The sequence below is a fragment of the Somniosus microcephalus genome, chromosome 2, assembly GCF_052327205.1.
Source record: "Somniosus microcephalus isolate GS21.2 chromosome 2, FLI_Smic_1.0, whole genome shotgun sequence".
Taxonomy (NCBI): domain Eukaryota; kingdom Metazoa; phylum Chordata; class Chondrichthyes; order Squaliformes; family Somniosidae; genus Somniosus; species Somniosus microcephalus.
Window position 1 is genome coordinate 312,932,169 of NC_140988.1, and position 1,153,433 is coordinate 314,085,601.

General features: G+C 45.9%; 4 protein-coding genes, 2 long non-coding RNA genes and 1 other non-coding gene across 11 annotated transcripts; 3 read left to right on the forward strand and 4 right to left on the reverse strand.

Moving 5' to 3' along the window:
• Window positions 1-206,146: 206,146 nt before the first annotated feature.
• On the reverse strand, window positions 206,147-206,219 carry trnav-uac (transfer RNA valine (anticodon UAC)). Its single transcript has one exon. It is a non-coding gene; the product is annotated as a tRNA-Val (tRNA).
• Window positions 206,220-312,875: 106,656 nt separating this feature from the next.
• Window positions 312,876-926,607, reverse strand: LOC147123520 (AT-rich interactive domain-containing protein 3A-like). 4 transcript variants are annotated; one of them, XM_085974068.1, is made up of 8 exons: window positions 926,294-926,607; window positions 923,797-924,498; window positions 506,648-506,720; window positions 382,794-382,977; window positions 375,553-375,797; window positions 356,553-356,849; window positions 332,824-332,916; window positions 312,876-315,600 (listed from the first exon to the last, which is right to left on the reverse strand). In XM_085974068.1, exons 1-8 carry the CDS (start codon window positions 926,330-926,332, stop codon window positions 315,443-315,445), a joined length of 1,791 nt encoding a protein of 596 aa, XP_085830194.1. In that variant the 5' UTR covers window positions 926,333-926,607; the 3' UTR covers window positions 312,876-315,442. The 4 variants fall into 4 exon arrangements, with proteins under 4 accessions (XP_085830194.1, XP_085830188.1, XP_085830182.1 ...); XM_085974062.1 differs by having other exon boundaries at window positions 332,824-332,913; window positions 356,553-356,852; window positions 926,294-926,606; XM_085974056.1 differs by having other exon boundaries at window positions 356,553-356,852; window positions 926,294-926,606.
• Window positions 926,608-926,668: 61 nt separating this feature from the next.
• On the forward strand, window positions 926,669-939,249 carry LOC147123521 (uncharacterized). The gene is made up of 3 exons (XR_015074655.1): window positions 926,669-926,785; window positions 934,514-934,709; window positions 937,033-939,249. It is a non-coding gene; the product is annotated as an uncharacterized LOC147123521 (long non-coding RNA).
• A 54,797-nt stretch (window positions 939,250-994,046) lies between these two features.
• Window positions 994,047-1,006,438, reverse strand: LOC147123522 (E3 ubiquitin-protein ligase TRIM62-like). Its single transcript, XM_085974049.1, has 6 exons — window positions 1,006,107-1,006,438; window positions 997,318-997,413; window positions 996,564-996,797; window positions 995,676-995,698; window positions 995,199-995,314; window positions 994,047-994,688 (listed from the first exon to the last, which is right to left on the reverse strand). Exons 1-6 carry the CDS (start codon window positions 1,006,290-1,006,292, stop codon window positions 994,141-994,143), a joined length of 1,203 nt encoding a protein of 400 aa, XP_085830175.1. The 5' UTR covers window positions 1,006,293-1,006,438; the 3' UTR covers window positions 994,047-994,140.
• Window positions 1,006,439-1,012,924: 6,486 nt separating this feature from the next.
• On the reverse strand, window positions 1,012,925-1,048,586 carry sigmar1 (sigma non-opioid intracellular receptor 1). The gene is made up of 4 exons (XM_085974079.1): window positions 1,048,080-1,048,586; window positions 1,032,780-1,032,980; window positions 1,021,416-1,021,508; window positions 1,012,925-1,018,255 (listed from the first exon to the last, which is right to left on the reverse strand). Exons 1-4 carry the CDS (start codon window positions 1,048,216-1,048,218, stop codon window positions 1,018,026-1,018,028), a joined length of 663 nt encoding a protein of 220 aa, XP_085830205.1. The 5' UTR covers window positions 1,048,219-1,048,586; the 3' UTR covers window positions 1,012,925-1,018,025.
• On the forward strand, window positions 1,021,447-1,033,048 carry LOC147123524 (uncharacterized). The gene is made up of 3 exons (XR_015074656.1): window positions 1,021,447-1,021,520; window positions 1,022,805-1,022,947; window positions 1,031,734-1,033,048. It is a non-coding gene; the product is annotated as an uncharacterized LOC147123524 (long non-coding RNA).
• Window positions 1,048,587-1,054,009: 5,423 nt separating the features above from the next.
• galt (galactose-1-phosphate uridylyltransferase) lies at window positions 1,054,010-1,138,781 on the forward strand. Of its 2 annotated transcripts, XM_085974092.1 has the most exons (11): window positions 1,054,015-1,054,314; window positions 1,057,065-1,057,234; window positions 1,074,977-1,075,052; window positions 1,084,176-1,084,224; window positions 1,085,679-1,085,808; window positions 1,087,819-1,087,875; window positions 1,111,834-1,111,956; window positions 1,122,972-1,123,104; window positions 1,128,730-1,128,813; window positions 1,130,701-1,130,855; window positions 1,138,481-1,138,781. In XM_085974092.1, the coding sequence occupies exons 1-11, from the start codon at window positions 1,054,272-1,054,274 to the stop codon at window positions 1,138,544-1,138,546; spliced, it is 1,086 nt and encodes a 361-aa protein (XP_085830218.1). In that variant the 5' UTR covers window positions 1,054,015-1,054,271; the 3' UTR covers window positions 1,138,547-1,138,781. The 2 variants fall into 2 exon arrangements, with proteins under 2 accessions (XP_085830224.1, XP_085830218.1); XM_085974098.1 differs by lacking the exons at window positions 1,130,701-1,130,855; window positions 1,138,481-1,138,781 and adding an exon at window positions 1,127,530-1,127,651 and having other exon boundaries at window positions 1,054,010-1,054,314; window positions 1,128,730-1,128,815.
• The last annotated feature ends 14,652 nt before the right edge of the window (window positions 1,138,782-1,153,433 follow it).

Below are 1,153,433 nucleotides of genomic sequence, written 5' to 3' on the forward strand. Positions count from 1 at the left end.
AAATTCTAGGTCCAAGTAGCTACCTCTGATCTATTATACCTTGCATAACTTATTGCTGTGTATCATCAGTTTTAAAAAAAGAAATGGTATAAAAAAATTAAAGGACTATATATAAAATAAAGGCCATTCATTTATGAATATAAAAATAATCAGGGTCATTGATTTACCATTTTCACAGAAAAATCAACAGTTGCAGAATTTAATCCCCAAAACCCCCACAAATATGAATAAAAACAGAACTTGGCTTATTCAGTCGCCATAAATCAGTGACCCTGATAGTGCATTGTGTGTTACATGGAATAACTATTGTTAAAATACATCAACTCCTCTGATTCACCATAGGCATCGCCACAGGGCATCTGCTACTATATAAAAGAATCCACCCACCCTTTTCACTATGTCCCTCAATTCCTTCTCTCATCAAATAATATGTCTAATTGTCTTTTAAACCAATTTAACCTGCAAGCTTCATCGGTCTTCCCTGGTAATGTAACCCACAAATCTATTACCATGTTGTTGAAAAAGCTCCATCTAACTTTCCCTCTTTACTCCTAACTCTCTAATTGTTAACTTTCATCCCCTGATATTTGAACTCATTGCCTGATCAAATTTATCAATTTGCACCCCCTATAAGATTTAATTGCAATTTTTTTCTCCAAAGAATTTTACAATTTAAACATTTAATAAAATTATTAAACCTCAAAAGTAAACTAAAGTAAGCAAAATATTATTTATTACAACAATATGATTGGCTACCATTTACTCAACAGTAGTTTTCAACCAGTAGAAATTTCTCAAATAGGCTCATAACATAATGCAAATGAACCTCCGGATGCAGGAAACCTGCTGTAATTACCCTTTAGGGAGATAGTCTAACTCAGCTTTAACTACAAGCCTGGCAACCATCCAAAACACAGGTCAATGACCTGAATTCCAGCCAATAAAATCCACTCAGTGTTATCTTGCAGCATTGTGATGATACAAGCTTGGGAACAGAGCCTGAAAAATAAAGAGAGACATCACCACTCAATTCGACCTAAATTGATAGATATAAAATGATGGGCTGTCCGCAGAAGTAAAAGTACAGTACATTTGGAAACAGGGATACACAATAAATAAACCTGTAGCCCAAAGGTCACCATTTATTGTAGTGGTATAATGGAACCCTTCATGCCTTTTGAATCCTGCAATTTTTCTCTTTTTAGCAGCATTGGTGTAATGAGTATTCTGACATTTTATTGATCAGAAGTACAGCCTGAAATTCAGCCTTCAAATTATTTTTAAAAACCCTGATTTAACACTTCTAACCTTTACAGTGTGAAGGATAATTTGTGGTTTAACCTTTTGAAGATGGCAGTAGCACAGAGATGAAAAAGAAATAAGGGTACAATTCTTTTTAATGACACCGTGATTAAGAACTGTTGTCTGGTATGATCAGCTATCTGATTTTACTTCATAATATTGTGTTTTAAAACCACTGATAAAGAAATAATTTTCAAAAGCTACTGAAGTATTTCAAGGGGTTAAGCAGAACAAAATAACTGATAAGAAATCTGAGGTAAAATATTTTGTATAAAATTGCTTTCCACTACCCTGATAGCACAATGGCAAATGGAATTGCTGGTGTGGTACTGAACCAGACTACTACAGCCCTAGAATAACCCAGCTTCAATCCCCAGTCTGTGTGGAGTTAAGCTAATTTCACCTAAAGCAACACATTGGCAGTTACAAAGGGCCACAATGCCCCAATCTAGGGAGAGGAAAAATCAGCCAAGGTTTCAATTCTTGATTTCTATAAAAGCAGTCCTGTTGGAAAGTGCATGTATGGGCAATTAGATTAACATAGAAACAAAGAAACACAGAAGATAGGAGCAGGAGTAGGCCATTCGGCCCTTCGAGCCTGCTCCGCCATTCAATGAGATCATGGCTGATCATCCAAATTCAGTACCCTGTCCCTGCCTTCTCCCCATATCCCTTGATTCCTTTAGCCTTAAGAAATATACCCAACTCTTTTTTGAATATATTTAATGAACTGGCCTCCACCGCCCTCTGTGGCAGAGAATTCCACAGGTTCACCACTCTCTGGGTGAAGAAATTCCTCCTCATTTCAGTCCTAAATGGCTTACCCCTTATCCTTAGACTATGACCCCTGGTTCTGGACTCCCCGGTCATCAGAAACATCCTTCCTGCATCGAGTCTGTCCAGGCCTGACAGAATTTTATAGGTTTCGATGAGATCCCCTCTCAATCTTCTAAACTCCAGTGAGTATAAGCCCAATCGACACAATCTCTCCTCATACGTCATTCCTGCCATCCCAGGTATCAGCCTGGTGAATCTTCGCTGCACTCCTTCCATGGCAAGAACATCCTTCCTCAGATAAGGCGACCAAAACTGCACATAATACTCAAGGTGCGGTCTCACCAAGGCCCTGTACAACTGTAGCAAGACATCCTTGTTCCTGTACTCGAACCCTCTTGCTACGAAGGCCAACATACCATTTGCCTTCTTAACCGCCTGCTGCACCTGCATGCTTACCTTCAGCGACTGGTGCACAAGAACACCCAGGTCTCTTTGCACTTCCCCTTCTCCCAATCTATTGCCATTCAAATAATAATCTGCCTTCCTGTTTTTGCCACCAAAGTGGATAACCTCACAATTATCCACATTATAGTGCATTTGCCATGTTTCTGCCCAATCACCCAACCTGTCCAAATCGTACTGGAGTTTCATGACATCCTCCTCACAGCATTTCCTCCCACGCAGCTTTGTGTCGTCTGCAAATTTGGAGATATTACATCCAATTCCCTCGTCCAGATCATTAATATATATTGTGAACAGCTGTGGTCCTAGGACCGATCCTTGTGGTACCCCACTAGTCACTGCCTGCCACTCGGAAAACGACCCGATTATTCCAACTCTTTGCTTTCTGTCCACCAACCAGTTCTCTATCCAAGTCAATACCTTGCCCCCAATCCCATGTGCCTTAATTTTGCACGCTAATCTCTTATGCGGGACCTTATCGAAAGCCTTCTGAACATGATTGAGCTCAGCTGTGATGAGCTCAGCTGTGATGCCCCAAGAGTCAAATAGCCTGCCAGCACTCACTAGCAAAGCTCACATGTGAAGAAGAATCACCATTTCAGGTTGATGACTTTTTATCAGTTCTGATGAAAGGTCATTGATCTGAAACATATGTTATTGAGCACCTTGGAAGGATAGCAGCCTCAAGGTAGACATGTTTCTTTGCCAAAGCCTTTTAAATTACCTTGATTAAGCAGTTGGTGATAAGTAAGCCTGGCACGTGACACTGGATTTGGACATCTATAACAAGAAGACGGTTATTTAATGTAATTCCTTCCACCATACTGAAGGCATATGTCCATCGTATATCTGAAGAAGAAACTTAGAACCTTTGGTCAGCAGCTGCTGGAAGACATAACCAGGAGGCCAGGTATAAGAACACATATTTATATATCCATGATTTGGTGCGTCACATGACTGGGTTTCAGAAACTGCACATCTCCAAGAGTTGGGATTTGTCAGTGGTATAACAATATATAGTTGGACATCTGTAAGCCTCAGCTCTTACTAACCTTCAACTAAGCTCTCCAGAGTTAAATAAGTGGGGAATGTCTCTACGAGGAGTGTGTGCATACTTCTCAATCAATTGGTTTGGAGAAGGTTAAGCATATTTCTATGCACCGAAGTGACCAAAAGAAAAAATTGGACACCTGTAGCAGAGTGCAATGCATTCGCATCTCTGTGATCCATTACATTTACCCGTCTCTTGATCTGTTAGTTTCCCTTGTCTTTTGGATGAGACATTAAACCAAATCTGCCCTCTCAAATGGACATAAGAGATCCCACAGCACTATTTGAAGAAGAGCAGCGGAATGCTCCTGGTGTCTTGGCCAACATTTATCCCTTTATTTCATTGCTGTTTGTGGGATCTTGCTGTGTGCAAATTGGCTGCTGTGTTTCCTACATGAAAGGTGCTACATTAATGCAAGTTATTTCTTTCTTAAGAAAGTTAGGCACGCCCTGTTGCAATTCTATGTAAGAAATCACACAACACCAGGTTTATTTGAAATCACAAGCTTTCGGAGCGCTGCTCCTTCTTCAGGTGAAGTGGAGAAATGCATAAAGACACAGCTTATATAGTCAGAGAATCATGTCAGATGTTTACAGGTAACCTTTCCAACTGCCATTTATCGCACCTCGGCAGAGAGATAATCACAGCAGTCAAAGGTGTGAATGGTGTCCAAACAGGTCAGTCAGGGAAACATTACATCAAAGAACAATGAGGTGGGGTCACAGGGGGTCAAATATTGCAGATGCTGGGGTCTGTATGAAAAACAAAAAAACAGACAAAAAACATTTTTTTTTTGGCTGGAAATCACAGCAGGTCCAGCCGCATCTGTGTAGAGAGAACAAGCCAATGTCGACTCGAGTCTGGATGACCCTGCATCAGGTGGGGTTACATGTAGCGTGACATGAACCCAAGATCTCGGTTAAGGCCGTCCTCATGGGTGCGGAACTTGGCTATCAGTTTCTGCTCGACGATTTTGCGTTGTCGTGTGTCTCGAAGGCCACCTTGGAGAATGCTTACCCGAAGATCGGAGGCTGAATGTCCTTGACTGCTGAAGTGTTCCCCGACTGGGAGGGAACACTCCTGCCTGGTGATTGTTGCGCGGTGTCCGTTCATCCGTTGTCGCAGTGTCTGCATGGTCTCGCCGATGTACCATGCTCCGGGGCATCCTTTCCTGCAACGTATGAGGTAGACAACGTTGGCCGAGTCACATGAGTATGTACCATGTACCTGGTGGGTGGTGTCCTCACGTGTGATGATGGTATCTGTGTTGATGATCTGGCATGTCTTGCAGAGGTTGCTGTGGCAGGGTTGTGTGGTGTCGTGGTCGCTGTTCTCCTGGAAGCTGGGTAATTTGCTGCGAACGATGGTCTGTTTGAGGTTAGGCGGCTGTTTGAAAGCGAGTAGTGGAGGCGTGGGGATGGCCTTAGCGAGGTGTTCGTCGTCATCGATGACATGTTGAAGGCTGCGAAGAACATGGCGTAGTTTCTCCGCTCCAGGGAAGTACTGGACGATGAAGGGTACTCTGTTGGTTGTGTCCCGTGTTTGTCTTCTGAGGAGGTCTATGCGATTTTTCGCTGTGGCCCGTCGGAACTGTCGATCGACGAGTCGAGCGTCATATCCCGTTCTTACAAGGGCGTCTTTCAGTGTCTGTAGGTGTCCATCGCGTTCCTCCTCGTCTGAGCAGATCCTGTGTATTCGCAGGGCTTGTCCATAGGGGATGGCTTCTTTAACGTGGTTAGGGTGGAAGCTGGAGAAGTGAAGCATCGTGAGGTTGTCCGTGGGCTTGCGGTAGAGTGAAGTGCTGAGGTGTCCGTCTTTGATGGAGATTCGTGTGTCCAGGAATGAGACTGATTCTGAGGAGTAGTCCATGGTGAGTTTGATGGTGGGATGGAACTTGTTGATGTTACCGTGTAGTCTTTTCAGTGATTCTTCGCCGTGGGTCCATAGGAAGAAAATGTCGTCGATGTATCTGGTGTATAGCGTTGGTTGGAGATCCTGTGCAGCGAAGAAGTCTTGCTCGAACTTGTGCATGAAGATGTTTGCGTATTGGGGTGCGAATTTGGTCCCCATGGCTGTTCCGTGTGTTTGGGTAAAGAACTGGTTGTCGAAGGTGAAGACATTGTGGTCAAGGATGAAGCGGATGAGTTGTAGGATGGCGTCTGGAGATTGGCTGTTGTTGGTGTTGAGTACTGAGGCTGTCGCAGCGATGCCGTCATCGTGGGGGATACTGGTGTAGAGTGCCGAGACGTCCATCGTGGCGAGGAGTGTTCCTGGTTCAACTGGTCCGTGGGTGCTGAGCTTCTGTAAGAAGTCTGTAGTGTCTCGACAGAAGCTGGGGGTTCCCTGTACGATGGGTTTCAGGATGCCCTCGACATATCCAGAGAGGTTCTCACACAGGGTTCCGTTGCCTGATGCGATAGGACGTCCAGGTGTGTTGGCTTTGTGTATCTTTGGGAGGCAGTAGAAGTCACCCACGCGGGGAGTACGTGGGATGAGAGCATGTAGGATGCTTTGAAGGTCTGGATCGAAGGTTTTGATCAGTCTGTTGAGTTGGCGGGTGTGTTCTTTGGTCGGATCTGCGGGTAACTGTCTGTAGTGTTCCTGGTTGTCCAGTTGTCGGTATACTTCTTTGCAATAGTCCGTTCTGTTCTGTATGACGATGGCACCTCCTTTGTCTGCTGGTTTGATGACGATGTTGCGGTTGGTCTTGAGAGCGTGGATGGCGTTGCGTTGTGCTCGGGTGACATTCTGGACTGTCTTGTGAGTGCGGCTGATGAATCTGGCATTGATGCATCTCCTGACAGCTTGAGCATACATGTCAAGCTTAGGGCAGCGACCCTCCGGAGGGGTCCAATTTGACTCTTTCTTCTTCGGTCGCTGCACTGCGGATCCCTCTGTCTGCTGTTCCGGATCATTGATTGTCTCATTGGGTTCGCTGCTGACATCTTGGGATTTGTGGAAGAATTCCCGTAGCCTCATTCTCCTGATGAATTCCTCTGTGTCTGCCGCGAGACCGATGGGGTCCATTTTGGTGGTGGGGCAGAAATTGAGACCTCGGCTGAGAACTTCAATTTCGTCTGGTTGAAGGGTGTGGTCGGACAGGTTGACGATGGATTTCCCTGTGGTTTCAACCGTGGTACCGGGGGAGGCTTGGTTGCTGCTGCTGGTGATGCCAAGTTTCTCAAGCTTCCTGTTCTTGGTGTGCATGTAGGTAGTGTAGTTCCGTTGCCTTGTTTGTTTGGCGGTGTTGTGTGATTTCTTACATTTGTCCACCCCAGTCCAACTCCGGCATCGCCACACCATGGCAATTCTATGTGTTATTAGTCTGTGTGTGGATCACTGAAATCTCAAAACTTTATATATTGTCAGAAGGGACAGGGACAGGGACAGAGGGAACTGGGAGTTAATGTGCATGGGTCCCTGAAGGTGGCAGGACATATTGGGAGAGTGGTTAACAAAGCATATGGGATCTTGGGAATCATAAATAGAGGTATTGAGTACAAAAGTAGAGAAGTTATGCTGAACCTTTATAAAGCACTCATTAGGCCACAACTGGAGTATCGCGTCCAGTTCTGGTCACCACACTTTAGGAAGGATGTGAAGGCCCTTGAGAGGGTGCAGAGGAGATTTACCAGAACGGTTCCGGGGATGGGGAATCTTAGCTACAAGGACAGGTTCGAGAAGCTGCATTTGTTTTCATTAGAGTAAAGGAGGTTGAGGGTTGATTTGATAGAGGTGTACAAGATTATGACGGGTTTGGATAGGTTAGACGGGGAAAGGCTGTTCCCACTAGTTGATGGTACAAGGACTAGGGGACACAGATTTAAGGTTTTAGGCAAGAGGTACCGGGGGGATGTGAGGAAAACTTTTTTACGCAGCGAGTGGTGAGGACCTGGAACTCGCTGCCGACGGAAGTGGTGGAAGCGGAGATACTCAATGTTTTCAAGGGGAGACTGGATAGGCACTTGAGGGAAATAAACTTGCAGGGCTACGGGGATAGAGCGGGGGAATGGGACTGACTGGATTGCTTTACAGAGAGCCGGCACAGACTCGATGGGCTGAATGGCCTCCTTCTGTGCCGTTCTGACTCTATGGGCTCGATTTTGCCAGGCCCGAGGAGGCGGGATTGGAGGCATGTGAGGTGGTAAAAATCGCAAAAAATGGCTGGCGGCTCCGATCCCGCCTCCAGCCCGCCTCCGAGCAATTTTCCCAGAATCGGGGTTTCAGACCCCGTTTCCATCCCGCCTCCTAAGAGGTGGGATAGGCCCGTAAGGCCCTTAACAACCGCTTAATAGCCCCTATAATCCCATTTTGAGAGGCCTTTCTGATTTTAACATATTTCCCCCATCCTGTACGTCTCCTCTGGAACACGCCAGTTAATCCTGGTAGCCTCACAAGTGGATTGGTTACTAACAGCTGCAGCTCCACCATTAAAAAGGAGTTTTCACCAATGATCATTTGCAGGTGGCAGAACTTTGTTGTCTCAGGTCTGGGGGAACTTTTAGCAGGCATACTCATTGTTGTGGAAGTTTGGAGCCTGACACCCATCTCCAGTGTGACCTCCTGGGAAACCCCTCCCTGCACCTTGACTGAGCGCTTCCTCAACTGAGGCATATACCAGAAGCATGGGAACCATTTATTTCCTTTCCTCCTGGACATCAGATTCAGATGAAGACCAGCCGCGGCAGCAGCAGAACCCTGAATAACAGCAGCACCAACAGCAGCAGCAACAACAGGAGCACCAAGCTGCTGCTCACCCACCTGAAGCTGCACAGGCCAGAAGGCACCAGCACGTGACCACATTGCTGCCCGGGATGCAAGATTTGCTTAGCCTGCACAATCAAACACTTTTGCCTCACACCTTCTTACCAGAGCATCGACAATGGACAAGAACCTGCGGATTCCTATCACTCTGACCACCATACTGACAATTGCAAGTCGCTCTAAGCCCTCAATGTGGAAGTCTGGTAAAATAGATAAGGGAGAACCAGTGGATGTGGTGTATTTGGATTTTCAGAAGGCTTTTGATAAGGTCCCGCATAAGAGATTAGCGTGTAAAGTTAAGGCACATGGGATTGGGGGCAAGGTATTGACTTGGATAGAGAACTGGTTGGCAGACAGAAAGCAAAGAGTTGGAATAAACAGATCTTTTTCCGAGTAGCAGGCAGTGACTAGTGGGGTACCGCAGGGATTGGTCCTTGGACCCCAGCTATTCACAATATATATTAATGATGATCTAGACAAGGGAACTAGATGTAATATCTCCATGTTTGCAGACGACACAAAGCTGGGTGGGCGTGTGTGCTGTGAGGAGGATGCCGAGAAACTCCAGGATGATTTGGACAGGTTGGGTGATTGGGCAGAAGCATGGCAGATGCAATATAATGTGGATAAATGTGAGGTTATCCACTTTGGTGGCAAAAACAGGAAGGCAGATTACTTTCTGAATGGCAATAGATTGGGAGAAGGGGAAGTGCAATGAAACCTGGGTGTCCTTGTGCACCAGTCGCTGAAGGTAAGCATGCAGGTGCAGCAGGCGGTTAAGAAGGCAAATGGTATGTTGGCCTTCGTAGCGAGAGGGTTCGAGTACAGGAACAAGGATGTCTTGCTGCAGTTGTACAGGGCCTTGGTGAGACCACACCTTGAGTATTGTGTGCAGTTTTGGTCGCCTTATCTGAGGAAGGAGTTCAGCGAAGATTCACCAGGTTGATACCTGGGATGGCAGGAATGATGTATGAGGAGAGATTGGGCCGATTGGGCTTATACTCGCTGGAGTTTAGAAGAATGAGAGGGGATCTCATTGAAACTTATAAAATTCTGACAGGACTGGACAGACTAGATGCAGGAAGGATGTTCCCGATGGTCGGGGAGTCCAGAACCAGGGGTCACAGTCTAAGGATAAGGGGTAAGCTATTTAGGACAGAAATGAGGAGGAATTTCTTCACCCAGAGAGTGGTGAACCTGTGGAGTTCTCTACCACAGAAGGCAGTAGAGGCCAATTCATTAAATATATTCAAGAAGGAGTTGGATATATTTCTTAAGGCTAAATGGATCAAGGGATATGGGGAGAAGGCAGGGACAGGGTACTGAAGTTGGATGATCAGCCATGATCGCATTGAATGGCGGAGCAGGCTCGAGGGGCCGAATGGCCTACTCCTGCTCCTATCTTCTATATTTCTATGCTTCTATGTGTTCATGCCCCAACGCCTCCACAAAGGCTCTGCTCATGTTAGCGATGGACTCCTCCATTCACTCCAAACTCGCAGCGACCCTGGAGACAAAACTTGCCAGAGACTCCTGCACCTGTTCCTGGAGTTCCAGCACCACTCTCCTTCTGGATGAAACCGGAGGAACAGGGTCGACATGCTGAGGAGCCGAGCTGGGAGAGTCCTGCGCCCTCTGACGAGGACTCTCCACTGCTGTCCCTGTCTCCAGCATCTGCTGATGTTCACTTGTGAGCTGTGATACACCAGGTGACAACTCTACTCTATCTCGCGAAGGTCCCACCGAGGTGTGAGTGTCTGCGCTGGTGCTGGGTGCGCTGAATTCTGCTGATGCTGCGCCCTCAGAGGTTGCAGCTTCCTCTGAGGAGTCTTGAAGCTCAGGCTGTTCCTCCTGGACAGTGGGGACGGGGGCTGTCGATGGTCCTGTGTGGTAGTGAAGGAAAGAGTTAAAGACGTGAGGTAAAGGTTGCATGCACATTGAATTGTGCAGATGATCATAAGTCAATCTGTTAGAGCATCAGGATCATTATCAGTGACTCATGCAATGTCAATGAGAGAGATGCCAAACTATTCTGTCACCAGCTTGCTGTGATGTGCCCGTCTGTCCGTCCCCCACTTGCGAATCTTCCTCGACACCGGTGATTTCCAGGGCCACCTCCTTCGAGGTGGTGAGCTGGGCTACTGAGGGTGGCCCTCCTCTTGTCCTCGCTCTTTCCCTCTTATTGTGGGCTCTCTTTTCCTGCAATGATGGACACAAGTGGAATTTGAGTGAGAATGAAGGAGTGAGTGTAGAGAATCCATAGCTTAGATGCTTAGAAGGAGACAAAGGGCCCTCCCTGTGTGTTGTAAGTTGTTGTCATTGCATCACAGTGATAGGGAGTGTGAGGGCTGCATGGTCGAATAGTTAATTGAATGTGACCATAGAGAGAGAGGGAATAGGTAAGGGTGCAGGGATGTAAGTGTCAAGTGGGATGTGGAGGAAGAGGTTGGCAAAGCAGAGTGCTGGTGAGGAGAGGCAATGGGGATCAGATTGAGGGTGATGGGAAAGTCATACTCACTTTTCCTGTCCGGAGAAAGTCATGAAACCTCTTCCTGCACTGCAGCCAGGTTCTGCGGCACATAGAGATTGAGTTGACCTCCTGGGCCACTTGCATCCACACAGCTTTAGTCTGCTGGGGAGGCTGTTTCTTCCCTGAGGAAGGGAAGAGCACCTCCTTCACCTCCTTGTTTGATCTTGCTCCCTCCGCCAGAGCTTGGAGGGAGGCCTCATCGAACCCTGGAGCACACTTTGGCCTACTGCTGGACATAGTTGCTGAATGAAGTGATCACAACAATGGGCATAAAGTTTAAAATCTGCAGAAGAAGCAAGGCTGCTTGCAGGCCTTAAATCCAGCAGCATTGATGACGTCATCGGAGGCGACTTTCTGTATGAAAAGACTCATTGGGCCAGGGGTTTCCACACCTTGGAAATCAAGTGCCCAATTAAGGCAAAATCGCACTTTTTCCCCACTTCACATCGGAGTCGGGATCCTGACACAAAAACCACCCGACACGTCCCAGCCCGCCCCCAGTGGCAAAGTCGCGCCCAATGACTCTAAGTTGCATTATATCCACTGAAAGAAAAGGAAACTGTTAATCTGAGTTGCTGAAGTGTTCTCAGTAAGCAAGAAAAAAAACAGTGGAAACGTTAAGCAGGAACGTCAAAGTCACATCAGCTGCAAGTGAAACACTATTAGGACATTCTGAAAAGTGAGTTAAGTGTCAAACAAAACAAAATATGACAGAAGGCAATACTGCTGTCGCTCCTCCAGTGAAATTTAATTTGTCCATGCCTGAGGCATGGCTGAGCTGGAGAAAGCATTGGGAGCACACATCGCATCATGTCAGGACTAGCTGATGTTGCTGAAATTACACAACTGAACGCGTTGATTTGCTGCATGAAGGAGAAAGCGAAGGATATTCTCGCATCATACAACCTGATATACAAAAAAAGCACAAAACATGTTACCGTGATGGGAAAGTTTGAAGGACATTTCCCCGTCAAGAGAAATGGGATTTATGAAAGGCTAAATTAAAGCAACCAATGTCATTGTTCGAAGCAGTTGATCCACTGCGACCACAAGCCACAGCATCTGTAGGTGCAATCAAGCATACAGACAAGACGGTCTACAATTTCAAGTAAAAGAAGCATTGAATATGTTCTGCCACACGGTAAATGCCCAGCCATAAAGGCTAAATGCCATAAGTTTGGGAAAAATTAACATTTAGAAAATATATGTTAGTTATGCACAGGAGACAAACAGTGAAAGAATATGATGCATGATCTTGAAAATGATTATGTCCAAGAGGAAACATCACTAAATGAAGCGTATATTAACTCTTTGTTGGAAATGGAAAGATAATGACGATTGAGTTCAACAGATCATGGCCAGCAACACTAACATCAACTTTCAGGATAACGTCAGCGCACAAGCCAATGTCATAACCCAGCAACAGTACAACTGAATGCAGCTCAAAGGACAAGGCATTGGAAGAATTGCCTATTCAACTGATATCATTCATCAAACACAAAAAAAGGCAAGATAGGCAAAATAAATTGGCAGTCGCCTAATAGGGAAAAGTATATCACCATCAATTTCCACAGGGATTCTCCCAATCGACCACCATAACTTCGGTAGAAGATCTGTGGAAACCCCAGAGAAACGCTGTTATGGCGGTCAGTCTACCCCTATGTTTTGAAATTCACAGTGTGAACTTTGACATTTTGGAAAGAAATTATATGTGGAGCTAGACTCAGTAAGAAAAAATTGAAAAGATAGACCAATTTACCAATGTTTCACCATTAACCATATTCAAAGTCAGTTATGTCACTGATGGTTTCAGTTGTGCTCCAGGTGACGGAAACATAAAGCTAAATACAGAGTACAATGAGTAGTCCATGCACATCAGTCAGTACCATAGGCATTACATGGTTGAGAAAAAACTGGAACATACAGAGAAAATAGATATTTAAAAAAACAATGGAGCAAATGCCATTGTTGAGCTTTTTGTACAGTTGACATTGTGAGATTTGCACATGCATCAATTCTAATGAATTAACCAAAGCAATCATAGAGAACACTATTCAATAGCAAGAGCTGAAAACATTACATATAAACTTGCTAACACACAAGTCTTCTCTGTCCTCGATGTCAAGTTAGGATACTGACAGGTAGCTCTCAATGAGGAACTCAGTAAGCTAACTACATTTAATGCCCCATTTGGGTGATGGGGATTCAAGTAGGATGTACCTGTTGGTATAAAGGAAAAATGGCATTTCAGAGATGAACTGGCTGTAGAAAATCGATACAAGATCTTAAAGATCTTACTAATCAGAACCAATGATGTATCATCATATCAACCACTCCGCTTCATCATGCCACGTAAAATATAGGTTACTACGAACCACATCAGAACTTCATGTAGACGCTCCATGGAGTATTTTCTGAACCATTGCTTGCTAAGATCCTTCCCTGGAAAAATAGCTTCCAATCACTCTGTATCACTCAGAGGCCATAGAGTGGATGACAAACTGGGATGTCGACAGTTAATGTTGCTTTTTCAAGCTGCCATACGAAAGATGTCATTTTAACCAAAAATTTCTCCACAAATCTAATTTGAACATTCAGGATCAAAGTCCACATGTTGAGACGCCTACACCTGCACCAACGCTACCAACAGGTGAGATCCAAATTCCTACAAGGAATGCGAAAGCAGCAGTCTTACAAGTGAGAACTGTCATGGTGCAACATGAGACAATGGAATTAAGTGTCCAGCAATAGTGATGCAGATACCAAAAACAATCCATGTCTTAAAACTCGATCAAGGAAAATTGGGCAAAGTTAAATATTCCAAATGTAGGAGATTCCCAAATCTTGGACAATTAAGTTACAAAGTCATTTTGTATGGTTACATCAAAAACTGTGAGTGGCAAACGTGCATATCTGAAAGCACAGTGAGAATCTGTTTACCATATAATAAAGAGTGTTTCATATATTTAATGTCATATTTTGGGTGTTGTGTTTGTAGAAAGTTCAATAAGTTACACATTTAACAAGAACCTTCTCTGGAGAATAAATGGGCTGATGGGCTCAATGGGCTATTCTCATTCCAGCTATGTTATGGTTGTTATCATTATGATAACGCCTTTCAGTGAAAAAGTTTTCATAATATTTTTCACCTCCCCCCCACCACCACCCAATGTTATTTAGTGCAAAGTTGAATAATTGGGTTGACAGAGGTGTGAGTAAGGATAGTGCTCTTCTAGTACATTGCACTTTTAGTTTAAAACAATTGTGGAGATGGTACCATGAGGAAAGTAGCAGCTTCAAATATGAGGTTGGAAACATCATATAGTCTAGCAATAAGATTGCAATGTTCTCTGGAGTTAGGAAGAAACATTAAAAATGCAAACCTGAAGCATTGTCAACTCCCACCCTGCATTCAAAAAGCCTCCTAGGACTGTGCTTTTTCCTCATGTTCTGCGACTTTTTTTTCCTTCTTGCCCGATATCCTTTTTTACTCGTCCTGAAATGACTCCGTGACATCTGTACACGAGAAGCCCTACAGAAATGTAAATTATTGTCGTTTTATATCCATGTTCAATAGACAAAAAATGGTGCAAGAATCAGTGGTTGTCTTACTTTAGTTGGTTCTGCAACTAAATTATTGGCCTGGGTTTTGCGGTCAGCGGCATACCGACAGAATATGCCGCTGGCATCCAAATTGAATGCAAACTTACCTGATGGGGATTCTCCTTCATGAACTTGCTGTTTGATGCTGCGTACTAGAGGGCAGCGTAATGGCCGATGTATCCCGGGGCGCAGCGTGTGCACAAGCATACCTGTGATCACGTGGGCCTGGTGCTCCAATCATCAAAGAGAAGGTCTCTCATTCATTTATGATTTCTGGAAAAGAAAACAAAACAAACCTTCCGGAATAAACATCCATACATTAAGTTTGGATGTTTTTAAAGCTTTTGCTCCACATTGATGCAAAAAGAAATAATTGTATCAATGTAGCAATCGCTTCCTCCAACCTTTTCATGGACAATAAATACTTTCCTTTTGACAAAATCCTAAACTGCTTCCATTTCCGGCCGCATAAGTTTTTTAAATTACTTGGATTTGTCAGGAGGTATCCCCTTACACTGTGAAAACAGGTCCTGTGCTTGTTTCCATCAGCCATAATATTTTTGTACGTAATTGCTGGGTAGCTAGTGGGCAATTAGCCCAACTCTGCGCCAGCAATTAGGTTTTCGATGTCGGTGTGGTGTCAGTGTGGATGATCTATGAAGTTCCGAGTGTAGTGTATGTACCCGTCTACCTTTAAGAGAACTATTGTATGTAACCGTTCACCTTTAAGAGAACTATTTTAGGTGTGGCACTACTTTGTTTGGCTTCTGTATGCGGTAATACCGACGGTGACCACACCAGTATATAAGTGTTGTGCCAGGAGTTATTGGGCAGATTCGCCCTGACCTTCGAATAGTAAAGTCCTGTTTTAAGTTGCTCTTGGAGTCTGTGTATTAATTAACTAAACAACCCACAGACTTTACAGTGGCGACGAGTCCGATCGTACCCTGCGGCAACAATAATTCCGAAGCAGTTAACGAGAGTCGAGAAGAGGCAACCGCCCTCGTCATTCTGCTGGGAGAAAACTCGAGTCTGCAGAGCTGGAAAGGAGGAAGAATTCAGAGACAAAGACTCCATCAGCAACAGGCACTGACTGTCCCTTCTGCCACGGTGAGGAGTGAGCCGATCAGCACGAGAAGCAAGGCGGCCACGGTGACTGTGAGTAAGGGAAAAGTAAAAAGAATAACCGGAGGATAAGGGCGGTGCACTCGACCACGGTCGAGGGGGAAAGGAGCCGGACAGAAGTCGGGCCCAGAGGCGCTGAGACTGGGGCAGCGTGGAGCAAGGAAGCCGCGGTACAGACAGGCTGGGGACGCAACGGCGTCGTGAGACAGCTAGACCGCGACCGGCGAAAAAGGCCGGGCAGCGACCGAAGCCATGAAGCGCTGCGACCGGGAGCGTAGGCGCGGGAAGATATAAAAACACAGCCGCAGCCGGGGAGGGAAGCACCGGACTGCGAGACGGCTGGGAGAGGCGTTTGGGAGCCGAGCGAGCGGGAGAGGCAGAGCCGACCAAGGGAGACTGCGCGAGAGCCAGTCCAGCGGCTGAAACTGTTCTCCGTCAACGGGGTGTACGCAGCGCCGGTAGAGCCGAGAGAGCGGGAGAGAGACCGAGCCCGAGCAAGGGGAACTGAGCGAGAGCCAGCCCAGCGGCTGAACCTGTTCACCGTCAACGGGGTGTACCCAGCGCCGGTTGCCTTGCCGAGAAAAGGGAAAGCACTGAAGCCGACGCGCAGGCTGTGAATCTGAAAGCCAGCGGCCGTCGCCTGTGGGGGAAAGTGTACCCCTCCCGCTAGGGAAGAAACGCAGGAAGCCGCCATTAGGCGGGGAAGAAGACAGAAGTGGGAAACCGCCATTGAAGTGGGCGGGGAGAGAAGATAAGCGCGGGAAACCGCCATTTTCGCGGGAAAACCGCCATCTTAGAAAAAAAAAAAAAATAAGTTAAAGAAATAATTCGGGGTGTTATCAGAAAGAGAGGAAGATGCCTAAGCGTGGTAACATCAATGATTTTAATGCCGAGGTAGAAGACTGGGCCACGTACGTGGAACGCATCGAGATCTATTGTGAGGCCAATAAAATAGAAGAAGATGACAAAGCTATAACCTTGCTAAACTCGATGGGCGCGAAGACATACGGGCTCTTGAAGCATCTACTATCACCAGCTAAACCGGCGGATCAGACTTTCGATGAGATTGTGACTGTTCTGAAGGATCACTTGAACCCCACACCATTGATGTTGGCGGAACGATTCAAATTCTATGCGAGAATGCAACGGAAAGACGAAAGCAACGCAGAATACTTGGTCGAACTGCGTAGACTAGCGAAATACTGCCAGTTTGGAGGGAATCTGACAGAGGCATTGCGAGACAAGTTCGTGTGCGGGTTGGCAAAGGAAGGAACGCAAAAGCAACTACTCGAAGAGAACGACCTTACACTTGACAGGGCTGTCCTTATTGCAGCATCGCATGAAGCCGCAGCGAAGGGAACTGCGGAAATGCAGCTAAAGACAGCAGCACTAAGTGTGGATCAAATTACCTCGACAACAACAAAATGCTATCGTTGTGGGAAGACAACACACGACCAGAACCAATGCTGGTTTAAGAACCAGGAATGTAGGAAATGTGGCAAACTGGGTCACATAGCTAAGGTATGCCGGTCAGGGAAGAAGACCAACAACCAAAGGACCAACAACCAAAGGAAGCCATCACAGGAAAAGTACAACAAGGTACACAAGGTGGCTGAGAAGAGTTCAGACGAACAGAATTCAGACTCAGACCCAAACGGCCAGGAGCTGGGTAGTCTGAGAATTCACAATGTGAGTAAGGAAGCTGACCTACAAACTATCTGGGTCATGCTAAAATAGCTGGAATCCAAGTGAAAATGGAGTTGGACACTGGATCAGCTCTATCAGTCATAAATCGAAGGGATTACCACCGGCTATTCTCACATTTACCCTTAAGAGATACCAAGTTCGTATTGCAGACATACACGGGGCATAAAGTATACCCCATGGGAAAGATAAGAGTCAAAGTGAGAGATAGGGGGAAAGAACACCCAAGAATGAACTTATACGTACTACATGAGGGAGGACCACCACTTCTAGGATGGGAGTGGATCAAGAAAATAGACATGGAATGGCACTATCTAAAAGCCATAACGAGTGAGGACTCGGGGCAGACAATCAGCTCAGATTCTGAAACGGATGACGATAAGACCAACCCAAATATGAAAGACAAGGCTGAAATGGACTTGCTGACGAAGGTTGGAAAAACGAAGGCATGCATAAAGGCTTATGCTCCAGAGAAGAACAAAGTTTCAGAACAGAACTCCACCGAACAACGACAACCTAGTTTGACAGAAAATTCTGAGCCTGTTCAAGTTACGGACATATCCATGACGGAAGAACACCGAGCTCGGACTCAAACTTATTTCAAATTACGACAACAATTAGAACAATTGAGTTACCGTCTCGTACAAGAGATGAAAACAATGAAAAAGTTCTATGACACCGAATGGGAGAATCTGGAAAGACAACAGAAGCAGCTAGCTCAAGCAGAGAGCGACCATAGAGCCATCGTGACCAATTACCGATCACATCTCCCTTATGCTGTTCAGGAGTTAGAATATTTGCAGGAAGAAGCAAATGAAGAGGAATCTTCAGGAAGCCAGGATTTTATTCCAGTTCTTCTCTACGACTCCTTACAAGCAGAGTGTGAGAAGTTGAAAGAACAGTATGAACAGGCCCAGGCTACAATTCTGGAAGGGGTTAACTCGGCAACCTCCGAAAAGCTAGTTTCAGTGGAAGCATATGAGCAACTGAAGGTTGAACATGAGCAAGAAGTCCAAAGGCTGCAGGAAATTCTTGATGAGCTCAAGGCCAAGACAGACTCATCGGTAGAAGTTCCATCCATAGATGAGAAATTAGAGGTGAAAGACATGGCAGAACATGAAAGACAAGATGTACAAGAACTCATAAAAATATTAAAGGAAACCCAAGACAAATATGGGGCGGCAATGACCGAGATTCAACAACTTGAAGAACAGATTCAACTGGGAATCCGTCCAGTGGAAGAAAAGGGAACTGTAAGAAACACAGAGACTGTAAGAATGGCCTCTGAACATGAGCTAGAGAGCATCAAGGCGCAACTTCTCCGAGCGCTGGAAGCCAAAGTACAAGAGGAAAAGAAGGTGAAAGCATTGGAGGAAAAGGTGGATGAAAGGGTGAAGACTCTGACCCACAGTGTTCCCGTAGAAGAGTTAACGGTCAGCCAACTCCTTCATATGCTGAAGGACAAGACTCTACAATGGGAACAATCTGAACACGAGCTTCAATCTTCAAAGGGAAGGAGTTCGGAGCTCTCAAAAGTTATGGAAATAGCTGAGGTTGCAACACAGATTTTACAGGGATGCCAAAAGTACGCTGAATCACGTCAATGTGAACAGCAGAATGTTGAAACAGCTGCTCCAGTAGAAGGATTGAATAGCCTGATCAATCAATCCCCGAGGGAAGGGGAAGTATTGAAATCACAAACGAGGTCATTAGTGAAGGATTTGCAGGAAACCCAGGAAGAGCGGGATGAATATGAACGCATGAAGAAGTCTCTTCAGGAAAGATGTCTGGGGAGGGAACAACAGTCGGCTAACGTCCAGTTGGGTACGGAAGAAGTAGCAGGCCCTCTCGCTAGACTAGCTCAGGACGACACCGAATATTACCATGACCTGTTGAGTGACACGGAATATTACGATGACTTGGTCTGCCCAGCTTGTGATGAAAACTCCCAAAGTGCAGAAATCAGGATGAAGCACTTAAAGTCTAAGGAACATAGGGAGATGGTGGCGCTACAGCTGGCAGCGGATAAGGGAGCCCCGAGAGTCTCCAAGAAGCAGAAAAGAAAAAGACGAAGCAGAAGACGATAACCATCTAAATCATTATCACTTCTATCAGATCATGCACGTGGGCCCCACGAAGGGGGGCCAAATCAGTCGGAAAGTAAGAAAAATTACCAAGGCAGTCCAGCTGTTTGTAAAAGTCAGCACTGCTGGTTCAGCAGGACGGAAGTTCAAGCTGTTAAGCCAAGGGAAAGACTATTGGATGAGTCACGCTAGAAATGTGAACTGGCTACACCACAGAGATGTTGTTCGGACCGAGTCAAGACCAGAGACTGAATCTGTGAACTGTTCCCGCAGAGACTGAATCTGTGAACTGTTTCCCGCAGAGACTATATCTGTGAATTGTTTTACATGAAGTTGATTACATGTTATGTTTAATGGGGAGTAAGTATGTTGTAAGCTAAAAAGGGAGGATTGTAGTGTATGTACCCGTCTACCTTTAAGAGAACTATTGTATGTAACCGTTCACCTTTAAGAGAACTATTTTAGGTGTGGCACTACTTTGTTTGGCTTCTGTATATGGTAATACCGACGGTGACCACACCAGTATATAAGTGTTGTGCCAGGAGTTATTGGGCAGATTCGCCCTGACCTTCGAATAGTAAAGTCCTGTTTTAAGTTACTCTTGGAGTCTGTGTATTAATTAACTAAACAACCCACAGACTTTACATCGAGGACATAGACAGGCTGGAGAAATGGGCGGACATAGCAGATGAAATTTAACGCAGAAAAGTGCAAAATGATACATTTTGGTGGAAAGAATAAGGAGAGGCAATATAAACTAAATGGTTCAATGCAAAAGGTGGTGCATGAACAGAGAGACCTGGGGGTATATCTGCACAAATCGTTGAAGGTGGCAGGGCAGGTTGAGAAAGCGGTTAAAAAAGCAGACGGGATCCTGGGCTTCATAAATAGAGGCATAGGGCTGGATTTTGTCACTGGGGTGGGCTGGGGTCGTGTAATCTGCTTTTCATGTTAGCCACCCGATTCTAAATTGATGTGGGAGAATGATGCGATTTTAACTTAAGTGGGCAATTGAGTTCCAGCGTGTGGGAACCCATGGCCCAATTAGTTTTTTCAGTCTGAAACTCGCCTCCGATGACGTCATCATTGCTGCGGCATTTAAGGTCTGCAACAAGCCTTGCTTCTTCTGCAGACTGCCAACCTTTTGGCCTTTCATGTTAGAGGGACCTGGAGGCAGAATGACCAGCGAGAGACCTAAGTCTGCTCCCAGGTTTGATGACGTTGCCCTGCAAGCTTTAGTGGAGGGAGCAAGAGCCAATAAAGAGGTGCTCGTCCCTTCTTCAGGAAGGAAGAAGCCTCCCCAGCAGACCAAGGCTGTGTGGATCCACGTGGCCCAGGAGGTCAACACTTTGTCGATAACCCGCAGAACCTGGCTTCAGTGCAGGGAGAGGTTTCATGACCTGCGCACTGGAAAAGTGAGTATGACTTTCCCATCACCCTCAATCTGATCCCCATTGCCACTCCTCGCCAGCACTCAGCTTTAGCAATCTCTTTCTCCACATCCTACTTGACACTGACATCCATGCACCCTTACCCATTCCCTCTCTCTCTATGGTCACATTCACCTAACTATTCGACTATGCAGCCCTCACACTCCCTATCACTGTGATGCTATGAAAGCAACTTACAACACACAGGGAGGGCCCTTGGTCTTGCCACCTCACTCCATCTTTGTCTCCTTCTAAGCATCTATGCTATGGATTCTCTACACTCACTCCTTCATTCTCACTCAAACTCCACTTGTCTCCCTCATTGCAGGAAAAGAGAGCTCACAATAAGAGGGAAAGAGCGAGGACAGGAAGAGGGCCACCCTCAGTAGCCCAGCTCACCCCCTGGGAGGATGCGGTCCTGGAGATCGTGGGAGTGGAGGATGATGCGCAAGTGGGGGATGGACAGTGGGTGCATCACAGCAAGCTGGTGACAGAATAGTTTTCCATCTCTCTCATTGACATTGCATGAGTCGCTGATAATGATTCTGAACCTCTAACAGATGGCCTTATGATCATCTGCAATATGCAATGTGCATGTAACCTTGGCATCACATCTCTGACTCTTTCCTTTACTCCCCCACAGGACCATCGCAACCACCCGTCCCCACTAGCCAGGAGGAAGAGCCTGAGCATCCAGACTCCTCGGAGGAAGCTGCAACCTCTGAGGGCGCAGCGTCAGCATAATTCAGCGCACCCAGCACCAGCACAGACACTCACACCTCGGTGGTACCTTCGCGAGATAGTGCAGTGTTGTCACCTGGTGTATCACAGCTCACAAGTGAGCATCAGCAGATTGTGCAAACAGGGACAGCAGTGGAGAGTCCTAGTTGGAGGGCGCAGGACTCTGCCAGCTCGGCTCGGCTGCATGTCAACCCTCTGCCTTTGGGTCCATCCACAAGATCAGCGGTGCTGGAACTCCAGGAACAGATGCAGGAGTCTCTGGCAGGTTTTGCCTCCAGGGTCGCTGTGAGTGTGGAGTGAATGGAGGTGTCCATTGCGAACATGAGCAGAGCCTTTGTGGAGTCATTGGCACATGAACGCATCACCATGGAAAGGATGGCAACCTCCATGGAGGTGATAAGTCGCCAGAGTGCAGAAAACATGGTGAGTGTTCTGAATAGAATGACGTCTCTGGAGAAGCGATGGTCATCTATTGAACAGAGAAACCAGACCTTCATGGAAGTCCTTCTGAGTAGGACTGCCAGTGCAGATACGGGTCCCCATGGCCCCGCTGATGTGCAGCAAGGTGCTCTCAAGCCACTTGCATGCGCTGAGGGGGACCTGACCCATGAGAGAGAAGTTGGTGCAGACATCAGGAAGTGGGGCTCCTCTCCAAGCGCTCACACTTCCATGCCACTGCAGAGCCCCACCAGAGTCCACACCCAACTGAGATTGGCGTCTGAACCCCTACACAGCCGCAGGAGCAGCAGACTGTTGGCGAGCCCTCACTGGTTCGCGACCCCAGAGGACGCCCGCCAAAGGTGTCGACAGGAGCAGCAAGAAACTGAACAAGGGGCCTCCACATCTGCTGAAGCCACAAGGGAAGCACCAAGTAGGAGCACGCATAAGAGAAAGATACTGCACAAATAGTCACAAGGGTAGTCACTTGAGTGAAATTTGATGTTTAATGTTAAAAAGCCATCAGATGGTTACTGTAAATAAAAAATCTGATGGCTACTGCTGCAGTTGTGGCATGTGTCTTTTCGCTAATGGAACTTCCACAATGAGGGCTTGGGATTACTTGCAATTGTCAGTATGGTGGTCAAATTGTTAGGAATCCGCTGGTTCTTGGCCATTGTCGAAGCTCTGGTAAGAAGCTGCGAGGCAAAAGTGCTTGATTGGCTAGGCTGAGCAAATCTGGCCAAGATGATGTAGGATTCGCAAAATTGGACTTTGTATTTAATAAGGATCAAATGGCAGAAGAGGCCGTGATTTTAAAGACTGTTTTAAAAGAAGGCCAGAAATAGGGGCATACAAAATGGCCGCCATGCCATGTGACCAGCTTATTGGGACACTTTAAAATGGTTCCTGCGCAACCTCAGACAGCTTTGTGGATTCAACCCACAGCAAGTTCTGGAAGCCGTTTCTGAGAGAACGAAACCAGACCCACACGTATGCATATGGATAAGATGCAGATCCAGTCAAGATCGGCCTGGAGACAGAGGCCATCAAAATGTTGACCCAGACAAAAGGGAACAATTTCATATTCATGAGAACAGCACCCAGGACTAGATAACGAGATCAGCAGGACATTAAAAACAATGAAGGTAATTCCAGACCAGAGATGGGCCTTTACCGGCCGTTTAAAACATTTTAAAATATAATAACTACCCCGCTGTGCTCCCAGCCCGCCAAAAGTAAAACAAAGACTAACCTGATTTTGGGCGGGAGATGGAAGTTTCTGGAAGAAAGGTATATCTGGAAGACTTTTCGGCAGTTGAGGCAAGCTTGGAGACAGTTGCAGTTGGTGTGCAGTTTTGAATCTGGACACTCAGAAGAAGAAGCAGGCACTCGGAGAAGGAAGAAGAACCAAGCCAACATTGAGAAGGCCGTCTCGAAGCCGGTGTCCCGCCCCGGGGAAACACATCGGGAGATCATCGACCATCCCCGGGCCGTTGCTGGAACGAGAGGCCATCGACCCAACTTGGGAGAAGAAACAAAAAAAATAAACCCCCAAGAGAAGGAGGAGAGAGTAGTGGAGGTTAAGGCAGCTTACAAGCTAGCCCTCGAGCATGGGTTTGAAAGCACAGACCTCGGCCCCTGCCAAAAGACCATAGAGGACCTAAGAACGGCCCTGGTAAAGGCAAAAGGCATGGTGTGTCTCGTCAGCCCGACAGCTAGTCACATGGACTTTTTAAAGGAATCAAAACAGCCGATTCCAGCTGAGGTAATTGTGGTACCAGCCACCGAGCCCTCGGCACCGCCGAGCTATAGTGAGACTTGGGCGGAAAAGGAGGGGGTAGTGAATGAGGAGGTAGCCGAGGTGGAGTGTGTGGAAGAACCACTGGTCGCAAAGCCGGGACCGGCACCAATGTGTCCCGCTCGGCACCAGAGGTTCGGTCCCAATGCTGCCGATGGCAGTATCAGACCCCACCAGAACCAACTCGTGGTGCCCTATGCTGGCCCACAATTAAGGTCCATGGTGAGCCACCTCGCACGACTCACAGTAAAGGGAGATCCCTCGATTCATTTCAGGGAGATAGAGAAAACAGCAGCCATTAATGAGTGCGAGTAATCAAAGCGTGCTGTGAGTTTGGGTAAGTGTGAGAGTTCTTAAATTGTTATTTCTCTTTAAATCATTCTTGATAAGATTGCTTAAGCAGTTTAAGTAAAGGGGAAAAGTTAAATATTTGGGATTCTGTTGGTTTAAGAAGAGTAAAACAAGGTTACACTGCAGTAGGAGTAAATTGGCACAGCAGGCAGTGGAAACCAGTTTTCTAACCAATCAGCAGGGGTGACTCATTTGGCTGTAAACAAACAAACAGTATAAAAAGACCAGTCCTAGTGCGAGCAAGCACTGAGTGCGAGTCATCAAAGAGTGCTGTGAGTTTGGGGAAGTGTGAGTTAGGGTAAGTGGGGTGTTAGGTGCTCTTTTCAAACTTTAACACTGTGGGTTGCAGTTAATAAGGCCTTTCTGGTGCAGAGTGACTGTTGGTAAACCATTTAACTGGTGTAACTAGAGGGATTGATTTAATTTAAATCCAATTAATTAAAGGGGGTACTAGCATCTAAAATCAGGCAGAGGGTGTCCATAACTAACAATAAAAATTTTAATTAATTACATAGAATGGAGCAGGTGATGTGTTACTGTTGCGAGATGTGGGAGCCGGTGAACCCCATTGAGGCTCACGGTGATTACGTCTGTGACAAGTGTCTGCTGCTACAGGAACTCCAGCTCCGTGTTGATGAGCTGGAGTCTGAGCTTCAGACACTGCGACACATCAGGGAGGGGGAGAAGTACCTGGACTCTGTGTATCAGGAGGTGGTCACACCTATGAAGTTAATTAATTCAGATGTTGCCCATGGTCAGGGACAGGACGGTGTGACTACGAGTGAGGCAGGTATGGGGATCCAGGAGGTAGAGCTGGAGGAGCTGCAGCCCTTGCTCTTGTCCAACAGGTTCGAGGTTCTTACTCCCTGTGGGGACAGGAGCAGGGACTGCAGGGAGGATGAGCAACCTGCCACAGCACCGTGGAATGGGAGGCCATTCAAGAGGGGGGAGCAAATAGAAGTGTTGTAGTGGTAGGGGATAGTATTATTAGGGGGATAGATAGAGTTCTCTGTAGCCGAGAGCGAGAGTCCCGAAGGCTGTGTTGCCTACCCGGTGCCAGGGTTAAGGACATCTCCTCTGGGCTGGAAAGAAACTTGCAGTGGGAGGGGGTGGATCCAGTTGTCGTGGTCCATGTTGGTACAAACGATGTAGATAGGACTAGGAAGGCGGTTCTGTTAAAGGAGTATGAGCAGCTAGGGGTCAAATTAAAAAACAGAACCTCAAGGGTAATAATCTCTGGATTATTACCTGAGCCACGAGCGAATTTGGCTAGGACAAATAAAATTAGAGAGTTAAATGCGTGGCTCAAAGGCTGGTGTGGGAGAAATGGGTTTTGCTTCCTGGGACACTGGCACCAGTACTGGGGCAGGAGGGAGCTGTTCCGTTGGGACGGGCTTCACTTGGCCAGTGCTGGGACTAGAGTCCTGGCGGATCATATAACTAGGGCTGTAGAGAGGGCTTTAAACTAACTAGTGGGGGGGGAGGTTCCTAGAGAGCAAATAATAAAAATGACAACAGAGAAGGTCATAGACTTAGGTAGCAGTGGGGAAATTAAAAACCAGAGCGTGTCAAGAAGGGGCAGAAGGTATGGTGTAAAAGGTAAAGTAATAAAAAGGGCAAAAGCAGGAACTAAGTGTCACAAGACATATTTGAAAGTTCTCTATCTGAATGCACGTAGCATTCGTAACAAAATAGATGAGTTAATGGCACAAATAACTACATATGGGTATGATCTTGTGGCCATTACAGAAACATGGCTGCAGGGTGACAATGCCTGGGAATTAAACATACCAGGTTATTTAATGATCAGGAAGGACAGGCAGGAAGGAAGGGGAGGTGGGGTGGCTATGTTAATAAAGGAAGGAATCACTGTAATACAGAGAAATGATATTGGGTCAAAAGATCAGGATAATGAAACAGTTTGGGTGGAGGTAAGGAATAATAAGGGGAAAAAAACACTAGTGGGCGTAGTCTATAGGCCTCCGAACAGCTGCAACTCTGTTGGTTGGAGTATCAATCAGGAAATATTTGAGGCTTGTAATAAGGGAACATCTATAATTATGGGGGATTTTAACTATCATATTAATTGGACAAATCAATTTGGCAGGGCTGCCTTGAGGATGAGTTCATTGAGTGTATTAGGGATGGGTTTCTTGAGCAGTATGTAACTGAACCGACCAGGGGGCAAGCAACCTTAGATCTGGTCCTGTGTAACGAAAAATGTCCTAGTAAAGGATCCCCTTGGAATGAGTGACCATAACATGGTTGAATTCCATATTCAATTAGAGGGTGAGAAGGTTGGATCTCAAACAAGCGTGCTAAGCTTGAATAAAGGAGACTATGAAGGTATGAGAGCGGAATTGAGTAGAGTGGATTGGGAAAATAGATTAAAGGGTAAGACGATACATGATCAGTGGTGTACATTTAAGGAGTTATTTTACAACTTCCAAAAAATATATATTCCACTGAGAAGAAAAGGGTGTAAAAGAAAAGACAGCCATCCGTGGCTAAGTAAAGAAATTAAGGATAGTATTCGACTAAAAACAAGGGCATATAAGGTAGCCAAATCTAGTGGGGGGATAGAGGATTGGGAAAACTTTAAAAGACAGCAAAAAATAACAAAAAGATTGATTAAGAAAGGGAAGATAGATTATGAAAGTAAATTAGCAAAAAATATAAAAACAGATAGTAAGAGTTTTTATAGTTATATAAAAAGAAAAAGGGTGGCAAAAGTTAATGTTGGTCCCTTGGAGGATGGGACCGGGAAATTAATAGTGGGAAATATGGAGATGGCAAAAACACTTAATGAATATTTTGTATCAGTCTTTACAGTTGAGGACACTAAGAATATCCCAACACTAGACAAACAGGGGGCTATAGGGGGGGTGAGGAGCTAAACACGATCAAAATCACAAAGGAAGTGATACTCGGTAAAATAATGGGACTCAAGGCAGATAAATCACCTGGACCTGATGTCTTACATCCTAGGGTCTTGAGGGAAGTGGTGGTAGGGATTGTGGATGCATTGGTAATAATTTTCCAAAACTCCCTGGACTCAGCAAAGGTCCTGGCAGACTGGAAAACTGCTAATGTAACGCCCTTATTTAAAAAGGGCAATAGACAGAAGGCTGGAAACTATAGGCCAGTTAGCCTAACATCTGTGGTAGGTAAAATTTTGCAGTCCATTATTAAGGAGACAGTAACAGGACATTTGGATAATCATAATTTAATAGGACAAAGTCAGCATGGTTTTATGAAGGGGAAGTCATGTTTGACAAATTTGCTGGAGTTCTTTGAGGAAGTAACATATAGGGTGGATAAAGGGGAACCAGTGGACGTAGTGTATTTAGACTTCCAAAAGGCATTTGACAAGGTGCCACGCAAAAGATTATTGCTTAAGATAAAAAATCACAGGATTGGGGGTAATATTCTGGCATGGATAGAGGATTGGCTATCTAACAGAAGGCAGAGAGTTGGGATAAATGGTTCATTCTCAGACTGGCAATCAGTAACTAGTGGTGTTCCACAGGGGTCAGTGCTGGGTCCCCAACTCTTTACAATCTATATTAACGATTTGGAGGAGGGGACCGAGTGTAACATATCAAAGTTTGCAGATGATACTAAGATGGGAGGGAAAGTAGTGAGTGAGGAGGACATAAAAAACCTGCAAGGGGACATAGACAGGCTAAGTAAGTGGGCAGAGATTTGGCAGATGGAATACAATACTGGAAAGTGTGAGGTTATGCACTCTGGCAGGAAAAATTGTAGAGCAAGTTATTATCTTAATGGCAAAAAACTGGAAAGTACTGAAGTACAAAGGGATCTGGGGGTCCTGGTGCACGAAACTCAAAAGGTTAGTATGCAGGTACAGCAAGTGATTAAGAAGGCCAATGGAATGTTGGCTTTCATTGCTAGGGGGATAGAATATAAAAATAGGGAGGTATTGCTTCAGTTGTACAAGGTATTGGTGAGACCGCACCTGGAATACTGCATACAGTTTTGGTGTCCATACTTAAGAAAAGACATACATGCTCTCGAGTCAGTACAAAGAAGGTTCACTCGGTTAATCCTGCGGATGAGGGGATGGACATATGAGGAGAGGTTGAGTAGATTGGGACTCTACTCATTGGAGTTCAGAAGAATGAGAGACGATCTTATTGAAACATATAAGATTGTGAAGGGGTTGGATCGGGTGGATGCTGGGAGGATGTTCCCGATGATGGGTGAAACTAGAACTAGGGGGCATAGTCTTAGAATAAGGGGCTGCTCTTTCAAAACTGAGATGAGGAGGAACTACTTCACTCAGAGGGTGGTAGGTCCATGGAATATGCTGCCCCAAAAAGCTGTAGAAGCTACATCATTACATAAATTTAAAACAGAAATAGACAGTTTCCTAGAAGTAAAGGGAATTAAGGGTTACGGGGAGCGGACAGGAATTTGGACATGAGTCCAGGTTCGGATCGGACATGGCCCTGTGGGTAGCGGAGTGGGCCCAGGGGCCGTGTAGCCTGATCCTGCTGCTATTTCGTGTGTCTAATTCTGTTAGATTCAGGAGATGGTTGTGTGATAGTAGATTGGCGGTTAGGATCAGATCAGCCATGATCTTATTGAATGGCGGAGCAGGCTCGAGGGGCCGATTGGCCTACTCCTGCTCTTATTTCGTATGTTCTTATGTTCTTATGTAATAACTGTGATGATCAGGAACAGGTGAAACTGTTGCTTTTTCCCTAAATTCCACAATCCTTCAGTGCCTCTCAGAGGATGGTGAGAGGGAACGGAAAGGGTATTTGGATCTCAGGGAGGAACTTTTAGAAGCAATGGGAGTGGACGACGGTAGTCCGTTCGACCGTGTAGAAGGGACCGTGCAGCTATCTGGAGAACCCCCATGGGTTTTTGCAGAAAGGCTATGGCCAGTGTATCGACGCAGCTGTCCGGGTATGCCTGAACGGGCTGTAATGAGCAACAAACAGTGGGTTCATTGGCTCCGTTGCTTGGTTACCAACAGCTTGCCAGAGATACAGGCCCTAGCCAGATCTTGGTTTGTTCCCCAAGGTCCCGGCGTCACGGAGGAGACGGTACTCCGTCAGCTCAATGTAGCGTACAAGAATTGCAGAGGTCAGGAAACACCTCCCCAGAAAGGAAAGATGCATGAGGCAAAACCCGCAGCCCCAAGCCAGAAGGAGTGGCGTCAGGTGGGGAATCGTCCTGTCCAAGCCAAGCTCAATTGCTACGGGTGTGGGAAGGATGGACATTGGCGCAAGGACTGTAGAAATCCGTGGAAGGATAATAAAGGGAGATTTCCCGCAGCCCAAGCCCAAGCCCAGACTGTCGCCCCAGCACCAGCCCAAACCCAAACCATAGCTTCTGCCCCAGCACAAGGAGCTGGTGCAGTTATGAATCCCGCTGCGATTGAATCGATCATAGAAACAATGCGGTCTCTGATGATTTCGCAGGGGAAAATAGCCGTCACCACTGGTCTTGTCGTGCCCGAAACCCCGATCGCTGTGCCCAAATGACTAGAGCCAGCGCAGCCCGTTTACTTGTGCGCGCTGCGATATGATATATGGAGGCGACCCCTCGTGGAGATGGAAGTGCAGGAGGTAAAAGGGACCTATTTGTTGGATACGGGGGCATCGTGCACCGTGATCCACACAGATAACCCCGCCACCTCGCCTCTGTCCACCGGGGTTCCATATATTCTGTCGGGCTTCACAGGCAAGGAACAGGCTGGCGCACATTCCATTCCCCTCTCCATTCATTTAGGACCACTCCGCACCAAGTGGATGTGTATACTGATGACGTGGGAGGTGGAGAATGGGAAAGGGATCCTCGGGTCCGATTTTTTGGTCGAACACGGGATCCTCGTGGACCTAAGAAACCATTGCCTTTGGGGAGCGGGTAAGGGTGAGCCGGGCAATGTAGTCGTCATCCCAGGGGAAGGAGAAAGGGGGACCCTGTGTACCGTGAAGCCAAAAGAGGGCTACGACCTCGAGCTCATGGTCACGGGCGTCTCACAAGATTTGCAGGCATTCGTGTGCAACCACCTGGCGACGTTTGCCACTCACAAGCACGATTGCGGGAGGGTCACCGGGTTTGAGGTCAGCGTAGACGGGGACCCCATGGCCCGACCCCAAAAACAGTACAACTTCCCCCGGGAAGCGGAGCCCCACATGGAGACAGTAATATCTTCACTGGTGCAGCAGGGCGTGTTGAGACCGCTAGTCACCCATGTGAACTCTCCGTTATGGCCGGTGAGGAAGCCGGACGATTCCTGGAGAGCCACGGTCGACTACAGAGTCCTCAATAGCAACATCCCAGCCTGCGCGCTGACAGTAGCAGCAGTTGCCGACCTAATAGGAAGTATTCCAGCCTCCGCGACCACACTCACGGTGCTGGATATTTCTAATGGGTTTTGGTCCATCCCTTTACGGAGGGAGGATCAGTACAAGTTTGCCTTTACATTTAAAGGGGCAACAGTACACCTGGAACTGCTTGCCACAGGGTTTCCACAACAGCCCCGGCATTTTCCATCAATGCATGGCAGGGAGTTTAAAAGAGTTCAGCCAGCCCAATCAGCTAGTGCAGTATGTGGACGACCTGCTCCTGTTCACAGACTTGAGAGAGGAGCATAGCCCACTATTGGCCGAGTTATTGGAGCTGTTAGGAAGAAAGGGTTTCAAAGTAAACTCAAAGAAAGCACGGATCGGCCAGCAGGAAGTGAAATTCCTGGGTCTGACCATCCGGCCGGTGAGAGAGCCATAGATAAGGCCAGGCGGGAGTCGGTGCAAAATCTACCGATCCCCAACACCGTAACGGGTGTGAGGTCCTTTCTGGGACTGACCGGGTACTGCAGAGACTTTATTGAGGACTATGCAGCCACAGCAGCCCCGCTGCTCCGACTCCTACACAAGGGAGTGGAGTGGTCCTGGGATGAGGGTTGCCAGGCAGCATTTGAGAAACTCAAGAGAGACTTGCAGACCGCGCCAGCCCTGGGGGCCATAGATGGGGGAGAGGAGTTTTTCCTGGAGGTAGCGGCTTGCGGGGATAGCTTGAGCGCTGTACTGCTTCAAGAGCGACACGGCAAGCTGAGGCCAGCGGTCTATTCCTCCAGGGTACTCACTGATGTAGAAAGGAGCTTTTCCAATTGCGAGCGGCATCTCCTGGCCACGCATTGGGCTGTGAAAAGATCTCTGATCTTCACAGGCACCTCGCCCATCACTCTCCTCACCCATCACACACCTACCCGAATGCTTCTAGATGGAAGGATTAAGGATGGGACAGTAAGCAGTGCACGCATTGCACGCTGGACCCTCCTCCTTTCACAGATGGAGCTGAAGGTGAAGGGTCTCTGCGAGCCCAAGCTCGCGGCCAACATGGTATATCCCGGAACAGCCCATCGGTGTTCCGTAGAAGGGGTATGGGAGGTGAACGTAGGTTAACGGGCCAGGATTCATCCCATGGGCCGCGAGATCTACGTAGACGGTTCCAGCACGGTATCAGCTGGCGAACGACTCACAGGGTGTGGAGTTTATGACCCCGCGGCAAGCATTACCCTGGCGATTAAGCTCCCCAGCACCATGAGCACCCAGCAGGCTGAACTGGCTGCGGTAGTGTATGTCGTTACACACCCCGAGATCTTCCCCACCCCATACACGATTTGCTCGGACAGCATGTTCACATGCAACTTGTGTACGGAGTACCTAGCCATCTGGTCCCGCCGCGGATATACCTCTGCGGACGGGCGACCCTTAACCGTGAAGCCCCTGTTAGAAAAGATCTTAGCTGCGGTGGGAGAGAAAGGTGAAGTCTTTATCCACAAGGTAAAGGCCCATTCCTTCATGGAACCAGCAAGGGTAATCAGCAAGCGGATACGCTAGCCAGGGAGGGTGCCCGCACCGGTACCTTTTGGGATCCCTATGGGTCCAAACCCGTGGCAGTGATCCGAGGCAGGGATGGGACTCAGGGTACCACAGGGGTAACACTGCCCCCAGACCTCAAGACCGTCCAAACCCTAGATCCCGCCCTAAATACAGTCCTCAAGGCCATCGCTGAGGGCAAGGAAGTAGAGGGTCCATACGGTACAGCAGCCCTCGCCATCAAGGAAGGCATGCTGTTCCGAGAGGACCAGTGGGTTGTGCCACAGCAGCACCAGAGGGAATTCCTTCAACTGGCCCACGAGGGTCCAGGAGCAGGACACCCCGGGCCTGAGGTCACCTGGCAACGGGTGGAACAGGCGGGGTGGTGGCCGGGATTTCGGGACGATGTCCGCGAGTTCTGCGCCAATTGCCTAGTGTGCGCTGCAAACAACCCAGACCCCCAAAAAAGGAAGGTGCCCATGGGGCAGTCGATACAGGTCGACTACATCGGGCCCCTGCCCACCGCCCAGGGAGGCTATAAGTACTACCTTGTCCTGGTGGATGTGTTCACTAAGTGGGTGGAAGCCTTCCCATGCCGAACAGCCACGGCACTTAGTACTGCCAGGATCTTGGTCCGGGAGGTGTTCTCGTGGTGGGGACTACCACGATTTGTGGAGTCTGACCAAGGGGCTCATTTCACTGGCCAAGTGATGCAGGACACCCTCATGCTCTTAGGCATTGAAGGGAAGTGGCACGTGGCCCACAACCCGCAGTCATCTGGGATTGTGGAGCGCATGAACCGCACCTTAAAGGAAAAGCTGAGGAAGGAGACGAGGGACTCGCCCCAGAAATGGGCAGAGGCCTTGCCTCTAGTCCTCATGGGGATCCGGGCTAGCCAGTCTAAAAGTACGGGGTACTCCCCACACGAATTAATGACTGGAAGAGTCATGCGAACCCACACCCATGTACTAGCCCCGGTACTCACTGAGGGGCAGCTCCAAGAGGTGAATCGGGACAAGTTTGCCCGGAACCATTTTGAGCGCGTGAAACAGATCTATGGGCAAGCGGCTGGGAACATGGGGAGGCAGCATCAGGGCAACCGATTGCTGCTTGAACCCCGAAAGACAATCGAGTGGGAAGTAGGAGATCAGGTCATGGTGAGAAACTATGCCCGAGTAGGGAGTTTAGAACCACTGTACATGGGGCCCTACAGCATTGTAGACAAGGCCAGCCCCATGGTATATGCAGTGAAGTTGCCCCGGCGCACTAAATGGTTTCACATCAATCAGTGCAAACTGTTTAAATCGGGTGCAAGGGCATCAGCAACCGAAGCCAGGTCTGAGGGTAAAGATCCTTAGCCTGAGGCGCGCGATGAGTCACAGACCACACAAGCTGGCGTTGTAGCCTGCTTGGAAGGAGAAGCTGTCCCGCCCACCTGGGGGGAGGTTTCTCCGATGGCCTGAGACTCGGACGAGGAAGGGCCCGAACAACAAGGTCCCACCCTCGACACTATTCTGGAGGAGGTGGAGTCGGAGGACGGAGATCCTGCCCTTGACTCGAGCGTGGGGGAGATAGAAATTGGGTGCAGAGATTCTCCACCTGTAGGGACAGGTGAGGAGGAGCCATCGGCCACAGGCCCAATTCCCGAAGGGGCGGAGCCTGAGGGGAGGGAGCCGAAGCCCACAGTCGTGGAAGAGTCACGGGCTGTGAGAGCTGAAGTCCCACCCGAAGGTCCACTCGCCAAGGAAGCCTGCCCGAATCCCAAAGGGGCGGAGCCTGAAGGAAGGGAGCCGACGCCCACAGTCGTGGAAGAGCCACGGGCTGTGAGAGCTAAGGTCCCACCCGAAGGTCCACTCGCTAAGGGAGCCACGCCCAAAGTACCTTTTCGCAGGTCGACTCGTACGCCTCAGCCTGTAAAACCTTGGCCCGAGTCCCCCGCTCCCAGTAAATGTCGACTTGAGAAATCCTTGACAAAACGCAGTCCCCGATTAACAGCAAAAGGCTGCGGGGAACCCGAGCCACAGGTCAGTGCAGCCCCGCCACAGGGAGCGGCAAGCTGCAGTCCAATCAGGGATTAGGCAAGCCGCCCGGGGACGGGCGGCGCTGTACATAAGTTTAGGTTAAAGTTTAAGGTGTGTAAATATTAAGGGGATTAGAGTTTAAGTAGTTTTAAATCTGCCCAGTGTGTGTGTGTTTTTGGATCGAGGCCGAAAGACCCGATCATGCCGTCACCTAAGCCGGAATCTCTCGGGAGCCTGGCTATATTGTTTGATTTATTGCAGGCACCAGGAGAAAGATGAGAGGGATCCTCATCGCGTTCGTGATAATCGGATGGAGCTGGGCCTATCGGGGCCGCACCAGGGACTCCACGATCTATGGGTGCTCTGGAAACAAAGGCCCCATCGCGACTGACGGAACCGGCTCACGGGACGCTGAAGAGACTGCTACCTACTTCCATGAAGGAAGACGGCCAGGCTGGCTGGGGTCGAACTCTACTGAATACTACAGCCAGATGGGGTTTGCATACAGAGAAATGTCTCTGATGTGCCCCAGGGTGCGGATCATTGCACCCAGGATCAGCGTCACCGTGGGCAAGAAGATTTGCCTTGTTTGCCATGGACATGTACCTTTGGACCGCTGGTGATGGCTGCGCAAGTTGAGCGGCACCATGAAGAATTCAACTGTGGAATGGGAGAGATTGGGTAATAACACCCATCGGACTATAACGGGAACTCACGGGGGGTTGAGTGTCTGTTGGGACAAATGGTGGGGACCAGATGAGGGGATCTACATCTGTATGTGGGGTTCAGAACGCGCTTGCCCCACAGGCGCATCCATCTTTTTCCAAAGACAGTGGCAGGATGCTGGACAAGGAATGAGGTGGGACATCAGCACACGGACGTGTGGAGTCCCATACTCTCAGATCCCAGTAAACGCCACTGAGCTCATCACCCGACCCCGCAAGCCCCTGCCCACAGTTCCAGTAGCTAAAGCCCTCAAGGAAGGGTGCCCCACCACGACAAAGGGACCTGGGAACGGATTGGTATTGGTACCCACAGGTCAGGTACTGTACCAAGGTGTCCACTGCGCGGTGGCTTCGGTGATTTTAAACCTCACCAAGGTACGATTGCCAGCGTGGTGCCCCAGGGAAACGGAGCAATTATACCAGGTCCTGTTAACAAACATGTTTAAACAGTTTTACGAATTCGACTTTGCCGATGTCGACAGAGCCAAATTGTACACCACACCACATGAGGTCCTGGACAGAGTAGGGAGACAAAGAAGGGGAGCAGTAAATGATATTTTCACTGCTTTTAATACAGGAACTTCCGTCATCAACACACTGGATGACGTGGAGCTGCAAACCCAAATCAATGGTTTAAAAACACAGCTAAGAAAGATACTGACTGACGAGAATAAGGTAATGGGTTCTGAGTTACATGAGGACCAGGCCATGACACTACACTTAAAAGAGATAATAGCTGAGCTGGAGAAACACGCCAGAACGGTAAATGCTCTCAACAGGGAGGATCGGAATGCGTCCAATCAGGCTGCGCAGAACGAAGCTTGTGTGCTATACGGGGCGTGGTTACTGGGCGAGGGCCGCAGTAATCTGGAGGATTTAAAGCAAGGTTTAGTCCCCTCCTGGATCAGCAACAAGCACCTCGCAGCCCTCCACCCTTTTGAGAATACATTGAGTCCGTGCCAGCTCAGACTAGCTTCAGAGGCCTACCCAGTCCCAGTGGACTGTGGGCGGTCTAATCACACCATTATGGGTATAGTGGTAAGAATGCCGGTGATGGGAAAGACAGCAAAACCTGCCCCGGTATACAGGGTGGAGAACATTGGAGTCATTCAGGGGGGTGCGCACATTCACATCACTGTTAAAGAGAATTTCACCGATCTTCAGCGATTCGTTGCACATTTTGGATATATCATTCCCCCTCTCCCTGAACACCTCACCAAGATAATAAAAGCCGTTGTTGATTCACAGAAACACTTCTACACACTGGAGCAGAAGACTCTAGAGATAGGGGCAGACATATTGGATATAGTGACCCCACCATGGTGGGACCTGTTCACTAATATAGAAGTCCCTTCCTGGATTAGGATAGCTTCCCACATTCTTGTAGTGTACCAGGTTGTCATTGCAGTTTATTTACTGTTTGTACACTTTAAAAAGGTCAAACATTCGCAAAAGTATGAGAATAGAGGGGAATGGAGGAAGCATTATGTGCGGGTAGAAGAAGAGGCACCCGTTTAGATTTTGCTGCTTTGTATAAAGTTAAAGTTTTCCCTCCCTCCTCTGTATTATTTTGATATGTATTCATGTGCATTTTGAATTTTTTGTGTGTGTATTTTATTTTACTATTGAAGTTTTATTAGATGTGATATTATTAGAAGGTAATGTGTATGCACTAGGTGATGTAAGGGTAAAGGACCCCCTCCGCGCATGGAAGTTGTTCGATTTTTTAACTCCAAGGTATTGCCATCTATAGATGCTTAATGTATACTAGATTTTTCTGAAATGGGAAATGTGTGTCGTGGGGTCATAGATAGGTAAATACTGGGGATGGTTGGATTGTGGAAAGTCAGAAAATTTTGCTCACCCAGAATTATGATACTTCAAGCAAGTTACAGTATCATCAGGATTCGCAAAATTGGACTTTGTATTTAATAAGGATCAAATGGCAAAAGAGGCCGTGATTTTAAAGACTGTTTTGAAAGAAGCCCATAAAAAGGGGCATACAAAATGGCCACCATACCATGTGACCAGCTTATTGGGACACTTTAAAATGGTTCCTGCGCAACCTCAGACAGCTTTGTGGATTCAACCCAAAGCAAGTCAGCGGGTGGAGGTGGAGCAGCGTGGCAGAGCGACTGCAAGAGGCCCCAGAGGCTCAGGTAGGCCTCAGTGCGGCATCGGCAGCGGGTGGAGGCGGAGCAGCACGGCAGAGTGACTACAAGAGGCCCCAGAGGCTCACGTAGACCTCAGTGTGGCATCGGCAGCGGGTGGAGGCGGAGCAGCGCGGCAGAGTGACTACAAGAGGCCCCAGAGGCTCAGGTAGGCCTCAGTGCAGCATCGGCAGCGGGTGGAGGCGGAGCAGCGTGGCAGAGCGACTACAAGAGGCCCCAGAGGCTCAGGTAGGCCTCAGTGCGGCATCGGCAGCGGGTGGAGGCGGAGCAGCGCGGCAGAGCGACTACAAGAGGCCCCAGAGGCTCAGGTAGGCCTCAGTGCGGCATCAGCAGCGGGTGGAGGCGCAGCAGCGCGGCAGAGTGACTACACGAGGCCCCAGAGGCTCAGGTAGGCCTCAGTGCGGCATCAGCAGCGGGTGGAGGCGCAGCAGCGCGACAGAGCGACTACAAGAGGCCCCAGAGGCTCAAGTAGGCCTCAGTGCGGCATTGGCAGTGGGTGGAGGCGGAGCAGCGCGGCAGAGCGACTACAAGAGGCCCCAGGGGCTCAGGTAGGCCTCAGTGTGGCATCGGCAGTGGGTGGAGGCGGAGCAGCGCGGCAGAGCGACTACAAGAGGCCCCAGAGGCTCAGGTAAGACTCAGTGCGGCATCGGCAGCGGGTGGAGGCGGAGCAGCGCGGCAGAGCGACTACAAGAGGCCCCAGAGTCTCAGGTAGGCCTCAGTGCGGCATCGGCAGTGGGTGGAGGCGGAGCAGCGCGGCAGAGCGACTACAAGAGGCCCCAGAGGCTCAGGTAGGCCTCAGTGCGGCATTGGCAGCGGGTGGAGGCGGAGCAGCACGGCAGAGCGACTACAAGAGGCCTCAGAGGCTCAGGTAGGTGTACCAATCTCCAATCGCAGGCAAGGAGAGAGGTAAAAAGTATTCAAGGTGTGACGTCACCACAAAACAGGTAGGTGATTGGTTGGAGTATTTCGCTCGTTTAAAAACTTTAAGTCTGTGGTTTATAGTTTTTAAGGTTGCTGTGGTGTACCAAGGCCTTTCTGGTGCAGAGTGACTGTTGGTAAACCATTTAACTGGTGTAACTAGAGGGACTGATTTAATTTAAATCCAATTAATTAAAGGGGATACTAGCATCTAAAATCGGGCAGAGGGTGTCCATAACTAACAATGAAAAATTTAATTAATTACATAGAATGGAGCAGGTGATGTGTTACTGTTGTGAGATGTGGGAGCCGGTGAACCCCATTGAGGCTCACGGAGATTACGTCTGTGACAAGTGTCTGCTGCTACAGGAACTCCAGCTCCATGTTGATGAGCTGGAGTCTGAGCTTCAGACACTGCAACACATCAGGGAGGGGGAGAAGTACCTGGACTCTGTGTATCAGGAGGTGGTCACACCTATGAAGTTAAGTAATTCAGATGTAGCCCATGGTCAGGGACAGGACGGTGTGACTACGAGTGAGGCAGGTACGGGGATCCAGGAGGTAGAGCTGGAGAAGCCACAGCCCTTGCACTTATCCAACAGGTTCGAGGTTCTGACTCCCTGTGGGGACATGAGCAGGGACTGCAGGGAGGATGAGCAACCTGGCCACAGCACCGTGGAACGGGGGGCCATTCAAGAGGGGGAAGTAAATAGAAATGTTGTAGTGGTAGGGGATAGTATTATTAGGGGGATAGATAGAGTTCTCTGTAGCCGAGAGCGAGAGTCCCGAAGGCTGTGTTGCCTACCCGGTGCCAGGGTTAAGGGCATCTCCTCTGGGCTGGAAAGAAACTTGCAGTGGGAGGGGGTGGACCCAGTTGTCGTGGTCCATGTTGGTACAAACGACGTAGAAAGGACTAGGAAGCCAGTTCTGTTAAAGGAGTATGAGCAGCTAGGGGTCAAATTAAAAAACAGAACCTCAAGGGTAATAATCTCTGGATTAATACCTGAGCCACGAGCGAATTTGGCTAGGACAAATAAAATTAGAGAGTTAAATATGTGGCTCAAAGACTGGTGTGGGAGAAATGGGTTTTGCTTCCTGGGACACTGGCACCAGTACTGGGGCAGGAGGGAGCTGTTCCGTTGGGATGGGCTTCACTTGGCCAGTGCTGGGACTAGAGTCCTGGCGGATCATATAACTAGGGCTGTAGAGAGGGCTTTAAACTAACTAGTGGGGGGGAGGTTCCTAGAGAGCAAATAATAATAATGACAACAGAGAAGGTCATAGACTTAGGGAAGTGGGGAAATTAAAAACCAGAGCGTGTCAGGAAGGGGCAGAAGCTATGGAGTAAAAGGTAAAGTAATAAAAAGGGCAAAAGCAGGAACTAAGTGTCACAAAGCATATTTGAAAGTGCTCTATCTGAATGCACGTAGCATTCGCAACAAAATAGACGAGTTAATGGCACAAATAATTACATATGGGTATGATCTTGTGGCCATTACAGAAACATGGCTGCAGGGTGACAATGCCTGGGAATTAAACATACCAGGTTATTTAACGATCAGGAAGGACAGGCAGGAATGAAGGGGAGATGGGGTGGCTATGGTAATAAAGGAAGGAATCACTGTAATACAGAGAAATTATATTGGGTCAAAAGATCAGGATAATGAAACAGTTTGGGTGGAGGTAAGGAATAATAAGGGGAAAAAAACACTAGTGGGCGTAGTCTATAGGCCTCTGAACAGTTGCAACTCTGTTGGACGGAGTACCAATCAGGAAATAGTTCAGGCTTGTAATAAGGGAGTATCTATAATTATGGGGGATTTTAACTATCATATTAATTGGGCAAATCAAATTGGGCAGGGCTGCCTTGAGGATGAGTTCATTGAGTGTATTAGGGATGGGTTTCTTGAGCAGTATGTAACTGAACTGACCAGGGGGCAAGCAACCTTAGATCTGGTCCTGTGTAATGAGACAGGATTAATTAAAAATGTCCTAGTAAATGATCCCCTTGGAATGAGTGACCATAACATGGTTGAATTCCATATTCAATTAGAGGGTGAGAAGGTTGGATCTCAAACAAGCGTGCTGAGCTTGAATAAAGGAGATTTTGAAGGTATGAGAGCGGAATTGAGTAGAGTGGATAGGGAAAATAGATTAAAGGGTAAGACGATACATGATCAGTGGTGTACATTTAAGGAGTTATTTTACAACTTCCAAAAAATATATATTCCACTGAGAAGAAAAGGGTGTAAAAGAAAAGACAGCCATCCGTGGCTAAGTAAAGAAATTAAGGATAGTATTCGACTAAAAACAAGGGCATATCAGGTAGCCAAATCTAGTGGGAGGATAGAGGATTGGGAAAATTTTAAAAGACAGCAAAAAATAACAAAAAGATTGATTAAGAAAGGGAAGATAGATTATGAAAGTAAATTAGCAAAAAATATAAAAACAGATAGTAAGAGTTTTTATAGTTATATAAAAAGAAAAAGGGTGGCTAAAGTAAATGTTGGTCCCTTAGAGGATGAGACCGGAAAATTAATGGTGGGAAATATGGAGATGGCAAAAACACTGAATGAATATTTTGTATCAGTCTTTACAGTAGAAGACACTAAGAATATCCCAACACTGGACAAACAGGGGGCTATAGCGGGGGGAGGAGCTAAACACGATCAAAATCATTAAGGAAGTGGTACTCGGTAAAATAATGGGACTCAAGGCAGATAAATCACCTGGACCTGATGGCTTACATCCTAGGGTCTTGAGGGAAGTGACGGTAGGGATTGTGGATGCATTGGTAATAATTTTCCAAAACTCCCTGGACTCAGCAAAGGTCCCGGCAGACTGGAAAACTGCTAATGTAACGCCCTTATTTAAAAAGGGCAATAGACAGAAGGTTGGAAACTATAGCCTAACATCTGTGGTAGGTAAAATATTGGAGTCCATTATTAAGGAGACAGTAACAGGACATTTGGATAATCATAATTTAATAGGACAAAGTCAGCATGGTTTTATGAAGGGGAAGTCATGTTTGACAAATTTGCTGGAGTTCTTTGAGGAAGTAACATATAGGGTGGATAAAGGGGAACCAGTGGACGTAGTGTATTTAGACTTCCAAAAGGCATTTGACAAGGTGCCACACAAAAGATTATTGTTTAAGATAAAAAATCACTGGATTGGGGGTAATATTCTGGCATGGATAGAGGATTGGCTATCTAACAGAAGACAGAGAGTTGGGATAAATGGTTCATTCTCGGACTGGCAATCAGTAACTAGTGGTGTTCCACAGGGGTCAGTGCTGGGTCCCCAACTCTTTACAATCTATATTAACGATTTGGAGGAGGGGACCGAGTGTAACATATCAAAGTTTGCAGATGATACTAAGATGGGAGGGAAAGTAGTGAGTGAGGAGGACATAAAAAACCTGCAAGGGGACATAGGCAGGCTAAGTAAGTGGGCAGAGATTTGGCAGATGGAATACAATACTGGAAAGTGTGAGGTTATGCACTTTGGCAGGAAAAATCGTAGAGCAAGTTATTATCTTAATGGCAAGAAACTGGAAAGTACTGAAGTACAAAGGGATCTGGGGGTCCTGGTGCACGAAACTCAAAAGGCTAGTGTGCAGGTGCAGCAAGTGATTAAGAAGGCCAATGGAATGTTGGCTTTCATTGCTAGGGGGATAGAATATAAAAATAGGGAGGTATTGCTTCAGTTGTACAAGATATTGGTGAGACCGCACCTGGAATGCTGCATACAGTTTTGGTGTCCATCCTTATGAAAAGACATACTTGCTCTCGAGTCAGTACAAAGAAGGTTCACTCGGTTAATCCCGGGGATGAGGGGATGGACATATGAGGAGAGGTTGAGTAGATTGGGACTCTACTCATTGGAGTTCAGAAGAATGAGAGACGATCTTATTGAAACATGTAAGATTGTGAAGGGGTTGGATCGGGTGGATGCGGGGAGGATGTTCCCGATGATGGGTGAAACTAGAACTAGGGGGCATAGTCTTAGAATAAGGGGCTGCTCTATCAATACTGAGATGAGGAGGAACTACTTCACTTAGTGGGTGGTAGGTCCATGGAATATGCTGCCCCAAAAAGCTGTAGAAGCTACATCATTACATAAATTTAAAACCGAAATAGACAGTTTCCTAGAAGTAAAGGGAATAAAGGGTTATGGGGAGCAGGCAGGAATTTGGACATGAGTCTAGGTTCGGATCGGTCATGGCCCTGTGGGTAGCAGAGCGGGCCGAGGGGCTGTGTAGCCTGATCCTGCTCCTATTTCGTCTGTCTAATTCTGTTAGATTCAGGAGATGGTTCTGTGATAGTAGATTGGCAGTTAGGATCAGATCAGCCATAATCTTATTGAATGGCGGAGCAGGCTCGAGGGGCCGATTGGCCTACTCCTGCTCCTATTTCTTATGTTCTTATGAAACCAGACCCACACATATGCATATGGATTAGATGCAGATCCAGTGAAGATCGGCCTGGAGACAGAGGCCATCAAAATGTTGACCCAGACAAAAGGGGACAATTTCATATTCATGAGAACAGCACCCAGGACTAGATAACGAGATCAGCAGGACATTAAAAACAATGAAGGTAATTCCAGACCAGAGATGGGCCTTTACCGGCCGTTTAAAACATTTTAAAATATATTAACTACCCCGCTGTGCTCCCAGCCCGCCAAAAGTAAAACAAAGACTAACCTGATTTTGGGCGGGAGACGGAAGTTTCTGGAAGAAAGGAATATCTGGAAGACTTTTCGGCAGTTGGGGCAAGCTTGGAGACAGTTGCAGTTGGTGTGCAGTTTTGAATCCGGACACTCAGAAGAAGAAGCAGGCACTCGGAGAAGGAAGAAGAACCAAGCCAACATCGAGAAGGCTGTCTCGAAGCCGGCGTCCCGCCCCGGGGAAACACATCGGGAGATCATCGACCATCCCCGGGCCGTTGCCGGAACGAGAGGCCATCGACCCAACTTGGGCGAAGAAACAAAAAAAATAAAACCCCAAGAGAAGAATCCTTCCAGCCACCCCGGCTCAGGAGCAGAGGTATAAAGAAACTGAAGAAGCGATGGGAGCCAGCCCAAGGCTCCTCTGACCAGGGTCGAGCCGACGATCCTCGACCCCGCCGACATCCAGGCCCGCCGGTGTCCAGCTGCCCCCGACCCCCACCTCAGGAGAGAGGTGTGGCGCAGCTCGCAGGGGCTCCACGATCCACGTGGAGACGAAACGCCTGAAAGGACCAAACACAGACTCGATTTCAAAACCTTGCACTTCCTAGTGGGACTGGTGAGCATGTTTCTGGCCCTTCACAATCAGATCTAGATAGGTTTAATAAGGGGGTGGATTTTAAGGGTACAATTAACATGAGTTGTTGTCCTTCGATGTTCTGTGTGTTTCCTTATTTCATGATGATCTTTGTAGAGTATAAGATGCCTGTATTTGCCTTAGTTAGTACTGTGTCGTTATGATTTGTTTGTGTGTTTTTCCCTCCCATGTACTCCCTTATCTGCTTGCATTTGATTTGATATTTTTCCTTATGCAATAAAATTTCATTTTGTTTCATCAAACTTGGGCCTAGAAATTCAGTTGGGCGCGCCAGCCGTTAGCGCCTTAGGAGGAGTAGATCTCGAGCGCTAGGCGCTTAGCGCCTGGGCGCAGCGCGATCTGCGCCTCGCCCCAACTTCAGTACACATTTAGCGCCGGCGCAAAGTCTTAGCGCTCGCCCTGCTGCGCGCGCAGATCATGACGTCATTTACTAGTGCAACGCCCTTTGTGCGCCCCGAACCGGAACTTCACTCGCGCCGGGCCATTGTGCGCCGGGCGGCCCTAACGACTGTGAAGTGGAACGGTACACAGCCGAGGCGGGCCGCGGGGAGCGCTAATTAAAGGGCACTTACCCTGCACTATAAAGGCCAGCCATTTTGCAGCATTCACTCTTGTGCAACGGTTTTTGGGAGAGAGACCAAGGAGGAGAGCTTACTGGTTTGGACCAACACTAGGACAGGTATTTTTGGCTCAGCCCAGAGCTTAGCAATTATCTTTGCCTTCATTGAGATCTCAGTGTTTGCCAGCATATAATGGGGGCTGCATTGGGTGCCAACGCTGAGTTTCAGCCTTATGCCAGAAGGGCTTACAGACGCTGTGAGAGAGTGGCAGCCCTGGCTAGACGCAGAGGGGGCAACAGGCGTCACCAACTGAGGCCTTACCCACGCAGGGTATACCGCCAGCAGTCCTCCTATCTGACCATGTCTGCCGCGATGTGTGTTAGGAGGCTGCGATTCAGAAGGGAGGTGGTTGCAGACATCTGCCAGCCGCTTCACAGAGATCTGCAGCCACAGCTGATGCGCAGGACGTCTCTGTCGGTGGCAGTGAAGGTGACGGTGGCTCTCAACTTCTATGCCACCGGCTCCTTCCAATCCGCTGCTGGGGACATCGCTAACATCTCCCAGTTCGCCGTGCATTGCTGCATCCGCCAGGTGACCAAAGCCCTTTTCAGAAGGAGACATCAATTCATCTCCTTCCCCATGACCCTGGACAAGCAGCAGCAGCGTGCAGTGGGATTTGCAAGAATAGCGGGCTTCCCCATGGTGCAGGGCGCCATTGACTGCACGCATGTGGCTTTGCGGGCACCTCTGGAGCATGCCGAGGATTACTGCAACCGGAAGGGCTACCATTCCCTCAACGTACAGCTGGTGTGTGACCACAGGCAGCGCATTCTAGCTGTCAATGCCCGCTTTCCAGGCAGCAGCCACGATGCCTTTATCCTGCGACAGACAACTGTGGCTGACATGTTCCAGGCACAGCCTCCCCCAAGAGGATGGCTTATCGGGGACAAAGGCTATCCTTTGTGTACCTGGCTCATGACCCCGCTCCGCGCGCCCATGACCCCTGCTGAAGAGGCATACAACGAGAGCCATCAAGCGACTAGGAACATCATAGAACAAACAATCGGCATCCTCAAGCAACGGTTCCGCTGTCTCGATCGCTCCGGGGGAGCCCTCCAGTATTCGCAGGAGCGAGTCTCCCAATTTGTCGTCGTTTGCTGCATGCTGCACAACCTGGCTATCCGCAGGACTCAGGCACTGCCACCTCACGTTGGACCCCCACCTCAGGAGGAGGAGCAGGAGGAGCATGAGGAGGAGGAGGACGAGGAGTACCAGCCCAGGAGGGAGGCAGAAGGTCCAAGGGCCGCCCGTCGGCGGCTTATTGAACGTCACTTCTAGGCCCCCTGTCAGGGAATGGCTTGTGCCAATGAAAGAACATGATTGCAGCCGCTCCGCAAGCCCTCAGCCGGTTAAGGCAACAAACACTTCAAAGATCAAACATGGACAATGTTAATAAATAAAATGCTTTATTGTACAAACTCAGGGCCCTTCCCACATGAAAACCAAAAACAGACGAAACCCCCAAAAATCACTCAAACACATTACTCGCTCCCACAACCTGGAGAGGATTAACAAAACAGTGCAACTAAAATGGCCGTCATCCTCGGCCTTCGTAAAAAACAAACATCACATCCTCGGCCTTCAAAAAACAAACATCCAATTCTCGGCCTCAAAAAACAAACATCCAATTCTCGGCCTCAAAAAACAAACACAACTGGCCACACATTCGACCTTTTGGCCCGCTAGGGCGATGCCTTGGCCATCTTTGTGTGGCCCCTGCCCGCCCTGCTGCTCCTCCTCAAAGTAAGGCCATTGGCTGCTGCAAGGCTGGGGGCAGGCTCCAGAGGGGCACATGTCGTGACGGCAGATGCCCTTGGGGGTCGGCCTAGTCGAGGTCTGGCCGTCGAGCGGGCGGCTGTTGAATGCTGCAGCTGTGGCTGGCCAGCATCAGTCGCTGCAGCAGCTCCTGGCAGCTCCACTGGGGGAGTGGCAGTGGCGGCTGGAGGAATGGGGCAAGCTGGCGGATGGCAGGCGCTCGTTGGTCGCCTGAGACACTGGCACTCGCCCAGGCCAGCACTGCAGCATGCGCACCAATCTGCCGAGGGACAGACCGCTGTGCTGCTGCAGCGCGCCGGGTGCCCTGGCGATGCCTGGCTAACACAGCGAGTGTGGCAGCAGTGAGTGCCCGTGTTGACCTGTTGAGTGACCTCATCAGAGCACCCAGTGACTGCACGGCACCACTGATCAGCTGCCCACTCGCTGCCTGAGCTGCCCCGAATGCCGCCCGGCTCCCTGCCTGCCCTGCCCCGAATTCCGCCAAACTGATGGCCTGTGAGGCCCCGATGTCGGTGACACTCCGAGAGAGGGACTCGATGGCCTCAGGCAACCGTGCCACTACCCCCATGAGCTCCGTGTGCCGGCGCTCCGAGTCCGCGGACAAGTCCTCGAGGCGTTCCATCTCCTCGGCGAAGACCATCTCCGGACTGGAGGCCAGACTCTCCCTCTGGGGAGAAGGCGGCCGAGCTGGCTGACCCTTCCTGCGTTGCTGGACGCCGGTGGGCCCAGCAATTGGACTCCCCTCCGACCCTTCCCCCCTCTGGGGAGAAGGCCGCCGAGCTGGCACCTCCCTCCCGCGTTTCTGCAGGCCGCAGGTCCCATGAGCTCCCCTCCTCTCCGACACTTCCGCCACGCTCCCCTCCAGGGAAGACGTTTCCCCTACATTGGCATGGGTTGCCACGGCTGAGGGTTCCCCTGATGGGCCGCCTTCCTCTTGCTCCTCCTCCTCCTCCTCTTCTGAGGGGCTGTCACTGGCAAGTTCAGGGACCTCCTCCTCACCATCTGAAAGCAAGAAGGCACAAGAGTAGCTTGAGAGTGAGGAGAGGGCATCAGCGAGGGATGCATGAGTGGTGGCATTCAGCGCATTGGTCGGACAGTGGCAAAGGATGTAGATCTGATGCGCAAGTGGGACGAGAGAGGTCCAAACGTTGATGTCCTTACCATTGGTGCCCAGAACAGGGTCGGCATCTCCACATGCAACGGGGCCAATCACCCGGCAACCCATGATGCGCTCCACGCGATGTTGCAGCTCGGTGAGCGGCTGGATCTGGGGACGGCCTCCCCCGGTCGCAGTCCGGCTCTTCCTATTATTGGCCAGCTTGGCCTGCAAGAGAAAGGACGGCCTCTAAGTACAGTGTGTCGCCCTAATCTTGTGTGCACTGCCTCCCATGGTGGAATAGCCTGGCCAGTGTGTCGCCATGATCTTGTGTGCACTGCCTCCCATGGTGGAATAGCCTGGCCAGTGTGTCACCCTGATCTTGTGTGCACTGCCTCCCATGGTGGAATAGCTTGGCCAGTGTGTTAAGTGCAGAATGTGCAATTGATGTTCATGCCTGTCCCATAGCTGCTGGATGAGGGCTGGCCATTAGGGCTTTCAGGTCCCTTTGCCCATAATGTGAGGTGCACATGCAAGGATGAGGAGGTCACTGGAAAGGGTACTCACCCTGACAATCCGCGTGAGGTCATTAAACTTTTTGCGGCATTGGACACCGGTCCTGGGGACCTCGCTGTTGGCTGACACCTTGCTGGCGACATGCCTCCAGGCTCTCCGGTAGGCGCGGACCGGCGCCTTCCTGCCATTGTCCGGGTACAAAATATGGCGCCTCTTCTCCACACCACCAACCAGCACACTAAGATCACGCTCTGAGAAGCGCTGCGCTCGTTCACGGGCCTTCTGCATGGCTTCAGGCGCTATTTGGGTCCAGCAGCAGTGTTCAGGCCTAGCTGGAGGGCTCCACTATCCAGGGCGTGGCAGCAGACACAGTCGACCCTTCCCCCTTAAGAGCTGGCCGGCGCCAGGGTGTCTGCTGTCAATCACGAGATGGCTGCACCTGCGCTGCGCCCGGCCTCGGCGCTCTCGCTCAGCACCTCCGGCTTAGCGCCTAAAGAGAGGCGTCCAGCGCCAGTTTTAGCGCTCGAGCAAACACTTAGGGCGAAGCTAATGAATATCGGAGAAGTGGCCTCGATTTGGCGGCGGGCGCAAACTTTAGCGGCCGCCCAACTTGACCGCCCCAAAAGTGGCTACAATGAATTTCTAGGCCTTGGTCTACAAGATTTTTCTCTACATTGTAGTTCCTACCCCAAAGTCCAGAGTATAGAATCTAAGGGGTGAGTGGGTCGAACCACTCAAGGTTTTACTGTGCAAGAGCGAGAGGCCTCTAGAGAGAGAAACCTCAGGGACATCTCGCAGGAAAACCCCTTAGAATGAGTGCGTTCCTTGCATCCCCGGCAGCAATGTTCTTGCGTACTGCTGCCGCTGGTTGATGGGCCTCTGCAAGATGTTCCTTTTAGCGCTCCTCCTCCACCTCCTCTTCCTCCTCCCCCCTCCTCCTCCTCCTCCTCCTCCTCATCTGAGGAGGATATGTGAGGAGCCACTTGGTCCTCAGGAGTCTGCAAGCCACATAGCTGTGCCATGTTGTGAAGTGCACAGCAAACCATGAAGATTCTGGAGACCCTGGCTGCTGAGTATTGCAGGGCTCCACCTGATCTATCCAGGCATCTGAAGCGCATCTTCAGCAAACCGATGGCGTCATTAGTCACGTCTTCAAGGGATAGCCCTTGTCTCCAAGTAGCCATCCGTTAAGTTGGTCTGGCGGACTGAATAGCGGAGGCACACTAGACTGGCGCAGTATGAAGGAGTCATGGCAACTGCAAGGGTACTTGGCACAAACATGCAAAATTTCCTTCTTGTGGTCACACACCAGCTGAACGTTGAGGGAGTGGAAGCCCTTGCGGTTGACAAAAATACCTGGATTGCGATGGGGTGCCTTATGGTCCACATGTGTGCAGTCAACGACGCCCTGCACCCTTGGAAAGCCTGCCAGATTAGCTACTCCAACTGCACGCGCTGTGTCACTTGCTTGATCCTTGGTGAAATGGATGTGATTGTGCACGATGGCAAAGAGGGTATCGGTTATCTGCATGATGCAAGTGTGTGCAGCCACCTGGGAGATGCCGCTGATGTCTGCTGCTGATCCCCGGAATGAGCCGGAGGCAAAAATGTTGAGTGCGGTGGTGACTTTGATGGCCACTGGTAAGGGTTGTCCAGCTGGTCCTCTGGGCTGCAGGTATTGTTGCAGCATTGCGCAGATGTCACCCACTACCTCTCGCGCAAGTCAGAGCCGCCTTTGGCACTGCTGCTCAGACATGTTGAGGTAGCTGACTCTGTGTCTGTAGACCCTGTTTGGGGGTATCTCCTGCACCGACGGGCTTCCATGCGCTGGCCCCTTCTGGCCTGTGCATCTTCAGGTGGGTGAGCAGCAGCTTGGCGCTCCTGCTGGTGCTGCTGCTGTTGGTGCTGCTGCTGTTGGTGCTGTTGTTGTTCCTGGTTCTGCTGGTGCCACGGCTGGTCTTCATCCTCATCTGATGTCCAGAAGGGAAGGAAATAAATGGCTCCCATGCTTCTGGTATATGCCACAGTTGAGGAAGCGCTCAGTCAAGTAGGTGAGAGGGGTTTCCCAGGAGGTCACACTGGAGATGGGTGTCAGGCTCCATACTTCCACAAGTCTAAAAGTTCCTCCAGACCTGAGACAACAAAGTCCTGCCACCTGCAAATGATGGCTGATCAAATAGCCTATTTAATGGTGGAGCTGCAGCTAATAGTCAGCAATCCAATTGTGCTACCACCAGGTTTCACCGTCGTGTTTCAGAGCAGGCATGCTTCACGTGGGAAAACGGTTAAAATCACCAAGGCCTTTCAAAATGGGATAAGAGAGGCAATTTAGTGCTTGTTAAGGGCCTTGGGGGCCTAACCCGCCTCTTGGAGGCAGGACGGAGACGGGAGCAGTAAACACGATTTCTTGAAAATTGCTTGGAGGCAGGATGGAGGCGGGGTTGGGCCCGCCTGCCACCTTTTGCAATTTTAACACCCCACACACCTCCATTCCTGCCTCCACGGTCCTGGGAAATTCGAGCCCATCGCGTACAAAAGCAAGGAAGTTATGATGAACATTTATAAAACACTGGTTCGGCCTCAACTGGAGTATTGTGTCCAATTCTGGGCACTGCACTTTAGGAAGGATATGAAGGCCTTAGAGAAGGCGCAGAAAAGATTTATGAGAATGACTCCAGGGGTGAGGGACTTCAGTTACGTGGAGAAACTTGGGTTGAGAAGATTGAGAGGAAATTTGATAGAGGTGTTCAAAATCATGAGGGGTCTGGACAGAGTAGATAGAGACAAACTCTTCCCATTGGCGGAAGGGTCGAGAACCAGAGGACACAGAATTAAGGTGACTAGCAGAAGAACCAAAGGCGACATGAGGAAAAACTTTTTTACTCAGCGAGTGGCTAGGATCTGGAATGCACTGCCTGAAAGGGTGGTGGAGGTCGACCTAATCGTGGCTTTCAAAAGGGAATTGGATAAGTACCTGACGGAAAAAAATTTGCATGGCTACTGGGAATGGGCGAGGGAGTGGGACTAGCTGAAGTGCTCTTGCAGAGAGCCAGCACGGGCTTGATGGGCTGAATGGCCTCCTTCTGTGCTGTAAGCATTCTATGATTCTATGACACCCTAACTGACAAGAGTTTCCTCAAGAAAAACAAATGATTAATGAGGAATTCACAACAAATACCATATTAGGTTCTCTATTATTATTTCATCCTTTTGCAACCACATTCTTAAAAGCAGTTATTGTATTATTACCTGGAAATGGAACAGTCAATCAATAGAGAATTAATTGAATGCCAAAGTAACTTTTGAAAGTAAGCAATTGTATCGGATCTTTTCATATGAACATGTTATAGATTTGAACAAAGTATCTCTTTTCAGCTCGTCGGGTGTAGGTCATCTCCCTTCAAACTAAAAGCTCAACCATGTTATAGAAACTAACAGATTTCCTGTGGCAAAAGCAAAACACTTCGGATGCTGGAAATTCAGGAAACACAGATTTCCTGTGGCATTGCTCATAGTGAGTTGGAAGTTTTATTAGGACAGAGATGTTCTACCATTAGTATTATTAGGGTTGCTGACATGTTGGCATTGGGGCACCCCTGGGAACATGGCCCACCAAATGGCATTACTGGAATGAAATTTCAGGGTCTTAGCAGTAATTTGAGGAGGGGCATCCCAGAAACTGAGAGCAATGCAAAGGGCGGGGGTGTAAGATTCGCAATTTTCAGCAAAAATCACGCAAGAAAACTGGATAAAATAAGACTGTTTATTGACCAAAGTAAGCTCGCACAGAAAAACCTTTGATAAAAGGGCATACAAAATGGCCGCCAGGCCCCGTGATCAGTTTCTGAACCATTTTATTTCTGTTACTGCAAGCCAGACAGGCTTGTGGATTGAAGACAGTGAGCCCGCGAAAGCCAGTATCTGGGAACCGAAACTCAGAGGAACAGCATACATATTCAATGGATTACAAGTACAGGATGGGGCCCATCAAGATATGGGCGGACAATGCAAAATCACTCATACCCATTTATTGTACAAAGGAAAAACCGTTTAGCAGCCATCAAGGAAAATCTCCGGACCGATCAATATGCGAACCGAGCCACGGTGACAATGCAAAAGACATTGAAAGACATTATCGGCCAGGAAGGCCAGTTTAAGTTATCACCGGCTCCGTTACAAGACAAAGCGCCCCTGCAGAGATTTCTGCCCGCCAAAATTAATACAAAGACAGGACTATGATTTGGCGGGAGATAAGACTGTCCCAAAAGAGTATAACTATGGATTGAAAGTCCATCTAAGTTACTTCGGACTTCGGGTTACTTGAGCAACTTCGCTTGACTGAACGACGGCTGCTTCTTCAACTTCTTCGGACGGGGTCAGGATCGGCGCCTCTTCCACTTCGGCAGATGCAGAATCGATGAAAACGTTTTCGTCTTTTTAAAGACGGACGGTTTCGGTAAAAGGACAACGTGGTCGGTGTTCAGCCAAACAAGGCTCGGCCACGACGAGAAGACGACAAGGGTGGCCCGGGTGCTGGGGTCGGGAGATCATCGACGACCCAGGCCGACGGAGAAGAAACCCTCTGGAGAACCGACCAGGCCGGAGACAAAAAGGACAGTCCGGGCCTGACACTCCCGTGTCTCAACATCCCATTGGGTTGTTGTTATACTCCATGAACAAAAATCCACGACAGGCTTAGTGGATCTCAACCTTGACGAGCGCTCATCGAGGCTGTGTCTACCCCATCGCCGAGAGAGAGAGAGAGAGAGAGAGAGAGAGAGAGAGAATATCGACTGCGCCAGAAGTTTCCAAATCCACGTGACGACGGAAAGTGGTGCCAAAAGGGCTGCGAACCCCCCCTTTCTCACGATTTCGAGAGTGGTGAGCATGATCCCAGGTTCCCCAGGTCAAAACTTAGTTTAGGTATAGGGGAGGGAGTTAAGGGAAATCGTAATGTGTTTCCCCTTTTACGATGTGCCGTGTGTTCCCCATTTCCATAGAGTCAAGTTCATAAATTTGTGCATGATTGTAGTTGCTTTAATCTGTGCCTATGACATGTATTTTGTAATGCCTCAAACTGTTTAAAAATAAAAGCATCCATTTCGTGCTATTCAGCCTGGTCTATTGAGTCCTTTTCTCTGCACTACTGTTCTCTGCATCTAAGTCCAAGGTCTAGAACCGTAGGGGGAGTGGGTCGAACCACTCAAGGGTAATTCTTGCACGAAGCCTGGCAGGAGGCCAGAACGGGCAAGAGAGCAGGAAAAAAAACCCTACAGGGGGAGGGTCCCAGGGTTCTGGGAACACTGAAACAGATCCTGGGATCTGTGAATATTGGGAGTGGGATCTTGGATCTGTGGGAATTGGTGAGAATGTCTCCGGTCCGGGCGAATTGGGGCAGTTCTAGGATTAGGGAGAACTGGGATTGCAGTCTAGGAATTTGTGAGCATTGAGAGATTAGCCTGGGATCTGGGAGTAAACTGCGGGGGGGCAGGGGTTGGAATTTTGGGTCCAGCAGGACTGAAGATGGGATATTGGAGCGTGGGTGGGGAGGCGGCGGGGGGGGGGGGAGCGGGCAGAGGGAATGTTTGACAATATTGGAGAGTTGCAGGGTATAACAGCCTTGTGGGAGTTGGGGTCTCAGGAGAATAGAAGATAAATATCCATTGGTTAACTTTGGACCATTCGGTCCCAACCTCCCCACCATGTTCTTGTATGTATGATGTATGTATGTATGTATGTATGTATCATGTGTGTGTATTAGATATATATATATATATATATATATAGATATATTATAAGGATAAACTTGGTGGCAATACAAAAGAATAGCCACACAATCAGATATAATATCCCATCGCAAATAGCAACGGACATCTCTATGAACTAACCATTTGTATGTTATCAACCCACAAGCGTGATTTTGAACACAGACTCTGTATACTATCAAAAGGACAAGTGCCTGAAGCAGACCCACAAATTTGACTGCATTGCCTTTGACTGTATTCTCAATGTAGTTATACAAATATTCAGTTCATGCAAATCCTATTTTTCATCAAGATTCAATTTCCTAAATGGTCACATTTATTTTTATCCAAACTCAAAAACAAGTCCAAAGGTAAACTCATGTACAAGTTCACAAGTTCACCAAACAAGAATATGTACCACATGTATGTTTTGCTGGATGCTTTGAAACAATAATGTAAAGCTTGAGTAAATGGGTTATGTAATGTCTACTTATAGAGGATCTAATAAACCAGTTGTATTACAATTTCATCATTCAATGTAGTTTTGCTTTCATGTCAGGTATAAAGTCATCTGATTGCATATAAGCAAGTGTTGTGAAACCACCTCTAAAAGGCAATCTCACACCACTCCAGCTTCATGCCAAATGGATTATGATCTGCCTCCCTTTCCAAGCACCCAGATTTCAGCCTTTCCCAATCCTGCCCTATTGCTTTCCTAAAGACACCAATGATCCCCGGCCTGCAGCACTGCATTGATTCCTCCCCACCTAGGACCCACTTCCGCTTTCCTTGTTTTAACATCTAACCCACCAAGCAATTCAAACCCTCATGACTTCCTCCCCTTCATCCTTTCTTTCTCTCTCCACCACCTCCCAGCCATGCCTACAGCTGTCTCTGACTACCACCATACATTCACCATCAGAAAATTCAGCTTTTGTGTTGGATCCCTCTCCTGTCTGTGAGTTACAGGGTACGGTAGCATAGTGGTCATGTTGCTGGACTAATAATCCAGAGGCCTGGAGTAATAAACACGGCAGATGTGAGTTCAAATCCCACTGATTTAAATTCAGTTAATTAAAAAAATCTGGAATTAAAAAGCTAGCATCAGTAATGGTGACCATGAAACTAGTGGATTGTCGCAAAAACCCATCTACAGGAAACTTTGGTTTATCCAGAGGTTAACTGTCCGGAATGCTCGAGCCACCGGCAAAAATCAGGAGCCGTTTCGTTAGGTTTTTTTTCTTTTCGTTGCTTTTTTTTCCACCAGTCAGGCTCTGCAAGGTCTCGCTGAAGCTGTTGCTAAGCTACAGAGACGCTTGCAAGGTACGGCCGACTGTTTAGAAGCTATTGCTAAGCAACAGGGTTTGTTGCCAGATACGGAGCTCAAAATCTCCGTATGTTTCAACATTAGCGCTGGTTTGTCCGGCAGTTTTGATAGGACGGCAACAGCTCGGTCCCGTCGGTGCCGGATAGCACAAAGTTTCCTGTAATGTCCCTTAGAGAAGGAAAGCTGCCATCCTTACCCAGTCTGGCCTATATGTGACTCCAGACCCACAGCTGCCCTCTGATATGGCCCCGCAAGCTACTCAGATGTACCAAACAGCAGTGACAATGTCAGCACTGTGGGAGTACCTTCACCACATGGACAGCAGCGGTTCAAGAAGGCGGCTCACCACCACCTTCTCAAGGGCAATTAGGGATGGGCAATAAATGCCGGCCCACATCCTGTAAACGAATAAAAAATAAATAAGTAAATAAAAGTTACATCTCAAAAGGCAGCTCCAATCTGTTGGCCTGCACCACCTGCACTCACACAGTGCCTTGCACCCACCACCAGAAAATCTTACCTTCCTGGCTATACCACCAACCACCTCCTACCTAAAAAGACAAAGAAACACAAAACTGGAAAAGGTACAAAACAGTAAATAAACATGAAAGAATACAAAGAATGAAAACAGGACACAAAAGAGAGAGTGGTTGATTTTCATTCGCTTTGCCGAGCGCTAACGAGGCAGTAACAGCCTCAAAATGTGCCTTTGTAGTGTGGCGTTACCACATTGGGGAAACACTGTGTGTATGTAGATAAACCTGTATAATCCCCTTTTAACTGCTGTATTCCCCTCCCCCCGCAAGACAGTTGCAAGCTGAGAGGAATAAAGCATGTTCAGACTCGCCTGCTGCTGAGAGAAGGAAAACCAATCAGGTTCCAGCAGGTGACCAATCCGTGAGTCATCACAGGTTTGCGGGCTTTACGAATTCAGTACTGTATTGTGAGAGTTGGAGTAAAGACCTATTTCTTGTAGCTCGCTGTGTTGCCTATTTCTTTACACGGGAGACTGTAGTCTCCCACATTGGTGACCCCGAATGTCGGCGGCCGAAGCCCCCGACTCACGTAGCCCTACAGAGGCCAGCAACGACCCGACGGCAACCAGCAGCAGCCCGATGTCGGCCGGCGCCGCGTCCTTGAAGCTCCCCACCTTCTGGGAACACCAAGCACCAGCTTGGTTCGCGCACACGGAGGGCCAATTCACCCTTCGCAGGGTTCAAGACGATGAAGAAAGGTACCTCCACGTAGTCTCAGCACTAGCAAGCTCCACCGCCGCCGAAGTTCTCGACCTGCTGGGGAACCCACCACAGACCGGCAAGTACTCAACCATTAAGGGCCGCTTGCTGCAGGCTTACGGCCTGTCCGGGGAGGAGAGGGCCCGTAGGCTTCTTTCACTACCAGGCCTCGGCAACTCTACCCCGACCCAGTTGATGAGCCGGATGCTTGCGTTCCTGGGCTCTGAACCGCAGTGCTTCTTGTTTCGGGCCCTTTTCCTCAGCCTGCTTCCGCAGCAGGTACAGACTGCCCTCGCGGGGTCCCCGATCACGGACTGCGTACAACTGGCAGCCGCCGCAGACAAAGTCTTCGCCGTCGCCCAACTCGGCTGTGCAGCCGCGAGGCTCCCCGACACCACCGAGCACGCGCCGTCACGCCAGGCCGCAGAACTATGCTACTACCACGTGCGTTTCGGCCACAAGGCCCAATGCTGCAGAGTACCCTGCTCTTTCGATCAAACCAAGATGGCCACCCGGCCCAACGCGCCAGCCCCGCGCCGCCGTCTAGGCCCGCTCGACCGCACCCCCGCCGCCACGATGGCCATCGGCACCGCAGGTAAACTGCTGTACATAACCGACTCCCTTTCAGGGCGCAGATTCCTTTGCGACACCGGAGCCCAATGCAGCATAACTCCTGCCTCCCAGCTCGACATCCAGGCAGGCTGCAGTGGCGCACCCCTCGTGGCGGCAAATGGCGCAGCCATCGCTACTTTTGGAAAGCGACGGGCCGAGGTTTGTTTCAACGGCCAGCGATTTACGTGGGATTTCGTGACGGCCTCGGTGGCACATCCCTTGCTGGGCGCCGATTTTCTTTGCGCCCATGGACTCCTGGTCGACGTCCGCGACAGGCGCCTGATCGACGCAGCAACTTTCGCTTCACTGGCCTGCCAGCAGAGCAACAGCCCGGCCCTCGTCGGGTCCTGCTCTGCCCCGGCGGATGACGACTACGCCCGCCTACTCGCAGATTTCCCGAGGCTCACACAACCAACCTTCTCAGCCGCGGCAGCCAAGCATGGTGTCGAGCACCACATCGCTACTACGGGACCACCAGTGTTTGCCCGAGCCAGACGCCTGGACCCAGCTAAGATGGCGGTAGCCAAGGAAGAATTCGCCACGATGGAGAAACTGGGCATCATCCGCCGCTCGAACAGCCCCTGGTCATCCCCCCTCCACATTGTGCCCAAGCCGGGCGGTGGTTGGCGCCCCTGCGGCGACTACAGACGGCTCGACGACGCCACCACGCCCGATAGATACCCCATTCCGCACATCCAAGACTTCTCGGCACACCTAGCAGGAAAGTCCGTCTTTTCCAAGGTCGACCTGATTCGCAGCTACCATCAGGTCCCCGTCCACCATGCAGACGTCCAGAAGACGGCGGTCATCACCCCCTTCGGACTGTTCGAGTTCCTGCGCATGCCCTTCGGGCTCAAGAACGCCGCACAGGCCTTCCAACGGCTCATGGATTCCGTCCTACGGGACCTGAGCTTCCTGTTCGTCTATCTGGATGATATCCTCGTGGCCAGCACCAGCAAGGCCGAGCACATCGCGCATTTGCGCTCTCTTTTCCAGCGCCTCAGCCAACATGGGCTAATCGTCAACCCAGCCAAATGCCAGTTCGGAGCAGCCCAAATTGACTTTCTCGGCCACAGAATCTCGCCAAGGGGAGCCATTCCCCTACCTTCCAAGGTGCAGGCGGTGGCGGACTTCCCCCAGCCCACCTCGGTCAAAGCGCTGCAGGAATTTTTGGGGATGGTCAATTTCTATCACCGTTTCGTGCCCAAGGCCGCCTCATTCATGTGCCCCCTCTACGAAGCCACCAGGAGCAAAACGGGCAAAGAGCAACTCACCTGGTCCAGCGAGATGGCGACAGCCTTCCACCAGACCAAAAGCGCCTTGGCCAACGCCACACTACTGGCCCACCCCATCCCGGGCGCCAAGACCGCCCTCACCACGGACGCCTCGGATTACGCCGTCGGCGTTGTCCAGCAACAGTGGGTCGAAGGCGCGTGGCAGCCACTGGCATTTTTCAGCCGACAGCTGCGCAAGAACGAGCAGGCCTGCAGCACGTTCGACAGAGAGCTCCTGGCCCTGTTCCTGGCAATCCGGCACTTCCGTTTCCTCCTGGCAGGCCGGCCATTCACCGCATTCGTGGACCACAAGCCGCTCACTTTCGCCATGGCCAAAGTAACCGAACCCTGGTCCACGCGCCAACAGCGCCAACTCAACTTCATCTCGGAGTTCACCACGGACATCCGCCATGTCGCCGGCAAGGACAATTTGGTGGCCGACTGCCTCTCAAGACCCTCGCTCCACGCAGTGCACCTGGGCGTCGACTACGCCAGCATGGCGAGAGACCAGGCCGCCGACGCGGAGATCCAAGCCCTCAGGACGTCAACCACCAGCCTCACTGGTTGGGCCGACATCCACTTCCATGCAGCCGGCACAACCCTCCTGTGCGACGTCTCAGTCCCCTCGCCTAGGCCGGTCGTCCCATCCGCCTGGCGCAAGCGAGTTTTCGACATCAGCCACGGCCTCTCACATCCAGGGATGCGTGCGTCTCAGAAACTCATGTCCGCCAAGTTCATCTGGCCTGGACTCCACAAGGATGTGAGAGACTGGACCAACACATGCGTGGCGTGTCAGCGCGCTAAGGTCCAGCAGCACACCAAGGCGCCATTGGAGTGTTTCCCGGTGCCCGAGAGGCGGTTCGACCACGTCCACGTTGATCTGGTAGGCCCCTTGCCACCGTCGCACGGTTTCACACACCTGCTCACGATCGTCGACCGCACCACCAGATGGCCCGAGGCGGTTCCCCTCGCCTCCACCACCACGACCAACGTCGCGCGAGCATTCGTCTCGACATGGGTGGCCCGGTTCGGCGTGCCGACTGATATATCCTTGGACAGAGGCCCCCAGTTCACCTCCCACTTGTGGAATGCCATCACCGCCGGCCTCGGCACCAAGTTGCACAGGACAACAGCCTACCACCCGCAGGCCAACGGGCTCTGCGAGCGCTTTCATCGTTCCTTGAAAGCCTCCCTCCGCGCCAGCCTGGCCGACACCAGCTGGATCGACAAACTACCCTGGGTCCTCCTGGGATTGCGCACCGCGCCCAAAGAGGACCTCCGCGCCTCAGCGGCCGAGATGGTCTACGGCCAACCGCTCAGAGTGCCAGGCGACTTCCTCCCCCTGACAACGGAGCCGTGGTCGGCCGCCAGACAGCTTTCCCTGCACCAGGACGCAGCCCAGCAATTCCGTCCAGTGCCCACTTCGCAACACGGCCCGCAGCCGTCCTACGTGCCTCGGGACTTACGACATGCGGAGTTCGTCTTCGTGCGCCGGGACGCGCACAGAGGCCCGCTGCAGGCACCATACACCGGCCCCTTCCCAGTATTGGAGACGGGGGACAAAGCTTTTCTTATCGACGTCGGCGGGAAGCCGGACCTTATTTCAGTAGACCGCCTCAAACTGGCGCACCTGGACCTCAGCTTCCCGTTTCGTCCGGCTCTTCCCCCACGGCGGGGCAGACCTCCCGCGTTGGCGGCGGCCCCACAAGAGGACCAAGACACGCCAGAACCTTACTTCCCGGCCGCCGCCCCACCTTCGCCGGCAGCCCGTCCAGCCAGCCCACCGGCAGACCAGCCACCAGACCAGTCGACGAACCAACCGGCCGACCTCCCAGACAGCCCTCCTCACACGCCAGATGGCTACTACAGCCGCTACGGCCGTTTGGTCAAACCTCCGCAGAGACTGACTTTTACAGTTAACGAGGATTCTGGGGGGGGCATATGTGGCATTACCACATTGGGGAAACACTGTGTGTATGTAGATAAACCTGTATAATCCCCTTTTAACTGCTGTATTCCCCTCCCCCCGCAAGACAGTTGCAAGCTGAGAGGAATAAGGCATGTTCAGACTCGCCTGCTGCTGAGAGAAGGAAAACCAATCAGGTTCCAGCAGGTGACCAATCCGTGAGTCATCACAGGTTCGCGGGCTTTACGAATTCAGTACTGTATTGTGAGAGTTGGAGTAAAGACCTATTTCTTGTAGCTCGCTGTGTTGCCTATTTCTTTAGGCGGGAGACTGTAGTCTCCCACAGTAGCAATTGTTGCTCTCCTCCGCCATTATTGGTATCAGTGAGTTTCCCATTGGGAATCCCCCTCCCCCACCCCATTTCAGGTGTTCGGAAAAAGAAGAGGAAGACATACAGAGGATTTCCAGGTAGATCAGGCTGCAATACAGGTGCTCTGTTTGCATCTACTGGCACCCTGCCACCTGTAACTGTTGAGAGAGGAGGCCATACCTCAATTTGGTCAACAGTTAGTGCATTTGGAGATTCATCTTCCCAAAGAAAGCAAGGACTGCAGACTTGGTGGCACCACTAAGATGTATGAACACCTGACTAGCTATAATGTTGTATGTTTCCACAGAAGCATCCAATAACAGCATGTCATGGTTTCAGTGGCACTGTATATCGGAAGGCATGTCAGGGTGATCTACAGCCAGTGTATCCTGATAGACCACACTCACTACCCATTTCTGCAGGCCTTCATATACCTACATGGCAATGGCTGTGGGGAGCTGTCTTCACAGCCGCTGGATCTGCAGAGAGTCAAACACAGAGCCATGTCATCAGCTGCAATTGAACCAAGCAATACAGGACTGGTGTATCCAGTGACAGTAATAGTGAACGAAGGCCTCAAAATTAGCTCCACCTCTGAGCTGCAATGCATTGTGGGGAATGTGTCATAGAGTCATACAGATGGCCACCATCCTCAGCTACTTCATACACCACCTCCATCATCAGCAGCCATTAAACTGGGGGCTCAATGCTAGGCTGCTTCATGACTTGTCTGCAGACTCATGCCTGCCCTTGGGATCTCCTTTTTTGTCTAATATTTCTTAGTCCACTGCTGCCTCAGCCTTGGCAGACTCTGCTAATGGGTTGAGATAGCTTTTTGGAGCTTTCCAAAGTCTTTCAGAATTTGTGTCACCCTGTTGTGGCTTTTCCCCTCAACGGAAATGAAACCCAGGAGAGGTGTTTAACAGGTGGCCGAGCTTATAGTGCTTGTTTTACACCATCGCCAAAAGTCAAAATGAATCCCCTAGTGTGATCCCCAGGCCCAATTCTCCAGCTCAGTTGGGATCTGGAGTATTACTGGAGGCTGGTTTGCTGAGTGAGAGGAGGTGTCCTGACCTCTAGCTAAGTGTACATGTGCTCCACTGGGAGATTCCAAGTGAGGAGAGCAGCCTGAACCCTGGAAAATAATTGGATTTACCTCCCTTATACAGGCGCAGAATGGGGTGTTGGGCAAACACCCAGTGGTGGGTAGGCACTGGATTTTTGGCTGTATAGGCAATGGGGGTGCACCTTTAGCGGCACAGGCACCATGGGTTCCATGCAAGTTAGGTGCCCTCCTGCTGACCCCACAAACTCTGGCAGGGTCAGCGCTGGACGGTAACCAGCAGGACGGCAGCCCATGGATATTTGTGAGGCCCGCCATTCTAGACAAAATAATCTGATGGATATCAATTAATTCCAGCCTCTTGTTCTTCCCCCAATAGTCACACTCACTCAGAGTTTATTTCTGGGTGTTACTGTTGCTTAATTTACCATAATCAGGCAATCAACTTGGTCCAGTGACTAATAATTACATTGCATGAGAAAAAGTGCTGACAGCAAGATTTAAGATAATACTTTTTATCCATTGAAAGACATTTTTCAACTTAATAATATACCATAAGACTTTCATGTGGTCACAAAAGACTTGAGATTGTTCAGACCTTGAGATTACAGTGTCAAGGTGGTGTCATTACTGCCTGCAATTCGAGGTCTAGCTTTGAAATCCTGGCAATTTGATGATAGGCTCTTCATCACCTCAAGCACCCTAACCTCTACTTCCAAAACCACCTGCACAAATCACCCAACAGGGCAAAGGTTACACTGCTAACATTTTACTTGGAAAAGTTCTTGTGATCATTGTTCTCTGAGCTCTTACAGATTGCATATGAAGTCCAGTAATTAAGGAAAACATACAGGTGATCTATTGTATTGCTGTGTCATCTATAGCTGTGTTGCATTAACACTGTTGTGAAGCACAAGTATATCCGATTTATGCTGTGGTACTTAAAACAATATGGTGAAACAATTAAAAAAGCTAATAGAATGCCGGGATATATAGCCACAACAATAGAATATAAGTTTTGAGAAGTTATCCTACAAAATTGAACATGGTGTGGTTTGACTACTACAATGCACTAGTCAAACCACACTTGAAATACAGAGGTTAATTTTCAATTTTAATCTGGCCCGGCCATTGCAGAAGCCACTCGATTTTCATCACGAAAACCAAGTGGGTTCTAAAATGGGCAAATAATCCACTCCTTCAGGTTAGCGCCCAGATGGTGAGGTTGAAAATTGACCCTGCTGTGTTCAGTTCTGATCATCAAAAAAATGCAAAAGCATTGGAAAAGACACATTGAAGAGGGTTCAGAGAATAGCAAAAAGACTCCAAATGACCAGTTTTCTGAGTGCGCACTCGCAGCCAGTGGTATGGAGGCAGGACTGCCAGGAAAATGGCAGAATCTGGGTGCAGTTAACAGGCAGATAAGAGGATTATCCCCATTTTACCCACACAAGCTTCTCAAAGACTCAGAACCCTGCCAGGGTCACCGAGGTGAGCAGTGGGTCTGCGGGGGTTGGAGGGGTGCAAAAATGTGCTGTGAAGGTAAGTGATGGGTGCAAGTGTGGAGAGGTGAGTATGTGAGGTAAATGGAAAGTGTTAGAAAAAGTTTACTGACCCTTGTTTCTTGTTGGGTATGCGGAGAGTCTCGCACCTCCACGGCAGAGATGACAGATGGCCGTTGCATTCTCAAATAAAACAACCCTCTAATTTTTGCAAAAGAAAGATTTGATGAGATCTTGAATTCAAGAACTCATCAAACTACAGAGAATGTCAGTGTTTGACAGCTTCACAGAGCGATGACAATTCATCTGTCAAAAATTTTGACAGATGAAACATCATACGTTGACGTTCTCTGTAACCGGCTTTCTCTTAATTGGTCTGCTAAACCCGCTGGGCGGGCTTAACAAGGTCAATCAAGGGAAAATAGTGTGGGCTCGCCAGAAATTGATGGAGTCGGGACTGAAATCCGACAAGTGGGGGTCCCGCCTCCAAAAGCTCCTCATTGGCAAAATCCAACCAAAAATGTTGCAAATGGGGATGGCAGAATCATCAACACCTGCCGCCTGAAAAAATGGAGGCAGGGGTTATAGTCTGTATTTGTTGAACTCGATGTTGAGTCCAGAAGGCTGTAAAGTGCCTAATCGATGAGGTGCTGTTCCTCGAGCTTCATTGGGACAATGTAAGAGGCTGAGGACAGAGAGATTGTAACTGCCCAGATTAAATGACATCTACCATACGAGGGCCCATTCACCTGATTTATCTAACTTAGCCTGAAACCTATTGACATGGTCTGAATTTTTAACCTCTATGATCATTTATTTCATTATCCATGAATTTAAGAATGGTTTAAATTCGGCCTTCCTCTAGATTGTTGACAAAATTGATGAACAACAATGGTCCCAATACAGAGATCTGTGAAACTCATCTGCAATCCTAAAGCTATATTTTTATTTCTAATCTGCTCTTTTCAAAGTTGTGTCACCGCATAATTAGCAATCACCCCATTTGTACTATAAGGACATTATCATTACAAACCAAAGGCTCTTGTATGAAATCACATTAACCTGATGAAATAGAGGCCATTTATGGTTAGGCAACTTGAAGTGCAATATTGTTGGATCTGCGCTAGTATAGTCACTCACAGGTAAGCATCATATATGCATGCAAGCTCCCAAAGCAACCCAAGAACTTTTGTAATTGACCTCTCTCCACTATTCTCTGTGCTGTGGTTCCATTCCTTACAGCACAGATTTTGAATTGCTTTGTTTAGCTTCCAACTGAATTATGACTTTAAATTTAAATTCAAAGTGGCTCATTCACTGATGCAAATGTTATTTTGATGTTTATCTGGTCATGTAAATTTTGTCAAGCTCCACAGTAACACAATTTGTATTATTTCATATTTTGATATTGTGCATTCATCCGTTGTATATTAGAAATACAATTTTTTTATGCTTGTCTGTAAATTTCAACTTTAAAGCAATAAAGTTGCTAAAAGTAGGGAGTTGCCTTAGTTTATCAGTCCTGATTTTATTTGTTATTTGAGCAGATGGACTATTCATTAAGAGAGACTATTTATTATTATTATGTTGTGCAGATTCTAAAAGTAGTGCAAAAAAGATAAAACAACTGTATAAAATTTCCAGTCACCAGGACTTTGTTTTTCTGAAAACAGAAGAAAGATGTGTACAGTATTGAAGCGCTTACGTTATTGGACCAGTAAATCTCACCATGGCAGCTTGAAAATTTGAATTCAGTTAAAAAAATCTGGACATAAAAGAAAATCTGGTATCAGTAAGTGACCATGAAGCTGTCGGATTGTCATAAAAACCCAACTAGTTCACTAATATCCTTTAGGGAAGGAAACCTGCCAACCTTACTCGTCTGGCAACCTATGTGACTCCAGTCCCACACCGATGTTGTTGACTCTTAACTACCCTCTGAAGTGGTCGAGTAAGCCATTCCATTCTATCAAACTACTATAAAGAGTAATGGTTCAAGGGGACCCTCAACACCACCTTTCTCAACAAGGAATGAGCAATAAATGCCAGCAACGCCCGTATCATGAGAATGATTTTATTAAAAATTTATTTCTTTACGTACAATTATCCTGTTGTGAACCTGTCTCACCTGACAAAGGAGAAGCGCTCCGAAAGCTTGTGATTTCAAATAAAGCTGTTGGACTATAACCTGGTGGTGTGTGACTTCTTACATTTGTCCACCCCAGTCCAACACCGGCATCTCCACACCATTAACCTGTCTCAATATAGGTATATGTTAGTATTTGGTGAATTTTTGTGCTTCATATTTATATTTTATAAATATAATAGTTATTTTCATCTGGAGCATCTGATCTTCTTTGATACTAACCAATCCAAAGTGATTTGCTAGCATAGACTATGTACAATGCAGCAAGGAAATTGCTGCAAATAGGATACTTGTTAATTCCTAAGGACACAACTCTGCAAAGGGAAGATTGCCCACAAAGGTATCCTGATCATAAGAGTCACTTACAGGAACTTTTGTCACTGTTAAGAAAGAAAACAGTTCTGTACAACCTGAAATTGTAACACAATCTATGAAAACTAACAGGCAGTAATCATTAGACATTACACACAAAGATAGCAGTGATCTCTCATGCAGTGGTACTGAAGATTAAACATGCCCTTTCCCTAATGTACCTAACAGTTTGAAGTTTAAGTGACTATTGTTGGGTCAGTGGTCTGTTGGTCTATTAAAATCTTGGACATAAGGATCAAGACCTTGGATTTTTCCAGTCCTGTAAAGACTTTTGTAACAAAGGGAAAAATGCTTTTGGAGGCAAAATATAGTTTTACTTAGAGCTCCATTTAATGACCTACTAATGAAGGAATGCCATTATTCTTACTTTTACACACTTAAAGTTTTAAGTATCATTAAGTGATTTAATTCCTTAAACTGCAATTTAAAGATTAATGTAAATTACTTAAATAGAGTCTGTAAGAGTTTTTGTTGCTTTGCAACCATAATCTACCTCAAAGACAGTATAAGTCCCCATATTATATCACACAAGATTGAGAGAATAAATAAGGCTGTGCTCTGAACTCTGGACTGGTCATTCAGAAATGACTTTTTTGAAATTTTTCAAATACAGAGCTACCCTGAGGCTTTCAGATGGTGGTGTGAGCACAGCTAGATAATATTCACAGGCCCAGAAATTCGGGTCTCCACGGGTGAGTACGCATGGGGTACTCACCCATAGGCCCAATGGAAGTGCCGGTTTCGTGCATGCACTGCGCATGCGCAGGAAACCGGAACTTCCGTTCCCTTGAAAGAAGGGGTTCAGAGGTGGAAAGCGTGTGCCGGAGAGGCAGCGCGTGCGCATTGAACTTACGTTTTTTTTACAGGTTTTTCCGGGAGGGTAAGTCTCCAGGAGTTACACATATAAAAAGCAGGCGCAAGGCCTGCTTTTAACAAGGTAAGTGGTGAATTAATTTAAATTAAAACATTTTTTCCACAGGTTTATTATTTTTAAATACTTTAAAGAAAGGTAAGTTTACTTTTAGCCCCGTTAGAAAATGTAATTTTTTTCAAAAATTTAAATTATTGTTTAAAATAGTTATTTTATATAATTTATAGTTATTTTAAAAATGCGATTTAAAAAAAAAAATTATTTGAAGTTTTAGTGATGTTTTGGGGCTTATAGTATTTGTGGTTTTGATAGCTCTTCCTGTCAATTTTATGAATGGGCATTCCCTGCTACCATTGGCTCTCCATGGCCCATGTGATCCCAGGGGACGCATCGAACTAACTGCGCCCCTGGGATACGCAAGCACTGTGCGCCGGCAGTTGGAGGAGGCCCAGGATCGGAATCCCACGCGGGCCCACAGCTCAACGGCCGGTGCGCTAGGTAAGTGCAGGTCGGAGGCTTGCACCCGCGGGAAGCCTCCGACTCGAATTGCTGGGCCACAATGTCCCTTATTACTTGTGCAAACACATTTTGGCCTAGAAATTTGATGGCACCGCACTTGTTTTTCAGGCTCAAAACGGTCGCCTAAGCCTCCAATATGGCAGGCAATGAAGACTCATCACATGCCAGGATTGCGCTGTCCACCATATTGGTGAAGTCAGAATAGAGGTGTCCAGAGCTTGTGCCTGAAACAGGTGTTGACCCTTTGCATGTGTAAGTAAGATGCTTAACAGATTATAAAATTGGGCTGCCCTGAATACAGCCGATGTTGGGCTTATATTTAAATATTCTTCATTGGTAATGTTTCGAAATTAACCAAATTTGGTAACTTATATGTGCCCTTTAATCAAATGGTTGGCTTGCATGAAACTCTTAACTATCTATGACTGTGAGGGATAATTATTGTGTATTAAGTCATGCAAGAGAGGAGAGTAACACAAGAAAAGGAATGGTATATCTTTATTCACCACTGTAGAAAAGCACAACTGGATAATTAAGTTAAACTCACTGTTGCGAATTAAGTGTGACTCAGTATTTCTATAACCCACAACATTACAGGTACGTAGCCCTATGGGGGCAGTGAAGACTCATGTGCTTCACAATCCTGTACTCCAGAGCTACCTTATTTTTTAATTAGCCAACCACGTCTGTGAGAGATTTGACCAGTTGTCAGACAGCAGCTGTACTTCACAGTAAGGAGCCTACTGCTTGAAGTATCCAGTCTGATAGCTGGATTATTGGCTTATTGGTTATCTACATATTCAATCTACATCATCTTCACTCTTGTTATTTGATTATATTGGGAAATATTGGGAAGGCCAAAGCTATTGGCCCATATTTTATATGGAGGCCTGCGATCTGGAAAAATCTACGCCCTTATCTCCCGGGACGCACACGCTTCCGCTCCTGGGCCTCTCCAAACTCTATGTGCGCAGGGCCCACGTATCCCAGAGGCGCAGGTAGTTTGTAGCGTCCCTGGGATCACGTGGGTCATGGTGAGCCAATCAAAGAAGGGAATCTCCCTTCATACATTTGACAGGAAGACCTGTCAAATATATGAATGGAGATCACCCCAAAAAACATAGTAAAACTTAAAATACATTTTTTTTTAAAACACCTTTTTAAAATGACTTGAAATTACAATAAATTAAGTATTTTAAACAAATTTAACTTTTTTACAGAGCTAAAAATAAACTTCCCTTTTTTTAAAGTATTTTAAATGATAAATCAGTGAAAATTTTTTAAAACTTTTTTCAACTCTTATCCTGGTAAAAGCAGGCCTTATGCCTGCTTTTACCAGGCATAAGAATTGTAAGGGTTTTCTGCGGGCAGAGGGTCTCCAAAAAGCGGAACTATCCGCTCACAGAGGCCCTTCTCCAGGGCAGCTGGAGAATCTGTCAAGACCATTCTTGACAGATCGGAAATGCTGGTTTTCAGCACATGTGCTGTACATGCCTGAAACTGGCATTTCCAATGTCCCTACGGGTGGGTACACAGCGCGTACCCACCCGTAGGGATCGGAATATCTGGGCCATTGTCTTCGGTCCCTGTCACAAACTCTGTTTCTGAGCCATCGACTTAATTCCTCTCCCCAGCAACTGTCTGAGGCTGAACCAGGCTGTTCGCAACCTTGGTGTCATATTTGGTCCAGAAGTGAGCATCCGACCACATATCTGCGGCATCACTAAGACCACCTATTTCCACCTCCGTAACATCTCCCAACTCTGCCCTGCCTCAGCTCATCTGCTGCTGAAACCCTCATCCATGCCTTTGTTACCTCTATACATGACAATTCCAAAGCACTCCTGGCTGGCCTCCCACATTCTACCCTACGTAAACTTGAGGTCATCCAAAACTATGCTGCCCGTGTCCTAACTCTCACCAAGTCCCGTTAAACCATCACCCCTGTGCTCTCTGACCTACATTGGCTCTCGGTTAAGCAACATCTCGATTTTAAAATTCTCATCCTTGTTTTCAAATCCCTCCATGGCCTCGCCCCTCCCTATCTCTGTAATCTCCTCCAGCCCCACAACCCTCCAAGGTATCTACGCTCCTCTAATTCTGTCCTCTTGAGCATCCCTAATTTTAATCGCTCAACTATTGGTTGGCCGTGCCTTCAGCTGCCAAGGCCCTAAACTCTAGAATTCACTCCCTAAACCTCTCCGCCTCTCTTTCCTCCTTAAAACCTACCTCTTTGACCAAGCATCAGCCCTAATATCTCCTTATGTGGCTCGGTGTCAAATATTGTTTCATAACGCTCCTGTGAAGTGCCTTGGTATGTTTTACTACATTAAAGGCGCTATATAAATACAAGTTGTTGTTGTTGATTAAGGGGGTGTTTGCTAATGCTCTGGAGGAGGATTTAAACTAAAATGGCAGGGGGTTGGGAACCTGAGCGGAGAGACAGAGGAAAGGGAAACAAGGATAAAAGCAAAAGACAGGAAGGAGAAAAACAAAAGTGGCAGGCAGAGAAATCAAGGGTTTAAATCATACATGGCCACAGTAAATAATAATTCTAATAGTTAAAAAAACAAGCCTGAAGGCTTTGTGTCTTAATGCAAGGAGCATTCGTAATAAGGTGGATGAATTAGCTGCGGAAATGGAGGTAAACAAATATGATATGATTGGGATTACGGAAACATGGCTCCAGGGTGGCCAAGGCTGGGAACTCAATATCCCGGGGTATTCAATATTCAGGAAAGATAGGCAAAAAGGAAAAGGAGATGGGGTAGCATTGCTGGTTAAAGAAGGGATTAACACAATTGTAAGGAAGGATATTAGCTCTGATGATGTGGAATCTGTATGGGTAGAACTGAGAAATACCAAGGGGCAGAAAACGTTAGTGGGAGTGGTATATAGACCTCCAAACAGTAATGCGGAGGTTGGGGATGGCATTAAAAGGGAAATTAGAGAAGCGTGCAATAAGGGCACAGCAGTTATCAGGGGTGACTTTAATCTACATATAGATTGGGCTAACCAAATTAGTAACAATACTGTGGAGGAGGAATTCCTGGAGTGTATACGGGATGGTTTCCTGAACCAATATGTCGAGGAACCAACCAGAGATCAGGCCATCTTAGACTGGGTATTATGTAACGAGTAAGGATTAATTAGGAATCTTGTTGTACGAGGCCCCTTGGGTCGGAGCGATCATAATATGATCGAATTCTTCATTAAGATGGAGAATGAAGTAGTTGACTCAGAGACTCGGGTCCTGAATTTAAATAAAGGAAACTACGATGGTCTGAGGCGCAAGTTGGGTAGGATTGATTGGGGAATGTCACTCAAAGGGTTGACCGTGGATAGTCATTGGCAAATATTCAAAGACCGCATGGATGAACTAGAGAATTTGTTCATCCCAGTTTGGCATAAAAATAAAACAAAAAAGGTGACTCAACCGTGGCTAACAAGGGAAATTAGGGATAGCATAAGATCCAAGGAGAGGGCATATAAATTGGCCAGAAAAAGCAGTAAACCTGAGGATTGGGAGCAGTTTAGGATTCAACAAAGGAGGACAAAGGGATTAATTAAGAAAGGGAAAATAGAATATGAGAGTAAGCTTGCAGGGAACATAAAAACTGACTGTAAAAGCTTTTATAGATATGTGAAGAGAAAAAGATTGGTGAAGTCAAGCGTAGGTCCCTTGCAGTCAGAATCAGTGGAATTTATAATGGGGAACAAAGAAATGGAAGACCAATTAAATACATACTTTGGTTCTGTCTTCACAAAGGAGGACACAAATAACCTCCCAAAGATGTTGGGGAACATAGGGTCTAATGACAGGGGGGAACTGATAGAAATCAGTATTTGTAGGGAAATGGTGTTAGGGAAATTGATGGGATTGAGGGCCGACAAATCCCCAGGGCCTGATAATCTACATCCGAGGGTACTTAAGGAAGTGGCCCGAGAAATAATGGATGCATTGCGGGTCATCTTCCAAAATTCGATAGACTCTGGAACAGTACCCATGGATTGGCGGGTAGCTAATGTTACCCCACTGTTCAAAAAGGGTGGTAGAGAGAAAACGGGGAATTACAGACCAGTAAGCCTGACATTGGTAGTGGGGAAAATGCTAGAGTCCATTATAAAGGATGTTATAGCAGAGCACTTGGAAAAAAAGTGACCGGATCGGACAAAGTCAACATAGATTTACAAAAGGTAAATCGTGCTTGACTAATCTACTGGAATTTTTTGAGGATGTAACTGGTAAAATAGATAAGGGAGAACCAGTGGATGTGGTGTATTTGGATTTTCAAAAGGCTTTCGATAATGTCATAGAGTCATAGAGTTTTACAGCACAGAAAGAGGCCCTTCGGCCCATCGTGTCTGCGCCGCCCATCCCTCCCTGTCCAGTCTAATCCCATTTTCCAGCATTTGGTCCATAGCCTTGTATGCAATGGCATTTCAAGTGCTCATCCAAATGCTTCTTGAATGTTGTGAGGGTTCCTGCCTCTACCACCCTTTCAGGCAGTGAGTTCCAGCTTCCAACCACCCTCTGGGTGAAAAAGTTCCTCCTCAAATCCCCCCTAAATCTCCTGCCCCTTACCCTGAATCTGTGCCCCCTTGTTATTGACCCCCCACTAAGGGGAAAAGTTCCTCTTTATCTACCCTATCTATGCCCCTCATCATTTTGTACACCTCAATCAGGTCCCCCCTCAGCCTTCTTTGCTCCAAGGAAATCAACCCCAGCCTGTCCAGTCTCTCTTCATAGCTGAGGCGCTCCATCCCAGGTAACATCCTGGTGAATCTTCTCTGCACCCTCTCCAAAACAATCACATCCTTCCTATAGTGAGGCGACCAGAACTGCACACAGTACTCCAGCTGTGGCCTCACCAGCGTTTTGTACAGCTCCATCATAACCTCCCTGCTCTTATATTCTATGCCTCTGCTAATGAAGGCAAGTATCCCATAAGCCTTTTTAACCACCTTATCTACCTGTTCCGCTGCCTTCAGGGATCTATGTACATGTACACCAAGGTCCCTCTGACCCTCTGTACTTCTTAGGGTCCTACCACTCATTGTGTATTCCCTTGCCTTATTTGTCCGTCCAAAATGCATCACCTCGCACTTTTCCGGGTTAAATTCCATTTGCCACTTTTCCGCCCATCTGACCAACCCGTTAATATTGTCCTGTAGCCTGAGGCTTTCCTCCTCGCAATTTACCACCCCACCAATTTTCGTGTCCCGCATAAGAGATTAGCGTGTAAAATTAAGGCACATGGGATTGGGGGCAAGGTATTGAATTGGATAGAGAACTGGTTGGCAGACAGAAAGCAAAGAGTTGGAATAAACGGCTCTTTTTCCGAGTGGCAGGCAGTGACTAGTGGGGTACCGCAGGGATCGGTCCTTGGACCCGCTATTCACAATATATATTAATGATCTGGATGAGGGAACTAGATGTAATATCTCCAAGTTTGCAGATGACACAAAGCTGGGTGGGCGTGTGTGCTGTGAGGAGGATACCGATAAACTCCAGTATGATCTGGACAGGTTGGGTGATTGGGCAGAAGCATGGCAGATGCAATATAATGTGGATAAATGTGAGGTTATCCACTTTTGTGGCAAAAACAAGAAGGCAGATTATTATCTGAATGGCAATAGATTGGGAGGAGGGGAAGTGCAACGAGACCTGGGCGTCCTTGTGCACCAGTCACTGAACGTAAGCATGCAGGTGCAGCAAGCAGTTAAGAAGGCAAATGGTATGTTGGCCTTCGTAGCGAGAGGGTTTGAGTACAGGAACAAGGATGTCTTGCTGCAGTTGTACAAGGCCTTGGTGAGACCACATCTTGAGTATTGTGTGCAGTTTTGGTCGCCTTATCTGAGGAAGGATGTACTTGCCATGGAAGGAGTGCAGCGAAGATTCACCAGGCTGATACCTGGGATGGCAGGAATGACGTATGAGGAGAGATTGGGTCGATTGGGCTTTTACTCGCTGGAGTTTAGGAGAATGAGAGGGGATCTCATTGAAACTTATAAAATTCTAACAGGACTAGACAGACTAGATGCTGGAAGGATGTTCCCGATGGTCGGGGAGTCCAGAACCAGGGGTCACAGTCTAAGGATAAAGGGTAAGCCATTTAGGACAGAGATGAGGAGGAATTTCTTCACCCAGAGAGTGGTGAACCTGTGGAATTCTCTATCACAGAAGGCAGTGGAGGCCAATTCATTAAATATATTCAAGAAGGAGTTGGATATATTTCTTAAGGCTAAAGGGATCAAGGGATATGGAGAGAAGGCAGGAACAGGGTACTGAATTTGGATGATCAGCCATGATCTCATTGAATGGCGGAGCAGGCTTGAGGGGCCGAATGGCCTACTCCTGCTCCTATCTTCTATGTTTCTATGGGACAATGGCCTGAAGCCAGTGGTACTTACATGGGGTGAAAGCACAGTGGCCTAGAAATTCAGTTGGTTGCGCCAGCCGTTAGCGCCTTAGGAGGAGTAGATGTCGGGCGCTAGGCGGCTAGCGCCCGGGCGCAGCGCGATCTGCGCCTCGCCCCAACTTCACTAGAGATTTAGCGGCGGCGCAAAGTCTTTGCGCGCGCTCAGCTGCGCGCGCAGATCATGACGTCATTTCCTCGTGCAACGCCCTTTGTGCGCCCCGAACCGGAACTTCAGTGGCAACGCCCCATTGTGCGCCTGGCGCCCCTAGCGACTGTTAGAGTGGAACGGTGCTCAGCCGATGCGGGGCGCGGGGGGCGCAAATTAAAGGGCACTCCTCCTGCACTATAAAAGGCTGCCATTTCGCAGCACTCCCTCTTGCGAAACGGATCTTTGGAGAGAGACCAAGGTAGATAGCTTTCTGCTTTGGCCCAACACTCGGACAGGTACTTCTGGCTTCAGGCCACAGCTTTCCACTAGTCTTTGCCTTCATTGACATCTCATTGTTTGCCAGCATATTATGGGGGCTGCAATGGGTGTCAACGCTGGCTTTCTCAATTACATCCAAAGGGCTCACAGACGCCGTGAGAGAGTGGCAGCCCTGGCTAGATGGAGAGGGGGCAACAGGCGTCGGCAAAGGAGGCCTTACCCACCCAGGGTATACCGCCAGCAGTTCTCCTATCTCAACATGTCTGAGGAGCAGTGTGTTCGGAGGCTGCGATTCAGAAGGGACGTGGTCACAGAGATCTGCCAGCTGCTTGGCGGTGATCTGCAGCCACAGCTGAGGTGCAGGACGTCTCTGTCGGTGGCAGTGAAGGTGACGGTGGCTCTCAACTTCTATGCCACCGGCTCCTTCCAATCCGCTACTGGGGACATTGCCAACATCTCCCAGTTCGCCGTGCATTGCTGCATCCGCCAGGTGACCAATGCCCTTTTCAAAAGGAGATGTCAGTTCATCTCCTTCTCCATGGCCCTTGCCAAGCAGCAACAGCGTGCAATGGGCTTTGCAGCATTCGCGGGCTTCCCCGTGGTGCAGGGCACCATTGACTGCACGCATGTGTCTTTGCAGGCACCTCTGGAGAATGCCGAGGATTACCGCAACCGGAAGGGCTACCATTCGCTGAACGTCCAGCTGGTGTGTGACCACAGGCAGCTCATCCTAGCTGTCAATGCCCGCTTTCCAGGCAGCAGCCACGATGCCTTCATCCTGCGACAGACTTCTGTGGCAGACATGTTCCAGGCACAGCCTCACCCACGAGGATGGCTTATCGGGGACAAAGGCTATCCTTTGTGTACCTGGCTGATGACCCCGCTCCGTGCGCCCAGCAACCCTGCTGAAGAGGGATACAACGAGAGCCATCAAGCAACCAGGAACATCATCGAACAAACAATCGGCGTCCTGAAGCAACGGTTCCGCGGTCTGGATCGTTCCGGTGGAGCCCTACAATATTCGCCGGAGCGAGTCTCCCATTTCGTGGTCGTTTGCTGCATGCTGCACAACCTGGCTATCTGCAGGACTCAGCCACTGCCACCAGAGATTGGAGGACCACCTCAGGAGGAGGAGGAGGAGGTGGAGGAGGAGGACCAGCACAGGAGGGAGGCAGAAAGTGCAAGGGCCGCCCGTCGCCGGCTTATTGAACGTCGGTTCTAGGCCCCCTCTCAGGGAATGGCTTGTGCCAATGTCAGCAGATGAATGTAGCCGCTCCACAAGCCCTCAGCCAAGCAGGGCGACCAGGACTTAACAAAAACACCATGCACAGCGCAATTTAACAACAATAATTTATTGAAAACCTCTGCCCTTCCCACATTACATGCTCATGTGGAGAAGCCCCCTCCAAAAACAAAAAACTACCAGTCTCGGCCTTACAAAAACACAACAGGCATTTGAGCATACCTACTACTTTTTGCCCTGCAAGGGCGATGCCTTTCGCATCCTTGCCTGGCCCCTGCCCGCCCTGCAGCTCCTCCTCAATGGGAGCCCAGTGGCTGCAGCAAGGCTGGGGGAAGGCTGCTGAGGGGCAGATGGCGTGACAGCAGATGCCCTTGGGGGTCGGCCTGCACCAGCTCTGGCCTTGGAGTGGCCGGCTGCTGACTGCTCCAACTCTGGCCGGGCGGCAGCAGTCTGTCCAGCGGCTTGTGGCAGCTGCAATGGCGGAGTGGCAGTGTCGGCTGCAGGAATGGTGCCAACCTGGCAGATCGCAGGTGCTCGCTGGTCGCCTGATACAGTGGCACTCGCACGGGCCAGCACTGCAGCATGCGCAGCAAACAGCTGAAGGACAGACTGCTGGGCTGCTGCTGCGCGGCGGGTGCCCTGGCGATGCCTGGCTGATCCAGCGAGGGTGGCAGCAGTTAGTGCCCGTGTGGCCCTGGTCTGTGTCCGCATGACACCAGCCAGTGAATGGACGGCATGACTGAGCACTTGGCTAGAAGCCGACTGTGCTGCCGCGAAGTCCTGCAGACTCCTGGCCTGTGCTGCACTGAATTGTTCCAGACTTCTGGCCTGTGCTGCACTGAATTGTTGCAGACTCCTGGCCTGTGCTGCTCTGAATTGCTGCACACTCCTTGACAGAGACTCTATGGAGTCAGGCATCCTTGCCACTGCAGCCATGAGCTCAGTGTGCCTGCGCTCAGCCTGGACGGCCATTTCCTCTAGGAGGCGCACCTCCTCTGCGCTGACCGTCGCAGGACTGGAGGCCGCACTCACCCTCTGGGGAGAAGTCCGCCGAGCTTCCCCACCCCTCCCGCGTTGCTGCAGGCCGCTGGGCCCCGGAGCTTCACTCTCCTCCGACCCTTCCCCCCGGCTCCCCTCCAGGGAAGACGTGTCCCCTACATCGCCATGGGCTGGCGCGGCTGAGGGTGGCACTGATGGGCCGGCTTCCTCTTCCTCCTCCTCGTCTTCCGAAGGGCTGACAGTGGCAGCTTGAGGGCCCGCCTCCTCACCTGGCGATTCACCATCTGAAAGCAGGAAGGCACAAGAGTAGCTTTAGAGTGAGGACAGGGCGGCAGTGAGGGAGGCATGAGTGCTGCCATTCACCGCATTGGTCGGACAGTGGCAAAGAATGGTGATCTCATGCGCAAGTGGAACGAGAGAGGTCCAAAAGGTGATGCCCTTACCATTGGTGCCCAGAACAGGGTCGGCATCTCCACTGGTGACGGGGCCAATCAGCCGGCCTGCCATAATGCGCTCAACACGCTGGTCGAGGTCGGAGAGCTCTTTGAGGTCAGGACGGCCTCCCCCGGTCTCAGTTCGGTTGCGCCAGTTGTGCGCCACCTTGGCCTGCAAGAGAAAGGACGGCCTCTAAGTACAGTGTGTAGCCCTGATCTTGTCTGCACTGCCTCCCATGGTCGAATAGCTTGTACAGTGTGTAGCCCTGATCTTGTCTGCAATGCCTCCCATGGTCAAAGAGCTTGTACAGTGTGTAAAGTGCTGAATGTGCAAGTGATTTTCATGCCAGTCCCATAGCTGCTGGATGAGGGCTGGCCATTAGGGCTTTCAGGTCCCTTTGCCCATAAAGTGAGGTGCACATGCAAGGATGAGGAGGACACTGGAAAGGGTACTCACCCTGACAACCCGAGTGAGGTCGTTGAACTTCTTCCGGCATTGCACAGGAGTCCTGGCAACCACGCTGTTGGAAGACACCCTGTTGGAGACCTCCCTCCAGGCTTTCCGGTAGGCGCTGGGCAGCGGCCTCTTGCCACCTTCTGGGAACAGAACATGGCGCCTGCGCTCCACTCCACCAACCAGCAGCCTCAGGTCACCGTCGCTGAAGCGCTGCGCTCTCTCCCTGGCCTTCTCCATAGCCCTGGGCGTTGTGCAGGTGAAGCTGAAGTGGTCAGGCCTAGGTTGAGGGCTGCAGTGTGCAGGGCATGGCAGGCAAACAAATCGACCCTCCCCCTTTAAGAGCTGACCGGCGCCAGAGTGTCTGCCATCAATCAAGAACTCGCTGCACCGGCGCTGCGCCCGGCCTCGGGGCTATCACTCAGCACCGCCGGCTTAGCGCCTAAAGATAGTCGTGCATCACCTGTTTTAGCGCAGCAGCAACCTCTTGGGGCGATGCGACTGAATATCGGCGAAGGGGGCGCGACTTGGCGCCGGGCGCAAACTTTAGCGGCCGCCCGACTTTAGTGCCCCAAAAGTGGCTATACTGAATTTCTAGGCCAATGTGTCATATAGCACATGAGCACATTCATATACAATTCAAGAAACATATTTTACCAAAGGGCAAATTGGTTAACACCTTCCTTTAACTACCCCAATTTCATATGAACATGTCTACGTGTTTCAATGCTACTATCATGTAATACAATTTCACGCCACTGCACAGAATTCATCTAGACTTTCAACAAGCAGGCTACATTTTCATTAAAATTAATAGTACCTTTGTTATACTTCGATTTTTGTAGTACATTTACAGCATAAATATAGCAGCAGGAATATGGCACAAAAATCACAGTAGCGAGCCACATACTAGATCCTAATGTAGTTATAGTCAATATCATAAATTAGCACTTATAACCATTGTCTTATATCCAGTTGTGTGGCATAAAGTAAATTCTTAGGCAAGTTACTTTACACCAGTTATCTTGACACGTACCTAAATGGGTTTTTTCATTAAGCAGTTTGGAGTAATTCAAGGCAACAGATGTTTGATGACAAGTAGTGTCTTTCACCCACATAGAAAATTGATATAAGCACATAATTATCACAGGATACGACACAGATTGTCTAATGTGTGACAGTCTTTCTTTCGGTAGCAGACAGCAAACTTCTGTTTATATTCACGCTTTACTGGAGGCCAGTTGAAGCCTAATAATGGAACATTCACTGACCAGGAACAATTGCTCAGGCATCAGTTAATCCTCCCTAGTGTTTGTTTAAATAGAAATGATCTTAGATATCATTGATGATCTTGCATCTATATAGCATCGTATCATATCTTTCAGGCTGTACCTAATTGCTTCACATCTGATGAATCACTTTTGTAGTGCAGTTACATAGAGTTACATAGAATGTACAGCACAGAAACAGGCCATTCGGCCCAGTTGGCCTATGCTAGTGTTTAAGCTACATAAGAGCCTTCACCCATCCTTTTTCATCTAATCCTATCAGAATAACCCTCTATTCCTTTCTCCCTCATGTGTATATCTAGCTTCCCCTTAAATGCATCTATGCTATTCGCCTCAACTATTCCTTGTGGTAGTGAGTTCCACAGTCTAACCATACTCTGGGTAAAGAAGTTTCTCCTGAATTCCCTATTGGATTTATTAGTATATGTTTTATATGAGTTTTGGCCCTGAGTTTTGGTCTACCCCACAAGTGGAAACATCTTCCCTACATCTACCCTATCAAATCCTTTCCTAATCTTAAAGAATCCTTTATCAGGTCACCCCTCAGCCTTCTCTTTTCTAGACAGTTGTTATGAAAGAAAAAAAACTTGCATTTATATAGCACCTTTCATGACCTCAGGATGTCCCAAAGTGCTTTACAGTCAATGAAGTACTTTTGTGGTGTAGTCACAGTTGTAATGTATGTGGGCAAATGCAGCAGTCATTTTGTGTACAGAAATATCTCACAAATAGCAATGAGGCGGGGCCTGATTTGGGCAAATTGAATCTTGAACCAGCGTATAAGATCACAGGAAACACAAACGTAAGTGGTTTTGGGAGTAACTCACTTACATTTAAAATTCCCCAATTTTTCCACTGGATTGACGGATTATGCTGGAATCTGGGCGCAAAGCTAACAGAAACTCTAGCCCTGCTGCTATAAAACTTGTCAGGCTCTAATTGCACATTTCTCCCCTGTGGTGGTAATGCAGTGCCCCTCTGGCTGGAGAGTGTAATTACAGTGCGACAAGTTTACATAGACAATTCACGTTGTAACTATGGGCATAGGAAATATAAAAATAAGAACAGAATGTATGCCATTTAAATGGGGACTGGATTACATCTCCACACCCTGGTCCAATTTCCCACCGACCACTAACTTAATTTTTAAAGATTAAATGAAGAAATTTGATACTGGTCTAGAATTTTGAGGTTGCTTTACAGGTGCAAAATGGACGCCTAGTCATCCAATATGTTGAACAGGTTATGCGCCACTGGTTACTTTTATTTGTGCACTGGAAGTGCACCACCTGCCATATTGGTAAAGGCATAAAAAGAGGTGGCCAGGGCCCACACATGAAAAAAACGTTAGGCAAGCGGCCCACTGTTCATCTTCTTACAATGGGCAAGCTGCCTGTGCAGGCACCACAAGCATGGTACCTATTTCAGGACCCAAAATGGGCCTAAAGCAATTTCAACACCAATCTCTTTGTCTTTATATAGAAAACATTTAATATAAATTTCACCCGAATAAAGCATTTGAAATTTTTCTACTAACATTTCTTCAAATAATTCTGAAAAACATTTAAGCTGAACATAGAAACATAGAAGATAGGAGCAGGAGTAGGCCATTCGGCCCCTCGAGCCTGCTCCGCCATTTAATGAGATCATGGCTGATCATCCAAATTCAGTACCCTGTCCCTGCCTTCTCCCCATATCCCTTGATCCCTTTAGCCTCAAGAAATATATCCAACTCCTTCTTGAATATATTTAATGAATTGGCCTCAACTGCCCTGTGTGGCAGAGAATTCCACAGGTTCACCACTCTCTGGGTGAAGAAATTCCTCCTCATCTCAGTCCTAAATGGCTTACCCCTTATCCTTAGACTGTGACCTCTGGTTCTGGACTCCCCCACCATCAGGAACATCCTTCCTGCATCTAGTCTGTCTAGTCCTATTAGAATTTTATAAATTTCAATGAGATCCCCTCTCATTCTTCTAAACTCTAGCGAATATAAGCCTAATTGACCCAATCTCTCTTCATACGTCATTCCTGCCATCCCAGGTATCAGTCTGGTGAATCTTCGCCTCACTCTCTCCATGGCAAGAACATCCTTCCTCAGATAAGACGACCATAACTTCACACAATACTCAAGGTCTGGTACAACTGCAGCAAGACATCCTTGCTCCTGTACTCGAATCCTCTTGCTATGAAGGCCAACATACCATTTGCCTTCTTAACTGCCTGCTGCACCTGCATGCTTATCTTCAGCGACTGGTGCACAAGGGCACCCAGGTCTCGTTGCACTTCCCCTTCTCCCAATCTATTGCTGTTCAGGTAATAATCTGCCTTCCTGTTTTTGCCACCAAAGTGGATAACCTCGCATTTATCCACATTATACTGCATCTGCCCAATCACCCAACCTGTCCAAATCGTACTGGAGTTTCTCGGCATCCTCCTCACAGCACACACGCCCACCCAGCTTTGTGTCGTCTGCAAACCCAGAAATTCGGGTCGCCACAGTGAGTACGCACTGGGTGCTCACGCATGGGCGCATGCGCGGGAAACTGGCACTTCCGTTCCTCTGAACGAAGGGGTTCAGAGGTCGAATGCGTGCACGGGGGAGTCTGCGCATGCGCTTTGAACTTATGTTTTTTTTACAGGTTTCTCCAGGAGGGTAAGTCTTTAGAATTTAGAAATGTAAAAAGCAGGCGTAAGGCCTGCTTTTTACAAGGTAAGTGGTCAATTAATTAAAATTAAAACATTTTTTCCACAGGTTTATTATTTTTAAATACTTTAAAGCAAGGTAAGTTTATTTTTAGCCCCGTTAGAATATAAAATTATTTTTTTCAAAAATTTAAATTATTGTTTAAAATAGTTATTTAATGTAATTTATAGTTTATTTAAAACGTGTGATTTAAAAAAAATTTTTTTTTGAAGGTTTACTGCTATTTTGGGGCTGTAGTATTTATAAGTCTTGACAGGTCTTCCTGGCAATACTTATGAATGGAGCATTCCCTGCTCTGATTGGCTGCCAATGGCCCACGTGATCCCAGGGGATGCATCGCACTAACTGCGCCCCTGGGACACGCAAGCACTGCGCACCGGCAGCTGGGCCAGGCCCCGGATCAGAATTCCACGGCGCCCTACAGCTCAATTGCCGGCGCGCAAGGTAAGTGCAGGTTGAGGGCTTAGACCCGCGGGAAGCCCACGACCCGAATTTCTGGGCCATTACATCTAGTTCCCTCGTCTAGATCAATTATATATATTGCGAATAGCTGAGGTCCTAGCACCGATCCCTGTGGTACCCCACTAGTCACTGCCTGCCACTCGGAAAAAGAGCCGTTTATTCTAACTCTTTGCTTCCTGTCTGCCAACCAGTTCTCTATCCAAGACAGTACCTTACCCCCAATCCCATGTGCTTTAACTTTACACGCTAATCTCTTATGCGAGACCTTATCGAAAGCCTTCTGAAAGTCCAAATACACCACATCCACTGGTTCTCCCTTATCTATTCTACCAGTAACATCCTCAAAAAATTCCAGTAGATTAGTCAAGCATGATTTACCTTTTGTAAATCCATGTTGACTTTGTCCAATCCTGTCACTGTTTTCCAAGTGCTCTGCTATTACATCTTTTATAATGGACTCTAGCATTTTCCCCACTACCGATGTCAGGCTTACCGGTCTATAATTCCCCATTTTCTCTCTACCACCCTTTTTAAATAATGGGGTTACATTAGCTATCCTCCAATCCATGGGTACTCTTCCAGAGTCTATAGAATTTTGGAAGTTAACCAACAATGCATCTACTATTTCTAGGACCACTTCCTTAAGTACCCTAGGATATAGATTATCAGGCCCTGGGGATTTATCGCCCTTCAATCCTGTCAATTTCCCTAACACCATTTCCCTACAAATACTGATTTCATTCAGTTCCTCCCTCTCATTTGACCCTATGTTCCCCGACATCTCTGGGAGTTTATTTGTGTCCTCCTTTGTGAAGACAGAACCAAAGTATACATTTAATTGGCCTGCCATTTCTTTGTTCCCCATTATAAATTCCCCTGATTCTGACTGCAAGGGATCTGCGTTTGACTTCACCAATCTTTTTCTCTTCACATATCTATAGAAGCTTTTACAGTCAGTTTTTATGTTTCCTGCAAGCTTACTCTCATACTCTATTTCCCCCCTCTTAATTAATCCCTTTGTCCTCCTTTGCTGAATCCTAAACTGCTCCCAATCCTCAGGTTTGCTGCTTTTGCTGGCCAAATTATATGTCCTCTCCTTGGATCTTATGCTAGCCCTAATTTCCCTTGTTAGCCATGGTTGAGTCACCTTTTTTGAAGAATCACAACTTCAGCAAAAATATCATTAATGAAGGCATTGGAAGACACAAAAGGAAATTCAATGAATAAATGTAATCACATTATTGTGAAATATGTAATTTAAAAAAATTTTAATTTTTAATTAAAGCCTCCTTTGGACTTTAGAAATTTCAGTTACTGAGAAAATAATGGAGGATAAAAAATTGAATAATCAAGAGAATAGTGGGCAGATTATACAACTTGGTGCCCTAATTACATAATGAAAGTGATGAGTTGACACAGGCATTTTCCATTACAAAGGTACACATTGGAATTTATGACAGAAAAATGGGGCACAAAAACGTAACCACAGGAAGTCAAGTAGGCAGACAGGAAGTGCATGCAGATGTAAGATTTTTAAATATATTATAAATAGATGTGCCTTTTAAAAAAAATACGTTGCCACTGCTTATTTGATGCTGCTTCTATTGCGTGACTATTTTGCTTAAAGTGATAGGTATCTCCAACTCTAAATTGGTCCTAATTAGGAATTTCTATTCTTCTGAGTTATTTTAAAATTACTAAACTCTATTGGCTCAAATTAATGCTTTTGGTTAGCACTGTTCATGAGAAAGTGTTAGTTCAGGTGTACAATGAAAGATCTGAAATTGGCCACATCCATCAGCGATTTATGGTCCTGTTTAGATTTGTGACATGGTCCCAGGCATTTCAGTTGTTCCTTGAGTTATAATAAAAACTTGCTTTGAGATTTATTATCTCATATCTTTACTCTGAACTACTCCTCCCGGGACCATTTGATTTAAATACTTTACCTTAAATGTATCAGTAATATAGTTAAGGAGCTAGGTTAAAAAATCTTAGTAGTATTGATAATTAATATTGACAGATAACTTGTCCACTCTACAAAACCGACAGAAATATTCTGCGACATATAGTTGTCTGGGGGTATGAGCATTCACTGTACAGGTCAAAAGTCAGTCAAAATCAGTGGCTATTGAACAGAGAAACTGACAAAAGAACAGTGTTTGTGTTGCCATTGGAATAGATTCATTAGATACAAATAAACAGGCAGCCAGAGTTACTCCTTTCCCAAAGGTGCTGATTCATGATTAACATAAGAACATAAGAAATTCTTAAGGGGCCTGACAAGCTTAATGCTGAGAAAATGTTTCCCCTGGCTGGGAAATCTAGAACCAGGGGTCACAGTTTCAGAATAAGGGGTCGGCCATTTAGGACTGAGATGAGGAGAAATTTCTTCACTCAAAGGGTTGTGAATCTTTGGAATTCTCTATCCCAGAGGGCTGTGGGCGCTTAGTTGTTGAGTATATTCAAGGCAGAGGGCAATACATTTTTAGGAATTAAGGGATATGGGGATAGTGCGGGAAGGTGGAGATGAGGTAGAAGATCAGCCATGATCTTGTTGAATGGTGGAGCACACTCAAAGGGCCAAATGGCCTACTCCAGCTCCTATTTCTTATGTTCTTTAGGAACAGCAGTAGGCCTTTCGGCCCTTTGAGACTCAATAAGATCATGGCTGACCTTCAACCTCAACTCCACCTCCCTGCACTATCGATCTCCATTTTGAATATACTCAATGACTGAGCATCCACAGCCCTCTGGGGTAGAGAATTCCAAAGATTCACAACACTCCACTCATCTCAGGAATCAGTCTAGTGAACCTTTGTTGCACTCCCTCTATGGCAAGTATATTCTTCCTTAGGTAAGAAGACCAAAACTATACAGAATACTCCCGGTGTGGTATCTTTAGTAAAGACATCTTTACTCTTATATGCCAATCCTTTTGTAATAAAGGCCAACATACCATTTGCTTTCCTAATTGCTTGCTGTACCTGCATGTTAACTTTCTGTGGTTTGCGTACAAGGACACCCAGGTCCCTCTGAACACCAACATTTCCCAATCTCTCACCTTATAAAAAATATTCTGCTTTGCTATTTTTCCTACCAAAGTGGATAACTTCACATTTCTCCACATTATATTCCATGTGCCACATTCTTGCCCACTCAGTTAACCTGTCTATATCCCTTTGCAGCCTTTTTGCATCCTCCTCACAACTTACTTTCCCACCTAACTTTGTATTGTCAGCAAACTTGGATACATTACATTTGGTCCCCTCATCTAAGTCACTGATATAGCTTGTAAATAGCTGAGGCCCAAGCACTGATCCTTGTGGTGTGCCACTAGATACAGCCTTCCTACCTGAAAAAAACTTATTTATTCCTACTCTCTGTTTTCTGTCCATTAACCAATCCTCAATCCATGCTAACATACTACCCCCAATCCCATGAGCCCTAATTTTGTATAATAACCTCTTGTGTGGCAGCTTATCGAATGCTTGTTGAAAATCAAAATAAACTACATCCATGGGCTCCTCATTATCTACACTGCTAGTTAAAACCTCAAAAATTATGGGGGCGATTTTGGCAGCCCTGGGGAGGCAGGTATGGAGGCGGGACTGCTGGGAAAATGGCAGAATTTGGGGGCGGGTGCCCAACCCACCTCCATGCCATCTTCCCAGGAGGTGGGTAGCTGTCCTGTGCCGGGTCCTGTCTCCTTGGAGGCGGGAAGGGATTAAAGTCTATTAACTGCCTGTTAACAGGCAGAAAATAGCATTATCCCCCTTTTGCCCTCACAAGTGCAGGCTTCCCGAAGGCTCCCAAACACGTCAGCTCAGCAAGGTGAGTACTGGGTCGGCGGGGGTCAGGAGGGTGCAAACGTGTGGTGTGAAGGTAACTGGCGGGTGTAAGAGTGTAGAGGTGAGTATCTAGGCCTCAGAGCATACCAGTCTCAGAGAGAGGGAGAGAAGTAAAAAGTAATTGAAGTGTGACGTCACCAGAAAGCAGGTAAGTGATTGGTTGGGGAGTAATTCTCTTTTTAAGCTTTAACTCTGTGGTTTATAGTTTTTAAGGTCTCTGTGGTGTAGCGGGGACTGTTTGTAAACCAGGGCCCTTAAATATACCATTAAACTGTAGTGTAATTGGTGGGATTGCTTTGATTTAATTTAATTGCAATTAATTAAAGGGTAAGTCATGGCAGGACAGCCCGGCCACGTGGTATGCTCCTCCTGCGCTATGTGGGAACTGTCCCTGACAACTATCTGTGCAGGAAGTGTGTCCAGCTGCAGCTACTGGCAGACCGCATTGCAGCGCTGGAGCTGCGATTGTATACATACTGGACCATTTGCGAGGCTGAGGACGTCGTAGATATCACGTTTGATCAGTTGGTCACACCGCAGGCAAAGGTTGGACAGGCAGAAAGGGAACGGGTGACTAACAGACACAGTACTAGGCACAGGCAGGTAGTGTAGGGGTCTCCTGTGGACACCCCCCTCTCAAACAGATACACCACTTTGAGTACTGTTGGGGGGGATGGCTTATCAGAGGAAGGCAGCAGCAGCCAACTTCCTGGCACCAGGGGTGGCTCTGCTGCACAGGACGGGAGGAAAAAGAAGGGTAGAGCTATAGTAATAGGGGATTCTATTGTAAGGGGAATAGATAGGCGTTTCTGCAGCCGGAAACGAGACTCCAGGATGGTGTGTTGCCTCCCTGGTGCAAGGTTCAAGGATGTCTCAGAGCGGCTGCAGAACATCTTGGAAGGGGAGGGTGAACAGCCAGTTGTCGTGGTGCATATAAGTACCAACGATATAGGTAAAAAGCGGGATGATGTCCTAAAAGCTGAATATAGGGAGTTAGGAGGTAAATTAAAAAATAGCACCTCAAAGGTAGTAATCTCAGGATTGCTACCAGTGCCACATGCTAGTCAGAATAGAAACAGAAGGATATTTCAGATGAATACGTGGCTAGAGGAATGGTGCGAGGGGGAGGGATTTAAATTCCTGGGTCATTGGAACCGGTTCTGGGGGAAGTGGGATCAGTTCAAACTGGATGGTTTGCCCCTGGGCAGGGCTGGGACTGCTGTCCTAGGGGGAGTGTTTGCTAGTGCTCTGGGGGTGGGTTTAAACTAAAATGGCAGGGGGTTGGGAACCTGAGCAGGGGGACAGAGGAAAGGGAAAAAAGGATAAAAGCAAAAGAAATGAAGGAGAAAAACAAAAGTGGCAGTCAGAGAAATCAACGGTTTAAATCAAACATGGCCACAGTAAATAATGGGCCAGAAATTCCAGAACGGGGCTTGCAGCGCGTGCAAGCCCCGTATTTGCACTTACCCCGCGCTCCTGCCGATCAGCTTCTGGGACGCCTGAACTTGGAGAAATAGAAAGCACATTCCCGGGCAGCGTATGACGTCACGCCGCCCAGGAGTGCAGCCAGCGCGGACCCAGGAGCGTGCAGTGTAAGTGAGACACGCCCCTTGAGGTCTCAGTTTCACTGGACACGCCCCCAATGTTTCTGTCAAGCTGCTTTGCTTTTTTACATGCAAAGCAGCAGTTTAAATAGGTTTTTGGAAGTTTTTTGAAGATTTTGGTAACTTTTATAAACTTTTTTAAATGTTTACATTATTTTGAGTAATCTGAAGTAGTTTTTAAAGAGAATTAAAGCAATTTAAAGACTTTTAAAAGCCCTAAAAGAATTTTTTAAATTCCATTTATTTATTTAGCAATGTCGTCGTCATACGTGTCTTCACACTGTTCCCTTTGGGGAACTGTATGAAGTGGTGGAAGGATTTATGGCCGTGATTAACGCTCATTCCGTGACCGTAACCATCTTTGAACCAGCCATTAGGGCGGTTAGTCCTATGGCGGGAGGGTTTTACGGGCTCCCACAAGCTATACAAGGAGGGGGGGCCACCCACACCCACGGACGCAAATATCCCACTGGATGTCAACCCAGAATTTAGAGCCGGAGCTCCGACTCCACTTGCCGGGACTGTCTGGAGCGGGGTTCGAAACCCTACCCTGATCTGGCCCAGCGGCGGGGATCCTACCGCTATGACAAACGCCCAATCCGATTAGCAACGTGAAATGGCAGCATAGGGCTCCAGTCACGGGGAGGGAAAAGGCGCAGGAAACGTATGGGTGTCACCTTTTGTGCGGAGTGGGCCTTTTGCGTAGCAGTAAGCATCCCCGCCGCTGGGCCAGAAGGAGTAGGGTTTTGAACCCCACTCCAGACAGTCCCGGCAAGTGGAGTCGGAGCTCCAACTTTAAATTCTGGGTGGACATCCAGCGGGATACTTGCGTCCGTGGGTGTTGGTGGCACCCCCCCCCTCAGATGGGTTGTGGGAGCCCGTAAAACCCTCCCGCCATAGGACTAACCACCCTAATGGCTGGTTCAAAGATGGTTACGGTCAAGGAATGAGCGTTAATCACGGCCATAAATCCTTCCACCACTTCATACAGTTCCCCAAAGGGAACAGTGTGAGGATACGTCCGATGATGACCTCTTGTGCAATGCACCTCCTTGGACCCTCAGTCGCAGATGCGAGGGGGCAAGTCGTGCAAGTGTTAAATTTTTTATTTTATTGACATGTAAAATGTTGGCCCAATAATTCCCTTCCAAATGCGCTAGTACGGTCGGGGTACTTACGCATCTGGCCGGATGAAATGCCGGTTTTCAGCATGCACAGTGCATGTGGGGAAAACCGGCATTTCCTGTCCTCTGAACGAAGGGCTTCAGAGGCAGAACGCGTGCGACTGCACATGCAGCGCGTGCGCAGTATAATTCGCCGCTTTCATTAATGCTTTCAGTGAGGTCCAGTCATTACAACTTACACATGAAAAAAGCATGGGTACAGAGGCTGCGGAGGAAGATATTTCTTATCGTGGAGCTTCTGAAAGTATGTATGTCTGTATATATTCCTTTGCGTGTTATGTATATATTCCTTTACTTATGTGTATGAATGTATTATTTAATTATGACTTTCAGAGAAAGTAACTTATTGGAAAATCATAATTAAAAACATACATTCATAGTAAAGGAATATAAAACATACATACATATACGTAAAGGAATATATGTGGACATACATACATAACTCATTCTCACATTCCATTCACACAGCCACAATTGCTCCTTCTACCTACCGTTCTGAAAACCCTTTAAAAAAAAAAAAAAATTTTAACTTTAAAACTTACTTAAAATTTCCTAAAATAACTTCCCTCCCTTTCCCAAACAAAAATATTGCATTTCAAAAGCTCCACGATAAAATATATCTTCCTCCGCAGCCAATGAACCACTTTACACTTGCTTTTTTTCAGTGTAACTTCTAAGGACTTAACCTCACGGATTTCATGAATGAAATCCACGAAGTTCACTGCGCAAGCGCTGCCTGTGCAGTCGCACGCGCTCAAGGTCTGGAAATGCCGGCGTTCCCCGCATGCACTGTTCATGCTGAACGCCGGCATTTCCAACGGCCAGAAGCGTGAGTAAGCCGACCGTACTCACGCTTCTGGCCTGGAATTTCTGGCCCAATAATTCTAATAGGTCTAAGAGCGTTAAAAAAACAAGCCTGAAGGCTTTGTGTCTTAATGCGAGGAGCATTCGTAATAAGGTGGATGAATTAGCTGCGCAAATAGAAGTAAACGAATATGATTTGATTGGGATTATGGAAACATGGCTCCAGGGTGGCCAAGGCTGGGAACTCAACATCCAGGGGTATTCAATATGCAGGAAAGAGAGGCAAAAAGGAAAAGGAGGTGGGGTAGCATTGCTGGTTAAAGAAGGGATTAACACAATTGTAAGGAAGGATATTAGCTCTGATGATGTGGAATCTGTATGGGTAGAACTGAGAAATACCAAGGGGCAGAAAACGTTAGTGGGAGTGGTATATAGACCTCCAAACAGTAATGCGAAGGTTGGGGATGGCATTAAAAGGGAAATTAGAGATGCGTGCAATAAGGGCACAGCAGTCATCATGGGTGTCTTTAATCTACATATAGATTGGGCTAACCAAATTAGTAACAATACTGTGGAGGAGGAATTCCTAGAGTGTATACGGGATGGTTTCCTGGACCAACATGTCGAGGAACCAACTAGAGATCAGGCCATCTTAGACTGGGTATTATGTAACGAGAAAGGATAAATTAGCAATCTTGTTGTACGAGGCCCCTTGGGTCGGAGCGATCATAATATGATCGAATTCTTCATTAAGATGGAGAATGAAGTAGTTGACTCAGAGACTAGGGTCCTGAATTTAAATATAGGAAACTACGATGGTCTGAGGCACAAGTTGGGTAGGAGTGATTGGGGAATGTCACTCAAAGGGTTGATGGTGGATAGGCAATTGCAAACATTCAAAGACCGCATGGATGAGCAACAGAATTTTTTCATCCCAGTTTGGCATTAAAAAAAAAGGTGACTCAACCATGGCTAACAAGGGAAATTAGGGATAGCATAAGATCCAAGGAGAGGATATATAAATTGGCCAGAAAAAGCAGTAAACCTGAGGATTGGGAGCAGTTTAGGATTCAACAAAGGAGGACAAAGGGATTAAATAAGAAAGGGAAAATTGAATGAGAGTAAGCTTGCAGGGAACATAAAAACTGACTGTAAAAGCTTTTATAGAAATTGTGAAGAGATAAAGATTGGTGAAGTCAAACGTAGGTCCCTTGCAGTCAGAATCAGGGGAATTTATAATGGGGAGCAAAGAAATGGCCGACCAATTAGATACATATTTTGGTTCTGTCTTCACAAAGGAGGACACAAATAACCTCTCAGAGATGTCGGGGAACACAGGGTCTGATGAAAGGTAGGAACTGAATGAAATCAGTATTTGTAGGGAAATGGTGTTAGGGAAATTGACGGGATTGAAGGCCGATAAATCCCCAGGGCCTGATAATCTACATCCTAGGGTACTTACGGAAGTGGTCCTAGAAATAGTAGATGCATTGCTGATCATCTTCCAACATTCAATGGAATCTGGAACAGTACTCATGGATTGGAAGGTAGCTAATGTTACCCCACTATTCAAAAAAGGTGGTAGAGAGAAAACGGGGAATTACAGACCGGTAAGCCTGACATCGGTAGTGGGGAAAATGCTAGAGTCCATTATAAAAGATGTAATAGCAGAGCACTTGGAAAACAGTGACAGTATCGGACAAAGTCAACATGGATTTACAAAAGGTAAATCATGCTTGACTAATCTACTGGAATTTTTTGAGGATGTAACTGGTAAAATAGATAAGGGAGAACCAGTGGATGTGGTGTATTTGGACTTTCAGAAGGCTTTCGATAAGGTCCCGCATAAGAGATTAGCGTGTAAAGTTAAGGCACATGGGACTGGGGGCAAGGTATTGACTTGGATAGAGAACTGGTTGGCAGATAGAAAGCAAAGAGTTGAAATAAACGGGTCTTTTTCCGAGTGGCAGGCAGTGACTAGTGGGGTACCGCAGGGATCGGTCCTTGGACCCCAGTTATTCACAATATATATTAATGATCTAGACGAGGGAACTAGATGTAATATCTCCAAATTTGTGGACGACACAAAGCTGGGTGGGCGTGTGTGCTGTGAGGAGGATGCCGAGAAACTCCAGGATGATTTGGACAGGTTGGGTGATTGGGCAGAAGCATGGCAGATGCAATATAATGTGGATAAATGTGAGGTTATCCACTTTGGTGGCAAAAACAGGAAGGCAGATTATTATCTGAATGGCAATAGATTGGGAGAAGGGGAAGTGCAACGAGACCTGGGTGTCCTTGTGCACCAGTCGCTGAAGGTAAGCATGCAGGTGCAGCAGGTGGTTAAGAAGGCAAATGGTATGTTGGCCTTCGTAGCGAGAGAGTTTGAGTACAGGTACAAGGATGTCTTGCTGCAGTTGTACAGGGCCTTGGTGAGACCACATCTTGAGTATTGTGTGCAGTTTTGGTCGCCTTATCTGAGGAAGGATGTTCTTGCCATGGAAGGACTTCAGCGAAGATTCACCAGGAATGGCAGCTGGGATGGCAGGAATGACGTATGAGGAGAGATTGGGTCGATTGGGCTTATACTTGCTGGAGTTTAGAAGAATGAGAGGGGATCTCATTGAAACTTATAAAATTCTAACAGGACTGGACAGACTAGATGCATGAAGGATGTTCCTGATGGTTGGGGAGTCCAGAACCAGGGGTCACAGTCTAAGGATAAGGGGTAGGCCATTTAGGAGAGAAATGAGGAGGAATTTCTTCACCCAGAGAGTGGTGAACCTGTGGAATTCTCTATCACAGAAGGCAGTAGATGCCAATACATTAAATATATTCAAGAAGAATTTGCATATATTTCTTAAGGCTAAAGAGATCAAGGGTTATGGGGAGAAAGCAGGGACCGGGTACTGAATTTGGATGATCAGCCATGATCGCATTGAATGGCGGAGCAGGCTCGAGGGGCCGAATGGCCTACTCCTGCTCCTATATTCTATGTTTCTATGTTTCTGATGTAAGTGCAAAGTGTTATTATAAGTGTACTTACCTTTGTTTTTTCCTGCAGGCTTCAGTCGATGTGCATGCGGAGAGTCTCAGACCTCTGTGTTGCAGATGAGAGATGGCCGTTGCATTCTCAAATGGAACAACCATCTCACTTCTGTAAAAGAAAGAAGGTTGATGAGGTCTTGTATGCAAGACCTCATCAAACTGCAGAGAATATCAGTGTTTGACAGCTTCACAGAGCTGTCAAATGATGACAATTCAGCTGTCAAAAATTTTTGACAGATGAAACTTCATACATTGACGTGCTCTGCAACCGGCTTTCCCTTAATTGGCCTGCTAAGCCAGCTGGGCGGGCTTAACAAGGTCAATCAAGGGAAAATAGCGTGGGTTGCCCACAAATTGATGGAGGCGGGACATCGACCCGACAAGCAGCAGTCCCACCTCCAACGCACCCCCATTCACAAAATCCCCCCCATGTTTGCTAGCTTAGATAAGGTCTCTTGGCTACAGTGCTACACAGAGAATCACAAACTATTCCAATCCCAATACATGTTCCCCTCCAAGTCACACACCATCCTGTCTTCGACGTCTATCAAAGTTTGTTAATCATCGCTGGGTCAATAACCTGGAATTCCCTACCCAGCACCGCTGTGGGAGCACCATCACCATAACGACTGCAGCTCAAGAAGGTGGCTCATATTCATCATCTTTCTCAGGGCAACTAGGGATGGCCAATAAATGCAATCTTTCCAGCAACTCTCACAACCCAAGCTAATGGCCTAGAAAATCGAGCGCGCCCGAACAATCCCAGCGCCTGAATGGTGAGGCCAGAGGCGCACCTGAAATTGGGAATCAGGCCTCATTATCATTGAGTCAGTGAGCTGCAGACACTAACAGGCAGCTCGCATGCGTAGCAGAATGGCGGATTCGACCGCTGCAACACCATCAGTGGCCCTCAGGTAAGTGGTTAAAGTGGGCCGGTAAAGGGAGGTGACCGGGAAATTGTGGCGACCAAGAAAGGGGAGCGATCCTCCCCTTCCTCACTTCACTTGCCTTGCTCAGAAAAGTTTCTGTGGGCCCCTGGCGGCAGCCTGATATCCTGCGAATTTCCATTCCCGCCCACCGGTTGTAGACATCATTCCCACTGGCTTCAGACGGGAGTCAGTTTCATGCAAATGAGGCCCATGAGTTAAAACCTCCCCGGTCTCACATTCCATGGGCTGGATGGATCACCACCCACTTAGGGCCTCACATCCCTGATTCCTGCCCCAAGTTAAAATCAGGGCTTTAATTTTTATATATGTCACAATTAAATAGAAATTCTGAGCTAATGCCATTTCAGACTAATGTTGTAATAGGGGCCAGAGGGTATTGGTTATCATGGGCTTCTTTACTGACCTTGGACATCGCAACTGAAGTCAGTCAGTCAGCTGCACAGACCATGGTGAAAGATTACCTGTCAGTTGCTGGTCATTGGAGATCTGACAATGAAAAGGATCTTCAGAAACACTGCTACACCAATGACAGCATCATGAAGAACTACAAATCTAACACAGAAATACATAGAAGTTACAACATGGAAAAAGGCCATCCAGCCTAACCAGTTCATGTTGACCTTTACCCTCCTAATCACATTTACCTATCCTGTTCTCATATTCCTTAAATCTTTTTTCTTCATCCACTTATCCAGCCTAATCTTGAATGTTGAAATAGTTTCTGCCTCAATCATTAATCCTGGAAGTGAATTTCATGGCCTCAGAACTCTCAAAGAAATTTCTCCTGCACTCTGATCTAAATCTCTCACATTTAATCTTGTATCCAAAGCCCCTTATTCTTGACCCTCAAATATTGGAAACAGTTTGGTACTATCTACCTTGCCCTATTCTATCAAAATGTTAACACTTCTATCATATTGCCCTGTAATCTTTGTTCTGACAAAAAAAAAGACTCAATTAAAAAATGTTTCCTCCGAAAGCAAGTGATCACAAATGGAAAACATTAGCCCGAATGCGCACTTACCTGCTGGGAACCCTCCTCCAAGATGTTGCTGTCAGATGCTGCAGAGTAGAGGACAGCATAGTGGCCCACGGATCCCAGGCGTGCACTGTGTGCGTAAGCGTAGCTGGTGCTCCAATCAGCAAACAGATCGTTAGTCCTAGCACTTCAGTACTTTGAAAATAACTTAAGTTTGTGATTTTGGTAACTGGGTATGTGCAGAATGCATTTTGTAAGTCATCTACATCTTCATTTTTTTCCTCCCAGCAAAAACATTTTACAAACTTAAGAATAATGCTTGCTTCAAAAATCTATTGGAATACAGTTTTTTACTTTTCATGGACATAATACTTTTCATGGACAAAATCCTGTGGGTCATATGCAATTGCTGCCATTTCCAGCCTCTTATAGCTTTTAGGAACATAGGAACGTAGGAACAGGACTAGGCCATTCAGCCCCTCGAGCCTGCTCTGCCATTCAATGAGACCATGGCTGATCTGTGACCTAACTCCATATACCCGCCTTTGCTCCATATCCTTAATACCTTTGGTTAACAGAAAGCTATCAATGTCTGATTTAAAATTAACAATTGATCTAGCATCAATTGCCGTTTGCAGAAGAGAGTTCCAAACTTCCACCACCCTTTGTGTGTAGAAGTGTTTCCTGATTTCACTCCTGAAAGGTCTGGCTCTAATTTTTAGACTATGCTCCCTAGTCCTAGAATTCCCAACCAGCAGAAATAGTTTCTCCCTATCTATCCTATCTGTTCTCCTTAATATCTTGAAAACTTCGATCAGATCACCCCTTAACCTTCTAAATTCTAGAGAATACAACCCCAATTTGTGTAATCTCTCCTCGTAACTTAACCTTTGAAGTCTGGCTATCATTCTGGTAAACCTATGCTGCACTCCTTCCAAAGCCAATATATCCTTCCTAAGGTGTAGTGCCCAGAACTGCCCACAGTACTCCAGGTGTGGTCTAACCAGGGTTTTGTATAGCTGCAGCATAACTTCTACCCCTTGTATTCTAGTCCTCTAGATATAAAGGCCAGCATTCCATTAGCCTTTTTGATTATTTTCTGTACCCGTTGATGACATTTTAATGATCTTTGTACCTGGACCTCCAAATCTCTTTGAACCTCCACTATTTTTGGCCTTTCACCATTTAGAAATTACCCTATTCTATCCTTTTTATGGCCAAAGTACATGGTCTCACATTTGCCTACATTGAAATCCATTTGCCACAGTTTTGCCCAGTCACTTAATCTGTCGACATCCCTTTGTAATTTTATGCTTCCATCTACACTGCCTACAATTCCACCTATTTTTGTGTCATTGGCAAATATGAATATATGACTTTCTATGCCATAATCTAAGTCATTAATAAATACTGTGAATAGTTGAGGCCCCAAAACAGGTCCCTGCGGGACACCACTAGTCACCTCCTGCCAATTTGAGTGCCTACCCGTTATCCCTACTCTCTGTCTCCTGCTGCTCAACCAGTTTCCTAACCAGGTCAATAATTTGCCCTCAATTCCATGGGCTTCTACCTTAGTTAAAAGTCTCTTATGTGGGACTTTATCAAATGCCTTCTGGAAGTCCATATAAATAACATCTATAGACATTTCCCTGTCCACTACTTTAGTCACCTGTTCAAAAAATTCAATCAGGTTTACCAGGCATGACCTACCTTTCACAAAACGCTCTGATCAACTGAAAATTTTCAAGGTGTTCAGTCACCCTATCCTTAATGATAGACTCTAACAATTTCCCGACAACAGGCTAACTGGTCTTTAATTCCTCGGTTTCCCTCTCTCACTATTTTTAAATAGCAGAGTAACATGCACAATTTTCCAATCTAAAGAAACAGTTCCTGAATCGAGGGAACTTTGTAAGATTATAGTTAGGGCATCTGCAATGTGTTCACCTACTTCCTTTAAAACCCTGGGATGGAAACAATCTGGTCCTGGGAATTTGTCACTCTTCAGTGCTATTATTTTCTTCATTACTGTTATTTTACTTACATTCATTTTATTGAGTCCCTGTCCCTGATTTAGTTTCCTTGGGATTTCTGGCATCCTCTACGGTAAATACTGACGAAAAGTAATTATTTAACATGTCCGCCATTTCATTATTATCATTGATAATATCACCGTGTTCAGTTTTTAAGGGGCCAACATTGCTCCTTGCCTTGAATATCTTTTAATGTCTTGCAATGTCTCTTAATCTCTCCTGCTTTCTATCCTATCACTGACCTTCCCTTTTGTTCTTTCATCCCCTCCCCCTTTTCCCAGCCCCCAAACTTGCATTCCATTTCCTGCTTTTTTTCCAGTTCTGATGAAAGGTCATTGACCTGAAACGTTAACTCTGTTTCTCTCTCCACAGATGCTGCCTGGCTTGCTGAGTTTTTCCAGTGTTTCCGGTTGTTATTTCAGATTTTCAGCATCCGCAGTATTTTGCTATCATATTAGTGTTTGGTTCACTGCCACCTCTCTTCCAGGAATGCCCACATTGAAGAAGTTCTGCTCTTCTCTTCGACGGGATTTACGTTTGTCTCTTCAACCTTGTTCATCTTCATTGCTTTCAGTTTCCTTTCTCGTGTTTGATCAGGTATCTGCCAAGACTCGATTTCACAGCCACATCTCTTTCCTCAGCAACTGTCTCCGGTTCCGACTTATTCCACGTGGATTCCAATAAAACTTCCACCCTTCGTGTTTCGGATCCACCCAGGATTACAAATATCTCCAAGATATTCATCGTTCCTTGAAGTACTGCTCTCGCCGCATCTTGAGATCCACGCTCAACGCCATGCGGCGGCACATGAACACTCTCGACCTCTCTCTTCAGCAGCACCGACGCACTCTATCTCAAAGCTGTCCGGGTCCACAGTTCCATTTCATCCTTCGACTCATCCGATGCTTCAACAAAAAACTTTTTTTCTTCCTTTCTGATGTCAAGGATCGCAAGCTTCATCAACTCTTGAACAACAATGCCCCTCCGGAACCTTCTTCCCCATCACTTTCCTCTGACCCCCGCTCTCCCAATCTCACCCCCTGCCGCATTTTCACTATCCCTACTGACCTTCCCCTCTCTGACCCTGAATGATCAGTCCTCAGCAAAGGCCTGAGCTTCATCCCCTTACGACCCCACCTCAATGAGTTTCGAGCTCGGCATTAGGCTGAGCTCTTTTTCCGCCGCCTTTGCCTCCATGCCCACTTCTTTGGCCAGGAGTCTTCCCCCCGCACGGCTGACATAGAAACATAGAAACATAGAAGATAGGAGCAGGAGTAGGCCATTCGGCCCTTCGAGCCTGCTCTGCCATTCAATGAGATCATGGCTGATCATCCAAATTCAGTACCCTGTCCCTGCCTTCTCCCCATATCCCTTGATCCCTTTAGCCTTAAGAAATATATCCAACTCCTTCTTGAATATATTTAATGAACTGGCCTCCACCGCCCTCTGTGGCAGAGAATTCCACAGGTTCACCACTCTCTGGGTGAAGAAATTCCTCCTCATTTCAGTCCTAAATGGCTTACCCCTTATCCTTAGACTATGACCCTTGGTTCTGGACTCCCCGGCCATCGGAAACATCCTTCCTGCATCTAGTCTGTCCAGGCCTGTCAGAATTTTATAAGTTTCGATGAGATCCCCTCTCAATCTTCTAAACTCCAGTGAGTATAAGCCCAATCGACACAATCTCTCCTCATACATCATTCCTGCCATCCCAGGTATCAGCCTGGTGAATCTTCGCTGCACTCCTTCCATGGCAAGAACATCCTTCCTCAGATAAGGCGACCAAAACTGCACACAATACTCAAGGTGCGGTCTCACCAAGGCCCTGTACAACTGCAGCAAGACATCCTTGTTCCTGTACTCGAACCCTCTTGCTACGAAGGCCAACATACCATTTGCCTTCTTAACCGCCTGCTGCACCTGCATGCTTACCTTCAGCGACTGGTGAACAAGAACACCCAGGTCTCTTTGCACTTCCCCTTCTCCCAATCTATTGCCATTCAAATAATAATCTGCCTTCCTGTTTTTGCCACCAAAGTGGATAACCTCACAATTATCCACATTATTGTGCATTTGCCATGTTTCTGCCCAATCACCCAACCTGTCCAAGTCGTACTGGAGTTTCACGACATCCTCCTCACAGCTTACCCTCCCACCCAGCTTTGTGTTGTCTGCAAATTTGGAGCTATTACATCCAATTCCCTCAGCCAGATCATTAATGTATATTGTGAACAGCTGGGATCCTAGGACCAATCCTTGTGGTACCCCACTAGTCACTGCCTGCCACTCGGAAAACGACCCGCTTATTCCAACTCTCTGCTTTCTATCTGCCAACCAGTTCTCTATCCAAGTCAATACCTTGCCCCCAATCCCATGTGCCTTAATTTTGCACGCTAATCTCTTATGCGGGACCTTATCAAAAGCCTTCTGAAAATCCAAATACACTACATCCACTCCCTTATCTATTTTACCAGTTACATCCTCAAAAAATTCCAGTAGATTAGTCAAGCATGATTTACCTTTTGTAAATCCATGTTGACTTTGTCTGATCCTGTCGCTGCTTTCCAAGTGGTCTGCTATTACATCTTTTATAATGGACTCTAGCATTTTCCCCACTGCTGATGTCAGGCTTACCGGTCTATAATTCCCCGCTTTTACTCTACCACCTTTTTTGAATAGTGGGGTAACATTAGCTACCCTCCAATCCGTGGGTACTGTTCCGGAGTCTATCGAGTTCTGGAAGATGACCAGCAATGCATCTACTATTTCTAGGGCCACTTCCTTAAGTACCGTAGGATGTAGATTATCAGGCCCTGGGGATTTATCGGCCTTCAGTCCCATCAACTTTCCTAACACCATTTCCCTACAAATACTGATTTCTTTCAGTTCCACCCTTTCATCAGACCCTATTGTAGTGGCACTCCGTAGTTTTCAATATGCAGCCACTGAGCTTTAGCTTTGAGGCTTTTAGCAACAAGTAGACGCGTGTCGAAATAAAACGTTCCAAAATGTAACTTTGTCTTTTAACTGTTTACTGTAATACATTTCAAACAGGATTTCAAAGTAAAACACGTTTAAACACAGTCAAAAACTGTATTGCTCCACAGCCATCAAAGCTTCTACCTTTCCTAGCCTCGTGGTGCTTGAACTGTAAAAATGGCTGGATATATCATATGACAAGCTTAAGGACTATACCATTGGAGCAAGAATAAAGGGGGTCTCTCAGACTATACTATTGGAACAAGAAAAGAGGGGGTTTCTCAATACAATAAGTCAGCCAGGTAAATTAACTATATTATACTAGAATATGCATCAATAATAAACAAATGTACATACATACTGCACCATAATATTTAACCAATATTTTAAGGTATTTTCTTTCTTCTTTACACTTTCTTAAACTTTCATGACTCTTACATTCCGGCCCCTAATTGACTAGGCACATGAAGCACAGCAATTACTCAAACATTCTTAAGAGTCATAAACTAATGAGTTCAACATATTTACAATATAAATGTCCCCTTCTTTTTTTTTTGTTCGGGAACCTTTCACGCTGCTTCTTGTAGCAGGCAGAGCTTTGTGATCGGTCTTTCCAGGGTACTGGTCTTGGTTTGCAGACAAACGCGACGAACAACGCCTCTGGAGTCTGGCATGGTCTTAATTATTTTTCCCATCAACCAAGAATTTCTGGGGGCTGAATCATCCACAATTAAGACGATGTCTCCGACAATGAAGTTCCTCTTTACTTTGGACCATTTTTGACGCTCCTGTAGCAGAGGTAAATATTCTCTTGTCCATCTGGTCCAGAAAAGGTCTGACATATACTGAACTTGCCTCCACTTCCGACGTGCATACAGATCTTCCTTTTTGAAGACTCCCGGGGGCATGACTGGCTGTGTTTTCAACAACAACAGGTGCTTCGGGGTCAGGGCTTCGAGGTCATTGGGATCATCATGTCTTAGTTACCGGTCGGTCATTAATGATGGCTTCAACCTCACACAGAACGGTTTGAAGTCCCTCATCGTCAAGCATTTGCAGCTTCAATACAGAACTGAGTAGTTTTCTTACGGTGCGTATCTGTCTTTCCATGACACCTCCGTGGTGGGATGCAGCCGGTGGATTGAAGATCCACTTAATTCCTGTTTGCATCATGGCTTCCTGTATTTTGAGCTGATTCCAACCTTCAATAGCTTCCCGTAGTTCTCTCTCTGCTCCGACAAAATTAGTGCCATTATCAGAACGCATAATGGACACCTGTCCTCTTCTACAGACAAAGCGCCGCAGGGCGTTAATACAGGAATCAGTGTCAAGCGTGTGTGCCACCTCAATATGAACTGCTCTGATGGTCAAACAAGTGAAAAGCACACCATGTCTCTTGACAAGGCTCCATCCTCGCTTTACCTCGAAAGGCCTGAAATAGTCCACCCCTACGTTTGTAAATGGGGGCTTGTCTGGTAACAAATGGTCTTCAGGCAGGTCTGCCATTTTCTGCTCCCCAGCTTTAGCGTGTAACCGTCTGCAAACAATGCATTCAGAGAGTATTTTTCTTATTACAGAATTAGCTCCTGGAATCCAGTGTCTTTGTCTTAGCTTCGCAAGCACGTGGTTCCTCCCACTGTGTCCAATACTCTGGTGTATATGCTGAAGAATGAGAGTAGCAACCCGGAGGTCCTTAGAAAGGATAGCAGGATGCTTGGCCTCCTCTGGCATAGCAGATTTGCTTAGTCACCCTCCCACCCTCAGTACTCCATCTTGGAGTGTAGGGTCCAGCTTGTAGATATGACTACCTTTCTTGATTGGAGTATTTCGCTGTAAAGCTTTGATTTCTTCTGGATATCTTTGTCTCTGACTGAAGCAAACTATCTCCATCTCAGCCTTGGCCAAATCCTCCATGGTCAGTGAATTCTTACCCAATGTGGTCTTGTGCTGGTGCATATACTGCTGTAGAAGCATTCTCTGCTTATCAGGGTTACTTTCAGACTGACTAATAGTGGCTCGTGTTATGTATTGTGTGTTCTCCTCCCACCTGTGGTGGCGCTGTCACAGGAGATAAATGGTTGGGTGTTCTCTGTTAAATTTTAGCTCTCTTTGTTCGGAACTTTCCAGAACTTCCTTTCCTTCCAATAAAGCACTTCATGTTTGAATCTCTGAGTTCTGAGTCCTAAATTGTGTCTAGGTAGAAAGGTACCGACACAACAAGTGGCAACGAGGACTGGATGAATCTGCGTACGTTACGGGTGCAGTGAGTAAACAGAAAATTTAATTTGAAACGTGAGATGGCTACTATATTAGGAAACATTGGTGATTTTGATGAAAATGTGGAGCAATGGAGCGCATATACGGAACATTTTGACTATTTTGTATTGGCGAATGCGGTGGCAAATGAAAAGGTCGTGCCTACCTTTTTGAGTGTAATCGGGCCGAAGGCTTTCAATTTACTTCGCAGCCTCGTGCAGCCAGATAAGCCAGGAACTAAAACATATAAGCAACTAGTGGAAATTCTTGGAGCACATTTTTCACCAAAACCTCTGGTTATTGCTGAGAGATTTAGATTTCACAAACAGAATCAAGAGGAGGGGGACTCAGTGACGATGTTTATTGCTGCTTTAAAAAGGTTGTCGGAACACTGCCAGTTCAAGGAGGTGCTGAATGACACCATTAGAGACAGACTTGTGTGTGGTCTGCAAAATGCAGCCACATAGAAAGCGCCTTCTTACTGAGGACAACCTTACTCTTGAAAAGGCCATTGAAGTTAGTGTCTCCATGGAGATGGTGGAAAAGGAGGCTCACCAGTTGAGTTCAACAGGGAGAGTTCACAAGGTGTCGTCTGAGCCTAAAGGTGCGCGGAATGGCACATGTTACCGTTGTGGGAAAACGGGCCATCACGCTAATGACTGCTGGTGTACGGAGCTGGAATGCCGAAATTGTGGCAAAAAGGGTCACATTGAACGCGCCTGTAGAAGTAAAAAAAGAACAGACAGAGCTGGGAAGCATGGAAGAAAAATGTCTGTATTTGGACAAGAGAGGAAAAGGAGTGTTCATTCAGTGCAGTATGATGGAACAAGCAAAACAGAGGGGAGCGACACCTCGGAGGAGGAAGAGGTGCACATACTGACGGTTGCAGGTGGTTCAAATGACTACTGGGTGTCACCACTGGTGGAGGGACAATCAGTGCGGATGGAGGTGGACACAGGTGCGGCTGTGTCCCTTGTTTCAGACACTGTCTACAACAAAATGCGAAAGCATCTTAACCTTCAGCCAACAAACATTGTGCTAAAGACGTATACCGGCGAACCTGTGGCCATGAGAGGCGTCATTGAGGTGACAGTTAAATTGAACGGACAGACTGAAAAACTGCCACTATATGTGGTAAAGGGAAATTACCCATCGCTACTGGGACGTGCGTGGCTAGAGAAAATCACGCTGGACTGGCCTGCAGTCTGCATGATGTCAAAAGGGGAGTCAGGTCTGACTGCAGTGTTAAACAAATATGCAGAACTCTTCAATGGGGAACTTGGGAGCATGAAAAAGATCAGTGTGAGACTGGGCATTAAACCTGACAGCAAGCCGAAGTTTCACAAAGCCCGACCTGTACCCTATGCAATTAGGCCAAAAGTTGAGGCTAACTTGGAGGCCTTAGTCGAGAATGGAGTCCTGGAGCCTGTGAGCATGAACAAATGGGCCACACCCATTGTTCCTGTCCTGAAAAAGGATGGATCTGTTCCAATCTGCGGGGATTTTAAAGTGACTATTAACCCGGTGCTGTCTGTGGAACAGTACCCTCTTCCCCTCGTTGATGATCTTTTTACGGGCCTGGCCGGAGGGCAAAAGTTCAGCAAAATAGACTTATGCCAAGCTTATCTACAAATGCATGTCGATGACAAATCAAAGGAGCTGCTGATAATTGTGACACACAAGGGGCTATACAGGTACTGCCGCTTTCCGTTTGGAATTAAGTCGGCCCCTGCTCTATTCCAAAGGGCAATGGATCAGATTTTGAGTGGACTGCCAGGAGTCCAGTGCTACCTGGACGACATCCTTGTCACTGGGACAAATGAGGAGGATCATCTTCTGAACTTGGATGCGACACTACAATGACTGAAAGAGTATGACTCAGAGTTCGTAAAGACAAATGTGAATTCTTTCAGTCTTCAGTTGAGTACCTGGGGCATGTGATTGACGCTACTGGCCTGCATAAGGCGCCGCCAAAGGTCAAGGCGATCGTGGAGGCCCCAGCACCCCAGAATGTGAGCCAGTTACGTTCATTTCTGGGGCTACTTAACTACTATGGGAAGTTTATTCCAGACTTAGCAACATTGCTGAAGCCGTTAAATCAGTTGCTATGTCAAGGCAAAACATGGAAATGGGCTGAACTGTGCAACGAAGCTTTCGCCCAAGCAAAGAAAGCATTGCTGAATTCGGAGGTCCTGACACACTTCGACCCAAAGCTACCCGTGCAGCTAGCATGTGATGCATCACCATATGGTGTGGGAGCAGTCATATCCCACATCATGCCTTCGGGTGAAGAGAAACTTATCGTCTTCGCATCACGCACCTTGAACAAGGCCGAGAGTAACTATGCGCAGATCGAGCGCGAGGCCTTGGGAATCGTTTTTGGAATTCGAAAATTTCATCAGTACCTGTTTGGGAGAAGGTTCACACTCCTGACGGACCACCGTCCATTGACTTCAATCTTCGGGCCCCACACCGGAATTCCGTCTCTCGCTGCAAGCAGGATGCAAAGGTGGGCTTTACTGTTGTCAGGACACACATACGACATCAAATATCGCAAATCAGACTTGCACGGCAACGCAGACGGTCTCTCGAGGCTACCCTTGCCTGTTACTCCCCCAGAGCCTCATCAGATAGACATCTTCTACTTTAGACAAATGGAGGGAGCACCTGTCACTGCAGTTCAGGTGCGAAGGTACACACGCAACGATCCAGTCCTGTCTGAGGTAATGGACGATGTCATTCGAGGGAGAGCTATAGGAGATTCTCCTAGTTTGAAACCTTACCTTTCAAAAAGAAATGAGCTCTCCGTCCAGGCAGGTTGTCTTCTTTGGGGACGCCGTGTCATCATTCCGCCACCTCTGAGGGAACCTGTACTGCAACAACTTCATACAGGCCACAGTGGGATGGTTCGGATGAAGGAAATGGCAAGAAGCTACTTCTGGTGGCCAGGTCTCGATGGGAATATTGAGGAGAAAGCCAAAACATGTTCCCCATGTCAAAGGGTCCGGAATGTTCCACAGCTGGCAACCCTACACCCCTGGGATTGGCCTGCAGAAGTGTGGCAGCGAGTACATGTGGACTTCGCCGGTCCATTCGAAGGGAAGATGTTTATGGTGGTTGTGGACGCTCGTCGCAAGTGGCCAGAGGTCGCTGTGATGAGGTCTACCACGGCAGAGAAAACAATTGAGAAACTTGGTGAGATGTTCAGCCGTTATGGCTCACCAGAACAACTCGTAAGTGACAACAGTCCACAATTTGTATCACAGGAGTTTGCAACATTCCTGCATGTAAATGGTGTCCAACACATCAGGTCTGCGCCCTATCATCCCTCTACTAACGGCCAGGCAGAAAGGTTTGTGCAAACTTTGAAGCACGCCTTGAAGGCATCGCAAGGTCAGGGCTCAATCCACCAATGTCTGAACAGCTTCCTGTTGTCCTACAGGAACGAGCCGCATGCCACAACCAAAACTTCCCCCGCTTCGCTCACGATGAAGAGGCAGTTGCGGACAAGTTTTGACTTACTCAAACCTCCAAGGGCAGAACAGGTTGTCCATTGTCAACAACAAGCTCAAGTTGAAAAGAGAGAGAAAAGAGCCAAGGAGAGACGGTTTCATCCGGGAGAACACGTCCTAGCTCGAAACTACAACACTGGACCAAAATGGGTTCCTGCTACGGTGATTGCGCAGATGGGCCCTGTGTCTTACACGGTTGAGACTGCTGAGGACATCGTCTGGAGAAGACACACAGATCAACTGTTGCTAGGAGCAGAGACAGCCACAGAGGCTCCAACGGCTGGTTGGCCTGAACTGTTTCCGGATGATACCGCAAACCAGCATCCTTTGCCACAGTGCTCTTCTCCAACACAGGAAGTCAAAGAGACTGTTCCACCTGTGCAAACTCCTGACTTTCAACTGACACAGGCACCTTCTCCATCCAGGCCTGTGTCAATGCCTACTGCTGTGGAAGCCAGCGATGACCGCCGGTATCCTGTCAGAGAGCGGCGGCCTCCAAGACGCTTGGATCTGTAGGCTTAGTGACTAACCCACAAGACTGGGGCAGAATAAACCCCAGGGTAAAGTCAGGGTTTGAGGCAGTCTACCTCTACCCTAGGTTCGTTGAGTGCATTGAAAGTAACTTACCTGTTGAGGAATAATGTGGACTTTCCATTTATGAGGGGAGGAAATGTTATGTATTGTGTGTTCTATTGTGTGTTCTCCTCCCACCTGTGGTGGTGCTGTCACAGGAGATAAATGGTTGGGTGTTCTCTGTTAAGTATTAGCTCTCTTTGTTCGAAACTTTCCAGAACTTCCTTTCCTTCCAATAAAGCACTTCATGTTTGAATCTCTGAGTTCTGAGTCATAAATTGTGTCTAGGTAGAAAGGTACCGACACAACAGCTCGATACCTTTCTCTCTTACCGCTCAGGTGTAGCAGCAACTCTTTCAGCTTTAGAAACCATGCAACTGCTTTCCTCAACTGGTGCTATCCTGAGAAATGGTAAACAAGCTTGTTCACTGTGTCAAAGTTCTCTTTCGTAGTTATGAGATTTGCTGTGACTGATCTCTTGACTTCGACGTCGTCTTCAGCATTCTGACTTGGCATATCTGGTCTTTCTGGCCATGATCTCTCTGTTTCCAGCAGATAATTGGGCCTTGTATCCAAGTTTCGCTCCTCATGAAGTTTTCAGCCTCCAATCCCCGTGAGGCTTGTTCTGCTGGGTTTAATGAGGTGTTTACATACCTCCACTGAGATGGTTGTGTAGCTTCTCTAATGGATGAGATTCTGTTTGCTACGAAGGTCTTGAAGCATATCTTCTCATTCTCGATATACTTCAGCACCGTCGTGCTATCCGTCCAGAAGACAGATTCTTCTACTGGGAACTGTAACTCTTTCCGCATCACCTTGTCAACTTTAACTGCAACAACCGCTGCCGTCAACTCCAGTCTCGGGATGGTGACCTGCTTCAGCGGAGCCACCCTGGATTTCCCCATGAGGAAGGAACAATGTTTCTGGCCCTGTTGATTTGTCAGCAAGAGCAAAGTAGCCGTGCCATAGCCGTCCTCACTGGCATCCGAGAAATGATGTAGTTGAGCCGTCTTTGTAACTCCAAAACTCACAGGCTTGATGCATCTGCTGACATTGAAGCTAGAAAGTTGTTGCAAATCTGTCAACCATCTGAGCCATCTCTGAGCTTGACCTTCTGGGATATCTTCATCCCAGCCTCTCTTGTCTCTACACAGCTCTCGTAGGATCAGCTTCACCGGCAGAATGAGTGGTGCCAGGAATCCAAGAGGGTCGTAGATGGAACTGACCACGGAGAGAAACCCTCGTCTTGCGGATGGTCTTTCATTCACCATTATCCTGAAGTTGAACGTGTCTGACTCAATGCACCATTGTATACCAAGAGCTCTCTCGATAGGAAGGACATCGTGGCTCAGGTCCAGATCTTTGACTTCAGTGGCTCTTTCCTTTTCTGGGATAGAAGCTAGAACTGCTCTGCTGTTGCTTATCCACTTAGTCAGATGGAATCCTCCATTCAAACACAGAGTTCTAAGGTCTCTTGACAGTGCAATGGCATCGTCTTCTGTTGACATGGACTTCAGACAGTCATCGACGTAAAAGTTTCTGAAGATTGTCTCCACAGCCTCTGATGGTGCCTTGCCTTTGCCATCTTCTGCAGTCTTTCTGAGAGCGTAGCTTGCACAGCTGGGAGATGATGTGGCTCTGAACAAGTGTACGGCCATTCTACATTCCACCATAGCTTGACTAACGTTGCCATCTGGCCACCAAAGGAAACGCAGAAGATCAGCATCTTCATCAGGGACTCTGACTTGGTAGAACATTGATTCTATATCTGACATCATGGCAACGAGCTCTTGTCTAAACCTCGTCAAGACACCAATGAGGGTGTTGGTAAGATCAGGACCTTGAAGCAGCTGGTCGTTCAGTGAAGTTCCTCTGAATGAAGCGGTGCAGTCAAACACTACACGGATCTTTTTCTTCTTTGGGTGATACACACCGTGATGAGGAATGTACCAGACCCTTCCATCGTCTCTGTTCAACTGTTCCTCGGGCACTTTTACAGCATAGCCTTTGGCTATGATGTTTCTCATGAAGCCTTCGTAGTACTCGTGAAAGTCAGGATTCTTGTTCAGCTTTCTCTTTAGACTGATGGCGCGCTGCTCTGCTTTGCAGCGATTGTTCGGCACCTTCGCGGTCTGTCTTCTCAGCAGCAAACCAATGTGATAGTGGCCATCAATGAACTGTGTAGACCTTGTCATCAAATCCATGAACTGATTGTCTTCTTGTGACATCTCTGTCTTTTCCTCACAGCTGCGTTCTGAGAAGTCTGCGTTGAACTGCTGTATCAACAGCTCTTCAATGCTTGCGATAGAGATGCGATTAACTGTGACATTTTGTCGTTCCTCCTTGTTCGACTTGTTGCCATCATCTCTCCTTACCAGTCCATTGACTACCCATCCAAGGGCTGTCCTGACGGCATAGGGTCCGCCATCCTTGCTGTTTATTGTATTGATTTCCTTGTGGGTTCAATGATGAGACATTTATTAAAAGAGAATAACTTTTAATATAAGGTTTGTTCAAGAATTCATACAGCTTTTCAGGAGACCATGCTTCTGGCTGCAGCTCAAAATGAAACTGAAACTCTCAGCCTGCTTGTCTGTGTCACATGACCTCTGCTGCTCAGGCACAAGCAATCAAACACAGACAAATATGCTGTAAGGCATAAGTAATCAAACACAGACAAATATCATCACTATTTGCTGATATCATTACATCTCCCTTTCTTAAAACAAAAGTATTTTACTTTTAACTAACAACATGTTTTCTTTGTATTAATCTGCATTTTAACTGTAACATTTAATGAACTTACATTATCATTATCACGATCAAGGTTTTTTACCCTTGCTTTGTGTGTTCACATGAAATATGTCAATACACTAGAACTTGAAGAATGAATAAGATAACATTACTTCCTTCTATAACAATAAGTCCTTAAATTTGCTCAATGAGTCTCTCAGGAGGCTTCACGTGTCTTGAGGATTTTCTGATTGATTGTCCTTGAATCTGAGTTGTTGCCTCAGATGATTGGTTCTCAGCTGTGTGATCCGGTTGTTCAACAGTATCAGTCTCTTGACCTGCTGTGTGATCAGGTTGTTCAACAGTATCAGTCTTTTGACCTGCTGTGGCTGGTTCCATGAGAAGATCTCGACAATTTCTTCTCAGAACAGCACCCTCATTTGTCTGAATGGTGTATGATCTTGGTTGAACTTCACTCAGGACAGTTCCCTTCTCCGTCCATGTGTTTGTTTTGTCTTTGAACTTTACTTGGTCACCAGTGTGGAGTTCAGGTAGGTTTTGTGTTCCTCTGTCATAATAGTACTTTTGCTTTTCTTTCTGTTGTTCTTTGAACTTCCTCACTTTCTCCCCCTCTTTTGTTTTCAGGAGGTTCTCTGGGATGGGTAGGTTTGACCTTAGCCGACGTCCCATCAGGAGTTGGGCTGTTGACATACCACACTCGAGCGGCGTTGTGCGGTATACAAGCATGCTTTGGTAGAAGTCAGTTCCACTGTCTTTTGCCTTGTACATCAGTCTTTTCACTATCTGGACCGATTTTTCCACTAATCCATTGGACTGTGGATAGTGAGGACTTGACGTTGTGTGGACAAAGTCCCACTCTTTGGCAAAGTGTTGGAAATTTGCATTGTTAAACTGGGGTCCGTTGTCTGTGAAGACCTCGCTTGCCACGCCATGTCTGGAGAATATGGCTTTCACACTTCTTATCACAGCTTCTGCTGTGGTGGTGTACAGTCTACAAACCTCTGGATACAGGGAGTAATTGTCTGTGATGACAAGATAGTCCTTCCCTTGACATACGAATAGGTCAGCGCCTACCTTCTGGTAAGGTCTGTCTGGTGCTGGGTGTGGCTTTAGTGGTTCTACCGGATTGCTTGCTCGATATTTCAGGCATATTGTGCAGTTTGACACCTCATTTGTCACATCTTGGTTCATTCGTGGCCAGTACATCACCTCGCGTGCTCTTTTCTTACACTTTTCGATTCCCAGATGTCCTCCATGGATCTTTTTTAGCATCTCTTTTCTCAGGCTCTTTGGGATAACTATTTTACTTCCTTTGTAGATGATGTCTTCGACCACTGATAGTTCCGCCCTGCAGTTCCAGTACTCTGCTATGTCAGGTGAGCAGTCTTGCTTCATGTTGGGCCATCCATCCAAGGTGCTTTTCTTCAGTCGTCTCATTGTTTCATCTTTGTTTGTCTCAGTCTTTATGAGCTCCATTTTTGCATCTGCTATGGGCAGTGCACTTGTGATCATGTCCACGTAGGCGTTCACTTTTTCATCCATTGTGGTGTTTGCGGGCTCACTTGGGTCGACAGCTCTGGACAACGTGTCTGCTGTATACATCAGCTTACCCGGTGTGTACGCAACATTCAGTGTCTAGCGTTGCAGCCTGATCATCATTCTTTGTATTCTAAGCGGACAGCTATTTAGTGGCTTTTGGAACAATGCAATCAAGGGCTTATGGTCAGTCTCTACACTGATTGCTTGTCCTGCCACAAACTGGTGAAATCTTTCACAGGCGTATGTGATGCTGAGCAGCTCCTTTTCTATTTGAGCATATCGCGTCTCCGCGTCTGTCATTGAGCGCGATGCGTATGCAATAGGTTGCCAGTAGTCATATTGTTGCAGAAGAACGGCACCGAGCCCACTCTGTGATGCATCTGATGATATCTTGATGGGTCTCGCTGGGTCATAAAACCTCAGAACTGGTTCCTCTGTGAGCAGTTTCTTTAGATCGCTCCATGACTTCTCATGCTCATGATTCCATTCCCATTCTATGTTCTTTTCAGTTAGTCTTCTCAGTGGCGCTATTTTTTCTGAGAGGTTGGATATGAATTTACCCATGTAGTTGATCATTCCATTAAACCTCTGCACGTCCTTTTTGCATTGTGGCCTTGGCAGATTCTCAATGGCGGACACCTTTCTGGGATCTGGTCTGATGCCCTCACTGCTAAGGATATCTCCCACGAATGTCAGTTCTGTCACCCCGAGCTGGCATTTCTCTCTATTCAGCTTCAGGTTTGTTTTCCTTGTTGCTTCCAGCACTTTTTTCAGTCTCTCGTCATGCTCAGTTCTCGTGGTTCCCCATACTATGATGTCATCCATTGATGTATCAACTCCCTCCAGGTGCTCATAGATCATGTGGATAGTCTTGTGATACACTTCAGGAGCTGAGGCAATGCCAAATGGTAACCTTAGGAATCTGTATCTGCCATATAGAGTGTTGAACGTGCACAGTCTTGAACTTGCTTCGTCCAGCTTCATCTGCCAAAATCCTGAGGATGCATCTAACTTGCTGAAATATTTTGCGTTTGCAAACTGTGCCATGATTTCATAGATACATAGATACATAGATACATAGAGATAGGAACAGGAGTAGGCCATTCGGCCCTTCGAGCCTGCTCCGCCATTCAATGAGATCATGGCTGATCTTACCAGTTCAGTACCCCGTCCCCGCCTTTTCTCCGTAACCCTTAATCCCCTTAGCCTTCAGAAATATATCCAATTCTCTCTTGAAAATATTTATTGAATTAGCCTTCACAGCCCTCTGTGGCAGGGAATTCCACAGGCTCACCACTCTTTGAGTGAAGAAATTCTTCCTCATCTCTGTTTTAAATGATTTGCCCGCTATTTTTAGACTGTGGCCCCTGGTTCTGTGCTCCCCGGCCATTGGAAACATTCTCTCTGAATTCAGCCTGTCCAGGCCTGCCATAATTTTATATGTTTCGATGAGATCCCCTCTCAATCTTCTAAACTCCAGTGAGTACAAGCCCAAACTATTTAATCTCTCTTCGTAGGTCATTCCCGCCATTCCAGGTATCAGCCTGGTGAATCGCCGTTGCACTCTTTCCATGGCAAGAACATCCTTTCGCAGATGGGGCGACCAAAACTGTACACAATACTCCAGATGCGGTCTCACCAGCACCTTGTACAGCTGTAGTAAGGTATCCCTATTCCTATACTCGAACCCCCTTGATATGAAGGCCAACTTACCATTTGCCTTCTTAATCGCCTGTTGCACCTGCATGCTCTCCTTCAGTGACTGGTGCACAAGAACACCCAGGTCCCTCTGCACTTCTCCATCTCCCAATCTATTGCCATTTAGATAATAATCTACCCTCCTGTTTTTACCCCCAAAGTGGATAACCTCGCATTTATCCACATTATAGTGCATCTGCCACGTATCCGCCCATTCCCCCAACCTGTCCAAATCGCACTGTAGCCTCCTGACATCCTCATCAGAGCCCACCCCTCCTCCTAGTTTAGTGTCGTCAGCGAATTTGGAAATATTGCATCCAATTCCCTGATCCAGATCATTTATATATATTGTGAACAGCTGGGGTCCCAGGACAGATCCTTGCGGCACCCCGCTGGTCACTGCCTGCCACTCCGAAAACGAGCCGTTTATTCCAACTCTCTGTTTTCTATCCGCCAGCCAGTTCTCTATCCACGTTAATACTTTGCCCCCAATTCCATGAGCCTTAATTTTGCATGATAATCTTTTGTGTGGAACCTTATCGAATGCTTTCTGGAAGTCAAGGTACACCACATCCACTGGCTCTCCCCCATCTATTTTACCAGTTACTTCCTCAAAAAAATTCCAGCTGATTAGTCAAACACGATTTACCCTTTGTAAATCCATGTTGACTCTGTCCGATCCTTTCCCCATTTGTCAAGTGCTCCGCTATTTTATCCTTAATAATGGACTCCAGCATTTTGCCCACAACCGATGTAAGGCTTACTGGTCTATAATTCCCTGCTTTCTCTCTACCCCCCTTTTTAAATATTGGGGTAACATTAGCTACCCTCCAATCCACGGGCACTGTTCCCGAGTCAATGGAGTTCCGGAAGATGATCCTTAGAGCATCTGCTATCTCCAGGGCCACCTCCTTAAGTACCCTAGGATGTAGTTTATCAGGCCCCGGGGATTTGTCGGCCTTCAGTCCCCTCAACTTACCCAACACCATATCCCTAGAGATACTAATTTCTGTCAGCTCCTCCCTCTCATTAGTCCCTATGTTTGTCGATATTCCTGGGAGGTTATTTGTGTCCTCCTTTGTGAATACAGAACCAAAGTATGAGTTTAATTGGTCAGCCATTTCCTTATTCTCCATTATATATTCTCCCAAATCGGACTGCAAGGGACCGACTTGGGATTTTACCAGTCTTTTCCTCCTGATATACCGATAAAAGCTTTTGCAGTCTGTCTTTATGTTTGCTGCAAGTTTACTTTCGTATTCTATTTTCCCCTTCCTGATTAATCCCTTTGTCCTCTTTTGCTGTATCCTGTACTGCCCCCAATCTTCCGGTCTGGTGCTTTTTTTTGCCAGTTGATATGCCCTTTTTTTTGATTTTATGCTGTCCCTAATTTCCCTCGTTATCCACGGTTGAGTCACCTTTTTAGGTTTATTTTTATGCCAAACCGGTATAAACATGTTCTGGAATTCTTCCATTCTATCTTTGAATGCTTGCCATTGTCTCTCTACTGTCAATCCCCCCAGAAACACCACCCAATCAATCTTACCCAATTCCCGTCTCAGACCCTCGTAATTCCCTTTATTTAAGTTCTGGACCTTAGTCTCTGATTCAATTTCCTCACTCTCCATCTCGACTGAGAGCTCGATCATATTATGATCGCTCTGACCCAAGGGGCCTCGTACAAGAAGATTGCTGATAAGTCCCTTCTCATTGCACAATACCCAGTCTAAAATGGCCTGATCTCGAGTCGGCTCCTCGACATATTGGTCCAGATAACCGTCCCGAAAACATTCCAGGAATTCCTCCTCCTCAGAATTTTTACTAATTTGGGTAGTCCAATCAATATGTAAATTAAAGTCACCCATGATGACAGCTGTGCTCTTATCGCACGCTTCTCTAATTTCCCTTTTTATGCCTTCCCTCACCTCCATATTACTATTTGGAGGCCTATATATCACACCCACTAACGTTTTCCTCCCCTTGCTATTTCTCATTTCTACCCATACAGATTCCGTTTCATCCGAGTTAATATCCTTCCTTTCCATTGCATTAATCCCCTCCTTTACCAGCAATGCTACCCCACCTCCCCTACCTTTTTGCCGATCCTTCCTAAATATTGTATATCCCTGGATGTTAAGTTCCCAGCCTTGCCCACCCTGCAGCCACGTTTCTGTAATCCCAATCAAATCATACTTGTTTACCTCTATTTCCACAACTAATTCATCCACCTTGTTCCTAATGCTTCTAGCATTAAGATACAAAGCCTTCAGGCTTGCTTTTTTCACACTCTCATTATGAATTAGTTTGGCCCTTTGTGTTTCTCTCCTTTGCTTATTGCTTCTCACCTTTCTACCATCTATTTCTGACTTCATATGACTTCCTCACGTGTAGGAAGCTTGAAGTGCTCTCTCTTTATTGCTCTGTTTAGATCTCTTGGATCCAGGCAAATTCTGAGCTTTCTATTCTTTTTGTCCACTACGACGAGGGAACTCACCCACTCAGTTGGCTCATCTATCTTCTGAATCACGTTCAGGCTTTCCATCCTGTCCAACTCTGCCTTCAGTTGCTTTTGAAGAGCAAACGGAACTTTTCTGCATGGATGTATGACCGGTGTCATACTTTTATCTACACTGATCGTGTGTTCTCCTGGAATGCAGCCTAGACCCTTAAATAGGTCTTTGTACTCTTTCATGAGTTCATCATAGACTGTCTCTCCTTCGCTTTCCACAATGAGGACTCTCTTTGCCAGGTTCAGTCTCTCACAGGCTTTTAAACCTAGTATGGCTTGCACATCCTTTGGCACCACGATTAATGCTAGCATGTGCTCTCTGTCCTTGTGTGTTACTTTGACAATGCATTTTCCTTTCACTGGTATATCAGTACCTGAGTATCCAGTCACTATCACTTGTATTCCATGTAACTTTGGTCTGGGTCTAATTCTCTTAAAATCGGTCTCTGATATCACATTAACGTGTGCTCCAGTATCCAATTTAAATGGAATGTGTATGCCATTCACTTTTAGTGTCAACATCCAGTCTCTTTCTTCTTTTTTGTTTTCAGACACAACATCTACATTGAATTCCTCTATCTCGCTTTCATCTACTGTATGGGCCTTGCTTTGTTGCACTTGGTTCTTACAGCAACGGGCATAATGGTTGTTTTTGTTGCATCTATTGCATGTTTTACCATATGCTGGACACTTTCTTGGTGGATGCTGTCTACCGCATCGACAACATGACTTCCGATTGTCCCTTTCATTTTCGTTTGCTGGCCACGTCTCTTTTTTCACATTGGCGCTTTCTTTGTTAAACGGTTTGTATCCGTTCTTTCTCACTGCATCCACGTTGCAGCTGCTGTCACTGAACAGCTCCTTTGCCTGCAACTTCACAGTCTCTGTAGCCCTACACAGTGCTATGGCTTTTCCCAGGTCTAGATCTTGCTCTCGTAGCAGTCTTTCCCTTAGACCATTATCTGGAATACCACACACCAGTCTGTCTTTTATCAGCGAGTCTGTGAGTCCCCCAAATTCACACGATTTGCTTCGGTTTCTCAGTTCAGTCACATACTGATCAATAGTCTCGCCGATTTTCTGTACACATGTGAAAAATTTGTGCCTCTCAAAGGTCACGTTGCGTTTAGGTATGCAGTAGGCCTCAAACTGTTCCATTATTTTATCTAGCTTCATTTTGTCTCCATCAACAGCAAATATGAAATTATTATATACCTCCAGCGCTGCATCACCCACTACATGTAAGAGCACGGACGATTTCTGTTTATCACTTTTCTCATCAGCTCCGGTTGCCGCTACATACAACTCTAAACGTTGTTTGAACCTTCTCCAATTTTCAGCCACATTACCTGACAACTGAAGCGTCGCCGGTGGGAGTAAACCTTCCATTTTTCACTTCGTTAGCTATTCTCTAATGGTAAACAACGATGTTCTCTTCTGGCTTGCTAATATGTGGAGAGCTGATTTAACTTACTTGCCACAACTCCTTTCACTGTCCCATCGAGTTGCTAACTTCCGATTTTTTCTCTTCATCTCTTTCAATCGAGCCACTTCTGACACCATGTATTGATTTCCTTGTGGGTTCAATGATGAGACATTTATTAAAAGAGAATAACTTTTAATCTAAGGTTTGTTCAAGAATTCATACAGCTTTTCAGGAGACCATGCTTCTGGCTGCAGCTCAAAATGAAACTGAAACTCTCAGTCTGCTTGTCTGTGTCACATGACCTCTGCTGCTCAGGCACAAGCAACCAAACACAGACAAATATGCTGTAAGGCATAAGTAATCAAACACAGACAAATATCATCACTATTTGCTGATATCATTACATTTATCACCTGCCATGGCTCCATAGTTTTGTAGGCATTGGTTCCAATTAATAGGCCAATTTCTGCTTCAGTGTATGGGAGACGCACGTTTCCCAGGTAAGGCCATCTCTCCACATCCTTCTGCAGGGCTAAGTTCCCTATTTTAACAGGAATCTCCCTCTGTGTGAAAACATTAGGCAGGTCTATGAAGTCCTTCTCTTCAAGTCCACACACTTCTAAGTCTGACAGGATGTAACTTTGCACTGACTTCTCATGACCCATGGTGCGTAATAGGATTTCTGTTCTTCTGCCTCTAACGTTCAATGTCGCCTGAGTGTTTCTGTGCAGAACGTTGCTGAACTACCTGGGCCCATGAAGGCGTAAGTCTCCACAAACTTCTCACTCCTCTTAGACTCCACAAGTCTCTTGTTCTAGCGACACCAGAGCACTTGAAACAACCTTCTCGTCTTTGTTGTTTTCTTCACTCTTCTTAGAGACTTGTTCTTCTTTATGGATATGCAGCAGACTGGGATGTTTCCGAGTGCACTCTCTGTATGTTGTTCTTTGCTTACAGTTTCTACTCAGGTGCCCCTGAGCAAGACATCCAAAACGTAGGCCATTGTACTTCAGAAATTCAATTCTGTCTTTATGTGGCTGTGCTTTGATGTCACTGCAGAAATCCAATATGTGATTCTTCTGGCAGAATAAACATGGCTTCTGAAAGGCATTAGCAGGCATCACTGTGCTGCTGTTTTTGGGAGATGAGTTCTGAGACTTTTCTTCTCCAGCTTGAGTGACGACAGTTGCAAAGCTGCTTCCCTTGGAACCACCTTTCCTGGGAGTCTTTGATTCAGCAGGCTTGGCTTTCACTCTTCCATCAGTAGTTGGGCTGACATCCTGGATGTCTCCGAACAATGGGTCCATAGCAACTTTAGCCTGTTTGTCTATGAAATTCACTAAGTCTGCAAACCTGGCTCTACCTTTCCGTCTCTGCATTATCTCAAAGGCTGTTCCTCTCCATTGTTCTCTCATCCTGTAAGGAAGCTTAGAGATGATGATTCTCACAGTCGTAGGATTGTCCATCTCTTCCATGAATTCAACATCCTCCATGGTGTTGCGACATCCTATGAGAAAAAGAACATATGTGTTCAATGCCTCCCCATCCTCCGATCTGATCTGTGGCCACTTAATAGCCTTTTCAATATATGCAGTGGCTATCTTCAGCTCGTTACCATAGTGCTCCTGCAGCAACTTCCTGGCTTCTATGTATCCCCGGTCCAGTCTCATGTGTTCACAGCTTCTGACCAGGTCTTGTGGTTTACCACTGGTGTACTGTTCCAGGTAGTACAACTTATCACTGCTGCTCTCTGTTTTGGAGTCAATGGCTTGTTCAAAGGATCTGATGAAGGGCTTATACTTGAGTGGGTCACCTTGGAACACTGGTATGTCTCTTTGAGGGAGTCGAAACAGATTCTGTTGTTTTACAAGCATCTCTGTAATTTCGTTCTGACGCTGCATCACTCGGTATAGGCTTCTCTCTGTGTCTTCAGGCCTCTGGTGGTCATCAGTAGGGTCTAGTCTAGACCGTCTGACATCTGGGGCAGCAGCACGTGCTCCTGTCAGTGGAGAGGCCTCTCTTCCACGCTGTAATGCCAGGAGATGGTCTTCAGGCTCTCTTTTAACTCTTGAAGGTGCCCTGGATCCAACTCTGTGTGACACCATTGACTGGCAGTAGTCATTCATGCCATCCTGTGAGCCTTCATAATCTTCAAACACTCTCAACTTGGCATTTGAGACTGCAATAGCTGTTTTTAGCTCCAGCTGTTCTTTCTTAGCCTTCAGTTGGGCCTGCAGTTGGGCCTGTTGGGCATGTTGTTGGGCATCTTGGGCATGTTGTTGGGCCTCTTCCCATTCAAGAGCTTGCTTTTCCACTAAAGATGCTGCGCGTGCCATCAACGCTGCCCGTTCAACCTCTTCTCTCATGCGCTGCGACGAGCATGTGGCAGAAGCGACTGACCTGTGTCCAGTAACAGAGCTACCTTCTTTTCGATTGTTGCTCAGTCTGGCTGAAATTTCTGAAATGCTATCATCTGGTCCAACTTCATCGTCATCTTTATCTTTCTCTGCTGTATCAGCATCTTGACGAATCGTCAACATCCACTGTTCTGTGGCCTTGACATAGTCCTTAATGTTAGATGATTTAAGATCAAACCAGTTGTGCTGGTCAGCGTTTCCCTCATCTTCAGACAAAAGTGCTAATACATAGAGATAGGAACAGGAGTAGGCCATTCGGCCCTTCGAGCCTGCTCCGCCATTCAATGAGATCATGGCTGATCCTCGTCTGAGATCATAGCTGATCTTACCAGTTCAGTACCCCGTCCCCGCCTTTTCTCCGTAACCCTTAATCCCCTTAGCCTTCAGAAATATATCCAATTCTCTCTTGAAAATATTTATTGAATTAGCCTTCACAGCCCTCTGTGGCAGGGAATTCCACAGGCTCACCACTCTTTGAGTGAAGAAATTCTTCCTCATCTCTGTTTTAAATGATTTGCCCGCTATTTTTAGACTGTGGCCCCTGGTTCTGTGCTCCCTGGCCATTGGAAACATTCTCTCTGAATTCAGCCTGTCCAGGCCTGCCATAATTTTATATGTTTCGATGAGATCCCCTCTCAATCTTCTAAACTCCAGTGAGTACAAGCCCAAACTATTTAATCTCTCTTCGTAGGTCATTCCCGCCATTCCAGGTATCAGCCTGGTGAATCGCCGTTGCACTCTTTCCATGGCAAGAACATCCTTCCGCAGATGGGGCGACCAAAACTGTACACAATACTCCAGATGCGGTCTCACCAGCACCTTGTACAGCTGTAGTAAGGTATCCCTATTCCTATACTCGAACCCCCTTGATATGAAGGCCAACATACCATTTGCCTTCTTAATCGCCTGTTGCACCTGCATGCTCTCCTTCAGTGACTGGTGCACAAGAACACCCAGGTCCCTCTGCACTTCCCCATCTCCCAATCTATTGCCATTTAGATAATAATCTACCCTCCTGTTTTTACCCCCAAAGTGGATAACCTCGCATTTATCCACATTATAGTGCATCTGCCACGTATCCGCCCATTCCCCCAACCTGTCCAAATCGCACTGTAGCCTCCTGACATCCTCATCAGAGCCCACCCCTCCTCCTAGTTTAGTGTCGTCAGCGAATTTGGAAATATTGCATCCAATTCCCTGATCCAGATCATTTATATATATTGTGAACAGCTGGGGTCCCAGGACAGATCCTTGCGGCACCCCGCTGGTCACTGCCTGCCACTCTGAAAACGAGCCGTTTATTCCAACTCTCTGTTTTCTATCCGCCAGCCAGTTCTCTATCCACGTTAATACTTTGCCCCCAATCCCATGAGCCTTAATTTTGCATGACAATCTTTTGTGTGGAACCTTATCGAAGGCTTTCTGGAAGTCAAGGTACACCACATCCACTGGCTCTCCCCCATCTATTTTACCAGTTACTTCCTCAAAAAATTCCAGCAGATTAGTCAAACACGATTTACCCTTTGTAAATCCATGTTGACTCTGTCCGATCCTTTCCCCATTTGTCAAGTGCTCCGCTATTTTATCCTTAATAATGGACTCTAGCATTTTGCCCACAACCGATGTAAGGCTTACTGGTCTATAATTCCCTGCTTTCTCTCTACCCCCCTTTTTAAATATTGGGGTAACATTAGCTACCCTCCAATCCACGGGTACTGTTCCCGAGTCAATGGAGTTCCGGAAGATGATCCTTAGAGCATCTGCTATCTCCAGGGCCACCTCCTTAAGTACCCTAGGATGTAGTTTATCAGGCCCCGGGGATTTGTCGGCCTTCAGTCCCCTCAACTTACCCAACACCATATCCCTAGAGATACTAATTTCTGTCAGCTCCTCCCTCTCATTAGTCCCTATGTTTGCCGATATTCCTGGGAGGTTATTTGTGTCCTCCTTTGTGAATACAGAACCAAAGTATGAGTTTAATTGGTCTGCCATTTCCTTATTCTCCATTATATATTCTCCCGAATCGGACTGCAGGGGACCGACTTGGGATTTTACCAGTCTTTTCCTCCTGATATACCGATAAAAGCTTTTGCAGTCTGTCTTTATTTTTGCTGCAAGTTTACTTTCGTATTCTATTTTCCCCTTCCTGATTAATCCCTTTGTCCTCTTCTGCTGTATCCTGTACTGCCCCCAATCTTCCGGTCTGGTGCTTTTTTTTGCCAGTTGATATGCCCTTTTTTTTGATTTTATGCTGTCCCTAATTTCCCTCGTTATCCACGGTTGAGTCACCTTTTTAGGTTTATTTTTATGCCAAACCGGTATAAACATGTTCTGGAATTCTTCCATTCTATCTTTGAATGCTTGCCATTGTCTATCCACTGTCAATCCCCCCAGAAACACCACCCAATCAATCTTACCCAATTCCCGTCTCATACCCTCGTAATTCCCTTTATTTAAGTTCTGGACCTTAGTCTCTGATTCAATTTCCTCACTCTCCATCTCGACTGAGAGCTCGATCATATTATGATCGCTCTGACCCAAGGGGCCTCGTACAAGAAGATTGGTGATAAGTCCCTTCTCATTGCACAATACCCAGTCTAAAATGGCCTGATCTCGAGTCGGCTCCTCGACATATTGGTCCAGATAACCGTCCCGAAAACATTCCAGGAATTCCTCCTCCTCAGAATTTTTACTAATTTGGGTAGTCCAATCAATATGTAAATTAAAGTCACCCATGATGACAGCTGTGCTCTTATCGCACGCTTCTCTAATTTCCCTTTTTATGCCTTCCCTCACCTCCATATTACTATTTGGAGGCCTATATATCACACCCACTAACGTTTTTCTCCCCTTGCTATTTCTCATTTCTACCCATACAGATTCCGTTTCATCCGAGTTAATATCCTTCCTTTCCATTGCATTAATCCCCTCCTTTACCAGCAATGCTACCCCACCTCCCCTACCTTTTTGCCGATCCTTCCTAAATATTGTATATCCCTGGATGTTAAGTTCCCAGCCTTGCCCACCCTGCAGCCACGTTTCTGTAATCCCAATCAAATCATACTTGTTTACCTCTATTTCCACAACTAATTCATCCACCTTGTTCCTAATGCTTCTAGCATTAAGATACAAAGCCTTCAGGCTTGCTTTTTTCACACTCTCATTATGAATTAGTTTGGCCCTTTGTGTTTCTCTCCTTTGCTTATTGCTTCTCACCTTTCTACCATCTATTTCTGACTTCATATGACTTCCCTCTTTTCCACTACCTAGGTTCCCATCCCCCTGCCAAATTAGTTTAAATCCTCCCGAACCGTCCTAGAAAATATTACCCCGAGGACATCGGCTCCCTCACAGTTCAGGTGTAGACCGTCCCCTTGGTACAGGTCACTCCTCCCCAAGAACTGGTTCCAATGCCTCAAGAATTTAAATCCCTCTCCCTTGCACCACTGCTCAAGCCACGTATTTAGCTTATCTATCTTACTCTCTCTAATCTTATTAGCTCGTGGCACTGGTAGCAATCCAGAGATTACTACCTTTGAAGTCCTACTTTTCAATTTAGCTCCTAACTCCCTAAATTCAGCTTGTAGGACCTCCTCCCTCTTTTTACCTACATCGTTGGTACCTACATGTACCACGACAACTGGCTGATCCCCCTCCCCCTTCAGAATGCTCTGCACCCGCTCCGAGACATCCTTGACCCTTGCACCAGGGAGGCAACATACCATCTTGGAGTCTCGGTCTCGGCCACAGAAACTCCTATCTATCCCCCTTACAATTGAATCCCCTATCACTATAGCCCTATCCCTCTTTTTCCCTCCCTTCTGTGCAGCAGAGCCAATCATGGTGCCCTGAACCTGGCTGCTGGTGCCTTCCCCTGGTAAGTCATCTCCCCCAACAGTACCCAAAACGGTAAACCTGTTTTGGAGGGAGATGACCACAGGTGACTCCTGCACTACCTTCCTGCCTTTACCCTGCCTTTTGGTCACCCATTTACTGTCTGAGCTAGCCTTTACCTGCGGTGTGACCAACTCACTGAATGTGCTATCCACAACATCCTCAGCATCGCGTATGCTCCAGAGTGAGTCCATTCGCAGCTCCAGCGCCGCCATGCGGTCCGCTAGGAGCTGCAGCTGGACACACTTCCTGCACACATAGTTGTCAGAGACAGTGTCCCTGATTTCCCACATGGCACAGGAGGAGCATGACACGGGTCTGAGCTGCCCTTCCATGACTTAACCCTTACAATACCCTTTTATTTACTACGATTTAGCTTAATTATTGAATTCTACTTAGAATAAGTTTGTGAAAGTACTCACCAACCAGTCACCTACCTGTTTTCTGGTGTTGTATTTTCACTGCCGCCTCCTGTCCTGGAACCTTTTCCACCGAGGTTAGGCTCCTGAAATAAAATAAATTGAACCTACCTTTTCAACTTCCCCTAACCCCTAAAAGGTTACATCTTCATTGAGTACAGTAAATTCTTCAAACAACTTGGAGAAATCATAATGCATTATGTCTTCAACTTTCTCAATATTAGCATTATCTTCCATGAGACAATCAATTACCTTCATTTTTCGTGGAAACATAGAAACATAGAAGATAGGAGCAGGAGTAGGCCATTCGGCCCTTCGAGCCTGCTCCGCCATTCAATGAGAGCATGGCTGATCATCCAAATTCAGTACCCTGTCCCTGCCTTCTCCCCATATCCCTTGATCCCTTTAGCCTTAAGAAATATATCCAACTCCTTCTTGAATATATTTAATGAACTGGCCTCCACCGCCCTCTGTGGCAGAGATTTCCACAGGTTCACCACTCTCTGGGTGAAGAAATTCCTCCTCATTTCAGTCCTAAATGGCCTATCCCTTATCCTTAGACTATGACCCCTGGTTCTGGACTCCCCGGCCATCATAAACATCCTTCCTGCATCTAGACTGTCCAGGCCTGACAGAATTTTATAGGTTTCGATGAGATCCCCTTTCTATCTTCTAAACTCCAGTGAGTATAAGCCCAATCGACACAATCTCTCCTCATACGTTATTCCTGCCATCCCAGGTATCAGCCTGCTGAATCTTCGCTGCACTCCTTCCATGGCAAGAACATCCTTCCTCAGGTAAGGCGACCAAAACTGCACACAATACTCAAGGTGCGGTCTCACCAAGGCCCTGTACAACTGTAGCAAGACATCCTTGTTCCTGTACTTGAACCCTCTTGCTACGAAGGCCAACATACCATTTGCCTTCTTAACCGCCTGCTGCACCTGCATGCTTACCTTCAGTGACTGGTGCACAAGAACACCCAGGTCTCTTTGCACTTCCCCTTCTCCCAATCTATTGCCATTCAAATAATAATAATTTATTAGTTATCTGAGCTAATTTAGCCCTCCTTGCACCTATGCTTCTATGTAACTTCTCTTTCATTGCCTTTGGGGTGAGCTTTACTTCCCTCTTTTGGCCAACATTCCTTTGTACAGCCGGGGGAAGCCCCTCATGGCTCCATGAGGCGGCGGCCATTTTACCCGCAGCTCTTATCTAGCTTCTGAATAGAATGAACAAGGCAAGTAACAGTCACTGTACCTTCGCTTTCTTTTAATGACGTCTGGCTTCACTGGCTATTCCTGTATATACGTTTGCCGACAATTCCGTCCTTTCCTTCATAGGGAGCTAGTTTTTGACTAATGTAGTGGCGCTCCGTAGTTTTCAATATGCAGCCACTGAGCTTTAGCTTTGAGGCTTTTAACAACGAGTAGACGCGTGTCGAAATAAAACGTTCCAAAATGTAACTTTGTCTTTTAACTGTTTACTGTAATACATTTCAGAAAGGATTTCAAAGTAAAACACGTTTAAACACGATCAAAAACTGTATTGCTCCACAGCCATCAAAGCTTCTACCTTTCCTAGCCTCGTGGTGCTTGAACTGTAAAAATGGCTGGATATATCATGTGACAAGCTTAAGGACTATACCATTGGAGCAAGAATAAAGGGGGTCTCTCAGACTATACTATTGGAACAAGAAAAGAGGGGGTTTCTCAATACAATAAGTCAGTCAGGTAAATTAACTATATTATACTAGAATATGCATCAATAATAAACAAATGTACATACATACTGTACCATAATATTTAACCAATATTTTAAGGTATTTTCTTTCTTCTTGACACTTTCTTAAACTTTCATGACTCTTACACATATGTTCCGCGGCATCTCTGGGAGGTTATTTGTGTCCTCCGTTGTGAAGACAGAACCAAAATATGTATTTAGTTGGTCTCCATTTCTTTGTTCCCCATTATAAATTCCCCTGATTCTGACTGCAAGGGACCTACGCTTGACTTCACCAATCTTTTTCTCTTCACATATCTATGAAAGCTTTTACAGTCAGTTTTTATGTTCCCTGCAAGCTTACTCTCATTCTATTTTCCCCTTCTTAATTAATCCCTTTGACCTCCTTTGTTGAATCCTAAACTGCTCCCAATCCTCAGGATTATTGCTTTTTCTGGCCAATTTATATGTCCTCTCCTTGGATCTTATGCTATCCCTAATTTCCCTTGTTAGCCACGGTTGAGTCACCTTTTTTGTTTTATTTTTATGCCAAACTGGGATGAACAAGTTCTGTAGTTCATCCATTCGGTCTTTAAATGTTTGCCGTTGCCTATCCACCGTCAACCCTTTGAGTGACATTCTCCAATCAATCCTACCCAACTCGCTCCTCAAACCATTGAAGTTTCCTTTATTTAAATCCAGGACCCTAGTCTCTGAGTCAACTACTTCATTCTCCATCTTAATGAAGAATTCGATCATATTATGATCGCTCCGACCCAAGGGGCCTCGTACAACAAGATCGCTAATTAATCCTTTCTGGTTACATAATACCCAGTCTAAGATGGCCTGATCTCTGGTTGGTTACTCGACATGTTGGTCCAGGAAACCATCCCGTAAACACTCCAGGAATTCCTCCTCCACAGTATTGTTACTAATTTGGTTAGCGCAATCTATATGTAGATTAAAGTCACCCATGACGACCGCGGTGCCCTTATTGCACGCTTCTTTAATTTCCCTTTTAATGCCATCCCCAACCTCCACCTTACTGTTTGGAAGTCTATATACCACTCCCACTAACGTTTTCTGCCCCTTAGTATTTCTCAATTTTACCCATACAGATTCCACATCATCAGAGCTAATATCCTTCCTTACAACTGTGTTAATCCCTTCTTTAACCAGTAATGATACCCCACATCCCATTTCTTTTTGCCTATCTTTCCTGAATATCAAATACCCCTGGATTTTGAGTTCCCAGCATTGGCCATCCTTGAGCCACGTTTACATAATCCCAACCAAATCTTATTCATTTACCTCTATTTGCGCAGCCAATTCATCCACCTTATTACGAATGCTCCTCACATTAAGACACAAAGCCTTCAGGCTTGTTTTTTTAACACTCTTAGACCTATTAGAATTATTATTTACTGTGGCCATGTTTGATTTAAACCGTTGATTTCTCTGACTGCCACTTTTGTTTTTCTCCTTCATTTCTTTTGCTTTTATCCTTGTTTCCCTTTCCTCTGTCTCCCTGCTCAGGTTCCCAACCCCCTGCCATTTTAGTTTAAACCCTCCCCCAGCGCACTAGCAAACACTCCCCCTCGGACATCGGTTCCAGCCCTGCCCAGGTGCAAACCGTCCGGTTTGAACTGGTCCCACCTCCCCCAGAACCGGTTCCAATGTCCTAGGAACTTGAATTCCTCCCCCTTGCACCATTCCTCTAGCCACGTATTCATCTGAAATATCCTTCTATTTCTACTCTGACTAGCACGTGGCACTGGTAGCAACCCTGAGATTACTACCTTTGAGGTCCTATTTTTTAATTTACCTCTTAAGTCCCTATATTCCACTTTTAGGACCTCATCCCGCTTTTTACCTATATCGTTGGTGCCTATATGCACCATGACAACTGGCTGTTCACCCTCCCCTTCCAAGATGTTCTGCAGCCGCTCTGAGACATCCTTGACCCTTGCACCAGGGAGGCAACACACCATCCTGGAGTATCGTTTCCGGCCGCAGAAACGCCTATCTATTCCCCTTACAATAGAATCCCCTATTACTATAGCTCTACCCCTCTTTTTCCTCCTGTGCTGTGCAGCAGAGCCACCACTGGTGCCAGGAAGTTGGCTGCTGCTGCTTTTCTCTGATAAGCCATCCCCCCCAACAGCACTCAAAGTGGTGTATCTGTTTGAGAGGGGGATGTCCACAGGGGACCCCTGCACTACCTGCCTGCGCCTAGTACTCTGCCTGTTGGTCACCCATTCCCTTTCTTCCTGTCCAACCTCTACCTGCGGTGAGTCCAACTCCGTAAACGTGCTATTCACGACGTCCCAAGCATCGCGAACACTCCAGTATGCATCCAGTCACAGCTCCAGTGCCGCAATGCGGTCTGTCAGTAGCTGCAGCTGGATGCACTTCCTGCACATGTAGTTGCCAGGGACACAGGAAGTGTCCCTGAGCTCCCACATATCGCAGGAGGAGCATACCACGTGGCCGGGCTGTCCTGCCATGAGTTACCCTTTAATTAATTGAATTTGAATTAAATCAATCAATCCCACTAATTACACGACAGTTAAATGATTTACCAACAGTCCCCTCTACACCAGAGAGACCTTAGTAACTATAAACCAGAGTTAAAGTTTAAAAAAGAGAGAAATACTCACCAACCAATCATTAGCTGCTTCCTGGTGACGTCACACTTTGATTACTTTTTACCTCTCTCCCGCGCTGCTGAATGGTTCGCTGCCGCCGCTTTTAAACTGCCACCGCGCTCCGCAATCCACTCCCAGATCCGCTCCAGCCGCTCTGGTCAGGCCTCGTTCGCTGCCACCACTTTTAAACTGCCGCCACACTCCTCAATCCACTCCCAGCAGCATAGCAAGAACCAAAAACCTGGCTGACCCTTTCTCCCGCTCTGGCCTCTTACCCTCTCTAGATCTATTCATTGCAAACTGCCGCTGTGACATCAGCCATCTCCATTTCTCTGCTCCCCTCACTCACTCCAACCTACCTCCCTCTGAACTTGCAGCAGTCCATTCTCTCAGATCCAGCCCCGACATTGTCATTAAACCTGCTGACAAGGGTGGTGCTGTTGTTGTTTGGCGAACCGACCTCTACCTAGTGGAAGCTGAATGCCAACTCTCCGACACCTCCTCTTACCTCCACCTGGACCATGACCCGACTACCGAACATCAAGCCATCATTTCCAAGACTGTCACTGACCTCATCTCCTCTGGAGCTCTTCCCCCCATGGCCGCCAACCACATAGTTCCCCAACCCCACTTCTACCTCCTTCCCAAGATCCACAAACAGGACTGCCCTGGTAGACCCATCATTTCAGCCTGTTCTTGCCCCACGGAACTTATCTCTTCCTATCTCGACTCTTTTTTTCTCCCCTTGTCCAGTCTCTTGCCACCTACATCCGTGACTTTTCTGACGCCCTCCGCCACTTTAACAGTTTCCAGTTTTCTGGCCCCAACCGCCTCCTTTTCACCATGGACGTACAATCTCTCTACACCTCCAGCCCCCACCAGGATGGCTTGAGGGTGCTCCGCTTCTTCCTTGAACAGAGGCCCAACCAGTCCCCATCCACCACCACCCTCCTCCGCCTGGCTGAACTTGTTCTCACATTGAACAACTTCTCCTTTGACTCACTCATTTCCTCCAAATCAAAGGTGTTGCTATGGGTACCCGCATGGGTCATATCTATGCCTGCCTTTTCGTGGGTTATGTGGAACTCTCTTTGTTCCAGTTCTACTCGGGTCCCCTCCCTCACCTCTTTTTCCGGTACATTGATGACTGTATCAGTGCCGTCTCCTGCTCTCGCCCTGAACTAGAAAATTTCATTTACTTTGCTTTCAATTTCCACCCTTCCCTCACCTTCACATGGTCCATCTCCGACTCTTCCCTTCCCTTCCTCGACTTCTCCGTATCCATCTCTGGGGATAGGTTATTGACTAACATTCACTACAAGCCCACTGACTCCCACAGCTACCTGGACTACACTTCCTCCCACCTCGCCTCCTGTAAGGACTCTATTCCATTCTCCCAGTTTCTCCATCTCCGCAGCATCTGCTCTGGCGATGCCACCTTCCATACCAGTGCTTCCAGCATGTCTTCCTTTTTCCTCAACCGAGGATTCCACTCTAGTGTGGTTGACACGGCCCTCGACCATGTCCATTCTATCTCCCGTACTTCTGCCCTCAACCCGCCCCTCCCTCCCGGAACCACGATAGAGTTCCCCTTGTCCTCACCTTTCACCCCACCAGCCTCTACATTCAATGGATCATCCTCCACCATTTCCGCCACCTCCAGCGTGATCCCACCAACAAACGCATCTTCCCCTCACCTCCCCTTTCAGCATTCCACAGGGACCGCTCCCTCCGCGACACCCTAGTCCACTCCTCTACCACCCCCAGCACCCCTTCCCCTTCGCCTGGCACCTTCCTGTGCAAGCGCAGGAGATGCAACACATGTCCTTATACCTTCCCCCTTCCCACTGTCCAGGGTCCCAAACACCCCTTCCAGGTGAAACAGCGATTTACTTGTACTTCTTGTAATTTAGTATATTGTATTCACTGCTCATGATGTGGTCTCCTCTACATTGGGGAGACCAAATGCAGATTGGGTGACCGCTTTGCGGAACACCTCCATTCAGTCCGTAAGGGGGACCCCGAGCTCCCGGTGGCCTGTCACTTTAATTCACTGCTCCATTCCCACTCAGATCCCACCGTCCTCAGCCTCTTGCATTGTTCCACGGAAGCTCAGTGGAAGCTCAAGGAACAGCAACTCATCTTTCGATTAGGCACTTGTAGGGTTCTCAAAATTCCCACATTCCCCAAAAGTTATGCATAAAGGGACCCTGTATGGACAAGTTATTAAAAAGGGTACCCAAAATGGCTTCTGAAACCTCGTGACCAAAACATACAGGACTTTTGAAAGCAAGGCCCTGCAAAAGGCAGGCACTTTCAAAACCTGAAGCGAAACCTAACATGCATGAATCTGTGAAAGACTTTGTGAAGCCAGACAGCTAGGTAAACACAGAATATGCATTCTTCATCTTGGAACAGATCAAGTCAGAATGGGCCTAATCTTGAGGCCATTAAGTTTCTGCATACATAATCGGTAACAGCTCACAGTAGCCACCAAGCCAGGAAAAGGACAATTAAATTTCATAAATAGCAAACAGCCAGGATATCGGAGCCATTAAACCAGGAGACAACCGCCCCAAAAGCCGTTAAAGTGGATGACCGTAATCACTTTGGACGAGCCCGCCAAAAGTTAGATAAAGGACTGACCTGATTTGGCGCGCAGATAAGGGATGATGAACTGGGTATAATTGTAGGCCCACCAGTAGCCAAGCTCTCTTGCTCTTCGCTCTTTCCCCTTGCCTCTTGCTTCGTGCTTCGTCGTGGGCTCTCTTCTCCCTCCCCGCGCCGCTCAACACCAAGGACACCCATTACTACACCGAGGGCTGAACACGGGAGGAGAACGAGACCCGGTTCAATTACGCACAGGACATACGGGGCCACGAATGGGCAGATGAGATAAGATGAGAAAAACAGTAAAGCCGATAAAGGCAGAGAAGGGCAGCGGAAGGACGTGTTGGGGGACAAACGGCCTAGTTATAAGCTGGCGTTTGATGAATAAGCTGGTGTTCGAAGCATGGGTAGTAAAATCATATTGACAATATAGACCGCCAACCGAGCCCCAACCGTAATAAAACCGTCGGCGACCAAACCGCCAGAAGAAGGAGACCCATCGCGATAATGTACCCAACGAAGACGTTAACAGAGGAAAAGGAGGGTGCTTTGCATAAACAACTCCATCGCCGCACCCTGTGACCACGTAATGGCGACGAACCCCAAAGGACAACAAGAGTGAACCCCAAAAACCACAACCAGTTAAATCAACAGGTTTCGAATTGGTGAGCATGGATCCCTGGCCCCCCATAGCTTAATCTAGTTAGGTATTAGGGGTGGGACAAGGGTAGGGGGATTTTAATGTGTTTGCTCCCTCAATGTGCCGTGTGTCCCCCATTCCCAAATAAATGTATTGTTTTTATATGCCTGTAATTATTCTAGTAATTCTCAGTATTGTGATCTTGTTTTGTCTTCAATAAAATTTACGGTTTTCTTGCACTGAACCAGTTGTCTACTCGATTTTCTGTATCGCTGCCTATACCTAAGTCCGGTGTCTAGAACCCAGGGAGTGTGGGAGCGATTCAAACCGCTCAGAGACAGTCAGGGGCAGAGCTGACTGGGCACACGCCAAAAGCCCCTACAGAAATGGCGACCGCGGCAGGACACCAGCAACAGGGGTGCGATACAGTAGACAATGGTTCGGAAGAGCAAACCATGATGGAGGAAAGGATTTCTGATTATGTGTTTAGTTAGGTGAATAACATGAAGAAGTGGATCACCAATCTGTTAAAGGCTGGGCGTCCAGTAGATGCCGCAGCTAAGTGGACAGAAGGGAAGGAGCACAAGAAATCCCTAGAGAAGGCAGTCTGGCTGATGTGCTTCGAAAAGCAGGTCCAGCTTTTGGACAGGCTCATTGCAGCACAGGCATCCGAGATAAGGGAGTCAGCGCTGGAGGTCCAGGACAAGGCTCTAGCAGGGGAGAAGTTACTGGTAGCATTGCAGGCCCTGAATCAGGAAAGGGTGCAGTTAATGGGAGAACATAAGGCCACGTTGGAATACCTACAGTCCAAGTCACCGAAGCCAAGGGTAACGAGTTGAGGTTACGGGAGAAGAACGCCCGCCTAGCGAGACAAGTAAGGGAGCAGGAGGAGAAAGTAAAGGAAGTAAAGGCAGCCTATAAGTTGGCCAGCGAACAGGGGTTTGAAGACGCAGATCATGGCCCCTGCAAGGAACAGATAGAAAATATGAGCCTGGCCCTAAGGAAGACAAAGGGCATGGTGTGCCTCATAAGCCCGAAGGCAGGCCAGGCGGATTTCACAGGGAATGAGGGGAGAACGGTTCAGACACCACAGGTAGTGCCAAGGGGCGACCCGGTTGAGGAACAGGAGATCCCGCGACCATCACCTGTAGCACCAGGTTTTAGCGAGGTCTGGCAGCAAGGAGGGGTGAAGTCAGGGGTAGGAGCGGAGGTGGAACAACCCCCGCAGGAGAGGCTAGAACCAGGACCGATGTGCTCAGCCCGGCATCAGAGGTTCGGCCCACCCGTAGATGGCGAGGAAAAGGGACCCCTCCAAAACCAATTCGTATTACCCTATAGCACCCAGCAGTTTAGGGCTATGGTGAGCCATATCCCAAAGCTCACTGAGAAAGGGGACCCCTCGGTCCACTTCAGGGAAGCGGAACAGGCAGCCAGCATCAACGAATGCGATGGTGCTGAGCAGGCTAAAATGCTGCTGTTCTCTTTGGAGAGTAAGCTCCTCCAATCCCTCTCTGACGAGTGTAAGAGGGGGCAGGGTGGGTATGAGGCGCTCAGGGATGAAGTTCTGGAGGCCATGGGGATGAATGAGGGAAGTCCTTTCTCCCGTGTGGAGAAGACGGTGCAGCTCGCAGGGGAAACCCCGCAGGCTTTCGTGGACCGGTTATGGACGGTGTACCGGAGTGCCTGTCCTGGGACACCTAACCGGGCGTTCCTCAATGGGGATCAGCTGACCCACTGGCTCCGTTGTTTGGTGGCGAACAGCTTGCCACAGGTCCGGGCCAAGGCGGAAGGCTGGTTCGACCCCAGGAACCTCCTGACCACCGAACTTACGGTGATCAGACAGTTGACCCTAGCCTATAAGAACGGTAGGGGAACCGATGCACACCAACCCAAGGGGAAGGTGCATGAGGTAAAACCCGGACAGGGTAGGAAGGAGTGGCATCAGGAAGGGAATAACCCTTCTAGCAATAAGCTCAATTGCTACGGGTGTGGGAAGGATGGCCATTGGAGGAAGGAGTGCAAAAACCCTTAGAAAGACAACAAGGGAAAGAATTCCACAGCCCCAGCCCAAAAGGTAGAGGCAGGGTTCCCTCCCGCCGTGGTCGAATCATTTTTGGACATCATGAGGTCCTTATTGACTGGCCAGGGGAGAGTAGCCGCCGCTACCGGTGCTCTGACCCCGTCAGCCCCATCCAACCCACAGCCATGACTAGAGCCAGCGCAGCCTGTTTACCTGTGTTCCCTGCAGTACGATATATGGAAGAGACCCCTCGTGGAAATGGAGGTAGAAAAGGTGAAGGGGACCTCTGTTGGATACGGGGGCATCATGCACCGTTGTCCATTCAACTAACCCCACCACCTCACCTCTATCTAGCGGGGTCCCATACAGTCTGGCGGGATTCACAGGCAGAGAACAGGCCAGCTCGTTTTCCATCCCACTCTCCATTCATTTGGGTACACTCCGCTCTAAGTGGACCTGTATCCTAATGAAGTGGGAACAGGAGGGTGGAAAGGGGATCCTGGGAGCCGAATTTATTGTAGGCCACGGGATCCTGGTGGATTTAAGAAACCATTGCCTATGGGGGGCAAGTACAGGAAAGGATAGCGAGGTAGTAGTCATCCCAGGGAAAGAAGGGAAGGGGACCCTGTGCACCATGAAGCCTAAAGAGGATTATAACCTCGAGCTCATGGTCAGCAATACCCCAAAAGAGTTCCAGGCATTTGTGCGAGCCCACCTAGCCACATTTGCCACACACAAACATGACTGCGGGAGGGTCAACGGGTTTGACGTCAGCGTAGACGAGGACCCCATGGCCCGACCACAGAAACAGTACAACTTCCCCAGGGAAGCAGAGCCAGACATGGAAGCAGCCATGTCCTCCTTAGTGCAGCAGGGAGTCCTGAGACCGATAGCCACCCACGTAAACTCTCCACTGTGGCTGGTTAGAAAGCCGGACAATTCCTGGAGGGCCACGGTGGACTATCGGGTGCTCAACAGCAACATCCCAACCTGTGCACCCACGGTAGCAGCAGTTGCCGATCTGATAGGAAGTATCTCAGCATCCGCAACCACGTTCACGGTGCTGGATATTTCCAACGGGTTTTGGTCCATCCCTTTAAGGAGGGAGGATCAGTACAAGTTTGCCTTTACGTTTAAAGGGCAACAGTACACCTGGAACTGTTTGCCTCAGGGCTTCCACAATAGCCCCAGCATTTTCCACAAATGCATGGCAAACAGTTTAAAGGGTTTCAGCCAGCCCAGACAGTTGGGACAGTATGTGGATGACCTGCTCCTCTTCACCGATTCGAGAGAGGAGCATGGCCCACTACTGGCAGAACTGCTGGAACTGCTCAGACAGGAGGGTTTTAAAGTAAACCCGAAGAAAGTGCAGATCGGCCAGCAGGAGGTGTAATTCCTGGGCCTGACCATACGCGCTGGAGAAAGGGCCATAGATAAGGCTAGAAGGGAGGTGGTACAGGAGTTACCAGTCCCCAACACAGTCACGGGTGTGAGGTCATTTCTAGGGCTAACCGGGTACTGCAGAGACTTCATTGAGGACTATGCAGCCACAGCAGCCCCTCTGCTCCGACTTCTACACAAGGGAGTGGAGTGGACTTGGGATGAGGGTTGCCAGGCAGCATTTGTCAGGCTCAAGGAGGATCTGCAGACCGCACCAGCTCTAGGGGCCATAGATGGGGGGAAAGAGTTCTTCCTGGAGGTAGCAGCCAGCAGGGACAGCCTGAGTGCTGTGCTGCTCCAAGAGCGGCATGGCTGGCTGAGGCCGGTGGTCTACTCCTCCAGAATACTCACGGATGTGGAGAGGAGCTACTCCAATTGTGAGTGGCACCTCTTGGCCACATATTGGGCTGTGAAAAGATCGCTGATCTTCACAGGCACCTCTCCCATCACCCTCCTCACCCATCACACACCCACCCAGATGCTCCTGGATGGGAGGATCAAGGATGGGACGGTGAGCAGTGCCCGCATTGCTCGCTGGACCCTGCTCCTCTCACAGATGCACCTAAAGGTGAAGGGTCTCTGCGAGCCAAAGCTCGCAGCCAACCCCGTATATCCTAGAACAGCCCACCGGTGTTCCATAGAAGGGGTTTGGTAAGTGGACATAGGTTTACGGGCCAGGATACATCCCACGGGCCGCGAGATCTATGTGGATGGCTCCAGCACAGTATCTGCTGGTGAGCGACTCACGGGGTGTGGAGTTTATGACCCAGCGGCAAACATTGCCCTGGCAATTAAACTCCCCAGCACGATGAGCGCCCAGCAGGCTGAACTGTCTGCAGTAGTGTACGTCGTTACACACCCCGAAATCTTCCCCACCCCGTACACGATTTGCTCAGACAGCATGTTTACGTGCAATTCATGTACGGAGTACCTGGCCATCTGGTCCCACCGCGGATACACCTCTGCCGATGGGAGACCCCTCACAGTGAAACCCCTGCTGGAGAAAATCTTAACAGCAGTGGGGGAGGAAGGGGTGGTTTTCATCCACAAGGTGAAAGCCCATTCCTCCACAGGACCCTGTAGTCAGGGCAACCAGCAGGCTGACATGCTCGCCAAGGAGGGTGCCCGCACAGGCACTTTCTGGGACCCATATGGGTCCAGACCCATAGCAGCAGTCAGGGGTAGGGATGGGACACAAGGGAGTGCAGAGGTAGCTTTAGCCCCGGGCCTCAAGATGGTCCAAACCCAAGACCCTGTCCTTAAGGCAGTCCTCAGCGCAGTGACTGAGGGGAAAAGGGTAGAGGGCCCTTACGGCACAACAGCCCTCTCCGTGAAAGAAGGCATGCTGTTCAGGGGGGAACAGTGGGTTGTGCCGCAGCAGCACTGGAGGGAATTCCTTCAACTGGCTCATGAGGGTCCAGGAGCAGGGCATCCCGGGCCTGAGACCACCTGGCAGCGGGTGGAACAGGCGGGATGGTAGCCAGGACTCAGGGAAGATGTCTGTGAGTTCTTCGCCGGCTGTCTGGTGTGCGCTGCTAATAACCCTGACCCCCATAAAAGGAAGGTACCTATGGGACACATCAGGAGGGTAGAGGGACCATGGCAGTCGATACAGCTCGACTACATTGGGCCCCTGCCCACCGCCCAGGGAGGCTATAAATACTGCCTAGTCCTGGTAGATGTGTTCACGAAATGGGTAGAAGCCTTCCCCTGCAGAACAGCCACAGCTCTGGGTATGGCCAGGATCCTGGTCCGGGAAGTGTTCTCGCGATGGGGGCTACCACAGTATGTGGAGTCCCCAAGGGAGTCACTTTACCGGGCAGGTAATGTAGAATACCCTTATGCTGCTCGGCATCGAGGGGAAGTGGCACGTTGCCCACAACACACAGTCTTCAGGGATTGTGGAGAGGATGAACAGGACCTTAAAGGAAAGGCTGAGGAAAGAGACAGTGGACTCACCTCGAAAATGGGCAGAGGTCCTACCGTTGGTCCTGATGAGGATCTGGGCCAGCCAGTCGAAAAGCACGGGGTACTCCTCGCATGAGCTGATGACTGGCAGGGTTATGCGGACCCCCACCCATGTACTAGCACCGGTGCTCACCGCAGGTCAGCTCAGGGAGGTAAACTGGGACAGGTTCACCAGGAACCTCTTTGAGCACCTTAAGCAGGTCTACGGGCAGGCGGCTGGGAACATGGGAAAGCAGCATCGGAGTAACCGATTGCTGTTAGAACCCCGAAAACACCACGAGCGGGAGCTAGGGGATCAGGTTATGGTGAGGAATTATGCTTGGGTAGGAAGTCTAGAACCATTATACATGGGGCCCTACAGCATTGTAGACAAGGCCAGCCCCATGGCATACGCCATTAAGATGCCTCGGCGTACCAAATGGTTCCATATTAATCAGTGTAAACTGTTTAAGCCCGAGAAGAGAGAACAGCCAGTTGGGATAAGGTCTGAGGATAGAAATCCTCAGCCTGCAGCGGGAGCAAGTTCACAGACTGCACAGGCGGGCGCTGTGGCTTGTTTAATGGGAGGGGCCATCCCGCCCACCGATTGGGACATTCCCCCACTCTTCTGGGATCCAGATGAGGAGGGACCCGAGGGCGAAGACCCCGCCTCTGACCCAGGTTTAGAGGAGGAGGGACCCGAGGGCGAAGACCCTGCCCCGGACCCAGATTTGGGACCTGAGGGTGAGGACCCTCAGCCTGCAGCACCAGGCTGCGAAGAGTTACATGCCCCTAGCCCAGGTTCAGGAGAGGTAAAGTCTGAGGAAGAAGATCCCCAGCCAGCGGTAGTGGTAAGTCCACAGACCGCACCGGAGGGGTCAGTGGCTCGGGTTAAGGGCCCACCAGCCAGAAAACCCCCACCCGCCACGGTCCCTAGAAGGTCCCCACAGACGCCCCAGCCAAGGAAACCGTGGTCACTGGCTCCCCATTTAAAAAGGACAGCCTCTCGAGTGAGGGATCGGTCTGAGGGCAGAGGTCCCCAGCCAGCAGCCACAGGCTGTGAGGGACCGAAAGTACAGGACAGCGCGGCCACACCGAAGGGAGCGGAGTGCCGCAGCCCGAACAGGAATTTGGCTGGCCGCCCGGAGACGGGCGGCGGATGTACATAGTTTAGGTAATTTAAGTTTGGTATTATTAAGTTTGGGTGTTTGGTTTAAGTTAAACGAGGTGATGGGTAGTTTAAGTAGTAGTTTTGTTAAGAGTGTTTATATGGAGTCGAGGTCGCAAGACCCGACTATGCTTCACCCAAGCCAGAGAATCTCCTCGGGACCTGGCTATATGTTCTTGTATCTCTTTGCAGAGAGGATTTCAGGATGAAGGGGGGCATACTCCTACTCGCCCTGATAGGAATGAGCATTGGAAAGCGAGGTGACATGGAGGAATCCCACATCTAAAGGTGCTCACGAGAGAGAGCACGAATAGTCACCGATGGAAGTGGCGAACGGGATGTGGAGGAGCTCGCCGTCTACTTCCACGAGGGAAGGTGGCCAGGGTGGCTGGGGTCCAATTCATCTCAGTACTCCAGCCAGACCAGGTTCATGTACGGGGAGGCCTCCCTCCTGTGCCCCAGGGTACAGGTCGTTGCCACAAGGATCAGCGTCACCGTAGGGAAACGTGTATGTTTAACATGCAAGGGACAGGTTCCTTTGGATAGGTGGTGGTGGCTCAGAAAACTGAGCAAGGATATGGGAAACCTCGCAGTCAGGCGGGAACGGTTGGGGAAAAATACCCACCGGACGATTACAGGGACTCACGGGGGATTGAGTGCGTGCTGGGACAAGTGGTGGGAACCGGATCAGGGGATTTATGTCTGCATGTGGGGTTCAGAGAAGGTCTGCCCCACAGGCATATCCATCATTTTCCACCGGCAGTGGCAAGATGCCGGGGAGGGGTGAAGTGGGATTCGAGCCTGAAGGCGTGCGCGGTCCCATACTCCCCGATCCCAGTCAATGCCACTGAACTTGTAACCCGCCCTCGAAAGCCCCTGCCCACCACCAGGCAGCAAGGACACACAGGGAGGGGTGCCCCGCCACTACCAAGGGACCAGGGAATGGGCTGGTGCTACTGCCTACGGATCAGGTGCTGTACCAGCGGGTACACTACACGGTAGCCTCCGTGATTTTAAACCTCACCGAGGTACACTTACCGGAGTGGTGCCCCAAAGAGACAGAAGAGCTTAACCAGGCCCTGTTAAAAGAGATATTTAGGAAATTTTACGATTTCGATTTTGCCAATGTCGACAAAACCGAACTGTACACCACATACCATGAGTTTTTGGGTAATACGGGGAGGAAAAGAAGGGGAGCATGGAATTATTTTTTTACTGCATTCAACACAGGGTCCTTTGTCATCAACAGTTTGGATGACATAGAATTGCAGACACAGATAAACGGTTTAAAAACACAATTAAAGAAAATCCTAATGGATGAAAACAAGGTAGCAGGCTCAGAGTTACATGAGGACCAGGCCATGACAGTCCATTTAAAAGAAATTATAGCTGAGCTGGAGAAGCACGCAAAGGCCGTAAATGCCCTTATAAGAGAGGACAGAAATGCTTCGGATCAGGCTGTGCAGAACGAGGTGTGCGTGCTGTACGGGGTGTGGTTGCTGGGCAAGGGCCGCAGTAATCTGGAGGATTTAAAACAGGGTTTAGTCCCTGTGGTAAACCACTTTTATCGTTCACTATCGTTACACTATGGTTATCACTGTTTATATCGTTACACTATGGTTATCACTGTTTACACTGTTGTGTCACTACACAAGGTCACCTCTTGTCACGCTGTTATACCTGGGCTGACCACAGCTGACTCCGCCCATGGCTCCGCCTGCTTGCCCAGGTATAAAGGTGGTTGACTGGCTGGTATTCCTCCTTGTTGGACCCGATCACCCACGAGGGTGGGCTCTGTTATTTAGCCAATAAAAACCTATAGTTACTATCTTAACTCGTCGCTTTTCATTGGATGAATTGATAGGTATATCAATTTTATTGGCTAAATTTTGAAATGAGTGGATCGGAGCAGCAAAACGACCAGCCAAACGGCCAACTACAACAGCCACAGCAGCCGGCCTGGCTGCAAGCCCTCCGACCGCCGTACCTGGATCTAAACCCACAGGCAGCGAACTCAGCCCTCGACTTCAAACACTGGCTGAGCTGTTTCGAATCCTACCTGGGAGAATCCGGCGTGCCTCCGGGATCCAAACTAAGAGTTCTGACCGCCCAAGTGAGCCCTAAAGTATTTGCATTCATCCAGGACCTTACTACATACGAGGACGCCCTCAACCTGCTGAAGGAGCAGTACCAGAGCCCGGTAAACTCTATGTATGCCAGACATCTCCTAAGATCCCGCTCGCAACAGCCAGGAGAGTCTGTAGATGAATTTTTACGGGCGCTACAAACACTCGGCACGGACTGTGACTTTAAAGCTGTAACGGCTGCAGAAAATACTGAAGGGAATATCCGCGATGCCTTCGTGAAAGGCCTTCGGTCCGACTACTCACGGCAAAGACTGCTCGAATCAAAGGACCTCGACCTGAATACAACTGCAGCCCTCGCTCGCTCTCTGGAAGTGGCCCATCGGGACCTCGAGGCGTACTCCAGGTACTGTGCTGCGCGACCCTGGGACTCCGGCCCGACCCCGGCCGCAATACCCCTCGCACCGCCGCCCCTGGGACCTACCTCAGCGTCGGCGTCCCAGAACCGATCGGGACCGCCACCCCCGGTACCGGCTGCGACATCGGAGCCCCGCGATCGGGCCGCTGGCTGCTTCTTCTGTGGCCAGGCGAAACACCCGAGGACACGCTGCCCTGCAAGAAACGCGACTTGCTCCGATTGCCACAAGAAAGGCCACTTCGCGAAGGCCTGCAGGGGGAGAGTCACAGACGCCAGCAGTGCCTCATGCGAGTTGTGGGGGCGGCCATCTTTCATCAAAGCCGCAGATGCCAGTATTCCCTCGTGTGAGTCGTGGGGGCGGCCATCTTTGATCAAGGCCACCGACGCCAGCAATGCCTCATGTGAATTGTGGGGGCGGCCATCTTCTCCGCCATTTTATTCAACGTCGTGGGCACCGCCATTTTGCCCACCACACTCGACCGCCACCTTGTCTCCAGACCCGACCACCGCCTCACCCGCAGACTACAGCAGCTCGCTCAGCCATACACTAGCCTCCGTCACACTGGACCAAGCTCGCCCGCATCACCTGTCCAAGTCCATGATGGACATCAAAGTAAACGGCCACGCCACGACCTGCCTGTTCGACAGCGGAAGCACGGAGAGTTTCATCCATCCAGACACGGTGAGCCACTACTCCCTCACTGTCCGGCCAACGCGCAACCGGATCTCGATGGCGTCGAGGTCCCATTCTACAGACATCAGCGGCTACTGTGCTGTGACCCTGTCGGTTAGGGGCACGGAGTATAAAAATGTTAAACTCCTCGTCCTGCCCCAGCTCTGCGCTGCCGTCCTACTAGGGCTGGACTTCCAATCCCACCTTCAAAGTGTCACTTTGGCATACGGTGGACCCCTCCCTCCACTCACAGTCGACAACCAGCAGCCTTTAAAACGCCCACCGCGTACCACCTGCGGCCTATCCACCCTCAAGGTCCCGCCCCCCTCCCTGTTCGCTAACCTCACCCGCGACTGTAAACCCGTCGCCACCAAGAGCAGGCGGTACAGCGCCGGGGACAGAGCTTTTATTAGCTCTGAGGTGCAGCGTCTCCTGAAGGAGGGCATCATCGAGAGGAGCAACAGCCCCTGGCGTGCCCAGGTCGTAGTCGTTAAGACCGGCAATAAAAACCGCCTGGTCATCGACTACAGCCAAACCATAAACCGGTACACCCAGCTGGACGCATACCCCCTTCCCCGCATATCTGATATGGTCAATCAGATTGCACAGTACCGGGTATTCTCCACCATCGACCTTAAGTCGGCCTATCACCAACTCCCTATCCGCCCAGAGGACTGCCAGTATACCGCCTTCGAGGCGAATGGCCGCCTCTACCACTTCCTTAGGGTTCCCTTCGGCGTCACCAACGGGGTTTCGGTCTTCCAAAGGGAGTTGGACCGGATGGTTGACCAGAACGGGCTGCAGGCCACGTTCCCTTATCTAGATAACGTCACCATCTGCGGCCGCGACCGGTAGGACCACGATGTTAATCTGGAGAAATTCCTCCGTACGGCCGAACGGCTGAACCTCACTTACAATAAGGAGAAATGTGTGTTTAACACCTCGCGTCTCGCCATCCTCGGCTGCGTAGTAGAGAACGGAGTCGTCGGCCCCGACCCCGAAAGAATGCGCCCCCTCATGGAGCTTCCCCTCCCCCACTGTCCAAAGGCGCTGAAGAGAACCCTGGGGCTCTTCGCCTACTATGCCCAATGGGTGCCGAATTATGCGGACAAAGCCAGACCCCTCATGAAGTCAACCTCCTTCCCCCTGACGGCAGAAGCGTGCGCAGCCTTCTCCCTCATAAAGGGAGACATTGCTAAGGCCACAATGCACGCGGTGGATGAGTCCATCCCTTTCCAAGTGGAGAGCGATGCATCCGGCTTCGCCCTAGCAGCAACCCTTAACCAGGCGGGGAGACCTGTGGCCTTCTTCTCAAGGACCCTCCAGGGCCCTGAGATCCGACACTCTTCGGTCGAGAAGGAGGCCCAGGCGATCGTGGAGGCAGTAAGACGCTGGAGGCATTACTTGGCAGGCAAACGATTTACCCTCCTCACCGACCAGCGTTCGGTCGCTTTTATGTTTAATAACAAGCTGAGGGGCAAAATCAAGAACGACAAGATCTTGAGGTGGAGAATCGAGCTCTCCACCTATGATTATGATATCTTGTACCGGCCGGGTAAACTGAACGAACCCCCAGATGCTCTATCACGAAGTACATGCGCCAACGCGCAAATTGATAGACTGCAGACCCTCCACAACGACCTCTGCCACCCCGGGGTCACCAGACTTTACCACTTCATTAAGGCCCGCAACCTGCCCTACTCCATCGAGGAGGTCAGGACCATGACCAGGAACTGCCAAACCTGTGCCGAATGCAAACCGCATTTCTTTAGGCCGGACAGAGCAAGCCTGATCAAGGCCACCCGCCCCTTCGAGCGCTTGAGCATCAATTTTAAGGGGCCCCTCCCGTCCTCTGACCGTAATGTGTACTTCCTCAACATCATTGATGAGTACTCCCATTTCCCCTTTGCCTTCCCCTGCCCAGACATGACCAGTACCACGGTCATCAAATGCCTGAACGACCTCTTCGCCTTGTTCGGGTTCCCGAACTATATACATAGCGACCGGGGCTCATCCTTCATGAGCGAGGAACTTCGCCAGTTCCTACTAGCGAGAGGCATTGCTGCAAGCAGGACCACCAGCTACAACCCCCGAGGGAACGGCCAGGTGGAAAGAGAGAACGCGACTGTCTGGAAGGCCGTTCTCTTAGCCTTAAAGTCTAAGGGCCTGCCAACCTCTCACTGGCAGGAAGTCCTCCCTGCAGCGCTGCATTCCATCCGGTCACTGCTTTGCACGGCCATTAACGCCACCCCCCATGAACGAATGTTTGTTTTCCCCAGGAAGTCGACTACGGGAACCTCGCTACCAACATGGCTGACTTCTCCGGGGCCCGTCTTGCTGCGAAAGCACGTGAGGGCCCATAAAACGGACCCCCTGGTCGAGAGGGTGGACCTCCTGCACGCCAACCCCCAGTACGCCTATGTGGCATACCCAGACGGGCGGGAGTACACAGTCTCCTTACGAGACCTTGCACCCTCGGGCACCCCTGAGACACCACCGTTACCCCCCACCCCCCCAAATCCAGCCCAGGTAGACGGCATGCCGGAACCCCACGAGCCTTCGCCGACCACGCAGACACCAGCATTAACATCGGATACTGCATCACCGCCGCCGCTGCTGCGCCGATCAGAAAGACTTACGAGGCCTCTGGACAGGCTGACATACCTGAACTGGTAGTACACTTCACCCCGCCGGACTCAAATCTAAACAAGGGGTGAATGTGGTAAACCACTTTTATCGTTCACTATCGTTACACTATGGTTATCACTGTTTATATCGTTACACTATGGTTATCACTGTTTACACTGTTGTGTCACTACACAAGGTCACCTCTCGTCACGCTGTTATACCTGGGCTGACCACAGCTGACTCCGCCCATGGCTCCGCCTGCTTGCCCAGGTATAAAGGTGGTCGACTGGCTGGTATTCCTCCTTGTTGGACCCGATCACCCACGAGGGTGGGCTCTGTTATTTAGCCAATAAAAACCTATAGTTACTATCTTAACTCGTCGCTTTTCATTGGATGAATTGATAGGTATATCAATCACCTCCTGGAGCAGCAACAAGCACCTCGCAACCCTCCATCTGTTTGAGAATGCATTAAGCCCGTGTCAACTCCGGCTAACTTCTGAGGCCTACCCAGTCCCAGACCATACAATCATGGGTATAGTAGTAAGGATGCCGGTCATGGGTGGGACAGCCCGACCCACACTGTTATACAGGGTAGAGAACATTGGAGTCATTCAAGGGGGTGCACACATCCGTTTCACAGCGGTCCCACCTTATGTCATAAAGTGGGAGCACGCTATGACAGGTACTGACCTCTTGGGGTGCTGGAGCCGGGGAAGCACGCATAATACTGTGTCCCCAGCACTTGAACGCCTATTCAAAACCACAGTGCGGGTTTAGAGCTGCTGGCGCAAAACCTATAAACTGTACCATGGACCTCCAACCAACGCTATACACCAGATACATCGACGACATTTTCTTCCTATGGACCCACGGCGAAGAATAAGAGCATAAGAAGTAGGAGCAGGAGTAGGCCATACGGCCCCTCGGGCCTGCTCCGCCATTCAGTATGATCCGAATCGAGACTCACGTCCACTTCCCTGCCCTCTCCCCGTAACCCCTAATTCCCTTATCTGAAAAGACTACACGATGACATCAACAAGTTCCATCCCACCATCAAGCTCACCATGGACTACTCCTCAGAATCGGTTTCATTCTTGGACACACGAATCTCCATCAAAGATGGACACCTCAGCACTTCACTCTACCGCAAGCCCACGGACAACCTCAGGATGCTCCACTTCTCCAGCTTCCACCCTAACCACGTTAAAGAAGCCATCCCCTATGGACAAGGCCTGCGAATACACAGGATCTGCTCAGACGAGGAGGAACGCGATGGACACCTACAGGCCCTGAAAGACGCCCTCGTAAGAACGGGGTATGACGCTCGACTCGTCGATCGACAGTTCCGACGGGCCACAGCAAAATATCGCATAGACCACCTCAGAAGACAAACACGGGACACAACCAATAGTGTACCCTTCATCGTCCAGTACTTCCCCGGAGCGGAGAAACTACGCCATGTTCTTCGCAGCCTTCAACATGTCATCGATGACGACGAACACTTTGCTAAGGCCATCCCCACGCCTCTACTACTCTCCTTCAAACAGCCGCCTAACCTCAAACAGATCATCGTTCGCAGCAAATTACCCAGCTTTCAGGAGAACAGCGACCACGACACCACACAACCCTGCCACGGCAACCTCTGCAAGACATGCCAGATCATCAACACAAATACCATCATCACACGTGAGGACACCACCCACCAGGTACATGGTACATACTCATGTGACTCGGCCAACGTTGTCTACCTCATACATTGCAGGAAAGGATGCCCCGGAGCATGGTACATCGGCAAGACCATGCAGACACTGCGACAACGGATGAACGGACACCGCGCAACAATCGCCAGGCAGGTGTTCCCTCCCAGTCGGGGAACACTTCAGCAGTCAAGGACATTCAGCCTCCGATCTTCGGGTAAGCATTCTCCAAGGCGGCCTTCGAGACACACGACAACGCAAAATCGTAGAGCAGAAACTGATAGCCAAGTTCCGCACCCATGAGGACGGCCTCAACTGGGATCTTGGGTTCATGTCACGCTACATGTAACCCCACCTGACGTAGGGTCATCCAGACTCGAGTCGTCGTTGGCTTGTTCTCTCTACACAGATGCGGCCGGACCTGCTGTGATTTCCAGCAAAAAAAATGTTTTTTTGTCTGTTTTTTGTTTTTCATACAGACCCCAGCATCTGCAACATTTGACCCCTTGTGACCCCACCTCATTGTTCTTTGATGTAATGTTTTCCTGACTGACCTGTTTGGACACCATTCACACCTTTGATTGCTGTGAATATCTCTCTGCCGAGGTGTGATAAATGGCAGTTAGAAAGATTACCTGTAATCATCTGGCATTATTCTCTGACTATATAAGCTGTATCTTTATGCATCTCTCCACTTCACCTGATGAAGGAGCAGCGCTCCGAAAGCTTGTGATTTCAAATAAAACTGTTGGACTATAACCTGGTGTTGTGTGACTTCTTACATTTGTACACCCCAGTCCAACACCGGCATCTCCACACCATGTACCATGGAGGTAATGGCACAAGACCATGTTCCCCCACAGGTAGCATATATAGGAGGTGGGACATATTGTGTCACCACAGGTGCGCCCCACTACCAGCATGGACAGCATACCTGGTGTCCGGTAAGTGACAGCAGTTTCTGCTTTAAACCCGAGGCAGAAGTTCAAGTGGCCCAGGAACGAATTGTCCCCATTCCTGAACCCTCCACTGTTCACCTCACTGTAAAAGAGAATTTTACCAACCTACAAAAGTATGTAGCGCATTTCGGCTACAAAATTCCCCCTCTCCCAGAACATCTTACCAAAATACTCAAAGCAGTAATAGTCTCACAGAAACATTTCTACACTCTGGAGCAGAAGACAGTAGAGATAGGGGCCAAGATATTGGACATTGTAGTTCCACCCTGGTGGGACATTTTTGAAAACATAGAGGTCCCTTCGTGGATGAGACTGGCTTTCCACATCCTTGTGGTTTGCCAGCTGGGAATAGTATTGTACCTAGTGTGCACTCAGTGCAAGGGAAAAGGCCAAATACTAGAATTCCAAAACCAAAGGACCCGGAAGGAGCATTAAGTTAAGGTGGAGGGAGATACACCTGTTTGAATTTTTTTGTTTGTGTTTCTGAATAAAGATTGTTTTTTTTTCTTTTGTTTTTGTTATTTTTAATAAAGACTTTTTGATTTGTTATATGTTAATAAAGATGTATGTGTACCAAGTGGTGCAGGGGTGTTGGACCCCCTCCATGCTTGGATGTGTGTAAACGCCTGTAATCTGTCTATGTATGCTTATGTACACTACATTTTTACAGAATGGGAAATGCATGTGTCCTGGGATCATAGCCACGTAATTACAGGGGAAGATTGACTATGAAGGGTTGGGAATTTTGCTCACCTTGTCAGGATGATACTTAAAGTAAGTTTAGTATCAACCGGAGGGAGTGTAGGGTTCTCAAAATTCCCACATTCCCCAAAAGTTATGGATAAAGGGACCCTGTATGGACAACTTATTAAAAAGGGTACCCAAAAAGTCTTCTGAAACCTCGTGACCAAAACATACAGGACTTTTGAAAGCAAGGCCCTGCAAAAGGGAAGCACTTTCAAAACCTGAAACAAATCCTAACATGCATGAATCTGTGAAAGACTTTGTAAAGCCAGACAGCTAGGTAAACACAGAATATGCATTCTTCATCTTGGAACAAGTCAAGTCAGAATGGGCCTAATCTTGAGGCCATTAATTTTCTGCATACATAATCGGTAACAGCTCACAGTAGCCACCAAGCCAGGAAAAGGACAATTAAATTTCATAAATAACAAACAGCCAGGATATCAGAGCCATTAAACAAGGAGACAACCGCCCCAAAAGCCGTTAAAGTGGATGACCGTAATCACTTTGGACGAGCCCGCCAAAAGTTAGACAAAGGACTGACCTGATTTGGCACGCAGATAAGGGATGAAGAACCGAGTATAATTGTAGGCCCACCGGTAGCCAAGCTCTCTTGCTCTTCGCTCTTGCCCCTTGCCTCTTGCTTCGTGCCTCGTCGCGGGTTCTCTTCTCCCTCCCCGCGTCGCTCAACACCAAGGACGCCCATTACTACACCGAGGGCCGAACGCGGGAGGAGAACGGGCAGACGAGACAAGACAAGACGAGACGCGATGAGAAAAATGGTAAAACCGATAAAGGCAGAGAAGGGCAGTGGAAGGACGTGTTGGGGGACAAACGGCCTAGTTATAAGCTGGAGTTTGATGAATAAGCTGGCATTTGAAGCATGGGTAGTAAAATCATATTGACAATATAGACCGCCAACCGAACCCCAACCATAATAAAACCATCGGCGACCAAACCGGCAGAAGAAGGAAACCCATCGCGACAAAGTACTCAACGAAGATGTTAACGGAGGAAAAGGAGGGTGCTTTGCACAAACATTTCCATCGCCGTGCCCTGTGACCATGTGACGCTGACGAACCCCAAAGGACAACAAGAGTGAACCCCAAAAACCACAACCAGTTAAATCAACAGGTTTTGAATTGGTGGGCATGGATCCCTCGCCCCTCATAGCTTAATCTAGTTAGGTATTGTGGGTGGGACAAGGGTAGGGGGATTTTAATGTGTTTGTTCCCTCGATGTGCCGTGTGTTCCCCATTCCCAAATAAGTGTATTGTTTTTATATGCCTGTAATTATCCTAGTAATTCTCAGTATTGTGATTTTGTTTTGTCTTCAATAAAATTTACGGTTTTCTTGCACCGAACCAGTTGTCTACTCGATTTTCTGTATCGCTGCCTGTACCTAGGTCCGGTGTCTAGATCCCAGGGGTGTGGGAGCGATTCGAACCGCTCAGAGACAGTCAGGGGCACAGCTGACTGGGCACACACCAAAACCCCCTACACACTCTACAGCCCTCTGACTCAACATAGAGTTCAACAATTTCAGATCATAATCTCGGCCCCTATCACATATATATATTTTCTTTTTTTTTATCCACACTTTTTGTTTTTTCTTCCCTTCCTTCAGCTGTCTTTCATTCTACCAACACAATTCACACCCCATCTAGAGCCATTCTTTGTTCCTCAACCTGTCCCGTTTCCACCTCCCCTTGCCTTAATGTCTCTCAATGTCTCTTAATCTCTCCTGCTTTCTATCCTATCACTGACCTTCCCTTTGGTTCTTTCATCCCCTCCCCCTTTTCCCAGCCCCCAAACTTGCTTTCCATTTCCTGCTTTTTTTCCAGTTCTGACGAAAGGTCATTGACCTGAAACGTTATCTCTGTTTCTCCACCGATGCTGCCTGGCCTGCTGAGTTTTTCCAACGTTTCCTGTTGTTATTTTGCTGCTGACTACCCTCTTTTTCCTAATATAATTGTGAAAAAATGTTGTGTTACTTTTGATATCCCTTGCAAGTTTCTTTTCATACTCCCTTTTTGTAGCTCTTACTATCTGTTTTGTGACCCTTTGCTGTCCTTTCGCTGGCTTTTTTCAGAGGCCGGTGTCGAGAGCGGCAGGAGAGTACAGTGAGTATTTAAATTCACTTTTGCAGGCTTTTTTACGAGGCCGGTGTCGAGAGCAGCAGGAGAGTACAGAGAGTATTTAAACTCACTTTCGCGGGCTTTTTTCAGAGACTTACCAATCTCACAGACCGGCGGCGGCGTTCCAGAGCCATGTCACGATTCAAAAAGTGACGCGGGCAAGAGGAAGCAGCTGATTGGGTGAGTACGGCCAGGTGAGTATTTAGACTACTCTATAGTTTGACAGTTAAGCTTAATAGTTTATAAAATTTAGAAGGTCTTAATTTTTGTGGTTATAGTTTCTAAGATCTCTGTTGTGTAGCGGGGAGTGCTAGTAAACAAGGGCCCTTGAGTATATCATTTAATTGTAGTGTAATTGGTGGTATTGATTTGATTTAACTTAATTTGAATTAATTAAAGGGTAAGTCATGACAGCACAGCTCAGTCCCGTGGCATGCTCCTCCTGCACTATGTGGGAAATCGGGGACACTTCCTGTGTCCCTGACAAATATGTGTACGGGAAGTGTATCCAGCAGCAGCTACTGGCAGACCGCATTGCTGCACTGGTGCTGCGAATGGATAAATACTGGAGCATTCGCGATGCTGAGGACTTCGTGGATAGCATGTTAATGAGCTGGTCACATCACAGGTAAAGGCTGCACAGGCAGGAACGGAATGGGTGACCGCCAAGCAGGGTAGTAGGCGCAGGCAGGTAGTGCAGGAATCCCCTGTGGCCATCCCCCTCTCAAACAGATATAGCACTTTGGATATTGTTGGGGGAAGGCAGCAGCAGCCAACTTTCTAGCACCATGGGTGGTCCTGCTACACAGGACAGGAGGAAAAAGAGTGGGAGAGCTATAGTGATAGGGGATTCTATTTTAAGGGGAATAGATAGGCGTTTCTGCGGCCACAAACGAGACTCTAGGATGGTATGTTGCCTCCCTGGTACAAGGGTCAAGGATGTCTCAGGGTGGCTGCAGGGCATTCTGGAGGGGGAGGGTGAACAGCCAGTTGTCGTGGTGCATATAGGTACCAACAATACAGGTAAAAAAACAGGAAGAGGTACTAAAAGCTGAATATAGGGAGTTAGGAGGTAAATTTTAAATATAGGACATCAAAGGTAGTAATCTCAGGATTACTACCAGTGCCACGTGCTATTCAGAATGGAAATAGAAGGATATTTCAGCTAAATACATGGCTAGAGGAATGGTGCAAAGGGGAGGGATTCAAATTCCTGGGCCATTGGAACCGGTTCTGGGGGAGGTGGGACCTGTACAAACTGAACAGTTTGCACCTGGGGGACAGGGACCAATGTCCTAGGGGGGGTGTTTGCTAGTGCTGTTGGGGAGGGTTTCAACCAAAATGGCAGGGGGTTGAGAACCTGTGCAGGGAGACAGAGGAAAGGGAAGCCAGGATAGAAACAAAAGACAGGAAGGAGAAATGCAAAAGTGGAAGGCAGAGAAATCAAGGGTGTAAATCAAACAGGGCTACAGTAAACAATGGCCTAGAAATTGGGTTTTGGCTTAGCCAGGGCTTTAGCGCCGGAAGTTAGTGCCGGCGCTAAGTCCCCCTGCGCGCGCCAAAAATTCAGTAGCGCCGCGCCCAAACAGCTGCCGGCGCTACTGAAGGGTCTTAGCGCCTGGAAAAGGGCGCTAACTGCCGTTTAGCGCCGCAATTCCGGCGCTGCGGCACCCGATGCGGTGCGGCAGGCTGGGGAAGTGCAGGCCTCCTCCTTCCGTTAAGGAGGAGCTGGCTGCACCCGGCCGCGGCCCGCGCAAATCTGTTTAAAAATGAGCCCGGCACCTCGGACAAGTGCCGGGCTTGCATCTGTTCCGGGGGGGGGGGGGGGAGAAGTTCGGGGAGGGAGCTGCGGGCAGGCGGCCGGCGGGAAAGCGGCCGGCCGCCGCGGGGCCTTTAATGCGCCGGCGCAAACACATGTTGGACTCTGTTGCCAGAGTCTTAGTTGCGGCTGCCACGGGCGAGGCGGCCGCAACTGAATTTCGGCGCTGGGGCCCGTCGGCATGGCAACCGGGACGCTGCGCACACCGATGACGTCATCGGTGCCGGCGCAGCGCTACCGGTGCAATGCCGCTTTAGGGCCCCAGGGAATTTTTCAACTGGCCATAACTCTGGCGCTAGTCCCTCTAGCGCCTCAAAAGCGGCGCTAAGGCTAGTGAATTTCGAGGCCAATAACTCTAAAAGGACTAAGAGTGTTAAAAAAACAAGCCTGAAGGCTTTGTGTCTTAATACGAGGAGCATTCATAATAAGGTGGATGAATTAGCTGTGCAAATCAATGTAAACGGATATGATATAATTGGGAATACAGAGACATGGCTCCAGGGTGACTGAGGCTGGGAATTCAACATCCAGGGATATTCAATATTCAGGAAGGACAGGCAAAAAGGAAAAGGAGGTGGGTAGCATTGCTGGTTAAAGAGGAGATTAACACAATAATAAGGAAGGATATTAGCTTTGATGATGTGGAATCTATATGGGTAGAGCTGAAAAATACCAATGGGCAGAAAACGTTAGTGGTAGTATACAGACCTCCAAACAGTAATGCTGAGGTTGGGGATGGCATTAAATGGGAAATTAGAGATGCGTGCAATAAGGGCACAGCAGTTGTCATGGGTGACTTTAATTTACATATAGATTGGGCTAACCAAATTAGTAACAATACTGTGGAGCAGGAATTCCTAGAGTGTATACGGGATGGTTTCCTGGACCAATATGTTGAGGAACCAACTAGAGATCAGGCCATCTTAGACTGGGTATTATGTAATGAGAAAGGATTAATTAGCAACCTTGCTGTGCAAGGCCCCTTGGGGAGGAGCGATCATAATATGATAGAATTCTTCATTAAGATGGAGAATGAAGCAGTTGACTCAGAGACAAGGGTCCTGAATTTAAATAAAGGAAACTATGATGGTATGAGGCACGAGTTGGCTAGGATGGATTGGGGAGCATTACTTAAAGGGTTGATGGTGAATAGGCAATGGCAAACTTTGAAAGATCACATGGATGAAATTCAGAATTTGTTCATCCCTGTTTGGCATAAAAATAAAACAAAGATGGTGACTAAACCGTGGCTAACAAGGGAAATTAGGGATAGCATAAGATCCAAGGAGAGGACATATAAATTGGCCAGAAAAAGCAACAAATCTGAGGATTGGGAGCAGTTTAGGATTCAGCAAAGGAGGACAAAGGGATTAAGTAAGAGGGGGAAAATAGAGTATGAGAGTAAGCTTTCAGGGGACATAAAAACTGACTGTAAAAGCTTCTATAGATATGTGAACAGAAAAAGATTAATGAAGTCAAGCGTAGGTCCCTTGCAGTCAGAATCAGGGAAATTTATAATGGGGAACAAAGAAATGGCTGACCAATTAAATACATACTTTGGTTCTGTCTTCACAAAGGAAGACACAAATAACCTCCCAGAGATGTCGGGGAACATAGGGTCCAATGAGAGGATGAAACTGTGTGAAATCAGTATTTGTAGGGAAATGGTGTTAGGGAAATTGATGGGATTGAAGGCCAATAAATCCCCAGGGCCTGATAATCTACATGCTAGGGTACTTAAGGAGTTGGCCCTAGAAATAGTAGTTGCATTGCTGGTCATCTTCCAAAATTCTATAGACTCTGGACTGGAACAGTTCCCATGGATTGGAGGATAGCTAATGTAACCCCACTATTTAAAAAAGGTGGCAGAGAGAAAACAGGGAATTATAGGCCAGTAAGCCTGACATCGGTAGTGGGAAAAATGCTGGCGTCTATTGTAAAAGATGTAATAGCAGAGCACTTGGGAAACAGTGACAGGATCAGACAAAGTCAACATGGATTTACAAAAGGTAAATCATGCTTGACTAATCCACTGGAATGTTTTGAGGATGTAACTGGTAGAATAGATAAGGGAGAACTAGTGGATCTGGTGTATTTGGACTTTCAGAAGGCTTTCAATAAGGTCCCACATAAGAGATTAGCATGTAAGGCACATGGGATTGGGGGTAAGGTACTGTCTTGGGTAGAGAACTGGTTGCCAGACAGGAAGGAAAGAGTTGGAATAAACGGGTCTTTTTCTGAGTGGCAGGCAGTGACTAGTGGGGTACCACAGGGATCGGTGCTAGGACCCCAGCTATTCACAAGAAATATTAATGATCTAGATGAGGGAACTAGATGTAATGGCCTAGAAATTCACTGGCACCCTGTTTGGGGCACCTGCCTCGCCAGGGCGCTGGAATTACCGCCCGCCGCAAATTCAGTTTCAGCACCCCAGACGGAAGCGTGGCACTACTCGAGGCACCCCGCATCCCTCTTGGGGCGCTGCAACTGAAAATTGCAGCGCAACGTGCCGCAGCGGCACACACTGCGGCATGGCGCGCTGCTGTACTGCAGGCCTTCCTCCCCTTCTTAAAGGGGAGGGGCCTGCCGCAGCACGCTCGAAGAGCGCGAGTGCCAGCAAAAGAGCCTGGCACCGAGGAGAAGTGCCGGGCTCTTGGGACACAGCCGGCACTCCGCGGTGGGGGGGGCTCAGGAGGCCGGGGACGGCGGCGCGGAGAGGTGCTGGCAGGCAGCCAGCAAATAAATGGCCGCCCCGCTCCTCAGCGCCTCTACCGCCGCAGGTAGGCCCCCCTGAACCGGTCGCAAATTGCGACCGGCGTTAAAGCAGGGGGCGCTACTAAATTTTGCGATCAGGGCGGTAGCGGGGCGCTGCTCACACCGATGACATCATTGGTAGCGATGCAGCGCTAACGGCTAGCGCCGCCATTAGAGTCCCGCTAAATTTAGCGGGAGGCGTGGCCAGTGGCGCAAACCGCACTAAGTGCCCTCTTAGGACGCTAACGGATGGCGCAGGCCACTGAATTTCTAAGCCAATATCTCTAAGTTTGCAGACGACACAAAGCTGGGTGGGCATGTGTGCTGTGAGGAGGATGCATAGAAACTCCAGTATGATTTGGACAGGTTGGGTGATTGGGCAGATGCATGGCAGATGCAGTATAATGTGGATAAATGCGAGGTTATCCACTTTGGTGGCAAAAACAAAAAGACAGATTATTATCTGAATGGCAATAGATTGGGAAAAGGAGAAGTGCAACAAGACCTGGGTGTCCTTGTTCACCAGTCGCTGAAGGTAAGCATGCAGGTGCAGCAGGCGGTTAAGAAGGCAAATGGTATGTTGGCCTTCATAGCGAGAGTATTCGAGTACAGGAGCAAGGATGTCTTGCTGCATTTGTACAGGGCCTTGGTGAGACGACACCTTGAGTAATGTGTGCAGTTTTGGTCACCTTAGCAGAGGAAGGATTTTCTTGCCATGGAGGGAGTGCAGCGAAGGTTCACCAGACTGATACCTGGGATGGCAGGAATGATGTATGAAGAGAGATTGGGTCGATTAGTCTTATATTCACAAGAGTTTAGAAGAATGAGAGGGGATCTCATTGAAACTTATAAAATTCTAATAGGAGTAGACAGACTAGATGCAGGAAGGATGTTCCCGATGGTGGGGGAGTCCAGAACCAGGGGTCACAGTCTAAGGATAAGGGGTAAGCCATTTAGGACTGAGATGAGGAGGAATTTCTTCACCCAGACAATTGTGAACCTGTGGAATTCTCTACCACAGAAGGCAGTTGAGGCCAATTCATTAAATATATTCAGGAAGGAGTTAGATATATTTCTTAAGGCTAAAGGGATCACGGGGTATGGGGAGAAAGCAGGTACTGAATTTGGATGATCAGCCATGATCTAATTAAATGGCGGAACAGGCTCAAGGGGCCGTATGGCCTACTCCTGCTCATAAGAACATAAGAACATAAGAAATAGGAGCAGGAGTAGGCCAATCGGCCCCTCGAGCCTGCTCCACCATTCAATAAGATCATGGCTGATCTGATCCTAACCGCCAATCTACTATCACTGAACCATCTCCTGAATCTAACAGAATTAGACACACGAAATAGGAGCAGGATCAGGCTACATGGCCCCTGGGCCCGCTCCGCTACCCACAGGGCCATGACCGATCCGAACCTAGACTCATGTCCAAATTCCTGCCTGTTCCCCATAACCCTTTATTCCCTTTACTTCTAGGAAACTGTCTATTTCTGTTTTAAATTTATGTAATGATGTAGCTTCTACAGCTTTTTGGGGCAACATATTCCATGGACCTACCACCCTCTGAGTGAAGAAGTTCCTCCTCATCTCAGTTTTGAAAGAGCAGCCCCTTATTCTAAGACTATGCCCCCTAGTTCTAGTTTGACCCATCATCGGGAACATCCTCCCCGCATCCACCCGATCCAACCCCTTCACAATCTTACATGTTTCAATAAGATCACCTCTCATTCTTCTGAACTCCAATGAGTAGAGTCCCAATCTACTCAACCTCTCCTCATATGTCCATCCCCTCATCCCCGGGATTAACCGAGTGAACCTTCTTTGTACTGACTCGAGAGCAAGTATGTCTTTTCTTAAGTATGGACACCAAAACTGTATGCAGTATTCCAGGTGCAGTCTCACCAATACCTTGTACAACTGAAGCAATACCTCCCTATTTTTATATTCTATCCCCCTAGCAATGAAAGCCAACATTCCATTGGCCTTCTTAATCACTTGCTGCACCTGCATACTAACCTTTTGAGTTTCGTGCACCAGGACCCCCAGATCCCTTTGTACTTCAGTACTTTCCAGTTTCTTGCCATTAAGATAATAACTTGCTCTACGATTTTTCCTGCCAAAGTGCATAACCTCACACTTTCCAGTATTGTATTCCATCTGCCAAATCTCTGCCCACTTACTTAGCCTGTCTATGTCCCCTTGCAGGTTTTTAATGTCCTCCTCACTCACTACTTTCCCTCCCATCTTAGTGTCATCTGCAAACTTTGATATGTTACACTCGGTCCCCTCCTCCAAATCGTTAATATAGATTGTAAAGAGTTGGGGACCCAGCACTGACCCCTGTGGAACACCACTAGTTACTGATTGCCAGTCCGAGAATGAACCATTTATCCCAACTCTCTGCTTTCTGTTAGATAGCCAATCCTCTATCCATGCCAGAATATTACCCCCAATCCCGTGATTTTTTATCTTAAGCAATAATCTTTTGTGTGGCACCTTGTCAAATGCCTTTTGGAAGTCTAAATACACTACGTCCACTGGTTCCCCTTTATCCACCCTATATGTTACTTCCGCAAAGAACTCCAGCAAATTTGTCAAACATGACTTCCCCTTCATAAAACCATGCTGACTTTGCCCTATTAAATTATGATCATCCAAATGTCCTGTTACTGTCTCCTTAATAATGGACTCCAATATTTTACCTACCACAGATGTTAGGCTAACCAGTCTATAGTTTCCAGCCTTCTGTCGACTGCCCTTTTTAAATAAGGGCGTTACATTAGCAGTTTTCCAGCCTGTCGGGACCTTTGCTGATTCCAGGGAGTTTTGGAAAATTATTACCAATGCATCCACAATCCCTCCCGCCACTTCCCTCAAGACCCTAGGATGTAAGCCATCAGGTCCAGGTGATTTATCTGCCTTGAGTCCCATTATTTTACCGAGTACCACTTCCTTAGTGATTTTGATCGTGTTTAGCTCCTCCCCCCCTATAGCCCCCTGTTTGTCCAGTGTTGGGATATTCTTAGTGTCTTCTACTGTAAAGACTGATACAAAAGATTCATTCAGTGTTTTTGCCATCTCCATATTTCCCACTATTAATGTTCCCGGTCTCATCCTCTAAGGGACCAACATTCACTTTAGCCACCCTTTTTCTTTTTATATAACTATAAAAACTCTTACTATCTGTTTTTATATTTTTTGCTAATTTACTTTCATAATCTATCTTCCCTTTCTTAATCAATCTTTTTGTTACTTTTTGCTGTCTTTTAAAGTTTTCCCAATCCTTTATCCTCCCACTAGATTTGGCTACCTTATATGCCCTTGTTTTTAGTCGAATACTATTCTTAATTTCTTTACTTAGCCACGGATGGCTGTCTTTTCTTTTACACCCTTTTCTTCTCAGTGGAATATATTTTTTTTGGAAGTTGTAAAATAACTCCTTAAATGTACACCACTGATCATGTATCGTCTTACCCTTTAATCTATTTTCCCAATCCACTCTACTCAATTCCGCTCTCATACCTTCATAGTCTCCTTTATTCAAGCTTAGCACACTTGTTTGAGATCCAACCTTCTCACCCTCTAATTGAATATGGAATTCAACCATGTTATGGTCACTCATTCCAAGGGGATCCTTTACTAGGACATTTTTAATTAATCCTCTCTCGTTACACAGGACCAGATCTAAGGTTGCTTGCCCCCTGGTCGGTTCAGTTACATACTGCTCAAGAAACCCATCCCTAATACACTCAATGAACTCATCCTCAAGGCAGCCCTGCCCAATTTGATTTGTCCAATTAATATGATAGTTAACATCCCCCATAATTATAGATGTTCCTTTATTACAAGCCTCAACTATTTCCTGATTGATACTCCGTCCAACAGAGTTGCAACTGTTCGGAGGCCTATAGACTACGCCCATTAGTGTTTTTTTCCCCTTATTATTCCTTACCTCCACCCAAACTGTTTCATTATCCTGATCTTTTGACCCAATATCATTTCTCTGTATTACAGTGATTCCTTCCTTTATTAAAATAGCCACCCCACCTCCCCTTCCTTCCTGCCTGTCCTTCCTGATCGTTAAATAACCTGGTATGTTTAATTCCCAGGCATTGTCACTCTGCAGCCATGTTTCTGTAATGGCCACAAGATCATACCCATATGTAGTTATTTGTGCCATTAACTCGTCTATTTTGTTACGAATGCTACGTGCATTCAGATAGAAAACTTTCAAATATGTTTTGTGACACTTAGTTCCTGCTTTTGCCCTTTTTATTACTTTACCTTTTACTCCATACCTTCTGCCCCTTCCTGACACACTCTGGTTTTTAATTTCCCCACTGCTACCTAAGTCTATGACCTTCTCTGTTGTCATTTTTATTATTTGCTCTCTAGGAACCTCCCCCCCAACTAGTTAATTTAAAGCCCTCTCTACAGCCCTAGTTATATGATCCGCCAGGACTCTAGTCCCAGCACTGGCCAAGTGAAGCCCGTCCCAACGGAACAGCTCCCTCCTGCCCCAGTACTGGTGCCAGTGTCCCAGGAAGCAAAACCCATTTCTCCCACACCAGTCTTTGAGCCATGCATTTAACTCTCTAATTTTATTTGTCCTAGCCAAATTCGCTCGTGGCTCAGGTAATAATCCAGAGATTATTACCCTTGAGGTTCTGTTTTTTAATTTGACCCCTAGCTGCTCATACTCCTTTAACAGAACTAGCTTCCTAGTCCTATCTACGTTGTTTGTACCAACATGGACCACGACAACTGGATCCACCCCCTCCCACTGCAAATTTCTTTCCAGCCCAGAGGAGGTGTCCTTAACCCTGGCACCGGGTAGGCAACACAGCCTTCGGGACTCTCGCTCTCGGCTGCAGAGAACTCTATCTATCCCCCTAATAATACTATCCCCTGCCACTACAACATTTCTATTTAATCCCCCCTCTTGAATGGCCCCCCGTTCCACGGTGCTGTGGCCAGGTTGCTCATCCTCCCTGCAGTCCCTGCTCCTGTCCCCACAGGGAGTAAGAACCTCGAACCTGTTAGTCAAGAGCAAGGGCTGCGGCTCCTCCAGCTCTACCTCCTGGATCCCCATACCTGCCTCACTCGTAGTCACACCGTCCTGTCCCTGACCATGGGCTACATCTGAATTACTTAACTTCATAGGTGTGACCACCTCCTGATACACAGAGTCCAGGTACTTCTCCCCCTCCCTGGTGTGTCGCAGTGTCTGAAGCTCAGACTCCAGCTCATCAACACGGAGCTGGAGTTCCTGTAGCAGCAGACACTTGTCACAGACGTAATCACCGTGAGCCTCAATGGGGTTCACCGGCTCCCACATCTCGCAACAGTAACACATCACCTGCTCCATTCTATTTAATTAATTAAATTTTTTATTGCTAGTTATGGACACCCTCTGCCTGATTTCAGATGCTAGTATCCCCTTTAATTAATTGGATTTAAATTAAATCAATCCCTCTAGTTACACCAGTTAAATGGTTTACCAACAGTCACTCTGCACCAGAAAGGCCTTGGTACACCACAGCAACCTTAAAAACTATAAACCACAGATTTAAAGTTTTAAAACGAGAGAAATACTCCAACCAATCACCTACCTGTTTTGTGGTGACGTCACACCTTGAATACTTTTTACCTCTCTCCTTGCCTGCGATTGGAGATTGGTACACCTACCTGAGCCTCTGGGGCCACTTGTAGTCGCTCTGCCACGCTGCTCCGCCTCCACCCGCTGCCGATGCCGCACTGAGGCCTACCTGAGCCTCTGGGGCCACTTGTAGTCGCTCTGCCACGCTGCTCCGCCTCCACCCACTGCCGATGCCGCACTGAGGCCTACCTGAGCCTCTGGGGCCACTTGTAGTCGCTCTGCCACGCTGCTCCGCCTCCACCCGCTGCCGATGCCACACTGAGGCCTACCTGAGCCTCTGGGGCCACTTGTAGTTGCTCTGCCGCGCTGCTCTGCCTCCACCCGCTGCCGATGACGCACTGAGGCCTACCTGAGCCTCTGGGGCCACTTGTAGTCGCTCTGCCGCGCTGCTCTGTCTCCACCCGCTGCCGATGCCGCACTGAGGCCTACCTGAGCCTCTGGGGCCACTTGTAGTCGCTCTGCCGCGCTGCTCCGCCTCCACCCGCTGCCGATGCCGCACTGAGGCCTACCTGAGCCTCTGGGGCCACTTGTAGTCGCTCTGCCACGCTGCTCCACCTCCACCCGCTGCCGATGCCGTACTGTGGCCTACCTGAGCCTCTGGGGCCACTTGTAGTCGCTCTGCCGCGCTGCTCCGCCTCCACCTGCTGCCGATGCCGCTCCTATCTTCTATGTTTATATGTTTGTATCTTTCCCCTTCGCCAGGATCTGTGCTATTTTTTGCATTTTTGCATGCTTTTTCTTTTAGTTTTATGCTGTCCCTCACCTCTTTAGTCATCCATAGCTCTTTTTTTGGGCAAGTAGAGCTTTTGTTCTTCAGGGGTATAAACCGGTTCTGTATCACCTTAAATTATTTTTTGAACATCTCCCACTGATCTTCTGTCATTTTACCCATTAACAGTTTTGCCCAGTTCACTGTGGACAGTATCCGTCTCATATCTTTGAAGTCGGCATTACCCAAATCTAGAATCTTAGTAGCTGTTTCACAATTCTACCTTTCAATCGCTATGTTGAACTCGATCATGTTATGATCGCTATTGGATAAATGTTCACAAACAGTTAGGCTGTTAATTAAATCTGGCTCATTACTCATTACTAAATCTAATATGGCATGCTCCCTTGTTGCCTCAAGGACATATTGTTGTAGAAAACTATCCCGGACATACTCAAGAAATTCACTACATTTCTGAAAGGTGCTAGTCTGCTTATCCCAATCTGTATGAAAGTTAAAATCCCCTATTAAAACCATACTGCCTTTGATACATGCTTGTCTAACCTCTGCATTTATACAATCTAGCACATCACAGCTGCTACCAGGGGGCCTATACACAACTCCCACTACAGGCTTAAATCCTTTCCTATTTCTTAATTCAACCCATGAAGTCTCCACTGCCTGCTTACCTCTCATTATATCCACTCTTATCAATCTTATCATTTTAAAATTAAATATATTACTTGGATTTGTCAGGAGGTATCCCCTGTGCTGTGTAAACAGGCCCTGCGCCTGTTTGCACGAGCCATAAAATTTTCATACATAATTGCCGGGCAGTTGGTGGGCAATTAGTCCAACTCTGTGCTAGCAATTAGGATTTCAATGCTGGTGTAGATCATGTTGGAAATTGAAAGATCACAAGTTCAGGACTTAGCGCATGCAAATCCCAAACTTGCTGTCCAGTTCAAAGGTAGATGCCATCATACCAATCGCAAATTCTGGCCCATTCTGTCTGAGTTTACTCAGTAGTGTATCTGACTTGAAGAACCTGCGATTTACACTATTCATTGGAAAAGGATAAGTGTACTTGTACAAATATTTAAAAACATTGCTGATAACACAAAACAATAGCAATGGAGAGGTCAATAATATTAAAAGGCATACAGACAAATTTAATAGAAGGGAAAATAGAATGTATTGTAGATAGATGTAAAATAATGCACATTGGTACTTGAAATGTGTACACAATGGATTCGCTAGCTAAGGTGGAAAAGGAAAAAAAATGTGTTATTATTGATTGGTTTATAAAAGTATTCCTTCAATGTGAAGCTATTACCAACAGGACTAATGAAAGATTGGAATGCCTCTCAAGGGCATTTCATTATGTACCAAAACAACTTCTTATAATGCTGTACAACTCAGCAGATTGGCAGACTATAACTAGTGGGGTACCATAAGAACATAAGATCATATGAACATAAGAACTAGGAGCAGGAGTAGGCCATACGGCTCCGTGAGCCTGCTCCGCCATTCAATAAGATCATGGCTGATTTTCAACCTCAACTCTACTTTCCCACCCGATCTCCATATCCCCTGATGCCCTTAGAGTCCACAAATCTATCAACAACAACAACAACTTGTATTTATATAGTACCTCTAACGTAGTAAAACGTCCCAAGTCACTTCGCAGGAGTATTATAAGACAAATAATTTGACACCGAGCCACATAAGGAGAAATTAGGGCAGGTGACCAAAAGCTTGATCAAAGAGGTAGGTTTTAAGGAGCATCTTAAAGGAGGAAAGAGAGGTAGAGAGGCGGCGAGGTTTAGGCAGGGAATTCCAGAGCTTACGGTCTAGGCAACAGAAGGCAGTGCCACCAATGGTTGAGCGATTATAATCAGGGATGCTCAAAAAGGCAGAATTAGAGGAGCGCAGATATCTTGGGGGGTTGTGGGGCTGGAGGAGATTACAGGGATAGGGAGGGGCGAGGCCATGGAGGGATTTGAAAACAAGGATGAGAATTTTGAAATCGAGGCGTTGCTTAACCGGGAGCCAATGTAGGTTAGCGAGCACAGGGGTGATGGGTAAACGAGACTTGGTGCGAGTTAGGACGCGGGCAGCTGTGTTTTGGATGACCTCAAGTTTACGTACGGTAGAATGTGGGAGGCCAGCCAGGAGTGCATTGGAATAGTCAAATCTAGAGGTAACAAAGGCATGGATAAGGGTTTCAGCAGCGGATGAGCTGAGGCAAGGGCAGGAACGGGCGATGTTATGGAGGTGGAAATAGGCGGTCTTAGTTATGCTGCGGATATGTGGTTGGAAGCTAATTTCAGGATCAAAGATGACACCAAGTTTGCGAACAATGTTATTCAGCCTCACACAGATGATAGGGAGGGGGATGGAGTCAATGGCTAGGGAACGGAGTTTGTAGCAGGGACCGAAATCAATGGCTTCGGTATTCCCAATATTTAATTGGAGAAAATTTCTGCTCATCCAGAACTGGATGTCGGACAAGCAATCTGACAATTTAGAGACCGTGGCGGGGTCGAGAGAAGTGATAGTGAAGTAGAGCTTGGTGTCATCAGCGTACATGTGGAAACTGATGCTGTGTTTACAGATGATGTCGCCAAATGCCATCATGTAGATGAGAAATAGGAGGGGGCCAAGGATAGATCCTTGGGGGACACCAGAGTTAATGATGCAGGAGTGGGAAGAGAAGCCGTTGCAGGTGATTCTCTCACTACGATTAGATAGATAAGACTGGAACCAGGCGAGTGCAGTCATAAGGACATAAGAAGATAAGAAGTAGGAGCAGGAGTAGGCCATACGGCCCCTCGGGCCTGCTCTGCCATTCAATAGGATCATGGCTGATCCGAACCTAGACTCACGTCCACTTCCCTGCCCGCTCCCCGTAACCCCTCATTCCCTTATCTGCCAGGAAACTGTCTATCTCCGTTTTAAATTTATTTAATGTCGCAGCTTCCACAGCTCTCTGAGGTAGCAAATTCCATAGATTTACTACCCTGAGTGAAGAAGTTTCTCCTCATCTCAGTTTTGAAACGGCAGCCCCTTATTCTAAGATTATGCCCCCTAGTTCTAGTCTCACCCATCAGTGGAAACATCCTCACCGCATCCACCCGATCAAGCCCCCTCACAATCTTATATGTTTCGATAAGATCGCCTCTCATTCTTCTGAATTCCAATGAGTAGAGGCCCAACCTACTCAACCTTTCCTCATAAGTCAACCCCCTCATCTCCGGAATCAACCGAGTGAACCTCCTCTGAACTGCCTCGAGAGCAAGTATATCCTTTCTTAAATATGGAAACCAAAACTGTACGCAGTATTCCAGGTGTGGCCTCACCAGTACCCTGTATAACTGCAGCAAGACTTCCCTGCTTTTATACTCCAACCCCCTTGCAATAAAAGTCCCACCCAGCTGGACGGTGGTGATGAGGCATTGGAGAAGGATGGATTGGTCAATCGTGTCAAAGGCTGCAGACAAGTCAAGAAGGACGAGGAGGGATAGTTTACCTTTGTCACAGTCACAAAAGATGACATTTGTGACTTTGATGAGAGCCGTTTCGGTACTGTGGTGGGGCGGAAACCTGATTGGAGGGATTCAAACATGGAGTTCTGGGAAAGATGGGCACGTATTTGGGTGGCTATCTACCTCAGCTTTGAATATACTCAACGATTCAGCATCCACAGCCCTTTGTGGTAGAAAATTCCAAAGATTCACAACTCTCTGAGTGAAGAAATTCCTCCTCATCTCAGCCTTAAATGGCTCACCTCTTAACCTGAGACTATGCCCCCTAGTTCTAGACTCTCCAGCCAGGGGAAACAACCTCTCAGCATCTACCCTGTCAATCCCCCTCAGAATCTTGCTTGTTTCAATGAGATCACCTCTCATTCTTTTAAACTCCAGAGAGTATAGAGCCAACCTACTCAATCTCTCCTCATAGGACAATCCTCTCATCCCAGGAATCAATCTAGTGAATCTTTGTTGCACCGCCTCTAAGGCAAGTATATCCTTCCTCAGATAAGGAGACCAAAACTGCGCACAGTACTCCAGGGCCTAGAAATTCATTAAGGCGCTGCCAGCTTTGCGCCCAGTTAACGCCTAAAGGGTGATTTTGCGCCAAAAATGAGTTTGCGCAGATATTCAGCGCAGCAGTATTGGCGGCGGTAGCCGTTAGCGCTGCGCCGGCACCGATGACGTCATCGGTGTGCGCAGTGCCCCGGTTCCGCCCCGAAACCGCGCCGATCCCCATATTTAGTTGCGGCCGCCTCCTCCGAAGCGGCCGCAAACAGCGACCAGAAAACGGGGCCGTCCTGCTGCCTTAGTGGGGCGCTTTAAAGCGGAAGGTGCGGCCGGCCGCTTTTGCGGCGGCCGCCTGCCCGCACCTCCTTCCCCGGCCTCCTCCACCCCCCCCCGCGGCATTGCCGGCTGCTTTCCGCGGGCCCGGCACTTCTCCGTGGTGCCGGGCTCATTTGCCGGCATGATCCAGCGGCGATCTCCCTGTTGCAGGCAGCTCCCCCTTAAGAGAAGGAGGAGGCCTGCAGTACCGCAGCCTGCCGCTGCGCAGCGCCTGGTGCAGCGGCGCCAAGAGCGCTGATATTCAGTGTCAGCGCACCAAGTGGAGGCGGGCACACCCTGGTATAGCGCCCGCTTCCGAATTGGGGCGCTAACAATGAATATCTGACGATCGCTATAGGCTTCCCGCCCAGCACTAACTTTTGGGCGCTAGGCAGCTGGCGGGGCCATAGTGAATTTCTAGGCCCAGGTGTGGTAACATCAGAGCCCTCTAAAACTGTAGTAAGACTTCCTTGCTCTTGTACTCGAACCCCCTTGCAATAAAGGCCAACATGCCATTCGCCTCCCTAATTGCTTGCTGTACCTGCATGCTAACTCTCTGTGTTTCCTGTACGACCTGAGCGGGAGCAGTGGCAGTGGAGGCGGCGGCTTAAAGGGAGAACCGGAGAAGGCCTGGGAACCAGAATGGATCTGAGCGGGAGCGGTGGCAGCGGAGGCGGCAGCTTAAAGGGAGAACCGGAGAAGGCCCGAGAACCAGAATGGATCTGAGCGGGAAAGGTGGCAGTGGAGGCGGCAGCTTAAAGGGAACTGAGCGGCGACTTCAAGAAAACAAAAAAACAAGGAGTGACATCACAGGACAGCAGGTGGGTGATTGATTGGTTAGTATTACAGCTCTTTTGTTCTCTAGGTTAGGTAAGTGGATTAAATTCTGAACTGGGAGAGTATTAACTACTATAAATTTATTGAATTAATAACTTAAACTAAATTAACTAATTAAAACTAAAAATTAACAGTTAAAATTATTGTTTGAAGGAGGCAGAGTATAAATCGAGTGGGAGGCCCAGAGAGAGTGCAGACTGGAGCAGCAGCAGAAGCGAGGAGGCGGAGAACCTCCAGCGAAAACAACAACAACAAAAGAACAATAACTGAAAAACAGCTAAAGTGACGGCACAACCAGGGAAGGAGCTGATTGGTGAGTAGCTGGTAAGGGTTTCTAGTTGATAGTCTATTAAGTAAAGGCAAGGCAGGGCAGCTTAGTCCCATGGAATGCACATCCTGTGCCATGTGGAGACTCCAGGACACTTCCCGTGTCCTGGACAACCACATGTGCAGGAAGTGTCATCAGCTGGAGGAGCTCGAGCTCCAGGTTTTGGAACTTGAGCAGCAGCTGGCGTCACTGTGAGTGATCCGTGAAGCTGAGAGCTACGGTGGATAGCACGTTTCAGGAGGTGGTCACCCCGCAGATAAAGAGTGTGCAGGCAGAAAGGGAATGGGTGACCACCAGACAGAAGAGGACCAGGCAGGTAGTGCAGGAGCCCCCTGCGTGCATCTCGCTCTCCAACCAGTATTTGGTTCTGAGTACTGGTGAGGGCAATGGTTCCTCTGGGGAGTATAGCCAGAGCCAAGACGGTGGCACCACAGGTGGCTCAGCTGTATGGGGGGGAGGAAGAAGAGTGGGAAAGCAATACTGGTAGGGGATTCGATAGTTAGGGGAGCAGACAGGCATTTCTGCAGCAACAGACATGACTCCAGGATAGTATGTTGCCTCCCTGGTGCCACGGTCAAGGATGTCATCGAGCGGCTGCAGAACATTCTGAGGTGGGAGGGTGAACCTCAAAGGTAGTAATCTCCGGATTACTCCCGGTGCCATGCATTAGCGAATATAGAAATAGGAGGATAGAGCAGATGAATGCGTGGCTGGAGAGAAGATGCAGGAGGGAGGGCTTTAGATTCCTGGGGCATTGGGACCGGTTCTGGGGGAGGGTTTAAACTAATTTGGCAGGGGGATGGGCACCAGGATGTAACATTAGAAAGGGGAAATAAAGTGCTCAAAGGAATGGGAGAGGCAGAGAGCACTAAAGTAAGAAATAGTAAGGTATTAAGTGGGGTCAAACTAAGAGAGAATACAAGATGGTCTAAGATGGATTTACAGTGTATGTATGTGAATGCACGAAGCGTAGTAAACAAGGTTAGTGAGCTGCAGGCACAAATGGCCACATGGGAATATGATGTTGTGGCAATAACTGACATGGCTCAAAAAAGGGCAGGATTGGGTATTAAATATCCCTGGTTATAAAGTGTTCAGGAAAGATACGGAAGGAAAGATAGGAGGCGGTGTGGCAGTATTGGTCAAGGAGAATGTTACAGTGCTGGAGAGGGAGGATGTCCTGGAGGGGGCAGGGACAGAATCTATATGGCTAGAGTTAAGAAATAATAGAGGTGTTACTAGGTGTATTCTATAGACCACCAAATAGTGGGAAAAGATAAGGAGGAGCAAATTTGCAGAGAAATTACAGACAGGTGCAAGAACTATAGAGTAGTAATAATGGGGGGCTTCAACCATCCTAATATAGACTGGGATTGTAATAGTGTTGAGGGCAGAGAAGGAGCAGAATTTCTGAAGTGTATTCAGGAGAACTTTCTTGATCAGTATGTTTCTGTTTATGAGGGAGGAGGAATTTCTGGATCTGGTTCTGGGGAAGAGGTAGGTCAAGTGGAGCAAGTATCATTAGGTGAACATTTAGGGAACAGCGATCATAGTATCATAAGGTTTAGATTAGCTATGGAAAAGGACAGGGAGCAACCTAGAGTAAAAATGTTTAACTGGATGAAGGCCAATTTCAGTGAGATGAGAACAGATCTGGCCCGGGTAAACTGAAACCAAAGATTGGCAGGCAAAGCTGTAATGGAACAATGGGCTGCCTTTAAAGAGGAAATAGTTCATGTACAGTTGAGGTACATTCCCACAAGGGTGAAAGGCAGGGCAACTAAAGTCAGGGTGAAGGAATAATTACTAGTTATAATTACAAGGTATAAAAACCGGCGCGAAGACCGAGGCCCGAGACCAGTTCGGGGGCGGCAGCAGAGAGGAGGTGAGCCCGGTATAAAAACCAGCGCGAAGACCAAGGCCCGAGACCAGTTCGGGGGCGGCAGCAGAGAGGAGGTGAGCCCGGTATAAAAACCGGCGCGAAGACCGAGGCCCGAGACCAGTTCGGGGGCGGCAGCAGAGAGGAGGTGAGCCCGGTATAAAAACCGGCGCGAAGACCGAGGCCCGAGACCAGTTCGGGGGCGGCAGCAGAGAGGAGGTGAGCCCGGTATAAAAACCGGCGCGAAGACCGAGGCCCGAGACCAGTTCGGGGGTGGCAGCAGAGAGGAGGTGAGCCCGGTATAAAAACCGGCGCGAAGACTGAGGCCCGAGACCAGTTCGGGGGCGGCAGCAGAGAGGAGGTGAGCCCGGTATAAAAACCGGTGCGAAGACCGAGGCCCGAGACCAGTTCGGGGGCGGCAGCAGAGAGGAGGTGAGCCCGGTATAAAAACCGGCGCGAAGACCGAGGCCCGAGACCAGTTCGGGGGCGGCAGCAGAGAGGAGGTGAGCCCGGTATAAAAACCGGCGCGAAGACCGAGGCCCGAGACCAGTTCAGGGGCGGCAGCAGAGAGGAGGTGAGCCTTACCAACTCAGCAGCGGGGAGAGAGGTAAAAAGTAATCAGAGTGTGACATCACCAGGGAGCAGGTAAGTGATTGGTTGGTGAGTATTTCTCTCTTTTCAATACAAGCTTGACTTCTGTGGTGTTAAATTTCTAGGGTCTCTGGTGTAGTGGGGACAGTTGGTAAATAAAGCGCCCTAGAGTATACCTGTAACTGGGGTGTTGAATACATTTTTAAATTAATTAAAGGAGTAAGTCATGGCAGGAGAGTTCAGACCCGTGTTCTGCTCCTCTTGCTCCATGTGGGAAGTCAGGGACGCTGCCAGTGTCCCTGACGACCATGTGTGCGGGAAATGCATCCAGCTGCAGCTACTTGTAGACCGCATTGTGGCGCTCGAGCTGCGGGTGGATGAATTTTGGAGCATGCGCGATGCTGAGAGGGTCGTAGATAGCACGTTTAGCGAGTTGTTCATGCCTCAGGGTAGGGCTGCAGAGGGGGTGACCATCAGGCGGAGCAACAGAGGCAGGCAGGAAGTGCAGGGAACCCCTGCGGACATCCCCCTTTCAAACAAGTATACCAAGTTGGATACTGTTGAGGGGGATGACTCACCAGGGGAAGGCAGCAGCAGCCAGCTTCCTGGCACCAGGGACGCTTCTGCTGCTCAGGAAGGGAGGAAAAAGAGTGGGAGAGCAATAGTGGTAGGGGATTCTATCGTAAGGGGAACAGATAGGCGTTTCTGTGGCCGCAAACGTGACTCCAGGATGGTTTGTTGCCTCCCTGGGGCCAGGGTCAGGGATGTCACTGAGCGGCTACAGGGCATTCTTAAGGGGGAGGGGGAGCAGGCAGAGGTCGTGGTCCACATTGGGACCAACGACATAGGAAGGAAGGGGGATGAGGTCCTGCATCAAGAATTTAGGGAGCTAGGTAACAGATTAAAGAGCAGGACCTCGAAGGTTGTAATCTCTGGATTACTCCCAGTGCCACGTGCTAGTGAGTATAGGAATGGGAGTATAGAGCAGATGAATGCGTGGCTAAAGAGTTGGTGTAGGGGGGAGGGTTTTACTTTCCTGGATCACTGGGCCTGCTTCTGGGAAAGGTGGGACTTGTACAAGTCGGGCGGGTTGCACCTGAACCAAAGCGGGACAAATATCCTTGCGGGGAGGTTTGCTAGCACTGTTGTGGGGGGGTTTAAACTAACTTGGCAGGGGGATGGGATACAGAGGGGAGCTGAAATAGGGGGTGATGTGCTGCCAATTATAGAGAAAAAAACAAGTCAGCTTGGTAGACAGGGCAAATATATAAGGGCAAGGCTGGATGGCATCTATTTTAATGCAAGCAGTCTTGCAAATAAGGTGGATGAACTGAAGGTGTTGATAAACACATGGGAGTATGATATTGTTGCTATCACGGAGACATGGTTGAGGGAGGGGCAAGACTGGCAGCTCAATATTCCAGGGTACAGAATCTTCAGGCAAGACAGAGGGGGAGGTATAAGAGGAGGGGGTGTCGCAATATTAATTAAGGAGTCAATTACTGCAGTAAGGAGGGATGATATATTAGCAGGTTCCTCTAATGAGGCCATATGGGTGGAGCTTAAAAACAAAAAGGGGGCAAGCACTTTGCTGGGAGTGTACTATAGGCCTCCAAACAGTCAGGGGGAGATAGAGGAACAGATGTGTAGGCAAATCTCAGAGAAATGTGCAAATAATAGGGTAATAATAATGGGGGATTTCAACTTCCCCAATATTAACTGGGATAGTCAGAGTGTGAAAGGCTCAGAGGGTGTAGAATTCTTAAAGTGCATCCAGGAGAGCTTTTTGAGCCAGCATGTAGAAAGTCCTACAAGAGAGGGGGCGGTACTGGACCTAATTCTAGGGAATGTGGCCGGCCAAGTGGAAAAAGTGCTAGTAGGTGAGCACTTTGGTGACAGTGGCCATAATATGGTAAGATTTAAGGTGGTCATGGAAAGGGACAGGGATGGGCCGGAAATAAAGGTTCTAAATTGGGGGAAGGCCGATTTTAATAGGATAAGGCAGGATCTGGCCAAAATGGACTGGGATCAGCTACTTGTAGGAAAATCCGCATCGGAGCAATGGGAGGTTTTCAGAAGGGTGATTGAGATCATACAATGGCAACATGTTCCCGTAAAGGTCAAGGGTGGTTCCAAAAACCACAGGGAACCTTGGATGTCAGGGGATATACGAGAATGGATTAGGGAAAAAAGGAGGGCTTTTGGCAGATACAAAAGGCTAAAGACGGAGGAAGCCCTAGAGGAGTACAAAAAGTGCAGGGGGATACTTAAAAAAGAAATTAGGAGATCAAGGAGGGGCCATGAAATAACACTGGCGAGCAAAATAAAGGAAAATCCTAAGATGTTTTATAAGTATATTAAGGGTAAGAGGATAACTAGGGAAAAAATAGGGCCCATTAGGGACAAAAGTGGCAATCTGTGTGTAGAGCCGGAAGATGTAGGAGGGGTTCTAAATGAATTTTTTGCATCTGTTTTCACTATGGAGAAGGACGATGTAGACATAGAAATAGGGTGGGGGGACTGTGATATGCTCGAACATATTAACATCGAGAGGGAGGAGGTATTGGCGGTTTTAGCTGGCCTAAAAATGGATAAATCCCCAGGCCCGGATGAAATGTATCCCAGGCTGCTGTGTGAGGCAAAGGAAGAGATTGCGGGGGCTCTAACACATGTATTCAGGACCTCTCTGGCCACAGGGGATGTGCCAGAGGACTGGAGAACTGCTAATGTAGTACCATTATTCAAGAAGGGTAGTAGGGAAAAACCAGGGAACTACAGGCCAGTGAGCCTAACATCAGTGGTAGGAAAATTATTGGAAAAAATTCTGAGGGACAAAATTTGTCTCCACTTGGAGAGGCAAGGATTAATTAGGGATAGTCAACATGGCTTTGTCAAGGGAAGATCATGTCTGACTAATTTGATTGAATTTTTTGAGGGGGTGACTAGGTGTGTGGATGAGGGTAACGCAGTGGATGTGGTATACATGGATTTCAGTAAGGCCTTCGATAAAGTCCCGCACAGGAGACTGGTCAAGAAGGTAAGAGCCCATGGAATCCAGGGTGCCTTGGCACATTGGATACAAAACTGGCTTAGTGGCAGAAGGCAGAGGGTGATGGTCGAAGGTTGTTTTTGTGACTGGAAGCCTGTGGCCAGTGGGGTACCACAGGGATCGGTGCTGGGTCCCTTGCTGTTTGTGGTCTACATTAATGACTTGGATATGAATGTAAAAGGTATGATCAGTAAGTTCGCAGGTGATACAAAAATTGGTAGGGTGGTAAATAGCGAGGAGGGTAGCCTCAGTCTGCAGGACGATATAGATGGGTTGGTCAGATGGGCGGAACAGTGGCAAATGGAATTTAACCCGGATAAGTGCGAGGTGATGCACTTTGGGGGGACTAACAAGGCAAGGGAATACACAATGAATGGAAAGACCCTAGGCAAGACGGAGGGTCAGAGGGATCTGGGTGTGCAAGTACACAGATCCCTGAAGGCGGCGGAACAGGTGGATAAGGTGGTAAAAAAGGCATATGGGATACTTGCCTTCATTAGCCGAGGCATTGAATATAAGAGCAAGGAGGTTATGATGGAGCTGTATAAAACACTGGTTAGGCCACAGCTGGAATACTGTGTGCAGTTCTGGTCGCCACACTACAGGAAGGATGTGATCGCGTTAGAGAGGGTGCAGAGGAGGTTCACCAGGATGTTACCAGGGCTGGAGCGCTTCAGCTATGAAGAGAGACTGGGCAGATTGGGTTTGTTTTCCTTGGAGCAGAGGAGGCTGAGGGGGGACATGATTGAGGTGTACAAAATTATGAGGGGCATAGATAGGATGGATGCTGAGGAGCTTTTTCCCTTAGTAGAGGGGTCAATAACTAGGGGGCATAGATTCAAGGTAAAGGGCGGGAGGTTTAGAGGGGATTTGAGAAAGAACTTTTTCACCCAGAGGGTGGTTGGAGTCTGGAACTCACTGCCTGAAAGGGTTGTGGAGGCAGGAACCCTCACAACATTTAAGAAGCATTTGGATGAGCACTTGAAATGCCATAGCATACAAGGCTACGGACCAAATGCTGGAATATGGGATTAGATTAGACAGGGCTTGATGGCCGGCGCGGACACAATGGGCCGAAGGGCCTCTATCCGTGCTGTATAACTCTATGACTCTATGGGCTAGATTTTCAGTATAGACAGTTTTGGGGCGCTAACCTTAGTGCCCGGCCGAAGTTAGCGCCCGCCCCAAAGTAGCGCCCCATTGCCGGAAATTCAGTGGCTTCGCCCTAAGAGGTTGGTGGAGCGCTAAAAGAGGCGTTCCACTACTATCTTTAGGCGCTAAGCCGGCGGTGCAGAGCGCAACACCCGAGCTCGGGCGCAGCGCACGGCAGACACTCTGGTGCCAGTGAGCTCTTAAAGGGGAAGGGTGCATGTGTTTTTTTTTCAAAGGCAGAGTCTGGGGGACAAAAGAGGAGGAGGAGGAGGAGGAGGAGGAGGAGGAGGAGGAGGAGGAGGAGGAGGAGGAGGAGGAGGATGATGATGATGATGATGATTCACAACCACACACTGGATCCTTCCACACAACACATGCAGACTGCCTCTTACAGTGCAGGAGGAGTGCCCTTTAATTTGCGCTCCCCAGGGTGTGTTGCGTTCCATTTTACAAACGCTCTGGACGCCAGCCGCACAATGGGGCGGTCCGACTGAAGTTTGGATTCGAGGCGGCCAAAGGGCGTTGCACGAGGATGTGACGTCATTTTCTGCGCGCGCATCCGGGCGGCCGCTAAACTTTGCGCCGGCGCTAACGGGCAACTTAATTTGGGGCGGGGCGCAAACTGCGCTGCGCCCGGGCGCTACACGCATAGCGCCCGAAAATCACTTCTCTTAAGGCGCTAACTGCTGGCGCAAGCAACTGAAAATCTAGCCCTGAGACTCTAGTCCTAGCCCTTTTTGGGCTACCCCGGATCAGGCGTATTCCCCAGATGCTCACCTTCAACTAAAGTTAGAGGTAGCCGAATCCTAGAGACGCTTAATTGGGTCTAAAGGTCCAGACTATCTCTCCCTAAAGGAAAGGAATGGCCTGAAGATGTTACTGTCCTCCAGATAGCACTGTTAATAAGTTTAGCTAGACTGTAACCTTACTGATATTATGAGGGTCCTGAAGACTCCCCCAGAATTCTGCAACTCCTCACCAAAGAGTGTACAGAGATTGAGTTTGCGAGTTTGATAAGAAGTACTATGTGAGACAATTCTAAAAATATAAAGATTTATTAAAGAACCGACATGTAATTACAGCTGGTGATTCAATTGCAACTTAACAGTTCAAAATACAAATAGCTTACAATTCTTATTCTCAGAGATCCTTATTCTCAAATCTTAACTTCGATACATTTTTACATTTCTAAGTCTTATTCCAGGATATCCACCAAAATCAAAATACCTTTGATTACCCGAGACTCAAAGGGTTGTAGGCTTTCAGAGCCTGTCTCTGGAGCTGAAAATTGCTTTGCCCCTTCCAGCAAATTCTGTCTTCCTGTTTGAAAGTTCTACATTTTATACCCTTTCTTCAGTGGTATATCCGTTGAAGTTTTCTGCTGATGTAAGCTAAATATCTCTAGTCATCTTTCTGTTGACTCCTTCTATTCTTATTGTCAGTTCAGCTGTTTGTAAGCAGACTTCGTGTCTCCTGTGTGTTCCAAGTTCAACACAAAAACAATGTGATTGCTTGGTGCATCTATTGATGTCATATTTACAAAGTCTTCTGTTTGTATCTTTTACAACATGTAAATTAAAAACACTTTAACTGAGTACATGATTGTCTTTCTAGCTACCTCAGTTGGTTGTATTACAGACTTTGTGTCTCCTTGTTTCATTTGATGTCATATTTATGAAGGCATCTGTTTCTTTAATGTTCTGTGTTTCTGTTTCCCGAAGTGTTGGTTTATGACACCTTAACATTATACCATTGTGCTCTTTCATGTGCCTGTTTACAAAGTGTTGGTTTAAAACAATTTAACTATGATATTGTTTTCTTCCCAAAGCTCAGACTTTCTGGAAGCTCCAACCTTCTAGCTTAGGGCTATTGTTTCAGTGTCAACAACTGACCTTACCTCAAAAGCCTGTATGGTGTTTACAGCTTTGTGTTACCAACTGATCTTATCTCAAAAGCCTGTATTCTGTTTACAGCTTTGTGTCATTGAGGCTTTTAGATTTTTAAACCCAGTTTGTCATGTTTTAATAAAGTCAGAATTCTGTTCATAGGATGGTGTATTTTCTGAATAGGTATGGCTCATTCCTTCACAAGGGCTCCCTGGATCACGAAAGAGATAAAGAATATGATGAAGCAGAAAAAGAGAGGTATGAAATTTAATGCAGAAAAGTATGAAGTTATACATTTTTATAGAAAGAATGAGGAGAAGACATATAAACTAAATGGTACAATCCTAAAGGGGGTACGCGAACAGAGCGACCTGGGGGTATATGTACACAAATCGTTGAAGGTGGCAGGGCAGGTTGAGAAGGCTATTAAAAAGGCTTACGGGATCCTGGACTTCATAACTAGAGCTATAGAGTACAAAAGTGTGGAAATTATGATGAACCTGTATAAAACACTGCTTCGGCCCCAACTAGAGTACTGTATCCAATTATGGGCACCTCACTTTAGGAAAGAGGTGAAGGCCTTAGAGAAGGTGCAGAAAAGTTTTACAAGAATGATTCCAGGAATGAGGGCCTTCAGTTACGTTGATAGACTGGAGAAGCTGGGGTTGTTCTTGTAATGTATATACCTGTAAGGGGGGAACTACTTTTTACAGCTCATGTATACTGTAGTACCGGCAGTGACCACACCTGTATATAGCACTGAGTAGTAATCTGTACAGTTCAGTTCCAGAGTGAGCCACATTGAGTAAACACCTGTTGTACCGTTCTCCTGCAGTCTGTGTCTTACTACTGACGGACACAACATTGGCGACGAGGCAAATTCGATCCTACCTGCAACTCTGCATCACCTCCCGGGGATTCGTTCCTGGAGACCAGTAGATTGGAGGTCAAGGCCAGAGACACGGGCGTCGACCACAAGCAACCGCCCAGTCATCCAGCAGAGACTCGAGAATTGCGGGGGAGGCTGTTGAGAGCCAGGCTTGGCTTTCCAGTCGTGGTGGTCCAGCAAAACGGGCTGGCAACAGGTAGTGCGCAGACCCTTCCTGGACAGCGGCGGGCTAGAGCCCGACCGAGCGGCACAGCAAAGGGTTGAGCAGCGTCGATGGGAGAGAGAGAGAGAGGGCAGAGCGCACAGGGCACAGCCGGTGTTCAGGGGCCGAGCAGCGTCGAGGAGAGGGAGAGAGACGCGCAGAAACCCGCGAGGTGCCGCCATTGCCACGAGGACCACCGAGAGCGGCGTTGGCAGCAGCGCAGGAGAAGTGTGCAACACCTACAGGGCGCTGCCATTGCCACGAGGACCGCCGAGAGCGGCGTTGGCAGCAGCGCAGGAGAAGCGCGCGAAACCTACAGGGCGCCGCCATTGCCACGAGGACCGCCGAGAGCGGCGTTGGCAGCAGCGGGAGAGGAAGGAAAGCGCGGGAGATGCCATTTTAAGCCATTTTAAACCACACCCAAAATGCCAAAGAGTGGCAGTATCACCGCATTTGACAATGAAGTCGAAGATTGGACTACATATGTCGAACGAATAGAGGTATACTGCAAGGCAAATGAGGTGTCAGATGACAAGAAAGCGCCGGTATTGTTAAATTTAATGTGTGCAAAGATGTATGGCTTATTACAAAATCTAGTAACCCCAGCGAAGCCAGTGGAAAAGAGTTTTGGAGACATAGTGACGATACTACAGGAACATTTAAACAACACACCGCTGCTGATAGCAGAAAGATTCAAGTTTCACAAACGGAACCAGCATAAGGATGAAAGCAATGCTGAATATTTAACAGAACTGCGCAATCTATCGAAACACTGCCAGTTTGGAACGGGACTGGCAGATACCTTAAGGGACAAGTTTGTGTGTGGGCTTCAAAGTGAAGGAACCCAGAAATGGCTTTTATCTGAAAAGGACCTTACGCTGGACAAGGCTTTCAGCATTGCAGTATCATATGAAGCAGCAGCACGGGGCGCTGCAGAGATACAACAGAGACTGCAAGAATATGGCACAAACGAAATGTCATACAGAACAGAGAAGTGCTATCGCTGCGGCAGAACAACACACGACCACAATGATTGCTGGTTCAAAGCCAAAGTGTGCAGACAGTGTGGAAAAGTAGGACACATAGCACGAGTCTGCAGGTCGGGAAAGAAAACCAGCAATAAAAAATCTCCAAAAGAAAAGTACAAGAAGGTACATAAGGTGACGGAGAATAGTTCAGACGAACAAAAGAGTGATACCGACTCCAAAAGCAGGGAGCTGAGTTGTCTGAAACTACATAATGTGATCAAAACGGAGGATCACCGAGCCATTTGTGTCACTCTCAAGATAGCAGGAGTCCAGGTAAAAATGGAATTGGACACAGGATCAGCCCTAACAGTCATAAACCGACAGGACTATGAGTGGCTATTCTCACACATACCCTTGAGAGACACAAAAATTATTTTGAAGACGTACACGGGGCAAAAAGTCTACCCCAAAGGAAAAATAAGGGTGACCGTTATATATAACGGTAAGGAAACACCAAAACTAGACCTGTATGTATTGCAAGATGGAGGACCACCATTACTGGGACGTGAATGGATCCAGAAAATACAGCTGGATTGGCATTCCATACAAGCACTGACTGTGGCTGCCAAAAAGGATGACGACATCACACCTGGCCGATTGTCAAAGATCCTAACCGATGCGCAAGAAGTCTTCCAGCAAGGACTCGGAACACTAAAAGGCATGACAGCAACAATTAAAATGGAAGAAAACGCAATCCCAAAATTTTTTAAGGCCAGACCAGTACCTTATGCGATCCGCCCAGCTGTCGAAGCAAAGCTGGAGAGTTTGGAACGTTCAGGAGTACTGTCCAAGGTAGACTGGAGCGAGTGGGCTACACCCATCGTCCCTGTGATGGAAAAGTCGTTGAGCAGCACGCCTGGGGAACCAAGGAAGGTTCGCATCTGTGGGGACTTTAAGGTAACAGTGAACCCAGTCCTTCACACCGTGCAATATCCACTTCCGCGGATTGAAAATATTTTCGCCTCGCTATCTGGAGGGAAATGCTTCACTAAGATTGATCTGGCCCAGGCGTATCTGCATATGGAGGTAGAAGAAGCATCAAAAAAATACTTCACAATCAACACCCATAAAGGTCTCTACCAATACAACCGGCTGGTATTCGGGGTAGCATCAGCTTCGGCTATTTGGCAAAGGGCAATGGAACAAGTCCTGCAAGGGATCCCAGGGACCCAGTGTTATTTGGACGACATCCTGGTCATGGGCGAAAATGACAGTGATCACCTCGCCAACCTGGAGCAGGTGCTCACTAGATTGAAGGAATATGGGCTCCGAGCTAACCGCCCCAAATGCGAGTTTTTAAAAAACAGATCTCGTATTGTGGCCACGTTATCAATAAAGATTGGTTACATAAGTCCCCAGAAAAGATTGAGGCAGTAGTCAAGGCTCCAGCACCGGAAAACGTGTCACAACTAAGGTCGTTCCTCGGGCTGGTAAACTACTACCATAAGTTCTTGCCAAATTTGTCTACAATACTACACCCACTGAACACCCTACTGCAAACTGGAGTGCCATGGAAGTGGAGTGACGAATGTAAACGAGCTTTCCAGAAGAGCAAAACACTAATCACATCGAAAGAGGTATTGGCCCATTTCAACCCAGCACTACCAATTTGGTTGGCATGTGATGCGTCACCCTACGGCATTGGAGCGGTGCTGTCGCACAAATTCTCGGACGGCTCGGAGAGGCCAATAGCCTTTGCGTCACGATCACTAACCTCAGCCGAGCGTAACTACGCCCAGGTTGACAGGGAGGCCCTCAGCCTAGTGTGGGGAGTGAAAAAGTTCAATCACTATCTGCACGGGCAGAAATTCACCTTGCTGACTGACCACCAGCCTTTTGTCTCCATTTTTAATCCTAAGAAGGGCGTTCCGGTGATGACTGCGCAACAACTACAAAGATGGTCACTCTTTCTAGGGGCACACCACTATGAGATTGAATATAAGGGCACAAAACAGCATGGAAATGCTGATGGGCTATCACGCCTGCCACTGCCTTCTGCGGAGGAAGCACCAGCAGTGGATCCTGTCGAAATATTTCATTCGACTATAGTTGAATACCTACCGGTAACTAACGCTCATACAGAAAAGGAGACCTGAAATGACCCGACACTGTCTCGGGTTTTTGATTTGACAGTGAAGGGATGGCCAGCACATGGCGACTCACTGTTGCCAGCATTCTCGACAAGAAGAGAACAGCTGTCAGTGTGCCGGGGGACCTTGATGTGTGGATCCCGAGTGGTAATTCCACCCAAGTTAAGGGATAGACTGCTCAATGTGCTTCATGAGGGTCATCTGGGAGGGGTAAAAATGAAAAGCCTTGCCAGGGCTTATGTGTGGTGGCCGGGAATCGATAAACAAATCGAGGACCTGACCAAGAGCTGCTCAGGATGCCAGAAAGTCCAAAATGCACCACCACACGCCCCTCTACACCCATGGGAGTGGCCCTCATCTCTATGGCAACGGGTGCATATTGATTTTGCTGGTCCATTCATGGACTCAATGTTTTTAATAGCCGTGAATGCTCACTCGAAATGGCCTGAGGTCATCAAAATGTCCTCCACCACCACGGAGAAAACTATTGCAGTCCTACGGACCATTTTTGCCAGGAACAGCTTGCCAGAACAGATTTGCTCCGATAACGGACCACAGTTTGTGTCCGAAGATTTCCGGAGGTTTATGAAGAAGAATGGGGTAAGGCATTACACATCTGCCCCGTATCATCCAGCCACAAATGGATTGGCTGAGAGGTTCGTACAAACCGTTAAGAAGGCAATAAAGGCTATGTACAATGACAACATTCCGCTGCAGCATAAAGTGGACAATTTCCTGTTCGCCTACCGGAATGCGACACATGCAGTCACCAACCAGGCCCCGGGCATGATGTTCTTTAACCGAAGGTTAAGATCTCGCCTGGATTTGCTCAGACCAAACGTACGAAGAGATGTTGAGAGTAAGCAATTCCAGCACATCCATGAGAAGCCAACAAGGAGCTTCAATGTAGGGCAACCAGTCTTGGCCCGCGACTACCGAACAGAAAAGTGGCAGCCAGGAACGATATGCACATGGCAGGGCCCACTAATGTACACAGTGGACGTTGGGGAGAACATTGTGAGACGCCATGCTGACCAGATCCTAGAGTCACAGGAACAAGTCAACCCCATGCCTCGCCCATACGTACCTGGTGAGGAACCCGACGTACAGGTCGCATCTACCCCAGAAACAGTAGCATCGGAAGCTGATGACCCAACCGACGACAGGGTGCCAGAATCGCCTCCGCACCAAGAGCGAGACACTCGGGAAAGGCGCTATCCAGAAAGGATCAGAAAGCCTCCCCAAAGACTGAATATATAAATGGACTATTTTCAGCTAACGTTGTATGTTAAAAGTGTTAATTGTAATTAGTTTGATATTTAATTGTTAAATGCGTGTTATGGTACTGTTAATCTAAAAGGGGAGGAATTGTAATGTATATACCTTTAAGGGGGGAACTACTTTTTACAGCTCATATATACTGTAGTACCAACAGTGACCACACCTGTATATAGCACTGAGTAGTAATCTGTACAGTTCAGTTCCAGAGTGAGCCACGTTGAGTAAACACCTGTTGTACCGTTCTCCTGCAGTCTGTGTCTTACTACCGACGGACACAACAGTTCTCCTTGGAGCAGAGAAGATTGAGAGGAGATTTCATAGAGGTGTTCAAAATCATGAGGGATCTGGACAGGGTACATAGAGGGAAACTGTTCTCACTTGGCAGAAGGGTCGATAACCAGAGGACACAGATTTAAGGCGATTGGCAAAAGAACCAAAGGCGACGTAAGAAAAAACTCACTTAACCTGTCTATATTCCTTTACACCCTCTTTGCATCCTCCTCACAGCTTACTTTCCACCTAGCTTTGTATCGTCAGCAAACCTGGATACATTGCACTTGGTCCCTTTATCTAATTCATTAATATAGATTGTAAATAACTGAGGCCCAAGCATTGATCCTTGCAGCACTCCACTAGTTACAGCCTGCCAACCAGAAAATGACTTGTTTATCCCTACTCTCTGTTTTCTGCCCATTAACCAATCCTCTATCCATGCTAATATATTGCCCCAACCCCATGAGCCCTTTTCTTGTGTAGCAACCTTTTATGTGGCACCTTATCGAATGACTTTTGGAAATCCAAATATACTACATCCACTGGATTCCCTTTATCTACCCTGCTAGCTACATCCTCAAAAAACTCTAATAAACTTGTTAAACACGATTTCCCTTTCATAAAACCATGTTGACTCTGCCTAATCATATTATGGTTTTCTAAGTGCCCTGTTACCACTTCCTTAATAATGGATTCCAGCATTTTCCTGATGACTGATGTCAAGCAAACTGGCCTATAGTTCCCTGCTTTCTCTCTCCCCTCTCCCCTCTCTTTCTTGAATAGCGGAGTTACATTTGCAACCTTCCAATCTGCTGGGACCATGCTAGAATCTAGGAAACTTTGGAAGATTACAACCAATGCATCCACTATCTGTTCAGCCACCTCTTTTAGAACCCTAGCATGTAGGCCATCAGCTCCAGGGGATTTGTTGACTTTTAGTCCCATTAGTTTCTCAAGTACTTTTTCTTTACTGTTATTAATTACTTTAAGTTTCTCACCCTCATTATACCCTTGGTTCCCCACTGTTTTTGGTATGCTATTTGTGTCTCCTACTGTGAAGACAGATACAAAATATTTGTTTAAAGTCTCTGCCATTTCCTTATTCCCCATTATAATTTCTCCTGTCTCAGGCTGTAAGGGAGCAATGCTTACTTTTGCAACTCTCTTCCTTTTTACATACTTGTAGAAGCTCTTGCAATCTTTTTTTATGTTTCTTGCTAGTTTATTCTCATATTCTATTTTCTCCCTTTTTATCAATTTTTTTGGCCATTCTTTGCTGGTTTCTAATACTCTCCCAATCCTCAGGCTTACTATTATTCTTTGCAACATCATCAGCCTCTTCTTTTAACCTAATACTATCCTTAACTTCTTTAGTTAGTCACGGATGGATCACTTTTCCCATTGAATTTTTATTTCTCAATGGACTATATATTCATTGAGAATTTTAGAATATTTCTTTAAATATTTGCCACTGCTTATCTACTGTCACGCCTTTTAATCTATCTTAGCCAACGTACCCCTCATTCCTATGTAATTGGCTTTATTTAAGTTTAAATCTCAAGTTTCGTACTTAAGTATGTCATTCTCAAACCCAATGTGAAATCTATCATATTATGATCACTCCTCCCCAGAGGATCCTTTAATGTGAGATTACTAATTAACCCTGTCTCATTACGCAATACAAGATCTAAAATAGCCTGTTCCCTGGTTGGTTCCACGATGTATTGTACTAGGAAACTGTCTCGAATACATTCCATGAAGTCGTCCTCCAGACTACTTTTGCCAATTTGATTTGCCCAATCTATATGGAGATTAAAGTCCCCCATGATTATTGTATTACCTTTGTTACAAGCTCTTATTATTTTTTGCTTCATACTTTGTCCAATAGTATAGCTACTATTCCGCCAGTGTTTTCTGCCCCTTGTTATTTCTTATCTCCACCCATACTGATCCTACTTCCTGATCTTCAGAGCAAAGATCCTTTCTTACTACTGTCCTTATGTCATCTTTTATTATCAGGGCTACACCCTCCTTTTCCATTCTGCCTATCTTTTCGAAACATCAAGTAGCCTGGAATATTTATTTCCCAACATTGGTCACCTTGCAACCAAGTCTCTAATGGCTAGTAGATCAAAGCCATTTATCTCTATTTTTGCCACTAATTCATCTATCTTGTTATGAATGCTTCATGCATTCAGATAATGAACCTTTAATTTTAACTTTTAACCATTATTACCTGCTTTCACCTTATTTGCTGATGCACTATTACCGTTAAACTCTCTGGGCTAGATTTTCAGTATAGACAGTTTTGGGGTGCTAACCTTAGCGCCCGCCCGAAGTTAGCGCCCGCCCCAAAGTAGCGCCCCGTTGCCGGAAATTCAGTGGCTTCGCCCTAAGAGGTTGGTGGAGCGCTAAAAGAGGCGTTCCACTACTATCTTTAGGCGCTAAGCCGGCGGTGCAGAGCGCAGCGCCCGAACTCGGGCGCAGCGCACGGCAGACACTCTGGTGCCAGTGAGCTCTTAAAGGGGAAGGGTGCATGTGTTTTTTCGGAGGAGGAGGAGGAGGAGGAGGAGGAGGAGGAGGAGGAGGAGGAGGAAAATACACCGTTCACAACAACACACTGGATCCTTCCACACAACACATGCAGACTGCCGTTTATAGTGCAGGAGGAGTGCCCTTTAATTTGCGCTCCCCAGGGTGTGTTGCGTTCCATTTTACAAACGCTCTGGACGCCAGCCGCAGAATGGGGCGGTCCGACTGAAGTTTGGATTCGGGGTGGCCAAAGGGCGTTGCACGAGGATGTGACGTCATTTTCTGCGCGCGCATCCGGGCGGCCGCTAAACTTTGCGCCGGCGCTAACGGGCAACTTAATTTGGGGCGGGGCGCAAACTGCGCTGCGTCCGGGCGCTACACGAATAGCGCCCGAAAATCACTTCTCTTAAGGCGCTAACTGCTGGCGCAAGCAACTGAAAATCTAGCCCTCTGTCTCTTCCTGTCACACTCTGCTTATCTTTACCCTAATCGCTACACTGCTCCATTGCCTTGACTATTCTCTTTAGTTTTCTAAATTTCCCCTCACCTGACCCCTCCCCCCTTCCCCTCCCTTTTTAGTTTAAAGCCCTATCTACAGCCCTAGTTATTCGATTCGCCAGGACACTAGTCCCAGCCCGGTTTAAGTGGAACCTGTCCCAACAGAACAGCTCCCTTTTTCCCCAGGACTGGTGCCAGTGCCCCATGAATCAAAACCCCTTCCTCCCACACCACTCTTTGAGCCATGCATTTAACTCTCTGATCTGCTTGTCCCTATGCCAATTTGCACGTGGCTCAGGTAGCAATCCAGAGATTATCACCTTTGAAGTGTTTTAATTTGGACCCTAGCTCCTCGAACTCCCTCAGCAGAACCTTATTCCTAGTTCTACCTATATGGTTGGCTCCTACATGGACCACGACAACTGGATCCTCCATCTCCCACTCCAAATTCTTTTCCAACAGCGAGGAGATATCCTTAACCCTGGCACTGGGCAGGCACAGGCAACACAGCCTTCAGAACTCCCGGTCACGGCTGCATAGAACAGTATCTATCCCCCTGACTATACTGTCTCCTACCACTACAACATTCCTTTTCACTCCCCCGACTTGAATGGCCCCCCTGTACCATGGTGCCGTGGTCAGTTTGCTCATCCACCTGGCAGACTTTGCCCTCATCCACACAGGCAGCAAGAACCGCGTACCTGTTGGCAAAGGCCGAGGCTCCTCCAGCACTGCACCTGGGGTCCCCTTACCTGCCTGAGTTGCAGTCACACCCTCCTGTCCCTGACCACTAACCAGGCCTGTACCACTTCTTAACCTAAGGGGTGTGACTGCCTTCTGGATCAAAGTGTCCAGGTAACTATCCCCCTCCCTGATGCCCCACAATGCCTGCAGCTCGGACTCCAGCAGAACAATTCTGAGCTGAAGTTCCTCGAGATGCAGACACTTACTGCAGACGTGGTCATCCGGAATTGCGATGCTCTCCACAAACTGCCACATGCTGCAGTTGCAGCACACCACCTGCACTGCCATCTCTTTATAACTCTGGTTTGTTTATTTCATTAATTAGAGTGTATACATTTAATTAACTTAGCTTATAGTTTCATTTTTTAACTAATTACTAGATCTAGTTTAAGTTCTAGGTAGATGAAATTAAATATTTACCTGTAACACAAAGCACTACAAGCATTGGAGACAACAAGCAACACCTCCTTCCCCCTCTGCTCTGAATCTCCACTCTCTCTAAATTCCCGACTTAAACACTATGGCCCAGAAATTCAGGTCAGAGGCTTCCCGCGGGTGCAAGCCTCCGACCTGCATTTACCTAGTGCGCCGGCCGTTGTGCTGTGGGCCCGCGTGGGATTCTGATCCTGGGCCTCCTCCAACTGCCGGCGTGCAGTGCTTGCATATCCCAGGGGCGCAGTTAGTTCGAAGCGTCCCCTGGGATCACGTGGGCCAAGGAGAGCCAATGGTAGCAGGGAATGCCCAATTTGACAGGAAGAGCTGTCAAAACTATAAATACAAATCAGCCCCAAAACATAACTAAAACTTCAAATAAATTTTTTTTTTAAATCACATTTTTAAAATAACTATAAATTACATAAAATAACTATTTTAAACAATAATTTAAATTTTAGAAAAAAATTATTACAGTTTCTAACGGGGCTAAAAATAAACTTACCTTTCTTTAAAGTATTTAAAAATAATAAACCTGTGGAAAAAATGTTTTAATTTTACTTAATTCACCACTTACCTTGTTAAAAGCAGGCCTTGTGACTGCTTTTTAAAAGTGTAACTGCTGGAGACTTATCCTCCCGGAGAAAGCTGCAAAAAATACGGAAGTTGCAGGCATACGCGCTGCCTCTCTGGTGCACGTGTTCAACCTGTGAACCCCTTCCTTTAAGGGAACGGAAGTTCCGGTTTCCCGCGCATGCGCCGTGCATGCACGAAACCGGCACTTTTGTTGGGCTTACGCGTGAGTACCCAGCGCGTACTCACCCGTGGGGACCCGAAGTTCTGGCCCGAATCTGTTTAGAAACACTCCATTAAGATCAGTCTGGGCAGAATGCGACAAGAATCATGCTTGGGCCTCAGCTATTTACAAGCTATATCACTAACTTGGATGAGGGTACTGAGCGTAATGTATCCAAGTTTGATGACGATACAAAGCTAGGTGTGAAAGTAAGTTGTGAGGAGGATGCAAAGAGTCTGCAAAGCGATATAAATAGATTAAGTGAGTGGGCAAGAATGTGGCAGATGGAATATAATGTGGAGAAATGTGAAGTTATCCAATTTGGTCAGAAAAATAGCAAAGCAGAATTTTTTTTAAGGCGATAGACTGGGAAATGTTGCTATTCAGAGGGACCTAGGTGTCCTTGTACACAAATCACAGAAAGTTAACATGTAGGTATAGCAAGCAATTAGGAGAGCAAATGGTATGTTGGCCTTTATTACAAAGTGATTGGAGTATAAGAGTAAAGGGCCTAGAAATTGGCCTGAGGCGCCCAAGCGGCGCAAAGTTCGCCTGGGCACTGGAATTTGCGCCACGATCGCCGCATTAGCGATCGCCGCAAATTCAGTTGAAGTGCCCCTAGAGGGAGACGGGGCGCGGCTCGAGGCGCTCCACGTCCCTCTTAGGGCGCTGAAAGTGAATTTCGCAGCGCTACGTGCCGCAGCGCCACACGCTGCGGCACGGCACACTGCGGTACTGCAGGCCTTCCTCCCACTGTTAAGGGGGAGGGGCCTGCAACAGCGCGAGCCCCGATCGCAAGTGCCGGCAAAAGAGCCCGGCACCGTGGAGAAGTGCCGGGCTCTCGGGAAACAGCCGGCAATGCCGCGGGGGGGGGACCGGGAGGCCGGGGACGGAGGTGCTGGCAGGCGGCCGCCGAAAAAGCGGCCGCCCCGCACCTCCACCTTAACTTGCACCTCTGTCGGCGCAGCAAGGCCCCGTGAACCGGGCGCGGGTAGCGAACGGCGCTACAGCGGCGTTCGCTACCAAATATCGCGATCGGGGCGCGAATGGGGCGCTGCGCACACCGATGACGTCATCGGTGGTGGCGCAGCGCAAAAGGCTAACGCCACCATTAGCGCCCCTGCTAAATATCGCAGGAGGCACAGCCAGTGGCGCTACAGCCACTGACTGCCTCTTTAGGCGCTAACAGGTGGCGCTACTCACCCAATTTTCCCCCCAAGAAGTTTTACTGTAATTATATAGGGCCTTGGTGAGACCATACCTGGAGTATTGTGTACAGTCTCCTTACCTAAGGAAGGATATACTTGCCTTAGAGGGAGTGCACTAGGCTGATTCCTGGGATGAGTGGATTGTCCTATGAGGAGAGATTGAGCAGACTAGGCCTATATTCCCTAGAGTTTAGAAGAATGAGAGGTGATCTCATTAAAACATATAGGGGGAGAAATTCAGTATCGCCCCATTTAGGGTGCGATTATCGGCCGTGTGCAAGGTTTAGCGCCTGCCGCTAATTATCGCCTCCGACTGCAAACTTGGCTTTTATTGCCCCTGGAGGTGATTGGAGCGCTAAATCAGGCGCTACACACCTGTCTTAAGGCGCAAAGGCCGATGAGCGAGGTGCTAACTCAGAGCGCGGGCGCAGCGCAGGTGCTGTCAGTTAGCCATGAAACACAGACACACTGGCGCTGGACAGTTCTTAAAGGGGAGGGTCGATCTTGCTCTCCAGCCACACCCTGCTCATTGGAGCCTTGAATCTCAGCCTGGAGAGACCTGTGCCTAAATCTTCCAGCCAAGGACTATGGAGAGGGTAAGAGAACGAGCTCAGTGCTTCAGCGAGCAGGCCTTGGATGCTCTGGTTGGCGCGGTGGAGCGCAGAAGATCTATACTCTACCCTGAGAGTGGCAGGGGGGTTTTGCCGCGCGAGAGTACAGAAGAGCGTGGAGGGAGGTGGCTCAGAGCGTCTCCTCCAGGAGCATGGTGCCCAGGATCCATACTCAATGTCGAAAAAAGTTCAACGACCTCACTCGGGTCGTCAGGGTGAGTGGCTTTTTTTCAATACCTCTCCGTCCCTCCATCTCAACCTCACTCTATGGCCAGAGGGTCTTAAAACCCCAATGCTCAACACTCATCCAACACCTATGGCCCTCTCTATGACTTATGAGGAAAGGTTGAGTAGGTTGGGCCTCTACTCATTGGAATTCAGAAGAATGAGAGGCGATCTTATCGAAACATATAAGATTGTGAGGGGGTTTGATTGGGTGGATGCGGGGAGGATGTTTCCACTGATGGGTGAGACTAGAACTGGGGGCAAAACCTTAGAATAAGGGGCTGCCGTTTCAAAACTGAGATGAGGAGAAACTTCTTCACTCAGAGGGTAGTAAATCTATGGAATTTGCTACCTCAGAGAGCTGTGGAAGCTGCGACATTAAATAAATTTAAAACGGAGATAGACAGTTTCCTAGCTGATAAGGGAATTAGGGGTTACGGGGAGCGGGCAGGGAAGTGGACGTGAGTCTGGGTTCGGATCAGCCATGATCCTATTGAATGGCGGAGCAGGCCCGAGGGGCTGTATGGCCTACTCCTGCTCCTACTTCTTATGTTCTTATGTTCTCATGAAACACACACGCACATTCCACACTTTGTATACAGTAAGGGCTATTCAATTATGGGAGGCACATCAGGCAAGACCATGGCTGCATACAGTAAGGGCTATTCAATTATGGGAGGCACATCAAGCAATACCATGGCTGCATACAGTAAGGGCTATTCAATTATGGGAGGCACATCAGGCAAGACCATGGCTGCATACAGTAAGGGCTATTCAATTATGGGAGGCATGTCAGGCAAGACCATGACTGCTTACATTAAAGGCTAATCAATTATGGGAGGCACATCAGGCAAGACCATGGCTGTATATTTACTCAGATGCTGTCCTTTTTCTTGCAGGCCAAGCTATCTCATAATAGGAGACAGCAGCAACGGAGGGGTGGAGGGCGGCCTCAGCTGCAACCCCTCAGCGATCTTGGGGCGCGCGTCCACAGGATTGTGCCAAGCCAGGTGATCAGTCCCGTCGACCCTGGAGAAGACAACCCCGTTCTGGACAGCAATGGTAAGGTCATCACCTTTTTCTCCTCTCTCCTTCCACTTGTTCCTCACAATACCAGCCTTTGACACTTTCAATCCAACTTACTAAATCGCTGCACTCATTCCTCCCTTACTGCCCCCCTGTCCTCACGCTAAAGCCACTCTTGTACCTCCCTGTTTTCAGGTGGTGATTCACCAGCTGAGGAGACGTGCCCTCAAGCTGCCAATGGGAGTGAAGCTGCAGGCGAGGAGGAAGAGGAAGCCGGAGCATCAGCACCACCCTCTCCCGAGGAAGTCCATGCCCACACTGGGAACACGCCTTCCCTGGAGGGGAGCAGGGGGGAAGGGTCTGATGAGGGTGAAGCTCCAGGACCCAGCGGGCTGCAGCAACGCGATGGGGGTAGGGAAGCTCGGGGGCCCTCTCCCCGGAGGGAGAGTAGGCCAGCGGGTCCTGCTGCACTGGACGCAGAGGAGGAGCGGCTCATTGCTGAAATGAACACCCAGGTGCTGGACATGCACACTGAGCTCATGGGTGCAGTGGGAAGGGTGCCTAAATGCATTAAATCACTGGCAAGGAGTGTGGAGCACTTCGCTGTAGCACAGGTGGATGCCACGCTAAAGCTTAGTGCTGTAATTCAGTCACTGTCTGCCATGACCCCATCTCAGACTGCTCTCATGCAGACTCAGATTGAGGCCACGCAAGCACTGACTGCTGCCATCCTCGCTGGTTCGGACACATTTCCCCGGGGCTCTCACCATGCTGCAGCAGGCCAGCAATCTGCCTCCGGATGCTGAAGTGCTGCCCCATGGGAATGCCAGTGTGTCGGTCGAGCAGGGAGTTGCTGTCCTCTCTCAAGATGACAGCATTCCTGCTGCCACCACTGTCACTTCCCCATTGCACTGTAGCCCAGACTGCTGCCGCCCATGCAGAGCTGGTGCAGTCTGCAGCCAGGCCCTCCAGGCCCAGAGCTGGTCGAGGCCATCCTTCAAGGGCATCTGCAGTCTCAGGTTGTGACAATCAGCAGCCTTCCACCAGCCTTGCTCCAGCCACTGGGGTCCCATTACAGAGGAGGAGTAGGGTGGGAAGGGGGGAAGTGCGCAAGGGAAGGAGATCACCCTCGAAGGGCAAAAAGTAGGAGGTGTGACAAAATGTTGGTCAATTTTTTATTAAAGGCCGAGGTTTGTGTTCAAACTTTTGTTTAGAGCTTTGGACATTATCTCCAGGTTGTCAGAACCAGTTATTTTAATGGCTGTTTTTTTGTGTTTCTTTCTATTAGTTTGTCATGAAGGAATGACACACACAGAGTTTGTAAAATAAATAAATTTTTGTATTCAAAATGTACATGTTTGGTCTTTGGAATCATTGCTGCCTTGGTCGGCTTAGGGGTTGCGGGTTGGTTTACTGTGGCTACAAGAGCAGGCCAGAGGCTGGGAATTCTGCGGCGAGTGTCTCACCTCCTGACTCGCCAAAGCCTTTCCACCATCCTGGAACTCCCTTCCTAACAGCATTGTGGGTGTACCTACACCATATGGACTGCAGCGGTTCAAGAAGGCAGCTCACCACCATCTTCTCAAGGGCAATTAGGGATGGGCACTAAATGCAGGCCTAGCCAGCGACGCCCACATCCCATCAATGTATAAAAAATTTTTTTTTTTTAATGTTGTTCTCAATGGCAGAAGCCATTTCCTCAGCAGGGACCTAGAAGCAGTTTGCTATCAGCCATTGACGGACGGCCCTTCCAGTTTCAACAGTGTGGGTCTCCCTCCTGCCTTGGTGCTACTGATGATCATCCTCCTCCTCTTCCTCCTCCTCTTCCTCCTCCTCCTCTGGTGGTGCTCCAAGGCCTGTGGCATTGGCTGGGTCCTGAGGATTGCCAGGTTATGCAGCATGCAGCACACAACTATGAAGAGGGAGACTCGCTCAGGCGAGTACTGCAGGGCTCCTCCTGAGTGGTCGAGACATTGGAACCGTTGCTTGAGCACGCTGATTGTGTGCTCAACGATGTTCCTGGTGGTGAGATGGCTCTCGTTGTACCGCAGCTCAGCAGGGGTGTTGGAGTTATGGAGTGGTGTCATCAGCCAGGTGCACAGTGGATAACCCTTGTCCCCGAGGAGCCAACCACTTGGGTGATGCAGTGCCTGGAAAAGTTCTGGCACAGCAGTCTGGCGCAGGATGCATGCATCGTGGCTGCTGCCAGGATAGCAGGCATTGACAGTGAGTATCAGCTGTCTGTGGTCACAGACCAACTGGACGTTTAAGGAGTGGAATCCCTTTCGGTTGTGGAAATCCTCTGCATTCTCATGCGGTGCACGCAATGCCACATACGTGCAGTCAATGGCGCTCTGCACCATGGGGAAGCCTGCTATTCTCACAAAGCCCAATGCGCGTTCATGCTGTTTGGCCCAGGTTATCGGGAAAGAGATGTACTGTCGTCTCCTTTTATAGAAGGCATTTGTGACCTGACGGATGCAGCAATGGACTGCAAACTGGGAGATATTGGTGATGTCCCCAGTAGATGCTTGAAAGGAGCCGGTGGCATAAAAGTTCAGAGCCACTGTGATCTTCACTGCCACCGAAAGAGATGTCAAGGTCCTCAGTAGAGGCTACAGCAGGTGGCAGAGCTCAGTGACCACGTCCTTGCTGAAGCGCAGCCTGCGCAAACACTGCTCCTCAGACAAATGAATGTAGGAGAATTGTCTCCAGTCTTTACTCCCTTACTGCCCCCCTGTCCTGACGCTAAAGCCACTCTTGTACCTCCCTACTTTCAGATAGTGAACCACCAGCTGAGCAGCCTGTCCCTCAACCAACCAGTGGGAGCGACGCCCCAGGGGAGGAGGAAGAGTAAGCCGGAGCCTCAGCGCCTGCACCTCCTGAGGGAGCCCATGCCCACTCTGGGACCATGCCTTTCCTGGAGGGGAGCAGGAGGGGAGGGTCTGATGAGGACGAAGCACCAGGACCCAGCGGGCTGCAGCAAAGCCATGGGGGTAGGGAAGCTTGGGGGCCATCTCTCCGGAGGGCGAGTAGGCAAGCAAATCCTGCTGCACTGGACGCAGAGGAGGAGCGCGTCATCGTGGAAATGAATAGCCAGGCCTTGAACATGCATACTGAGCTCATGGGTGCAATGGCAAGGGCGCCCGAAAGCATTGATGGACTGGCAAGGAGCGTGGAGCACTCCGCTGCAGCACAGGCCGACGCAATGGCTTAGTGCTGCAATTCAGTCACTGGCTGCTGCCATCCAATCTCAGACTGCTCTCATGCAGTCTCAGATTGATGTAACGCAAGCACTGACTGCTGCCATCGTTCGGCCACATTGCCCCAGGGTTCTCACGGTGCCGCAGCAGGCCAGCAATCTGTGCTCGAGCAGATTGCTCCGGATGCTGAGGTACTACCCCGTGGGAGTGCCACTGTGTCGGTCGAGCAGGAAGGTGCTGTCCTCTCTCAGGATGACACCATTCCTGCTCCCACCACTGTCACTTCCCCAATGCATTTGCCACCGCCTGCAACACAGCCAGCCCAGACTGCTGCCGCTCATGCAGAGTTGGTGCAGTCTGCAGCCGGGCCCTCCAGGCCCAGAGCTGGTCGAGGGCGTCCTTCAAGGGCATCTTTAGTCTCAGCATCTGGCACTCAGCAGCCTTCCACCAGCCTTGCTGCAACCACTGGGGCCACATTATGGAGGAGCAGTAGGGTGGGAAGGGGGGAAGTGCGCAGGGGATGGAGATCACCCTCGAAGGGCAAACAGTAGGAGGTCTCAGGAAATGGTGGGAATGTTTATAGAAAAGGTCGAGGTTCGTCTGATTACATTTGTTTCCTGTTTTGGCGTTTTTCTCCAGCTTGTGAGAACCAGTTATGTAAATTCATGATTAGTTGTGTTTGTTTCTATTTGTTTGTTCTGAATAAATGACACACACAGAGTTTATTAAATAAAAAAGTTGTTTTCAAAATTTACATGTTTGGCCTTTGGAATCATTGCAGCTTTGGCCGGCTATAGGGGTTGAGGGTTGCTTTCTATGATGTTGTTCTCCATGCCAGAAGCCATCTTCTGAGTAGGGGCCTAGATGCGGCTTGTTATCAGCCGTTGACGGACGGCCCTTGCAGTGGCTTCATTGTGGGCCTCCCTCCCACCTTGGTGCTGCTGCTGATCATCCTCCTCCTCCTCTTCCTCCTCCTCCTTCAGTGGTGCACCAATCCCTGGTGGCATTGGGTCCTCAGGATTGCCAGGTTGTGAAGCATGCAGCATACAACTATGAAGAGGGAGACTCGTTCAGGTGAGTACTGCAGGGCTCCTCCTGAGTGGTCCAGACAGCGGAACCGTTGCTTGAGCACGCCGATCGTCTGTTCAATTATGTTCCTGGTGGCGATATGGCTCTCATTATACCGCAGCTCAGCAGGGGTGTTGGAGTTACGGAGCGGTGTCAAGCGCAGAGTGGATAACCCTTGTCCCCGAGGAACCAACCACTTGGGTGATGCGGTGCATGGAAAAGGCCTGGCACACCAGTCTGGTGCAGGATGAAAGCATCGTGGCTGCTGCCAGGATAGCGAGCATTGACAGCGAGTATGAACTGCCTGTGGTCACAGACCAACCGCACATTTAAGGGGTGGTAGCCCTTGCGGTTTCGGAAAACCTCTGTATTTTCATGCGGCGCCCGCAATGTCACATGCATGCAGTCAATGGCACCCTGCACCATGGGGAAGTCCGCTATCCTAGCAAAGCCACATGTGCATTCATGCCGTTTAGCCAGGGTCATGGGGCAAGAGATGTACTGGCATCTCCTTTTATACAGAGCATTTGTCACCTCCCAGAGACAGCAATGGACAGCGAACTGGGAGATATTGGCGATGTCCCCAGTAGATGCTTGAAAGGAGCCGCTGGCATAAAAGTTCAGAGCTACTGTCAGCTTCACTGCCACCGACAGAGATGTCCTGGTCCTCAGTTGAGGCTGCAGATCTGGTTGCAGCAGGTGGCAGAGTTCAGTGATCACCTCCTTGCTGAAGCACAGCCTGCGCAAACACTGCTCCTCAGACAAATGAATGTAGGAGAATTGCTCCCGGAATACCCTGGGAGGGTAAGGTCTCCTGTGCAGAGGCCTGTTGGCCCTCCTCCCTCTGGCCATGTTTGCCACTCTCTCTCTACGTCTCTGATGCCTCCGATTCTGCAGGTGCAGGACGACGCCCCAAATCAGTGCAGCCCCCAAAGTCTCTTCTAAATCGATGCAAGGAAGGTCAAATCAAAAAGAACCTGCAAAGTGCTGCTCAGTACCCAAAACTCCTTCACACAACATTCAATCTCTCCAGAAGTCTCTCTCTCTCTCAGAACGCGTGGTGCAAAAAGTTGCCGACAAAAAATGGCAGGAAGAGGCTTCCTTAAAATAGCGCTCCCCCAGCCCCTTCCCGACTGCAAAATGTTCCCCTCTACCTGTCGTTGCTAGCGGCAGGCAGAAAGGTAGAGGGCACCATTCAATATCCGATCCGGGGCGCTATCAGGGCGTTGCACGCTCAACTGACGTCACGATCTGCGGGTGCAGGAGATCGTGGCAGTAGTGTTTAGCACCGCCGCAAAATGTCTGGTCAATTTCACGAGCGGCGCAAACATCACCGCGCCCGGGCACTAATTGCTTTGTGCCCCATTAGCGCCCTCTTAGGGCGCTAACGGGAGGTGCCAATCAACCAAATTTTTTCCCCTAGGAGTGTCAAGGGATATGGGGATAAGGCAGGAAAATGGAGTTGAGGTAGAAGATCAGCCATGACCTTAATGAATGGCAGAGCAGGATCGACAGACCGAGTGGTCTACTCCTGCTCCTATTTCATATGTTCTTAAGTTATCAGTAAGGCACATTCAGACTGTTGTGTGTCATTCTGGAAAAGGAGATTCATGTATTGTAAAAAAAAATTAACATAAGAACATAAGCAATAGGAGCAGGAGTAGGCCATTTGGCTCCTCGAGCCTGCTCTGCCAATCAATAAGATCATGGCTAATCTGATCTTGGCTTCAACTCCACTTTCCCGCCTGCTCCCCATAACCCTTGACTCCCCTGTAGCTCAAATATCTGTCTATCTCCGCCTTGAATATATTCAATGACTCCGCCTCCACAGCTCTCTGGGGTCGAGAATTCCAAAGATTCACGACCCTCTGAGAGAAGAAAGTCCTCCTTATCTCTGTTTTAAATGGGCGACCCCTTATTCTGAAACTGTGTCCCCTAGCTCTAGATACCCCCATGAGGGGAAACATCCTCCCTGCATCTATCATGTCGCGCCCCCTCAGAATCTTACATGTTTCAATAAGATCAACTCTCATTCTTCTAAACTCCAATGAGTAAAGGCCCAACCTGCTCAACCTTTCTTTATAAGACAATCCCTTCATCTCAGGAATCAACCTCGTGAACCTTCTCTGAACTGCCTCCAATGCAAGTATATCCTTCCTTAAATAAGGAGAACAAAACTGTACGCAGTACTCCAGGTGTGGTCTCACCAATGCCCTGTACAGTTGTAGCAGTACGTCCCTACTTTTATACTCCATCCCCCTTGCAATAAAGGCCAACATTCCATTTGCCTTCCTAATTACTTGCTGTACCTGCATGCTAACTTTTTGTGTTTCATGTCTTATTTCTTATGTTTCTTATTTCTTATGTACAAGGACCTCCAGATCCCTCTGTACCACAGCATTTTGTAATCTCTCTCCATTTAAATAATAATCTGCTTTTTTATTCTGCCTACCAAAGTGGATAACCTCACATTTTCCCACATTATACCCCATCTCTCAAATTTTTGCCAATTTACTTAACCTATCTATTTCCCTTTGCAGACTCTTTGGGCCAGATTTTCATTGAGCCGTGGAGGCGGGGTTGGAGACGTGTGGGGGTTAAAATCGCAAAAACTGGCGTGCGGGACCCCCCCTGCCTGGTTCCCGACTCCGAGCAATTTTAACTCAGGCGTGTCTGATGGTCCTGACTCCGTCCCGCATCCATCAGGTGGGACTGGTCATTAAGGCCCTTAACAAGCACTAAATGGCCTCTATAATCCTATTTTAAAAGGCCCTTGCGATTTTAACCCTTTTCCCACGTGAAACACGCCTAGTGGGAAACACAAATGTGAAACCTGGCGGGAGCATAGAAACATAGAAGATAGGAGCAGGAGTAGGCCATTCGGCCCCTCGAGCCTGCTCCGCCATTCAATGATCATCCAAATTCAGTACCCTGTCCCTGCCGTCTCCTCATATCCCTTGATCCCTTTAGCCTTAAGAAATATATCCAACTCTTTCTTGAATATATTTAATGAATTGGCCTCCACTGCCTTCTGTGATAGAGAATTCCACAGGTTCACCACTCTTTGGGTGAAGAAATTCCTTCTGATCTCTGTCCTAAATGGCTTACCCCTTATCCTTAGACTGTGACCCCTGGTCCTGGACTCCCCAGCCATCGAGAACATCCTTCCTGCATCAAGTCTGTCTAGTCCTGTTAGAATTTTATAAGTTTCAATGAGATCCCCTCTCATTCATCTAAACTCCAGCGAGTATAAGCCCAATTGACCCAATCTCTCCTCATACATCATTCCTGCCATCCTAGGTATCAGTCTGGTGAATCTTCGCTGAACTCCCTCCATGGCAAGAACATCCTTCCTCAGATAAGGCGACCAAAACTACACACAATACTCAAGATGTGGTCTCACCAAGGCCCTGTACAACTGTAGCAAACATCCTTGTTCCTGTACTCGAACCCTCTTGCTACGAATGCCAAAATACCATTTGCCTTCTTAACTGCCTGCTGCACCTGCATGCTTACCTTCAGCAACTGGTGCACAAGGACACCCAGGTCTCGTTGCACTTCCCCTTCTCCCAATCTATTGCCATTCAGATAATAATCTGCCTTCCTGTTTTTGCCACCAAAGTGGATAACCTCGCATTTATCCACATTATACTGCATCTGCCATGCATCTGCCCAATCACCCAACCTGTCCAAATCATACTGGAGTTTCTCGGCATCCTCCTCAAAGCACACACGCCCACCCAGCTTTGTGTCGTCTGCAAACTTGGAGATATTACATCTAGTTCCCTCATCTAGATCATTAATATATATTGTGAATAGTTGGGGTCCTAGGACCGATCCCTGCGGTACCCCACTAGTCACTGCCCGCCACTCGGAAAAAGACCCGTTTATTCCAACTCTTTGCTTCCTGTCTGCCAACCAGTTCTCTATCCAAGTCAGTACCTTGCCCCCAATCCCATGTGCCTTAACTTTACATGCTAATCTCTTATGCGGGACCTTATCGAAAGCACTATTGGATTGCTGACTATCAACTGCAGGTCAACCATTAAAGAGGAGATTTGATCAGCCATCATTTGCAGGTGGCAGGACTTAGTGGTCTCATGTCTGGGGCAATGTTTAGAAGGCTTAACCACATTTGTGGAAGGTTGGAGCCTCACACCTATCTCCAGTGCGACATCCTGGGAAGCCCCTCTCACCACCTTCATTCAGCGCTTCCTCAATGGAGGCATATACCAGAAGCATGGGAGCCATTTATTTTCTTCCCATCTGGGCATTAGAGGAGCTTGAGCACCAGCCACAGCAGCAGCAGAACCAGGAGCAACAGCAGCACCAGCAACAGCAGCAGCAGCAGGAGAACCAGGCTGCTGCTCACCCACCTGAGGCTGCACAGGCCAGAAGGAGCCAGCGCCTGGAAGCCCATCGGCGCAGGAGATACCCCCCAAACAGGGTCTACAGATGCAGGGTCAGCTATCTCAACATGTCTGAGCAGCAGTGCCAAAGGCGGCTCCGACTTTCGCGAGAGGTAGTGACTGACACCTGCACAATGCTACAGCAAGACCTGCTGCTCACAGGACCAGGTGGAAAAGCATTACCAGTGGACGTCAAAGTCACCACCGCACTCAACTTTTTTGCCTCAGGCTCACTCCAGGGATCAGCAGCAGACATCAGCGGCATCTCCCAGGCGGCTGCACACACTTGCATCACGCAGGTAACCGATGCCCTCTTTGCCCTCGCGCACAATCACATCCATTTCACCAAGGATCGAGCAAGTGTCACGGCGCGAGCGGTTGGATTAGCTCACCTGGCAGGCTTTCCAAGGGTGCAGGACGTCATTGACTGTACACATGTGGCCCTTAAGGCACCCCATCGCAATCCAGGTATTTTTGTCAACCGCAAGGGCTTCCACCCCCTTAACGTTCAGCTGGTGTGTGACCACAAGAAGGAAATTTTGCATGTTTGTGCCATGTACCCTGGCAGTTACCACGACTCCTTCATACTACGCCAGTCTAGTGTGCCTCCGCTATTCAGTCCACCAGACCAACTTAACGGATGGCTACTTAGAGACAAGGGCTATCCCCTGAGGACGTGGCTAATGACGCCATTGAGGAGACCATCCAACGAAGCTGAGGAGAGCTACAACTCCAGCCATATGTCCACCAGAGCCATAATCGAGCAAAGCATCGGTTTGCTGAAGATGCGCTTCAGATGCCTTGATAGATCAGGTGGAGCCCTGCAGTACTCAGCAGCCAGGGTCTCCAGAATCATCGTGGTTTGCTCTGCACTTCACAACATGGCACAGCGTCGTGGCTTGCAGATTCCTGAGGACCAAGTGGCTCCTCACATAACCTGCTCAGATGAGGAGGAGGAGGAGGAGGAGGAGGAGGAGGGCAAAAACGAACATCCTGCAGAGGCCCATCAACCAGCAGCAGCATTACGCAAGAACATTGCTGCCCGGGATGCAAGGAACGCACTCATCCTGGCCAGATTTGCTTTGCCTCGCAGCTTCTTACCAGAGCATTGACAATGGCCAAGATCCAAAGGATTCCTAGCACTCTGACCACCATACTGACAGTTGCAAGTATGCCTAAGCCCTCAATGTGGAAGTCCCACTAGCGAAATGACAGATGATACAACTGCAACATTTGCCATCAGAAATTTTATGTACATTAACAAAGTGATGGCATTTTTGTAGTAAACACAAAATTGCACCCAAGTGACTACCCTTGAGACTATTTCTGCAGAATTTTCCTCTTATGCGTGGTGCCTTCCCTGTGGCTTCAGCAGATGTGGAGGCCCCTTGCTCACTTTGCTGCTGCTCCTGTTTCGACACCTTTGGCGGGCATCCTCTAGGGTGGCGAGCCTGTGAGGTCTCGTCAACAGTCTGCTGCTCCTGCAGCTGTGCAGGGGTTGAGACACCTATCTCACTTGGGTGTGGACTCCAGTGGGGCTCTGACCGAGGGCTCTGCAGTGGCATGGAAGTGTGAGCGCTTGGAGAGGAGCCCCCACTTCCTTGAGGTCTGCCACCAACCTGCCTCTCATGGGTCAGGTCCCCCTCATCGCCTGCAAGTGGCTGAAGAGCACCTTGCTGCACATCAGGGGTGCCATGGGGACCCGTATCTGCAATGGCTGTCCTACTCAGAAGGACTTCCATGAAGGTCTGGTTTCTCTGTTCAATAGATGCTCATCGCTCCTCAAGAGATGTCATTCTATTCTGAACAATAACCATGTGTTCCATACCCTGGCAACTAAGCTCCTCCATGGCCGTAGCCATCCTCTCCTCTACCGTAGCCATCCTCTCCTCTACGGTAGCCATCCTTTCCACAGAGGTTGCCATCCTTTCCGTGGTGATGCGTTCATGCGCCAATGACTCCACAAAGGCTCTGGTCATGGTCACTATGGGCTCCTCCATTCGCTCCACACTCGCAGCGACCCTAGAGACAAAACCTGCCAGAGATTCCTGCATCTGTTCCTGGAGTTCCATCACCGCTGATCTCATGGATGGACCCAGAGGCAGAGGGTCGAGATGCTGCTGAGCCGAGCTGGCAGAGTCCTGCGCCTTCCGACTAGGACTCTCCACTGCTGTCCCTGCCTCCACAATCTGCTGATGCTCACTTGTAAGCTGTGATACACCAGGTGACAACTCTACTCTATGTCCCGAAGGTCCCACCGAGGTGTGAGTGTCTGCGCTGGTGCTGGGTGCGCAGATTTCTGGTGACGCTGCGCCCTCAGAGGTTGCAGCTTCCTCTGAGGAGTCTGGCTGCTCAGCCTCTTCTTCCTGGCTAGGGGGGACGGATGCTTGTGATGGTCCTGTGCGGGAGTAAAGGAAAGAGTCAGAGATGTGATGCCAAGGCTACATGCACATTGCTTTTTGCATATGCTCATAAGTCCATCTGTTAGAGCTTCACAATCATTATCAGCGACTCATGCAATGTCAAAGAGAGAGATGGGAAACTTTTCTGTCACCAGCTTGCTGTGTTGCACCCATCTGTCCGTCCCCCACATGCGCATCATCCTCCAGTCCCACTATTTCGAGTGCCGCCTCCTCCCAGGGGGTCAGGTGGGCTATAGAGGATGTCCCTCCTCCTGTCCTCGCTCGCTCTCTTTTGTTGTGAGCTCTCTTTTCCTGCAATGATGGAGACAAGTGGAGGTTGAGTGAGAATGAAGGAGTGAGTGTAGAGATTGCATAGCATACATACTTAGAAGGAGACAAAGATGGAGTGAGGTGGCAAGACCAAGGGCCCTCCCTGTGTGTTGTCAGTTGTTTTCATAGCATCAGAGTGATAGGGAGTGTGAGTGCTGCATAGTCAAATAGTTAGGTGAATGTGAGCATAGAGAGAGAGGGAATGGGTATGGGTGCATGGATGTCAGTGTCAAGTGGGATGTGGAGGAAGTGATTGCTAAAGCTGAGTGCTGGTGAGGTAAGGCAATGGGGGTCAGATTGAGGGTGATGGGAAATTCATACTCACTTTTCCAGTGCGCTGAAGGTCATGAAATCTTTTCCGGCACTGAATCCAGGTTTGCCGTGTGACTCCCAAGGAGCTCACCTCCTCAGCCACCTGCATCCACACTGCCTTAGTCTGCTTGGGAGGCCTGTTCCTCCCTGTGGAAGGGAAGAGCACCTCCCTGTTGGTCCTAGCCCCATCCACCAATGCCTGCAGGGCCACCTCGTCGAAACGAGGAGCTGATCTGGGCATGTCGCTTGTCATCTTTCCTGCAGGTCCCTCTGACACCAAGTGGAGAAAGCTTGGAAGCCTGCAGAAGAAGCAAGACTTGCTGTGGACCTTAAATGCAGCTGCAATGATGACATCATCGGAGGGGACTTTAGGTCATGAAAAACCCATTTGCAAAGGCTTCCCACACGTTGGAAATCAATTGGCCACTTAAGTTAAAATTGCATCAATCTCCCACATCCATTTAGATTCGTGTGGGAAACACGAACTTTGGATAACACAACACCATCCCGCACCTGTGTTTAAATCCTGCCCTTTGTGTCCTCCTCACAACTTGCTTTCCCACCTATCTTCGTATCATCAGCAAATTTGGCTACAGTACACTCGGTCCCTTCATCCAAGTCATTAATATAGATTATAAATAGTTGAGACCCCAGCACTGATCCCTGTGGCACCCCGCTAGTTACAGTTTGCCAACCTGAAAATGACCCATTTATCCTGACTCTCTGTTTTCTCTTAGTTAGCCAATCCTCTATCCATGCTAATATATTACCCCCAACCCCGTGAGCTCTTATCTTGTGCAGTAACCTTTTATGTGGCACCTTATCGAATGCCTTCTGGAAATCCAAATACACTACATCTACTGGTACCCCTTTATCCACCCTGCTCGTTACATCGTCAAAGAACTCTGGTAAATTTGTCAAACATGATTTAGAGTCATGGGGGGGGTGGATTATAACTCAGGTGCAGGATGGTGTCGTGTTATCCGAATTTCGTGTTTCCCACACGAATCTAAATGGATGTGGGAGATTGATGCAATTTTAACTGAATTGGCCAATTGATTTCCAACGTGTGGGAAGCCTTTGCAAATGGGTTTTCCATGACTGAAAGTCCCCTCCGATGACATCATCATTGCTGCTGCATTTAGGGTCCACAGCAAGCCTTGCTTCTTCTGCAGACTGCCAAGCTTCTTGACTGTGCAGTGTGAGGGAGCTGCAGCAAATATGACAAGCGGGAGGGCCAGATCAGCTCCTCACTTTGACGAGATGGCACTGCAGGCATGAGTGGATGGGGCTCGGGCCAACAGGGAGATGCTCTTCCCTTCAGCAGGGAGGAAGAGGCCTCCCACTCAGACCAAGGCAGTGTGGATGCAGGTGGCTGAGGAGGTCAACTCCTTGGGAGTCACCCGCAGAACATGGATACAGTGCAGGAAAAGATTTCATGACCTTCAGCGCACTGGAAAAGTGAGTATGAATTTCCCATCATCCTCAATCTGATCCCCATTGCCTTTCCGCACCAGCACTCAGCTTTAGCAATCTCTTCCTCCACATCCCACTTGACACTGACATCCATGCACCCTTACCCATTCCCTCTCTCTCTATGCTCACATTCACATAACTATTCCACCATGTAGCCCTCACACTCCCTATCACTCTGATGCTTTGAACACAACTGACAACACACAGGGAGGGCCCTTGGTCTTGCAACCTCACTCCATCTTTGTCTCCTTCTAAGTATCTATGCTATGCAATCTCTACACTCACTCCTTCAGTATCACTCAACCTCCACTTGTCTCGCTCATTGCAGGAAAAGAGAGCTCACAACAAGAGAGAGCGAGCCAGGACAGCAGGAGGGACAGCCTCAATAGCTCACCTGACCCCCTGGGAGGAGGCTGTCCCAGAAATCATTGACATTGAGGATCATTCGTGCATGGGCGATGGACAGACGGGTGCAACACAGCAAGCTGGTGACAGAAAAGTTTCCCATCTCTCTCTTTGACATTGCATGAGTCGCTGATAATGATTGTGAAGCTGTAACAGATGGACTTATGAGCATCTGCAAAAAGCTATGTGCATGTAGCCATTGCATCACATCTCTGACTCTTTCCTTTACTCCCCCACAGGACCATCACAAGCATCCGTCCCCCCTAGCCAGGAAGAAAAGGCTGAGCAGCCAGACTCCTCAGAGGAAGCTCCAACCTCTGAGGGCGCAGCGTCAGCAGAATTCAGCACATCCAGCACCAGTGCAGACATCACACCTCGGTGGGACTTTCGGGACATAGAGTAGTGTTTGTTATGTTCATTAATAACTGGACATTCTTATTATGAACACAGCTAGCTTCTAGCTAGTCATTTATTCAGTACACGTTCTCTAGGTACAGCATCTGTAGAGATTCAGCATGTGTGCTTCTGTGTGCAGGCAGCCATCTTGACTACTGCCTTCTGGGTAGCCTAGTGCATCATTGGTAGTGTAGTCTTAAACACATACAACTAAATATACAGCTCTATACAGCTCTACGGCTCCATCTAGTGTACCACTCCAGAATGACATGTTATTGATCATTATATCCCCCTTTCTTTGAGGTTAACAAAATCAATATCAGTCAGCTTTCAAGAGAAACGATAAAGATGATATCAGTAACACTTTTGTTAGTGCTCTATAAACATAAACATTTTCACAACAGTCAATACATTTTCAATATAGTTTTTTTTTACTCAAAGATTAAGTCTATCAGGCTTTTTTACTACATGTGTGGGTCTTCTCAGCATGGGTAAGTCTGATGTGTTTTCATGAGATTGTTCTGGTGGTGAATGACAAGATTCAGTTGCGGCATTGTCATCAATCTGCTCTTGGATAGTTTCTTGTGTTTTCAGGAGGGAACGGCGGTTCCTCCTGAGAATCTGTCCTTCCTCAGTTCTAACAGTCTTCCTCAAGAACTGTAGCTTTCCTGTTCCATGCATCTGGATCCTCAATCCTGACAACATCATCCCTTGTCAATGGTTTTAGATTTTTGGATGACCTGTCATAGTATGATTTCCGTTTCAGCTTTAACAGTTGAAGTCTCTGTTTCAGTTCCTTACTTTGCTTTTTTTTTGCACAGCAGGGTAGCGTGGTGCGCAACTTGCGACCCATTAGTAGTTCAGCAGGTGAAGAACCAGAGTCTAAAGGTGAGGCTCGGTAACTCAGCAGGGCGAGATAAGAATCAGACTTGCTTTCTGTCGCTTTCTTCAGTAGCTGCTTGAGAACGTGAACACCTTTCTCTGCCTTACCATTCGACTGAGCATACAGAGGACTGGATGTGATGTGCTGAAAGTCATACTGTGCTGCAAACTGCTGCCACTCCTTACAGTTGAAGCACGGACCATTGTCGCTAATGGCAATCCTGGGAATTCCATGTCTGACGAAGATGGATTTCACATGCATTATGACACTGCTTGCTGTGGTGCTTGAGAGCAGCGCCATCTCAGGATAGTTAGAATAGTAGTCAATCACTATTAGATATTCTTTACCATTTAAATGAAAAAGGTCCGTACCAACCTTTTGCTATGGTGCTGTTGGTAAGTCAGCTACTATCATTGGTTCCTTTGTTTGTTTGTTTTGGTGTTTCTGACATGTCTCACATTTCCCTATCATGTTCTCAATGTCCTTATTTATGCCAGGCCAATAAACAGTGTCTCTTGCTCTCCTTTTGCATTTTTCAATTCCGAGGTGTTCTTCATGAATCCTTTTGAGCACGTCTTGACGTAGAGCCTGTGGAATGACTATTCTGTTCTGTTTTAGTAATAGTCCACTTGCGACACTCAATTCTGACCTTATGTGAAAATATTTTGGACAGGAACCTTTTGGCCAACCATGATGAATGTTCTCTATTACTGTTTGTAATACTGTATCTTTTACTGTTTCTTCTGCTATTTGCTTTGATTTTGTGTCTGACACGGGCAGCACAGCAATGACCATACTCACATGAACATCCACGTCTTCTTCAGTAGAGCTCACATGACTCATTGTGGGTGCTCGGGATAGTGCATCTGCTAACACTATGTATTTGCCTGGTGTGTAGATCAGTTCAAAGTCATATCTTTGCAGCTTCATCATGAGTCATTGAATCCTTGGAGACATCTCATTCAGGTTCTTTTTTATGATGGCAACCAGTGGGCTGTGGTCTGTCTCAACTGTGAAGGTGGGAAGTCCATATATGTAGCCATGAAACTTTTCTAGTCCAACTACCAAGCCTAGACATTCCTTTTCAATCTGGGCGTATCGACACTCAGTATCAGTCATAGACCTGGAGGCATAGGCAACAGGCTTCCAATCTTCACCCTCTGCTTCTAGCAAGACCGTGCCTAGGCCATCCTTTGATGCATCCGTTGACACTTTGATTCTCTTTGTCGGGTCAAAGAAAGTGAGTACAGGTGTGGTTGTCAGCACTGTTTTGAGGTTCATCCACTCTTGTTCATGTTTTTCTGTCCATGCGAACTCATTTGTTTTATGTAGCAGGTCTCGCAGACAGGTTGTCTTGGCTGACAAGTTAGGAATGAACTTTCCAATGAAGTTTATCATCCCCATGATGCGTAGCACTCCTTTTTTATCAGTGGGTCAGGGCATGTTGAGTATGGCGTTTACTTTTTCCATATCTGGCTCTATTCCTTTACCAGATAGATTATCTCCTAGGAAAGTGACTTCCTGGACGCCAAACTGACACTTGGCTTTGTTGAGCTTCAGTCCATTCCGGCGTATGCTCTGTAGCACTTTAGTCCTTCTCTCATTGTGTTCTTTCAGTGTGGAGCCCCAGATGGTGATGTCATCAACATAGACCCGAACTGCTTCCAGACCTTCAATTATGTGTTCCATCGCTCTATGAAAGATTTCAGATGCAGATATTATCCCAAAAGGCATTCTGAGGAAACAATACCTGCCAAATGGTGTGTTGAAGGTACAGTATTTGGTGCTCTCTTCATCCAGTTTTAGTTGCCAAAATCCTTGTGAGGCATCGAGCTTTGTAAAGTATCTGGCACCTGACATTTCACTGGTGATTTCTTCTCACTTGGGAATCTGGTAGTGTTCACGTTTTATGTTTGCATTTAAGTCCTTTGGATCCATGCATATTCTTAGATCATTGTTCTTTTTCTTTACACATACCATGGAGTTAACCCAGTCTGTTGGCTCTTCGACTTTCCTGATGACTCCTAGTGTGGTCATTCTGTCCAGTTCTTTCTTGAGCCGGTCACGCAGGGGTGCTGGAACTCTTTGTGGAGCATGTACCACTGGCTGAGCATTCTCCTTTAGCTGGATCTTGTAAGTGAATGGTAGAACTCCAAATCCTTTGAACACATCCTGGAAATTACTCACTACAGAATCCACTGAGTCATCTGGTCTGCTTATGGCACAGTTTATATGGTAGACTCTCTTGACCAGTTCTAAGTCCTCAGAAGCTTTGTCACCCAGTAGTGAATCAAGTCCTTCAGCCACAACAGAAAACATGAGATGATGCACTTTGTCTTTGACTGTCACTTTAAGTCTGCATACACCTAAGCTATCTATTTTCTGTCCATTATAGTCCTTCAGTAGTACTGACTTTTTCTGTATTTTGGGCTTTTCTTTCATGTTTTTAATGTCACTCATACTGATTAAGTTTGCTTTTGCCCCAGTGTCCAGTTTCAATGTAACTAATGCTCCATTTATCTGCAGTGGGATCATCCAATTGTTCTCTTTTACTGCATTAATTTTATGTTCAGCATTGTCCATATCTGAGGGCTGCACATTTTCTGTATCATTTTTGACATTGTCATATGACACCATTCGTACAAAAAATGTCTCACTTAAATCAGTGTCCTCAATCATATTGACTTGGACTTGTTGCCCTTTCTTTGTTTTTACTTTTGAAAAGCATTGTTTGGCAAAGTGATTCTTTCCATGACATTTTGTGCACATTTTTCCAAATGCTGGGCATTGTTTTAACTGGTGTTTGTAACCACAGCATTTACAATTAAAAATTCCTTCCTCCGATTGCTTTTCATTTCTGTTCTGCCCATGTTTCTTCCCTTTGTAGGACACAGCACCAACAGCAGCACTTACTACAATCGCATCATTATTGATTTCACTGAAAGTCTTTGCGTGCTGTCGAGCTAGCTCACTGGCTTGGCATATTTTCACAGCATTTTCCAATGTCAGTTCGGCTTCTCTCAACAGACGTTCCCTGACCTTTTTATCCTGAATACCAAACACAATCTGGTCACGAATCATGGATGATTTCAGCTCAGAGAAATTACATGTCTGTGCTTTCAGTTTCAGATCAGTCAAAAAGCTATCAAAAGTCTCATTTTGCTGCTGTGTCCTTGAACAGAACACATACCTCTCATAGGTTTCATTCTTTTTGGGAGAACAATGTGTATCAAATTTCTTTAGCACATCGTCTAATTTTTCTCTGTTCTCCTCTGGAGTAAATACAAACATATTAAATGCCTCTATCGCCTGTGGGCCTGCAACCGTAAGCAGCAATGCTATCTTCCTTGCATCTGGCTTCATACCGTACCCGATGGCAGCAATGTAGAGTTCGAATTGTTGTTTGAAAGTCCGCCAATTGTAGTCGACATTTCCTGTGAGATTCAAACCTCCTGGTGGCTTCAAAGACTCCATGTCGTGTTTCACAATTTTTAGCAGATTTTCACAACTCCTGGTACCATGTTATATTCATTAATAACTAGGCATTCTTATTATGAACACAGCTAGCTTCTAGCTAGCCATTTATTCAGTACACGTTCTCTAGGTACAGCATCTGTAGAGATTCAGCATGTGTGCTTCTGTGTGCAGGCAGCCATCTTGACTACTGCCTTCTGGGTAGCCTAGTGCATCATGGGTAGTGTAGTCTTAAACACATACAACTAAATATACAGCTCTGTACAGCTCTACAGCTCCATCTAGTGTACCACTCCAGAATGACATGTTATTGATCATTACATTGTTGTCACCTGGAGTATCACAGCTCACAAGTGAGCATCAGCAGATTGTGGAGACAGGGACAGCAATGGAGAGTCCTAGTCGGAGGGCGCAGGTCTCTGCCAGCTCGGCTCAGCAGCATGTCGACCCTCTGCCTCTGGGTCCATTCATAAGATCAGAGGTGATGGAACTCCAGGCACAGATGCAGGAGTCTCTGGCAGGTTTTGTCTCTAGGGTCGCTGTGAGTGTGGAGCGAATGGAGGAGTCCATAGCGAACATGAGCAGAGCCTTTGTGGAGTCATTGGTGCATGAACGCATCACCACGGAAAGGATGGCTACCTCCGTGGAAAGGATTGCTACCTCCGTGGTAAGGCTGGCTGCTGTAGAGGAGAGGATGGCTACGGCCATGGAGCAGCTTAGTCGCCAGGGTATGGAAAACATGGTGATTGTTCAGAATAGAATGACATCTCTTGAGGAGCGACGGACATCTATTGAACAGAGAAACCAGACCTTCATGGAAGTCCTTCTGAGTAGGACTGCCATTGCAGATACAGGTCCCCATGGCCCCACTGATGTGCAGCAAGGTGCTCTCCAGCCACTTCTAGGCGCTGGCCCCTTCTGGCCTGTGCAGCTTCAGGTGGGTGAGCAGCAGCCTGTCGCTCCTGCTGCTGCTGCTGTTGCTGGTGCTGCTGTTGCTCCTGTTTCTGCTGCTGCCGCGGCTGGTGCTCGAACTCCTCTAATGCCCAGATGGGAAGGAAATAAATGGCTCCCATGCTTCTGGTATATGCCTCCGTTGAGGAAGCGCTGAGTGAAGCTGGTGAGAGGGGTTTCCCATTGGTCACACTGGAGATGGGTGTGAGGCTCCAACCTTACACAGGTTTGGTTAAGCCTTCTAAAAGTTGCCGCAGACCTGAGACCACTAAGTCCTACCACCTGCAAATCATGGTTGATCAAATCTCCTCTAATGGTTGACCTGCAGTTGATAGTCAGCAATCCAATGGTGCTCCTGCCAGGTTTCACATTCATGTTTCCCACCAGGCGTGTTTCATGTGGGAAAAGGGTTAAATTCGCAAGGGCCTTTCAAAATAGGATTATAGAGGTCATTTAGTGGATGTTAAGGGCCCTAACGACCAGTCCCGCCTGTTGGATGCGGGACAGAGTCGGGACCATCAGACACGACTGAGTTAAAATTGCTCGGAGTCGGGAACCAGGCGGGGAGGGTCCCGCCCGCCAGTTTTTGCGATTTTAACCCCCCGCACAACTCCAAGCCCGTCTCCATGGCTCAATGAAAATCGAGCCCATAGAATCATACAGCACAGAAAGAGGCCCTTCAGCCCATCGTGTCCACGCCGGCCATCAAGCCCTATCTATTCTAATCCCATTTTCCAGCACTTGGTCCATAGCCTTGTATGCTATGGCGCTTCAGGTGCTCATCTAAATGCTTCTTGATTTGTCTTTCATAAAACCATGTTGACTCTGCTTGATTGTATTATGATTTTCTAAATGTAAAAGAGTGACATTTTATAAGGAAAATGTAATTTTTTTTTATTTGTGCACATCACTGGCAAAGCAATTTATTGCCCCTCCCTAATTGCCCTTGAGAAGATGGTGGCAAGCCACCTTCTTGAACTGCTGCCGTCCATGCTTCTTTTTGGTGGTTTGGTAACACTGAGTGGCTTGCTAGGCCATTTCAGAGGGCAGTTAAGAGTCACATATAGGATAGCAGATTTCCTTCCTCTAAAGAACATTAGTGAAGCAGATGGGTTTTTATGACAATGCAGCAGTTTCATGGTCACCATGCTAGCTTTTTATTCCAGATTTATATAATTAACTGAATTTAAATTCTCATTTGCTGTGGTGGGATTGTGAATTCACATTTTTCAGATCATTAGTCCAGCGCTCTGGATTACTAGTCCAGTAACATAACCACTATGCTACCGTACCCCATATGAAGGCACTACGTGATCACAGTAATTGAATCATCTCTACAGTTGCTACAGCGCAAAACTAGATGAGTCCAGTGACTGTCTGCTGAAATTCAACTTCGACAACAGAAACTGGCCGAGTTGCAAGGACAGGAAACTATAAAGTGTTTCTGCCTGGTTTCGAACGAGGGACCTTTTGCGTGTAAAGCAAATGTGATAACCACTACACTACAGAAGCGTGCCACAATTACAGAGAGAAAAAAATGAGCAGGGCGGTTAGGAGAGGTGACTTTTTAGCAGGTTTTTTGAGGTGTGAAGGAAGATAGAGAGACTGAGGGGCTTGGGGACAAAGTTTCAGGGAGTTGGGCTGAGGAAGCTGAAGGCTCGGCTATTGTACAACAGAGGGAACGGAAAATGTAGAGGATGCCCGAGTCAGAAGATTAGAGGTCATGGGAAGGGACGTAAGACTGGAGAAGGTAGAGTGTAGCAAGGCAATGGAGGGATTTGTGGATGAGGATGTATAGCTTATTGTATATTTCCAATGCAGCCTTTTCATCACGAGGCATCCTGCCAGACTCAATACTCAATATAGACTATTGAATCAGCTTTATATCAAAATAGAAGCTGCATAATGTTGTCCTTGGTATCAAATATATGTAAGAAAAAACAAAAAAAACTGCATAGAGCCTGTTTTGCATCAATAGAAGTTGCAATATGTTTGTTGTAGAATATAGAATCTGCCTCATATCAATATAGAGCATGCTGAGCGCCATACTTGTGCACAGTATAAAACCATTGTTATTTGAATATAGAATCTGCATAGTACCATGCTTGGTGTTATAAATATCATCATCAAGAAACTACTTATGAAATAACGCTGGACGGCCAGCTGGTGGCGCCGTCCAAGGAGTATAAATACTCGGGCATGGGCCCCAGCTTGCCAGGGACATTTTGTAAGACAAGGAGCTAGTGAAATACAACTAGACCTCCATGTTCTGAAACAAGTTGATTAAAGCCTTGCTTTATGCTCAAACCAAGTGCGTAGTGAGTTTTATTACGTCACTTGGTATAGAGTATATAACCTGCCTTACATCAATGCAGAACCTGTCTCACACAGTACTTGTTTTAAAATCATAACAGAGCCTCTTACAGCAGTTAAGACCTGCCTGTTTAAGAACGCTCCTTTGCCAGTGAGAGGAGCACGCACTAAATTAACACCAGCTGGTACAGTAATCAGCTGGTGTTACGTTCAACATGTGCTCTGCTGACTCATACAGGAGCACATTAAAACAGGCAGGTCCTGGCTGCATTGGGAGTCTCTATTAATGATTTTAAAATAAGATGTGACATAACAAAGCACCTGCACAGCTTTAATTTACCTTTTACATAGTTAGCAAGAATCCTGTTTCCTGTTTTCCAACCTACTGATCTCTGACATATTTGACAGTGGCTTATAATGGAAAAAATGCCCATGTACAAACAGGTCCATTATAAAGAGTTAGCACTGAAGCTGTAAGCAGATTACTTAACTGAAAACATGACTGCAGATTTAGAGTATGAATGCAAAACTATGAAGTAACACAAACAAATTTTTCCCACAGAGAAATAGATATGAGCAGGATAACAGTGCTTGCACAAAGCCTCACCCACTGGGGACACGTATCAGGCAATTACAGGTGTGTTCCCCCCATAATCTCCTGATAGGTATTTCTTGCAGGCAGGGCTCCATGTCAGGAGTGCAGATCTGAAAAATAAGCATTGGTCCTGACGAATAAGCTCTTATCAAAAACAGAATGCAGTGTTGATAAATCATCTTATAAAATAAGCTGGATGAAATAGGATTGAAGATTTGTGAGGAGAAGCATAAACACAGCAGAACAAACTCGCTATGGGGCCATGAAACTATCGTCTGTAAAATCAGGACAGAATAATGTAGACTGTAATGTTTGAATGATATCCTGGAGTTTTAGCTCAGTTACCATCCAGTGTTACAGTGTTTAATCTATGTGGTTTTATCCAACATTATTCATCTGTTTTGGGTGTTTCCATTAGTTGAGAAGAGCCCATGACAGTGCAAACTTTACATGTTCTCTTGTAAGAAGAGGGCTGAATGGGATTAATGGGCTTTTTTGAGTCCCTACTTCTTTACATGGTTATATTTGAAGCTGGCATGTCTTGTGACAGGCAAATTTATTAAACAGTTGAAAAGAGAGCAGTTTCTATTTATGCTCCTTGTAAATCAATTCAGAAACACAATATTACCACAGCAGGCAATTTATAATATAATAAATGGCTTTCAAATTCAAAAATTCTTCAGTGGCAAATCACAGTCTACGTTAGTAAATCCCTATCATTCCATATATCACAGTTTTATATAAAAAAGACAATACATCAGACAAATCATCGGTTTGGCAGCTTAGGAAAATGCAACATTATAACAACGCTGAGCGGGCAAATAAATGCAATTGCCATCTGCAGTGTAAAGATTATGGACAGAGGAGTATAATTCATTGTGGTGTAAAACATTACAAAAATAAGTGAATAAATTGGGGAGGAATACTTACAGGTTTTAGAAAGTTGCTCACTATGTATGCTTTCTTTCATTGGGTCAAGTCTTGAGATGCAAATAATGAAAGCAGAGAGAGAGAAAAAAACCCACTAGCTTGCATTTATAGATTGCTTTATCACATCCTTAGGACACCTCGAAACACTGAGCTTCACAGCCAATGAATTAATTTTGAAGTGCAGCCACTGTTGTTATGGAGGCAATCACAACAGGCATTTTGTGCACAGCAAGATCTCACAAACAGTAAATGAGGTGACTGCCCAATTAAACTTTTTGATGGTGTTGGTTGAAAGATGAATGTTGACTGGGAGAACTTCCTGCTCCTTTTCAAATAATGCCTTGCAATCTCATCCATCCACTTGAACAGACAGATGTGACCTTGGTTTAATGACTTGTCTAAAAGATGACGGCCTAGAAATTCGGTGGGCTGTGCCACCAGTTAGCGCCTAAAGAGGGCACTCAGTGGCTTTAGCGCCACTGGCCGCGCCTCCCGCGATATTTAGCTGGGGCGCTAATGGTGGCGTTAGCCTGTTGCGCTGCGCCGCCACCGATGATGTCATCAGTGTGCGCAGTGCCCCGCTACCACCCCGATCGGGATATCTGGCAGCGACTGCCTCTGTAGCGCCGTTCGCAAATGGCGCCCGGTTCACAGGGCCTACCTGTGGCGGCAGTGGCGCAAATTAAGGTGGAGGTGCGGGGCAGCCGTTTTTTTCGACGGCCGCCTGCCAGCACCTCCGTCCCAGGCCTCCTGTTCTCCCCCCGTGGCATTGCTGGCTGTTTTCCGAGAGCCCAGCACTTCTCCTCGGTGCCGGGCTCTTTTGCCGGCACTCGTGATCTCCGATCGCGCTGGTGCAGGCCCCTCCCCCTTAAGAATGGGAGGAAGGCCTGCAGTACCGCAGCGTGCCGTGCTGCAGCTTGTGGTGCTGTGGCACGTTGCGTTGTGATATTCAGTTTCAGCACCCTAAGAGGGACGCGGAGCACCTCGAGCCTCGCCCCGTGTCCCTCTTGGGGCGCTGAAGCTGAATTTCTGGCGGTCGCTAAACGCTGCGCTAAATCCGGCGCCCAGGCGAGCTTGGCGCCTCGTTTGCGGCTCCACCCAATTTCTCCCCCGACGCCTCTAACAATTCAGCACTCAGTCAGTATTTTATTGAAGCACCTGCCCCAGCCTGTCTGCTCAAGTCCTGGCGTGAAGCTTGGACCCAAAATTGTCTGACTCGGAGACAAGAAGGTTATCAAGTAAGCCACTTGTTAAAAGTTTGTCAATGTCTGTAATGTGCTTGTTAAAGTCATTTGGAGTAAAGCCGTTTGAGCTTTCCTCAAGGGAGAATAAATTCAAAAAGGGTGATTGTAATGATCAATAACATGTCATTCTATAGTGGACACTAGGTGGAGCCGTAGAGCTGTGTAGAGCTGTATATAGCTGTATGTATAAGACTACACTACCCAGCTGTATGTGTTTAAGACTACATTACCCAGGAGGCACTAGGCTACCCAAAAGGCAGCAGTCAAGATGGAGGCCTCTACAGATACTGTACCTAGTCCACATGTGCTCAATAAAGTAACTAGCAAAAGCTAGCTGTGTTCATAATAAGAATGTCTATTTATTAATGAACATAAGATGGTACCAGGATGGTGAAGATCTGCTGAAAATTGTGAAAAGCGACATGGAGAATTTGAAGCCACCAGAGCGTTTGAAACTCACAGGAAAAATCGACTACAATTGGCAGACTTTTAAACAACAATTCGAACTCTACATTGCAGCCATCGGATTCGGTACGGAGCCAGACGCAAGGAAGATAGCGTTGCTGCTTACGGTTACAGGCCCACAGGCGATAGAGGTATTTAATACATTTGTATTTAATCCAGAGGAGAACAGAGAAAAATTAGAAGATGTGCTAAAAAAATTTGATGTACATTGCTCTCCCAAAAAGAATGAGACCTATGAAAGATACATCTTCTGTTCTCGGACACAGCAGCAAAATGAGACTTTTGATAGCTTTATAACTGATCTGAAGCTGAAAGCACAGACATGTAATTTCTCTGAGCTCAAAGCATCCATGATTCATGACCAGATTGTGTTTGGTATTCATGATAAAAAAGTCAGGGAATGTCTGTTGAGAGAAACCGAACTAAATTTGGAAAATGCGGTGAAAATATGCCAAGCCAGCGAGCTAGCTCGAAAGCACGCGAAGACTTTCAGTGAAATCAATAATGATGCGATTGTAATGAGTGATAATGCTGCTGTCGGTGCTGTGTCCTATAAGGGGAAGGAACATGGGCAGAACAGAAATGAAAAGCAATCGGAGGATGACATTTTTAATTGTAAATGCTGTGGTTACAAACACCAGTTAAGACAATGCCCAGCGTTTGGAAAAATGTGCACAAAGTGTAATGGAAAGAATCACTTTTCCAAACAATGCTTTTCAAAAGTACAAACTAAGAAAGGGCAACAAGTTAATGTGATTGAGGACACTGATTTAAGTGAGACATTTTTTGTAGGAATGGTGTCATGTGACGATATCAAAAAAGATACAGAAAATGTGCAGCCCTCAGAAATGGACAATGCTGAACATAAAGTCAATGCAGTAAAAGTGGACAAATGGATGATCCCACTGCAGATAAATGGAGCATTAGTTACATTGAAACTAGACACTGGGGCAAAAGCAAACTTAATCAGTATGAGTGACATAAAAAATATGAAAGAAAAGCCCAAAATACAGAAAAAGTCAGTACTACTGAAGAGCTATAATGGACAGAAAATAGATAGCTTAGGTGTATGCAGACTCAAAGTGACAGTCAAAGACAAAGTGCATCATCTCATGTTTTCTGTTGTGGCTGAAAGACTTGATTCGATACTAGGTGACAAAGCTTGTGAAGACTTAGAACTGGTCAAGAGAGTCTACCATATAAACTGTGCCATAAGCAGACCAGATGACTCAGGTGATGAAGCAGAGAGCCCATCAAGGATGAAAAGGCCAAAGGGTATCCATGTCTTCAAAAAGCCTAGTTTCTCCAAGAAGAAAGAAAAATACTTCAAGGTCAAAGAGAAGCCAAAGGAAGAAAAGCACAAAGAGGAAAAACACAAGGAGAAAAAGTCCAAAGATATAACCGCAGCAGATGTTGTTAAGCAGTGGAAAGAGAAAAAGAAAAAGAAGAAGCCTGCACCAGAGCAGGAAGCAGTTCCGGTGGATACTCCTTCTTCCCTCAGGCCAATCTTTGGTGTTCCATTAGCTGAGGCTGCTGAGAGGACTATGCTGTATGATGGGATCCAGCTGCCAGCAGTTTTTCGAGAGTGCATTGACTACATTGAGAGTTATGGCATGAAGAGTGAAGGAAACACTGAAACCCTCTCCAAGCAAAGATCGCAAGGAGACCTCGATCTATACAAGAGCAGATTGATGACAATGCCGGAACTGCATCTTGTCATTCACCACCAGAACAATCTCATGAAGACACATCAGACTTACCCGTGTTGAGAAGATCCACGCGTGAAGTAAAAGAGCCTGATAGACTTAATCTTTGAGTACAATGTAAAGCTTTGAAAATGTGTTGACTGTTTTGAAAATGTTTATGTTTATAGAGCACTAACAAAAGTGTTACTGATATTATCTTTATTGTTTTCTTGAAAGTTGATTGATATTGATTTTGTTAAACCTCAAAGAAAGGGGGATGTAATGATCAATAACATGTCATTCTATAGTGGACACTAGGTGGAGCCGTAGAGCTGTATATAGCTGTATGTATAAGACTACACTACCCAGCTGTATGTGTTTAAGACTACATTACCCAGGAGGCACTAGGCTACCCACAAGGCAGCAGTCAAGATGGAGGCCTCTACAGATACTGTACCTAGTCCACATGTGCTCAATAAATTAACTAGCAAAAGCTAGCTGTGTTCATAATAAGAATGTCTATTTATTAATGAACATAAGAGGTGATGATTCCTTCGAGTCAGACCTGGCATTAGTTCCCAAGCAGAGGTCAAGCTGTTCATGTCTCAGCGGAACACCATCCAACACAGCTGATTTTGGTGGCGCGGGTTGACAATCCTGCTGCGATTTCTGACGTGACCCCCACTTTCAGATATGGCCTGTGGGATAACCACACCTCCTCCTGTCAAACCTGTCCACTGCTAACAAGGTATGAGCCCTGCTCCCAACATCAGCCCTGACTTGGCCGGATTGAGCTGCAGCTGAATATGAAGTGCATGAGATACTGTATGGTAGTTTATTTGCAGATGAAACATCTATTTCCATCATAGCAATAAAACAAACCACTGCGGGGAGCACACACATGCTATAAATCATCCAAATGGGCAAATAAATCATTATTGCTTGCTTCTACAATATATTGCACAAAGGCATTGACTTATATAATGTCATGCAATTGAATAAGTAGTCATGTAATATTATCAGGCAGCGTGCCTGATCTGTAGCCTACCGTGCATTAATTTCAAGCAAGCTTTTGTTTTCAGCACAATCAGTAGCATTACGGAATGTTCTATAATGTGCTGAATACAGCTTTGCTGTTCAAATGAAGATGGTACTGTTCATTTTCAGGAGTCAAATACTCATATACTGAAGTAATTCTTGAGTATGTGAGTACTTCGTTCACATAATAGATCTTTACGAGTTCTAATCACCCTTTCTTCATTTGAGCATCATCGCTATATTTAGCTCATTACGCAGCTTTGGTGCAATTCTTCTGATTATAAAGAAGTACTTCTGGCAGATCAAACTGAGGATATCCCACTGTCATTTCTTATTCCCTTTACAAACTCGATAGTTACAAAATTGCGTATAGCACCGATTGTGGTCTGTGACATTGTGGAGATGTATAAGGAGGAGACGGCAATAAGTAAACATTCAAGGCACAGGAGGCTCCATGCTGTGCCGGTGACCTTTCACATGGAGAGCTGAAACTCCACATGGAGTTACTTGGAGCTGACCAAGGAGCAGTGGTTGGTTGCTGAGTCTCAGACTCAGTAATAATGCAATTAGAGAGCTGTAGGGGTAGAAATTGGTGTGCGTCACACCCGTTTAATGTGCATAAAATGAGCACAAAGCATAGCGATTAAACAATGGGACGGTCTATGCTCAATCTGTGTAGGTGTTGATCCCACTGCTAAATTTGTGGGGACCTTTTCTTTGGCGTACCAGGCGGACACTTAAAACAAGCGTTAGGCCCCTTAAATATGTAAATTAGCGGCCTAACGCCTGTTGAAGGAACCTGTCGAGATATTAGTCGACGATGAGTGGGACAGGTATTGGACCTGCCCCATTCAGGATTCTTCAGTGGCCACCAACTCCAGGGATATTAAATATTGTTTTTCTTAAAAAACCATCACGTGGAGCCAGGAGGAGCAGGTTGTAGTGTATGTACCTTTAAGAGGAACTATGTTTTTGAAGCCCCTGTATACTGTAGTACCAGTAGTGACCACTCGGGTATATAAGCCTGTGTAACGGCTTGTGTAGTTTAGTTCACCTCCAGACTTTGTTCAGTAAACACTTGTTAAATCAACTCCTGCATTCCGTGTCTCCATTAACACACGGATCTAACAGTGGTGACGAGTTAGAAATGAACTTACCTGCAATTCGGCAGCACCTCAAGGGGATCGATTCCTCAGACGAAGGTCGAAGCCAGAAGCAAGTAAAATAAAAAAAAACTGTGGTTTCACCAGCTAAACGGGCTGGTGGCAGGTAGTGCACTGATCCTTCCTGGGCTGCGGCGGGCTAGAGCTCGATCGGGTGGCTCTGCAACGGGGCCGGGCAGCGAGTCGGGAAGCAGAAGCAAAGAGAGACAGAGGGTGGAGCACTCAGGGGGCGGCCGGTGCTGCAAAGCAGGTCGGCGTTCGGACCGAGCAGAGGGAGGGGAAAGTCCCAGAGGGTCCGCTCCACGACGGGAACGGTTCTCCAAGTAACGGAGAAACTATTTAAGATATATATATTATAAAAAAAATAGAAATACCGCGAAAAGCTGCAGGTCGCAACGGGAACCGCAGAGAACAGTGTTGGCAGCAGCGGCAGTGGCGGGAAAGCACGGGAGGCGCCATCTTAACTCGGCGGGGAAGAAAGAAAAGTGCGTGAGGCGCCATTTTGATCCATCGGGGACGGAGGAAAAGCACGGGAAGCGCCATTTTAGATTTTCAAGATGCCGAAGACTGGCAATATTACTGCTTTCAATAGTGATATAGAAGATTGGACCACATATGTGGAAAGAGTGGAGGTATATTGCAAGGCGAATGAGGTAGCGGATGATAAAAAGGCATCAGTACTTCTAAATTTGATGGGCGCAAGGACATACGGGCTGTTACGAAACTTGATCACTCCAGCCAAACCGATGGACAAGAATTTTAAGGAGATTGTTGATACCTTACAGGAGCACTTAAACCCAACACCGCTGCTGATAGCGGAACGATTCAAATTCTTCAGGAGGAATCAGCACAAGAATGAAAGTAACGCTGATTACCTCACCGAATTACGAAAGCTGTCAAAGCACTGCCAATTCGGGGCAGGACTGGCAGATTCTCTATGAGACAAATTCGTCTGCGGTCTCCTAAGCGAAGGAACACGGAAAAGACTACTTTCTGAGAAAGATTTGACACTGGACAAGGCTTTCAGTGTGGCTGTTTCATACGAAGCAGCAGCAAGAGGAGCTGCAGAGATACAGCAAAAGCCACAGCACTTCGGCACCCATGAAATGACACGGGGTTTCGAGAGATGTTATCGCTGCGGCGGATCCACCCATGACCAGAAGGACTGCTGGTTCAGGGACAAAGCATGCAGGCAATGCGGAAAGATGGGACACATTGCACGTGTATGCAGATCTGGAAAATAATCCACTGACAGTAAAAAGGTCAATAAGGAAAAGTACAGAAAGGTACAAATGATGACGGGCAGTAGCTCCGAAGACCAGAAGAGCGATAGCGACTCCGGAAACAAGAGACTAAGCTGTCTCAAATTACATAATGTAATTGCCAAAGAAGATTACCAGACCATTTGGGTTACCCTCACGATAGCGGGGTCCCCAGTCAAAATGGAGCTAGATACAGGATCAGCTCTGACCGTCATGAGTCGACGGGATTACGTGCGGCTATTTCCGCATATACCTTTGAAAGACACATCCATTATCTTGAAGACATATACGGGGCAGAAAGTATACCCCAGAGGGAAAATAAGGGTGCCTGTTGTATACAACGGCAAGGAAATACAGAAGTTGTATTTATACGTTCTGCAAGATGGTGGTCCACCGTTGTTGGGACGTGAATGGATCAGAAAGATACGTTTAGACTGGCACTCCATTCAGGCACTGACGGTGACCAGTAAGAAAAAAAATGATGATGACGTCATACCTGGACGATTAAAAGAAATCTTGGCTAACGCCAAAGAAGTGTTTCAACAGGAAGTAGGAACCCTGAAAGTCGCCACCGCCTCAATAAAAGTGGAAGATGCGGCAATTCTCAAGTTTTTTAAGGCAAGGCCGGTGCCATACGCAATTCGTCCAGCCGTCGAGGCAGAGCTGGAGAATTTGGAAAAAGCAGGCGTGTTATCCAAGGTAGATTTGAGCGAGTGGGCAACACCCATCATCCCGGTCATGAAGAAAACGTTGAATAATGATAAATCTGAAGAACAGAGAAAAATTCGCATCTGTGGGGACTTCAAGGTGACTGTAAACCCGGTTCTTCACACGGTACAGTATCCTCTTCCGAGGATAGAAGATATTTTCGCCTCACTATCTGGAGGGAAACGTTTCACCAAAATTGACTTAGCACAGGCATATCTACAGATGGAGGTTGAGGAGGCCTTTAAAAAGTATCTCACGATAAACACACACAGAGGCCTGTACCAGTACAATCGACTGGTTTTCGGAGTGGCATCAGCTCCGGCTATCTGGCAACGAGCTATGGAGCAAGTCCTGCAAGGGATTCCGGGGACTCAATGCTACCTAGACGACATCCTTGTAACAGGAGAAAACGACAACGAGCACCTTGCCAACTTGGAGCAGGTGCTCACGAGGCTGAGAGAACGGGGCCTACGAGCAAATCGCCCCAAGTGCGAATTTTTCCAGAAACAAATATCATATTGTGGCCATGTCATTAACGAAGAAGGGTTGCATAAGTCACCTGAAAAAATTGAAGCGGTCGTAAAGGCCCCAGCGCCTGAAAATGTCTCACAATTAAGGTCGTTCCTGGGATTAATAAACTACTATCATAAATTTTTACCGAACTTCTCAACGGTTCTGCACCCTCTTAACGCACTGCTACAAACGGGAGTAGTTTGGAAATGGAGCGAAGACTGTAAACGTGCCTTCCATAAATGCAAAGGCTTGATCACGTCCAGGGAAGTGTTGGCTCATTACAACCCATCACTGCCAATCAGACTGGCGTGCGATGCATCCCCTTACGGCGTGGGAGCGGTATTATCGCATAGATTCCCTGATGGCTCAGAGCGGCCGATAGCTTTTGCGTCACGCTCATTGAACTCAGCTGAGCGTAACTATGCCCAGATCAACAGGGAGGCACTCAGCCTGGTGTGGGGGGGTGAAGAAATTCAACCATTACCTACACGGACAAAAATTTACCTTGTTGACTGACCATCAACCCCTCGTCTCCATATTCAACCCTAAAAAGGGCGTTCCCATTATGACAGCGCAAAGGCTACAGAGGTGGTCCCTTTTCCTAGGGGCACACCAATATGACATAGAATACAAAGGAACAAAACAGCATGGGAATGCTGACGGGTTATCGCGCCTACCGTTGCCAACGGTAGAAGAGGCGCCTACAGTGGACCCAGTGGAGATTTTCCACTCGACCATAGTGGAATGTCTACCGGTGACAAATTCTACCATTGAAAAGGAAACGAGAAATGACCCGACTCTCTCACGAGTCTACGATTTAACAGCGAAGGGATGGCCAGCACATGGCGAACCACTGTTGCCAGCATTCTCGCAAAGAAGAGAACAGCTGTCAGTGTGCCGAGGAACCTTGATGTGTGGATCCAGAGTGGTGATTCCACCCAAACTCAAGGATAAAGTGCTAAAGGAGCTTCACGAGGGGCATCTGGGTGGAGTGAAAATGAAGAACTTAGCCAGAGCGTTTGTGTGGTGGCCAGGTATCGATGGAGGCATCGAAGAAATGACCAAGAGCTGTCTAGGATGCCAGAAGGTCCAAACCGCCCCACCGCAGGCCCCTCTACGTCCATGAGAGTGGACCTCATCTCCATGGCAAAGGGTACATATCAACTTTGCTGGTCCATTTATGGACTCAATGTTCTTAATCGCAGTGGATGCACACTCCAAGTGGCCTGAGGTAATAAAGATGTCCTCCACCACCACGGAAAAAACCATCACAGTATTAAGGACCATATTCACCAGGAATGGGCTGCCTGAACAGATCTGTTCTGATAATGGACCGCAATTTGTATCCGAAGAATTCAGGAAGTTCTTAAAAAACAATGGGGTTAAGCACTACACGTCCGCCCCATACCATCCCGCCACCAATGGATTAGCTGAAAGGTTTGTCCAGACCTTCAAGAAGGCCATAAAGGCCATGGGTAATGAAGACATAAATCTACAACATAAGGTAGATAACTTCTTTTTTGCGTACAGGAATGCAACACATGTGGTTACAAACCAAACCCCCGCCATGATGTTCTTCAATAGAAGACTAAGATGCCGGCTGGATTTGGTCAAGCCAAACGTCAGAAGGGATGTAGAGAACCGGCAATTTCAAAGCATGAATGAAAGGCCAACTAGAACCTTCCAGATAGGTCAACCAGTTTTAGCCCGGGACTACCGTACCGAGAAATGGCAGCCTGGAACTATTTGCACACGACTAGGACCGCTGATGTATACCGTGGACATTGGAGAATGCATAATAAGGCGCCATGCTGACCAGATCATAGAGTCATCCGAAAAAGGACAACCTACACCACAACTCTATACGCCTAGTGATGAAGCAGAGATACCCATAGTATCTACCTCCGATCCGGTGATATTGGAACCAGATGAACCCAACACTGGCATTGAAGCCGAATCGACCTTGCCAAAAGAACCTACTACACCACCGAAACCTACTACACCACCGAGGCGTTATCCGGACCGAGTCAGGAAGCCTCTAGAGAGACTGAATTTGTAATTGATTAACTTCAGCAAATGTGTAGATTATTGTTCTTGTAAAAATGTTATTTAATGATTACTTAAAATGTTATGTACTATTTATCTAAAAGGGGAGGAATTGTAGTGTATGTACCTTTAAGAGGAACTATGTTTTTGAAGCCCCTGTATACTGTAGTACCAGTAGTGACCACTCGGGTATATAAGCCTGTGTAACGTCTTGTGTAGTTTAGTTCACCTCCAGACTTTGTTCAGTAAACACTTGTTAAATCAACTCCTGCATTCCGTGTCTCCATTAACACACGGATCTAACACAGGTGGGCTCCTCTGACTCTATATGAGTTGCGATCACCTGTCCCCTGTCTCCCTCTCCCCACGTAGCCCACTCCAATCTCCTGGCCTGGGACTTAGCTAAGAGTAGGTGACCCAACAAAGACCTCTTGGCTCGGGTGAGCTGTCTGTGGAGGCGCGATCAGCACAGGCAGCTTACACCATGTATATTTCCATTGATCCTCGGGCCTCTCGGTTTGGGCGCATGTTGGTTGTACAGCGCTGAAAACGAGCCCAGACTAATTTCCAGGCTGTGGTTCTTGATTTAAGGTATAATGTTGGCCCACTCTACAAGCAGGAGAGCCCTGTCAATCGAATTGAGCATTAAACTGCTCTCAGCTTCTGCACCAGTGCTACCTTCCAGACACCGACAGGAGACTTTGCTGAATTTGGCCACAGTAACCAGACACTGCTCCATTAAGGACTGTGGTGAAAACAGAGCTTTCATCTCATGAGACAAGGATATTTTATACATAGATATACATAAATATGTTTATATACATATAATTTTAATATTCTGTCAGCTTTACAGTGAGTCCAGCACCTACACTGAGCACCATCGGGGCAGCATGCAATTTGACCTAGACTTTTCATTAATGGGAAACATCTGTCTTAAATAAGTTTTCTTTGTTGTTTCAATGCATAACAGGCTACACAAAATACAGTCTATTCCTTTGTGTTCATGGGGTTCTCCACATTACTATTCTGAGTGAATACCTCACTGTAATAGATTTAGGAATGAGTTACATTTAACTATTGTATTTTAAAACAAAGTGAATTTGCACAGATTTAAAAAGCCACAGGCTGCAGCACTGAGAAGGGAAGGTGATTCTTTTGTTGTTGAGCCAGCTATCCTTATTGATGTGTACTACATCCAAGGACATTAAGCAATTCATTATCTCATCTCGAATGGCCTTAAAAAAAATCAACAATGCCGATTTCAGTGGGGATAATTCCATTCATGTGAGCCAGCATGAGGTGCATGCAGAGAACATACTCTGTTAGTTTGGTTTACGGGCCTACTGGCAGATCGATGAATAGGGAAGGAGTCGCACATCTCACCCCTCCACTTCTGTTATCAGCCGTGGATCAGTTGGTAGCACTCTTGCCTCTAAGTCAGGAGTTTGTGGGTTCAGAGTCCCACTCCAGAAACTTGAGCACAAAAATCTAGGCTGACACTCCAGTACATGACTGAGGGAGTGCTGCACGGTCGGAGGTGCCGTCTTTCGAATGAGCCATTAAACCAGATTGAGAGAAGTAAAATTTGCTTTGACTGTTATTCTGTAAATTCACTTGCTGTCTGTGAAGTAAAGCATCGTAATGATTTACTTTTGGGCTCATCTTACTAAAGTCTCTCTCAGACTGCCTTTGGAAAGATTGCAGAAGTGGACGTGAGGGCATGTGTGAAAGACTCAATATCTAGTTCATCTCCAGGTTACACTGTCATATAATTAGATACAGGACAGTACAGGCACACTCTTGAATGTAAGATGTTTGGATCGCTTATGAGAGTGACTAGCACTACTGACCCGAGAGAATATCTAAGGCATAACCTGTAAGATTGGCAGGACAGCTGAGAGCCCACCAGTTCACTAATGAAGCACTATCTGGCTTTTAGAGACATGGGCTGTAAAGGCGAGCAGCACAGCAGCAGTGCAGGAGGCATTCAGGGCCAGCAGTACAACAGCACATACAGCAACTCAGCCAAAAAAAGTGTAATGACCTTACTAGGCCAAATAATGTATGAGGAGTCAATAGTACCTTGCACTGTACAAAACATGTCAGACACTTACAACCACCTCCCCTGACTCTGTTAAAGTGAGTGAGTGAATTGCTTACCATCAATGTCCAGGAAACAAGAAGTTTTGACATCAGCTTTCATCTTTCACTTCTTACATGCAATCACCCCATTAAAAGTCCTAATATACTCTATGTGCATTTTGCACGCACCTGTCATGCAAATACAGATCAATATGAGTGGGGAGCTGAAAAGTCCAAATAATGACAGGCGGCGCCAAATTCGCCGTTCCAGCAACTCCTGGCTCATTATCTGGACATTTATCTTATTGCTGTTTGTGGGAGTTACTGTGTTCATTGGCCTACACTACAACAGTAACTAATCCTCAGTGGCTGTGAAGCACTTTGGGACATCCTGAGGTGAAAGGCACTGTATGAATGCCACTTTGTTCCTTCTTTATATATAGATTGCTCCACAGGCCCAATTTTGTCTGGATGTGAAAATCAGGGTTTTGTGGTGAAATCAGGATCACTAATCAGATATAAACCTTTTTTATTGGGTCCTATTCAAGAATGAAGAGAGCTGCTGGAACAGCCTCCCCAAACACAAGTGCAATATTCCAATCTTGGACGGGCTCTCATTTAATCGAGAGTTTTTCAGACAATGAAGTATTTGTCACAACAGAGAAAAACAAGCTATTTTGAGACAGCTTCAGAAATGGAGAGTGAAATGGGAGTCCTGATCACAATACACATTTTTATTAAAATACATGTTTGGTTAGTCACTGAATGCTTCATCTAAGTTCATTATAGTATGGTGCTCAGTTAAATTCAGCAGGGTGTAAATCAGAAGATATTTGTATAATGCAAACATACTATTGACAAGATGGCAGGTGCAGGAAGAATCATTAAATTCCCATTGTTAGTTTGAGAACAGCTGTGGCTGAACAGATTGAAGAATATGACAGGCTATAATTTAATTTCAAACCAATTATTTTCATCAAAATTGCAAGATGTTAAACGCCTGTAGATAAAAACAAGCTGGAAAGCTCAATATGACTCATGGTTTATTTTGCAATTATACCCTATGCATGCAATATAAATTTAAAAAGCCCAAGGTTAGATATTTATTGTGGCCACTGGATAATTCAATCATTGTTTAATTTTCTGAATTTTGAAGTCAATAAAAGTATTTAGAGTGATTAGAGGCTGTGGGGGGAAGATTTCCACTGCTCATTATGTGTAAGCAACATTGTAAATATAGTGGGAAGATATTTCTAGCAAAATCTAAAAGGTTGCTTTTATGAATTCACTAGAAACAGTGGTAGAGGAAATCTTCCCGCTATGTTTTTGATGTTGCTGGCATGTAACAACCAAAGGAAATATCCCCCCTTGTAGCAGGAGCTCGTTCCCCTTCCCTCTTATTCACTGGAGCTGGCAAAATGGCAGCCATCAGTGAGCACGACTCACTTCAGGCCAGATTTGAAGCCCCTACACCCGACGAGATTTTAAGTAAGATGTGGCATCGCTAATTTTACACTTGACATTAAATATAACCTTTTGCTGAGAATGTTACAATCTTGCTGTCTACAAGGCCTCCCTCAAGGAGTTAGACCCGGTTCTCATAAAATAACCTTCTCAACTATAGTCCAGAATGTATATATCGAGTTTCCAGAATCCTCTATCCCATTGCCTGAGAAGATAACGGGCTGGATTTTAAGGAGGAAGGCGGGTTGGGGGTGGCGGGGGGGGGCTCTGAGGCAGTCGGGAAAACCGGGAGGCTGGGTTTCCGGCAGGCCCTGTCGACTGTAAAAGCAGGGCCTAATTTGCATGTGAGACCTCGGTTTCCTGCCCGCAGGCAGCCAGATTGAGAAACTGGCTGGATCCAGGCAAGTAGGCCAGCAGCACTAGGCCACACAGAGGAGGGAGGGAGGGTTTGCGTAGAGGCCGGACCATTAAGAGGATCGGGGGGTTGGGCTGAAGATCGGGGTTCGGGCCGGGCCATTAAGAGGATCGGGTGGTGAGGGGGGGCGTCGAGCAGAAGATCGGGGTTCGGGCCGGGCCATTGAGGATCGGGTGGTGAGGGGGGGTGTCGAGCAGAAGGTCGGGGGTCGGGCCAGGCCATTGAGGATCGGGTGGTGAGGGGGGGCATCGAGCAGAAGATCGGGGTTCGGGCCGGGCCATTGAGGATCGAGTGGTGAGGGGGGGTGTCGAGCAGAAGATCGGGCCGGGCCATTAAGAGGATCGGGTGGTGAGGGGAGGCATCGAGCAGAAGATCGGGCCGGGCCATTAAGGGGATCGGGTGGTGAGGGGGGGCGTTGAGCAGAAGGTCGGGGGTCGGGCCAGGCCATTGAGGATCGGGTGGAGAGGGGGGCGTCGAGCAGAAGATCGGGGTTCGGGCCAGGCCATTGAGGATTGGGTGGAGAGGGGGGGCGTCGAGCAGAAGGTCGGGGGTCGGGCCAGGCCATTGAGGATCGGGTGGTGAGGGGGGGCGTCGAGCAGAAGGTCGGGGGTCGGGCCAGGCCATTGAGGATCGGGTGGTGAGGGGGGGCGTCGAGCAGAAGGTCGGGGTTCGGGCCGGGCCATTGAGGATCGGGTGGTGAGGGGGGGCATCGAGCAGAAGGTCGGGGGTCGGGCCAGGCCATTGAGGATCGGGTGGAGAGGGGGGGCGTCGAGCAGAAGATCGGGGTTCGGGCCAGGCCATTGAGGATTGGGTTGAGAGGGAGGGCGTCGAGCAGAAGATCGGGGTTCGGGCCAGGCCATTGAGGATCGGGTGGTGAGGGGGGGCGTCGAGCAGAAGATCGGGGTTCGGGCCAGGCCATTGAGGGGATCGGGTAGTGAGGGGGGGCGTCGAGCAGAAGATCGGGGTTCGGGCCAGGCCATTGAGGATCGGGTGGTGAGGGGGGGCGTCGAGCAGAAGATCAGGGTTCGGGCTAGGCCATTAAGAGGATCGGGTGGTGAGGGGGGACATCGAGCAGAAGATCGGGGGTCGGGCCGGGCCATTATGAGGACAGGGTCGTGGGGGGGGGAGGGTGGTTCGGGCAGAAGATAGGAGGTTGGGCTGAGCTGTTAAGAGGATGGGAGGGGCGTCGGGCAGAAGATCAGTGGGGGGAGAGAGGATTGAGGCCTGATGATGCGGGGGGGGGGCGGTGAAGGGAAGGTCGTGGCCGGCCTCCGGATGATTGGGATGGGAGAGGGTGGAGGTTCTGGGGGGGGGAATGGAGGCCTTGTGAGGGGATCTCCGATCATGGGGGGTGGGTTAGGTAGGGACCATGGAACCAGGAGGTAGGTATAAAGGCACTTACCTCCTGGATGCAGCCTTGCTGTAACGGCCGGGTTTTACGAATTGTGTAAAACCATAGAAACATAGAAACATAGAAGATAGGAGCAAGAGTAGGCCATTCGGCTCCTCAAGCTTGCTCCGCCATTCAATGCGATCATGGCTGATCATCCAAATTCAGTACCCGGTCCCTGCTTTCTCCCCATACCCCTTGATCCCTTTAGCCTTAAGAAATATATCCAACTCCTTCTTGAATATATTTAATGAATTGGCCTCTACTGCCTTCAGTGGTAGAGAATTCCACAGGTTCACCACTCTCTGGGTGAAGAAATTCCTCCTCATCTCTGTCCTAAATGGCCTACCCCTTATCCTTAGGCTGTGACCCCTGGTTCTGGACTCCCTGACCATTGGGAACATCCTTCCTGCATCTAGTCTGTCCAGCCTGTCAGAATTTTATAAGTTTCAATGAGATCCCCTCTCATTCTTCTAAACTCCAACGAGTACAAGCCCAATCGTCCCAATCTCTCCTCATACATCATTCCTGCCATCCCAGGCATTGCTGAACTCCTTCCATGGCAAGAACATCCTTCCTCAGGTAAGGTGACCAAAATGCACACAATACTCAAGATGTGGTCTCACCAAGGCCCAGTACAACTGCAGCAAGACATCCTTGTTACTGTACTCAAACCCTCTCACTACGAAGGCCAGCATACCATTTGCCTTCTTAACCGCCTGCTGCACCTGCATGCTTACCTTCAGCGACTGGTGCACAAGGACACCCAGGTCTCGTTGCACTTCCCCTTCTCCCAATCTATTGCCATTCAGATAATAATCTGCCTTCCTGTTTTTGACACTAAAGTGGATAACCTCACATTTATCCACGTTATATTGCGTCTGCCATGCTTCTGCCCAATCACCCAACCTGTCCAAATCATCCTGTAGTTTCTCGGCATCCTCCTCACAGCACACACACCCACCCAGCTTTGTGTCGTCTGCAAATTTGGAGATATTACATCTAGCTCCCTTGTCTAGATCATTAATATATATTGTGAATAGCTGGGGTCCAAGGACCGATCCCTGCGGTACCCCACTAGTCACTGCCTGCCACTCGGAAAAAGACCCGTTTATTCCAACTCTTTCCTTTCTGTCTGCCAACCAGTTCTCTATCCAAGTCAATACCTTGCCCCCAATCCCATGTGCCTTAACTTTACACGCTAATCTCTTATGTGGGACCTTATCGAAATCCTTCTGAAAGTCTAAATACACCACATCCACTGGTTCTCCCTTATCTATTTTACTAGTTACATCCTCAAAACATTCCAGTAGATTAGTCAAGCACGATTTACCTTTTGTAAATCCATGTTGACTTTGTCCAATCCTGTCACTGTTTTCCAAGTGCTCTGCTATTACATCTATTATGATGGACTCTAGCATTTTCCCCAGTACCAAACCCGACCAGATACAGTTAAAAAGAAAAGGCAGGTTAAAGAAGAGGCTTCCAGCCTCATTATAATATTGAAATTGACATCACGCCTCCTGGGAGCGGGTTGGCTACCCGCCCCCGCCCCGCCCCCATCCCGCCTCTGTTAAAACCGGAAGTGGGCGGGTTAGCGGTGGGTTCAGGTTGGGATTACCATTTTTAACAATTTAACTACCCCCACGCTCCTAACTCACCTGTATTTTTAGGTTAAAATTCCCCCCACTTTTTTTTGTACTTTATCAACTGTTTCAGCATGAAAGTTATACAATGTGACCTCATATGAAATCCTGGGCTAAAAATACGATTAGGCCCGAAAACGGGCACGGGGATCGCGATGCACGATCAGCCTGCGCCCGTTGAAAGTAAGGCATTTGACATTTGTGCTGCCTGCTAATTATCATTATTGATGCGTGCAGCCCAGCGATGAGAGCGCTGCTGAGTGGCTGAGCACTCAGCAGGGCGCTGAAGTTCGTGCGAGTTTAGCTCTATTTAAAACTTGTCTCCACTTTTAAAGGCAGCCAGCACCCCTTAAAGGGGAGGCCTCAAGACAACTGTCACTCAGTTATGGGCAGGGCAGAGAAAGGACATCAAGGTTCTCTGATGCAGCACTCGAGGCCTTAGTGCAGGGGGTAGAATGGAAGAGACAGGTCCTCTACCCGCAGAGGGCCAGGAGAGTCACAGTCAGAAGGCAATGGGAGCAGATAGCTGAAGTGGTCACTGCCAACAGTCTTACCCTGAGGACCTGGATCCAGTGCCGCAAGAAGTTTAATGACCTCACACGAGTGGGCAATGTCAGTGAATGCATCATCAAAAGCCGTCTCCCACAAACTGCACTACTAGCCTCACACACTGCTCAGTGCATCGCACCCCCATCACTCACCTCCCAACAATCTCTATCAAGCATGATTCATACCTCACATTCATAACTTCACCTCACCCTCAGACACTTACCACTGTTGCAAGTCTCACACTCACATCTCACACCTTGCACACAGTGCCAGCTATTCAACCATGACAGGCACATCACCCAAATACATTGCACCACACTCACTGACACACTTCCCTTTCTCTTGCAGGCCAAGGTGGCTCACAACCGCAGACAGCAGCAGCTAACTGGCGGGGGACAGGCAAGACTGCATATCCTGAGCCAGCTGGAGGAGGCCGTGCTTGACATTATTAGAGGGGCCGTCACTGAGGCCGTGGCAATCAGCGACGCTGAAACCATTGAAGATGACGGTATGCTCAGACCTAATCCTCCTTCTCACATCCCATTTCCCCCTCATCCCACAATCTCTTCTCACTTACAAGCTGCTGATGGTGTAAGCATGCACATCTTCCTTTCCCCCCTCCCCTCACCACAACCCAACACTTGTGCCTTTCTCCTTTCAGATACCCAAGAACTCCATCCTGCCCAGCCAGTGCAGGAAGAGCAAGAAGAGAGTGTTGGAGAAGAAACTAGACCTTGGGGTTCCGCAGGGCTCAGTACTAGGTCCTTTGCTTTTTGTGGTATATATCAATGACTTAGACTTCAATGTAGTGGGCATGATTAAGAAGATTGCAGATGATACAAAAATTGGCCGTGTGGTTGATAGTGAGGAAGAAAGCTGTAGACTGCAGAAAGATATCAATGGACTGGTCAGGTGGGCAGAAACGTGGCAAATGGAATTCATCTGGAGAAGTGTGAGGTAATGCATTTGGGAAGGGCTAACAAGGCAAGGGAATACACAATAAATGGTAGGATACTGAGAAGTATAGAGGAACAGAGGGATCTTGGAGTGCATGTCCACAGATCCATGAAGGTAGCAGGACAGGTAGATAAGGTGGTTAAGAAGGCATACGGAATACTTTCTTTTATTAGTTGAGGCATAGAATATAAGTGCAGAGAGGTTACGCTAGAACTGTATAAAGCACTAGTTAGACCACAGCTAGAGTACTGTGTACGGTTCTGGTCACCACATTACAGGAAAGATGTGATTGCACTAGAGAGGGTACAGAGGAGATTTATGAGGATGTTGCCAGGACTGGAGAATTTTAGCTATGATGAAAGATTGGATAGGCTGGGATTGTTTTCTTTGGAATAGAGAAGGCTGAGGGGAGATTTGATTGAGGTGTATAAATTATAAGGGGCCTAGATAGAGTGGATAAGAGTGATCTATTTCCCCTAGCAGAGAGGTGAATAACCAGGGGAGTTCAGGAGAATTTTTTCACCCAGAGGGTGGTGGGGCCTGAAACTCACTGCCTGAAAGGGTGGTAGAGGCAGAAATCCTCATTACATTTAAAATGTACATGGATATGCACTTGAAGTGCTGTAACCTACAAGGCTATGAACCAAGAGCTAGAAAGTGGGATTAGGCTGGATAGCTCTTTTACAGTCGGCACAGACACGATGGGCCAAATGGTCTCCTTTGTGCCATAAATTTCTATGATTCTATGATAAGAAGAGGCACAGTCACCCGATCTTACACTCCCAGTAATCAGCTCAGAAACTGGCACTGCGCGTACTTTAGAGGTTAGTATAGAAGCGGGATCTGCAAGTGGTGAGTCACCGAGCACGAGTGGCCTGCAGCCAGGGCAAGGGGAAAAGGTAGCGCAGGTGCCGGCTCCCCGGAGGGCGAGGTTACACATGAATTCTGCTGCAGAGGACTCAGATGAGCACTTTGATGGGGCGGCCTACAGAAGAAGGATGATGGGCCTGCACACAGAATTGCTTGGTGCATTGATAGGCCTGTCAGAGAGCCTGTTGTCACTGTCAAAGAGCATGGAGGTGTTTGGCTCCAACCTTGCACAGGGTGTTACGCAATGCTTGGAACCCATGTTTTCCAGGATGGAGATGATTGGCAACTCCATTAGATCAGTAGTGGACCCAACCATGATGCAGAATCTGATGGGCGATGTCTCACCGTCTATTGCAGCACAAGCAGAAGCGATCCAATTTCTGAGTACTGCAGCGGAAGCTCAGAGTTCTGTCCTGCAAACTCAACTCACTGTCACACAAGCTCAGACTGTTGCCATCGTCGCTGCATTTACCAGTTAGGGATAAAAAAGCCCTATGTAAAACCCCGCTAAGAAAGCCCTATTCAGCCTGCGCCTCACAAACAGCCTGATGACTCCCAGTGATGCAGAGACACAGAGTGCCCACAGCGCCTGGTCTGCACTCAAGGCCTCTATAATCAGCACCTGTGAAGAGACGCTCGGTCACTCGACCAGGAAACACCAAGACTGGTTCGACGAGAACAACCAGGAGATCCAGGAGCTAATAAGCTGCAAGCACAAGGCATTCCTGATCTGGAAACAGCAACAGAACTCGAGAGCAAGAAAGCAGCTCTACAGAAGCCTGAAGGCCGAAGTCCAACAAAAAACTCGCGACCTAAAGAACAGATGGTGGGTGGAGAAAGCGCAGGAGATCCAGCAGCTAGCTGACAACCACGACATGCGTGGATTCTTTAGCGCAGTCAAGACCATCTACGGCCCAAGCACCCAAGGCCCTACCCCACTGCGGGCAACGAATGGAGAGGTACTCATTAAGGACAGAGAGGCAGTCAGTGCCCGCTGGAAGGAGCATCTCGAAGATCTCCTTAACCGCGACTCTGTCTTCGACGCAAGTGTCCTCAACTCCATCCCACAGCATGATACCCGCCACCATCTCAGCACAATCCCAGCCCGGCATGAGGTTGAAAAGGCCATCCGACAACTGAAGAACAACAAGGCCTCAGGAGCAGATGGAATCCCTGCCGAGGCACTAAAGCATGGCGGACAAGCACTACTGGCGCGAATTCATGAACTCATTTCTCTTATCTGGAAGGAGGAAAGCATGCCAGGGGACCTCAGAGATGCCGTAATTGTGACCGTCTTCAAGAAAGGTGACAAGTCCGATTGCGGTAATTACAGAGGAGTTTCCCTGCTGTCTGCCACAGGGAAAGTCATCGCAAGAATCCTCCTCAATCGCCTCCTCCCAGTGGCCGAAGAGCTCCTCCCAGAGTCGCAATGCGGATTCCGCCCACTAAGGGGCACAATGGACATGATCTTCACCGCATGTCAATTACAAGAGAGATGCAGGGAACAGCACCAACCGCTGTACATGGCCTTCTTTGATCTCACAAAGGCCTTCGACACTGTCAACCGTGAGGGATTATGGAGTGTCCTCCTCAAATTCGGCTGCCCTCAAAAGATTGACACCATCCTCCGCCTGCTTCACGACGACATGCAAGTTGTGATCCTGACCAACGGTTCCACCACAGACCCAATTCACGTACGAACCAGGGTCAAACAAGGCTGTGTCATCACACCAACGCTCTTCTCGATCTTCCTTGCTGCAATGCTCCATCTCACCCTCAGTAAGCTCCCCACTGGAGTGGAGCTAATTTACAGAACAAACGGGAAACTGTTCAACCTCCGTCACCTCCAGTCCAGATCCAAGGTCGTCCCATCCTCTGTCGTCGAATTACAGTATGCAGACGACGCTTGCGTCTGCACTCACTCGGAGGTCTGTTAAGTCTGTGTGTTATAGTGAGAATTACTACACAGACCACAAGAGTAAATTTTAACAGGTCTTTACTAGTCGAAGGTCAGGGCTGAACTGCCCAATAAATCATTACACAGCACTTATATACCGGTGTGGTCACCACCGGTATTACAGTATACAGCAGCCAAGATAAAGTAGTGCAACTCTTAAAATAGTTCTCTTAAAGGTGGAGCGGTTACATACACCACAATCCTCCCTTTTTAGCTTAACAGTATATATTCCCCATTAAACATAACATAATAACATATATACACAACTTCATGTAAAAACAGTTCACAGATTCAGTCTCTGAGGAGGCCTCCTGACTCAGTCCGGATAACGCCTCGGTGGTGTAGTAGTTTTCGGTGGTGTAGTAGGTTCTTTTGGCAAGGTCGATTCAGCTTGAATGCCAGTGTCGGGTTCATCTGGTTCCAGTATCACCGGATCGGAGGTAGATACTATGGGTATCTCCGCTTCATCATTAGGCGTATAGAGTTGTGGTGTAGGTTGTCCCTTTTTGGATGACTCTATGATCTGGTCAGCATGGCGCCTTATTATGCTTTCACCAATGTCCACGGTATACATCAGCGGTCCTAGTCGTGTGCAAATAGTTCCAGGCTGCCATTTCTCGGTACCGTAGTCTCGGGCCAAAACTTGTTGACCTATCTGGAAGGTTCTAGTTGGCCTTTCATTCATGCCTTGAAATTGCCGGTTCTCTACGTCCCTTCTGATGTTTGGCTTGATCAAATCCAGCCGGCATCTTAGTCTTCTATTGAAAAACATCATGGCGGGAGTTTGGTTTGTAACCACATGTGTTGCATTCCTGTACGCAAACAAGAAGTTATCTACCTTATGTTGTAGATTTATGTCTTCATTACCCATGGCCTTTATGGCCTTCTTGAAGGTCTGGACAAACCTTTCAGCTAATCCATTGGTGGCGGAATGGTATGGGGCGGACGTGTAGTGCTTAACCCCATTGTTTTTTAAGAACTTCCTGAATTCTTCGGACACAAATTGCGGTCCATTATCAGAACAGATCTGTTCCGGCAGCCCATTCCTGGCAAATATGGTCCTTAATACTGTGATGGTTTTTTCCGTGGTGGTGGAGGACATCTTTATTACCTCCGGCCACTTGGAGTGTGCATCCACCGCGATTAAGAACATTGAGTCCATAAATGGACCAGCAAAGTCAATATGTACCCTTTGCCATGGAGATGAGGGCCACTCCCATGGATGTAGAGGGGCTTGTGGTGGGGCGTTTTGGACCTTCTGGCATCCTAGACAGCTCTTGGTCATTTCTTCGATGTCTCCATCGATACCTGGCCACCACACAAACGCTCTGGCTAAGTTCTTCATTTTCACTCCACCCAGATGCCCCTCGTGAAGCTCCTTTAGCACTTTATGCTGGAGTTTGGGTGGAATCACCATTCTGGATCCACACATCAAGGTTCCTCGGCACACTGACAGCTGTTCTCTTCTTTGCGAGAATGCTGGCAACAGTGGTTCGCCATGTGCTGGCCATCCCTTCACCGTTAAATCGTAGACTCGTGAGAGAGTCGGGTCATTTCTCGTTTCCTTTTCAATGGTAGAATTTGTTACTGGTAGACATTCCACTATGGTTGAGTGGAACATCTCTACTGGGTCCACTGTAGGCGCCTCTTCTACCGTTGGCAACGGTAGGCGCGATAAACCGTCAGCATTCCCATGCTGTTTTGATCCTTTGAATTCAATGTCATATTGGTGTGCCCCTAGGAAAAGGGACCACCTCTGTAGCCTTTGCGCTGTCATAATGGGAATGCCCTTTTTAGGGTTGAATATGGATACCAACGGCTGGTGGTCTGTCAGCAGTGTAAACTTCTGGCCCTGCAGGTAATGATTAAACTTCTTTACTCCCCACACCAGGCTGAGAGCCTCCCTATCTATCTGAGCATAGTTGCGCTCAGCGGAGGTCAATGATCTGGATGCAAATGCGACTGACCTTTCCAAGCCATTTGGCAACTTGTGTGAGAGTACTGCTCCAATACCATAAGGAGAAGCATCACAAGCTAAACGAATAGGTAGCGTTGGGTCGAAATGAGCCAACACTTCCTCTGAGGTGATCAATGCCTTGCTTTTGCGAAAGGCCTTCTTACAGTCCTCGCTCCACTTCCATGGTACTTCTTTCTGCAAAAGAGCATTCAGCGGGTGCAGCACCGTGGATAGATTTGGCAGAAACTTATGGTAATAGTTAATCAACCCTAGGAACGACCTCAACTGGGATACATTTTCCGGAGCGGGAGCCTTCACAACAGCTTCGATCTTGTCAGGTGACTTGTGCAGCCCCTCCTGGTCAATGACATGACCACAGTACGAGATCCGTTTCTGAAAGAACTCACATTTCTGGCGATTAACTCGAAGTCCATATTCCTTCAATCTGGTGAGCACCAGTTTCAAATTTGCAAGGTGTTCCTCATCGTCATCTCCTGTAATCAGGATATCGTCCAAGTAACATTGAGTGTTTGGAATTCCCTGTAATACCTGCTCCATGGCCCTCTGCCAAATTGCTGGAGCCGAAGCCACTCCAAAAACCAGTCTATTATATCGATACAAGCCTCTGTGCGTGTTGATTGTGAGATACTGGCGCGACTCTTCCTCAACTTCCATCTGTAAGTACGCTTGCGCCAGTTCTATCTTGGTGAAGTGTTTCCCGCCAGACAATGAAGCAAAGATATCCTCAATCCGCGGAAGCGGATATTGCACCGTGTGAAGCATCGGATTAACTGTGATCTTGAAGTCTCCACAGATGCGGACCTTCCCCGGTTCCTGTAAAGTCTGTGGGTTGTGCAGTTAATAAATACACAGACTTCAGAAGTAACAAACAAACAGGTCTTTACTATTCGAAGGTCCGGGCGAATCTGCCCCAGCAATCCTGCTACAACACTTATATACTGGTGTGGTCACTATCGGTATTACAGTATACAGAAGCCAAACAAATAGTGCCACACCTAAAGTAGTTCCCTTAAAGGTGAACGGTTACATTCAATAGTTCCCTTAAAGATAGACGGGTACATACACTACAATCCTCCCTTTTTAGCTTATTACTTACAGAGTCCCCGTTAAACATACATATCTTCAACTTCCTATAAAACAAATTACAGATATAATCTCGGTGGAGTCAATGTCATATAAAACAATTTACAAATATAATCTCGGTGGAAACAGTTCACAGGTTCAGTCTCTGCGGAAACAGTTCATAGATTCAGTCTCTGATCTTGACTCGTTCCGAACAACATTTCTTTGGTGTAGCCGGTTCACCTGGCTAGCGTGACTCCTCCATAGCCTTTTTCTTGACGTAGCAGCTTGAACTTTCGTCCTGTTGAACCAGCAGTGCGGACTTTTACAACCAACTGGCTGTCTTGACATTTTCCAGTTTTTCAACTAATTTAGCTCCTTTCGTAATGTCCCGCCTGGAATGGTAGAAGTGCTAATATTTTAGACAGTTATTATCTTCTGCTTCTTCTTTTTCTTTTCTGCCTTTTTGAAACTCTCGGAGCTCCTTTCTCAGCTGCCAGCTGTAGTGCCACCAACTCTCTATGTTCCTTAGACCTTAAGTGCTTCATCCGGATTTCAGCACTTTGAGAGTTTTCATCACAAGCTGGGCAGACCACATCCTCGTAATATTCAGTGTCACTCAACAGGTCATGGTAATATTCAGGTTCGTCCTGAGTTAGGCCAGCGAGAGAGACTTCTTCTTCCTCCTCACCCGTCTGGACGTTAGCTGACGGTGGTTCCTTCCCTAAACATCTTTCTTGAAAAGCCTTCTTCATGCATTCATATTCATCCCGCTCTTCCTGGGTTATCTGCCATTCCTTCACGACGGACCTCATTTGTGAGTTCAATACCTTCCTTTCCATCGGTAATTGCGTTATCAGGCTATTTAACCCTTCTACTGAAGTAACGGTTTCCACATTCTTCTGTTCACCTTGACATGATTCAACGTACTTTTGGCATCCTTGTAAAATTTGTGTTGCCACCTCAGCTATCTCCGTGACTTTTGAGAGCTCCGAACTCGTTCCCCCTGAAGATTGAAGCTCGTGTTCAGATTGTTCCCCTTGCAGAGTCTTGTCCTTCAGCATATGAAGGAGTTGGCCAACCGTTAACTCTTCCCTGGGAACACGGTGGATCAGAGTCTTCTCCATTTCATCCACCTCTTTCTCCAATACTTCCACCTTACGTTCCTCTTGAACTTTGGCTTTCAGCGCTCGGAAAAGTTGCGCCCTGATGCTCTCTAGTTCATGTTCAGGGACCATTCTTACAGTGTCCTGTTCTTCCACTGAAAGGATTCCCAGTTGAATCTGTTCTTCAAGTTGTTGAACCTCGGTCATTGCCGCCTCATATTTGTCTTGGGTGTCCTTCAATGTTTTTATAAGTTCTTGGACATCCTGTCTTTCATGCTCTGCCATGATTTTCACCTCTAATTGCTCATCTATGGATGGAGCTTCTATCGATGAGTCTGTCTTGGCCTTGAGCTCATCAAGAATTTCCTGCAGCCTTTGGACTTCTTGCTCATGTTCAACCTTTAGTTGTTCATATGCTTCTACTGAAACTAGCTTTTCGGAGGCTGCCGAGTTAACCCCCTTCTGAATTGTAGCCTGGGCCTGTTCATACTGTTCTTTCAACTTCTCACACTCTGCTTGTAAGGAGTCGTAGAGAAAAACTGGAATAAAATCCTGGCTCCCTGAAGATTCCTCTTCCTTTGGTTCATTCTGTAAATATTCTAGTTCCTGAACAGCCTCAGGGGAATGTGATTGGTATTTGACCATGATGGCTCTATGGTCGCTCTCTGCTTGAGCTAGCTGCCTCTGTAGTCTTTCCAGGTTCCCCCATTCAGTGTCCCAGAACTTTTCCATATTTTTCATCTCCTGTACGAGACGGTCACTCAACTGTTCTAATTGTTGTCGTACTTTGACATAAGTTTGCGTCCGAGCTCGGTGTTCTGCCGTCATGGATGAATCCTTTGCTTGAACAGGCTCAGAATTCTCTGTCAACCTGGAGTTCTGCTCTGCAGCTTTATTCTTCTTGGTACCATAAGTCCTTCTGCATGTCTTCGTTTTCTTTCCCATCGTCGGCAAGTCCCTTTTAGCCTTGTCTTCCATTTTCGACTTGGTCTTATCATCATCCATTTCAGAATCTGAGCTAATAGCTTGCACCGAGTCCTCCCTCATTATGGCTTTTAGGTAATGCCATTCCATGTCTATTTTCTTAATCCACTCCCGTCCTAGAAGTGGTGGTCCTCCCTCAGGTAATACGTACAAGCTCATTCTTGGGTGTTCTTTACCCCTATCTCTCACCTTGACTCTTATTTTCCCCACGGGGTATACGTTATGCCCCGTGTATGTCTGTAATACGAACTTGGTATTTCTTAAAGGTATGTGAGAGAATAGCCGGTGGTAGTCCCTTCGGTTGATGACTGATAGAGCTGATCCAGTGTCCAGCTCCATTCTTACTTGGACTCCAGCTATTTTTAGTATGACCCAGATGGCCTGTAGATCCGTTTCTTTACCCACATTGTGGATTCTCAGACTACCCAGCTCCTGGTTGTTTGGGTCTGAGTCTGAATTCTGTTCGTCTGAACTCTTCTCAGCCACCTTGTGTACCTTGTTGTACTTTTCGGGTGGTGGCTTCCTTTGATTATTGGTCTTTTTCCCGGACCGGCATACCTTCGCGATGTGACCCAGTTTGCCACATTTCCTACACTCTTGGTTCTTAAACCAGCATTGATTCTGGTCATGCGTTGTCTTCCCACAACGGTAGCATTTTGTTGTGCTTGAAGTAATTTGGTCCACCCCGAGTGCCGCCGCCTTTAGTTGCATTTCTGCCGTTCCTTTCGCTGCGGCTTCGTGCGATGCAGCTATAAGGACAGCCCTGTCCAGTGTGAGGTCGTTCTCTTCCAGTAGTCGCTTCTGCATCCCTTCTTTGGACAATCCGCATACGAACTTGTCCCGCAGCGCTTCTGTCAGATTCCCTCCGAACTGGCAGTATTTCGCTAGCCTACGCAGTTCGACCAAGTATTCCGCATTGCTTTCGTCTTTCTTCTGCGTTCTTGCGTAGAATTTGAATCGTTCAGCCAGCATCAGCGGTGTGGGGTTCAAGTGGTCCATCAGCACAGCCACAATCTCTTCGAAGGTCTGATCCGCTGGTTTATTTGGTGCTATTAGATGCTTCAAGAGCCCGTATGTTTTTGCCCCCATCGAGTTTAGCAATGTTATCGCCTTGTCGTCTTCCTCTATTTTGGTGGCTTCGCAATAGATCTCTATGCGTTCCACGTACGTGGCCCAGTCTTCTATTTCAGAATTAAAGTCGTTAATATTCCCTCGCTTAGGCATCTTTCTTCCCTTGGGAGCAGCACCAGTATTTCTTTAAGTATTCTTATTTATTTGTTTGTTTCTAAGATGGCGGTTTTCCCGCAAAAATGGCGGTTTCCCGCTCTTCCTTTCTCGCCCCGCCCACTTCAATGGCGGTTTCCCGCTTCTGGCGTCTTCTCCGCCTAGTGGCGGCTTCCCGCGTTTCTTCCCGGTGGAAGGGGTACGCTTCCCCCACAGCGGACAGGTTCAGCCGCTGGCTGGCTACCGCACAGCTCCCCTTACTCGGCTATGTCTTTTCCTCCCGCCCGCACGGCTCTACCGGCGCTGGGTACACCCCGTTAACGGAGGACAGTTCAGCCGCTGGACTGGCTCTCGCGCAGTCTCTCTCTCCGTACCCGGCTCTGTCGCTCTCTCACCCGCACGTTCGGTGCTACCGGCCCTGGGTACCCCGTTGGTGGAGAACAGCTCAGCCGCTGGACTGGCTCTCGCGCAGTCTCTCACCCCGTTTTTGGCTGTGTCTCTCACCCACTCCCGCACGTTCGGTTTTGCCGGCTCTGAGTACCCCATTGGTGGAGAACAGCTCAGCCGCTGGACTGGCTCCTCGCAGTCTCTCTCTCCGCACCCGGCTCTCACCCGCACGGTTCCCGTTCGCCTCCCCAGCCCTCTCGCAGACCGGTGTTTCCCTCCCCCGGCTGCGGCTGGGTTTCTCTTCCCGCGCCTACTCGCAGGCTCAGCGCTTCGTGGCTGCGGTCGCTGTCCGGATTTTTTTTTTTTTTTTCCGCCGATCGCGGTCCGCCTGTCACCCGACGCCGTTGGACCCGACTTTTGGCCGGCACAGCTCCCCCTCGACCGAGGTCGAGTGCTCTGCCCTTATCCTCCGGATACTTCTACACCTTCCCCTACTCATAGTCTCTTCGGCCGCCTTGTTTCTTGCTGGTCGGCTCACTCCGCACCGTGGCAGAAGGGTAGTCAGTGCCTGTTGCTGATACAGCTTTTGTTGTTAGTCTTCCTGCTTTCTGTTGTTGCAGCCTCGTGTTTTCTTTTGGTAGCACGACGAGGGCGGTTGTCTCTCTTCGACGCTCTTCGTTGCTTTTGGTAATCTTGCCGCAGGGTACGATCGGACTCGTCGCCACTGTAAAGTCTGTGGGTTGTGCAGTTAATAAATACACAGACTTCAGAAGTAACAAACAAACAGGTCTTTACTATTCGAAGGTCCGGGCGAATCTGCCCCAGCAATCCTGCTACAACACTTATATACTGGTGTGGTCACTATCGGTATTACAGTATACAGAAGCCAAACAAATAGTGCCACACCTAAAGTAGTTCCCTTAAAGGTGAACGGTTACATTCAATAGTTCCCTTAAAGATAGACGGGTACATACACTACAGTTCCCCTGGCTTGTTACTCGATGAACGCTTCATGACGGGAACAATGGGCGTGGCCCACTCACTCCAGTCCACCTTAGACAGTACTCCTGAACGTTCTAGCCCTTCCAGCTCAGCTTCCACAGCAGGTCGTATCGCATAAGGTACCGGTCTGGCTTTGAAAAATTTTGGGTTTGCATGTTCTGCAATCTTGATTTTTGCCTTAATTCCTCTCAGTGTTCCCAGTCCCTGTTGGAACACCTCTTTAGCCTCATCCAATATTCTGGACAATCGTTCAGGTTTTACATCTTTTTTTCCGGAATCTACCGTTATTGCTTTTAGGGAGTGCCAGTCCATATTTATTTTCCTGATCCACTCCCGTCCCAGAAGTGGTGGACCACCCTCAGGTAGTACATATAAGTCCATTCCTTGGTGTTCTTTGCCCTTGTGTATCACCTTGGCTTTTATCTTTCCGATGGGGTATACGCTTTGCCCCATGTATGTCTGCAATACTATCTCCATATCCCGTAGGGGAATATGTGTGAATAACCTTTTGTAATCTTGCTTATTCATGACCGTCAATGCCGATCCGGTGTCCAATTCCATCTTCACTTGGACTCCTGCTATCTGCAGTGTGACCCAGATAGTTTGTAGGTCCGCTTCCTTACTCACATTGTGAATTCTCAGACTACCCAGTTCCTTGCTGTTGGAGTCTGAATCCGAATTCTGTTCATCCGAACTCTTCTCAGCCACCTTATGTACCTTTCTGCACTTTTCCTGCGGTGACTTTTTGTTGCTGGTCTTCTTTCCTGACCGGCATACTTTAGCTATGTGACCAAGCTTGCCACATTTTCTACATTCCTGGTTTTTAAACCAGCATTGGTTCTGATCGTGTGTTGTCTTTCCACAACGATAACATTTCATTGTACCCAAAGCCATTTGATCTACGCTGAGTACCGCTGCCTTCAGCTGCATTTCCGCAGTGCCTCTCGCTGCGGCTTCGTGCAATGCTGCAATAGTGACAGCCTTATCAAGTGTAAGATCATTCTCTTCAAGCAGCCGCTTTTGTGTTCCTTCTTTCGACAATCCACACACGAATTTGTCTCTCAGTGCCTCTGTCAGTCCTTCCCCAAACTGACAGTATTTTGCTAGCTTACGCAGCTCAATTAAACACTCCGCGTTGCTTTCCTCTTTCAGTTGCGTTCTCGCATAAAATTTAAATCGTTCCGCTAACATCAGCAGTGTGGGGTTCAAATGATTTCTCAGGACAGCAACAATTTTAGCGAAAGCCTGATCCGCCGGTTTAGCTGGTGATAGAAGATGCTTCAATAGCCCGTATGTCTTCGCACCCATTGAGTTTAGTAAGGTTAGTGCTTTATTTTCATCGGATATTTTATTTGCCTTACAATAAATCTCTATGCGTTCTACATACGTGGCCCAATCTTCAACATCGGGATCAAAATCGTTGATGTTACCACGCTTAGGCATCCTCGCAATCTTCTTGAGAAACAAAAATAAATTTTTTCTTTTATTTTTTTTTTCAAAATGGCGGTTTCCCGCACTTGTCTTCTTCCCCCGCCTACGAAAATGGTGGCTTCCCGCGTTTGCCTTTCTCCCCCCCCCGCTGGCTGTGATGGCGATTGCCGTATTGCTGCATTCGCCCCCCCCAGCGGTTCTCAAATCGTGCCTCCCAGCCCCTCTTGCAGTCCGGTCCTTTCCCCCGGCTGCGGCTGAGTTCTCCGCGTTTTTTTATTTTTTTTTATTTTCTCCCGCGCCTTACGCTGTCCCGGTCGCTGCACCTCGCAGCCTCGGTAGCTGCCCGGCCTTTTTCACCGGTCGCGGTCGAGCTCTCTCTCGACACTGTCGCGTCTCCCAGCCCGCTTGCAGCCCGGTCTTTTACACCGGCTGCGTTTGCATTCACCGCGGCTCCCGTGCCTTACACTGCCCCAGTCTCAGCGCCTCTGGCCCCGACTTCTGTCCGGCTCTTTTCCCCGGCCGTGGTCGAGTTCTCCGCCCTTATATCCTCCGTTTTTCCCTCCCCTACTTCACAGCCAACGTGGCCGACTTGCTGCTCGTCACTGATTGGCTTACCCACCACCGTGATAGAAGGGATGATCACTGCCTGTTGCTGATGGAAGGCTTCATGTCAGGATTCTTCCTTTGCTCTTCAGACCCGCGTCTTTTCTCAGCAGGATGATGAGGGCGGATGCCTCCTCTCAACGCCCGTTAAACTGCCTTGGATGTATCTCTGCCGCAGGGTAAGATCGTACTCATCACCACTGTTAAGTCTGTGTGTTATAGTGAGAATTACTACACAGACCACAAGAGTAAATTTTAACAGGTCTTTACTAGTCGAAGGTCAGGGCTGAACTGCCCAATAAATCATTACACAGCACTTATATACCGGTGTGGTCACCACCGGTATTACAGTATACAGCAGCCAAGATAAAGTAGTGCAACTCTTAAAATAGTTCTCTTAAAGGTTGAACGGTTACATACACCACAAGGTCGAACTCCAAACCCTTATCAACACCTTCACCGAAGCATACAAGAGCATGGGCCTTACGCTAAACATCCGTAAGACAAAGGTCCTCTACCAACCTGCCACCGCCACACAGTACTGCCCCACGATTATCAAAATCCACGACAAGGCCTTGGACAACGTGGACCACTTTCCATACCTCGGGAGCTTACTATCAACAAGGGCAGACGTCGACGACGAAGTCCAACACCGCCTTCAATGTACCAGTGCAGCCTTCGGTCGCCTGAGGAAGAGAGTGTTTGAAGACCAGGACCTCAAACCCGGCACTAAGCTCATGGTCTATAGAGCAGCAGTGATACCTGTTAGATCCGTGTATCTTGATGTTGTGTCCTTCAATAATTAGACAAGAGACTGCAGGGAATGATCAACAGGTGTTTACTGAATGAGGGTTACTCTAGAACTACTGTACAGATCACTACTCAGGGTTTATATACAGGTGCGGTCACTGCCGGTACTACAGTATACAGGAGCTGTAAAAAGTAGTTCTCCCCTTAAAGGTACATACATTACAATACCCGCCCTGCTGTATGCCTCAGAGACATGGACCATGTACAGCAGGCACCTCAAAGCACTGGAGAGGTACCGCCAACGCTGCCTCCGCAAGATCCTGCAAATCCATTGGCAGGATAGGCACACCAACGTCAGTGTTCTTGCTCAGGCCAACATCCTCAGCATCGAAGCTTTGACCATGCTCAATCAGCTCCGATGGATGGGTCACATTGCCCACATGCCCGATACGAGACTCCCAAAACAAGCACTCTACTCAGAGCTCCGGCACGGCAAGAGAGCCCCAGGTGGGCAGAGGAAACGCTTCACGTACACCCTCAAAGCCTCCTTGAAAAAGTGTAACATCCCCATCGACACCTGGGAATCCCTGGCCCAAGACCGCACAAAGTAGAGGAGAAGCATCCGGGAAGGCGCCGAACACCTCGTGTCTCTTCGCCGGGAGCAAGCGGAAGCCAAGCGCAAACAGCAGAAGGAGCGCACATCAACCCAAGCACCCCACCCACCCGCCTCTTCAACCACCGTCTGCCCCACCTGTGACAGAGACTGTAGGTCCCGCATTGGACTCATCAGTCACCTGCAAACTCATTTTCAATGTGGAAGCAAGTCATCCTCGGTTCCGAGGGATTGCCTAAGAAGAGAGAAAGGAAGAAGAATTACCAGTGTGGAAAGGGGCTTGCAGGGTATCACAGCAGTTCAGTAAACTGTCCTCCAACAGATTACTAAGATTGCTGAGGTACCGCCCCCAGGGAGTGCCAGTGGCTCCATGCAGCATGAACCTGCTGTCCTCTCTCGGTGACAGCATTCGCACTTCCACCACTGCCACTCCACCAGTGCCTAGACTGCTGCTGCCTATGCCGAGGTGGTGCAGTTTACAGCCGGACCTACTAGGCCCAGAGCTGCTTGAGGTCATCCTGCAAGGCCACCTGCAGTCTCCCCCACTGAAAGTCAGCAGCCTTCCACCAGCCATGCTGCAGCTACATAGGAGCACGAGGACAGGCAAAGGCACACGAAAAACTGACACTTAGGGAATGCACAAGGGTGATTAGTATTGGATTGAATGATTTATAAATGTGGTTTGGAATGTTTGTTTTGTAATGGCTTTCATTTCAGCATTGTGGCCAAGAGGATGCTGTGATGTTCTGTGACAGAGGGATGGTGAGTTGGGGAAGTGTCGAGCAATGGAGATCTGGGGTTCCAGTCAGGGGAACACTGATGATGTGCTCACGGACAGCTGTCCAGAATGTGGATGTGCAGGCTGCTTCCTACCTTCCTCCTCATGCTCCTCCTCATCCTCTTTTTCTTCAGTGTCAGCCGTGGCGCAGTGGGTAGCACACTTAACTCTGAGTCAGAAGGTTGTGGGTTCAAGTCCCACTCCAGGGACTTGAGCACATAAATCTAGGCTGACACTCCATTGCAGTGCTGAGGGAGTGCTGCACTGTCAGAGGTGCCGTCTTTCAGATGAGACGTTAAACCGATGCCCTGTCTGCTCTCTTGGGTGGAAGTAAAAGATCCCATGGCACTATTTCAAAAAAGAGCAGAGGAGTTATTCGTGGTGTCCTGGCCAATATTTATCCCTCAATCAACATCACTAAAACAATTTATCTGGTCATTATCACATTGCTGTTTCTGGGAGCTTGCTGTGCACAAATTGGCTGCCGTGTTTCCCACATGACTAAACTCCAAAAGTACTTCATTGGCTGTAAAGCGCTTTGTGATGTCCGGTGGCATTATATAAATGTAATCTTTCTTTCCTCCTCCTTGTCCTGAGGTGGTTGCAGAACCTATGGTGGCATGGGCTGCACCCTCATGATGACTAAGTTGTGAAACATGCAGCAGACCACCACGAGTTGGGGCATTCAGTCCGGCAAGTACTGGAGGTCTCCTCCTGAGTGGTCAAGGCAGCGGAACCGTTGCTTCAGCACTCCGATGGTCTGCTCGATGACGTGCAACATGGCTCTCATTATATGAATGGTGGGGTTGTGGAGGGGTGTCATCAGCCAGGTGTAGAGTGGATCACCCTTGTTGCCGAGCAGCCACCTCAGGTTCGACAAGATGGCTGGCACAGGATGAATGCATCATGACTGCTGCCAGGATAGCGGGCATTCACCAACATGATGTGCTGGGCGTGGTCGCACACCAACTGCACATTAAGTGAGTGGCAGCCTTTGCGGTTATGGAACATTTCACCATTGAGATGCAGTGCCCGCAAAGCCATATTTGTGCAGTCGATGGCGCCCTGCACCCTAGGGAAGCTCGCTATCCTGGCAAAGCCACATTCATGCTTCTCTCTGTTTAGAGAGAGGACAATGAAGTCCCCTCTCCTAGTGTAGAGCCTCTGTGACCTCCCGGATGCACCGATGGACGGCGAATTGCGAGATGTTTGCTACGTCACCTGTTCCAGCCTGGAAGGATCTGCTGACGAAAAAATTCAGGACCACGGTCACCTTGAGGGTCACAGGCAGTGCTGTCGTCGCCCTGCTCTGAGGCTGCAGTTCTGGTTCCAAGAGGTTGTGTTGTGATTGGAACCCTCTCCCCTGTGTTGTGACTTTCATAAAGTGATACTTCAGGTCCTAGCTACTGATTCTGCACAGTATTACACACACGATTTAGTGTTTGTGTAAAGTAACCTCTACTATTTTAACTACCTTTCTGAGGTACCTCCAACATCTTAAGCCTCTTGTCTGTAACAGACTGTTCATTCAATGAGATAGGTCTATTTTTCCATAAAGGGCTGTAAAATAATGATGGTTATTCACAGCCATGTTCTGAGCCAATAACAGATTTACCTTCAACACCGCAGGATAATTTATCACTCACCAGTGACCACTGGACATGGCTGGAAGATGACCCTGTGCACAGTCAAAAAATGAGTATTCATTCAGCACACACTTAAACAGTCATGAATTTAATTCCCATCACAGGAATTGCTACCCATTCATGACTTACCCAAGTGTTCAATCCAGAGTGCGTTACCTAAAAGGTTTCCAAACTCTAATACTTCTACAAGGTGCACCCCTACTGAACTGAGCAAAGCTGGTGGAAGGCTGCTGTTGCTTGCGTCAGGACCCTTCTGATGTTCATGCCCGCTGAGTTTTGGGTGCTCGAGCCGGCGAAGGCCCAGCTGCAGACTGCTGCACCTTGGCGGCTGCCAGGGTAATTTGTCCCTGTGACTTGCTGGCACCATGATGGATACTGGTTGAAGGGGTGCTGCCGTCCTGAGCGAAGCCAGCATGCACCAGTCGCATGTCACCACTGCCACTCCACTAATAGGTGTGAGAGCAGATTACAGGTTGCTTTAAGATTTGTATCCTCGCTTTAAATACTGTTCAGAGAGTGGACCCGGAAGCGGCACACCAGAGTTCCGTGGGCTGCCTGTTTCACACCTAGATCGGGAGGGTGGTCTACCATGTGTATTTAAATGAGTTAAAATGGCCCAGGCCTCACGTCAGTGAGTTTGATGACTGCCCTGTCAGCCTCATGCTTGCTGCCTCACCCTGAGGTAATATAGCGGCTTTACTGTGAATACTACACAACTGCAAGTGCTCCAAGATGACTTTGCACTATAATACAAGGTCAGCTCATTGATATGATATCGTAGTCTTCGGAGCACATGGCCAGTGATGTGTAAGAAGTGTGCTGGGGCCAGGGCAGGAGTTAACTGTTGCCAACAGTTCGTAAGGGCTGCACATGGTCCTGAAAGCTGGCCTACTGCTGAGGCAGAGAAATGGCTGGAGAAAGTCAATAAGGCAGGACTTCATTGGTCCAGTATGCAGCTTTGGAGATTCTCCTGCAGGATGTCTTGCAGAAAAGGGTGGTCCTTTTCGGAGCTGAGGGACATCCTTCAGCTGAAAGAATCAATGCTGTCTTGCCTGTGCACCAATCCTGGGAGCAAGTGATGAAGAATTCTGCTGGTCTCTGAACGGTTGCCAAGGTGTTTCTGCTCACAGTTTACAATCTTATCTTACTATGTTAACCACACTTCACCCTAAGCTGATGGAGCGTGACAGAGGGAAACATGTCCTTTTTTTCCAGCTGCTGGCAGGAGAAGGCCATACATAACAAGTTAGTACTTAGTGGCAGAAGGGAGCGCAGAGCATGAGTGAGAAAAAGCACATTGGATGAGCTGTAACCTGCTGGCTCGAAGGCCAACTTAGAAGGATCCATCAGGTGTTGAGCTCAGGGAATCAGGCCTCAGAGGACCTTTCCACCATCGCAGCTTGGCTGTTCACCATCAGCAATTCATGCAGCCATTTGAAAGTGCGCCAGGCAACCTGCACAGTTTGGGACACCTATGGATCATTCCACAGCCCATACTTAATAGTGCTACGTGACTGCCTGACCGAGCATCAGACCATAATGGAGAGCATGGCCGTTCCAGTGTCCTCTGCAGTGGAGCCCCCTTCCTTGGCTAGGGTCTTAAACTGAAGTGTAGCTTCTATTACAAATGTTCTGAATGGGGTTGGGAGGTTAGTAGGCCACTCAAAACATGTCCTAAAGGCCCATTGACCTCCACATCTGAATTCCCAATGTGAGCTCCCAGCATGTAAAGCTCCACGCTGGGAGCACAAATTCATAAATGTTATCCTATTGTTACTGCACTCAAGCAATAGGCCACTCCAGTGAAAAAATAAGACAAAAATAGACTCAAATGAATTGGCACTTAACAAATATTCTTGACTGTTTGCCCCACAAAATAGCTGCCTCTTATTTTTCTGTTACTGAATCCTGGGGGGAACCTTGAATAGGCCGGCAGAGGTTAGAGTTTTTTTTGAGGGGGGGGGCAGGAGGAGCATTCCTGGGCGCACCAAAACAATAGTTGAAAGTTTTCTGCGCTTTTTTGTGAGCAGCAACCTTTGAGAACCACTGGTTAGGCTACTCAATGCCTGGTACAAATGGGCAGCGCATGCACAACCAGTGTAGGACACCTATTTGCATATTTAAGCAGCCTCCTGCCTATTTAGGCATGCGTGCTGCTTGCTAATTTATAGGCCCGCCTCAAAATTGCATCAGGCAGGTCTTGGGCGTTCATAGGGCAGCTGAGTATGCACACCCCCCCCCCCCCCCCACCCCGTCCTATTTTTAATTGCTGGTCGCCCATTTATCAGCTGAGAAACAGGCAGCTGGCATTTGATAACCACCCCTTGTAACATTTGCATATTGAATTATCATTGGCCCACAGGCATCTGTAAGGAATACCTATTATATTCACATGTGATCACATGCTGAGTTGTCATTGGCCTGCAGGCATCTGTAAGGACTGCTATTGTTTAGAAGACCCAGGGGTCCGGACTCCATCTTGTCCACACGGTGCTGCATTGATTGAGAAAGCTTACACATCTGATGCTTCATTAAAATAGTTTAAACTGTAATACTCCGTTGTCCTGCAATTTATTATTTTTGTACAAAGTGTGCAAAACAAGGCACCCCCTAGTGTCTTACTGTGAGATTGCAACTTTTCCATGTGAGACCAGGCAGGAGACTGAAAATACACAGGGAATGACCAAGTTGCGGCCTGCCCCATAAGGAAATCGGCAAGACTGAGTGGAAAATCACCCTGAGCCATTCTTGCCCAACTTGTAGTGGCCAGTTACAGAAACATTAGACAGTTTTGTGTCGTCACTTCATATCTACTGCCAAATTGAAATGTCTGACTCATTTTTAGGTAGGTGAGAACAAGGGCCTCTACTCACTGTTTGTTTTATTTTTTTTTAATTGTATGGATTTTCACTTTGTGCCAATATTGCCTGCCAGTCACAGACTAATTTAGCACAATTTATTAGCACTGTACACATCGGCTGGTCACCATCTCATTTAGAAAATGTCATTATCTGCAAATGTGATCCTAGAAACTAACATAGTATAATGAAATGTTTAACATCGGTAAACCTAATTTAGAGGCATCTCACCTTTAAGTCATAAGTTACGTTATAGTGCTTAGTAGCATAGATGGTCTGATGCTAGTCTTACATCCTTGTAGTTATAGGTTTGGAGTTTCAGTGCTGGCTTAATCTTGAATCCAGACATTTAAATATTTCTTTCATCTCATTTTTCTTCTTTGATTTCCCTTGCATCATAGGCCATTCTCAGACTAAGAAGGCATACAACCAGGATGTGCCACGACCTCTGCCAATACTGCTTTTGAAATAGCCACTAAGAGAATCTGCGGTGGCTCATACCTACAATTTTTGGAACTGAATAAAATCTGGTGGATACACTTCAGTCACTTCATTAACGGGGATTTCCATCCCATTTCTCGATGTCCTTTTCTTTGTGGCAAAAATACTTTTTCGTTGTGTGACATCACATATGAGATGAGTTGAACAAAATTCAGCAAACAGGTTCAAATGAAAACAGAAAGTTGCAATCTCACAGAAAGTCAGCATCTGACTACCTTCTGGACTTGAAGCATGTTGACCAACTATTTTTCCTTGTAAAGAAGAAAGAAAGACTTGCCTTTCACGACCACAGGACATCTCAAAGCGCTTTACAGCCAATGAAGTACTTTTTGAAGTGTAGTCACTGTTGTAATGTAAGAAACACGGCAGCCACTTTGTGCACAGCAAGCTCCCACAAACAGCAATGTGATAATAACTGGATAATCTGTTTTAGTGATGTTGGATGAGGGATAAATATTGGCCAGGACACCGGGGATCAATCCCCTGCTCTTCTTTGAAGTAATGCCGTAGGATCTTTTACGTCCACCCAAGAGTTTAACGCCTCATCCGAAAGACAGCACCTCCAACAGTGCAGCACTCCCTCAGTACCGCACTGGAGTGTCAGCGTAGATTTGTGTGCTCAAGTATCTGGAGCGGGACGTGAACCCACAGCCTTCTAAACTAAAATGTCTGTTGCCATGACAGTGCTAACACTGACTTATGCCAATGGTGATAATAGCAATATCCCAGGGTTTGATTTTTCCTTTTAGATACCATCACAAAACAAGGCCACAAAAACATGTGCTGTGATTTCTCATTTGCATTTCTCTACCAACGGTTACTTTGCATTGGAAACTTAAAATGAAAGTAGGTACATTAATTTCACTATAGCTATTATCTGTGGAGGCAATGTTTCCCTAATGTTCTTTTATAAAGTAACCTTTTTGTCTGATCTTTAGTTTGCAAAAAATTATATTTGACTTTAAAATGTTCCAAATTGCAGCTCCTGGCTGAGCAGAGATCAGCTATCACAGCACAAACTGTGGAATCACACCTGTGACCTTCTTGAACTGTATGGATCAGTATCAAAATAGGTGGTGCATTTACCTCATTGAGCCATAGGGGTAGCCTTGCAACTATATTGTAAAGTTTGGAAAATAGCAGGTGGGTGCCCTAATTGCACCAGCCTACCACATTTTAATCTTTGACAACCTTCTTTGGGCTGTTGCAGAAGTTTCTTGATGCCGTTGAACAAAGACGGTAGGTGCTGATGCCAATGCCAATCAGTTGCCTGTGCCTAAGACTAGAAAACAGTCAGACTGTGCTAGTGTGCACAGCAGTTACATTCATGCACAATGGAGAGATTTGGAGACCTTAAATTTTACCCTTCAATACTGTGGCAGTCCAATAGAAAAGGAGTTGGATGATATCCTATGTTAGTTTCAGTTTCAGGATTAACTAAGCAACTGCTTTGCAACTTATAGGGGGAAAAATTCGGTAGGTTAGCACCTCCCGTTAGCGCCTGCAGAAGGCACTAACGGGGAGCGGATGCAGTAGTGCCGGGCAAGGCGAATCAAGTGCTGCACGGCAAATCCGGCCCCACGGTTGCGCCGCCGGTACGAGGTACCGCCGGGGACTTCAACGCCAGGCAGATTGTGACGTCAGTGAGTGTGCACCGGGCGCCCGATCTGTAAAATTCATTGTCGCCACTTACCTTTGCGCCTCGACCAGACAGCAGCAGGGAGAGCAGGTGCACAGCTGATGGAAGCCGGCTCCAGTGACGTTATTTAAAGGCAGCAGCATTAATCACTCACAGCTGTCAGGGCAGGTGACTTTCAGTGGCTACGGCCACGATTTTATCGACACTGAGAGGGCGGGTTTGGAGGCGGGTCAAGGGTCAAAATTATTTTGATTGTTGGCGGGTTTCGATCCCGCCGTCAATCCACCTCCAAACAATTTTCCCAAGTGTCGGGTCCCCGATTTGCGCATGGACCTGACACCTAGTGGCGGGAAGAGGACTAAAGCCACTTACCTTCCTGTTAACAGGTACTTGATAGTAGTTAACAGGCTCTTTTTCAATTTTGCCGCTTCTGTCTCGGAGTTCCTGATGTCCGGACACCATGCCAGGTAAGTGTGGTGTGTTGTGAGTCTGCTGTAGTGTTTCTGCATTGATGACAGCTGCAGAAGTGGGTTGAAGGATCTAGTGGTGCACTGGTGAGCTGCAGAGGTAAGGAAATGTTGGGAAATTCATTTTTAATGTTTTTACACTTTTCTGTAGCTAAAAAGTTTTGAAATCGATGTCTAGTCCCACCTCATTGGGAGAACCTCTCTCAATAGTGACAGGTCGCTTCTGTAACCTCACCTGCAGCTGCCATCTGTTCCAGCCTATGGAGGGAGTCACTGGAGAGTCTGGGTGCAAGAGCTCACCTTTGTACAGTGATTGTCAGTGTTTGCAGCACCTCAATGCTGTCAATCACTGAGAAATGAGCTGTCAAAGAAAAATTGTGCATGGTCCCTTTAAGAAAACCAGCAGATGACGTGTCATCAAATGATGTCATCTGACCGGCTTCGTCTTAATTGGTTGGCAAGCCCGCAGGATGGGCTTAACAATGTCAATCAGCGTAACATCACATCCGTGGGCCGGATGTAGTTGAAGGCGGGACTGGAAGCCGGAAACCACCTGACCCGCTCCCAACCCACATCTATTTACAAAATCGCAGCCTTCTTGTCAGTTTCAGCCAGTGGAGCAGTTTGTATGAGTAACTTCAAGCTTCTTTTTTATCAGCAGTCTTCTGGCAAGTGCAAAGTGGCTATATTTATTGTTCAAAGATTCAAACTGCTACACTTGGCAACATTAATGGGGGCTGTACTTGCATGCCACCTCGCCCTCCAGGATCTACAGTGGAGGGAGCATAGGCAGCGAGAAATATGGGAACATGTGCGCAGAGGGATGAAGAGGGACATCAGGGCTCTCACCAGGAGGCCTTACTCTCCAAGGGTATTCCGACAGCGCTTCTCCTACCTTCAATTAAGCGAGGAGCAGCGTATTAAACAGCTCCGCATCACCAAGGTGGTGGTCACAGAACTATGCCACCTCCTCCAAACAGACCTCCAGCCTAACAGCAGATCCCTTTTGCTCACCACATGGCCATCATACTATCCCTGTGTCATGCCAAATCACAGCAACCTCCTGGGCGCAAAGGTGAAATAAGAGAGACCGCAAAATATTGCAAACTCCATGAATAAATTTATGCATAAACATAGCATACATATCACAATCATTCCAACAATTAATAACCTTTGTGCCTGCCATAGTTGAATAGCTGTCATTGTGTGCAAGGCGTGAGATGTGGGTGTGGGTGTGAATGTCGGTAGGTAGAGATTGTTGGTGGGTGAGTGCTGGGAATCTGGTGCTTTGGGCAGTGTGTGAAGTTCGTGGTACAGATGCTGGTATGTGGCATTTGTTGAAGAATTCAATCATCCTGACCACCCGACTGAGGTGGATCTGCCATGAGCACACCTGCTTCAGTCCTCCGGCTCCTTCTCCTGGTTGTGCTTTTCTTGCTGAGGCAGCTGCACAGCCAGCAATGCTGAGAATGAAGTGCTGCAATATCAATGAACCTCCCTTTTAATATTGGGAAAAGCCTGTGGCAATGAGGAATTGGGATTAGACTGCACCCGATATTGGTCCACCCTTTGAGAGTAACGCCAATGAGCTAGGCCTTTAATTCTTGATTTAGTGCCCCAATCACTTCTTTGAGCAGTAAGGATGAATTTTGTGTGCAGTCTAAAGCATTAGCGCTAATTCTCAAACTTTTCTAAAGATACCGCCCGTTCCTGGGCTATAATGAATTTCTAGCCCTCAGAATGTTTACTGGTTGTTTCTAAATTATTTTCCCATTAATGACCTGCAGTGACTTGAGCTGATAATGTTGTTGAAGTTCTAACATTACTCTCAATTAGCTCTTGGCACTGTTAAAAGAAATACTCTGGGATAAAGCCCTACAGTAACCTTATCCTGCAGCATTCCTTATAAAAACTACATCCTGATTTTACTTTGAACGTATACTTAAGTGAAAAGCATGTTTAATTTTTTTATATCTCAAATGACTTGACTTCTATACCAATCAGGGCAATCGCTTCTAAGACTGGGTGTTAAGATCTGATTATTCATTTCCTACCCTATCTGGAGTACTACATTCAGTTCTGGGCACCACACCTCAGGAAGGATATATTGGCCTTGTGAGGAGGGGGGGAAGGTGGGGATGGGTGAGGTACGGTGCAGAATCATCAGAATTATATCAGGCTTTAAAGGATTAAATGATGAAGACAGGTTGCATAAACTTGACTTGTATTCTCTTGAAATTAAAAGTTTGTGAGGTGATCTAATCGAGGTGTTTAAAATGACAAAGGGATTTGATAGGTTATATACAGATAATAAATTATTTCCTCTGGTTTGGGAATCTAGAGCAAAGGAGCACAATCTTAAAAGTAGAGCTTGGTCATTTAGGAGTGAAATCAGGAACCACTTTTTCACACAAAGGTTACTGGAGATCTGGAACTCTCTCCCCCAAAAGGCTTTCGATACTAGGACAATTGAAATTTACAAGACTGAGATCGATAGATTTAAGTTTGGTACGCGTATCAAGGGATGTGGAGTATAGGAGGGTAACTGGAGTTGAGTTACAGATCAGCCATGATCTGACTGAATAGCAGAACAGGTTGGAGGGGCTGAATGGCCTACTCCTGTTCCTAATGTTCCTATCTCGTAGCTAACTCCAACATATTGCACAAACACAATTCCTAGCAGGTTTTCTCCCTGTTCCTATGACGTTAGCCTCCCAGTACACGTGCTTGTCATTGAAATTTCACAGAGCACCTGTCAGCCAGAGAGATGCTTTAAAAACATGAGGCTGAATTTGCTGGAGGTCTCTCTGCCACTGCAGGTGCAGCAGAGTGGAATCCCCGTCTGCCCTATTACAAAGCTGCAGACCCCATCCCAGATCGAGGGATGGAGTCATTTACATAACCACGGTAGAAATTAAGCTTTCCACCCTCTTCTAAATATAGGGAGCGTATTTTTATAAAGAATGCTCCAGAATAAGGCACCAAAGGGTCTCATTCAGTCTTATCCTAGAGTGTTCCAATAATAGTACACATCACACTGCATGTTTGACTCGCAAATAAAAGTGGGCATGAACAAAACCCAAGATGTGGAAAGGTGGGTGAATCAATCAAGTTGTGCCAACTAAAGCTTTTCTTGGTTCAGCTCTCTTTTTAACATTGACCCAACCCAAAATATTCTCAATTACTGATGTGCAATTCTGAGTAATAAAAGGCAGCTAACTGCATACATAGAAACTCCACGGGGGACAAATTGGACCTTGTTGTACCTGTTTTACAGACGTAAAGTGGGCTTAATGAGGCCAATTTCAGGGACCAACACCCTGCAAGGACTCCTGAAAAACATCCGACCCGATATTGGGTTGGGCCATTTTCCGGGCACCCCTGGTGGCCAACTAAAACAGACATTAGGGGCTGGATTTTCATTCAGGAGTCGGGTAGGAGGCGGGACTACAACTTTCGGGGTTGTAGTCCCGCCTCCATCGAGATGAGGCCAATCTACGCGATTTTAACTTGATTGACCTTGTTGAGCCCGCCCAGCGGGCTCAGCAGGCCAATTAAGGGCCACCCAGCAACAGGTGACATCACAGACTGGAATTTCATCTATAAAGAGGCTTTGACAGATGAAATATCAGTGTTTCACAGCTGTTTGAAGCTGTCAAACACTGAGGGGGAGAAATTCGGTTGGTTGCGCCACCGATTAACGCCTAAAGAGGCCGAGAAGTGGGGCGTTAGCCAATTTCCGGGCGGGCGCCTATTAAGCATGCATTTAGCGCCGACGCTAAATTTTAGCACCCGCTCATGGGCGCAGGCTGGTCATTTGAGTGTGCAACGCCTTTTGGGCGCCCCGGACTGGAAATTCAGTGGCGCCCCCCTCCGTAGCGCCTGGCGCTAATAGTGACAGCTTACCTGGACCTTACCAAGTCGCTCTCGGGCTGGAGGAGCGTTATTTAAAGGGGACTGGTGTGGTTTAAAAGCGGCAGCCATTTTTGGAGCACAACTTCCTCGAGAGCTACAAAGAGTTGCTGAGCTGCACACTGAGAGCCATTTGACCACTGAGCCAGCGCAGGCAGACAATCTTCAGCCTTCTGACCATCACCTTGCTGTTGGTGAGCCTTGACAACGGGGAACCTTCCTGTGGGCACTTATTATGGGGGCTGCATTGGAGGGGAACGTCCTGCTGCTGAATCATCTGGAAAGGGCACTGAGACGTTGGGAGAGGGGGGCGGGCATGGCCAGACGGAGGAGGGCCAACGGACGTCACCACAGCAGACCTTACGCTGGCAGGGTTTTCCGACAGCAGTTTTCCTACATGAACATGCCGGAGGAGCAGTGTGTCAGAAGGCTGCGATTTAGAAAGGAGGTGGTGACTGAGCTGCAGCCTCAGATAAGGTGCAGGACATCTCTGTCGGTGGCTGGGTACCCGCCTCCTTTGAAACTGGCATGAAGGCAGGTTGGGTGCGGGATGAGGTTGGGACCCCTGATTTCGGGATCTTAAACCCCCCCCCCCCAACGCCTCCAATCCTGACTTCACGGCCCAATGAAAATCCTGCCCTAAGTCTCTTATATACGTAAATTAGAGGCGTAACCCTGTTTTTAGGCCCCCTCAACCCAATTGGTTTGTGATGAGTGCAGCAGGTGTCAGGCCTGCTCTGCTCACGATTCTTAAGAGATTGCTATGGCCGAAGCAGTAACAAAATTTAAAAGAAAGGTTCCTGTGGAGCCATGAGAACGCCCCTCCACCCCCCACAACCCCCCACTCTGTAATACTCGTGATTGCCACTCCACACACCCCGGTCCTTACCTTGACACCCAAGGCTCAATTTCGGGTTGGCTACAGGTTTCCCAATTGAGACGCGCACTGTATGCATGCCACTGGTTATGCACCCGGGCATAACCAATTTCTAGGCTGCGCAACATGTGCATTTATACACATGTCCAGCAAATGAAAATGTCCTTCCAGTCGTTTCCACCAATAGAGGTGGAAGCAAAAATCCATAATAGCTTTTAAAAGTGAAGTGTATAAAGGGAAGACGAATTTCATCCCCTTAGTTATTTAGACGTTCAACGAATCTTCAACGTCATCAAAGCAAACATCAGCACCGTAATTCAACCCGCCTCCTCTGCCCTTAGTTTGCACTGGCTAGATTTGGACTTTGCAGTAGTAACCCTAATCTAAGATTTACTGCATCTCCGCAGCATGCAAGCTCAGCAAGGATTTTTTCATAGTCCAGGCCCCAAAATAATTGTTGGTATGATTAGAAGAATTGCTGCGCGTAATTGAAATTTGATAAGCAGGCGAAGGATCTTGATTACCAGCTTTTCATAGCTGTAATCAGTTTGGAACAGATGGTGCAGATCTCATAACGCACATCTATGGCTTCTGCCCAATAATCGCACCACAACAAGGCTAATGGACAGAATTATTTTTGCTACTCCAGTTCATTAATTTGAGATCCGTTAGTGGCAGACTATCATGTATCTAACATTATGGGGAATTCATGTATTTGGTACTTGCCCACCCCACTACAACCTTTATTTCAGGAAGGTAATTTAGTCTTTCAGCTGCAATAGAATTTGCTAGGGGAGGTTCTGTGCATTGTAAATACTGATTCCTTAAACCAGCTCGGACTTAGTAAACAGCAGCAGCATTTATTATCCATTCAAAAATTAATCAGCGCAAAATCGAAACAAGTTATTTATTAGTAGGACAGCATTAGAGCAAAACCATTAAGTGCTAAACTGTGATTTTCCGAAATAAGCAAATTGATGGTTTTACTAGTTTATTGTGGTTTCATTGATTTTTACTGTGAACAGCAGTGATGCATAAAATTAACACTGCATTTTTAAGACGGGGATTAATCTAACCGTGGCAGGACAGCTCATTACAGAGGAATACTGCTAATTTGTTTTTGTTTATTCTGTGGTGTAATGTAACAGTCTTCAAACTCAATAATAACTCTATTACTGCAAATCACTAAACAAACATCCCAGCTCACAAATCTTGACTGCTCCTAATTAAACGCAACTCTCATCCTTTAATTAAGCAATCTTTTTTTTCATTTTAGCAGCTTAATGCAGAACAGTCTTGACATCATTAGTTTAATTGCCTGCAGTGCTTTCTGGGAATTAGTCTCTTGTCATGCAAAGCTTTTAACAGTGTTTACACTAATTGGCTATTTTCATTACCTCCCACACTTGTGATTAGCTGCTTTATTTCCATTGAAGATGGCGCCTCAGTTATTAAATAATGATGCAGACTGATAAACAATGCATGTACGGTGCCTTCACAAATTATCGCATGTTAAACAATACAGGGCATAACCCTTACTGGTCAACTGATTAAATATACAGAGTGATGGATAGTAAGATAGTAACGGGAACAGTATCATAGTGGTTATGTTACTGAACTAATAATCCAGAGGCCTGGAATAATGATCCAGAGACGTGAGTTCAAATCCCACCATGGCAGCTGGGGAATTTAAATTCAGTTAATCAAATAAATCTGGAATTAAAAAAAGCTAGTATCAGTAATGGTGGCCATGAAACTATCGGATTGTCGTAAAAACCCATCTGGTTCACTAATATCCTTTAGGGAAGGAAATCTGCCGTCCTTACTCGGTCTGGGCTACATGTGACTCCAGACCCACGGCAATGTGGTTGACTCTTAACTGCCCTCTGAAATGGCCTAGCAAGCCACTCATTTGTAAAAAACTGCTATGAAAAATAAAACCAGATGGACCACTCGGCATCGACCCTGCAAAGTCCTCCTCACCAATCTGGGTACTAGTGCCAATTTTGGGAGAGCTGTCCCACAGACTAGTCAAGCAACAGCCTGACATAGTCATACTCACAGAATCATACCTTTCAGCCAATGTCCCAGATTCCTCCATCACCATCTCTGGGTATGTCCTCTGGACCCCCTGAAGTCTCATGGCTTCATGTCAAGCATGGGCAAGGAAACCTCCTGCTGATTACCACCTACTGCCCTCCCTCAGCTGATGAATCAGTACTCCTCCATGTTGAACACCACTTGGAAGAAGCACTGATAGTAGCAAGGGCAGAGAATGTACTCTCTGGGTGGAGGACTGAAATGTCCATCACCAAGAGTGGCTCGGTAGCACCACTACTGTCCTGAAGGACATAGCTGCCAGTCTGGGCCTGCGACAGGTGGTGAGAGAACCAACACGACGGGAAAAACCTACTTGACCACATCCTCACCAATCTATCTGTCGCAGATGCATCTGTCCATGACAGCATTGGTAGCAGTGACCACTGCACAGTCATTGTGGAGACAAAGTCCCATCTTCACACTGAGGACACCATCCATTGTGTTGTGTGGCACTACCTCCGTGCTAAATGAGATAGATTCAGAACAGATCTAACAGCTTAGAACTGGGCATCCATGAGGCGCATTGGGCCTTCAGCAGCAGCAGAATTGTATTCCACCACAATCTGAAACCTCATGGCCCGGCATATCCCTCACTCTACCATTACCATCAAGCCAGGGGACAAACCCTGGTTCAATAAGGAGCGTAGGACAGCATGCCAGGAGCAGCACCAGGCGTACCTAAAAATGCAGTGCCAACCTGGGGAAGCTGCAACACAGGACTACATGCATGCTAAAAAGTGGAAGCAGCATGCTATAGACAGAGCTAAGCGATCCCACAATCAACGGATCAGATCAAAGCTCTGAAGTCCTGTCACATCCAGTCGTGAATGGTGGTGGACCATTAAACAACTAATGGAAGGAGGAGGCTCCATGAATATCCCCATCCTCAATGATGGTGGAGCCCGGCATGTGAGTGCAAAACACAAAGCTGAAGCGTTTGCAACCATCTTCAGCCAGAAGAGCCGAGTGGGTGATCCATATCGGCCTTCTCCTGAGGTCCCCACCACCACAGAAGTCAGTCTTCAGCCAATATGATTCACTCCACGTGATATCAAGAAACAGCTGAGCGCACTGGATACAGCAGCATAGAAACATAGAAGATAGGAGCAGGAATAGGCCATTCGGCCCCTCGAGCCTGCTCTGCCATTCAATGCGATCATGGCTGATCATCCAAATTCAGTACCCGGTCCCTGCTTTCTCCCCATACCCCTTCATCTCTTTAGCCTTAAGAAATATATCCAACTCCTTCTTGAATATATTTAATGAATTGGCCTCTACTGCCTTCTGTGGTAGAGAATTCCACAGGTTTACCACTCTCTGGGTGAAGAAATTCCTCCTCATTTCTGTCCTAAATGGCCTACCCCTTATCCTTAGACTGTGACCCCTGGTTCTGGACTCACCGACCATCGGGAACATCCTTCCTACATCTAGCCTGTCCAGTCCTGTCAGAATTTTATAAGTTTCAATGAGATCCCCTCTCATTCTTCTAAACTCCAGCGAGTATAAGCCCAATCGACCCAATCTCTCCTCATACGTCATTCCTGCCATCCCAGGTATCAGCCTGGTGAATCTTTGCTGAACTCCTTCCATGGCAAGAACATCCTTCCTCAGATAAGGCGACCAAAAGTGCACACAATACTCAAGATGTGGTCTCACCAAGGCACAACTGCAGCAAGACATCCTTGTTCCTGTACTCAAACCCTCTCGCTACGAAGGCCAACATACCATTTGCCTTCTTAACCGCCTGCTGCGCCTGCATGCTTAACTTCAACAACTGGTGCACAGGGACGCCCAGGTCTCATTGCACTTCCCCTTCTCCCAAGCTATTGCCATTCAGATAATAACCTGCCTTCCTGTTTTTGCCACCAAAGTGGATAACCTCACATTTATCCACATTAAATCTGCCATGCTTCTGCCCAATCACCAAACCTGTCCAAATCATCCTGGAGTTTCTCGGCATCCTCCTCACAGCACACACGCCCACCCAGCTTTGTGTCGTCTGCAAATTTGGAGATATTACATCTAGTTCCCTTGTCTAGATCATTAATATATATTGTGAATAGCTGGGGTCCAAGGAACGATGCCTGCGCTACCCCACTAGTCACTGCCTACCACTCGGAAAAAGACCCATGTATTCCAACTCTTTGCTTTCTGTCTGCCAACCAGTTCTCTATCCAAGTCAATACCTTGCCCCCAATCCCATGTGCCCTAACTTTACACGCTAACCTCTTATGCGGGACCTTATCGAAAGCCTTCTGAAAGTCCAAATTCACCACATCCACTGGTTCTCCCTTATCTATTTTACCAGTTACATCCTCAAAAAATTCCAGTAGATTAGTCAAGCACGATTTACCTTTTGTAAATCCATGCTGACTTTGTCCGATCCTGTCACTGTTTTCCAAGTGCTCTGCTATTACATCTTTTATAATGGACTCTAGCATTTTCCCCACTACCGATGTCAAGCTTACCGGTCTGTAATTCCCCGTTTTCTCTCTACCACCTTTTTTGAATAGTGGGGTAACATTAGCTACCCTCCAATCCATGGGTACTGTTCCAGATTCCATCGAATGTTGGAAGATGATCAGCAATGCATCTACTATTTCTAGGGCCACTTCCTTAAGTACCCTAGGATGCAGAGTATCAGGCCCTGGGGATTTATCGGCCTTCAATCCCATCAATTTCCCTAACACCATTTCCCTACAAATACTGATTTCTTTCAGTTCCTCCCTTTCATCAGACCCTATGTTCCCCGACATCTCTGGGAGGTTATTTGTGTCCTCCTTTGTGAAGACAGAACCAAAATATGTATTTAATTGGTCCACCATTTCTTTGTTCCCCATTATAAATTCCCCTGATTCTGACTGCAAGGGACCTACGCTTGACTTCACCAATCTTTTTCTCTTCACATATCTATAGAAGCTTTTACAGTCAGTTTTTATGTTCCCTGATAGCTTACTCTCATATTCTATTTTCCCCTTCTTAATTAATCCCTTTGTCCTCCTTTGTTGAATCCTAAACTGCTCCCAATCCTCAGGTTTACTGCTTTTTCTGGCCAATTTATATGTCCTCTCCTTGGATCTTATGCTATCCCTAATTTCCCTTGTTAGCCACGGTTGAGTTACCTTTTTTGTTTTATTTTTATGCCAAACTGGGATGAACAATTTCTGTAGTTCATCCATGCGGTCTTTGAATGTTTGCCATTGCCTATCCACCGTCAACCCTTTGAGTGACATTCCCCAATCAATCCTACCCAGCTCGTGCCTCAGACCATCGTAGTTTCCTTTATTTAAATTCAGGACCCTAGTCTCTGAATCAACTACTTCATTCTCCATCTTAATGAAGAATTCGATCATATTGTGATCGCTCCGACCCAAGGGGCCTCGTACAACAAGATTGCTAATTAATCCTTTCTCGCTACATAATACCCAGTCTAAGATGGCCTGATCTCTGGTTGGTTCCTCGACATATTGGTCCAGGAAACCATCCCGTAAACACTCCAGGAATTCCTCCTCCACAGTATTGTTACTAATTTGGTTAGCCCAATCTATATGTAGATTTAAGTCACCCATGACAACTGCTGTGCCCTTATTGCACGCTTCTCTAATTTCTCTTTTAATGCCATCCCCAACCTCCGCATTACTGTTTGGAGGTCTATATACCACTCCCACTAATGTTTTCTGCCCCTTGGTATTTCTCAGTTCTACCCATACAGATTCCACATCATCAGAGCTAATATCCTTCCTTACAATTGTGTTAATCCCTTCTTTAACCAGCAATGCTACCCCACCTCCCTTTCCTTTTTGCCTATCTTTCCTGAATATTGAATACCCCTGGATGTTGAGTTCCCAGCCTTGGCCACACTGGAGCCATGTTTCCGTAATGCCAATCAAATCATATTCGTTTACCTCTATTTGTGCAGCTAATTCATCCACCTTATTAAGAATGCTCCTCGCATTAAGACACAAAGCCTTCAGGCTTGTTTTTTTAACGCTTTTAGACCTATTAGAATTATTATTTACTGTGGCCATGTTTGATTTAAACCGTTGATTTCTCTGACTGCCACTTTTGTTTTTCTCCTTCCTATCGTTTGCTTTTATCCTTGTTTCCCTTTCCTCTGTCCCTGTGGGCTGTGGGCCCCGACAACAATCCGGCCGTCGTGCTGAAGACTTGTGCTCCAGAACTAGCCACGCCTCTAGCCAAGCTGTTTCAGTACAGCTATAACACTGGCATCTATCCGACAATGTGGAAAACTGCCCAGGTATGTCCTGTCCACAAAAAGAAGGACAAATCCAACCCGGCCAATTACCGCCCCATCAGTCTACTCTCAATCATCAGCAAAGTGATGGAAGGTGTCATCGAGAGTGCTATCAAGCAGCACTTACTCACCAATAACCTGCTCATGATGCCCAGTTTGGGTTCTGCCAAGACCACTCAGCTCCAGACCTCATTACAGCCTTGGTCCAAACATGGGCAAAAGAGCTGAATTCCGGAGGTGAGGTGAGAGTGACTGCCCTTGACATCAAGGCAGCATTTGACTGAGTGTTGTTGTATCCGTGTGTTAATGGAGACACGGAGTGCAGGAGTTGGTTTAACAGGTGTTTACTGAACAAAGTCTGGAGGTGAACTAAAAGATACAAGACGCTATACAGGCTTATATACCCGAGTGGTCACTACCGGTATTACAGTACACAGGGGCTCTTAAAGGTACATACACTACAATTCCGCCCCTTTTAGATAATTAGTACATAACATTTTTAAGTAATCATTAATTAACATGTTTACAAGAACAATAATCTACACATTTGCTGCAGTTAATCAATTATAAGTCAGTCTCTCTGGAGGCTTCCTGACTCGGTCCAGATAGCACCTCGGTGGTGTAGTAGTTTTCGGTGGTGTAATAGGTTCTTTTGGCAAGGTCGATTCGGCTTGAATGCCAGTGTTGGGTTCATCTGGTTCCAGTATCACCGGATCGGAGGTAGATACTATGGGTATCTCTGCTTCATCATTAGGCGTATAGAGTTGTGGTGTAGGTTGTCCCTTTTTGGATGACTCTATGATCTGGTCAGCATGGCGCCTTATTGCGCTTTCTCCAATGTCCACGGTATACATCAGCGGTCCTAGTCGTGTGCAAATAGTTCCAGGCTGCCATTTCTCGGTACGGTAGTCCCGGGCCAAAACTTGTTGACCTATCTGGAAGGTTCTAGTTGGCCTTTCATTCATGCCTTGAAATTGCCGGTTCTCTATGTCCCTTCTGATGTTTGGCTTGATCAAATCCAGCCGGCATCATAGTCTTCTATTGAAAAACATCATGGCAGGAGTTTGGTTTGTAACCACATGTGTTGCATTCCTGTACGCAAACAAGAAGTTATCTACCTTATGTTGTAGATTTATGTCTTCATTACCCATGGCTTTTATGGCCTTCTTGAAGGTCTGGACAAACCTTTCAGCTAATCCATTGGTGGCGGGATGGTATGGGCCGGACGTGTAGTGCTTAACCCCATTGTTTTTTAAGAACTTCCTGAATTCTTCGAACACAAATTGCGGTCCATTATCAGAACAGATCTGTTCAGGCAGCCCATTCCTGGCAAATATGGTCCTTAATACTGTGATGGTTTTTTCCGTGGTGGCGGAGGACATCTTTATTACCTCCGGCTACTTGGAGTGTGCATCAACCGCGATTAAGAACATTGAGTCCATAAATGGACCAGCAAAGTTGATATGTACCCTTTGCCATGGAGATGAGGGCCATTCCCGTGGATGTAGAGGGGCTTGTGGTGGGGCATTTTGGACCTTCTGGCATCCTAGACAGCTCTTGGTCATTTCTTCGATGTCTCCATCGATACCTGGCCACCACACAAACGCTCTGGCTAGGTTCTTCATTTTTACTCCACCCAGATGCCCCTCGTGAAGCTCCTTTAGCACTTTATCCTGGAGTTTGGGTGGAATCACCACTCTGGATCCACACATCAAGGTTCCTCGGCACACTGACAGCTGTTCTCTTCTTTGCGAGAATGCTGGCAACAGTGGTTCGCCATGTGCTGGCCATCCCTTCACCGTTAAATAGTAGACTCGTGAGAGAGTCGGGTCATTTCTCATTTCCTTTTCAATGGTAGAATTTGTTACTGGTAGACATTCCACTATGGTTGAGTGGAACATCTCCACTGGGTCCACTGTAGGTGCCTCTTCTACCGTTGGCAACGGTAGGCGCGATAAACCATCAGCATTCCCATGCTGTTTTGATCCTTTGCATTCTATGTCATATTGGTGTGCCCCTAGGAAAAGGGACCACCTCTGTAGCCTTTGCGCTGTCATAATGGGAACGCCCTTTTTAGGGTTGAATATGGAGACGAGGGGTTGATGGTCAGTCAACAAGGTAAATTTTTGTCCGTGTAGGTAATGGTTGAATTTCTTCACTCCCCACACCAGGCTGAGTGCTTCCCTGTCGATCTGGGCATAGTTACGCTCAGCTGAGTTCAATGAGTGTGACGCAAAAGCTATCGGCCGCTCCGAGCCATCAGGGAATCTATGCGATAATACCGCTCCCACGCCGTAAGGGGATGCATCGCACGCCAGTCTGATTGGCAGTGATGGGTTGTAATGAGCCAACACTTCCTTGGACGTGATCAAGCCTTTGCATTTATGGAAGGCACGTTTACAGTCTTCGCTCCATTTCCAAATTACTCCCGTTTGTAGCAGTGCGTTAAGAGGGTGCAGAACCGTTGACAAGTTCGGTAAGAATTTATGATAGTAATTTATCAATCCCAGGAACCACCTTAATTGTGTGACATTTTCAGGTGCTGGGGCTTTTATGACCGCTTCAATTTTTTCAGGTGACTTATGCAACCCTTCTTCGTTAATTATATGGCCACAATATGATATTTGTTTCTGGAAAAATTCACACTTGGGGCGATTTGCTCGTAGGCCCCGTTCTCTCAGCCTAGTGAGCACCTGCTCCAAATTGGCAAGGTGCTCGTTGTCGTTTTCTCCTGTTACAAGGATGTCGTCTAGGTAGCATTGAGTCCCCGGAATCCCTTGCAGGACTTGCTCCGTAGCTCTTTGCCAGATAGCTGGAGCTGATGCTACTCCGAAAACCAGTCGATTGTACTGGTACAGGCCTTTGTGTGTGTTTATCGTGAGATACTTTTTAGAGGCCTCCTCAACCTCCATCTGTAGATATGCCTGTGCCAAGTCAATTTTGGTGAAACGTTTCCCTCCGGATAGTGAGGCGAAAATATCTTCTATCCTCGGAAGAGGATACAGTACCGTGTGAAGGACCGGGTTTACAGTCACCTTGAAGTCCCCACAGATGCGAATTTTTCTCTGTTCTTCAGATTTATCATTATTCAACGTTTTCTTCATGACCAGGACGATGGGTGTTGCCCACTCCGTCCAATCTACCTTGGATAACACGCCTGCCTTTTCCAAATTCTCCAGCTCTGCCTCGACTGCTGGACGAATTGCGTATGGCACCGGTCTTGCCTTAAAAAACTTGGGAATTGCCGCATCTTCTACTTTTATTGAGGCGGTGACGCCTTTCAAGGTTCCTAGTTCCTGTTGAAACACTTCTTTGGCATTGGCCAAGATGTCTTTTAATCGTTCAGGTATGACGTCATCATCATTTTTTTTCTTACTGGTCACCGTCAGTGCCTGAATGGAGTGCCAGTCTAAACGTATCTTCCTGATCCATTCACGTCCCAACAGCGGTGGACCACCATCTTGCAGAATGTATAAATACAACTTCTGTATTTCCTTGCCGTTGTATACAACAGGCACCCTTATTTTCCCTCTGGGGTATACTTTATGCCCCGTATATGGCTTCAAGATAATGGATGTGTCTTTCAAAGGTATATGCGGAAATAGCCGCTCATAATCCCGTCGACTTATGACGGTCAGAGCTGATCCTGTATCTAGCTCCATTTTAACTGGGCACCCCGCTATCGTGAGGGTAACCCAAATGGTCTGGTAATCTTCTTTGGCAATTACATTATGTAATTTGAAACAGCTTAGTCTCTTGTTTCCGGAATCGCTATCGCTCTTCTGGTCTTCGGAGCTACTGTCCGTCATCATTTGTACCTTTCTGTGCTTTTCCTCATTGATTTTTTTTCTGTCAGTGGATTTTTTGTTTCCAGATCGGCATACACATGCAATGTGTCCCATCTTTCCGCATTGCCTGCATGCTTTGTCCTTGAACCAGCAGTCCCTCTGGTCATGAGTGGATCTGCCGCAGCGATAACATCTCTCGAAACCCCGTGTCATTTCATGGGTACCGAAGTCCTGTGGCTTTTGCTGTATCTCTGCAGCTCCTCTTGCTGCTGCTTCGTATGATACAGCCACACTGAAAGCCTTGTCCAGTGTCAAATCTTTCTCAGAAAGTAGCCTTTTCTGTGTTCCTTCACTTTGGAGACCGCAGACGAATTTGTCTCGTAGAGAATCTGCCAGTCCTGCCCCGAATTGGCAGTGCTTTGACAGCTTTCTTAATTTGGTGAGGTAATCAGCGTTACTTTCATTCTTGTGCTGATTCCTCCTGAAGAATTTGAATCATTCCGCGATCAGCAGCGGTGTTGGGTTTAAGTGCTCCTGTAGGGTATCAACAATCTCCTTAAAATTCTCGTCCATCGGTTTGGCTGGAGTGATTAAGTTTCGTAACAGCCCGTATGTCCTTGCGCCCATCAGATTTAGAAGTACCGATGCCTTTTTATCATCCTCTACTTCATTCGCTGTGCAATATACCTCCACTCTTTCCACATATGTGGTCCAATCCTCTATATCACTATCGAAAGCAGTAATATTGCCAGTCTTAGGCATCCTGAAAATCAAAAATGGCGCCTCCCACGCTTTCCTTTCTTCCCTGCCGAGGAAAAAATGGCACCTCCCGCGCTTTCCCGCCGCTGCCGCTGCTGACAACGCTGTTCTCCGTGGTTTTTATTTACACAGATATTTTTAATAGTTGGAGACTCGTTCCCGCCGGACTCTCTGGGACTTTTCCCTCCCTCTGCTTGGTCCGAACGCCGACCTGCTTTGCAGCGCCGGCCATCTCCCGAGTGCTCCACCCTCCGTCTCTGTTTGCCTCCGCCTTCCGACTCGCTGCTCGGCCCCGCTGCAGAGCCACCCGATCGAGCCCCAGCCCGTTGCCCAGGAAGGATTATTGCAGTACCTGCCACCAGTCCGGCTAGCTGGTGAACTCACAGTTTTTTTTCTTGTTTTTTTTCTTCGACCTTCGTCTGAGGAATCGATCTCCTTGAGGTGCTGCCGAATTGCAGGTAAGTCCGTTTCCAATTCGTCACCACTGTTGTATCCGTGTGTTAATAGAGACACGGAATGCAGGAGTTGGTTTAACAGGTGTTTACTGAACAAAGTCTGGAGGTGAACTAAAAGATACAAAACGCTATACAGGCTTATATACCCAAGTGGTCACTACCGGTATTACAGTACACAGGGGCTCTTAAAGGTACATACACTACAAGTGTGGCATCAAGGAGCCCTAGTAAAACAATGGGAATCAGGGGGAAAACTCTCCTCTGGTTGGAGTCATACCTAGTACAAAGGAAGATTTTTGTGGTGGTTGGAGATCAATCATCACAGCCCCAGGACATCGCTGCAGAAGTTCCTCAGGTAAGTGTCCTCGGCCCAACCATCTTCAGCTGCTTCATCAATGAACTTCCCTCCAACATAAGGTCAGAAGTGGGGATGATCACTGATGACTGCACAGTGTTTAGTGCCATTCGCAACTCCTCAGATAATGAAGCAACCCATGCCCAGATGCAGCAAGACCTGGGCGACATTCAGGCTTGGGCTGATAAGTGGCAAGTAATATTCACGCCAAACAAGTGCCAGGCAATGGCTATCTCCAAAGAAAAGCGAGCGTCTTACCACTGCCATTTGACATTCAACGGCATTACCATCGCCGAATCCCCCACCATCAATATCCTGGGAGGTCACCATTGACCAGAAACGTAACTGGACCAGCCACATAAATACTGTGGCTACAAGAGCAGGTCAGAGGCTGGGTAGTCTGCAGTGAGTGTCTCACCTCCTGACTCCCAAAAGCCTTTCCACCATCTACAAGGCACAAGTCAGAAGGGTGATGGAATACTCTCCACTTGCCTGGATGAGTGCAGCTCCAACAACACGCAAGAAGCTCAACACCATCCAAGACAAAGCAGCCCACTTGATTGGCACCCCATCCACCACCTTAAACATTCGCTCCCTCCACCACCGGCGCACTGTGGCTGCAGTGTGTACCATCTACAAGATGCACTGCAGCAACTCACCAAGGCTTCTTCGGCTGCACCTCCCAACCCCACGACCTCTACCACCTAGAAGGACAAGGGCAGCAGGCGCATGAGAACACCACCACCTCCAAGTTCCCCTCCAAATCACACACCATCCTGACTTGGAAGTATATCGCTGATCCTTCATCATCGCTGGGTCAAAATCCTGGAACTCCCTCCCTAACAGCACTGTGGGACACCACATGGATTGAAGCGGTTCAAGAAGGCGACACACCACCACCTTCTCATGGGTAACTAGGGATGGGCAATAAGTGCTGGCCTTGCCAGCGATGCCCACATCCCATGAACGAATAAAAAAAAGAGAGATTTAGATGGCGACAGCAAAATTAAATGGTTTAGACAGTGTCATAAACCATGGCAGCTAAACTAGATGAAGTTTTCTTAATCTGCCCAATTTTCATCCCTTCACTTCTGAAGGCACTGACTTATAAAAAATAAAAACTTACAATTATTTAACACCTTCCACAATGCTCAAAAGCGCTTTACAGCCAATGAAGTGTAATCACTGTTCTAATGTAGGAAACGCAGCAGCCAATTTATGCACAGCAAAGTCCCACAAACAGCAATGAGATAATGACCAAATAATCTATTGTAGTGATGTTGGTTCAGGGATAAATATTGGCCAGGACACCAGGGAGAACACCCCTGCTCTTCTTTGAAATATGCCATGGGATCATTTATGTCAACCTGAGAGGGCAAATGGGGCCTCGGTTTAACATCGTATCCAGCATCTCCGACAGTGCAGCTCTCCCTCAGTACTACACTGGAGTGTCAGCCTGGATTATGGGCTCAAGTCTTTGGAGTGAGTCTTGAACCCACACTGTCCTGACTCAGAGGTGAGAGTGCTACCATTGAGACACAGCTGATACATGCTGAGGTATAGTTCCAGGGATGCTAGCATCTCTTCACTACCCCAACAAAATAGCTATTCTTTGAGTGTCAGCAGACTGCCCAATGCAGTGAGCATCACAGCTTGACCTGATCCTGCATATCACAATGTAAACAGACTGTTTCCAGTAGGTGAGGGGTTGGGATCAAGTGGACTTGGATTATAAGGTTAAATGTAAGAGATTTAAGATGTACAGCCAGAGAAACGTTTTTATTATACAGAGGGTTGTGAGGCTGTGGAATTCACTAGCAGAGTTAGTGATTGAGGGAGAGACCAATCCGGCCTCGGGTGACTGTCTGTGTGGAGTTTGCACATTCTCCCCGTGTTTGCGTGGGTTTCCTCCGGGTGCTCCGGTTTCCTCCCACAGTCCAAAGATGTGCGGGTTAGGTTGATTGGCCATGATAAAAAAATTGGCCCTTAGTGTTAGGGGGGATTAAATATGTGGGGTTACGGGGTTACGGGGATAGGGCTTGGGTGGGATGGCTGTCGGTGTAGGGACCGGGTGCTAGGGTTTGGATGATCAGCCATGATCTCGTTGAATGGCGGAGCAGGCTCGAAGGGCCGAATGGCCTACTCCTGCTCCTAGTTTCTATGTTTCTATGTTTCTATGTTAACATTTAAGAATAGATTGGATAGTGATTGAAGGAAGATAGATAAAGGAATATGGGATCAGGGCGGGCATATGAGATTAGGACTACTGCACACAGGGAGGATAAATCTGGTTGGACAATGGCCTGTTTCCATGTTGCAATGTCTATGTAAGTCTATACATGTACACTTTCCAGTATGGATCAAAAACTGAGTATGACTATGTCAGGCTGTTTCTTGACTAGTCCATGGGACATCACCAGACCCCAGATGTTAATGAAGAAGACTTTTCAGAGTTGTCTAGGCTAAGATTGCCTGAATCTTGATACGGTGCCTGCATCATTGCCATTAGGTCCATCCTATGTTTTTATTAATATTGAATTTCATTAGCAAATGTTTACAAATGAGTGGCTTGCTGGAGCATGTCAGAGTATATTAAGAGTCAACCACATAGGTTAAAACTGGAATCTTGTGTAGGCTAGACTGAGTAGGGGGTAAAGCTCCCTACCCTGGACAACATTAATCAATCAGTTGGATTTTTATGACAATCTGACAGGTTTCATGGTCATTTTTCATTGTTCTAACCCCAATATATGGCTCAGTTCCATACTAGGCAGTACATTTTCCAACTTGGAGGACATTTGAAGAGTTTATACACATTGACCTGAAAATTCCACAATTTAGAGGCATAGAATTGGGGCAAAATTTCAGAGATGGGGCTGCAATTTGGGGCAGAAGCTAGATCCACTAGGTTTCTACCCCTCTAAACTTGCCCCACAAATTGTACGTTGAAGCAAGAGCGCTTCTTCTCCACACTCTTCTGTTACATTTGTCCAACACTTAACATGTGTGTCTTGGACCATTCCCAGGCTTCTCTAGGAATTGCCTCCAGCTCACCCCATCAGACTCAGTAGGACCTATACTTACTGAAAACCTCAAGAAGAAGCGGGATCGGCCCTCTGCTTCCTGAGGAATGTGATATCTTGGGACACAGCATATATACACAACAGCGCCACATGGCTTCCAGTAAGAACTGTACTGCACATGGCTTTATTATTATATATATCAGTAGTCCACCAGGTGGCTCTATTATACTTCTCCCTCCTTATTGAAGAAGATTAGCAAATATTCATTGTACATGACTTGCATAGTATACACAACTCTTGGTATACATTTCTCAAATGGAACTCATTTTATGTTTCCAAATTCTACTATAGAATTCTGTAACACAAACAAAAGATATGAACTTATTTTCCATATTTACAGATTAAACTTAACTACTGGTTTTCTGTTTCGAAAAGGATACCGTCTTTCTTGAACAGAACTTTGAGATCTTGTTGCAGGACTTTGACTCATTCTAGGCTGAGCCTGCGGAGAATTTTTCTCCAAGGGCTGACCTTAATCTACATTTGGACTCTTTACACATTCAGACTGTTTGTTTGCCTGACTCGGGCTCAGACTTAAATTCTGACTTTGTCTTGGGCTTGTTTCTGGTACGTCTGATGTAGGATTTGCTACTGGTACTCTACTTGTAACAAGACTAGCTGACTCATCAGAATAAATTGAATCATCCCAGCTTTCAACTCCTTCCACATCTGTAGGTAAGAAATGATCAATGTGAACAAACCTAACCTTTCCATGATCAAACATCTTGACCAAATATGTGCGAGGGCCACATATCTTCACTACTCTTCCTGGTAACCACGTTAACCATTTATGGTGATGGTTCTTCACTCAAACCTTCTGGTCCAACTTCACACTTCTCTCTCTAATTCTACCTTTATCATGACTCTCTTTCTGCCTTGATTGTTTCTTTTCTACGGATTGTGCCAAGTTTGGCTTTAACAATGAGAACCTGGTTCATGGCTGTCGTTTGAGAAACAACCCTGCTGGTTTTCTACCAGTAGTGGTATGAGGAGTATTCCAATAGGTAATCAGAAAATTTGCCAGTTTGTAGTCCAATGACAACTGACGTTTCTTTGGATTTGGATCCAATATTTGCTTGACGAGGGCACATTTGACAATTTGTACTGTGCGCTCTTGTAGGGGGTTGTGTTTGGGTCAGCTTTGCCTCTGACTTATGAGTGGTTCAAATCACTCCCACTCCCTTGGTTCTAGACCTTGGACTTATTTGGGGGGTGTAATGAAATTGCAGCAGACAACTGAATTTTGGTGAAAGAACTTTGATCTTTATTTGAGAAAGAAAATACACAACACAATAATCTTAAAACTCTAAATTGGGGGAACACTTCGGAATATACGAGGGAAAATAACAATAGACAGAATACGTCACCCCTGCCAATCCCACTTCATTAGCTAAGTTGGGCTCCAGAGGACCAGGGATAATGCTCACCAAAATGACTTCTTTTGACAGTTGTAGAGGTTCGCGATTTTGGGGTCGCTAGATGTGTCGGTTGGGGCCTGCCATATCCCGGACGCAGTAGAGGACTTCACCTGCGTAGCTGGTCAGTCTTCGCGAGTCCGCTGATGCGGTAGGGTGCGTATTGGATCTATCAGGTGAGTACCCAATTTCTTTTGGTTAGAAGTAGGGTTTAGAGTCTTTTCAGTAAAATCTTACCCAGGGGTAAGTCAGGATAGTTTGTAGAGTGGAAAACTTGCGGATCTTCGGTTTCTTCCAAGTTGGTTTCTTGTTGGTCGCGGTGGCCCAATATTACTCGGTTGCTGGTAATATTTTTGGTTGTTTGTTTCATGGGGCCCTGGTCTGCCACGATGGTGTGTTACTTCTTTGAGAGGGAGAACTGCTTCAACATGGATTTCTTGATCCCGATGTTGGTGGATCTCTTCTGGGTCGACGAATCTTCTTACTCGAACTTGAACTCGAACTAACTGAACTCAACTCTTGAACTGTGAGAAACAGGCCTTCAATTATATTGCTTGAGGCCTGCTAATCTGCACGCCAAATCAGTTCTGGCTCATTGTTAGTTTTGGCGGGCTCGTTAATTTTGATTGGTGTGAATTGTTTAATTGGTTTCGGGATGGTCCCATCGATCTTAAGTTGTTTTAAGGACGTGTGAAGTGGTTTCAGGATGGTCCCATTGATCTTAAGTTGTTTTAAGAATGTGTAAAGTGGTTTCAGGATGGTCCCATCGATTGTTTAACCTCTTGTATAATTGCAGTAAAGTTGTCTTTTCCTGTGGGGGCCAAGGTTCTTTTGTTGGTTGGTGGTGTAGGAACGGAGGTTCCTATCTGAATAAAGGTATTCGACTTGATGAATCAAATCAACAGGTTTTAATGAACAACGAAGTTAACAGGGAAACTACAGGAGAAACAGTAAACAGGTCTAATCAGCTTGCTGGGCACTCAACGACTGCTGGAAGATTCTGGAAGCTGGCGTCATGACATCATCGTGTTCTTCGCGCCACTGGCGGTCACGTGATCGGCGTCATGACGTCATCACGTGGAGTGCAGGAAAGTACAATACAGTACAGTTAACAGGCAGTTTAAAGGTGCAGTCCGCGGCTGCACTACACTGTAGTTAAAGGGATTATTACTAATTGTTCTGAGACCCTTGGTGGCTCCACCACAGGGGCATGTTTTGCATTATGCAAGGTTTTGGATGGTTCTGTAATTTTGGCGGGAACTGCTTTTCCGTTGGTCTATTGTCAGTATGTAAAATGACTGAGACAGTTTAGATAGTCCCCAGACAGCTTGGTTAATGCCAATACCCAAAACTGTCCATTTACAGAGGCCAATCCCAATTCTTTTGTTGCAGCCTTTTTCCTTCCACAGGCTCAAACATGCTTTTAAAAATAAAACCAAAATCCTGGGGTCTTTGATTTTAAATCTCCCTTAGGCCCAATATTTTTATACCATTCTGACATGGTTTATTAACAGTCCAAAAATCCCTTCTTTAGGGTAATCTTCTAGGTTTTGGGGGATCTGCTGAATTTTGCAAATCTTACACTCTGCTGCACTATTTGAAGCAGGGTGGAATGGTGGAACTTTGGTATGTTTCACACCGTTTCTGCTCATGAACTGTGTGAACTCTTCTGAACAAAATTGTGGCCCATTATCAGACACAATTTCTTCTGGGAGGCCATATGAAGAAAACAATCATCGCAAATTGTCTAGTGTTTTGCTTATTGTTATTATCCGCATCGGAAACACCTCTACCCACTTCGAGTGATTACCTATCACTATGAACAATTGCTGTCCTTCTAGCTCAGCAAAATCTACATGTAACCTTTGTCACACTCTGGGAGGCCATTTCCATGGCTGTAATGGTACTGGTGGTGGTTTCTTGCTCACCAACTGACATGTTGTATTCTGACTGACTATGTATTCTATCTCTTTATCTAAACCTGGCTACCATAAGTAACTGCGTGCAAAGCTTTTGGTCAAGCACATTCCCAAGTGCTGGTCATGAAGACCTCCTAACAATTTAGACCTGAACCTATTTGGGAGAACGAGTCTTGCTCCCCACATGATACAATCTTTATCCACTGACAATTCATTCCTACGAACGAAGTATGGTTGGATATCTTCCTCTGATACCTGGTTTGGCCATCCATTTGCTATGTAATCATACACCTTTGACATAATTGGGTCACGTTTGGTTGCCCTACCAATCTCTTCAGCTGTGACTGGCAGCTCATCAATGTATGAGAAATAGAACACTTCTTCCTTATTGGGTGTAACTTGTGATGGGGATGGCAACCTGGACATAGCATTAACATTACTGTGGTCTGCACTCAATATCATACGTATATGCTGACAAAAATCAAAGCCCATCTCTGCATTCGGGCTGCAGCTAAGGTTGGGACTGGGGACTTTGGATGGAGGATTGCTGTCAGGGGCTTATGGTCAGTAACTATGGTAAACCTACGGCCAAACAAGTATTTGTGAAACTTCTTGACCCTAAAAATCATTGACAAAGCTTCCCTTTCGATCTGTGCAAAATTCCGCTCACTGGCACTGAGAATGCATGAAGCAAAAGCAATTGGTCTCTCCTCCCCACTATCTAGTACATGAAAGATCACTGCCCCAACTCCATACGGAGAGGTGTCACATGCTAGCTTGATCTCCTTAGATACATCACAGTGCACTAACATGGTACTCTCTACTAACTGGCTTTTACACTCTTTGAATGCTGCGTCACATTATTTTGACCACTTCCAAGGGACCTGTTTTCTCAACAGCTCATTCAATGGATGTAACACTGTAGCCAAGTTTGGGAGGAACTTTCCGTAATAATTCAAAAGACCCAAAAATGATCGAAGTTCAGAGACATTCTTGGGTGCATTCTTGGGAGTGGGTGCATTTCTGATTGCATCCAGCTTTCCTGTGGTTGGATGTAAATCATCTTTGTCTACTCTGTGCCCTAAGTACTCCACTGAGTTTTGAATCAACTCACACTTGTGAACTGTCACTCATACTCTGTGCTTCTCTAGCCGTTTGAGCATTTCATTCAACACCTCATCATGGATTTGCCTGCTTGGTGCTGAAATGATTATGTCATCCAAATAACACACTACCCCTTCAATCCCTTGCTAAATTTGGTTCATCACCCCCTGGAATATGTTGGGGGCAGAAGACACTCCAAATGGTAGCCTATTGAACTGATATAGGCCTCGGTGAGTATTTATAGTCAAGCATGACTTGGACACTTCATCTAACTCAAGCTGTAGGTAGGTGTTAGTTAGATCTAACTTCAAAAAGATCTAGTCACCTGTCAGCGTTGTGAACAAATCTTCCACATTTGGCAACGTATTGGGTAGATTACACACTAGAACCTGGTTTACGGTTACCTTATAATCACCACACAACCTTACCTTACCATCTGACTTAGGTACAACAACAATGGGTGTAGCCCAATTACTCAGATCTACCTTAGAGATAATGTTCTCAGTTGTTAGTCTTTTGAGTTCTTGCTCAACTTTCTCCTTGAGTGCGTATGGTACGGGACGTGGCTTGCAGTAAACTGGTCTTGCATCCTTGTAGTCTTGGATCAGACTGCCCATTTCACTGAACACCTTCAGATGCTGCTTGATAACATCATCTTTCGATGCAAATTTTGCTTCCACATGAAAAATCTCATTCCAAACCAGCTTCAGTGATCCCAACCAATTTCTACCTATCAAGGCAGGCTTGTCTCCTGCCACTACAACAAGAGGCAAGCTCTGACACTGATCCTTGTATTTCACTGTAAGGTGACACTTCCTACTACAGGGATTTGCTCTCCTGAGTAACCTACCTTCGCAGTTCTACCTTCAATTTCTCTAGTCGATAATCACGCAACTTGTCGAGATATAGTGATTCCGGTATTATGCTCACGGATGCACCAGTGTCGATTTCCATAGGTATCCTAGTTCCTGTGACATCTACTTGGATGATGATATCTCGCGAATCGCTGTTAGATACCTTTGTGCTCCTGATGACGTGAAACTCCAGAAACTCCTTGTCCTGCTGCTTCTCTTCAGCGGTATGTAGTGTCTGGCGATTTCTACTTCTAGCATTGCCAGTCGGTTTACTCTTCTGTCGGCGCACCTTCGCAAGTTGCCCAGTTTTCTTGCAGTAGAAACACTCTGCCTTCACATATGGACAGCTTTGAGTGATGTGTTTTCCTGGCACTGATAGCATGTCTTCAGTGCACTGTTACCTTGGCCAGTTGCTGAGGCCTTGGGGCCCAACTGCCTTTTATTGTTAGCCTGCAGCCGATTCACCTCGGTTGTCTGACGACTGGAAATGGTGTGGAACTCTCAGGAGTATCGGTCGGCCATATTCATCGAACATTGCTGTCTGACAAGCTAAGGCAAAAGTCAAGTTAGGGGTTGTCAACAATTTACTTCTGATACATTCATTTTTCAACCCACAAACAAAGCGGTCACGCAAAGCTCGGTCCTGAAAGTTTCCGAAATGACAGTGAATGGATAGCTGTTTTAAAGCTACAATGTACTCATCGATATCCTCATCATTTAATTGATCGTGTGTTCCAAAACGATAGCTTTCAGCAATTTCCAGGGGCTCAGGACTGTAGTGCTGTTCTAACTTGGTTAGGATCTCCTTCAGTGGCGTGTCCTTCGGTTTGGTGGGAAAATGCAAATTTTTCAGAGTGTCATACACCGTGGGGCCTGCTTCAGTCAAAAAAATAGCCCGTTTCATTTCTAACCCCGCCCGGTTACGGTTTACATCATCGGAGACTTCGACAAAACTATTCGTGGTGAAAAACATTTCTAGCCCCTCCACATACACTCCGAAAGTCTCTCGGTCGTGATGGAACTCAGCCAAGCACCCTATTATTCCCACAGGCACGGCCATCTGGACTCTGGCAACATCAACAGTTCAACCACGTGTGCTCGAAATTTACCTCGGATTTTTAAGTTTTTCTGCAAAACGAAGAACCTCTAACAGTCCCGCCGTCGGTTGGCAGGATTATCCTCCAACAAAAATTTCAGCTAGGGAATCCGCAATCGCATCCTCACCGCCAATTCTGTGATATCTTGGGACACAGCATATATATACAACAGCACAACATGGCTTCCAGTAAGTACTGTACTGCACATGGCTTTATTACTATATACATCAGTAGTCCACCAGGTGACTCTATTACAAGGAGAACTATTTACATTTTATGGTCAACTTTCTTTGGACTTTAGTTGCTCCCCTCCACTTGAGCATCAGGATGCCACTCTGTGTTCTACAGGAGGGGTGCCAGTGCCCAGCCCAACTATTCTAATGATGATCCTGTCTCCAACATTTGGCATGGTTCAGCGGTGTTTCACTTTCACCAACCTGAACTGCTTTGGGAGATTTCCAGGCTATAATCTAAATGCTTCATTATTACTGCCCTTAAATGATTACCTGGTATTTTTCATACTGCTATATGTTGTAAGTTCCTGGTGCCTTTTTGCTACAGATGCATCTACTATAGTGAAACATTTAAAAACATTTTAAAATGTCCCAGTTCACTAACTCTTCAGCTGAATATATAAATACAGGTTGTTATACAGAATAGCACTCATGTCATAGTGAAATTACTAACTGCTTATGGTGAAAATCTAAACGCTGATCTTTCATGGATTTTACCCTAAGAATCAGTGGAGTAAATTTTATACATCAATAAAAAATAATGCATCAAAACCTACAGAAACTAATCTGTCTATAATGTATATGTTTGGCTCAATTGGCTTTAAAGTGTTCATTCTAGTTCAGCTACAGGAGACAATCTCAGGGGGAAATTCCTTACCTTTGCAATGTACCCAGTTGATTTCAGTCGGATTTCAATGGCCTGGATTTTGTGGTCAGTGGCAAATGAATGGCACCAGAAAGAGATAAAAAAGACAGAGAGAAAAAGTTAAAAAAATTATCTTCACTTTTTATTTTTTTATATCTTCAACAATAATTAAAATCTGAAGAAATGAGACTCCACGCTTGTAAAAGTTAATTTTCAATGCCAGAGAGGTTGTTTGGCAGTAAGTGAGACTTATTGCGCCATTAAAAATTCACGTTCACTAAAATGTACAAGCTGTAACTTTTTTGGGCGAGATTAGTGGATATCTAGTGCGTAAGTACAGCAATTTCACACGTTGCATGTGTTTCAATGGTGACTCTCTGGGTGATATACTGTTATAGCGAAACATCTGGAGGAGCAGGGTAACTCGGACAGCAACTTCCTGATTTCTGCGCTTAACTGCGCATGTGTGGTCGCCGGAAGTTGCTGTCTGATTTACTCTTGAATTCTTCAAGTGAGAACCAGGCCAAATACAATAAGTTAAGAGGGGATGTGAAGATGAAAATAAGATTGGCAAAGAGAGAATATGAGAATAGAATGGCGGTTAATATAAAAGGGAACCCCAAAATCTTATACCGGCATGTAAATAGTAAGGGTGTATTAAGAGATGGGGTGGGGCCTATTAGGGACAAAGGAGGTGATATATGCTTAGAAGTGCAGGGCAAGGCTAGAATACTCAATGAGGACTTTGTATCAGTGTTTACTAAGGAAGAGGATGTTGACAAAATATCAGTAGAAGGGGAGATGGTAGAGGTAATGGATGGGGAAAACATTGATAGACAGGATGTACTGGAAAGGCTGGATATGCTTAGAATGGATAAGTCACCTGGTCCGGATGGCTTGCATCCCAGGTTGCTAAGGGAAGTGGGGGTGGAGATAGCAGAAGGGCTTGCCATAATCTTCCAATCTTCCCTAGATACAGGGGAGGTGCCAGAGGATTGGAAAGTGGCAAATGTGACACCCTTGTTCAAGAAAGGGTGTAAGGACAATCCTAGTAACTATAGGCTGGTCATTTTAACATCAGTGCTGGATAAGGTTTTAGAAACAATAATCTGGGAAAAAATTAACAGGCACTTGGAGAGGTTTAAGTTAATTAAGGAGAGCCAGCACGGATTTGTAAAAGGCAGATCGTGTTTGATTAATCTAATTGAATTTTTTGATGAGGTAACAGAGAAGGTTGATGAAGGGAATGCAGTGGATGTTGTCTATATGGATTTTAAGAAAGCGTTTGACAAAGTACCACATTAAAGGTTGGTTAACAAAGTTGAGGCTCATGGAATAGGAGGGTCAGTGTCAGCTTGGATAAGAAATTGGCTTAAGGACAGACAACAGTGAGTTGTGGTAAATGGTTGTTTTTCAGACTGGAGGATGGTAGACAGTAGTGTTCCCCAAGGGTCAGTGCTAGGACCACTGCTTTTTTTGATATATATAAATGACTTGGATATTGGAATATAGAGTAAAATTTCAAAACTTGCCGATGATACCAAACTTGGAGGTGTGGCAAACAGTGAGGAGGATACCAATCAACAGGACATATAGGCTAGCAGAATGGGCAGACAAGTGGCAGAATGAATTCAATACAGAGAAGTGTGAGGTGATGTGTTGAGTCTGTGGTTTCAATTGCAGTTATACTGAATAACAGGACACAGACTACAGAAGTAAGTAAACAGGTCTTTAGTGATTGAGGGTCAGGGCTGAACTGGGATACACTTTGCTCTGCAGGGTTTATATACCGGTGTGGTCACCACCGGTACTACAATGTACAGGAGCCATCAAAAAGTAGTCCATCACCTTAAGGTATCCTCTTAAGGTGGTACAGGTTACATACACTACATGATGCATTTTGGCAGAAGGGATTGGGAGAGGCAATATAGAATTAGTGGCATAGTTCTAAAGAGTGTGCAGGGACAGAGGGACCTGGGGGTTCATGTGCATAGATCTTTGAAGGTGGCAGGACATATTAAGAGAGTGGTTAGCAAATCATATGTGATTTTGGGCTTCATAAATAGTGGTATTGAGTACAAAAACAGGGAAGTTATGCTGAACCTTTATAAAGCTCTGGTTAGGCCACAACTAGAGTATTGCATCCAGTTCTGGTCACCACACTTTAGGAAGGATGTGAAGGCCCCTGAGAGGGTGCTGAGGAAATTTACCAGAATGGTTCCAGGGATGGGGGATCTTAGCTATAAGGTTAGGTTGGAGAAGCTGGGGTTGTTCTCCTTGGAGTAAAGAAGGTTGAGGGGAGATTTGATAGAGGTGTACAAGATTATGATGGGTTTCGATAAGGTAGACAGAGAAAGGCTGCTTCCATTAGCAGATGGTACAAGGACTAGGGGACACAGATTTAAGGTTTTGGGCAAGAGATACAGGGTGGATGTGATGAAGAACTTTTTTACACAGCGAGTAGTGATGACCTGGAACTCGCTGCCGACGAGGGTGGTGGAAGCGGAGATGATCAATGATTTCAAAAGAAAACTGGATAGGCACTTGAAGGAAATAAACTTGCAGGGCTACGAGGATAGAGCGGGGGAATGGGACTGACTGGATTGCCGGCATGGACTCAATGGGCCGAATGGCCTCCTTCTGTGCCGTAATGACTCTGTGGGCTTGATTTTTTTGAAGGAGGCGGGTTGACGGGGCACCTGCTGCTCGGTGCCTTCCGGACCCGCTCCCGGTTGCCGCCGCCCTGCAGGTGAGATTTTAGTTTGATCGTTACGGCCGACATGCAGGTCCCTCCAGGCAATTGCTTGGAGCATGTCAGGTGCTCGCGTATAATGACACATTGTTTCAGTAAAGATTTAAAGGGGCCATGTCCCCTTTGCAGAAGCATTAGCTTTTTTCTGTTAAAAGTGCTGGCTGCTGCAGGAATGGCAGCACCAAAAACTAAGGCTGCACCCAGGTTCAATGAGGGCTCCCTCCATGCTCTTGTGGAGGGAGTTAAAGGATGTCAAGTGGTCCTCTTCCCTGGAAATGGAAGGAGAAAGCTTCCTCAGTAAACCAAGGCAGCTTGGCTGCAAATTGCTGAGGAGGTGAGTTCGAGGTCTGTGTGCAGACGCACATGGGTTCAGTGTCGAAAATTGTTTAATGATCTGTTGAGATCATCTAACGTGTGGCCTGTGTGTTCTGGGAAATGGAAGTTCAAGAATGAGGGCTCAGGGAGAATTCCATTTAGAATTTTGGTGGTGACACATAGCGCAAACCACTGTTTATTGGACAGATGATGCCTAGGGTTTTGAGAATGTCGGACTTATATTCATCTCCATGTGCCAGCCACCTGTGGTTGAAGCGTAAGCTTACTCGAATTTGGCATGGATGAGTGCATTCCATGCCTGACCGCCAGCAATTCAGGCACCTGCTGCTGGATTGGCCACATCCGGCCCCGCAAGGCATCGCTCCCCGTCCTGCTCCTCATCCTCCTCCTCATCCTCCTCCTTGTTCTCCTCCTCGTCCTCTTCCTCGTCCTCTTCCTCTTCTGAGGAGGAGGCTGTGTGCTGAGCCACTTGTTCGTCTGGCAGCACTAAACCACGCTGCTGTGCGATGTTGTGCAGGGCACAGCAGACCACGCCGATTCTGGACACCCTGGCTAGTGCGCACTGCAAGGCTCCACCAGATCTAGCCATGCATCAGATGCGGATTTTGAGCAAGCCGATGGTTTGCTCGATGATGCTTCTGGTGGAAATGTGGCTGACATTGTACCGCTCCTCAGCATCGTTTGATGGCCTCCTCATCGGTGTCATGAGCCACTTTTTCAGGGGATAGGCCTTGTCACCAAGAAGCCATCCGGAAAGTTGGGTTGGCGGATAGAAGAGCTGAGGCACAGTAGACTGGCGCAGGATGAAGGAGTCATGGCAACTGCCAGGGTACTTAGCACAAACATGCATGATGATCTTCCTGTGGTTACACACCAGCTGGACGTTCAGTGAGTGGAATCCCTTGCGGTTGACAAATGCGGCTGGGTTGTGATAGGGGGCCCTAATGGCTACACGTGTGCAGTCTATGGTGCCCTGCATCATTGGCAAGCCTGACATATTGGCAAAGCCAACTGCACGCAAGGTCACACTTGGGCCATCCGTGGAGAAGTGGATGTAAATGTGCGCCTTTGCAAAGAGGGCATCGGTGACCTGCGTGATGTAGGTGTGTGGAGCCAACTGGAAGATGCCGCTGATGTCTGCAGCTGATCCCTGGAAGGAGCCCGAAGCAAAGAGGTTGAGTGCGGTGGTGACTTTGACAGCCACTGGTAAGGAGTGTCCACACGCTCCTCTGGGCTCCAGGTGTTGGTGCAGCGTTGCGCAGATGTCAGTGAATAGCTCTCTCGAAAGTCTCAGCTTCCTTTGGCACGGCTGCTCAGTCATGCTGAGGAAGCTGATCCTCTGCCTGTAAACCCTGTGTTGGGGGTATCTCCTGCGGTGAGGTGCAGCCCTGTGCTGAGGCCCTCCGCCCTGTGCATCATCAGGTGGGTGAGGAGGAGGTTGGCACTCCTGGTGCTGGTGCTGCTGTTGTGGCTGGTTGTGGAGCTGCCGCGGATGCTCTTCCTCCGAATCTGATGACCAGGATGAGAGGATCTAAATGGTTCCCATCCCGTTGCTATAGATTTCAGTTGAGGCAAGAAGCTTGCAAGCACACACTCAAATGGCCTGAAATTATTCCAATCAGGTCACATTGCAGATAGGTATCAGCTTGAACAGTCACAAGGTCAGTAGATTTGCAAAATCTTATCCCAAACCTCCAACAACAAAGCTGTTGCATTTGAATGTTAGCCATGTTAAAGGAGCGCTTTTAGAGTGCTGCACCAATGACTACAAATCATGTCCTCGAGAAACTCGTCTCCTTGCAGCTGACGTGTTTCTGGCAAGACGGGAAACAGGAGCCAGAAGCACGAAAAGCAGAAACTACAATAAAAATAGGATTAGCAAGGCAGTTAACAGGCTCTTAACTGCTTTAACTACCTGTCCCACCATTTTCCGTTGGGACAGTTCGGGAGCGGCTGACCCGACACTCACGAAAATCGTGTGGGGGCGGGATGGAAGCAGGTTCACCGCCCAACTCCATTTTTTTAGATTTTCACTGCTGACCCACCTCCAAACCCGCCTCCTCAGGGCTATTAAAATTGAGCCCAATGACTCTATGGGGTGATTTTCTCAATGGGGAGCTTTTGGAGGCGAGACTCCCACTTGTCGGGTTTCAGTCCTGCCTCCATCAACTTCTAGCCAACCCATGCTATTTTCCCTTGATTGACCTTGTTAAGTCCACCCAGCGGGCTCAGCAGGCCAAATAAGGGAAAGCCAGTTGCAGAGAACGTCAACGTATGATGTTTCATCTGTCAAAAAATTTTGACAGATCAATTGTCATCGTTTAACAGCTCTGTGAAGCTGTCAAACAGTGACATACTCTGTAGTTTGATGAGGTCTTGAATTCAAGACCTCATCAAACTTCTTTCTTTTGCAGAAATGAGATGGTTGTTGCATTGGAGAATGCAACGGCCATCTGTCATCTCCAACGCGGAGTACCGAGACTCTCCGCATACACACTGACTGAAGCTTGCAGGAAGAAACAAAGGTAAGTAGGCTTTTTCTAACACTTTCCACTTACCTCACATACTCACCTCTCCACACTTGCACCCATCACTTACCTTCACAGCACACTTTTGCAGCCCCCCCCCCCGACCCCCACAGACCCACTACTCGCCTCGCTGACCTGGCGGGTTTCAGAGCCTTCAGGAAGCCCACACTTGTAAGGGCAAAAAGGGGATAATCCTATTTTCTGCCTGTTAACTACCTGTTAACAGACAGTTAATAGGCTTTAATCCCTTCCCGCTTCCAAGGAGACGGGACCCGGCGTGGGACGGCTATCCGCCTCCTGGCAAGATGGCATGGAGGCAGGTTGGGGGCGGGTTGGGCACCCACCCCCAAATTCTGCCATTTTCCCAGCAGTCCCACCTCCACATCTGCCTCCCCAGGGCTGGCAAGATGGCGCCCTATGACTCTTTAATAACCTGATAGCCTCACCATTATTTTTACTGCAAAACCCAGGCCAATGTTTGGATTAGAGAGTTTTGAATGGGTGTTGAGAATGCAGCAATTTAAATTGAATTGTTCATTATTATTAAATTTGAATTTGTTGTTTTCTATTAAGAATGTAAGAAGTTTTAAGAGCAGAAAAAGGCAAGCTGACCTCTTACCATTAGAATCTGACCAGACTAATAGGATAAAATTCACTTCTGCCTATAAGGATATATGAAATGAATTTCTGCATCTCAACCAGTTCCTAATAATGTGGCTACAGATGTCCTCCTAATTTGGCACTAAATTGATAATCTCACTCAGACGCTGTAAAGTCTGTGGGTTGTGCAGTTAATAAATACACAGACTTCAGAAGTAACAAACAAACAGGTCTTTACTATTCGAAGGTCCGGGCGAATCTGCCCCAGAAATCCTGCTACAACACTTATATACTGGTGTGGTCACTATCGGTATTACAGTATACAGAAGCCAAACAAATAGTGCCACACCTAAAGTAGTTCCCTTAAAGGTGAACGGTTACATTCAATAGTTCCCTTAAAGGTAGACGGGTACATGCACTACAATCCTCCCTTTTTAGCTTATTACTTACAGAGTCCCCATTAAACATACATATCTTCAACTTCCTATAAAACAAATTACAGCTATAATCTCGGTGGAGTCAATGTCATATAAAACAATTTACAAATATAATCTCGGTGGAAACAGTTCACAGGTTCCGTCTCTGCGGAAACAGTTCATAGATTCAGTCTCTGATCTTGACTCGTTCCGAACAACATTTCTTTGGGGTAGCCGGTTCACCTGGCTAGCGTGACTCCTCCATAGCCTTTTTCTTGACGTAGCAGCTTGAACTTTCGTCCTGTTGAACCAGCAGTGCGGACTTTGACAACCAACTGGCTGTCTTGACATTTTCCAGTTTTTCAACTAATTTAGCTCCTTTCGTAATGTCCCGCCTGGAATGGTAGAAGTGCTAATATTTTAGACAGTTATTATCTTCTGCTTCTTCTTTTTCTTTTCTGCCTTTTTGAAACTCTCGGAGCTCCTTTCTCGGCTGCCAGCTGTAGCGCCACCAACTCTCTATGTTCCTTAGACCTTAAGTGCTTCATCCGGATTTCAGCACTTTGAGAGTTTTCATCACAAGCTGGGCAGACCACATCCTCATAATATTCAGTGTCACTCAACAGGTCATGGTAATATTCAGGTTCGTCCTGAGTTAGGCCAGCGAGAGAGACTTTTTCTTCCTCCTCACCCGTCTGGACGTTAGCTGACGGTGGTTCCTTCCCTAAACGTCTTTCTTGAAAAGCCTTCTTCATGCATTCATATTCATCCCGCTCTTCCTGGGTTATCTGCCATTCCTTCACGACGGACCTCATTTGTGAGTTCAATACCTTCCTTTCCACCGGTAATTGCGTTATCAGGCTATTTAACCCTTCTACTGAAGTAACAGTTTCCACCTTCTTCTGTTCACCTTGACGTGATTCAACGTACTTTTGGCATCCTTGTAAAATTTGTGTTGCCACCTCAGCTATCTCCGTGACTCTTGAGAGCTCCGAACTCGTTCCCCCTGAAGATTGAAGCTCGTGTTCAGATTGTTCCCCTTGTAGAGTCTTGTCCTTCAGCATATGAAGGAGTTGGCCGACCGTTAACTCTTCCCTGGGAACACGGTGGATCAGAGTCTTCTCCATTTCGTCCACCTCTTTCTCCAATACTTCCACCTTACGTTCCTCTTGAACTTTGGCTTTCAGCGCTCGGAAAAGTTGCGCCCTGATGCTCTCTAGTTCATGTTCAGGGACCATTCTTACAGTGTTCTGTTCTTCCACTGCAAGGATTCCCAGTTGAATCTGTTCTTCAAGTTGTTGAACCTCAGACATTGCCGCCTCATATTTGTCTTGGGTGTCCTTCAATGTTTTTATAAGTTCTTGGACATCCTGTCTTTCATGCTCTGCCATGATTTTCACCTCTAATTGCTCATCTATGGATGGAGCTTCTATCGATGAATCTGTCTTGGCCTTGAGCTCATCAAGAATTTCCTGCAGCCTTTGGACTTCTTGCTCATGTTCAACCTTTAGTTGTTCATATGCTTCTACTGAAACTAGCTTTTCGGAGGCTGCCGAGTTAACCCCCTTCTGAATTGTAGCCTGGGCCTGTTCATACTGTTCTTTCAACTTCTCACACTCTGCTTGTAAGGAGTCGTAAAGAAGAACTGGAATAAAATCCTGGCTCCCTGAAGATTCCTCTTCCTTTGGTTCATTCTGTAAATATTCTAGTTCCTGAACAGCATCAGGGGAATGTGATTGGTATTTGACCATGATGGCTCTATGGTCGCTCTCTGCTTGAGCTAGTTGTCTCTGTAGTCTTTCCAGGTTCCCCCATTCGGTGTCCCAGAACTTTTCCATATTTTTCATCTCCTGTACGAGACGATCACTCAACTGTTCTAATTGTTGTCGTACTTTGACATAAGTTTGCGTCCGAGCTCGGTGTTCTTCCGTCATGGATGAATCCTTTGCTTGAACAGGCTCAGAATTCTCTGTCAACCTGGAGTTCTGCTCTGCAGTTTTATTCTTCTTGGTACCATAAGTCCTTCTGCCTGTCTTCGTTTTCGACTTGGTCTTATCATCATCCATTTCAGAATCTGAGCTAATAGCTTGCACCGAGTCCTCCCTCATTATGGCTTTTAGGTAATGCCATTCCATGTCTATTTTCTTAATCCACTCCCATCCTAGAAGTGGTGGTCCTCCCTCAGGTAATACGTACAAGCTCATTCTTGGGTGTTCTTTACCCCTATCTCTCACCTTGACTCTTATTTTCCCCACGGGGTATACGTTATGCCCCGTGTATGTCTGTAATACGAACTTGGTATTTCTTAAAGGTATGTGAGAGAATAGCCGGTGGTAGTCCCTTCGGTTGATGACTGATAGAGCTGATCCAGTGTCCAGCTCCATTCTTACTTGGACTCCAGCTATTTTTAGTATGACCCAGATGGCCTGTAGATCCGTTTCTTTACCCACATTGTGGATTCTCAGACTACCCAGCTCCTGGTTGTTTGGGTCTGAGTCTGAATTCTGTTCGTCTGAACTCTTCTCAGCCACCTTGTGTACCTTGTTGTACTTTTCTGGTGGTGGCTTCCTTTGATTATTGATCTTTTTCCCGGACCGGCATACCTTCGCGATGTGACCCAGTTTGCCACATTTCCTACACTCTTGGTTCTTAAACCAGCATTGATTCTGGTCATGCGTTGTCTTCCCACAACGGTAGCATTTTGTTGTGCTTGAAGTAATTTGGTCCACCCCGAGTGCCGCCGCCTTTAGTTGCATTTCCGCCGTTCCTTTCGCTGCGGCTTCGTGCGATGCAGCTATAAGGACAGCCCTGTCCAGTGTGAGGTCATTCTCTTCCAGTAGTCGCTTCTGCGTCCCTTCTTTGGACAATCCGTATACGAACTTGTCCCGCAGCGCTTCTGTCAGATTCCCTCCGAACTGGCAGTATTTCGCTAGCCTACGCAGTTCGACCAAGTATTCCGCATTGCTTTCGTCTTTCTTCTGCGTTCTTGCGTAGAATTTGAATCGTTCAGCCAGCATCAGCGGTGTGGGGTTCAAGTGGTCCTTCAGCACAGCCACAATCTCTTCGAAGGTCTGATCCGCTGGTTTATTTGGTGCTATTAGATGCTTCAAGAGCCCGTATGTTTTTGCCCCCATCGAGTTTAGCAATGTTATCGCCTTGTCGTCTTCCTCTATTTTGTTGGCTTCGCAATAGATCTCTATGCGTTCCACATACGTGGCCCAGTCTTCTATTTCAGAATTAAAGTCATTAATATTCCCTCGCTTAGGCATCTTTCTTCCCTTGGGAGCAGCACCAGTATTTCTTATTTATTTATTTGTTTCTAAGATGGCGGTTTTCCCGCGAAATCGGCGGTTTCCCGCTCTTTCCTTCTCTCCCCGCCCACTTCAATGGCGGTATGTCAATCAAGATGGCGGTTTTCCCGCGAAAATGGCGGTTTCCCGCTCTTCCTTTCTCGCCCCGCCCACTTCAATGGCGGTTTCCCGCTTCTGGCGTCTTCTCCGCCTAATGGTGGCTTCCCGCGTTTCTTCCCGGTGGAAGGGGTACGCTTCCCCCTCAGCGGACCGGTTCAGCTGCTGGCTGGCTACCGCACAGCTCCCCTTACTCGGCTATGTCTTTTCCTCCCGCCCGCACGGCTCGACCGGCGCTGGGTACACCCCGTTAGCGGAGGACAGTTCAGCCGCTGGACTGGCTCTCGCGCAGTCTCTCTCTCCGTACCCGGCTCTGTCTCTCTCACCCGCACGTTCGATGCTACCGGCCCTGGGTACCCCGTTGGTGGAGAACAGCTCACCGCTGGACTGGCTCTCGCGCAGTCTCTCACCCCGTTTTCGGCTGTGTCTCTCACCCACTCCCGCACGTTCGGTTTTGCCGGCTCTGAGTACCCCGTTGGTGGAGAACAGCTCAGCCGCTGGACCGGCTCCTCGCAGTCTCTCTCTCCGCACCCAGCTCTCACCCGCACGGTTCCCGTTCGCCTCCCCAGCCCTCTCGCAGACCGGTGTTTCCCTCCCCGGCTGCGGCTGGGTTTCTCTTCCCGTGCCTACTCGCAGGCTCAGCGCTTCGTGGCTGCGGTCGCTGCCCCGATTGTCCCGCCGATCGCGGTCCGGCTGTCACCCGATGCCGTTGGACCCGACTTTTGGCCGGCACAGCTCCCCCTCGACCGAGGTCGAGTGCTCTGCCCTTATCCTCCGGATGCTTCTACACCTTCCCCTACTCACAGTCTCTTCGGCCGCCTTGTTTCTTGCTGGTCGGCTCACTCCGCACCGTGGCAGAAGGGTAGTCAGTGCCTGTTGCTGGTACAGCTTTTGTTGTTAGTCTTCCTGCTTTCTGTTGTTGCAGCCTCGTGTTTTCTTTTGGTAGCACGACGAGGGCGGTTGTCTCTCTTCGACGCTCTTCGTTGCTTATGGTAATCTTGCCGCAGGGTACGATCGGACTCGTCGCCACTGTAAAGTCTGTGGGTTGTGCAGTTAATAAATACACAGACTTCAGAAGTAACAAACAAACAGGTCTTTACTATTCGAAGGTCCGGGCGAATCTGCCCCAGAAATCCTGCTACAACACTTATATACTGGTGTGGTCACCATCGGTATTACAGTATACAGAAGCCAAACAAATAGTGCCACACCTGAAGTAGTTCCCTTGAAGGTGAACGGTTACATTCAATAGTTCCCTTAAAGGTAGACGGGTACATACACTACAGACGCCATAAAATGACTAGTGTGGTAAATGGAAAGTAGCATGCAGGTGCAGTAATAACACTCTTCTTAGATTGAGGCTGTGGCACATTGTTGGGGAGGAGCAGAGAGAACATCACTCTGCTTCTAATTGTGCAATAGCTGTTTTGGGAGCAGCTGACACTGACACTTAGGCCTAAATTTTCTTAGTTTAAAAAAAAATCATTCTCAGGCATCACTGGCAAGACCAGCATTTAATTGCCCTGAGAAGGTGGTAGAGGGTCTTCTTCTTGAACCTCTGCAGTCCAAGAGGTCTAGGAACTGCAGTTGTTCAAGAAGTTGTTGATACAACTGAGTGACTTTGTAGGCCACTTCAGAGGGCAGTTAAGAGTCAACCACATTGGTGTGGAAATGGACTCACACAAAGACCAAATTGGGTAAGGACGGCAGATTTCCTTCCCTAAAGGACATTGATGAACCAATTGGGTTTTTATGACAACCTGGCTGCTTGGTCCATTTTACATCTCCTGATTTTTATTTTCATTGAATCAAGCTGGCAATTCGCTATCACCTTTTTACATTATCACACAAAGTCAAAATCCACCCGATGAGTTATTTTGAAGTACAGCAACTTATGTACGAACAAACTAGAAAGGACAAGTAAAAACAAGCTGGTACAATGAGCCTGTGCCATATTGGCATGGTGCAACTTGTGCACACAATCACCCCCATTCACTCCCCAGCCTCACCCATGCAGCCACAAAAGGCAAAAAAAAGAAAGAAAAATCTTAGACCACCTGAATCACTAGAATGGTTATGTGGTTTAACATCTTGACAATGCAGCATTCCTTTAAAAGCTGTGCTGAAGTGTCATCTAGAATATGCATTCAAGTCTTGCTGTTCGGTTTAAACCTACAATCATCCGATTGAGAGTGCTGCCACCTAAGCCAAACTGACAATATTATTAAGAGAAGCAGGCCACTACACGTGGAGCCGAGCCGGCAACAGTGAGGAGGAGGCCGCGGTGACGAGGAGGACGGAGCGGCTGAGGGACATCGTGCTCCCACTGCCACTGGATGCCAAAGAATTGACTTTCTGAACACGGCGCTGTAAAAATAGCTGACGTGTCCCTACGGGGAGTAAGCATTCCATTGTACTTGTACTTGTACTGGTTACATATGGCAAATAAAATTGTATTGAATTGAATTGAAATGATTTCTGTTTCTTTTAAATTAAGAAGCTTAGGTAAAGGGCCAGAGCCTATAGTGCAGGTCACTACAAAAGTTAACAAGTGAAGATGAGATAGGAGGATGGAAATAGGAGAGAGAGAGAGAGAAACATGGCAATCTGGATTTTGTATGGTGAATTTAAAGTGGAGAATCTTTTAGGTCCATGCGCCATTGCTATATTTCCACTTTTGTTAGTTAAGAATTTGAAAAGTGCAAGGTACATGTTTTATTTTACAGAAAAATACTGCTGTAGCCCACAAAGGGTCAGTATTTTGTTCTAAATGCATTAAACCTCAACTTAGTGGTCTACTTTTGAAGTGCAAATAGAAAATAAAAAACACAATAGATGATAACAGTTAGGAAACTACCATAGTCATCTCTCTATTGCTCCAGCAAAATCACACCAGAAGTAGCGACAGCTAGTGTTCCAAATCCCAAGAAATTGTTCTTCAGGTCTGCCATGATTGATCATCAGATTATGCTGCAATATCTTTGAGATGATTTCCCTTCCTCAGTCATTGTATTTGATAATGTTTCCTATGTATTTTTTCTCCTTCTCTTTTAAGTTCTGTTACCACAAGATAAATCCTAGGATCAATCTTCATTCCAGTAAATGATGCCATTAATACAGTGCACAGTTGATTCTAAAGTTGATAGTGTCAAAGTGGATGGAGACGGCTATGGGGGATAGTCTTCGATAGATGAAGAGGTTTAAAAAAAAATCGGGGTGGGGTTCTGGTCAAAGAAATGGGAGCTGTGCTCAGTGAGCCCCTTCCACACATATTTAACAACTCCTTATGGTCAGGGATTGTTCCTGACTGGAAGGAGGCCAATGTGATGCCAATATTCAAAAAAGGCAAAAAGGCAGAACTGGGAAATTACACAGCCAGTTCTGACGAAGGGTCATTGACCTGAAACGTTGACTCTGTTTCTCTCTCCACAACGCTGCCTGACCTACTGAGTGTTTCCAGCATTTTCTGTTGTTATTTCAGATTTCCAGCATTCACAGTATTTTGCTATTGTGTTATTAATGATAGTTGATCTGCATAGGCACCAGTTGCTAGTGGAGTCCACAGGTATCGATGTTAGAACTGTTGCTCTTCACTGTCTTTCTCAATGATCTGGATAAAGGCACTGGGGGAACTGTCTGCAAGTTCACAGACAATACAAAAATTCATGCAGATGTTGGAACCTTAGATGAGAAAAAGCAATTACAGATCAAGATGCAATGGGGGAATTGACCAGTGTCTGGCAGATGTCATTTAATGTAGATAAATGTAGTGTTATGCACATGGTTAGAGCTAAAGCCAAGCATGTGTATACCATGCAGGGTACAGACCTTAAGGCTGTTGAGCAGGAAAGGGACCTACGGGTTATAATACATGAGTCTCTTAAGGTTCACAATCAGGCTATAGCAAAAGCAAATAGAGTTTTAGGACAATCCAATAGAAAAAAAAGCCCTATACTGTCCTTGTATAAGACCTTGGTTAGACCTCATGTAGAATTCTGTGCCCAGTTTTGGTCTCTTTGCATGATGGGTGATGTAAAAGCCCTGAAAAAGGCTCAGAGAGGGTCATTAGACTGATAAAGGCCTTCAGGTACCACAATAGTTTAGAGAGCTGGGTCTTTTTACCTCAGCAAGGTATAGACTGTGAGGACATTTGATTGATGTCTTTAAAATAATAAAAGGATTAGAATCTATCCATGTGGATAGACATTTGAGTTAGATAGATTAGTTAGGACCAGGAGAAGTGTTGCAAGTGTACAAAGGTGAGCTGGATGAGTTCCTAGCTATGGCCAATATCACAGCTGGCAAATGGTAGGTGGGGCTTTGCGTAAGGTGTCTCATGGACACTGGTCTTGTTGGAAGGCAATGGAACTTGTTTTGATTGTCTTCAGAGGTTGGAGAGTATTTTTCCCAAAAATGTTTTTGCTGAATTAGACTAGAGTTTTCCCTCTTTTTTTAATGTCTCCCAGGAGAGCACGAGAGGGTTTTGATGCTCATTTGCACCATGATGATATTGGACCAGCTCGATGGACCAGCTGGTTTTTAGCTGTCTTCCATTTTCTTATGTTCATAAATATCTTAGACCATCCTTCCAGAAAGACCCTATCATCTCCCTTTCCCAGCATTCAATTATGCCATTTACTGGCTCCTAGCTACAAGCTTCTACCTGTCCTAAATGTAATCAGTCACTAGGAACTAGAAAAAAGTAGCCTTGGGTGATTCACCATTTGATTTTCTCTCACTCACTCTGGAGAAGCCATTAACCACAGATAGCACAACTGAGATCAGGAATTCGCTATGTGGAAGAAATGTGGGAACAAATTTACATTCCAAATCGTAAGGCTAATGTTGTTGGCGCAACAGTATACTATGGCCTAGAAATTCGGTTGTTTGCGCCAGCGGTTAGCGCCTAAAGAGACCGAGAATTGGGGCATTACCCAATGTTGGGGCAGGCGCAATGAAGATAGTGACAACTCCCATATTGACTATACATTTAACGCCTGCGCTAAGTGTTTGCGCGCACCCGCGAGCGCAAGCAGATCATGACGTCATTTCAGTGTGCAACGCCTTTTAGGGGCGCCTGAGCGGATATTGGGTGGTGCCCGGAGCCTTTACGCCTAGCGCTATTAGTGACAGTTCGAAGGAGCGTTAGCAGGCCTTTCTCGGAATCGGGGGGCGCTATTTAAAGGGGACAGCTCTAGTATAGAAGCTTCAGCCACTTGGCCTGTTCATTGCGATCGTTGGTGGAGAGAGTTGGTGAGACACTGCGGAGCAGAGCTTTTGGAATTTAGCATTAGAGTACTTGGGACCCTCAAACCTGTCCGGAGCAGTTGGAGCACTAGACCTCACAGCCTTTTGACCAACTGGCATCGGAATGGGAGATGCTTTGGAGGGCAACGGCCTCATGGCCGAACACTATGAAGGGGCAGAGAGACGGCGGGAGAGAGGGCCGGGATTGGCCAGAAGGAGGAGGGGCAATGGAGGTCGGCCAATCCGAGGGTATGCTGCGAGGGTCTTTAGGCAGCAGGTGTCATACCTTGACATGTCGGAGGAGCAGTGTGTGCGAAGGCTCCGAATCGGGAGGGATGTTGTTACTGAGCTGTGCCACCTGCTTGCTGAGGATCTGCAGCCGCATCTACGGTGCAGGACCTCTCTGTCGGTGGCCGTTAAACTGACTGTTGCCCTCAATTTTTATGGCAACGGATCCTTTCAGTCAGCCATTGGGGACATTGCGAATATCTCTCAGGTTGCAGTGCACTGTTGCATCCGGCAAGTTACAGCTGCCCTTTATAGGCGAAGGCGTCAATTCATCACCTTCCCTCTGACCCTGGAGAAGCAGGCGGAGGAGGAGGAGGAGGAGGAGCATGCAGACGAGGAGGAGGAGGAGGAGGAAGATGGAAGGGCTCCTGAAAGTGGAAGGGCCATCCGTCAGAGGCTCATGAGGACTCGTATCGAGGCCCCTCTGGCGGAATGATGAGTGTCTTTACTCCTGCGCACTTTGGATGTTTGAAAGCCTCTGAAGGCCAGCATCACTGTAATTAGTCACGTGCACTATACCACATTAAAACTTCTCTTTATTGTCACAAAAGTCTTTCATTACAGCAAAACAACGTCATGTCAACAGAAACCATAACTAACAAAATAACAGTTAACTCTTCGGCAAAGCCGCAAAACTAAACAAACCATTTCCAACAATTACAACAGGTGAGGGTGTCCTTGAATTTAGCCAAAGAAACGTCTCAGCACCTCCCTCTACTGCTGGCCCCTTGATGGAGAACGACTTCTCTTTCGCGGTTGGCCCCTTCCCTCCCTGCTGCTCCTACGTAATTGAACCCCAGTGGCGGGGTGAAGGCTGGGGGATGCCTGCTGACTGTGTGGAAGCGCAGAAGCCCCTGAGGAATGGCCTGGCCGACCTCTGGGCTTGGAGGGTGCGGACGCAGGATGCTTGATCTGAGCATGGCTGGAAGCAGTGTGCCCTGCAGGTGGTGGCAGCTGCACTGCAGACGTACCAGCGCTGGCATGTGCAATGGTCACCTGCCGAGAGAGGACACCTGCACCATGGTCGGACGACACACTGGCTCTCTGAGGGGACCGGCTCGGCTCATCCGCCACAATCGCATGCTCCACTGATTCCTGGCCTTGTATGGGACTGGAAGGGCCCGGGGTGCTCCTAGCTGATGCAGATAGAGTGGCTGCAGTGAGAGTTCACGTTGCCTCAATCTGGGTGTGGACGAGGCCGGCAAGTGACTGCGTGGCAGCAGTGAGGACCTGTGAGCCAGGTGCCAGTGCTTCGGAGAAGCCCTGGACAGCTCTTTCCATTGCTTCGGACAAGGCCGGTGCCGACCGCTCCACTGCCTCGGACAAGCCCTGGACAGACCTTTCCAGGGATTGTCCGAAGCCCTGAACAGTCCTTTCCATAGCGGCCTCGAAGCCCTGGACAGTCCTCTCCATTGTTGGCCCAACGCCCTCGACAGTCCTCTCCATTGTTGCCCCGAAGCCCTGGAGAGTCCTGTCCATTGTTGCCCCGAAGCCCTGGAGAGTCCTGTCCATTGTTGCCCCGAAGCCCTGGAGAGTCCTCTCCATTGTTGCCCCGAAGTCCAACACACTCTTTGCCAGTGTATCTATTGACTGAGGCATCCTCCCCACTGCAGCCATCAGCTCAGTGTGCCTGAACCAGGCCTGGGTGCTCATTTCAGCCAGGCGACGCACCTCCTCTGCACTCTGTGCAGCAGTCATCACTACCTGCCTTGCCCTCCGGGGAGACGGTGGCCGAACTTGCCTACCCCCCTTGCGTTGCTGCATGCCACTTGTTCCGGCAACTGGCTGATCCTCAGAGCCCCCCCCCCCCTCCAGGGAACTACTATCCCCAGTCTGTAGATGTGTATGCTCCCCTGAGATTGGAACGGATGGTCCAGCTTCCTCCTGATCCTCGCCTCCGGAGGCACTGGCACTGGCAGCTTCAGGGCGTTGAGCCCGAGTTGGTGATGCATCATCTGAAAGCAGGGAGGTGGAAGAGTGGCTTTAGCAAAAGGACAGGTTGGCGGAAAGGCATGCCAGATTGCGGCAAGGCTCTGACATGGCTGCACACTGAGGAAGCATGCTGACGGGGGGACCAAGTGGAAGGATACAGCTGAAAAAGGTGAGAGCCTTACCCTCGCTGTCGAGAATGGGGTCGGCAGCTGCAGTGGTAACAGGACCAGACAGACGTCCTCCAAGAACCTGGTGCACTCTCTCCTCGAGATCCGTGAGAGTGACCGCTTGTGGAGGTCCACCACCGGTTCGACGCTGGTCCTTTCGGATCGTCGCCAGCTTGGACTGCAGGGGAAAGAAGGGGAAGTTCTGTAACATGAGGCCTTGAGAGATCATCGCATGCCCCCCATGGTGCAAGAGCCCTTACATGAGGCCTTGAGAGATCATCGCATGCCCCCCATGGTGCAAGGGCCCTTACATGTGGCCTTGAGTGAAATGTCCATGTGTGTGCCCAGAAAGGGCCATGGGTGCTTGCTGACAGATGGCCATTGGGGCATCATGGCAACAGGGTCCTCGAAGTCAGGTGCAGATGGAGGGAATCAGAAGTTTGCATAACCAACACTCACCCTAACGACCCGAGTGAGGTCGTTGAATTTCTTCTTGCACTGAACAGGGGTCCTGGTCGCCATGCTGCTGGAGTTGACCCTCAGAGAAACCTCCCTCCAAGATCGCCGGTAAGCCTTTTGATTCGGCCTCTTGCCATTGTCAGGATACAGAACATCTCGACGGCGCTCAACTGCAGACACCAACTGGTCCAGAGCCTCAGTGCTGAAGCGCTCTGCTCTCTGTCTTACCTTCTCCATCCTGACCAAGTTTCTTGCGCCAGAGAAGGGCGAGCGCCGATTCTGAGGCCTACAGGGCGTTGAGTGTGGCAGCTCAGGCTGACTGACCCACCCCTTTAAGAGCCGGCCGGCGCCTGGAAGTCTCGTGGTTGCCGATAATTGAGATCACCTGCACTGCGCCCGTCCGCGCCGATATTGGGTAGCGCCTGAGCTTTTGCGCTTTAGGAGCCCCGTGCAACGTCTGATTTTGCACCTCAATCCCCTTTGGGGGCGATGCAACCCAATATCTCGCCAGGCAGCGATAAGTTTCGTCTGGCTATAAACTTTGCGCAGCGCCAGTTCTAACGCCTCAAGCGGGGCTATACCCAATTTCTAGGCCTATGTACTTGAAATTCTTGCCCATCTTTATAAAAATGCTCCTATCACAAAATGAACCATCTTACAGGCATGCTGATTACAGGTATATAAAAGGGCATGAACCCAGCACAACTACCAAATATTGCAGGCAGCATTCCTGGCCCAACTGTACTCCAAGAACATAACCCAAAACAATTATCTTGATGCTTAAACGCACACTGTTTTTCAATATAACCATATCAGCAAAACCAATGTGATAGTGTCAATGCTGGTAATTTTGACTTTGGGTGATAGTGTAAAATGGACAACATCGATTCAGCCACCCATTAAACATTTCTCCCAATTTTCATTTTCATTGGCTTCCTGAAGCACACTTCACTCCACCTCCTTCTGCTCTTAATGCCACACTCTGCACCTCCTACTCACCTCACTATTACTGCCTTTACCTCTTCACACCTCTGCCACCCTTCACACACCAGCATTACTATTTGACCTTGATATGCACATACTCAAAGCATCTCATTAGGCTACCACTAACACTCTCCGTTCTACCATTCAGGAATTACTTGTGAACAATAGCAGAGAGGAAGTGAGGACAGGAGGAGGGACAGCATCTATTCAGGTCCTCTCTTTAATTGAGGAGGAAGAAATGTAGCCATGGGGCTGGATCATATAGCGGCATCACGAGTGGTGAGGCTGGAGGACGCATCCAGCAGAGTTCCTGGCTATCTTACACTCTATCGCTTCTCATTAAAATAGCACCCTCACACGCTAAGCATGAAAATGTACAGCTCCTTCCAGCAGACACTCATCTGTCTTTGCTTATCCTTCATACTAAAAAATAATTCTTGTCCCTCTCTCCCCTTTCAGGTCAACAAAATATGGTGCACTTCCATGTGCGTATCTCCCCCAAAATGCTTGGAACAGTTCAGAGCCTTCCCCTCCCATCCATAAGTATTTCTCAGTCCCAAACGTTTCGCTGGCATTTTCCATAGCAGCTTATTATAAAACATTTGTCACTTCAAAATTCCTGAAAGGTCCAAGAAATTGATTCCCTCTTACACAGTTTATAGTGCAGTTCAGCTGGCTTTTGTGTTTTGTTTCTTTTTTGGTGCATTTCATGCTTATCAAGGTGAGTAATGTCAGTGTTGTGGAAATTGGACACTTTGGTACCAACTGTGAGCATCAAGAACCCCCAGGCAGGCACAGTCCCCACCGTTTATAGTGGGTGCGTTGGTATTAACGCGATTAGCCTGCTATAAGCGTTGGAGGGTAAAACCTTAATAGGTTGGAGGAACATACAGTATATGAAACCTCCTCACTACTCATGGAGTACATTTAACAGCATTCCCTGTGTTTTGGTGACGGATTCTAGTCTGTCTGTCAGAGGGCTGATCAGAACTCAATTACCAATTCAAACAGTGTATCTTCTTTAAGAGATACCAAGAGTGAGCGGGAATGGAGATGAAAACAAACAGCTGACTGGATTCCAATTTCGTCCCGAGTGAGTGTTAACAATGAGAGAGATAATGGGCTCAAAACAGTTCCTACCAGATTTAGTTTTGCTTTATGAAGAGGGGGTGGAGAATTAACTTTAACCGAAAAATTGTGCAGATGGTGCAAAATCTGAAAGCAGAGCTGGTCTGGGATCGGTAATGTTGTTTTACCCAAAGTGAAAATCAGACACCTTGATCAATGAACCAATTGGAGCAATCATACTGTAGTATCTTCTCCAATCTATGTTTTTTGAGCAGACACAGAATGAACTGTCAGTACACCCCATTTAAACAGACACGGCCACAGACACTGCCTGAAATTGCCGCTGTGCTTAACATGTTATAAGGGACGCCTTTGTTATTTACTCCTATGGTACTGGTAAATGATCAGCGCCATTTACCCGACACAGGCAGCTGCCCATGCTGAGCAAGGATGGTGTAAGTGGTGGGGGCTGTATAGCAGCGCAAAGTTTCATCTACTTTTCTCCATTAATGTACGTCAGCTCATCTCTGAGGCTGACAGTGTGATGGAATTGAATTAACATCAGTGAAAGCAGTCATAATCCAGGGTGCATCAGCAAATCTAAAGATTCAGGCCTATCTGTTAATTTGGCTTCCTCACCCAATTGTGCTCAGGAACTGTCAGCAACTACAATGTCACTGGCACTCAGCATTTAAGTAAAGACTTTCTAAAATAATGAACTCCAGGAAAGGATGGTAAAGTTAATCATAATTATTTTAACTGTTAGATTTTTAAACGGTTATAGATGGCAGAAGTGCTTCTTCAATCATTACTGACTTGACGAATGTGCTTCCCCTTTTGCTATTCATCAGTCATTCAGACATCAGTGAATATTATTGATCACATGACAGGTGAAAGGGTATAATAGGTAAAATAATGAATAAGCGTGAGGCAACTACCAGACAGTAACACGATTGAAGAGTTGACATGACAAAAATGGAGACCACAAAGCTCAAGAGCTTCATGCAGCTCCTAGCATTGTCTTTAACTCCTTCCATTCCTACTAACTTTTATAGCTCAATAAGAGGAGCTATATATAACACCAGTGTAAGAAAATCCATGGTAATGTGATGCTATATGCAAATTGCTATCAATTCTCAGCTTTGCCCGTTCTAATGTTCAAATCCCTATGAAACGTCACATTGTTCAAGTTGTACAATTCATCGTGGAAAAAATGAGTAAATATGTGAAGCCACTAAAATGATTTTAACCAAAGATTTAACATTTAAACATATGATTTTGCTGCTAATTCTCACCTCCTTCAATAATGCTCTCCCTCTCATCCCTACCTCCATCACCACCCCCCTCACCCCCACCCCACCACCCACTTTAATCTCTCGCTGCAGGCTTATGCTCAGTGGATGGCCCGCTGGATTTTCCAGGCCACCGCCTCTAAATGGCAAGCTGCCCACTCTATCAGCACTCGGCACGTGCTGGCAGCTTACCAGTTGAGTGGCAATGAGGGCCGACCCATCAAACTGATTCAAGGCCTCTTGCTGGCAACATTGGGCAGACGTGCCATCGCTCTGCCCTTCGCCCGTCTGATGTACCCCAAAGATGAAAATTGACCCCATTGGTTAGGACACACATGAAGTATGGTGTGAAGTTTTGGACACCCCATTATAGAAGGTATTTTGGAGTCATAGAAGAGGTGCAATGTAGATTCACCAAGATAATACCCGGAAAAAGAATTTTGGTAAGAGACTTAAAAATAGGGCTATCTCCACCGGAGCAGAGAAGGGGAGGAAACTAGTAACAGTGTTCAAAATGATGAAAGGATTTGATAGGTTAAATAATGATAGTGAAAGTCACCCGTACTCTGAACCATTATGTCACAGTTACCTTAACCCCCCAGGGAACATCTCAACAGTCAGTAACTTTGTTCTGTGCCACTCTGAATGCCATGGTTTCCATTTGATAAATGTGTGTATAGTCTATGACCACCAGCACAAAATCGTGCAACTGAATGCTCACATCCCTGGTAGCAATTATGATGTGTTTATTTTAAGGCAATCCATCACACATGCATTATTAGAAGATCAAGGCAGAGACTGGATGGGTGGCTGCTCAATGCCTAAGGATGCCCTCTTCAATCCTAGGGGATGTTTTACTACATTAAAGGTGCTATATAAATACAAGTTGTTGTTGTTGTTGTTGAGATAGCCATGAATACAAGATACATGGTATAAAAAAGTATATGCATCCACCAGTATAGAATCAGTAAGTTGATTGGGGCATATAGTCCCACCAATATCTCAAAGAAACTGGTGCCAAAAATCCATGGGTGACAACCGCGGCAGGTGCCCTACAGCACTGACTCCACTGGAGGTTGTCCGAGGCCCTCCCCCCAACTGTGGTCCCCTCAACCCCCTGGGGACAGGATGGATAAGGGTGGTCTGTTCCAATTTTTTTTTAATTCTGTTCTTCAGGGCTTGCCACGTATTGAGCAGATTTTCCTTTGTTGTACCTGGCAGCCTCTAATAGTTGCCTGGACAAAGTTTATAGAGGAATTTTGGGTGAGAACAATCGCACACCTGTAATGGAACCCATTTGATTTTCATGCGACCGTTTACGCTCATGTGACCCTCCTTGCCTAATTTTCCTCTGTGTGCTCCCCTAAGTGGTTATTTACATCCAAGCACAACAGAGGAAAATCTGCCCCTTTGTCTTAGTATGCTAGGGGCTCGAAAAAGGTGTGTATGCATTACTCCATTACTGTGCTTGCCAGCAGTTGTGGGACCTCGCCATTAAACTAGTGACATTCAGATATTTTCTCCAGCTTGAAATGCATTATAAGATCATTATTGTGATTTCCTGCCACGTTTTCATTGCTGCTAACAAATCCCATTCTCACAAATTGTGCTTTGCAAAGCTGTGCATTGCAGTGATTTTGTAAACGTTTCATCAATTTTGGAGGAAAGCATGTTTTTCTCCCTCTTTCTTTTTACTAAAAAGAGAAACATCAGGCCCACTGAGTCTTTAACCAAGGATCCAAATGTCAAGTAGTTTGCCAATTATCTCCTGCAAAAATAGCAACAGAGCTTATCGCCCTAAGCTCTCTTGTCCATTTCAGTTGATGCAGTAACAGTTACAAACGTATTTAACAACATGCCTTGTTGATCAGATAATCAGTTTCTGAGAAATGTTGTCACGAAATGATGTTCCAATTCAGCTATCTCTTCATTACTACTCAGCCACATTGTACTGGGCCCAGTTCCCTAGGGTAAAGTGAACTGCTTTAACTTAACCTTTATCAGGCTAAGGTTTTCTATAAAACCACAATAATTTGCTCCTTTCTGAGGGGCAGAATTGCCCACTTGTATCTCTCTCTACTGTGCTGATATAATTTGGTTCTTCTGATGTTCAGGGTGATTTCAGAGTGGCACTTTTGAGTTTTAAAATGTCCTCCATATCTAAAAATCTTAGTCTAGAGGTTTTTTTTTAAATGACAGAAGTTGAGGTCTAAAATGTTTTGTTTGCTTTTTTCGCACTTTACACACAGAAGAATTAATATTTAATTGTGTTTTGTTGGCATATTGTTGAAAGTTTAAACTGTTTACTATCAAAATATAGTAAAGTGTTAACCCTCTGCATGAGGAGTATGAATAGAAAATTAATGGCAAGCCTGAGTTTTTTTATTTATTCCTGAGTTGTCGGCATTGCTGGCAAGGCCAGCATTTATTGCCCATCCCTAATTGCACTTGAACTGAGTGGCTTGTTCGGCCATTTAAGAATCAAACACATTGCTGAGGGTTTGGAGTCACATCCAGGCCAGACCAGCAGATTTCCTTCCCTAAAGGACATGAGTGAACCAAATGGGTTTTTAATAATAATCTGGTAGTTACATGGTCACCATTACTGATACTGATACTAGTTCAGGCCTCTGGATTACTAGTCCAGTAACATAACCACTATGCTACCATTTGAGTGGAGCATAAACACCAACATGGGCTAGTTGGGCCGAATGGACTGTTTCTGTGCTGTTCATTCACATTAATCAGGGATGTTATTGGGGCACAATGGGATCATTGCACTGGTCACTATGTATAGTGACCATTGCAAGTTATTTATGATGATTTCCTTCCATCAATATTTCTAGCAAAACCATAAGCATGATCTTTTAGAATGTGATTACAATTTTGCTAGAAAAAATTACCAAATGAAATCTTCATGAGCATAATATCACCACGCATAGTGATCATAGAATGGTTACAGCATGGAAGAAGGCCATTCGGCCTGTTGAGCCTATGCCGACTCTCTGCAAGATCACTGCAGCTAGTCCTAATCCCCCACCCTTTCCCTGTAGCCATGCAATTTTTTTTCCTTCAGGTACTTATCCAACTCCCTTTTAAAAGCTGTGATTGAGTCTGCCTCCACCACCCTTTCACGCAGTGCATTCCAGGTCCTAACCACTCGCTGCGTAAAAAAGTTTTTCCTCATGTCGCCTTTGGTTCTTCCGCCAATCACCTTAAATCTGTGTCCTCTGGTTCTCGACCCTTCCGCCAATGGGAACAGTTTCACTCTATCTAATCTGTCCAGACCCCTCATGATTTTGAAAATCTCTTATCAAATCTCTTCTCACTCTTCTCTGCTCTAAGGAGAACAACCCCAGCTTCTCCAGTCTATCCACGTAACTGAAGTCCCTCATCTCTGGAATCATTCTCGTAAATCTTTTCTGCACCATCTCCAAGGCCTTCACATCCTTCCTAAAGTGCAGTGCCCATAATTGGACACAATTCTCCAGTTGAGGCCGAACCAGTGTTTTATTAAGGGTCATCATAATTTCCACACTTTTGTACTCTATACCTCTATTCATGAAGCCTAGGATCCCGTAATCATTTTTAACTGCTTTCTCAACCTGCCCTGCCACCTTCAAAGTTTTCTGCACATTTACCCCTAGGTCTTTCTGTTCATGCACCCCCTTTATGATTGTACCCTTTAGTTTATATTTCCTCTCTTCATTCTTTCTACCAAAATGTATCACTTCACACTTTTCTGCATTAAATGTCATCTGCCACATGTCTGCCCATTCCACCAGCCTGTCTATGTCTGCTTGAAGTCTATCTTGAAGTTGTAGTGTATGTGCCTTGAAGAAGGAACTATATTCTGCAGCCCCTGTATACTGCAGTACCAGTAGTGACCACCCCTGTATCTAAGCCTGTGTAGTAACTTTGTATAGTAGTTCCAGTAAACACCTGTTATAACCAACTTCTGCAGTCCGTGTCTCAATTACACACGGACATTACAGAAGTGATTTTTTTTCATGCAATATAGTTTAGAAATAAAAAAGAGGCCTTCAACTTACTCATTATTAATAATGCAAGTTAAATGTTGCACCGTTTTTTTTAGCGCAAATTCGGGCTAGTCTTAGTGAATTTCTTGAAAATGGGAGCAGGATCCTCATTTGAATATTGAAAACTGGATGGTTTGCACCTGGGTGGGACCGGAACCGATGTCCTAGGGGGAGTGTTTGCTAGTGCTGTTGGGGAGGGTTTAAACTAAAATGGCAGGGGGTTGGGAACCTGTGCAGGGAGACAGAGGAAAGGGAAGCAAGGATAGAAACAATAGACAGGAAGAAGAAAAACAAAAGTGGAAGGCAGAGAAATCAAGGGTGTAAATCAAACAAAGCCACAATAAATAATAATTCTAAAAGGATTAAGATTGTTAAAAAATCAAGCCTGAAGGCCTTGGGGGAAAAATTCAGTTGTTTGCATCTCCTGTTAGAGCTTTAAGAGGGTGCTAATGGGGTGCAAAGCAACTAGTGCCCAGGCGTGCTGATGTTTGCGCCACTCGCGAAATTAACTAGACATTTTGCAGCGGCACAAAACACTACCACCACGATCTCCTGCGCCGGTAGATCATGACATCAGTCGAGTGCGCAACGCACTGGTAGTGCCCTGGACCGGATATTGAGTGGTGCCCCCTGCCTTACCACCTGCCGCTAGCAACGACAGGTTGAGGGGAGCATTTTGCAGTCAGAAAGGGACTGGGGGAGCACTATTTAAAGGTGACCGCTTTCTGCCTTTTTTTGTTGATGACATTTTTGCACCACGCATTCTGAGAGAGAGAGAGAGACTTCTGGAGAGATTCAACGCTGTGTGAAGGGGTTTTGGGTACTGAGCAGCACTTTGCAGGTTCATTTTGATTTGCCCTTCCTTGCTTCACCAGCGCTCTGAGGTAGCACCTCACTCCTTGGCCTTTGCGCCTTAAGACAGGTGTGAAGCGCCTGATTTAGCACTCCAATCACGTCCAGGGGCGATAAAAGCCATGTTTGCCGTCGGAGGCGATAATTAGCGCCAGGCGCTAAACCTTGCGCGCGGCCGATAATGGCGCGCCAAATGGGGCGACACTGAATTTTCCCCCCTTTGTGTCTTAATGCGAGGAGCATTCGTAATAAGGTGGATGAATTAGTTGTGCAAATAGATGTAAATGGATATGATATAATTGGGATTACAGAGACATGGCTCCAGGGTGACCAAGACTGGGAATTCAACATCCAGGGGTATTCAAAATTCAGGAAGGACAGGAAAAAAGGAAAATGAGGTGGGGTAGCATTTTGGTTAAAGAGATTAACACAATAGTAAGGAAGGATATTAGCTCTGATGATGTGGAATCTATATGGGCAGAGCTGAGAAATATCAAAGGGCAGAAAACGTTAGTGGGAGTTGTATACAGGCCCCCAAACAGTAATGCTGAGGTTGGGGATGGCATTAAATGGGAAATTAGAGACGCGTGCAATAAGGGCATGTGGTAAACCACTTTTATCGTTCACTATCGTTACACTATAGTTATCACTGTTATATCGTTACTCTATGGTTATCACTGTTCACACTGTTGTATCACTATACGAGGTCGTCTCTTGTCACGCTGCTATACCTGGGCTGACCACTGCTGACTCCGCCCATGACTCCACCTACCTGCCCAGGTATAAAGGTAGTCGACTGGCTGGCATTCCTCCTTGTTGTATCCGATCACCCACGAGGGTGGGCTCTGTTATTTAGCCAATAAAAACCTATAGTTACTTTCTTAACTCGTCGCTTTTCATTGGATGAATTGATAGGTATATCAATTTTATTGGCTAAATTTTAAAATGTCGACACTTGAGCAGTCAAACGACCAGCCAAACGACCAGCCAAGCCACCAGCCAGACGCCCAGCTACAACAGCCACAGCAGCCGGCCTGGCTGTGAGCCCTCAGACCACCGTACCTGGACCTAAACCCACAGGCAGCAAACTCAGCCCTCGACTTCGAACACTGGCTGAGCTGCTTCGAAGCCTACCTGGGAGAATCCGGCGTGCCTCAGAAATCCATGCTAAGAGTTCTGAATGCCCAAGTGAGCCCTAAAGTATTCGCACTCATCCGGGACCTTAAAACATACGAGGACGCCATCAACCGGCTGAAAAGACAGTACCAAACCCCGGTAAATTCCATGTATGCCAGACACCTCCTAAGATCCCGCCCGCAACAGCCAGGAGAGCCCGTGGAGGAATTTTTACGGGTGCTACAAGCACTCAGCAGAGACTGTAACTTTAAAGCGGTAACGGCGGCAGAAAATACTGAAGACAATGTCCGCGATGCCTTCGTGAAAGGCCTGCGGTCCGACTACTCACGGCAAAGACTACTGGAAGCAAGGGACCTCGACCTGGACAAAGCTGCAGCCCTCGCTCTCTCTCTAGAGGTGGCCCATCGGGACCTCGAGGCATACTCAAGGTACTGTAACTCGCGACCCTGGGACTTGGGACCGACCCCGACCGCGATACCCCCCGCAGCAACCCCCCTGGGACCTACCTCAGCGTCGGCGTCCCGGACCCGATCGAGACCGCCACCCCCGGTACCGGCTCCGACATCGGACCCCCGCGATCGGGCCGCCGGCTGCTTCTTCTGCGGCCAGGCGAAACACCCGAGGTCGCGCTGCCCAGCCAGGAACTCTACCTGCTCAAACTGCATGAAGAAAGGCCACTTCGCTAAGGCCTGCAGAGGTGGATCATCAGAGGCCAGCAGTGCCTCATGCGAGCTGTGGGGGCGGCCATCTTCCTTCAAGGCAACAGAGGCCAGCATCCCCACATGTGAGTCATGGGGGCGGCCATCTTTGATACAGGCAACCGACACCAGCAGTGCCTCGTGTGAGTTATGGGGGCAGCCATCTTCTCCGCCATTTTGTCCAACCTCGTGGGAGACGCCATTTTACCCACCACGCCCGACCGCCACCGTGCCTCTAGACCCGACTACCGCCTCAACCGCAGACTACAACAACTCGCTCAGCTATACACTAGCCTCCGTCACACTGGACCAGGCCCGCCCGCATCACGTGTCCAAGTCGATGATGGACATCAAAGTAAACGGCCACGCCATGACCTGCCTGTTCGACAGCGGAAGCACGGAGAGCTTCATCCACCCAGACACGGAAGTCGACTACGGGAACCACGCTACCAACCTGGCTGACCTCGCCGGGGCCCGTCTTGCTGCGAAAGCACATGAGGGCCCATAAAACAGACCCCCTGGTCGAGAGGGTGGACCTCCTGCACGCCAACCCCCAGTACGCCTATGTGGCATACCCAGATGGGCGGGAGGGCACAGTCTCCTTACGAGACCTCGCACCCTCGGGCACTCCGGAGACACCACCTTCACCCCCCCCCCACCACCCCCCCAATTCCAGCCCAGGTAGACGGCATGCCAGAACCCCACGAGCCTTCGCCGACCACGCAGACACCAGCATTAACACCGGATAATGCAACACCGCCGCTGCGATGATCAGAAAGGCTTACGAGGCCTCCGGACAGACTGACATACCAGAACTGGTAGTACACTTCACCCCGCCGGACTCAAATCTAAACAAGGGGTGAATGTGGTAAACCACTTTTATTGTTCACTATCGTTACACTATAGTTATCACTGTTATATCGTTACTCTATGGTTATCACTGTTCACACTGTTGTATCACTATACAAGGTCACCTCGTCACGCTGCTATACCTGGGCTGACCACTGCTGACTCTGCCCATGACTCCACCTACCTGCCCAGGTATAAAGGTAGTCGACTGGCTGGCATTCCTCCTTGTTGTATCCGATCACCCACGAGGGTGGGCTCTGTTATTTAGCCAATAAAAACCTATAGTTACCTTCTTAACTCGTCGCTTTTCATTGGATGAATTGATAGGTATATCAGGGCACTGCAGTTGTCATGGGTGACTTTAATCTACATATAGATTGGGCTAACCATATTGTGGAGGAGGAATTCCTAGAGCGTATACGGGATGGTTTCCTGGACCAATATGTCGAGGAACCAACTAGAGATCAGGCCATCTTAGACTGGGTATTATGTAATGAGAAAGGATTAATTAGCAACCTTGTTGTGCGAGGCCCCTTGGGGAGGAGCGATCATAATATGATAGAAATCTTCATTAAAATGGAGAGTGAAGTAGTTGACTCAGAGACTAGGGTCCTGAATTTAAATAAAGGAAACTACGATGGTATGAGGCACGAGTTGGCTAGGATGGATTGGGGAACATTACTTAAAGGGTTGACAGTGGATAGGCAATGGCAAACATTTAAAGATCGCATGGATGAACTACAGAATTTGTTCATCCCTGTTTGGTATAAAAATAAAACAAAAAAGGTGACTCAACCATGGTTAACAAGTGAAATTAGGGATAGCATAAGATCCAAGGAGAGGACATATAATTGGGCCAGAAAAAGCAGCAAACCTGAGATGTCGGGGAACATAGGGTCTAATGAGAGGGAGGAATTGAATGAAATCAGTATTTGTAGGGAAATAGTGTTAGGGAAATTGACGGCATTGAAGGCCGATAAATCCCCAGGGCCTGATAATCTACATCCTAGGGTACTTAAGGAAGTGGCCCTAGAAATAGTAGATGCATTGCTGTCATCTTCCAAAATTCTATAGACTCTGGAACAGTTCCCATGGATTGGAGGATAGCTAATATAACCCCACTATTTAAAAAAAGTGGTAGAGAGAAAACGGGGAATTATAGACTGGTAAGCCTGACATCGGTAGTGGGGAAAATGCTGGAGTCCATTATAAAAGATGTAAAAACAGAGCACTTGGAAAACAGTGACAGGATCGGACAAAGTCAACATGGATTTACAAAAGGTAAATCATGCTTGACTAATCTACTGGAATTTTTTGAGGATGTAACTGGTAGAATAGATAAGGGAGAACCAGTGGATGTGGTGTATTTGGACGTTCAGAAGGCTTTCGATAAGGTCCCACATAAGAGATTAGCGTGCGAAGTTAAAGCACATGGGATTGGGGGTAAGGTACTGTCTTGGATAGAGAACTGGTTGGCAGACAGGAAGCAAAGAGTTGGAATAAATGGGTCTTTTTCCAAGTGGCAGGCAGTGACTAGTGGGGTACCGCAGGGATCGGTGCTAGGACCCCAGCTATTCACAATATATATAAATGATCTAGACGAGGGAACTAGATGTAATATCTCCAAGTTTGCAGATGACACAATGCTGGGTGGGCGTGTGTGCTGTGAGGAGGATGCAAAGAAACTCCAGTATGATTTGGACAGGTTGGGTGATTGGGCAGATGCATGGCAAATGCAGTATAATGTGGATAAATGCGAGGTTATCCACTTCGGTGGCAAAAACAGGAAGGCAGATTATTATCTGAACGGCAATAGATTGGGAAAAGGGGAAGTGCAATGAGACCTGGGTGTCCTTGTGCACCAGTCGCTGAAGGTAAGCATGCAGGTGCAGCAGGCGGTTAAGAAGGCAAATGGTATGTTGGCCTTCATAGCGAGAGGATTTGAGTACAGGAGCAAGGATGTCTTGCTGCAGTTGTACAGGGCCTTGGTGAGCCCACACCTTGAGTATTGTGTGCAGTTTTGGTCACCCTATCTGAGGAAGAATGTTCTTGCCATGGAGAGAGTGCAGCGAAGATTCACCAGGCTGATACCTGGGATGGCAGGAATAACGTATGAGGAGAGATTTGGTCGATTAGGCTTATATTCGCTAGAGTTTAGAAGAATGAGAGGGGATCTCATTGAAACTTATAAAATTCTAACAGGACTAGACAGACTAGATGCAGGAAGGATGTTCCCGATGGTGGGGGAGTCCAGAACCAATGGTCACAGTCTAAGGATAAGGGGTAAGCCATTTAGGACTGAGATAAGGTGGAATTTCTTCACCCCGAGAGTGGTGAAACTGTGGAATTCTCTACCACTCAAGGCAGTTGAGGCCAATTCATTAAATATATTCAAGAAGGAGTTAGATATATTTCTTAAGGCTAAAGGAATCAAGGGATATGGGGAGAAAGCAGGGATATGGTACTGATTTTGGATGATCAGCCATGATCTCATTAAATGGTGGAACAGGCTTGAGGGGCCAAATGGCCTACTCCTGCTCCTATCTTCTATGTTTCTATGAGGCCTGCGCTCATTTGAGGTGGGCATTGGGGTGGGGGGAGAAAGGCCCTGATGCATTTAGCGGTGGCCTGGACGCACGGCAAATTGGTTTTTCATTGTTGCTCCCATTCTATGCCTGTTAAACAGGTGCAACAATGTTGAGTTGAGGCCCTATTGAAGCAATAACGTCCCCAATCCAGAAACCATAACTACTCCACACCCGTTCAAATGTCTCAATTCCCTTTTTTCCAGGGACAGCTGCAATAACTGATATAATTGTTCTATATATGATTTAATCAGTATCCTAAAAATTGATTCATACATTGGACTTGTGCTTCTGGATATGCACACTAACTTCTATTTGTTTTATCCATTTCTGTCTCATTGTTACTTCTGAATCCTTGTCCTGGTTATGTTGCTCAGTGTATGTGGAACCAATGTAGATTACCATTAATTTATAAGGACTGAGTTCCACTTGTCAACATCTACCCAAGTTCTAATCCTCCCTAACTCCCTTTGAATAGCCTTTGCTTTCCCAACAAAGTTAACCATCCAACACAGTTTTCATCAGCTTGTGAATTCAGGGATCCTGCTCATAATCCTTTCATGAAAGTGATGTCTAAGGGCCCGTTTCTGGAGAATTCCACTGGTCACTTCTCCCAGTGTGAGAACTAACCATCTAAATAAATTCTAAGAAGTACACCGCCCTAATCCAGTAATAATGTAACTTCACAGAAAAGGGAAATGTAAAATTCATCTAATGTTAAGCTTCCTGGTTGAAAACTCTTCACTCATTCTCAGTTCTCTTTTGCAAATTGTTCAAAAACATTTCTGGTCCCTAAGTTCCTAGGGGTCCTCTCTGCCATCATACGTGTGGCATAATTGAACCAACACCCCCGGCAAGCCCCAGGCCAGAGATCCCAGGCCAAATCTCAGGAATGGGATCATTTGCATTGCCAGGGCGCCCTGCCACTCTGACAGCAGATTGTAGGTCCAGCGAAGATCTGGAGAAACTCTTTCAGATCTTCTGATCCCAATGGAGCAATCAAGCTTCTTTGGGACACTAATTGATCCCCACCAGGATTTCCCTAGGAAAGGTTTCGGACCTCTTTATCAGCCTCAGTGTGACTTGGTGTGAGATCTGCTAAGGCCCAGGGAGGAAGTGAAGGGTGAAACTTCTCAGGGAAGCTCGTGAACTTGCCCAGATGCGCCACCTTAACATAGGGGTGTCACTGGAAAATTTGTCCACGGCTCCCCCCTCTAGAATTTAAAACCCCAGTCTAAATGAGGTAACCAGCCTCAAATTCCTGGCTCTCCGCCCTCTATGATCCCAGGAATTTTAGGGCATCTATTTCCAGATCTCCAAATTCCTCTCTTCCATTTTTGCATGAACTGCAGAGAATCTCTATAAAGGCTTCTCCTATTTCTTCCTTTTACTATCATTGGATACGTGGTACACAGACAGGCCTGGTGCTTTATTCGTTCTGAAAGCTCCTAATCTTCTAATAACCTTCTTATCTCTGTATTTGTTAGATACTTGGCTGGTCCCCATGAGAATTTGTTTACTGCCTCTGGCATATTGGCACATATTTCTCCTGTGAATACTGATGAAAAGAAATAATTGAAGAACTCCAACAAGCCCACATCTTTCAGATTATCCATTTTATCCTTTTGTGGCCCTTTTTGTTCTTTAATGTTCCATCTGTTACAAATATTTTCAACAAAACCTCTCTGTTACTTACATCAATTTGCTGTTCCCAAATTTTCTTTTCCTTCTTATTTTCCATGTTACTAACTTCTTTTCCTTTGTAACAAATTATAGATTCATTATTATCTTCACTGCAATATATTAAAGCATTTGTTTTATTGTTGCCCTGCAAATAAATTTGACAACCTTCGGTTTCCATTTTACTCAACAGGTCACAAGTTCACAAACAACGAAGTTCCAGAATATTGAGTGAGCCTGATGAAATACATATTAACTAGAACTTTGTAGATGTTGCTCCAGTTTGCTAAATTCCTGTAATTTGGAGGATAACCATCTTATTTCAGAACCCTAGCTCTTCCTGGAGGAAAGTAGGGAAGCATGTACTACTTGTTTCAGCTGTCTGGACTTAAAACCACCTTCCCCTTTTGCTAAGAAAGAAAGACTTGCATTTATATAGCACCTTTCATGTCCACCGGATGTCCCAAAGCGCTTTACAGCCAAAGCGCTTTATAGTCACTGTTGTAACGTAGGAAACATGACAGCCAATTTGCACAAAGCAAGCTCCCACAAACAGCAATGTGATAATAACCAGATAACCTGTTTTAGATGTTGATTGAGAGATAAATATTGGCCAGGACACCGGGGATAACTCCCCTGTTCTTCTTCGAAATAGTGCCATAGGATCTTTTACATCCACCTGAGAGAGCAGACAGGACCTCGGTTTAACGTCTCATCTGAAAGATGGCACCTCCGACAGTGCGGCACTCCCTCAGTACTGCACTGGAGTGTCAGCCTAGATTCTTGTGGTCAAGTCTCTGGAGTGGGGCTTGAACCCAAAACCTTCTGACTCAGAGGTGAGAGTGCTACCAACTTAGACACAGCTGACACACAAACTGGGGCATGCCAGTGAGTACACCATGCTGAATCTCAATCATTCCATATGGTTTTGGCCTAATCAGTTTTCCATGTGAGCTTCCAAACTTATCCAGGATCCATCTACCTATAACTTTGTGTGAAACATTTTATAAGACTTCAGCAAAACTGGAAATTGTAGGCTACGAAATTTGTTATGGCCCGTTTTTGAGCGCATAACTGATGATGAGCTTCCAGCATGCACCTGACCTGGGAAGCTCGAGGCTCGACAGAAATTGGGCCTCATGGGTGCCTGTCACGCTTCCAGAGGTAGCTCGGCATTCACCCTGAAACTAATTGGCCTGGCTGCCTTGCTAGCAGTGGTCCTTAAGTAGGGTCTGGTTGCGGGGGTGGGGTTAGAACAGGAGGAGGGCCCAACATGGGCTGGCAGCTCCTCCCGGCTCCACAGGAGGATTAGTTAAAGAATAGTTTACCTACCATTTCTTCGGCAGCCTCCGGCAGTCCCTTGACTGCTGGTTAGGCTGCTGTAGAACTAGAGAAACTAGTCAGAGCATGTATGGTTCATGCTCCACCTAGTTTTTGACTAATTTCTGGGAGGAGGCTTAAAACAGGTGTTAGGCTTCTGATTTGCATACACAAAGCAGCTAACGTCTGTTTTAAGCAAGTGCCACAGACGCTTAGGAGGCTTTTACCAACATGGCGGCATCCATACCCCAGCTACAGATCAACGCAGGATGTTGTGCCTCAAAATTGGTCATTATTGCCCCCATTTTGCACCCAGACAATGGGCGCAACGAGGACCAATTTCAACCCCACCTCTGACTCTCAAATAGGACAAACTTGAAGCAATTTTCCAAACCAATATTGATTTTAACTCAAGGCGATATCAGAGCATGAGGGGCACAAAGTGGGCAGCACTCCCGGAGGGAGGTAACAGGGTGAGGTCCAGCCAATCTTAATGGCAGGACTTTGTTTAAAATTTGCACATCTGTCTTCCGTCTGAAGCTGGAGGGAATGGTATCAAGGCCAGCAGACGAGGGTGGGAATTTTGCCAGGATTGGGATGTAATGGAACGGACCCCGTAAGTGCTTGGGGCCATATGTTGCAGAGCTGATGCTGGCCGGGGAAGGGTGAGGAAAGACCGGGTTTAGGGAGGCCCAAGGATTCCTTGCGGGTCACTGAGGAGCACTCCTGGCTCACAAGAAATCCTCATAAAAATGAAAGAAAAAAAAGAATTACCTTGGCAGTTAAAATGCCGGATTGCTCAGTAACACAGCAGCTTCGGTCCGGCCACCATTTTAACACTGCCACTCCCCACTGGGTGGGCTGGGTTAAAACTGAGGCTGTAAAGTTTTGAATCCAGACTGTGCACTAGGAGTGTTGTGCAGTCTGATTGCTACAAAATCATCTCTTCCAGATGGACTCAATACCGGATCCACAATTTGTTTTTCCATAAAATTGGCATTTTACAGCAAAGGCTACATCTCATCCTTGTGAATTGCACTACAAGGTAGGTTTTATGAATGCATTGCTGGCGAGGAAGCCTCGCCAGTGCATATTAGAATATCTGGAGCATACTGCCTATCATTTTCCATCCATGAATGAACATTGTGAGCAGCAGGCCAGCAATGGCCAGTGGGCGAGGCCCTTATAACTCTTTCCAGAATACCCATGAGGATGCAGTTGTCCAACTGTGCGAAAAATACTGCACTCTTTACACTGATTGAAGCTCCGCTGCTCACAGATTCTGTAAAACAGATTGTTAAAAAGACAGTGCGACGAGTAAGATGGGACAATCTTGCAACTCATCTTCTGACAAGGATACAAGTTTTGATGAAGAAAATCAATAGTGTGGATATAGAGCCATATATGCAAAAAGAGATATATTCTATGCTATATTGAAGAAGGGAGATCCAGAGAGCATAATTATGAGGTAAAGCAGCCACCAACTATATTGCACTCAGGAATAAATTATTTGTGCTTATGAATTGTAAATTTATGAAATGTCATCTAGTGCAGTAAAGAACAAAAGGATGTGGGTTTGAGACAATAATCACAGTTAGAACAGTAAAGATGAAACAGTTAACCAAAATGAAACAATTGCTTTGAGATTGGGTTGAATAACAGTTACATTTAAATACCTTTGCAGAGCTTCCTCAATGGCTTAGTTAGTAAATGTACTTTTGGTGCAGAAATGAGCTATACAGGCTAGGAAGATACCAGGTTTAATCCCAAGCCTGTTCCGATTTAGTTGATCTCAGCTGACATGGTCATAGAGTGCTACAAATGGCCATGATGCCTTAGTTTATGGAAAAGAAAACTAGCCAGAATTCTGCCTTTTGACCACTATTCGGTGGCCTGCTTCTGGAAAGTGCATCTATGTGGATGTTAGCTGATGACAAAATGGGTAACAACTGTGATGCTCCAGTTTACCACCGAATGACATTGACTGCCTAGACTCAGGCATGAAGAATATCCAATAGGGCAAGAAACCAGAGACTATTCAACACGCTTGGAACTATACCCAAATAAGAGAGGAAAATAAAATCTCTTTGGAACAAAGCAAAGTGGGCAAAACTGGCTTAAGAAACAAGCTGACGAAAGGTCATCGACCTAAAACGTTAACTATGTTTTTCTCTCCGCAGATGCTGCCTGGCCTGCTGAGTACTTCCAGCATGTTCTGTTTTTATTTAGGAAACAATTACCAGTTATAAGGACAGATATCCCGTCACATTTGTTGAAGAACTGATCATCACCAGCCACAGGAAAGCTCTTAGTGTGTAAAATCATGACTGCTTGCAGAAATTCACACATTAGAAAAGACTCTTTCAATTTACAGTTTAATTTCTGACCGGTTTACAAAGAATAACTCCAATGCCAAAGCAAAACACCATTTTAACACAAACATACTCTCGACAATGTATTTGTTTATATAGCATCTCTTTCCTTTCTAAAATTCTAATCCAGAAGATGGTTTCAGGATTTATTGAAAACGGTTTTATTACTGAGTAAGAATGTTACGGACGCATAGGTAAATTCATTCAGAAAGTTGGGGAGGCGGGGTGGGGAAATGTGGGTGGTTCAGTAGACTTGACCAATTGTTATTTATTTTCCTAATAGTAAAACAATCCTAATAATAATTGACTAATAATATCTTTCCTATGAATGGATAGAAAAATCTCGGTTGGTAAGAAAAATTGTGCTGCTGCTGATGAAAAATGATTAGTAACCACATACTTGACTGGTGGAAAACCTAAGTGAATGGAACACTTTAAGAAGCTGTTTGGTTGACTGTTTAGTAGTACACCTTTCCAATTGTGCATATTCCACGGACATCAAATCGGAGAGAGAAATCACTGATTCTCCGAGTAAGCAGCATTTTCTAAATGTACTAGAAGTCAAATGGTAAAAAAAAAATCACCTGTTATTTTCTTTTTTTTTGTTTGATACCCCTGAGCACCACAATCCAGTTTTCACTTAATGCACTGGATTAGTCAAGAAGAAGAAAAAAAACGTTTCATACACAGCTAGTAAGCCATTTTTAGAATCTAAAGTCCTACTGCATTTAGCATTGCAAAAAAGCCTAAACAAAGTGAACAACACATAATGGACATAAGTAATATTTATCAGCAATGTGCTACTGTTCAACAAAGTATGTGAAATGTGTTGTTTGATCTTTGGTACACAGCAAAAAAAAAAGGAGCCACCATTAAACCTGGTTCACAGTCAGCTAGAATTCCAGCTAATGGCAACTTGTTCCCTTCCTAACACCCTGCAAAGATCCTAATGATGTGACTGGGAGTTGACAATCTGCTATTCAGAATAATGAGGTAGGTGTACAATAGAATATTCCCTTCTTTGGTACAATACAAAATTAAAAAAAAAAGTGATTGGTGAAAATAAATGCTTCACAAGTGGCTTTACAATAAAAATACAAATTAAATAAAATGACTTCTATGAGGTATATTATGAGCATCTCTCTCTCTCTCTTTTTCGTTCTCATTAAATGTTAATTAGAAGATTCACGAGGTATTCGGCTGCATCTGTGAATAGCAAATGGACAGGGGTAGAGGCAGAGGTTGCCATTTGAGTATATCAGAAGTCAAGAAAAAAATCAATATAACAGCAAGATGCTTCTTTCAGACTAAATTCTATAGACTTGACAAGCCTTTGCAATGAGCTGTTGGATTCTGACAGCATTAATTTGCACAGACACACCTCCACCTCCCCCTTGACTCCATTCAACAGCCTGGGTCAGTGCATCACTGTCAACATGATCATCTGGCCCTATTCAATAAAGCCACTTAATTGATAAAACTGCCCCACTGCTTTTTTTCTTTCTCTTTGTGCATTTAATCATAAATCTCCATATTATCGCTGCACAGGGACAGACGTGCAGCCATCATTGTGAACAACAGGACATGGATGATAAGACAGAATTGATCCCTGTAACACAGTTGTAGCTTTGTAAAAGGTCAGGCCCCAGATGTATTCCCAAGATTCTTGCCTGATATGGCAATTTCCTTTCGAGATCCAGTACCATATGAACAAACCCTAAGCTGTTTTCTCTCTCTTTGGCCCTACGAAGAATCACCTTCCTCTAACGATTCTGTGTCATTCGCACAAAACACTATAATTATACAGTGTTAAGTCAGTCCATTTAAAAACTGTTCCCTTTCTTCAATATTGTAATGTGTTCATTCTTTCTTTTATATTTATCGTTATATTTATTTCATAGTTGAATTCAGCCCTGTGATATGATGCCATATATCCTGATAAATTAGTTATCTCTTTGGTAAAAGCTGAGTTACAGTATATTGTATTTTTTTTCCTGAAAACAACTGATTGTTGAAACAAAGTAATCAATCCCCCTCGATCATGAAACATTATTAAGATGTAAACATGATCAATCCATATTTCTTTTTTTCTTTTTTTTCCCTTCTTTTTGGCCACACCTAATAAATCTTCCAAAAATTGAACCCTTCTGCAGAACACAACAAAACCAGTTATACACGGACAAGTGCGTCCAACCAAAATGGTCATCCAGAATCTCATCACCATCTTCATTGAAGAGTCTATGGTTGTGTGGATGTCCGTCTAAAAATTTAAGTGTCAACCCACTTACAGAAAGCAACAGATTTACGCAAAGTTAAAATCACTGATTTCCATTTTTTTTTCACAAAATTGAGTGGAGCCCAGTCCAACGGTGATCAACTGTACAATATAGTAAATGTGACCCTCATGCATGATTGAGTTCGTTTCCATCACTTCACCTGCAAAGTTATCAATATTCTCATTGCAAACTTTCCTTGCAAAAAAAAACACTCTCAAAAAAAACACCAGAGTCTTCAGGGACTGTCTCGTGTGGTCTCCTGTGTGCTGGCGAGGCTTCAAGGTGCAGAACTGGTCGGAGTGTGACTATGGGACGAGGAAGAGGAAGGCTGGGCTTGTGCTGCTAATGCCGGACTAGGCATGCCCTGAGAGCTGCTGCTGTTCCCATTGCTGCCAGACATCACGGGAATGACTGGCCTTCGTGCGAACAGAACCCCTGCAGGAAAAGTAAAATGTAGTAATGCAAAGGAATTGCTATTCAATATGAACACACACACATGCACATAAACATATGCCTACAGAGAGATAAGTAGCCCCATTCGATTTTCTAATCTAACACAAGTTGTGGGGGTGAGGGGCTCAAATGGTCTGACGGTAGACCAGAATTCTTTTGTGGGTGACATAACATGCTAAAAATTAAAAATTCCTCGGCTGCTTTTTCAGTGACCTCCAATGTCCCTTTAAGGCCACTCACTGCCTGGTACAAATGGGCACAGCGTGTGTGGCACTTTCTCCGCCCATTTGTACCTGAAAATTCCAATCGAATGGCGTAGGATACCAATTTGCATATTTAAACAGGCTGTTTCAGCCAGGTGGACTGCTCGCCCATTTACAAAATTGTATCAGGCAGGCCTTGGTTGTCAGTAGCGTGGCGGAGGTCTAATCGAGGTTTTTAAAATGACAAAAGGATTCAATAGATACAGAGAAACTATTTCCTCTGGTAGGGGGAATCCAGAATAAAGGGGTACAATCTTAAAATTAGAGCTCACCCATTGAGGAGTGAAATTAGGAGGCAATTTTTCACACAAAGGGTAGTGGAAATCTGGAACTCTCTCCCTCCCTCAAAAGGCTGTGGACGCTGTGTCACTTCAAATTTTCAAGTCTGAGAATAATAGATTTTTGGTATGTAAAGGTATCAATGGTTATGGATCAAAGGTGGGTAAGTGTAGCTGAGGTACAGATCAGCTATGATTTAATAGAATGGCGGAACAGGCTTGGGGAGCTGAATGGTCTATTCCTGTTCCTGTATGCAAGTTCATACTGCATGACATCAGCTAATGTGCCAAAGTAAAGGTATGATGCACTCCTGTATAACTGGCTTGTTACTGTGGACAATAAACAACCTAATTTTTACTGTGTATCACGGTTTATTAACATTGGGATATATAACTCTGCACAATAAAACTGATTTCATAGAGCAAATGATTGCTTTTTGACTGGGGCGTAAAGGCAGTAAATTTAAATACATGAATATTTGGTCGTGTGTGAATACTGCCAAATGCATTTTGACAGCAAATATCTCCAATTTGCCGTATATTTTTGTATAATTACTAAGAAACCTAGAGGACTTTAGTACAAGCACCTCTGAGACTAAAAAGAATAGGAGAGAGCAAGAGGTAAATTAATAGTATAACAATATATATATAACAAAATAACACTATAATAACAAAATGTGAGGACAGAACCTACACCTTTGCCTGTACATTTCCAATTAATCTTCCTACTGGAGCCACACAGAATAAAGTGAGCTGCTTTCCAAATAATTATGTCAAATGACATTGGAGAAGAAAACTGCTCAAATCCACCCAAGTGCAAAGACAACATGAGTGTATTTCCCGTAAGCTGTGAACAGTAAAATCACACAGAGTGCAGGATGTTGCCCTAGATGTGGTTCTGCAATGCTAGAGAATTGAATTATTTCAATTGTAGGTCTGGATTCTGGATTTTAATTTGAATGTTCAGGCCAGTGAACATGTCAGGAAGAGCCTCTTTAGTGCACTGCAGAATACAGAGGCGGCCCTCTTCTATAAGCTGGCCATCTTTATAAACGAGATCATCAGGAAGGACGTGGCCTGATTAGACAGAGCCACCATGGATTCAGAAGGGACAGGCAGTGTTGACCAATTTACTTGATTATTTTGTGAAGGTGGTGGACCAGGGTTAACAGTGGATGTTATCTACTTAGAGTTCAGGAAGGCATTTGACACTGTCTCACCTAATAAACTACTTTACAATGTGCGTACCCTTTGGATAGATAGCAAAGAATTAGGAAGAAAAAAGACTTGCATTTTATATAGCGGCTTTCACAACCTCAGAACGTCCCAAAGTGCTTTACAACCAATGAAATACTTTTGAAGTGTAGTCACTGTTGTAATGTAGAAAATGCGGCTGCCAATTTGTGCACAGCAAGGTCCCACAAATAGCAATGAGATAATGGCCAGATAATCTGTTTTGGTGATGTTGGTTGAGGGATAAATATTGGCCAGGACACTGGGGAGAACTGCCCTGCTCTTCTCCGAATAGTGTTATGGGATCTTTTACATCCACCTGAGAGGGCAGATGGGCCTCAGTTTAACGTCTCATCCAAAAGACGGTATCTCAGACAGTGCAGCACTCCCTCAGTACTGCACAGAAGTGCCAGCCTAGATTATGTGCTCAAGATAAACCTGGCAATTACAGGCCAGTCAGTTTAACGTTGGTGGGGGACAAGTTTTTAGAAACAATAAGCCGGGAGAAAATTAACAGTCACTAGGACAAGCATAGACTAATAAAGGAGAGCCAGCACAGATTTGTTAAGGGAAAATTGTTTTTGACTTAACTTGATTGAGTTTTTTGATGAGATAACAAAGAGTGTGGATGAGGCTAGTGCAGCTGATGCTGTGTATATGGACTTTCAAAAGGCGTTTGATAATTAGGCTTGTTAGCAAAATTGAAGCCAATGGGATAAAAGGTGCAGTAGCAGCATGGATACAAATTTGGCTAAGGGATAGAAAACAGAGAGTTGTGATGAATGGCTGTTTTTCAGTCTGGAGGGAGGTATACAGTAGAGTTACCCAAAATTCAGTACTAGGACCACTGCTGTTTTTGATATACATTAATGACTTGGACTTGGGTGCACAGGGCACAATTTTGAAATTTGCCAATGACATGAAACTCGGAAGTGTAGTAAACAGTGAGGAAGGTAGTACTAGACTTCAAGAGGACATAGGCAGGCTGGTGGAATGGGCGGAAACATGGCAGATGAAATTCAACACAGAAAAGTGTGAGGTGATACATTTTGGTAGGAAGAATAAGAGACAATACATGCTAAATGGTACAATTTTAAAAGGGGGTGCAAAAAGAGAGAGAGACCTGGGCGTGCTTGTGAACAAATCTTTGAAAGTGGCAGGACAGGTAAACAAAGCAATTAATAAAGCATATGGGATCCTGGGCTTTATAAATAGAAGCACAGAGTACAAAAGCTAAACCTATATAAAACATTAGTTCGGCCCCAGCTGGAGTATTGTGTGCAATTCTGGGCACCAAAGTGTAGGAAGGACGTGAAGGCTTTGGAAAGGGTACAGAAGAGATTTACTCGAATGGCTCCAGGGATAAGGGAATACAGTTACGTGAATAGACTGGGGGAGTTGGGGCTGTTCTCCTTGAAGCAGAGAAGTATAAGAGGAGCTTTGATAGAGGTGTTTAAAATCATGAAGGATTTAGATAGAGTAAATAAAGAGAAACTGTTTCCAATGGCTGAAGGGTCAATAACCAGAGGGCACAGGTTTAAGGTGATTGGCAAAAGAACCAGAGGCAACAGGAGGGAAAACTTTTTTACACAGCGAGTGGTTAGTATTTGGAATGCACTGTTTGATAGGGTGGTAGATACAAATTCAATAGTAGCCTTCAAAGGGAATTGGATAAATATTTGAAGGAGAAAAAATTGCAGGAATATGGGGAAAGAGCGGGGGAGTCGGACTAACTGGATTGCTCTCCGAAAAAGCCGGCGCAGACTCGATGGACCGAAAGGCCTCCTTCTGTGCTGTAGATTCTTTGGGCAGGATTTTCATTGGGCCATGGAGGCGGGATTGGAGGCGTGTGGGGGGTTAAAATCCCGAAATCGGGGGGCACGAATCCATTCCGCCCCCAACCCGCCTCCATGCCAGTTTCAAAAGGGGGGTACCTGACCCGCACTGGGACCCGCCTCCCCGAGGCGGGAAGGGGATTAGTGCCAATTAACTGCCTGTTAACAGGTAGTTAACAGGCCGTTTTTAGCCTAATCCCTATTTTCATTCTTGAAGTGTGGGATTCCCGACAGCTCCAAACCATGCCAAGTTAGCGAGGCGGGCCGTCAAGCTGAAGGTCTTGGAGGGGTCGAGATGTCCGGTGTTCAGGTGAGTGATAGGTGCATGAGTGCAGAGGTAAGTGTGTTTGGTGTGTTTAAAGTGTTTAAGGAAGTTTTAATTACCTTTACAGCCTTCCTTCCTTCAGGTCTCGGGAGTCCCTCATCTCACTGGCACAGAAAGCAGAATGGCCGCGATCTGTCAAAAATTGCAGCATTCAGATTTCTGTTCCGGAGAGATCTCTAAATCATCCTGAGAGGAAGGAATTAACTTAGAGTACAGATTGTCAGTGTTTGACAGCTTCAAACAGCTGTTGAACGCTGATATTTCATCTGTCAAAAGGTCTTGACAGATGAAATATCAATCTGTGACGTCACCTGTTGCCGGGTGGCCCTTAGTTGGCCTGCTGAGCCCACTGGGCGGGCTCAACAAGGTCAATCAAGTCAAAATCGCGTGGGTAGGCTACAACTCGATGGAGGCGGGACTACAACCCCGAAAGTTGTAGTCCCGCCTCCTCAATGAAAATCCAGCCCACTGACTCTATGAGAAGTCTTTGGAGTGGGACATGAGCAAACAACTTTCTGACTCAGAGGCGAGAATGCTACCCGCTGAACCAAAGGCTGACACTTTGGACAGTTGATACATAGCTGAAAGATAGACAACAAAAAGTGATGATGTACGGGAAGGTGTCAGAGTGGAAACCAATTGCCATTGGAGGCCCACAGGAGTCGGTGTTCAGGTCATTGTTGCTTATATTTTTTACAACAAAATATTGTCCAACGCATCTCAATTTGTGAGTGACACCAAATTGGGTGCAGTGGTGAACACTAGTCAAAACGCAATACTCCAAATGGGTCACGACAGGGTTGGTCAGATGGAGTTTAACACAGATAAGTATAGAGTCAGGAGATTAAGTAGAAGAAGCAATAATGTGGATTATATATTAAATGGCAACATGCTAGATGTAACAGAGCAAGAAACAGATCTGGTGGTTTTGGTGCTTTGATTTTTAAAACTGTTGGTTCAATGTTCACAGATGGTTAAGAAGCCAAATAAAATGTTGGGATGTAAGCTAGAGGTGTGATTTAATAATCTAAAGAAGTGATTTTGAAGTTGTATCTGGCTTTAATGAGGTGTATCTGAAGTACTGTGTTCAGTGTGGTGTCCATATTATGAAGCAGATTCCTGAACTTAAACAGTTGAGTTATGAGAAAAGGTTGTCCACCCTGTGACATTTGGAAGAGAGGAGGACGGGTGTTTTTGATACAGGTCATTAACGCATAGAGAACTTGGGGATCCAGAATCTGAGGACTATGGAATCCTAAGTTTATAGTTAAGGGTGTCAAAGAATATTGGGACTTTGAAATTTGTGGGGCTTCTCCCAATCTTCCGCAATAACTTGAGCAGGTGATCAACAAAGCCCTCAGACATAAACAGCTGAAAACAACAAATTACGCCATTTTCCTCGGGGTTCTGAGATTGCGAGAACCCTGTGGAATTTCCAGGCTGGGAAAATTAGGTAACATCTAATAGGACTTTGATAGAATTGAGAAACAGATTACCAGCGGGGGTGGTGGAACAGAAAGCCATGGCAAAGTTTGAAAAATTCCTAGTAGGAAAGAAGATACAGGGCTGTTAATTCCTGAAATCATGGTAGCAAAACCGATGGCTTTCTTGGAAGAGTGAGCTAGACAGACTAAGGGGGTGACTTTGCCAATGGGGAGCTTTTGGAGGCGGGACTCCCACTTGTCGGGTTTCAGTCCCGCCTCCATCAACTTCTGGCCAACCCACGTTATTTTCCCTTGATTGACCTTGTTAATCCCGCCCAGCGGGCTTAGCAGGCCAATTAAGGGAAAGCCGGTTACAGAGAACGTCAACGTATGACGTGTCATCTGTCAAAAATTTTTGACAGAAGAATTGCCATCATTTGACAGCTCTGTGAAGCTGTCAAACAGTGGCATTCTCTGTAGTTTGATAAGGTCTTGAATTCAAGACCTCATCAAACCCCTTCCTTTTGCAGAAATAAGATGTTTGTTGCATTGGAGAATGCAACGGCCATCTGTCATCTCTACTGCGGACGTGCGAGACTCTTCGCATACACACCGACTGAAGCCTGCAGGAAGAAACAAAGGTAAGTACACTTTTTCTAACACTTTGCACTTACCTCAGATATTCACCTCTCCACACTTGCACCCATCACTCACCTCCACTTTTGGACCCCTCTGACCCCCGCAGACCCACTACTCGCCTCGCTGACCTGGCGGGTTTCGGAGCTTTGGGAAGCCCGCACTTGTGTGGGCAAAAAGGGGATTATCCTATTTTCTGCCTGTTAACTACCTGTTAGCAGGCAGTTAAGTGGCTGTAATCCCTTTCCGCCTCCAAGGAGATGGGACCCGGCATGGGATGGCTACCCGCCTCCTGGCAAGATGGCATGGAGGCGGGTGGGGGGCAGGTTGGGCACCCGCCCCCAAATTCTGCCATTCTCCTGGCAGTCCTGCCTCCAAACCTGCCTCCCCGGGGCTGGCAAGGTCGCCCTCTAATTGTTTTCTTCCTAAAACATGACTGTGTTACTGTGTTAAAAAGGGAGCTATATTAATATTATGGTAATTCTGGTGGAATTACAGCTAATAGAGGGGCTAATCCTGCAGTGTTCCTTTAAATCTGCTTTTCCCCCAGTAGGTTCTGCAGGCAGCTGATAGCAACAAGTTTATTTTAAAAGGCACTAAAGATTTTACTGATTATTCTGATGGTTGGGGTGAGTCAGGTTGCAGAGTATGGAAACAAAATGACCTCATATCAAACGACAGGATTCTAGATAACACTGCCAGTCTTAAGATTTATAGGAGTTTTACACCCCCTACCCTGACACATTTTTTTTTGTTTTAATCAATTATCAGCTCATAAATCTTTAACCTTCAAGCATATCTAGACTTCCAAACAGTTACTGTAGTTCATGATTCATCAGCTGAAATGCTTGGTTGCCTTTCCACTCTGCATCCAAAACTGGATAGAAGTTGGAGATTATATTTCCTATGAGTTGCATTAGACTGATGCACAGAGCTGAAAATATTGGATAAATCCCGGGTGTGAGATATTTAGTTGCGGGACATATATCTGACTTATCCAAGGATGCCAAAAACATATACATGGCTAAAGGTAGCAAGCTATGTCTGTTTTCTGGTGATAACCAAGTGGCACTATGTATTATTCTCTTTTCTCTGTTTTCCTCCTCTTTTTTCATTCACTGTCTCCCTCATTCTCTCTCCACAGCTCCATTGTCTGTGGCATTTGAAGGGATTTTCTCTAGTTTTCTAAGATTGGAAAACTGCTAATGTAACGCCCTTATTTAAAAAGGGAAGTAGACAAAAGGCTGGAAACTATAGACTAGTTAGCCTAACATCTGTGGTTGGTAAAATGTTGGAGTCCATTATTAAGGAAGCAGTAACAGGACATTTGGATAAGCATAATTTAATCGGACAGAGTCAGCATGGTTTTATGAATGGGAAATCATGTTTGACAAATTTGCTCGAATTCTTTGAGGACGTAACAAACAGGGTGGATAAAGGGGAACCAGTGGATGTGGTGTATTTGGACTTCCAAAAGGCATTTGACAAGGTGCCACACAAAAGATTACTGATTAAGATAAAAAATCATGGGATTGGGGGTAATATACTGGCATGGGTGGAAGATTGGCTATCTAACAGAAAACAGAGAGTTGGGATAAATGGTTCATTCTCGGGTTGGCAATCAGTGACTAGTGGTGTTCCGCAGGGGTCAGTGCTGGGACCCCAACTCTTTACAATCTATATTAACGATTTGTAGGAAGGGACCGAGTGCAACGTATCCAAGTTTGCCGACAATACAAAGATGGGAGGGAAAGCAGTGAGTGAGGAGGACATAAAAAACCTGCAAAAGGACATAGACAGGCTAAGTGAGTGGGCAGAAATTTGGCAGATGGAATATAATGTTGGAAAGTGTAAGGTTATGCACTTTGGCAGAAAAAATCAAAGAGCAAGTTATTATCTAAATGGAAAGTGTTAGATCCGTGTATCTTAATGTTGTGTCCTTCAATAATCAGACTGCAGGGAACGATTCAACAGGTGTTTACTGAATGAGGGTTACTCTAGAACTAACTGTACAGATCACTACTCAGGGTTTATATACAGGTGTGGTCACTGCCGGTACTACAGTATACAAGAGCTGTAAAAAGTAGTTCTCTCCCTTAAGGTATATATACATTACAATTCCTCCCCTTTTAGATTAACAGTACCATAATACTCATTTAACAATTAACATTTTTAATATACAATGTTATATGAAAATAGTCCATTCATATATTCAGTCTCTGGGGAGGCTTCCTGATTCTTTCTGGATAACGCCTTTCCCGAGTGTCTCGCTCTTGGTGCGGAGGCGATTCTAGCACCCTGTCGTCAGTTGATTCATCAGCTTCCAATGCTATTGTTTCTGAGGTAGATGCAACCTGTACGTCGGGTTCCTCACCAGGTACGTATGGCCGAGACATGGGGTTGACTCGTTCCTGTGACTCAAGGATCTGTTCAGCATGGTGTCTCACAATATTCTCCCCAACATCCACTGTGTACATTAGTGGCCCCTGCCATGTGCATATCGTTCCTGGTTGCCATTTCTCTGTTCGGTAGTCGCGGGCCAAGACTGGTTGCCCTACATTGAAGCTCCTTGTCGGCTTCTCATTGATGTGCTGGAATTGCTTACTCTCAACATCTCTTCGTACATTTGGTCTGAGCAAATCCAGAAGAGATCTCAACCTTCGGTTAAAGAACATCATGGCCGGGGCCTGGTTGGTGACTGCATGTGTCGCATTTCTGTAGGCTAACAGGAAATTGTCCACCTTATGCTGCAGTGGAATGTCGTCAACGCACATGGCCTTTACTGCTTTTTTAAAGGTTTATACGAACCTCTCAGCCAATCCATTTGTGGCTGGATGATACAGGGCGGATGTGTAATGCCTTACCCCATTCCTTTTCATAAATCTTTGAAACACTTCGGACACAAACTGTGGTCCGTTATCAGAGCAAATCTGCTCTGGCAAGCCGTTCCTGGCAAAAATGGTCCGTAGGACTGCAATAGTTTTCTCCATGGTGGTGGAGGACATTTTGATCACCTCAGGCCATTTCGAGTGCGCATCCACAGCTATTAAAAACATTGAGTCCATGAATGAACCAGCAAAATCAATATGCACCCGTTACCATGGAGATGAGGGCCACTCCCATGGGTGTAGAGGGGCATGTGGTGGTGCATTTTGGACCTTCTGGCATCCTGAGCAGCTCTTTGTCAGGTCCTCGATTTGCTGATTGATCCCCGGCCACCACACATAAGCCCTAGCAAGGCTTTTCATTTTCACCCCTCCCAGATGACCTTTGTGAAGCTCATTGAGCACTCTCTCCCTTAACTTGGGTGGAATTACCACTCGGGATCCACACATCAAGGTCCTCTGGCATACTGACAGCTGTTCTCTTCTGGATGAGAATGCTGGCAACAGTGAGTCGCCATGTGCTGGCCATCCCTTCACCGTCAAATCAAATACCCGAGACAGTGTCGGGTCATTTCGGGTCTCCTTCTCTATACCAGCGCTAGTTACTGGCAAGCATTCAATTATAGTCGAATGAAATATTTCGACAGGATCCACTGCTGGTGCTTCCTCCGCAGTAGGAAGTGGCAGCCGTGATAGCCCATCAGCGTTTCCATGCTGTTTCGTGCCCTTATACTCGATTTCATATTGGTGCGCCCCTAGAAAAAGGGACCATCTTTGTAGCCGTTGCGCAGTCATCACCGGAACGCCCTTCTTTGGATTAAAGATGGAGACAAGTGGTTGGTGGTCAGTCAGCAAGGTGAACTTCTGCCTGTGCAGATAGTGATTGAACTTTTTCACTCCCCACACTAGGCTGAGGGCATCCCTGTCAATCTGGGCGTAGTTACGCTCAGCTGAGGTTAGTGACCGAGACGCAAAGGCTACTGGCCTCTCTGAGCCATCCGGGAATTTGTGCGACAGCAGCGCTCCAATGCCATAGGGTGATGCATCACACGCCAACCGAATTGGTAGTGCTGGGTTGAAATGAGCCAACACCTCTTTTGATGTGATGTGATCTTCTGGAAAGCTCATTTACATTCATCACTCCACTTCCATGGTACCCCCGTTTGCAGTAGGGTGTTCAGTGGGTGTAGTACGGTAGACAAATTCGGCACGAACTTATGGTAGTAGTTCACCAGCCCGAGGAACGACCTCAGTTGTGACACATTTTCCGGTGCTGGAGCCTTGACTACTGCCTCAATCTTTTCAGGGGACTTATGTAACCCCTCTTTATCAATAACGTGGCCACAATACAAGATCTGCTTCTGGAAAAACTCGCATTTGTGGCGATTAGCTCGGAGCCCATATTCCTTCAGTCTAGTGAGCACCTGCTCCAGGTTGGCGAGGTGATCACTGTCATTTTCGCCCGTGACCAGGATGTCGTCCAAATAACACTGGGTCCCTGGAATCCCTTGCAGGACTTGTTCCATTGCCCTTTGCCAGATAGCCGGAGCTGATGCTACCCCGAATACCAGCCGGTTGTATTGGTAGAGACCTTTATGAGTGTTGATCGTGAGGTACTGTTTCGAGGCTTCTTCTACCTCCATTTGCAGGTACGCCTGGGCCAGATCAATCTTAGTAAAGCGTTTCCCTCCAGATAGCGAGGCAAAAATATCTTCAATCCGCGGAAGCGGATATTGTACAGTGTGAAGGACTGGGTTCACTGTCACCTTAAAGTCCCCACAGATGCGAACCTTCTTTGGTTCCCCAGGCGTATTACTCAACGACCTCTTCATTACAGAAACGATGGGTGTAGCCCACTCGCTCCAGTCCACTTTGGACAGTACTCCTGAACGTTCCCAACCTTCCAGCTCTGCTTGGCGGCTGGGCGGATCGCATAAGGTACCGGTCTGGCCTTAAAAAACTTTGGGCTTGCATTTTCCTCTATTTTGATCGTCGCTGTTATGCCTTTTAGTGTTCCAAGTCCCTGCTGGAACACTTCTTGTGCATCAGTTAGCATTTTTGACAGTCGTCCAGGTGTGACGTCATCATCCTTTTTGGCATCTACAGACAGTGCTTGTATGGAATGCCAATCTAGCTGTATCTTCCAGATCCATTCACGTCCTAGTAGTGGTGGTCTTCCATCTGGCAATACATATAGGTCCATTTTTGGTGTTTCCTTGCCGTTATATATAACATTCACCCTTATTTTTCCTTTGGGGTAGACTTTTTGCCCTGTGTACGTCTTCAAGACAATCTTTGTATCTCTCAAGGGTATATGTGAGAATAGCCGCTTTTAGTCCCTTCGGTCATGTGTCCAATTGCATTTTCACTTGGACTCCTGCTATCTTGAGCGTGACCCAGAGAGTTTGGTGATCCTCCGTTTTGATCACATTATGTCATTTCAGGCAACCCAGCTCCTTGCTTCCGGAGTCTGTATCACTTTTCTGTTCGTCTGAACTACTCTCCATCACCTTATGTACCTTCTTGTACTTCTCCTGTGGAGATTTCTTGCTGCTGGTTTTCTTTCCCGACCTGCAGACTCTTGCTATGTGTCCTACTTTTCCATGCTGCCTGCACACTTTGTCCTTGAACCAGCAATCATTATGGTCATGTGTTGTTCTGCCGCAGCGATAGCACTTCACTGTTCCGTATGACATTTCATTTGTGCCATATTCTTGCGGTCTCTGTTGTATCTCTGCAGCGCCCCGTGCTGCTGCTTCGTGTGATACTGCAATGCTGAAAGCCTTGTCCAGCGTAAGATCCTTTTCTGATAGAAGCCGTTTCTGGGTTCCTTCACTTTGAAGCCCACACACAAACTTGTCCCTTAAAGTATCTGCTAGTCCCGTTCCAAACTGGCAGTGTTTCGATAGCTTGCACAGTTCCGTTAAATACTCAGCATTACTTTCATCTTTATGCTGGTTCCTTTTGTGAAACTTAAATCTTTCTGCTATCAGCAGCGGTGTGAGGTTTAAGTGGTCCTGTAGGATTGACACTATGTTTTCAAAATCCTTTTCTACTGGCTTCTCTGGGGTTACTAGGTTTCGTAGTAAGCCATACATTTTTGCACCCATTGAATTCAACAATACCAGCGCTTTCTTGTCATCTGGCACTTCATTCACCTTGCAGTATACTTCTATGCGTTCGACATATGTCGTCCAATCTTCGACTTCATTGTCGAACGCTGTGATACTGCCACTCCTCGGCATTTTTGGGTGTGGTTAGACTGGCTTAAAATGGCGTCTCCCGCGCTTTCCTTTCTTCCCCGCTGCGGCTTAAAATGGCGTCTCCCGCGCTGCTGCCAACGCCGCTCTCGGCGGTCCTCGTGGCAAATGGCAACGCCCTGTGGGTTTCATGCGCTGCTCCTGTGCTGCTGCCAATGCCGCTCTCTGCGGTCCTCCTGGCAATGGCAGCGCCTCGCATTTTCCTGCACGCCTCTCTCCCCCGTTGACGCTGCTCGGCCCTTGAACACCGGCTGCGCTCTGCTCTCTCTCATCTCTCTCCCCGTTGACGCCGCTCGGTCCTGAACACCGGCTGTGCCCTGTGCGCTCTGCCCTCTCTCTCTCCCCCGTCGACGCTGCTTGGCCTTTTTCTGTGACGCTCGGTCGGGCTCTAGCCGCCGCTGTCCGGGAAGGGTCTGCGCGGTACCTGTTGCCAGCCCGTTTCGCTGGACCACCGTGACTGGAAAGCCAAGCCTGGCTCTCGACAGCCTTCCCTGCGATGCTCAAATCTCCGCTGGATGACTGGGCGGTTGCCCGTGGTCGACGCCCGTGCTTCTGGACTCGACCTCCTTCCACTGTTCTCCAGGAGCGAATCCCTGGGAGGTGATGCAGAGTTGCAGGTAGGTTCGAATCTGCGTCGTCGCCAATGTTAGATCCGTGTATCTTAATGTTGTGTCCTTCAATAATCAGACTGCAGGGAACGATTCAACAGGTGTTTACTGAATGAGGGTTACTCTAGAACTAACTCTACAGATCACTACTCAGGGTTTATATACAGGTGTGGTCACTGCCGGTACTACAGTATACAGGAGCTGTAAAAAGTAGTTCTCTCCCTTAAGGTATATATACATTACATACATTACAGAAAGAAACTGCAAAGTGCTACAGTACAAAGGGATCTGGGGGTCCTGGTGCATGAAACACAGAAGGTTAGTATGCAGGTACAGCAGGTGATCAGGAAGGCCAATGGAATCTTGGCTTTTATTGCAAGGGGGATGGAGTATAAAAGCAGGAAAGTCTTGCTTCAGTTACACAGGGTACTGGTGAGGCCACACCTGGAATACTGCGCACAGTTTTGGTTTCCATATTTAAGAAATTATATACTTGCTCTCGAGGCAGTTCAGAGAAGGTTCCCTCGGTTGATTCTGGAGATGAGGGGGTTGACTTATGAGAAAAGGTTGAGTAGATTGGGCCTCTACTCATTGGAATTCAGAAGAATGAGAGGCGATCTTATCGAAATATATAAGATTGTGAGGGGGGCTTGATTGGGTGGATGCGGTGAGGATGTTTCCACTGATGGGTGAGACTAGAACTAGGGGGCATAATCTTAGAATAAGGGGCTGCCCTTTCAAAACTGAGATGGGGAGAAACTTCTTCACTCAGAGGGTAGTAAATCTATGGAATTTGCTACCCCAGAGAGCTGTGGAAGCTGCGACATTAACTAAATTTTAAACTGAGATAGACAGTTTCCTAGCAGATAAGGGAATTAGGGGCTACGGGGAGTGGACAGGGAAGTGGACATGAGTCTAGGTTCGGGTCAGCCATGATCCTATTGAATGGCGGAGCAGGCCCGAGGGGCCGTATGGCCTACTCCTGCTTCTTATGTTCTTATGTTCTTTTGCTCATTGTGAGCTGTGGATGTAGGGGTATCCCATGTCCTTGTTCTCCATGTAGAGAAAGCAATATAAAATATGCTCAGATTTACTAGCACAGTGTGTAAATGTGGAAGGGCAAGAAATCATGATTTGCTGCATGAACATTCCATCAAATGCAGGAGAATTGATAGGCCCACCTAAGTGCAGAACAGCCTTGCTTAAAAGGAGCAAATTATGAATAGCGGCAAGTACTGTCAAAGGCCTGCAGTCATTTCAAAGTCTGCAATAGAGGGCCGATTTTCAATATATGTGCTCTCAGTGTGGGGACTTGCCCACTAAAAGTGCATGGAGTCAATTTTAAAACTAAGCAAGTTTCAGGCAGGACAGGGCAAGTGCAAAATGCACTCATGGGCCTAAGTTTGAGGCAAGGAGTATTTTAACTCCCAGCCCTCATCCCCGTATCACAGGTCAGCTGCCCGCCCGAAACAAGCGGAAAGCGACAGCTGGCTGGTAGGTGAGAGAGGAAGTTGGGGTGGTTGAAGGCAGCTCACCAGCACTAAGGAAAATCACAGGGATAGGAGGGTTTCGGGAGAGTCTCACAGAAGGGAAGGAGGCTGGGGATGTGGGGGAGGCGGTAGGAGTCTTTTATTTTATATTTGTTCATGGAATGTGGGCATCGCTGGCAAGGCCAGCATTTATTGCCCATTCCTAGTTGCCCTTGAGAAAGTGGGGGTGAGCCAACTTCTTGAACTGCTGCAGTCCGAGTGGTGAAGGTACTCCCACAGTGCTGTTAGGGAGGGAGTTCCAGGATTTTGACCCAGCGACGATGAAGGATTGATGATATACTTCCAAGTCAGGATGGTGTGTGACTTGGAGGGGAACTTGGAGCTGGTGGTGTTCCCATGCGCCTGCTGCCCTTGTCCTTCTAGATGGTAGAGGTTGTGGGTTTGGGAGGTGCTGCCGAAGAAGCCTTGGCGAGTTGCTGCAGTGCATCTTGTCGACAGAGGAGGCTGCGACTTTCCTTGTGGGGCCCGAAAGAGCATTCCTGTTCATCCTGGCCCCACAATGGAAAGTTTTACACTTAGCTTGGAGGGTCTTCCCTATCTGCAGGCCTGGTGGGAAAGCTGCTGCGGCTTCAGGAGGGGGAGTGAATGGGATAAAAAGTCATTTCTGTCTGGTATTATTATTAAAAGTTCCACTGGTTGCCATCAGTCTGGCTTGTACATAAAGCAATAGAATTTCCGAGAGGGTTTCCCCCAATTTCCCCCATTCTCTTCATCAGAAGATCAGCAGAAAGCACAGAGTAACTTTGTAAACGGCCAAAGATGATGCGGGAGATTGGGAGAATGCCCACAGAAATACTAGCCCACATTCTCAAAAATGCTAAATCTACTGTGATTCTCACAGTGCTTGCTCTCAAACTGTTTTAAAAAATACTTCTTTTAATCTGCTCAGAAACATTGCTGATCTTTACAGTAGGGTTGCATGGCAAACATCATTTTCACTACTTTCAAATGTATCCTAATTTATGGAGAGAAATGTTTAGCTGCAGGTGACAGTACCTCTGGAATCCCTAAGTAAAGAGGTTTTTATTTTCAGTTTCAGCTGGCCTCACACAGAAAATCAACCTATCACTTATCTGCAACTGAGTGCATCGACAGTCACTGACTCACCTCCTGTGGTGAACAGCAGTCAAAATTTACTGCCAAGTTCATTTTCAGCAGGTGAAACCAGTTAAACTGTCAGGCGTACTCCCATGAATATGGCCACACTGCTCATCCAAACCATAGAGGCTGTTTTCATCTGAATAGCGATGTATTATACAGATTTGGGTGATGGAACGTGAAGGATATTGATGAGACAAAGATACCAACAGCAGAGATGAGTTGGTTGAGAGGAATAGTGAGAGAATCCAGGATGCAAAGAATCAAGAGTGATATATGGCTTCGACAAGAAACAACACTTATACAGAAGATACAAGGAAGACGACTGCGATGGTTTTGGCACGTTTGGAGTGGAAACAGTTGGACTGCCTTTCATGGCCCTGCACACAGAGGTACATGGGACAAAAAGCTGAGGAAGACCAAGGAATTGCTGGATAGACAATGTCAAGAGTGACTTGTCACAGAAGTGGGTACAGATGACTGAAGAGGCCAGACTAGTTCAGAACCGACAACAGTGGAGTGAATTCATTCGGCCCCATCGTCGCCGCCGAGCAGACAGACAGGAATTTATTAGTGGTACTACCATGTACAATATGCATTTGCCATTAGAGACACTTCCATAATACAAACAAGACACTGTGGGCTGGATTTTCCTTATTGCAACGGCAGGGTGGATATTCTGCCTGCTGCTCTGACCATACTGCAACTGCAACCCATTTTCCTACTTTGTACTATGGAAGTATCGCTTAAGTAAAATGCTTGCTGTTGAAACATGGCTCTGTGACAAGGTTGGGTCCCCACCTCCAGAGGCAAAACGCCATTGATGGCAAATGTCAATGGCCACCAGCCTCGGGCTGCTTTTTTTCTGTGGCCTCTCTGAGTTTCCTACCCATCCATACTGGTCAGCAATGCACATATGTCTCTGACATCAGGAAAAATGCAAGTCAGCAAAATGAAAACTACTGTTAAGACAGCAAGCACAAATTTGTGTGTACACAGTTGCTTCAAACTTGCAATCACAGCCTTTAGGTAGCTGTGCATGTGCAATCTTGTGGATACGCAGTTGCTTCAATGTTACCACTGATGCTCTGAATCCATCCTGCAATATAAACAAGGTAAGCACCAGCATCCTTTTGCAGAGTGACTGGAAATACAAATAGGGTATATAGGCAGTCAATTATGGTTAGCACGGACTCAGGCTACTCAATACAGGCTTCACTGTACAGAGATTGTGCCTCAGGCCACGAAAGGTGGTGAATTTGTTGCTGCATTTCCACATACTGCTTATTATTTTTATGGTCTAGACTCTCGTTATGTAGTGATTTCAACAGCTGTCTTAGCTGTAGTTTTCATTTTTATTCGCTTCTGTTTAGTACAACATTCCTTAGTAAGTATCCCTGTCCTATCTGTGCTTCCGTTCCATCCCCAGCCCCCCGCATCCCATCCTATTTAATTCCATGTTTCCATCTGTTCCCTTAGGAACGGGCTAGAATTAAAGGGCAAGTGAACATGGCAGAGAGGGCTCTGAACTGCCACTGCTTACACAGTGGTAATTAAACCCTCAGCTCAACGACACAGTCTGGATTCAGCAGTCGGTTTCTCAATCTATGACAATGAGCACAATCGACCACAAATCAACAAGGGCAATTTCAAGATATTTAACTTTTTTAACTGCATCGGACTGCCACTTCATTAGAATGGATTTTATAGTAAAGACATCAAATTGTGTATAGAACTTAACGCCACTGCACTGCTATAAGTTATTGGATTTCCTGCTTGCAATTACATCGGAAAACAGCCTTCTATTTACCTGTGTAGACAACTCCATTTATTTCTATTGACATGTTGATGCTGCTAATGCCATTTGTAGACAGGTTCAATGCAGTTTCTTGTCTGTCATCTGCTGGGGAAAGCAAGAAGAAGAAAATACCAATATGAGTGCCAAAAAGCGAGATAGCTGAGAGAGTAAACTAGAGATGATAAGCTGACTCTTGGGACCTGATAACACCGGGATATTTGATTACCAAGTTTCTCTTAACAAATAATGCAAGTACTCTGTGTTTTTCTTTCCCTTCTGTACTTGCCTGGAGCTGTTCTTTATTAAGACGAAATTGGGCCCAATTAGTGGAATTCTTTACCTTCTTCAGTCTTCCTTTTCTCCTATATGCCGGGTCAAAATCCTAGAACTCCCTACCTAACAGCACTGTGGGAGTACCTTCGCCACACAGACTGCAGTGGTTCAGGAAGACGGCTCACCACCACTTTCTCAAGGGCAATCAGGGATGGGCAATAAATTCTGGCCTTAAATTTAAAAAAGTATTCTACAAGCTTTTAAAAGTCAAGTTTGGGGGTGGTTGCCATCTAACAACTTCTTCTTAATTTCTCCTCCTCTATTAGACCTTGGTGGTGTCCTGCACCATGGGCCTTGGTCTTTCACCCAGGTTTCTTAATAAAAAGTAAGTTCCTCTCCAAACTAATTTTAAAGTGTTTTGTAAAGCAAAAAGGTCATTGATACCAATCTGACAGTTGTAAGGCAAAAAAACTTACTGAGAAATGTAGACCTCCTACTTCAAATGGCATTTTCCTCACTGAGTAAATGTATTGAATGAGATACAAGTTGGACTTTGTTAAAACTTTTTTTGTACTCATCAAGCTGAAGACTATTAGTTTGTGGGATAGAGTACATTTTATTTCCGCTACCAGCAATCAGCACCAAGCTTTCCAGATATCACACAGGTTAGATGCAAGAACAATAACAACAGTAATTTGTATTTATATAGCACCTCTAATGTAAACAACATCCCAAGGTGATTTACAAATAGGCATATGGAACAATGGGGTAAAGCTCCCTCGACTCTGCCTAGTAATATGCCTAAATCCCAACCTCAGATGAGTATTTTCCACTCCACCAGTGTGGTAGTTTCTATTTCCCGCACCAGCCATCCTGGTACTTCTGGTAGGGGTCTAATTTGCTTTTAGGATTAGAACTGGTGTGCATGCTAACTGTGATTAAAGGGTAATAATTTGTTTCATTATAGGGTAATGGAATGGGCACTAACTTTTGTTCACACCACTAAAATTGTTTCTGAGGTAATCAGGTAACCATCCAGGATAAAGTAGCCCGCTTGATTGGCACCCCATCCACCACCTTAAACATTCACTCCCTCCACCACCGGCGCACTGTGGCTGCAGTGTGTACCATCTACAAGATGCACTGCAGCAACTCGCCAAGGCTTCTTCGGCAGCACCTCCCAAACCCGCAACCTCTTCCATCTAGAAGGACAAGGGCAGCAGGCGCATGGGAACACCATCACCTGCAAGTTCCCCTCTGTTGTGTATGCACCTTTAAGAGAATAACTGGTCTCAGACTGCAATACCGGCAGTGACCACCCCTGTATAAAAGGCGCTAGTGAGCCTCTGTGTTTTTAGTTTCACTATTGACTTCCACCAGCAAAGACTTATTTTGTTCCACTCCTGCTGTCCGTGTCTCAATCATTCACGGACGTAATACTGGCGACGAGTAAGAAACGAACTTACCTGCAACTCGGCAGCACCTCAGACGATGTTATTGAAGGTCGAAGCCAGAAGAAAAAAAAAACCCAAAGAAACTCGAGAAATGGGCGTCGACCGTGGGCAACCGCCCTCCAAATTGTCGGATTGAAAACTTGCAGGAGAGACTGTCAAGAGCCAGGCTTGGTTCCCCGGTCTGTGGGTTCCCAGCTAATCGGGCTGGTGGCAAGTAGTGCACTGATCCTTCCTGGGCTGCGGCGGGCTAGAGCTCGATCGGGTGGCTTTTCAACAGGGCCGGGCAGCGAGTCGGGAAGCAAAGAGAGAGAGAGAGGGTGGAGCACACAGGACGCGGCCGGTGCTTCGAAGCCGGGCAGCGTTCGGGCCTAAGAAGAGGGAGGGAAGTGTCCCAGAGGGTCCGCTCCACGACGGGAAAATAATAAAGAAAAAAATATTAAACGCGCAAGAAACCATGGAAAGCAGCGCTAACAAAAGCGGGGAAGAAGGCAAAGCGCGGGAGGCGCCATTTTGTTAAATCGGGGAAGAAGGCAAAGCGTGGGAGGCGCCATTTTAGATTTGCAAGATGCCGAAGACTGGCTGTATCACTGCTTTTGATAATACAATAGAGGACTGGACCACGTATGTGGAAAGAGTCGAGGTATATTTCGAGGCAAACGAAATAGCGGAGGGGAAAAAGGCATCGATATTGCTAAACTTAATGGGCGCTAGAACGTACGGCCTATTGCGGGACCTGATCACTCCAGCCAAGCCGAAGGCGAAGAGTTTTAACGAAATTGTTGCTGTCCTACAGGAACACCTAAACCCTGCACTGCTGTTGATAGCAGAAAGATTTAAATTCCACAGGAGAACTCAGCACAAAGATGAGAGCAATGCTGAGTATCTTACGGAACTATGCAAGCTATCAAAGCACTGCCAGTTTGGAGCAGGACTGGCCGATACCCTACTGGACAAATTTGTCTGTGGACTCCTGAGTGAAGGAACACAGAAGAAGTTACTCTCAGAGAAAGAGCTGACGCTAGATAAGGCTTTCAGCGTAGCAGTATCGTATGAAGCAGCAGCCAGGGGAGCTGCAGAAATTCAACAAAAACCACAGGAATACGGCACCCACGAAATGACACGGGGATTTGCAAAATGTTATCGCTGCGGCAGAACTAACCATGACCAGAAGGACTGCTGGACCAAAGACAAAATATGCAGGCAATGCGGGAAGATGGGACACATTGCACGAGTTTGCAGGTCTGGGAAGAATACCAGCGACAACAAAAAGGCTACTAAGGAACCGTACAAGAAAGTACAAAAGATGACGGACAGTAGTTCCGAAGACCAGATGAGCGATAGTGAATCCGGGAACAGGAGACTAAGCTGTCTCAAACTTCACAATGTAATCGCAAAAGAGGATCACCGAACCATTTGGGTCACCCTCATGATAGCAGGGTCCCAAGTTAAAATGGAATTGGATACAGGATCAGCGCTAACCGTCATGAATCGACGAGACTACGAGCGGCTATTTTCACATACACCCTTGAGAGAGACATCCATCGTCTTGACGACGTATACGGGGCAAAAAGTATACCCCAGAGGAAAAATAAGGGTGCCTGTCGAATACAACGGCAAGAAAATACGGAAATTGTATCTCTACATACTGCCAAATGGTGGACCACCGTTATTGGGACGGGAATGGATCAGGAAGATAAACTTAGATTGGCACTCCATTTATGCAATGACGGTGGACGGTAAAAAAGATGAAGACGTCACTCCTGGACGATTGTCAACAATCTTAGCTAACGCCAAAGAGGTATTTCAACAAGAACTGGGCACGCTTAAAGGCGTAACCGCCTCGATAAAAATAGAAGAGAATGCAGTTCCCAAGTTTTTCAAAGCAAGACCGGTACCATATGCAATTCGCCCAGCTGTCGAGGCAGAGCTGGAGAATCTGGAGAAGGCGGGCATGTTGTCTAAGGTCGACTGGAGCGAGTGGGCGACACCCATCGTTCCTGTCATGAAGAAAACGTTAAGCAATAAGTCCGGGGAGCCAAGGAAGATTCGCATCTGTGGGGATTTCAAGGTGACGGTGAACCCAGTCCTTCACACAGTACAATATCCTCTTCCAAGGATAGAAGATATCTTTGCCTCACTGTCTGGAGGGAAGCGTTTTACAAAAATTGACCTAGCACAAGCATTTCTGCAGATGGAGGTTGAGGAGTCCTCTAGGAAGTATCTCACGATAAACACTCACAAAGGTCTTTACCAGTATCATCGATTAGTATTCGGAGTAGCATCGGCTCCGGCGATATGGCAAAGAGCGATGGAACAAGTCCTGCAAGGGATTCCGGGGACTCAGTGTTACTTGGACGACATCCTTGTGACAGGTGAAGATGACAGTGAACACCTTAACAACCTAGAACAGGTGCTCACTAGACTACGGGAATATGGGCTGCGAGCCAACCGCCCCAAGTGCGAATTCTTTAAGAAACAGATATCGTATTGTGGCCACGTGATTGATGAAGAGGGGTTACATAAGTCCCCTGACAAAATTGAAGCGGTTGTTAAGGCCCCAGCGCCTGAAAATGTGTCGCAACTGAGGTCATTCCTCGGATTGGTGAATTACTATCATAAGTTTTTGCCGAATTTGTCGACAATTTTGCACCCACTGAACGCCCTGCTACGAACGGGGGTAGCATGGAAATGGAGCGATGATTGTAAGCGTGCTTTTCAGAAGAGTAAGGACTTAATCACTTCAAGGGAAGTATTGGCTCACTACAACCCAGCACTGCCGATCAGACTGGCGTGTGATGCATCTCCCTACGGCATTGGGGCGGTACTGTCACATAAATTCCTTGATGGTTTAGAGAGGCCGATAGCTTTTGCGTCACGCTCGTTAACTTCTGCCGAGCGTAACTATGCTCAGATTGACAGAGAGGCCCTCAGCATAGTGTGGGGGGTGAAGAAGTTCAATCACTACCTGCACGGTCAAAAATTTACTCTACTAACCGATCATCAACCTCTTGTCTCCATTTTCAACCCTCAGAAGGGCGTACCGATAATGACAGCGCAACGGCTGCAGAGATGGTCCCTTTTCCTAGGGGCACACCAATATGACATCGAGTACAAAGGAACTAAACAGCATGGAAATGTTGATGGATTGTCACGCCTACCGTTGCCGACGGTGGAAGAAGAAGACCTTGCAGTGGATCCAATGGAGTTATTCCACTCGACCATAGTCGAATGTCTCCCTGTGACGAATGCAAACATAGAAAAGGAAACACAGAATGACCCGACACTATCACGGGTCTATGATTTAACGGTGAAGGGATAGCCAGCACATGGTGAACCACTGCTGCCAGCATTCTCGCCGAGAAGAGAACAGCTGTCAGTGTGCAGAGGAACCTTGATGTGTGGATCCAGAGTAGTAATTCCACCTAAGTTGATGGATAGAGTGCTCAATGAGCTTCATGAGGGTCATCTGGGTGGGGTAAAAATGAAGAACTTAGCCAGAGCATTTGTGTGGTGGCCGGGAATCGATAGAGAAATCGAAGAGATGACCAAGAGCTGTGCAGGATGCCAGAAGGTCCAAAACGCCCCACCACAAACTCCTCTGCATCCATGGGAGTGGCCCTCATCTCCATGGCAAAGGGTGCACATTGATTTTGCTGGTCCCTTCATGGACTCGATGTTTTTAATTGCGGTGGATGCACATTCAAAGTGGCCAGAGGTAATAAAAATGTCCTCAACCACCACAGAAAAAACTATCACAGTTTTAAGAACCATATTCGCCAGGAATGGGCTGCCTGAACAGATTTGCTCTGACATTGGACCACAGTTTGTGTCTGAAGAGTTCCGGAGGTTCTTAAAGAACAATGGTGTTAAGCACTACACATCTGCCCCAGATCATCCAGCCACTAATGGATTGGCCGAGAGGTTTGTCCAAACATTCAAGGAGGCTATCAAGGCAATGTGTAATGAAGATATACCCCTACAACACAAGGTGGACAACTTCTTGTTTGCCTACCGGAATGCGACACATGCGGTTACCAACCAAACCCCAGCCATGATGTTCTTCAATCGAAGACTACGATGCCGCTTGGATTTGGTTAAGCCAAACATCCGAAGAGATGTGGAGAACAGGCAGTTTCAGAATATGAATGAAAGGCCGACCAGGAGTTTTAAGATAGGTCAACCAGTTTTGGCCCGGGACTACCGCACTGAGAAATGGCAGCCAGGAACGATTTGTACACGGCAAGGACCTCTCATGTATACCGTGGACGTTGGAGAGAGCATTGTAAGACGCCATGCTGACCAGATTCTAGAGTCACTGGAAAACGTCAACTCCACACCACGATCTGATACACCTGGAAATGAAATCGACGTACCAATTGCAGCTACCGCAGAATCGGTGATATTGGAAGCAGATGAACCAAACAACGACATTGATCTCGACTCAACCTTGCCAGAAGAACCTGATACCCCAAAGAGGCGTTATCCAGACAGAATCAGGAAGCCTCCTCAAAGACTGAACTTATAATTGCTTAAACTTAACCAATGTATCTAGCAACCGTAATTGTGATTGTAATTAGTTATCATTTAGTTGTTAAATGAATGTTATGTACTGTTTATCTAAAAGGGGAGGAATTGTTGTGTATGCACCTTTAAGAGAATAACTGGTCTCAGACTGCAATACCGGCAGTGACCACCCCTGTATAAAAGGCGCTAGTGAGCCTCTGTGTTTTTAGTTTCACTATTGACTTCCACCAGTAAAGACTTATTTTGTTCCACTCCTGCTGTTCGTGTCTCAATCATTCACAGACGTAATACCCTCCAAGTCACACACCATTCTGAGTTAGAAGTATATCGCCGATCCTTCATCGTCGCTGGGTCAAAATCCTGGAACTCCCTTCCTAACAGCATTGTGGGAGTACTTTCACCACACGGACTGCAGCGGTTCAAGAAGGTGGCTCACTACCACCTTCTCAAGGGCAATTAGGGATGGGCAATAAATGCTGGCCTTGCCAGCGATGCCCAGATCCCACAAACGAATTTTAAAAAAGGTGCAACACTGACCCATCATCAACAGTGTTTTGTTTGTTAACTGGTTATTGAGCAACTATTCAAAGAAACCGGCAAATTTACTCAGGATTTACTTGATTCATACATCACATTAATTCTGTTATAACTGAAGCTGGCACAAACACACCAGAAATTTCTGCAGAGTTCAAGGTGTGAGTAGAGCAGGAAAGAGCAGGGGAGTTATCCCTGATGTCCTGGCCAATATTTATCCCTCAACCAACACAACAAAAACAGATCATTTGGTCATTATCACATTGCTGTTTGTGGGAGCTTGCTGTGTGCAAATTGGCTGCCGCATTACCCACATTACAACAGTGTCTCCACTTCAAAAGTACTCCATTGGCTATAAAGTGCTTTGAGACATCCGGTGGTGGTGAAAGGCACTATATAAATGCAAGTCTTTCTTTTTCTAGTCTTTTGGTGAATCCTGTAGCATAGGTGTTATACCAAATGTCCCGTTGCTAGATATTCTGAAGGAAGGAAAAGCAGGAACAGCAGGAGACGACAGCCTGGGAGGATTCTGACCATAGGAAGAGGGTTTTAGGACTCAGTACTAACCAATGCAATATGGGTACCAGTGATATGTTCCTTATCTGGATCTCAGCAACTGAATAATGTGTACGGAGCCCATGTCTTGGCAGTGACTGAACCTTAGACCCATGTCAGTTGGAATCATAGAATCTTATAGCATAGAAGGAGGCCTTTCGACCCATCATGCCTGTGCCGCTCTTTGATAGAGCTATCCAATTAGTCCCACTCCCTGCTCTTTTCTCTCATTCAAGTAATTATCCAATTCCCATTAGAAAGTTACTAATGAATCTGCTTCCACTACCCTTTCAGGCAGTGTATTCCAGATCATAAAAACTAGCAGTGTCGAGAAAAGTTCTCCTTCCTCATACCAGACCTGAAGCGTAGGTGCAACATCCAGGTGGCAAGCTCAGTGGAAGTGAAGGTGATCACTGTCCTCAACTTCTACACAAGGTGCTTCGAAGCACCAACAGAAAACATCACTCAGCCTCTCACAGACATTTACAAGAGCAATGCAGATACAACAGATGTCAGAGACAGCAGGAAAATAACTGAAGACAGTCTGAGGGCATCACATGGAGCATAAGAGAGGACAAAGTTACATAATGTGATGACAATAAGCCTTTAAAGGAACAGCCACACTGCAAACAGCTTTAGTGAATCATAGTGGTCCAGAAATTTGGGTCTCCATGGGTGAGTACGCACGGGGTACTCACCCGTAAGCCCAATGGAAGTACCGGTTTCGTGCATGCACTGCGCATGCTTGGGAAACCGGCACTTCCGTTCCCCTGAAAGAAAGGGTTCAGAGTTCGAACGCGTGTGCAGGAGAGGCAGCGCGTGCGCATCGAACTTATGTTTTTTTTGCAGGTTTTCCCGGGAGGGTAAGTCACCAGAAGTTAGACATGTAAAAAGCAGTCACAAGGTCTGCTTTTTACAAGGCAAGTGGTGAATTAATTAAAATTAAAACATTCTTCCACAGGTTTATTATTTTTAAATACTTCAAAGGTAAGTTTATTTTTAGCCCCGTTAGAAAATGTAATTAATTTTTTTCAAAAATTTAAATTATTGTTTAAAATAGTTATTTCATGTAATTTATAGTTTATTTTAAAAATGTGGGCCTAGAAATTGAGTTTTGGCTTAGCCAGGGCTTTAGCGCCGGAAGTTAGTGCCGGCGCTAAGTCCCCCTGCGCGCACCAAAAATTCAGCAGGGCCGCGCCCAAACGGCTGCCGGCGCTACTGAAGGGTCTTTGCGGCGGTAAATCGGCGCTAACTGCCGTTTCGCGCCGCAATTCCGGCGCTGCGGCACCCGATGCGGTGCGGCAGGCTCGGGAAGTGCAGGCCTCCTCCTTCCCTTAAGGAGGAGCTGCCTGCACCCGGCCGCGGCCCGCGAAAATCTTTTTAAAAATGAGCCCGGCACCTCGGACAAGTGCCGGGCTTGCTTCTGTTCCGGGGGGGGGGGGGGGGGGAAGTCCGGGGAGGGAGCTGCGGCCAGGCGGCCGGCGGGAAAGCGGCCGGCCGCCGCGGGGCCTTTAATGCGCCGGCGCAAAGACTTGTAAGACTCTGTTGCCAGAGTCTTAGTTGCGGCTGCCACGGGCGAGGCGGCCGCAACTGAATTTCGGCGCTGGGGCCCGTCGGCATGGCAACCGGGACGCTGCGCACACCGATGACGTCATCGGTGCCGGCGCAGCGCTACCGGCCTACCGCGGCGGAAGGGCCCCAGGCAATTTCGGCGCCGGCGCCAATTGCAGCGCTAGGCCCTCTAGCGCCGCAAAATCGGCGCTAAGGGCACTCAATTTCTAGGCCGTGATTTTTTAAAACAATTATTTGAACATTTAGTGATGTTTTGGGGCTTATAGTATTTATAGGTTTGACAGATCTTCCTGTCAAACTTATGAATGAAGCATTCCCTGCTACAACTGGCTCTCCGTGGCCCACGTGATCCCAGGGGACGCGTCAAACTAACTGCGCCCCTGGGAAACGCAAGCACTGCGCGCCGGCAGTTGGAGGAGGCCCAGGATCGGAATCCCACGCGGGCCCACAGCTCAACGGCCGGCGCGGTAGATAAGTGCAGGTCGGGGGCCTGCACCCGCAGGAAGCCCCCAACCCGAATTTCTGGGCCATAGTCTTTGGATCACAACCCACGGAAGTTGAAGGACAAAAATGAACATACCTTATAATTTTAAAAAATGTATAATAAGAGGGGAGCAGAAATGACATCAAATTGTAAGCTAAAATCTATAAGCTCTTGCTTTAAAGAAAACTTTGAAAAACATTGACAACAAGGCTGATCCCTAGTGTTGAGGGTCTGAGCTATGAGGCAAAACTTTGGGACATTCTGAGGATCTGATAGGCATTATATAAATGCACTTTCTTTATTTCTTTACCCAGTAGCAATGCTAATCTGATTGGTCTATAGGTACCCAGTTCAAGCTCCTACAATTTTCTCTCTGATTTTCCTCAATATTCTCGGATGTATGTCATCAGTGCCCTTTTTCACTTCGAGTTGCATCATTTTTTCAGCACTATTTTCCTTTATTTCCCTACAGTTATTTTGTCCAATTGTACAACCTCCTTTTATACCCTTTCATTCCCACTATCACACTCTTGTTTAAAATGTGAAGCAAAGTACTAATTTTGTATCTCCACCTTCATTCTCCGTGAGATTTCCTTTTTCATCTCTAACCAGTTCTAAACTTTCATTAACATAGAAACATAGAAGATAGGAGCAGGAGTAGGCCATTTGGCCCCTCAAGCCTGCTCCGTCATTCAATGCGATCATGGCTGATCATCCAAATTCAATACCCGGTCCCTGCTTTCTCCCCAAACCCCTTGATCCCTTTAGCCTTAAGAAATATATCCAACTCCTTCTTGAATATATTTAATGTATTGGCCGCTACTGCCTCCTGTGGCAGAGAATTCCACAGGTTCACCACTCTCTGGGTGAAGAAATTCCTCCTCATTTCTGTCCTAAATGGCCTACTCCTTATCCTTAGACTGTGACCCCTGGTTCTGGGCTCCCTGACCATCGGGAACATCCTTCCTGCATCTAGTCTGTCTAGTCCTGTCAGAATTTTATAAGTTTCAATGAGATCCCCTCTCATTCTTCTAAACTCCAGCGAGTACAAGGCCAATCGACCCAATCTCTCCTCATACGTCATTCCTGCCATCCCAGGTATCAGCCTGGTGAATCTTCACTGAACTCCTTCCATGGCAAGAACATCCTTCCTCAGATAAGGCGACCAAAACTGCACACAATACTCAAGATGTGGTCTCACCAAGGCCCTGTATAACTGCAGCAAGACATCCTTGTTCCTGTACTCAAACCCTCTCGCTACAAAGGCCAACATGCCATTTGCCTTCTTAACCACCTACTGCACCTGCATGCTTACCTTCAGCGACTGGTGCACAAGGACACCCAGGTCTCGTTGCACTTCCCCTTCTCCAAATCTATTGCCATTCAAATAATAATCTGCCTTCCTGTTTTTGCCACCAAAGTGGATAACCTCACATTTATCCACATTATATTGCATCTGCCATGCTTTTGCCCAATCACCCAACCTGTCCAAATCATCCTGGAGTTTCTCGGCATCCTCCTCACAGCACACACACCCACCCAGCTTTGTGTCGTCTGCAAATTTTGAGATATTACATCTAGTTCCCTTGTCTAGATCATTAATATATATTGTGAATAGCTGGGGTCCAAGGACCGATCCCTGCGGTACCCCACAAGTCACTGCCTGCCACTCGGAAAAAGACCCATTTATTCCAACTCTTTGCTTTCTGTCTGCCAACCAGTTCTCTATCCAAGTCAATACCTTGCCCCCAATCCCACATGCCTTAACTTTACACGCTAATCTCTTATGCGGGACCTTATCGAAAGCCTTCTGAAAGTCCAAACACACCACATCCACTGGTTCTCCCTTATCTATTTTACCAGTTACATCCTCAAAAAATTCCAGTAGATTAGTCAAGCACGATTTACCTTTTGTAAATCCATGTTGACTTTGTCTGATCCTGTCACTGTTTTCCAAGTGCTCTGCTATTACATCTTTTATTATAATAGGCTCTAGCATTTTCCCCACTACCAACGTCAGGCTTATCGGTCTGTAATTCCCCATTTTCTCTCTACCACCTTTTTTGAATAGTGGGGTAACATTAGCTACCCTCCAATCCATGGGTACTGTTCCAGATTCCATCGAATGCTGGAAGATGATCAGCAATGCATCTACTATTTCTAGGGCCAGTTCCTTAAGTACCCTAGGATGTAGATTATCAGGCCCTGGGGATTTATCGGCCTTCAATCCCATCAATTTCCCTAACACCATTTCCCTACAAATACTGATTTCTTTCAGTTCCTCCCTTTCATCAGACCCTATGTTCCCCAACATCTCTGGGGGGTTTCTTGTGTCCTTCTTTGTGAAGACAGAACCAAAATATGTATTTAATTGGTCAGCCATTTCTTTGTTCCCCATTATAAATTCCCCTGATTCTGACTGCAAGGGAGCTACGCTTGACTTCACCAATCTTTTTCTCTTCACATATCTATAAAAGCTTTTACAATCAGTTTTTATGTTCCCTGTAGGCTTACTCTCATATTCTATTTTCCCTTTCTTAATGAATCCCTTTGTCCTCCTTTGTTGAATCCTAAACTGCTCCTAATCCTCAGGTTTACTGCTTTTTCTGGCCAATTTATATGTCCTCTCCTTGGATCTTATGCTATCCCTAATTTCCCTTGTTAGCCACGGTTGAGTCACCTTTTTTGTTTTGTTTTTATGCCAAACTGGGATGAACAAATTCTGTAGTTCATCCATGCGGTCTTTGAATGTTTGCCATTGCCTATCCACCGTCAACCCTTTGAGTGACATTCCCCAATCAATCCTACCCAATTCGCGCCTCAGACCATCGTAGTTTCCTTTATTTAAATTTAACAATTCTTTTGCTGTTTTATGTGCCTATAAAATTCTTTAATATTGCCCTTTATAACTGCAGGTCTTTCTTTCATGGTTCCTTTTCCATTCCAATCTCTTTTGTTTCCCATCTACATATTTTCTATTCTCCCTTTGATTTTCTTTTGTATCATTCCTCCTAGATTAATTATTTTTTAAGTTCATTTCTGTACTCATCGAAGGAACTACAGTTTTTGCTACATACTCTTTACTTCTTATGGGAATATGTCTAATCTCTACACTAATTATTTTTTGTTTGAAAATTTCCTATTTTTTGTCCACTGCTGTACCTGTCAATTTCTGTTTCCAATCTTAATGGGCGAGTAGTTCCCCTTTTATCTGTTGAAATTTACTTTTTGTTCCTAATTAAGTACCTATATCTTTGACTTTTAGCTGTCTTTTTCAGTTCTTATATTGAACCTAATTATGTTTGCTGTCTGCTAGATGTTCCTCTACACTTACATTACCTAATTATGTGGAACCAGATCCTTACTTATTGGACTAAAAGCATAGTGATGTGGAAAGCAGTCCTGGTTACATCAGAGTCCTGAATTTCCCACACATCTTTCAAAGTCCTCTTCTCTGCATAACAAGAGTTATCTCTTGCAAATGAAAATTATCTTATGCAAGTATGTAACACAGAAACAATACATCAGGCCTCCCATCTTCTACCCTCCATAAACTTGAACTCATCCAAAACTCTGCTGCCCATATCCTAACTCGCACCAAGTCCTGTTCACCCATCACCCCTGTGCTCGCTGACCTACACTGGTCCGACAACGCCTCGATTTTAAAATTCCCATCCTTGTTTTCAAATCTCCCCATGGTCTCGCCCCTCTCTATCTTTGTAACCACCCTCTGAGATCTCTGCATTCCACCAATTCTGGCCTCTTGTGCATGCCCAATTTTAATCGCTCCACCAATGGCGGCTGTGCCTTCAGCTGCCTGGGGCCGAAGTTCTGGAATTCCTTCCCTAAGCTGTTGTGTATGTACCTTTAAGGGAATAACTGGTCTCAGACTGCAGTACCGGCAGTGACCACCCCTGTATAAAAGGCGCTAGCAGCCCTCTGTAGTTTAAGTTTCCCAATTGTCTCCATTCAGTAAAGACTTGTTATGATCAACTCCTGCTATCCGTGTCTCAATTATACACAGACATAATATTGGCGACGAGCAGATACAAACTTACCTACAGTCTGCACCACCTCCTGGGATCCATTCCTGAAGCGAAGTGAGCAGAGGTCGAAGCCAGAAGGAAGAAAGAAGCAGTAGAAACGGGCATCGACCGTGGGCATCCGCCCCTGATTCAGCGGAGTTGAAGATTGCAGGAGAGGCTGTCGAGAGCGGGGCTTGGTTCCTGTCGACGGTGCTTCAGCTAACCGGGCAGGTAGTACACTGATCGTTCCTGGGCTGTGGCGGTCTAGAACTCGAGTGGATGGCTTGCAACGGGGCCGAGCAGCATTGTCAGGAAGAGAGGAGAGAGAGAGGGTGGAGCACACAGGGCCCGGCCGGTGCTACGAAGCCGGGCTGCGTACAGACCCGAGAAGAGGGAGGCAAGAGTCCCATAGGGTTGTTCCACGACGGGAAAATAATAAAATAACAAAGGAAATATATATAAAATGCGCAGGAAGCCGCGAGGAGCTGCAGGTTGCAACGGAAACCGCGGAAAGCAGCGCTAGCAACAGCGGGGAAGAAGGCAAAGCGCGGGAGGCGCCATCTTAATCCAGCGGGGGAGAAGGCAAAGCACGGGAAGCGCCATTTTGTTAAATCTGGGAAGAAGGCAAAGCGCGGGAGGCGCCATTTTAGATTTCCAAGATGCCGAAGACTGGCTGTATCACTGCCTTTGATAATGCAATAGTGGACTGGACCACGTATGTGGAAAGAGTCGAGGTATATTGCGAGGCAAACGAAATAGCCGATGAGAAAAAGGCATCGGTACTGCTAAACTTAATGGGCGCAAGAACGTACGGCCTATTGCGGGACCTGATTGCTCCAGCCAAACCGAAGGCGAAGAGTTTAACGAAATTGTTGCTATCCTACAGGAACACCTAAACCCTGCACCGCTGCTGATAGCAGAAAGATTTAAATTCCACAGGAGAACTCAGCATAAAGATGAGAGCAATGCTGAGTACGTTACGGAACTACGCAAGCTATCAAAGCGCTGCCAGTTCGGAGCAGGACTGGCCGATACCCTACGGGACAAATTTGTCTGTGGACTCCTGAGTGAAGGAACCCAGAAGAGGTTACTCTCAGAGAAAGAGCTGATGCTAGATAAGGCTTTCAGCGTGGCAGTATCGTACGAAGCGGCAGCCAGGGGAGCTGCGGAAATACAACAAAAGCCACGGGAATACGGCACCCACGAACTGACACGGGGATTTGCAAAATGTTATCGCTGTGGCAGAACTAACCATGACCAGAAGGACTGCTGGTTCAAGGACAAAATATGCAGGCAATGCTGAAAGATGGGACACATTGCACGAGTTTGCAGGTCTGGGAAGAAGACCAACGACAACAAAAAGGCTACTAAGGAACCGTACAGGAAAGTACAAAAGATGACGGACAGTAGTTCCGAAGACCAGATGAGCGATAGTGAATCCGGGAACAAGAGACTAAGCTGTCTCAAACTTCACAACGTAATCGCAAAAGAGGATCACCGAACCATTTGGGTCACCCTCACGATAGCAGGGTCCCAAGTCAAAATGGAATTGGATACAGGATCAGCTCTAACCATCTTGAATCGATGAGACTATGAGCGGCTATTCTCACACATACCCTTGAGAGAGACATCCATTATCTTGAAGACGTATACGGGGCAAAAAGTATACCCCAGAGGAAAAATAAGGGTGCCTGTCGAATACAACGGCAAGAAAATACGGAAATTGTATCTCTACATTCTGCAAGATGGTGGACCACCGTTATTGGGACATGAATGGATCAGAAAGATAAGTTTAGACTGGCACTCCATTCAGGCACTGACGGTGGCTGGTAAAAAGGATGACGACGTCACTCCTGGACGATTGTCAACAATCTTAGCTGACACCAAAGAGGTATTTCAACAAGAACTGGGCACTCTTAAAGGCGTAACCGCCTCGATAAAAATAGAGGAGAATGCAATTCCCAAGTTTTTCAAAGCAAGACCGGTACCATATGCAATTCGCCCAGCCGTCGAGGCAGAGCTGGAGAATGCAGACATGTTATCTAAGGTAGACTGGAGCGAGTGGGCGACACCCATCGTTCCTGTCATGAAGAAAACGTTAAACAATAAGTCTGAGGAGCCAAGGAAGGTTCGCATCTGTGGGGACTTCAAGGTGACGGTGAACCCAGTCCTTCACACAGTACAATATCCTCTTCCAAGGATAGAAGATATCTTCACCTCACTATCTGGAGGGAAGCGTTTTACAAAAATTGACCTAGCACAAGCATATTTGCAGATGGAGGTTGAAGAATCCTCTAGGAAGTATCTCACGATAAACACTCACAAAGGTCTTTACCAGTATAATCGACTGGTATTCGGAGTAGCATCAGCTCCGGCGATATGGCAAAGAGCGATGGAACGAGTCCTGCAAGGGATTCCGGGGACTCAGTGTTACTTAGACGACATCCTAGTGATAGGTGAAGATGACAGTGAACACCTTAACAACCTAGAACAGGTGCTCACTAGACTACGTGAACATGGGCTACGAGCCAACCGCCCCAAGTGCGAGTTTTTTAAGAAACAGATATCGTATTGTGGCCACGTGGTTGATGAAGAGGGGTTACATAAGACCCCTGACAAAATTGAAGTGGTTGTTAAGGCCCCAGCGCCTGAAAATGTGTCGCAACTGAGGTAATTCCTCGGATTGGTGAATTACTACCGTAAGTTTTTACCGAATTTGTCCACAATTCTGCACCCACTGAACGCCCTACTACGAACGGGAGTAGCATGACAATGGAGCAATGACTGTAAGCGGGCCTTTCAGAAGAGTAAGGACCTAATCACTTCAAGAGAAGTATTGGCTCACTACAACCCATCACTACCGATAAGACTGGCGTGTGATGCGTCTCCCTACGGCATTGGGGCGGTACTGTCACATAAATTCCTTGATGGGTTAGAGAGGCCGATAGCTTTTGCGTCACGTTCGTTAACTTCGGCCGAGCGTAACTACGCCCAGATTGACCGAGAGGCCCTCAGCCTAGTGTGGGGGGTGAAGAAGTTCAATCACTACCTGCACGGTCAAAAATTTACTCTACTAACTGATCATCAACCTCTTGTCTCCATTTTCAACCCTCAGAAGGGTGTACCGATAATGATAGAACAACGGCTACAGAGGTGGTCCCTTTTCCTAGGGGCACACCAATATGACATCGAGTACAAAGGAACTAAACAGCATGGGAATGCTGATGGATTGTCGCGCCTTCCATTGCCGATGGTGGAAGAAGAACTTGCAGTGGATCCAATGGAGATATTCCACTCGACCATAGTCGAATGTCTCCCTGTGACGAATGCAAGCATAGAAAAGGATACACGGAATGACCCGACACTATCCCGGGTCTATGATTTAACGGTGAAGGGATGGCCAGCACATGGCGAACCACTGCTGCCAGCATTCTCGCCGAGAAGAGAACAGCTGTCAGTGTGCAGAGGAACCTTGATGTGTGGATCCAGAGTCGTAATTCCACCTAAGTTGATGGATAGAGTGCTCAATGAGCTTCATGAGGGTCATCTGGGTGGGGTAAAAATGAAGAACTTAGCCAGAGCGTTTGTGTGGTGGCCGGGAATCGATAGAGAAATCGAAGAGATGACCAAGAGCTGTACAGGATGCCAGAAGGTCCAAAACGCCCCACCACAAGCTCCTCTACATCCATGGGAGTGGCCCTCATCTCCATGGCAAAGGGTGCACATTGATTTTGCTGGTCCCTTCATGGACTCGATGTTTTTAATTGCGGTGGATGCACATTCAAAGTGGCCAGAGGTAATAAAAATGTCCTCAACCACCACAGAAAAAACTATCACAGTCTTACGAACCATACTCGCCAGGAATGGGCTGCCTGAACAGATTTGCTCTGACAATGGACCACAGTTTGTGTCTGAAGAGTTCCGGAGGTTCTTAAAGAACAATGGTGTTAAGCACTACACATCTGCCCCATATCATCCAGCCACTAATGGATTGGCCAAGAGGTTTGTTCAAACATTCAAGAAGGCTATCAAGGCAATGTGTAATGAAGATATACCCCTACAACACAAGATGGACAACTTCTTGTTTGCCTACCGGAATGCGACACATGCAGTTGCCAACCAAACTCCTGCCATGATGTTCTTCAATCGAAGACTACGATGCCGCTTGGATCTGGTTAAGCCGAACATCAGAAGAGATGTGGAGAACAGGCAGTTTCAGAATATGAATGAAAGACCGACCAGGAGTTTTAAGATAGGTCAACCAGTGTTGGCCCGGGACTACCGCACAGAGAAATGGCAGCCAGGAACGATTTGTACACGGCAAGGACCTCTCATGTATACCGTGAACATTGGAGAGAACATTGTAAGACGCCATGCTGACCAGATTCTAGAGTCACTGGAAAACGTCAACTCCACACCACGATCTGATACACCTGGCGATGAAGCCGACGTACCAATTGCATCTACCGCAGAATCGGTGATATTGGAAGCAGATGTACCAAACAACGACATTGATCCTGACTCAACCTTGCCAGAAGAACCTGATACCCCAAAGAGGCGTTATCCAGACAGAATCAGGAAGCCTCCTCAAAGACTGAACTTATAATTGCTTAACCTCAACCAATGTATCTAGCAACCGTAATTGTGATTGTAATTAGTTATCATTTAGTTGTTAAATGAATGTTATGTACTGTTTATCTAAAAGGGGAGGAATTGTTGTGTATGTACCTTTAAGGGAATAACTGTTCTCAGACTGCAGTACCGGCAGTGACCACCCCTGTATAAAAGGCGCTAGCAGCCCTCTGTAGTTTCAGTTTCCCAATTGTCTCCATTCAGTAAAGACTTGTTATGATCAACTCCTGCTGTCCGTGTCTCAATTATACACGGACATAATATAAGCCTCTCTGCTTTTCTACCTCACTCTCCTCCTTTAAGACACTCCTTTAAACCAGCCTGTCACCTGTCCTAATATCTCCTTACATGGCTCAGTATCAAATTTTGTTTGATGATGCGCCTGTGAGGCATCTTGGGACATTTTACTATGGTAAAGGCGCTATATAAATGCAAGTTGTGGTTGTTGCCTGCACTGGTAATATCTCCTGAACAAGCTTTGAAGTAAAACACGATGTCCTCCTGCGTTATTATAATGATTGGTTGAAATACTGGTAGCCTCAGTGTGAAACTGAACATCAGGTTTGTGAATAGTCTCTGGTTCAACCAGAGAGAGAGAGAGAGAGAGAGAGAGGTCATGGAGGGGGATAGAATCAGGGGCAAAGAAGCAGAGTATATGGTGGGGGATAAAGACGACGCTTGCATGATGCTGAGCAAGAGGAAGCTGTAACTAATCTATGACTTGATGTTGGAAAAGCAATCTGACAACCTGAAGGCAGTTGAAGGGTCAAGATTAAAAGTGGAGAGGTATTCACTAGGGAGACTGCAGCAGAGTCAATGCTGGAGTTTAACCAGCTAAAACCACATAGAACACTGAGAAGCTTCCTGCTACTTGTCAATCCAGGACCACTCACGCATTATATTATTGGTTGAGGGTTATCTAGAGCTGAACCACCACTGACAGCTAGGAAGCCAGATTGACTTATCAATCACCAAAAGTGCAGCAGAATAGTGCGGACCTGCCTGGGTCAGGTATTGAATCACCAAGCCTGCCACAGAGAATTGAACTTCCTCTGTTGGGTATGCCATCTTGGAGATACTGTGAACCAAAAAAGATTCTGCTTACCTGCCACCAAAGAGTGCAGTCACTAATGACTTGGAAGTTGGTCACTAGACTATTGACAAGTGCAAGTTTGAACCCTTATTAGAGAGCATGTACAAGAAGCTCTTCAAAAAGCCCCAGGACATCGCTGCAGGCGTTCCTCAGGGCAGTTTCTAGGCCCAACCATCTTCAGTTGCTTCATCAATGACTTTCCTTCCATCATAAGGTCAAACGTGGGGATGTTCGCTGATGATTGCACAGTGTTCAGCTCCATTTGCAACTCCTCAGATAATGAAGCAGTCCATGCCCGCATGCAGCAAGACCTGGACAGCATTCAGGCTTGGGCTGATAAGTGGCAAGTAAAATTCGCACCACACAAGTGCAAAGCGATTGGCTAAGTGACAGGAAACAGAGAGTAGTGGTGAACGGTTGTTTTTCAGACTAGAGGAAGGTATACAGTGGTGTTCCCCAGGGGTCGGTACTAGGACCACTTCTTTTCTTGATATACATTAATGACTTGGATGTGGGTGTACAGGGCACAATTTCAAAATTTGAGGATGACACAAAAGTTAGAAGTATAGTGAACAGTGAGGAGGATAGTGATAGATTTCAAGAGAACATAGACAGGCTGGTGGAATGGGTGGACACGTGGCAGATGAAATTTAATGCAGAAAAGTGCGAAGTGATACATTTTGGTAGAAAGAATGAAAAGAGGAAATATAAACTAATGGGTACAATCCTAAAGGATAAACAGAGAGACATTCACGACGACATGCAAGCCGTGATCCTGACCAACGGTTCCACCACAGACCCAATTCACATAGGAACCGGGGTCAAGCAAGGCTGTGTCATCGCACCAACGCTCTTCTTGATCTTCCTTGCTGCAATGCTCCATCTCACCCTCAGTAAGCTCCCCGCTGGAGTGGAGCTAATTTACAGAACAAACAGGAAACTGTTCAACCTCCGTTGCCTCCAGTCCAGATCCAAGGTCGTCCCATCCTCTGTCGTCAAATTACAGTATGCAGACGACACTTGCGTCTGCGCTCACTCGGAAGTCGAACTCCAAACCATCGTCAACACCTTCACCAAAGCATATGAGAGCATAGGCCTTACACTAAACGTCCGTAAGATAAAGGTCCTCTACCAACCTGCCCCCGTCACACAATACTGCCCCACGATTATCAAAATCTACGACAAGGCCTTGGACAACGTGGACCACTTTCCATACCTTGGGAGCCTACTGTCAACAAGAGCAGACGTCAACGACGAAGTCCAACACCGCCTTCAGTGTGCCAGTGCAGCCTTCGGTCACCTGAGGAAGAGAGTGTTCGAAGACCATGGTCTACAGAGCAACAGTGATACCCGCCCTGCTGTATGCCTCAGAGACATGGACCATGTACAGCAGACACCTCAAAGCACTAGAGAGGTATCACCAATGCTGCCTCCGCAAGATCCTGCAAATCAATTGGCAGGATAGGCGCACCAATGTCCGTGTTCTTGCTCAGGCCAACATCCCCAACATCAAAGCTTTGACCACGCTCGATCAGCTCTGATGAACGGGCCACATCGTCTGCATGCCCGATACGAGACTCCCTAAACAAGCACTCTACTCAGAGCTCCAGTACGGCAAGAGAGCCCCAGGTGGGCAGAGGAAACGCTTCAAGGACACCCTCAAAGCCTCCTTGAAAAAGTGTAACATCCCCACCGACACCTGGGAATCCCTGGCCCAAGACCGCACAAAGTGGAGGAGAAGCATCCGGGAAGGCGCTGAACACCTCGAGTCTCTTCACCGGGAGCAAGTGGAAGCCAAGCGCAGGCAGTGCAAGGAGCGCGCGTCAACCCAAGCACCCCACCCACCCGCCCCTTCAACCACCGTCTGCCCCACCTGTGACAGAGGCTGTAGGTCCCGCATTGGACTCATCAGTCACCTGCAAACTCATTTTTAATGTGGAAGCAAATCATCCTCGGTTCTGAGAGACTGCCTAAGAAGAAGAAAGGATAAACAGAGAGACCTAGGGTTATATGTGCACAAATCGTTGAAGGTGGCAGGGCAGGTTGAGAAAGCAGTTAAAAAAGCTTACAGGATCCTAGGCTTCATGAATAGAGGTGTAGAGTACAAAAGTGTGGAAATTATGATGAACCTGTATAAAATACTGGTTTGGCCTCAACTGGAGTATTGTTTCCAATTCTGGGCACTGCACTTTAGGAAGGATGTGAAGGCCTTAGAGAGGGTGCAGAAAAGATTTACGAGAATGAGTCCAGAGATGAGGGACTTCAGTTATGTGGATAGACTGGAGAAGCTGGGGTTGTTCTCCTTAGAGCAGAGAAGATTGCGAGGAGATTTGATAGAGGTGTTCAAATTCATGAGGGATCTGGACAGAGTAGATAGAGATAAACTGTTCCCATTGGCAGAAGGGTCGAGGACCAGAGGACACAGATTTAAGGTGACTGGCAGAAGAACCAAAGGCGACATGAGGAAACACTTTTTTACTCAGCGAGTGGTTAGGATCTGGAATGCACTGCCTGAAAGGGTGGTGGAGGCAGACTCAATCACGGCTTTCAAAAGGGAGTTGGATAAGTAGCTGAAGGAAAAAAAATTGCAGGGCTATGGGGAAAGGGCGGGGGAGTGGGACTAGCTGAAGTGCTCTTGCAGAGAGCTGGCATGGGCTCGATGGGCCGAATGGCCTTCTTCCGTGCAGTAACCATTTTATAATTCTATGAAACGAGAGTCTAACCACCGCCCCTTGACATTCAATGGCATTACCATCGCCGAATCCCTCACCATGAACATCTTAGGGGGTCACCATTGACCAGAAATGTAACTGGACCAGCCACATAAATACTGTGGCTACAAGAGCAGGTCAGAGGCTGGGTATTCTGCAGCAAATGTCTCACCTCTTTACTCCCCAAAGCCTTTCCACAATCTACAAGGCACAAGTCAGGAGTGTGATGGAATATTCTCAACTTGCCTGGATGACTGCAGCACCAACAACACTCAAGCTCGACACCATCCAGGACAAAGCAGCCTGCTTGATTGGCACCCCATTCAACACCTTAAACATACACTCCCTCCACCACTGGCACATTGTGGCTGCAATATGTACCATCTACAAGATGCACTGCAGCAACTTGCCAAGGCTTCTTCGACAGCACCTCCCAAACCCGCGACCTCTACCACCTAGAAGGACAAGGGCAGCAGGTGCGTGGGAACACAACCACCTCCAAGTTCCCCTCTAAGTCACACACCATCCTAGCTTGGAAATATATCACCGTTCCTTCATCGTTGCTGGGTCAAAATCCTGGAACTCCCTCCCTCACAGCACTATGGGAGTACCTTCACCACACGGACTGCAGCGGTTCAAGAATGCAGCTCACCACCACCTTCTCAAGGACAATTAGGGATGGGCAATAAATGCTGGCCTTGCCAGCGACGCCCACATTGCAATAATGAATAAAAAAAACTGGCATGGCAAGCAGCACAACGACCATAAAATGTCAGTGATTTTCCACTATCCTCCTGATAAAAATTTCAACACACATCACACCCCAATCAGATGGTGCTTCTTCCAGTTGGAGATGTCGCGCTTCAGCAGCAGCTGTTTGCCTTTCAACAGCCCAATCACTGTAGGTGTTGAACTCTGGATATATGAGCCTATGTTCTTCTCGCTGGCATCTGGATTATATCTTGCAGCAGCTGTTGTCCCATGTGGGTTAAGGCACTACTGGGGCAGACCACTAAAGATATGTTTTGTATCTGGCCTCTGGCATATCTTATCAGTGCATACTCGATACTGACACTGGGTGTGAAATGTGAGCAGATGTTGTATTCTACAGCACAGGCATATCTCACCTTGTTGGGGAATGAAACATAAAAAATGTAATAAAATCAGCAGGACTCTTCATAGGAAAGAAGGAAAGATGGGGATTGTACAATATATGTCAAAAGTACTTTAAAAATCGCATTAAGTGACAGCAAGAGGGGCTTTTAGTGTAAGTGACTAGGATTTTCTATATAAGGTATATAGTATTATCTGATTATTTGGACAAATTAAGTGGGACTTTATCTCAAATGTAAATTTGTACAGAATATCTTAACATATTCAGAAGACATTTAATTGTATTTTTCTTTAAAAAAAACTGAGATAAAGGCTCAAGCCCACAGTGCAGACATCAGTAGGAGTAGAAGAAAGACTAATTCAATCAGAAAGTATTGGCTGGATTTAAATTTTAAGAACCTACAGATTGTAGGAGAGAGGGAAGACCAAAGGAGTTATGGAGTTCCATATGTTGTGGTGAGGGGAAATAATTAATTAAATTAGGAGGCAGGGAGATTAATTCAACACAATGAGAATAAACATGTAGGATGGCACAGTTGGAGCTCAGGAGGAACAAGGTGGCAATTACAAGGAAGCAGAGATTATAGTCATATTAATAAAGTAAAGTAAGAAAAGGAAGGTTGCGATAGAGAGAGAATTTACAGGCTACAAGTGAAAGAGGGGAAATCATCTATTATATGGCTATTGTGGTGGTGATTTATAACAGAGTACTCATGAGAAATTTTTCACAGAATTCAACATTTTAGCATGAACTACATCTTCTCGCCTTACCTCTACTATTGATTTTAATGTTCATAGGGATCTGTGTTGCCATGGCCAGCAGGTTCTGCTGCAGTGCTTGTTGCATGAGCCGTTGCTGTTCCTCTGCCACGACTGACATCTTTTTCTCTGGTGGCTCTCCTGAATCCAGCTTCTCTCGCAGCTGGTCCAGGCCCACTGCCTGAGCCGCTGCCACTTGTGCCGCGGCCACCTGAGCTGCAACGGTCTGGGCTGTGGTCACATGATGATGGCCGGCGATGCTGAGCGGGATTGCTATTCGATTGTGTCCCGCTGTTGAGAGCATAGATTCTTCTAGGGCGAAAAAAGAGAAGAAAGTGATCCGTTAACAAAAGACTAAGGTAGCTGCAAAGAAGTCCACCAAATCTGCAAACAGACCCTCAATTTTCAGTATCACCAGCACCCAGTCCAGCCATGAGGTTTACAACAGGGGTTTTGTAGGATTACAGAAATGCAAAGAAATCTGATCAGTAATCCTTAAAATTAAAATCGCCACTAAGAGTTAACTAGGATCTCTAATTCAAATATTTGATGAGAGGCTCGGATAGATTGATTTCCACCCCTCCCCACCCCCAGCCCCCCCCGTCCATTAACTCATAGCCTCCAAAGAATCCCATGCTGACAGGGCAGGCAGTCTGTTCTGCATTTTACTGAGCAAGGAGTAGTTTAAAGGGAGAGGGAAGTATTTTCTGCACACCAATGTCAATCTGAAAAATAATTGTGCAATGTGAATTGCACAATTCTGGTGAAATTTAGGGGGGTTTCAATAAATGGGGCCCTTCTTGAAGTGGACAAGAAATCCCATTCTGGAGGCATAGTCGTGGGTATTTTTTCTGCCTTATGTCCCAGCAGCAGTTTAGGGGTGCTCTCAGGCTACCCCAGGAGCCCTACCAGAAATGCCTCTGATTGACCATCAGAACCTACACTGACCTTGCCTTTAAACAAAACAATATCAACCTAGGATATTTGTCAATTTACGCACTCAATATCTTCAATCCGTTTGGGTCAGAGAAGTGCAAAAGCCACGTTTGAGACATTTGTGACTATAATCAATGGTTCTTTTGCCCTGTTTGGACAGGAATCACAGAATCACAGAAACCCCACAGTGCAGATAGAGGCCATTTCGGCCCATCGAGCCTACACCGACACATATCCCACCCGATCCCCGTAACCCCTACACCAACACATATCCCACCCTATCCCCGTAACCCCACGTATTTAATCCCCCTAACACTAAGGGTCAATTTTATCATAGCCAATCAACCTAACCCGCACATCTTTTGGACTGTGGGAGGAAACCGGAGCACCCGGAGGAAACCCACGCAAACACGGGGAGAATGTGCAAACTCCACACAGACAGTCACCCGAGGCCGGATTCGAACCCGGGTCCCTGGCGCTTCATATATTTGTTACTTATCAAAAAATATCTTCAAATTCCTTGCATCGGCTGTTCTGCTTTTGTCGGTTATGGTGAGGAGCTGCCGATATCCTAGCGTGAATCCATTAATTTCTGAAAGAACTGGCACCTCATTTTATTATTCCAAGAGTAAATAAAGACAATGGGATGGATTTTGCTGTAAAAATAACAGTGAGGCTAACAGTTCTCACCGTTATTGATGTGCAAATTGGACAACATCTTCCAGTGACCGCACATGCGCAGTTAAATGCGGAAATCCGGAAGTTGCTGTCTGAGATGCCCCATTCCTTTAAAAGCTTCCCGAAAACAACATCTTGCCATCTGACTCATCAATCAATTGTATTGAATGGCGTGAAGTTCCTGTCCTTACCTCGTAGATACGAACTAAACAGAGCAAAAAAGTTAGGGCCTGTCCGTTCCAGTCTAAGTACTCTTTTTACAGCGTGGTAAGTCTTAATTACCGCCAAACAAACTCTCTGGCACTGAAGATTAACTTTTACAAGTGTAGAGTCTCATTCCTTCAGCTTTTAATTATTGCTGGAGATTTTTCTTAAATTAAAAAATATTGTTCTTTCTGTCTCTTTTATCTCTCTCTCTTAATCCAGTTTTTCTTTCCCTCTCTTTGGCTGCGAATTTCCCATCGGAGGCGGGATGATGGTGGAAGAGCTGGTTTCCGGGTTCCAGTCACGAACCTGGCTGCAGCCGCTCTGTAAACGGGATTTCCCTTGATTGGCCTTGTTAAGCCCGCCTTGCCAATTAACAGGAAGTGTGTCCGATGACATCATTTGATGATGCGTCATCAGCCGGTTTCCTTAAAGGGACCACGGCCACATAGAGTTTAACAGTTGTTCTGTCAGTGTTTGACAGCATTGAGGTGCTGTAAACACTGAAAAGCACTGCACAAAGGTGAATGCTTGCAACCAGGCTCTCCAATGACTCCCTCCATATGCCTAGGTCTCTTAATACCAGGAGAAAATCAATTAAACTACACTGTTGACACCTATGTTCTAGCAGTCCCAAGTTCATAAAGATCACTGGTTCATTCTGAATTTAGAGAACTGACAGCTGATCAGTGCACAAGGAATGCTCTAAATGCTCAGTCATTAATGTTTAAGGATTTAGGTTGTGGTCGTTTCTTGCAGCAACTTACTGTAATTTGGTTCCTTTACAAGTCTTATCACACCTCTTCATGCATCATGTCACCCATTAAAAAGTCCTTATATTATCTTTACGGGTAGGTGTCAGCCTTGGCTTAGTGTTAGCACACTGCAAGGGTGGACGAGACCTCCCCAGGACACCAACGCAGACTGGTTGGACATTGCACATTGCCCTGTAGAAGACGTTGCGCCATTTGGATGTCACATTGACAGCAACTTGTCGTGCAAAAGCCCATAGAAAGTGTATGGGCAAGTGCAAGTCTAATGAACGGAAAGCAAAATCTGGCCTAATTGTAGTGCATGTACCTTTAAGAGAGAACTACTTTTACAGCTCCTGTATACTGTAGTACCAGCAGTGACCACACCTGTATATAAGCCTTGAGCATGCCTCTGTACCCCAGTCTTGAGACTACCCTACTCCAGTAAATACCTGTTGATTGTTAAGTTACAGCATCCGTGTGGTTATTGAAAAACATCATACTCTCAGAATCACGGATCTAACACTGGCGACGAGTGTCGATTCGAATCTACCTGCAACTCTGCATTTCCCTTCGAGGATTCGCTCCGGGAGGGCGGTGGAAGAAAGTCGAGGCCAGAAACACGGGCGTCGACCATGAGCAACCGCCCAGTCGTCCGGCAGAGAGTGAACATCGCAGGGGATGCTGTGGAGAGCCGGGCTTGGTTCCCCAGCCACGACGATCAGCAATAGACTGACGACAGGTACAGCGCAGACCCTTCCCGGACAGCGGCGGCTGGAGCTGACCGACGGCGGAGAGAAAGCCGAGCAGCGTCGACGGGGTAAGACAGAGGGTGAAGCGCACAGGGCGCAGCCGGGGGTTGAAAACCGAGCGGCATCGAGGAAAAACAAAACGGAGAGAGGGTAAAGCAACAGCCGGGTTCAGGACCGAGAGGCGGAAACGGGAAAGGCGCACAAAAAAAAAAGAACGCGCAGAGCACAGCCAGGGCTCAAGGGCTGAACAGTGTCCGCGGGGAGAAGAAGGGAGTGTGCGGGAGACGCCATTGAGCCGCGGAGAAGAAGGAAGAGCGCGGGAGATGCCATTTTTAGAAGCCGCAGCGGAGAAGAAGGGCGAGCGCGGGAAGGAAGGAAAGCGCGGGAGACGCCATTTTGTGCCAGCGGAGAAGAAGGGGAAGCGCGGGAGACGCCATTTTTGACAGTTAAATCACACCCAGGGATGCCGAAGAGTGGCAGTATCTCTACGTTTGACAATGAAGTCGAAGATTGGGCGACATATGTGGAACGTATTGAGGTGTACTGCAGGGCGAATGAAGTGCCAGATGCTAGGAAAGCACTGGTTTTGTTAAATTCCATGGGTGCAAAAACTTATGGGTTACTGTGAAACCTAATAACCCCAGAGAAGCCTGTGAACAAGAATTTCGAAAGCATAGTAGAAATCCGACAGGACCACTTAAACCCCACACCGCTGCTGATAGCAGAACAATTTAAGTTCCATAAAAGGAACCAACACAAAGACGAAAGCAATGCTGAGTACCTAACGGAACTGCGCAAGCTATCGAAACACTGCGAGTTTGGAGCGGGACTAGCAGATACGTTAAGGGACAAGTTTGTGTGTGGGCTGCAAAGTGAAGGAACCCAGAAACGGCTTCTATCAGAAAAGGATCTTACGCTGGACAAGGCTCTCAGTATGGCAGTATCACACGAAGCAGCCACAAGGGGCGCTGCAGAGATACAACGGAGACCGCAAGAATATGGCACCAAGGAAATGTCCTATGGAACAGGGAAGTGCTATCGCTGCGGCAGAACAACACATGACCAGAAGGATTGTTGGTTCAAAGACCAAGTGTGCAGACAGTGTGGAAAAGCAGGACACATAGCAAGAGTCTGCAGGTCTGGGAAGAAAACCAACAGTAAGAAATCTCCACAGGAGAAGTACAAAAAGGTACACCAGGTGATGGACCGTAGTTCAGATGAACAGAAAAGTGACACAGACTCCGGAAGCAAGGAGCTGGGTTGTCTGAAACTACATAAGGTAACCAAAATGGAGGATCACCAGACTGTCTGGGTTACACTCAAGATAGACGGAGTCCAAGTGAAAATGGAATTGGACACAGGATCAGCCCTAACAGTCATAAACCAAAGGGACTACAAGCGGCTATTTTCACATATACCCTTGAAAGCTACAGAGATTGTCTTGAAGACGTACACGGGGCAAAAAGTCTTCCCCAAAGGAAAAATAAGGGTGAAAGTGATATATAAAGGCCAGGAAATACCTAAAATGGATATATATGTATTGCCAGATGGAGGACCACCACTGCTAGGACGTGAATGGATCCAGAAGATACAATTAAATTGGCATTCCATACAGGCACTGAAGGTTGAGGCCAAAAAGGATGACGACGTCACACCTGGACGACTGTCAAAAATGCTAACTGACGCAAAAGAAGTGTTCCAGGAGGGACTCGGAACACTAAAAGGCATAACAGCAACGATTAAAATAGAGGAAAATGCAAGCCCAAAGTTTCTTAAGGCCAGACCAGTGCCTTATGCGATCAGACCAGCTGTCGAAGCAGAGCTGGAAGGGTTGCAACGTTCAGGAGTACTGTCCAAAGTGGACTGGAGTGAGTGGGCTACACCCATCATTCCTGTAATGAAGAGGTCGTCGAGTAATACGCCTGGGGAACCAAAGAAGGTCCGCATCTGTGGGGATTTTAAGGTGACGGTGAACCCAGTCCTTCACACGGTACAATATCCGCTTCCACGAATTGAGGATATTTTCGCCTCGCTATCTGGAGGTAGACGCTTCAACAACATTGATCTAGCCCAGGCGTACTTGCAAATGGAGGTAGAAGAAGCCTTGAAACAATACCTTACGATTAACACTCATAAAGGTCTTTATCAATACAACCGGCTGGTGTTCGGGGTAGCATCGGCTCCGGCTATTTGGCAAAGGGCGATGGATCAAGTCCTGCAAGGGATTCCAGGGACCCAGTGTTATTTGGACGACATCCTGGTCACGGGCGAAAATGACAGTGATCACCTCGCCAACTTGGAGAAGGTGCTCACCAGATTAAAGGAATATGGGCTACGAGCTAATCGCCACAAATGCGAGTTTTTCCAGAAGCAGATCTCGTATTGTGGCCATGTCATCGATGAAGAGGGGTTACATAAGTCCCCTGAAAAGATTGAGGCAGTAGTCAAGGCTCCAGCACCGGAAAATGTGTCACAACTGAGGTCGTTCCTCGGGCTGGTAAACTACGACCATAAGTTCTTACCAAATTTGTCCATGGTATTACACCCACTGAACACCCTACTGCAAACAGGGGTACCATGGAAGTGGAATGACAAACGTAGACGAGCTTTCCAGAAGTGTAAAGAATTGATCACATCAAAAGAGGTGTTGGCCCATTTCAACCCAGCACTACCAATTTGTTTGGCATGTGAAGCATCACCCTATGGTATTGGAGCGGTGCTGTCGCACAAATTCCCAGACGGGTTGGAGAGGCCAGTAGCCTTTGCGTCTCGGTCACTAACCTCAGCCGAGTGCAACTACGCCCAGATTGACAGGGAGGCCCTCAGCCTAGCATGGGGAGTAAAAAAATTCAACCACTATCTGCATGGGCAGAAGTTCACCTTGCTGACTGACCACCAACCACTTGTCTCCATCTTTAATCCTAAGAAGGGCGTTCCAGTGATGACGGCACAACGGTTACAAAGATGGTCCCTGTTTCTAGGGGCGAATCAATATGAAATAGAATATAAAGGCACGAAACAGCATGGCAACGCTGATGGGCTATCGTGCCTGCCACTGCCTACTGTGGAGGAAGCACCAGCAGTGGACCCTATCGAGATATTTTATTCATCAATAATCGAATGATTGCCAGTAACGAACGCGGATATAGAGAAGGAGACCCGCAATGATCCAATGCTGTCTCAGGTATATGATTTGACGGTGAGGGGATGGCCAACACATGGCGACTCACTGTTGCCAGCATTCTCATCCAGAAGAGAACAGCTGTCAGTATGCCAGGGGACAGTGATGTGTGGATCCAGAGTGGTGATTCCACCCAAGTTAAGGGAGAGAGTGCTAAATGAGCTACATGAAGGTCATCTCAGGGGAGTGAAAATGAAAAGCCTTGCTAGGGCTTATGTGTGGTGGCTGGGAATCGATCAACAAATCGAAGACCTAACCAAGAGCTGCTCAGGATGCCAGAAGGTCCAAAATGCACCACCACATGCCCCTCTACACCCATGGGAGTGGCCCTCCTCTCCATGGCAATGGGTGCATATTGATTTTGCTGGTCCATTCATGGACTCCATGTTCTTAATAGCAGTGGATGCTCATTTGAAGTGGCCTGAGGTGATAAAAATGTCCTCAACTACTACAGAGAAAACGATTGCAGTCCTACGGACCATATTTGCCATATTTGTGTCCAAAGAGTTTCGAAAATTTACGAGAAGGAATGGGGTAAGGCATTACACATCCGCCCCGTATCATCCAGCCACAAATGGATTGGCTGAGAGGTTCGTACAAACCTTTAAGAAGGCGATAAAGGCCATGTGCGATGATGAAATTACACTACAGCATAAGGTGGACAATTTCTTATTAGCCTACCGAAACGCGACACATGCAGTTACCAACCAGACCCCGGCCATGATGTTCTTTAACCGAAGGTTGCGATCTCGTATGGACATGCTTAGACCAAATGTGCGAAGAAATGTTGAGGATAAACAATTCCTGCACATCAATGAGAAGCCGACAAGGAGCTTCAATGTAGGACGACCAGTCTTGGCCCGTGACTACCGAACAGAGAAATGGCAACCCGGAACAATATGCACACGGCAGGGGCCATTAATGTACACAGTGGATGTCGGGGAGAACATTGTGAGACGCCACGTTGATCAGACCTTAGCGTCACAAGAATGAGTAAACCCCATGTCTTGCGTACCTGGGGATGAACCCGACATACCGGTAGCATCTACCTCCGAACCAGTAGCAGTGGAACCCGATGAATTAACCGATTGTAATGAAATCTGCTTGTTTGTCTTGCCTGTATTCGTTTTGCACTCATGTATATTACCCTCCCCCACACTGTGTATAGTTTCACTTCCTCTTTCCTGACTAACCTGGAAGGTTCCAGGTCTTGGCTCTTGGCTCCGCCCCTGACTTCTCTTACATAAAGATCTCAGGATCTGTATGACTCATTCCTGTGAGCCAGTCGGTGTGTTGAGATGTTAGCTCTGATCTTAGTGATTAAAACCCAACTTGTTTAAATCTATAACTTCTCGTTTTGTGGTTATTGAAGGCACATCAATTTTAATCACTAACGAATACTAGGATGGATCGACTCCTAAAACCAGAGCATCTGGACTTGGATCCACATCCTGCTGAAGCATCAAATCAATTTGGACATTGGCTCAAATGCTTCGAACTCTTCGCGAGGGCCTCATCCGCTAGCAAGGTAGATAAACTGAGTCTACTGACTACTCGCGTTAGTCATCGGATTTATTCGTTCATCCGGGACGCCACCTCTTACACAGAGGCCATCACTATCCTGAAGGCCCAATACCAGAGGCCAGTAAATGAAGTGTACGCCAGACATCTGCTGGCTACACGCAGGCAGCGACCTGAGGAATCAATGGACGATTTCTTACAGGGCCTAAAGGACTTGGTCCGGGACTATAACTGCAAGGCCGTGACGGCCAACGTGTACTCTGATGAATTGGTCCGCGATTCCTTCATCACGGGCCTCAAATCGAATTATATCCGGCAGAGACTGCTGGAGAAGGAGGTCCTGGACTTAAAAAAGGCAGTGGCCACTGCGCGATCGCTGGACGTGGTCCAGAAAAACTCTGACTCTTATTCTTCCGGCCATGCGGCCCTCACCGCCTCGTGCGCGCCGAGCGGGCCGCCATCTTGGAATCAGCCATCTTCCCCATCCAGGTCTCAGACCAGCTCTACACCGCCGGAGTCCCCACACAGAAGTTCACCCAGGAGTCCTACTACAGCGGCAATGTCTCGAGGCCCGAAATGCTACTTCTGCGGCCAGGCCAAGCACCCCAGACAACGATGCCCAGCGAAGGACGCTACATGCTTCAAATGTAAGAAAAAGGGGCATTTTAGCAAAGTCTGCAGGGGGAATCCGATTTCCAACTCCGTCACCGCCTCGTGCGTGCCGTGCGGGCCGCCATCTTGGGATCCACCATCTTTTCCCGACTCAACGGCCGCCCAGGGCCCAACAGTGGCTTCGATCACGGTGGATCAATCCAGGCCACACCCGTTGACAAAATCCATGATGGACATACAGGTAAACGGGAATTTAACGAAATGTTTAATTGACTGTGGGAATACCGAGAGTTATATCCACCCTAGCCTGGTACGGCAGCACTCATTAACGGTAACCCCTACACGGAGCAGAATTGCTATGGCTGCTAAGCCCCACACTTCGGACATTTTGGGCTACTGTGTGGTAACACTGACTGTAAAAGGCATGGACTACAAGGATTTTAAACTCCTCGTGATGCCAGAACTCTGTGTTAATGTAATCTTGGGCCTGGACTTCCAGTGCCACCACGAAAGTGTCACGCTAGCATATGGCGGGTCCCAGCCGCCACTCACAGTCTGTGGCCTATCAATCTTAAAAATCAGCCCGCCCTCTTTATTCGCTAATCTCGCTCCGAACTGTAGGCCCATAGCGACCAAAAGTAGACGGTACAGTCTGGAAGACAGACACTTTATCAAGGCGGAAGTGGACAGACTCCTGCGGGAAGGCATTATTGAATGCAGTCCCAGTCCGTGGCGTGCCCAAGTAGTCATAGTTAAAAATAGCGAAAAGAAACGGATGGTAATTGACTACAGCCAGACTGTTAATATTTATACCCAGCTGGATGCCTACCCTTTACCCCGCATATCAGAAATAGTCAACCAGATTGCGCAATACCGAGTCTTCTCGACTATCGACCTCAAATCCGCGTATCACCAGCTCCCCATTAGAACGGAGGACCGCCCATACACCGCCTTTGAGGCAAACGGACGCCTCTACCATTTTCTCAGAGTGCCCTTCGGGGTAACAAATGGGGTCTCGGTCTTCCAACGTGAGATGGACCGCATGGTTGACGAGAATAAACTACAAGCTACCTACCCCTATCTGGACAATGTCACTATCTGCGGGCACAACCAGCAAGACAACGATCTAAATCTTGCAAGATTTTTAAAAACTGCCCTAAAGCTGAATCTAACCTACAACAAAAACAAATGTGTCTTCAACACAACCCGTCTCTGTATCATAGAGTCATAGAGTTTTACAGCACAGAAAGAGGCCCTTCGGCCCATCGTGTCTGCGCCGCCCATCCATCCTCGGCTGTGTGGTGGAAGATGGGGTAATTGGACCGGACCCTGACCGATTACGCCCCCTAAAGGAACTGCCCCTGCCACACAATCCCAAAGCTTTAAAAAGGTGCCTGGGATTTTTTTCGTATTATGCCCAATGGGTGCCCAATTACTCTGATAAGGCCCGACCCCTCATTAAATTGACGTCCTTCCCACTATCAGCTGAAGCTCGGGAGGTTTTCACCAGTATCAAACAGGACATTGAAAGGGCTGCACTGTGTGCAGTGGACGAAAGCATTCCCTTTCAAGTCGAAAGCGATGCGTCAGACTTTGCCTTAGCTGCGACCCTCAATCAGGCTGGGAGACCTGTGGCCTTCTTCTCCCGAACCCTTCAGGGACCTGAAATCAGACACTCTTCTGTCGAGAAGGAGGCACAGGCTATAGTGGAGGCAGTGCGGCACTGGAGACACTACCTAACCGGCAAACGTTTCACCCTGCTCACTGACCAGCGGTCGGTGGCTTTCATGTTTAATAACAAACAAAGGGGGAAAATCAAGAATGACAAAATACTCAGGTGGAGGATCGAACTATCCACGTTCGACTATGATATTATGTACAGGCCGGGAGCCCTTAATGAACCCCCAGACGCCCTATCGCGGGGAATGTGTGCCAGCATTCATACGGACAAATTACAGGGTCTCCACAACGACCTCTGTCACCCAGGGGTCACCCGACTATACCATTTTATAAAGTCCCGCAATCTGCCCCACTCCATCGAGGAGGTCAGGGCAATGACCAGAGCCTGCCGCATCTGTGCGGAATGCAAGCCTCATTTCTACAGGCCTGACCGTGCACACCTTATCAAAGCCACACGGCCATTCGAGCGCCTAAGTCTGGACTTCAAGGGACCCCTTCCCTCTGCCGACCGTAACGTATACTTCCTCAGTATCATCGATGAATATTCCCGCTTCCCCTTCGCCATTCCCTGCCCAGACATGACCAGTGCCACGGTCATCAAGTATCTCTGTAGTCTATTCTGCATGTTTGGCATGCCGAACTACATACACAGCAATAGGGGGACGTCATTTATGAGTGACGAACTGCGCCAGTTCTTGCTCTCAAAGGGGATAGCCACTAGCAGAACCACTAGCTACAACCCCCGGGGTAATGGGCAAGTGGAAAGGGAGAATGCTACTGTTTGGAAGGCTGTCACATTAGCCTTAAAGTCAAAAGGCCTTCCGACCTCCCGCTGGCAGGAAGTCCTCCCAGACGTGCTCCACTCCATAAGCTCTCTGTTATGTACAGCCACTAACGCTACCCCTCACGAAAAGATGTTCGTTTTCCCCCGGAAATCCACCTCGGGCATATCTCTACCCGCGTGGCTGACGTCTCCGGGGACAGTACTATTGCGGAAGCACGTGAGAGGCCATAAAATGGACCCCCTTGTGGAAAAGGTACAGCTCCTCCATGCAAACCCTCGGTACGCCTATATCGAATACTCTGACGGGCGAGAGGACACTGTTTCTATAAAAGACCTCGCTCCCTCAGGGAGCAGAGAGAATGATGAGAGACTACCCGAGGAAGACCTACACCAAAAAGAGACAGGACGCCCAGAGATATCAATACCCAACTTTAACCTGGAGGACACACCTGGAAGACACTGCGGAGGCCCGGACAGCGGAGGAACCAGAATCCACTCCCCTAGAGGCACCCCAACCATCTTTGCGCCGATCACTGAGAACCGCAAAACCTCCTGACAGACTCACTTATACCAACTTTTAAGAAACATCATCCCGATGGACTAAATCTAAAGAAGGGGTGAATGTAATGAAATCTGCTTGTTTGTCTTGCCTGTATTCATTTTGCACTCTTGTATATTACCCTCCCCCACACTGTGTATAGTTTCACTTCCTCTTTCCTGACTAACCTGGAAGGTTCCAGGTCTTGGCTCTTGGCTCCACCCCTGACTTCTCTTACTTAAAGATCTCAGGATCTGTATGACTCATTCCTGTGAGCCAGTCGGTGTGTTGAGATGTTAGCTCTGATCTTAGTGATTAAAAGCCAACTTGTTTAAATCTATAACTTCTAGTTTTGTGGTTATTGAAGGCACATCACCGATGAAAAGGGGCCAGAATCGCCTCCGCACCAAGAACAAGAACCTCAGGAAAGGCGCTATCCCGAAAGGATCAGGAAGCCGCCCCAAAGACTGAATCTATAAATGGACTATTGTTGTTTAATGTACATGTTGAAATGTTAATTGTTATTTGAATATTATGGGTACTACTAATCTAAAAGGGGAGGAATTGTAGTGTATGTACCTTTAAGAGAGAACTACTTTTACAGCTCCTGTTTACTGTAGTACCGGCAGTGACCACACCTGTATATAAGCCTTGAGCATGCCTCTGTACCCCAGTCTTGAGACTACCCTACTCCAGTAAATACCTGTTGATTGTTAAGTTACAGCATCCGTGTGGTTATTGAAAAACATCACACTCTCAGAATCACGGATCTAACACTAATGATAATATTTTTTCTAAATGGGATATCTTTGTCCTTTGTATGAAATTTACCTAACCATTTCATAAGAAGGAATACTATGTTAAAAGGGGTGTGTTTTCCAAAGGACCCAAAATGAAAAAAAAGAACTCACATGAATATAATGCTTTTCATGACTTCAGGACATCACAAATCGCTTCACAGCCAATGAAGTACTTTGGACATGTAGTCACTGTTGTAATGTAGGGAAATGTGGCAGCTAAATTTTGCGCACAGCAAGGTCCCACAAACAGCAATGAGATAAATGACTAGATATTCTGTTTTGGTTGAGGGATAAATATTAGTCAGAACAGCAGGAGAGCTCCCTGCTAGTCGTCAAATAGTGCCATGGCATCTTTTATGTCTTCTTGTGTCAGCCTAGATTCTGGAGTGGGACTTGAATTCACAACCTGCTGCCTTGCAGAGTGCTAACACTAAGCCAAGGCTGACACCTACCCGTAAAGATAATATAAGGACTTTTTAATGGGTGACATGATGCATGAACAGGTGTGATAAGACTTGTAAAGGAACCAGATTACAGTAAGTTGCTGCAAGAAACGACCACAACCTAAATCCTTAAACATTAATGACTGAGCATTTAGAGCATTAAAGGATCAGCATTCCTTGTGCACTGATCAGCTGTCAGTTCTCTAAATTCAGAATGAACCAGTGATCTTTATGAACTTGGGACTGCTAGAACATAGGTGTCAACAGTGTAGTTTAATTGATTTTCTCCTGGTATTAAGAGACCTATGCCCACAAAGATAAGGACACGTGGACAAGATCAGAAGAAGAGGGGATCTTTCCTTTGTGGATGACTGAGCTAAGATAGAGCAAATGGCCTTCCTAATCCGGGGTGACGGACAGTGTGAATGCACTCTGTGGTGAGGTACTGCACCATACAGATCATGAAAGCCCCAGACTCCACCCTTGGTCTGTGCTAATTTAGTAGATGTAAGCTGGGGCAGCAGAGCAACAATATGATTACCCTCAGCATCCCTGTGTGAGGAAGGGAAAAAACCCTACTCTCATCGTGATGTGCCCTGGCTGAAAGTGTACCTGTGTAAAAGCTCGGTAAAGACAGGCAGCTTTGTGCAGTGATGTCACTCATAATTGAATAATATACTACATAGCATAGCATGCTCCAAGGCAGTAAAATGTCTTGGGATTGAGATGATTTTGATCAACTTGTTAATGATGTTATCTCAACCATTGATATGTGTTATCCAAATGCAGCGTTAAAAGAAAAAGTATTAACATTGTGACATTAACTAGATTTGCTGCATAGTAGGCTAGAAGGCTGTAATGTGTAGATACATTTTATAACTTGGTTACATATATGGAAAAAAACACTTGTACCTTTGTTCCAACCATTTAATAATGAAATCCTGTGTTTGCTTGCATCAGAGTTTTGGTATCTTTGTGTAAAGAATCATAGAATGATACAGCACAGAAGGAGGTCATTCAGCTCATTGTGTCTGTGCCCATCTTTCCCGTAACTCCATGCTTGAATCCCTTCAATCAGGTCACTGCCACTGCCACAGTACCGAAACGGCTCTCATCAAAGTCACAAATGACATCCTTTGTGATTGTGACAAAGGAAAACTATCCCTCCTCGTCCTTTTCGACTTGTCTGCAGCCTTTGACACGGTTGACCACTCCATCCTCCTCCAACGCCTCTCCACCATCGTCCAGCTGGGTGGGACTGCACTCGCCTGGTTACATTCTTCACTATCTAATCATAGCCAGAGAATCACCTGCAACAGCTTCTCTTCCAGTTCCCGCATCGTTACCTCTGACACTGTCCTATTTCTCATCTACATGCTGCCCCTCGGCGACATCATCCAAAAACACAGCGTCAGTTTCCACAGGTACGCTAATAACACCCAGCTCTACCTCACCACCACTTCTCTCGACCCCTCCATGGTCTCTAAATTGTCAGACTGCTTGTCCGACATCCAGCACTGGATGAGCAGAAATTTTCTCCAATTAAATATTGGGAAGACCTGAGCCATTGTCTTCAGTCCTCGCCACAAACTCCGTTCCCTAGCCATTGACTCCATCACTCTCCCTAGCATCTGTCTGAGGATGAACCAGACTGTTCGCAACCATACGTAAACTTGTGGTCTTCCAAAACTCGGCTGCCCGTATCCTAACTCGCACCAAGTCCCGTTCATCCATCACCCCTGTGCTCGCTGACCTACATTGGCTCCCGGTTAAGCAACACCTTGATTTTAAAATTCTCATCCTTGTTTTCAAATTCCTCCATGGCCTCGCCCCTCCCTATCTCTGTAATCTCCTCCAGCCCCACAACTGCCTGAAATATCTGCACTCCTCTAATTCTGGCCTCTTGAGCATCCCTGATTATAATCGCTCAACCATTGGTGGCCGTGCCTTCTGTTGCCTAGGCCCTAAGCACTAGAATTCCCTGCCTAAACCTCTCCGCCTCTCTTTCCTCTTTTAAGATGCTCCTTAAAACCTACCTCTTCATCTGCTCTAATTTCTCCTTATGTGGCTTGGTGTCAAACTTTGTTTTATAACACTCCTGTGAAGGGCCTTGGGACGTTTTACTACATTAAAAACGCAATGTAAATAGTTGCTGTTGTTGTTGCCATTGAAAGAGCTATCTAATTAGACCCACGCCCCTGCCCTTTCTCATAGCCCTGTAATTACTTTCCTTTTCAAGTATATATCCAATTCCCTTTTGAAATTTATTATTGAATCTGCTTTCACCACCCTTTCTGGCAGTACATTCCAGATCATAACAACTTGCTGTGTTAAAAAAATTCTCCTCATCTCCCCCTGGTTCTTTTACCAATTATCTTAATCTGTATCCTCTGGTAACCAACCCTCCTGCCGGAGGAAACAGTTTTGCCCTATCTACTCTGTCAAAACCACTCATAATTTTGAACACCTTTATTAAATCTCCTTCTCTGCTCTAAGGAGAACAATCCCAGCTTCTCTAGGCTCTCCACATAACTAAAGTCCCTCATTCCTGGTACCATTTGGTAGCATCACTCAGCATGGCAAACACACAAGGGGTCAATGGACAGGTGCTGAATAACACACAGGCCTATGGGATCTGTTCCCATGGGTCCCAGTGAAACATGGGGCCCCGGCAGGGGATATGATGTATGTGACAAAATTAAGCAGCTTCATGTAAGTGTAATATATTGTGACATAATTTGTTTAATTATTAAGGCAGCGTATAAACATTCTACGGGCTTTTTTCTTCATGCATTTACTACATGTTTGTGTTTAAATGGATCGGGGGGGGGGGAGGGGGCTGATCCGGCTCTGGCAATGCACTCAGTGGGCAGGATTTTCATTGGGCCGTGGAGGTGGGATTGGAGGCATGTGGGGGGTTAAAATCCCAAAATCGGGGGGCACGAACCCATCCCGCCCCCAAGCCAGTTTCAAAGGAGGCGGATACCTGACCTGTGCTGGGAGCCGCCTTCCCGAGGCGGGAAGGGGATTAGTGCCAATTAACTGCCCGTTAACAGGTAGTTTTTAGCCTAATCCCTATTTTTATTCCTGAAGTGTGGGATTCCCGACGGCTCCAAACCACGGCAAGTTAGCGAGGTGGACCGTCGGGCTGAAGGGCTTAGAGGGTTCGAGATGTCCGGTGTTCAGGTGAGTGATGGGTGCATGAGTGCAGAGGTAAGTGTGTTTGGTGTGTGTAAAGTGTTTAAGGAAGTTTAATTACCTTTACTTACCTTTACAGCCTTCCTTCCTTCAGGTCTCAGGAGTCCCTCATCTGACCAGCACAAAAAGCAGAATGGCCGCGAGCTGCCAAATGTTGCAGCATTCAGCTTTCTGTTCTGGAGAAATCTGTAAATCAGCCTGAGAGGAAGGAATTAACTTCGTGTACAGATTGTCAGTGTTTGACAACTTCAAAGAACTGTCAAACGCTGATATTTCATCTGTCAAAAGCTCTTGACAGATGAAATGTCAATCTGTGACATCACCTGTTGCCGGGTGGCCCTTAATTGGCCTGCTGAGTCCGCTGGGCGGGCTCAACAAGGTCAATCAAGTGAAAATCGCATGGGTTGGCCACAACTTGATGGAGGTGGGACTACAACCCCAAAAGTTGTAGATCCGCCTCCTACACGCCTCCAGTTTCAAAATCCAGCCCAGTGATTGCCCAGAACATTATACATTTCAACCATAGAATAATGAGCCATTGACCTAATCTGAATGTTCTGATGTCTTTTTAGATCTTCCTATTTTTAGTATTTATGATATCATCTGAAGCCCTTGATCGTGTTACAGCTCCCTCCTCAATATCCATTATTTCCTATGTTATAGATACTGATACTTGAAAACCACTTATTAGTGACAGTTATTAAGAAGCCACATTATGGTTTAAAATTGCAATGTCCATACTCAGCAACTAGTTAAACTTTCTTTACATACATACAGAAAGGAAGGGGTACCGCAGGGATCGGTGCTAGGACCCCAGCTATTCACAATGGCCCAGAAATTAGGTTCGGGGGCTTGCCGCGCGTGCAAGCCCCCGATGTGCACTTACCCGGCGCGCCGACAGCTGAAGCCTGGGCCTGCTTGGAATTCCTGTCACTGGCCCAGTTCAGCTGTTGGCGCGATGTGCTTGCCTGATCCAGCGGCGTAGTTAGTTCGATGTGCCGGCTGGGATCAGGTGAGCACTGGGCAGCCAATCAGGGGAGGGAAAACTTCATTCATGAGTTTGACAGTAAGAACTGTCAAACTCATGAAAACTACAGGCGCCCAAAACACTACTTAAACTTTAAATAACATTTTAAAAAACATCCCACTAATTAAATGAACTATAAATAACTTTTAAAAACTATTTTAAACAATTAATCAGATTTTTGAAAAAAATAATTTTTTTTAAAATCAGGTCTAAAAATACACTTACCTTACTGTAAAGTCCTTAAAAACAATAAAGCTGTGGAAAAAATGTTATAATTTTAAATAATAGACCACTTACCTTAAAGAATCAAGTCCTTACGTCTCCTTTTTACATTTCTAAAAAGTTGAGGCCCTTACACACGGGCAAACCTGTAAAAAAGAAGAAAGTTCAACGCATACGCGCAGAGTCCTGCGCGCACGCGTTGGACCTCTGAACCCCTTGGAGGAAATGCCAGTTTCCCGCGCATGCGCTGTGCATGCAAGAAACCGGCACTTCCATCGGGTCCACGTCCTTACTCACGCGTTGGGACCCAAAGTACTGGGCCATTATATATTAATGATCTAGACGAGGGAACTAGATGTAATATCTCCAAGTTTGCGGATGACACAAAGCTGGGTGGGCGTGTGTGCTGTGAGGAGGATGCCGAGAAACTCCAGGATGATTTGGACAGGTTGGGTGATTGGGCAGATGTATGGCAGATGCAGTATAATGTGGATAAATGCGAGGTTATCCACTTTGGTGGCAAAAAACAGGAAGGCAGATTATTATCTGAACAGCAATAGATTGGGAAAAGGGGAAGTGCAACGAGACCTGGATGTCCTTGTGCACCAGTCGCTGAAGGTAAGCATGCAGATGCAGCAGGCGGTTAAGAAGGCAAATGGTATGTTGGCCTTTGTAGCGAGAGGATTCGAGTACAGGAACAAGGATGTCTTGCTGCAGTTGTACAGGGCCTTGGTGAGACCACACCTTGAGTATTGTGTGCAGTTTTGGTCACCTTATCTGAGGAAGGATGTTCTTGCCATGGAGGGAGTGCAGCGAAGATTCACCAGACTGATACCTGGGATGGCAGGAATGATGTATGAAGAGAGATTGGGTCAATTGGGCTTATACTCGCTGGAGTTTAGAAGAATGAGAGGGAATCTCATTGAAATTTATAACATTCTAACAGGACTAGACAGACTAGATGCAGGAAGGATGTTTCCGATGGCGGGGGAGTCCAGAACCAGGGGTCACAGTCTAAAGATAAGGGGTAAGCTATTTAGGACAGAGACGAGGAGGAATTTCTTCACCCAGAGAGTGGTGAACCTGTGGAATTCTCTACCACAGAAGGCAGTTGAGGCCAATTCATTAAATATATTCAAGAAGGAGTTTGATATATTTCTTAAGGCTAAAGGGATCAAGGGATACGGGGAGAAGGCAGGGACAGGGTACTGAGTTTGGATGATCTGCCATGATCTCACTGAATGGCGGAGCAGGCTCGAGGGGCCGAATGGCCTACTCCTGCTCCTATCTTCTATGTTTCTATGAAGGAAGATAACTAAAATGGCTGACACCATAGGAAAAAAAAGTGGTGTTCCTCACATGATTGTTTCAAGGTTTTTGGCGTTTTTATGGTAAAGGTCCTTATTATGAATGTACACTTTCACCCCAGAATCCTCCCCATCAATGAGCTGAACTCTTGGGGGAAATAGGTCTATGGTGCAAATCCCAGCACATCCAGTGCAAATAAGTAAATATATTTAAAATGGTTAACTCAACGGACAGATAATGTTGAGTGCGTACGATAGTTCACCCTGCCTCTATATAGAGACAAAGTTACAAGCCAATTGTGCAGCACTGCGGCTTTTAAAGATTGCATTATTCTATTAAAACAGAGTTTAAGAACGTAAAAATCTAAACACAATACCTTTCTTTACAGAATGTCCATGGCTAATATGGCTGCCATTATGAGTGGATATAGCTATGGTAGGCATCTGTATCTTCGGAGAGGATAAGATAGTTGGCGTCCCCACAGGGGAGTAGTTAAACAATGTAGATCCATAGCTCTGCCTTCGGCCCTCTCGTCTGTTGCTATCAATAGCTGCCTGTAGCTCTCCAGGCGAGCTAAGACCTCGCTTTTCACATTCATATGGATATAGGTACTTCATATATCTGGAAGGCAATTTAAAAAATAATTAGGTAACAAACAATTTTTGAAAAATAGTTCAGATTAGTCAGATTGCTTCATTTTCATTCATTTGTGTGTGCACTTGGGATGGTAATACAGAGACTGCAACATATATTTATTTCTTGCATCCACCATGAACACCAAACACTTCTGAGTCAGGTAAAACTTAGTAATCTTTACAATAAATTTCCTACTGCTCTTTCTTAACATCAAACCTTCATCTTAACCTTAGAAATAGCACTCCTTACAACACTAGTGTAACATTTCTACTAATTTACAATCTCCTTCAGGCTGTAAAGATGGCTGCTGTGGGAAATGATAAAAGACATACTAAAGCAGTAAGCGGTTATACTCCTGAGCTAGGGCAGGTTAGTCGAACAAAGAATAGGGAGCTTTTGGGCGAGTAATGGGTGTTGGGGGGTGCAATCTGTGGTGCAGTCTCCCATACTCAAACCCCACCCCCCCCCACCCTCCCCACAGATGTGCGCTGGTTGCCAATTTGGCAGCAGGCAACTTGTGTGTGTCTGAGGCATCTGCCTGTTAGGCTCTTAGAGGGACCGCTAATTGCTGCTGAAGAACATTTAAGTTTTTTGTTTTTCACTTACCTTACGTTATTCTGCCCTTGCCCTACCCTCTCCCATTTACCTAATCCCCTCCAAGACTTACCTGCGGGCTAACTCGGTGTCTGAGTTGGCCGATTTTGGGAAGGTGCAGACTGACGAGCTACATTGGGATACCCAATTGGCATCCGCAGCTCGCCGATATTATGGAGATGAGACCCGAAGCACAAATCTGGAGTGAGCCTTGGGCCTCTGTTTTTGGGTGTGCATTATCAATGCGTTGCTGATTTTGTGCTGGTTACTGGCGATAACCCCATTTTCCCCCCAAAAGCCTGTGAGGAGAAAGTTGATGTAAATAAGATCAAAGGGCAAATCCAGCACTGATTCTTTGACTGCTAGTGAAGCTCTGAGCTGGAAGTGCAGCTTCAATGGATTGGCTTATAAAGCTCTTTTTTTTAATTACTTTTTCTCATCAGGGTGCGGCAAGGATGCAAGGGTTAGGGAATGAAACCCTTATAATTTCAGGGATCTAGATCAGCTACTCTGCTCTGTACCAATAATTTTTTTTGCACCAAACATCTGCAAATGTTTGATACTGACACTGGGGCCTCAAATTCCTGAGTCCCTATTTTCTGCTATAGTGCCATACAAACTAGAAACTGCACTGAGAAGGCCCAAAATCCCTTTAGAGAGGACCTTTACAGCAGATATGAGCTAGATTTGAATTGGAGGTGAGAAGCCAGTGCACAATCCAGATCTATTTAAAGTTCTTCTTAAAAAAAAATCTAAAGTCTACTGTTTAAAAAGAAAATAAATTAAAATATATATATTATATGTATATTTGTCTTCCTGTTTCTCCCCACCTCTCTAAAGGCATTGGCTCCTTGCTGAGTCCAACACTGCCTTCAGTGTGCCAATGCAGCCTTCGGTTGCCTGAGGAAGAGAGTGTTTGAAGACCAGGACCTCAAACCCGGCACCAAGCTCATGGTCTACAGAGCAGTAGTGATACTCGCCCTCCTGTATGCTTCAGAGACATGGACGCCTCAAAGCACTGGAGAGTTACCACCAACGCTGCCGCCGCAAGATCCTGCAAATCCATTGGCAGGATAGGCGCACCAACGTCAGTGTCCTCACTCAGCCAACATCCCCAGCATCGAAGCTTTGACCACGCTCGATCAGCTCCGATGGACGGGCCACATCGTCCGCATGCCCGATACGAGACTTCCAAAGCAAGCGCTCTACTCGGGGCTCCGACATGGCAAGAGAGCCCCAGGTGGGCTGAGGACACACTTCAAGGACACCCTCAAAGCCTCCTTGAAAAAGTGCAACATCCCCACCGACACCTGGGAATCCCTGGCCCAAGACCGCACAAAGTGGAGGAGAAGCATCCGGGAAGGAGCCGAACACCTCGAGTCTCTTCGCCGGGAGCAAGCGGAAGCCAAGCGCAAACAGCGGAAGGAGTGCACGTCAACCTAAGCACCCCACCCACCCACCCTTCAACCACCGTCTGCCCCACCTGTGACAGAGACTGTAGGTCCCGTATTGGACTCATCAGTCACCTGAGAACTCATTTTTAATGTGGAAGCAAGTCATCCTCGGTTCCGAGGGCCTACCTAAGAAGAAGAGAAGAAAGGCATTGGCTCCTTGCTGAGTGTTGGTCACTCTCCTGTAGTATTCATTCTTCATGTGTGAGCTTTGACAGTGGGATATTGGTACGGCATTGGACCACAGTCACCATCACAGTCAAACCCAATCTGATTCACATTTTCAGCAGCAGTTAATGTAGAGTGATCAAATGCAGGAAGCCTGGCTGATTTCTCCCTTCCTAATCCAGGGTTGCTGAGTCCAATTATAATGCTCCCACCACCACCCCAACAGAGATGATGTAACTCATACAGACCGGGGTCAAATACTGGGGCCTTCCTGGTCCGCATGGCTCATCTACACATTGGAGAAAGTCACTGGCCTAGAAATTCAGTGGGCTGCGCCACCAGTTAGCGCCTAAAGAGGGCACTCAGTGGCTTTAGCGCCACTGGCCGCGCCACCCGCGATATTTAGCTGGGGCGCTAATGGCAGCGTTAACCTGTTGCACTGCGCCGCTTCCGATGACGTCATCGGTGTGCGCAGCGCCCCGCTACCGCCCCGATCTCAATATTTGGCAGCGACCGCCTCTGTAGCGCCATTTGCAAATGGCGCCCGGTTCACGGGGCCTTCCTGTGGCGGCAGTGGTGCAAATTAAGGTGGAGGTGCGGGGCGGCCATTTTTTCTGGCGGCCACCTGCCAGCACCTTTGTCCCCGGCCTCCTGATCACCCACCGCGGCATTGCCGGCTGTTTTCCAAGAGCCTGGCACATCTCCACGGTGCCGGGCTCTTTTGCCGACACTCGCGATCGGTCATCGCGCTGGTGCAGGCCCCTCCCCCTTAAGAATGGGAGGAAGGCCTGCAGTACCGCAGCACGCCGTGCCGCAGCGTGTGGCGCTGCGGCACGTTGCGCTGCGATATTCAGTTTCAGCGCCCTAAGAGGGACGCGGAGCACCTCGAGCCTCGTCCCGTATCCGTCTTGGGGCGCTCAAGCTGAATTTCCGGCGGTCACTACTGCTCCAAACGCTACACTAAATCCGGCGCCCAGGCAAGCTTGGCGCCCCGTTTGCGGTTCCACCCAATTTCTCCCCCATTGTGTATTCAGGGAGTTGTTTTGTTCTGTCTTTTTAAAGGGTTACTAGTGAATGGAATCAGAATTATACAAATGGAACATCTTTGTTTTGCGTGAAATACACTTCGGATTATTTTAAGTGCCTCTGATATGCCGACACTGTGCTCTGTCTGAAACCTCTAAAGTTGCTACAAAGCTCACCAAACTGACAGGTGTCGCTGTCTTCTATTACTATATTCTGTGTTATTGGAGTCTTTCAAGATTGTCATATTGGAAGATGAAGACATCAAATTGGCCTTGATGCAAGTTTTAGATCCATTGAGACTGAATTGACCTCACACAGTTGAACTCAAATTCAGCATTATCCACTCAATTTCAAAAGTAGGAGTCTACCTCATACAGTGACAATTTTTTCAGAAGATGTGGGATTACATTTCTTTATGAGCAGAAATATTATTTCTATGTAGGGGCATGAGGACAATAAAGGGGAAGGTTTTTTGTAGCAACAGCAAGGATACAAATATTCTTAACTGTGCAAAAAGCAAGTGGAGTTTAAAGATCAGTGAGAACATTAAGGGTGAGAAATATGATAGTGGGTCAGGAAATATATGTGATATTTTGGGTAATTTTTTCAGAGTTCAATACAGGGCTGTACTTAATTACGTAAGTAATGGAAGATAGCTAATATCCGATATTCAAAAAGGTAACAGGACATAAATTGGGAAATTATGGACCAGTCCATCTAATATCCATAAAGAAAGGAAGAAGGAAAGACTTGTTATTATATAGCGACTTTCAAATCATCAGTATGTCCCATAGCCATTGTAGTAATCGTCTCTCGAACAGAGAAGACCGAGAGGAGATATGATGCAAGTGTTTAAGATTATGAAAAGTTCCGACAAATTGGATCCAAGTAAGCTTTTCTGCTGTGTACAGAACTTAAGCACAGGGGATCATATTTGTAAATTAAGGATACGAAAAAATAAAAGAGGAAATGCAGGATAAACCTTTTTACTACAAGGGTGTTAAGTATGTAGGACAAATTACTGGCACAGGTGGTAGAACAAGAAACCTTAATGGGTTTCAAGAAAGAACTAGACAGGTTCTTGTCAACAAATAGAATTCCGGTTCACTAGAGAGGCACTAAGGGAATACTGTGGATTTGTGGGCTAGATGGACCTCTCCTGCCAGAACTGATGCTATGGCCAGAAGTTTCAACTTTGGTAAGGGTGTAAAATGGAGAATATCAGTTTAGCCACCCGTTATACACCCCGACCGATTTTCCTTTCCATTGAAGTCACCAAAGTTAAAAGTTCTGCCGCATGTTACTTACTATGCTGCTATAAAGTGTAGCCACTGCTATAATGGAGGCAGCATCTATGGTGTGAAAATGTTTGAGAGCATGTGACAGGAATCTACTAGCATTTGACTATAGATGCTGTAACATAGTCACTATGATTTCAGAAACAATAGCCATGGTTCATGAACCCACTAGATGGGGAGGTAACTAAAATAGTAAATAGGGGTTATCCAGTAGATACTATTCACTTTGATTTCCAGAAGGCATCTGGTAGCTTTAAAGAACATACAGAATCATCGAATTAATGGGAAATTAGCTAACTAGATTTAGAATTGACTTTGCAATAGAAATCAAAAGATGCTGATAAATGGACAAAGAGCTGATTGGAAAGAACAGACTTCATGGGTCAAAATGGCCTTTTCTTGTTCTAGACTTCCTTAAATTCATAAACGGGGCTGTTGTGTACTTCTGTGCTGTTTCTCCATTGCTCAACTGAGTTTTTACTCTTGCTTTCTTTGTCCTACAGAGCAACAGTTTAAGGTCTGGCAATTACTCGTACTGTCCTTGTACTATACAAACATTGGTCTAAGTATCTGTATTAGCTTCTCTCTAAATTGAAATGACACACCGAACTAGTCTATAACAATCACCTTTCAAGCTATGTTCGAGTGGCCTTTATCCATGATCATTAAAGCTGTTTCAAACTGTGCCAACCTAAAGTGTAGTGTAAATGCCTGCAGTGTTCAAATTAGCAGTTTCAGGAATAGAATCTCAAGGCTACAATATCAGCAATGAAGCCATAATCCTACACTAAACTAGTTTCACTCAGCTCAGCTTGATTACATTTCCACCATTCAAACAAAATAGCCCCGATTTTAACTGCTCCCACCTGGCTGGGAGGCGGTTAAAATAATAGGAGTCAGTTACTCCCCACGATCCTGCTTCCTTCTTGCCGGGTCCCCATATTAACCTGTGATTATGAGCAGACGAGCAGGACACTCGCAGGAAGGAAGCGGGGTCCTGGTTTAAATATGCAGCTCGAGTCCGATGATGTCAGCAGGATCCAATCTGCTATTATCAACTTGAGGCCTGAGTGGGGCGACCCCAACCTCACAGCCTCCCCCACCCCAACTGCAGTCCCGAGCTTTCCCCCCTACTAACTGCCAGGGACCGTCCCCACTGTCAATCTGGCCGGCTGTCGGGCGGGAGACTGTAGCATTAAGATCGGCAGGGCCTCCACGTCCCCGCCTTGCCTACCGCGTTCCCCCGCACCCTCTCCGTCTCCCTATTAATATCTTGGCAATAATCCTGAAAATGGAGATGCCAGCCCTGTAGGTTCGCATGTTATGGAGTTTAATTTGGAAGTTGGCTTGCTCACATCTATCCAGTGGCTACGACTTCCTGACGAAAGGATTCACCACATATATTAAAAAAGACTTGCATTTATATCATGCCTTTCACGACCTCAGATACAAGAGATACGGGGGGATGTGAGGAAAAACTTTATTACGCAACGAGTGGAGGGGACCTGGAATTCGCTGCCGACGGAAGTGGTGGAAGCACAGACACTCAGGGCTGGATTTTGCCAGCCCTGGGGAGGCAGGTTTAGAGGCGGGACTGCTGGGAAAATGGCAGAATTTGGGGGCGGGTGCTAAAAGTTCCCCCAGACCTGAGACAACAAAGTTCTGCCACCTGCAAATGATGATTGCTGAAAACTCCTTTTTAATGGTGGAGCCGCAGCTGTTACTAAGCAATCCACTTGTGAGGCCGCCAGGATTAACTGTTGTGTTCCAGAGGAGATGTGCAGCACGGGGGAAAAGTGTTAAATTCAGAAAGGCCTCTCAAAATTGGATTATAGAGGCACTTAACTGGTTGTTAAGTGCCTTAAGGGCCTATCCCGCCTCTCGGAGGCGGGATGGAAACGGGGTTGAAACCTCAATTCTGGGAAAATTGCTCGGAGGCGGGATCGGAGCCGCCCACCATTTTTTTTGCAATTTTAACACCTCACACGCCTCCAATCCTGCCTCCTCAGGCCTGGCAAAATCGAGCCCATGATCTCTCTTATCCTCTTAGTTTTTAATTTGTTTTTTCCCATTACACCATCCCCCAGATCAAAAGGTGGACAATCAATCTGCTCACTGTCCTCTGTCAAAGATGATTTTGAATTGACTGTCAGGAACTGTGCATCTGATTTCTGATCTTTCTCCCCAAGCTCCCCCACCCTGACCCTGCCCACCACAAAAAAAAATTCCTTTTGCTTTCTGCCTCCCTTAGGAGCCCAGTTGAGATTGACAATGCACTGTGTGGACAACTGCAGGGGAAGAAATCCATGGCTTATAATACTGTGACACAGCACGTTAAAGAATCATCCTGCTGCACTGCTATAGATGACCTTTCGATACCAGGGATCTTTTTCAAACATATTTTACTGTAATATCAACTATAAAACACGTTTGCCTTTACTTACTGGGTTCTCAGGGTGAAAGCAGCACTGGTAATAGAGGTAGGGAGGTTGAGGCCTTTGGTGATTTCGCGCCAGATCTTCTTATTGATGACTTCCACTAAGCCGCCTTTTTCAGTGACAAGCTTGTACAGACTGTACAGATCTAACACCTGCTTGGCCATGATGGGAATCCGATTCACTGGAGTCCCTGTGTAAATGAAAAAAATATCCACAATCAATTACATTAGCTTCAACAAATCGACAGACATCCCACAGTTATAGACCAATTAATTTGACTAAGTAAAACACCTAATTGCTCACCTTCTGTCAAAAAGGAAAAATATTTACTCCTCTTCTCAGTGTATTGATGTCACAAAGATACTGAATGGAACAATTTCTGCTGTACTCAGTTCAAAATAATTTAAAGGGGAGGTAACTCCGGAATATGTACGTCCCACTTGTTTTTATTGAGCAGCCTAGGTGAAGGGCCATGGCCCAAAGTGCAGGGCATCCCCAATGTAGAGAAGAGCAGAAGAGAAGATGAGATAAACCAAGAAGTGATTAGGTGATACCAAATTTTGAGCTTTGAAACATTGTTGGAAGGATGATAAAGAGACTATACTAGGTATCTCCTAAGTATGTAGCTACATCTATTATTTTGTTTTCTTTTTATATATTCCCATTTAATCACTTCTCGAATGCCATCCTTCATTTCAACAGCTAAACTATTGGACTCCCCCTGCCCCCCATAAGTTTGGGAATGTGGCTGTTCGCTGATGATTCCACAGTGTTCAGCAACATTCACAACAGTCACAACTCTTCCAATAATGAAATAGCCCGTGTCAACCTGCAGCATAACTTGGACATCCAGGCTTGAGCTGACAAGTGGAAGGAAACATAGGTCACATTTGCATTACATAAGTGGCAGGTAATGGTCATCTTGAACAAGAAAAAGCTCAACCACCTCGCTCTGATCTTCAAAGGCACCACAATTTGCGAGTTCCCCAACATCAGCATCTTGGGATCGTCCAAAAGAACTTAACCAGACCAACCACTTGCACACCACTGTTATCAATGCAGGTCAGAGGCTGCAAACGCTGTATTGAGGAACTCACCTCCTTACCTCAAGAAACCTCTTCACCATTGCATGCTCCACTCAGTTGTAACTGAAAATTGCAACTGGGGTCCTACAACTAGCAAAGAACCCCGATTTGCATATTTAAGAAACCTCCCGTCTGTAACAGGAGAGCATGCTGCTCATTCATTTACAGGGCCATCTGAAAATTGCATCAGGTGGACCTCGAGTGTCATGGGGAGGCCTCTTCCCTTGTTTTTAACTGCCAGTTGCCCATTTGTCAGGGGAGAAATGGGCAGCCGCCGTTGAAAATTGCACCCCCCTCTCCCCATCCCAGGTTTCCAATGCATTGGTGTAAACATTGGCACCCCTATAAATAGGCCAATGACTATAATCTACAGCTCCAGTGAGTGCTAGGGGAGGAGCCATCACTTAGCCTGTATTCTGCATGTATTTTTAAATTAGACCTTTTAAAAAAACAATGGTAGAAACAGCTACTTTTACCACAACAGAGATTTCCTTTGGTTGGTTTTCTTTGCACAAAGACATTTCTTGAAAAAATTAAAAGTGATTACAAATGCTAGGGACACTTTTGGAAAATCTCCCCATGCTCCTCCAGCATAGAGCAGTAGGTAACCAATGCAACATCTGAGTCTAGACACAAAAAACTAAGGGGTGGATTTTCCTTCCCTTTTCTGCCTGATTTTGAGGGGCGGGGCATGGGTGGGGGGAGCAGTAGTGGGGAAAATAGCAGTCGTGGGGAAAATAGCAGCAGAAAAAGTGTCAAAATTAGGCAGTGAGGCCTACCACCCTGATCTGAATTCCTTCTCCCCGCACTTGCCAGTACTGTCACTTACTACTCCTTCCCCACCGGCACCTGTGAATGATTGTAAGGGGTGTGAGGGGTATCAAGGCCCGAGTCCCCAGCCCATTTCCCTCCTGTCCACCCATGTTCCTGCCACTCCCCAGGACTGCCATGTGAGCCATGACAGTAGGCCCGAGGTAACACAGGAATGCTAAATGCAGCAAGTGGAAGGAGAGAGCCTAGTAGAGATCTCGTTTCCTTCCGATTGCTTATCTGATGAAGGCATCAGTCTCAGCCGAGGCCTTCGGTCAATGTGCTGGTCCAGTCTTTGTGACCTTGTGACCCCTTTAATGATGCCTTCCATCTCCTTGGGTGCTGCAGCGATGGTTCTACTGCAGCAAAGCCTGGACAGACTAGATGCAGGAAGGATGTTCCTGATGGCCGGGGAGTCCAGAACCAGGGGTCATAGTCTAAGGATAAGGGGTAAGCCATTTAGGACTGAGATGAGGAGGAATTTCTTCACCCAGAGAGTGGTGAACCTGTGGAATTCTCTGCCACAGAGGGCGGTGGAGGCCAGTTCATTAAATATATTCAAGAAGGAGTTAGATATATTTCTTAAGGCTAAAGGGATCAAGGGATATGGGGAGAAGGCAGAGACAGGGTACTGAATTTGGATGATCAGCCATGATCTCATTGAATGGCGGAGCAGGCTTGAGGGGCCGAATGGCCTACTCCTGCTCCTATCTTCTATGTTTCTATGATTTGCTTGGGAGCCTTTGATGGGATCCTGCTGGGAGCTCATCATGAATGCATAATAAGAACATAAGAACATAAGAAATAGGAGCTGGAGTAGGCCATTCGGCCCCTCGAGCCGCCATTCAATAAGATCATGGCTGACCTGATCTTGGCCTCAACTCCACTTTCCTGCCCGCTCCCCATAACCCTCGAGTCCCATGTTTTTCAACTGTCCATCTGTCTATCTCTGCCTTGAATATATTCAACGACCCAGCCTCCACAGCTCTCTGGGGTAGAGAATTCCAATGATTCACGACCCTCTGAGAGAAGAAATTCCTCCTCATCTCCATTTATAAATGGGCAACCCCTTATTCTGAGACTATGCCCCCTAGTTCTAGATTCCCCCACGCGGGGAAACATCCTCCCTGCATCTACCCAGTCAAGCCCCCTCAAAATCTTATATGTTTCAATAAGATCACCTCTCATTCTTCTAAACTCCAATGAGTACAGGCCCAACCTGCTGAACCTTTCCTCATAAGACAACCCCTTCAACTCAGGAATCAACCTAGTGAACCTTCTCTGAACTGCCTCCAATGCAAGTATATCCTTCCTTTAAATAAGGAGACCAAAACTGTACGCAGTACTCAAGGTGTGCTCTCTCCAGTGCCCTGTACAGTTGTAGCAAGACTTCCCTACTTTTATACTCTATCCCCCTTGCAATAAAGGCCAATATTCCATTTGCCTTCCTAATTACTTGCTGTACCTGCATGCTAACTTTTTGTGTTTCATGTACGAGCATTCTGCAGTCTCTCTCCATTTAAATAATATTTAGCTTTTTTATTCTTCCTACCAAAGTGGATAACCTCACATTTTCCCACATTATACTCCATCTGCCAAATTTTTGCCCACTCACTTAACCTATCTATATCCCTTTGCAGACTCTTTGGCCAGAATTTTGCCAGTCCTCAGAGTGCAGGATTGGAGGCAGGACCACTGTCAAAATCGCAAAGATTGACAGAGGGCAGGAAACCCGCTGTCAACTTGCCTCCAATCAATCTTCCCAAGTGTCGGATCCCCGATTTGCGCGTGGACCCGACACCTAGCGGCAGGAATAGGATTATAGCCACTTACCTGGCTGTTAACAGGTACTTGATACTTGTTAACAGGCTCTTTTTCAATTTTGCCGCTTCTGCCTCGGGTTCCCTGATATCCGGACACCACGCGAGGTAAGTGTGGTGTGTTGTGAGTCTGCTGTAATGTTTCTGCATTGATGACAGCTGCAGAAGTGATGTGAAGGGTACAATGGTGCACTGGTGAGTTTCAGAGGTAAGAAAATGTTGGGAAGATAATTTTTAATGCATTTACACTTTTCTGTAGGTAACAAGTTTTGAATTGGATGTCTAGTCCCACCTCATTGGGAGAACCTCTCTCACCAGTGACAGATCACTTCTGTAACCTCACCTGCCACTGCCATCTGTTCTAGCCTAAGGAGGGAGTCACTGGAGAGCCTGGGTGCAAGAGCTCACCTGTGAACAGTGATTGTCTGTGTTTGCAGCACCTAAATGCTGTCAAACACTGAGGAATGAGCTGTCAAAGAAAAATTGTGCATGGTCTCTTTAAGAAAACCGGCAGATGACACGTCATCAAATGACGTCATCTGACCGGCTTCCTCTTAATTGGCCGGCAAGCCCGCAGGGCAGGCTTAACAAGGCCAATCGACGTAAAATCACGTCCATGGGCCGAATGCAGTTGGGGGTGGGCCTGGAACCCAGAAACCAGCTGACCCGCTCCCAAGCTGCATCCATTTGCAAAATTGCGGCTTTTGTGTACTCCTCACAACTTGCTTTCCCACCTGTCTTTGTATCGTCAGCAAATTTGGCCACAGTACATTTGGTCCCTTCATCCAAGTCATTAATATAGATTGTAAATAGTTGAGGCCTTGATTGTATTATGATTTTCTAAATGTCCTGCTATTACTTCCTTAATAATGGATTCCAGCATTTTCCCAATGACAGATGTTAGGCTAACTGGCCTATAGTTTCCTGCTTTCTGTCTCCCTCCTTTCTTGAATAGGGGAGCTACATTTGCGGTTTTCCAATTCGCTGGGACCTCTCCAGAATCCAAGGAATTTTGATAGATTACAAGCATCGCATCCACTATCTCTGCAGCCACTTCTTTTAAAATCCTAGGATGCAGGCCATCAGGTCCAGGGGACTTGTCAGCCTTTAGTCCCATTAGTTTGCCTAGTACTTTTTCTCTAGTGATAGTGATTGTTTTAAGTTCCTCCCTCCCTATAGCCCCTTGATTATCAATTATTATTGGGATGCTTTTAGTGTCTTCTACCATGAAGACTGATACAAAATATTTGTTCAAAGTCTCTGCCATTTCCCTGTTTCCCATTATTAATTCCCCAGTCTCATCCTCTAAGGGACCAACATTTACCTCAGCTACTCTCTTCCTTTTTATATACCTGTAGAAGCTCTTGCTGTCTGTTTTTATATTTTTTGCTAGTTTACTCTCATAATCTATCTTCTCCCTCTTTATTTTTTTTTAGTCATCCTTTGCTGGTTTCTAAAAAATTCCCAATCCTCTGGCCTACCACTAATCTTTGCAACATTGTATGCCTATAATGATCCCCAACCCAGGAAACTGGGTCATGGTGAGGTCAAGGCAGAAGTCATGTCCGACCCTGTAGAGGCAGAATCAGGAAAATTCAGCCCTAAATCGAAATGTAAAAATAACATTCTTGTTTTAAATTATGCCATGAACCAGCACTTCCATCCCTCTAATTAGTGCAATGCTTTGGCACAGCTATTTCAAATAGGACCCACAATCTATTGCTTCAATTCTTGAACAAAAACTTCACATTTGCTAGGATTGTAAATACTCAAACTGCACTGCAGATATCATGAGATATGGGATGATATATCAATACAGAAAGCAGATTATTGAACCTGATAATGTGTGTGTAAGTGGTTCTTTTGTACACTTGGCCTTTCTAATTAACCTGAGTTTAGCTGAGAGAGCCCTATTGTAAGCTGTGGATTTATGATAATAGCATAAAGACTAGTTCATTAAATATATGTCTGGCGCTATAATTCTTCGTGCACACAGGGGTTTCCTCAAAGAAGAGTTTATAAATCACACTGGCACAGAAATTATTTCTTTTTCATTCAATGATGTTGCATTTTTCACAATTGATCAAAATGAAGGAAGAAACTTTTAGGGTTTTAAATTATCCACTGCACATATTGTTGTTCTGGTCTTCAGAAAATATAAAGCTCCCAATACTCTCTGCTGTATGACTTGCACCTCAGGATAAGTCCCCATATTTTATGGTTTCAGTTTTCCGTAAGTGCCCAATATGGAGAAGATGCAGGGGCTCGTGCAATAGGTTAGCAAATTCTTTTCACCGCTACAGCTGAATTCAAATCCATGCCGAACCAATTACATTAAAGTCGCATCCCTGTAACGATCCTTCCTACACGAAATAACTTTGGACAGTCTCAATCCGAGTGAGTGAGGTCATTACTGATACTTCAGCACAAGTTAGAACAACATGAAATTTCACATCCAGAGAGCCCGCAAAAATGCCTGCTGCAAGAAATGAATAAAATTTAGAATTACAGCCAAGTTGTGAAACTGCTTGGGTCTTAATCCCAGCAGTTATAGAAACATAGAAAAATAGGAGCAGGAGTAGGCCATTCGGCCCTTCGAGCCTGCTCCACCATTCAATATGATCATGGCTGATCCTCTATCTCAATACCATATTCCCACTCTCTCGCCATACCCCTTGATGCCCTTTGTGTCTAGAAATCTACCTATCTCCTTCTTAAATATATTCAGTGACTTGGCCTCCACAGCCTTCTGTGGTAGAGAATTCCACAGGTTCACCACCCTCCGAGTGAAGAAATGTCTCCTCATCTCAGTCCTAAATATCTTACCCCATATCCTGAGACTCATTCTAGACTCCCCAGCCAGGGGAAAAATCCTCCCTGCATCCAGTCTGTCTAGCCCTGTCAGAATTTTATACGTTTCAATGAGATCCCCTCTCATTCTTCTAAACTCCAGTGAATACAGGCCTAGTTGACCCAATCTCTCCTCATACGACAGTCCTGCCATCCCAGGAATCAGTCTGGTGAACCTTCGCTGCACTCCCTCTATGGCTAGTATATCTTTTCTTAGGTAAGGAGACCAAAACTGCAGACAGTACTCCAGGTGTGGTCTCACCAATGCCCTGTATAACTGTAGTAAGACATCCTTGCTCCTGTACTCAAATCCTTTTGCAATGAAGGCCAACATACCATTATGCCATGATCTCGAGGATGATGCCCTCCAGCACTGACCCCACCTGAGTTTGCGGGGTCAATGGAAGGACATTTTATGAGCATGGGGCAGACACCATTTTGGGTGCATCTCCAGCAGTCTCTGTACAACTAAAGCATAACTTCTTTTCCTTTGTATTCCAGACCCCTTGAGATAAAGGCCAACACTCCATTAGGTTTTTTGATTAGTTTTTGTATCTGTGCACTAGCCTTCAGTGACCCCTAAATCCCTTTGCTCCCAATCTCTCACCGTTAAGAAAATATTCTGATTTGTCTTTCTTGGTCCAAAGTGGATGACCTCACACTTTCCCACTGCAGTAGTTAGCAGGACTAAGTTATAAAAGGTTTTTTTTTAAAGTGCAACTGCTTTGATTGGCACTGGATGCTGGGATACCAATGTGCCACAATAGTAATATATGCCTGTAAATTCCTTATGTCAGATGTGTGCTATAGGAAGTGTGAAGAGGAGGTCATGTGGCCATAAGAGAGGGAAAATCATGGGGAATGTTTACCTGATGCTGCTTGTAAATAAGCACAAAAACACTTGTACAGATGGTGACCAGAAAGTGTGGAAACAGCAGAGAAAATAAAACATCACAAAACAAAACAACAACAACAACTTGCATTTACATAGCACCTTTAACGTAGCAAAACGCCCCAGGACGCTTCACAGGAGTGTTATCAGGAGCTTCTAAATTCTCGTAAGAGAAAGACTTGCATTTTATATAGCGCCTTGCACGACCACTGGATGTCTCAAAGCACTTTACAGCCAATGAAGTAGTTTTTTGAAGTGTAGTCACTATTGTAATGTAGGAAAGGCAGCAGCAAATTTGCGCACAGGAAGCTCCCAGAAACAGCAATGTGATAATGGGCAGATAATCAGTTTTTGTTATGTTGATTGAGGGATAAATATTGGCCAGGACACCGGGTATAACTCCCCTGCTCTTCTTCGAAATAGTGCCATGGGATCTTTTACGTCCACCTGAGAGAGCAGACGGGGCCCTCAGTTTACCGTTTCACCCGAAAGAAGGCACCTCCGACAGTGCAGCACTCCCTCAGTACTGCACTGGAGTGTCAGCTTATGTGCTTAAGTCCCTGGAGTGGGATTTGAACCCACAACCTTCTGAGAGTGCTACCCACTGAGCCACAGCTGACATTATCTCATTATCACCTCGTTGTGCACTACACCATCATCACTTTTGTCATTTCTCCTGCCCTCCATCTTAACACAGTCCTCTCCCATTCTTTTCCTGTCCCCATTTCCCTGGCTCTGTACTTGCTCAAAAGCTGTTCTTCGCTCATATCTTCCAGTTCTGATGAAAGGTCATCGACCTGAAACATTAACTCTGTTTCTCGCTCCACAGATGCTCCCTAACCTGCTGAGTGTTGCCAGCATTTCCTGCTTTTATTTTAGATTCTAAATTCTAGTAGTTTAACTTTTGATATTTGCTGATGAAAAATCATTCAAAAACATTAATTGACAATGCTTTTACTGAAGCAAATTGAAAAACAATTTTTTTTTAAAAGGAGACTTTTGTGTCCCACTTACCTTTTAGGAATTTCTGGAGATGCTACAAAGAAACTGGATTCTCAATTCTAAAAATTGGACAGAGCTCAGAATGCAAGGCTGAGGGGGCAATTTTAACTTTCATCGTCGGGCGGAAAACGGGCGAGAGTAAACTGCTGTGAGCTCCGCATTCCTGCAATCCTTTGTTGGAAACCTAGATTTAGCTCCTACCAGGTTGGTCTGTCAAAATACTCAAGCCTTTTAATTAGACCATGAGATACAAACACAACGACTGGACAGTTGGGACCCCGCTGTCAACCCGCCAACCAAGTGGCTACTCTTGTGTGTTGTTAGTTGGTATGATTGCACTAGGATGAGGGTGAGTGTGAGGGGTGGCTAGTGAGATGGGGATGTGATAAAGTAGATAGAGAGGGATGGGTGGAGGGGCAAGGTAAGTTGGTGTGAGTAAGGATCTGCAGGTAGGGTAGGGAAGGCAGAGTGATAGGGATGTGATGAGTGGCCCAGCAGGATGAGGTTGAGTGTGGCTTTGTACTAACATTTCGTGGTCTAATGAGATCATTGAAAGGTTTGCGCCACTGCACCCAGGTCCTCCTGACCACATCCCTGCTTGTGCCCTCCTGTGCAATGTACAACCAGGCTGTGTTGCTCTCCTGGGGAGGTCTTTTCCACCCATCGGAAGGGAAGAGGACCTCCCTGTGTGCTCGGATTCCCTCCATAAGCATATGGAGGGAATCATGGGAGAACCCGGGTGCAGCACTGCATCTCTGTACAGTCATCATCAGTGTTTGCAGCACTTCAATGCTGTAGAACACTGACAGCACAAATGTCAAAAGAAAGTTGGTCATGGTCTCTTTAATGAAACCTGCCAATGACACATCATGAATGATGTCACCAGACCTGCTTCCTTTATCATAGAATCATAGAAATTTACAGCACAGAAGGAGGCCATTCGGCCCATCTTGACCGTGCCGGACGACAAAGAACTATCCACCCTAATCCCACTTTCCAGCTCTTGGTCCGTAGCCTTGTAGGTTACGGCACTTCAAGTGCATAACCAAGTACTTTTTAATGTGGTGAGGGTTTCTGCCTCTACCACCCTTTCAGGCAGTACAATCCAGACCCCCAACACCCTCTGGGTGAAAAAGTTTCTCCTCAAATCCCCTCTAAACCTCCTACCAATTATTTTAACTCTATGCCCCCTGGTTATTAACCCCTCTGCTAAGGGAAATAGGTCCTTCCTATCCACTCTATCTAGGCCGCTCATAACTTTATACACCTCAATTAGGGTTTCCCTCAGCCTCCTCTGTTCCAAGGAAAACAACCCCAGCCTATCCAATTTTCCTCATAGCTAAAATTCCTCAGCCCAGGCAACATCCTCGTAAATCTCCTCTGTACCATCTCTAGTGTAATAACATCTTTCCTGTAATGTGGTGACTAGAACTTAACACAGTCTTCTAGCTGCGGCCTAACGAGTGTTTTATACAGTTCAAGCATAAACTCCCTGCTCTTATATTCTATGCCTCGGCTAATAAAGGCAAGTATCCCCTATGCCTTCTTAACCACCTTATTTACCTGTCCTGCTACCTTCAGGGATTTGTGGACATGCACTCCAAGGTCCCTCTGATCCTCTGCACTTCTCAGTGTCCTACCATTTATAGTGTATTCCCTTGCCTTGTTAGTCCTCTCCAAATACATTACCTCACACTTCTCCATATTGAATTCCATTTGTCACTGTTCTGCCCACCTGACCAGTCCATTGATATCTTCCTGCAGTCTACAGCTTTCATCTTCATTATCAACCACACGGCCAATTTTTCTATCATCTGCAAACTTCTTAATCATACTTTCTACATTCAAGCCCAAATCATTGATATATATCACAAAAATCAAAGGACCCAGTACTGAGCCCTGCGGAACCCCACTGGAAACAGCCTTCCAGTCACAAAAACACTCTTTGACCATTACCCTTTGTTTCTTGCCTCTGAGACAATTTTGGATCCAACTTGCCACTTTGCCTTGGATCCCATGGGCTTTTACTTTCGTGACCAGTCTGCCATGTGGGACCTCGTCGACCCTCCTTGTTGCCTCCTCAAAAAATTCAATCAAGTTAGTCACACACGACCTTCCCTTAGAAACATAGAAAAATAGGAGCAGGAGTAGGCCATTCAGCCCTTCGAGCCTGCTCCGCCATTCAATATGATCATGGCTGATCTTCTATCTCAATATCATATTCCCCCTCTCTCCCCATACCCATTGATGCCTTTTGTGTCTAGAAATCTATCTATCTCCTTCTTAAATATATTCTGTGACTTGGCCTCCACAGCCTTCTGTGGTAGAGAATTCCACAGGTTCACCACCTTCTGAGTGAAGAAATTTCTCCTCATCTCAGTCCTAAATGTCCTACCCTGTATCCTGAGCCTGTGACCCCTCGTTCTAAACCCCCCAGCCAGGGGAAACATCCTCCCTGCATCCAGTCTGTTTAGCCCCGTCAGAATTTTATCCGTTTCAATGAGATCTCCTCTCATTCTTCTAAACTCTAGTGAATACAGGCCTAGTCGACCCAATCTCTCCTTAACAAATTCATGCTGACTGTCCCTGATTAATCCGTGTCTTTCTAAATGAAGATTTATCCTGTCCCTCAGAATTTATTCTAATAATTTTCCCACCACCGAGGTTAGGCTGACTGGCCTGTAATTACTCGATCTATCTCTTGCTCCCTTTTTAAACAACGGTACCATGTTAGCAGTCCTCCAGCACCACACCTGTAGCCAAAGAGGATTGGAAAATGATGGTCAGGGCCTCTGTTATTTCCTCTCTTACTTCTTTAACAGTCTGGGATACATTTCACCCGGGCCTGGGAATTTATCCACTTTCAAAGATGCTAAACCCCTTAATACTTCCTCTTTCACTATGTTTATTTCATCTAATATTTCACACTCCTCCTCCCTGATTGCAATTTCTGCATCATCTCTCTTTTGTGAAAACAGATGCAAAGTATTCATTAAGAAACATACCCATGTCTTCTGCCTCCACACACAGGTTACCTTTATGGTCCCTAATAGGCCCTACTCTTACTTTAGTTATCCTCTTGCTCTTAATTTATCTGTAAAATATCTTTGGGTTTTCCTTGCTTTTACTTTACTTTCATTTTAATTGGGCTGGGAAGTGCGCTGGGTGGGCTTAACAAGCCCCCATCAACGTAAATTCATTTTCCAGAGCAGGATGGAGCCAGCAGCGGGGCTGCGGCCTGCTACTGACATCGCCCGCCCCAGACCCGCCGAGGTAAGGAGCTTCCTGACCAACATGTTTTTATGAAATTCGTCTATTTCAGTGAAGGTTTAGCAAAGGTTAATGCCTTTGCTAAAATCGCAGCGAGAGAAAGTTTAGACAAACGTGTTAAGCATTTGTATGCTGATATCTCAAATGCAAGCTCAATGCCTGAATCCCTGTAAGAATTTCTAATGCCAGCCCTGTTTCCATCTCCAGCACAAGGAACTGTGGGAGCCATTTTATATATTTTCCAACTGCCACATTTGGAGAACAGCCACAATTTCCATCCTCTTGCCTTTTGTTGCTGAGTACCCAACCTCTGCCCTGCTCTTGTAGCCATGGTTTGATAAGGCTGGTCCAGTTAAGTTTCTGGTCAATGACAACAATGATGGCAGTGCCATTCAAGGTCAGGGGGAGATGGCTGGGCTTTCTCTTGTTTGAGATGGTCATTACTTGGCACTTATGTAGCACAAATGTTACCTGCCATTTGTCAGCCCAAGCCTGGATGTTGTCCAAGACCTGCTGTAGGCTGACATGCTTCATTATCAGAAGAGTTGCAAATGAAGCTTAGTGCTCGGGAATCATCAGCATGTAGCCCCACCTCTGACCTAATGAAAGAGAAAAGGTCATTGATGAAGTAGCGGAAGATAGTTGTGCTGAGGACGTGTCCCTGAGGAACTCCTGCAGTAATGTCCTGGTACTGCGATGACTGGCCTCTGACAATCACAGTAATCTTCCTTTGTGTCAGGTATGACTCCAACCAATGAAGGGTTTTTCCTTTGACCCCCATTAACCTCAATTTTGCTTGGGCTTCCTGATGCCATATTTGGTGAAATGCTTTTGAGGGCATCTCTCACCTCATCTCTGGCAGTCAACTCTTGTGTCCATCTTTGGATCAAGGCTGTGTTGAGGCCAGTGCAGGACCCAAACTGAGCAACAATTAGAAGGTTATTGGTGAGTCTGTGGCTTAATAGCACTATTGCTGACTCTTTTAGAAAGAAATTCATTGTTAAATCATATCTTTCAGTTTCATGCATCTTTCTCTCTAAATATAGAGGGCCAATTTATTAGTACAAGGTATATGGTATTAACCAAAAGAACAGAGAGGGATATAGCTTATATACAAGAGTGACTGATACATTCAGTTTATGGTAATCTCTATTACAGGTGAAATAGTTTCTGTTTTTTGAAAGATTTTAAAATGAATTGTATTTAATTACAAAACTCTGTAGAGAGGCAGTTAATGAAGCTAATTTACATGGTTACTAGCAAGTTGGGTATGCAAATTAATCATATCTCAATGCATGCTGAATATCCAAATTTAAACATAAATCTTGTTGAAGAAAACAAGCAGATGTCATTTTCGTAATGCAAGAGTATACGATCTGTGTTATATACTTTTTTTCTCTTTTGCTGAATGGGTCAATTGGGAATAAATTCTTCTAAGAACACCATGATCTACATGCAGGGATGAGCAAGGGTCTAAGTCGGAAATCCATGTCTGCAAAGTCTTATTTAACTTCTGTGCCTTTATTGGCTTCAGTGCGAATGTATTAGATAAATCCAATTGAATGTGTGAAAGCAACTGGTATAAAATCAATACTTCACTGAAATTGATGTATTTTTACTCAATTGAAACAATGCTTTTTAACTAACACATTTTTATTGAAAGTAATACATTATTATTTTAACCAATTCACTTTCATTGCTAACATCATGTTTGTTTCTTTAAAAAAAAAATCTAGTTTGGAAAAATATATTTTCCAACTTTACATTTGACCTGTACCATCAAATCATATCTATTGCTAAAACAAATGTATAAATCTTGACCCTGGATTTGTTCAGCATAATACTAACTGGTCAGTAAAATATTTTTTTTCGCTAATAAATGACAACAAAATTTACAAGTATATTTCAGTGTTTGTTTTGTTGCTAAAACTACGTCAGCAGCAGTAACCATGGAAGAGGAACTGAACAACTCCTGCTGCACAATGTCTGCAAACTGCCGCAGCAGCAATACTATTAGACCTCTACTCATTAACACTTAAATTCTCACTGGCCAGATTGTTTTTACTCTTCCACCAGTGCAACAAGTGATCTCCTGGATCCTACTGTCCCCTGAAATTTAGCTACTTTCCCATCCCAACGCCATCATTGTTGCAAATATCCAAAAGAGGGACATCTTTTCATGGGCTGTATTTGCTTTCCATGCTCTTTCTCTCTTTCTCATGCCATTATTTTTGGATTAGGGCGATGTTCAAGAGGAGACCCATGACCTATAAGGACCTCTCTCTTCAATTTGTCTCCAGTGTACGACTATAAATTCAGATACTGAAACTGTCATGGAGGTTGGGTCAGTTATATTGTTGAAAGTTGCCAATAGCACATTAACAGTGTAAAACCACCATGCTGTCCTCTGTGCTACTACTGAAAAATAACTAAAAACTCTTCTAGGTTGCCTTGTGTGGGACACACCATGAGCCCATTTTGTCTGTACCTGAAAAATTCTAAATTATTCTTCGATATGTACCTTCATTAGTTGGTTTACTTCATGCTAACGATGTCTTGTCCTCGCTTGAGATATACAGTATTGGGTAATTCTGATGGAAAATTAGGAACAAAAAAATTTCAAAAAAGACAGAAGGCAGAAGCAGTCAACATTTTCCTCGGGTAAACTGAAGGTTGGAGTTACCCATTACTAAGGAGACCAGTCACGTGGACACACTTTTTGATTATAGTTGATAAGGTAGAACACGATAAGCTGTGGTAGGGGGTAAATTTGTTTCCTGCATAACAACCACCACTACATTTCAAAAATAAATAATTATGCTTTAAGCACTTTCAGATGTTTCAGGGTGGTGAGGCACTATATAAATACAAGCATTATTACAGTGCTGTAATAACTTCTGCAATCAATCCAGTCTATTTGATCAAACGGTTGATAAAGATCATAAGGAAAGGTTAGTATTGGGCATCACACCAATGAGAAGGTCACCAACTTGCCAGAAAGAGAAGTGGACCAGATGTAGTCTTTCCACCAAAAAAAAATCCCTCACAAAGAAACAAATATAGCATATTCTCAATCTAGAATTGGTGCAGATGGAGAATGATCTCACAGCGTGATTTTTTTCCTCTTGACTCAAAAGCTTCTCCTTTTCCGGACAGAGATCCGGTGGGGCAGGACTTCCGTCCGACCCTTTGTTTCCAACCCAACCCTGATCCATTTTCTTGGGTTGGAGCTCATTAAATATGCACTACAAGCTTCCTGTGAGGCACCACTGCAGCATTCAGAAGGGGCAGAAGCACCCCGAAGATCTGAAACTGCAAGATTTGATTCAGTAACTGCTACAAAGGTATTACCAATCTATGAAGTAAGCAGAATGGCTAGCACATGGGTATGAGAAACACTTGTCCTATCAGCAATATTGCTCGACAGATCTAGGAGCAGTACCTGGATGCATTGATATTATAGCCTTTTCAAAACAGCTGATCAGTCAGATGTGAGCTTCCAAGGCCTTGAATCTTTCTATAATATAAACAGAAAAAGCTGGACATACTCAGCAGCTCAGGCAGCATCTGTGGAGAGAGAAACAGAGTTAACATTTCAGGTCGATGACCCTTCGTCTTTTCCAGTTTTGATGAAAGGTCATCGACCTGAAACGTTAACTCTGTTTCTCTCTCCACAGATGCTGTGTGACCGGTTGAGTATTTCCAGCATTTTCTGTTTTTATTTCAGATTTCCAGCATCCGCAGCATTTTGCTTTTGCTTGAATCTTTCTCTTGTGTCTCGGTTACCAGAACAGGTCTGACCAGAGTGGTACAATTTAAGCATGATTTCCTTCAACTTGTACTTTCTTATTTTGGCTATATCCTTCAGTATTCTATTTACTTTGCTGATTGCTACTTTGCAATGGTTGGGCATATTAAGAACTGAGTCTACTAATGCCTCTTGATCCCTTTCAATTTCACCCGCACGATTTCTACACCGTTCATGCAGTACATAAGTCTCCTGCTTTTCTTCCTACATGCAGCATGTTACACATGTCCTTAGTAAGTTCTATTTGCCAATGCTGCCAACATACATAGACAACTAGCTATATTAACAATTTGGAGGAAGGGACCGAGTGCAACATATCCAAGTTTGCCGACGATACAAAGATGGGAGGGAAGGCAATGAGTGAGGAGGACATAAAAAACCTGCAAGGGGACATAGACAGGCTAAGTGAGTGGGCAGAGATTTGGCAGATGCAATATAATGTTGGAAAGTGTGAGGTTATGCACTTTGGCAGAAAAAATCAAAGAGCAAGTTATTATCTAAATGGAGAGAAACTGCAAAGTGCTACAGTACAAAGGGATCTGGGGGTCCTGGTGCATGAAACACAAAAAGTTAGTATGCAGGTACAGCAGGTGATCAGGAAGGCCAATGGAATCTTGGCTTTTATTGCAAGGGGGATGGAGTATAAAAACAGGGAAGTCTTGCTGCAGTTATACAGGGTATTGGTGAGGCCACACCTGAAATACTGCGTGCAATTTTGGTTTCCATATTTAAGAAAAGATATACTTGCTCTCGAGGCGGTTCAGAGAAGGTTCACTCGGTTGATTCCGGAGATGAGGGGGTTGACGTATGAGGAAAGGTTGAGTAGGTTGGGACTCTACTCATTGGAGTTCAGAAGAATGAGAGGCGATCTTTTCAAAACATATAAGATTGTGAGGGGGCTTGATCGGGTGGATGCGGGGAGGATGTTTCCACTGATGGGTGAGACTAGAACTAGGGGGCATAATCTAAGAATAAGGGGCTGCCCTTTCAAAACTGAGATGAGGAGAAACTTCTTCACTCAGAGGGTAGTAAATCTATGGAATTTGCTACCCCAGAGAGCTGTGGAAGCTGCAACATTAAATAAATTTAAAATGGAGATAGACAGTTTCCTAGCAGATAAGGAAATTAGGGGTTACGGGGAGAGGGCAGGGAAGTGGACGTGAGTCTAGATTCGGATCAGCCATGATCCTATTGAATGGCGGAGCAGGCCCGAGGAGCCGTATGGCCTACTCCTGCTCCTACTTCTTATGTTCTTATGTAGATCCCTGGCTGCCCCTGCAGATTTAACGAGCTCCAGTTTGCTATTGTCTGCACATTTGATATTGAGCTTCTCAATGCAAGCCATTAACATAGATTAGAAACATAAATCTCTGCTGGTGTCGAGTGGGTGGCATGGCTGCTCTGTCAACTCAGTGCCCATTTCGGGAGGAAGTCGAATCTCCACCCACCCCCTCCCCGCACAGTGAGTGTGGACTGATTGATCACAGCTGATTGATCAGCTGTTCAGTCAGCCACAAAGTAGAATACTGCTGTGCGGGTTTAAAAAGGGCCAAAGGCAGCAGAAGCAATGGCAAAATGGGCAGAAAAATCTAGATTGCTTAGGTGAATAGCCTAGATAAGTGAATAAGTTATGCTGACAAATGGCCTATTTAAACAGATTCCACTGTATCAATGAAATACAAACTTTACAGAACTATTTCCAACCACAGCACAATGCACTGAACATTTACATTCTCACTGCTGTTTCCTTTTCATCTCTGTCCAAAAAAAGTCATACACTGTGACGTAATAAAACTCACTACGCACTTGGTTTGAGCATAAAGCAAGGCTTTAATCAACTTGTTTCAGAACATGGAGCTCTAGTTGTACTTCACTAGTTCCTGTCTTACAAAATGTCCTTGGGCAAGCTGGGCCCACTCCCGAGTATGTATACTCCTTGGACAGCACCACCAGCTGGCCGTCCAGCATTATTTCATGAGTAGTTTCTTGATGATGATGAGATTTATAACACACTGAACAACCAACAACCTTTTTTGCTGCTAGGTCAACGCATTTGACTTGTGGCCCATTATATGTAACAAGTTTCAAACTCCAAGCATGCTGCCAACAAGATACCTGAATGTTGCATGTTCACAGATTCACATAGGTGGCTGCTGGGCTGAGCACTTGAGTTACACACATCTCTTCTTCAATCAACTAAGTCCTGAAGAGTAAAAGGTGACAGAGCCCAATCTTCACTATGAACCAAATGCCTTCCACACTATGCATTGCCTATCTTCTGTGAGGGTGCCAGTCAGTTCTTCTGTAGCCTCTAGATGGCACCTTCACTTGTTTGTTCCTTTGTTAATTGTTCCTAGCTTCCTGTGTTAATTGTTCCTAGCCCTGTGTTAATTCTTAACGGCCTGTTAGCTGTTCATGGGTTTCACCTGGTTTCTTGGTATATAAGTTCTGTTGTTGCTTCACTCTTTGCTCAGTCCTCACTAGGGTGAACCAGGGAGTTAGTCTTGACAATGGTCTCTGTCTTGACTAGGTGCTCTGTGACTAGCCTTTTCTCTATGGCAGCTTGCCTTCACAAGCTGGTTGCCATGGTTCTTGCTTGTGTTTTAAGATGTATTTAAGTCTGTTGTTCTGTTAAGTTGCTTGTCTTGGTAAGGTGCTGTTTAGACAAGCGTGTTGCTATGTGGGAGCCGTTGGGAGCTTGTCTTGAGCTTTGCATTGATAAGCCGATTACCCTTAGGGTAGCTTGTCTGGAGTTTTGCCTCGGCAAGCCGCTTGCCCCTTGTGGTAGCTTGTCGCAAGCTCAATATAGACAAGTGGGCTTCCTCATGGAAGCTGTCCTGAGTTCCTATCTTGACCAGCCGTCTTGTAACTTGTCTCTAGTTCTTATGTATATTGCTGTGTTCCTTGTGTTAATCTAGTTATGTGTGAAACTAGTAAAGTTCAAACAAAGTACGGTATATTTGTCTCTTGTCTGGTTTCTGCACTTGGGTCTGGAACCTACCTTGCTCGGAGAGCACGGCCCCTTATCTATACGGCCCCGTGGCTCCCCAACCCTGACATCTTCACAATGGCAAGCATCAGTACAGATACATCAGCTGTGGGAGGGCTCAGTTAGGGAGTTGCAGGATGGTGTACCTGGTGAGTCACTACGCATGCGTGAGAAGGAGCAAGTGGAAGTGGTACTGAAGAAGCCCACCAGGATGCCTGGAGGGCAGTTTGAGGATGCCTTCAGACTAAGGACAGATCTAGATCCCAAAACATAGCATCCATGACATGCTGTAGGTTATCAGCTGCAGTAGAATTGTATACCACCACAATCTGTAGCCTCACGGCTTGGCATATCACTCACTCTTCCATTTCCTTCAGGTCAAGCCAGGAGCAACACCAGGAATACCTTGGAATCAGGAAGCAATGTAGTTAATCTACCTGCATGCTAAATACCAAAGGCAGCAGGTTATAGACAGACCTAAGCGGTCCCACAACCAACAGATCGCAGCAAAGCTCCCTAGCCCTACCATATCCAGTCAGAATGGTGTGGACAACAAGGCAACTAACAGGAGGAGGCTCCATTTATATCCCCATCCTCAACCATGGTGGAGTCCAGCATGTGAGTGCAAAAGAAATGGGGGGAAAGATTTGTGTTCGCCAGCAAGGTTGCCGGTGACTGGAAATGACCACAACGCTAAGCGAGTGAAATTGATCTGGGGGGCATGGAGATAGGTGGCGCAGCGCTTACCTGCCATGCAACGCTGCCCTGGTGGCATTGTGGGAGGGATCCGGGATGAAGTTTCTGTCCAGGTCTGGCGTTGCAGCTTCCCACAGCCTCTGTGAGCGAAGCTGTGGAGCTCGCAGGGAATTGTGGGCAATGAAGAGGTCTGAGAATTAAAGGGGCCATGCACACTGAAGCAATACAAATTAAAATACAGTGAATCAATACATTTTTCAGCCTTTTCTGCCTTTTAAGAAATATTCAATATTTAAAAGAAGTTCCAAATGTGAATATTCAGCTGTTAAAGCTGAATTACCTTCCTAACCTCAACAAATGGGAAAACTGCCTCAGCACAAACACAAATGGCTCAGCAAGCCAGGGATGGGGCACCGAGGGTCTCACACGCAGCACTCTAGCTTTGTGCAGAGGGTCAACACTGCAAGAGCGGCATTCTACCCACAGGGGCCAGGAGACCCTCCAGAAAGAACGATGTGGGACCACATCACTAAGGCCATCACTCCCAGCAGCATCGCCCCCACCACCTGGCTCCAGTGCCCAAAGAAGCTTCATGACCTCAGACCAGTGAATGCATCTTCAAAAGCCACCTCCTACCAACTGCACCACTAGCCTCACACACTGCTCAATGCACAACTCCAAACCCCGTCCATCCCCCAATCACACACCTACCAACAATCTGCACCAATGATGATGCACATTTCCCATTCCTAGCCTCACCTCACCCTCTTGGAAGAGACGGTGTAGGCCATTCTTGGCAGGGGCATAGCTGAGCCTTTAGTCAGCGGCAGGGCTGAAAGGGTACAAGATGCTGGTATCCTCGTACGTTATCCTCCTTCTGGCATGCACCTCTTGCTTTCCCACCCTCCCGTCAGCAGAACTCCACCTTTGTGCCTTCCTCATTTCACACACCCAAGAAATGCAGCCTGCCCAGCCAGTGGGCCAACAAGAAGAGGATGCCTGCCCAGCCAGTGGGACCGCAGGCGGATGATTCCATTCCGGATATCCCAGCCACAAAGGGGCAGTCTGGGTGGGATGCATCCTTCTATCTGATTCCTCCTCTTTGGCTTCCTCCTCCTCTGCAAGCGGATGCTGTAAATGTGAAATGACAGAATAAAATGCTGGAAATACTCAGTTGGTCAGGCAACATGTTCACCTGAGACGTGAACTCTCTCCATGGATGTTGCGTGACCTGCTGAGTATTCGCAGCATGTTCTGTCTTCTCAAAGGCCTTCATTTACCATCCGAGCCCTTGCAAGCATCTTGCAGCACTCCTTACACACTTAAGAACTTTTCACATTTATTGCAGCAAGCCACCACTTCAATAAAAAATTTTAAAAAACAGTCCAAACCCTTAAATTCAAACTTACCTGAAAGATGTATATGTCCCTTTAAGTGGAGATGCCAGTGTTGGACTGGGGTGGACAAATGTAGGAAGTCGCACAACACCAGGTTATAGTCCAACAGCTTTATCTGAAATCACAAGCTTTCGGAGCGCTGCTCCTTCGTCAGGTGACTTCACCTGACGAAGGAGCAGCGCTCCGAAAGCTTGTGATTTCAAATAAAGCTGTTGGACTATAACCTGGTGTTGTGTGACTTCCTACATCTGTCCCTTTAAGAGCTGCAGACATTGCCATTGTGAGCCTGCTTGCATGCCAGGTTTACCTAGCGTGCTTAGGACCCAGCGCTGAATTCAGTGCTAGGGTCAAAGTTCGCGTTGGTGACGTTAAGTCGGCGTTGCACGCCGATTGACGTCACCATGCCACCATTTCTTTTCTTAGGGTGCTGCCAGTTACAGCAGCACAAAGGAGGAGAGCAATATGGTGGCCGCCGTGGGACCCGCCAGCAGCAGGCGCTACGGAGTGGCAGTAAGTACATGAATTTCTAGCCCATGGACTAAACGGCACGGACTTGATGGGCTGAATGGCCTCCTTCTGTGCCGTTATGACTCTATGACTATGACTAAACTGTTTGTAAGCATCTTCAGCCAAAAGTGCCAATTGGATGATATTATTGGATCTCCTCCCCTGATGTACCCAACCCAACATCACAAATGCCAATTAATTTCACTGCACATAACATTAGAAAATACATGAATACATTGGAGACAGCAAAGGCTATGAGCTCTGATAACATCCTGACTGTAGTGCTGAAAACCTGCGCACCAGAACTAGTCAGTTCCTTAGCCAAGCTATTCCAGTACAGCTATGACACTGGCATCTGTTAGCTAAGTTGAAAAGTGCCCAGTATGTCCTATTAACAAAAAGCCTGACAAATTTAACCCAGCCTATTATCGCCTTATGGTGTCTTCCCAATCATCAAGTGATGGAAGAAGCAACCAATAGTGCCATCAAGTGACACCTAGTGACACCTACTTATCAAGAACTTTATCACTGCTGCTCAGTTTGGGTTCCGCCAAAATCACTTAGCTCCTGACTTTGTCACAGCCATGATCCAGATGTGGACACAAGAAATGTGGTTGACACTTAATTGCCCTCTGAAGTGGGGTAGCAAGCTAATCAGTTGTACTAATTCTGCTACAATGATTTAAGAAGCAGGCCCACCATCAGCTTCTCGGGGCATGTAGGGATGGGCAATAAATGCCAATCATGCCAGTAATGGCCACATACTGGGAATGCCAGAGGAGAGGTGAAAGTAGTTACCTCAACACCAAAACAGCACTTGATTGAGTATGGCTCCAAGGAGCCCTAGCAATATTAAGTTCAATGGGGGTCAAAGGAAAATGTAGTCATATTTGACTGGCAGGAAGATGGTCGTTGTTGTTCAATGCCAATAAATCGTATCCTCAGGACGTCGATACCTCAGCTCATCATCAATGGCAGACACATCTTCAGCTGTTTCATCAACTACTTTCCCTCAGTCTTAAGAATGAGATTAGGCCGGTTTGCTGATACTTCTACAATGTTCATTGGCATTTCAACCCCTTGGACAGCAGATGGAGTGCAGTTTTAATAAGTATAGAAATGCATCAGTGGTGGAGCCATAAAAAAGCAGCAAATAAACAAACAAATTGGCGGATCAATTGGTAACAAATTACAACAGCTATCAAGCAGATCTCCACTTAAGAAAGAGCACCCAACATTGCTGAAGGAGCCTATTAGCCAATTCTCATTTTATATGGGCACTGAATAACTGCAGTGCAGTTCAGGTACTGAATATATTATAGTGCCAACAGCTAATTCAAATGGTTTGTGATCCTAGCACATGCCATGCACACAGGCCCTCAGTAGTACAGGTGCTTTCGAGCTGATGTGCAGGCCTCAGGGCTCAGTGACCAATAATAACAAGTCACCCACACCTGATGTACAACTGTACTAATGTTGTCAATTGTGGCATTTCCAGCCCCATGATGGAAGTAGAATTCTCTTCCAGAACTCTCTTCTATTGAAAATACATTGAACCAAAATTTGCTGTCAAAGTAACGGCGAGGCTAATAACGCTCGCCATTATTTATGCGCAAATGCCACAGCAACTTCAGGCGAGGACAGATGTTAGCTTTGCGAAAACGCCATCTTGCTGTCTGCTTCACCATTGAAATGCATTGAGTGATGTGAAGTTCGTGTACTTGCACAGTAGAGATGAAGTAAACTCACTACAAAAAGTTAAGTCAAGTCATTTCAAGTCTACATACCCTTTTAACGACGTGTTAAGTGTTAATTACTACCAGTCAACCTCTCTGACACTGAAAATTAACTGTTCCTTCAGGTTTTAAATGTTGGAGATTTAAAAAATCTATTTTAAATTTAAAATATAGTATTTCTTTCTGTGTCTTTTTTCTCTCTCTGTTAATCCAATCTTTCTTTCCCTTTCTGTACCTGACTTGACATTGAATTCACCCATTCTAACTTACACTTCCTTCTCAGTCCTTGCGCTGTTAATTTCACAATGCTTCAATCTGATTGGTAAAGGAGATATACAGTTGCTTGCCCTGTTCACTCAGATCCCAGATGCCCTGTAGAGGGGGCCACGCCATTTCCATCTCGCACTTCCAGCGCAAAATATCCTCAGCATTAAACGAGCATGGGCAAGTCTAACTTAACAGCGGGCGCCGTTCGTTGGCCTGCCACAGGAAGTTTTGGGTCATCATCTTCTCTTGTTCCATACAATTTGTTCTAGTTGGAAACACTGCTACAGACCAGATTTGATGGTGTCAAAGTGCAGCAAGTAACAGAAATCCTTCTAATAGGTAGGTTTGGTCCATTCTGGTATGAACACTAGCCACAAGAACCAATGAGTTAACTCATGATATGGCTGAGAATAATTCTATGCCATTTCTAAACCCGAACCAGGTTTGGTCAAGTTAAGAAAGGGCGCAAGCCAATAAGCAAACACTTACATAGAACATACAGCACATAAACATTCGGCCCAACTACTCTGTGCTGGTGTTTATACTCCACGCAAGTGGAATGGATCACTTTCAAACCTTGCAAAGAAATTTTAACAGCGCAGCGCTCACATACGCACTGTTGTATCTCATCCACTTTCCCAGGCTTTTTTGGATTTGGGTACCTACTTGGTGCCTTTTTTGTAACAACAGGTTTTGTAGCTCTGTCATGGGCAAAGCGGGTAGAAGGCTTGGTATAGGTACAATGTATAGAACGGCTAGCATGGGTACAACATGTTGAGGTTTTGGTATAGGTGCACCGCGGAGCATGTTTGGCATGGATATATGTAGAAAGTTTGGTATGGGTACAATATATAGAATGGCTGGCATGGGTATGATGCAGAAGGTGTAGTCTGGGTACAATGAGCAAAAGGTTTGGTATGTGGCACAATTTTACTTATTTACAAAATAACAGTTTAGTCAATTATCTAATGTTCTGTCTATTAAATTTGATTACTGATATAACTGCATGCTTTACTAATATAGTTGTGTTTAAAACAAATTTCTATCTGCTAAAACAAATCAACACTAAGTTTAAATCAATGCATTTCTGCTGAGGTCAATACATTTAATCAAACCAACACATCTTTGATAAAGTTTATAGTCTGCATTCAAGTAATGTAATTAGCAAATCAATATACAATAGTTCCATTAAAACTAAATAAACTATGATTCACCAAACCTATAGTATGGGATTTGATCCCTTTGTGTTGAGATGCATTACAACTTCAGCACAGGCAGGATAGTGGTGGAGCATATATCAAAACAGGTCTTGATACCCACAAGGCAGCTGAATTTACCATCTCAAATGTGTGTTGTCCGTAGGTGCCAGTGAGGGAGCAAGTATTTGCCCACTCCTGAATCATTCTCACACACTTCCTAGTGGCCTGTCCTGCACAATATTGGCAGAAGTCTGAAACAATGTCACCTTGTTTGCTAAGGAGAGAAAGAAAAATATAGAGGGGATTTATCCTCAAGTAAAATTATACTTAAGTGTGGGAGAGCCCTTTTGTGCTTTTTTAAACAATTTGAGTTGAAATATTTTACTCCTATATTTTCAAATCTTCAAAAACAAATGCATGGTGGAAGAGGAATTCTCATGGTTCATGCAAAGGATTATGCACAAACTGTGTGCTGGTGTACACATGTGCAGGCTCGAGGGGCCAAGTGGCCTATTCCTGCTCCTATTTCTTATGTTCCCTTAAGTATGTTAGGCAATGCACTTAGATTTGCACCATTTTGTTATTTGTGAATATCAGGAATGACGAATCAGCGCATGCACCAAGGCAAGTGACTGGTTTTCCAGGATTCAAACCTAACAATTTGCAGTTCATCATCATACATTGAAGCAGTGCTGAGAGATACAGAAACACATTCCTGAGTGCAAGTCTAGGAGACACATTTTCACTGAAAACTCACAACAGATATATTGCACTGTACTACTCCACAAACATTAATCTTGCATCATCTTTCTGGGATGCAGATGGAAGCTGTTGTCTAATATGGAGCCATTAACCTCTCAAACAAAACATTTAACAACTAAAGATAAATGAAGGCAAAGGCCAGATTAATGAGCGAAAATGAATTGCCAATATCTTACAATACGCGGCAATCTTTTAAATATTGCTCCATGAGAAAGAAATGTAGGATATAGCAAAGTGAAAGCAGATTCTCTGAGATAGTTGACTACATTATTCAAAGACACAAAGCGTACTGACTGGATGTTTTGTCTTGATACAATTGAACATATTGAAATTTTCATCCTTAGGGGATGAAAGAGTTATCTGTCTAGTAGCCTTAACAAAGGCCTGAAAAGCAAGCAAGAGCAAGGTACCTGTGATTTCATTGTAAAAAGTTTTTTTAAAGAATAGCGACTGAGTGTTTTGTCTGGTTTAAAAAAATAGAATCAGCCTGGCTTGCCAGCCTCTGATAAAAGAGATTTATCTGTTTTCAATATTCAATCAAATGTATTTTACCTGAAATGCACTGACAATAAAAACCGAGAGAATTCCACAAGCAGTATAACTTTTGTCAGCCGATGCCGGCAGTGATGGGTCATGTATCATTCGAACAGAGAGTAATCACAGATAACACTGACATTTCCTTGTCAGCGCTAAGTCAAAAGGAGCAAAGCTCGCACCCGGAATTAACCCTCTTCTGCCCAAGCAATTTTAACATGGCTTCGCTGACAGTTTCCAGAGTGTGCAGTTGATGTAACATCACCAGCAACACAAATAGATAAATCTTGAGGAACAGTCCTTAACTCAAAAATAAATGCTGCCTAATTATGAGAGTAAAGTAAATGTCGTCCGATGCCACTCGCCTTGTTTTGAATAGTCTACCATCTTGGTGTCATTTCAAGATCTTGCATTCTACATTCATATACATGTATACACTATTTCATCTCCCATGGCATTGCACACAGGGTGATGATTTTGACTTCTGGCTGACCGACCGGCAGAGTGCACTAGCCCTCCAACCGTTCCGGTGGCGATGAGGCAATCGCCATTTTGAGGACTTGACCTCACTTAAATTTGGCAGACGGTCCACAGGTAGGTCCTGGGAGGGGGGGGAGGCAATCGGGAGAGGGTGAGAAGCGATTGGAAGGGATGGGTGCAATTGGGAGGGGGCCAAACTGGCAATGGACTTCAGCACTGCTGTGGAGCTGAGAGGAACACTCCTGCTCATCCCTGCTCCACATTCAATTAAGTATTTTTTTTTAACAAACTTACCAGTTTGGCAGCGCCCTTTAAGTACTGCTGGTTAGGCCACACATAGAAAACGTTTTCTTGAACACAGACGGCCCAGCGCCGGCTGCGTTCACGGCAGTCCCTTATTTGCATATACAAAGGGACTAACGCCTGTTTCAGGCACAACTCTGGACACCTCTTTTTCTGCCTTTACTAACATGGTGGGCAACGCACTTCTGGGGCGGAATGTGTGCACACGTGCCGCCTGTCATATTGTATTCAATGCACCTGTTTTGCGCTTGAAAAATGGGCGTAACACTAACAAATTTCTAGACCATTGTGTACTCTTCGGGAAGGCAGGGGACAATTGGACCAAGTGTCAGAAATATAATTCAGTTCCCATTTTAAAGCCATACATTCTGTCCTTATATTTATATAGCATTTTGATTTGATATTGAGTTAAGTTGCAAAACTATCAGTAATGTGGGAAGCTGAGTTGGCTGGAGCACAAAAATTATTCTGCAGTATAAAAAGAAGCAAAGAGACACAAAACTGAGATGCTACAGCATCATTGATGGCTGGAAAGTGTGATTACAGCATGTCAAGATTACTTGGCTTTTATTCCATTATAACTGCAGATATAGGAATATATAATGCAGGCAGAGGGTAGATTTTAACTTTTAATTCCAGGTAGAAAGCTGGTTGTAGTGGATTGGCTGTCTGGTATATATCCTGCTGGATTTTCCATTCCATTGAAGTCAAAAGAAAGTAAAATCCAGTGGGTTCTACAGTGGGCAGCTGACTTGTTATGACCAGCTTTTACCTAGTGGTAAAAGTTAAAATCTACCCCAAGATCTCCCATGCTGTTGCACACGATGAATTTGACGTTCTATAAGAACAGGGCTATTATTGTCATCTAGGACTACCAGGCACATTGACATCTGAGTGAATCGGGAAAGGGACCCAAGGATCTAGCAGTACAGGTATAGGGTCTCAGGGTCTTAGCAGTGTGTTGAGGGGGTCTCAGCATCTGGAAGCACTGGGCAGGTTCTAAGACCATGGAGCACTGGGAATGTGGTATGGATCTGTGAGGACTGAGAGAAGGTCCTGATTTTTGGGACTGCGAAAGGAAGTCTGGGAAGGGGATTCTGTAGAATTGAGTAATGGTTTCGGAGCATTGGGGTGATGGAATTTGGCAATATTGCGTGTTACTGGGATTTAGCAGTAATGGTGGAGGTAACAGGATATAGCAGCCTTATGAGAAAGAGAAGATCCAGGAGAATCCCTAATAAACAACCTCTATTTTCAATCCATCAAAGAAACCACAATCACAGTTGCTGCTCATCATAAGTCTGTTTCTCTGAATATTTCTTATAGTAGAACACAATATTTTTCACATAATGCCACACGTACCTGAAATAAAGCTTTGAGAATTTAATCTAGTTTCTTTAAAAGTAATTTGGAAAAGAAAACGAGTCTATCAAGTCCTCACGGGATGAGAGACAAACCCTTCTATCCTTCAAGTCATGCTGATGTATAGTTGTATGATAGGAAATTTTGCAATCTACTTATGATCAGAATGCAGAGATATGGTTGAAAGCTCTTGGTAACTGTTATGAGCTAAGCACATTCAGTGGAAGCCCAGGATTTTGAGACAAACTGAGTCCTTGAAGTAAAGACTTCAATTAAAGTAGTAAAAGACACAAAATACAATTCATGGGTAAATATAATCATGTTATTGTGAAATATGTAATCTTGTGATTTATTATTTTGTTTAAACCCTTATTTTGGACATTAGAATTTTCAGTTACTGGAAAAAAGCATTTTGAGTGATTTGATTGGTTCATCAACAAGCCCTATGGATGGTTTCTCCACGTCCACCCTATCAACCCCCTTCATAATTTTGAAGACTTCTATCAAGTCTCCTCTTAGTCTTCTCTTTTCCAGAGAAAAGAGCCCCAGCCTGCTCAATCTTTCCTGATAGCTGCATCCACTCAATTCTGGTAACATCTTTGTAAATCTTTTCTGCATTTCCTCCAAGTATTCCAAGTGTGGTCTAACCAAGGTTCTTTATAAATTTAACATTACCTCCCAATTTTTGTATTCTGTTCTTCTAGAAATAAACCTCAGTAGTTTGCTTGCACTCTTTATGGGCTTATCAACTTATGTTGCTACTTTTATCAATTTATGTTTCTGTATTCCCAGATCCCTTTGCTCCTCATTTGTTTTCTTAGCTTCCAAGAAATAAGTGACCTTCTTGCTCCTCCTATCAAAATGAACCACCTCTTCTTCTTCCATTAGGAGGGCTGAGATGTAAGCACGTTCAATGGTTTTAAAAACAGTAGAAACATAGAAAAATAGGAGCAGGAGTAGGCCATTCGACCCTTCAAGCCTGCTCCACCATTCAATATGATCATGGCTGATCCTCTATCTCAATACCATATTCCTGCTCTCTCCCCATACCCCTTGATGCCTTTTGTGTCTAGAAATCTATCTATCTCCTTCTTAAATATATTCAGTGACTTGGCCTCCACAGGTTCACCACCCTCTGAGTGAAGAAATTTCTCCTCATCTCAGTCCTAAATGTCCTACCCTGTATCCTGAGACTGTGACCCCTCATTCTAGATCCCGCAACCAGGGGAAACATCCTCCCTGCATCCAGTCTGTCTAGCCCTGTCAGAATTTTATATGTTTCAATGAGATCCCCTCTCATTCTTCTAAACTCTAGTGAATACAGGCCTAGTCAACCCAATCTCTCCTCATACGACAGTCCTGCCATCCCAGGAATCAGTCTGGTGAACCTTTGCTGCACTCCCTCTATGGCAAGTATTTCCTTTCTTAGGTAAGGAGACCAAAACTGCACACAGTACTCCAGGTGTGGTCTCACCAAGGCCCTGTATAACTGTAGTAAGAAGGCCCTGTATAATTGTAGTAAGAAATAGATTTCTAGGCTCAACAAATGACAGAAATGAAGCATTTTTGTCAATGATTTCTCATAGCTCTTCCTTTCTGTGATAGAACAGATGCGGTTAATAGCCAGGCATATGCCACAGAAAATGGGCCTAGCTTCGCTTGTTGTGATACAGTAGCTGCAGAATACAAATGTTTTTGACTGGTCGTTACATCTTACAGTTCAGCACAGCAGACATGACTGCTTGTTATTTTTCCATCAAATCCGAGAAGAGTTAGTTAAGCCTGTAAATCTACAGTATGTCATTGCTTCTGTTCACTTATCAATTTACTATTTAATAAATCTTTTTGGCAGTTTGTAGTGTAGGGCATAATGTAGTTTATTCTTACTGCTTTCTGATGTCAAGGAAAATCAAATGAGAATACGTGATATGACCTGCAGCTGATATAAAGCAACAAGCTTATTCAATTTGATCCCTGGACTCACTGGAAATTACCTAGATATAGGGCAGGCAAAGGCATACTCAGGGAAGCAAGGGATCAACTGCAGCGGCAATTTGAGATGCTGAACCTGAGGAAAAAGGCCCCGATTTTCCGTGAGGTTCTCCTGATCTCCTGCTGTAACTTTAGTGAGAGATTGGCAGAACCCCTGGAGAAATGGCATGAACACAGAACCCCCACAAACATTCCAGGCATTAGAGTAAAATTTCCAAAATGTAACAGCCGAGTTGCAACTGGAAGGATCCGGTCCCGGTGGGCCTGGCAGAGGCAAGACGATTACCTAAAGGAGTCTCCCCCAGCAGTGACTCGGGCAAACCTGTATATAAGTTAAAGTAAATACTGAGCAGTATCTGTTTTAAAAAATACAACTTTCTCAAAGTCACTGCTGGGGGAACTCTTAAGGAATTCACCCAACCCCACCATGACCAGACCCTCTCCCCACCAATACACTCCCCACCGCCCAGCCATGACTGAGCCCCCAAGCCTCAACACCGAGCCGAGATCAGAATCCGATCAAAGTGCAGGTGGGGAGGGGGGCGTCTTTTAAATAAAATGGTCTTTTCAGCAGTGACAAGAGTTAATCAATGACTTAGTTAGCAGTATCTATTTTAGAGAATGGGGTAAAATTTCCCATTCTGTGTTCCTGGTACACGCAAGAAACAGCTATCCTGACAGTTTACGATCAAATTCGGAATGAATGAAAGCAGAAAAGGAATTTTTATCCTGACATTGTTTTCCCCAGATCATTGGTAGGAAACCCTTTTAAATCCCTGCATCTCTCCCCCTCCCCATGAACAGAGCTGCTCTGCTGCTGTTCCAGCTGTTGCTAACATTTACCTCCCCCCCTCCCCGCCCCTCACTGTGCCCTGAGCACGGATGCCTTTACCCGCGTTGCTGCTCCCAATCCCTCCTGGACTTGCCTGTAAAAAACAATGGCCTAGAAATTGGGTTGAGGCGCCAAACTGGCACCAAGTTCGCCTGGACGCTGATTTTTGCGCTGCGTTGGGAGTAATACCGATCGGCAGAAATTCTGTTTCAGAAACCCTCGAGGGACACGGGGCGAGGCTCGAGGCGCTCCGCGTCCCTCTTAGGGCGCTGAAACTGAATATCGCAGCGCAACGTGCCACAGCGCCACACACTGCGGCACGGCACGCTGCGGTACTGCAGGCCTTCCTCCCACTGTTAAGGGGGAGGGGCCTGCAACAGCGCGATCCCCGATCGCGAGTGCCGGCAAAAGAGCCCGGCACCGAGGAGAAGTGCCGGCTCTCGGAAAACAGCCGGCAATGCCGTGGAGGGGGGGGGGTGGTCAGGAGGCTGGGGACGGAAGTGCTGGCAGGCGGCCGCCTTTCCTCCACCTTAACTTGCGCCGCTGCCGGCACAGCAAGGCCCCGTGAACCGGGCGTGGGTAGCGAACGGCGCTACAGCGGCGTTCGCTACCAATTATCGCGAACAGGGCGCTGCGCACACCGATGACGTCATTGGTGGCGGCGCAGCACAACAGGCTAACGCCACCATTAGCGCCCCTGCTGAATATCGCGGGAGGCGCAGCCAGTGGCGCTGCAGCCACTGACTGCCTCTTTAGGCACTAACAGGTGGCGCTACTCACCCAATTTCTCCCCCAATGACTTGGAAATTCCTGACTTCACTCTGCTGCCCATTAGAGGGGTGGAGTAGAACCCCCACCTACCCTTGCCCAAGGCTGAAGAACCCGTCCCAAAGAATAAATTTATATTTTTTATATATATTCACTTTCAGGATGTGGGCGTTTCTGGCAAGGCCCATCCCTAGTTGTCCTTGAGAATGTGGTGGTGGCCCTTCTTCTTGAACTGCTGCAGTCTGTGTGGCGAAGGTACTCCTACAGTGCTGTTAGGTAAGCAGTTCCAGGATTTTGACCCAGCAACGATGAAGTAAAGGCGATATATGTCCCAGTCATTATGGTGTGTGACTTGGAGCGGAATTTAGAGAAGATGGTGTTCCTATGCACCTGCTGCCTTGTCCTTCTAGGTGTTGGAGGTCATGGATTTGGGAGGTGCTGCCAAAGAAGCCTTGGCGAATTGCTGCAGTGCATTCTGTAGATAGTACAAACTGCAGCCACAGTACACTGATGTGGAGGGAGTGAATATTTAAGCTAATGAATGGGGTGCTGATGAAATTAATTGTTTTGTCCTGGATGGTGTCAGAATCTCAGCAGAGCCTGTTTTTGGATCATATTCTTGGCTTCCCACACCCTGGGCGAAAAGAGTCCAGAATCCTTAAAGGGACAGGCTGTTATCAGGTAACTTTCAGAACCATGTTCCAGACCTGATACCAGCCTTCAGTGATGCCATGAGAGATCCATTCGTATATATCAAACTTTCATTCTTTTGACTGCTTACCTAAAATGTTGTATAAACAGAATATATGATGAGGAACCATGAACTAATATCTACATCCCACTCAACGGGCTGGATTTTCCTAAGCCCCTGGAGTCGGGTTGGAGGCGTGCGGGCGATAAAAATCGGAGATCCGGGGGTCCCGACCCCATCCCGCCTCCATGTCAATTTCATAGGAGTCGGGTTGCCGACAAGTGCTGGAACCCGACTCCCAGAGGCGGGAAGGGATTAAAGGCAATTAAACTGCCTGTTAACAGGTAGTTAACAGGTAGTTTTTTGCCTATTCGCGATTTTTATTGCTGGTTTGTGGGCTTCCCGACAGCTCCAAACCACGAAAAGTTTTCGAGGCGGGATGTGGGTCTGAGGTCTTGGAGGGGTCGAGATGCCCAGTGTTCAGGTGAGTGAGGGGTGCAGGAGTGCAAAGGTAAGTGTTTTGCAAGTGTTTAAAGTGTTTAAATAAGTTTAACTTACTTTTACTTACCTTTACAGGAGTCCTGCATTCCGGTGTCGGGAGTCGGCTGCAAGAACCACAGAAGCTCCGATTTTTAAAAAAAAATCAGCTTCTTGGTTTCTGCAGCAAAATGATTTTAAAGTTATCCTGAGAAAGGACTGAGGCTGAATTAGCAGTTCCTCAGTGCTTGACAGCTTCAAACAGCTGTTAAACACTGATATTTCATCTGCCAAAAGCTTTTGACAGATGAAATGTCAATCTCTGACGTCACCTGTTGCCGGGTGGCCCTTAATTGGCCTGCTGAGCCCACAGGGCGGGCTCAACAACGTCAATCAGAGGAAAATCCAGTGGGTTGGCCACATCTCCATGGAGGCGGGACAACAAGCCCGAATGTAGGTTTCCCACCTCCAACCCGCCCCCGTAGCAAAATCCAGCTCAACATATTTGCTATAACTCATGAACAATCAATCAGGTCAACTCAATTGTGGGATATAAATTGTTTTCCAAGGCACCTCAACATGTTTCCTCTGATACAATATATTCCACCTATTAGTTATCCTGCACAACTGCCTATCAGTGTCTGCAGTGCTTCAGTAATTCCTTTAAATGAAGTAATTTAAATACATAATAAAGGTTTCTAATTTAATGTGCCGCAGTTATATATTTCTCCAATTATGGCTTTATTTTTATTTTTCAGATGTGTTATATGCTTATCAAGATGAAAGACAGCAGCACTTAAAACTAGAAACATATTGCTTTTTGTGTGAGGAACATCATCCAGCACTCCTGGGTCAGGTATAGTGTGGATGAAAGTTTTTTCTTTATGATATGTTTTAATCCCAAATCTCAGAAGACTATTCACTACTGCACCAGCAAGAAATTTCCATTTCCCACACCATCTATCCTCTGGGCCTCTGAGAAAGGCTAGCCAATTAGTGTTAGATTACTGGCTGTTTGTGTTGTGGATTTAAGTCCAGTGGGAACTGGGTCGAGACTGGCCCTCATTGGCCAGCAGAGAAAGCAGACGTCCATCTTGTGTGTGTGTGTACTGGATTTAAATTAAATCTTAAAGGTGAAAGGACAGTGCTCTCCCTAACTGCTTCACCAGATTCTTCATGCTGTTGTCTTGTTTTAAAGCAACGATAAAACAAGACAAGTGACTGTAACTCCATGGTTGTTTCTACTCTGTGGAATTTATACCTCCCTCAGTCTTTCCTTCCTCCTGGCATCTACAGGTTTTCAAAATCCAACCTAATCATTTTTTTCTGACTTATCCCATCTTCTCTTCTACTTTTTTCACCCTTGGCACTGTCCTTCACTGGGTGTCTTGACCTAGACGTAAATTAAATAAGAACTAACAATGATTTGGGAACCTTAGTTTTACTACACAAATTTACTTTCAGACAAAGGAACTGGAATTAAAAAGAGTTAACAAAGTCTGATTTTAGTGAGTTTAACCTTAAGTCCCTTTGTTTCCTATTTATGTTTAACTCACCTAACACTGCCACCAATTGGGTATGGAAGCTTTGTGGTTGTGGTGCTGGACTACTAACCCAGAGGTTGTGAGATTAAATCCTACCATTCTGAAATTAAATTCAATAAATCTAGCAATCAGTTGCCTATCGTGATAAAAATAACTGGTTCACCAGCCCTTCAGTGAAAGGAAAGGAACCTGCTAACTCTACCTGGTCTGGTGTACACATAATTCCAGGCCCACATTATGTGATTGACTAAATATCCTCAGGGCAACTAGGGATAGTTAATAATACTATGTTGCCCACATCTCAAGAATAAAGAAAACACATCTTCTTTTCAAAAAATAAGCATAGTAATCCCTTTTCTCTGCTTTTTGATCTGTAATTGGCAGCCTGTGAAATTTAAAGGGTGCTGTCGCCATGGTAGGGTTGTTCCATATTTGTATATAGAGGAGGGAACAGCAACTACATTGGGAGCCGACAGTTTTGTAAATATGTGGTGTTTTTTTTTAATCATAGTTTGAATAAAACTAGGACGCAAATCTGAAAACTGGAATTTCTTAAGTTTGTACTGTTGACACATTGTGTGATTTTTCCCCACTTATCAATAAAGTTGTAATTTTCTGACACCATAATATAATTTCCCAGGTTATGTAAGTGAGTGAAAATACCCTTTTCTGATTTCAAATCACTGCAGTACAGTGCTCCCATTCCCATGTTCACCACTCCAGTCACCACATGGCCAATATTTTTTTTTGAGGGTGATGGCGGGGGCAGGGGGGCGGGGGGGTTCTGCCTAGTGTCTGACATACATGGAAACTGATCACTATACTTAAAAGTCTCCAAATCAAACTACTGAGAAATCTACAGAGGAAGCCAGTGATCTAAGGTTCAAAAATCGCCTGCTGAAGCCACACCCATCATCCCATATGCTCAGCGCCTGACCAATGAAGTACTGGTGCACAGGTTTAAACATTCCCACTGTGCTTGTCCTATTTCCCCTCATATTAATTTTGCCGTTAATCATGGTGCCTTTATTTTCACAGCAGGTTTTCCCAGGAACTGAGTTTACCTGAGAAATTCCCATGTTTGGGAGAAAGGAGCTTTGACTGGGAATTTGTTCAGTTACATAAAAGCAGTTGATTTTCAGTTGTGAACCTCAAAATCGACAGTGACACTGAGTTAGATAAATACCACGAGTCACAGAAATCACAGAAACCCCACAGTGCAGATAGAGGCCATTTCGGCCCATCGAGCCTGCACCGACACATATCCCACCCGATCCCCGTAACCCCTACACCAACACATATCCAACCCTATCCCCGTAACCCCACGTATTTAATCCCCCTAACACTAAGGGGGATCCCAAGCAAACAAGAAGCAGCCCTTTTGATTTTGTTTACTGCAATCTGATGCTGAGCTTTTTAAAAAGGGAGGAAACTCTAGGGAGAAGCATTGCAAATGGTAAGCACTCAAATGTAGACCATTCTTATGTATTGAGCTTTTGTAGAATTACTTTGCAAATATAACTGTTCTCCCTTTTATTAGGTAAAGAGAAGAATGGATATTCCAGGGGTGATTCCCTTGGAGTGTATCTTTTCATCATTACAGTGAGTTGGTTTGTTTGTGGCCAACTTTTATTTTCTCGATGTTTTCCTCCTAAAACGCAGAGACTGATATTTGATACTGTTCAGTGGGGAACATGAGCCAATTTGGTACGTTGCCCAGGTAATCATTTTTCATGTAACACCAGTGTTTTACTGGGCTGTTCAACTATGAAAGCCATCACACCACAGGCCAAGAAAAATGCTTCGGGTGGGATTCTTCGGAACATCAAATTGGATAAATGCCAGTTCTGATGAAAAATGGCAAATGAAATGTGAACCTATCTTTTCTCTTTCAGGTGCTGACTGACCTGGTCTGCTTTTCCCATCAATTTCTGTTCTAGCTTCAGATTTCCAGCATTCACAGTCTTTTATTTTGGGCTAGATTTTAAGAATTAGTGCTCAGGACACAGAACTTTGCGCAATGGGAATGCATATCAGGAATACGGGTATGGAGAATTAAAATGAATGGGTAGAAATTCAACATCATTGGACCCGTTGTTTGGGTGTAAAATCAATGTTGGGGCCAATTTAGGTCACGATCTCCCGTGCCCAATCTCCAACGGAAGTACACTTGAAGCAGATCGTAGGCACCCTGTATATGCAAATGAAAGTGCTAACGCGTGTTGTAGGACCCCAATCGAAATTGGTTTGAAAATGGTCGGAGCGTACACATGCTCCTCCCAGTTATTCTGGGTCTTAACCAGCCTAACTAGCGATCCTTAAAGAGACCACTGGAAGTGCCACAAAAAAGGTAAGACTTTTTTTTAATAGTTTCATTTCTATGGAGCCAGGAAGAGCTTCGCCAGCACAGCGAATTCCAAAGACCATCCCTTTATTTCTACATATATTTTTGGTAACATCTTCACATATTATTATTAATAACAATAATGTATCAGAAGCTGCATCACATTTTCAGCAAACTATGAATTTCTTACCACTCTCACTCTTTCCTTGCTCCTAAAATCTAAAGGAGAAGCTTGCAGCAACCAGTGCAGTGGGAAATGGTCGTCAATCTGATGGAACCTGAAAATCGAACATTCATGCTGCTGTTTCAAGTTGGAGTGCACTATATGTGTTGGGAGACTATCCGGTCTGCTTCGACTAGGATCAACTGCTCTTTTCCAATTACTATAGGAGTAGGTTTCCATCATTTGACAGTCAACTCTTCCATTTACTGAATTCCTGTGACTATTCACCATTACTTAGGGTGAAAGGCTAATCTATAAAAAAAACAAACATAATACCCGGACATGACAAACTAACAGTACTATTTACCAACCAAACTCACCTAATTCTGCTAGCGGTTCACAATACAATGCTGAAATCATCGTTCATTTCTTAATGTCAACAAGACATTCAGTTATGCATTATCTTGCTGCCCCCCCACCCTTCCTCTGCCATTACAGTGAATCTCTGTGGTTAAAGGAGAGGTACTGCCAAATTAGAAAGTTTTACCAAGAAGGAAATCCTCATGTTGGGTTCTGGTACAATTTTGTGCTGTAGAAATGCTACATCTGCCACTGATGATGATATTTTTAACATAGATTTCTTTTTATAATTAAGCTAAAAATAATGACCCTGAAATGGAACTGGAGAGGATGAAAAGCCTGATTTTCACCCAGTGGGGTGTGGGGACAGGGGCATGAATTTAGGGGAGAACCCAGTTACAGATGGATTCCACCCTACTGGCACTGGCCCTATAAATCCCAGTTTGGCCGGGCGGGGATGGGCAGCATGGCAAATCATCCGCCCTTCCCCTCCTACATCAAAGGGCGTGTCTGGAGGAGTTCCTGGGCTACCTTTTACAGCCTCGACAGGCCTCTTCAGAACTTGAGCCAGCTAAGGGCTGGCATGAGTCCCAATGAGGGACTGAGGGATTACTGCTATGTGCAATTTCCCAGTCAGGCTTTACACCTCAGTAGATTGCTCTCGTACAAGTTTGTGCAAGAACTTAATTTTAATATTTAAATAAGGAAAGTCTAAAGCCGATCCTTAAGATTTCCTGTGATTTATGATGGGTTTGTACAGTGGACACAGTCTGCCCATCTGAAATGATCATAGAATATTACAGCACAGGCCATTCGGCCTATTGTGCCTGTGACAGCTCTTTGAAAGAGCTAGCCAGTTAATCCCACTCCCCAGCTCTTTCCTCATTGCCCTGCAATTTTTTTCCCCCTTCAAGTATATATCCAATTCCCTTTTGAAAGTTACTATTAAACCTACTTCACCTCCCTTTCAGGCAGTGTATTCTAGATCTTAACAACTTGCTACATGAAAACATTCTCCTCATCTCCCCTCTGGTTCTTTTGCCAATTAAATCTCTGTCCTCTGGTTACTGGCCCTCCTGCCACTGGAAACAGTTTCTCTTTATTTACTCTATCAAAACCCTTCATAATTTTCAACACCTCAAAATTATGTAAAGAGACATTCTAGAAACTCTTAAAAGAGCAGAGGTATTTCTGATGCATTTAAAAAAAAAAAAAATTCCTACCTTTTCAAATCGACCTGAAATGTTAACTCTGTTTCTCTCTCCACAGATGCTGCCTGACCTGCTGAGTGTTTGCAGCATTTATTGTTTTTATGTCAGATTTCCAGCATCCGCAGTTATTTTGCTTTGGCAAGTTGGGCTCCCCTTACCGAATGTAAGGCTTTCAATTTCAAGTTCAGGCCTTAAGGACCACTGGCTTTGCTGCCAAGTGTCTGAAGAAACTGACCGCAGCATGCACAGCACCTCCTCTTGACCCATCTTTTGTTTCTTTACTGTCATGTACAAACCAGTTTTGCAAAGGGTGGCTCAGATAGGCGTCAGGCCTCGTAGTTGCATTTGCAAAGGACCTAACGCCTATTTCGGGCACTGCCTTAGACTCTTATGGAGCAGCCTTTATCAATATGGCAGACAACGATCTTCCGGTGCCCACTGTACTGGATCCTTCGGCACGATCCAATTTCTAGGCCCAGGTTCTACAAAAGTTGAAACGCGCCACTTTGACTGCCTGCTCAGAGTGTAAAAACTGATGATTTACTGGAGGACCCTTAAAGGAATATTTTAAAGGAAGTCGGTAAGATAAAATTCAAGTAATTTAAAGGCCAGCAGTGTCGATGTTTAGGGCCGTGTGTGGACCCAGCAGGAGGCAGGCGCACTGGGTTTAATAACCCACCAAACTGGATGAATGCAGACTGTGCAGAAGCTTCTGGGGTCAGCCTAATTTTAATAAAGGTATAGATGCTAACAGATACTTTAAAGGTTTGTGGCACATGTGGGAGCAATCATTTTGTTACCAGGCTGGAAACAGTTGGGGTCTGATGATATAATTCGGATCTCGATGCGATTCTAACTGCTGATCGTGGCAGGGAAGCAGAGTGCTGGGCCTGCCAGTGAAACCTGGAAGCAGGCAGAAGAGGCCCAGGTAAATTTAAATTTTTTCTTTTTTCGTAAGATTTCCTTGTGGGACCAAAAGAGCAGGCGTGCTCCTCCGAGGCACACAAGGAAACCTTGGGCCTCCCCTGCCCAGGCTTCCTATCCCTCCACCATCCACGACTGCCTCCAGACCCCTCTCCTCACCACTTACCTTAGTGCCGAGGGCCATTCCCTTGGGTCCCCAACGGTGGTCCTCCTGCCATGCAAAATCCCACTTCTGCCCGCCAGCCATCTCGCCATTCCTGCTCGGTGCGGGAGAGAGTCCTGCCTGCGACATGGTGATGAGGCTTGGGAGTTAAAATGGACTGGGCCTCACGCCGATGTTATCATGGCCGATCCCCCACACCCCCGCCCTGGACCCTGCAGGATGCACTCACGTCCCGACATTAAATTGAGGCTCCAGCTCCTGCTCTTTTTAAAATCTAACCTCTGTGAGGTAACAGTAGAAGAAAATGTCCATTATTCCACATCACAGAGTCCTAATTGAATACATGACAAGAATCAAATCTTCCAAATGCACTCTTGATTGTTCCTTTTTTAAAGCATTAGGCCCCTTGTCCAATGCCACAGTATATGTGTCAATACATACATCTGAAGAATGGCCAATTGCACCGAGAGCTGCCCAGTGATTGCGGAACCATACACTAGATGCCTTCAAGAAAAGAGGGGTAAAAGTGGATAAAATATGGCCGGGAGGGGGGGGTGGGCAGAGAGAGGGGAAGTGATGTCATCATAGTGAATTGTCTCACAAAATTTTAACAGTCAGATCTACTCCTGAGGTGCATTCAATAAAAATAGCTAAAATAAAACTGAAACCACATTTAAAAAGTTCACACTCCAGCAGTTTTACCATCGGCTACAGCATAGGCTTAATTGGGAGTTCTAGAGTGTTCCAACATGGCTGTCCAGGAACTGCACTGGTACAAGCTCCTCGTTGCTCCATTAAACACTTAACGTTGAATTATTTATGGATAAACATAAAAATAAACAGAGAGTAAGTCTGCTTAAGAACAACACAAAAAGTGGATGGAATCTGATTTTGTTTGAAAAACATATATTTAATTATTTATAGGGAGCACTTTCTGAAACGTAATCAAAATTTCATTAACATTGACAGAAGCAACATCAGTTAAAAATGATGCTCATTTGTAAGTCTGTGAACGCTATATATCTCCGCATAGAAACAAAGGATCGAATTGCAAAGACATTTTTTAAAGGGGCTTTCAGTTGAGCGATGACTGAAACATGCCAAAGGTTTTTGTCTTTGAAGTCACTCTAGAATGCTTTATTGTGCTTGTGTTTTGGGTAATTATAAAGGAAACAAAACCAGGTTAATTCAAAAGGAAAATGCTGATCTTGACGGAAACTATAATCAATTTATACTAATAGCCTGTAGAATCCTATTAATCACATGCTATTCTCTATGTACTACTGCAGCCCCCCACCCAGCTCCATCCATTCCTGGCCTTCTAAACATTAGAGAAATGAAGGCACAACATCTTGGAGAATCAGCTTAAAAATGAAAAGTGTGCAGTTTTACCTCACTCACAAAAAGATGATTTAATAACGAAGACTTATTGACAATAGACTGTCCATTCTGACTACATTTAACACTCTGAGGCTTCTGTGACAAATCATTGCCATTTGGCAGGCTATGATTAATGATTGGAAGGGTCAGAGGGCAGAGTAAAGGTCAGCGACCTTTCAGCTAGCTCTGTCTAATGGGATTCGGAATCATACAACAGAAATTCACTTTTAAGCTGTACACAGCTGGAATCTTCAATGACACATTGATTTCAATACTGATGTGGCAGATAATTATTCTGCAAAATATCTACAGACCTATTTTAATTGTAAATACATTATTAAGCACTTTGGTACTGAAGTGGTTCAGATTCCATTACGTTTCTTCCCCTCGTTTGTATTCCTTCATTAGCTGTCTTTTTATTTTTGCAAAGAATGTGATAACATTGTGTAACATAATATTTCAGATCCACAGAATCAGATTCCAAAAAGTACCATATGAAATTGTGTCTTTTCTAAATAAATCTATTCAAATTTCATTTATTCTGGAGAGTTTGTTATGGGGCATGGAATTACTAACCAGTGTATTTATCCATAAAAGTAGCCCCTTAGCCAGTGTGTTTGCATGTCTCATGGGGCCACAGTGAATCCTAGCAATAGCTGCCATCAAACTCCATTATTAGATTTTGTTGGTAGTAAGTACCCAGCCTAGATCTTAGTTTTACTTAGTGACACAGTGGTGAAAAACATCATTTTTGTATTGAAAGTGCTGACGTTTCACCAAACTTCCATTGTTAAAAAGGGCACTTTGCACTGATGAATTGGTCAACTGTCCCTTTCACTGTAAAAATACTATAAGCCATGAATACAATATAGACCCCACCAGTTAGAACATGTGAATGACTCTGTAGGGTCTGCTTGTTGTGTAGGTACTGTATCACATAAACAGCCATTGGTACATTCACCAACAATAACTTGAATTTGTATAACTCCTGTAACACAGTAGTAGGGAAATAGTTAGCTGAGCTGACCAAAACCACAATCAAACAGGGGTAAGTTCTGAGAAGCCTTTTTAAAGTCAAAAGAGTGAGCAAAAAAAAGGCTTGCATTTATATAGCACCTTTTACGACCAGCGGACATCCCAAAGTGCTTTATAACCAATGAAGTACTTTTTGAAGTGTAGCCACTGTTGTAATGTAGGAAACGCAGCAGCCAATTTGCGCACAGCAAGCTCCCACAAACAGCAATGTAATAATGACAAGATAATCTGTTATAGTGATGTTGATTGAGGGGCAATTATTGGCCAGGACACCGGGGATAACTCCCCTGCTCTTCTAGTGCCATAGGATCTTTTACGTCCACCTGAGAGAGCGGATGGGGCCTCGGTTTAACGTCTCATCCGAAAGATGGCACCTCCGACAGTGCGGCACTCCCTCAGCACTGCACTGGAGTGTCAGCCTAGATTTTTGTGTTCAAGTCCCTGGAGTGCAGGTCAAGGTGTTTAGGAAAAGAGTTCTGGAGTGTGGGATCAGGATGACTGAAGGCTCTGCTACTGGTGGTAGAGCAGAGAGAGAGAGAAAAGCAAAGTGTGCACACTGACAAGTATGGCTGGACGATCTTGCAGTGGTAGAGAAGAGCAAGACTGTTGAAGGATTTGTAATTCAAAGCTTTTGGGAATGGGGAGCCAATAGAGGTTGGTAAGGGCAGTGACAATAGGAGAGTGGGACTTGGTGCAGGAGGCACAATTTTGGATGGTTGGTATTTGTCGGGTGGAGCTTAGAAGGCTGGCAAGGAAAGCATTGGAGCAGTCAAGCCTGGGGGGGACAAAGGTGTGGATGAAGCTTCCCACAGCTGTGAGTGGGTGATGTGAGGGCAGAGGCAGGCAATAAAAGCAAAGCAAAAACATGCAGCCATAGCAATGGACATATTATGGAGTGCGATACTCAGCCCAAAAAGGAGATTGAAGTTGCACATCATTGAGATCACTCCAAGTGAGCAGTCAGGGAGGGAGAATGATTGAAACTGTGCAGAGGTTCAAAAGACTCCATTCAAGAAGTGTTTTCAGATGAACATAAAGGTTAAAAAATGTTTGAGATGAAAAAGAGATTGAATAAATATTTGAAATACTACAAATATTGGAAATCTGAAATAAAATCCAAAAATGCTTGCAGTACCCAGTGAGTTAGTTAGACAGTTTAAGTTCTCAGGTGAGGCTCTTCAGCAGAATATCACTGGAAACGTTAACCTGCCTTTCTTTTTCAGGTGTTGATTGCCAGCACTTTGTCAAATGGATATAATATCTCCTGACGTTACAGTGAGGGGCATATATTGGCCCAGTAATTCGGGTCCCAACGCGTGAGTACGGATGGGGTACTCACACGTGGGCCCGATGGAAGTGTCGGTTTTCAGCGTGCACAGCGCATGCGCAGAAAACCGGCATTTCCTTTCCTCTGAACCAAGGGGTTCAGAGGTCGAACGCGTGCGCGCAGGAGTCTGCGCGTGCGCGCTGAAATTCCTTTTTTTTTTAAAGGTTTGCCCCTGCGTGAAGGCCTCAACTTTTTACGAATGAAAAAAGCAGACGTAAGGACTTAGTTTTAAAAGGTAAGTGGTCTAATAATTAAAGTTAGAAATTTTTTTCCACAGGTTTATTATTTTTAAAGACTTTACAGTAAGGTAAGTGTATTTTTAGACCCGATTTGTTAAAAAAAAGTTTTTCCAAAATTTGAATAATTGTTTAAATTAGTTTTTTACAGTTATTAATAGTTCATTTAATTAGTGAGATTTTTTTTAAACTTTTATTTGAAGTTTAAGTACTGTTTTGGGCACCCGGAGTTTTCATGAGTTTGACAGTTCTTACTATCAAACTCATGCATGAACTTTTGCAACCTCCGATTGGTTGCCCAGTGCTCACGTGATCCCAGCTGGCTCATCGAACTAACTACGCCGCTGGATCACGCAAGCACAGCGCGCCGGGAGCTGAACCGGGCCACTGACAGGAAATCCACGCAGGGCCAGGCTTCAACTGTCGGCGCGCTAGGTAAGTGTAGGTCGGGGGCTTGCACCCGCGGGAAGCCCCCGACACCAATTTCTGGGCCAATATGTTGCAGTAAAACTGTATCAGTTCTTGGTAAAACCCGAACTTCTTGTCAGCTGACCCCATTGTTATACCCATTGATGTGCCTCAATGAATCAGAGACTCAACGTTAACGGAGCAAAGCAAGGCTTTTATTAACTCAGAAAGTAATACACAGTGGAGAAGTGTCTCTCATCCAGAGATCTGCTGTACTGCCTGTGAGACACGCTGGGGCCTGCTTAAGTAGGGGCCAGGTATGGGCGGAGCCCTACACACAATACAATACAGGTAAGGAAATGAAACTGAAACTAAACTCCCCTGCTTGTCACAGTCACAGGCACAATCAAACACAGAGAATACAGAGTGCCTGATGAATGGCATATTTCATCACACCCATGACCTTGCAAAATAACTTGATAAAATAACCCCCCTCAGAGTGTTGTAATAAGACACTGCAGAAAAACTCAGCATCTATACTAGCAGGAGAATTGGAAAATACAGACTGTTACTGTAAAACTTCAATTATAACGCTCCAAAAAGGTGGCAAAACATCCTCTAAGAATTTCACCAACTCTCTACCAACAATATGAACAAATCCGTATCACATTAATATAGTTAAGGTCAACAGGTTGCACCAGTGCCAGAAAGCCTGTTGAGCAGTGCAGTGTCAGGATGGTATCCTCCCTACTTATTGTACTTTCAGGTTTATGGGTTTGCTTTTATTTTTGGTCATTTTTACTTTTGTAAATGATAATTTTGTATTAAAAACAATAATTACAGTGCAGGTAATTTTAAAGCACAACTTCACAATTACCTAAAGAGAATATTACTGGTTGCACTTTCTTTTTGTTAATCACTCAATGATTAAGGGGCAGACATGTAAATAAATGCAGTTGTCTTAAAATCGCACTGGTCAATACTTTTTCATTTGGATTGTAATAAAACTGCCATAATTGTGGGATGAAACATTGCTGTGATTATAGGCACTTCTATTACAATTGGGATTAACTACTTCAGTTGGAAGCAGGCAGTTAGAGATAGTCTACCTTTCAGGAAGGAGGAATTCTAGAACAGCGACTATCAACAGAAAGGAACTTTGCTGAAGGATGGTTATTTATCTCAAACACCAGCGACCAGAACAGACAACTTACATTAGACAACAAACAGACCCAGGTTTTACATCAGCAACAGTGAAAGCAGAAAATGTACTTTTTCTCTCCAATTTCTTTCCCTTTTCATCCCTCCACACCCGAGGGTACGGATTCCTCGCTAAGTGTGGTACCACAAGCTTTGGGAGACCTCTGGTAACATTCTTCACATGTGAGCCCAGTGAGCGTCAGCAAGCTGTTTGATCCACTGAGGGCATAGCTTTTGATATTTCACTGTCTGAAAATTTCCTTTTCCGAAGAAATAAATATCTCCGTTTGCCTGCATCCTTTTGATTGTGATCCAATCCTCACCCAAGTGTACTGTGCAGGAGGGATCAGTGTATCGTGATTGAGAGTGGGAAAACTGGCTTGGCTTGGGAACATTGAAGCCAATGGTTGCATGCCTACTGCGGCCCCATTTGAGAACAGTTAATTGAGCACAGACCAGGGATTGAATCTACTCTGGATGGTTCAGTACTATATGATCTTAGTGAATGGCGGAGCAGGCTCGAGGGGCCAAATGACCTACTCCTGCTCCTACGTCTTACGTTCTTATACCAGGTGATGTGTTTATTCGCTGAGCTATCTGGACATTTGCATGAGAAAGGAACAACCAATGTAACCAAACAGAAAAACAGAAAATGCTGGAAATACTCAGGAGATCAGGCAGCATCTGCAGAGAGAGAGTTAACCTTTCAGGACAAGGACCTTTCGTCAGACAAACTTTCTGACGAAAGGTCATCGAGCGGAAATGTTAACTTGGTTTCTCTCTCCGTAGACGCTGCCTGACCGGCTGAGTGTTTCCAGCATTTTCTCCTTTTGTTTCAGATTTCCAGCTGCCGTAGTATTTTCCTATTGTTTTAATGTAACCAGACATTTACCATTACTGCTCCAGGCAATGTCTTAAGCGTTTACTTCATAGGTTAGATTTTCTGGCCCCACCCGCTGAGTCAGCAGGACCAGAACACGGTGAGTTTTTTCTCTCAAATGGCAGATGCTGCCAGATCTTCTGGAGTGGGAGCTCATTTAATATTCACAGTGAGCCTGGCTCCCAGCCTGGATTGGGCCAGTAGCCAGGAGCCCATTGACTGTGGGAGGCAGGAAATACCGGGCAGCTGCAGAAAATGGGAAGCAGGCAAAATGTTTTTCTGAATTTGTTTAAGAAATGTCTGAGCTTGCACAAAGCAACCCCCTCCCCCGTTTTCCAAATGCAACTGTGGGAGCTGCTACAACAGAAAGTGAGCAAAAAGGAGCTTGTTGCCCTTTTGGCATTGTAGGGCATGATCTCTTCAGGAGAGCTGTCTGAACTGTGTGGGAGTTGCTGCCACAGAGTCAAAGCAGTCACATCCAGAAGACCTGAGAACAGACAAGGAATAAGTTTGGTAGCATCAGAAAATCTGCCAAGGTAAGGCTGCCCAGCAATTAAGTGGGCAAAGAATGCATTTCTCAAACTCTCTTACATCTTAACTGAGGCTGCATGCAAAGCACTCAAACAACTCAACAGCTCGTTCCATGCAGATATAGAGTGCAGCAGCGCAAACGTTCTCACTGCAAATTAAAACTGGAGCTATTGCCATATTCGGATCTGTTAAGGTAAGCTCACAAAGCAAGCTTCCAACAAAAGCTTGCTGAATGATACATGTTCATTAAGTCACACACATGCCGGAATGCAGTGTGGGCATTTAGGTATCATTCTGTTGCTCAAACTTTAAGTATCTCGACACTTTTTCTCTGCTTGCAGGATAATATGGCATTTAACGAGGAGGGAACAAACCTGTTTGGGAGGAGGGTCGCATAGCTTTAAGCCTTTAGTCCCTCTCCAAAATCTTAGGGCTGGAATGGAACATAGGAGCAGGAGTAGGCCATTCAGTCCCTCGAGCCTGTTCCGCCATTCAATTTGATCATGGCTGATCTGTATCTCAACTCCACTTACCCACCTTGGTTCCTTATCCCTTAACACCTTTACCTAACAAAAATCTATCAATCATAGTTTTGAAATTTTCAATTGACCTAGCCTCAACAGCTTTTTGGGGGAGAGAGTTCCAGACTTCCACTACCCTTTGTGTGATGAAGTGCTTCCTGACATCACCCCTAAACAGCTTAGCTCTAATTTTAAGGTTATGCTCCCTAGTTCTGGACTCCTCAGCAGAGGAAATAGTTTCTCTCTACCCTATCAAATCCTTTAATCATCTTAAACACCTCAATCAGATCACCCCTTTAATCCTCTATACTCAAGGGAATACAAGCCTAATTTATGCAAGCTGTCCTCATAATTTAATCCTTTTAGCCTCGGCACCATTCTGGTGAATCTATGCTGCACCCCTCCAAGGCCAATATACCATTCCTGAGGTGCGGTGAAAGGTTAGAAGGAATGGAGGAGGATGAAGCTGGAATCATCCTCTCAAGCTAAGGCTAGTACTCCTATGTTCTCCTATTTACTTGCATATGCTGCAGTACCTCGCCATGGCACATATTAACTATATAAGCACTGTTTGAAGAGTGTTTTGCAGCCAACATCCTCATCTGTTTCTATAGGCATCCCCAACAACCAGTCCATTGAAGCTAATGAAAAGGAAAATCAGGCGTGGCGTATAATGAGCTGTCGCTCCGATATCACTCACTTAAAAATTAAAATTATCCTTATTCACTAAAGATTATCTCTAGAAGAATCAAGGGGAGGTTAAAGGAAAGGTTTTCACACAATGAGGATCATTAAGATGTGAAATGCATTTACCACAAGAGGATATTGAGGCAGAGACGAAAACATTATTTAAAATTGAATTGGATATGGATTTGAAAATGAACAATCTAAATGTATACAGGGAAAGGGCAGGGAATTGGAATTAGATGAGTCAGTTATCCCCATAGGCATAATGGGGAGAAATTTTCGGGGGGGTCAGCGGGCACATTCGGTGGCGTGGTGGGTCGAGTGGGAAAATGTTATTTTGACAGCGGGTCTCAGATGTTGAGTCTGTCAGCGATGAACAGACCCGACACGCAGCGGCAGGGGGAGGCTATTCAGGTCATTATGACCTTGTTAACAGCCCGTTAAGAAGTATTTTGAGCTCATCTTTACATTTTACGAGTTTGCCCATGGGGCCCACACTATTTGGGGATCACGTCGGTAAGCAGGACGGGAGTTGTATGATCATAGAATCATCTTATTAATTGACAGCTGCAAATGTGGTGTAAAAGCTCCCATCTCACAGCTGTTCACTTTCCAAGCTCAGAAGCTGTTGCTTACGGCATTTGGAAGACAGATTGAGCTTTATGCAGGTTGCAAGTGTTTGGAGTAAACTCTCTATCCAGTGTCACCTCATTGGAACAACCTCATTCACCATTGACAGATCACTTCTGTCATCTCAAGTTCACCTGCCATCTATTACATCAGCATCAGTGCCCTTGAAACCATCTCACCTTGGTCATTAGAATCCCACCACGATCAGCCCCAACACCAGCAGCACCAGGCACAACAGCAGCATCAACAACAACACCAACCTTCTCCGCATTCAACTGATGCTGCACAGGACACAGGGAATCAGCACCCGAGCACATTACTGCCCGGGATGCCAGGGATGGCCTCACCATGGCCAGATTTATTTCCCTTGACACTGTACTCCCTGGCTGCCACATGATGTGCCAGGTTGGCACCACCCCACACCAACACCAAAGAGCATCTCTACAATGCCCAAGCTATTCCTTTCACACTCATCACCATTGTGGGGGTTACCGTTATGTCTCACCATTCACTGCAACTCACTAAGCCACTTCCAAAGGTACACACAGATCTGTCCAAGAATGCAAAGTGTGGAAAATAAAGGTTTCAATGTTTGACACCATATTAACAGAAACTTTACATGAACATTGCATAAAACACCCAAGTGCCTACCCTTGTGTGTTGTTAGTTGTTATGATTGGACTGGGATGAGGGTGAGTGTGAGTGGTGGCTCGTGAGATGGGGAAGTGATAATGTAGATAGAGGGGGATGGGTAGAGGTGCAAGGTAAATTGGTGTGAGTAAGGATGTGCAGGAGTAGGGTAGGGATAGCAGAGAGATGGGGATGTGATGAATGGCACAGCAGGATGAGGTTAAGTGTGGCTTTGTACTAACGTTTCGTGATCTACTGAGATAATTGAAAGGTTTGCACCACTGCTGCCAGGTACTCCTGACGACATCTCTGCTTGTGTCGTCCTGTGCAATGTACAACCAGGCTGCGTTGGTGTCCTGGGGAGGTCTCTTCCACCCATTGGAAGCGAGAGAACCTCCCTGTTTGCTGTGACCCCCTCCATAAGCATATGGAGAGAGTCATGGGAGAGCCTGGCTGCAGCCGTGCACCTCTGTGCAGTGCTTGTCAGTGTTTGCAGCCCCTCAATGCTGTAGAACACTGACAGAACAACTGTCAAAATCAATTTGCGCATGGTCCCTTTAAGGAAACCGGCTGATGATGCGTCATCAAATGACGTCATCAGACCTGCTTCCTTCAAATGGCTGCCAAACGCTTAACAAGCCCAATCAGGTGAAAATCATTTTGGACAGTGGGCTGGAGCCAGCAGTGAGGCTGGGTCCTGCCACCAACAGTGCCCGCCACAGACTTGCCGAGGTATGGGAAATCGCGGCCGATGGGTCAAATGACCTTCTTTTGTGCTGTGATTTCAGGAGGAAGATTTTTTTTTAATGTAAATGACCATCTTTGAGCAGTGAAATGTAACAGCAAAACCCTTTGATCATCTTAATTTCCTCACGTGGTTCTGTGGTTCTATATGTTTACCTTGAACTGGAAGACAGTAACCACATTACAATTTTTTTTTAATAGTGTTCTTTCAATATGATTTGCAATGGTTAACCGCAGAAACCCACATTGGGGTACAGTTTTGAAAGGCCGTGGCAACACTCCAGCAGCTCAATCAAGTACCCATTCTTCACCTGTGAATCCGGAGAGTGAGGCTAATTGAATTTTGGAGGCCATCAAGCCCTCAATCAACATTCACAAACACCCACACAGTTCCAGCAGGAGCTATTGGCCAGCCATCAGAAATAAAATCGCCAGCCAATTGTACCCTCACTAACTTAGCACAGATTAATAATCAAAACTCATCACACCGTGCAGTGCACCTACCCACTGAGAGGGGGAAATAGCAGTCTGAATTCAAAGTATTTTTCTACAGCATAATGGTTAACCAGAAGCAATTACAAGGCAGTAATCTCATTGAGGGGTTCAAGCAAGGTCATGAATAGTACAGCAAAGCTCGAGTGGTTTCAAGCCACTGTAGGGAAGCAGCTGCAATGATTAAAATAGAAGCATAGTTGAAAAGTTGCAATCATTAATTGTATTGATATTGATTCCAAATTACTCCCATGCAGCCAGTGTGAAAGTGCTCCTTCATTTAAATCAGAAACCGAATGGTATTAATATATATTATATGATTAATTTTGTTATCACCAACAAAAAAGATAGAATGGAACTTGGAGCGAACAGTACAATACACTCTGGAAGTTCTGTGGTGGCTGCAATCACCAACTCACTGAAAGAACGTTTTTTTTAAAAAAGTTCTAGTGCCAAAAACTTAGGATTCCAAACACCAATGGTACAACATAATATATATAGGCCCAATTTCAAGTCAGCCAGCCCGGCATAAATGGAGCAGTAGTGGTCCGAAAATGGCCACAGACAAGTTTACACTGGTGATCTGGCTGCCGCCATCTTGCAAGGGTCCTTCTGATGGGTGGCCGGATGGCCCGCCTGTTTGTAGTGGTAGGCTCTTTTAATATGTAAATCAACGTCCTATGATGTACCTAGGACCCCGACTGCAGTTTAGAGGAACAAACGGTCAGAGTGTGTGCTGCGCATTTGCCCCAAGTGCTAATTGAAAAAAGAGGCCCCGAATGATTTTGATTTCATTTAGATAGGGCCAGGAGTGCTCTTCTGGGCTTCAAAAGAATACTGTGGGCCACCAGCGCCAAGTCTTGCCCCCTTCATCATCGGTAACTCCCAGACTTGCCTGCTTGCCAGCCGGCTCAGGCACCAAGAATCCCTCCACTGGCCACTGGCAAGCTGCAGTGGGATGCCCGTTCAGGGCATGCAGCTCATCAGAGTCCCAAAATGGCTCATGCTTCTCCGCTGGACCAACAGCTGTCAGCTCGTGCGCTCCACCAGTCAACTATCCAAAGGTCGAAATCTACCCCATAGTTAGCAGTCATGCTATTTTGAGATTGCTACAGTATTTCAAGAACTGGATTTAATTGTTCATTTTCTTCTTCCTTAGATTACTTCATGCCATGCCTTATTTGCTATGTGTATGGGCAGGGCAGTGATCTTCTCCCCGGACTCAAAGGTTGCTAAGAGGTGTGGCACACACGCCCTTCCAGTTTTCCCTGCTGTCTGTTTCTAAACATCGGCCAATTTTCATTTTCGGCGGGAGCGGAAAACTGATGTTACCAGATCGGCCGCCAATTCACTCAACCCGATTTTTCTTTCTATTGAAGTCAATGGGCAGGAAAATTAGGCATGGTGTATAATGGGTGATCAATCTGCTACCGCCAGTTTTCTGTCCCTGCCAAAAGTGAGAATTATCCCCCAAATTCTCTACCTAGCCCCTCAACCAATGCAGCTCAGCCTCATTCTGAAGATAACAACCTCTTTTCTGAAGAATAATTTGTATTTTTAAATAGATTGTCCATTACCTAGTTTACTGGTACGTAATGAGGGTAAATTTCAACCTATCACTGGAGTGTAAAACTGACGTTGCAGATCAGGCGCCCATTACAGGAACTGCCTGACTGTCCTTCCCACTGAAATTGATGGAAAGGAAAATCGGGTGGTTTTTATAATGACCACCCAACCACAACACCCATTTTATGCTCCAGTAGTAAATTGGAAATGACTCCCATGTATCAAACAGAATAAATGAAAGGAGATACTCAGCAGGTCAGGCAGCATCTGTGAAGAGAGAAACAGAGTTAACGGGGTCGATTTTCGTGGAGCTGTCAGGTGGGGTTTCAGGCGTGTGGGGGCGGGAAATCCTGATTTTGGGGGTCCCGACACCATCCCGCCCAAAACCCGCTCCACGCAACTTTCAGAGGCAGCGGGTACCCGCCCCGCACTGGGACCCGCCGACCCCAGGCGGGAAGGGATTAGTGCCAATTAACTGCCTGTTAACAGGTAGTTAACAGGCAGTTTTTAGCCTAATCCCTATTTTGAGGGGTTTCGTGTGGGTTTCCCGATGGCTCCAAACCACGCCAGGTTAGAGCAGGCGGGCCATCGGGTTGAAGGAGTTGGAGGGGTCGCGATGTCGGTGCTCAGGTGAGTGATGGGTGCATGAGTGCAAAGGTAAGTGTGTTTGGTGTGTCTAAAGTGTGTAAAGAACTTTTACTTACCTGTACTTACCTTAACAGCCTTTCTTCCTGTAGCCGTCGGGAGCCCATCACTCAGCTGGCACTTAAAGCTGAACGGCTGTGATCTGTGAAAAGTGACAGCCTTCAGCTTTGAGTGCCGGTGTGAGTTCTAACTGAGTCTGTGCAGAAGGACTCATGTCAGAACTCAGACTGTCAGTGTTTCACAGCTTGAAACAGCTGTGAAACACTGATATTTCATCTGTCAAGAACTCTTGACAGATGAAATTGCAGTCTGTGACGTCACCTGTTGCCGGGTGGCCCTTAATTGGCCTGCTGAGCCCGCTGGGTGGGCTCAACAAGGTCAATCAAGGGAAAATCGCACGGATTGGCCGGACATCGATGTAGGCAGGACTAAAACCCGAAAGTTGTAGTCCCGCTTTCTTCCCGACAGCTTCGGGAAAATTGACCCCAACGTTTCAGGTCGATGACCTTTCATCAGAACAGAATAAATGAAAGGTTTGTTGCAATTCAAAACTTCTGGAGATCTCAAGCAGCCTCTGAATCCACAGCAAGTTTTGTGACATCTCAAAATCTTCCTCAGGCTGGCGGATTTGCCTCCTCTCCTTTTCCTGACAGTAAAGTTAATATTGGAAACTTGATATGTGGGGGAATGGAAAACATAAATACATATCCTGTCACTGTGTGACAAAGCAGGTTAATAGGCCAGTGTTCCAACATATTAGACCACTGTAGTTCTTGACAAAATGTTGGCCATGTCCCATACAGTTGTGATGCATCATGTCAAGAGACTCTCTACCCTCAAGGTACCAAATATTCTCCTGAGGAAGGTGGAAAACCAGATCAAAAACCCAAGGCCAATTAGGGGGAAAAAATCTGGAAAATTCCTCTCTCCAACCCCTCTAGGTGATTGAAACTAGTCCAGGAGACACATCGACTATGACTTTTATTCTTTGGTACCTACCTCTAAAATGATGTCATTACCGCCCCAGCCAGGAACCAATCCAGTTCTCTCTTAAAGGTTTACACTGAATCAGCACTCACAGCATAAGCCGGCAACTAGGTCTACTATTGTCTGGGAAAAGAAGCAACATCTAACATCTAACCTATTTCTGCACTTGCATAATTTATATGCAATGTTCCCCCTAATTTTTTTGGGTGCACGGCCTCTTTAAGAGGCTGCACAGCCCATTCACAGTTTCGCGCATCTTTAACATTGGAAAAGCCGGTCTCGGGCTGTGCAGGACCAGCAGAGAGCTGTGCAGCCACGCGGCTTATAGGAAATGTTGTTTATATGCATGCCCCTGGTCCTCCACAACCTATCTAATTGAAATAATTTGTTAGCATGCACACAATCCAGTCCTTTCATTATTTTTTCCCCGAGTCTATACTTCTCTAAAGTATATAGATCCAGCTCTTTAAGCCTTTCCAAGTGGCTAAGGTGTTTTAAACTGTGAATTATTCTTCCGGCTCTCCTGAATCTTTTCCAAAGCCATAATATCACCCACCATATGAGGGGACCAAAACTAGGTACAGTATTCGAAATGAGACCTAACCAAGGTCTTGTACAAGGACAAAATGGTATGTTTCATTTTGCAATGGATAGTCATGAATGCAACCGACTACCTTGTTTGCTTTAGATATAGCTTTGCAGCATTTGTTGTGAACCTTGAGAGAGTCATGAGCTATGATACCAAGATTTTTTTCTTTCACCACAGGCTTCAGTTCTGTTCCTTTTAAGGTGTAATGTGCTTAGCATCGGCCTCACCCACATCCATAACGCTGCACTTCTCTAAGCCAATTGCCATTTTCCAAACACGAGCCCATTCCCCCAACACACCGAGATCTGCTTGTAGTTGTTTAGTCTCCTCCACATTCCTAACACCCGCACAAATCTTTGTATCATCCTCAAAGCTGCAGATCATTCCCTCAACACCTTCATCTAGGTTATTAATATAGATAGTAAAGAGCAAAGTCCCCAACGCCGATCCATGCAGGACCACTGGTAATCAGTCTCCAAGCAGATCCACAGCTATTGATAACAACTTTCTGCCTTTGCTCATTCAGCCAATTCATTATCCACTGTAGCAGCTTCCCACTAATTCCACAAGATTCTATCTATTGTAAGGTACCTTATCAAATGCTCTCTGAATATTCAGATAGACAATGTCTACCAGGCTACCCTCATCCACTAACCTAGTGACTTCTTCAAAAAATTCAATCAAATTAGTGAGTTAATCAATAAAGTATTGATTATTTTTGATAGGAGACCTGTCATCTTTCCTAAAGCTTAAAGCTATCATTAAATGTTATATTACAGCAAGTAATTCCTTCATATAGTTTATTAATAGTATGAAACCCTAATGTACTTCTGTACAACTTCATTATTAATTACTGTCCTCCATTTATCGTTACCTTTAGTTTTATACTCTTGCCAGTTTTCAATCCATCTAGCTAATCTTCAATCAATTCTCCTTTAAAAGCTTCATATGTGGAATGTTATCAAATGGCTTTTGAAAATTAAAATAATTTATATCCATTGTGCATTCCTATTCACAAATCTAACTATGTCTTCAAAACTTTAAGTACATTTGTGAGGCATGGCCTATCACTTCCAAATGAATACTAACTATCGTTATGGGATCTGCACTCTTCAAATGAGCACTGATAAAATCCAAAAAAATTCCTTCCCCTCTATGGATCACATCTAACTAATTTCCCAGTTCATGTCTTATTCCTATTTTCATATTGGGATCATATTTGCTATCCTTTGATCCTCAGAAGCAGATCCTTATGGACCTCCTAACAATGTGAATGAAAACTTCATCTATTTGCTCCAATGTTTCCTTGAGGATTCTGGGCTGCATCCAAGTGCCCAATAGGCGATTAATTTCTAGACCTTCTTAATGGAACCTATTGACATTCACATATATCATGAATACTTGAGCCAATGTTATTGGATCTAAAATGTGTCCATAGCCTTTGTTTAAGATGTGATCAATTAATTTAAAATGTACCATTTTCTGATCTTCGTAACCAACTTATCTACTGAAGGAGCTATCTGGACTTTAACACTGTCTGCTAATATAGAAAGAAAGCAAGAGAGAGAGAGAGAGAGGGAACAGGCTAAAAACTCCTTTGGATCCCTCCTACTGCTTTCTGAATCTGTCTTTCTAATGCTATCTTATTTCTTCTAATCCTCCTTTTAATTATCTTCCACTGACTTTTGTATGATTCTTAGTCCTTGCTATTTTTTTGTTGATTCATATACATTTTAAACAATCTCTGCTTGGCCTTCAGATTATTTTTGACCTCCTTATTCAGCTGTTTGCTCTGTTTCTTTTTCTCATAGGGACATGCTTTCTTTCCACATTAAAAAAAATAGTCTAACACAGATTGAGATCTTGAACCTCAGGGTTTGTTTCTCAGGGACAATGACCTCGGCAGTACAGCGCTAGTACATGGCTTCATTGTCAGAAACTAGTAGTGCACAGCATAGTGTTTCTCTATGGGACACTGTAGCTTTCAACCAGAGGCCCTCCTTACATCTCAGTGTAATTGGTTTATGCTCTACAACAGTCTCAGTTCTTTTCCCCTTCACCAGCACAATCCTGCAAGTTTTGAACAAAGTTCAACGTGAATACCATTCAATGCTATTCACACATCAAAAATCAACCAAAAGCATTTCTCAAACTAATGGCACTGTTAGTAACTCATCAAACTAGTGAATGTTCGAAACGCCACATTGTACACTTTGACAATGCAAGTGAGGAAGCAGCAAAAGGGATAAGGAATTACAGACTAACAGGTTTTATGATTCAGGTGCTCTCCAAATACTTTTTCCCATGCATGGCAAAAAAGGACCAACTTCATCGGAAAGCCCACACTTCATTAAGCCAAAATATGAACTGGGACGTAACATGCCTGGGTGAACAAAAAACCTCTATAGGCTCACTGCAGTATCCCAGTCCCTCCTATAGATGGGCAAATAACATTTTGACAGAACGTATATCTCGGGCTTTAAACTACGAATCAGGTTTATTAAGAAGTAGACTTAAGCAGAAGCAAAAGTAAACACAGCAAATTTCACTAGGTTATAATATCTAAAGTAAACTCATAGCTTTTTTCAGAACAATAACATTCGAGAATACTTTTGCAGTTTCTGCTGTAATAAAAAACAACAAGTGCGAGGAGCTCATGGACTTCTTTATCACTAAAATTGAGACTATCCATTCAGCTGTCTCTGCTACCTTCAGCCTTCCCTTTGCCCGCCAAACCAAAGCACCCAGCCAGGACTCCCTGCTGCCCTAGCCCTAATCCCGCATCCTTCTCTGGTTTCTCTACTATCTCCCCTCATTCTCCCTCTGAGCTCATATTGTCCATGAGAACCACCTCCTGCTACCTTGATCCTATTTTCACTAAACGGCTGACTACCAACTTCCATTCCCGATCCCCATGCTAGTTGACGTTGTAAATGATACCCTCATTTCAGGTACTGTCCCCTTCCTTTCAAAACAGCCATCATCACACCCTTCAAAAAACAACCCTCGATACGTCTGTCCTTTCCTCTCCAAAGTCCTTGAATATGTCGTCACATCTCAAATCCATGCTCACCTTACCTGCAACTCCATGTTTGAATCTCTCAAATCAAGTTTCTGCTCCTGTCACAGCGCTAAAACTGCTGTAATCAATGTCACAAATGAGATTATTTGTGACCATGGTGCATTTTTCCCTCCTCATCCTTCTCAACCTCTCTGCAGCCTTTGACATGCAGCCACACCATCCTCCACCAATGCCTCTCTTCCATTGTTTGCTTCAGTGGAACTGCCCTCATTGGCTACGATTTGATAGGTAAGAGTGTAACCAGAGCATCTCCAGTAATGGCCTCTCTTCCTGCTCTTGCACCATCGCCCTTGGAGTCCCCCAAGGATCTACTTTTAGCTACTCCTCTTCCTCATCTGTATGCTGCCCCTTAGCATTGTCATCTGAAGTCATGCGGTCAGCTTCCACATGTGCGCTGATAATGCCCGCTCTACCTTTCCAGCACCCCTCTCAAAAACTGCTGTCTGAACCCAACTGCTGCCTCTGTGCTGTCAGACTGCTTGTCTGAAATTCAGTCCTTGATGAGCCGTTATTTCCTCCTGTTAAACATTGGAAAGACCAAAGCCATCATCTTTAGCCCCTGCCACAAATTCCGTACCCTTGCCACTGATTCCATCGCTCTCCCCAGCAACTGTCTCAGATTGAACCGGACTGTTCACAACCGCAGCATCCTAGTCAATCCTGAACTCAGCTTCCATCCTCATATCCTCTCCACCACGAAGACAGCCCATTTCTAGCTCCCTAATGCCAGCCTCCACCCTTGTCTCAGCTCATCTGCTGCTGATACTTTCATCCATGTCTTTGTCACCTCCACGCTCAACTATTCCAATGCTCTCCTGGCCGGCCTCCCATCCTCCAGGCTCTGTAAATTTCAACTCATCCAAAATTCTGCTGTCCATATCATATCTCACACCAAATCCCACTCACCCATCCTCCCTAAGCTTGCTGACCTACCTCAGCTCCCTCCAATACCTCCAATTTAAATAGATCATCCTCATGTATAAATCTCTTCATGGTCTCACCACTTTCTATATCTGTGACCTGGTCTAGCCCTACAACCCTCACCCAGAACTCTCTGTTCCTCCGACTCTGGTCTCTTGTGCATCCGTCCTTCCCTTTGTCTCACCATTGGTGGCAGTGTCTTCAGCCGTCTAGGCCCTGCACTCTGGAAATCCCTTCCTAACCCTCTCCCCCTCTGCACCTGCCTCTCCTCCTTTAAAACTCTCCGGGGGAAAAATTCGGTTGGTTTGCGCCTCCCATTAGTGCCTTAAGAGGGCGCTAATGTGGCGCAAAGCAACTGGCGCCCATGTGCGGCAATGTTTGCGCCGCTCACGAAATTGACTAGACATCTTGCGGCAGTGCTAAACACTACCGCCATGATCTCCTGCACCTGCAGATCGTGACGTCAGTCGAACGTGCAACACCCCGGTAGCGCCCTAGACCATATATTGAGTGGTGCCCCCTGTCTTACCACCTGCTGCTAGCAACGGCAGTCGGGAAGGGACTGGGGGAGCGCTATTTAAAGGCGACTGCTTCCTGCCTTTTTTTGTCTGCAAAATCTTTTCACCACGTATTCTGAGTGAGAGAGAGAGAGACTGCAGGAGATATTCAAAGCTGTGTTGAGGAGTTTTGGGTACTGAGCAGCACTTTGCAGGTTCTTTTTTATTTGATCTTCCTTGCATCGATTTAGAAGAGACTATGAGCTCTTTCCCTGGGTCTCTCCATTGTTCTTTCCAACAGATTTGATGTACAGGTCTCTCCAGGCCTAGATTCAAGGCTTCAATGAGCAGGGTGTGGATGGAGGGCAAGATCGACCCTCCCCTTTAAGAACTGGCGGGTGATAGTGTGTCTGTGTTCCATTGCTGACTGACATCACATGAGCTTCGTCAGCGCTCTGAGTTAGCGCCTCGCTCCTTGGCCTTTGCGCCTTAAGACAGGTGTGCAGTGCTTGATTTAGTGTTCCAATCACCTCCAGGGGCGATAAAAGCCAAGTTTGCAGTCGGAGGCGATAATTAGCGCCAGGCGCTAAACTTTGCGCCCGGCCGATACTGAATTTCTCCCCCTCCTTCTTTAACAATCTCCTTAAAATCCACTGGTGGGACCAAGCTTTTGATCACCCTGTCTAATATCTCCTTCTTCGGCTTGACATCCATTTTCTCAGATTACACCTCCGTGAAGCACATCGGGACATTTTTCTATGTTAAAAGCGTTACATAAGTGCAAGTTGTTGTTGTCCTCTGTTTGCATTCACTGAATGGCAGTACAGTGAAAAGGGAAACTAGTGACCAGATCAGGCAGCTTCTGCCAAAAGCCTGTCAATCAAAAAGACTTCAGGGTGGTGCCTTCTAAGCTTTTTTCCAGCCCTTCATTTATTACTAAGGCCAAGCTGAGCTGTGTGTCTGATTACCAAGGCCCCTGTTGAGACAGGCATTGGAGCTGTTGGCCCTGCGAAGTATTTTAAATAAATTCCACTGGGCAGTGAGTCAATAACTAGAGGGCATAAATTTAAGATCATTACTAAAGAATGAAGAGCGGTTCGGGGTATATTTTGCACAGAGGATTGTTAAGATGCGGCATGTCCTACCAGAAACAATGGTGGGAGCATAATCCAGAATCGTTTTATAAAGTGGATAAATTATTTGAAAAAGAAAATGATATAGAGTGTGGGAAAAGAGCAGGGGGATGTGTCTAGAGAGCAGGCACTGGCATAATCGGCCAAATATTCTCATCCCGTGCTGTAAAATCCTATTGCTGGGAATTTCCTCGGGACTTGTGGTATTCTGCTATACAGTATGAAGTGCAGAGCTCTTTCGTGCTGCTGGCTGCTTTCCATAAGAAATGTAATGAAATTCCCGGCCTTGACAAAAATGCATCAGGTGCATGTTTGATCTAATTATGGACTGAAAATTGGAAGAAGCCTGCTGCATAAAAGCTCAAAGTAGCTGTAACATTGACAGCAACTAACAGCCATGCTGGAGCAGGGCTCAAATCCTGGCTGCAGCAGTGTGCAGAGTTTGGTGATGGCTTCCTTTGGGAATCTATGTTGGTGCTGACACGTTTCCTCACAAAGGTCCAGGTAACTGACTCGTTTGTGAAGCCATCACTACAAAACATAACCCAAAGAGAAATGAGCGGCCTATTGGCAATGACCCAGGCACTGGATTAGAGGTAATCCCAGCCCAGTTTACTGTGCAAAGTTCTCCTCACCAACATCTGGGGACGGGTGCCCAAGGTGGGAGAGCTGTGCGGAAAGCAATAGCCTGACATCGTTATTTATACAGAATGATATCTATCGGTCAGCATCCCAGGTTCCACCATCTCCATCCTTGAGTACGTCCTGCCCCTCCGACAGGATAGATCAACAGAAGTGGAGATATAGTGGGATACAATCGAGTGAGGGAGGCATTACGGGTCCTTAACATTGACGCCTGACCCTATTAAGTTTTATGACTTCAGTTCGACCAAGGGCAACAAATCTTCCTGCTGATTACCATCTACAGCCCACACAGGAGGCTGAATGAAACTCCCAGCCTCAACTATGGTGGAGCCCAGTATTAAATACAAGAGACAAGGCTGAAGTGTTTATTAAATATTTCAGCCAAAAGTGCCGAGTGGTCGAACCTACTCAGCCTCAACCTCACCCCTGTTGAGGTCCCCATCATCATGGATGCCATTGTTCAGCTGAATCAGATCATTTCATGCGACATTAAGAAGCATTTGAATACACCAGATACAGCAAATTCCAGTGGTAATGCTGAAGACCTGCACACCATAACTAGCTGGCCCCCTAGCCAAGCTATTCCAGTACAGTTATGACACTGGAATATACCAGACAATATGGAAAATTGCCCAGGTATGTCTCATCCATAAAATTCGGACATATCTAACCCAGCCAATTATTGCCCTATCAACCTCCTTCCAATCATTAGTAAAATGATGCAAGAAGTCAGCAATAGAGCCAGCATGTGCCACCAATAACCTACTCATGGACAATAGGGCCAGAATTTTGCCAGCGCTCAGAGTGCGGGTTTGGAGGTGGGTCCGCTGTCAAAATCAAAAAGATGGACAGCAGGTTGGTATCTCGCTGTAAACCCGCCTCTTTGTCAGTTTCCCAATTGTCGGGTCTGTCATCCCTGAACAAACCCGACACCAAGCGGCGGGTCAGCCAATTTAGATACTTAAAAGCTTGTTAAAAGGTAGTTAAGCACCATTTTCCCATGTACTTAACATTTTCCCAGCTTTTCCATGAATTTCCCAGAGCGCAGGTATCACGTCAGGTGAGCAGGTTGGGTGTTGTGTCAACATGGAATGATTTACTAACCTGACAGCTGCAAATGGTCTATGAAAGCTCCCATTTCATAGGTTTTCACTTTCCAAGGTTAGAAGCTGTTGCTTACTGCACTTAGAAGACAGATTGAGCTTTATGCAACTTGCAAGTGTTTGGAGCAAACTCTCTATCCAGTGTCACCTCATTGGAACAACTTCTCTCACCATTGACAGATCGCTTCTGTCATTTCAACCTCACATGCCATCCATTCCATCAGCATTGGTGCCCTTGAAAAAAATCTTACCTTGGTCCCCAGAATCCCAACACAATCAGCTGCAACACCAGCAGCACCAACATCCACACCAACCTTCTCCACAATCAACTGATGCTGCACTGGACACAGAGCATCAGCACCCGAGCACATTGCTGCCCGAGGCACCAGTGATGGCCTCACCATGTCCAGATTTGCTTCACTTAACACTGTACACCCTGGCTGCCACATGATGCACCAGGTTGGCACCAGCCCACATCAGCACCATAAAGCATCCCTACAATGCCCAAGCCATTCCTTTCACACTTATCACCATTGGGGGGAGGGGAGGGCGTTGTTGTGTCTCACCATTCACTGGAACTCATTAAGACACTTCCAAAGGTGCACACAAATCTGCCCAAGAAGGCAAAGTGGTGAAAATAAAGATTTCAATGCTTGACAACACATTAATAGAAACTTTAGATGAACTTTGGCTAAAGCACACAAGTGCCTACCCTTGTGTGTTGTTAGTTTGAATGACTGGACAAGGGTGAGGGTAAGTGTGAGAGGTGGCTAGTGCGATGGGGAAGTGATAACATAGATAGAGAGGGATGGGTGGAGGTGCTAGGTAAGTTGGTGTGAGTAAGGATGTGCAGGAGTAGGGTAGGGTAGGGAAGGCAGAGTGATCGGGATGTGATGAGTGGCACAGGAAGATAAGGTTGAGTGTGGCTTTGCAGTAACGTTTCGTGATCTACTGTGATCATTGAAAGGTTTGTGCCACTGCACCCAGGTCCTCCTGACAATATCCCTGCTTGTGCCCTCCTGTGCAATGTGCAACCAGGCTGCGTTGATCTCCTGGGGAAGTCTCTTCTGGCCATTGGAAGGAAAGAGAACCTCCGTGTGTGTTGTGACTCCCTCCATAAGCATATGGAGGGAGTCATGGGAGAGTCTGAATGCAGCTGTGCACCTTTGTGCAGTGCTTGTCAGTGTTTTCAGCAGCTCAAGGCTGTAGAACACTGACAGCACAACTGTCAAAATGAATGTGGATATGGTCCCTTTAAGGAAAGCAGCTGATGACACATCATCAGATTACATCATCAAACCCACTTCCTTTTAATTGGCCGCAAACCTCGCATGGCGGCCTTAACAAGCTCAATCAAGGCAAAATCACTTGGAGGAGACGGGATGAAGAAGGGTGCGGAGTTTGAGGCCGCTGCCTACTCCGGCTGCACTGGACTTGCTACGGCTGGCGAAATTGTGGCCTAAGTTTGAGTTCCACCAGAACGACTCAGCTCTTCAGCTTGTAACAGCCTTGATCCAGATGTAGATGCAAGAACTGAATGCCAGAGGAAAGGTGAGAGTAGATGACCTCGACATCAAGGCAGCATTTAGTCAAGCATAGCAGCAAGGAGCCCCAGCAAAACTAAGGTCAATGTGGGATCAAAGAGGAAACCCTCCAGTGGCTATAGTCATTCCTGACACACAGGAAGATGGGTGTGGTTGTCAAAGGCCAATCATCACAACTTTGGGACTTTGCTGCCACAGTTCCTTGGGCAACATCCTTGGCGGAACCATCTTCAGCTATTTCAGAATAAGTGTGAAGTAGAGCTCTTCACTGGTGATTCTACAGTGTTCAACTCCAGTCACATCTTCACTGATAATGGAGCAGCCCATGCCAGTCAGCAATGAGATCTGGACAACATCCAGGCTTGGGCTGACAAGTCGTCCACCTCCAACAAGAAAATACTTGTTTAAATCTGTGTTCTCTTGTGCTACTCCCACAAATTAATTTAAAGTAATAATCCAATTTAACTTTTTCTATACTCTTAACAATCTTATATACCTCTATAAGATTACCCTTTAGAGTGGTGCTTTCCAAGCTGAAAAGCCTAAGAGGGAAAAATTGGGTTGCTTTGCACCTCCCGTTAGTGCCCCGAGGGGCAAAGCACTTAGCGCCCAGGTGCGGTACCGCTAACGCCTCCCACAAAATTCAGCGGGAGGTTAGTGGCGGCGGTAGCTGGTAGCGCCCGGCGGCGGTAGCTGGTAGCGCCCCGCGGCGATGACATCATCGCCATGTGCAGCGCCCCGCTCACGCCCCAGCCGCAAACTTGGCTCGCGCCCCCTGACCTACCACTGGACGCTATGTCCGACAGGGTCAGGGTGCCGTGTTTGCGGCTGTGGCGGCGCAAATTAAAGGGCAGGTGCCAGGCGGCCATTTTTTTGGGCTGCCTGCCAGCGCCTGCCCCCTTTCGCCTCCTCCTGCGGGGTGACAACCGTGATCAGTCAGCCCAGCATTCCTCTTGAGTGCCGGGTTCTTTTGCTGGCACCCCACTTTTCGGTGGTCCAGCAGGGCCCCGGTGCGTGCTGCGCTAGGCCCCTCCCCTTTAATCAGGGGAGGGAGGCCTGTAATACCACGGCTCTACGTGCCAATGCGTGTGGCGCTGCTGCATGTAGCACCACAATATTCAATGGGAGTGCCCCAAGAGGGAGGGGGAGCGCTTCCAGGAGCGCCCCTCCTCCTGCTTGGGGTGCTACCATTCAATTTTGGGTGCGGGGGCGTTAACTTTTTCAGGGCGCTAAAAGTAGCGCCCTGGCAAAGTTAGCCCCCCAAAGGGGGTGCGATCCAATTTTTCCCCCTAAGTTTCTCAAGTCTTTCCTCATATCTTATTCCTTGAGCACTGGGAATCAGCCTTGTGGCTCTTCTCTACACCGTCTCCAGTGCTTGAATGTCTCTCTTGTTTCTTGGTGGCCAGGACTGGATGCAGTATTCAAGCCTATTTGCATCTTTTATGGTTTCACCTCTTTTCTGAATAGCCACTTACTGCTGTAGTATTGAAAAGATATTTTACTATTGTGCTTCGCCTCCGCTGCTATGCAATTTTCTTGGTTTCTCTTTTTCCCTCTCATCACCCTTTTAAAATGTTTCTGCATTTTCTTATATTCATCCCCTTCTCCTTTCTGCCTGCACGATTGTACAGGCCATTTTTCCTTTTTATCTCACTTCTAATATGTTTGTTAATCCATTTGGGATCAGGTTTTGGGAATGTATTTAGCCTGCCTGCTCAGCATTATACCTTTGAAGGTGTAACACCTGTCTTACACCGAAATGTCCTTGAGCAACCTCATTTCATCAAATTTAGCCCTTTTGAAGTTATATACCTAGTCTTGCATATTTCTGACTCCCAGATCATGTTAAACTTTATCAATCTGTAGTCACTGTCACCCAGCGGTGCTATGACTTCCATTTCTTATATGTGTTATTCAGTGCCTTTACCAAATGAGCTATCAGAAGAACTTCTAAAATAACACATTTCTTTTTAAATACTTTTAACTTTATTCTTGGGGGGGTGCTATCATAATACACAAGTACACTTTCTGATCGACCTGCCATAACTTTGGTGGAAGATCAGCAGAAACCTCGGTTTATGTTGTTTCTCCAGGTGTTCTGCCGAAGTTATGGTGGCAGATCAGAAGAACCCTTGTCGAAATTGCTGGCAGTGTAATCTTTTTTGATGACCCAGATCACATGAGGTGGTATTCATCTCTGCACAGATGCATGGATGCCCGATCATATATTGCTTAATATGCCAATATCAGAACTGTAGGAGATTTATTTCCAAGCTGGTGGTCAAAGAGCTACTGGGGGAGACGCTGCTGAAAGTCACGTTGATCTGGAGGTTGTACTGCCGCTAACCATATAACTCCTTTCATTCCACGAGGTGAAATCCACAGGGATGGTATAAACTCTGTTACAACAGTGAACATTTTTGCTTCTGGTCACTTTTTAATATCTGGGAGGCTGGGATACAAGGTTTCAAAAATTGAGAGGTTATTTGAGTTAAAGAACAAATGAAGCCACTGCAATACAAATGATTTCAAATTGAGCGACTAATTATAAGGTCTTTTCTATTTGTTCCTGTCAAAATGCACTTTTTTTTTTTACCAGCTTTCAAATGTTCCTAGTAAGATCTCCACACAGCTTGACAGACTCAAAGCAAGTCACCAGGGAGCAGAACTGCCTCATACTCGCAAATTCATGCCATTCAGATCTTGAGTTCTGTAATGTTCTGTTCTGCTGCTTTTCATTAGTTCCTTGTTAGCTGAGCTGGCTCCAAGAAGTTCGAAGTAATTCTCACCAATGGCAACTTTGCTGTTACATCTCAGGAAATGTCAGAGTACACAAAACATTAAAGGCTTTTTGATTTGGCTTTGTAGTTTTACATTATTTTAAAACTGACACTAAGGAAGTATATTTTGTTAATGTTAGCAAAAATGTGCCTGGAATATGAAATGAAAAAACTTGCTTTATATTCACACTGATTTTTTTCACTACCATCAGTGAATTTAGGAAAATATACTTCTTGGTTCCTTAAATAGGTTTTAGTTAAAGTAATACGTTTTTTGAAATAAATTTGTGCTCTAGTTGTTGCAAGGCTGCATTAATAGCCCATCCTCAATTGCCAGTACTTTTGGTAATGGCGCTCTCACAATAGCTCAATGGGTTTAATGGATGACTGCCCCATGTTTAGCTCAATGAGTAATCACAGTACGTGGATCTTAATGGGTAACTGCAGAGTATGAAGCTCAATGGTAACTGCACCACATGGCTATCAGTAGTAAGCTGCACCATGTGAGCTCAATGGTTAAGTTCAGTGCATGGTGCTCTATGGAAAACTGCAACATATGGGCTTCAATGGGTAAATATATCACATGGCGCTCAGTGGGTAGCTGCAAAACTTGGGGGTGGAGTCAATGGCTAATTGCACACATGGGATTGGTAATTGCACCATGTGAGTTGCACTGAGCAATACAGACAAAGAAGGACCACATTCTAGCTTGTGCTGTGCTGAGCCATTTGACCTCACCAGGTAGCAGTGGAGGCACTACAGCTGACATCCAGATTTCAACTGAGGTAGCAATGGCGGCGGTAATTGGTCCCTGGGCTTGAGAGGAAAAAAATTAGCCAGGGGTTCCACTTCTGATCACTCATGAATGATGCTGGAAAGTGCCAGTATGTGATATTTGGGTGAAGACAGGATTTAGTCAGGCTGTGGTACCTCCATAACTGAATAATCTGTCAATCCTAAAATCATGCACAAAGAGTTGGTACTTAAGACAACATTCTGGATTGAAACCAGAACCTGTGGAAACCATCTTTCTGCATTGCACAACATCTTAAGGAAAGGAAGGAAGAAGAGTTTAGGGGAAACACGGGCAGAACAAGAATGAAGAAAGAAGGACTTGCATTTATATAGCGCCGTTCATGACCACCGGACATCCCAAAGCGCTTTACAGCCAATAAAGTACTTTTTGAAGTGTAGTCGCTGTTGTAATGTGGGAATCGCGGCAGCCAATTTGTGCAGAGCAAGCTCTCACAAACAGCAATGTGATAATGACCAGATAATAGAAACATAGAAGGTATGAGCAGGAGTAGGCCATTCGGCCCCTCGAGCCTCCTCCGCCATTCAATGCGATCATGGCTGATCATCCAAGTTCAGTACCCGGTCCCTGCTTTCTCCCCATACCCCTTGATCCCTTTAGCCTTAAGAAATATATCCAACTCCTTCTTGAATATATTCAATGTAATGGCCTCTACTGCCTTCTGTGGTAGAGAATTCCACAGGTTCACCACTCTCTGGGTGAAGAAATTCCTCCTCATTTCTGTCCTAAAATGCCTACCCCTTATCCTTAGACTGTGACCCCTGGTTCTGGACTCCCCGACCATCGGGAACATCCTCCCTGCATCTAGTCTGTCCAGTCCTGTCAGAATTTTATAAGTTTCAATGAGATCCCCTCTCATTCTTCTAAACTCCAGCAAGTACAATCCCAATCGTCCCAATCTCTCCTCATACGTCATTCCTGCCATCCCAGGTATCAGCCCGGTGAATCTTCGCTGAACTCCTTCCATGGCAAGAATATCCTTCCTCAGATAAGGCGACCAAAACTGCACACAATACTCAAGATGTGGTCACACCAAGGCCCTCTACAACTGCAGCAAGACATCCTTGTTCCTGTGCTCAAACCCTCTCGCTATGAAGGCCAACATACCATTTGCCTTCTTAACCGCCTGCTGCACCTGCATGCTTACCTTCAGTGACTGGTGCACAAGGACACCCAGGTCTCGTTGCACTTCCCCTTCTCCCAATCTATTGCCATTCAGATAATAATCTGCCTTCCTGTTTTGGCCACCAAAGTGGATAACCTCACATTTATCCATGTTATATTGCATCTGCCATGCTTCTGCCCAATCACCCAACCTGTCCAAATCATCCTGTAGTTTCTCGGCATCCTCGTCACAGCACACACGCCCACCCAGCTTTGTGTCGTCTGCAAATTTGGAGATATTACATCTAGTTCCCTTGTCTAGATCATCATTAATATATATTGTGAATAGCTGGGGTCCAAGGACCGATCCCTGCGGTACCCCACTAGTCACTGCCTGCCACTCGGAAAAAGACCCATTTATTCCACTTCTTTGCTTCCTATCTGCCAACCAGTTCTCTAGCCAAGTCAATACCTTGCCCCCAATCCCATGTGCCTTAACTTTACATGCTTATCTCTTATGTGGGACCTTATCGAAAGCCTTCTGAAAGTCCAAATACACCACATCCACTGGTTCTCCCTTATCTATTTTACTAGTTACATCCTCAAAAAATTCCAGTAGATTAGTCAAGCACGATTTACCTTTTGTAAACCCATGTTGACTTTGTCCGATCCTGTCACTGTTTTCCAAGTGCTCTGCTATTACATCTTTTATAATGGACTATAGCATTTTCCCCACTACCGATGTCAGGCTTACCGGTCTGAAATTCCCCATTTTCTCTCTACCACCTTTTTTGAATAGTGGGGTAACATTAGCTACCCTCCAATCCATGGGTACTGTTCCAGATTCCATCGAATGTTGGAAGATGATCAGCAAAGCATCAACTATTTCTAGGGCCACTTCCTTAAGTACCCTAGGATGTCGATTATCAGGCCCTGGGGATTTATCGGCCTTCAATCCCCTCAATTTCCCTAACACCATTTCCCTACAAATACTGATTTCTTTCAGTTCCTCCCTTTCATCAGACCCTATGTTCCCCGACATCTCTGGGAGGTTATTTGTGTCCTCCTTTGTGAAGACAGAACCAAAATATGTATTTAATTGGTCCACCATTTCTTTGTTCCCCATTATAAATTCCCCTGATTCTGACTGCAAGGGACCTACGCTTGGCTTCACCAATCTTTTTCTCTTCACATATCTATAAAAGCTTTTACAGTCAGTTTTTATGTTCCGTGCAAGCTTACTCTCATATTCTATTTTCCCTTTCTTAATTAATCCCTTTGTCCTCCTTTGTTGAATCCTAAACTGCTCCCAATCCTCTGGATTACTGCTTTTTCTGGCCAATTTATATGTCCCCTCCTTGGATCTTATGCTATCCCTAATTTCCCTCGTTAGCCACGGTTGAGTCACCTTATTTGTTTTATTTTTATGCCAAACTGGGATGAACAAATTCTGTAGTTCATCCATGTGGTCTTTGAATGTTTGCCATTGCCTATCCACCGTTAACCCTTTGAGTGACATTCCCCAATCAACCCTACCCAACTTCCGCCTCAGACCATCGTAGTTTCCTTTAATTAAATTCAGGACCCTAGTCTCTGAGTCAACTACTTCATTCTCCATCTTAATGAAGAATTCGATCATATTATGATTGCTCCCACTCAAGGGGCCTTGTACAACAAGATTGCTAATTAATCCTTTCTCGTTACATAATACCCAGTCTAAGATGGCCTGATCTCTGGTTGGTCCCTCGACATATTGGTCCAGGAAACCATCCCGTAAACACTCCAGGAATTCCTCCTCCACAGTATTGTTACCAATTTGGTTAGCCCAATCTATATGTAGATTAAAGTCACCCATGATGACTGTTGTGCCCTTATTGCACGCTTCTCTAATTTCCCTTTTAATGCCATCCCCAACCTCCGCATTACTGTTTGGAGGTCTATATATCACTCTCACTAACGTTTTCTGCCCCTTAGTATTTCTCAGTTCTACCCATACAGATTCTACATCATCAGAGCTAATATCCTTCCTTACAATTGTGTTAATCCCTTCTTTAACCAGCAATGCTACCCCACCTCCCTTTCCTTTTTGCCTATCTTTCCTGAATATTGAATACCCCTGGATGTTGAGTTCCCAGCCTTGGCCACCCTGGAGCCACGTTTCCGTAATCCCAATCAAATCATATTTGTTTACCTCTATTTGCGCAGCTAATTCATCCACCTTATTACGAATGCTGCTCGCATTAAGACACAAAGCCTTCAGGCTTGTTTTTTTAATGCTCTTAGACCTATTAGAATTATTATTTACTGTGGCCATTTTTGATTTAAACTACTGATTTCTCTGACTGCCCCTTTTGTTTTTCTCCTTCCTATCTTTTGCTTTTATCCTTGTTTCTCTTTCCTCTGTCCCCCTGCTCAGGTTCCCAACCCCCTGCCATTTTAGTTTAAACCCTCCCCCAGAGCACTAGCAAACACTCCCCCTAGGACATCGGTCCCGGCCCTGCCCAGGTGCAAACCGTCCGGTTTGAACTGGTCCCACCTCCCCCAGAACCAGTTCCAATATCCCAGGAATTTGAATCCCTCCCCCTGGCACCATTCCTCTAGCCACGTATTCATCTGAAATATCCTTCTATTTCTACTCTGACTAGCACGTGGCACTGGTAGCAATCCTGAGATTACTACCTTTGCGGTCCTATTTTTTATCTGTTTTATGAATGTTGATTGAGGGATAAATATTGGCTAGGACACCGGGGATAACTCCCCTGCTCTTCTTTGAAATAGTGCTATTAGATCTTTTACATCCACCTAAGAGAGCAGATGGGGCCTTGGTTTTTAACGTCTCATCCGAAAGACGGCACCTCTGACAGTGCAGCACTCCCTCAGCACTGCACTGGAACGCCAGCCTAGATTTTTGTGCTCAAGTCCCTGGAATCTGAACCCACTACTTTCTGAATCAGAGGTGAGGGTGCTACCAACTGAGCCATGGCTGACACACAAGGTCTAATTTGTAACACCACACTATGCATAATGCTATGAGAGATCGACCAGTTTTTATTAATTGTTTCCATGCTCATCTGACATCCATTGGAGATTTATATGGCTGGAGTTGCCAAAGATTAAACTCAGCAAATGCTTTTAATCTAATTTTTATTCATTAATAAAAAAAGTCTTAAAGTTTAACTTAGCTTTAGAAACCTCAGCCGAGATTTTGCTCACCTCGGCGGGTCCAGTGCGGCCGGTGGTGGTGGGGGGTCGCAGCCCCGCTATTGGCTCAATCCCGCTGCCTAAAAATGAACTTACCTCAATGGGGCTTGTTACCTCAGTGTGTTTCCCGGCCCAATTAGATGGAGCGGGTCTGGTGACATCATTCATGACGCATCTTGAGCCGTTTTCCTTAAAGAGACATGGGCCACTAAGTGCTGCAAACACTGACAATCACTGCACAGAGGTGCAGGACTGCACCCAGGCTCTCCCATGACTCCATTCATATGCTTGAGAGAGACAGAGCATGCAGGGAGATCCTCTTCCCTTCTGATGGGCGGAAGAGACCTCCCCAGGAGACCAAGACAGCCTGGTTGCACATTGCAGAGGAGGTCACAAGCAGGGATGTCGTCACGAGGACCTAGGTGCATTGGCGCAAACCTTTTAATGCTCTCATTAGATCAGGAAGCGTGAGTACAAAGCCACATACCTTCATCCTGCTGTGACTCTCATTACATCCCCATCACTCTGCCTTCCCTACCCTAATGTTGCACATCCTTACTCACACCAATTTACCTTGCACCTCCACCCATCCCTCTCTATCTACATTACCACATCGCCATCTCACTAGCCACCCCTCACACTCACCCTCATCCTGGTGCAATCATACCAACTAACAACACACAAGGGTAGCCACTTGGCTGTTTTATCCAATGTTCATGTAAAATTTCTGTTAATGTGCAGTCAAACATTGAAACGTTTATTTTCAACACTTTGCATTTTTGGACAGATTTGTGTGCACCTTCGGAAGTGGCTTAGTGAGTTGCAGTGAATGGTGAGACACAACGGTACCCCCCGCAATGGTGGTGAGTGTGAAAGAAATGGCTTCGACATTGATGGAATGCTTTATGGTGTAGGTGTGGGGTGGTGCCAACCTGGTGCATCATGTGGCTGCCAGGGTCTACAGCATCAAGTGAGGTAAATCTGGCTATTGTGAGGCCATCCCTGGCGTCCCGGGCAGCAATGTGCTCGGGTGATGATGCCCTGTGTCCTGCGCAGCATCAGTTGATTGCAGAGAAGGTTGGTATGGTTGTTGGTGCTGCTGGTGTGCCCGGTGCTGCTGATGTTGGGGCTGATCGTGGTCAGATTCCGAGGACCAAGGTGAAACAGTATAAACGGTACCCATGCTGATAGAATAGATGGCAGGTGACGTTGAGATGACAGAAGCAATCTGTCAATGGTGAGATGTTGATGTAATGAGTGGTCACTGGATGGAGAGTTTGCTCCAAACACTTGCAGCCTGCATAAAGCTCAATCTGTGTTCCAAATGGAGTATGCAACAGCTTCTGTGCTTGGAAAGTGAACAGCTGTGAGGTGGGAGCTTTTATAGTACATTTCAAGCTGTCCACTAATGAGCTGATTCAATGGCCATTCAACTCGCACCTCAGGTTAACAGATGTGGACCACAAGCAGTGGGGATCCTGTGGGCGAGCAGTTAAAGTTAAAAGGTAAGGTTAAAACTACTATTAAAGGTCCGTCAACAAGCCAATAATTGCTTTAATTGGGTTATCTGCCTCTGTGGGTCGGGTCCGATCCGAGATCACCGACGCGCGCCATTGGGAAAGGCGCATTGCGGTGGGATGACATTGGGTTCCTGACCCATTGTCAAAAAAATCAAATTTCCCACCCGACCCACCACCACCACCCCCCCCCCGGAAAATTCCGGCCCTCATTCCTATTAAAATCAAAGTGACAGGCCAAGGCACAGCAAGACTGAAGAGTATGGAGATGAAATAAATAAGGAAGCCGTGATCAGAGTTTTAAACAAGTGCATAGGATTACATAGGTTATACAGCACAGAAACAGGCCATTCAGCCCAACTAGCCCATGCCGGCATTTATGCTCCACTCGAGCCTCCTCCCATCTTTCCTCATCTAACTTTAACAGCATAACCCTCTTTTCCCTTCTCCCTCCTATACTTATCTAACCACCCCTTAAATGCATCTATACTATTTGCTTCAACCACTCCCTGTGGTAGCGAGTTCCACATTCTCACCACTCTCTGGGTAAAGAAGTTTCTTCTGAATTCCCTATTTGATTTCTTGGTGACTATCTTCTATTGATGGCCTCTAGTTTTGCTCTTCCCCACTGGTGGAAACACTCTCTCTGTATCTACTCTATCAAAACCATTCATGATTTTAAAGACCTCTATTAGGTCACCCCTCAGCCTTCTCTTTTCAAGAGAAAAGAGACCCAGCCTGTTCATCGTTTCTTGATAGGTATACCCTCGCATTTCTGGTATGTAGGATTCTTAAAATTCCCACATCTCCCAAGTTTATAAGAGACCCTGAAGGACAAGTTATTAAATAAGGGAACCCTGAAGGACAATAGCTTTTGGACTTTATGGCAAGACCTCCAAGGTTAAAGCAGGGCCCTGCACAGCATGTCAAGTTCAAAACTCAAAATTGACATGTCCAGGCCTGTGGGAGACAGCTTTGATTTGTTATTTCAAAACCAGACAGCTGAAGGAGACAGAACACACATTCTTCCCTTTTAAAACAAATCAACTCAGGAAGAGACTTAATCTTGCACAAACCTAAAGCTAATCAAGACTATGCATATATAATCGCTTACAGTTCGAACTAGCTACCAAGCCAGGAAGACACCAATTTACATTATGCATAAACAAACACCAAGACATTAAAAAACCATTTAACAACGGGACAACCGCCCAAAAACCAGTTAAGGTGAACGGCTATAATCACCTTAACGAGCCCGCCAAAAGTCAGGCAAAGAACTAACCCTGATTTGGCGCGCAGATAACAAACTCAAAACCAGTATAATTATAGGCCCACCGGTAACCAAGGATGCACACAGAAGCAGACGGACACTCGCAGAAGCCTTCAGGCCACAGGGGCATCCAACCGGAAGGTTCACGGAACATCACGGCGAGGAGGCATGGTGGGGCAGGCTCGATCAAAGACGACTAGGCCGCAACCGCAGCCTTACACAGAGACCGACCACGAGCACCGTGGTAACAAAAGGGCCGGGTAAACCATACCTTCAGATCATTACCACTGCACAGGTAATGATCTAGGCCACCGCGACACCGAAGACCGCCAACTGGACCCCAACAAAACTCGATGACCAGACCTCCACCAGAAGAACAAAACACAAAGTTTTCCGCTCTACAAGCTAAAGTACCCAACAAAAACTTTATTCCCTATTTCTAATGAAGAAAAGAAGGTACTTACCCAGACAAATCCACAACCATGCCCTTACCACATCAGCGGACTCCACCCAACTGAGGAATCTTCGCAGATTCTAAGACTGGGACCACGTGGCGACGGCAGGCCCCAAAGGACACAAAGAGCGAATCCCAAAAACGCAACCGGCTTAATTGACAGGATTCAAACTGTCAAGAAACCCCTATTGGTGAGCATAATCCCTGGCTCTTGTAGTGCAATTTAGATAGATATTGGGGGTGGGACAAGGGTAGGGGGATTATTAATGTGATTTTCCCTCGTTGTGCCGTGTGTTCCCCATTCTTAATTAAGTGTACTCTTGAATGTCTGTAATTACTCCAGTAATCTAAGTGTATAATTTTATTGTGACTCTAATAAAAATACAGTTTTCTTGCACCAAACCAGTTGTCTACTTCAATTCTGTATCACCACCTGTACCTAAGTCCGGTGTCTAGAACCCAGGGGTGTGGGGGCAATTCGAACCGCTCAAAACCAGTCAGGGCAAAGCTGACTCCACACACCACCCCCTACAGGTATCATCCTTGTAAATCTTCTCTGCACCCTCTCCAGTGCCTCTACATCCTTTTTATAATATGGCGATCAGAATTGCACACAGTACTCCACGTGTGGTCTAACCAAGGTTCGATATAAGTTTAGCATAACTTCACTACTTTTCAATTCTATTCCTCTAGAAATAAACCCTAGTGCTTGGTTTGCTTTTTTTATGGCCTTGTTAACCTGTGTCGCTAATTTTAGCAATTTGTGTATTTGTACTCCACGATCCCCTTTGTTCCTCTACCCCATTTAGATTCTTATTTTCCAAGTAATATGTGACCTCCCTATTTTTCTTACCAAAATGTAATACCACACATTTATCTGTGTTGAATTTCATTTGCCAATTATATATGCATTCTGCAAGTTTATGAATGTCTTCTTGTAATTTGTTGCAGTCCTCCTCAGTATTGACTATCCCCCCCAATTTGGTGTCATCTGCAAATTTAGAAATTGTGTTTTTGATTCCAAAGTCTAAATTATTAATATAAATTGTGAACAACAGTGGTCTCAGCACTGATCCTTGTGGAACACCACTTCCTACCTTGTACCACTCTGAATAGCTACCCTTTACCCCTACTCTCTGCCTTCTGTCTTGAAGCCAGCTAGCTATCCTTATCGAAGGCCTTTTGAAAATCTAGATAAATTACATTTACTGCATTACCCTTGTTTACTCTCTCTGTTACCTCTTCAAAAAATTCAATTAGGTTGGTTAAGCAAGACTTTCCCTTTTGAAATCCATGCTGACTATTTATTATTAATTTTTGTTTATGCTCCACATGAGCCTCCTCCCACCTTACTTCATCTCACCCTGTCGACATATCCTTATTTCTTTCACCACCATGTATTTATCTAGCTTCCACTTCAATGCATCTATGCCTGAACCACTCCATGTAGTAGCGAGTTCCAGATTTAAATATCCAAGCTCCTCTTCTGCTTTGGTAATGTGTTAGTACCTTTATGAGAAGAGGACAAAAGAAAAATCACGGACTGGTCATGTGCCATCCATCTTGGCCGAGGAATCGTTCAAAGGGCGGGCGGGGGGTGGGGGGGGACTTAAGAAGGGTAAACTAACATAAAATAATAACATATCTATGTAATACATACTGTATCCTCAAAAGTTTATTTTTTTTTAAGATGGAGGAACCTGCTCCAGCTCTTCAGCACGTATGGGAAGTGAAACCACTGAGGCAGACTCTGCCACATGTGTGAGCAGGTAACTTCAAGCAAGAATTTTTGTTGCCTTTACCATAAATGTTCAGGATACGGTCGTGCAATCGCAGCAATAAAACCGTGCTATTGAAAAACAGCGCTGAAGATTTCAGCTGAGACTCAGCTCTGCGACCACACGTTACAGCAGTTTCTTAAACTGCTTCATCTGTTTCCCTATGCCTGACAATATTACCTTAATTACTGGGGTCAGAAGGGTTGCCAAAAGCTACCATCATTAAGCATGAGAGAGGAATTAGAAGCTTATGCTGCTACTGCGAGAGCAGTTTTATCTTGATCAACATTCAGTCAGGCTCGGCAATAATCAGTACAGCAGCCTTTGGGAAAATTTCCTTCGGTCTTATCTCTCGGTTTTCCCACTTCATGAATTTATAGAGCTCAATTTTCTTCCAGGAGCACAGCACAAAGAGTTTCGATTTTTTTTTTTGGGGGGGGGGGGGGGGCTTTTGTTCTGTTTAGTAGCTGCTGCAGCACAAATAGAGAATAACATACACACTAATAAAACACCATCTAATTAGCCATCTTGTCTGGTCTCTTCCTGAATGAAGACCTTGTTTATTAACTCTAGGGACAAATATAATGACTCAAAGAAATGCTTTCTTCTATTTTTGTTTTCAGGAAGACTCTGAATCCTTTGACAGCTGCATCTGCACACACTGTAGGGAGTCCACAATTAAAGCCATAAGGCCCTGCATTTGGGGCTTTACCAATTAGAAAGGTTAACAGAAATGTAAATAATTTAACTACTTATCATAAGTAGGAGTTGGAATGAGTACAAATCAAGTACATTTCAGTAATAAAAAAAAGGAGTCTATCAAAGACTGGAACTTCATGGTGGAATAGGGAATTAAAGCAAATTTGAAACAAAAAAAAATTGAGGTTTTAAGCTCAGATAATTAATTAGCAAGTCAGGACATATATATAACTTATATAAGAAAGCTACAAAAAGGGAGGTTAGAATGGTACAAAGGAAGTATGAGAGAAAATTAGCAAAGCACATAATAGGCAATGAACAGGCTTTCCGTAGGCACATTAGTAGTAAAAGAATTGTCCATATAGGGATAGGGCTGCTCTGAAAAAAAGAGGCAAGGAATGAGGGAATGGCAAAAATACTAAATAAGTACTTTACCTCAGTTTTCACAGAGGAAGCGGGTATTGGGATTGTAAACAATGAGGTGAATGTAGAACAGATAGCAGAATTGTTACTGAAGAAGTTTACTCAAACTGAGACCGAATGCTTTATATCCAAGGGTCTTGACAGAAGCAAGGGAAGAAATAGAGGAGACCCTCACTATACCTGTCACAAATTCTGTCGGGAGCTGAAGGTTGTCAAATGTAACATACCTCTTTCAAAAGGAGATGAGGGAAGCCAGGAAAGTATAGGCCAGTTAGTGTTGCTTCATTTGTTGGTAAACTACTATGGGATGAAATTAGTAAGCACTTAGAGAAACAAGTTAATCAGTAATCAGGGCCAGTCAGCATAGATTCATAAATGACAGCTCATGCTTGACCAACCTTATAGAATTCTTTGCAGAAATAACAGAGAGCTTCGATAAACAAAATGTAGTGAATGTGTTTCATATGGATTTTCAAAAATCATGGGTTAAGGTACCACATAAGACACTTGTGACAAAGATATCAGCATATATAGAATAAAGGAGAATGTGGCTCAATGAATAGAGAGATGTTGGAGGGCAGAAATCAAAGTGTTATGGGGTGGGGGAGAGGGGTGCGGTGGGTGGCAAAAGAAAGTTTCTTGGAATTAAAAGTTTTGATCTCTTTATCTGAGAAAGGACATACATGCCTTAGAGGCGGTGCAACAAAGGTTCACTAGATTGATCCCTGAGATGAGAGGGTTGTCCTATGAGGAGAGATCGAGTAGATTGGGCCTATACTCTCTGGAGTTTAGAAGAATGAGAGTTGAAAGTTCTGATGGAAGGTCATCGACCGGAAATGTTAAGTCTGTTTCTCTCTCCACAGATACTGCCTGATCTGCTGAGTATTTTCAGTTTTTCTGTTTTATTTCAGATTTCCAGCATCTGCAGTATTTTGCTTTTGTGTTTCTGTCCTGTAATAGTCTATGATTCCACAAAGCAATGTAGACAGGTAGAACTGTCAATATTGACAAGTCATAAGCAGTATACCTGAGATAATAACATAAACCTGGTAAACTGCATCTATCGTATGGTCAGTGACATTAATATATCTTTATACTCTCCTCTTTCATCCTTTTTTCACTGTCCTTGTCTTTTCTCTCTTGCTCTTTTTCTCAGGCTCTGTTTTCCTATACATTTCTCATTCTCTTGTCACAGCCTGGCTGTAGAATATAAGAAAGAAAGCAAGAGATGTACGTCATTTCCCATCCGACCACAATCACTGCTGGAAGAGGTTTGGACTTTGCTGATCAGGGTGGTAGTTCTGTGGCACCTTGTGGACATGGGACAGGTGGTCTGTTTAAGGTGCTTTACAAGGCTCACACAGACTACCAGTCAACAAACTTCACATCTACTTCTCCTACTCCTACCCCACTCCTGTCTGTACTGCAAGGCTCAGCTTGACGTCACCTATACAACAACATTGACTGAACTTCAAAAGTAATTGTTTGGTTGTGAAGCTCTCTGGGATGTCACGAGGGCACAATAAAATGGTATATAAATGCAAATTTTTTCACACACCTAATACAAAAAAAGGCTGCATTTCAGTTTGTTACTATATAATACACATACATTTGAACATAAGCATACCATTGCCAATGATGCACATTGCCAAAGCAATGCTCCCACTAGTTTAGGAAGAGGTCTCTCTGAAACTGTTGAGCAGTACCCTCAATCACAAAGGCTGAATGACCTGTATATTCTCCAAATTTGTGCATCTGTGTTAAGGTAAAGCCCCGTTCCTTGGGGTGCACTGTTACAGTTCATATCACAAGATGATATCACAAATAGATGAGGCTCAGTGGTGCAAAAGCACATTTAATCCATTCATTATGGTCATCTGCCAATTTTGTATTTGCTACTTTTACTGACAAATGAAAGATGCATGCGGAGATGGACCTGACATTAGTAAACATGTCCTTATTTAGGCCTGAGAAGGAACGGACTGTCATGCATCATTTTTATCACAACAACATTACATACAAGCAATGAAATGGCATTTTAGAGATGTAGTGATGTGGTTTGTCCCGAATTACGCAATCTTTTTGAGTGTTTGGAAATAGAGAGATTTGCCAACTCACTTTCTGATCAAGCCAGAGTCCTTTTTACCAAATATATAAGTTCACTTGGAGGATTTTGTAGCAGAGTGGTTAACATTTAATATCTTTTTTTCAGTTGGTTCACCCTCTCCCGGTGGCACTAACTTATGTTGGGGTACCCTTCCTTGGGCATTAGCCCATTAATAGTTGGCCCAAGTGGTCATTCTTCATGTATAGACAGTGATGTCTTTGCCTTTGGGGCCATCACGACCAAGCTTACTCCTGCATATCTGACATTCATGCACATCACGTTTCAGCGGGGCTCACTAGATAGCAATCAAGAACCTAGATTTTTCACTCCTCACCCTCGGTGGAACTGAGGACGATCATTGCACTCCTACCACTGTCCAGGTTGAAATCAGCTAACTCAGCACTGCAAAGGGATTAAACCGGAAGCCTTCCTGTGCTGTAGGACTAAGGTCCACAACGGGTGGTGTATTTAGCCACTGAGCCACCAGGGGAACATCAATTGCATAATATTTATTGAATGATTAGTGAAGAATTTTTTTTGAAATGACAACAGTAAGCTAAAGTCAGTTGGAGCCCAGCCAGGTAATCACAGCTGCTGTGCTGGTTCCAAACTGTATTCTGTGATTCCTGGGATGGCAGGACTGTCGCATGAGGAGAGATTGGGTCGACTAGGCCTGTATTCACTAGAGTTTAGAAGAATGAGAGGGGATCTCATTGAAATGTATAAAGTTCTGACAGGGCTAGACAGACTGGATGCAGGGAGGATGTTTCCCCTGGCTGGGGGGTCTAGAACGAGGAGTCACATTCTCAGGATACGGGGTAGGATATTTAGGACTGAGATGAGGAGAAATATCTTCACTCAGAGGGTGGTGAACCTGTGGAATTCTCTACCACAGAAGGCTGTGGAGGCCAAGTCACTGAATATATTTAAGAAGGAGATAGATAGTGTTAGATCCGTGATTCTGAGAGTATGATGTTTTTCAATAACCACACGGATGCTGTAACTTGACAATAAACAGGTATTTACTGGAGGAGGGTAGTCTCAAGACTGGGGTACAGAGGCATGCGCAAGGCTTATATACAGGTGTGGTCACTGCCGGTACTACAGTATACAGGAGCTGTAAAAGTAGTTCTGTCTTAAAGGTACATACACTACAATTCCTCCCCTTTTAGATTAGTAGTACCCCTAATATTCAAATAACAATTAACACTTTAACATGTACATTAAACAACAATAGTCCATTTATAGATTCAGTCTTTGGGGCGGCTTCCTGACTCTTTCGGGATAGCGCCTTTCCTGAGGTCCTTGTTCTTGGTGCAGAGGCAATTCTGGCCCCTTTGTTCTGAGGTAGATGCTACCGGTATGTCGGGTTCATCCCCAGGTACTCGAGACATGGGGTTGACTCGCTCCTGTGACGCTAAGATCTGATCGACGTGGCGTCTCACAATGTTCTCCCCGACATCCACTGTGTACATTAATGGCCCCTGCCTTGTGCATATCGTTCCGGGTTGCCATTTCTCTGTTCGATAGTCATGGGCCAAGACTGGTTGTCCTACATTGAAGCTCCTTGTCGGCTTCTCATTGATGTGCTGGAATTGTTTGTCCTCAACATTTCTTCGCACATTTGATCTGAGCAAGTCCAGACGAGATCTCAACCTTCGGTTAAAGAACATCATGGCTGGGGTCTGGTTGGTAACTGCATGTGTCGCGTTTCGGTAGGCTAATAAGAAATTGTCCACCTTCTGCTGTAGTGGAATTTCATAGTCGCACATGGCCTTTATCGCCTTCTTAAAGGGTTGTATGAACCTCTCAGCCAATCCATTTGTGGCTGGATGATACGGGGCAGATGTGTAATGCCTTACCCCATTCCTTCTCATAAATTTTCGAAACTCTTCGGACACAAACTGTGGTCCAATATCAGAGCAAATCTGCTCTGGCAAACTGTTTCTGGCAAGTATGGTCCATAGGACTGCAATCGTTTTCTCTGTAGTGGTTGAGGACATTTTTATCACCTCAGGAAACTTCGAATGAGCATCCACTGCTATTAAGAACATTGAGTCCATGAATGGACCAGCGAAATCAATATGCACCCATTGCCATGGAGAGGAGGGCCACTCCCATGGGTGTAGAGGGGCATGTGGTGGTGCATTTTGGACCTTCTGGCATCCTGAGCAGCTCTTAGTTAGGTCTTCGATTTGTTAATCGATTCCCGGCCACCACACATAAGCCCTAGCAAGGCTTTTCATTTTCACTCCCCCGAGATGACCTTCATGTAGCTCATTTAGCACTCTCTCCCTTAACTTGGGTGGAATCACCACTCTGGATCCACACATCACTGTCCCCTAGCATACTGACAGCTGTTCTCTTCTGGATGAGAATGCTGGCAACAGTGAGTCGCCATGTGTTGGCCATCCCCTCACCGTCAAATCATATACCCGAGACAGCGTCGGATCATTGCGGGTCTCCTTCTCTATATCCACGTTCGTTACTGGCAATCGTTCAATTATTGACGAATAAAATATCTCGATAGGGTCCACTGCTGGTGCTTCCTCCACAGTAGGCAGTGGCAGGCGCAATAGCCCAGCAGCGTTCCCATGCTGTTTCGTGCCTTTATATTCTATTTCATATTGATTCGCCGCTAGAAACAGGGACCATCTTTGTAACTGTTGTGCAGTCATCACTGGAACGCCCTTCTTAGGATTAAAGATGGAGGCAAGAGGTTGGTGGTCAGTCAGCAAGGTGAACTTCTGCCCATGCAGATAGTGGTTGAATTTTTTTACTCCCCATACTAGGCTGAGGGCCTCCCTGTCAATCTGGGCGTAGTTGTGCTCGGCTGAGGTTAGTGACCGAGACGCAAAGGCTACTGGCCTCTCCAACCCATCTGGGAATTTGTGCGACAGCACCGCTCCAATACCATAGGGTGATGCATCACATGCCAAACGAATTGGTAGTGCTGGGTTGAAATGGGCCAACACCTCTTTTGATGTGATCAATTCTTTACACTTCTGGAAAGCTCGTCTACGTTCGTCATTCCACTTCCATGGTACCCCTGTTTGCAGTAGGGTGTTCAGTGGGTGTAATACCGTGGACAAATTTGGTAAGAACTTATGGTAGTAGTTTACCAGCCCGAGGAACGACCTCAGTTGTGACACATTTTCCGGTGCTGGAGCCTTGACTACTGCCTCAATCTTTTCAGGGGACTTATGTAACCCCTCTTCATCGATGACGTGGCCACAATACAAGATCTGTTTCTGGAAAAACTCGCACCTGTGGCGATTAGCTCGTAGCCCATACTCCTTTAATCTGGTGAGCACCTTCTCCAAGTTGGCGAGGTGATCACTGTCATTTTCGCCCATGACCAGGATGTCGTCCAAATAACACTGGGTCCCTGGAATCCCTTGCAGGACTTGATCCATCACCCTTTGCCAGATAGCCAGAGCCGAGGCTACCCCGAACACCAGCTGGTTGTATTGATAGAGACCTTTATGAGTGTTAATCGTAAGGTATTGTTTCGAAGCTTCTTCTACCTCCATTTGCAAGTACGCCTGGGCTAGATCAATTTTGGTGAAGCGTTTACCTCCAGATAGCGAGGCGAAAATATCCTCAATTCGTGGAAGCGGATATTGTACCATGTGAAGGATTGGGTTCACTGTCACCTTAAAATCCCCACAGATGCGGACCTTCTTTGGTTCCCCAGGCGTATTACTCAACGACCTCTTCATTACAGGAATGATGGGTGTAGCCCACTCGCTCCAGTCCACTTTGGACAGTACTCCTGAACGTTCCAACCCTTCCAGCTCTGCTTCGACAGCTGGTCTGATCGCATAAGGCACTGGTCTGGCCTTAAGAAACTTTGGGCTTGCATTTTCCTCTATTTTAATCGTTGCTGTTATGCCTTTTAGTGTTCCGAGTCCCTCCTGGAACACTTCTTTTGCGTCAGTTAGCATTTTTGACAGTCGTCCAGGTGTGACGTCGTCATCCTTTTTGGCCTCCACCTTCAGTGCCTGTATGGCATGCCAATCTAATTGTATCTTCCGGATCCATTCACATCCTAGCAGTGGTGGTCCTCCATCTGGCAATACATATATATCCATTTTAGGTATTTCCTGGCCTTTATATATCACTTTCACCCTTATTTTTCATTTGGGGTAGACTTTTTGCCCCGTGTACGTCTTCAAGACAATCTCTGTAGCTTTCAAGGGTATATGTGAAAATAGCCGCTTGTAGTCCCTTTGGTTTATGACTGTTAGGGCTGATCCTGTGTCCAATTCCATTTTCACTTGGACTCCGTCTATCTTGAGTGTAACCCAGATAGTCTGGTGATCCTCCATTTTGGTTACCTTATGTAATTTCAGTCAACCCAGTTCCTTGCTTCCGGAGTCTGTGTCACTTTTCTGTTCGTCTGAACCACTGTCCATCACCTGGTGTACCTTTTTGTACTTCTCCTGTGGAGATTTCTTACTGTTGGTTTTCTTCCCAGACCTGCAGACTCTTGCTATGTGTCCTGCTTTTCCACACTGTCTGCACACTTGGTCCTTGAACCAACAATCCTTCTGGTCATGTGTTGTTCTGCCGCAGCGATAGCACTTCCCTGTTCCATAGGACATTTCATTGGTGCCATATTCTTGTGGTCTCCGTTGTATCTCTGCAGCGCCCCTTGTGGCTGCTTCGTGTGATACTGCCATACTGAAAGCTTTGTCCAGCGTAAGATCCTTTTCTGATAGAAGCCGTTTCTGGGTTCCTTCACTTTGTAGCCCACACACAAACTTGTCCCGTAACATATCTGCTAGTCCCGCTCCAAACTGGCAGTGTTTCGATAGCTTGCGCAGTTCCGTTAGGTACTCAGCATTGCTTTCGTCTTTGTGTTGGTTCCTTTTATGGAACTTAAATCGTTCTGCTATCAGCAGCGGTGTGGGGTTTAAGTGGTCCTGTCGGATTTCTACTATGCTTTCGAAATTCTTGGTCACCGGCTTCTCTGGGGTTATTAGATTTCGCAGTAACCCATAAGTTTTTGCACCCAGGGAATTTAACAAAACCAGTGCTTTCCTAGCATCTGGCACTTCATTCACCCTGCAGTACACCTCAATACGTTCCACATATGTCGCCCAATCTTCGACTTCATCGTCGAACGTAGAGATACTGCCACTCTTCGGCATCCCTGGGTGTGATTTAACTGTCAAAAATGGCGTCTCCCGCGCTTCCCCTTCTTCTCCGCTGGCACAAAATGGCGTCTCCCGCGCTTTCCTTCCTTCCCGCGCTCGCCCTTCTTCTCCGCTGCGGCTTCTAAAAATGGCATCTCCTGCGCTCTTCCTTCTTCTCCGCAGCTCAATGGCGTCTCCCGCGCTCTCCCTTCTTCTCCCCGCGGACACTGTTCAGCCCTTGAGCCCTGGCTGTGCTCTGCACGTTCTTTTTTTTTCCTCAACGCCGCTTGGTCCTGAACCCGGCTGTTGCTTTACCCTCTCTCTCTCTGGTTTTTTTTTTTTTTTCTCTCGACGCCGCTCGGTTTTCAACCCCCAGCTGCGCCCTGTGCGCTTCACCCTCTGTCTTACCCCGTCGACGCTGCTCGGCTTTCTCTCCGCCGTCGGTCGGCTCCAGCCGCCGCTGTCCGGGAAGGGTCTGCGCTGGACCTGTCATCAGTCTCTTGCTGATCGTCGTGGCTGGGGAACCAAGCCCGGCTCTCCACAGCCTCCCCTGCGATGTTCACTCTCTGCCGGACGACTGGGCGGTTGCTCGTGGTCAACGCCCGTGTTCCGGGCCTCGACTTTCTTACACCGCCCTCCCAGAGCGAATCCTCGAAGGGAAATGCAGAGTTGCAGGTAGATTCGAATCGACACTTGTCGCCACTGTTAGATCCGTGATTCTCAAGAGTATGATGTTTTTCAATAACCACACGGATGCTGTAACTTAACAATAAACAGGTATTTACTGGAGGAGGGTAGTCTCAAGACTGGGGTACAGAGGCATGCGCAAGGCTTATATACAGGTGTGGTCACTGCCGGTACTACAGTATACAGGAGCTGTAAAAGTAGTTCTGTCTTAAAGGTACATACACTACAGATAGATTTCTAGACACAAAAGGCATCAAGGGGTATGGGGAGAGCGCGGGAATATGGTATTGAGATAGAGGATCAGCCATGATCATATTGAATAGCGGAGTAGGCTTGAAGGGCCGAATGGCCTACTCTTATTTTTTTATGTTTCTATATTAGCTTCTTATACAAAAAATGCATTATTGTTTAATCAACACTGTTGTTACTTTACTGTCAAACTAAATACTAATATTTCAAGTATCAAGATGTAGAGCTTATGGAATATGTTAACCTACTGTTATGTGAAAATAAATCTGAAGGAGATTAGTGTTTTTCAGTTAATTAACAAATCATTAACCTCGAACCAAGGTTGGTTTTCTACTGAATAGGCGTTTCATTAATGCAGGCACCTGCACAGAGCTCTCATTAACATATTGCTAGAAAAACTCTCATTATTCTTTATATAGCTGAGGGTCAGAGGTTAACAGTTATTGAACGTTCTTCATGGCTGTTATCACCCACTTCATTTTCTTAATATATAAATGTTATTATATAACTATATTAATGCTGACTTAATTATTAGGAGCGGAGGTTGCACTCGAGCACTGGGTGACTGATTTTATCTGAATTAAACCTAGGATTTATATGAAGTTAATTAAGGAATGCTGCACTATTATTGGGCGCAAGTAAATGAAAAGCACTGTGTTAATTGGTTGACTAAAATGCATGTCAAGATTAGTTTGATTTTATGTCTAAAGTCACCCAAAGTTCATCACCCATCAGTTATACTATGACACTGTCGATCAATCAGGTCATTTGATAGATGCCTCTTGCTTGCTTTGTTTATGTAACGGCTGGATCTTATTCTTCAATGTTCTCACCTTCTCTCATGGAAAACAATCTAACAAAAATTATGATACAATTCACAATTCACAATTCAAATCGCTTTATTGGCATGATAAGTTACATCTTATGTTGCCAAAGCACCAAAATACATTTATGGTTTAGCACATAAACGCAGTTCTATTCATACAGTGTATAAACAGGTATATCCCTGAGTGTATAAATATACATTCGCATTGTTTATATATATTCTTTTCTTAGTTTACTGGTTGTCCCTCTGTTCATGGCAAGCTGTAACATAGTGTGCCGCCAGTGTTATACAGCTTCTCTCCTCTCCCAGTAGGAATGGGAGTTTTTGGTTGTCATTCAGATTTCTGAAATCAGGGCATATTTGTGAGAATTTTTGGTAGAAATTCTCCCTGATGCCCTGATATTTTCCACAAGCTGTGAGGAAGTGCATCTCTGTCTCCACCACTCCCTGACTGCAGTGAGAGCATATCCTGTCCTCTCTTGGCAGCCTGGTCTGCCTGTGTCTGCCTTTTTCGATCGCTAGGCTATGTTCGCTAAGTCTGTACCTTGTCAAGGTTCTTCTCAGTTTGTTATCCTTTACCATGGTCAGGTAATCAGCTATGTTGTATTGTCTGTTTAGGGCCAAGTAGCAATTGAGTTTGCTTTGGGTTTTTGTTGTTTCTGCCCAATATGTCAGATATTTTTCCTTTTGCTTAGCGACGATTGTGTTGGGTCGAATTCTTTGTGTTACCCTGTCACTGTCCTGGTTATTGTTAGTATTGTTAGTAGTTACTTCACTGAGTCCCAGGACTAGTTGACTGAGGGTATTCTTCTTTATGGTCAGCTCTTGGCATTTCAGGGCGTCGTAGTGATAGCATTGGGGATTGCTCATTTGTAGGTGATTCCAAAATTTGGTGGCTCTTTTTTGGATAGTGATTATTAATGGATATTGGCCTAGTTCCGCCCTGCATGCATTGTTTACTGTTTTCCTTTGAGTCCGGAGGATACTTTTACAGAATTCTGCATGTAGGATCTCAATTGGGTGTTTGTCCCATTTTGCAAATTCTTGTTGAGTTAGCGGTCCCCATACCTCACTGCCATAGAGTGCAATTGGTTCAATTACTGATTTGAAAATTTTGAGCCAAATGCTAATTGGGATTTCTATTTGGATTGATTTTTTGATGGCATAGAAAGCCCTTCTTGCTTTCTCTTTCAGTTCATTCACAGCCAGTTTGAAGTTTCCCGTAGAACTGATTTTTAAGCCCAAGTATGTGTAGTTAGTGGTTTGTTCAATTTTGGTTGTTCCTACTGTGAAATTTATTTTGGGTCCCTGATGTTTGGATCTTTGCTGGAACACAAGGACTTTGGTTTTTTGGGGATTTATTGTCAGGGCCCAAGTCTGGCAGTACGACTCCAGCAGGTCCAGGTTTTGCTGTAGCCCCTCTTTAGTAGGTGACAGCAGAACCAGGTCGTCTGCATAGAGGAGGAATTTAACCTTGGATTCATATAGGGTGAGGCCGGGTGCTGTAGATTGTTCAAGTAGTTTTGCCAATCCATTTATGTAAATATTAAAGAGTGTCGGTGAGATTGGCGAGCCCTGCGTCACCCCCCGCCCCTGTGGGAAGTATTTTGTTTGTTTGTCTCCAATTTTAACTGCACATTTGTTGTTTGTATACATTGATTTAATTACATCATATGTTTTCCCTCCTACCCCACTTTCGATAAGTTTCAGGAATAAACCGTCATGCCAGATGGAGTCGAAAGCCTTCTGGAAATCTACAAAGCATGCGTAGATTTTGCTTTTGTTATGGTGAACGTGTTTGTCAATTAGGGTCTGTAGGGTGAAGATATGATCGGATGTTCTATAGTTTGGCAGGAATCCAATTTGGCTTTTACTCAAGACATTGTGCTCCTCAAGGAAGTTTATAAGTCTTTTGTTTATGATGCTACAGAATACCTTCCCCAGGTTACTGTTTACACAGATGCCTCGATAGTTGTTTGGGTCGATTTTGTCCCCACTTTTGTATATGGGCGTTATGAGTCCTTTGTTCCAGATATCAGGGAAATAACCGACACTCAGAACCAAGTTGAAGAGTTTTAGGATAGCCAGTTTCATTTTGTCGTCTGTGTGTTTAATCATCTCGTTTAGTATGCCGTCTGTCCCGCAGGCTTTTCCTGGTCGCAGGTCCTTGAGTTTTTCAAGAAGTTCTTTTTCTGTAATTATGGCGTCCAGCGGGTTTTGGTTATCTTTTATGGCCATTTCTAGCTTTTCCAGTTTTTTGCATATTTGGTGTTGCTCTGGTCTTAGTGTGTTTTTCTGGTATAATTTTTCAAAGTGGTTTACCCATGTGTCCCCATTTTGAATGGCCAAATCGTCGTGTTGTTTTTTGTGTAGTGTTTTCAAGTTTTCCCAGAAACAATTGGAATCAATGGATTCCTCCATGGAGCTGAGTGTATTCTTAATATATTGCTCTTTTTTGGTTCTGAGTGTGTTTCTGTATTGTGTTAGTGTCTGACAATAAGTAAGGCGTAGTTCCTCGTTTTCTGGATGTCTGTGTTTTTGGTTTGATATTTTTCTAAGTTTTTTCCTCATGTTATGGCAATCTGGGTCAAACCATTTTTCATAGTTTTTTGTTTTGGGTTTGTTCTTGCGAGCTTTCAAGTTTGCATTTGTTGCCAAATTATCAAAAATATTGTTTAGTTTACTAACTGCCCGGTTTACGCCTTCTTTATTGTGAGTGTATATGTTATCCAGAAAGGTGTCTAAGAGAGCTTGAGTTGATGCATTGCTAATTGTTTTCTGGTATTTTTCCGTGTCGTTTTTGGCCCATCTGTACGATTTTTTGGTGTTGTACAGTTTACTGGGTTGTGTTTCTATGTTTGTTTCTGTCTTTTTGAGGAACATAGTAATTTGACTGTGATCTGACAGTGTTGTTTGTGGTTTGACTGTGAATGCTCTGAAAGAGGATGGGTCTAAGTCTGTAATCATATAGTCTACTGTGCTGCAGCCAAGAGGTGAGCAATAGGTCGATCTTCCTAGGAGGTCTCCTATGAACCTACCATTGACAATGTACAGACCCAGGTTTCGACAGAGCTGTAGTAGCTGTTTTCCGTTGGTATTTGACTGCTTGTCGCAGTTATGCCTGTATGGAAGGGAAGGGATGTCAAAGTGGTTATTCCCGAAAATGTAATTGTTTCCCTGATTATTGGTGAAGTCTGGTTCTTCGCCCGTTCTTGAATTGAATTGAGGTCCCCACAGATCAACACGTTCCCCTGGGCCTGGTATTGGATACAATGTCAGGACTTGATTGGCATACATCCCCTCAAGCCACTCTCATGTATCCTGATGTCAGTATTGGAGCTCATTTGAAAAGTCCAAGTTGCAGATACCTACACGGTGTTAGCTTTTGATAACAATGCACTGTAGAGAAAATTATGCATATGCCAAAACACATTAATAATCAATACACTTCTTGTGTGATACTGTTGCTTCAACACCTCAAATTGTTTCCACTACTAGTGATAGACTTGCCTCCAGCCTTGTCTTCTTATGTCAATCGCCTCTAATTATCAGTGAAAGGTTACCTGTGGCTCACTAGTTTAACTCCCCTCCCATGCCCAATTAGACCTCTCTGTCATTGACCCTGTACACTGGTCCAGTGAAGCTCAATGCCAGCTTCAAGAACAATGTATAATTTCTCATAGGCATCCTGCAACTCTTACTTCAGTAACTGCAGACTTTAGCAATACCCCCATTAACAAAAATGTTTGTCAACCATCCTTCCGGGTTTTCCATCTCTCTCATTTCCTCACATTTTCACAGGTCCCTGACTTCCTTAGCTTTTACAATCCCTCTGTCTCTTTAACTTCTTAATGCTTCTGTCCATTACTTAACTGAGATGATCTGCTTCCTCATTCCACTCATGATTCCTCTCTGGGTCTGTATATATCTGTATATATTATCTGGTCATTTATTTCATTGTTGTTTATTGAACATTGCTATGTTCAAATTGGCTGCCACGTTACTATACAGTAACAGTGATTACACTTCAAAAGTACTTCATTGGTTGTAAAGCGCTTTGGGATGCCCTGAGGGCATCAAAGGCGCTATATAAATGTAAGTTCTTTCTTTCAAGAATTGTGTCTTTTTTCATCAGAACAATGCAGATTTCAGGGCGATCTGATAGAAGTATTTAAAATCATGGAAGGATGGGACAGGGTAGATAGAAACAGACTATTTCCAGTAATTGAGGGGTCAAGAATGAGGGCCATAGATACAAGATGAAATGTAAGAGATGTGGAACAAAGGTCAGCAGAAATGTATTGACAGAGAGTTGTGAGGCTGTGGAATTTACTTCCAGGGTTAGTGCTTGAGGCATCCTAGCATTCAAGATCAGATTGGATAGGTGAATGAAAGAAAAGGGGGTGAAAGGTTTTGGGTACAGGATATGATTAGAACAATTTGCTCGTGTGGAAGGTTAACGGTGACACGGACTGGTTGGGCCGAATGGCCTGTTTCTGTGTTGTAACTTCTATGTATTTCTATATGAACTACTAAATGCTGGTAGTGTAATAATATACTGTACTGAAAAATACATATACTTTTATTCTTGAAATTTTGACTATAAGACAGTATTGGATTCGATCTTTCTGAAGCCACTTTGTTCAGTTATTGCTATATTTAAAGAAGTTTAATGGTTATTTTCTAAGTATTAAATTGCCTTTGCTCTCTGTAGCATTGATTATAGATCCATTACTGAAAGCCTATGAGAATGAGACTCTGTTGCTGTCAAATTTAATTTGGAAAATAATGTGAAACAATATTAAACTGAAAAACACAAAAACTATTTATAGACAATTTTTATTCCGTGTTACAAAAGTGAGAAAATACAGCTGCAGTTTATTTAAATTTCCTACTTGCCCGAATTGTTGTCCTCAACATGAGGCATGGGGACGGGGGTGAAATTGGTCTTGTGTGGCCACGCAAAGGGGCGATAGCGAATCGGCAGCCCCTTTTACACCTGGCCCGGTTTACTTTTCCATTTACCAAAAGAAAGGAAAATTGGACAGCGTGTAAAATGGGCTGCGATTTGTTATTGGCCGTTTTGCACTGCTGCCCACAACAATTTCATCCCCAGGATGCCAGTACAATGGAATTGGACACTTTCCTACATTGATAATTCAGTGTCTAGCTTGGGAAGCTTCCTCTTTATTTGCCTCAACAATGGGGTAAAAATTGCTCTGATCACCATATGTAGCAACAACGTAAATGTGTTCATGAGAATTTCCGCTGGTCAGTATTTCTTGCAAAATCATAAACACATTCTTCTACAAACTGTTTGATTTCACTGGAAATACAGAAAACAGGAAATATATAAACACATATGACGTTACGACACATAGCAACCAATTGAATTCTTACTTCAGTGTGCAATTGGAGGAGAGAACCAAGATGAATCGTTTCATTTCCCACAGCAGCCATCATCGTTCTTTCTCTCAGTGAGATTGCCAATTTAGTACCAATTTGTGTCAATTATGAACAGTTTTTGTACTGTGAACTCACCAGAAATTGGGTTTGGGACTTCCAAATTCATTCAGATAGGAGAGTAGCCAGGAAAGAGGAAACTTTAATCTCATTAATCTGGACTCAAATCAAACCTCAGTTCTAGAGGTTAAAGGACTGTCTGTTGTCTTACTGTCCACCACCCAATCCTTCGTAAATCATCAAAGAGTTAAAGCTGTTGTCCCATGTGTTATTAGTAAAAATATATTTGCCATATATTGGGTAATACTGATTTCCACATACAAAAAGTTCCACAAAGGGTGGTGGTGATTGGGTGGTGCCAAGGAAAGCCTGTGAGCTTCTCATTCAGGAGAGAGAGAGAGAAAAAGCAAACTGCAGAGTGAGTCATTCGTTTAGACATTGTAGCGCGCTCAAGAGCAACACAAGGAAACAACAACAACTTGCATTTTTTTGGAACTTTTAACGCAGTACCATGTCCCGCGGCGCTTCACAGGAGCGATTATCAAACAAAATTTGACACCGTGCCACATAAGGAGATATTTGGACAGGCTGGTCAAAGAGGTAGGTTTTAAGGAGTGTCTTAAAAGGAGGAGAGAGAGGTAAGGCAGCGGAGAGGTTTAGGGAGGGAAATCTAGAGCCTAGGGCTAAGGCAGCTGAAGGCACGGCCGCCAATGGTGGAGTGATTAAAATCGGGGATGCGCAAGGGGCCAGAATTGTAGGAGCGCAGAGATCTCGGAGCAAGGAATTACGCAAAGTCCCGAGACAGTAAACAATGGAAAGACCATTTCCAATGGTTGATCAATTGGTAAAAAGCGTGTATAGATTGAGGATTATCACTGGAAGAACAAAAGGGGAAGTTAGAAGATTTTAGGACGGCAATTAGAATAGGTGGCAATGTAGACAGAGACTATAACATAATTTAAAAATGGAACAGGATATGCATTTGAAAAAGAATATAAAAGAATACAAAAAAAGGGTAGGAAAGTATGATTAGAGTAGACAGTTCCAGCGAAAGAGCTAGCACTGGCTGAGGTGCATTGGACCCGATGACCTTCTATGCTGTAATCTCCATGATTCGATGATAGGACCAGTCATGTGAGCCTACAATAGGTGTCTGTCGGGTGGGGAGAATTAAAAAAGGATTTTCGTGTTTATGAGTTAATAGCAGTGGAATGGCTACATTAATTATCAGTACTGCTAACAAGGACCCTCCCCTGCCTCATTACATTACTTCACAAACCTTCGTCCGGTTCATTTAAACTGAAAGCTGAGACCCTTTTGCCTGGGTCTTTTCAGTGTGACAGGATTAAAATGGAGGCAGCCTCCCATCTATTTGCACTGATTACTGCCTGTGTGTGTGGGCCAGCTAATCCTTCTATCATAGGCTATCCACAATGCTGATTTCTAACTTCCCCAGCTGCAATATCAATCAAGCAGAGGAAGTGAAAATCCTCACCCACCCCTTCACTTGCCAACAGAAGATCCCTGCTTCCACTGCACGGCCCGTCATTCGGATTTCAAAGACACCTTCTTGCCAGTGGTAAACAACGAGGCTTGTCACTAAGGTAAATTATACAGCGCACAGTGCACAAACTATACATGCCACTGCTCTATATATGGAGGTGTTAAATACAGAGATCTCAACTCTTGGTCAGTCTTTTATTAAAGTGTCCCTGCATTAGCTTTAAACTGGCACTGCCCAAAAATTAAATGTAGCCTAAAAAAGGTACAAAAAAAACAATGCAGTGGTATGTATATAATAATAAAGATACACCTGCTCTCATAGCTGCTTCTCGTTCACTGCTCAGTTACACTGAAAAACAGCACCCTGCTAGACCATACACAGCTTATTGTTCCCCAAGTTGGACTGCTTACATTAGCCAAGACTGCCCTGACCAGAAATAACAACAGAAAATGCTGGAAAAACTCAGCAGGCCAGGCAACATCCGTGGAGAGAAATTAAAAGTCGACGTTTCGGGTGAACCCTTTTTTAAAAAAGGGTTTTGAAAAAGGGTTCACCCGAAACGTCGACTTTTAATTTCTCTCCACGGATGTTGCCTGGCCTGCTGAGTTTTTCCAGCATTTTCTGTTGTTATTTCGGATTTCCAGCATCTGCAGTATTTTGCTATCGTACTGCCCTGACCAGGCCTGGCCATGTGGAGAATGACCCCACAAAGAGCATAGTTTGAGCAGTATTTTCCTCCAAGCGTAGGGATTTCTCTGGTACCTGGGAGCTCTGTAAAATCATCTAATACAGTGACTGGAGTAGGTTTCTAGTTCAGCCGAGTGGAATTTGGACCAGTCTAGTCTCTGAGAACATAAGAAAACATGAAATGTCATCATCTGAAGCCTCAAATGACTTCTCTTGTCGTTTCTAAACAACATTCTTAATTAAATGCAGGTAGTCTTGACAAAGCAAAGCCAGCAACTCAACTGTGCCGACTCCTCAGTTACAGAATGCAGGCTAAGATTTTGACACCTGATAACTGTATGTGCTAAAATAAAGAGAAACAAATAACGGTGTATAATCAGTCACTGTTATATACAACCAGTGTAAGAATTCAGCTTAGGGATTCAGACAAAGATCTCAATAAAACCATTTCAGTTTCATTTTCAGGAATTCAGACAGAAATGGAGGCTTTAACACTCTATTAGACGTCTAAATTGCACAAACTGACTATCTTAGTAATCACCAATCTACAGCAATGGCCTTGATTAAGTGAAGGGGGGGAATTTTATCGCGCCCCGCCCGGCAGGAACTGGGCAGATGAGGCCTTTAAATTGGAGTGTTCAGCTTTACTGCCCCATTCCCACTGCAATCCAGCTGGCCACCATTTTAACTGCTCACTGCAGTTCCTTGGCTAAGGTGCCTGCTGGAAACCTCATGGATTTATGCAAATTAAAGCTGGAGCCTCATTATGTTAACGAGACCCTGATCGGATTCTAACTTGGGGCCTGAGTGGGAAATTCGCCGCGGCTTTCCCACCAGGTGAAGGCAGGTCAGAAACTGTCGGGAAGGCGAAGAGGCCCCTCAAAGCAAGTGGAAATCTTTCCTTTGTGGGGCCCAGGAGGAGCAGGAGTGTTCCTCCAGGCCCCACAAGGAAAATCGCAGCCTCTCTTGCCCCATACTCTCCCTCCCGGTGAGATCCTCCCGAAACCACCTCCGCAAGACTTACCTTCTTGCCAGCGAGCATTCCTTTAGTTCTGCTCCTGTCTGCCAGCCAGCTACCACCTTCCACCATATTCAGGCAGACAGCTGAACGCCAACATGCAGGTGAGCCTCAGGAGTTAAAATACCCTGGGCCTATCAATGCGTTTAGCCCTCACCCCGCCACCCCCCGCCCCCCAAAAACTCACTGGGAGTTAAAACTGAACCCAGAAGGTGTCAGAGAGGGACTAATCTGCTAGTGATATCGTTTTCACGGACCAATGCACCAATCATGAAGTTTTGCAATGTGGCAGCAGTGGGTTGGATTATCCTTCTGAATGAATAATTGCTCAAAATCATGGCAGAAACTAATAAAAGTAGACATGAATGGTGCATTCATTTTATAGCATTGCAATGGCAGCCTCGACCGAGACATTTTCACGACATGATAAGGCACTGCCAAAATGCATGTATGCTGTATTTCTTCCTGCTAACATTACGTGCCTGAAATGCAGAAAGTGTTCTGCTCCCCAATGCTAACAATCCTTGCCTTTTTAAGCACAAAAATTAATTTTTTTAAAAGACGAAGAAGAAATCCTTCTAATTTTTTCCAGACCACCAGTATGGACCTGGACCAGAGGGGTAAGATTCTGTTGCGTGTTCCCAATTCCATTCAGTCTGATCACCTTTCCTTCCCGTCGCATTGTCAGTGTGTAAAGCAAATGGACTCACGATCACGAGTACTACATCAGACCATCAATACCAAGAATACCTCAACGCTTAATTTTATATACAAAGAACACTTTTTGCTTCAATATTTCCATTGTCAATGATTTGATGAATATTGGCATTTGGTCACAAAAGCTCGCGAAGGTCAGTCCATTATAATGCATCAAAAGGGTAATTCCACAATCTCCAGCTCCCAGCAGGGCGCCACACCCTCAGGAACCACATTTGAAGATACAGCTGAAATACTGTAGCCCTGAGCCTCTGACCTGCACGCCCTGCAAGTGTGGCTCCCTGCTGGAACTACCAGAACCACTCAAGTGTCCACTTTACCTGTAATAAAGTCCATCAAAGGTCGTAGTTTGAACGAGATCATTTGATGGGCACTGACTGTACCCCTGAAATTAAATAAGTCCAAAGAAAGTGCATTGGAAAGTTACAAAAAGAAAATGATCGAAATACAAAGCATCTGAAAGCGAAAGCAAGGTTAATGGTTCATGTGTGACATTTCATCCAAATTGCAAGGCTTGGGCCAGAAAAGCAGCTTTTGGGTCTGACTGTACAGGTTCTGGTGAAGGGTCCCACTCTCTCAGATACTTACTGATCTGCTGTGTGTTTCCTGAACTATCTGTTTTTATTTCAGTTTCCCAACACTCAAACTTTAGCCCTGATTTTAAGCCAGCTCACCCGGCAGGAACAGTGGAGGTGGGGTTAGAACAACGGCCAGGCAAAAGCCACCGCATTCCCGCCACTCGCCCTTTTAACTCCCGGGCTTTTTCAGGAGTGTGGAGGCTGTGCGTCGCAGGCGGGGGGGGGGGGCCTCACAAATATTAATGCTGTCATTCAGAGCCCGACATAATTTTAACTCGGAGATTTGCGAATTGCACACAGTCTCCAAGCTGATGGGAAAATCTGGTAGCCAGCAGCATCAGCCCAGTTAATGACTATATTTTTAAATTTTTGAACGGTTCCTCGTGGCCCAGGGGAAGCAGGGGGAGCTCCTCCTGGGTCAACAAGGAAACCTTGGGCCTCCTCTGCCCCAGGCTTTTGTGATGCTAAACCCTCCTGGGCCTCACGTTCCAGGGGTCCAGATGGATCGCCACCTGCCTCGGCCCCGCACTCATCCAAACCCCCCCCCCCCACCCCCCCGGGTTCCCACCATGAGTTAAAATCGGGGCTTTTATCTTTTCAACTCCACAATGAAAAGTAAAAATGTATCTGTTACATTCCCTGAGCTAAAATTAAATGGTGAGCCGAATGTTAAACTTTCAGGCACCAGTTCAACAATGTCCATAAAACAGACATTACAGCTCCAATCACAAGAGAAATATCGCCTCAACCTAAAGTGACACCTAATTATAACAAAAGTCATCCATAATCATCAGTTTCTTTTTAATATGCTTGAGTAAAATAAAGATAAACTTCACTCAGTCCTTGGCCTATGCTGAATTAGCTACCTCAGCTGAAGTGGCAGGAGAGTGTTACAAATGGCTATTGTGCTCCTATATAGTGAGGGGGAAATCAGCCCCGATTCCTGTTCCTGATCACAAATCAATACTCCCTGCTGTAAAGAGAGCGTGTTTGGATGTTGGGGGAGGCTCAGCTGTGATGCTTCTTGTGGCCAGATATCCTGCCAATACACTCACTCTCTAGGCTCACACCTGCAGAACGGCTACTTGGATGAATTACTGGAAGTGATCAATTCCCGTGGAGCGGTAGCCCAGCAGGTGTTAAGAGGGTCGAATTTAAGTATATGAGCTACCAGTGGGGAGTCCCATCTGCACAGTTGCCAGGTGGAGCAAAGAGGAAATAGGGGCAGAGACGCTTTACGACAATGTTGTCCCAGGATTTCCTTGGCTTCCTCAACGGAGCGTAGCTAGCCCTTTTCTCCTTGTCTGCTTGTTGGCGCCCAAACAGAGTAGCATCTAAAGAAACCTGGAAGTTGGCTTGCCCACTACAGATTGGACCATCTTTGTGGATATCAGCGGCACCTCAAAGATTCTTGAAGGCAAGTACAGTTTGATTTTAGATATGTTCACACCCCGCATGCAGCAAGTCCTGGACGACATTTAGGCTTGGGTGATAAGTGGCAGGTAACATTTGCGCCACACAAGTGCCAGGCAATGACTAGCTCCAACAAGCGAGACTCTAACCACCTCCCCTTGACATTCAATGGCATTACCATCGCTGAAACCCCCACCATCAACATCCTGGGGGTTACAATTGACCAGAAACTTAATTGGACCAGCCACATAAATACTGTGGCAACAACAGCGGGTAAGAGGCTGGGTATTCTGCGGCAAGTGTCTTACCTCCTGACTCCCCAAAGCCTTTCCACCATCTACAAGGCACAAGTCAGGAGTGTGATGGAATACTCTCCACTTGCCTGGATGAGTGCAGCTCCAACAACACTTAAGAAGCTCGACACCACCCAGGACAAAGCAGCCCGCTTGTTTGGCATCCCATCCACCACATTAAACATTCACTCCCTCCACCACCGGTGCACCGTGGTTGCAGTGTGTACCATCTACAAGATGCACTGCAGCAACTCGCCAAGGCTTCTTCAGCAGCACCTCCCAAACTTCTACCAGCTAGAAGGACAAGGGCAGCAGGTGCATGGGAACACCATCACCTGCAAGTTCCCTCCAAGTCACACACCATCCTGACTTAGAAATATATTGCGGTTCCTTCATCGTCGCTGGGTCAAAATCCTGGAACTCCCTCCCTAACAGCACTGTGGGGGTACCTTCACCACAAGGACTGCAGCGGTTCAAGAAAGCAGCTCACCTTCTCAAGGGCAATTAGGGATGGGCAATAAATGCTTGCCTGCGACGTCCACATCCTGGAACGAATTTTTAAAAAATCTGTGTCGGCAGTGTGCCTGGAGGGGACCATGCAAAATTGCAGCCACCTCCAGTGTCGCTCGACAGGGGCCCAAAGAGGAAAATCAGCTCTGATGAGTGCACTGTTCACAATTTCCCATTGATTAAAACTAATAGTAATATGTGTTCTAAACATTGATCATCCTGTCTTCAGGAAATGTAAAGGGAAAACGGGATGAAAATTGGGGAAAAAATTGATAGATATCATCCACAACTACAACTGTGTTGTCAATCTGCTTGAACGAAATAAAGAGCAAGTTCACTCTAACAAGACATCGTGAAATTTTCAATTTCTCACCCCACTGAGGTGCAATACTGATGACAGTAAAAATCTGTTTGACAGCAAAACAGGTTTGTGCAAGGATTGTTCCTCATTTATTTCAGTAAATCCCTGACAAGAACATTTAGAAGCAAGATTCTCTTGTGTTTCAATGCACAGAACGTCTTGACAGTGAAGCCTGGATCATCAGGACACATGACTAACTGATGCAACCTACCAGATTTTGGGGTAACTTTTAGAATGTTACTCTGCTATGCTTTATTAATTCTTCCACTTAAACAGGTATGATTTAGCTCCTTTTATAGCCTCAACAATAACAACAACCTGCATTTGTATAGCACCTTTAACGTATAAAACATTCCAAGACATTTCACATAGGAAAGAATGGACCAAGCTATAGTGGACAAATTAGGAGAGTTTACTGAATGTATGGTTGAAAAGATTTTGCGGAGGCTGTTAAAGTGGAAGAGGCTGAGGGAGGAAGTTCCAGAGAGCAGGATCTGGACAGCTGAAAGCTCTGCCATCAAATAAGGAAGAGGGGATGCAGAAGACGTCAGTGTCAGAAGGCCATAGGCTTGTAGGAGGTTGCAAGGTTAGATGGGGTAAGGCCATAGTGAGATTTGTAAATTGGTATAAGAATACGTCATAAAGACACTGCCTCTTTTAGTACTAAGCCATACAGACCAGAAGTATCAATACCCCTGCATGTATTGCAGTGGGTGGCGGGGGGGGCGGGTTTGTCCGTGCTCCTTCAGTTACTGAGACTTTGCTTCCCAGCAGTAACAGCCCACTGCTCCCCAACCCTGAGACCACGAACAGGACACTCCAGCCCCTGCTACCCAGGGAAGCCTCAGCACCAGGTCCAGCTGGCCTCCCTAGTACAAGTTCATTCCCCAAAAGACCCGGTAACTCCTCCCTATCCCGGTAACTGCTCCATATCCCGGTAACTGCTCCATATCACTGGTGTGCTTTGTCAACAACAACAATTTTCATTTATATAGCGCCTTTAACAAAGAAAAATGTCCCACGGCTCCATCAGTATGCATTGGGTCTGACTGCACGTGTGTGGTGTTCCAGTTTTGCTGGCCATGTGAGGGGGTCTTTCTGCAATCCTGCATATGACCCCGTTTCAATTCCAGGTCACTGTTAAGTCAGCTGATCTCAGCTGGTGCAGCAGTTGTGGGGCTACAATTAGCCTCCGTGCTCTGGGCTAGGGAGGGAAAAGACACAGTACCTGCTTCTTGATTGCTATCCAGTATCGCTTCTGGAAAACATACAAGTGAATGTCGGGTAAGGACAGGATCAGATTTGGCTGCGTTGCTCTCCTTGGCCAAAACACCTGCTGACGATCACTTCCCAGGCTCACACATAAAAGAATGGGCATTTGGGTGAGGTACTGGAGGACTGGCAGTACCAATGGAATCATACCCCAGCAAAAGTCATTGGGAGAGAAATTCAGTATCGCCCCAATTGGGGCGCGATTATCGGCCAGGCGCAAAGATTAGCGCCTGGCGCTAATTATCACCTCCGACTGCAAACTTGGCTTTTATGGCCTCAGGAGGTGATTGGATTGCTAAATCAGGTGCTACACACCTGTCTTAAGGCGCAAAGGCTGAGGAGCAAGGCGCTACCTCAGGGCGCTGGCGCAGCTCATGTGATGTCAGTCAGCAATGGAACACAGACACACTGGCGCTGGCCAGTTCTGAAAGGGGAGGGTCAATCTTGCTCTCCATCCACACGCTGCTCATTGCAGCCTTGAATCTCGGCCTGGAGAGACCCGTGCATCAAATTTGTTGGAAAGAACAATGGAGAGGCCCAGGGAAAGAGCTCTGAGTGCAGCTCCCATATTCTCTTCTAAATCAATGCAAGGAAGATCAAATCAGAAAGAACCTGCAAAGTGCTGCTCACTACCCAAAACTCCTCAACACAGCTTTGTATATCTCCTGCAGTCTCTCTCTCTCTCTCTTTCTCAGAATGCGTGGTGCAAAAATTTTGCTGACAAAAAAAGGCAGGAAGTGGTTGCCTTTAAATAGCGCTCCCCCAGTCCCTTCCTGACTGCAAAACGCTCCCCTCAACCTGTCGTTGCTAGCGGCAGGCGGTAAGGCAGGGGGCCGCACTCAATATCCAGTCCGGGGTGCTACCGGGGCGTTGCACTCTCGACTGACGCCACGATCTGCTGGCGCAGGAGATCGTGGCGGTAGTGTTTAGCCCTGCCGCAAAATGTCTAGTTAATTTTGTGAGCGGCGCAAACATCGCCGCGCCCGGGCGCTAGTTGCTTTGCGCCCCATTAACGCCCTCTTAAGGCGCTAACGGGAGGCGCAAACAACTGAATTTTCCCCCATTGCCTTCACGACAGGAAGGGAGACGAGCAGGAGATAATTGGTTAAAAAAAAAAATTGCCCAAATATCAGTTCTGGGATCAAGATCAAGATTAATTCCTGATGTAAGTTTTATTTGAGAAACTGATCTTGTTCTTAATAGTAATGTTAACAGTAATTATAACTCTAGAAAATGACTGGACCAAGGTTGATGAAACAGTGCAATGGGTAATCCCATACAACAGCTTAAGTACTTAGTGGCTGTTCCTGTAATTCCCAAATTGGTATCAGTTGTAAGCATAGAGCTGCCCTGCAATCTGTTTCAATTGAATAAATGAGTTCAAATTAATTTTTAAAAACTGTTTGAAGGTTCAGGTCACTTAAGCTAATATAGTCTGTGGATTATTTGGCATTTGTAATACTTGTTTTCAGTTACAACACCACGAGACCTTCAGAAGCAGCTACACAGATGAAACCTAGAAAAAAAAGTCCAGCTGACTGCAATGAATTTTCATGAAAGGGTGTCTTTTATTAAATGCCACACATAGGTTTTTGTAATTTAACACTTGGGGATTTATACAATTTAGAACTCGATGAACTTTGACGGCTGTTCACTGAGAATGAAACATTAAAGAGTGAGCAGCCTGCCAGTGGCTCTATGGCTAACTGCACTACCCAGTGAGCCACTGAGGTCAATCTTAATTTTTGGCCAGCTAAGCAAGTGGAACGCGTGGCAGCCTGCCCGTTCCGGGGGCGGAGGTCAGAGCCATTTTGCGGTCCCAGCCACAATTAAATGGATCCGGAAAAGCTGCGGACGCCAAAACTGGCATCCCAATGCAGCTTGTTAGATTTCAGACCGGCCTAATGTCGGGAGGTCTGGCAGCCTCAGGCCAGCAGCAAGCTCAGTCCAGGGGTGGCGTCATGATCGCTGGGTAGGCCAGGGCAGCAGAGGCCCACATTATTGTTGGGCGGGTTGTTGGAAAGAAAGAAAGGCTTGCATTTATATAGTGCCTTTCACGACCACCGGACGTCTCAAAGCGCTTTACAGTCAATGAAGTACTTTTGAAGTGTAGTCACTGTTGTAATGTAAGAAACACGGCAGCCAATTTGCGCACAGCAAGCTCCCACAAACAGATTAGAAGGATTAGAAAAGCGAAGGAACTTGGAGGAAGCGTCTTAAAGCCATACAATTGGCAGAAACAATTCCCGCTCAATTTTTCCTCGCTTATAAAATTTCCTACTCCATTTATACACCACTAATGCGCTGAAAACAGCAAGGAAATTCACCCAAATAACAACAGAAAATGCTGGAAAAACTCAGCAGGCCAGGTAACATCCATGGAGAGAGAAATAGAGTCAACGTTTCAGGTTGATGACCCTTCATCAGAACTGAGAAAAAAGGCAGGAAATGAAACAGATTAAAAGGCCAGTTTGGGGGCTGGGAAATGGGGGAGGGGATGAAAGAACAAAAGGGAAGTGCAGAGACATTAAGAGGTATTCAAGACGAGACAGTAATAGGACAAGTAAAGAGACAAAAGATGGCTCTAGATGAAGTGTGAAATGCGCTGGCAGAATGAGAGACAGCTGCCATGTGGGAGAGAAAAAAAGGGAGAAGGCACAAACCAAAGGTGTGGATAAAAAATATATTAAAATGTAATGGGGGCCGAGGTTATGATCTGAAATTGTTGAACTCGATTTTGAGTCCGGAAGGCTGTAAAGTGCCTAATCGGAAGATGAAGTGCTGTTCCTCGAGCTTACGCTGAGCTTCCATGGAACAATGCAAAAGCCCGAGGACGGTGAGGTCTGAGTGGGAATGGGGTGGTGAATTAAAATGACAGGCGACCGGAAGCTCGGGATCACCCTTACGGACTGAGCGGAGGTGTTCTGCAAAGTGGTCACCCAATCTGCGCTTGGTCTCCCCAATGTAGAGGAGACCACATTGTGAGCAGCGAATACAGTATACTAGATTGCAAGAAGTACAAGTAAATCGCTGTTTCACCTGGAAGGGGTGTTTGGGGCCCTGGGCAGTGGGAAGGGGGGAGGTATAAGGGCAGGTGTTGCATCTCCTGCGCTTGCACGGGAAGGTGCCGGGCAAAGGGGAAGGGGTGCTGGGGGTAATAGAGGAGTGGACTAGGGTGCCTCGGAGGGAGCGGTCCATACGGAATGCTGAAAGGGGAAGGGAGGGGCAGATGCGTTTAGTGGTGGGATCACGTTGGAGGTGGCAGAAATGGCGAAGGATGATTCATTGAATGTGGAGGCTGGTGGGGTGAAAGGGGAGGACAAGGGGAACCCTATCGTGGTTCCAGGAGGGAGGGGCAGTGGTGAGAGCAGAAGTGCGGGAGATAGAACGGACACGGTCGAGGGCCATGTCAACCACGGTAGAGGGGAATCCTCGGTTGAGGAAAAAGGAAGACATGTCGGAAGCACTGGTGTGGAAGGTGGCATCGTCGGAGCAGATGCGGCGGAGACGGAGAAACTGGGAGAATGGAATAGAGTCCTTACAGGAGGCGGGGTGGGAGGAAGTGTAGTCCAGGTAGCTGTGGGAGTCAGTGGGCTTGTAGTGAATGTTGGTCAATAACCTATCCCCAGAGATGGAGACAGAGAAATCGAGGAAGGGAAGGGAAGAGTCGGAGATGGACCATGTGAAGGTGAGGGAAGGGCGGAAATTGGAGGCAAAGTGAATGAAATTATCTAGTTCAGGGTGAGAGCAGGAAACGGCACCAATACAGTCATCAATGTACCAGAAAAAGAGGTGAGGGAGGGGACCAGAGTAGGACTGGAACAAAGAATGTTCCACATATCCCATGAAAAGGCAGGCATAGCTAGGACCCATGTGGTTACCCATAGCAACACCTTTAATTTGGAGGAAATGAGTGGAGTCAAAGGAGAAGTTGTTCAATGTGAGAACAAGTTCAGCCAGGCGGAGGAGGGTGGTGGTGGATGGGGACTGGTCGGGCCTCTGTTCAAGGAAGAAGCGGAGCGCCCTCAGGCCATCCTGGTGGGGGATGGAGGTGTAGAGGGATTGTAGGTCCATGGTGAAAAGGAAGCGGTTGGGGCCAGGAAACTGGAAACTGTTAAAGTGGCGGAGGGCGTCAGAAGAGTTGCAGATGTAGGTGGGAAGAGACTGGACAAGGGGAGAAAAGATAGAGTCGAGATAGGAAGAGATAAGTTCTGTGGGGCAAGAACATGCTGAAGTGATGGGTCTACCAGGGCAGTCCTGTTTGTGGATCTTGGGAAGGAGGTCGAAGCGGGCTGTGCGGGGTTGGGGAACTATGAGGTTGGTGGCCGCGGGGGGATGTTTTCCAGAGGAGATGAGGTCAGTGACGGTGGTTTGATGTTCGGTAGTGGGGTCATGGTCCAGGTGGAGGTAGGAGGAGGTGTCGGAGAGTTGGCATTCAGCTTCCGCTAGGTAGAGGTCGGTTCGCCAAATTCACCCCCTTAGTCTCTGATTTTTTTTGACCGGTTTTATTATGTAGCTGAGATACACTGCCTTGAATGTTTTCCAACAGTGTTAAGCAAACACTGCAACCCCTTACATCAAAATATCATGAAATCATTCTCTTATCTACTGTAATAGTGAAGATTTGATTTCCAAATCTAAGCAAGGATCATGCTCCTGTGCGGCTAATGAGTCGATCTGCTGCTGTTACGGGGTTACAGGGACTTGCTGTTCTACAATTAATTAAACAGCAAACATGTTTGTTAAAATAAATTGAAGCCTTACGTTTATGTGTTACCACCTGGGATACCAACCCTCAAAGCAATTGCTCCTGGGCAATGGGCCTATCCTTAATACCACAAAACCATATTATTAGGATAACTCCTGACTATATACAAATTGAGACACACAAGATGTTTATCAGAGGCAGCAGCTGCCATGAGTGGCCACTACCAGCTCCTTTCCCATGCATATTTACATCCTTTAATTATCTGAAACTAGCTTTAAAAGGCTAAGGAATGGAAGTCTAAGCCTTCTCTCATTTGAAATAATGTCTCAGTTACATTTATGACTTCCTCTCTTCGCACTGCCTTGTTATATCAAATGGGCCTCTTCTGCTTGCTTCCTCTGGAATAAGCACAGTCTTGTGGTTTCTCTCTCTCTAGGCCTGCAAAGGTTTCTTTTATTACATCCTGTACTCACAGGTTTGTTATTTTATCATAGACCATCTTTTCTTGCGTTGTTCCTGGTGATATATAGGTCTCGGGAACTGACCCAGAAAATTCCAGAACACTAAACAATCACTGTCTCTGACAGAATGGCCGTCAATTTATTGTTCATTAGTGTGTCATTTGTAGGCTTGATAAATAGCACCCCTCCTCTCCCTCCCTCCCCACCCAGCCATATCCACAGAGCTGTGACTAACATTCTGCTTTCACTGACAAATTGTCAGTGAACAGGTTGTCAGTCATTCTTGCACAGTAAGAACAGAGATATTAGGCATGCTGGCTCCCATTTGTATACATGCATTAAAAAAACTTCAGATACAAAGACCTTATTGATTAGCTTCTGTGTGAAACTACCAATCCGTTTATCTCAAGGATGTGAAACTCATAAAGGTTTTAATCTGCTATGTAACAAGGTATAGGCCAACTGTTCTTATAATGCTTGTTTCACCTTTTGGTAAACTCTAGTGCTACCATTTTGATTCAATTGGTCAGTGCACAGTGCGGAACTGTGGCACGTAGACCAGGAGGGCTCGATCCCCAAAGAGAATTGTGATGCCTTCTATGGTGAAATAGCCTGCCAACTCACTGTCCAGGCTCACACATGAAGAATGAGATGTCAGAGAGTGGTTGTTGTCCATGGAATCATATTAGAAGCTTCAGGAGTGGAGGGGAGAAAATCATGGAAGTATGCAGGGCAATTTGGCCTCTAGGCTTTTCCTCACTCCTTCTGGCTTAGCGACTGGTCTCTGCACCATGACTCTCCCATACAACTTGGCTAAAATTCAAGACTATCTTGGAACATAAGGAACATAAGAAAAGTCAAGAATGAGAAATAGCTATTCAGTCCATTGAATCTATCACTCTGCCTCAAAGCTCATCTGTCTTCAATCTTGATAATATTGATTAGATTATATGTCAGAATAATGTTGTGTTAAGGTTCAACAAGTCTGAAAGAGCAATTCTTTGTACTATCTTTGCAGAACAGTGAACAGCAGAGTGATAGACTTCAGGAAGACATAGACAGGCTGGTGAAATGGGTGGACACGTGGCAGATGAAATTTAACGCAGAAAAGTGTGAAGTGATACATTTTGGTAAAAAGAATGAGGAGAGGACATATAAACTAAATGATACAATCCTAAAGGGGGCGCACGAACAGGGAGACCTAGGGGTATGTATGCACAAATCGATGAAGGTGGCAGGGCAGGTTGAGAAAGCAGTTAAAAAGGCTTACGGGATCCTGGGTTTCATACGAGGTGTAGAGTACAGAAGTATGGAAATTATGATAAACTTGTATAAAACACTGGTTCAGCCCTAACTGGAGTATTGTGTCCAATTCTGTGCACCACACTTTAGGAAGGATATGAAGGCCTTAGAGAAGGTGCAGAAAAGATTTACGAGAATGATTCCAGGAATGAGGGGCTTCATTAACGTTGATAGATTGGAGAAGCTGGAGTTGTTCTCCTTGGAGCAGAGAAGATTGGGGAGATTTGATAGAGGAGTTCAAAATCATGAGGGGTCTGGACAGAGTAGATAGAGAGAAACTGTTCCCATTGGCAGAAGGGTCGAGAACCAGAGGACACAGATTTAAGGTGATTGGCAAAAGAACCAAAGGCGACGTAAGAAAAATCTTTTTTACGCAGCAAGTGGTTAACATCTAGAATGCACTGCCTGAAAGGGTGGTGGAGGCAGACTCAATTTTATCTTTCAAAAGGGAGTTGGATAAGTACCTGAAGGGAAAAAATTTGCAGGGCTACAGGGAAATGGCGGGGGAGTGGGACTAGCTGAGAGTCGGCATGGGCTCAACAGGCCGAATGGCCTTCTTCCATGCTGTAATGATTCTATGAACAATCAAGGCACTTTCTACCAAGTCACACACCATCCTGACTTGGAAGTATATCGCCGTTCCTTCATCGTCGCTGGGTCAAAATCCCGGAACTCCCTCCTTAACAGCACTGTGGGAGTACCTTCACCGCACGGACTGTAGCGGTTCAAGAAGGCGGCTTATCACCACCTTCTCAAGGGTAATTGTGGATGGGCAATAAATACTGGCCCTGCCAGCGACGCCCAGATCCCATGAACGGATAAAAAAATAAATAGCAACGCACTTAACATTTTATAAATGTTTTGAAGGAATAAATCAGAGAAGGAAGCACTAGGGATATCATTAACTGTAGGAGCTAATGAAATTTGAGCAAAGACTCCTGTTGCATAAAGTGCTGAGGTCACTGACAACTCAGCATGCAAAAGCATCAATTTTCTTCTTGAATCTGGTGGCCCACTGCAAAATTTATATTTTATCTGCCACTGTCCTGTAAAGCATAGGGCAGCATTTTGAATTTTTGACTTTAATTTGTAGGCTAGTTATACACATTTTGAATAGATGCAAAGCAACTTGAAGTAAGCCAAATAGATTTTAGGGCGGTTGGGTGACACTACCTAAAAGAGGTAGGCCTAGAAATTGGGGGACGCTGGATACCTGCAAGGATAATGGCTGCCGGCCGAGAGAGCGCAGGCAGTACCGGCATTTGGGCACTGCCTGCTCATTAACATCAGCGTGGCGGTGATTTTCTAGTGTAACGCGCTCTTTGCAGCGCTAATCTCAGAAGGAGGCCAAAGGTCGCCTCTGTCTCCCGCTTGCAGTGTAGGGGAGCGGGGGAGAAAGGAGCGACCCGAACAGTTGCCGTACTAAGTAGCTGCCCCCTGATGTTTGTTGCTTTTTTAATCGTTTATGATATGAATGCAGATAAAAGAGATCTTATCAGAGATCATCTTCAATCATCGCAATGGAGTTCACCCACTGATTTACTGATCCACAAATACTGTAAGCCTCCCAGAAAGCTGCTAGAAAATGCAACCCCCACCCCCACCCGCTCCCCACCCCCGCCACTGATGGGCACAAAAATGAAAGTTTAAAAGAAGAAACTTGACAAAACAGGCGTCTGAAGTTCCGGCATCCATCTGAGGTGTTTTCCACTTGTCAGTGTCCATCCTTGTAAATCCTGCTCGACTCCGCATGGCCGTTAATGATGCTGAAACACCTTTTAGCAGTAGCACACACTGGCGTGATTTAGCATGGGAGGCAACGCAAGCGAAGACCTCCAAAATGGATGAGCTGGCGTCAACTCGGCATCTCTGCCAACATGTTGAAAATGGCGGCTACCATGGAACCCGCCACCAGCTGGCAGAAGAGTGCCGGCTGCCGTTTTTTCACCATTTCGTGGCGGTAACGGGTGACGCAAACCACCTGAATTTCTAGGCCGTAGTCTGCCACTACTACAGGAGCTATACTCACTACTACAGGACATAGTCTCTCACCACTGCAAGAGATGATCTCACTACTACAGGAGCTATACTCACTACTACAGGACATAGTCTCTCACCACTGCAAGAGATGATCACACTACTACAGGAGGTATTCTCATGATTATAGGAGGTAGCTTCTCACTACTACCGGAGGTAATCCCACTACTACAGGATACACACTCAACTACAGGAGGTAATCTCATGATTACAGCAGACAGACTCTTACAACTACAGGAGTTTGTCACAAACTACTGCTAGCCTCTCACGACTACAGGTGTTATACTCACTACTGCAGGTGTTATACTCACTACTGTACTACAGGTGTTATACTCACTACTACAGGTGTTATACTCACTACTTTACTATAGGTGTTATACTCACTACTGTACTATAGGTGTTATACTCACTACTACAGGTGTTATACTCACTACTACAGGAGGTAATCTCACAATTACATGAGATATTCTCTCACAACTACAACAATTTGCATTTATATAGCATCTTTCATGAAGTGCCTTGGGACATATTACTACATGAGGTTGTCGCAAACTATTACACGATGCAATCGCACTACTACAGGACATAGCCTCACCATTACAGGAGATAGTCCCTTACAACTGCATGAGGCTGTCGCAAACTACTGCAGGAGGCAATCACATTATGGCAGGAGTTATATTTACTACGACAGGAGGGGTCCTCGGTACGACAGGAGGGGTCCTCGGTACGACAGGAGGGGTCCTCGGTACGACAGGAGGGGTCCTCGGTACGACAGGAGGGGTCCTCGGTACGACAGGAGGGATACCCGGTACGACAGGAGGGATACTCAGTACGACAGGAGGGAATCTCTCACCGCTACTGATTTATGCCAGGTGAAGAAGTATCACTGCAGCTGGTGCAAAGTGAGGTTTGAAACATTCCAGGCAAACATTTAAAATTCATTTCCGAAACATTTCAATATTAGCAAAGTAGCGATTGCCCATTGGATTTTTTGGAGCTTTGTAAGCTTCACTTTGCACCAAACTGCAGTTACATCACAGCACTTGTGAAATTGAAGCTACATCTTTGCCTAAGTTCACCAAGACCTGAAACTGCTTTGCAATGATGCAACTGCATCACGGTGGCATAGTGGTTAGCACTGTTGCCTCACAGCGCCAGGGACCCGGGTTCAAATCCGGCCTCGGGTGACTGTCTGTGTGGAGTTTGCACATTCTCCCCGTGTTTGCGTGGGTTTCCTCCAGGTGCTCCGGTTTCCTCCCACAGTCCAAAGATGTGTGGGTTAGGTTGATTGGCCATGATGAAAAAAATTGGCCCTTAGTGTTAGGGGGGATTAAATATGTGGGGTTACGGGGATAGGGCTTGGGTGGGATGGCTGTCGGTGTAGGGACCGGGTGCTAGGGTTTGGATGATCAGCCATGATCTCGTTGAATGGCGGAGCAGGGCCGAATGGCCTACTCCTGCTCCTATCGTCTATGTTTCTAAACTGTAGAAAATTTAATTAGCCTATTCGTGTAGGTATTAAATTAGATTTAGCAGAAACATTTATTTATAGGTATTAGGTGCAGTATATGTTACTAATAGTCACTGATTCAAATGAAACATAGATTTCCTTGTCAACACGTTTCCTGGTCCATAGGACTTGATATAAGCTATTTACTGTAATAAAGCACTGAAGAAAACCAATGTGACTGAATGAAAGTTTCAGATTAAAAACAATTACTCAAGGCCATGTCTGAGTTCCATGGTCACAAACTATATTTAGTAAAGGGCCCTAAACAGGCAGTTTCTTTCAGAGACTTGACCAGTGGTTTCAGTCTGCCTCTTCCTACTTTCAACTGGTCATAAATCAGTGCAGTGAAAGCACAGGCCTTGCCAGCACAAATGACGAGTTCACAATGACTGGCGATAAATACTATATCATTTGCATTCACTTGCTGCAAACTCCCATTATACCGTCGACGATTCCATTTGTTTTATTCTTTTCTCTTTGCAACTCCTTTGGTGGCTCAGTTGGTAAAGGCACTAAGTGGAGCGTGGAACTGAGCCATGCAGATCAGGAAGGGCCTAAATTTGGTCTCTGGTCTGTGCTGAGTTAGCTGATTTCAGATGACACTTGGCCTCAATCCTTGGTTTAGGGAGGTAGAAACCAGCCAGGGTTCCTATGGCTGAGTATTATCCAATGGGCCCATTGCAAGTGCCTATGTTTGGACATTAGGATTGGACTTGGCTCCTGCAGTTGAATTTCCTGTTGGCATTGTCCAGGTTCACAATTGAATAATGACCCCTTTGTGTGTGCTACCCTGGGACACCAGCATCTCTTGGAACAGTACCCAGCAAGGAGTCAATGGCTTCTGGAAAGCAGAAAGAGGGTGACAAAAATTGCAGAAAAAGAAAAAGACTGCCAGGAAGTGATAGTTCCCCAATGGCTAAGTGTGTAAACGTACTGCCAAGATGTGGTACTGATCCATAGAGATCAAGGTCTAATTTCTTACTTGTATTACTGTATTTGAATTTTGTGCTCATTAAAGTGAGGAAATGTTAATGTTGAGGAACCAAACTGTTTGGGGACCCAGTGTGAGCAACAAGCACTCCCAACTCTGGTATAGCAGCAAGTACACTCAGATACAGAGTCAAGCTTCCTCTACTTGTCCCCAGCAGTGTGCCTCAGCCCAACCCCGAGAAGAGTGTCCTATTACAACAGTACCAACCCTTCTGAGGCCTCTCTGAATGAAATTGTCTATTCGTGCTGAATCAGTCGCAGTTCTGTGCTGGCCACCAAGAATTGGATTAAGACTGTCTACGTGACTCACACAGGATCATTGCAGGAAACGACCGGTAGAGCTATTTGTCACATCAGTCTAGGCTGGATTTACCCCAGATCTCAGAAGTGAAAGGCCAATAACTAACCCATTGCACTACCTAGTGCCCACGATTCAATTCCTGGTCTGTGTTGAACTAACTAATTTCAGTTAGGGCAGCAATTGGGGTGCTGCAATTGTCCTCGGCAACCCTCAGCTTGAGAGGTGGAAAGTCAGCCAATGTTCCAATGCCAGATTGCTATTGATTGGCTTATGCTGCAAAATAATAAATAGGAAAAAGGAACAAGAGTAGGCTATTCAGCCCTTCATGAACATATGTAGAGGTCAGCTGAGGGCATGATTGGTTTGAGCTGCAATGGTCCCCCTAGATAAATAACCTACCAATAATTACTGTCCTGGCTCACACACATGAAGTAAGTTGAGGTATTGGAGAGCTGACGACACCCATGGAATTATAAGCCAGCCAGACACTTAGCAACTTCAGAAGAGGGGGGCAGAAAACTCAAAAACAAAAATCCAATCAGTAAAACTGCTTTTGGCTCCCACCGTCTCCAGTGTTTCAGCCACATTGCCCCATTCTGGTTTGTTTCAGGCCTATGGTGTACTGCTAGAAAATCAATTCTCTACGGCCTTAGGTGAAGCCTTTTATTTTCATCAATTATTGCTGCCTCCCTCCGAGAGCAAACAGCCATCATGTGAAAATGCTTGGCTTTGTAATATCTCTGTTACTGCTTCTTTGAACATTCTACCTGTGAGGGGGGAATCAATGGAAGCAGAGAGAGGTTGTGCCCTCCCTTCAAGAGGATGAAGGCCCACTAATAAATATCACCATTCTTATTGTTGCATTTTTTAATGCCTGTGAGCATAACTCATCTGAAATTGTTAAATGACAGAAAAAACACCAATCTCAGAGCAGTGATTTTGTTTCAGTCAGTGATGGTTGTGTTTTACATTCCCCAATTTTTTCCCCCTCCTCACCTGAAAGCACTGACTGAGACTAAGACATGGCCTACAGCTCCACAGGTGCCAGCAGCTCTCAGCCACCTCACTTAAATGGGCAATCTTCATGTGTGAGACGTGCAGGGTGAGTGTCCGTTGACTTCTGGTAATTCACTTCTGAAAATTGAACTCACAGCACACCCTGACATTGACTATTAATGGCATCAGTATAAAAACCTTGCTTAGAGAGACGATACAGGTAGTTTTCCAAATGGTAAAATGCCACTGGTGCTTTGCGTTGTATGCCGGTCCTTTTGTAGCTTGGGCTTAAATCAGAGAGGGAGGGAGGGAGCTACTAAACCATCACACTATACCTGGCCTTGGAATGTCTACAACTGGCTACAAAGGAGAAGATGTTCAAATCTCCAGCGTCATCATTATCAACACAATGAGCCAGAAACAAAAATTGCATGCAGTCTGCGAAGGGTACTATATTATATCACAAATAAAACCAGAAAATGCTGGAAATACTGAGCTGGTAAGGTAGCATCCGTGGAGGGAGAAACCGAGATAACGTTTCAGGTCGATGGCCTTTCGTCGGAACTGCATTGAATATTAATCGCAGTTCTGATGAAATGTCATCAACCTGAAATGTTGGGAGTAATTTTAACCCCCACAAATGGGGAGGTTTGGGTCGGGTGGGATGTTAACATTTTTAAAATCTCAAACCCGAACCTAACCCGCCTCAAACCCGCCATCTTCCGGTTTCAACAGAGGCGGGACTGGGGGGTGGGTGACCAATCCGCTCCCAGGAGGCAAATCCCTTATTTAAATATTTTCACGAGGCTGCGTGCCTCAGATTTTATCTCTCATCCAGCTTTAACGCTGGCCGGCCAGGTTTCCCGGGCCTCAAGAAACCCGACAGCTAAAGGGAGGCGACGATTGCTGCATGGAACAAGTCAGTGCTTTCCTAGCACTCATTGTGGGCCAGGAGGAGCCCCTCAAGCAAACCTGCTTCCTTTCTACAAGGAGGCCCCTCTCCCCGTGATCACCAACCCCACCACGAGCACCGACACCCCCGCGATCACCAACCCCACCCCAATCGTAGCGAGAGGGTTTGAGTACAGGAACAAGGATGTCTTGCTGCAGTTGTACAGGGCCTTGGTGAGGCCACATCTTGAGTATTGTGTGCAGTTTTGGTCGCCTTATCTGAGGAAGGACATTCTTGCCATGGAAGGAGTTCAGTGAAGATTCACCAGGCTGATACCTGGGATGGCAAGAATGGCATATGAGGAGAGATTGGGTCGATTGGGCTTGTACTCGCTGGAGTTTAGAAGAATGAGAGGGGATTTCATCGAAACTTATAAAATTCTAACAGGACTAGACAGATTAGATGCAGGAAGGATGTTCCCGATGGTCAGGGAGTCCAGAGCCAGGGGTCACAGTCTAAGGATAAGGGGTAAGCCATTTAGGACTGAGATGAGGAGGAATTTCTTCACCCAGAGAGTGGTGAACCTGTGGAATTCTCTGCCAAAGAAGGCAGTAGAGGTAAATTCATTAAATATATTCAAGAAGGAGTTGGATATATTTCTTAAGGCTAAAGGGATCAAGGAATATGGAGAGAAGGCAGGGACAGGGTACTGAGTTTGGATGATCAGCCATGATCTAACTGAATGGCGGAGCAGGCTCGAGGGGCCAAGTGGCCTACTCCTGCTCCTATCTTCTATGTTTCTACCCCCCGTCATCACCGACCCTCCCCCACAATCATCACCGCCCCGGTGATCACCGGCCCCCCCACAATCACCGACCCCCCCACAATCACCGACCCCCCCACAATCACCCCCCCGTGATCACTGACGCCCCACAATCACCGACCCTCCCGTGCTCACTGACCCCCCCACTATAACCAACCCCCCCGTGATCACTGACACCCCAAAATCACCGACCCCCGTGATCACTGACGCCCCCACAATCATCGAACCCCCCGTGATTACTGACACCCCCACAATCACCGACCCCCCCGTGATCACTGACCCACCAGTGATCACCGACCCCCCCACAATCACCGACCCTCCCGTGATCACTGACCCCCTAAAATCACCGATCCCCCCGTGATCACTGACCCCCCACAATCACTGACCCCCCACAATCACTGACCCCCCACAATCACCGACCCCCCCACGATCACTGGCCCCCCACAATCACCGACCCCCCCGTGGTCACTGACCCCCCCGTGATCACTGACCCCCCCATGATCACTGACCCCCCCCACGATCACCGACCACCCCCACAATCACCGACCCCCCCACGATCACTGACCCCCCCCCACAATCACTGACCCCCCCACAATCACTGACCCCCCCACAATCACCGACCCCCCCGTGATCACCGACCCCCCCGTGATCACCGACCCCCCCACGATCACCGACCCCCCCCGTGATCACTGACCCCCCCCACAATCACCGACCCCCCCGTGATCACCGACCCCCCCACAATCACCGACCCCCCCCGTGATCACCAACCCCCCCACAATCACCGATCCCCCCGTGATCACCGACCCCCCCCCGATCACTGACCCCCCACAATCACCGACCCCCCCGTGATCACCGACCCCCCCAATCACCGACCCCCCCGTGATCACCGACCCCCCCGTGATCACCGACCCCCCCCGTGATCACCGACCCCCCCCGTGATCACCGACCCCCCCACAATCACCGACCCCCCCACAATCACCGACCCCCCCCCGTGATCACCAACCCCCCCACAATCACCGATCCCCCCCGTGATCACTGACCCTCCACAATCATCGACCCCCCCCGATCACTGACCCCCCACAATCACCGACCCCCCCATCACTGACCCCCCCGTGATCACTGACCCCCCCCGTGATCACTGACCCCCCCACAATCACCGACCCCCCCCCGTGATCACTGACCCCCCCTCAATCACTGACACCCGCCGATCACTGACACCCCCACAATCACCGATCCCCCCGTGATCACTGACCCCCCACAATCACCGATCCCCCCCACAATCACCGATCCCCCCGTGATCACTGACCCCCCCACAATCACCGATCCCCCCGTGATCACTGACACCCCCACAATCACCGACCCCCGTGATCACCGAATCCCCCCGTGATCACTGACCCCCCCACAATCACCGAACCCCCTGTGATCACTGATCCCCCCGTGATCACCGAGCCCCCCACAATCACCGACCGCCCCCGTGATCACTGACCCCCCCACAATCACCGACCCCCCGATCACTGACCCCCCACAATCACCGACCACCCCCCGGGTCACTGGCCCCCCCACAATCACCGACCCCACGATCACTGACACCCCACAATCACCGACCACCCCCCCCCCCCGATCACTGATGCCCCACAATCACCGACCCCACCCCCGTGATCACTGACCCCCATGCCATCATCGACACCCCGCCCCGGCGATCACCGACCCCACCACAATCACCAACCACCCACATCACCGCCTGCCCCATGATCACCAACTGCCCCCCCCCCCACTCTGATCACCGACTTCCCTCGCCATCATCAACTGCCCCCAAGATCACCTACCCTCTGCGATCAGTGACCACTCTGCCATCATCGACCCCCACCCCCCGGTGATCACCTACGCCTCGCAATCACCAACCCCCCCCCCCCCCCGATCTCTCCCCGACCATGCAAACCACGCTGTGCCCACCCCTCCCTCGCAATCTCTACCCTGAGGAGCAGGAAACCGACTCGCTCCTGGGCTGTGGCCTCTTCTGCAGCGTTCCCCGCCCGACAGGGAGCCAAGCCTGTCGATCAGGCTGCCTTCCGAGCGGGGATCCTGTTAAAACTCCAGGGCGTTCTCCTGACCACAACACCCTCCACCTCCGCCAGCCCCAGCTTGGAAATCCCGCCCAGCAAATATCGGGGTCGTCAACTCTGTTTCTCTCACCACAGATGCTGCCTGACCTGCTGAGTATTTCCAGCATTTTCTGTTTCTATTTCAGATTTTGCTTTTAATGTATATGACATTTATATTACCCACATGCCTTCAGAGACCGTGACGTACATGATTCCAGAGATGGGAAAAACCATGTTCGGAGACGGTCTTGATTCCTGCCTTCACGCCAACGGTTGCTGCCAGCACCACTTGCATTCAGAGCTGACATTTTATTTTTGGCCACGGTCGGTTGAGTTCTGTGTCAGCCCCTACAGGCCGGCAATGTAATTTTCACATTGCTGACCTATGGGGATCTTCTTCCATCAGCAGGGAAGGTATGCGGCCAGAATAGTAAAGTCTCAATCATGACTTTTTAATATAAATGTAGGATTAATAAAAACAGCAGCACTCTTCGATCTATTTCAGCCAGCTGCAGGCTTAAAAATGACAATATTTAATGACCCTTCTTGGAACTTGTAAGATTCTAACCTGTTGCTCTGCCATTGGATATAACCCGGTTGCCTGTCCTATCAGGTGGAGCAAGGAAACGCAAGAGCAGCATGAATTATAGTTCAGCAAACACAAAAGGAAAAAAATAAATAAAACTAAATGTTGCGTTACAATTCATCAGCGAAGGCGATATTTTAATTGAGTTTCATCTTTTAATATTCTGACAGCTCCTATTCGTAAGTCACGTCTTCTGGGCAAGAGCTGCAGCTTTCACTGGGCTAAGTCTAAATTTCCGTTATAGTGTGAAGCAGTCAAACGTAACAGATGCTTATTCTGTGGGAAAAGGAGCAAATCTGTCCGGAGCACCATAAAACGGAAAATTAATTGCACCTTGCCTGTGGAACATAATTCCAGGATGTCGCCTTCCTCCCTGCTCTGAGCCTGCCCTCCAGCACTATTTGAACAGAAAAGATTAGACAAACATGGAGCACAGCTTAAAAGGCAGGGTCTGTATGAGCTTTACTATTAAAAACTCTCATGAAATAGTAAAAAAAAACTTTCAGACTCAGGAAATGGAAAATGCAATCAAAAATTGTAGCTCTTTAATGATGTTGTTCCAAAACACAATAGACATCTCCATCATCAGTGCTGTTTTTATTGCATGTCACAGAAGAAATTTGTTTATTTACTCATGTTTCTTGTTTCAGGTAGTTTTAAGCTCTGTGAAGTGCTGCACATGCATTATCCCACGCTTCTCTCCTTCAAGCATCAAAAACTTTCTTTTATCACACAGTTGCCAGATACATTTAAACGTATCTGAGGCTCTAGGAACCCTGTCTGATTTGCCTCCAATGCAATGTGTGGATGTTGTACGAGAACAGGATGTAGCTTAGTTGCAATATCCTCCACAGTTGAATGGCCTGCAGTATGTACACCTGTCAGTACTCACTGTCCAGGCTCACATGTGAAGAAGGCCGTGTGAGCAAGGCACCAAGGAATTGCTAATACTCATTGATCCATAGCCTAGATTTTACAAAAGGGTCAGAAAAGGAAAAACAATGGGAGAGGCGGTGGTGAGGGGCAGTGGGGGGGGGGGTGATTGGTGGTGTATGTATCAGTGATAAGCACCAAACCAAATTCAGAACCAGGCCACATTTAGTTATTTTTGAAAAGACTATTTGAAAAGCAATGAGGTATGTCAGAAATATTGATCATATGCCACTGAGTTTGGATTTTAAAATCCTAAAGAGTTGTAAGAGGGTTTTAGACTGTTTTGAGGTCATAAGAGAGGAAGAATTAAACTAGGAAATGGTGCAGCAAGTCTGAAAAGAAAATAAGACTTGCATTTATATAGCACCTTTCACGACCACCGGATGTACCAAAGTGTTTTACAGCCAATGAAGTACTTTTTGAAGTGTAGTCACTGTTGTAACGTGGCAACCAATTTGTGCACAGCAAACTCCCACAAACAGCAACATGCTAATGACCAGATAATCTGTTTTTAGATGTTGATGGAGGGATAAATATTGGCTAGGACACCGGGGATAACTCCCCTGATCTTCTTCGAAATAGTGCCATAGGATCTTTTGCGTCCACCTCAGAGAGCAGACGGGGCCTCGGTTTAATGTCTCATCCGAAAGACGGCACCTCCGACAGTGCAGCACTCCCTCAGCACTGCACTGGAGTGACAGCCTAGATTTTTGTGCTCAAGTAAGTCTGTGATGAAAAAAAATTCCTTCCACAAGAATGAGTGACATCACCTTCTTCCAAGTAACTATTAAATCGTGGACAGTAAATGAACAGGAATAAGACGTCCTTAACAGAGATGGAGAGCATTAAAGCAGTTTTACTTGACTATCTGTAGAGGCTGTGCAACTTCGAAAGGGAAAATAATAAAAATAATTGAAATATTAACATATACTCTCCTGACAGTTTCACTGCTTAAGATGATGAGCATATGAGGCATGCAGATCAGGAAGGTGTTAAGTTCCATTCTAAATCTACGCTGAGCTAGTTGATTTTACAACAACAACAACTTGTATTTATATAGCGCCTTTGACGTAGTAAAATGTCCCAAGGTGCATGAACAGGAGTATTTTAAGACTAAACATTTGGCATCGATCCGCATAAGCATAAATTAGGGCAGGTGACCAAAAGCTTGGTCAAAGAGGTAGGTTTTAAGGAGCGTCTTAAAGGAGGAAAGAGAGGTAGCAAGGCGGACAGGTTTAGGCAGGGAATTCCAGAGCTTAGGGCCTAGGCAACAGAAGGCACGGCCACCAAAGGTTGAGCGATTATAATCAGGGATCCTGAAGAGGGCAGAATTGGAGGAGAGCAGATATCTCGGGGGGTTGTGGGGCTGAAGGAGATTACAGAGATAGGGAGGGGCGAGGCCAAGGAGGGATTTGTAAATAAGGATGAGAATTTTGAAATCGAGGCGTTGCTTAACCGGGAGCCAAGGAACCAGCGAGCACAGGGGTGATGGGCGAACGGGACTTGGTGCGAGTTAGGACACGGGCAGCCGAGTTTTGGATGACCTCAAGTTTAAGTAGGGTGGAATGTGGGAGGCTAGATAGGAGTGCGTTGGAATAGTCAAGTCTAGAGGTAACAAAGGCATGGATGAGCTTTTCAGCAGCAGATGAGCTGAGGCAAGGGCGGAGATGGGCAATGTTACAGAAGTGGAAGTAGGCGGTCTTTGTTAGGCTGCGGATATATGGTCGGAAACTCACTTCAGGATCAAGTATGACACCAAGGTTGCGAACAGTGTGGTTCAGCCTCAGACAGATGTTAGGGAGAGGGATGGAGTCAGTGGCTAGGGAACAGAGTTTGTGGCAGGGACCGAAAACAATGGCTTCGGTCTTTCCAATAGGAGAAAATTTTGCTCATCTAGAACTGTATGTCGGACAAGCAGTCTGACAATTTAGACATCGTGGAGGGGTCGAGAGAAGAAGTAGTGAGGTAGAGCTGGGTGTCATCCACGTAGGTGTGGAAACTGACACTGTGTTTTCGGATTAAGCTTTAAGTTCCATGCTGGGAGAGGCCAGTGGACTATGAAAGTTTGTAGAGTTCAGACTTGAGGTGCAGTTAGACAGGAGGTTTTCTTTTCTATATAAACAATACTTGTGTGAAGCAAGTACACGGAGTTTGATTCTTGTGACAGTTCAGTGCTAGTGGGAGTTCAGGTTAACATTACATTAGGTGCAGAAGAGTGGCAGAGCAGGGAGCCCTCGTGATGTGATGTGGAGTGCATTATGTCGACCATCACATATCAGCGTATTTAAGGGAAGCACGTTTGCACTAAGTGTTTCAAAATTCAGTCCCTGGAGGAGAGAATCTCCGCGCTTGAATAGCAATTGGCCAAATTCCACAGCATCAGAGGTTAAGAGGTTTCTGGATTCTACTCTCCAAAACGTGGTTACCGAAGAGGCAGTACACAGGTCAGGACACAGGGATAGTTGAAAATGAGAAGTAAGTGACCATCTACAGGGAGACAGGACTCACAGGATACCACTGAGTTATTGGAACCGTACAACAGATACATCGTGTTGAACAAGTGTGAGTTGGAAAGTGAAAGCGACTCAGAGGAGGCTGGTTCTGAGCAACATTGTAGCAACGAGCAAGGGACTACCCTAGAAGTTAAAGACAGGTAGACTACAAGAACAGGAGAATGCAGTAGTGGCAGATCAATAGTCAGGGGAATAGATGGCCTTTTTTGCAGTCATGACTGTGGGTTTCAAATGGTACGTTGCTTCCCTGGTGCCAGGGTAAAGGGCATCACGGAACTGGGGGAAAAACATCTGGGAAGGGATGGAGAACAGCCATACGTCATGGTCCGGGTTGGAGTCAATGACATAGATAGAAGTATGTTTGATATCTTGCAAAGGGAGTTTAAGGAATTAGGCACTAGATTGAAAAACAAGGATGATAATCTCCAGATCGCTGCCAGTGCCACACGCTGGACAAGTTACATTCTCTTTATATATAATCTGGATCTGGTTATAGAAGCACAATCTTAAAATTTGCTGACAACACAGCGTAGGGGGTTTAGCAAACAATAGGGAGGAATGAAAGACACAGATATTTGTCAGAATGGGAAGACAGCTGGCAGATGCAATTTATTGTGGATAACTGTGAAGAAATACATTTTGGGATGAAATGAAAGGAATGGAAAAATGCTAAAGGGTGTGGATGAACAGAGAGACCAAAACGGGATTCCCTGAAAGTGGGAGGTGGGGGCGGGAGAGGAATCGTTTCCCATCGTGCCTGTGTTTGGGTAAAAAATTAGGATTGGGGGGGATTAATTTCCGGGTGCAATCCCACACGCCCAATCTACACCAGATGTGCCCTGGCTGCCAAGTGTCTGGGATGCCTGCCCTTTTTTTTTTTTAAAGGGCCCTACGTCTATTTTAGGATCCCACTGCCATATTTAGCATAAACTGGGAGAAGCGTTGCCCGTGCTCTGCTCAGATTTTCCGGGTCCACAGCAGCCTAACCAGCGGTTCTTAAAGGGATTGCTTGAGGCTGCCGATGGAAAGGTAAGTGAATTATTTTTTTTTTACTTACATTAATGTGGAGCCAGGAGGAACAGGAGTGCCCTAGCTTCACAGCATTACTGTGGGCCGCTATTGGCCTGAGTTCGCCTCACCGCCTTCCCAGTATTTAACTGCAGGCTGCCTCTACGTTGGAGCCTACCAAAATTGGAACATGGAGTGCTTTGCCAGTGGAAGTGGTTGCTGCAGAGAACATTGCAGGGGTTAAATTGGGCTGCGTAGCACTCGTTTTTCAGGCCACAAAATGGCAGGCAGGAAGCGTATGCACACTTCCGACCGGAAGTGCATCTCCCACCATATTGGGTAAGGACAAACAAGAAGCTTCCATTACCCATGCCTGAAGCATGCATTAGGCACTTTGCATATGTAAATAAGGGCTGTGGATGAACAGAACGACCTATGGGTTCGTGGCTGCAACTTTGGTTTGCCCTGAGGCAGTCAGCACCAGCATTGGCTGACTCAGGGAAAACCAACCCAAAAAAAGTAAAAACTTACCATAATCAGCAAATGATCACCACCGCTCCTGGTCCTGAGATTCCTGACCTCCAGGCCTCCTGATCTCCCTCTCTTCCCTGTGATCCCAACCACCAGGCACTTCAAGACCCCAAGACTTGGAGCAACTATCTCCTCCTGCAGTGCCGTCTTCATTGTGATGTGGTCGGAGGCCCAATATACAAGGCTCCTCAGACCTCACCATTTGTGAGCGAGGGTACTAAATACTAGCACTGGGCCGGGGGGAGGGCCCCTCCCAGGCCCAAAAGTGGGAGATCCCAAAATGAACCCGCTGCACCTTTCAAGGAAAAATGAGATAAGTATTTGAAGCAGAGGAAGATACGGGTGGCTGGGTGGAGAGTGGGAAATGGAATTAGTTTTGGATTGTTCTAGCAAACAACTGGCGCAGAAACGATGCACCAAATGTCTCCTACTGTGCTGTAAACTTCTATTGTTCTCCTATCTTAGCTAAGGTTGCAGTTGAGGTGCAACAATTGTCTCAACAGCACTAGACTGGGAATGGAAAAATCAACTAGGATTTCTACTCCTGATCAATATGTACCGCTGCCTGACCAGCTGAGTGTTTTTCAGCATTTTCTGCTTTATTTCACTATCTGCCGATCACTGCTGGGAACTTAGAAATATGTGAATGGCAGCCGAGGACAGCATCGGGCTCGACTATAATGCCTTATGCAATCAAATAGCTTGTGGACACTCACTAAATAGGCTCACGTATGAAGAATAGTGCTGGAAAAACTCAGCAGGCCATGCAACATCCGTACAGAACCCTTCGACCCGAAACGTTGACTCTATTTCTCTCTCCACAGATGTTGCCTGGCCTGCTGAGTTTTTCCAGCATTTTCTGTTGTTATTTTGGATTTCCAGCATCCGCATTATTTTGCTATCGTATGAAGAATAGTTACTGGAATGGAACTGGAGGACAACCAGTGCCCTGAAAATTTTACCCCAGCAAAGAGACAATGCTTTCAGGAGATGAGGAGCAAGCCAAGAGACAATGGCCTAGAAATTCAGTGGGCTGTGCCACCAGTTAGCGCCCAAAGAGGGCACTTAGTGGCTTTAGCGCCACTGGCCATGCCCCCCCGCAAAATTTAGTGGACCGCTAATGGCGACGTTAGCCTGCAGCGCTGCGCCGCCACCGATGATGTCATCGGTGTGCGCAGCGCCCCGATCATGATATTGGGTCGCGCCCCCCGCTCTAACGCTGGTCACAATCTGCGACCGGTTCAGGGGGGCCGACCTGCGGTGGTAGTGGAGCTAATTAAAGGGGAGGTGTGGGGCGGCCATTTTTTTAGCTGGTCGCCTGCCAGCAGCTCCTCGCGCCGCCGTCCCCGGCCTCCTGAGCCCCCCGCCGGGCAGTGCCGGCTGTGTCCCAAGAGCCCGGCACCTCTCCTCGGTGCCGGGCTCTTTTGCCGGCACTCGCAATCTCTGATCGCACTGGTGCAGGCCCCTCCCCTTTAAGAAGGGGAGGAAGGCCTGCAGTACCGCAGCGCGCTGTGCTGCAGCGTGTGGCGCTGCAGCACGTGGCGCTGCAGCACGTTGCGCTGCAATATTCAGTTTCAGCGCCCCAAGAGGGACGCGGGGCGCCTCGAGCAGCGCCCCGCTTCCGTTTGGGCGCTGAAACTGAATATCGTGCTGGCGTAATCGGCTCCTTCCGGGGCAGGACTTCCGGCGCCCAGGCGAGCCGAATTTCTAGGCCAATGTGTTCAGATGAGGAGCAAAAAAAAAATTTCTTAAATATTTCTCTATCTCTTACCAGAGAAACCAAAATCTATTTGCTGTAGCCATCAATGGAAATGATGTCTGAAGATTTTCTTATTAACAAAACAATTAAGCTCATCCTGTGCTCCTTATTACAAATGATTACTTCTCGCAGTAAATCAAGTTTTGACATTCAAAATGACTTTTCTTTCCCTCAGGTGTGTGAGATCATCACAACACAACCACATACACCCACACACCACACTTCAATGAAGCTCTCACCTTGCAGCTAATCTGCTGTTGCCGATTTTTGTACTTTTAGCATCTAAATGCTAAAACTTCACATTACAATGGTGCATAGAGTTCCTCAATAACGGTGACTGAAATCTTATCTTTAATCAACAAACAAGTCAACATGTTGTAAGACAAAGTGACAGTCTTAGATGTATTAACCCCGTTTCATTATTTTAGTTTGGATATAGCCTGTGGAGGGAGATTGAAATTTTAAAATTTCGCTGTCCCAATCTTTGCAAAAAACATAAATTTTCTTCAACTGCCCCCAATTTCCCTCCCTCCCCTGAAGCAGGCTTCCTGACACAGGCATGAATCCCAACAAGGGTCCAACAAAAATACTAAAACGAGTCCGACTGCAGGAAATCAGCCGGAATCAGAGGTGCAGGAATACAATGGGCAAAAGTGAGCGTAGGGGCTGCGGACGAAAATCAGCTCCTAAATGAGACTGAGACGGAGGTAGAGCGGGAGTGAGAGTACAATTCAGCATCGGCACCCACCCCAGGACACTGAAGTATCCTTTTAGGGTCTAGCTGTGTCTAAGAGAGCAAGCACCGATGCCACTCCAGGCAATCCAAGCATAGAGTCACAGAGTGAGACAGAAACACACACACAGACACAGCTTCCTTACAGCTGTACTCACCCCTTTTTTGCATAAAACTGAACAGATCATCCAGAAATTCCTTCCTCTTCGGATCATCATCCAGTTCATACAGCTGAAAGACAAAATAAATGAAAATAAACTTCAGTTCACATCACCCCTCTTAAACCCAAAGGGAAAGGTCCAACATGGTTATACTTGATGCAGATGGGATTTAAGTTCTCAGCAGTTAGACTGCCTGCGACCTACAGAGGAACATTAATTTGGGAGGGGGGGCGGGGGGTGGTGGAAGGGGAGGGCCCCAGTGTCACAAATTGTTTTGATCCTCCAGATTCTTAAACTCCATTCAGTTTCCTTTAGCCAGAGAAGTGGGGCTACTCCAAACCGCAGGCTGCGGCCTTGTCGGTAGCCAAAAGGGTTGTGAACCCTTCAAGGATTACCCTGTAGTCTCCAGGAATTAGAGACTGATCTCCAGAACACTGCTGTGAGAAGGAAAATCGTAGGGGCAATAAAAGATTGTTTTCTTTGAACTCTTTTGTTTACTAGTTATAAAAATATTGGACCTGGGGAAAAAGGCTGGTTGAATGACTGATCATCCAATCGGGTGATGAAGAGTCTATTCGCTTTCCAATTAGCGTGGGAAGGCATTGCACCACGAGTATGGACATGTTGGGCGACCAATGACGGGCGTGTGGGGGCAGTGCGGTTGGAGGTCGGAGGTCGGAGGTCATGTGATGACATATCCAGGAATATGTCCAACCAGAGTTGGCAACCTAAATGGCCATTGCCAGTATCACTCTTCAGTCAATGAGATGTGAAAGTGCTCGTGCTTCTGTAGTTTGTGATGGAGCAATGTTGTACTTAGGGAAGTTGGGACAGACGGTGTTTGAGAAGCATGTGTGGAAATTTCTTAAGTGTAAACTGGACAGCAAAGTCTTATTAATAAAACAGAAGTCTATTGCTCCTATTACTTCTATGTCTCATAATTTGGGAACACTCGGGTCTAAATTCAACTTTGTTATGCTCATGCCCGAGGCATAAAGCAGACATAGCAACAGCCAATTAAGCAGCACAAAGGTTGCCACGTGAAATGAGCACACAGTTCATTTCAATACTATGTCCATTTTAGACCTGGACTCCTAAATCCCGGCACAACTTCAGGAGGGTGGGACTTCTGTCTACTCCAATGTCCCCCGCTGCCCCGATCCCAGACCATTTTCTGAGGTCAGGATAATCGACATATTTTCAGGTGGCCCCAGGCAGAATTTCTCCCTCCATCAGGAAGCCCACCTGGAAAAGGAGGGAAATGGCTGCAGCAGGGCAAAGACACCCTGACCAGCAATCTCTGCGATTGAGCCCGACTTTTTAAACTGTAAAAAATATACCACCTTATGCAATCAATGACCCTACAATCAATTACATTGTCTAGGGCAACCCTTTAAATTTAATACCACAAACCCCCCAACCCTCGCCCCCACTGACACCATAGTAACCTGGATACTGGGAATATATTTTGAATATACAAATTATATAACATATTATAACAGATGCATTCTACATCTCCATGTCTATTCTGGCAGAAAATCCTGGAATGGATGGAAGGGTGTGGGAAGCCCGCAGCATAACTGCAACACAGAATCCCAGCCCTAGGTCACTACAAATTGAGCAATAATTAATCTCATGTAATTGCGCTATGTATCTGATTGTGTAATAGAAATTGTTTTTTTAGGGTGTCAGCCTTGGTTCACCAAGGTCATGGGTGCAAGCCCGGCTCCAGAGAGTTCAGCACATAATGGGGGTAATGTTAATTTTGGGCGATGATATAAAATGGGTGATATCGAATTGGCCGCCCAGTAAAGACCCCACCCGATGGTCCCTTCCACTGACTTCAATGCAAAAGGAAAATGGGACGTGGTGTATAATGGACGGCTGATTCGATATTAACCATTTTACACCATCGGTCCAAGTTAAGATTACCTCCAATCAGTGCTAAGGAAGTGCTACCCTGTCAGAGGTACCGTCTTTCAAATGATACATTAAAACTAGGCCCTGACTGTTCTCAGGTGGATAGAAAAGATCCTTCGGTGCTTTTCGAAGTAGGGCAGTTCTCCCAGCCAACAGTTATCCCTCAACCAAAATCAATAAAAAAGAGAGATCGGGGGTGATTTTTCACTCTTGCTACCACCAAAGCAGGATGGAAGCAGAACCAAAATTGAGTGACAGCTAGTCACGCCGACTTACTGCTTCATTGGCACCCGTTCCCTTTATTGGGCAGATCTGCATCCTGGTGACCAGAAGGCCCAACTGAAACAGGCAGGAGCCTCATAAATACAAATAAAGGGGTCATGTGACATCCCTTAGACTCCGACACTATTTTCATGGCTGTATGCCTGACTACTGCCAGCTCCTGCTTCTGCCCACCAACCACGGCCAGTAGAATTTGGGAGGCAGCCATTCCCAGCGATAATTAAAGAGATCCTCAGCTGCTGTTGGGTGAAATTGGATGGTTCTTTTTCTGGCAGTCACTTCTGTCTCTTCCACCTGAATGGATCTTATGTAGTTGCTGCTGTAGGTTCTGCACTCATGTTCCTTGCTGCCCCACAGCGTTACTGCCACTAAATACACATCCCTATAAGCTGCTGCCCTTTACATGCGGCCACAAAACCCGATTACCCGCCTCTGATTTTGGTGAGCTGCCTGTGCAGAGGGTGTTGCATGCTGGCAGCTCACCAAAATCATTATAACGAGGGACGACCACAAAAACCGAATGGGTTGCATGCCGACATCTCCAGGCAGCGCCCACCCACATGCCACTCGCCCATTTACCACACACACGTGAAACCCGCCCTATTCCCTGTACTTTATCTCATTGCTGTTTGTTGAGCCCTTGCTGTGTGCAAATTGGCCAGTGCGTTTGTCTACATAACAACGGTGACTACATTTCAAAAAAAGTACTTAATTGCAATGGCTTTCCTTCCCACTCCCGCATCGTTACCTCTGGTGTCCCCAAGGATCTATCCTCGGCCCCCTCCTATTTCTCATCTACATGCTGCCCCTTGGTGACATCATCTGAAAACTTCTTCTTAGGCAGTCCCTCGGAACCGAGGATGACTTGCTTCCACATTAAAAATGAGTTCTCAGGTGACTGATGAGTCCAATGCGGGACCTACAGTCTCTGTCACAGGTGGGGCAGACGGTGGTTGAAGGGGCGGGTGGGTGGGGTGCTTGGGTTGACGTGCACTGCTTGTGCTGCCTGCGCTTGGCTTACGCTTGCTCCCGGCGAAGAGACTCGAGGTGTTCGGCGCCTTCCCGGATGCTTCTCTTCCACTTTGTTCGGTCTTGGGCCAGGGATTCCCAGGTGTCGGTGGGGATGTTACACTTTTTCAAGGAGGCTTTGAGGGTGTCCTTGAAGCGTTTCCTCTGCCCACCTGAGGCTCTCTTGCCGTGCTGGAGCTCCGAGTAGAGTGCTTGTTTTGGGAGTCTCGTATCGGGCATGCGGGCAATGTGACCCGTCCATCGGAGCTGATTGAGCGTGGTCAGAGCTTCAATGCTGGGGATGTTGGCCTGAGCAAGAATACTGACGTTGGTGCGCCTATCCTGCCAATGGATTTGCAGGATCTTGCAGAGGCAGTGTTGGTGGTACCTCTCCAGTGCTTTGAGGTGCCTGCTGTACATGGTCCATGTCTCTGAGGCATACAGCAGGGCAGGTATCACTGTTGCCCTGTAGACCATGAGCTTAGTGCCGAGTTTGAGGTCCTGGTCTTCAAACACTCTCTTCCTCAGGCGACCAAAGGCTGCACTGGCACACTGAAGGCGGTGTTGGACTTCGTCGTCGACGTCTGCCCTTGTTGACAGTAGGCTCCCGAGGTATGGAAAGTGGTCCACGTTGTCCAAGGCCTTGTCATGGATTTTGATAATCGGGGGGGCAGCACTGTGTGGCGGGGGCAGGTTGGTAGAGGACCTTTGTCTTACGGATGTTTAGTGTAAGGCCCATGCTCTCGTATGCTTTGGTGAAGGTATTTACGATGGTTTGGAGTTCGACCTCCAAGTGAGCGCAGACGCAAGCATCGTCTGCATACTGTAATTCGACGACAGAGGATGGGACGACCTTAGATCTGGACTGGAGGCGACGGAGGTTGAACAGTTTCCTGTTTGTTTTGTAAATTAGCTCCACTCCAGTGGGGAGCTTACTGAGGGTGAGATGGAGCATTGCAGCAAGGAAGATCGAGAAGAGCGTTGGAGCGATGACACAGCCTTGCTTGACCCCGGTTCGTACGTGAATTGGGTCTGTGGTGGAACCGTTGGTCAGGATCACGGCTTGCATGTCGTCGTGAAGTAAGCGGAGGATAGTGACAAACTTTTGAGGGCAGCCGAATTTGAGGAGGACACTCCATAATCCCTCACGGTTGACAGTGTCGAAGGCCTTTGTGAGATCAAAGAAGGCCATGTACAGCGGTTGGTGCTGTTCCCTGCATCTCTCTTGTAATTGACGTGTGGTGAAGATCATGTCCATTGTGCCCCTTAGTGGGTGGAATCCGCATTGCGACTCTGGGAGGAGCGCCAGTTTCCATATGTACGCTGACGACACCCAGCTGTACCTCACCACCACTTCTTTCGACCCCTCCATGGTCTCTAAGTTGTCAGACTGCTTGTCCGACATCCAGTACTGGATGATGAGCAGAAATTTTCTCCAATTAAATATTGGGAAGACCGAAGCCATTGTTTTCGGTCCCCGCCACAAACTTCGTTCCCTAGCCACTGACTCCATCCCTCTCCCTAACATCTGTCTGAGGTTGAACCACACTGTTCACAACCTTGGTGTCATATTTGACCCGGAAATGAGCTTCCGACCACATATCCGCGGCATAAAAAAGCGCCTATTTCCACCTCCGTAACATCGCCCGTCTCCGCTCCTGTCTCAGCTCATCTGTTGCTGATACACTCATCCATGCCTTTGTTACCTCTAGACTGCACTATTCCAACACTCTCCTGGCTGGCCGCCCACATTCAAGTTTATGTTTTCAAACCCTCCCATGGCCTCGCCCCTCCCTATCGCCGTAATCTCCTCCAGCCCCACAAACCCCCAAGATATCTGCGCTCCTCTAATTCTGCCCTCTTGAGCATCCCTAATTATAGTCGCTCAACCATTGGTGGCCGTGCCTTCTGTTGCCTAGGCCCCAAGCTCTGGAATTACCTACCAAACCTCTCTGCCTCTCTTTCCTCCTTTAAGAAGCTCCTTAAAACCTACCTCTTTGACCAAGCTTTTGGTCACCTGCCCTAATTTCTCCTTATCCCTGGTGTCCTGACCAATACTTATCCCTCAACCAAAATTTAAAAAAAGTTTATCTGGTCATTATCACATTGCTGCTTGTGGGACCTTGCTGTGCGCAAATTGGCTGCCGCATTTCCCACATTACAGCAGTGACTCCACTTCAAAAAGCATTTCATTGGCTGTGAAGCACTTTGAGACATCCAGTGGTCATGAAAGGCGCTATATAAATGCAAGTCTTTCTTATGTGGCTCAGTGTCACATTTTTTGTCTCATAATACCCCTGTGAAGCACCTTGGGACATTTTACTACATTAAAGGCGCTATATAAATACAAGCTGTTGTTGTTGTATTGACTGCAAAGTGCTTTGGTAGGCATGAAATAAAATCAAGCTTTTCTCTTTCCTTTCTTCCAGTGGAATGCTTTGAATTCACTTCAGTTGTAGAAATGGAGAGAAAATAATTAATTTGAGATGATTTTTAAGGTCTTGATTATTTACAAGCACTCCTGGGGTCAGCTCAGATTTCTAATTTGTTATAATAGCCACACATTTGGAGCTATCCTTTCACGTTTGAATATTGCTGTTTCAGTTCATAAATTCGTTAATGGACACCAAAACACCCACTGACTTGTTAACAGAGAGAGGTTGTCAAGAAAATGTAGCATGTGGTCTTGTCTTGTGACAAGAAGTTTAGTGTTATTGAAAAATGATACAATTCTGTTTTGCCAGGTTATTCACTGTATATATTTTAACATCTTATAATGTGCAACAGAAGCAACAGCGACAGCATTAGTTCCAATCTCAAATCATTCCTTAATCAGTTAGGGGTGTTTTTAAACCAGCATTCTCTTAGAAACATTTTTTAATCCTTTGGTTCTCAAGGTTCCTCAACGGGTTCCTGATGTTGTGTACACTAAAAACTGTCAGAACTCCCACTGTTAATAATTAAAAACATTGGAACAGAGAAAACATATTAAAAGGAGGAGGAGGAGGAGAATAAAATCAAACCTAGTGTCGGGAGGTCATTTTGGCTATAATTAAACGTTAGAATGAATAAAGAGCAGCTTTTTGCATATGACACCATGTCTTAGTCCAAATGGAGCTGTTACAACCTGTTTACAACCAGTTGGAGGTCTTCTATCTCTTTTATTAACAGTGTTGAAAAACTGTCAATATCCAAACAGCTGTGTAGGGCTGTAGCATTCTGTGCTAGTGCAAATGTAACAACATTTGGTGTATTACCACTGAAATATTAATTTCTGTTTGTTAGGTACGTGTGAGTGTATGTGTGTGGTCATCGTTTTGACCCTCCTGCTATTAGAGAAAGAACTTTATACAGCACCATTAGCACGTGCCTGAACCCTGGGGACAACTGCCCCTCCAACTTTGCCTCTCCAGGGGTTTAACTTTCTCTACTTCTACACTGCTTAACAGAGACACGTATTATTTTTTTCGTGCTATTTACACACTGTCATTAACTTGTTGATTTTAAATGTGTTAACGACTGTGTTAAACTAGTGCACAAAGGAATTTTACACAAATATAACAAAGAAAGCTCTACCAAAGGAAACTAAACCCTCCTGCAGGGAGGCACCTGATATTTTCCGTTGTCCACTGGTTTGAACAAATCTGTCAATGTGTTGTTTGTAAACTAAGGCATAGAATTAAGAAGCAGTTAGAAGCAGAAAATGTGAACATGATGCCTCATTGGGGGTAATTTTGTTTTTGTGCGCTAGTGTAAAACGGGTGATAACAAATCGGCAGCCCGTTTTATATCTCTCCCGACTTTTATTTCCATTGTAGTCCACTAATTGGCAATATAGTTCAGCATTCTCTTTCCTTTGTTAATTATTACTTAGACACGGTAAGTGCCAAGGCTTCTAACACCCGTCTTTCAATCTCACCTTCAGCTATTTCAACACTGTTCAGAAAGAATGTCACCCCATTTTTTTCTTCCAATATGTAGTACCTACATTTATATCTGTATTAAATTTAATTTCCTATTATATTCTTTACATATTTCAGTTAACTCTTTCTGTAGATCCTTGGCTGCTTCACCTAACTCAATCTCCCTTCTAGTCTGGTATCATCTATGAACTTGACCACTATGCATTGAGTTTCTGAGTCTAGATTACCAATTAGAAACACGATGGATTCCACTAAATACACCACCACCACCCCCGCATCCCCAACATCATGCCCCTGATATATACCCACTGTTTCCCTTTTTCAAGCTATTTTATTTATTTTCAAGTTTTATCTTGCATTTCCACTATTTATAAAATTCCTGAGGAATGATGGCAAAAGCTTTCTGGGAGTCTAGGGGCTGGATTTTCCCGGGTCCCTCCTGCCCGGTGGGAGATATAAAATAGGTTGCAGATTTGCTATCACCCGGGAGACGACGGGAAACTTGGAAGTTTGCGTTTCCCGGCACGCACTGGAGGGCTCCGATCCCCGACCCTGGGACTGAGTCGCGATCCCGGGGCGGGGGTGGAGAGGGGGGCGGAGGTGGAGTGGTTGGGGGAGGAGGGTTGGAGGAGGGGGAGGGGTGCTCCAGGTCCAGGGGAAAGTCCGATCCCTGGGGGCAGGCTGATGGTAAGGGAGCTTGGGGGGCCGGGAGGAAGCACTCCTGCTCCTCCCGGCCCACAAGGATTGCTCCCGAGTGCCTCGTTGCAGCCACCAGGAATCCCGAGCCCCTAGAACCCCAGCCGCCTGCAGTAAAACCTGCAAAGCAGGTTAAAGTAGAGGCTTCAGGCCTCATTAGAATATTTAAATTGCCAACCCACCTCCCGGCCCTCCTGAGTGAAAAGTGAATGTCTGCAGGTTTGGGTCGGGCTTTACATTTGTACAACTTTCACTTCCCCCCACGCCTCCAACTCACCCATTCTTACCTCTGAAAATTCCGGCCTAGGTTTTCCGAATGACACTCTTTTAACACCAGCCCGTAACCCATTTATTATAAACAGATTAATGCTGATCTGTAAATATTGCTGATCATGAAATCTAGGCTACCAGATCACATAGCTTACCACAGTCCACTTGATACATTATCCACTCAAAAGAGGATTTGTTTAGACAGGTCCTTTTCCTTCTGTTAGCTACCACTTACAGGAAACTCGTTTAAACGTCACCTAAATATCCGGAATTCTCTATTAAACGGCAAAATTCATACTCCGAAAACACCTCAATAACCGGAAATGTTGCCGAGTCCGAGTCTCCCTGGGTGGCTGAGTTAGTCAGTGTGGGTAGTTCTCCAAACTGCCACTACTCGGCTTCTTGGCACTGTCAGAAGTCCGAACACCTCAATAACAGGAGTCTGACTCTTTGTTTGTTAAAAATAGCCTCGGTAGATAATCCTCTCCGTCATCCGGAATTTTTAATCAACCGGCACCATCCTGGTGCCGGATACCAGAGAGTTTCCTGTACTAAGGTGATTCTCATGTTTGATCCAATTTATTCCATTATTTTACCAATTATTGACGTAAATCTAACAAGCTTCCTGGAATTGACTCGTCATCATTTTTTGAATATTAGTACTAAATGAGTTTGTTTCCAATCTGGTGGGACCTCCCCAGTGTTCAATGATGCACAATAGGACCATGTGTAAAGCTGCTGGTACAGAATCAGCGTTTAAGAACTGCCCAGTTTACAAAAACTGTTAAAGCTACATGAGTCTGTTTTCTAGTTCCTGTCTTGTTAAACCCAGAAATGCCTACTAACTAACAGTAAAACAGTCAAGGAGTCACTTTACACAGTCATACCGTCAAGCAGCAATTTATATGTCACAGCTTACTTTACTGCATGCCTTGACCTATGACCCTCCCTGCTGACAGCGATGGGCAACTTGCCAAATCCTCTCAGTTAAAGCTGTAAAATAATCCACAGAGAAAAGCTGTGGTAAAACTACTGAAGCTTAACGCTTGCATAAATACTGCAGCTCACAACTGTCTAAATTAAATTATATGAATTAGAAGAAAGAAAGAACTTGCATTTATATAGCAACTATCATGGCCTCAGGATGTCCCAAAGTGCTTCACGGCCAATGAAGTACTTCTTGAAGTGTAGTCACTGTTGTAATGTAGGGAAACATGGCAACCAATTTGCGTACAAACAACAATGAGATATATAACCAGGTAATCTGTTTCAGTGATGTTGGTTGAGGGATAAATATTGGCCAGGACACTTTCTCTTCTGCAATCTTTTACATCAATCTGAGAAGGCAGATGGGGTCTCGGCTTAACATGTCCGAAAGACGACACCTCTGACAGTGCAGCAATCTCTCAGTACTACACTGAAGTGTCAGCCTAGTCTCTAAAGTGAGCCTTGAATGAGTGACCTTCTGGCTCAGATGCGAGCATGCTACCAATGAGCCAAGCCTCACACCTTTTATCATTTTTTTTTAAATAGTTTAACTCCAATTATTTTATATTATTTTATTTTAATGCCATTTTAACATTTTTATATCAACTGTAGTGGGTAATAACTCAATATGCCAGTTATTAGTAGTCTTACAGGACTACTTCATAGATTTCTTACAGTATAGTCAATGAATATCTTAACAAACATTGATAAAACTTTTAAGATTGTTGCATTTCTTTTTTTTTGTTTTCCTTTTGAACATATTTTCTCTTTTTTTCTACCAATATTCTTGCCTTTTCTTCCTTCCTTCTCTCCTGAAGGTGTTGACTGGTTCCACATGCGCTGGGCACCCTCAGTTACCTGGGCCACGTGTCCATTTTTCATGTGTGCCATCAGCAGTCGAGAGGCAGTAATCATACTCATGAAATAATTAGCTGATGTACTTGGTCAGAAAAAGAATGTGGGATTGATTTTCAAGTTGCTGCCCTGGTGTAAATCTGGCATTGCTGATCGGCCGACAGTTGTAGATATTGCCTGATTTTCATTTCCAATGAAATCAATGATAATGAAAATGGGGCAGTTTCTATAACGGGCAGTCAATCCCCAGTGCCAGATTTACACCCAGGCAGCAAATTGAAAATCTACCCCTGTATTTCATTAATAATAAAAAAAGATTAGCATCCACTTCTTTGTGTCCTAAACCTCTCCGTCTCGCTACCTCTCTCTCCTCCTTTAAGATGCTCCTTATAACCTACCTCTTTGATCAAGCTTTTGGTCATCTGCCCTAATTTCTCCTTAGGTGGCTCGGTGTCAAAATTTGTCAACGCACCTGTGAAGCACCTTGGGACATTTTACTACATTAAGGTGCTGTATAAATGCAAGTTGTTGCTGTTGTTGTTGTTGTGTGCCGTTAGCCAAAACCGTTATTGCAAATTTTGACCACAGTTAGAAAAAATAAAAACTGATCTTTCAAAACAGGTTTACAATTTTGTTACATAATTCACATAGAGGACATCTTCCCTGGTGTGTAATTTGTTTCCCGCATTTTTAAAATACCTTGTATCAGTTTGTATCTGTCAAATATTGGTAAACTATCTAGTCAGGAATTAATTGGACACCGACTTCCTTAAGAACTGTGTCCAATATATTTGACCCTGTCAAAACTGAATGGTCTTTAGAGCTTTCAAGCCCTGCACATGTTTTGAGCAGAGAATAGCAAAAATATTCTCGTATCGCTGTTATTTCCAGAGTTACATGATATTTCTTTATCCTTACTATTCAATGACTCACCTCAAAAAGGGGAAAAGGAATTGCCTCTTTATTAAGTTATGTTGGAATTGTTCTCATGGTCCTGAATTATTTAAAGAGAATTAGCTCCCCTGATAGCTCAGTTGGTGAATGTACTGCCCTATGTGGTACTGAGTTATGCAGTCAGTAAGGTTGCAAGATTGATCCTTACTGACCCTAGCTGGAAAATATGTGTGTATAGCTATTGTGTGAGTATCAGAATTGAACTTAGATATATTGTCTTCCCGCAGTCAAACCGATAAGGCAAAACTCACTATGTAGATTTACACATGAAAAATGGCCACTTGTGTGAAGCACCAGATGGCTGACAGAGTCAGTGCCTTTAGGAGATAGAAGGATAAAATCAGAATGGGAAAACAGCAACAAAAAAAGACAAAATTAAACTGTTCTACCTTCTAAGATAAAGTAACATGGGAGATTTTTGTCTCACGACCCACTCTTGTTTTTCCAGAGAGAATGGGGTAGTAGCAAGATGAAAATGTAAGTCTATTGCTCACTTGCCACCCAAGGCCCTCCTGATGAGATTTTGAAGCAGGCCTTAATTTAGGTAGCCTGGGCTCCTGTCCAAAACTAGCAGGAGCCTCATTAACATATTTAAATAGGGATCCTGAAACAGTTATGGAACCAAGCGTGGTGCGGGCATAATAGCTGTTCTTAAATACCGATGCAAACTGCTCCAAAAAAGTCTGCCAAAAGCTTTTTAACATGATTTTTGTTGGGGCCAGAAGTAGCCTGAATGCTCCTCTTGGCCGGACAAAAATCTTCCCACTCCCTGGCAGACCATCAGTGGTCCCTCCCCATGATTGGCTGCCCCTCCCCTTTAATGAGAGGATTCTTGCCTTGCTCCACAGAGGAGGCGTCAGATATCCCGCCCCTACCAAGGGGCGAGCTGGCTCTCAGTGCTCATTTCATTCAGGGCTGGCTGCTCACTGATTCGATTATAATGAGGCCCAGCCATGTAAATGGATCACGCCTCACACCGATGTCATTGGATCGGCAGAGCAGACCACCACTCATCCAGTGTATGCTGTTTTACCAAAAATGACCCACTGTCTTTTTACAGGTTGACTGTAGGAATGTCATAGAGTCATAAAGTCATAGTCATAGAGTCATACGGCATAGAAGGAGGCCATTTGGCCCATCGAGTCCGTGCCGGCTCTCTGTAGAGCAATCCAGTCAGTCCCATTCCCCCGCTCTATCGCCGTACCCCTGCAAGTTTATTTCGATCAAGTGCCTATCTAGTCTCCCCTTGAAAACATTGTGGGGGAAAAATTGAGTCGCACCCCCTTTGGGGTGCTAACTTCGCTGGAGCGCTACTTTCCCCAAAGAATTAGCACCCCCATGGCCAAAATTCATCGGTAGTGCCCCGAGAGGGAAGCGGGGCGCCACTGGATGGGGAGGGGTCTTGCGCAGCACGACCTGGGGCCCAGCTGGGCCACCAGGGATCAGAGTGCTGGTAAATGAGCCCGGCACTCAAGAGAAGTGCCGGGCTCATGGAGCGCAGCCAGCACTCCGTGGGGGGGGGGGGTGGTCAGGAGGCCAGGGACGGCAACGGGAGCAGGTGCTGGCAGGTGGCCAGCAACAAAAATGGCCGCACGGCACCTCGCCTGTAATTAGCGCCGCCCTAGCTGCGGGTATGCTCCCCTGACCCCGTCGGACATAGTGTCCGGCGGTAAGTCAGGGGGCGATACTGAAGATCGTGGCCGGGGCACAAGCGGGGCGCTGTGCATGGTGATGACATCATCGCCGGTGGCACAGCACCGCGGGGCGCTAACGGTTACCGCCGCCGCTAACCTCCCGCTGAATTTCGCAGGAGGCATTGGCGGCGCTAGTTGCTTTGTGCCCCGTTAGCGCCTTCTTAGAGCGCTAACGGGAGGCGCAAATCAACCGAATTTTTAGGCCTGTGTCTCCGCTTCCACCACTTCCATCAGCAGCGAGTTCCAGGTCCTCGCCACTCGCTGCGTAAAAAAGTTTTTCCTCACATCCCCCAAATGCCCAAAACCTTAAATCTGTGTCCCCTAGTCCTTGTACCATCAACTAGTGGGAACAGCCTATCCCCGTCTAGCCTGCCCAAACCCGTCATAATCTTGTACACCTCTATCAAATCATCCCTCAACCTCCTTTGCTCTAATGAAAACAAATCCAGCTTCTCCAACCTGTCCTTGTAGCTAAGATCCCCGATCCCCAGAACCATTCTGGTAAATCTCTGCACCCTCTCAAGGGGCTTCACATCCTTCCTAAAGTGTGGTGACCAGAACTGGATGCAATAATCCAGTTGTGGCCCAACCAGCGCTTTATAAAGGTTCAGCATAACTTCTCTACTTTTGTACTCAATATGGAATGTGGAGACATAAGTAAGAAGGGATAAAAATTTATCCAGCATTGTGACTTGTATCATATGATACATTTCTTTCAATTTAAAATTACTTATAAACTATAGTGGATTCAAATCCTAGAATTAAAGTTTTTCCAGCATTTTCTGTTGTTATTAGGGATAAAAATTTAAATGGGGGATCGTAATAATATAAAATTTACATTAGTTAAGCAGTAAAGTTTCCAATGTACCAAAATCCTTTTATTTTCTCCAGTTTATTAATATTTAGTTCTATTTAGTCTCTGCTAAAATTCAGTAAAATGGGCATATTTTGCATTACAGTATTTGTGAAATAAAAAGTGCATCCTTTTGTTCATTTCAACTGAATAAAATATTCACAAAATAATCTTTGGATATACAGTAGTGGGGAAACCTACTTTAATTCTAGGATTTGAATCCACTATAGTTTATAAGTAATTTTAAATTGAAAGAAATGTATCATATGATACAAGTCACAATTTAATTAACAAACACAACATTATTGACACATGCTAATGTACCTTTGTGAGACACTTGTGCTTTGACAAACGAGCCCCCTGAACCACAGCAGGTAGATTTAACACTTTCACATGATTAGTGGTATGGCATATCAATTGCCCAATTTTCAGCGGTGCTTGTGAAAGCTCTGAGCCCCATACACTTACATTTTTTGCCCCAAAGCACTCATCAATTATTTACAGGCATGATCCTCCCTCGGTTTGGGTCCCACAGTGCACTCATATCCAAGGGTGGTGTTGCCAAAAACATGCAGAAAAAGGCTTTAATTGTGCCCTTGTGTCCCCCTGATGGTGATGGTCAAAGTGTGTGCGCAACTTTTGACTCGGTGTGTCAGCCACACCACAAAGAGTTTTTTTTTCATTTTTCGGAATATCTGCAGTCAACTTGCTTCGGATTTAGGTTCTACTGCACGGAGAGGATTTCCAAATGGAAACTCTCAGTGATGTATGGCTTTCCCCCAATGTGTTTTGCACGTTGAGACTCAGCAATTGTACTTTTTTTTCCCTGTAGGGCCTGTGACTTCCCCATAATGCAAACAAGAATAAGTTAAAAATTCCACATATGTCAGATGTTATCTTTGTAAAGTGGCATCCGCAGTGGTGAAAGGACATCACTAAATATGCCACGTAATCAATGTGAGTGAAAAAAACGGAATGACCTTCTGAAAAACAGGGCACCAGAAATCAGGCCCCAGAGATAATAAGTGAACAGTTAGTAGTGTATTAGGCCTCATCAATCTTGGAACTCAAACAGTTCAATACTGGACATTACTCAGGGGCTTGGCATAAGAACTGTACAACATAATTTCTCCGTGAAATAATCCATGCGTATATCTAAGCACATCTGACATTCATAAGGCAACTGATATTTATGTTGTTACCACAGTAACAAATACTTATTATGTATATATTACTTGAGGTCACTGGGACAGTCCTAATGCAAGTATTACAAAGCCTTTTACAGCACATAACTGGGCCTCCAGGGTTATGAAAGCTATTCCTATAAAAATTGATTTAACAAAAGGCTTTTTAAAACGTCTAGTTGTTTTTACTTCAGTCTTTTCCCTTTTTCTGAATATCTGTTCTAGGATTCACAGGGCTTATGCCCCATTCTCAGAGATGATAGAAGCAGGCGGCCTGCTCCATGGTCCCTGCTCTTTAACTCATCACTCAAAGGTTGGTCCTCCCTCAAACCATTTCACCCATGTGGGAAAACCCCAGACTGCACCTGGCACCTCCCTGTAATGCCATAGGTGACAACTGACAACTGACGGCACCATCAAACTGGGCACAAACCCGTGTCAGGGGCACAGTGTGCTGTTGTTCCACTGGGCAGAGTACCACCATCTCACCCCTTCCTTGATCCAATGATCAAAGCGCACCACACTACTCGCAGTCGTTGACAAAAAGAACCAAGCTCCTGGGTGTCATCTGATCTTATAGAAAAATAATGCTGATTTCAAGCAACATTTGAATGAGGAGTGCCGACGAGGAATGGTGGGATGGCAAGTTAAGAGGTTATCTACAAACTTAAAGGTTAAATCGACTGTTTACTTTTTGACTGTAAAGCTCAAATATGAAGGGGGAGGTAATGGAGGGCAGTTAGTGCCTGTGGATCTGCACTCCAGCATGACTCACCACCTGCAGGAGAGAAAATGGGGAAGAAAAATGATGAAACCTCCTTCAGTGGAGGCAGACTGTACCACTTGATTACCTATACCAAGGCAGGTGAGCATGGTATATCCTGAGCAAGAAACTTTTCAAGAACTTAGTCCCTGGGTTATTAAGAATTACCTTAAGCTAGCAAAAATTGTATTAACAAATAATCCAAGGAGTACAACTATTCTTCAAGTAATCTACATTTGGATACATGTGAGATAGAAACAAATTGTTTCTTACTTTTAACATTGTATTTATTATGTTCTCCCATTCTGCTGTACTGAGCAGCTAGTGACGTTTGCCAATGTAATTGGCAGCCTGCAGGTGCATGAGAGATATCCATACTCATATATGTTCCTGTAGGAGTCACTGGATACTGATCAGGAGTGGGAATCCTGCATACTTTTTCACCACCCTAGCTCACAGGACATTGAGGACAACTAGAATCATAGAATAGTACAACACAGAAGGAGGCCATTCGGCCCATCGAGTCTGCGCCGGCTCTTTCGAAGAGCAATCCAGTTAATCCCACTCCCCCGCTCTTTCCCCAAATCCCAGCAATTTTTTTCTGCTTGAAGTATTTATCTAATTCCCTTTTGAAGGCTACTATTGAATCTGTATCCACCGCCCTATCAGGAAGTGCATTCCAAATCCTAACCACTCATTGCGTAAAAAAGCTTTTCCTCATGTCACCTGCTGCTCTTCTGCCTGCCTTCATTTAACTCCATGCAGACCAGGGATCAAACCTGAAAGCTTCCTGGTTTAGGTGGAATCATTTACCCCGTTGCAGTCCCAGGATTAAGCCCGAGACCTGCCTGGTTTGGGTGGCTCAGTACCACACCAAGCCATGCATTTACCAACCGAGCTATCAAGACAGCTGAGAATTGCTGTAAAGTTATAGAACAAAAATCAAGCTTTCTTGCTGGTATCATTGCTTTGGGAAATCCTACCTTTCTGAGCATATTTCCATATATAATACAATCTCCCCCCACCCCCCAGACTGTAATGTCACATTCACAGTTCAGCTGCTGTTCCTGCACCTGCTCCTTGTTGTTGGTTTTCCAGTCGCTGGATTAAGCATGCATTGCATAAACAAGAGAAATGGAAACATCATTAATTTAAAACTGTGCAGATAAGCCCCTGTGCGATCCCTTCAGGTAATTACTGACATTGCCACTAAACACTGAAGGCGTTTAATGACCTGCGTTGTTTAATTAGTTGATTACACGAGGCGCCCAATTAGATCACAAACTGTAAAACACTCATAGTTATGTGTGGATTTAACACCCCTTTGCATTTCATCTGCAGCTTCCAGGCTGAATCGAACTTAATGTGGCTGCACAGCCTCTTGCTATTTAGTTTGGGTATTACTTCACAGTTGCAGGCTGGAATCTAAGATCTAAATGCAATTTTCAAGATTATACCTTCGAATGAGCCCCTTGCTTTTTTTAAATGTTGATTCACAAGGAATGTGGGCAGCAATACACATGGGATAAAGAGGAGCTGGATAAATATCTGATGGGGAACAGGATCAGAGTTTATTGGGATAGATACAAACAGAAATGATGAAATACTCCATGGGGCATGATGGAGGTTCCTGTGCTTCTAGGGCTGGGAGAGGGAATGTTGTCTCTGGAGGGCAGAGGTCAGGGTTGAATAGTGAAAATATGAGGATGGATGAATGTTCTGGAGTTTTGCTTGATTTCCTTTGGGGGCCAGGAAGAATTTATGTAGAACATTCTCTCAGGAGATTAAATGGTTGGGTAGAGCCTATGATAGGATAGACTGTGTATGGTCTATTCCATGCTTGTTATTGTGTTCTTAGAATAACAAAATATTGTTCCTCTGTTGTTATGCAACCTCCACTGTTAAATGGGCTGTTAAAATCTAGAGATTTTATTGGCCAAATGTGTGGTGAAATCCTGCATTCTTAGAATCAGTTTAGTCATGAGATTTCAGTTTGATAAGCTGATTTGTTTGCATACACTATTACTCTGACATAAATAAGACAGCAGTCAAGACACCGGGTGAACATGAGAAACAAGGACACGAGAACTTAAAAAAGAACCTAGACCTGATCTGCTGAGGGTTGCCAGTATTACTTCACAATCTGTTTTTATTTCAGATTTTCAGCATCCGGAGTATTTTACTTTTGTTAAAAAGAATGTACTTTGTCCTTTAATCATGACAGCATGCTTTTATTAGACACTTTTGTCTTCAGTGCTCCTGCACAGAAAATCATGGGTGGTTCACACAAATTCCGTTATGCACGCGGAGGCATTAAACTCTGCAGTGGGACCTCTCAAAACAAACAGTAATCCCATTGTTTCTTGTAAATTTTTGAACAGGCAAGAGGGCTGTACAAAACTGAACCAGTTCTGCAGATTTGTCAAAACAGAACCAATGGCCAGAATACAGTGTATGCTACAGCAGGTGCAACTCAATGCTTGGACTTGCAGGAGAGTCTATGCACTCAGAGGATGACACTGAAGTAATGTATTATTTCACTTTTTGTCCCCGTGCATTTCCATTTTGTAATGGCTTCAATTTCAAAATGGGGTAAAGAGATAGTACAGAGTGACACGGAGAGGTAGAGAGTGGATTCAAGCTCACAGCGTGCAACACTGACTTTCCAATCCTCTCCATGCTTTATTATGCCAACAGCAGAATAGTAGATTCACAAAAATATGGGTCTGCAATTCTGCTGTCAGGATAAGGGAGCCAGTCTTAACAATGTAAATGGGGGAATGTTAGTGCATGAATGTCACTTATCCCAAGAACTTTTTTTTATTATTCGTTTATGGGATGTGGGCATCGCTGGCAAGGCCAGCATTTATTGACCATCCCTAATTGCCTTTGAGAAGGTGGTGGTGAGCCACCTTCTTGAACCGCTGCAGTCCGTGTGCTCGCTAGGTAGGGAGTTCCAGGATTTTGACCCAGCGACGATGAAGAATCAGTGATATACTTTAAGTCAGGATGGTCCATAGCCGGTGCTGAGGTCAATGCCGGGTGGTCCGTCTGGTTTCATTCTTATTATTATTATTGTGTTTTGTAGTGGTTTGTTACAACTGAGTGGCTTGCTAGGCCATTTCAGAGGGCAGTCAATCGCATTGTTGTGGGTCTGAAGTCACCTATAGGCCAGACCAGCAGATTTCCTTCCTTAAAGGACATTAGTAAACCAGATGGGTTTTCAACAACAATCCGATAGTTTCATGGTTACCATTACTCATACTAGTTTTTTTATTCCAGATATGTAATTAACTGAATTTAAATTTCCCAGCTGCCATGGTGGGATTTGAACTCACATCTCTGGATTACTAACCCAGTGACATTACCACTATCCTACCGTTCCCATAACTACAGAAACACCACATGTAAAAGCACTTTAAAAGGAGCCAAAGTTGAAACCACTTCCCTTACTGGGAGGGAAGAATACTCAAGGTGGCCAATTTTCATCTTCACCTGCTGGTGATAATCCAACCCTTTATTTAATCTGCCTGATTTTCATTTCTATTAATTTTAATGGGACGAAAATCAAGCGGCTTCTATAACGAGCAGGCGGTGAAGATGAAAGTTTATCCCAATGGGTTATTCACTCTAGGGGACGTGCACACACCAACCTCCGGCACAGGGTTATTTTTGAATAGTGAGAATATAAAAAACAGAAAAATGACCACATGTTAAAAATAACCTACATATACAATTGTGTTTAAATAATAAAACAGGCTCCTGTTTTTTTTACAATGTTCCCATCATAAACGCAAACAAATCATTGTGAAGTTAAATATGGGAATTTTGTTATACATCTCCTCCAGCTGTTGCCTTTGACAGGAAGCTTCACATCAGACCCTAAATGACAGAGAATGAGGTTCCACATGGCTGAAGAAACTCAGCTAGCTGCACGAGAAACATTGACATTTCCTCCAGACTGTTTTACGTCAACTATTTAAAGTGATTTCTTTTCAACCAAAGTATTGTAATTCGAGAAAGATAGCAAAGCCACACTATACGCTGCTAGACAGAGGGGAATTTAAAAAAGGAAAATGCAAAAAAAGTGAACAGATCAAATGGATTTTTTAAAAACTCAATTTCACCCCATTTGCAGCAATGCCTTCAGAAGTACAAAGTGAGGCCATTAGGTTTTACGGGTCTTTTACACTCTTTACTCGGGATATTTTTGACTTCCATCTTTCAAACTAATCTTGTATGTGAGCCCCCATCCCTACATCCTTGAGAATGTTTGCACTTGCCCTGAAATCCAGATAAAATAGGATAATGAACAGAAGAATCCTTTTCCAAAGAGGCATTACAAAACTACACTCGACCTTGTCTTGTGCTTTAACTGCCAAACAAACTTTTCAAACAATAAAAACGCGAGTAAAAGAAACATCATATATATTTATTGTAGCTGATATACAATATTAGCTTCTCATCTAGTAGAAAATAATAAATGGTTCATAACTCTAGTGCTATAACCATAACTGTAATCTAATTCTTATGTCGCTTTTTGTAGTTTTCCTCACTAAACTACAGAAGTTGTCGGCTTTATCTTATTTTCTGCAGAGGATGCAATCAGACAACCTCCATTCAAAGACTCCAAATCAAATTCATTGATTTGAAAAGTACAACAACAACAACTTGTATTTATATAGCACCTTTAATGTAGTAAAATGTCCCATGGTGCTTCACAGGAGTATTAAAGACAAACAATTTGATACTGAGCCATATAAGGAGAAATTAGGGCAGGTGACCAAAAGCTTGCTCAACGAGGTAGGTTTTAAGGAGCGTCTTAAAGGACTTAGAGGTAGAGGGTCGGAGAGGATTGGGCAGGGAATTCCAGAGCTTAGGGCCTAGGCTACAGAAGGCACGGCCACCAATAGTTGAGTGATTATAATCAGGGATGCTCAAGAGGGCAGAATTCGCGGAGCACAGATATCGCGGGGGGTTGTGGGGCTGAAGGAGATTACAGAGATAGGGAGGGGCGAGGCCATGGAGGGATTTGAAAACAAGGATGAGAATTTTGAAATCGAGGCGTTGCTTAACCGGAAGCCAATGTAGGTCAACGAGCACAGGGGTGACAGGTGAACAGGACTTGGTGCGAGTTAGGACACGGGCAGCCGAGTTTTGGATCACTTCAAGTTTATGTAGGGTGGAATGTGAGAGGTCAGCCAGGAGTGCATTTGAATAATCAAGTCTAGAGGTAACAAAGACATGGATGAGGTTTTCAGCAGCGGATGAGCTGAGGCAAGGGCGGAGACAGGCGATGTTACGGAGGTGGAAATAGACGGTCTTAGTTATGCTGCGGATATGTGGTCAGAAGTTCATTTCAGGGTCAAATATGACACCAAGGTTGTGAACAGTGTGGTTCAGCTTCAGACAGATGTTAGGGAGAGGGATGGAGTCAGTGGCTAAGGAACGGAGCTTGTGGCGGGGACCGAAAACAATGGCTTCAGTCTTCCCAATATTTAATTGGAGAAAGTGTCAGCTGTGGCTCAGTGGGTAGCACTCTCGCATCTAAGTCAGAAGGTTGTGGGTTCAAGTCCCACTTCAGGGACTTGAGCACATAAAGCTATGCTGACACTCCAGTGCAGTACTGAGGGAGCGCTGCACTGTCGGAGGTGCTGTCTTTTGGATGAGATGTCAAACTGAGGCCCCATCTGCTCTCTCAGGTGGACGTAAAAGATCCCATGGCGCTATTTCAAAGAAGAGCAGGGGAGTTATCCCCAGTGTCCTGGCCAATATTTATCCCTCAATCAACATAACAAAAACAGATTATCTGGTCATTAGCACATTGCTGTTTGTGGGAGCTTGCTGTGCGCAAATTGGCTACCGCATTTCCCACATTACAACAGTGACTACACTCCAAAAAAAGTACTTAATTGGCTGTAAAATGTCCAGTGGTCGTGAAAGGCGCTATATAAATGTAAGTCTTTTCTTTTTCTCATCCAAAACTGGATGTCAAACAAGCATTCTGGCAATTTAGAGACTGTGGAGGGGTCGAGAGAAGTGGTGGTGAGATAGAGCTGGGTGTTGTCAGCGTACATGTGGAAACTGATGCTGTGTTTTCAGATGATGTCGCCAAGGGGCAACATGTAAATGAGAAATAGGAGGCTGATAAATCTTCCCAAAAACAATAACTAGAGTCAAGCAATTATTTAAATAACTGTTTGTTCAATTCAAAAAAATTGCCAATCAGACACCTATCTGAACACATCACCCAAAATGTTTGTATTTGAATTTAATGACTCAGTTCCACCCTCAAGCAAACTGCTTGCAGACCAAACCAACTATGAGTGAAACCAGTTTTTAACTCCTTAACGACTACGACAAAATTAATGGAGCTGCTAGCAGGTTAAACATTAGAAATAGATGTTTATTTTTATCACAGAACGTGAAAAGGTAATTTCTACCTTTTTAACCTATTAGCCACAAAATTACTGTTGTCGATTTCAGCAGATAGATCCTTTATGCTTCTGTCTATTATGCCTCTGTCTAGTATTTTAGCAAAGGGGTTCACTGACTTCAAATAAACAAGTTAACACCTCTATTAAAATAGTGAACAGACGAAGGCCATATGAATGCAATGAGAGTTCGTATGTTAATAGCACATTTTTCAGGTCTTATATTTTAACTCTGTCATTTTTACCTTTTGTATTTTAAAAAAAATATTTCTGTAGCCGGCAATGTGGCAATATAATTTTGATATGCTTTTGAACAAGAATCTCTGCCTTGAAAACTAAGAATGATCAATTTTGCAATGTTCTCCAGCAGGAAAATAAATCAATTTTTATTCCCAATTATTAAAAAGGTCTTACAACAGCTCAAAGAAAAGTCTTTTGTAGGTAGGGATTTTGCAGATTATATATGGATGGTTATGCTGAAACCCGTAAGTAATGGTGGTGCAGAAGGGGCTATGAATGTTGCTAGCATTTTTTTTTTAAATTACCACTACCTCTTTATATTTTAGACTTGCCCCGTGTGTAGCATACTTCAGCAAATGGTCAACCTACTTGCATGCCAATGCCATTCGATAACTAGTTACTAAGCAGTATAAATAATTGAGAGGTACAGTGTTCCCCAGTACAGGTAATTAAGTAATGCGTCTCCTTTGATGCAGATAATAGAGGGATGAAGTCTCTCCCAATACAGGTAATCGATGGGTGTGTCTCCCTTAGTGCAGGTAATAGGGGGATATAATCTCTCTCACTGTAGGTAATCAAGGGTACGGTCGCCCTTGGTGCAGATAATTGAGTTACAGTCATTTCAGTTCAGGTTATCAAATGATATGTTCTCTTTCAGTGCAGGTAATAGAGGGATATAATCTCCCTCATTGTAGGTAATCAAGGGGTACGGTCTCCCGCGGTGCAGATAATTGCATTACAGCCTCTCTCAGAGCTGGTAATCAGGAGATACATTCTCTTTCAGGGCAGGTAGTAGAGGGGTATCATCTCCCTTGGTGCAGAAAATTGAAGGGTTTTTCTACCTTGGTCTTACCCGAGATAATTTGGGCCAAATCAAACTGGCTCTTTTCATGGTACACTCTGCCTCACTTACTTGCTCGATTTGCTGTTGACTTCACAGCTGGCATCAATGTAAATGCTCTAGTGGTCACAAACCTGACAACCTTCCCTACTTCAGAGTTGTTAAACTAATGACACGGACGATATCTGGCCCATAAGCTCTAGCACTCTGACCCACAACGATCAGGCAACTCAGTTCTAGTTGCACTTATGTTTCTGAATCATTGGCTTGTCCTGTTTGAATTTCCTGGGCCTGGACTTTTTAAAAAAGAGTTGCTCATAGCACTAATTCCTTACTGCTGGATAAATCCCAAATTAGAATTATCATGATCTGCTAATATTCATAGCTTGAGATATATGAAAATTAATGGGAACACTGATTTAAGTTTTGTCTAAGGGGTATGAAGCTCCATGGTATGCACCCTTTACGTGCGCAATGGGGGTTTCCGCCGCAGTTCCGGCAAAGTTACAGTGGCAGAGCGGGAGCCGTTCCAGGGAATTTCCTGTTTTATAGGGAGAATCTTAACTCCTTGCGGCCAATGGCAACCAGACAGCATGAGAGTTAAAATCGGAGCAGTAAACGTAACGCTGTGTTCCTGCCCCCGCGGCCAGTTTAACGCCGCTGTTTTCCTCAGGGGTTGTGGCGCGCGCTTTACTCAGGTGGAAGCGTCTTCAATACAGTATACGCAAAGTGGGGTTCTATCATTTAGATAGGACACCTCAGGCATTTTAATGGTCAACTGAGTGGAGCAACTGACGCAGACGGTCCACTCAGTAGAAGCGGTCGGAGCAGAAGCAGAGGCCCCAAGAGGTTAAGTACAAAATGTACCTTTGTGTGGCAAGGAGGAGTAGGAGTGCTACCCCAGGCCCCACAAAGAACGTTTCGGCAACTGCTGCCCCAGGCTCCCCCACCATCTGCATTTGCGAAAAGCTCCTGGATCCCCAACCACCTCAATGATGTACCTGAGCGCCTGAGGCTGGGCTACCTCTAGCCTCCCCCACTATTCGCCAGCTGGAATACGGTTCTGGACACCTGTTTCGGGAAGGCAGCTTGCCGCATCTATGTTAATAAGGGCCGGACGTTAAAAAGGTCTGGGCCTCTCGCAAACAACTCCCAGGCGGCTGGTCTGCACATTCCTCTGGCCCACTGCCCAGCAGTTAAAACTTCCCCTTACGTCTCTTAATTTGTACAAATGCTTTTCAGTCAATCATTTTATCTCCTGCATTACAGGTCTTGATTTATTTTAGAAAGTGTTCCTTGAATTATATTGTTTGAGACAGTAGAGTTTAAAAGGCTACTTCAATGCCACATATCAATCGTATATTGATCTAATCAACTCATTATTTACATTTGTTTCTGCTGCTCAAAATGTCTCAGAGTGTAAGTTGCATTCCTAACGTTCATGGAAAAGAACGGGCCCACAAATTGTGCCCAGAATCTCAACGTGCAACCCCAATGTGCAAAGCTGTGTACTGGGAGCGCTGAAGCCGAAGATTTATTTCTCAGTCTATGGCCAGGAATTTCCTCAGGGCTGCTTCCGCTCTCCCACCACAACTTTGCAGGAAGAGCGGCGTGAACCCCATTTACGCACAAAAGGGGGTTTCCCCGCTGCACTTCTGGCCAAGTTATGGCAGCCGAGAAGGAGCAGCTCCAAGGAAATTCCCAGCCTATGATTCTGCTCGTGGGATAAGGCAGACCCATTTCATGGTGTAGACGCTGTGATTTAACTCAGTCTCCTGAAATCCAAACTAAAACTGTGGCGATATAAAAGCATTTTTTAGCAATGCCTCCCAAAATACTCACTCACTGACAATCAAAGGAACAGGAAATCTACGCCTTGCCCGGGAAGCCTGACTTTTGCATATACAGTCCTGTTACTATTATTTTCAATGGGAGAAAATAGTACAAAGGCTAATCTTGTCTGCTACAGGCTCAGGCAATGAGTTAAATAGCACGATTTCAGGGCTTTTTTTTTTTTAAACACAGGCAACTTTATTTCCTATTGAAAGCATTAGCTCCATATAGAAGGTAGAGCAATTAAGTTGCGGAGTTGTTGGATTTTTAAATTTTGCTTGCTGCTACCCCCATCTCCTCCATTTAAGCTTACTCGCTTTCATCTCTTGAAAGTTCTGGTTCATACTGCAGCAGGGTTCCATGGGCTCCAGGTGTCCTTCCATACCTCGCCTGAGTGGTCATTCTTCAGGCATGAGCCAATGCAGTGAATGTTGGCAACTATTCAACTATGGGGCAGATCACAGTTGAACTTGATCTTGCCCTCGCTCATTCTGTGCACACGCACAATTTCTAGCAGGATAGCAAACAGAAGTAGGAAAACTTGCTGACCTGACTCTTCTTTAGTCCAGGACTGCCAAGGCCAATTGCAGCATCCCTACTCCTGGCCTTGCTGAGATCAGCTGACTCAGTACAGACATTGAACTTTGAACCTGGGATTTTCCTTATCTGTATGGTACCAGTCCGTGCCACCAATGTAATTACCATCCAAGCCACCAGGGGAGCTAAAAGATAGGGCGTATATTTCCACGTAGGATCTCCCACTCGCCCACCGTAATTTAGGGGGAAAAGACACAGAAACCGCAGAAAGACGGCGTAACGGAGGACGAGCGGGAAACCCCACTGTGGAAATTTATCCCCTTTCTATTTATTGTTGCTGGTATCACATTCTAAGTTCAGGGAGGGAATTACAGTTTTAATATCTTCTACCACTCTCAGTCCCAGAATTGCAATACTCGGCTACACTCTTCAGTCGATTAAATAGCAACCTTCACGGCTGGTTTTCACAGAACTACTTTCATTCCTTATATGGGTATCCCAGAACAGTCTGAAGTTTTAAACTGATAGCAGCTATTTTCTCCTTTTGTCCACGAAGTGCTGAAAGTCATGCACCAAATAACAAATGTTTCCTTGGTAACCACACTGCCACCAAATGAAGACACTGAAGACAGGAGCCCTAAACTACAGCAATAAAATGGTCCCTATACTCACAACCATGGCAACAATGAGACAAATAAAAACTACCCAACTCTTATCTTAAACTACTTGCTACCAAAATTATTTTTTTCCAGTACATTTTGGTAAAGTCATGTATTCACTGACACTGTACGATCATCACACATCATATCATCTTCAGCTTTGTTAATATTTTAAAGTTAAAAAAAAAATCCTATACAGAGTTAACTACTTCTCCTAACACCCACTGTACCCACAGTCCTGAGTGACCAACATTCCCTTTTACACCTTTTCATTTCTTAAATCCTTGTACCCTGGAAGTATCAGCCTATCACCAAGTGCTTTTATATTAATATTGTGGCATAGGCAAAAAAGCTTACTGTGATCCCTCAGTTATTGTGAATTCTCAATTCCTCCATTCCTATAATCTCTCAATGTGATTCATCAGTTAGTGTGAACTCTCAGTTAGTGTGACCTCACAGTTAGTGTGAACGCTCAGTTAATGTGACCTCACAGTTAGTGTGAACTCTCAGTTAGTGTGACCTCACAGTTAATGTGAACTCTGAGCTATTGTGATCCATCAGCTCTTCTAATTATAACATTGTACAGCACAGGAGGAGGCTTTCTGCCCCACCTGTTCCACCTATCCTGGCTCTTTGATACAGCTATCTTACTCAGTCCAAATCTGCTGCCATTTCTCCATACTCTTTTTTTTGGTTTCTCAACTATTTTTCCACTTCACTTTTGAAAGCTATTATTCTTTATCTGATAAAGAGTATTCCATGTTCTAACAATCCTCTGAGTTAAAGAAAAATGTTTCTCCTAACCTCTTCTTTCATCCTTTTGGTGATGATCTTAAATTTATGCTTTCTAGTTACCTGCTCACCAACAAGTGGAATTATTTTTTTCCCCAATTTACTTTATCAAAACCCCTCATAATTTTGAATACCACTTTTAAATCTCCTCTTAATCTGTTTTGTTCTAATGAAAAGAGCACCCATGTCTCTCTTCAAAGCCTCTCATCCCTGGTATTATTGTGTTGAATCTCCACTGCACCTTCTCCATGGTCTAGATATCCTTTCTGAAAAGTAAATCATCCAAAAACTGAACTTAATAGGCCCAGATTTTGTGGTCGGGATGACAGCAAACTAACAGCGGTCGCCGTCATGCCACCTTTGAAATGACCGCAACTTTGGGATTTGGCGTGTGCAGTGTGCAATTTTTCCATTTTAATAAAAAAAGTAAAATCTTAAGAAACTTTTCAAAAAAATGTTTTTACTTTTTTTTGTAAGTTTGTCCATCTTTATTTCAGGTTTGCCTTGTCCCATGTGAGAGCCCCAATCTCTGTTTTGCTCTCTCTAACATTTTTAAAAAGTTAGGGAAAGGTGGGACTTGTACAAGTCGGACGGTTTACACCTGAACCAGAGGGGAACCAATATCCTTGCGGGGAGGTTTGCTAGCACTGCTGGGGGGGGTTTAAACTAACTTGGCAGGGGGATGGGGTACAGAGTGGAGCTATAGTAGGGGGTGATTTACAGCCAAATACAGAGGGAAAAACAAGTCAGCTGGGAAGGCAAAGCAAATATGTGAAGGCAAAAGAGAATATGGCAGGGCTGGAAGGCATTTATTTTAATGCAAGGAGTCTTGCAAATAAGGTGGATGAACTGAAGTTGTTGTTGAACACATGGGAGTACGATATTGTTGCTATCACGGAGACATGGTTGAGGGAGGGTCAGGACTGGCAGCTCAATATTCCGGGGTATAGAATCTTCAGGCGAGACAGAGGGGGGTGTAAAAGGGGAGGGGGTGTTGCAATATTAATTAAGGAGTCAATTACTGCTGTAAGGAGGGATGATATATTAGCGGGTTCCTCTAATGAGGCCATATGGGTAGAACTTAAAAACCAAAAGGGGGCAAGCACTTTGCTGGGAGTGTACTATAGGCCCCCAAACAGTCAGGGGGAGATAGAGGAACAGATATGTAGGCAAATCTCAGAAAAGTGCGAAAATAATAGGGTAATAATAGTGGGGGATTTCAACTTCCCCAATATAAATTGGGATAGTCAGAGTGTGAAAGGCTTAGAGGGTGCAGAATTCTTAAAGTGCATCCAGGAGAGCTTTTTGAGCCAACATGTAGAAAGTCCTACAAGAGAGGGGGCGGTACTGGACCTAATTCTGGGGAATGTAGCCGGGCAAGTGGTGGAAGTGTCAGTAGGAGAGCATTTTGGCGACAGTGACCACAATTCGGTGAGATTTAAGGTGGTCATGGAAAAAGACAAAGACGGCCCGGAAATAAGGGTTCTAAATTGGGGGAAGGCCGATTTTAATATGATAAGGCAGGATCTGGCCAAATTGGACTGGGAGCAGCTACTTATAAGAAAATCCGCATCAAAACAGTGGGAGACTTTCAGAAGGGAAATAGAGAGAGTACAACGCCAACATGTTCCTGTAAAGGTCAAGGGTGGGACCAACAAGCAAAGGGAACCTTGGATGACAAGGGATATACAAAAATGCATTAGAAATAAAAGGGGGGCTTTTGGCAGTTACAAAAGACTAAAGACGGAAGAAGCCCTAGAGGAGTATAAAAAATGCAGGGGCATACTTAAAAAAGAAATTAGGAGGGCGAGGAGGGGCCATGAAATAACACTGGCGAGCAAAATAAAGGAAAATCCTAAGATGTTTTATAAGTATATTAAGGGCAAGAGGATAACCAGGGAAAGGGTAGGGCCCATTAGGGACCAAAGTGGCAATCTGTGTGTAGAGCCAGATGATGTAGGCGGGGTTTTAAATGAATTTTTTGCATCTGTGTTCACTATGGAGAAAGACGATGCAGACATAGAAATCGGGCAAGGGGGCTGTGACATACTTGAACATATTAGCATCGAGAGGGAGGAGGTGCTAGCGGTTTTAGCAGGCCAAAAAGTGGATAAATCCCCAGGCCCAGACGAGATGTATCCCAGGCTGCTGTGGGAGGCAAAGGAGGAGATTGCAGGGGCTCTGACACAAATTTTCAGAACCTCTCTGGCCACAGGGGATGTACCAGAGGACTGGAGAACAGCTAACGTAGTACCATTATTCAAGAAGGGTAGCAGGGATAAACCAGGGAATTACAGGCCAGTGAGCCTAACATCTGTGGTAGGGAAATTATTGGAAAAAATTCTGAGGGACAAAATTAGTCTCCACTTGGAGAGGCAAGGATTAATCGGGGATAGTCAGCATGGCTTTGTCAAGGGTAAATCATGTCTGACAAATCTGATTGAATTTTTCGAGGGGGTGACTAGGGGGGTGGATGAGGGAAATGCTGTGGATGTGGTTTACATGGACTTCAGTAAAGCTTTTGACAAAGTCCCGCATAGGAGACTGGTCAAGAAGGTAAGAGCCCATGGGATCCAGGGTGCCTTGGCGCGTTGGATCCTAAACTGGCTGAGTGGCAGGAGGCAGAGGGTGATGGTCGAAGGTTGCTTTTGTGACTGGAAGCCTGTGTCCAGTGGGGTACCTCAGGGATCGGTGCTGGGTCCCTTGTTGTTTGTGATCTACATAAATGATTTGGATGAGAATGTAAAAGGTATGATCAGTAAGTTCGCAGATGACACGAAAATTGGTGGGGTGGTAAATTGTGAGGAGGAAAGCCTCAGGCTACAGGACGATATAAACGGGTTGGTCAGATGGGCGGAAAAGTGGCAAATGGAATTTAACCCTGAAAAGTGCGAGGTGATGCATTTTGGACGGACAAATAAGGCAAGGGAATACACAATGAGTGGTAGGACCCTAGGAAGTACAGAGGGTCAGAGGGACCTTGGTGTACATGTACATAGATCCCTGAAGGCAGCGGAACAGGTAGATAAGGTGGTTAAAAAGGCATATGGGATACTTGCCTTCATTAGCCGAGGCATAGAATATAAGAGCAGGGAGGTTATGATGGAACTGTACAAAACGCTGGTGAGGCCACAGCTGGAGTACTGTGTGCAGTTCTGGTCGCCTCACTATAGGAAGGATGTGATTGCTTTGGAGAGGGTGCAGAGAAGATTCACCAGGATGTTACCTGGGATGGAGCGCCTCAGCTATGAAGAGAGGCTGGACAGGCTGGGGTTGTTTTCCTTGGAGCAAAGAAGGCTGAGGGGGGACCTGATTGAGGTGTACAAAATGATGAGGGGCATAGATAGGGTAGACAAAGAGGAACTTTTCCCCTTAGTAGGGGGGTCAATAACAAGGGGGCATAGATTCAGGGTAAGGGGCAGGAGATTTAGAGGGGATTTGAGGAGGAACTTTTTCACCCAGAGGGTGGTTGGAATGTGGAACTCAATGCCTGAAAGGGTGGTAGAGGCAGGAACCCTCACAACATTCAAGAAGCATTTGGATGAGCACTTGAAATGCCATTGCATACAAGGCTATGGACCAAATGCTGGAAAATGGGATTAGACTGGACAGGGATGGATGGGCGGCGCAGACACGATGGGCCGAAGGGCCTCTTTCTGTGCTGTAAAACTCTATGACTCTATGACTCTAAGAGCTTAATTACTTCCTTGTTCGCTGTCCGTGAGAATTCTGCCTTTTGATTGGCTGCTTAGGCAGCTGTTGATGTCACAGCAGTTCGCACAAGGGAATCCCCACTAACTTCCGTGGATTTGAATTGAAGGTTGGAAAACCCGAAGCTTGAGACACAGGGATTAGCGAGATTCTTGTGCGAAGCGTACTTCGGGGCCAGCAGCGAAAGCCTTTGCTTTGTTGCTGACCACACATTCCAGGCCATTATTCTAACTGCAGCCTAACCATTGATTTATATGTAGTATTCTATGCCTCTATTTATTAAAGATAGGATTCCATAGGATTTTTTCTGGCTTGATCAACTTGTTCTCCCACTTTTAAAGTGGGAGAAGAAATTGTGTATCTGAATCCCACATCTACTCCTTTTAAATTTGTATAATTTTGCATATATCTCCTCTCTTTATACTTCCTCCCAAAATGAATCACCTCACATTTCTCAGCATTAACTTTCATCTGATAGCTGTCTGCCGAATCTACGAACTTGTCAATGTCCTCCTGAAGTAATTTACAGTCCTCTTCACAGTTAACCACATCTTTACGATAGCAAAATACTGCAGATGCTGGAAATCCGAAATAACAACAGAAAATGCTGGAAAAACTCAGCAGGCCAGGCAACATCCGTGGAGAGAAATTAGAGTCAACGTTTCGGGTCAAAACCCTTTGTCAAGACTCTTTATCTTGGCATTTTCTGCAAATTTTGATTTACCCAAGTGTTGATCATTTATAAGAACATAAGAAATAGGAGCAGGAGTAGGCCATTTGGCCCCTCGAGCCTGCTCCGCCTTTCAATAAGATCATGGCTGATCTTCTACCTCAACTCCACTTTCCTGCACTATCCCCATATCCCTCGATTCCCTTAATATCCAAAGATCTATCGATCTCTGTCTTGAATATACTCAACAACTGAGCCTCCACAACCCTCTTGGGTAGAGAATTCCAAAGATTCACCACCCTCTGAGTGAAGAAATTTCTCCTCATCTCAGTCCTAAATGGCTGACCCCTTATTCTGAGACTGTGACCCCTGGTTCTAGACACCCCAGCCAGGGGAAACATCCTCCCTGCATCTACCCTGTCAAGCTCTGTAAGAATTTTGTATGTTTCAATGAGATCACCTTTCATTCTTCTAAACTCTAGAGAATATATAGGCCTAGTCTACTCAATCTCTCCTCATAGGACAATCACCCCATCCCAGGAATCAGTCTGGTGAACCTTCGTTGCACTCCCTCTATGGCAAGTATATCCTTCCTTAGGTAAGGAGACCTAACCTGTATATAAGACTCCAGGTGTGGTCTCACCAGGGCCCTAATAAATTGCAGTAAGATGTCTTTACTCTTATATTCAAATCCTCTTGTAATAAAGGCCAACACACTATTTGCTTTCCTAATTGGTTGCTGTACCTGCATGTTAACTTTCAGTGATTCGTGTACAAGAACACCCAGGTCCCTCTGAACACCAACATTTCCCAATCTCGCACCATTTAAAAAATACTCTGCATTTCTATTTTTCCTACCAAAGTGGATAACTTCACATTTCTCCACATTATATTCTATTTGCCATGTTCTTGCCCACTCACTTAACTTGCCTATATCTTGCCTCTTTGCATCCTCCTCACAACTTACATTCCCACCTAGCTTTGTATCATCAGCAAACTTGGATATATTACATTTGGTCCCCTCATCCAAATCGTTGATGTAGATTGTGAATAGCTGAGGCCCAAGCACTGATTCTTGCGGTACCCCACTAGTTACAGCCTGCCAACCCGAAAATTACCCGTTTATTCCTACTCTCTGGTTTCTGTCCGTTAACCAATCCTCAACCCATGCTAGTATATTACCCCAAATCCCATGAGCCCTAATTTTGTTTAATAATCTCTTGTGTGGCACCTTATGAAATGCCTTCTGAAAATCCAAATATACCACATCCACTGGTTCCCCCTTATCTATTCTGCTAGTTACAACCTCAACAAACTCTAACAGATTTGTGAAACACGATTTCCCTTTCATAAATCCGTGTTGGCTCTGCCCAATCCTATTATTATTTTCTAAGTGCCCTGTTACCATGTCCTTAATAATAGATTCTAGCTTTTTCCCTACTACTGATATCAGGCTAACTGATCTGTAGTTCCCCATTTTCTCTCTCCCTCCTTTCTTAAATAGTGAGGTTACATTTGCTACCTTCCAATCCATGGGAACCGTTCTAAAATCTATGACATTTTGGAAGATGACAGCCAATGCATCCACTATATTTATAGCCACCTCTTTCAAAACCCTAGGATGTAGGCCATTAGGTCCAGGGGCTTTATCAGCTTTCAGTCCCATTAATTTCTCCAGTACTTTTTTTTTACTAATACTAATTTCTTTCAGTTCCTCATTCCCTTGGTTCTCCACTATTTCCGGGAGGTTTTTTGCCTCGTCTTCCCTTTCAGGTGGACACAAAAGATCCCATGGCACTATTCAAAAATGAGCTGGGGCATTCTCCCAGTGTCCTGGCTAACATTTATCACTCAACAAGCTCCTAAACACAGATTATCTGGTCATTACCTCATTCTGTTTGTGAGAGCTTGCTATGCACAAATTGGCTGCCGGGTTTCCTATATTACAACAGTGACTACACTTCAAAAGTACTTCATTGGCTGTAAAGCGTCCTAAGGTCGTGAAAAGTGCTGTAGAAATGCAAGTCTTTCTTTCACTGCACTCAAGTGAAGCTTTGTACTTTGTACGGGGACCTACATGGGCTGTGCAGAATGTACAAGAAACATTGCAATAACAGGTCAGTTTTTAAAAATCTGTGTCCTTATTTGGTCATTCCCAATGCCGCCAGAAATTTGTCAATATGAGCAATCACTTCAAACTTCTAATGTGATGAAATCAGGAGTCACTGAGGCAGCTCACACTAAACACCAGAAATTTCAACTGTCCATACTAATGCTATATTTTCCTATGAAATATAAATTACCTTCAACATCCTGGATTGAATATCAAAAGTGCTTGAAAAGAATGCCTCCCGATTACTCAGTTGGCAGTGCATTGGCAGGTATGCTGCTGTATCAGAGACCAGGAAGGTGCTAAATTTGGCAGTCAATCTATGCTGAGTAAGCTAATCTGTTGGGGAAAGAGTAGCAGAACTACCATTGTTCAAGGGAGGCTCCAAAAAACGAGTCAAATTCCCACTCCTGATTACTGGAGTTTGGTGATCCTCAGCCACAGTGCATGAAATTGGGATCTTGCTTGTGAAATTCCGTGCCACGGTTGAATGTCTTGGTGATGCCGGCTGGCTGCACTCACAACTAAAGAATGGTTAACTGGATAATGTTCCCCAAGAGAACTGCACCTTTAGAAAAGGGCAGGAGGAAATTGGAAGGGGGAAAACTTTTTTTTAGAGAAATGCTTACAAACGCTAGCTGAGACAATGAAAGGGATCCTGTCTCTTTATATTAACAAGTGTTGAACACAGTATATAAAACACTTCAGGAATGACAGAAAACACAGATGCAGCTCTTCAGGCAGTGTCTCTAACAGACTGCAGACATTGCAAAAGTCTAGGCACATCCTACATACACAGGATATTCTTGAACAGGAATGGGAAAAAGGCAGCAAAAGGAATGACACCAGGATTTTTTTTTGTCGCACCATACAAATCAAAATTACAGAAAGTTGCAGAATACAAATCTAAATTGTTATCATTAATAGCAATTTATTGACTTTCTGACAGCTTACAAGTCTAACAGCTGTGTATACGGGCAGACTTCCAGCGTTACTGGACCTGATCCAGTGTGAGTGTAATTATATTATGTAATGACTACAGAATTGAAAGTGGTTTTATAGTTTCTGAGTAGAAGAGCCAAACTCTTCTGTAAACATCCCAAGCTACTGAATTTATGGCTCTTTTCACACTGGCATTGCAGCTTCATACTTGGTGCAAACCTAGTGCTGCACCACCACAGGAATATGTACGGTATGCAGAGTTACTTGTTGGTCACAGTTGAGACTATTATCTTAAAATCTTAAACTCTGCTCGCATAATAACTCTGCATCTCATGCACACAGCCATTTGTAGTGACTCTGCGACTGATTCACAGCAAATCTGAACCATAAGACAGCTGCAGCATGAAGTCAGCAATAAATTCAGCACCGTTATTTGCTCATTGGAATGAGATTTTTTCCCCCCAGTTTTCTTTCCTCCTCTCCACAAGACAACAACTTTCATTTATATGGTGCCGTTAACATAGGAAATCATCCCAAGGTGCTCCACAGGAGCGTAATCAGACAACAACTGACACCAAGCCAAAGAAAGAGATATTAGGAGGGGTGATTGAAAGCTTGGTCAAAGAGATAGGTTTTAAGGTGGGGGGAGCACAAAGGAGGAGAGGCTCAGAGGTTTAGGGAGGGAATTCCAGAGCTTAGGGCCTAGCTGGCTGAAGGCATGGCTGCCAATGGTGGGGTGAAGGGAGTGAGTGATGTGAAAGAGGCCAGAGGAGTAGGAACGTAGAGTCTTTGGAGGGCTGTAGGAGGATATAGGGATAGGAAGGGGGGAGGCCATGAAGGGATTTCAAAACAAGGATGGGAATTTTAAATTTGAGGCGTTGGTGGATCAGGAGCCAATGTAAGTCAACGAGCACAGGGGCGATGGGTGAACGGGACTTGGTTAGGATACGGGCAGCAGATTTTTGGATGAGCTCAGATTTATGGAGGGTAGAAGATGGGAGACTAGCCAACAGAGCATTGGAATAGGAACTGGAAGACATGCTGAGTTACTGTTTAACAGAGTTCCTTCAGTTACTCATCCAAGTCATCCATGGCACTATTTGAAGAAGAGCAGGGAGTTCTCCCAGTGCATTATCCAACATTTATCTCTCACCATCAAAACTGGTTAACCAGTCGTTTATCTCATTTGTTCTTTGTGGAGCCTTGCTGTGCACAAGTAAGCTGCTACATTTGCCTACATAACTATAGTGACTATACTTCAAAAAACATAAATCTGATATTAAACCATGGATAAGCCAGAATTTCCTACAATTAAACATTTGAAAGACTGAAGCCATTATTTTCGACCTCTGGAAAAACACTGCACACTTGCTCAGGCTAAACCAAACTGCATCAAGTTCCGATTTTAAGTTAGGGTGGGAATCGGAGATGCATGGGCCAAAGTGGGCAGTGATTGAATCGTGGGGCCCGAGCGATTTTAACCCCCAGGCCTCATTTAAACAGTGTTGAACTGTCTCCTGCCCGAAGCCAGTGGCAATGACGTCAATGCCAATGGGTGGGAGCGGGAATTGGGAAGGGAGCCAGACTCCGCCAGGTTCCCAAGGAAATGGTGCTGGGGGGGTGGGGGTTACCAACAAATTCCGGAGCTGGGAGGGAGAGGGAAGGCTGGGGCCGGGGAGTGCCAAGGATTCCTTGCGGAGCCCAGAGGTGCACTTCTTCTCCTCCCAGCCCACAAGGAATTCTCACAAAAATTTTAAAAATACCTTCTGGCCACTCTGCTGCCTCCACCAGTCAGTCTCCTGATTTCTGGAGTTAAAATTGCGTTGATGTGCTGATGATATAATTGAGCTGTGACGTCAGCATGTTCAGAAGGCTCCAGCCTGCCTAGGGTGGGCAGCCCACCCACGCCTGAATTCTGTCCTGGTTAAAATTGCGGGGGGTGGGTACGTGGAGGTACAATGCCCTCCACCCACCGCTGCCATTTTAATGACATGCCCACTGCGGTCTTGGTTAGTCACCGTTTTAAGCCTCTTATGCTTTCAGTGCTACTGGTCACAAGCGACTCAGGACAATAAAGTTATACATATTCCTGTTTATTTCTGAATACACACACATTTGTGATATAAAATGAGTGCTTAAATCTTACCAATACATTGTGACATAATAATTCTTTTCAACACTTAGTCTAATTATATGATGAAATTATGGGGGAAAAATTCGCTATCGCCCATTTTGGGGCACTAATATCGACCGGGCGCAAAGTTTAGTGCCCGGCGCTAATTATCATCTCCGACTGCAAAATTCGCCTCTATCGCCCCTGGAGGTGATTTGAGCGCTAAATCAGGCGCTACACACCTCCCTTAAGGCGCAATCGTCTGGGAGCGAGATGCTACCTCAGAACGCTACCGAAGCTCAGGCGATGCCAATTACCACGGAAGCCAGACAGACTGGCGCCGTCCAGTTTTTAAAGGGGAGGGGCCATCTTGCTGGCCAGCCATTCCCTGCTCATTGTAGCCTTGAATCTCGGCCTGGAGAGACCTCAAAAGCAATTGTGTTGGAAGCACTAATGGGTAGGCCCACGGAAAGAGCTCGACACTTAGGAAAATCAAAAGTGGTGTTGAGGGCCAAAACTCCTCAGGACAGTGTTAAAACCAAAAATTTTGCCAACAAGAAAAGGCAGGAAGTGCCCGCCTTTAAATAGCGCTCCCTCAGCCCCTTCCCGACTTGAAAACGTTCCCCTCTACCTGTTGTTCCTAGCGGCAGGCGCGAAGGCAGGGGGTGTGACTCAATATCCGGTCTGGGGCGCTACCGGGGCATTGCAGGCTTGACTGACTTCACGATTTGTGGGCGCAGGAGATCGTGGTGGTAGTGTTTAGCACTGCCACAAAATGACTGGTCAATTATGCGAGCGGTGCTAACATCGCCTCGCTTGGGCGCGAGTTGCTTTGCGCCCCGTTAGCGCTCAGCAAAAGTTTTCAGCTGTGATAGGCTGGTGAAGAAAATAAATGACATGTTCCAATATGTTTATAAAAACAGGAGCAAATGATAAACGAGCTTCATACATGCTTAGCAGGGGGTACACTAAGCAACAGTGGATCTGAAAACTGTGTGGTAGTGACTAGCAATTGCCCGCACATGGTTAATGCTGCAAAGGATCCTTGCTTCTTTTGGTCTGAATGGGGGGTCTTATTTATTTGAATAATAATCCAATAACTTAGGGTCCTCCTCCTAGGAATCAGGTACATACTTGGAATTCATTGATTTCCAGGCTTTTCAAATTTATGAAGCTGACCTGAAATTGACACACAGACAACTGTTAGAATTCTGCAGAAGTTAATAAGCTTCTGTTGCAAATAAAATCTAAAAAGCAATTTAATGAGCAAACAGTGAATGGCGACAGCTTCTATCTCAATGTTTATCTAACCAGCACAGTTGATGCTGTTACAGAAACGGCTCTCTTTTATGAGCTGCACCACCCATTTCTGCTGTGTTTGTGTTTGTGTATGTGTGTGTGTGTGGAGGGGATGGTGGTGTGTGTGTGCATATGTGGGAGTGTAGTTATGTGCATGGAGGTGCATGTGTGTGAGGGGAATGATGTGGTTGGAGGGGTGGGTTTGCGTGTGGGGATGAGGGTGTATGTGCACATGTGACAATGGAAGACAGAGAATGCTGGGGTGTTACTCAGCAAGCATATTCCTAGTGGCAGCACATGATGGCTTGGTAGTTAAATGTACTGCCAGTGCCTTTGACCCCCTAACTGCAAGTCCAACTCCAATCTCCAATGAACACAGCATGCAACCAGCAACTAGTCTCTATTTGGATGCATGGCAATCATCAGCACTTTCAGTGCTGCACTGTCGGAGGTGCCGTCTTTTGGATGAGACGTTAAACCGAGGCCCCGTCTGCTCTCTCAGGTGGGCATAAAAGATCCCATGGCACTATTTCGAAGAAGAGCAGGGGAGTTATCCCTGGTGTTCTGGCCAATATTTATTCCTCAACCAACATAACAAAAACAGATTATCTGATCATTATCGCATTGCTGTTTGTGGGAGCTAGCTGTGCGCAAATTGGCTGCCGTGTTTCCCACATTACAACAGTGACTCCACTTCAAAAAGTACTTAATTGGCTGTAAAGCACTTTGAGCCATCCGGTGGTCGTGAAAGGCGCTATATGAATGCAAGTCTTCTTTAAGTGGAGAGTCATTGTACTCCAAGGCAGCACAGGAGGCTGTCAGTGCCGGCAACATTGGTTGAAATGTGGGACTGAAGTCTGTCAGAACCAATTAATCGTTTTCTCATTTTTAGTTGCACATGAACTTGAAGTAGAAAAATGTAAAATGGCTTTTGAGGGCTACCATTACAGGAGTGTATGTTTAGTGATTAGCCCATGAGAAATTAATATGCAACAAATAAACTGCTAAAATTTAGCTTTTAAAAACCTTGAAATAATATGGTGAGTAGGGTTGTAGTGGTGATGAAGTTTACTTAATTTTACACCCAGAATTAGAGTGAGCTGAGCCTCAAAGTGCCAGAAAATATACCAAATCAAGTATCAGAAAATAATTTTCTCTGGGCGGGGCATACCTCCAGACCAATGTTGCCACTAAGGTGTGCACGCGCGCGGTCGAGCAGTAATCTCAAAGGTCCCGCGCAGGCCGCTCACCGGCTTTTACATTGTAAATAACGTGCATGCACAGAAATTTAAAGAGACCACGCATTAAAAGGAACAGGCCACGCAGAACAAAGTGCAGCTTACAGGGAACATTGCTCTGGACTCCTAAAAAAATAGATCTGATGCCTTTAGCCTTATTTTTGTTATTTCTAAATCCACCACTGCTGCAAATGTGCATTTACTGCACTGTGTAAGTGTTTGCCTGCAGTTTAAGTTATGGCAAGCCTGTGTCCCACTGCACTTTCTCGAACTCCTTGTCTTCACATGTCATAAGGCTTACATTCAGGCTGCTTTTGAGCTATCAGGTTTTTTTTTGTTGAGGCAGTGTCACGTTTTTGAATCTGTGTTAGCTTTTGCTAATTTTCTAGGCTGACTTGAACTAGGTTGGCAGGAATGTATCTGTTTAAAAAAAAAACTACATGTGCCAGTAAGACCCAGCCAGGTGGCAACCATATTAGTTTTATGCTGCAGATGCACACCCACTTTGGACTTGAGACTGTCACAGCCACCAGAAAAAAAGAGGAGCTTTATTCCATCTATCTGGGCTGAATTCAAACTAGAATGAAAGCATGGACCACCTAGTTCTCTCAATTCTAGTTTTTTTGTTCCTTCTCTTCTCTGACCTAGTTTGAATTCAGTCCAGATTGATCTCCATTTAATGGGTTGACAAGGTTCCAAGTGAAATGAATTGGGGGCAGTCTCAAGTCAACCCAAGCCAGTATGTCTCTGCTCTATTTGCAGGCTACCTCCTAGACAACTGTAAATCCTGGAATCTCTGCCTCATTCCTATTCACTGGCAATTAAGAAATTCCACTGGAAAGTGACAAGAATGCCAGCCGTTTGCACACATTTACCTAATAAAGAGGCACAAACACAGAAGCAGATTCCTCGGTATATATTCTACAGAACGGCCTGCAGCATTTGCAACTGAAAACTGGCAGAAAGTTTCTTTACAAATGTGATGTTGACCCACTGTTTACATTTGCCCTTAAACATTTTATGCTTCAGTGTGATAATTTTCCTTAAATTTGTTCAGGTTCGAACTAACTTGACCTCAAGCTGAATGAAATTCAATAAAAATACAATAAAAAATTCCCACTCCTTCCCATAACAGAATGATTTTTTTTTTTTTTTAATCGATGGAGGGGTTTGTGGGGGATTGACCTGGGAGCAAGTCATCAGTGTGGCCCCTGGGATGGGCAAATAATAACAACAACAACAAATAATCAAAAGGGTAAAGTTTAAAATTAATCAAATTGCTGAGTATTCCAGTATTTAACCACACCCTTATTAAAGAGGATAATCCTCAACAGTTTGTTGAAATATGCAGGAAAGAGACAAAAGGATAGATTTTCTGCATCCTCACCCGCTGCCAGCACGTATTGGCCAATTGTGAACGTGCTGCCTGCAATCTTCTGATACGTACTCACAGTGGGCAAAGGTACCTCATTGCAGGTGAGGACTTGGAATATAGGGGGGAAAATTCAGTTGCTTTGCAATTCCCGTTAGTGCCCTAAGAGGGCGCTAATGGGTCGCAAAGCAACTTGCACCCGGGCACGGCGATGTTTGCGCCGCTCGCGAAATTGACCAGGCATTTTGCAGCGGTGCTAAATACTACCGCCACAATCTCCTGCGCCCGCAGATCGTGACGTCAGTCGAGTGTGCAATGCCCCGGTAGCGCCCCGGACCGGATATTGAGTGGCGTCCCCTGCCTTACCGCCTGCCGCTAGCAACGAAAGGTTGAGGGGAGCGTTTTGCAGTCAGGAAGGGACTGGGGGAGCACTATTTAAAGCTGACCGCTTCCTGCCTTTTTTTGTTGGCGACATTTTTGCACCACGCATTCTGAGAGAGAGAGAGAGAGAGAGAGAGAGAGAGAGACTTCTGGAGAGATTCAACGCTGTGTGAAGGAGTTTTGGGTACTGAGCAGCACTTTGCAGGTTCATTTTGATTTGACCTTCCTTGCTTCGATTTAGAAGAGAATATGGGGGCTGCACTCTGAGCTCTTTCCCTGGGCCTCTCCATTGTTCTTTCCAACAGATTTGATGTACAGGTCTCTCCAGGCTGAGATTCAAGGCTGCAATGAGCAGGGTGTGGATGGAGAGCAAGATCGACCCTCCCCTTTAAGAACTGGCCGGCGCCAGTGTGTCTGTGTTCCATTGCTGACTGACATCACATGAGCTTCGCCAGTGCTCTGAGGTAGCGCCTCGCTCCTCAGCGTTAGCGCCTTAAGAGAGGTGTGTAGTGCCTGAGTTAGTGCTCCAATCACCTCCAGGGGTGACAGAAACCAAGTTTGCAGTCGGTGGCGATAATTAGTGCCAGGTGCTAAACTTTGCGCCCGGCCGATAATTGCGCCCCAAACGGGGCAATACCGAATTTCTCCCCCATATACTCTCAAATGTTCTAAAAGTGAATATATATTACCTGTCAGAACAGGCACAGCCCACAGCATATTTTTGGATATTTGATCAATCTTCCTCAAATGTATTGAATTCCTCTGAACTTACCTCTCCTGTTCCTCCTAATCTCCAACCAAACTGCCCTCCATCTTTTTCGTCCTCACTACATCAGCACAATGTTTAAAGACCCATCTCTTACTTTAGCTCATTCCTTCCCAAGAACTCCTTGCCTCCTCCTCCAGTGTTTCCTTCCCCCGACAATCTACAAACTTTATCTTGTTTTCGTTTGGAACCTTGGTCATGCCTCATGCCCTGGGTCTTGGCCCTTCACTTATGTTTCTAATCTTTTTTAAAAAGCTTCAAAAACAGCAACTGTCTGAAATTTCCCCAGATTTATGTCTCATAGTGAAAGAATAATAGTTACCAGTTACCTTAACAACCTGCGTTAAGTAACTGATGCATCAAATAACCGAAGAAACAGTGAACTTCATCCGATCTTCATTTGCACTGAATTTCCAGCAAGTCCCACTGGATACTAGTTAGGAACTGGAACCCTGGTAGATTTTTTTTTTTGCCTCTTGAGGCACTGCAGCCAAATGTAGCACTCTAATCCCAACTTTAACTGGGAACAGCTCACTTAGCAGAGATTGGGGAATCAAAGCCTGGTACCTTTTCTACGGCTGAGTACATTTGGAGGTACATTTACCAACAGAGCCTTTGAAAGTGGCCTGCAATGAGATAAAGTAAGCCATATGTGTGGCAGTGAAGACAGACCATGTTCAAATCAAATCAAAATCAAATCAACTTTTATTGTCATTGTTAGTGCACAAGTGCAGTACAACGAAATGTAGGCTTGCGACTCCCGAGAGTGTACATTTAGATTAAGACATTTAAACATTCAACATACATTTGGCTTGTAATACATTAACATAAGCATAACCATAATAAAGTGCATTGGCAGATGTGCAGGCTTTAGAGTTTATTTGTGGAGTTCAGTAGGATGACAGCCCTGGGAAAGAAGCTGTTCCTAAATCTGGTCGTACGGGTGCGAATGCATCTGTAGCGTCTCCCAGATGGCAGGAGGGCGAACAGACTGTGGCTGGGGTGGGTAGGGTCTTTGATGATGGACCGTGACCTCCGTAAACAGCGTTTCTGGTATATGTGCTCTACGGTCAGTAGCCTGGTGCCGGTAATGCGTTGGGCAGTTTTGACTACCCGCTGCAGGGCTTTCCGGTCATAGTAGCTACTGCTGCCATACCATACTGTGATACAGTTTGTCAGGATGCTCTCTATTGTGCAGCGGTAAAAGTTAGAGAGGATCAGGGGCGACAGGTTACATCCCTTCAGCCTCCTTAGGAAATATAGGTGCTGCTGGGCCTTCTTCACCAGAGAGGAGGTATTGAGGGACCAGGAGAGGTCTTCCGTGATGTGGACTCCGAGGAACTTAAAGCTGCCCACCCTTTCCACCACAGCCCCATTGATGTGGATGGGGGTGTGACTTCCGCCTTTAGACTTCCTGAAGTCCACAATGATTTCTTTGGTTTTCTTGATGTTCAGGGCCAGGTTGTTATCGGTGCACCACTTCACGAGATGCTGGACCTCCTCCCTGTAGGCTGACTCATCGTTGTTGGTGATCTGGCCTACTACCGTGGTATCATCCGCAAACTTGATGATGGTGTTGGAACCATGAACAGCTACACAGTCGTGGGTGAAGAGGGAGTAGAAGGGGGGGGGGGGGGAGGTCTGGTTACCTAACTTGACAGACTGGGGTCTGTTTGTTAGGAAGTCCAGGGTCCAGTTGCAGAGGGAAGTGTTCAGGCCAAGAGTTTGGTGGCCAGCTTGTTGGGGACGATAGACTACAGCTCAGCATTCAACACTATGAACAGCATTCTGATGTAGGTCTCTTTACCATCTAAGTGATTCAGTGCCGAGTGTAGAGCAGTTGTGATTGCATCCTCCGTTGATCTGTTTGCACGATAGGCAAACTGGTGTTGGTCAAGAGAGGCGGGAACACTGGCTTTGATGTGAGCCAGGACCAGTCTCTCGAAACACTTCATTATGATGGGTGTGAGTGCGACAGGTCGATAGTCATTCAGGCACGTCACAGCCATTTGTTTTGGCACAGGAATAATGGTAGCGGTCTTGAAGCATGTAGGGACTACTGCCTGGGCCAATGACAGATTGAAGATGGTGGTGAAGACATCAGCCAGCTGATCAGCACATTCCTTGAGTGCCCGTCCAGGGATACTATCCGGTCCAGCAGCCTTTCGTGTGTTCACTCCGCGTAGAACACCCCTTACGTCGGAGGTCAACAGAGTGAGCACCTGGTCTTCCGGGGGCGGCAAGGCTTTGGTAGCCGGCTCCCTGTTGTCCCTGTCGAAGCGAGCGTAGAAGTTGTTAAGCTCCTCCGGAAGGGAGGCATCGCTAACCGGGGGGCTGGTGTTTTTGCCCTTGTAGTCAGTGATGGACTGGATGCCTTGCCACATACAGTAACTTGAAAAATGTGTATTTTTCTTTCACACTTTAATCCTACAAACAACCTTCTGAGTCTGTTTATCTTCCTGAGAAGAAATTGCAAGACTGTGCTGATATCATGGAGCTTGGGGGCATTCGATAAGGTGCCACACAATAGGTTATTAAACAAAATTAGGGCTCATGGGATTGGGGGTAATATACTAGCATGGATTGAGGATTGGTTAACGGACAGAAAACAGAGAGTAGGAATAAACAGGTCAATTCGGGTTGGCAGACTATAACTAGTGGGGTACCACAAGTATCAGTGCCTGGGCCTCAGCTATTCACAATCTATATCAATGATTTGGATGAGAGTATGTGAGGAGAATGCAAATAGGCTTCAAAGGAATATAGACAAGCTAAGTGAGTGGGCAAGAACATGGCAAATGGAATATAATGTGGAGAAATGTGAAGTTATCTACTTTGGTAGGAAAAATAGAAAAGCAGAGTATTTTTTAAATGGTGAGAGATTGCGAAATGTTGGTGTTCAAAGGAACCTGGGTGTCTTTGTACACGAATCACTGAAAGTTAACATGCAGGTACAGCAAGCAATTAGGAAAGCAAATGGTATGTTGGCCTTTATTACAAAAGGATTTGAGTATAAGAGTAAAGATGCCTTACTGCAATTTTATAGGACCCTGGTGAGACCACACCTGGAGTATTATGTACAGTTTTGGTCTCCTTACCTAAGGAAGGATATACTTGCCATAGAGGGAGTGCAACAAAGGTTCATCAGACTGATTCCTGGGATGGGGGGATTGTCCTATGAGGAGAGATTGAGTAGACTAGGCCTATATATGCTCTAGAGTTTAGAAGGATGAGAAATGATCTCATTGAAACATACAAAATTCTTACAGGGCTTGACAGGGTAGATACAGGGAGGATGTTTCCCCTGGCTAGGGTGTCTAGAACCAGGGGTCACAGTCTCAGAATAAGGGGTCGGCCATTTAGGACTGAGATGAGGAGAAATTTCTTCACTCAGAGGGTGGTGAATCTTTGGAATTCTCTACCCCAGAGGGTTGTGGAGGCTCAGTTGTTGAGTATATTCAAGACAGAGATCGATAGATTTTTGAATATTAAGGGACTCAAGGGATATGGGGATAGTGTAGGAAAGTGGAGATGAGGTAGAAGATCAGCCATGATCTTATTGAATGGTGGAGCAGGCTCAAGGGGCCAAATGGCCTGCTCCTACTCCTATTTCTTATGTTCTTATGAAAATACAACTACCGGAACCCAAGTTCTGCTCCTCACCCTTACCTATAGCGAGGCTCCATGCTGCACTGTTTACATAAAATTACATTATGGCAAAATGTGGTCAGTGATGTTATCGAACAAACACTTATTGTGCTTGTACCAAATTCTTCTCTCTGCTATTTTAAGTGAGACACTAACCCGCAGGTTAATGTTGCTGTTAAAATAGCAGAGGCATTTGATACAAGTTTCATTAAGCGCTCGTATGATAACATTGCTCGCTGCAATTTCTAGGCTATTATTTTTACAGACACGAAAGCAATATGTGCCATCATGTGTGAGGCGATCAATGAAAATAAATCCCGCATGTTCATTTGGCTAAGCCGCGTTTTCAGAGGCTTCAGCCTTGTTCTAGAACTCTCTAGTGAATATGGCCTTCAGCTATTCTTCATGGCTGTGACCATTTCCTTTAGTTAAATTATTAAATACCTCAGTTTAAATATTGCAGGTAGGGCAAAGATACATCAAACAGTATATTTGTGTTTAATAGTTTACGCATTAGTCCACAAGGCTGAACCAATCAAATTCAAAAGATTTTATTAATGTTGTGGTCCATGTTAAACTACCTCCTGAAGGTTAATTTCTTCCCTGTTCACCTATTATACGGGTATATCTATGGCTTCCTTACCAGATTATCGTACAATATTTACTATTGCATCTCAACTTTACTTTTTTAATTGAGAACCAAGTTGAAGGGTCAAGGCCAATAGTGCAATATTTCACTGTTTGAAAAGAGTGGGAGAGAAGCTGAGATTAATTAAAAATATAGTTAGGTAGCACCAAGTTTCAGTTTTAAAAAGGCTGTGGGCTGTAGAAGGAAGGGGAGATAAAGGGGTAGAAATTCTTTTAGGGCGGTGGAGCAAAACTGGAGCTAACGAATCGGCAGTCCGCTTTACGCCCCGCCCATTCCATTGCGGAAAAGTAAATCGGGCAGATTGCTGATTTGCTAGCTCCCGTTCTGCACTATCCCCAACACAAATCTCTACCCCAAAGCGTTCTACAGTTTGGAGGGCCTAGGGTAGAATGAATTAATAATGACTAAAACCTACAGTGGGGTGAAATGAACAAATCGCAACACGTACTACACGAATCATAACTGGGACTTCAGTGTTTAACCCACATAACTTTTTTTTTTTAATTCATTCACAGGATGTGGACATTACCGGCAAGGGCAGCATTTATTGCCCATCTTTAATTTCCCTCGAGAAGGTGGTGGTTAGCCGCCTTCTTAAATACAACTGAGTGGCTTGCTCGGCCATTGCAGAGGGTAGTTAAGAGTCAACCACATTGCTGTGGGTCTGGAGTCACATATAGACCAGACCGGGTAAGGACAGCGGATTTCCTTCCCTAAAAGGACAATAGAGAACCAGAACTACCTCTGAAGAATTCAGGTTAAGCCCATTTATTTATTCTAACAGATTCCTTACCACTGTCATTAGAAAACAATAGCAGCAGCAGACTGTAACAGTGACATGCTGACTGTGTGCCTTATTGCATACTCACAGCAAGATGACCCCCCTCCTGACATTAATTACATATTACAGTAGTTGCTAAAATGTGCAGTGTATATTTCACATTTTCAGCTCAATCTATGGAAAACGTAGTGTAAGCAGTAAATATAGACACTGTACCAAAACTTTAACTGACAAGGAATTTAGAGAAGACAGATATTGACCATTTGTTACTTTCTTTTCAGGTAATATTCGATAAAATGAATTATTTGAGGCCAATGCAAGTTACCAATAACTAAGGGGGGGAAAACAGCTGATCATGGTAAGATCACTCTATTCTCCTGTATATCATTTGGTATTTTAACTAAACAGCCTCCATATCCAAATGTAGAAACCACAATCAAAATACTACACAAAATACCATCCGCACAAATGGAGTTTGCCACAAGTAATGACAAGTATCAATCTACACAACACTATCTAACATGGCAATTGTTACAATGGCAACAGACATTTAAAAAATTATATTCACCCCCCAACCCCACCAAGTCTCCTTGCACCCTACATCTTGTTGCCTTAGCCCATGAGCTAAAAATGTGTTTCTGCCAATGCTGCTGGTACAACGCTAAAACAAGTCGCTAAAACAAGAGCACACTCGCTCTGATTTTTTTCTCCCTCCATGCTTCTCTTTGTAGAATTGTCATTTGGTGCCTCTGATTGGGAGTACAGTTGAAACCAGAAATTCACTGTGTGGGGTCTTTGGGCTGCAGACCCGTGTTGTATTGTTGTACTGTCAGGATAGCTGCACCTTCCAGTGACATTTGCTGAATCACTCTTGTCTTGATAGCATGAGTAATTCTGAACACGGTGAAGATAATTAAGACAGGAAGTGGCCTCCAGAACAATGCGAAAGAAGATAGACTCGGAGTCACACTGGACAAGAAAAGAATTTCTGGGTAAACTGGGCAAGAGGAGGAATAAGGAACATATGGACTGTGAGCCACACTAAAGCACACTGACAGGAGGAGGACTCAGGAGTACTTGAGAGACTCAGAGACACTGGGTAGGAGTGGGACTCCAAGACACACTGGACAGAAGGAGGACTCGGGAGTACATGGGACAAGAGGGAGATTTGGAGACACTGGATAAGAGTGGGACGCCAAGGCACACTGGGTAAGAGAGGGACTCTGAGATACACTGGGCAGGAGGAGGACTCAAAATCACATGGGACAAGAGAGGGACTCAGAGGGATACAGAGCCAGTGGGAAAGTCTGAGGCCCAATGAGCAGCAGGGGGACTCTGAAGTGCACTGGGCAGAAGAGCAACTCAGAGGCACTTTGGGCAGGAGGGGAACACAGAAGTAACTAGGCACAATGAGCTGCAGAGGGAGGGGCTTGGAGGGGAGGGGGTTTGAAAACCTAACAGAAGGGAGGACACACCAGAAAGCTGGGAGGAAGACCCAGAAGGTACAGAAGCTCGGAGCAGGGTCCAAGAACATTAGGGGTATTAGAGGAGACAGGTCATTAACTTGGTCATTTGGTTGGGAAACATATATGTTGCAGTTTGGTTGAGGGGGTGGTGGAGGGTGGGAGTAGAAACAAAAGTAATAAAATAAACTGGTGAATATAAAGTCAGGCCCCAAAACGCAAGAAACAGGAGAACTCATGAATTCTGCACATCTGTTCATCATCTCCATTGGAGTACACACCAGGAATGCACACACATGTCTGTAGGAACTTTATTACCATCGCTGATGTTGAATTTGTCTGGAGAATTCAAGCAGGGCTAATGTTTGAACCACCACAGAGTTTACTCTTAATTTGTTAACCACATTCTTCAAATAAATATTGCAATGACCTGTTAATTCAATCCATTCTTGTGGTCACAGCAGTTTCAAGTAAAGCTGAAGGGTATCCTCGAGGTGCAATAAGGCATCAGGCCATGAATGGAGAGAAAGTCCATTGAGATGAACTTATGGAAGTATTCCAAGACTCAAAACGGTCCGGAGATTGAAGAAAGTGCCTGGCCTGCTTCCAGCTTTCCCTGTCGGCAGCTAAGGATCCCTTTAAATAGTGCTGTAATGGTCGCCTCCCGACTTGTACCACTCATAATTTGTGGGCAGCTGGAGGAGGTAGTGATGATTGAGATGAAAATGGCATGGGGGTCCTGACGATGTCAGTTCACTGCATTTGAATATTTTAACATGTCTCCCACCCATTTCCAGCAGGAGATGGGCCGTCTAAATTGAGGTCTGCCCGTTTGGGCAGACCTCCAGTGGTCTTCCTGATGTTTGTCTCACTACCACCCTATTTACAGGCAGAAAATCAGTCCCACTGTCTCTGAGGCCCCAATCTTATCTCCGAGGCATGTTCCATGTGGGGGGAAGTTAGGAACAGGAAACCCGGAAGTATGGGTTTCCCAAACGTCCTGCAGTAATTAAGGGAGGGATAGGATCCGATCGCAGGAGGGAGAGATGGTGGTCGGGGAGAGGGTCTGATCACCCTGGGGGGGGGGCTGATCGCAGGGATGGGGACGAGCAGACAGATTGCAGGAGGGGTGGGTTTACTGGTAAACTTGTTGGGCTTGGAGGAAACACTCCTGCTCCTCCTGACCGCACACCAATCTCGAGGTCCCACGCAAGCCGCTCACTTGCGCTGCCGCGGAAAGGGATACCATGGGCAGGATTTTCATTGGGCCGTGGAGGCGGGATTGGAGGCGTGTGGGGGGTTAAGATCTCGAAATCGGGGGTCACAAACCCATCCCGCCCCCAACCCGCCTCCATGCCAGTTTCAAAGGAGGCGGATACCCAACCTGTGCTGGGAGCCACCTCCCCGAGGCGGGAAGGGGATTAGTGCTGTTAACAGGTAGTTTTTAGCCTAATCCCTATTTTTATTCCTGAAGTGTGGGATTCCCGACGGTTCCAAACCACACCAAGTTAGTGAGGCGGACCATCGGGCTGAAGGGCTTGGAGGGTTCGAGATGTCCGGTGTTCAGGTGAGTGATGGGAGCATGAGTGCAAAGGTAAGTGTGTTTGGTGTGTGTAAAGTGTTTAAAGAAGTTTAATTACCTTTACTTCCCTTTACAGCCTTCCTTCCTTCAGGTCTCGGGAGTCCCTCATCTCACCGGCACAGAAAGCAGAATGTCCGCGAGCTGTCAAAAGTTGCAGCATTCAGCTTTCTGTTCTGGAGAGATCTCTAAATCAGCCTGAGAGGAAGGAATTAACTTAGTGTACAGATTGTCAGGGGTCGATTTTCAGTGTGCCGTGAGGCGGGCTTTTAGGTGTGCGGGGGGCTAAAATCCCGAATTTGTGGGTCCAGACACCATACCGCCCAAAACCCGCCTCCATGTAAGTTTCAAAGGAGGCGGGTACCCGCCCCGCACTGGGACCCGCTGACTCGAGGCGGGAAGGGATTAGTGCCAATTAACTGCCTGTTAACAGGTAGTTAACAGGCAGTTTTTAGCCTAATCCCTATTTTGAAGGTTGTCGTGTGGGATTCCCGACGGCTCCAAACCACGCCATGTTAGAGGAGTCGGGTCGTCGGGTTGAAGGACTTGGAGGGGTTGAGATGTCGGTGTTCAGGTGAGTGATGGGTGCATGAGTGCAAAGGTAAGTGTGTTTGGTGTGTGTAAAGAAGTTTAAATTACCTGTACTTACCTTTACAGCCTTCCTTCCTCTAGGCTTCAGGAGTCCATCATTCAGCCGGCACAGAAAGCAGAATGGCTGCGATCTGTCAAAAGTGACAGCCTGCAGCTTTGAGTGCCGGCGAGATTTCTAACTGAGTCTGCGTAGAAGGACTCAGGTTAGAAGTAAGACTGTCAGTGTTTGACAGCTTCAAGCAGCTGTGAAACACTGATATTTCATCTGTCAACACGTCTTGACAGATGAAATTTCAGTCTGTGACGTCACCTGTTGCCAGGTGGCCCTTAATTGGCCTGCTGAGCCCACTGGGCAGGCTCAACAAGGTCAATCAAGTGAAAATCGTGTGGATTGGCTGCATCTCGATGGAGGCGGGACTACAACCCGAATGTTGTAGTCCTGCCTCCTTCCCGACTTCTGAATGAAAATCCAGCCCTCAGTGTTTGACAGCTTCAAAGAGCTGTCAAACGCTGATATTTCATCTGTCAAAAGCTCTTGACAGATGAAATGTCGATCTGTGACATCACCTGTTGCCGGGTGGTCCTTAATTGGCCTGCTGAGTCCGCTGGGCGGGCTCAACAAGGTCAATCAAGTGAAAATCGCGTGGGTTGGCCACAACTCGATGGAGGCGGGACTACAGCCCCAAAAGTTGTAGTCCCGCCTCCTACATGCCTCCAGTACAAAATCCAGCCCTATGTGTCCGCAGCTGCACAGCAAATTTAAAGTGCCCACACAGAGAAAAAAAATGAGAGGGAACATTGCATATAACATCCATGCGCATTCACGTCCCATAATTTTAAATACTTCTATTAGGTCTCCCCTTAACTTCCTTTGCTCTAAGGAGAATAATCCCAGCTTCTCCAATCTTTTCACGTAACTGAAGTCCCTCATCCCTGGTATAATCCTGGTAAATCTCCTCTGTACCCTTGCCAAGGCCTTGATATCTTTCCTAAAGTGTGGTGCCCAGAATTGTACACAATACTCCAGCTGAAGTCTAACCAGTGATTTGTAATGGTTTAGCATGACTTCCTTGGATTTAATACCTCTATTTACAAAGCCAAGTATCCCATACACTTTCTTAATGGCTTTATCAACTTGCCCTGTCACCGTCAAAGATTTGTGAATATGCACCCCCGGGTCCCCCTTGCTCTTGCTCCCCCCTCAAAATCATACCATTTTGATTATACTGCCTCTCCATATTGTTCCTCCCAAAGTGCATCACTTCACACTTATCCATATTAAATTGCATCTGCCATGTGTCTGCCCATTTCATCAGTCTGTCTACATTCTCCTGAAGTCTGCTACTAGCCTGCTCACTATTTACTACATTGCCAAGTTTTGAATCTCATGGCTGTCTTAACATTTAACTTCCATCCTGCATTCTAACCTTCTGAGCCTAACGATTAGGAGCATGAATTTCCCCATCTTAGCTCAGGGATCCAAGACCAGCTGCGTGGCACATTTTGCCACCCTGGTTGAGATCAGCTAATTCAGCCCAGACAGTGCTTTGTTTAAAGCCAGCAGGACTACACATACAGGTTTAACAGTTACATTTCTGCAGTTTTGGGTTGGGAGGGCGGAATGGATAGGCGATTATCTTGCTTCAGTTGTAACTTTGTTGAAGATGTACACTGCGTGGCAGTAACCCACAATTTTTGTTTCCAGTTGTGTTCTGCCTCATGTTTGGGAACTAAAGCCGTTCTTCACCATTCCCGAGTAGCTCATTCTATTTGTGTCTGTTCATATTTCAATAACGTTGCCAAATAAACCACTGGAATTAGCCCTATAATTCAATCACTTTACTTTTAAATTACAGTATAATCTGGTTGGTTTCTTATTTATTCACCCATCCAGTTGGACAAAATGCTGAACTCACCCAGTCAGGCCAGAAAGAAATGGTGGCCCATGCTACCCTGGCAGCATTTACACTTGATGCCACGACTGACTCTGGTGGTGCTCATAAAACTACCTTTAGAATTGGTTCTCGTACCTCCAGCCCTAGTGCGAGGATTGGAAGTGTCACTGAATGCAAAGTTGTAACGGGGCCATAATCTGCTGTATTTCTGTCTGGGGAGATGATAATATTCCTTTAACTCAAAGCTACATTTTCATGATAACAGAACACTGAGGAAATGGTGATTTGTATACTAACAGGTGAGGAATTCCTCGGGCTGTTGGTTCCCAATTAACACCCTGCCGCCTCAATGCACCTTTATGCCTGCTGTGCTATGTCATGCGGCCAACAGCAGACAGGCAGCAAACCCTGTCACAGAGCACTGCAATGCAGCCCACAATTATAATTATTCACTGACTGTAGGTCTTTCAAAAACCCCTCTGAGGCTTCTAATTGCACAGCTTAGTGCATTAGGTCTCTATGTGCTGTTGGAAAATGTTCACATGTCCATTCTCTGTGAGGCACAAGACCGGGTAAGTTAACTCCGCTCTGTATGAAATGCTTCACGCAATCACATTCAGTTGCTCTGTTCGACCACACACAGCTTGCAGCCATAGTCGGCTCTTTCCCATTAACAAGCTATAAAAGAAACACAGTCCCAATTCATAAGCTTGGACCACAGAATGCATCACTCTCCAAAAACTGGATTACGTTGGTTTGAAGAGTCATTAAAAGTAAAGGGGGTCAGTAAAACGGGCAATATCGGGTCAGTAAAACGGGCAATATCGGGTCAGTAAATCGGGCAATATCGGGTCAGTAAAACGGGCACTATCGGGTCAGTAAAACGGGCAATATCGGGTCAGTAAAACGGGCACTATCGGGTCAGTAAAACGGGCAATGTCGGGTCAGTAAAACGGGCAATATCGGGTCAGTAAAACGGGCTATATCGGGTCAGTAAAACGGGCACTATCGGGTCAGTAAAACGGGCAATATCGGGTCAGTAAAACGGGCAATATCGGTTCAGTAAAACGGGCAATATCGGGGTCAGTAAAACGGGCAATGTCGGGTCAGTAAAACGGACAATATCGGGTCAGTAAAACGGGCAATATCGGGTCAGTAAAACGGGCACTATCGGGTCAGTAAAACGGGCAATATCGGGTCAGTAAAACGGGCACTATCGGGTCAGTAAAACGGGCACTATCGGGTCAGTAAAACGGGCAATATCGGGTCAGTAAAACGGGCAATGTCGGGTCAGTAAAACGGGCAATGTCGGGTCAGTAAAACGGGCAATGTCGGGTCAGTAAAACGGGCAATGTCGGGTCAGTAAAACGGGCAATGTCGGGTCAGTAAAACGGGCAATATCGGGTCAGTATAACGGGCACTATCGGGTCAGTAAAACGGGCAATATCGGGTCAGTAAAACGGGCAATATCGGGTCAGTAAAACGGGCAATATCGGGTCAGTAAAACGGGCAATATCGGGTCAGTAAAACGGGCACTATCGGGTCAGTAAAATGGGCAATATCGGGTCAGTAAAACGGGCAATATCGGGTCAGTAAAACGGGCAATATCGGGTCGGTAAAACGGGCACTATCGGGTCGGTAAAACGGGCAATATCGGGTCGGTAAAACGGGCAATATCGGGTCAGTAAAACGGGCAATATCGGGTCAGTAAAACGGGCAATATCGGGTCAGTAAAACGGGCAATATCGGGTCAGTAAAACGGGCACTGTCGGGTCAGTAAAACGGGCACTGTCGTGTCAGTATAACGGGCAATATCGGGTCAGTAAAACGGGCAATATCGGGTCAGTAAAACGGGCACTATCGGGTCAGTAAAACAGGCAATATCAGGTCAGTAAAACAGGCAATATCGGGTCAGTAAAACGGGCACTATCGGGTCAGTAAAACCGGCAATATCGGGTCAGTAAAACGGGCAATATCGGGTCAGTAAAACGGGCAATATCGGGTCAGTAAAACGGGCAATATCGGGTCAGTAAAACGGGCAATATCGGGTCAGTAAAACGGGCAATATCGGGTCAGTAAAACGGGCAATATCGGGTCAGTAAAACGGGCAATATCGGGTCAGCCACTTTTAATACATCTCTCCCAATTTTCATTTCGATTTTTTTTTAAATTCATTGATGGGATGTGGGCGTCGCTGGCTAGGCCTGCATTTAGTGCCCATCCCTAATTGCCCTTGAGAAGATGGTGGTGAGCCGCCTTCTTGAACCGCTGCAGTCCATATGGTGTAGGTACACCCACAATGCTGTTAGGAAGGGAGTTCCAGGATTTTGGCCCAGCGACAGTGAAGGAACGGCGATACAGGTCCAAGTCAGGATGGTGTGTGGCTTGGAGGGGAACTTGTAGGTGGTGATGTTCCCATGCGTCTGCTGCCCTTGTCCTTCTAAGTGGTAGAGGTTGTGGTTTTGGAAGGTGCTGTTGAAGGAGCTTTGGCGAGTTGCTGCAGTGCATCTTGTAGATGGTACACACTGCAGCCACAGTGCGCCGGTGGTGGTGGGAGTGAATGTTGAAGGTGGTGGATGGAGTGCCAATCAAGCGGGCTGCTTTATCCTGAATGGTGTCGAGCTTCTTGAGTGTTGTTGGAGCAGCACTCATCCAGGCAAGTGGAGAGTATTCCATCACACTCCTGACTTGTGCCTTGTAGATGGTGGAAAGGCTTTGGAGAGTCAGGAGGTGAGACACTCGCCGCAGAATTCCCAGCCTCTGGCCTGCTCTTGTAGCCACAGTATTTATATGGCTGGTCCAGTTCAGTTTCTGATCAATGGTAACCCCCAGGATGTTGATAGTGGGGGATTCAGCGATGGTAATGCCATTGAATGTCAAGGGGAGATGGTTAGAGTCTCGCTTGTTGGAGATGGTCATTGCCTGGCACTTGTGTGGTGCGAATGTTACTTGCCACTTGTCAGCCCAAGTCTGAATGTTGTCCAGGTCTTGCTGCATATGGACACGGACTGCATCAGTATCTGACAAGTCTCGAATGGTGCTGAACAGTGTGCAATCAGCGAACATCCCCACTTCTGACCTTATGATGGAGGGAAGGTCATTGATGAAACAGCTGAAGATGGTTGGGCCTAGGACACTGCCCTGAGGAACTCCTGCAGTGATGTCATGTGATTGAGATGAATGACCTTCAACAACCACAGCCAACTTCCTTTGTGCTAGGTATGATTCCAACCAATGGAGAGTTTTCCCCTGGATTCCCATTGACTTCAGTTTTGCTAGGGCTCCTTGATGCCACACTCGATCAAATGCTGCCTTGATGTCAAGGGCAGTCACTCTCACCTCACCTCTTGAGTTCAGCTCTTTTGTCCATGTTTGGACCAAGGCTGTAATGAGGTCAGGAGCTGAGTGGCCCTGGCGGAACCCAAACTGGGCGTCAGTTAGCAGGTTATTGCTGAGTAAGTGCCGCTTGATAGCACTGTCGACGACACCTTCCATCACTTTGCTGATGATTGAGAGTAGACTGATGGACGGTAATTGGCCGGTTCGGATTTGTCCTGCTTTTTGTAGACAGGACATACTTGGGCAATTTTCCACATTGCCGGGTAGATGCCAGTGTTGTAGCTGTACTGGAACAGCTTGGCTAGGGGCGCGGCTAGTTCTGAAGCACAAGTCTTCAGTACTATTGCCGGAATGTTGTCAGGGCCCATAGCCTTTGCAGTATCCAGTATCTTCAGCCGTTTCTTGACATCACGTGGAGTGAATTGAATGGGCTAAAGACTGGCATTTGTGATGCTGGGGACCTCAGGAGGAGGCCAAGATGGATCATCCACTCGGCACTTCTGGCTGAAGATAGTTGCAAATACTTCAGCCTTGTCTTTTGCACTCACGCAGTGAAGTAATTGGCCTGGATTTTACAAGGCCTATGACCTCGTAAGCACAGCATACACCGTCGCAAGTGCCCCGCAAGTTTCGGGTTTCCACACGCAATGCACATGCGTGAAAAGCCAAAACTTGCGATCTGTCAAGTTTCTCCTTGACAGATCGTACGCATCCACTGGAAATTCACTTTCGCTGGCGCAGGGTTGTGCTATTTGCCCAACTACTGCCCAGCGAATACCCACCAAACCCTTACGCCTGGAAAAAGCAGTCTTTTACCAGCGTAAGGGTTTATCAATGTTAAAAAATTTTTTTAATGATTTAAACATTCACTTACATTTAAAAGTAATTTAGTTCAATTACATTCCAGTTAAAAATGTTTCAATTTATTTTTCAAAAAATTAAAATTTTATTTTAAATGTTTAATTAAATGGTATTTTAATTAATTTTGAACCTGTGATCATTTATTTTTATTTCAGTGTTGTGAAATTGTATTTTTTTTAGGTGATTTCAATTATGCTTATGGGGATTCTGTACGTAAATGGAATCCCCATAAGCATCATAGGAATCCCCCTTTGTCATTGGCTGGCCTGGCCCACGTGATCCCAGGGATGCTTGTGAACCACCTGCGCCCCTGGGATCCATGGGCCTTTATGTACGCCTGCAGACCCAGGACTGCAAGAGTCCGAAGCTCCGGAGGCAGCAGGTAAGTACGGAGTTTTCTTGCGGTGTGGAGGCGTATGCGGGCAGCAAGCCTCCGACCGCTATTTCCAGGCCAATATATTGATCCAATATCGCCCATTTTACACAATCACCTAAGGTCAAAATTACTCCTGAAGACTTGTGGTCAAATAATATCTTATCGTTAACTCTCTGAAATATATCAACGTGCTTCACATAATGAATTACTTTTTGACTGCAGTGCCTGTTATGTAGGCAAATGTATTTTGCATACATTTGGACTTGAGCACATAAACTAAGCTAACACTCATATGCATTTTGCATACAGCAAGATCCAAAAAACAGCAATGAGAAGAATGCCCAGTAAATTGTTTTTTGGGGGCAATTTTGATTGCTTGGGGAATATTGGCCAGGGGAATGAGAGAACTCCCTGCTCTATCGCAAAAGGAATTACCGGAACAGGCAGACAGTTAAACATCTCATCCAAATGACAACACCTCTCATAAGAACATAATAACATAAGAAATAGGAGCAGGAGTAGGCCATTCGGCCCCTCGAGCCTGCTCTGCCATTCAATAAGATCATGGCTGATCTTCTACCTCAACTCCACCTTCCTGCCCGATCCCCATATCCCTTGATTCCCTTAATATCCAAAAATCTATTGATCTCTCACAATGGAGGCTCCCTAAGTACCGCACTGGAGTGTCAGCTTTGTTGATGTGCTCAAGTCCATAAGTGGGATTTGAACCCATAACCTTCTGCCTTAGAGCCAAAAGTGGTATCATAAGTATAAACATCCCAACCTGCAGTGTACCAACATCATTGTAGACCCATGAAAATATAAGTCAGTAAATTAGTCAGTTTAAGGCCCTTCTGCTGCAGCATGCTAAATGTGCAGAGCTGGTCTTGTGGATCATTCATAAAAATAGGTTAAATATAACAAGAGCAGAGATGTATGGGCTGGCAATGCATTAATTCCCAGGCTCTACTACATCAAATAATGTTAAAAAGCTTGACATACACCATTATGACACATTTTACTATTCTTGCAACGGTAAATTTCAGGTTGAGTTTAATTGCAAATATCTTACAAATTGTTCCTAATGTCAGCTTTGGGGTCCCCATTCATGCATGTGCATCCACGATCCAAAGTAAATAATAGGTACACAAGAACATAATAAGAACATAAGAAGTAGGAGCAGGAGTAGGCCATACAGCCCCTCGGGCCTGCTCCGCCATTCAATAGGATCATGGCTGATCCGAACCTAGACTCACGTCCACTTCCCTGCCCGCTCCCTGTAGCCCCTAATTCCCTTATCTGCTAGGAAACTGTCTATCTCCGTTTTAAATTTATTTAATGTCGCAGCTTCCACAGCTCTCTGAGGTAGCAAATTCCATAGATTTACTACCCTCTGAGTGAAGAAGTTTCTCCTCATCTCAGTTTTGAAACGGCAGCCCCTTATTCTAAGATTATGCCCCCTAGTTCTAGTCTCACCCATCAGTGGAAACATCGTCACCGCATCCACCCGATCAAGGCCCCTCACAATCTTATATGTTTCGATAAGATCGCCTCTCATTCTTCTGAATTCCAATGAGTATAGGCCCAACCTACTCAACCTTTCCTCATAAGTCAACCCACTCATCACAGAATCACAGAATCACAGAAACCCCACAGTGCAGGTAGAGGCCATTTCGGCCCATCGAGCCTGCACCGACACATATCCCACCCGATCCCTGGTAACCCCTACACCAACACATATCCCACCCTATCCCCGTAACCCCACGTATTTAATCCCCCTAACACTAAGGGTCAATTTATCATAGCCAATCAACCTAACCCGCACATCTTTGGACTGTGGGAGGAAACCGGAGCACCCGGAGGAAACCCACGCAAACACGGGGAGAATGTGCAAACTCCACACAGACAGTCACCCGAGGCCGGATTCAAACCCGGGTCCCTGGCGCTGTGAGGCAACAGTGCTAACCACTATGCCACCGTGCTTCATCTCTGGAATCAACCGAGTGAACCTTCTCTGAACTGCCTCGGGAGCAAGTATATCTTTTCTTAAATATGGAAACCAAAACTGTACGCAGTATTCCAGGTGTGGCCTCACCAGTACCCTGTATAACTGAAGCAAGACTTCCCTGCTTTTATACTCCATCCCCCTTGCAATAAAAGCCAATATTCCATTGGCCTTCCTGATCACCTGCTGTACCTGCATACTAACCTTCTGTGTTTCATGCACCAGGACCCCCAGATCCCTTTGTACTGTAGCACTTTGCAGTTTCTTTCCATTTAGATAATAAATAGGTAGAATTATTTGCATTTATATAGCACCTATCACACACTCAAGACACCCCACAACACTTTACAACCAATGAAGTACTTTTGAAGTGTAATCACTGTTGTAATGTAGGTAACACAGCAGCCAATCTGCTCACAGCAAGCTCCCATAAACAGCAACGTGATAATGATCAAATAACCTGATTTAGTGATGTTAGTTGAGGGATAAAATATTGGCTAGGACACCAGGAGAACTCCCCTGCTCTTCTTCGAAAAAGTGCTATGGGATCTTTAACATCTACCTGAGAGGACTCCGTTTAACGTCTCATGAAAGACAGCACATCCAAGAGTGTAGCTCTCCCTCAGTAATAGATTATGTTCTTGTCTCTGGAGTGGGACTTGAACCTACAACATTCTAACTCAGGCAGGAGAGCAACCACTGAACCAAGGCTAACACCTCCAATATGTCCAAATGGGCCTTTGTTAAGAATGAAAGCATATAACAAGGGGAGTGTGCTGTGTGGAGGTCTCGGGGCTCTATTTGAGTGCTGATCTTTCACATCAAGGGTGAATGCTGACAGACTAGTTGGGTCAAATGGCCCGTTTCCATGTTGTAGCTTCTATGCATTTCTCCCAGGACCCAAACCCAATGTGAAAGTGTCTTGAAACTAATACAGAATTGCTAATGCTGCATAGAAGGGCCACATGCAGTTTGTGGAATTTTCATTTCCCACCAAAGCCATTCTTGTGGCCTTTCTGAGTAAAGTTGCCAATGGTGAGCCAAATTAGGTGCAATTTTGTACTGTGGACTTGCACCCTCTAAAAACTGGATTGAGAATGGTCGACTTCATACCACACAGGACCCTTACAGGCAGCTGAGACAGCAGAATTCAGCAGTCCAGTAATACAAAACATGTTAAATGTTTAATAACAACAGAAAACGCTGGAAAAACTCAGCAGGCCAGGGCAGCATCCGTGGAGAGAGAAACAGAGTTAATGTTTCAGGTCGATGACCTTTCGTCATGTTAAATGTTTCAATTGTTTGAATGCTACGAAGCCCCTTGAACTGCTGATACCTCAGAAGATAACCCAAACACGACCCCATCCATATACCTCCACCTAATTTTTATTATGTACCCAATGTGAGAGCTTTGACCCTTGGGTTATCTTGTATTTACACCAGAGCAGCTTCCGTCATTGGGGCAACTGCTCAATGGCACTACTTCCACCATGACGCTAACTGTACATCATGATGCAACTGTGTGTTCGATTTCCTTCCTTCAAAAAAAAGAAAAAACAAGAAATGTGTTTGGGTGTGACAAAAGTTACTGGCGCCATGCAGTGTGAATACATCTACCCACTTATCATCTCCCCATATCCCTCCTCTCTGTAGAGATGTATCTAATTGCCACTTCAATTAATTCATACAGCACACTTCATGGGATTTCCCTGCTAACCTTTTTTCATTTGTTCTTGCATTTGGGCGACGTTGGCAAGGCTGCATATTGCCCATCCCTAGCTGCCCGGAGAAGATGGTGGTGGGCCTTCTCCTGCAGTTCTTGTGCAGATGGTGCGCCCACAATTGTATTAAGTAGGGAATTCCAGCATTTTGACCCAGTGCTGGTGAAGGAATGGCAAGATATGTGCAAGTTAGGATGGTGTGTGACTTGGACAGAAACCTGGTAGTGATGGGGTTTTCATGACATTGCTGCTCTTGTCCTGTTTGGTGGTAGAAGTCACAGGAGGGGAGCTGCTGTCAAAAAACAGAAAATGCTAGAAAAACTCAGCAGCTCCGTCAGCATCTGTGGAGAGGGGAAAGTAGGGTTAACGTTTCAGGTCGATGAACTTTTGTCAGAACCGGGAGATGTTACAGATGAACAACTTATAAGGAGGAACAGAGACCAGGGGAAAAAAGTGGTGGGGAGAAAAAGAAAAGAATGATCTATAATTACGTGGAAGACAGGAGATAATTAGATGGCAGAAGTGATAATTGTGTGACAAAAGAAGGTAATAATGAGAGAAATTAGAGAAATAAAAGTTCTGAGTCCCAGAGGATGGGTAAATTGCTACAGCAGAATAGCAGAGGGTGAAAGCAGCATGGAAAATATGACAAAACGGAGAAGGCTCCAATGGCCCAGGTGTACAGTGGAAGAAAAGGCAGGTGGCGCCAGGGGTGTAAACCACTTCGTTGACCGTGTACCCATAGGAGATCCCCAACTTAAGTACCAGCTCACACCGCCCCCATTCCCAGAGCACTGGTGCACCCATCCTACATTACCAGCACCTGCTGTTCAAGAGAAAATGTGAACTGTGGTTAAGGTCTGACGTTATTAAAGTCAATGTTAAGGCCGGAGGGCTGTATAATACCTAGCAGAAAGATGAGGCGTTGTTCCTCAAGCTTGCGTTGAGCTTCAGTGGAATAGTATAGGAGGCCAAGGACAGAGAGGCCAGAGTGGAAATGCAACAAAGAATTAAACTGCATCAGGGCAAATGTTGCATCGTGTGCGCTTGTATGGGAAGGTGCTGGGATAAAGAGCGCAGGTGTTTGCGGTGATGGCAGAGTGGATTAAGGTGATGGAAGAATGGATCAAGGTATCACAGAGAGAGCAGTTGCTTCAGAATGCTGAAAGGGGAGTGGAGGGGAAGATGTGCTTGCGTTGCGGGTGGCAGAAATGATGGGAGGACAATCCGTCAAACACGGAGAATGGTGTGATGGAAGGTGAGGACAAGGAGGGCTCTATCATGGTTCTGGGAGAGAAGAAATGAGGGCAGAAGTGCAGAAAATGGGATGGACTCGGCCGAGGGCCCTGTTTACTATAGTGGAGGGATGGGCCTGACCTGTTGAGTGTATCCAGCATTTTCTGTTTTTATTTCAGATTTCCAACATCTGCTGTATTCTGCTTTTTGAGGTGCTATTTATGCAAGCTTGGTGAGTTGCTGCAGTGCATCCTGTAGATCGTACATACTGCAGCCACAGAGCACTGGTGATGGAAGGGTGGATAATGGCCCAGAAATTCGGGTCGGGGGCTTCCCGCGGGTGCAAGCCCCCGACCTGCACTTACCTAGTGCGCCGGCCGTTGAGCTGTGGGCCCGCGTGGGATTCCGATCCTGGGCCTCCTTCAACTGCCGGCGTGCAGTGCTTGCGTATCCCAGGGGCGCAGTTAGTTCGATGCGTCCCCTGGGATCACGTGGGCCATGGAGAGCCAATGGTAGCAGGGAATGCTTCATTCATAAGTTTGACAGGAAGAGCTGTCAAACCTATCAATACTGTAAGCCCCAAAACATCACTAAAACCTCAAATAATTTTTTTTTTAAATCACATTTTTAAAATAACTATAAATTACATGAAATAACTATTTTAAACAATAATTTAAATTTTTGAAAAAGTTAATTACATTTTCTAACGGGGCTAAAAATAAACTTGCCTTTCTTTAAAGTATTTAAAAATAATAAACCTGTGGAAAAAATGTTTTAATTTTAATTAATTCACCACTTACCTTGTTAAAAGCAGGCCTTGTGCCTGCTTTTTAAAAGTGTAACTGTTGGAGACTTACCCTCCCGGAGAAACCTGCAAAAACAAGTAAGTTCGATGCTCACGCACTGCCTCTCCGGTGTACACGTTCAACCTCTGAACCCCTTCTTTCAGGGGAACGGAAGTGCCGGTTTCCCGCGCATGCGCAGTGCATGCAGGAAACCAGCACTTTCGTTGGGCCTACGCGCGAGTACCCCGTGCGTACTCACGTGTTGGGACCTGAATTTCTGGGCCAATGAGTCCAGTAGCAGGGGCACTGATCAAGCAAAATGCTCTGTCCGGAATGGTGTCAAGCCTCTTGTGTGTTTTTGTGTTGCATCCCATCAAGGCACGTGGAGAGTATTCCATCACAGTCCTTGAGTGTTTGTAGATGGTGGAGAAGCTTTGAAGGGTCAGGAGGTGAGCCTTCTCTTTGCAGAGTACCCAGCCTCTCAGTTTTAGCTGAATTCCCTTTCTATTTAAGGTCTCCCCGTTTTCTTAATAAATAAGTCCAACATCATTACTCTTTCCTCATAACTCAATAATTCTTGCCATCATTATGGATAGTCACTAAGAAAATGCTTCAACAGTGGTTAACAAGCTGGATGAGCTTGCAGCAAATAGCATTGAGCTTGCAGAATTCAACATGATTAAACCTTAACGGTAGTAACCAGTAGATTGCCGGGATGCCTGACAGCTTACAAATATAATTCAACAAAATTTAATTGATTCACAGTTTGCATTAATAATAGAAACTTCTTAATAGGAACACCCTTTGGTAAGCAAAATATTTCTTTTATCCAGACACTCCCTTTAAGCAAACACTAAAAAAAATTAAGGGAACTCAATCAATGCCTGAGTAAAAATCCTCTTCTGACAAACAACTGCCAGATACAGGGTGCCCATTAATTGGTGTACATTCGACTAAGCTAAACTGTATTAAATTACACCAAGTTGAAATACCAGTTTGATTGGCTGGGAGCCACGGTAAACCTACATTAACTACATAAATGAGTGCCTAAGATCATAAGAAATAGGAGCAGGAGTAGGCCATATGGCCCCTTGAGCCTGCTCCGCCATTCAATAAGATCATGGCTGATCATCGACCTCAACTCCACTTTCCCGCCCAATCTCCACATCCCTTGATTCCCCTAGAGTTCAAAAATCTATCTATCTCCGCCTTGAATATACTCAAAGACATCTGAGGCAGAGAATTCCAAGGATTCACAACCCTCTGAATGAAGAAATTCCTTCTCATCACGGTCTTAAATGGCCTACCCCTTATCCTGAGACTATGCCCCCTAGATCTAGACACTCCTGCCAGGGGAAACAACCTCTCATCATCTACCCTGTCAATCCCCCTCAGAATCTTGTATGTTTCAATAAGATCACCTCTCATTCTTCTAAACTCCAGAGAGTATAGGACCATTCTACACAATCTCTCATCATAGGACAGCCCGCTCATCCCAGGAATCAATCTAGTGAACCTTCGTTGCACCGCCTCCAAGACAAGTATATCCTTCCTTAGATAAGGAGACCAAAACTGTGCACAGTACTCCAGGTGTGGTCTCACCAAGGCCCTGTACAATTGTAGCAAGACTTCCTTCCTTTTATACTCCAACCCCCTTGCAATAAAGGCCAACATGCCATGTGCCTTCCTTATTGCTTGCTGTACCTGCATGCTAGCCTCTTACCTCCGCCTGGACCATGGTCCCACTAGCAAACATCAAGCCATTGTTTCCAAGACTGTCACTGACCTCATCTCCTCTGGAGATCTTCCCTCCATGGCCGCCAACCTCATAGTCCCCCAACCCTGCACAGCCCGCTTCTATCTCCTTCCCAAGATCCACAAACAGGACTGCCCTGGTAGACCCATCGTTTCAGCCTGTTCTTGCCCCACGGAACTTATCTCTTCCTATCTCAACTCTATTTTTTCTCCCCTTGTCCAGTCTCTTCTCACCTACATTCGCAACTCTTCCGATGCCCTCCGTCACTTTAACAGTTTCCAGTTTCCTGGCCCCAACCGTCTCCTTTTCACTATGGACGTCCAATCCCTCTACACCTCCATCCCCCACCAGGATGGCCTGAGGGCGCTCCGCTTCTTCCTTGAACAGAGGCCCAACCAGTCCCCATCCATCATCACCCTCCTCTGCCTGGCTGAACTTGTTCTCACATAGAACAACTTCTCCTCTGACTCCACGCACTTCCTCCAAATTAAAGGTGTTGCTATGGGAACCCGCATGGGCCCTAGCTATGCCTGCCTGTTCATGGGATATGTGGAACATTCTTTGTTCCAGTCCTACTCAGGTCCCCTCCCTCACCTCTTTTTTTGGTACATCGATGATTGTATCAGTGCCGTTTCCTGCTCTCGCCCTGAACTAGATAAGTTCATTCCAATTTCCACCCTTCCCTCACCTTCACATGGTCCAGCTCTGACTCTTCCCTTCCTTGACTTCTTTGTATCCATTTCTGGCGATCGGCTTTCGACAAACATCCCCTACAAGCCCACCGACTCCCACAGCTACCTGGACTACACTTCCTCCCACCCCGCCTCCTGTAAGGACTCTATTCCATTCTCCCAGTTTCTCCGTCTCCGCCGCGTCTGTTCTGATGATGCCGCCTTCCATACCAGGGCTTCCGACATGTCTTCCTTTTTCCTCAACCGAGGATTCCCATCTACTGTGGTTGACACGGCCCTTGACCGTGTCTGTTCTATTTCCCACACTTCTGCTCTCACCCCTTCCCCTCCCTCCCAGAACCACGACAGGGTTCCCCTTGTCCTCACCTTTCAACCCACCAGCCTCCACAGTCAACGTATCATCCTCTGCCATTTCCACCACCTCCAACGTGATCCCACCACCAAATACATCTTCCCCTCACCTCCCCTTTCAGCATTCCGAAGGGACCACTCCCTCCGCGACACCCTGGTCCACTCCTCATTCACCCCTAACAGCCCTTGTCCTTCGCCCAGCACCTTCCCGTGCAAGCGCAGGAGATACAACACATGCTCTTTTACCTCCTCCCTTCCCACTGTCCAGGGCCCCAAACACCCCTTCCAAGTGAAACAGCGATTTACTTGTACTTCTTGCAACTTAGTATACTGTATTTGCTGCTCACGATGCGGTCTCCTCTACACTGGGGAGACCAAACGCAGATTGGGCGACCGCTTTGCGGAACACCTCCGTTCAGTCCGTACGGGTGACCCTGAGCTTCCGATCGCCTGTCACTTTAATTCACTGCTTCACTCCCACTCTGATCTCTCTGTCCTCGGCCTATTACATTGTTCCAATGAAGCTCAACGTAAGCTCGAGGAACAGCACCTCATCTTTCGATTGGGCACTTTGCAGCCTGCCGGACTCAACATTGAGTTCAACAATTTCAGATCATAATCCCTGCCCCCATTTTTCATGCTGTATGATTTTTGCCATTCCCATTTGCAACATTTTATCTTTCCTGCCTCTTACAAAAGTACAGTATGCTCTTTCAATTCCTTCCTCCCCTCCTAACCGCCCCCCCCCCCCCCCCGCTGTCTCTGTACCTGCTTAATATCTGTTACATCTCCAGCTTTTTCCAGTTCTGATGAAGGGTCCCAGACCTGAAACTTTAACTCTGTTTCTCTCTCCACGGATGCTGCCTGGCCTGCTGAGTATTTCCAGCATTTTCTGTTGTTATTTCAGATTTCCAGCATCCGCAGTATTTTGCTATTGTTTTATGCTAGCTTTCTGTGTTTCTTGCACGAGGACGCACAAATCTCTCTGAATACCAACATTTGAAAGTTTCTCACCATTTAAAAAATATTCTGTTTTTCTATTCTTCCTACCAAAGTGAATAACCTCACATTTCCCTACATTATACTCCATCCGACACCTTACTGCCCACTCACACTTAGTCTATCTATATCGCTTTACAGACTTTTTGTGTTCTCCTCACACCTTACTGTCCCACCTAGCTTTGTATCATCAGCAAACTTGGATACATTACACTTGGTCCCTTCATCTAGGTCATTAATATAGATTGTAAATAGCTGAGGCCCCAACACTGATCCTTGTGGCACCCCACTAGTTACAGTCTGCCAACCTGAAAGAGATCTGTTTATCCCTACTCTCTGTTTTCTGTCCGTTAATCAATCTTCTATCCATGCTACTTACTATATTACCCCCAACCCCATGAGCCCTAATCTTGAGTAATAGCCTTTTATGTGGCACTTTATTCCTTTTGGAAATCCAAATGTACTACATCCACTGGTTCCCCTTTATCTACCCTGCTAGTTCCATTCTCAAAAAGCTCTAATAAATTTGTCAAAAATGATTTCCCTTTCATAAAACCATGTCGACTCTGCCGAATCATGTTATGATTTTCTAAGTGCCCTGATACCATGTCCTTAACATTGGTTTCCAGCATTTTCCCGATGACTGATGTCAGGCTAACTAGCCTGTAGTTCTCTGTTTTCTCTCTCCCTCCTTTCTTGAATAGCGGTGTTACATTTGGGACCGTTCTAGAATCTAGGGAATTTTGGAAGATCAAAACCAAAGCATCCACTATCTCTTCAGCCACCTCTTTTAGAACCCTAGGATGTAGGCCATCAGGTCCAGGGGATTTGTTGGCTTTTATTCCCATTAGTATCTCTCGTACTTTTTCTCTACTTATATTAATTACTCACCCTCATTAGACCCTCGGTTCCCCAACATTTTTGGTATGCTTTTTGATTCTTCTACTGTGAAGACAGATACAAAATATTTGTTTAACGTTTCTGCCATTTCCTTATTACCCATAATAATTTCTCCTGTCTCAGCCTCTAAGGGACCAACGTTTTCTTTTACTACTCTCTTCCTTTTTACATACTTGTAGAAGCTCTTACAATCTGTTTTTATATTTCTTGCTAGCTTTCTCTCATTCTATTTTTTCAATTTTTTTCAATTTTTTGGTCATCCTTTGCTGGTTTCTGAAACTCTCCCAATCCTCAGGCTTACTACTATTCTTCGCAACATTATAAGCTTCTTCTTTCAATCTTATGCTATCCTTAACTTCTTTAGTTAGCCACGGTTGGATCAGTTTTCCCGTGGAGCTTTTGCTTCTCAATGGAATGTATTTTTGTTAAGAATTATGAAATATTTCTTTAAATGCTAGCCACTGCTTATCTACCACATACCTTTTAATCTATTTTTCTAATATACCTTAGCCAATTCGCCCCTCATACCTATGTAATTGGCTTTATTTAAGTTTACGACTCTAGTTTCGGACTTAGGCAAGTCATTCTCAAAATTACTGTTAAATTCTATCAAAGAAGTCAAACTTCACGACAATAAAAAAAATCACAGATATTTGCTGTAATTCAGTAATTAGATACACAGTAGGATTCCTAGCTTAAAGAACCTTAATTACTCAGATAGGCTTAAAGAACTTGGTCTATTTACTTTAGAGCAATGTAGACTTAGAAATGACCTGATAAGAGGTATATAAAATAATGAAAGGGCTGATGCCTATTGATAGATTATTCTAGTTTAACAGATTGGGGAACACTAGGGGATATACCTTTTAACTATGCGAGAGTAGGAGCAGGCTAGTTGTTAGGCGGTGCTTCTTTTCCCAGAGAGTAGTGAGCCTCGGGAATACGTTGCCAGCCTGTGTGGTGTGTGCTGACTCTGCACGCCTTCAAAAAGGAGCTGGAGCAGTTCTTGTCTGGGCTGTGATCGCATCATATAAAAGATAAGTGGATTAACTGTTATCATATGCATGGTCTTCTAGAATAGTTTTGGTTGCCTGAGGTGGTCGGAGAGGAATTATTGAGTAAACTAGGCCTGTATTCTCTTGAATTCAGAAGAATGAGAGGGGATCTCATTGAAGCATACAAAATTATTACAGGGCTTGATAGGATGGATGCTGGGAGAATGTTTCCCTTGGCTGGGGAGTCTAGAACCAGGGGCCACAGCCTCAGGATAAAGGGTAGGCCATTCAGGACTGAGGTACGAAGAAATTTCTTCACACAGAGGGTGTTGAATCTTTGGGATTCTCTACCGCAGAGGGCTGTGGAGGTTCAGTCACTGGGTATATTCACAACAGAAGTCGATAGATTTCTGACTAGTAAGGCATCAAGGGATATGGCGATAGGGCCAGTGAATGGAGTTGAGGCAGAAGATCAGCCATGATGTCATTGAATGGCGGAGCAGGCTTGAAGGGCTGAATGACCTACTCCTGCTCCTATTTCTTATGTTCTTATGTTCTTAACCAGATTTTTATTCTCCCTTATTGGCCCAGGGATTTTTTTTTTTTTTTTTTTGCCTCTCCCAGGAGATTACATGGCTGCAGGGGTTGGGGCGGGGGGCTGGGGCAGTGGTGAAGGGGAGGTAGTAGCAAGTGTCCAGTCATGAAGTTCCATGTAACATAATTGTGGTGGAGGCCTCACAGACCAGCTGGTCTTTTCCTGCCCGTCATTTTCGTATGTTTGTATGTTGGCATCAATGGGGCGGCTGAGATGTCTCCCCCCCCCTTGATTTACAACTGCTGACTACCCATTTTTCACGTGAGAAACAGGTGGTCATCAGTTGAAAATCACCTTTGGTACCTTGGAACCATGACATACAGTGGCATAGACATGATAGGACACAGGTTCGCTTCACTTTGCTGTGGAAAGGCACAAAGCAGAGTGGAAGGGAATATTATTATAGATAACGTCCCAAAGCAAGAGTCTACTCTGTGCGCACCTGCTAGGCATGTTCTCCCGGATATAATACAAAAGCAATGGGTTATGTTGGATGCATGATCAGGAGACATTACAAAGGGACAACATTAGAGCAACATGAGAGGATAACATTTTGGGGTATGGTAGCATAGTGGTTGTGTTACTGGGCTAGAAATCCAGAGATATGAGTTCAAATCCCACCATGGTAACGCTGGTATTTTAACTCAGTTAATTGAATAAATCTGGAATTTAAAAAAAGCTAGTATCAGTAATGGTGACCATGAAACTACTGGATTGTCATAAAAACCCATCTGGTTCACTGATGTCCTTTAGGAAATCTGCCGTCCTTACCTGGCTCTTAATTGCCCTCTGCGGTTCAAGCAGGTGGCTCACCATGACCTTCTCAAGGGCAATTAGGGATGGCAATGAATGCTGGCCTTACCAGCGATGCCCACATCCCGTGAATGAATTTAAAAAAATATCCTCCAATAAATAACTGTGTAGCACATTTCTGGTGCAAATTGAATTGTTTTTTTTTAGCATTTTCTCCCTTTCATATTTCCTTGGCCATGTGCTAACCTTTATCGGTTATTTTCCCAGTGCTGCCCTTTACCAGCTATTTTACACCAGCAGTGGGGCAATAGGAATCAAGGTAGAGGGACAAGGGGATACAGGAACAGGAAAGGCCCATGGGATTACGACAACTGATCGTGTGCATGACAAACTTGGACTGGTGGGCCCAAATGGCCTGTTTCCATGTGGTAATTATGTAATTCCATGCCATTCAATGCAGATTTCCACATTAGCCATCAGGAGGAAGGCTACATCTTTCTGAAAATTCTTTCTCCCACTGAAATGGAGCCTAGCACAAGGCAGCCCTTTTGCAGACTGGCTGAGCACCATTGAAAATCACCATCCGGATCACCACGCCTGAATATTTATTGAAGTAGCCGGAATCTGATCAACTCTGGAGCATCCCCCTCACCACTTACCTGACTGCTAGCGACCAAGCCCGCAGACAATGGCCTCCACACCCTGAATTCCCACTCTCGCCTGCGGCCAGGCAGTGATTTCTGATGGCTTTTAACGGGAGACAGGGCTTGAATATTTAAATGAGGCCCGGGAGTCAAAAGCTCTCCGGACCTCAGCGCGCGCCCAGGCCTCCCCCTCCATAGGCACCGATCCCACCATTACTTAAAATGGAGGCTTCTGTTTTTCCTGAGTCTACTAAGCTGTCGCTGCTTTCTGCAACTCCAATGGATGACACAGTAAGCGTGCGGTGTCAACTGCAGTTGGAATTCCCAGAATGTTCCAGATGTCCTGATTTCAGTACATAAACCATTTCTATATGTGTATTCATCAAAATAGTACTGGCTGGTCATACATGCACAGAGCTAAGGTTAGTGTGTAAACATGGGAGAACAGTGGCTTTTCTCCCGAGACTCAGAGCACACTGCAATGTAAAAGCATCCTAAGATGTGGATATTAGCTGACCTTAACCAGGGTGGTAGAAGGGATGTGTCCCAGACTACAGTGGGAAAAATCAGCCAGGATTCCATCCGGAAAGTGTGTGCGTGCGTGAATGTCGTCAGGACAGGACTATGCTCTGGTGTGATTCCCCCATAATCTAACTGCAGGCTGACATTCACAGATGAAGAATGGCTACTTGGCTAAGATACCAAATGATGGTTGGCATCCACAGAACCAATCCCAGCAAAGTTAACAAAGGAAAAGAAAAAACTGAAGTGGGACAGGGGAGCGGATGAAATAAAGTTACATGTTCAATCTCTGGTTTACACAGAGTTAACTGACCTCTATTGGGGCAGCTCCCCTGGACTAAGGAAGGGAAAATCATACAGGGCTACCAATCCTGATTGCTATACATCGACCCTTGCTGGAAGTGCGCACATGAGGATGCCTTAGGAAGACAGGCCCGAGCTTGGCTGTGATGACTGTTGGTAGTCAGGAAACACGCTGGCACACACCATTAAGGCTGAATGATCACTACTTGGATGAGGGTATTGGAGGATCACCAGTGCCTGTGGAGCCATATCTCAGTAAGTGAGTCAGCACCTTCAGGTGAGGAGGAAGAGAAAACATTGGAAAAATGAAAAAAAATGTAGACATGCCCTGAATGAACAGCATCTATTTAACTGACTTATGTTAATATATTTTTCCTACACCAGCTTTGTAAACTAACTTAACACACAGTTTTGAATACCTCTGGAGACTACCTGCTAACATGCCACTGCAGAGCTGCACTGAAGTTTTGTGTTTCAGCTGCAATTGTTTTCCAATTGTTTTGTTTTGACTGCCATGGCCAACTGCCAGTGCCCTTTGTGTTTAATGGGAACTGATAGCAGTTTATCTTTCAATGGACTCATCCCAAGTCAAATGTATTGCTCTGAACACTCTCCAGAGCAATGTATTCCAATGCAATTCATTGGACTGGACACAATCCAAGCAGGAATGTACTTAACTGGATATATTCCAAGCCAATGTAATACAACAGACATAATCCTGAACAAAACGTTCCAGTGCAGCTACTCCAAAGCAATACATTTCAATGGACACACTCCAAAGCTACATGTTCTCCCGGATATAATACAAAGCAATGGGTTATGTTGGATGCAGTCCAAAGCAATGTGATCTAATAAAGGAAAGCCCACTGTACTGCATTGCAATGGTTGTTCTAACGAACATGAACTAATATACAAAACACAATCTGCTCCAGAAATGCATTCTACGTTGGTATGGTGGTGCAGTGGTTATGTAGCCGCATTCCCAACTGGGAGTTAAAATTCCCACCAATAAACCTGATCCCGTCCTGACTTGACATCTGCACAAGTATTTTTTTGATTTGTTTTCAGGATGGGAGCGACACTTAGCAAGGCAGTATTTATTGCTCAACCGTGATTGCCCTGCGAAGGTGGTGGTGGGCCGTATCTATGGACTGCTGCAGTCCTTGTGCCAATGGTGTCCCCACAATGGATATAAATTCCAGTCACTATGAAGGAATGGTGATATGTGTCCAAGTCAGGATGGTGTGTGAGTCAGAGGAGAACTTGGAGTTGATTATGTTCCAACAACGTTGCTACTCGTCCTTCTCAGTGGTAGAGGCTACAGGAGAGGGAAGTGCCAGCCTGGATGTTTTCCAGGTCCTGCTATAGGCTGACATAGGGCTGTTTCATTATCAGAAAAGTTGAAAATGGAGCTAAGCACTGTGGAACTGTCAGCAAACTGTCCCATTACCGACCTTGATGAAGGATAGATAATTAATGAAGCAGTTGAAGATGGCTGGGCCAAGGAGGCTTCCTTGAGTGACTCCTGCAGTGATGTCCTGGAACTGCAATCAGCCTTTGGCAGTCACAACCATCTTCCTTTATATCAGGCATGACTTCAGCCACTCTCCAGTTTTGCTAGGCCTCCAGTCAAACACTGCCTCCAGTCAAGGGTAGCTGCTCTCACTTCTCTGGCATTCAGCTTTTGCATCCACATCTACTGGATAGCAATCAAGAGTGGGGATCGGGGACCCTTTGCTGATTTTTTTTCTTACCTAAGTGAGGGGCACTGAAGCCAATTCTAGCACCCCCTACTGAGACTCTGGCTGAGATCAGCAAACTCAGCACTCACGGGGAATCAAACTTGGGATCTTCCTGGTCTGTATGCCTCCATACCCAACATCATGTGATGCATTTACTCACTAAGCCACCAGGGCACTTAGGCAACTTTACAAATATGGTCTGCATAGATAACATCTATTGATGTGTTGGATCAAAGTCTGAACTTCTGAGTTCACACTTTGAAAATAGTCAGGATATACAATGCACTTTTGTTGTTCTGTCTTCTTACAATACATGACACACAGTCTTAATGCTGGCTGTGACAATGACAGGACAGTTACATTGATGCCATATAAACCCACTCACGGCATCACAGTCAAAGAATATATGACAATATATAGCCCACTGATTCCTTAAAACACAAAAGTGGCAGTGTTTCAAGACAGGCAGTTTAAATGTAACAGCTTTATACAGGGGGTGGTGAATATATGTGGTGAATATACAAAATAGATGGACCACAATGGTCTCTTCTGGTTCTGTACATTCCTGTATTCCTAGTGACATCCCCAGAACAGTGTGAACTCTTAAATAAACAGGGATATGCACTGATACCAAATACAGTACCAAATACAGGAATCCCGGCCCAACCGCGGTTTTGCAATAAGTGGATTTCACGTATACACGGTTTCCACTCTGCGACAATTTTCGCCAACCGCAACAGTGAAATTCGCGTATCCGCGGTTTTTAATTTAAGAATAAGGCCAATAACATGATTTTTATGTGCTTTTTATATTCTTTTTTATTGTATTTATACACATTTATACTAGCCACGGGGGTTTTCAGGGACGTATCCCCCGCGGTTGGGGAGGGATTCCTGTACTCCTTTGAATACCTCCCACTGTTTGTCTGTAGGTTTACCCATTAACAGTTCAGCCCAGTTTACTGTGGTCAATTTATGTTTCATCCCTTCAGAAGGAAGCAGGAAGTTGCAAAGGAATTAAGTGAGTGGGCAAAAATATGGCAGATGGAGTTTAATGTGGGCAAGTATGAGCTCATCCACTTTGAACCCAAGAAAGATAAATCAAGAGTATTTTCTAAATGGTGAGATGCTAGGAACTGTAGAGAGGCAGAGAGATTTGAGAGTCCAAGTACACAAATCATTCAAAATCAGCAGGTACAAAAAGCAATCAAAAATACCAATGAAATGTTGGCCTTTATCTTAAGGGTGCTGGATTACAAAGGGGAGGAAGTTATGCTCGGTCAGTTTAGTTTTGGGCAGCACACCCGAGGAAGGATGCATTGGCCTTGGAGGGGTTGCAGCCAATGTTCTCCCTAATTTTTTCTTGGATGTGTGGTCCCTTTAACGGGCTGCGTGGCCCATTCAAAATTTCGCGCCCGCGCAAAATCTCCCATTCCAAAGCCGGTAAGCAGCCTGCGCAGGGGCTCCCAGACAGCTGCGCAACTGTGCAGCTTAGCGGAAACGTTGGTTGCAGCGCAGATTCACCAGAATGATACCAGGGCTTGGAAAGTTAAATTATGAGGACAGGTTGCATAAACTTGGCTTGTATTCCCTTGAGTATAGAAGATTGGGGGGGGGGGGGGGAGATCTGATTAAGCTACTTAAAATGTTATAAGGATTCAATAGGATAGATACAGATAATCTATTTCCTTTGATGAGGGAAATCAAGAACAAAGGGACACCATCTTAAAATTAGAGCTAGGAGGGAAATCAGGAAGCATTTTTTCCATATAAAAGGGTAGTAAGAATCGGGAATTCTCTCCCCCAAAAGGCTATGGATACTGTGACAATTGGAGCTTTCTCACATTACAACAGTGACTCCACTTCAAAAGTACTTCATTGACTGTAAAGCGCTTTGAGACGTCTGGTGGTCGTGAAAGGAGAGGACATATAAATTGGCTAGAAAAAGCAATAATCCTGAGGATTGGGAGCAGTTTAGGAGTCAACAAAGGAGGACAAAGGGATTAATTAAGAAAGGGAAAATAGAATATGAGAGTAAGCTATCAGGGAACATAAAGACTGACTGTAAAAGCTTTTATAGATATGTGAAGAGAAAAAGATTGGTGAAGTCAAGCGTAGGTCCCTTACAGTCAGAATCAGGGGAATTTATAATGGGAAACAAGGAAATGGCAGACCAACTAAATACATACTTTGGTTCTGTCTTCACAAAGGAGGACACAAATAACCTCCCAGAGATGCTAGGGAACATAGGGTCTGATGAAAGGGAGGAACTGAAAGAAATCAGTATTTGTAGGGAAATGGTGTTAGGAAAATTGATGGGACTGAAGGCCGATAAATCCCCAGGGCCTGATGGTCTACATTCCAGGGTACTTAAGGAAGTGGCCCTAGAAATAGTAGATGCATTGCTGGTCATCTTCCAGAACTCGATAGACTCTGGAACGGTACCCATGGATTGGAGGGTAGCTAATGTTACCCCACTATTCAAAAAAGGTGGTAGAGAAAGAGCGGGGAATTATAGACCGGTAAGCCTTATAAAAGATGTAATAGCAGAGCACTTGGAAAGCAGTGACAGGATCGGACAAAGTCAACATGGATTTACAAAAGGTAAATCATGCTTGACTAATCTACTGGAATTTTCTGAGGATGTAACTAGTAAAATAGATAAGGGAGAACCAGTGGATGTGGTGTATTTGGACTTTCAGAAGGCTTTCGATAAGGTCCCACATAAGAGATTAGCGTGCAAAATTAAGGCACATGGGATTGGCGGCAAGGTGTTGACTTGGATAGAGAACTGGTTGGAGGACAGAAAGCAAAGAGTTGGAATAAACGGGTCGTTTTCCGAGTGGCAGGCAGTGACTAGTGGGGTACCGCAAGGATCGGTCCTAGGACCCCAGCTGTTTACAATATATATTAATGATATGGACGAGGGAATTGGATGTAATATCTCCAAATTTGCAGACGGCACAAAGCTGGGTGGGAGGGTAAGCTGTGAGGAGGATGTCGTGAAACTCCAGTACGATTTGGACAGGTTGGATGATTGGGCAGAAACATGGCAAATGCACTATAATATGGATAAATGTGAGGTTATCCACTTTGGTGGCAAAAACAGGAAGGCAGATTATTATTTGATGGCAATAGATTGGGAGAAGGGGAAGTGCAAAGAGACCTGGGTGTCCTTGTGCACCAGTCGCTGAAGGTAAGCATGCAGGTGCAGCAGGCGGTTAAGAAGGCAAATGGTATGTTGGCCTTCGTAGCAAGAGGGTTCGAGTACAGGAACAAGGATGTCTTGCTACAGTTGTACAGGGCCTTGGTGAGACAACACCTTGAGTATTGTGTGCAGTTTTGGTCGCCTTACCTGAGGAAGGACGTTCTTGCCATGGAGGGAGTGCAGCGAAGATTCACCACGCTGATACCTGGGATGGCAGGAATGACGTATGAGGAGAGATTGTGTCGATTGGGCTTATACTCACTGGAGTTTAGAAGATTGAGAGGGGATCTCATCGAAACCCATAAAATTCTGTCAGGTCTGGACAGACTAGATGCAGGAAGGATGTTTCTGATGGCCGGGGAGTCCAGAACCAGGGGTCATAGTCTAAGGATAAGGGGTAAGTCATTTAGGGCAGAAATGAGGAGGAATTTCTTCACCCAGAGAGTGGTGAACCTGTGGAATTCTCTGCCACAGAGGGCGGTGGAGGCCAGTTCATTAAATATATTCAAGAAAGAGTTGGATATATTTCTTGAGGCTAAAGGGATATGGGGAGAAGGCAGGGACAGGGTACTGAATTTGGATGATCAGCCATGATCTCATTGAATGGCGGAGCAGGCTCGAAGGGCCGAATGGCCTACTCCTGCTCCTACCTTCTATGTTTCTATGTTTCTATATAAATGCAAGTCAGTTCTGACGAAAGGTCATCGACCTGAAACGTTAACTCTGTTTCTCTCTTCACAGATGCTGCCTGACCTGCTGAGTATCTCCAGCATTTTCAGGTTGTTTTTTCAGGTTTCCAGCATCTGCAGTATTTTCTTTTTATATAAATGCAAGTCTCTCTTTTCTTTCAAGACTGAGATCAATTGATTTTTGTTAGGCAAGTGTATCAAGGGATGTGGAACTAAGGTGGGTAAATGGAGTCGAGATACAAATCTGCCACAATCTACTTGAATGGCAGAGCTGGTTCGAAGGGCTAAATGGCCCACTCCTAATCCTATGTTCCTTTGAACTCAGCCTTACTTAAGTTTGAAACCTTTGTTTGTGATTCTCCCTTCTCTCAAACGTAACATCAAATTTTAATCATGTTATGGTCACTGTTCGCAAGATGTTCCCTTATCATCAGATTGTCAACTAATTCTGGCTTGTTACTCATCACTAAATCCGGTATAGCATGTTCCCTTCTCAGTTCTAAAACATGTTATTCCAGAAAACTGTTCTGCATACATTCTAAAAATTTGCTGCCTTTAGAACTTGTGCTGTTCTGCTTCTCCCTCTCCCAGTCTAATTGAAAATTAAAATCTCCCGTAATATCTCTTTTGCTACATGCTTCTCTGATCTCCATATTTATGCATCCCGCTACTACATCACTAATGTCAGGAGGTCTGTAGGCCAACTACCACCAGAGTCTTGCATCCTTTGCTGTTTCTTAATTCTAACCAAAGTGTTTCCCCTGCCTGCCTACCCTTATTGATATCCCTTCTGTCAACTGCTGCAACTGGGGGGCAGGGGGGTGGGGGTGGGGGGGGGGTGGAATTTTAACCTAAAAAAACAGCTGGGTTGGGAACATGGGGGTAGCTAAAGTGTTAAAAATTGGGATCCTGACCTGAACCTGCCTCCAATCCGCCCACTTCTGGTTTTATATCCGACCCACTGCAAGGAGGCGGGCCATCTATTTAAATGTTATAATGAGGCTGGAAGCCTCTCATTTAACCTCCATTTTATTCTCCCGGCCCGACCCCGAAATCTTCTCCCAGACCCCAACCCCTCACGCTTCTCCCAGCCTACGACCTTCTCCTGGCCCAACCCCAACCCCCGATCTTCTCCCGACACAACTCCCAAGTGATTCCTCCCTCCCTCTTCTGTGCCGCAGGCCAACCCGCCCGGAGCCAGCCAGCCTGCCTCTCAATCTGGCTGGCTGCGGGTGGGAAACAGAGGCTTCCCATTCAAATCATTAAAAGTCAGCAGGGCCTGCGGGAAACTCATTTTATTTGACAGATCCTGACTGTTATATAATTAGTTCAACACCATAGGGTAGAGTTTCCGCTTTGGGTGCAATCGGCGCCCATTTTGAGAAGTGTTCTTTTGCTCGCTTCTCCGCTCAAACTCACTCACATATCACTGAATGTAAAATCTGCCATGAACCAGCGCAATCAGGCAGAGTTTTAAAATGGAATTTAAAAAAATCTGCTTTAAAAAATATTCCTTGATATATTTAAGAGTGGTAACTTGGTGCAGTTTGATTAATACAGCTGAAAATGGGATTATCACAAAAAATAAGCATTTTTAATCAGTGTCAATCAACAACAACAATAACAACTTGTATTTATACAGCACCTTTAATGTAGTAAAACGTCCCAAGGTGCTTCACAGGAGTATTAAAAGACAAAAAATATGACACTCAGCCACATAAGGAAAAATTAGGGCAGGTGACCAAAAGCTTGGTCAAAGAGGTAGGTTTTAAGGAGCGTCTTAAAGGAGGAAAGAGAGGTAGAGAGGTGGAGAGGTAGGTAGAGAGGTGGAGAGGTTTAGGCAGGGAATTCCAGAGCTAAGGGCCTAGTCAACAGAAGGCATGACCACCAATGGTTGAGCGATTATAATCAGGGATGCTCAAGAGGGCAGAAGTAGAGGAGCGCAGATATCTCGGGGGCTTTGTGGGGCTGAAGGAGATTACAGAGATATGGAGGGGCGAGGCCATGGAGGGATTTGAAAACAAGGATGAGAATTTTGAAATCGAGGTGTTGCTTAACCAGGAGCCAATGTAGGTCAGCGAGCACAGGGGTGATGGGTGAACGGGACTTAGTGCAAGTTAGGACACAGGCAGCCAAGTTTTGAATCACCTCAAGTTCAGTAGGGTAGAATGATCAGCCATGATCTTACTGAATGGCGGAGCAGGCTCAAGGGGCCGAGTGGCCTACTCCTGCTCCTAATTCATAGAATGTGGGAGGCCAGCCAGGAGTGCGTTGGAACAGTCAAGTCTAGAGGTAACAAAGGCATGGATGAGCATTTCAGCAGCGGATGAGCTGAGGCAAGGGCGGAGACGGGCGATGTTACGGAGGTGGAAATAGGCAGTTATGCTGCAGATATGTGGTCGGAAGCTCATTTCAGGATCAAATATGACACCAAGGTTGCAAACAGAGTGGTTCAGCCTCAGGCTGATGTTAGGGAGCAGGATGGAGTCAGTGGCTAGGGAATAGAGTTTGTGTTGCAAAACAAAAACAATGGCTTCGGTCTTCCCAATATTTAATTGGAGAAAATTTCTGCTCATCCAGAACTGGATGCCGGACAAGCAGTCTGACAATTTAGAGACCATGGAGGGGTCGAAAGAAGTGGTGGTGAGGTAGAGCTGGGTGTCGTCAGCGTACATGTGGAAACTGACGCTGTGTTTTCAGATGATGTCGCCAAGGGGCAGCACGTAAATGAGAAATAGGAGGGTGCCAAGGATAGATCCTTGGGGTCACCAGATGTAATGGTGCGGGAGCGGAAAGAGAAGCCATTGCAGGTGATTCTCTGGCTACGATCAGATCGATAAGAAGGTAACCAGGTGAGTGCAGTCCCACCCAGCTGGACGACGGTGGAGAAGCGATAGAGGAGGATGGTGTGGTCAACTGTGTCAAAGGCTGCAGACAAGTCAAGAAGGACGAGGAGGGATAGTTTACCTTTGTCACAGTCACAAAGGATGTCATCTGTGACTTTGATGAGAGTTGTTTCGGTACTGTGGCAAGGGCAGAAATCCACGACCTGTGAGTAACTCGATTTTAAATGACTGAAAATGACTATTAAAAAATATACAGATCCATTTGCTTGTTGTATTAGTTAGTTTCTTACTAAATTTAAAAAAAATCACATTCAAAAGCTTTAAAAGCTGTCTATTCGTGTCATTGCGCCCAAAAGAACCAGCTTAATTTTTAGAACCCCCTCGAAGGCCTGCAAACGAGCGCAATTAGCGGAAAGTCGTCCAGGGGCGTGGCCAGTTTTGTGGGCAGGGCTGGCTTCTAGCGCGATGTTTTTTAAACTAACGCAAAGATTGCGGAACTCGATTTGCGCTGAACGTCATTTACGCTTCAAATTTCCGCGATCTTTGCGTGGGTTATGCCGTTTTCGGGTGAATTGCGCTGAAAAAGCCAGTGCAACTGAGCAGAAACTCGACCACCTTAACTTTAATAGGGCCCAATCCCAATTGCCATTTATTCATGAAAAGAGAACATTAGATCAGCGATCCCTTTGTTACAAATACTGTAACAATTTAAAAATATATATGAACTTTCACATATTGCCAAAAATGACTTACTGCTGTTTCAAGGCTGAACTAAAAACACTTTAGTGTGAGGTTTTCCTTCCAATTCAGGTTGCAGGAATGCTAAGGTTACACAAGCACTGTTCACAATCATCAGAAATTATTATCTGGATTGCCATGACATTTCAACACAAATAACTACATTTCAGAATGCCATCCTTCCCCAATCTCAGCTTTGCAGACATCAAGATTTGACCTGAAGGCTTCGTGAAGATGTTCGTGAGTTAAAGAGATGATGAGATATTATTACAGAAAAGAAATGAACTAATGGACAGAAGGGCAGGCAAAGCCATGGTGAAAATTAGATTTTCATTCTATAGACTAGGGTCCAAATTGAGCTTCAGTACAAACCAGACTTGGATCTGCACAGGGAATGCTCATCACTGAAGAAGCAAAAATATCCAATTTTGGATTTGGACGCTGAAATAACCAAATATTCATATTTGATGGATCGGAACCCCCCGGGATTGGGGATCAGAGTCCCCCCCACCCCCATGGGGTCGGGATCAAACCACCACCCCCCCGCACCACCCAGGATCATGGATCAGAACCCCCCCCGGGATTGGGAATTAGAGCCCCCCCTGGGTCGTGGTTTGGACCTACCTGATCCTGCGGCCTGCTCCAGAGTGCTCACCGCCCAACTGGAAGCCAAGCCTATTAATCAGGCTGACTTCCAGGTGGGGAACCTGTCAGGATCAGAAGGCACACACTGTGGAGTTAAGACTCCACAGCATGTGGGGAAAATACCCCCCAGTCCCGGCGTCGGGAAACCCCGCCAGGGTCACCGATGCGAGCAGTGGGTCTGCGGGGGTCGGAGGGTTCCAAAAGTGTGCTGTGGAGGTAAGTGATGGGTGCAAGTGTGGAGAGGTAAGTATGTGAGGTGAGTGAAAAGTGACAGAAAATGTTTACTTACCTTTGTTTCTTCTTGCAGGCTTCAACAGTTGGGGAACCGGAGACTCCCGCATCTCACCGGCAGAGATGACAGAATGGATGCTGCATTCTCCGATGCAACAGGCATCTGAGTTCTGCTCACAAAAGAGATTTGATAAGTCTTGAATACAAGGACTCATCACAGAGCTGTCAAACGCTGACAATTCATCTATCAAAAATTTTTGACAGATGAAACATCATACGCTGATGTTCTCTGTAACCGGCTTCCACTTAATTGGCCTGCTAAGCCCGCTGGGCAGGCTTAACAAGATCAATCAAGGGAAAATAGCGTGGGTTGACCACAAGTTGATGGAGGCGGGACTGAAACCCAACAAGCAGCAGTCCCGCCTCCAACGCGCCCCCATTGGCAAAATCACCCTCTATTTTTCTGAACTGTTCTGATGAACCATTGTCGACCTGAAATGTTAAACCTTTATTAATATTCCTTTGTAACCTGATGCAAAGGGATGCAGGAGTCTGGCTTTATTTAACATCCAAACTTACCTACAGAGAGCAGTTTCTACGATTTTCTTGGCTCAAAATGGTGGCAATTCAGTGCATTCCTACAAACACTGACTTTGTCCTAATTCAAACATAGAAACATAGAAGATAGGAGCAGGAGTAGGCCATTCGGCCCCTCGAGCCTGCTCCGCCATTCAATGCGATCATGGCTGATCATCCAAATTCAGTACCCTGTCCCTGCTTTCTCCCCATACCCCTTGATCCCTTTAGCCTTAAGAAATATATCCAACTCTTTCTTGAATATATTTAATGAACTGGCCTCCACCGCCTTCTGTGGTAGAGAGTTCCACAGGTTCACCACTCTCTGGGTGAAGAAATTCCTCCTCATTTCTGTCCTAAATGGCCTACCCTTTATCCTTAGACTGTGTCCCCTGGTTCTGGACTCCCCAACCATCGGGAACATCCTCCCTGCATCTAGTCTGTCCAGTCCTGTCAGAATTTTATAAGTTTCAATGAGATCCCCTCTCAATCTTCTAAACTCCAGCGAGTACAAGCCCAATCGACCCAATCTCTCCTCATACGTCATTCCTGCCATCTCAGGTATCAGCCTGGTGAATCTTCGCTGAACTCCTTCCATGGCAAGAACATCCTTCCTCAGATAAGGCGACCAAAACTGCACACAATACTCAAGATGTGGTCTCACCAAGGCCCTGTACAACTGCAGCAAGACATCTTTGTTCCTGTACTCAAACCCTCTCGCTACGAAGGCCAACATACCATTTGCCTTCTTAACCGCCTGCTGCACCTGCATGCTTACCTTCAGCGACTGGTGCACAAGGACACCCAGGTCTCGTTGCACTTCCCCTTCTCCCAATCTATTGCCATTTAGATAATCATCTGCCTTCCTGTTTTTGCCAACAAAGTGGATAACCTCACATTTATCCACGTTATATTGCATTTGCCATGTTTCTGCCCAATCACCCAACCTGTCCAAATCATCCTGGAGTTTCTCGACATCCTCCTCACCGCACACACGCCCACCCAGCTTTGTGTCGTCTGCAAATTTGGAGATATTGGGGGAGAAATTGGGTATAGCCCCGTTTGGGGCGTTAGAATTGGCGCTGCGCAAATTTTTTGCCAGGCGCAACTTATTGCCACCTCAAGCGATATTGGGTTGCTGCGCCCCTAAAGGTGATTGCGGCATTGATTCAGGTGCTGCACGGGAGTCTTAAGGCGCTAACCCGGCAGCGCTACTCAATATGTCGGCGGCCGGGCGCAGCACAGGTGCTGTCAAATAATCGATTAACCGAGACACGCTGGCGCCGGCCAGCTCTTAAAGGGGCGGGTCAATTAGGAACAGCAGCCACACTCTGCGCCTTGTAGGCCTCAAAATCGGCGCTGTGCTTTCTGTGACGTTCCAAACTTTGAACATATGGAGAGGGTGAGGCAGAGAGCGGAGCGCTTTACCGATGGGGCATTGGATGCTTTGGTTGGCGAAGTGGAGCGCCGGCGAGCTGTGCTGTACCCCGACAATGGCAGGAGGCCTCATCAGAACGAGTACCGCAGGGCTTGGAGGGAAGTTTGTCAAAGCGTCACCTCACCAGCGTGGTGGCCAGGACTCCTGTGCAATGCAGGAAGAAGTTCACGACCTCACTCGGGTTGTTAGGGTGAGTGCCTTTTTCGCCATCTTCTTCATCCCTCCATCTGCACCTGACATTATGGCCAGAGGGTGCGCGAAGCCCCAATGGCCATCTGTCAGCCAGCACCCATGGCCCTTTCTGGAAACACACACGCACATTCAGCTCAATGCATAATGGAAGGGCTAATCTACCATGGGGGGGCATGTGATGTCAGCTCAATGCATAATGGAAGGGCTAATCTACCATGGGGGGCATGTGATGTCAGCTCAATGCATATTGGAAGGGCTAATCTACCATGGGGGGCATGTGATGTCAGCTCAGGCCAGCATATTTCATCACTTCCCGTCCTTTCTCCTGCAGGCCAAGCTGGCCAGGAACCGGAGGGAGCAGCTTCGCACCGGAGGAGGCCCTCCTCAGCTGCAGACACTGACTGACCTGGAGGAACGAGTCCACCAGATTGTTGGAGGCCGGATGACTGGTCCTGTCACCACTGGAGCTGCCGACCCCATTGTGCACAGAGATGGTAAGGTCATCACCTTTTTGAACTCTCTCCTTCCACTTCTTCCCCCCACCAGCATGCTTTTTCACTCTGGACCCATGTCAGAGCATTGCAGCACTCATGCATCCCTTGCTGCCACCCTGTCCTTTCGTTAAAGCCACTCTTCAACCTCCCTGCTTTCAGATGCTGCATCACCAGCTCGGGAGCCAAGCCCTCTGTGGTAAACCACTTTTATCGTTCACTATCGTTGCACTATGGTTATCACTGTTATATCGTTACACTATGGTTATCACTGTTTACACTGTTGTATCACTACACGAGGTCGCCTCTTGTCACGCTGTTATACCTGGGCTGACCACTGCTGACTCCGCCCATGGCTCCACCTACTTGCCCAGGTATAAAGGTGGTCGACTGGCTGGTATTCCTCCTTGTTGGATCCGATCACCCACGAGGGTGGGCTCTGTTATTTAGCCAATAAAAACCTATAGTTACTGTCTTAACTCGTCGCTTTTCATTGGATGAATTGATAGGTATATCACCCTCAAGCTGCCACTGACTCCGGAGGAGACGAGCAGGAGGAAGCTGGACCATCCCTGCCACCCTCAGGCGAGCCAGCCCCTCTGCAGACTGGGGAGACTACTTCCCTGGAGGGGAGGGGGGGGAATGCTCTGAGGAGGAAGCAGTTCCAGGAACCAGCGGGCTGCAGCAACGCAAGGGGGGTAGGGAAACTCGGGGGCTGTCTCCCCAGAAGGCAAGTCAGGCCGCGAGTACTGCTGCACAGAGCGCAGAAGAGGTGCGTTCCCTCGCAGAAATGGGCACCCAGGCTCGGCTCAGGCACACGGAGCTCATGGCTGCAGTGGCAAGGATGCCTGAATCCATCGAGACACTGGCAAGGAGTGTGCAAGACTTTGGGGCAGCACAGGCAAGGAGTGCGCAGGACCTCGGGGCAGCACAGGAAAGGACGGTCCAGGGTTTGACCGAAGCAGTGGAAAGGACTGTCCCGGCCTTCAGCGAAGCACTGGAAAGGACTGTCCAGGGTTTCACCGAAGCACTGGCACCTGCCACGCCAGTGCTGAGTGCTGCCATGCAGTCACTCGTTGGTCTCATGCAGACGCATATTGAGGCCACGTGACCAATGACTGCTGCCACCCTCGCTGGATCAGGCGGGATTACCCGGGGCCCTTGCAGCACCACAGCAGAGCCTCAATCTGTGGACCAGCCGATTGGTGCGCATGCTGCGGTGCTGCCTCGTCAGAGTGCCAGTGTGTCATTCAACCAGTGAGCTGCTGTCCGCTCTCAGTATGTCAGCATTCCTGATGCCACCGCTGGCACGTCTCCACTGCAGCTGCCACCACCTGCAGGACAGACTGCTTCCACCCATTCACATTTGGAGCATTCAGCAACCGGGCCCGCCAAGGCCAGAGGTCGTCCAGAACGTCCCTCAGGGGCATCTGCGCTTTCCGACAGCCTCCCCCAGCCTTGATGCAGCCACTGGGGTCCCATTACGGAGGAGCTGCAGGGAGGGAAGGGGCCGACCTCGCAAGAGAAGTAGATCACCATCAAGGGGGAAAGAGTAGAAGGTGCAGCTGAGATGTCTTTTTTGTAGAAATCAAGGCTGTGGATGCTGGTCTGAATGTTAGTAATGTTTTGGATAGTCTCCCGGGTGTGCGAGGCACTTAAGTGTTAATGTGTTAGTTTTGCTTTCTGTAACCATTGCTTTGTCATGTTGGAAGGAAGCACATTTCGCAAAATAAACAACTATTTTTTATTTACATTGGCCATGTCTGATATTTACATTCACTGCCCTTCATAGGCTTTGGGTTATCTGGACGGTTCCATTCCTCCTCATCGAATGGCACCAAGCATTTCGTCAGAGGGGCCTAGAAGCGGCTTGTTATCAGCCTCTGACGGACGGCCCTTCCAGTTTGTACCTCCCTCCCGTCTTGGTCCTCCTCCTCCTCTGCTGGTGCTTCAATGGCTGGTGGTATTGGCTGGGTGCGTAGGATGGCGAGGTTATGCAGCATGCAACAGACTACGACGAAGTGGGAGACTCGCTCTGTTGAGTACTGAAAGGTGCCTCCGGAATGGTCGAGACAGTGGAACCGCTGCTTCAGCACACCGATTATGTGCTCCACAATGTTCCCTGTCGCCTGATGGCTCGCATTGAAGCGCTCTTCAGCAGGAGTGCTGGGCGACGGAGTGGCGTCATCAGCCATGGGCACAGAGGATAGTCCTTGTCACCGAGAAGCCAGCCTCCTGGGTGAGCCAGGGCCTCGAACAGTTCTGCAACTGAAGTCTGGCGCAGGATGAAGGCGTCGTGGCTGCTGCCAGGGAACGGCACATTGACTGCGAGGATCAGCTGTCGGTTGTCACAGACCAGCTGAACTTTCAAGGAATGGAACCCCTTGCGGTTGCGGAATGCCTCCGGATTCAAAACAGGCGCCCGCAAAGCCACGTGCGTGCAGTCAATGGCGCCCTGCACCATGGGGAAGTCCGCTATTGCTGTGAAGCCCTCTGCGCGCTCCCGCTGCTTCTCCAGTGTCATAGGGAAGGAGATGTACTGCCGCCTCCTTTTAAATAGGGCATCTGTTGCTTGACAGATGCAGCAATGCACTGCAAACTGCGATATGTTAGCGATGTCCCCAGTTGCGGCCTGGAAGGAGCCGCTCGCATAGAAATTCAGGGCAACAGTCATCTTGACAGCCACCGACAGAGAGGTCCTGCACCTTATGAGGCTGCAGATCTGGCTGAAGCAGGTGGCAGAGCTCAGTCACCACCTCCTTTCTGAAGCGCAGCCTTCTAAGACACTGCTCCTCTGACATGTTCAAGTAACAGAACTGCTGTCGGAAAACCCTGGCAGCGTGAGGTCTGGTGTGGCGACGTCTGTTGGCCCTCCTCCGTCTGGCCATTCCTGGCCCTCTCTCCCTGCGTCCCTTTGCCCTTTTCAGATGGTTGAGCAGCAGGACGTTCCCCTCCAATGCAGCCCCCATAGCAATAGCGCACAAGAAATTGTAAACGTTGTGGATGCTCACCAGCTGCAAGGTGATGGTCAGTAGGCTGAAGTTCCTCTGGCCAGCGCTGGCTCACTGGTGCAATGGCTCTCAGAGTGCAGCTCAGCAACTCTGTGAAAGTCTCGAGGAAGTTGTGCTCCCAAAATGGCTGCCGCTTTTATACCAGTGCAGTCCCCTTTAAAGAGCGCCCCCCTAGCCTGAGAGCGACTGGGGAACATTCCAGGTAAGCAGTCTTTATTAGCGCCAGGCGGAACGGAGGGGCGCAGCTCTGAATTTCCGGTCCGGGGCGCCCAAAAGGCGTTGCACACTGAAATAACGTTATGATCTGCCTGCGCCCGCAAGCGGGCGCTAAGGTTTAGCACCGGCGCAAAATGCCCACTCAATATGGGAGGCGGCGCTGGGTTCACTGCGCCCGGCCGAAAATTGGCTACCGCCCCACTTCTCGGCCTCTTTAGGCGCTAATTGGAGGCGCTGCCAACCGAATTTCTCCCCATTACATCTAGTTCCCTTGTCTATGATATAATGTGGGAATAACACTGTATGGTTCTCAGGAATACAAAGCAAATCACAGATTTCCATGGACAAGAAATATTATCCAGAATTTTGCTCCTGGCCTCATGACCAGCACCTCGGCATGTATCGCCTTGCTTATCCTGAAACATAAATCTGCAACTTTATATGGAGGTGCAACAAGGTAGCAAACTACATATAATCATAGGATGATACAGCACAGAAGTAGGCCATTCAGTCCATTGTGCATGTGCCAGATCTTTACAAGAACTAGCCAATTAGTCCCAGTCCCCTGCATCTGCTTCCACTAACCTTTCAGGCAGTGCATTCCAGATCATAATAAGTTGGTGCGTAAGAAAAATTCTCCTAAGCTTACCTCTGGTTCTTTTGCCAATTACCTTAAATTACATACATTTAATATTTAAAATTAAAGGATTATGTGGCACACAATACACTGTAATCCCAAACCCAACATTCTTTTTATGAGCAGCTTGGAAGAATACCAGCCATCTACTCCATTTTCCACCACCACAGACCAGCCAGGTAGTGCAGGAGTCCCCAACCAGTATTCTGCTCTGAGTACTGGTGACAATGATGGTTCCTCGGGGGAGTGCAGCCAGAGTCGAGTCCACGGCACCACGGGTGGCGCAGCTGCACAGGTGGGGAGGAAAAAGAGTGGAAGAGCAATCGCGGTAGGGGATTCGATAGTTAGGGGAGCAGATAGGCGTTTCTGCGACCCCAGATGTGACTCCAGGATGGTATGTTGCCTCCCTGGTGCCAGGATCAAGGATGTCACTGAGTGGCTGCAGGACACACTGAGGGGGGGAGGGTGAACAGCCAGAAGTCGTTGTCTGTATCGGTACCAAGGACATAGGCAGAAAGGCCGCTGGGAAAATTGCGTGGGTTGGCTGGAAGTTGTTGGAGGTGGAACTGAAACCCGACAAGTCGGAGTCCTGCCTCCAAAAGCTCTCCATTGGCAAAATCACCCCCTTAATAGTCAAGGGTACAAGTGTTCAGAAAAGATAGGGAAGGTAAAAAGGGAGGTGGGGTGGCAGTGCTGATTAAGGAAGACATTGTAGTGTTGGAAAGGGAGGATGTTCTTGAGGGAACAAGGACAGAATCCATTTGGTTACAGTTGAGGAGCAAAAAGGGTATGATCACGCTATTGGGGGTATTCTATAGGCCTCCAAATAGTGAGAGGGAGATAGAGGAGCAAATCTGCAGGGAAATCGCAGAGATGTGCAAGAGCTATAGAGTGGTGATATTGGGGGACTTTAATTACCCAAATATCGATTGGGATAATGCTGGGGTAAAGGCAAAGGAGGGGGAGGAATTTCTGAAATGTGTTCAGGAGAATTTCCTTGATCAGTATGTTCTTGGCCCAACTAGGAAGGAGGCATTGCTGGATCTGGTGCTGGGGAATGAGGTGGGCCAGGTCGACCAAGTGTCTGTGGGAGAACACTTGGGTACGAGTGATCATTGTATCATAAGATTTAGATTAGCAATGGAGAGGTGCAAGGAACAATCTAGAGTGGAACTTTTAAACTGGAATAGGGCTAACTTCAATGTGATGAGAAGGGATCTAGCCAGGGTAAAATGGAACCAAAGACTGACAAGAAAAACTGTAACGGAACAATGGGTGATCTTTAAGGAGGAGATGTTCCAAGTACAGTTGGAATCATACCTAGCACAAAGGAAGTTGGCTGTGGTTGTTGGAGGCCATTCATCTCAATCACATGACATCACTGCAGGAGTTCCTCAGGGCAGTGTCCTAGGCCCAACCATCTTCAGCTGTTTCATCAATGACCTTCCGTCCATCATAAGGTCAGAAGTGGGGATGTTCGCTGATGATTGCACACTGTTCAGCACCATTCGAGACTCGTCAGATACTGACGCAGTCCGTGTCCATATGCAGCAAGACCTGGACAACATTCAGACTTGGGCTGACAAGTGGCAAGTAACATTCGCACCACACAAGTGCCAGGCAATGACCATCTCCAAGAAGCGAGACTCTAACCATCTCCCCTTGACATTCAATGGCATTACCATCGCTGAATCCCCCACTATCAACATCCTGGGGGTTACCATTGATCAGAAACTGAACTGGACCAGCCATATAAATACTATGGCTACAAGAGCAGGCCAGAGGCTGGGAATTCTGCGGCAAGTGTCTCACCTCCTGACTCCCCAAAGCCTTTCCACCATCTACAAGGCACAAGTCAGGAGTGTGATGGAATACTCTCCACTTGCCTGGATGAGTGCAGCTCCAACAACACTCAAGAAGCTCCACACCATTCAGGATAAAGCAGCCCGCTTGATTGGCACTCCATCCACCACCTTCAACATTCACTCCCACCACCACCGGCACACTGTGGCTGCAGTGTGTACCATCTACAAGATGCACTGCAGCAACTCGCCAAAGTTCCTTCAACAGCACCTTCCAAACCCGCGACCTCTACCACTTAGAAGGACAAGGGCAGCAGATGCATGGGGACATCATCACCTACAAGTTCCCCTCCAAGCCACACACCATCCTGACTTGGACCTGTATCGCCGTTCCTTCACTGTCGCTGGGTCAAAATCCTGGAACTCCCTTCCTAACAGCATTGTGGGTGTACCTACACCATATGGACTGCAGCGGTTCAAGGCGGCGGCTCACCACCATCATCTCAAGGGCAATTAGGGATGGGCACTAAATGCAGGCCTAGCCAGCGACGCCCACATCCCATCAATGAATAAAAAAAAATGCTAGGTACATTCCAACAAGAGGGAAGGGTAAGGGAACCAAAGCAAGGGCTCCTTGTTTGATGAGGGAGATAGAGAAGATGATGAAACAAAAAAAGAGGGTGTATGATGCATGTCAGGTGAATTCTTCAAGGGAGAACCAGACCAAATACAATAAGTTAAGAGGGGAAGTGAAGATGAAAATAAGATTGGCAAAGAGAGAATATCAAAGTAGAATGGCGGTTAACATAAAAGGGAACCCAAAAATCTTCTCCCGGCATGTAAACAGTAAGCGGGTAGTAAGAGGTGGGATGGGGCCTATTAGTGACAAAGAAGGTATTATATGCTTAGAGGCGCAGGGCAAGGCTAGAATACTCAATGAGTACTTTGTATCGGTGTTTACTAAGGAGGTGGATGCTGACAAAATATCAGTAGCAGTGGAAAAGGTAGAAGCAATGGTAGGGGTGAAAATTGATAGGCAGGATGTACAAGAAAGGCTGGGTATGCTTCGAATGGATAAGTCACCTGGTCCAGATGGGTTGCATCCTAGATTGCTAAGGGAATTGGTGGAGGAGATAGCAGATGGGCTTGCCATAATTTTCCAATCTTCCCTCGATGCGGGGGAGGTGCCTGAGGATTGGTAAGTGGCAAACGTGACACCATTGTTCAAGAAAGGGTGCAAGGACAATCCTAATTACTACAGGCCGGTCAGTTTATCAGTGGTGGGTAAAGTTTTAGAAACAATAATCAAGGAAAAAATTAACAGGCACTTGGAGAGGTTTAAGCTAATTAAGGAGAGCCAACATGGATTTGTAAAAGGCAGATCATGTTTGACTAATCTAATTGAATTGTTTGATGAAGTAACAGGGAGGATTGATGAAGGGAATGCAATGGATGTTGTCTACATGGATTTTAGGAAGGCGTTTGACAAAGTATTACATAGAAGGCTGGTTAACAAAATTGAGGCTCATGGAATAGGTGGGTCAGTGGCAGCCTGGATAAGGAATTGGCTTAAGGACAGGGAACAGCGAATTGTGGTAAATGACTTTTTCAGATTGGAGGATGGTAGACAGTGGTGTTCCCCAAGGGTCAGTGCTGGGGACACTGCTTTTTTTGATATATATAAATGACCTGGACATTGGAATACAAAGTAGAATTTCTAAATTTGCTGGTGATACCAAACTTGGGGGTATGGCAAACAGTGAGGATGATACCAATCGACTGCAACAGGGCTAGCAGAATGGGCAGACAAGTGGCAGATGGAATTTAATACAGAGAAGTGCGAGGTGATGCATTTTGGCAGAAGGAACAGGGAGAGGCAATATACATTTAATGGCACAGTTTTAAAGAGCGTGCGGTGACAGAGGGACCTGGGAGTTAATGTGCATTGGTCCCTGAAGGTGGCAGGACATATTGAGAGAGTGGTTAGCAAAGCATATGGGATCTTGGGTTTCATAAATAGAGGTATTGAGTACAAAAGTAGCAAAGTTATGCTGAACCTTTATAAAGCGCTGGTTAGGCCACAACTGGAGTATTGCATCCAGTTCTGGTCACCACACTTTAGGAAGGCCCTCGAGAGGGTGCAGAGGAGATTTACCAGAATGGTTCCGGGGATGGGGGATCTTAGCTACAAAGACAGGTTGGAGAAGCTGGATTTGTTTTCATTGGAGCAAAGGAAGTTGAGGGGTGATTTGATAGAGGTGTACAAGATTATGACGGGTTTGGATAGGCTAGACGGGGAAAGGCTGTTCCCACTAGTTGATGGTACAAGGACTAGGGGATACAGATTGAAGGTTTTGGGCAAGAGATATAGGGGGGACGTGAGGAAAATCTTTTTTAAGCAGCGAGTGGTGAGGACCTGGAATTCGCTGCCGATGGAAGTGGTGGAAGCAGAAACACTCAATGTTTTCAAGGGGAGACTGGATAGGCACTTGAGGGAAATAAACTTGCAGGGCTACGGGGATAGAGCGGGGGAATGGGACTGACTGGATTGCTCTACAGAGAGCCGGCACGGACTCGATAGGCCAAATGGCCTCCTTCTGTGCTGTTATGACTCTATGACCACAATCTCCACACCTAAAGATCAACATTAACCGAACGCCAGTCTCCTTTTAAACAAACCTTATCTTTAATACTACTGTCCAGACTTGCTCTGCATCAGTTCTTTTGATTTAATGAGGCGTATGTTGCAACCTAGGTCCAATAGTTACATCAATATTTGCAAATATTATGAAATACAAATACACAATATAATACCATGACCCTTTAATTACAAATACCCACTCAAGCAATCATGGTACGACAATAAATGGGAGGAAGAGATACTGGGGTAGAAAGTGGACCTTGTGCCGGTTTTACGGCTGTAGAATGGACGGAATGAGGCTCAATTTCAGGGACTAACGTCCTGCACCTCCAGGCTACCTAAACAATGACCAACCCGAAATGTAGTCGGCCCATTTTTCATGCGTCCCCACAGGTGCTAGACCCTTCCATATTAGAGGGCTAAAGTCTGTTTTAGGCCCCACCTGGCAGAAATTGCTTTAAGATGAGCGGAGCAGGGTTTCAGGAGCTGCCACACCGCTAACAGAAGCGTTCCTGTGGCACCAGGAGGAGCAGGCATGTTCCCTGACTCCACAATATCCTGATTGCGCCCCCCACAAAACCCCCAATACCACTTCCTTCCCTGAGATTTACCTTGAAGCTGCTGCTGGTGAGACAAGCAGCCCAAAATTCACCTTCTTCAAATGTGCGAACCGCCTGTGGCAACTCATCCAGAAAGTGTTAATGAGGCCCAACTTTGGGCTCGTCTCAGGCCTCCCAGTTAGAATACAGGCTCCTTGCAAAGTCATTTTTCTATTTTCTATCCCATTATATTAAAAAAAAACAAGCAATACAAAAGACAACAATTTGCATTATATGATTCATTGATACAGAACTCAGAATGTCTCAGATTGGCATGAGCAATCACACTTAAAGCAAAAGAAAGCCAGCCACCTAATACTGAGTTCTTCAGACCTACAGATGCACTTTACCAGCACTTTCCATTCTGCAAAGTTCCCTGATCAAACAACAATTAAACACTGCTGGATTTGAACCTGTGTATACTGGACCACCATTGGTCTTTGTGCGGTTAAAGAGACACAGATCCAGCTTGGCAGTGGACTACAATAAGGACTCTAATGGCACATCATCTGACTTACCATAAGCAATAAATAAAAACAGAAAATGCTGGAAATACCATAAGCAATGCTGCAGCCGATCTACCAGCACATATTAAAGTTGTGAAATGCTTCAGGTGTCACACTTTGTAATGAGAAGTATTGTAAAAACCAGCTATCTCCTGATAGTTTATTTTGACCTCTAATTGACCTCAGAATCTGCAAAAAGCAATTAGCTTCTAACTGGCCTCCAAAAGGCATAGTAATTAGATTCTGAGCCCATAAAAGGACACACCGTTTACACACAATTATACTTTAGCAGCAGACAGCTACATTGTGTGATACACAATATAATTATCCTTTCCTTATAAACATGAGATCCTCCAAATTACTGAGAGTAACACCACGGGATAACAATTAATATTATAAAAAATCTCAAACAAAATTGATTTTGCTGACTGTAATTAGTATAAGGGAGGCTATCTAGCTGCCCACACAATCATGTATTCTACCGAAAATGATGTACAATATCGACTGCAGTATTAATCTTTCCTAACACAAGCATTTGCCACTCAGTGCTCATGGTATTGGAACAAGCCCACACAGCCTCAGAGGATGCTCAGGAGCAAGGAGTTAATTAGAGTACAGCGTACTTCGAGCTGGTACTGAGCCAAATGGCTGCTTGCCAGGTCTTGGTTCAATTCTCAGCCAGAAGCTACAGCGAGGGAGCTGACATAATGAGATGTATAAGCTAACATGAAGCAACACACTTGATGAAACAGCTCCAGTAATAGGCTTTGTGGGTACTTGAGTTGATAGGCTGGATTAAGTGGCAATGAGTTGATGCTGTATTGGCAGCACTAAGTGTTTTACTACATTACAACAGCAGTTAGACCCTAGAGGAGCAGAAGTCAAATTGTTCACTCAAATGTGGATGGTTCTGGAGAGAGCAAAAATATCCACAGGAGAAAATGCTTCACCTCAGGATCCAGTTATCCTCATTATTTTATCATTTGTCCCCAAATATTTATGCTTGCTGCCCGACTTAATTCTTCACTGTCAATTCTAATTGCAAAATTACAAACCATGTGTTATAAATCATGGATGGAAAATAGAGTCTCCTGCTCCCTGCAGCCTTGTTCACTCATTCACTGTTGCCTGGGTGGTGGTTAATTTTTAGAAACGCACTTCTACGTAATATTAGGCCATTCTGTTAAAAAAGTGACTTGTAAAATTTACTCCCTAATAGGTTATCCTTTATTTTTCCTTTTGTTACCCAGGTAATATTCATCTCCTTCAGGTACTGTGGGGTAAAGGAGAGATTAGCCAATACCATATAGGACTGGAGTTCCGCTCTCAGCAGAACCAAGCATCATTTTTTCAGTAAGGTAAAAAGTTACACCTCATAGCAATCACTTAAAGATCCCCCTTCCCCACCTCCCACTGCAATTTCAATCAGTTTCTTTCACATTTGAGAATAAATGGGTAAAATGTTCATTCCCATCCACCCCCCCAATGTTATCTCTTGCTCCCCTGAAGGTAGTAACTCATGTTCGGATAATGTTTCATGGCTGCTGGCACCCTTCCAGTACTTTACCCAAGTGGTTATTCTTCAAGTGTGAACCTAGAAAGTGTTGACAGGCTGTTCAATAGTGGGGTGCATCACCAATTAATCTGATCCTGCCCTCTTCTGATTTTCACACATGCGCATTTACCTCCGGGAGTCAATGGATGACAAAACACGAAAATCTTGGCTGATTTTTCCCTCTCCCGAGTGGGACATAGGCACAGGAGGAGGCCATTCAGCCCCTTGAGCCTATCCCACGTTTCAATTAGATCATGGCTGATCTATATCTTAACTCCATCAACCCGCCTTGGTTCTGTAACCTTAATATCCTTGCCTAACAAAAATCCATCAATCTCAGTTTTGAAATTTTCAATTGACCTAGCCTCAACAGCTATTTGGGGAATGAGTTCCAGGTTGCTACTATCCTTTGTGTGAAGAAGTGCTGCCTGAATGTCTAATTTTAAGGTTATGCCCCCTTGTTCTGGACTCCCCCAGGCTTTCTGGAAAATTGGAGCACCCCTATCACAACTTAGGCTGAAATGAACAACCCAAGGACACAAAGGTGTGGGTGCTGGGGTTGTTCATGAGGACTACAAATATACATCATCTGGATTTGGCAAAAAAATATAAATTCAACTCACAATAGATAAATTCAATGTTCCCTCTAAGCTGCGCAGCCATAATGGGAAAGGTCCCGCGCAGGCCGCTCACCGGCTTTTAAATTGTAAATACCGCGCTTGCGCCGAAATTTAAAGGGACCGTGCATTAAAAGAAACAGGCCGCGTAGAACAAAGCGCAGCTTAAAGGGATATTGGATAGAGTCACAGAATTTTACAGCACAGAAGGTGCCCATTCAGCCCACTGTGCCAGAGCTGGTTCTTTAAAAGAGCTGTCAACTTAGTCCCATTTGTGTGACCTTTCCCCATACTCATTTATATTTTTATTTTTCTAATATGCCTCCACATCCCTTTTAAAAGCCATTATGGATTCTGCTTTAACCATTATTTCTTATAGGACATTCCATGTTACAACAATGCTCTGCATAAAAAATAAATGATCTTCCTTCATTATTTTGGCAATGGACTTAAATTTATGCCCTCTGGTTAAAAATCACTGACCAGTGGAAATAGCTTTTCCCAATTTACCTCTTTCTGCTCAATTTACTAACCTGTCGATGTCCTCCTGAAGTAATTTACAGTCCTCCTCACAATTGACCACAATCTCTATTTTTTGCATTGTCTGCAAATTTGGCTTTACCCAAGTGTTGATCATTTATATATTGAAAAAACCATGTTCACAACACTGAACCTTGGGGGCACAATTGTTAAATCCTTTCAGTCCAAAAAACACCCATGACTCTCTGTTTTCTATAATTTAAACAATTTCCTATCCATGCTGTCCCTTTAATACCGTGTACCTTAATTTTATTAACAAGCCAGCAATGCAGCACTTTACTAAACATCTATTGAAAATCCATATACACAACATCCACTGTATTTCCTTTATATCAATATAAACCTGTGCTGGCTGTCTTTAATATACCCATGTCTTTCTCAATGTGTATTAATTTTATCCCATGTTATGACTTCTTACCCAATACCATTGTTAAGCTGACTGGGTCTACAATTAGTTGGTGATCTCTTTTCCCCTTTAGGAACAGAGATGTTACACTGTCAGTTCTCCAGTCTTCTAGTATAACTTACGTATCTAAGGACATTTGGAAGTTTGTGTTCAGAGCATCTGCTATTTCCTCTCTTACTTCCTTTCTCTAGTTATCCTATCTAGTTGCTCGATCTCCTCCTCCATTACATTTTCATTCCCACTACAGGAAACTTTCGATTAACCGGCCCCTAAATAACCAGAAATGTCGGTTAACCAGCAAAATTCAGGAGTAGGTTCAGGTAACTTTTATTACTTTTTTTACTCCATTTGTTGCTGTGCAAGGGTGTAGCTGCAGCTGTTGCTAAGCTACAGAGAAGCTTGCAACTTGTGCCGATTGTTCTGAAGCAACAGGGTTTGTTGCTTGAAATGGAGCTCTCAGCTCCGTATCTTTTACTATAGCGTTCGGTTATCCGGAATTTTCGATGAACCGGCAACACGTCGGTCCCGTCCGTGCCGGATAAAAGGAAGTTTCCTGTATCATACTCTTCTGTGAAAACTGAAGCAAAGTACTCACTTTATATAAAAGCAAAATACTGCTGGAAATCTGAAGGTCATCAATCTGAAAATTTAACTCTGTTTTTCTCTCCACAGGTGCTGCCTAACTTGCTGCGTGTTCCAGCATTTTCTGTTTTCATTTTAATCATTTTACATATCTGCCGTTCCTTCAACCTCCATAAGAACAGTTCTTATTTCATCTCTAATCAGCGCTGCCCATTTTTAAGCTATTTGTTTTACATGTTATGTGTTTATATAATCTTTTACTAATTCCTTTTATGCTATCTGTCAGTCTTTCTTCATACCATCTCTTATCCTTTCTAATCTCCTTTTTTGCTTACCCTTTGTCAGCTTGGCTCAATTTGGATCACTCTTGCCTTGAGTCAGAAGATTGCAGGTTCAATCTCCACTCCAAGATAAATGCATAATCTAGGCTGACAATTCACGGAGGGTGTGCTGTCTTTCGGCTCAGGCTTTGGCCTAGAAATTCGATAAACGAGCGCCTCGCCTCCAATATGGTGGGCAGGAAGAGCATGCTCATTACGAGCTGGAAGTGCGCTACCCGCCATTTTGGTGTAGGCAAAAAAAAAGGAGTCCAGGGCCCGTGCTGGAAGCAGGTGTTAGCCCACTTATTTGCTTAAGCAAAGAGCCTATCACCTGTTTGAGGCACCCTTCTGCAATATTGGTTTGACCTGAGGCAGCCTGGGCCAGCTGCATTCAGGAAAACCATGTCCTTGAAGGGACTGCTGCAGGCCACCACCAACAAGGTAAGTTTGTTAAAAATACTTACCTGAATGTGGAGCCAGGAGAAGCACAACTGCAGATTATAACTGTGCGTCATTGCTGGCCATCATATGCGCCCCCACCCCTCTGATCGCGACCTCTACCTCCTCTCTAATCCACCCTCCCACCCACCCCAATCACACTGCCACCCTCACTCCCGCCGATCGCCGCCACGACCCTCCACCCCAATCACCGTTGTTACCCTCCCTCCCAGACACCGCTGATGAGTGTGCTCTTCTTCAAATAGTACCATGGGATCTTTTATGTTTAGCTGAACAGGTAGACAGACTATTGATTTAATATCTCATCCAGAAGGCAGCATGTCCAACAGTGCAATTCTCCTTCAGGGCTGTCTATCAGAGTAGATTATGTGCTCAAATCCTGTAGTGGGGTATGAACCTTCAATCTTTTTACTTAAAGGTTAGAGAGCTACCACTAGGGGAAGCACTATAACACATTGGGCCAGAAATTCCAGGCCAGAAGCGTGAATACGGTCGGCTTACTCACGCTTCTGGCCGTTGGAAATGCCGGCGTTCAGCATGAACAGCGCATGCGGGGAACGCCGGCATTTCCAGACCTCGAGCGCGTGCGACTGCACAGGCAGCGCTTGCGCAGTGAACTTCGTGGATTTCATTCATGAAATCCGTGAGGTTAAGTCCTTAGAAGTTACACTTGAAAAAAGCAAGTGTAAAGTTGTTCATTGGCTGCGGAGGAAGATATATTTTATCGTGGAGCTTTTGAAATGCAATATTTTTGTTTGGGAAAGGGAGGGAAGTTATTTTAAGAAATTTTAAGTAAGTTTAAAAGTTTAAATTTTTTTTTTAAAAGGGTTTTCAGAACGGTAGGTAGAAGGAGCAATTGTGGCTGTGTGAATGGAATGTGAGAATGAGTTATGTATGTATGTCCACATATATTCCTTTACGTATATGTATGTATGTTTTATATTCCTTTACTAATGTGTATGAATGTATGTTTTTAATTATGATTTTCCAATAAGTTACTTTCTCTGAAAGTCATAATTAAATAATACATTCATACACATAAGTAAAGGAATATATACATAACACGCAAAGGAATATATACAGACATACATACTTTCAGAAGCTCCACGATAAGAAATATCTTCCTCCGCAGCCTCTGTACCCATGCTTTTTTCATGTGTAAGTTGTAATGACTGGACCTCACTGAAAGCATTAATGAAAGCGGCGAATTATACTGCGCACGCGCTGCCTGTGCAGTCGCACGCGTTCTGCCTCTGAACCCCTTCGTTCAGAGGACAGGAAATGCCGGTTTTCCCCACATGCACTGTGCATGCTGAGCATTTCATCCGGCCAGATGCGTAAGTACCCCGACCGTACTAGCGCATTTGGAAGGGAATTATTGGGCCAACATTTTACATGTCAATAAAATAAATTTAACAATTGCACGACTTGCCCCCTCGCATCTGCGACTGAGGGTCCAAGGAGGTGCATTGCGCAAGAGGTCATCATCGGACGTATCCTCACACTGTTCCCTTTGGGGAACTGTATGAAGTGGTGGAAGGATTTATGGCCGTGATTAACGCTCATTCCGTGACCGTAACCATCTTTGAACCAGCCATTAGGGTGGTTAGTCCTATGGCGGGAGGGTTTTACAGGCTCCCACAACCCATCTGAGGGGGGGGGGCCACCAACACCCACGGACGCAAGTATCCCGCTGGATGTCCACCCAGACTTTAAAGTTGGAGCTCCGACTCCACTTGCCGGGACTGTCTGGAGTGGGGTTCAAAACCCTACTCCTTCTGGCCCAGCGGCGGGGATGCTTACTGCTACGCAAAAGGCCCACTCCGCACAAAAGGTGACACCCATACGTTTCCTGCGCCTTTTCCCTCCCCGTGACTGGAGCCCTATGCTGCCATTTCACGTTGCTAATCGGATTGGGCCTTTGTCATAGCGGTAGGATCCCCGCCGCTGGGCCAGATCAGGGTAGGGTTTCGAACCCCGCTCCAGACAGTCCCGGCAAGTGGAGTCGGAGCTCCGGCTCTAAATTCTGGGTTGACATCCAGTGGGATATTTGCGTCCGTGGGTGTGGGTGGCCCCCCCTCCTTGTATAGCTTGTGGGAGCCCGTAAAACCCTCCCGCCATAGGACTAACCGCCCTAATGGCTGGTTCAAAGATGGTTACGGTCACGGAATGAGCGTTAATCACGGCCATAAATCCTTCCACCACTTCATACAGTTCCCCAAAGGGAACAGTGTGAAGACACGTATGACGACGACATTGCTAAATAAATAAATGGAATAAAAAAAATTCTTTTAGGGCTTTTAAAAGTCTTTAAATTGCTTTAATTCTCTTTAAAACTACTTCAGATTACTCAAAATAATGTAAACATTTTTAAAAGTTTATAAAAGTTACCAAAATCTTCAAAAAACTTCCAAAAACCTATTTAAACTGCTGCTTTGCATGTAAAAAAGCAAAGCAGCTTGACAGAAACATTGGGGGCGTGTCCAGTGAAACTGAGACCTCAAGGGGCGTGTCTCACTTACACTGCACGCTCCTGGCTCTGCGCTGGCTGCACTCCTGGGCGGCGTGATGTCATACGCTGCCCGGGATTCTTCTTTCAGTTTCTGCAAGTGCAGGCGTCCCTGGAGCTGATCGGCAGGAGCGCGGGGTAAGTGCAAATACGGGGCTTGCACGCGCTGCAAGCCCCGTTCTGGAATTTCTGGCCCATTTGGATCCAACAGGATTCCAATGTAATCTGGGTCTATTTTTGATTTGTGAAAGTGTTGAATACCTAGTGATCAGCACTCAGACCAGCCTCTGATCCTTGAGGAGTGACACCAGTAAATGAGCATCCTGTGGAGAATAATGGTCACTTGGGAGACATTACTAGGCAGTAATCTTATCTTGGAGATAAGATGATGTTATGAGCTGCAAGAGCATCTATCATCTCATTCTGAAATTCTGAGTTGACTGCCTTATCGACACTCCAAAGCATATGCTATTTTTGCAATATCTACAATGAAGCTGGTGTGGTGATGAAGCTTTATTCTTTATTTTCCCTGGAACAGGCATTATGGTGGACATCAATGGCCATGTTGGTTCAGGTCATTGAAGCATGTTGTTGACCAAACTGAAGGATTAAGAATTGGAAGTTTATCAAGATACAACCAACAGATGATCACCAGGAGATAACACAGTATTACAAACCTTTATGACACAAGTAAATCCATATTATCAATGATGTGGCAGGTAGATAGAGTATTACAAGGTCTGTTTGTAATAAGATATTTCAGTTTTCAAGATTCTAAAGACATTGACAAAATTGATCTAGGCAAACTGCACACTGCTATGAAGGGATTGAATTTCAAGAGCTGCATCAAATAGGCAAATAAGAGTAAGAAGGAAGTCAGGTGAAACTTCTTCACCCAAAGGGCAATATACTTGTGGAAGACCAGTGAGTTAAGCATTATAAATGGCTTCAAGAGGTGGCTCCCTAATGGCTCAGATAATAAAGACTGTGGGGGCGATTTTGTGACTGGGAGCGCTTTGGAGGGGGGACTGCTGCTTGTCGGGTTGATGTCCCGCCTCCATCGATTTATGACCAACCCACGCTATTTTCCCCTGATTGACCTTGTTAAGCCCGCCCAGTGGGCTCAGCAGGCCAATCAAGGGAAAGCCGGATGCAAGAGCACATCAACGTATGACGTTTCATCTGTCAAAAATTTTTGACAGATGAACTGTCATTGTTTGACAGCTCTGTGAAGCTGTCAAACAGTGACATTCTCTGCAGTTTGATGAGGTCTTGTATACAAGAGCATGATCAGGACTCATGAAACTGTATCTCAGCAAGAGTCAACACCTTGTGAGGGAGTCAAAAACTTGGGGCCATAAATATAAGCAAATCATTCATAAATCCAATAGGGAATCCAGGAGTGGCTGGAATGTGGAATTTGCTACCACAAGGAGTAGTTGAGGTAAATAGCATAGATGCAGTTAAGGGAAAGGTAGATAAGCACATGAAGGAGAAAAGAATAAATGCTTTTGCTGATAGGGTTAGATGAAGAGGGGTGGAGAAGGAGCATAAACACCGGCATAGACCAGTTGGGTCGAATGGCCTGTTTCAATGCTGCAAATTCTATGAAATTCTACCTTCAGAAGAATAAATCAATAGACTAATTCAGGAGACAATTAGATACGTTTCTGTGAAACTTCTGAGTTAAGAATCATTGAATCAGTTTATGAATTGAAAGTATTCTGGGGTTTTTTATTATTCGTTCATGGGATGTGACAATATTCAGCAACAAAACAACTGTACTTACTAATTTAGTTTCAAGTAAAATGCTTTCAATCTGCTTTCTTGACAGAACTAGCAATCCTAAATTAAAATGCATCAGTATGGAGCCATCTGAATAACAAACACAAGTAGCAATCATCATTTATACACAGCATGATAAGCCAGCCATAGTCTTTGTTTATAAAATAAGCGGAATACACCTGCTGCAAAGCTGAATGAATAATTCATTATTTAATAACCTGCTGAGACCTTATACTGTACCTGTTCCTGGATCACTCGCTTAGAAAGCAAGGTTCAGGCTGTTAATTAACTAATAAAACAGATCAGGTTCCTCTCCTCACACTACAGTACAAATCCAATTCAACAGGATGCAGCTGCCGGCAAGGAGGTTTTCGCTGATCTCCCCCAACGCTGCTCACCAACAAAGACTTTAAAATATTTTTAAATGAATGTTAAAAATAATCTGGTATTATCCCCAATTATTTGTATTTAGTTTGTTCTCCATATCAATTTATTTTTAAAATGTCTTCTTTCTTTACTACTTGGCTTGAAATACCCGATTTACATTTGCACTCAAAGTAATTATCCTACTTGTGGAATTCCTTCTTCTGCTTTGAAATATATGAACTTGTACAAAATTACATTTATCTTTGTATGTAATACTGCACACAGCAATTTGTTAGCTTTAAATACTTAACCAGCAAGAAAAATGAATATTGACATTGACCGATAAATTGACAATCATAAGTCATGAGATTCAACTAAGCAACAAATTTCATTAGAAAGATTTATGCAGCTGATGAGTAATTTGACCTAAGTGCTCTCTCTCTAATCAGATCTGTTGCTGTTAATGTAAATTGGGATAAATCTGAGCCTAACCCAACATGTGGAAAGATTATTTGTACCTTAATTTACCCACTTACCCCATCTCACCTCCACATCTCATATGACAGGCCAGGTGGAACTGTTTAGTGACTGGATTGTATCTGGTAGGACCAAGGGTGATACAAGGACAGTTGGAAGATATCCTTCTACAATCTGGAAAAGTCTTAGGGGAAAAATTGGGTTTCTTTGCGCAAAGCACCTAGCGCCTGGGCGCAGCACGGCGCCGCTAACTCCTCCTGCGAGATTCAGTGGCAGTGGGAGGCTAGTGGCAGCGGTAGCCGGTAGCGCCCCACGGCGCAGCGCCTCCTGCGATGATGTCATCGCCGTGCATAGCGCCCCGCTCACACCCCGGCAGCAAACTTCGGTCGCACCCCCCAATATATCCGACAGGGTCAGGGTGGTGTTTTTGCGGCCACGACGGCGCAAATTAAAGGGCAGGTGCCAGGTGGCCATTTTTTTTGGGTTGCCTGCTCCAGCACTTGCCCCCTTCCCGCTTCTTCATGCTGGGTGCCGGCAGTGATCGGTCGGCCCGGCACTCCTCGCCGGGTTGTTTTTCCGGCACCCCACTCTCCGGTGGTCCAGCAGGGCCCTTTAATCAGGGGAGAGAGGCCTGTAATACCGTGGCGCTACGTGCTGATGCGCATGGCGCTGTTGCACGTAGCGCTGCAATATTGAATGGTAGCGCCCCAGGAAGGAGGTGGAGCGCTTCCAGTAGTGCCGCTCCTCCTGCTTGGGGCGCTACCACTCAATTTACGGCGCAGGGGTGCTAACTTTTTTGGGGCGCTAAAAGTAACGCGCCTGTGAAGTTAGCCCCCCAAAGGGGGTGCGACCAAATTTTTCCCCCCTTTGTATTCAATACTGCATATAATTTTTACTGCCCCTTCAAACACGTTTGCCCGAAATGCCTTAGGAGTCGATCCCTGTGGTTACTCCAGGATCGAACCTGATGTGCCATCAAGTGTTGACCCCAACAGAGTTTGCAGGGTCAGTGCGAGTACAAGTAGTAAAACAGGTGCAAGCGCCACTCTCTGGTGCCCATATGCCCCATGCTGCTGGAAACTCTGGCGCCTGCCCACTGGCAGCGATTTGACTAGCTATTTAAAAAAAAATGTTTTTGTCAAGCCGCTTGCTTGTTTAGAATGGATGTCATTGTCCTGCAATATGAGTGGCTGTGGATTCTGTCCTGCCTCAATTGCAACAGCGGAACAGGGCATTCAGAATTTTAGCCCAAGGGTGTCAGCAAGTTATTGGACCATAACAGTATCCCTGCTGAGCTGAAGCTTTGCCTCACCTGATGGGTAACACACACTTTAAAACAGAGGTCATTGTGTAACAATCGGTTGCCGGAGCCCTTGTGTTTCCTTCCCTAGCCCAGAAGAGCTGAGGCCAATTACAGCACCACCACTAACTCAGCAGTGACATTGGCTTGAACTTGCAACCCTCCTGGATTGTAGGCCTAATTCAAAACCCTCCGCAATGCAATCTCTATTAAACAACATAAGAGGAATCGCAATAGTGTATCAAGGATCTGAGGACAGATCTGAGATGGTTAAGAAAGCATACGGAATGCTTGCCTTTATTAGCCGTGGCATAGAATACAAGAGCAGGGGGGTTATGCTTCAACTGTATAAAACACCAGTTAGACCTCAGCTAGAGAACTGCGTGCAGTTCTGATCACCACATTACAGGAAAGATGTGATTGCATTAGAGAGGGTACAGAGGAGATTTACAAGGATGTTGCCAGGAGTAGAGAATCTTAGCTATGAGGAAAGATTGGATAGGCTGAGTTTGTTTTCCTTGGAACAGAGGAGGCTGAGGGGAGACCTTATTGAGGTGTATAAAATTATGAGGGGCCTAGATAAAGTGGATAGAAAGGACCTATTTCCCTTAGCAGAGGGGTCAAAAACCAAGGGGCACAGATTTAAAGTAATTGGTGGAAGGTTTAGAGGGGATTTGAGGGGAAATTTCTTCACCCAGAGGGTTGTGGGGGTCTGGAACTCACTCCCTGAAAGGGTGGTAGAGGCAGGAACCCTAACCACATTTAAAAAGTACTTGGATGTGCATTTGGGATGCTGTAACCTGCAGGGCTACGGACCAAGAGCTGGGAAATGGGATTAGGCTGGATAGCTCTTTGTTGGCCGGTGCGGACACGATGGGCCGAAATGGCCTCCTTCCGTGCTGTAACTTTCTATGATTCTAGACAGTCTTCATGATTACTATTCTTGATATATTACTCTTGAATCAGTTTCTACTACTTAGTTTTTCCTCTGCAACTTCAAAAAAAACCTGCCCTTCAGGCCCAAAAAATACTGGAGAATTTGCCACTGCTGTGAACACGTCAAATGAGTCAATAGATTGTCACCTGATCGCACATTAGAGCATCTCATTAAGACATGCTCAATTCTGATTTTCCACAAGCAAGTTTGAGCCCACGGCATTCGGCCAATCTTACCACTCCAACTAATATCAGAAAGTAGTCAAGTGGAAAATTGTTCCATGACACAGTACACTGGAACAGTCTTCTCAGTTGCCAAGTAAAAATCTTGTCTCAAACACAACTATTTTCCTACAGATTGACAGGACTTCTTAAGTAAACTCCAGAATTAGCTATATAAACATGGCAGTCTGTGTATTACATAGATACATAGAAGATAGGAGCAGGAGTAGGCCATTCGGCCCTTCGAGCCTGCTCCGCCATTCAATGAGATCATGGCTGATCATCCAAATTCAGTACCCGGTCCCTGCCTTCTCCCCATATCCCTTGATCCCTTTAGCCTTAAGAAATATATCCAACTCTTTCTTGAATATACTTAATGAACTGGCCTCCACCGCCCTCTGTGGCAGAGAATTCCACAGGTTCACCACTCTCTGGGTGAAGAAATTCCTCCTCATTTCAGTCCTAAATGGCCTACTCCTTATCCTTAGACTATGACCCCTGGTTCTGGACTCCCCGGCCATCAGACTCCCACTTGTTTATTGTAAGGAGCTGGTTTGTATTGTGTGTCTGATGATTGGACTTCCAGTGGGCTCTTTCTAAGATGGTGTTTCCCTTGTCGTGGAATTGAGTGGCTTTCACTTTATTTCGTTGTTAGATACATTGCACCCTGGAGGATGCTTATGTTTTGGGCCAGTTTTACCACAGTTTTTCCAGCAGTATGGCGCAGCTTCCTTGTTGTACCAAAGCTGAAACAATGAGGAACCAACTTTAAAAAGCAGCCTTCTAGAAAACAGAACTGTCTCACCAGCTTTTTCTTGACATTTAAAAGTCTCACAGTCACTCGAATGGCACTCAACGTAGCTCTACACATAATTAAGCACTCTAGACTAGTGAGGGAAAGAATCAACCAGAGCTTCAACTTAAAATCACTATTGTGCAACCCTTTGATGGACGGTGCACGGGGCTAATTTTCCTCAATGTGTTGCCCATTGGGCACCTAACAGGCGCTGCATCTGTCATAACAGTGCGAGTCAGCAGAGAGTGCTGTGAGTTTGGGTAAGTGTGTGAGTTCTTTAATTGTTATTTCTCTTTAAATCATTCTTGATAAGATTACTTAAGCAGTTTAAGTAAAGGGGAAAAATTAAATATTTGGGATTCTGTTGGTTTAAGAAGAGTAAAACAAGGTTACACTGCAGTAGGAGTAAATTGGCACAGCAGGCAGTGGAAACCAGTTTTCTAACCAATCAGCAGGGGTGACTCATTTGGCTGTAAACAAACAAACAGTATAAAAAGACCAGTCCTAGTGCGAGCAAGCACTGAGTGCGAGTCATCAAAAAGTGCTGTGAGTTAGGGTAAGTGGGGTGTTAGGTGCTCTTATCAAACTTTAACTCTGTGGGTTGTAGTTAATAAGGCCTTTCTGGTGCAGAGGGACTGTTGGTAAACCATTTAACTGGTGTAACTAGAGGGATTGATTTAAATTAAATCCAATTAATTAAAGGGGATACTAGCATCTATAATCGGGCAGAGGGTGTCCATAACTAACAATAAAAAATTTAATTAATTACATAGAATGGAGCAGGTGATGTGTTACTGTTGCGAGATGTGGGAGCCGGTGAACCCCATTGAGGCTCACGGTGATTACGTCTGTGAAAAGTGTCTGCTGCTACAGGAACTCCAGCTCCGTGTTGATGAGCTGGAGCCTGAGCTTCAGACACTGCGACACATCAGGGAGGGGGAGAAATACCTGGACTCTGTGTATCAGGAGGTGGTCACACCTATGAAGTTAATTAATTCAGATGTAGCCCATGGTCAGGGACAGGACGGTGTGACTACGAGTGAGGCAGGTACGGGGATCCTATGGGAGGTAGAGCTGGAGGAGCCGCAGCCCTTGCTCTTGTCCAGCAGCTTCGAGGTTCTTACTCCCTGTGGGGACGGGAGCAGGGACTGCAGGGAGGATGAGCAACCTGGCCACAGCACCGTGGAACGGGGGGCCATTCAAGAGGGGGGAGTAACTAGAAATGTTGTAGTGGTAGGGGATAGTATTATTAGGGGGATAGATAGAGTTCTCTGCAGCCGAGAGCGAGAGTCCCGAAGGCTGTGTTGCCTACCTGGTGCCAGGGTTAATGACATCTCCTCTGGGCTGGAAAGAAACTTGCACTGGGAGGGGGTGGATCCAGTTGTCGTGGTCCATGTTGGTACAAACGACGTAGATAGGACTAGGAAGCCGGTTCTGTTAAAGGAGTATGAGCAGCTAGGGGTCAAATTAAAAAACAGAACCTCAAGGGTAATAATCTCTGGATTATTACCTGAGCCACGAGCGAATTTGGCTAGGACAAATAAAATTAGAGAGTTAAATGCGTGGCTCAAAGGCTGGTGTGGGAGAAATGGGTTTTCCTTCCTGGGACACTGGCACCAGTACTGGGGCAGAAGGCAGCAGTTCCGTTGGGACGGGCTTCACTTGGCCAGTGCTGGGACTAGAGTCCTGGCGGATCATATAACTAGGGCTGTAGAGAGGGCTTTAAACTAACTAGTGGGGGGGAGGTTCCTAGAGAGCAAATAATAAAAGTGACAACAGAGAAGGTCATAGACTTAGGTAGCAGTGGGGAAATTAAAAACCAGAGCATGTCAGGAAGGGGCAGAAGGTATGGAGTAAAAGGTAAAGTAATAAAAAGGGCAAAAGTAGGAACTAAGTGTCACAAAACATATTTGAAAGTTCTCTATCTGAATGCACGTAGCATTCGTAACAAAATAGACGATTAATGGCACAAATAACTACATATGGGTATGATCTTGTGGCCATTACAGAAACATGGCTGCAGGGTGACAATGCCTGGGAATTAAACATACCGGGTTATTTAACGATCAGGAAGGACAGGCAGGAAGGAAGGGGAGGTGGGGTGGCTATGTTAATAAAGGAAGGAATCACTGTAATACAGAGAAATGATATTGGGTCAAAAGATCAGGATAATGAAACAGTTTGGGTGGAGGTAAGGAATAATAAGGGGAAAAAAACACTAGTGGGCATAGTCTATAGGCCTCCGAACAGTTGCAACTATGTTGGACGGAGTATCAATCAGGAAATAGTTGAGGCTTGTAATAAGGGAACATCTATAATTATGGGGGATTTTAACTATCATATTAATTGGACAAATCAAATTGGGCAGGGCTGCCTTGAGGATGAGTTCATTGAGTGTATTAGGGATGGGTTTCTTGAGCAGTATGTAACTGAACCGACCAGGGGGCAAGCAACCTTAGATCTGGTCCTGTGTAACAAGACAGGATTAATTAAAAATGTCCTAGTAAAGGATCCCCTTGGAATGAGTGACCATAACATGGTTGAATTCCATATTCAATTAGAGGGTGAGAAGGTTGGATCTCAAACAAGCGTGCTAAGCTTGAATAAAGGAAACTATGAAGGTATGAGAGCGGAATTGAGTAGAGTGGATTGGGAAAATAGATTAAAGGGTAAGACGATACATGATCAGTGGTGTACATTTAAGGAGTTATTTTACAACTTCCAAAAAAAATATATTCCACTGAGAAGAAAAGGGTGTAAAAGAAAAGACAGCCATCCATGGCTAAGTAAAGAAATTAAGGATAGTATTCGACTAAAAACAAGGGCATATAAGGTAGCCAAATCTAGTGGGAGGATAGAGGATTGGGAAAACTTTAAAAGACAGCAAAAAGTAACAAAAAGATTAAGAAAGGGAAGATAGATTATGAAAGTAAATTAGCAAAAAATATAAAAACAGATAGTAAGAGTTTTTATAGTTATATAAAAAGAAAAAGGGTGGCTAAAGTAAATGTTGGTCCCTTAGAGGATGAGACCGGGAAATTAATGGTGGGAAATATGGAGATGGCAAAAACACTGAATGGATATTTTGTATCAGTCTTTACAGTAGAAGACACTAAGAATATCCCAACACTGGACAAACAGGGGGCTATGGGGGGGAGGAGCTAAACACGATCAAAATCACTAAGGAAGTGGTACTCGGTAAAACAATGGGACTCAAGGCGGATAAATCACCTGGACCTGATGGCTTACATCCTAGGGTCTTGAGGGAAGTGGTGGTAGGGATTGTGGATGCATTGGTAATAATTTTCCAAAACTCCCTGGACTCAGCAAAGGTCCCGGCAGACTGGAAAACTGCTAATGTAACACCCTTATTTTAAAAGGGCAGTAGACAGAAGGCTGGAAACTATAGCCTAACATCTGTGGTAGGTAAAATTTTGGAGTCCATTATTAAGGAGACAGTAACAGGACATTTGGACAATCATAATTTAATAGGACAAAGTCAGCATGGTTTTATGAAGGGGAAGTCATGTTTGACAAATTTGCTGGAGTTCTTTGAGGAAGTAACATATAGGGTGGATAAAGGGGAACCAGTGGACGTAGTGTATTTAGACTTCCAAAAGGCATTTGACAAGGTGCCACACAAAAGATTGTTGCTTAAGATAAAAAATCACGGGATTGGGGTAATATTCTGGCATGGATAGAGGATTGGCTATCTAACAGAAGGCAGAGAGTTGGGATAAATGGTTCATTCTCAGACTGGCAATCAGTAACTAGTGGTGTTCCGCAGGGGTCGGTGCTGGGTCCCCAACTCTTTACAATCTATATTAACGATTTGGAGGAAGGGACCGAGTGTAACATATCAAAGTTTGCAGATGATACTAAGATGGGAGGGAAAGTAGTGAGTGAGGAGGACATAAAAAACCTGCAAGGGGACATAGACAGGCTAAGTAAGTGGGCAGAGATTTGGCAGATGGAATACAATACTGGAAAGTGTGAGGTTATGCACTTTGGCAGGAAAAATCGTAGAGCAAGTTATTATCTTAATGGCAAGAAACTGGAAAGTACTGAAGTACAAAGGGATCTGGGGGTCCTGGTGCACAAAACTCAAAAGGTTAGTATGCAGGTGCAGCAAGTGATTAAGAAGGCCAATGGAATGTTGGCTTTCATTGCTAGGGGGATAGAATATAAAAATAGGGAGGTATTGCTTCAGTTGTACAAGGTATTGGTGAGACCGCACCTGGAATACTGCATACAGTTTTGGTGTCCATACTTAAGAAAAGACATACTTGCTCTCGAGTCAGTACAAAGAAGGTTCACTCGGTTAATCCCGGGGATGAGGGGACGGACATATGAGGAGAGGTTGAGTAGATTGGGACTCTACCCATTGGAGTTCAGAAGAATGAGAGGCGATCTTATTGAAACATATAAGATTGTGAAGGGGTTGGATCGGGTGGATGCGAGGAGGATGTTCCCGATGATGGGTGAAACTAGAACTAGGGGGCATAGTCTTAGAATAAGGGGCTGCTCTTTCAAAACTGAGATGAGGAGGAACTACTTCACTCAGAGGGTGGTAGGTCCGTGGAATATGCTGCCCCAAAAAGCTGTAGAAGCTACATCATTACATAAATTTAAAACAGAAATAGACAGTTTCCTAGAAGTAAAGGGAATTAAGGGTTACGGGGAGCGGGCAGGAATTTGGACATGAGTCTAGGTTCGGATCGGTCATGGCCCTGTGGGTAGTGGAGCGGGCCCAGGGGCCGTGTAGCCTGATCCTGCTCCTATTTCATGTGTCTAATTCTGTTAGATTCAGGAGATGGTTCTGTCATAGTAGATTGGCGGTTAGGATCAGATCAGCCATGATCTTATTAAATGGCGGAGCAGGCTCAAGGGGCCGATTGGCCTACTCCTGCTCCTATTTCTTTTGTTCTTATGTTCTTATAACAGAGAAGCTTGTCATTTTTCTGTCCTGGGCTATTTGCATTGCCTGGGTACACTCCTGGACAGGTCTTGCACCTGAACATTGAGGAAGAATTGGAAGTGCAGCCAGAAAACTAAGGTGCTTCAGATCATCCTCGGGACAAGGATGAGGGGTGTTTGTAAAAAAAAAGTGTCCTACTTGCCTGCTTAATCTTTGTCCTACACTTGGGACCCCTGCAGGCTCTCCAGTCTGGGCAGGCACCACTCTGATGGGTTACTCAACATTCACTGCCTAGTGCCTAGGAAAATGAGGCCTAGAGCCACGGAGATCTCCTCCCGCCTCATTATAAAGTAAATGCTGGGCCTCTGCCTCTCTTTCCTCTTCACTGCGCCTGGGGAAAGTGTATGCCTGCACCTCGGGTGAGACCAATGATTGGGCACTGAAGCCCCAGACACTCAGGCCTGGTTTTTCCTCTTTGTGCCAGTGTTCCAGCAGAGTTGGACTTCCGACCATCGCTCAGACACCACAACAACCTCAAACAATTTTTCTGAGTTCGGGTTCATTACTCATGCATGGCAGCAACAGAGGGATTTTCGCCACAAAGAGGGGACCCGTCAGTGACATGAAGGAAACTCTGGTGGTGCTGTCACAGCATCCCTGAGAACGAGGGAGCTTAAAAATCAGGAAAGCCTCGACGATGACAGGAGTTGCAGTCTTGTAGATCTTGGCAGGGACCAAGGCCTACACAGGTAAGGGCGTGAAGGTAAGAATAGAGGGAGTAGAGGTCTCTATTAGGACCTCTTCCTCTACTGCTGCACTTATGGTGCATACCGCCATGACCCTGAACCTACCACCACCTTCCACCAGACAGTCCCTGGGTGTGGTGATAATGGGCTGGATTTTACCAACCTCGGTGGGTCCGTGGCGGGCGACATCAGTGGTGGGTCCTGGCCTCGCTGCTGGCTCCAGCCCGTTGTCCAAAATAATTTTTCCATGATTTGGCTTGTTAAGCCTGCCCAGCGCGTTTGCCGGCCAATTGAAGAAAGTGGGTCTGATGACGTCATTTGATGACGCATCATCAGCCGGTTTCCTTAAAGGGACCATGCACAAATTAATTTTGACATTTGTGCTGTCAGTGTTCTACAGCATTGAGGAGCTACAAACACTGCACAAAGCTGCAGGGCTGCATTAGGCTCTCCCATGACTCCCTCCATATGCTTATGTGGTCAGGTGTTGATGCCCTGTGTCCTGTGCAGCATCAGTTGATTGCGGAGAAGGCTGGTGTTGTTGTTGGTGCTGCTGGTGTGTCTGGTGATGCTGGTTTTGGGATTCTGAGGACCAAGGTGAGAGAGTATAAACCGTACCCATTCTGATGTTATAGGTGGCAGATGAACTTGAGATGACAGAAGCGATCTGTCAATGGTGAGAGAGGCTGTTCTAATGAGGTGACACTGGATAGAGAGTTTGCTCCAGACACTTGCAACCTGCATAAAGCTCAATCTGTCTTCCAAATGCAGTAAGCAACAGCTTCTGAGCTTGGAAAGTGAACAGCTGTGAGATGGGAGCTTTTATACCACATTTGCAGCTGTCAAGTAATGTGATGATTCCATGGCCATTCAACTCCCGCCCTGCTTACCTGCGTGATCCCCGAGCATGTAGACCCCTTGGGCGACCTGGTAAACGCTGAAGGTAAGCTGACAATACTTCTTAATGGGCTATTAACAAGGTCATAATGACCTGAATTGCCTCCCCCGCCGCTGCGTGTCAGGTCTGCTCAGCGATGACAGATCCTACATTTGGGAAAGGCACGGGGCGGCGGGATGACAGCGAGGTCCTGACCCGCTGTCAGAAAAAAACATTTTCCCACCCGACCCACCACCGTTCGTGCCCACTGACCCCCCCACAAAATTCCCCTCAATAGGGCTGAGAGAAACGAAATGGGATAGCAGGCTGGGCTTCATGTCCCCCTCCTAGCCAACATCTATATTGGGAGGGTGAGAGAGGTGGTGATCCAGGCACAGGGCAGCACAATAGAGGAAAATTCAGCCCTTACTGTCTAGAGTCGCAAATGAAGAAAGGACAGTTGAGAGAGGTGATACGATACAATTTTTTTAAAAGCCTTTCAAGTTCCACTTCAGTTCCCATGAGTGTACCTTGTCTCTTATGACTCAACAGCTCTATTTTTTGAAGCCTGCCTGTGCTAGAGTGTTAACATCTTCATCAAAATAGTGGACAAAGGGATTTCTTGTGAACATGTTAATGTAATTTCAATCCTAATGATGGTAAAGTCGGCATAGCTACCCATTGAAAAGATGTTGCTTCACACTGCTTCAGTAACTTCCATTTTCAAATCTACAATCGTATTCATTAGATCCAAAGCAATAATCTCCTTTATCCCAACTCGTGAAAGATATCATCCAGACTACAGGAAGTGTTAGCCTAGCACACAGCACTTGCCATTTTTAAACCGTTACTAGCCACTGCTGGCTGCATTCTTTCTTGCATAAAAATTGGAATCTCACAAGTTGTGACGAGAGTTACTATGGCCCAAAATTTGTGATCGGAGGCTTCCCACAGGCGGATGCCACCGACCTATAAAAAATCTACGCATTTACCTGGTGGCCCGGGAGATACGGTGACTTGCGACCCTGGGCCTCTCCGGGTCCGTGCGGGCAGAAGCCCACATATCCCAGGGGCGCATGCGGTTCGCAAGCACCCCTGGGATCACGTGGGCCGGCCCAACCAATAAAAGAAGCCATGGTGTGGAGATGCCGGAGTTGGACTGGGGTGGACAAATGTAAGAAGTCACACGACACCAGGTTATAGTCCAACAGCTTTATTTGAAATCACTGAGCCGGCAGTTTGTGGTGTCGATAGTAGCCATGGTGTGGAGATGCCACACCATGGCTACTAAAAGAAGGGAATCCCTATTCATACTTATGGGAGTTTCGTACGTACGGAATCCCCATAAGTATGAATGGGGATCACTTAAAGAATACACAAACACATGAAATAAAAAATTTTAAATTACATATTTAAAATGTCATTTAATTAAATATTTTAAATGAAAATTTAATGTTTTTAAAAGAAAATTGATATGTTTTAACGGGGCTAAAAATAAACTTACCTTATTGGACAGGGTTTTTAACGTATAAATGAGTGATAACATTTTACTTTTCTATTTTTTAAAACTCTTTTGCTGGTATAAGAATTTCACAGGCATTCAGGGGGCGGAAGTTGGGCAAATAACTCTCCACCCGCAGAGGCCCATCTCCCGGGGATGTGGAGGATCTGTCATGAGGATTCTTGACAGATCGCAAGTTCTGGGTTTTAGTGCATGCGCTTTGCATGCCTAAACCCAGAACTTACACGGCCCCTATGGGCGCGTACGCACCTCGTACGCACCCGTAGAGGTCGCAAAATACGGCCCACTGTGAGGAACTGTGGCATTGCACGGCCAACATAAGGAAACACATTCAGAAGGGAGAAATGTAATGAAGCTTTTTTTTCGATTGAATATCTTTTCACTGACTCTTTTTCTCATGTAGCTTCGCTACGCACGCAATCTTGCTACATTTTGTTTTTTCGTGCTCCTGTCTGTACGTATCTTTGTTAGAAAAGAAAAACCACACGCTGTGCATCATAAAGTAAATGGCTTGAGCATGTGAGGTCAACTGAGCTATGGTGAAACAGTGTACTGTGCATACAGGGCCTAATTATATCCCTGCATAGTTGAAATGTCAGAAATGCTCAGTCCTGCAGGTGGTCTTTTGAATAAGTGGAGGAATATCATGTTGAATAACTCTCACCAAGTGTTAGTTTGCTTAAGAAGTCTAGTCAGAGTGGGCCTGGCAGGTTTGAATATGGCTGGGGGAGTGGAGAATCTTCAAGGAGGTGATTCTGAATGCAATGGACCAACGTGTACACATGCAAGGCAAAGGTATCAAGCTTAAAGAAACTCCTGCCTGGGTGAACAGGACCACTGAGTATAGCTCATGAAGAAGGAAAAAAGGGCATTTAAGGCCATTAAGAATAGTGGCACAGAATTGAGAATGATTCAGTACCAAAAGGCATGACAGGATTGTAAAAAGGGCATCAGAATGGCAAGGAAAAAATTTGAATTGAATATATCTAGAGAGGTGAAGGATAATGATTATGGGGATGGAGGGATTGGATTGTGAGGAGCGATTACTTAAATTGCACACATTCTTACTGGAAAAGAAAAGAAATGATTGCTGTTTAATGATTCTAAAAGGACTCGAAAATGTAGAAAAACTGTTTCATTTTGTCCAGAACAGTAGAAGCAGAGGACATGCTTGAAGGGGATAAATTGAAAACTAATCTGCAGAAATATTATTTCAGAGCAAATGGTAAATCTATCAAATGGGCTCCCTGGGGAGAGAGTGGAAGCAGAATATGCTCATTCATTCAAATACAAATTTGATAGATTTCTTTCACAAAATAATATTTTGAAATACAGGAGATGATTAATTAAACATGTGGTAAGTATAACATGCTTGGGAGGAACAGAATAGTTATTAAACTCTTTTCATGTTAGCAGAAAGATGATTACAAAAAACGAAGTTTGGAACATAGAAGCATTTTTGTCAAATGCTGTTGCACTAAGTTTTAATCCGTGTGGTTTTCTTCACATTGTACATGTAACAGAATAAAGTTTTGTTCTTGACAATTTAAAAACAATGGTTAAAAAAAACCACATGAACTTCTTTGTGTTTACGCAGACTGAGAAAGTTCAAGGCACTTTGTCCAGTCATACTGCTTGTCTGACAAACTAGCACTTGAAGCAGGTCAAAGTTTCAAGGTTAAAGGTTTATTTGTACCATAAAATTTAAGGTACTAATAGAAACATAGAAGATAGGAGCAGGAGTAGGCCATTCGGCCCTTCGAGCCTGCTCCGCCATTCAATGAGATCATGGCTGATCATCCAAATTCAGTACCCTGTCCCTGCCTTCTCCCCATATCCCTTGATCCCTTTAGCCTTAAGAAATATATCTAACTCCTTCTTGAATATATTTAATGACCTGGCCTCCACCGCCCTCTGTGGCAGAGAATTCCACAGGTTCACCACTCTCTAGGACAGAGGTTTATTTCTGTAGTCCCCATTTTACTTCAATATTCAGATGGTGGTGTCACAAAATTTCATGGCACAAACTAACAAAATACGGTGGAAAATGCATCAGTGCTAACCACGCATAGTGAAACACTCCCAGCGAGTCACACAATCAATACGAGTACAGGCCAGGGGATGAGAGGAGGGTGGTATTCACCTGAATCATTCCAAGGGGACAAACACAAAGCTTCCTGTGTCTTCAAAATCCTGTTTTAAAGGAATTGAAGTACTAGGGAATGATTTCAATGGGAAACCTGAGCTCAGTATTCAATATTAGATTTATATTTTTCTCTCCTCCTCTCCTAAAAGCACGGACTCATGCTGGGCTAGGGTTCCACGGATGATGGCAGCCCACCTGTTCCTTATTGCAAGTGTCAATCTTCACACATGAGCCTACACAGTGAGTGTCAGCAGTTGAGTCGACCATGGAGGGAGAGGGGAATCGCAGCCAAGTCCGAACCTGCCGTCAACACCTGTTGTCTTCTGACAGCAAGAGCCCTGGCCGATGTCTTTCACATTCCTAGACCAGAGGGTGCTGAGGCTAATCAATGCACCCTGAAGCCTTCCTAGTCTATGTGGCTCAATACTGCACCAAGTGATGCCTTTACCGAATAAGCTAACAGGGCAGCTAATCAACAACAACAACTTGTATTTATATAGCACCCTTAACGTAGTAAAACGTCCCAAGGCGCTTCACAGGAGTATTATAAGTCAAAAAAAATTGACACCGAGCCACATAAGGATAAATTAGGGCAGGTGACCAAAAGCTTGGTCAAAGAGGTAGGTTTTAAGGAGCGTCTCAAAGGAGGAAAGCGGGGTGGAGAGGTTTAGGCAGGGAATTCAATATTTCAAAAAGATAAATCATTTTAATGTTAAAAAAAACTTGTGGGACACCACAAGTATAACGACAGCTAGTGAAGTAACAGGAGTTATGTCTGCAATCACCCCCCACCACCCCCTCCCCATGAGTGTACATATAAGTCCTGTTCAATTCTAACTTCTTCAGGGTGGGCACCCTCTGTTTTAGGGTCAAAGTTTTAAGTATCAGAGACAAAAACATTTAGTTACCATGGCTACTAAAATAATAAGCATCCTATAGGCCTGACAAGCTGCTAAATTGCCTGAGAAAGGTAAAATTTACGACTCGCGGCCTGACAGTGTTTTTAGTTGCTGCAGATTACAAGGCTCTAATCCAATTTTGCTGCAAATCAAACCATGTGCTGCACAGCTGTTCCCTGTTGCAGAGAGAGAAAGAAAACTGGCACACAAGCAAAGATGGCCAAATATCAACATCTTCTGGCCAATAGAAGCTGACCTTGTAAATTCCTCCTTAAGCATTTATTGCACTTTGGGTGGGGGCAATGTTTTTGCTACATTCAATTCACAGCCAGCCTCAGCTGCTCTTCCAGTGCAAGCTCTTAATTCACCAGGATCTAATGACAGGCGGTTATAAATAACTATGAGAAGACTCATGGATGAAGGAAGACTACCAACCTATTATTTACAACTTGTTCATGAGTCAGATCTCTGGCCTGTTTTCCGGACGGTGCCTTTTGCCAGTTCTGTTTTCCAGCCCTCAACGGTGAAGCATTACAACAGTAATTGCAAGAGCTAAAAGGAAACTGCACGTTTGAATCCTGTAATGAAAATCAGTAAATGCTGGAATTGAAACAGCAGATCAGTTAACATCTTAACTTTTCAGGTGGGATTCCACTTTATTCAGGTGCTGATTGGCCCCCTAAGCGTTTCCAGCATTTTGCAGAAAGCAAGGTTCACAAACAGTACATGAGATGAATAACCAGTTAACCTGAAGAAGCACCACTCTTGCTGGTAGTCTGTTTCACATATTTGTGGGTGAAATCAGGTAAATTGTCAAACTGTCCAAATATTACTGAGTTTTAACTTTGTACGCATTGCTTGTTATGAGATCACAACAGTATCAGTCAAAGGAAATTCCACAAGAAAGCCTTTGTGACAATAATTAAACTGACTAAAATAGATGGGCCTACAAGGACCAAATCGGCTTGGCAGTAACCCTCTGAGTAGATTGTACTGTCTATTTCTTCCCTGATTCTGTAATACCAAATGTCAAAAGGATAAATTAGAGAGAGCACAGAACCAAAGAACATTATTTATTCATGGTAATCTCTGAAGAGCTTCCAGGCAAAAACAATTCAGTTTCTATTTCCAAACAATGAGTGTGAGCAAGAAGAAGCTTTCTGTTCAGAGAGCTTCAGGTTTCAATATTACTACATTTTACTTATCTATCGTCCCTCCAATTTTTAACTTTTCCTCTCCTAAACACACTGGGGGCTAAATTCGCTAGCCCCCCAAAAATGGGTGCAGGGATCGCAATGCACGATTAACCTGTGCCCGTTGCTGCTGATGCAGGCAGCACGTAAACTTTGTGCTGCTTACCAATTTAAATTATTGCAGCATTGAGGAAGTGCTAAATGCACTGTTGAGTGGCTGAGTGCCTCAGCAGGGGGCCCAAGGGGAGGTGCATTCTTTCTGCAGCAGGTGCTGGAAGTGGCTGGGTAAGAGTGTGAGCAAGAAGAAGATGTACTGATGGTGCAACAGGGCAGAGAGCGGGCTCCAAGATTTTCTGGCAGCACTGGAGACCTTGGTGCAGGAGGTGGACAGGAGAAAAGGTGTCCTCCATCCAGGATACCGGGCATTCACCTGCATGATTTACATAGGATTACATAGGATATACGGCACAGAAACAGGCCATTCAGCCCAACCAGCCTATGCTGGCGTTTATGCTCCACACAAGCCTCCTCCTGTCTTTCCTCATCTAAATCTATCAGCATAACCCTCTATTCCCTCATATGCTTATCTAGCCTCCCCTTAAATGCATCCATACTATTCGCTTCAACTACTCCCTGTGGTAGCGAGTTCCACATTCTCACCACTCTTTCGGTAAAGAAGTTCCCCATTGGATTTCTTGGTGACTATCTTATATTGATGGCCTCTAGTTATGCTCTTCACCACAAGTAGAAACATTCTCTCTGTATCCACTCTATCAAAACCTTCCATAATTTTAAAGACCTCTATTAGGTCACCCCTCAGCCTTCTTTTTTCAAGAGAAAATAGACCCAGCCTGTTCATCCTTTCCTGATATGTATACACTCGCATTTCTGGTATCATCCTTGTAAATCTTCTCTGCACCCTCTCTACTGCTTCTATATCTTTTATAATATGGCGACCAGAACTGTACGCAGTGTGGCCTAACCAACGTTCGATACAAGTTTAGCATAACTTCCCTACTTTTCAATTCTATCCCTCTAGAAATAAACCCTAATGCTTGGTTTGTTGATTTGTTGGGTATGGTCGCACAGCAGCTGAACATTGAGGTGAGTGGAATCTGTTTCAATTTCAGTACATCTCAGAGTTCACATGCGGCGCCCGCAAAGTGACGAGCGTGCAGTCAATGGTACCCTGCAATCCTTGCAAAGCCGCATGCTCACTCCGCCTGCTGTTCTCTGGCTACAGAGAAAGAAATGTAGTCAGCTCTCTTTGAAGACAGAGCCTCAGTGGCCTCTGTTATGCAACAGTGGACGACAAACTGCAAGATGTGGCTAATTTCTCCAGCACCAGCCTAAAAGGAGCCAGATGCATGAAAGTTAACAGCCACAGGCAGTGCAGTCCTTGCCCTGCTCTGAGGTTGCCGTTGTGACTGCAGCAGGTGACAGATTTCAGTAAGGACGTCCTTGTTGAATCACAGACGTTTGATGCATGTTCCTTGCTGAGGTTCAGCTAGGGGTATTGCTCCCTGAAGACCCTGGCGGATATGGCCTCCTGCTGAGAGCCCGTCTCCCCTCCTCCCTCTGTCAGCAGCTTGTCCTGCTCTGTGTCGCCTCTGCTTATTCTTCCTGTCATGCTTCAGGCCAAGTGGATGCCTACTACAGGTAGACTATCCTTTATCCGAAAACCTCGGGACCAGCCGTGTTTCGGTTTTCGGAAAATTTCGGATTTCAGAAGGTATTTTATAAGACTGGGAAATTTGTCGGGGGTCGGCGGGGGTCGGGGTCAGCGGGGGTCGGGGTCGGCGGGGGGGTCGGGGTGAGGGTCGGTGGGGGGGTCGGGGTGGGGGTCGGCGGGGGTGGGGGTCGGCGGGGGTTCGGGGGTGGGGGTCGGCGGGGGTCGGGGTCGTGCGCACGACTTACGCTGAACGAAACCTTTCGGTTTTCAGAGGATTTCGGTTTTCGGAAGTGCGGATAAAGGATACACTATCCCTTATCCGAAAGGGCGGGGGGTCAGCGTCGTGCGCACGACTTACGCTGAACGAAAAAACCTTCGGTTTTTAGAGGGTTTCGGTTTTCGGAAGTTCGGATAAAGGGTAGTCTACCTGTACTGCACCCATGTCTTGGAGCAAGTGGTTTGTGCAGAATCCTTGAAGTCAGACAAATTCCTTCAGCATCTGCCACACCATTCCCTGTAGACTTTAGCGACTTGAAATAACTCTACAAACCAACAAGCACTTCTACAAACTCAGCAACAGTACTTCTACAAACTCAGCAAAAATCAATCAGCAACTAACCTGCAAGTAGTTGATGATCCCTTTAAATAGCACTAATGAGCGGGGTCCATCCTGCTGCTGAACGCGTGTTTAGCTATGTAAGTTCAAGAGAGGGCAATAGCTGGAGCACTGAGCTCCAAAATGGCAGTGCTGGCGTTAAGACGTCACAATCTACCTACTCTGCATACTTCCAATACATGGTCTCAGCACCCGTGTTAACGTCCTACCCAAGATGGCGTCCAGCGCAGCCCACACCAGAAGTGTGCGCGCACCGCAGCCGCCATTCTGGAACCAAAACAGCACCCGTAGCGGCCAAACAACACGCACTACGGAACCGAATTTAGTGGCCCTTGACTGACGCTGGGTTTGGCTCGATAGACACCCTCAGGTACATTGTCCTGGTGATCATTCTTCATGTGTGAGGTCAGCAGGCAGTACAACCATGGGCAATATGGTTGCCCAATCCTGTCCTGACCCAGTGTCCACATATGTGCACTCACCTTTAAGGATCACAATGAGTGGAGTCCCTGACAAAATCTCCCTCTCTCTAGGCTAGTTGGAGCTTCTCTAGCTAAAATCAGCAAATTCAGCACAGTCAAACTTGGGACCTTCTTGGTTTGTATGGCTCTGTCTCACAGTGGGTAATTCTGACTTTTTGCAATAGTGTAAAACAGGCGATAGTGAATTGAAAGCCCATTTTACAACTCTCCCGATTTTCATTTCCATTGACTTCAATAGAAGTTTTATACTATCGCACAAGGTCAAAATTCCCCTCCCCAGTATGCAGTGAATTTAGCAACTGAGCCATCAGGGAAGCACAATATTATATTTTAGTCCAGAAATTCTACTACAATCCTGCAGGGCCCATTCATACATCATATTACACATATTTTATTTCTGATTGAAGTGCCTAAGTTGTATTTTTCAGTAACAATGGTTCGTTTTGGGACTTGCATCCAGCATTGTGATTGCAAGAGTGTGACAGAAACCATCATCCTATTGTTTATAGTCATCATTGTCTAAATAATTTTAAAGTTACAGAAGGGCCAATTTTAACCCAGCCTGCTGGGTGGGAATGGGACAGTCAGGTGGCTAAGATGGGGATCGCGCACTACCTGATGCATTGCCGACACTTTCACAGGTGCCGTCATTTTAACTGCCAGGTTTTCAGGGATGTCGAGGCCGTCCACAGGAGGCTAGTGGAGGCCTCATCAATATTTAAATTCAAGGTCCAATGACATCATTCGGACCCCGACACAATTTTAACCACCGATTGTGGCAATTAAATTTTGGTTTCCTTGTGGGCTAGAAGGAGTAGGAGTGCTCCTCCGGGCCCCGTAAGGAAACCTTCAGCCTCCCTTCCACTGGGCTTCCTTCCACTTTCCCTGACCACAATTAACTCCTGACCTCTCCAACCACTTATGTTGTGCTGGGGACCATTCCCTCTGATCCTCGGAGGTAGTCTCCTGCCATTTGAAATCCCTTTGCCGCCCGCCGGCCACCTCGTCATTCCCAACGGCTTCAAGTGGGAGTCCATGCTGGAACATGGTAATGAGGGCTGGAGTTAAAATGGCCTAGGCCTCATGCCAGCGCTATACTCCTGCCCAGAGTTAAAATCCAGGCTATAGAGTTCTAAAATGGTGAGGTGGCGATGTTTTATTTGAAGGATTTTAAAACTCGTCGCTGTATACTTTCTCCCTCCCTCGTTACTTCAGCCAAGTCTCTTGACACTAAACCAATTCATTGTCCAAATTTATCATCAAATTGCAGTGCAGTGTAACCTATGGATAAAGCTACAATATTGGCCCAGAAATTCAGGTCTCCACAGGTGAGTACGCACGGGGTACTCACCCGTAAGCCCAATGGAAGTGCCGGTTTCCTGCATGCACTGCGCATGCGCGGGTAACCGGCACTTCCGTTCCCCTGAAAGAAGGGGTTCAGAGGTCGAACGCGTGCGCAGGAGAGGCTGCGCATGCGCATCGAACTTACGTTTTTTGTGCAGGTTTTCCCGGGAGGGTAACTCTCCAGAAGTTAGACATGTAAAAAGCAGTCGCAAGTTCGATGCGCATCGAACTAACTGCGCCCCTGGGATACGCAAGCACTGCACGCCAGCAGTTGGAGGAGGCCCAGGATCGCAATTCCACGGGGGCCCACAGCTCAACGGCCGGCGCGCAAGGTAAGTGCAGGTCGGGGGCTTGCACCCGCGGGAAGCCCCCGACCCGAATTTCTGGGCCAATATCTTTACCTCAATAATCTGTTTGTCAATTTCAGGTCAGTTTCATAAATTCAAAACCAACCTGCCAACAGTGACCTCTATACACTTAAAGGGTAACTTTCCAGCTCTTTGCGCCTGGCAGGTAGCTTTGCCTGCCAACAGTGCACATCTAACCAGTGTGCGGGGTCAATTGGAGTGCACCTCATTTGTGTAGGGTCATCAGGCACCCCCCGTCACTAAAGGCACATCTCGGGCTCTCGCCTCCTCCAAGCTGCTGGAAACTCTGCCATCAAGATTGGAGGGGGGATGCCAGGGATGCCCAGTCCCTCCCCTGGAGACCCCATGCAGTCCCCCCCAAAAAACCAAATATATCTCCCATCATCGGTGGTCCACATCATCGACCTTGTAAGGGAGGGCGAAGGCTCCACCTCTCGCAAGGCCGAGCAGGAATTCCCAACTGAGGTCAGGACCAAATCCGAGTATTTTTCCTATCCATTCTGCTGAAGTTATGGCAGGAGTCTAGTGGAACAGCCAAGTCAATTTATATTCTTTTAAAAGGTCAACAGCATGAGGAGTTATTCTTCAGTCTGGTCTCTATAGAGACAGATACCATAAGAAAAGTACCAGATCAGCAATTTAAGGCGTGCATGGAAAATACCAATTTGATTTGTTGGTGGGTGTCACACTGGGGAGGGCATGTCACAAATTTTTCAGTACATAATGAAGAGCTGGAGAACAGGAATTGAAGATCTCCATGAGGGCTTTCAGGGAAGAAAGAAATTTGTTTCCTGTGAAAAGAATACTTGAACTCAAAGCAGCCTACTTATCAAGCTAAAAATTGATTGGGCCTACAAGGAGTAGGCTCCACCAAATACCTGTATAATTCATCACCCTATTAATGAGGGGAAGATAATCGGAGTTTCTTTGGGGTCAATTTGACACCAAAATGATGCATCACACAATGGGAAATTGGAATCAAGACAATCCCTTACCTTGATTCAGTAACCTTATACCAAGGCCAGGCTGGTTTGCAGTGATCCTTGTTGGTAACTGACCAGCCACTCTGGCATATTGATGACACCTGCAAGGGTAGACCTGTCACTGGGGACTGGGTCAGCTCTTGACAACCTTGCAAGTCATTTCCTTAGCAGTTAGGTTGCTCCTGGCTGGACAAGCAGTGAGAAACGTAACTCTGTGATGGTAAACTGTACAGTCTCAGCTGGTTAAGCTCAGGCAATATCCAATGCACACTTGGGGGATCCTTAAACCTTCTCTGGGCTTATATAAGTGGGGACAGAGTGCATCAGGCAAACAGAAACACTACAAGGATCACTAAGTAGTTTCGCTTGAAGAATCTTAAGCATGGCAATGTTTTTTTGTGTGCCAGGTACCAAAATAAAAATCATCCTTTTACAAAAGGCTTCTTGTCAATCTGAGCAAGTTGTGACAATAGGGGAAAGTTTAGATGCTGCAGCCTCAGCCATAATGCTGATGTAATAAACCAAACTGAAGCTAGAGAACAAATCATCACTGGGCTGCTCTAATGCGCCCCACTAAGTGTAGCAAGGAAGTAGGTCAGCTGGCCCAGCTGGCAATATGAGGAGAGATTCAAGGGTGACAGTCCCTCAAAAAGAACAACATTGGCTGTCAAAACAGAAGAAAGACACGCATCAATCCTTAGTGTCCTCAAAGCTCCACCTTTGATGCACATGAGCAGAGTGATGAAGTTACTGAACATACCATCATTTATAGCGTACATCAGGCAACCAGACGAAGCCGGCCCAATAGCACTAGCAGGAGGCACAAACTATTTTCATGGTCGGCTTCATTTGAATGTGATTGGTGAGCTGCCAGTGCTCAACGAATGCTGACAGGCAGCTTGCCAATGGGGGCATGGCAGGAAATCAGACAACTTCTCTGCGCAGCCAAGGCCAGAGCATTCAGTCAAAGGGTGGGAGTGGGGGGGGCGGGGGGGTAAGGCAATCTGGGGACGGGAGAAAGCCAGTACAGGTAGACTACCCTTTATCCGGACTTCCGAAAACCGAAACCCTCTAAAAACCGAAGGTTTTTTCGTTCAGCGTAAGTCGTGCGTACGACTTAAGCTGAACGAAAAAACCTTCGGTTTTTAGAGGGTTCCGGTTGCGGAAGTTCGGATAAAGGGTAAGTCGTGCGCACGACCCCCCGCCAGCCCCGACAACCGCCGACCCCCCCGCGGACCCCGACAACCGCCGACCCCGCCAGCCCCTACAACCGCCGACCCCCCCGCGGACCCCGCCAGCCCCGACAACCGCCGACCCCCCCGCGGACCCCGCCAGCCCCGACAACCGCCGACCCCGCCAGCCCCGACAACCGCCGACCCCCCCGCGGACCCCGCCAACCCCGACAACCGCCGACCCCGCCAGCCGCCGACCCCCCCGCGGACCCCGCCGGCCCCGACAACCGCCGACCCCCCCGCGGACCCCGCCAGCCCCGACCCCCCCGCGGACCCCGCCAGCCCCGACAACCGCCGACCCCCCCGCGGACCCCGCCGGCCCCGACCCCGACTGACTTACGCTGAGCGTCAGCGTAAGTCGTGCGCACGACCCCCCACCGACCCCCCCGCGGACCCCCGCCGACCCACCTTCCGAAATCCGAAATTCTCCTTTATCCGAAACTCGGCTGGTCCCGAGGTTTTCGGATAAAGGATAGTCTACCTGTAGTAAACTGAATAACTTTTCTGGGGCCAGGAGGGTTAGGTGATCTACATCTAGTACCAAAGGACAACGATGGCCATAAATTTTGTCAGGATCCTACTGCTGGCTTCGATCTCCTATTTAAAGACTGAACAAATTTGATTTACACTTTAATAAGGTTCCCACCCATTGCGGGCAGGAGTTTTGGCCGCTCATCATGAGGTCCACTCGAAAATCAAATCAGGCAGGCCTCAAGCAGTCTGTGGGTGTTGTTTTTTTTTTCTATTGTCTTCCTACTGCCTCGTTTTTCAGCATGAACGGGATAGTAGTCAGATAAAATTTGACCCCATCATTTATGAATGTAAATAAATGGCAAACATTATTGGCTCAGAAATTCGGGTCCCAACGCGTGAGTACGCATGGGGTGCTCACGCGTAGGCCCAACGAAAGTGCCGGTTTCGTGCATGCACTGCGCATGCGCGGGAAACCGGCACTTCCGTTCCCCTGAAAGAAGGGGTTGACAGGTGGAACGCGTGTGCCGGAGAGGCAGCGCGTGCGCATTGAACTTGCGTTTTTTTTGCAGGGTTCTCCAGGAGGGTAAGTCTCCAGCAGTTACACTTTTAAAAAGCAGGCGCAAGGTCTGCTTTTAACAAGGTAAGTGGTGAATTAATTAAAATTAAAACATTTTTTCCACAGGTTTATTATTTTTAAATACTTTAAAGAAAGGTAAGTTTATTTTTAGCCCCATTAGAAAATGTAATTAATTTTTTCAAAAATTTAAATTATTGTTTAAAATAGTTATTTCATGTAATTTATAGTTTATTTTAAAAATGTGTTTTTTTTTAAATTTATTTGAGGATTTACTGATGTTTTGGGGCTTATAGTATTTATAGGTTTGACAGCTCTTCCTGCCAAACTTATGAATGAAGCATTCCCTACTACCATTGGCTCTCCATGGCCCACGTGATCCCAGGGGACGCATCGAACTAACTGCGCCCCTGGGATACACAAGCACTGCGCGCCGGCAGTTGGAGGAGGCCCAGGATCGGAATCCCACGTGGGTCCACAGCTCAACGGCCGGCGCGCTAGGTAAGTGCAGGTCGGAGGCTTGCACCCGCGCGCGGGAAGCCCCCGACCTAAATTTCTGGGCCATTGTTTAAAAAAAAACTGTGCAGCTTCCCTGAAGGCTCAATGAGTTAATCCAGTAAGTAGTTGAATCATACAGACCAGGAAAGTCAAAGGGCTGGATTTTGCTGCGGGGGCGGGTTGGAGGTGGGAAACCCACATTCGGGCTTGTTGTCCCGCCTCCATGGAGATGTGGCCAACCCACTGGATTTTCCTCTGATTGACCTTGTTGAGCCCGCCCTGTGGGCTCAGCAGGCCAATTAAGGGCCACCCGGCAACAGGTGACGTCAGAGATTGACATTTCATCTGTCAAAAGCTTTTGGCAGATGAAATATCAGTGTTTAACAGCTGTTTGAAGCTGTCAAGCACTGAAAAACTGCTAATTCAGCCTCAGTCCTTTCCCAGGATAACTTTAAAATCATTTTGCTGCAGAAACCAAGAAGCTGATTTTTTTTTAAAAATCGGAGCTTCTGTGGTTCTTGCAGCCGACTCCCGACACCGGAATGCAGGACTCCTGTAAAGGTAAGTAAAAGTAAGTTAAACTTATTTAAACACTTTAAACACTTGCAAAACACTTACCTTTGCACTCCTGCACCCCTCACTCACCTGAACACTGGGCATCTCGACCCCTCCAAGACCTCAGACCCACGTCCTGCCTCGAAAACTTTTCGTGGTTTGGAGCTGTCGGGAAGCCCACAAACCAGCAATAAAAATCGCGAATAGGCATAAAACTACCTGTTAATTACCTGTTAACAGGCAGTTTAATTGCCTTTGATCCCTTCCCGCCTCTGGGAGTCGGGTTCCAGCACTTGTCGGCAACCCGACTCCTATGAAATTGACATGGAGGCGGGATGGGGTCGGGACCCCCGGATCTCTGATTTTTATCGCCCGCACGCCTCCAACCCGACTCCAGGGGCTTAGGAAAATCCAGCCCAAAGATTCAATCTCCAGTCTTTGTTAAATTAGCTAATCTCAGCTGGGGCAGCAGTAAGGACACAACAATTGGCTTTAGTCACCATTCAGAAGAGGATGATTGGTTGGTTTCCACTCTTGATCAGTGTCCCTTGCTAGAAGTGCACATTTGTGGGCATGAATGTGGACTGGATCAGACTCAGCTATGGCCAAATTGCCTGCTGATACTCACTATCAAGGCTCACACATGAATAAAGGCCTCTTGGGTGAACCCTGGTGCCTGTGGAATGGTACCCCAACATGGGGTCAACTTATTCAGGAGGTAAGGGTAGGGGAGAAGGGAGAAACATTGGTAGAAAAAGTGGTGTGAAAAAAAATAATTAGGAAATTTTAATTCATAACAGTTTCCAAATCAAATGGATCCAATAGACTGAATATGATGGAAAACTGAACACAGGTATCACAGAGGGAATTTTCCCCACTGGAAAGTAAAAAAGGAGGGGACAGGAAAATATACTTTCCAGAGGCAGACACAAGTTGTGATGTTTTCACTAACATCTGATAATTTGGTTGATCTTGAATATTTATCTCTTACTCAAAAATAATGGAGAAATTCACCTTTAAGGTGCCACCTACTTCTTTAGTTTGTTAATACGTGATAAATGAAATGTATGAATACAGGTGAGTTCACAGAATCACAGAAACCCCACAGTGCAGATAGAGGCCATTTCGGCCCATCGAGCCTGCACCGACACATATCCCACCCGATCCCCGTAACCCCTACATCAACACATATCCCACCCTATCCCCATGTATTTAATCCCCCTAACACTAAGGGTCAATTTATCATAGCCAATCAACCTAGCCCGCACATCTTTGGACTGTGGGAGGAAACCGGAGCACCCGGAGGAAACCCACGCAAACACGGGGAGAATGTGCAAACTCCACACAGACAGTCACCCGAGGCCGGATTCGAACCCGGGTCTCTGGCGCTGTGAGGCAACAGTGCTAACCACTATCTAAAGGTCTATTTACTGAAGTCTTTCAGAGATGGGAGGCAAGATCTGAAAATAAGCTACTTCAAAGACATAATTCCACTGAAACCAGCAGAAACAGTTCATCACAGAGGAAAAAATAATTTTCATTACTATCGACCAGAACAAATAAAATAGGAACAATCTACACAGGACTGCAGTGAACAGCTGAGTCATATGGTCCTGGAAGGTCCAAAATTTGGTCTCCAATATGTGCTACATTAATGGCCACCATTTCTATAAAGGTTAAGATAATAGGTCAAGTCTATTAATCATCTATTATCTATATATATAAAAGGATCGATCTGTCTGTCTGTCTGTCTGTCTGTCTGTGTGTATGTCCGGGCATCACTCAAAAGTTATAGAGCGTACCTACACATATGTTATATATCAAAAGAAAGCTTATGATTAGGGGAGCATCATAGATGTATTTACTTTTCGGCCAGACAAAAATTGTTCGGACAGTATACAAAAAACGTTCAAAAAACATCAAAATTCCGCTCATTAGCGGTTGACCAATCCTACCACTCATTAGCGTTGAGTGACGTGAAGGTTGACCAATCCTACGGGGGGAGCGCGCTGCGTCACGGGGGGCCTTTCATGGCGTGTGTTGGCGGAGCCTAATCTTTCAAACTGCCGTTAATTCGGCCATCTTTACCTCAGCTTTTACTTTTATTCACATTTTAACAGCTGCCACCTTCCTGTTCTATATGGCTTAATGCCAGATCATGTAGTGCAGTTGTCTTCTTAGCTATGGGGTGCTTAAAAACCAGAACTTTAATACAGGGAACTAAGGAAAAGAACAAATTAATTCAGTTTTAAATATTATTTAGGAACAGTTAGAAATGAAGTGATCCATTTCAAGTATGAAGGAACTCAGTTGTCTTCCAGGGAAGGTCTCCCCACCTTGTGGAGCTGGAGGCCCCAGCCGGGGACTCGGGATTTCCCCCCCTCGGCCTGGTCCCGGGGCTCGGCTCCGTTTGCGGCCGGGGACTCGGGCTTTCCCCCCCTTGGCCCGGTCCTGGGGCTCGGCTCCGTTTGTGGCCGCGGGCCGGGGACTCGGCCTTTCCCCCCCCTCGGCCCGGTCCCGGGGCTCGGCTCCGTTTGCGGCCGCGGGCCGGGGACTCGGCCTTTCCCCCCCTCGGCCCAGTCCTGGGGCTCGGCTCAGTGTCCCAGCACTGCTAACCACGTGACACCCCCGCCCGGGTATCACCCTACTCATTCCGCTCTCAGTGTCCCAGCGCCGAGAACCACGTGACACCCCACCCCGCCCACGGGGTTCACCCTACTCGGTCCGCTCTCAGTGTCCCAGCCCAGCAACTGCCGGAGGGAGTCTGGCAAACCCGGCTCCGAGAACCACGTGACACCCCGCCCCACCCCCGCCCATGGGGTTCAGCCTACTCGGTCCGCTCTCAGTGTCCCAGCCCGGGGAGGGAGGGAGCGGGCGGGCGAAAGCGATCACATGCTTTCTCCAACAGTTTTGTTTGATTTCAAACTCTGGCGCGCTCCCTGTTTCTCGCTCCCTGTTCCTCGCGCACCGCCCACTCTTGCTTTTTCCCGCCTTCCCCGCCCCAATGGCCGGCCGTTGGCAAACCGCCGCCATCTTTCCTGTGGCAGCTCATTGAAGCTCTCTCTGCTTTGCATTTTTTTTGTTGGAATTAACTGTCACTTTTCTTCTCCAGCAATAATAATGCACTTTTTTTTAATGGCTTTCTCCTTCAAAAATCTGAAGTGTCTGAAACAAGCCCAAGGTGTTTTTTTCCCCCCCTTTCATTTGAAGTTTCACCCACATTTGTTCAATTTCCAAATCTGGTAGCCTTTGACACAAACATTGGCATCTCAGATGACTGGTAAGAGTGGTAGGGGGGGTTTTGTTGTTGTTGAGAGAAACAGTGAGGTGAATTGCCAACCTCATTAGCGGTTGACCAATCAGGGGAGTGTCATAGTCGTATTTACTTTTAAAAAACGTTCAAAAAATGGACAAAATCCGCTCATTAGCGGTTGACCAATCAGGGGAGTGTCATAGGCGTATTTACTTTAAAAAAAAAAAATTTAAATGGACTAAATCCGCTCATTGGTGGTTGACCAATCCTACCGCTCATTAGCGTTGAGTGACGTGATGGTTGACCAATCCTACGGGGGAAGCACGGTGCGTCACGGGGGGCGTTTCATGGCGTGTGTGGGCGGGCCTGGGTTAGATACAGAGTAAAGCTCCCTCTGCATTGCCCCATCAAACACTCCCAGGGCAGCAACAGCACGGGTTAGATACCGAGTATAGCTCCCTCTACTGTCCCATCAAACACCCGAGATCCCGGGGGAGAGGGAAGCGAGCAGGTGAGTGCAAGATAAACTGCCTACCCCTTCCCCGCGGTATCAACCGCACGGCCCGAAAGCCCGGGGGAGAGGGAAGCTAGCAGGTAAGTGGAGGCGCACGGGGGCTCCAGGTCACCAAGGCCTCTCTGTCTCTTTCTCCTTCCCTCTCTCTCTCTGTCTCTGTCTCCTTCGCTCTCTCTCTCCTCTCTCTCCCTCTCCTTCCCTCTCTCTCTCTCTCTCCTTCCCTCTCTCTCTCTCCTTCCCTCTCTCTCTCTCTGTCTCTCTCTCCCTCTCTTGCTCTGTCTCTCTCTCCTTCCCTCTCTCTCTCTCCTTCTCCCTCTCTCTCTCTCCTTCCCCCTCTCTCTCTCTCTTTTTTTTCTCTCTCTCTCCTTCCCTCTCTCTCTCCTTCCCTCTCTCTCTCTCCTTCCCTCTCTCTCTCTCTCTCTCTCTCCTTCCCCCCCTCTCTCTCTCCTTCCCTCTCTCTCTCTCCTTCCCTCTCTCTCTCCTTCCCCCTCTCTTTCCCTCTCTCTCTCTCTCTCCTTCCCACACAGACAGACAGACAAACTCATTTATATATATCCTTCCTCCCAGTCTCTCTCTCTCTTCCCCCCAGTCTCTCTCTCTCTCTCTTCCCCCCAGTCTCTCAACGCCCCCAGTCTCTCTCTCTTTCTTCGCCCCAGTCCCTCTCTCCCCCCAGTCTCTCTCTCCCCGTCTCTCTCTTCTCCCCCTAGTCTCTCTCTCTCCTTCCCCCTCTTTCTCTCTCTCTCCCCCTCTCTCTCTCTCCTTCCCCCTTTCTCTCTCTCTCCTTCCCCCTCTCTCTTTCCCTCTCTCTCTCTCCTTCCCACACAGACAGACAGACAAACTCATTTATATATATAAAAATTATTTCTACTTTTCTCATAACAACATGCCCTCAAAAAACCCTCGGCACCGCCGGGCACTCCAGCTAGTTATTATATATATAAAAGGATCTGTCCGTCTGTCTGTCTGTCTGTGTGTATGTCCGCGCGTAACTCAAAAGTTATAGAGCGTAGCTACACATATGTTATATCAAAAGAAAGCTTATGATTAGGGGAGTGTCATAGGCATATTTACTTTTTGGTCAGACAAAAATTGTTCGGACAGTATACAAAAAACTTTCAAAAAAATGACAAAATCCGTCTGTGTGTATGTCTGCGATAAACTCATAAATTATAGAGCGTGCCTACACATATGTTATATCAAAAAAAAGCTTATGATTAGGGGAGTGTCACAGGTGTATTTACTTTTTGGTCAGACAAAAATTGTTCGGACAGTATACAAAAAACGTTCAAAAAACGGACAAAATCCCTCTGTGTGTATGTCCGTGATAAACTCATAAATTATAGATCGTGCCTACACATATGTTATATCAAAAGAAAGCTTATGGTTAGGGGAGTGTCATAGGCATTTTTACTTTTTGGTCAGACAAAAATTGCTCGGACAGTATACAGAAAAAGTTCAAAAAACGGACAAAATCCGCTCATTAGCGTTGAGTGACGTGATGGTTGACCAATCCTACGGGGGAAGCGCAGTGCGTCACGGGGGGCATTTCATTGCGTGTGTGCACGGGGCCTAATCCTGCAGCCAGCCATCAGTGCGGCAGCGGGAAAACAGATACACTGACATAGACAGAGACAACCACGCGGCCCGAGACCCCGAGAGACATCGAGCATACACACACACAGACAGATACACCCGTGCGGCCCGAGAGCCCAAGCGATAGTGAGCAGGGGAGCGTCGGCAGCGGTCCAGAGCGGGAGCCGCCGCACACGGGGGCTCCGGGTCACCAAGGCCGGGCTGAGTCCTTCCCCTTCCCCGCAGTGTCTTCCTCTCTTCTCTATCTCCTTCCCACACTCTCTCCTTCCCTCTGTCTCTCTCTCTCTCTCCTCTTCCCTCTCTCTCTCTCTCCTTCCCTCTCTCTCTCTCCTTCCCTCTCTCTCTCTCTCCTTCCCTCTCTCTCTCTCTCCTTCCCCCTTTCTCTCTCTCCTTCCCCCCTCTCTCTCTCCTTCCCCCTCTCTCTCTCTCCGTCCCCCTCTCTCTCTCTCTCTCCTTCCCCCTCTCTCTCTCCTTCCCTCTCTCTCTCTCTCCTTCCCTCTCTCTCTCTCTCCTTCCCCCTCTCTCTCTCCTTCCCCACTCTCTCTCTCCTTCCCCCTTTCTCTCTCTCTCCTTCCCCCTCTCTATCTCTCCTTCCCCCTCTCTCTCTCTCTCCTTCCCCCTCTCTCTCATTCCCTCTCTCTCTCTCTCTCCTTCCCTCTCTATCTCTCCTTCCCTCTCTCTCTCCTTCCCCCTCTCTCTCTCTCTCCTTCCCCCTCTCTCTCCTTCTGCCCTCCCTCTCTCTCTCTCCTATGTATCTACACAGAGAGAACCACGCGGCCCGAGAGACAGCGAGCGGGGGAGCGGCGCCGGTGGGCCGGACTGGGAGCTCAGCTGAGGTGAGTCAGGCACCAGGCAAGACATACCCAAAACTGTGAAACCTGGAGTATATGGCTACTGGTGATCCCCATTAACAAAAAAAGAAGTTAAAGAACCACCTCCTGGGTGCTTAGGAAGAGTTCTTCAATCCCAACAGTTTTATAAACAGTTTTATAAACATGGCAGAGGGTTCTTCATTTCCCTCGGCAACGCCGGGTACTCCAGCTAGTCCAATATAAACCACAACCCAGGAAGTCAGTACATATTGCTATACACTGTAGTTTTTTTTAGATTGGTTCTGTATTTACTTTTATATATTTCTTAAACTTTTAAAATCTGAAAAACTGTGCAGTTGATTCTAACCCACCTCCTCTCTTAGCTTCTTATGTTCCACTGGCCAGGGTTAGATCTAGCTGAACCGCACACCACTATTGGTACAGTATTCAAGATGGCTCCTGGGCTGGCAGCTCCCTAGGGAGCTCCTTTGCCATCCTTGGCCATCCATTACCATCCTTTGCTCTTTCTCCCCCAGTCTCCTCTCTTCTGTTGTATAAGTTCCCCAGGCTCTTAATAGTGGGTGCATTTTATCCCTAACTGCAAGTTCAAGCTGCAAGGTTAAAGTTACCTGAGCCCACTGCCCATCCCCCGACCATGCCTGTTCTTTGTTCTCATCAGTGAGCACTGGCTCTTCACTTAAACTTAGCTTCCAAATTCCCAGGCTTCTCTGCCGTCAAGACTACGCTTCTCTACTGGACTAGTGATCTAGTGACTAGTGGATCGCGAGTGGAGCTCGGGGCCTGGGATCACGAGAATATCAGTGCTAATTTGATCCTGTGAGAGACATCCTCATCTATGTCCGAGGCCGGGACCCAGGAGCGAGGACGAGCCCAACAGCGAGGTCAAAGCCCAGGAGTGGTGCAACGTGGAGCAGCAGCGGGGTCGGGGCCCAGGGAAGTTGCGGCACAGGCCAACAGCGAGGTTGGGAGGACCACAATGCATCCTACAAAACCCAGGCAGAGAGGACCTGCGGGAAGGAGGGAGGAGGACAGTTGCATTATGTTTGTGTGTGTGTGCTAGGCAATTGTAGCAGAGCCTGGTCTCCAATCGTCTTGGATCGCCTTGCCATTGGACAAGACCTTGCTCTGTCAAGCCCGTGTGGTAGCTGGTGTGCAACGGCCACCTCATGTTAAAAGGATTCACACACAGGCATCTTCCACCCTTTAAAATGAAGTTCGGGACACGTCAGGACCCTCATGGACAACCCCAACAGCGACAGACCGGAACGCCGTACTGCTATCGTTGCCCGGGAGCTCAGATGTTTCGACATTGACATCGCCGCCCTAAGTGAGACCCGGCGGGCAGGGGAAGGCCAGCTCAAGGGGCAAGGCAGTGGCTACACTTTCTTCTGGAAAGGCAAACCTGAAGAAGAACGCAGCCTCCATGGGGTAGGCTTCGCCATAAAAAATGAACTAGTTGGACGTCTCAGAGACTCCCCTAGTGGTATAAACGAGCGCCTCATGACTCTTCGGCTCACGCTAGCCCGGAACTAGTGCGCTATGGTCATCAGTGCGTACGCCCCAACACTGGAAGCCACAGACGAGACCAAAGAGGAATTCTACTCCAGCCTCGAACAATCCCTGTCCCGAGTCCCAATGGGCGACAAGCTGATCCTCCTTTGTGACTTTAACGCCAGAGTTGGAAAGGACACAGTTTTTAAGTCATCCTTGGTTCCGAGGAACTGCCTAAGAAAAGAAGATTGGTACCAGCGAGATCAATGGCCAATGGCCAGTACTTTCAACCAATCAGTTTTTAATATCCAAATGATGCATGAATGGTCTCTCAGATGAGGTCAACTCCAAATAGTATCATAAAGCCTATGCTGGTATTGGAAAGGGGGAAGGGGTAGGCCTACAGGAAAGGGGACTCAAAAACCCGGCTTCATTTTTAAAGGCATATACTTATGGTATTGGAGAATTTTTGGGCTGCTTCTGGAACTGCCATGAAAGGCGTGGAAGTGGCGGGGGTGGGGGTGTATACTGGCCATTTGGAAAGTTGGGAGAATGCCCCCGTGAATGGTTCCATATCACTGTATTATTGGCACCCCCCCTTTTCCGTGAGAAACCCAAAGAATCCGGTACCCTTTCGGGGGTGTATCAATCGTGTACCCTCTGTCCAAATGTCACAATTATCCTGCTATCTCTTCCAACTATTTATACGCGGTTGTACTTCTGCCTGCAATAGATCAGCTATTAGCTGCAAAATAAACTTTTATTAATTTAAACTTTAGAGAAACAAATTGAAATGATGATAAGAAATAATGAGCTTGTAGCATTAGGGTGCAATTAATAATTTAGTTGCATAACCATCCACAGACTGACCCTTGTGTACATATAGATATAGGAAATATCTTGGAAGATACTCAACCATTGCAATCCTCTGAGTTGCAGCTCTGTTTTATTTAAGGAAATAAGCAAGCAAGAACCAGCTCTCCCAATGGTTCAGCAAGTTTATACAATGAGTAACTGAACCCTACGGATCAGTAAAGTCCCAGCTTCACTCCCCAGTCTGTGCTGAGTTCTCTGGAGCAGCAGTAAGTGCTAATGATTTCTTCATTATCCTCAGTAGCTAGCTGCTGCCATTTAAATAGCACCTTACAAAGTGCTGAGGATGGATCTTCCTTTGGGAGCTCCGTAGCACTGCATGATTTCAGTGACGATGATGAGTTCATGAGAGCACAGCAAATGCCACCCGAGGTCTTTTGTCTATATCCATCACTACTCTAGACCGACATTTGCAGACCCCACCACACACACCTGAACATGTTAGCGGTGCCCTGATTTGCTGCCTCCACTTCACAAGATAGGCTGTCATAGAGTTGTACAATCTGCTGCGTGATCGTAGACAGCAGGTATAACTCTTTCCGTACCCATGAAGGTCACCGCAGCATGAAGCCTTCATGCTACTGAATCTTTCCAAGCCACTGCTGCATCAGGTAATCTGCTTGCTGTATTAAGCAAGTGATAAATGCTATGTTGGCTAGTGACAAAACCTTTACACTTTTTCCGTGGAATAGAGGTATCAACTGGACAGGGTACAGAGCTTTCATCAGGTAGCAGGGTTCACTTGAGTGCAAAGAATCAAAGATGGCAACCATATGGGTATCAGGGTTCTTCATGTCAACCCCATAGCCAATGTGAACAGAAAGGATTTGCACTAAATTAATGGTTAGGCGCTACCTGGCCACAGAAATATCATCATGCACATCAATGACCATTAAACAGGAAGCAGCCATGATGCATTCGTTGTGGAGTAGTCGACAGTGTCCACACTTTTGGAAGAAGAAACACTGGGAAGATGGCTTTTGGGAGACAAGAGCTAACCTCTGCATCCATGGCTGCTGACACCACTAAGAAACCCCTTCACAGCAGAGGAGTGCCTCAGACTGGAAGCCTGAGCATCTGTTTGCTGTTCCTCAGCCGCCATCTCCACCTGCAAGAAAAGTGTGCCGTCCAGCTTTAGCACAATGCAAGTGTTCAAAAGGGTATACATTGGTGTACAATGGTTCAAATAATGCCTCCCTGAAGGAAAAGTCATTCTCAACTTAGGTTTGCCCCATGCTTGTTGTGCCCCAGAAGAAATGTGTGAAAGTGATGGGCACTCTTAACTTTGCCTCCCTTCTGGTGCCAATAAATTTCTTCCTCATTTTCAACCAAGTACACGGAACCTGGGTCACCGTATTGATGTGGTTGATGACTTCTCTCCATGCAAATGACACCTGTGCTTTTACTGGATGATGGACATCAGCTTCAAATGGGGTTATGCTTCTTTGATGTAGCAGGACCTCCAACACTTCAGCATCAAAGGGAGCAGTGTCGCCCATTGTGCTACTATGAACAATGAATCCACTTTCCTGCTACGACTTCCTTTTTACGAGGGAACTGCAGCCCTTTAAAAGCTGCTGCCCCGATAGGTTTTACTCTCGATAGCGAAGTGTGTTGCAGATCATAGACTCTGGGAAAGTTTTTCAAATTAGTAGTGACTGGTGAGCCTGTTTCATGGGCCAATTCAGCCCATTTTTCCCACCATGGCAAAATTGGGGCTCTCCGTGGCAGTTTTTTGAGGATCCACTCCTGGCATGGAGCCTTAATAGGAGTCAGCGCAATAGTAAAGATAGAGGTACAACATCATAGCCCTGATTTGCTTGCCACAGGCCAGGCTCCACTCTAGAAACAAAGCCTTGTAAAATTACCCTATTTATCCTCAACTTTAGCTCAATTTGTGGGTCCTTTCCTGCCTCTTCAGATTCGATTGCCCACCTCCCCCATCCCCTCGCCCTTCTATTTTGTAACTTCTCTCCCGCTCAACAATTTGAAAACTTGGGACTGTTTCTCCTCAAGTCTTTTTATTCACTCATTTTTGGTTGCATTACATTGGGCTGCACTAAGCCCAGTGTAGATTCTGCAAACTAGGCAGCCATATTGAAAAATATTTGGGTGAAAGAGGGTTAAATCCAGGCGATTGACTGAAAAGAAAAATACACCAAGCCATGCGGATCATATCATGCTGGCCATTTAGACAAAAATTAGATATCCTATGTAAATAAGGCTGAAGACATCATTTGCACCACTGTGTTGAAAAAGTGAAATAAGATGCACGCAAGAAATCGATGACATCTGTTGATGTTAGAGCTTTATGTCCTGGATTTTGTACATAAGCTAAACCGATGTTTAATTCTTACTTTTCATGGTATGTATCTTTCAAATCAATAAAGAGAAAATTGATTTTTTTTTTACTGACCCAATCTTCCTAAAGCCCAAAAGACACCTATCGATTAGCTCAGTGCTTCAGTCTTTCCACCCTCTAATGAGCCCTGATGGACTAAATGGTCAAGACTGTTCACCAAATATCAGGGACTGCAGGGCATTAGCTTCCTGACAGCTAATACAATCAATATTTAATGCAAATTGCAGCTAGCATGTACTATTAGCCTCAAGCAACCTCCATGTCACAGTCAATCCCACATTCAAATAACCAGAAATAAGATCATGCAAATAGAACAAGAGTTTTAAAGGGGCACTGCCCACTTTAACAGCTCGAATATAAAAGTCTTTTTCAGTGTTAATCTAAATTTAACACAGGTCTTACTACATTTACTGTTGACTGTAATATTTTATGCCTCGTATATACTGATGTTGACTACTTTTTTTTGTGTTTGGCCTGTTTTACATTGCAGGACTGAATTCATAGCACCTGTCAGAGCAATGAAGCAATTACGCATGTGCAAGACCACACACTGCGTTAAAAATTGAGATCTTGTGCATACACAGTCACTTCCAAATCAAATTTTTGACTTTAAGTTCCTGATGTCAGATACAGATATCAGGTACATACAGGCCAGCAACAGTCCTATGTGGATGGAGCTGCGAGCTGAACTCACGACAGCCGCAACAGAATTGCAGCACACGGTGTAAAGGGTTGGCAGTGGCACCTGCTTTGTTTTTGGAGAAACCACCTCGTGGCTTTCCACGTTCTGCAGAGACTTGTCACGTACTTACAGCATAAAATGGATGGTAATGGCATGCTAGGATGCCCTGCAGCCTACTGGTGTACTAGCGTGCCAATAGTCCCCCCCAAATGGTAGCGTCACAATTACCACTGGGCCATCAGGGAGGGAAAGGAGACGATGGTGGCAATGGGGTGATAGCAGCCTCAAAATTGCAACACCAACCTTGCCATCGCATTTGCATTACCAATCTCATTAAAGCCGACCCAGGCGCCTGCCTGTTTCCCAGTGGGAGCCTCATTGCAGTATACAAATCGGGGTCCATTTGTACCAGCTCCCACAAACGGCAATGTGATAATGACCAGATAATCTGTTTTAGTTTTGTTGATTGAGAGATAAATATTGGCCAGGACACCGGGGATAACTCCTCTGCTCTTCTTTGAAATAGTGCCATGGGATCTTTTACATCCACCTGAGAGAGCAGACGGGGCCTCGGTTTAATATATCATCCAAAAGACAGCACCTCTGACAGTGCAGCACTCCCTCAGCACTGTACTGGAGTGTCAGCCTAGCTTTATGTTCTGACTCAGAGGCACGTGTGCTGCCCACTGAACCACGGCTACCAGGATGTCACCAGGGGTGAGGGACTTCAGTTACAAGGAGAGGTTGGAAAAGTTAGGATTGTTCTCCTTGGAACAGAGAAGGTTAAGAGGTGAGCTAATAAAGGTTTCCAAGATGATGAGAGGTTTTAATAGAGTAGATAGAGAAAATATTATTCCCTCTGGCGAGTGGGTGAATAACTAGAGGTCATAGATTCAAAATCATTGGCAAAAGATCTAGAGAGGAGATGAGGAGAATTTTTTTTCACTCGGAAAGTTGTCGGAATCTGGAACGCTCTACCTAAAAAGGTGGTGGAAGCTGATTGCATAAATCATTTTAAAAGAAAGTTGGACAGGTACTTGAGGATGAGGAACTTACATGGTTACAGACAAAAGCGGGGATGTGGGACTAAGCAAAACTGCTCTTTCTAAGAGCCAGCACAGGCACGACGGGCCGAATGTCCTCCTTCTGTGCTGTAAGTTTCTATGATTCTATGATGTACACAATTGGCTTGCTTTATAAGGGGGTCAATATTACAAATGGAGCCAACATTTTGATTGCCGATCCAGCCAGGGCCCAAGCCTGGACTCCATGTGGGCCCCACATCTGCCGTTAAGCAGACCTATATACATGGTTCATCCTGGCATCCAGGTGACAGCATTAAGGAGGCCAAGGCCGTGGAAATTTCCAGCATGGGAATTTCCTCCCACAACCCCACCCCCTCCAATGAACATAATAACATAAGAATATAAGAAACAGGAGCAGGAGTAGGTCAATCGGCCCCTCGAGCCTGCTCCGCCATTCAATAAGATCATGGCTGATCCAATCTTGGCCTCAACACTACTTTCTCGTTCTCTCCCCAAACCCCTTGACTCCCTTGTAGCTCAAATGTCTGTCAATCTCCGCCTTGAATATATTGGGTCAATATTATGGGTCATGATCAGGGCAGACAGCGTTTCTGCCCCAAACAGGCTCCTCCAGTGGCCTGGGCATAACTAAATCCCGGACGATTTCCGTGAAGCTATGCTGCAGTCCTGGTTGAATTACACTGGGTGCGCACTACTTACCCTGAAGAAATTCAGGACCATTAATAACAACTGGATTGGCATTTTGTTTGAAACTGATCCATTGACGAATGTTTCCTCCTGAAATATTAATCTACCTGGATGTCATTTGACCTGCTTTATGTTTCCAGCATTTTCCATTTTTATTTCACAATTCACAGTATGACTGACAGCCAACTGAACCAATCATAAGTTACACCCGAACTGAATCAATCATAACACAAAATACATCATAAACTACAGATTTGTGCCATTTTGTAATTTAACAGCTTCCAATTGCTGAACATCCATCCACAGGTGCTTTCTAAATTCCTTCTGTCAGCAGAGTTTGGGGCCCATACTGATTCAACGTAAAGGTTCAAGGCATTCAATGTTAAAGTAACGCCTGACAACTGAGATTATCGCTGTTATACTACATCTGCATAGTACAACTGGTTCGACCAAAAGACTGAACTAGATTGAAATTAAATCTGACCATTAGTGATGATTTTATACTGTGCGATCACAAAGGCAAGGAATCAGGGCAAAAATGACAGTGCGGGGTTGGGGGTGGTGGGGGGGGGGTGTGGCGGTGGTGGGTAGGGATGTTTCCATGAAGGATCAGCTGGTAAAAATTGGCTTGTATCTCACCTCCTGATTCCCCAAAGCCTTTCCACCATCTACAAGGCACAAGTCAGGAGTGTGATGGAATACTCTCCACTTGCCTGGATGAGTGCAGCTCCAACAACACTCAAGAAGCTCGACACCATCCAGGACAAAGCAGCCCGCTTGATTGGCACCCCATCCACCACCTTAAACATTCACACCCTGCACCCGGCGCACCGTGGCTGCAGTGTGTACCATCTACAAGATGCACTGCAGCAACTCGCCAAACATAGAAGATAGGAGCAGGAGAAGGCCATTCGGCCCCTCAAGCCTGCTCCGCCATTCAATGAGATCATGGCTGATCATCCAAATTCAGTACCCTGTCCCTGCCTTCTCCCCATATCCCTTGATCCCTTTAGCCTTAAGCCAAGGCTTCTTCAGCAGCACCTCCCAAACCCACGACCTCTACCACCTAGGACAAGGGCAGCACGTGCATGGGAACACCACCACCTGCACGTTCCCCTCCAAGCCACACACCATTCTGACTTGGGAATATATCGTCGCTGGGTCAAAATCCTGGCACTCCCTACCTAACAGCACTGTAGGAGTACTTTCACCACACGGACTGCAGCGGTTCAAGAAGGCAGCTCACCAGCACCTTCTCGAGGGATAGGCAATAAATGCTGGCCTTGTCAGCAACACCCACATCCCTGGAACGAATAAAATAAAAACGCATTGCCTGATGTACGGCAGAGCTATAGAGACAAGGGAGTTCAATCCCTGGTGTGTTCTGAGTTAGCTGATCCTCAGCTGGGGTGATAGTCGAGATGCTACAATTGGTCTCAGTGCCCTGGGCTAGTAAGAAAAGATTAGCCAGAATTTCCATTCCTGTCAACTGTGCACTAACGCCTGCTGCATGTGTGTGGGCATTTGCTGCGGATAGGATAGCTCAGCGGAAAAAATCAAACCCACCCCTCCCATTGGAATGACTTACTGGCTGCCTGGACTCACACATGAAGGAGGTCAACAACTATGGAACGTACCTCAGCATGAGTCAGTGACTCCAGGAGGGGGAGGAAAATTGGAAGGAAAAGAAACAGCTGTATTTTGGAACAATCTCAGTAAAAGAGAATCTTAAATGCAAAGGAAGAATATTTAAAATTGACTACGAGGAGTGCCCCAGTACTTGTGGCTGCTATCTGTTCATCAGTATTTCTTTGCTGTGTCTAGTTTTCTTTGCTCGTATTGATTCACTGATAAATGTACTCCATTTTTAAATGCTATTAACAAATATCTTGTCAGAAAAGCCTGAAGGATTACAGAACTGATATATTTAAGTTTTTCAGAGTTGTGTGTGATTTCCCCCTGTGACAAGTTATTTGGAAAAGAAACTACAGCTGCAATAGTATTCTAGTGTTACAGACACACAGGACATGTATCAACCTGGTAACCAACTGCAGATCATTTCTCAATAAAGCCCTGTAATGATTTTGCAGTCATTGATTACATTTTCTGTGACTATCGGCATGCGTTAGAGACACACCGAGCAAAGATGATCACTTTGCACACTGCTGCTGCCACAGGAAGCTAACCGAAAACCAAATAAACTTCCCCTTCATCAATGCAAAACTGTAAGAAGAATTAGTAGGGAGTGATTCTGAGGTGTTAAGCTAAAGTCAGGGTACAGAGAACCTTAAGAAATTGTTCAGGCTTCACTCTCATCGAGGTTTATGCTGTTATATGAACCCTTTTATTAGATTCCTGACTAGCAGTCACTCCCAGCTTTGCGTAATTTGCGAAATGTCAGCTGAGCCCTTCCTGCCCAATAATCACCCCCAGGTATCCATTATTTGCTATAGAAACCATTCAAACCCTCAATTAGATTCCTGCCTGGTAATCACTCCCAGGTGTACATTATTCTCTTTAATAACATTTTTTTTTTTTTAAACACCCCCTGCCCCTGAAGTTACAACACAGAAATGTCACATATGGACAGGGCTCTCATTATATATCCCAGTTGCAACACTTTACATGAATATTGGTGCTTTTCCCATAAAAGCACACCCCAGATCGCACTAACCAGAGGTCTTAAGTAACCTGACAGATCCTTTGCTGCAAACAGAAAAGCTAAATTCATTTGAGAGTATTATCTCATTAATATATAATTACGTTATTTTTATCCAGATTGTGGGTGAATGGGAAAGTCTTTTATCTAAGAAAATGGAGGTGGAAGTAGAGAAATCACCATGTGCTGTCATGAATTATGCATAACGATCAAAAGCAATTTCTTTATGTCGCCTTGCCATCAATAATGCATAGTTACAGCTTGTTTCCCACTTTATTGGTGTATGTCAAATAGTTCCTGTCTCCTGCAGCTCTCAATTTAGCCAGAGACAGCTGTGTTTAGAAGGTTATGCTCGTTAACTTTGTAAAATAAATCGTTATCACTGTTATAATGAGGGATAAAGATAACGCAGAGGCCATCCTTTTGATGAATGTTGTTAGCTGAATAAACTCAAGAGGACATTTGTGTTTTCGGCCATATACTGAGAAATGTCATTGTTTTATTTTGTTCTTATGGATATGATAAGACCACTTCTCTAGCCCTTTATTAACTTAACTTGTATCATTTTCAAGTCAAATGGCTGTATTTTTTGCACTAAATCATGTAAAAGAGGGAAGTTGTAATTTAGAATTGCTAGTGGGAGGTCAAAAAGAGTTGGTAAACTGCCAAGAGTGCAGGATTAATGGAGGAACAAAGGGGGAGCTATTATGGTAGTCAAAACTGACTTCAAATGTTGTTTCCAACACTCTAGTTAGTCCATGGTGTCACATGATTAGCAAGGACCAATGTTACGATCTGGTTGATATGTGGTGTCAAGTGGCCAGTATGGAACAATGATCAGAATCTGGTTGGTCAGTGGTGTCACATGGTTAGCATAACTCAATCATCAGGTTAATCCGTCTTTTGGATGAGACGCTAATCCGAGACTTCATCTAAAGTAGACATAAACGATCCCATGGCATTATTTTGAAGAAGAGCAGTGAAGTTCTCCCCAGTGTCCTGGCCAATATTTATTCCTCAACCAACATCACAAACAGATTATCTGGCCATTATCACATTGCTCTTTATGGGACCTCATTGTGTGCAAATTTGCTGGTGCGTTTCCTACATTGCAACAGTGATCGTACTTCACTAGCTGTAAAGCACTTTGGGGCATCCTGAGGTTGTGACAGGCACTATATAAATGTAGATCATTCTTTCTTTCTACTTTTAATGGCTCACTACAATATTACAATCACACTGACACATATTGCTGATAACTGACTTTAAATAATACAGATACATTTGATCAAATATTTACTGTGGATCTCTGGCCTCTCACTAGCAATTCAAAATGTAATCATCTCCTTCTTTAGCACAACATGGCTGCCATTTTGAAGGTGGGCAGGCTCAGGAAACGTGAGCTTCCCATGTGTGGTCTGACCCTGCTTCCCAGGGTCCAAGACCCAGAGACTGAAGCAGTGGGCTTCATGTCATGTACGGTAATTGGCTTGGTGGCAGCATGGAGGGAGGCAGGAACAGCAAGGTTGCAGGGAAGATAACCTGAATATTTAAAATCTAATTTTAAAATAATTTTTGGAAATGATTTTATTGAAAGATGGTTAAGCTCATTTTTAACATTTTTTCAGGATACAAAATTGTCCAATTTTTCCTCCTTTATAACTTAGTAACTGTCTGATGCTATACTAAGCTTAACAGACCAAGATCATCTCAAATTTGGAACCTGGTCTGCACTGAATTAACTAATTTCAGTTATGACAGCATTTGGAATGCTATAGTTGGCCAGAGGTATCCTTGGTATAAAGAGGAGTAAAAAATCAGCCAAGGTGCCTATTTCTAAACAGGAACCAGTGATCCTGCTGAAAAGGGTTCATGTGGGAACATTGGGGGAAAGATTTGGTAGCTTTGCGCCTCCCATTAGGGCGCTAACGGGGCACATAGAAACATAGAAACATAGAAGATAGGAGCAGGAGTAGGCCATTCGGCCCTTCGAGCCTGCTCCGCCATTCAATGAGATCATGGCTGATCATCCAAGTTCAGTACCCTGTCCCTGCCTTCTCCCCATATCCCTTGATCCCTTTAGCCTCAAGAAATATATCCAACTCTTTCTTGAATATATTTAATGAATTGGCCTCCACCGCCCTCTGTGGTAGAGAATTCCACAGGTTCACCACTCTCTGGGTGAAGAAATTCCTCCTCATTTCAGTCCTAAATGGCCTACCCCTTATCCTTAGACTATAACCCCTGGTTCTGGACTCCCCGGCCATCAGAAACATCCTTCCTGCATCTAGTCTGTCCAGGCCTGACAGAATTTTATAGGTTTCGATGAGATCCCCTCTCAATCTTCTAAACTCCAGTGAGTATAAGCCCAATCAACCCAATCTCTCCTCATACATCATTCCTGCCATCCCAGGTATTAGCCTGGTGAATCTTCGCTGCACTCCTTCCATGGCAAGAACGTCCTTCCTCAGGTAAGGCGACCAAAACTGCACACAATACTCAAGGTGCGGTCTCACCAAGGCCCTGTACAACTGCAGCAAGACATCCTTGTTCTTGTACTCGAACCCTCTCACTACGAAGGCCAACATACCATTTGCCTTTTTAACCGCCTGCTGCACCTGCATGCTTACCTTCAGCGACTGGTGCACAAGAACACCCAGGTCTCGTTGCACTTCCCCTTCTCCCAATCTATTGCCATTCAAATAATAATCTGCCTTCCTGTTTTTGCCACCAAAGTGGATAACCTCACATTTATCCACATTATCGTGCATTTGCCATGTTTCTGCCCAATCACCCAACCTGTCCAAATCGTACTGGAGTTTCACGACATCCTCCTCACAGCACACCCTCCCACCCAGCTTTGTATCATCTGTAAATTTGGAGATATTACATCCAATTCCCTCGTCCAGATCATTAATATATATTGTGAACAGCTGGGGTCCTAGGACCAATCCTTGCGGTACCCCACTAGTCACTGCCTGCCACTCGGAAAACGACTAGCGCCCAGGCGTGGCGCCGTCAACACCTCCCGCGAAATTCAGCGGGAGGTTAGCGGTGGCACTAACCGTTAGTGCCCCATGGTGTGTGCCGCCGGTGATGATGTCATCACCGTGAGCAGCGCCCCGCTCATGAACATTGGTATGTCTGACGAGGTCAGGGGGGCCTACCTGCGGCCGGGGCGACGCTATTTAAAGGCGAGGTGCCAGGCGGCCATTTTTGTTGCTGGACGCCTGCCAACACCTGCCTCCACCGCCATCCCCGGCCTCCTGACACCCACCCCCCCACCCCCCACCCCCCACCCCCGGCGGAGTGCCGGCTGCGCTTCCTGATAGCCCGGCACATCTCTTGAGTGCCGGGCTCTTTTGCCGGCACTCCCGATCCCCGGTGGCCCAGCTGGACCCTGGGTCGCGCTGCGCAAGGCCCCTCCCCTTTAAGAAGGGAGGAAGGCCTGCAATACCGCAGCGTGACATGCTGCAGCATAGGGCCACGATATTCCCTCGCAGCGCCCCACTTCCCTCTTGGGGCTCTACCACTCAATTTCGGCCGCAGGGGCGCTAACTTTTCCGGGGCACTAAAAGTAGCGCCACGGTGAAGTTAGCTCCCCAAAGGGGGTGCCACTCAATTCTTTCCCTATTCTGTTTTATTCTTTCTCGAGATATGGGTGTCGCTAGTAAGGGCAGCATTTATTGTCCACCCCTAGTTGCCCTCGAGAAGGTGGTGATGAGCTGCCTTTTTGAACTACCACAGTCTGTGTGGTGAAGGCGCTCCCACAGTGCTGTTAGGAGGGAGTTCCAGCAGTCGCCAAGGCTTCTTCGGCAGCACCTCCCAAACCCGTGAACTCTTCCACCTAGAAGGACAAGGGTTGCATGCGAACACCACCAACTCCAAGCTCCCCTCCAAGTCACACACCATCCTGACTTGGAAGTATATCGCCGATCCTTCATCATCGCTGGGTCAAAATCCTGGAACTCCCTACCTAACAGCACTGTGGGAGTACATTCATCACACAGACTGCAGCGGTTCAAGAAGGCGGCTCACCACCACCTTCTCAAGGGCAATTAGGGATGGGCAATAAATGCTGGCCTTGCCAGCGACGCCCACATCCCATGAACGAATATTTTTAAAAAGTTTGACCCAGCGACAAATGAAGAAACGGTTTAGGTACACAACAGGGTAGTTGTGATGTTCTCACTGTCTGAGCTCACACAGGCAGAATGACCATTGGAGGACTACTGATGTAAAGGAACTTAATATGAGCCTGTAAAGGAAATAGCCATATTCCAAGAGAAACACCATCATATGAACAGAATTTTGACTTTATTAATACATGACATACTGGGTTTAAAAATCTAAAAGCTTCAACGACACAGGCTGCAAACAGAACACAGGCTTTTGAGAGAAGATGAAGTGTTAACACAAAAGTTGTAAACACCACACAAGTTTTTGAAATGGGAATTGATTGTTAATACTGAGACAATAGCCCTGTTAAAACAGCAGGCTGGAGGTTCCTCTATGTCTGAACATTGGAACCAACACAACAGCAATACCCAAGTAAAGTGTTAAAAATGAACACTTCGGACAGGAACACAGAATATTAAAAAAACCATGTGCCTTTGTAAATGTAACAAGAAACACGATTATATATGCAACCAATTGTAGCTAAGAAATGCATGAAACACCCTGGTTGAAGTGTTTTCAATTTACATGTTGTAAATATAATACCTACAGAAGACTTTGTAGATATTACATCAAATGATACACCAAGCAATCACATTGTGTTTGTGTTGAACTTGGAACACATAGGAGACACGACATCTGATAATAACCAGTTAAGCCAATATTTAGAATTGAATGGAAGACCTTTGATAAGAATGGCATCAAATAAATACTACTGTCATATTGTTCTTTATTATAAGTTTTGAAACACCTAAACAGCAGACAGAAGTCTGCAAGCTAACAGCTAAATTGACAGTAAGAATAGAAAAGAATTCAATAGAAAATGACTAGAGATAATTAGCTTACATCAGCAGAAAACTTCAAAGGATAAACCACTAAAAAGGTATAAAAATAGAGCTTATCGGATGGAAAGTCAGAAGTCGCTGGAAAGGGCAAGCAATTCTCAACTTCAGAGGCATGCTCTGTAAGTTTTTAATTCTTTGAGTCTCGGGGATCAAAAAAGTATTCTTATTTGATTTTGGTGGATATTCTGGATTAAGAATAATAGAAATGTAAAAATGTACGAAGTTAAGATTTGAGAATAAGGATCTCTGAGAATAAGAAATGTAAGCTATTTGTATTTTGAACTGTTAAAGTTGCGATTGACTCAACAGCTGTTTACTGTATGTCGGCTCTTAAATAAACCTATATATTTTTAGAATTGTCTCAAGTAGTATTTCTGTATCAAACTCGCAAACTCAATTTTTGTACACTCTTTTGTAAGGAGTTGCAGAATTCAGGGGAGGGGGTTTCCGGACCCTCATAATATCCGGAAGGTTACAGTCTAGTTAAAATTATTAAAAGTGCTATCTGGAGGACAGTAACATCTTCAAGTTGTTCCTTTCCATTAGAGAGAGATAGTCTGGAACTTTAGACCCATTTAAGCATCTTAAAAAATTTGGCTATCTCTAACTTTAGTTGAAGGTGAACGTCTGGGGAATACGCCTGATCTGGGGTAGCCCGAAAAGGGCTAGGACTAGTAATTATCCCTTCAAGCCAATGCCCTCCAGAGAGGAAGAGAAGTGAATGAAAATGGAAGAAAAAGGAAAAGAGAGATGTCTCTGAAGGAGCAATATCCTTTTGATGGAATGAACTGAATTAAGGATGCATAGCTTCACTAAAATGAAAGCTGCAATGACACTCTGAAACTGGATGCTGGAAAGTGAGCATCAGCATCAGGGATTCTCCTTCTGCCTTTCCCTCCTTCACTACAGGACATGCCAGGTCTCTCCTCAATTGCTCTCTGTGACAATATGATCAAAAGTAGGAATTCACCATGTGAAGATTGGACAGCTGCTTTTATATTGCTTTTAGTGGAGTGCTAAGATCGTCAGTAAAAATGGATCATCCCGACTGCCTCCTCCTTTTCTATAACTTTCCTGCTTCACATTTTATTGTGTTGTGTTCCATCCTCCAGTTCCCCAAATTTGCTTGTGGTTGGTTTGTTAGTCCAGACAATCCAGTGACTCTGTAGAATTAGATTTCATTGGTATTCAGGGACTTATTCATTTGAAACAATCGGAGATAGAAGTTCATGATTCAAAGTCACTGAATTATGTGTAACCCTTAGCGAATGCTGCACGTTTAATCTGGAGTTGCTGCTGGCTATGAGAGACCCACATGTCAAGATCAGGTGGGCCTAACAGCCCATTAAATGTAATATAAAAACAGCCAACAGCACAAACCTGCATCCCATCACAATGTGGCACATGTTAGAGCTCCCACGCATTGCGCCTACACAGCAAAACATCTCTAAATAAATTTAGATTTTTTTTTAAACATATACTTATCTTCCGTAACACAAAAAGAAAATACTGGAGCTGCTGGAAATCTGAAATAAAAACAGAAAATGCTGGAGAAACTCAGCAGGTCAGGCAGCATCTGTGAAGAGATAAACAGAGTTAATGTTTCAGGTCGATGACCATTCGTCAGAAATGGAAAAAAGCAGGAAATGGAACAGATTTTTAAGCAAGTGTAGTGGCTGGGAAATGGGGGAGGGGATGAAAGAACAAAAGGGAAGGCCTGTGATAGGATAGAAGGCAGGAGAAATTAAGAGACACTGAGAGACATTAAGAGAATTTCAAGGCAAAAGGAGATGGTAATGGGGCAGGTTAAAAAACATAGGATGGCTCTAGATGAAGTGTAAACATAGAAGATAGGAGCAGGAGTAGGCCATTCGGCCCATGGAGCCTGCTCCACCATTTAAGGAGATCATGGCTGATCATCCAAATTCAGTACCCTGTCCCTGCTTTCTCCCCATATCCCTTGATCCCTTTAGCCTTAAGAAATATATCTAACTCCTTCTTGAATATATTTAATGAATTGGCCTCAACTGCCTTCTGTGGTAGAGAATTCCACAGGTTAATCACTCTCTGGGTGAAGAAATTCTTCCTCATCTCTGTGCTAAATGGTTTACCCCTTATCTTTAGACTGTGACCCCTGGTTCTGGACTCCCCCACCAACGGGAACATCCTTCCTGCATCTAGTCTGTCTAGTCCTGTTAGAATTTGAGAAGTTTCAATGAGATCCCCTCTCATTCTTCTAAACACCAGCGAGTATAAGCTCAATCGACCCAATCTCTCCTCATGCATTTCCTGCCATCCCAGGTATCAGTCTGGTGAAACTTCGCTGCACTCGCTCCATTGCAAGAACATCCTTCCTCAGATAAGGCAACCAAAACTGCACACAATACTCAAGGTGTGGTCTCACCAAGGCCCTGTACAATTGCAGCAAGACATCCTTGCTCCTGTACTCAAATCCTCTCGCTACGAAGGCCAACATGCCATTTGCCTTCTTAACCGCCTGCTGCACCTGCATGCTTACCTCCAGCGACTGGTGCACAAGGACACCCAGGTCTCGTTGCACTTCCCCTTCTCCCAATCTATTGCTGTTCAGATAATAATATGCCTTCCTTTTTTGCCACCAAAGTGGATAACCTCACATTTATCCACATTATACTGCATCTGCCATGCATCTGCCCAATTACCCAACCTGTCCAAATCATACTGCAGTTTCTCTGCATCCTCCTCACAGCACACACGCCCACCCAGCTTTGTGTCGTCTGCAAACTTGGAGATATTACATCTAATTCCCTCGTCTAGATCATTAATATATATTGTGAATAGCTGGGATCCTAGCACCGATCCCTGCTGTACCCGACTAGTCACTGCCTGCCACTCAGAAAAGATCGGTTTATTCCAACTCTTTGCTTCCTGTCTGCCAACCAGTTCTCTATCCAAGTCAGTATCTTACCCCAATCCCATGTGCTTTAACTTTACACGCTAATCTCTTATGCAGGACCTTATCGAAAGCCTTCTGAAAGTCCAAATACACCACATCCACTGGTTCTCCCTTATCTATTCTACCAGTTACATCCTCAAAAAATTCCAGTAGATTAGTCAAGCACGATTTACCTTTTGTAAATCCATGTTGACTTTGTCCGATCCTGTCACTGTTTTCCAAGTGCTCTGCGATTACATCTTTTATAATGCACTCTAGCATTTTCCCCACTACCGATGTCAGGCTTACCGGTCTATAATTCCCCTTTCTCTTTACCACCTTTTTTGAATAGTGGGATTACATTAGCTACCCTCCAATCCATGGGAACTGTTCCAGAGTCTATAGAATTTTGGAAGTTGACCAGCAATGCGTCTACTATTTCTAGGGCCACTTCCTTAAGTACCCTAGGATGTAGATTATCAGGCCCTGGGGATTTATCAGCCTTCAATCCCGTCAATTTCCCTAACACCATTTCCCTACAAATACTGATTTCATTCAGTTCCTCCCTCTCATTAGATCCTATGTTCCCCGACATCTTTGGGAGGTTATTTGTGTCCTCCTTTGTGAAGGCAGAACCAAAGTATGTATTTAATTGGTCTGCCATTTCTTTGTTCCCCATTATAAATGCCCCTGATTCTGACTGCAAGGGACCTACGCTTGAATTCACCAATCTTTTTCTCTTCACATATCTATAGAAGCTTTTACAGTCAGTTTTTATGTTCCCTGCAAGCTTACTCTCATACTCTATTTACCCCCTCTTAATTAATCCCTTTGTCATCCTTTGCTGAATCCTAAACTGCTCCCAATCCTCAGGTTTGCTGCTTTTTCTGGCCAATTTATATGTCCTCTCCTTGGATCTTATGCTATCCCTAATTTCCCTTGTTAGCCACGGTTGAGTCACTTTTTTGTTTTATTTTTATGCCATACAGGGATGAACAAATTCTGTAGTTCATTCATGCGATCTTTAAATGTTTGCCATTTCCTATCCACCATCAACCCTTTAAGTAACATTCCCCAATCCATCCTAGCCAACTTGCACCTCATACCATCGTAGTTTCCTTTATTTAAATTCAGGACCCTAGTCTCTGAGTCAAATACTTCACTCTCCATCTTAATGAAGAATTCTATCATATTATGATCGCTCTGCCCCAAGGGGCCTCGCACAACAAGATTGCTAATTAATCCTTTCTCATTACATAATACCCAGTCTAAGATGGCCTGATCCTCGACATATTGGTCCAGGAAACCATCCCGTATACACTCCAGGAATTCCTCCTCCCCAATATTATTACTAATTTGGTTAGCCCAATCTATATGTAGATAAAAGTCACCCATGATAACTGCTGTGCCCTTATTGCACGCATCTCTACTTTCCCATTTAATGCCATCCCCAACCTCAGCATTACTGTTTGGGGGTCTGTATACAACTCCTACTAATGTTTTCTGCCCCTTGGTATTTCTCAGTTTTCCCATACAGATTCCACATCATCAGAGCTAATATCTTTCCTTAAATCCTTTCTTCCAATTCATTAAATATATTCAAGAAGGAGTTAGATATATTTCTTAAGGCTAAAGGGATCAAGGGATATGGGGAGAAGGCAGGGACAGGGTACTGAGTTTGGATGATCAGCCATGATCTGATTGAATGGCCGAGTAGGCTCGAGGGGCCGAATGGCCTACTCCTGCTCCTATCTACTATGTTTCTATGTTTCCTTACTATTGTGTTAATCTCCTCTTTAACCAGCAATGCTACCCCACCTCCTTTTCCCTTTTGCCTGTCTTTCCTGCATATTGAATACCCCTGGATGTTGAGTTCCCAGCCTTGATCACCCTGGAGCCATGTTTCCGTAATCCCAATCATATCCTATCCGTTTACATCTATTTGCACAGCTAATTCATCCACCTTATTATGAATGCTCCTCGCATTAAGACACAAAGCCTTCAAGCTTTTTTTTTTAACACTCTTAGACGTTTTAGAATTATTATTTACTGTGGGCATGTTTGATTTAAACCCTTGATTTCTCTGACTGCCACTTTTGCTTTTCTCCTTCCTGTCTTTTGCTTCTATCCTTGTTTCCCTTTCCTCTGTCTCCCCAGTCAGGTTCCCAACCCCCTGCCATTATAGTTTAAACCCTCCCCAACAGCACCAGCAAACACTCCCCCGAGGACATCGGTCCCGGTCCTGCCCAGGTGCAAACCGTTCCGTTTGTACTGGTCCCACCTCTCCCAGAACAGGTTCCAATATCCCAGGAATTTGAATTCCTCCCCCTTGCACCATTCCTCTAGCCATATATTCATCTGAAATATCCTTCGATTGCTACTCTGACTAGCATGTGGCACTGGTAGCAATCCTGCGATTACTACCTTTGGGGTGCTATTTTTTAATTTACCTCCTAACTCCCTGTATTCAGATTTTAGGATCTCATCCCGGTTTTTACCTATATCATTGGTACCTATATGCACCACGACAACTGGCTGTTCACCCTCCCCCTCCAGAATGCTCTGCAGCGGCTCCGAGACATCCTTGTCCCTTGCACCAGGGAGGCAACATACCATCCTGGAGTCTCGTTTGCCGCCGCAGAAACGCCTATCTATTCCCCTTACAATAGAATCCCCTATCACTATAGCTCTCCCGCTCTTTTTCCACCCATCCTGTGCAGCAGAAACACCCACGGTGCCAGGAAGTTGGCTGCTGCTGCCTTCCCCCGATAAGCCATCTCACTCAACAATATCGGTTTGAGAGGGGGATGGCCACAGGGGATCCCTGCAGTACCTGTGCCTACTACTCTGCCTGGCGGTCACCCATTCCCTTCCTGCCTGTGCAGCCTTTACCTGCGGTGTGACCAACTGATTAAACGTGATATCCACGACATCCTCAGCATCACGAATGCTCCAGTATGTATCCATTCACAGCTCCAGCGCCGCAATCTGGTCTGCCAGTAGCTGCATCTGGATACACTTCCTGCACACATGGTCGTCGGGGACACAGAATTGCGCTGGCAGAATGGAAGACAGCTGCCATGTGGGAGAGAAGAACAGAACAAAAGTGTGGATAAAAAAGAGAGGGCTTTAAACTAACTAGTGGGGGGGAGGTTCCTAGAGAGCAAATAATAAAAATGACAACAGAGAAGGTCATAGACTTAGGTAGCAGTGGGGAAATAAAAAATCAGAGCGTGTCAGGAAGGGGCAGAAGGTATGGAGTAAAAGGTAAAATAATAAAAAGGGCAAAAGCAGGAACTAAGTGTCACAAAACATATTTGAAAGTTCTCTATCTGAATGCACGTAGCATTCGTAACAAAATAGATGAGTTAATGGCACAAATAACTACATATGGGTATGATCTTGTGGCCATTACAGAAACATGGCTGCAGGGTGACAATGCCTGGGAATTAAACATACCAGGTTATTTAACGATCAGGAAGGACAGGCAGGAAGGAAGGGGAGGTGGGGTGGCTATGTTAATAAAGGAAGGAATCACTGTAATACAGAGAAATGATATTGGGTCAAAAGATCAGGATAATGAAACAGTTTGGGTGGAGGTAAGGAATAATAAGGGGGAAAAAACACTAGTGGGAGTAGTCTATAGGCCTCCGAACAGTGGCAACTCTGTTGGACGGAGTATCAATCAGGAAATAGTTGAGGCTTGTAATAAGGGAACATCTATAATTATGGGGGATTTTAACTATCATATTAATTGGACAAATCAAATTGGGCAGGGCTGCCTTGAGGATGAGTTCATTGAGTGTATTAGGGATGGGTTTCTTGAGCAGTATGTAACTGAACCGACCAGGGGGCAAGCAACCTTAGATCTGGTCCTGTGTAACGAGACGGGATTAATTAAAAATGTCCCAGTAAAGGATCCCCTTGGAATGAGTGACCATAACATGGTTGAATTCCATATTCAATTAGAGGGTGAGAAGGTTGGATCTCAAACAAGCGTGCTAAGCTTGAATAAAGGAGACTATGAAGGTATGAGAGCGGAATTGAGTAGAGTGGATTGGGAAAATAGATTAAAGGGTAAGACGATACATGATCAGTGGTGTACATTTAAGGAGTTATTTTACAACTTCCAAAAAAAATATATTCCACTGAGAAGAAAAGGGTGTAAAAGAAAAGACAGCCATCCGTGGCTAAGTAAAGAAATTAAGGATAGTATTCGACTAAAAACAAGGGCATATAAGGTAGCCAAATCTAGTGGGAGGATAGAGGATTGGGAAAACTTTAAAAGACAGCAAAAAATAACAAAAAGATTGATTAAGAAAGGGAAGATAGATTATGAAAGTAAATTAGCAAAAAATATAAAAACAGATACAGGTAGACTATCCTTTATCCGAAAACCTCGGGACCAGCCGAGTTTCGGATAAAGGAGAATTTCGGATTTCGGAAGGTGGGTCGGCGGGGGTCCGCGGGGGGGTCGGCGGGGGGTTGTGCGCACGACTTACGCTGACGCTCAGCGTAAGTCAGTCGGGGTCGGCGGGGGTCGGGGCCGGCGGGGTCGGCGGTTGTCGGGGTCCGCGGGGGGGTCGGCGGTTGTCGGGGCTGGCGGGGGGGGTCGGCGGTTGTCGGGGCTGGCGGGGTCCGCGGGGGGGTCGGCGGTTGTCGGGGCTGGCGGGGTCCGCGGGCGATCGGCGGTTGTCGGGTTCCCCGGGGGGAGTCGGCGGCTGGCGGGGTCGGCGGTTGTCGGGGCTGGCAGGGTCCGCGGGGGGATCGGCGGTTGTCGGGGCTGGCGGGGTCGGCGGTTGTCGGGGTCCGCGGGGGGGTCGGCGGTTGTCGGGGCTGGCGGGGGGGTCGTGCGCACGACTTACCCTTTATCCGAACTTCCGCAACCGGAGCCCTCTAAAAACCGAAGGTTTTTTCGTTCAGCTTAAGTCGTACGCACGACTTACGCTGAACGAAAAAACCTTCGGTTTTTAGAGGGTTTCGGTTTTCGGAAGTCCGGATAAAGGGTAGTCTACCTGTAGTAAGAGTTTTTATAGTTATATAAAAAGAAAAAGGGTGGCTAAAGTAAATGTTGGTCCCTTAGAGGATGAGACCGGGAAATTAATGGTGGGAAATATGGAGATGGCAAAAACACTGAATGAATATTTTACATCAGTCTTTACAGTAGAAGACACTAAGAATATCCCAACACTGGACAAACAGGGGGCTAAAGCGGGGGAGGAGCTAAACACGGTCAAAATCACTAAGGAAGTGGTACTCGGTAAAATAATGGGACTCAAGGCGGATAAATCACCTGGACCTGATGGCTTACATCCTAGGGTCTTGAGGGAAGTGGCGGTAGGGATTGTGGATGCATTGGTAATAATTTTCCAAAACTCCCTGGACTCGGCAAAGGTCCCGGCAGACTGGAAAACTGCTAATGTAACACCCTTATTTAAAAAGGGCAGTAGACAGAAGGCTGGAAACTATAGACTGGTTAGCCTAACATCTGTGGTAGGTAACATTTTGGAGTCCATTATTAAGGAGGCAGTAACAGGACATTTGGATAATCATAATTTAATAGGACAAAGTCAGCATGGTTTTATGAAGGGGAAGTCATGTTTGACAAATTTGCTGGAGTTCTTTGAGGAAGTAACGTATAGGGTGGATAAAGGGGAACCAGTGGACGTAGTGTATTTAGACTTCCAAAAGGCATTTGACAAGGTGCCACACAAAAGATTATTGCTTAAGATAAAAAATCATGGGATTGGGGGTAATATTCTGGCATGGATAGAGGATTGGCTATCTAAGAGAAGGCAGAGAGTTGGGATAAATGGTTCATTCTCAGACTGGCAATCAGTAACTAGTGGTGTTCCGCAGGGGTCAGTGCTGGGTCCCCAACTCTTTACAATCTATATTAACGATTTGGAGGAGGGGACCGAGTATAACATATGAAAGTTTGCAGATGATACTAAGATGGGAGGGAAAGTAGTGAGTGAGGAGGACATAAAAAACCTGCAAGGGGACATCGACAGGCTAAGTAAGTGGGCAGAGATTTGGCAGATGGAATACAATACTGGAAAGTGTGAGGTTATGCACTTTGGCAGGAAAAATCGTAGAGCAAGTTATTATCTTAATGGCAAGAAACTGGAAAGTACTGAAGTACAAAGGGATCTGGGGGTCCTGGTGCACGAAACTCAAAAGGTTAGTATGCAGGTGCAGCAAGTGATTAAGAAGGCCAATGGAATGTTGGCTTTCATTGCTAGGGGGATAGAATATAAAAATAGGGAGGTATTGCTTCAGTTGTACAAGGTATTGGTGAGACCGCACCTGGAATACTGCGTACAGTTTTGGTGTCCATACTTAAGAAAGGACATACTTGCTCTCGAGTCAGTACAAAGAAGATTCACTCGGTTAATCCCGGGGATGAGGGGATGGACATATGAGGAGAGGTTGAGTAGATTGGGACTCTACTCATTGGAGTTCAGAAGAATGAGAGGTGATCTTATTGAAACATATAAAATTGTGAAGGGGTTGGATCGGGTGGATGCGGGGAAGATGTTCCCGATGATGGGTGAAACTAGAACTAGGGGGCATAGTCTTAGAATAAGGGGCTGCTCTTTCAAAACTGAGATGAGGAGGAACTACTTCACTCAGAGGGTGGTAGGTCCATGGAATATGCTGCCCCAAAAAGCTGTAGAAGCTACATCATTACATAAATTTAAAACAGAAATAGACAGTTTCCTAGAAGTAAAGGGAATTAAGGGTTACGGGGAGCGGGCAGGAATTTGGACATGAGTCTAGGTTCGGATCGGTCATGGCCCTGCGGGTAGCGGAGCGGGCCCAGGGGCCATGTAGCCTGATCCTGCTCCTATTTCGTGTGTCTTATTCTGTTAGATTCAGGAGATGGTTCTGTGATAGTGGATTGGCGGTTAGGATCAGATCAGCCATGATCTTATTGAATGGCGGAGCAGGCTCGAGGGGCCGATTGGCCTACTCCTGCTCCTATTTCTTATGTTCTTATGTTCTTATGTTCTAAAATATATATATATGATAGGGGCTGGGGTTCTGATCTGAAATTGTTGAACTCTCTGTTGAGTCCAGAAGTCTGTAAAGTGCCTAATCAAAAGATGAGGTGCTGTTCCTCGAGCTTATGCTGAGCTTCCATGGAACAATGCAAGAGGCTGAGGACGGTGAGGTCTGAGTGGGAGTGGCGTGGTAAATTCAAGTGACAGGTGACCGGAAGCTCGGGGTCCCCCTTACGGACTGAACGGAGGTGTTCCACAAAGCGGTCACCCAATCTGCGTTTGGTCTCCCCAATGTAGAGGAGACCACATCGTGAGCAGCGAATACAGTATACTAAATGGAGGATGATCCGTTGAATGTGGAGGCTGGTGGGGTGAAAGGTGAAGACAAGGGGAACTCTATCGTGGTTCTGGGAGGGAGGGGCAGGGGTGAGGGCAGAAGTGCGGGAGATAGAACGGACACGGTCAAGGGCCGTGTCAACCACTGTAGAGGGGAATCCTCAGTTGAGGAAAAAGGAAGACATGTCGGAAGCACTGGTATGGAAGGTGGCATCGTCAGAGCAGATGCGGCGGAGACGGAGAAACTGGGAGAATGGGATAGAGTCCTTACACGAGGCGGGGTGGGAGGAAGTGTAGTCCAGGTAGCTGTGGGAGTCAGTGGGCTTGTAGTGAATGTTTGTCAATAACCTATCCCCAGAGATGGAGACAGAGAAGTCGAGGAAGGGAAGGGAAGAGTCGGAGATGGACCATGTGAAGGTGAGGGAAGGGTGGAAATTTGAAGCAAAGTGAATTAAATTTTCTAGTTCAGGGCGAGAGCAGGAAACGGCACCGATACAGTCATCAATGTACTGGAAAAAGAGGTGAGGGAGGGGACCTGAGTAGGACTGGAACAAAGAGTGCTCCACATATCCCACGAAAAGGCAGGCATAACTAGGACCCATGCAGTTTCCCATAGCAACACCTTTGATTTGCAGGAAGTGCGTGGAGTCAAAGGAGAAGTTGTTCTATGTGAGAACAAGTTCAGCCAGGCGGAGGAGGGTGGTGGTGGATGGGGACTGGTTGGGCCTCTGTTCAAGGAAGAAGTGGAGCGCCCTCAGGCCATCCTGGTGGGGGATAGAGGTGTAGAGGGATTGTACGTCCATAGTGAAAAGGAGGCGGTTGGGGCCAGGAAACTGTTAAAGTGGCGGAGGGCGTCAGAAGAGTCGCGGATGTAGGTGGGAAGAGACTGGACAAGGGGAGAAAAAATAGAGTCAAGTTAGGAAGAGATAAGTTCCGTGGGGGCAAGAACAGGCTGAAGCGATGGGTCTACCAGGGCAGTCCTGTTTGTGGATATTGGGAAGGAGGTAGAAGCGGGATGTGCAGGATTGGGGAACTATGAGGTTGGTGGCTGTGGGGGGGAAGATCTCCAGAGGAGATGAGGTCAGTGACAGTCTTGGAAACGGTGGCTTGATGTTCAGTAGTGGGGTCATGGTCCAGGCGGAGGTAGGAGGAGGTGTCGGAGAATTGGCGTTCAGCTTCCGCTAGGTAGAGGTCAGTTCGCCAAACAACAACAGCACCACCCTTGTCAGCAGGTTTAATAACAATGTCGGGGTTGGATCTGAGAGAATGAAGTGCTGCAAGTTCAGAGGGAGGTAGGTTGGAGTGAGTGAGGGTAGCAGAGAAATGGAGACGGCCAATGTCATGCCGGCAGTTTGCAATGAAAAGATCTAAAGAGGGTAAGAGGCCAAAGGGAGGGGTCCAGGTAGAACGAGAATTCTGAAAGCGGGAGAAAGGGTCAGCCGTGCGGGGGGAAGACTCCTGGCCAAAGAAGTGGGCACGGAGACGAAGGCGGCGGAAAAACAGCTCAGCATCGTGCCGAGCTCAAAATTCACTGAGGTGGGTGCGTAAGGGGATCTTCTGTATCAGGGTCAGTTAGGCATAGCAGTTTCGAGTAATAACAACAGACCATGAAAAAGAACTGCAATAAAGCTAACTATCCTCCTGTTCCAGAGAAACACACCTTATATAAAATACAACACCAGAATTCAACTCCACTTGTTAAAGCTCAGTGCTGATGAATTACCAAACCTGCCTAAATTAGAAAGTCAAGTATTTTAGAAGGAATAACAATAAAGTTAACAGAAATGACATTTTCAACTCATCTCCATTTATGTGATAATGCAATTTACAGTACTATTAAATGTGTCTGATATATTCCCTCTCCACTTTCTGCAGTCAACACCCCACACCCCTCCTCCCTGTAAATTTTGTTGTTTTGCATTCCATGTTCCAGCTCCATGAATTTGCTTGTCATTCACTTATTAGTCCAGACAGTCCAGTGACTCTGCAGAATTAGATTTCATTGGTATTCAGAGGCTTATTGGTATGGAACAATCTGAGATAGAAATCTTTGCTTCAAACTCATTGAATCATGTGTAATCGCTAACCCATTAACTGGGCCTTTTCCTCATGACAAGGCCTGCTTTTCTTAATCAAACAAGTGAACGAAAGTCTCAGCTTTGTTGCATTATTCATGATATAGGCTCTTGCTCCTTATGTAAACAGACAATAAAAAGTGCAGCAATCGCCCCAGTTACAAGTGGAAGCCTCATTATGGGAACATCCTGGGTACAAGCAAAATGTTTCCATTATCTAATTGTTCCTATGAAGCAAACACCATCAAAAGGGGCCCCAATGGCTCAGTAGGTGATGCACTGCATGATGGGACACCAAACCATACAGATCACAAAAGTCCCAACTTGAAAAATTGGTGTCGGAAAAACAAGACTATTAGAAATTGAAAGAATGTGTGCTGATCTGCAGTTGGCAGGAATGTGTCCTATACATGCTCAAGGTTTAAAATCATTGCTTCAGCTCCAACAACATGTATTAGAAGCGGAGATTAAACTGGCACTATTAAACTGCTTGGGATTGGATCTCCGATGTAACCCCTGATGTCAGTTAATTAGCAACAAAAAAAATTGCACGGTGTGTAAAATCTAATTAAAATACAATAGTGCCCTTTTCTTGTGGGCTTTTGGCTGCACTAGGGAGGCTGGCTCTTTCAAACGACCTCTTTTTTCCTCCCTCAGAGACATCCTCATCAGAATCCACAATAGCTTCTTCGCCAGAAGAGACACTTGTGTTTCAGGTCTAGTCAAATCAGCCGTGAAGGTACAAACACTGGAATTGTGATTTTTGGAATATCGTTATCAGTAATCCTATATTTTTAAAAGACTACTGCATTTGAATTGAAAATCAATTTTCTATTCAAGCTTATGGGATAGAAATACCAAGAGAACCATGAACATTATGTATTTTCAGTCAATACTGTATAAAATGATAATCATTCATATCATGTTAAATTATGTATGGAGTGATCATACTATAAATTAACCTAGCAGCCATTCAAGGCAAAGCCAAAAGCATAGCATCCTTTTGTTGTCAATCCATTTTTCTTCCCTTTTTCTCACCTCCTCTTTGGATGGTGCTGATTTCTTGCTGGCCTACATAGTTCCAGAGACACTGGATGCCCTCCAATACCTCAGCCACATGGCCATTCTCAATGTGTTAGCCTTGGCAGTGATTCTTAGCACACTTTTAGGTGATATCACAGCCAAGTGTGATCCTTACCTAGTTACAGCCAAAATTGCCACCATACAGCTGAATTCCCTCTCCTTCTGTCATTCTGGAAATACTGCACTGCTGACACGACACAATCCATGGATGGGTTATTTTTAGTACAGTGTCGTAGTGTAAATGGAGTACTTCCCGTTTGGTACACAATGGAAGTGGTTGGACTGCCAGGGAGTTATGTGTTAAAAAAAAAGCCTCACGAAAGCCAAACAAAAGAGCTCCACTTACCCTGAAATACACAGATTAACCACTCTTCAGGCAGTGCTCACAGTGTGCTCTCACATATCGTATCGTAATACTGTATTCAGACCGATATTATGAAGAGATGAATGACTGCACTTCAATGTTCAAAGTTACAAGCAGGCTGTCAGCACGGTGTGTAGTTTGATACGAACCCACCCAAATATGAATTATTACCCAGCTGAATATGTCATGACAACCTATAATTTAGTTCTCAAGTTAAAGTGATGTATAATGGAAAGTGTTTACTCCTGAGTAGCATTGATTTCAAATCTCTTTAACATCAAAGAGGAAATGGAAAAGAGTCATAGTTTAAGAAATCGTAACTCCAGTTGCGATCCCAACAATTGACATTAGTGGCATTATGGACAGAATTTGAATCCTTTAGTGGGTTGGAAGTAGGGGGGCTCAGAAACGGTCGGGAAACTCAGGAGAACAGGTTTCCCACAGGCCCTGCCGAATTTAACGGCAGGGCCTGACGTGTATTTGAAACGATTGTTTCCTCTCCACCTGGCTGGCTGTGGGTGGGTAGGCCTGCAGCACTAGGCCACAGTGAGGAGGGAGTGATCAAGCAGGGGCCGGAGGATGATCAGGGGGCTGGGCACTGATCGAGCGGGGGGTCGGAGGATGAATGGAAGGCCGGGGGGCTAATCGAGTGGGGCCTGGGATGTTTGATCGAGTGCAGGCCAGAGGATGAGCGGTGGGGGGCGGGGAGGGAGCTGATCAAGTAGGGGCCGGAGGATGATCGGAAGGCCAGGGGGCTGATTGAGTGGAGGCCGGAGGATGAATGGAAGGCCGGGGGGGCTGATTGAGTGGGGGCCGGAGGATGATCGAGTGGGGGCTGGTGGGGTGATCAAATGGGGGCCGGGGGCTGATCAGGAGGCGGCCTGAAAATCATTGGTGGTGGTGGTGGTGGTGGTGGGGGGGGCAGCGGGGTGGATGGCAGGAGGCCGGGAAAGCGATTGGAGGCCTGGGGGGGCGGGAATCGGAGGCATGGGTTGGGGTAATCAGAGGCCTCATGGGCGGCGTCTCTGATTGAGGGGGGTGGATGGGGCAGGGATGCTGGATCCAGAGATTAAAAGATTTAATTTAATTTTAAAAAGATTAAAGCAAATTACCTCCTGGATCCACCAGTCCTCGCCTTCCATTAGCTGTCAGGTTCCCAGAGGCCTGCAAAACCCGACCAGCCACTGTTAAATTTAAAATTGTGGTTAAATCTGAGGCACGGCAGCCTCATTATAATATTTAAATGGGCGACTCGCCACCTAGAAACAGGTTGGCTGCCCGCCCCCATCCTACCTCTGTTTAAACCAGAAGTGGGCGGGTTGGAGGCGATTTGGAGTCGGGATTCAGATTTTTAAACACTTTAACTTCCCACTCAATCCCAACCCACCCAGTTTTGGGGGTTAAAATTCCCCCCTTTATTCACTTAATTTCAGACAATTCATGGTTTATCAGTAAATTCAGTAAGCACACCGAATGAAATTATGTTGGTGTTCTGGCCAACATAATCCCTTAAAACAAATGATCTCGTTATCACATTGCTGTCTGTGGGACCTAGCTGTGTACAAATTGGCTGCCATGTTTCCAACATTACAACAGTGATTACACTTCAAAAAGTACTTCGTTGGCTGTAAAGTCCTGAGGTCATGAAAGGCGCTTTATAAATGCATGCCTGTCTTTCTTTTCCTTAACTTAAGGTTACCACTCACCTGGAGTTAAATGAACAGAATCAGCACAGAGCAGAAATCCAATCTAGCTCATTATTCATCATCTTTATAGTTCAGTAGCACACCACATTGTATATTTATCTTGAGCCCTTTTGGGTTCAGTTTTTAATTTGCTTTGCTGTTACAAAGCCACAAGCCTATCATGTCTACCCAAATCCTAATTTAAGGTGCAGATAATCGTGTATGACTGGAGTCACTTTCACTGCATTACACAAATAGCGAAGTTTGCAACACTGGATTTAGAAATTTTTAAGGCAAAACGTGAGTGCTGAAAACATGAGGTTTATTTTCTCGTGGGCTGTATAGAGGTGTTTCCTCTCCTAGAATTTAAAAAAATGTATACCTAATTAGGTGCCTTTACAAAAATTTTGCAGCCTACTGTAATTCTGAATATAAATCTCAACAGTAATTTTTAAAATTAAGTAAAACTCATCACCACTCCAATTTCACTCTTTATTTTATTCTCAAATTCTAGCAATTCGGCAAATGCATTGGCATGAATGCTCAACTAAATCCAGTTGGTGCATTTGAAAAAAAGACATTTATATAGCGTCTTTTAGGACCTCAACATGTTCCAAAGCTCATTACAGCCAATGAAGTATTTTTGAAGTGTAGTCACTGTTGTAACGTAGGAAACGTGGCAGCCAATTTGCGCACAGCAAGCTCCCACAAACAGCAATGTGATAATCTTTTTTTTTGTGATATTGATTGAGGGATAAATATTGTCCAAAACATCATGGATAACACCCCTGCTCTTCTTCAATATAGTGCCATGGGATCTTCTACGTTCACCTGAGAGAGCAGACGGGGCCTCGCTTTAACATCTCATCCGAAAGACGGCACCTCCGACAGTGCAGCACTCCCTCAGTACTGCACTGGATTATCAGCCTAGATTTTTGTGCTCAAGTCTCTAGAGTGGGACGTGAACCCACAAGCCTCTGACTCAGAGGGGAGAGTGCTACACAATTTGCTCCATTGGTTTAATTGAACCGATATAAGTTTGAGCATCATTCCCAGTCTCCCGTTTTCCAATAGTTTGTAAACAAAACAACTTATCAAAACTAATAAATGTGATGCAGTCTTACTCAAACAATTAGACAGCGACATCGTATATTTCTATAGCCATCAGGAAATCAGCTAATCTGCAAGTCCGAAGGGAACTAATTCACCAGGCTGCTAGTAGCACTTGGGAATTGGGACCAGCTTAAGAACAAGAAACAATACTATTAAGTACTTAATATGGCAAGAACCAGTAGAGTGTACAGACCATTCTAGCGTACCTTAACCACTGCCTACCCTTGTAATGCATGCTGCCTGCAATACAAACTCAGATGCAGGTAGCAGGGAACCTGTGGATACAAATGTTTCAGCCCACCCACTTTACAGATGACCACTACGATGGTTCCAATGGCTTCATGTTAGTCTGCTTTAAATGACGTTGCATGGAAAAAAGTAGGAACTTTGAAATAGCAAATTCTTAGGGGTATGGCAAACAGTGATGCTGTACCAATCGGCTGCAACAGGACATAGAAAGGCTAGCAGAATGGGCAGACAAGTCGCAGATGGAATTTAATACAGAGACATGTGAGGTGATGCATTTAGAAACATAGAAACATAGAAGATAGGAGCAGGAGTAGGCCATTCGGCCCTTCGAGCCTGCTCCGCCATTCAACGAGATCATGGCTGATCATCCAAACCCTAGCACCCGGTCCCTACACCGACAGCCATCCCACCCAAGCCCTATCCCCGTAACCCCATAACCCCACGTATTTAATCCCCCCTAACACTAAGGGTCAATTTTTTATCATGGCCAATCAACCTAACCCGCACATCTTTGGACTGTGGGAGGAAACCAGAGCACCCGGTGGAAACCCACGCAAACACGGGGAGAATGTGCAAACCCCACACAGACAGTCACCCGAGGCTGGATTTGAACCCGGGTCCCTGGCACTGTGAGGCAACAGTGCTAACCACTATGCCACCGTGCTGAAGAACAGGGAGAGGCAATATACACTTTATGGCACAGTTTTAAAGAGTGTGCAGGGACAGAGGGACCTGGGAGTTAGTGTGCATAGGTCCCTGAAGGTGGCAGGACATATTGAGAGACTGGTTAACAAAGCATATGGGATCTTGGGCTTCATAAATAGAGGTATTGAGTGCAAAAGTAGAGAATTATGCTGAACCTTTAGAAAGTGCTGGTTAGGCCACAACTAGAGTATTGCATCCAGTTCTGGTTACCACACTTTAGGAAGGGTGTGAAGGCCCTTGAGAGGATGCAGAGGAGATTTACCAGAATGGTTCCGGGGATGGGGGATCTTAGCTGCAAGGACAGGTTGGAGAAGCTGGATTTGTTTTCATTAGAGCAAAGGAGGTTGAGGGGTGATTTGATAGAGGTGTACAAGATTATGATGGGTTTGGATAGGCTGGACGGGGAAATGCTGTTCCTGTTGTGAATGTACCTTTAAAAGAAGAACTGATTCTATACTGCAGTACCGGCAGTGACCACCCCTGTATATAAAGCCATAGCAGGCTTCTGTATTTCAGTCTTGAGTTTCCCTCTGTTCAGTAAATACCTGTTTTATTGTTCTCCTGCAGACTGAGTATTATTGATACCCGGACACTACACTGGCGACGGGCAGGTTCGAACTCACCTGCAGTACTGCATCACCTCACGGGGATCTTTTCCCTGAAGAGAAGCTTCTTGGAGGTCGAAGTCAGAACGGCGGGCGTCGACCGCGGGCAACCACCCAGGGATCCATCGGAGAGTTGCAGGGGAGGCTGTGGAGAGCTGGGCCTGGCTCCCCAGTCGAGGTGTTCCAGCAAGTCGTGCTGGTAGCAGGTAGTGCGCTGACCCTTCCGGACTGCGGCGGGCTCGGGCTTGATCGAGTGGCTCTGCAAAGGTGCCGTGCAGCGTCGTCGGGAGGAAGAGAGAGAGAAAGAGGGTGGAGCACACAGGGCGCGGTCGGTGCTCAAGAACCGGGCAGCGCGGAGAGGATAGAATGAGGGGAAGGAAAAGTGATACGCGCCGAAGCCGCGGGTCGCCGCCATTACCCTGTAGAACGCTAGGAGCAGCGTGGCAGCAAGGGGAAGAAGGAGAAGCGCGGGAGGCGCCATTTTATTCCATTGGGGAAGAAGGAAAAGCGTGGGAGGCGCCATTTTATTCCATTGGGGAAGAAGAAAAAGCACGGGAGGCGCCATTTTAAATCACTCAAGATGCCGAAGAGTGGCAGTATCACTGCTTTCGACAACGAGGTAGAAGACTGGACCACGTATGTGAAAAGAATTGAAGTGTACTGCGAGGCAAATGAGGTGGCCGATGGAAAGAAGGCGTTGGTATTATTAAATTTGATGGGCGCGAGAACGTACGGCCTATTGCGGAATTTAATTACCCCAGCTAAACCAATGGAGAATAGTTTTGAAGAGATTGTTAATACCTTACAGGAACACCTAAACCCTACACCGCTGCTGATAGCAGAAAGATTCAAGTTCCATAAAAGAAACCAGCACAAGGATGAGAGCAATGCTGACTATCTTACAGAACTACGCAAGTTATCGAAGCACTGCCAGTTTGGAGCAGGACTGGCAGACACCTTACGGGATAAGTTTGTCTGCGGGCTCCAGAGTGAAGGAACCCAGAAATGACTACTTTCGGAGAAGGACCTGACGCTAGAACAGGCTTTCAGCGTGGCAGTATCCTACGAAGCAGCAGCACGGGGAGCTGCGGAAATACAACAGAAACCACAAGAATACAGCGCTAACGAAATGGCGTATGGAGCAGAAAAGTGCTATCGCTGCAGCAGAACAACCCATGATCAGAAGGACTGCTGGCTTAAGGACAAAGTATGCAGGCAATGTGGGAAAATGGGACACATAGCAAGAGTCCTCAGGTTGGGAAAGAAAGCCAACACTACAAGAACTACTAAGGAAAAGTACAAGAAAGTAAAGAAATTGACAGACAGTAGTTCGGAAGATCAGGAGAGTGATAAGGACTCCGGGAGCAGGAGACTAAGTTGTCTAAAGTTACACAACGTGTTCGCAAAGGAGGATCACTGAACCATTTGGGTCACCCTCATGATAGCAGGGTCCCCAGTAAAGATGGAATTGGACACAGGATCAGCCCTAACTGTCATGAGTTGACGAGACTATGAGCGGCTATTCCCACACATACCCTTGAAGGACACGTCCATTGTATTGAAGACATATACGGGGCAAAAAGTCTACCCCAGAGGAAAAATAAGGGTGCCAGTTGAATACAACGGCAAGGAAACACAGAAACTGTATCTATATATACTACCAGATGGAGGACCACCATTATTGGGACATGAATGGATCCGAAAAATACAATTGGATTGGCATTCCATTCAGGCGCTAACTGTGACTGATAAAAAGGATGATGACGTCACACCTGGACGACTGTCAAAGATTCTAACTGACGCAAAAGAGGTGTTCCAACAAGGACTTGGGACTCTAAAAGGAGTAACGGCAACGATAAAAATCGAAGATAACGCAAACCCAAAATTTTTTAAGGCCAGACCTTACGCGATCCGCCCAGCCATTGAAGCAGAGCTGGAGAGTCTGGAGCGTTCAGGTGTGTTGTCCAAGGTGGACTGGAATGAGTGGGCCACACCCATCATTCCTGTAATGAAGAAATCATTGAGCAGCACGCCTGGGGAACCGAAGAAGGTTCGCATCTGTGGGGACTTCAAGGTAACTGTGAACCCAGTCCTGCACACAGTACAATATCCACTTCCACGGATAGAAGATATTTTCGCCTCACTATCTGGAGGGAAACGCTTTACAAAGATTGATCTGGCCCAAGCGTATCTACAAATGGAGGTGGAAGAAGCATCTAGGAAGTACCTCACGATAAACACTTACAAAGGCCTTTACCAGTACAATCGACTGGTATTCGGGGTAGCATCAGCCCCGGCTATTTGGCAGAGGGCGATGGAACAAGTCCTGCAAGGGATCCCGGGGACCCAGTGTTATTTGGACGACATCCTGGTTACGGGCGAAAATGACAGTGAACACCTTGCCAACCTGGAGCAGGTGCTCACGAGATTACAGGAATATGGGCTACGAGCCAACCGCCCCAAATGCGAGTTCTTCAGGAGACAAATCTCATATTGTGGCCACATGATTGATGAGGAAGGGTTGCATACGTCGCCGGACAAGATTGAGGCTGTAGTCAAGGCTCCAGCACCGGAAAATGTGTCACAACTGAGGTCGTTCCTTGGGTTGGTGAACTACAACCATAAGTTCTTGCCGAATTTATCTACTATTCTGCACCCACTGAACGCCCTGCTGCAAACTGGAGTAACATGGAAATGGAGTGATGAGTGTAAGCGTGCCTTTCAGAAATGTAAATGCCTAATCACTTCAAAAGAAGTATTGGCCCACTACAATCCAACACTACCAATTCGGTTAGCATGTGATGCGTCTCCCTATGGCATCGGAGCGGTGCTGTCACACAAATTCCTTGACGGTTCAGAGAGGCCAATAGCCTTTGCGTCGCGCTCGTTAACCTCAGCCGAGCGTAACTACGCCCAGATTGACAGGGAGGCCCTCAACCTGGTGTGGGGGGTGAAGAAGTTCAATCACTATCTGCACGGGCAGAAATTCACCCTACTGACTGATCATCAGCCCCTGGTCTCCATTTTTAACCCAAAGAAGGGCGTTCCGGTGATGATGGCGCAACGGCTGCAAAGATGGTCACTTTTTCTAGGGGCACATCAGTACGACATAGAGTACAAGGGTACGAAACAGCATGGAAACGCTGATGGGCTGTCCCGCCTACCGTTGCCTACGGTAGAGGAAGCACCTGTAGTGGACCCTGTTGAGATATTCCATGCGACCATAGTCGAATGCCTACCAAGAGAAGGACACCCGAAATGACCCGACACTCTCTCGGGTCTATGATTTGATGGTGAAGGGATGGCCAGCACATGGCGACTCACTGTTGCCAGCATTCTCGCCAAGGAGAGAACAGCTGTCAGTGTGCCGGGGGACCTTGATGTGTGGATCCCGAGTGGTAATTCCACCCAAGTTGAGAGATAGAGTGCTCAATGAGCTTCATGAGGGTCATCTGGGAGGGGTAAAAATGAAGAGCCTAGCCAGGGTGTTTGTGTGGTGGCCGGGAATCGATAAAGAAATCGAGGATATGACCAAGAGATGCACAGGATGCCAGAAGGTCCAAAACGCTCCACCACAGGCCCCGCTACATCCATGGGAGTGGCCCTCATCTCCATGGCAACGGGTACACATTGATTTTGCTCGTCCATTTATGGATTCAATGTTCCTAATCGCTGTGGACGCCCATTCGAAATGGCCAGAGGTCATCAAAATGTCCTCCACCACCACGGAGAAAACTATTGCAGTCCTACGGACCATCTTCACCAGGAATGGCTTGCCAGAACAGATTTGCTCCGACAATGGGCCACAGTTTGTGTCAGAGGATTTCCGGAGGTTTCTGAGGAATAATGGGGTGAAGTATTACACATCTGCCCCATATCATCCAGCCACAAATGGATTGGCTGAGAGGTTTGTTCAGACCTTTAAAAAGGCAATAAAGGCAATGCATAATGATGACATACCACTACAACACAAGGTGGATAATTTCTTGTTTGCTTACCGGAATGCGACACATGCAGTCACCAACCAAGCTCCAGCCATAATGTTCTTCAACCGAAGGCTAAGATGTCGCCTGGATTTGCTCAAACCAAACATAAGACGAGATGTTGAGGATAAGCAATTCCAGCACATAAATGAGAAGCCAACCAGGAGTTTCAAGATAGGGCAACCAGTCTTGGCCCGCGACTACCGAACAGAAAAATGGCAGCCAGGAACGATATGCATACAGCAGGGACCACTAATGTACACAGTGGATGTTGGAGAGAGCATCGTGAGACGCCATGCTGGCCAGATTCTAGAGTCACAGGAACAAGCCAAACCCATACCATGAGCAGGTGCACCTGGTAATCAACCCGAAGTACAGATTGCGTCTACCTCAGAAGCAGTGGTATTGGAAGCTGACGAACCAACCAATGACAATGAGCCAGAATCAACTCCGCCGCAAGAACAGGATACTCGAGAAAGGCGCTATCCAGTCAGGATCAGGAAGCCTCCTCAAAGACTGAACTTATAAATGATTATTTCAGTTGATGTATATAGTACAGAGAAAATTGTAATTGTAATTAGTTATTATTTAGTTGTTAAATTAATGTTATGTACTGTTTATCTAAAAGGGGAGGAATTGTTGTGTATGTACCTTTAAGAGAAGACCTGATTCTATACTGCAGTACCGGCAGTGACCACCCCTGTATATAAAGCCATAGCAGGCTTCTGTATTTCAGTCTTGAGTTCCCCTCTGTTTAGTAAATACCTGTTTTATTGTTCTCCTGCAGTCCGAGTATTATTGATACCCGGACACTTCAGTTCCCACTAGTTGGAGGTGCAAGGACTAGGGGACACAGATTTAAGGTTTTGGGCAAGCGATACAGAGGGGATGTGAGGAAAAGCTTTTTTACGCAGCGAGTGGTGATGACCTAGAATTCACTGCTGACGGAAATGGTGGAAGCGGAAACACTCAATGTTTTCAAGGGGAGACTGGATAGGCACTTGAGGGAAATAAAACTTGCAGGGCTCCGGGGATAGAGCAGGGGAACGGGACTGACTGGACTGCTCTACAGAGAGCCGGCATGGACTCGATGGGCTGAATGGCCTCCTTCTGTGCAGTTATGACTCTGACTCTATGGAGGAATCACCATATCATCAGTACACAAGGCTTTTCAGGAGCAGGCAAAGACCACACAGCCCACAAGCCCACCCCTTTTCATTGATCTTAATCCCATCTACCGAACTTTGCATCATGTCCTTCAATCGCTTCAGAAGTGCACTGTTTCCTCTTGATCCCATGTATACCAGCTCCTTCAAATCACTGATCCTCCAGCTTACTGTCTGAGCTGCACTGCTTCTTTAACCGGTTTTGTATTGGAAATTTTTGTTTCCTTCAGAACTTAGCAGAAACCATCACTGTTTGCAATCTATTCCCACTCCAGCACTGAGTATGACTGTTACTGGGGAGCAAAGTCATTCCTTCCCTCCCTTCACGCCACACACATCCAAACTTTGTCCAGTTTTCTGCCTACCTTACCTGAAGGCTCGGACTCACTGGTGTAGCGTTCCACAGGTCGTGGCAGCCCTCAAGTGGTCATCATGTGTGCTAATCAGTGTCACCAGCTAATTCTACCATGTGGGGGAATCACAGCTCAACCCAATTCGCTCCTCATCTGGCATCTCTGCGTGCATGCACTTTTTCTGCAAGGGTCTTTGGATAGTAATCAGGAGCAGAAACCCCGGCACTGTGGCAAATTGTACAGACCTTGGATGAGAGCCTATAACTCAGAACAGATCAGGGGCCGAAACTGGGATCTTATTGATCAGAATGATCCAGTACCACACCGGGCAGCACATTTAGTTACTGAGCCTCCATGGCATGCTCATTTCTGATGAGGCATAGTGCTGTAATCGAAGCTCTACCGCTATCCATTTAAACACTGGGGAAATTCAGGCAGTCTCTTTAAAGTAGGCCCTTAAAAGATAGGCTGCAGCAGAGGGGTTCTGCTAAACTTTCGGTTGATTATTAGTTTTGGCTTTGAGTTAAAAGAAATAACTTATATCGTACCTTTCACAATGTCAGGCCGCCCCAAAGCACTTTATCGCCAATTAAATACTTTTGAAGTGTAGTTACTATTGTAATGTAGGAAACACCACCTGAGAGGGCAGATGGGGCCTCAGTTTAACCTCCCTTCTGAAAGACAGCACCTCTGAGAGTGCAGCACTCCCTCAGTACTGCACCAAAGTGTCAGCCTAGATTATAAGAACATAAGAAATAGGAGCAGGAGTAGGCCATTCAGCCCCTCGAGCTTGCTCCACCATACATTAAGATCATGGCTGATCTGATCTTGGCCTCAACTCCATTTTCCTGCCCGCTCCCCATAACCCTTGATTCCCCTGTTTTTCAAAAATCTGTCTATCTCTGCCTTGAATATATTCAATGACCCAGCCTCCACAGCTCTCTGGGGTCGAGAATTCCAAAAATTCACGACCCTCTGAGAGAAGAAATTCCTCCTCATCTCCGTTTTAAGTGGGTGACTCCTTATTCTGAAACTATGCCCCCTAGTTCTAGATTCCCCCACGAGGGGAAACATCCTTCCTGCATCTACCCTGTCAAGCCCCCTCAGAATCTTATATGTTTCAGTAAGATCACCTCTCATTCTTCTAAACTCCAATGACTCTAGGCCCAACCTGCTCAACCTTTCCTCATAAGACAACCCCTTCAACTCAGGAATCAACCTAGTGAACCTTCTCTGAACTGCCTCCAATGCAAGTATATCCCTCCTTAAATAAGGAAACCAAAACTGTATGCAGTACTCTAGGGCCTAGAAATTGAGGTTGCGCTGCGCCGGGGCTTAACGCCGGAAATTTAGCGCCGGTGCTAAGTCGCGCTGTGTGCGCCAAAAATTCAGTAGCGCCGCGCCCAAACGGCTGCCGGCGCTACTGAAGGTTGTTTGCGCCTGAAAACTGGCGCTACGCGCCGCATTGCGGCGCTATTCCGGCGCTGCGGCGCCCGATGCGGTGCGGCAGGCTCGGGAAGTGCAGGCCTCCTCCTTCAGTTAAGGAGGAGCTGCCTGCACCCGCCCGCTGGCCGGTAAAATCTTCACAAAAATGAGCCCGGCACCTCGGGGAAGTGCCGGGCTCGCAGCCGAGAAGCATCTGTTCCGCGGGGGGGGGGGGGGTGGGGGAGTCCGGGAAGGGAGGTGCGGGCAGGCGGCCGGCGGGAAAGCGGCCGGCCGCCACTCCACCTTTATGCGCCGGCGCAAAGTCGTGCAAGACTCTGTTGCCAGAGTCTTAGTTGCGGCTGCCACGGGCGAGGCGGCCGCAACTGAATTTCGGCGCTGGGGCCCGTCACCACGGCAACCGGGACGCTGCGCACACCGATGACGTCATCGGTGCCGGCGCAGCGCTACCGGTGTAACGCCGATGTTGGGCCCTAGTCAATTTCAAAACCGGCTGTAAGTCCAGCGCAATGCCCTCTAGCGCCGCAAAATGGGCGCTAAGCCCACTCAATTTCTAGGCCTAGGTGTGGTCTCACCAAGATTTTTTCTCTGGAGTGGGACTTGAATGCACAACCTTCTGACTCAGAGGCGAGGATGCTACCACTAAGCCACAGCTGACGCCTGTTATGGAATGTACTTTGTTTAGATTGCTGGGAGAATTCCTACATTGTGCAGAGTAATAGGCAAACAACTGTGCTGGTGCAAGTTTGCTTCTGTGCAGTTGTTTGATAGTTCTAGTTACTGGACCTTCTGAAATGGCTGTGTAAGATCTGTACAGGCCCATGGACAGTGTGTGTGAGAGCTGCACTCCTGCTCTATACAGGTGGACTGAGCACAGAGGCAAACATTCCGTTGTCATTCCAGTGCTACTGTTTCTACAGGAGCCTAGCAAACCACCTCATCGCACCAGTTCATTTATCTTACAACACTGTCATTGAAGTAGCAGCTGCTGCTAGTGTAGTGACAGATAAAAAAAGAACTTGCTTTTTTATGCCATGTCCTCAGGACATCTGAAAGCACTTTACATCCAATAAACTTCTTTTGAAGTGCTGTCCTTAGGTAGGAAAAATGCCTGCCAATGATGCAGCAAGGTGCCACACTGAAATCCCACCAGGTCTTTGGGATGGGCACCCCAACAGTACCAGTACTTTGGTATTTAAATGACCCAGTCCCCTGGTTTTAGGATGGGGTCGCAGTGAGGCCAGACAGTGGGGATGGTGGGGGAGAAAAAGTCCCAGCCCTTCCAGTAACCCAGCAAGGGGTCAGTGCCTTCAGGGGATGTTCAGGGGAGGGGGGAAATTAGCAGATAAAAGAAGTAAAAGGTTAAAAAAGAAAATCATTTAAGATGTTAATAACCTGGATACATAATCCCTCCACATTTTAAAAACACAAGGTGGAAACTTCCATTTTAAAAATCAGGGGTAGAGTTTCCGCTTGCGGCCAAAATGCGCTCAAATTTGTGCTGGTTAGGTTACAGTTTAAGTTTCCAATAAAATGCATTTGCATAATCACAAACGTAAAATCTTCAATTAACCAGCGTAATCGGGCGACATAATAGATCGTAATCATTTCTTTTAATTTTCTTTCTATTAAAAAGTATTCCTTGATGTATTTAAGAGTGGTAACCTGGTGCAATTTAATTAATACAGCTGAAAATGGGTTTATCACCAAAAATAAGCATTTTTAATAAGAGTGTCTAGTGAGTAACCTGATTTAAAATCACAGAAAATGAATTTAAAAACTACACTAAAGCATGTAATAGTTTCACTGGTGTACACTAGTCAGTTTCTTAGTAAATTAAATATTTTTTATATGAAAATATTTTTAAAACATGCCTACTAGTGCCTGTGCACCTAAGAAAATGAACGCAATTTGAAGAGCCTTCCTGAACCAGGGCAATTGGTGGAATCTCACAATTTGGACCTGGGGACATGGCTAGTTTTGTGGGTGGGGCCTGATCCAGTGAATTGAATCTTGAACCAGCGTAAAAGATCACAGAAAACACGAACATAAGTGGTTCTGGGCGTAACTCACTTACGTTTAAAATTCCCCGATCACTTGTGCTGGTTGGGTCAATTCCATTTGTGCTGGTTCGATCAATTCTGCCCGGATTGCGTAAACGAGCGGAAAATCTACCCCAAGATCTTTGGTTTCTGGTTTTATGCAGGTCATCCAGCCCGAATCGCTATAATTTGCATCAGTGAAAGGGCTGTGGTTAAAACATATTTCTGACATAGGCACATTTAATTCCTCATTTCTTATCTAGTTTCTAAACTGGTAGTGAGAATAACAGGGACCCACTGCACTAACCTTTCAACAAAATGTCTCCTGGACACAACTTAAGCTTTCTGGTTGCATCACTTTGCCAATTTCAGTATAAATTCACATTCTGTGGATACAGCGCACATAAAATAGGAAAAGGTTAGCAGCCTTTCAAAAGCCCAAATCAGTGGGGGATGGAAGTCAGACAGACAAAGAAGCACTAAGGATCAGTGTAGTATTTGTAGCCACTGAATAGACACAACAGGAGAGGTCAGGCTACAGCCCTTTTATGCCAACTGAGCGATGCTGTCTCTTTAAGGAATGCAATGTTTCAAAAAAGTTTTATTAACAATTGCACTTTGAAAGCCAAGCTTTTGTCTCCCTGTCGCACCCCACCCTCCCAATAAATGTTGGCTGGTTTGTCTGGTCTCTCCTGGGAGGTTGCAGACATTCTTCTAGTGATTGATAGTCCTTACACGTGTTCCCTATGACGTGAGTAACTCTCATGCGTCTGCTGGTTATAATGCAAGGCTTCTTTTTTCTTCTTGCTCTGGAGACAAAAAGTCGAACCAAAAAGACAAGTTCACCAAAAGTGTGTCAGTAGACTGAAGGCAGGGATGGAGACTGGGTTTACTAAACATAAAAACTGCTATCTGTTTATTGTACAAGATGATTAGGATTGGGTGGGTCATATATCAGTGTTCACACATATATGCACACACCCACCCTAAACGAGGTAAAAACCTCAACGAGGTTGAAATTAGGCTGAAAGTTACTTAAAGCGCGCTGGTTCGCTTGCTTCTGTAAAATTCTCATGTTTGCTAGTTTAAGGAAGTCACTTAAGTAAACAGGTTATTGAGCTGGTTGAATTAATACATGTAAGGATTTTACTCAAACGTGTTAACCAATGCACTAAAAATAGCACTCAGTGGAATTTCAACACTAATGTTAGTAGCAGAGGTGCGGGGGGATGGGTGGGGGGAGGGTTCAGTTGATCCCCTCTTTTTGGACCACTAAGGATTCGAGGAATAAATGTTGTAAACAGAGAGGAAAAGAAAAGAGCTGCTAGGGATTCCAGACATTAATGCTGTTAGGTGGAAAAGTGGAAAAGGCAAGAAATAAAGAAACAATGGGCCCCTTTAAAATGTTGAATTATTTCCCTCCTGTCTCGGGAGATGTCTTCTATCGTCTCCCTTTTACTTTTAAATCAGGTACTGTTAACGCTGGTCTCCACCGTGGAATTTGGAAATCGAGCTGCTGTATCAGTGAAAATAAAATTGGTGAACCCCATGTGTTTACGTTCCTGAAACCGACCCCTTAATCTAATGGTGCATTAATTGACCCCCATGTTGTGTGTCACTAATGCTATAGGTTCCCTTAGCATGGAGGCTTGTATACTATGGAATGCAGCAGACCCACTTGTCTCCTGTTGCCTGTACTCCTTTTTATATAGAATTGCCAAGTTAATGAAAGTATATGTATGAACATGGGAACAGGAGTAGGTCATTCAGCCCCTTGAGCCTGATCCGCCACTCTATTAGATGCTGATCTGTACCTCAACTCCATCTTTGCTCCATATCCCTTGATAACCTCGCCTGACAAAATTCTATTGATCTCAGTCTTGAAAAATTCAATTGACACAGCATCCACGGCCTCCTGAAAGAGGGGGGGGGGTGGCGAGAGAGAGAGCTCCAGATTTCCACTACCATTTGTATGAAAAAATGCTTCCTGATTTCACTCCAAGATGGCATAGCTCCAATTTTAAGATTATGCTCCCTTGTGCAAGCTTTTGGTCACCTGTCCTAATATCTTCCAATGTGGCTCAGTGTCAAATTTTGTTTGATAATCACTTCTGCGAAGCACCTTGGGATGTTTTACTATGTTAAAGGTGCTCTATAAATGCAAGTTGTTGTTGTTTTTCTGGATCCTTTCACCAGAGGTAAGTTTCTCTGTATCGAACCTGTCAAATCTCGAACATTTTAAACACCTTGATTAGTTCACCCCTCGACCTTCTAAATTCAAGGGAATACAAACCATGTTCATGCACATGTGTCCATAATTTAACCCTTTAAACCTTGGCATTATTTTGGTGAATCTGCACTGTACTGCCTCCAAGGCAAATATATTGTTCCTGAGGTTTGGTTCCCAAATCTGAATGCCGTTCTCCAGATGGGGTCTGACCAAGATTCTGTACAACTGAAGCATCGCTTCCTCACTTTTGTATTCCAACCCCTTGAGAGAAAAGCCAACATCCCATTAGCCTTTTTGATTACTGTGCACTAGCTTTTAGTGATTTGTCTGCATGGACATCCAATTCCCTTTGCTCCTCCACATTTCCTAGTCTATCACCATTAAGAAAATATTCTGATTTGTCTTTCTCTGCTCCAAAGTGGATGACCTCACACATTGAACTCCATCTGCCACAGTTTTGCCCACTCACTTAGTCTGTTTATGTCCCTTTGTAACCTCCTACTCCCATCTATTGAACCTTCAGTGCCTCCTAGAAAGAGACGTGGAATGTCCTCGATTCAATCCGTAGTCTTTATTAAGTTAACCTATTTCAGTCAGGGTTGTGACAGGGTGTTTTATTTTATTTGTTTCTGGGCACATTTATTGCAATCCCTAGTTGCATTGAGAAGGTGATGGTGGAATTTTTCCTTGAACCACTGCACTGCTTATGCTAATGGTGCTCTTATGATGGTGTTAGGTAGGGAATTCCATCAGCAATGAAGGAATGGTGATATGTGTCCAAGTCAGGAAGGTGCGTGACTTGGAGGAGAACTGGAAGGCGATGGTGTTCCAATGACATTACTGCTCTTATTCTTCTCAACAACAACAACAACTTGCATTTATATAGCCCCTTTAACGCAGTAAAATGTTCCAAGGCACTTCGCAGACGTATTATAAGACAAAGAATTTGACACCGAGCCACATAAGGAGAAGTTAGAGCAGGCGAAGAGGTAGGTTTTAAGGAGCGTCTTAAAGGAGAAAAGAGAGGTAGAGAGGCGGAGAGGTTTAGGCAGGGAATTCCAGAGCTTAGGGCCTAGACAACAGAAGGCACGGCCACCAATGTTTTAGCGATTATAATCAGGGCTACTCAAGAGGGCAGAATTAGAGGAGGGCATGGAGGGATTTGAAAATAAGGATGAGAATTTTGAAATCGAGGCGTTGCTTAACCGGTTCTCAGTTGTAGAGGTCACGGGCCTGGGAGGTGCTGTCAAAGAAAGCTTGGTGAGTTGCTTCAATGTTTCCTGTAGGTTGCTGAGTGTTGCTGTGGCTGCATTCGTTCAGGCAAGTAGTAAGTATTCCATCACAGTCTTAACTTGAGCTTTGTAGATGGCGGTGAGGCTTTAGGGGTCCTGCCCCTACCGCAACCCATCTGCTGCTGAAACCCTCATCCATGCTTCTGTTACCTAGAGACTCAACTATTCCAATGCTCTCCTGGCCGGCCTCTTACCTTTCACTCTCCATAAACTTGAGTTCATCCAAAACTCTGCTGCCTGTATTCACATTGTCCCATTCACCCATCACCTGTTTGCTCACTGACCTACACTGGCTCTCAGTCCAGCATCGTCTTGAATTTAAAATTCTCATCCTTGCATTCAAATCACTCCCTGGTCTCGCCCCTCCCTATCTCTGTAACTTCCTCCAGCCCTACAACCCTCTAAGATTTCTGTGCTCCTTTAATTCTGGCCTCTTGTGCATCCTCAATTTTAATCGCTCCACCATTGGCAGCTGTGCCATAAGTTGCCTAGGACCTAAGCTCTGAAATTTCCTCCCTAAACATCTCTGCCTTTCTACCTCTCTCTCCTCTAAGAAGCTCCATAAAGCCTACCTCTTTGACCAAGCTTTTGATCACCTGACCTAATATTTCTTTATGTGGCTCCATGTCAAATTGTGTCTGATAACATTCGTGTGAAGCACCCTGGGACGTTTTACTACATTAACGGCGCTATATAAATACAATTTGTTGTTGTTGTTGCTGCTCCATAGGGAGCCACAGACTGCCCAATCTCTGTCTTGCTCTTGTAGCCACATTGTTGATATGGCTGGTCCAGGAAAGTTTATGGTCAATGGTGACCCCAAGATATTGATGGAGAACAACTCAACAATGGTGGTGCCATTGAAAGTTAGGCTTTTTCTTGTTAGAGATGGTCATTGTCTGGCACCTACATGACACACGCATTACCCGCCACTCGTCAGCCCAAGCCTGCATGTTATCCAAGTCCTGCTGTAGGCAGGCATGGGCTGCTTCATTATCAGAGGAGTTGTGAATGGAACTGAACACAGTAGATTTGGTAGCAAGTAGCCCTAACCTAGCGGGAAGACCGTTTGATGAAGCAACTGAAGATACTCGTTGTCATTCATGGTCTAGAAAGGGAAAAACAGCGGGAGTCTGTTTCCCTGGCATATAGGCCTGAGTTGATATGATTGATTCCTTTTTCACCTTATTTGGTAGACATCTGCTCAGTAGTGGTATTTGCTGCCCCAAGTTGTCCCTTCCACCATACCCTTCTCTTTAATAAAATGTAATCATAATCATTTAACCTTCCAATTCCAGCATGTTTTTTTCCCCTTTGGTGAGCCTGAGAATGAAGTTGTTGACATCTACTGTGGCTGTTGTAACTGCTTCATACTTTGCCAACAGAAGGGTGATACCAAATCTGTGACAAAACACAATAGTCTGTTTATTTTTTATACCGAGTCCTTTCATTTCCTTTGAAAACTGTATTCCATAGGAATCAAGATAAACAGGTCGACATGGTCTTTCGAAACCTTGGGCAGATGTACTTTATTCTTAACCTTACAATGCACACTCAGTCCCAAACAGAGATTTCCTCTAACACACTTATTTCTCCCCTAATTTTCTCCCATACTCCCCTGAATTCACTTAGTCGTGCACACATACTGTTCCACGCAGCCTTCCTATATCTCACCCAAGTGGCCATTCCTCATGTGTCAGCAAAGATAGTGGATGTTGGCCAATGTTCCCTCCAATTATTTTGGTGACGCATGGCCCCGCGCGTTCCACTCAAAATACCACACATGCGCGTTTTTGGCATTGAAAAGCAGGATCCCTGGAGCGCTGTGCGTCCGCACAGCTTAAAGGGAACGTTGGTGTTGGTGGCTTATTTGACATTGGACATTTGAAAAAAAAGACTTGCAATTATATAGTGCCTTTCATGACCTCAAGACATCCCAAAGCATTTTACAGCCACTGAAGTACTTTTGAAGTTTAGTCACTGTTGTAATGTAGGAAAAGCAGCAGCCAATTTGCGCACAGCAAGCTCCCACAAACAGCAATGTGATAATGACCTCATAATCTGCTTCTTTTCTGATGTTGATTGAGGGATAAATATTGGCCAGGACACCAGGGAGAACTCCCCTGCTCTTCTTCGAAATAGTGCTGTGGGATCTTTTACGTCCACCTTAGAAACAGCTGATCCTGTTCTCACTTGATCTCTACACATGCGCGGAGTCTAAGGGACTGATTTTCATGGCCTTCTCCCAGTGAGAACGAGGCATTAGCAAGTCAAAAATGCCACTTTAAGGACCCCAATGCAGTTTTTCGGTATCAATGGGTGGAATGTACCCAGTAAATACTTTGCCTATTGGTACTGGGCATTGAGCAGCCTAATCAGCAGTCCTTAAAGGGACCACTGCAAGCTGCTGAGGTAAAGGTAAGTTTTTGTTTTCCTCCTACTGGTTCAACAAAGATTTTACAGCCTGCTCCCAGGTCATCCCCCTCCTCCCATGACTGCCATCCCTCAGAGAAGGAAATTTCCGGCTCGGCTTCCCAGCACAGCCATTGGAAATCCCGATCCCCACCAACCGGCGTGCTGCCTGTAACCACCCAAACAGTATGCAGGGATTACGGACATGAGGCTCGGACCTCAAAATGGCTCAGGCCACTCTGCAGGGGCAAGCGTGCCGTGCGCCACCTGATCGACATCCTCTCAAAGCCAAATTCTATGGCTAGGCATCACTAGATAGTGATCAAGAGCAGGAACCTTGACAGATGTCTGTAACTCAGGAGAACTGACATCAATTTTAGCCCCCCAACCACTGCACCAGCTGAGGTCATCTAACTCAGCGCAGTTAGCCAATGAAACTGGGATCTTCTAATCTGTATGGTGCAGTACCACACTTCGCCATTGGAGGAGCTCTCTAAAATGCCCAGTAGGAATAGTGAAATATCAGAAGTCACCTTTCTGACTTTGTGCTCCCAACAGGGACCTTCAAATACCAAAAGCATGTATTGGAAATCCAGCTGTCTGCTGCAAATGATTTTCCAACCTTTATTTTATGTGGTTATAAACTTGTGGGCACTGCATGCCCTAATTTCCGATATGCAATCGAAGCAGACGGGGTTCCAGTTGGTCGGAAAATGATTCCCACGCATCATAACAATCCAAGATTTTACTCAGTTTGGGTAAAAGAGAGTAACTGTTTCCACTAATCATTGGTTCCTAAAATGATATGCCACATAAAGAGAAGCATGCACATTATAGCACAGTGGGAGTGACTGTAGGACCATATACAATAGCAGGGCTTGAGAGTAATACTGCTCCCCTATGTTTAGGTGAAGATACTGCTCAGCAAAATAGCAACACTGAAACAGCAGAGCTGCCCAATACTGCTGCAGCCCAGGACACTCATTTCCTACCTGCCAGCTGTATAAGGCCCTGCCCTTAAAATGGAGAAAGTCTCCCTCCGCCACAATCGGGCGGCCAGTTACCCTAAAATAGCATGAAAGAAAGACTTGCATTTATATAGCAACTTCCACGACCACCGGACATCTCAAAGCGCTTTACAGCCAATGAAGTACTATTTGAAGTGGAGTCACTGTTGTAATGTGGGAAACACAGCAGCCAATTTGCACACAGCAAGCTCCCACAAACAGCAATGTGATAATTACCAGATAATCTGTTTTTGTTATGTTGGTTGAGGGATAAAAATTGGCCAGGACACTGGGGTTAACTCCCCCGCTCTGCTTCGAAATAATGCCATGGGATCTTTTACGTCCACCTGAGAGAGCAGACGGGGCCTCGATTTAATGTCTCATCTGAAAGACGGCACCTTTGACAGTGCAGCACTGCCTCAGCACTGCACTGGAGTGTCAGCCTAGCTTTATGTGCTTAAGTCCCTGGAGTGGGACTTGAACCCACAACCTGCTGACTCAGAGACGAGAGTGCTACCCATAGCCACAGGTGGCACTCATGGAGGGAATTTCTATATCAATGAAACTTGGGTTATCCTCAATCTGATTCAAAGTAAAATTTGTAAAGAGCGTTGTGATATATTAGAAACCTGCAAGGCTCTCCAATGACTCAGGCTAAGGCTGTGAGTAACTGAGTGATACAAACCAAAAATGTTGCATAATGAGCTCTAATGAGTTAGCTAATCTCGGTTAGGGTAGCAGTTGAGGCAATACAATTGGTCTTTGCACTCCTGAGCTACAGAGGGGACAAAAAAAAATCAGCCTAGGTTTCCACCTCTGATCGCTAGCCAATGATCCTTACTGATAACAGCGCTTGCATGAACGTTGCATGCAAGCATCCTCTGGGATTAGACTCAGGAGCCAGCTGTGATGTCACCTGCAGCCAAATAGTCTGTCAACATTCACTGTGAAGGCTCACACATGAAGACTGGCCACTTTGGCAAGGCATTACAGAGCTTCCTGTGACTGCAAAACTGTACCAGACCATCAGCCAGTGCCTTCAGGAAACGAGGGGGAAACATTTCATATCTTTTAAACTGAGTAATGGCTTAAAGTAGAAAAATAGCATTAATAACTGCAAAATATTTACAGTGTTGAAGTGACAGCAGCAATTGATTATTCAGTACACACTGAAGTCTGAGAAAGAGAAGCAATTAAACACAACTGATCAATACCATCACTCATTACAACCTCGGGTCATATCAAATCATGTAAAAATTATATCAGTGTCACGGACAATTTTCCTCCATATGAATAACAGGACACTTGGCAGAGAACCAAACTTATTATTAGAATGCTTCCAAAGTACACACTGCACGGCGGGCTAGAAGCTGGCAATCTGCTCACATCTGGTGCTGTATGGCTTATGGAGATCTGGTGTATGTCTCATTGTCAGCTCCTGTGTATGAACTGTGTAAAGCAAGGCAAAGCTGTACTCTGACCCGCTGCAGATAAACCTATGTTTGAGTGGTAGCCAAGGTGGTGGTGGGGACAGGCGTTTGTTCCTCCCACTTCACCCCAATCCTGACGTCACTTTGGAGCATTAATGGTGGGATTTCCCTGACATCCCCCGCCAGTTATGCCTCCTGCATGGCCTGTGGTGAGTATATCTCTATGAAGCAGACACACCTGCCGTACAGGGCTGTATCTGGGCCCCGCAAGGCTGAATTCAAATTGTGATCAATCCAAGAAAGATCGACCGCTTTCCGGATATCTGGAAATACCAAGGGAGCAGTATGATTGTTATATTTGCCCTTAAGATCTTCGACCAGGCTGGCCTGCGTCCCCCGCCGTGCACCCAACGTAGTGGCAAGGTGCTGCCCTGAAGACAGTTTCGTGGGGTGGACACTCCATTAGCACTGACACTGGTATGAGCAGCAGAACAATGATATGAACTTATGTTTGTGACCTCAGCTGAGAAGTTATGGTGGCGCACTGGGAAATGGGTAGGATCACAGTAGAGAATGAAAGAGAATGAAGGAGATGTGGCCTACCATCGCCTCAGCATCTCAACTAGGATTTCCCTCCCGCAGACCCTGTCAAGACCACTGCAGTCTGCTTCTCCCACATCTGGCGCATGCAAATGGCAGAGGGGGGGGGGCACAGATCCAGGTCCAGGGGGGATATCACTCGTAATCCGCACCCCCCCCACCCAGCTTTTCAGATCCTCCAGGTGGGAGGTGGAGTAGGCCTGGGACACAATGGTTAAAGCCCCTAAGTTCCTCCTAGTAGCAGCCTCCTCTCCCCCCAAGTAAGGCTGGGAATGGTAGCATAGTGATTATGTTACTGGACTAGTAATCCAGTAGGCCTAGACTAATGATCCAGAGATATGAGTCCAAATCCCACCACAGCAGCTGGGGAAGTTAATAAAATTTAATAATTAAAAAAGGCCCAGCACTTCCATACTGGAGGCCTCGGTCAAGCTCCTTTGAATAGGAGCCTTGATGCCACCTTCAAGGAGCTTCTGTTTCTTTTCGGTCCCGTCCTGCCAGTTCTCGTACTGCAGCGGCATGCACATGACAGCACCAACTTTACGTTGACTTCTTGTCCAATATTGAGAACTATGGCAATCAGGGCATATGTTTGAATGGACTCCTAATGGGTAATTTTCCAACTTGGCAGGTGAGGTTGCGGCAAGGAAGCATGAAGTCAGAAAATTATCTCCCTAGTTTTAGATTCCAAATTCAAACTGTGTTATGTTCTCTAGCTCTGGAATTCCCTCCCTAAACCTCTCTCCCTCTCCTTAAAACCTACCTGTTTGACCAAGCTTTTGGTCCTCTCCTTATGTGGCTCGGTGTCAAATTTTGTTTGATAACGCTCCTGTAAAGTGCCTTGGAACATTTTACTACATTAAAGGCGCTAGATAAATACAAGTTGTTGTTGTTGGTGGTCAACTAGCAACCTGGATTTTTAAATGGAAATTCATATTTGATGAAGACTTTTGTTATCTAACAATTTTGTTTATCCTTATTTAAATAATGTAATAACATTAAGCTTTGCAATGCACTCAATCACTTCTTGGCAATCAGTGCCATATTAGCACATGATACAAGCTGAATTTGGGCACTTTGCCACCAGGCTATCTAACTCCATGTGGAAGGTTCTATAGTTACAGTGTCAAAGCTGCCTGACACTCAAACTCATTTGTCTCTCTTAAATGAGTTTCACCAGCTCTGAACTTCATTTCTTATTGGATACAGCAGTGTGCTCCATCTCTGAGAGGAAGAAGAAGCCAGGGGAATTGACACAATCCCACTCACCTCACTTGAAATACAACTCCTGATGATTAACCATGGATTGCCATTCAGAGATACAACATAAACGTCATCTTGTCGCAGTCTTCCTCAGTATTAACTATACCCTCCAATCTGGTGTCATCTGCAAATTTTGATATTGTACTTCAGATTCCCAAGTCAATGTCATTTATGTAAATGGTGAACAACTGTGGTCCCAGCACCGATCCCTGTGGAACACCATTTCCCTATGGTACTATTTGAAGAAGAGCAGAGAGTTCTCCTGGGGCAGTGTGTATTTGTAACACCAAAGTGCTGGTTGGTGTCCTTGGATGACAAGACCAGATTTCTGATTGGTCCCCTTGGAGGATAAGACACACCCAGCAGTTTGTCTGGAATGTGTAATTAGATCCTGCCTACCTGAGTAATCAAGTACTTCGCAATGTTTAATTTGATCCATTCATTCTGACTGCCAGGCTCCAGAGCTTACAGTACTGCTTTCAGAGAACAGACAGGACTCATCCTCACGGGTTAGGACCTTCTCCTCCCACCACCCCAAGTTCCTGATCCCCCTCACAAGTTCCTGACATTTCCTCTACCCCCGTGTTCCTGAACTTCTCCCCCTCAGCAAGTTCCTGACCTTTTCTTTCCCCAACTAGTTCCTTACCTTCTCCCCCCCACTTCAGTTCCTGACCCCTTCTCTCCCCCTCCCTCCCAAGTTTCTGACCTTCTCCCCCCACCAACAAGTTCCTGACCTTCTCCCCTACCCCCAACAAGTTCCTGACCTTCTCCCCCACCCCAACAAGTTCCTGACCTTCTTCCCCCCACCAACAAGTTCCTGACCTTCTCCCCCCCACCCCAAGTTCCTGACCCCCCTCACAAGTTCCTGACATTTCCTCTACCCCCGTGTTCGTGAACTTCTCCCCCCCAGCAAGTTCCTGACCTTTTCCTTCCCCAACTAGTTCCTTACCTTCTCCCCCCCCCCGCCACCTCGGTTCCTGACCCCTTCCCTCCCCCTCCCTCCCAAGTTCCTGAGCTTCTCCCCCCACCAACAAGTTCCTGACCTTCTTCCCCACCCCAACAAGTTCCTGACCTTCTCCCCCCACCCCCCAACATGTTCCTGACCTTCTCCCCCGAACATGTTTCTAACCTTCCCCCCTCCCCCTATAGATGGGGCATTGCGTGTGGGTCACGGATTGTTAACAGGTTTATTGGGTATGAAGTGAACAGTGACAGTGTTATGACTTCCGGATTTCATCCAGTCCAATGATGTCACTTGCTGCACATGAGCCGAGCATTCCGAGAAATCAACCAGTTCTAGGGGAAGGAGAGGGAGAACGTGGTGCAGGTGTAAAGGGGGTGGGGTTGGAAGAACGTGATCCATGTCTAATAGAGGGGGGAGAACATGATCTGTCTTCCCATCTGGATTACGTTCTCGCTCTAACCCCCCCCCCCTTTAGACCTGGATCACGTTCTTCCCCCATCCCCACTGTGTTCTCCATGCTCTTCGCCTATCGAGTTCCTGACCTTCTCTCCGCCCGAGCTCCTGACCTCCATTCCCCTTCCGAGTTCCTCTCTACCCCCTTCGATCCCCTCTCTTCCCACCTCCAATCCTCTCGCTTGCCCCTCCGATCCTCACTCTTCGCCCCGCCATCCTCTCTCTCCCCCCTCCGATCCTCTATCCCCCCTCCAATCCTCTCCCCCACAACCTCTGATCCTCTTCCCCCCACGATCCTCTCTCCCCCCTCCAATCCTCTTTCTCCCTCCTTCGATCCTCTCTCTCCCCACCCCCCCTCCCCCCACCAACCCCACCATCAACAGATTCCCCTGACCTTCTCTGCATGGAGCCAAGGAAAGTGTGGCGGTGCAGGCCGCAGCCACGGCACCCTTGGGTACTGTGTATGCGCGACCGGATCGAGTGCGCATGCGCAGTACCAAATGGGCGCGCATATGCAGAGTGAGCCAAAACTGCAGTGCAAATAATCACTCTGTTCTCCTGGTGTCCTGGCTAACATTCCTCCTTCAGTCAAAACTGACTCGCTAGTCACTGATCTTGTTGCTGTTCGTGGGATCTCACTGCGTGCTAAATGGCTCCTGTGATTGCCTGCAAATTAATGGATGGAAAATTACAGGCTGGGATCCTGTGTTTTTTTAAAAATGGGCTCCCTGTGAGCCCCACTCCCCGCTACTCCCCACTGGGAGCGCTAATTGTGGAATCACCCCTATCGCGTCAGAATAGCGACGACTTAGACGTCATTCCCCAGCCTTTCTTTTCAGCCATGGATGGTTTGGAACATGGAAAGGCCAGAAATAAAGAAAATCGCTTGCAAGGGAAAATAAAAGAACAATCAACAACAGTGTTACTGTATAAAGGCAGTGGGAGGAGGAAAAGAGATACATTACTGCTCAAGGGCAAGAGGTCAACATTGACATCCTGTGCCAGTATAAGAGCTGCAAGCTCATCCGTTTAGATGTTCATACTCCAAAGAGCCTCAGAACTAAGAACAATCAGATACACCGGGCAATTCCTGGAGTAATGGAATATATTGGTCACGGCAATTAAAAACTGAGCTACTTAATAACCACTGGAAATATATTCAAAAGGAATTAGTAAGAGATTTTTTTTAGCTGCTTCTGGCCAATCAGCCGTGGTCTCCTTTAAAACGGTTAGCCAAAGTGTTCAAGGTTAGACAGCTAACCCGCTAATAGAAATGTTTCAATTCACTTTCTGTTATTTTCAACATCCTGTTTATTACATATCAGTTACAATTTATATGAGCAGAAAAATAGATATTGGAAAACAAGTTTGACTCTTTTAAACTATCTCAGATGTTTGTACAGCTCCCCCAATGGCTTAGCAAGTAAGTGCGCTGCTGGGGTGATATTGATTTACATGCAACATGAACCCTCAGGTTCCACTCATGTCTATGCTGAGCTCTGTTTGGGCAGATTCTAACAATTGCCCAAAGCAACCTCATCTGGATGGGTGGGGTGTAGAAATCAGCCATCTACTGATACCGACTGATAAGTGTGTGCATATAGTTTTGGGTGAGGACAGGATCAATTTGGTTGCGATGTCCTGTATGGTGAGTAGCCTCCTGACAGCCACAGTTTAAGCTCATACATTTCTGGACTCGAGGGGAATCAAGAGATATGGGAATCGGACGGGAAAGAGGAGTTGAGGTCGATGATCAGCCATGTTCTTATTGAATGGCGGAGCAGGCTCGAGGGGCTGTATGGCCTACCCCAGCTCCTAATTCTTATGTTCTTATGTTCTTTTACATGAAGTTTGCCAATTTGGCTGAGGTACTAGATGTCTGTTGGCTGCTATGGAACCATCTCCCACCGTGAGTTAATACCATCAGTGGAGAAAGTCTTCAAAGAGGTCAAAGGGAGAATGGGAAAGTTTTAGTCATCAGTTGACAAATTAACTGATGGCGCTTCTTCCATTTTATTCAGTAGTGTATTCAAGTATAATCATTCCCTCCAAGAACATTAGACTACAGTGTAAAATGTGCAATATCGGCCACCTGTTAAACACCTTTCCCGATTTTCATTTCCATTGAAGTTCATCCGGCACAGGCAGGATGGACTGAATGGCCTCCTTCTGTGCTGTATCATTCTATGATGCTACTGCAAAGTCAATGGCCCGGGTTTTGTGGTGGTAATGACAGCGAGACTATCGGCGTTCGCCGTCATTACCCTTCTGAAATTAACATAACTTCAGGATTCAGCGCCTGCGCAGATAAACACGGAAATCTTGAAGTTGCGGTCAGTCATTCCCTGCTCCGCCACAGGCTGCATGTGGAACTCCCCATAGTCGGCAAACAGTTGAACTGATGAAAACTTAAGCTTTTCCGCTCTAATATCGCTGTTAAACATCCCATAAAAGTTAAGCCTTGTTGGAGTACTTGTAACTGGAGTTTTAACAGCATATTGACTGCTGAACAACCGTTCTGGCCCTGGAAAACTAATTTTATATTTGTGGAATGTCAAATTTCTCCATTTTAATAAAAACTACTAGATTTTTAAAATAATTTTTTAAAATTGTAATTTCTGTTAGGTTTGTTTATGGTATTTCAGCTTCTACCTTAACCCCACATGTATGTCCCAATCTTTATTTTGCTCTCTTTAAAAAAAAATTAAAAGTTAATTGATAATCAGTGCTTTTTATTTCCTGGTTTACTGTCTCTGTGAATTCTTCAATGTGATTGGCTGCTTAGACATCTTGATGACATCATTGCTGCTCTACACTGAAGATCCCCTTTTGACAGTGCTACAATCAAATTACGGAGTGATTATTTGCACAGCATTTTTGACTCCCTTTGTGCATGCGCACCCATATGGTACTGCGTATGCGCACTTGATCTGGTCATGCATGCACAGTACCAACGGTGCGGCGGTTGCAGCCTGCACCGCTACGCTTTCCTTCCTCGGCTCCATGCAGAGAAAGTCAGGGGATCGGATGTGGGGGGAGAGAGGAGAGGGGATCAAAGGGGTGAGAGGTGAGAAAATCGAAGGGTGGGAGGCGAGAAGAGGGGATTGAAGAGGAGAGGAGAGAAGGGGAGAGAGGGGATCAAAGGGGAGGAGGAGAGGAGGGGATCGAAAGGGAGAGAGGAGAGGGGATCAAAGAGGAGAGAGGAGATCAAAAGGGAGGAGAATGGGTTGAAGGGGGAAAGGAGCAAGGGATTGAAGGGCGGAGAGAGGTCAAGGAATTGAAGGGGAGAAGAGGAGAGTGGAACGAAAGGGGGGAGAGAGGAGAGGGGATCGAAGGGAGGAAGAGAGGAGAGGGGACCGAAGGTGGGAGAGAGGAGAGGGAATCGAAGGTGGGGAGAGGGAGGAGCTGGGAGAGGGGGGGTGGAGGTCCGCAACTCGGGGAGAGAAGGTCAGGAATTTGTTGGGGGGGGGATGAGCATGGTGAGAACAGTGGGGTGGGGGAAGAACGTGATCAGGCCTAAAGGAGGGAGGTGATGAGAGCAAGAACGTGATCCAGATGGGAAGATAGATCACGTTCTCCTGCTCTCTGTAGGCCTGGATCACGTTCTTCCACCCCCACCCCCTTTACACCTGCACCACATTCTCCCTCTTCTCCGCGCCCCCCACCCCCCAGAGACCACAGCAGTTCAATGAGAGCATATTCTGTGTTGCTCCTACAACATGCATAACATAACATTTATGTGTTATTTGCTGGACTCGACTGTTCCAATGTGTTCCTGGCCAGCCTCCCATCTTCCGCCCTCCATGAACTTGAGCTCATCCAAATCTCTGCTGCACGTATCCTAACACGTAGCAAGTCCCATTCACCCATCACCCTTGTGCTCGTTGACCTACTTTGGCTCAAGGTCCATCACCAGCATTCCCACTAAGCTGTGCTGCCACGCAGTTGCCTGGAGGCCCTGCGCAGGCTGCTTACTGGCTTTTGAATGGGAGATTTTGCGCATGCGCGAAATTTTGAATGGGCTACACAGCCCATTAAAGGGATCACACACCCAAAATAAAATTAGGGGAACATTGTCCACCAACACCTTGATTTTAAAATTCTCATCCTCATGTTAAAATCCCTCCATGGCCTCACCCCTTCCTATCTGAACTTGGCAGTGTGAGTGCTCCTAACCTGGGAGGGTGAGCTGTATCTATTCTCTGAAAGCAGTAGTGTTAACACTATGAGTTCTAGAGCCTGGCTGTCACAATGAATGGATCAAATTACACATTGCAAAAATCTTGATTACTCCAGCAGGCAGGATCAAATTACAGGCAAACTGTTGGGTGTGTCTTGCCCTCCAAGGGGACCAATCAGAAATCTGGTTTTGTCCTCCAAGGGGACCAATCAAAAATTTGGTGTTGAAAATAGACACGACCATCAAATTAAGGTCGAGAAAGCTAAAGTTTTCGCCACAGAGATCACAAGATCTTTGTGGGCAGTTTTCTGTGAGGTCAGCGGCGATTGCCGTCGCTTTGCCTCTGAACGCAAATTCTGGGCCATCGTTTCCTCCATTGTCCATGATCTTTGGAAGGAACAGCTATGATGGGCCAAATGGACTTTTCTGTTTGCATAATACACTATAGTACAAACCAATAATCAATCGCCTTTGTAACTATCTATTTTTCAGATAGAGGAAAAGGTTAACACAATGCAAAAAACATAAAAGTCGCAGTGGTGTAAGCAGGAGCTGCACCTCTGAGGCTAGTATTAAAGCACCTTATTAGGACAATATAATGGGAAGTCAGTACATTAAGACATATAGGGATTGATCCATTGATTTTATGGAAAGAAAAATTGGGTGGGGTGTATAATAGGCAGCCAATCCACTACTGCCTGTTTTCCACCCCCTGCCGATAGTTAATATCTACCCCATGATATTCTTTTGAGAAACCCAGCTGAAGGAACAGTGCCTGTAGAGCAGACTGAAAAGAACAGGAGAAAAGTTGAGATCAATTGCATACTGGTTAGGAAAGGCCAAACTTCGAAGGAAGGGAAGGAGTTTCAGTTTTGAAGTTCTGGGAAAGAACAAATACTTGACCAAGAATGGGGAAGAGCTGCTCAATGTTCTCATTTGGATACATTTTGATGAACTCAAACCCACAAAGAAAAGGGTAAATAATAAAAAACAACAAAAGATTTTGACTCAGTCATTTTTTGTTTTTTATTTAATAGACTACAAGATAGAGTAACAAATAGGGTCAAACAGCCTGTTAGAAAATGATTGTCTATTTATACTTATTAGTAAGTGCAGTGTATTGCCTTGTGGTATTTAGTTACAAAGCAGAAACAAATAGCCCTTGTCCTGGCGTACACACTCTCTTGGAAGGCTGCCAGACCTGGATGTGTTAGAGCTGTGCCTGATCGCCAACAAAATCCAATTTATATCAAGATAGTTTGTCTCCAAAGAGTTGTTAACTGCTAGAGTAAATACCATATGAGGAGAATAACACTGGGGACGCTACCTCCCTGTCCTAGACTTTAGTTTGCCAATTTTCTGATCTCACTTCCTCTTCTCCTCAAGGTATTGACACCTTGCTGGGATACAGTTTTACAGACAGATTTAGCTGATCTTAGTTGGAGGGGTTGGTAAGGACACCACAATTGGCCTCAGTGCTCTAGACTTAGAATTGGAAAAGTCAACCAAGGTTGCCATCTTGATCACTATCCAGCATTTCTAGCGGGAGGTATGCATGTAATGACTGAATTAGACTGGACTGTGATGCTCCCTGTAGTCAAATAGCCTGCTGACACTTCGTCCTCGAAAATTCATGATATTTGTAGTGGGTTTGGGGGTCTATTGGGGCAAGGAAGGTGTAGATTTTGGTGCATGGCCCATTTACGTTGGATTTTCTTCCTATTCCAGAAGGTGCTGGGGTTTCCTGGGGATGGGACAGGGGCACAGAGTTTCCTCCAGCCACTCCTGGTAGGCTGCCACCCAACAGAATTCCTGCCAGTCCTACCTCTGGTGGCCCTAAGATAGTGTAGACCTGCAGGCAAACAGAACTTTGAAGAAGGCAGAAGTGGGGCCCACAAGACTGTTTACAGTGGGTTTGGCTAATAGAGATCGGTTTGTGTAAGAAAAGCAGCCTTTGTGTAAAAGAGCCAATCCTCTCCTGTTTGACGTTTCCTTTGCCCGACCTGCCAGTACTGCAGCACAGCCATGGATGCCCCATTGCATTGATACTAGTGTAGGCATCCACTCATTGCATACTGATTGCCTGACCACAGGAGTTCCAACAGGATCAGAGATGTAACTGAATGGCAGCAGAGCAGGATCACGAGTTTTCAGCGCCTCAATGTCTAGATCCAGACATAAAAATGGCTGTTCTTACCCTGATGTAGAGAATTCTATTAGCTATGCACCAAATTTTCGCCCATCCTTTACATGGTCCAACACTGACTCTTCCCTTCCCTTTCCTTTCTGGACTTCTCCCTCTCTATCTCCGGGGATGGACTTTCCACTGACATCTATTACAAGTCCACTGAATCAGGACTCCTCCACGTTGAATACTGCTTGGAGGAAGCACTGCGGATAGGAAGGGCACAGAATATACTCTGGGTAGGGGACTTCAATGTCCATCACCATGAGCAGTACCACCACCACTGGCCAAACCCTGAAGGACATAGCTGCCAGACTGGGTTTGTGGCAGGTGGTGAGAGACCCAGCAGGAGAGAACAGTCTATTTGATCTTGCCCTCACCTGTCACAGATGCACCTGTCCCTGACAGCCTTGATAGCAGTGACCACTGCACAGTCCTTGTAAAGACCAAGGCCCATCGTCACACTGAAATGGGATGGATTAAGAATGGATCTAGAAGCTCAAACCTGGGCATCCATGAAGTCTATGGCCCAGCAGCAGCAGCAGAATTATATTCCACTACAATCTGTAACCTCAGGGCCCAGCAAATCCCTTACTCCTCCATCACTATCAAGCCAGATGACGAACCTTGGTTCAATGAAGAGTGTGGAACACAGCATTACAGGCATGCTCAAAAGTGGAAGCAGCATGCTATAGACAGAATTAAGCAATTCTACAACCAATGGATCAGGTCAAAGCTCTGCAGCCCTGCCACATCCAGTCGTAAATGGTAGTGAACAATTAAGCAACTACTGGAAGGAGCAGGCTCCAGGAACATCCCTATCCTCAACGATGGCACAGCCCAGAACGGGATTGCAAAAGACAAGGCTGAAGCGTTTGCAAGCCGGAAGTGCCGAGTGTATGATTCTTTTCGGCCTCCTCCTGAGATCCCCCACAAATGCCACTCTTCAGCCAATTCGATTTTCTCCACATGACATCAAGAAATGGCTGAATGCACTGAACACAACAACAGCTATGGGTTGCAATAACATTCCGGTTGTAGTGCTGAAGACCTGTGCTCCAAAAATAGCCGAGCCCCTAGCCAAGCTGTTCCAGTACAGCGACAACATGGCAATGTGGAAATTGCCCACAAAAAGCAAGACAAATCCAATCAGGCCAATTACTGCCCTATCAGCTTACTTCCAATCATCAACAAACTGATGGAAGTAGTCATCAACAGTAATATCAAGTGATCAATCTCTCACCAATAACCTGCTCACCGATGTGCAGGATTTGTTTTACCAGCACCACTTGGCTCCAGACTTCATTATAGCCTTGGTCCAAACATGGACACAAGCTGAATTCCTGAGGTGAGGTTAGAGTCTCTGCCCTTGACATCAAGGCAACATTTGGCTGAGTGTGGCACAAAGGAGCCCCAGTAAAATTGAAGTCAATGGGGATTAGGGGAAAACTCTGCAATGCTTGGCGTCATACCTGGTACAAAGGAAAATGGTTATGCTTGTTGGAGACCAATCATCTCAGTCCCAAGACGCTACTGCATGAGTTCCTCAGGGCAGCGTCCTCGTCTCAACTATCTTCAGCTGCTTCATCATTGACATTCCCTCCATCATAAGGTCAGAAGTGGGGATGTTTGCTGATGAAGGCACAGTATTCAGCTCCATTCGCAATTCCTCAGATAATGAAGCAGTCCATGCCTGCATGCAGCAAGATCTGGACGATATCCAGGCTTGTGCTGATAAGTATTAAGTAATATTTGCACCTTACAAGTGCCAGGCAGTGACCACCACCAACAAGAGAGGCTAACCACCCCTTGGCATTCAATGGGGGACAACCGATCCCTTCCTCAACTGTAGGTGTTGACTGCTTGCTGGAGTATAATTAACTCATATTATTGCCCATTCTTCATGTATGAGCACGGACAATGAGCGCTGACAGATTATTTGAGCATCACAGCCAAGTCCAAGCCTACCTTCACTGAACTTCCACATCACCGGAGGTTGTTCGATAGTAAACAGGACTGCGAGCCCTAGTTCATTATTGCCTCCCCAAGTTACAGGATCTGAGGCCAACTGTAGTGACACCACTCTCGCTGAGAGCATTTTAGTCAGCACAGCACGGCTCGAAATGATCAACTACCCATTTTTTGAAAAAGCAACAGATAAGATTTTATTGCTGTTCAAGCTGATGCTACTAGCAATTTCTAGAATTATTATGCTAAAAATATCTTTTATTCGATACTAGTGACCCTCCCATGGCATTGATCACACTAAGTCAGATAACACGCCTATTACATAGATACATAGATACATAGAAGATAGGAGCAAGAGTAGGCCATTCGGCCCTTCGTGCCTGCTCCGCCATTTAATGAGATCATGGCTGATCCTTTAATTCAGTATCCCGTCCCCGCCTTCTCTCCGTAACCCTTAACCCCTTTTGCCCGTAGAAATATATCTAATTCCCTCTTAAATATATTTAATGAGCTGGCGTACACTGCCCTCTGTGGCAATGAGTTCCACAGGTTCACCACTCTCTGAGTGAAGAAATTCCCCCTCATCTCTGTCCTAAATGGTTTAGCCCTTATCCTTAAATTATGTCCTCTAGTTCTGTTCTCACCCGCCAAGGGAAACATTCCTTCTGCATCCAGTCTGTCTAGACCTGTCAGAATTTTATACACTTCTATGAGGTCCCCTCTCAATCTTCTAAACTCCAGTGTGTACATCCCTAAACTACATAGTCTCTCCTCATAGGTCATTCCCGCCATTCCTGGTATCAGCCTGGTGAATCGCCGCTGCACCCCCTCCATGGCAAGAACATCCTTCCTCAGATGAGGCGACCAAAACTGTACACAGTACTCGAGGTGTGGTCTCACCAGTGCCCTGTACAGCTGCAGCAAGGTATCCCTGTTCCTGTATTCTAACCCTTTTGCTATGAAGGCCAGCATACCGTTTGCCTTCTTGACCGCCTGTTGCACCTGCATGCTCGCCTTCAGTGACTGGTGTACAAGAACACCCAGGTCTCTCTGTACTTCCCCCTCTCCCAATCTATTGCCATTTAAATAATAATTTGCCCTCCCGTTCCTGCACCCAAGGTGGATAACTTCGCACTTGTCCACATTATAGTGCATCTGCCATTTATCCGCCCAATCGCCCAGTCTGTCCAAATCGCTCTGGAGCTTCCTGGTCTCTTCCTCTGAGCCCACCCCACCTCCTAGTTTAGTGTCGTCTGCAAATTTGGAAATGCTGCATCCGACTCCCTGATCCAGGGACAGAACTTTACATTAGGTAATGCACAATTTATTATTCTGCTGCTGAGATAGAACTGTGTTACTTTAAGACTTTGAAGCCACAAAGTCTAAAGCCTGAGGTCAATTAAAGGTTAATTGCTGCTGGTGAGGGAAGTTTGCTGACTGGCAGATGCTTGCAAAGCACCAGGTCAAAAGCAACCAGCTGGAAATTACTGGCTTTCTTTTATTCATACTTTTAACACTGTGTAGTATGACATCTGCAGTGTGACAGGCATATGCTGGATGAAGGACTTTATATATGTAGATGGATGTGAAGTGGAACATTTTGTGCTGTTGAACAACAATCTAATTCAAATTCTAATTTAATTCTCCTGTCATGCTTTTGGCATGCTGTCAGCATTCCTACTTATATTTTGCTACAGAGCTGGGGAGGATTGGGCATAAATGGGATGGGATGATTAATCATAAAAATTACATAAGAATGACACACGACAATGGCTCTACCTCTCCCCACGTACGTAACAAATATTTCAGAGGTGGAGGATATATTAAAAATGATAAATCAAGGTGTGCTGTCTGCTTGTGAATACATCCGACCGACCAACTCTTTATCTGGTTATATCGAAAGCCACTAATGACTACAAACTCAGTGACCTGCTGTTACACATCGTACTATTATTGGCAATGGGAAACATTTAAAACGGTGTTCAATGGGCATATAATTGGCAAATTAAGTTCAACACAGATAAATGTGAGGTATTGCATTTCGGTAGGAAGAATAGGGAGAACACTTACTACTTGGTGGAGTACAAATATACAATCACTAAAAGTTGCGACACGGGTTAGCAAGGCCATAAAAAACATAGAGGCATAGAAGATAGGAGCAGGAGTAGGCCATTCGGCCCCTCGAGCCTGTTCCGCCATTCAATGAGATCATGGCTGATCATCCAAATTCAGTACCCTGTCCCTGCTTTCTCCCCATATCTCTTGATCCCTTTAACCTTAAGAAATATATCTAACTCCTTCTTGAATATATTTAATGAATTGGCCTCAACTGCCTTTTGTGGTAGAGAATTCCACAGGTTCGCCACTCTCTGGGTGAAGAAATTCCTCCTCATCTCAGTCCTAAATGGCTTACCCCTTATCTTTAGACTGTGACCCCTGGTTCTGGACTCCCCCGCCATCGGGAACATCCTTCCTGCATCTAGTCTGTATAGTCCTGTTAGAATTTTATAAGTTCCAATGAGATCCCCTCTCATTCTTCTAAACTCCAGCGAATATAAGCCCACTCGACCCAATCTCTCTTCATATGTCATTCCTGCCATCCCAGGTATCAGTCTGGTGAATCTTTGCTGCACTCCCTCCATGGCAAGAACATCCTTCCTCAGATAAGGCGACCAAAACTGCACACAATACTCAAGGTGTGGTCTCACCAAGGCCTGTACAACTGCAGCAAGACATCCTTGCTCCTGTCCTCGAATCCTCTCGCTATGAAGGCCAACATACCATTTGCCTTCTTAACCGCCTGCTGCACCTGCATGCTTACCTTCAGCGACTGGTGCACAAGGACACCCAGGTCTCGTTGCACTTCCCCTTCTCCCAATCTATTGCCATTCAGATAATAATCTGCCTTCCTGTTTTTGCCACCAAAGTCAATAACCTCGCATTTATCCACATTATACAGCATTTGCCATGCATCTGCCCAATCACCCAACCTGTCCAAATCATACTGGAGTTTCCCAGCATCCTCTTCACAGCACACGCCCACCCAGCTTTGTGTCATCTGCAAACTTGGAGATATTACATCTAGTTCCCTCGTCTAGATCATTAATGTATATTGTGAATAGCTGAGGTCCTAGCACTGATCCCTGCGGTACCCCACTAGTCACTGCCTGCCACTCAGTAAAAGACCCGTTTATTCCAACTCTTTGCTTCCTGTCTGCCAACCAGTTCTCTGTCCAAGTCAGTACCTTACCCCCAATCCCATGTGCCTTAACTTTACATGCTAATCTCTTATGCGGGACCTTATCAAAAGCCTTCTGATAGTCCAAATACACCACATCCACTGGTTCTCCCTTATCTATTCTACCAGTTACATCCTCAAAAAATTCCAGTAGATTAGTCAAGCACGATTTACCTTTTGTAAATCCATGTTGACTTTGTCCGATCCTGTCACTGTTTTCCAAGTGCTCTGCTATTACATCTTTTATAATGTACTCTAGCATTTTCCCCACTACCGATGTCAGGCTTACCGTTTTAGCAAAAAAGCAAACAAATCACTAGGGTTTATTTCTGGAGGTATAGAATTGAAAAGTAGGGAAGTTATGCTAAACATGTATTGAACCTTGGTTAGACCACACTTAGAGAACTGTGTTCAGAGTTTTGCATACAAAGAGAATGTTTCCACTTGTGGAGAAGAGCATAACTAGAGGCCATCAATATAAAATAGTCACCAAGAAATCCAATAGGGAGTTCAGAAGAAACTTCTTTACCCAAAGGGTGGTGAGAATGTGAAACTCGCTACCACAGGGAGTGGTTGAAGCATTTAAGGGGAGGCTAGACAAGCATATGAGGGAGAAGGGAATAGAGGGTTATGCTGATAGATTTAGATGAGGAATGGCAGGGAGGCTCGAGTGGAGCATAAACACCGGCATGGACTGGTTGGGCCGAATGGCCTGTTTCTGTGCCGTATATCCTATGTAATCCTATGTAAAACAGAAGGATACACTGAATACAGTCTGGAATCTGAGGTAACTCAAAGAGCTGCTTCCTGCGGGAGAAGGACAACTGCTATGGTGACTCCTCAACGTGTAATGATGGACGGTGCCAAAGTGGCTAAATGTTTAAATCATCTGAAATGGACTGAGTCTCCTGATTATTGCATTGACTTTTCAAAGTTTATCTGCACCTGGTTTAAATAGTGGCCTAAAATTCTCCAATCAGCATTATTTTACTGCAGTTGTAACCTGTTTAAAATAAGTCAACTAACACCAATCATAAAATTTAGACTAATGTGTGCTGCTTTCAAATTGCCCAGATTAAGCTTTCAATTCAACTCAAGCGGCCAACATTCTTCCCTCAACATTAACAGTCATGCATCTCATTTGTGGAACCTGGCTGTGCACAATTAGTTGCTGTGTTTGTCTACATACCAACATCGACTAGTACAAAAAGTAATTCATGGATGTTAAGTGTGTTTGGATGTCCAGAGGCTACAAAAATGCATTCTTTAGATGCTGGCTCTTTCTTTCTTTTCACAATGCCCAGGTTCATTTCACAGCCAGATGATTGTTCTTTTCCTTGATTCTCCTCTTCTTTTATGTAAAATCATAAGAAACCAGAGGAAATTCTTCATGGTGGCTCACCTGGTAAGTGCACTGTTCAACGTGCAGCCAAGTTAGATAGACTAGGAAGTTCAATCCGCAGTCTGTGTGGAGCTGGCTGATTTTATTGAGGTGGTAATAAGGGTAACAATCGGCTTCACTGTCCTGGGCTAGGGAGGGGAAACTCAGCCATGGTTGCTGCTCCTGATTGCTGCATGTGTGTGAATGCTAGATGCCATTCGCATTTGAACAGTCTGTCAGCACGCCCTGTCTAGGATCACAAATGAAGAAGAATGGTTACTTTGGCAATGTTTTGAAGGGCTGCTGGCAACTGTGGGATTGTGCCCAAAGAGAGAAAGGGAGAAAATTGGAGAAGGAAATAAATAAATCATGGAATGAGAAAAGATAATTTAGTCAATATACACTCTTTCCAATTCAACTAATCACCTGAAGCAAAGTTTTGCAAGGTTTCTCCCTGCCCCAAAAGGCAAATCAAGAGGAATTCTAGAATGTTCATCCAACATTATCGCCTACATTTTACAATCTATCCTCTATTCACATGACATTTCTATAGTCCCAGCAATAATAGAGGCCTATCCTGGAGTATTCCTTGAAATGACCTCTAATTACATGTACAGCATAAGGACCCCACATAGAACCAGCTGCACTAAGACTAAGTTCGATGTAAGATCAACCATTTTTTTCCCCCCACAACCCAAACCATCTTCGTCCATTGCACAGTAAAATACCCCAGATAAGGTCATTGTTGGAAGATTGGATTTTGCTTAGTGCCATGTTATTTCAATCAAAAGTTAACTCCATGGTCAATTAAAATGAGGCATGTGGCCTCTTTATTAATCAACTCACAGCATGAGTAATGTCTTCATGGCTGCAGCTCATGGGAACAGTTTTCAAATGATTTGTACCTCCACAAGCCTAGATTTAACTTCCAATTATTCTGCAATCATCCCCCGGGGAGAATTTGTAGCTACACTGTATTTTCAATTTGCAGCTCGATGTGTGTGTGTGAGGGTGGGGTCATGTATTGAGGTGTGTATTGGGGTGGGCAGATCTTCTGTACAATCAGTTACAGTTACACTTCCCTGTGCTATTTCTTTTCAGAATTCATTTTGTTCATACTTCACAATGTGAAATTGACTTATAACTATTTCCATTTTTCTGATACACCCACGGGGAGTATGTACAGATCTGCAACTAACAGCAGTTAAATTGTGCTTTCTCCCTGATACATTCAAGGCAGCTGCTAAATATGAAGAAATAGAAGGAAGAGAAAGGGTGTGATTATTCTGAGGGAAGATAACCACTGAGGGAGTCTTCTGGACCAGTCTCTCCTTGGCCCTGGACTTGAGACTGCACTGCCTCTTCTGTAAGTGGAGAATTTCCTTGTGGTTCATGAGGAATTTATTTAACTTGTTTGCACCTCTCTACCAGATCTTGTTTATGACACCATCATTCAATTTGCCCTTTTCCTTATCCTGTTTATGCAGCTTGGATTGAAGATCTCCTCAAGTCAGTCTATTTGATTCATGGGGAGTCATTTTAACCTAATTCATCTAGCGGGAAATTGACAGGGTGAGGTCAGGTGCCCGTCTTACACTTGAAGTCAATGGAAAGTAAAATTGGGCGGGGTGTAAAATGGGCGTCTGATCTGATCCTGTCTGTTCCCGATTTAGGTTACACTTACCGTCATGGTTTCTTCTCAACTGTATAACAAAATATGCTGCCAGGTCACTTGTGGGGAGAGTGGACCTTTGCTGATATTTTACCTCCCTAGCCAGGGAGTGCTCTCACTGCTGCCCTGGCTGAGGTCAGCTAACTCCACACTGACCAGAGATTCAACCTGGGAGCTTCCTGGCCTATGTGAATCCGTACTGCACCATGCTGTAAACCTACACACCAAATGGCAAAGCCCTGGATACAGGCATTCCATCAGGAACTTTTTTCCAGCACTTGGCTTGTATAAGCTCAGTTAGTACAATGGGACCAAGCCACACAGACAAAGACGGACTCGGGTTTGATCCCTGGTTTGTTCGAAGTTTGCTGATCTGAGACGGTGGTAGCTGCACTGCAAATCAATCTGATGCCACTGGGCTAAGGAGAGAAAAAAACAACCATTCAGGGTTCCTGCACCTGATCGCTATCCAGTGACTGCTGCTGGAAAGTATATGTGTATGAGTGTCGGGTAAAGGCCTCAGGTGTGATGCTCTCTACAGTCAAATAGCCTGCCAACACTCACTATCTAGGCTCCTTTATGAAGAAAAACCTCTTGGGTGAGGTACTCTAGGGCTCCCAATGACTAACAAACTGTAGCTCATCACAAATCAGTGGCTCCAGGAGAGGTGAATGCAAATTTGAAGGGGGAGAGGAGACCTGATTAGCACAAAGCCGCTTTATAAATTGTTAGACTAAATATTTACGCCCTGAGCCATACTAATTCACCAGTAACCTTTAAATGTGATTCTGTACTTTATGCAGTCTTATACCAGGTATTTTTATTCATGTGAACTCAATGACTGAGATCCTTTGCATCCAAGCACAAAGTCGTGCCACTTGTACGTGATCCCTTCCATCAGCCCCTTGTTTAATTTTTAACAAACTCTGATATATCCAGTTTAATCCAACGTAATTAGTATTCGTTGTGTTGCATATGGATAGTTCACATACATCATTAAACACCAACCTGGTTTCTGCTTCTGCACTGTACCTTGTGATTCTTTGTTTGTCACAGAATCACTGGACATAACCACAGTCATATTAACCTTTGTGAATATAAGTGCAAACGTAAATTAACCCATCGACTGACATCAGGGTTCAGAGAAACTTCTGTCTCCCTAGACTGACTGGTTTTGTTCTTCAGCTCAAACATTTGTTACATTGGAATAAATATGACCAGAATAAATCTACTCAAACATCATGAACTATATTACTTTAATATGAACCCAGAACTACTAGATTAAAGCTAAAACATTGACATAATTTTTTGAAAGTAACAGCTACTTTACCTGCACTCACCCTGTCATCCTTTTCTTCTCTGTCCTTATTGTCTCTCTAGGCAGGGTGCTACATTATTGGAGGCATGCCCTTCGGATGAGACATTAAACCAAGGCCAAGTCTGCCAGTTTATGTGGATGTTAAAGATCCCAACGCCACTATTTAAAGAATGGCAGGGAGTTTGCCTGTTGTTCTAGCCAGCATTCCTCCCACAACCAGCGCCACCAAAAACAAATGAATTGGTCCTTACTGTTTATGTGATCTTGCTGTGAGCATAATGGTTGATGCATTTGCCTACATAATAGATTGCTGCACTTTCAAAATACTTCATTGTTTGTGAAGCCGCTTTGAGATATTCCTGGGAGGTGTGATAAAGCACCTTAAAAATACTTTATTTTCCCTCTGTTCTATTTTTATTTTACTCTTCTATCTATTCAACCAATTCTACCTCTATTCTCCTAAATTTAAAACTTACTTTTCTTCTTCTATTTTGGTGTTGAGAGAAGCTGTTTTTTTAAAAGGGATTTTCACTGACTGAAAGCCAGCTATAAATGCCAGTATCCCAGCTCCGCAAAAGCCAAATTTCGAATGTTCATGGATGAGACCAAGTCAATCTTTGCTGCAAAAATCTTTGCGCGCACCTGCAAGTACTGACAGGCTAACAGTGATAAGGCAACTATGCATATTTGGAGCACTTGGGACAGCAAAGAAGAAGTGCATTGTATTGAATATTGAAGTGGCACATTTCCATCCCTAAATATTGTACTTTCTATACACTCATCAATATCTCCACCTTGTGTGGCAACTTTAACAGTAAAATAAATCAGGTGATGCTATGAGGGGAGTTCTCCCCGGTATCCTGGTCAATATTTATCCCTCACCCAACACCAACAAAACAGATTAACTGGTCATTTTTCTCATTGCTGTTTGTGGGAGCTTGCTGTGCACAAATTGGCTGCCACATTTCCTACAGTACAACAGTGACTACACTTCAAAAATACTTAATTGACTGTAAAGCACTTTGGGCGTCCTGAGGTCGTGAAAAGCACGATATAAATGCGAGTCTTTCTTTTTATTACTATCTGCAGAGGTACTGAAACCCACTATGAGGATGTTTTTGCTGCCTTCTGGTCTTTGTGGATGATTAGCACATCTCCTAATGCCTCCGTGCACTGAGCTACTGGGGCAGTGCGCCAACTTAGTATTTCAATTTGGTCTTGAAAGAGCGTCCACAGCAGGAATTACATTACAATGCAGTTTACAGACAAATATACAACCACCCCAAATTGATCCAAGCAAATCCTTGGCAAATTTCAGATGCCATGTAAACCCATTTTATCGGGTGTCAGGCTGTTGCTGAGTTTGGAAGCCCCTATTTCAATTTGCTAAAACATGGAATTCTTGAAGAATTCTACAAAAGCTGCAGTTCCTTCTACAAATAATAATTCATTAAAAAGCCTAAATTAAAGGGTCAGCCAATATAAGCTTCAGATTTTTTTTATTTGTTTGTGGGATGTGGGCGTCGCTGGCAAGGCCAGCATTTATTGCACATCTCTAATTGCCCTTGGGAAGGTGGTGGTGAACTGCCTTCTTGAAATCAAATCAAATCAAATCAAATCAACTTTTATTGTCATTGTTAGTGCACAAGTGCAGTACAACGAAATGTAGGCTTGCGGCTCCCGAGAGTGTACATTTGGATTAAGACATTTAAACATTCAACATACATTTGGCTTGTAATATATTAACATAAATATAACCATAATAAAGTGCATTGGCAGATGTGCAGGCTTTAGAGTTTATTTGTGGAGTTCAGTAGGATGACAGCCCTGGGAAAGAAGCTGTTCCTAAATCTGGTCGTACGGGTGCGAATGCATCTGTAGTGTCTCCCAGATGGCAGGAGGGTGAACAGACTGTGGCTGGGGTGGGTAGGGTCTTTGATGATGGACCGTGACCTCCGTAGACAGCGTTTCTGGTATATGTGCTCTATGGTCGGTAGCCGGGTGCCGGTAATGCGTTGGGCAGTTTTGACTACCCGCTGCAGGGCTTTCCGGTCATAGTAGCTACAGCTGCCATACCATACTGTGATACAGTTTGTCAGGATGCTCTCTATAGTGCAGCGGTAAAAGTTAGAGAGGATCAGGGGTAACAGATTACATCCCTTCAGCCTCCTTAGGAAATATAGGCGCTGCTGGAGTCTGTGTGGTGAAGGTACTCCTCAGTGCTGTTAGGTAGGGAGTTCCAGGATTTTGACCCAGTGACGATGAAGGATCGGCGATATATTTCTAAATCAGGATGGTGTGTGACTTGGAGAGGAACTTGGAGGTGGTGGTGTTCCCATGCATCTGCTGCCCTTGTCCTTCTAGGTGGAAGAGGTCACGGGTTTGGGAGGTGCTGCCGAAGAAGCCTTGGCGAGTTGCTGCAGTGCATCTTGTAGATGGTACACACTGCAGCCACGGTACGCCGGTGGTGGAGGGAGTGAATGTTTAAGGTGGTGGATGGGGTGCCAATCAAGCGGGCTGCTTTGCCCTGGATGGTGTCGAGCTTCTTGAGTGTTGTTGGAGCTGCACTCATCCAGGCAAGTGGAGAGTATTCCATCACACTCCTTACCTGTGCCTTGTAGATGGTGGAAAGGCTTTGGGGAGTCAGGAGGTGAGACACTCGCCACAGAATACCTAGCCTCTGACCTGCTCTTGTTGCCACAGTATTTATGTGGCTGGTCCAGTTAAGTTTCTGGTCAATGGTGACCCTCAGGATGTTGATGGTGGGGGAATTCAGCGATGGTAATGCCGTTGAATGTCAAGGGGTGGTGGTTAGACTCTAGCTTGTTGGAGATACTCATTGCCTGGCACTTCTGTGGCGCGAATGTTACCTGCCACTTATCAGCCCAAGCCTGAATGTCGTCCAGGTTATTGATGAAGCAGCTGAAGATGGTTGGGCCTAGGACACTGCCCTGAGGAACTCCTGCAGCGATGTCCTGGGGCTGTGATGATTGACCTTCAACCACCACAACCATCTTCATTGCCTGGAGTCATACCTCGCACAAAGGGAGAGTTTTCCCCCCGATTCCCATTGACTTCAGTTTTACTAGGGCTCCTTGATGCCACACTTGGTCAAATGCTGCCTTGATGTCAAGGGCAGTCACTCTCACCTCACCTCTGGAATTCAGCTCCTTTGTCCATGTTTGGACCAAGGTTATAATGAGGTCGGGAGCCAAGTGGTCTTGGTGGAACCCAAACTGGTCATCGGTGAGCAGGTTATTGGTGAGTAAGTGCCGCTTGATAGCACTGTTCGTGACACCTTCCATCACTTTGCTGATGATTGAGAGTAGACTGATGGGGCAGTAATTGGCCGGATTGGATTTGTCCTGCTTTTTGTGGACAGGACATACCTGGGCAGTTTTCCACATTGTCGGATAGATGCCAGTGTTGTAGCTGTACTGGAACAGCTTGGCTAGAGGCGCGGCTAGTTCTGGAGCACAAGTCTTCAGCACGATAGCCGGGATGTTGTCGGGGCCCATAGCCTTTGCTATATCCAGTGTGCTCAGCCATTTCTTCATATCATGTGGAGTGAATCGAATTGGCTGAAGACTGGCTTCTGTGATGGTGGGGACCTCAGGAAGAGGCTGATATGGATCATCCACTCGGCACTTCTGGTTGAAGAAGGTTGCGAACGCTTCAGCCTTGTTTTTTGCACTCACGTGCTGGGCTCCACCATCATTGAGGATGGGGATATTCATGGAGCCTCCTCCTCCCGTTAGTTGTTTAATGGTCCACCACCATTCATGACTGGATGTGGCAGGATTGCAGAGCTTTGATCTGATCTGTTGATTGTGGGATCGCTTAGCCCTGTCTATAGCATGCTGCTTCTGCTTTTTATCATGCATGTAGTCCTGTGTTGCAGCTTCCCCAGGTTGGCACCTCATCTTTAGGTACGCCTGGTGCTGCTCCTGGCATGCTCTTCTACACTCCTTATTGAACCAGGGTTGATCCCCTGGCTTGATGGTAATAGTAGAGTGAGGGATATGCTGGACCATGAGGTTACAGATTGTGGTGGAATACAATTCTGCTGCTGGTGATGGCCCACAGTGCCTCATGGATGACCAGTTTTGAGCTGCTAGATCTCTTCTGAATCTATCCCATTTAGCACGGTGGTAGTGCCACACAACACGATGGAGGGTGTCCTCAGTGTGAAGACGGGACTTCGTCTCCACAATGACTGTGAGGTGGTCACTGCTACCAATACTGTCATGGACAGCTGCATCTGCGACAGGTAGTTTGGTGAGGACGAGATCAAGTAGGTTTTCCCCTCGTGTTGGTTCTCTCACCAGCTGTCACGGGCCTAGACAGGCAGCTATATCCTTCAGGACTCAGTCAGCTCGGTCAGTACTGGTGCTACCGAGCCACTCTTGGTGATGAACATTGAAGTCCCCCACCCAGAGTACCCTTGCTACTCTCAGTGCTTCTTCCAAGTGGTGTTCAACATGGAGGAGTACTGATCCTGGGGAAGGGGCAGAGTTGGCCTTGTGCCTGCAGCAGGTGCATGTCTATCACAGAGATATTGATGAGGTGAGAGAGGTTGCTGCCCCCCTCATGTCTCACTTTCCTACATTTTGGTCGGGCACTCAAAGAGAGTAGGTGCTGAGTCTAGCTCTATTGCCCCCACAGACCAGAGGATCTGCAGGATCTCAGGAGTAGTCCAAAGGTGAAGTTGACAAAGTAGGCTCCCTTAGTTTGAAACCCTGCGGTTAAGAAGGCAAATGGTATGTTGGCCTTCGTAGCAAGAGGGTTCGAGTACAGGAACAAGGATGTCTTGCTACAGTTGTAAAGGGCCTTGGTGAGACCACACCTTGAGTATTGTGTGCAGTTTTGGTCGCCTTATCTGAGGAAGGACGTTCTTGCCATGGAAGGAGTGCAGCGAAGATTCACCAGGCTGATACCTGGGATGGCAGGAATGACGTATGAGGAGAGATTGTGCCGATTGGGCTTATACTCACTGGAGTTTAGAAGATTGAGAGGGGATCTCATCGAAACCTATAAAATTCTGTCAGGCCTGGACAGACTAGATGCAGGAAGGATGTTTATGATGGCCGGGGAGTCCAGAACCAGGGGTCATAGTCTAAGGATAAGGGGTAAGCCATTTAGGACTGAAATGAGGAGGAATTTCTTCACCCAGAGAGTGGTGAACCTGTGGAATTCTCTGTCACAGAAGGCAGTGGAGGCCAATTCATTAAATATATTCAAGAAGGAGTTGGATATATTTCTTAAGGCTAAAGGGATCAAGGGAAATAGGGAGAAGGCAGGGACAGGGTACTGAATTTGGATGATCAGCCATGATCTCATTGAATGGCGGAGCAGGCTCGAAGGGCCGAATGGCCTACTCCTGCTCCTATCTTCTATGTTTCTATGTTTCTATCAGTGGTCATGTTAATGGCTGGGAAAAGGAAACAGTGGAGCTCTTGGGTCTGGACATTGAAATGGAATCTTTAGTTCTATTTGCATGTGTTTTCAGTGGAATCTAGTGGTAACGATATACCCAGTGAGTTGTCCATACAGGATTGGTAGTTTTCAATTTGTTTTAGCTCTCCAAATATACATGTGTTCTCATTCATTATTATCTAATTAACCAGGCAGCGCCTATTATCACTCAGCCTTCATTGCTTTTCGTCCATCTCACAAAAAGACACAAGTACTTGAATGACAGCATTCAGGATGAGGTCATAAGGTTATGTTTGCTGGATGCAGAATCTTTGTGAGTGGGCATTTGCCCTGCAGCAGCAATGAAGACAAAAAGTTGCTGGGTGATAATGACATACTTCTGAAGGATCAGGCATGTCTGCACAGGGTGGCCATCTTCCTATGAGTGGCACAAAATGGGCGCTAGAAGGGAGGGAGAGAGAAAACAGGGAACCACAGGCCAGTTAACCTGACAGCAGTCATCGGGAAAATGCTGGAATCCATTATTAAGGAAGTGGTAACGTGACACTTAGAAAATCATAAAATGATTAGGCAAGGTCAACATGGTTTTGTGAAAGGGAAATTGTGTTTAACAAATTTATTAGAGTTTTTTGAGGATGTAATTAGCAGGGTAGATAAAGGGGAACCGGTGGATGTAGTATATTTGGATTTCCAATAGGCATTCGATAAGGTGCCACGTAAAAGGTTGCTACGCAAGATAAGGGCTCATGTGGTTGGGGGTAATATATTAGCATGGATAGAGGATTGGTTAATGGACAGAAAACAGACTAGGGATAAATGGGTCATTTTTCAGTTGGCAGGCTGTAACTGGTGGGGTGCCGCAAGGATCAGTGCTTGGGCCTCAGTGATTTATAATCTATATTATTGACTTAGATGAAGGGACTGAGTGCAACATATTCAAGTTTGCTGACAAAAAGGGTGGGCAGTGCATGCCCAAATTTTCTATACAGGCTCTAGGCAAGAGAATAAAGTTGCAAAATTACCCCTATGATCTCTTATAAGCTCCAAGCAAATTCCCAACCAGATCCATATCCAGCTGAAATGGACAAATAGTCACTGGACACAATGATCCTATACACCCGAGGCCAAGACATGAGTGTACCTGTGGTGTGCAACAAAGCAGGACTGTATTGTGGAGATTGGGGATTCTAAGCAGAATATTCTCCCCGCCTTCCCGCCCCCCCCCCCCCAGGAGATTAACTTGATTTTTTTTTTATTCACTCTCGAGATGTGGGTATCGCAGACAAGGCCAGCCCTAATTTCCCAATCCTAATTGCTTTGAACTGAAGATAGCAGTTTGATACAAGTTCAGAGAGCAGTTAAGAGTCATGTTGGAATGGGACTGGAGTCACATATAGGCCATATACTGGGTAAGGACAACTGGTTTCCTTCCCTAAAGGTAATCAGTGAACCACTTGATAATCTGACCGCTTCATGGTCACTGATCCTGATGCCAGCTTTTTATTTCCAGATTTTATTTTAGTCCAAGCCTCTGGATCACTGGTTCAGTGACATAACCACTAAGCTACCGTACCCCTTGAATCAACGATGGGATAGACTGCACATGATTTGTAGAAGAAACAGATAAATGGCTGTTTCTCGTTCAATGCCTTCTTGTAATCTTTTAATTCAGAACCCAGCTAAAAAAAAGCTGTTAAAAAATTACCTTTATTTCTAGGGATCAATTTTGCGAATCCACACTCATTGGCCCTGCAGATTTAAGTCAGTTTAATTGACCTCTTCTCTCCCTAACAACATAAAATCATACACATTCTCTCCCTAACATTACCATGACAAGCAGTTAGAAACCAGGACTGCAAGCAGAGCCAGCCTGTTATACATTTGTTATAAATAATAATTGTTTTATTACATGGTGGCTTAAAAATCAGATTACACTGCTGAAAAATGCTACATTCCAGCAATTCTTTCAGTAAAGAGGCCTTTAGTTAGGGTGCATTTGTAGAATATAATAGCTTTAAATTGACACTTTTGAGAAACTGCAGTTTTCCAGGTGACATTGTGACTTATTAGACCAATTTTAACTTCAAATTTTTGAACAACAGACTAAATTCACATTCTTAGAGGCTATATGTGTCAGCCGTGGCTCAGTGGTAGCAGTCTCACCTCTGAGTCAGAAGGTTGTGGAGTTAAGTCCCACTCCAGAGACTTGAGCACAAAAATCTAGGCTGACACTTCAGTGCAGTACTGAGAGAATGCTGTGCTGTCGGAGGTGCCGTCTTTCGGATGAGACATTAATCTGTCCTCTCAGGTGGATGTAAAAGATTCTATGGCATTACTTTGAAGAAGAGCAGGGGAGTTATCCCCTGCTCTTGGCCAATATTTATCCCTCAATCAACATCACTAAAACAGATTATCTGGTCATTATCACATTGCTGTTTGTGGGAACTTGTGTGCAAATTGGCTGCCGCGTTTCCTACATTACAACAGTGACCACACTTCAAAAAGTACTTCATTGGCTGTAAAGCGCTTTGGGACGTCCGGAGGTCATGAAAGGCGCTATATAAATGCAAGTCTTTCTTTTCTTTCTTCATACATCAGGAATTTCCTTAAGGGTTTTCCTGAACAGGCACTGTAACTTCAGCAGAGGAGCGACGGAATTTCTGAATAAACATGTAACCAGGGTCTCCACCAATTTTCTGCTGGAGTTATGGTGGATAATCAGAAAAATCTCAGAGGAAATTCCAAGTGATATATTTAACATAAGAACATTAAAACATAAGAAATAGGAGCAGGAGTAGGCCATATGGCCCATTGAGCCTGCTCCGCCATTCAGTAGGATCATGGCTGAACTTCTACATCAAGTCCACTTTCCCGCCCTATCCCCATACCCCTTGATTCCCTTCATCCCCCCAAATCTATCACAGGCCACTGGAATAGAGAATTCCAAAAATTCACAACCCTCTGAGTGAAGGAATTTCTCTTCATCTCAGTTTTAAATGGCCGACCCCTTATCCTGAGACTATGCCCCCTAGTTCTAGACACTCCAGCCAGGGGAAATAGCCTCTCAGCACTTACCTTGTCAAGCCCTCTAAGAATTGTATATGTTTCAATGAGATCACCTCTCATTCTTCTAAACTCCAGAGAATATAGGCCCAGTCTACTCAATCTCTCCTCATAGGACAGCACTCTCATCCCAGGAATTAACCTAGTGAACCTTCGTTGCATCCCCTCTAAGGCAAGTATATCCTTCCTTATGTAAGGAGACCAAAACTGTGCCCAGTACTCCAGGTATGGTCTCACCAAAGCCCTATATAATTGCAGCAAGACTTCCTTACTCTTATACTCCAACCCCCTTGCAATAAAGGCTAGCATACCATTTGCCTAACAAAAACAGAAAATGCTGGAAATACTGAGGGGGTCAGGCAGAATCTGTGGAGGGAAACAGAGTTAACGTTTCAGGTCGATAACCTTTCGTCAGAACTGACGATTTGCCTTCCTAATTGCTTGCTGTGCCTTTCTGTAAATAACAGTGAAATATTATGATATGGATTTTTTTTTCTATTGAGAAACCTGGGTGAAGTGCAAACACCCATAGTGCTGGGTATCACCAAGGAGATAAGATGAGGTAAGTCAAGCAGCTGTGGTCACATGATGAAGAGTGTCAAGATAAGGCTGTCCTGACAGCTCAAATTGGGTTCACGTATATAGTATATATATACAGGCTAGAGCAATACGTCCTGAACGTGGTGCAGCTTCAGTGATAGAGCATGGGGAGCAATCACACAACCTTTCATATCTTTCACACCTGCACTTCCATGTCCATAATGCTTCAGCTTACACTTCGTGGCTGGGATTTAATGCTTCTAATGTTGGAAACTTGTATGTTCTGCAATTAAGTCAAAATGTCACCTAAAAATCACTTGCATGCTGTTTAGTCTCTAATTTGTCACGCTGCTCGTCTGACTTCCAGTGCTGGATGAACAGAAATTTCCTCCAACTAAATATTGGAAGGACCAAAGCCATTGTTTTCGGTCCCTGCCACAAACTTTGTTCGCTAGTCACCGACTCCATCCCTCTCCCTGGCCACTGTCTGAGGCTGAACCAGACCATTCACAGCTTTGGCATCATATCTGAGCCTTGAGATGAGCCTCCGACCCCATATCCGCTCGATCACCAAGACCACCTACTTCCACCTCCGTAACATTGTCCGTCTCCACCCCTGCCTCAGCTCATCTGCTGCTGAAACCCTCATCCATGCCTTTATTATCTCTAGCCTTGACTATTCCATTGCTCTCCTGGCTGCCCTCCCACCTTGCACCCTCTGTAAACTTGAGCTCATCCAAAATTCTGCTGCCCGTATCCTAATTACACCAAGTCCTGTTCACCCATCACCCCTGTGCTCGCTGACCTACACTGGCTTCTGATCCGGCAACACCTCGATTTTAAAATTATCATCCTTGTTTTCAAATCCCTCCATGGCCTCGCCCCCTCTTTAACTCTGTAACCTCCTCCAGCCCTAAAAGCCTCCAACATCACTGCGCTCCTCCAATTCTGGCCTCTTGCGCATCCCCTATTTTAATCGTTCCACCATTGGTGGCTGTGCCTTCAGCTGCCTAGGCCCTAAGCTCTAGAATTCCCTTCCTAAACCTTTCTGCCTCTTTACCTCTCTCTCCTCCTTTAAGATGTTCGTCAAAATCTACCTCTTTGGCCAAGCTTCTGTTCTAATATCTCCTTATGTGGCTCAGTCAAATTTTGTTTGATAACGCTCCTGTGAAGCACCTTGAGATGTTTTACTACATTAAAGGTGCAATATAAATGCAAGTTGTTGTTGTTAGTCATTCATTTGCAGGAGGTGTGAGGTAGATTGGACACTGGGTGTTACTCTATGTTCTTCAAAATACTAAAAATCAATGGAATGAAAATCTGGCATGTTCTATAAGTGGAGGGTGATCCGCTCCACAAGATTTTTGTCGCGTCGTGAAGACATCAATTTAGCCCAATGTGTCTCGCTCTGTCAGCTGCACACTGTAGTGTTAAAAATCCTCAGCAGTTTCAATGCCAGCTGTGGCTCAGTTGGTAGCACCCTCACCTCTAAGTCAGAAGGCTATGTGTTTAAGTCCCACTCCAGAGACTTGAGCACAAAAATCTAGGCCGACACTCCAGTGCAGTACCAAGGGAGTGCTACACTGTCGGAGGTGCCATCTTTCGGATGAGACGTTAAACCGAGGCGCCGCCTGCTCTCTCAGGTGGATGTGAAAGATCGATGGCACTATTTTGAAGAAGAGCAGGGGAGTTATCCCCAATGTTCTCGCCAATATTTATCCCTCAATCAACATCACTAAAACAGATGATCTGGTCATTATCACATTGCTGTTTGTGGGAGCTTGCTGTGTGCAAATTGGCTGCCGTGTTTCCTACATTACAACAGTGACTACACTTCAAAAAGTACTTCATTGGCTGTAAAGCGCTTTGGGACATCCAGAGGTCATGAAAGGCGCTATATAAATGCAAGTCTTTCTTTTCTTTCTTTCAGAGATTCACTAAAGTGTGATTCTATGAATATGCAACTGGAATAAGGGAGTACATGAATGTAAAAGTGTGCAGTTGGTAAACTATGTTTCCACTGATACAGCAAATGGGTCTCCATTCTCTCGACAGGAATAGAAAAATCAAGCAATATAAAATTACCTGGAGAGTACTTATGAGAGGCATAATGTTATACTGTGATTGAAGCATTGAGTGGAATATCACAGGAGTCAGTGCTCTTGTTTCCTGTCCATATAAATGACCTATATGTACAAACTAATTGTAAGCTTGTTAAATTTACAGACACAACTAAAATAGGGAAGTAGTGAAGTAGCTGATGATTTACAGCAGGATTAAAACTGTTACGCAATTGGGCAGATAAACAGCAAATGAAATTTAATATTGACAAATATAAAGTACGGTATTCTTTTTGAAGAAATGAGCCATATGGCTAAACAATAAAGGCAACAAAATCAGCACAGGGAGACTTAGAAAAGGACTTGAGAGTAACAATGGACTCATCATTCTCAATGTTGAGAAACTAGTTAATAAGCGAGTAGAATGTTGGGATAAAAATAACAAAAAATTGCATTTATATAGCAACTTTATTAATGTAGATACATCTCCAAGGTGCTTTACAGAGGGGAGGGGAAAATAGGTAATGGAGTGGACACTGAGCCACAGAGGGAGAGATTACATAGTATTACCTAGTATTTACAACACAGAAACAGGCCATTCAGCCCAACAGGTCCATGCCAGTGTTTATGCTCCACTCAAGCCTCCTCCCACCTTTCTTCATCTAACCCCATCAATATATCCTTCTATTCTTTACTCCATCACGTGTTTATCTAGCTTCCCCTTAAATGTATATATGCTACTCACCTCAACTACTCCCCGTGGTAGTGAGTTCCACATTCTAACCACTCTCTGGGTAAAGAAATTTCTCCTGAATTCCGTATTGGATTTATTAGTATCTTATATTTATGGCCCCTAGTTTTGGCCTCCCCCGCAAGTAGAAACATCTCCTCTACATCTACCCTACCAAATCCTTTCATAATTTTAAAGACCTCTATCAGGTCACCCTTCAGTCTTCTCTTTTCTAGAGAAAAGAGCCCCAGCCTGTTCAATAATTCCTGATAGGTATAAACTCTCAGTTCTGTAAATCCTTTTTACACCTTCACCAGTGCTTCTATATCCTTTTTATAAAATAGAGACCAGAATTGTTCACAGTGCTCCAAGTGTGGTCTAACCAAGGTTCCATATACATTTAACATAACTTCTCTGCTTTTCAATTCTATCCCTTTTGAAATGAACCCCAGTGCTTTATTTGCTTTTTTATGACCGTATTTACCTGCGTCACTATTTATAGTGATTTGTGTATTTGTACCCCCAGATCTCTTTGCTCTTTTACCCCATTTCGACACATTTTTTGCAAGGGCTATATGGCCTCCTTATTCTTCCTACCAAAATGTACCACCTTACACTTATCTATATTGAAGTTCATTTGCCAATTACATGCCCATTCTGCAAGTTTATTAATGTCTGATTAGGATGGGTAACTGAAAGCTTGGTTGAAAAGATGGACTTTGAGGTTTCTAAAGATGGCGGAAGAAGAAGAAAGCAAGGATCAAGGGAGATATGTGAGGTAATTTAAACCTAACCCGCCCAGCGGGAAATTGACGGGATTGGGTACAACGCTGGATTGACGCCCCGCCTGATTTCACTCTCCATCGAAGATATTGAAGGCAATTTGGTTAAAAGTACCCCGCATGATGCCTGAGAAAAGGAGATGAAAGAGGGAAGTGAACAAAAAAGGAAAGTAGAAATAGAGTGCTTGGGTCCAGAATGGCAGCCAATATTCATACAAAGCCAGACTAGTGGAATATAAATCTGCAGAGGTCAAACTTCATTTGGAGCACTGTGTACCATTTTGGACACCACACTTTAAAACTGATGTCCACTAGAGAAGGTGCAGAGAGGAGCAGCAGAGGGATCCCAATGTAATGCAAATGAACTATTATGAAGAAAGATTAGAGTTACCGGGGTCAATTTTAACTCCTGCCACCAGACAGGAATGGGGCAGAAGTGCCTCAAAAATCACAGGGATACACTTACCGCCCTGTTCCTGCCCATTGCCATTTTCCCGAGGGTCTCTACATGCCTGCTTCAGGTGGGAGCCTAATTCTAAATGGTAATTCTGATGCACTTTTGAGGTAACAATGGGCCGAGTGTGTACTGCACATGCTCTACCTATTGGTAGAATACTTTGAGCAGTCCAACCAATGCTCCTTAAAGGTTTTATTGTATTTTAAAGCTTTTTTATGGAACCAGGAGGATTAATACTCCACCTGACCATGCAAACACCTTTTGGCCTGCTGCCGGCTTGTCCGCACACTCGCCCCTCACACACAAAGGCCTCACCCCGCTAAGGATAACATTTTCAGCTTGGTTCCACATCAGAGCCACTGGGGTGGAACCTCATCAAGGTATATAATATATTAAATGGTATAAATAAGGTGAGTTCAAAATATTACTTCAATATAAGTCAGGCTAGTAGATTAATGTAATGAAAAGTAAATCAGAAGAAATGGAACATAAATTCAACATCATTGCTTGCACCCATTTTACAGAGCAAGCTCCAACTATGTATTTTAGGCTCCACAGTGATCTAACCGGTTGTCCTTACAGTGACCATTGAAGGCCTCCAAAGAAACTTCCTACCTCCATATTAATACCGCCGGCTGCTGCTGACCCGCACTTGCCCCCTTCTGCTTGCCTCTCCCTTCCCTCCCTGAAATTACCTGTGGGCCAGCACGGCATCCGAGCTTGCTGAGTTTAAAAGGGCTCAATTGGTACGCGCAATGCGCTGGATTTATTCCAATGAGGCATCAAGACAAATTTAAGACAGTCCTTAGGCCTCTCTTTACTGGTGCACGAGTCCAGTAGGCCAACCATTTTGCACCCGTTATTGGACACTATCAAACTTAGGCCCCAATGTCTTTGTTCAAAGGATGATAAGCATTTGAAATAATCTATCAGGTAAAGTCATGAGGATCATTAAAAATGACGTTTGGAAGTTAGGCAGAGTGAGAGGGATGCGCTCCAGTGGGCCAAATAGTCTTTTCTCATCCTGGACTTTTTCTGATGTTCTCAAGGCAGTGTTGCTGATAAAACAGCATTTATAGGGTTACAGACACCTCCCTCCTGATGTACCAAACGTTGACATCCAGCCACAAAGAAACATCAAATAAGCAAACTGTTGCTGTCCTGCAGCACTAAAGTAGCTCTAAACCTGTCATCCCACTGTCAATGTGGTATGTGAAGATCATCCTAGGGTGTTCCCTCTCTCTCAAATCTTTTCCTTCTCCATTTCATTCCCTCATTTATGCTCTTCTCTGATCAGAGTGGCGCACCTTATTTTTTTTACTGTTGCATGCAGATAAGCATCTCAACATTTTGCAACGTTGTAGTTTGTCTCATTAAATTTGCGAAATCTGTGCACCAGAGAACTGCTAGTTCCCCCCGCTACCCCACCGCACCACCAACCGCCCCCCCCCCACATGATGCTCTCTGGTAGAGAGTAGTGGTCATTCAGCCATGGGCAGTGTTTTCTGACTCACTGACTATTTAATAGCAGAACTGGGCCATGCCATGCCCCACTGGGAATCAGCATTCAACAAGAATGGTTCCTACCCTAACTTTGTAAGATGCCTTACTTGATTCCACGAGTCTCCTAAAAAAAGGCAGGAACAGAAGCTGTGGCGAGAAGCAGAAAAAAAACAGTTTTATATCTAACTCATTCCCCTACTGCTCAGATTTCTCAGTTAGTTGCAGATTAGGAAGTCAGTTTTCAGAGGCCTGTACGTTCTTTGAGCTGACCTCACTGCTGACCTGAAAGTCATCGAGTCCATTCAAAGACAAACAACATCAAATGTAGGCAACACTGATCAATCCAAGATATTTTATGCACTTTGAACTCCAAATGAGTGATGGTTGTCATTAACTACCCAATCTATGCTTTTCTTCATACCATGCAAGTTCTGAATTTAAGTTGTATAGAGAGTGTTGTAGCACAGAAATGACCTCCACCCCACCACACCCACCCACCCGCCAACCCATTACCATGAGATTAAATAGAAATCATGGCTTTGCTGGGAAAAAGGTGCAAGGTAATGCATTAATAAGCACAATCCTCTGGAGATAAAAAGAGAAAAGGATATGGATGAACAAAAGTAGACAAACACTGAAGAAATGTATCTAGTCGGCATGGTAACAATGGAATTAATCTCAAGGTTGCTATACCTGTAAGAAGGGCAGCAATTAGAAGTAAAGCTAATTAGAATCTCTCAAAGTTATTAGCATTGTATGAGTTTTTCTAGCATGCGGCGGGAGGGGAAGCAGCGATCAGTAGGTGAAGGTGAATTCCTCCGATTATGGGACTGTGAAGGGAGACACACTGGACAGAGGCCAGGACCAATTGCTGCACCCCGCACCCCCACCTCCCGCCGCCCTCGCCGCCATCTTCCCCCTAGAGTCATCTCTGCTGAGATCTCTTAGCTCAGTATAGACTGGGGAATCAAAACAAGGATTTATATTAAGTTGATGTGTACTTCAACTTAAATAACATGTATGTAAAGTGTGTTTGGTTATTTTTGTTTGTGGTTTAATATATAGTGCCTGCTGAAAGAAGAAGCCTCTATTGAAACAGTTGAGAAAGAAAGAAACTCTAAGACCTTAACAGACTTTGCTTCCACTAAATGACACGTGCAGTCCTTCATCATGAGTTAATATAACACCATTGTAAGTTTGCTAGAAAATTCCAAGGTTAGAACTTGATGAACCTTTTTTCTTGCTTATACAAACATCATATACGACAACTTCAATGATAAACCCAATGCATTCATGTCACACAGCTTGCAATTAAACTGGCTGAGGAATCAGATGTATATAGTCATTTGTTTCTAACAGGCTCGTGCCTGTAATTTTACAGGTACATTGATTCTTTTTTTTCATTTTTCCTCACTCAAATTTTTTTTGGCTCACCATTTTCCCCTGTTCTCCTTGATGGAGTATGATTCACTGGGTACTGGGTACCCTCTAGTACCTCACCCAAGTGACCATTACTCATGTGCATGCCATGACAGTGTTTGCAAGCTATTTGACCACGTGGGGCGAACAGCCAAGCCCAATTCTGTCCTGATCCAAGACATGCTTCCAGATCACTGAAAAGTAATCAAGAACAGGGACACTTACTGATTTTCCTCTCCCACACCTAGGGGCACTGATGTGTATTATAGAGCCTGAAATCAGCTAACTCATCATTGATCAGGGATTGAATTTGGGATCTTCCTTGTATCAGTATCCTTGGACTAAGCAAGTGGGGGAAAAAAATTAGAATTGCAGCTTTTGTTGGCTATCTCGTGACCCTTGCCGGAAAATGTGAGTGTGTGGCTATCAGGTAAGGGAAGAATCAGCTTCAGTTACAATTTCTCTCCCCCTCCCCCACCCGCACCCCACCCCACCCCCCCTCTTCAGAGATAAGCAGCCACCCAACACTCAAAGTCTTCCTTCATATGCAAAGAATAGTCACTTGACTATAGTTTAAGAACTGCTGGTGCATGTGCAACATGAGTAACTACCTTCGGAGATGGTGATTGCTTGGCTCTCGTCTTTTGGGAGGCGAAGTTAATTGAAAACCTTGTCCATGACCCTCACTTCTGGTCACTGGACCTTTTCCAAAGGCTGGGAAGGTTTATCTAGATCAGTGATATGAATATTGGATCAGTGGCTTGTACTGCTGGCTGGCCTCTCAGTCTGCCTGCAGCGGGAAAAATAGTGGCATGTGTTGGAAGCAGCAGTTGACCAATGTTCTCCTTTGGCGGCATCAAATCACAAGATAATTATGGATGAGGAAGGCCATTTGACCCTAAAGTCTTTCCATTGTAGAATTCAACCGTTTCTCAAATGATTCTTGGATTTTTACCTCCACTACTCTGGAGGGCCAATCTCTACGTTGAATTTGGGTGGTCCTTCACTCTCTAGCAGTGGCAGTACCACCTCTCATCATAATACTGCTACTGAAGTTGGAGTAGCATCAACAGCAGTGCTACAGCGATGTGAGATATCACCGTGCAAGTTAACCCATCGCTGTAGTTATAGTGACCCTTTCATCCTGTGTTTTAAGATCCCCTGCTCTTTCGACACACCAACAACCCCATTAATCCCCAACTAAAGAGGGAGACAGATGACTGTTTTTACCAGGCTTATAGGTTTTAGGTGTGGCAGATCACCTCTACTCCCTCCTGCCACCTAACATTCGCAGCCTTTGTAATGTGCATGAACATCCTGTCATGCTTTGCCTCGGAAACACACAGTAACCTGAACAGGAAGAGAGTGGTATTAAACATTCACTGCACCCAGACAGGAAAAGCAGGTAACCTCAGCAAATTCTTTCCCCAAATGAGCCCAGAGGGAAAATTCCTTAAGGTTTATTATCCATCATCTTATTCTTGTGTCTACCCAGATTATAAACCCCTTGATATGCACAGCCTCAGCACAGTTTAATACCACAATCATTAACTTTTATAACTGATAATTATAAGGCTGTAAAATATTGTTTGTTGCCAATAAATCCTGGTAAATGAACAAACCATAAAGATAAACTACATTTGAAGTTTTCCTTAAAGGAGCACTGACATCAGGAACTTCAGAGGTGCCAGTTCTTTCCTGAGAAATATGGGGTCTATTCAAGGTGGTGATGATCTATGATGATCCTATTCTCAACTCTCACCTCCAACCTCCTCTGTCTCTATTTTTATCGATACTATTTCAGTCATTTCTTTTCTGAATGTTGCCCTCTTGTTTTTGCTGAATTTCAAATGAACTGTCCTACATACTCTTCCTCCTTCTTCACTGATAGAATCAAGATTTATACGACTGTCTCCTACCCTCTACTGAGTTCTCTTTCATTTTTTTTAACCTTATTGGTTTCCTGTTCTAGAAACCTAGGACCCTCACTTAGAAAAACTGAAAATATAGTTATTGTGAAAATCAGGTGGATTTGCTACAATAATGAATTTTAGATTTCCAGGTCAGAACTTTCTGCTTGGACAGTCCCTTGAATTTGCCAAGAGCTATGTTTAAAAAGTTCAGAATTCATCAAATTTGGCATGCACTACCACTTCACAATAAAAACCATTATCTCCATTTTAAAATTGATCTTGATCGCCTCTGTGGGTACCGTTTATGTTGCTCCTGGGTCAACCAGTAGGATCTGCTGTGGTCAGATACATAGGTCATCTCTCTTTGATTTTCTCGCCTTCATTTTGGGCTAGCATTCCACCTCCATTCAATGTTCGTCTGGCATACTTGCTAACTTCAACAATTTCTCATCTCAAACCAAGGCCCAGCTTGGTTCAAAAGACAGAGACCACGCTCCAGAGCGCCAAGGCTAAGTTCCTGATTTCTAAATCACCCTGGACCTGATTGGCTGAAGCAGGCCTTAGTTCCAATGTCCTGGCAGGCTGCAACTTTCAATCCCCAGACAACCGCAACAAAGGACTTCATTAGGAAGGCAGAACACAACAGCACTCTCCAGGAGCAACACTGAAGCAAAGGTTTCATCAACTGAAGAGTTCCCAGCCTGCCATCGTACATAATCTATTAATGCTGTTAATGTCGTAACTACCGCTGCTTCCTGTTCACTCATGTGTGTACTGCAGTGAAGCAGTACACATAGAAAAGGGAAAATGATTACCCATTCCCTATCAGTTACACACTAGTTAATTTCCAATGGCATTGCTCATGGATAAAAATAGTGTCTCTCCCTTGTAACCGTGTCTCTGCTTACCTTTTACATTCTGATTCTTTCTCTCATTCTCTCTCTTTTGGTTTGTTTTCCACTCATTCTGACTCTATCACTCTCTCTGCACACATCTGACACTCTGTGTACTTTCTCATTACTTCTCTCCCTTTCGATCAGTTGGTGCATCTCTTTTTTCCCCCCATATGTCTAACGTTCTCTCCTTTTCTTTCCAACTGTCATAAAGACCTGAAGGAAAACTCAGGTGTTTATGATAGCTGCAGAAAATCTCTCTTTCTCCCTCTCTGAGTGGAATCTGGTGCATGTGTTATCTTGCTGCTGTCGCACAAGATGATTGGGGATGAGGTGTTGTCTGGGACAAAACAGGAGTAAGAAGTGAGTAAAGAGAGGGCAGGGGACAAGCCTGGGGCTCAGCCCAGGGCTAGGAAGAAGCAGGGCAGTTAGGACTTGGGCTTGGAGGGGAGCAGGGAACAATGGCTTAGTTGCAAAACTAAATTGATAGATGGGCCAGCAATCTGAATTGGACCTTGATAACACTGTGAGCAATGCTGCATTAACAGTAATGTGGAAAGCATCAGGTATGGAAGACATGAGGCATAAGTAATAATAATACTTTTTCCTTATATATAATACTTAATCAACAAATGATTCCAATACTATAAATTTTTATATAAACATAAACAGTCAATGATTCTAATATGATAAAGCAACATCTGGAAGAGAATGCATAATGAAGCAGAAATGAACCTGGGACTAGTCTCCAATACTGCGGAGCAGAGGAAGGAATATACTTCTGCCCATATTCAAGGAATAGAGTGGAAACAGACCTGGGGTTGGAGAGTGAAGCAGAGATGGGTCCAGATCCAGAGAGCAAAAGAGGGATATAAGATCAAGGAGCGTGGTGAGGAGTAGGGTAGTGTAGTAGTATAGTATGGTTCAAATCCTACCGTGGCAAATGATGAAACTGAATTCAATAATTTCAACTGGAGTAATGTGTCCAATTCTGGGCACCACACTTTAGGAAGGATGTGAAGGCCTTAGAGAGGGTGCAGAAAAGATTTACAAGAATGGTTCCAGGGATGAGGGATTTCAGTTGCGTGGATATACTGGAGAAGCTGGGGTTCTCCTCCTTAGAGCAGAGAAGGTTGAGAGGAGATTTGATAGAGGTGTTCAAAATCATGAGGGGTCTAGACAGAGTAGATAGAGAGAAACTTCCCATTGGTGGAAGGGTCATAGAAACATAGAAGATAGGAGCAGGAGTAGGCCACTTGGCACCTCGAGCCTGTTCCGCTATTTAATGAGATCATGACTGATCATCTAAATTCAGTACCCTGTCCCTGCATTCTCCCCATATCCCTTAATCCCTTTAGCCTTAAGAAATATATCTAACTCCTTCTTGAATATATTTAATGAATTGGCCTCAACTGCCTTGTGTGGTAGAGAATTCCACAGGTTCACCACTCTCTGGGTGAAGAAATTCCTCCTCATCTCAGTCCAAAATGGCTTACCCCTTATCCTTAGATTGTGACCCCTGGTTCTGGACTGCCCTGCCATCGGGAACATCCTTCCTGCATCTAGTCTGTCTAGTCCTGTTAGAATTTTATAAGTTTCAATGAGATCCCCTCTCATTCTTCTAAACTTTAACAAATATAAGCCTAATCGACCCAATCTCTCCTCATATGTCATTCCTGCCATCCCAGGTATCAGTCTGGTGAATCTTCGCTGCACTCTCTCCATGGCAAGAACATCCTTCATCATGTAAGGTGACCAAAACTGCACACAATACTCAAGGTGTGGTCTCACCAAGGCCCTGTATAACTGCAGCAAGATATCCTTGCTCCTGTACTCAAATCCTCTCGCTATGAATGTCAACATACCATTTGCCTTCTTAACCGCCTGCTGCACCTGCATGCTTACCTTCAGCGACTGGTGCACAAGGACACCCAGGCCTCGTTGCACTTCCCCTTTTCCCAATCTATTGCCGTTCAGATAATAATCTGTCTTCCTATTTTTGCCACTGAAGTGGATAACCTCGCATTTATCCACATTATACTGCATTTGCCATGCATCTGCCCAATCACCCAACCTGTTCAATTCATGCTGGAGTTTCTCTGCATCATCCTCACAGCACACACGCCCACCCAGCTTTGTGTCATCTGAAAACTTGGAGATATTACATCTAGTTCCCTCATCTAGATCATTTAAATATATTGTGAATAGCTGGGGTCCTAGCACCGATCCCTGTGGTACCCCACTAGTCACTGCATGCTACTCGGAAAAAGACCCGTTTATTCTAACTCTTTGCTTCCTGTCTGCCAACCTGTTCTCTATCCAAGACAATACCTTACCCCCAATCCCGTGTGCTTTAACTTTGCACGCTAATCTCTTATGCGGGACCTTATCAAAAGCCTTCTGAAAGTCCAAATACATCACATCCACTGGTTCTCCCTTATCTATTCTACCAATTACATCATCCAAAAATTCCAGTAGATTAGTCAAGCATGATTTACCTTTTGTAAATCCATGTTGACATTGTCCGATCCTGTCACTGTTTTCCTAGTGCTCTGCTATTACATCTTTTATAAAGGACTCTAGCATTTTCCCCACTACCGATGTCAGGCTTACCGGTCTATAATTCCCCGTTTTCTCTCTACCACCTTTTTTAAATAGTGGGGTTATATTAGCTATCCTCCAATCCATGTGAATTGTTCCAGAGTCTACAGAATTTTGGAAGATGACCAGCAATGCATCTACTATTTCTAGGGCCACTTCCTTAAGTACCCTAGGATGTAGATTATCAGGCCCATGGGATTTATCGGCCTTCAATCCCATCAATTTCCTAACACCATTTCCCTACAAATACTGATTTCATTCAATTCCTCCCTCTCATTAGACCTTATGTTCCCCGACATCTCTGGGAGGTTATTTGTGTCCTCCTTTGTAAAGACAGAACCAAAGTATGTATTTAATTGGTCTGCCATTTCTTTGTTCTCCATTATAAATTTCCCTGATTCTGGCTGCAAGGGGCCTACGCTTGACATCACCAATCTTTTTCTCTTCACATATCTATAGAAGCTTTTACAGTCAGTTTTTATGTTCCCTGAAAGCTTACTCTCATAATCTATTTTCCCCCTCTTAATTAATCCCTTTGTCCTCCTTTGCTGAATCCTAAACTGCTCCCAATCCTCAGGTTTGCTGCTTTTCTGGCCAAATTATCTGTCCTCTCCTTGGATCTTATGCTATCCCTAATTTCCCTTGTTAGGCACGGTTGAATCACCTTTTTTGTTTTATTTTTATGCCAAACAGGGATGAACAAATTCTGTAGTTCATCCATGCATCTTTAAATGTTTGCCACTGCCTATCTACCGTCAACCCTTTAAGTAACGTTCCCCAATCCATCCTAGCCAACTCATGCCTCATACCATCGTAGTTTCCTTTATTTAAATTCAGGAACCTAGTCTCTGAGTCAAATACTTCACTCCCCATTTTAATGAAGAATTCTATCATATAATGATCGCTCCTCCCCAAGGGGCCTCGCACAACAAGATTGCTAATTAATCATTTCTCATTACATAATACCCAGTCTAAGATGGCCTGATCACTAGTTGGTTCCTCAAAATGTTGGTCCAGGAAACCATCCCGTATACACTCTAGGAATTCCTCCTCCACAGTATTGTTACTAATTTGGTTAGTCCCATCTATATGTAGATTAAAGTCACCCATGATAAATGCTGTGCCCTTTTTGCACGTGTCTCTAATTTCCCGTTTAATGCCATTCCCAACCTCAGCATTACTGTTTGGGGGTCTGTATACAACTCCCACTAATGTTTTCTGCCCCTTGGTATTTCTCAGCTCTGCCCATAGAGATTCCACATCATCAGAGCTAATATCCTTCCTTACTATTGTGTTAATCTCCTCTTTAACCAGCAATGCTACCCCACCTCCTTTTCCTTTTTTCCTGTCCTTCCTGAATATTGAATACCCCTGGTCGAGAACCAGAGGACACAGATTTAAGGTGATTGGCAAAAGAATCAAAGGCGACATGAGGAAAAACTATTTTATGCAGCAAGTGGTTAGGATCTGGAATGTACTGCCTGAAAAGGTAATGGAGGCAGATTCTATCGTGGCTTTCAAAAGGGAATTGGATAAGTACCTGAAGAAAATAATTTGTAGGGCTACGGGGAAAGGACGGGAGAGTGGGACGAGCTGAAGTGCTTTTGCAGAGAGCAGGCACGGGCTCGATGGGCCAAATGGCCTCCTTCTGTGCTGTAACCATTCCATGATTCTATTCTACGAAATCTTGTCATGTGTGGGCTAGCATCAGAAAACTGACCACAAAAACAGCTAGATTGTCATAAAAACTGAATTAGTTCACTTCTGTCCTTCAGGGAAGGGAACCTGCCACTTCTGCTTGATCTGGCCTACATGTAACTCCAGTCCCAACAACGTGCAAGCCACTCTGTTATATAAACAATTATTCAAGGAGAAAGTTCATCACCACCCTCTCAAGGCAACTAAGGATGGGCAATAAATGTGGCATTGCCAAAGTTGCCCTCATCCCAAGTACAAATTTTTGAATAAAGCCTGCCGTTGTGAATGGCAGGGACCTCCCAGCAGGGAGTCTTAGACATTCAGAGTGGCAACAGGTCAGTGAGAGTGTGGGCAGTGGTCTGAGGCTCAGAAGGAGGAAACTATAGTTATGGCTGGTGATATGGAGCTAGGAGTGCATTCCAGGACTAGGAAGCATGGGGACAGGGAAAAGGGAACACTCTGTTGGCACAATACTTTTCTCATGCAGATGCAAAAGAAATGGAATAATGAGTTTCTTGCATGCACTGTTCACATGGGGCTTTGGCCAAGCAGGGCAGCCTTTGCTTTGGGAGTAAAGGGGGAGGATGTACCCACGGTCAGGAACATTAATGAGGCCTGCTAGGGCAGCGGCCCATGCAAGAGAAATTTATTGGATGTTTATGGGTGCATGAGCGATTTTTTTTAGATTTAGTTAATTTTATAGATATAATTGTGTAAGAAATGTTATTCGTAGGGATGTACCGTGAGATGGGTGAGGATCTGTCATAGCGGCTGTGTGTCCCAGAATTTCTTTTTAGTAGAATATGATTGGTCAATTTTGGATCAAAAAAGTGTCACTATAAGCACGATTCTGGGATCTGATTGGTTGAAATGACGTGGTCCTTGGAATCTGATTGATTGAAGGAACAGTGGTCTCTGATTCTGCAATCTGACTGTGTGAAGGAATGCTCCAACATTACAGTATTACAAGTGGCATTCACAAAGATGCCCAATGTTTAACCTAGATAGGGTTTTAATGTATTTCAGAGCACATCTTATTTCTTGGTCCCCAAATTGCCTATTGAAAAACTGTGTACCCCGTGAATGATTCACATGGTCTGGTACCCAATTTTCTGGTTCTTGCCTGCCACTCATGGGTCCCTACATCATCAGTGGGGATTCATAAAATCAATCCTCTTAGCTCCATTTTTTCCTTTACCAGCCTAAGGAAGCTACGGCTACCCCAGTGCCACCCCGGCTGAGACCAACCAACTCAGTATAGATCAGGTATCAAACCTGGGACCATGCTGGATTAGTCCCACATTAGACAATACATTTACCCCTAAGCCATTGCTGCAGCAATTTATCCTCCTGTATCAATTCTGGAAACCGTCGATAAAAGCGCAAACAGGGAGTTTACAATAACATGTATTATATGTTACATATATGTATATACATTTGATAAGTTGAACTTTTAGCCTAAATCAAGCCTACTGAGTAAAACAAGGCCTAAGAAGTAGGAGAGATGAGAAGATTAACTGGGGGCTTACTCAATTATCACAGAATTATATTGCAACATTCCTGGTTCTCTATTAGCTGCAATTTAATTACACCTCTCAGAGGAATTGCTGTGTGCAGTATCTCAGTGCTGTAGATTCCTGATACTGCACATGCATCGCATAGTTCACACACCCTAAATTTCTCATCATTGAACTGCCGTGAGGAAGATTCCCACAGAGGCAAAGAATAATTTCACAACAAGAAATCATAAAGCATGGGAACTTGCTGTCATTTAGCTGTGGTTCATCTGACTCCCTATTTACAGAATCATAGAATCATAGAATGGTTACAGCACAGAAGGAGACCATACCGCCCGTCAAGCCCATGCCCGCTCTCTGCAAGAGCACTTCAGCTAGTCCCACTCACCTGCCCTTCCCCCGTAGCCCTGCAAATGTTTTCCCTTCAGGTACTTATCCAATTCCCTTTTGGAAGCCTCGATTGAATCTGCCTCCACCACCCTTTCAGGGAGTGCATTCCAGATCCTAACCACTCGCTGCGTAAAAATGTTTTTCCTCATGTCGCCTTTGGTTCTTTTGCCTTAAATCTGTGTCCTTTGGTTCTCGACCCTTCTCCCAATGGGAACAGTTTTTCTCTATCTACTCTGTTTAGACCCCTCATGATTTTGAACACCTCTATCAAATCTCCTCTCAACCTTCTCTGCTCTAAGGAGAACAACCCCATAAAACTTGGTTCAGCATTCATGTAGGCTTAAGCTGAGCAATTCATCTTGTGGATGCAAAGTGATCAGAATCCTGGTTAAGTGTCAAAAATACCAAAGGTAAGTAAGCTCATCCAGCGCCATCACATATCAGAAAATGGCTGGTGTTGTGCCTGATATCTTCCGATACGTGTTGGCTGTAAGTGAGATTCTCTTTATACAGTTCCTTTGTTTACTTATTTAGCAATGTGGCATTCGGCAAAGTTTGTCTAAGAGGCAAAATTCTACATTTGAATAGTCCACCATCTTAAGACAGAACAGATATCTGAGGTCAGCATATGAACTAATATCATATAAATATCGACATGTTAAACTGTTTGGAGTGGGTGGGGTGGGGGGTGTTATGTTCATTAATAAATAGACATTCTTATTATGAACACAGCTAGCTTTTGCTAGACCTTTTATTGAGCACATGTGGACTAGGTACTATATCTGTGGAGGCTTCCATCTTGACTGTTGCCTTGTGGGTAGCCTAGCCTCATGGGTAATGTAGTCTTAATATATATATATGGCTGGGTAGTGTAGTCTTATACATACAGCTATATACAGCTCTACGGCTCCACCTAGTGTCCACTATAGAATGACATGTTATTGATCATTACATCCCCCTTTCTTTGAGGTTTAACAAAATCAATATCAATCAACTTTCAAGAAAACAATAAAGATAATATCAGTAACACTTTTGTTAGTGCTCTATAAACATAAACATTTTCAAAACAGTCAACACATTTTCAAAGCTTTACATTGTACTCAAAGATTAAGTCTATCAGGCTTTTTTACTTCACGTGTGGATCTTCTCAACACGGGTGAGTCTGATGTGTCTTCATGAGATTGTTCTGGCGGTGAATGACAAGATGCAGTTGCAGCATTGTCATCAATTTGGTCTTGAATACATCGGGGTCTCCTTGCGATCTTTGCTTGGAGAGGGTTTCAGTGTTTCCTTCACTCTTCATGCCATAACTCTCAATATAGTCAATGCACTCTCGAAAAACTGCTGGCAGCTGGATCCCATCATACAGCATAGTCCTCTCAGCAGCCTCGGCTAATGGAACACCAAAGATTGGCCTGAGGGAAGAAGGAGTATCCACCGGAACTGTTTCCTGCTCTGGTGCAGGCTTCTTCTTTTTCTTTTTCTCTTTCCACTGCTTAACAACATCTGCTGCGGTTATATCTTTGGACTTTTTCTCCTTGTGTTTTTCCTCTTTGTGCTTTTCTTCCTTTGGCTTCTCTTTGACCTTAAAGTCTTTTTCTTTCTTCTTGGAGAAACTAGGCTTTTTGAAGACATGGATACCCTTTGGCCTTTTCATCCTTGATGGGGTCTCTGCTTCATCACCTGAGTCATCTGGTCTGCTTATGGCACAGTTTATATGGTAGACTCTCTTGACCAGGTCTAAGTCTTCACAAGCTTTGTCACCTAGTATCGAATCAAGTCTTTCAGCCACAACAGAAAACATGAGATGATGCACTTTGTCTTTGACTGTCACTTTAAGTCTGCATACACCTAAGCTATCTATTTTCTGTCCATTATAGTCCTTCAGTAGTACTGACTTTTTCTGTATTTTGGGCTTTTCTTTCATATTGTTAATGTCACTCATACTGATTAAGTTTGCTTTTGCCCCAGTGTCAAGTTTCAATGTAACTAATGCTCCATTTATCTGCAGTGGGATCATCCATTTGTCCTCTTTTACTGCATTAACTTTATGTTCAGCATTGTCTATTTCGGAGGGCTGCACATTTTCTGTATCTTTTTTGATATCGTCACATGACACCATTCCTACAATAAATGTCTCACTTAAATCAGTGTCCTCAATCACATTAACTCGTTGCCCTTTCGTCGTTTTTACTTTTGAAAAGTATTGTTTGGCAAAGTGATTCTTTCCATTACATTTTGTGCACATTTTTCCAAACGCTGGGCATTGTCTTAACTGGTGTTTGTAACCACAGCGTTTACAATTAAAAATTTCATCCTCCGATTGCTTTTCATTTCTGTTCTGCCCATGTTTCTTCCCCTTGTAGGACACAGCACCGACAGCAGCATTATCACTCATTACATTCGCATCATTATTGATTTCACTGAAAGTCTTCGCGTGCTTTCGAGCTAGCTCGCTGGCTTGGCATATTTTCACCGCATTTTCCAAATTTAGTTCGGTTTCTCTCAACAGACGTTCCCTGACTTTTTTATCATGAATACCAAACACAATCTGGTCACGAATCATGGATGCTTTGAGCTCAGAGAAATTACATGTCTGTGCTTTCAGTTTCAGATCAGTTATAAAGCTATCAAAAGTCTCATTTTGCTGCTGTGTCTGAGAACAGAAGATGTATCTTTCATAGGTCTCATTCTTTTTGGGAGAGCAATGTGCATCAAATTTTTTTAGCACATCTTCTAATTTTTCTCTGTTCTCCACTAGATTAAATACAAATGTATTAAATACCTCTATCACCTGTGGGCCTGTAACCGTAAGCAGCAATGCTATCTTCCTTGCATCTGGCTTCGTACCGAATCCGATGGCTGCAATGTAGAGTTCGAATTGTTGTTTAAAAATCCGCCAATTGTAGTCGACATTTCCCTCGAGATTCAAATGCTCTGGTGGCTTCAAATTCTCCATGTCGCTTTTCACAATTTTCAGCAGATCTTCACCACCCTGGTACCATATTATGTTCATTAATAACTAGACATTTTTATTATGAACACAGCTAGCTTTTGCTAGACCTTTTATTGAGCACATGTGGACTAGGTACTGTATCTGTGGAGGCTTCCATCTTGACTGTTGCCTTGTGGGTAACCTAGCCTCATGGGTAATGTAGTCTTAATATATATATATGGCTGGGTAGTGTAGTCTTATACATACAGCTATATACAGCTCTACGGCTCCACCTAGTGTCCACTATAGAATGACATGTTATTGATTATTACAGGGGGGAGGTGGCACTGTGACTGGGTCAGATTCTATCCATACTCATGCACTTTCTGGGAGGAGTGATTTATGATTGGGAGCACTGTTTCTCCCCCCACTCTAGCATAGGGCACAGAGGTCAATTGTCGTGCCCACCAGGATGCCACCCTTCACGGAATCAGCTAACTCACCGTAGGCCGAGGTCAAACCTGCAACCTTCCTGCTCGGTTCGCTCAGTTACACACACAGAAGTACAATTAGCTACTAAATCATTGAGGATGCTATGAGCCATTATGAGAACATTTTAAAAGAGCCCACTGCTATCTATACTCTGAACTGTTCATAACAAAACTAACAATCCAGGCACAATTATTTAATAAATACCAGTTATTATTACTATCATGAAATTATTGACCTGCTGTGACAGTAAAACACTTCTGAAATAGATGCTTTCCCGCTCATGTGGAACAACAAAGCTGTCTCTCAGTAATCCTGAGTGTACGCCACCAATAAATTAAATACTCCCTTTATTCCAACCACCATGAGGGACACCACATTTACCACCACTGATTACTACTGTTGCTTTGCTGGTCTTTGCAGGTGTTGTCAGTCTTTGAACATGTGTGGTAGAGTGAAAAAGTAGGGTTGTGGCACTTTGCAAAATCCAAATCCAGGCAGGGATGAAATTAGGGAGGGGCCCAAGGCTTGGCTTTTGAAGTTTGTTTTACTGATGATGAAATTTCATTAAAAACCTTAATAACTAATGTATCCACACTATCAGACCGTGAAGTGGAAAACAGAATACAATTTTATTTAAAAATCCAGATATTTTTGTGTGCATTTTACATTTTAAAATTTTTGTGGACAACCATCTCAAAACCAGATGGGTGACAACCCAGTTAAAGAGGAAGGGAGAAAAGGAAGAAAGTTGTGAATTAGAAAGAAGCAAACAAGGAAGGTGTGGCTGAAGTTCTGAGATGAGCTGCTTGTACTCAATGAGTGCGGCTGAGTGCAGTCGGCTGTCAGGAATACTTGTTGGGAACACCCTGATTGTCCTCCTTCCCAGAGTGAGACTGTAATTCTAGATATAACCCAACATCATGAGAACAAAGTGACAGACTGAATGGGGCCACACCTCTACAGTACCCTAAAGAAAATGGGAGACTCTTAAATCTTGTATTGTTATTGTTTGTGACATAAAAACAGTACTGCTGTCTTCAAAGGATTAAAGGGTTAACCACGAGATTAATGTTTAAATGCAGAATGTCCTCACAGTGCTCGAGTTACACTGGCCACTGCAGAACATCAACCCTAAGTGCCACTACAGCCCTACCGGCCTTTGTCCAAACAGGTGTCAACTTTCCCTTAAAAGCATCCTTCTTTAAAAAGACACAGTTATCAGGTGACTCCGAGCAGGGGCCCGTCCCCTTCCATTAGGCATGCTCAGTGACCTGCATGAATGTCAAACAATAGCCAGATGTCACTGATAGTTAAACCGGTGACTGGTTTAATTCCAGCAGCCCAACGGCTGGGATCACAATGCTGCTCGGCGTCACAAAACTGGCAAAATGCTGATGCCTTCAAAAAAAAAAGAACTGAGTAGAACAGTGCAAAGGGCTATCAGCGAGCCAGCACATCACACACTGGCTAACTGACTGACAACAGTATGGAGGTTTTGCAAAAAGCAAGCCATTAAAACATAAACCATCCAAGGTCATTTCTTCCCAGTGCTGATTAACTATTTTCAGTGGAGCAATGCAAAAACATTTTTTATATTCATTCATGGGAGGTGGGCGTCACTGGCAAGACCAGCATTTATTGCCCATCCCTAATTGCCCTTGAGAAGCTGGTAGTGAGCCGTCTTCTTGAACCGCTGCAGTCCGCATAGTGAAGGTACTCCCACAGTGCTGTTAGGGAGGGAGTTCCTGGATTTTGACCCAGCGACGAAGAAGGATCGGCGATATAATTCCAAGTCAGGATGGTGTGTGACTTGGAGGGGAACTTGCAGGTGGTAGTGTTCCCATGCGCCTGCTGCCCTTTTCCTTCTAGGTGGTAGAGGTTGCGGGTTTGGGAGGTGCTGTCAAAATAGCCTTGGCGAGTTGCATAAAAATAAAATTATTATGCTGCACTGTATCTGGCAGTTGCACTGTGAGTAACTTTGGAGACAGCATTACATTTTCCCCATACACTGTTGGCAAAATAAATGCTTCCACTAAAACCACAGGCTGCCACTTTTACTAGTCACCAGCAGTCTGAGCGATCAATCCACCCATACAGGCTAGCCATGGAGTTTCCCAATCACTGGAATATTACCAAGGACTTGAGATTCGCAAAGTGAGCCCTGCCATAGTTCTAGGGCAGGGGTGGGCGTTTCTTAAACCCGACCTCTTCGACCACGCTTTTGGTCATCTGCCCTAATATCGCCATACGTGGCTCGGTATCAAATTTTGCTTGGTAACTTTCCTGTGAAGCGCCTTGGGATGTTTTACTACATTAAAGGCGCTATATAAATACAAGTTGTTGTTGTTGTCCACACAAGTACTGAAGCAGAGCTAAGGAATTCAAGATTTACTTTTGAATTTTCTGCCCAAGGGATCTTGAAAATCATCCATTTTGCACCTTAAATCAAGTTGTGGTTGTTAGCAACGCTGTTGCAGGGAACCTTCCTCAGCCATCAAAGAAGGTCAGAAATAAAATGTAGTAGTTATGTTACTGGACCAGTAATCCCGAGGTCTGGACTAATAATACAGAGAATCTGGGGGAAAAATTGAGTCGCGCCCCCCTTTGGGGCGTTACCTTCGCCAGAGCGCTACTTTTAGTGCCCCGAAAAAATTAGTGCCCCCGCGGCCAAAATTGAGTCGTAGCGCCCCAAGAGGGAAGCGCCCCGCCTCCCTCTTGGGGTGCTGCGAGGGAATATTGCGGCGCTACGTGCTGCAGCACCATGCAATGCTGCCTTGCCAGTAACGCCAACATCCCAAGAATACATTTTTAAAAATCATGGCCTAGAAATTCAGTAAGGCGCTGCCAGCTTTGCGGCCAGTTACCGCCCAAAGAGGGCTTCTGCGCCAATAGAGGAGTTTGCGCTGATATTCAGCGCAGCGGTAATGGCGGCGGTAGCCGTTAGCGCTGCGCCGGCACCGATGACGTCATCGGTGTGTGCAGTGCCCCGGTTCCGTCCCGATACCGGCCCGACCCCCATATTTAGTTGCGGCCGCCTCTTCCGCAGCGGCCGCAAACAGCGATCAGAAAACGGGGCCGTACTGTAGCCTTAGTGGGGCGCTTTAAGGTGGAGGTGCGGCCGGCCGCATTTTCGGCGGCCGCCTGCCCGCACCTCCTTCCCCGGCCTCCTCCACCACCCCCCCCCCGCGGCATTGCCGGCTGCTTTCCGCGAACCCGGCACTTCTCCGTGGTGCCTGGCTCATTTGCCGGCACTATCCAGCGGCGATCTCCCTGTTGCAGGCACCTCCCCCTTAAGAGAAGGAGGAGGCCTGCAGTACCGCAGCCTGCCGCTCCGCAGCGGGTGGCGCAGTGGCGCCTAGAGCACTGAAATTCAGTTTCAGCGCCCCAAGCGGGGGCGGGCACACCCTGGAATAGTGCCCGGTTCCGACTTGGGGCGCAAAAACTGAATATCTGACGCGCGCAACTGGCTCCGCGCTCAGCGCTAACTTTTGGGCGCATGCCAGCTGGTGGGCCCAAAGTGAATTTCTAGGCCCATGACTTTTAAACAATTGCATGCGCATAAGGTTGCTTATTGAAAGAAAAAAGCAGGGGCAGAGCCGGAAAAGGGAGCGTGTGAACTTATTTTTAGGGAGGAGGTTGCAGAAAAGTAGGGTAGAGCAAGGCCACGGAGAGCTTGTAAATGAGAATCAAGATTGTAACCTGTTAGCAGCTGGATCAGCAGCATAATTTCAGAGGCCTGAGGGCAGATCGCCTGCCTGGCTTATCAACCAGACACTGACAAACCCGAATTTATCGCCCATCCCTAGTTGCCCTGAGGAGGTAGTGCTTGAGTTGATGCCCCCACGATGATGCAAGCTAGGGAATGCCAGGATTTTATTTATTTATTTTGCAGCAGATACAATGAAAGTATAACGGTATATGCCCAAGTCGGGATGGTGCGTGACTTGGAGGGGAAATTTGAGCTGATGTTGTTCCCATGATCTTGCAGCTCTTGATCTTTCTGGTGGTAGAGGTTGCAGAGCTAGGAGGTGCTGTCACAGTAAACTTGGTGAGTTACTGCAACGCTTCCTGTAGAGAGTACATACTGCAGCCACAGTACACTGGTGAAGGGCAGGGTGGATACTGCGTCCAGTGGCAGGGGTACCAATGAAGTGGACTGAGCTGTGCTGAATGATGTCAAGCTTTTCAAGTTATTGCAGCTATACCCAACCAGATGAGTGGTGAGTAATCCATCTAATGTAAGTGTTCTAGGTGGTGGAGAGGCTTAGAGAGGTCAGGAGGTCACATCTTGTAGCCACGTGCTGATATAGCGGGTCCAATTAAGCTTCGGGTAAATGGTGACCCCAGGATGTTGATGATGTGGACTTGGCAAATGGTGGTACCGTTGTAGGCCATAAGTAGGCTCAAGGTCCCTTAACCTTGACATTCAAACACAGTTCAATCCAACAGGGATCGATGGTTAATGATCAGAAGCAGGAAACCTGGCTTCTTTTTCCCTTCACAGCCCAGGAGGGTTGAAAACAATTGTTAAGACCCCTACCCTTTCCACTACCCCTAACTTGGTACAGATGAGGCATTAAACTTAGAACCTTCCTGGTCTGTTCTGGCTCAGTTTCACATTGGATAATATACTTAAAGTACTGGGCCATCGGCGGGGAGATACCACCAGATTTCTTTGTTAAACAGTGCAATAGGTTTTCTACGCAACTTCAGTTATTATCTCTTTCAGCAGCTGTCACTACTGTTCTAGCTGGCTATTACAGAAGGTGGTTCCCCGTCTGAAGTTCAAACTGCACCATTTGGATAAATCCAAACTGTCTTGGAGCTCATTCTTGCATGTTGTATCAACCACTCTACAGCAGTCATTTGTATTTCCATATTTATACAAACTGAACATCCCAGTCCATGGAAATGACTGCAAATGCTAAGCAAGTGGTCCTTGAGCCCAGTACTTTAGACTGCATACACTATGTTGCTTCAGTCATTTTAAATAGATTTTGAAACACATTTGACTACTTTTGTAGAACTAGAAAAAAAAGCGATTGGGAGTTTAAGGTCGATATAGAGGGTTCAGGGAAATCGTTGACAAAGTAGTCAAACTAGTGACTGCAAAAGGGGCTTCACTAGCATGTTCCATATCATCACGAGAGCATTGGACAAAATAGAGGGTGGGGGAGGAGAGTATCTCTGGAGACTGGTCATATTACTTACCCAGAAAACAAAAGCATTCTAAAACTCACTGCAATATATTACACCAGGGTATTCCTGCTATACTTGCCCATCGTTTCTGCTCCCCATATTCACAAGGCTAAAGTTGGAAACTCACAATGTAGTGCACTGAGGATATTAACAACTTGACATCAGACGAAAACCTGGCTCACTTACGTCACTCATTTCCCCTGACTAAGGCCACCCTGCCTAGCTACATGATCCACTATGAACCCCCCACCCAAACCATTGTGACAGTAGTGTGGCTCTCTTCTCCAGGTCCCATCTTAACCAGACCCCTTCATCTTCCGGCACTTTATCATCTTTTTGAGTATCTTATCCTCTTACACTCATCCCTCTTCTCCTTTGAGGTCCTTATTCTCCATCATCCTCCCAAGTATCAATGCAACTTCCTTGAAAACAATCACCTCCCTTCTCTCCTCACTTATCCTCTATACTGAGCAACTAATTTTTAGTGATTTTAACATTCACCTAAATGTCCCATGATTAAATCTCTTCTGATTTCTCTACCTTCCTCTCATCACTCACTTCATCCCGCCCTTCAACTCCCCACCCACACCCAGCAACTTTGACCTCATTAACACACAAGACCTTGCCACTTCCAAGGTCAGCATTCACATCATCCTGCCTGTCTCCAGCCCTTGTCAGAGGTATTGTGAATACTTGACCATGGAAAGCTTTAGAGTTGAGCCTGATCCTGTCCGCACTGGGCATCCACTACACATGCACTTTCCGTAGGGGAGGAGGGGGAGGTCACTGGATAGAGATCAGAAGCAGGAAACCTTGCTGATTTTTTTTCTCTCTTCCTTGCCTAATTGTGGACCATTTCTACCACTGCCCTGGACCATTTCTACCACTGCCCTGACTGAGGTCAGCTAACTCACCTGGGACCTTTCCGGCCTGTAAACCTCAGTACTACACTGGGCATCAAACTGGCCAACTGAACTATCGGGAAGCTTATCAGTCAGTTTATAAGTGGATCACGGCTGTCTTTTGCACATAAATCTAGGCTGACACTCTAGTGCAGTGCTGAGGGAGTGCTGCACCGTCGGAGGTGCCATCTTTTAGATGAGACATTAAACCGAGGCCCCGTCTGCTCTCAGATGGACATAAAAGCTCCATGGCACTATTTTGAAGAACAGCAGGGGAGCTATCCCCGGTGTCCTGGCCAATATTTATCCCTCAATCAACAAAACTAAAACAGATTATCTGGTCATTATCACATTGCCGTTTGTGGGAGCTTGCTGTGCGCAAATTGGCTGCCATGTTTCCCACATTACAACAGTGACTACACTCCAAAAGTACTTCATTGGCTGTAAAGTGCTTTGAGACAGCCAGTGGTCGTGAACGGCGCTATAGAAATTCAAGTATTTATTTCTTTTTCTTTTGTTCAGTCTGTGCTTCCACCCTTGTGCATCTTTGAAGAACAATTTCCAATTCACAATTTTAAAACCTAAAGCCTACAAGGCCTCAAAGACTACAAACAATGGCAAGAATTTGGCAGACCGTTCATCTGTGGCTTATAATTATGATATCAATAAAAATCACACAAGCGACGGGACACAATAAGCAGTCAATTTAAGCACTCACGTACAGCAGCAGTACTCAGAGCAACATTATTATTCACACCAGTAAGAGCCTTCTAGAACTGCACAGTTATGCAAATTTAGCTTATTGGCTTAATCTCACTGACTACACGGTTTCTGTACAGCAGCAGTATAGTAGCTTCATTATCTCATTACAAAGCAACAGTTGCATTATTACAATATGCTTTTGTAGAGGACAAAAGGAAGTAATTTTGATCAAATAGGGTATCAGTGGAAGGCCCATATGAAAAAAGAGACAGTGAAGATGGGAAAATAATGAGTAAGCATAGCAGAACAAAAGGTCTTTTGGGCTCTTGCTTCAAAGCCACAGTGATGGACCCATGGGCTTTGCGGGACAGTTTTGCACAATTGATTTTCAATGACATAATTAGTTGTCATATCTTATTTCTGTAAAATTATGTTTCAAAAGTCCTAAAAGAAAACTCATGGATAAGTTAATGACACCGTGTAGAAATATATGCTGCAAAGGTCCCAGATTCAGTCGCCAATCTGATTTGAATTAGTTCTTCTCAAATGAGATAATTGTAGGCCTGCTAGGGTTGGTTTCAGCAACCCGGGAGTAAGGATGGGAACAAAGTCAGCTAAGATTCCCTCTTCTGATGCTACCTAGGGACTCCTGGCAGAAAGAGTGCACACATGAACATCAGGGAAGGTCAGGGTTGGGCTCGGGTCACGGTGCCTCACACAGTATGCCGATACTTCATGTCCACGCTCATTTGGGCAAGATAATGGAGCAGCGTCAGCACCTGTGGAATGATATCCTGGCAAAAGTCAGGATGGGAAGGGAGAATAAAGTCTGTTGGGGTGGGAATTCTACAAAATAGCCATGCTATTACAACAGCAGTCAAACACACGTGTAGGGAAAAGGAATGTAATCTCACAGTCAGCTTCTAACATTGCAAACTTTAGATTGTCGCTTGTTAGCCAGCATTTTGTTTCCTCACTTTATGCAAAGCGTACACTGCATTGCTGGAGTTACTCTGCGATTCAAATTGAATCAGCTATTTATTCAAAATATTTTCCAAGTAATGCAATGGGGTTGCCACATCTCATTTACAGTGTATTTATGGCAGGGGCACAGGGTCATCGCAAACAGCAACTGTGCACCTATACAGTTACAGCAGAGTCTCTATAAAACGGCAGCAGGGACAATGTAAAATGGATGTCAAAGTAATAAACAGGTTATGAACACAATGTTTTTTACTATGGAGTAGAACTTTTGTGGAGTTCTCCTGATCTTCCACCATAACTCTTCCTTGGTTCCTACAGATAAATCTAAGGACCGACTACAGGTCCCAATTGCCCATTAAGCTAGCACCTCACAGCATCATGCATCACTCACTCTTTCCAAAGCAAGGAACGGCACAGATATATCCTCCGCAGAGGATTTAGATAGTCAGTTTGAGGAGGGTGCACCAGGTGTTACACAGGTCAGAAGTAGGAGGGAGCAGGTGACGGTGGGAGAGGAGGAATCTGATGGCCAGAGGGCTAGCTCCAATCTTTCAGAACTGTGGAGAACAGGGATTCGCACCTCAGGGGACCCAAGCCTAAAAGGATACTATTTGAGCATCATTGTTCCTTGCTGTTAAATCTGTGAGTTGTTCAAGTAATTAATACTCAGACTTAATCAGTAACAATAAAACAGGTCTTTACTGGTTGGAGGTAGGGACTATACGTAGGTCTTTACTTCATGCCCACAGGTGGGAACTGAGGGGAGATCAGTACCCACAGTACTATTTATACCCCTGTGGCCAGGAGTGGTACTGCGTATCACTACGCCCAACAAGTAGTGCAGTCCTGTCCATAGGTTCAAAGTAGCACACATATTACATACACAACATTCCTCCCTTCCTAGCTTTACAGTCATCTCCCCATTTAACATAACGTAATAACATATATACATATATAACTTCAGGTTTACATAACAGAATAACATAGATACATAGATAACTTCATGTCAAAACAGATCACAGATTCAGTCTCTGCGGAAAACAGTTCACAGATTCAATCTCTGTGGTGGAGTCGGTTTACGTTGCTGGAGTGACTCATTCAATAGTCCTTCCATGGATTTAACAGTTTGAACTTCCGAACTGAATTGGCTCCGTTCGGAGGGACCACGTGTGTGATCTGGTAGAGGTGATAATGGTTCAGATGGGTCATCTTCTGTTTTTACTTTTCCTTTTCTGCTTCTTGGAGACTCTCTGGGCTCCATTGTCAGCTGCCACAGCTGCCAGCTGCATGCGCAGTTCCTCCTTCTCTTCCTCCTGTTTCCGTCGTAGAGCCAGCTTCTCCCGATGTTCCGTAGACTTTTGGTGCTCCTCCATGATTTCTGCACTTTGGGAGTCGAAGTTACAAGCTGGGCAGGACAGGACATCGTAATATTCGGTGTCGTCCACCAGGTCATAGTAATATTCGGTGTCGTCCTGAGCTAGACCAGTGAGAGGGTCGTCTATTTCCTCCATACCCAGCTGGACGTTAGCCAGCTCTTGTTCCAAATCCAGACATCTTTCCTGAAGAGACTTCTTCATGTGTACCTCTGCATCCAGCTTTTTCTGGGCTTTCAGCAAGTCGTTTACTAGTGACCTCATTTGTGATTTTAATACTTCAACTTCCTTTGGAGATTGATTGATCGGACTATGCAATCCCTCTACCGGAGCAGCTGTTTCAGCGGTCTGTTGTTCTACGTTGACGTGAGTCAGCGTACTTTTGGCATCCAAGGGCTGCTCTGTTGCAGTCATCTCAGTCTGTGTTGCCACCTCAGCTCTTCCAATAACCTTTGAGAGCTCCGAACCCCTTTCGTTTGAATATTGAAGTTCGTGTTCAAGTTTTTCCCATTTCAGAGTCCTGTCCTTCAGCATATGCAGGAGTTGGCTGACCGTTAACTCCTCTGACATCAGACGTTTTGTGTGCTCCTGTTCCATTTTCTCCATCAGCTGCTTCTGTTGTCTTTCCAGATTCTCCAACTCTATGTCAAAGAACTCTTTCGTTGCATTCAACTCTTGCTCACAACGGCGAAGCATTTGTTCTAATTGCTGTTGTAGTTTGAAATGGAGTTGAGTTCGAGCCCGGTGTCCCTCAGAAATGGGCACATCAGTAGACTTGCCAGACTCAGAATCCACAGTTAAACTATGTTGTTGTTGCTCAGTGGAATTCTGTGCTGAAACTTTGTCTTTTGCACCTGAGTTGGGCTTACCATCATCCGTTCCAGAGTCTGGGCCGACTATCTTCACCGAGTTCTCACTCGTTATTGTTTGTAGGAAATGCCAGTCCATATTCATTTTCCTAATCCACTCCCGTCCTAGTAGTGGAGGACCTCCTTCAGATATCACATATAAGTCCATTATTTGACTGTCTTCGCCCTTGTGGACCACTGCAACCTCTATTTTCCCGATGGGGTACACTCTTTGCCCCGTGTATGTTTCCAATATAATCCCCGTATCCTGTAGGGGAATATGTTGGAATAACTTTCCGTAATCTTTCTTATTTATGACCGTCAATGCCGATCCAGTGTCCAATTCCAGTTTTACTTGGACTCCTTCTATCTGAAGAGTGACCCAAATTGTCTGGAGGTCTGCACCCTTACCAGCGTTGAGTACTCTTAAGCTAGCCAGTTCATTACTGCTAGCGTCTGAATCGGAGTCCTGTTCGGTCACCTTGTGTACCTTTGCGTATTTTCCTTGCGGTGACTTCTTGTTGCTGGTCTTCTTCGCTGACCTGCATACTCTAGCTATATGTCCAAGCCTACCACAAGTTCTACATTCTTGGTTTTTAAACCAACACTGGTTCTGATCATGCGTTGTCTTTCCACAACGATAACATTTGCCAGAACTCACACCCAATTTGTGTGCACTGAGCTCCGGTGACCGTAGCTGCATTACTGCCGTGCCTCTCGCTGCGGCTTCGTGTGCTGCTGCCATAGTGACCGCCTTCTCAAGCGTCAGCTCATTCTCCGCGAGCAGTCGCTTTTGTGTATCCTGTTTAAATAAACCACACACAAATTTGTCTCGAAGTGCCTCTGTCAGTCCCGTTCCAAACTGGCAATATTTCGCTAATTTACGCAATTCCAGCAAATAATCAGCATTGCTTTCATGCTGTAGCTGCCTTCTGTCGTAAAATTTAAATCGTTCCGCTAGCATCAGCGGCGTGGGGTTTAGATGATCTTTCAGGACAGTAACAATCTCATCGAACGTCTTATCCGCCGGTTCATCTGGTGATAACAGGTGTTTCAATTGCCCGTATGTCTTCGCACCCATTAAATTTAATAATGTTAGAGCTTTATCTTGGTCACGAATTTTATTGGCCTTACAATAATTTTTTACTCTTTCAACATATATGGCCCAATCTTCGAGGTCACTATCAAAGGTGCTAATATTCCCATGTTTAGGCATTGTAGATTTGCAATTTCTCAGATTTTTTTTTTTTACTGCTATCCAAGATGGCGGCTTCCCGCTCTTGCCGTCGTCCTCCGCCCACAAAATGGCGGTTTTCCCGCGCTTGGCGGTCTTCACCCGTCCCCCAACGCCGTCTCCCTTCAGCCCCCGAGTGCGGCCCTTATCTTCGCCGCGATCGCCCGAGTGCGGCCCTTATCAGCGGATGCGATCGCTGGATCGCGAAGCGGCTCTTATCAGGAGATGCGATTGCTCCGTTGAAACGCCTCCCGCTCGAAGCGGCTCTCGCGCCCTATTCCTCCAGCTCCCCCAGCCCCGTTCGTGCGGCCAACGCGGTCGACTGCCTGTCGCGTCGCTGCCCGGCTCAGACAACGGCTTACCCACCACCAAGCTGGAGAAGAAGCTGACGGTCGCCGATGGAGGCTCCGAGGTCAGGATGTCTTCCAGTGGGGTGGAGAGGGTGGAAACCTCTCTGCAACGTCCTGGCTGTGGACGAAGCTGCCGTGGAGTGACTGCCGCAGGGTCCGAATCAGACTCGTCGCCAGTGTTAAATCTGTGAGTTGTTCAAGTAATTAATACTCAGACTTAATCAGTAACAATAAAACAGGTCTTTACTGGTTGGAGGTAGGGACTATACGTAGGTCTTTACTTCATGCCCACAGGCGGGAACTGAGGGGAGATCAGTACCCACAGTACTATTTATACCCCTATGGCCAGGAGTGGTACTGCGTATCACTACGCCCAACAAGTAGTGCAGTCCTGTCCATAGGTTCAAAGTAGCACACATATTACATACACAACACTTGCGGTCAGTAGAGAGAGTGCCAAAGACCTGGCAAAGTCTGGTAATGACTGTCGAGAAGTCTGTGCAGTCATCCATGATCACTGAGCACAGCTGCAGTTCAGCACAGAGCACGTGAATGCGAATGGGTGACCAGGTTTGGTCAAATTCTGGGCTGAGGCCGTCTCTATGTAAAGGGGCGGCAGCTTAGTTAGACCATGGGGTAGAAATGAGCCTAGGTCTGATTTCGGACCCAAACCTGGCACTGCGGAGGCAGCGTGCGCCCGAAGCAAGAGGCCTGATGATTGATAGAAATTTGTCCTTGGGCCTCATCTGAATAATTGGGGTGAGCTGCCAGTCCTGGACACGGCTCTACAGGAAGCACGTCGGACGGGAGACATCAATTTGGGGCCGCCTTAATCGCGGCCCTCGGGGAAGTCCCAGAAGGGGGGCTTGCTGGAGCAGGATACGGCGGGGGTGGGGGGTCGATGCGACTACCTTGGAGTTGGGGGACCACTACTTCCTTAAAAAACTAAATTTTAAGCTTTGGTTGGCAGCCACAAGGACCGCTGAAGGTCTGACACCTGCCCCACTTAGCAGTAACAATTTCTTAAGGGGGTCCTTTAAAAGGCCAGGAATGCCTAAAAAAAGGGCCACACAGACCATCCTACTGCTAAATTGGTATGCTTTGCACCTGTTTTACACCCAAAAATCAGACGCAACGCATACCAATTTCTACCCCCATATGTGAAAGTGGCTTTACTTTGGGCTTGTGACTGCTGAATTTGTCAGTGAAACATTGCAAAGATGTTTTTAACCACAAAGTTTGTCAAATTGAAACAGGTCAGTATATTTTGCGCTGGGTACGTTCCATGGTGCCAGCATGTGAGCCTAGATTATAATTATTAGCAGGCTGTCAATCCACAGGGAACATCACTCAAAGCCTGATCTTGTCCTCATCCAATCCAGTAGGAGTCACTCAATAACAATCAGAAAGAGGAATCTTGGCTGATCTTTCCACTCTCTAGCTTAGGGAAACTGAACCAACAGTAATGCCTTCATTAGTGCCCAGATGACATTAGGTAACTCAGCACAGACCAGAAATTGAAGCTGAGACTTTCCTAATTCATGTACTGGATGATCTATTTATCAATTGAACCACCAGTGGAGTCTGGGATTTGCCACTTAACAGGAATATTCACTTATCAAGTATTTATTTAAGCAACATCAACCAAGATCCAGGATTCATGAAATGCACTGCAGCTGGACATTGTAGGGAACACGTTTATTAAGTGAAGACGTTTCACAGATAATGTTTGAAATGGGAGATACAACAGGACTTTAAATATGCAATGGAGCATTGGAACATGAGTAGGCCATTCAGCCCCTCGAGCCTGTTCCACCATTCAATTAGATCATGGCTGATCTGTATCGTAACTCCATCTACCTGCCTTGGTTCCGTAACTCTTAATATCCTTGCCTAACAAAAATCTATCAATCTCAGTTTTGAAATGTTCTATCGACCTAGCCTCAACAACTTTTTGGGGGAGAGAGTTCCAGATTTCCACTACCCTTTGTGTGAAGAAGTGCTTCCAGACATCACCCCTGAATGGCCGAGCTCTAATTTTAAGGTTATGCCTCCTTGTTCTGGACTCCCCCATCAGAGGAAATAGTTTCTCTCTATCTCTCCAACAACTCCTGTAATCATCAATGGTATTTATCTTCCAAATACAAAACAAAGTTCTGGCACTTGAAAAATTAACCTATCTCTTCTCTTTCAGACTTTCTCTATATTTCTGCATTTTCCATTTACGTTTCAGATTTTCATCATTCAGTTTTACATACTGTAAATAAATATTTGAATTCTGTAATAAATACAAAAGCTGTTTTAGACACTGTTGATGTAGCAGTTGGTCAATCTTTCCCATAAACCAGCGCAAAGGAGCATCCTAGTGTTTTACTCAAATATATTACTTGCGTTCCCCTCTTCTGTTGACTCATGCTAGTGTACTGTGCTACAGATGTCCTCCTGTAGCTCACCCAAATGGTTGCTCTTCATGTGTGTGCACAGAATGAGTGTCAGCAGATGATTATCCCATGAAGGACATCATGGCTGAGCTTGATTCTACTCTCCTCCAACATCCAATCATGCATACTCCCAGTAGGGTTACTGGACAGCAATTGGGAGCAGGCATCCTGGCCAATTTCCCCCTTTAATAACCCAGGGAGTTGGAAACCAATTGTAGTCCTCTACTACCACCCAGCTGATAACTTAACATAGGCCAGGGATTGAATCTGACACCTCTGTAGTCTGAATGGCTCAGCAAACACACCTTTTGAGATTTCCTAAAACCCTTGTTTGTAAAAGGTGAAAAGTTTCAGATGAGACGCTAAACCGAGGGCCCATCTGCCCTTTCAGGTGGATGTACCTCTAGACTTGACGATTCCAACACACTCCTGGCTGGCCTCCCACATTCTACCTTACGTAATCTTGAGGTCATCCAAAATTTGGCTGCCCGTATCCTAACTCGCACCAAGTCCCGTTCACCCATCACCCCTGTGCTCGCTGACCTACATTGGCTCCCCGTTAAGCAATGCCTCGATTTCAAAATTCTCATCCATGTTTTCAAATTCCTCCATGGCCTCGCCCCTCCCTATCTCTGTAATCTCCTTCAGCCCCACAACCCCCCGAGATATCTGCGCTCCTCTAATTCTGCCCTCTTGAGCATCCCTGATATTTATTGCTCAACTATTGGTGGCCATGCCTTCTGTTGCCTAGGCCCTAAGCTCTGGAATTCCCTGCCTAAACCTCTCCACCTCGCAACCTCTCTTTCCTCCTTTAAGACGCTCCTTAAAACCTACCTCTTTGACCAAGCTTTTGCTCACCTGCCCTAATTTCTCCTTATGTGGCTCGGTGTCAAATTTATTTTGTCTTTTAATACTCCTGTGAAGTGCCTTGGGATGTTTTACTACGTTAAAGGCGCTAGATAAATATAAGAAGTTGTTGTTGTTATGTAAAAGAAGAGATGGGAAGTTCTCTGTGGTGTCCTGGCCAATATTTATCCCTCAACCAATATCACTAAAACAGATGACCTGTTCATTATTACATCGCTGTTTGTGGGACCTTGCTGTGCGCATATTGGCTGTCGCGTTTCCTACATTACAACAGTGACTACACTTCAAAAGTACTTGATTGGCTGTAAAGTGCTTTGGGACCTCCTGATGTCATGAAAAGCACTACATAAATGCAAGTTTTTCTTTCTTTTACAGTTGCTGACTTCAGTAATTGATTTGTAAATGTTCAACTTACTACTTATTTTCAAAATGCAAATACTGTAGACACGGTAAATGTAACTTGCTATTCAGCGACTTACTGGATCAATCTAATTCCACTGATTAAGGAAGTAACTGCTGTGATGCTGAGAATGGACTAGGGTACTTGTCAAGGTAATGCCATAGTGGCTTCCTAAATCATGCTGTCAGCAGCTGCACAAAAGCAGTTATTTTAATGCTCGCTGTCACTCTCTCTGCTGTACATGGCTTCAACACAGACAGCCATGTGATGAATGTTAAAGGAAACACATGGTTAACCACTCGCTTCTGGTTTCAAGAAAGCTGGTTAAAAAGGAACAGGATGCCCTCCAAAGGCCTCATGCTCTGGAGTGCATTGCTGGCTTGATCATATGCCCTGGTTAGGACAAGATCTTTGATATACTGCGTGTTCCTCACTGGTAATGTTTAAATGAAACTGTTTTTTTCTAAATATATCACTTGTACATCTGTCAACTCAGGATTTAGGATGAATACTAAACTAAAAGGGAGGTGGCAATCAAATCTGAAGAGCCAGCTTATAAAGTACAAACTGAATTCAGATCCAATGTGTAAGTGCGCCAACCAGTGAAATTCAGTACCAATAGATAGAAAGTATTGAACATACGAAGAAAAATAAAGAGAAGCATACACAGTCCACAAATGGTGTTGAAATAGTTAAGTATGAAATTGAAAGAGATCTGGAGGTATTAGTAGGCACAGCACTTAACACATCTCGTCACTAAAGAGCAACAATCAACAAAGCAAATAAAATGCTAAAATATTTCAGTGCAGTACTGAGGGAGTGCTAATCTGTCAGAGATGCCGTCTTTCGAATGAAACGTCTGCTCTCTCAGGTGGACATAAAAGCTCCCACAGCACTATTTGAAGAGCAGCAGGGGTGTCCTGGCCAATATTTATCCCTCAATCAGTATCACTAAAAAGCAGGTTATTTCATCATCTATGGCCTTGCTGTTTGTAGCACCCTGCTATATGCAAATTGGCTGCCACATTTCCTATTTTATAAATGATAGCAAAATACTGCGGATGCTGGAAATCCGAAATAACAACAGAAAACACTGGAAAAACTCAGCAGGCCAGGCAACATCCGTGGAGAGACAAACAGAGTCAATGGGGTCGATTTTCCCGAAGCTGTCAGGAAGAAGGCGGGACTGCAACTTTCGGGTTTTAGACCCGCCTACATCGACGTCCGGCCAATCCGCGCGATTTTCCCTTGACTGATCTTGTTGAGCCCGCCCAGCGGGCTCAGCAGGCCAATTAAGGGCTACCCGGCAACAGGTGACGTCACAGACTGCAATTTCATCTGTCAAGAGATCTTGACAGATGAAATATCAGTGTTTCACAGCTGTTTGAAGCTGCCAAACACTGACAGTCTGAGTTCTAACATGAGTCCTTCTGCACAGACTCAGTTAGAACTCTCAGCAGCACTCAAAGCTGAAGGCTGTCACTTTTCACAGATCGCAGCCATTCAGCTTTAAGTGCCGGCTGAGTGATGCGCTCCTGACGCCTACAGGAAGAAAGGCTGTTAAGGTAAGTACAGGTAAGTAAAAGTTCTTTACACACTTTAGACACACCAAACACACTTACCTTTGCACTTATGCACCCATCACTCACCTGAACACCGACATCGTGACCCCTCCAACTCCATCAACCCGACGGCCCGCCTGCTCTAACCTGGTGTGGCTTGGAGTCGTCGGGAATCCCACACGACACCCCTCAAAATAGGGATTAGGCTAAAAACTGCCTGTTAACTACCTGTTAACAGGCAGTTAATTGGCACTAATCCCTTCCCGCCTGGGGTCGGCGGGTCCCAGTGAGGGGCGGGTACCCGCCGCCTCTGAAACTTGCGTGGAGCGGGGTTTTGGGCGGGATGGTGTTGGGACCCCCGAATTCGGGATTTCCCCCCCCCACATGCCTGAAACCCCGCCTGACGGCTCCAGGAAAATCGACCCCAATGTTTCAGGTCGAAGACCCTTCGTCCTGACGAAGGGTCTTCGACCTGAAACGTTAACTCTGTTTCTCTCTCCACGGATGTTGCCTGGCCTGCTCAGTTTTTTCCAGTGTTTTCTGTTGTTATTTCCTATTTTATAAAGGTGACTACACTCTAAAAGTACTTCATTTTCTGTAAGGTGCTTTCAGATGTCCTGAGGTCATAAAAGGTGCTATATAAATGCAAGTTCTTTCTTTCTATAGTAGAGTGCAAGTCAGAGGAAGTCATGTTTAATCTCTGGTCTGACTGCACCTTGAGTACTGTGTCCAAACTTTGTACAATAGTGTAAAACGGGTGATAGCAAGTCAGCAGCCCATTTTACATCTTCCTGATTTTTAATTTCAAGTTTATCTCCTCTCTCTCATCCTGGTCATTCCCCCGAGTATAGCCTCATCCATCTTCACTCCCTCAAGTCCAAGGGACAAAAACTTGATCAAAAATCTGGCGCACAACTGACTTAGCCATCCATCAGATCTTGCTGTAAACATCAGCTGTTATCGGGCCTCACTCTCCTTGGCCAAAACTGTCCACTACTCCAGAATCATCCTGGATAGCAAAGATAAACCCCAGCTTCTTTTCTCAACTACCAAACATCTCCTTAAACCCTCTCCCCTGCCCCCTCCACTCTCAACTCCAACACCAAGAATAAGGACCTCATGGACTTCTCTGTCATCAAGATTGAGACCATCCATTCAGCTGCCTCTGCGGCTTTCCTCCTTCCCCTTGCCCACCAAGCAAAACTTCCCCACCTCCCTCCCCATCCAGTCTTGGATGAGCCACAATTTCCTCCAGCAAAACATTGGGAAGACTGAAGCCATCGTCTTTGACCTCTGCCAGACACTTCGTACTATTGGCACTGATTCTATCCCACCTTCAGCCACTATTTCAGGTTGAACCAGATTGTTCGCACTCCCGGCGTCCGTTTCAACCCTGGGCTTCCAACCCCATGTCCTCTCCATCACAAAGACATAGAAACATAGAAACATAGAAGATAGGAGCAAGAGTAGGCCATTCAGCCCCTCGAGCCTACTCCGCCATTCAATGAGATCATGGCTGATCATCCAAACTCAGCACCCTGTCCCTGCCTTCTCCCCATATCCCTTGATCCCTTTAGCCTTAAGAAATATATCTAACTCCTTCTTGAATATATTTAATGAATTGGCCTTAACTGCCTTCTGTGGTAGAGAATTCCACAGGTTCACCGCTCTCTGGGTGAAGAAATTCCTCCTCATCTCTGTCCTAAATGGCTTACCCCTTATCCTTAGACTGTGACCTCTGGTTCTGGAGACCGCCTACTTCCACCTCCATAACATTGCCCACTTCTGCCCCTGCCTCAGCCCATCTGCTACTGAAAGTCTCTTCCAGATTTGACTCTTCCAATGCTCTCCTGGTCGGCCTTCCATCCTCCACACTCAGTACACTTCAGCTCATCCAAAGCTCCACTGCCCATATCCTATCCCACAAAAATGCCATTCACTCATCACCCTTGCCTTGCTGGCCTACATTTGGTTCTTGGTCCCCCAACACCTCCAATTTAAAGTTCTCATCATCGCATTTAAATGCCTTCATGGCATTGCCTCTCTCCATGTCTGTAACCTCATCCAGCCCTATAACTCCCCAGATCACTGCATTCCTCCAACATTGGCCTCCTGTGCATCCCCTCCCGCCCCCTACGTTTCACCACTGGCCATGCCTTCAGCCATCTAGGTCTGACACTCTGGAATTCACTCACTAAACCCCTCCGCCTCTCCAGCTTTTCTCTTCCTTTAAAACCCTTCATAACACCCTCCTTAAGGCTTACCTCTTTGACCAAGGTTACCGCTCATAAAATCTACTTCTTTGGCTCGCCTTTTTATCTGATTACTCTTCTGTGAAGTGCCTTGGCATGTTTTTCTACATTAAGGGGCAATATAATGCATGTTGTTTGTTGTTGTTGCCTGTTGATGACGATGATGATGATGCTGCACACAAGTACAGAAGACTGTCTGCAACTGGCTATTGAAGACCATTTCAAGCTCAGAACAGAGCAGTGGAAGATACCCCTCCCCCACACTGCACCTTATATGAGTTGAGTATGTTTTATTTGCAAATAAACCGTGACCAGAGGAAACGAGAGAAAATTTCCATCTAAAACAAGGCAGAAAATCAAATAAATTCCTTGGTTTCACTTACAATTGGGATGTCCTTGTCCTCCTGTGTCTGAGTGCGTATGTGTGTGACTGAGAGAGAGAGAAGAGGGGAATACTTTCAAAGCAAATACACAGACTTGATGTGGTTTAAGGAAAGAGTTTCCACTTCAGAATGGTATTCAGGAATAGAAATAATGTTGGTCTACTCCATACTTTCAGACCAGCCACTTGCTGCTTTCAGCTGAACACAAAACAGCACCTTCATCCCAATGCAAAATACTATTGCCCTGCAGGAGTCTGACACCAGAATCCAAATAAAATATTGGCCCAGAACTAGGTGTCGGGGGCTTGCCGCGCGTGCAAGCCCCCGATCTGCACTCACCCTGCGCGCTGACATCTGAAGCCCGGGCCTGCTTGCATTTCCTGTCACTGGCCCGGTTCAGATGTCAGCGCGCAGTGCTTACCTGATCAAGCGGCGTAGTTAGTGCGATGTGCCGGCTGGGATCAGGTGAGCACTGTACAACCAATCAGGGGAGGGGAATGTTCATTCATGAGTTTGAGAGTAAGAACTGTCAAACTCATGAAAACTACAGGGGCCCAAAACACTATTTAAACTTTAAATAAAAATTTAAAAAACATCCCAATCATTAAATTAAGTATAAATAAGTTTTAAAAAATTTAAACAATAATTTTTTTTTTTGAAAAAAATAAATTTTTAATAAAAAGGGTCTAAAACTAAACTTACCTTATTGCAGATTCTTTAAAATAATAAACCTGTGGAAAAAAAATTCTACATTGCACTAAAACACCACTTACCTGTAAAAATAAAAACTTACGTGTGCTTTTTACAAGCGTAAAGACCAGAGGCCTTTACACATGCGCAAATCCCCCAAAACAGAGGAAATCCAAGACGCACGCGCTGCCCCCTACAGCGCATGCGCTAGCCTCTTCAACTCTTGGGTTAGAGGAGAGGAAATGTCGGTTTTCAGCGCATGCGCTGTGCATGCTGAAAACCGGCATTTCCTCCGGCCAGACGCGTGAGTACCCCTTCCGTACTCACGCGTTTGGGGAGGAATTACTGCCCCATTGTTTAATGCAGCCTCACAGGACTCTCAGGCTCATATATTAATAATGGCCATTTATGTATAGTAGCAAATGATAGCAAGCGTCTGTGGAACAGTATCAGGACAGCCATTCCATTTCATCCATCGCCTCATCCGGCACTTGAACAAAAAACTTTTTTTCTTCCTTTCAGGTGTCAAGGATTGAAAGCTTCAGCAACTCTTGGACACCAATGCACCTCCAGAATCTTCTTTCCCTTCACTTTCCTCTGACCCCATTCTTTCTTCCAATCTCACCTCCTGCCGTGTTTTCACTATCCCCTCTGACCTTCCCTCTCTGACCCAGAACGATCAGTCCTCAGCAAAGGCCTGAGCTTCATCCCCTTACGCCCCCACCTCAATGAATTTCGAGCTCGGCACGGCGCTAAGCTCTTTTTCCGTCGCCTTCATTTCCATGCCCACTTCTTTGGCCAGGAGTCTTCCCCCGCACAGCTGACCCTTTCTCCCATTTTCTGAATTCTTGTTCCACCTGGACCCCTCCCTCTGGCCTCTTAACCTCTCTTGATCTTTTCATTGCTAACTGCCGGCGTGACATCGGTCATCTCAATTTCTCTGCTCCCCTCACTCACTCCAACCTACCTCCCTCTGAACTTGCGGCACTCCATTCTCTCAGATCCAACCCCAACTTTGCCATTAAACCTGCTGACAAGGGTGGCGCTGTTGTTGTTTGGCGAACCGACCTCTACCTAGCGGAGGCTAAACGCCAACTCTCCGACACCTCCTCCTACCTCCCCCTGGAGCATGACCCCACTACCGAACATCAAGCCACCGTTTCCAAGACTGTCACTGATCTCATCTCTTCTGGAGATCTTCCCTCCACGGCCGCCAACCTCATAGTTCCCCAACCCCACACAGCCCGCATCTACCTCCTTCTCAAGATCCACAAACAGGACTGGCCCGGTAGACCCATCGTTTCAGCCTGTTCTTGCCCCATGGAACTTAGCTCTTCCTATCTCGACTCTATTTTTTCTCCCTTTGTCCAGTCTCTTCCCACTTACATCTGTGACTCTTCCGACATCCTCCACCACTTTAACAGTTTCCAGTTTCCTGGTCCCAACCATCTCCTTTTCACTATGGACGTCCAATCCCTCTACACCTCCATCCCCCACCAGGATGGGCTGAGGGCGCTCCACTTCTTCCTTGAACAGAGGCCCAACCAGTCCCCATCCACCACCACCCTCCTTTGCCTGGCTGGACATGTTCTCACGTTGAACAACTTCTCCTTTGACTCCACTCACTTCCTCCAAATTAAAGGTGTTGCTGTGGGGACCCGCATGGGTCCTAGCTATGCCTGCCTTTTCGTGGGATATGTGGAACATTCGTTGTTCCAGTTCTACTCAGGTCCCCTCCCTCACCTCTTTTTCTGGTACGTTGATGACTGTATCGGTGCCATTTCCTGCTCTTGCCCTGAACTAGAAAATGTGATTCACTTTGCCTCCAATTTCCACCCTTCCCTCACCTTCACATGGTCCATCTCTGACTCTTCCCTTCCTCGATTTCTCTGTCTCCATCTCTGGGGATAGGTTATTGACTAACATTCACTACAAGCCCACTGACTCCCACAGCTACCTGGACTACACTTCCTCCCACCCCGCTTCCTGTAAGGACTCTATTCCATTCTCCCAGTTTCTCCGTCTCCGCCGCATCTGCTCTGACGATGCCACCTTCCATACCAGTGCTTCCGACATGTCTTCCTTTATCCTCAACTGAGGATTCCCCTCTGCCATGGTTGACATGGCCCTTGACCGTGTCCATTCTATTTCCCGCACTTCTGCTCTCACCACTGCCCCTCCCTCCCAGAACCATGATAGGGTTCCCCTTGTCCTCACCTTTCACCCCATCAGCCTCCACATTCAACGGATCATCCTCCGCAATTTCCGCCACCTCCAGTGTGATCCCACCACCAAACACATCTTCCCCTCACCTCCCCTTTCAGCATTCTAAATTGACCACTCCCTCCGCGACACCCTGGTCCACTCCTCTATCACTCCCAACACCCCCTTCGTCCGGCCCCCTCCTGTGCAAGCGCAAGAGATGCAACACATGCTCTTTTATCTCCTCCCTTCCCACTGTCCAGGGCCCCAAACACCCCTTCCAGGTGAAACAGCGATTTACTTGTACTTCTTGCAATTTAGTATACCATATTCGCTGCTCATGATGCAGTCTCCACTACATTGGGGAGACCAAACGCAGATTGGGTGACCGCTTTGTGGAACACCTCCGTTCAGTCCGTAAGGGTGACCCCGAGCTTTCGGTCGCCTGTCACTTTAATTCTCCGCTCCACTCCCACTCTGATCTCTCGGTCCTCGGCCTCTTACACTGTTCCAATGAAGCTCAACGTAAGCTCTTGGAACAGCACCTCATCTTTCGATTAGGCAATTTACAGCCTTCTGTACTCAACATCGAGTTTGACAATTTCAGACCATAACCTCTGCTCCTATCATTTTTTGTTTTCTCTCTCACAAGGCAGCTGTTGATCATTCTGCCAGTGCCATTTACACTTCATCTAGAGTCATCTTTTGTTTCTTAACTTGTCCCATTACCATCTTCTTTTGCCTTGCACCATCATCCCTTTTGTCTCGTAATCTCTCCTGCCTTCCACCCTATCACAGACCTTCACTTTTGTTCTTTCCTCCTCTCCCCCCTCTCCCTGCCCCTACACTTGCTTAAAAACCTGTTCCATCTCCAACTTTTTCCAGTTCTGATGAAGGATCATCGACCTGAAGCGTTAACTCTGTTTCTCTCTCCACAAATGCTGCCTGACCTGCTGAGTATTTCCAGCATTTTCTGTTTTTATTTCAGCAATATCAGAAGGCTAGTAAAGAGCAAAATACGTACTTCAGATTCTAGAAATGTGCACCAGCCATGGCTCAGTTGGTAGCACACTTGCCTCTGAGTCAGAAGGTTGTGGGTTCATAGACCCACTCCAGAGACTTGAGCACAAAAGTATAGGCTGACACTCCAGTGCAGTACTGAGGGAGTGCCGCACTGTTAGAGGTGCTGTCTTTCAGATGAAATGTTAAACCGAGGCCCTGTCTGCTCTCTCATGTGGATGTATAAAAACCTGTGGCACTATTTCGAAGAAGAGCAGGGGAGTTATCCCTGGTGTCCTAGCCAATATTTATCCCTCAATCAACATCACTAAAACAGATTATTTGGTCATCATCACATTGCTGCTTGTGGGGGCTTGCTGTGCGCAAACTGGCTGCCGCATTTACTACATTACAACAGTGACTGTACTTCATTGGCTGTAAAGCGCTTTGAGATGTCTGATGGTTGTGAAAGGTGCTATATAAATGTAATTTTTTTTTTCTTTTTTGGAAAAGTGAAACAAGAACAGAAATACTGGAAACACTCAGCAGGCCATTCAGCACCAGTGGAAAGAACAGTTGGCCCCAATTTTAACTCCAGGTGGCTTCCCCACTCAGGCCTGAGTTAAAATTATAGTCGGGTCTCAATTATGCCATCGGGCCGCAACATGCATATGTAAAAAAGGACCCTGTTGACTCTGGGCGGGTGTCCTTGCTACCTACTTAGGAGAGCAGGTTAAAATTGCAGATACTGCGACCGTAACGGTTTTCGGACAGGTAAGAGCCAGGGCAGTTTTAACTGCCCATCCGCCAGGTTTCTGCTGAGCGAGTAGGGTTAAAATCGCCCCCATTTCGGGTGCAGACCCTTCTTCAAAAATTGGGAGGTTATTTGACCATAGAAGTATCACAGCTGAGTCCAATCCTGATTTTACCAGACATCTACACATGTGAAAGTCACTGGAACCTTATCTAATTTTCATCTACCTGACCTAAGGCCAGTGAGTCTCAGTTTATTGGCTCTGCTGTAGTCCAGCAGAGTTGTGTAACTCATCACCGACTGGAGATTGAACTGGGACCTTCCTAGTCTGTATGGCTCAAATACTCACTGCCAGCATGATCGGAGTATCAGAGCAGCTGAGAATCATTTAGGTGCTATTTAGAGATAAAAAATACAAGCTATTATAATTTAAAACAGTGCCAGAAATGGGTTCAGTGGTACAGACAGCTTACTGCTTTTCAAAGATTTTGAAGCTGCTTAGAGTGTATTAACAAACAGTTCATTAAATACGTGGGGTCCTTCCACAGGCCTCTTTTGCACAATAAGCAATTCACTGTGTATCATGTTTCACTTGGCAGCCATAAAGCAGAGACTCCACCTGTTTAACTTGAATAAAATATCTTTATTCGTACATAAACACCGTAAAAAGCTGAGTCTATCAATACCAAGGAGAGGCCACATTAACTGACACATTGACAACCCAGCCCTTTTCCTTCTTGCAGGCATGAATTCATGTTCATGTTAATGGATATTGTCATTCAGGACAACATGGGGGGGGGGGGGGTGGGAGGGGATTTATGTGGGGAAAGGGTATTCGTAGGGACAGCAACAAAACTTGCACTGTGAAGCTGCCGAGTTCACTATTTGTACCACAGAATGCTGGGTGTGGGTAGTTACTTACATTTTTCCTGGTATATTTATTGATTGTTTCTGAACTCGTTTTCTCCACTGCTTGCCCACATTTTGATAAGTTTCTTTTTTTCTCTCCTTTTTTCTTTCTCTCCTTTTTTTTTTAAGATGCCTCTCCCTATGCCACATGCCAGTCCACGGTCGTGAAGGTGGTGAAGTGACCTTCTTTTGGAGCCTATTCCTGGTTCCAGCTCCATTACCTATGAGGTTCAACCCACAATATGGTAGCACCCTGAAGGGCAGAACCAGCACCCAACCTCTGCCCATGCCTCTGTGTGGACGGGCCAGCAGGAGGCACACAGCAGCCCATGTAGGGGAACAAACCACCCTTCTCCAAGATAACCCAACTGAGATTAGGAACTCAAAGTGTGGAGAATTACAGGGACAAGCCTACACACCATGTTGCAGTGCAATAACATACCAGACAGCTGCTTCACTGGCAACACAGTTCTTATGGTGGTGAGGGGAGGGGGGAGCGAATAATTACCTATTAAGGTCTGAAGCCCTAACTTGATACTAATGGAACTTCAATTTGGAATTTGGAACAGGTTGGTTATGGAGACAGCTTCGCAATATCAGTAATGAGGATCTGATGCATATTATAAAGTAGATAGACAGAGGCAGGCACAGATGGATAGACACACACACACACACACACACATACACACTACTTGACGTTTCTCTGTAATCTACAACTAATATTTTCTTGTAAACGGACTGGAATGACATTAAAAAAACATATTATACCTAAATGTCATTCATCAGTTCTTGGAAACAGTGGAATGCAATAAGAATTAGGATAAATTTTTAACTGAAAAGGCAACAAGAAAATGAGGACAGTACAGTTATAGAATAACAGATTGCAGGGATTAAGTGAAAAGCTGTAACCTGATCTCAGGGTTCAGGTGACATTCATAAGCCACTCAAGCTTTGTTTTTTTAGGGTATCATCCGAACACCTTGGATCAGTTAGAGGCTTTAAAGTCATTTCCACATTGCTGTTTTCCTACAACTATGTAAGCACTTCAATTCAGACATGTCCTCATAAAACTAGTTCTTTAGGCACTAAAACTGTCAATTCAAACATTGACAAAGAAAGAAAGTCTTGTGCATTTTGTGTAATCTAAATTGGGAATATTGCAATCTATGAGTGAGCTCCCCCAATGACTTAATACTAAAACATAGAAGCCATAAATTTGCAGATTCAATCCCTGGTCCATGCTGAATTAAATGATTTCAGCCAGAGATTCAGGTAAGGTGCCACAATTGGCCTAATAATTGGCTGTTAGCTGTAGCTCAGTGGGTAGCACACTCACCTCTGAGTCAGAAGGTTGTGGGTTCATAGTCCCACTCCAGGGACTTGAGCTCATAAATCTAGGCTGGCACTCCAGTGCAGTGCTGAGGGAGTGCTGCACTGTTGGAGGTGCCGTCTTTCGGATGAAACATTAAACCGAGGCCCCGTCTGCTCTCTCAGGTGGACATAAAAGAACCCATGGCACTATTTTTGAAGAAGAGTAGGGGAGTTATCCCCGGTGCCCTGGCCAATATTTATCCCTCAACCAACATAACTAAAACGAAGGGTCATTGACCTGAAACGTTAACTTTGTTTCTCTCTCCACAGATGCTGCCTGACCTGCTGAGTGTTTCCAGCATTTCCTGTTTTTATAACTAAAACAGATTATCTGATCATTATCACATTGCTGTTTGTGGGACCTTGCTGTGCGCAAATTGGCTGCCACATTTCCCACATTACAACAGTGACTCCACTTCAAAAAAGTACTTCATTGACTGTAAAGTGCTTTGAGACGTCCGGTGGTCGTGAAAGGCGCTATATAAATGCAAGTCTTTCTTTTTGATAGCTCCTGGGTTGGTGAGCGATAAAAATCAAGCAGGGTTCCACTGCTAATCACTCTCCAGTGACTGCTATGGTAAAGTACATTTGCAAGGATGTTGAAGACTGTGGCTCGGCAGTGATTTGCTCCATGGTGGAATAACTTGGAGACTGTCAATACCTAGGGTCACGCATGAGGTATTAAGGCGGCAGCCAGCAACTGTACCACACCCTTCAAAACAGCAGGGAATTCAAGTGGGCAAAACACTGCAGGGAGTTAACAAAGATATGATATTGTAAGGTTCATAACATGAATTATAACAGATAATAGTCTCTAATTTAACCAATTTTACATCTCCTTGCGTAATCCTCTTCAGAGCCACCATTCTTAACAACTGCTCGTCAGTATTCCCACTCCCTGTCTCCGGAGATCAGGCCGCTAAGCTTCTGTTTGTTTTCAGTCATTTTCAAGTCCTCACTGTACCAAAGGCTTCCTGATCCTTGGCCCCAGAGTCAGCCACTTAACAATAGCGCGAAAAAAAAAGATACTCAGTGGGAGGTCTGTCTTGGAAACATGTCCACATGTCCCATCATCCCATCCCCCTCCTCCTTCAACCACCCCCCACCCCCCTGCCCGCCGCCCGCCCACACCCACCCCCCCTGCAACAAACAAGTCACTGGGCCTGCTGTTTTGGGATAATGGTATTAGTCGAAGGTGAAGAAGACAGAAAGTCAATGACCGGATTTGTTCAATTTAACCTCTCTGACCCACCAGTTTCTTCACTCTGACTGTCACACTCCCTGATAGCAGCAAGAACAGCAGCAGCAGGCCGGTCTCAAACACAGAGGGGGCAGCCTCATAATCTAATGCATCTCGTAATTAGGGTCTAGCCTGCCATTGTAAATTAGCGACCAGCAAGCACTTGGGTAAATATTATCATTAAAAGCCTGCTGTGTTGTATCACCTTCAGGGGCCAGAAGAAAATAAAACCATCCTAATTATCCAGTTCACCAAGAAAATGCCAATCGATACTTATTGTTTAATACTCATTACATTTTACTTTTTTGCCTCTTCCAAATTTGTGCCCTCTTTTCCTAAAGGCAATGACTCTTGCTAAGTTACAATTTCATGGGTCCAGATGCCTCCAGCACGCAACCCTACGGACGACTGTTCATATCTGAGCCTAAACATTAAGTGGTGGCAGGCTATTCGATCATGGGAGTTATGAGGGCTGGCCAATCCTGCCTTGCCCAATGTTCACTGACATGCACATTCCAACAGACACCAATGCATGGTGCTCAGGAGATGGAAGCCTGGTTGATCCCTCGCTGGATCAGGACCACTGGTGTGGTTGACCATGTCAAAGGCTGCATATTACTCAAGGAGGATGAGGAGGGATAATACACCAGTGTCACAGTTACAGAGAATGTTGTTTGTGACTTTGGTTAGGGTTGTTTCAGTGCTGTGGGCGGGGCAGAAACCTGACTGGAATGATTTAAACAGGGAATTGCGGGTGTGACAGGTACGGATACCCACTGAGCCATTGGCAAATCTAAGTGTTGCTTTCACTGTTGCATATTAGCAAGTATCAAGAATTCCAATAAAGTTATTGGAGGGGAGCTTGTGTCATGTAAGATTCATTTGTACCATGACACTGTACCTTTAAATCTCATGGGGAAAAATTTGGTTGCTTTGCGCCTCCCGTTAGTGCCCTAATGGGGCACAAAGCAACTAGCGTCCGGGCGCGGCAATGTTTGCGCCGCTCACGAAATTGATCAGACATTTTGTGGCAGCGCTAAACACTACCGCCATGATCTCCTGCGCCCGCAGATTGTGACGTCAGTTGAGCGTGCAACACCCCAGTAGCGCCCCGGACCAGATATTGAGTGGTGCCCACTGCCTTACCGCCTGCCGCTAGCAACGACAGGTTGAGGGGAGTGTTTTGCAGTCGGGAAGGGACTGGGAGAGCGTTATTTAAAGGCGAGCGCTTCCTGCCTTTTTTGTCGGCGACACTTTTGCACCACGCATTCTGAGAGAGAGAGTGAGAGACTTCCCCTTTAAGAACTGGCCGGCGCCAGTGTGCCTGTGTTCCATTGCTGATTGACATCACATGAGCTTCGCCAGCGCTCTGAGGTAACGCTTCGCTCCTCGGTGTTAGCGCCTTAAGAGAGGTGTGTAGTGCCTGATTTAGCGCTCCAATCACCTCCAGGGGCGATAGAAGCCAAGTTTGCAGTCGGAGGTGATAATTAGCGCCAGGCGCTAAACTTTGCGCTTGGCTGATAATTGCGCCCCAAACGGGGTGATACTGAATTTCTCCCCCTCTACTGTTTTACAAGCAGTTCAAGAATGTGGTCTCTATAGCTTTGAAATATTAAAATGTGCTGGCAAATGTAATTTTATTTGCCTTTAAGTGTTAATTCAACCTGCTGTATCTTCAGCTACTTTTATATTCAGTGGAGCCACCAGCTTGCTGGGTCTTCCCAGCTGCCCGCCTTAGCAAATCCAGCAAACTTACTTTGATGCAGCATGAGACAAATGCGTCAGTAGCCGGCGGCTCTAGAACCTAATATAAAAGCAGCTAAAGACCCTCTCTCAGCAGTTCAACGCCAATCAAAGGGTCTGCAGAAAAAGAATGTGCAGTTGTTGTTTGAACAGTCAAACTTTCCCCTTCCCCTCCCCTCCACCAGATAAATACTTTATGGTTTGCTCAGTTTGGGTGGGACACCTTGTCATGATCTCTGAAGGATGACTCATGGTTTACTATCACCCACCCCCAACAAAGGAAAATGTTATTATCCTTTGTAGTTAACCTTATGACAATTTTAGTCTGTAGATTCTTGCCCTTTAGAACAGTTACTGGTGACCTGGCCAACCTCGTGGCAGGTTTATGAATTTATCAATTCTCCTGTCAATGGTGCTTTTGTCCTTGCGTGGTTTTACATTCAATCCCTTAGTGATGGGGCAGTGAGGGTGTTAGGGCTCTCCATTAGATTCCAGTGTACTGCGATCTGATTGTTTTCGTTCTATGAGAGTTTTATAAAACAGTCAGTGGCTTGCCGATAGCCCAAACATTTTAGCCTTTATTTATGAATAATAATATTTATACCTCATTTACCTTGCAAAGGTGGGCTTGGGAGAGCAGAGGAAAAGTCGCAGTTCCTAACATATTGTGCTGCTCCTTGACCAGTGAATAATGAATGGCCGGCGGGGGGCGGGGTGGGGGGGGGGCGGTGCACACAGGAAGACAGAAAAACAAGCTTGCTTTAAATCAGGAAGGGAATATATATATTTAAAAATACAGAGCGTCGGCATGCTTTGCACGATCAAGAGCGGGTCATTCATACAAAAACATCTTTCTAATAATTTCAGGCCAGGCGGAAATCATATTTGCGTTGCATGCACAAACTGTGGTATTGGGCTGACTCATTGGATCAGGGCACAGGCAGCATGCCAGGCGAACAGATTGTTAAGCAAAACATCAGCCCTGTAATCTTTAAAGCCATTCGGCAAGTAAAGTGAAATACAGATCTTCTGTAAGCACTGGGCAGATGCCAAGGGATTACACTAACACTGGGGTGACTGGATCCAGTCCAGCAAAGACTGCTCCTGCTGTACACAGATTAGGCTTCACCCACTCTACTATCCAGTTGGCCTGATGGTATCAAATGTAACGTACTTGTTATTATTGTGGATAAAGACTAGATATTTTCCATGTACTCACTAATCTCTACTGATACCAGCAATCAGAAATATGTGCAAACCTCTCTCCTTTATTCCTCTTACTTTTGTTGTTGTACTACTTGATTCAGATATTTTGCAGCATTTTTGTAATGATTAATTACTATTTAAGAGACACATTTTGTAGCAAAACTTCACCCATTGTTGCACATTTTCAAATGATTCCCCATGCACAATATCCCTCTAATGTTTCTACTGAAATGATCAGGGTTTTCACATGCCCGACATCACTTTACTTGTTGTTAAACAATGATCCTGATGCCCAACATCCACTGATCCCTATGTTCTCTGCACCACTGTCACTTATCTTAGGCTCAGTAACCCATGTGCACTAATTCTTCCGACCCCTGTGCCTTATTGTCTAGTGACCTCTGTATCCTGTATTCAGTGATTCCTGTTGCCTACATCCAGTGACCCATGTGCTTTATGACATTGTATTATGTTCAGTCCATTTGACACTTCAACAAATAAGTACGTCTAGAGAAGAGCTCCTGTGAGGGAAGGTAGTAAATCTAATTAAAGTTAAATATCAGGAAGGTGCTTGAAGCATTAGTATGTACAGTATTAGTAAGTATATCACTGGAGTACTGCGTTCAGTTTTGAACACCAAACCTCAGGTGGCCTTGGAGGGGAAACAGTGCATTCACCAGAATGATACCAGGGCATAAAGGGTTAAATTATGAGAACAGGTTGCATAAACTTGGCTTTGATTCCCTTGAATTTAAATGGTTGAGGGGATCCAGTTGAGGTGTTTATATAATGATAAAGGGATTTGATAGTGTAGATACAGAGAAACTATTTGCTCGGGTGGGGAATCCAGAACAAGGGGTATAATCTTAGAATTAGAGCTAGGTCATTTAGAAGTGAAATCAGGAAGCACTTTTTCACACTTAGGTAGTGGAAATCTGGAACACTCTCCTCCAAAAGGCTGTGTATGGTGAGTCATTTGAAATTTTCAAGACTGATATGGATAAATTTTTGTTAGGTAAGGGTATCAAAGGATGTGGAGCAAAGGCGGACAAATAGAGTAGAGATACAGATCAGCCATGATGTAGTTGAATGGCGGGACAGGCTCAAAGATCTGATTGGCCTGCTACTGCTCTTACCTTCTTATGTTCCGATAAAAGATCACTCCTAATTTTCACAGAGATACAACAATGTATGTGACAATTATTTGCTTTGCTTCCTCCCCAAGCTAGTGTATTCCTCGCACTCCGATAAAAAATTAATTTTGGAACCACACCTCATCTTCTTAGCAAGAGTGGACATCGAGAATGCAACGGCATTCCTATACCTAGCATTCATTGGGCATTAATGATGAGAAATTCCATTGGAAGCAGTATTCCCATCATCAGCCTAATTATGAATAGGGATAAGAACATAAAACATAAAAAATAAGAGCAGGAGTAGGCCATATGGCCCCTTGAGCCTGCTCCGCCATTCAATAAGATCATTGCTGATCATTGACCTCAACTCCACTTCCCCGCCCGATCTCCGTGTCCCTTGATTCCCCTAGAGTCCAAAAATCTATCTATCTCAGCCTTGAATATACTCAAAGACTCAGCATTCACAGCCCTCGGGGGCAGAGACTTCCAAAGATTCACAAACCTCTGAGTGAAGAAATTCCTCCTCATCTCAGTATTAAATGGCCGACCCCTTATCCTGAGACTATGCCCCCTAGTTCTAGACACTCCAGCCAGGGGAAACAACCTCTCAGCATCTACCCTGTCAATCCCCTTCAGAACTTTGTATGTTTCAATGAGATCACCTCATTCTTCTAAACTCCAGAGAGTATAGGCCCATTCTACACAATCTCTCATCATAGGACAGCTCTCTCATCCCAGGAATCAATCTAGTGAACCTTTGTTGCACCATCTCCAAGGCAAGTATATCCTTCCTTAGATAAAGAGACCAAAACTGTGCACAGTACTCCAGGTGTGGTCTCACCAAGGCCCTGTACAATTGTAGCAAGACTTCCTTACTCTTAAACTCCAACCCCCTTGCAATAACCCCCTTGCAATAACGGCCAACATGCCATTTGCCTTCCTTATTGCTTGCTGTGCCTGCATGCTAGCTTTCTGTGTTTCTTTCACAAGTACACCCAAATCTCTCTGAACACCAACATTTAAAAGTTTCTCACCATTTAAAAAATATTCTGTTTTTCTATTCTTCCTACCAAAGTGAATAACCTCACATTTCCTTACATTATATTCCATCTGCCAACTTACTGCCCACTCACTTAGTCTATCTATATCCCTTTGCAGACTCTTTGGGGGAGAAACTGGGTTGAGCCGCAAACGGGGCGCCAAGCTCGCCTGGGCGCCAGATTTTGCGCTGTGATCGGAGCAGCAGCGATCGCCGGAAATTCAGCTTGAGCGCCCCAAGAGGGACACGGGGCGAGGCTCGAGGCGCTCCGCGTCCCTCTTAGGGCGCTGAAACTGAATATCGCAGCGCAACGTGCCACAGCGCCACACGCTGCAGCACAGCGCGCTGCGGTACTGCAGGCCTTCCTCCCATTCTTAAGGGGGAGGGGCCTGCACCAGTGTGATGAGCGATCGCGGGTGCCGGCAAAAGAGCCCGGCACCGAGGAGAAGTGCTGGGCTCTTGGAAAACAGCCGGCAATGCCGCGGGGGGAGAACAGGAGGCCGGGGACGGAGGTGCTGGCAGGCGGCCGCCGAAAAAAACGGCCGCCCTGCACCTCCACCTTAATTTGCGCCACTACCACCATAGGTAGGCCCCATGAACCGGGCGCGATTAGCGAGCGGCGCTACAGAGGCAGTCGCTGCCAAATATCGCGATCGGGGTGGTAGCGGGGCGCTGCGCACACCGATGACGTCATCGGTGGCGGCACAGTTCAACAGGCTAACGCTGCTATTAGCGCCCCAGCTAAATATCGCGGGAGGCGTGGCCAGTGGCGCTACAGCCACTGAGTGCCCTCTTTAGGCGCTAACTGGTGGCGCAGCCCACCAAATTTCTCCCCTTTTGTGTTCTCCTCACAGCTTACTGTCCCACCTAGCTTTGTAATTGGATGTAATTGGAATTAAGGAGACATGGCTTCAGGGTGACCAAGGCTGGGAATTCAATATCCCGGGGTATTCAATATTCAGGAAGGACAGGCAAAAAGGAAAAGGAGGTGGGGTAGCATTGCTGGTTAAAGAGGAGATTAACACAATAGTAAGGAACGATATTAGCTCTGATGATGTGGAATCTGTATGGGTAGGGCTGAGAAATACCAAGGGGCAGAAAACGTTAGTGGGAGTTGTACAGACCCCCAAACAGTAATGCTGAGGTTGGGGATGGCATTAAATGGGAAATTAGAGATGCGTGCAATAAGGGCACAGCAGTTATCGTGGGTGATTTTAATCTACATATAGATTGGGCTAACCAAATTAGTAACAATACTGTGGAGGAGGAATTCCTAGAGTGTATACGGGATGGTTTCCTGGACCAATATGTCGAGGAACTAACTAGACATCAGACCATCTTAGACTGGGTATTAGGTAATGAGAAAGGATTAATTAGCAATCTTGTTGTGCGAGGCCCCTTGGGTCGGAGCGATCATAATATGATAGAATTCTTCATTAAGATGGAGAGTGAAGTAGTTGACTCAGAGACTAGGGTCCTGAATTTAAATAAAGGAAACTACGATGGTATGAGGCGCAAGTTGGCTGGGATGGATTGGGGAACGTTACTTAAAGGGTTGACGGTGGATAGGCAATGGCAAACATTTAAAGATCACATGGATGAACAATAGAATTTGTTCATCCCTGTTTGGCATAAAAATAAAACAAAAAAAGTGACTCAACCGTGGCTAACAAGGGAAATTAGGGATAGCATAAGATCCAAGGAGAGGACATATCAATTGGCCAGAAAAAGCAGCAAACCTGAGGATTGGGAGCAGTTTAGGATTCAGCAAAGGAGGACAAAGGGATGAATTAAGAGGAGGAAAATAGAACATGAGAGTAAGCTTGCAGGGAACATAAAAACTGAATGTAAAAGCTTCTATAGATATGTGAAGAGAAAAAGATTGGTGAAGTCAAGCGTAGGTCCCTTGCAGTCAGAATCAGGGGAATTTATAATGGGTAACAAAGAAATGGCTTCCAATTAAATACATACTTTGGTTTTGTCTTCACAAAGGAGGACACAAATAACCTCCCAGAGATGTCGGGGAACATAGGGTCTAATGAGAGGGAGGAATTGAACGAAATCAGTATTTGTAGGGAAATGTTGTTAGGGAAATTGATGGCATTGAAGGCCGATAAATCCCCAGGGCCTGATAATCTACATCCTAGGGTACTTAAGGAAGTGGCCCTAGAAATAGTAGATGCATTGCTGGTCATCTTCCAAAATTCACTGGAATCTGGAACAGTACCCATGGCTTGGAGGGTAGCTAATGTTACCCACTATTCAAAAAAGGTGGTAGAGAGAAAACGGGGAATTATAGACTGGTAAGCCTGACATCGGTAGTAGGGAAAATGCTAGAGTCCATTATAAAAGATGTAATAGCAGAGCACTTGGAAAACAGTGACAGGATTGGACAAAGTCAACATGGATTTACCAAAGGTAAATCATGCTTGACTAATCTACTGGAATTTTTTGAGGATGTAACTGGTAGAATAGATAAGGGAGAACCAGTGGATGTGGTGTATTTGGACTTTCAGAAGGCTTTCGATAAGGTCCCGCATAAGAGATTGGTGTGCAAAGTTAAAGCACATGGGATTGGGGGTAAGGTACTGACTTGGATAGAGAACTGGTTGGCAGGCAGGAAGCAAAGAGTTAGAATAAACGGGTCTTTTTCCGAGTGGCAGGCAGTGACTAGTGGGGTACCACAGGGATCGGTGCTAGGACCCCAGCTATTCACAATATATATTAATGATCTAGATGAGGGAACTAGATGTAATATCTCCAAGTTTGCAGACGACACAAAGCTGGGTGGGCACGTGTGCTGTGAGGAGGATGCAGAGAAACTCCAGTATGATTTGGACAGGTTGGGTGATTGGGCAGATGCATGGCAGATGCAGTATAATGTGGGTAAATGCGAGGGTATCCACTTTGGTGGCAAAAACAGGAAGACAGATTATTATCTGAATGGCAATAGATTGGAAAAGGGGAAGTGCAACGAGACCTGGGTGTCCTTGTGCACCAGTCGCTGAAGGTAAGCATGCAGGTGCAGCAGGTGGTTAAGAAGGCAAATGGTATGTTGGCCTTCATAGTGAGAGGATTCGAGGAAAGGAGCAAGGATGTCTTGTTGCAGTTGTACAGGGTCTTGGTGAGACCACACCTTGAGTATTGTGTGCAGTTTTGGTCGCCTTATCTGAGGAAGGATGTTCTTGCCATGGAGGGAGTGCAGCGAAGATTCACCGGACTGATACCTGGGATGGCAGGAATGACGTATGAAGAGAGATTGGGTCGATTAGGCTTATATTCGCTAGAGTTTAGAAGAATGAGAGGGGATCTCATTGAAACTTATAAAATTCTAACAGGACTAGACAGACTAGATGCAGGAAGGATGTTCCCGATAGCGGGGGAGTCCAGAACCAGGGGTCACAGTCTAAGGATAAGGGTTAAGCCATTTAGGACTGAGATGAGGAGGAATTTCTTCACCCAGAGAGATGTGAACCTGTGGAATTCTCTACCACAGACGGCAGTTGAGCCCAACTTATTAAATATATTCAATAAGGAGTTGGATATATTTCTTAAGGCTAAAGGGATCAAGGGATATGGGGAGAAAGCAGGGACAGGGTACTGAATTTGGATGATCAGCCATGATCTCATTAAATGGCTGAAGAGGCTCGAGGGGCCGAATGGCCTACTCCTGCTCCTATCCTCTATGTTTGCATGTTTCTTTGTATCATCAGCAAACATGGATATGGTACACTCGGTCCCTTCATCTAGCTCATTAATATAGGATGTAAATAGCTGAGGCCCAAGCACTGATCGTTGCGGCACGCCACTAGTTACAGCCTGCCAACATGAAAAAGACCCGTTTATCCCTACGCTCTGTTTTCTGTCCGTTAACCAATCCTCTATGCATGCTACTAAATTACCCCCAATCCCATGAGCCCTTATCTTGTGTAATAACCTTTTATGTGGCACCTTATCGAATGCCTTTTGGTAATCCAAATACACTACATCCACTGGTTCCCCTTAATCTACCCTGCTAGTTACATCCTCAAAAAATTCTAACAAATTTGTCAAACACCATTTCCCTTTCATAAAACCATGTTGACTCTGCCTAATCATGTTATGATTTTCTAAGTGCCCTGATACAATTTCCTTAACAATGGATTCCAGCATTTTACCAATGACTGATATCAGGCTCACTGGTCTGTTATTCCCTGTTTTCTCTTTTCCTCCTTTCTTGAATAGCGGTGTTACATTTGCTGCCTTCCAATCCGCTCGATCTAGGGAATTTTGGAAGATCAAAACCAATGTATCCACTATCTCTGCAGCCACCTCTTTTAGAACCCTAGGATGTAGGCCATCAGGTCCAGGGGATTTGTTGGCTTTTAGTCCCAATAATTTGTCAAGTACTTTTTCTCTACTGATATTAATTACGTTAAGTTCCTCACCCTCAGTTCCCCACCATTTTTGGTATGCTTTTTGTGTCTTCTACTACGAAGACAGATACAAAATATTTGTTTAATGTTTCTGCCATTTCCTTATTACCCATAATAATTTCTCCTGTCTCAGCCTCTAAGGGACCAACGTTTACTTTTGCTACTCTTTTCTTTTTTACATACTAGCAGAAGCTCTTGCGATCTGTTTTTATATTTCTTGCTCGCTTTCTCTCATTCCATTTTTTCCCCTCTTTCTCAATTTTTTGGTCATCCTTTGCTGGTTTCTGAAACTCTCCCAATCCTCAGGCTTACTACTATTCGTTGCAACATTATAAACTTCTTCTTTCAATCTAATGCTATCCTTAACTTCTTTAGTTAGCCACGGATGGATCACTTTCCCTGTGGAGTTTTTGTTTCTCAATGGAATGTATTTTTGTTGAGAATTAGGAAATATTTCTTTAAATGCTAGCTACTGCTTATCTACCGGCATACCTGTTAATCTATTTTTCCAATCAACCTTAGCCAACTCGCCCCTCATACCTATGTAATTGGCTTTATTTAAGTTTAAGACTCTAGTTTCAGACTTAGGCAAGTCATTCTCAAAATTAACGTGAAATTCTATCATATTATGATCACTCTGCCCCAGAGGATCCTTTGCTATGAGATTGCTAATTAACCCTGTCTCATTACAAAATACAAGATCTAAAATAGCCTGTTCCCTGGTTGGTTCCATGATGTATTGTTCTAGGAAACTGTCCCAAATGCATTCCATGAACTCGTCCTCCAGACTACCTTTGCCAATTTGATTTGTCCAGTCTATATGAAGATTAAAGTCCCCCATGGTTATTGCATTACCTTTGTTTCAAGCTCCTAATATTTCTTGATTCTGTCCAACGGTATAGCTACTGTTAGGGGGCCTATATACTACGCCCATCAGTGTTTTTTGCCCCTTGTTATTCCTTCTCTCCACCCATACTGATTATTCTTTCTGATCTCCCAAGCCGAGATCCTTTCTCTCTACTGCCCTCATGTCATCCTTTATTATCAGGGCTATCTCCCCTCCTTTTCTATTCTGCCTCTCTTTTCAAAACGTCAAGTACTCTGGAACATTTAGTTCCCAACCTTGGTCACCTTGCAACTACGGGGGTGATTTTCATTCAGAAGTCAGGAAGGAGGCGGGACTACAACTTTTGGGGTTGTAGTCCCGCCTCCATCGAGATGCGGCCAATCCATGCATTTTTTCTTCCTTGACCTTGTTGAGCCCACCAGCTGGCTCAGCAGGCCAATTAAGGGCTACCCAGAAACAGGTGACGTCACAGACTGAAATTTCATCTGTCAAGACGTTTTGACAGATGAAATATCAGTGTTTGACAGCTGTTTGAAGCTGTCAAACACTGACAGTCTTACTTCTAACCCGAGTCCTTCTACACAGACTTAGTTAGAAATCTCACTGGCACAGAAAGCTGCAGGCTGTCACTTTTGACAGATCGCAGCCATTCTGCTTTCTGTGCCGGTGAGATGATGGACTCCCGAAACCTAGAGGAAGGAAGGCTGTAAAGGTAAGTACAGGTAATTTAAACTTCTTTACACACTTTAGACACACCAAACACACTTACCTTTGCACTCATGCACACATCACTCACCTGAACACCGACATCTCGACCCCTCCAAGTCCTTCAACCCGACGGCCCGACTCCTCTAACTTGGCGTGGTTTGGAGCCATCGGGAATCCCACAGTTCAAGCTTTAAAATAGGGATTAGGCTAAAAACTGCCTGTTAACTACCTGTTAACAGGCAGTTAATTGGCACTAATCCCTTCCCGCCTCGGGTAGGCGGGTCCCAGTGCGGGGCGGGTACCCGCCTCCTTTGAAACTTACATGGAGGCGGGTTGAGGGCGGGATGGTGTCGAGACCCCCGAATTCGGGACTTTAACCCCCCGCACGCCTCCAATCCCGACTCCACGGGTCAATGAAAATCGACACCCATGTCTCTGTAATGGCTACATCAAACCCATTTATCTCTATTTCTGCCACTTGACCTTTTTCTCTGCTGCACTGCTACCGTTAAACTCTCTGACCCTTCATATCACACTCTGCTTATTTTTACCCAAATCGCTAGACTGTTCTATTGCCTTGACCTTTCGCTTTAGATTTCTAAATTTCCTCTCACCTGACTCCTCCCCCCACTTTTTTAGTTTAAAGCCCTATCCACAGCCCTAGTTATTCGATTCGCCAGGACGCTAGTCCCAGCCTAGTTTAAGTGAAGCCCGTCCCGACGGAACAGCTCCCTCTTTCCCCAGTACTGGATATTCAACAGCCACCATCACTTTCGGCAGAAAATCCCAGAGGTGGTGACATACATTGGGGAACCAGCAGGTCAGATCTACACCAAATTCTCCTTTGATGCAAAACAAGCAAAATAAAGACGGAAAATCTGGACCACCATGTCCAGTATTTTACGTGTATACAAACCACTCACTACATTAACTCAAACTGAAGTGAACACGCCCCAAAGCAGTCTGCCAGAGGAGACTATTTGCCAAGGACAGTGTATTTAGGAAAGTAAAATGAATGACGTTGACTTGTTAAATTTAGATGTTCGCACGTGAAACTGTTCTACAAATGAGTCTCTCTCTACTTCAGTTATTGTTTTCTATATTGAGAAAGTAAAACTATATAGTTTTCCATTCTGGTTTCACTCTCGTCGCTGAGTCAGATGGTTGTGTGCTCAAGCCCCATTCTACAGATTTGAGCAGGTAATCCAGACTGACACCTCAGTGCAGTATTGTGGGAGTGCTGCACTGTTGAACGTGTCATCTTTCGAATGAGATATTAAACTGAGTCCCCATCCACCTCTTAGGTGGACGTAAAAGTTCCCATGGCGAGCAGGGGAGTTCTCCCCAGTGTCCTCGCCAATATTTATCCTTAAAAACAGAGGGGGAAAAATTCAGTTGGTTTGCGCCTCCCGTTAGCGCCTTAAGAGGGCGCTAATGGGGCGCAAAGCAACTAGCGCCCGGGCGCGGCGATGTTTGCGCTGCTCGCGAAATTAACTAGACATTTTGCGGCGGCGCTAAACACTACCGCCACGATCTCCTGCGCCGGCAGATTGTGATGTCAGTCGAGTGCACAACGCCCCGGTAGCGCCCTGGCCCGGATATTGAGTGGCACCCCCTGCCTTACCGCCTGCCGCTAGCAACGACAGGTTGAGGGGAGCATTTTGCAGTCAGAAAGGGGCTGGGGGAGTGCTATTTAAAGGCGACCGCTTCCTGCCTTTTTTTGCTAGTGACATTTTTGCACCACGCATTCTGAGAGAGAGAGAGAGAGACTTCTGGAGAGATTCAATGCTGTGTGAAGGAGTTTTGAGCACTGAGCAGCACTTTGCAGGTTCATTTTGATTTACCCTTCCTTGTATCGATTTAGAAGAGACTGTGGGGGCTGCACTCTGAGCTCTTTCCCTGGGCCTCTCCATTGTTCTTTCCAGCAGATTTGATGTACAGGTCTCTCCAGGCCGAGATTCAAGGCTGCAATGAGTAGGATGTGGATGGAGACCAAAATCAACCCTCCCCTTTAAAATAAAAATAGAAAATGCTGGAGAAACTCAGCAGGTCAAGCAGCATCTGTGAAGAGAGAAACAGAGTTAACGTTTCAGGTCGATGACCTTTCGTCAGAACTCCCCTTTAAGAACTGGCCGGCGCCAGTGTGTCTGTGTTCCATTGCTGACTGACATCACATGAGCTTCGCCAGCGCTCTGAGGTAACACCTCGCTCCTCGGCCTTTGCGCCTTAAGACAGGTGTGAAGCGCCTGATTTAGCGCTCCAATCACCTCCCGGGGTGATAAAAACCAAGTTTGCCGTCGGAGGTGATAATTAGCGGAAAGCGCTAAACTTTGCGCATGGCCAATAATGGCGCCCCAAACGGGGCGACACTGTATTTTTCCCCCAGATTACCTGATCATTTACCTCACTGCTGTTCGTGGGACCTTGCTGTGGGCAAACTGGCTGCCATGTTTACTACAATACAACACTGACTTCACTTCAAAAGTACTTCATTGGCTGTGAAGCACTTTGGGATGTCCTGAAGTCATGGTGCTATATAAATTCAGGTTCTTTCTTTAACAGAAATCTCAGGGCTTGGGAGCAACAGCCAGAAGATCCCTAAAGCTGATAGTCAAAATGCAGCTGCCAATCTCATATGCCTGCAGCCGTGTTCCTGTTTCCACATCTGGCTCCACCAGGGACACAGGCCTGTGCCGAGGGTACAGTTCCTGGTGCAGGAAATTTAGGTGATCCCTTGGGTATGCTGTGCCTGTTTGGCATCTAGGAGAAGAAAATTGGCCCTTTCATGTGCTGCCCCTTTAAGCCACTGCAGGCCACCAAAATCCAAACGTCTAAAACAAGATGAAATGATGCCCCTCCTTCATGCCACAGGTGACCTGTTCATTGCTCTCCACCAATGCTGATCTGTATCTAGATGCAAGGTGGTGCATCGGAGCAAGCTAGTTTAAAGCTTCCCCCCAATTTCTCAACAATTTAGTATTTACCTCAAACATTCAATTTACCAGCAAAAAAATGACAGTAGAAAAAGAATAAATACTGCACATTTACTAAGAGGCAAATGTAACACATACTCTAATGACAGGCCTGCTGTGCAGATGTGTGAATCAGCCTGTATTTGGTTTGACCTGATTTGACCTTAGCACGTTGAACTCGAGGCTGGATCCATAGCATGAACATTTGGACTTTTTGTTTTGTGGAAGGGAGAATTCTGAGATTTCACGAGGACTTTTACCCTGATCCAACGAACCTAAGTCAGACTGGCTCTGATTTCCGGCCCAGACATCTTGTCCATCCCCACTGTGCTGCATGTCAAACATCAAAAAGGAAGCTGTGCTTTCAAAGCATTTACTAGAGTGAAGGGAGCAAAGCTAAATACAGCTGTTATCTATATTTAAAAAAAAGATACGGTAACAAATCCCTAATCTATGAACAGTTTGCCACACAATCCATAAACATATTTGTGAGGAATTTGCAGCATAAAACAGGCCACTGCTAAAGGAGGCTCCCCCTTTATATCCAGGCAGATGGCCTTGTTTGCTTCAATCCCACACTTTACTTTAAATTCTTACACTCCACATGGCTCTATTTACTTAGGTCATTATCCACCATATGTAGCTCCAGGAGAATGTATAAGTGTTTTGTTTAGCAAGAGGGTTTTGTCCTCCATCGGTCCTCCAAGTGTGTTGTACAACCTGACATTAATCTGTAGCTGGTACTTCAATCATAAGATCATTTGCCTTCTGGAGTGCGTGTTTGAGCAGGATGTGACAGCATACCACTGCCCATTGCTTTGAACACACCATAGATACATTTTTTTTTTAAACCCGTGGACAGTTTGGCAGCCCGACGGACCTCATTAACCACAGAGATCTCTGAGTGCGTGAGAATGATCTCAGCGGTAGTTGTTGACACAATCGTGCTTTTCAAGGGGCTGAGCTATAGGCTCTTGAGGAGAGCCCTTCCTATGTGCTCTGTGGCTTCTAAGCAAATCTAGAATTATAGAAACTTGCAGCACAGAAGGCGGCCATTCGGCCTATCGTCTCTGTGCTGCCTCTTTGAAAGAGCAGTCGTGCTTTGTTCCCCCCTCCCCCGTTTTGTCCGTAACCCTGTAGGTTCCTCATCCTCAATCACCTGCCCAACTCCCTTTTAAAATTATTAATTAATGGAATCAGCTTCCACCACCTTTTTAGCTAGAGCGTTCCAGATCCCGACAACTCACTGAGCGAAAAGATTTCTCCTCATCTCCCCTCTAGAACAAATATGTATGGGAGCCTTTACAAAAAGAAGCTGTTTACAGCATTGAGATTTCTACAATGCCAATTATTTTTCTTTAAAGACAGCAGCTGAACAAAGGAACAAATAATTCTGTTACTACCAATGCCTTCAACAACACGCCCTGAAATCAGGGCATGGAATGCTAGTGTCTGCTATTTTAGCAGACAGAGGAATTTCACATGAACTTGCGAAGTGTTCGAACTTCCAAAGTATAATTTCAGGATCATAGTGCAGGTTACCCCAGCGGCCCAGATAGTAAATGCATTATTTTGGGTGGAGTTGAGTCACACTGGCCAGGAAGGTGTAAGGTTTGATTCCTGGTCTGTGCTGAGTTAACTAATTTCAGCCAGAGTGGCGATTGGGGCAGTAAACTAGCCTTCAGTTTCCCTGGGCGAGTAAGCGGATAATTTAAACATGGCTTCTACTCATAATCAATGAGACTTTGTGCTTTTCATGGGCTGTATTTGTTGCATGTGGTCCATAGAGTTCTATGAAGTCAGGAGGACTCCACTGAAAATCTAACAATCAATGCAAAATGCTAGAGAATTTGTTGATATAATTCACAGGTCCCCTGCTGTGTGCAAATTGGCTGTCGCGTTTCCTACATTACAACAGTGACTACACTTCAAAAATACTCAATTGGCTGTAAAAAGCACTTTGGGATGTCCTGACGTCATGAAGGGTGTTATATAATGCAAGTCACTTTTTCACTATTCACTGATCTCTGCTGGAATTGGCACTTGTGCAGCCCCAGCGTCCAGAGTCACATCAAAGAATGGTCACCCGTGGGAGGTAGCAGAGGGTGCACAGCTCCTCCCCACTCATTAGGATTCCACTTTTACTTTCACTGAAGTGTGTGTCGCTCACTATGTGAAGAAGCAAAAGCTAAATCACTGATTAAACTGTCGCCCAGTATTGATATCGCAGCAAGAGCAAAGAATGCCCATGATATGCAGCAAACTGCCGGTGAGATCAAAAAGAAAGCGGACTAGGTCCTTAAACAGGCAAATCAAATGCAACACAGCTCAGCTGGAGTTTGCTTATCTCAAGCAGTTTTGTGTGACTAAACTGTGTGCACTGAGGCAGCATTTACAAAGGGTTTACTCAGTTGAAATAACAGAGCTTTTACCAGCCCAAGATCAGAAAAGGTGACAAAATGGTTAAATAGACAATTAAGAGTCTGAACTGCAGGAAACTTGTTAGGGAAAATGTCCCGTACACTTCCAGGTGTCTACATTATCACTAGTTTGGTGGCCATGGGTGAAGCTGGCCACGCAAGTGCAACTGGGCAGAATCTGCAAATCTAAAATATGTTTTTTGACCACTTATTTGAACCTTGACCTCTAACCTTTTGGAATATGTGGTAGACTGACCACCTGATTAAAATTTGAATGATTCATATTGTCCTCTGTGGAAAATGTAGCAGCTGAAGTCTTTTAATTTGGCCAGTTAACCCTTTCATTACCTTTCCAGTCTGTTATTGCAATCCAAATTATTACTGATGCCACCCACCTTCTTTTTCTTTTGCCATTTTTCTCTCCTCCTCCCCAGAAGGGGCTGAGTCTTGCTGGAGTACGGATTTACAATCCTTCAATATACTGTCTATTCTTCAGAGCTCGGTACTGATCTGTACAGTCCCAGATTCGATCTCAAATCTGTGCTGAGTTAAGTGAACTCAGGCAGGATGGCAATACAACAACAACTTGCATTTATATAGCACCTTAATGCAGTTAAATGTCCCAAGGCGCTTCACAGGAGCGTAATCAGAAAAAAATTGACACCGAGCCAACAAAAGAGTCGTTAGGACAGGTGACCAAAAGCTTGTTCAAAGAGGTTGGTTTTAAGGAACGTCTTAATGGAGGAGAGAGAGGTGGAGAGGTTAAGGGCGGGAATTCCAGAGCATAGGGCCTAGATAGCTGAAGGCACGGCCACCACTGGTGAGGCAAAGGAAATGGAGGATACAAGAGGCCAGAGTTGGAGGAACATAGACTTCTCAGAGAGTTGTAGGGCTGGAGGAGGTTACAGAGTGTCTTGTTTTGCACACTTCGTACAAAAATAATAAATTGCAGGACAACGGAGTATTACAGTTCAAACTCTTTTATGAAGCATCAGGTCTGTGATGTTTCTCATACAGCACCGTGTGGCCAAGATGGAGTTAGGCCCCTGGGTCTTCCAAAACAATAGTAGTCCTTACAGATGCCTGCAGGCCAATGACAACTCAGCATGTGATCACATGTGAATATAATAGGTATTCCTTACAGATGCCTGCGGGCCAATGATAATTCAATATGCAAATGTTACATCCCCTTTCTTTTAAAAGAAAAATGTTATGCATTACTTTTGAACCTTTCTTCTACATAATGTTCTCAGTAGCATCAACATATAAGTAAACTCAACATTTAACTAGCACTGAAAACATCTCAACGTTTCAATAACGATGTACAGTTTTTTTTTAGGGCAGCGATCCACCTACACCCTTTGACAGTTCACAAGTCAAGGATAACTCTAGGCTTGACCTCTCGTCCTGACCTTGTGTGGTATGGAACTGAGCATGCTCCTGAATCGGTCAACAAATCAGGTTCAGGTTTAGGTTCAGGTAAGTATGATGTGTTTTGTGTATTGCTCTGTTCATCACACTCTGTTGAACTGATCCTCTCGTCGGAATGACGGTGTTGTTCCTTGGTGTTCAGGAGGTGCCTGCGATTGCGGCGGTACACCTGTCCTTCTGGGGTGCGGACGTGATACGATCACTCAGTGTCAGCTGGCTGGATGGCGACTGCTGGCTTCCAGTAGTCATGCTCCTGGATTCTGATGGATTCTCCATTGTGCAGCGACGGCAGTAGTCTAGCTGACCTGTCATAGTATCTCTTTTGGTGTTGCTGTCTCTGTACATGTTTTGCATGCACTTGCTTGCAGCCGATGACCTCTGCCTGCAGCTGCTGGTTGGTGCTTGAGCGAAGTCTGCGGCTCATCAACAGCTGTGCTGGTGACTTGAAGTTGTCAACCAGAGTGTTGCGGTACTCAAGGCGACTGATGTAGGGGCCTCTTTTGTCCGCTTTGGCTTTGTCCATGAGTGTTTTTGCAATCTGGACAGTTTTTTCAGCAAGGCCATTACTTTGAGGGTAATGTGGGCTTGATGTGACATGTGTGAAATCCCATGCCTTGGCAAACGACTCGAACTCTTTTGATTTGTATTGGGGGCCATTGTCTGAGACTAAAGTCTCTACCATGCCATGCCTGGCAAAGGCTGCCTTTAGCTTGTGGATCACAGCTGCAAATGTGGTGCTGTGAAGCTTGTCCAGTTCAAAAAATCTGCTGTAGTAATCAACAGTCACTATGTAGTCCTCGTTGTTCCATGTGAACAGATCCGTTGCTACGACCTGCCAGGGCCTGTCTGGGATACGGTGAGGTATCATGGGCTCTTTGACATTTGATGGGTGGCGTTCTAGACAAATGGAACATTTTCCGACAATGTCCTCAATGTCTTTGCACATTCCAGGCCAAAACATAATGTCACGTGCTCTTTGTTTGCATTTTTCCATGCCCATATGTCCAGCATGAATTTTTGTCAACATCTCTTCTCTGAGACTGGTAGGAATGATGATTTTCTCCCCTTTGAAGACAAGTCTGTTGATTTGTGACAGTTTGTCTCTGTGGTTCCAGAATTCAGATATGCTCTGAGGGCATTTCCTCCTTTCCTCAGGCCATCCTTCATGTATGACTTTGCTCAGCAGTGTGAGTTGTGCATCTTTCTCTGTTTCCGATCAGATCGCCTTCAGTTTTGAGTCACTCACAGGTAAGCTGTTGTACTCCATGAGCACCTGCACATCCATGCCTTCACTGAGGCTGCTGTCCTGGTAGCTAAGAGACTTTCTGGCGAGCGTGTCTGCGACAGGAATGTCTTTGCCTGGATGGTGAATGATTGTGAAGTCGTACTTCTGTAGCTGAAGGATCATTCTCTGTAGCCTTGGTGGGGCTGCGGCTAGTGGTTTCCTCATGATTGACTCGAGGGGCTTGTGGTCGGATTCCACAATGACTTGTCAGCCATAGACGTACTGGTGGAAATGCTTACATCCAAACAGAATTGCATATAGCTCTTTCTCGATTTGAGCATAGTTGATTTCACTGTCTGTGAGAGATCTGGAAGCGTAGCCGATGGGCTTTCCTTCTTGCAATAATACTGCGCCTAGTCCATACTTTGACGCGTCCACTTGTAGTCTGAGCTCTTTGTTGGGGTTGAAGTAGGCAAGAACTGGTCCTGGTTCTCTGGTGATTAGGTCTTTCATTTTCTGAAATGCTGTGTCATGTTGTTTGTCCCACAGGAACTCATTGGATCATTTGAGCAACTGACACATGGGTGCGTTGATTTCGGAGAGGCTCGGGGCAAACTTGGCTAAGTAGTTAACCATGCCTAGTACTGTCTCTAGCTCTGCGCGGTTCTTCGGCCACTCCATCTTCTTGATGGCGGAGATTTCCTCTGGATCCGGCTTAATGCCATCAGTTGAGAATCGATGCCTGAAATAACTGATCTCGGTGGATCCGATTATGCTTTTCTCGGGGTTGAGCCGGATACCTTTCTCCCGTGATCTTTGTAGCATCGCACAGAAGTTCCTGTCATGTTCCTCTCTAATCCTGCCATAGATGAGGATGTCGTCTACAATTGCGACTACTCCGTCCAGGCCTTCATAGGTTTCGTCGATCTTCCGCTGGAATTCATCCTGAGCTGAGATAAGACCAAATGGTAAACGCAGAAATCGGTAGCATCCAAATGGTGTGTTGAACGTTAGCTTAGATGACTCTTCCGTGAGCTTGATAGTCCAGTATCCTGATCGTGCGTCCATTACACTGAAGTAACGTGCTCCCACTAGCTTGGGTGTGATGTCATCTAGCGTTGGTAGAGGGTAGTGAGGGCGTTTGATAGCCTTGTTCAAATCTCTGGGGTCGAGACAGACTCTGAGCTTGCCTGTACGTGGTTTCTCAACCAATACTAATGCGTTGACCCACTCTGTCGGTTCTGTTTCCCGGACGATGATTTCTGTATTCTCCATGCTCTGCAGCTCCTCCTTCAGGCGACTACGTAGAGCAAGGGGTATCCTTCTCGGTGGGCAAACCACAGGGGTTGCTGCTGGGTCAAGGTGAATAGTGCATTCACCTGGGAATAGTCTGATTCATTTGAAAACATCAGCAAACTCCTCCATGACTGTCTGCTTCTCAACTGGTGCTGTCAATGATAGCACTAGCTCTACGAGGTCCATGTCTAAACATGCCTTTAGACCTAGCACTGGAGGTGCTCGAGTGTCAACAATGTAAAAGTCCAACATCATGTCGCTTTCTTTGTACTTGCATTTCATCACGCATTGCCTTTTACAATGAGCTGCTCACCCCCATAGCCGGTCAGTCTGTGTGAGGTGGGCTGTAGCTCACACTCATCCTTCAAGCTGTGATACTCACTCAGAGGAATTACGTTAACCTGAGATCCAGTGTCTAGTTTAAACTTAAGCTCTTTGCCCTGTTTTCCTATCTCAATATCGGCATAGGCTTGCTCAGTCTCTGAAATCTGTTTTTTCTGTGACACAGAATCAATAAACAGTTCCTCTGCATTTGGCTCTCTATCTGGCATTTGGCTGTCACTCACTGTGTGTACTGTTTTTCCAAAAGCAGTCCTGCAGACTTTAGCAAAGTGGTTCCGTTTACCACATTTAGTACATTGCCTTCCTTTGGCAGGGCAGTACTCCTTTTCTCCATGCCAGTTGTTTCCACAATATCCACAGTTTTTGAAGTGTTTTATGTCTGTGTCGCCCATTTTTAGAACTCTCTCTCTTTCTGTTCTGAAACACGTTTTCTGGGCGGTGTTCTTTGGTGTGTGTCTATTAACTGCGTGCACTGTCTGTTCACTCGAACTGTTCGTGGCGCCGGTTATGGTTTTCAACTGTGCTTGGGCTATCTCATGCGATCTAGCTATGTCCATAGCTTTGTCCACCTTTAGCCCGGACCCAACATTCAAAAGTTTCTCTCTCACTTTAGCTGAATGTATTCCAAACATGATGCGGTCTCTGACCATCTCATCTTTATCGGCATATTCAAAGTCTTTTACCAGTAGTTTTAACTCATTCACGAACTGTTCAAACGACTCACTAGCTCCTTGTACTTTCTCCTGAATCTTGTACCTAGCAAATATCGTATTTGTCTTGGGCATCACATATGCTTCAAAACGGTCAAAATAACTTTTCAGTACCTTTGCTTCGTCCGCGGTGAGAGACCATGTGTTAAAAATGTCTCTCCCTTTTTCTCAGATCCATAGGAGTAGGTAGCTGCATCTTTCTTCCTCCCCTTTGTTTTTCAACGGGCCCGAGAACATTAACTCCACGTGCTGCTTCAACTTGCACCATTCTCTATGTAAGTTCAAAGATTCCCAATTCATTCGAGGTAAGGGAGCTCCAACGATGTCCATTTCAAATCCCTGTTCTGACAACATGTCTTGTTTTGCACACTTTGTACAAAAATAATAAATTGCAGGACAACGGAGTATTACAGTTTAAACTCTTTTATGAAGCATCAGGTCTGTGATGTTTCTCATACAGCACCGTGTGGCCAAGATGGAGTTAGGACCCTGGGTCTTCCAAAACAATAGTAGTCCTTACAGATGCCTGCAGGCCAATGACAACTCAGCATGTGATCACATGTGAATATAATAGGTATTCCTTACAGATGCCTGCGGGCCAATGATAATTCAATATGCAAATGTTACACAGAGATAGGAAGCGGCGAGTCCATGGAGGGAAATGAATACAAAGATGAGAATTTTAAATAATACTATAATTGGTTTCAGTGTTCATGGGCTAGAGAGGGCAAAAGTCGGGATCTCTGATCAATAGCCAGTGATTCCTTGCTGTAAAATATGCTTGTGCATGGTTTTCAGGTGAAGACTGACTCACCCATGATGATCCACATGGTCGAACAACCTGCTAATACTCAATATCAAGGCTCACACATGAAGAATGGCTACATGGGTGAGAGGCCAGAGGTCAGCCAGTGCCCTTGGAACTGTAGTTAAGCATGAGTTAATGATTTGAGGAGAGGAGGAGGAGAACATCAGAGTGGAAAAAAACTAGCTAAAAAGGCATATTGTTGCTCACTTCCACAGCGATCATGTCAGATACCAATAATGCTGCACTGCGGCACATATGATATCTGCTGCATCACAAACCACTGCAATGTGGATTTAATAGGAATTCTTTAAACTTTATTTTCCATTTTTATTTAATAATACACACAAGAAGGAATCCACTGTTTGTCTGCCTTTTGGAAGGAGAAAATTGCACCTGGTTATGAGACTATACATCAAAGAAGTTAAAAGATTAAAAGCTCTGCTGTGGTATCATTAATGCAGCAATATAAAAGACTGATTGTCAGTCAGAGAGAAAAAAGAATTGGGTGAGCCTGACAAAGCTGTCATTCAAAAAGTATAAAAAGGGGGAGAAGAATTAGGCAGGTTGTCAGTGCTGGCCGAAGCACAAAACAACGGGCTGGACTGTCAAACTGGTTCCTAAGCTCTGGAATTCCCTACCAAAACCTCTCCGCATCTCTATCTCCCGCTCCTCCTTAAAACCTACCTCTTTGAGCAAGCTTTTGGTCACCTGTCCTAATCTCTCCTTATGAGTCACATTTTGTTTGATAATCGCTCCTGCGAAGCGCCTTGGGACACTGTACAAAGTTAAAGGTGCTAGATGAGGGAAGTTGTTGTTGTACTAAGGATATGCTCCTGCCCTCTTTCACACAGTCAAGAAGAAAATCCTCCCCTGAGTTTCAGCAGGTTATTCACCCCTCGGGGAGCATCAGGACCAAACGTGATCCTGCCACCCAGCTCCTGCCACCAACTCCTGCCACTCAGCTCCTGCCACCCAGCTCCTGCCACCCAGCTCCTGCCACTTAATTCTTGCCACCTAGTTCCTGCCACCCAGCTCCTGCCACTTAATTCTTGCCACCTAGTTCCTGCCACCTAGCTCCTACCACCCAGCTCCTGCCACCTAGCTCCTACCACCCAGCTCCTGCCACCTAGCTCCTGCCACCCAGCTCCTGCCGCCTAGCTCCTACCACTCAGCTCCTGCCACCCAGTTCCTGCCACCTAGCTCCTACCACCCAGCTCCTGCCACCTAGCTCCTACCACCCAGCTCCTGCCACCCAGCTCCTACCACCTAGCTCCTGCCGCCTAGCTCCTACCACCTAGCTCCTGCCGCCTAGCTCCTACCACCTAGCTCCTACCACCCAGCTCCTACCACCCAGCTCCTACCACCTAGCTCCTGCCGCCTAGCTCCTGCCACCCAGCTCCTGCCGCCTAGCTCCTACCACCCAGCTCCTGCCACCTAGCTCCTACCACCCAGCTCCTACCACCCAGCTCCTGCCACCTAGCTCCTGCCGCCTAGCTCCTACCACCCAGCTCCTACCACCTAGCTCCTACCACCTAGCTCCTACCACCCAGCTCCTGCCGCCTAGCTCCTACCACCCAGCTCCTACCACCCAGCTCCTGCCACCTAGCTCCTACCACCCAGCTCCTGCCGCCTAGCTCCTACCACCCAGCTCCTACCACCCAGCTCCTGCCACCTAGCTCCTACCACCCAGCTCCTGCCACCTAGCTCCTACCACCCAGCTCCTACCACCCAGCTCCTGCCACCTAGCTCCTACCACCCAGCTCCTGCCGCCTAGCTCCTACCACCCAGCTCCTGCCACCCAGCTCCTGCCACCCAGCTCCTACCACCCAGCTCCTGCCACCCAGCTCCTGCCACCCAGCTCCTACCACCCAGCTCCTGCCACCTAGTTCCTGCCACCCAGCTCCTGCCACCCAGCTCCTGCCACCCAGCTCCTGCCACCTAGCTCCTACCACCCAGCTCCTGCCACCTAGCTCCTGCCACCTAGCTCCTACCACCCAGCTCCTGCCGCCTAGCTCCTACCACCCAGCTCCTGCCACCCAGCTCCTGCCACCCAGCTCCTGCCACCTAGCTCCTGCCACCTAGCTCCTACCACCCAGCTCCTGCCACCCAGCTCCTGCCACCCAGCTCCTGCCACCTAGCTCCTGCCACCTAGCTCCTACCACCCAGCTCCTGCCACCCAGCTCCTGCCACCTAGCTCCTGCCACCTAGCTCCTACCACCCAGCTCCTGCCGCCTAGCTCCTACCACCCAGCTCCTGCCACCCAGCTCCTGCCACCCAGCTCCTGCCACCTAGTTCCTGCCACCTAGTTCCTGCCACCCAGCTCCTGCCACTTAATTCTTGCCACCTAGTTCCTACCACCCAGCTCCTACCACCCAGCTCCTGCCACCTAGTTCCTGCCACCTAGTTCCTGCCACCTAGTTCCTGCCACCCAGCTCCTGCCACCTAGTTCCTGCCACCTAGTTCCTGCCACCTAGTTCCTGCCACCCAGCTCCTGCCACTTAATTCTTGCCACCTAGTTCCTACCACCCAGCTCCTACCACCCAGCTCCTGCCACCTAGTTCCTACCACCTAGTTCCTGCCACCCAGCTCCTGCCACTTAATTCTTGCCACCTAGTTCCTACCACCCAGCTCCTACCACCCAGCTCCTGCCACCTAGTTCCTGCCACCTAGTTCCTACCACCCAGCTCCTGCCACTTAATTCTTGCCACCTAGTTCCTGCCACCCAGCTCCTGCCACCCAGCTCCTACCACCCAGCTCCTGCCACCCAGCTCCTACCACCCAGCTTCTGCCACCTAGTTCCTACCACCCAGCTCCTACCACCCAGCTCCTGCCACCCAGCTCCTGCCACCTAGTTCCTGCCACCTAGCTCTGCACACACTGGTTAGCATTCAGAAGCAGGAGCACTGACCGATGTTTCCCTTCCTTAGCTCAGGGACACCCGAGGACAATTTTAGTCTCCAGTGGCTGCTGAAAGTGGAATCAGCTAACTCGGCATGAACTAAATAACAATCCTGGGATCTTCCTGGTCTTTCTGGTTCCGCTGCACACACAGCGATGCATTTAGCCACTGCGCAGCTCCTTTGAAAGATGTTATATGCAACAGCAAATGTGACAAAATTGAAATATAAAAGTAATTTCATGATTCAAAGGAAAGGGAATGCAAACTCTGTTTACAAGGCATTCGAAAATACAGCAATCAGCATTCTCGCTTACAGCATATGATAACCAGATAAACCAGAGCACAAGTTGTGCTTTCATTCAAGTTTTCTCTGGTTTAACGGATTATGGGTGTGACACCACGTTTTTCATCTGTCATTTAGAAACTGGAACACTTCCCAATTCTGGTACAATCCAGTTTCCAAATTACAAGACAAATGCCTCTAACACTTCATGATCCAAATTCAGCGACTATTAATAATCTGCTTAAACAGCACACAAACAATACGCCCACCATCAACACACCGATAGTACGCCCACCATTAACACACACACAGTACTCTCACCATCAAAAACACAGACACACAGTACTCTCACCATCAACACACAAACAGTACTCTCACCATCAACATACACACAGTACTCTCACCATCAACATACACACAGTACTCTCACCATCAACATACACACAGTACTCTCACCATCAACACACACACAGTACTCTCACCATCAACATACACACAGTACTCTCACCATCAACATACACACAGTACTCTCACCATCAACATACACACAGTACTCTCACCATCAACATACACACAGTACTCTCACCATCAACATACACACAGTACTCTCACCATCAACACACACACAGTACTCTCACCATCAACATACACACAGTACTCTCACCATCAACATACACACAGTACTCTCACCATCAACATAAACACAGTACTCTCACCATCAACATACACACAGTACTCTCACCAACAACGCACACACAGTACTCTCACCATCAACATACACACACAGTACTCTCACCATCAACACACACACAGTACTCTCACCATCAACATACACACAGTACTCTCACCATCAACATACACACAGTACTCTCACCATCAACATACACACAGTACTCTCACCATCAACACACACACAGTACTCTCACCATCAACATACACACACAGTACTCTCACCATCAACATACACACACAATACTCTCACCATCAACACACACAGTACTCTCACCATCAACATACACACACAGTACTATCACCATCAACATACACACAGTACTGTCAACATCAACACACACACTACTCACACCTTCAACACACACACACAGTAATCTCACCTTTAACACAAACACAGTACGCTCACAATCAACACAAGCACAGTGTCGCACCATCAACACACACACATTACTCTCACCATCAACACACACAAACATTACTCTCACCATCAACACACACACAGTGCTCTCACCATCAACACACACACAGTACTCCCACCATCAACACACACACACAGTACTCTTACCGTCAACACACACACAGTACTCTCAACATCAACACACACACAGTACTCTTACCGTCAACACACACACAGTACTCTCAACATCAACACACACACATTACTCTCACCATCAACACACACAAACATTACTCTCACCATCAACACACACACAGTGCTCTCACCATCAACACACACACAGTACTCCCACCATCAACACACACACACAGTACTCTTACCGTCAACACACACACAGTACTCTCAACATCAACACACACACAGTACTCTTACCGTCAACACACACACAGTACTCTCAACATCAACACACACACAATACTCTCACCATCAACAAACACACAGCACTCTAAACATCAATACACACAAAGTACTCCCATCATCAACACACACACAGCACTCTCACCATCAACACACACATAGTACACCCACCATCAAGAAACACACAGTACTGTCACCATCAACAAACACACACAGTACTATCACCATCAACACAGACACAGTACTCTCACCCTCAACACACACACACAATACTCTCACCATCAACACACACACAGTACTCTCACCATCAACACACACACACAGTAATCTTACCGTCAACACACACACAGTACTCTCACCACCAACACACACACAATACTCTCACCATCAACAGACACACAGTACTCTCACCATCAACACACACACAGTACTCTCACCATCAACACAGACACAGTACTCTCACATTCAACACGAACACACAGTACTCTCACCATCAACACACACACAGTACTCTCACCATCAACATACACACACAGTACTCTCACCATCAACACAAACACACAGTACTCTCACCATCAACACACACACACAGTACTCTCACCATCAACACACACACAGTACTCTCACCATCAACACACACACACAGGACTCTCACCATCAACACAACACAGTTCTATCACCATCAACACACACACAGTACTCACCATCAACACACACACACAGTACTATCACCATCAACACACACACAGTACTGTCAACATCAACACACACACTACTCACACCTTCAACACACACACAGTACTCTCACCGTCAACACACACACACAGTACTCTCACCTTTAACACAAACACAGTACGCTCACCATCAACACACGCACAGTGTCGCACCATCAACACACACACAGTACTCTCACCATCAACACACACAAACATTACTCTCACCATCAACACACACACAGTGCTCTCACCATCAACACACACACAGTACTCTCACCTTTAACACAAACACAGTACGCTCACCATCAACACAAGCACAGTGTCGCAACATCAATACACACACAGTACTCTCAACATCAACAGACACACACAGTACTCTCACCATCAACACACACACTGTACTCCCACCATCAACACACACACAGTACTCTCACCATCAACACACACACAGCAATCTAAACATTAACACACACACACAATACTCTCACCATCAACAAACACACAGCACTCTAAACATCAACACACACACAGTACTCCCACCATCAACACACACACAGTACTCTCACCATCAACACACACACTGTACTCCCACGATCAACACACACACAGTACTCTCACCATCAACACACACACAGTACTCCCACCATCAACACACACACAGTACTCTCACCATCAACACACACACACAGTACTCTTACCGTCAACACACACACAGTACTCTCAACATCAACACACACACAGTACTCTTACCGTCAACACACACACAGTACTCTCAACATCAACACACATACAGTACTCTAACCATCAACACACACACAATACTCTCACCATCAACAAACACACAGCACTCTAAACATCAACACACACAAAGTACTCCCATCATCAACACACACACAGCACTCACACCGTCAACACACACACACAGTACTCTCACCATCAACACACACACAGTACTCACACCATCAACACACACACAGTACTCTCACCATCAACACACACACAGTACTCACACTATCAACACACACAATACGCCCAACACCAACACACACACAGTACTCTCACCATCAACACACACATAGTACACCCACCATCAAGAAACACACAGTACTGTCACCATCAACAAACACACACAGTACTGTCACCATCAACACAACACAGTACTCTCACCATCAACACAGACACAGTACTCCCACCCTCAACACACACACACAATACTCTCACCATCAACACACACACAGTACTCTCACCATCAACACACACACACAGTAATCTTACCATCAACACACACACAGTACTCTCAACATCAACACACACACAGTACTCTTACCGTCAACACACACACAGTACTCTCAACATCAACACACATACAGTACTCTCACCATCAACACACACACAGTACTCTCACCATCAACACAAACACAGTACTCTCACCATCAACACACACACAGTACTCTTACCGTCAACACACACACAGTACTCCCACCATCAACACACACAGTACTCTCACCATCAACACACACACAGTACTCTTACCGTCAACACACACACAGTACTCTCAACATCAACACACATACAGTACTCTCACCTTCAACACACACAATACTCACACCTTCAACACACACACAGTACCCTCACCGTCAACACACACACAATAATCTCACCATCAACACACACAGTACTCTCACCATCAACACACACATACTCTCACCATCAACACACACACACAGTACTCTCAACATCAACACACACAATACTCACACCTTCAACACACACACAGTACCCTCACCATCAAAACACACACACAGTACTCTCACCATCAACACACACACAGGACTCTCACAATCAACACACACACAGTACTCTCACCATCAACACACACACACAGTACTCTCACCATCAACACAAACACAGTACTCTCACCATCAACACACACACACGGCACTCTCACCATCAAAACACACACACACAATACTCTCACCACCAACACACACACAGTACTTTCACCATCAACACACACACACATTAGTCTCACCATCAACACACACACAGTGCTCTCACCATCAACACACACACACAATACTCTCACCGTCAACACACACACAGTACTAACACCATCAACACACACACAGTATTCTCAACATCAACACACACAATACTCACACCTTCAACACAAACAGTACTCTCACCAACACACACTCAGTGCTGTCACCATCAACAACACACAAACAAATTACTCTCACCATCAACACACACACAGTACTCTCACCATCAACACACACACACAGCATTCTCACAATCAACACAGACACAGTACGCTCACCATCAACACACACACAGTTCTCTCACCTTCAGGACGCACACACAGTACGCTCACCATCAACACACACACACAGTACTCTCACCATCAACACACACACAGTACTCTCACCATCAACACACACACACAGTACTCTCACCATCAACATACACACAGTACTCACACCATCAACACACAGAATACGCCCAACACCAACACACACACAGTACTCTCACCATCAACACACACATAATACACCCACCATCAAGAATCACACAGTACTGTCACCATCAACAAACACACAGTACTCTCACCCTCAACACACACACAGTACTCTCACCCTCAACACACACACAGTACTCTCCCCATCAACACACATACAGTACTCTCACCATCAACACAACACAGTACTATCACCATCAACACACACACAGTACTCTCACCCTCAACACACACACAGTACTCTCCCCATCAACACACATACAGTACTCTCACCATCAACACAACACAGTACTATCACCATCAAAACACACACAGTACTCTCACCCTCAACACACACACAGTACTCTCCCCATCAACACACATACAGTACTCTCACCATCAACACAACACAGTACTATCACCATCAAAACACACACAGTACTCTCACCATCAACACACACACACAGTACTCTCACCATCAACACACACACACAGTACTATCACCATCAACACACACAGTACTCTCAACATCAACACACACAATACTCACACCTTCAACACACACACAGTACTCTCACCGTCAACACACACACACAGTACTCTCACCATCAACACACACACAGTACTCTCATCATCAACACACACACAGTACTCACACCATCAACACACACAATAGTCCCAACACAAACAGACACACAGTACTCTCACCATCAGCTCACACACAGTACACCCACCAACAAGAAACACACAGTACTCTTACCGTCAACACACACACAGTACTCTCACCATCAACACACACACACAGTAATCTCACCATCAACAAACACACAGTACTCTCACCATCAACACACACAAACAGTACTCTCACCATCAACACACACACATAGTACTCTCACCATCAACACACACACAGTATTCTCACCATCAACACACGCACAGTGTCGCACCATCAACACACACACACAGTACTCTCACCATCAACACACACACACAGTACTCTCACCATCAACACACACACAGAGTACTCTCACCATCAACACACACACAGTACTCTCAACATCAACACACACACAGTACTCTCACCATCAACACACACACAGTACAATCACCATCAACACACACACAGTACTCTCACGATCAACACACACACAGTACTCTCACCATCAACACACACACACAGTAATCCCACCATCAACACACACACAGTACTCTCATCATCAACACACACACACAGTACTCTCACCATCAACACAACACAGTACTATCACCATCAACACACACATAGTACTCTCAGCATCAACACACGCACAGTGTCGCACCATCAACACACACACACAGTACTCTCACCATCAACACACACACACAGTACTCTCACCCTCAACACACACACACAGTACCCTCACCATCAACACACACACAGTACTCTCACCAGCAACACACACACAGTACTCTCACCATCAACACACACACACAGTACTCTCACCATCAACACACACACAGTACTCTCACCATCAACACACACACAGTACTCTCACCATCAACACACACACACAGTACTCTCACCATCAACACACACACAGTACTCTCACCATCAACACACACACAGTACTCCCACCATCAACACACACACAGTACTCCCACCATCAACACACACACAGTACTCCCGCCATCAACACACACACAGTACTCTCACCATCAACACACACACAGTACTCTCACCATCAACACACACACAGTACTCTCACCATTAACACACACAGAGTACTCTCACCATTAACACACACACAGTACTCTCACCATCAACACACACACAGGAATCTCACCATCAACACACACACACAGTACTCTCATCATCAACACACACACGGTACTCTCACCATCAACACACACACAGTACTCTCACCATCAACACACACAGACGGTACTCTCACCATCAACACACACTCACAGTACTCTCACCATCAACACACACACAGTACTCTCACCACCAACACACACACATTACTCTCACCATCAACACACACATGGTAATCTCACCATCAACACACGCACATTACTCTCACCATCAACACACACACAGTACTCTCACCACCAACACACACACATTACTCTCACCATCAACACACACACAGTACTCCCACCATCAACACACACACAGTACTCTCACCACCAACACACACACATTACTCTCACCATCAACACACACACAGTACTCTCGCCATCAACACACACACAGTACTCTCACCACCAACACACACACATTACTCTCACCATCAACACACACACAGTACTCCCGCCATCAACACACACACAGTACTCTCACCATCAACACACACACAGTACTCTCACCATCAACACACACACAGTACTCTCACCATTAACACACACAGAGTACTCTCACCATTAACACACACACAGTACTCTCACCATCAACACACACACACAGTACTCTCATCATGAACACACACACGGTACTCTCACCATCAACACACACACAGTACTCTCACCATCAACACACACAGACGGTACTCTCACCATCAACACACACTCACAGTACTCTCACCATCAACACACACACAGTACTCTCACCACCAACACACACACATTACTCTCACCATCAACACACACATGGTAATCTCACCATCAACACACACACATTACTCTCACCATCAACACACACACAGTACTCTCACCACCAACAGACACACATTACTCTCACCATCAACACACACACAGTACTCTCACCACCAACACACACACAGTACTCTCACCAACAACTGACACACACAGTTCTCTCACCATCAACAAACACACACATTACTCTCACCATCAACACACACACACAATACTCCCACCATCAACACACACACAGTACTCTCACCATCAACACACACACAGCACTCTCACCATCAACACACACACATCCTCTCAACGTCAACACACACACACAGTACTATCACCATCAACACACACACAGTGCTCTCACCATCAACTGACACACACAGTACTCTCACCATCAAGACACACACACAGTACTCTCACCATCAACACACACACACAGTACTCTCACCATCAAGACACACACACAGTACTCTCATCATCAACACACACACACAGTACTCTCACCATCAACACACACACAGTACTCTCACCATTAACACACACTAAGTACTTTCACCATCAACACACACACAGTACTCTCACCGTCAAGACACACACACAGTACTCTCACCATCAACACACACACAGTACTCTCACCATCAACACACACACACAGTACTCTCACCATCAACACACACACAGTACTCTCACCATTAACACACACTAAGTACTTTCACCATCAACACACACACAGTACTCTCACCATCGACACACACAATACTCCCAACACCAACACACACACAGTACTCTCACCATCAACACACACACTGTACTCTCACCATCAACACACACACACACGGTTCTCTCACCATCAGCATACACCCAGTTCTCCCACCATCAACACACACACACAGTACTCCCACCATCAACACACACACACAGTACTCCCACCATCAACACAGAGTACTCTCACCATCAACACACACACAGTACTCTCACGGTCAACACACACACACAGTACTCTCACCATCATCACACACACAGTCCTCTCACCATCAACACACACAGAAGTCTCACCATCAATACACAGACACAGTACTCAGACCATCAACACACACACAGTACTCTCACGGTCAACTCACACATGCAGTACTCCCACCATCAACACACGCACACAGTACTCTCACCATCAACACACACACAGTACTCTCACCATCAACACACACACACACAGTACTCTCACAATCAACACACACACAGTACTCTCACCATCACCACACACACAGTACTCTCACCATCAACACACACACAGTACTCTCACCATCAACCCACACACTGTACTCCCACCATCAACAAACACACAGTACTCCCACAATCAACACACACACAGTACTCTCACCATCAACACACACAGAGTACTCCCAATTCAATTCAATTCAATTCAAATTCAAATCGCTTTATTGGCATGATAAGGTACATCTTATGTTGCCAAAGCATTGAAATACATTTATGGTTGAACACATAAACGCAGATCTATTCATAAAGTGTATAAACAGATATATCCCTGAGTGTATAAATATACATTCGTATAATTTGTAAATACTCTTTTCTTAGGTTTACTGGTTGTCCCTCTGTTTATGGCAAGCTGTAACATAGTGTGCCGCTAGTGTTACACAGTTTCTCTCTTCCCCTAGTAGGTATGGGAGTTTTTGGTCATCATTCAAAGTTCTGAATTCAGGGCATATTTGTGAGAATTTTTGGTAGAAATTCTCCCTGATGCCCTGATATTTTCCACAAGCTGTGAGGAAGTGCATCTCTGTCTCCACCACTCCCTGACTGCAGTGAGAGCATATCCTGTCCTCTCTTGGCAGCCGGGTCTGCCTGTGTCTGCCTTTTTCGATCGCCAGGCTATGTTCACTAAGTCTGTACCTTGTCAAGGTTTTTCTCAGTTTGCTATCCTTTACCATGGTCAGGTAATCAGCCATGTTGTATTGTCTGTTTAGGGCCAAGTAGCAATTGAGTTTGCTTTGGGTTTTTGTTGTTTCTGCCCAATATGACAGGTAGTTTTCCTTTTGCTTCGTGACAATTGTGTTGGGTTGAATTCTCTGTGCTACGATGTCACTGTCCTGGGGCTGGTTATTGTTAGTAGTGTTAGTGGTTGCTTCACTGAGTCCCAGGACTAGTTGACTGAGGGTGTTCTTCTTTATGGTCCTCTCTTGGCATTTCAAGGCTTCGTAATGATAGCAGTGGGGGTTGCTCATTTTTAGGTGTTTCCAAAATTTGGTGGCTCTTTTTTGGATAGTAATTATTAGTGGATATTGGCCTAGTTCTGCCCTGCATGCATTGTTTACGGTTTTCCTTTGAGTCCGGAGGATACTTTTACAGAATTCTGCATGTAGGATCTCAATTGGGTGTTTGTCCCATTTTGCAAATTCTTGTTGTGTTAGCGGTCCCCACACCTCACTGCCATAGAATGCAATTGGTTCAATTACTGATTTGAAAATTTTGAGCCAAATGCTAATTGGGATTTCTATTTGGATTGATCTTTTAATGGCATAGAAAGCCCTTCTAGCTTTCTCTTTCAGTTCATTCACAGCCATTTTGAAATTTCCCGTAGAGCTGATTTTTATGCCCAAGTATGTGTAGTTAGTGGTTTGTTCGATTTCAGTTGTTCCTAGTGTGAGATTTATTTTGGGTCCCTGATGTCTGGATCTTTGCTGGAACACAAGGACTTTGGTTTTTTGGGGGTTTATTGTCAGGGCCCAGGTCTGACAGAACGACTCCAGCAGATCCAGGTTCTGCTGTAGACCCTCCTTAGTTGGTGACAGCAGAACCAGGTCGTCTGCATAGAGGAGGAATTTAACCTTGGATTCATATAGGGTGAGGCTGGGTGCTGTAGATTGTTCAAGTAGTTTTGCCAGTTCATTTATGTAAATATTAAAGAGTGTCGGTGAGATTGGCGAGCCCTGCGTCACCCCCCGCCTCTGTGGGAAGTATTTTGTTTGTTTGTCTCCAATTTTAACTGCACATTTGTTGTTTGTATACATTGATTTAATTACATCATATGTTTTTCCCCCTACCCCGCTTTCGATAAGTTTCAGGAATAGACCGTCGTGCCAGATGGAATCGAAAGCCTTCTGGAAATCTATAAAGCATGCGTAGATTTTGCTTTTGTTTTGATGAACGTGTTTGTCAATTAGGGTCTGTAGGGTGAAGATATGATCTGATGTTCTATAGTTTGGCAGGAATCCAATTTGGCTTTTACTCAAGACATTGTGCTCCTCAAGGAAGTTTATAAGTCTTTTGTTTATGATACTACAGAAAACCTTCCCCAGGTTACTGTTTACACAGATGCCTCGATAGTTATTTGGGTCAACTTTATCCCCACTTTTGTATATGGGCGTTATGAGTCCTTTGTTCCAGATATCAGGGAAGTAACTGACACTCAGAACCAAGTTGAAGAGTTTCAGTATAGCCAATTTCATTTTATCGTCCGTGTGTTTAATCATCTTGCTTAGGATGCCGTCTGCACCGCAAGCTTTTCCTGGTCACAGGTCCTTGAGTTTTTCAATTAGCTCTTTTTCAGATATTACGGGATCTATCGGGTTTTGGTTATCTTTTATGGCAAATTCTAGCTTTGCCAGTTTTTCGCATATTTGGTATTGCTCTGGGCTTAGTGTGTTTTTCTGGTATAATTTTTCAAAATGGTTTTCCCATGTGTCTCCGTTTTGAATGGCCAATTCGTCGTGTTGTTTTTTGTGTAATGTATTCCAGTTGTCCCAGAAACAATTGGAATCAATGGATTCCTCAATGGAGATGAGTGTATTTTTAATATACTGCTCTTTCTTGGTTCTGAGTGTGTTTTTGTATTGTGTTAGTGCCTGACAATAAGTAAGGCGTAATTCCTCATTTTCTGGTTGTCTGTGTTTTTGGTTTGATATTTTTCTGAGTTTTTTCCTCATGTTATGGCAATCGGAGTCAAACCATTTTTCGTAGTTTTTTGTTTTGGGTTTGTTCTTGCGAACTTTCAAGTTTGACATTGATGCCAAATTATCAAAAATATTATTTAGGTTATTCACTGCCCGGTTTACGTCTTCTTTATTGTGTGTGTATGTATTTTCCAGAAAGGTGTCCAAGAGAGCTTGAGTTGTTTGGTTGCTAATTGTTTTCTGGTATTTTTCCGTGCTGTTTTTGGCCCATCTGTAAGAGTTTTTAATGTTGTACAGTTTACTGGGTTGTGTTTCTGTGTTGGTTGTTTCTGTCCTTTCAAGATATGCAGTAATTTGACTGTGGTCTGACATTGTTGTTTGTGGTTTGACTGTGAATGTTCTGAAAGAGGATGGGTCTAGATCTGTAATCATATAGTCTACGGTGCTGAAGCCAAGAGGTGAGCAATAGGTGGATCTTCCTAGGAAGTCTCCCAATAACCTACCATTGACAATGTACAGACCCAGGCTTCAACAGAGCTGCAGGAGCTGTTTTCCGTTAGCATTTTTCTGTTTGTCGCAGTTATGCCTGTGTGGATGGGAAGGGAGATCAAAGTGGTTATTCCCAAATATGTAATTATTCCCATGATTATTGGTGAAGTCTGGTTCTTCGCCCGTTCTTGAGTTGAGGTCCCCACAGATCAACACATTTCCCAGGGCCTGGAATTGGATAATCTCCCTCTCTATGTTGGAGAAGGTGTCCTCTTTGAAGTACGGGGATTCTGTCGGGGGGATATAGAGTGTGCAAATGAAGACATCTTTCATGCTAGAGATGATGCCCCTCTTAATTTTGAGCCATAAGTGGTTTTCGCCCTTTTCCACAAATTCAATGCAACTCCTAAGCTCTGCTTTAATCCAAATCAGTATGCCTCCAGATTCTCTGCCCTGGGTTACTCCTGGCAATTTATTGAAGGGGACCACCAGCTCTGTGTACCCAATGGGACAGCCAGTGTGCCCTTCTCCTCTACACCAGGTTTCCTGTAAAAAGATAATATCCAGATCTTTAATCTCATCTAGGAACTCTGGGGTCCCACTCTTCATGCCAAGCATAGAAGAGCGTAGACCTTGGATATTCCAGGTTGAGATATATAAGGATTTCATGCTAAAATTGATCTTTTACTGTGATGGGTTAGAATATGATAAATAGTAATATGTGTTTGTCGTGTCTAAATGGGGAAAAAAGAACATTTCAATTGTCTATAAATGCTGAGGATAATTGGTTACAACTTTTTCTAACAAATAGTCCTTAATTTTCTGATCCATAAGGCGGGAGTGGATGCTGCTGATCGCCTGCATTATGTCTCTTAGTGGATTGTCTCTGCCTGTGGTATTGCGTACGCTCTGAGCACCTCTCCCTCTGCCTGGCTGGGGGTGGTCCTGTTCCCCTGTAGTACATGGGTGGTGCAGGTCCGACATTGTTGTTGTGCGTGGGGATCCTCTCTGGTCCCGGTTGGTGTGTTGATGGTCTCTGTAGTAGTCCTGGTCTGTATCCCGTTGGTCTTTGGTGATCAGGGGGGGGTCTTTTTGGTATCTGGGTGTGGACCCGGTTAAAAGCGATGTCCTTCAGGTCCTTCGCAAAGACCGACATTTGGTTTCTGTGGATATGGACTTGGTCGTAAACACATTCCACATCGAGGGTGGGGTGTAGGGCCAGGTGCACGTTATGTTTTAATTCACAGTCTCTTGCTATGCTTGCATTTATCCGTGGATCATCAACACACACAGTACTCTCACCATCAACCCACACACAGTACTCCACAATCAACACACACACAGTACTCTCACCATCAACACACACACAGTACTCCCACAATCAACACACACACAGTACTATCACCATCAACACACACACAGTACTCCCACAATCAACACACACACAGTACTCTCACCATCAACACACACACAGTACGCCCACAATCAACACACACACAGTACCCTCACCATCAACACACACACAGTAGTCTCACCATCAACACACACAGTACTCCCACAATCAACACACACACAGTACTCTCACCATCAACACACACACAGTACTCTCACAATCAATACACACACAGTACTCTCACCATCAACACACACACAGTACTGTCACCATCAACACACACACAGTACTCTCACCATCAACACACACACACAGTACTCTCACCATCAACACACACACAGAACTCTCAACATCAACACACACACAGTACTCTCACCATCAACACACACACAGTACTCTCACCATCAACACACACACAGTACTCTCACCATCAACACACACACAGTACTCTCACCATCAACACACACACAGTACTCTCACCATCAACACACACACAGTACTCTCAACATCAACAGACACACAGTACTCTCACCATCAACACACACACAGTACTCTCAACATCAACACACACACAGTACTCTCACCATCAACACACACACAGTACTCTCACCATCAACACACACACACAGTACTCTCACCATCAACACACACACAGTACTCTCACCATCAACACACACACAGTACTCTCAACATCAACACACAGAAAATACTCTCACCATCAACACACACACAGTACTCTCAACATCAACACACACACAGTACTCTCACCATCAACACACACACAGTACTCCCACCACCAACACAGACACACGGTACTCTCACCATCAACACACACACAGTACTCTCACCATCAGCACACACACACAGTACTCTCACCATCAACAGACACACAGCACTCTTGCCATCAACACACACACAGCACTCTCACCATCAACACACACACAGTACTCTCACCATCAACACACAGATAGCACTCTCACCATCAACACAAACACACAGTACTCCCACCATCAACACACACACACAGTACTCCCACAATCAACACACACACACAGTACTCTCACCATCAACACACACACATTACTCTCACCATCAAAACACACACAATACTCTCACCATCATCACACGCACAGTACTCTCACCATCAACACACACACACAGTACTCTCACCATCAACCCACACACAGTACTCCCACAATCAACACACACACAGTACTCTCACCATCAACACACACACACAGTACTCTCACCATCAACACACACACAGTACTCTCACCATCAACACACACACAGTACTCTCATCATCAACTCACACACAGTACTCTCACCATCAACACACACACAGTACTCTCACCATCAACACACACACAGTACTCTCACCATCAACACACACACAGTACTCTCACCATCAACCCACACACAGTACTCCCACAATCAACACACACACAGTACTCTCACCATCAACACACACACAGTACTCTCCCCATCAACCCACACACAGTACTCCCACAATCAACACACATACAGTACTCTCACCATCAACACACACACAGTACTCTCACCATCAACACACACACAGTACTCTCACGGTCAACACACACACACAGTACTATCACCATCAACAATAACACAGTACTCCCACCATCAACACACACACACAGTACTCTCACCATCAACACACACACAGTACTCTCACCATCAATACACACACAGTACTCTCACCATCAACACACACACAGGACTCTCACCATCAACCCATAGACAGTACTCTCACCATCAACAATAACACAGTACTCCCACCTTCAACACAGACACACAGTACTCTCACCATCAACACACACACAGTACTCTCACCATCAACACACACACAGTACTCTCACCATCAACACACACACAGTACTCTCACCATCAATACACACACAGTACTCTCACCATCAACACACACACAGTACTCCCACAATCAACACACACACAGTATTCTCACCATCAACACACACACAGTACTCTCACCATCAACCCACACACAGTACTCCCACAATCAACACACACACAGTACTCTCACCATCAACACACACACAGTACTCTCGCCATCAACCCACACACAGTACTCCCACAATCAACACACACACAGTACTCTCACCATCAACACACACACAGTACTCTCACCATCAACACACACACACACTACTCTCACCATCAACACACACACAGTACTCTCACCATCAACCCACACACAGTACTCCCACAATCAACACACACACAGTACTCTCACCATCAACACACACACAGTACTCTCACCATCAACACACACACAGTACTCTCACCATCAACACACACACAGTACTCTCACCATCAACACACACACTGTACTCTCACCATCAACACACACACACACTACTCTCACCATCAACACACACACAGTACTCTCACCATCAACGCACACACAGTACTCCCACAATCAACACACACACAGTACTCTCACCATCAACACACACACAGTACTCTCACCATCAACACACACACAGTGCTCTCACCATCAACACACACACAGTACTCTCACCATCAACACACACACAGTACTCTCACCATCAACACACACACACAGTACTCTCTCCATCAACACACACACACAGTACTCTCACCATCAACACACACACACAGTACTCTCACCATCAACACACACACACAGTACTCCCGCCATCAACACACACACACATTACTCGCACCATCAACACACACACACAGTACTCTCACCATCAATACACACACAGTACTCTCACCATCAACACACACACACAGTACTCTCACTATCAACACACGCACAGTACTATCACCATCAACACACACACAGTACTCTCACCATCAACACACGCACAGTACTCTCACCATCAACACACACACACAGTAGTCTCACCATCAACACACACACAATACTCCCACCATCAACACACACACAATACTCCCACCATCAACACACACAGTACTGGCACCATCAACACACACACAGTACTGCCACTATCAACACACACACAGTACTCTCACCATCAACACACACACACAGTACTCCCACCATCAACACACACACAGTACTCTCACCATCAACAAACACAGTACTGCCACTATCAACACACACACAGTACTTTCACCATCAACACACACACACAGTACTCTCACCATCACCACACACACACAGTACTCTCACCACCAACACACACACAGTGCTCCCACCATCAACACACACACACATTACTCTCACCATCAACACACACACACAGTACTCCCACCATCAACATACACACACATTACTCCCACCATCAACACACAGAGTACTCTCACCATCAACACACACACACAGTACTCTCACCATCAACACACACACACAGTTCTCTCACCATCAACACACACACAGCACTCTCACCATCAACACACACACACAGTACTCTCACCATCAACACACACACACAGTTCTCTCACCATCAACACACACACAGTACTCTCACTATCATCACACACACAGTACTCTCACCATCAACCCACACACAGTACTCCACAATCAACACACACACAGTACTCTCACCATCAACACACACACAGTACTCCCACAATCAACACACACACAGTACTATCACCATCAACACACACACAGTACTCCCACAATCAACACACACACAGTACTCTCACCATCAACACACACACAGTACGCCCACAATCAACACACACACAGTACCCTCACCATCAACACACACACAGTAGTCTCACCATCAACACACACACAGTACTCCCACAATCAACACACACACAGTACTCTCACCATCAACACACACACAGTACTCTCACAATCAATACACACACAGTACTCTCACCATCAACACACACACAGTACTGTCACCATCAACACACACACAGTACTCTCACCATCAACACACACACACAGTACTCTCACCATCAACACACACACAGAACTCTCAACATCAACACACACACAGTACTCTCACCATCAACACACACACAGTACTCTCACCATCAACACACACACAGTACTCTCACCATCAACACACACACAGTACTCTCACCATCAACACACACACAGTACTCTCACCATCAACACACACACAGTACTCTCAACATCAACACACACACAGTACTCTCACCATCAACACACACACAGTACTCTCAACATCAACACACACACAGTACTCTCACCATCAACACACACACAGTACTCTCACCATCAACACACACACAGTACTCTCACCATCAACACACACACAGTACTCTCACCATCAACACACACACACAGTACTCTCACCATCAACACACACACAGTACTCTCACCATCAACACACACACAGTACTCTCAACATCAACACACAGAAAATACTCTCACCATCAACACACACACAGTACTCTCAACATCAACACACACACAGTACTCTCACCATCAACACACACACAGTACTCCCACCACCAACACAGACACACGGTACTCTCACCATCAACACACACACAGTACTCTTGCCATCAACACACACACAGTACTCTCACCATCAACAGACACACAGCACTCTTGCCATCAACACACACACAGCACTCTCACCATCAACACACACACAGTACTCTCACCATCAACACACAGATAGCACTCTCACCATCAACACAAACACACAGTACTCCCACCATCAACACACACACACAGTACTCCCACAATCAACACACACACACAGTACTCTCACCATCAACACACACACATTACTCTCACCATCAAAACACACACAATACTCTCACCATCATCACACGCACAGTACTCTCACCATCAACACACTCACACAGTACTCTCACCATCAACCCACACACAGTACTCCCACAATCAACACACACACAGTACTCTCACCATCAACACACACACACAGTACTCTCACCATCAACACACACACAGTACTCTCACCATCAACACACACACAGTACTCTCATCATCAACTCACACACAGTACTCTCACCATCAACACACACACAGTACTCTCACCATCAACACACACACAGTACTCTCACCATCAACACACACACAGTACTCTCACCATCAACCCACACACAGTACTCCCACAATCAACACACACACAGTACTCTCACCATCAACACACACACAGTACTCTCCCCATCAACCCACACACAGTACTCCCACAATCAACACACATACAGTACTCTCACCATCAACACACACACAGTACTCTCACCATCAACAATAACACAGTACTCCCACCATCAACACACACACACAGTACTCTCACCATCAACACACACACAGTACTCTCACCATCAATACACACACAGTACTCTCACCATCAACACACACACAGGACTCTCACCATCAACCCACAGACAGTAGTCTCACCATCAACAATAACACAGTACTCCCACCATCAACACACACACACAGTACTCTCACCATCAACACACACACAGTACTCTCACCATCAACACACACACAGTACTCTCACCATCAACACACACACAGTACTCTCACCATCAATACACACACAGTACTCTCACCATCAACACACACACAGTACTCCCACAATCAACACACACACAGTATTCTCACCATCAACACACACACAGTACTCTCACCATCAACCCACACACAGTACTCCCACAATCAACACACACACAGTACTCTCACCATCAACACACACACAGTACTCTCGCCATCAACCCACACACAGTACTCCCACAATCAACACACACACAATACTCTCACCATCAACACACACACAGTACTCTCACCATCAACACACACACACACTACTCTCACCATCAACACACACACAGTACTCTCACCATCAACCCACACACAGTACTCCCACAATCAACACACACACAGTACTCTCACCATCAACACACACACAGTACTCTCACCATCAACACACACACAGTACTCTCACCATCAACACACACACAGTACTCTCACCATCAACACACACACTGTACTCTCACCATCAACACACACACACAGTAGTCTCACCATCAACACACACACAATACTCCCACCATCAACACACACACAATACTCCCACCATCAACACACACAGTACTGGCACCATCAACACACACACAGTACTGCCACTATCAACACACACACAGTACTCTCACCATCAACAAACACAGTACTGCCACTATCAACACACACACAGTACTTTCACCATCAACACACACACACAGTACTCTCACCATCACCACACACACACAGTACTCTCACCACCAACACACACACAGTGCTCCCACCATCAACACACACACACATTACTCTCACCATCAACACACACACACAGTACTCCCACCATCAACATACACACACATTACTCCCACCATCAACACACAGAGTACTCTCACCATCAACACACACACACAGTACTCTCACCATCAACACACACACACAGTTCTCTCACCATCAACACACACACAGCACTCTCACCATCAACACACACACACAGTACTCTCACCATCAACACACACACACAGTTCTCTCACCATCAACACACACACAGTACTCTCACTATCATCACACACACAGTACTCTCACCATCAACACACACAGTATTCTCACCATCAACACACACACACAGTACACTCACCATCAACACACACACAGTACTCACACCATCAACACACACACAGTACTCACACCATCACCACACACACAGTACTCTCACCGTCAAGACACACACACAGTACTCTCACCATTAACACACACTAAGTACTTTCACCATCAACACACACACAGTACTCTCACCATCGACACACACAATACTCCCAACACCAACACACACACAGTACTCTCACCATCAACACACGCACAGTACTCTCACCATCAACACACACACACAGTAGTCTCACCATCAACACACACTAAGTACTTTCACCATCAACACACACACAGTACTCTCACCATCGACACACACAATACTCCCAACACCAACACACACACAGTACTCTCAGCATCAACACACACACACTGTACTCTCACCATCAACACACACACAGTAATCTCACCATCATCACACACACAGTACACTCACCATCGACACACACACACAGTACTCTCACCATCAGCACACACACACAGTACTCTGACCATCAACTCACACACAGTACTCTCACCATCGACACACACAAAGAATACCCACCATCAACACACAGTACTCTCACCATCATCACACACACAGTACTCTCAACATCAACACAGACACAGTACTCTCACCATCAACACACACACAGTAATCTCACCATAATCACACACACAGTACTCTCACCATCGACACACACACACAGGACTCTCACCATCAACACACACACACAGTACTCTGACCATCAACTCACACACAGTACTCTCACCACCGACACACACATAGAATACCCACCATTAACACACAGTACTCTCACCATCAACACACACACAGTACTCTCACCATCGACACACACAAAGCTCTCACCATCAACACACACACAGTACTCCCACCACCAACACAGACACACGGTACTCTCACCATCAACACACACACAGTACTCTCACCATCAGCACACACACACAGTACTCTCACCATCAACAGACACACAGCACTCTTGCCATCAACACACACACAGCACTCTCACCATCAACACACACACAGTACTCTCACCATCAACACACAGATAGCACTCTCACCATCAACACAAACACACAGCACTCCCACCATCAACACACACACACAGTACTCCCACAATCAACACACACACACAGTACTCTCACCATCAACACACACACATTACTCTCACCATCAAAACACACACAATACTCTCACCATCATCACAGGCACAGTACTCTCACCATCAACACACACACACAGTACTCTCACCATCAACACACACACACAGTACTCTCACCATCAACACACGCACGGTACTCTCACCATCAACACACACACACAGTACTCTCACCATCAACACACACACACAGTGCTCCCACCATCAACACACACACACTGTACTCCCACCATCAACACACACGCACAGTACTCTCACCATCAACACACACACAGTACTCTCACCATCAACACACATACACAGTACTCTCACCATCAACACACATACACAGTACTCTCACCATCAACACACACACAGCACTCTCAACATCAACACACACATACAGTACTCTCACCTTCAACACACACACACAGTACTCCCACCATCAACACACACACACAGTACTCTCACCGTCAACACACACACAGAGTGCTCTCACCATCAACAAACACACAGTACTCTCACCGTCAACACACACACACAGTACTCTCACCATCAACACACACACAGTACTCTCACCATCAACACACACACAGTACTCTCACCATCAACACACACACACAGTACTCTCACCATCAACACACACACAGTACTCTCACCATCAACACACATACACAGTACTCTCACCATCAACACACACACAGCACTCTCAACATCAACACACACACACAGTACTCTCACCTTCAACACACACACACAGTACTCCCACCATCAACACACACACACAGTACTCTCACCGTCAACACACACACACAGTGCTCTCACCATCAACAAACACACAGTACTCTCACCGTCAACACACACACACAGTACTCTCACCATCAACACACACACAGTACTCTCACCATCAACACACACACAGTACTCTCACCATCAACACACACACACAGTACTCTCACCATCAACACACACACAGTACTCTCACCATCAACACACACACAGTACTCTCACCATCAACACACACACAGTACTCTCACCATCAACACACACACAATATTCTCACCATCAACACACACACACAGTACACTCACCATCAACACACACACAGTACTCACACCATCAACACACACACACAGTACGCTCACCATTAACACACACACAGCACTCTCACCATCAACACACACACAGTACGCTCACCATTAACACACACACAGTACTCTCACCATTAACACACACTAAGTACTTTCACCATCAACACACACATAGTACTCTCACCATCGACACACACAATACTCCCAACACCAAAACACACACAGTACTCTCACCATCAACACACACACTGTACTCCCACCATCAACACACACACACGGTTCTCTCACCATCAACATACACACAGTACTCTCACCATCAACACACACACACGGTTCTCTCACCATCAGCATACACACAGTACTCCCACCATCAACACACACACAGTTCTCTCACCATCAACACACACACAGTACTCTCACCATCAATACACACACACAGTACTCTCACCATCAGCACACACACAGTACTCTCACCATCAACACACACACAGTACTCCCACCATCAACACACACAGAACTCTCACCATCAACACACACACAGTACTCTCACCATCAGCACACACACAGCACTCTCACCATCAACACACACACAGCACTCTCACCATCAACACACACACAGTACTCTCACCATCAACACACACACAGTACTCTCACCATCAGCACACACACAGTACTCTCACCATCAACACACACACAGTACTCTCACCATCAACACACACACACAGTACTCTCACCATCAACACACACACAGTAGTCTCACCATCAAAACACACACAGTACTCTCACCATCAACACACACACACAGTACTCCCATCATCAACACACGCACAGTACTCTCACCATCAACACACACACACAGTAGTCTCACCATCAACACACACACAATACTCCCACCATCAACACACACAAAATACTCCCACCATCAACACACACAGTACTGGCACCATCAACACACACACAGTACTGCCACTATCAACACACACACAGTACTCTCACCATCAACACACACACACAGTACTCCCACCATCAACACACACACAGTACTCTCACCATCAACACACACAGTACTGCCACTATCAACACACACACAGTACTTTCACCATCAACACACACACACAGTACTCCCACCATCAACACACACAGAACTCTCACCATCAACACACACACAGTACTCTCACCATCAGCACACACACAGCACTCTCACCATCAACACACACACAGCACTCTCACCATCAACACACACACAGTACTCTCACCATCAACACACACACAGTACTCTCACCATCAGCACACACACAGTACTCTCACCATCAACACACACACAGTACTCTCACCATCAACACACACACACAGTACTCTCACCATCAACACACACACACAGTACTCTCACCATCAACACACACACACAGTACTCTCACCATCAACACACACACACAGTACTCCCGCCATCAACACACACACACATTACTCGCACCATCAACACACACACACAGTACTCTCACCATCAATACACACACAGTACTCTCACCATCAACACACACACACAGTACTCTCACTATCAACACACGCACAGTACTATCACCATCAACACACACACAGTACTCTCACCATCAACACACGCACAGTACTCTCACCATCAACACACACACACAGTAGTCTCACCATCAACACACACACAATACTCCCACCATCAACACACACAAAATACTCCCACCATCAACACACACAGTACTGGCACCATCAACACACACACAGTACTGCCACTATCAACACACACACAGTACTCCCACCATCAACACACACACACAGTACTCTCACCACCAACACACACACAGTACTCCCACCATCAACACACACAGAACTCTCACCATCAACACACACACAGTACTCTCACCATCAGCACACACACAGCACTCTCACCATCAACACACACACAGCACTCTCACCATCAACACACACACAGTACTCTCACCATCAACACACACACAGTACTCTCACCATCAGCACACACACAGTACTCTCACCATCAACACACACACAGTACTCTCACCATCAACACACACACACAGTACTCTCACCATCAACACACACACAGTAGTCTCACCATCAAAACACACACAGTACTCTCACCATCAACACACACACACAGTACTCCCATCATCAACACACACACAGTACTCTCACCATCAACACACACACAGTACTCTCACCATCAACACACACACACAGTACTCTCTCCATCAACACACACACACAGTACTCTCACCATCAACACACACACACAGTACTCTCACCATCAACACACACACACAGTACTCCCGCCATCAACACACACACACATTACTCGCACCATCAACACACACACACAGTACTCTCACCATCAATACACACACAGTACTCTCACCATCAACACACACACACAGTACTCTCACTATCAACACACGCACAGTACTATCACCATCAACACACACACAGTACTCTCACCATCAACACACGCACAGTACTCTCACCATCAACACACACACACAGTAGTCTCACCATCAACACACACACAATACTCCCACCATCAACACACACAAAATACTCCCACCATCAACACACACAGTACTGGCACCATCAACACACACACAGTACTGCCACTATCAACACACACACAGTACTCTCACCATCAACACACACACACAGTACTCCCACCATCAACACACACACAGTACTCTCACCATCAACACACACAGTACTGCCACTATCAACACACACACAGTACTTTCACCATCAACACACACACACAGTACTCTCACCATCACCACACACACACAGTACTCTCACCACCAACACACACACAGTGCTCCCACCATCAACACACACACACATTACTCTCACCATCAACACACACACACATTACTCCCACCATCAACACACAGAGTACTCTCACCATCAACACACACACACAGTACTCTCACCATCAACACACACACACAGTTCTCTCACCATCAACACACACACAGTACTCTCACTATCATCACACACACAGTACTCTCACCATCAACACACACAGTATTCTCACCATCAACACACACACACAGTACACTCACCATCAACACACACACAGTACTCACACCATCAACACACACACAGTACTCACACCATCACCACACACACAGTACTCTCACCGTCAAGACACACACACAGTACTCTCACCATTAACACACACTAAGTACTTTCACCATCAACACACACACAGTACTCTCACCATCGACACACACAATACTCCCAACACCAACACACACACAGTACTCTCACCATCAACACACGCACAGTACTCTCACCATCAACACACACACACAGTAGTCTCACCATCAACACACACTAAGTACTTTCACCATCAACACACACACAGTACTCTCACCATCGACACACACAATACTCCCAACACCAACACACACACAGTACTCTCAGCATCAACACACACACACTGTACTCTCACCATCAACACACACACAGTAATCTCACCATCATCACACACACAGTACACTCACCATCGACACACACACACAGTACTCTCACCATCAGCACACACACACAGTACTCTGACCATCAACTCACACACAGTACTCTCAACATCGACACACACAAAGAATACCCACCATCAACACACAGTACTCTCACCATCAACACACACACAGTACTCTCAACATCAACACAGACACAGTACTCTCACCATCAACACACACACAGTAATCTCACCATAATCACACACACAGTACTCTCACCATCGACACACACACACAGGACTCTCACCATCAACACACACACACAGTACTCTGACCATCAACTCACACACAGTACTCTCACCACCGACACACACATAGAATACCCACCATTAACACACAGTACTCTCACCATCAACACACACACAGTACTCTCACCATCGACACACACAAAGCTCTCACCATCAACACACACACAGTACTCCCACCACCAACACAGACACACGGTACTCTCACCATCAACACACACACAGTACTCTCACCATCAGCACACACACACAGTACTCTCACCATCAACAGACACACAGCACTCTTGCCATCAACACAAACACAGCACTCTCACCATCAACACACACACAGTACTCTCACCATCAACACACAGATAGCACTCTCACCATCAACACAAACACACAGTACTCCCACCATCAACACACACACACAGTACTCCCACAATCAACACACACACACAGTACTCTCACCATCAACACACACACATTACTCTCACCATCAAAACACACACAATACTCTCACCATCATCACACGCACAGTATTCTCACCATCAACACACACACACAGTACTCTCACCATCAACACACACACACAGTACTCTCACCATCAACACACGCACAGTACTCTCACCATCAACACACACACACAGTACTCTCACCATCAACACACACACACAGTGCTCCCACCATCAACACACACACACTGTACTCCCACCATCAACAAACACGCACAGTACTCTCACCATCAACACACACACAGTACTCTCACCATCAACACACATACACAGTACTCTCACCATCAACACACATACACAGTACTCTCACCATCAACACACACACAGCACTCTCAACATCAACACACACACACAGTACTCTCACCTTCAACACACACACACAGTACTCCCACCATCAACACACACACACAGTACTCTCACCGTCAACACACACACACAGTGCTCTCACCATCAACAAACACACAGTACTCTCACCGTCAACACACACACACAGTACTCTCACCATCAACACACACACAGTACTCTCACCATCAACACACACACAGTACTCTCACCATCAACACACACACACAGTACTCTCACCATCAACACACACACAGTACTCTCACCATCAACACACACACAGTACTCTCACCATCAACACACACACAGTACTCTCACCATCAACACACACACAGTATTCTCACCATCAACACACACACACAGTACACTCACCATCAACACACACACAGTACTCACACCATCAACACACACACAGTACTCACACCATCAACACACACACACAGTACGCTCACCATTAACACACACACAGCACTCTCACCATCAACACACACACAGTACGCTCACCATTAACACACACACAGTACTCTCACCATTAACACACACTAAGTACTTTCACCATCAACACACACATAGTACTCTCACCATCGACACACACAATACTCCCAACACCAAAACACACACAGCACTCTCACCATCAACACACACACTGTACTCCCACCATCAACACACACACACGGTTCTCTCACCATCAACATACACACAGTACTCTCACCATCAACACACACACACGGTTCTCTCACCATCAGCATACACACAGTACTCCCACCATCAACACACAAACAGTACTCCCACCATCAACACACACACACAGTACTCTCACCGTCAACACACACACAGTACTCCCACCATCAACACACACAGTCCTCTCACCATCAACACACACACAGTACTCTCACCATCGACAGACACACAGTCCTCTCACCATCAACACACACACAGAATTCTCACCATCAATACACAGACACAGTACTCACACCATCAACACACACACACTACTCTTACGGTCAACACACACATGCATTACTCCCACCATCAACACACACACACAGTACTCTCACCATCAACACACACACAGTACTCTCACCATCGACACACACACAGTACTCTCACCATCGACACACACACAGTCCTCTCACCATTAACACACACACAGTACTCTCACCATAAACACAATCACAGTACTCTCACCATCGATACACACAATACTCCCAACACCAACACACACACAGAGCTCTCACCATCAACACACACACTGTACTCCCACCTTCAACACAGACACACGGTACAATCACCATCAACACACACACAATACTCTCACCATCAACACACACACAGTAATCTCACCATCAACCCACACACAGTACTCCCACAATCAACACGCACACAGTACTCTCACCATCAACACACACACAGTACTCCCACCATCAAAACACACACACTGTTCTCTCACCATCAACCCACACACAGTACTCCCACAATCAATACACACACAGTACTCTCACCATCAACACACACACAGTACTCCCACCAACAACACACACACAGTACTATCACCATCAACACACACACACAGTACTCTCACCTTCAACACACACACACAGTACTATCACCATCAACACACACACAGTACTCCCGCAGTCAACACACACACACAGTACTCCCACCATCAACACACACACAGTACTCCCACCATCAACACACACACACAGTGCTATCACCATCAACACACGCACACAGTGCTATCACCATCAACACACACACAGTACTATCACCATCAACACACACACACAGTACTCCCACCATCAACACACACACACAGTACTCTCACCATCAACACACACACACAGCACTCTCACCATCAACACACACACAGTACTCTCACCATCAACACACACACAGTACTCTCACCATCAACACACACACAGTACTCCCACCATCAACACACACACACAGAACTCTCACCATCAATACACACACACAGTACACTCATCTTCAACACACACACAGTACTCTCACCATCAACACACACACACAGTACTCTCACCATCAACACACACTCAGTACTCCCACCATCAACACACACACAGTACTCCCACCGTCAACACACACAGTACACTCACCATCAATACACACACTCACAGTACTCTCAGCTTCAACACACACACAGCACTCTCACCATCAACACACACACAGAGCTCCCACCATCAGCACACACACACAGTACACTCACCATCAACACACACAGTACTCTCACCATCAACACACACACACAGTACTCTCACCACCAACACACACACAATGCTCCCACCGTCAACACACACACACAGTATTCTCACCATCAACACACACACAGTACTCTCACCACCAACACACACACAGTGCTCCCACCGTCAACACACACACACAGTATTCTCACCATCAACACACACACTGTTCTCTCACCATCAACACACCCACACAGTACTCCCACCATCAACACACACACAGAACTCTCACCATCAACACACACACAGTACTCTCACCACCAACACACACACAGTGCTCCCACCATCAACACACACACAGAACTCTCACCATCAACACACATACACAGTACTCTCACCGTCAACACACACACACAGTGCTCTCACCATCAACACACACACAGCACTCTCAACATCAATGCACACACACAGTATACTCACCATCAAGACACACACACAGTACTCTCACCATCAACACACACACAGTATGCTCACCATTAACACACACACAGTACTCTCACCATTAACACACACTAAGTACTTTCACCATCAACACACACATAGTACTCTCACCATCGACACACACAATACTCCCAACACCAACACACACACAGTACTCTCACCATCAACATACACACAGTACTCCCAGCATCAACACACACACACAGTACTCCCACCATCAACACACACCCACAGTACTCTCACCATCAACACACACACAGTACTCCCACCATCAAAACACACAGTCCTCTCAACATCAACACACACACAGTACTCTCACCATCGACACACACACAGTCCTCTCAACATCAACACACACACAGAATTCTCACCATCAATTCACAGACACAGTACTCACACCATCAACACACACACAGTACTCTCACCATCAAGACACACACAGTACTCTCATCATCAACACACACACAGTACTCTCACCATCAACACACACACAGTACTCTCATCATCAACACACACACAGTACTCTCACCATCAACACACACACAGTACTCTCACCATCATCACACACACAGTACTCTCACCATCAACCCACACACAGTACTCCCACAATCAACACACACACAGTACTCTCACGGTCAACACACACATGCAGTACTCCCACCATCAAAACACACACACAGTACTCTCACCATCAACACACACACAGTATTCTCAACATCGACACACACACATTACTGTCACCATCGACACACACACAGTACTCTCACCATTAACACACACACACAGTATTCTCACCATAAACACAATCACAGTATTCTCACCATCGATACACACAATACTCCCAACACCAACACACACACAGAGCTCTCACCATCAACACACCCACTGTACTCCCACCTTCAACACAGACACACGGTACTCTCACCATCAACACACACACAATACTCTCACGATCAACACACACACATTGTCCTCTCACAATCAACACACACACTGTCCTCCCACCATCAACACACACACAGTACTCCCACCATCAACACACACACACAGTCCTCTCACCATCAACACACACACAGTACTCCCACCATCAACACACACACAGTCCTCTCACCATCAACACACACACAGTACTCTCACCACCAACACACACACAGTACTCTCACCATCAACACACACACACAGTCCTCTCACCATCAACACACACACAGTACTCCCACCATCAACACACACACAGTCCTCTCACCATCAACACACACACAGTACTCTCACCATCAACACACACACAGTACTCTCACCATCAACACACACACACAGTACTCTCACCATCAACACACACACAGTACTCTCACCAACACACACACACAGTAATCTCACCATCAACCCACACACAGTACTCCCACAATCAACACGCACACAGTACTCCCACCATCAACACACACACACTGTTCTCTCACCATCAACCCACACACAGTACTCCCACAATCAATACACACACAGTACTCACACCATCAACACACACACAGTACTCCCACCATCAACACACACACAGTACAATCACCATCAACACACACACACACAGTACTCTCACCATCAACACACACACACAGTACTATCACCATCAACACACACACAGTACTCTCACAGTCAATATACACACACAGTGCTCTCACCATCAACACACACACAGTACTCCCACCATCAACACACACACACAATACTCCCACCATCAACACACACACACAGTACTATCACCATCAACACACACACAGTACTCTCACCATCAACACACACACACAGTGCTCCCACCATCAACACACACACACAGTACTCTCAGCATCAACACACACACACAGTACTCCCACCATCAACACACACACACGGTACTCTCACCTTCAACACACACACACACTAGTCTCACCATCAACACACACGTACAGTACTCCCACCATCAACACACACACAGACAACTCTCACCATCAACACACGTGCACAGTACTCTCACCATCAACACACACACAGTACTCTCACCATCAACACACACACAGTACTCCCACCATCAAATCACATACAGTACTCTCACCATCAACACACACACACAGTACTCTCACCATCAACACACACACAGTACTCCCACCAGCAACATACACACACAGTACTCTCACCATCAACACACACACACAACACTCCCACCATCAATACACACACACAGTACACTCACCTTCAACACACACACAGTACTCTCACCATCAACACACACACAGAGCTCCCACCATCAACACACACACACAACACTCTCACCATCAACACACACGCAGTACTCTCACGGTCAATACACACACACAGTACTCTCACCATCAACACACAGTCAGTACTCCCACCATCAACACACACACACAGTACTCCCACCGTCAACACACACACACAGTACTCTCACCATCAATACACACACACACAGTACTCTCAGCTTCAACACACACAAAGTACTCTCACCATCAACACACACACAGAGCTCCCACCATCAGCACACACACACAGTACACTCACCATCAACACACACAGTACTCTCACCATCAACACACACACACACAGTACTCCCACCATCAACACACACACACAGTACTCTCACCATCAACACACACACACAGTACTCCCACCATCAACACACACAGACAGTACTCTCACCATCAACACATACACACAGTACTCCCACCATCAACACACACAGACAGTACTCTCACCATCAACACACACACACAGTACTCCCACCATCAACACACACACACAGTACTCTCACCATCAACACACACACACAGTACTCCCACCATCAACACACACACACAGTACTCTCACCATCAACACACACACACAGTACTCCCACCATCAACACACACTCACAGTACTCTCACCATCAACACACACACACAGTACTCCCACCATCAACACACACACACAGTACTCTCACCATCAACACACACACACAGTACTCCCACCATCAACACACACACACAGTACTCTCACCATCAACACACACACACAGTACTCCCACCATCAACACACACACACAGTACTCTCACCATCAACACACACACACAGTACTCCCACCATCAGCACACACACACAGTACACTCACCATCAACACACACAGTACTCTCACCATCAACACATACACACAGTACTCCCACCATCAACACACACAGACAGTACTCTCACCATCAACACACACACACAGTACTCCCACCATCAACACACACACACAGTACTCTCACCATCAAAACACACACACAGTACTCCCACCATCAACACACACACAGTACTCTCACCATCAACACACACACACAGTACTCCCACCATCAACACACACACACAGTACTCTCACCATCAACACACACACAGAGTACTCCCACCATCAACACACACACAGTACTCTCACCATCAACACACACACAGTACTCTCACCATCAACACACACACAGTACTCCCACCATCAACACTCACACAATACTCTCACCATCAACACACACACAGTACTCCCACCATCAACACACACACAGTACTATCACCATCAACACACACACACAGTACTCTCATGGTCACAACACACACACAGTACTCTCACCATCAACACACACACAGTACTCTCACCATCAACACACACACACAGTACTCCCACCATCAACACACACACATTACTCTCACCATCAAAACACACACAGTACTCTCACCATCAACACACACGCACAGTACTGCCACCATCAATTCACACACAGTACTCTCACCATCAACAAACACACACAGTACTCCCACCATCAACACACACACACAGTACTCTCACTATCAATACACACACACAGTACACTCACCTTCAACACACAGACATTACTGTCACCATCAACACACACACAGAGCTCCCACCATCAACACACACACACAATACTCTCACCATCAACACACACCCAGTACTCTCACGGTCAACACACACACACAGTACTCTCACCTTCAACACACACTCAGTACTCCCACCATCAACACACACACAGTACTCCCACCGTCAACACACACAGTACACTCACCATCAATACACACACTCACAGTACTCTCAGCTTCAACACACACACAGCACTCTGACCATCAACACTCACACAGAGCTCCCACCATCAGCACACACACACAGGACACTCACCATCAACACACACAGTACTCCCACCATCAACACACACAGACAGTACTCTCACCATCAACACACACACACAGTACTCCCACCATCAACACACACACACAGTACTCTCACCATCAACACACACACACAGTACTCCCACCATCAACACACACACACAGTACTCTCACCATCAACACACACACACAGTACTCCCACCATCAACACACACTCACAGTACTCTCACCATCAACACACACACACAGTACTCCCACCATCAACACACACACACAGTACTCTCACCATCAACACACACACACAGTACTCCCACCATCAACACACACACACAGTACTCTCACCATCAACACACACACACAGTACTCCCACCATCAACACACACACACAGTACTCTCACCATCAACACACACACACAGTACTCCCACCATCAGCACACACACACAGTACACTCACCATCAACACACACAGTACTCTCACCATCAACACATACACACAGTACTCCCACCATCAACACACACAGACAGTACTCTCACCATCAACACACACACACAGTACTCCCACCATCAACACACACACACAGTACTCTCACCATCAAAACACACACACAGTACTCCCACCATCAACACACACACAGTACTCTCACCATCAACACACACACACAGTACTCCCACCATCAACACACACACACAGTACTCTCACCATCAACACACACACAGAGTACTCCCACCATCAACACACACACAGTACTCTCACCATCAACACACACACAGTACTCTCACCATCAACACACACACAGTACTCCCACCATCAACACTCACACAATACTCTCACCATCAACACACACACAGTACTCCCACCATCAACACACACACAGTACTATCACCATCAACACACACACACAGTACTCTCATGGTCACAACACACACACAGTACTCTCACCATCAACACACACACAGTACTCTCACCATCAACACACACACACAGTACTCCCACCATCAACACACACACATTACTCTCACCATCAAAACACACACAGTACTCTCACCATCAACACACACGCACAGTACTGCCACCATCAATTCACACACAGTACTCTCACCATCAACAAACACACACAGTACTCCCACCATCAACACACACACACAGTACTCTCACTATCAATACACACACACAGTACACTCACCTTCAACACACAGACATTACTGTCACCATCAACACACACACAGAGCTCCCACCATCAACACACACACACAATACTCTCACCATCAACACACACCCAGTACTCTCACGGTCAACACACACACACAGTACTCTCACCTTCAACACACACTCAGTACTCCCACCATCAACACACACACAGTACTCCCACCGTCAACACACACAGTACACTCACCATCAATACACACACTCACAGTACTCTCAGCTTCAACACACACACAGCACTCTGACCATCAACACTCACACAGAGCTCCCACCATCAGCACACACACACAGGACACTCACCATCAACACACACAGTGCTCTCACCATCAACACACACACACAGTACTCCCACCATCAACACACACAGTACTCTCACCACCAACACATACACAGTGCTCCCACCATCAACACACACACACAGTATTCTCACTATCAACACACACACAGTACTCTCACCATCAACACACACACAGTACTCTCACCATCAACACACACACAGTTCTCTCACCATCAACACACACACAGTACTCCCACCATCAAGACACACACAGTTCTCTCACCATCAACATACGCAGTACTCTCACCATCAATACACACACACAGTACTCCCACCATCAAGACACACACAGTACTCCCACCATCAACACACACACAGTTCTCTCACCATCAACACACACAGTACTCTCACCATCAATACACACACACAGTACTCCCACCATCAACACACACACAGTACTCCTACCATCACCAAACACACACAGTACTCTCAACATCAAGACACACACAGTACTCCCACCATCAACACACACACAGTATTCTCACCATCAACACACACACACAGTACTCTCACCAGCAACATACATACACAGTACTCCCACCAAGACACACACAATACTCCCACCATCAACACACGCACACAGTACTCTCACCATCAACATACACAGTACTCTCACCATCAACACAGACACACAGTACTCCCACCATCAACACACACAGGCAGCACTCTCACAATCAACACACACTCACAGTACTCCCACTATCAACACACACACAGAGTACTCCCACCATCAACACACACACACATAACTCCCACTATCAACACACACACAGTACTCTCACCATCAACACACACACACAGTAGTCTCACCATCAACACACACACACAGTACTCTCACCATCAACACACACACACAGTACTCTCAGCATCAACACACACACAGTACTCCCACAATCAACACACAGACAATACTCTCACCATCAACACACACACAGTACTCCCACAATCAACACACACACAATACTCTCACCATCAACACACACACAGTTCTCCCACCATCAACACACACACAGTACTATCACCATCAACACACACACACAGTACTCTCACCATCATCACACACAGTACTCTCACCATCAACACACACACAGTACTCCCACCATCAATTCACACACAGTACTCTCACCATCAACAAACACACACAGAACTCTCAACATCAGCACACACAGTTCTCCCACCAGCAACATACATACACAGTACTCTCACCATCAACACACACACAGAGCTCACACCATCAACACACACACACAATACTCTCACCATCAACACACACCAAGTACTCTCACGGTCAACACACACACACAGTACTCTCACCATCAACACACACTCAGTACTCCCACCATCAACACACACACAGTACTCCCACCGTCAACACACACAGTACACTCACCATCAATACACACACTCACAGTACTCTCAGCTTCAACACACACACAGCACTCTCACCATCAACACACACACAGTACTCTCACCATCAACACACACACACAGTACTCCCACCAACAACACACACACAGTACTCTCACCATCAACACACACACAGTATTCTCATCATCAACAAACACACAGTACTCTCACCATCAACACACACACAGTCCTCTCACCATCAACACAAACACAGTTCTCTCACCATCAACACACACACACAGTACTCCCACCATCAACACACACACAGTACTCTCACCATCAGCACACACAGTACTCTCACCATCAATACACACACACAGTACTCCCACCATCAACACACACACAGTACTCCTACCATCACCAAACACACACAGTCCTCTCAACATCAAGACACACACAGTACTCCCACCATCAACACACACACAGTACTCCCACCATCAACACACACAGTACTCCTACCATCACCAAACACACACAGTACTCTCAACATAAAGAAACACACAGTACTCCCACCATCAACACACACACAGTATACTCACCATCAACACACACACACAGTACTCTCACCAGCAACATACATACACAGTACTCCCACCATCAACAGACGCACACAGTACTCTCACCATCAACACAGACACACAGTACTCCCACCATCAACACACACAGACAGTACTCTCACCATCAACACACACACACAGTACTCCCACCATCAACACACACACACAGTACTCTCACCATCAACACACACACACAGTGCTCCCACCTTCAACACACACACACATTACTCCCACTATCAACACACACACAGTATTCTCACCATCAACACACACACACAGTAGTCTCACCATCAACACACACACAGAGCTCCCACCATCAGCACACACACACAGTACACTCACCATCAACACACACACAGTACTCTCACCATCAGCACACACACAGTACTCCCACCAACAACACACACAGTACTCTCACCACCAACACACACACAGTGCTCCCACCATCAACACACACACACAGTATTCTGACCATCAACACACACACAGTACTCTCACCATCAACACACACACAGTTCTCTCACCATCAACACACACACAGTACTCCCACCATCAACACACACACACAGTACTCCCACCATCAACACACACACAGTTCTCTCACCATCAACACACACAGTACTCTCACCATCAATGCACACACACAGTCCTCTCACCATCAACACACACGCACAGTACTCCCACCATCAATTCGCACACAGTACTCTCACCATCAACAAACACACACAGTACTCTCACCATCAACACACACACACAGTACTCCCACCATCAACACACACACACAGTACTCTCACCATCAATACACACACACAGCACACTCACCTTCAACACACACACATTACTCTCACCATCAACACACACACAGAGCTCCCACCATCAACACACACACAGTACTCTCACCATCAACAAACACACACAGTACTCTCACCATCAACACACACACACAGTACTCCCACCATCAACACACACACACAGTACTCTCACCATCAATACACACACACAGCACACTCACCTTCAACACACACACAATACTCTCACCATCAACACACACACAGAGTACTCTCACCATCAACACACACTCAGCACTCCCACCATCAACACACACACAGTACTCCCACCGTCAACACACACAGTACACTCACCATCAATACACACACTCACAGTACTCTCAGCTTCAAAACACACACAGCACTCTTACCATCAACACACACACAGAGCTCCCACCATCAGCACACACACACAGTACTCCCACCATCAACACACACAGTACTCTCACCACCAACACACACACAGTGCTCCCACCATCAACACACACACACAGTATTCTCACTATCAACACACACACAGTACTCTCACCATCAACACACACACAGTACTCTCACCATCAACACACACACAGTTCTCTCACCATCAACACACACACAGTACTCCCACCATCAACACACACACAGTTCTCTCACCATCAACACACACAGTCCTCTCAACATCAATGCACACACAGTACTCCCACCATCAACACACACACAGCATTCTCACCATCAACACACACACACAGTACTCTCAGCAGCAACATACATACACAGTACTCCCACCAAGACACACACAGTACTCCCACCATCAACACACGCACACAGTACTCCCACCATCAACACACACACATAGTCTCACCATCAACACTCACACACAGTAGTCTCACCATCAACACACACACACAGTAGTCTCACCATCAACACACACACACAGTACTCTCACCATCGACACACACACAGTACTCCCACAATCAACACACACACAATACTCTCACCATCAACACACACACAATACTTCCACCATCAACCCACACACAATACTCCCACAATCAACACACACACAATACTCTCACCATCAACACACACACAGTACTCCCACCATCAACACACACACAGTACTCCCACCATCAATACACACACAGTACTCTCACCATCAACACACACAGTACTCTCACCATCAACACACACACACAGTACTCTCACCATCAACACACACACAGTACTCCCACAATCAACACACACACAATACTCGCACCATCAACACACACACAATACTTCCACCATCAACACACACACAGTACTCCCACCATCAACACACACACAGTACTATCACCATCAACACACACACACAGTACTCTCACCATCAACACACACAGTACTCTCACCATCAACACACACACAGTACTCCCACCATCAACACACACACACAAAATACTCTCACTATCAACACACACACACATTATTCCCACCATCAACACACACACATTACTCTCACCATCAAAACACAGACAATATTCTCATCATCAACACACACGCACAGCACTCTCACCATCAACACACACGCAGAGTACTCCCACCATCAATTCACACACAGTACTCTCACCATCAACAAACACACACAGTACTCTCACCATCAACACACACACAGTACTCCCACCAGCAACATACATACACAGTACTCCCACCATCAACACACACACACAGTACTCTCACCATCAACACACACACAGAGCTCCCACCATCAACACACACACACAATACTCTCACCATCAACACACACCCAGTATTCTCACGGTCAACACACACACACAGTCCTCTCACCATCAACACACACCCAGTACTCGCACCATCAACACACACACAGTACTCTCACCATCAACACACACACAGTACACCCAGCATCAAATCACATACAGTACTTTTACCATCAACATACATACACAGTACTCTCACCATCAACACACACACACATCACTCCCACCATCAACACACACACACAGTACTCTCACCATCAATACACACACACAGTACACTCACCATCTACACACACACAGAGCTCCCACCATCAGCACACACACACAATACTCTCACCATCAACACACCCGCAGTACTCTCATGGTCAACACACACACACAGTACTCTCACCATCAACACACACTCAGTACTCCCACCATCAACACACACACACAGTACTCCCACCGTCAACACACACACACAGTACTCTCACCATCAATACACACACACACCGTACTCTCAGCTTCAACACACACACAGTACTCTCACCATCAACACAGACACACAGTACTCCCACCATCAACACACACAGAGAGTACTCTCACCATTAACACACACACACAGTACTCTCACCATCAGCACACACACAGAGTACTCCCACCATCAACACACACATACATTACTCCCACCATCAACACACACACAGTACTCTCACCATCAACACACACACACAGTAGTCTCACCATCAACACACACACAGTACTCCCACAATCAACACACACACAGTACTCTCAGCAACACACACACACAGTACTCTCACCATCAACCCACACACAATACTCCCACCATCAACACACACACACAGTAGTCTCACCATCAACACACACACAGTGCTCCCACAATCAACACACACACAGTACTCTCACCAACACACACACACAGTACTCTCACCATCAACCCACACACAGTACTCTCACCATCAACACACACACAGTACTCCCACCATCAACACACACACACAGTACTCTCACCATCAACCCACACACAGTACTCCCACAATCAACACGCACACAGTACTCCCACCATCAGCACACACACATTACTCTCACCATCAAAACACACACAATACTCTCACCATCAACACACACGCACAGTACTCTCACCATCAACACACACGCACAGTACTCTCACCATCAAAACACACACAGTACTCTCACCATCAACACACACACACAGTACTCTCACCATCAAAACACACACAGTACTCTCACCATCAACCCACACACAGTACTCCCACAATCAACACACACACAGTACTCCCACCATCAGCACACACACATTACTCTCACCATCAAAACACGCACAATACTCTCACCATCAGCACACACACACAGTACTCTCACCATCAACACACACACACAATACTCCCACCATCAACACACACACACAGTACTCTCACCATCAATACACACACACAGTACTCCCACCATCAACACACACACACAGTACTCTCACCATCAATACACACACACAGCACACTCACCTTCAACACACACACATTACTCTCACCATCAACACACACACAGAGCTCCCACCATCAACACACACACAGTACTCTCACCATCAACAAACACACACAGTACTCTCACCATCAACACACACACACAGTACTCCCACCATCAACACACACACACAGTACTCTCACCATCAATACACACACACAGCACACTCACCTTCAACACACACACAATACTCTCACCATCAACACACACACAGAGTACTCTCACCATCAACACACACTCAGCACTCCCACCATCAACACACACACAGTACTCCCACCGTCAACACACACAGTACACTCACCATCAATACACACACTCACAGTACTCTCAGCTTCAAAACACACACAGCACTCTTACCATCAACACACACACAGAGCTCCCACCATCAGCACACACACACAGTACTCCCACCATCAACACACACAGTACTCTCACCACCAACACACACACAGTGCTCCCACCATCAACACACACACACAGTATTCTCACTATCAACACACACACAGTACTCTCACCATCAACACACACACAGTACTCTCACCATCAACACACACACAGTTCTCTCACCATCAACACACACACAGTACTCCCACCATCAACACACACACAGTTCTCTCACCATCAACACACACAGTCCTCTCAACATCAATGCACACACAGTACTCCCACCATCAACACACACACAGCATTCTCACCATCAACACACACACACAGTACTCTCAGCAGCAACATACATACACAGTACTCCCACCAAGACACACACAGTACTCCCACCATCAACACACGCACACAGTACTCCCACCATCAACACACACACATAGTCTCACCATCAACACTCACACACAGTAGTCTCACCATCAACACACACACACAGTAGTCTCACCATCAACACACACACACAGTACTCTCACCATCGACACACACACAGTACTCCCACAATCAACACACACACAATACTCTCACCATCAACACACACACAATACTTCCACCATCAACCCACACACAATACTCCCACAATCAACACACACACAATACTCTCACCATCAACACACACACAGTACTCCCACCATCAACACACACACAGTACTCCCACCATCAATACACACACAGTACTCTCACCATCAACACACACAGTACTCTCACCATCAACACACACACACAGTACTCTCACCATCAACACACACACAGTACTCCCACAATCAACACACACACAATACTCGCACCATCAACACACACACAATACTTCCACCATCAACACACACACAGTACTCCCACCATCAACACACACACAGTACTATCACCATCAACACACACACACAGTACTCTCACCATCAACACACACAGTACTCTCACCATCAACACACACACAGTACTCCCACCATCAACACACACACACAAAATACTCTCACTATCAACACACACACACATTATTCCCACCATCAACACACACACATTACTCTCACCATCAAAACACAGACAATATTCTCATCATCAACACACACGCACAGCACTCTCACCATCAACACACACGCAGAGTACTCCCACCATCAATTCACACACAGTACTCTCACCATCAACAAACACACACAGTACTCTCACCATCAACACACACACAGTACTCCCACCAGCAACATACATACACAGTACTCCCACCATCAACACACACACACAGTACTCTCACCATCAACACACACACAGAGCTCCCACCATCAACACACACACACAATACTCTCACCATCAACACACACCCAGTATTCTCACGGTCAACACACACACACAGTCCTCTCACCATCAACACACACCCAGTACTCGCACCATCAACACACACACAGTACTCTCACCATCAACACACACACAGTACACCCAGCATCAAATCACATACAGTACTTTTACCATCAACATACATACACAGTACTCTCACCATCAACACACACACACATCACTCCCACCATCAACACACACACACAGTACTCTCACCATCAATACACACACACAGTACACTCACCATCTACACACACACAGAGCTCCCACCATCAGCACACACACACAATACTCTCACCATCAACACACCCGCAGTACTCTCATGGTCAACACACACACACAGTACTCTCACCATCAACACACACTCAGTACTCCCACCATCAACACACACACACAGTACTCCCACCGTCAACACACACACACAGTACTCTCACCATCAATACACACACACACCGTACTCTCAGCTTCAACACACACACAGTACTCTCACCATCAACACAGACACACAGTACTCCCACCATCAACACACACAGAGAGTACTCTCACCATTAACACACACACACAGTACTCTCACCATCAGCACACACACAGAGTACTCCCACCATCAACACACACATACATTACTCCCACCATCAACACACACACAGTACTCTCACCATCAACACACACACACAGTAGTCTCACCATCAACACACACACAGTACTCCCACAATCAACACACACACAGTACTCTCAGCAACACACACACACAGTACTCTCACCATCAACCCACACACAATACTCCCACCATCAACACACACACACAGTAGTCTCACCATCAACACACACACAGTGCTCCCACAATCAACACACACACAGTACTCTCACCAACACACACACACAGTACTCTCACCATCAACCCACACACAGTACTCTCACCATCAACACACACACAGTACTCCCACCATCAACACACACACACAGTACTCTCACCATCAACCCACACACAGTACTCCCACAATCAACACGCACACAGTACTCCCACCATCAGCACACACACATTACTCTCACCATCAAAACACACACAATACTCTCACCATCAACACACACGCACAGTACTCTCACCATCAACACACACGCACAGTACTCTCACCATCAAAACACACACAGTACTCTCACCATCAACACACACACACAGTACTCTCACCATCAAAACACACACAGTACTCTCACCATCAACCCACACACAGTACTCCCACAATCAACACACACACAGTACTCCCACCATCAGCACACACACATTACTCTCACCATCAAAACACGCACAATACTCTCACCATCAGCACACACACACAGTACTCTCACCATCAACACACACACACAATACTCTCACCATCAACACACATGCACAGTACTCCCACCATCAACACACACACACAGTACTCTCACCATCAAAACACACACAATACTCTCACCATCAACACACACGCACAATACTCTCACCATCAACACACACACAGTACTCTCACCATCAACAAACACACACAGTACTCTCACCATCAACACACACAGTACTCCCACCAGCAACATACATGCACAGTACTCTCACCATCAACACACACACACAGTACTCTCACCATCAACACACACAGTACTCCCACCAGCAACATACATACACAGTACTCCCACCATCAACACACACACACAATACTCTCACCATCAACACACACCCAGTACTCTCACGGTCAACACACACACACAGTACTCTCACCATCAACACACACTCAGTACTCCCACCATCAACACACACACAGTACTCCCACCATCAACACACACAGTACACTCACCATCAATACACACACTCACAGTACTCTCAGCTTCAACACACACACAGCACTCTCACCATCAACACACACACAGAGCTCCCACCATCAGCACACACACACAGTACACTCACCATCAACACACACAGTACTCTCACCATCAACACACACACACAGTACCCCCACCAACAACACACACACAGTACTCCCACCATCAACACACACAGTACTCTCACCACCAACACACACACAGTGCTCCTACCATCAACACACACACACAGTATTCTCACCATCAACAAACACACAGTACTCTCACCATCAACACACACACAGTTCTCTGACCATCAACACACACACACAGTACTCCCACCATCAACACACACACAGTTCACTCACCATCAACACACACAGTACTCTCACCATCAATACACACACACAGTACTCCCACCATCAACACACACACAGTGCTCCTACCATCACCAAACACACACAGTACTCTCAACATCAAGACACACACAGTACTCCCACCATCAACACACACACAGTATACTCACTTCAACACACACACACAGTACTCTCACCAGCAACATACATACACAGTACTCCCACCAAGACACACACAGTGCTCCCACCATCAACACACGCACACAGTACTCTCACCATCAACAGACACAGTACTCTCACCATCAACACACACACAGTACTCCCACCATCAACACACACAGACAGTACTCTCACCATCAACACACACACACAGTACTCCCACCATCAACACACACACACAGTACTCTCACCATCAACACACACACACAGTACTCTCACCATCAGCACACACACAGTACTCCCACCATCACCACACACACACAGTACACTCACCATCAACACACACACAGTACTCTCACCATCAACACACACACAGAGCTCCCACCATCAGCACACACACACAGTACACTCACCATCAACACACACACAGTACTCTCACCATCAGCACACACAGTACTCCCACCATCACCACACACAGTACTCCCACCATCACCACACACACAGTACTCCCACCAACAACACACACACAGTACTCTCACCATCAACACACACAGTACTCTCACCACCAACACACACACAGTGCTCCCACCATCAACACACACACACAGTATTCTCACCATCAACACACACACAGTACTCTCACCATCAACACACACACAGTTCTCTCACCATCAACACACACACAGTACTCCCACCATCCACACACACACAGTACTCTCACCATCAACACACACACAGTACTCTCACCATCAACACACACACAGTACTCTCACCATCAACACACACACATTACTCTCACCATCAGCACACGCACAGTACTCCCACCATCACCACACACACAGTACTCTCACCATCAACACACACACAGTACTCTCACCATCAACACACACACAGTACTCTCACCATCAACACACACACACAGTACTCTCACCATCAACACACACACAGTACTCTCACCATCAACACACACACAGTACTCTCACCATCAACACACACACAGTACTCCCACCATCAACACACACACACGGTACTCTCGCCATCAACACACACACAGTACTCCCATCAACACACACACAGTACTCTCACCATCAACACACACACACAGTACTCTCACCATCAACACACACACAGTACTCCCAGCATCAACACAATTCACAATTCACAATTCAAATCGCTTTATTGGCATGATAAGTTACATCTTATGTTGCCAAAGCATCAAAATACATTTATGGTTGAGCACATAAACGCAGTTCTATTCATACAGTGTATAAACAGGTATATCCCTGAGTGTATAAATATACATTCGCATTGTTTATATATATTCTTTTCTTAGTTTACTGGTTGTCCCTCTGTTCATGGCAAGCTGTAACATAGTGTGCCACCAGTGTTACACAGCTTCTCTCCTCTCCCAGTAGGAATGGGAGTTTTTGGTTTTCATTCAGATTTCTGAATTCAGGGCATATTTGTGAGAATTTTTGGTAGAAATTCTCCCTGATGTCCTGATATTTTCCACAGGCTGTGAGGAAGTGCATCTCTGTCTCCACTACTCCCTGACTGCAGTGAGAGCATATCCTGTCTTCTCTTGGCAGCCTGGTCTGCCTGTGTCTGCCTTTTTCGATCGCTAGGCTATGTTCGCTAAGTCTGTACCTTGTCAAGGTTCTTCTCAGTTTGTTATCCTTTACCATGGTCAGGTAATCAGCTATGTTGTATTGTCTGTTTAGGGCCAAGTAGCAATTGAGTTTGCTTTGGGTTTTTGTTGTTTCTGCCCAATATGTCAGATATTTTTCCTTTTGCTTAGCGACGATTGTGTTGGGTCGAATTCTTTGTGTTACCCTGTCACTGTCCTGGGGCTGGTTATTGTTAGTATTGTTAGTAGTTACTTCACTGAGTCCCAGGACTAGTTGACTGAGGGTATTCTTCTTTATGGTCAGCTCTTGGCATTTCAGGGCGTCGTAGTGATAGCATTGGGGGTTGCTCATTTGTAGGTGATTCCAAAATTTGGTGGCTCTTTTTTGGATAGTGATTATTAATGGATATTGGCCTAGTTCCGCCCTGCATGCATTGTTTACTGTTTTCCTTTGAGTCCGAAGGATACTTTTACAGAATTCTGCATGTAGGATCTCAATTGGGTGTTTGTCCCATTTTGCGAATTCTTGTTGAGTTAGCGGTCCCCATACCTCACTGCCATAGAGTGCAATTGGTTCAATTACTGATTTGAAAATTTTGAGCCAAATGCTAATTGGGATTTCTATTTGGATTGATTTTTTGATGGCATAGAAAGCCCTTCTTGCTTTCTCTTTCAGTTCATTCACAGCCAGTTTGAAGTTTCCCGTAGAACTGATTTTTAAGCCCAAGTATGTGTAGTTAGTGGTTTGTTCAATTTTGGTTGTTCCTACTGTGAAATTTATTTTGGGTCCCTGATGTTTGGATCTTTGCTGGAACACAAGGACTTTGGTTTTTTGGGGATTTATTGTCAGGGCCCAAGTCTGGCAGTACGACTCCAGCAGGTCCAGGTTCTGCTGTAGACCCTCTTTAGTTGGTGACAGCAGAACCAGGTCGTCTGCATAGAGGAGGAATTTAACCTTGGATTCATATAGGGTGAGGCCGGGTGCTGTAGATTGTTCAAGTAGTTTTGCCAATCCATTTATGTAAATATTAAAGAGTGTCGGTGAGATTGGCAAGCCCTGCGTCACCCCCCGCCCCTGTGGGAAGTATTTTGTTTGTTTGTCTCCAATTTTAACAGCACATTTGTTGTTTGTATACATTGATTTAATTACATCATATGTTTTCCCTCCTACCCCGCTTTCGATAAGTTTCAGGAATAAACCGTCATGGCAGATGGAGTCGAAAGCCTTCTGGAAATCTACAAAGCATGCGTAGATTTTGCTTTTGTTATGGTGAACGTGTTTGTCAATTAGGGTCTGTAGGGTGAAGATATGATCGGATGTTCTGTAGTTTGGCAGGAATCCAATTTGGCTTTTACTCAAGACATTGTGCTCCTCAAGGAAGTTTATAAGTCTTTTGTTTATGATGCTACAGAATACCTTCCCCAGGTTACTGTTTACACAGATGCCTCGATAGTTGTTTGGGTCGATTTTGTCCCCACTTTTGTATATGGGCGTTATGAGTCCTTTGTTCCAGATATCAGGGAAATAACCGACACTCAGAACCAAGTTGAAGAGTTTTAGGATAGCCAGTTTCATTTTGTTGTCTGTGTGTTTAATCATCTCGTTTAGTATGCCGTCTGTCCCGCAGGCTTTTCCTGGTCGCAGGTCCTTGAGTTTTTCAAGAAGTTCTTTTTCTGTTATTATGGCGTCTAGCGGGTTTTGGTTATCTTTTATGGCCATTTCTAGCTTTTCCAGTTTTTTGCATATTTGGTGTTGCTCTGGTCTTAGTGTGTTTTTCTGGTATAATTTTTCAAAGTGGTTTACCCATGTGTCCCCATTTTGAATGGCCAAATCGTCCTGTTGTTTTTTGTGTAGTGTTTTCAAGTTTTCCCAGAAACAATTGGAATCAATGGATTCCTCCATGGAGCTGAGTGTATTCTTAATATATTGCTCTTTTTTGGTTCTGAGTGTGTTTCTGTATTGTGTTAGTGTCTGACAATAAGTAAGGTGTAATTCCTCGTTTTCTGGATGTCTGTGTTTTTGGTTTGATATTTTTCTAAGTTTTTTCCTCATGTTATGGCAATCTCGGTCAAACCATTTTTCATAGTTTTTTGTTTTGAGTTTGTTCTTGCGAGCTTTCAAGTTTGCATTTGTTGCCAAATTATCAAAAATATTGTTTAGTTTAATAACTGCCCGGTTTACGCCTTCTTTATTGTGAGTGTATATGTTATCCAGAAAGGTGTCTAAGAGAGCTTGAGTTGTTGCATTGCTAATTGTTTTCTGGTATTTTTCCGTGTCGTTTTTGGCCCATCTGTACGATTTTTTGGTGTTGTACAGTTTACTGGGTTGTGTTTCTATGTTGTTTGTTTCTGTCTTTTTGAGGAACATAGTAATTTGACTGTGATCTGACAGTGTTGTTTGTGGTTTGACTGTGAATGCTCTGAAAGAGGATGGGTCTAAGTCTGTAATCATATAGTCTACTGTGCTGCAGCCAAGAGGTGAGCAATAGGTCGATCTTCCTAGGAGGTCTCCTATGAACCTACCATTGACAATGTACAGACCCAGGTTTCGACAGAGCTGTAGTAGCTGTTTTCCGTTGGTATTTGACAGCTTGTCGCAGTTATGCCTGTATGGAAGGGAAGGGATGTCAAAGTGGTTATTCCCGAAAACGTAGTTGTTTCCCTGGTTATTGGTGAAGTCTGGTTCTTCGCCCGTTCTTGAATTGAGGTCCCCACAGATCAACACGTTCCCCTGGGCCTGGTATTGGATAATTTCCCCCTCCATGTTGGAGAAGGTGTCCTCTTTAAACACACACACACAGTACCCTCACCATCACCCCACACACAGTAGTCCCACCATCAACACACACACAGTATTCTCACCATCAACACACACACACACAGTACTCCCACCATCAACACACACACACACATTACTCTCACCATCAACATTCACACACAGTATTCTCACCATCAACACACACACAGTACTCCCACCATCAACACACACACAGTACTCCCACCATCAACACACACACAGTACTCTCACCATCAACCCACACACACAGTACTCTCACCATCAACATACACACACAGTACTCCCACCATCTACACACACACACAGTACTCCCACCAGCAACACACACACACAGTACCCTCACCATCAACACACACACAGTACTCTCACCATCAACATACACACACAGTACTCCCACCATCAACACACACACAGTACTCTCACCATCAACACACACACACAGTACTCTCACCATCAATACACACACACAGTACTCTCACCATCAACACACACACAGTACTCCCACCATCAACACACACACAGTACTCTCACCATCAACACACACACAGTAATCACACCATCAACACACACACATGGTACTCTCGCCATCAACACACACACAGTACTCCCACCATCAACACACACACAGTTCTCTCACCATCAACACACACACACAGTACTCTCACCATCAACACACACACAGTACTCCCAGCATCAAAACACACACAGTACTCTCACCATCAACATACACACACAGTACTCCCACCATCAACACACACACAGTACTCTCACCATCAACACACACACAGTACTCTCACCATCAACACACACACACAGTACTCTCACCATCAAAACACACACAATACTCCCACCATCAACACACACACAGTACTCTCACCATCAACACACACACACAGTACTCTCACCATCAAAACACACACAATACTCCCACCATCAACACACACACAGTACTCCCACCATCAACACACACACAGCACTCTCACCATCAACATTCACACACAGTACTCTCACCATCAACACACACACAATACTTCCACCATCAACAGCCACACAGTACTCTCACCATCAACACACACACAGTACGCTCACCATCAACACACAAACAATACTCTCACCATCAACACACACACAGTACACTCACCATCAACACACAAACAATACTCTCACCATCAACACACACACAGTACTCTCACCATCAACACACACACAGTACTCTCACCATCAACACACACACGGTACACTCACCATCATCACACACACAGTACTCTCACCATCAACACAAACACAGTACTCTCACCATCAACACACACAAGGTAGACTCACCATCAAGACACACACAGTACAGCCACCATCAACACACACACAGTACTCTCACCATCAACACACACACAGTACTCCCACCATCAACACACACACATTCCTCTCACGATCAACACACACACAGTACTCTCACCATCAACACACACACAGCAGTCTCACCATCAATACACACACACAGTACTCACACCATCAACACACACACAGAACTCTCACGGTCAACACACACAGAGTACTCTCACCATCAACACACACACACAGTACTCTCACCATCAATACACACACACAGTACTCTCACCATCAACGCACACACACAGTACTCCCACCATCAACACCCACACACGGTACTCTCAGCATCAACACACACACACACAGTACTCTCACCATCAACACACACAATACTATCAGCATCAACACACACGCAGTACTCTCACCATCAACACATGCACACAGTACTCTCACCATCAACACATGCACAGTACTATCACCATCAACACACACACAGTACTCTCACGGCCAACACACACACACACAGTACTCTCACCATCAACAGACACACAGCACTCTCACCATCAACACACACACACCGTACTCTCACCATCAACACACACACAGTACTCCCAGCAAGACACACACTGTACTCCCACCATCAACACAGGCACACAGTACTCTCACCAGCAACATACGCACAGGACTCCCACCATCAACAAACACACACATTACTCCCGCCATCAACACACAGAGTACTCTCACCATCAACACACACACACAGTTCTCTCACCATCAACACACACACAGTACTCTCACCATAAACACACACACAGTACTCACACCATCAACACACAAACAGTACTCTCACCATCAACACACACACAGTACTCCCACCATCAACACACACACAGTACTCTCACCATTAACACACACTAAGTACTTTCACCATCAACACACACACAGTACTCTCACCATCGACACACACAATACTCCCAACACCAACACACACACAGTACTCTCACCGTCAACACACACACATAGTCTCACCATCAACACACACAAACAGTACTCTCACCATCAACACACACACACAGTACTCTCACCATCAACACACACACAGTACTCTCACCACCGACACACACACAGTGCTCTCACCATCGACACACACGAAGTACTTTCACCATCAACACACACACAGTACTCTCACCATCAACACACACACAATACTCCCAACACCAACTCACACACAGTACTCTCACCATCAACACATACACACGGTTCTCTGACCATCAACATACACACAGTACTCCCACCATCAACACACACAAACAGTACTCTCACCATCAACACACACACACAGTACTCTCACCATCAACACACACACAGTACTCTCACCACCGACACACACACAGTACTCTCACCATCGACACACACACAATACTCTCACCATTAACACACACACAGCTCTCACCATCAACACACACACTGTACTCCCACCATCAACACAGACACACGGTGCTTTCACCATCAACACACACACAGTACTCTCACCATCAACACACACACACAGTACTCTCACCATCAAAACACACACAGTACTCCCACCATCAACACACACACAGTACTCTCACCATCAACACACACACACAGTACTCTCACCATCAAAACACACACAATACTCCCAACATCAACACACACACAGTACTCCCACCATCAACACACACACAGTACTCCCACCATCAACACACACACACAGTACTCTCACCATCAACACACACACAGCACTCACACCATCAACACACACACACAGTACTCTCACCATCAACACACACACAGTGCTCCCACCATCAACACACACACACATTACTCTCACCATCAACACACACACACAGTACACTCACCATCAACACACACACAGTACTCACATCATCAAGACACACACACAGTACTCTCACCATCAACACACACACAGTACGCTCACCATCAACACACACACAGTGCTCCCACCATCAACACACACACACATTACTCTCACCATCAACACACACACACAGTACACTCACCATCAACACACACACAGTACTCACACCATCAAGACACACACACAGTACTCTCACCATCAACACACACACAGTACGCTCACCATTAACACACACACAGTACTCTCACCATTAACACACACTAAGTACTTTCACCATCAACACACACATAGTACTCTCACCATCGACACACACAATACTCCCAACACCAACACACACACAGTACTCTCACCATCAACACACACACTGTACTCCCACCATCAACACACACACACGGTTCTCTCACCATCAACATACACACAGTACTCTCACCATCAACACACACACACGGTTCTCTCAGCATCAGCATACACACAGTACTCCCAGCATCAACACACACAGTCCTCTCACCATCAACACAAACACAGTACTCTCACGGTCAACACACACACACAGTACTGTCACCATCATCACACACACAGTCCTCTCACCATCAACACACACACAGAATTCTCACCGTCAATACGCAGACACAGTACTCACACCATCAACACACACACAGTACTCTCACGGTCAACACACACACAGTACTCCCACCATCAACTCACACACACAGTACTCTCACCATCAACACACACACAGTACTCTCACCAACGACACACACACAGTACTCTCACCATCGACACACACACAGTACTTTCACCATCAACACACACACAGCACTCTCACCATCAACACACTCACACAGTCGTCTCACCATCAACACACACGCAGACCTCTCACCATCAACACACACACAATACTCCCACCATCAACACACACACACAGTCCTCTCACCATCAACACACACACACAGTACTCTCACCATCAACACACACACAGTACTCTCACCATCAACACACACACACAGTACTCTCACCATCAACACACACACAGTACTCCCACCATCAATTCACACACAATAATCTCACCATCATCACACAGTACTCCCACCATCAACACACGCACACAGTACTCTCACCATCAACACACACACACAGTACTCCCACCATCAACACACACACACAGTACTCTCACCATCAACACACACACAGCACTCACACCATCAACACACACACACAGTACTCTCACCATCAACACACACACAGTGCTCCCACCATCAACACACACACACATTACTCTCACCATCAACACACACACACAGTACACTCACCATCAACACACACACAGTACTCACATCATCAAGACACACACACAGTACTCTCACCATCAACACACACACAGTACGCTCACCATCAACACACACACAGTGCTCCCACCATCAACACACACACACATTACTCTCACCATCAACACACACACACAGTACACTCACCATCAACACACACACAGTACTCACACCATCAAGACACACACACAGTACTCTCACCATCAACACACACACAGTACGCTCACCATTAACACACACACAGTACTCTCACCATTAACACACACTAAGTACTTTCACCATCAACACACACATAGTACTCTCACCATCGACACACACAATACTCCCAACACCAACACACACACAGTACTCTCACCATCAACACACACACTGTACTCCCACCATCAACACACACACACGGTTCTCTCACCATCAACATACACACAGTACTCTCACCATCAACACACACACACGGTTCTCTCAGCATCAGCATACACACAGTACTCCCAGCATCAACACACACAGTCCTCTCACCATCAACACAAACACAGTACTCTCACGGTCAACACACACACACAGTACTGTCACCATCATCACACACACAGTCCTCTCACCATCAACACACACACAGAATTCTCACCGTCAATACGCAGACACAGTACTCACACCATCAACACACACACAGTACTCTCACGGTCAACACACACACAGTACTCCCACCATCAACTCACACACACAGTACTCTCACCATCAACACACACACAGTACTCTCACCAACGACACACACACAGTACTCTCACCATCGACACACACACAGTACTTTCACCATCAACACACACACAGCACTCTCACCATCAACACACTCACACAGTCGTCTCACCATCAACACACACGCAGACCTCTCACCATCAACACACACACAATACTCCCACCATCAACACACACACACAGTCCTCTCACCATCAACACACACACACAGTACTCTCACCATCAACACACACACAGTACTCTCACCATCAACACACACACACAGTACTCTCACCATCAACACACACACAGTACTCCCACCATCAATTCACACACAATAATCTCACCATCATCACACAGTACTCCCACCATCAACACACGCACACAGTACTCTCACCATCAACACACACACACAGTACTCTCACCATCAACACACACACACAGTACTCTCACCAACACACACACACAGTTCTCTCACCATCAACCCACACACAGTACTCCCACAATCAATACACACACAGTACTCTCACCATCAACACACACACAGTACTCCCACCATCAACACACACACAGTGTACTCTCACCATCAACACACACACACAGTACTATCACCATCAACACACACACAGTACTCTCACAGTCAACACACAAACACAGTACTCTCACCATCAACACACACACACAGTACTCTCACCATCAACACACACGCACAGTACTCCCACCATCAACACACACACACAGTGCTCCCACCATCAACACACACACACATTACTCTCACCATCAACACACACACACAGTACACTCACCATCAACACACACACAGTACTCACACCATCAAGACACACACACAGTACTCTCACCATCAACACACACACAATACGCTCACCATTAACACACACACAGTACTCTCACCATTAACACACACTAAGTACTTTCACCATCAACACACACATAGTACTCTCACCATCGACACACACAATACTCCCAACACCAACACACACACAGTACTCTCACCATCAACACACACACTGTACTCCCACCATCAACACACACACACGGTTCTCTCACCATCAACATACACACAGTACTCTCACCATCAACACACACCCACGGTTCTCTCAGCATCAGCATACACACAGTACTCCCAGCATCAACACACACAGTCCTCTCACCATCAACACAAACACAGTACTCTCACGGTCAACACACACACACAGTACTGTCACCATCATCACACACACAGTCCTCTCACCATCAACACACACACAGAATTCTCACCGTCAATACGCAGACACAGTACTCACACCATCAACAGACACACAGTACTCTCACGGTCAACACACACACAGTACTCCCACCATCAACTCACACACACAGTACTCTCACCATCAACACACACACAGTACTCTCACCAACGACACACACACAGTACTCTCACCATCGACACACACACAGTACTTTCACCATCAACACACACACAGCACTCTCACCATCAACACACTCACACAGTCGTCTCACCATCAACACACACGCAGACCTCTCACCATCAACACACACACAATACTCCCACCATCAACACACACACACAGTCCTCTCACCATCAACACACACACACAGTACTCTCACCATCAACACACACACAGTACTCTCACCATCAACACACACACACAGTACTCTCACCATCAACACACACACAGTACTCCCACCATCAATTCACACACAATAATCTCACCATCATCACACAGTACTCCCACCATCAACACACGCACACAGTACTCTCACCATCAACACACACACACAGTACTCTCACCATCAACACACACACACAGTACTCTCACCAACACACACACACAGTTCTCTCACCATCAACCCACACACAGTACTCCCACAATCAATACACACACAGTACTCTCACCATCAACACACACACAGTACTCCCACCATCAACACACACACAGTGTACTCTCACCATCAACACACACACACAGTACTATCACCATCAACACACACACAGTACTCTCACAGTCAACACACAAACACAGTACTCTCACCATCAACACACACACACAGTACTCTCACCATCAACACACACGCACAGTACTCCCACCATCAACACACACACACAGTACTCCCACCATCAACACACACACACAGTACTCTCACCATCAACACACACACACAGTACTCTCACCATCAACACACACACACAGTACTCCCACCATCAACACACACACACAGCACTCTCAACATCAACACACACACACAGTACTCCCACCATCAACACACACACACAGTACTCTCATCATCAACACACACACACAGTACTCTCACCATCAACACACACACACAGTACTCCCACCATCAACACACACACACAGTACTCTCACCATCAACACACACACACAGTACTCCCACCATCAACACACACACAGTACTCTCACCTTCAACACACGCACACAGCACTCTCACCATAAAAACACACACAATACTCTCACCATCAACACACACACAATACTCCCACCATCAACTCACATACAGTACTCTCACCATCAACACACACACAGTACTCTCACCATCAACACACACACAGTACTCCCACCAGCAACATACATACACAGTACTCTCACCATCAACACACACACACAATACTCCCACCATCAATGCACACACACGGTACTCTCACCATCAATACACACACACAGTACACTCACCTTCAACACACACACAGTACTCTCACCATCAACACACACACACAATACTCTCACCATCAACACACACTCAATACTCCCACCATCAACACACACACACAGTACTCCCACCATCAACACACACACACAGTACTCTCACCATCAATACACACACACACAATACTCTCAGCTTCAACACACACAGTCCTCTCACCATCAACACACACACAGAGCTCCCACCATCAACACACACACACAGTACACTCACCATCAACACACACAGTACTCTCACCATCAGCACAGACACACAGTACTCCCACCATCAACACACACAGACAGTACTCTCACCATCAACACACACACACAGTACTCTCACCATCAATACACACACACACAATACTCTCAGCTTCAACACACACACAGTACTCTCACCATCATCACACAGTACTCTCACCATCAACACACACACAGTACTCTCACCTTCAACACACACACACAGTACTCTCACCATCAACACACACACAGTACTCTCACCTTCAACACACACACAGAGCACTCTCACCTTCAACACACACACACAACACTCTCACCATCAACACACACACAGTACTCTCACCATCAACACACACACAGTACTCTCACCATCAACACACACACAGTACTCCCACCATCAAATCACATACAGTACTCTCACCATCAACAAACACACACAGCACTCTCACCATCAACACACACACTCAGTACTCTCACCATCAATACACACACACAGTACACTCACCTTCAACACACACACAGTACTCTCACCATCAACACACACACAGTACTCCCACCAGCAACATACATACACAGTACTCTCACCATCAACACACACACACAGTAGTCTCACCATCAACACACACACACAGTACTCTCACCATCAATACACACACACAGTACACTCACCTTCAACACACACAAAGTACTCTCACCATCAACACACACACAGCACTCTCACCACCAACACACACACAGAGCTCCCACCATCAGCACACACACACAGTACACTCACCATCAACACACACAGTACTCTCACCATCAACACAGACACACAGTACTCTCACCATCAACACACACACACAGTACTCTCACTGTAGTGTATGTACCCGTCTACCTTTAAGAGAACTATTGTATGTAACCGTCCACCTTTAAGAGAACTACTTTAGGTGTTGCACTACTTTGTTGGCTTCTGTATACTGTAATACCGACGGTGACCACACCGGTATATAAGTGCTGTGTCAGGATTTATTGGGCAGATTCGCCCTGACCTTCGAATAGTAAAGTCCTGTTTTAAGTTACTCTGGTAGTCTGTGTATTAATTAACTAAACAACCCACAGACTTTACAGTGGCGACGAGTCCGATTGTACCCTGTGGCAACAATACTTCCGAAGCAGTTAACGAGCGTCGAGAAGAGGCAACCGCCCTCGTCGTTCTGCTGGGAGAAAACTCGAGGCTGCAGAACTAGAAAGGAAGAAGAAGTTAGAGACAAAAGACTTCCATCAGCAACAGGCACTGACTGTCTCTTCTGCCACGGTGAGGAGTGAGCCGATCAGCACGAGAAGCAAGCCGGCCACGGTGACTGTGAGTAAGGGAAAAGTAAAAAGAATAACCGGAGGATAAGGGCGGTGCACTCGACCACGGTCGAGGGGGAAAGGAGCCGGACAGAAGTCGGGCCCAGAGGCGCTGAGACTGGGGCAGCGTGGAGCAAGGAAGCCGCGGTACAGACAGGCTGGGGACGCAACGGCGTCGTGAGACAGCTAGACCGCGACCGGCGAAAAAGGCCGGGCAGCGACCGAAGCCACGAAGCGCTGCGACCGGGAGCGTAGGCGCGGGAAGATATAAAAACTCAGCCGCAGCCGGGGAGGGAAGCACCGGACTGCGAGAGGGCTGGGAGGCGCGATTGGGAGCCGAGCGAGCGGGAGAGGCAGAGCCGACCAAGGGAGACTGAGCGAGAGCCAGTCCAGCGGCTGAAACTGTTCGCCGTCAACGGGGTGTACCCAGCGCCGGTAGAGCCGAGCTAGCGGGAGAGAGACAGAGCCCGAGCAAGGGGAACTGAGCGAGAGCCAGCCCAGCGGCTGAAACTGTTCGCCATCAACGGGGTACCCAGCGCCGGTTGCCCTGCCGAGAAAAGGGAAAGTACTGAAGCCGACGCGCAGGCTGTGAACCTGAAAGCCAGCGGCCGTCGCCCGTGGGGAAAGTGTACCCCTCCCGCCAGGGGAAGAAACGCGGGAAGCCGCCATTAGGCGGAGAAGAAGACAGAAGCGGGGAACCGCCATTGAAGTGGGCGGGGAGAGAAGATAAGCGCGGGAAACCGCCATTTTCGCGGGAACCGCCATCTTGAAGAAAAAAAAAGAAAATTTAAAGAAATAATCCGTGGTGTTATCAGGAAGAGAGGAAGATGCCTAAGCGTGGTAACATCAACGATTTTAATTCCGAGGTAGAAGACTGGGCCACGTATGTGGAACGCATTGAGATCTATGGTGAGGCCAATAAAATAGAAGAAGATGACAAAGCTATAACCTTGCTAAACTCGATGGGCGCGAAGACATACGGGCTCTTGAAGCATCTACTAGCACCAGCTAAACCGGCGGATCAGACTTTCGATGATATTGTTGCTGTCCTGAAGGATCATTTTAACCCCGCACCACTGATGTTAGTGGAACGATCCAAATTTTACGCGAGAATGCAACGGAAAGAGGAAAGCAACGCGGAGTACCTGATTGAACTGCGTAGGCTAGCGAAACACTGTCAGTTTAGGGAAAATCTGGCAGAGGCACTCAGAGACAAATTCGTGTGCGGAATGTCGAAGGGAGAAACACAAAAACGACTGCTCGAAGAGAACGATCTTACACTTGATAAGGCTGTCCTTATTGCTGCATCGAACGAAGCCGCAGCGAAAGGAACGGTGGAAATGCAGCTAAAGGCAGCGGCACTCAGTGTGCAGCAAATTACTTCGGGTACAACGAAATGCTATCGTTGTGGGAAGACAACACACGACCAGAACCAATGCTGGTTTAAAAACCAGGAATGTAGGAAATGTGGCAAGCTCGGTCACATAGCTAAGGTATGCCGGTCAGGAAAGAAGACCAACAATAATGAGTCACCACAAAAGAGGTACAGGAAGGTACATGAGGTGACTAGGAAGAGTCCGGAAGAACAGAATTCGGACTCACACTCCAACTGCAAGGAACTGGATAGTCTGAGAATTCACAATGTGAGTAATAAAGCTGACCGACAAGCTATCTGGATCACACTACAGATTGCAAAAGTCCAAGTGAAAATGGAAGTGGACACCGGATCGGCGTTGACGGTCATGAATAAGCATGATTATAAAAAGTTATTCAAGCATATTCCCCTACGGGATACGGAACTAGTATTGCAGACATACACGGGGCACAAAGTATACCCCATCGGAAAGATAGAAGTCAAGGTGAGATACAAGGACAAAGATCACCAAAGGATGGACCTGTATGTGTTGCCTGAGGGAGGTCCACCACTTCTGGGATGGGAGTGGATCAGGAAAATAAAGATAGACTGGCATTCACTAAACACCATGACGGTAGATTCCGGAAAGGAAGATGTCAAACCTGAACGGTTGTCCAGAATATTGGACGAAGCTAAAGAGGTATTCCAGCAAGGACTGGGAACACTGCGAGGAATTAAAGCAAAGGTTAAGATTGCAGAACATGCAAGCCCAAAATTTTTCAAAGCCAGATCGGTACCTTACGCGATACGACCTGCTGTGGAGGCAGAACTGGAAGAACTTGAACGATCAGGGGTACTGTCAAAAGTGGACTGGAGTGAGTGGGCCACGCCCATTGTTCCCGTCATGAAGTCTTCACCAAGTAACAAGCCAGGGGGACCGGGGAAGGTCCGCATCTGCGGAGACTTCAAGATCACAGTGAATCCGGTGCTTCACACGGTACAATACCCGCTTCCGCGGATTGAAGACATCTTTGCTTCGTTGGCTGGAGGGAAACACTTCACCAAGATAGACCTGGCACAGGCATACTTACAAATGGAAGTCGAGGAAGAGTCGCGTCAGTACCTCACCATCAACACACACAGAGGCTTGTATCGTTATAATAGACTGGTTTTTGGGATATCTTCGGCTCCAGCAATTTGGCAGAGGGCCATGGAGCAGGTATTACAAGGAATTCCAAGCACGCAGTGTTACTTAGTCGATATCCTGATTACGGGAGAAGACGAGGAAGAACACCTCACAAATTTGAAACTGGTGCTCACTAGGTTGAAGGAATATGGCCTTCGAGTTAATCGCAAGAAATGTGAGTTCTTCCAAAAACGGATCTCGTACTGCGGTCATGTCATTGACCGAGAGGGGCTGCACAAGTCACCTGACAAGATAGAAGCTGTCGTGAAGGCCCCCGCTCCGGAAAACGTATCACAGTTAAGATCATTCTTGGGGTTGATTAATTATTATCACAAGTTTCTGCCGAATCTACCCACAGTGCTGCATCCGCTGAATGCTCTGTTGCGGAAAGAAGTACCATGGAAGTGGAGTGAGGAATGTAAAAAGGCCATTCGCAGAAGCAAGGCGTTGATTACCTCTGAAGAAGTGTTGGCTCATTTCAACCCAACGTTACCTCTTCGTCTAGCTTGTGATGCTTCCCCCTATGGAATTGGAGCAGTACTTTCACACAAATTACCAAATGGCTCGGAAAGGCCAGTGGCATTCGCGTCCCGATCATTGACCTCCGCGGAGCGAAATTATGCTCAAATAGATAGGGAGGCCCTCAGCCTTGTGTGGGGCGTAAAGAAATTCAATCATTACCTGCAGGGCAAGAAGTTCACATTACTGACAGACCACCAGCCGTTGGTGTCCATATTCAACCCTAACAAGGCCGTTTCCACCATGACAGCGCAAAGGTTACAGAGGTGGTCCGTGTTACTTGGGGCACACCAATATGACATCGAATACAAAAGGTCCAAACAGCATGGAAATGCTGATGGGTTATCGCGCTTGCCATTGCCGATAGTAGAAGAAGCGACTACAGTGGACCCGGTAGAGATGTTCCACTCATCCATAGTGGAATGTCTACCAGTAACAAATTCGATGATCGAAAACGAAACAAGAAATGACCCGACTCTCTCACGAGTCTATGATTTAACGGTGGAGGGATGGCCAGCACAGGGCGAACCAACGCTGCCAGCATTTTCGCAGAGAAAAGAACAACTGTCAGTGTGTCGAGGAACCCTGATGTGTGGATCTAGAGTGGTGATTCCACCCAAACTTCAACAGAAGGTGTTAAAGGAGCTGCACGAGGGACATCTGGGTGGAGTGAAAATGAAGAACCTAGCAAGAGCGTTTGTGTGGTGGCCAGGCATTGATGGGGACATCGAAGAAATCACTAAGAGCTGTCTAGGATGCCAGAAGGTCCAAAACGCGCCACCACAGGCTCCTCTGCATCCATGGGAGTGGCCCTCATCTCCTTGGCAAAGGGTACACATCGACTTTGCTGGTCCATTTATGGACTCAATGTTTCTAATAGCGGTGGATGTACACTCCAAGTGGCCGAAGGTAATAAAGATGTCCACCACCACCACGGAAAAAACCATCACAGTGTTAAGGACCATGTTTGCTAGGAATGGGCTGCCGGAACAGATCTGTTCTGATAATGGACCGCAATTTGTGTCCGAAGAATTCAAGAAATTCTTAAAGAGCAATGGGGTTAAGCACTACACGTCAGCCCCATACCATCCCGCCTCCAATGGATTGGCTGAAAGGTTTGTCCAGACCTTCAAGAAGGCCATAAAGGCCATGGGTAATGAAGCCATTAACTTACAACATAAGGTGGATAGCTTCTTGTTGGCGTACAGGAATGCAGCACATGCGGTCACAAATCAAACTCCCGCCATGATGTTTTTTAATAGACGACTAAGATGCCGGCTGGATTTGCTTAAGCCAAACGTCAGAAGGGACATAGAGAACCGGCAATTCCAGGGCATGAATGAAAGGCCAACTAGATCTTTTCAGATAGGTCAACAAGTTTTGGCCCGGGACTACCGTACCGAGAAATGGCAGCCTGGAACTATTGGAAAAAGGCTAGGGCCGTTGATGTATACGGTGGACATTGGGGACAGTATAATAAGGCGCCATGTTGACCAGATCATAGGGTCAGCCACAAATGGCCAACCTACTCCACCACCTTACATGGTTAATGTTGAGACAGAGATACCCAGAACACCTACCTCCGATCTGGTAATACTGGAATCAGATGAACCTGACACTGTCCTTCAAGCCGAATCGACCTTGCCAGAAGCACCTACTACCCCGCCGGGAGTTACGACACCACCGAGGCGTTATCCGGACAGAGTCCGGAAACCTCCAGAGAGACTGAATCTGTGAACTGTCTTGCATAAAGTTCTATATATGTTATAATGTATGTTTAATGGGGAATCAGTATGTTGTAAGCTAAAAAGGGAGGATTGTAGTGTATGTACCCGTCTACCTTTAAGAGAACTATTGTATGTAACCGTCCACCTTTAAGAGAACTACTTTAGGTGTTGCACTACTTTGTTGGCTTCTGTATACTGTAATACCGACGGTGACCACACCGGTATATAAGTGCTGTGTCAGGATTTATTGGGCAGATTCGCCCTGACCTTCGAATAGTAAAGTCCTGTTTTAAGTTACTCTGGTAGTCTGTGTATTAATTAACTAAACAACCCACAGACTTTACACTCACCATCAACACACACACACAATACTCCCACCATCAACACACACACACAGTACTCTCACCATCAACACACACACACAATACTCCCACGATCAACACACACACACAGTACTCCCACCATCAACACACACACACAGTACTCTCACCATCAACACACACACACATTACTCGCACCATCAACACACACACACAGTACTCTCACCATCAACTCACACACACAATACTCTCACCATCAACACACACACAATACTCCCACATTCAACACACACACAATAATCCCACAATCAACACACACACAGTACTCTCACCATCAACACACACACACACTGTAGTCTCACCATCAACACACACACACAGTAGTCTCACCATCAACACACGCACAATACTCCCAACACCAACACACACACAGGACACTCACAATCAACACATACACAAAGTAGTCTCACCATCAACACACACACATTACTCCCACCATCAACACACACACAATACTCCCACCATCAACACACACACAGTACTGGCACCATCAACACACACACAGTACTGCCACTATCAACAGACACACAGTACTCCCACCAACAACACACACACAGTACTCCCACCATCAACACACACAGTACTCTCACCACCAACACAAACACAGTGCTCCCACCATCAACACACACACACAGTATTCTCACCATCAACACACACACAGTACTCCCACCATCAACACACACACACGGTACTCTCACCATCAACACACACACAGTTCTCTCACCATCAACACACACACAGTACTCTCACCATCAATACACACACACAGTACTCCCACTATCAACACACACACAGTACTCTCACCGTCAATACACACACACAGTACTCCCACCACCAACACACACACAGCACTCCCACCATCAACACACACACAGTATTCTCATCACCAACACGCACAGTGCTCCCACCATCAACACACACACACAGTATTCTCACCATCAACACACACACAGTACTCTCACCATCAACACACACACAGTACTCCCACCATCAACACACACAGTACTCTCACCATCAACACACACACAGTACTCTCACCATCAGCACACACACACCACTCTCACCATCAACACACACACATTACTCTCACCATCAACACACACATAGTACTCTCACCATCAACACACACACAGTACTCTCACCATCAACACACACACAGTACTCTCACCATCAACACACACACAGTACTCTCACCATCAACACACACACACAGTACTCCCATCATCAACACACACACAGTACTCTCACCATCAACACACACACAGTACTCTCACCATCAACACACACACAGTACTCTCACCATCAACACACACACAGTACTCCCACCATCAACACACACAGTACTCTCATCACCAACACACACACAGTACTCTCACCATCAGCACACACACAGCACTCTCACAATCAACACACACACAGTACTCTCACCATCAACACACACACAGTACTCTCACCATCAACACACACACAGTACTCTCACCATCAGCACACACACAGTACTCTCACCATCAACACACACACAGTACTCTCACCATCAACACACACACACAGTACTCTCACCATCAACACACACACAATACTCTCACATTCAACACACACACAATACTCCCACAATCAACACACACACAGTACTCTCACCATCAACACACACACACTGTAGTCTCACCATCAACACACACACACAGTAGTCTCACCATCAACACACACACAATACTCCCAACACCAACACACACACAGTACACTCACAATCATCACATACACACAGTAGTCTCACCATCAACACACACACATTACTCCCACCATCAACACACACACAATACTCCCACCATCAACACACACACAGTACTGGCACCATCAACACACACACAGTACTGCCACTATCAACACACACACAGTACTCTCACCATCAACACACACACACAGTACTCCCACCAACAACACACACACAGTACTCCCACCATCAACACACACAGTACTCTCATCACCAACACACACAGTGCTCCCACCATTAACACACACACAGTACTCCCACCATCAACACACACACAGTTCTCTCACCATCAACACACACACAGTACTCTCACCATCAATACACACACACAGTACTCTCACCATCAACACACACACAGTGCTCTCACCATCAACACACACACAGTACTCCCACCATCAACACACACAGTAATCTCATCACCAACACACACACAGTACTCTCACCATCAGCACACACACAGTACTCTCACTATCAACACACACACAGTACTCCCACCATCAACACACACAGTACTCTCACCATCAACACACACACGGTACTCTCACCATCAGCACACACACAGCACTCTCACCATCAACACACACACAGTACTCTCACCATCAACACACACACACAGTACTCCCATCATCAACACACACACAGTACTCTCACCATCAACACACACACAGTACTCTCACCATCAACACACACACCGTACTCTCACCATCAAAACACACACACAGTACTCTCACCATCAACACACACACAGTACTCTCACCATCAACACACACACCGTACTCTCACCATCAAAACACACACACAGTACTCTCACCATCAACACACACACTGTACTCTCACCATCAACACACACACAGTACTCTCACCATCAACACACACACCGTACTCTCACCATCAAAACACACACACAGTACTCTCACCATCAACACACACACAGTACTCTCACCATCAACACACACACAGTTCTCTCACCATCAACACACACACAGTACTCTCATCATCAACACACACACGGTACTCTCACCATCAACACACACACACAGTACTCTCACCGTCAACACACACACTGTACTCCCACCAGCAACACACACACACAGTACTCCCACCATCAACACACACACAGTACTCCCACCACCAACACACACAGTACTCTCATCACCAACACACACAGTGCTCCCACCATCAACACACACACACAGTATTCTCACCATCAACACACACACAGTACTCCCACCATCAACACACACACACGGTACTCTCACCATCAACACACACACAGTTCTCTCACCATCAACACACACACAGTACTCTCACCATCAATACACACACACAGTACTCTCACCATCAACACACACACAGTACTCACACCATCAACACACACACAGTACTCCCACCATCAACACACACAGTACTCTCATCACCAACACACACACAGTACTCCCACCATCAACACACACACAGTACTCTCACCATCAGCACACACACAGCACTCTCACAATCAACACACACACAGTACTCTCACCATCAACACACACACAGTACTCTCACCATCAACACACACACAATACTCTCACCATCAGCACACACACAGTACTCTCACCATCAACACACACACAGTACTCTCACCATCAACACACACACACAGTACTCTCACCATCAACACACACACAGTACTCTCACCATCAACACACACACAGTACTCTCACCATCAACACACACACACAGTACTCCCATCATCAACACACACACAGTACTCTCACCATCAACACACACACAGTACTCTCACCATCAACACACACACAGTACCCTCACCATCAGCACACACACACAGTACTCTCACCATCAGCACACACACAGTACTCCCACCATCAACACACACACAGTACTCTCACCATCAAAACACACACACAGTACTCTCACCATCAACACACACACAGTACTCCCACCATCAACACACACACACATTACTCGCACCATCAACACACACACACAGTACTCTCACCATCAACACACACACAATACTCTCACCATCAACACACACACAATACTCTCACATTCAACACACACACAATACTCCCACAATCAACACACACACAATACTCTCACCATCAACACACACACACTGTAATCTCACCATCAATACACACACACAGTAGTCTCACCATCAACACACACACAATACTCCCAACACCAACACACAAACAGTACACTCACAATCAACACATACACACAGTACTCTCACCACCAACACACACACACAGTATTCTCACCATTAACACACACACAGTACTCCCACCATCAACACACACACACGGTACTCTCACCATCAACACACACACAGTTCTCTCACCATCAGCACACACACAGAACTCTCACCATCAATACACACACGCAGTACTCCCACCATCAACACACACACAGTACTCCCACCACCAACACACACAGTACTCTCATCACCAACACACACAGTGCTCCCACCATCAACACACATACACAGTATTCTCACGATCAACACACACACAGTACTCCCACCATCCACACACACACACGGTACTCTCACCATCAACACACACACAGTTCTCTCACCATCAACACACACACAGCACTCTCACCATCAATACACACACACAGTACTCTCACCATCAGCACACACACAGTACTCTCACCATCAACACACACACAGTACTCCCACCATCAACACACACAGAACTCTCACCATCAACACACACACAGTACTCTCACCATCAGCACACACACAGCACTCTCACCATCAACACACACACAGCACTCTCACCATCAACACATACACAGTACTCTCACCATCAACACACACACAGTACTCTCACCATCAGCACACACACAGTACTCTCACCATCAACACACACACAGTACTCTCACCATCAACACACACACACAGTACTCTCACCATCAACACACACACAGTAGTCTCACCATCAACACACACACAGTACTCTCACCATCAACACACACACACAGTACTCCCATCATCAACACACACACAGTACTCTCACCATCAACACACACACAGTACTCTCACCATCAACACACACACAGTACTCTCACCATCAACACACACACAGTACTCCCACCATCAACACACACAGTACTCTCATCACCAACACACACACAGTACTCCCACCATCAACACACACACAGTACTCTCACCATCAGCACACACACAGCACTCTCACAATCAACACACACACAGTACTCTCACCATCAACACACACACAGTACTCTCACCATCAACACACACACAGTACTCTCACCATCAGCACACACACAGTACTCTCACCATCAACACACACACAGTACTCTCACCATCAACACACACACACAGTACTCTCACCATCAACACACACACAGTACTCTCAACATCAACACACACACAGTACTCTCACCATCAACACACACACACAGTACTCCCATCATCAACACACGCACAATACTCTCACCATCAACACACACACAGTACTCTCACCATCAACACACACACAGTACCCTCACCATCAGCACACACACACAGTACTCTCACCATCAGCACACACACAGTACTCCCACCATCAACACACACACAGTACTCTCACCATCAAAACACACACACAGTACTCTCACCATCAACACACACACAGTACTCCCACCATCAACACACACACACATTACTCGCACCATCAACACACACACACAGTACTCTCACCATCAACACACACACAATACTCCCACAATCAACACACACACAATACTCTCACCATCAACACACACACACTGTAGTCTCACCATCAATACACACACACAGCAGTCTCACCATCAACACACACACAATACTCCCAACACCAACACACAAACAGTACACTCACAATCAACACATACACACAGTAGTCTCACCATCAACACACACACATTACTCCCACCATCAACACACACACAATACTCGCACCATCAACACACACAGTACTCTCACCACCAACACACACACAGTGCTCCCAAGATCAACACACACACACAGTATTCTCACCATTAACACACACACAGTACTCCCACCATCAACACACACACACGGTACTCTCACCATTAACACACACACAGTTCTCTCACCATCAACACACACACAGTACTCTCACCATTAGTACACACACACAGTACTCTCACCATCAGCACACACACAGTACTCTCACCATCAACACACACACAGTACTCCCACCATCAACACACACAGTACTCTCACCATCAGCACACACACAGCACTCTCACCATCAACACACACACAGTACTCTCACCATCAACACACACACAGTACTCTCACCATCAACACACACACAGTACTCTCACCATCAGCACACACACAGTACTCTCACCATCAACACACACACAGTACTCTCACCATCAACACACACACACAGTACTCTCACCATCAACACACACACAGTAGTCTCACCATCAACACACACACAGTACTCTCACCATCAACACGCACACACAGTACTCCCATCATCAACACACACACAGTACTCTCACCATCAACACACACACAGTACTCTCACCATCAACACAAACACAGTACTCTCACCATCAACACACACACAGTACTCTCACCATCAAAACACACACACAGTACTCTCACCATCAACACACACACAGTACTCTCACCATCAACACAAACACAGTTCTCGCACCATCAACACACACACAGTACTCTCACCATCAACACACACACAGTACTCTCACCATCAACACACACACACAGTACTCCCATCATCAACACACACACAGTACTCTCACCATCAACACACACACAGTACTCTCACCATCAACACACACACAGTACCCTCACCATCAGCACACACACAGTACTCCCACCATCAACACACACACAGCACTCTCACCATCAACACACACACAGTACTCTCACCATCAACACACACACAGTACTCTGACCATCAAAACACACACACAGCACTCTCACCATCAACACACACACAGTACTCTCACCATCAACACACACACACAATACTCCCACCATCAACACACACACACAGTGCTCTCACCATCAACACACACACACAGCACTCTCACCATCAACACACACACAGTGCTCTCACCATCAACACACACACACAGTGCTCTCACCATCAACACACACACACAGTGCTCTCACCATCAACCCAAACACACAGTGCTCTCACCATCAACACACACACACAGTAATCTCACCATCAACACAAACACACAGTACTCTCACCATTAACACACACACAGTACTCTCACCATCAACACACACAGTACTCTCACCATCAACACACACTCAGTACTCTCACCATCAACACACACACAATACTCTCACCATCAACACAAACGCAGTACTCCCACCATCAACACACGCATAATACTCTCACCATCAGCACACACGCAGTACTCCCACCATCAACACACGCATAATACTCCCACCATCACCACACACACACAGTACTCTCACCATCAACACACACACACAGTACTCTCACCATCAACACACACACACAGTACTCCCACCATCAACACACACACAGTACTCTCACCATCAACACACACACAGTACTCTCACCATCAACACACACACAGTACTCTCCCCATCAACACACACACAGTACTCACACCATCAACACACTCTCATTACTCTCACCATCAACACACACACAGTACTCTCACCATCAACACACACACAGTACTCCCAGCATCAACACACACACAGTACTCTCACCATCAACACACACACAGTACTCTCACCATCAACACACACACAGTACTCTCAACATCAACACACTCACAGTAATCTCACCATCAACACACACACACAGTACTCTCACCATCAACACACACACACAGTACTATCACCATCAATAGACACTCACAGTACTCTCACCATCAACACACACACACAGTACTCTCACCATCAACATACACAGTACTCTCACCATCAACACAAACACAGTACTCTCACCATCAACCCACACACAGTACTCTCACCATCAACCCACACACAGTACTCCCAACGTCAACACACACACAGTACTCTCACCATCAACACACACACACAGTACTCTCACCATCAACACACACACAGTACTATCACCATCAACACACACACAGTACTCCCACCATCAACACACACACACAGTACTCTCACCATCAACACACACACAGTACTCCCACCATCAACACACACACAGTACTCTCACCATCAACACACACACAGTACTCTCACCATCAACACACACACACAGTACTCTCACCATCAGCACACACACAGTACTCTCACCATCAACACACACACAATACTCCCACCATCAACACAGAGGCACAGTGCTGCCACCATCAACACACATACAGTACTCTCACCATCAACACACACACGGTACTCTCACCTTCAGCGCACACACACACAGTTCTCTCACCATCAAAACACACACAATACTCTCACCATCAACACACACACAGTACTCTCACCATCAACACACACACAGTACTCTCACCATCAACACACACACAGTACTCTCACCATCAACACACACGCAGTACTCTCACCAACAACACACACACAGTACGCTCACCAACAACACACAGGCACAGTGCTCCCACCATCAACACACACACAGTACTCTCACCATCAACACACACACAGTACTCTCACCAACAACACACACTCAGTACTCTCACCAACAACACACAGGCACAGTGCTCCCACCATCAACACACACACAGTACTCTCACCATCAACACACAGACAGTACTCTCACCAACAACACACACACAATACTCTCACCATCAACACACAGGCACAGTGCTCCCACCATCAACACACACACTGTACTCTCACCATCAACACACACACTGTACTCTCACCATCAACACACACACTGTACTCTCACCAACAACACACACACAATACTCTCACCATCAACACACACACACAGTGCTCCCACCATCAACACACACACTGTACTCTCACCATCAACACACACACAGTACTCTCACCATCAACACACACACAGTACTCCCAGCATCAACACACACACAGTACTCTCACCATCAACACACACACAGTACTCTCACCATCAACAGACACACAATACTCCCACCATCAACACACACACAGTACTCCCACCATCAACACACACACAGTACTCTCACCATCAACACACACACTCAGTATTCTCACCATCAACACAAACACACAGTACTCCCACCATCAACACACACACAGTGCTCTCACCATCAACACACACACACAGTACTCTCACCATCAACACACACACAGTGCTCTCACCATCAACACACACACACAGTGCTCTCGCCATCAACACACACACACAGTGCTCTCACCATCAACACACACACACAGTACTCTCACCATCAACACAGACACACAGTACTCTCACCATCAACACACAAACACAGTACTCGCACCACGAACACACACACAGTACTCTCACCATCAACACACACACAGTACTCTCACCATCAACACACACACAGTACTATCACCATCAACACACACACAGTACTCCCACCATCAACACACACACAGTACTCCCACCATCAACACACACACACAGTACTCTCACCATCAACACTCACTGTACTCCCACCAGCAACATACACACACACACAGTACTCTCACCAACAACGCACACTCAGTATTCTCACCATCAACCCACACACAGTACTCTCACCATCAACCCACACACAGTACTCCCACCGTCAACACACACACAGTACTCTCACCATCAACACACACACACAGTACTCTCACCATCAACACAGACACACAGTACTCTCACCATCAACACACACACACAGTACTCTCACCATCAACACACACACAGTACTATTACCATCAACACACACACACAGTACTCTCACCATCAACACACACAGTACTCCCACCATCAACACACACACAGTACTCTCACCATCAACACACACACAGTACTCTCACCATCAACACACACACAATACTCCCACCATCAACACACAGGCACAGTGCTGCCACCATCAACACACACACAGTACTCTCACCATCAATACACATGCACAGTACACTCACCCTCAACACACAAACAGTACTCCCACCATCAACACACACACAGTACTCTCACCAATAACACACACTCAGTACTCCCACCATCAACACACACACAGTACTCTCACCATCAACACACACACAGTACTCTCACCATCAACACACACACAGTACTCTCATCATCAACACACAAACAGTACTCTCACCATCAACACACACACAGTACTCTCACCAGCAACACACACACAGTACTCTCTCCATCAACAGACACAAAGTACTCTCACCATCAACACACACACAGTCCTCCCACCATCAACAGACACACAGTACTCTCACCATCAACACACACACAGTACTCTCACCATCAACACACACACAGTACTCTCACCATCAACACACACACAGTACTATCACCATCAACACACACACAGAGTACTCACTCCATCAACACACACACAGTACTCCCACCATCAACACACACACACAGTACTCTCACCATCAACACACACACAGTACTCCCACCATCAACACACACACAGTACTCTCACCATCAACACACACACAGTACTCTCACCATCAACACACACACAGTACTCTCACCATCAGCACACACACAGTACTCTCACCATCAACACACACACAATACTCCCACCATCAACACAGAGGCACAGTGCTGCCACCATCAACACACACACAGTACTCTCACCATCAACACACACACAGTACTCTCACCATCAACACACACACAGTCCTCTCACCATCAACACACACACAATACTCTCACCATCAACACACACACAGTACTCTCACCATCAACACACACACAGTACTCTCACCAACAACACACACACAGTACTCTCACCAACAACACACAGGCACAGTGCTCCCACCATCAACACACACACAGTACTCTCACCATCAACACACACACAGTACTCTCACCAACAACACACACACAGTACTCTCACCAACAACACACAGGCACAGTGCTCCCACCATCAACACACACACAGTACTCTCACCATCAACACACAGACAGTACTCTCACCAACAACACACACACAATACTCTCACCATCAACACACAGGCACAGTGCTCCCAACATCAACACACACACAGTACTCTCACCATCAACACACAGGCACAGTGCTCCCACCATCATCACAGACACAGTGCTTCACCATCAACACACACACAATACTCCCACCATCAACACACACACAGTACTCTCACCATCAACACACACACAGTACTCCCACCATCAACCCACACACAGTACTCCCACCGTCAACACACACACAGTACTCTCACCATCAACACATACACACAGTACTCTCACCATCAACACAGACACACAGTACTCTCACCATCAACACACAAACACAGTACTCTCACCATCAACACACACACAGTACTATCACCATCAACACACACACAGTACTCTCACCATCAACACACACACACAATACTCGCACCACGAACACACACACAGTACTCTCACCATCAACACACACACAGTACTCTCACCATCAACACACACACAGTACTCTCACCATCAACACACAGACAGTACTCTCACCATCAACACACACACAGTCCTCCCACCATCAACACACACACAGTACTCTCACCAACAACATAAACACACACAATTCTCTCACCAACAACGCACACTCAGTACTCCCACCATCAACACACACACAGTACTCCCACCATCAACACACACACACAGTACTCTCACCATCAACACACACTGTACTCCCACCAGCAACATACACACACACAATACTCTCACCAACAACGCACACTCAGTATTCTCACCATCAACCCACACACAGTACTCTCACCATCAACACACACACAGTACTCTCACCATCAACACACACGCAGTACTCTCACCAACAACACACACACAGTACGCTCACCAACAACACACAGGCACAGTGCTCCCACCATCAACACACACACAGTACTCTCACCATCAACACACACACAGTACTCTCACCAACAACACACACTCAGTACTCTCACCAACAACACACAGGCACAGTGCTCCCACCATCAACACACACACAGTACTCTCACCATCAACACACAGACAGTACTCTCACCAACAACACACACACAATACTCTCACCATCAACACACAGGCACAGTGCTCCCACCATCAACACACACACTGTACTCTCACCATCAACACACACACTGTACTCTCACCATCAACACACACACTGTACTCTCACCAACAACACACACACAATACTCTCACCATCAACACACACACACAGTGCTCCCACCATCAACACACACACTGTACTCTCACCATCAACACACACACAGTACTCTCACCATCAACACACACACAGTACTCCCAGCATCAACACACACACAGTACTCTCACCATCAACACACACACAGTACTCTCACCATCAACAGACACACAATACTCCCACCATCAACACACACACAGTACTCCCACCATCAACACACACACAGTACTCTCACCATCAACACACACACTCAGTATTCTCACCATCAACACAAACACACAGTACTCCCACCATCAACACACACACAGTGCTCTCACCATCAACACACACACACAGTACTCTCACCATCAACACACACACAGTGCTCTCACCATCAACACACACACACAGTGCTCTCGCCATCAACACACACACACAGTGCTCTCACCATCAACACACACACACAGTACTCTCACCATCAACACAGACACACAGTACTCTCACCATCAACACACAAACACAGTACTCGCACCACGAACACACACACAGTACTCTCACCATCAACACACACACAGTACTCTCACCATCAACACACACACAGTACTATCACCATCAACACACACACAGTACTCCCACCATCAACACACACACAGTACTCCCACCATCAACACACACACACAGTACTCTCACCATCAACACTCACTGTACTCCCACCAGCAACATACACACACACACAGTACTCTCACCAACAACGCACACTCAGTATTCTCACCATCAACCCACACACAGTACTCTCACCATCAACCCACACACAGTACTCCCACCGTCAACACACACACAGTACTCTCACCATCAACACACACACACAGTACTCTCACCATCAACACAGACACACAGTACTCTCACCATCAACACACACACACAGTACTCTCACCATCAACACACACACAGTACTATTACCATCAACACACACACACAGTACTCTCACCATCAACACACACAGTACTCCCACCATCAACACACACACAGTACTCTCACCATCAACACACACACAGTACTCTCACCATCAACACACACACAATACTCCCACCATCAACACACAGGCACAGTGCTGCCACCATCAACACACACACAGTACTCTCACCATCAATACACATGCACAGTACACTCACCCTCAACACACAAACAGTACTCCCACCATCAACACACACACAGTACTCTCACCAATAACACACACTCAGTACTCCCACCATCAACACACACACAGTACTCTCACCATCAACACACACACAGTACTCTCACCATCAACACACACACAGTACTCTCATCATCAACACACAAACAGTACTCTCACCATCAACACACACACAGTACTCTCACCAGCAACACACACACAGTACTCTCTCCATCAACAGACACAAAGTACTCTCACCATCAACACACACACAGTCCTCCCACCATCAACAGACACACAGTACTCTCACCATCAACACACACACAGTACTCTCACCATCAACACACACACAGTACTCTCACCATCAACACACACACAGTACTATCACCATCAACACACACACAGAGTACTCACTCCATCAACACACACACAGTACTCCCACCATCAACACACACACACAGTACTCTCACCATCAACACACACACAGTACTCCCACCATCAACACACACACAGTACTCTCACCATCAACACACACACAGTACTCTCACCATCAACACACACACAGTACTCTCACCATCAGCACACACACAGTACTCTCACCATCAACACACACACAATACTCCCACCATCAACACAGAGGCACAGTGCTGCCACCATCAACACACACACAGTACTCTCACCATCAACACACACACAGTACTCTCACCATCAACACACACACAGTCCTCTCACCATCAACACACACACAATACTCTCACCATCAACACACACACAGTACTCTCACCATCAACACACACACAGTACTCTCACCAACAACACACACACAGTACTCTCACCAACAACACACAGGCACAGTGCTCCCACCATCAACACACACACAGTACTCTCACCATCAACACACACACAGTACTCTCACCAACAACACACACACAGTACTCTCACCAACAACACACAGGCACAGTGCTCCCACCATCAACACACACACAGTACTCTCACCATCAACACACAGACAGTACTCTCACCAACAACACACACACAATACTCTCACCATCAACACACAGGCACAGTGCTCCCAACATCAACACACACACAGTACTCTCACCATCAACACACAGGCACAGTGCTCCCACCATCATCACAGACACAGTGCTTCACCATCAACACACACACAATACTCCCACCATCAACACACACACAGTACTCTCACCATCAACACACACACAGTACTCCCACCATCAACCCACACACAGTACTCCCACCGTCAACACACACACAGTACTCTCACCATCAACACATACACACAGTACTCTCACCATCAACACAGACACACAGTACTCTCACCATCAACACACAAACACAGTACTCTCACCATCAACACACACACAGTACTATCACCATCAACACACACACAGTACTCTCACCATCAACACACACACACAATACTCGCACCACGAACACACACACAGTACTCTCACCATCAACACACACACAGTACTCTCACCATCAACACACACACAGTACTCTCACCATCAACACACAGACAGTACTCTCACCATCAACACACACACAGTCCTCCCACCATCAACACACACACAGTACTCTCACCAACAACATAAACACACACAATTCTCTCACCAACAACGCACACTCAGTACTCCCACCATCAACACACACACAGTACTCCCACCATCAACACACACACACAGTACTCTCACCATCAACACACACTGTACTCCCACCAGCAACATACACACACACAATACTCTCACCAACAACGCACACTCAGTATTCTCACCATCAACCCACACACAGTACTCTCACCATCAACCCACACACAGTACTCCCACCGTCAACACACACACAGTACTCTCACCATCAACATACACACACAGTACTCTCACCATCAACACACACACAGTGCTCTCACCATCAACACACACACAGTACTATTACCATCAACACACACACACAGTACTCTCACCATCAACACACACACACAGTACTCTCACCATCAACACACACACAGTACTATTACCATCAACACACACACACAGTACTCTCACCATCAACACACACACAGTACTCTCACCATCAACACACACACAGTACTCTCACCATCAACACACACAGACAGTACTCTCACCATCAACACACACACAGTACTCTCACCATCAACACACACACAATACTCCCACCATCAACACACAGGCACAGTGCTGCCACCATCAACACACACACAGTACTCTCACCATCAATACACATACACAGTACACTCACCTTCAACACACACACAGTACTCCCACCATCAACACACACACAGTACTCTCACGATCAACACACACACGGTACTCTGACCATCAACATACACACACAGTACTCTCACCATCAACACACACACAGTACTATTACCATCAGCACACACACACAGTACTCTCACCATCAACACACACACAGTACTCCCACCATCAACACACACACACAGTACTCTCACCATCAACACACACACACAGTACTCTCACCATCAACACACACACAGTACTATTACCATCAACACACACACACAGTACTCTCACCATCAACACACACACAGTACTCTCACCATCAACACACACACAGTACTCTCACCATCAACACACACAGACAGTACTCTCACCATCAAAACACACACAGTACTCTCACCATCAACACACACACAATACTCCCACCATCAACACACAGGCACAGTGCTGCCACCATCAACACACACACAGTACTCTCACCATCAATACACATACACAGTACACTCACCTTCAACACACACACAGTACTCCCACCATCAACACACACACAGTACTCTCACCATCAACACACACACAGTACTCCCACCATCAACACACAAACAGTACTCTCACCATCAACACACACACAGTACTCCCAGCATCAACACACACACAGTACTCTCACCATCAACACACACACAGTACTCTCACCATCAACACACACACAGTACTCCCACCATCAACACACACACAGTACTCTGCCCATCAACACACACACTCAGTATTCTCACCATCAACACACACACAGTACTCTCACCATCAACACACACACTCAGTATTCTCACCATCAACACAGACACACAGTACTCCCACCATCAACACACACACAGTGCTCTCACCATCAACACACACACACAGTACTCTCACCATCAACACACACACACAGTGCTCTCACCATCAACACACACACACAGCACTCTCACCATCAACACAGACACACAGTACTCTCACCATCAACACACACACACAGTACTCTCACCATCAACACAGACACACAGTACTCTCACCATCAACACACAAACACAGTACTCGCACCACGAACACACACACAGTACTCTCACCATCAACACACACACAGTACTCCCACCGTCAACACACACACAGTACTCTCACCATCAACATACACACACAGTACTCTCACCATCAACACAGACACACAGTACTCTCACCATCAACACACACACACAGTACTCTCACCATCAACACACACACAGAACTATTACCATCAACACACACACACAGTACTCTCACCATCAACACACACACACAGTACTCTCACCATCAACACACACACAGTACTATTACCATCAACACACACACACAGTACTCTCACCATCAACACACACACAGTACTCTCACCATCAACACACACACAGTACTCTCACCATCCACACACACAGACAGTACTCTCACCATCAACACACACACAGTACTCTCACCATCAACACACACACAATACTCCCACCATCAACACACAGGCACAGTGCTGCCACCATCAACACACACACAGTACTCTCACCATCAATACACATACACAGTACACTCACCTTCAACACACACACAGTACTCCCACCATCAACACACACACAGTACTCTCACCATCAACACACAGACAGTACTCCCACCATCAACACACAAACAGTACTCTCACCATCAACACACACACAGTACTCTCACCAGCAACGCACACACAGTACTCTCACCATCAACAGACACAAAGTACTCCCACCATCAACACACACACAGTACTCTGCCCATCAATACACACACTCAGTATTCTCACCATCAACACACACACAGTACTCTCACCATCAACACACACACTCAGTATTCTCACCATCAACACACACACAGTACTCCCACCATCAACACACACACAGTACTCTCACCATCAACACACACACAGTACTCCCAGCATCAACACACACACAGTACTCTCACCATCAACACACACACAGTACTCTCACCATCAACACACACACAGTACTCCCACCATCAACACACACACAGTACTCTATCCATCAATACACACACTCAGTATTCTCACCATCAACACACACACAGTACTCTCACCATCAACACACACACTCAGTATTCTCACCATCAACACAGACACACAGTACTCCCACCATCAACACACACACAGTACTCTCACCATCAACACACACATTCAGTATTCTCACCATCAACACAAACACACAGTACTCCCACCATCAACACACACACAGTGCTCTCACCATCAACACACACACACAGTACTCTCACCATCAACACACACACACAGTGCTCTCACCATCAACACACACACACAGTACTCTCACCATCAACACAGACACACAGTACTCTCACCATCAACACACACACACAGTACTCTCACCATCAACACAGACACACAGTACTCTCACCATCAACACACAAACACAGTACTCGCACCACGAACACACACACAGTACTCTCACCATCAACACACACACAGTACTCTCACCATCAACACACACACAGTACTCTCACCATCAACACACACACAGTACTCTCACCATCAACACACACACAATACCCTCACCAACAACGCACACTCAGTACTCCCACCATCAACACACACACAGTACTCCCACCATCAACACACACACACAGTACCCTCACCATTAACACACACTGTACTCCCACCAGCAACATACACACACACAATACTCTCACCAACAACGCACACTCAGTATTCTCACCATCAACCCACACACAGTACTCTCACCATCAACCCACACACAGTACTCCCACCGTCATCACACACACAGTACTCTCACCATCAACACACACACACAGTACTCTCACCATCAACACAGACACACAGTACTCTCACCATCAACACACACACACAGTACTCTCACCATCAACACACACACAGTACTATTACCATCAACACACACACACAGTACTCTCACCATCAACACACACAGTACTCCCACCATCAACACACACACAGTACTCTCACCATCAACACACACACTCAGTATTCTCACCATCAACACAAACACACAGTACACCCACCATCAACACACACACAGTGCTCTCACCATCAACACACACACACAGTACTCTCACCATCAACACACACACACAGTGCTCTCACCATCAACACACACACACAGCACTCTCACCATCAACACAGACACACAGTACTCTCACCATCAACACACACACACAGTACTCTCACCATCAACACAGACACACAGTACTCTCACCATCAACACACAAACACAGTACTCGCACCACGAACACACACACAGTACTCTCACCATCAACACACACACGGTACTCCCACCGTCAACACACACACAGTACTCTCACCATCAACATACACACACAGTACTCTCACCATCAACACAGACACACAGTACTCTCACCATCAACACACACACACAGTACTATTACCATCAACACACACACACAGTACTCTCACCATCAACACACACACAGTACTCCCACCATCAACACACACACAGTACTATTTCCATCAACACACACACACAGTACTCTCACCATCAACACACACACACAGTACTCTCACCATCAACACACACACAGTACTCTCACCATCAACACACACACAGTACTCTCACCATCAACACACACACAGTACTCTCACCATCAACACACACAGACAGTACTCTCACCATCAACACACACACAGTACTCTCACCATCAACACACACACAATACTCCCACCATCAACACACAGGCACAGTGCTGCCACCATCAACACACACACAGTACTCTCACCATCAATACACATACACAGTACACTCACCTTCAACACACACACAGTACTCCCACCATCAACACACACACAGTACTCTCACCATCAACACACACACAGTACTCCCACCATCAACACACAAACAGTACTCTCACCATCAACACACACACAGTACTCTCACCAGCAACGCACACACAGTACTCTCACCATCAACAGACACAAAGTACTCTCACCATCAACACACACACAGTCCTCCCACCATCAACACACACACAGTACTCACACCATCAACACACACACAGTACTCTCACCATCAACACACACACAGTACTCCCAGCATCAACACACACACAGTACTCTCACCATCAACACACACACAGTACTCTCACCATCAACACACACACAATACTCCCACCATCAACACACACACAGTACTCTCACCATCAACACAGACACACAGTACTCCCACCATCAACACACACACAGTACTCTCACCATCAACACACACACAGTACTCCCACCATCAACACACAAACAGTACTCTCACCATCAACACACACACAGTACTCTCACCAGCAACGCACACACAGTACTCTCACCATCAACAGACACAAAGTACTCCCACCATCAACACACACACAGTACTCTGCCCATCAATACACACACTCAGTATTCTCACCATCAACACACACACAGTACTCTCACCATCAACACACACACTCAGTATTCTCACCATCAACACACACACAGTACTCCCACCATCAACACACACACAGTACTCTCACCATCAACACACACACAGTACTCCCAGCATCAACACACACACAGTACTCTCACCATCAACACACACACAGTACTCTCACCATCAACACACACACAGTACTCCCACCATCAACACACACACAGTACTCTGCCCATCAATACACACACTCAGTATTCTCACCATCAACACACACACAGTACTCTCACCATCAACACACACACTCAGTATTCTCACCATCAACACAAACACACAGTACTCCCACCATCAACACACACACAGTGCTCTCACCATCAACACACACACACAGTACTCTCACCATCAACACACACACAGTATTCCCACCATCAACCCAGACACAGTACTCTCACCATCAACCCACGCACAGTACTCCCACCGTCAACACACACACAGTGCTCTCACCATCAACACACACACACACAGTACTCTCACCATCAATATACACACAGTACTCTCACCATCAACACACACACACCGTACTCCCACCATCAACACACACACAGTACTCTCACCATCAACACACACACCGTACTCCCACCATCAACACACACACAGTACTCTCACCATCAACACACACACAGTGCTCTCACCTTCAACACACACACAGTACTCCCACCATCAACACACACACACAGTGCTCTCACCATCAACACACATACACAGTGCTCTCACCATCAACACACACACACAGTACTCTCACCATCAACACACACACACAGTACTCTCACCATCAACACACACACAGTACTCTCACCATCAACACACACAGTACTCTCACCATCAACACACACAGTACTCTCACCATCAACACACACTCAGTACTCTCACCATCAACACACACACAATACTCTCACCATCAACAAAAAACGCAGTACTCCCACCATCAACACACGCATAATACTCTCACCATCAGCACACACGCGGTACTCCCACCATCAACACACGCATAATACTCCCACCATCAACACACACACACAGTACTCTCACCATCAACACACAAACACAGTACTCCCACCATCAACACACGCACAGTACTCTCACCATCAACACACACACAGTACTCTCACCATCAAAACACACACAGTACTCTCACCATCAACACACACACAGTACTCTCACCATCAACACACACTCAGTACTCTCACCATCAACACACACACAGTACTCACACCATCAACACACACACACAGTACTCCCACCATCAACACACACACAGTACTCTCACCATCAACACACACACACAATGCTCTCACCATCAACACACACACAGTACTCTCACCATCAACACACACACACAGTACTCACACTGTCAACACACACACACAATACTCGCACCATGAACACACACACAGTACTCTCGCCATCAACACACACACAGTACTCTCGCCATCAACACACACACAGTACTCTCACCATCAACACACACACTGTACTCCCACCAGCAACATACACACACACAATACTCTCAACAACAACACACACACAGTACTCTCACCACCAATTCACACTCAGTACTCTCACCATCAACACACACTGTACTCCCACCAGCAACATACACACACACAATACTCTCACCAACAACGCACACTCAGTACTCCCACCATCAACACACACACAGTACTCTCACCATCAACACACACTGTACTCCCACCAGCAACATATACACACACAATACTCTCACCAACAACGCACACTCAGTACTCCAACTATCAACACACACACAGTACTCTCACCATCAACACACACACACATTACTCTCACCAACAACACACACACAGTACTCCCACCATCAACACACACACAGGACTCTCACCAACAACACACACTCAGTATTCCCACCATCAACCCACACACAGTACTCTCACCATCAACCCACACACACACAGTACTCTCACCATCAACCCACACACAGTGCTCTCACCATCAACACACACACAGTACTCCCACCATCAACACGCACACAGTACTCCCACCATCAACACACACACAGTATTCCCACCATCAACCCACACACAGTACTCTCACCATCAACCCACACACACACAGTACTCTCACCATCAATACACACACAGTACTATCACCATCAACACACACACAGTACTCACTCCATCAACACACACACAGTACTCTCACCATCAACACACACACAGTACTCTCACCATCAATACACACACAGTACTCCCACCATCAACACACACACACAGTGCTCTCACCATCAACACACACACACAGTGCTCTCACCATCAACACACACACACAGTACTCTCACCATCAACACACACACAGTACTCTCACCATCAACACACACTCAGTACTCCCACCATCAACACACACACAGTACTCCCACCATCAACACACACACAGTACTCTCACCTTCAACACACACACACAGTACTCCCACCATCAACACACACACACAATGCTCTCACCATCAACACACACACACAGTGCTCTCACCATCAACACACACACACAGTACTCTCACCATCAACACACACACAGTGCTCTCACCATCAACACACACACACAGTGCTCTCACCATCAACACACACACACAGTGCTCTCACCATCAACACACACACACAGTGCTCTCACCATCAACACACACACACAGTACTCTCACCATCAACACACACACACAGTACTCTCACCATCAACAGACACACAGTACTCTCACCATCAACACACACAGTACTCTCACCGTCAACACACACTCAGTACTCTCACCATCAACACACGCATAATACTCTCACCATCAGCACACACGCAGTACTCTCACCATCAAAACACACACACAGTACTCTCACCATCAACACACACACACAGTACTCCCACCATCAACACACACACAGTACTCTCACCATCAACACACACACAGTACTCTCACCATCAACACACACACAGTACTCTCACCATCAACACACACACAGTACTCTCACCATCAACACACACTCAGTACTCTCACCATCAACACACACACAGTACTCTCACCATCAACACACACACACAGTACTCCCAGCATCAACACACACACAGTACTCTCACCACCAACACACACACAGTACTCTCACCATCAACACACACACAGTACTCCCACCATCAACACACACACAGTACTCTGCCCATCAACACACACACTCAGTATTCTCACCATCAACACACACACAGTACTCTCACCATCAACACACACACACCGTACTCCCACCATCAACACACACACACAGTACTCTCACCATCAACACACACACAGTACTCCCACCATCAACACACACACAGTACTCCCACCATCAACACACACACAGTACTCTCACCATCAATACACATACACAGTACACTCACCTTCAACACACACACAGTACTCCCAGCATCAACACACACACACAGTGCTCTCACCATCAACACACACACACAGTACTCTCACCATCAACACACACACAGTGCTCTCACCATCAACACACACACACAGTGCTCTCACCATCAACACACACACACAGTGCTCTCACCATCAACACACACACACAGTACTCTCACCATCAACACACACACAGTGCTCTCACCATCAACACACACACACAGTGCTCTCACCATCAACACACACACACAGTGCTCTCACCATCAACACACACACACAGTGCTCTCACCATCAACATACACACACAGCACTCTCACCATCAACACAGACACACAGTACTCTCACCATCAACACACACACACAGTACTCTCACCATCAACACAGACACACAGTACTCTCACCATCAACACACAAACACAGTACTCGCACCACGAACACACACACAGTACTCTCACCATCAACACACACACAGTACTCCCACCGTCAACACACACACAGTACTCTCACCATCAACATACACACACAGTACTCTCACCATCAACACAGACACACAGTACTCTCACCATCAACACACACACACAGTACTATTACCATCAACACACACACACAGTACTCTCACCATCAACACACACACAGTACTCCCACCATCAACACACACACAGTACTATTTCCAACAACACACACACACAGTACTCTCACCATCAACACACACACACAGTACTCTCACCATCAACACACACACAGTACTCTCACCATCAACACACACACAGTACTCTCACCATCAACACACACACAGTACTCTCACCATTAACACACACAGACAGTACTCTCACCATCAACACACACACAGTACTCTCACCATCAACACACACACAATACTCCCACCATCAACACACAGGCACAGTGCTGCCACCATCAACACACACACAGTACTCTCACCATCAACACACACACAGTACTCTCACCATCAACACACACACAGTACTCTCACCATTAACACACACAGACAGTACTCTCACCATCAACACACACACAGTACTCTCACCATCAACACACACACAGTACTCCCACCATCAACACACACACAGTACTCTGCCCATCAATACACACACTCAGTATTCTCACCATCAACACACACACAGTACTCTCACCATCAACACACACACTCAGTATTCTCACCATCAACACAAACACACAGTACTCCCACCATCAACACACACACAGTGCTCTCACCATCAACACACACACACAGTACTCTCACCATCAACACACACACAGTATTCCCACCATCAACCCAGACACAGTACTCTCACCATCAACCCACGCACAGTACTCCCACCGTCAACACACACACAGTGCTCTCACCATCAACACACACACACACAGTACTCTCACCATCAATATACACACAGTACTCTCACCATCAACACACACACACCGTACTCCCACCATCAACACACACACAGTACTCTCACCATCAACACACACACCGTACTCCCACCATCAACACACACACAGTACTCTCACCATCAACACACACACAGTGCTCTCACCTTCAACACACACACAGTACTCCCACCATCAACACACACACACAGTGCTCTCACCATCAACACACATACACAGTGCTCTCACCATCAACACACACACACAGTACTCTCACCATCAACACACACACACAGTACTCTCACCATCAACACACACACAGTACTCTCACCATCAACACACACAGTACTCTCACCATCAACACACACAGTACTCTCACCATCAACACACACTCAGTACTCTCACCATCAACACACACACAATACTCTCACCATCAACAAAAAACGCAGTACTCCCACCATCAACACACGCATAATACTCTCACCATCAGCACACACGCGGTACTCCCACCATCAACACACGCATAATACTCCCACCATCAACACACACACACAGTACTCTCACCATCAACACACAAACACAGTACTCCCACCATCAACACACGCACAGTACTCTCACCATCAACACACACACAGTACTCTCACCATCAAAACACACACAGTACTCTCACCATCAACACACACACAGTACTCTCACCATCAACACACACTCAGTACTCTCACCATCAACACACACACAGTACTCACACCATCAACACACACACACAGTACTCCCACCATCAACACACACACAGTACTCTCACCATCAACACACACACACAATGCTCTCACCATCAACACACACACAGTACTCTCACCATCAACACACACACACAGTACTCACACTGTCAACACACACACACAATACTCGCACCATGAACACACACACAGTACTCTCGCCATCAACACACACACAGTACTCTCGCCATCAACACACACACAGTACTCTCACCATCAACACACACACTGTACTCCCACCAGCAACATACACACACACAATACTCTCAACAACAACACACACACAGTACTCTCACCACCAATTCACACTCAGTACTCTCACCATCAACACACACTGTACTCCCACCAGCAACATACACACACACAATACTCTCACCAACAACGCACACTCAGTACTCCCACCATCAACACACACACAGTACTCTCACCATCAACACACACTGTACTCCCACCAGCAACATATACACACACAATACTCTCACCAACAACGCACACTCAGTACTCCAACTATCAACACACACACAGTACTCTCACCATCAACACACACACACATTACTCTCACCAACAACACACACACAGTACTCCCACCATCAACACACACACAGGACTCTCACCAACAACACACACTCAGTATTCCCACCATCAACCCACACACAGTACTCTCACCATCAACCCACACACACACAGTACTCTCACCATCAACCCACACACAGTGCTCTCACCATCAACACACACACAGTACTCCCACCATCAACACGCACACAGTACTCCCACCATCAACACACACACAGTATTCCCACCATCAACCCACACACAGTACTCTCACCATCAACCCACACACACACAGTACTCTCACCATCAATACACACACAGTACTATCACCATCAACACACACACAGTACTCACTCCATCAACACACACACAGTACTCTCACCATCAACACACACACAGTACTCTCACCATCAATACACACACAGTACTCCCACCATCAACACACACACACAGTGCTCTCACCATCAACACACACACACAGTGCTCTCACCATCAACACACACACACAGTACTCTCACCATCAACACACACACAGTACTCTCACCATCAACACACACTCAGTACTCCCACCATCAACACACACACAGTACTCCCACCATCAACACACACACAGTACTCTCACCTTCAACACACACACACAGTACTCCCACCATCAACACACACACACAATGCTCTCACCATCAACACACACACACAGTGCTCTCACCATCAACACACACACACAGTACTCTCACCATCAACACACACACAGTGCTCTCACCATCAACACACACACACAGTGCTCTCACCATCAACACACACACACAGTGCTCTCACCATCAACACACACACACAGTGCTCTCACCATCAACACACACACACAGTACTCTCACCATCAACACACACACACAGTACTCTCACCATCAACAGACACACAGTACTCTCACCATCAACACACACAGTACTCTCACCGTCAACACACACTCAGTACTCTCACCATCAACACACGCATAATACTCTCACCATCAGCACACACGCAGTACTCTCACCATCAAAACACACACACAGTACTCTCACCATCAACACACACACACAGTACTCCCACCATCAACACACACACAGTACTCTCACCATCAACACACACACAGTACTCTCACCATCAACACACACACAGTACTCTCACCATCAACACACACACAGTACTCTCACCATCAACACACACTCAGTACTCTCACCATCAACACACACACAGTACTCTCACCATCAACACACACACACAGTACTCCCAGCATCAACACACACACAGTACTCTCACCACCAACACACACACAGTACTCTCACCATCAACACACACACAGTACTCCCACCATCAACACACACACAGTACTCTGCCCATCAACACACACACTCAGTATTCTCACCATCAACACACACACAGTACTCTCACCATCAACACACACACACCGTACTCCCACCATCAACACACACACACAGTACTCTCACCATCAACACACACACAGTACTCCCACCATCAACACACACACAGTACTCCCACCATCAACACACACACAGTACTCTCACCATCAATACACATACACAGTACACTCACCTTCAACACACACACAGTACTCCCAGCATCAACACACACACACAGTGCTCTCACCATCAACACACACACACAGTACTCTCACCATCAACACACACACAGTGCTCTCACCATCAACACACACACACAGTGCTCTCACCATCAACACACACACACAGTGCTCTCACCATCAACACACACACACAGTACTCTCACCATCAACACACACACAGTGCTCTCACCATCAACACACACACACAGTGCTCTCACCATCAACACACACACACAGTGCTCTCACCATCAACACACACACACAGTGCTCTCACCATCAACATACACACACAGCACTCTCACCATCAACACAGACACACAGTACTCTCACCATCAACACACACACACAGTACTCTCACCATCAACACAGACACACAGTACTCTCACCATCAACACACAAACACAGTACTCGCACCACGAACACACACACAGTACTCTCACCATCAACACACACACAGTACTCCCACCGTCAACACACACACAGTACTCTCACCATCAACATACACACACAGTACTCTCACCATCAACACAGACACACAGTACTCTCACCATCAACACACACACACAGTACTATTACCATCAACACACACACACAGTACTCTCACCATCAACACACACACAGTACTCCCACCATCAACACACACACAGTACTATTTCCAACAACACACACACACAGTACTCTCACCATCAACACACACACACAGTACTCTCACCATCAACACACACACAGTACTCTCACCATCAACACACACACAGTACTCTCACCATCAACACACACACAGTACTCTCACCATTAACACACACAGACAGTACTCTCACCATCAACACACACACAGTACTCTCACCATCAACACACACACAATACTCCCACCATCAACACACAGGCACAGTGCTGCCACCATCAACACACACACAGTACTCTCACCATCAATACACATACACAGTACACTCACCTTCAACACACACACAGTACTCCCACCATCAACACACACACAGTACTCTCACCATCAACACACACACAGTACTCCCACCATCAACACACAAACAGTACTCTCACCATCAACACACACACAGTACTCTCACCAGCAACGCACACACAGTACTCTCACCATCAACAGACACAAAGTACTCTCACCATCAACACACACACAGTCCTCCCACCATCAACACACACACAGTACTCTCACCATCAACACACACACAGTACTCCCACCATCAACACACACACAGTACTCTCACCATCAATACACATACACAGTACACTCACCTTCAACACAGACACAGTACTCCCAGCATCAACACACACACACAGTGCTCTCACCATCAACACACACACACAGTACTCTCACCATCAACACACACACAGTGCTCTCACCATCAACACACACACACAGTGCTCTCACCATCAACACACACACACAGTGCTCTCACCATCAACACACACACACAGTACTCTCACCATCAACACACACACAGTGCTCTCACCATCAACACACACACACAGTGCTCTCACCATCAACACACACACACAGTGCTCTCACCATCAACACACACACACAGTGCTCTCACCATCAACACACACACACAGTACTCTCACCATCAACACACACACACAGTACTCTCACCATCAACACACACACAGTACTCTCACCATCAACACACACAGTACTCTCACCATCAACACACACTCAGTACTCTCACCATCAACACACACACAATACTCCCACCATCAACACACGCATAATACTCTCACCATCAGCACACACGCAGTACTCCCACCATCAACACACGCATAATACTCCCACCATCAACACACACACACAGTACTCTCACCATCAACACACACACACAGTACTCTCACCATCAACAAACACACAGTACTCCCACCATCAACACACGCACAGTACTCTCACCATCAACACACACACAGTACTCTCACCATCAACACACACACAGTACTCTCACCATCAACACACACACAGTACTCTCACCATCAACACACACACAGTACTCTCACCATCAACACACACACACAGTACTCCCAGCATCAACACACACACAGTACTCTCACCATCAACACACACACAGTACTCTCACCATCAACACACACACAGTACTCCCACCATCAACACACACACAGTACTCTCACCATCAACACACACACTCAGTATTCTCACCATCAACACAGACACACAGTACTCCCACCATCAACACACACACAGTGCTCTCACCTTCAACACACATACACAGTAATCACACCATGAACACACACACAGTAATCTCACCATGAACACACACACAGTACTCTCACCATCAACACAAACACACAGTACTCCCACCATCAACACACACACAGTGCTCTCACCATCAACACACATACACAGTCATCACACCATCAACACACACACATAAATCTCACCATGAACACACACACAGTACTCCCACCATCAACACACACACAGTACTCTCACCATCAACACACACACACAATGCTCTCACCATCAACACACACACAGTACTCTCACCATCTACACGCACACAGTACTCTCACCATCAACACATACACAGTACTCTCACCATCAACACACACACACAGTACTCCCAACATCAACACACACACAGTACTCTCACCATCAACACACACACAGTACTCTCACCAACACACACACAGTACTCTCACCATCAACACACATACAGTACTCTCGCCATCAACACACACACAGTACTCTCACCATCAACACACACACTGTACTCCCACTAGCAACATACACACACACAATACTCTCAACAACAACACACACACAGCACTCTCACCATCAATACACACACAGTACTCCCACCATCAACACACACGCACAGTACTCTCACCATCAACACACACAGTACTCTCACCATCAACACACACACACAGTGCTCTCACCATCAACACACACACAGTGCTCTCACCATCAACACACACACAGTACTCTCACCATCAACACACACACACAGTACTCCCACCATCAACACACACACACAGTACTCTCATCATCAACACACACACAGTACTCTCACCATCAACACACACACACAGTACTCTCACCATCAACACACACACAGTACTCTCACCATCAACACACACACAGTGCTCTCACCATCAACACACACACACAGTACTCTCACCATCAACACACACTCAGTACTCTCACCATCAACACACACACAGTGCTCTCACCATCAACACACACACAGTGCTCTCACCATCAACACACACACAGTACTCTCACCATCCACACACACACACAGTACTCTCACCATCAACACACACACAGTAATCTCACCATCAACACACACACAGTACTCTCACCATCAACACACACACAGGACTCTCACCATCAACACACACACAGTACTCTCACCATCAACACACACACAGTGCTCTCACCATCAACACACACACACAGTACTCCCACCATCAACACACACTCAGTACTCTCACCATCAACACACACACAGTGCTCTCACCATCAACACACACACAGTACTCTCACCATCAACACACACACACAGTACTCTCACCATCAACACACACACAGTAATCTCACCATCAACACACACACAGTACTCTCACCATCAACACACACACAGTACTCTCACCATCAACACACACACAGTACTCTCACCATCAACACACACACAGTCCTCCCACCATCAACACACACACACCGTACTCTCACCATCAACACACACGCAGTACTCCCACCATCAACACACGCATAATACTCTCACCATCAGCACACACACAGTACTGCCACCATCAACACACACACACACAATACACCCACCATCAACACACACACAGTACTCTTACCATCAACACACACACAGTACTCTCACCATCAACACACACACAGTACTCTCACCATCAACACACACACAGTACTCTCACCATCAACACACACACAGTACTCTCACCATCAACACACACTCAGTACTCTCACCATCAACACACACACAGTACTCTCACCATCAACACACACACACAGTACTCCCAGCATCAACACACACACAGTACTCCCACCATCAACACACACACAGTACTCTCACCACCAACACACACACAGTACTCTCACCACCAACACACACACAGTACTCTCACCATCAACACACACACAGTACTCTCACCATGAACACACACTCAGTACTCTCACCATCAACACACACACAGTACTCTCACCATCAACACACACACAGTACTCTCACCATCAACACACACTCAGTACTCTCACCATCAACACACACACAGTACTCTCACCATCAACACACACACACAGTACTCCCAGCATCAACACACACACAGTACTCTCACCATCAACACACACACAGTACTCTCACCATCAACACACACACAGTACTCCCACCATCAACACACACACAGTACTCTGCCCATCAACACACACACTCAGTATTCTCACCATCAACACACACACAGTACTCTCACCATCAACACACACACACCGTACTCCCACCATCAACACACACACACAGTACTCTCACCATCAACACACACACAGTACTCCCACCATCAACACACACACAGTACTCCCACCATCAACACACACACAGTACTCTCACCATCAATACACATACACAGTACACTCACCTTCAACACACACACAGTACTCCCAGCATCAACACACACACACAGTGCTCTCACCATCAACACACACACACAGTACTCTCACCATCAACACACACACAGTGCTCTCACCATCAACACACACACACAGTGCTCTCACCATCAACACACACACACAGTGCTCTCACCATCAACACACACACACAGTACTCTCACCATCAACACACACACAGTGCTCTCACCATCAACACACACACACAGTGCTCTCACCATCAACACACACACACAGTGCTCTCACCATCAACACACACACACAGTGCTCTCACCATCAACACACACACACAGTACTCTCACCATCAACACACACACACAGTACTCTCACCATCAACACACACACAGTACTCTCACCATCAACACACACAGTACTCTCACCATCAACACACACTCAGTACTCTCACCATCAACACACACACAATACTCCCACCATCAACACACGCATAATACTCTCACCATCAGCACACACACAGTACTCCCACCATCAACACACGCATAATACTCTCACCATCAGCACACACGCAGTACTCCCACCATCAACACACGCATAATACTCCCACCATCAACACACACACACAGTACTCTCACCATCAACACACACACACAGTACTCTCACCATCAACAAACACACAGTACTCCCACCATCAACACACGCACAGTACTCTCACCATCAACACACACACAGTACTCTCACCATCAACACACACACAGTACTCTCACCATCAACACACACACAGTACTCTCACCATCAACACACACTCAGTACTCTCACCATCAACACACACACAGTACTCTCACCATCAACACACACACACAGTACTCCCAGCATCAACACACACACAGTACTCTCACCATCAACACACACACAGTACTCCCACCATCAACACACACACAGTACTCTGCCCATCAACACACACACTCAGTATTCTCACCATCAACACAGACACACAGTACTCCCACCATCAACACACACACAGTACTCTCACCATCAACACACACACTCAGTATTCTCACCATCAACACAAACACACAGTACTCCCACCATCAACACACACACAGTGCTCTCACCTTCAACACACATACACAGTAATCACACCATGAACACACACACAGTAATCTCACCATGAACACACACACAGTACTCTCACCATCAACACAAACACACAGTACTCCCACCATCAACACACACACAGTGCTCTCACCATCAACACACATACACAGTAATCACACCATCAACACACACACATAAATCTCACCATGAACACACACACAGTACTCCCACCATCAACACACACACAGTACTCTCACCATCAACACACACACACAATGCTCTCACCATCAACACACACACAGTACTCTCACCATCAACACACACACAGTACTCTCACCATCAACACATACACAGTACTCTCACCATCAACACACACACACAGTACTCCCACCATCAACACACACACAGTACTCTCACCATCAACACACACACAGTACTCTCACCAACACACACACAGTACTCTCACCATCAACACACATACAGTACTCTCGCCATCAACACACACACAGTACTCTCACCATCAACACACACACTGTACTCCCACTAGCAACATACACACACACAATACTCTCAACAACAACACACACACAGCACTCTCACCATCAATACACCCACAGTACTCCCACCATCAACACACACGCACAGTACTCTCACCATCAACACACACAGTACTCTCACCATCAACACACACACACAGTGCTCTCACCATCAACACACACACAGTGCTCTCACCATCAACACACACACAGTACTCTCACCATCAACACACACACACAGTACTCCCACCATCAACACACACACACAGTACTCTCACCATCAACACACACACAGTACTCTCACCATCAACACACACACACAGTACTCTCACCGTCAACACACACACAGTACTCTCACCATCAACACACACACAGTGCTCTCACATCAACACACACACACAGTACTCTCACCATCAACACACACTCAGTACTCTCACCATCAACACACACACAGTGCTCTCACCATCAACACACACACAGTGCTCTCACCATCAACACACACACAGTACTCTCACCATCCACACACACACAGTAATCTCACCATCAACACACACACAGTACTCTCACCATCAACACACACACAGTACTCTCACCATCAACACACACACAGTACTCTCACCATCAACACACACACAGTGCTCTCACCATCAACACACACACACAGTACTCTCACCATCAACACACACTCAGTACTCTCACCATCAACACACACACAGTGCTCTCACCATCAACACACACACAGTACTCTCACCATCCACACACACACACAGTACTCTCACCATCAACACACACACAGTAATCTCACCATCAACACACACACAGTACTCTCACCATCAACACACACACAGTACTCTCACCATCAACACACACACAGTACTCTCACCATCAACACACACACAGTCCTCCCACCATCAACACACACACACCGTACTCTCACCATCAACACACACACAGTACTCTCACCATCAACACACACTCAGTACTCTCACCATCAACACACACACAGTGCTCTCACCATCAACACACACACAGTGCTCTCACCATCAACACACACACAGTACTCTCACCATCAACACACACACAGTAATCTCACCATCAACACACACACAGTACTCTCACCATCAACACACACACAGTACTCTCACCATCAACACACACACAGTACTCTCACCATCAACACACACACAGTGCTCTCACCATCAACACACACACACAGTACTCTCACCATCAACACACACTCAGTACTCTCACCATCAACACACACACAGTGCTCTCACCATCAACACACACACAGTACTCTCACCATCCACACACACACACAGTACTCTCACCATCAACACACACACAGTAATCTCACCATCAACACACACACAGTACTCTCACCATCAACACACACACAGTACTCTCACCATCAACACACACACAGTACTCTCACCATCAACACACACACAGTCCTCCCACCATCAACACACACACACCGTACTCTCACCATCAACACACACGCAGTACTCCCACCATCAACACACGCATAATACTCTCACCATCAGCACACACACAGTACTGCCACCATCAACACACACACACACAATACACCCACCATCAACACACACACAGTACTCTTACCATCAACACACACACAGTACTCTCACCATCAACACACACACAGTACTCTCACCATCAACACACACACAGTACTCTCCCCATCAACACACACACAATACTCTCACCATCAACACACACACACAGTACTCTCACCATCAACACACACACAGTACTCTCACCATCAACACACACTCAGTACTCTTACCATCAACACACACACAGTACTCCCACCATCAATTCACACACAGTACCCCCACCATCAACACACACACACAGCACTCCCACCATCAACACACACACAGTACTCCCACCATCAACACACACACAGTACTCTCACCATCAACACACACACACAGTACTCCCACCATCAACACACACACAGTACTCTCACCATCAACACACACACATTATTTCCACTGACAGAAAATATACTGCCATCTCATCATCGTCAACAGGCTTAGGTATGAAACACCTAACTGCAGAAACCCTCCTGTTTCAGACCTCAAATTTCAGTTAGATCTCGATACGTACATCAATAATGCACAGTCAAATTGTGTCCCACTTAGCTCTGGAAATCTTGCATCTCCAGACTTCTGTGGAATGGCAGCAGGTAGTAAACAAGATGGCAGTGTACATAGTCGCTATGACAAATAATGGGACTGCTTAGGACAATATAAAAGTGCCTAAAAACAATATTTGGGAAAAACAGTTGGACATAATGAGACCCCTTTTATATCAGAAGATTTCCTGCAATCACTCAGATCATCTTTACACTTTGGATTTCAACGTTATTTGGAACCTCTGCTCAGGTTACAATTTTATGGAGTAATCACTCTCCCACTTTTTTTGTTCCTACAATTGCATTTTTAAATTAAACAGTAACTTTTTGGTTTGAGTGCCCAGATGGGTGTCAGGTTTATGAGTGATTTACACTTTGCATTTGCATGACTGTATTTGGCTAGATGGGATCCACAGGTCAGAGTTTCCATCTGACCCATCAAACCAGCTAAAAATAGTGGTCATTGGAAGGAGGCCCCATTTATATCACTGGATCATAAAACGCTTCTTCAGCATCAACAAATCACATAAAACAGGAGGTCTCGAAGCTTCCTGAGAATCAAAACATGAGAGCATGCTTAGCAATAAGATCTGCTTAAAGGAAATCAGCAATAGCTGAACGACTGTACTTAAGTTCCTCCCCCAGCTATATATTAAATTGTCGCTTGCTTCATGCATTTAATTCCTGCTCCACCCTTATTAAAACAGGTACATTGGCATTCAGTTGTGAAATTAGGATCTTTCCAACAGTAACATTAACCCTTGGAATGCCAAGCTTGCTCTCTGCTTTAAGCCGAGCCCAGGTTTCTTCCTTGTCACCTTGCCGATCCTCAGCGAGGCTCAGCAAAATCACTTCAATCCAGAAATAGATTTAGATTCAGAAAATTTTCTGAAAAGTTGAGTTTCTATTTTTTTTCTCCCCTCCTCTGAGGTTGACGACTATCCCATCTCATGTTACCATCCCAAGTCGCCATCCTTTATGTATGAGCTTTGACAGCAAGTCAGCAAGTGTCTACAGACATCACAGCCGAAACCAATCTTCTCCTGTAACGTTCACACACATAGATCATTAGATTGCATTCAACAGCAGGAAATGTGGCTGATTGCACCCCTGTCTGTCGCATGAGCAAATGTGTGCCAGTAATAGCACCTTAAGCGCTGCCATAGCTTAGACCGGCTAATTCTGGAAAACTTCTTAGTCTGCATGCCATACGCACTGAATCGGGGGAGTTGGAAATTCCAATTTTGTTTCAGATTTCTCAGTGGTCAATCTGGGTTTATACCCAGTGCTTCATCTTTGATGTATTGAGGTTTTCTTTTGGTAAACTGACAGAAAAGCTGGTGATAAATAATGACTTCAGGTCACTTAGGGTCACAGTTAGTCACTGCCACTTCTCTTCCCTATAAAATTCCCATGCCAGTAATTTCCGTGGGAATAACACGGTAGGGTTCTCCCGATCTCCCGCCATCACTTCAGCAGGAGATCAGTGCAAATCCTGGAGAAACAGTATAAATGACCATTTACGCCCTTTCTCCGAGTTTTCTGCCAAAGTTATGGTAGGAAATCGGGAGAACTCCTGTGGAAATTACAGGCAGTGTGATTGAAATAAAATTACCGACTTGTAAGTAGTGTTACCATTTGTGAATCAGGAAGGCTGATGAGGAACTTTTTTGCAATAGTGTATTCGGTATCTAGTATCAGCTTCACTTGTAGCCTGAAACAGATAGAGATCTTGTCTGATGTCAGGGGTTGACCCCAATTTGGTAAGTGGGATGAATCAAAACAGAGCTGAATTGATCTAATCAGGATCAGTAGATAGAGTCAGAGCTCAGTGAAGGGTTTTGCAACGACAGAATTTCACTTTTTTTTGTTCTTGAGATGTGAGTAATACTGGCAAAGCATCATTTATTGCCCATTGAGTGCATTAAGAGTCAACTACATAGTGTGGGACTGGAGTCACATGTAAGCTTGACCAGGTAGGATGAGAGCTTCCCTTACCTGAAGAACATCAGGGGCATAGATTCAAAGTAATTGGTAGAAGGATTAGAGGGGAGTTGAGGAGAACTTTTTACACCCAGAGGGTGGTGGGGGCCTGGAACTCACTGCCTGAAAGGGTGGTAGAGGCAGAAATGCTCATCACATTTAAAAAGTACTTGGATATGCACTTCAAGTGCCATAACCTGCAAGGCTACGAACCAAGAGCTGGAAAGTGGGATTAGGCTGGATAGCTCTTTTTTGGCCAGCACAGACACGATGGGCCAATTGGCCTCCTTCTGTGCCATAAATTTCTATGATTCTATGATCAGTGAACCAATTCTTTTTTTATAAGAATCCAGCAGCTTTCATGTTCATTTTTTTGGTGTTAGCCCACAAATTCAATTTCACAACCTGCAATGGTGGAATGTTTAACTCCTGATCCTCTGTGTGGTTAGTCTTGGGTCATATCCACGAGGCTACCATTTCCTTTCACAGTTTTCAAATCAACCGTCATTCTATGGCTGTACCAGAGAGTTCTGCTGCTCTGAAATTAGCAGTGGCAATAAAAGCAGTAACTGTTGGCAATTAATTATTACCCCACAGTCCGCAGTCAGTTTTAAGAACATTAAACCTCACAGAAAATAGAATATTGCCCTTTAATAATACATTGTTCATAAGAACATTGAGATTTTTGAGGAAAGAAAAAAGGCCTTTACGCCCAGCAAGCTTGTCCCTAATTGATCAATCCACTTGCAGGGAGACCAGAACTAGGGACCATAAATATAAGATAGTCACTAATAAATCCAATAGGGAATTCAGGGGAAACTTCTTTACCCAAAGAGTGGTTAGAATGTGGAACTCACTACAACAAGGAGTAGTTGAGGCGACGAGCAAAGATACATATAAGGGGAAGATAAATAAACACATGAGGAAGAAAGGAATAAAAGGATATGTTGATGGGGTTCGATGAAGAAGGGTGGGAGGAGGCTCATGTGGAGCATTAACACTGGCATGGACCTATTGGGCCGAATGGCCTGTTTCTGTGCTGTAAATACTATGTAATACTATGTAACCATCTCTATAAGCCTTCTCACCATACCCCTCAATTCCTTCCCTCCAGAATTATATTTGATTGTCTTTGTAACCCGTTTACATTGTCTTCTTCCAGGCCTCTCCTTGTAACTTTTTCTACAACCGTATTACCTTTTGATGAAAAGGGTCTGCCTGACGTCCTTCCTTACTTCTTACATCCTAATTTTTAACTTGTGTCCCCCACTAGTTGAATCCTTCATTGTCATGAAACAAAATGCTTTTCGATTCCCTTCATTGACCGTTTTAAATAGTTTCAAAGTATGTCTAGTCTCATCAAAGTGTTTATCTAAATGGGATTGTATTAATTTATTTTTGATTTTTACTCAGCAATCTTTTTGTACAGAACTGAAAATGAAAGAAGTGGTACTGAAACAATGAACTTTTCACACGCTGAGAACTGTCCAGGCAGACATATTTGGCACCTCAGTGCACAAGAACTATTTGAACATGATGTTTTGAATAGCTTCTGACATTCTAAGTGTCCAAGTACCTTCTAGTATGCAAATACTGGCATATCTGCACCCAAACCCATTGAACGGTATCATTTTCCAGTTGGCAACATGTAATCCAGACATGCAACTACAACATGTCACCACGCTGCCCAGTCTCCTGTGCCCTGATATGAGGAGGATATTGATGTTAAATGTCAGTGCGAAAACAAATAACAGCTTGGAGCCAAAACCAAATTTCCAAAAGGGAATCTATGCATAAGATTATATGAACAGGGATATAAAAGAAAGAAAGACTTGCATTTACATAGCCTTTCACGACCACCGGACGTCTCAAAGTGCTTTACAGCCAATGAAGTACTTTTTTGGAGTGTTGTCACTGTTGTAATATGGGAAATGCAGCAGTCAATTTGCACACAGCAAGCTCCCACAAACAGCAATGTGATAATGACCAGATAATCTGTTTTTGTTATGTTGATAGAGGGATAAATATTGGTCAGGACACTCCCCTGCTCTTCTTCAAAATAGTGCCATGGCCTCTTTTACGTCCACCTGAGGGAGCAGACAGGGCCTCAGTTTAACGTCTCATCTGAAAGACGGCACCTCTGACAGTGCAGCACTCCCTCAGCACTGCACTGGATTGTCAGCCTAGCTTTATGTGCTCAAGTCCCTGGAGTGGGTTTTGAACCACACAAACTATTTGAACTCAGAGGCAAGTGTGCTATCCACTGAGCCATAGCTGACACTGGGGCAGTTGTTATAGTTGCATCACACAAGTGTCTCCATTATATCCGCAACAATTTGTATCTTAACTTACATTATATTTGTATAAAATGTTCAAGGGGAATTTATTTCTTGTAGTGAAATGTAGTTGAAGGGGCAAGACCATAATGTAAAGCACCACTAAGATTAACAAGAGAACAAGAAATGAGATAAATCGAAGCTTGGGTTTTAAAAACCCATGGATTGTGGAAGGAAAGGAAGATTAAAACAGGTAATGAGTTCCACAGTTTTGAGATTCTGGGAAAGAATGAGTGCAGATTCGTACCGTGGGGTAGATATTCGTCTTGAGCGGTAGCGAAAACGGGTGGTATCAGATCGCTCCAATGGAATTGACTATCAGGCGGGACGTATAACAGGTGGTCGATCCAATACCGCCCATTTATACCCCAGTGTGCTGAATTGGAGTGAAATTACTCTTTCAATAAAATAACAGTTCTCTGTAATTAACAATTCATGAATGAAGTTCCAGGAAACACATGATTTCTGAGAATGCAAAGTCATGACTAGATTCTTAATTCGGGATTAAAACAGACCTTCTCCGATTGTTCATTAAAAGATGAAGTTCAGTCCCCAACGCTGTCAACACAGTGAGGATGCAGGCAGGAGAAAGAGCATGTACTACATTGTATTTGGAGTGCAGTATTCCAGTACTTTTGTTTGGAGGGGGTTGTAAGATGTAGCCGCAGTGAGTCATTTTCCTGTATCTGGAGTGATGGATGGCAGTTTATCGCTGTGATTCCTTACACAGCGAATTACCAATCCTGACCTAGCTAATGGAGCAGACATCAAAGGCATGATTCCGTAATTATGATTAACGGACAGAAATCACGGGCTGCTTTTCCCCCAAAAATGAGCTCCCTACGAGTGCTGCAACCTCCCGGGAGTGCCGGATTGTGGACTCATCATCAAGTGGTGATTTGGCACTGCCCAATTGGAAGAAAAAATATGATGACAAGTCATGCTGGCCACTCTGATTCACCAGCTAGTAATTAAAAGGGCAGATATCTCACAAAGTTGATTCTGGTGGTTGCTGAGAGTGCAGAATGAACAATAGAATTTGCACTAGGGTGCTGAAACGGGTCTTTGGGAAGTGTCAGTGTGCATCAGCATTCTGGGCCACTCCTTTCCTTTATACCCTCCCCTCCTAAAGGCATGATACGTTACAGTTTCATGGGTGCTGCCAACTCTCCAATACCTCACCCAAATGATTACTCTTCATGTGTAAATCTGGACAGTTGAAGGTCAATTGGTTATGACAGCCAAACCTGATCCTATTCTCATCCGACATCCACACATCCCACTTTCCAGCAAGAGTCACTGGATGGCAACTGGGCAACAACAACTTACATTTACATAGGAGTGTATATAGTGCCTTTAACATAAAGAAACGTCCCAAGGTCCTTCACAGCAAGGCAAAAGGAAAATGGATACTGAGCCAGAATGGGAGAAGTTAAGAGGAGTGACAGACGTTTGGTCAAAGAGATGAGTTTTGAGGAGGTTTTCAAAGGAGGGGAGGAAAATGAAGAGGCAGAGAAGTTTAGGGAGAGCAAAATACCTGGGAGGGGGAAGGTTAAAGGTGGCACGGCCAAGTGGAGACAAAGGAGGAGCGAGGACAGCAGGGCCCAAAAGGACCGAAACAGTGAGACAGAAATAGTGGGCTTGGGCCTCGACAGTGGGAACTCGGATTGATTTTTCACGTCCCTAGCCAATGATTGCCAAGGCAGTTAAAATGTCAGCCTGTTGTATGACTCAAAGGAACTGTGTGCTTTTTACTGAAACATTCATGTCTGCTCACTGTCTTTAAATGTACTGCTTGTTTAAAAACTTGTTAGATTACATTTTATATTACATGATATGCTTGACTGCTGGTTTATGCCTGATCTTTTACCTCTCCCATAACTTATCAAAGAAACAAAATAGTGCATACAGCAACAAGCAATAAAATACAGTACTGTATATTAGTGTAACCTTTTGTAGAGTCAAAAAAGTACTCAGACACACCATGGTGTGTTACAATAAAATGTAATTAACCCTGACAGCCTCACTGTAAACAATTTTTAAGATTCTATGCTATATAATAGTCTATGTAGAAAGCACAGCAGGTAACGGCTGGCTTATGGAAAATAAACTACTGGTGTTGCAGTGCATAATGCTCTGTTTACACATCCAATGCAAACAGTTCAGTAATATGTACCAGTGTCTTTCGACATCAAAGTTGCCCTGTTTCTACTTCTGGGCAGATTTTGGCAATCGTGAGGCTACTGTGCAGGCACATGTTTGCAATTTCCTGATTCTGGTCGTGGACCATTCCTGAAATCAGATGAGAAGTTCAGCACATTCTACTAACGGCAAAAGGTCACTGGGGGGCGGGGGGGGGGGTGGGGGGCACGGAGGGCGGTGCTAAGAGCTTGGCGTGCCCGTGGCTGGAATTAAAATGGCAGATGCAACATGAGTGGCACTGGAGGCAAACATGTATCTTTGCTGCCAGTGGCACTTTGCCTCTGGAAGCACAGAGGAAACCGTGTCCCGATGAGGGTTTTGGTGCCTACAGAGCTCATATAGCACATTATTTGCTCACTTTATATTGGACAGAACTCTCTATGGTAAACAGTATGAAACTGAGGGGAAACAGGAACCCAATGTATTTATACTATAAGTAGCACAGTTCTTGGTGAGGTAAGGGTTAACATGGCAAGCTTTTGTTATTTAAGCTTTTTCTAGCCACAGTTACAAGCTGCCATTCTCAGCTAATTTAAGGCCATGAAGGAAATTAAAGGCGCTTTCATTGCTGCATGGAACAATGATCACTGAGTCAGGATGAGCAGGGAGATTTCCTATAAATGACAGCACGGGTCAGGAATCTAAAGGCCAGAAATCTGATCTTAACGCCAAATGCACTTGTGTACATCTGTGAATTAAATTATACATGACAGGCCCTGATACTTCTCATTCAGCTCCTAAATAGAAACTGTCAACTGGTACCACTGAGAGTTTACGTACCTGCAAGGCTCTAAACATAGCGAACCCACCATTTTTCTCCTATATTTATTAAAGAGCATAAATCTGCCATGCTTGGTCTAAAGAGCAAATGAAAACTTTATTTGTGTAAGAATGCTCTCTGAGACATAAATTTTCTTTGTTGACATTTTGTGAATCTCTGGGGTTTCATTAACTATTCTGCACCAATTACAGCTGCCCTCGTATCGTGGCTGAATTTTAAAGGCCACATATGAGGGGCAATTTTACAGCTTTGAGCTCCTGGCGCAAGCTTTGCCCACAGGAAACACAAATCAGGAATTCAGGTGTGGAGGTCGGCAGGCCCCACGGGAGTTTTCATCCATTAAAATTAAGGGTAAACTTTCCACTCTTGTCCTCCCAGTACAGAGGATCGTGTGCCGGGAGTGCGTATCAGGATGTTGGGGGAAGGATTTTCAGTCCTTTACCTTTTAACAGATGGAACATTGAGTGGGCTGCACAACAGGCATGCGGTCCTCTGCGTCCAATATTCCAATATGTGTTCCGAAGTTATGATGTTCACCAGGAGCAGGGAAACCGGTAGGTATAGCTTTAATAGACAGGACGTTCTGTGGGGTCTGCTGACTACCATATCCAAATTTCTAGTATGTGCTCCCAACGCTTGAAGCATCGCACCCCGGGAATACATTTTGGAATATTGGACACAGAGGAACGCAAATTCATGAAGTCTATCCTTTCGTATCAAAAGCCTTTTTCCTATTGTATGAAGACTGCCCCTTTAAAATTCTTTAAAAGCAATTTTATTGCTCCCAATTGTGAAACTGAGGCATAGAAAAGTTCCAAGTTCTGTGCTAAGTTGGCTAACCTTTGCCAAAGGGGCCAGTAAGGGGACAACAACTGACCTCAGGGCCCTTGGCTTTAGAGGGGAGACATCACCCAAGGTTGCCAATCCTGTTTGCTATCATTGACTGGATGTCAGGTGAGGACATTCTCAAGCTTGGTTGTGATGCCCCCACGTTTGCTGATACTCACTGTCTAGGTTTATGCATTAAGAATGGACACTTGGGCAAGGTACCAGAGGCGCCTAGCACCCATGGTACCATAATACTGACAATTGTATCATAACTGATGTGAACATATGACATAAATGGAAAATACGAAGGAAAAGAAAGAAAGGAAGAGAAAACTTGCATTAATATGGCGCCTTTCATGACTTCAGAACATCCCAAAGCACTTTACAACCAATGAAGAATTTTTGTAGTAGAACAAAAATAATTTTGTTGAGATGACTGTTTTGAACAGCTATCAAAAGACAAGTGATTCTAGACTTACTCAGCCACAATTGGGGAAGTGGGAGAGATATCCCACAATGTATAAACGGATGGAAGCAATAGAACTCAGTGAAGCTTCTTTCCTTTTCCCTCTTTTTTTCCTCCCTCTGTTTAATTCCCCTATGATGCACACATTCCCTGACTATGAGGGGAGGAAGATCACCTGCACTGAAACTCTGCCAACAACTCTCTTGAGCTGGCCCACAGCACATGTCTTACCAATCTTTCCTTGCTCCCTTAGCCTCTGCTCAGCAGCTCCATGATTAAATCAGAACTAGATGTGCAAACCTTTGGCGTAAAGCTACATGGTGTAATGATTTAGCATCTGTGGCTCTGCAATACCGTGCCACTTATGTTCCTTTCTCTTCTTTAAAACAGAATTCCTTGATCTAATTGCAGTTCCACCTCATGACTAAATAACTCACTTTAGTGCAAGCACATTGAATAACCAGACAGTAATGTGGTAATTCCCTGCCAACTAGTGGAGATTGGAAATAAAACTCAATCAAAGCAAGGGGCAATGTAAAGCAGAGTTAAGCTTCTAATAGCTGCTCAGCCTTGGCACCGAGTGAGAAGGTTGTGGGTCCAGGACTTAAATACATAATCTAGACTGACACTTCAGTGCCGAGGGAGTGCTGCATTGTCAGAGATGCCATCTTTCAGATGAGACATTAAACCAAAGCCTCATCTGCCATCTCAGGTAGATGTAAAAGATCCCACTGCACTAGTCGAAAAAGAATGGGGAAGTACCCCTGGTGTCCTGGTCAACATGGTGTCAGCCATGGCTCAATGGTAGCACTCTTGAGTCAGAAGGTTGTGAGTTCAAAATCTCACTCCAGAGACTTGAGCACATAATCTAGGCTGACAGTTCAGTGCAGTACTGAGGGAATGCCATCTTTTGGATGAGACGTTAAACCGAGGGCCCGTCTACCCTCAGGTGGATATAAAAGATCCCATGGCACTCATTCAAAGAAAAGTAGGGGAGGTCTCCCTGCTGTCTTGGCCAATGTTTATCCCTCAACATCACTAAATATAGATTATCTGGCCATTATCATATTGCTGTTTGTGGGAGCTTGCTGTGCACAAATTGGCTGCTGCATTTTCTACATTACAACAGTGATTACACTTCAAAAATACTTCATTGGCTGTAAAGTGCTTTAGGATGTCCTGAGAACAAGAAAGGTGCTATATAAATGCAAGTTGTTTCTTCCTTATTTATCTGCTTTATCTTGGGTAGGAAAGATTAAATCTGTGTGAAGTTTGTTTCTCATATCCTTAACCTTACTAATGGATAAATCCCCTCGTCAATGCCAGAATACACTGAGGCAATCCAGCAATAAAATGAACAAATAATACATTGAGCCAATTCTACAATAGCTCAAATCAGTCCCACAATACAGTGAGTCATTTGAGTCATTTCCACAATAACAATTGCAATTTATATTTATATACAGCACCTTTAATGTAGAAGGATGTCTCAAGTCACTTCACAGAAGTATGGAAGAAAATGGGCACTGAGCTAAAGAAAGACCTCAAAACAATCCCACAACATACAGAGTAAATCCCACAATATATTGAATCAAATCCACAATCAATCGTGCAATACAGAAAGCTGAATATGGACAGTTGTAACAGCAATAAAGAAAAAGTGTTAACAATATCAGAACTCTGAAAAAGACTATAAATGAAGGCTGAGAGAGGGAGAAGGGAAATGCATATATTATTTAAAAAAATAGCTCTATGTTCAAGGCTATAACAGGCTATTGAGGTTCAGATGACATTAGTACCCTGCTCGAGTTACACTTTTGTGATTTATGATATCATCTGCACTCCTTGATTGTTGCATTCTTCAAACGTATTCCCAGCCACCTGTTATTCTATGTGTATTTTTTGGGGGTTATTGTTTTGTCTTTTCTGGTACACTACACTGAATGTCAAAGAGTTACAAAGAGATATTCCTTGTTGTAAAAGTCACACTCTTCCTGAACTGATTATAAAAAGTAGAGATTTAAATCCATGAATGACCAACCCATTGCTATTCTAGATACTCCCTAAAAAATAAAGTTAGAATATCCCTTAACTACGATAGAGTGCAGAAGAGATTTACCAGAATGATATCAGGGATGAGGGACTTCAGATATGTGGAGAGACTAGAGATGCTGGGATTGTTCTCCTTGGAGCAGAGAAGGTTAAGGGGTGATTAAATAGAGGTCTTCAAAATTGTGAGGGGCTTTGTTAGAGTAAATAAGGAAAAACTGTTTCCATGGGAAAGAGTGTCAGTAACCAGAGGACACAGATTTAAGATAATTGGCAAAAGAACCAGGTGGGAGATGATGAGAATTTTTTTTATGCAGCGCGTTATTATGATCTGGAATACACTGCCTGAGAAGGTGGTGGAATCAGATTCAAAGAGGTATTGGATAAATACTTGAAAAAGAATAATGTGCAGGGCTATGGGGAAAGAGAAGGGGAATAGGACTAAATGGATAGCTCTTTCAAAAAGCCGGCATAGGCATGATGGGCCAAATGGCCTTCTTCTGTGCTGTGCCAATGAGCCACCTTACACTTGCATTCTACACCATGTTTGCATAGACCAGACAGCTCTTCAAAATTAGCAATGACAAGATTTTCAGAAGTGCACATTGAGGAACAACAGTTCCACTTGGGCAGTGTATTAACCAACTTGGCCAAGAGAGGAACTGCTGACTAAAATCTTGTCAGGAAATTAAACAAGTGCATCATTAAATAAGAGACCCTAAATAGTTAATACTATGTTGTTCGTGTGTGGCATTATACGTTGATGTTTCCAAGCTCTGCCTGATAAATTGATCATGTTTGTGAGGTTCAGACCTCCAGTTATCTTATAGGCCACATCTGTTAATATGCTGCCCTTGTACGCCATTTTAGCAAAATGTACCATTAAGATGTACTTGGAATGCATTACTCCATTGGTCCCGATTTGATATCCTAAGGGCAGCTGGGTTGTTACCTTTGGGGAAAACAGTATTAGAATTCCCATTGGAGCAACAGGAATTAGAATTCCTATCGGAAGTACTGTAACCGGACAGAACCCAGGTTTTGGCAGGGTCATATAGTAATAATTTTTTTAAATCTTTTCATCAGTTGGTTGAAGTTTCAAAGCAAATTAAAAGCCTGTTCTCCTGATGGCTTGGTTGTCTAGTGTGAGCCACACAGATGAAGAACAGCACTAGCCTGAGCTGAGTTATTCAGTCTAAGCTACCACTGCTAATTGACCTCGATGCTTGGGCTAAACAGAAGAAAAATCAGACAGGGCTCTCGACTATCCATTGCAAAAGTGTGAAAGGCAGGTGAAGATAGGAGAGAACTTGGCTGCAATGTCCTGTCTAGTCAAATAACTCACCAACCATCTAGATTCACACATTAGGAGCTAAGGTTAGAAGCCTTACCCTTAGACAAATCAAGAGAAAAGGAGGTAAATAGGGAGAAAATCAAAGGGGGGTGGGGGGAGGGGAACAGATTTAAATGGAAATGGTTGGTGAGAAAAAGGCATCCTTTTAAAATCTAACAGAAGTCTGGGATTGACTTCATAAATAAATCTACAACTTTCCAAAACTCTGTTCAGTTGTCTATTATTCACCATGGAGGTTTCCTAATGTGAGTTTGCTTTCAACCAGGCTGTAATGGACCTACTGTTATTTTATCAAAAGCTGTTGTGCTATTTTTAACAAAACTTCCGCATTCCAGCTCTCTGCCTTGCAATACTTTCCTCACTGCGGCTTCTTCATAAGTGTTACAAATTTATTTTACCCCATTCATATTTTACCTTTCCTTGTCAAACAAAGCCACAGCTTAAGAGGGCAGGTGGGAACCCACTTCCAGGTTCCAACCAATACCACAGTTAAGTAAGCACTAGGAGATGCGCAGTGGGTACCTGGGGTGCCATTTTCTCCCACTCTGTGTGGCAGTGCCCGCATTCTGTCTGGTACTTCTCTTCTGATTGGGAATTTACAGTTTGATTTCAGAATTTTTATTTTACTTCAACAGCATTACTTTCTGATTATCTACCACCTAGTGAATCTTGATCTTTTTACAAGTCATCAACTAACTCTGGCTTCTCTGGGAACAGTGTAGATGACATGGATTGTAGGTGCCAGTGAACTTAAACTGGAGCTTTACCCGACATCATTCTGCCCAAAAGTTGAAATCTCTGCCGGGGGGTAATTTCAACTCCTGTGCGGAAAACCGATGTGACACGCGTGCTACCCGCCCGGAAGTCTCTGTGGGAGACCCGGTCAATATTAATGGCCGGATCTCATTTACTTCCCGCTGGCGAGCTGACTTTTATGCCCGAAACAAGCCTAAAAAGTCAACTGGCCAGTTGCCAGTTGTTGGCACTCGGATAAGCGTGGGGTGGGGCGGGGGGTGGTTATGTTACTGGCCACCCGTTCATATTAAGCACAAAGTAAACTTGCTGACTTTTCACTGTCTACAAGTAGTTTGCAGTTGGGTTGCAGTTTACAATCTAAGAAGTGCAGCCACAGAAAGAAGATATTGCAATAAGTAAGGACGCTCGTTAACGCGTTGAGAAAGTGGAGTAAAGACCGCATTTGCAAGTCACAGAGTTCACTCTGAGTTGCTTCATTCTAAATGTGCTGCAGGTCCATGTATCTTTCACCTCTGTTTGAGATTAAGATAGAAGATATTAGACACCAAGCATCTGGTATCGAGCAGATGCAAGTAGTATCAGGTGGCATCATTTGCTGCTTGTAAAACGATTCTGATTCCAGTTCCAGTTTAAGGTACTCTGTAATGTCGTATTATAATCAGCAATTCGGCCTTTGATTACATTAAATATGCTGACCCATTGAGGAATATGAAACTTTTTAATACTGCAATAATGAAATGAATATCTCTAGTTGATTATTATTCCATATCTCTCTCCATAAGGGTATTTTTATCAACAGCTTTTTATAGTGGAGATAAAAATCTGGAAACATGGGCGCAGCCTATGCCACTTATTATTGAACCAATGCACAGTGCCATATAATGAGAGGGAAGTGTTGGCACCTATAATACTCCACACGGTGAATTTCCTGGTCTTATGATTGCACATATTTAGTGATTTTCTTAAAACATTTTAAATCCTATTACCCCTCTCCCCTCTCCTGACACCTTGCTGAGCTACAGTTCCATGGGTGTCAGGCACCTTTCGGTACCTCACTCAAGTGGCCATCATTCATGTGTAAGCCTTGACAGTGAATACTGGCAGGCTATTCGACTTCAGAAAACATCAAAACTGAATTTGATCCTACAGACACACACAAACTCACGATCACATGCATACGTACACACGCACACACATTTCCAACACAGGCTGGCAGACAGTGAACAGGAAAGGAAACCTGGGATTTTCCCCTCCTTATTCCAGGGGCACTGAGGTGCTCAAACCTGGGATCTTTCTGGTCTGTACTGTACGGCTCAGCTACTCCCTAGATAAACATCCCGAGCCTCAGGAGAGCTTTTCCTGATGCCTCTAGTGGCTTTAAACACGTCAGGATTTGATGCTTCACCCACCATACGCGGCACAGCACCACCAATGACAAATAGTAACGGCCACCATTGGTGGCGTGAGACGCCGCAGGCAACCATTTTTTCTGACCACTCAGGCCACCAAAGCAATTTCCATATTGCAAGCCTACATGGACCTCCTCAGCCAGTGGGGATGGTCTCTGGCCAGAAAATGAAAGTCACGAGGGCAGAATTATACTGTACCGTGGTACAATGAGACCCGGTTCATGCTCCACGACACCAAGGAGACAGGCTACAAGGCCCTCCCCTAAGAATAAGACAGAATGTAACATAAATAGACATGATCCAGTCTCATGTACATTGCTGAAGCAAATTACAAAGAAGCACTGGTGGAGGCATGAGGTAAACTGGTGAATGACACATGCTGCAGGATGATCTCAAACATGGGATAATAGAATTCAAGAGAGAATGGTAGGTGTGATAAAAGTGGTGTTCCTTCATTGACATACTTCACAGAAAATGTATGAACCTTTACCACCTTAAACACATTAACCCATGTACTTGGACATTCAGCTTCTCTTCTCTCAACACACAGAAACAAATCAGATTGAAGTCCTTGGCCTCCTTTATCATACAATTCCATGCACTGTACATTGAGTCAGATTAAACAATGGTTGCATTGCAAAAAAGACACTCCACCCTTCCTGATACACAGCAAATATTGGTTCAGGGTATTTAATTGCAGTAATTATGTGCAAATTTTATTGAAATAGCAATGCATCTGTTACTAAGGATAATCAATCATGCGATAAGCCTGCTAGTGCATTCTTTTATATAATTTAAGTTCAGTGGAATCCACTTTATGAAATACATCCGGATGAACAAAACAGATGCATATGAACAGGCATTTAACAGGGCAGCCATACACCTACTGTCAATGCAAAAAACAAAATGAGGACTCAGTAGCATTTCTGATGTAGCTTGGAATCGCCACAAGTTTAATTCCATGACAGCTGTAAACTAAGAGCAGAATAATGTACGTGTGCAAATGTTTACAAGATACTAATCTTATCAACAGGTACTGAAGACAGCAAACCTCCAGAGTGAAATGAGAACGGTCGCAGTTATCATCAGAATCCTGAGATGACATTACTATATTCAAATTACCCAGTCAATTGGAAATGTTTTATAAAATATACATTGCGGGCACTGGATGATGCACCAGGTCAACCTTTCACCTGCAGGACCCAAGCGATATCCAGTCCAGACTGACAGGACGAAAAGCTCATCTGTACAGCATCTATGCGGAATAAGTTTGGGCAGCTTCAATCCGGTTCCTAGTTTGCATGAGCCCACAACACAAATAACAGTGCCAATAAATCGTCAATGTCACTGCGGATGGCTGGTGTGGGAGATGGAATGTCACACTGGTACAATGCGGATGCTATTTTTTAGGTTGGGCTGCGTTAAATTGTGGGGTTGTAGTAGATGGAGCTATACTCTGCATCTATGTTATCCCTCCCCCTGGAAGTGCTTTATAATGAAACTGGATCCCTGCAATGGGAAATGTTCAATTTCCCAGTACTAAACCATTACTAACATAGCTCATCTTGAAGAGCATACATTTTTACCAAATGTTAAATAAAATACATTCTTCAGTTCACTGAGGCAGATTTAATTTATTTTGTGACTTTTTTTTTTAAAGCAGGTGCCGTGACTGACCGTGATGGCCAGTGTGATAAATGAGTACTGATATCCACAATGAGGGGTTAACGATTGTGAGGTAATCTCCCCACAAGTGATAATCAATAGTGGAATATCAGGAATTCCAATTTCACATCACTTTTATAAATGATCACATTACATCCACATAAACTATAGAAGAAAACTCCCTTTCCATTGAACAGTGTTTATATTTAAAGGGTCAGTGTCTTTGCAAAGAAGTAAAATTGTTCATGGCAAAAAACCCTTTTGCAAACATGAATGCACTCAAGAACAACATTTAGACAGGTTGTCTGGTGGCATCAGATGCACATGCAGCAATTTGCTGTGGCACAGATGGTTGAGACGAAAGCTGGCGCCATATAGCGAGCTTCTGATCTCTGTGAGAAGTATTTCCCCATGATCCATGGAAGGAGGAGACTCAGGAGAATCCTGGAATTCCCTACGTCACACCATCATCATGAGAATACAATTAGCACAAAGGCTGCAGCAGCTAAAGGAAAAGGCCCACACCACCCTCTCTGGGCAACTAGAGCTGGACAATGAATGTGGCCTTTCCACCATCATCCACATCCCAAGAACAAATAAAAAGGCAAACTACAAACTCGCTCTCATTTTCAATACCTGAACAATTAGTTGAATTTTTAAATCTGCATACACTTATCTCATTACTGAATTTGTGTATTTTGTACCAAACTGAATAAATGACAACCCAAAGCTATTGAGGCCTAAAATATCACTGTGGGATCTGACCTTGGTAAGTATGGATGTTGTATCTGAGAAAATGTTAGCCAATGACATATGTACTGAGATTAAGCTTCCCCATGTAATCATGATATATGAGAAAATATTGCCCCAAAACATATGTAGAAGATGAAGCTCTCCTTTATGTGAGCATGTAATGACTGATGGCTGATACCTGAGATACAAGGATTGACGTCAAAGGGGAGTATGAGAGGGGGAGGGGGGCCCTCATGATTATTTACCTCGGTGCAATTTCAACAAGACTCCACCACGTATCATCACAGCTTGGGGCTAATTACTCCTGACAAAGGGCCATTCTTTGCCGGTCCTGGACAATTGGAGAGGCCGTGAGTGAGATTACAACACTGAAGTAAAACAGAAAGAAATTTCTACAACACCCTGACCATCAACCCAAGGCTTACTCAGATAACTGAACAATATTGACGAGCTTGTACCATCCAGATTCACTTTGTTCTGTAGGCGTCAGCTCTGAGGCTGTGGAATTCACCCCACTTACATTGCAGGGCTGGTTTCCAGAACACTGCCGCACCTCAAGGACAACTGCACACATGTAAGGGTTATTTGAATGTCATGCCCACAACTTTTAACTTCATGTCCATGAACCTTCCCAGTGTCAGCAGGTGTGAGCAGATCAGGAATACAAAAACTGTACTGCTGAGCTGTGGAAGCAAGCAGGGCGCACAGCCTCCACTCAACCAAAGCAAGAGTCGTCTGTGACAGCTTGCTCCAGTAGCCATATTATTTTCCGCCACTGGAACTGTGCCCCCGGTGGCACAGAGAAAAAAAAAAGCCCATGCTCAGCTGGTACTCTGCAGCCGAAGACATCAGTGCCATCTCATTGATATTATTTACATGCCGGGTCCACAATATTTCAGTTCCAATACAACTTTGACACCCATGGCCCCACATGCCAGTGTGACTCAGCAGCTTTAGGAGAGTAAGGAAGGGCAGAAAGTTTGGCGAGGTGGGAGTGAAACAAACATTTTTAAAAGTCTGCTATGTCCTTTTTGTTAACCATTCTAACATTAAATGTATGTTAAACATGGCTAGAAACAATTAATACTAAGAGCAAACTTCAGCAGAGAAAGGCTGATTTCAAATATATTTTCTTTCATTTCACGGATAAGTATGCATATGTTATTTCTATTACAGCTATCTTATCATAAAGTAATAAAATAAGACATCTTGAGATTTAATTTTCTTGGGTATGAGCCAGATCAGAACATTTCCCAACCCGATTTCCTATTTTCTTGCCAGCAAACACTGCTTGCCTGTATCTTCCCACGATGGAGTGATTCTGTCCAAATTTGTTTCCCAGGTCATTTCAGTGCATTGATCTAATGCTTCCAATCTCTCACTACTCACTGTAGTTAACCATTGAGGACGTCGCAACTCTAATAGCACATGTCCCAACCTGAATCAAATCTCTAGCCAAATTCTAATACAACCCATGCAATCCTTCAACAGCTGAAAATGTCGATGTTTGTACCAGCCTGGAATATCAAGCATCAGATTTTGTCAATACTGATCAAAATAACTGTTTTTCTTGTTGCCTGCAACTCCCCATTCCCCAGATGCATTGCTTCTGCACATGTGGTTTGGTGGAAGTGAAGATATCAACACTCAGTGACGATGTCATCGTGTTGGCAGGGTTGTGAACCCAAGCCTTTGTTTTACAAACAAAATTCCAGACCGCACAGATCCTTTAAATATCTTGGGTATGGCTCCCTCAATAGCTGGGGTCAAGTATAGCTTGCTGAAGCCAGCGTTAAAGGGGCGGTAACAGCCTCAAAATGGAGTTGGTGGACTTACCGCTCCATTAATGCTGACACTCTGCCCACTGACACTTTTACAGGGGCCTGTTACGGGGCGGCTGAAGTGCCCGCCTGTTTCAGGGGTTAGGCCCCTTTTAATATGCAAATTGTGGTCTTATGACATATATCAGACCCCTATTGCAATTTTAGAAAAGGACTGGACGGAGCCTGCACTGTGCGCCCTCCGGCCAGTTTCATTGGCGATGCTGCCAAAGAGGCCCCGAAAAAGTTACATTATTTTTGTAGGACCAGGAGGAGCTGAAGTGCTTCTCCAGGCCCGCTGAAATAATCTGGGGCCACTGTCAGCCTGGGCTCCACCACACCAACACCCTCCCCCTGCCGGCCCCCACCCCCCCCACCCACCGCACTTACCTTGCTGCCAGCCCAGCAGTCTCTGTGCTGCCTGATATTGGGGCCACTCAAATCCAGCAAGCTGCTTCAGAACAGCCACTTGGGGCAGGCAGCTCGCCGGTGCTACTTAAATGAGGCCCAGGCCTCTTCGCTGCCGGAACAGGCAGGCTGCCAGCATTCATCCAGTTAAAAATCGACCCTGCTCAGTGGTAAATGTCTGATGTACAACTAAGCCATAAAGACCAGTGAGAGCCCAGAACAATCACTTCTGATGGTGATGGTAGGCTCAATACAATTGGTTTTAGCGTCCCTAAACTAGAAAAAAAAATTCAGGAGTCTCACTCCTGATCGCTATTCACTGACCCTGCTATAAAAGGCTGCATTTGTAGGCATCATGTAAACACAGAATTGTGTTTGCTTGTGACATGCTCCACCGCGCCCCCGCCCCACACTATTGTTGACTTGCCTGACAACATTCACTGTCTTGAGAACGAGCATGTCTACAAAATACAGCAGGGCCTTAGAATCATATCGCAACAAGACTTAGCATTTCAGGAAAGCAGGAAAGAAAAGGAGACAATTGGGGGAAAAAAATGTGAATGTGTGACCTTAACCCTTTCAGTGAGAGTCTGGTGACCCCTCTACACCATGGCTGTAGGTTGTTATGACTATCTTATTAAATAGAGAAGAGTATGGGCGGAACCTCTGGCTTCGGTGGGCATGTGAAATGGGCGATATCGGATGGGCCGCCCGTTATACACCCACGCAATGTTACAAGTTCCAGAGTATAAATGATGATCACTTAATGATTCTAAATTATAGGTCAGAGAAAACTATCTGTTGTTGCTGACTTTCCCTTAGCTGCAAAGCAAAAGATTTGTGTTCAGCAGATCTGGATCCCTGATGCTAATCTCCTGGCCCTTTATCCTTTTTTAGGATGACTCTTACTTTCTCTGTTCTTTTAGTTCCTTCCCCCCACCACCATATGCCAGCTACTGCTTCTTGCCTGAGGGTATGGACTGACAGCCTGCTGCCATCTATCTGCCAATGTTACTCCATATGTGCACCCCCCCCCCACCCCTGGGAGTGCACGAGACGAGCCAAGGATGATTGGCTCTCCTCTCTACCTAATGGTTGATACTATAACTCACCACATAGAGGATTTCAACTAAAGGTGTCCACAGAGCAATGGTGCACCAGTTTCGTTAAACAGGTAACATTATATAGGCCCCAAACTTCTACAGGCAGCCATCCCAGCGGTTACACTGGGATCGCACGCACCAGTGCCCTCCAGTGCAGACCCCACCAAATTTGCGGAGCCTCTCAAAATTATTTCTTTGCTCTGATGCAACAGGCATCACACTATACAGCGCAAGCACCGTCTGATCACTGGTCCATCCTTGGGTCGCTCCTCTCCACTATTTATATGCTAGCCATTGGCAACATCATCCAGATTGAAGCAGGTGACACTAAGCTCTATCTGTCTGCCTCGTCCCTGGATCCAAGAGCTGTTGCTATATTCTTTAACTGCCTGTCCATCAAGACCTAAATGCAGCAAAATTTCCTCTCATCTAATGTCGATGAAACTGAAGTCAGCTTTTTGACTCCCACCAGCACCATTGGTCTTGACTCCCTTTACCTCCTGGCTGCCAAATCAAGCTGAGCTATGACGTAAGGAATCTTGTGTCTGGCTCAGCTTCCATTAGTGTTCCATTACTAAGACTGGATTTTTCACTGCCACCCCTGCCGCTACCTCTCCCATCACCACTGAAACTCAAGTCCATGCCTTCATCACCTCAAAGATCAACTTTTCCGATCCTCCACGAGCAAATTGGCATAGGTAAATAAAATTAGAGAGATGAATGCGTGGCTCAAAGACTGGTGTGGGAGAAATGGGTTTCAATTCCTGGGGCACTGGCACCATTACTGGGGAAAGTGGGATCTGTATCGTTGGGACAGTCTTCACCTGAACCATGCTGGGACCAGTTTTCTGGTGAGTCGTATAACTAGGGTGGTAGAGAGGGCTTTAAACTAAATATTGGGGGCATGGGATCAAATTTGGGAAGATGTGGTAATTCAAAGATTAGAGACAAGGCAATAGAGAAAGGTATTAATATGGGAAATGATAAACAGACAATGACAGGAAGGGATAGAGAGTACAAATCTAAGAGTAACTCAACAGATAAGGCTAGAAGTTACAAAAATAATAAAAGGACAAAACTAAAGGCTCTGTATCTGAATGCACGTAGCATTCGAAACAAAACAGATGAACTGATAGCGCAAATAGAAAGAAATAAATATGATCTGAAAGCCATTACAGAAACATGGCTGCAGGATGACATAGATTGGGACCTGAATATTGAAGGGTACATGACATTTAGGAAGGACAGGAAGGTGAGAAAAGGTGGAGGGGTGGCTCTGTTAATTAATGATGGTATTAGCACAATAGAGAGGAGTGACCTAAGTTCAGGAAACCAGGATGTAGAAGCGGTTTGGGTAGAGATGAGAAATAATAAAGGCAAGAAGTCACTTGTGGGAATGGTGTACAGGCCCCCTAACAATAACCACATGGTAGGATGGAGTATAAAGGAAGAAATAATGGGAGCTTGTCAGAAGGGTATTGCAATAATCATGGGGGGTTTTAATCTGCATATAGACTGCAAAAATCAGATGGGCAAAGGTAGCATAGATGAGGAGTTCATGGAATGTTTTCGGGATAGTTTCTTACAACAGCACATTCTGGAGCTAACCAGAGAGCAGGCTATACTAGACCTGGTATTGTGCAACGAGATAGGATTAATTAATGACCTCATAATGAAGGCGCCCCTAGGGAGCAGCAATCATAATATGATTGAATTTTACATTCAGTTTGAGAGAGAAAAGAGTGGGTCCAAGACTAGTATTTTAAACTTAAATAAGGGCAATTATGAGGGCATGAAAGCAGAAAGTGAACTGGCAAATTAGGTTAAGGGATAGGTCAATAGAGTTGCAGTGGCAGACATTTAAGGGGATATTTCAAAATACACAGAATATATACATTCCAACAAGAAAGAAAAATTCCAAGGGGAGGACCCACCATCCATGGTTAGCTAAAAAAGTTAAAGATAGTATTAAACTTAAAGAAAAAGCATATAATTGCGCAAAGATGGGTGGCAGGTCAGAAGATTGGACAGAATATAAAAAACAGCAAAGAATGACTAAAAGATTAATAAGGAGAGAAAAATTAGAGTGAAAGCTAGCTAGAAATATAAAAACAGACAGTAAGAGTTTCTATAGATATTTTAAAAAGAAAAGAGTTAACAAAGTGAGCGTTGGTCCTATAAAAAGTGAGTCTGGGGAATTAATAATGGAAAATAAGGAGATGGCAGTTGAATTGAACAGGTATTTTGCTTCGGTCTTCACTATAGAGGATACAAGTAACATCTCAGAAATAGCTGTAAATCAAGAAATGGAAGGGAGGGAGGAACTCAAGAAAATTATAATCACCAGGGAAGTGGTACTGAGCAAATTGTTGGAGCTGCGGGCTGACAAGTCTCCGGGTCCTGATGGACTTCATCCTAGGGTCTTAAAAGAAGTGGCTAGTGAGATAGTTGATGCGTTGGTTTTAATTTTCCAAAATTCCCTAGGTTCGGGGAAGGGTCCATTAGATTGGAAAATAGCGAATGTAACTCCTTTATTCAAAAAGGGAGGTAGACAGAAAGCAGGAAACTACAGGCCAGTTAGCTTAACATCTGTCATAGGAAAGATGTTAGAAGCTATTATTAAAGACGTTATAGCAGGGCATTTAGAAAAGTTCAAAGTAATCAGGTAGCGTCAACATGGTTTTGTGCAAGGGAAATCATGTTTAACCAATTTATTGGAGTTCTTTGAGGAAGTAACATGTTCTGTGGATAAAGGGAAACTGGTGGATGTACTGTACTTACATTTCCAGAAGGCATTTGATAAGGTGCCACATCAAAGGTTATTGCAGAAAATAAAAGCTCATGGTGTAGGGGGTAACATATTGGCATGGATAGAAGATTGGCTAGCTAACAGGAAACAGAGAGTAGGCATAAATGGGTCATTTTCTGATTGGCAAGATGTAACGAGTGGTGTGCCACAGGGATCAGTGCTGGGGCCTCAACTTCTTACAATTTATATAAATGACTTGAATGAAGGGACCGAAGGTATGGTTACTAAATTTGCTGATGTCACAAAGATAGGTAGGAAAGTAAATTGTGAAGAGGACATAAGGAGGCTACAAAGGGATACAGATAAGTTAAGTGAGTGGGCAAAGATCTGGCAAATGGAGCATAATGTAGGAAAATGTGAAGTTGTCCATTTTGGCAGGAAGAATAAAAAAGAAGCATATTATCTAAATGGTGAGAGATTGCAGAGCTCTGAGATGCAGAGGGGTCTGGGTGTCCTAGTGCATGAATCGCAAAAGGTTACTATACAGGTACAGCAAGTAATTAGGAAAGCTAATAGAATGTTATTGTTTATTGCGAGGGGAATTGAATACAAAAGTAGGGAGGTTATGCTTCAGTTATACAGGGCATTGCTGAGACCACATCTGGAGCACTGTGTACAGTATTGGTCTCCTTATTTAAGGAAGGATGTAAACGCGGTGGAAGCAGTTCAGAGAAGGTTTACTAGACTAATACCTGGAATGGGCGGGTTGTCTTATGAGGAAAGGTTGGACAGGCTTGGCTTGTATCCGCTGGAGTTTAGAAGAATAAGAGGTGACTTGATTGAAACATATAAGATCCTGAGGGGTCTGGACAGGGTGAATGTGGAGAGGATGTTTCCTCTTGTGGGAGAATCTAGAACTAGGGGTCACTGTTTAAAAGTAAGGGGTCGCCCATTTAAGACAGAGATGAGGAGAAATTTTTTCTCACAGAGGGTCGTGAGTCTTTGGAACTCTCTTCCTCAGAGGGCGGTGGAAGCAGAGTCTTTGAATATTTTTAAGGCAGAGGTAGATAGATTCTTGGTAAGTAAGGCGGTGAAAAGTTATCGGGGGTAGGCGGGAATGTGGAGAAATCAGATCAGCCATGATCTTATTGAATGGTGGCACAGGCTCGAAGGACCGAGTGGCCTACTCCTGCTCCTAATTCATATGTTTGTATGTCTCCGAGCCGGGTTCCCTCCACAAGCTTTAACTCATTTGAAACTTTTCATCCCATGTGCTCATCTGCACAATATCCCACACTCCTGCAATTCCGGCCTTCTCCAAGCTTCATTAGCTCCCCATGCCCCAGCAAGATGATTTTAAAATCTCGCCCTCGCTTTCAAATCTCATTAGGGCCTCACCCCATCCTACCTTAGTGATCTTCTCCAATTTTATGGGCCCAAAAATATCCTCCACTGCTTTAACACTGGGCTTCTCCTTGTCCCCCACGTCTTCTGCCCCATCATTGGTGGTCACTCATTCGGCCTCTGCACTCCTGCTCTATGGAATGCCATACATAGCTCTCTCCACTTTACCACCTCCTTCCTTGCTTTCAAAAGCCTTCTCAAAGCACTTATCTTTGACTATGCCCTTTGTTCCACCCCACCTAGCTCTCTTGGGCCATATCCTTACTCCCCCTCATCCGAACTTTTCTTTGACCGTGTCTTTGGTCCCACCATCCTAATTTCTCTTCAATCATGACTTTGGTCTCCCTCATCCTAGCCCTCTCCATTTTATCCTTTCCCTTCCTATTTATTTTCCCCCTTAATGTAAAGCACTTAAAGATATGTTTCTGCATGCGAGGAATGTTATAGGAATGCAAGATGTTGTCGATCCACAAACTAAAATTGACAGCAGAATCAAAGATGCACAAAAGCGTGGCTGTACAATTCTGCTGTAAATGTTAGTTTTGTGAGCACGAGGGGCTGGTCTCATGCGTTTAAGCTCTAAGTGGGATTCTGTATGAAAGCACTGCCCAGCAACGTCATGCAGATCTACCAATAAGTCCAAAAGTAAAAGCGGGAGAGAGTGGCGTAAGTATGCTACTCTCCCAGAATTGGATAAAATACTATCTGAAAATGTTAAAAACATCTGAAGAAAATCAGGTAACTGAATCAAACTGTTTAAATCCGCTTGTTATTTCTGAGATATTTTTACACCAGCATTCAGCACTGAGATAGATTATTCTGATCTAATGCCCTCTTTATATTGATCGAGTGCCCTCTTTATATTTTATTTGGCACTGAGATAGATTAATGCTCTCTTTATATTGCACAACTGCTTTCTGAATTGGTTCTGCAACATTGCCTGAGTCTGTTGGTACAATTAATTCTAATCCTTTTATACTGCGAGGTGGATTCTCCAGCACCAGATATGTAACTGCACACATTCAAGCTTGCACGTGCCCAGTTGCCTGAGAATCACCGTTTATGGCCACTGTGACTTCCTAAATGGCTTAAAACAAGAACGCCATTGGCCTGCACAGACATCCTGACACTCAGCCGCAAATCTGGATGCCAGTGGCACTGAGCTCAGCTGTGGAATGAGGAGACTCAGTCACAGAGAGCAGCTCCCCACAATTACTTTCCTGAAATGTCAGAAACGATAGCAAGCTCTCACTTCAGCAGCAACGTTTACAAATTGCCTCCAAGTGTGCTATTGTCTCAAGTCCCAATGAAAATCATCTTTTTACATAATCTTGGTGCTGTCAGAGGCCAGGCTTTCAGCAGCAGCAGTGCTATAATGGTGGTGTGAGATTGTAAAAGCGCCTTTATATATTACCTATATTTTTCATATTCCTGTGTTCAACTCTATCTGTTCTCCTATCACATAAAGTTGGGTGCCAGTGGCACTTGGCTCAGTTGTGAATATGGAGACTGGGTTGCAGTATCAGTGGAACACAGAAGATTGGCTCCCATGCAGCTGACAGAGGGAGACATGCACGTCTCCTGTCAACTACACTCTTATAATATAAAGGTCTCTAGAAAGAAGTTCATACAGCTTACGCACTGTTTTATTTTCCTTTTTGAGGGTGAGTTTGTGCTATCAAGGTTAGCATTTCAACAATGGAGAATGGAGTGCTTTTTTCAATTTTAGTATTGAGCAACATTTACAATGAGTCTCTCTCTGATCTGCACCAACAATGTGCCATAACTCCACAGCAGTCTTCCTTTTGGCCCTCTCTGAATAAGATTACAAAAACAACAACTTGCATTCATATAGCACCTTTAACATAGAAAAGCATCACAGAATCGTAATCAGACCAAAAACGTTGCCAAGCCAAAGAAGATACTAGAGGGGCTGACTAAAAACTTGTCCAAAGAGGTCAGTTTTAAGGAGGGCCTTAAAGGAGGAGAGGGAGGTAGAGAGGAGGAGAGGTTTAGGACGGACATTCCAGATCGTAGGATCTAGACAGCCAAAGGCAAGGTTGCCAATGGTGGGGCGAAGGGAGTGGAATGCACAAGAGGCCAGATTCGGAAGAATGCAGCATTTTCAGAGGACTGTAGGGCTGGAGAAGGTTACAGAGACAAGGAGGGGTGAGACCATGAAGGGATTTAAACCCGAGGATGAGAATTTTAAATTTGGGACATTAGGGGATCAGGAGCCAATTTAGCTCAGCTCAGCTGGGATAGGATAGGAGTAGAATAGTTTTGGATGAGCTGATATTTATGGATGATGGAGGAAGAGAGACCAGCCTAGAAAGCATTGCAATGAGATTAAATTCAGAACAAATGTGAATTTGTAGCTGTGGTATGACAGCGGATTTCATTTAAACAACACACTGTTGGGGTCACGCTCAAATTTACTCCAATACTCTTATTATCCATTTTCCTTTTGAATTTTCTTGCCAATTTGTGTCCCGCCCTCCCTCCTGAAAGCAATGACTCATTGCTAGAGTACACCCAAGTGGTCATTTTTCAGTAGAAAGTGATGAAGAGCAGGAGCCCTTTTGAAGCGCTTCATCCAAGTATGTATCGGAGTTGCTGCAACAGCCATGTAGCCAGTACATCAGCAGTATTCACTCTGTGGTAATGTATGCACTGTTAAAACGAATGCAACATAATGCCTTTGTCACAACATGTCAATGCCATTTTATCCTGCTTGAATCAGACACAGTCATCTGCTTCGAGCACATTTTGATAGCTTGGAAGGTGAATGCACTGCTTGGAGTAGAAGGGGTGTGGAATTCGTTTTTCTCAGCTGGGACATCCATTCGAGCATCATAATGGGCCACAGCGACCCCAGGCTAGGAAGAGGAAATATCAGCCAGGGCTTCAACTTCTAAGCATTATCCAATGACCAAAAACAGAGAAAGCTGAAAACAAGCAGCAACTCAGTCAGATCTGTGGAGCTTGTCTGTTCTGTTGACAGATGCCTATTGACCTGCTGTGAGTTTCTCGCATTTTCTGTTTTTATTTTGTGATTTCCAGCATGTACAGGTTTTTTTCCTTTTCATTTCATGTACGCAGACATCAGACGAGGTCAGGTTTGGAACTGGTTACTGTCTTCTGGTTGCCCACCACTCCCTCCCCTTCACCCACGCAGTCAATTAGTTTATCAACATGCACTGCTAAGGCTCACACATTACGAACGGGCGAGGCAACGTAAGGCAGCTGGAGCCTATGGAAGGACTCTCCATCAAACGCCAGTGCTTGTGGGAGAGATGGGGATAAATTAAAGGGGGGAACAAATCATCAGGCCAACTTATCGTCACACTGGGCTGCCTCTATCAGTGTGGCTTCAATCCAGAACTTGCATGTTTGTTAAAAAATATACTAATATCTCCAAGCACTTGTGCTGTGGCCCAATCAAAAGGCAATTAATACAATTCAATCAATCCAGCTTCTGTTGCTGCTTCCATTTTTTGTCTATTTGAGTCAATTACTTACAATGTGCAATTCACAAACAGTCCTTATCTTGTACTCTGCAGATCCACCACCAAATACAGTGTGCGCAATCTTTTTCCCAGTACAAGGAGCAGATACGTGTGTGCAAAAGCCAAACTTCTGTTAACAATTACCTCTTGCTACACTCACTTTTAAGCAACAGTTCACATGTAGTCCTAAGCAACTCCAAATGAGCCTGACGAACAATGCATACTAAGGAGAGGTCAGGAGGAAAAGTATTGCAAAAATAATCCTAATGATCAGAGATTGTTAGTGCTTCCATTTTCCATGTCAAATTAAGCTCGGCCTATAATTGATACCTGGTACTTTGCAAATTAGAAGCAGATGTCAAAGCAGCTCCACACTGCTGGAACCATTTTTTGATAGCTGTGGTTAACAGCCTTAGTCATCCCTCCTTTACCCAATAATATAAAAGATGAAATGGGCAACCCCGAAATTAATTCAAATGCATATCTATTTAAATTCATATACAGCATTTTAAAAATCTGCACCATCTTCTTTAAGTCATTATCTGTACTCTCATAGCCCTGAAACATGTAAGTTAAAATGGAAGTATTCGTTTGCCGAGTGCTTTTTTTAAAATTTTCTCCCCTGCTCTCCTGAAGGCTCTCACTTATGCTGAGCTATAGTTCAAGGTACTCTGCATCCTCAGATGCCGTGTTCAAGTTGCCATTCTTCACAGATGACTCTAGGCAGCGCAGCAACCAATTTGGTCATGGGAGGCATCGCAGCTGATTCCAATCCTTTCTCGACCTGCTGTCCAATCATTTTCCAGCAAGGGTCACTGGAGAGCGATCAGGGACAGAAACCCTGGCTATTTCCCACCCCCGCCCCCACTCGTCCCAGCCCACAGGAGGTGAAGCCAACTGCAACACTCCAACTGCTGCCCTGGGTTGAGATCAGCTAACTCGGTACAGACCAAGGATCAAACCTCGGGCTTTCTGGTGTTCATGGCTTAGTATCACAGGGTGTAATAAGCAGCCACAGAGCCCAGGCTGCTATTTTTGTTAGATGTATATAAGTTTTCAATGGACTCTTGTAATCTCAAGCATGTGTGTGTTCTGTGTAGCCACTGGCAACATTGTGTAACTGACACAACACCCATTCATGGTATCATGGTATCATGGTGTTACGCCTTTGTCTTGTCCAAATAAAGAAACTTAAAGTTCATTAGAATTCCTATTGTATATGATAAGTTGGGATAAACAAAAATGAATAAAAAGTTGAATTAAAACAAATTTGAATATAACAGCAGGGATTTCACGTATACTATCTGAATGTTGTTAGAAGATGTGATTGGATAACATTTCCTGCAAGTGGACTTGACTATATTTTTACAAAGCACCTGGAACTGGATGGGTCGGTCAAAGGGAATTCTCATTTCTCATTTGAAATTGAAATCATCTCACTTCCCGTCTTGTCTTCCTTTGACACGAACCTGAACTGATGTCAAAAAATGCAAAAGAATGCATGGGAACTGTTCATTCTCAGTAACTTATTAAACCATATGTAAATTAACTGCATTAAAATTAGCTGATAATAATTACACTCAAACAGTTATTGAAAGGTACCCATTGGGCAGGATTTTCATTGGGCCGTGGAGACAGGATTGGAGGCGTCAGATTTTGACAGATGAAATGTCAATCTGTGACGTCACCTGTTGCCGGGTGGCCCTTAATTGGCCTGCTGAGCCCGCTGGGCGGGCTCAACAAGGTCAATCAAGTGAAAATCGCGTGGGTTGGCCACAATTCGATGGAGGCAGGACTACAACCCCGAAAGTTGTAGTCCCGCCTCCTACACGCCTCCTCAATCAAAATCCAGTCCAGTGCCTTAGAATAAATACAGAGTACAGTGTAGAGAAGTACGTAACAAACTGTAAACCTAACAAACAACAAGCTGTTGTTTTCTCCGTGATCACACATATTAGGTTGGGGTCCCATTACTTTACACACAAATATTATTTTTTTAACATTGGGCACATATACCCATACAATAAAGTTACACAATTCATACCATTATTTTGGTGAACTGGAATAGTTTTTCAGGCAACTAATTTACATCACTATTACTGGGTAAAGAGTATTAAGTATAAGCAGCAAAATCATTAGAAAATAACAGGAATTTACACCAATTGTTGTGGATTACAGTAAAGCCTTAATATATTCACAAGGAGAATGACAGCATCCAACCACACTGGGTATAAAAGAGGACTGAATATGCACAAATGCAAAGGAGTCAGAACATGACGACATCCTACATACAGCAGGGATTTATATACATTGAAGCTATATACATTTGCCCTTCAGTATACAGTCATTCTGAAAGGTTAACATATGCCGGTTTACTTTTTAAGCTCTGGACTGTACTATATGGATACAAGTGTTGTGAACAGTCAGAGCACTAAGATCTGGTTAAATTGACTTCATCATATTACGATACAATCTCCTCTAACATGTTTTATAGACTACAAGCAAGTAATACAAGCACAGGGTTTATCTGATGTAACATTAAACCACCTCTGATTTAGACCACAACTGAAAAATACAGGCTTGTTAAAGCTGCTGAATAAAATTCAAAACCACAAGAATAGGATTGAGAAAAATACATTCTCTCTTTTTAAAAGAAAATATAATTTTCTTCTGCTTGCCAATTATCTGCCTTCCCTCCCCTCCTCTTCTGCACGTGTTGATTCCTTACTGCACAAGAATTCCACAGGCATCATTACCCTCTGGTACGGTGGCACCTCATTCAAGATGCCAATATTCGTGTGCATGCATTGACACTGTTGGCAGGCTATTCGATTGAGTCAGGCATCACAGCCAAACCTTATCCTGGCCTCATACAATGTCCACACATGTATACTTCCATCAACAGTTGCTGGATTTCAATCCAGAGTCTGCACCCTGGCCAATCATCCCTTTCCCAGCTTAGGGGTACTGAAACAAATGTAGCTCACCTACTGCACCATAGCTGAGATTAGCTAACTCAGCACAGACCCCGGATTCAAACGTGGAGCCTTCTTGGTCTGTCTGCTTCAGCGATCCTTTGGATGAATTTGGTGGCCCTTCAAGGAAGTTTTAACAAATTGATGCAAACGGTTTGGTGACTCCATCCTGTCACTGTCATGCCATAACAATGGACATAGGAGTGATTTCTTTTAGACTTTTTCCTGGTTAAGTCAGAAGTCACCCTTGACTTTCTCGGCCAAATGCAGGTTGAATTTGTGATATCACTTTCAGATAAACTGAGAACTAAACATCATAAACTGAAATGATTGGTTTTAACTAAAAATTAAATATAACAAAAAAATGTCAATTTTTTTGGTCTTATAATGCTCCTGTGGAGCACCTTGGGGCGTTTTACTACATTAAAGGCACTATATAAATACAAGTTGTTGTTGTCATTAACAGTAGGTCTGTAACATCTCCATTTCCCTCAGCATTAGCAAAACAACAAAACATGTTGACTAAAATAACAACAGAAAAAGCTGGGAAAACTCAGCAGGCCAGGCAACATCCGTGGAGAGAGAAATAGCGTCAACGTTTCAAGTTTCGACTCTATTTCTCTCTCTATGGATGTTGCCTGGCCTGCTGAGTTTTTCCAGCTTTTTCTGTTGTTATTTCAGATTTCCAGCATCCGCAGTATTTTGCTATCGTAAAACATGTTGACTACTGTTTTGCTAATGTGTAGGGAGAAAGTGTTAAAAGACTGAATGTGAAGTCATTGAAAATAACACTGAGACTGTAACTGACAGGAAATTGTGCACATTCTTACTGCCATCGGATCTATTTCTCACACCTGATCGACACAACATCACAGGACTGGAAGGGAATTTTTTTGTAACGCGCACTATCGACATCTAGTGACAGAAAATCAATGACAGAAAATTGACTACAACTTGGTTTGACTTTTGGGTGACAAGAAGTTTAGCAATTAATAATGAGCTTTATTATGGGGATATTGCATTCCTTAAACTCTGTCCTCAAATTAGAGGGATGTAATATGCCCTGGAAACATTCAGTGATATGAACCTGTTAAAGTGAACGAGAACGTGAAATAAAGGAAAACTACCTGTTGCAAAGTACATGATACAGACATTTTACCTGTGCCAAGCCTCTATTTTCTTCAGTATAAAGTAATATGATATACCGCACAGACTACTGACAGTTTAAAGTCATTAGCCTGTGCTCCCAGTCTACCAATGCATGTAAATATTTAATTGTTATATCTACCTGTCAACATTGGCTCAGCTTTTCCAATTGAGGAAGCAGCACTTTAAAACTAAATTCTACATAATCCGGATATTCTACTTGTTTCAAACATACTCATTTTGTTTCAATACAAAAGAAAGTACAAACTTGGATATTTGCCTATTGAAAGTAGCTCTGCGAGTTCACCTACAATAAAGCACACAATATAAACTCTAGATAATGGGGATATCCATCAGTCCATGTTATCTGCAACAGTCCAATATAGACATATACACCAAGAGCGAACCAGATCATAGGAAGTATCTCTAAATGTGTCAACTGAGGTGGGTCCTCTGTGCCCACATGCACTCGTGCTCCCTGTATGAGGCGGCAGTAGGATATTACAGGTAAGTTTGCTCAAACACAACACAAACTGGAGATGAAAGGCTCGCCTACCTGTTTGAACTGTTCCTCGTAGGTCCACTCCTGCTGCTGGGACTGCGCCTGTTGGGGGATCCCGACTGGAGAGTGAGATTGGCCGGGGAGGTGGTAGTGATGTTGCCCGAACCTGGAGAGCTGGGCTGGGGTCCCTTTGAGAGTCTGTCCGGGGGTTGGCACCCCGGAAGCACGATGGATCTGATCGTCTTCCATTCCTTCTTCCTCCTCGTCTTCCTCCTCGTCTTCCTCCTCCTCTTCGTCCCCTTCCTCCCCCAGCTCGTCCTCGTCCTCCCCGGGCTCCGGGTCACGCTCCAGCTCGTCCTCTTCGGATTCGGACAGCCCCGACGGGACGCGCCGGCGCTGCGCTGCGATCAGCGGCCGATGGGCCCCGCTCGATCCGAGCCCCGCGTCCCCTAGCCCGGCCATGGCCGCGGCTCGGACCGCTGCCAGGGCGGCTGCTTGCTGGGCTGCCGCCAGGTGCTGGTGGACGGCTGCGGTCATGGCTTGTTGCTGCTGCTGCTGCTGGCTCTGGGTGTCGCCGCCGACTCGGATCACATCTCTCTCCCTCTCTTTCCTCTGCCTCTCTTCCATCTCCAGCCTGGCCTGCTGTTGCCTCTGCAGGTTTTCCATCACCGCTTCCAGCTTCATGCCGTGGGGAGCCTGGTAGTGTGCACTTCCAGAAGAGATCAGGCTGAGTCCATTAGAGGCTGTTAAGCCTTGCTGCTTGCAAAATAGCACAAGTAAGAAACACAGCAACAAAAAAAGCAACAAAAAAAAGTCATGCAGACAACTTAAAACTTCACCCAGCCCACATGCACCCTGATCATTGGTATTTAACTTCAGCTCCTGTTAAAAAAAACTGCAACACACTCAGGAGAGGAAACTGACTGAACTTTATTGTATCCTTAACTTATCAGAATTGCAGAACGCGATTGCATTTATCTCGCAGATTGTGGATTAAATGCCCGCACACACTCAGAATTATTCCAAAAATGCATGGACGGGCTTTCAAAATCCTCAAACATTCTACATTTAATAAAACTTTAACAGGCACTATAAAAAAAAAGGTGGCATTCTCCCCGGGTCTCACCTTTTAAAAAAAAAATCACAGTTGTCGAAAAGATTGAATGTATACTCCAGATTGCTCTACAATCCAACCCGAAATAAGAGCGATTTATTCTCTCAACACAACTCGCGGGCATCCGATTAAGATTCGTTTTGCGTGGTGTATTTTTATCAGAAAGGTTTTTTTAATGGGTGGGGGGAGGCAGAAAAGCGCCGAATATTTGCTTGAACAATTAAAAAAAATATTTGCTTGAAAACGAGCGATCACTGATCCTGCCTGTTAAACTGCTATTTGTTGGCACGCATTCCGCAACGAAAACAAATACTCTTCATAATAACTAAATTAAATATTACCTGGTCCTATTGTGCAACGCCCCATTAAACCTCGTCTTTAAAAACAGCGACTCCAGCATATTGCAACCTGCCCAAAAACACTTCCAGAACTTAACTCTGCAAAGACTACAGACAATTGCCTTTCCCAAGTGTCCCACTAATATACTGCAGGATATAGATCCTCATGTGTAAAGTCCTATCTACCAGTCCCAGAATGGGTTACAGTGACTTCGTCTCTCCCCGGCTACAGGAAGTGTCTCTTTTTTTTTTAAACTTACCAAACTGCTATATTTCCCTCGGTGATTTTTTTCCAAATCACCAGAAATATCCTCAGCAAAGCGGCTCCGATTGTTTTAGATATGACTCACACGCCCTGTCTCCCCCACGCTACATTTACTGTTTCCCGATAAGTTTATCAAGCCCCATCCACTTCTGCCTTTAAAAACGGATGAGGGTCGGATTAGTTGTAGCCCCTCTAAAACTTGCTTTTCACATGTGCCTGTTTTTATCAATCATGTCTCGGGAGGGCAAACGTGCACTTTCCCCTCCTTCATTCATTCATTCATTCAGCTCGCTGCCGACCGGTTCCACACTTTAGCGTTCAGCGATCTTTGATCACAAGTTTCATCGTTTTATCGCCGCTGACTTTTTGTTTTAAGAAGCTGAACGTTGTCTCAGAATTTACCTTTGCGCGAGAGAGAAAAAAAAATCAACCCAGAGACCAAGCAGTCCGTCTTTTATCTGTCGATCGGGTTTTTTTGGTTCTTATTTCCCCAAAGTCCGGCTCCTGTTTTATATATAGATATAATATATATGTTTCAATCCAATCGCTTGTTCTTTTCCCAGATTAAACAATCTCCCCTTTCATTTTCTCTCTCTCTCTCTTCTCTCCCCCTCTCTGACGGGTTGCAGATCCTGTCACGACTCCTGTTTAGTAACACTTTATCTCAGTAAAAATCGCTTCCCCCCACCGCCAAACCTGATTAAAATATTTACAGAGAGAGAGAGAGGGAGAGCTGCCGAGTTACGCCTCCGGGCCATCTGAGACCAGAGAGAAGGAGAGAGAGAGAGATTTATACATGAATACAAATAAACAATAAAAAAATTACACCCTCACCAATGCTGCTTTAGTCACTACACTCGCGTTGTCAACCATGATCTATATATATTTTGTTGCTTCTTGCTATGTTTTACTTTCCTCGCTCGTTATCCACATGTGCAGTAATCCCCTTCGGACAGTCCAGATTTCCCTTTTTGATTTCGGTATTCCCGATCCAATCCCTCTCGGGTCTCTCTCCTTTTCTTTTACAGCATGTAACATACATCTAAACATGTGTGTGTATGTATATGCACACATATATTGCTGCCAGCCATTAAATATCTCCCTCGGATTGCAACAAGTGGTTCGGCAAGCGCTGGGGCGCTTGCGTAACCTGGTCTGACAGAGCCAGACCTCTGCTCCCATTTGCTAAATAGACGTCAATTTGTTGATAAATAGAAGAGGCAGCGGTCTGACACGGGGGGTGGGGGGATGCATTGACACCCCGGCTCCCAGCTCGAGTGTGAGTGAGCCAGCCCTCCCCGACTCCAGCGCACGTGAAAACCTCAGGTATTTTTGGGATTTGCACCGTTTAAATGTAGAGAGGTGTGTGTTTTTTTTAATGTTTGGTTTGTTAAGATCAGCAAATGTGCAGTTGCTCATTTCTAGAGGAGGCGGCTGTTTGGGACAAACTTGGCACCAGGTAAAGTGGGGGAAACAAAGCAATTGGTGGCAAACGAGGCTTCAGGTACGCCGGCGACTGTTGTGCCTCCCGCTGTTTGCACCTAGATCCGTTTAAATATGACAAAAAAATGTCACCACATTACGGTGAACTCAAGATGAACAACCACCCCCCCCCCCCCCACGATTTTATTAAACCGATCGGGACAACAACAGTCTATAATGAACACCCGCGATATAGTTGCACTTCTTTGATACCTGGATACTAAATTCCCTGTGCAGAGAGTGTCCCGTAGATTGGAGACCATGAAGCCTGATAATGAATATATATAAATCTCTGAGAGTGTCGGGGCTGGGGGGTGGGGTGAGCGAGTCACTGTGTTGTGACAGCCGTAAGACGTATTGATCCCTCACCATATGGGAAATTTACACCGACAGCACTGGGTGTGGTTGGAACTTGCAAAGTACGAGATCGGTGGGTGTAGGAGGCCGAGATAGTTAAACATCAAACATCCAATGAGTTCATAAATAGAGAAAGCAGATGTTTTTCTGACACAAACCAACACAACAAAAAAAAAGTGGGATGGTCAGATAACCCTGAAAAATAACCTGTGGCTGGAGTTTTATTTGTTTCACTGGATTACATAAATATCTGATATGCACACACACACACACACATATATATATTAAACATTAATAAACAACTGGCAGCCACCGACACTACGCACAAAAAAACTCATTACGCAACAAGTTTCACCGCCGCCTGAGTAATTAACACGAGCAGCTTTCGCTGAGTTTGTCTTTGTATTGAGGCGTGCCCATTAAACACAGTCGACTACATTATAAAATATATGTAGAGGGATAAAGCCAGGGCGTAACTACTGGTACAACAATGCCAGCTGTGGTATAGGAGCTCCTTGCTTGATGGGGATTCGATACAAATGGCTATGGATTAGTTGGCTTTCATAGACGTTTGAGTGTGTGTGTGTGTGTTGTGTGTTTGTGTAGGTCAGACATAAATTTTTGCATAAGTTTAGTAACAAAAATCGAAGCTGATGTGTTGTGACAGTCTAACCAAAGTAATGCTTGGCAATACATCCTGTTAAACGGGATGCCTACATTGGCAATGTGTGTTGTGCAATACATGTATGTAGATATATATAGTGAATATATAGGCCTCCACTGATGATTCGCTGGGTAATTGCACTAACCCAATGTGATACTAGCACAGGAGTGTCCCGGTTCGATCCCTGGGCTGTGCTCAGTTAGCTGTCCTGAGTTGAATGGCAATAAGCGCGCCTCCAACATCTGTAGGAAGGGTAAAATAAAGTGAGCCAGGATTCCCACTCCTGATTGCCATCCAGTGACCCCTGCTGGGAAGTGCATGTGTGCGGACATCACATGAAGCAGGATCATGTTGGCTATGGTGCAACTCCCCCACTCTCCCGCCGTCGTGGTTGAATGGGCTGCTGACACTCGCTGCCTATGCTCACATATAAATGGTCATTTGGGTGTTGTACCAGAGGCCTGCTTGTGCCTGGGGAACTGTGCCCCAGCTTGAGCCATCACTTTCAGGAGTGCAGGACAGAAAAGGTAGAAACACTTTTAGCAAATGGAGAGAGAATAATGGGAGCAACTATCAAGTAGTGATCTTATTGTCGGTTTCGGATGAACCACAGAAAGAGAGAAATTCAAGCAGTTTATAACCATCATCTGAAGCTAAAGTATATCGACTTGGAAACCACTCACACACATCTTTATATATTAGCAGAGCTCCTGTGACATTGCTGATGGCTAGTCTGGAGTACAGTTGTGATCTTCAGCTGCCAGGATGAATCTGTGTTTAACCAGTCTTGTCCTTTCAAGTGCTCCTGTGCAGAGATGGTATAAACAGGCAAATTCAGGTAATTGCAGCGACTCCAAACTCCTGAGGCCAATTAGAAGGAAGGCTGTCGGTAAATTTCTGGCTGTGGATCAGAAGAATCCAACATTTTAAAGATTATTTTGCCTCTGTAACGAAGTGTGACAGTTTGAAGTGCAATGCTTGGAGCATGAGGGTAGAAATTGATATGCATTGTGCCAGTATTTCAGGCATAAAGCTGGCGCAGAGCTTACCAATTTAACAGTGGGATGGCCTGCGCCCAGTCAGCGCAGGTGTTGGTCCCACTGCTAAGTTCATGGGGCCTATTCTTTAGGCATCCCAGGCAGACACCTAAAACAGGCGTCAGGCCCCTTGCCTATGTTCATGAGGAACTTAATGCCTGTTTTAGGATTCCTTCCTGAAGTTGGGCTGCCCTGAATGCAACTGGTGCCAGGCATGCTTCAAGATAACCAGGTCTACATGTAGCCTAACCAACGTTCCTTAAATGGACCGCTGGGGACCGCCACCAAAAAGATGCGCTTCTTAAAACATTTTTACCTGAATGCTGAGCCAGGAGAAGCAGTTGTGCTCTTCTTGGCTCCACAGCAGTCCCGAAGACGGTTGCTGACCCTCTTCCTGATCGCCTCCTCCCCATCCCAGGACCTACCTGAGGCCTGCTACTATCATTGCAGCGGCTAAAATTGATGTCCCCTTCGCTGGCGATCTGCCTGGGTACACGCAGCAGATGTCCGCAGCTCCCCCATCTAATTTAAATGAGGCCCCAGGCCCAATTTAGATCGGGCCTCGGGGCTACCTGTTCTGGTGCAGGGATCGTTCTCTGCACCTAGTTTGCAGTGGCCAGCTAGTACGATCCAATTTCTACCCCTGGGTAGATTTTAACTTTTTGACTTCAATGGAAAGGCATATCAGGCAGAGTGTGCAGCAGGCAGCCAATCTGCTACCTCCCATTTTTTACCCCCAGCATAAAACTAATATATACAAACCAAAAATCAAATCAACTTTTATTGTCATTGTTAGTGCACAAGTGCAGTACAACGAAATGTAGGCTTGCAGCTCCCGAGAGTGTACATTTGGATTAAGACATTTAAACATTCAACATACATTTGGCTTGTAGTATATTAACATAAATATGACCATAATAAAGTGCATTGGCAGATGTGCAGGCTTTAGAGTTTATTTGTGGAGTTCAGTGAAATACATCATTTATTTCAGATGATATGCTGTTTTAGAAGGACAGGAACATTATATCATGTAATGCAGATTGTGTTGTCCTGATGCTAAGCTGAAAATGTTACGGACACAAATATTAATTACTGTTAAGTAAATACTGGATGAGGTCACAGTTTAATTATTCTACAGGCTGCGAGTCACAAGCCTGGCTTTTTATAAATGTGATTGGTAAGGCCATTTAGATGTTACAGTTATTTTGGCTCCTGTGTAAAACGACTCTTGTTTCTTATGCTTCTTTTGAGTTGTGGCACTGAAAGTTGAGTGTGATACGTGAAGTGTGACGGGCGAGTGTGATGGACAAGCAAGGAGAAGTGTGACAGGCAGAAAGTACACGCTAGACACAGTAGGCTAGAAATCTCACTATTTTGGAAGGCAGAAATCTGGCAGAGTGACAGCGGAGAGACAGAAAATTGTAGCCAGAACCCATTTCTACAGGGTTTCCACCCGTTTCTGGCTCTAAAGAGAAATTTTGATGGCGAGGGGGTGGGTTAATATTCCCCACCTCCCTCAAGCATAATAGTACTTTGGGTGCGGGACAAATGGGATCCCAGGCTTCTCCAGAAATCTCATCAGTTATGCCAGTGTCTGCATGAAGCAAGCGTACTTTCCATACAGGGCCTTATGTGGTTCCCACTATGCCATACTCAAACAGCAAATGGCTACTGAGCCCACCAGTGAAGGGGTAGCAGGGAAGCAAATTTGAGGTAATTAAATCTTTGGCTAGACCAGCTTGTTTTCCGTGATGGAGCTGCATGGTGCTGCTCCGAAATCCCTCCATGTCTGTGGGGTGGGCACCCCCACAATGCAGGCATTGATGTAGGTGCCCACCCCCGTGTTTCTGGCAGTGAAGTGGAAAGCCCAGAATTTCTAGCCAACTTTTTCATACAACTACAACTACAACAACAACTGCAACTACAACTTGCATTTATATAGCATATCTAATGTAGTAAATGCCCCACAGAGGTGTAATATAAATATATTATATTTATATATATATATACACACTAGTTAATAATACAATAGTTGGATAGAAAGATAGTTTATTTCTGGGAACAGTATTATTCCACTTTGCCATCACTGGGAATTGTCAGGCATTAATAGTCGATGTGCTCCATATAGCTGATGCACAATGAAGTAAAGAATGATTGGTCCATCATGCCTGTGCAGGTGCTAGCTAGTTCTTCAGCAATAGCTATCCACTCTATCCACTGTAACCCCATTTCCCTATTCATTTTATGTTTTTTTTTCAAATACTTCTTCAATTCTCTTTTAAACACTGATATAGACTGTGCCTCAATGATAGAATCATGACATCCATCCTGATTAATATATTATGGGGCAGTCACTAAGTTTAACAAATGATGACCAGTAGCCGAATATATGAAACCTGAAATTATGCCCCGTTCATTTGTGACTGTAATACAGGTTGTGTCTGAAACTCAGGTTCAAATGTATTTTGTTCTTTTTTTCATTGTTAATCAACTAAGCTGCTATTCCTTTCGGATAAATTGTCCTGCCAATATTTTCTAATTCTGATGTATGAATGTTACAAACACACCTGTCCTTCTGTTGATCTCAGATACAGTTCCAAACATTCTAATAAACAGTTATAAAATAACACATTTCAACATGGATTTACCTCATTGAGATATAAGTTTCTTTGTTGCAGTCATTGACACCAGCATCCACAGTCAAATTCTGGAAATGGGATTGTCTTCAATGTCACATTAACATCGTAATGGGTACTCATTGGCACAGTGATGATCTCTATGGGAAAAACACATATTCAACCGGGCTTCTAACTTCACCAATCTAATAGCCCTGCCAATTGAATCACCTGGCGATGCTAGGCTATTGTTAATTTTGAACCCTGTTATACCACACTTCTTGTAACGCACACCATTGAATAAGTGGTGGCTGTTCTATAAGTGTCTTCATTTATTTCAAAATAAATGGCTAATATATTTTATACCAGCTTGTGTCAAAGTGTTTAGCTGCTACAAGCAGGATGCATGTTTATACTATTTGTGACTGAGGTACCTGTGTAGCAGACTGAGAGCACTGTGGACTGGATAATGTGCTCCTGAAGCAGGACTGGTGGGACTGCCTCTCCTCAGGTGCTGGAGATGGCTGCATCCACTGAGCTGACTTTGCCTGATAATGGTCAGGAGCTGGACTGTTGACGTTTGCAGCTGCTGAAGTGCTGCAGCTGCACTTGACACACTACCATTGTTTTTCCTTTTAAGCCCTGTGTGGCACTGAGATTCAAGAATTGGCCATCAGAGGCTAAGGCATAGCAGAGACAGTAACGAAGAATAGTCCTATTTATTATAAGGAGACACCCACTCAGGAGTAAAATTGTGAATTTTTAATGTGGACCTCCCTGAAGTACCCTTTGGAAATAGGATGCTCGGGGCCTGGAAGAATGCTCAGGCACTCCAGCCACTTTTTAGGGAGGCTTCCTAGTTCACATGAATTGTGGATCCTTGATAAGCTGTGCACAGTTGGTGTGCAGCCTCCTAGCGTGCAAGGTGCTAATGTCCGACCACATTATTGGCTTATATGGTACTTAAAAAAAATATTTTGTCCTCTAATTTTTCCCTCTCCTCTACTGAAATATTGGGCAGAACGTTCAACTTCGGTGGGGGCATAACACAGGGGGTATGGGATTGGACACCCGTTATATACCCCGCCCGATTATCCTTTCCATGGATAATGGGTGGCCAATCCCATATCGCATTTTACGTCCCTGCTGAAGTAGAAAGCGCTGGTAATTGACTTCGGGCTGTCGTACATAATTCAAGGTAAAATTAATGAGCATTTAGAAATGCATGAGTTAATCAAGAACAGCCAGCACTGATTTATTAAATGCAAGTCATGCTTGACAAATTTAATAGACTTTTTTCAAGTGCCAGATTGGCTAGATAAAGAGAACACAGTAGCAGTAGTGTATATGGATTTTAAGACGATGTTCTAGAACGTGTCTCACAAAAGTCTTGTTGGGAAAATGGAGGCGCAGGGTATAAGAGGAAATGTAGCAGCATGCATAGAAAGTTGGTTGACAGGCAGAAAACAAAGACTTATGGTATAAAAACAGTAAATGCTGGAAACACTCAGCAGGTCAGGCAGCATCTGTGGAGAGAGAAACAGGGTTAACGTTTCAGGTCGATGACCCTTCGTCAGAACATTAACTCTGTTCTCTGTTTCTCTCTCCACAGATGATGCCTGGCCTGCTGAGTGTTTCCAGAATTTTCTATTTTTATTTTGGATTTCCAGCATCCGCAGTAATTTGCTTTTGTAAAGTCTTATGGTAAATGGGTGTTGCTCTGTCTGAAAAAGGTTTGAAATAGTGTACCCTAGGTGTCAATGCATAAGAAGATACAAGGTTCTGGGGAGAGAACGATGCAGTGGAATTCATTTGGATTGCTCCAGCAAACAGCCAGCAGAGACACAATGGGCTCGATTTTCATTGGGCCGTGGAGTCAGGATTGGAGGCGTGCGGGGGGTTAAAATCCCGAAATCAGGGGTCCCGACCCCATCCCGCACCCAAACCTGCCTCCATGCCCGTTTCAAAGGAGGCGGGTACCCGCCCCGCACTGGGACCCGCCTACCCGAGGCAGGAAGGGATTAATGCTAATTAACTGCCTGTTAACAGGTAGTTAACAGGCAGTTTTTAGCCTAATTCCTATTTTTAAGGGTGAAATGTGGGATTCCCGATGGCTCCAAACCATGGCAAGTAAGAGGAGGCGGGCCGTCGGGTTGAAGGACTTGGAGGGGTCGAGATGTCGGTGTTCAGGTGAGTGATGGGTGCATGAGTGCAAAGGTAAGTGTGTTTGGTGTGTCTAAAGTGATTAAAGAATGTTAAATGACCTTTTCTTACCTTTTCAGCCTTCCTTCCTTTAGGTCCCAGGAGTCCCTCATCTCACCGGCACAGAAAGCAGAATGGCTGTGAACTGTCAAAAGTGACAGCCTTCAGCTTTCTGTGCAGGAGAGATTTCTAAGTCTGTGGAGAAGAACTCAGGTTAGAAGTAAGACTGTCAGTGTTTAACAGCTTCAAACAGCTTTAAAACACTGATATTTCATCTGTCAAAACCTCTTGACAGATGAAATTTCAATCTGTGATGTCACCTGTTGCCGGGCGGCCCTTAATTGGCCTGCTGAGCCCGCTGGGTGGGCTCAACAAGGTCAATCAAGTTAAAATCGCGTGGATTGGCCGCATCTCGATGGAGGCAGGACGACAACCCCGAAAGTTGTAGTCCCGCCCCCAACCCGACTCCTGAATGAAAATCCTGCCCCATGAGTTGAATGGCCTCTTTCTGTGTTGTAAACTTCTTTGGTTCTATGGTACAGTTCCATGAGCCCTTGTCACCCTCCAGTACCTCACCAATGTGGCCATTCTTCATGTATGACCATAAGTTGAGATCATTGGCAAGCTATCTTATTCGGTTGGGGCATCACATCTAAGCTTGATCCTGTTTTCATCTCAACACTTTCATACTTTCCAGCAGGAGTCACTGGATGGTGATCAAGAGTGGGAACACCTGGCTCATTTTGCCTCTCCCTAACTTGGGGTGGTGAGATCAATTATAACACCTCAGCCAACACCCTGGATGACATCAACCAATTCTGCACAGACTGGGGATTGAAGCTGGGACCATCCTGGTCTATACGGCACAGATAACAAGGTCACAGTTTTGCAAGGTGAAGACGTTTATTCAGCCCATTTTAGTTCATTCATTTAGAGAGACCCCTCTTTTCTATTGCAGCATACAGCTGTTTTAAAAAAAAGTAATTCCAGGGTATTTGCCTCTATGACTCTATGTTGAAGTTTATTCCACGTTCATCACCCTTTATGCGACAAAGAATTTCCTGATATCATTCCTAAATTTGTATTTTACTCGTTCAAACCTGCATTTTCTTGCTCCATTCATACAATTTAATTTGAAACAATTTTCCAGATTTACCTTTTCTATATAATTTACTATCATAAATACCTCGATAAGAGCAGGGAGGTTATGATGGAGCTGTACAAAACGCTGGTAAGGCCACAGCTGGAGTACTGTGTGCAGTTCTGGTCGCCACACTATAGGAAGGATGTGATTGCTTTGGAGAGGGTGCAGAGGAGATTTACCTGGATGTTACCTGGGCTGGAGCGCTTCAGCTATGAAGAAAGACTGGACAGGCTGGGGTTGTTTTCCTTGGAGCAGAGAAGGCTGAGGGGGGACCTGATTGAGGTGTACAAAATTATGAGGGGCATAGATAGGGTGGATAGAAAGGAACTTTTCCCCTTAGTAGAGGGGTCAATAACAAGGGGGCATAGATTCAAGATAAAGGGCAGGAGGTTTAGAGGGGATTTGAGGAAAAACTTTTTCACCCAGAGGGTGGTTGGAATCTGGAACTCACTGCCTGAAAGGGTGGTAGAGGCAGGAACCCTCACAACATTCAAGAAGCATTTGGATGAGCACTTGAAATGCCATAGCATACAAGGCTACGGACCAAATGCTGGAAAATGGGATTAGATTAGACAGGGCTTGATGGCCAGTGCGGACGCGATGGGCCGAAGGGCCTCTTTCTGTGCTGTATAACTCTATGACTCTATGGGGGAGAAATTGGGTGAGTAGCGCCACCTGTTAGCGCCTAAAGAGGCAGGCAGTGGCTGCAGCGCCACTGGCTGCGCCTCCCGCGATATTCAGGAGGGGCGCTAATGGTGGCGTTAGCCTGTTGCGCTGCGCCGCCACCGATGACGTCATCGGTGTGCGCAGCGCCCCATTCACGCCGTTCGCTACCCGCGCCCGGTTCACGGGGCCTTACTGTGCCAGCAGCGGCGCAAGTTAAGGTGGAGGTGCGGGGCGGCCGTTTTTTCGGCGGCCGCCTGCCAGCACCTCCGTCCCCGGCCTCCTAACCACCCCCCCCGCGGCATTGCCGGCTGTTTCCTGAGAGCCCGGCACTTCTCCTTGGTGTCGGGCTCATTTGCCGGCACTCGCGAGCGGGGATCGCGCTGTTGCAGGCACCTCCCCCTTAACAGTGGGAGGAAGGCCTGCAGTACCGCAGCGTGCCGTGCCGCAGCGTGTGGCGCTGTGGCACGTTGCGCTGCGATAATCAGTTTCAGCGCCCTAAGAGGGACGCGGAGCGCCTCAAGCCTCGCCCCGTGTCCCTCGAGGGGCACTGAAACTGAATTTCTGGCGATCGGTATTACTCCGATTGCTGCGCTAAATCCTGCGCTCAGGCGACTTTTGCGCCACTTTGGCGCCCCAACCCAATTTCTAGGCCTATGACTCTATAAGATCATATTTCAGATCACCTGATTTTATATAGGAACAAGAGTAGATATTCAGTTCCCCAAGCCTGTTTCACCAATCAATTAAATTGTGGCTTAACTGTAACTTAACTCCATTTACCTGCCTTTATTCCATAACAAAAATCTATCGATCTCAAGTCTTGAGAATTTCAGTTGACCCAGCATCCACAGCCTTTTGGGAGAGAGAGTTCTAGATTTCCACTGCCCTTTGTGTAAAAAAAAGTATTTCCTGATTTCACTCCTAAATGGCTACTTCTAATTTTAAAATTATGCCCTCCTGTTCTGGATTTCCCCACCAGAGGAAACCATTTCTCTGTACCTAACCTATCAAATGCCTTTCTCGTTTTAAACACATCACTTAGTTCATCCTGCAGCTTTCTGAACTCAAGATATTACAAGCCAAGTTTATGCAACTTGTCCTCATTTTATGTCCTCTAAGCCCCCGGTATCATTCTGGTGAATCTGCAATGTACCCTTTCCAAAGCCCAAAACTTAATGCAGTATTCCAGATTGGGTCTGACCAAGGCTTTGTACAACTAAAGCTTTGCGTTCTCACTATTGTATTCTAACCCCCTTAAGATAAAGGCCAACATTCCCTTTGCCCTTTTGATTACATTTTCTGCCTAGTTTTTAGTGACTAATGTGCATGGACACCTGAATCCCTTTGCTCCTCCACAGCTCCTAGTCTCTCACCATTAAGAAAATATTCTGATTTGTCTTTTTCAGATCCAAAGTAGATGACCTCACACTTTCCCACATTGAACACTACCTGCCACAGTTTTGTCCATGTTCTTTTGTAACTTGCTGCTCCTAGCCACACAACTTACTGTGCCTACTAACTTAGTGTAATCTGCAAACTTGGATATACAACTCTCTACTCCTTCATCTAAGTTATTAATATACATGGTGAAAAGCTGAGCCCCATTACTTGTCCAGCGGAACACCACCTATCACATCTGCCAATCAGAGAATATTACCTTTTGTTCCTACATTCTGTCTCCTACCTCCTAACCCATTCCCAACCTGTTTCTCAACATTACCTCCAATTCCACGAGCTCTCAATTTGTCTAAAAGTCTTTTTTGCGGATCCTTATTGCCTTCTGTAAGTTCATATAGAAAACATTCATAAACACTCCCTTTATACATCTACCATGCTAGTGATAACAAGCGCTCTACTCGGAGCTCCGACACGGCAAGAGAGCCCCAGGTGGGCAGAGGAAACGCTTCAAGGACACTCTCAAAGCCTCCTTGAAAAAGTGCAACATCCCCACCGACACCTGGGAATCCCTGGCCCAAGACCGTACAAAGTGGAGGAGAAGCATCTGGGAATGAGCCGAACACCTCGAGCCTCTTCGCCGGGAGCAAGCGGAAGCCAAGCGCAAACAACGGAAGGAGCGCACGTCAACCCAAGCACCCCACCCACCCGTCCCTTCAACCACCGTCTGCCCCACCTGTGACAGAGACTGTAGGTCCCATATTGGACTCATCAGTCACCTGAGAACTCATTGTTAATGTGGAAGCAAGTCATCCTCGGTTCCGAGGGACTGTCTAAGAAGAAGAAGATGCCAGTGACCACCTCAAAAAAAACTAGTTAGACATGACCTATCCTTTATAATTCCCATGCTCTCTCTTTGATCAGCTCATACTTGTCCAAGTGCTCAGTCACTCTGTCCCTCATGATAGATTCCAGTAACCTGCCCCAAATGGTGTTAAACTGACAGTTTGTGGTTGAAAAGCTCAATTTTATCCAATGTTTCCCTATACCTTAATCCTCTCATACTACAGTAGTCTTGTGGCTCTTTGAATTGCCTCCAGTGCTTGAATGTCTCTCTTGCATCTCGATGACCAGAACAAGACACCGTGCTCAAGCTATAGTGGTATAGTCTGACCAGAGCACTATACAGTTTGAACATGTCTTTCTCTGACTTACACTAGACAATGCATTTACCAAATGAGATATTGGGGAAGTAGGGTGTTATCGCATATAGACTATAATAATTTCCTCATTTGCAGAATAGACTTCATAATCCCACAATTACCAGTGTGTTGTCTCAGTGCACTGAATGATGATGGTCCATGTGAACTATCGATGTGTAGGTGGTCTGTGCTGTTTTTGCTTCCTGCTGCTCATACATATACAAGTCTCAAATGAAGGACGGATGGATACCGTACACATCTGTAATTCATTTACTCACTCACCATCTGTTATTTTTCAACTCATAAAAACTGTCTTAGCTTCGGGACATGATGAGCTGAGTGCACAGGTGAGGGAGGTCGATGGTAATGAAGAATAATACTTGTGATGTCCCAGGTGCAACAACACAAAGGAGGACTGACATCAGAGGTGCAAAATTACAGGAAAATAATCTGCATGTTCTGACATAAGAATATGCGTTTACATGGACATTGTTTTCACAGGGTAGGTGAATAAAGCACCTTGTATATACGATATATACACGTCATACATATTAACGAATAGTGGAGCCACTTGCAGCAATTAACATTACAAGAGGCTGAAAAAAAATGAGAAATTCCCAACAAATAAGTAACTTTATGGGCTGGTATAAAATCATACGGACATCACTCTTTGAGGAGTTTATGCTGCGCTTCAGGTTTTTTTGTGTTGATAAAAAGAAAAAAAGCCAAATGCTGGAAATCTGACCTTATTCCATCTCCATGCGATGGCCCAGCCAAGATCAATAACTTATGTCCGGGGTATCACAGATACAAAACAGTGCCTCACAACCCCATGGGACAGCACACGTGGTGCACCAACATACCGTTCCATACAATAGTTGTACATTTAAATTTGTAATTTTGCAGGTACAAAGGTATAAAATGTTGCAGTTCATAGCTTCTTGTATTTAATAATCACATTTCAGTACTATGTGCAATGTAAACATTCAGAATTTAAATTAACATAAAACTGCACTTCATTTCTGATTGATATCTCTTTACAATGACATTTCAGTACTTGTTATTCAGTCTCTCAGTATTTTGCCCATTTCAAATCTTATGCCTCATGACTTTGTGAAAAGGCATGTATAATACTGTAATACATTAAACATATTGATTATAATTATAGAATAATATAAATTATTGTACAGAAGGAGGCTATTTGGCCTAGTCATTCAACATGAGATCTCTACTCTATATTGCTACATAATTTTATTGTTGTTAAGTTATAATCCTAGAAATCAAGGAGATTTATTTTAAAGCATACATCAGTTGACATTACTAATTATTTCAATAAATGTCCCAGTTGGTTATACAGTGTCTTAAATTTTCTAGTAGGTGTTAGAAAGTTTAATTTAAATAATAAAAAAAAAGCTTCCTCATTGGCTCAAGGGATAATTGAACTGAATAGTGTGGTAATAAGTTATAACAACAACTTGGATTTATATAGCACCTTTAACATAGTAAAATGACCCAAGGTACTTCACAGGAGCATTAGCAGACAAAAATTGACACCGAGCCAAAGAAGGAGTCATTAGGACAGGTGACCAAAAGTTTGGTCAAAGAGAATGGTTTTAAGGGGCACCTTAAAGGAGGAGAGAGAGGTGGAGACGTGGAGAGGTTTTGGGGTGGAATTCCAGGGCTTGGGTCCTAGAAGTCTAAAGGCACCGCCACCGATGGTGGGATGAAATAAGTCAGGGACGCACAAGAGGTCAGAATTGGAGGAACACAGAGTTCTCGGAGGGTAATAGGGCTGGAGGAGGTTACAGTGATCAGGAGGGGGCCGAGGCCATGGGGAGATTTGAACACAAGACCAAATAAGGGTAAATTCACTGATCCTGTGTTCCCAGCGAGGAGCTGTGCTCAAAGGGCGCATGGGTTGGACATTTAGGCTGCAGCCCGATCTCCATTCACTCCCTTTGAGTGCAGCTTGGCTGCTAGGAATGCGGGATCCTGATTTTACCCCATAGAGAAGGATGGCCTCAGTTTCTGTGCTGAATTAGCTGACTTCAGTCAGGGCAGCAATAGAGAGGTGTGATTGTCTCGGCCTACCAGGGCTAGGGAGGGGGAGCCAGGGTTCACGTTCCCTGAACACACTCCAGTAACTCCTGCTGGCAACTGAATGTATGTCAGGTGTGAGCAGAATCAAGCTCACCTGAAACGCCTCTCCAAAGGAATAGCCTGCTGATGCTCACTATAAGCACGCACATAAATAATGTGTACTTGGACAAGGTACCGAAAGGCAGGAGTCAACACTTTGAGGAGGAAAAGGAAAACATTGGAGAAAAAATGACATGTATTTCACATTTGATGTATCTTTACATTGAGGCTAAAAATACACATATACATGCAGTAGATAGAGTCTAATATAACAACAGGTTTTAAAATAAGCACTCTGGGATATCACTGTCAGCTATAAACCTCATGGAAATCACTCTGTGATTAATTTGCACACACCCATCAGACAGGATTACAGTGAAAATAGTTTGAATCTTTTTATGAGGTTTTTGAGGAGAACGCCAGCATTTGTGCAGCAAAATCAAATAAGAATAATGGATACAAGGCTGTAATCTAATCAAGATCTTCAGATGATGTCACAAAACAGGCGCTCTTCTGGCTTAGAACTGTCATCTAAACCACCAGATAAGATTACTGCCTCGAAATCACTCCAGGGACCTGTTTTGTTTTAGAATATATAAACTTTATGGCTGGTTTGATTCAGTTTTGAGCTTTTGTGTTTGCTGGCAACAGCTTTCAACCTGGATGCTCACAGTTGGTAAGCTCCAAGTCATTGATGGCGTGACAGTGTTTACACTGACGTACTAGTGACTGTGACGCCATTACAGTAAAATTGTCAGGGAATAATTTGAAGCTGCTTGCTGGAAAATTCTCTGGGTGCTCGGGCCAACAGCGCCAAAAATAGATTAACTGCTCATTCATCTAATTGCTGTTTGTGGGACTTGGCTGTGTGCAAATAGGCTGTCGCTTTTGCCTACAAAACAGTAGTGACTACACTTCAGAAGTAATTCATTGGCTGTAAAGTGCCTTGAAACATTTTGAGGACGTGAAGGGCACTATAAAAATGCAAGTTGTTTCTTTTACTGATCTGTTTGGCTCGGTACTACACTGGGTTGTGCATTTACTAACTAAGCCATCAGTGGACCACTGAATGAGTAATTCCGATAACAGGATAAATGTGAATATCTCATTATTCACTTTCTGACTGAATGGAATTAGTTGCCTCGATATTAACCCCACTACGACAGGTGGGAGAGGGTTGGGTCTCAAGGAAGCCTTTGGCCTTCCCCAGACCCGATCGGCAGCCTCCCCCCCACCCCTCTGGCCCTCCCGATTGCCGACCTCTCTCCCCCCTCCCAATCACTTTATGATATCTCTCCACCTTCCCAATCGCTTGTCAGCCTCTCCCCTCAACCCCCACTCCCGATTGCTGGGGACCATCTTCAAGGGTCCCTGGCTGCAGCCTCCTGCCGTTGGTGTTTCCTCCCGTCTCTCGCCTGACTGGCTGTCCATGTGGCCACTACAGGGCAGGAACATAATAACATAAGAAATAGGAGCAACTTGGCCCCTCGAGCCTGCTCCGCCATTCAATAAGATCATGGCTGATCTTAGGCTCAAAGCCACTTCCCCGCCCACTCCCCATAACCCTTCACTCCCTTATCTTGCAAAAATCTGTCTATCTCCACCTTAAATGTATTTAATGACCCAGCCTCCACGGCTCTCTGGGGCAGAGAATTCCACAGATTTACGACCCACTGAGAGAAGAAATTCCTCCTCATCTCAGTTCTAAAAGGGCGACCCTTTATTCTGAAACTATGCCCCCGAGTTCAAGATTTCCCCATGAGGGGAAACATCCTCTCTGCATCTACCTTATCGAGCTCCCTCAGTATCTTATATGTTTCAATAAGATCACCTCTCATTCTTCTAAATTCCAATGAGTATAGGCCCAACCTGCTCAACCTTTCCTCATAAGTCAACCCCCTCATCTCTGGAATTAACCTAGTGAATCATCTCTGAATTGCCTCCAATGCAAGTATATCCTTCCTTAAATAAGGAGACCAAAACTCTATGCAGTACTCAAGGTGTGGTCTCACCAATTCCCTGCTTTTATACTCCAACCCCCTTGTAATAAAGGCCAACATTCCATTTGCCTTTTTGATTACTTACTGTACCTGCATGCTAACTTTTTGTGTTTCATGCACAAGGACCCCCAGGTCCCTCTGAAGTGTAGCATTTTGTAATCTCTCTCCATTTAAATAATAATTTGCTTTTCTATTTTTCCTGCCAAAGTGGAAATGGAACAAAAAATTGTTAAAGTAGTCCAGCTGTTAAGTTCGGCAGGACCTCTGCATCTCCGGTCTTGCCAGGTTCTTTTCCTGCACCCTCCCCGCCTCCCCGTAAATATCGAGGCCAGTATATCTACAATAAAAGAGAGGTACGAGATACAGATATGAATTCATTTGACTCACCATTTAGAAAAGCAAAACTTGTAATATACTGCATAAGGTTCTAGTATGAAGATACTCCAGAAGTAATACTACTCAACATTCTAATATTTTAAATCCTGGCAGAGAGGAGAGTAGCTCAATACTTTTCTATTACTTTTTTGAATATTGGACTATCATCATTGCACCATAATAATAATCAACTAATTAACGAAACATTACAATTTTGGTGGTTTATAGCATAAACTTTTTAAAGTTTGAGCAGTCTTCAACATTTTTCTGAGTCATCATTAGAAAGTTGCAGCAAAGGGCTTGTCCAGTGGCTTAGTTAGCAAAGGCAGAGTTTGGTTGATGATGGAAAGGGTGTGTGTGTGTTTGCATTTGTGCGTGCGGTGTATTTGTATGTGTGTGTAGTTGTGCATGTATTTGTGTTTGTAAACATTGGACGAGGACAAGACTGGGCTCATGCACCCACTGTTGAAAATGCTGCCAACAAACACAGTGCATAGGCTCAGACATGAAAAATGGCCACTTGAGCAAGGTACCAGGGGCTGACTAGCGCCCATGGAACCATACTGTAGCCTTGAGAAGAGACAGAGGCAGAAAAAAAACATCTGTTTTATAAAACAAAAAAAGTTTTAGAAAGTCAGTTTTGCAGATGTTACATGTTACAGATGTTGCGTGTAAAAGGCTGGGAGTTATTTCATTATCTTGTTGTAACATTCCAACGTGTAATGAATGTTGATTAATCCCAAGATAGCTCATGGTTTCCTTTTTGATCAGTATGCTTTTTGTTTGCTCAAATAAGCAGTGAAACAAGTTCAATGTGGGACCCAGCCACTGGCTAATTTGAATTGGTCACTGTGTAAGTGTTGATTATCCGCTGAAGATGCACAGGCATATAATTATCATACAGTCTATTAATTTACTGTTCAGTAAACTGCTCACTCACTTTACAGCACTATATGTCCAGCTCCGCACATTAAAAAAATAACAACACGGGTAACAGCTTGCGGTAATATAACACTGAAAATTACTGTGGTTGATGTTATGGTACAAATTCTTAACAAATTCCACTCTCCATTATTTTAATAGAGGCATTAACCCATTTAGATTAAACAGGCTATTGCCTCCGTTTAAAAAAGTAGAGAGGGTGACATTGGTGAGTTAAGCAAACATCACTCACAGACTTTAAACTTCAGTACACCAGGTTGCTGGGTTATTATAATATTGGCTGCTCATAGGATTTCCTGATAATCAAATGCAGATTTTTTTTTTGGTCCCCTACGATTTCTAATCTCAGTCCTCTTCCTTATCTACATGTTGCTTGTCAGAGATATTATCTGTTGGCAGGAGCTCAGTTTTCACATTTTCCCTAATGATATCCAGCTCTACCTCTCCATCACTGTGGATAATGCTTGACTGCCTCCATCCTGTCAGATTGCTTGTCCAACATTGTATGGATGAGTCACAACTTCCTCCAGCTCAATGCTGGAAAGCCTGAGCAGTTATCTTTGGCCATGCTACAAACTTTCTTGGCACTGATTCTCTCCCCTTCCTCTGCCACTCTCTCAGGCTGAACCTGACCATTCATAATCTTGAGCCAGCTTGAGCAGAACTTTGATTTCTCCTGTATCAAAACTGCTTCCTTGCACCTCGGCAAACATTGCCTACCTCTGCCTCTACTTCTGCCACTCTGATACTGAAACCATTATACATGGTCTTCATCACCCCTAGATTTACCATGCTCAGCCTCCATAAACTCCAACTCATCCAAAACTCTGCCACGTATATCCTGTCCCGCACTATATCCCGCATGATTATCACTCCGATCCTCATTGACCTATGCTGGCACCTGGTTCCCCAACTCATCAAATTCAAAATCTTTGTCCTTATCTATAAATCCCTTCATTGCTTTGCCCCACCCTACCTCTGCGATCAGCTCCAGCCCCAAACGCCTTCCTGCAAACTCCATTCTTCTCACTGGCCTGTTGTGCATCCCCCTCCCTTTGCCCTTTCAGGTGGTAGATCTTTCAGCTGCCTAGGTCCTACTGCCTCCCTAAATGTCTCCATCTCGCTCTCCACCTTTAAAAACCTACTTAAGACCCTTCTCCTTAACCAAGCTTGTAGTCACTCCTTCTAAGCTCTCCCTTCCTGGCTTAGCATCCATTTTCCTTATGCTAATTTGTGAAGCACCGTGGGAAATTTTTTAATGTTAAAAGAGCTATAGAAGGAAAGACTTGCATTTATGTAGCGCCTTTCATGACATCAGGACATCCCAAAACACTTTACAGCGCATTTTGAAATGTAGTCACTGTTGTAATGCAATAAATAAAAATCTTGTGTGAATGTCACATGTGTTAAATGGGTGGAATGTACTGACAGGTATAGATGGAAACAGATCAAAATAGAGGCCCTCCTTATTGACATTCCACATAAAAATGTACCCCAGTCTAACCTTGTATAGCAGACAACAGTTATAAGCCACTTGAGCTTTGCTTTCAAGCCTTATGATGCTTGAATTTCTTGTTCACTTCACTCCTCTAATTTTGTATTGTTCCCTTTTATCACGATAGTTTCAATGTTGCGTGTGTATTGTAAAACCTATTTACAGGAACACATTGAAGTGTTTACCTACTGTCTAAAGTTACACTGATCTCTGCTTATGAAAGGTAGAGTAGAATTCTAGAACTGAAACTAAACAAGAGGGTCAAGAGAAAAAAATCTATATATATAAATCGGTACTTCTGTCATTCTGTCTATCTGTCTATCTGTCTGTCATCGTGTGTGCGTTGCGGGTATGCACTTGAAAGTTACAGGGCGTACCTACGCGCGCGTTACCTCCAAAGAAAGCTTACGCTTCCGAGACGGTTTTAAGCGTATTTACGTTTCGGCCGGGCTAAAATTGCGCCCGCGGTATCCCAAAAACCTTCAACATTCCGCTCATTAGCATCTCATTATCCGCTCATTAGCGACAGAGTGACCTCGAGCTCGACCAATCGTACGCCGGGTTGCTGGCGTGTGCCGCCGGGCCAATCGGTGCGCGTGTGGCCGGGCTTTATCGTTCTGAACCGAGGTGAGTCGCCGCCATCTTGATTCCAAACTTTTCCTTTCTTTTTCCCGCTTTCTGCGTCTTAAAAAAAAAACGTTGCTTTTAAAACACATATTGTATTTTTTAAAAATGATTTAGAAAGTAATTAACTTATCTAATCTCATTAATTTTCCTACCTTTCCCCGTTTTTCCAGGTAGGCCTAGAAGCCTCGGCGTCTCCTCCGCACCCACGCCCGAGCTAGGCACCTCCCGTCCCCACTAGAAGGCTGGAGGGCCGAGCCTCAGCCCAGCGCCGCTAGGGTGCGCGCGCAGCAGGAGCTGAGACGTCTCTCTCTGCCGGGGCTTGCTGAGCGTCCAGCGTTACCCTGGCAACGGGCGCAATCGGCGGTCTTCACCTCGGGGGGAGGGGGGGGGCGGCCGCGACCCTCGGGGGGGGGGGGGGGGGGCCGCGACCCTCGGGGGGGGGGGGGGCCGCGACCCTCGGGGGGGGGGGGGCCGCGCGCGCAGCAGGAGCAGCTGAGACGCGGCGTCTCTCTCTTTCTGGCTTGGTCAGCGTCACGGTTGCCCTGGCAACCGGGCCCGCCGGCCGAGAGAGACGCCGCGTCTCAGCTCCTGCTGCGCGCGCAATCGGCGGTCTTCACCTCCGGGGGGGGCGCGACCCTCGGGGGGTCGCGACCCTCGGGGGGGCGCCCGCCGCCCTCCCTCCCCCCCGCCCTCCATCCCCCCCTCCCCTCCCCCGCCCTTCCCCCCTGCCCTCCCTTCCCCCCCTCCCTCCCTTCCTCCCCCCCGCCCTCCCTTCCCCTCCCTCCCCTCCCCCCCGCCCTCCCTTCCCCTCCCCTGCCCTCCCTTCCCCCCTCCCTCCCTTCCTTCCCCCCTCCCCTCCCCCCGCCCTCCCTTCCCCGCCCTCCCCCTCCCTCCCTTCCCCGCCCTCCCCCTCCCCTCCCCCCCGCCCTCCCTTCCCCTCCCCCTCCCCTCCCCTCCCTCTCTTCCCCCCACCCCTCCCCTCCCTCTCTTCCCCCCAGTCGCTCTCTCTCTTCCCCCCAGTCGCTCTCTCTCTTCCCCCCAGTCGCTCTCTCTCTCTCTCTTCCAACAACAACATGCCCTCGAAAAAGCCTCGGCACCGCCGGGCACTTCAGCTAGTATATTTATAAAGCACCATATCAGTCTTAAGGATTTGTTGTACTTCCACATCTGAATACAATGAGTATAGCATTAATGAACTATTATGCTACTGTTTGGATAAAAAAACTAAGAATGCAAACATGAGAAATATACAATGGGTCAGTTGGCACCTGAAAGAGAAAGGCAGGTTATAGTTTTGAGTGGGATCCTTGATCACATTTCCAGCAAAGTCAGAAGGTTGTGAGTTTGCAACCCTCTCCAGGACTTGAGAACATAATCTAGGTTGACACATCAATACAGTACTGAGGGAGTGCTGCACTGATGGAGTTGCTGTCTTTTGGATGTAACACTAAACCAAAGCCCAGTCTGCTAGTTCAGGTGGACATGACCGATCCAGTGACACTATTTAAAAAAGAACAGGGAGTTCTACTGATGTATCGCCCAACATACCTCCCTCAAAAAGGCTACCAAAAAAAAAATTAATTGATCGTTCTTTTCATTTGCTGTTTCTGGTATCTTGCTGTGCATAGATTGGCTACCGTACTTGCCTACATAACAGTGACTACACTTCAAAAGTAATTCATTGTGCAGCACTCTGGGGCATCCTGAACATATGATAAGGTGCTACATAAATATAAATAAAAACTAAATTTGTCCTGTCAAAGAGGACTTTATTGTAACAATACTTGAAAAAAAACCCTCAAGAGGTAAAAAAAAAAGAGATGGAGAGCTAGAAAGAGCAGACACCAGACCCTGATGATTTAGGTTCCTACCAAGTGTGGTACTGTGACACTGACGCTTGTTATCGCTGCCCTTTTTTTGGTTGTAAAATTGCAATTTATTTTACAAAGAAAAATTACACACTAAGCACTAAAAGAGAAATATATTTGTATAGAAACTGTAATACTCAGCACTTGTGGGGCTGTCACATTTCTTTCTCTACAGCTTTAACAGATCTGCAGTGACTATTATAGGCCTGGCTGCAGGCTACACTGGCATTTACAAGCATCTCGGGTTGCAGTAATAGTTTCAGACCAAAAGAACAGTTTTTGTAGTTTACAGCGGAAGATTAAAATGTAAAAAATATTGTGGCTCCCTCGATGACTCGGCGAGTTTATCCAGTGAGTAACTGAGGTGCACAGACTTAGAAAGGACCCGAGTTCGATTCCTAATCGGGGCTGTTATCCTGTCTTAGCTGGGGTTGGGTCACAGATGGGAGGTGCTACAATTGGCAACTCTAGGTTAGGGAGAGTAAAATCACCCAGGATCTCCACTCCAGATCACTATCCAGCAACCCATGTTTGAAGGGCATATTTGTGGATGTCTGCTGAGGAGAGGATGGGGGTTCGACTGTAATGTCGTCCATGATGATGGACTAATCTGCTGCCAATCATTATCAATGCTCATGCATGAATAATGGCCACTTGGACAAGATATATGAGGGTGATTGGCACTGATGTAATCATACCCTATACTGGTATCAAATGCCTTCAGGAGAAGAGGAAAGGGGAGGGGAGAGGAGAAAATTGGCAAGGTTTAAATGAAGCTCTTCTGAACTTAATTCAGACTAATGCATATTAATAACCCACAGAGATTTTGCAGCAAATATTTGTCGTAAAATGCAATGGCGCTTCAGTTATTTGGACACCTTGGAACGAGAAGGATGCCCATATCTCTGAAATGGTCCTAACTCTGATGTGTGAGTTAAGTAACAAAGATTTTTTTTTAATTGAAAATGTCCAACAGATCAATCTGAAATTTTAAAAAATTAATTCCTTGGATGTGGGCATCATTTGCAACAACAACAACACAATAACTTGTATTTATATAGCGCCTTTAATGTAGTAAAATGTCCCAAGGCACTTCATAGGAGTCTTAAAAGACAAAATTTGACACCGAGCCACATAAGGAGAAATTGGGGCAGGTGACCAAAAGCTTGGTCAAAGAGGTAGGTTTTAAGGAGAGTCTTGGCCCTGTGGGTAGTGGAGTGGGCCCAGGGGCCGTGTAGCCTGGTTCTGCTCCTACTGTGTTCTAATTCTGTGTTAGATTTCAGGAGATGGTTTTATTCCTGTTCCTGGCTGGGGTGGAGATCGCCTTTACAGAAGGTAAGTACTGTAGAAAATATAGGGACAGAGTGATCTCCTGGAAGAATTTCGATCGCCTAGATGGGTCGGAGAGGAATTTCCCAGATTTTTTTCTCCCAAATTGGCCATTGGGTCTTTATCTGGTTTTTCGCCTCTCCCGGGAGATCACATGTGTTCGGGTGGATGCACAGTGATAGAAGATTTGAGGTTAGGATCAGATCAGCCATGATCTTATTGAATGGTGGAGCAGGCTCGAGGGGCCGATTGGCCTACTCCTGCTCCTATTTCTTATGTTCTTATGTTCTTAAAGGAGGAAAGAGAGGTAGCGAGGCGGAGAGGTTTAGGCAGGGAATTCCAGAGCTTTGGGCCTAGGCAGCAGAAGGCACGGCCACCAATGGTTTAGCGATTATAATCAGGGATGCTCAAGAGGGCAGAATTAGAGGAGCGCAGATATCTCAGGGGGTTGGCGGCTGAAGGAGATTACAGGGATAGGGAGGGGCGAGGCCATGGAGGGATTTGAAAACAAGGATGAGAATTTTGAAATCGAGATGTTGCTTAACCGGGAGCCAATGTAGGTTAGCGAGCACAGGGGTGATGGGTGAACGGGACTTGGTGCGAGTTAGGACAAGGGCAGCCCAGTTTTGGATCACCTCAAGTTTACGTAGGGTAGAGTGTGGGAGGCCAGCCAGGAGTGCATTGGAATAGTCAAGTCTGGAGGTGACAAAGGCATGGATGAAGGTTTCAGCAGCGGATGAGCTGAGGCAAGAGTGGAAACAGGCGACGTTACAGAGGTGGAAGTAGGCGGTCTTAGTTATGCTGCGGATATGTGATCGGAAGCTCATTTCAGGGTCAAATATGACAGCAAGGTTGCGAACAGTGCGGTTCAGCCTCAGACAGATGTTAGGGAGAGTGATGGAGTCAATGGCTAGGGTACAGAGTTTGTGGCGGGGACCGAAAACAATGGCTTCGGTCTTCTCAATATTTAATTGGAGAAAATTTCTGCTCATCGGACAAGCAGTCTGACAATTTAGAGACTGTGGAGGGGTTGAGAGAAAAGGTAGTGAGGTAGAGCTGGGTGTTGTCGGCGTACATGTGGAAACTGACGCTGTGTTTTCGGATGATGTCGCCAAGGGCAACATGTAGATGAGAAATAGTAGGGTGCCAAGGAATGAACTTTGGGGGACACCAGAGGTAACGATGAGGGACGGGGAAGAGAAGCCATTGCAGGTGATTCTCTGGTTATGATTAGATAGATAAGAATGGAACCAGGCAGTCCCACCCAGCTGGACGATGGTGGAGAGGCGTTGAAGGAGGATGGAGTGGTCAATCGTGTCAAAGGCTGCAGACAAGTCAAGAAAGACGAGGAGGGATAGTTTACCTTTGTCACAGTCACAATGGATGTCATTTGTGACTTTGATGAGTGCTGTTTCGGTACTGTGGCAAGGGCGGAAACCTGATTGGAGGGATTCAAACATGGAATTGCAGGAAAGATGGGCACAGATTTGGGAGGCGACAACACGTTCAAGGACTTTGGAGAGGAAAGGGAGGTTGGAGATGGGGCGGTAGTTTTGACAGCAGATTTGAGGGAGAGGGGGTCAGTACCTGAGGAGAGAGAATCGTTAACAATGTCAGCTAACAAGGAAGTTGGGTGGTCAGCAGTTTGGTGGGAATAGGGTCGAGGGAGCAGGAGGTGGGTCACATGGACAAGATGAGTGCGGAGAGGTGATGAGGAGAGATCGGAGAGAAACTGGAGAAAGAAGTAAGTTCAGGGCTAGGGCAGGGGGGGACCCTTAGAGGAAGTTTGGCCCGGTGGGCTAGGGGAAGGAAGGGAAGTGGCAGAGGCAGCTGAACGAATGGTCTCAATCTTAGAGACAAAGAAGTCCATGAGCTCTTCACACTTGTTGTTGGAGGTGAGGGTGGAGAAGACAGGGAAAAGGGGTTTAAGAAGATGGTTAGCAATAGAGAATAGGAGCCGGGGTTTATCTTTGCATTCCAAAGATAAACCCCAGCATTTATTGCCCTTCTCTAGTAGCCCTGAGAAGCTGGTGACGTAGTGGTTTGATACAACTGGTTTGCTAGGCCACTTCAGCGGGCAGTTAAGAGTCACCCACATTGGTGTGGGACTGGAGTCACATATAGGCCAGACCGGGTAAGGACGTCAGGTTTCCTTCCCTAAAGGACATTAGTGAACCAGTTTGGTTTTAAGGAGAATCCAACAGCTTCATGGTCACTTTTATGATACCAGCATTTTTATATAAACTGAATTCAAATTCTCAAACTACCGTGGTGAGGTTTGAATGCACATTCTGTGGATTATTAGTCCAGGCCTCTGGTTTACTAGTCCTATGACATATTCACTACATAGCGTATCCAAATCCGACAGAGCAGATAGGTTAACAATTTGGATGAGACACTTCAACAGAACTGATCCAATCTGAGACGGTAACCTTTCTTTTCACTTTCAGATACCGACTGACCAGGTGTCTACTTCCATTTACTATTTTCATTGCAGATTTTCAGAATTTACATTTTTTGTTATTTGTAAAACATGCTTTAGATCTAGCAATTGTTTAATTTTCTTTATGAAACGAAAACACAGTACACTGCAACAAACACTTTGTAAAAGCTTATGAATCGTTTAAAGAAAACATGCTGCTTATGACACAAAATGGTATGCATTACCCTGAAGTGGCTGGAGCCCTGAGGGCTGTGACTTTCAGGTTGTACATGTGGCATATACAATGGACTGTCCGCCCATTAAATGGGAAAGGCTACAAGTGCACAGGTAGTTCTCTTACCAGCTCTACGGATTACGCATCTAAATCTTTAAACATTGCTGGCTCGGCCCCATGGTGCCACAGATTAGTGCACTAACACTGTGTGTCCGTTGAGTTATGGGCGCAGGATCCACTCTGTAGTTGCCCGCGTAGTGATTTCTTGAATTTTAGCCAGCTCATTGGCCACCAAAGAAAGGTGAGATTTATACACCAGAGGAAGGAAAAGAAAATGCGGGAGAAAGGCCAAGTCAACCCCCAAGCAGAAAGTTAGCAAAGGTCTAGCTGCTGGTGCTTCCAGTCAGGAACTAGTGCATGTCACAGTGAAACCTGTAATCTTGGAGAAAAATAACCAATAAATTGTGAGGAATAGTTATAAAAGTCCCTTTTATGGCATATACTTTATACAAGGTTCACCATTTTTGTCAGCAATTAAACAAAAGAAACTAGCATGGCAAATTAAATATGTTAGTCAGTAGTGACAGGATTTGAAAAATTGAGGCTCATAATTCAGGATATTTTACAATCTGGCAAAACAAAACACCTTTGCTGGGAATTTCGTCAGGGGGGTTTCTTCTGATCAGCTACTGTAACTTTGGCAGAAGATCAGCAGAAACCCCATTTACACGGTTTATCCAGGGTTTTCATCAATCTTCTGCCAAAGTTACAGGTGCTCGGAGAATCCCTGAGAAAACACCTGGTGCTTTTTTTTCATAATTTCTTACCCAAACTCCTGAATGCTGGCGTTTCAATTGATGGGTTTGAGGCTCCTAACAGAACAAGGATGCCATCTGCTGGTGGAATACCAGCTAAACAAATGCAAGGACATCGGACTATGCAAAAACAAATGGGATGATTTTAACCCTACCCACCTGGTGGAAACTGGGCAGGTGGACAGCTAAAGTCACCCAGGTTGGATACCTGCCCAAAAGCCACCAGGAACCCATTGTTCTTAATTTTAACCGGCTCTACTGAGCAGGCAACAAAGACACCTACCCAAAGCCGGTGGTGTCCTTCTTTACATAAGCATGTATAGTCCCGATGACATAATTGGGACCCAATTGCAATCTTAACTGGTGGACTGAGTGGAGACTTCGTTGTGGCTTTCCCACCCGGTGATGCCATTGATAAGAGGAGCCGGGGCCAGAAGAGGCCCAAACAGGTACCTTTTTTTTAAACTTTCCTTGTGAGGTCAGGAACAACAGAAGCTTGGCCCCTGAGGTGGATATAAAAGAACCCATAGCTCCACCCATACTGATTCTACATCCTGATTTTCTGGGCTAAGATCCTTTCTCACTACTGCCTTTATCTCATTCTTTATTTTCAGGGCTTCCCCACCTCCTTTTCCATTTTGCATTTCTTTTCTAAAAGTAGTAACTGCAATCATCTGACCTCTTAGTGTGCACGAGGAGGAAGCGCTCCAACTCACGGGAAGACATATAGGAGAGGCTGTCAGAGATGGAGAAGTTGGAGGGAAGCTGCCAGGAACAGGTTGGCAATGGACGGGATTAAGTAAAGTAAGGGATCCTAGCAATGACACTGGGATCGCACCCACCAGGGGGAGGTTCCCTAATTAGTCTGCCAAAGGCAGGTGCCCATCACTAGGGACACATCTAGGATGCTTGTCATTGTTAACATACTGGAAGATGTGGCAGAGGTGGCCTGGCTGGGAAAGCGTCATGGACTCCCTCCCCAGAAAGCTGATTTAGTCCACGGTCCCTTTGTAAGGGAGCTACTGTACGAATACATACATTCATTTTCAGCAGTCCAGGCCCCTTTCCTGACCTGGAGACCCAAGTGGTCCCTACTTCCACGTCTGTACCTTTGTCAACCATGCACCAGATCCCTTTGAAGTCCCAGGGGTAGGAACTCCCCACATAGTGAGTCCCCATTCCTGGCTCCACCCCCTTATGAAGATAGCCTCGTAAGATGTGGTCAGAAGCTCCACCCCCACAAAGTAATCTGGATTCTTTAATGCAATACTGGGACCCAACACATCTGGATCCTGGCCTAGTTTCTGGCCACTCTGGTGGTCTCCCATTGAAGTTATTGTGGGAAATGGCCACTGAATTTCAGGGCCAAGTTCTCCTGTTATTGCTGAGTTTCTTCTTCAAGGTCACATGTGAGAGTCCACCTCCCTAAAAGTATTCCTTTTGGATTCCTCCTAAGTAATGCTTAGCCTGAAGATGACCAGTGTCATGAATCTTATCATGACTCATGAAGTAACACTAGGCGGCCAGCTGGTGGCACCGTCCAAGGAGTATAAATACTTGGGCGTGGGCCCAGCTTGCTCAGGATGTTTCTGTAACTAGGAACTAGTGATGTAACTAGAATCTCATGGTTGTGAAACAGTTGATTAAAGCCTTGTTTTATACTCAAACCCAGTGCTCAGTAGTCTTTTTACATCAACCAGTCTCAAGAGCAACTTGGCACATCCAGTTCAATCACGCTTGCACCACCCTCATCCACTCCTTCGTGGCACTTTATTATTGAAGCACCATTCCAACTATATTCACTCGGGATGTTTTAATTAGAGAATCAGAGAGAACATCACTGGATAAAGCACCGAACATGTGAGCAGGAGGAGCTGGGAGGGGAAGAGGAGGTTGAGAAATGACAGCCATTGGCCAAGGAGCCTATGGATCCTGATCTCAGGGGCTTGGCTTTCAAAGATATAGGAGCATTTATCTCATATGCAGATAGTGAAGACTGTTTCTATGCATGTGGTGGAGATAATGGAAATGTTGGAGGACTCTTCACGCCATATCTTTAACATAATGTCAGAGGTATGCCTGGCAAGCAGAATACCCTGAAGAATATGGTAATCTAGAAGATATCTGCAGCAACAGGGGATTAGGAGGAGGTTATAAGCACAGTCATGGTTTCCAGTGTGGCAGGTACAACTGTTTCTATAGAGGCCTTGAATCAAACAACACAGAAGGAGATCATTCGGCCTGTCGTGTTTATGCCTCTTTGAAAGAGCTGTCCAATTTAGTCCCACACCCCAGCTTTTTCCCCATAACCCTGCATATTAGTCCTCTTCAAGTACATGTCCAGTTGTCTTTTGAAAGTTCCTATGGAATCTGCTTCCACCACCCTTTCTGGTAGTGAATTCCAGATCTTAACAACCCTCTGTGTGAAAAATTTCTCCTCATTTCCCCTATAGTTTTTTTGCCAATTATTTTAAATCTGTGACCTCTAGTTACCGACCCACTTCCCTAAACAAGACTGACGTAAGAAAACTACTAGGCACTTAGTCTGAGTATTAAACAAGACTTTAATCAACTGGTTTTCAACATGGAGATCTAGTTGTGTCCTTCACTAGTTCCTGTTAAAGAATGTCCTGAGCAAGCTGGGTCCATGCGCGATTATTTATACTCTCCCTGGACAGCGCCACCAGCAGGCTACCCAGTATCATTTCATAAATCATTTCCACATGAATGACAAGATTCATGTCAAAGACCATTCTGGGACTTAATTGGAACTATTCAGTATCATGACCATTAGACCACTGAGCCCATGCCTAACACCAGTGGGTTGGAAGGAATGGTACCAGATGAATGGTACCACAGACAGGAAAGGCCAAATGGCCTCCTTCTGTGCTGTAAACTTTTATCATTCTATCATTCTATGGCAGGAATTTTCCCAGTCCCGAGCGTGTGGGTTTGGGGGCGGGTCAGCAATAAAAATTGCCAAAATTGTCAGCGTGTCGGGAACCCGCCGTCATCCCGCCAACTTCTGCATTTAACTCAGGCGCGATTCCCAGCGCGCCACGGATCCACTCGGGAGAGGTGGGTGACCTCATTGAACTACTTAATTGCTTGTTGAGAGACCCTTAAGAGACATTTTAACATCAGGATTTGGCTTTAACTTCTTGCGCACGGGATTTACGCACCTCAGGAGCCTCGCCTGTGAAGGGGAGACGGAAGCTCAGTGGCCATTCTGGGAGTCCATTAATTGACAGCTGGGAAAAACACATAAATGCTCCCACATTACATCTGCTTCATTGACTAATGGAAAGGCTTTTGCTAATTCCATTTTGGTGCAGAGATTTAGCTGTCAGGAGCTTGCAGGTCATTTCTGTAGTGTATGTACCTTTAAGGGGAGAACTACTTTTTACAGCTCCTGTATACTGTAGTACCGGCAGTGACCACACCTGTATATAAACCCTGAGTAGGGATCTGTACTTTAGTTTTAGAGTAACCCTCATCCAGTCAACACCTGTTGATTGTTCCTCTGCAGTCTCTGTCGATTTATTGAAGGACACCATACATCAAAATTCACAGATTTAACATTGGCGACGAGGCAATTCGAACCTACCTGCAACTCTCTAGAAGAAGGCCGATTCCACCAGTGCGGGCGTCGACCATCCGGAGAGGATTGAACATCGCAGAGGAGGCTGTGGAGAGCTGGGCTTGGTTCCCCAGTCGCGACAATCCAGCGCAACGGGCTGGCAGCAGGTACGGCGCAGACCCTTCCCGGAAGGCGGCGGCTGGAGCCGACCAATGGCACAGAAAAAGGCCGAGCAGCGTCGACGGGGTAATAGAGAGGGTAAAGCGCACAGGGCGCAGCCGGGGTTGAAGACCGAGCGTCGTCAACGAGAGAGGCGAAAATGCGCAGAGCGCGGCCGGGGTTTCAAGGGCTGAGCAGCGTCCGCGGGGGAAGAAAGGAAGCGCGGGAGACGCCATTTTGAGCCAGCGGAGAAGAAGGGAGAGCGCGGGAAGAAAGGAAAGCGCGGGAGACGCCATTTTGAGCCAGCGGAGAAGGGGGAGCGCGGGAGACGGCATTTTTAGCCAGACTAACCACACCCAGGGATGCCGAAGAGTGGCAGTGTCACAGCGTTCGACAATGAAGTCGAAGATTGGGCAACATATATAGAATGCATAGAAGTGTACTGCAAGGCGAATGAAGTGCCAGATGCCAGGAAAGCACTGGTATTGTTGAATTCCATGGGTGCAAAAACGTACATAGAAACATAGAAACATAGACGATAGGAGCAGGAGTAGGCCATTCGGCCCTTCGAGCCTGCTCCGCCATTCAATGAGATCATGGCTGATCATCCAAATTCAGTACCCTGTCCCTGCCTTCTCCCCATATCCTTTGATCCCTTTAGCCTCAAGAAATATATCCAACTCTTTCTTGAATATATTTAATGAACTGGCCTCCACCACCCTCTGTGGCAGAGAATTCCACAGGTTCACCACTCTCTGGGTGAAGAAGTTCCTCCTCATTTCAGTCCTAAATGGCTTACTCCTTATCCTTAGACTATGACCCCTGGTTCTGGACTCCCCGGCCATCATAAACATCCTTCCTGCATTTAGTCTGTCCAGACCTGACAGAATTTTATAGGCTTCGATGAGATCCCCTCTCAATCTTCTAAACTCCAGTGAGTATAAGCCCAATCGACACAATCTCTCCTCATACGTCATTCCTGCCTTCCCAGGTATCAGCCTGGTGAATCTTCGCTGCACTCCTTCCATGGCAAGAATGTCCTTCCTCAGGTAAGGTGACCAAAACTGCACACAATACTCAAGGTGCGATCTCACCAAGGCCCTGTACAACTGGAGCAAGACATCCTTGTTCCTGTACTTGAACCCTCTTGCTACGAAGGCCAACATACCATTTGCCTTCTTAACCGCCTGCTGCACCTGCATGCTTACCTTCAGCGACTGGTGCACAATAATACCCAGGTCTCTTTGCACTTCCCCTTCTCCCAATCTATTGCCATTCAAATAATAATCTGCCTTCCTGTTTTTGCCACCAAAGTGGATAACCTCACATTTATCCACATTATAGTGCATTTGCCATGTTTCTGCCCAATCACCCAACCTGTCCAAATTGTATTGGAGTTTCACGACATCCTCCTCACAGCTTACCCTCCCACCCAGCTTTGTGTCGTCTGCAAATTTGGAGATATTACATCCAATTCCCTCGTCCAGATCATTAATATATATTGTGAACAGCTGGGGTCCTAGGACCGATCCTTGCGGTACCCCACTAGTCACTGCCTGCCAGTCGGAAAATGACCCGTTTATTCCAACTCTTTGCTTTCTGTCCGCCAACCAGTTCTCTATCCAAGTCAATACCTTGCCCCCAATCCCATGTGCCTTAATTTTGCACGCTAATCTCTTATGTGGGACCTTATCAAAAGCCTTCTGAAAGTCCAAATACACCAAATTCACAAAAGGAACCAGCATAAAGATGAAAGTAATGCTGAGTATTTAACGGAACTGCGCAAGCTATCGAAACACTGCCAGTTTGGAACGGGACTAGCAGATACTTTAAGGGACAAGTTTGTGTGTGGGCTTCAAAGTGAAGGAACCCAGAAACGGCTTCTATCAGAAAAGGATCTTACACTGGACGAGGCTTTCAGCATGGCAGTATCACACGAAGCAGCCACACGTGGCGCTGCAGAGATACAATGGAGACCGCAAGAATATGGCACAAATGAAATGTCATATGGAGCAGTGAAGTGTTATCGCTGCGGCAGAACAACACACGACCATAAGGATTGTTGGTTCAAGGACCAAGTGTGCAGACAGTGTGGAAAAGTAGGACACATAGCAAGTGTCTGCAGGTCGGGAAAGAAAACCAGCAGCAAGAAATCTCCACAGGAGAAGTACAAAAAGGTACATAAGGTGACGGAGAGTAGTTCAGACGAACAGTAAAGTGATACAGACTCCGGAAGCAAGGAGCTGGGCTGTCTGAAACTACATAATGTAATCAAAATGGAGGATCACCAAACTATCTGGGTCACGCTCAAGATAGATGGAGTCCAAGTGAAAATGGAATTGGACACAGGATCAGCCCTAACAGTCATAAACGGAAGGGACTACAAGCAGCTATTCTCACATATACCCTTGAGAGATACAGAGATTGTCTTGAAGACGTACACGGGGCAAAAAGTCTACCCCAAAGGAAAAATCAGGGTGAACGTGATATACAACGGCAAGGAAACACCAAAAATGGACCTATATGTATTGCCAGATGGAGGACCACCACTACTAGGGCGTGAATGGATCCGGAAGATGCAGCTAGATTGGCATTCCATACAAGCACTGACTGTAGATGCCGAAAAGGATGACGATGTCACACCTGGACGACTGTCAAAAATGCTAACTGATGCATAAGAAGTGTTCCAGGAGGGACTCGGAACACTAAAAGGCATAACAGCGATGATCAAAATAGAGGAAAATGCAATCCCAAAGTTTTTTAAGGCCAGACCGGTACCTTATGCGATCCGCCCAGCCATCGAAGCAGAGCTGGAAGGTTTGGAACGTTCAGGAGTACTATCCAAAGTGGATTGGAGCAAGTGGGCTACACCCATCGTTCCTGTAATGAAGAGGTCATTGAGTAATACGCCTGGGGAACCAAAGAAGGTTCGCATCTGTGGGGACTTTAAGGTGACAGTGAACCCAGTCCTTCACACTGTACAATATCCGCTTCCGCGGATTGAAGATATTTTCGCCTCGCTATCTGGAGGGAAACGCTTCACTTAGATTGATCTGGCCCAGGCGTACCTGCAAATGGAGGTAGAAGAAGCCTCGAAACAGTGCCTCACAATCAACACTCTACCAATACAACCGGCTGGTGTTCGGGGTAGCTTCAGCTCCGGCTATTTGGCAAAGGGCAATGGATCAAGTCCTGCAAGGGATTCCAGGGACCCAGCGTTATTTGGATGACATCCTGGTCACAGGCGAAAATGACAGTGATCACCTCGCCAACCTGGAGCAGGTGCTCGTTAGATTGAAGGATTATGGGCTCCGACCTAATCGCCACAAATGCGAGTTTTTCCAGAAGCAGATCTCGTATTGTGGCCACGTTATTGATGAAGAAGGTTACATAAGTCCCCTGAAAAGTTTGAGGCAGTAGTCAAGGCTCCAGCACCAGAAAATGTGTCACAACTGAGGTCGTTCCTCGGGTTGGTGAACTACTACCATAAGTTCTTGCCGAATTTGTCTACAGTACTACACCCACTGAACACCCTACTGCAAACGGGGGTACCATGGAAGTGGAAGGACGAATGTAAACGAGCTTTCCAGAAGTGCAAAGAATTGATCACATCAAAAGAGGTGTTGGCTCATTTCAACCCAGCACTACCAATTCGGTTGGCATGTGATGCATCACACTATGGCATTGGAGCGGTGCTGTCGCACAAATTCCCAGACGGCTCGGAGAGGCCAGTAGCCTTTGCGTCTCGGTCACTAACCTCAGCCGAGCGTAACTACGCCCAGATTGACAGGGAGGCCCTCAGCCTAGTGTGGGGAGTGAAAAAGTTCAACCACTATCTGCACGGGCAGAAGTTCACCTTGCTGACTGACCACCAACCACTTGTCTCCATCTTTAATCCAAAGAAGGGCGTTCCGGTGATGACTGCACAACGGCTACAAAGATGGTCCCTTTTTCTAGGGGCGAACCAATATGAAATCGAGTATAAGGGCATGAAACAGCATGGAAACGCTGATGGGCTATCACGCCTGCCACTGCCTACTGCGGAGGAAGCACCAGCAGTGGACCCTGTCGAAATATTTTATTCGACTATAATTGAACGCTTGCCAGTAACTAACGCTGATATAGAGAAGGAGACCCGAAATGACCCGACACTGTCTCGGGTATATGACTTGACGGTGAAGGGATGGCCAACACATGGCGACTCACTGTTGCCAGCATTCTCATCCAGAAGAGAACAGCTGTCAGTATGCCAGGGGACCTTGATGTGTGGATCCCGAGTGGTAATTCCACCCAAGTTAAGGGAGAGAGTGCTCAATGAGCTTCACGAAGGCCATCTGGGAGGGGTGGAAATGAAAAGCCTTGCTAGGGCTTATGTGTGGTGGCCGGGGATCGATCAGCAAATTGAGGGCCTGACAAAGAGCTACTCAGGATGCCAGAAGGTCCAAAATGCACCACCACATGCCCCTCTACACCCATGGGAGTGGCCCTCATCTCCATGGCAATGGGTGCATATTGATTTTGCTGGTCCATTCATGGACTCAATGTTTTTAATAGCCGTGGATGCGCACTCGAAATGGCCTGAGGTGATCAAAATGTCCTCCACCACCACGGAGAAAACTATTGCAGTCCTACGGACCATATTTGCCAGGAACGGCTTGCCAGGGCAGATTTGCTCTGATAACGGACCACAGTTTGTGTCTGAAGAGTTTCAAAGATTTATGAAAAGTAATGGGGTAAGGCATTACACATCCGCCCCGTATCATCCAGCCACAAATGGATTGGCTGAGAGGTTCGTACAAACATTTAAAAAAGCAGTAAGGGCCATGTGCGATGACGACATTCCACTGCAGCATAAGGTGGACAATTTCCTGTTAGCCTACAGAAATGCGACACATGCAGTCACCAACCAGACCCCGGCCATGATGTTCTTTAACCGAAGGTTGAGATCTCGTCTGGATTTGCTCAGACCAAATGTACGAAGAGATGTTGAGAATAAGCAATTCCAACACATCAATGAGAAGCCGACAAGGAGCTTCAATGTAGGGCAACCAGTCTTGGCCCGCGACTACCGAACAGAGAAATGGCAACCAGGAACGATATGCACATGGCAGGGGCCACTAATGTACACAGTGGATGTTGGGGAGAACATTGTGAGACGCCATGTCGACCAGATCCTAGAGTCACAGGAACGAGTCAACCCCAGGTCTCGCGTACCTGGTGATGAACCCGACATACAGGTAGCATCTACCCCAGAAACAGTAGCATCGGAAGCTGATGAACCAACCAACGACAGGGGGCCAGAATTGCCTCCGCACCAAGAGCAAGACACTCAGGAAAGGCGCTATCCAGAAAGGATCAGGAAGCCGCCCCAAAGACTGAATTTATAAATGGACTATTTGCAGTTAATGTTGCATGTTAAAAGTGTTAATTGTTAAATGAATGTTATGGTACTGCTAATCTAAAAGGGGAGGAATTGTAGTGTATGTACCTTTAAGGGGAGAACTACTTTTTACAGCTCCTGTATACTGTAGTACCGGCAGTGACCACACCAGTATATAAACCCTGAGTAGGGATCTGTACTTTAGTTTTAGAGTAACCCTCATCCAGTAAACACCTGTTGGTTGTTCCTCTGCAGTCTCTGTCGATTTATTGAAGGACACCATACATCAAAATTCACGGATTTAACAATTTCTGCAATTTGGAAGCCACTCCCACCACATTGCTGGTCACTATCACAACATTGAGGGATTGGGCCTCTGATCTCCACTTTACCTGCCATCTATTAGATCAGCATGGGTGCACTTATGCTGTTTCACCTTGGACCTCAGAATTGGACCAAGATGAGTCCCAGCACCAACAACACCAGCCACACCAGCAGCAGCAGCCACAACACCAGCAGCAGCAGCAACCACACCAGCAGCCTTCTCCTTAATGACCTGATGCTGATGGAGAGAAGGGATCAGCACATGGCTGCACCGCCATGGAGACGATACCCCCAACATAGGATATACAGGTAGAGGATGAGCTTCCTGGACATGACTCAGCAGAAGTGTTTCAGGAGGCTCAGACAATCATACCAGGTCATCGCAGACATTTGTAGCTTGTTGGAACAAGACCTGCTGCCCAGTGGCTGTCAAAGTCACCACAGCCCTCAATGTCTTTGCCTCAGGCTCCTTCCAGGGATCTGCAGCAGACATTTGCAGGATCTCACAGTCGGCTACCCACAAATGCATCACCCAGGTGACCAATGCCATGTTACACAAGTCAGCCACTTATGTCAATTTTGCCACTGATGAAGTCAGTGTTACTGAGTGAGCACTCGGCTTTGCGGATCTGGTTGGCTTCCCACAGGTGCAGGACAGCATCGACTGCACACATGTGGCCATTAAGGTACCCCCACATCACCCAGGAACATTTGTGAACCACAAGGGCTTTCACTCCCTCAATGTGCAGCTCATCTGCAACCATAAAAAGATCATCATGCATGTGTGTGCCAGATTCCCTTGCAACTGTCATTACTCTTTCGTGCTGCGTGTGGTAAACCACTGTTATTGTTGTTCACCGTTGTTGTTGTTGCACACTGTTGTATCTATGCATGCCTCAGCATGCCTCTGCTGGCTCCGCCCCTGGCTCCACCCACAGGCCCAGGTATAAAGGTGACTGCTCTGCAGCCCCCTGCCTTCTTGGAACCCAGTCAACCACGAGAGGCATGCTCTGTTCTTTGCTAATAAAAGCCTTTTAGTTACTCTCCAAACTCTCTGTCTTTTATGAGTAATTGATAGCGCATCAATTTTATTAGCAAAAACAAAATGTTGGCACCAAACGCTGAGCAGCAGGCTGCTGCACCAAACGCTGAGCAGCAGGCGCTGCAGCAAACGACGGCACCAAACGCCGAGCAGCAGGCGCTGCTGCATGCCCTCAGACCAACATGCCTGGACCTAGACCCTCAAGAGGCGGGTTCGTCTACCAAGTTCGCACAATGGCTGCGTTGCTTCGAAGCTTACCTGGAAGCCTCAGCCGTGACACTAGATGGAAACAAACTAAAAATCCTGGCCTCCAAGGTGGGCCACCAAGTCTACACGCTCATCCAGGACGCGACTACCTACACGGCGGCTATCGATCTGCTAAAAGGACAATACACACGCCCGGTAAATACGGTTTATGCCAGACACCTCCTGAGATCCCGCAAACAGCAGTCCGGGGAATCGGTGGAGGCATTCCTACGGGCATTACAGATACTCGGCCGAGCCTGCGATTGTAAAGAGGTATCGGCCGCGACACACGCGGAGGGACTTATCCGAGATGCCTTCGTTGCGGGCCTCAAATCCGACTACTCCCGGCAGAGACTGCTGGAGAAGGGCGAAATCGACCTGAAGAAGGCAGTGTCCCTCGCGCTCTCGCTAGACGCGGCCCACCGGAATATGGACGCATTCTCCCCTAACCGCTCCGCACCGTGGACGCCGCAACCTTGGGTCATGGGACCACCACCCCCGGCACCAACTGCTGCAGCGATGTCCAAGGGCCCGAAATGTTACTTTTGTGGCCAGGCAAAACACCCCAGAGCATGCTGCCCGGCGAAAAACGCTACCTGCTCTGGCTGCGGGAAGAAAGGACACTACGTCAGCGCCTGCAAAGGTAAAACCGCTAACGCCAGCAGCGCCGCGTGTGAACCGTGGGGGCAGCCATCTTGTCCGCCATCTTGGACACCGCCAGCCACGTGGGGATCGGGATCATGGGCGCAGCCATTTTGTCCGCCATCTTGGACGCCCCCAACTCCAATCGCGGGTGACCCGGACTCAACCACCGCCTCGTCTGACGACCACAGTGACTCGCTCGACCATACGCTGGCCTCCGTGACGCTGGACCAATCTCTCCCTCACCAACTGTCCAGGTCCATGATGGACATTACGGTAAACGGCCGCGCCACTACCTGCCTTTTCGACAGCGGGAGCACGGAGAGCTTTATCCACCCCGACACGGTGCGCAGTTACTCTCTCCCGGTCCTGCCAACGCACCATCGGATCTCTATGGCTTCCAAATCCCATTCAGCAGACGTCGGTGGCTACTGTGTAGTGACCCTTTCAGTAAGGGGCACAGAATACAAGAATTTTAAACTTCTTGTCCTGCCCCATCTCTGCGCTGCCGTTCTACTGGGGTTGGATTTTCAGTGCCACCTTAAAAGTGTCACATTAGCGTACGGCGGGCCCCTCCCCCCACTCACAGTCTGCAGCCAGCAGCTTTTAAATCGCCCGCCGCGCACCATTTGCAGCCTCTCCACGCTTAAATTCCCCCCCCCCCTTGTTCGCTAACCTCACCCACGACTGTAAGCCCATCACTACCAAAAGCAGGCGGTACAGTGCCGGGGATAGGAGCTTCATTAAATCTGAAGTAGCAAGACTCCTGAAGGAAGGGATTATTGAGGGTAGCACTAGCCCATGGCGAGCACAAGTGGTGGTAGTGAAGACTGGCGAAAAACAGCGCCTAGTTATTGACTACAGCCAGACGATCAATCGCTACACCCAGTTAGATGCATACCCACTCCCCCGCATATCTGACATGGTCAATCAGATAGCACAATACCGGGTGTTCTCGACGATTGATCTGAAGTCGGCATACCACCAGCTCCCCATCAGGGCTGAGGACCGCCAGTACACAGCTTTTGAAGCTGACGGTTGTCTCTACCACTTCCTCCGAGTCCCCTTCGGCGTCACCAACGAGGTTTCGGTCTTCCAAAGGGAGATGGACCGAATGGTTGACCAGAACGCGCTGCAGGCCACCTTCCACTATCTAGACAATGTCACCATCTGCGGCCACGACCAGCAAGACCATGACGTTAACCTAGAGAAATTCCTCCGTACGGCCCAGCGGCTGAATCTAACATACAACAAGGACAAATGTATGTTTCGCACCACGCGCCTCGCCATTCTTGGCTGCGTAGTGGAGAACGGAGTCATCGGCACTGACCCCGACAGAATGCGCCCCCTTATGGAGCTCCCCCTCCCCCACTGCCAAAAAGCACTGAAGAGATGCCTAGGGTTTTTCTCTTACTATGCTCAGTGGGTGCCCAACTATGCGGACAAAGCCAGACCCCTCATCAAGTCCACCTCCTTCCCCCTGACAGCAGAGGCATGTGCAGCCTTCACTCTCATAAAAAAAGATATTGCAAAGGCCACAATGCACGCAGTGGATGAGTCCATCCCTTTCCAAGTGGAGAGCGACGCATCCGACTTCGCCCTAGCTGCAACCCTTAACCAGGCGGGGAGACCCGTGGCCTTTTTCTCAAGGACCCTCCAGGGCCCCGAGATTCGACACTCCTCTGTCGAAAAGGAGGCCCAGGCCATTGTGGAAGCGGTGCGACATTGGAGGCATTACCTGGCCAGAAAACGATTTACCCTGCTCACTGACCAGCGTTCAGTAGCTTTTATGTTTAATAATAATCAGAGGGGCAAAATCAAGAATGACAAGATCTTGAGGTGGAGAATTGAACTCTCCACCTACAATTACGATATCTTGTACCGGCCCGGGAAACTCAATGAGCCCCCAGATGCCCTATCACATGGTACATGCACCAACGCGCAGGTCGATAGACTGCAGACCCTCCACAATGACCTCTGCCACCCGGGGGTCACCAGGTTCTTCCATTTCATCAAATCCCGTAACCTACCCTACTCCATCGAGGAGGTCAGGACCATGACCAGGAACTGCCAAATCTGTGCCGAGTGCAAACCGCATTTTTATAGGCCAGACAGAGCAAGCCTGATCAAGGCCACTCGCCCCTTCGAGCGCCTGAGCGTCGATTTTAAAGGGCCCCTCCCCTCCTCTGACCGCAACGTGTACTTCCTCAACATAATTGATGAGTACTCCCATTTCCCGTTTGCCATCCCGTGCCCGGACATGACCAGTACCACGGTCATTAAATGTCTGAATGACCTTTTCGCCTTGTTCGGCTTCCCTAGCTATATCCATAGCGACCGGGGCTCATCCTTTATAAGCGACGAACTCCGTCAGTACCTGCTCACGAGAGGTATTGCTACAAGCAGAACCACCAGCTACAACCCCCGGGGGAACGGCCAGGTGGAAAGAGAGAACGCGACGGTTTGGAAGGCCGTCCTCTTAAACTTAAAATCTAAGGGCCTTCCGACCTCTCGCTGGCAGGAGGTCCTCCCTGCGGCGCTCCACTCCATTCGGTCACTGCTTTGTACGGCCACCAATGCCACCCCCCATGAAAAAATGTTCACTTTCCCCAGGAAGTCCACATCGGGGACCTCGCTACCGACATGGCTGACGTCTCCAGGGCCCGTCCTACTGCGGAAGCACGTGAGGTCCCATAAAACAGACCCCCTGGTCGAGAGGGTGAGCCTCCTCCACACCAACCCCCAGTATGCTTACGTGGCGTACCCGGACGGGTGGGAGGCCACAGTCTCCATACGAGACCTCGCACCTTCGGGTGCCCCTGAAACACTACCATTGCGGGAGGACACAGTCTCCATACGAGACCTCGCACCTTCGGGTGCCCCTGAAACACTACCATTGCCATCCACCACTACCCACAACCCAACCCCGCTAGACGGCATGCCGCAGCCCCAGGACCCGTCATTGACCACCCAACCACTCAATGAGACGCCAGATTCAACGTTGGATGCTGCACCATCACCGCCGCCACCACGACGATCAGGACAGCATACAAGGCCACCTGATAGACTTACTTACACGAACCTTTAGTACACTTCACCCCGCCGGACTCAATTTTAAACAAGGGGTGAATGTGGTAAACCACTGTTATTGTTGTTCACCATTGTTGTTGTTGTTGCACACTGTTGTATCTATGCATGCCTCAGCATGCCTCTGCTGGCTCCGCCCCTGGCTCCACCCACAGGCCCAGGTATAAAGGTGACTGCTCTGCAGCCCCCTGCCTTCTTGGAACTGTTGAAGTGCCTTACTTCTTAGCTCTGGGTAATCTCAATACACTCTTGGATTCGTCAGATGGACAGGCCTTTTATTTCACTTGCAAGGGGAATCAGCACCTCCACTCAAGGGGTGAGGCTACTATTCCAATGATACAGCGTAAGCGTTCCATATTTATACAGTGTAACAAACAAGTTTGATTGACATTCCTTTGTTCCTCTATCAGGATACATTTTAGATTAATCATCAGGTCTTATGACATATTGACAGAAGGATCCTGGACACATAAGTCAACCGTTAATCTATAACAGGGCATGAATCGTGTAACCGGAGGTCCTCTTTAATCTTAATCATGTATTGGGAGGCTAGGTTTGCTTACGGTCGCAAGTTGTCAGGTCACTGGGCACTTCAGAAACGGAACCCATTGTTTCACTTCTACATTCTCATTAGGTGGGCAGACATCTGTTCTTGGCTGTAATCCAAGTACGTGCAATAGCTCTAGTTACACATCGACTCTTGACCGGTGTCAAGTCTGAAAACTTTTACCCAGCAAGCACCTGAAATTAACCCCTTATAATATGTAGATTTCCTCAGAACCCAGTCAACCACGAGAGGCATGCTCTGTTCTTTGCTAATAAAAGCCTTTTAGTTACTCTCCTAACTCTCCGTCTTTTATGAGTAATTGATAGTGCATCACTGCGCCAGTCCACCCTCTCTCAGCTCTTCACACCTCCAAACAGACTTACCGGCTGGCTGCTTGGAGACAAGGGCTATCCACTGAAGACATGGCTCATGATACCCTTGAGGGGCCAAGAGCCTTATAATGAGAGCCACATATCCACCAGATGTGTCATAGAGCAAGCAAGCAGCATGCTGAAGATGCGCTTCAGATGCCTTCACAGATCTGGAGGAGCCCTTCAGAACGCACCAGCTAGGGTCTCCCGAACCATCGTCGTTTTTTTTTATATTCATTCATGGGATGTGGGGGTCGCTGGCAAGGCCAGCATTTATTACCCATCCTTTGAGAAGGTGGTGGTGAGCCACCTTCTCGAACCGCTGCAGTCCTTGTGGTGAAGGTACTCCCACAGTACTGTTAGGGAAGGAGTTCCAGGATTTTGACCCAGTGACGATGAAGGAACAGAGATATGTTTCCAAGTCAGGATGGTATGTAACTTGGAGGGGAACTTGGAGGTGGTGGTGTTCCATGCGCCTGCTGCCCTTGTCCTTCTAGGTGGAAGAGGGCACGGGTTTGGAAGGTGCTGCCGAAGAAACCTTGGCGAGTTGCTGCAGTGCACCTTTGTAATGAAATCTGTTTGTCTTGATCCTGTATTCGTTTTGCACTCATGTATATTACCCTCCCCCACTGTGTATAGTTTCACTTCCTCTTTCCCGACTAACCTGGGAGGTTCCAGGTCTTGGCTCTTGGCTCCGCCCCTGACTTCTCTTACATAAAGATCCCAGGATCTGTATGACTCATTCCTGTGAACCAGTCGGCGTGTTGAGATGTTAGCTCTGATCTTAGTGATTAAAAGCCAACTTGTTTAAGTCTATAACTTCTAGTTTTGTGGTTATTGAAGGCCCATCAATTTTAATCACTAAAGAATACTAGGATGGATCGACTCCTAAAACCAAAGCGTCTGGACTTGGATCCACATTCTGCTGAAGCATCAAATCAATTTGGACACTGGCTCAAATGCTTCGAACTCTTCGCGGGGGCCTCATCCGCTAGCGAGATAGATAAACTGAGTCTACTGACTACTCGCGTAAGTCATCGGATTTATTCGTTCATCCGGGACGCCACCTCTTACATGGAGGCCATCACTATCCTGAAGGCCCAATACCAGAGGCCGGTAAACGAAGTGTACGCCAGACATCTGCTGGCTACACGCAGGCAGCGACCAGAGGAATCAATGGACGATTTCTTACAGGGCCTAAAGGACCTGGTCCGGGACTGTAACTGCAAGGCTGTGACGGCCAACGCGTACTCTGACGAATTGGTCCACGATTCCTTCATCACGGGCCTCAAATCGAATTATATCCGGCAGAGACTGCTGGAGAAGGAGGTCCTGGACTTAAAAAAGGCAGTGGCCACTGCGCGATCGCTGGACGTGGCCCAGAAAAACTCTGACTCTTATTCTTCCGGCCATGCGGCCCTCACCGCCTCGTGCGCGCCGAGGGGGCCGCCATCTTGGAATCAGCCATCTTCCCCATCCAGGTCTCAGACCAGCTCTACGCCGCCGGAGTCCCCACACAGTTCACCCAGGAGTCCTACTATAGCGGCAATGTCTCAAGGCCCGAAATGCTACTTCTGCGGCCAGGCCAAGCACCCCGGACAACGATGCCCAGCGAAGGACGCTACATGCTTCAAATGTAAGAAAAAGGGGCATTTTAGCAAAGTCTGCAGGGGGAATCCGATTTCCAACTCCGTCACCGCCTCGTGCATGCCGTGCGGGCCGCCATCTTGGGATCCGCCATCTTTTCCCGACTCAACGGCCGCCCAGGGCCCAACAGTGGCTTCGATCATGGTGGATCAATCCAGGCCACACCCGTTGACAAAATCCATGATGGACATACAGGTAAACGGGAATTTAATGAAATGTTTAATTGACTGTGGGAGTACCGAGAGTTTTATCCACCCTAGCCTGGTACGGCGGCACTCATTAACGGTAACCCCTACACGGAGCAGAATTGCTATGGCTGCTAAGCCCCACACTTCGGACATTTTGGGCTACTGTGTGGTAACACTGACTGTAAAAGGCACGGACTACAAGGATTTTAAACTCCTCGTGATGCCAGAACTCTGTGTTAATGTAATCTTGGGCTTGGACTTCCAGTGCCACCACGAAAGTGTCACGCTAGCATATGGCGGGTCCCAGCCGCCACTCACAGTCTGTGGCCTATCAACCTTAAAAATCAGCCCGCCCTCTTTATTCGCTAATCTCGCTCCGAACTGTAGGCCCATAGCGACCAAAAGTAGACGGTACAGTCTGGAAGACAGACACTTTATCAAGGCGGAAGTGGACAGACTCCTGCGGGAAGGCATTATTGAATGCAGTACCAGCCCGTGGCGTGCCCAAATAGTCATAGTTAAAAATAGCGAAAAGAAACGGATGGTAATTGACTACAGCCAGACTGTTAATATTTATACCCAGCTGGACGCCTACCCTTTACCCCGCATATCAGAAATGGTCAACCAGATTGCGCAATACCGAGTCTTCTTGACTATCGACCTCAAATCCGAGTATCACCAGCTCCCCATTAGAACGGAGGACCGCCCATACACCGCCTTCGAGGCGAACGGGCGCCTCTACCATTTTCTCAGAGTGCCCTTCGGGGTAACAAATGGGGTCTCGGTCTTCCAACGTGAGATGGACCGCATGGTTGACGAGAATAAACGACAAGCTACCTACCCCTATCTGGACAATGTCACTATCTGCGGGCACAACCAGCAAGACCACGATCTAAATCTTGCGAGATTTTTAAAAACTGCCTTAAAGCTGAATCTAACCTACAACAAAGACAAATGTGTCTTCAACACAACCTGTCTCTGTATCCTTGGCTGTGTGGTGGAAGATGGGGTAATTGGACCGGACCCTGACCGATTATGCCCCCTAAAGGAACTGCCCCTGCCACACAATCCCAAAGCTTTAAAAAGGTGCCTGGGATTTTTTTCGTATTATGCCCAATGGGTGCACAATTACTCTGATAAGGCCCGACCCCTCATTAAATCGACGACCTTCCCACTATCAGCTGAAGCTCGGGAGGCTTTCACCAGTATTAAACAGAACATTGAAAGGGCTGCAGTGTGTGCAGTGGACGAATGCATTCCCTTTCAAGTCGAAAGCGATGCATCAGACTTTGCCTTAGCTGCGACCCTCAATCAGGCTGGGAGACCTGTGGCCTTCTTCTCCCGAACCCTTCAGGGACCTGAAATCAGGCACTCTTCTGTCGAGAAGGAGGCACAGGCTATAGTGGAGGCAGTGCGGCACTGGAGACATTACCTAGCCGGCAAACGTTTCACCCTGCTCACCGACCAGCGGTCGGTGGCTTTCATGTTTAATAACAAACAAAGGGGGAAAATCAAGAATGACAAAATACTCAGGTGGAGGATCGAACTATCCACGTTCGACTATGATATTATGTATAGGCCGGGAGCCCTTAATGAACCCCCAGACGCCCTATCGCGGGGAATGTGTGCCAGCATTCATACGGACAAATTACAGGGTCTCCACAACGACCTCTGTCACCCAGGGGTCACCCGACTATACCATTTTATAAAGTCCCGCAATCTGCCCCACTCCATCGAGGAGGTCAGGGCAATGACCAGATACTGCCGCATCTGTGTGGAATGCAAGCCTCGTCTCTGCAGGCCTGACCGTGCACACCTTATCAAAGCCACACGGCCATTCGAGCGCCTAAGTCTGGACTTCAAGGGACCCCTTCCCTCTGCCGACCGTAACGTATACTTCCTCAATATCATTGATGAATATTCCCACTTCCCCTTCGCCATTCCCTGCCCAGACATGACCAGTGCCATGGTCATCAAGTGTCTCTGTAATCTATTCTGCATGTTTGGCATGCCGAACTACATACACAGCAATAGGGGGACGTCATTCATGAGTGACGAGCTGCGCCAGTTCTTGCTCTCGAAGGGGATAGCCACTAGCAGAACCACTAGCTACAACCCCCGGGGTAATGGGCAAGTGGAAAGGGAGAATGCTACTGTTTGGAAGGCTGTCACGTTAGCCTTAAAGTCAAAAGGCCTTCCGACCTCCCGCTGGCAGGAAGTCCTCCCAGACGTGCTCCACTCCATAAGGTCTCTGTTATGTACTGCCACTAACGCTACCCCTCACGAAAAGATGTTCGTTTTCCCCCGGAAATCCACCTCGGGCATATCTCTACCCGCGTGGCTGACGTCTCCGGGGACAGTACTATTGCGGAAGCACGTGAGAGGCCATAAAACAGACCCCCTTGTGGAAAAGGTACAGCTCCTCCATGCAAACCCTCAGTACGCCTATATCGAATACTCTGACGGGCGAGAGGACACTGTTTCCATAAAAGACCTCGCTCCCTCGGGGAGCGGAGAGAACGATGGGAGACTACCCGATGAAGACCTACACTACAAAGAGACAGGACACCCAGAGGTATCAATACCCAACTTTAACCTGGAGGACACTGCAGATAACCTGGAAGACACTGCGGAGGCCCGGACAGCGGAGGAACCAGAATCCACTCCCCTAGAGGCACCCCAACCGGCTTTGCGCCGATCACTGAGAACTGCAAAACCTCCTGACAGACTCACTTATACCAACTTTTAAGAAACATCACCCCGATGGACTAAATCTATAGAAGGGGTGAATGTAATGAAATCTGTTTGTCTTGATCCTGTATTTGTTTTGCACTCATGTATATTACCCTCCCCCACTGTGTATAGTTTCACTTCCTCTTTCCTGACTAACCTGGGAGGTTCCAGGTCTTGGCTCTTGGCTCCGCCCCTGACTTCTCTTACATAAAGATCCCAGGATCTGTATGACTCATTCCTGTGAACCAGTCGGCGTGTTGAGATGTTAGCTCTGATCTTAGTGATTAAAAGCCAACTTGTTTAAGTCTATAACTTCTAGTTTTGTGGTTATTGAAGGCCCATCAACCTTGTAGATGGTACACACTGCAGCCACGGTACACCGGTGGTGGAGGGAGTGAATGTTTAAGGTGGTGGATGGGGTGCCAATCAACTGGATGGTGTCAAGCTTCTTGAGTGTTGTTGGAGCTGCACTCATCCTGTCAAGTGGAGAGTATTCTATCACACTCCTTACTTGTAACTTGTAGATGGTGGAAAGGCTTTGGGGAGTCAGGAGGTGAAGCACCGCAGAAAACCCAGCCTCTGACCTGCTCTTGTTGCCACTGTATTTATGTGGCTGGTCCAGTTAAGTTTCTGGTCAATGGTGACCCCCCAGGATGTTGATGGTGGGGGATTCGACGATGGTAATGCCATTTAATGTCAAGGGGCGGTGATTAGACTCTCGCTTGTTGGAGATAATCATTGCCTGGCACTTCTGTGATGTGAATGTTACCTGCCACTTATCAGCCCAAGCCTGACTGTCATCCAGGTCTTGTTGCATTCAGGCATGGACTGCTTCATTATCTGAGGGGTTGGGAATGGAACTGAATACTGTTCAATGCTCAGCGAACATCCCCATTTCTAACCTTATGATGGAGGGAAGGTCATTGATGAAGCAGCTGAAGATGATTGGGCCTAGGACATTGCCCTGAGGAACTCATGCAGCGATGTCCTGAGGCCTCCAACAATCACAACCATCTTCCTTTGTGCTGGGTATGACTCCAGCCAGTGGAGCGTTTTCCCCCTGATTCCCATTGACTTCAATTTTACTAGGGCTCGTTGATGCCACACTCAGTCAAATGCTGCCTTGATGTCAAGGTCAGTCACTCTCACCTCACCTCTGGAATTCAGCTCTTTTTTCCATGTTGTGACCAAGGCTGTAATGAGGTCTGGAGCCGAGTGGTCCTGGCGGAACCCAAACTGAGCATCAGTGAGCAGATTATTGGTGAGTAAGTGCCGCTTGATATCATTGTCGACAACACCTTCCATTGCTTTGCTGATGATTCAGAGTAGACTGATGGCGTGGTATTTGGCCGGATTGGATTTGTCCTGCTTTTTGTGGACAGGACATATCTGGGCAGTTTTCCACTTTGTCGGGTAGATGCCAGTGTTGTAGCTGTACTGGAACAGCTTGGCTAGAGGCGCGGCTATTTCTGCAGCACAGGTCTTCAGCATGACAGCCTGGGTGTTGTCAGGGCACATAGCCTTTGCTGTATCCAGTGCGCTCAGCCATTTTTTGATATCACGTGGAGTGAATTGAATTGGCTGAAGACTGCCTGGTGGAGACCTCAGGAGGAGCCGATATGGATCATCCACTCGACACTTCTGGCTGAAGATGTTTGCAAACGCTTCAGCCTTGTCTTTTGCACTCACCTGTTGGGCTCTGCCATCATTGAGGATGGGGATATTCATGGAGCCTCCTCCTCCCGTTAGTTGCTTAATTGTCCACCGTATTTCATAACTGGATGTGGCAGGACTGCAGAGCTTTGATCTGATCTGTTGATTGTGGTATCGCTTAGCTCTGTCTATAGCATGCTGCTTCCGCCGTTTAGCATGCACATAATCCTGTGTTGCAGCTTCCCCAGGTTGGCACCGCATTTTTTTTAGGTACGCCTGGTGCTGCTCCTGGCATGCTCTTCTGCACTCCTCATTGTACCAGGGTTGATCACCTGGCTTGATGGTAATGGTAGAGTGAGGGATATGCTGGGCCATGAGTTTACAGATTGTGGTGGAATACAATTCTGCTGCTGCTGATGGCCCACTGAACCTCATGGATGTCTAGGTTTGAGCTGCTAGATCTGTTCTGAATCTGTCCCATTTAGCACGGTGGTAGTGCCACACAACACGATGGAGGGTGTCCTCAATGTGAAGACAAAATTTAGTCTCCACAAGGACTCCACAAACATCGTGCAGCAGCGAGGATTGGAGCTGGAGGAGGAGCAAGGCGCAGAGCGCACAGCCTCTTCAGAGGAAGAGGAGGAGGAACAGGTGGAAGATGATGAGGAGGGGGAAGAGAAATTTGAGGTTGAGATGGCACCAGCAGCGGGGCACATTGCTGCTCGGGAGGTCCGGGTAGGCCTCATAATGGCCAGATTTACTTAACTTGCTCCAATGCACCCATATGGCTGCCACATGCTGTACTATGTTCCTCCCCCCGCCCCAACAACATCATAAAACAGCTCTACAATGACAAGCCATTCCTCTCACCCAAACCCCCAGTGCTCGAGGTTAAGTAATGTCTCACCAGTCACTCCAAGTGACAAGGCCACTTCCCAGGTAGCAGGTAAAAATGGACAAGACCAGAAAGTGGTGCAAAGAAATACATTTGCTGTGTGTCATAAATATAACTGAAACTTATTATTAACATTTGTTCATCCACCCATGTGCCTACCCTTGTGCATCTAGGATTGAGTCTTTTTTCCGTGTGCTTCTACGAGTTGCAACCCCTGTGGCTTCAGCAGAGGCAGAGACAGGCTGCTCACTTCCCTGCTGCGACTGCTTAGACACTTTTGGCAGCTGTCCTCTGGGTTTTGGAGACTGTGAGGGCCCTGCCAAAGACTACTCCTCCTGCGAATGTGCAGGGGCAGACTCGGCCATCCGAGGCAGCATGTGGGGCTCTGACTGAGGGGGAGGCAACGGGGGAGAAGTGTGAGCACTCTGAGAAGAGCTCCCACTTCCATGACCCCTCTCAACATCATTCCTCTCATGGGCCGCCCGCACTTCCCTGCTAGCGAGGAGCTGGAGAGCACCTTGCTGCACATCAGTGGGGCGATGAATGCCCAAGTCTACATTTAAATCCCTCCTCGAGATGAGGTCAATGATTGCTTGTTGTCCACAGCAAGCATGTGCTCATGTGACTGGTGCATTTGCTGCTCCATGCAGGTGGTCATCCTTTCCATGGAACAGCACATCATCACCATCGCCTGCGAGATGGTGGTGCTCATGTTGGGGATGGACTCCTCCATTCTCTGTACATTTGCAGATATTGTGGCTGCAAAAGATGCCAGAGCATCATGCAATTGTTGCTGCCCCTCCAAGATCACCCTCTTTCTCAATGGCCCCCGAGGCTCAGCATCAGCATGCAGCTCAGCAGAGCTTGGAGCGTCCTGCGTCCTCTGGCGAGGAGTTTCCATTGCTGTCCCTGTCAACACTATCTGCTCTTTCTCACTTGTGATGTGAGGGACGCCAGGTGACAACAATACTCTATCTCGCACAGGACCCACCGAGGTGTGCGTATCTGCGTTGGTGCTGGCTACACATGGGTCTGTTGATGCTGCACCCTCAGAGAACATAAGAACATAAGAACATAAGAAATAGGAGCAGGAATAGGCCACTTGGCCCCTCAAGCCTGCTCCACCATTCAATAAGATTGTGGCTGATCTTGGGCTCAAAGCCACTTCCCTGCCCACTCCCCATAACCCCTCACTCCCTTATCTTGCAAAAATCTGTCTATCTCCACTTTAAATATATATAATGACCCAGCCTCCACGGCTCTCTGGGGCAGTGAATTCCACAGATTTACGACCCTCTGAGAGAAGAAATTCTTCCTCATCTCAGTTCTAAAAGGGCAACCCTTTATTCTGAAACTGTGCCCCCGAGTTCTAGATTTCCCCACGAGGGGAAACATCCTCTCTGCATCTACCTTGTCGAGCCCCCTCAGTATCTTATGTTTCAATAAGATCACGTCTCATTCTTCTAAATTCCAATGAGTATAGGCCCAACCTGCTCAACCTTTCTTCATAAGTCAAACCCCTCATCTCTGGAATTAATCTAGTGAATTGTCTCTGAACTGCCTCCAATGCAAGTATATCCTTCCATAAATAAGGAGACCAAAACTGTACGCAGTACTCAAGGTGTGGTCTCACTAATACCCTGTACAGTTGTAGTAGGACGTCCCTGCTTTTACACTCCAACCCCCTTGCAATAAAGGCCAACATTCCATTTGTCTTTTTGATTACTTGCTGTACCTGCATGCTAACTTTTTGTGTTTCATGCACAAGGACCCCCAGGTCCCTCTGAACTGTAGCATTTTGTAATCTCTCTCCATTTAAATAATAATTTGCTTTTTTATTTTTCCTGCCAAAGTGGATAACCTCGCACTTTCCCACATTATACTCCATCTGCCAAATGTTTGCCCACTCACTTATCCTGTCTATATCCCTTTGCAGATTATTTGAGTCCTCTGCACAACTTGCTTTCCCACCCATCTTTGTATCATCCGCAAACTTGGCTACATTACACTCGGTCCCTTCATCCAAGTCATTAATGTAGATTGTAAAGATTTGAGGCCCCAGCACCAATCCCTGTGGCACCCCACTAGTTGCCGTTTGCCAACCGGAAAATGACCCATTTATCCCGACTCTCTGCTTTCTGTTAGTTAGCCAATTCTCTATCCATGCTAATATATTACCCCCAACTCCGTGAGCTCTTATCTTATGCAGTACCCTTTTATGTGGCACCTTATCGAATGCCTTCTGGAAATCCAAATACACCACATTCACTGGCTCACCTTTGTCCACCCTGCTCGTTACATCCTCAAAGAGCTCCAGCAAATTTGTTAAACATGATTTCCCTTTCCTAAAACCACGCTGACTCTGCTTGACTGCATTATGATTTTCCAAATACCATGCTACTGCTTCCTTAATGAAGGACTTCAGCATTTTCCCAACGACAGTTGTTAGGCTAACTGTGTAATGTATATACCTTTAAGGGGGGAACTCTGTTTTACAGCTCATGTATACTGCAGTACCGGCAGTGACCACACCTGTATATAGCACTGAGTAGTAATCTGTACAGATCAGTTGCAGTGTGAGCCACGTTGAGTAAACATCTGTTGTACCGTTCTCCGCAGTCTGTGTCTTATTATACCCGGACACAACATTGGCGACGAGGCAGGTTCGAACCTACCTGCAACTCTGCATCACCTCCCGGGGATTCGTTCCTGGAGATCAGTGGATTGGAGGTCAAGGCCAGAGACTCGGGCGTCGACCACGGGCAACCGCCCAGTCATCCAGCAGAGACTCGAGAATTGCGGGGGAGGCTGTCGAGAGCCAGGCTTGGCTTTCCAGTCGAGGTGGTCCAGCGAAACGGGCTGGCAACAGGTAGGGCGCAGACCCTTCCCGGACAGCGGCGGGCTAGAGCCCGACCGAGCGGCACAGCAAAGGGCCGAGGAGCGTCGACGGGGGAGAGAGAGAGAGGGCAGCGCGCACAGGGCGCAGCCGGTGTTCAGGGGTCGAGCAGCATTGGAGAGATGGAGAGAGAGATGCGCAGAAACCCGCGAGGCACCGCCATTGCCACGAGGACTGCCGAGAGCGGCTTTGGCAGCAGCGCAGGAGAAGTGCGCGAAACCTACAGGGCGCCGCCATTGCCACGAGAACTGCCGGGAGCGGCGTTGGCAGCAGCGGGGGAGGAAGGAAAGCACGGGAGACACCATTTTAAGCCATTGGGAGATGCCATTTTAAACCACACCCAAAATGCCGAAGTGTGGCAGTATCACCGCATTTGACAATGAAGTCGAAGATTGGACGACATATGTCGAACGAATAGAGGTGTACTGCAAGGCAAATGAGGTGTCAGATGACAAGAAAGCGTCGGTATTGTTAAATTTAATGGGTGCAAAGACGTATGGTTTATTACGAAATCTAGTAACCCCAACGAAGCCAATGGAAAAGAGTTTTGAAGACACAGTAACAATACTAAAGGAACATTTAAACCCCACACCGCTGCTGATAGCAGAAAGATTCAAGTTTCACAAATGGAACCAGCATAAGGATGAAAGCAATGCTGATTATTTAACAGAACTGTGCAAACTATCGAAACACTGCCAGTTTGGAGCGGGACTGGCAGATACCTTAAGGGACAAGTTTGTGTGTGGGCTTCAAAGTGAAGGAACCCAGAAACGGCTTTTATCTGAAAAGGACCTTACGCTGGAAAAGGCTTTCAGCATTGCGGTATCATATGAAGCAGCAGCACGGGGCGCTGCAGAGATACAACAGAGACCGCAAGAATATGGCACAAACGAAATGTCATATGGAACAGAGAATTGCTATCGCTGCGGCAGAACAACACACGACCAGAATGATTGCTGGTTCAAAGACAAAGTGTGCAGACAGTGTGGAAAAGTAGGACACATAGCACGAGTCTGCAGGTCGGAAAAGAAAACCAGCAATAAGAAACCTACCAAAGGAAAGTACAAGAAGGTACATAAGACGACGGAGAATAGTTCAGACGAACAAAAGAGTGATAACGACTCCGAAAGCAGGGAACTGAGTTGTCTGAAACTACATAATGTGATCACAACGGAGGATCACCGAACCATTTGGGTCACTCTCAAGTTAGCAGGAGTCCAGGTAAAGATGGAATTGGACACAGGATCAGTCCTAACAGTCATAAACCGACGGGACTACGAGCGGCTATTCTCACACATACCCTTGAGAGACACAAAAATTATTTTGAAGATGTACACGAGGCAAAAAGTCTACCCCAAAGGAAAAATAAGGGTGACCATTATATATACCGGTAAGGAAACACCAGAACTAGACCTGTATGTATTGCAAGATGGAGGACCACCATTACTGGGACGTGAATGGATCCGGAAAATACACTGGATTGGCATTCCATACAGGCACTGACTGTGGCTGACAAAAAGAATGACGACGTCACACCTGGGCGACTGTCAAAGATCCTAACTAACGCGAAAGAAGTGTTCCAGCAAGGACTCGGAACACTAAAAGGCATGACAGCGACGGTTAAAATTGAAGAAAACGCAAGCCCAAAATGTTTTAAGGCCAGACCGGTACCTTATGCGATCCGCCCAGCCGTCGAAGCAGAGCTGGAGAGTCTGGAACGTTCAGGTGTACTGTCCAAGATAGACTGGAGCGAGTGGGCTACACCCATCGTCCCTGTGATGAAAAAGTCGTTGAGCAGCACGCCTGGGGAACCAAGGAAGGTTCACATCTGTGGGGACTTTAAGGTAACAGTGAACCCGATCCTTCACACCGTACAATATCCACTTCCGCGGATTGAAGATATTTTCGCCTCGCTATCTGGAGGGAAATGCTTCACTAAGATTGATCTGGCCCAGGCGTATCTGCAAATGGAGGTAGAAGAAGCATCAAAAAAATACCTCACAATCAACACCCATAAAGGTCTCTACCAATACAACCGGCTGGTATTCGGGGTAGCATCAGCTCCGGCTATTTGGCAGAGGGCAATGGAACAAGTCCTGCAAGGGATCCCAGGGACCCAGTGTTATTTGGACGACATCCTGGTCACGGGCGAAAATGACAGTGATCACCTTGCCAACCTGGAGCAGGTGCTCACTAGATTGCAGGAATATGGGCTCCGAGCTAACCGGCCCAAATGCGAGTTTTTTAGAAAACAGATCTCGTATTGTGGCCACGTTATCGATAAAGAGGGGTTAAATAAGTCCCCAGAGAAGATTGAGACAGTAGTCAAGGCTCCAGCACCGGAAAATGTGTCACAACTGAGGTCGTTCCTCGGGCTGGTAAACTACTACCATAAGTTCTTGCCAAATTTGTCTACAATACTACACCCACTGAACACCCTACTGCAAACTGGGGTGGCATGGAAGTGGAGTGACGAATGTAGACGAGCTTTCCAGAAGAGCAAAACACTAATCACATCGAAAGAGGTATTGGCCCATTACAACCCAGCATTACCAATTCGGTTGGCATGTGATGCGTCACCCTACGGCATTGGAGCGGTGCTGTCGCACAAATTCTCGGACGGCTCAGAGAGGCCAATAGCCTTCGCGTCACGATCACTAACCTCAGCCGAGCGTAACTACGCCCAGATTGACAGGGAGGCCCTCAGCCTGGTGTGGGGAGTGAAAACGTTCAATCACTATCTGCACGGGCAGAAATTCACCTTGCTAACTGATCACCAGCCTCTTGTCTCCATTTTTAATCCGAAGAAGGGCGTTCCGGTGATGACTGCGCAACGACTACAAAGATGGTCACTTTTTCTAGGGGCGCACCACTATGAGATTGAATATAAGGGCACGAAACAGCATGGAAATGCTGATGGGCTATCACGCCTGCCACTGCCTATTGCGGAGGAAGCACCAGCAGTGGATCCTGTCAAAATATTCCATTCGACTATAGTTGAATACCTACCGGTAACTAACGCTTGTATCGAAAAGGAAACCCGAAATGACCCGACACTGTCTCGGGTATATGATTTGACGGTGAAGGGATGGCCAGCACATGGCGACTCACTGTTGCCAGCATTCTCGACAAGGAGAGAACAGCTGTCAGTGTGCCGGGGGACCTTGATGTGTGGATCCCGAGTGGTAATTCCACCCAAGTTAAGGGACAGAGTACTCAATGAGCTTCATGAGGGTCATCTGGGAGGGGTAAAAATGAAAAGCCTAGCCAGGGCTTATGTGTGGTGGCCGGGAATCGATAAACAAATCGAGGACCTGACCAAGAGCTGCTCAGGATGCCAGAAAGTCCAAAATGCACCACCACAGGCCCCTCTACACCCATGGGAGTGGCCCTCATCTCCATGGCAACGGGTGCATATTGATTTTGCTGGTCCATTCATGGACTCAATGTTTTTAATAGCCGTGGATGCGCACTCGAAATGGCCTGAGGTCATCAAAATGTCCTCCACCACCACGGAGAAAACTATTGCAGTCCTACAGACCATTTTTGCCAAGAATGGCTTGCCAGAACAGATTTGCTCCGACAACGGACCACAGTTTGTGTCCGAAGAGTTCCGGAGGTTCTTGTAAAAGAATGGGGTAAGGCATTACACATCCGCCCCGTATCATCCAGCCACAAATGGATTGGCTGAGAGGTTCGTACAAACCTTTAAGAAGGCAATAAAGGCTATGTACAATGACAACATTCCGCTGCAGCACAAGGTGGACAAATTCCTGTTCGCCTACCGGAATGCGACACATGCAGTCACCAACCAGGCCCCAGCCATGATGTTCTTTAACCGAAGGTTAAGATCTCGCCTGGATTTGCTCAGACCAAACGTACGAAGAGGTGTTGAGAGTAAGCAATTCCAGCACATCCATGAGAAGCCAACAAGGAGCTTCAATGTAGGGCAACCAGTCGCGACTACCGAACAGAAAAATGGCAGCGAGGAACGATATGCACACGGCAGGGCCCACTAATGTACACAGTGGATGTTGGGGAGAACATTGTGAGATGCCATGCTGACCAGATCCTAGAGTCACAGGAACAAGTCAACCCCATGCCTCGCCCATACGTACCTGGTGATGAACCCGACGTACAGGTCACATCTACCCCAGAAACAGTAGCATCGGAAGCTGATGAACCACCCGACGACAGGGGGCCAGAATCGCCTCCACACCAAGAGCAAGACACTCGGGAAAGGCGCTATCCAGAAAGGATCAGGAAGCCTCCCCAAAGACTGAATATATAAATAGACTATTTTCAGCTAATGTTGCATGTTAAAAGTATTAATTGTAATTAGTTTGATATTTAATTGTTAAATGAGTGTTATGGTACTGTTAATCTAAAAGGGGAGGAATTGTAATGTATATACCTTTAAGGGGGGGAACTATGTTTTACAGCTCATGTATACTGCAGTACCGGCAGTGACCACACCTGTATATAACACTGAGTAGTAATCTGTACAGATCAGTTCCCTTGTGAGCCACGTTGAGTAAACACCTGTTGTACCGTTCTCCGCAGTCTGTGTCTTATTATACCCGGACACAACAAACTGGTCTATAGTTTTCTGCTTTCTGTCTCCCTTCTTTTTTAAATAGGGGTGTTACATTTGCGGTGTTTCAATCTGCTGGGACCTCTCCAGAGTCCAGGGAATTTTGGTATATTGCAACCAATGCATCCACTATCTTTGCAGCCACTTCTTTTAAGACCCTGGGATGCAGTCTATCTGGTCCAAGGTATTTGTCGTCTTTTAGTCCCATTATTTTACCAAGTACTTTTTCCTTAGTGATAGTGGTTGTCTTTCATTCCCCCCTCCCTGTGGCCCCTTGATTATCCATTATTGGGATGTTGTTAGTGTCTTCTACCGTGAAGACAGATACAAAATATTTGTTCAGAGTCTCTGCCATTTCCCCGTTCCCCATTATTAATTCCCCAGTCTCATCCTGTAAGGGACCAATATTTACTTTAGCTAATCTCTTCCTTTTTATATACCTGTAGAAGCTCTTACTGTTTTAATATTTCTTGCCAGTTTACTCTCATAATTCATCTTCTCTCTCTTTATTATTGTTTTAGTCATCCTTTGCTGGTTTTTAAAAATTTCCCAATCCTTTGGCCTCCCACCAATCTTGGCAACATTGTATGCCTTCGTTTTCAATTTGATACCATCCTTTACTTTCTTAGTTAGCCACGGATGGTGCTCCATTCTCTTAAAATCTTTCTTTCTCACTGGAATATATTTTTGTTGAGAGTTATGAAATGTCTCCTTAAATGTCCGCCACTGCATTTCAATTGTCTTACCCTTTAATTTATTTTTTCAGAGACTGGAAGTTCCCCTGAGGAGTTGTCTTCCTCCTCCGGCTGGGCAGTGGCGGTGGTGGGGGGCACTTGATGGGCCTCTGTGAGAGTAAAGAGATTAATTAGAAGTGTTATAATAAGAATGGGTAATGTTACCATTATGCACATGATGACATTTCACTGGCTGCTGACATCAGTCACCATATGAGCGACTGTTGTATCCCATATGGCTGTCTGAGATTTAATTCTGTCACCAGGTTGCTGGGATGTCCCCCTCTCTCTGTCTCCCACCGCCAGCAGCTCTGCAACTCCAGAGATCTCCAGGGCCTCCTCCTCTGCTGGAGTCAATTGATTGAAGACTGGAGGGCCACCTCAGATTCTCTGCCTCTCCCTGGTGTGCAGTGCTCTTTTCTCCTGCAAGGAGGGAAAGAAGAGAACATTGAGTAAGAGTGTTGGAATAAGTGTAAGGAATGGGTTGCTACATCTGTAGAGGGTGACTATGAGGGAGTGGCATAACATTGCTAAATGGCCTCCTTTTGTGGTGTTACTTGCTATGTTTGCATTAGGATGAGGGTGAGTGTCAATGGTGGAGAGTCAGATGGGGTTGTGAGTAGGTACATAGAAAGGGATAGGAGGATCACAGAATCACAGAAACCCCACAGTGCAGATAGAGGCCATTTCGGCCCATCGAGCCTGCACCGACACATATCCCACCCGATCCCCGTAACCCCTACACCAACACATATCCCACCCTATCCTTGTAACCCCACGTATTTAATCCCCCTAACACTAAGGGTCAATTTATCATAGCCAATCAACCTAACCCGCACATCTTTGGACTGTGGGAGGAAACCGGAGCACCCGGAGAAAACCCACGCAAACACGGGGGGAATGTGCAAACTCCACACAGACAGGATGTGCAAGGTAGGTTGGTGTGAGGAATGATGTGCAGGAGTAGGCTTGGAAAGGCAGAGTGATGGGGTTGTGGTGACAGGCACAGCAGGATGTAGGTGAGTGTGGCATTGCACTCTCCTTTCCGGACCTCATGAGATCATTGAATCTTTTCTGACATTGGATCCACGTCCTCCTGACCACATCCCCACTATTGACCTTCTCTGCGATCTCCACCCATGCCCTTTTTGTGTCTTTGGGTGTTCATTTGCATCGATCGCCAGGGAGGAAGACATCCCCGCGTGCCCTTATCCCCTGCACCAGAACTTTGAGGGAGGCATCGTTGAATCTCGGCGCGGCCCTCTGCCTTGTTTCCATGACCCACTGTTTTATCAGTTTTATTGCGTTACTGAGACCTCTGGAAAACACCTTATGCACTCCTACATCAAGCTTCAAATGAGATGTGTGCAAGGCTGCTTTAATTATCCGCGCTGAAAATGAGTCATCGGCGACGTTCAGACCCGCTCCATTTAATTGGGCCGGGAAACGTTCATGGCTGTTTTAATTGAGGCCATTAAGTTAAACGCACAGTGCAGAATGTGCTGTTCACATCTTCAGGTCCCCGAACCACTACATGGCCTGCATGCACACAACCCGACTCCAAGGTAAGGATTCCGGACTATGTTTCTGTCTCTCAGAATAGAGATAATGAGCTTACATCCTTCCAGTCCTCTCCCATGTCAGGGAGCTTCATGCTTGGACCCAACACCCTTTGCAATCGCAGCAGAAAAGGAGCTGAAAGTGGGCCCTTTAAGGACTTCTGCATCACAGAGATGACTATCATCTCAGTCCCCAAAGGCTCCAACAGAAATGCCCCAGCCACCCATCTGTCAACCTTCTGTCACTCAGGGAGCATCAGGTAAGGAGTCAGGAGCAAGGTTTTAGGCACAAGAAGTAGAGACAGTAGAATTTCTATTACAGGAAACTTTGTGCTATCCGGCACCCACGGGACCAAGCTGCTGCTGTTGCCTCAAAACTGCCGTACTCTCCAGAGTTAATGTTGAGAGATACGGAGATTCTTATCTCCGTATTTGACAACAAACACTGTTGCTTAGCAACAGCTTCTAAACACTCGGGTGTGGCCTGCAAGCTCTGTATATGAAGCTGTTGCTATAGCTACAGACCTTGCACAGCTTGACTGTTCAAACAAAGCAAAAAAAACAAACAAAAAGATTAAAAAACGGCTGCTGATTTTTGCCGGTGGCTCCAGATTGCCGGGTAGCTCACCTCCGGATAGCACAAAGTTTCCTGTAGTAAACTTGTCATTTATTTGTTAATGCATTATTTTATTGCAGTATGCGGCTCTCTGTAAGGGAAGGACTTCTCCTTGAAAGGACCAAAGATGTATTGCTTTGGAGAATATTGGTCAGTGTTGGTCAGTAATGGGGCTCATTCAGAAGATCATGTTCTTATTGCTACAACTGATATTTATTGAAAATAGTTGTCAGTTATTTGCAGTTGTTTATCACAAACTGCAGGCAATGAGATTCATAGAAGCTACTTATTTCCCCCTTGGACAAACTCTGCATGATTGGATGATGGAGGACATGCTCCTTCATTCTTCTCTTTACACACCTCGTAAAACCCGGCAGTCACAGCAAGGCAAGGACTGCTGGCTCCAGGAGGTAAGTATAATTACACTTACCTCCTGGATCCAGGATCCCTGCCTAATCCACCCCCCACGATCAGAGCCCCCCGCCCCTAGCCCGAGGCCTCTGATCGCCTACCGGACTCCCCCCCTCCCAGGCCACTAATCCCCCCCCACCCCAGGCCTCTGATGCCTCCACGAGGCCTCCCCTCCTGTTCCTCCGGCCGCCCTGCGACTCATCACCCCCAATCTTCGGCATACCACCCCTCTGTGCTCCTCCCAGCCCACGATCATTAGCTGAGTCCCCCTCTGTGTTCCCCCCAGCCACGATCATCAGCTGAGTCCCCCTCTGTGTTCCCCCCCGCCGTGATCATCAGCTGAGTCCCCCTCTGTGTTCCCCCCCGCCGTGATCATCAGCTGAGTCCCCCTCTGTGTTCCCCCCCGCCGGGATCATCAGCTGAGTCCCCCTCTGTGTTCCCTCAGCCCACAATCATCAGCTGAGTCCCCCTCTGTGTTCCCCCCGGCCGTGATCATCAGCTGAGTCCCCCTCTGTGTTCCCCCCTGCCGTGATCATCAGCTGAGTCCCCCTCTGTGTTCCCCCCAGCCCACGATCGTTGGCTGAGTCCGACCCCTCACCCCTTGCTGTCCTGGCCTGTGACCATCGGCTGAGTCCAGCCCCTCACCCCTTGCTGTCCTGGCCTGTGACCATCGGCTGAGTCCGGCCCCCCGCCCCTTGCTGTTCTGGCCTGTGACCATCGGCTGAGTCCGGCCCCCCGCCCCTTGCTGTCCTGGCCTGTGACCATCGGCTGAGTCCGGCCCCCCGCCCCTTGCTGTCCTGGCCTGTGACCATCGGCTGAGTCCGGCCCCCCGCCCCTTGCTGTCCTGGCCTGTGACCATCGGCTGAGTCCGGCCCCTCACCCCTTGCTGTTCTGGCCTGTGACCATCGGCTGAGTCCGGCCCCTCACCCCTCGCTGCTCCATCCCGTGATCTTTGGCTGAGTCGAGCAGCTGGCGCCGTAACTCTAAAGCTGTCTGTTTTGTGAGGAAGAGGCAGCAAAGACAGGTCACTATATTATAAAAAGGATATAGAGGCACTGGAGAGGGTGCAGAAAAGATTTACAAGGATGATACCAGAACTGCGAGGGTATACATATCAGGAAAGGATGAACAGGCTGGGTCTCTTTTCTCTTGAAAAAAGAAGGCTAAGGTGTGACCTAATAGAGGTCTTTAAAATCATGAAAGGTTTTGATAGAGTGGATATAGAGAGAGTGTTTCCACTTGTGGGGAAGAGCATCACTAAAGGCCATGAATAGAAGATAGTCACCAAGAAATCAAATAGGGAATTCAGAAGCAACTTCTTTACCCAGAGAGTGCTGAGATTGTGGAACTCGCTACCACAGGGAGTGGTTGAGGTGAATAGTACAGACATTAAAGGGGAGGCTAGACAAGCACATGAGGAGGAAGGGAATAGAAGGTCATGCTGATAGATTTAGATGAGGAAAGACGGGAGGAGGCTTGAGTGGAGCATAAACGCTGGTATGGACTGGCTGGGCCGAATGGCCTGTTTCAGTCCTATGTAGGACTCCTCGAAAAAGTCCAGGCCCAGGTGTAAGTCCTGGGTAACGACTGAAAGAACATCAGAGGCTATATTTTCCGACCCGTGCATGCTGATAGTGAGGTTCCATGTACCGTGCGTTCCATCAGAATATTCACCCGATGGTATATATTTTTTACATTTCACTTTTTGTATTGAATATGGTGTAAGATCTGAAATTGACTCTGTGGCTGTTTGTGTACAGCCCTGTGCTGAGAATTTCCTTGGGATTTCTCTTGCTCTGCCACCGCAACCTTGGCAGAAGTTTAGCGGAAACTCTGTTTACACGCGGGGTTCCGCTGAAGGGATGGCGGCGGAGTGGGCGAAGCTCCAAAGAAATTTCCAGCGCTGGACTCTACTTTTCAGCGGCCACGTGCAAACTGCCACTCAACGGGCAGGATCTGCTCGTGTTCACCTTGGCCACTAGATGGAGCACTTCGACAACAACTGCAGCCACAACAACAACAACTTGTATTTATATAGCGCATTTAACATAGTAAAACGTCCCAAGGTGCTTCACAGGAGCGTTATCAAACAAAATTTGACATCGAGCCATACAAGGAGATAATAGGGCAGATAGAAGTAGGTTTTAAGGAGCGTCTTAAAAGAGGAAAGGAAGGCCGAGAGGCGGAGATGCTTAGGGAGGAAATTCCAGAGCTCAGGGCCTCGGCAGCTGCAGGCACGGCCGCCAATGGTGGAGCGATTAAAATGGGGGATGCTCAAGAGGCCAGAATTGGAGGAGCGCAGACAATTTTCCCCCTAAGGTCTGCGGCCACGCACCAATCGGAGGTCCTGTGCAGGCCGCTCACCAGATGCTGCCACTGGAAAAGATACCGCACACGCGTGGCCGTGCAACAAATTTCGAGGGAACATTGAGCGCAAATATCTTGGCGGGTTGTGCGGCTGGAGGAGATTACAGAGATCGGGAGGGGCGAGGCCATGGCGTCTTTCATTAAATGTGGGTCATTTGATAATATTGATCTGTAATGTAAATTTCAATATACAAATAAGGTTCCAGGACTAGCAATTTAAAACATTGCACGTAGAAAATACATTTTGTAGTTTAAAGTAGTATCTTGGATCCATTCATTTGGATTAGGCTATTGCAAGTTTTCTTCTCTCTTCTCCTGTAGGTGCTGGGCTATGCTGGGGTTTGGTCCCATAGGTACTAAGTAAGCCCAACAGTAAATATCAGCAAGGTATTTGACTAAGGGTGGGGGGTATCACAGCTGACACAGAGCTGTCAGCAGCCAATGTACACACAAGCTCATTTTACAGCAGTGATCACTGGATAATGATCAGTATTGATTTCCCTGACTGATTTCCCCTCCCAGGGATACTGAAGCCAGTTTTAGCTAACACAGCATGGGCTAGGAATACATGCCAACTATCAAATGTTTTCAGGGTTTGGTATATGTGTCAAGATTTCCTCAAAAAGTCCACATGGACTGAGCTTCCTCTCCCCTCAGCTCCACCTAAGATCAACTGCTAATGGAAGTTATCTCAACCACTGCATACTGTACGTGGAAATTCTTGCAGGAATGATAGTATGCAGTGGTCAGAATCACTTCCATTAGCAGCAGTGCTCAGGTAGGAAGGGAAAAAGGAGCAGTAATTTTTGAATTCAGGATCAGGCTGACTGTGATGTCCCCACCATAGTTAAATAGCCTCCTGAAAATCACTGCCTAGGCTCCAACATAAAGAATGAGCTCCATGGGTGAGATATGGTATAAATCTTTATCGTTGTAATCTAACTGTCAGTCCTGCACGCTCATGTTCCGTCTCATTTACATAATGGTGTTGGACTCAGTGGGCCAGTAACTCAACTGGATGTGTTCCATCCAACTTTCAAGAGAGCCACCCAGCTAAAACGGTCTAGCCTAGTCTGACCACACCTGTCTTGGCCAGACCGTGGAGCCTCAGATGCACTGACAAGAGAGTTGAAGGGGGGGGGGGTGGCAGGGTTGAAGAAGACAGTGGGATCATCTAAGGAGCAGGGGGAGAAGTTCAATGCAATAGTTGTGGATGCCTTAAGTCTGACCACCAACCACCAGGCCCCTCCAAACACCAGTCCCACCAGAGCTAGCGGCCTCTCCAAACACCAGTCCCACCATCTTCCGCCAGAGTCATCAGCCTCTCCAAACACCAGTCCCACCATCTTCCGCCAGAGTCATCAGCCTCTCCAAACACCATTTCCAACCAGAGCTACCGATCCTGCCAGAGCTACCAGCCCCTCGAAACACCAGTCCCACCAGAGCTACTATCCGCTCTAAACACAGCATTCCCACCATCTTCCACCAGAGCTACCAGCCCCTCCAAACACCAGTCCCACTAACCACCAGAGCTACCAGCCCGTCCAATTGCAAGTCCAACCGTCTCCCACTGGTGTCACCAGCTCCTCATAAGCATTTCCCTGGCAGAGCTCCCAATCCCTCTGAATAGGCTTACTAGTAAATTCAGTTTGAAAAGATTATTTGTAATCATCTGACTGAACTATGTGTTTATTCTTTGAGTGATTTCTGCTTTTTGTAAACGATTAAATTGTAGCTGCATTAATAAATCACATTGGGCTCGATTTTACCAGGCCCGAGGAGGCAGGATTGGAGGCGTGTGAGGTGTTAAAATCGCAAAAACTGGCAGGCAGGCCCAATCCCGCCTCCAAGCAATTTTCCCACATGCAAGTTTTCTGACCCCATCTCCATCCCGCCTCCAAGAGGCGGGATAGACCCTTAAGAACCAGTTAAGTGCCTCTATAATCCCATTTTGAGAGGCCTTTCTGATTTTAACACTTTTCCCACGCACTTCACGCCTCCACTGAAAGACGCCAGTGAAACCTGACGGCAGCACAAGTGGATTGCTTACTAACAGCTGCAGCTCCACCATTAAAAAGGAGTTTTCTGCAATCTTCATTTGCAGGTGGCAGAACTTTGTTGTCTCAGGTCTGGGGGAACTTTTAACAGGCCTACTCATTGTTCTGGAAGTTTGGAGCCTGACACCCATCTCCAATGTGACCTCCTGGGAAACCCCTCTCTCTACCTTGACTGAGCGCTTCCTCAACTGAGGCATATACCAGAAGCATGGGAACTATTTATTTCCTTTCCTCCTGGACATCAGATTTGGACGAAGACCAGCTGTGGCAGCAGCAGAACCATGAACAACAGCACCACCAAGAGCAGCAGCATCAACAGGAGTGCCAAGCTGCTGCTCACCCACCTGAAGCTGCACAGGCCAGAGGGCGCCAGCGCATGACCATTGCTGCCCGGGATGCAAGGGAGGCACTTGGCCAGATTTGCTTAGCCTGCACAATCAAACACTTTTGCCTCACAGCTTCTTATCAGACCATCGACAATGGCCAAGAGCCTGCGGATTCCTATCACTCGGACCACCATACTGACAATTGCAAATCACCCTAAGCCCTCAATGTAGAAGTCCCATTTGTGAAATGACAGACGCCACAACTGCAACAGTTTCCCATCAGTATTTTTTATGACAATGTGCAACTGATGGCATGTTAAAAATAAACACTTGTGCATTATCTTTCTTTTACGCGTGCTCCTACGTGGTGCTTCCCCGTGGCTTCAGCAGGTGTGGAGGCCCCTTACTCATTTTATTGCTGCTCCTGTCTCGACACCTTTGGCGGGCGTCCTCTGGGGTTGCGAGCCTGTGAGGGCTCGTCAACAGTCTCCTGCTCCTGCGGCTGTGCAGGGGTTGAGACGCCGATCTCAGTTGGGTGGGGACTCTGGTGGGGCTCTGACCGAGGGCTCTGCAGTGGCATGGAAGTGTGAGTGCTTGGAGAGGAGCCCCCACTTCCTTGATGTCTGCCACCAACTTCCCTCTCATGGGTCAGGTCCCCCTCAGTGCTTGCAAGTGGCTTGAGAGCACCTTGCTGCACATCAGGGGGGCCATGGGGACCCATATCTGCACTGGCAGTCCTACTCAGAAGGACTTGCATGAAGCTCTGGTTTCTCTGTTCAATAGCTGACCATCGCTCCTCCAGAGATGTCAATCTATTCTGAACACTCACCATGTTTTCCTCACTCCGGCGACTTTCTGCCTCCATGGCCATAGCCAGCCTTTCCACGGAGGCTGCCGTCCTTTCCGTGGTGATGCCTTCATGCGCTAACGCCTCCACAAAGGCTCTGCTCATGTTAGCGATGGACTCCTCTATTCGCTCCACACTCGCAGTGACCCTGGAGACAAAACCTGCCAGAGACTCCTGCACCTCTTCCTGGAGTTCCAGCATCGCTGTCCTTCTGGATGGACCCGGAGGCAGAGGGTCAACATGCAGCTGAGCCGAGCTGGCAGAGTCCTGCGCCCTCCGACTAGGACTCTCCACTGCTGTCCCTGTCTCCACCATCTGCAGGTGCTCACTTGTGAGCTGTGATACACCAGGTGACAACACTGCACTATCTTGCGAAGGTACCACCGAGGTGTGAGTGTCTGCACTGGTGCTGGGTGCGCTTTATTCTGCTGACGGAGCACCCTCAGAGGTTGCAGCTTCCTCTGAGGAGTCTGGAAGCTCCAGCTCTTCCTCCTGGAAAGTGGGGACGGGGGCTCTCGGTGGTCCTGTGGGGGAGTAAAGGAAAGAATCAGAGATGTGAGGCCAAGGTTACATGCACATTGAATATTGCAGATGATCAAAAGTCAATCTGTTAGAGCATCAGAATCATTATCAGTGACTCATGCAATGTCCATGAGAGAGATGATAAACTATTCTGTCACCAGCTTGCCCTGATGCACCCGTCTGTCCGTCCCCCACTTGCGCATCCTCCTCCACTCCCACGATCTCCAGGGCCGCCTCCTCCCAGGGGGTGAGCTGGGCTACTGAGGGTGGCCCTCCTCCTGTCCTCGCTCTTTCCCTCTTACTGTGAGCTCTCTTTTCCTGCAATGAGGGAGACAAGTGGAGTTTGAGTGAAAATGGAGGAGTGAGTGTAGAGAATCCTTATCATTGATGGTTAGGAGACAAAGATGGAGTGAGGTGGCAAGACCAAGGGCCCTCCCTGTGTGTTGTAAGTTGTTTTCATAGCATCACAGCAATAGGGAGTGTGAGGGCTGCATAGTCAAATAGTTAGGTGAATGTGACCATAGAGAGGGAATGGGTAAGGGTGCAGGGATGTCAGTGTCAAGTGGGATGTGGAGGAAGAGGTTGTCAAAGCTGAGTGCTGGTGAGGAGAGGCAATGGTGATCAGATTGAGGGTGATGGGAAATTCATACTCACTTTTCCAGTGCACAGAAGGTCATGAAACCTCTTCCTGCATTGCAGCCAGGTTCTGCAGCACATAGACATTGAATTGACCTCCTGGGCCACTTGCATCCACACAGCTTTAGTCTGCTGGGGAGGCTTCTTCCTCCCCGAGGAAGGGAAGAGCACCTCCTTATTGGATCTGGTTCCCTCCACCAGAGCTTGCAGGGCACCTTCATCAAAGTCTGGAGCAGACTTTGGCCTGCTGCTGGACATCGTGGCTGAAATAAGGGCTTACAGCAATGGGCATGAAGTTTGTAGTCTCCAGAAGAAGCAAGGCTGCTTGCAGGCCTTAAATCCAGCAGCATTGATGACATCATCGGAGGCGACTTTCAGAATGGAAAGACTAATTGGGCCAGGGCTTCCCACACGCTGGGAATCAATTGGCCAATTAGGTGAAAATTGCACGAAAAGCGGCTGACATGCCCCCAGCCCGCCCCAATGACAAAAATCGAGCCCCAAGTGTTTAAATGTGCCTCGTGAATTATTCTTGACATGGTGTCTGGTCAGCCAGTTACAGATGGTTAATAACCATAGTCTGTCTCTGCTGCATTAGCTGATTTCAGCAGAGGAATTTTAGTCCTGCGAGTGTCAGTTCATTTGGGGGAAGGGACGATTGGTGAGGAAGAGTCTCTGTCCGTTCACAAAGCCCCTAAGTTCATGTTTTAGAGACGCTGAATTTAACCAGCAGTGGTGAAAAAAGCCCAGTACGGTTTGCCTTTCATGAACCAGTTCCTTATCCCATATGATGGGAAGGGGAAGTTGGAGTTTCTATTTGTACTTTTAATTTCAGCTTGCTGTCACAAAGCCCATGCACATGAAAACCACTTGACCCAACCCCACCTCATACCCTGGGTGCATTGTTCAGTTGCACAGACCACCTTTACAACACAAGTTATTCCCCTTTTCACAGTCCAAGATTCAGGGTTCTTGCTTTCCAGTGGTTGCTTGACCCGCTGTACTGTGAGTGTGTTCTGAAGTTGAGACTGTGTTTTTCTGGACTCTGTCTCCCCAATCTCTTTGTTGGGAACCCCCCCCTGGCCGGTGGGGTTGTGAGCGTTACAGGTCAGGAATGGCCCAGGTTCCACCCCTGGTTTGTGCTACATTAACTAATCTCCACGGGGCAGTGGCATAACAATTGTCTGCAACTCTCCTGAGTTAGAAACAGTGAAAAATCAGTTCTGGCTCCTGATCACGAGCCCATGGCTCCTGCTAAATGCTTGTGTGTGCGCATGCGTGCGTACATGAGAACAAGATTGTGCTTAGCTGAGATGTCCCCTCCATGGTTGAATATCCTAGCGGCAATTATTGTCTGGGCTCCCACATCCAGAATGGGCCGCTTGGCTGAAGTAGTGGGAACCTAAAGAGTGACAACTCCAAGCAGGCTAGAGCTGGGCGAGGGGGGGGGGGGGGGGAGGGGAGTGGGGAGGTGGGGGGGAGGATACTGGGGGAAGTGATAGAGTCCTGGTCACAAATAATAGTAGCATCAACAAAAGAGAGCAGGAACAAACAAAGAAACAGAGACACACACCATCAAAGCAAAGCTTTATTCAATTTCCAATTGTGACATTACATATTCAATTTGAAAACAGTGAGTCGCTGGTCACCCGGGGCCTCCTTCTCCATTATGCATGGGCTGTACAGAGGTAGAAGCTGATCTGTGAAATGGGCTCGGAAGATGTGGAGCGTTTGCATGGTCTCAGCATCCAAGAATGACACCACCCCACCCTCGTAGTCCACGTAGATACCAATTCGGCCTGGTTTGCGCTGGACCTTGAGCTGGATGTCAGGCTCGTCGCAGGCCTCATAGCGACAGCCATCTCGCAATGTCAAACACCAGATACCCCTGCTGGGCCCGTAGACGATATCCCCATGACGAGGTACAGAACTGTAAGCAACCCCCAGATCCCACTTGGCCTTCTTGCCGACGGTCACTTCCCAGTAGTGTTTCCCTGTAGAAAATGCCTCAGCGCCGAGAACACAAAGGCAGGTGTTGAATCGACCATGTGTGTAAACAACTGGCAAAGCTTCACGACGAGGAATCACTGACCGCCGGTTCATCGAGATTTCAAGATGAGGGTGAGAGGTCGAAGGGTCAAGGGTGCAAGCTTCAGGCACTGAAGGGAAAACACAACAGAAATTGGTCAGTGAATGTCAGACAGCCAAAATGGGGATCTTATCAAAGGCCGCCCTCAAAGTAGTCCATATTCCCTATTGGAATTTGAGATGATGGGTGTTACACTGAAGTCTATATTCCCCATTGTGTGCTGATGAAAGTCCCAATGCATTCTAAGTGGGTAAAATCTCTCTTGGGGAGGGGTGGGGGGGGGGGGTGTTGTAGTATAAAATGGGAGATAGTGCATCGGCAGACCGAGTTATACTCCGCCCAATTTTCTTTTCCATTGACTTCAATTCGGCCTCATTTGCACTGGACCTTGAGTTCTGATGGGAGTTACACTGCAGTCTGTAGATCCTAGAGTCCGAAGACCCTAATAGAGAGTGTTTGTTGAATGTTTTCCAGAATTGAGCTACTGCAGCTCGCCCAGAGTGAGTGTCAAGCGTGGCCTGAAGAGCAGGGAGTTAGAATTCTCACCAGCAGAAGCTGGGACTAAAAATAATTCAATTACCTGTCTGAATTATTTGAAACATCTTCTTCCAAACTCTGTATTGCAATGGGCCATAAAATTTCTCAGCCTCAAAACGTACAATGGGATCATTCACAGTTTCACATGGACAACTGGGTCTGCAATGAAACAATCAACTGGATTCATGCTAAGAAAACATGGGAATAGCTTCAATGGAAAAATCAAGGAAGAGGGAGAGTGAGAGAGTGTGTGAGTGTGTGAGTGAGTGAGTGAGTGAGAGAGAGGGAGTAAAAGAGAATGGCCGAGAGAAGGAGACCGAAATAGACAGGCAGAGACAGAGAAACATATTGAGGGGAGACAAAGGGTGTGAGAATACAAAGGGGGCGCAAAGTACATAGACAAAGACAGACAGAAAAACAGAGACAGAAAGACAGAGATGGAAAAAGAGAGAGAAAGACACAAAGAGAAAGGCGTGAAACTGAAATGAAACAAAATACGTAGGTTATAATTTACTCTCACCCATCAGAGGAAATGTTCAGCACCTGAAACATAAAAATAATAAATTGAGAAAAGTGGGAGTGAAATGTTGAAAAAGCCTTGGTGAATGCACCATCTTCTGACTTAGCCTTCTCAGACATGCCCATCCCCATTAACCATCTGGGAGGAGCAACTGACTGAAACGCAGCACAATGCTGCCTGACAGAGAGAAAGTGCTGCAAATACTCCGCATCATTTACACTGCCACTGAATTAGATCAGAACATCACACCTGGGCTCAAATCCAGCCCAGAGGGGATCAAAATCACTTCTCTCTGATGAGGGACTAGGTGGGACAGTCTGATCCTGTTCTTTCATACACATATTTTTTTTATTGCATTTATTGCCAATCCTTAGTTGCCTTGAGAAGAGGATGGTATTCTTCTCCTTGAACCGTGGAATTGCTTGTGGTGATGGTACCTCCACAACAGCGTTAGATAGGGAATTTCAGGTTATTAACCCAGCAAGGATGAATGAATGGAGATAAATGTCCAAGTGAGAATGCTGTATGACTTGGAGAGGATAGTGTTCCCACAACACCCGAGATTTGGGCTCAAATCCAACCTAGGCAAAGACAGCGAGGGTCTCCTTTCTCTGATGGTACGGGGAGTCAGATGCTGAATTTTCACCTCTTGAATGGGGGACATGATTCAAGCCAAATTCTGATATCAGAGGTGCTGCAGGGCTCTTCCTCTCCTTTTGTGAGCCCTCCATTCCCACGTTAACTAACCCAGAAGCAACATCTGACGCTAAACAAAATGGTAGGTGCAGAAAAGACGTCAAAACATTTTTGTTTCATTTCTTTTCATGAATGGGTGAAAGGGGGCAGAAAGAAAATGGGCATACGCCCTGAGGCCCATAAATTGGTTACCTTCAAGATGTCACTCAGGTCGGTGGTCTTCAGTGCCGCGTGGAGGGGATCCACCAGCATCCTCAGATGTTCAGCCCTCTGCAAGCATTCCGCCTTCAGCCTGCCCAGCTCCTCCAGGGCATGCCGTGCCTCGGCGGCTATCGACTCCATCAAAGCCTTCTCCTCCGAGTCTAGGAAGCTCCGCAAGGCGGAAAAATCATCTTGCACCTGGCGCTGGAGCGCCTCAGCTTCCTCCTGGAAAAGCTCACAATTTAGGTTCCATCTGAGGGGCAGGTATTCAAATGCACCAAGGGATCTGATCTCCCACTCTCAGCAACCCACCGTTGCCCCAGTCATAATCTCCTGCCCCTCCCCTCAGGTGAAAAATAATGTGATAATCCCTCCCCCACAATGTCACAGTGGCTGAACACCCCACCTAGAGCCAAAAGACCTGGAAGAGCCCAGGTGCCATTCCTAGTCTCTGCTGATTTAGCTGAGGCACTATAATTGTCCTAAGTGCCCCTGGGTATTAGGGAAGGATGAGAAAAGTCAACCAGGATTCACGTTCCTAATCACTGCAGGAAAGTGTGTGTGAAACTCGGCTGTAATGTCCCCTCCTACAGTCAAATATCCTGCTGCCACTCGTTGTCTGGGCTCACATGTGAAGAATGGACCACTTGGGTGAGGTACTGAAGGTTGGCCTGCACACATGGTACCACTTCGGGCGTGGACAGGGAAAGAAACAATTTACCTGTGCATTCCCAGAATTCCTTACCTTGGCTGTTGTTGTGTTTCGCTCAATCTCCTCCAATCTTAAAGTCTGCTCCGAACTCTCTGCCTCTAACTCCACCGAGCGTGCAGACAGCAATTCCTGTTTAAAACAAAAATTCACTTGAAAATTTTGGTGGGGAAGAACATTACCCGCAAGCATCAAGGAGGCGCCACTTACAGTTCCTGAAAACCAGGCCCAGTTCTATCCCCAGGCTGTGCTGAGTCACTAGATCTCACCCAATGTGGTACTGAGCCAAAAAGAGCAGAGAGGGCCCAGATTCAATTTCTAGTCTGCGTGGAGACATCTGAACTCACCCGGCATGGGACCGAGCACTACAGAGCAGGAAGGGCTAGGTTCCAATCCTGTGCTGATTTAGCTCTGGTGGTATGGTGACATACACACATCAATCTGGGAGCACCTTCGCCATGCCATAACAACTAATGGTTCAGGCAGCAGGTCCACCACAACCTTTTCAGGGCATCTAGGGAGAGGAAATTAATGTGGTCTTTCCAGAATTGCCCACATCCATTGAGTGACTGGCAGCAGGAGGAGGTTGTAGAGTTTAAGGCACTGGGCAAGTGGAGCTTGTTGTCAGACAGGATGCTGGTGCCACCTGCTTTTTTGGGGGGGGGGGGGGGGGTGGGGGGGGGTAAGTGAGGGGGTTGGGGAAATTTTGGTACACGTGTTATACAATAGTTCCCAAAAAACAGCCTACAGCAGTGGAGGACTTCTAGAGGGAGGTAAAGACGTGAGGTTGATTTTCTAAAGGGGTCTGGGACCCCTGGCTTCATTGTGTTAACTGAAAACATGATTAGCTGAGTTTGAGATCATTGTGTGTTAACAAACTCAATGCCATTATATTTCCCACTATAAGCACTACATGTCATTAGCTAAACACCTCAAAGAAAGTTAAAAACAACAGACCCCAAATTCCAGTCTAGGCCATGGCACAACTGTAGTAGATCTCCAGTCAAAGGACCAGAAAATGGGGCTGAATCAGGTTGCTCCTGGATTCCATTCTGTTTGGAGGGAGGCCATGGTTAAATCTCTGCCTGCCCCCCCTTGCAGTCATGGGGACTTCATAGGGAATTATTGGGTTACCCAAGCAATTCTACCCTTAAAAGACCTCAGTGGGACACACCAACTGAGGCCCCAGAAAAGGTAACAGAGAGGGTGGATGAGGGCAGTGCAGTTGATGTTGTGTATATGGACTTTCAAAAGGTGTTTGATAAAGTACTATATTAGGCTTGTTAGCAAAATTGAAGCCCATGGGATAAAAGGCGCAGTAGCGGCATAGATACAAAATTGGCTAAAGGATAGAAAACAGAGCATTGTGGTGAATGGCTGCATTTTGGACTGGAGGAATATAGTATAGGAATATATTCTGGAGTACACAGTAGAGTTCCCCAAGGTTCATTACTAGAACCACTGCTGTTTTTGATATACATTAATGACTTGGACTTGGGGGTATAGGACACAATTTTGAAATTTGCAGATGATACGAAACTTGGAAGTGTAGTAAACAGTGAGGAATATAGCAATAGACTTCAAGAGGACATAGACAGGCTGGTGAAATTCAACTCGGAAAAGTGTGAGGTGGTACATTTTGGTAGGAACAATGAGGACACCCTCCATCATGTTGTGTGGCCCTACCACCGTGCTAAATGGGATAGATTCAGAACAGATCTAGCAGCTCAAAACTGGGCATCCATGAGGCGCTCTGGGCCATCAGCAGCAACAGAATTGTGTTTCACCACAATCTGTAACCTCATGGTCGGGCATATTCCTCACTCTACCATTACCACCAAGCCAGTGGATCAACCGTGGTTCAATGAGGAGTGTGGAAGAGCATGCCAGGAGCAGCACCCTGCGTAGCTAAAAATGAGGCGTCAACCTGATGAAACTACAACACAGGACTACATGCATGCTAAACAACGGAAGCAGCATACTATAGACAGAGCTAAGCAATCCCACAACCAACGGATCAGATCAAAGCTCTGCAGTCCTGCCACATCCAGTGGTGAATGGTGGTGGGCACTGAAACAACGGGAGGAGGAGGCTCCATAGAAACATAGAAGATAGGAGCAGGAGTAGGCCATTCGGCCCCTCGAGGCTGCTCCGCCATTCAATGCGATCATGGCTGATCATCCAAATTCAGTACCCAGTCCCTGCTTTCTCCCCATATCCCTTGATCCCTTTAGCCTTAAGAAATATATCCAACTCCTTCTGGAATATATTTCATGAATTGGCCTCTACTGCCTTCTGTGGTAGAGAATTCCACAGGTTCACCACTCCCTGGGTGAAGAAATTCCTCCTCATCTCAGTCCTAAATGGCTTACCCCTTATCCTTAGACTATGACCCCTGGTTCTGGACTCCCCGACCATCGGGAACATCCTTCCAGCATCTATTCTGTCCAGTCCTGTCAGAATTTTATAAGTTTCAATGAGATCCCCTCTCATTCTTCTAAACTCCAGCGAGTACAAGCCCAATCGACCCAATCTCTCCTCATACGTCACTCCTGCCATCCCAGGTATCAGCCTGGCTGAACTCCTTCCATGGCAAGAACATCCTTCCTCAGATAAGGCGACCAAAACTGCACACAATACTCAAGATGTGGTCTCACCAAGGCCCTGTACAACTGCAGCAAGACATCCTTGTTCCTGTACTCAAACCCTCTCGCTACGAAGGCCAACATACCATTTGCCTTCTTAACCACCTACTGCACCTGCATGCTTACCTTCAGCGACTGGTGCACAAGGACGCCCAGGTCTAAATGCACTTCCCCTTCTCCCAATCTATTGCCATTCAGATAATAATCTGCCTTCCTGTTTTTGCCACCAAAGTGGATAACCTCACATTTATCCACGTTATATTGCATCTGCCATGCTTTTGCCCAATCACCCAACCTGTCCAAATCATACTGGAATTTCTCGGCATCCTCCTCACAGCACACACAGCACCAGCTTTGTGTTGTCTGCAAATTTGGAGATATTACATCTAGTTCCCTTGTCTAGATCAATATATAGTGAATAGCTGGGGTCCAAGGACCGATTCTTGTGGTACCCCACTAGTCACTGCCTGCCACTCGGAAAAAGACCCGTTTATTCCAACTTTTTGCTTTCTATCTGCCAACCAGTTCTCTATCCAAGTCAATACCTTGCCCCCAATCCCATGTGCCTTAACTTTACACGCTAATCTCTTATGCGGGACCTTATCAAAAGCCTTCTGAAAGTCCAAATACACCACATCCACTGGTTCTCCCTTATCTATTCTACCAGTTACATCCTCAAAAAATTCCAGTAGATTAGTCAAGCATGATTTACCTTTTGTAAATCCATGTTGACTTTGTCCGATCCTGTCAAAGTGCTCTGTTATTACATCTTTTATAATGGACTCTAGCATTTTCCCCACTACCGATGTCAGGCTTACCGGTCTGTAATTCCCCGTTTTCTCTCTACCACCTTTTTTGAATAGTGGGGTAACATTAGCTACCCTCTAATCCATGGGTACTGTTCCAGATTCCATCGAATGTTGGAAGATGATCAGCAATGCATCTACTATTTCTAGGGCCACTTCCTTAAGTACCCTTGGATGTAGATTATCAGGCCCTGGGGATTTATCGGCCTTCAATCCCATCAATTTCCCGAACACCATTTCCCTACAAATACTGATTTCTTTCAGTTCCTCCCATTCATCAGACCCTATGTTCCCCGGCATCTCTGGGAGGTTATTTGTGTCCTCCTTTGTGAAGACAGAACCAATATATGTATTTAATTGGCCTGCCATTTCTTTGTTCCCCATTATAAATTCCCCTGATTCTGACTGCAAGGGACCTACGCTTGACTTCACCAATCTTTTTCTCTTCACATAGCTATAAAAGCTTTGAGTCAGTTTTTATGTTCCCTGCAAGCTTACTCTCATATTCTATTTTCCTCTTAATTAATCCCTTTGTCCTCCTTTGTTGAATCCTAAACTGCTCCCAATCCTCAGGTTTACTGCTTTTTCTGGCCAATTTATATGTCCTCTCCTTGGATCTTATGCTATCCCTAATTTCCATTGTTAGCCACGGTTGAGTCACCTTTTTTGTTTTATTTTTATGCCAAACTGGGATGATGAACAAATTCTGTAGTTCATCCATGCGGTCTTTGAATGTTTGCCATTGCCTATCCACCGTCAACCCTTTGAGTGACATTCCCCAATCAATCCTACCCAACTCGCGCCTCAGACCATCGTAGTTTCCTTTATTTAAATTCAGGACCCTCGTCTCCGAGTCAACTACTTCATTCTCCATCTTAATGAGCTTGAGCACAGAGCTTGGAGACAGAGCTAGGTTTAATCGCAATCGGAGCGGATCGCAAGCGGAGTGCAAGAATTTGGTGATAGGAATCAGTGGAGAGGAGGTAGGCGGTTTCTCACGTCCAACTCAAAAGGAGGACTCTAAGTTACGTATCTAAATATCTAATATATAGTTTCTTTGTGTTTATTATCTCAGTGGTTCTTGTTAAACTTGAGTAAAGTTTTGTCTTTTTTCTCTCTAAGTTAGGTCAGTGGGTTAAACTAAAGTTTAGATAGTAGCCTATTAAATAGAGGCACGGCAGGGCACCCTAGTCCCATCGAATGCACATCCTGTGCCATGTGGGAAGTTCAGGATACTTCTCGTGTCCTGGACAACCACATGTGCAGGAAGTGTTATCAGCTGGAGGAGCTCGAGCTCCGGGTTTCGGAGCTTGAGCAGCAGCTGGCATCACTGCAGTGCATCCAAGAAGCTGAGAGCTTTGTGGATAGCACGTTTCAGGAGGTAGTCACCCCGCAGCTTAAGAATTTGCAGGCCGAGAGGGAATGGGTGAGTGACCAGACTATTGACCAGAAACTTAACTGGACCAGCCACATAAATACTGTGGCTATAAGAGGTCAGAGGCTAGGTATTCTGCGGTGAATGTCTCACCTCCTGACTCCCCAAAGCCTTTCCACCATCTACAAGGCACAAGTCAGAAGTATGGTGGAATACTCTCCGCTTGCCTGGATGAGTGCAGCTCCAACAACACTCAAGAAGCTCGACACCATCCAGGACAAAGCAGCCCGCTTGATTGGCAGCCCATCCACCACCTTAAACATTCACTCCCTCCACCACCGGCACACCGTGGCTGCAGTGTGTACCATCTACAAGATGCACTGCAGCAACTCGCCAAGGTTTCTTCGACAGCACCTCCCAAATCCACGACCTCTTCCACCTGGAAGGACAAAGGCAGCAGGTGCATGGGAACACCACCACCTCCAAGTTCCCCTCCAAGCCACACACTATCCTGACTTAGAAGTATACTGCCATTCCTTCATCATCGCTGGGTCAAAATCCTGGAACTCCCTATCTAACAGCACTATGGGAGTACCTCCACCACACAAACTGCAGCGATTCAAGAAGGTGGCTCACCGCCACCTTCTCAAGGGCAATTAGGGATTGGCAATAAATGCTGGCCTTGCCAGTGACACCCACGTTCCATGAATTAATAAAAAAAAGACAATGCAAGCTAAATGGCATAATTTTAAATTGGGTACAAGAACAGAGAGACCTGGGTGTGTTTGTGCACAAATCTTTGAAGGTGGCAGGACAGGTTAACAAAGCAGTTAATAAATCATATGGGATCCTGGGATTTATAAATAGAGGCATAGAGTACAAAATCCAGGAAGTTATGCTAAACCCATATAAAACACTAGTTCGGCCCCAGCTGGAGTATTGTGCCCAATTGTGGGCACCACACTTTAGGAAGAACGTGAAGGCTTTGGAGAAGGTACAGAAGAGCTTTAATACAATGTTCCAGAGATGAGGGATTACAGTTATGTGGATAGACTAGAGAAGCTGGGGTTGTTCTCCTTAGAGGAAAGAGGGCTAAGGGGAGATTTGATAGAGGGGTTTAAAATCATGAAGGGTTTAGATAGAGTAAATAAAGATAAACTGTTTCCAATAGCTGAAGGGTCGATACGAGAGGACACAGATTTAAGGTGATTGGCAAAAGAACCAGAGGAGACATGAGGGAAAACTTTTTATATGCAACAAGTGGTTAGGATTTGGAATGCACTGCCTGATAGGGTGGTGGAAACAGATTCAATGTTAGCTTTGAAAAAGGAATCGGATAAATATTCGAAGGAAAAAAAATGCAGGGATATGGGGACAGAGCCAGGGAGTGGGACTAGCTGGATTGCTCTTTGAAAGAGTCGGCTCAGACTCGATGGGCTGAATGGCCTCCTTCTGTGCTGTAGTATTTTATGATTCTATAAATCTCCCGTTACACTGCCCCATCAAACATTCCCAGGTAAGGCACAATATGGTAAAAACAGAAAATGTTGGAAACACTCAGCCGGTCAGCCAGCAACTGTGCTCCCTCTACACTGCCCCAACAAATACTCCCCTGCTACACTAATTACTTTCTACAGCTGTGCTAAGCTGGAGTACGGTCTTACCTTGTGGCATAGAACAGGCTGAGTTAGCAGTTATGAATGTGCAAAGTTATTACCCCTCGCCAATTTCAATATTGTATTGGATTGTTCCTTTTACAGAGAGAGGGGACACTGAAAAACAGAGAGACGGCAAGATGAAGCAGAGAAAGAGCGTGTATGACAGATGTCAGGTTGAGAATACAAGTGAGAATCAGGCTGAATATAGAAAGTTCAGAGGGGAAGTGAAAAAGAAAACTAGAGGGGCAAAGAAAGAGCATGAGAATAGATTGGCAGCTAACATAAAAGGGAATTCAAAAGTCTTCTATAGGCATATAAACACTAAATGGGTAGTAAGAGGGGTGGAGCTGATTAGGGACCAAAAAGGAGACCTATGCATGGAGTCAGAGGACATGGTTGAGATACTAAATGAATGCTTTGCATCTGTCTTCACCAAGGAAGAAGATGCTGTCAAAGTCATAGTGAAAGAGGTGGTAGTGGAGCTACTGGATGAGATAAAAATTGATAAAGAGGACGTATTAGAAAGGCTGTCTGTACTTAAAGTTGATAAGTCACCAGGACCGGGTGGGATGCATCCTAGGATGCTGAGGGAAGTTAAGGAGGAAATCACGGAGGTACTGGCCATAATCTTCCAATCCTCCTTAGATACGGGGGTGGTGCCAGAAGACTGGAGAATTGCAAATGTTACACCCTTGTTCAAAAAAGGGTGTAAGGATAAACCCAGCAACTACAGGCCAGGCAGTTTAACCTCAGTAGTGGGGATGCTTTTAGAAACAGTAATCAGGGACAAAATTAACAGTCACTTGGACAAGTGTGGATTAATTAAGGAAAGCCAGCATGGATTAGTTAAAGGCAAATCGTGTTTAACTAACTTGATCGAGTTTTTTGATGAGGTAACAGAGAGGGTTGATGAGGGCAATGTGGTTGGTGTGGTGTATATGGACTTCCAAAAGGCATTCGACAAAGTGCCACATAATAGGCTTACCAGCAAAGTTGAAGCCCATGGAGTAAAAGGGACAGTGGCAGCATGGATACGAAATTGGCTAAGTGACAGGAAACAGAGAGTAGTGGTGAACGGTTGCTTTTTGGACTGGGGGGAAGGTATACAGTGGTGTTCCCCAGGGGTCGGTACTAGGACCACTGCTTTTCTTGATATATATTAATGACATGGACTTGGAAGTACAGGGCACAATTTCAAAATTTGCAGATGACACAAAACTTGGAAGTATAGTGAACAGTGAGGAGGAGAGTGATAGACTTCAAGAAGACATAGATAGGCTGGTGGAATGGATGGACATGTGGCAGATGTAATTTAACGCAGAAAAGTGCGAAGTGATACATTTTGGTAGTAAGAACGAGGAGAGGCAATATAAACTAAAGGGTACAATCCTCAAGGGGGTGCATGAACAGAGAGACCTGGGGGTATATGTTCACAAATCGTTAAAGGTGGCAGGGCAGGTTGAGAAAGCGGTTAAAAAAGCATACGAGATCCTAGGCTTCATATATAGAGGTATAGACTACAAAAGCAAGGAAGTTATGATGAAATAACAACAGAAAATGCTGGAAATACTCAGCAGGCCAGGCAGCATCCGTGGAGAGAGAAACAGAGTTAACGTTTCAGGTCTGGGACCCTTCATCAGAACTGGAAAAAGCTGGAGATGTAACAGATATTAGGCAGGTGCAGAGAGGGAGGGGAGGAAGGAATAGAAAGAACACCCTGTACTTTTGTAAGAGGCAAGAAAGATAAAATGTTGCAAATGGGAATGGCAAAAATCATACTGCATGAAAAATGGGGGCAGGGATAATTATCTGAAATTGTTGAACTCAATGTTGAGTCCGGCAGGCTGCAAAGTGCCCAATCGAAAGATGAGGTGCTGTTCCTCGAGCTTACGTTGAGCTTCAAGTTATGATGAACCTTTATAAAACACTGGTTTGGCCTCAACTGAAGTATTGTGTCCAAGCCTTAGAGAGGGTGCAGAAAAGATTTAGGAGAATGATTCCAGGGATGAGGGACTTCAGTTACGCGGATAGATTTGAGAGGATGGGGTTGTTCTCCTTAGAGCAGCGAAGGTTAAGAGAAGATTTGATAGAGGTGTTCAAAATCATGAGGGGTCTAGACAGAGTAGATAGAGAGAAACTGTTCCCATTGGCGGAAGGGTTGAGAACCAGAGGACACAGATTTAAGGTGATTGGCAAAAGAACCAAAGGCGACATATGGGAACCTTGTCTGTACTTTCAACTTTATGTCACTCATTGTACAGGAAGCACTTTCGGACCTTTCCGAGACATGTGCTATAGCACTAAATAAACTTAAGTTGTGTGTTTGTGTGCAGTGACCTACTTTCAGCTCACTTAACGCCTCTTCCACCGCCACCACCGTGTGCTCTCGGTGGGACCCCATAATCGCACACTTGCTGCAGACTCTCAGCTTCTCCACCCTGCAGAAATACACCAGCTTCTTGCCGTGCTCGGTGCACCGCCCGACCTCCCCATGGACTCCACGGGAGGCTTCTCCTTCCTCGTCCATCCTCCAGCTCCGTCTCCAACTTCAATCTTTTGCCAAACACAAATCCTTTTTAAACGGAAAAAGTCAAGCCTTCGGTGCCTCAAGACGGAAGCGGCATATTGTAAGGAAAGTCCCAGTCTATTGCCTGATTGACAACAGAGTTATTCAACCAGAAGACACTTTGCCTAATAAGGGAAGTGAACAATGTGACGGACACCGAGAGCAGTCAATAATATTGCAGCAGGAGGGTCTTCCTCAAACATCTGGATTACATCTTAAAGTTAGGCCACTCACTTTCTGTACTAAAAATATTGAATTATCCGCTAATTTGAATTACATAGCAGAAATAACACAGGAATGTGAGAATTTCGTGGTAGAAAATTGATTCAGCAATTTTGAATCAAGAGCCATAGACTGTATTCATCCAAGAAAGAGGCAGAGGAAGAGGGAAGAAAAGAGAGAAAGAAAAACAAATGATTTGTTTCTTGTCCAGGAAGATTAGAGGACCTTCTCCATACATGGGAGTCTGAGAGATGGGTTATTGAAGCCTCCCCAGATACTGGAGTGTGAAACAGAGTTTAGAGAAGCCTCCCTGGATATAGATGTGCGAGAGAAGTGTTATGGGATCTTCTCCAGATACAGAAGTGTGGAGAGGTGTTAGAGGGACCTCCTCAGATACAGAAGTGTGAGAGAGGGGTTAAAGAAGCTTCCCAGATGCAGGGTATATGAAGGAAGGAATAGAGAAGCCACCCCACATACAAGAGTGTGGCGAGGGAATAGAGGGAATGTGTCAGATATCTTCTTCCAAGCCCACTGCCTACGATACTGAGATCAGCTGGTAGGACTTGGAGGTTGGTGTGTCCCTGTAGCAGCTAGGGAGTTTCGGCTCTCTCGATGTTGGGAGGTGTTGCAAGCATCTGGCCTGCATGTTTGCGGTTTAGAAAGTTGAAGTCTGGCTGGGAGCACGATAGGCCTCACCACCCTATTTTCTTCATTATTTATGCTACTTTCTTGCTCAATTTGGGGCGAGTCAGTGGAGTAAAAGTTAGGCCACTTTCTCAGATTTTGTGACATTGGTCACTCCCCCGAGTATACCTTATGTGCCGATGTTTTGCAATGCACCTTTTACTGCCCAATATCTAGGTAAATGATAGTGTGACCCAAGGATCACAACAGAGAACCCTTACTCTGTACACTGGTTGTTGGAATGTATCAGGCTCTGGACTGTGAATTCTCCTCTCATCGAAAGCAGACTGGATAAACTCCCATACCGAATCATTTCAAGACTCAATCTCTGAACCAATAAGTGGTTTTACGGAAACATAGGAACAGGAATAGGCCATACGACCCCTTGAGCCTGCTCTGCCATTCAATAAAATCATGGCTGATCTTCAACCTTAATTCCACTTTCCTGCCCGATCCCCATATCTCTTGATTGCTCTGCCATTCAATTAGATCATGGCTGATCTGTGTCTTAACTCCATTTACCCGCCTTAGTTCCATATCTTTTAATACCCTTATCTAACAAAAATCTATCAATGTCAGTTTTTAAATTTTCAATTGACTTAGCCTCAACAGCTTTTTGGCAGAGAGTTCCAGATTTCCACTAGCCTATATGCGAAGAAGTGCTTCCTGACATCACTCCTGAACGGCCTAGCTCTAATTTGAAAGTTAAACTTGTTTAATCATCTTAAACAACTCAATTAGATCACCTCCTAACCTTCTATACTCAAGGGAATACAAGCCTAGTCTATGCAGCCTGTTCTCCTAATTTAACCCTTTTAGCCTCAGTATCATTCTGGTGAATCTGCATTTCACCTCCTCCAAGGCCAATTTATCCATTCCTGAGGTGTGGTGCCCAGAACTGAACCTAATACTCCAGATGCAGTCTAACCAGAGCTTTATACAATTGTAACATAACTTCCACCCCTTTGTATTCCAGCCCCTTCGTGATAATGGCTACATTCCATTAGCCTTTTAAATGATTTTTTTGTGCCTGTCCACTAGCTGTTAGAGGTTTTTTGTACATGGACCCCTAAATCTTTCTGCTCCTCCAGTTCCTAGCTTCTTATCATTTAGAAAATACTCTGATCTATCTTTCTTAGGCCCAAAGTGGATGACCTCACACTGCCCCATGCTGAACTCCACCTGCCACAGTTTTGCAGTTTTTCTTTTCCCAGAGAACAAGTTGCAGGCTAGTGCGGTGAATGCTGTTTCACTGTATACCTTCAACAGAGTGCTGGACCTGTATCTGACTGGGGCAGAGATCACATTGTACAAGAGGTAGGTACCCTGTAATATAAGTCAGGGTCAATGTGGTCTCCTGGACTAGTTTTGATCAACCTAAAGGGGTCAGAGAGGAATTTTCCAGTTTTGTCCCCCCACCCCACCCCACCCCTGCCAAGGTTATCCGATTTTTTGTCTCTCCCTGGAGATTACATAGCTCCAGGTGGGTAGGGAGTGCCTATATCATGATGAATAAGGCATTATGACTGTATAGGATAGGCGAGGTGGACCAGTTGGTCTTGTCCAACATTTTCATGTTTGCCTGAAGGTACCAATCAGAGGTCAGTATTTGTAGTACAACTGCCTGCTTAGCATCACTTAGATAAAAAGTTGAATGTCAAGTGAAATGGAAGCAAGACTTGCAGATGTGTGCTACGGTTGTGTGATAACCATTGGAGGCATGTGAGATCTCGAAAATAAGCGAGCCAAAAATCTAATTTCCAGGAATACTAAACTATTTTGTCTCTGACACCCCACACGGCACTGATCAAGTGCACTGCACGATCCTGGGTGGTGTGGCGCTTATTGGTGTTATGGCTGCACCCTAATTTTTAAAAAATTGTTCATGGGATGTGGGCGTCGCTGGCAAGGCAAGGAGTTATTTCCCATCCCTAGCTGCCCTGGAGAAGGTGCTGAGTTGCCTACTTGAACCACCGCTGCAGTCAGTGTGGTGAAGGTACTCCCACAGTGCTGTTAGGGAGGAAGTTCCAGGATTTTGACCCAGCAATGATGAAGGAACGGCGATATACTTCCAAGTCAGGATGGTGTGTGACTTGGAGGGGAATTTGGAGGTGGTGGTGTTCCCATGCACCTGCTGCCCTTGTCCTTCTAGGCGGTAGAGGTTGTGGGTTTGGGAGTTGCTGCAGTGCAACTTGTAGATGGTACACACTGCAGCCACGGTACGCCGGTGGTGGAGGGAGTGAATGTTTAAAGTGGTGCATGGGGTGTCAATCAAGAGGGCTGCTTTAATAACAGAAAATGCTGGAAAAACTCAGCAAGCCAGGCAACATCCGTGGAGAGAAAATAGAGTCAACTTTTCGGGTCAAACCCTTTGTCAAGACTGAAAATGCACAGGAAATGAAATAGATTAAAAGGCCAGGCTGGGAGAGAACAAAAGAGAAGTGAAGAGACATTAAGAGGTATTCAAAACGAGACGAGATGGTGGTAGGACCAGTGGAGACAAAAGACGGCTCTAGATTAGGTGTGAAATGCGCTGGCAGAATGAGAGACAGCTGCCATGTGGGAGAGAAAAAAAGAGGGGGGGGGGGGAAGAAAAGGGCCAAAACAAAGGTGTGGATAAAAAAAAAGTAAAAATGTAATGGGGGCCGAGGTTATGATCTGAAATTGTTGAACTCGATATTGAGCCCGGAAGGCTGTAAAGTGCCTAATCGGAAGATGAGGTGCTGTTCCTCGAGCTTACGCTGAGCTTCCGTGGAACAATACAAGAGCCCGAGTACAGTGAGGTCTGAGTGGGATGCTTTGTCTTGGATGGTGTCGAGCTTCGAGTGTTGTTGGAGCTGTACTCATCCAGGCAAGTGGAGAGTATTCCATCACACTCCTGACTTGTGCCTTGTAGATGGTGGAAAGGCCGCAGAATACCCAGCTGCTGACCTGCTCTTGTTGCCATTGTATTTATGTGGCTGGTCCAGTTAAGTTTCTGGTCAATGGTGACCCCCCAAGGATATTGATGGTGGGGGATTCAGCAATGGTAATGCCATTGAATGTCATGGGGTGGTGGTTAGACGCTCGCTTGTTGGAGATAGTCATTGCCGGTCGCTTGTGTGGCGCAAATGTTGCCTGCCACTTATCAGCCACTGAACGTCGTCCAGGTCTTGCTTCATTATCTGAGGAGTTGTGAGTGACACTGTGCAGTCATCAGCAAACATCCCCACTTCTGAACTTATGATGGGAAGGAAGGTCATTGATGAAGCAGCTGAAGATGGTTGGGTCTGGGACACTGCCCTGAGGAGCTCATGCAGCGATGTCCTGGAGCTGTGATGATTGACCTTCAACCAACACAACCATCTTCCTTTGTGCTAGGTATGACTCCAGCCAGTGGAGAGTTTCCTCACTCATCATCATCACCACCCCCCCACCCCCGATTCCCATTGACCAGCTTTACTAGGGCTCCTTGATGCCACACTCAGTCAAATGCTGCCTTGATGTCAAGGTCAGTCACTCTCACCTCACCTCTGGAATCCAGCTCTTTTGTCCATGTTTGGACCAAGGCTGTAATGAGGTCTGGAGCCAAGTGGTCCTGGCAGAACCCAAACTGGGCATCAGCGAGCAGGCTATTGGCGAGTAAGTTCTGCTTGATAGCACTGTCGACGACACCTTCCATCAATTTGCTGATGATTGAGAGTAGACCGATGGCCAGATTGGATTTGTCCTGCTTTTTGTGGACAGGACATACCTGGGCAGTTTTCCACATAGTTGGATAGATGCTAGTGTTATAGCTGTACTGGAACAGCTTGGCTAGAGGCGCGGCTAGTTCTGGAACACAAGTCTTCAGCACGGCAGCCGGGATGTTGTCGGGGCCCATAGCCTTTGCTGTATCCAGTGCGCTCAGCCATTTCTTGATATCACGTGGAGTGAATCGAATTGGCTTAAGACTGGCTTCTGTGGTGGTTGGGACCTCAGGAGGAGGCTGATGTTTGCATTCATGTGCTGGACTCCACCATCATTGAGGATGGGGATATTCATGGAGCTTCCTCCTCCTGTTTGTTTAATGGTCCACCACCATTCACGACTGGATGTGGCAGGACTGCAGAACTTTGATCTGATCCATTGATTTTGGGATCGCTTAGCTGTCTATAGCGTGCTGCTTCTGCTTTTTAGCATGCATGTAGTCCTGTGTTGCAGCTTCCCCAGGTTGCCACCTCATTTTTAGGTGCTGCACCTGGCATGCTCGTCTACACTTCTTGTTGAACCAGGGTTGGTTCCCTGCCTTGATGGTAATGGTAGTGAGGGATATGCCAGGCCATGAAGTTACAGATTGCGGTGGAATACAACTCTGCTGCTGCGGCCGACTGCCCACAGCGCGTCATGGATGCCCAGTTTTGAGCTGTTAGATGTGTTCTGAATCTATCCCATTTAGCATGGTGGTAGTGCCACACAACACGATGGAGGGTATCCTCAGTGAAGACGGGACTTCATCTCCCCAATGACTGTGCAGTGGTCACTACTACTAATGCCGTCATGGAAAGATGAATCTGTGACATGTAGATTGGTGAGGATGAGGTCAAGTAGGTTTTCCCCTCATGTTTATTCTCTCACTACCCGTCGCAGGCCCAGACGGGCAGCTATGTTCTTCAGGACTCAGCCAGTGGCGGTGCTACCGAGCCACTCTTGGCGATGGACTTTGAAGTTCCCCACCCAGAGTATATTCTGTGCCCTTGCTACTCTCAATGCTTCTTCCAAGTGGTGTTCAACATGAAGGAGTACTGATTCATCAGCTCAGGGAGGACAGTAGGTGGTAATCAGCAGGTTTCCTTGACTATGCTTGACCTGAAGCCATGAGACTTCATGGGGTCCAGAGTCGATGTTGAGGCCTCCCAGGGCCAGTCCTTCCAGACTGCATACCACTGTGCTGCCACCTCTGGTGGGTCTGTCCTGCCTGTGGGACAGGACATACCCAGGGATGGTGATGGAGGAGTTTGGGACATTGATTAAAAGGTATGATTCTGAGAGTATGATTATGTCAGGCTGTTGCTTGAGTAGTCTGTGTGGCAGCTCTCCGAATTTTGGCACAAGTCCCCAGATGTTAGTGAGGAGGACTTTGCAGGGTTGACTGGGCTGGGTGTGCCATTGGCGTGTCCGGGTGGTCCGTCTGGTTTTATTAGTTTTTCGTAGCGTTTTTTTTTACAACTGAGTGGCTTGCTAGGCCATTTCAGAGGGCAGTTAAGAGTCAAGCACTTTGCTGTGGGTCTGGAGTCACATATATAGGCCAGACCAGGTAAGGATGGCAGATTTCCTTCCCTAAAAAGGACATTAGTGAACCAGATGGGTTTTTACGACAATCTGATAGTTTCATGGTCACCATTACTGATACTAGCTTTTTATTCCAGATTTATTTAATTAACTGAATTTAAATTGTTAGGAGTATTTCACCATACTTCTAACATTGTCAATGGTAATAGGTTTTGAGGGGTCACTATGTAAGCTACTCATTATAGATTACTTAGCCCTGTTTTAACCAGTGTTGGTAGAGATGATCCAGTTAAGCTTCTGGTTAGTGGTTGCATCAATTATGCAACCCAAGCTCAAGGAGACAACGTAGCTCTTCATTAGCAAGCATTGTCCTCATTTACCATGGTTTTAGCTGATAAAGGCATTACATATGTGGAACATTGTCATTAAATGTACCATTTATTAAAGCAGATTATATTTTTATTTTTAATGCTTGTCCCATCAAATACATAAATACTTTTAATTCAATTTTTCAAGACAATAGATATATTTTAAGACAAACTGATTTACAGTATGCTAAAATCTGACGCTTTCAAAGAGACTAGAATATACTTCAATGAATAATTGTGTAAGGCTCTTGGTGGCACTTTACATAATTAGCAACGATATTTTTCCGACTTTTCAACACAATTTTTAAAGTTACAAAATAAGTTTTACAGACAGCACTTTAAAAGCTTCAAGTCAGAGCCAATGATATTTGAATATCTTTACCTTATCTCTACTGTACAGAAGGACATCATATTGCAAGCATCTCTCACAGGGCACTACAAAAGTTTAAAGACTCAGTCATGTGTTTAATGTTAAGGCATTTTTCCTTAAGAAAAACCTCCCATAAGCAAATTTTAGAATACACATTTTTTTTTAGGGTGTGGGTAAAATTCACAAATGACATTGTATTGAACAGAATCTTGTTCCAAGTTCAAGTTAGGGGTTTGCCTAACCACCGTAGTACCAAATTCCTTTAGCAGCATTTAAAAAGGAGCTGAATGATTTAACTGGGGCACAAGTAAAGATCTTTCCAAGAAGACTAATTGAATGCTAAATGGAAGACTATTTGACTGTACAGTCCCTGCACTTACAGTATGCTATCGGAGTAACATATGTACTTTCCTGCAGAGCTTCAAACTGCCTCCTCCAGATGTCCCCAGTCTCCAAGGTCAGATGTGCCAACAATCTTCCACATGTCCTTGGATGGGAATCAGTCACAGAAACTTAGTGAGCATATAGTAAGGAGAAATGTACAGCTCCAATTCCCAGGGTTAGTGTTCCAAGATAGTATTCAATGTGAAAAGAGGGGAAAGGTGATTCATTCTTTTGAAGCTCTTATTGATAGAACTATTACAATGATTCTGCTGCAAATAAATATTACTATATAGCAAAGACTTGGCCCCATTAGGATATCCCCTTTTTTCCAATCATAAACCATTTACAGAAGTGGTTGTCTATACACTTTAAAATGTTGATTGTAATGAAAGAGAAAGCAACATTTACAACACAACATTTAATATGCAGTACTTTCAATAAATTTTGGGGACAGGGCAAGACAGCAATCTAACTTCTCTCACTAAAAGTGTAATATTACTACAGTTGTCAAGGGTAGGACTACAAGACAATGGCAATCAAAAAATCATAGTTTAGTGAAAGGCCACTTACTCCTAACACTCGTAGTTATTTATGTCTGGCCGTAATAGATCAATTTTCTTCAAATACAAACAGTAGACTGGAACTAAAATAATCTTTTCACTATTTGAGGACTATTTCCAAAAGGGGATGAGTTTGATTAAAAAGCAAATGTCATTGCCATATCAGAAGACACCAAGACAGGTTATATTTTAGTTGCCTCTCACTACCTGTCCCAACAAATAAGACAAAAGTAAAATACACAGAAAACCCAAAATCCTGTAGGTTGCCCCCACCTCCCAAAAAAAGCACTTAACTTCAAGCCATTTGGCTGATTTAGTGGAATTCCTCAGAGCTTTATTTTGTTTTATATACAATTAGTGCAATAATTTTATTCTGTAATTTTGGAAGCTTAGCTTTATTCTATATGCAACACATTTTCTGAATTTGCTTTCATCAGCAGCACTCTCACCTGCACTGCCTAACAGCAGGCCATTTAAACCAACAACAAGAGCGGTTTACTATCAGAGAAGACACAAAGGCCTCGATTTTAACTCCCCGTCTGGTGGAAACTAGCTAAAATGGAGTGGAGAGGGTTTACTCACACCTTTCTCGCCCCGATCTGACTGACTGTAAATTTACACCGACGGGATCCTCGTTAAATATGCAGGTCAGGCTCTGAGGAAGTCATTGGGGCCTGATCTGCCATTTTAAACAGAGGCCTGAGCGGGGGAGCAGTGATGGCTTCCCCACCAGGCCAAATCTGCCGGGAACTGGATCAAGGGCCAGAAGCAGCAAATTTTAAAACATATTTTAAATTAAGTTTCCTTGTGGGCCAGGATCCAGGCAACCTTGTGCCTCGCTTGCCCTGGGCTTCCACCCCTCCCCAGAATGTGATCACCACTGGATCCCAGTGGCAGCCTCCTGTAGGCTGGATTTCTGCTCCCACCCGCCAACCAGGCAGTGATTCCTAACAGGTTTGGGCAGGGGTTGGCCTGAATATGTAAATGAGGCACAGGGCGTCAAAATCTCTCCGTGCCTTGGTACGCGAGTTTGTCGCTCGCCCAGAACCACCCGCATGCACCGATCCCACCTCAACTTAAAAATTGAAGCTAAAGTGTCAGCAGAGCAGTCAAAATTAATCTGAATGTAAAATAAAAACAGAAAATGCAGGAAATGTGCAACAGGCCCATCAGCACCTGTTGGAGCAAAAACAGGTCAACGTTGTGGGTGGTGTTCCTTTTGTAGAATTAATAAAGGGAGGCAGGAGAGCTTCTTTGTGAAGCTGACCAAAACAGAAAAACGGGATATAAAAAACAGCTGGAAGGTCAAGTGTACAGTAACAATTTGCCAAGAACTTTTCAGGTATCAGTTGTAAATTTCAAGTGAAATTAGTTAATTTTGTACAATAAACAGTTTAAGTCATCAGTTTTTGTTAACTAAAATACTCAGTGCTTGAAAAAAATGCTCACATACCATCACAATCCATGCACTGTTTTTGTCCAAATGTACATGATCAACAGATGGTATTCTACTTAAAACACTAAGTTCATTAAAACAAAATGCACATTTGAATTTACATATTTATCCCGAGTTCATGCATACAGTAGAGGATTCCATAATTAAAATTTAAGTTTTATTTTAAATTGACCCCAAACCAGAAGCAGCATATTTTAGACACAAGTTTTTGTGTTTATATGAAGATGAATTTGAACTTGAACACACTGACCCCCCAAAAAAAGATATGCCTTACTAATGGACTTTTTTAAAGCTTTCCGATCTACGAGTTGAACTGGGGCGAAGATGTCAAGAGTGGATGATCACACTTATAGCGCAAACAATGAATGATAACCTCTGTTGGCGATTAATTCAATTTAGAAAAAAGATTTGGTTAGAGATTTTCTTGGCAAATATTTTGAATTTTGATGACCAAAGGAGCTACATCATCATCATGGGTACTTTGCATCCAAATATGCTGACTAAACACACTACAAATCTTAGAGGAGCTCAAGGACAATACAGTTAGCTGTTACTTTCCATACAAACTACTGTACTGCAAAATGCATACTGGCTCCAGGAGCACAATAATTTTTGTACATGATGGCAAATTTTCATTTACCGTGTGAATTTAATGATTGAAAGAATGGCCTTGAAAAGCAGAAAGGAAAGGTCAAATGTCAAATATCTTATTCAGTGAGAAAAGGACCAAGTTCTGCTCAAGGTGGCAAACATTTTTTTGTTGCAAAGTAGAAGCACTCTGTAAATAAAGTTCACATTTGGGCCAGCTTTGTTCTTCATGTTGGTTTCAAGTGCCTAACCCATCAAATGTGAACAAATTTGTGTGGACGGATGTATAGCAGCATTGTGCATGCAAAATGTGTTTTTTTTTTTTAATTTTAAAAAATTGATATACTATGACTTTTGAAATAGACTTACATATTTATATTCAAACTTGCAACAGAGTGGCTTTTTTTTTCCCAAACTGACCTCAAAACATCAGGGATCAATATTACCTTCTAAACAGAACGGTTCAAGTTTGTGGTAGTTGTGTGAAATTCTGAGTTGATCCTAAAGCTAAGAAACAGGTTGTGAACAGGTTTTCAGAAATGGAGAATCCCCTCTAAAGGGTTTCTCAGTTTGTACTGAGAACACAACATGTCAGAAGACAAACAAGAATTTCAGTTTGCAAAAATAAGCACATTATCTGCAAAACCAGCATATATCCATGCAAGAAACCATGATCATTACATGTTATCCACAGGCTGGGTGATAAAAGATTTGCTACTGTTCTTGCTGGTAGAAATACCACTAACCAATTTCCTCAATTAAACATAAATTATCCGATGCAAAATGTCCATCTACTGAATGGTTTTCCCATCCTTTTCTTTCGCTATTGGCAGAAAAAATGCTGGGAGAACTAGTGGTAATTCTACCTAAATAGAGATGAGCTAGCACCATCGCCAACCTGCACCTTTGTGAACCTTAATAGCTTTCTTACTGACACTAGGAGAAATACAAGGGGTCAATTTTCACTCCCAGATGGTGAGTGGTCAGCCGTCTGGGAGCGGTAGCACGGAGGCCTGGCCGATTTTAACTGACGGGCCACATTTGCATGCCACTAGCCGACTAAAATGGCCGGGAGGTTGCCATGAAGCGACAGCCCAGCCATTAAAAATCGGGCAGTTCGGAGGCTGCACCAGGGACAGTGCACCTTATCACAGCTGTCACACTGTTTCAGTTTATAAAAATATTAAAAACTGGACATTCAAATAGGATTAGGAAAAATGACGACTGTGGCAATGAGTGTGTACAATATTACGAGTACACAAAATTAAATAATTAAACCCCAGTAACAATCTAACCTGGTAATAAATTTGTGTAAATCTGTCTGATTCAATGGTTTGGATTTGCAGAATTAAACATCTAGTTGACCGATTAAATCTAAAAAGGAAAGGTCTTTTACTGTCAGGTTTAGATTAAAGTAATAACATGTTAAAGTCTCATCTAGAGGGGTTGAAAAATAACCCATGTTCATAGCCCTGGACTTCTCAATTTAGCATCCAAACTAATTCTGAAAGATTTAGCAAAACATTGATGTCTAAACTGACACCACACCACAAGTGAGATTATGTAAACGGTCAAAGATCTATTATTCTATACTGTTGATTTTGTCTTTTACGCAATACTTGAAGTGATGCTCAATTTAGAATAGAGTACAGAAAAGGTTGGACTTACTTCTGAAAAATTGTTGTGGCATATAAAACAAATAAGTAAAGTTTTCAGGACTAATGAGCATTTTCAACCCCGTTAGGTAATATAAACTGATGTCAAATAGACACCAATAAAAATTTTAAACTACAAAAGGGTCGCCACCCAGCTTCAAAAGAATCCAGCTCCTGCGAGGTATGTATTGGCTTCCAGAATCAGTGCTTTTGTGTAGACGGACATCGTATAGTAAAGAGTAAGAAAATCCTGTGTGCTGAAGATCGTATCAGACAGTGCAAACCCCAACACTGATGGAATAAAGCCTCGACCATATTCAACCATCCAAGTCCCGCCGCTCCAGCGAACGGATGTGGCCTCGCCCATAGAATGGACTATAGTGTCACCTGTGGGAATAAAAAAACAAATAAGAGTTAACCAAGTGGGTGCGGGACTGGAATCACAGAACCATACGGCACAGAAAGAGGCCACTCAGCCCATCGTGTCTGTGCCAGTTATAGGTCAGAATGGTAAGGCCGGCAGTTTCCTTCCTTAAAAAGGACATTAGTGAACCAGTTGGATTTTTACGACAGTCTGACAGCTTCAGGGTCACTTTTACTTAAGCTAGTTTTTTTATTTTCAGATTTAAAAAAAGGAATTCTAATTCTCAAACTGCCATGGTGGGATTTGAGCTCACATTCTCTGGATTATTAGTCTAGGCCTCCGGATTACTAGACCTGTAACTTTACCACTACACTATGGTACCCCATAGAGCACTGCCTGTCCAGTCTAGAAGCATCTGTTTCAAACTTTTGTAAGCTATTTTAGAGGTAGACAACTTAGCAGGAGGGAGCTGAAATCTCCTGGGAATGCCCGAGCTGTGGATAACTCCGCCAAATCTAAAAATCGACATCTCTGCTTATGACAGGGTTCTGTATGATGTAGAAGAATGTTTAATAGTTTAATCACCCTGCTGGTGCCCGTTAGGAGCACATTCTTCCATCCACATTTTTCTTTGCAAAGCTGGGATACTTATTTCAATTTTGGTTAAAATCCACTAGTTTCAGGTGAATCAGTCAGCCAACAACATTGGAATAAGTCAAAAAAAGCTGTGTTCAACCAGTTGCAGTATCTTACAAACCAGAACTGGAGGATCATTACTGTAGAAGACATGGTACACAAGGAATCTTCCAGAAATACTCCAGGAGGTTCCTTTACCAATAACTCAGTTCTGAGCTGGCGAGAAGATTTGTTGGTGCAAGCGATTCTTCCTGTTGTGCAGTGCCAAGAGCAGCAGTAAAATCTTTAACTGTATCGGAGTGTTGAAGATCACTTGGCAACTAAGAATACAGTCCTGTACTGCCTTTAGAAAATACATTCCTCCTTACAGCTTTCCGACAAATTCTGGGCAAATAAAATTCCCATGATTAATGTTCTGGCCTTTTTCATGCCTCCCTAATCTATAAATACATTTCCCCATACAAACATACGAATTAGGAGCAGGAGTAGGCCACTCGGCCCTTCAAGTCTGCACCGCCATTCAATAAGATCATGGCTGATCCGATTACTCCACATTCCCGCCTACCCCCAATAACTTTTCACCCCCTTGCTTACCAAGAATCTATCTACTTCTGCCGTAAAAATATTCAAAGACTCTGCTTCCACCGCCCTCTGAGGAAGAGAGTTCCAAAGACTCACGACCCTCTGAGAAAAACATTTCTCATCTGTCTTAAATGGGCGACCCCTTATTTTTAAACAGTGACCCCTAGTTCTAGATTCTCCCACAAGAGGAAACAGCCTCTCCACATACGCCCTGTCCAGACCCCTCAGGATCTTATAAGTTTCAATCAAGTCACCTCTTACTCTTCTAAACTCCAGCGGATACAAGCCTAGCCTGTCCAACCTTTCTTCGTAAGACAACCTGCCCATTCCAGGTATTAGTTTAGTAAACCTTCTCTGAACAGCTTCCAATGCATTTACATCCTTCCTTAAATAGGGAGACCAATACTGTACACAGTACTCCAGATGTGGTCTCACCAATGCCCTGTGTAACTGAAGCATAACCTCCCCACTTTTGTATTCAATTCCTCTCACAATAAATGATAACATTCTATTAGCTTTCTTAATTACTTGCTGTACCTGCATAGTTACCTTTTGCGATTCATGCACTAGGACACCCAGATCCCTCTGCATCTCTCACCATTTAGATAATATGCTTCTTTTTTTATTCTTCCTGCCAAAATGAACAACTTTACATTTTCCCACATTATATTCCATTTGCCAGATCTTTGCCCACTCATTAACTTATCTGTATCCCTTTGTAGCCTCCTTATGTCCCCTTCACAATTTACTTTCCTACCTATCTTTGTGTCATCAGTAAATTTAGCAACCATACATTTGGTCCCTTCATCCAAGTCATTGATATAAATTGTAAAAAGTTGAGGCCCCAGCACTGATCCCTGTGGCACAACACTCGTTGCATCTTGCCAATCAGAAAATGACCCATTTATGTCTGCTCTCTGTTTCCTGTTAGCTAGCCAATCTTCTATCCATGCCAATATGTTACCCCCTACACCACGAGCTTTTATTTTCCACAATAATCTTTGATATGGCACCTTATCAAATGCCTTCTAGAAATCCAAGTACAGTACATCCACCGGTTCCCCTTTATCCACAGCACGTTACTTCCACAAAGAACTCCAATAAATTGGTTAAACGTGATTTCCCTTGCACAAAACCATGTTGACTCTGCCTGATTATTTTGAACTTTTCCAAGTGCCCTGCTATAACGTCTTTTAGATATACATCTATTTCCCCCCTCTCTGTAACCTCCTCCAGCCCTACAACCCTCCAAGATCTGCGCTTCTCCAATTCTGGTCTCTTGCGCATCCCCGGTTTTCATCGCTCTACTATTGGCGGCTGTAAAGCCTACCTCTTTGACCAAGCACATGTCCCAAAAGCTTCTTATTTGGCTCAATGTCAAATTTTGTGTGATAACCGCTCATGTGAAGCGCCTTGGGACGTTTTACTACATTAAAGGCGCTTTATAAATACAAGTTGTTGTTGTCCTGGTTAAGATAATTGGCAAAAGAACCAGAGGAAAATGGGAGATTTTTTTAATGCAAGTTGTCATGATCTGGAATGCACCGCCTGAAAGGGTGATTGAAGCAGATTCAATTGTAACTTTCAAAAAGGAATTGGCTATATACTTGAAAAGGAAAAATTTGTACAGCTGTGGGGAGAGTAGTGGAGTGGAACTAATTGGATAGCTCTTTCAAAGTAAAGGCACAGGCACAATGGGCCAAATGACCCCTTCTGTGCTGTATTATTTTATGATTCTAGGCCCATTACAATGAATATAGAATAATAGAATAATACAGATTAGGAGGCGGTCATTCGGTCCACCGTGCCTGTGCTGGATGAAGAAGAAAAAGTAAAATTTATGTTGGGCATCGGCAAAATAGATCTTCAGTTAGGAAAGGATCAACAGGGTACTGACCGCAAGTAGAATGGTGGTAGGGAGACAAGAACTTCCCCATATCTTGAAATACAAATACACAAACTGACCTGGGTAAAATATTTCACTTTTAGTTGTCCCTTCTTTCCACAGTTGAAAAGTTCCTGAGATAATAGTGTCGGACACTTCAGCCCAGTATCGACCTAGAATTTCAGGTAAAAATAACTTCAATCCATTTACTATACACGTGTAAGCAAAACTGTACATGTAACAAGCTGTAGTTTTACAGCAGTCTCATCTCCATTTTAAATTTGAAAACCACATCAAATGCAACATTAAAAAAATCTTGTATATAAAATTGTTCGGAGAACTATTCAGCACCACAAAAGCGATTGTGAATTTTACAAATGTTCTTCATACCTTCTCTCGATTTGATTCATTATCCCGAATCATTCAACAGCATGACCATTGCCGAATCCCACACCATCAACATCCTGGGGGGTCACCAATGACCAGAAACTGAACTGGACCAGCCACAAATACTGTGGCAACAAGAGGTCAGAGGCTGGGTATTCTGCGGCGAGTGTCTCGCCTCCTGACTCCCCAAAGCCTTTCCACCATCTACAAGGCACAAGTCAGGAGTGTGATGGAACACTCTCCACTTGCCTGGATGAGTGCAGCTCCAACAACACTCAAGAAGCTCGACACCATCCAGGACAAAGCAGCCCACTTGATTGGCACCCCATCCACCACCTTAAACATTCACTCCCTCCACCACTGGCGTACCGTGGCTGCAGTGTGTACCATCTACAAGATGCACGCAGCAACTCACCAAGGCTTCTTCGGCAGCACCTCCCAAACCTCTACCACCTAGAAGGACAAGGGCAGCTGGCACATGGGAACACCATCACCTGCAAGTTCCCCTCCAAGTTACACAGCATCCTGACTTGGAAATATATTGCTGTTCCTTTATCATCAGTGGGTCAAAATCCTGGAACTCCCTCCCTAACAGCACTGTGGGAGTATCTTCACCACACGGACTGCAGCGGTTCAAGAAGGCGGCTCACCACCACCTTCTCAAGGGCAACTAGGGATGGGCAATACTGGCCTTACCAGCGACGGCCACATCCCATGAACGAATTTAAAAAAAATCAAAGGCAGTGGAGAGGAACTAGCTGGCTGCATGATATTACTGAACTGTAAAAATCTTGCAATTAAAGAATTCTCCTCAAACTAGGTGATAGTCCCTGAAAACTGAGTATCTAGTATTTTAAGCTAGCTTTGCATGTGGAGTTGCATGAAGATAAAATTAATTTAAACAGAGGATTGGGATTGATAGCTGTGTAATTGGCTTCAGCAAACAATACTTCTCAATGTTTCCAAATAACAGACCCTGAGACCATTAAAATGAAAATACAGGTTTTTCTGGGCTTAAAGGACTTTTCTTTTCCTTAATAATTCATATCTGTCACATGTGTGTGCTTGCCCCCTTTCTTCAGGTAAAATCTAATAAATATCCAACAGGAAAAAGCCTCACGCTGTGGTTACACAATGCTTCACAAGGCAAATTGAATCTGAAACCAGAGCTCTGAAGGCAAAGCATATTCAGGCTAATTTGCAAGAGTTCTGAACTGGTGCCCAGGTAAACAACATCCATCTCAAAGATTAGTTTTATACCAGTGTTCATTCAAAAGCACGATTATATAAAGATATGAATCTTTTGTCTGTAGCCTTTTAGTTTTTAACTAAGGGCAGAGGGTTATACTAAATACTTGCGTTAATTAATCTAATAACTAGCAGCTCCGTCCTGTGGCACGTGGGAAGTCCTGGACGTTTCGCGTAGCCTGGACGACCACAGGTGCAGGAAGTGTCGCCAACTGCAGAAACTCGAGCTCCGGGTTTCGGAGCTTGAGCGGCAGCTGGAGTCACTGCGGTGCATCCGCGAGGCTGAGACTTACGTGGATAGCACGTTTCAGGAGGTGGTCACCCCACAGCTTAAGAGTCTGCAGGCAGAGAGGAAATGGGTGACCGCTAGACAGACGAGGACCACCAGGCAGGTAGTGCAGGAGTCCCCAGAGTGCATCTCGCTCTCCAACCAGTATTCTGTTCTGAGTACTGGTGACAGCAATGGTTCCTCAGGGGAGTGCAGCCAGAGACAAGTCCACGGCACCACGGGTGGCACAGCTGCACAGGTGGGGAGGAAAAAGAGTGGAAGAGCAATAGTGATAGGGGATTCGATAGTTAGGGGAGCAGATAGGCATTTCTGCAGTCGTAGATGTGACTCCAGGATGGTATGTTGCCTCCCTGGTGCCAGGGTCAAGGATGTCACTGAGTGGCTGCAGGACACTCTGAGGGGGGAGGGTGAACAGCCAGAGGTCATTGTCCATATCGGTACCAACTACATAGGCAGAAAGAGGGATGAGGTCCTGCAGGCAGAGGTTAGGGAGCTAGGAGAGAGATTAAAAAGCAGGACCTCAAAAAGGTAGTAATCTCCGGATTACTCCCGATGCCACATGCTAGTGAGCACAGGAATAGGAGGGTAGAACAGATGAATACATGGCTGGAGAGATGGTGCAGGAGGGAGGGCTTTAGATTCCTGAGGCATTGGGACCGTTTCCAGGGAAGGTGGGACTTGTACAAGCCGGACAGGTTGCACCTCAATAGAGCCGGGGCCAATATTCTCATGGGCAGGTTTGCTATTGCTGTTGGGGAGGGTTTAAACTAGCTTGGCAGTGGGGTGGGCACCAGCATATAGGAGTAGAAGAGAGGAAGAAGGTGCATAAAAGAGTGAGTGTGTTGGATAGTACTAGAGAAGAAAGTAGTACTAGAGCAGAAGTAGTACCACATTAGATAGGAGCAGAGTAAGAAAAGTTCAAAAGTGGGTTTAGAATGCATGTGCGTAAACGCAGAAAGTGTGGTGAATAAGGTTGGTGAGCTACAAGCACAATTAGCCATATGGCAATATGATGTTGTGGCAATAACGGAAACATGGCTTAAAAACGGTGAGGACTGGGCACTTAATATTCAAGGGTACAAGGTGTTCAGAAAAGATAGGGAAGGAAAAAAGGGAGGTGGTGTGGCAGTGCTGATTAAGGAAGACATTGTAGTGTTGGAAAGGGAGGATATTCTTGAGGGGACAAGGACAGAATCCATTTGGTTAGAGTTGAGGAGCAAAAAAGGGTACAATCACACTATTGGGGGTATTCTATAGGCCTCCAATAGTGAGGGGGAGACAGAGGAGCAAATCTGCAGGGAAATCGCAGAGATATGCAAGAGACAGCGTGGCGATATTGGGGGACTTTACTTACCCAACTATTGATTGGGATAATGCTAGGGTAAAGGGAAAGGAGAGGGAGGAATTTCTGAAATAAAAACAGAAAATGCTGGAAACACTCAACAGGTCAGGCAGCATCTGCGGAGAGGGAAACAGAGTTAATGTTTCAGGTCGATGACCCTTCGTCAGAACTGGATTTTCTCACTGAGCCAGTGAGTAATTTCTGAAATGTGTTCAGGAGAATTTCCTTGACCAGTATGTTCTTGGCCCAACTAGGAAGGAGGCATTGCTGGATCTGGTGCTGGGGAATGAGGTGGGCCAGGTCGACCAAGTGTCTGTGGGAGAACACTTGGGTACGAGTGATCATTGGATCATAAGATTTAGATTAGCAATGGAGAGGGGCAAGGAACAATCTAGAGTGGAACTTTTAAACTGGAATAGGGCTAACTTCAATGGGATGCGAAGGGATCTAGCCAGGGTCAAATGGAACCAAAGACTGACAGGAAAAACTGTAACGGAACAATGGGTGATCTTTAAGGAGGAGATGTTCCAAGTACAGGCTACGTACATTCCAACAAGAGGGAAGGGTAAGGGAACCAAAGCAAGGGCTCCTTGGATGATGAGGGAGATAGAGAAGATGACGAAACAAAAAAAAGTGTACGATGCATGTCAGATGAATTCTTCAAGGGAGAACCAGACCAAATACAGTAAGTTGAAAGGGGATGTGAAGATGAAAATAAGATTGGCAAAGAGAGAATATGAGAGTAGAATGGCGGTTAACAAAAAAGGGAACCCAAAAATCTTCTACCGGCATGTAAACAGTAAGCAGGTAGTAAGAGGCGGTGTGGGGCCAATTAGCGACAAAGGCGGCGTTATAGATAGAGAAGATAGGAGCAGGAGTAGGCCATTCAACGAGATCATGGCTGACCATCCAAATTTAGTACCCTGTCCCTGCCTTCTCCCCATATCCCTTTAGCCTTAAGAAATATATCTAACTCCTTCTTGAATATATTTAACGAATTGGCCTCCACTGCCTTCTGTGGTAGAGAATTCCACAGGTTCACCACTCTCGGTGAAGAAATTCCTCATCTCTGTCCTAAATGGCTTACCCCTTATCCTTAGACTGTGACCCCTGGTTCTGGACTTCCCGGCCATCGGGAACATCCTTCCTGCATCTAGTCCTGTTAGAATTTTATAAGTTTCAATGAGATCCCCTCTCATTCTTCTAAACTCCAGCGAGTATAAGCCCAATGGATCCAATCTCTCCTCATACATCATTCCTGCCATTCCAGGTATCAGTCTGGTGAATCTTCGCTGCACTCCCTCCATGGCAAGAACATCCTTCCTCAGATAAGGCGACCAAAACTGCACACAATACTCAAGGTGTGGTCTCACCAAGGCCCTGTACAACTGCAGCAAGACATCCTTGTTCCTGTAATCGAACCCTCTCGCTACGAAGGCCAACATACCATTTGCTTATATGCTTAGAGGCGCAGGGCAAGACTAGAATACTCAATGAGTACTTTGTATCGGTGTTTACTAAGGAGGTAGATGCTGACAAAATATCGGTAGCAGTGGGAAAGGTAGAAGCAATGGAAGGGGTGAAAATTGATAGACAGGATGTATGAGAACGGCTGGGTATACTTAATATTGGTATTGCTGGATAAGTCGCCTGGTCCAGATGGCTTGCATCCCAGATTGCTAAGGGAATTGGGGGGAGGAGGTAGCAGAAGGCCTTGCCATAATTTTCCAATCTTCCCTAGATGCAGTTAAGCTGCCCGAGGATTGGAAAGCAGCAAATGTGACAACATTGTTCAAGAAAGGGTGCAAGGACAATCCTAGTAACTACAGGCCGGTCGGTTTAACATCAGTGGTGGGTAAGGTTTTAGAAACAATAATCAAGGAAAAAATTAACGGGCACTTGGACAGGTTTAAGCTAATTAAGGAGAGCCAACACGGATTTGTAAAAGGGAGATCATGTTTGACTAATCTAATTGATTTTTTTGATGAAGTAACAGGGATGATCGATGAAGGGAATGCAATGGATGTTGTCTACATGGATTTTAGGAAGGCGTTTGACAAAGTACCACATAGAAGGCTGGTTAACAAAATTGAGGCTCACAGAATAGGTGGGTCAGTAGCAGCTTGGATAAGGAATTGGCTTAAGGACAGAAAACAGCAAGTTGTGGTAAATGGATGTTTTTCAGACTGGAGGATGGTATACAGTGGTGTTTCCCAAGGGTCAGTCCTGGGGCCACTGCTTTTTTTTGACATATATAAATGACCTGGATATTGGAATACAAAGTAGAATTTCTAAATTTGCCGATGGCACCAAACTTGGGGGTGTGGCAAACAGTGAGGATGATACCAATCGACTGCAACAGGGCATAGCAAGGCTAGCAGAATGGGCAGAAAAGTGGCAGATGGAATTTAATACAGAGGAGTGAGGGGTGATGCATTTTGGCAGAAGGAACAGGGAGAAGCAATATACACTTAATGGCACATTTTTAAAGACTGTGCAGGGACAGAGGGACCTGGGAGTTAATGTGCATAAGTCCCTGAAGGTGGCAGGACATATTGAGAGAGTGGTTAGCAAAGCATATGGGATCTTAGGTTTCATAAATAGAGGTATTGAGTACAAAAGTAGAGAAGTTGTGCTGAACTTTTATAAAGCATTGGTTAGGCCACAACTGGAGTATTGCGTCCAGTTCTGGTCACCACACTTTGGAAGGATGTGAAGACCCTTGAGGGGGTGCAGAGGAGATTTACCAGAATGGTTCCGGGGATGGGGGGATCTTAGCTACAAGGACAGGTTGGAGAAGCTGGATTTGTTTTCATTGGAGCAAAGGAGGTTGAGGGGTGATTTGAGAGGTGTACAAGATTATGACGGGTTTGGATAGGCTAGACGGGGAAAGGCTGTTCCCACTAGTTGATGGTACAAGGACTGGGGGACACAGATTTAAGGTTTCAGGCAACAGATATAGGGGGGGGGATGTGAAGAAAAACTTTTTTACGCAGTGAGTGGCAAGGACCTGGAACTCGCTGCTGACGGAAGTGGTGGAAGCGGAAACACACAATGTTTTCAAGGGGAGACTGGATAGGCACTGGAGGGAAATAAACTTGCAGGGCTACAGGGATACAGCGGGGGAATGGGAATGACTGGATTGCTCCACAGAGAGCTGGCACGGACTCAATGGGCCGAATGGTCTCCTTCTGTGCCATTGTGACTATTATTTATGAATATATTTTAGATCAGATGCCACAAAATGTTTCCTTACATCAACAATGATAAATAATTGGAAATGGATTGCCAGGAAACTCAGGATTAGTCCCAGTGCCATGTACTAGGGCAGTGTAGATTCGACATTTCAATCTGTGGCTAGACAGGTGGTGTACAAGAGGGCATTTGGATTGTGACAGCATTGGGATCAGTTTTGGGGTAGGGAAGCTCTACATGCTGGATAGGCTACACCTAAACTGAGCTGGTACTAATGTCCATGCCAAAAGCAGTGGGGAAGGATTTAAAAACTTGTACGGTGGTGATGGTGGGGGGGAATCCTATCCCGCACCAGGTCCCGTTCACCTATCTTCCTTGTCCTTGCTGACCTAAACTATTCCTGTCCTCCAGCACCTCCAATTTAAAGTTCCCATCATCGAGTTTAAGTCCCTTCATGGTCTCGCCCCATCCCAACTCTGACATCCTCAAACCCTACAACTCCAACTCCCCCAGACTCCGTGTCTCTGGCCTATTTTGCAAACCTCCCTCCCCTTTGGCCCACCAGAGGCCGTTGTTAAAACTCATCTCTTTGACCAAGCTTTTGGTCATCTCTCCTAACCTTATTCTTTGCCTCGCTCTCCATTTTTTGTTTGATTATGTCTATGAAGTGCCTTGGGACATTTTGCTATGTTAAAAGGTGCTATATAAAGGCAATTGTTGTTGTTGAAATGGTCATGGATGCGAGAGTGAAAAGCACATTGAAGAACTTGAGAGGAAGGAGGTTGGAGATGGGGAGGTAGTTTGCTAGCACAGAGAGGCTAAAAGTGTTTTTTTTTTGTTGTTTTTTTTTGGAGGAGTGGGGTTATGATGTTTTATAAAAAAAGGAGGGACAGTCCCCAAGAAGAGGCAATGATTTGCAGTATCAGCTAATGTGTGGTGACAGAAACAGAAGTTTAGTGTGAATGAGGCCAAGGGAGCAGGAGATGGATCTCATGGATGAGATGAGCTTGGAGGAGGCTAGGGCATAGAGTAAACAACAGAGGCAGCTGAGTGGATGGTCTCCAAGTTGGTGACAAAGAGGACCATGAGCTCCTCGTATTTGTTGCTAGAGATGAGGGTAGGGGGTAACAGGGGACAGGGGTTTAAGTAGAGGATTGGTAGTGGAGAAAAGGAGCCAGGGGTTATCTTTGCTCTCCAGGATAATCCTAGAGTAGTGGGTGCTTTTGGCAGAGGAGAGTGAATCCTGAGTAACAGAGCAACAGGCTTTTCTAAGCACATAAGTAAGAGGATAGTCAAACAAGTGGTTGGACCACTTAGAACCATCTTATACAAGAGTGAGGGGAGGGAATGGCAGAAATGCTTCAAGTATTTTGCATCAGTTATTACAAAGGTAAAGTTGGACTGTAGGGGTCCCAAGGAGAATGTAGGAATGTTCAAAAAGGTACTTTATTAAAAACAAGTTAATAGAATAAAATAGTCATCAGACCGTGATCATTTGCATTCCAGTATACTGAGAGGGTTCTGTAGAAGGGCTTCGACCCGAAATGTTGACTCGGTTTCTCTCTCCACGGATGTTGCCTGGCCTGCTGAGTTTTTCCAGCATTTTCTGTTATTACTGAGAGGGTTGGTTAACCATGATTTTCCAAAAATCTCAGGAAATGGGAATAATTCCAAAGGACTGGAGTGTGGCAAATAGTCTCCCAATGTTCAAGAAAGGTAAAGGGGATAAACCAGGAAATTATAGACATAAGAACATAAGAAGTAGGAGCAGGAGTAGGCCATACGGCCCCTCAGGCCTGCACCGCCATTCAATAGGATCATGGCTGATCTGAACCTAGACTTACATCCACTTCCCTGCCCGCTCTCCGTAACCCCTAATTCCCTTATCAGCTAGGAAACTGTCTATCTCCGTTTTAAATTTATTTAATGTCGCAGCTTCCACAGCTCTGAGGTAGCAAATTCCATAGATTTACTACCCTGAGTGAAGAAGTTTCTCCTCATCTCAGTTTTGAAAGGGCAGCCCCTTATTCTAAGATTATACCCCCTAGTTCTAGTCTCACCCATCAGTGGAAACATCCTCCCCGCATCCACCCGATCAAGCCCCCTCACAATCTTATGTTTCGAGAAGATCGCCTCTCATTCTTCTGAATTCCAATGAGTAGAGGCCCAACCTACTCAACCTTTCCTCATAAGTCAACCCCCTCATCTCCGGAATCAACCGAGTGAACCTTCTCTGAACTGCCTCGAGCGCAAGTATATCTTTTCTTAAATATGGAAACCAAAACTGTAAGCAGTATTCCAGGTGTGGCCTCACCAGTACCCTGTATAACTGAAGCAAGACTTCCCTGCTTTTATAGTCCATCCCCCTTGCAATAAAAGCCAAGATTCCATTGGCCTTCCTGATCACCTGCTGTACCTGCATACTAACCTTCTGTGTTTCATGCACCAGGACCCTCAGATCCCTTTGTACTGTAGCACTTTGCAGTTTCTCTCCATTTAGATAATAACTTGCTCTTTGATTTTTTCTGCCAAAGTGCATAACCTCACACTTTCCAACATTATATTCCATCTGCCAAATTTCTGCCCACTCACTTAGCCTGTCTATGTCCTTTTGCAGGTTTTTTATGTCCTCCTCACTCACTGCTTTCCCTCCCATCTTTGTATCGTTGGCAAACTTGGATATGTTGCACTTGGTCCCCTCCTCCAAATCGTTAATATAGAGTTGGGGTCCCAGCACTGACCCCTGCGGAACACCACTAGTTACTGATTGCCAGCCCGAGAACGAACCATTTATCCCAAGTCTCTGTTTTCTGTTAGATAGCCAATCTTCCACCCATGCCAGTATATTACCTCCAATCCCGTGATTTTTTAATCTTGTGCAGTAATCTTGTGTGGCACCTTGTCAAATGCCTTTTGGAAGTCCAAATACACTACATCTACTGGTTCCCCTTTATCCACCCTGTATGTTACATCCTCAAAGAATTCGAGCAAAATTTGTCAAACATGACTTCCCCTTCGTAAAACCATGCTGACTCTGTCCAATTAAATTATGTTTATCCAAATGTCCTGTTACTGCTTCCTTAATAATGGACTCCAACATTTTACCAACCACAGATGTTAGGCTAACTGGTCAATTCGTCTCGTGAGTTTGGGCAAACACCTACTCTAGAATACGGGATGAATCAGCAAAGGTTTAGAAAGGCATGGGCTAATAAGGAACAGTCAATAATGAATTTATAAGGGTGGATTGTGTTCAAATTGCAGTCAATAGATGACAGGAATGCAATGGACATTAGAAATATGTATTTCCAGAAGATGTTTGATAATGGTGCCACATAAGAAATTTGTAATGAAGATTAAGGCACATAGTATTGAAGGGATTGCAGCTGCATAGTTAGAGAGATGGCTAGATGGCAAAAACAAGGAACAGAGGCAAATTATTTTTTAAGCTTAATGGTATGTGGGTAGTTCTGTGCCTCAAGGATCTGTACTGGAAACTCTGCTTCCATTTATATCAATAATTTGGACATAGACACAAGAAACTGCAGAAGGACATACAGCTTAGCAGGGTGGGGATCAGGGTATCAATGCAGAGAACTGTGAAGGGTGGAGAACAGCGAAGGGTGGAGAACAGCAAGATTTAGGGTTTAAATATAACTTGCACCTTTAATGTAGATGTTCCAAGAAGAATTTTAACTATTGGGTAATTATGGCAGATATTTAAAGAGGATTTTTAGAAGCTGGAATGCTTTACCAGAAATGAAGAATGAAGCAGAGATTAGATCAGTTAGAGACAATATTTAGAAAGAAAGGATGAAGAGAAAGGGGAAGAAAAAGGATTCGAGTAGACAACTCCAGTTAAAGAGATAGCACGTACAGCACAGGCGGCCATTGTGCTGGTGTAATTTTAATGATTCTCTTTTTTTGCCCTATACAGGAAACTTTGGTTTATCCGGAGGCTGTATGTCCAGAAACCTCGATCCACCGGCAGAAATCAGGAGCCGTTTTGTCAGGTTTTTTTCTTCTCGTGGCTTTTTTTTTTCCCCCAGTCAGGCTCTGGAAAGTCTCTCTGAAGCTGTTGCTAAGCTAGAGACGCTTCCAAGGTACGGGCCGACTGTTTAGAAGCTGTTGCTAAGCAACAGGGTTTGTTGTCAGATATGGAGCTGCAAATCTCCGTATGCTTCAACATTATCGCTGGTTTGTCCGGCAGTTTTGATAGATCGGCAACAGCTCGGTCCAGTCAGTGCCGGATATCACAAAGTTTCCTGTACCTTCCTTTATTTGACAATTTTGTCCCCTGAATGCATTGCCACTTGCTGCAATATGGTTAGAGACATCCTCTGGTATCTTGCCCAAGGGCCCATTATTCATATGCGAGTCTAGACACAGAATGTCATTTGATCGTGTGGACATCACAACCAAGCCCGATCTTGCTTTTGAGAGACATCCACAGATGTACTTCTACCAAGTGTCCCTGGACAGCAATGAGGAACAGGAATCCTGGTTGTCCGATTTTCTTCTCCCTATTCCAGCAGAACGGAGGCCATCTATAGCACTCCAAATACACTGGCTAAGATCAGCTAACTAAACACAAAGATAGGACCTTCCTGTCTGCATGGCTCATCTGCTCACCATCCGAATCAGATGAGCCATCGGAACCATAAAATCAGTTTCTAAGGCAATCATTATTTTGTCAGAGCCGTTTGGAAGCAATAGAATATTTGTAACTCCTATATTCCCAGTTTATGCACAAACCCTGTTTTATCTCTTGCATCTTTTATTTCACTGTGGCTTAATAGTTTTTTGGTTTGTTTTACTATTTTCAATACAGCCTAATTATCCTGTAAAATTATGAAATTCTCATAATAGGGGGAACACAAACTGGAAACCTAATATTGGTTGCCCTTTATTGTAGAATTGTCAATTTGCAAATCTTTAAAAGTTTCCTAATATAATGCGACTCAGTGAACAATTATACTGTACCCGAGTGTCCCCCAGTGTCCATTGCGGTTCCAAAAAGCAACACATATTCAGTTAAGGATGCATGCAAAAGGCACATGGAACCCATCCAGCCACCAGCGTTCACGAAGATCCACTGCAAGTCCTCATCTGGAAGTATGTGACCAGGGTACTTTTTCCTCAACTCAACCACAATCTTCGTGAATGCCTGCTCGTGATTAAGACCTGAAATACAACACCATTTTATATTACTGTGAATCAAAACCGTTAATAAATGCCTTTCAGTAAAGCAATTATCACTTCCAGTTACTCACTGTGCAGCTCTGCACAGTGACGCTGGGTTTTGTTTATTTCTGGCACACAATACATTGTTACTGTAAACAGTGAATACGGCTCGTAATGTGAGTATCTGCAGGCCATGCAATACATTGCAGATAAGCAGCAAATTGTGTGCTGCATAAACGTTCACACTATCCGTTATTCAAGTTTTTATTACTTGCTCTCGGCACTCACCCAGAGATCAATAATTGGTGTCACAGTGAAGTACCTTATTATAATTCCATGGTGTAGTGTAGTTAAAAGTTGTTAAGTAGCAATTGTTAGGTACCAATGTGGTCTGGTAGTGAAATAATATGCAGATAATCACTGGATTGAAAAACTAAGGACTACTTGGTTGGAGAAGGCACAATAGTGATCACTAAAGATAAAATAAAGGCCTTGGAACAACACAAGACAAAAAATATAACGATGGCAACAGCCGAATTCTGAATCCAGGAGGAGTGTGCTTAAAAAAAAATTTGCTCTTAGGATTGGGCGATGGTGGCAAGGCCAGACTGATAGGGCAACGAGGGATGGGTCGCTTTCTTGAAGTGCTACAGTCCAAGTGATGGTGCTCCCACAATGATCTGAGGTATAATAAATGATTTGGATATAGGCCGAAAGGGAGTGGTGTTGAAATCTGCAGAGGATTCCAAGATAGGAGGTATATTTAATTCTTTAAATGACCAAATGAAATTGCAAGGGGATATCACCAAGATGGAATTCAGTGCCAGTAAGTGAGATTATGTAGTTTAGTTAAAACAAAATATGTTCTGAATGGAAGGAGGTTCTGTGCTGTGGATAAGCAGAAGGATTTAGGAGTGCAGGTGCATAAGACATTAAAGGCATCACCTCAGGGTGAAAACACAGTAAGAAATGCTCACAGAATTCTAAGTTTTATCACAAGTATAGAATATAAAAGTTAAGACGTATAATTAAGGTTTTATGTAGGCTTAACATTACATCAGTTAGAATACTGTGTGCAGCATTGGGCTCCACACTATAGAAAGGATATTGAGACTGTGCAGAGAGTACAATGCAGATTTTCTAGACTGCAGAGAAGGTGGTGGTCAGCCTTCATCTTGAACAGCTAGTAGTTTGATACAAATAAGTGGCTTGCTAGTCCATTTCAGAGGGCAGTTAATAGTCAACCATGACATGTGGGACTGGAGTCACCTGGCACAAACTGGTTAAGAACAGGTTTCCTTCCTCAAAAGGGACATTAGTGAACCAGTTGTGTTTTTACGACAAGCTGACAGTTTCAAGGTCACTTTTACTGATCCCAGATTTATTTTATTTTTTAAAAACTGATTTGAAATTCTCAAAGTGCCATGGTGGGATTTAAATTTGCGTTCTCTGACTTTCCAGAGTTGACTGGGCTGAGCTTTCACAGATATGATGCTTTGGTTACTTCTAACCGGTCCATTACATTTTCTAATTATTAAACATTGTAGCAACTGTTTACAATTGAAAGGTAGGTCTCTACAGAGAGTGTTGAGAGCCACGTAGTGTGGGACTGGAGTCACTTGTAGACCTGACTGGTAGGGAATGCTCCCTTCAATTTTTTATTTGTCACGTAACCAAATACATTAGTGAACCAATTGGGTGTTTATGACAACTCAGCATGGTATTTTTTCCTGGTACTGGCCCACAAATGACTGATTTCTTGAATTCAATTTTGCAACTCGCCATGGTAGAATTTGAATTACACGACCATTTGTTAATGGGGTGGATCTGATAAACCTCAACATGTACAATGAATGCCACATGATTTCTCTCTAACATGTGCCAGGAAATGAGATTATACAGTGAGTCAATAGATCTTAGTAGTTAGTACCAGTATTGTGCGAAAGGACGTGTATTTTACTGAATGTCATGTTCCCATTCTGGTTCGGACTTCTCACAGCTCTTCCAGTGGAATCATTATGCGGAATATCATGTGATTAGGGGCTACTGGAAACAGGCTACAAGACATGGTCAATGTCTTATCTAAGTTTTACATAGAGAATAAAATTAATGTAGAAATGCGGATTAAGAACTATAACCAAATTTTAATTTATAAGGCTAGAGTGCCTTATCAAGTTTCACAGAAACATCTCAAAGTGGTTCACATACAATGAATTATTTTGAAGTATAGTGACTTATGCAGGCAAATAAGAACATAAGAAATAGGAGCAGGAGTAGGCCATTTGCGCCTGCTCCGCCATTCAATGAGATCATGGCTGATCTTCTGCCTCAACTCCATTCACCGGCCCTATCGCCATATCACTAGTCAAAAATCTATTGACTTCTGTTTTGAATATACCCAATGACTGAGCCTCCACAGCCCTCTGGGGTCGAGAATTCCAAAGATTCACCACCCTCTGAAGAAATTTCTTCTCATCTCAGTCCTGAATGGCCTACCCTTTATCCTGAGGCTGTGGCCCCTGGTTCTAGAAACCCCAGCCAAGGGAAACATTCTCCCAGCATCCACCCTATCAAGCCCTGTAATAATTTTGTATGCTTCAATGAGATCCCCTCTCATTCTTCTGAATTCAAGAGAATACAGGCCTAGTTTACTCAATCTCTTCTCATATGACAGTCCAGCCATCCCAGGAATCAATCTCGTGAACTTGCGCTGCACTCCCTCTACGGCAAGTATATCCTTCCTTAGGCAAGATCAAAATTGTACACAGTACTCCAGGTGTGGTCTCACCAAGGCCCTATATAATTGGAGTAAGACTTGTTTACTCCTGCACTCAAATCCTCTTGTAATGAAGGCGAGCATACCATTTGCCTTCCTAATGGCTTGCTGCACCTGCACATTCACTTTCAGTGACTCATGTACAAGGTCACCCAGGTCCCTTTGAGCATCTGCATTCCCCAATCTTTCACCATTTAAGAAATACTCTGCCTTTGTTTTTTCTACCAAAGTGGATAACTTCACATTTATCCACATTATACTCCATCTGCCATGTTCTCGCCCACTCACAGCCTGTCGAGATCCCCTTGATGCCTCTTCACAACTGACACTGCCACCTAGCTTTGTATCATCAGCAAATTTGGAAATGTTACATTTAGTCCCCTCATCCAAAATCATTGATATAGATTGTGAATAGCTGGGGCCCATGCACCGATCCTTGCAGTACCCCACTAGTCACAGCCTACCATCCTGAAAATGACCCGTTTATACCCTTTGTATTCTGTCTGTTAACCAATTCTCAATCCATGCCGGCATATTACCCCCCAATTCCATGTACCAGACAATTTGTGCACAGCAAAACCCTACAAATAGCAATGAGATGAATAACCAGTTCATTTATATTTGATTATGCTAGAAAGAATGAAAGCCCGGAACCACTGGAACAGGCAGACAGGTTATAACTTTCATTTATACAGCTCCTTTAATAAGTAACATTTCCCAAGGCAGGTTGCAGACAGAATACAAATGCTGAGCCTTAAGATTTAGGGGAGGTTACCAAAGATACAGTTTGAGAGGTTTTTAATATTTAACACGTATATTTAACATCTTCAGCAACACAGCAATCCTTCAGTGCTGCACGAGGATGACCTTGTGGCTGTTCTCTTCATCAATGGCGTCACACCACTGCCAAATTGGAGGAAGGTCTCAAGAACTACCCAAGAGAAGCTTTCCCAGAACTATTAGACTTCACCTACTCAAACAGGGACAGCATGGTATCCCACATTTGGCATGCAATGTAGGAGGTCTATTTGAGGGCCGTTTGCAAATGTAATTACCAACGATAGGTAAAAACCAGGATGAGGTCCTAAAAGCTGAATATAGGGAGTTAGGAGGTAAATAAAAAAATAGGACTTCAAAAAGGTAGTAATCTCAGGATTGCTACCAGTGCCACGTGCTAGCCAGAGTAGAAATAGAAGGATATTTCAGATGAATACGTGGCTAGAGGAATGGTGCAAGGGGGAGGGATTCAAATTCCTGGGACATTGGAACCGGTACTGGGGGAGGTGGGACCAGTACAAAACGGACGGTTTGTACCTGGCAGGGGGTTGGGAACCTGAGCGGAGAGACAGAGGAAACAGAAACAAGGATAAAAGCAAAAGACAGGAAGGAGAAAAACAAAAGTGGCAGACAGAGAAATCAAGGGTTTAAATCAGACATGGCCACAGTAAATAATAATTCTAAAAGATTTAAGAGCGTTAAAAAAAACAAGCCTGAAGGCTTTGTGGCTTAATGCAAGGAGCATTCGTAATAAGGGGTGGATGAATTAGCTGCGCAAATAGAGGTAAACGAATATATATGATTGGGATTACGGAAACATGGCTCCAGGGTGGCCAAGGCTGGAAACTCAACATCCTGGGGTATTCAATATTCAGGAAAGATAGACAAAAAGGAAAAGGAGGTGGGGTAGCATTGCTGGTTAAAGAGGGGATTAACACAATTGTAAGGAAGGATATTAGCTCTGATGATGTGGAATCTGTATGGGTAGAACTGAGAAATACCAAGGGGCAGAAACTGTTAGTGGGAGTGGTATATAGACCGCCAAACAGTAATGCAGAGGTCGGGGATGGCATTAAACGGGAAATTAGAGAAGCGTGCAATAAGGGCACAGCAGTTATCATGGGTGACTTTAATCTACATATAGATTGGGCTAAACAAATTAGTAACAATACACTAGGGTTGCAAAATTCTGGGAATTTTTAAGAGGAAACTTTCCATGGGAATTTAGAGTTTTTTTGCACACTGATGGTTTTTGTCTCTGACCCTTATATTATCTTTGTCGTCAAAATAGACATACTGTTCCATACAAATAAAAAAACAGGCTTTCAAAACTTTATTTAGGTTATAATTTTGAACTTTATTGAACCCCCACAAAAAAGACCCATCTAAAATAAAATGAGCGTCAGCTTATTTAGCCTGTAATTTGTCCTTATTTTGTCCCTTTGAGTCTTCTACTCGCGAGTCTTCTGAGTCTTCTACTCCTCATTGCTCCTCCTGATTCTCTGGCGTGTCCATTTCCTCCTCTGTGTCAGTGTCTAGCTGTGTGGTGGACACTTCTGTATCTGGCTCAATAAGTTGTAGGTTCGCCCGGATAGCCACCAGTTTCTCCACTCTCGTTAGTCAGCCTGTTGCGCACCTTTGTATGCGTATTTCCAAAAAGTGACCAGTTTCGTTCAGAGGCCGCTGATGAAGGTGGGATTTGGAGTATCACCGATGCAATAGGTGACAGGGCCTCAGATGCACAAAGTCCCTTCCACCAGGTATGTGCACTGATATGCTTGCATGATTCCCATATCCCATCCCCATTCCAAAGACCTTGCTTGGTAGAGAACTTTGCCAGACTTCCCAGAACTTTGCCCACATCCAGATTGAGATGGTGTGAGAGGGTAGAAATCACACTAAGCGCTGTTGATCTGTTCTCCAGAAAGTATTGGTCTTCCAACATGCTTTGGGTCCAGCATGTATGCTGCAGCATGAATCGGCTTGACACAAAATTCTTGACCGTCTGTATGAATTGAACAATTGCCTTCTCCTCTGCTTTGAGCAGCAGGGATGTGGGTAGGGCAATGCTGATATGTTCTTTTAAAATCAGTAAAAAGCCTGCGAACATCTGACAAGACAGCGTCATCTCCTTCAATCTGAGCAATTGCAGATGCTACTGGTGAGTAGTTTAAGGCTGCTAACCACTCTCTCCCAAAACACATCATCCAGCAGTATTCTCTTGATGGTGGTTTCCATATCCCCAGACTGGGATATTGCCATTTCTTGCAGCGACTCCTTACCCTCCAGAAGGCTGTTGTACATTATGACAACACCACCCCATCTAGTGTTGTTGGGCAGCTTCAGTGTGGTGTTCTTGTTCTTGGTCATTTGCTTGGAGTTGTAGGTTGCTGCAACTACCCGTTTTCCCCTGACATACTTAACAACTTGCTTGGCTCTCTTGTACAGTACTTCCATGGTTCTCAAACCCATGATGTCCTTGAGGAGCAGGTTAAGCCCATGAGCTGCGCACCCAATAGACGTAATATGAGGGTAGGCCTCCTCCACTTGAGCCCAAGCAGCCTTCATATTCGCAGCATTGTCAGTAACTACTGCAAAGACCTTTTGTGATCCAAGATCGTTGATGACCGCTTTCAGCTCATCAGCAATGTATGTGCCTGTGTGTCTGTTGTCCTTCGTGTCTGTGCTCTTCGTTATAGTTATCGCTATCGTTTCTTTGAGCTTTCCTTGGACTCTGTTATACTCAGCCTCCAGCAAATAAGTAGACAAAGCATGTCTGGTGGGAGGACAGTATGCAGGGCGAATAACATTGAAAAATCTCTTCCAGTACACATTGGCTGTGAGCATGAGGGGTGAGCCTGTTGCATATACAGCTTGAGCAAGGCACTCATCTGCATTCTTCTGGCTATGGTTATCCATTGTATCAAAGAACCTTCCAAGTGGGCCAGGAGTTGCTGATAAGGAGCCTGATGCTGAATTAGAACCATCATCATCTTGAATGGAAGCAGAGGAACTCTGGGCTGACTGCTGTGAGCTTTGAGTGAAGTTGTTGCATTTGGATATAAATGCTGCTGCATCTTTGTGGCATTCTTTACATATGGCTTTCTACAGTGTTTGCACATGTACACAGTCTTTCCATCTTTAATGCCTGGGGTAAAATGCTTCCACACATCCGACGGTAAACGTGGCATTGTTCTATGCAGAGAAATAAAGGGCATTCATCTCTGTGTCGAACTGCGGTCGATCAGCACGATTGCAACAGGGTGAGTACATTTTTGCTGATGCTCCATGTGATGGAAGCATGACCTGTACACACACGACGCTACATCACCAACAGTGTATTATTTTGTATATTTTAAATTGAAGGACAACAGAGTTCAACAAGTAACTGGTTTATTTGGTATAAAGTCTGATTTACTTACTGCATCATCACAACATCAGCAGAAAACAAAATGACTTCCCTCAGGACCCCTAACCTGGATCTTAAAAAAACTATAGCAGTCTTACAGATGCCTGCAGGCCAATCACAATTCGATATGCAAATATTACAAATAGAGGGAGCTAATCGCTCATCCAACCAATCAGGACACATTTGTTCACAGTCACACACAAAACTTGTAATTATTAAAACAAGACAAGAAAGAAGATAAACATATATTGATTAAGAAATTCCTTAATAATTAAGATTCCATCTCCGTTAGTAATTTTAAGAGAGGACCTGTGGGGAAAAAAAAGAAATACAAAAAAAACAATATTATGCTAGCATATGCTTTCTGGGCAAAATTCCCAAGCTAAACTTCCCGTGGAAACTTTCCGGAAACTTTCCACCCCTTTGCAACCCTAAACAATACTGTGGAAGAGGAATTCCTGGAGTGTATACAGGATGGTTTCCTGGACCAATACGTCGAGGAACCAACTACAGATCAGGCCATCTTAGACTGGGTATTATGTAATGAGAAAGGATTAATTAGCAATCTTGTTATGTGAGGCCCCTTGGGTCGGAGCGATCATAATATGATCGAATTCTTCATTAAGATGGAGAGTGAAGTAGTTGACTCAGAGACTAGGGTCCTGAATTTAAATAAAGGAAACTACGATGGTATGAGGCGCGAGTTGGGTAGGATTGATTGGGGAATGTCACTCAAAGGGTTGACAGTGGATAGGCAATGGCAAACATTTAAAGATCACATGGATGAACTGCAGAATTTGTTCATAGGAGAACATAGGGTCTGATGAAAGGGAGGAACTGAAAGAAATCAGTATTTGTAGGGAAATGGTGTTGGGGAAATTGACGGGATTGAAGGCCGATAAATCCCCAGGGCCTGATAATCTACATCCTAGGGTACTTAAGGAAGTGGCCCTAGAAATAGTAGATGCATTGCTGGTCATCTTCCAAAATACGATGGACTCGAACAGTACCCATGGATTGGCGGGTAGCTAATGTTACCCCACTGTTCAAAAAAGGTGGTAGAGAGAAAACGGGGAATTACAGACCGGTAAGCCTGGCATTGGTAATGGGGAAAATGCTAGAGTCTATTATAAAAAATGTAATAGCAGAGCACTTGGAAAACAGTGACAGGATCGGACAAAGTCAACATGGATTTACAAAAGGTAAATCGTGCTTGACTAATCTACTGGAATTTTTTGAGGATGTAACTGGTAAAATAGATAAGGGAGAACCAGTGGATGTGGTGTATTTGGACTTTCAAAAGGCTTTCGATAAGGTCCCGCCTAAGAGATTAGCGTGTAAAGTTAAGGCACATGGGATTGGGGGCAAGGTATTGACTTGGATAGAGAACTGGTTGGCAGACAAAAAGCAAAGAGTTGGAATAAACGGCTCTTTTTCCAAGTGGCAGGCAGTGACTAGTGGGGTACCGCAGGGATTGGTCCTTGGACCCCAGCTATTCACAATATACATTAATGATCTGGACGAGGGAACTAGATGTGATATCTCCAAGTTTGCAGACGACACAAAGCTGGGTGGGCGTGTGTGCTGAGGATGCCGAGAAACTCCAGTGATTTGGACAGGTTGGGTGATTGGGCAGAAGCATGGCATATGCAATATAACGTGGATAAATGCGAGGTTATCCACTTTGGTGTCAAAAACAGGAAGGCAGATTATCTGAATGGCAATAGATTGGGAGAAGGGGAAGTGCAACAAGACCTGGGCGTCCTTGTGCACCAGTCGCTGAAGGTAAGCATGCAGGTGCAGCAGGCGGATAAGGCGGCAAATGGTATGTTGGCCTTTGTAGCGAGAGGGTTTGAGTACAGGAACAAGGATATCTTGCTGCAGTTGTACAGGTCCTTGGTGAGACCACATCTTGAGTATTGTGTGCAGTTTTGTCGCCTTATCTGAGGAAGGATGTTCTTGCCATGGAAGGAGTGCAGCGAAGATTCACCAGGCTGATACCTGGGATGGCAGGAATGACGTATGAGGAGATTGGGTCGATTGGGCTTGTACTCGCTGGAGTTTAGAAGAATGAGAGGGGATCTCATCAAAACTTATAAAATTCTAACAGGACTAGACAGACTAGATGCAGGAAGGATGTTCCCAATGGTCGGGGAGTCCAGAACCAGGGGTCACAGTCTAAGGATAAGGGGTAGGCCATTTAGGACAGAAATGAGGAGGAATTTCTTCACCCAGAGAGTGGTGAACCTGTGGAATTCTCTACCAAAGAAGGCAGTAGAGGCCAATTCATTAACTATATTCAAGAAGGAGTTAGATATATTTCTTAAGGCTAAAGGGATCAAGGGATATGGGGAGAAGGCAGGGACAGGGTACTGAATTTGGATGATCAGCCATGATCTCATTGAATGGTGGAGCAGGCTCGAGGGGCCGAATGGCCTACTCCTGCTCCTATCTTCTATGTTTCTGTTTCTGAAAGACTATTCTCAGCCTAAAAAAAATTACAAAAAAGGTGACAGACAGCAGAGGTTGACAAAACAAGAAAAAACGTTTTATAGCTTTGTCTGGGAATAGTGATGTTAGGGGACAGACTTGGCTTAGAGGTAGGTAGCATTCTCACCTCCGAGCCAGAAGGTCATGGGTTCAAGTCCCACTCCAGAGACTTGAGCGCAGAATCGCACTGTCAGAGGCTAAAAAACAGATCATCAGGTAGTTTATTTTATTGTTGTTTGTAGGAGCTGCTGTGTGCAAATTGGCTACCGTGTTTCCTACATTACAATAGTGGCTACATTTCAAAAAGTATTTCATTGACTGTAAAGCACTTTGGGATATCCTGAGGTCATGAAAGGTGCTATATAAAATGCAAGTTCTTTCTTTAGAATTTTTAAATGGACGTGCCACAAATAGAAAGTTCAGCAAAGGAGGACCAAGATATTGATAAAGAAAAAGGAAAATAGAAAAAGAGTAAACTAGCAAGAGACATAAAAAAACTGACTGTAAAAACTTCTATAGGTATGTAAAAAGGAAAAGATCAGCGAAAAAAATGTGGGTCCCTTACAGGCTGAGACAGAAGAAATTATAATGGGGAATAAGGAAATGACAGAGAAATTAAACAAATACTATGTGTTTGTCTTCATGGAAGACGACGCAAAAAACTTCCCGGAAATAGTGGAGAACCAAGGGAATGAGGAACTGAAAGAAATTAGTATTAGTAAAAAATAGTACTGGAGAAATTAATGGGACTGAAAGCCGATAAATCTCCTGGACCCGATGGCCTGTATCCTAGGGTTTTGAAAGAGGTGGCTATAGAGATAGTGCATAAATTGGTTATCATTTTACAAAATTCCATAGATTCTAGAACAGTTCCCACGGATTGGAAGGTGGCAAATGTAACCCCACTATTTAAAGAAAGGAGAGAGAAAACGGAACTACAGACCAGTTAGCCTGACATCAGTAGTAGGGAAAATGCTCGAATCTATTAAGGATGTGGTAACAGGGAACCTAGAAAATAATAATAGGATTGGGCAGAGCCAACATAGATTCATGAAAACAGATTCGTCAAACACGATTTCCCCCAAGAGTTTTTTGAGCTTGTAACTAGCAGAATAGATAAGGAGGAACCAGTGGATGTGGTGTATTTGGATTTTCAGAAGGCATTCGATAAGGTGTCACACAAGAGGTTATTACACAAAATTGGGGCTCATGGGTTTGGGGGTAATATACTAGCATGGATTGAGGATTGGTTCACGGACAGAAAACAGAGAGTAGGAATAAACGGGTCATTTTTGGGTTGGCAGGCTGTAACTAGTGGGGTACCACAAGGATCAGTTGGTGTTCAGAGGGACCTGGGTGTCCTTGTACAAGAATCACTGAATGTTAACAAGCAGGTACAGCAAGCAATTAGGAAAGCAAACGGTATGTTGGCCTTTATTACAAGAGGATTTGAGTATAAGAGTAAAGACATCTTACTGCAACTATATAGGGCCCTGGTGAGACCTCACCTGGAGTAGAGTACACAGTTTTGGTCTCCTTACCTAAGGATACACTTGCCATAGAGGGAGTGCAACGAAGGCTCACCAGACTGATTCCTGGGATTGGGGAGGGATTGTCCTATGAGGAGAGATTGAGTAGACCAGGCCTATATTCTCTAGAGTTTAGAAGAATGAGGGGTGATCTCATTGAAACATACAAAATTCTTACAGGGCTTGACAGGGTAGATACAGGGAGGATGTTTTCCTTGGCTGGGGAGTCTAGAACCATGGGTCACAGTCTCAGATTAAGGGGTCGGCCATTTAGGACTGAGAGGAGGAGAAATTTCTTCACTCAGAGGGTGGTGAATCTTTGGAATTCTCTACCCCAGAGGGCTGTGGAGGCTCAGTTGAATATATTCAAGACAGAGAGCGATAGATTTTTTGAATATTAAGGGAATTCAAAGGATATGGGGATAGAGCAAGAAAGTGGAGATGAGGTAGAAGAACAGCCATGATCTTATTGAATGGCAGAGCAGGCTGGAAGGGCCAAATGGCCTACTCCTATTTCTTATGTTTTTAACAATTAATTAGTTAAAACATCTTTAAAGATTGGTAAAATACATGCTCTCAAAAATTGCCTTGCGTGACAAATAACCAAGAGGTCATACATACAATTTGCACCCCGCCGCCCTCCTGGAGGAGAGTTCCGCAGACACACTCAATCAAGTGGCCATTAATCATGTCAAAATTTAACAGCGAATCCAGTCAGGTTATTCAAAGCGAAGTCTGATCCCAACATCCACACACGTTCCTCCAATGGCAGTTATTGGATAATGATTACAACCAGGAACCCATGTCAAATTTCCTCTTCCTAATCCAGGGTGCTGACAGAAACTGCAATACTCCCTACCACTGTGAGCAGAAACCAGTGAACTCAGCACAGAGATGAGATCTCATTTCCTGGCCTGCATGACTCAATTCCATGTTGGATAATGCATTTACCAACTGCACCATCAGGTGAACTACATACAATTATTTAAAACATTACAAATTTATATTTTGACCAAAGTTAGTGGATGCAGATGAAAAGTTGCACACACTTCAGCAATTCATGAGCACTTTCCAAATGCGGTGACTGTCTTTATTTCTACTGTTCAAGTACAGAAAAAGCATTGCTCATAAACTTCAAAAAATTGGCAAGCTTTCTGGCATTTGGTAAAATACATGCTAAATAGCACAGTCATTCCTTGTAACAGCAGACAATCTGTTTAAACAGCTCAACACACTGTGGAGATTGAACTCATGGACTGTTAAGTATATGTATTTGTGTTTAAAAGTAAACAGTTAGTATTACCCAGTTATTTTATTACAGTATTGCAATCCCAAATCAAGTCCCTCAGATCCTTTACAAATCAGAATGGTATTAAATAAAATAGTATTTGCAGAGAAAAATCGTACAGACAGTAAGGCAGCAATTTATATTCTTTTTGATGCCAGCTTTCCAGTGTAAAATAGTGCTTTAGCTAACAAAACCTCCAGTCCAATCTAATTAACAGCGAGTAGAGAAAATTAATTGAAAACTAATTTGTGCCCTGATAATTTGCTCAAATATTTAGAATGAAATTGGCCATTTGGTATCCAACGTCACTTGCGCAATTTCTTCAATGTAATGGATATTGGTTCCTTAGTGAATTATCAATCTTCTTGTACTGTCTTTGGGAGATGCACAGTAGGAGTACCAAAACTTGGAAGCAGGTCGCACAGCGTCAAGCTGAACACGAACTGAAAGTAATAACTTGCATTTATATCGTGCCTTTAACATAGTAAAACATCCCAAGGCGCTTCAAACGTTATCAAAAAAAATTTGACTCCAAGTCAAATAAGGACAGGTGACCAAAAGCTTGGTCAAAGAGCTAGGTTTTAAGGAGCATCTGAAAGGAGGAGCGAAGGGTAGAGACTCGGAGGGAATTCCAGAGCCTAGGGCCCAGGCAGCTGATACCATCCCACCAAAGCTGGAGCGAGTAAAATTGGGAATGCACAAATAGCCAGAATTGGAGGAGCGCAATGATCTCGGTGGGTTGTAGGGCTGCAGGAGATTACAGAGATAGGGAGGGGCAAGGCCATAGAGCGAGTTAGGATAAAGGCAGCAGAGTTTTGGATGAGTTTAAGTTTATGGAGGGTAGAAGATAGGAGGCCAGCCAGGAGAGCAATGGAATAGTCAAGTCTAGAGGTAGCATGGATGAGGGTTTCAGCAGCAGATGAGCGGAGGCAGGGGCAGAGACAGGCGATGTTACGGAGGTGGAAGGAGGCAGCCTTGGTGATGGAGCAGATGTGCAGTGGAAACTCATCTCGGGGTCAAATAGGATGCAAACGGTCTGGTACATCCTCAGACAGTGGCTAGGGGACAGAGTTTGTGGCGGGGACCAAAGACTATGGCTTCAGTCATCTTAATATTTAGTTGGATGAAATTTCTGCTCATCTAGGGCTGGATGTCAGACAAGCAGCGTGATAAATCAGAGACAGCGGAGGGGTCGAGAAAGGTGGTGGTGAGGTAGAGCTGGGTGTCGTCAGTATACACGTGGAACCTGACGGTGTTTTCGGATGATGTGGCCCAGAGGCAACATGTAGAGGAGAATTAGGAGGGAGCCAGGGATCGATCCTTTCAGGACTCCTAAGGTAACGGCGTGGAAGCAAGACGATAAGCCATTGCAGGTGATTCACTGCTATTAATGGATAGATAAGAATGGAACCAGGCAAGGGCAGTCCCACCCAGTTGGACAATGGAGAAGAGGCATTGGAGGAGGATGGTGCGGTCAACCGCTGTAAGTGACTTGGTGGATGAGTTTTTTTTTTGCAGTTTTACATCTAGAAGACTGAAACTATTGTTTCCAGTCCTCACTGTAAAACATTGGGCCAGACTTTGTTCTAAGCCGTTCATTAGACTTGCACTTGCCAAAAGACTAAATTCAAAAGGTAGGGACCAATTGGAATCCAGTGCAAATGGCTGCCAGAGCTGTATCTATATATATATAAAGCGGTACTTCTGTCATTCTGTCCGTCATCGCTTGTGCGTCTGTCGGGCTATGCGCTCGAAAGTTACAGGGCGTACCTACACGCGCGTTAACTCCAAAGAAAGCTTACGCTTCCAGTACGGTTTTAAGCGTATTTACTTTTCGGTCGGATGAAAATTGTTCGCGCCAACATAAGATTTACCAAAAACGTTTTATAAGTACTTTCACTTTCGTTTTTCAAGCTTTTAAAAGGTAGACAGACAGGGACACAGACAGGGCCCTAAAGCCTGCCACTCGATTTAAAATGTTGCCCAGCACCAGATTCACAAAAGGGACACAGACAGGGCCCCAAAGCCTGGCACTCGATTTAAACCGCCTGCCCCAAAACAGCCCTGGCAACGCCAGGCTCTCCAGCTAGTTTATCATAAAACTGCAGCACCAGTGCAAAGGCATTTCACATCACAATAGTAAAATTGTGGTTTAAACCCAAAGTTAGCTCCTGACCTAGAGCCAGTTTCACTTCACTCCCGAGTCATGTCTTGCCCCAAATGCAGGCTCAAGATACACTACCACCCAATGTGCCCTCGAAACCCTGAAGTTGCAGAGCAAATGCAGCCTAAAGTGGGTTGTCAGCTGTGGCTCAGCTGGTAGCACCCTCGCCTCAGTGTCAGAAAGTTGTGGGTTCAAGTCCTGTTATAGAGCACAAAATCTAGGTCAACACTCCAGTGCAGTACTGAGGGAGTGCTGCAGCGTCGGAGGTGCCGCCTTTCGGATGAGATGTTAAACTGAGGGCCCGTCTGCTTTCTCCGGTGGACGGAAAAGATCCCACGACACAATTTCAAAAGAAGAACAGTGGAGTTCCTAGCCAATATTTATCCCTCAATCAACAGCACCAAAACAGATTATCTGATCATTATCACATTGCTGTTTGTGGGAGGTTGCTGCCGCGTTTCTTACGACACTTCAATAAAGTACTTCATTGGCGCTTTGGGGCGTCTGGTGTGGTCGTGAAAGGCGCTGTATAATCCCAAGTGTTTCCTTTCTTAAAATACACATAATACCGCAGGCACATGTTACTCGGCGCTGCCGCAGAGTCTCCGATGACACTGCTGGAAGCACACAGCGATACGGTTAGTACTCAACTGCCCTGTGACCTACCCGAGTACTGGCGCGCCAGGCGGGCCAGCTCCTCCCGGTCGAACACGTGCTGTTTGCTGACCATCCATGCGCCGAACACCCAGAACCCCAACCCGGCCACCGTTACCAGGACGACGGCGCGGCCCAGCGTGAGCCTCATGGCCGCCAACCGACACCCCTCCGATTCCCGAGCCTGACAGCCGACCCTCGCCGGACAGACAGCGACCAGCTACACGGAGTCGCAAAGGCCGGCACCGCTCGGACACGACACCAGCAGCAAAGTCCGTTCACCAGGCAATCTAACCAGTCGCCGTTATACTGGCGCGCCGCTCCTCCTTCGCCAACCGTACCGCCTACTTCCAACGGCTCGCTGACAACGCCCCTCCTTGACTGACAGCTCGCCTCGCCTATCGGAGCCCGAATCTTTCCAATGTGTCCCGCCCTCGGCCGCAGGAGCGCCAATCAGCGCGGCGGAGAGGCAGACACACGCGCGCACCCGCCTCCCTCAAGTTCGGGCGACAATGCGCTGCGGGTTGGTCGGCGTTGAGGCCGACTGAAAGCTATTCCTAGGTTTCAGACCACAACCTCTGCCCTCTCTCACTTGGCAGCTGTCGATCATTCTGGACAAGCAGCTATTTCTAAAAACTGTTTAGTGAGGAAAAAACCTTTAAAATTAGTTATTATTAGTACACTGTTTTCAGGAACAATGAAAAAACTCATTGAGCAGTACAATACATGCACTTTATCTTCATGGATTCTCACTTTGGCTGAGCCTTGACAGTTCATCACCCATCTACATCCTTACTTCATCCTTCCACTGCCAAAATCCTCATCCATATCTTAATCACCGGACGGTTTGATTTCTCTACCATGCTTTCCTTGTTAGCCTCCCACGTCTTACCCTACATTAACTTGAACTTGTCCAGAGCTCTACTGTTTGTATCCTATCCCCCACTAATCTCCATTGGCTCTCCATTCTTCGTTAATCAATTTTTAAAATCCTCATCATTATTTTCAATTTCTCTAATGTTCTTACTCCTTCCTACCTTTTCAATCTCAGCGAATATTCTTTGTTCCTCTGATTCTGGTGTATTGTACATTGCCATTAGCAGAACCTTCAGCAATCATGCCCCATCATAATTGAATGGTCTTTGTAAACCCCTTTACCATGCTTCCCACCTCCAAATGCCTCTTAAAAACTTAACTTTTTCCCCCAACTTCCCTAAGCGTAACTCTCTTCTTCCTCAAGCCCCCTGACCCTCTGTAAAGTGCCTTGGCGCATTAGATTACATGGAAGGTGCTATAGAAAGTGCAAGTAGCTGTTGAATTTTCATCATGAATGAAGCAAATACCAGAACTTAATCACATCTCGTCTCTGGATTTGTACTTGGTAAAAGATAGCAGTGCTACATCTGCATTCTGTTAGTTTACAGTTGGCAGAAAAGGGCAACTCTTATCCACCAATTATACAAAGTGGAGACTTGATTGAGGTGTATAAAATTGAGGGGCCTAGACTGAGTACATAAGAACATAAGAAATAGGAGCAGGAGTAGGCCAATCGGCCCCTCGAGCCTGCTCCGCCATTCAATAAGATCATGGCTGATCTGATCCTAACCGCCAATCCACTATCACAGAACCATCTCCTGAATCTAACAGAATTAGACATACGAAATAGGAGCAGGATCAGGCTACACGGCCCCTGGGCCCGCTCCGCTACCCACAGGGCCATGACCATTCCGAACCTAGACTCATGTCCAAATTCCTGCCCGCTCCCCGTAACCCTTAATTCCCTTTACTTCTAGGAAACTGTCTATTTCTGTTTTAAATTTATGTAATGATGTAGCTTCTACAGCTTTTTGGGGCAGCATATTCCATGGACCTACCACCCTCTGCGTGAAGTAGTTCCTCCTCATCTCAGTTTTGAAAGAGCAGCCCCTTATTCTAAGACTATGCCCCCTAGTTCTAGTTTCACCCATCATCGGGAACATCTTCCCCGCATCCACCCGATCCAACCCCTTCACAATCTTATATGTTTCAATAAGATCGCTGCTCATTCTTCTGAACTCCAATGAGTAGAGTCCCAATCTACTCAACCTCTCCTCATATGTCCATCCCCTCATCCCCGGGATTAACCGAGTGAACCTTCTTTGTACTGACTCGAGAGCAAGTATGTCCTTTCTTAAGTATGGACACCAAAACTGTACGCAGTATTCCAGGTGCGGTCTCACCAATACCTTGTACAACTGAAGCAATACCTCCCTATTTTTATATTCTATCCCCCTAGCAATGAAAGCCAACATTCCATTGGCCTTCTTAATCACTTGCTGCACCTGCATACTAACCTTTTGAGTTTCGTGCGCCAGGACCCCCAGATCCCTTTGTACTTCAGTACTTTCCAGTTTCTTGCCATTAAGATAATAACTTGCTCTACGATTTTTCCTGCCAAAGTGCATAACCTCACACTTTCCAGTATTGTATTCCATCTGCCAAATCTCTGCCCACTTACTTAGCCTGTCTATGTCCCCTTGCAGGTTTTTTATGTCCTCCTCACTCACTACTTTCCCTCCCATCTTAGTATCATCTGCAAACTTTGATATGTTACACTCGGTCCCCTCCTCCAAATCGTTAATATAGATTGTAAAGAGTTGGGGACCCAGCACTGACCCCTGCGGAACACCACTAGTTACTGATTGCCAGTCTGAGAATGAACCATTTATCCCAACTCTCTGCCTTCTGTTAGATAGCCAATCCTCTATCCATGCCAGAATATTACCCCCAATCCCGTGATTTTTTATCTTAAGCAATAATCTTTTGTGTGGCACCTTGTCAAATGCCTTTTGGAAGTCTAAATACACTACGTCCACTGGTTCCCCTTTATCCACCCTATATGTTACTTCCTCAAAGAACTCCAGCAAATTTGTCAAACATGACTTCCCCTTCATAAAACCATGCTGACTTTGTCCTATTAAATTATGATTATCCAAATGTCCTGTTACTGTCTCCTTAATAATGGACTCCAAAATTTTACCTACCACAGATGTTAGGCTAACCGGTCTATAGTTTCCAGCCTTCTGTCTACTGCCCTTTTTAAATAAGGGCGTTACATTAGCAGTTTTCCAGTCTGCTGGGACCTTTGCCGAGTCCAGGGAGTTTTGGAAAATTATTACCAATGCATCCACAATCCCTACCGCCACTTCCCTCAAGACCCTAGGATGTAAGCCACCAGGTCCAGGTGATTTATCCGCCTTGAGTCCCATTATTTTACCGAGTACCACTTCCTTAGTGATTTTGATCGTGTTTAGCTCCTCCCCCCCTTTAGCCCCCTGTTTGTCCAGTGTTGGGATATTCTTAGTGTCTTCTACTGTAAAGACTGATATAAAATATTCATTCAGTGTTTAGTGGATAGGAAGGACCTATTTCTCCTCGCTGAGAGGTCAATAACCAGGGAATTATGCACACAAACCTGCATTCCACCTCCGTGGTGCAGCAAGCTAGAGTACCAATGTGTTGTGCCACTATCTGCGTTATCCTGTTTGAATCTGTGATGTTACTAATGGTTACCTTTCCCCAGTGAGTGAAGTATGAAACTCTGCCCTCATTGCTTGAGGTGCATAAGATTCCACCTCCACTAACTTAGGAATCTTGATTTATGACACGTTATGAGAAGTCCAAATCATGCAATTTGTGGTACATATTTGGCTCAGAAATGTGGACTTATGTTGGCAATGTTCCCACATTACAACAGTGAATACACATCAAAAGTACTTCATTGGCTGTAAAGTGCTTTGGGACATCCTGGTATTGTGAAAAGCGCTATATAAAAGCAAGTCTTTTTCTTTATAGACTCTTTAGCACGAGGAGGTTTCAGCACCCTAGATTAGGGAGGAGAACATCAACCAGTTCCTGATTGCTATTTAGTGATCCCCCGAGTGAAACCCTGTGTATAGAGGTCAATTCAGGCTCAGAAGTAATGCTTCCTGTGTGGAATAGTCTACCTACACTAAGTATCTGGACTCACGTGAATGGGTGCGGAATTGGAGGGCAAGCACCACTTAGAGAAACATTTCCCAGCAAGGAATCAACTTCTTAGAAACATAGGAACAGGATTAGTCCATTCGGCCCCTCGAGCCTGTTCTACCATTCAATGAGATCATGGCTGATCGGTACCTTAACTTCATCCACCTGCCTTGGTTCCATATCCTTTTATACCCTTGTCTAGCAAAAATCGATCAATCTAAGATTTTAAATTTTTAATTGAGCTAGCATCTACTGCTTTTTGTGGGAGAGTTCCACATGTCTACCACCCTTTGTGTGAAGAAGTGTTTTCTAACTTATCTTCTGAATGGCCTGGCTCTGATTATAAGGTTGTGTCCCTTGTCCTAGACTCCCCAACCAGCGGAAAAAGTTTCTCTCTACCCTATCAATTCCTTTCAAAATCCTAAAAATCTCAATCAAATCATCCCATAACCTGCTATATTTCAGGGAATACAAGCCTAGTTTATGTAATCTCCTCATGATCTAACCCATGGAGCTCCAGGCCAATCTAACTTTCTAAGGTGCGGTGCCCAAAACTGTACACAGTACTCCAGCTATACAAAGTGGAGACTTGATTGAGGTGTATAAAATTGAGGGGCCTAGACTGAGTGGATAGGAAGGACCTATTTCTCCTCGCTGAGAGGTCAATAACCAGGGGGCATAGATTTAAAGTAATGGGTAGAAGGATTAGAGAGGAGTTGAGGAGAACTTTTTTCACCCAGAGGGTGGTGGGGGTCTGGAACTCACTGCCTGAAAGAGTGGTAGAGGCAGAAACACTCATTGCATTTAAAAAGTTCTTGGATATGCCGACAAGGCTTACGGACCAAGAGCTGGAAAGTGGGATTAGGCTGGATCGCTTTTTTGGCCGGCACAGACACGATGGGCTGGATTTTGTGAATGGAGGCGAGTTGGAGGCGGGACTGCGGCTTGTTGTGTCAATGTCCCGCCTCCATCCTCGCCTGACCAACCAGAGGGATTTTCCCCTGATTGACCTTGTTAAGCCCACCCTGTGGGCTCAGCAGGCCAATTAGGGAGGGAGTCACTGACAGAGCCCATCAATGTCAGACGTGCTATCTGTCAAGATTTCTTGAAAGAAGAAATGTCAACATTTGACAGCTCTGTGAAGCTGTCAATCACTGACATTCTCTGTAGTTTGATGAGACCTTGGATTCAGGACTCATCAAACCTTTCAACTTTGTCGATTTCAGATGGCTGTCGGATCGGAGGTTCCAACAGCCAGTCTGTGAAATTGACAACGAGGATGTCGGGTCTCCCGATCCAGAGAAGATGAAGGCTGTAGGAAGAAAACAAGGTAAGTGAACATTTTAAAAAACTTATCACTTGCCTTGCATACTTACTCCACTCTTGCACCCATCACTCACCTCTACATCTTACTTCCAGGTGCCTCCAACCGCCGCAGATCTCTTTCACGTCTCCTCCAACCCGACGGGGTTCTCCGAGGTCGGGAAGCCTTCAGCTGTGAAGGTAAAATGGCACTAATCCTTTTTTCTGCCTGTTAACAGGATTAAATGCCTTTCCCGCCTCCAGGAGACGGGACTCGAAGCTGCGCATCTTCCCGCCTCCTGGCAAAAGGGCACGAAGGCGGGATGGGGGCGGGTTTTACCGGCTGTCCTGTCTCCATGCCCGCCTCCTCGGGGCTTGGAAAATCCAGCCCGATGGGTCGAATGGCCTCCTTCTGTGCTGTAAATTTCTATGATTCTATGATAAAAATTCCTCCTCTTTATATTCTAGCCTTCTAATTATAAAGGCTAATATTCCATTAGGTTTTTTGATTTTTTTTTACATGACTATTATATTTTAGTGATCTGTGTACATAGAGAGGAGTGGAAGAAAGGAGGGGTTAAGTCGGGAACATTGATGTTTAAGGGTTTAGTTATGGTTGGCCTGACCAATAGGTGAAAAAACAATCCTGAAAAGTGGATTTAAACAGTCTTTATGTCAAACGCCGGAGATTAGTTCCTTTGCATTGTTTCATAGGCAATCGTTGCCATTGTTTGCAAATTTAAAAAATACCTTAAAGAAAGGAAAGGGCGATATTTAATGCGCTCAATCTGCGTATCGTTCAGGAAATGCTCTGCGCTGTGCAGAGACTGACCTCCGGAGAATCTGCAGAGGAGGGGCCGCGGGTGAGGAAGTGACTGACACTCCGGGATCGGCATGGAATCGCAGGTCAACACCAAGCAGCTCTTCGATCCCAGCGGTAACCTGCACATTTACTCATTTTACAGGAAAGGAGCAATGTTGCAGAGAGAAGAAATTCATGTTTGATCTATGTATCTGGGGTTTGCTTTGCTTGTGTTAAATCCTGTTTAATCTACTTACTTCGGTTTGGAACTTTGTTTTGTGCTGATTGGGGCCATCATTTGCTGCAGGAGTCAATCTAACAGCATCTGCCGTCAGTTAGACTTGCACTTACAGGTTTAGGTTTTTCATTTTACTAAAAGCAGCGAGGGAAACCGGGCTTCTGGGGCCTGGGGGAACTGGGTGTCTCCTTAACCAATCAGATTGAAAGTTTGAGAAATAAACAGCGCGAGGACCGAGAAGGAAGTGTGAATTCGAGTGGGTTAAACAACGCTAAATCGGGAATAAAGAGAGGGAGAGAAAGATTGAATTGAGAGAGAAAAAGGAGGCAGAAAGGAAAAATTAAAAAAAATCATTTTTAAAATCTCCACCAGCAATTAAAACCTGAAGGAATGAGACTCCACATTTGTAGCAGTTAATTTTCAGTGCCAGAGAGTTTGTTTGGCAGTTATTAACACATCATTAAAAGGATACTTAATCTGAAATGGACAAATCTTATCTTTCTGTGGCGAGTTCAGTTGTATCTACCGTGAAAGTATAGCAACTTCATGTTGATCAATGCATTTCAATGGTGAGGCAGACGGGGCGATGTTTTTTTGAGTATCGGACTGCAATATTTGGATTTCCACGTTTAATCACGCGTCTGCCCTCACTTGAAGTTACTGTAGCATTTGCGCACACATAACGCCGAGTGTCATTAACCTTGCTGTTATTTTGACAGCAAATTATGGGCATTGTATATTTTGTGACATTTTTGTTGCTAGTGTTTAATCCCGGAAGATAGTAAGATCACAAGATGATATATATTGTATCTTTTATTCTTGCATACAATCTCTCACTCCCCAAAAGTATAGTCTGGCAATGTTTCTATTTCAGAAGAAATACATATTTTAGTGTACTTTTTGAATATAATACTTAATACTTTTTATTGTAAGTGTTGTTAAGTCTGGTAAGACTGATGTGTGTGGTAGTTGGTATGTGTGACCTTGCCTTGGGGAACTGATACTGAATTGCAGAACTATTGATCTAATTATTTATCTACACTTATTACTCACTTAATTATGGATACTGTGTATATCCACCTAACCTTAGTTTCTAATGTATAGAAATATTCTACAGGTTTGGTAATCCCCTCCCCCTTTCCACTTGAGTATCTTTTTTGAAAGGGAATCTAGCAGGAAAAGGAGCCAAAAATACTAAAGTTTGTAATCTGGAGTGTAATAGAAAAAAATCACCAGTATTTTAAATTGATCCATCCCTTTCCCCCGTCCCAATCATATGGTTAATATGCTCTGTACTGCAAGAAACTTTTTTGCAAGTGACTGGTTTGTGATTTTGTTGCACAATTTGGCTCAGGAATGTCAATAATTTGTCCTTGTCCCATCCCCCATGATCTGGGTAGTGTGTCTCCTCCACCACACCCAGGTTAATTTATGTCAATCTGCTAATGTCCTTGCCAATCTTTGAGATGTGACACCCTAGTTTCACTACTACTTATTGATTTTTAATGTGAAAAATAAATTATGACAAGGGGTGTAATGCTAGTTTTAAGGTAACTTTGTCTAGTTTACAGCCCATCCCCTACCGCTGCTGTTACCTGTTGAATTTATGACAGTCCTACTGGTTTTTCAGCTTTATTTGCTACAGTTTGGGTCCTGGCCAGAATTCCACTCTCCTGTGCTGAGGTCCATTGCTTTGCCACTTCTGGATCTTACAGTGAACTCCAACATCACAACTGTTTTTCTGCCTCCTGATCGATTCTGCACACCTCCCGGCTCTTCATTTCCATGGAAATACCTCCAGCAGTGCGTCCTCCGATAATCCACCCTTCAAGTACCTTCTAAACTACCTCGTCCTCCCTGAACCTGGACATAAGTTTGTCGATGCTCCAAGCTGACTCCATCCTATCTGTATCAACTTTATTCCACCACAGGACCTTTGACTTTAACTTTTGGACTTCCTCCTATTGTCTCCTTGCTATTCTCCATTTACAGTATTACCAGGACATAATCTTGCTATGTAGCCATGCCTATTTAACTTGATTTTCGCTGTGTCCATTCGTGTGTGCGTTTTGGCTGTCGCTCCGGGCCCGAACCTATCACTTCTATTCCCCCCTTTTTCCTCTGTTCTCTTTACCCCAGTATCTGAGAGAAAAATTAGGATTAAAGTTCTTACGAAGTCTATAACTAAACTAAATGTGATTTGACTAAAACTGAAATTAATTCTAGGACTAAAACAACACTAGTCACAACTTTTGGAACTGATGCTAAAAAGTGAAACATGAATAAACACTTATTTGTGATTCAAGCAATCATTCGTTATTATTTGAAGTATGAGAAGTAAAAGAACAATTACGACACTTCTTTGGAAATATGAAAATGTAAATATGGAGAACAAAAGCTCAATTTGTCATGAACATTTTTTTCTAAAACTAAAATTTGTGAACAAAAGATTAGAATAATACCATTCAAATTAAATTTCTGAAGACGACTATCAGTGAAATTCTAAACATAGAGCCAATATAATTTTTTTTGGCAGCACTGAAGAAGCACTGCTAATGTAATAATGAGCAGTCAGTAGGGAGAAAGATGTAAGTGAGATTAGTTGCTGTAGTTCTCACAATTGTTTTAATTTTGTTTCTAAAACTAGAACACCAGCATGTCCGCTATAACCCTCTCCGTGATGAGTGGATCCTGGTCTCTGCTCACCGGATGAAACGTCCTTGGAAGGGACAGGTTGAGAAACCAGCAGAGGTGAACATTCCACGTCATGATCCAACTAACCCTCTCTGTCCTGGAGCAATGAGGGCAAATGGAGAGGTAATGTATAGACTGTCCACGATGGCAGGCATATGATGTTGAAATTAGTGTTGGCAGTTAACAAACTTCATTCAGTTAATCACTGGTACCCAACACGTTTTTAACATTTGCCATGTTGAGGTTCCAGTTGTAATGCAGAGTTAGTTCTTGTATTTGTTCCTTGGTCACTATGACTACAGTCCTGGCCCCCTGAAATTAGTTTACATAGGGCTGTTATTTCAACAGTGAGTCTGGAAGCCAATACAATTTCTTTCTCTGATGGAATTAAGTCTACTGTTGTCAGGTCAGATGTTAAAACCTGCTATCGTAATGACAGTAGATGGTATAACCTGTGACTGGCCAACCACCAGATGGTGCGTAAGTAACCTGGTCACCTCCAGAAAGCACCAATGGCTTTGTGCAGATGAGCGCCTGCAGGAGGGTAGTGGAGCCCTTGATGGAGGAAATGCCATTAAAAGGCAATGAACTAATCCTTGAATTAGCCAACAGCACCCACCACCTGCAAGCCAAGATGCAGCTGCAGTACATAACGAGCCAATGAAAGAGCAACCATGGACAGCCCGTAACACAGGGCAGCCACAGGAGCTCTGCCGATAGTCAGCCAATGATGATGACGTAGTCTAGTGGGCCATAGTGTAATGCTGCTCTACACCTGCTCTTCAGCAGTTTGAATTGTAGAATCAGCAGAGCTGCAATTCTTGCCGTCAACAGGTGTTTCTCTTCTCTGCCTCAAGTATAGCTGCAGTTCTCAAAGCATGCTGGGAATACTGCTTCATAGTGTCCTTTGGACAAAGACATTGAGATACAAGTTTCAAAATAAGGAAGTTGGAGTAAGTAGGATGCTGGGTATTTTAGTCCAAGTGGCTAAAATATAAAAAGTACACACAACTACTATTAGGCTTTACTGTAACACAATGACTTCTATTGTACTGATATCACAGTGACAGCACTATACATATTTGCAAATAATTTTAATAATTGGCAGATCAAGGGTCAGTAATATCAGATTTCCTGATAACATCATTCTGTGCAGCAAGGTATGGGATCAACAACATGCAAACTGATCTAGACAAACTAAATGGGAGCAATTAATGGCCAAGTCAATTAAATATGTAGAATAGAAGATAATGCTATTTCCATTAGAAAAGGTGTACATAGTGGATGCCTATCCATCAGTAAAGATAGAAGGTTACTGCATAGTTACCAGCCACTATCTGATGTGAGGTTTTTTATTAGTAAAGCTAATCTAATACAAGGATGTATCTCAAGGGGGTTTGATAATAGATCAAAATGATTTGGTTTAACCTTATAATAACTCATTCATAAAATCACTCTTAGAATATCATGTACAAATTTAACCAACTTGCCATCAAAGGGATCTTGATGCTTTGACAAGGATTCAGAAAAAGCCAAGAGAATGATTTGTGAACTCCAAATGCAAAGTTAGGAGGATAAACATCTTAAAATTGAAATTGTTTACATTGGAGAGCAATAGATTGGAAGACATTTAGAAATTCAATAGATTGAAAGATAATTTAGATGTAACAAGTTTATTTAACCTAATGTGTGTTTGAGAGATTTATGAAATCCCTTTCTATACTTTCAGAATTGGAGAGCAGGGAAGAAGGAGATTCTTGTTTTAATTTGTTGTTGGGATGTGGTAATGCTTGCAAGGCAGCATTTACTATCCATTCTTAGTTATCCTGTTGGCATCAAGAGTCAATTACCAGTGTGGGACTGGAGTCATATGCAGGCCAGATTAAATAGGGGTTACAGATTCCCTTTTCTGAAGGACATTTGTAACCAACTTCTGGGTCTTTACAACAATCTGGCTTTGTGCTTTTTAATGATAGAACTTGGCAAAAAGAGGAGGGGGTGTCGCAATATTAATCAAGGAGTCAATTACTGCTGTAAGGAAGGATGATATCTTAGCAGGTTCCTCTAATGAGGCCATATGGGTAGAACTCAAAAACAAAAAGGGGGCAAGCACTTTGCTGGGAGTGTACTATAGGCCCCCAAACAGTCAGGGGGAGATAGAGGAACAGATATATAAGCAAATCTCAGAGAAGTGTAGAAATAATAGGGTAATAATAGTAGGGGATTTCAACTTCTCCAATATTAACTGGGATAGTCAAGAGTGTGAAAGGCTTAGAGGGTGCGGAATTCTTAATGTGCATCCAGGAGAGCTTTTTGAGCCAGCATGCAGAAAGTCCTACAAGAGAGGGGGCGGTACTGGACCTAATTTTAGGGAATGTAGCCAGGCAAGTGGTAGAAGTGTCAGTAGGAGAGCATTTTGGTGACAGTGACCATAATTCAGTGAGATTTAAGGTAGTCATGGAAAAGGACAAAGATAGACCGGAAATAAAGGTTCTAAATTGGGGGAAGGCCGATTTTAATATGATAAGGCAGGATCTGGCCAAAGTGGACTGGGATCAGCTACTTGTAGGAAAATCCACATCAGAGCAGTGGGAGTCTTTCAGAAGAAGGAAATAGAGAGAGTACAACGCCAACATGTTCCTGTAAAGGTCAAGGGTGGGATCAACAAGCCCAGGGAACCCTGGATGTCAAGGGATATATAAGAATGGATTAGGAAAAAAAGGGAGGCTTTTGGCAGATACAAAGGACTAAAACAGTGGAAGCCCTAGAGGAGTATAGAAAGTGCAGGGGGGTACTTAAAAAAGAAATTAGGAGAGTGAAGAGGTGGCATGAAAAAACACTGGCGCGCAAAATAAAGGAAAATCCCAAGGTGTTTTATAAGTATATTAAGGGCAAGAGGATAACCAGGGAAAGAGTAGGTCCCATTAGGGACCCAAGTGCCAATCTGTGTGTAGAGCCGGAAGATGTGGGTGAGGTTTTAAATGAATATTTTGCATATGTGTTCACTATGGAGAAGGACGATGTAGGCATAGAAATCAGGCAGGGGGACTGTGATATACTTGAACAAATTAGTATTGAGAGGGAGGAGGTACTGGCGGTTTTAGCGGGCTTAAAAGTGGATAAAACAGAAACATAGAAGATAGGAGCAGGAGTAGGCCATTCGGCCCCTCGAGCCTGCTCCGCCATTCAATGAGATCATGGCTGATCATCCAAATTCAGTACCCTGTTCCTGCCTTCTCTCCATATCCCTTGATCCCTTTAGCCTTAAGAAATATATCCAACTCCTTCTTGAATATATTTAATGAATTGGCTTCTACTGCCTTCTTTGGCAGAGAATTCCACAGGTTCACCACTCTCTGGGTGAAGAAATTCCTCCTCATCTCTGTCCTAAATGGCTTACCCCTTATCCTTAGACTGTGACCCCTGGTTCTGGACTCCCCGACCATCAGGAACATCCTTCCAGCATCTAGTCTGTCTAGTCATAAAAACATAAGAAATAGGAGCAGGAGTAGGCCATACGGCCCCTCGGGCCTGCTCCGCCATTCAATAGGATCATGGCTGATCTGAACCTAGACTCACGTCCACTTCCCTGCCCTCTCCCCGTAACCCCTAATTCCCTTATCTGCTAGGAAAATGTCTATCTCCATTTTAAATTTATTTAATGTTGCAGCTTCCACAGCTCTCTGGGGTAGCAAATTCCATAGATTTACTACCCTCTGAGTGAAGAAGTTTCTCCTCATCTCAGTTTTGAAAGGGCAGCCCCTTATTCTAAGATTATGCCCCCTAGTTCTAATCTCACCCAACAGTGGAAACATCCTCACCGCATCCACCCGATCAAGCCCCCTCACAACCTTATATGTTTCGATAAGATCGCCTCTCATTCTTCTGAACTCCAATGAGTAGAGTCCCAACCTACTCAACCTTTCCTCATACGTCAACCCCCTCATCTCCGGAATCAACCGAGTGAACCTCTTAACCGCCTCGAGAGCAAGTATATCTTTTATAAATATGGAAACCAAAACTGCACGCAGTATTCCAGGTGTGGTCTCACCAATACCCTGTATAACTGCAGCAAGACTTCCCTGTTTTTATACTCCATCCCCCTTGCAATCAAAGCCAAGATTCCATTGGCCTTCCTGATCACCTGCTGCACCTGCATACTAACTTTTTGTGTTTCATGCACCAGGACCCCCAGATCCCTTTGTACTGTAGCACTTTGCAGTTTCTCTCCATTTAGATAATAACTTGCTCTTTGATTTTTTCTGCCAAAGTGCATAACCTCACACTTTCCAACATTATATTGCATCTGCCAAATCTCTGCCCACTCACTTAGCCTATCTATGTCCTTTTGCAGGTTTTTTATGTCCTCCTCACTCACTGCTTTCCCTCCCATCTTTGTATCGTCGGCAAACTTGAATATGTTGCACTCGGTCCCTTCCTCCAAATCGTTAATATAGATTGTAAAGAGTTGGGGCCCCAGCACTGACCCCTGCGGAACACCACTAGTTACTGATTGCCAGCCTGAGAACGAACCATTTATCCCAACTCTTTGTTTTCTGTTAGATAGCCAATCTTCCACCCATGCCAGTATATTACCCCCAATCCCGTGATTTTTTATCTTGATCAGTAATCTTTTGTGTGGAACCTTGTCAAATTCCTTTTGGAAGTCCAAATACACTACATCCACTGGTTCCCCTTTATCCACCCTGTATGTTACATCCTCAAAGAATTCGAGCAAATTTGTCAAACATGACTTCCCCTTTGTAAAACCATGCTGACTCTGTCCTATTAAATTATGTTTATCCAAATGACTCCAACATTTTGCCAACCACAGATGTTAGGCTAACTGGTCTATAGTTTCCAGCTTTTTGTCTACTTCCCTTCTTAAATAAGGGCGTTACATTAGCAGTTTTCCAATCTGCCGGGACCTTTCCTGAGTCCAGGGAGTTCTAGAAACTAGGAGCAGGAGTAGGCCATTCGGCCCTTTGAGCCTGCTCCGCCATTCAACGAGATCATGGCTGATCATCCAAACCCTAGCACCCGGTCCCTACACCGACAGCCATCCCACCCAAGCCCTATCCCCGTAACCCCGTAACCTCACGTATTTAATCCCCCCTAACACTAAGGGCCAATTTTTTATCATGGCCAATCAACCTAACCCGCACATCTTTGGACTGTGGGAGGAAACCGGAGCACCCGGAGGAAACCCACGCAAACACGGGGAGAATGTGCAAACTCCACACAGACAGTCACCCGAGGCCGGATTTGAACCCGGGTCCCTGGCGCTGTGAGGCAACAGTGCTAACCACTATGCCACCGTGCTGAAAATGATCACCAATGCATCCGCAATCCCTACCGCCACTTCTCTCAAGACCCTAGGATGTAGGCCATCAGGTCCGGGGGATTTATCCGCCTTAAGTCGCATTATTTTACTGAGTACCATCTCCTTAGTGATTTTAATCGTGTTTAGCTCCTCCCCCCCCCCCCCCATTGCCCCCTGTTTGTCCAGTGTTGGGATATTTTTAGTGTCCTCTACTGTAAAGACTGATACAAAATATTTGTTCAGCGTCTTTGCCATCTCCATGTTCCCCACCACTAGTTTCCCAGTCCCATCCTCTAAGGGACCAACGTTCACTTTAGCCACCCTTTTTCTTTTTATATAGCTGTAGAAACTCTTGCTACCTGTTAGAATTTTATAAGTTTCGATGAGATCCCCTCTCATTCTTCTAAACTCCAGTGAGTACAAGCCCAATCGGCTCAATCTCTCCTCATACGTCATTCCTGCCATCCCAGGTATCAGCCTGGTGAATCTTCGCTGCACTCCTTCCATGGCAAGAACATCCTTCCTCAGATAAGGCGACCAAAACTGCACACAATACTCAAGATGTGGTCTCACCAAGGCCCTGTACAACTGCAGCAAGACTTCCTTGTTCCTGTACTCAAACCCTCTCGCCACGAAGTCCAACATACCATTTGCCTTCTTAACCGCCTGCTGCACCTGCATGCTTACTTTCAGCGACTGGTGCACAAGGACACCCAGGTCTCGTTGCACTTCCCCTTCTCCCAATCTATTGCCATTCGATAATAATCTGCCTTCCTGTTTTTGACACCAAAGTGGATAACCTCGCATTTATCCACGTTATATTGCATCTGCCATGCTTCTGCCCAATCACCCAACCTGTCCAAATCATACTGGAGTTTCTCGGCATCCTCCTCACAGCACACACGCCCACCCAGCTTTGTGTCGTCTGCAAACTTGGAGATATTACATCTAGTTCCCTCGTCTAGATCATTAATATATACTGTGAATAGCTGGGGTCCAAGGACTGATCCCTGTGGTACCCCACTAGTCACTGCCTGCCACTCGGAAAAAGAGCCGTTTATTCCAACTCTTTGCTTTCTGTCTGCCAACCAGTTCTCTATCCAAGTCAATACCTTGCCCCCAATCCCATGTTCCTTAATTTTACACGCTAACCTCTTATGCGGGACCTTATCGAAAGCCTTTTGAACATCCAAATACAGCACATCCACTGGTTCTTCCTTATCTATTTTACCAGTTACATCCTCAAAAAATTCCAGTAGATTCGTCAAGCACGATTTACCTTTTCTAAATCCATGTTGACTTTGTCCGATCCGGTCACTTTTTTCCAAGTGCTCTGCTATTACATCCTTTATAATGGACTCTAGCATTTTCCCCATTACCAATGCCAGGCTTACTGGTCTGTAATTCCCCGTTTTCTCTCTACCACCCTTTTTGAACAGTAGGGTAACATTAGCTACCCGCCAATCCATGGGTACTGTTCCAGAGTCTATCGAATTTTGGAAGATGACCAGCAATGCATCTACTATTTCTAGGGCCACTTCCTTAAGTACCCTAGGATGTAGATTATCAGGCCCTGGGGATTTATCGGCCCTCAATCCCATCAATTTCCCTAACACCATTTCCCTACAGATACTGATTTCTATCAGTTCCTCCCTTTCATTAGATCCTATGTTCCTCGACATCTTTGGGAGGTGTAATGAAATCTGTTTGTCTTGATCTTGTATTCGTTTTGCACTCATGTATATTACCCTCCCCCACTGTGTATAGTTTCACTTCCACTTTCCCGACTAACCTGGGAGGTTCCAGGTCTTGGCTCTTGGCTCCGCCCCTGACTTCTCTTACATAAAGATCCCAGGATCTGTATGACTCATTCCTGTGAACTAGTCGGCGTGTTGAGATGTTAGCTCTGATCTTAGTGATTAAAAGCCAACTTGTTTAAGTCTATAACTTCCACTTTTGTGGTTATTGAAGGCCCATCAATTTTAATCACTAAAGAATACTAGGATGGATCGACTCCTAAAACCAGAGCGTCTGGACTTGGATCCACATTCTGCTGAAGCATCAAATCAATTTGGACACTGGCTCAAATGCTTCAAACTCTTCGCGGGGGCCTCATCCGCTAGCGAGGTAGATAAACTGAGTCTACTGACTACTCGCGTAAGTCATCGGATTTATTCGCTCATCCGGGACGCCACCTCTTACACGGAGGCCATCACTATCCTGAAGGCCCAATACCAGAGGCCGGTAAACGTAGTGTACGCCAGAGATCTGCTGGCTACACGCAGGCAGCGACCAGAGGAATCAATGGACGATTTCTTACAGGGTCTAAAGGACCTGGTCCGGGACTGTAACTGCAAGGCCGTGACGGCCAACGCGTATTCTGACGAATTGGTCTGCGATTCTTTCATCACGGGCCTCAAATCGAATTATATCCGGCAGAGACTGCTGGAGAAGGAGGTCCTGGACTTAAAAAAGGCAGTGGCCACTGCGCGATCGCTGGACGTGGCCCAGAAAAACTCTGACTCTTATTCTTCCGGCCATGCGGCCCTCACCGCCTCGTGCGCGCCGAGGGGGCCGCCATCTTGGAATCAGCCATCTTCCCCATCCAGGTCTCAGACCAGCTCTACGCCGCCGGAGTCCCCACACAGAAGTTCACCCAGGAGTCCTACTACAGCGGCAATGTCTCGAGGCCCGAAATGCTACTTCTGCGGCCAGGCCAAGCACCCCAGACAACGATGCCCAGCGAAGGACGCTACATGCTTCAAATGTAAGAAAAAGGGGCATTTTAGCAAAGTCTGCAGGGGGAATCCGATTTCCAACTCCGTCACCGCCTCGTGCGTGCCGTCATCTTGGGATCCGCCATCTTTTCCCGCCTCAACGGCCGCCCAGGGCCCAACAGTGGCTTCGATCACGGTGGATCAATCCAGGCCACACCCGTTGACAAAATCCATGATGGACATACAGGTAAACGGGAATTTAACGAAATGTTTAATTGACTGTGGGAGTACCGAGAGTTTTATCCACCCTAGCCTGGTACGGCGGCACTCATTAACGGTAACCCCTACACGGAGCAGAATTGCTATGGCTGCTAAGCCCCACACTTCGGACATTTTGGGCTACTGTGTGGTAACACTGACTGTAAAAGGCACGGACTACAAGGATTTTAAACTCCTCGTGATGCCAGAACTCTGTGTTAATGTAATCTTGGGCCTGGACTTCCAGTGCCACCACGAAAGTGTCACGCTAGCATATGGCGGGTCCCAGCCGCCACTCACAGTCTGTGGCCTATCAACCTTAAAAATCAGCCCGCCCTCTTTATTCGCTAATCTCGCTCCGAACTGTAGGCCCATAGCGACCAAAAGTAGACGGTACAGTCTGGAAGACAGACACTTTATCAAGGCGGAAGTGGACAGACTCCTGCGGGAAGGCATTATTGAATGCAGTACCAGCCCGTGGCGTGCCCAATCAAATCAAATCAAATCAAATCAACTTTTATTGTCATTGTTAGTGCACAAGTGCAGTACAACGAAATGTAGGCTTGCGGCTCCCGAGAGTGTACAATTAGGATTAGGACACTTAAACATTTCAACATACATTTGTACATATATATTAGCATAAATATGACCATAATAAAGTGCATCGGCAGATGTGCAGGCTTTAGTGTTTATTTGTGGAGTTCAGTAGGATGACAGCCCTGGGAAAGAAGCTGTTCCTAAATCTGGTCGTACGGGTGCGAATGCATCTGTAGCGTCTTCCAGATGGTAGGAGGGCGAACAGACTGTGGCTGGGGTGGGTAGGGTCTTTGATGATGGGCCGTGCCCTCCGTAGGCAGCGTTTCTGATATATATGTTCTATGGTCGGTAGCCGGGTGCCGGTAATGCGTTGGGCAGTTTTGACTACCCGCTGCAGGGCTTTCCGGTCATGGGAGCTACAGTTGCCGTACCATACCGTGATACAGTTTGTCAGGATGCTCTCTATCGTGCAGCGGTAGAAGTTAGAGAGGATCAGGGGTGACAGATTACATCCCTTCAGCCTCCTCAAGAAATATAGGCGCTGCTGGGCCTTCTTCACCAGAGAGGAGGTGTTGAGGGACCAGGAGAGGTCTTCCGTGATGTGGACTCCGAGGAACTTAAAGCTGGCCAACCTTTCCACCTCCGCCCCATTGATGTGGATGGGGGTGTGACTTCCGCCTTTGGACTTCCTGAAGTCCACGATTATTTCCTTTGTTTTCTTGGTGTTAAGGGCCAGGTTGTTGCCGGCGCACCACTTCACGAGATGCTGGACCTCCTCCCTGTAGGCTGACTCATCGTTGTTGGTGATCTGGCCGACTACCGTGGTGTCATCTGCAAACTTGATGATGGTGTTGGAACCATTAACAGCCACACAGTCATGGGTGAAGAGGGAGTAGAGGAGGGGGCTCAGCACACATCCTTGTGGGGCCCCCGTGTTCAGGGTCAGGGGGGTGGAGGTGTGGTTACCTAATTTGACAGACTGGGGTCTGTTTGTTAGGAAGTCCAGGGTCCAGTTGCAGAGGGAAGTGTTCAGGCCAAGAGTTTGGAGTTTGGTGGCCAGCTTGTTGGGGACGATAGTGTTGAATGCTGAGCTGTAGTCTATAAACAACATTCTGAAGTAGGTCTCCTTACCATCTAGGTGATTCAGTGCCGAGTGTAGAGCAGTTGTGATTGCATCCTCCGTTGATCTGCTTGCCCGATAGGCAAACTGGTGTTGGTCAAGGGAGGCAGGAACACTGGCTTTGATGTGGGCTAAGACCAGTCTCTCGGAGCACTTCATTATGATGGGTGTGAGTGCGACAGGTCGGTAGTCGTTCAGACACGTCACAGCCGCTTGTTTAGGCACGGGAATGATGGTGGCGGTCTTGAAGCATGTAGGGACTACTGCCTGGGCCAATGACAGATTGAAGATGGCGGTGAAGACATCAGCCAGCTGATCAGCACATTCCTTGAGTACCCGTCCAGGGATGCTATCCGGTCCAGTAGCCTTTCGTGTGTTCACTCTGCGTAGAGCGCCCCTTACGTCGGAGGTCGACAGAGTGAGCACCTGGTCTTCCGGGGGTGGCAAGGCTTTGGTAGCCGGCTCCTTGTTGTCCCTGTCGAAGCGAGCGTAGAAGTTGTTAAGCTCCTCCGGAAGGGAGGCGTCGCTGACCGGGGGACTGGTGTTTTTGCCCTTGTAGTCAGTGATGGACTGGATGCCTTGCCACATGCGCCGGGGGTCCGAGTTGTTGCGGAAGTGATCCTCTATCCGCAGTGTCTGTTTCCATTTGGCAGTCCTGATACCCTTTTTTAGGTTGGTCCTAGCTGCTCTGTAAGCCGCCGCGTCGCCAGATTTAAATGCTGCGTCGCGTGCTTTCAACAGTGAGCGGACCTATCCGTTCATCCAGGGTTTCTGGTTGGGGTATGACCTGATATTTTTGTGGGTCGTGACGACCTCGACGCAGCTGTTGATGTAGAATAGCACTGTGGATGCATATTCCTCGATGTCATTATGGGCAAACATGCCCCAATCAGTGCGTTCGAAGCAGCCCTGAAGCTCCGATACTGCCCCCTCTGGCCATACTTTCACTGCTCTCATTGATGTTCTCTCTCTTTTGATGAGCGGTTTGTATGCCGGGGCTAGAAACAGGGAGAGGTGGTTAGACTTCCCAAGGTGGGGGCAGGGAATGGCCTTGTAAGCATCTACAATGCTCGTGTAGACTTGATCCAGTGTGTTCTCCCCTCTTGTGGGGCAGGAGACATTCTGGTGGAATTTCGGTCGTACAGTTTTTAGGTTTGTTAGATTGAAGTCCCCCGCGACGATAAAAGCTCCGTCTGGGTGCGCAGTTTGTTGTTCGCTGATGGCCCTGTAGAGGTCCTTCAGTGCTAGTTTGGCATTAGCGTGTGGTGGGATGTAGACCGCAGTGATGATAACATTCGTGAATTCCCGAGGCAGGTAGAAGGGTCTGCACCTTACCATGAGGAATTCCAAATCAGCCGAGCAGGATCTATCAATTATATCACTGTTGGTGCACCAGGCATTGTTGGTGTAAATGCACAAACCACCTCCCTTGCTCTTACCGGAGTCTGCAGTTCTGTCGGCGCGGAAGACCGTGCGTCCTTCTAGTTGCATGGTGGTGTCAGGGATGCCATTGTTCAGCCAGGTTTCTGTGAAGATCATGGCGCAGCATTCCTTTGTCCTTTTCTGTGTGGTGAGATCCAGTTTGATCTCATCCATTTTGTTCTCCAGTGACCTGACGTTGGCCAGGAAAATACTTGGGAGGGAGGGTTTGTGTGGGGCCCTCTTCAGCCTGTTTTGGATCCCTGCTCTCTTACCCCGCTTCTGCTTGCGTTCCCTGCGCGGTCTGCGCTGACTTCCGGCTGGGGAAGGACGCCACGCTGGTCCCGGGGGTCGGGCGATGTCGGGAGGCAGATCGATGTCGCCGAATTTAAGCTTCACACAGTCGGCACCGATGTTTGGAGCGTCTGCCAGCTGTACAGTAGGTCAGCCTTTAATTCCCGGATCAGCAGAGTCCAGAAGAGACTCGGGAGGAGGGTGAAACCGTTCAGTCTCGGGAGAGACAAAGCCGCTGCGTCCGTGCGCGCCGCCATTTTTTTCGAGTTTCAAGTAGTCATAGTTAAAAATAGCGAAAAGAAACGGATGGTAATTGACTACAGCCAGACTGTTAATATTTATAACCAGCTGGACGGCGACCCTTTACCCCGCATATCAGAAATGGTCAACCAGATTGCGCAATACCGAGTCTTCTCGACTATCGACCTCAAATCCGCGTATCACCAGCTCCCCATTAGAACGGAGGACCGCCCATACACCGCCTTCGAGGCGAACGGGCGCCTCTACCATTTTCTCAGAGTGCCCTTCGGGGTAACAAATGGGGCCTCGGTCTTCCAATGTGAGATGGACCGCATGGTTGACGAGAATAAACTACAAGCTACCTACCCCTATCTGGACAATGTCACTATCTGCGGGCACAACCAGCAAGACCACGATCTAAATCTTGCGAGATTTTTAAAAACTGCCCTAAAGCTGAATCTAACCTACAACGAAGACAAATGTGTCTTCAACACAACCCGTCTCTGTATCCTCGGCTGTGTGGTGGAAGATGGGGTAATTGGACCGGACCCTGACCGATTATACCCCCTAAAGGAACTGCCCCTGCCACACAATCCCAAAGCTTTAAAAAGGTGCCTGGGATTTTTTTCGTATTATGCCCAATAGGTGCCCAATTACTCTGATAAGGCCCGACCCCTCATTAAATCGACGTCCTTCCCACTATCAGCTGAAGCTCGGGAGGCTTTCACCAGTATTAAACAGGACATTGAAAGGGCTGCAGTGTGTGCAGTGGACGAATGCATTCCCTTTCAAGTCGAAAGCGATGCGTCAGACTTTGCCTTAGCTGCGACCCTCAATCAGGCTGGGAGGCCTGTGGCCTTCTTCTCCCGAACCCTTCAGGGACCTGAAATCAGGCACTCTTCTGTCGAGAAGGAGGCACAGGCTATAGTGGAGGCAGTGCGGCACTGGAGACACTACCTAGCCGGCAAACGTTTCACCCTGCTCACCGACCAGCGGTCGGTGGCTTTCATGTTTAATAACAAACAAAGGGGGAAAATCAAGAATGACAAAATACTCAGGTGGAGGATCGAACTGTCCACGTTCGACTATGATATTATGTACAGGCCGGGAGCCCTTAATGAACCCCCAGACGCCCTATCGCGGGGAATGTGTGCCAGCATTCATACGGACAATGACCTCTGTCACCCAGGGGTCACCCGACTATACCATTTTATAAAGTCCCGCAATCTGCCCCACTCCATCGAGGAGGTCAGGGCAATGACCAGAGCCTGCCGCATCTGTGTGGAATGCAAGCCTCGTTTCTACAGGCCTGACCGTGCACACCTTATCAAAGCCACACGGCCATTCGAGCGCCTAAGTCTGGACTTCAAGGGACCCCTTCCCTCTGCCGACCGTAACGTATACTTCCTCAATATCATTGATGAATATTCCCGCTTCCCCTTCGCCATTCCCTGCCCAGACATGACCAGTGCCACGGTCATCAAGTGTCTCTAATCTATTCTGCATGTTTGGCATGCCGAACTACATACATAGCGATAGGGGGACGTCATTCATGAGTGACGAGCTGCGTCAGTTCTTGCTCTCAAAGGGGATAGCCACTAGCAGAACCACTAGCTACAACCCCCGGGGTAATGGGCAAGTGGAAAGGGAGAATGCTACTGTTTGGAAGGCTGTCACGTTAGCCTTAAAGTCAAAAGGCCTTCCGACCTCCCGCTGGCAGGAAGTCCTCCCAGACGTGCTCCACTCCATAAGGTCTCTGTTATGTACTGCCACTAACGCTACCCCTCAGGAAAAGATGTTCGTTTTCCCCCGGAAATCCACCTCGGGCATATCTCTACCCGCGTGGCTGACGTCTCCGGGGACAGTACTATTGCGGAAGCACGTGAGAGGCCATAAAACGGACCCCCTTGTGGAAAAGGTACAGCTCCTCCATGCAAACCCTCAGTACGCCTATATCGAATACTCTGACGGGCGAGAGGACACTGTTTCCATAAAAGACCTCGCTCCCTCGGGGAGCGGAGAGAACGATGGGAGACTACCCAATGAAGACCTACACTACAAAGAGACAGGACGCCCAGAGGTATCAATACCCAACTTTAACCTGGAGGACACTGCAGATAACCTGGAAGACACTGCGGAGGCCCGGACAGCGGAGGAACCAGAATCCACTCCCCTAGGGGCACCCCAACCGGCTTTGCGCCGATCACTGAGAACTACAAAACCTCCTGACAGACTCACTTATACCAACTTTTAAGAAACATCACCCCGATGGACTAAATCTATAGAAGGGGTGAATGTAATGAAATCTGTTTGTCTTGATCTTGTATTCGTTTTGCACTCATGTATATTACCCTCCCCCACTGTGTATAGTTTCACTTCCTCTTTCCCGACTAACCTGGGAGGTTGCAGGTCTTGGCTCTTGGCTCCGCCCCTGACTTCTCTTACATAAAGATCCCAGGATCTGTATGACTCATTCCTGTGAACCAGTCGGCATGTTGAGATGTTAGCTCTGATCTTAGTGATTAAAAGCCAACTTGTTTAAGTCTATAACTTCTAGTTTTGTGGTTATTGAAGGCCCATCAGGAGGTTAGTTGTGTTCTCCTTTGTGAAGACAGAACCGAAGTATGTATTTAATTGGTCTGCCATTTCTTTGTTCCCCATTATAAATTCCCTGCTTCTGACTGCAAGGGACCTACGTTTGACTTCATCAATCTTTTTCTCTTCACATATCTATAAAAGCTTTTACAGTCAGTTTTTATGTTCCCTGCAAGCTTACTCTCATACTCTATTTTCCCCCTCTTAATTAATCCCTTTGTCCTCCTTTGTTGGATCCTAAACTGCTCCCAATCCTCAGGTTTACTGCTTTTTCTGGCCAATTTATATGTCCTCTCCTTGGATCTTATGCTATCCCTAATTTCCCTTGTTAGCCACGGTTGAGTCACCTTTTTTGTTTTATTTTTATGCCAAACTGGGATGAACAAGTTCTGTAGTTCATCCATGCGATCTTTGAATGTTTGCCATTGCCCATCCACCGTCAACCCTTTGAGTGACATTCCCCAATCAATCCTACCCAACTCGCACCTCATACCACCAGGCCCAGACGAGATGTATCCTAGTCTGCTGTGTGAGGCAAGGGAGGAGATTGCAGGGGCTCTGACACAAATTTTCAGATCCTCTCTGGCCACAGGGGAGGTGCCTGAGGACTGGAGATCAGCTAACGTAGTACTATTATTCAAGAAGGGTAGTAGGGATAAACCAGGGAATTACAGGCCAGTGAGCCTAACATCAGTGGTAGGAAAATTATTGGAAAAAATTCTGAGGGACAGAATTAGTCTCCACTTGGAGAGGCATGGATTAATTAAGGATAGTCAGCATGGCTTTGTCAAGGGGCGATCATGTCTGACCATTTTGATTGAATTTTTCGAGGGGGTGACTAGGTGCGTGGATGAGGGTAGTGCAGTTGATGTAATCTACATGGATTTCAGTAAGGCTTTTGACAAAGTCCCGCATGGGAGACTGGTCAAGAAAGTAAGAGCCCATGGGATCCAGGGCAATTTGGCACATTGGATCCAAAATTGGCTTAGTGGCAGGAGGCAAAGGGTGTGACTGGAAGCCTGTGTCCAGTGGTGTACCGCAGGGATCGGTGCTGGGTCCTTTGCTGTTTATAGTGTACATTAATGGTTTATTAGATATGAATGTAGGAGGTATGATCAGTAAGTTCGCAGATGACACGAAAATTGGTGGAGTGGTAAATAGCGAGGAGGGAAGCCTCAGGCTACAGGACGATATAGATGGGTTAGTCAGATGGGCAGTACAGTGGCAAATGGAATTTAACCCTGAAAAGTGTGAGGTGATGCATTTTGGGAGGACTAACAAGGCAAGGGAATACACAATGAATGGTAGGACCCTAGGAAGGACAGAGGATCAGAGGGACCTTGGTGTGCATGTACATAGATCGCTGAAGGCAGCAGGACAGGTAGATAAGGTGGTTAAAAAGGCATATGGGATACTTGCCTTCATTAGCCAAGGCATAGAATATAAGAGCAGGGAGGTTATGATGGAGCTGTACAAAACGCTAGTAGGCCACAGCCGGAATACTGTATGCAGTTCTGGTCGCCACACTATAGGAGGGATGTGATTGCATTGGAGAGGGTGCAGTGAAGATTCACCAGGATGTTACCTGGGCTGGAGCGCTTCAGCTATGAAGAGAGACTGGACAGGTTGTGGTTGTTTTCCTTGGAGCAGAGAAGGCTGAGGGGGGACCTGATTGAGGTGTACACAATTATGAGGGGCATAGATAGGGTAGATAGAAAGGAACTTTTCCCCTTAGTAGTGGGGTCAATAACCCGGGGGCATAGTTTCAAGGTAAGGGGCAGGAGGTTTAATGGGGATTTGAGGAAAAACTTTTTCACCCAGAAGGTGGTTGGAATCTGGAACTCACTGCCTGAAAGTGTGGTAGAGGCAGGAACCCTCACAACATTCAAGAAGCATTTAGATGAGCACTTGAAACGCCATAGCATACAAGGCTATGGACCAAGTGCTGGAAAATGGGATTAGAATAGACAGGGCTTGATGGCTGGCGCGGACACGATGGGCCGAAGGGCCTCTTTCTGTGCTGTATCACTCTATGGCCTAGAAATTGAGTGGGCTTAGCGCCCATTTTGCGGCGCTAGAGGGCATTGCGCTGGACTTACAGCCGGTTTTGAAATTGACTAGGGCCCAACATCGGCGTTACACCGGTAGCGCTGCGCCGGCACCGATGCCGTCATCGGTGTGCGCAGCGTCCCGGTTGCCGTGGTGACGGGCCCCAGCGCCGAAATTCAGTTGCGGCCGCCTCGCCCGTGGCAGCCGCAACTAAGACTCTGGCAACAGAGTCTGACACGACTTTGCGCCGGCGCATAAAGGTGGAGCGGCGGCCGGCCACTTTCCCGCCGGCCGCCTGCCCGCACCTCCCTCCCCGGACTCCCCCACCCCCCCCCCCCCCCCCCCGCGGAACAGATGCTTCTCGGCTGCGAGCCCGGCACTTCCCCGAGGTGCCGGGCTCATTTTTGTGGCGATTTAACCGGCCAGCGGGCGGGTGCAGGCAGCTCCTCCTTAACTGAAGGAGGAGGCCTGCACTTCCCGAGCCTGCCGCACCGCATCGGGCGCCGCAGCGCCGGAATAGCGCCGCAATGCGGCGCGTAGCGCCAGTTTTCAGGCGCAAACAGCCTTCAGTAGCGCCGGCAGCCGTTTGGGCGCGGCGCTACTGAATTTTTGGCGCGCACAGCGCGAGTTAGCACCGGCGCTAAATTTCCGGCGTTAAGCCCCGGCGCAGCGCAAACTCAATTTCTAGGCCCATGACTCTAAAATCTGGTTAATAATAAAATCCGCGTCTGGAAAATAGTGTATATTATCGATGTCGCTTGCATGATATTGTTTCTGATTTAATAACTAGCGATGCAGAAATCCTCTCCCTCCATCCATCTCCCTTTTCACTTCCAGCTGGCAACCAAATTTAAGATAAAAAGGCTTTGTGGAGCAGGGAGGTTGTGCTGCAAACTATGGAAATATATATAATGCCATAACTAATGTACTGGTATCTGCAACATTTGAAGTACAGTAGCTGTATGATCATGCAGGATAAACATCATGCCAAATCTGGGAGGGATTAGCAAATTTGTTGTAATTTGTTTTGCAAGATTTTAAGATTTTTTCCCCCCAAAGATTTAACACCTTTTTTGAGCGTGCTCAAAAATGACAATTATTGTAATTTCCATAACTGCTACCATTCTTGATCCCATGGTCAAACATTTCATGTTGCATGGTGACACAGCTCCTTTAAATCATATCAACTGATAGAATAGGAGTTTTGCCTTTAACCTCCTAAAAGAAGCATGCATTATAAAGTTGACTATTTGAATGATACTTGTCATAGATATGTCAGAGGATTGTTTCTTGTTTCATTTCACATGGTAAAGGTGAACCCAGTATATGAAAGTACGTACGTGTTTGATAATGACTTCCCGAGCCTGCAACCAGACGCTCCAGACCCAGGTACTTCAAGCTCCATATTATCCAGTTAGTCTGGAATAACTATTCTCATCTATTAATATAAATATTTTTTTCCCAAATCTTTCTACAGTTTAAATGATTTTATATTTGGATCTGGAATTTTTCTGTTAATCAGCTGCCCTCAAAAGTTTGTCACCATCCTCCGCCTGCTTTACGACGACATGCAAGCCGTGATCCTGACCAATGGTTCCAAAACAGACCCAATTCACGTACGAACTGGGGTCATGCAAGGCTGTGTCATCGCACCAACGCTCTTCTCGATCTTCCTTGCTGCAATGCTCCATCTCACCCTCAGTAAGCTCCCCGCTGGAGTGGAGCTAATTTACAGAACAAACGGGAAACTGTTCAACCTCCGTCGCCTCCAGTCCAGATCCAAGGTCGTCCCATCCTCTGTCGTCGAATTACAGTATGCAGATGACGCTTGCGTCTGCGCTCACTCGGAGGTCGAACTCCAAACCATCGTCAACACCTTCACCGAAGCGTACGAGAGCATGGGCCTTACACTAAACATCCGTAAGACAAAGGTCCTCTACCAACCTAACCCCGCCACACAGTACTGCCCCCCCCGATTATCAAAATCCACGACAAGGCCTTGGACAATGTGGACCACTTTCCATACCTCGGGAGCCTACTGTCAACAAGGGCAGACGTCGACGACGAAGTCCAACACCGCCTTCAGTATGCCCATGCAGCCTTCGGTCGCCTGAGGAAGATAGTGTTTGAAGACCAGGACCTCAAACCCAGCACTAAGCTCATGGTCTACAGAGCAGCAGTGATACCCGCCCTGCTGTATGCCTCAGAGACATGGACCATGTACAGCAGGCACCTCAAAGCACTGGAAAGGTACCACCAATGCTGCCTCCGCAAGATCCTGCAATCCATTGGCAGGATAGGCGCACCGTCAGTGTTCTCGCTCAGGCCAACATCCCCAGCATCGAAGCTTTGACCACACTCGATCAGCTCCAATGGACGGGTCACATTGTCGGCATGCCCGATACGAGACTCCCAAAACAAGCGCTCTACTCGGAGCTCTAGCACGGCACGAGAGCCCCAGGTGGGCAGAGGAAATGCTTCAAGGACACCCTCAAAGCCTCCTTGAAAAAGTGTAACATCCCCACCGACACCTGGGAATCCCTGGCCCAAGACCGCACAAAGTGGAGGAGAAGCATCCGGGAAGGTGCCGAACACCTCGAGTCTCTTCGCCGGGAGCAAGCGGAAGCCAAGCGCAGGCAGCGCAAGGAGCGCACGTCAACCCAAGCACCGTCTGCCCCACCTGTGACAGAGACTGTAGATCCCGCATTGGACTCATCAGTCACCTGCAAACTCATTTTTAATGTGGAAGCAAGTCATCCTCTGTTCCGAGGGACTGCCTAAGAAGAAGAGTGGGAACAGCCTTTCCCCGTCTAGCCTATCCAAACCCGTCATAATCTTGTACACCTCTATCAAATCACCCCTCAACCTCCTTTGCTCTAATGAAACCAAATCCTGCTTCTCCAACCTGTCCTTGTAGCTAAGATCCCCCATCCCCGGAAACATTCTGGTAAATCTCCTCTGCACCCTTTCAAGGGCCTTCACACCCTTCCTAAAGTGCGGTGACCAGAAATGGATGTAATACTCCACTTGTGGCCTAACCAGCGCTTTATAAAGATTCAGCATAACTTCTAGGGCTAGATTTTCAGTTGCTTGCGCCAGCAGTTAGCGCCTTAAGAGAAGTGATTTTCGGGCGCTATGCGTGTAGCGCCCGGGCGCAGCGCAGTTTGCGCCCCGCCCCAAATTAAGTTGCCCGTTAGCGCCGGTGCAAAGTTTAGCGGCCGCCCGGATGCGCGCGCAGAAAAATGACATCACATCCTCGTGCAACGCCCTTTGGCCGCCCCGAATCCAAACTTCGGTCGGACCGCCCCATTGTGCGGCTGGCGTCCAGAGCGTTTGTAAAATGGAACGCAACAGACCCTGGGGAGCGCAAATTAAAGGGCACTCCTCATGCACTATAAACGGCAGTCTGCATGTGTTGTGTGGAAGGATCCAGTGTGTTGTGAACGGTGTATTTATGTTTCCGGGCACCACCACCACCTCCTCCTCCTCCTCCTCCTCCTCCTCCTCCTCCTCGTCTTCCCCTCTCTCTCTCTCCCCCCCCCCCCCCCCCCCACACTCTGCTTTTGAAAAGAACACATGCACCCTTCCCCTTTAAGAGCTCAGTGGCACCAGAGTGTCTGCCGTGCGCTGCGCCCGAGATCGGGCGTTGCGCTCTGCACCGCCGGCTTAGCGCCTAAAGATAGTAGTGGAACGCCTCTTTTAGCGCTCCACCAACCTCTTAGGGCGAAGCCACTGAATTTCTGGCAACGGGGCGCTACTTTGGGGCGGGCGCTAACTTCGGGCGGGCGCTAAGGTTAGCGCCCCAAAACTGTCTATACTGAAAATCTAGCCCCTATACTTTTGTATTCAATACCTCTATTTATGAAACCCAAGATCCCATATGCTTTGCTAACCACTCTCTCAATATGTCCCGCCACCTTCAGGGACCTATGCACATAAACTCCCAGGTCCCTCTGTCCCTGCGCACTCTTTAAAACTGTGCCATTAAGTGTATATTGTCTCTCTCTATTCCTTCTGCCAAAATGCATCACCTCATACTTCTCTGTATTAAATTCCATCTGCCCATTCTGCTAGCCCCTCTATGTCCTGTTGCAGTCAATTGGTATCATCCTCACTGTTTGCCACACCCCCAGGCCTGGTGTCATCGGCAAATTTAGAAATTCTACTTTGTATTCCAATATCCAGGTCATTTTTATATGTATATATTTTTAAAAAAGCACTGGCCCCAGCACTGACCGTTGGAGAATACCACTGTCTACCATCCTCCAGTCTGAAAAATAGCCATTTACCACAAATCGCTGTTTTCTGTCTTTAAGCCAATTCCTTATCCATTAGCCTCAGTTTTATTCACCAGCCTTCTATGTGGTACTTTGTCAAACGCCTTCCTGAAATCCATGTAGACAGCATCCATTGTATTCCCTTCATCGATCCTACCTTTTACTTCATCAAAAAATTCAATTAGATTAGTCAAACATGATCTGCCTTTTACAAATCCGTGTTGGCTCTCCTTAATTAGCTTAAACCTGTCCAAGTGCCCATTAATATTTTCTTTGATTATTGTTTTTAAAACTTTACCCACCACTGATGTTAAACTGGCCAGCCTGTAGTTACTAGGATTGTCCGTGCACCCTTTCTTGAACAATGGTGTCACATTTGCCACTTTCCAATCCTCGGGCACCTCCTCCGCATCTAGGGAAGATTGGAAAATTATGGCAAGCGCTTCCGCTATCTCCTCCCCTAATTTCCTTAGCAATCTGGGATGCAAGCCATCTGGACCAGGCGACTTATCCACTCTAAGCACACCCAGCCTTTCTAGTACATCCTGTCTATCAATTTTCACCCCTTCTATTGCTTCTACCTTTTCCACTGCTACCGATAGTTTGTCAGCATCCACCTCCTTAGTAAACACTGATACAAAGTACCCATTGAGTATTCTAGCCTTGCCCTGTGCCCCTAAGCATATAACACCTTCTTTGTCCCTAATAGGCCCCACCCCGCCTCTTACTACCTGCTTACTGTTTACATGCCAGTAGAAGATTTTTGGGTTCCCTTTTATGTTAACCGCCATTCTACTCTCATATTCTCTCTTTGCCAATCTTATTTTCATCTTCACTTCCCCTCTCAACTTATTGTATTTGGTCTGGTTCTCTCTTGAAGAATTCACCTGACATGTATCATACACCCTCTTTTTTTTGTTTCATCATCTTCTCTATCTCCCTCATCATCCAAGGAGCCCTTGCTTTGGTTCCCTTACTCTTTCCTCTTGTTGGAATATACCTAGCCTGTACTTGTAACATCTCCTCCTTAAAGATCATCCATTGTTCCATTACAGTTTTTCCTGTCAGTCTTTGGTTCCATTTTACCCTGGCTAGATTCTTTCGCATCCCATTGAAGTTAGCCCTATTCCAGTTTAGAAGTTCCACTCTAGATTGTTCCTTGCTCCTCTCCATTGCTAATCTAAATCTTATGATATGATGATCACTCGTACCCAAGTGTTCTCCCATAGACACCTGGTCGACCTGGCCCACCTCAATCCCCAGCACCAGATCCAGCAATGCCTCCTTCCTAGTTAGGCCAAGAATATCCTGGTCAAAGAAATTTTCCTGAACATATTTTAGAAATTCCTCCCCTTTTCCTTTACCCTAGCATTATCCCAATCGATATTTGGGTAATTAAAGTCCCCCAATATCACCACTTGCATATCTCTGCGATTTCCCTGCAGATTTGCTCCTCTACCTCCATCTCACTATTTGGAGGCTGTAATGAAATCTGTTTGTCTTGATCCTGTATTCGTTTTGCACTCATGTATATTACCCTCCCCCACTGTGTATAGTTTCACTTCCTCTTTCCCGACTAACCTGGGAGGTTCCAGGTCTTGGCTCTTGGCTCCGCCCCTGACTTCTCTTACATAAAGATCCCAGGATCTGTATGACTCATTCCTGTGAACTAGTCGGCGTGTTGAGATGTTAGCTCTGATCTTAGTGATTAAAAGCCAACTTGTTTAAGTCTATAACTTCTAGTTTTGTGGTTATTGAAGGCCCATCAATTTTAATCACTAAAGAATACTAGGATGGATCGACTCCTAAAACCAGAGCGTCTGGACTTGGATCCACATTCTGCTGAAGCATCAAATCAATTTGGACACTGGCTCAAATGCTTCGAACTCTTCGCGGGGGCCTCATCCGCTAGCGAGGGAGATAAACTGAGTCTACTGACTACTCGCGTAAGTCATCGGATTTATTTGTTCATCCGGGACGCCACCTCTTACACGGAGGCCATCACTATCCTGAAGGCCCAATACCAGAGGCCGGTAAACGTAGCGTACGCCAGAGATCTGCTGGCTACACGCAGGCAGCGACCAGAGGAATCAATGGACGATTTCTTACAGGGCCTAAAGGACCTGGTCCGGGACTGTAACTGCAAGGCCGTGACGGCCAACGCGTACTCTGATGAATTGGTCCGCGATTCTTTCATCACGGGCCTCAAATCGAATTATATCCGGCAGAGACTGCTGGAGAAGGAGGTCCTGGACTTAAAAAAGGCAGTGGCCACTGCGCGATCGCTGGACGTGGCCCAGAAAAACTCTGACTCTTATTCTTCCGGCCATGCGGCCCTCACCACCTCATGCGCGCCGAGGGGGCCGCCATCTTGGAATCAGCCATCTTCCCCATCCAGGTCTCAGACCAGCTCTACGCCGCCGGAGTCCCCACACAGAAGTTCACCCAGGAGTCCTACTACAGCGGCAATGTCTCGAGGCCCGAAATGCTACTTCTGCGGCCAGGCCAAGCACCCCAGACAACGATGCCCAGCGAAGGACGCTACATGCTTCAAATGTAAGAAAAAGGGGCATTTTAGCAAAGTCTGCAGGGGGAATCCGATTTCCAACTCCGTCACCGCCTCGTGCGTGCTGCCATCTTGGGATCCGCCATCTTTTCCCGCCTCAACGGCCGCCCAGGGCCCAACAGTGGCTTCGATCACGGTGGATCAATCCAGGCCACACCCGTTGACAAAATCCATGATGGACATACAGGTAAACGGGAATTTAACGAAATGTTTAATTGACTGTGGGAGTACCGAGAGTTTTATCCACCCTAGCCTGGTACGGCGGCACTCATTAACGGTAACCCCTACACGGAGCAGAATTGCTGTGGCTGCTAAGCCCCACATTTCGGACATTTTGGGCTACTGTGTGGTAACACTGACTGTAAAAGGCACGGACTACAAGGATTTTAAACTCCTCGTGATGCCAGAACTCTCTGTTAATGTAATCTTGGGCCTGGACTTCCAGTGCCACCACGAAAGTGTCATGCTAGCATATGGCGGGTCCCAGCCGCCACTCAGTCTGTGGCCTATCAACCTTAAAAATCAGCCCGCCCTCTTTATTCGCTAATCTCGCTCTGAACTGTAGGCCCATAGCGACCAAAAGTAGACGGTACATTCTGGAAGACAGACACTTTATCAAGGCGGAAGTGGACAGACTCCTGTGGGAAGGCATTATTGAATGCAGTACCAGCCCGTGGCGTGCCCAAGTAGTCATCGTTAAAAATAGCGAAAAGAAACGGATGGTAATTCACTACAGCCAGACTGTTAATATTTATACCCAGCTGGACGCCGACCCTTTACCCCGCATATCAGAAATGGTCAACCAGATTGCGCAATACCGAGTCTTCTCGACTATCGACCTCAAATCCGCGTATCACCAGCTCCCCATTAGAACGGAGGACCGCCCATACACCGCCTTCGAGGCGAACGGGCGCCTCTACCATTTTCTCAGAGTGCCCTTCGGGGTATCAAATGGGGTCTCAGTCTTCCAACGTGAGATGGACCGTATGGTTGACGAGAATAAACTACAAGCTACCTACCCCTATCTGGACAATGTCACTATCTGCGGGCACAACCAGCAAGACCACGATCTAAATCTTGCGAGATTTTTAAAAACAGCCCTAAAGCTGAATCTAACCTACAACGAAGACAAATGTGTCTTCAACACAACCCGTCTCTGTATCCTCGGCTGTGTGGTGGAAGATGGGGTAATTGGACCGGACCCTGACCGATTACGGCCCCTAAAGGAACTGCCCCTGCCACACAATCCCAAAGCTTTAAAAAGGTGCCTGGGATTTTTTTCGTATTATGCCCAATAGGTGCCCAATTACTCTGATAAGGCCCGACCCCTCATTAAATCGACGTCCTTCCCACTATCAGCTGAAGCTCGGGAGGCTTTCACCAGTATTAAACAGGACATTGAAAGGGCTGCAGTGTGTGCAGTGGACGAATGCATTCCCTTTCAAGTCGAAAGCGATGCGTCAGACTTTGCCTTAGCTGCGACCCTCAATCAGGTTGGGAGACGTGTGGCCTTCTTCTCCCGAACCCTTCAGGGACCTGAAATCAGGCACTCTTCTGTCGAGAAGGAGGCACAGGCTATAGTGGAGGCAGTGCGGCACTGGAGACACTACCTAGCCGGCAAACGTTTCACCTTGCTCACCGACCAGCGGTCGGTGGCTTTCATGTTTAATAACAAACAAAGGGGGAAAATCAAGAATGACAAAATACTCAGGTGGAGGATCGAACTATCCACGTTCGACTATGATATTATGTACAGGCCGGGAGCCCTTAATGAACCCCCAGACGTCCTATCGCGGGGAATGTGTGCCAGCATTCATACGGACAAATTACAGGGTCTCCACAACGACCTCTGTTACCCAGGGGTCACCCGACTATACCATTTTATAAAGTCCCGCAATCTGCCCCGCTCCATCGAGGAGGTCAGGGCAATGACCAGAGCCTGCCGCATCTGTGCGTAGTGCAAGCCTCGTTTCTACAGGCCTGACCGTGCACACCTTATCAAAGCCACACGGCCATTCGAGCGCCTAAGTCTGGACTTCAAGGGACCCCTTCCTTCTGCCGACCGTAACGTATACTTCCTCAATATCATTGATGAATATTCCCGCTTCCCCTTCGCCATTCCCTGCCCAGACATGACCAGTGCCACGGTCATCAAGTGTCTCTGTAATCTATTCTGCATGTTTGGCATGCCGAACTACATACACAGCGATAGGGGGACGTCATTCATGAGTGACGAGCTGCACCAGTTCTTGCTCTCGAAGGGGATAGCCACTAGCAGAACCACTAGCTACAACCCCCGGGGTAATGGGCAAGTGGAAAGGGAGAATGCTACTGTTTGGAAGGCTGTCACGTTAGCCTTAAAGTCAAAAGGCCTTCTGACCTCCCGCTGGCAGGAAGTCCTCCCAGACGTGCTCCACTCCATAAGGTCTCTGTTATGTACTGCCACTAACGCTACCCCTCACGAAAAGATGTTCGTTTTCCCCCGGAAATCTACCTCGGGCATATCTCTACCCGCGTGGCTGACGTCTCCGGGGACAGTACTATTGCGGAAGCACGTGAGAGGCCATAAAACGGACCCCCTTGTGGAAAAGGTACAGCTCCTCCATGCAAACCCTCAGTACGCCTATATCGAATACTCTGACGGGTGAGAGGACACTGCATAAAAGACCTCGCTCCCTCGGGGAGCGGAGAGAACGATGGGAGACTACCCGATGAAGACCTACACTACAAAGAGACAGGACGCCCAGAGGTATCAATACCCAACTTTAACCTGGAGGACACTGCTGATAACCTGGAAGACACTGCGGAGGCCCGGACAGCGGAGAAACCAGAATCCACTCCCCTAGAGGCACCCCAACCGGCTTTGCGCCGATCACTGAGAACTGCAAAACCTCCTGACAGACTCACTTATACCAACTTTTAAGAAACATCACCCCGATGGACTAAATCTATAAAAGGGGTGAATGTAATGAAATCTGTTTGTCTTGATCCTGTATTCGTTTTGCACTCATGTATATTACCCTCCCCCACTGCGTATAGTTTCACTTCCTCTTTCCCGACTAACCTGGGAGGTTCCAGGTCTTGGCTCTTGGCTCCGCCCCTGACTTCTCTTACATAAAGATCCCAGGATCTGTATGACTCATTCCTGTGAACCAGTCAGAGTGTTGAGATGTTAGCTCTGATCTTAGTGATTAAAAACCAACTTGTTTAAGCCTATAACTTCTAGTTTTGTGGTTATTGAAGGCCCATCAGAGGCCTATAGAAAATCCCCAATTGCGTGATCATACCCTTTTTGCTACTCTAACCAAATGGATTCTGTCCTTGTTCCCCCCACAGCTGCTGGAGCCTCTGATTAGCTCCACGCTGTTCCTCCGCTCTCCCTTTATGTCCCGCCTCCGCCGCCTCCAATTAGGTTCATCAAATAATTTGATGGCTTCACTCTTGAGTTAAATATGTTGGCTTTTTTATGTGCATGCTCTATTTTGAGGGTTTTATTTTTAAATAACCTATTTTAAACTAAGGACCATAATAAAAGGGTAAAAAGTAAACTTTGGACAAAATACTCTACTTTTGTCAGAATGGTATTATAAAAGCAGTCTAAATACTGAGTAAAAAAGGTTCTACACTCGTTTTCTTTAAATAATGCACTACTTTCTTTTAAACCCATAGGTCTCAGTGAGCACCCGCTGTTTCAAAGAAAAGCTGCTAGAGGAGTTTGGTAAATATCTATTCTATAAAGTGGAGGTGCTGTTCTGGTCATATCAAAGTAAAATTTGTGTTTTTATAGTGACTGTTGGTTTTGTTACTTTTAAGGGACGCGATTGTGTTTTGATATTATGGTGCAAGAGAAAACTTGCATGACAAAGAATTATCCAGAAAATTCCCGCTATGCATCATGGAATGTAGTTGACAAACATTGGCCCAGAAATTCGGGTCGGGGGCTTCCCACGGGTGTAAGCCCCCGACCTGCACTTACCTAGCGCGCCGGCAGTTGAGCTGTAGGGCCCCGTGGAATTCCGCTCCGGGGCCTGGCCCAGCTGCCGGCGCGCTGTACTTGCGTGTCCCAGGGGCGCAGTTAGTTCGATGCATCCCCTGGGATCACGTGGGCCATGGGCAGCCAATTGGAGGAGGGAAAAGCCCATTCATAAGATTGACAGGAAGACCTGTCAAAACTTATAAATACTACAGCCCCAAAATAGCAGTAAACCTGCAAATAATTTTTTTTTTAAATCACACTTTTTAAATAAACTATAAATTACATTAAATAACTATTTTAAACAATAATTTAAATTTTTGAAAACAATAATTAAAATTTTTGAAAAAAATAATTTTATATTCTAACGGGGCTAAAAATAAACTTACCTTGGTTTAAAGTATTCATTAAAAATAATAAACCTGTGGAAAAAATGTTTTAATTTTAATTAATTGACCACTTACCTTGTAAAAAGCAGGCCTTACGCCTGCTTTTTACATTTCTAAATCCTGCAGGCTTACGATCCTGGGAAAACCTGCAAAAAAGAAAACCTAAGTTCGATGCGCACGCTCTGAACCTCTTCGTTCAGAGGATCGGAAGTGCCGGTTTCCCGTGCATGCAGGAAACCGGCACTTCCATTCAGCCTACGGGTGAGTACCCAGCGCGTACTCACCCGTGGAGACCCGAATTTCTGGGCCAATATTTATCAGTCAATATTTATCCCTCAATCAACAGCACTAAAACAGATTAACTGGCTATTATCACATTGCTGTTTGTGGGAGCTTGCTATGAGCAATTTGGCTGCCGCATTTCCTCCATTAAAACAATGACTACACTTCAAAAAGTACTTCATTGGTTGTAAAGCGCTTTGGGAAGTCCCAAGGTCGTGAAAGGCGCTATATAAATGCAAGTCTTTTTTTCCTTTTCTGTCCACTCCTGGTGGGAGAATCTCTGTACAGGGAGCATGAGTTGTAAAATTGCCCCTTTGTTATGTTTAAATTTTAGACATTTCTGGACAGCCTAAAAGTGAACTGTTCAGGTGAAAACTGCACAGGTGGCAATTCTACCTGTGGCACACTAATTTTAGACCTAGTATTGCAATATTTTTTTGTGGGAATTACGTGCTCCATGTTCTGGGAATGGTGCAGTTCTTTAATTACAAGTCTGTGTCTTGTACTCAGTTGGCTATTCTCTTTCAGTAAGGTCATGTGCTTCCATCCTCATTCCGACATCACCCTACCATTGATGTCTATTCCAGAAATCAGAGCCGTGATTGACAAATGGGTGGAACTCATGGTAGAACTAGGATCAACATATCAATGGGTGCAGGTAACCGGAGGCTGAAAGCCATTAATTTTACAGTTTAACTGGATGTGCCAATTTCTTTCTGTATTACTAACGCGCAAAGCCACATGTATCCATTTTAACTGCTTTCCCGATCCCTGTTTCATGCCCTATTTCCCCTTAGCAGCAGAATACTTGTTCAGCTAGGCTCTGGTACCCCCCCCCCCCCGCCCAAAGCCTATCTACCTCTCTTCTTTAAGACGCTCCTTAAAACCTACCTCTTTGACCAAGTTTTAGTCACCCATCCGAATATCTCCTTATGTAGCTCAGTGTCAAATTTTGTTTGATAGCACTCCTGTGAAGCGTCTGGGATGTTTTACTATGTTTAAGGTGCTATATAAATGCAAGTTATTGTTCAAAGTTTCAACAGAATTGAGACCGTGTCAAATCTGACTGCAAAGAAAATGGCAAATGCAAGGAAGTTTTTTTTCAGTTTTTTAAACCAGGTAGGGTGGTGATACAGGAAACTGACGGGGTTCAGAAGGGACCAGACCTGTTCCATTCAGAACATGGGATTCAGGGTTATTGGATTTAGAAATACATCAAGGAAGTCTTGTGGGAAATTGTATGGATAGGTAAATTTTTATTATGTAAAATCTTAATGGCTTACAGTATATTGGCAAAAAATTGCTATTCTGCAAAAAAAATACCAATGAGAAGCAAGTATTCAGCAAGACTGCATAATCGATCATTCCATTATATTTCATAGCTATTGTTCATAAACCACGTACCACAATACTAACTAACTAAATTGCTCAAATAATTTTGTTAAACTGTTCTCAACTTTCTTTTCACTTCTTCAGTCAGTTTGGTGTATATAGCTGGAAATAACACAGCCACAAACATTTACAAAATCCTGAAAGAAAAATCACTAATTTATCCATTAAGTTATTTCATGCTGAAAATTCTTGTAAAAAAATGTTCCTCCACATAGGCCTGTACTTCTGGAGCCCTGATTGGGAAATTTAACCTGGCTGTTGAGGCTTTTCATCTTGTGTGTTAGCGATGCACCATGAGAGTTGTAGTTGTCATGCTCCAGGAGAACTACAATAGTAGACTACGATACCCAGAGCGCATTATGATAACTTATGTCACATGATACATTATGTACGCATTACAACAGTGACTACAGTACATTTCAGAAGTATTTCATTGGCCATAAAGCACCTTGTGACGTTCTGAGGTTGTGAAAGATGCTATATAAGTGCAAGTCATTTTTCTTTTATAACCAGACACACAATTTACAAACAGCCATGAAGCATGAGTAACAAAGAAAAAGAAAATGATTTTCAAAGGTTTTATATAGGCCCAGATTTTATGGGGCCTATGACGGCGTACACACAGCGTAATTGGCTGTAAGTGCCCCGCAAGTTCCGGGTTTCCGCATGCGATCTGTCAAGTTTCAGCTTGACAGATCATCCGCATGCGCAGGAAATGGACATTCACTGGCGGAGGGAAGTGGAGAAGAGAGCAAAATAAACATGAAAGTCTTGCATCGTGACCAAATACTGCCAATCTACTGTAGAAAGTTAAATAATTAACTAGGATTAAGAGGTTTTGGTGAGGGAAGAGCAAAAATGTTGCAACTTAAGTGGTGGGTACATTGTATTACACACACAATCTGAAGCATGCATGTTTCTCATCCACTCAGATGCTTAATCTTTTTTTACAATTTGGTTGTGATGGTTTGCTCTCATTGTGTAATACAGTGATGGAAGAACTGTTGATGTTGTGTTTAGGCTACAGCAACATTGTGGTAAACACCAGAAACCACACTGCATGATCCAGACTAGCCTTTAGCAACACCGAAGGAGATTTACTAGTAGATTTTTTTTTTCCTGATCCAATTTCTGAAAAGACTGAATTTGAAGTCTGAAAAAAAAAATCCAGCTGAAAAGAATGCTTGTATCCATTGCAGATATAACTTGTTGAATGAAATGGTAACCGATTTGTTGTCCCTGTTTTTCACAGAAGTGGTTCATTCTTTGATTTCAGATTTTTGAAAATAAAGGTGCGATGATGGGATGTTCAAATCCACACCCACACTGTCAGGTAAGACTAATACACACCAGAATGTGTGGATACATAGATACATAGATACATAGAAGATAGGAGCAGGAGTAGGCCATTCGGCCCTTCGTGCCTGCTCCGCCATTTAATGAGATCATGGCTGATCCTTTAATTCAGTATCCCGTCCCCGCCTTCTCTCCGTAACCCTTAACCCCTTTTGCCCGTAGAAATATATCTAATTCCCTCTTAAATATATTTAATGAGCTGGCGTACACTGCCCTCTGTGGCAATGAGTTCCACAGGTTCACCACTCTCTGAGTGAAGAAATTCCCCCTCATCTCTGTCCTAAATGGTTTAGCCCTTATCCTTAAATTATGTCCTCTAGTTCTGTTCTCACCCGCCAAGGGAAACATTCCTTCTGCATCCAGTCTGTCTAGACCTGTCAGAATTTTATACACTTCTATGAGGTCCCCTCTCAATCTTCTAAACTCCAGTGTGTACATCCCTAAACTACATAGTCTCTCCTCATAGGTCATTCCCGCCATTCCTGGTATCAGCCTGGTGAATCGCCGCTGCACCCCCTCCATGGCAAGAACATCCTTCCTCAGATGAGGCGACCAAAACTGTACACAGTACTCGAGGTGTGGTCTCACCAGTGCCCTGTACAGCTGCAGCAAAGTATCCCTGTTCCTGTATTCTAACCCTTTTGCTATGAAGGCCAGCATACCGTTTGCCTTCTTGACCGCCTGTTGCACCTGCATGCTCGCCTTCAGTGACTGGTGTACAAGAACACCCAGGTCTCTCTGTACTTCCCCCTCTCCCAATCTATTGCCATTTAAATAATAATTTGCCCTCCCGTTCCTGCACCCAAGGTGGATAACTTCGCACTTGTCCACATTATAGTGCATCTGCCATTTATCCGCCCAATCGCCCAGTCTGTCCAAATCGCTCTGGAGCTTCCTGGTCTCTTCCTCTGAGCCCACCCCACCTCCTAGTTTAGTGTCGTCTGCAAATTTGGAAATGCTGCATCCGACTCCCTGATCCAGGTCATTAATGTAAATTGTGAACAGCTGGGGGCCCAGGACAGATCCCTGTGGTACCCCACTTGTTACTGCCTGCCATTCAGAAAATGAGCCGTTTATTCCAACTCTCTGTTTTCTATCTGACAGCCAGTTCCCTATCCACGCCAAAACTTTCCCCTTTATCCCATGAGCCTCAATTTTCCATGCTAATCTTTTATGTGGGACCTTATCGAAGGCCTTTTGGAAGTCCAGGTACACCACATCTACTGGCTCTCCCCCATCTATTCTACCAGTTACTCCCTCAAAAAATTCCAATAGATTAGTCAAGCACGATTTACCCTTTGTAAATCCATGTTGACTCTGTCCTATCCTGTCCCCATTTGCTAAGTGCTCCGCTATTTCATCCTTAATGATGGACTCCAGCATTTTGCCCACAACTGATGTAAGGCTTACAGGTCTGTAATTACCTGCTTTTTCCCTACCCCCCTTTTTGAATAGTGGGGTAACGTTAGCTACCCTCCAATCCATCGGCACTGTTCCCGAGTCTAATGAATTCTGAAAAATCATCCTTAGTGCATCCGCTATCTCTAGGGCCACCTCCTTCAGTACCCTAGGATGCATGTTATCAGGCCCTGGGGATTTGTCCACCTTCAATCCCTTTAGCTTCCTTAACACCATATCCTTAGAGATATTGATTTGCGTCAGTTCCTCCTTTGCCAATGTCCCTATTTTTCCCGATATCCCAGGGAGGTTTTTTGTGTCTTCCTTCGTAAAGACTGACCCAAAGTATGCATTTAGTTGATCTGCCATTTCCTTATTTCCCATTATATATTCCCCCGTATCTGACTGCAATGGACCAACTTTGGTTTTCACCAGTCTTTTCCTTTTGATATATTTATAAAAGCTTTTGGAGTTAGTTTTTATATTTTCCGCCAGCTTGTTTTCGTAAGCTATTTTGCCCCTCTTGATCATGCCCTTTGCCCTCCTTTGCTCTATCTTAAACTGTTCCCAATCTTCAAGATGTACGGTGGCAGACTGAGATATGCTCCATGCATTAGGGTCATGAAGTGAGTTAATCCTGGTCTAATTCACGAGTTGTTAGAAGAAAAATGTTCCAACATTCTGTGTTAATACAAAGAAAATATAAAGTGAAACCAGTTTTTCTTTTAAAGGTAGAGATGTGATTTTTGTGGGATTTCAGTGCTCTAATTTATTACGTTGAAATTCAGTAGTTGTTTGACTACCTGTGTGCAAAACTGTACCATTTTTAGGTTTCTTTGTGTTCTTGAGATGTGGGCCATGCTGGAAAGGCTGCATTTATTGCCAGTTGCCCTGAGAAGGTGTTGGTGGTGGACCTTCTCCTTGAACTGCTGCAGTCCTTGTGGCAATAGTGCTCCCACAGTGGTGTTGGGTAGGGAATTCCAGGATTCTGACCCAGTGACAATGAAGGAACGATGATATATGATCAAGTTAGGATGGTGTGTGACTTGAAGAGGAACATGGAGGTGATGGTGTTCCCACAACATTGCCGTTCAGTCCGTAAGGGTGACCCCGAGCTTCCGGTCGCCTGTCATTTTAATTCACCGCTCCATTCCCACTCGGACCTCACCGTCCTTGGCCTCCTGCATTGTTCCACGGAAGCTCAACGTAAACTCGTGGAACAGCACCTTATCTTCCGATTAGGCACGTTGCAGCCTTCCAGACTCAATATCGAGTTCAACAATTTCAGATCATAACCTCGGCCCCTATTACATTTTTACTTATATTTTTTTCCACCCCTTTGTTTTGGGTCTTCCCTCCCCCCCCCCTTTTTTTTTCTCTCTCCCACATGGCAGCTGTCTCTCATCCTGCCAGTACACTTCACACCTAATCTCAGCCGTCTTTTGTCTCCACTGTCCTATTATCATCTCGTCTGGTTTTGAATACCTCGTAATGTCTCTTTTTGCTTCTTTTGTTCTATCGCAGCCCTGCCTTCGATCTATTTTATTTCCTTTCCAGTTTTGAAAAAGGGTTTCGACCCGAAACGTCAACTCTAATTTCTCTCCATGGATGTTGCCTGGCCTGCTGAGTTTTTCCAGCATTTTCTGTTGTTATTGCCGCTCTTGTTCATTTTGAAGGGTGATTGTGATTATTTTTTTATCTTCAGTAATAGGAGCATGTGTGTGAGAGTATTATTTCTATTTATATTCTTGTATATGTGCCCTAAATGATATGTAGTTCAGGTGATTTGTTATTGTTCATATCCATTCAGAAACCAATATTTGTATTATAATTTACTGCCTAAGTACCACTGCGGTAAGAGTAGTTATTTTTGGAATTTATTACAGGATGTTGTAAGGTGACCAGTGGTTTGCCCTAATTATGTAGACACATTTCAAATGAATGTACTTGCTTTTCTTCAGGGTGAGCTGATCAGTGGGGCAGGAGGCCACACTGTAGGTCAGCACAATCTGCTTTCATCTATGGAATCCATCCCAGACTGATGGGATGAAACTCATCCCCCTTTGCAGATGTAGGAATCCTACTTGAAATGGATTTGGTAGCTTCAATTCAGTTACAAGTGGCTGTTGGTCCATAACATAAAACTTACCCAAAATTGGTTGCCTTGTTTGTAGAGGCTGCAAAGATGCCTGTGTAGGGAATGAAAATGTTCCTGCTGTACAGGGGAGGGGGCTATTCTGAGGTCAGGTTCAAAGTACATTTTTCAAGTGGCTATTCTTCATGCGTACACCTTAAGAGTGAGTGTTGAGAGGCTACCCTGGGGCACTGAGGGTGATTGTAGTGCCCCAGCTGAAATGAAGAAATTCAGCAGAGCCTGGGAACTGGAATTAAGACTTGCTGATCTAAACCAGGCAGCACCTTTAATCATTAGGCCATTGTAGAAAACGCGACCCTGTGTTTAATCGATGCCTGACCTGGAAGTGCTTGACATTGAGAGCGGATGCAAAATTTTGACACCTTTTTGAGTATTAAGCAGGTGCAAATTAATTTTCACTTTCAGGGATAATTGTAAGCAGCTTTTTCTAGTTTAAAGAAAAATGAGGTCCAATAGGTTTTGACTTTTAAAGTTGCTGCCACAATAAATCGATGCAAGTTTTTGTTTTCTTCATTTCTGTGATCTGATGAAGTACAAAGTATTTATTTAACATGTCTTCCATTTCTTTCTTGCATATTATAGTCTTACCTTCATCCATTCTTAATGGACCCACATTTCCTTTTATCACTCTCTCAATATATTTATAACAACAACAATTTGCATTTATATAGCACCTTAAAACATCCCAAGGTGCTTCACAGAAGCGTTATCAGATGACATTTGACACCAAACCACATGAGGGCAGCACGGTGGCATAGTGGTTAGCACTGTTGCCTCACAGCGCCAGGGACCCGGGTTCAAATCCGGCCTCGGGTGACTGTCTGTGTGGAGTTTGCACATTCTCCCCGTGTTTGCGTGGGTTTCCTCCGGGTGCTCCGGTTTCCTCCCACAGTCCAAAGATGTGCGGGTTAGGTTGATTGGCCATGATAAAAAATTGGCCCTTAGTGTTAGGGGGGATTAAATACGTGGGGTTACGGGGTTACGGGGATAGGGCTTGTGTGGGATGGCTGTCGGTGTAGGGACCGGGTGCTAGGGTTTGGCTGATCAGCCATGATCTCGTTGAATGGCGGAGCAGGCTTGAAGGGCCGAATGGCCTACTCCTGCTTCTATGTCTATGTTTCTATGTTATGAGATATTAGGACAGGTGACCAAAAGCTTGTCCAAAGAAATAGGTGTTAAGGAGAGAGATGTAGAGACTCGGAGAGGTTTAGGGAGCGAATTCCAGAGCTACAGCTGAAGACACGGCCACCAATAGTGGGGCGAAGGAAATCGGGGATGTGCAAGGACCAGAATTGAAAGAACGCAGAGTTCTCGGAGGGTTGAAGGGCTGGAGGAGGTTACAGAGATAGAGAGGGGTGAGGCCATGGAGGGATTTGAACACCAGGATGAGAATTTTAAATTTGAGGTGTTGCTGGACTAGGAACCGCCAAGCACAGGGGTGATGGTGAATGGGACTTGGTGCAAGTTAGGATACGGGCAGCTGAGTTTTGGATGAGCTGAAGTTTATGGAAAGGTGGAAGATGGGAGGACGGCCAGGAGAGTTTTGGATTAGTCAAGTCTGAAGGTAACCAAAGCATGGATGGGCTGTAACAGGGGTTATGATTGACAATATTACAGAGGTGGAAGTAGGAGGTCTTGGTAATAGAGTATATGGGTCAGAAACTCTGCTCCGGGTCAAAGAGGACCCTATAAAAACTTGAGCTTTGATATCCTGTGCAATTTTTTTTCATATTTCTTTTTGCATCTCTTATTAAAGTGGTGATGCAAGAATACTTAAATGTTACAGATGCAATAAGGTGCTTCCTGCCAGCACCTCTGATCATAACTCCATCAACATCCCAGATGTCACCTCAGGCTGTCAGGAGGTGGGGCACCTCAGTGTATTGGTTTACCTGGGATGGTTGTCCTATCTCACAAATGTTCTGTTACCAAGACTGCTTTCATCTATATTTACAACATTGCCCAACTCTGTCACTACCTCCTCACTGCTGTTAAAACCCTTGTCTACACTTTTCATCTTGAGCTCAGGTTCTCAAATGCTTATCTTGCTGTCTCAACGCTCCACGAATAACAACTCATTCAAGAGACTGCAGGCCACATCCTCATCCAACCAATTCCCCATACTCCCATCACCCCATCCTCTCCAGGTGTCACTGATTCCCCATTCTCTGGCAAATGACTTCCATATTCTCTGGATCACTTTCAATTCCCTCCATGGTCTCACCCCATCCTAGCCCTTGCGTGTCTACATGCAGACTCTGCTCTTGTAACACCAAGTTGCTCCTTGTCCCCTGCTTCACGTTGGTGTCTGCTCTTTCAATCCTTTGGAACTCCCTCCCTGGATCCCACTGCTTTTATCATCTCCCTCCCTCCTTTCAATACCCTTGACCTTTCTCTTCGACTGTGCGTCTGGCTCCACCTTAACGTCTCTATTTTTCCTTTCTCCCTCCTGCTCACTGCCCACTGTTTTATCCGCCTCAAACCAACTTCCTGGAGTGGAGGAACATTATAGAAACACAAGTTGCTTTTGTTTATGTTGATTAACCATAAAGGTAGCTAATTGACTGACTAGGTTTTCAGAATTTGACCAATTTCCAGGTATTAATGGCCCAGAAATTCGGGTCGGAGGCTTCCCGCGTGTGCAAGCCTCCGACCTGCACTTGCCTAGTGCGCCGGCCGTTGAGTTGTGGGCCCGCGTGGGATTCCGATCCTGGGCCTCCTCCAACTGCTGGAGTGCAGTGCTTGTGTTTCCCAGGGGCGCAGTTAGTTCGATGCGTCCCCTGGGATCACGTGGGCCATGGAGAGCCAATGGTAGCAGGGAATGCCCATTCATAAAATTGACAGGAAGAGCTGTCAAAACTATAAATACTACAAGCCCCAAAACATCAGTAAAACTTCAAATAAATTTTTTTTAAAACCACATTTTTAAAATAACTACAAATTACATAAAATAACTATTTTAAACAATAATTAAATTTTTGAAAAAATTAATTACATTTTCTAACGGGGCTAAAAATAAACTTACCTTTCTTTAAAGTATTTAAAAATAATAAACCTGTGGGAAAAAATGTTTTAATTTTAATTAATTCATCACTTACCTTGTTAATATCAGGCCTTGCGCCTGCTTTTTACATGTGTAACTCCTGGAGACTTACCCTCCGGGAGAAACCTGGAAAAAAAACATAAGTTCAATGCGCACGCGTTCCACCTCTGAACCCCTTCTTTCAAGGGAACGGAAGTTCCGGTTTCCCGCGCATGTGCAGTGCATGCACGAAACCGGCACTTCCATTGGGCTCTATTGGGTCTACGCGTGAGTACTCACGCGTAGGGACCCAAATTTCTGGGCCATTATATAAGTAATCCTGTTCTGTCATTGCATTGTTCAATAAGAACATAAGAAATAGGAGCAGGAGTAGGCCATTTGGCCCTTCGAGCCTGCTCCGCCATTCAACAAGATCATGGCTGATCTTCTACTTCAACTCCACCTTCCCGCACTATCCCCATATCCCTTAATTTCCTTAGTTCCCAAAAAATTATCGACCTCTGCCTTGAATATACTCAATGACTGAGCATCCACAGCTCTCTGGGGTAGAGAATTCCAAAGATTCACAACCCTTTGAGTGAAGAAATTTCTCCTCACCTCAGTCCTAAATGGCTGACCCCTTATTCTGAGACTGTGACCCCTGGTTCTAGATTCCCCAGCCAGGGGAAACATTTTCTCAGCATTAACCCTGTCAAGCCCCTTAAGAATTTTATATGTTTTAATTAGATCACCTCTCATTCTTCTAAACTCTAGAGAATATAGGCCTAGTCTACTCAGTCTCTCCTCATAGGGCAATCCCCTCATCCCAGGAACCAGGCTAGTGAACCTTCGTTGCACTCCATCTAAGGCAAGTATGTCTTTCCTTAGGTAAGGAGACCAGAACTGTACACAGTACTCCAGGTGTGGCCTCACCAATGTCCTGTATAATTGTAGTAAGACTTTTTTACTCTTATACTCTAATCCTTTTGTAACAAACAACAACTTGTATTTATAAAGCGCCTTTAACGTAGTAACACGTTCCAAGGTGCTTCACAGGATATTATAAGACAAAAAATTTGACACCGAACCACATAAGGAGAAATTAGGGCAGGTAACCAAAAGCTTGGCCAGAGAGGTAGGTTTTAAGAAGCGTCTTAAAGGAGGAAAGAGAGCTGGAGAGGTTTAGGCAGGAAATTCCAGAGCTTAGGGCCTAGGCAACAGAAGGCACGGCCACCAATGGTTGAGCGATTATAATCAGGGATGCTCGAGGGCTGAATTAAAGGAGCATAGATATGTGTGTGGGCGGGGGGGGGGGTTGTGGGGCTGAAGGAGATTACAGAGATAGGGTGGGGCGAGGCCATGGAGGGATTTGAAAACAAGGCTGAGAATTTTGATATCGAGGCGTTGCTTAACCAGGAGCTAATATAGGTCAGCGAGCACAGTGGTGATGGGTGAATGGGACTTGGTACGAGTCAGGACACGGCAGCCGAGTTTTGGATGACCTCAAGTTTACGTAGGGTAGAATGTGGGAGGCCAGCCCAGGGGTGCGTTGGAATAGTCAAGTTTAGAGGTAACAAAGGCATGAATGAGGGTTTCAGCAGCGGATGAGCTGAGGCAAGGGCGGAGACGGGCGATGTTATGGAGGTGGAAATAAACGGTCTTAGTTATGCTGCGGATATGTGGTCGGAAGCTCATTTCCGGGTCAAATATGACACCAAGGTTGCGAACAGTGTGGTTCAGCCTCAGACAGATGTTAGGGAGAGGGATGGAGTCAGTGGCTAGGCAACGGGGTTTGTGGCGGGGACCGAAAACAATGGCTTTGGTCTTCCCAATATTTAATTGGAGAAAATTTCTGCTCATCCAGAACTGGATGTCGGACAAGCAGTCTGACAATTTAGAGACCGTGGAGGGGTTGAGAGAAGTGGTGGTGAGGTAGAGCTGGGTGTCGTCAGCGTACATGTGGAAACTGACGCTGTGTTTTCGGATGATGTCGCCAAGTGGCAACATGTAGATGAGAAATAGGAGGGGGCTTTCCTAATTGCTTTCTGTAGCTGCATGTTAACTTTCTGTGATTCATGTACTAGGACACCCAGGTCCTTCTGAATGCAAACATTTCCCAGTCTCTCACCATTCAAAAAATATTCTGCTTTTTTGTTTTTCCTAACTTCACACTTCCCCACATTGTATTCCATTTGCCATGTTCTTGCCCACTCAGTTACCTGTCTATATCTGTCTGCAGCCCCTTTGTGTCCTCTTCACAGCTTACTTTCCCACCTAACTTTGTATCATCAGCAAGCTTGGATATGTTACACTCAGTCCCTTCATCTAAGTCATTAATATAGATTGTAAATAGCTGGGGCCCAAGCACTGATCCTGTGGTACCCCGCTAGTTACAGCCTCCCAATGTGAAAAGGCCCCGTTTATTCCTACTCTCTGTTTTCTGTCCATTAACCAGTCTTCAATCCATGCTAATATATTATCCCCAATCCCACGAGTCCTAATTTTGTGTAATAACCTCTTGTGTGGCACCTTATCGAATGATTTTTAAAAATCCAAATACACTACGTCCACTGTCATGGATTAACTGGTCACACGCTGATTTACTGTTTTCATGGAACCATGGAATGAGATGCCTAAAACACTGGTAAATATTGCAAAATCCTGTGTAATGAGAACAGAATTTGACTTATTTATTTAGTCACCATAAACCAGTGGCCCCGATCATGGTGTTTTATTAACATTTCTCTACAGTTTTTGTGATTCACAGATTAAACACCTGGTGGCAGTATGGTCCCATTGTTGGCAGGCATACTAGCAAGGGGAAAAAGAAAGAATTTCCATTTACTGTAATATGTTACTCTTTTGTGTCCTCTCGTTGATGTTGAATGATAGCTTTAGAGATGGAAATAACAGCAGTGCAACAAACAGAAAGTTGTTGTTTTCCAAAAGCACACTGTACAGTGTAACACAAGATTAAAAAAAATGTAGCCCATGTTTATTTGGCGATTCCATAGAACTTTCAAGGAATTTCTCTGTTTAGAAATTTATGAACGGAAAAAGAGAAAATCATGCAGTTCTTCCCACTTTATGTGAATGTTCTACTAAAAGTGAGCAAAAACAAAATAACCATTTGACTTTACTTACAACAGGAAGAAAATATTTGTGGGAAACCACTTTAAAATCATTTAACCATTTCTAATCACGTGTCCGAAATGGTTTTCAGTAATTCAGAAGGATGAATGAACAAAATAGTTTGTATTCTGCTTAGTATCTGTCTTTTTTAATTATTCAGTTTGTCAAACAGATTTGTTATCAGTACAAGGACTGCAGCAGTTCGTGGGAATGGTCTTGGGGCAACTGGGGATTGACAATAAATGTGCCTTTGCCAGTGTTGTCCACATCCTGAGCTACAGAAAAATCTGTTGCTGTTTAATGTGACTATCAATGAAGCAGAGGTTGGTTATTGTAAAAGCAGAAACATATTTGAATAATTATATTTTTGGAATAAGTTGCTGAGTCAAGTTAGTATACATTCTGGGAAGGAAACCTGCTGTCCTCACCTGGTCTGGTCTATAGGTGACTCCAGTTCCATACCAATGTGGTTGACTCTTGACTGGCCTCTGAAATGGCCTAGCAAACCACTCGGTTGTATCAAACTGCTACAAAAGAGGATTAGAAGAATAAAACCAGACGGACCACTCGGCTTCAACCTCGGCATCGGATTTGGATACAACGTAGGCATGCCCGGCCCAGTCGACCCTGCAAAGTCCTCCTCGTGAACACCTGGGGACTGGTGTCATAGATGGGAGAGCTGTCCAACAGACTAGTCAAGTAATAGTCCCACCGGTAGAACAAACCCACCAGAGGTGAGGGCACAATGGTATACATATGGGTGGGAGAGTCCTCAACATTGACTCCGGACCCCATGAAGTCTCATGGCTTCAGGTCAAACGTGGGCAAGGAAACCTCTTGCTGATTACCACATACCGCCCTCCCTCAGCTGATGAATCAGTACTCCTCCATGTTCAGCACCACTTGGAGGAAGCACTGAGGATAGCAGGGGCACAGAATGTACTCTGGGTAGGGGACTTCAATGTCCATCACCAAGAGCCCAGAAGGACATAGTTGGCAGACTAGGCTTGTGGCAGGTGGTGAGAGAACCAACATGAGGGAATAACATACCTGATTTTGTCCTCACCAGTCTACCTGAGTGGTAGGAGTGAGCACCACACAGTCCTTGTAGAGACCAAGTCCCATCTTCACACTGAGGGCATCCTCCATTATGTCGTATGGCACTGCCACTGTGCTAAATGGGATAGATTCAGAACAGTTCTAGCAGCTCAAAACTGGACATCCATGAGGCGCTGTGGGCCATCAGCAGCAGCAGAATTGTATTCCACCACAATCTGTTCGCTGATGATTGCACAGTGAGGAATTGTGAATGGAACTGAACAGATACTGAAGTAGTCCATACCCGTATGCCACAAGACCTGGACAACGTTCAGGCTTGGGCTGATAAGTGGTAAGTAACATTTACATCACACAACTGCCATCACCAAATCCCCCACTATCAACATCCTGGAAGTCACCATTGACCAGCAACTCAACTGGACCAGCCACATAAAAGCTGTGGCTACGAGAGCACCTCACCTCCTGACTCCCCAAAGTCTCTCCACCACCTACAAGGCACAAGTCAGGAGTGTGATAGAATACTCTCCACTTGCCTCTATGGGTGCTGCTGCAACAACACTCAAGAAACTTGACACCAGGACAAAGCAATCTGCTTGATCAGCACCCCATCCACCACCTTAAACATCCACTTTAAGAGAAGGGAGAACCATCGGTGGCTAACTAAGGAAGTAAAGGATGGTATCAAATTGAAAACAAAGGCATACAATGTTGCTAAGATTAGTGGAAGGCCAGAGGATTGGGAAATTTTTAAAAACCAGCAAAGGACGACTTAAAAAATAATAAAGAGAGAAGATGGATTATTAGAGTAAACTAGCAAGAAATATAAAAACAGATAGTAAGCTTCTACAGGTATATAAAAAGGAAGAGAGTAGCTAAAGTAAACGTTGGTCCCTTAGAGGATGAGACTGGGGAATTAATAATGAACAGGGAAATGGCAGAGACTTTGAACAAATATTTTGTATCAGTCTTCACGGTAGAAGACACTAAAACCATCCCAATAATACATAATCAAGGGGGCTATAGGGAGGGGGGGAACCTTAAAACAATGAAAAAGTACTTGGTAAAATAATGTGACTAAAGGTGGACAAGTCCCCTGGACCTGATGGCCTGCATCCTAGGATCTTAAAAGAAGTGGCTGCAGAGATAGTGGATGCATTGGTTGCAATCTACCAAAATTCCTCGGATTCTAGAGAGGTCCCAGTGGATTGGAAAACCGCAAATATAACACCCCTATTTAAGAAGGGAGGGAGATAGAAAGCAGGAAACTATAGACCAGTTAGCCTAACAGCTGTTGTTGGGAAAATACTGGAGTCCATCATTAAGGAAGCAGTAGCAGGACATTTAGAAAATCATAATACAGTCAAGCAGGGTCAGCATGGTTTCATGAAAGGGAAATCATGTTTGACAAATTATCTGGAATTCTTTGAGGATGTAACGAGCAGGGTGGACAAAGGGGAACCAGTAGATGTAGTGTATTTGGATTTCCAGAAGGCATTCGATAAGGTGCCACATAAAAGGTTACTGCACAAGGTAAGAGCTCACGGGGTTGGGGGTAATATATTAGCATGGATGGTTAGAGGATTGGCTAACTAACAGAAAACAGAGAGTCGGGATAAATGGGTCATTTTCCAGTTGGCAAACGGTAACTAATGGGGTGCCACAGGGATCAGTGCTGGGGCCTCAACTATTTACAATCTATATTAATGACTTGGATGAAGGGATCGAGTGTAATGGAGCCAAATTTGCTGCTGATACAAAGATAGGTGGGAAAGCAAGTTGTGAAGAAGACACAAAGAATCTGCAAAGGGAAATAGACTAAGTGAGTGGGCAAACATTTGACAGATGGAGTATAATGTGGGAAAGTGTGAGGTTATCCACTTTGGTAAGAAAAATAATAAAGCAAATTATTATTTAAATGGAGAGAGATTACAAAATGCTGCAGTACAGAGGGATCTGGGGGTCCTTTTGCATGAAACACAAAAAGTTAGCATGCAGATACAGCAAGTAATCAGGAAAGCAAATTGAATGTTGGCCTTTATTGCAAGGGGGATGGAGTATAAAAGTAGGAAAGTCTTGCTCCAACTGTACAGGGCATTGGTGAGACCACACCTGGAGTACTGCACACAATTTTGGTCTCCTTATTTAAGGAAGAATATACTTGCATTGGAGGCAGTTCAGAGAAGGTTCACGAGGTTGATTCCTGAGATGAAGGGGTTGTCTTATGAAGAAAGGTTGAGCAGGTTGGGCCAATACTCATTGGAGTTTAGAAGAATGAGAGGGGATCTTACTGAAACATATAAGATACTGAGGGGGCTCGACAAGGTAGATACAGAGAAGATGTTTCCGCTCATGGGGGAATCTAGAACTCGGGGGCATAGTTTCAGGATAAGAGGTCGCCCATTTAAAACTGAGATGAGGAGGAATTTCTTCTCTGACGGTCGTAAATCTGTGGAATTCTCTGCCCCAAAGAGTTGTGGAGGCTGGATCATTGAATATACTTAACGTAGAGATAGACAGATTTTTGAACAATAAGGGAGTGAAGGGATATGGGGATAGTGCAGGGAAATGGAGCTGAGCCCAAGATTAGATCAGCCATGATCTCATTAAATGCTCCTATTTCTTATGTTCTTATGTTCTCCCTCCACCACACCGTGGCTATAATGTCTGCTATCCACAGATGCACTGCAGCAACTCACCAAGTCTTCGATAGCACCCCCCAAATCCATGACCACGACGACCACCGAGAAGGACAAGGGCAGCAGGTGCATGGAAACGCCATCACTTCCAAGTTCCACTCTAACTTACCCACCATCCTGACTTGGACGTATATCGCCGAATCTTCATCATCACTGGGTCAAAATCCTGGAACGCCCTCCCTAACAGCATTGTGGGAGTCTCTTCACCGCACGGACTGCCGCAGTTCAAGAAGAAAGCTCATCGCCACCTTTGCAAGGGCCACTAGGGATGGGCAATAAATGTTGGCCTTGCTAGCAATATCCATATCCCACTAATTCATTTTTAAAAAAGTTAAACATGAATTTCTTTCATATTTTAAAGAGTAATGCGCAGTAATTGCTTCACCCACTGGAGGGAGCCTGTGAGCTATTCTGCCATTAAATTCTGTCACTAGAACTAATGGATGGCTCTTTGGAAATTACCTGCTTAAGTGACTGAGAGACTGCATTCTAACTTCTATTGGAATTCCCATATTCTGTGGTCACATACAGATACAAGAAGGAATTCCTGTGAGCTTCCATTTCTGTGGTAATTCCAGGTAGTGATGGAATGACTCATCCCTCTGGTAAGGGAACCCAGAACACAGAGACATAAACCTTAACATTAGAACCAAGTGGATTAAAAGCGAATTTTTAAAAAATGCCTTCACATAAAAGGTTCTGAGAGTGTGGAATATACTGTAGCAGAAGGCCAAAGTTGCAGACTCAATTTGAGGTGGTTTAAAGGGGAGATAATGCCCTTACAACACTGATATCTTGCATTTATATATCACCTGGAACATAGAAAAAGATTCTAGGCACTTCAGAGATGTGGTAAAGATGTAACTCAAGCCAAAAAAAATGAAAATTTAGATGGGGTAACCAAAGGCTTTATGAGAGTTTAAGGAGGAAAGGGAGGTAGAGAGGGCGTTTAGAGCATGGGGCCTATATGTGGCTAATGGCATGTTTACCAATGGTGAGGTGAGGGGGAGGAGATGCACAAGAAGCTCGAGCCAAAGGAACAGAGCATTGAGGGCTGGGCTAAAGGTAGTTATGGCGATTGAGAGGAGCGAGGCGATGGAGGGATTAGACCCGGGACCAGTAGGTTTTCCAGGTTGGGGATGATAGTCAAATGGGACTTTGTGCAGAACAGGATACGAGCACCATAGTTTTGGATAGTCCAGAGTTTGTGGAGGGTGGTTAGACAGCAAGATGAGCGTTGGAGTAATTGAATCTCTAGGTGACTAAGGCATGTATGATAGTTTCAGCATTGGATGGTCTTAAGGTAAGGTGGAGACGGGCAATGTTGTGGAAGTAGGGGTCTTTGTGATGGGGATATTAGGTCAGAAACTGAACTCATGGTCACACAGGATGCTGAGGCTGCAAATAGTCTGGTTCAGTCTGAGAAGGAGGTTGGCAAAGGGGATGGAATGCAGAGGGTATGGCTGAGGTGGTAAATGAGTACTTTGCATCTGTCTTCACCAAGGAAGAAGATGCTGCCATAGATATACTGAAGGAGGAGGTAGAGTAGATACTGGATTGGATAAAAATTGATTAAGAGGAGTTACGAGAAAGGCTGGCTGTACTTTAAAGTAGATCAGTCACCAGGACCAGATGGGATGCATCCTAGGATGCTGAGGGAAGTGAAGGAAGAAATCGCAGAGGTACTGGCCATAATCTTCCAATCCTCCTTAGAAATGGTGCCAGAGGACTGGAGAATTGCAAATGTTACAGCCTTGTTCAAAATAGGGTGTAAAGATAAATCCCAGCAACTATAAGCCAGTCAGTTTAACCTTGGTAGTGAGGAAGCTTTTAGAAACAATAATCAGGGACAAAATTAACAGTCACTTGGACAAGTGTGGATTAATTAAGGAAAGCCAGCACGGATTTGTTAAAGGCAAATCGTGTTTAACCAACTTGATTGAGTTTTTTGATGAGGTAACAGAGAGGGTTGATGAGGGCAATGTGGTTGATGTGGTGTACATGGATTTCCAAAAGGCATTTGACAAAAGTGCCACACAATAGGCTTACAAGCAAAGTTGAAGCCCATGGAGGAACAGTGGCAGCATAGATACGAAATTGGCTAAGTGACAGGAAACAGAGTAGTGGTGAACAGTTGTTTTTCGAACTGGAGGAACGTATTCAGTGGTGTTCCCCAGGGATTGGTTCTAGGACCACTGCTTTTCTTAATATATATTAATGACTTGGATGTGGGTGTACATGGCACAATTTCAAAATTTGCAGATGATACAAAACTTGGAAGTATAGTGAACAGTGAGGAGGACAGTGATATACTTCAAGAGAACATAGACAGGCTGTTGGAATGGACGGACATGTGGCAGATGAAATTTAACGCAGAAAAGTGCGAAGTGATACATTTTGGTAGAAAGAATGAGGAGAGGAAATATAAACTAAAGGGTACAATCCTAAAGGAGCTGCATGAACAGAAACCTAGGGGTATATGTGCACAAATCATTGAAGGTGATATGTGCACAAATCATTGAAGGTGGCAGGGCAGGTTGAGAAAGGAGTTAAAAAAGCTTACAGGATCCTGGGCTTCATGAATAGAGGTATAGGGCTGGATTTTGATACTGAGGCAGGCTAAGGTTGTGTAATCCGCATTTCGTGTTAGCCACCCAATTCTAAATCGATGTGGGAGAATGATGTGATTTTAACTTAATTGCCCAATTGAGTTCCAACGTGTGGGAACCCATGGCCAATGAGTTTTTCCAGTCTGAAAGTCACCTCCGATGACATCATCATTGCTGCTGCATTTAAGGTCTGCAACAAGCCTTGCTTCCTCTGCAGACTGCCAACCTTTTGGCCTTTGCAGTGAGAGGCACCTGTAGGAAGAATGGCCAGCCAGAGACCTAGGTCTGCACCCCGCTTCGATGACGTTGCCCTGCAGGCTTTAGTGGAGGGAGCAAGAGCAAATAAAGAGGTGCTCCTCCCTTCTTCAGGGAGGAAGAAGCCTCCCCAGCAGACCAAGGCTGTGTGGATCCAGGTGGCCCAGGAGGTGAACTCATTGTCAGTAACCCGTAGAACCTGGCTTCAGTGCAGGAAGAGATTTCACGACCTGCGCACTGGAAAAGTGAGTATGAATTTCCCATCACCCTCAATCTGATCCCCATTGCCTCTCCTCACCAGCACTCAGCTTTCACAATCTCTTCCTCCACATCCCACTTGACACTGACATCCATGCACCCTCACCCATTCCCTCTCTCTCTATGGTCACATTCACCTAACTATTCGACTATGCAGCCCTCACATTCCCTATCACTGTGATGCTATGAAAACATCTGCCAACACGCAGGGTTGGTCTTGCCACCTCACTCCATCTTTGTCTCCTTCTAAGTATCTATGCTATGGATTCTCTACACTCACACCTTCATTCTCACTCAACCTCCACTTGTCTCCCTCATTGCAGGAAAAGAGAGCTCACAATAAGAGAGAAAGAGCGAGGACAGGAGGAGGGCCACCATCAGTAGCCCACCTCACCCCCTGGGAGGAGGCGGTCCTGGAGATTGTGGGAGTGGAGGACGATGCGCAAGTGGGGGACGGACAGACGGGTGCATCACAGCAAGCTGGTGACAGAATAGTTTATCATCTCTCTCATGGACATTGCATGAGTCACTGATAATGATTCTGAAGCTCTAACAGATGGACTTATGATCATCTGCAATATGCAATGTGCATGTAACCTTGGCATCACATCTCTGACTCTTTCCTTTGCTCCCCCACAGGACCATCGCAACCACCCGTCCCCACTAGCCAGGAGGAAGAGCCTGAGCATCCAGACTCCTCAGAGGAAGCTGCAATCTCTGAGGGCGCAGCGTCAGCAGAATTGAGCGCACCCAGCACCAGCGCAGACACTCACCATGTTTTCCATACCCTGGCGACTAACCTCCTCCATGATAGAGTAGTGTTGTCACCTGGTGTATCACAGCTCACAAGTGAGCATCAGCAGATTGTGGAGACAGGGACAGCAGTGGAGAATCCTAGTCGGAGGGCGCAGGTCTCTGCCAGCTCGGCGCAGCTGCATGTCGACCCTCAGCCTCTGGGCCCATCCATAAGATCAGCAGTGCTGGAACTCCAGGAACAGATGCAGGAGTCTCTGGTAGGTTTTGTCTCCAGGGTCACTGCAAGTGTGGAGTGAATGGAGGAGTCCATTGCAAACATGAGCAGAGCCTTTGTGGAGTCGTTGGCGCATGAACGCATCAACACAGAAAGGATGGCTACCTACGTGGAAATGATTGCTGCCTCCGTGGTAAGGATGGCTACGGTAGAGGAGAGGATGGCTACGGTAGAGGGAGAGGAGGGCTATGGCCATGGAGGAGGTTAGTCGCCAGGGTATGGAAAACATGGTGAGTGTTCAGAATAGAATGACATCTCTTGAGGAGCGATGGGCATCTATTGAACAGAGAAACCAGACCTTCATGGAAGTCCTTCTGAGTAGGACTGCCATTGCAGATACGGGTCCCCATGGCCCCCCTGACGTGCAGCAAGGTGCTCTCAAGCCACTTGCAGGCACTGAGAGGGACCTTACCCATGAGAGGGAGGTTGGTGGCAGACCTCAAGGAAGTGAGGGCTCCTCTCCAAGCACTCACACTTCCATGCCACTGCAGAGCCCAGCCGGAGTCCACACCCAACTGAGATAGACGTCTCAACTCCTGCACAGCCGCAGGAGCAGCAGACTGCTGACGAGCCCTCACAGGCTCGCCACCCCAGAGGACGCCCGCCAAAGGTGTCGAGACAGGAGCAGCAGGAAAGTGAGCAAGGGGCCTCCACATCTGCTGAAGCCACAGGGGAACCACTACGTAGGAGCACACGTAAGAGGAAAATAAAGCACAAATAGTCACAAGGGTAGTCATGTGGGTGAAATGTGTATTTTGTAAAAATGCCATCAGTTGTTTGTTTTGCATAAAAATTCTGATGGCAACTGCTGCAGTTCTGGCGTGTGTCATTTCGCGAATGGGGCTTTCACATTGAGGGCTTAGGATTACTTGCAGTTGTCAGGATGCTGGTCAAATAGCTCGGTGAGCTGTGATACACCAGGTGACAACTCTATGTCCCGAAGGTCCCACCGAGGTGTGAGTGTCTGCGCTGGTGCTGGGTGCGCTTATTTTTGCTGTCTGCTGATGCTGCGCCCTCAGAGGTTGCAGATTCCTCTGAGAAGTCTGGCATCTTAGGCTCTTCCTCCTGCACACTGGGGACGGGGGCTCTCGATGGTCCTGTGGGGGTGTCAAGGAAAAAGTTAGAGATGTGATGCCAAGGTTACATGCACATTGCATTTTGCAGATGATCATAAGTCCATATGATGTAGCTTCAGAATCATTATCAGCGACTCGTGCAATGCCAATTAGAGAGATGGAAAACTATTCTGTCACCAGCTTGCGGGGATGCACCTGTCTGTCCTTCCTCAACTTCCGCATCTCTGTCAGCCCCGACAATCTCCAGGACGGCTTCCTCCCAGGGGGTGAGCTGGGCTCATGAGGGTGGCCCTCCTCCTGTCCTCGCTCGCTCTCTCCTGTTGTGAGCTCTCTTTTCCTGCAATGAGCGAGACAAGTGGAGGTTGAGTGAGAATGAAGGGGTGAGTGTAGAGATTGCATAGCATAGATACTTAGAAGGAGACAAAGATGGAGTGAGGTTGCAAGACCAAGGGCCCTCCCTGTGTGTTGTCAGTTGTGTTCAAAGCATCAGAGTGAGAGGGAGTGTGAGGGCTGCATGGTCGAATAGTTAGGTGAATGTGAGCATAGAGAGAGAGGGAATGGCTAAGGGTGCATGGATGTGAGTGTCAAGTGGGATGTGGAGGAAGAGATTGCTAAAGCTGAGTGCTGGTGAGGAAAGGCAATGGGGATCAGATTGAGGGTGATGGAAACTTCATACTTTTCCAGTGCGATGAAGGTCATGGAATCTTTTCCTGCACTGCATCCAGGTGCGCCGTGTGAGCCCCAAGGAGTTAACTTCCCCAGCCACCTGTAGCCACACAGCCTTGGTCTGACTGGGAGGCCTCTTCCTCCCTGAAGAAGGGAACAGGACCTCCCTGTGGGCCCTAGCACCATCCAGCAATGTCTGGAGTGAAGCCTCATCAAATTTTGGGGCAGCTCTTGCCCTCCCACTGGCCATTGCTCCTGCAGGCTCCCTTGCCATCTTAATGGTAAAGTTTGGAAGCCTGCAGAAGATGCAAGGCTTGCTGTGGACCTTAAAAGCAGCAGCAATGATGACGTCATATTCTGCGACTTTCTGACTGGAAATACTCAATTGCCAAGGGTTCCCACACGTTGGAAATCAATTGGCCAATTGAGTTAAAATTGCATCAATCTCACAGACCCATTTAGATTCGTGTGGGAAACACTAAATTCGGGGAATCCGACAATTCCCTGCACCTGAGTTAATATTGACCCCAAGGTGATTGGCAAAAGAACCAAAGGCGACATAAGAAAAAACTTTTTTACGCAGTGAGTGGTTAGGATCTGGAATGCACTGCCTGAAGGGGCGGAAGAGGCAGATTCAATCACGACTTTCAAAAGGGAGTTGGAAAAGTACCTGAAGAGAAAAAATTGCAGGGCTACGGGGAAAGGGCGGGGGAGTGAGACTAGCTGAAGTGCTCTTGCAGAGAGTCGGCACGGGCTCGACAGGCCGAATGGCCGCCTTCCGTGCTGTAACCATTCTATGATTCTATGAATCGGCGGCAAGCCTATGGCGTCAGTAGCGAGGGCAGAAGATGATGGTTTTGGTTTTCCCTGTGTTTAGCTGGAGGATGTTTAGACTCGTCTCCATAGGCCGAATGGTCTATTCCTGTTCCTATGTTCCACCAAAGTGCTGCAGTGGCTGTGTTTGTTAGGTGTATTTTCCTTGAAAATTGGAGAATCTCAGTGGTCATTTTCATTACTTGCAGTGGTCAGGCCTGAGACATAATTTGGAGAGTTGGACTGAGAATAAAAGAGGAGGAAAAGGAAATGGACTAAAAAAATGTGCAAAAATCAATAGATGCAACAAAAAATATTGAGGATAACAACTAAAATGCAGAGGAAATTGGGCAAAAGAATGACATGGCAGTATGAAGAAGGAAAGATTGAAGAGAAGCAGGAACAGCAGTAAAATGAGAAAAACGGTTGATTATAAATATTTGGAACAATTCAAAAAGTGTTTAAAGCAATAAAAAGAAAGACAGCTGGAAATGAACAGTACATCAGTGAGTTTCTGGAAGAGAAAGATGGGTTCATGTTTGATGGGACACTTCACCAGAACCGTGGAAATGGATGTAATTCTTTTGGAAACAATTAAGCAGTTTTTCTTGGGTTGTTTCTACTTGTGTATAAACACAGGGAAAAGCAACTGGAAAATGCAGAGGGAACAGCACGTGTACAAGAAAGGTCCAAACAAGATATGGAACTAAGATTTATGTTGGCTGTGGGTGCTCCGCTGTGAAGAGACTTTAACCAACTTTTTAAATACTCCCCTGAATGAACCTATTTTTGTGAACTATTTACAGAACCTCTGTACATCTAATTTTGGAAGAGTACTTTCTGTTCAAAGTATTTCCCCAATGTCCATCTGATTGTAATTAACATTAGTTGAAACAATTTTGTTTTTGTTGCTTCACAGCAACCTGTCATTATGGATCTTGTTGGTTCATAGTCTCTGAAGTCCACTTGGGTCTCCAGTGATGCCAGCATGCATTCCAGAGCGACGCCATTGATTTCAGTGAAGCCACTGCTTTGGACCAGTCTATTGCTGATCTGGGGCCACTCAGTGCTGGAAACCTCTTTACCATCTGAGCATGCAGTAGTACCCAGCTGACAATATTTTTTTTCCCTGGGTTTGGGTGGCTCCAGATTGGCTCTCAGGCAAGTCTGAAATGCCATTTCTCCCATTAAAATGAATAAAGGAAAATAAATTGTCCTGCACAGACTGACAAATAGAAATGCATCACATTCTTGTGATCTTGCTAAGAAACCTTTAAAAGCTCCCCAACCCACAAGTTACAGTTCTTCACTGTGATAATGTATATATTTCCCGCCACATGAGAAAACAAGTGATAATTTGACTCTTTCTGCTGGTGCGAAAGACCTCAGGTGACCCGTTGCAGGAATGTGAGGGGGCACTTACTCTGTCTTCTGAAATAAAATGCACATCCATCGTGTGCATGTGTAATGCACCTGGATATATTCATATTGGCACAGATTTCGAGTGCACCTGGATATCATCATACATAGGAAATTACTTTCTTCAAAGTCTCTAATTTAATTTAACAGATCCACGTGTAACTTTTTTGGCTTAGTGTTAAGTTTCTGAGGATAGAACCTACAGAACAGCAACTGAATTCATCAAAGGAAATTCTAACGTAAATTTTTTTTTAAATTCATTTTTATGGGATCTGGGCATCGCTGGCAAGACCAGCATTTATTGCCCATCCCTAATTGCCCTTGAGAAGGTGGTGGTGAGCCGCCTTCTTGAACCGCTGCAGTCCGTGTGGTGAAGGTACTCCCACAGTGCTTTTAGGTAGGGAGTTCCAGGATTTTGACCCAGCGACGAATGATCGGCGATATACTTCTAAGTCAGGATGGTGCGTGACTTGGAGGGGAACTTGGAGGTGGTGGTGTTCTCATGCGCCTGCTGCCCTTGTCCTTCTAGGTGGAAGAAATCGTGGGTTTGGGAGATGCTGTCGAAGAAGCCTTGGTGAGTTGCTGCAGTGCATCTTGTAGATGGTACACACTGCAGCCACGGTACGCTGGTGGTGGAGGGATTGAATGTTTAAGGTGGCAGATGTGGTGCCAATCAAGCAGGCCGCTTTGTTCTGGATGGTGTCGAGCTTCTTGAGCGTTGTTGGAGCTGCACTCATCCAGGCAAGTGGAGAATATTCCATCACACTCCTTACTTGTGTCTTGTAGGTGGTGGAAAGGCTTTGGGGAGTCAGGAGGTGAGACACTCGCCGCAGAATACCTAGCCTCTGACCTGCTCTTGTTACCACAGTATTTATGTAGCTGGTCCAGTTAAGTTTCTGGTCAATGGTGACCCCCAAGATGTTGATGGTTGGGGATTCGGCGATGGTAATGCCATTGAATGTCATGGGGTGGTGGTTAGACTCTCGTTTGTTGGAGATAGTCATTGCCTGGCACTTGTGTGGCGCGAATGTTATCTGTCACTTATCAGCCCAAGCCTGAACTTTGTCCAGGTCTTGTTGCATGCGGGCATGGACTGCTTCATTATCTGAGGAGTTGTGAATGGCGCTGAACACTGTGCAGTCATCAACGAACACCCCCATTTCTGACCTTATGTTGGTGGGAAGGTCCTTGATGAAGCAACTGAAGATGGTTGGGCCTAGGACACTGCCCTGAGGAACTCCTGCAGCGATGTCCTGGGACTGTGATGATTGACCTTCAACCACCACAACCATCTTCCTTTGTGCTAGCTATGACTCCAGCCAGTGGAGTGTTTTCCCCCCCGATTCCCATTGACTTCAGTTTTACTAGGGCTCCTTGATGCCACACTCGGTCAAATGCTGCCTTGATGTCAAGGGCAGTCACTCTCACCTCACCTCTGGAATTCAGCTGCTTTGTCCATGTTTGAACCAAGGCTGTAATGAGGTTGTGAACCGAGTGGTCTTGGCGGAACCCAAACTCGGCATAAGTGAGCAGGTTATTGGTGAGTAAGTGCCGCTTGATAGCACTGTTGATGACACCTTCCATCACTTTGTTGATGATTGAGAGTAGACTGATGGGGCGGTAATTGGCCGGATTGGATTTGTCCTGCTTTTTGTGGACAGGCCATACCTGGGCAGTTTCCACATTGTCGGATAAATGCCAGTGTTATAGCTGTACTGGAACAACTTGGTTAGAGGTGCGGCTAGTTCTGGAGCACAATGAAAGAAAATACAATAAGGACCAAATTAATAAAGGATTTTGCTTTCCAAATAAGTTTTTTTCTTAAGGGGGACTTTCTAGCCTTTCTTAATTCTAAGATTTGTTTTATTCCGCCCTGCCCCCGCCCGCCATTTTAATGTGCCTTTGTTTTTTAAACTTACACCATGCATCTTTCCATAGCCAAATGGATAGGCAGTCAACCTGGTACCACTTCTTTGCCAATATAGTTGGTTCACAAGAGGGTGGTAGAGTGACTTATTAGTCTCTCTGATGTCCTAATCTGATTGGGAATTTACTATGTGGGAACTTGCCAGCATGAGCCTGAGTCCTTATATTGGTGTGGCACAGCTCTATGCCACCACAATTGCCAATCCGTTCTTGTTTCTCTTCAGAATGCTCAAATCCTGTTCTAGTACATGAATAGGAAAAGCTTATCTGCTTTTCAGTAGTGTACTTTTATGAAAGTTTAAAGTGACACTAGTTGGCTATATTAGGTCTTCATATCTCTTTACTGCAAGCTAACCTATTTAAAGCTTGTTGTTTGGTTTATATTGGCTGTTTTTAACAGGGGCATTTTTACATCTTTCAGGTGTGGGCCAGTACCTTTCTTCCCAATGAGCCAAGAATAGCTGATCAGACACAACGGGACCATTACAACAGCCACAGAGTGCCAATGCTGGTGGAGTATGCCAAGTTGGAGTCTCAAAAAAAGGTTGTTTTTAATTTTTTGATAGATTCTATGAATGAATAGCATTTTGTCTTTTTTTAAATGTGACTTTACGTGCACAGTTCCTTCACTTTATTTCTTATGGATATTATAGTATAATGAGGTTGCTGGAGTCCAGTAAAGTAGCAGCTTTCACCCCATGAAAATGGGCATTTTTTTTTTATGCTCAGTAATTTAACTGTGCTTGTAAATTGTTGTACTCACCATGCCGTAAGTTTTTGTAGGCTAATGTCACGGTTTACTTCAGATGTTGCCTCCCTGTATGTGTTCTTTTAGACCAGATGTAATCCTCTGTAGCAGGCCTTTTGTTTGTATTACATTCTGTTTATACTATTTTAAAAAAAAATCCCAATTGTCCATGCTCAAAAAATCCTGAATATTTATTTACCCACTGTATATAGGAATACATTTTTGTTTCTCCCGAACTGCTCAGAGTCACCATGCAGGTGACTTGTTCTTAATCTTCTGTCAACTTTACTGTATAACTGGCTACTAGGAAGCGCACAATAACAGACTTGCCCCCTAGATTTTGTGGGACACTGTTTCCTCATTCTCCTCTGTGAAAGCCACAATTCCCTTTCAGCTCTTCGGTCAGTGATATGACTGGGACAGAGAGCTTGCTCTGAGGGGAATCCGCTCTTTTTTCCCTGTTTTTCCTCCCCTCTCTGAAAGATGCTGATTTTTATTCTGTGTTATGGTTCTGCAGATCCGAGATGATTTCTGTTAATTTGGGCATTCAATTGTGTGTAGACAGTGTCCTTCCTTCTTAAAAAGAAACTGTTTCTATACCAGTGCTACATTGATCAATTATTTGGCACTAGTTTGACCCTAACTTCCTTCACAATAAATTAGTTACTAACTGATGTGAAGTCCAGATTTACTACCCAAAGTGCTGGTCTATTACAGGCCTGTGCTCAATCAGAAATCAATTACTAATTGGAATGGACAGATTACTTCTGTAATTGGATAATGGTCTTCTCTCCGAACCAGCTGGCATGGATGTAATGCATTCATCCGATCCACTCGTTTAGATTGTTTTCTGTAGAAGAAATAACATAGTTATGATAACAAAATAGAGACTCGGTGCATGTTGTTCATGGCAGTGGCCCTGTTAGTATGGACAGAGTGAAAAACGTACGAAGGCAACCTTGGATCATTCAGCATCATCTAGTCTTCTGACTGTAAGAAGCTGAAGGCACACATTTCACCAGCAAGTGGGGCTGCCTTTAGGATATTTTATTTCCTTTTGAAAAGAGCTCTAGTATTTCAACAACAAAGTCAAACATTAAGCAAGGTTGCAATTTATTTAAGAAAATGTAATTTGTCAATGGTCTTTCAAAGTGTATACCTTTTTCTACTTCAGCTATCTATCATTCAGAAAGGTGCAGAAAATGATTTCTCCCATGTATTTGTGTTCAAATAAGGATACAGTTATGAAATCTATAAAAGTTAGTGTTCAAAGAGCTTATGTCCTGCATCTGTTCAAGAAACTAGTTTTCATTTTTGGTCATCTGGGTATCTCCAAACCAAGCTGTTGAAATTCAGACAGATAGAGTGGCCTGGAATTTCCTGACGCTGAAACAATGGAGAGTACGGTGAAATGCCGATTTTTGGCGCAAAACACCGAGGAAATTTGGGTGTAAATGACTTGTGTCTGATTTTTACACTACGCTTAAATTTCCTCGATGTTTTACGTCGATTTGGCGGAACCCCTCAGCTGCTCATTAACATAGCTCCTCCCCCATGCAGAAGTACAGCTCAAGCAAATATTCTATATTTACACCAATTAGGGTTGTATTCCCTAGAACTCAGCAGGTTAAGGGGTGACCTGATTGAAGTTTTCAAGATATTAAGGGTAACAGATAGGGTAAATAGAGAGAAACTATTTCCGCTGGTTGGGGATTCTAGGACTAGGGGGCATTGTTTAAAAATAAGAGCCAGACCTTTCAGGAGTGAAATTAGGAAACACTTCTACACACAAAGGGTGTGGTAGAAGATGGAACTCTCTTCTGTACATGGCAATTGATGCTAGATCAATTGTTAATTTTAAATCTGAGATTGATAGATTTTTGTTAACCAAAGGTATTAAGAGATATGGCCCAAAGGCGGGTATATGGAGTTAGGTCGTAGATCAGCCATGATCTCATTGAATGGTGGAACAGGCACGAGGGGTCGTTCCTGTGTTCCTACGCCTAAAATCTTAGGCACAACAGGACCCAAATTACATTTATGGTGATTTTTCTTTTTCAACAACTATTTTATTTCTCCTCACTGAGGCCTTCAGTGTATTTTCTGTATCTTTGAATACATTTTTATGACATCAGAATTTTAGCCGTAAAAATTGAAAAGCTTCTATTATTGCATTTTCTTAAACATTTCTGCTGGATTTTACATTTCAATGTATGCTAATGAGACTCTCAAGAAGTTTCAAAAAGAGAACTAAAGAGAGAGAAGATTGGATTGAGAGAGAAAAAAAGAGACAGAAAGGAAAAGTAAGAATTTTTTTTTAAACAATTTACTACCTGCAGGAATGAGACTCCACAGTTTGAATTGTTCTCTTTCTGGGCCGAGAGGTTGAGTGACATTGCAGGAATATAAATCTCATCATTAAAAGGGTCCTTACACTGTTAAGTACCAGCCCTAACTTTCTGTGGTGAGTTTAATTGATAATTAATGTGTAAATGCAGCAATTTCTTAACTCACTGGGGAGGTTGAGAGCGAGCTCCTGTTTTCGCGAGGCTAATGTCCAGCAACTTGTAGCGTATCTCTTCCTCGCCACAAAGTGCAGGACGATTTGCACACTAATAATAGCGAGCGCATTAAACCCGCTGTTACTTTTCTGGCCCAATCAGTTTAGCGGAAGGAAGTAGATTCCATCCTGTGTCACTTAATTGTAGGGCGCATATAAAATTATACGTGTAACTGAAACTACAGTTCAGTTTGTTTAGCATCTGATAGAGATGTTTCGGGTGGGGCCCATGAACAGAACTTTCAGCTGGCTTCATAACAATCGCTGCATTCCAAATGTAATTAATTGTGTAAAGCACTTTAACATGCTTTGACATGAAAAGAGCTGGATAAGCGCAAGTAGTGATAGATGCTGATTGACCAGTTTTGCATACCCAGCATTTTCTGTTTTTTAAGTCTATAAGTTAATATTTCTCGGCAGTATCGCTCAGAGAGGCTTAAGAATGATTCAGGTAGTGAGATCATCCTCTATAGTGAGTGGTGAAGTTGTGCTGTTGAGGAAGGGAAGTGTAAAGAGAATTTCATATTGTCTCTTTCAGATGTTGACCAAACTAAGGGAGTGTGCTAATTTGAAAAGCCCTGCAGCTAACTGCATCCATGATATACCTAGTCTGGAATTGCTTGGTGCTGACATTGGTCATCATAAGTCAATAAATATTCTGTCCGCCAGCACTGGTATCCCTCATCTCAGTAAGCAATGACAAAGAGTAAAGTTAGTCTTCAGAACAGAAGAATTTGTGTTTTATCACATTTCTGTGAAATGTGTAGTGGTCTTTAAGTTGTCAGAAGCTACCAAAGAATGTACATCGAGATGAGAAACAAAAGCTGTTGCAAGTCAGCCTACTTGACCCTAAGATGCTGGAAAATACCAAATCTACTGACAATGAATGCATGCAGACTGTTTTCTACTTTTGATCTCTTATCTTACTGAGTCGTATTTAGGTTCTTGATTTTAAACTGTGGGAACCATCATCAGTGGTTCTGTTTGAAATAGTACAGCTGATGCCTTCCTTCCACCATTTTAATAATGTTGACGGATTTCTTGCCAGCAGCAACGTAACATGCTGTTTGCATCTTCCTGTTTTTTTCTTGTTTTTTTAGGACGATTGATAATTTCCCCCTCCTCAGCTTACCATCATCTTGTTTAATTGACAAACCTTCAAAGCCAGCTTGTGTTCATTAACTATTCTTGTACCTGATTATCATGTGGTGAAGATTTGTTGTGACATCTCCATAGCTTGTAGTTTATTGGTGTAGGTAGTCAACACTCTGGGTGCAGGCATGTTTTAATAGCTTGCTACAGTCAGTGAAATTCACAGTGATTTAAAATGGGATTTTGTAAAAAAAAATCTGTTTACTGAAAGTGCCTGGATGTCTGTTAAGTTGGCCTATTTGCAGGATACTGTATCCCCTTCCCCCACATACAAATATAAATTGTTGTGAATTTAGAGATGTTTGATTAATGTAGTTCTTTAATTCCATATATCTTTATAATTCTGAGCACTAGAAACTTGCTGAAATATAAATATGGTTTACTGTGGGGTGTTTTGATCGAATGTCTTTTTAAGGCCTTAATGATTTAGATATAGCAGCACGGTCTTGCTACATGTATTATGGGACTAGAAACATAAAAACATAGAAAAATAGGAGCAGGAGTAGGCCATTCGGCCCTTCGAGCCTGCTCCGCCATTCAATATGATCATGGCTGATCCTCTATCTCAATACCATATTCCTGCTCTCTCCCCATATCCCTTGATGCTTTTTGTGTCTAGAAATCTATCTATCTCCTTCTTAAACATATTCAGTGACTTGTAGTAGAGAATTCCACAGGTTCACCACCCTCTAAGTGAAGACATTTTCCTCATCTCAGTCCTAAATATCCTACCCTGTATCCTGAGACTGTGACACCTCGTTCTAGACCCCAGCCAGGGGAAACATCCTCCCTGCATCCAGTCTGTCTAGCCCTGTCAGAATTTTATACGTTTCAATGAATTCCCCTCTCATTCTTCTAAACTCTAGTGAATACAGGCCTAGTTGACCCAATTTCTCCTCATACAACAGTCCTGCCATCCCAGGAATCAGTCTGGTGAACCTTCACTGCACTCCCTCTATGGCAAGTACAGGAAACTTTGGTTTATCTGGAGGTTATATGTCCGGAAAGCTCGATCTACTGGCAGAAATCAGGAGCCGTTTTGTTAGGTTTTTTTTCTTCTCGTGGCTTTGTTTTCAACAGTCGGGCTCTGGAAAGTCTCTCTGAAGCTGTTGCTAAGCTACAGAGACGCTTCCAAGGTACGGGCCGACTGTTTACAAGCTGTTGCTAAGCAACAGTGTTTGTTGTCAGATACGGAGATGAAAACCTCCGTATGCTTCAACATTAACTTTGTATGTCCGGCAGTTTTGATAGATCGGCAACAGCTCGGTCCCGTCGGTGCCGGATATAACAAAGTTTCCTGTATATCCTTTCTTGGGTAAGGAGACCAAAACTGCACACAGTTCTCCAGGTGTGGTCTAACCAAGGCCCTGTATAACTGTAGTAAGACATCTTTGCTCCTGTACTCAAATCCTCTTGCAATGAAGGCCAACATACCATTTGCCTTCCTAATTGCTTGTTGCACCTGCATGTTTGCTTTCAGTGACTGGTGTACAAGGACACCCAGGTCCCTTTGTACATCAGCATTTCCCAATCTAGCACCATTTAACTAATATTCTACCTTTCTGTTTTTCCTACCGAAGTGGATAACTTCACATTTATCCATGTTATACTGCATCTGCCATGTATTTGCCCACTCACTCAATTTGTCTAAATCGCCTTGAAGCCTCTTTGCATCCTCCTCACAACTCACAATCCCACCTAATTTCGTGTTGTCAGCACACTTGGAAATACTACATTTGGTTCCCTCATCCAAACCATTGATATATATTGTGAATAGCTGGGGCCCAAGCACAGATCCCTGTGATACCCCACTAGTCACCGCCTGCCACCCTGAAAAAGACCCATTTATTCCTACTCTCTGTTTCCTGTCTGTTAACCAATTTTCAGTCCATGCCAGTATATCACCCACAATCCCATGTGCTTTAATTTTGCACACTAACCTCTTATGTGGGACTTTATCAAAGACCTTCTGATCCAAATACACCATCCACTGGTTCTCCCTTATCTATTCTACCAGTTACATCCTCAAAATCTCCAGTAGGTTTGTCAAACACGGTTTCCCTTTCATAAATCCATGCTGACTTTGTCTAATCCCATTGATATTTTCTAAGTGTCCTGTTATCACATCCTTTATAATAGACTCTAGCATTTCCCCTACTACTGATGTTAGGCTAACTGGTCTGTAGTTCCCTGTTTTCTCTCTCCCTCCTTTTTTAAATAGTGGGGTTACATTTGCCACCCTCCAATCTGCAGGAACTGTTCCATAATCTATAGAATTTTGGAAGATGGCATCCACTATTTCCATAGCTACCTGTTTTAGTACTCTGGGATGCAGATTATCAGGCCCATGGGATTTATCAGCTTTCAGTCCCATTAATTTCTCCAGCACTTTTTTTTTTACTAATACGAATTTCCTTTAATTCCTCCTTCTCACTAGACCCTTGGTTCCCTAGCATTTCTGGGAAGTTATTTGTGTCCTCTTCCGTGAAGACAGAACCAAAGTATTTGCTTAATTGCTCGGCCATTTCCTTGGGTGTTAAATGTTTTCGGTGAGGGCACAGGGGACAAATTATGCTTTTTGTTGTGCTCTGCAACCATAATTATTAATTTGATCCATGATTTTTATGTAGCATTTTTACTGATCATATATATGTACTGTGAGCAGTTATTTAAAAAAATATATTGCACTGGTGCCTGAGAGGTAGTCGTTACACATGTATGTATGTATGTGTATATTACATGGTAGAAAATGTGTGTATTCTTTGACCAAACCGATTTTTATTCAAATAGTCATTTTTATTAATTGAGCTGAGTTCCAAAAATTGATCATTGTCAAGCTCTCTTAAGACACCAAATAGCCCAGGGATAAAGTGACCTTGTTGAGCTGATGCAACTGCCTCTATCACTGAGAATGCCAATCACTGCTGGAGATCCAGGTTTCAATCTAGAACAAGCAACTGAAAGATTGCCTGTCTCTTGGGTCCCAAGTGTAATAAGTTCTCCCTGCTGCAAAAACAATCTGTGAATTCTGCTGTCAATGTGTGTCTCTTTCTGAGATCTATCGGACACTTTTTCAACTCTTGGAACTTTTCATCAGAATTGTGAGTCAGATGAAGCTACGCCTCGATTTTAAAATTCTTTTCTGTCATCCAGCTGGTTGGGACTGCACTCGCCTGGTTCCATTCTTACCTATCCAGTTCTAACCAGAGAAACACCTGCAATGGTTTCTCTTCCTGATCTCGCACCGTTGCCTCTGATGTCCCCCAAGGATCTATCCTTGTCCCCCTCTTATTTCTCATCTACATGCTGCCCTTCAATGACATCATACATAGCTACATAGAAGATAGGAGCAGGAGTAGGTCATTCGGCCCCTCGAGCCTGCACCGCCATTCAATGAGATCATGGCTGATCATCCAAATTCAGTACCCTGTCCCTGCCTTCTCCCCATATCCCTTGATCCCTTTAGCCTTAGAAATATATCCAACTCCTTCTTGAATATATTTAATGAATTGGCCTCCACTGCCTTCTGTGATAGAGAATTCCACAGGTTCACCACTCTGGGTGAAGAAATTCCTCCTCATCTCTGTCCTAAATGGCTTTCCCCTTATCCTTAGACTGTAACCTCTGGTTCTGGACTCCCTGGCCATCGGGAACATCCTTTCTGCATCTAGTCTGTCTAGTCCTGTTAGAATTTTATAAGTTTCAATGAGATCCCCTCTCATTCTTCTAAACTCCAGCGAGTATAAGCCCAATCAACCCAATCTCTCCTCATACATCATTCCTGCCATCCCAGGTATCAGTCTGGTGAATCTTCGCTGCACTCCCTCCATGGCAAGAACATCCTTCCTCAGATAAGGCGACCAAAACTGCACACAATACTCAAAGTGTGGTCCCTCCAAGGCCCTGTACAACTGCAGCAAGACATCCTTGTTCTTGTACTCGAACCCACTCGCTACGAAGGCCAACATACCATTTGCCTTCTTAACCGCCTGTTGCACCTGCATGCTTACCTTCAGCGACTGGTGCACAAGGACACCCAGGTCTTGTTGCACTTCCCTTTCTCCCAATCTATTGCCGTTCAGATAATAATCTGCCTTCCTGTTTTTGCCACCAAAGTGGATAACCTCGCATTTATCCACATTATACTGCATCTGCCATGCTTCTGCCCAATCACCCAACCTGTCCAAATCATACTGGAGTTTCTCTGCATCCTCCTCACAGCACACATGCCCACCCAGCTTTGTGTCGTCTGCAAACTTGGAGATATTGGGCTAGAAATTCAGTAAGGCCCCGCCAGCTTTGCGCCCAGTTACCGCCCAAAGAGGGCTTCTGCGCCAATAGAGGAGTTTGCGCTGATATTCAGCGCAGCGGTAATGGCGGCGGTAGCCGGTAGCGCTGCACCGGCACCGATGACGTCATCGGTGTGCGCAGTGCCCCGGTTCTGCCCCGATACCGGCCCGACCCCCATATTTAGTTGCGGCCGCAAACAACGTTCTGCAACCGTGGCCGTCCTGCAGCCTTAGTGGCGCTAGTTAAGGCGGAGGTCGGCCGCCTGCCCGCACCTCCTTCCCCGGCCTCCTCCACCCCCCCCGCGGCATTGCCGGCTGCTTTCCGCGAGCCCGGCACTTCTCCGTGGTGCCGGGCTCATTTGCTGGCACTATCAAGCGGCGATCTCCCCGTTGCAGGCACCTCCCCCTTAAGAGAAGGAGGAGGCCTGCAGTACCGCAGCCTGCTGCTCTGCAGCGGGTGGCGCAGCGGCACCTACAGCGCTGAAATTCAGTTTCAGCGCCCCAAGCGGGGGCGGGCACACTCTGGAATAGCGCCCGGTTCCGACTTGGGGTGCAAAAACTGAATTTCTGACGGTCGCAACTGACTCCGCGCGCAGCGCTAACTTTTGGGCGCAAGCGAGCTGGCGGGGCCTTACTGAATTTCTAGGCCATTACATCTAGTTCCCTCGTCTAGATCATTTATATATATTTGAATAGCTGGGGTCCTAGGACCGATCCCTGCGGTACCCCACTAGTCACTGCCTGCCACTCGGAAAAAGAGCCGTTTATTCCAACTCTTTGCCTCCTGTCTGCCAACCAGTTCTTTATCCAAGTCAGTACCTTGCCCCCAATCCCATCTGAAAACGCAGTGTCTGTTTCCACATGTATGCGGACGACACCCAGTTCTACCTCACCACCACTTCTCTCAACCCCTCCACTGTCTCTAAATTGTCAGACTGCTTGTCCGACATCCAGTACTGAATAAGCAGAAATTTCCTCCACCTAAATATTGGGGAAGTCCGAAGCCATTGTCTTCGGTCCCCGCCACAAGCACAATTCCCTAGCCAACAACTCTATCCCTCTTTCTCGCAACTGTCTGAGGCTGAACCAGACTGTTCGAAACCTTGGTGTCATATTTGACCCCGAGATGAGCTTCCAACCACATATCCATGCCATCACTAAGACCGCCTATTTCCACTTCCATAACATCGCCTGAATCTGCCAGTGCCTCAGCTGTTGCTGAAACCCTCACTCATGCCTTCATTACCTCTAGACTTGACTAAACCAACGCACTCCTGGCCGGCCTCTCTCATTCTACCCTCCGTAAACTTGAGGTCATCCAAAACTCGGCTGCCCGTGTCCTAACTCGCACCAAGTCCCATTCACCCATCACCTCTGTGCTCACCACCCTACATTGGCTCCCGGTTAAGCAACACCTCGATTTTAAAATTCTCATCCTTGTTTTCAAATCCTTCCATGGCCTCGCCCCTCCCTAGCTCTGTAATCTCCTTCAGCCCTACAACCTTCCAAGATATCTGCGCTCCTCTAATTCTGGCATCTTGAGCATTCCCGATTTTAATTGCATCATCAGTGGCGGCCGTGCCTTCAGCTGCCAAGGCCTTAAGCTCTGGAATTCCCTCCCTAAACCTCTCTGCCTGTCTACCTCTCTTTCCTCCTTTAAGACACTCCTTAAAACCTACTGCCCTAATATCTCCTTATGTGGCTCGGCGTCAAATTTTGTTTGCTAATGATTCTGTGAAGCACCTTGGAACATTTTACTGCCTTAAAATACAATAAATACAAATTGATGTTGTTGAGTCAAATTTAAGAACAAAATTAAAATTGGAATGCTAAATGGTTAAGGGTTATTAGATAGGAACATGTTATTTTCCTGGATTGGGGTTGACCCCCTGGCTCGCTCGCTCAAGAGAGAGAGTTTTGTACTTTAGAGTAGCATTGCAGTCCACTTCCCTAATTTATCTGGAATATCAGATTTGGGGAACATGGAATGTGTTGACTTGTACACCTGTGAACAACTTGAGAGGCCACATTACAAAAAAAAAATTCTCCTGAGAGAGCTTGTTATCGTGCTTGGATTGTGCTTCAAGATGTTTCTCCCCCCGCCGTTTACAAAATTAAAACCATTTTAGGCTGTTTGTGGCTTTTTACCCACCCAGAGGAATTTCATAATTTGTTTCTCAAGGTTCCAGTACTAGAAGAGGGGATGAGGAGGAATGGCATTCATTATTTGTTTTTAGATGCTTTTCCCAATTCTGTTGTTTGCAGGATGTTCCACTTATCTCTGTACACATGCTATGGGAGAAAGGGAAAATATGCTTTTTGTATGAACAACAACTTGCATTTATATATGACCTTAATGCATTACCAAAGCCCATTCTCCTCGGGGGTTGTTTAGGTCTAGCCTGAAGGCCAAGATCTTGGACAGTAATTAATAAACTTGTTTAGGAGAAATCCAGACCTGACTTGCTTTTGCCTGGGATGCGATGCATAGTATTCGATAAACCTAAAGGGGAGTAAATGACTTGTTGCTTTAAAAAAAAAGTCCTGTTTACTTCTCTTTTTGCTTTATACCCAACCGTAGCAAAATATTATGCAGGTGATGCAAGGGTTAATGGCACCGCACTAGAAGCTGAATCTCCTTTAAATTTGAAGACTGGAAAGATGCCCACATGGATGTAATTCTGCTTCTTTAATGTCCCCAGTGAAAGTTAGTAAGCTATGATGGGACTATAACTGCCCAATTGTAATTATGTGGTTTGAGTGCAGTAAATAGTCTTTAATGCCTTTTTAATGGTTTTTTGGCTTTGAAGGAACGAATAGTGGTTGAAAATGAAGATTGGTTGGTCGTCGTTCCATACTGGGCTATGTGGCCTTTTCAGACTTTACTTCTTCCAAGAAGACACGTACTTCGTTTACAAGACTTGTCTGATAAAGAAAGGGACAGTAAGAAAATATTTCTATTATGTATATATAAAGTATCTCATCCCTCTTAAATAAGAGTTCCTCATAAGACAAGAGAGTGGTTAAAGCAGTTTATCATATAACTAGTGCCTTTCCTGTGATGCTTGGAGCCAAAATTTCTTTCTTTAACTTGGTTTGGAATATTTTGTAATGTATTGTCTTATCATGGAGAGCAAAATAAATATATGAAGCTAATTAAGTCACAAAGGCATGGGTGACCAAAGTATATAACTTAATTAATTCCTTCATAGTGTAAAGCATTTGCTGTGTACTTCCTACCCCTGTCATAATGGTGCCCACCCAGTGCCATGACAGTGAAGCATTGGCTGCAAGACTTTTTTTGGGGGTAGATGGGGATCTCTCCAGCTAACTGACCATGGAAACAGCTGAATTCTGGATTTTTTTTTAAATGAAGGTGGTCCAGTGATGAGAGTTGTAGGATGTATGCTTGTGCTCAATTACCTCTGGAATGAGTTCCTGATTTCAGTCAGATCTTTAGGATGAAGCACTGAGCATAGGGCCAACTCAAGAGGAGCCACTTGGTGGGTTCACTCCAGCCTTGCGAAGAGTTATCTCATGGAATGTGATGAGGGAAGTAAAGAAACCTATTGCATTCATCGCTTTTATGTAATTGTATAAATCTTGTAAACAAGGTATAATAAAATTGTCTCAGTAGTATTTTCTAAACCGCCTCTTTTAAAAGACATGCTGAAGATATATTTTATTATTAAATAGAATGCCATGCCAAGAACACTGAATATTTTTGTTTAAAATATTGTAGAGCAGTTTGCTGTATAATGTGTTATATCATGGGCCATCATAAAAACGTGGGGCTTTCCTTCTGTAACAACAATGTACAGTAAGAGGGTTTCACCTCAAACTTAAAGAGTCGAACTTGATTCCATATTGGTAACGGTAGGTGTTTATTGGTAAGTACAATAGAAATCAGTACAGCCAAAAGACTAGTATTTCATAACAGTAATTTACAGCACCAAACAAGATTACCCCGTTCAGCCACTGGACAGAGTAGCGTGCGATGTCTCCATTGTTCTCCTCTAATCCGTTGTTCTTCTAGCTTCTAGCACTATATATTAAAGAAGGAGTTGGATATATTTCTTAAGGCTAAAGGGATCAAGGGATATGGGGAGAAGGCAGGGACAGGGTACTGAGTTTGGATGATCAGCCATGATCTCATTGAATGGTGGAGCAGGCTCGAGGGGCCGAATGGCCTACTCCTGCTCCTATCTTCTATGTTTCTATGTTTAGCTGAGAGGGGTGTTAAGCATTCACCAGCATTGATCCGTTCCTCAGGCTAGGATACTTGAGGGCTGTTAGGCTCAGATGGCCAGCATGGATCCACTCCTGTAAGTGTATCTCTACCCCCCCCTCCCCATAATCATAATCAACTTTATTGTCATTGTTAGTGCACAAGTGCAGTACAACGAAATGTAGGCTTGCGGCTCCCAAGAGTGTACATTTAGATTAAGACATTTAAACATTCAACATACATTTGGCTTGTAATACATTAACATAACCATAATAAAGTGCATTGGCAGATGTGCAGGCTTTAGAGTTTATTTGTGGAGTTCAGTAGGATGACAGCCCTGGGAAAGAAGCTGTTCCTAAATCTGGTCATACGGGTGCGAATGCATCTGTAGCGTCTCCCAGATGGCAGGAGGGCGAACAGACTGTGGCTGGGGTGGGTAGGGTCTTTGATGATGGTCCGTGACCTCCGTAAACAGCGTTTCTGGTATATGTGCTCTATGGTCGGTAGCCGGGTGCCGGTAATGCGTTGGGCAGTTTTGACTACCCGCTGCAGGGCTTTCCGGTCATAGTAGCTACAGCTGCCATACCATACTGTGATACAGTTCGTCAGGATGCTCTCTATTGTGTATCTATGTATCTCAGGTTAAACAGTCTTCTTGTATTCCTTTGTGCCCAGTACAACTAACTCTTCTTATCCAATCATAGTGTGACACCCATAGCTGATGCAAGAGTTTTGAACATTCACTCTTCATGTGAATAGTCCCATATTTGGTTAGTTTAAAGGGTGTCTTTTATGCTGTCTTTGCAAGTTCGGTTTTGTAGCTGTTGTCTCACCTTGACCCGTGACATAGCTTTGCAATAACAGGAGGCAGCAATTAGCTTAGCTGAACCGTACAAAATCTGATGAGCATTAACACTCATGTCTTTCAGCAGTAATTGCAGTCTTAGAAAAAGAAATGCTCACAAAGCTTGATTCATTTTATAATCTCACAACAACCTGGAATTAAACAGCGCCTTTAAGGTAGTAAAACATCCCAAGGCACTTCATGGGAGTGTTATCAAACAAAATTTGACATCGAGCCACATAGAGATATTAGGACAGGTGACCAAAAGCTTGGTCAAAGAGGTAGGTTTTAAGGCGCGTCTTAAAGGAGAGGTAGAGAGGCGGGGAGGTTTACAGAGGGAATTCCAGAGCTTCGGGCCTAGGCAGCTGAAGGCACGGCTGCCAGTGATGGAGCGATTAAAATCGGGAATGCACAAGAGGCCGAAATTTGAGGAGCACAGATATCTCGGAGGATTGTAGGGCTGGAGGAGGTTACAGAGATAGGGTGAAACCATGGAGGGATTTGGAAACAAGTTGAGAATTAAAAAATCAAGGCATTACTTCATCAGACTCACAATTCTGATGAAAAGTTCCAAGAGTTGGAAAAGTTTCTGGTAGATCTCAGAAAGAGACACACATTGGCAGTAGAATTCACAGATTGTCTTTTTTAAATTGAGGCTTTGCCGGACTGGGAACCAATGTAGGTCAGTGAGCACAGGGATGATGGGCATTTATGGCACATTATCTATTTTGCAATGGAGGCAATATGCATGTATAAATTAGATCTCATTTATCCTCTGGTAGTGGTGTTATTTTTGGTATAACTAATATGTTATTTAGATAGAATGTTTGGTTTTTAGAGTATTAAGCTAAAGCTTATTTTGCTTGCATATACAAATCTAAATAACATTTAACATCCCTATTAGTGGCTATCTGGGTATACTGGCTATTGATCACCCTGGCATGCCTTCTTTCACACATTGCCAATGAAAGCCTGATGTACAGGAAACTTTTTTTTATCCGGCACGGACGGGACCGACGTGGTGCCGGTTCATCAAAAATTCCGGATAACCGAAAGCTATAGTAAAAGATACGGAGCTGAGAGCTCCGTATAAAGCAACAAACCCTGTGCTTCAGAACAATGGCCACAAGTTGCAAGCGTCTCTGTAGCTTAGCAACAGCTGCCGCCACACCCTTGCACAGCAACAAATGGAGGAAGGCAAGTAATAAAAGTTACCTGAACCTACTCCTGAATTTTGCCGGTTAACCGAGATTTCCGGTTATTTAGGTGCCGGTAAATCGAAAGTTCCCTGTACTATGATTGTGTCCGCACTATTTGAAGATGGGCAGAGGAATTCCCCCGGTGTCCTGGCGAACTTTCCTTTCTCAAACAACACTGCGAAAAAAACAGATCACCTGGTCAATTTTTAAAAATTAATTCACGGGATGTGGACGTCGCTGGCAAGACCAGCATTTATTGCCCATTCCTAGTTGCCTTTGAGAAGGTGGTAGTGAGCCGCCGCCTTGAACCGCTGCAGTCCGTGTGATGAAGGTATTCTCACAGTGCTGTTAGGGAGGGAGTTCCAGGATTTTGACCCAGTGACGCTGAAGGAACAGCGATATATTTCCAAGTCAGGATGGTGCGTGACTTGGAGGGGAACTTGGAGGTGGTGGTGGTCCCGTGACCTCTACCACCTAGAAGGACACGGGATTGGGAGATGCTGTCGAAGAAGCCTTGGTGAGTTGCTGCAGTGCATCTTGTAGCCACGTTGCCCTGATGGTGGAGGGAGTGAATGTTTAAGGTGGTGGATGAGATGCTGATCAAGTGGCCTGCTTTGTCCTGGATGGTGTCGAGCTTTTTGAGTGCTGTTGGAGTTGCACCCATCCAGGCAAGTGAAGAGTATTCCATCACACTCCTGACATGTACCTTGTAGGTGGTAGAATGGCTTTGGTGAGTCAGTCGACACAGAATACCCAGCCTTGACCTGCTCTTGTAGCCACAGTATTTATGTGGCTAGTCCAGTTGAGTTTCATGTCAATGGTGACCCCCCAGAATGTTGATGGTGGGGGATTTAATGATGGTAATGCCATTGAATATCAAGGGGAGGTGGTTAGATTCTCTCTTGTTGAAGATGGTCATTGCCTGGCACTTGTGTTGTGTGAATGTTATTTGCCACTTTATCAGCCCAACCTGGATGTTGTTCAGGTCTTGCTGCACGTGGGCACGGACTACTTCATTATCTGAGAAATTGCAAATGGAACTGAACGATGTGCAATCTTCAGCGAACATCCTCACTTCTGACTTTATGTATTTATAGGGAAGGTCACTGATGAAGCAGCTGAAGATGGTTGGGCCGAGGACACTGCCCTGAGGAACTCTTGCAGCAGTGTCCTAGGGCTGAGACGATTGGCCTCCAACAACCACCTTCCTTTGCGCTAGGTATGACTCCAGCTGTTTGTGAATCTTTCCTTTATGCAAATTGGCTGTCTGGTTTGCCTACAGTACAACAGTGACTACATTTCAAAAGTACAGGAAACTTTCGTTTATCCGGAGGTTAAATGTCCAGAAAGCTCTATCCACCGGCAAAATTCAGGAGTCGGTTCAGATAAGTTTTTTTTCTTTTCATTGCTTTTTTTCTGCAGTCGTGGCTCTGCAAGGTCTAGCTGAAGCTGTTGCTTAGCTACAGAGACGCTTGCAAACTACACCGACTGTTTTGAAGCTGTTGCTAAGCAACAGGGTTTGTTGCTTCACACGGAGCTCAGAAGCTCCGTATGTTTTAACATTAGCGCTGGTTTCTACGGCAGTTTTGATGGGACGGCACCAGCTCGGTCCAGTCAGTGCCGGATACCAGAAAGTTTCCTGTAATTCATTGGCTGTGGATGTTCTAAGGACATGAAAGGTGCTATATTGTTCTTCTACCCCTCATGAGAACTTAAAACTGAATGATAAACAGGCATTTCAGTAAGGTTGGAAAAAATGGAGAGAAAAAGGGTTGGGTGAGGAGGAGGGGGAGATGATCAATTGATCATGGACAGGAGAATACATAGCCAAAGGTCAGAGGTTAACTGACCTGTTTATTTCCAGCATTTTCTGTTTTTACTCCTGATGAGCCTTAGATTTGAAAAGGAGCAAAGCTGATCAACCAGTAACCAGAGCCATGCAGAATTTATATAACTCTCTGTTCAATTCAGCAATCATACACATATCTGAATAAATCAAAGAGCTTGTTTGTGTTTGAATTGTGCAGCTTGCCTGCTTTCTGAAGCAACTAATCCTCATAACATTGCATAAGTTAGGCTGAGCATGATTTGTGTGAATGCAGCTGGCTTTTAACTCCTTATACTCTAACTCAATTAAAGGAACTGATACCCTGCTAAAATTGGGTGTCTCAAATCTAACTCTTTGATTTGGGGAGTTACACAAACAATCCAGTCAGGGTTTTACTTTTGTCATGTTAAGATGTTGCAGGTACAGCTGGATTATTTGAACTAATTTATTTTGTTTGACACTTTTTTAGGCCTCGCTTCTATTATGAAAAGACTCTTGACGAAATATGACAATCTATTTGAGGTCTCTTTTCCCTACTCTATGGGATGGCATGGTAAGGTTAAAGAAATCTTGCAATAAACAGTGTGTGAGAGCAGACTGCCATTATATTACTATTCATAATAAAGCAGATGCCTATCTGTGATCCAAATATGTTTAGAGGATGTCCATTGTCTAAACTAAGGCATGCAGTCTTGTGAGATGGTCCAGAAATAAATAAATAAGTCTGATTTTCATTGGAAAATAAAGGAATCTTAATGTCCGGATCTAGAATTACACATCTGCTTGAGGAGAGAGTGGGGAAAAAAAGTACTGAAAATACTCGAGCTGAAGTTAAAACTTACTTTATTTAAATTCACACTTGCCTTGTGGTCAATATTTAAAATTTTTAAATGGTTAAATTCCTTGATGCAGATGTCAGTTCTAGGACTGCATCAGGTTTTTTTTTTACTTGGAAGAAAGTGGCTGGTGGGTGGTGGTACTGTTCAAGATCGATTTAGGAAATGTGGTTCTGTTCTGAATCAGAAATGGACATAGCGATCATTCCGGTAAAATGATATATTAACTACTTCAATTAGTGCAGCCTATTCTGCTGATCAGGGAGTTGAGTGTTTAAACAAGCGTTTCCCTTTTTAATTTATTACAGTGTTCATCATTTAATTTAGCCTGTTCAGTTCCACAGAGGCAGTATAGTTTGAAAGATAAATCAATTTTTAATGGTTTTTCCTCTAATGTAGCAAAAAGTACTAAAACCTCGATTTTATCCCCCCTGATCCCGATGAGAATTGGGTCTGGGAATAGTTAAAATAGGGGCAGAGTACTCCCCTTCCTGTTTGTGCCACACTCTTGTCCACTGCCAGTTTAACTCCCAGGTTTCTGCAGCAGGGTGAGGTGCTCACCACAGACAAGTTGGGGTCTGCTGACTTCATTCAGATTCTCGCACGATTTTAACCCCAGGCTGCACAAATCGCACACAGTGCTGAATGCGCCAGGGATCCAGAACTAGAAGAGGCCCAGCAAGGTAAGAGCCTCCCCTGCCGTAGGCTTCGCCCTCCTACTGACATCTTACCTCAGTGCCAGCGACCTGAAAGAATAGTCCCCGGCAGCAGACACGGAAAGTCCCACTCCAGCTCCCTCCTTGCCATTCCTGCCTGATTCGGACGGGAATCAGTCCTTTAAAGATATTAATGAGGCCCAGGCCTCACTTTCGCGGTCCCATGCAGGTTTGTCAGTCGCCCTTCCCCGCTCTGCACCCGTCCCAAGTTTAAATTGGGGCCACAACTTCTAAATGGAACAGGAGAGGTGAATTTCTTGGATTCTAGATGAACATGTAGATTGTTGTATGTAAAAAGCTGTCCTACCGCTGCGAGAACTTCAATACTCACTGACTTTAAAAAGCAGTCTGGTGGCTGTTATGCTACCATATGAAATAAGTTTGTGCAGTTCAATTCCGAATGGGCATGGGTGCACAGCGTAAAACGGTTATTAATTTGGCACTAATTTGATAATCTCACTCAGTGTGGTGATTTGGGACGTGGAACTGTCACAGGGCACTCTTCTGAGATTGAAACTGAGGCACAATGTTGGGGACAAAATTAGAGGGAACTTTACTCTGGATTTAACCAATCTATATATGACACTGGGTAGTCACCTGAAATGCAAAAGTGTTTTATCTCTGAATGCTAATATATTTGCACCTTCAGCAAAAAAAATTATAAAAGTAATTGGAAATATATAATCAAAAAATAGATTATATCAAGAGATTGCTTATGTGTGTGAGACGAGCAATTTTGCTTTTGTTTCTCTCTCTCTCAGGTGACCAGCCTTACTGGTAATGGAATACTAAAATACAAGTAAACTAGGATGGCTACAAAAATGCAGAGTTATACTAGATCTTGCATTGCTTTAATTGCCATTGTTGTACACAATTGTATTTCAACAGGTGCCCCCACAGGGCAGTTCTTGTGCGATGACAACTGTCATTGGCAGCTTCATGCTCACTACTACCCACCGTTGTTACGGTCTGCAACAATCAGGAAATTCATGGTGGGATACGAGCTGCTGGCTCAGGCCCAAAGAGATCTCACACCTGAACAGGTGAGGCTGAGCACTTTGTATACATTCATAGTCACATCGCAGAATATACCCTGAACCAATCATAACTGTCTAATAGGAGAATTGCTTGTTTTCTCTCTTCATGGAGAGATTTCTGTCTCTGTTAACTGGAAGGGGGCAGTCGGTGATGATGTAAGAACCATAAAAGATGCAAATTGGCTTGTAGCAGTATGAGCACAAGATTGTAAAAATTCAGAATGTTTGCTCTCTCCCAAGTATTCACAAGGGAAGACATGAGCAATATGCCCTTACCTCCTGACTCCCCAAAGCCTTTCCACCACCTACAAGGCACAAGTCAGGAGTGTGAGGGAATACGCTCCATGTACCTGGATGAGTGCAGCTCCAACAACACTCAAGAAGCTCGAAACCATCCAGGACAAAGCAGTCCCCTTGATGGGCACCCCATCCACCACCTTAAACATTCACTCCTTCCCCCACCGGCATACCGTAGCTGCAGTGTGTCCAATCTACAAGAGACACCGCAGCAACTCGCCAGTGCTTCTTCGACAGCACCTCCCAAACCCGCGACCTCTACCACCTAGAAGGACAAAGGCAACGGCTGCATGGGAACACCACCTCCTCTAAGTTCCACGCCATCCTGACTTGGAAATATATCGCTGTTCCTTCATCGTCGCTGGGTCAAAATCCTGGAACACTCTACCTAACAGCACTGTGGGAGTACCATCACCACACGGACTGCAGCAGTTCAAGAAGGCGGCTCACCGCCGCCTTCTCAAGGGCAATTAGGGATGGGCAATAAATGCTGGCCTTGCCAGCATCACTTACATCCCATGAATGGGGAAAAAAAATCGCGATAACACGTAAAATTTAATGACTTTGATATATAAATTAGATGAAGATTATAGACTATATAATCTTCTATAATCTTCTATATAGATTATAAAAGGGCTCAAATCCAATATATCCCAGAGTGATGAGGGAGATTTGTGAGGCATTGACAATCATGAAGACACCGGGGAAGTACCAATAAATTAGAAACATAGACATGGTAACTACAGACCCATTAATTTTACTTCAATCCCAGGTAAAATAATGGAATTGATTGTCAGGAGTAAACTTGAGTGTCTGGGTGGGCGTGTGTGCTGTGAGGAGGATGCAGAGAAACTCCAGTTTGGGTGATTGGGCAGGTGCATGGCAGATGCAGTATAATGTGGATAAATGCGAGGTTATCCACTTTGGTGGCAAAAACAGGAAGGCAATTATCTGAACAGCAATAGATTGGGAAAAGGGGAAGTGCAACGAGACCTGGGTGTCCTTGTGCACCAGTCGCTGAAGGTAAGCATGCAGGTGCAGCAGGCGGTTAAGAAGGCAAATGGTATGTTGGCCTTCATAACGAGAGGATTCGAGTACAGGAGCAAGGATGTCTTGCTGCAGTTGTACAGGGCCTTGGTGAGACCACACCTTGAGTATTGTGTGCAGTTTTGGTCGCCTTATCTGAGGAAGGATGTTCTTGCCATGGAGGGAGTGCAGCGAAGATTCACCAGACTGATACCTGGGATGGCAGTAATGACGTATGAAGAGAGATTGGGTCGATTAGGCTTATATTCGCTAGAGTTTAGAAGAATGAGAGGGGATCTCATTGAAACTTATAAAATTCTAACAGGACTAGACAGACTAGATGCAGGAAGGATGTTCCCAATGGCGGGGAGTCCAGAACCAGGGGTCACAGTCTAAGGATAAGGGGTAGTCCATTTAGGACAGAGATGAGGAGGAATTTCTTCACCCAGACAGTGGTGAACCTGTGGAATTCTCTACTACAGAAGGCAGTTGAGGCCAGATCATTAAATATATTCAAGAAGGAGTTAGATATATTTCTTAAGGCTAAAGGGATATGGGGAGAAAGCAGGGACAGGGTACTCAATTTGGATGATCAGCCATGATCTCATTAAATGGCGGAACAGGCTCGACGGGCCGAATGGCCTACTCCTGCTCCTATCTTCAATGTTTCTACCTAGTGAACAGTAATATGGATTCGGAAGAGGGAGATCCTACCTGACCAGTTTCCTTGACATCTCTGAGAAAGTGACGTCCCAAATAGTAGGCCATGCAACATATTGCACCTAGACTTCCAAAAGACATTTGACAAAGTTCTATACAAAAGTCTGTTAGTTAAGCTTGAAGCTGTGGACTTTCAGGGTAAATCTTGGATATTGATAACAGATTGGCTGAAGGGGTGAAAACAACAAATACTTGTTACAGGAGTTGTAATGAGAATGGAGGGAGTAAAATGGTAAACCCCAAGGATCAGTGCTCAGACCACTCCTGTTTCTAATTTACATCAATGGCTTGGACCCATTGCAAATTGATCAAATTGCAGATGGTACCAAACTAGGAAGGGCAGTGGAATCAGAGGAGGCAGCTTAGAAATTACAAAATTGGGTGTGGTGCTGCTCTCCATTTTCATTGCTACAGCCAGGAAGTGTTGAAGCAAATACTGTGACAATGTAGCAAGTGCTGCATGCAACCTCCAGCCTTTGCCTCACGTCCCGAGATATATAGTACTCGTCTCATCCACCTGGATAGATGAAAGGCTGAGTAGATCAGTCATAGATTTGAAAAGGTTACAGCATTAGATTCTCAAGTTCCTTAACCTGGACAAAATCTACACTTGATAAAATCTACACTTAACGCCACTATTCAAGAAAGGAGGGAGTCAGCAAACAGGAAACTATAGGCCAGTTAGCCTAACATCTGTCATTGGGAAAATGCTGGAATCCATTATTAAGGAGGTAATAGCAGGACATTTAGAAAATCATAATACAATCAAGCAGAGTCAACATGGTTTTATGAAAGGGAAATCGTGTTTGACAAATTTGCTAGAGTTCTTTGAGGATGTAACAAACAGGGTGGATAAAGGGGAATCAGTGGATGTGGTGTATTTGGATTTCCAGAAGGCATTCGATAAGGTGCCACATAAAAGGTTACTGCACAAGATAAGCGTGCATGGGGTTGGGGGTAATATTTTGGCATGGATAGAGAGTTGGCTAACGAACAGAAAACAGAGTCGAGATCAGTGAGTTATTTTCCGGTTGGCAACCAGTAACTAGTGGGATGCCACAGGGATCAGTGCTGGGGCCTCAACTGTTTACAATCTATATTAATGACTTGGAAGAAGGGACCGAGTGTACTGTAGCCAAATTTGCTGATCACAGAAATCACAGAAACCCCACAGTGCAGATAGAGGCCATTTCGGCCCATCGAGCCTGCACCGACACATATCCCACCCGATCCTTGTAACCCCTACACCAACACATATCCCACCCTATCCCCATAACCCCACGTATTTAATCCCCCTAACACTAAGGGTCAATTTATCATAGCCAGTCAACCTAACCCGCACATCTTTGGACTGATGATACAAAGATAGGTGGGTTAGCAAGTTGTGAGGAGGATACAAAGGGCTGGATTTTGTTAGTGTGGGCGGGCTGGGGCGTGTCAGGTGGAAATCGTGTCAGGACCCCGACTCCTAAGTGATGTGTTGAAAAAGTGGGATTTTCCCCTAATTGGCCAATTGATTTCCAGCGTGTGGAAACCCCTGGCCCAATGAGTCTTTTCATACAGAAAGTCACCTCCGAAGATGTCATCAATGCTGTTGGATTTAAGGCCTGCAAGCAGCCTTGATTCTTCTGGAGACTGCAAAGGCTCTGCAATTTATATGAAGGAGTTGAATTCTGGAAAATATCAACGATCAAGCAAAAGTGTGCTCCTCGATTTGATGAGCCCTCCCTCCAAGCTCTGGTGTACGGAGCCAGCTGTAATAAGCAGGTGCTGTTCCCTTCCTCATGGAGAAAAAAGCCACCCCAGCAGACAAAAGCTGTGTGGCTACAAGTGGCCCAGGAGGTCAACTCCATTTCGCTGAGCCGCAGAACCTGGCTGCAATGCAGGAAGAGGTTTCATGACCTCCGCACAGGAAAAGTGAGTATGACTTTCCCATCACCCTCAATCTGATCCCCATTGCCTCTCCTCACCAGCATTCTGCATTGCCAACCTCTTCCTCCACATTCCACTTGACACTTGCATCCCTGCACCCTTACCCATTCCCTCTCTCTATGGTCACATTCACTTAACTATTCGACCATGCAGCCCTCACACTCCCTATCACTGTGATGCCATGACAACAACAACTTTCAACACACAGGGAGTGTCCTTTGTATCCTTCTAAGCATCAATGCTATGGATTCTCTATACTCCTTCATTCTCACTCAAACTCCACGTGTGTCCATCATTGCAGGAAAAAAGAACCAACAATAAGAGGGAAAGAGCCATGACAGGAGGAGGGCCACCCTCAGTAGCCCAGCTCACCCCCTGGGAGGAGGCGGCCCTGGAAATTGCTGGGATCGAGGAGGATACCCAAGTGGGGTACGGACAGATGGGCGCATCACAGCAAACTGGTGATAGAATAGTTTGGAATCTCTCCCATTGACATAGCATGAGTCACTGATAATGATTCTGATGCTCTAACAGATTGACTTATGATCATCTGCAATATTCAATGTGCATGTAACCTTGGCCTCACATCTCTGACTTTCCTTTACTCCCCCACAGGGCCATCGAAAGCCCCCGTCCCCACTGTCCAGGAGGAAGAGCCTGAGCCTCCAGACTCCTCAGAGGAAGATGCAACATCTGAGGGCACAGCGTCAGCAGAATTTAGCGCACCCAGCACCAGCGCAGACACTCACACCTCGGTGGGACCTTCACGAAATAGAGTAGTGTTGTCACCCGGTGTATCACAGCTCACAAGTGAGCATCAGTAGATGGTGGAAACAGTGGAGGGCACAGGAGTCTGCCAGCTCGGCTCTGCTGCATGCCAACCCTGTGCCTCCGGGTCCATCCAGGACAGCGGTGCTAGAACTCCAGGAACAGGTGCAGGAGTCTCTGGCAGGTTTTGTCTCCAGGGTCGCTGCAAGTGTGGAGCGAATGGAGGAGTCCATCGTGAACATGAGCAGAGCCTTTGTAGAGGCATTGGCGCATGAACACATCACCGCGGAAAGGATGGCCACCTCCATGGTAAGGCTGGTTACTGTAGAGGAGAGGATGGCTACGGTAGAGGAGAGGATGGCTACGTCCATGGAGGAGCTTAGTCGCCAGGTATTGAAAACATGGTCATTGTTCAGAATAGAATGACATCTCTTGAGGAGCGATGGTCAGCTATTGAGCAAACAATCCAGACCTTCATGCAAGTCCTCTGGAGTAGGACTTCCAGTGCAGAAACGGGTCCTCATGGCCCCCCTGCAGTGCAGCAAGGTGTTGTCAAGCCACTTGCTAGCTCTGAAATGGGGCTGACCCATGAGTGGGATGTTGGTGGCAGACAACAAGGAAGTGGGGGCTCCTCTCCAAGCGCTCACACGACCATGCCACAGCAAAGTCCTTGGTCAGAGTCCTCGCCCAACTGAGATGGGCGCCTCAGCCGCAGGAGCAGCAGACTTTTGGTGAGCCCTCACAGGTTCACAACCCCAGAGGACGCCCGCCAAAGACATCGAGACAGGAGCAGCAAGAGAGTGAGCAAGGGGCCTCCACATCTCTGAAGCCACAGGGGAAGCATCATGTAGGAGCACGCATAAGAGGAAGATAAAGCACAAGTAGTCACAAGTGTAGTCACTTGAGTGCAGTGTTTTGTTTTTGGACCAGCCATCATTGTGATTGTATTATAAAGTGTTTTGATGGCAAACTGTTGAAGTTGTGGCCTCTGTCATTTCGCAAATGGGACTTCCACATTGAGGGATTAGGGCGCCTTGCGTTTGTCAGAATGTTGGTCAGATTAATAGGATTCCACAGGTTCTTGTCCATTGTCGATGCTCTGGTAAGAAGGAGCGAGATTAAAGTGTTTGATTGTGCAGGCTAAGCAAATCTGGCCAGGATGAGTGTGTCCCTTGCATCCCGGGCAGCAATATGGTGGCGCTCTGGCGCCTTCTGGCCTGTGCATCTTCAGGTGGGTGACTAGCAGCTTGGCGCTCCTGTTGATGCTCCTGCTGTTGGTCATGGTTCTGCTGCTGCCGCGGCTGGTCTGCGTCCACATCTGATGTCCAGGAGGAAAGGAATTAAATGGTCGCCATGCTTCTGGTATATGCCTCAGTTGAGGAAGCGCTTCGTCAAGGTGGGGAGGGGTTTCCCAGGAGGTCATACTGGAGATGGGTGTCAGGCTCCAAACTTCCACAACACTGAGTATGCCTGCTAAAAGTTCCCCCAGACCTGAAACAACAAAGTTCTGCCACCTGCAAATAATCATTGGTGAAAACTCCTTTGTAATGGTGGAGCTGCAGCTGTTCATAAGCAATCCACTTGTGAGGCCGCCAGCATTACCTGGCGTGTTCCAGAGGAGGCGTGTAGGATGGGGGAAATGTGTTAAAATTGGAAAGGCCTCTCTAAATGTGATTATAGAGGCAATTAAGTGGTTGTTAAGGGCCTATCCCGCCCTTTGGAAGCGGGTTGGAAAGGGTCAGAAAACACGCATTTGGGAAAATTGCTCGGAGGCGGGATGGGGCCCACCCGCCATTTTTGGCAAATTTAACAACTCACGCCTCCAATCCCGCCTCCTTGGGCCTGGCAAAATCGAGCTCAAAGAGTCTGCAAAGGGATATAAATAGGTTAAGAGAGTGGGCAAAAATTTGGCAGATGGAGTACAATGTGGAAAAATGTGAGGTTATCCACTTTGGAAGGAAGAATGAAAAAGCAAATTATTATTTAAATGGAGTGAGACTATAAAATGCTGCGGTACAAAGGGATCTGGGAGTCCTAGTACATGAAACACAAAAACTTAGCATGCAGATACCGCAAGTAATTAGGAAGGCTAATGGAATGTTGGCCTTTATTGCAAGGGACATGGAGTATAAAAGTAGGGAAGTTTTGATGCAACTTTGCAGGGCGCTGGTGAGACCGCACCTGGAGTACTGTGTACAGTTGTGGTCTCCATATTAAAGGAAGGATATACTTGCATTGGAGGCAGTACTGAGAAGGTTCACTAGGTTGATTCCTGGGATGAAGGGGTTGACGTATGATGAAAGGTTGAGCAGGTTGGGCCTATACTCATTGGAGTTTAGAAGAATGAGAGGTGATCTTATTGAAACATATAAGATTCTGAGAGGGATTGACAGAGTGGATGCTGAGAGGATGTTTCCCCTAATGGGGGTATCTAGAACTAGGGGGCATAGTTTCAGAATAAGGGATTGCCCATTTAAGACCGAGATGAGAAGGAATTTCTTCTGAGGGTCGTGAATCTTTGGAATTCTCTACCCCGGAGAGCTGTGGAGGCGGAGTCACTGAATTGATTCAAGGCGGAGATTGACAGACATTTGAACTACAGGGGAGTCAAGGGATATGGGGAGAGAGCGGGAAAGTGGTGTTGAGGACAAGATTGGATCAGCCATGATCTTATTGAATGGTGGAGCAGGCTCGAGGGGCCGAGTGGCCTACTCCTACTCCTGCTCCTATTTCTTATGTTCTTATGTTACTGGAGCAGGTGGCAGAAGGATCTTGCAGCACTCTGTTATGCTCATAATCTCCTGTCAGTCCCTAAATTGCACTTTAATTAATCTATTGTGTCAGTTCACCTATTACTTGCCGTGACTAAATCATCCTTTAACCTGCAGGCTGCTGAACGCTTGCGGAATCTACCAGAAGTTCACTACAAGCTGAAGCAGAGTCAACTAGAATAATGAATGGACTCAAGTAAACTGCAACAGACTCACATCATGATATTTTGCTGCTTATGTTGATTACTGTATTGCATTTTTTAGGGAGTGGTACTTCTTAAAATTAAAACATTCAATTAAAAAGCATTAATGTCCACTCTAACCTTACTGGAGCAGCCTGTTCTATTAAACTTTGTTCTAAAAAATGCACATCTCCCTTTAATGACTCTTTAGCCCTGTACAGAAATGGGTCCTGTGTGGCCCTACACCTGTATATAAAACACTTTTGTTCCCCCTAGTGTGCTTCTTGATAACCAGGGGGCCTGTACTTGAAATTTGAAAATGAGTGTTACTGTGATTTGCCTGAGAGAAGTTAATTGCAGAGCAATTCTATATGCAATCGATTTTTAAAAAAATCTGCAAATGCTGGAAATATGAAATAAAAATGCTGGAAATACTCAGCAGGTCCATCAGCATTGGAAAAGATAAAGACGGGCTAGGGTTATAGATGGAGAACTTTCATCAGAACTGAAAGATATGCAAACCCCATTATAGAACTGAGATAGTGAAGAAGGCAAGGGGGAGAGCAACTGGGAAAAGTGAGGAATTGGGAAGACTTGCCTCTGTCAGAAAGACAGTGAAATAGGTTTGTAGACTGAAAAAATATTTTATGGCTAGAAAGGTGAAAAGCAGCTGAATGTTGTACAAAAAACAATGAAAAAAGGTGTGAAAAAGAATGTGGAAATAGTTGAGCCAAGTGATGAAAAGGCAAGAAGTGGAAAGTGAATGGGTGAAACGTGCTAGAAGGGGGGTGGGGAGCAACGTTCCCTTTAAGCTGCGTGGCCGCGCAGAGCCCGCACAGCCAGTGAGCTGGCTTTTAAATGTAAAAACCCCATATGCGCGTATTTTTGAATGGGCCATGTGGCCCCTTAAAAGGGGCCGCATGGCCCCAAAAAAATTAGAGGAAACATTGGTGGGAGGATTGTTGAGGTTTTAAATTGCTAATGACTGGACCCTACAATACGCAGGTCAGATGTGCCGGCTGGGCACCTCTCTCAATGACCCTGGTGGACTTTCCAGGGTCAGGGCAGGTTCCTTAATTAGTCTGTCATTGATGTTCACCGAGGTCACTAGAAATGTACTTAGGATGCCTAGCATACGGGATAGTCTAGCGATCCAGGGAGGAGGGGTGTGCCTGTGTAGGCTAGGTGCTGGGTCTTACCCACCCCACCCCCCTGCCAACAACCTTCCAAGAAACAACTTTATGGTGCCCACCGCAGTTCTATTGGTAAGGGGCCGCATTTTTGTAGCACCTCTTCAGGGGTCCAGGCTCAAACTCTGCTCAGACCCCCAGGTAGACACCACTTCCTCCCTGGCTAGTGAGGTATGCATGTTCTGACTAGGCGTACTTCTGCCCACGATATATGGAGTCCAACTGAAGGCTTGGGTACTCAGTTCAGAGTCTGTGGCCCTGCACAACCCCCCTCCCTCCACTCTTTCCCCCCCCCCCCCACCCACCTTAAAACAATAGCTATATTTTATGACCATTACAGCAGACTGACATTGAGGTTAGACGTACATTGGAATGGCAGTGAGTTTTTGGAGACAATGTTTAGACCAAAAGGTTACAGAGAAAAACATGAGACCATACCTGAAGTTTGCTTTGGCCTTTGTTGGAATAGTATAGCAGACCGAAGATAGAAAAACCTGAGTGTAACTGGAGGGGAGTTGAAGTGATGGGCACAAAAAGGCCAGGATTACTCTTTGCAGACTGAATGGAGATGTTCAGCATTTGATCTCCTGGTGTAAAGGGGATTGTACATGAACAGTGAAGACAGTATACTAGGTTGGAGGAAGTACATGTAAATTGCTGACTCTAGTGGAAGAAGTGTTTGGGTCTTTGGATGTTAGTCTGGGAAAAGGTAAGGGGACAGGTGTTGCATCGGTTATGGGTGTACAGGAAAGTAACGGGGCAAGGGCAGCTGAAAGTCAGGGCGATGAAAGAATAAACAAGGATATTCTAGACAGAATAGTCTGGAAAGCAGATGCAAAATGTGCTTGGTGAAGGGATCATGCAGATGATGTGGAGAAAGAAAGACTTGCATTTATATAGCACCTTTCACAACCATCCCAAACTGCTATACAGCCAATGATGTACTTTTTGAAGTGTAGTCACTGTTGTAATGTAGGAAACAGGGCAGCCAATTTGTGCACAGCAAGCTCCCACAAACAGCAATGTGCTAATCACCAGATAATCTGTTTTAGTGATGTTGATCGAGGGATAAATATTGGCCAGGACACCAGGGATAACTCCCCTGCTCTTCTTCAAAATAGTGCCATGGGATCTTTTACGTCCACCTGAGGGGGCAGACGGGGCCTCGGTTTAACGTCTCATCTGAAAGACGGCACCTCTGACTGCAGCACTCGCTCAGTACTGCACTGGAGTGTCCACCTAGATTTTTATGGTCAAGTCTCTGGATTGGGATTTGAATCCACAACATTCATGACTCAGAGACCAACTGAGCCATGGCTAACTCATAGAATGGAAAGTGAAGAAAAGGGTGTAGTAGTGGAAAATGGGACAGATGCGTCAAAGCTCTAGTGGCTACAGATGAATGAAAATCTGGCTGAGCGAACAGAAGGACATTTCAGATGTTCCAGTGGAGTCTTCAGAACACATATGATTGGATACCGCGAAACTGGGGAAAGGAATAGGCTTGCATTAAATGGCTGTGGAAAGTCCATTTCCAGAAATAGGGGGAAGTTCAGAAAGGGAAGAAAAGAGTCAGCGATCTAAAGATGAGCGATGAGTGGAAATGGGAAGCTTGGGTGATTTTTCAAATTGGTTTAAGCACAGGAAGCAGCACCAACACAGTCATCAGATGTAATAGAGAAAGAGGTCATGTACCTATGTGGTTTCCCATAGCAACACCTTTTATCTGGCAGAAGTGAGTCGCGTTTAAAAAAAAAATGTATTTTTAGTGGGTGCGCAATAGCTTTCTGCAGAACATCAGAGGCCCTATCTGGAAAAGTGAAGTGTTTGTCCTTCAAGACACAACTCTCCATAAGGAATTTTGATCAGTTAAATTTTTGTAATTGAATATGTTATTGGCAGTCTACCTAGTAAAACATTCACGTTCAATTTTTATGTGCTTCAGATTGATAATTAGAGACTATTTTGGTATCTATAGGGTTAAACCTGTGATTGCATGCTCCCAGTGTGAAAGCTGCACTCGAAGGGACTGAGAGTTAGAGATAGAGCAACAACATTGTAGCCCTGATTCTTCAAGCAGTACAGCACCCCACTGGGAATATGAAGTTAGCCCTCGCATGTTCTCCAGGCTTTGGTTATTAATACCCTCCATAGTTGACACTCAAGCATGAGGAATGGCCACTATGGAGATATTCAGGAAGCCTGATAGTACTCAGTGAACCATATGGGAGCAAGACCTGGTGCTTTCAGCGGAGGAGAGAAGAAAAATGTAAATAACTGATCCATTAAGGAGTTACTGTAAAATGAGACCCAAAATAGGAAAACCAAGATCTCGCACTTCCAGGATTTCCTGACCACATTCTCAGCAGGTTAGCTGTGACTGAGAAATATAAGTAATATTGGCATTAACCGGATCACATTTCTCAACATGTCCTACATGTCACTAACATAGGGTTTAAACCCCACCCAGCTCTTTCAGGTAGATTTGTATTAAGCAGAGATCGCAAAAAAGCAATGACACCTTTGTGAATATTTTTTTTGTTGGGGGGGGGGGTGGCAGGGGGGCAGTGGAAAATCTTTTATTTGTATATTTTAGTGGCTAGCATTAAAAAAAAGCCATCAGAAAGACCGTACCATTTCTGTAATATAGCAAATATTTAAATATGCGAGCCTAGAAATAAGCTACATATTGTGTGTATTCCAGCTGGGCTCTATTCAATGCTGCAGAATATTCCAAATAGAAATATCGCTTCCCATCAGTTTATTTTCTGCAGCACCTAGTGGATCAGTTCTTTCCCCATGTGACCAGGAAAGTGCGGGGGCAAGTTGTGATTCAGTTTAGCAGCCTATGGGGTGAAGGAAGCAACAGCTAATTTATGAGAGGCAACTTCTGGAATGCAAGGAAATACAGTAAAGAACTAGGGAGGCTTTCTACAGTTAATGGCTTCTTGATGTTTACTTGTGGTTACCATATGACTGATTTGAAAAGCTTATTTTACATTAAGTTAAATGATGGGTATTTGAAAAAGGACATCATTCAGCTGTGGTGTATGTGGTTTTGTGGGTTTTTTTAATGAAAAGATGAAATATGGGATTTATGTTCACGGGGCAGGAACAGCATGTCCATTCATAAGTATTACATGCTGCCAAGTTAAAGAATTTCCCTCTTGTTCAGGTTGGCAGTTTAACAAGTATGTGTTAGGCCCATCCTTCTCACCATCAGTATTTGGATTTTTTTAAATAAATAGCTGCAAGTGACCCACAATTCCAGTTCTTTACTTTCCCAAAAGAAAAACTGAGGTAGAAGTTGACAATTGTTCATTTCCCAGTACCTGAAGTCAGGCTGTAAGGGGTCTTTCTTAGCCTGGAATTGATATCTGTATATACAATTTGCAAAGTGGCAGCTGTTAAGGTTTTGGGAGATGGGAAGATATGCTCAGACCATCTCTTAAGAACTTACACAATTAATTTCCATGTGGGTTGTCCTAATTGGTTGGCTCTTTGAAAGAGCAGGCACAGGCACGATGGAACAAATGGCTTCCTTATGTGCTGTATGATTCTATGACCCTATGTTTAAAGTTTTCTTGGCTACAAGCAACAACATAGTAAACAGTCTGAGATTTATGTAGTTACTGGGGCAATGTGTGTTTATACTCATCTACTGTGCCTCACACAAACACAAACAACGTGTTGCTTTGAAAATAGCTTGAAATATTTCGGACTACGCCAATAGAATGTAAACGCCCCATAAAACTATTGAGAGACAAGGGACTTTAACCAGTGCTTTATAAGGCAAGCCAATTGGAAATCTTTAGGATAAGTGAGGGGGAGTAAGTCAAGTCTTATAGAGGGAATCTGAGATTTAATGTATTCAATTGCACACCACTGATTTCCAAATAGTTGCAATTTCCTTAATTGCCTCCCTTCTTCCCAACTCCCCACCCCAAGAGTGTACCGGAATTCTAAGTATAGAAAGTTCAACCTATATAATTAAAACTATGATTATTCATATTCTAGTCTAATTAGACTCCATAATCATTAATTTGAGCTCATTAAAGATAATTAGTCAAAAAAATTAGTTGATATATAATTAGCTCTGTCTCCGTAGTGGAGGTTTCACAATGTAGGGCAGCAGTGCTGGTATGTCGCTAACTTTTCCTTTTGATATTTACTCAGAGATGGATACACTATAGCAATTGAGTATGTCCCATTGCAGTATCAGTGTAGGTATTCTACATGGGTCTACATGTTTTTGAGATTATACAAATCTCAGTGATTTACTGCAATATAGAAACATTTGCCAATCTCATCTTTTAACTTCTCTTCCATTTTTTATTTCTTTGCATTTCAGCAATTTCCTGTATAACCCAATTAAACTATCACTCTTAAAGCTAATGAGTGGTATTGATAGTAACTGGACTATGGTACACTGCGGAACAATTAAACAATTAAAGATTAACTATTGCAGTGGTGAAATTAAGTGCCATTAACTGTGAAATATCACCCTTACAGTAAGTTTCCTTATTGCACATTAGATAGAACAGGCTTCTGTGGCGGAGACCACATAGGGACAATAACACAATTCACAATGTATAGCCAATGTGGTTATATGTACATAAACACAATTCACTATGTATAACCAGTGTTATATGTACGTACTTGGTTGGGTTATCGGGGCAGGGTCCCTTTAAGAGCGTCGGTAGCGTGATGACGTCATGCGTCGGTAGCGTGATGTCATCATAGCCCTGCAACGAGGCTGAGAACCTCAGTCCTCATGGAGAGTGAATAAAGTAACACGCGTTTTGCCTTTGCTGCAACAAAAGTCTCAGAGCCTGTTGATTTCTAGCGACTCCAACACTTCCATAGAAATCAAGAGATGACATTTTGTTTTTAAAATATAAAATTATAGAAAGGGTATTTAATAGTGCTATTGCAGAATAATGTAAGCAAGAATTATGCTAGCAAGAATTATGCTATTTTATTGTAGATTATGTGATGTAGTTAATTTCCGCCTCTTGTAATTATTTTCTGTTGCCCTTAAACTCTTTTACCCCATCTCTAAGCATTTGCTCAAAGCTTAAGTTTGGATGACTCTACATTCCCTTGTGGCAGAAATCAGTTAAGCTTTCTTTAAAAGATTGCAGATACTATCCAGTAACTTAGCTTACAATTAGCCAATTTTAAGTGACAAGTTTTATCAATTGATACTTCTTACCAAACATTCTTTACAATTTTATTTTTGATACTATCAAACTGTACATACCGTTTACTCAAGATAAGAAATGGAAACATTTTCTCCCATTCCCCCCGCCCGCCCCCCCACCGGCTCCTTCGGTCACTCTATGTGGCAGAAAGAGTGGTTGACCTGCTATTAATATGGCTGTGTAACTAACTGCTAGGAAGTGCAAGACAGATGAGGCATGACAATGCCTGCTGGGAAGTATCTTGACTCAGCTTTTCATTTCCCCCTTAGCGATCTGACTGAGATTATAAACTTAGTATGCAGGGAATCTAAGTTTATAATAGATAAGTGGATGTGGTGTATTTGGACTTTCAGAAGGCTTTCGATAAGGTCCCACATAAGAGATTAGCGTGCAAAATTAAGGCACATGGGATTGGGGGCAAGGTATTGACTTGGATAGAGAACTGGTTGGCGGACAGAAAGCAAAGAGTTGGAATAAACGGGTCGTTTTCCAAGTGGCAGGCAGTGACTAGTGGGGTACCGCAAGGATCGGTCCTAGGACCCCAGCTGTTCACAATATATATTAATGATCTGGATGAGGGAATTGGATGTAATATCTCCAAATTTGCAGACGACACAAAGCTGGGCGGCAGGGTAAGCTGCGAGGAGGATGTCGTGAAACTCCAGTACGATTTGGACAGGTTGGGTGATTGGGCAGAAACATGGCAAATGCACTATAATATGGATAAATGTGAGGTTATCCACTTTGGTGGCAAAAACAGGCAGGCAGATTATTATTTGAATGGCAATAGATTGGGAGAAGGGGAAGTGCAAAGAGACCTGGGTGTCCTTGTGCACCAGTCGCTGAAGGTAAGCATGCAGGTGCAGCAGGCGGTTAAGAAGGCAAATGGTATGTTGGCCTTCGTAGCAAGAGGGTTCGAGTACAGGAACAAGGATGTCTTGCTACAGTTGTACAGGGCCTTGGTGAGACCGCACCTTGAGTATTGTGTGCATTTTTGGTCACCTTACCTGAGGAAGGACGTTCTTGCCATGGAGGGAGTGCAGCGAAGATTCACCAGGCTGATACCTGGGATGGCAGGAATGACGTATGATGAGAGATTGTGTCGATTGGGCTTATACTCACTGGAGTTTAGAAGATTGAGAGGGGATCTCATCGAAACCTATAAAATTCTGTCAGGCCTGGACAGACTAGATGCAGGAAGGATGTTTCTGATGGCCGGGGAGTCCAGAACCAGGGGTCATAGTCTAATGATAAGGGGTAAGCCATTTAGGACTGAAATGAGGAGGAATTTCTTCACCCAGAGAGTGGTGAACCTGTGGAATTATCTGCCACAGAGGGCGGTGGAGGCTAGTTCATTAAATATATTCAAGAAAGAGTTGGATATATTTCTTGAGGCTAAAGGGATCAAGGGATATGGGGAAAAGGCAGGGACAGGGTACTGAATTTGGATGATCAGCCATGATCACATTGAATGGCGGAGCAGGCTCGAAGGGCCGAATGGCCTACTCCTGCTCCTATCTTCTATGTTTCTATGTAATCACATGTACAGATCCTTGACCTATCAATCCATAGCAGGACACGTTGCTGCACCAAGCTGGTTGTACCAACATGCGATAGACAGAGCTAAGCGATCTCACAACCATCGGATCAAATCAAAGCTCTGCAGTCCTGCCACATCCAGTCGTGAGTGGTGGTGGACAATTAAACAGTTAACAGGAGGAGGAGGCTCCAAAAATATCCCCATCCTCAATGATGGTGGAGCCCAGCACGTGAGTGCAAAAGACAAGGCTGAAGCATTTGCAACTATCTTCAGCCAGAAGTGCCGAGTGGATGATCCATCTCAGCCTCCTCCTGAGGTCCCCAGCATCACAGATGCCAGTCTTCAGCCCATTCAATTCACTCCACGTGATGTCAAGAAACGGCTGAAGACACTGGATACTGCAAAGGCTATGGGCCCTGACAACATTCCGGCAATAGTACTGAAGACTTGTGCTCCAGAACTAGCTGCGCCCCTAGCCAAGCTGTTCCAGTACAGCTACAACACTGGCATCTACCCGGCAATGTGGAAAATTGCCCAAGTATGTCCTGTCTACAAAAAGCAGGACAAATCCGACCCGGCCAATTACCGTCCCATCAGTCTACTCTCAATCATCAGCAAAGTGATGGAAGATTTCGTCGACAGTATTATGTCCATGTATAATTGAGACACGGACAGCAGGAGTTGATTATAACAAGTCTTTACTGAATGGAGACAATCGGGAAACTGGAACTACAGAAGATTGCTAGCGCCTTTTATACAGGGGTGGTCACTGCCGGTACTGCAGTCTGAGACCAGTTATTCCCTTAAAGGTACATACACAACAATTCCTCCCCTTTTAGATAAACAGTACATAACATTCATTTAACAACTAAATGATAACTAATTACAATCACAATTACGGTTGCTAGATACATTGGTTGAGGTTAAGCAATTATAAGTTCAGTCTTTGAGGAGGCTTCCTGATTCTGTCTGGATAACGCCTCTTTAGGGTATCAGGTTCTTCTGGCAAGGTTGAGTCTGGATCAATGTCGTTGTTTGGTTCATCTGCTTCCAATATCACCGATTCTGCGGTAGCTGCAATTGGTACGTCGGTTTCATCGCCAGGTGTATCAGATCGTGGTGTGGAGTTGAAGTTTTCCAGTGACTCTAGAATCTGGTCAGCATGGCATCTTACAATGCTCTCTCCAACGTCCACGGTATACATGAGAGGTCCTTGCCGTGTACAAATTGTTCCTGGCTGCCATTTCTCTGTACGGTAGTCCCGGGCCAAAACTGGTTGACCTATCTTAAAACTACTGGTCGGCCTTTCATTCATATTCTGAAACTGCCTGTTCTCCACATCTCTTCGGACGTTTGGCTTAACCAAATCCAAGTGGCATCGGAGTCTTCGATTGAAGAACATCATGGCTGGAGTTTGGTTGGTAACCGCATGTGTCGCATTCCGGTAGGCAAACAAGAAGTTGTCCACCTTGTGTTGTAGGGGTATATCTTCATTACACATTGCCTTGATAGCCTTCTTGAATGTTTGAACAAACCTCTCGGCCAATCCATTAGTGGCTGGATGATATGGGGCGGATGTGTAATGCTTAACACCATTGTTCTTTAAGAACCTCCGGAACTCTTCAGACACAAACTGTGGTCCATTGTCAGAGCAAATCTGTTCAGGCAGCCCATTCCTGGCGAATATGGTTCGTAAGACTGTGATAGTTTTTTCTGTGGTGGTTGAGGACATTTTTATTACCTCTGGCCACTTTGAATGTGCATCCACCGCAATTAAAAACATCCGAGTCCATGAAGGGACCAGCAAAATCAATGTGCACCCGTTGCCATGGAGATGAGGGCCACTCCCATGGATGTAGAGGGGCTTGTGGTGGGGCGTTTTGGACCTTCTGGCATCCTGTACAGCTCTTGGTCATCTCTTCGATTTCTCTATCGATTCTCGACCACCACACAAACGCTCTGGCTAAGTTCTTCATTTTTACCCCTCCCAGATGACCTTCATGAAGCTCATTGAGCACTCTATCCTTCAATTTGGGTGGAATTACTACTCTGGATCCACACATCAAGGTTCCTCTGCACACTGACAGCTGTTCTCTTCTCGGCGAGAATGCTGGCAGCAGTGGTTCGCCATGTGCTGGCCATCCCTTCACCGTTAAATCATAGACCCGGGATAGTGTCGGGTCATTTCGTGTTTCCTTTTCTATGTTTGCATTCGTCACAGGGAGACATTCGACTATGGTCGAGTGGAATATCTCCATTGGATCCACTGCAAGTTCTTCTTCCACCATCGGCAACGATAGGCGCGACAATCCATCAGCATTCCCATGCTGTTTAGTTCCTCTGTACTCGATGTCATATTGGTGTGCCCCTAGGAAAAGGGACCACCTCTGTAGCCGTAGTGCTGTCATTATCGGTACGCCCTTCTGAGGGTTGAAAATGGAGACAAGAGGTTGATGATCAGTTAGTAGAGTAAATTTTTGACCGTGCAGGTAGTGATTGAACTTCTTCACCCCCCACACTAGGCTGAGGGCCTCTCTGTCAATCTGGGCATAGTTACGCTCGGCTGAAGTTAACGAGCGTGATGCAAAAGCTATCGGCCTCTAAACCATCAAGGAATTTATGTGACAGTACCGCCCCAATGCCGTAGGGAGATGCATTACACGCCAGTCTTATCGGTAGTGATGGGTTGTAGTGAGGCAATACTTCTCTTGAAGTGATTAAGTCCTTACTCTTCTGAAAGGCCCGCTTACAGTCATTGCTCCATTTCCATGCTACTCCCATTCGTAGTAGGGCGTTCAGTGGGTGCAGAATTGTGGACAAATTCGGTAAAAATTTATGGTAGTAATTCACCAATCTGAGGAATGACCTCAGTTGCGACACATTTTCAGGTGCTTGGGCCTTAACAACCGCTTCAATTTTGTCAGGGGACTTATGTAACCCCTCTTCATCAATCACGTGGCCACAATACGATATCTGTTTCTTTAAAAACTCGCACTTGGGGCGGTTAGCTCGTAGTCCATGTTCCCGTAGTCTAGTGAGCACCTGTTCTAGGTTGTTAAGGTATTCACTGTCATCTTCACCTGTCACTAGGATGTCGTCTAAGTAACACTGAGTCCCCGGAATCCCTTGCAGGACTTGTTCCATCGCTCTTTGCCATATCGCCGGAGCTGATGCTACTCCGAATACCAATCGATGATACTGGTAAAGACCTTTGTGAGTGTTTATCGTGAGATACTTCCTAGAGGATTCTTCAACCTCCATCTGCAAATACGCTTGTGCTAGGTCAATTTTTGTAAAACGCTTCCCTCCAGATAGTGAGGCGAAGATGTCTTCTATCCTTGGAAGAGGATATTGTACTGTGTGAAGGACTGGGTTCACCGTCACCTTGAAGTCCCCACAGATGCGAACCTTCCTTGGCTCCTCAGACTTATTGCTTAACGTTTTCTTCATGACAGGAACGATGGGTGTCGCCCACTCGCTCCAGTCTACCTTAGACAACACGCCTGCATTCTCCAGATTCTCCAGCTCTGCCTCGACGGCTGGGCGAATTGCATATGGTACCGGTCTTGCTTTGAAAAACTTGGGAATTGCATTCTCTTCCATTTTTATCGAGGCGGTTACGCCTTTAAGAATGCCCAGTTCTTGTTGAAATACCTCTTTGGCGTTAGCTAAGATTGTTGACAATCGTCCAGGAGTGACGTCTTCATCTTTTTTACCGTCCACCGTCATTGCATGAATGGAGTGCCAATCTAAGTTTATCTTTCTGATCCATTCACGTCCCAATAACGGTGGTCCACCATTTGCAGTATGTAGAGATACAATTTCTGTATTTTCTTGCCGTTGTATTCGACAGGCATCCTTATTTTTCCTCTGGGGTATACTTTTTGCCCCGTATACGTCGTCAAGACGATGGATGTCTCTCTCAAGGGTATGTGTGAGAATAGCCACTTGTAGTCTCGTCGATTCATGACGGTTAGCACTGATCCTGTATCCAATTGCATTTTAACTTGGGACCCTGCTATCGTGATCCTCTTTCTTGTTCCCGGATTCACTATCGCTCATCTGGTCTTCGGAACTACTGTCCGTCATCTTTTGTACTTTCTTGTACGGTTCCTTAGTAGCCTTTTTGTTGTCGTTGGTCTTCTTCCCAGACCTGCAAACTCGTGCAATGTGTCCCATCTTTCCGCATTGCCTGCATATTTTGTCCTTGGACCAGCGGTCCTTCTGGTCATGGTTAGTTCTGCCGCAGCAATAACATTTTGCAAATCCCCGTGTCATTTCGTGGGTGCCGTTTTCCTGTGGCTTTTGTTGTATTTCCGCAGCTCCCCTGGCTGCTGCTTCGTACGATACTGCCATGCTGAAAGCCTTATCTAGCGTCAGCTCTTTCTCTGAGAGTAACTTCTTCTGTGTTCCTTCACTCAGGAGTCCACAGACAAATTTGTCCCGTGGGGTATCTGCCAGTCCTGCTCCGAACTGGCAGTGCTTTGATAGCTTGCGTAGTTCCGTAAGGTACTCAGCATTGCTCTCATCTTTATGCTGAGTTCTCCTGTGGAATTTAAACCTTTCTGCTATCAGCAGCGGTGCAGGGTTTAGGTGTTCCTGTAGGATAGGAACAATTTCGTTAAAACTCTTCGCCTTCGGTTTGGCTGGAGTAATCAGGTCCCGCAATAGGCCGTACGTTCTAGCGCCCATTAAGTTTAGCAATACCGATGCCTTTTTCTCATCGGCTATTTCGTTTGCCTCGCAATATACCTCGACTCTTTCCACATACGTGGTCCAGTCCTCTATTGCATTATCAAAGGCAGTGATACAGCCAGTCTTCGGCATCTTGAAAATCTAAAATGGCGCCTCCTGCGTTTTGCCTTCTTCCCCGATTTAACAAAATGGCACCTCCCGCGCTTTGCCTTCTTCCCCGCTGATTAAGATGGCGCCTCCCGCGCTTTGCCTTCTTCCCTGCTGTTGCTAGCGCTGCTTTCCGCGGTTTCCGTTGCAACCTGCAGCTCCTCACGGTTTTCTGTGCGTTTAATATTTCTTTTTTATTTTTTTATTTTATTATTTTCCCGTCGTGGAACAACCCTGTGGGACTCTTGCCTCCCTCTTCTCGGGTCCGTACGCTGCCCGGCTTCGTAGCACCGGCCGCGCCCTGTGTGCTCCACCCTCTCTCTCTCTCCTCTTCCCGACAACGCTGCTCGGCCCTGTTGCAAGCCACCCGCTCGAGTTCTCGACCGCCGCAGCCCAAGAAGGATCAGTGTACTACCTACCACCAGCCCGATTAGCTGAAGCACCGTCGACAGGAACCAGGCCCCGCTCTCGACAGCTTCTCCTGTAATCTTCAACTCCGCTGACTCAGGGGCGGATGCCCACGGTCGACGCCCATTTCTACTGCTTCTTTCTTCCTTCTGGCCTCGACCTCTGCTCACTTCGCTTCAGGAATGGATCCCATGAGGTGGTGCAGACTGTAGGTAAGCTCGTATCTGCTCGTCGCCAATATTATGTCCGTGTATAATTGAGACACGGACAGCAGGAGTTGATTATAACAAGTCTTTACTGAATGGAGACAACACAGTGGCATAGTGGTTAGCACTGTTGCCTCACAGCGCCAGGGACCCGGGTTCAAATCTGGCCTCGGGCGACTGTGTGTGGAGTTTGCACATTCTCCCTGTGTCTGCGTGGGTTTTCTCCGGGTGCTCTGGTTTCCTCCCACAGTCCAAAGATGTGCAGGTTAGGTTGATTTGGCTACCCTTAGTGTTAGGGGGTTAAATACGTGGGGTTACAGGGATAGGGTGGGATATGTGTCGGTGCAGGCTCGATGGGCCGAAATGGCCTCTATCTGCACTGTAGATTCTGTGATTCTGAATCAGGAAACTGAAACTACAGAAGATTGCTAGCGCCTTTTATACAGGGGTGGTCACTGCCAGTACTGCAGTCTGAGACCAGTTATTCCCTTAAAGGTACATACACAACAGACAGTGCTATCAAGCGGCACTTACTCAGCAATAACTTGCTAACTGACGCCCAGCTTGGGTTCCGCCAGGGCCACTCAGCTCCTGACCTCATTACAGCCTTGGTCCAAACATGGAGAAAAGAGCTGAACTCAAGAAGTGAGGTGAGAGTGACTGCCCTTGACATCAAGGCAGCATTTGATCGAGTGTGGCATCAAGGAGCCCTAGCAAAACTGAAGTCAATGGGAATCAAGGGGAAAACTCTCCATTGGTTGGAATCATACCTAGCACAAAGGAAGTTGGCTGTGGTTGTTGGAGGTCATTCATCTCAATCACATGACATCACTGCAGGAGTTCCTCAGGGCAGTGTCCTGGGCCCAACCATCTTCAGCTGTTTCATCAATGACCTTCCCTCCATCATAAGGTCAGAAGTGGGGATGTTCGCTGATGATTGCACACTGTTCAGCACCATTCGAGACTCGTCAGATACTGACGCAGTCCGTGTCCATATGCAGCAAGACCTGGACAACATTCAGACTTGGGCTGACAAGTGGCAAGTAACATTCGCACCACACAAGTGCCAGGCAATGACCATCTCTAACAAGCGAGACTCTAATCATCTCCCCTTGACATTCAATGGCATTACCATCGCTGAATCCCCCACTATCAACATCCTGGGGGTTACCATTGATCAGAAACTGAACTGGACCAGCCATATAAATACTGTGGCAACAAGAGCAGGCCAGAGGCTGGGAATTCTGCAGTGAGTGTCTCACCTCCTGACTCCCCAAAGCCTTTCCACCATCTACAAGGCACAAGTCAGGAGTGTGATGGAATACTCTCCACTTGCCTGGATGAGTGCTGCTCCAACAACACTCAAGAAGCTCGACACCATTCAGGATAAAGCAGCCCGCTTGATTGGCACTCCATCCAACACCTTCAACATTCACTCCCTCCACCACCGGCGCACTGTGGCTGCAGTGTGTACCATCTACAAGATGCACTGCAGCAA

Excerpts from the sequence above, each read along its gene's own strand:
- LOC147123522 (XM_085974049.1), bottom strand. The coding sequence starts at position 1,006,292 with ATGGACGAGGAAGGAGAAGCCTCCCGTGGAGTCCATGGGGAGGTCGGG. Across the intron at positions 997,414-1,006,106 it reads AGGCGTTAAGTGAGCTGAAA|GAATTGCTGTCTGCACGCTC; the intron begins GTAGGTCACTGC and ends TGTTTTAAACAG. Across the intron at positions 995,315-995,675 it reads CTGAACATTTCCTCTGATGG|ACCCAGTTGTCCATGTGAAA; the intron begins GTGAGAGTAAAT and ends GTTTCATTGCAG.
- galt (XM_085974092.1), top strand. The coding sequence starts at position 1,054,272 with ATGGAATCGCAGGTCAACACCAAGCAGCTCTTCGATCCCAGCG. Across the intron at positions 1,057,235-1,074,976 it reads CAATGAGGGCAAATGGAGAG|GTGAACCCAGTATATGAAAG; the intron begins GTAATGTATAGA and ends CACATGGTAAAG. Across the intron at positions 1,128,814-1,130,700 it reads CTACTCTATGGGATGGCATG|GTGCCCCCACAGGGCAGTTC; the intron begins GTAAGGTTAAAG and ends GTATTTCAACAG.
- sigmar1 (XM_085974079.1), bottom strand. The coding sequence starts at position 1,048,218 with ATGAGGCTCACGCTGGGCCGCGCCGTCGTCCTGGTAACGGTGGCCGGG. Across the intron at positions 1,032,981-1,048,079 it reads CCTGGCGCGCCAGTACTCGG|GTCTTAATCACGAGCAGGCA; the intron begins GTAGGTCACAGG and ends GTTGTATTTCAG. Across the intron at positions 1,018,256-1,021,415 it reads AAGTGAAATATTTTACCCAG|GTGACACTATAGTCCATTCT; the intron begins GTCAGTTTGTGT and ends TTATTCCCACAG.
- LOC147123520 (XM_085974056.1), bottom strand. The coding sequence starts at position 926,332 with ATGGTTGACAACGCGAGTGTAGTGACTAAAGCAGCATTG. Across the intron at positions 356,853-375,552 it reads TGGACATTCTGTAAAGAAAG|AAGAATCTATGCTCTCAACA; the intron begins GTATTGTGTTTA and ends TTTTCGCCCTAG. Across the intron at positions 332,917-356,552 it reads CATTAAAATCAATAGTAGAG|CAGATGACAGACAAGAAACT; the intron begins GTAAGGCGAGAA and ends TGCTTTCCCCAG.